At 43.5% G+C, this 1,153,433-nt stretch overlaps 1 protein-coding gene across 1 annotated transcript; it reads right to left on the bottom strand.

Annotated features, from left to right (window-relative positions):
* Nucleotides 1-27,345: 27,345 nt before the first annotated feature.
* Nucleotides 27,346-797,301, bottom strand: Nckap5 (NCK associated protein 5). The gene is made up of 17 exons (XM_041648822.1): nucleotides 797,233-797,301; nucleotides 632,400-632,473; nucleotides 552,025-552,088; nucleotides 491,502-491,635; nucleotides 367,316-367,403; nucleotides 329,856-330,005; nucleotides 216,667-216,735; nucleotides 204,712-204,750; nucleotides 194,367-194,486; nucleotides 124,204-124,302; nucleotides 118,643-118,831; nucleotides 109,466-113,190; nucleotides 108,227-108,404; nucleotides 99,951-100,029; nucleotides 65,748-66,053; nucleotides 61,416-61,549; nucleotides 27,346-27,421 (listed from the first exon to the last, which is right to left on the bottom strand). The coding sequence occupies exons 1-17, from the start codon at nucleotides 797,299-797,301 to the stop codon at nucleotides 27,368-27,370; spliced, it is 5,571 nt and encodes a 1,856-aa protein (XP_041504756.1). The 3' UTR covers nucleotides 27,346-27,367.
* Nucleotides 797,302-1,153,433: the final 356,132 nt, after the last annotated feature.

Here is a 1,153,433-nt window from a genome sequence, read left to right on the forward strand (position 1 = left end):
AGAGATCGGGTCCATAGCTGCCTCGGGCTCATTCTCCCCATCCATCCCCACCCCTTTCCTTACATTTCTAGCTGGTTAACTCCTTGGGGAGACAGAGATGCTGTGACCATTACTTGCTTGTCTGCAGTGTGGATCTTAACAATTGTTCGAATTACTATTACAGGAGCAAAAGGACCAGTTTATTTATTCCTTCAGGGAACCTATCCACAGAGCAAGCTCGGGACGCGATTAAGATAATCATTGAACCAATCGCTCCTTGAATAAAGTTCTTTTCTGCTCTTAGAGGGTGGGAGAGGACTTTTATTCAGAAATAAAATGAAACAAAAGGATTTTTAAGGTCTGAAAGACAAAGATGCTTTACACAATTTGAATTTAAGATAACGAAATTCAAATACTACAAATTGCACACATAAAATAACACTGGTCATACAATACTCTATAAAGATACAAGTGTGCTAAGGCAACCGCACAAATCCTAAACATAGCTCTACTCTGCCTGGGCTGCAGGCTTCTGTACAGAAGGAATTATAAATAGTTCACGTCTAGAAAAAATACACATAACCTTTAAAATAGAATTTATCCTCACATATGAACAGTCTTTAATAGAAAAGGATATTAAAAAGTAAGAAATGTTCATAGCACCAACCATTCATTTTTTTATAAAGTGAATATGACAAATAGAGTACCCAGATTTTAATAAAAAAAAAAAGCAGGAAGATAAAAAAAAATCAACAAACACTCAGAGTTGTAGAGAACTACAGTGGAGAGGATGGAGAGGCTGGGGTGGAGCCTGCTGACAATGGCTACAGTGGAGAGGATGGAGAGGCTGGGGTGAAGCCTGCTGAGAATGGCTCCATTCTGCATTAGCAGAAGCACTGCAGACGCCACCCATGTCATTGCTACTTAAGTCTTCCCAGTGACGACTTGGACATTGGACCACCGTTCAGATTTTCGGGGGCAGTGATGACCTCAATCCTCTGGCTTTTCTGCAGGCCCCACATTTAGATCGACACAGTGTATATGCAAATGATTTGAAGACCCGGGTGATTAACTTCACAAAATCCTTAGTTGGAGTTTTTTTTTTTTAAAAATATATTATCAACTTCTAAAACTTAATACATCATTTCAAGAGCATGGCGCCAACACTTTTTATTGCTATCTTTCTCCACCTACAAATATAATTTCTCTTTCCCCCAAATTTACAGCTTTTATACAAATACTCACAAAAAAAGTGCAAACGTTGAGAATTTTCTATCATTTTTGCTTTTAATCCTCAGGAAACATAGTAAGTAGTGGCGATCTCTATCAGTTTACTAGGGGAGTAAACTCTGGCGCGTTGGCTGCTGTCATCTCCTCTGGAGTTAGTGCTCCCCATATCCCGCTCCATGCTGCTTTCCTAGTGCACAGAGCCCAGGGATCACTGATGGGTGCTCCCCTATGCATCATGGGAAGCCTGACTTGCGCAAGAAGAGAAGCTGTCATACAGAGAGTCACTCAGAGACTCCACATTGTCCATGCCAGGCCTCGCAGAGTTACTCAATGACACATCTATCTTTTTGCCTTTCTCTTCCTTTTGTCCTTTAACCTTGCTTAGAGACTTCTCTGGTTCTAATAAAATCACAGTATTGCTGTTAAATTTATTGAACGACTCTAGGGAAATTTCAGATAATCTATTCTCAGGATCTTCCTTTGTTTCTTCGACTTGTTTCAGCTCCTGCAATAAAAAGGAGGAAAATATTAGAAACATAATTCTTTGGAAAAAATCAATTTATCCTATCTGATATTCAATTATTGTCTGAATAAAGTACAGTTTAAAGGGGGTAGAGGGAACCTACAAGTCCTTAACAATCTTTCAGTGTAATTAAATGCAATAATAAAGCTAATTTTAGGGATAAATCAAGACTTTAATCATTTTACTGAGATAAATAGATCTCAATTTGCAAACCAGTTAAGTGCCACTTAATTCATTTTAAATGGATCCATTTGAAATTTGCTCAGGTAAAGTGTCATATTTTTCTTTATCAAAGGTTCAAAGCCCTCTGTTTTCTTAATAAATATTCCTTGCACTTTTTCTAAAAGGGATACAGATTGAGTTTCAGCCAGAAGTTACAGTCATTCGGGGGGGGGGGAGGCATAAAATCCCTTAAATTGCCATAAAATTTAAGAACATATTAAGCTTGTTAAGAATATTGTCATGTTTGAATTTTGTCCCTTGTAGGCACCTAAGATATTTGAAGGAGTGCACCGAGTCGCTGACTGAAGATTCCAGAATGGCTAGAGGCGTAAAAACCAAGAAACCCTTCCAGAAGATTCTAGCCATACCTATTCCCAGGTATTTACGAGATGTTCTTAATACTCCCAAGGACTTCATAAAATACTGCAGTTATACTAGGCAATCTTTGGAGGTTCTCTAGTAAGCATGAGTGTGTTCAGGGCGGGGTGAGGACAAAGGGAGGCAGGGACACCAGAGGCAACGAGAAGGGTGCAAGTGGTTAAGTCTCTAAAGCACGTTACTTTGAGGCAAGAATCCCATCAACCACAAGGAAAAGCTGCAAAGGGGAGTTTAATATATGTTAGCATTTTTATTAAAATATATGATGTCTCGGACAGAGACACTTAACAGATTCTTCTAGCCTTTTCATGGCTACAAGGTAAACATTTCTTTTTGCTTTAGCTTTTTGGCCCATATATTACTTTACAAGTTTTATTTCATTTTAGTTGATATATAATAATCTTACTCATACCCAGCACACAGTGTATTTTTTACACTTGTATAGGATGTGTGATAAATAGTCCAATCATGGTGTCTTGGGCTGGGGAGATGGCCAACTCAGTGTATTACATCCTTGCAAGCATAAGGACCTGCGTTGATCCTCAGAACCAACCTAAAAGACATGGATGTGGGGGCACACACTAGTAATCTAAGTGGAAGCAGAGAAAGGACGCTCTCCGAGCTCCATAGTCAGTCAGCCCAGCCTACTTGGTGAGTCCCAGGCCAGTGAGAGCCTGTGTTTAGAAAAAAACAGACCCCAAATCAAAAGCAACCCAAACAAGGACAGTGCCAGAGGAACGACTCTAGGTTGTCTTCCGGCATTTACATGCACAAAGGTGTACCTGTACACACAGGAGCACCACACACACACACACACACACACACACACACACACGATACTTAGTATGCCCATCAACTCAAACTTTAGTCACTGTAGCAAGAAGTCAAAACCTTTTTCTATAGCTATTTGGAAACACAAAATACTGCTAACAAAACTCACTTTTCTAGGAACACAAGATCAGAAACAAGGCTTAGCCTGATGGTCACTTGGATGTGGCTTCCCTGCACAGCAGAGAGAGAGAATTCTGAAGTCAGTTTGACTAAATATGGGGCTTTTATTCTTTCTGTTCGTTGGACCTATCTCCTTACATGAAAAAAAAAAAGGACACAAATATCATGATTTTTTTTTTAATAAAAATTTAACCAAATCTTCCATTTCAATGATTTGCCAAACCATTTTGAATACGTGCAGTTCTTTCTACCGTCCAGCCTACGCCCCATACAGTTATACTAGAGTTACAAATGCCACGAGGAAACTGATGGAGGCCGACAAATTCAGTCAAGACCTGTAGACTCTTAAATGCTAAGTGCCCAACAGGAAAAGAAAAGAGAGATGTAAGTGGATGCCTTTAGTGTTCCAAGGGCCAGTGCTTGGGGTTTCTCTGTAATGGAGGGCGGGGTCATTCATGGGGAGATCTGGGCATCTGCCTTGAGTTAGTGCTTATTTAATGACTCAGTGTGCTGAAGTATTATTTGTAGAACAGGTTTTCAATCCTAAATGGTTGCCTGGAAACCATGGTGAGGGGCTGATCCACAGGCAATGATTCCATATTCAGGAAGAGCTCAAGCAAGTGCTTTTTCATGTTCTGCCAAGTCTTAAGCCTTTGATCCCTGCCCCCTCCATTACATGGCACCATATTAGCAATGGGCGGAGAGTAGGAAATGGCTTGGAGAGTGGATGTTTGCCGCCATCACCAAATGTGAGGATACATTTCCGTTTAGGTGGATAAGGAGCCTGCAGCTCAGTTCCTCATCCCCCGATGTGTGTGTTACTTTCTCAAGACCCACAAGCATTTTCCTCACCTCTATCTACCTGGTGTATGTGGCTCTTTACCAGGAAAGCTCGTGCCTGGCAGACGGAAGGTTTCAACGCTAGGGCTACATGGTGAAGGGGGTTAATCAGAGGCCCTAGAGGGAGACAATCCGAGCGTCTGTGTCAGCTAGACCATCTCCCTGACTGTGAGTGCCATGACCATCCATGCCTCTTCAGATGTGAGTGGTGGCAGGCGGACATTATACATGTGCTGAGGAAAATCTAGAAACACGGCACCTTACAGCTCTAGACACATAGCCTTGCTTCATGTGCATCGTCTTCAGTGGCACAGTCGTTGGTAAGTGCTGCTGTGAACACATGATCACCCATCTGTGAATAATCCTAAGGAAACTCATTAGGGCAACACACACACAGACATGCGCGTGCACACACACATACACACTATACACATATATACACCACACCACATACACACCATACCACACACACACACACACACACATACACACCACACACACACACATTCCACCCACCACACACACATACATACACCCCATACCACATACACACCACACACACACAGACACACACACCACACCTATACACACCACACACACATACATACACACACCACATATACACCTCACTATACCTATACACACCACACACATACATACCACCCACTATACCACATACACATTCCACACACCGCATACACCATACACACACATACACACACCACATATACCATATATACACCACACCACACACATATATACCACATATACATCACACACGCCACATACATGACCCACACGCTGCACACATGCACATGGCACACACACACTATAACATACCACACACCACATACAGACATACCCCCCATACACACATTATCAGTCCATGACAATGGTTCTCAGTTCACGTTCCAGACTAGCAGCAACCACTGGAATACAAAGGAGCCTGTTGGAAATGCAATTTCATGGTGTTCACCCAGACCCACTAGATGGGGAATCTGGGGCCAAGCCACCTGTTCTAAGCAAGCTCACAGTGTGATTCTGACACATGCTCAATATGCAATATATACACGTACTGGCTAGTTTTATGTCAATTTGACACAGCTAAAGCCACCAGAGAGGAGAGAGACTCAATTAAGAAAATGCCTCCGTAAGGTCAAGCTGTAGGCAGGCCTGAAGACATTTTCTTAATTAGTAATTGATGCTGGAGGTCCCAGTCCATTGCGGGTGGTGCCATCCCTGGGTTGGTGGTCTTGGGATCTGTAAGAAAGCAGGCTGAGCAAGTCACGAGGAGCAAGCCAGTAAACAGCAGTCCTTCATGGGCTCTGCATCAACTCCTGCCTCCAGCTTCAAGCCCCATGTGAGTTCATGGCTTCCTTCAATGAAGAGCAGTGATATGGAAGTGTAAGCTGTAAACCCTTTCCTCACCAGTTGGATTTGATCCTGGTGTTTTATCACAGCAGTAGTAACTCTGACTGAGACAATCCAAATATAAAAGCTTTACAATAAAGAAAGTGGGAGCTGGAGAGATGGCTCAGTCATTAAAGGCTGGACTCACAAGCAAAAATAACAGAGTGGAAAGAAGAAACAAGCTATGTATGTATGTATGTATGTATGTATAAAGAAAAAACAAGCTATGTATGTATGTATGTATAAAGAAAAAACAAGCTATGTATTATGTATGTATGTATGTATGCATGCATGCATGTGTCTATCTATCATCTATCTCTAGAATCTACCTAAATCATGTGTCTATCAACTGGTTGGCTGGCTCTGGCCACTCTTCACCTGGCCTCACACCGGGAACCCCAGGATAGAGTGAAGACAGTGGTTCAGGAGCACAGGCTGTGTCTAACATCAGAAACACAGGTCCGGAAGTTTTTATTTAGAAGGTCATAAATCTAGGTACTGTTTGCAATAATTAAAAGTACCATGACTTTTAACCACTTGCTCATAAGAAAACAGTTAAAAAGAACAGAGGCGGAAACAAGAACTCCACATGCATATCCGCGTGCACAACTGCATGCAGTATCTGCTTTACCTGAGCTTATGGATCAGGCATCGTGCTGTGTACTTTCCTATTTATCTATTTTCCTAGTCTATGTTTTATTGGTGCGTATTCAAGGCACACAGTGATGGGTTTGCATGAAGACATTTTCACGCGGATATACCTTTTCCTCTGACCATGGCCACCCGCCGTCCTTTTTCTCCCCTCTCTGACTATTTCCATTCTGTCCTCCAGTCTTATTTCTGGTGTAATCTGTAGCGTCTCTTGTATAGGAGGATCAAATCATTTACAAGTAGAATAATTTATATCTTCTTTTCTCATTCAAGTCCTTTTATTTCCTTTTCTTGTCTTACTGTTCTAGCTAAAGGCTTTAAGCATTGTATTGAATAAGTGTAGACAGAGCGGGTGCCTTTGTCTTAGTCCAGATTTTATAGGAAAGTTTAGCTTTTTCCTTATTTACAACTACGTGTCGAGGTCAGTAGCATTTACTTATTATTTAAGATATATTTTAATTATGTTGTGTGTTTGCATGCATGCACGTGCTTGTGTGCAGGTACCCACAGAGGCCAGAAGAAGGTGTCTGATCCTCTGGAGCTGAAGTTACAGACAGTTGTGAGACACTCTTAATATGGGTGTCAGGAATTGAACTCAGCAGCAAGAACCCTTAGCCACTGAGCCATCTCTCTAACCCCTCAATCTATCTTTTCTACTGTTTATTTTATGAATTGGGCATGTCACAGTTTGGTGTGTATATGATTAGGATTATTTTATTCTTTTGATCAATCATATTTTAACCAATATTAAGTGATATTCTTAATCCCTGTTAATTAAGTAATTAGTCAGCTAGTAATGTGGCTACACCCACCTTTTTCTAGTTTCATTGCTTAGGATGCCTTTTTCTATCCTTTAATACTATGTCTGTATTGATTTTTGCCAGTGAGGTGTGTTTACTGAAGGTAACAAATACATGGATTCTGTTTCAGTCCTAACTCCTAGTCCTTATCTTTTGGTTGGAAATTTGAGGTTATTAACATTATTATTTTATCTTTATTATTGACTGGATTTTCTAATTCATCTACCTTGTCTCCAAGCCCCATCTTCCATCTGATTATTTCTATTTGTAAAGCTTGCCACTGAGTTTTTAGTTTAATTGAGCTTCTCATTTCCAGAATTTTAATTTGAAGTTTTCAGCATTTTACTTTACTAGATCTTCTTTCCAAGTCCCCTGTTCACATCCTCATTTCACTGTGTTGGTTTATTCTCTTTGAATTCATTCAGTTTAGTTCATGTTCTCCTTGAAATCATTCAATGCTCTTAGAATCATTCCTTTGACTTCTTAGGCTTCATCTAATTTGCTGTCATTGGAATCCATGATTTTCCTTCTGCTACACACTTTAAAAAAATGCCCCACTGTGTAGAATGAATAATAAAAACCCAGAGACAGGAATTGGGGTTCAATCTGAAGGTCAGCAAAGCAAAACAGCCAGCCACTGGCTCTTACCTCTGCTTTAGTCCAAAATGGCGATCCTGTGTCTAGGAATCTCAGAATGAGACTGAGCTGAGACCTGTCTCCTTCCATCACGTATTCCTGTCTAGGGCTGGGATTAAAGGCGTGCACTACTACTGCCCAGTTTCTATGGCAAACTAGCATGACTACTGGGGTTAAAGGTGTGTGCCACCACTGCCTGGTCTGTAATGTTAACCGGTGGGTTAGTTTACTATCTGATCTTCAGGCAAGATTTAGTAAAATACAAATGAAATATCACTACATTCCTACTGTTATATAGATGTTTCCTCCAGATAAAAACAGTCCCTCCAGAGATGGGGAGCTTCAGGAAACTCAAGAGGCAAAGAAATGAAACATGCCTGGGAAAGCTGAAAACCATCAGCCTAGCCAACCAACCACCATCTTGGAGAGTTCAACTGTGCTCCCTTACTATAAGGATCAGCTGGGTGTGCTGATGGTTTACAGGGGCTCCTTGCCCCTAGAAGCAGAAATAGGGTCCGGGCACACTTGTCTAAGTACCCAGCTGTTTCCTATTACCCTACAACTCTGCATGTGGGTTGGGGGAGGAGCTAGAGTCTACAGAAACAGGGGGACACTAGAATGAGATGATTATAGCAAAGCCTTCATCCCTGCTTCATAAGGCTTTCCAGATGTGGCCGAGTCTTGGAGAAGTGCCCACACTCCTGTCAGTAAACCCACCCTATGCCCTGTGAAGAAGTCCAATAAACTCATTGCTTTCCCAGAGCAAAATATGGCATCCTGTCCCAGTTTGTCCGTTTGTCTGCTTGTCCTTGGGATCTTAAGAGGAGAGACAGATACTGCTTTATGTCTCCCCAATGGGAAGGAGTATTAGTAACAACTGGAAAGTTCACTAGGGCCCTCCTCAGATTTACAGAAGCAGTAAACGGCTACCGGATGGAGAAACATGACCAGCCAGCCTGCTGAGAGGAGCTCCCCGAGACCTGCAAGACCTGTAAAATGTGTAGGGCCCCAGTACTGCAGTTTTAGCAAGCAGTCACAAGTGTTGGATGGACTTTGGGGTGATATAGCTGCCTTGATCACTCCTGCTCCTATAAGCAACCCCTCACGCACACTCCTGTTAGTAATCCCAAGGAAAACTCAAGTTCACCAAGTTAGACTTCAATGCAATCATCACTTCGGTCTGTCCCTACCTAGGATGAGTAGACATATATGTGGCCTGTCTCCCTAGGAGAGTCTCCCACCTAGCATCTAGCTGTTCCTCCCCTTGTTACCCATTTTATCTATAAGGCTTAGCCAGATACTAGCTTGTCCACATTTTCTTGGCTTTCTTCCAGACTCTCCAGTTGCTTTTGAGATTGTGACATCTCCTTGCCTCCACTCAGGAACATGTGGAAGTAGGCTGGTTACTATCTTGTCAGATGTCATTTATTTCTAACCATCTGAAGCCACGCTGACTTTAAATTTAAATAGAGGGAGGGATAGAGGTCAAATGGTAATGAGTTAATGATCTACTTGGCAGATAAGAACAAAACAGTGTGAATGTCACACACTAACCACAGTGATGACAGCTCTTGTTGACTGGGGTAGACGCTAAGAACACTGAGGGGTTATCTGGTTTGCTTTCCAAGTATTGCTTTTTGCCTTTCCTTGTTTATTGTTTATTCATTTTCTAATCCCTTTGTGTGTGTGTGTGTGTGTGTGTATGTATATATATGATGCATGTGTATATATGTATGTATGATTGTGTGTGTGAGTTCAGGCGTATAAAGTCAGAGGCCTACCTTGGGTGCCAGTCCTTGCTTTCTGCCTTTCTGGAGACAAGGTCTCTTTGTTGCCCACTGCTGCATACACCAGGGTTGCTGGCTCACAAGCTTCTGAGGCCTGCCCTATCTCAGCTTGCCAGACATGCTCTACCCTGTCTGGCTTTAAACAGGCTTTGGGGATTTGAACACCCGTCCTCAAGCTGGCATAGCAAACACTTTACCCATGGCATTATTTCTATAGCTCTATTTGTTACTTATTTGAGGCAAGGTCTCAAAGTGTAACCTAGTTGGGCCTAGAACTCACTATGTAGCCCAAGCTGACCTCAAACTTGCTGTAATTCAACTCACTCAGCTTCAAGAGTGGTGAGATTACAGCTATGGGCCTGGTTCTGCAATTGCAGAGAATATGAGGAGGCCACATTAGTATCTCTATTTAGAGCCATGAGGCTTGAGGAAGTTTAGAAACTCATTTAAGGTCCTGCTGTCGTGCTATGGGAGCATGGCAATGTGTCTGCAGAGCCCAGGCTCTGAAACTTCCCCTAACAAGTATCAGCCAGTTGTGTCTTAAAGAGCAATGCCTACAATAAGAATCATAGGACCTGAGACAGAGTTTAATGATTAAGAGCAAATACTGCTCTTGCAGAGGACCAGAGTTCAATTCCCAGCACCCGTGCCAGGTGGCTAACAGCCTAGAACTCCAGCTCCTGGGGATCTGATATCCTCTCCTGGCCTCCCTGGAAACTGTATTTATGTGTACATATAGATACACACACACACACACACAACTAATATAATGTAAATAAAAATAAGAATTAAAGAACAATAATGATGAGTCCAGCACAGATCAGAGTTCAACAAGAATTATGTTAGTGCCATAAAACATCCCATTCCTTCACATGTGTTGTATTTCACCAGAATTAAAATAACATTACTGTATTAAATTTGTCTCCTATAGGTGGCAACAGTTGTATGAGTGACTTTCATCTTGGGTCTTTTTGTTGCACTTGGCAACAAAAGTAAAGCTAAACAGGCAACAGGAGGACATGTTTTCAGGTTAGAAATGAGCATCTTTGCACATCCATAGAGTATTTTCTTGTCTTCTGTGCAAACATAGACTTCTGAGTGATGATGCTAGCAAGGAACTGTGAGGTAGGCGCCAAAAATCTCTTGAGAGTCGCACTGCAACTCATGTAATGCCTTGTTGTCAAACAGTAATCAATCAAACCAATTTACTGTATGGCTGAGTCCGCATAAATAATCTTATGGTTATGATTCACAGAGGGTACTCTGTAAGAGAGGGCGCGCTTGGTCATATTTTGAAGGGTAAGTAGAATTAAGATATAGTAAAGAAGCAGGAGAGTATTCTAGCATGCTGTCATGTAACAGGCCCCTTTTGTCTCCGTACACTGTTCTGTAGTCCACTTCAATTCCATAAATGTCATGGAAGCCCACCTCTTAGACTCTGTAGTGGACAGACTTGCTGTAAAGCTGGAGACACAGGAAGAGCTGTGCCAAAGACGTTCTCAGTGACCCAATCAGACTCCCAGAACTACCAGCACAGTAGATGGGATGAAAGTTCTTTATTTCCAAATAGGTGCCCCACTAGGTTCTCACAGAGTTCTAATATCAACAGAGAAGGCCAGGAAGGTCAGAGTCAATTGTGCCTTATACAGGATACTTATGTGACCTGTGATTTGCACAGATTTAAGATTCAGTTGAAAGTTGACCTGGAAATTTACTTGTCATTTTGCTTTGTTTTGTTTTTACATAGAAACACATAGCATATGTTTTCACTGTCATTGATACTCATGAAAGAAACGTTGCCTAGAGCAATATTGTTAATGTTAGGAAGGATCAGCTAGGAGGAGAGACAAGCTCTTGCAAAAAATATGAGGATATTTGAGGAGAGACCAAAAAATTCATGGGATTAAACCAGTAAAAGGGATATATTTATAGCTATATACCTATGCCTATCAATGGATCTACTTATCTATCTTTCTATCTATCTGTTTATCTATCTATCTATCTATCTATCTATCTACCTACCTACCTATCTATCATCTACATCTATCTGTTCATGCTGATGTCCACTTCTAAGAGATGCCTGTTGAATTCTATAGCTAGAAACTCTTGCCCACAGTCATAGAGAAATATACAGTAAACGTATGATACAGCAAAGTGAATTATCATTCTATGATTAAGGCTACTATTTCATCATTTCAAATACATTTTCATTATCGATTTTATCTTAAAGATATTGGTTCTCAGGCCTACTGTAAAATGTCAGGAAGCTATGCAAAGCTGCTGGGGGAATTCAAACTGAGCCTCCTTTCTCAGATGAGCACTAACTCAGCATCAGAGTCCTTGGCCCAAATTAGTGCAAGCAGGGTCTTAATTAACATTTCCAGTCTCTTACTTCTCTATTGCTATAGAGACTTACTGCCAGTCATCCCAGGAAAACACATGGTAGGCAAACAGCCAAACTTCTAAACTATTTTTTACTGTATGTCAAGTACTGTGTGACTTTATTGCATGAATTATCTCATTTCATCCTTAAAGCAGTCCCATGAGAGAGTTCGATTATCAACCCCATTACACAAATTGGAAAACATAGTCAGAGAGGTCTAAATACTAGTCCAAACATGCACGGTTAATCTGCCAGAGTCAGGAGTGGAGAAGAAGCAGTCAAAGACAGAATGCATCAGTACACATTATGGCAGGTATCTGGAACCTAGTTTGTTAGAGAAGGCCACTTGTTTCTCCCAGGCTTTCCAGAACCAAAATAACCACACAAAAACTACATTAATTAAAACACTACTTGGCCCATTAGCTCTAACTTCTTATTGGCTAACTATTACATTTTAATTTAAGCCATTTCAAGTAATCTGTGCATCACCACGAGGTCGTGGCCTATCAGCAAAGTTTCAGCACAGCTGTCTCTGGTGGCTCCAGGACTTCTCTCTGACTCCACCCTTCTTTCTCCCAGCATTCAGCCTAGCTTTCCCTGCCTACTTAAGTTTTGCCTTGCTATAGGTCCAAAGCAGTTTCTTTATTCATTGATGGTAATCACAGCACACAGAGGGGACTCCCACATCACTAGTTCATGATTGCTGACATGGTTCTCCACATTCAAGTTCCTTTCAAATTTTCCTACTCTGCAAAGCCCTAAAGCCTTAATTGGGCATCCTGTATGCATCTATTTCTGGCTCAGTAAACAACCTTAACATTCTTCCTCCCCATCTTAGTTCTCAGGGACCTGGAAAAGAAAAGTGAAAGGCTGACAAGGGACTCCAATACCAACTTTCTTACCAAGAAAGCTTCAACTAGAGAATGAGGTTCCAATCTGTAAAAAGTGAGCTCTCTTACACTGGCAGTAGGAAGTAGGGAGCTTACCAGGCAAGCATAAGTGCTCGAGTTCCATCTCCAGATGCCACCGAGAAAAGCTAGCTATGGTGGCACATGCCTGTAACCCAGCACAGGAAAGGAGGCGGGGGAAGGATCCCTGTAGCCTGCCAGGTAGCCTAGCACAGTCAGAGGGCTCTAGTAAAAACACCCTGTCTGGGAAATTAAGGCAGATAGCAAGTGAGGAAGAAACTTGAGGTTGACCTTTGGATTCCACAAACATGTGTGAATGCAAACACATGCGTGTGCACACATGCACACACACACATAGAATGAGGCATCATGGCTGGCATCTCTGAGAGAGGGAATGAACCATCATAGAACTTCATGTCATACATAACCAAAACTAATGTGTGCTCCTGATAGCTAACCCAACCCAAGAGAAATGAAGAGAGATCCCGAGGTGCCTGTGTATTACCAGAGCCCTTTTTCTTGTAGATGGAATTTTCTCTGGGCCACCAGCTCACAAAAAAACAACATGGAGACTTATTAATTATGAAAGTTCAGCCTACAGCTTAGGTTTGTCCCACTAGCTCTTACAACTCAATTTAACCCATTTATATTAATCTATGTTTTGTTTTGTTGCTTTTTACCTCTCTTCCATCCTGCACCTCCTGTTTCCTCTCAGTGTCCTCTGGCCCCACTCCTGGGCCTAGATTCATCTCCTGTCCTTTTCCCTCTGCCTGGAAGTCCTGCATAACCTGGCCCTGCCTAGCTATTGGACATTCAGCTCTTTATTAAACCAATCAGAAGGTGCCTTGGCAAAGACACATCTTCACAGTGTACAAACAGATAATTCCACAACATTTCCTGAAGTTGCTAATGAAATGAGCCCCTCTTCCCCTCTCTGATGAGAAGTGCATGAGGAGCCAGACGCAACAGGCTGGAGGGGTCACCCTCAGCTCTCTTCATCTGGAAGAATAAACCCAGTCTTAGGAGGTCATGTCTCCATCATGCCCCTCCCTTATTAGGGCTTTGTTCTGAACTCACTGTGTGACCCTTGATTTCACTCTGTAACCCAGGGTGGTTCCAAACTTGCCAGTTATCATACTTCAGCTTCCCAGGTACTGCGATTATAGATATGGATCACCATGCCTGGCTCTTCAGTGGAGATTTTCACCAAAATGGTCACGCACACACTGGGGCCAAGAAGATGAAGAAAATTCAGGGATTATGCTGAAATGGGTTGGGCAGAGAAGCCTCTCTGGGTGTAGACAGGGGAAGGAAGTGACTGAACAGATAGGGAAGAGAAGCACGCTTCCATTTGGAAGCAGGTAAGTCAAATGAAGGAGGCCGCCTAAGTCAGGACCTTGGTTCTGTATTATTTCTCCTTTCTGTTGCTAGGAAGAAATATATGACGAGAAGCAATTTAATGGTTTATTTTAACTCATAGTTTGAGAGGATACAGTCTATCATGGCAAGGAAGGAATGAGGGCAGGAACAGAAAGCATCTGTCTGTATTGCCTCTGCAGTCAGAAAGCCAAGAGCAGACAGGAAGTGTCCCTGGGCTATAAAGCCTCAAGGCTGCTCCCAGTGATCCACTTTCTCTTGCAAAAAGGTCCTCTTAAAGGTTCAACAACCTTTCCAAACAGTGCTACCAGCCAGGGATCAAGGGTTCAAACACAGGAGCCTATGGGGGCATTTCCCATTCAAACAACAGGACGGAAAGACAGGCTTGTAGCTTGTGATTTTTCCCCCGTGGGTACTGGGAAGAGAGACTCTGTGTAGAGTTTTGTCATCCTCTCATACTGGTGGTTAGAGGGAGACATTTTAATCTAGGTCTTTTAGTAGAAGGTTGTGTATAACTTCAAGTCCATTTTTAAGTGGCATTTAATGGGGGGAGGTCTGCCTCAAGGGTAGCGATGCAGCCATTTCTTCGCTCTCCTAGTTAATCTGTTCTATAATGCCTCTTGTGTTGTATTCCTGATGGAGCTACCTTCTGACTGAGACATGAAAACAGATCGCAGGACCTTTGGTGGGCACTAGAGAGCCCTCCATGCTCTCCTCAAGAGTTGTGGCATTAACCCCATTAACCTGGTCAGACTCCAGCACAGATAATTGCCCTCTCGTGGCACTGCAGTCCTCCTATTAACTCAACTGGACACAAGACTTCACTTGCTCTCCTGAAAATTTAATAAGACCCATTATGACAGAGAACCAGTCTCTCCATTCAACCCCAGGCAAGGATCTGTGAGTCAGTATTTTGGGGCGCTCTGCTTCATTACTGGGGTCTTATAAATTTTTTTAGCATCTCCCAGGCAAACTGGCTTTGCTAGGTGAAAGAGTAATTACCAGCTGAGATGTGCTTTTATGACTGAATTAACTCCATTGCTGTCTTTAACTGTGATCAATGGTTTCCAATGACCTTTGTAGGAACTCTTGAATCCTGGATGGGGGCAAATGAAGTTGCAAAAAAAAAAAGGGGAGAGAAGGTCAGTAAGAAATTTGGGATTGGGTGCATCTTGTGGAAAGGGAAGGATGAACATGAGAAAGAGACAAAGACCACAGAACTGTTTACAGGCAAGAGAAAAAGTCTGAGGGGAAGGCATTGTGTAGAGATGGTGTTCCAGCTTGCTCTCCATTGCTATGAAATACCATGACCCAAACAAACTTGGGAATAAAGGGTTTATTTAGTCTACTGGTGTAGGAGGTCTTTCTGTCTGTGTGTTGCTTTCATTGGTTATTGAATAAAGAAACTGCTTTGGCCTGATAGGGTAGAACTTAGTTAGGTAGGTAGAGAAGACAGAACTGAATTCTGAGAGAAAGAAGAGCAGAGTGAGAGATGCTATGGATCTCCTGCCTGAGACAGACGCTGGTTAGAATCTTGCCGGTAAACCACAGTCACATGGTGATACACAGATTAATAGAAATGGGTTAAATTAAGATGTAAGAATAGGCCAATAAGAAACTAGAGCTAACGGTCCAAACAAAGTTTTAATGAATACAGTTTTCTGTGTGGTTATTTCAGGTGTAAGCTAGCCAGGTGGGCAAAACAAAGGGCCTCTTCTGCTTGTAACAGTCTACAAGTTCTGATTAGAGGCCATCATTGAGGAAAGTCAGGGCAAGAGCCAGGGAGGAAAGTTGCTTACTGGCTTGTTCTCCAAGACTTGCTCAGCTTTCTTACTTGTCCATCCCATTGTCATCTGTTCAGGGGTAGAACCAACCTCAGTGGGCAGGGTGCTCCCACATCAGTCAGCAATAAAACAACCCCATAGGCTTTGCAGACATGTCCATAGGCCAACATGATGGAGGCATTTTCTCAGTTGAAGTTCTTTCTTCCCAGCTGTCTCTAGTTTGTGTCAAGTTGACAAAAAACTAACCAGAATGGGATATGTTCTCAGATAGTAAAAGAGGCAAAAATGCTGCCTTCACTAGTAAAATATAATAAAAAGAATATTGCAACTTTGTTAAATCAGAGAAGGGCACTTGGGAAGACGGAAAGTATACTGATGGGTAAAACTGGAATAATCATGGAAGCACACTTGTTATTCCTAAAATTGATTTGAGGGATATCATCTGAAATGTCCATTTGAAAACGTTTCTTCTCCCACCCCCACTCCTGGTACTAGATACATCCACAAGTAGAATTTAAAACATAGTTTGAGACTGAGAAGATGGCTCAGTGGGTAAAGCACCTGCTGTGTAAGCAAGAGAACACATTTGTTTGGATCATGAGAAGCCATAGGATTGTAGGCCTACCTGCAATTCCAGACTCAAAAGGCTGGAACGAGATGCCTAGGGAAAGCTGGCTAGCAAGACTGGCCTCATCAGGCTGGACTGATATACTCTGCCTCAATAACAAAGATAGGAAAACAACAGAGGGTGATTCCTAGCACAAACCTCTGGCCTCCACACTCAAAATGTACATATATTTACACATATGTGTTGTGTGAATATGAACACACAACACACACACACACACACACACTTAAAAAAAGAGTACAATAAGCTTTTTAATGCAGGAGATTTCATCAGAATTTGTCAATTTTCCCAAAAGTAAAAAATGGGCATTATTTTATGGAGACTTGTGATTAGGCAAGCAAGCCAGGCCACTGAGAGCAACATGTATAAGAGATGTAAGTAAATGGAACATGCTTTTCCGTATTGTCATGTTCTTTTCTGCACAGAATGGCAACTAAAAAACATTCAGGAATGTAAATAGAGCAAACACTGAGCTAGAAACTGCCAGACTGGTCAATTCTTGTGTCAGGTCATGAGAGTGTGAATAACAAGACCTTCTTTAATTCACAGGCACAATTATAATGCATTTATACACGCACATATACATGCATACAAACACACACACATACACATGCAAAAATCACAACACATTACACACATAACACACATACATAAACATATATGTATACAATCATACATTCATATATGTACACACATGCAAATACATTTATATATATACAAACACACATATATGTATAGTTATACACCCATACATATATGCAAACACATGTGTACACACATATACATACACATATAGACATACAAGCTTCAGGTTGGACTGAGATACCCTGTCTCAATAACAAAGATAGAAAAGCAACAGAGGATGATCCCCAGCACAAACCTCTGGCTACTTGCCAGACACATGCTACTTGCTTGATTTGAAAGACTATTTAGGCTATTTCTCTCTGACAGCCCTTTTGAATCACCCTCTACCTTAAAATACAGTTATACAGCTGTGTAGCCAAGGTCGGTCTGGCTTAGAAATGTATGTACCTTTGAAACACAGAGGGTCTGTAGACTTTGCCAAAGAAGTGCAGCATGAAGGGGACACCCATGTCTTCTCATCTCCACACAGCTATGGTGTAACTTTGGACTGACAGGGTTTTGACCATTCTTATAAGAAAAGTAAAAGACTTTTTTTCTTGATTCAGGTCAATATATTTTTAAAAATTACACTATGACATTTATTTTATTAACCTGGAAATTCTCCTTTCATGAGAAAACATCCAAAGTCATTAAAGGGGTTGAGATCATGAAAGTATACCCAAGTGTTATATGTGTATTAGCAGGACATTCAGTGAGTATCAAAGCCCAGGGGGATGTTTTGTTATCTAACCATGTGTATTATGTGTTTCAGTGAGTATGTGCCACATGCTTACAGATACATGTGTATGTGTGTGTGTGTGTGTGTGTGTGTGTGTGTGTGTGTGTGTGGAAGCAAGAGGATATTGTTGACTCTTCCTCAGTTGCTCTCCACCATTTTTGGACAGGGGATCTAAATTCATATTTAAGCAGCAGCATGTCACTGAATAAGCCATCATGCTAGTCTGAATCCCACGAGGGCTTGGCATTGCAACTCAAGGTCATCATCTATGACATTCATACACAAGAACTGTGTAATCACATTCCATATATGTATGTATATGTGCGTATATATGTGTGTATTTGTGTTTCTAAAAGCTAAGTCTTGTAATGTTTTAAGTAAACATACAGTTCTGTATATTGGGTCTAACTCTTAGCTATCCTTGGCTTCACATGACTCCCTAGGAATTACCAGACATGCAAGGTTCATTCCAATAGAACAGGGAGGGATACACGATGCACCTCGGCCTCCAGTCTCTCAGCCATCTTACCACAACTCTGGAACTGAGTGGGACTGTTGCCTAACCTGCACGCAGGAGCACTGATTTCTGGGGAGCTGAGGGGGAGGCTTTACTCTTGGATAAGCTGTTCACCTGCTAATGTGGTTGATGTTCCAGTTCAGGGCCTGGTCGGCTTTTCCTTTGCATAAAATCATTTGACATATTGAATCCCGAGAGCTGGGGCAACTCAGAAGTGACACTAATTTATCGATCACTCTTCTAAGGAGAAAACTCCCTGGTGGAAATTGTTCTGAAGATTCTGAAACCACCAGCTGCTATTAGAGTCTGAAAATCTAGACATAATAGCAAATACGAAACGTTATTGAAAAGTGCAGACACATGGCAGATTGTGCACACCATGGCTTTCCCCTTCCCTAAGGGCAGCCATCAGGAAATGATCTGCCTAGTTTGAGCCAGTCTCGGAGCAATCTGTTCAAGTCCAGAGTCCTATACTCTTCAGGCAGAGGAGAGTTGGCGATGTGTCTGCTGTGTGTGTGCTTCAAGGTATAATGTCACACTAATGATATTCTTAGAGACAACAGCAAGACTGCCAGTGAACACCTATGAATATTACTAGCGTGTCAATTTTAGAAATTAAACCGTAGGGAGATTATGTTACTCCTATCTTAACACCAAAATCTGAGCACCAGGCGGCACTGTGGATGCATCTTACCACCTCCCCCCACCTGAGGTACGGCAGTCTCTTCTAATCTGCGGGAGATATGTGTTAAGCCTCCCAGTGGGTGCCCAAAATTACATATAGTACTGAACTTTATACATGCTATTATTATTTGTATCCATCCAGGTGATTAAATTTTAGTTAACAAGTTAGTGCAATGAGAAATTGATAATAACATAGAATACTTAGAATAATATTTTGTGTGAATGTAGTCTCTCATAAAATACCGTATTGCATTGTACTCCTGCTCTTGAGCTAATGTGAGATGGGACAGTGCCTAGGTGATGAGATTAGGTGAAAAATGTCAAGAGAATTGTTACATAGAAGGACTGGTAAGCAAGCTGCAAATGAACATAGCACTCTGATGGTGTGACAGTTGATCTGATAAATGAGCTGGCTAAAGAATCAGATGACAGGTAGTGCAGATACTGTGGATATTTTGGACGGGGGTGGTGGCTCAGTAAGTAAAGAGCGGGTAGTGTCTACCGTGTGGCTATGTTGAGTGGAGGAACAGTTTGCTTCCGGAGCAGACTGGGATGGTAAGAGAGTTCCTCATGCCACCCAGAATAGTGCGCAAGCTCAAATGTAGGGATTCTTTATTTGCGGACTGTATTTGACTACAGTGCACCAGTTACTTTTCTTACAGCTGTGACCAAATACTTGACAAGAAGTAATATAAGGGAAGAGGAGCTTAAGAAGAGATAGGGGTTTACTATGGTGGGGAAGATGGCAGGAGCATAAGGCCGGTCCTATCGCATCTGCACTGTGAAAGGAGATAGGCCATCACACCACAAGATTTGCCTCCAGATACCCATTTTCTCCAGCAAGTCTCTATCCCTTAAATGTTTAGAAACTGTCTTAAACAGAAGAACTAGCTGGAGACCATGTACTGAGGGCACATGCCTGTGGGGGACATTTCACATTCAAACCATAGCATAGGGGTCCCTGAGAGCAAGGGGAAGAAAACTTACGGGTAAAGAGGGAGCACTGACTATTCACCCAGCCAATCAACTGCTGTATTCTCAAAGGCAGCCTCTTCAGGAGCCATCTTAGCTGGCTTAATAATACTTTATGATCTGTAAGTCAACCATCCGTGAAAATAAAAACTAAACTTTATTTTTGTCTCTCGTGCACAGAACAATTTAATTTTTAAATTAATGTAAAATCAAAAGGCGCCTTGCTCCCAGTGAGGTATGTCTGCCCCGCATGACTGTGTAAACACAACTCAATTGCTCTGAGAATTAAAGATGGATCAACAAAATCAATAGTTAATTGTGTTACTCTGGGTTTTTCATTTCAGATCTAATCTGAAAAGAAGGTCCAAGGGATGTTTGCTCTTGGTTTTCTTAAAATATTATTTAAAACGCTCCTGTCAGGCCAAAGAGTTCACAGGGGTCTTCGCATTATTTCCATAAGTCATTTGGCTTGTAAGTAGTCAAGGTCATATCGATCGCCCAGCCTCTCCTGTTTTCATTTTTAAATTCTGTATCATTATCGGGCAAGCTGCCTTGCACTTAGGCCAAACCGAATTTATTGTAAAAATCACACTACATAATACATGTCTTGGTACCAAACACAGCTTATTTCTTACATAGTATACTAACTATTTCATTATTTTATTTTTTTGTGGCAGGGTTTCTCTGTGTAACCATCTTGGCTGTCCTGGAGCCTAATTTGTAGACCAGGTTGGCCTTGAATTCACACAGATCCACCTGTCTCTGCCTCCTGAGTCCTGGGATTAGGATTAAAGCCATGTGACACTACCACCCGGTTTCCATTAGTTATTTTTAATTGTGTGTGTGTGTGTGGGTATGTTACACCGGTGAGTCCAGGTACACTAGGAGGCCAGAAGAGGGTGTCTGAGTTACACCCTGCAGCTGGAGTTACAGCTGGTTCTGAGATGCCTCACATGGACGAGAGGACCAAACTCAGGTCCTGCACAAGAGTAGTAGGTGCTTGGGACTGCTGAGCCATCTCTCCAGCCCTGCAGAGTGATGATATACATAGCTGTTAATCCCAGCAAAATGAACAGTGTTGAGTATTTATGGTCTCATGTTCCCATTAGTTATGAACCTGAAAGAACGCAGAGTTGCCTGAGAGATGGGCCTCTGCGCATGTCTACGGGCGCTTATCCTGATTGTGCTAATTGAGATGGGAAGACCAACTCGCGGTTAGTGGCATCGTGCCTTGGGTAGGAGTGGGACAGTATAATTAGAGAAAAGCTGGGCACTAGCATGTCTTCATTGGTGGCTGCCTTCCAACTGCAGAAACAGCGTGAGCAGCTGTTCTGAGCTCTCCCTGCCTTCCTCTGAGCCCAGGTGAACCCTTTCTCCCTTAAGTTGCTTTGGTCAGAGTACCTTATCACAGCATCGGGAAGAGACTGAGATGGACGGGTGTATGTGGCACAGGAGGCAGTACTGCGGGGATGGGGGCGATCCTGTAAGAAGGACCATCTAGCCTCGCATGCCCAAGAGGCCAGAGGAAGACTGGGGACCTCATTTGTGCAAGCAAATGAGGTGAAAGGGAGCACAGTGAGCTTCTTCCTGTTTAGGGAGATGCACAGTATTATCCGAGGCCCATGGGGGTACCCGATGGACTGCCTTGACCCTTGTTACACTACAGCAGAGCTAAATATGCAATGTTTGAAATTCTTTTCCCTTTTAAGCGCAACCTCTCCTGTAATAAGTTAAGCCTTGCTCTCTCGCTCACACACTGTTAGAAGCCTCCATCCATTTCAGAGACCGAAGGCAAAAATAATTCTTGAAATAATGAATCAGTTTTTTTTTTCCTCTTGCCATCTTGTCTAGAAATCCCGTGATTATTTTGCCGTAGCAGACAGTGACCTTCTCAAAGGCGGCCTATCAAATGCTCAAGATAAATAAGGAGAAGGTCTCTTTCTCCTCCCTCCGGCCAAAAAAAAAAAAAAATGTAGAAAGGGAGAATGTTTGTGAGAGTGTCGTATGTTCATCTATGGATGAGCAGTCGTGTGCTCTGCATGGGTTCAGAGACCCCATTCCACGAGACCCACAGGGCATAAGGCTTGGAGGGACCTTGACGGAGACACCAAAGGATTTCACCAAGTAAGCGGAAAAGAATGGTTTCTTTGGGGGGGAGGGGTGCAGGCAGAACTCCTGGCTCCTGCATAAATTACCTAAATGAAAGGGAGCTACAGCTGAAGACATCACCACCTAGACAAGCATACTCCTGATTTACTAAGTCTGGGAACTAAGATTGATAATGAAACCTCTCTTCACCCCTTGACACCATAGTCTCTCTTTTCCCCCAAGCAGCAGAAGGAGAAGGAAGTCTCTCCTATTTTTCTCCCCATGGAAGCAAGGTTCCTGAAAAGTAGGGGAAACAGTGCTGTGGGGTTGCATGGGAGCAAGGGAATGGCTACTCAGGGTCGGAGACACCTGCCCATCTTTTAGGGTTCTGGTATTTGAGTCTTGTTTGATTTATGGGCAGCTGAAGATAGAGACCTTAACTTCCAGAAAAATGCAACCTCCCAGGGTCAGGGTATGATGCAATGGGTAAAAACACTTGCCATATGAAACTGATGACCGGAGTTTATATCCAGAACCCATGACAAAGTAGAAAGAGAAAACCCACTCTGCAAAGTTGTCTTCTTAAAGCCTCATCATGCTGCGGTACTTGCAACCACATACATATATCAAGTGGCATATGTATACCCACACAATTCAATAATAATGATGATAATAATAATAATAATATAACAATAACAATCTTCTCTTTGATAAAATTGAAAGGCAACTGGAAGCTGAAGTGTTCTCTATGGAAGTGGGGAAATGAGAAAATTTTCTATTGTCAGACAAGCTGAGACTGTCAATTGGCTCAACCAGGTAACATCCAGAAGCATCACGGGGCAAGGATCATAGAGTTCAAAGATCAATCTGAAAAGCAATAAAAACACCAGTGATCCAGGATTTGCAGATAAAATTAAGACTGATCAGCAACATCTTGGCAGAAGGTCAGTAGCATGCAGATAGGTATCAGGCGTATTATTTAACTAGCCATTTGCAGATAGCAATGGGCAGAATTCTGAGCTCAGTAAGACAGTCTCAAGGTTCTGGTTCACATATCTTACTCTCTCCAGAAGGTTTCCCCCCTGGGCTGATGAGATGTCTCAGTCAGCAAAGTATTTCTTGCACAAACATGAGAACCTGAGTTTGGTCCCCAGAACCCATGTAAAAGGAGCTGGGCAGGGTGGCCAGTGGAGAGGGGGTAGAAGACAGGTGGATCTCTGAGGCTCACTGGCCAGCCAGTCTAGCCTAATAGGTGAGTTCCAGGCCATTGAGAGTCTCTGTCTCAAAACCTGAGATGGACAGAGTCCCGAAATGACATCTGAGGTTACCTATGGCTTCCATATGCACACACACTTGTACACAAATAAATACACATACACATGTGCTCCCATATAAATATGGACACATACACATGAATATGCATACATATGAATACATAGAAACACATGTAAATTTACTGGTATGCCCACAAGTCCTTCCATCCTTTGGGATCACCATCACCCACTCATCTCCTGACACAGGTGATGGGAAATCTCAGAATCATTTTTTACCCAGGAGCAACCTTGCTCTCCCTCCACTCCTCTGTAGACCAGCACTGTGGTAAGAGCGAGCCAATGTTATAATACACACTGCTGATGTGACTCCATCTTCCATTAGGGGTGATGACTTTGTGTGTCTTTATGCCCCTGTGCCACATGCCTGACCCACAGACCACATGTCCTTTTTCACCCTGCAGCACCTTTTCATGCCTTTGAAAGTCACTGGGTTCCAAGAACAAGACACTGGTCTCTTTAGTGGGAAGTCTGAGAAGGGCAGTTTAGTGTCCAAATATCCAGATTTACTTTGTTTAGAACTTGTGCATGGACGTAATTACTTCCACAATAGGTAAATGGGAAAATAAAATCTGTTTTTCAGAAAACTTTGATTAGTATGTACTTTGGAGGATCATCCTGCCACCTGAAAAGATAGAGATAAAAACACACAAAGAGCGAGTAGGGATCAGTCACATAACCATGGGGTTGGAGGAATGGCTCAGTCAATAAAGCATTCCTTTGCAAGTACAAAGATCTGGGTTTGATTCCCTGACCCCATATGAAAGTGCCTGAGGTGGTGGTGTGCACTCGTAATTCTAACCCTGGGGAGGAGGAGACAGGGGATCCCTGGGATTTGCCAGTCAGCCAATCTAGCTTACTTCGTGAATTCAGGGCAGTCAGAATAACAAGGTGGGTGGCACACTGAGGCATGACACCTAAGGTTGTCCTTTGGCATCCACACGTGTGTGCACACACAAACCACAGAACATACGATTTAAAGAGAACTGTATAAAGGCCTGGGGTTCTCAACAGGCTCATGACCAGGGTGGAGTCCTAAGTGATAACTTCCTCACCTTGAGAGGCCCTTGGCTCAGTCTGTGTCCGGGTATATGGGGAACCTCAAGGTGGTAAAAGCTGCTTCATGTAACAGGTAGCAACTTTTTTCACACACTGACATAGGTTTGGGAGTAGAAGGGAGAAAATTGCCTAATTCTCAGTTTCATGAAATCTCAGATTTTCAACTACTTAAATATGAGCAGGTCAGAATTTCTGTTCGCTGTGTTCCTGCCCAGTTTCCCTGATACACATACCTACAGTTTTCCTAATTGACTTGAGAACTAATTTTCTTTAGATCTGTTCTAGACAAGTTACTGGCATAGTTGTGTTGGGGGTGGGAGACCGGGGAGGTCACAGCTCAGTCAGTACTGTGCTTGTCACACAAGCCTGAGGAGCGGAGTTCCAGACCCAGCAGACATGTAAGAAGCTGTGTGGGGCAGTGTGTGCTGCAGTTCTAGACCCGAAGAGGCGGAGACAGACCCATTCTTGAGGCTCAATGGCTAGCCAGCCTGGAGTGTTCGAACCAGTGGGAACTGTCTTAAAATAAGCAGACAGTTACAACATCTGAGGTTGTCTTCTGGCCTCTGCATCTCTGACATATGACCTCCTATTTCACAAGAACACATAGTCACAAACACAGAGATATATACAAACGGGATTCAGGGCGATCGTAGGATTACTAAACATTATAAAATTGATCCAAAGATCGTATCCATTGGTAAAGGATCAGGAAAGTGGTGTGTTGGGAGTCCAAACCCACTAGGCACCGGCACTTCTGTTTCTGTTCCTTTTGCAGGTTTTAGAAAACAGCTACAGAAATTCTCAACCAAGAGAAAAACCAAGTCACCATGTACAAGAATGTCAGTGTGCATTGGTCACAGCCAATAAAGAAATCTTGCTGTGTACCAATTAGAAAAGAAACATAGTAGGGGACCACAGGTATGGCTCAGCAAGTATGGTGCTTGCATGCAAATATGAGGACCACATCTGGATCCCCAATAACCATGCAAAAAGCTGGAAGCGGTGGAGGTTACCTGTCACCATATGACTGGGGGAGGGTGGTCACTGGCAGATCATGGGATCTTGAACTGGTGTGAGTCCCAGGTTCAATGAGAGATGCTATCTCCAAAGATAAGTTACAGTAGATGACATCTAATGTTGACCGACCTCTGGTCTTGATATGTGCATGCATGGACAAACATGTATCTGTATCTGTATCTGTATCTGTATCTCTCTCTCTATCTCTCTCTCTCTCTCTCTCTCTCTCTCTCTCTCTCTCACACACACACACACACACACACACAAGCAAGGTAAAGGATGTCTTACTTCATGTGGCCAGAATTTGGTCAGTGAGGCCTGGTAGCCTTGCTCACGTGGGAGCAATTATCAAGGTTACTCTTCTGATGCCCTCAACAACAAAGCAGGAGCGACAGCTGTACCCCCTCACAGCGGGATAGTAACTAAAATATCTAATTAATCTGTGAATGAGTGATGGTCCAAGAAACATATTACTTTGTAATCAATTTCAAGTGAGTCCCTAACAAAACAAGATGAAGGAAAGGCTGGAGGATTATAAGAGGCCTGCACATTCTGTTCTCAGTGACTGATGATTGTAAGGGGGAGGGGGACAATTTTACGATCCATCAAGTTTTTTGTCATCTCAAAATCATGCCTCCCAATGCATGCTGTAAATTAATTTTAGAATTTACATATTTATTAAAAATTGTATTGAACACAGCAGGAAGTGAGCCCTATTTGAATAATAAAATAACTTGTTATTTTATTGGAGATTAAAAATTAAAAAAAATGTAAAATATTTTATCTTCAGGTAATAGCCACATAAATTGCTCCGAGTTAGTTAAACTGATAATTAACATGCACCAGAGGCTTTGACAGAATATTAAAGATAATCCTACAAATTCCCATTTAAAAGAGTTCTCACAATAAAAATCAAGGGAAAGATAAGCAGGGAGATTAGGAACAGGATTGGCCATGGTGCACACTGCAAGCAGGGTCACCTCACTTTGGAGGAGGTGCACCTCGGGATCCCCAAGGTTTGACTCCTGAACCTCTTGATTTCATTTGAAAATTTCCTTCTCAGAGAAGATGCTCCACCTGACCCCCTGCTGTCTGGCTGAATTTCTAAAGGATATGACATACCAGATCTCTACATTAGCTGCACCCCATCCTGGAAGGACACCGAGACATGCAGGACGACCACTAGAATGGCTTGGGAGTCCATGGGGTTGCAACCACAGGGTGACACCATATTCCACCTGCACAGGCAGAACCATTCCCTCTAGAGTAACTTCCACAGACAGTGTCAGGGGAATGGTCTGTTTCTACAGTGTGCACAGCCTGCAGAGTCTGTAGAGCAGGGAATGGCCAAGGGACTAGTGTGCTGCCTCACATCCTCCTTAGCATAAAGGAGAAAGAAATAACCCAGACTTTAGATGGCTCAGTTGTTCCACTTGCCTTGCAAGCCCGAGGACCTGAGTTCGATTCCCAGAACCCTGTAAAAGCTGGGCACAGTGGCAAGTGCTTGGTTTCTCAGCAATGGGGAAGTAGAGACAGGGAAATCCCTGGAGCTCAGTGATTAGCCTGCTAAACCTATTGGAAGATTCCAGGCCAGTGAGAGACCTTGCCTCGAACACAAAGCGGAGGGCACCTGGAAGTAAACACGCAAGGTTGTCTTGGCCTCCACATGTACACACATACATAAGCACACGTGCACCAACACACATACTCTTGCATTCCTTCCCACAGGCAACCCCTCCCACAGAAACAAAAGCAAACCCTTCAGGAAGAAATGATACCAAGAAATGACCTCTTTAAATTCCTGGGGAACAAGAAGGAAGAGGAATACCTGTATTCCAAGAATTTCAGCTTAATCATGGCTCTTTCTTTCCACAGGGGACTCAGGGTGAGGTGTTACCACCACCTTAAAGAAAACAAGAGATTCCCTTCAAGACGTTCTCAAGGTGAGGGGCTTGGCTGACAACTGCTTGGCTGTGCAGACTTCACAGCTCATATCTGGCATGGATGGGGCCCCTTCCCCTCCCCACATCATAGCAAGTACAGGATGTTCATTGATATAGCCTCAGAATCCTTAATATAGCAATTCGGGCAACCATTGTCTGTGAATTGTTTTGGCATTGAGATGAAAACTATTTGGCTCTCCCCACCTTGTGTGTGTGTGTGTGTGTGTGTGTGTGTGTGTGTGTGTGTGTGTACAGATATTACTGATGTCTACATGTCACTGTGTGCAGCTAATGTTGAGATATATGTGCCAATGTTTCATGTATGGAAACTTGTAGTCATAGTCACCTTCTATTTCTCTTTGATCTCTAATAAACTTCTGTCTGTTCTCACGATCACTCCCCTTTTGCAGGCTTCCCTTGCATCACCATATCTACAAGTCCTATGTTCTTCTTCCTGGCTCCTGGTGATGCCCACCTAAGTCTGGGAATCAGGAAAAGAAGCAAGTGCGTCCTCCTGCCTCTGCCCTGCTGTGAGCCTGACAGCTCTGCTTCTCTCCCTCCTGTCACCTGTTCCCAGGGGCCTTTCTGGTGGGCTGAGTTCCCATGGAGTGCTCAGCACTTGGCCCCTCATGCTGGAAGGCCTAGATGTGTCCACATGCTCATTTCCTATGAGCCTGCTCTCTGTGCAGAAGCCACTGCATTCCCTGGAAACGGAGTCACTCACTCCCCTGTTCAGACTGCTCCCCCCATTCCCTTTGCTGGGTCTGGAACCTCCAGCCTTTTCACTGCCCATAAGGTCTTACACAACTGGCTCCTGAATTCTTCTCCACCCTGATTTCCATCCCTTCTATCAGTGTGCTCTGTCCACACTGACCTGGGGACACCAGTCCTGTCACCGTACCTGCTATACTCTGCCCATAAGCTCCAGCACATATCACACGTCAACACTTCATCTCAACTTTTGTTCAAGCATTCACTCTACAGAGAGACCCTCACCCAGTCAGTCTCAGGAGGCAGTGGACTCGCTATTTCATATGCACCCCATTTTCCCCATTTAAAACTGTGCATCACTGTGTTACTTAAATGCCTCAGTGACAAAAGGGTCTTGCTATCAGGCGTGACGGCCTGAATTCAATCCCCTGAAACACATAAGGACGAGAGAGAAAACCAACTACAGAAAATTGTCTTCTGGCCTCCACATGAGCACTGTGATGTATGGGCTCCTGTGCTCACACATCTGCATAAACACACACACACACACACACACACACACACACACACGTGCGCGCGCACACACGTATGTACACACACAAACCCCACCTAGTAAATGCTTTAAAAGCACACATCCTTAGTTGGCATTATTATGGTTATTAGTCAGTAGCCACAGGGAGTGGTTCCGGGATGCCCTAACACCTGTGAGGGATGCCCAAACTCCTAGGTGCTCAAATGATTCACTTTCGCAGTCACAATCCTCCCGTCTACTGTGAATGACCTCTGAATTTCTCATAACACGTGCCACACTGCAAATGCTGTAGCTGTTACCCTGCATTGTTCATGGAATAATGATGAGTTCGAGTGTTTTACTCTGGTATTTTTTCATTCAGGCTTGGTTGAATCCTTGGATGTGGGACTTGCATTCTATTCTGTTTATTTCCTTCTTAGCTAAAATAAGGCAAGGATTTAGTCTTTTTTTTTTTAAATTTGCTCTATCTACCATGCCCAAAATGACACCTATTAAACAGCATGAACCACATAAATAGTCTTGAATCAATGAATCATAAATGAGAAACTTATATCACACTGTGAAGAACAAGTAGTGCTGGGAAATAATTAGCTGTAGTGTGAGAATAAAAGCAAACATGTAAACATCGTTCTAATTAAGTCACTACACGGTTTAAGACGGAAACCAGGGAGTTGCTGGCTAGTTCAGTTTTAAGTGAACCAAGGGCAGTCTCCATCTCCCACTTATTCCCCTGCATTTTCATTGCTCCCACGGCCCCCGTGGGGGCAAGGCTCCTTGTACCTGTGTCCTAACTGGGAGCTACTCCTGCGATGGTCAGTGCTGTCACTGGGACATAGTCTACAATCACCCAAGAGGCAGCCTGTGCGGGTGAGCTTGATCACCTTCACTGACGTGAGAAGACCCCTCTTGACTGAGGGCAGAACCCCTCCTGGACTGCAATACAACGGGACAAGGAGGTGAGTATTGGGGAGCCTACTGCTGGTTGTGGATGTGACCAACTGCTCCAAGCTTCTGCAGCCCTGACTTCTCTATGAACTTGACCTGAGAGCCAGAAGAAACCTTTGTCTCTCAAGGTACTTCTCTCAGGGTATCATATCCCAGCTGCAGAAGAGTCACTGAGATGACAGCTTCGGAATCTGCACATGGCATAGGGGCCAAATGACTTGTAGGTAAAGCCCTTGGGCTTGCTTGTTTTGATTATGTAAGTCAGAAGACATCTCTGAGCTATCCAGGGCTCCCCAACTGCTTTTCCTGGCTACAGATTACAGCTTCCTGCAGTTGTTTGTTTATGGTTCATGCTATTTCAGGTTCCCAAGAACCTAGCAGGTCCAAGCTGACCTCTCCTCGCTGAAGTCAAAGACTTATTAATTCCTCTATCCTGCCACCTTCTGCTTTTGGCATTGGGTGATTCTGTAGATTGAACTACGTCCTCCCAAAAGAGGTTCTTCAGACCCCCACTTTAGTTGACAATAAGTTCATTACAGGTGTAATCAAGATGCTCCGAGAAGTTTAAGCACACCAGGATAGGGAGATGGCTCAACAGATGAAGTGCTTGCTAGGCAAGCTGAAGGAACTATGAAGTGCTAACTAGACAAGAATAGGGACCCACGTTCAGACCCAGGCACCTATGTAGAAAAGCTGGTTATGGCGACCCCGGTAGCCAGAGGTTTTCTAAGTTAGATTTCAGTAGAATCATTTCTTTGGTTTGTCAGTGGCTTATCTGGGGTGAGTGCATGTCTGTTCTATTATCCTTGGAAAAATCTCACAACACTCATGTTAAAACACCCAGGAGTGGTGACAGGGGCTTACAGTCCTGGTCCTGAGGATGCAGAGACAGATGGATCAGGTACAAGTCCTACACACGATCAAGCCAGTGAGAACTCGAGCCCAGATGCCCTGCCCTGAGTGAGGAGTTGATAACTTCTAGGGAGGGAGATGCATTTCTACCTGCAAGTGTGGTCACCAGGAGGTCATGCTCCAGAGATGACCCCAGGAGGTCACCCATGCTCCAGAGATGACCTCACGGAAGCACATACAGACAGCAGTAACTGAAACAATGGGATATTAAAAATACAAAAAAAGACATAAAGTTGGGAGAGGAGTGTGTTAGGGAGACCAGGGGGGCTTGGGAGAGGAAATATGTGGGTAGATATGATCCTAATAAATTGTATATATGTATTAAATTCTCAAAGGATCAATTAAAAAATGAAAATAAAATTTAGAAGAATCAAAAGGATAGTACCCAAGGAATGACACCGGTAGTGACCCCTTAGCTTCTACATCCATGTGCACATGTGTACCTGCATACACATATACTTACACACATTGACATTTACACAGACAAGCACACATGCATGCGCGCACACACACAGCACACACAGACAAAGGATAGATCACACAAGAGTAGGAGAGGGCTGCAATGAAACACAACTGATGTCGCTGGAGGGCAGGAGGACACAAAGAACCAGGAAGTATGTGGGAAATGCTATGATGAAACTCACACACATGGTGACTGACATGCCATGAGAGTAAGATTCAGAGATGGCGGTCTGCAGTCATGTAGAGGACTGCGCACGACTAGTCACCAGCAGAAGCCAGGAGAGACACCTGACCCCACTGATGCTCTGTCTTCAGATCCCTCCAGAAATGGGAAGAAACTCCTTTATTTCATGATTCCCAATGTCCGGCAGTTCATTAAAATACCCCCTAAGAAAGTCCACAGGTTACCTATAAAATATGTATTGTCCCTAGCACTGGTGACCCCGAAACACTAAAATCCCATGGTTATATACTCATGAGAAATTTAATTTTGTTAAGTTATGGGAAGAAGAGAGAACAAATTTCTGGGTTTTTTTTCTCTCTGAGCTTTTTTTGTTTAGTGAACTTAAAAACAAGATTCCTGAAGATGAAAAAAACACTTTGGTTTAACTCTGTCATTTGAAATTATGATTTCATTAATTCTGTAAAATTAAAAAAAGGACTTCATTTGAAAAGGAAAAGTAATCAGAAAGAAAGGAAGTTATATTTAGTTGATCAGAAAACAGCTGGGCGCAATGTCACATGGGAAGTTTTTTTCAGTGTTGGCCCACTGGCTTGTTTAGGTCAACTCCAAAGAGTGATGGAGAAGCTGTAAAAGCCGTATTTTCTTGCAAATGTGCACTTCGTCCATGACTCATTTTAAGATGTTAGTCTCCGAGTTTTCTTTTCTTTAAAATAAATGCAGATTGAAGAACCTAGTAACAACTGAAAAATGCTGGATTTGAGCCCAAGATCCTAATCCACCTAGAATTTCTCCCCACAAGATGCCAGGGAATACATCTGGGAGGCTGGAGATGTAAATGGTTTAAAGTCCCACTCTTTTTCAGAAGGTGACAGCTGTGGAACAGTGAGGTCCTCACCAGATCGCCTGGTAGCTTGATCTTACACATCCTAGCCTCTGCAGCTGGAAAATAATTTAAAACATTTTATTGTGAATTTTAACTTTTCTTTTAAAATTAGTGTGGTGGTTTGAAAGAAAATGGCCCCCAAAGAGAGTGGTACTACTAGGAGGTGATGGAGGAAGGTCATTGGCTAATAAAGGAACTGCCTTGGCCCATTTTATTGATTAGAGGATAGGTGGGAGGAGTAGACAGAACAGAACGCTGGGAGGAAGAGGAAGTGAGGTCAGACTCGACAGCTTTCCTCTCGGGAGCAGACGCCTGAGAGAGATGCCATGCCCCGCTCCCGGGATGAAGCTCCGACCCAGGATGGACTAGGCTAGAATCTCCCCGGTAAGCGCACCTTGGGGTGCTACACACAGATGATTAGAAATGGGTTAAATTAATATGTGAGAATTAGCCTAGAAGAGAATGGGCCAAGCAGTGATTAAAAGAATACAGTGTCTGTGTAATTATTTCGGAGCATAAGCTAGCCGCCGAGCAGGCAGCCGGGGTGCTGGGGATGCAGCCCCACTGCCCTTACTACTTCAAGGAGGTGTGGCCTTGTTGGAGGAAGTGTGGGTGGGCTTTGAGGTCTCTTTCTAGCTTTTAGTGTGTGTGTGTGTGTGTGTGTGTGTGTGTGTGTGTGTGTAGGTGTGCACATGCACTCTATGGAACTAGAGAGGAGACAAGAGGGAGAAGCTTCCCATAATGTGACTGTCAGTTGACTTCCTGTTTCCTGAAGGATGTAGAACTCTCAGCTCCAGCACCATGTCTGCCTGCATGCTGCCATGCTCACCATCATGATGATAATGGACTGAATCTCTGAAACTGTGAGTCACCCCAAATTAAATGTTTTCCTTTCTAAGAGTTGCTGTGGTCGTGGTGTCTCTTCACAGCATTAAAAACCCTAACTAAGGCTCCATTATGGCATTTTCATACAAAACTTGGTTTGATTTTTTTTTTTCTCCTCTCTTATTCTTCTCCATCTCTGTCCCCTGTTCCAGTTGCCTTGCAGGACCCAGTATATACTTTTGGGTTTAAATTCTCATGTGTCCTGTTTTCCTCTGTTCCCTCCTTCCCCCTCTTGTCTTCTTTCTAGTTCCATAGAGTGCATGCATGCATGCAAACACACACACGCACACACACACACACACACGCACACACACACACACACGCACACACACACACACACACACACACACACACACACACACTCTGAAAGCTAGACCATTAGAGAGAGCATGCTGTATTTGTCACTCTGAGTCTAATTATTCAGATTCATCCATTTTCCCACAAATTTCATACTTCCATTTTCCTTTCAGCTACATAAAATCCCATTGAATATATGACTACATTTTCACTCTCCAGTCACTAGTGGATGGAGAGCGAGGCTGGTTCTGCTTCCCTGCATTATGGTGATTTAGCAATGAACATGGTATACAGGTATCTTTGTGGTAGGATGTGGGTATCTGCCCAGGAGTGGTATAGCTGGGTCATAGGATAGTTATATTTAAAAATCTTTGAGGCCCCTCTATGTTGATTTCTATAATGGCTATATTACTTTTCTGAAGTCCCTTTTAGTTTATTGCTAATTATTTAAGTTAAAAAATAATTGTGTAACTTTCCTCATTCCTTTTCTTATGCCCAACCTCTTCCTTGTACTGCCTTTTCTCAAATTCATTGCCACTTTTATTTTTTTAATTTTATTTTTTTTATTAAAAATTTCTGTCTCCTCCCCACCTCCCTTTCCCTCCCCCTCCCCCCATTCCCCACACCCACTCCCTTCCTCCTCCTTCTCCAGTCAGAAGAACAGTCAGGGTTCCCTGCCCTATGGGCAGTCCAAGGTCCTCCCCCCTCCATCCAGGTCTAGGAAGGTGAGCATCCAAACAGGCTAGGCTCCCACAAAGCCAGTACATGCAGTAGTTACAAAACCCAGTGCCATTGTCCTTGGCTTCTCAGCAGCGCTCATTGTCCACCATGTTCAGAGAGTCCAGTTTTATCCCATGCTTCTTCAGTCCCAGTCCCACTTTTTAAAATTGTTCTGAGATATATACATATATATCTAAATATGCAATCTATAATATATTCATAAATATGTAACTAAAACCTTCCCAGCCTGTATAATGTTACTTGTATGTATATGATTTCAGAGCCGGCCAGTTGGTACAGAATCACCAACCAGGGTCTCCCTTCTGGGGAAGACAGTTTCTTCCACTCATAGCATTCATTCTTGGAAGGGATCTGTTGTCCAGACTGCAGAAAGCTGAGAAATGACTTCTTATTTACATAAGAGATGAAGTCCTCTAGAGAGAGAAATAACTTAAAATCCTAGTTATATAGCTGTCTCCAAGTCAGTGGGACAAAGGGAGTGTCTTTCAAGTTTTCAAATTAGCTGTTCCAGAAAGAGCTTCTATTCCCACCCGGCTTTCACTTTCTCTTCATTTCAAGTGATTAATCATAGCTGTGTGGGTTTGGTTTCCTGCTTGCTTGTGAAAATATGGAAAACAGGAGCTGTGGTGTTGAAGTTTGAGGAGTAAACTGTCATCCTGTGCCTTTTATTGGTCCATATTTTAAACTGTGTACTGGGAGAGCTCACAGGCTCCTGACCTGGAAGTCAAGAGCACAAGCTAATGTGTTCCGCCGATCAGGTCTTCATGAATCCACAAAACAATGTCTAAGGAACTGCTTTGTCGAGCTCAGACTGCTAGAGCCCCTCAGAAATCCCTAGGTTACACGCAGGCACACCTCTGTCTGCCTGGCAACAGCAGTGCAGCAGGGGAAGGGAGCTGGGAGGCATTGAAAATAATAATGAAAAAGGATCAAAGTTGCTCTTTTAATTTATTTTTAACTTTTTAATCTTTTTGTTTGTCTTAAAGACATTGTCTCTCTCCCTTGCTGTGGATGCCCTGAAAGACATCTGAAGCCCATGCTGATGTAGAACTAGGGTCAATCCTCCTGCAGATGTGTGACCTAATACAGAAAGCTGTTCTTAAAATTTATTAGGTAAATTAATTTTATCCGGTGTGGGAGAGGGGACCGTGACACAGGGATATTGTGGAGGTCAGAGGAAAGCCTGCAGGGATCCGTTTTCTCCTTCCACCATATAGGTTCTGGGGATCACACAAAGGTCACCATGTTTAACTGTCTTCAGTGCTGAGGTACCTCCCTGCTCCCCTTCTCTTATTATTAAAAAGAAAAGTAGAGGACCTGGGAATGTAGATCAGAAGGTAGAATGCTTGCCCAGCATGCAGGAAGCACTTAAGTTCCATTCCTAGTATGGAATAAAACTCAGTATATTAGTGAAAGCCTACAACCCCAGAACTCAGGAGGTGGATGCAAGAGAAGCAGAAGTCAAGGTAACTGTCAACTACCTAGTGAGCGTGAGGCTAGCCTCAGTTCTGTGAGATCCTGTTGCAATATTAATATGTACATACACAATATGCTTATTCTAAATACAATGCAGAATAAAGCAATACATAATATATCATATACAAATAATCAGAATAATCTTACTAGAAATTATGCCTTAAGTAAAAATATACTTTAAGTGGATGTATTAGCTTGCTTCCTGTGGCTGTGGTAAAACACTGACCAGCCATCAAAATGATGTGCTAGGGTTTTTTTTTTTTTTTAGCATTTAAAATTTTATTTCTCACCCCACATCCTCCCTCCGCCCCCCCATGTAAGTGTGTGTGTGTGCTCATGCATACACAGGTATGGAGGTCAGAGGACAGCATGAGGGAGTCAATTCTCTTTCTGTGGGTCTGGGGATCAAACTCAAGTTATCAGACTTTGTAGCAAACACATTTCTTCACTTGAACCATCTCACCAGCCCCTCCCCTCCCAAGAATAACTTTTTTATTGCTTATAAAAGGCTTGCAGGTCTAAATCTAATTGCCTTTTTCAGATGAGAACCCTGAAGACCTAGAGAAGATCTCTCAGCAAGTTCTTAAGGGCGATTGGCTAAGGCAGCAACTCCTGCACTTACCCCTCCCTATCTGCTGTTGCTAGGGAGCCTGCCTTTCTCCTGGTGGTTCTGACAGGAGCTGAGGAATTAGAGGCTACACTAGATATAAAAACGCTGGGCAAGTACTTAGCAAGTCCCCAAAGGTATGTCAGATGCGTGCACACAGACCATTGGAGGCATCTGACGCGGGGAATAAGATGCAGTTGGGTTCTCAAGGAGCTGAGACGAAACAGGGAGAGAATCACAAATATATTGCGGTGCCTGGGGGGACATGCCACTTCCTTCTGCCTAGCACTTGTTCCTTGAATAATGCCACTCTTCCGAGCACTCTTCTTTAATCTCAGGGGATCAAATGATGAGAGGGTGGTTCAAGAATCTCAGAATCCAGTGACAAAAATCAGAACTCTAACCTAAATTTTCCCTTGAAAAGTTAAAAGAATCAGGGATCTGTGATGACATGGGGATGAGTGTTCTCTGTGTGGTAGTGTGATTCACCATGGAGACATCCATCAGGCTCTTTGACAAATGGCCTCAAATGTTCTTCAATGAAGCCAATCACAGACTTAGAATGAAGCGTGCTTCTTTCTATTCTGGGGATGAAGTCGTTTCCACACAATGGAGGATGGGTAGTCACTGATGGACCAGCTCTCGCTAACAGAGGTAGAACATTCTGCGGTGACCCCTGACCTTTGCTGTGGCAGGGTTTGTGAGGATGGTGTGTGAGGACGGTTGATATCACAGCTTCCTATAACCTAGATACAGAAAATGATCGGCTCCTTCTCCCTCCTTTCAGGTAATCAAGCATTCTTGGCTATCCGTTGGCCTTTGGAAAAGGGGTGGAGGAAACATGATTCAGAAGCCAAAAACTGGCCTGGGGACATGGCTCATCCAATAAAGCAGCTGTTATACAAGCAAGAGGATTCCCAGAAGCCTGAAAAAATAGCTACATGCAATGGCATGCTCTCCAAAAAGTGGGAGGCAGAGACAGGAGGCTCCTTGGAGTCTGTTGGTCAGCCAACATAGTCAAACTGGTAAGTCCCGGGCCAGTGAGAGGCCTGGTGTCAGGATAAGCAAGGTGTATAGCACCCGAGGAATAATACCTGAAACTGTCCTCCGGGTGCATGCACATATATAGTACCCCTCCCAACACATACATATAAAGCAAACAAATAAATGAACAAATAGCAAAGAATCCATAAACCAATCATTTTAGAGGGGTGGAGGAGCTCAAGAGATTCAACACTCCCTGCCTTGAGTCTAGAGCCCGAATCCACAGTCTTCAGGCTCATGCAGTGTGGGGTGAGCTTCAGTCTGCTCACTCCACTTGAAAACACACACGCATCTCTAGGCCATTGGTTCTGACTCTCACATCTCCCATGTCTGCCTTTCCACGGGGCGGGAACCTGGCCCCAGAATAAATTTTAGTTTTTATCATCTCGAATGTGTTAACAGTTAAGGGCAAAGTTATTTGCTGTACTAGGTTATCTATAACATGGTAAATATAAATAATTGAAAAATGTAAATAATGAATTCCAGTAGTCAAATACACACACATATATACATGTACACATACATATATATACACATTTATACACACACACACACACACACACATATATATATATATATATAAAATTTATTATTATTCAACCTACTGAGTTGAATTAGTATTACTTATATTCATGTGAGTATGAGGTCAGCCACTGGGGCATGAACAACCTCTCAGTGACCACAGTGCCAAAGAAAATGAACTCTCTGTCCCCAGAAACTGTCAACTGTCAATAGCTCCTCAGCTGGGGATGGGACTTGGGAGCCTGTAGAGTTATTAACTGGCTTGATCCTGTGCTGGTAACCATGGCTACTATGAGTTCACGACTGCTGTAGTCATGTTGTGTCCTGAAGACAGCTTGTCACAGCACTCCACCCCTTGCTCTGGCTCTTAATGATGTTTGTCCTCTTCCAAGATGCTTCCTGATCCTGGAGTAGGGGGCAGGTGGGCAGATGTCCCATTGTTTATGGCTGAGCACTTTGCACATGTACACACACACACACACACACACACACACACACACAAGTTCTTTTCATTATAGTAACTCTGGAATACATGTAAAGTTACTCTTATAATTCACTTTGGGAATTGCTCCTTTTTAACTTATTTTCAGACCCAATCTCATGATTTTACTCATTACTTAAAGTCACAGTTTGGTTTTGACCCCAAAATACTATGACTGCTTAGTTACACCAGATTTGCTCCTCAATGACATTGGTTAGACCAAGCCACATTCATTGCCAGTGAGGGAAGATTGATCATTTTAAGGAAATACAGACATTAAACTGAACAAGTTGGACTTTCTGTCTCTATCATTTGAAACAGTCATTTAGTGAGCTCTCAAGCAATATACTATTTGTTCATTCATTCATTCATTCACCCCCTCATTCATTCTTTCAATCAGCAAACACCGAGCTTTCATTCTGTGTAAACATTTTGACAGGTTTTAGAGACAGCAAGATAAATAAAACAAGGGAGACCATGCTATGTGATTAAGATCCCAGATTTATATTTATATATTTTTAAAAATTCATTATGTTTGGGGCCCCTAATAGTATTTTAGGCTCAAGATCTTGTCTTCAACACACTAGCACCAAGAACACAGTCAGTCTCCACAGTCTCAATGAAAAACAACTGTTCTCCACTCAGCATGCACGTGCTTCCTTGCTCAGGCTGCCTGGTTCTTTGTCCCACAATCCTTAGGTCAGAACATAATTCCACTGATTCTACCAGTGACCCATGGTTCCTCGGACATTTCTTGTTATGATACCAACCTCCATTCTTATTTACACCATTCTCCTGGATTCATCACTCCTCTCTCTCTCTCTCTCTCTCTCTCTCTCTCTCTTCCCTCCCTCCCTCCCTCCCTCCCTCCCTCCCTCCCTCTCTGTCAAAACAGGATCTCATGTATTCCAGGCTAGCTGCAAACTTGCTATGCAGCCAAGAATGACCTTGAACTTATGATCACCCTCCCCCACCTCCGAGGGCTGGGTTACAGGCATGTGTTGCCATGCCCAGTTTACGTGGTGGTGGGAGTAGAAGCCAGGACTTTGTGAGTGCTAAGCAAGCATTCTACCTAATGAGCCACACCCCCAGGCCATCATTTCTTTTCCTTTAGGTTCTGCACAGTGGAGGGGTAGACACCCAGCTATGCTCAAACCCCCTTCTCATTCACAAGACCTTGGGTGAGCTCTTTAGCCCGTTCCACCTCCCCTCTCTTCAAAACAGCAGCACCTCCTTACCCATGGCTCCTCCTAATTGAGGACAAGTCTGTATATTTCCCCCAGAAAACAAGAAGTCACGAGAGAGTTGAACAAAGTCCCATCTGCACATGAAAGCACTTCCCCATAAGCCCTCAAATTCCCTAGTCACTGTAGATGAATGTCATGTTCCTAAGGACAGCCTTTCCACATATACAAGTCCCTTACAGCTTCATTTTTCCCTTCCTTTCTTGGGTTTTTGCCATCAGCATTTAATATGTGGTGATTCCCTCTATCCTTAATGAAGCTCTTAAGTGACCCCATTTATCTACACCATTTTAGAGTAAAAAGAAGGCCCTTGAAGGATTTATACCTTAACTTCCTCTAATCCTTCTCCTTCTGCACGTTTGAGACCTCTCCCATCTGATGTCAATCTGCACTAGTTGAAGGACGTGCCCATCTTTCTACCCATCTCTGATGACTTCTATATTATCCCAAAGGTTAATTCTCAGTTCCTATGCTATGTATCATTTGATAGATTTCATCATCTTCTCCAATTTAAGAATTACTTAATAATCATAATCTACACTTAAAAGTTGAGTCAAGTTTGAAATATAACTTGTTATGGAAATTCCCAGTGGTATGGAATTTTGAACCGAGAAATGTTCATGTCTACATGGAAAATGCTAGCAGGAAGCCAAACCAATTATGAAGTAAAGGAATTTGGGTTAAGGATAGACAGTGCTAGGGTTGGGGAGACTGCTTATTCCTCTGTAGAGGATACAGGTTTGGTAACCTCATTATCCTCAGTACCCACACTACAGCCACCTGTAATCCCAGTTTTGGGGGATCCAAGACTCCTGCACCATTTCCTTGCTTGGATCTTAGACCGTTTAAATGGAGAACATGGACTGAGCACCAGCATTCAATTCTCTCTGCTTCCCAAGAGTGGATGCAATGCAACCAGCTGCCTCAGGCTCCCACTGCCTCAGGCTCTTGCTGCCATACTTTCTCCAACATGACAGACTGAGCTTCAAACTGTGAGCCAGAATTAGCCCCTCTCTCCTAAAATTGCTTTTTGGAGCAACATAAAATGTACTAAGACAATGCCCTATGGTCCTCACCAATGAAGTGAGCTTTGGGTTTCTGTGCCATAACGTTGTTTATCTTATCTACACAGGCTGACTCCCTACAGGGCATGTACGATCTGCTCTGTGTTTTGGTCAGGCATGTTTCCATCCAGTTTGACTCTTTGCTGGCTACTTTTATCCACCTGTTACCAGGGCACTGAGAGGACATAGGTAAGTTAGCAAAGGGAAGAGAGTACATGCCTTTTGAGTAAAAAGAGTGAAGTAACATAAAACCAAAGCCACTGGGGAAGAAGACGAGAAAGGAAGCATTAAGTGAAAGGGACTACATTGCTTTAGAATGGGGTCCTAATGGTGACTCTGCTCTCAGAGGCATATAAAGCCTACACAGCACACACGGCTCTTGAACTCTAGGTCCTCAAGGTTTTGGACACAGCCCTGCACCAATGAGCCCCAAGTTCTGAGGTCTTTGGCTTCAGTCTCATAGTCATACCATAGACTTCCCTGCTTCTGCAACAGTTATACTTGGGATGAGTGATGAGAATGGCTTCCCTGGTCCTAGCCGATAGGCGGCTAATCATTAGACTTCTCAACTTCAATAACCAAGCGAACCAACTTCTCCAATAACCATATGCCTACCACCCATTCCTTTATGCAAGTATCTTTTCATCTACCCTGTACATCCATCTACTTCATTCTTCCACCAATCCAATTCCTTCTTTAACGTCACCCATCCCATTCTCCCTACACCTATCCATGCATATGTGGATTCATGTGCTACCCATCCCATCCTATCTCACTCATTCTCCCATCTGACCTGAAACAGTTCTGTCTTTCTGGATTATCTCAATTACAGAAGCTTGTAACTAGTAGGAATGTGGTACTTAACATAACTGGAGTACATTCTTGACTCTAAGAAGGTGGCACAAGACCAGAAATCAGAAGCAGTGTAAACTTTTATAATTAATGCATAAGAAGTGTGACATTTAGACATTTCTTGGAGTCTTAGAAATTTCAGTTCAAGCTACTTTACCCCCTACTTCAGAGGTGAGAGTTGAGAAGCCAATGCCTTGAACATCCAAAGCATGAGTAACATACCACACTCCATGCTACTCTTTAGTGGTCAGATTTTTTTTGGCTATAATATAATATAGAAATTTTGCCAACTTAGTGATGTGGGATGTCCTTCTGTAATATGTATTGCTTTTATTGGTTGATGAATAAAGTGGTTTCAGCCAATGGCTTAGTGGAGTACAGACAAGCAGAAAATCTGAATAGAGATAAGTAGAGAGAGTAGGCAGTCAAGGAGATGCCATGGAGCTGCCAAGAGATAGAGATGCCAGAAACTTACCAGTAGGCCACAGCCTTATGGTGATATATAGATTCATAGAAATGGGTTAATTTAGGATGTAAGAGGTAGCTAGGAATATGCCTAAGCCATTGGCCAAACAGTGTTGTAATTAATAAAGGTTTTGTGTGATTATTCAGGTCTGGGTACCCAGGAAATGAGTGAGCAGTCTCTGTTTACATCTTGGCTTTCAAATTCTCACACATGGGCTGATCATGGACTGTTCATGCCACATTATCATCAATGAACTAAGTATGCCACTTTCATATTATACTGTTATTTACTTAAGATAATGGATAACTGTGGAAGCACTACCAAAACACAAACTAAAGTGTTTTCATTGCTTGTGTCTACCTCATCTCTCACCCTGCATTTTCATTACAAAAGTTGCCAGTGGATAAACTCTGATATTCTCCTTTCTTACTTTCTTTTTCACTCCTTCCTTCTTATTGTTGAACAATATTTCACCATGTGAATGCATCACAGTTTGTTTCTTCATTCCCCTAGCAGTGAACATTCTAGAGGCTTCTGGATGTTTTTATTTACAAAATGATATAGTTCAACTTTGCTGGTATCTACAGGTTAATTCATCCCCAGGGCATATTTCTAAGAGTAGAGTTAATGCATAAAGAAATACAGATGATTGTCCTTACAAGACAAGGTCAAAGTATTTCCCAAGGTGATCTGACAATTTATACTCATGCAAGAAACACAAAAGATACTCTCTGATTTATGTTCTCACCAACACAAGATATTAGAAGCCTTTTAATTTTTTGTCAAATGGTTATAAACAGTATACCAATGCTGTCCTGATAATTCTTCACTGATTACTAATGTATGTGAGCATCTCCTCAACTACCTATATTCATTTCCAGTCTTTCACATGCTTTCTTATGTCTTTTGTTTTTCTTCAAAAACAATAACAGTCAAATGGTTCAGTAGGTAAGGGGTTTGCTGCCAAACTATGTGACAAGCTGAATTAGACCCTGAAACCCACATGGTGGGAGGAGAGAATTGACTTCCCTGACCCCTGACCTTCACATGTGCTCTGTGCATTGGACACACACACACACACACACACACACACACACACACACAGAGAGAGAGAGAGAGAGAGAGAGAGAGAGAGAGAGAGAGAGAGAGACAGAGACAGAGAGAGACAGAGACAGAGAGAATGAAATGAATGCTCCTGGATTGGGGTTGTAGAACATTGCTTTCATATGAGTCCCTGGGTTCAATTCCCAGCACCACAAAATCAAAAATACATAAATAAAAGATGACCCCCTTAACCTGATAATTAAAAAACAGAACAGAAGGTGACTACCAAGAGAATAATTCTAAGTAGAGAAACATGGGGAGTGTTTTGTTTGAAACCCAGCAATGTGACAGACTGAGCCGCACTTGAGCTGACCGCCAACAGGAAAAGGTTTCTCTGGGAAGCCTGGGCCTTCTCACCGGAGCCTTCCTCTTTCAAAGCAGGTGTCCTCAGACCCAAGGTGTATGCCTTGGAGAGCTGGAACACTCCTCCCCACCCCAAAAAATCATGATGAAATTTCTTTTTATGACACTCAGAGCTAGGCAGCTCAGCCCATCTCAGAAGCTGGGTTACAGAGTACAGAAAAAGGAAAACCATAATTTGACACAGTCATCTGTATTACCCAGGCTAAATAGCATCTTTCTTTGGGACCAAGGAAATGAACTCACTTTGATTTTTCTTCTTCAACAGATGCAGAAGTTAAGGTGTTTTAGCCCATAATTTCCTCCTCCTTCTGATCTAATCTGTATTATACTGAATAACATTTGCAATTTGAATGTATTTATGTGAGTGAACTCTGCACTCTAAGGGGAACTAAAGAGACATTTTATGGGTACTGAAATGACAATTTCTCTAGATGATCTCCCCCCCACACTTTTGAGAAGTTAGTAAAAATAGTTGCTCAGTTATACCTTGCTCTGAGTATCCAGTAGTTTTGAATGAAGGGAGCTACTCATTTCCGCCTTTTACTGATGCCTTTGGTCTCCTGTGTGCTCATTTCTAGGCATCACCATATAGCAGCAGACAAAGAAAAGACCTTACCCTCATGCTTCATGAATAGTAGATGTACGGCAGTGTATGGTAGTGAGGTTCACAGTCAACATCTGGGTGCATCACGACGTCTCACCTAGGTGCACCCTTCCCCCAAATCTCCTTGTCCTGTCTTTTAGGTAGGGGAAATATGTTTATATAGATTTCCTTTCAGACCTTGGCCACTGTATCCTACCAGAACAATACTTCATGGAGCCTTTCTTAGTAAATCCATTTATAATGAGAACAGGAAGCAGTGTTGCACGCATTCCTTTAGTAAATACATGTTACACCCCACAGAGGTACTTGCACACCCACTGTACACCATTGTGTGGCTTACAATAGTCAGGAAAGGGGATCAGTTTACATATCCATCAACACATGAGTAGACCAGAGAAGTGTGGTACATGATGGAATTTTATATAGGTATAAAGGTAAATGGAATATGACATTTTCAGGGAAACGGATATAACTGGGAAATGATTATCTTAAATGAAATAGGTCAGACTTAGAAGACACACTGAATGTTTGTACTCACAGGTGTAGCCAAAGTTTAAATTTTATATGAGTGTGTTTTTGCATGTTTGTATTTACAGATGTGTGTTCATAGTTCTTAAGTCTAGAAATAAAGGGACATGAGAGAAAGGAAGTGGATTTTTACGGAGACAGGGAAACAGAGCATGAAGCAGAACACAAGTAGTAGCAAAGTAGAACTGGGGAAGAAAGGGAACGAGCTGGTAGGGGAAGAAGGCACGGGGAGAGTGGTTAAGCAGTGGGATGACTGAGAACAAAGGATAATGACAAATACATATGAAGACTTCAAGAAGAAATCCAGCACTTCCTATGTTAACCTAAACACTTAGTTTAAAGAAGGTGTGTTGTATATGGTATCATGTTATGAATGGTATTTTCTGTCTCTGCCATTTGAATGGTGAGAATCTGAGAATCAGGTGGCTCATGAATATCATTGACTGACACTAATTCAAGTTGACACCAAAACCTCAGTACATATTTCAAGACTATTTGGTTAACTCTTCTTCCTTTCCTTTCCTTTCCTTTCCTTTCATCCTTCTTTCTCTCACCATGTCATCAATTACTACGCTTCATATCAAAGAGGATGTAGAACTTCTTGTTCTCCTGAGTATTTGCTGAATGTTGTTCTTATCTATAATCCATAAATACCCATTTCCCCTAGCTCTAAGTTGGAGGGAGGCCTGCCATTCTTGACTCACCAATGAGTAGAGTATTATAAAGCCAATTAGAAAGTTTTAATTAGAATTCTTTCCAATGTAGTATACTGACCTGTAAAATGGCATGACCCATAGTTTTCTGATAAAAGGTATAGTGAAGCTGAGGATGAAAGAAGTGGGACTGATTGATCCATCCATCCATCCATCCATCCATCCACTCATCCATTCATCTATCTATCTATCTATCTATCTATCTATCTATCTATCTATCTATCCATCCATGCATCTACTCATCCATTCAACCATCCATCCATCCATCCATCCATCCATCCATCCATCCACACATCCATTCATTCATCTATACATGCATACACACATGGAAGCACAGATACCTCTATCCATATAATAAATATCAAACACAAGGAATTATGAGACTATGGCACCCAACAGAAGTCTTTTTCCTCATGGAATGCATGCTCCAACGAGAAGAAGGGCAGGACTTTGAAGTTCTCTTCCAACACAAAAGCTCTAGGGGAGAAGTAGAAACACAGAATCGATTTTGTTGTTGTTGTGTTGAGCAACAGCTGCCGGAAAGACTCAAACTTCAGGATGACTTCTGGGGCTAGTGAGTGCAAATCCAGGGCTGCACACATCTTTGTTCTTAGCTGGTTCTCTGATTAACAGTTAACTCATTGACCTACACAGCTTACAGTGCGGGTGTGCTGTTGTAGCACAAGTCACTCTCATAAAACCACTTCTGTTCTAATTCCCTATACATCCTATGTCATCACTGTCTTCCAACCATATTTCTATTCCCCAATTCACTCACTCAATGAGAAATTACATTGTACTTCTCTAAACCTGAGTTACACCAATCCATGAGTTGGTGTGCTGGAATGAGAAAGGAGAAAGTGAGCTGAGCCCCAGCATGCACTGCTCTCTGCTTCCTGACTGTGGGTGCCATGTGACCAGCCAGCTTCTACTCTTGCTGTCATGCCTTCCCCATGACAGACGATTTCCCCCTAGAACTGTGAGTTCAATAAAAGAAATGGAAAAAAACTCTTCCCTCCTTAAGGTCGTTTGCCAGGTATTTTGTCATGGTAGTTAGAAAAGTGACAGTTCATGGCAAGTCTCCATCAGGTCCTCACCAAGCACACACAGAATTGTGGCAGGTAGAGGACATGTGAGTCTTCAGGTTGGCAGTTACATAGGGACAGAGGACAGCAGACCCAAGAATCCTCAGGATAGGATCAAAGGGCCTCTCGTTATTTGCATGTGGGCCTAAGAAGCATTTGTAATTAATCACACCTGATGGCAAATGACTGATGTAGCAAACTCTAGGCAGGGGGGAGAGCTTCAGGCCAGCCAGTTAATCACAGCAATGAAGAAACGGAGATAAATGCATCTTACCCAGTTACCAATCACCTCTTTCAAACTTGGCAATAAAAGGAACTGATTGTTCTGCCTGTTATCTTTTTAATATGAAAGTGATCTAGGATAACTGCAAAACCAGCTGCGGGGATGCAGCTCAGAGGTAGAGCACTTGCTCAGCGAGCATGAGGCCTTGTGTTTATTCTACAATATCACACATAAACAGACAACACACCCACAGTGCATACAACATCACATGTGGACAATACATGACATATACACAACACAGATAACACAAAAACAACAGAAACAACAGACATACATAACAGAATATATGTAACATACACACAACACACACATAACATTCACACAACACATACAAGAGACATATAATATACACAGAACACATACAACAGATGCATATGATAGATATACAACATATATATAATATATATCACTTGCAACAGACATACATAAAACTCAAAGCACTTGTACAATAATCATAGCTCTCATACAATATACAGCACACATATAACAGACATGTATACACAGCAAAAATTACTTTGTGTTCATATATAAATATAATACCTAAAACACAAAGGCACTTGGAGAATTATGAAGCCTTATAAATTAACTTGGGAATAGGGGAGATTTTGGTCAGGAATAGTTGATGTTTGACCATTATAAAAATTAAAGATACACAAACAAAAACTCCACATGTGCATATCATAGGCAAATGGAAATCCCTGTATGACAAATGAAGGAGGGACCCTCCTTGACTGAAGAGTTTATGCAAACTGTGATGACAAAAACTAAAAAGGCAAGTGAGAACTCAGTGACAATCACCAGCAGAAGGCTCACAGACACAGGCATACAGGTCACCTCTGTGTGCACCTATGAGGGTGGTTCCAGAGATGATGGCATCATCAGGACCCGGAGCCAGTAAAGGGGTTACTCCACTGATCAACTCAAGATTAGAACAGATTCCCAGGAAGTTTGAGAACCAGGGAAGATGGGACCAGATTGGAGACAGTGGTTCAGGGGGTAGGAGGGGCATGCCTAGGGGAAAAATCTGGTCAGGGATTCACTCTGCTTCCTACCTATCAGATGTGAACTGCTCTATCCTCCAGCCTCCTTCATGGACTGAAACCATGAGCAAAGTAAATTCTTTCTTCCCCGAGTTTTTCACAGTGGCTGTTTTATCACAAGTGCATGAAGGCTACCACACAACCATCAAGTTCTTAATGATTCTGGATGACCCATGGTGTGTGTGTGTGTGTGTGTGTGTGTGTGTGTGTGTGTGTGAGAGAGAGAGAGAGAGAGAGAGACAGAGAGACAGACAGAGAGAGAGAGAGAGAGAGAGAGAGAGAGAGAGAGAGAGAGAGAGAACACCCATGTGAAGGTCAAAATGCAGCCTCAGACATTGGGTCTCATTAACCACCTTGTATGAGCAAAGTCTTGTGCATTTTGCCAATGTGTATGCCAGGCTAGCTGTCCTGTGAGTTTCTGGAAAATTTCCAATGGGTCTGCCATCTGGCAGAGCACTGAAAATATTGATGCATGCTACTGCATCCAACTTTATACAGTTTTTTTTTTTTTGGATCCAAACTCCAGTCCTCATGCACACATGGCCAGGGCTTTCCCCACTGAGGTCTTTTAATGTGCTGCAAACACTTCCTGGAACACAGGGTGAAATGATCAGTGTCCACATAGCTTTTCGTTTTTCACAAAGTCACAACTGATCCTTGCCTTCTGAAGAATCCTAGCCACACTTAGGAATAGATTTAGATGAACCTTGTGAGAGGTGTCTTAATTAGGGCTTCTCTGCTGTGATAAACACCATGACCAAAGCAACTTGTGGAGGAAAGGGTTTGTTTCAGCTTACATTTCCACACCACAGTCCATCATAGAAGGAAATCAGGGCAGGAACTCAAGGCGGGAACTGAAGCCCAAAGCCACAGAGGAGTGGTACTTACTGGTGATGTGGGGCAATGGTCTTTTATCCTGTCACTTGTATTATTGTTAATAAAATGTTGATTGGCTAGTAGCCAGGCAGGAAGTATAGGCAGGGCAACCCGGCAGAAAGTAGAGGTGGGCCAAAGAGAACAGGAGAATTCTGGGAATAGGAAAGATGCAGTCTGCAGTGGTCAGCCAGACACAGAGGAAGCAAGATGAGAATGTCTTGATGATGAAAGGTCCCCAAGCCACATGGCTAACACAGACAAGAATTATGGGTTAATATAAGTTATAAGAGTTATAAAAAGACTGAGCTAACAGGTCAACCAGTTTATAATTCATGTAGATCTCTGTGTGTTTCTTTAGGACTGAATGGCTGCAGAACTGGGCTGGACAGAAATCCCTGTCAACATACTGGCCTCCTCCTCATGGACTGGCCATCTTGCTTTTTAAAATAGAATCCAAGACCAACAGGCCAGGGGTGGCAATGCTCATAATGAGCTGGGCCCTCCTACATCAATCATCAATTAGAAAACTATACCATCGGCTTGTCCACAGGCCAATCTACTGGGAGAGTCTTCTCAGTTGAGGCTCCCTTTTCTAAAAATGACTCTAGCTTGGGTCAAGTTGACATAAAACTAGCCAGCATGGAAGAAACACCACAGCATAGAAGGACTGAACACTAGCCAGCATGGAAGGAACACCACAGCATAGAAGGACTGAACACTAGCCAGCATGGAAGGAACACCACAGCATAGAAGGACTGAACACTAGCCAGCATGGAAGGAACACCACAACATAGAAGGACTGAACACTAGCCAGCATGGAAGGAACACCACAGCATAGAAGGACTGAACACTAGCCAGCATGGAAGGAACACCACAGCATAGAAGGACTGAACAAACCAAGACAGAAGAGAGATTCAAGGAAAACTCGAGCAGGAGAGAAGAAACACTTGAAACACTTCAAATGATGCCTCTGAGACAACAGGGAAGCTGGCAGTCAGTTCCCCAGCTTCTTTCTGTGTGCACACAGTCCAGAACCAGCTCAACCCATGGAAAGGAAGTCTTCTTCTCTAATTAAATCCCAGAGAGAGAGAGAGAGAGAGAGAGAGAGAGAGAGAGAGAGAAGGGGGGGAGGGAGGGAGGGAGGGAGGGAGGAAGAGAGTTGATTTAGCCCTTTATCATACAAAACCCCGTTCTAATTAAACACAGACCTCTCCTCTCTCTGGTTTAGCCTCACCATATTTCCCACCCCTATCCAGGGGCGTCTGCACACAGTACTGCTGAGTGATGGTTTGGGATATTACTGCTCACTGCGAGAGTAAATACGAAGGAAGGAGAGCTCTGCTGGCCTTGTTTCAGGGAAGTTTAAATCAGTTCTTTCTTTCTCAGAATGAATCTGAACAGCAGATATTTCCCCTAATGAAACTGTAGAGCTCTGGCTAATTTACGAGAGGGCTTACCTTTCTGGGGCTTCAGCTTTATATTATTCCGCTTACACATTATTCTAAAGTCCCTGTACTCTGTGCTCTCTTATTTGAACATTCTAAACTTTAAATTATTCCATATTTTTCCTTCTTTTGCTTCCCTTCCTTTGTTTGTCCACTGCTAGGGACTGAACTTGGGGCCCAGCACATACTAGGCAACCATTATGTTATTGAGCTATCTTCTCAACCATTTTAATTTTTATTTTGAGATCACTCTTTTTGTGTAGTCCATGCTGGCCTTGAACTCCTGCCTCAGCCTTCCAGTCAGTGGTAATTGCAGGTGCACACTGCCCAACCCAGATTCTCTTGCTTTTTCCCACCTTTTGAGCACTCTGTGGGCTGAAATTCTATAGTCTACTGTTATATTTGAAATATGCCTTGGCGACAGGGCAAGATGGGTGTTGTGTGGCAGAGAGGAGGAGTGCTCAGAAAGGCCAGCATCTCCCATCAGAGATCATGCAGTCAATAACCAAAACAACCAAGGCTAGAGACCAGGTGTCCCTTCCAGACATGGGCATCACCGTCACACCGCCAGATGGCTTGGGACTATGGATTCTAGAGTTCTAGAAATGATCCTATTGTGTGAGACACTGAATAATGGCTGATCATTTTCTTGGTAAGACTTCTGGTGGCTGATTAGGAAGGAACCACCCCCTCCCCTAAGATAAGATAAATATATAATAAGTATATATTTCTAGGTTTGGGGCTAAAGAGGGGGCAGGTGGACTGAGAGAATGTTTGAAGTAGTTTCTTCCTAGATTCTTAAAGTCTCAGAGTAAAGTACCCAGGACAACATGACTATATCTGTCTTGATCTGTGATGTCTAATACTGACAGGATCTATGAGATAAATCTCTGAACACATCTGTGGGGACTTTCTAGATTAGACTAATGGGGGTGGGGAAAACCTACCCTGAATGCAGATGGCACCATCCCACGGGCTGTGGTCTAGGCTGGATAATAAAAGGAGAAAGTAAGATGACACCAGCATTCATCTCCTGCTTCCTGACTGTGGATGTCACGTGAGCAGGCACCTCCCGCTCCTGCCATCACACCTCCTCTGCCGTGATGGTCTATGTCCCCTTGGAACTATAAGCCAAAGTAAACCCTTCCTTCTTTGAGTTGTTTTCCAGCTGTTTTGTCATAGCAATGAGACAAGTAACGAATGCACCTCCCTTCCAGCACCTCAAAGGCTTTCTGTGGCTTTCCCCTCTTACACACTACAATAATTCTAGAAACATCTTTCTTCATCTTTACTCTAATTGCCCCATTTCTTCAAGGAAGTGTCTTGTATAGATCTACCTGAGGGTTTCATTAGATTGTTATTAATCTTCTTTGTCTTAACCATTCAGTAGGAATACTTCTGGCAAGGGACTCTCTCCAAATGTCACTATGTACTTTAAAAGCCAAATATGAAACTCTATGTTCCCAAAGGAACCTCCAACACCTGTTGACAATGGTTCTTTTTTCCCTTCTTTTCCCATCTAATTGCAATTTACCTGCCTCGATAGAGCACAGTAAGGATTAAACATCCCAGAGTCACTTTTAAGTCGGTGAAGGATTTCTGCGTCCTCGGGGTGCGTGTTCTGTAAGAGAGACAGAACTGCAATACTAATCAGAGACCTCACGGTCCTCATGCTCTGACAGCCTGTGCTCAGCTCAGCATCCTCCTAACTCCTGACAAAGCCACCAGGAACTGGTCAGTAGCCAAGTCTGCAAGTCCAAGAGGCTCAGGAGATGGCTTCATAGGCAAAGCGCTTGCCTAAAAAGAGAGAGGACCCCTTGTAAAAGCCGGACATGACAGAGTACATCTGTATACTCAGTAGTCTCGCATGAAGATGGGATGCAGAGACATGAGATTCCCTGAAAGAACATGGGTCAGCTAGCCTGGTGTACACATCAGAGGACAAGAAACCATGTCTAACAAGGAAGGAGGTAAGGCCTGACATCCCTACAACTTCGTCTACAAGCACACCGTGGCAGGCATGCACCTACGCTCAAAGAGGAACATGCACACACATATCAATACACACACACACACACACACGATTTAAATTTTAATTTAAAAGATCCCTTTTGAAGGACACACATTGTAATGGCTGGACTTGCAGCTGGAACTGGCCTTAGTGCCCCTCCTGGGCGCAGGGAATGTGACTGCTGTTATGCTCTGACTCAAACATTTGACAGCTTCTCTGACCTGGCGAACATTTCCCGTGCCCAAAGGTTAATCTACTGTTGGCTACTGCTTGTTACTCCTGATAGCCACCCATTTTCTTTTTGCTGTTGGGGACCATTTCATACAATACAGCCTTGGAGCAGCTCCAGATAGCAGCTCCTGGCCCCTCGGAGCAGGGACAACCCAAACATCTCCAGAAATTGCCATCTGTTTCCCACACAGGCCACAACACAGTGGCTTGACGACTGGGTATGAACACTCAATATATTATCTGGGTTAGGCAACTCTGTACAGGAAAAAGTCACCCTTGATCATATGGCTTGCATAAACATTGGGGTTCCCAGGAGCAACCCCTATAGCTCTCACCATTCCACACTCACACTGCTCCTCTTACAAGAAGGAGAGGGGAACATGTACATGTGTATAAACAAAGCCACACCCTTTCTTCCTTCCTTCTTCCTTTTTTTTTTAATATTTTGAGTCACAGTGTATGAAAATTCAAGGGGTAAATTACTAGGGATGCTATGGTAATGACAGGGGTCAAGAACGTCCACCAAAGGGGACAAATTCTGGAGGGTTTGCATCTTTTCCCTCCAAAATGTCTCATTAGGGTTCCCAGGCTTGGCCTCCATCTCTTTCATCTCCCGCAGTCCAATTTAATTGAGTGATGTCCTCGCTACGGCATGCTGCTCTCTGGACAGGAGGGTAAACTCATTCTGTCCATCACCGCATTTGCTTTCTTAAGGGTCTGATGCTGCGCACGCTGCTCAAGTAATTAAATGCAGGTCATGCCGCAGCCTCCCCTCTCCAGCCTGTCTGAGGGCACAGTGGGTTCTTTCTGATAGCTAGTTCTTGACCACATGACTTTGGGAAGCCTGCTGGATTGCTTTTCTTTGTTTCATTATTGCGTGTGACACCTCAGGCCACCGGAAACATCAAACCTCAGCCAGCCACGGATTCAAAGTGAACAGCTAAGAGGCAGTTGGCTTTCTGAAGGTCCCTAAATGGAGATCCTGGTTCTGCGGAGGCTCTCAGAGCAGACTCCGGGCTGCAGTCCTTACTTCACATGAGTCAGGCTCCAGTTTCATGCAGGTGACAAAACCCTGCACGCCAGCGCGTGTGCCCTTTCTGTTTGAGCTAAAGTGGATTGGGCAAAAATACAGCAACTGGGCAGGGGAGATGGTGGTTGGTAAAGAGCTTGCCTGTGAGCATGAAGATTTGAGTTCAATCCTCAGGGTCTACAGTTAATATAAAGGTGTGGGTATGGGTGTGTGTGCTGGAGAGAGGGTTCAGTGGTTAAGAGCATGTTCTGTTTTTCTAGAGGATCCAAGTTTGATTCCCAACACCCATATGCGGTGCCTGACAACCATCCATAACTCCAGCTCCAGGCGTATCCAATGCATCTAGCCTCTGGAAACACATGCACTAACATGTACACACCCCCATAGAGAAATACACAAATATGCATAATTAAAAAAATAATAGTTAAAAAAAATCAATGTGCTGCTGCATGTTTTTAATCTCAGCACAAGTGGAGGGAGACAGTGAGCTCCAGGGTTCGTCCTGTCTTCACCTTCACAGGACTGGAGTCCAACGCCCTGTATAAGACACCTCTTACATCTGGTGTCCATTTTAAAGAACAGATCCGTCTGGGGAAATCTGGAGTGACTGTAATGAGTCTGGATTTTAGTTTAACCCAAATGCTGATTCTGCATATTATACAGATTTGTCATCTTTAAGTGATGGCCCAGATGAGCACTTTAAAATAGATGCAACTTTGTGTGAATTCTCTATAATACAGCAAAATCTGATAGCTCTATTAATAGGCAGCCTTTGGCCTTGGGAGGGCGTGATGATGGCAGGTTTTCTAAAATTCATCATCTCTGCATAATTAGTTGTGAATCTCTAAATATTCAAGCTGAAGAATGAACCAGGCGCCGGGGCCCTCATCGCTCAGCGTCCCTTTCAATATTGTCCCCCAGTCATCATTTCCTTGTGCTTTTCTAATTACTGCAAAACCAATTGTTTTTAACTCAGCTACCCCAGCTCTTTGTAATTTGTTGGATGTAATTACCTTGAAGTGAAGAAAATGCACTTCTTATTCAGCAAACTGGAGCTTGATGAGGTGAGCACGGTCAGGTGGCCTGGAGAACCCAGTCCCAGAGCAGTGTTTGTTTCTCTTAACTGCTGCATTCTGTGTACATGGGTTGTGAGAAGCGGGGAGTCCTCTTTCAAAGGAGCCCCGGATTGTGCTGATCTGTTGACACCAGTACGATCTGATTTGAAGATTTGCATGTGCATAGGGATATGTTTGTTCACCCGTGGGGTGCTTTTGCATGTAACCACATGCACGCAAAAGCATGTAACCACATGCATGCAAAAGCACGTAAGCCAGAGGTTAACCTCAGGTGTCATTCTACTGGAGCTGTCCACCCTACTCTTACGGACAGGGTATCTCACTGGTTTGGAATGCATCAAGAAGCTGGGCTGATGAGTCAGGAATCCTGAGGGATCTGCCTGTCTCTGTCTTTCCAGCTCTGGACTATTAAATCATCATGTTTTTGTTTGCTTTTTTAAACAAGGGTTTTAGGTATTGAACTTGGACCCTCACAGTGGCATGACAAGCACTTTACTGACTGAATCATTCCCCCGGTCCACAGTGCATCCAGTATAACATGGAAAAAGGAAAAACAAACAACAATGTGGGGAGGCAGAGCAAAAAGCCAACGTATACTTTATGACCCTTGTTAGAGAAGGAATGGATTAGATATTTCTTTCCAAAATGATATTTTAAAATTTTAATGTATTAGCAAGAACCCAGAAACAACCGAAATGCCCCCTGACCAAAGAATGAATAAGGAAAATGTGGTACATTTACACAGTGGAGTACTATACAGCAGAAAAGAATGATGTCACCTTGAAATTTGTGGACAAATGGATGGATCTAGAAAACATCATATTGAGTGAGGTAACCCAGACCCAGAAAGACAAATATCATATGTACTCACTCATAAGTGGCTTTTAGATACAAAGCAAAGAATCCCAGCCTACAATTCACAATCCCAGAGAACTTAGACAACAATGAGGACCCTAAGGAAGACATACATGGACCTAATCTACATGGGAAATAGAATAAATAAATTGGGAATAAATAGAATGAATAAATTGGGAGCATGGAGACCATGGGAGAGAGTGGAAGGGGAGTGGAGAGTAAGGGAGGAGAGCAGAAAAAAACATATAGCTCAATAAAATCAATTAAAAAAATTAATGTATGCATACAAATAATTTTTGAATTGACATTTATCCACAGGATTTAGAGAGCCAGCATACCCGTTAAGAGCATTTGATGCTTTTACAGAGAATCTGGGCTTGGTACCTAACACCTACATAGGGACTCACAACCTTCCACCACTCAAGTTCTAATGGATTTGATATGTTCTTCTGGCCTCTGTGGGCAATGAATGCATGTGAAATACGTCTACACACGAACTTAGTAGGTCACCATAGAAAAAAGTACAAAATAATTGTAAGAGGCAGAGGTTGGAGAGGGCTGGAGCATCAGCAATGCCTTCTGGACATGAACTTGAGTGGTTGTCTCTAGACGATCAACCAGTCAACCTTCCAGCATGGAGTGGAAGAGGATTTGGGAATCCCGCACCTCTAACTGTGGAGCTTTGGACAGTTGATGGCTCCTGGAAACAGGAGTGTGTTTTCTTTAAAGGTGTAGTCCCTGATAATTTAGCCATGCCCCAGTGGGTGGCCTAATACCCAGGCGTATATGGGTGGCACACATTGGAAAAACAGGTTACTGTTTAAAAAGACAGCAAGAAATTGTGTGGAGGAGCATAAAGAGGAATGCTGTATCTGGGAGGAGGCTGGGATACATATGATCAAAAAACATTGTAAAAAGTCTCGAAGAATTAGCAAAATCAGTTTTAACCTTAAAATTCTGTTCTTAGACAATGTCACACAAGTACACAATACACCCTCTTTACATCCACCCTCTCCCGTCTCCCTACCACCCTTGTATCCCCTACAAACTCCTCCCCACAAACTTCTCTCCCATGCTCATGTCCATTCATTTTGTTTTGTGACCCACTGACCAGGGGGCCGTCTGAGTGACTATGGTCGGGAGCTAAAAGCTTTATTTTACCAGAATTAACTGAGAATGACATTACAAAGTGTATCTTAAAATCAGTATTAGCCATCATCAACAAACAGGGCTTATGAGCCAGACATTTATTTATTCAATAATCAAATTTGTATAGCATATCAGACCTTGCACGAGGTCTTTTTCTGAGACACAACACTATCCCTTTCCGGAAGAAGCACAGAATCCCAAACACTTGGAGATTCCCGTTAAGTGAATTCAGCTTGGTGAAGCTTGAGCAATCAGTTTCGGGTTAGGGGTGCTTGATTTCCTCATCTATAAAACTGAGACAAAACATCTTTTACAAAGTTCTCATGAGGAATGAATGAGTAAAACTGAAGAAGCTGCTGGCCTTCCAAAGTAGACTTGCCAGTACCAATAGGTATACCAGGGTCTTGGACTGGAAATGCAAAGCAGCCCGTTACAAGCTGTATTAACAGAGTGAAGGAATTCAAAGAGGAATAAACAGTATCTTGCATAGAAATGGAATGGGGGAGGATTTACTTAACCCATGAGCCTCAGATAAACCCATTTTTATGCAAATGTGAATATCCTTGCAAGAGCGGCCTACTATGATTCTCAGAGGGAAACCACTCTAAATGAGTGGATGGGTTAAAAAAAAAAAAGTCACATTTTCCTGGCAAATCCCCAGGGCAAAGCAGGAACTGGACTTCACCTTGCTCTTGCAAGTTTGTTTGGTTTTCCAAAAGCGGACTACTGCATGGCCCAGCTATGCATGCCACTTCTGTGTATTTACCTGGAGGACATCAGCGTAGCACAGAGATGCATAGGCACCAGTGTCTGTTGTAATATGATTCACTATAGCTAAGTTATGGGATCAATCTAGGCGTCTAACAGAAGAGGAATGGATACTGTGGTCTACACGCTTCATGGACTTTTTTCTTAGCCATAGAAAAGAAGGAAGTTCTGACACTTGTAGGGAAACGGATGCATCTTGAGATAATTACACTCAGTAAATGAAGCTATTCTTAGAAAGACAAATACTTCGTATTTTGTCTTAGTAGAAGTTCTCGGGTTTTACATAGAAATATAAAATTATGCATGTATATATGATGTGAAAGGGTCTAGGGAACAAAGGGCACTAACCAGAGGAGGAATGGTAAACGAGGGGAGGACAGGAGGAATATGCTCAGCATAAAATACACACATGCATGAAAGCCTGAAACTGCAGGAACTATTCACTTTGCTGTGTCATGATCCTCATACGACAGGTGTGTGTAGTTAGTATGTGCAGCCTGATGAGTTTGGGGACTCCTGGGAGACTGGACTTTGTAAATAACAAAGAAATACTAGAAAGCTTTAAGCAAAGGGACCATGTCATGGAATACTGCATTTGGGGGGAGCATGCATTGGTGGCAACGTAGATAATGAACTGACTGGGGGAAGGGACAGGTAGAGGGGGAGACAAAGGAGCCATGTAACCCAGATGAGGACTGCAACTGTGCTAGGGGCAGACTAGGTAAATACCATGCAGATCAGAGACATACGTGGCATCTTTGGAATGGCCAAAACGGGGTAAGACAAAGCCAATGACTAGCCAAGGACCCTGTCTGAATCTCTAAAGCGATGTTGCATGGCATTTCGTTGGAGGAGGAGGCTGCCTGGGGGAGGGCAGCCCTCTATGGAGAATAAAGGAGATTCAGCTTGGATTTCTTTTCTCTAAGCTGGCAGGGCTGGTGCTATGATTTGGATATAGATTGTCCCTCAAATGCCCATGTGGTAATGGCCCGGTTCCCATCTGGGTGCTGTTGGGGGCTGGTGGAAACATTCAAGAGGTGTTTCAAGACAAGGGAGGTTTAAAGTCATTAGCGTCACGCCTTCAAGAATCTGGATGGGGGGAGCCATTTCCTTCCTTTTCCTTTCACATGAGGTGAGCAATCTTGCCCTACCCCACGCTTCCTGCCAGGATCTACTTCTCTTCCATAGTGAACACCAAGGAAGGCAATTTATCAAGGACTAGACCTTTCTTCTTTGTAAGTTGATGGTAACGATGACTTTGCTCTTGGAATGAAATGTTTGGCCCTTCCATATTTTAGGCAAGTGCTCTCCTACTGAGTTATGTCCTAGCCATGGAACCTCAGTTTTGAGACAGGGTCTTAACTATGTTGCCCAGGCTGTGCTCTCCCTCTTGATCCCCTCAGCCCTGACCTCTGGAGTAGCTGGGATTACAGGTGTGAGCCACCCTGTCTGGCTTCCTGGCTCGCTCTGTCATCATGCTGCAGAAACAGAGACCTGACTAGCAGAAGTGCTGAGAATGGCGATGGGTGGCCATGTGGATGAGTCAGGAGCTTACCTGCAGTGTATATGGATTTCTTTTATTAGCATGTACTATTTAATATAATATAATATAATGGGTTTCATCATGGCATTCTCTCTCTCTCTCTCTCTCTCTCTCTCACACACACACACACACACACAGACAGACACACACACACACACACACACACACACACACACATATATATATATATATATATATAGTGCTTTGACCATATTCACCCCATTACCCTCTATTGCCCCCTCTGACTCCTGCTGATCCTTTTACTCTTCCCAACAAGTTCCCTTTCTACTAGCATCTCCCCCCCCCTCCATCTACTGATTTAACGAGGGTTTCTTACATGTGTCTGAGTCGGGTTTCTTAGGGATGCCTGGCTGAGGGGATGTTTGCAGGAGCATGTGTGAGGCGTTATCTACAGGAAGTGTTACTGGCAGGTTATTCCTGGAATGGGCACCTTACCATTGGCCATCCCACTGAAGAGAATGTTTCCATTTTCTCCACAACTATTAACTTCCTACAAGTCATCAGACAGGGGTGGGGCTGCGTGACCTACCTCCCCTCCTCCATGATGCAATGTTGACATGCCCAGCCTTGTATTTGTCTTTTGCATGTAATCACAGCTATTGGTGATTCAAAAGCAAATCATTTGCTTTTAAGTGACCCAGACACAGGGGGTCCAGCAGTTAAGACTCTCTTCCCCTGGTCTTTGCATACAGAGGCTGGGCTTTCCTGCTGTCCCTCTATAGTCCTTCCCTCAGCTTACAGGAAGCCACTGGCTTGCCTTTCCTACCTCCTCTGTGCCTGTAGTCATCAGTGCCCAAGACCCTGACAGCACATGTGGAGAAACAATACTTTTCTTCTCAGCTGGCAAATTAGAGTGGGTAGCTCCGTGGAAACAAAGTCACAAAATGACTTCTTTGCTCCCTCCCCTGCCAGGCCACCCACTCAGCCCCTGAATCTGTAGGCAGACTCTGTTAACAAGTGGACTTTTAACATTTCTCGGTCAAGCTAAAGAAACCCAACCTTGAAAGAAAAGATGCGGGTTTACTTGGGTGCTTTATGAGCAGGGAGGCAGGGCTCTAGGGAGGAGGTATGTTTTGTCGCATTTAACAGGATGCAAAGGAGCAAGCTGACAGGCTGGGCATGTAGCTCCATTGGTGGCTTGTACCACTATGAACAGCAAGGCATGTGAAGTTCAACCTCCCTAGCTAGCTTTCTTTGTGAAGCAGGATTGACAATAGAAAAATCATTCTCCCTCAGTACTTATAAATACATATATTCTTACATATATAAATACAAGCTGCTCAGTCTGTATAATGTTACTTATATGAATGTGTTTTAGAATATTAAAATGTACACACACACTATATATATATATTTAAGAGCAACTAAAGAGAATGAGGCCACGAGAGTAAGGGAGTGTACATGGGGAGGTTTTAGAGAGAAGAAAAAGGGAGGAAATGGTGAATTACAATCTCAAAACATATTAAAAAGCAGGTATATTCAGGGCTGGGGATGTAACTCAGCTCGTAGAGTGCTTGGTTAGTGCGCACAGAGCCTTGGGTTCCATCCCCAGTACCATGTGAAGCAGGTGTGGTGGTGCACATCTGCAATCCCAACACTCAGGTGGTAGAGGCAGTAGGAGAAAGAATTCAGGTCAGCCTCAACTATATAATGAATTTGAGACTGGTCTCGGCTACATGAAATCTGTCAATCAGCATTTCTTCACAGGTGAGCTCTTAACACACTGTGGTCTGCTGTCTGCTTTTATCTGAATCCACCCTGGGTCACCAGAAACATCTTAATGACGCAATGGAGAATCATGGGCCTGTGTGTCTAGTTTGCAGAACATCTAAGAATCTCTCATTGATCTGAATCCCATTGCTTTGTTCCTTGCATCTTAGCAGTTATGAGAAAATCGGTCATGTGGTCCAATCACACAGAACCTTGGGAGGAAAAGAACAATACTTGTCCCGTTTATCACTTCCTTTCAGTCCCCAAGTGGAAGATGGTCTTTAAGAAGTAAGCGATTACTGACTGTATAATCTTCTAATTTAATATTCATTCTGAGCAGAGGCTGAGACATAGGTGAAAGTTTCTATGTTGTTATGAACTGGTTGTGGATTGGCTCCTATTGGTATTTTGATGGGTGAGCTGGTTAATTTTAACTGAACTTGACGGAACATATGATTACATGAGAGAGAGTCTCCATGAGGACAGGGCTTATTTAGAACAAGCTTGCCCGTGGGCATGTCTGTGGAAGAATGCCTTAATTGTTAATTTGATATAGGAAGACTCAGTTTATTGTGGTAGCAGCACTAGGCGGGGTTCCTGAACAGTGTAAGAGAGGAGATGCAGGGAGTAGGGATGCAGAACTTCATTCTCTCGGCTCTTGACTGCAGATATGCTAATGCTTTAAGTTCCTGCCTCGACTTCCTTGCAATCATGGTCTATGAACTGGAAATGTAGGTCAATGAAACCCTTTCCTCACAAAGTTGCTTTTGGTCAAAGAAAGTGAAATGAAAACACAACAGGAGGCTATGGAGTGTTTCAGGTGGAGCCTGGATGACAGAGGTGGCTCACAGGGGCCCTGTGTGGACGTCTGAAGATGCAGCCCAGCTCTGGCTTCAGCCCAGCTCTGTCTGCCTCCCAGCTGCCACCAGGCAAAGAAGTTGTAGCTGTAGCTTCTTGGAAAGGAACCATTCTGCTCTGCCCCCGCCCCCCCCCCACTCCTAGGGACTGAAATCCCTGGAAGCGGAGCCGAAATGAACCGATTCTCCCTTCTATTATATCTGCCAGGTATTTTACCACAGAGACGAGAAAAGTAACTGATACAGACTTGGCAAAGCAATGCAAGATTTGATTTAAAATTAAATCAATCTCCATAGGGTCCAAGGAGCTCAGCGTTTGCAATCAGGGCAGACAGGCAGATGGCACCCCCTCACCTGGGTCTCGGTGGCAGTATCTTCACCCCACCCTGAAAGGGGCTCACTTGCCACTGCATCCTCCACATAGTCGAACGATGGGGCAGGCTGCGTCTTTGACTCTGCTTCATTCTGCTTTTGGAAAACGGCTTTTCCTAAATGAAGAAAGGCATATTAAATAAAAAAAAACGGACTTTCACCAACCTTTGGCAAATTTAGGAAGGAGGAGGGGAGACATTTCAAAATAATATGAAGGTCTGAATACAGGGAAGGTTGGGTCTCTTGATGCTCGGCTCTCTATGTGAGTCTGTGTTGCCCAAATATTTGCATAACTGTGTATATACATCTATGGAGGAGGTTTAAAGCGTACTGCCCTGGGACCAGACATCTTTCTAAACAGGTTGAGGTTTTCCATATTAAAAAAAGGCCCAGCAAGTAAACTGTTAGGAAACAGTAAGGCTATCTTTCAAATCATGAAATGTGAACATATTTTGGAGGCTGCTGTGGTTTGAATGTGCAACGGTTCCCACAGGCTCATGCATCTGGACACTTGGTCCCCAGCTGGTAGTGCTGTTGCAGAAGGACATGGAACCTTTCAAAGGGTTGGGCCCCACTGGAGGAAGTGGGTCACTAGGAAGAGGCCTGGATGCATCATAGGCTGGCCCCACTTCCTGTTCTCTTGTTTCCTGAGTGTGGATGCCATGTGACCAGCCTGCCTCTTACTCCTGTTGCCATGGCTTCCCTCCCAGCTGTTGTGCCTTCCCCACTGTGATAGGTTATAGATCCTCAGAACTGTGAGCCACTGTAAACCCTTTCTCTCTTAGGTTGTTTTTGTCTGGGTACTGTACCACAGCAATGAGAAGAGAACTCGTTCAGAGGACTAATACTAGATCCATCCCAGGTTTCCAGGAAGAGGATCTGAGTTTTCAGCCTTTCCCGAACATCACTGAGTAGAGGATCCTTGTTTTCCTTTGCTGTTTTCTTTCTTTAATATGTGTGTGTGTGTGTGTGTGTGTGTGTGTGTGCTGAGCATATTTTTTTTTGTACATCACTGTCAGCCTTTTCTAGCTTCTTCTCACTCCTGTTAGTTCTTTTTGTGTCCCACATGGTTTTTCTTCTACTTTCACCACACACACACATACACATACACGCACACATGCACATATGCAGGCACACACACGTGCACATACACACACACGCACACACAATTTTATGTATCTATATGAAAATCAGAAGAGACATATGCTATTTGCCTTTCTGAGATGGGCATCACTCTCTTAGTAAGCTTACCCGCAGCTGCATGCATCTTCCTGCAAATGACACGATTTTGTTCTTCACTGTAAGTGAATAAATTCCCATTGTGTATCAAAGCTACATTTTCCTTATCCATTCTGCTGCTGATGGATACCTAGGCTGGTTCCATAAGTTAGCGCTTGCGACCAGTGCTGCAGTGAGAATGGATGTACAAGGGACTCTGAGATGTCTTGTTTCAGAGTCCTTTGGAGAAATATGCAGAACTGGAATCACAGGGTCTTGTGGAAGACTGACTAGGCTTTTGAGGGATCTCTGCACTGACTTCCACAGTAGCTGCATATGCAGTGCATAAGGGTTCCATTCAGTCCACTTCCTTGTTAGCATTTGTTGCTATCCTTATTCCAACGGTGGTAGGATAGGATTTTAATGTGTTTTGAATTATAATCTTCTGATGGCAAGTGACAATGACACCCTTCTCATGTGTTTCTTGTTGAAGCTGAAGGATCCTAATGGGGACTCCCTTCTTAGAATGATGAAGGAAAATGTTTTGCAAGTTACTGTCTTATTGCGGCATATATGTCTATAGATATAGATGGATACACACACAGATAGACATAGATCTGGAATACCCAATGAAAATGTGCACAAGAAGCATGAAAGTAATTTTCAGGAGAACAATGCGACCAGAAATAAATATTAAGCAAACTGTGCCGATCTCAGAAAGACAAATACTGTATGTTTTCTCTCACGCATGTAGTTCTTATATTTTATATAGCTACACAATACCATGTATTACAGATGACATAAAAATAGAAGGGGAAGTATGCAGGGGGACAAAGGGAACTGGTAGGAGAGAGAAGGACAAGGAAAGAGGGTAGAGGGAATATGAAGAAGAGCAGGCACAACATACAATATACACCTGTATGAAAACTGTAAAAAAAAGAAGACACCTCCCTATTTATCAATAGGACATGCCCCCCAGGCCTCCCTAGCAGTCAGCTTAGGTGAGAAGATAAGACAGCTATGCTTTTATCAGCATTGTGAGACGGGCTCACATGCCTCCAGGCTTGAAATCGGGACAAGAAAAAGGCCACGTTCAGTTGTGGAAATCACACAGGAAGTGGTGGAATCCCATTTTCCTTTTTGTTCCCAAAACTTCTGCACTGCATAATTTTCCCCCCAACAATTGGTCACTGAGAAACACATCAGAAAACACCCCTGCATCCGTGGGTGTCATGGACAGGTGACTTCAGGGTGGGTGACCCTAAGATGGCCTCCTGTATGCTCACCTCACTGTCCCCCATGCAGTACCTTTTTACAAACTCTTTGTGACAATTTAATTAAGACGCAAGCCCTGGGATTTGGATGCCGCAAATGTAAGTGGCAAGATCAGAACAATCTCCTTCCTGTCCCCTTCTTATGAAGCAATTCAAAGCTTGTGGTTTCTATTCAATTTGTTATAATGACAGTGTTTAATCATGGAGTCTACTCGGCAGCCCGCTGCCGAATTGAGGTCACACATGCAACTATTCAGGCATAGAGCACATAATCTATAACTAAGATTTTGCCCCTGAAGCTCGGGAGGCTGTGCCATTAATTAACACTGCACTTATTTCAAAAATAATATGCATTATGGCCTTTAAAAATGTAACCTCGCCTGGGAAGGAGCACAAGTCCTGATGAGGCCCCTTGGCCATTGCTATCTCTGTGTGAAGAATTTAGTCATGGGAACAGTCTGATACATCCATTCAAACATGTTTAATTAACAGCCTTCTCTTCTAAATGCTCAGAAACCTAGAATATAACCTTCATATGTGGCTCCTTTCTGATCCTCTAGCCGTAACGAAAGCACTGTTTCAGAGTTCTGGTTCATGTGCTTATCCCCGTCTTGTCAGAGCCACAACCACACATGTTAAGAATTATTGGGCATCATCCAGGTCTGCAATAAATATTTTTAATCGAGGGAACAATGAAAAAAACTTTGACCCTTAGCTTGGCCTTGTCTCTCCTCATAAAAGCTTCTTTCCATTGATTGCAGGCAGGTCTCGATGGGAAGGCCAGCCACTTTCCTCTGCAGTCAACACACAATCTGCTGCTGATCAATCAAACCAAGTCTTTATAGTTCAGCAGCGTGTAAATGTACATTAGCGAGATAGAACTATGTCAAGAGACTTACAGTTTCTGCTTAGCGGGCACACAATGTTCCACTTACGTCAATGTGTTGGGGGCTAACTTGTTCTATATTCAATATATCCTCTTTAAAAAGATTTCTTTTATTTTTAATTATGTGTCGAGATATGTTTCTGGGCAGGCATGTGTACTTGAGTGCAGTACCCGCAGAGGCCCTGGATTCCCTAGAGTTACAGGCTGTTTTGAGCTGCTCAATGATGGTTCTGGGAATTGAACTCAGGACCTCTTCTAGAGCAGTCTACACCCTGAACGGCTGAACCATATCTCCAACCCCTATATTCAATAAGTCCTAATGGAGGTTAAAGATAAAATCCCATGAATATATATTGCACGTTTTTGTTTCTTCAATTTATGAGACATCTATTGGTGTGCTGTTTCCTCTTATGAATGCCCACCCCTGGACATAATACTAAAAGTTGATATTGTCATTTTGTTAATTAGTGCATGTGTGTATGTTTATGAATGTGTACATGTGCGTGTGTGCTGTGCATGTGTGTGTGTGTCTGCATGTGTGTGCTATGCTGGGTGGAGAACAGAAAGAAACTTGGGGTTTTGTTTTTCAGGTATCTTGTATAGAATCTCCCACTATCTTGGCATTTGTTGATCTGTCTAGACTTCCTGGTCAGCAAACCCTGGGACTGGTCTTTCTCTAACTCTCCAGCACTGAGATAACAGATTTTATGCTTCTTTACATGGGTTCTAGTAACTGAACTAGAATTCTTGCATTTGCAAACTTAACTACTTTCCCTACTGAACCATCTCCCCAGCCCCTGGTAAGGTCTTGTGTGTGCTGCTCCACATTTTGGCTGAGGGTATGCAGAGATTTCCTGCTGGGTGGTTTCACACGTTCATCAGCAAACATGCTATTATGATGTGAACAATTTCACTGGACAGTAGATGGCACCTTACCTGAGGATGTGGGCTTGGGCAGGTGACTCTGCGTCCCTCTGGCCATCATGCTGGGGTCAGATACGGAATGGATGATGGTAGACTCCGAGGAACTCTGGCTGTCTATGGAGCAAGGCACTTTGTGTTCAAGGGTTTGGGCTCTGGCAGAGGAAGCTACAGATGGGGTTGGATGGAGAGATGGGAGGGGCTCAGGGTCCTCTGGCGAGTTCTGCTGGCATGTGTATCGTCCCATTGAGCGGTTTCCTGAGTCTGGAAGAGGGAAGGTTCCAATCCCGCTGTCCAATGTTCTCATCTGGCAATTTGATTCTAATATAGAGAAACACAGAGAAAAATTAGAGCGGGCTGACAGAAAAAAGAAAACGACGGTTGTTCTTTGGATGGGATCTGGAGGGAAGGAGGCACCAGAGGGAAGTATTTAGAAGAAGATAGTATTTAGATAAAGGACCTGGGAGATGGCTCATCTGGAAGAGGCTTGGTGACCTGCATGTGCCCATGGGTAGGTGGAAGGAGACAATTCCAGAGAGTTCTCTGTCCTCCACTTGCCTACTATGGCATACATGCCCCCGTCCTCCAACACTATGTGGGTACACACACACAATTATGATAATGATGATAATAATAATATAGAAGGAATATGATACACGTTTGAAGCACACTGTACTAAAATAAATATCCAGGGAGGTGGGAGAAGCCGAGGTTTCACTGAATATGAAAGTAATGCTTTCATGTAACGAGGTGAGAAAGTTGGCCCATTATGGGGCCATAGCTGCCATAAGCACTAGATGGGTCTCTAGAGCGCTGAGAGAAAAAAGAACTATCACTAGAGACCAACAATTAGTTTTAATTATCTTTATTTCAGTCTGGGGTTCACACGGCTTCAGTTAGGTGAAGTTTAATAGCTGAAATAAAGTGAATAATGAAGACACATAACAGAGCCGAGTGCTGTCCTGACAAAGGGGACAGCATGTCTCTTGCATGAATTACCATCACTCAGTGGCTGACCCAGTTCCCGGCCTCTCAAGTGGACAGTGAGGGCAGGTTATTGCAAATGTACTTATGGGGCTGAGCAGCGATGACTGTAGGGTTAAGCCCAGCCTTAGGAGGCGTGTCCGCCTCTGGTGAATGCTTACCTATAAATCTGCCGGGCGTGCGCCCAGCCACCCCTTCTGCTTCCTGTTCTCCGTGGGAACCGTGGTACTGTAAGTCTAATTTCCCCATTAAAGCTGTGTATATTTTTTACATTCTGTCTGCATTCATTTACGCCGATACAGATGACCATGTGATATGTGTGTGACAGACACCATTTAAAGAAGGCTATGGCTACTCTGCTCTTAATTATTACTTTCTGCAGTGACATAACTCATCACTGCCCTTTGTGTGTGTGTGTGTTTGTGTGTGTATGAGCCAGAGGTTCATCTCTGGTGTCTTCCTCAATCATGTTCTACCTTATATGTTTTTTTTATTTTATGTCTTTGAGTGTTTTTGCCTGAATGTATGTACATGCACCATGAGTGCAGTACACTTGAAGGCTAGAAGAGGGCATGGATCTCCAGGAACTAGAGTTGTAAGCTGCCATAGAGGTGCTGGAAATCAGGGCTGAGTCCTCTGACTGGTAGCTGGTGCCCTTTACTGATGAATCATCTCTCTGTCCCCCTTCACTCGACTTGTTGAGACATGGTTTCTCACTAAACTTGAGGCTTATCCATTCAGCTAGGCTAGCTAGCCAGTGAGCTCTTCCTCAGCTTGAGTTTACAGATGTTGGCTCTACTCCTGGCTCTTCACATAGGTTCTGCCCGACCAAGCTCATGGCCTCAGGCTTGCAGAGTAAAGCAGTTTACTAAGACATTTTCCTAGTTACACCTTTTGGATTTTTTTTTATTCCTTCTAGACACCCAAGTATTTTCTAGAACAAATTAAGCTGATTTTACCATGCATATCACAAATCCATAAACTATATCTCATCTTCAGGAAAAGTTTATGTAGAAAATTTTTGGTAAAACTTACTTCTCATTTAATTTTTAAGATGGAAATGTTGTTTATTAAAGCTAATGAGCTAGCCCTCCAAATCTGGTTGTTGTATAGAGTTTCTGCCCATATAATAAAATCTCAGAATGAAATGTCCTTGTCATCTTATGGTTTTATGAGAGCCTTGCAAGTCTAGAAGTGGGTAAGAGATACAGCCTAGCACTGTTTTGAAAATGGAGGGGAATGGAATGCTTTGGCATAATCCTTGTTTTTACCAGGGACCATGTCTCTGGTGCTGTATGGAACAGTGGCTTGTGGTATGACTGCCAGCTGAGCTGGGGGTCTCTGCACAAGAGTGGGATCCAGTTTCTTGTATGCTGCTACAAGTATTAACATCTGGTCTTTAACCAGTCTCTGAAATTTAGAAGAGAGCCTGTCATACTACAGGATGGGACAATAAATGATAACATGGGTCAAATGATCAGGGTGCTGATCCCATATTAGGACAGACCCAAGGGGCCAATAATGTTATCTGTGCCACTACAATCTCATTTCATCATCAGTTAGAATCCAAACTCCAATATGCCCATCACCCTACCCTCCTCTTCAGCCTTCTTTGCTAGAAGTAGCAAACTGAAAATTTCCCAATAGAAAAGAAAAAAAAAAAAAGAAGGCAAATTCTCTAGGCATTCCAACACTTGGCTCTCAGTTGGTGGTGCCATGTTGGGAGGTTACAGAACCTTTGGGAGCTGGGGCCTTGTTGGAGAAAGTCCACTACTGGGGGTGGCTTTGAGTGTCAATAGACTTGCCCCCACTTCCAGTTCCCAGCTTTCTGCCCCTGCTGCCATGTCTGCCACTTGCTGCCCTGCCTGGTCACCATGATGAACTTTTATCTCCCTTGAACTGTGAGACAACTCTTCTTTCTGTGAGTTGCCTTGGTCATGACAGATTATTACAGCAACAGAGAAGTAGTTAACACAGAAGCAGAGTTCCTGTATGAAGAGGGGCTTCCGTGTTTCACAGGATGCTCGGAATGAGGAAGAGGGCAGCTCCCAGCCTCAATATGGCACCCTCCTCCACGTTCTGCCATGGGATCTGCTTCAGCTATGGGCTATTGGGTCCCTGACTCCTATGGCTGGCCTCTGAGAGTCATTTTCTCTCCCAGAACCAGAGGGCAGAATTTTAGCCATCTTCATTTCTGGGCCTCCACCTGGTCAGCGTTACTGTCCACTGTCCTTACAGATAATCCACTGTGGTGGTCTGAATGAGAATGTCGTATTTTTGAATGCTTGGTTCCCAGGTGGTAGACTGTTAGAGAGGATTGATTTGGAAGGGTGGCCTTGTTGGAGGAGGTGTGTCACTGGGCGTGGGCTCAGAGGTTTCAAAAGCCCACCTCAGGCCTTGCCTCACTCTCTCCCTCACACACTCTCTCTCCCCCTCTCTTTGCTTGTTGCTGGTGGATCCCGATGTAAATCCTCAGCTACTGCTCCAGCACCATGCACACCTCCCTGCCTGCCTCTCAGGTCATGCTCTCCATTATGACGGTCTTATGGATGGACTCACCCTCAGAAACTGTGAGCAAGTCCCCAGTAACTAAGCAATAACTAAGACAGTCACCACTTCTGTTTTCTCTCCAGTGAAGGAGACTCCAAGACTATTGGGAGAGATAATGAGCTCTCTGCATGAGAAGATATTGCCAGGAGTCTGTCTGCTGATCTGACTGCTGTCCATCTGTCCTTCCCTCTTTCCCTTCCTCCCTCCGACCTTTCTTCCTTCTCCTTCCCCTTCCTTTCTTCTTTCCATATAAAAATGCTGGGTGTCTTAGTAAGTGCTTATGACCCCGTAGGTTGGCTGCTTAGCCCACTGAGCCAATTGGTGAGCTCCAAGTTTAGTGAGAGAGCTTGTTATTAAAAGAAAGATAAGGGCTGGGGAGGTGGTTCAGTGGTAAAGCGCACTTGCTATTTTTATAGAGGACCCAGGTTCAATTCCCATCACCTACATGGCAGCTTACAACTGTCTGTGACTCCAGCTCCAAGAGATGTGACACTCTTGTCTGATCTCTACTGGCACAAGCCCACACAAGATTTATAGACAAACATGCAGGGCAACACTCAGATGCATGGTAAAAGATGATAAGTTAGAGAGAAACTTAGAACTATGTCTGAAAACAAACTCTGGCCTCCACATGTTTATGTACATGTATGTACACATACATGAACACATACAGACATAACAAAGGGACATTATTAGTTCTCTTTTCAATGATTCCTAGCCCTTAAGCCTGAATGTATCTGCTAGGTCTCTAATAAAGACCTAGTAGCAGCTTCCGACAATAGAACAGAGAACAAATTTGGGGTCCAAAACAAAAGAGTGATGGAATTCTGTTTGCTGCCATTCCGAGGACTGGAATTTTCTGGCATCCATCCCCTCATTTCCTTTCTCTTTAGCACACAGTATTGCCATGCCATAGTCTGTAAATGGGGCTCTTTGAATTTCTAGGTTCTCTGAGGACTATGAGCACAGACAAACTCAGAACCCACTGGCTCTTAACAACTTTTTCTTTGTAATTTCCAAAATTCCCAGGTGCCGACTATGGGGGAAGTGAAGGTGTCATTTTTAAGAACCTATGAAATGAGCTGTGGATAAGGGCTCAGGCAGATGCCAGAGTTTCCCCCTCAAGCAAATTCCTTCAGAATGCTTCCACCTTGGGAAGCTAGGGTCGTAGGGAAAGTGCTGATGTATCTCTCTGTAGTTTCTTTAAAGCACTATTAGCTTCCTGCCGCTCACAAAAATACGGCAACTTGAAAAAGTGTTGGATACTGTACTTCTGAGGCCAGTTATTTTTACCCTCTCTCAGAGAATTAGAAGAATCCATAAAATAATTAAATGGCCATAGTAAGAACAAAGTTCACAGGACCAAGCCTGTTTGGAATTGTCAATGAGTTGGCTTGGTCTCGCCCTAGACAGATGTCAAGTTCATATCTGCATTTGTGAATGTGGCTGCCAAAGGTGCCTGGCTAATGAGTTTAAGGGTTGGGTCATTCAATGTACCACCAGGCTTCAGTTCTCCAAGGTCACCAATTACATCTCTGGCCTTGGCTGGCCCTCCCACCTATTCCCGCTGCCCCATTTGTCTCTCACTGGTCTCTAAATGCAAGAGCTTACACCTGTCACCACCGACAATCTGAGGAAGTCTCATGGGACAAGTTAGGGCATGGCAACCCAGTCATTTCAAAGCTGAGGTTAGAACAAAAAATCAGACGACTCCTTGAGAAACATTCCAATTCTACGAACAGTGGTCTCTTGACACCCTTCTCAGCACATCTGGGGTGCACTGAGGCTGCTCGGCACAGGACACGCAGGAAGCTTACAAAGGAATACACTCAGAATAGTCTCTTCCTGAAACAGTGCATACCCTGGGAGTGTCTGGTTTGCGAGGGGATGGATGAGTTTTCATTTCTGAGAAGAAGACACAGACATTTCTGCAAGGACCTCTTCAAAATGATTCAGCTTACGAGTCTCACCTGGCACAGACGTCAGGCACAAAGGAAGTGACCTTATTGGAAAGGTCAACAGCAGCTCAGGGGAGTCGACAGAGGTCTGGGTGAGGGATAGCGAAATTGTTAACTTCAGGTATGAGCTACAAAGTCCCCACTTGTGGGCTGGGGAGACACCTCATTCAGTAGCGTCTGCTGGCTTAGCATGAAGGTCTGAACTCGGTGAAAATCTGGGTGCGGTTGTATAGAGCTGGGAGGGTGGAGACAGGAGGACCTCTGGAGTTCACCAGCCAATTTGACTGGTGAGCTCCAGACTCATCCAGAGACCTTATAGCAAAAAATAAGGTAGAAGGCAATGGAGGTAGACAGCCATTGTCACCCTCTGGTTTCCACACACACAAGCACGCACATACCCACATGCAAACATTCACAAACCACATTGACAGAGGCATGCATGCAACATACACACGCTCAGTAATGAAACATGCAAACAAATAAACAAGGTGCATCTGAAGACTCAGAAGACGAGACGGGAAACCAGGCACTTCGAAACTGGGGGACTGGATTTGTAGGGCATTTTTTTTTCTGATTTTGAGAAAATAAAAATCAAGGGATGTTTGTTTGACCTTCACAATCAGAGTTCATTTGTTTACATCAGTCTGGAGAGAACTCACATTGTGGCAGAGATCAGCGAGTCTCCATTAGCAGCAACAGGCAGGCCAGGACAGATGCCTCCTGCAGACACTCACCAATCATACAGCCAGGACATCCAAGGCAAACCGAGCTGTCATCCTTGAAGTCTTGCCTTGAAGACTAAACAACCTGTCTTTTATTTTATTTTTTAAAATATATTATTCTTAAAGAGTGATTTTTTTGTTGTTTTTGTTATTTGAGACAGGGTGTCTCTATAGCTTTGGAGCCTGTCCTAAAACTAGCTCTTGTAGACCAGGTTGGCTTCAAACTCACAGAGATCTGCCTGCCTCTGCCTTCTGGGTGCTGGGATGAAAGGCAGGCGCCACCACCACTCGGCTTGATTTATTTATTTTTATGTACATTGGTGCTTTGCCTGCATGTGTGTCTGTGTGATGATGTAACTCCCTGGAACTGGAGTTACAGACAGTTGTGAGATGCCATGTGGGGGCTGGGACTTGAACCTGGGCCCTCTGGATGAACATCCAGTGCTCTTAACCATGGAACAAACCGTAAGGAATTACTGTTTTGTGATTATATTTTTGGGAATGAGTTCATCAGAAGGATTAAGGAGCAACGCATGAATAGGGAGCAAAGAACCTGTAGTTGGGTGCAAGCTGTCTTGTGTATAAAAGTGAAGGAGCAGTTTACTTGAGAAATACATTTTGGAGCCAATAGTAATTAAAAAAAAAACCAATGATGCTTATGGCATTGCCTTTAACATGAACTTGGGATGTTACATGGAACAACTGAAAGTTGTCACACATGACCTGCAGTTAGCGACCAGTCACTGTGTCCTGAAATCCCCTACCCAAATAGCTGGGACCAAAACTGCTTCAAAGGGTTTCAATATTCAGAGCATTTTAGGTGAGTCTCTGAAAACTCAAAATTGGAAACACCCAAAATTAGAACATTTTTGATATGAGTATATATGTCTGTGTGCTATTTGTAGGCATGTTCTACGTATGTACATGTTCACTGTGACTGTGTTTGTGTGTGCTGGCTGTTGTAAGAGGGCAGCCTTGGCTCTTGCTCCTGAGGTATTGCCCTCCCCTTGTTTTGGTTTGTTTGGTTTGGTTTGGCTTTGAGACAGGGTCTCTCATTGGCCCAGAGCTCAACAATAGCTAGGATGTCTGGCAAGAGCCCTGGGAATCTACTTAGCTCTGCCTCTCCAGAGTTGGGATTATAAGCCTGTGTATCACCCTGGCCTTTCCTGTCAACATTAGCTCTAGAGATCACACTCAGGCCGGTATTATTGATTACAGGGTGAATGCTTTGCAGATGGTGCTCTCTTCTCAGCATTTAAACCTGAAACTTTTGAGGATGATGTCTGCATTTCCAAAGCCTGGGAGGCATGTTGGGAGTTGGGTCTTACACTAGGCCATGATTTGATGCAGGGAACTAGTCACTTGTGGATTCAAATGAATTACATTACTACTAATTTTTTCTCTTGAATCCCTAGAGATCTTAGGAAAATGGAAAACATGAAACTTCAATCTGTCTCTTTTCACATTGGAAACTTCTGCCATAGCTATAAAACCCTTCGCCGAAGACCAGGTGTGGGGGTGCAGTGAAGGTGGAGACAGGAGGTCCATAGGGTTTGCTGAGCAACCAGCCATCCCCTGAAAAATGACAGCTAAGGTTGATTTCTCACTTGCCATTCATGCACGCGCGCACACACACACACACACATCTTCCTCAGCCAAATATACAATGAAAATCCATCACAACTCAACAGCCAGAGAGAGTGGTTTGCGGGAGTTCGCATCTCAGACCATCCTATTAAGTGGCACACTTTCCTAACTTGGCTGCAGTCCGAGTGGCCATGTTAAATACGTCTTGGTAAACGTCATCTCCAGGTTTGTACACATCTTTAAGCTACATAGTGTGGTGCTGCCAATAAAACCTTCAACCACAGATGGGAACACAGATTTCTTTATTTGCACATCCCCCTCTTCATCTGCCTGGCTGAAATAAGCTTAAGAGAAAGAAATTCAAGCCAGTTGCCAAAACCCCCTTCATTAAATGTAGGCTATTTGTTTCAAGTTTGCCTCACAGTTTTGTCAGCAGTACAAAAAAAGAAAGAAAGAAAAAAAAGGATTAAACTGATGATTTATCTCCAGTCATTTGGTAACTTTTGGCTGTGGCATGAAGGCGACCTTCTAGAAGGTCACATTCAATGTGATGGCTTGGGATGCGTGAGAATCAGCCTCAGCCTCTAAGTTCAAGCTGGTTTAAGCCTGCTGAGGTTTGAGGAAAGTATAGGAGAATGTGAATTTGTTTTGTGACCCTTTGAGCTTTCTTTGGCATGAAAAACACCAGATGTTGGGAATTCGGTTCACTATCGTATAGGGAGTGAGTATAAGCAAAAAAGTAGGCCATTAAGAGGAAATACAACATTAAAAAGAAGGGCCAGTAAGATGGCTCAGCAAGTAATAGTGCTTGTAGCACAAGCCTGATGGTCTGAATCTGACCCACGGCACATGCAAAACGCTCCATACAGCAGCACACAGCTATAGGACCAGGACCCCTACTGTGAGATGGGGGCGGAGACAGGAGCCCAGGGACCAGCTACCCTGGAGTACACAGGGCAGCAGAAACAGCAGGAGACACTGGGCCTGGAGAGAACTGACCCCCAAAAGTTGCACTCAGACCTCAAAATACATACAGCACAATGCTTATGCTAATACGTAACTCAAAATGAACAATTTATATTAAAAATTTTAAAGGAAAAAAGTGGAGCATGAAAACCCTTTGTAAAGATGGAGGGAAAGTTACTTTGAACCAAAAATACAAAAGGACCACCTGAAGCAGGGTCAGTACCCTTCAAACCCGATAGTCACAGGCAGTAGCATCGCATAAATGATTGTGGCAGGATGTCATTGAAAGGTGTAAACTAAAAAAGACTAGAAATGTGTTCCCATGAAGACCTTGCACTCAGAACTCTTCCTCTATGTATACAATAAAACTCCTTTAAGGTGAGAAGCCTACTGAGGAATGGCTTCTGAAATAGTGTTATGGGTGTCTAGTCTCAGATTTTCTATACAATTCTGAATCTCTATTAATTTTACTATTTCTTTTGTGTGTGTATGTGTTTATGTGTGGAGGTATGTGCACGCATGTATGTACATGTGGGCAAAGAGGCCAGAGATCAACCCTGCCTTTCTCATTCTCTCTCCACCTTACTTTCCGAGACAAGGTCTCTCACTGAACCCCAAAGTTTGCCCGTTTGGTTTGACTGGCTGACCAGCAAGCTCCGAAGACTTCCTAACTCTGTCCCGCAAACACTGAGATTCCAGGTTTGTACTGAAGTGGCCAGCATCTACATGGGATATGGGGATCAAATTCAGGTCCCTACGGTAGCTCACATTACATCTTACCAACTCAGTCATCTCCATAGCCCTTGAGCTTGCAAAGCTAAAGACTGAACTCTAGGCTATCATCCCTTCTGGCTAAAAATGCTGAGGGGGGCTCCTAACCCCTCATGTCTTGCTACAGTAGTATCCATGTCTTAGAAAACAACCTAGACTTCTATGCAGCATTCCCTACGATAGTCAAGTGTAAGCTAAGAGACAGGTTTTTGTGGTGCCCCATCAGTGACCTAGGAACAGACTTGGATCCCAGATCTCTCTTTTAGCAAACTGTCAATTACAGCGCAGTCCTCATGTGTGAGAGAACAGCAAGCATGAAGCTCTCTCAGCTCTCTATGAAGCAAAGGCTACCCTACCCTTTCCTCTTCCCACCCAGAGCTAAAACCTTGCCCTTCTTAGCATGGCATTTTTCTAACTGAAGAAGCATTAACCTTAAATAAAATTCCCTTTTAAAAATAAATGTGCACGTGTGTGTGTGTGTGTGTGTGTGTGTGTGTGTGTTTGTAATACATGTATGTGGAGGTCAAAGGTGCCAGTCCTCACTTCCCACCTTGTTTGAGATGGGGGTCTCTTGTTTGTACTGTACACGCCAGGCTAACTGACCAAAGAGCTTCTGGGAATTCTCCTTAGATCTTACGGTAGAAGAGCTGGGGTTACAGATGTATGTTACCTTTTCTGGCTTTTATCTGGGATCTGGGGAGTTGAACTCAGGTCCTCCCACTTGTGAAGCAAGTGCTTTACCTATAGAGCCATCTCCTCAGTGCCCAGTAAAGCTAATTTTATCAGCAGAACTTTCTAAGGTACCATACAGGGGTAGAAACATGGTGGCTCCTTCCAGCCCTGCCCTTGTTCATCATTTGTTCTAGTTGTACAAAAGACAATTTATCCTTGGTTCCCCTCTTTGCCCCCATCATTTCCTCATTGTCCTTATCTCTTCTTAGCTCCTTCCCCAGCAACCCGATTATAGTACAGATGTATCTGTGCACTCTTTTAATCCACTTTCAAGCTGGCACTTGTGGAAGATGTTTCAAAGGTCTAGACTAATGATGCTTACTCATTCTGCATTGTGCACAAACTCATTTCATTCCCAGATGAGTAAATTACGGTTTCTCCTTGGAAAATGTACAACGTTGCTGTCCTAAAAGGTTACCTTTGTCTCCATTCGATTCACAGTCTCTCCTCTCCCTTCCCCCTCCCTCCCACTACTCTGGCTGTCTTGACAAAACCAAGTGAAAAGTGAACAGTTATCTGGTTGAATCTGATAGGCACTGATGGCTATTGTGGGTAATTCTGCCTCCCCAAGTCCCTTCCTCCCCATATCAAGCTTGATTCATCTTATAGACATTTGCCTCTACTCCGCATCTCACCTGTCTGGATAGCATCTGCTTTGATAAGGCACATGAGAGAAGGGAGGAAAGAAAATAAATTAGGGGTGGGATGCTGAGGGAAGGGATTTAAAAGAGTTTATTTGACAAGAAGCATACAAATCAAGAGGCATGCAGAGATTTAGTCAACTCAGCAACTAATACAAATTTTAATAGATGATTGCACACACATATACACACATAATGCATATACGCATATTTCATCCTAAAATTCATATCTACATATATACACACATATACATGCATATACACAGTATATGTGTACACACATACACACATGGATATAAATATATACACATGCATATACACACATATACCCATAAACATCCACACATGAATACAACTGCCACATTTACATACCCACACATACATGCATACACACACACACACACACACACACACACACACTACTGGCATTATAAATTGGACAGTAGGTTGCACAGAACTTGATCTCTGAATCAAAATGTGGTGAGCTTGTAATTTCTTCAGACAATTGCCTGGATTTGGTTTCTGAACTTTGAGAGAGAATCCATATAGAGCCTGGAGGTCTTGTCAGATTGAAGAGATAATGCAGACATTAAGGGAGAAGGGACTTGGCAGCTAGGATCGGCAGGGCAATGCACGAGAGAGGAAAGCTGGGAGCAGGGGTTTCCTTACAGTCTTGTCCTAGTGCAGCCCAAGCGTGAGGTGAAGCTCGGATCACAGAGACAATTACCGTGAAGCAGTAGGTTGCATAATTCCTGGAGCTCACACAAAGAAATAACATGACACTCCTACCATCAGAAGAGGTGAGGCCTTTCAATATGAGGAACACAGAATTCGAAGAAGGTTCAGGCCTCAGGAGTGAAACTAAAATTGTACTCAGAATAAAAGCTCCTTGGACTTGTCATAATAAAACTTGAATGGAAGTCTCGGAAAAATAAAAACTTCGGTGCTAATACATAAAGTGTCTTCCAGAACAAAGTCTAACAGTCTACAGAGAGACAATAAGGTATAGTTCACATTCTCTGGTATCCAATTAAATATCATGAGACATACAAAAGAGCAGGTGACTGGAATTCATAGCCAAGAGAGAATTAAACCAGAACAAACAGAAAAGGAAATGATAGGGATAATGAAGTTAATAAAGGAGAACTTGAAATGGTTATTGTTAACACTCTAAAAATATAAGGAGATGTAAGTAAAAGTTGTACACAATCAAGATGGATCAAAATAATAAAGACAGCGACACAGAGATCATTACAATGAGAAGCTACGTGCAAATGAAAAATGCACTGTATGGGGTTAGTAACAGAGACGCTTGAAACAGTTGAAAAAAACATCAGTGAATTTGAAGATCATTAAGTGGTTCGAAATAAAACACAGAAAACAAAGGCAGGAAAAAATTCAGAAAACAGCAGTTCAGTGACCTGGGAGTCAATACTAAGTAAGTAAATTAGCTCTACTGGAGCCAGGGAAGCAAAGAAATCAGAGGAAAGAAATGAAAAAGAACCACAGATGTTACCAAATTTAATAAATAACTATAAAATCCAACATCCAAGAAACTCAATGAATCCTAGCCAGACCAAAACTGAAGAAAATCACACAAGATACACCATAATCAAATGCTCGAAAATCTGAGGTAAAATCATGTGAGCCCCTGATCAGACCCTTCCCAGAAGAACAAAGACAGACAGCAGATTGCTTCTTTGTAACCATGAAAGCCAGGAGATGATGGACTGCCATCTCTAGCCTAGTGAAAGGAACAAAAGAAAGCCTGGCAAGACTGTAAAAATTAATTAGGGGATGAAACGATGGCTCAGCAGTTTAAAGTGCTTGTTGTTTTTGCAGAGGACCTGGGTTCAGTTCCAGGCGCCCCCTACACGAAGCGCATCACCAGCTGCAGTTCCAAGGGATGTGACACCTCCTGTCTCTGTTGACACATACACTATGGGAACATACTCCCAAAGAGACACACATGCATATACATAATTAATAAAAATTAATCTTAAAAATGTAAAACACATAATTATTAAAGCTATTTAATAGTATTAATAAAAATTTCACATTTCTACCCAGAAGTTACATATATGTAATATATAACAATAGTGATATATGGTATCTATATGCATGTCATGGTACACATGACTCTCCCAGAGCAAAATAAGTAAATAGATATAAAAATGTTAAAAGGCAAGCAACAGGCTGAGAAGCAAAAAATATATCTGAAAGGGGATTATAATCCCAAATAAAATGAATTAACTTAGTAATAAGACATGAAGCAAAATTCAACTGGAATTTTGAAGATATATGTCAACAAAGAGGGTGTATCTATGATAAATACAGAGAATCATGGCCAGCATCAAGAGACACAGGCTAAAACTACACAGGCTGGAGAGAAGGCTCAGTGGGCAAGAGCACTTGCTGGGTGAGTGTGAGGACCCAAGTTCAGATCCCATGTGAAAGAACTGGCACCGGCCGATCAGATATCTATAACCTCAGCTCTGCGTGCAGTGGGGGTAGAAATAGGCAGATGTTTAGCTTTGCTGGCTGCCAGCCTAGCTCCAGGTTAAGTGGGAGTCCCTGCCTCAAGGGAATAATATGAAGTTATAGAGGAGGGCGTATGATGACCTCCTCTGGCCTCTGTGAGCACACAAGTGCGCACACACTTGCACATGCAAATACCTAGATCACATACATTTCATATACATACATATATACACATAAAAACCCCACCTCAAAACAAACAAAACCCTACTTCACAATAGATAGGCTAAAATGACAAAGTTGAACACGCAAATATTAAATAGTGGCAAGCATGTGAAACAAGAGAAATATGTGTTGCTGAGAATACAAATCCATACATGTGTTTTGGAAAATCCTGGCATGTTCATACAAAGTTAAGTACCTACCATAGAGCCAGGCAATAGCATTATTACCTGAGATCAAATGGGGCATTTGCTCACCTGGAGACTTCTGCACAAATGTTTATGGAAGCCTTCTGCATAATAGTGTACCCTGGAGACAACTCAACTGTCTATCAAGTAGTAAACCAAAAGATGAACTGTGGCATAGCTACACAGTTCTAATTAGCAGAAAATTAAAAAAGTATGTAAGCAAAAATCCCACTGAGAATATGCTAGCCCAGAAAGTTCTGTGGGTCCCACTTACTAAGAGACCACATCCAGAATACTTGATGTTCTCAGGATGGCTCTATTTTCATAAAGTTCAAAGACAGGAACCACCCACCACTCTGTGATAGGCAGCAGGTTAGAATGTCCCCGGGATGGGTTGTTAGGGGAGGTCTAGCTGTGCGGGAACATGAGCCTTTACTTTGGGGAGATACTATTCTAAACCATGATTTCAGAAGTAGTGTACGGTATCTGAATGCATTTATTGAAACTTGCTGTACTATACACTTGAAAGGGTGGGTTCATCCCAACTCACGGTCCATGGACCACATGTGCTTCTGATCCTAACACCCCTTTATATGGCCTCAATACCCTCAGGGTCATTAAGCTAGAGTGATGGTGGATTGTTTCTTTGGCTGGTCCTTGGTACTCTATCTGTGGGAAACACATTTAGTCACATCTCCCTAGGGAAGGTTACATGGCAGAGTGCTAGGGAGGTCGCATTGTTTTTCTTCTTTAAAGATATATCAAAGAACAACTTGGCAGGACAGGCACTATGAGTCCCCCTCTTGACTTTCCCCAACATTACCGTCTAAGTTGGGGAAATACATGACTCAAAAATATAGAGGTGGGGGCACAGACTCCCCTAACTACCAAGTGCCGCAGTTGTAATGGAAATTGAGGTATAGTTTCTGAATAGCAAACTCCAGGTTCGGTTTTGTTTCTAGCACAGTATTTTGGTTCCGAAAATGCCAGTTGGCATATGGAAGACGGGAAGGCTCAGGAATGAGTTTAGCACTTTGGATTCTGCCCTTGAAGTTTGAATCTTACTTTTTTTTTTTTTTTTTACCTCCAGCTGTCTTCTTTGTTTAGGAAAAATAAACAAGACTTGGCAGAAAATGTGATGAGAAACTGCACCGTTTTGATCCAAGGATAATACATAAAAAATTGAAAGATGTTATCAAGAATATGTGTTGATACCATCCTCGGCTATTTTCATAACATGGTCTTCCGAGAGGGTGACAGCGATGTCACTGCATGCTGAATAGTACAGAATGAGCAACTGCTTCCCTAGAAGGTCCTGCAAGAGGACAAGTAGACATGAAAAGACGTGTCGGAGCTACTGCGGGTTCGTCCACACTGGAGAGCAGCGGTATGCATGGAGAAGTGTGCTACAATAAGAGGAAGGTGAAAAGCAAGGGAGGATAATGGGACAATGTTGCTGTTCACTGACTGTGAAGTGGAGATGGCCTTTGAGGCTTGAGAGCCTGCCCTTCCTTCCTGTTGACTTCCTGCTTCCTACGTGTGGGGGCAATGTGACCAGCCATCTTCCTGCTCCTGCCACCGTGCCTCCCCTGCCTGGGCCATCAAAAAGGGTGTATTCCCCAGAACTGCAGATCAAAATGGATGTCTTCTCCTTGAGAGTTGCTTTTTTTGTCTGGGCATTTTTATCCCAACAACAGAAAAAGTAACTAAGACAAAGACAATCCATGGGGGTGAGAGGATAGAGGGAGGAGAGGATGGGGAGCAGCAGAAGCTAAGGAACCCTGAGCCGAGTTATGAAGCCATAAACTCAACATCCTCTCTGTAAGCAGCGCTGTTGGGGAAGAGGAAAGGAAAATAAAAACAGCATCGCTGAAGGTTGGGAATAAGCAGGAAGTCAAAAGTTCCAAGTTAATAAAGTGTTGAAAAGTCCCTGGAAACTAAAGCATCACCACACACTTATAGTGCCTTGTCCTCCTATCCCCAAATAGACCTGAGAAAGGGGAGCGGAAGGATCTGGATATAGAGGCCAATTGGGTTCCTCCGTGGGGTCCTTAGTGCCTCAGAGGAAGGGAGCAAGTTGCAGCTCTAAGTGTTTGTGTAGCTAGATCTGGTCCACTGTGACACGGACGGAGACAACTCTGTGAGGTTCAGAGCCCATGCCATCTGTTTTTGAGGAATTCGCCTTAGCTTCTCCAGCGAATGCCTACAGAACACCACCCTGCATCAGAGTTTATCGCCCTTACAAACCCAGCTCACTAATAGGCATGGTTTAGTGACGTATTGTTCTGTCTGCTTCTGCAGCAATGCTCCCTTCGTACACGGCTCATGCCAGTGATCAGATGCTGGGAATAGCTGTCTGGATGCAGGGATTCCGGCACCATTAGCAAAATGGACACAGCCTTCTCATATAGGGATTGTTAAACAATGCGAGTTTCTGGTCCTCTCCACAGCAGACTGTCCTTTCCAGCAATCTTATTATAAAATTCAACCCAACTAATATCCATAAAAAATGATCTGCGGTAAACTCAGCATGAAATTCTATGTAATTGCTGTGGGATGTGGGATAATATACTGATTGGGTGATAAGGGGGTATTTTGTGAGGACTGGTGTGTATATGTGTGTGCAAATGTCTACACACACATGTAGAGGACAAAGGTCAATAGCGGGTGTGCTTCCTTAGACACTAACTTTTATTAGTATCAGACAGGCTCTATTCCTGCCTGGAGCCCCAGTCCTCCAAAGAGCCCAGGCCGGCTTGCAGGTGAGCCCCAGGGGCCTTCCTGCCTCACCTCCCCAGCACTGGGTTAATAGGTACCCTACCATGTTCAGTTATTTTACATGGGTTCTGGTAACTGAATGTTAGTCCTCATGCTAGCAGGGCCAAGTCTTAGAAGACTTATTTTCCCAGGCTCCGCAAACAGTGTTACCCTGCATTCCCTTGTGGCCAGTCATCTTCAAGAGAAAGACAGCATTTAAACGACACACATGGCAATTGTGCCTATAATTCTGAGAAATCAGTGCCCTATCATGTCAAGCAACTCCCTTTGAGACCAGAAGGAGCAGTTACTGCCAGCGGAAGCCATCATCTTGCTGTCTTTTGTAATAAATAATCATGCGGTATGTGGCCATGAGACTTTTCAGGACCGAGACTCTCCCTTAACACAGGTCCTTGGGATGAAGCGAGCAGGGGTGTGGGGACAGGCAGGTGCTAGCATGAGGCATTCATGTTTTACAGACATCAAGACAAGCTTTTAGGGCTAGGAACATGGCTCAGTGGGTACAGCACTCCCTGCACAAGTCTAAGGACCCGAGTGCAGATCTCCAGAACGCATGTAAAAGCCGGATGCTTAGTGTGTGTCTGCAACACTTGAGCTCCCATGGGAGATGGGAGAAGAAAACAGGAGACTCCAAGATGTCATGAGGCAAGTGGTCTGGACCACTGGTCTCAGATATGGAAAGCAAGGACTAGCACCCGAGGTTTGTCTTCTGACCCACACATGTGTTGCATGGCATGTGTATGCCCCCCAACACACACTAAGAACATTTTTTAAAAGAAAAAGATGAATTTTGAGTTCATATCTTATTTAAGTAAAAGTGTCTGCGTTTGTTGATCATGGGAAACCTAATGGCACTGACGATGCTTTTAGTAACGGGTGTCACCAGGATGACCTGCTCCACTTGTCAACTACACAATGATGATGTGGGCTGCATCCTGGTACCAGGAGTCTCTCCCCAACTCTGTCCATTCTATGAGCTCAGTTTTCCTATGCCTAGATGGAAAAACCTGGGCAGCTGACAGTGCCTCAACTTCCTCTAGCTGATAGCCTAAGTATCCAGTTTATGTCTAATTATGTGTATTTGTGTTAGTCAAGATTCTCTAGAGAAAGAACCAATGAAGTGTACGTGTGTGTGTGTGTGTGTGTGTGTGTGTGTGTGCGTGCTGTGGGTATGAGAGAGGGGGGAAGAAGGGAAAGAGAAAGACAGACAGACAGACACACACACACACACACACACAGAGAGAGAGAGAGAGAGAGAGAGAGAGAGAGAGAGAGAGAGGGAGAGAGAATATTTGATAAGTCTTAAGAGCTGCAGAATGAGGCAGCCAGTTGGAGACCACGATAACTAGTGCAGAGTTCCAAATCAACGACCAGAAGACTCAAGACCCCAGAAGAGCTAATTCTTTGCCTTGACCCTAAGAGAAACAATAATACAGTGTTTCAGCTTGAAGTCAGAGCAGGCAGGAGCAACGTTCTCTCCCTTGGGGATAGGAATATCAGCTTTGATCTTCTACTTGGATTTTCCACTGCTTGAATGAGGCCCACATCAAGGAGAGTAACCCGCTTTTCCCCTTTATCATACTAAAAGTTAACTTCAACCCCAACACACACAGATGTACATAGAACGACTTGTTTGGGTTCCTCATGACTTTTCATGCTGACACATAAAATTTATAAAATAAACAAACCACTACAGTAGTTAAGAGGCTGGTGTTGAAACCTCATAAATGACGTGATGAGGGGAAACAGGATGGGGACATCATCCAGCTTAAAGGACATAAGCACATTATGTAGGACATGCTCATCAGAAGGTAACCTGTTAACATCACCTTTCCCCAATCATGTACGAGCATGTGTGTATTTGTATATATGAGTATGCATAGGTATGCAAATGTATGTGGGTCAAGGGTCAGTCTGCCAAGTATCAGTCTTTAGGCATCATTCATCTTGTGATTTTTTTAAGATTAGGTCTCTTATTGGTCTTATTGGCCTAGATCTTGCAGGTGAGTAAGGCTGGCTGACCAGTTAGACCCCTGGAATCTACTTGTCTCTGCCTCTCCACACTGGCATTACAAGTGCATACCTCCATGTCTGGCTTTTTAGACAGGTCTGGGGATCCAACTCAGATTCTGACTCTCGGGCAGTAAACAGTTCACCATAAGTTATCTCCATAACTTCCTTTCCCAAGTTCTCAGAGAAACTGCAGTGATTTAGAGATGAAATGAAATAATGTCCATACTGCTTTCTGATAGAGGTCTCAGATCTTGCAGTCATAGCTCGAGACTAATCCTAGCTCTATTTCCTGAAGAGATAAATGAGGCTCATGAAGGAAAAAAAAACCAGCCCTCTGGGGCCATAACATTTTTATTTGCAAACAAATAAAATGTGATTTAGAAACACAAGATCATGGCTCCCTCTGATCATTGTTCTCACTTGTGTTTGACTTCCCATACATAGAAATGACAGGTGTCCTGAGAGCTGGCTGAGAAGCAGGCAGACAACACAGACAAGAGATGAGTATTTTCCTGGCTGGGACCGGTCTTAGTTTCTCCTCATGTTGCATCCTCATGAAAGCAACTTCAGGGAAAAAGTTTGACTCTTGATCACGGATCAAGGTCAGAGTCAGTCATGGCTGTGAAGTTACAACAGCAGGAGCTTGAAGCAGCTGGTCACCTCTCGTTCACAGTCAGGAAGCAGAAACCAATGACTGTTCCCTCCACACGCTGCAGGGTTCCAGCCCAGAGAAACCAACCCTGACACCCACAGTGGGTGGGATTGCCACCTCAATTAATAAGACAACCCCCACAGTCAAGTTCAGACACCTGTGTCTTGGGTGAGTCTATATTCATTAAGTTGACCACTGAGATTAGCCACTAAAGGACTTTGCCAGTGTGCCCACTAAATTGTGGCTCACTGGTTGAGATATTTGCCCCTGCTTGGGGTATAAGTAGCTGTGTACCCATATCTTGGCATTTGGTAGCCTATTAGGTACTAACAGTGACCTGCCGACTCTCCTTGGACCCCACTCCTTGAGCCTGTCCCAAGTAACAGCATTGCTCGGGCTTCTTTGACAGAAGCCACCTGGTGTCCACAATGGGAGGAAGCGGTGACGATTCCTCAGAAGGAAGAATGCTAAGACCTTGTGCTCTGCACTCCAGACTTCCTCACAGGCTAAGCTGACACCTAACATAGCAGCCATGGTCAGTGACATGTGTGCCGGCAGACAGGCTCTGTCTGCTACTGTTACTGTCTTACAAGTCTGTCTGTGTGTCTATGTGTTCACAGGTAAACGTGTGTGAAGGCCGGAGGACAACTTCCGAGTGTCCTCTCTCAGACACTGTTCGTCACTGTTGAACTTCCTCTTTGCCAAGGAGGCTAGACTGATTGACCAGTGAGCCCAGGGACCCTCCTCTTCTTCCCCAGCTCTGGGATGACAAGAGCGTGCCTCTTCTTCATGATCGTTTGCCTTGGGTTCTGTAGATTGCACACAGGTCCTCATGCTTGTAAGACAAGCATTTTACCAACAGAACCATCTCTCCAGCCACTAAAATTCTTAGCAACTTTAACATCATGTGTGTTTAAGCATGCATATATGGCATGTATTTATGCACAGGCTGTTCATATGCCATGGCACACAGGTGGAGGTCAAAAGACAACTTTGTGAAGTCTGTTTTCTTCTATAGTAGGATCCAGGGATCGAATTCAGCTGTCAGGTTTTGCAGCAAGCACTTTTACCTTCTGAACCATCTTGCTGGCACTCTCATAACTTTTGAGCCAGAGGACATGTGTTTTGTTTTGTACTGAGTTGTGCAAAGTATATAGCTCATTGTGGGGATAGCGGGTGTGACAGCGTGTCTTTTGCGGGCTGCTTTTCTTCCTTGACGGATGTCCTTTATTACTCTTTCCTGCACTTCTTGATCATTTACTTGACCTTGAATCCTTGTCACAGAGTCTACTGGGAAACTAAACTAGACTGCTGCAGATCTCATTATAATCCTGGAAAACACTGTGAAGAATTAAGCAAAGCTAGTCTGCTGGGGCTGCAGAGACGGCTCAGTGTACATATAATTAAACATAAAAATAAAATATTAAAAAGAAAGCCATCCTGAACTGGAGAGACGGTTCAGTAGTTAAGAGTGTATACTGCTTTTGCAGAGGACCCAAGTTCAATTCCCAGCAGCCATGTCCATCAGCTCACCACCACCTATAACTACAGCTCCAGGGGATGCAACCCCTCCTCTGGACTTCAAGGGCACCTACATTCATAAGCACAGACCCCTCCCTATACAGATGTATACAAAAAAGGGAATCTTTTTTAAAAGCAATTCACCTGGATATTTTATTAAGGTGAAAAAAATTAGTGCATATAGTTCGGCTGTTGCCTTGGAGTTTATATTGCTGTGAAGAGACACCAAGAACACATCAACTCTTATAAAGAAAAACATTTAATTGGGAGTGGCTTTTAGAGGTTTAGATCTTATTATCATGGTGGGACATGCCAATGTGTGGGTAGACAGGGTGTTGGAGAAGGAGCTGAGAGTTCTGCATCTTGATCTGCAGGCAGAAGAAGGAGTCTGTGTATCACACTGGTGTATCCTGAGTATATGAGACCTCAAAGCATGCTTCCATAGTGACACACTTATTCCAACAAGACCACACCTCCTAACAGTGCCAACCCATGTGAGCCTAGCATTCAAATACATGAGTCTACGGGGGCTATAACCTATTCAAGCCACCACAGCTGTCACCAAAAAGAAAATGAAAAATGTCTTAGTCATATCATCTGTCAAGACCACATCTAACTGTAACAGCCAGGGTGTTTTTTCGTGTGTGTGTGTGTGTGCACATACACAAGCTCATGTGTGTTCAAGTGCACATTCACTTTTATGTTTATGTGGAAGCCAGAGGATAGCCTTGGGTGATTCCTTATACACCATCAGTCCTGTTTGTTTTTTGAGACACTGTCTCTCACGGGCCTGAAATTCTTTAAGTAGGCTAACATGCCCTTGTCTCATCCTCTCCAACATTGGGATTATAAACATTTGTCACCATGTTTGGCTTTTTTATGTGGGCTCCAGGAACACTTCCATCCTGTGTGGCAAGCTCGCTTTAGACTGAGCCATCTCCCCAACTCCAAATGGGTTTTATTAGAAAACAACGCCCACAAAAGCTTCCCATCTCTCTCACATCATCTACCCAGCACTCAAGCGAATTCAATATGCAAATATCTCCCGACTAAGTAGGGCAGTAAACAGTAGCAGAGATGACATTTAAACAATGGCTCCACAAGCCATCTGTTTAAAAAGAAGTTGTTTGTCTTTTCCAGGATGTCAGGAAGAATATGTTCACATTATTGAAGAACTACAAAGCAAGGTAAGTTCTTGATCATTATGATGACAGAACTCTTTAGAGCAATAAAGCCCTTGTGGTCATGCCTAAGGGGGAGGAAACCACCTCCAAGGACCAAGCCATCCATGGAAGCTGACCTTTCCTTGTGTCCAATATTGAGGCAAGAGATTGAGTGATTCAATCTCTGGCTAAATGTAAAGAAAAAAGATGTAAATAAAAAATCTTGGTTCAGAATCAGATCAGAGAAGCTCATCAAACCCAGACTCCATTTTCATATCCCTGGAGGGCTCAGCACAATTGCCTGGGATGAGTCAAAGCCTAATAAATATTTAGTAACTGAACTGAAATTGGTTTATGGCTAAGCCTAGAGGTCTGAGCACCAGAGAATGAAGGTGACTCACTCCTACCTGTGGAGAAGCTATAGTACTTCCCATGATTGTCGCCCTGCCAACTGGGAGGTTGACAAAGAGGTGAAGCAGCCTGACATGGGACAGGCTGGGAAGAAGATTATGAATGTGAGCGGTGGATGGCTCTGAGTTAAATGTGGCGTGTGACTAGTGGTTGGAAGTCAGGTGTGTTCATTCATTCAGGGAATGTGGTAACTGAGGGCAGAAAGAATTCTCAAGCCTTCTTACTGACATGGGAGGGTTATGGCCAGAAGTTTCCATGACAAACCAATCCCTTCCATTCTTAAAATGTCTAATATACATGCTGTGACCATCATATGGAGAAACATGAGCAAGATGACCACACCCCTTCATAGACTGTTTTCAGCAAGCAACTGCAACTAAAACAAGGAACACCCACAACTGGGCTTTTCCTAGCACCGAGAATGCCATTAGAAGCGCACAATTCCCATGGTCTCCATTTGGGAGATGAGAGCAGTAGAGGTTCCAGAAGACCTGGGGAATTACTCAAAGCCATAGCATGGGGTAAAGAGCAAAGAAGGAACTGCAACCTAGGTCTCCTAATGGCAGCACGTGATGAGAATGAAAACCTTAGCAAGCGAGCAGGGCTACCATGACAGGCAAAGCCTATATGCCCAGAAACAGTGGTGCAACCTTTGTAACCTTTAAAAAAAACTGTCCTCAGAATCTGCAACTAAAGTGTGGTCTTCCTACAGGCTCATGGGAATCAGGAAGCAAACTTGGACACTCACGGATAGTTTGAAGCTTAGATGGTAATCCAGAGGTTTTCTAGAATAGTCTTCCCTTTATGGATGACAGTTTTGAGAAAAAGAGATGAAATGTTTTATATCTCATCATAAAATCCAACTTCCAGGCTCTCTGACCTCCACTTCAACACCACAGCACATGGGTTCCTCCTTCTCACGTGTCTCGTTAGTGTTGCTAAGTTAGCAACAGTTATACCTGCAAGCCCAAGCTCACAATATGTGTGCTGGATAATCTTGATGGCCAAGTTGGTGAGACAGAGAAGTCACCATGGAAACAAGCCTCTGGGTGTCCACGGCTCTGCTTCCTGACCGTGGGTGCCCTGTGACCCGCTGCCTCACGCTCCTGCTACCATGACTTCCCACCATAATGAACTGCACCCTCAAACTGTGAGACAAAAAAAAAACCTCTTTCTTTACTTAGGTTGCTTTTGTCGGGCATTAGGTCTCAGCAACATGGAAAGTAACCAACACAATATTAAACTGGCCTGTGTGTCTGAGATGAGCGGATAAACATGTGACTCATACACACACACACACACACACACACACACACACACGTTTATTCAGTAATAATGAAGGATGAAATTATGTCAATTGCGAGAAAATATAGTAGAACTTATCATGTTGAGTGAAATTAACCACACTCAGATACGTGGAATCCAGATTTAAATATACATGAAAGTTTAAAGGAGATTATTTGGAAAGAGGAAAGGGAAGAGGGTACAAAAGAAATGGGAGAGGAGAATATTAATAAAGTACAAAAAGTCATTAGTGAAACTTGTTGATTTGCTCAATGAATATATGTTGCAGTGCTTTAATATTAAACACTCCCACAGGCTCATGTATTTAACAGGTGGTCCCCAGCTGGTGGCACAGCTTTGAGAGGTTGAGAGGAGTAGGAACCTTGCTGCAGCAAGTGTGACTGGGGATTAACCTTGTGAGCAATAGCCCAACCAAACTCTGGCTTGACATTCTCTGCTTCTTGGTTGATATCATATTGTGAGCAATTGTAGACACTGCCCAGCTGCAGCTTTGAGTAAGTGCCACGGACTGTGTGCTCCTAAACTGTGAGCCAACACAAACCCTCCTCCCTCATGTTTACGTTACAAGTATTTTGTCACAGTGGTTAAGTAACTAGTACATATGCTAATTTAAATTATAGCACTGTATATGAGAAGCACTGAGAAGTTTCAATTTTTGTGTTTATAAGGTGTGTGTTTTCTTGTGTTTGTGTACAGCTGAGCTCAGTTGTGTGGGTGCATGTGGTGGGTCAGAGGTTGACTTCAGGTGTCTTCCTTTATTGCTCTCAATTTTTGAGAAATCATCACTCACTGAGTCTGAAGTTCAGTGTTTTGGCTAGACTGGGACTCACCAGAACCCCAGCACTGGGGTTACAGGCACCACACCTGACTTTTTAATGATTATGAAGATCAGAACTCAGACCCTGGTGTTTGCATGATAAGTATTTTATTAACTGAGCCACTCTTCCAACCTTGAGAAGGTTTATTATCATTTTTAAATGATGTGTATTCATGTGTGTACTTGTGTCTTGTGTATATGTGTGTGTGTGTGTGTGTGTGTGTGTGCATGCACACATGAGTCCAGGTGCTGGCAGAGTCTAGAAGTCTAATCCCCCAAAGCTGGAGTAACAGGTGGCTGTGAGCTACCTGAGGAAGGTGCTAGGGACCCAACTTGGGTTCTCTGGAGAGCAGCACATATTCTTAGTCATCAAACCATCCATTTCCACAGCCCAAAGAAGTAGGTTTTGTTTTGTTTATAAATAAAAACAAATACCACATAAGAAAGGGACTGGCCTTAATACCTCCTTTAAATCAGAATTATCTGCACCTGCTTTGGGTATGGGTGACATTCTGAGGAGTAGGTTACCAGCCAGGGAAATTGCCATATTTGGAGATGCAATGTGTTCATTTGGAAGTGGGGTGACTGAATCTGCCTCCAACTAAGTTTTTGCGAAGGCTGAGTTCCTTCCCAATGAGCTCTTGAGGAGGGAGAACTCAATGCTAAGTGTCAGATGGGCAGAGAGTCACCGAAAGCATAATTCGCCTCCATCTGGGAGTTGACACAATCGAGTTACAGGCTGAGACTGTTTATCAAGGTGGCATGAAAGTCTCTCTTCAAATTCCACCTGCTTTTATAATCAAACAATAACATCTCCAGAGCATAGGTTTTTAGCTCTGTGAGAAACATATTGGAAATTGATTCAGTGCTTCTGGCTTGGCTGGGACAATGCTTCATAACCCGTTAACCTCTCGGCTCTCTCGGCCCCTCCCCCTTCTCAAAAAGCTTTTAGCTGCTCCAGGGTGGCAGAGCAAAGATAAAGGAAGCATCCTTTTATCTGATCCTGCACAAAATGAGTGGAGCCGACACTGCACTCGTGATAAGATGATGGCTAAACCATGCTTCTCTCATTCTACCTTGGGCTGATGAAAGAAATTAAGAATGACATTGATAAGTTATTTTCTTGGGCATTATCCACCTTCAAAACTTGAAGATTTTTGTTTAGAAGCACTAAAGTCTGGGTTCACATCTATTAATTACTTAAAAAGTGTCCAGTGGATTATTAGTAACAGTAAAAATGAAGACGTAAAGTTGAAAGGAGATAATGATGGGTGGGTATGATCCAGGTATATAACATAAATGTGGGAATTTTAAAGACTGAAAATGTTTTTAAAGGATTTTAAAATAAATATTTAATATCACCTATGTGATTGTCCAATAATGTCTGGATAACTACCATTAGAAAGTAAATGCCACACTTGTGTGCTCACAGACCTGCTAGGAAGTATTATGCGACAATTAAAAATAATGAGGTAGCTCAAGATGTAGCTCAGTGGAGACAGTGCTGGCTTGCCTAGCAGTCATAAAGCCGTGGGTTCGAGTCCATCCCCAGCACTGTATGGACTGGGTATAGGAGTTCGTGTCTGTAGTCCAGCACTCAGTAGGCAGAGGCAATAACGATCAAGATTTCAAGGTTCTCCTCAGCTCCACAACAAGCTTGAGGCCAGCCAGAGCTGCCTAAGACTCAGTCTCCAGAATGCATGAAACAGAACAATGACAAAACCCAAACAAATAAACACACAAAAGCCAAGGTAAATCCATATGGAGTCTTGTGGAGAAGTGTCTGGAATAAATTGATTTTTTAAGTTGTGCTGTAAAATATTGTTAAAGGTGCCAGATTGGCCCTGCACTACAATGGATTTCTTGAAAATTCTCTATTTGTCTTTCTGATGCACAACTACTGTTCAAGCCAAGAGCACCCTGTTTCTGTCTCTTTTCGTAGTCACGTGGCATCTCAATTTTTGCCTCTGTCTTTTGACAAAATCCTCACCTGATTGGTTTTAGTAGTTGTCTCTCGTCTCAAGCTAATGCTTTTCTCAAACACTGTAGACTTAACATCTATCTATCTATCTATCTATCTATCTATCTATCTATCTATCTATATTGCTAGGAATCCAGGTTGCCATTGACATGCCGTCTCTTTAGCTTGGTGTGGTGGTGGACAAGGGGCAGGCATGTGCATGACTGTGTGAACAGGGGTTGTATGTGTACATGTGCGCAGGCACAAGAGTGCCTGAGACCTCTCCACATGCATTCATTCATGTGCACACGATCAATCCAGTCATGCACGTGCATGTGCACACACACACATACACACACACAGACACACACACAAATACTCTCTCATACACAATCACACACATAAAGAAAATTCTACTCCTGAAAATTAGGGTTTCTCCGTTAATCCTGTATTTTTGGTTTGAGGAATACAATCTTGGAACTAACACAAAATAATGTGATAATAATTCAGACAGTAAGATTCACCATGAATAACTATGGATAAGAATATTCTATCAGGGCTTTGATACTATGGGGCAGGTGCTACTCTCCTGCTTCTTCTTCTCAATGTAAGCAAGGCCATGTGAAGAGCCTGTGGACTTTGCTGTCCTCCCACAAGCAAGGAAACAAGCACTGTTATAATAAGGTTGGCACGAAGCCAAGCCACTTTTCCTCTGCTGCGTGAGGAAGCTGCTGCATCCACTCTCTCTCACTTGAACCTGCTATCGAGTTACCTCCACAGTGACAATCATCCATCTTATGCTTCCTCTGTCACTCCTGCCCCCACTTAACTGCACCCTGGGCTGTGGACTAGGTTAGATGCCGTATGGAGGATGAAGCAGGTACAAGGACCAGTCTGTGTCCCAGAGAGGTAAAATGGACCTTGTCCAAGCTGGTCCCACTTCACTGTGTTTGGCTTAGCATAGCTGGGTCTCACAGTTAAGCTTTATGGTAGAAGTAAGATGATGAAAAAAAAAAAAAAACCAACCCAAACCTTTTCTGTCCCTTATGTAAGGTGGGCCTTAGAGCTGTTTTTCTTCCTCACCTCACCATTTGCCCAAACAAGTACTTTGATTGCCTCAGACCTATAGCCCCCAAGAACTGCTCTTAACTAGGGATAAACGTTTGCCTGAGTGCTTGTTGTAATGCAAATATCCGATATGAGAAAGTCCTGATTAGTCTGTTTCTATAGTGATGTAACTTATCTTTCTATACTAGCTGAAGTCTAGGAGAAGACAGGAATAAGAATGTGAGACACCCTGGGGAAATGGAAATGCACAGGTGGATGGAGGTAAGGCACTCAAAGGGACCTCTGATCACCGTGCCCCTCACCCCTATTCTGTAAGTCAGGCCAGGCTGGGCAAGAAGGGAAGAAGAGGTAACATATTGGGCTAGGATAATCCCTTTGAGGCAATATCAGTTCTTGGGATAGCAAGGAGAATTCTCTGAACATAATATTTCTACCATCCCTCTAAGGATCAGGGCACATGATGGAAGAGGAATTGGAAAGAACATAAGAACCAGAAAATAGGGAGAAAGTCTGTGAAATGCTGTCTTCTGGGCATGGCACAGCCATTACTAACACAATGTCACAGCTGCAGCTGCCTGCACTGGGCCTGTTCAAGGCAGTCACGGATGGGGGAGGGGCTTATGGAGCTCTTCTCCTCCCAGATGAACTACTGGATACTGATGGGTACCGGAGGAAGGACAGCCATTGTGTTTAATTGTATACCCAGCAGGCAGTCCATCAGCTATAATGGCTAGTTCCCAACCTATAGTTCTACAGAAGACCTTGGTCTGAATCAGTGGTCGGAAAACAAAGCAAAAAGACATGAAGGGAGGATAGGGTTGACAGGGGTGTGAAGGAGATAAGAGAGAGTATAGAGGGTGAGAGCAACCAGAACCTCTTAGGTACATGTATGAAACTGTTAAATAGCAAATTTAATAAACATTAGACTAAGTGTAAGCTGCAAGGCAACACATTATAGCTGTCTGGGGAAAGCTGGGTGGTTAGAGTGGGACCATGTCCTTTGTTTTGCCATGCTCTGGGATTGTCAAGTCTCTACAGAAGAGACTAGAAACACAGAAACAGAGCTAGGCAGTTGGAGAGATGAGATAGGGCTCATTCACCTGTCAGCCCCCAAAGTGTTTACTCACAAGGTTACTAGATAGCTGTTTGTTCTAGGTCCTGTATTTTTGTGGGTAGTGCTAGATTCTGTATAACTTCTTTCTCAAAATCCTCAAAGATCTGTCTGTCTGTCTGTCTGTCTCTCTCATTCTCTCTCTCTCTCTCTGGAATTACTAAACCTCCTGTTTCAACTCGGGGAATTTTCAAACACTTGTATTACTTTAAGTTAGTTAGTTCTTACATCTACTTATTTGCATGCATTGTGTATGTACAGGCATGCACAGCACATGTGTGGTAAGCTTGTAGAATTCTGCTTACTCATTCCATTGTGAGACCCAGATACTGAACTTGAGCCATCAGATCTGGGGGCAAGTGCCAATTCCCACCTTGCAACCATGGGAATTATTTCTGAAGTTCATTGTTGGCTGAGATTTTCTTTCTTTGTGTGTGCTTGTGGACCTGTGTGTGTTCACATTGCGGTGCATATGTTTAGTTTAATAACTTTCATTAAACTAAGTAGGCTAGGCTGGCTTTTTACTGAGCCCAGAGATCTATACATCCCCCCACTTTCCCAGTGCTGAGATCAGAAGCATGCACCACCACACCTAGCTTCTTTTCTTTGGTTCTGGAGATGAAATCCAGGTCCGCATGCTTGCAAAGCACCTTCATCAATTGAACTACCTATCCCCACTGGATGATAATTTCAGTACGAGAGAACAGTATTTCAGTTCTTTTAAAGTGTTTAACACTAGTAGACAATTAGGATAATGTATAGGATCAGTCCATGGTAGTTAAAAAGCAGAAAAGAAAATCATCTATGCTAGTACTGCTAGTAAAGTAGGCTAGCCATTTTCTTGCTGCTCATTAACACAGAAGTCTGTGTTATAAAAATAATTTATAAGGATTATCTTTTAAAAATAAAATTTAGTGCCATTATTTTACTTCATTCACAATTTTTTACATGAATTTTCACTTTATTTGTGCATATGCATGCATGTCTATGTGAGTGTATCCTCACAGAAGAGTGGTGCTCAGGAAAGCAGGAAGGAGTCAGATTTCCTGCAGCTGGAATTACAGGGAGATCTGAGCTGTCCAATGTGGGTGCTGGGAATTGAACTCAGGTCCTCGATGAGAGCAGTATGTACTCTTAGTCACTGGGCTGTTGCTCCAGCCCCTTAATTTATAATTATTGCATATCGATCTGGATCCAGTTTAGTTAAGAATATTTTGTTTTATAATTAACTCTCGCCACTCTGATCAAAACAACACAATCACCTGAGCCACAGAAACACACAAACTTTCCAGTTATAACTTCTTTGTTTGAAAAGGTGTTAGCTGACATATTTTCTTTTGAAGAGACACATACTTAGATTTGTTCAGGCACTGTTACTGAAAATATTATATTATGGCTATAAAATATTGCAAAATGTATGATAATACTGTGCTTAGGATCTTCAGGGTGGAAAATAAATATTCTCAGTCCCTCTGATGGGATACAGATAGAGTAGTAAACATTAGTGACTCTCATCTTGTCCCAGGTGGGAAGAACCTTTAAAACGTTCCTACTGATAACTAGCTCAGAACTGGCATCAATCTTTGTCTCTCTGCCACTTCAAACAACAGAAGCTGGGAGGAAGGCGTGCACTTTTCCAGCACCCTCTGCAACTAGGGTTAGCTGTGTGATCCATTTCTCAGCGACACTGTATTTGAGAGAGCCTGCTGGGGACCTGGAAGTGACACCCTTCCTCAGACTTTCGTCTCAGTGGAAATGCCTAGAGAGGCAGGACTCAGTTTTCAGCTCAAGGTAAGAGGTTTGAAAACAGGAAGCCTACAAGGTATTGTTGGCAGTATTGTTGACATCACTAAAGTGCCATATGCCTCTCTTCCTGTTTGAGACAGGAATTCTCTAACGGATGACTTTATTACTTGGGGGATTAGGTTAGGATCTGCTGCTGCTGCTGCTGCTGCTGTCTTCTTGAGTCCACAGCATTTTATCTGCAGAGCTGCTGACTGTGAAGAAGGGTCTATGGTGATCTGATGACCCAGGCAACTCGTCAGAAGCACAGTTAGGTGACTCCCATCAATGTTCTAAAGCATCGTCATCCAGCAGATGCCAAGAAAGGGGCTATCTGTGCAGAATCTGCAGCTACAGAGCCCTGGAAGGTTGGCTACTAAGACAGAGGGACTGGATTTTATGTTGTTCTAATTACAGCTGAAGATGCCAACATACAAAACGGTGGCGATCTAAGAGGAACTGTAAATCTACTAAAAATACTTACACTAACTGTAGTTCTCCAGCAAAAACCCAGCCTCTAACATTACATGTGAGTGCATACATCTGTGTTTGTGTTGTTACGGCTGCTTCTTTCTCCTGTGGTTTGCTTCTTTTCTTAAGTTGTTCTTTTAAGACTCCGTCTTATATAATGCAGGTTGACCTTGAAGTCACTACATAGCAAAGGATAACCTTGAATACAGTACCATGCTTGGTTTATGTGATGCTAGAGATGTCTACTAGACTTCCCAACTGAACTGCACTCCCGGTCCTTCTTCACTCAATTTAAATTTTGCAGTGATGCGGCCTGAACCTCAGGCTTTGAGCACACTGGCACATGCTCTGCCACAGAACTGCATCTTTGGCCTGCTGTGTATTTATTTATTTTTTTTTATTTCTTTTACAGGCACAAGAACTTCATTACCGGGAAAAGGGAGATTCAGCAAGGCTTTGCAGACTACCATGCTTGAAGACTGCTAAGTCATATTTAACTTGCATATTAGCTAACTGTGCCGAACTGGTACCAATTAAATCCATTCACACTGACAACCATAATAAAAGGATGTCTTGGAATAATAATCCAATTCAGACTACACTCATTCAGCTGTTTGTGAAGACTTTTGTATTCCTAATTGCCAATGAAAAGAATAATAATTGTGTGCTGGTCTCATTAAGCTGACTGGGTACAACAACACTCCGAGACACACTGTAAATTATAGTTTGCTGAAGACGGCTGGGGAGACTGGAAAAATGGGGCATTCAGAGCTGGCGGTGCTGGGAGCTGGCTGTTCAGGGCATCCCAGGGAAAGCAGTGGACATAGAGAATCTTGGACACTGGCCACCCTTTAAGGGAGTCATGCCTTAGGACTTAATATTCAGTGCTGACAGGATCTAGAATCACCTGGGAGTCCAAGGCTTTGAGCATGCTCATGGAGGATTAGTTGATTTTGTTGATGTAGAAAGATGTAACTTAGTTGTAGGCAGGAAGTTCCAGATGACAGAAACTGGAGACAGGAGTTAAGGAGCTGAGTGCCAGCATGCAGAAACTCACTGCTCTCCATTTGGGGGTGGAGACAATGGCATCTGCTGCTTCAGGCTCCTGCTAGAATGTCTTCGCCACCATGATGGGATGTATCTTCAAACCATGAGCCAGAATAAACCCCCTGCCCCTGAAGAGGCTTTTGTGGAGTGTTTTATCTCAGCAGTAAGAGAAACTAAGAAACTGGTATTGTCTGCTCCGTCTCTGTGTGATCTGGGGCCATCCATCCCATCACCCCATGCTGAGGTGACTAGCCAGCACACCTATGCTCACAGCTTCTGGAATCTCCTAATAACAGTGAATGCCACAAGTGTCCAAGGTGGTCTGGTGACTGGAAACTAGTTGCTTCCTCAGCCTCCTCACAAAGATCAAAGTCACAGAAATTCCTCCATCATGGTCTCCTCCCAGGTGCTGGACAGGGCACGTGAATCCCATTTCCTTGGGAACGCGTCTCCTTTCATGTCTGGGGTCATGCACAACTCTAAGACACACAACTGGGCTGGGTTTAGGGTTATAGCGCTCAGGGACTTGGGACTAGGGAGCTACCTGTTATTTTTCCTCCGACAGCAAAATCAGGCTTTCTGAATAGTTATAACTTTTTATTTATCAAAAAAGAGCCAACTAACAAATTGAAATTAATTCAGGTCTATCTATATTCAGGGTTTCAACAGAAATGATGAAAAACTGTGTTGAAGGTCTTGACATTCGAATTTTCTTTTTTTATTTGGGTCTTGTAATGATTAGTGTTAATTTTCAACTTTATAAAATCTAGAATCATCTGGGAAGACTGTCTCTGGTTGTGCCTGCGAGGGAGTATAATGATAAATTGATGTGGAAAAAGCCATTCCATGCTATGGGAGCACATCCTGCTCCTTCAGCCAATAGCCTTTAAGATACCAGCTCATTTGGTCATGGTCTCTGAAGGCTATTGGAGCAGAATGTGCTCCCGCAGCAATTCCACAGGCAGATGGCCCTAGACTGTATAAATGAAGAAATGGAGATGGGGAACAGGTATACAACAATCACTCACATCTTTGGAGGTAATGCGACCAACTGCTTCTGGGCCCTGCTGCTGTGACACCCCAACAGGGATGGACTGCGCCTCTGAACTGTGAACTGTATAAATGAACCCTTTCCCTCATAAGTTGCTTTTGTCGGAATATTTTATCATAGCAGCAGGTAAGAAACTAAGACAGTTTTATATGGGAAACATCCAAATGTTTAAAACATGTTCCATTTCAGAAAGCAACCACCGTATATTTTCAATCAGTAGACCCTTGTAAGAGTTGCTTTTTGAAACCACTCTAGAAGGTAATATTCTATAAGTTGATTCTCTCCTTAGAAAAAAGTCATTTGTCCCCACTGTCACTTCCATTTATATAACAGAAGCACATACTCCTCCACAGTTCACACTCTACACCTTTACAAACAACCATGTTTTCCTCACAGGTGTGGTTCTGGGACCCTGAGCTTCACTGTTTTTGCTTTGCTTTCCTTTTGTGGTACTGGGGATCAAACCTTGGACCTTGTGAATGCCAAGCAAGGACTCCATCAATTGAGCTAGCCCAAGCCCACCATAGCATGTGTGACAATTAATACTACCAACTTGACAGTTTCTAGGGTCACCAAAGAGACAAGCTTCTGAGCCTGCCTGAGAGGGACTACCCAGATCAGCCTAACCTCTGTATGAGAGATTATCTACGTTAGGGTGAGGTGAGAAGACCCTTAAAAGGGGCAGCACCATCCCATGGTGGGGTCCCAGACTGAATAAAATGGAGAAAGTGGGCTGAACACCAGCATCCATCTCTCTGCTTCCTGACTGTGGATGCCACGTGACCAGCTCCTACCATGCTCCTACCACCATGTCTTCCCCACCATGATGGATTGTGCCCTCAACTGTGACCCCAAACAAAACCTTCCTCCCTGAAGTGGCTTTTGTCAGGTGTCTTGTCACAGCGTGAGAACATGACTAACTTAATACCTGACCTTTCTGAGGGAAATGTACACCTCTCATCCTATAGAGCAGTGCTTCTCAGCCTTCCTAAGGCTGCAACCCTTTAATACAGTTCCTCATGTCATGGTGACCCCAACCACAAAATTATGTTCATTGCTACTTCATAACCGTAATTTTGCTACTGTTGAGAATCATAATGGAAATACCCGTGTTTTTTGGTAGTCTTAGGCAACCTCTGTGAAAGCATCTTTTATGCCCCCAAGGTTGTAAACCACTGTGACAGAGGGAGGCGTGAGAGACAGACTCAAGTGATGCACCAAGAGAACATATCGAAGGGAAAGACCATCAAGCAACACATGGATGCTTACCTATCGCGTGGCTCTGAAGCATGGAGTCAGCAACTCTGTCTTCTTCATCCTCTCGTAAATCTTCATGGACTTCTGCCCCCTGCAGCAAGAAGACACTAGAAGTTCTTATTCGTTACTCTCCAAAGATGTTTTGCAGTCCTCACAATAATGACCCGTTCTGTAATAAGCACATTGGTGTAACTGAATGTATACAATTATGTGGGAATATAAATGTGTGTGTTTACTTTATTCTACTTTGTCTTCATCATCTGACTTCATTACAGGTTTTAATTAAGAGAGCCCATTTCCAGAACTACAACCCCAGCTTTGAACGACAGGACTACTTACAGGGTGCCTGATTCTAGGCATGATTTCAAGATTAACTGCTTTGGTTTTAAAACTTTATAATGGAGCCATTCACACCAGGGTATTAGGAAACATTAAAGTCTAAGGAGCTATAACTCCTTCGGAGTCACAGACTTTTGCCATAAGTTATTTTAATAAGAACATGGGACTATGCTTGAATCATATTTAGGTCTCATGACCCTTTCCTAGACTGAAAGAAATAACTCTCTAAGAAAGTGTCCTTTTCTTCCATTCTTCCCGGAATGGAAAGAGGAGAACGGAGATGTATGCTCAGGGAACTACATTACCAAGACACATTTCTAAGTCTCATGTTAAAAACATTTCTTCCTGTCTGGGCATGCTGCTCAGTTGGTGGAAGTCCTGCCTAGCAAGCCCTGGGTTCAACTCTAGCTCCACACAAGCCTGGGATGATGGCACACTCCTAAAATCCTAGCCCTCACAAGGTGAAGGCAAGACAATAAACGCTCAAGGTCATCCTTAGCTATATAATTATTTTGAGCTCAGCCTGAGTTGCAGGTGATCTTGTGTAGCACGATGGACGAAAATCCAGAGACAGAAATTGAGGTTCAATCTGAAGGTCAGAAAAGCAAAACAGTCAACCACAGGCTCTTAACTCTACCTGAGTCTGAAATGGCGAGCCTGCCTTTAACAATCCTCAGAATGATACTGTGTCTCAGAGCTGTATCCTCCTGGCTTATATTCCTCTTTAGTGCTGGGATTAGAGATGTACACCACCAGCACTCGGTTTCTCTGGCAAACCAGTGTGACTTCTGAGATTTAAGGTGTATGCCACCACTGCCTGTTCTGTAAGGCTGATCAGTATTCTCTGACCTTAAGGCAAAATTTATTTATTAAATAAAATACAAATGAAATATCACTACAATCCTGTCTCGGCTTTCCCCCTTTAAGCTGGAATACTGTAGCTTTGCCTGGTGAAGCTTTAAAAGGAACATCAGAGAGAATGTCATGAAGTCTTGGTGTCTTATAGATGGGATTCTGAGGGATAGAAAGTTTCTCTGAACTTGCCCCATGCATGTGGAGAGGTACCACTGGGAGGAACACTTAAACACTGCATTTCTAATCTACTAGTGGGACATCAACGACACAGATCATAAAAGGGCTGACTGGGCTGGGGAGCTGAACTACTCAGTAAAGTGCTTGCCACACAGGCAACATGGCTTGAGTTTGCCCCTAAGTCCTCATGTAAAAAAGTCATGGGTGGTATTATGGGCTTTTAATTCTTGTAATTCCAGCACTGGGAAAGTGGAAACATGCAGATCCCTGTGGGATCATGTGCGCAGTCACCCTTTGCCAGTGAGAGAGCCTGTCTCAAAAACAATCTAATGTGAATGCTGATGAGGAGAGAAAACTAAGGTTGATCGCCAGCCTTTGGAGTATGCTCACACACAGATGCATGCAGTCCTCCTCCCCACAACAGACAAATAAACAAAGCCAGCCAACACCTACACTACCGGTGCCAGCCACTCTGCAAAGATGTTACACACAAGCCTGATGTGCTTGACCTAATGCTAGGGAATGGTGCAGCCACCCACCATAAAGATGCACCCTGAGGCAGTAGGGATGATACATCATCATCCAAATGGAGGATAGAGATTTGAACAGAGAAAGCCTGACTAGAGGCTGGCATTCATTTACAGGGAACCATGATTCTTAGATTTCTATTCCATTACATCTGTGTGGACATGGTCTCAATATCAAGACAGTTTAGGTCAACCTTCACAAAAGCTTCTGCAGAATATATTACATCTGGTCCCTTGGGCAGCCGACCACAGCAGCGTGAACTGTGTGATTCTTTCAGAAGCTCAGGGGCTCAGGGTGACTGTGAGGCCACCACCGCTTTATACCAAATGGTGTCATCTGTCTGCATGCTGACCTGGGGGCTAGATTTAACTTCCAACTTTTTACCTCCTAGTTGTTCACACTTAATGGGATAAAAACAATTACTGATGCTTCATGACTGTGCTACATGTGGCTCTAGCCGCACCCAAGGCCCTGGCCCTGTGATTAGGCCCAAAGGTCCTTCAATTCCTAGGCTTATTGATCTATAGAGGGGAGAAGAGCCAAGGGGTGAGAATAGGGCTGTGGGTTTGAAAGGAGTCCTTGTAAAAGCACAAACTGAGGAAGGGCCAGCATCTGAGAAGGGCTCATTCTCAGCTCTACTTATCTACACACAGAGATTCTAATGCACACTGAGGATGTATTTCTTAAAACTCTTTGCCTATGCAAGTCAGGGGCACACTTTATTTTGGCATCAGAGTCTTTTCCTAATTATATTTTCATAGGCTTCAGTTTAAATTAATTTCCATTCCTGATCACGCAGCAGGTGGGATGTGGGAACATCCCTGGGAGGTGAGAAAACTCTAGGTTAAGATGGGAAATTTGCCAAAGATAGTGCAGGGTGGCTTTTGACCAACAACTGTGCTTTAAATATGGGTTTCTTCTGTGTGTGTGTGTGTGTGTGTGTGTGTGTGTGTGTGTGTGCGTGCGCACACATACACGCACGTGTGCACTCATATGTGGAAGCACAAATGTGGTGAGTATGTGGAGGCCAGGGTCAACCTCAAGAGTCCAGGTGCCCTTCCTTGGGTACTGTCCACCTTCTTCTTTTTAAGACAGGGTCTCTCACTGGCCTGGAGCTCCTTGATTAGGCTAGGCTGGTTGGCCTGCTAGTGCTACCTTCTCAGTGCTAAGATTACAAGATCATGCTTCCATGCCTGGCACTTTTTGTGGGTTCTAGGAATTGAACTCAGGTCTTTGAGTAAGTTACTGACTGAGATAACCTTCTAGCCCCAAGTGTTGGCATCTTTGTCTTCTAAAGCTGAATCTTTAACTCATGTCCATCGTGGGGCTCAAGAGCTGCTTTAGAAATGAGCTTGCAGGATGAAAGCAGTAAATGTTACTGTCTCCATCATGACTAACTCAACTTCCACGAGGGCAGGAGGAAATGAGTTTGCAAAAGTCACAAGAGGCGAAAGCAATACGACAACCCACCCTTGACTGATAGACACATGTGATTTCACAATTAAACTATGTATTTGGGAAACTCCTCATTTGGAATTCTGTCCATCTTTCTTCTCTGAATGACTCTAACCTTAAGGGCTTCTGAAGTAAACAACATTTTTATACCACAACTCACTTGAGGGCTAAGAACAGTTCAGCAAGCAAAATCGCTTGCCACAAAAGTGTGACGGCCTGGGTTCAAATCTCTGGAATCCACATAAAAACCAGACATGTTCCTGTGGGGGTCTGTACTTCTAGTATTCTTGTGGGGAGATGGTTTTGGGGAGACAGGAGAATCCCCAGAAGCTCCTGGGATATGAACAACAAAGAAAACACCCTGCCTGAACCAAGGGAGAACATGTAGACTGACTCCCAGGTTTGTGGTGTGGCCTCCACATGCACCATAGTACAGATGGGGGTGGGGAGAGAGGAGGTGATAGAGACATCCCCAAAGCCCACGATTTTGGAAAGGAAAACGAGTGAGCAGATATTTTCGGGTAGCTCACTCCTTAGAAAAGTTAGCAAGTGGAAGGCAAATGTACAGGCTGCTTATTTGCATCAAAACAGCATTTAGAATGGAATCATTCAATTAAGGATGCTGAAATTATTACATTTTGCAGGACTTAATAAGATGATAACCATTTGTGTAATTATGGTACTATTTTCTGCTATTTCATCTCTGCGGTCCCATCTTAATGGGATGGTATTTGATGATATTTTATTAGCAGATGTGATTTTCTTCAGAAGAGATGACACTTGGGGAAAGAAAAATCCCATCATATAAATTAACACATGGGCATTAAAATGGCCATCTCTCTCCCATGCCCAGTGAAGGTGTGTGATCCCCTCAACTTTGTTAATGATTTTTATTTTTGTCTGGAGGTGTTAAATAAGAGCCTGGCACTCTCTTTCTTTAATACCGCTATTCAGAAAAACGATTTCAACACACAGGAAGGAAGCATTTGCAATTGACGGCAATCAGAGCACACCCAGGCTAGTCTTTCTAGGGGAGATCTCCCCCGCTTCATTTAAATACATAAAATCAGCTTAAGTACCAAGTAACATGGCCCCTGGTCTAAATTACATAAAAAATTAGAGCTAAGCGGACTACAAACGATGGCAGACGTGGGGACATAAGCCTTTAATTAAAGCTCTACAAAGCGAAAAGGACTTCTTTTGGAGAAGCATTGCTGGTACTTTTACACATTTTATCTTAACTATACTAAAAAGGAATATGCAGTTACTCGTGAGCTAAGTGGTTTGTGAAATAAAGGGATATGTTAAATATATAAAAAAATACACAGAAATAATCTCCTTTTATCATCCCCAGCGATTGTTTCTATTGCCAGCTTGACACAACCTAGAAGAGAGAGTCTCAGTGTGGGATTGTTAACACTGGGCTGGCCTGTGGGCATGTTGTTGGGGCACTGTCTTAACAAGGATAATTGATGGAGGAAGACCCTGCACACTGTGGGTAGTGCCATTCCTAAGGCAGGGGGTATGGGACTGTGTGAGAGTGGAGGGACTGAGCTGAGCACAAGCAGGCAACCAAGTGAGCTTGTGTGCATTAATTTATCTCTGCTCTTGATCATGGATGTGATATGACTAGCTGCCTGAAGTTCTTGCCTTGACATCCCTCCAAAACAGTGGATGGTAACTTGGAATTGTGAGCTACAATCAGCCCCTTCTCCCTTAGGTTGCTTCTGGCCAGGGTGTTTGATTACAGTGGTCGAAAGGAAATGAAGACAATCACTAAGCACGGAAATGGTTAAAATGTCGTGGGAACTCTCATGAATAATGTCATTTCACTGTTGGAGGAGTGAAGACACATGGTGCATTGTGATGGCAGGTTTTAGAGCCGGGCTTTTAAGGCTGAGGCCATGGCTCAGGAGTAGGTTACTTGCCTGCCGTGTGCGAGGCCCCAGATTCAATGCCATGGCTGGCAATAAGAGAAAAACGCTTGACTAAGAGTTTCCTTGACAATGAAGCAGCGTTTGGATTCACAGCAATGCTGTGACATCTATGGTGTTATCTGTCACTATTGTTTCCAACGAAACAGCTACTTTGAGAATATTTCTTTGCAACACACTTTAGCAAAAGACAAATTTACTTTGAGCCCCGGAGAAGAAGAATTCCCTTAAACTCTAAATTTTAAAACGTTCAAGGATATTCACAGTAATGAGCAATGGTCTAAGAATATGTTTCAGTTTGCATCTAATCTACATGGGATGATAATGCATAATAAATATGCTTCCTTTGCTACTTCTTACTATCTCAAAGGAGACCACAGCATGGTCTTTTTTGAACTTAGTAATTTTAGCCCAACTCGCAAGCAAACAGAAGGAACGAATACTAGCATTATACTTTCTATTTCTAAAGAATGAACTGGGGAGATGACTCATGGGTAAACGGGCCCGCTCCACAAGCATGAGAACCAGAGTTTGGATTCTCAGAAGCCACAAACACATAGACACAGTAGGCTGAATCTGCAAACCCAGTGTGCCTGTAATAATTATAGGAGGCAGAGACAGGGGAATTCCCACTAGCAGACAGGCTCGCTAGTCTAGACTATTCAACAGCAAACAAGAGACCCTGTCTCAGTCAAGATGAAAACTGGGGCCCCGCATCTGAACACACACACAGACACAGCTGGTCACCTGTCCAGGTTAATAATACTCCTTTTTATCGAAAGCCTTCTCGTATGACTAATTTCCTCTCTTGGCTAAGGAGGAAAATTAGCATATCCCATTTGATTCTGTATACTTGGGTTGGTTAGGTAATCTGTGTACTTCACAGACAGCATGAAGAGTGTTTCCTGCAGATATACGGGAAGGGCAGAGGTTCCTACTTTCACCCTGAGAATGACTTCAGATGAGGAAGGAAAGCATGTTAAATTACTTTAGCATTAGGAAGTAATATGAAAACAAAAATGAAATTATAAAAGCTCAAGACAGGCTTTTTTTGTTTTGTTTTTTTGGTCCTTCTGTACAGTGAAGATAGAGCCTAAGCTGTCAGAGACATATTAAATGGGGCGTAGTTAAATGGAGTGCCTGTGATAAGGGGTTCTGCCAGGCTATCGGAGCCTTCCATCAGCAGGATTGAATTTCCAGCATATTGCACGCTTCTCCACGCCGCGTCTCTCCCTTTCCTTTCAGTGACACTACAAGGGCAGCTTCAGATACACTTATAATTTGTGGTTTTATAATGCAAGGGACATCAGAGTTTTCAAAGGAGGTAGGATGTCATGTGAGCCGAGAGCTAAAATGGGTGGAAAATGAACAAAGTTAGCGTGAAGGAAAGGCCTTAGAGCTTTCTGGAGAAAAGGCTTCTGAGGAAAAACATTTTCAGTGTGTGTTCGTCTCAGATGTGCTTGTGAAACCCAAACCCAAGAACAGTGAAGCTTCATCAGCGTATGAACACCAATCAAAATGGCTGTACCTGTGCATATGTAGGGGGTGTACATACATGTGTGCAGCCATAGCCCAATGCTGTGTGTCTTTCTCAGTTATTTTCCAGCATATGTCGAGTGTGTGAGTGTGTGTGTGTGTGTGTGTGTGGTGTTGGGGGTGTGTGTGCACAAGTTCGTGAGGGTGTATGCACTGGTACATATGGTGTCATATGCACATAGGACAAATATTAATGTTGGATGTCTTTCTTAGTCACTATCTACTTTTTTTGAGACAAGATCTCTCACTGCACCCGAAGCTCACTGAATGAGACACATTTGGTGACCAGGGAGCTCCAGAGAGACTCCTGTGTCTCCCTGCCCGGTCCTGGGGTTATAACAGCATGCCGCCAGGTCTGGCTTTTTACATGCGTGCTAGGGATCCAATTCAGGTCAGCATGCTTGCATGGCAAAAGCTAGCTCTTCAGTCCCAGATTAAAGCATTTTATGTTGGGAATATGTTGCCATTTTAAGTATTATAAAACATATCCACTGGAACGATGAAAACTCACGGGATCAATTGCATGGCACATAAGGAACTGTAAGGAGAGTAAGTACAACGTAGAGAAACGTAAAGAATAGCATATGAAACTGGCCTATCTTAGGGAAATATTTCTTTAAAAGCACCACCGTTTTATATAGCTCATTACTCTCTTTCTTTTTAGAATTACCTAAGTGTGCACAAAAACTTCCATAAAAAGTAAATAGCACTTGAAACATCAAAAGAGCCCAATACTTTCTTAAGTTATTTGGCACGTTCACATCTCCAATCCTCTTCCTCCTTTGTTGCCATGAATGCTGGGGTCATGGAAACAAATCTCTAGCATTGAGCATTGTCCTACGGTGGCACAGCCAGCATCTCTTGCTGGCAAGTACTAAGATTACAGGATTGTCTGAAGACAGACCGGAAGAGGACGGTGTTCCCAGATGGAACCACACCCACACGAGGGTTGGCTGCCACCTCTAGCAGTGGACATGGGGATTTCTGTCTTTAGTTCGGTGGCTAAAATGTGTGCCGGGTTAAGTGTGAAGGCCTGGGCCTGAGTTTGGATGCTCAGCACCCATGCAAAGGTGGGGATAGGAGTAGATGTCTGTAATTTCAGCCAGATGGAGGCGGGGTGTGGAGACAGGAGAGCCAGGAGACCTTGTGGGCTAGTTAGCTTGCAGTATGCAACCGTGAGCATGAGACCCCGTCTCAAGGAGGAAGGGGAGGACGGACATTACAGGTTGCCCTCTGATCTTCACACATGTTAGCACCTGGGCATCCATGCTCACATACAAATGCACACAGAGAGACAGAGGAAAAGAGGGGGGAGAGAGAGGGAGGTTGGAGGAGAGAGAAAGGGTGAAGGGAGAGAGAGATTAAAAAACAGTCTTTTCTCAGATTTCTATTCCCCTCCCTTCCCCCTGTACCAGAACATCTCAGAACCAGGCATTTTTCTAGCCAGCACGGAGAAACACTTACCAGGGATTCTCTTGGTTTTTCCATATCGACTTTGGTTTTGATGTTTTTCTTTTGACTTCCTCGAGTGCTGACGGAGCCGCTGGCGAAACAGGAGCCCTGGGAGGTGCCCTCTAACAGGCTCCTGCAGGAAACACCCTTTGATCCAGTTTCTGTCTGCAGCGCTCCTTTCTTATCAACTCTGCAGGTAGAAAGTGATTCCTCTGATAAATTACATCGGCCGTTTTCAATCACGCTCTTCTCCCCAGCCCTTTAATGTTTAAGGTAACCTCAGCATGACTCTTTGTCTTGAAACCTTTCAGTGGGAAGTGCTGCTCTCTAGCCTTGAGCAAAAATAGCTTCAAATATTTCACTAGTGCGTCAATTTATATTTGCGAGGGTAATAACTTATTTTATTACACTTTATTGTGAGTGTGCACTATACACACAGGTTTATGTGCACTGGTGTTACACATTACACGCACACACACAAGTTAGAGGATAACTTCTTGTGTGTTATTCCTTAGGTGAGGTCCACCTTGAGTTTATGACGCAGAATCTTTCATTGGCCTGAAACATCCAGGCAAGCTAGGCTGGCTGGCTAGAGAAGTCCAAGGTCTGTCTCTTTCTGTGTCTTCTGCAATGGGATTACAAGCAGGTGTCACTACGCTTGGCTTTTGTCTATGTGGATTCTGAAGATGGAGTTCAGGTCTCCATGCTTGCAAGTCATGCACACTACTGACGGAGACATCTCCCCATAGCCTCTATTTTATTTTTATAATTGCTTTTGGGGAGGGACAGAATCTACAACGCCAAAGGGTGATTGCTAAATACATTTCAGGCTTAAGATCGGCAGGAAAAGTAATTACTTCTGGAAAGTTCTAAGTATACATTTGCTCAATGCGATCAATGAAACCGGCATGCTTTCAAACGTGTGTGTAATTTTCTTCCATTTCATGCAATGTGGGTACATTCACGGTTCCTGGCGTGGGTTGAATCGCTATCAACCTGGATGTAACTCACCATTCTTTAATTTCAAAGACCATTGGCTTGGTTAAGAAAGAAACATGAACTAAATTATCATTTTATTACTAACTTTTATTTCACTGTTTAAATTATAGCTAATGTATAAGAGATTATGCTATCTGTGTGTGTGGAGACTATGCTTGGCTGGTATTTAATGCTCAGGGCTAAACAGCTCTCCTTGGGTTGGAGGTGCAGGGGGACCCTTCAACATTGCCCTCCTCAGTTCCAGTGTGTTACCTGTTTAGAAGTTCTGTCATGAAGGCGTCTTTTGTTGAGCACACAGCAGGGCTGGGTCTATTTCTTGGCTCCAACTTCATTTCGTTATAAATGTCTTGGGACGCTTTGAGATTCTGTGTGCTTGGCAAACCATCCTCTGAACTCTGACCAGCCGCTGCTGTGGCGCCCGCCTTGGTGCCCCTACTCAGTTCACTTTCTGCCTTGGATTGCACTTCGGTTTTCTTCTTTTCTTTTTTCCTCTCCGATTTTAGTTTTGTGTCTTTCTTTTCCACTTTACTTTTGGAGACCTCCGTTCTCCGGCTACTGAGAGCTGGAAGTCTGCTCTTCCGAAAGCCAAACCAGCTGGTGAACGAAGGCCCTGCCTTGGGCTTCGCTTCCACAGAGGCTGACTTTGTCTGTGCTTGGCCCTTTTCCACGTTCTCCTGAATGCACAACATGACCTTTTCTTCAATGGAGGGTGAGAGGGGGGCTTCTGGGCTCACGATACCAGTCCCGGCTGGAGAAACATCTGGATGCCGTCCAGAGGTTTCTAGCTTGGATATCCCACTTGTTTCTAAATTGTGTGGACGCTGCATCCTCCCTGGGATTTGCGGGGACTGAGGGCAGTCTGATGGGGTGGATGGATGCCTGTGGTGGTCACTGCTAGATTGCTCACATACCACCTCCACCCCAGGACATTCTTCCTGGCTATAGATCTGTTGGTCATCCACTCCAGGGGTGGGGAGCTCCTCTGGCCTTGTGAGCATCCTCAAAGGGAACTTGCTTGGGCTTCCACGCTGGCTGCTAGAACTCCCTGTACTACAGAGGGAACCCTGTCTGGAGAAGGACTGTTCCAGCGGCCTCCCTCCATTGGTTAGATTATCAGATGTTGAGACACAAGGGGTCTTGCCTGGGGACCCTTCCGTGGAGAGGTTCTGCCTGGTGAGCGAATTGCCTCTCTCAGCTGTGTTGGTAATGATCTGAGTTCGAATCTTGCCTGGCCCTTCTGTTGATGCCATGGAGGGCTTCTCTCCCAAGTGAATGCTGAAGCTCTGGCTCCGAGCTTTGGCTCCATTCATGCCTAGAGCTGGCTTTAGGTGTGGCTTGCTGGATGAGAAGGATCTTTTCACCGATCTGTTCTCCACCCCCTCTCTTCCATCAGCTCTGGAGATGCTGCTTTCCACTGACCCCAGTAATGCTGACTCTAAGGGAAGCCCCTTAGCTAAACTGTCCAGACATGGTGGACCTAGCAAGGCTGCTGTTCTCTTATCTTCTGAGGTCTCCGGGCTCACTGCATCTCTGGAGTCCTCTGGGTTAGACTTGCTCAAAGTCACAGAACTTCTAGAAGCTTCATTTAAACTATCCTTTTCTTGTTTCCCTGGCACCATGGACGTTTTCCTGAGCAACTGAGGAGACTTCATGAGAACTTTGAGTCCGATAGGGAGGCGAGTTTTCGGTCCTTTCTCGGGAGGGTTTTGACGGCTTTGTGACGTGCTCTGGCTTCTGGAGGAAGAGGAAGATGGGGAGGGACTGTTAACCTGAGATGTCAAGGACTCATTCGCCCCTGAGAAGGAAGGCCTGTGGGGTATCATAGAGCTGTCACTCAGCTGTCCTTTTCTCCCTGGAGACAGGTTTTTCGAGGATGCTACCTCTAGCAGTTCATAAGTTGAAGGACAAGTCTTGGGTATTTGTAACTCTGTGTCCATGTGTGTGGTTCCAAGTGCTTGGTGAGGGGGAGGTTTGGGGATGCCTCTCTTTGGAGAGACCTTTGGAGGTGCTGTAGCCATCGCAGCAAATGAGTTGGAGGCTGTGTGCTCAGGGTGTCGAGCGTGTACCACTGTATCCGTAGAGGGAACAGTGGGAGGGAAAGCGGGCTTTTTGGAGACCACAGAAAGTTTCTTCTTCTGCGGTTCTGTCACAGCTGGACTGGGAGAGATGACAGGGACAGAGGATCCTTTCAACGGTGGGGATTTCAACCCTGCACCTACAGTGTCCCTAGGGACCCTAGTTTCGGGTTTGGCAGGTGATGGCTGCGGTGAATAGTCATAACTGGTTCTGACCAGGAGGGAGACTGACCTCCCTGGAGTGGGTGGAGGGGAGGCAGACCTCACTCTTGACTCTGGCCCAGAGTCACAGCGTTTGGCCTTCGTGGGGGATCCGTCACAGTTGTCGCTCCCCATGAGACGCTGTGACAGGATCCCTGGAACTTGACTCTTGGGACACTGAATCCAATTTTTCTTGTTGGAAATGTTGGGGATATGAGGAAGCTGGGTGGGGTGATTCGGAATGTGTGATTCTGGCTGTCCATCACAGAAAGAATGCGGAAGTTTCCCTGGAGGGGATGCTGGTGTCTCCTCATGAGTCACTGAGTCACTGGAAGGGACCAGTGTGGCTGGCACAGGATCGACCAGCTTTGATTTCTGAGGTGAAGACTTGCCTCTGGAAGGAATTTTTGTCAGACCTGGCTTTGCATAGACACCCATGTTTGCCCCCGGTCTAGAATTACTCTGCCAGGCTACACCTTGTGTTGGTTTGGCGGGCTTTGGTCGTGGGGAACTCTGAGTTACTGTAGTCTGAGAGTCAAAGGAGTCAGTCAGAGACGTGGGAATACCGTTCTCATCTTTTGGAATGTTTTTCTCAGTCTCTTCTTCAGGTCTCTTCCAAAAAGGATAGTCTCTTGCGGTAGCTCCCGGCTGTAAAGGAGAAGTTCCCTGAGGTAAAAGTTGAGTGAGTTCTGAGGGTCCGGCAGGGGCTGAGTTGATGGAAATTTCATCCCTGGACACAGTGACAACCCCAGTCTGATGGGAGCTGAATTCAACGGGCTCTCCATTTTCTGCATCAAATACGACTGTGACGCATTCTTCTGAAGAGGTCCTCTTGACAACCCTTTGCTGCCTGATGAAACTGAACGTCTTTGGCCTTGTCTCTGAGCGGGTGAGACAGTCTTCCTCCACATCCTGAGAGCCCCATTCAGACTTTCCAGAGCCCCCATCTAGGTTCTCCATGGACTTGTCTGTGTCCTCCGTCAACGACAGGTCTGAGGGACTTCTCTCATCGCTGCTCTCTATGTGCAGCTCATTTAGGGTTTCATTGTCATCTGTGTCTGAAAGATGAAGGTTCAGGGCCACGTGGTCCCTGTGTGGGTCCCTGTCCCTTTGCACCCAGGGCAGGTGGATGCCGGGGCAGCATAACTTTCTTTCCAAGGGACAGTGGCTAGCACAACGAACTAGTCTTTCAGGCATTTCTCTCATATGAACTAAAGCTGGACCTTCTGAAAAGTATTTTCCGTGTGGCTCCCAGCTAAATAGACTGTCTGAAACACTGTGGGTTAATTTACTGCCCTGGATCCTGCAGCCCTGGCTGGGAGCCGCCTGCAGCAGAGCTGAGGGTGGGGAGTCTTCATCTACATTCTCACGGGAATCTGCCTCGTAGATAAAGGAATGATGGGGACCCTTGCAGGGGATCCCTGGGCCAGGTGGTTGGCAGGAGGGATACTCCTTGAGGCTGCTATTTTTTATTCCTGGAGAATAGATTCCTTCATTCGAGTTCATGCAATCTTTATAGCCCCATTTGGTTATCACCGACGGTGGTTCAAGTAACACTTTCCGCTTCTGTAGCTTCCTCAGCCCTTCCAAAATGTGACTTTCTTTGATGCGGGTTGGAGGTAGTTCATCTGCAGGGCTGGCAAAGCCACTTGGGAGCGAGGAATCGATACTCACTCTTTTATCCCAGTTCTGTGATGATTGCTAGGCAAAAGAAAAAATAGATATCAGAGATGATTCAACCAAACGGATCTCAAATAAACAAAGGAAAGGCCCCTCAGTAGATTTAATTTGTGTAAGTGGGTGATAAATATTCACATATAAACACAGTTTGTACAATGCTAACTATGCGGCAAACATTGATTCTGTGAGATCCTGTGCTAAGCAGCTTGGTGAAATAAAGAAATGGAATGTAAGAATATGTCTTTAAAAGTAAAAAATTCAGCCAGAGTGAGGGGTCAAAAAATACATTTGAGAAGTGGGAACAGGGTGGCTATTTTAGAGGTTCATAGGTCTATCTGGAGAGATGGGGAAAGGTATACACAGGAAAATCATTTGCTTTTGTTTTTGTTGTTGTTTTTGACTTAACTAGTCCTAGGATGACACATGGCTTTACCTAAAGTTCTCGGGGAGTAACTGTCTTCCAGGTGGAAGAAACAGAATGGCCAAGGACACAAGTCAAGTAAGTGTTCAAGCTGCACCGGGAATGGGCAGAACAGCCTCACTGTAAGGAGTCCAGGCACAGAAGAGGAAGGAGCTAGGAGAGGAACCAATTCAGTGTGCCACTCAAACATCTGATAGTTCTGTGACTGTCTAGGACTGGGGTCTGAAGTTGTATAGATATATACAAATGTGTATATATCTACCTGCATAACTGGGCATCAGCAGCTCCATCCCTGTGGTTACATCCCTCTTCTACTGATGTTAGCAGCTCAACTTCTTGCCCTTCCACCTACCTGAATGCCAGACTTATTTCCAAAAAGTATATGGAAAATGAAAGATGGTGTTCCCCACGTTTGTGTATTCTCACAGAACTGGCAACAAGAAGCAGAAAAGCAAAGGAGTAAACTAAAGTGCATTAAGCGCCTGCTGAATGCCAACCACTGGCAAGCTGCTTCAACTGCATCTTCAGACCACCATGAGCACCTGCTGTATACCAACCACTGCTATGCTCCTTCAATGGCATCATCTCAGACCACTGCGAGAAACACTATGACTCTTTCCTTTTGCTGTGGGACTCTGATGTCCAGCAAGCCTGCTCTGTAACAGGTCTCAGAGACAGAGATTTGGAGCAAACATTTGGACTCAGCTTTTTTTTTTTTCCTGTAACTTTCCACAACCCTGTCAAATTTGTTTCCACTCCAGAGTTGCTAGAGTGAAATATGAACTTGGGTTGCCATTTTTAATTTAAATGCTGTATCACTGTATCTAGCTCAACGTCCAGTCTTCTTTCTATACTATCTGGTGTTAAACAGAAATCCCTGGTTTTCTTAGTGGTGTTTCTCCAATGGCATTTTAGAGTTTACATAAGAAACTAACTAGCATACTGGGACATTGAGAGTATGACTTACTTGAGAAATTATAATTTTGTTTTAAATCACAAGTATGTGTGTATGTGCCTCTGTGTGGGTGTGTGCACAGAGTACAGGTGCTCACGAGGGCCAGTAGAGGGGGTTAGAGTCCTTGGAGCTGGTGGTTGTGAGCTGTCCCATGTGGCTGATGGGAACTGGACTGCGGCCTTCTGCAAGAGCAGTATACATGCATCGTCACCAAGCCACCTATCCATCGCTGCTGGGGACTTTTCAAAATGACTAATGGTGGATGACTTTAGGAACAAATACGGCTATTTCAGAGGATCAATATACCAGCAACTTCCATCAGAACCTGAGCTGTTCTGTAAGCTGTGGACACTGGATTATATCTAAGTCATTTTCATAAAATTTACTCTTGCTATCTCCAGCACACACATTTATTTGTCTTGAAGTCCAATTATTTATTTTCTTCAGCAAACCCTCCAGTGCCTGGAGCTGCTGCCGACAGATGTGCTTTGCTGACAGTGCTTTTTTCCTCTTGGAGTTTTGTTCTTTAATTTTAGGAAATTGCACCATTCAAAGCTCCTTTGGAAGTCAGAAGAAATCCCACCAGAGAGTCAGGGTATTCTAGACAGAACAGAGAATGGCCTTCCATAGTGTGTATTTCTAAGATGTCCCGAGAGTCACACTAAGAGCAGGGATGAGAAGCTAGAAAACAGGGCCCTGCAAGAGCTTGACAGTAGCAGAGCTGCTTAACACTCAGAAGGTCAGCTCAGCTCCTACCCACCACCTCTTCTCTTCCAGCCAGAGACTGTTCATGCTGTGCTTTAATCCACCACTAAAGCCAGAGGCTGCAGATCTGCTGATGAGATAAACCACGGTCCCCCCCCCCCCAAGTCTCCCATGGGAGGTTACACCCATATGTGAGTAGAGAAAAGTTTGCACCAATCTTGAAAGATGGCAGGGGAACATGAGAACATGGGAGGCCCATTTCCTGAAATTGCTACATTCTTTGTTCAACAAAATTGGACGAGCGATCTTAGGGAGCAGCACAGAGGACTGAAGGATGCTTCTGATATGCTAGGGGCAGTACCTTTCCATCTCTTCCAGGAAAACATTAAGTTTTCTTTTATTTTCAGTAGAAGGCATTGCGGGTGTTCATGGGAATAACTCCATGCCAATAACAGGTATAAGCCCTCTGCATGGAAGGATGACTCAACAAGGTCAGGATAACAGAACCATTAGCAGAAAAAAAAATGCCTGTGGTCTAGAGTCAGATATTTGCATTCTCAGAACCTTGGTTTTCTTAACTGAAAACTGGGAAGAATCAGGGCTGGAGAATAGCTCAGTCAGCAAAGAATGTGTGTAAACAGGAGGGCCTGAGTGTCATCCTCAGGACCCACTTTAAACAATGTCAGGCATAGAGGCATGGGCTTAGAATCCCAGCATAGGTGAGTCAGAGACAGGTAGATCCTCGGAGCTTGCTGCAGCCAACCAGTCAAGCTGAGCTGGTGGGTTCTGGGTTCTGTGAGAGGCTGTGTGCTGAAAGAACTTGGTGGATGGCATGAAGAAAATTATAACTGAGGTTGACATGTGGCCTCCATATGTACACACACACACACACACACACAAATATCTGTACACACATGTACCCAACATGTACACATGCATATACACACAGACAGAAAAATCAGAACCTTAAGTAAATTATTAGCATTAAGTGAGTTAATATCTGTATAGCACTTTAAAGAGGGGGCCACATATGGTAGTAACCGAATCTATAAGAGCCAGATTTCCCTGCTGAGACGGGCTAGTGAATTTTATACAAGCTTTTCTGTTTCTATAACAAGTGATATTTAAAAAATAGTTGTGGGCTCAAAAAAGCTATTACTCACACATTATTATATAATTTAACAATGTGTTCCTGTTCAGAATCCTGTGATTTATTATGTAAGTCAATACTAAACGAACACCTGACCCCAGGCACAAACTGCAGAAATTCTATAAAAATATGACGTCAAAATGTCTTGAGGGTCCACACAGAGCTAGCTGGGACCCTGAGAACCAAGTGTGTGTTGTGAGTTATCACAGGCTGTAAACTGCCACAGGTATACTTGGATTATGGCTGGATGGTTACCTGAGTGTCCCTGAAGGATCTTATATGTTTTTTTTTTCTTTTGTTTCAGGGGAGAGATTGCCTTTGTAGATCAAAGACTGCCCTAATTAGAAGCATGCCCACCAATTATTTTTTAGATGGGTAGGTATAATTTCCAGATAGTTCTTGTCATGTAACCATGAGGACACAAATTAGTTCCCTAGAACCAAAATAAAAAAGTTAGGTATGGTAGTGGGTGATGTTACTCCTAGTCCTATCAAGGTAGACACAAGGGAATCCCCGGGACTTGCTGGCCAGCCAGCCTGGCCTGCTCCCAGAGTCCCAGATCAAAGAGAGGTCCTGACTCAAAAAAAAAAGAATGAATGAAGGATCAAAGAGTCCAAACATACCACCCGAGGCTGTCCTTTGGCCTACAGACAAGCATGCGCATACACACAAGTACCAGCACACACACGTGCACCTTCACATGCATGCACATACACACGAGTACCAGCACACACACGTGACCTCCACATGCATGCACACATACAAATAAAGGAAGTTTAAAAAAGGTCATTGGAGACAGAGGGGGAAGCAGTCTGAGAATAAAGTGAGAGGAGGGTAGAAAAGAGGGCTTGGCACTTGAGATCACTAGCTGCCCTTTCAGGAGACTCAAATTTAGCTTCCAGCACCCACATTAAGGGGAGGAAGCACACACCCTCCCAAAATTCTCATTATAAGGGATCCAATGCCCTCTTTTGGCCTCTGTGGCTAAAAGCGCATATATACACATAACACACACACACAGACACAGACACACAAACACACAATCCTTAAAGAGACAAAGTGAGAATAGGATGGGGTCATGGGAGCCAGTAACTTGAGGGACACAGTGAGACAAGCAAACCTCCCTGACCATCATCTGAGCCTCTGCTTGGCCAGGGCCCTGGCAGTCATTAATACTCCTTATGGGAGCAATTTACATAAAGCAGCTGCTCTCTGCTTTGCATTAGAAGTCTGCGGCTATAGGAATAGCCTCAAAATGCAAGCTGGAATCCTTTTCAGAGCTCTGGTTCAGCAGATGACGAAGCTACTCCCTCACCAGTGGAGTCTATGAGGCCTGGAGTTTCCTTGGTTTCCAAACTGCTGAAAGAACTCATCCAGACTGTAGAGAACTCACCCCTCCACACTCAGATCCGCAGTTTGCTTTGCTTTCCTTTAAGTTGAGGAGCTGCTAAAATAGCTATTTTGAAAGACTTGGCTTGTTCCAATATGCAAGGGAGCTGGCTCGGAGGTTCCTGCAGCCCTGTGAGCTCCCTGCAGATGGGAGGTGCTCTTGCAGGAGCGACTGCCTCACATCCCGGTAAAGGGCTAGGGATGGTAAAGTGCTTTACTTGGATGGTAAAGTGCTTGTCATATAATGATGAGAACAAGGATCCCCAGAACCACAACAAAAAAATCTGGGGGTGCAATTTCAGTCCTGAAGAGGCAGAGGCAGGTGGAACCCTGGGGCTCACCGGCCGGGCAGAGTAGACAAATTGATAAGTTCAATTTGCATGCCAGAGACAAAGTGTCTCAAACAACAACATGAACCACCCTGATTCCTCAGCTAGCAAAGGCTGACTTTTAGGTTCCATTGGTACCAATACATAGATGTTTGTGCTTACATGCACACAAACAAGCACACACATAAAATAAAATAGAGTAATAAAATAAAAGAAGAACCAGGGAAGACATTCCTGGCATGTGAGTAGGAAGAGGATCCCCCTTTCACCAAAACCTTGCTCCCTATGTCCTGCCCCTGTACTTTGTCTGTCTGTTCTGCAATTCTCTGATGTACGGCCAACCCGCTTTGTGTTTCCTGAGCCCACAGCACTGATGAGTGGCAGTCTCCATGGTCCGTGGGGAAACATTCAGCAAATCGTCATTTCCTTCCCAGTGCCCCTTCTGCCTCCACGACCAAGTTCCAGCTAGCACAGGATTCTCTTCCTGTTCTCTGTGAAGCTGACTTGCTTGACAGAAGCCTTACCCTTTTCCCAAGGAGCTTCCTGTCAGGCCACTTGTAGGAGGAGTCACTGGAGAACTCGCTGCAGGTGCTGGATAGAGAGAGTTCACTGCTGCTACAGCTGTTCCCAGGACAGAGGTGGTCAGGGATGACGACCCCCGAGCCCGAGTGTCGCAAGGCAGGGGTTCCTGATTTTGCATTCTGGAGGTGTTCCTGTAAAAGCAGGACAGGGCTGAGCAAAATCTTGGCTTAAGAAGAAGGAAATACCTAAGGAACTTAGAGTAAGTGGCTAGAAGTTCAGGCTTGGGAGCCAAGCCGACCTTAGGCTTAGCTCTTGGTTCTGCTATGTGTGTGTGTGCACACACATGCATGCTTGTTTGGGGGGCCTACATGGGGAGGGCTATGTAAGTATGTGTTTGCACAAGCATGTGAAGACCAAAGGACAATCTCGGGGTGTCATTCCTTGGGTGTTTGTTTAAGAAGTCTCTCACTGGTCTAGACCTCACCAAGTAGACCAGGCTGTCTGGTAAATGTCTCCCCACCACTGAGGTCACAAGCAGGCACCACGATGCTTTGTTTTTTATGGTTATTTGTTTCTATTTTTTTAATGTGAGTTTTAGGAATCAAATTCAGGTCCTCAGGTTTGCAAGGCAAGCACTTTACCCACTGAGCCATCCCCCACCTCCACCCCTTGGCTCTGCTTCTTCCTGTGTGGCTCCAGGGAGACTGTTTAGCTTTGCTAGCCACGTTCCTCTTTTTAAAATGAATCGTAACAGTATGGATAGGCAAGCATAAATGATCAGCACAAGGGTAGGATGAGCGTCTATGGTTACCACGTGTGATATGAGGTTCTAGACACGAAGCACATAGTTAGTATCTGATTTACAGAAGGTGCTGGACTTATTTCAAACGAGCATCGTTATCACAACACTAGGTTCTCGTTTTATCCAACCATACTGTAAGAGATCAAATCAATATCAAATCAAGACTGGGGGCAGGGAGTATAGCTGGTAGGAGAATGTTTTACTGGCATATATGAGGTCCAGGGTTCAATCTCCAGCCAGCATCACAGAGCAAAACAAAGCAACAATAATACACCCCAAGTGTGCCAGATAGAAGAAGACACATCCTTGGTTATAGGTTTCAAGAGCATCAGCATTAGGCTTTACTTAATGGTCCAGATCAGGTTATATACACTGCTACAACATTTGCTGTCTTGAGCTTATTTCTCTCAATGGCTTCATTTGTAGAGTGGGCAGCTCTACCATTGGTTCCCCTCTGACTGGGAGATTATTCCAAGTCAGCTATCATGCAGCTGCAATCTCTCTGTGCAGCCTTGTATGATACCACGCACCGCAGGCACAATGCTCAGAAGACACCAATCTCCACTGTAACTCGCCACAGACTTTTCATGTCTGGTGGGCTGCGTGAGTAATAAAAACCCCCCACAGCTCGCAGCCCAGGAACTCATGCAGAAGGCCCCGGTGGTTAGAATTCTTGGGGCCTACATAAAGCACAGGCAACAGCTAGCGTGGTGAACACCCATGCACACCTCGACGGCCACTTTGCAGTTGGAATGGAGGGAACTCTGCAGACTGGACAGGCGAAATGAATTCAGCATCTTGATGGAGAACAGGAGCTCTCTCTGACTGTCTACTTCCGGCCATATCTTTAGAAAGCCTTGTCTCCAGTAGGGAGCCATCTGTTTTTGTGTCACTTGCCGAGGTGTGAAGCCTCTTACTTATTCAATTTATTGACACTATATGGGTGCCATTAGTACCTGAGTACTTATCACTGTACTGCAAATGCAATTCTAAATGAGGGTGAGAATTGCCCCAGCCAGGGAACGGCAGGCAGCCATGGTGGGAGAGTACATGTAGCAAACCTTAAAACCTCACAGAGTACAGAGGCCACATTTTATTTGCTAGCTAATCAATAACTATAACACTCAATCATTTCATCTGCCTTGCTATAGATACTTTATTCTTGCTGCATAATGGTCTCTTTAAGTGATCTTTTAAGAAAATGCCAAGAAATTTTAATATCCTTATTTCTCCCCACTGAAATTTGGGACTAAGTGTCATGATAGGAGAAACTTCTCAAGATGCAGGGTTCAGCATCATCTACCAATGATGCCCTTATACATTGTTACATATAATTTAGTTAAGGGAAGTCTATTTGTTTCTTAACAGATATCTATAGTCAGCCAACAGCTCTATTCATTTCTTCTTTTCTTCTTTTTTCCCCAGACAGAGCTGTATATAGTCTAGGCTGGCCTTGAGCTCACTATGTGGCCAAGTTTCTCAATTACCTTTCTTGTTGTGACAAAATTCTCTAACAAAAGTGACCTGGAGGGTAAAGAATTTACTTTGGCTGGTGTTACAGAGGGATGCAGTCCATCATGGCAGCAAAGACTCGGTGGAGGAAACAAAAGGCTGGCTGGTCATGTTACCTCCATACTTAAGAAGCAGAGAATGGAGGTGAGTGACGTGTAGGCCATGAAACATAAAGATACACCACTAGTGACCGACTTCCTCCAGTGAGATTCCACCTCCTAAGTGTCCCCCAACGTCTAACAGTACCATGGGCTGGGGACCAATTGTTGAAACATACAAACTTTTTTTGGGGGGGTGGGCACGTGTTTCACATTCAAACTACAACATCAATGATGTGTCTGCACTTCTGATCCTCCTGCCTCTAGTCTGTGAGCGCTGGGCTCAAAGTCATGCACCACCATGCTCAGTGTGTATGGTGCTGGAAATGGAACCCAGGGCTTTGCACATGCTAGGGAAGCCCTCTACCAAATGAACTACATCCTTAGCCCTCACTGGCTCCATTCTGCAGGATAACCTGATACCAATGCCTCTGTTAGTATGGACATGTAAAATTCATCCTATGTAAAGTTCCAGAAATATCATATTAGCTTCCACTTTTACTTCAGTATTTTCCCAGGCCTCTAGCCGAGTCTTTCATGCTTTATTATGAGCTTTATATGGCCACAGTTGTTAATTATAACTGCCTTTACTCCAATAGATTCACCTACTCTCCACAGAGCAACTGAGTCTGCATATCGTCAGGTGCCTGAGAGGTAGACGCCTCCAAGGCTTTCCATGCTCTGTACGGGTTCTGGTGGCTTTTTGTTCTTCTTTCTCCCAGGGTACAGCAGTTAGGTTGTGCTTTCCTGTCTCCCCCACCTATCCCTACCCACTCTGTCTAGCAAAACTATACCTGTTTGCACAACTCAAGTCAACGCCTAAGCCTGAGAAAAAAGAAGCCTTCCTGCTTGGGCATTATCTAAGCACATATGTCCTTTAGAGGATGAATTAATTGATAGGAAACAAGAATGGAGAAGATGGGTAGACTGGAGGAAAAACTGCCAGCTCTCCCTTGGAGTTGATCTTGAGTCACAAGAGAGATACTGTATAACATTATAAGGGAGGTGCGCAAAGTCGGCCACATCATATGACGCTGGCAGTAATGGAAGAGATTAAGCAGACAGGTGTAGTAATACATGCTCACGTGCACACAAATCAAATGGGAACCTTGATCATCTGAAGGCTCTGATCTAGCAGTTCCATAATAGGACTTCTGATACATGCAATGAAGTCAATAAGAACTGGACATCCCTTTTGTCTTATAGAATTGAAGGCTCTCTCCCCTCCAAAGTACATATACTGTCTATGCTATGATGCCAGAACTCTATAAGTATTCTGGAAACTGAAGGGAGTGAAGGTTCTCCTTCTTCAGGGTCCTAGCAAGATGCACACCCTGACCAACTTCTCTATTATTCTCCGACTTGGGGGCTCAGCTGTGAGCCTACGCCTCTCCTAACAGAGTTCTGCAAGGTAATTCTGCCTCAGCTTCATTTCTATGAACCCATTTGCATCTCTAGCACTATGAGTTGGAGAGGGAACCAAACATATGTGTAGCTGGTTAGAGAGGAATTCTCTATAAAGAGATGGTAGAGCTAATCCTCCATTTGGGAAACTCCATCCTTGACCCACTGTTGCCACTGATGGCTTAATTTAAAAGGCATGTAGAAGAGAATTCTATCGCCATGGCTGTAAAGTTAGCTTCACTCTGACATTTGCTGTTATGAGCCGGCCTTTGTCTACTCTGGTTAATAGCTGTTCTATTAACTGTTCTACAGCTTATCGCTGTTCTATAGCACTTGACTTTCAAGGCCATTTCTGAGGTGTGATTCAAATCTCTTTGATATCCTAGCTCTTTGAACTTGGGAAGAAAGTTACTTTAACACCTCTGTGTTCCAGTGTTCTTTTTGGTCAGTGAAGGTAACTGAGACACCTGCTACACCAGGTAATTGTGAAGGCTAAACAGGTATATGTGGACTTGACTTGAGAAGTTCTAGGTTTTGTTACTATTATGAATGCATGCATGTGAGTGTGTGCATGTGTGCGCACACAAACACACACCACACACACATACACACACAAGTTGCTCTCATCAGATATTTTGCAAGTAAGTAAGACTCCAAGTCCAAATCTTAGACATAATGTTACAGTGTCCAATAGGGCCAACTTAGGGAGCCAAAACCCAAGGAATCCACAGAACACCACATGTTCCACTGAGCCCAGCTATCAATGGAAACACATGATGGTAATTATTAAATGCCACCTTTGTGGAAAGGGCATATGAGTTTCATTTCTAACATTATCTTATGGACATCCATTTACCTGGTAAAATGCATGGTTTGCTCCGCTACAAATCTCTTTCTCATTCTGTTCTGGATTAACCAACTTGAATGGTTCACATTCTTTGATATTCTTACTATGACACTTGCAATATAAAAGCTACAGTTTCAGTTATATGATAAACAGAAACAAAGAGACCAAAGCCAGGAGTTTCTTTAATAAAAAGCTATACATTTTCAAGATTCATAATCTTAAGGTCCCAGTACAGGTCAGGGGCTGTGAAGTCTTTGCAGATATAGAAAGTGATAGTATTTTAACTTGAGGATATTTATATTGGATACAGAACATATTATCTGCAACGGATAAAGTTATATGGCAAAAAGTTCAGTTATCCATGACTATTCAAGTCATTTTTAAAGCCTAATATTTTTCAGTATGTGTGTGTATGGCTGTTGTGTTTTTTTTCAATTGTATCTTTTTAGGTCAATGAGAGTTGAAAGCCATGCTGGTTCAAATTTTACCAAACAAGCACAAAGCTAACCCCAACTACAGGGGGGAAAGTGCAGAGTCCATGCATTTTTAAAAGTTTATAATAATATATCATAAGAGTGAGTGAGATAATTTGAGACATGGGCTTGAATAAAAAGCCCCTTGCCCATTACTCAGAGACTTTGATATGTAACCAATGCCCAAAACGCTATCTTGGGGACAAAGCCAAGATTTACGACACTTCTTCAGAGAGTGACAGTTTCTGCTTATTCTATCAGCTGGGGAACACGTTATTGAATTTCAGAGAACACAAGAAAGAAAGGTGTTGCTATCTGCCTGAGGATGCTTCAGAGGTGCATCTTGTGGTTTGTTTGTGACATCAGTGTTGCTCGGAGGAAAAAAACGACCTAAACAACACTCCATGAATACAACTGGGAACCTCACATGCAGCTCAATATCTGTCCGTGGTGATGTCGAACTACTCCGTCCTGCCTCTGAGAGTAAATCTCCAGATGAGAGGTCTATGACACGCGAGGGAATTTTCTAGGGTGAAACCAAGCAGAGATGTTGGGTAGCATTGCTTTAGTTATTCATTTCAAAATCTGATTTTGGATAGAAAGATTTCTAAGAGTTTGATATTTCCCATTAGGAGAAATCATGTCTGAACGCATCATCAGAGTTCTCTATGTGTGTTCATATTTACAGGTTACATTTTTATAGACAACAATCACGATATTACAGTCTGCCAGTCTGCCTATCAAACTACATAGAAGAAAAATAAAAAAATGTGGCAGGTTGGAGAGATGGCTCAGTTTGTAAAATACTACAGTGCTAACATGAAATCCTGAGTTTGATCTCCAGGACTCATATAAAATAGTCTTTCTTCCCCAGGGAAGAGCACACCAATTGATTAGCCAATACTAAATGGTCAGTTCTAAAAACATATAAAGTGACATTATACAGCCTGAGCAGGTTGTTTTGCTATATCTAGGAATATGTGTGTGTGTATGTATATAGTAACAATGAAAAATGTATCCAATATTTGAAAGAGAGCAAGGAGGGGAATAAGGCAGAGTCTGTAGGAAGGAAAGGAAAGGGGAAGATGATGCAATTATATTATAAACTCAAAAAAATAAAATTTTTGATTAAAGACAGTCATGGTGGTGTGCGCTTACAAACACACAGAGCTGGGACGACAGAGCCAGGAGGAACACAGGGCCTCACTGGCCAGCCAGCCTAGCTTACTTGGATATTTCCAGTCCGGCCAGAGACGCTGTTTCCAAAAACATCTCTTCTGCTTCTGTAGCAGGTTTCCCGCAAGGATGATGCCTGACTTTCACACATACCCAGACATACACCACAGACGTAGTAGGTGGAATATTGGTAAGTAGTAGGAAAATCATCTATACCCTATACGCTGGCTGGCTAGTGTGAAAACTAAGCTTTGATAGTTTCACTAAAAAAGTAAAAATAGTCACAAGGTTAATTTTGCTATGTTCAGGCATGGCTTAAAATCTAAGTGAATAATTATAAAAGTGACCTTATATTTAAATAGCACTGATCATAGGAAATCTTCCTTTGGACACATTTTATAGCTGAAAGTCATTAGCGTCATCTGCTTGGAACAATTAATGTGAATAGAAAATAATTACATCAGGGACCTGGGGACTCAGAAGATTTTGTGCATTAATACTTACATGCTATTAAATTATATAGTGAATTCTTTATATCAGTTTTGTTTGGGAGACCCGCTACAGCAGAGATGTTTCACTATATTAATCTTTATACTAATTGCTAAGGCTTCCAAGTAGACACTAAAGTTGATTTGTTTAATTGTAAATACAATAAAACCTATGATTTATGTGTCATGTTTCTGCCAGGCTGGTGGCATTTTAAAAATGATCTCTATCCTGGTTTGTCTTAGTTACAACTTTTGTGATTTTAGACATCAAAAAGTTCTAATCAAGTTAATAAATAATGGGTCAAAACGTCCTTTGTATCATAGAGTGGACTTGTTGCACACAGAAGCTGATCCAAAGCCTGGGGAGATAGCTCAGAAAGGCTTGAAGCAAAAGTGTGAAGTCCTGAGATTGGATCCCCAGAACCCACTTCATCTGAACATGGCAGCACAAGCATTTGTAATTCTGTAATTCTCTGGTTAGATGAGAGATGGAGAGAGGAGAATCTTTCATGGATGCCTAGCCTGGTATACCCAGTGGTGAACAGTAAGAGACCATGCCTCAAATAAGGTGGGAGGTGAGGACCAACACCTGAGATCATCCTCTGACCTCCACATGCAAGTTGTGGAATGCATGTTTTCCCCCAACACATAAATCACAACACCTCTCACACATGGGGGAGGACAGAGAAAGAAATAGATTTTTTTTTTTTGAGACAGGGTTTCTCTGTGGCTTTGGAGCCTGTCCTGGAACTAGCTCTTGTAGACCAAAGAAATAGATTTTATATATGTCTTAGATTCTCTTCCACTAAAGAATGCTAGGATCACTTGAGATTGCAGGACTGGTTTTATAGGTTATTTTTTCCCAGCAAATTGATTATGTTGTCATAGGAAATGTAAGTTCCATTAAAGTGACTTTCATCCATCTGTTTATATTATTAGAGTAAACTTTAATAAGAATCCTGTATACTTGGTTAGCTAGTCACTCAATAAATCTGTGAAGGACACCTTTGAACAATGTATACTGTAGCAGGGCTAGACCTCATCTTAATACAATGGTAATGATATTTTTCCCCCTGTTCAGGGTAGACCAGTTGTCCTTATCAACAGTTTCAATTTCCTATTGACTTGTTTGTCTCACACCTGTATCCTCTTTCTCTGTATGTATCTATAAAGGTACTTTCAAAACTTGCTCCCCGCTGCTAAGAAAATCCAAAGATTTCCAGACTCCAATAGGTAACTAGCACAATGATATTGCTTCTGCTTGATTTTTATAATTCCTTTCTCAAGTTCTCTCTGGAATCTAAGATTCTTGTGGGTAATATTAGAATCATCCTTATTGTTAACTAATCAGAACCTGTCATAGTGTATTATATTCAATGAGTACCCAATTAACACTCATTACAGTTCAGAAAGAAAACGATGTTCTTATATTTTCTCCATTCGTATATAGGTTTAAGAGATTGAGAGAGTGCCAAACTAATTATATTTTTTAAGACCTAAGGATACATTTATCAATATGCAAACAGCAGAAGTGGTTATGGGAAAGGACATTAAACAAAAGAAATGGTGATTTTTGAGTGGTAGATCATGTGATTTGAGGGAAGATTAGATATCTGACTTCTCATTCAGTTCATGGCTGTGCTCTTCTCAGATATATGATGTCACCCTTGCACATCGTGCATGAGTATGTGTGTGTCAAAGTCTACCCTCTTCAGTGATGCATTGTGCCATTGGTTTTTATCCAACTGATCAATTTATTCCCTTGAAATAGGGACCTGTCTTATTTCTCTTTCTGTTGCTTCAACAGAATATACTGGCAAAAGGAACTTAAGCAAGAAAGTTTTGTTTCATTTTGTGCACAGTTCCTGGGTATAGCCCATTATGAGAGAGGAAAGAGGAGAGAGGAGAGAGGAGAAGAGAGAGGAGAGAGGAGAGAGGAGAGAGGAGAGAGGAGAGAGAGAGAGAGAGAGAGAGAGAGAGAGAGAGAATGCAGAAACAAATTTGCTCCAATGCACATGTGACAATCTCAGAATAGCTGCACAACCTAGCCTTCTCCTTCCATTTTGCTTGGGACAGGGCTTCTTGTTCTTTTCAGCCCACACCAGACCCACACATCCTACTATCTCTGCCTCTCACCTCCCTGTTGAAGGGCTGAGAATACAGATGTGCCCAGCTTTACTCGGTTTCTGGGAATTCAAACTCAAGTCCTCAATGCTTGCAAATTGAGTACTTTTTGCACTGGGCCACCTCCACAACCATCATGGAACATTTAACCAAGGCCACTGTCAAAGAGAGGAAGCCAGGATGACACAACCCTAATTAGAGTTTACCTAATTAGATGTAAATTCTCCATCACAGCTCACTGAGTGTCCCTCTGGATGCACTCTCTTATGTGATCCATTTAAACCTCAAATCTTTAACCTAGAAAGTTCCTAGATGCATTTTGTTTTAGATATAAAGGGTGGCAAAGCTACACTCACAAACACACATATACACAGACAGACAGAAAGACCAACTGACAGATAAACACAGACACAAAAACCAGATACAGACACACATACTCCTGCTGTGTTGACTCCCTGACCATAATGGACTATATCCTGGAACTGTGTGCCAGAAAGATTTTCTTTTCTTTTTTTTTTTAATCACAGCATCTGTTACCTTATCTTAGTAACCAAGATTCCACTTGGCATTAGAATAGAGACTCCCAAACTCACATCTCCAAATCTCTAGAACAGAGCTGGAAGAACCTTTGACTCAAACTTCTTTGATCAGGACAGTCCCACCCTCCTGGCCCCACTATGTCAGAAGCACGTCCTCTCCCATCTGAGTTGATGATTTCACTTCCCACCATTCTGTGGCATCCTTTTCCTGTTCTCGCTACACATTATTCAGGACTGCACTGCAAACAACCCCATCTAAAGGTTATCCATCCTAGACACAGATGAATTCCCATTCAGATGGATCACTCTGTCCTCTTACTCTGACATGTTATCTGTTGTACACCATTACTAGACCTGAACAAATCCTGTAACACTTCCCGTCCTAGGTTCTATTATCCCCAGAAGATCAGTTGCATAAGAATGAAGATCTAGCCCTACATTTCTGTTACATCTTTCAGGAAGGGATTGACCAGGTATCACAGAATCTAAACACTCTTCTTTCTAGGCACTCAGGTGGACTTCAATTCCCATTTCCCTTTGCAAGTAGAACCAGCAACGTGGCATGTAGTTTTTTACCTCATGGAATATGAGCAAGAGATGCTTGCCTTCCTTCTCTGGTTCACAAACCTCTCCTAAATGGTTCTCTGTGTGTTTTTCCCCTTCCACTGACTTAATGCAGCCAATCCAAACACAACAGCCTGTTGTTGGAAATGGAGCCCAACCGAACAGAGGCCAACAGCTGGAAAAGAAGCACTCCACGGCCAAAAATGTTTTCGTGTACTTCATGTGAGAAAGAACAATGCCTACTAGGCTTGAGCCATGACTCATTTGGGGCTTGTTTGCTATCACAGAGAACATTCACCTGGCTGATATTGCTCTCATTTACAACAAACAGTTGGCAGTATGCAGGGCAGATATTCAATAAGAATGTATATATGTATATGCTCTACTTTCCTATCTGTTGATGTTGTAAAAACACGCTTACCAAAAGAATGTAGGAGGGGGAAGGGTTCATTTGACTTATACTTCCAGGTCACAGTCGGACTTGCTAACTGGATCACTCAAAGGCTTATGCTTAGCTATCTTTCTTATACAACCCAGGATAAACCGGCCCAGGAAATAGTACCACTCATAGCGTACTGGGCTCTCCTTCATGCATCAAGAAAATGTCTTATAGAAACGTCCACAGATCAACTTGATAAAGGCAATTACTCAACAGAGACTATTTTGTATCAAATGATTGAAAGCTATTTCAAGTTAGTAGTTAATGTTGACTAGAACAATATATAGGCATGTGTATGCATATTAAATATGTGCATATATATATATATCTTTATCAGCAGAACAACGTGAGCTCTTATACTACAAATTTCAGCTTTGTTTCAGTGAGATCAACAACAGTCACTGTGTGCAGGAGTGGGGGTGGTGAAGTTCTTGAAGAGCTAAGCTATATCACAATCCATAGCCAAGACACATTCCTCCTACTAGCATAAAATACCAAGTGCAGACTCAAGAACCCAGCAAGGTAAGGGCAGCTGATAGCCAAGTTGTACATCAGATCAGTATTTTCTTGGTGTGTGTGTGGTATGCAGGTGGCCAGCTCTGTGCTCTGCACAGGTCTGCATCTGGAAGACAAAGCTTAGGAATGTTCTCTTCGACAGACTGTGCCAAGGACGGGCTGTCCTTTCGCTGGTGGGATCAAGGTGAGTGCTCCCTGGAGAGTGGCAGGGACTGATGCTGCAGCTGTGTGGTTAATGATGGCTGTGGAGAGTGGAGATCAGAGTCAGCAGAGCCAGGCTGGAGGGCCAGAGTTTTCCATTATGCTTCTCCCATTATTTACCAGGCTGCAGTTTCTCAGATGCTCACTGAAGGCTTATTGCATTTAACAGAATTCTGCCCCTAGGTTTGGACTCAGTATGTGATGATGTCTTAACTTCAAGGTAGTGATTGCTAAGGCCTGGAAGACACCATGACTTTATTTAGTGGCACAAGGTGAGGTGAGAGCTGAGCTCTTCATCTGAGAAGTCTGGGGAGCAATGGGAACTGTGCTAGGCGGCCCACGGAAAGAAAGTGATAAACAACTTTTATTTTTACTGTTGTATGTCCTCAAGTTTGGAAAGGAGGGTGTGACAGTTTCCCTGCCAGGACTTCAGAAGCTAATAGCTTGGCTTTTGAATAAAAACAAAGATAACAAAACAAAAGGATAATGTAGCCATGGGTTCCATTTCCTCATTCATATTCCTTAAGATAATTAATCTGCTAACCTTACAATCACGGGCATAATTTCCCTCCTCTTATTAAAAGTGGAACATCCGGGGCTGCAGAGATGGCTTAGCACACACAGGAATGAAAACTCAAGTTTTGATCTCCAGAACCTATGTAGAAAGTCAGGCTCAGAGTACATGTCTGTAATCCTAGAGCTGAGCAGTGGCTATGGAGAGGAGGATCCCTGGGGCCTGCTGGCTAGTTAGCTGAGCTGAAATAGTGAGTGCCAAGATATGTGAGAGGACCAGCATGAATAATAATGTGGAAATGCACAGAAGCACATGCGCACACACACAACACATGTACGCACACAATAAATACATAAGACTAAGAATACAAATAAGGTGGAAAGCAGTAAAGGAAGACATATGATGTCAACTTCTTGTTATTACACATGCATGCACAGACAAGTACATCCATAGAAACTCATGGACCACACACAAAGCAAATATCTGTACATAAGAATAAGCATGGCATACATCAGAATAATGGGCTCCATCAATATGGATGCTTAGGTTCAGTCACAGAGGGTGGATATGAATATCCTTAAAGATTTAGTCTTATTATTTTTAATTGTGCTCCTGCCTGTCCAGGTGACCTTAGAGGCTAGAGGTACCTGATCTCCCTGGACCTGGCATTACAGGCAGCTCTGAGCTGCCACCTGTGTGTGCTGGGGACTAAACCTAGGTCCTTTGCAAGAGTAGTCAGTGCTTTTAGCTGCTGAACCATTTCTTCAGTCCTATAAATAATATTTTTTAGCCTGTTATCATCTAACATCCTGCTTTAGTAAACTTGGTAAAAACTAATTATTGAATGTTCAACTCACATCCCATTTTATGTTCCCAGAGTTGCTCTCTTCCTTTTTTTCTGGAGAAAAATCTCTCAGCTGGAAGAGAAGGCTTCTGGTCCCACAGTTGTGGGTTTTCCTGTCTTAATTACAAAACTAGATAGTCTGCTTCTATCATAGGAACTACATAAGCCTACCCACCACCTTTGCCCGACCACTACTCTCAATGTGCTTTTGAAGGCTCATCTTAGCTGTCGACTTGGCGGGATTGAGAATTACTATGGAAATCCAATTCTGGGTGTGTCCATGAGGGTGTTTTCAAAAGAGGGTTAACTGTGGGTCGCACCATGCCATGGGCTGAGGTTCTGGACCAGAGAGAGAGAGAGAGAGAGAGAGGGAGGGAGGGAGGGAGGGAGGGAGGGAAGAAAGAGAGAAAGAGAGGAGAGTAGAGAAGATGAGGGGGGAGACAGGAGAGAGACGAGGAAGGAGAGAGGAGAAAGAGAAAGAGAGGGGAGAGCATGCTGAGCAACAGCCTTCCCATCTCTGTGCTCCCTGATGGGTGCAATGTACCCAGCTACCTTTGGCTCCCTCTCAACCACGATAGACTATCCCCTTAATCTGTGAGCCAAAACAAACCCTTCTTCCTTAAGCTGCTTTCTATCAGGTATTTTGTCACAGGGATGAGAAAAGTAACTAATAATGGAAACACACTGGGAGGTAGACAGGAACTGCAGGGACCTCTCTCCACTGTTATCATGGCTCCTGAGCCCTGCCACTTCTGTCTAGGTCTGTTCCTCACCGGCCCCAGCCTCTGTGTCGGCTGTTCCTGGACTTGCACTTGCTTACTGGTCACCCTTCCTCTCATCTAGTGACCTGGAGCCTGATTCGATCTCTTTTGAAATCCATTTTCTTTTCTCATTTTAAGCTTGTAATCATTTATTGTGTCTGTGTGTGTTTGTGTGTGCTTTGTGGGTGAGCACACATGTTGCACAGGCCACATGCAGACGTCAGGACGATTGGTTAGAAGTAGATCTACTCCTTCAACCACCCGGGTCTGAGGGGTCAGGCGCTGCACTTTCCTGCTGGCCTCTTGTGACTGCTGATTTAAGCTATCCTTCTGTTCTGAGTGGACTTGCATTCACTGCAGAGAGCTGATCCTATCACACAACGCCAGCCAAGCTTCTAGGGACCCATTTCTATTCCTCTGATGGAGCCCTGTGCTGCCACTGTGCAGTGTATCCCCTGCTGTGCCTTCCTCCCTCCAACCCCACACAAAGAAGGCAAATCTGGATGGCAGTCTTAGGACATCCTCTGAGTACCTTTTGATACTGCTGACATCCTGAAGGGTCCTATCGTGTGTATGAGGTATAACGTATCTGTGTGCTATGTTTAAGGGAAGTGATTTCAATATGGCTGTGAATTGGATGGAACAGGATGGAGACATTTTGTTCCTTCTGTGGGGTAATAGAGCAATTTTCATAGTTATGTGTAGGAACTGCTCAAGGGAAGCTCAATAAAATTACCCCAAATAGCTTAGTCTGAGGAGTGTAATTTCTGTGTGGAAGCTTTACTTATCAAACAATCTCCCCACCCCACACACGCACAAAGGAAAGAAACCAACAACACACAAAAAAACCCCAAAAACAACAACAAAAAAGTCAAAACCCCTCACACTTTTGCCTCCCATACGAGACTTACATTTTTGCCCTCTCAGAAATACGATTTTCACCAGACCTTCTAAATTCCGCCAAGAGTGATTGCTGCAGATTCTCGGGTTTGCATTTCATGGGTTTTGGTTCTCATACATTAAGAATTTATTATAAAACTGAATATTATATAACTTTATGTTATATAACAGAGTATTAGGTGGTCATTTCTTAGATTCACAAAAATTTGAGCCTAGGACAGAAAAATCTTTTTTGGTAAAGGCTGGTTGTTTAATTAATTATGACTTACTTTCCATTTTGGGATATAAAGATAAAAACATACTATCTGACCTTGCCATCTTGCAGATGGATGCAGAAGGAATGTCTTTCAAATGTTCTTCTGGAAACATTTAACAAGTATACCCTCCGTGGTGTGATCTCGCTTGAGTCTGACTTTCAGAATAATCCTTGCTACAACGATTATTTTCCCTGGCAACACTTCGATTTGCCTCACACCCCAATCCTCGGCAAGCATTCTGCCTTACTTTGGCAGCTACAAAGTTTCTCTGAGGGCTCCACAGCATAGGTGGCCGAGCAGAGCATCTAGTGCCGCTCCTATCTGCCACAGTTCCATGAATGGTGTCCTGCGCACCTGCCGGTGAGGACCAGCGGGGAGATGGATGAGAACAGTTCCCTTGGGAACCTCTACATGTATGAAGCCTCTCCTGTGGGCAGTATCCTGACTGTGGACTATGGCAGACATATAGAAGGCCATTAGTTCAGCTTATGAGATCAATGAAGCTTATGAGATCAATGAAGCTTATGAGATCAATCAACTGAACAGACAAAAGGAGAATTCTAAAGAATTCTAAAGGTATAACACCCAGCAGAAATTGCGGCAGGGGGCGGGGCTATAACACAGTGGGTACAATGTTTACTGGCATGGCTGAAGCACTAGGTCGGAACCTGGCATTCACTGCATAGACTGTGCATGGTGGTGAATACCTGTAATCCTCCCATTTGGAAGTTGCAGGCAAGAGAATGAGAAATTTATAGTCATTCTCAGCTACACAGAGGTCAATCTGTGCTCAGGAGACCCTCTCTCACAAAGAAAGACGTTTCAGTAGAACAGGAGTTCTAGGGGGAAGTGACAGAGACTAGTGGGGTGGGCAGAGTATTAACAGCAAGATCCAGTGTGTGCCAGGTGGCAATCTGCATAGTGACTGTGAAGGCGGGAACTCCGCTGGCAGGGGCAAGCCTCCAGATCTTCGTGTGAGGGTCTTTCAACAAAAAGAAAACCCACCAGGAATGTTTCAGACACAGTACGATCTCAGAGCGACAGAATCTAAGAAACCTGATGGGGGCTGGGGCTTGCACAGCAGCCCTGTCAGACGTGTGGGCAAGTGCAGAACCACTTCCTGAAGGTGGCTGTGGCTTGCCCTCAATCCTAGGCCTCCCCGTGGTGTAGTGTCTCTTTGTCTTTTGGCTGTGAGTGAAGGGGATCAGAGGGAGGAAGTTGACTCACTGCAGCCTGAACTTATTCTGGGATCTAAGAGATACAGAAATGCTTCAAATTTCCATTTTTATCGCTAATTACTTTAACAGGTTCTTTAATAAGTGCCTCCCAATCGCCCCTGCTGTTCCATAAAATTATCTACACTGCTTTTTTTTGCATTTTTAATCACGTTTTAGTTTTGAAAAGTCCTGACTTTTCAGAAGCTTTCTGCTCTTTATACTCAGGGAATTGAGTTTCCCTTCTGATTTCACTCAACTACACAGATTAGAAGGGGGGAAAAAGATGAACTCCCTCCTCCTTTTTTCTCCCCCAGACCTAATGGAAACCTCACTGATAGTCCCTGGGGTTTAATGTACCATTTATTAGGAAGAAATAAACTACCTCCGGCTCTGGGGTGGAAAGAGACACAGTGTGAAGTCCTTTGCTTGAGTTTACCTCATAAAGGGCCATGTTGCTATGTGGAGGTTATCATCTTAGTTGGCAGGGAGCAGGAAGCTAAGATAACAGACACCAGGGGAGATGTTCAGAGCACAGGACTGTGTCTATCCCGGCAAGTAGTTCAGAAAGGGCTTTCTCTGGGATCTGCCTCCTGTCTCAGCCTAAACACCTCCTCTCATACTCAGCTCTCCCGTTCCCATCACAGAAGGGCATTAATAATCCCATTGGTATCATTTACAAAACAAGTTTCATGAAAGTTGCTTATTTCAGCCTAAAACGTTAAGCTTCTGTTTCAGGTTCATTCCCATCGGATAAATTATGTTGTCATGGTGATTTTTTTTTCTGCCTAGAATGATTTAAACTGTTATTTTCCACCCCACCTTGTAAATGAAGAAGTGACCCAAGAGTTAAAATGCCCTGCTGGATGGAGGTCTCAGAACTAGTGCTGGGAGCCCAGGAAACCTGATTACAGAGTTCAGGCTTATAATTCTGCTCAATTAAATTTACTTAATGATGGTCTGTCAGGGACAATTTACTAAAATAACAATATAAATTAATTAGACAATGAAATGGATTGCACAGAATTAAAAAATATCATCAAATCCAATATATCTTTGCTGTCTAGACTCAAGCACAGTTCATTCATTTAATAAAAATACTTTATTGCTATTTTACTACCATTATTCTTATATTACGGTTGCTTGACAATGCTTTTACTGGCATTTGTTAATTATATCTAAAATGATTTCACTGTCATTTGCATACATGCATATAATTCATTTGACCACAATCATCTTATTGTCACCCTCTCTTGTCCCCTCCCACTCCTGCTGATCCTGTCCTCTTCCCAATGGTCGTGGAACTTCCATATCCTTTGTGTGTGACTCAAAGAGTTTTATTAATATTGCTTACAGAGACATGGGTGAAGGATTATTTACAGAAACATAGCCCCCCTCAGTAACTATATATTATGATTGGCTTAACCGAATACTATTTCTCTCTTAAATCTCTCCATTTTTTCCCCAAAGAAACACAATTCTGTTTACGAATGTGGACCTAACTGAAATAAAGAACTAAGTGAACAATAGCAAATATTTAAGAGAAGGCTCATTGCATTCTAGATATTTAAGTTTCCATAAACCCTTTTCTCATTAAATCCTTAAATTCACCCTTTGAGGTATAAATATACCTTTGAGGTATAAATCATTTTCACTAATCAGATCAGCGAAGTGAAGAACAAGAATATTTATGTAACCCGAGGTCAAGGGTTAGAGACCATAGTCTCTGCCTCTAGACTGTCTTACCCAGCAGGCTCGACTGCTCATGCACTGTCACAGCATGGTCTCTGGTCCTGGTTCTCCTGCAAGGGCACTCTGACTAGCTGCTCCCAGAGCAGTGGATGATAGAAAGCCTCAGCAAGGGCTTCTAGAAAGCTCTGCTCTGGGCTGTCAGAGCTAAGAGTTAGCGTAGCTAAGATCTTCCCAACAAGAGCAAGAAGAAGCCAGCCAACATTCTGCCAGAGACATGGGAGGAGCTCTTCAGGCCCCACCTCTTACTGGAGGAACACTCTGCCCAGCAAGTGCTTGCTGCTGAGGGCAGGAGAATCACCCTGCTTTGAGGGTGTGGTCACTGAAGGTTTGTTTTGCTCAAGTGGACTCCAAACCTACAAGCTCTGAAGTTGTGTATGTTCTGATTCCAAAGCTGGTGAGAATTCCCAGCAACACCAAAAGGTACTTACTACCTATTATCCACTTGCTGAGAAACCAGACACCGCAAAGTACAGAGAAGCTTGTCAAAGATGCTCCTCCAGAGGCGAAGGCGGCTCTGGTGTGCGGTCACATGGGGGTGATGGTGCAGAGAGTTAGTGTGCTTCCTACTCCACCCTCTGCAAGAAAGGGTTCCAAAGGCTTCCATTACAGAGCTGTGAGACAGGGCTGAGGGCACAGAAGGCTTCCTCTGATGTGAACATTGCACAATGTACGCATGTATAAAACCATCACATGAATATACGTGCAGATAGCGTACACTTTTGTTGGTTAAATAGGAAAAGTCACTAGAAAAAGGAGCAGATAGAAAGGGGGAGAAGAGAAAAATGGGGTAGAATAGGAGGCAGAGGGTGGATCAGAGAAAGAGGAGGAAGAAGAGAATGGAAAGAAGCAGAAAGAAGAGGAGGGGAAGAGGAGAAAATGAAGAGCAGAGAGAGGAGGAGGAGAAAGCTCCTTTTGAACAGGCAGAATGAACTGCTGGAATCCTGCTCATCTTACAGCACCTGTGCAGGTGTGTGGCATGCACTGCCACACTGGCTAAGGGTTCGGTGCAAGCATTGTCTCCCTTCTCTTGGTTCACACTAAGCTGATGAGCAGGGTTTCAAAGTGTTGCTTCAATTTGCCTTGTAGACTCCATCAGCAAAAGTCAGCACCACAGCTTCCCTGCAGCTTCGTCCCCACTGTTCCTTTGCCCCCACGGTAAGAAATGCTTTATGGCATTATAAACAAGCAGTTGAAAATTGTTATTTATGTGGCTTCCCAATAGCAATTTGAAATATAGGGCATGGAATTACTAGCATACAATACTGTTCAATATTAATAGTGGGAAGGGTAATATGTAAAACAGGCATTAAGGGATTAGCTGTGAAATATGTTTCAGGAGGCTAAATCATTTCTTGGCAAACGACAGTTTCGAACCATTGTGTTGGACTCAACTTGGGTGGATTGATTTTTATTTTTCCATTATTTGAAAAATAAATTCTATATTTAAATCTCAAGTTTGCAATTTTTTTTCAGGCTTATTAGGGGAAACTGAGACAGAAAGGGTGCCAGACTTTCAATTCAAATTGCTGTCACTTTCCCAGCTAACCCTCTTTACAATGATTGCACCATGACATCAGTGGAAGAAGCTCTGAACGCGATGTTGCAGAAGTTTGCCTGGCAGAAAAGCGGTTGTACAGGCACCAGGAATCAGGAAAGGGCTCGAGAGATGGCTCTGTGGTGAAGTGATTGCCGTGCAAGCATGAGGATGCTAGTTCATATCTCTCGTACCCAAGTATTCAGAGCTGCGCATATCTATAACCCTAGAAGGGGGTGCAAATGAGAAGGAAGACAATGAGAAGGAGGAAGAGGAGGAATTAGAGCAAAAGGCACAAGGGAAGGAAGAAAGGATAAGGAGAGGAGACAGAGGACTCCTGCAGCCCAGTGGCTCTCCAATTTAGACAAATTGATGAGATCCAGGGTCAGTGAGAGACTCTGTCAAAAAACAAGGTGCGTAGTCAGTGAGGAAGACCACAGACATTGCCCTCTAGCCTGTACATGCATGCACAGGTGCATATATGTCCTATACATGAGCACACATAACCAAACAACACTGACTCACACATGCACACCAATTTAGCAGGCACAGACCTTCCAGGAGACAAGAAACATTTTCACAGTTTTACTTTAGAATCTACAAGTATATAAACATTTAATTCCCATCACGCTGGTCTGTCTGGAGTTAGAAAACACTGTGTTTGTGAACCAGGCATGGGGGAAGGTCAAAAGGGAAATTCCTAATCCCTCAGGGTGAAAATCATGAAGTATTAAGCAGATATTCGATGCATAAATATAAATAACATAATCTCTCCATTTTCTTCTGAGACAGTTGCTGGCTACCATAATCCTAAAATTATTCCATACTCACAAATCCCCCAAGATTTATTAATTTTCATAAACTGCTTTGATGGAAACTTCCCTCAAAGAGGCACAGTAATCTTTCTCTGAGCTCCTCTTTCACTCTGGATCATGAGCGGGCAGCGTTTCCCACCTCAGAGGCTGCTGAAAGTGAGTTCTTATTTTTCAAAGGAATTGGTTATGGATCTATAAATAACTATTACAAAGAAATGAGCCCAGAGAGAAAAATAAACTGCTCTCAGACTTATTTTAACAACTATGAGAAATTAAAATTCCCAAGAAGTAATTAAGGTGATAAAATTAGGGCTTTGCTTTGAACACTTGCTGGCAATCAGCTGGGTTTAAAGACAATAGTGTTTTGTCTCGGGCTGCCTGTTGAAGCTTATAAATATTTCTCCTTGATTGCTCCATGTTAATGATTCCAGGGGCTTCAGATGTTTCTTACATATATCTCTATTGTAATTTTTTTCAGCTATTTGATGTGAGAAAGCAAATTTCTTTTCATAAATTTATTTCTGCTTTTGGTTTTTCAAGGAACTGCTTCACATAGCTCAGACTACACTAATCTCAACATACAGTTGAAGAAGACTTGATCCCTTGATTCTCCTGCTTCTATCTCCCCAGCGCTAGGAGTACAAACATGCACTGTTCTGGTTTATGTGCTACTGGGGCTTGAACTCATGGCCCTGTGTGTGTTAGGGCAGCATTATACCAATTGACCCACAGCTGTGGCTTCATAAATGCATTTCTACTGATCAAAATCTAGTGAAATCATACAGCCTTTAATTTGAGTGCATAAAACTTTACTCGCTCCATAAAATGTGAATTATGTATTCAAAAACCAAACGGTTGGGTCCAGATGATGTCACCCAGCATTTATTTACATGGGTCACCCACCAGGCTAAATTCCAGGGCCGTAGTCATGGCCCAGCTCATTGTACTACCATTGACTTTCTCACAACCCTAGACTAGTTTGATATTTTTTAAATATAGAGAATAATAACTACAAAGTTAACTTTGAAAGATTCAGAATAAATCCAGGGCTCAGGTCCACAACTGGTCGTCTTCCACATTGGTAAGACCATAACCAGAAAAGTGAGAGAGACATGTGATCTTGGGCATCGTCATATTGGATTTAGATCCTGACTGTGTACAATGAGGGCAGACGACTTCCTCTTTTGTTTTGGAATAATAAACACACTACCAGCTTATAGGAGCTTACTGAAGACCTCAAGTTCCCGAAGGACTCTGGAATTTCGAAGGTTGAGAGAAGGAGTCAATTGGCTGAGGTACTTGGAGTCTGTTGAATCCTTGAGAAATGCTGGATGTTTAAAGGACCATGAGCATCATTTGTTTGGGCCAGTACAGAACCTTCTGTACAGAATTTCAACAGGATGAGAGCGGAGCATTAACTCAATGCCAGGGCACTCCTATGCCCCCATGTGGAACACACAGATTGCACATCCAAGAATCCAGACCTGCCTCTAACTGGATTTGGTTTGTGTTAGAGAAAAGCATAATGGTGAGTTTATTGAGCATAAGAACATACACTTTTGAAAGTGAACATAAATTGTATGTGTGCATCATGTATGCAGATATGTGTGTGGAGGCCAGACGTGGACACTGGGTATTTTCCACAGGCTCTCACAGAGCCCACTGTCTGTGTAGACTGGATGACTAGTGACTTTCAGATGTCTTCCCTGCTCCCCCGAGAACTAAAATTCTAGACCTGCACAGCTATGCCAGCTTTCACGATGGTGTTGGAGAGCTGGGCTCAAGTCCTCATGCCTGCAGGGCAAGCACTGTACTGATGGAGTCGTCCCCACAACCAACGTTTGCAGAAGCAGAGTAGTCTGCTTCATTTCTCAAGTCTTGTTTACCTCCAATTTCCTTCAGCATCTACTGCATATAGAAAACCAGACCCCAACAGTTTCCCAATAGAAGAACAGCTCCACTAAAGGAAGAGTCATTCCCTTGGTGGGAAGTTCTAGAATGTATGACGTCACTTGTAGTGTGTCCGGTTGAGCTGGAACAAATACAACAATGAGGGAGAAAGAAAAAGCAGTGCTTAAAAATATTTTTGTGTCGACGTGTATGATATGTATGTGTTTAATGTGTACATGTATGTGTGCATGCACATTCATAAGTATGGGTGTGCATGCATGCATGCCACAGAGTGCATGTGGAAGTCAGAGGCCAACTTTGGGTGTTGGTCCATGCCTTCCACCTTGTCTGAGGCAGGCTTTCTTTGTTTGCCATGGCATTCACTGTATTAGGTGCCCTGTGAACCTCGAGGGTTTCTTCTGTCTCCACCTCCTTCTCAGATTCATGCTTTGGGTTTTCCTTGCTGTATATGAATTCTAGGGATTCAAACTCTGACCCTCATGGAGGCATTGCATGAGCTCTCTACCCTCTGAGCCATCTCTTCTGTCTCTAAAGCAGTACTTCTAAGCCATAGTTATTTTACTATCAAAATGCTAGGAATGGCTTGTTCCAGATCCCTACCCATTTCAATATAGTTCCTTCCCTATCCCCACAGAGAGCTGTCCATACATGTCCTGCAAGTCACTGCTCCTTAGACAGTATGAGAAGAATCTTCCATTAAGGGCAAACACTGACTTCATGCCAAGATGGCCCCCACAGAAGTGGGCATAGCCAGAGTGTCTACTTGGTTTGCTCTCTGATCACCCAAACAGCATTCCTGCCCTGCTCATGCATGAGTTTATATGCATGTTTGTGTGTGTGTTCAAGAGCATTTGTGTACACAGGTTCACACGAATTTGTGTTTCAGTGCATCTGGAGGCAAGAGGACAAATTCAGGTATTCTTTAGGGCACTATCCACCTTGATTTTTGAGACAGTCTCTCTCATTGACATTGGAGCTTGTTAAGCAGGCTAAGGTGTTTGGCCAACAAACACGGGATGTTTGGTCACCAAATAACAGGAATTTCTCCCTCTCCAGCCCTGGGATTACAAAGGCATACCACCTCACACAGCTTTTTTTTTTGTTTTTTTAACTCGGTGGGGGGGGGGATGTTTGAAATCAGGTCTTCATGCTTGCTTTCAAGTGCCTTCCCAATGGAGTCTTTTCCCCAGCCTTGTTCTTTAGCAGCTCCACATGCCTTGATGTCCCCAGTCTTCCTGATCCTCAAGCTGACTTGGTGATGCTGATCTTGCTACCTGTGTCCTAAACATGACAGCATTAGGACCAATTCTTAGTCATAGCATAAAATGGCAAACTAGAGGCTGAAGAGGCAGCTGGCTTGGTGGTTAAAAGCATTTGATTCACAATTATGAGAACTGAATTCAGACCCCAGAACCCACATTAACAAGCTGGACATCCTGTATATGCCTATAACCCTGTTCCTAGGGGACTGCAGCCAAGAGGATCGCTGGGACTTACTGGCTTCCAGATTAGCTAAGAAAATGCAAGTCCCAGGTTTAAAGAGAGACCCTGATTCAAAGATACAGGTGAAGACTGAAAAAAGATACCTGATTCCCTCTTCTGGCGTCTTTGCATGCACACAGGTGCATATAACCACACACATATGCTCATGCACTCCCCAGCACATGCACACAAATGAATGAATGAATGAATCTTGGAAAGAAAATAGGATACATGAAAAGTCAAATATGCTATTCTATAGAATCTTTTCTGACCCAACTCTGAAAAGTGACAATTTCCTTTGCCACAGCACTGTGCAAACATGGTATCTGACACACAAATAAGTAGGGACATTAGCTTCTTCCTTGGACCTCAATACCTAACCACAATTACTGAGTGTGATAATAACTGTAATTATTCTGTCCTCACATGATACTGGCAATATACATCTGAAAATATGAAAATACTCTGACAAACTCTTTTCTATTCATTTTCTCCAGGATCATGACTGACGGTGTCCTGCAGCACTGGAGTGCCCTGGAGCCTGCCATCAGTCCATGGGCGTGATTGTGAGAGTTTTCCATTCCATATCACATTCGCTTGGTGAGTCTATCGCCAGACCTTGCGATCCTTCAAAGATTTAGGCAGCTCTCGATATGATCTCATTATTGACGTTTCTGCTGATCGATGATGGCTCTTACAGAATTGGAATCTGCAGATCAATTCCATTATTAGATTCTCGCTCTCCGCTGCCATAATCATTTTATCACATGGGCTGCTGCTATCAAACACTGCTTTATCACCATGTAATGGGACAAGTGAGATCAGCGTCTTCAGTCTGTTACAAGAAATAAGAAGTTTTCTTGGCTTCAACTCTCACTGTCTCAAATCTTAGGAGATTCTCTTGATAATTACATTTATATAGAGGTTAATTTGAACTTATTCTCCCTTAAATCTATGTTCCTTGGGAGAAACAATGCTGAATCCCGAGAGAAATTGCCACTGGCCCCCTTGAAACCATTTCCTCTTTCCTTTCAGAGAGTTCAAGGTATCAGCTTGAAAAGGCAGACGCCAAACCATGTAGCAGTGGGAGGAGCTTAGACCTATCATGTGACCCAACAATACCACCCCTGGATATTTACCATCCATGTCAGCCTGCCAGAGATACTTGCACATCTGTTTTTATTGCTATACTGTGCACATATCTAGGAACCAGTCTGGGTAATAACAACAGAGGAATTGATAAGAAACACACACACATTTGCAAATATTCACATGTACACACACGTTACACACATACACATATATACATACACACTGGAAGAGTTTTCAACCAGAAAGAAGAGTGAAGGCATGTCTTTTGCTGGAAAATGAATGAAGCAGAAGAAAAATCACATTACATGAATTAATTCAGTCGTCACAGAGAGACAAATATCACAGCTTCATTTATTTGACCTAAGTTTTACATAGGTCACAAAACCACATTTGTATGGAGGATATGAAAGTAGAGGTACATGATCCTAGAGAAGAGAGAAGACTAATGGGAGGAGAAGCAAGAGAAAGAAGCACGGGGACTATGGGTATGCTCAAAACACATCATATATTTTCATGGAAATGTCATCATGTAACCCAACTGAATAAAATACTTTTGCAAAAACAGGTAGGTAGGTGCGGGTCTGAGAAGATGACTCAAAGAGGGGCATGCTTGCTGCACACGCCTGACAACCTGAGTTTAGATTCTCAGAACCCACACAAAAGTCAGCCTGTAATTAAACACATGAACACACACATAACATATACACACATGCATGCACACACATGTACAACACACATGTATATACATGCACATACACATAAGGGGCAAAATAATAAAAGAAAGGGTGCTAGCCACATGGTGATCCTTATGAGAAGTATACATTGATTGGGGCCCACCCCCTGTACAGGTAGCTCAGAATAGAGGCAGATAAAGCAACCTTCCACTGCTGTTCTTGTACCACATCTTGGTTACTTTTCTCTTGCTGTGATAAAATCCCACAGCCAAGGCAACTTAGAGAAGAAAGTGTTCATTTGGGGTCACAGTTCATGATGGTGGAGAGGAAGGCAGCAGGGGGCTAGAACAGCCTCTAAGAGCTCATGTCTCCCACAAACACAAAGTAAAGCTAGCACACTCCAAATACTGAGACTCCTTTGAGACCTCAAAGGCTACCACAAGTGACAAACTTAGCTCATACCTCCTAATCCTTCCTAGTCACCAGCTGGGGACCAAATATTCAACTGTCTGAGACTTGGGGGCAGGGCATGTCTTTCAAACTACCACAACCCACAACCGATGGATACCAAGAGGGCCAAAACAAACAAACAAACAAAAAACCTTTTCATGTCGCTACATGACCTACCTCTTCCCCTGGGAACACAACTCATGGTCTATGATCTATGAAGACATGACCAGGGTAATAACATATATGCAGCATATCTACCCAAAAGTTTTTCTAGAAATTATAGTAACCAATGTATGGGAGACATGATACAAATGTTGGTCCTGTGTTTCCATAGCTACCTGATTTCTAAGAAAAGATAATATGGATATGGATTCTCAGGAGTTCCTTATTTTTAAAGTGTATGGGATACATGCATGTGTATATGTGTACTGGCAGATGTAGGGCACATATATGTGTTAAGGTCACATGAGTGCACATCATATGGAGGCCAGGGTTTATGCCAGGTATCTCACTCAATATTTCTTCACCTTATACACTGAGGCAGGGTCAGGCAGAAACAAATTGCATTTGTTTCATAATCCCCAATCTAAACTTCCTGGGGATTGGGTTTTAGGCAGGCCACCACATGCACCCAGAATGTGTGGGTTCTGGGAATCTGAACTCTAGTTCTCTAATGCCTGGTTGTCAACTTGACCACATCTGGAATTAACTAAAATTTAAAAATGGAGGGCACATGTTGAGGGACTTTTATTTACTTTATAGGAAGATACACTTATAACCCAGATCTTTGGCATAGGAAGATATGCCTTTAATCCAGATCTCTTGAGCTGGAAAAGGCATGTCTTTAACCTGGCCCACATCTGCTGTTGGGCACCTATAGAAAGACATGGAAGAAAGAAGCTTTTATACTTTGCCTGCTTGCCCTCCTCTTGCTAGCAAGTCCATTCCTTCACTGGCATTAGAGCCTATTTCTACTGGAATCCAGCATATCCTGAAGACCAGCTAAGACATCCAGCCTCATAGATCGAGCAACTACTGGATTCTTGGACTTTTCATTCACAGTGAGAGCAATTGTTTGATTAGCTGGACTGCAGACTACAAATAATTCTAAAAAAAAAAAACAAAAACAAAAAAAACCTTTTTTCTATAAATGGAGAGTTCATTCTGAAAGTTCTGTTACTCTAGGGAATCCTGACTAATACACATGCATGTGCAGCAAGGATTTTACCTGTAGAGTCATCTCCCAAGCCCCTCTGAGCTCTTACATGAGACCTGTGGGTCATGCCTAGCCTCTTGCTGTAGAAGGAGCTGCGGACTGCTTCCCGCCACCTGGCTCCTGGCTTCGGCTAGTTTTACCCAAAATAATTACAAGGAAACTGTATTCTTTTAAACACTGCTTGGCCCATTAGCTCTAGCCTCTTCTTGGCTAACTCTCACATCTTGATTAACCCATTTCGATTAATCTGTGTAGCACCACGAGGTGGTGGCTTACTGGGAAGGGCCTTAACCTGCGTCCATCTTGGAGAGGAGAGCTATAGCGTCTGCCTCACTGCCTTCTACCCAGCATCCTGTTCTTTTCTGTTCTACCTAAAGTTTCTTTATTAACCAATGAAAGTAACACATAGACAGATCACCCTCCTCCATCATCTTGGGCATTGTGAACTGGAAAGGATTCATGTATCTTCAATTTCAGTTAATTTGAACTAAAATTTATTACATCTTTCAGTAATTCACACAGACCTTAAACCATAGTTGTATAAGCCTGTGACTTTGTCTCCAGTAGGAATCCTTGACACTTTACCACATTAAAGCTGAAAATATCTTTCAATTATGTATACATACATCATTATTAAAATTAATATGCACTATGTTAGAGCTACAAAGCTCAGTAAATTCTAGAATCCTATCTCTTTGGGTGAGGGTGTGCCTGGATGAGAGAATTCAAAGTTCAAGGCGAGGCTTGGATACATAATGAGACCATGCCTCAAAAGAAACAAAAATATGTCAGATATTCTTCTTTCAGTTTGGGCTAGAACAATAGCTCAGCCAAAAACACTTGCCACCTATCCTAACAATCTAAGCTGGATTTCCAGGACCCACATGGTGGTAGGAGACACCTGACTAACCTAAGTTGTCCTCTGACCCCCACAAGTACTCAGTGGCACACACACACACACACACACACACACACACACACACGTGCGAGCATGCACGCACACAAACACACAGAGTCAGAGAGAGAGACACAGAGAGAGACATATGCATGAATTTAATCACTCGTGGATTGAAACTACTTGGAAAAAGTGTCCTCTGTATGATACATACAGAAAACTTTTGCCTTTCTTTCTTGTTCCCTAAGTGATGTTTAGTCTATGTAGAGGATATTCACACCATATCAGTTATTACTAGTAATCTAGAGAAATCTGAAATGTAAAATAAGGTGTACAGGTTACATGTAAATGTAAAATCATTCTACATAAGGGACATGAGTATCTGTGTATTTTAGTATCTTCAGAGAGCTTTGGGACCCATATTTTGTGGCTAGACACCTGTGCTGGGGCACCTGCAATTGGTTTCCTTGAGAACCCCATGTCTTTAATTGTGTGTTTTAGAGCATCACACAGGGGCTAGAGAGACTGCTCAGCAGTTAAGCACACTTGTTGCCCTTCAAGTTTAGTTCCCAGCATTCACAGCAGAAGCTTGCAAAAGTCTGTATCTCCAGCCCTAGGGTCTCTGATGACTTTTCTGACCTCCACAGACTGTGCACACCCCCAACACACACACACACACACACACACACACACACCCATTCAAAAAAAGTGAACATAGGCCTTTTTTCTGAAAACAAAAATGGTCCATGACTTTAAAAGTATGTAATTATAAGTTCCAATTCCTGTGTTCTTCTATCTTCCATTTCTTGTTATATCAAAGCCTTTCTACTGCACCACTGACTTCTTGAATGTCTGGGTGAAGGTGGGTGAACTCGCACGCCCAAGATCTACCATTTACCTCCAAAACTCCGAGGCACTGGCTCTGGTTGGGTAGAAGTAGGCATTGGTGTGAATCTCTGCTGAAATAAATTGTCTTTCCTTTCATTGCCAAGGTGAGCATGACAACCGTGATTGTTATGTATTGTTGCAATCTATATCTTAATGGCATTTTAGCCCTGTGGTGGGCTCACTGAGAAACCGTGTGCAGACTTCAAGAGGCCATTTAAACATGTGCAGATGTCTGGAAAATTAATACCATTATCTACCTCTCACCCTTTGCCCGTAGGAAGCAAAGCAGAGATGGACTGGAGAAGGATATAAGAGATCAATACATAGTCATAAAGTGGAGAGCCATCCTTCTAGGGAGCATGTGTGGAAATGAGCAAGAGCTCCACAGGGCTTTTAAAGAGACTTTCTCATCAGAGTTTTTGAAATGCCATTCATTTATTCTCTTATAATTTCAAAGGAGTGTGTGGGCGAAAAGCACAAAGAGAGAGAGAGAGAGAGAGCACGACAGAAGTCATCTCCTGTTGGCCCAACTGCAGTGTCGATGTTCAAGATACCCAGCTCACAGGGTGAAGACATGCCTCTCTTCTCAGGAAGGAGCCTGAATTTATCAAGGGAAAAGTCTCATTTTAAAGTTTATTTGTCATTTTGTTTATCGATTGATTGATTTAGTTTGTGTGTGTGTGTGTGTGTGTGTGCGCACATGCATGCACGCACATGTATTAAATTAAAGGTCTAATTTTAAAATTTGTCATTTTATTTAATTAATTAATTAATTAATTATTGATTTATTTAATGCACATGTAGAACCCAATTGACAGCTTCAGGGGTCATTCTTCAGTTACCATTCAATTTTTGTTGTTGTTGTTGTTTTGTTTTGTTTTTGAGACAGTCCCTTTCACAGCCTGGAGTTCTCCAAATGGCCTAAGATGACCGGGCAGTGACCACCAGAGAACTCTCTGTCTCTCCTTTCCCAGCAGTGGGATTCCAAGCATGCGTCACCATGCAGGGTTGTTTTCATGCAAGCGGGCATTTTACTGCCTGAGCTATTCCCCAAGTGCCTGAAGCTATCTGTTCAAAAGAGTTTTGCATTTTGAAAAACTCTCGAGACATTCTATAACATTGCCAGCAGGGGAGATACTCTGAGAGGTAGCTCGGAGGCTTTGTACCATTTCCCGAGCCGCAGTATCATCTCTCCTCTTCCTTCATTTTTATTTCTAACAGATTGTACCCTATAAACATTTCAACTACCCAATAAGAACTTGAAACCAAGACAGTATTTTTTAAATCAAAGAAACGACACTTTATGTTTTTATTAAATGTTCTTTTTTGGGGAAAGATTCTCCATTTGTAAGAACACAGAAGGAAAACACTATAGAAGAAATTTTCAACTACTTTCCTCAGATGGATGAGGATGAACTTTAGGAATATGCTGAGAAACCCTAGCAGATATTCTCTCTCTCTCTCTCTCTCTCTCTCTCTCTCTCTCTCTCTGTGTGTGTGTGTGTGTGTGTATGTGTGTCTATCTGTCTCTCTTTGCGTCTGTTTCTCTCTGTGTGGCTGTGGCTGTCTCTCTCTCTCTGTCTCTCTCTCTCCAGGAACCTGTTGTTAGAAAGCATTTTGACAGCTGAGGCATCTATCCCCCATGTCCTCTCTTCCACCACGCTTTGTGGGCATATTCTAATATGACTGCTCCATAGCTTACACCAAGACGGCTCGTGCACTATCACTATTTTAGGATAGGTAATTTATGATTCATGGCTAAGACAGCTAAGATGGCTGGCAAGGAACTCGTTTTAAGATGGCTGTTGGACAGCCTGTCTTATCTTTACTCCAGTTTGGATGAAGGAGCAACCGTGAACAAAGGGCAACCGTAGCCATGCTATTCTCACTCAATCACTAAAGCCAAAGTTTTCCATGAATTCCCATGGAAGATTTGAACTGAGGTCCAGAGTCAAGACTAGGGGATATTCCTAAGAAGAAAAGAAAGCTAAGGGAAAATGCATTTGCTCTCTAGACTCTGAAGGAGAAGAAAGAAGGGCATGGACTAAGTATGACAAAAAATGCTGCTTATTAAATATGGTTCTTTCTCCCTAAAATGTGGAATCTTTGGTGTGAGTCAAATGCTTCAGTCCACAGTATTTCCAACATTGTGGTAATACCCCCCCACACCCACCCTGACCTACAGCTTGCCACCCCCCCAGCCCAGTGACCCGTCAGGTGTGAAGACAGTGGTTGGCTTGTCAGTGTAGTTTTTTGAGTATGTAGGATGTATGATGGCCTCCTGCTGACTTGCTAAAGACACTAGCATGGTCAGGAAATAAACTATGCTAACTTGTGGCTATTTGTTACCCCAGGAAAAAGAACTCTATCCTGACTGAATGAGAAAACTTGGAATGTCAGCTGAGGAGAAGCTCAAGAGACACATGCCATCTCACAAACGATGCTCTCCTAAAGCCAACTTTCTCTATTTTTGGTACAGTTAAGTTGTCTTTAATTCATAAAGCTACCACTGCCCTTGTACTGCCCATGGGACATAGACAAATTGCCCTTCTTCCCTGTGTCTCTACATAGACGAGTGGCTAATGAGACATAGCATGTTCAAGGTAAGTCACCCAATTTAATATGAACTTCTGGGATGACCATCTGCAATCATTTAATGCATAGTAATGAGAAATGGTGTAGTTTATGACAAGCCTCGTTAATGACATAGTTCATATTTCTGGGTTGTCATGTTTGCCCTTAAGGGAAAGATGGAACACCTATGCTTCTGCTACATTAAGTGTTGCTTTTTTCTTTAAATATAGCATCTTCACAAGTCGGGGGTGGTGGCTAAGAAGATGAAGTGCTTGCCATGTAAGGATGAGGTCCTGAGTTCAGTACAAGCCTGGCAGGCATGGTGGCCGACTGTAACCCCAGTTAGAGGAGACAGACGGGAGACTCTGGAGCAGTGGGCTCTCTAGATGAGTAAGAGACTCATGCTGTCTCAATAAATAAAGAGGAGAGAGGTTGAGGAAGACATCCAAGGTGAGTGTGGGCCCTGCATATATACATGCACACGCACAAGTGAACACACACATGCACCCATAGGCTTGTGAACATTCACACACATATGCATACATATATATATATATATATATATATATATATATATATATATATACATACAAAATGGCAAAACTGAACCTTGCTGCCTGCATCCCCAACAAGGTCACAGGAACCCACTAGGCAGTGTTACATTTGTCCGGAAGACCCCATGGGAGCAGCACCATAGCAGTGAGGCATGGGAAGCCATGTGGGAGAGAAGGGGACATGAGCAGAGCTCAACTCAAAGCAGTCTTGTTCCTCTGGTGACAGCGCTTTATTCTGACTACCAGCTCTCTCTTATTGGACAGTAGGAGACACAAGTCATAGAGATTTGTGTCTGCAAAAGAGCTGGTTCTAGAATGGGGAGCTGGCCCAGTGGTTAGGAGCACTGGCACTGGCTGTTCTTCCAGAGGACCTGGGTTCTAGTCCCAGCACCCACATGGCAGCTCACAGTGCCTATAACTCTATCTCCTCCTAAGAACCTGAAACCCTCCTCTGGCCTCCATGGACACTGCATGTATGTGATACACAGGCATACATACAGACAAAACACCCACACACATTTAAAGCAAGAACAGAAAACTAAAGGGAAAGGGTTGGCTTTGCAACAGATGATAACAAAGACTTACCTGACCTATTTGTGTGCTGAAGCTCACTTAGCAGAACTTGAGCTGTATTTCTCTGCCTAGAAATACACCGAGGGAGGGAACCCCAAAAGACTGCAGGTGTAATTACCAATGCTGATGCTGCCCAGGCTAAGCATCCAGTCTCCTCTTTTCTATTACGAAGAACAATGGCCAGTTTAGAAAAGGAAATCGAAAACCACAAGGTCCCATAGCTGTGGTTCAGTGTGAGCACTTGCTAGTATTCAGGAAGCCTTGGGTTCAAGTCTCAGCACTTCAGAAACTTGGCAAGGTGGTGGACACTGGTCAATCCAGCACTCATGCGGAAGCAGGGGGATCAGAACTTTAAGGTCTTCTTTGGCTATCTATGGAGTTCAAGGTCAGTCTGGACTACAAGAGACCCTGCTTTAAATAAAAAATGTAAATAAATAAGCCCCAAATTTAAGAAGAACATCCACACTTAATCTCACATTTGGTAGATTTAAGCTGCTCATTATGGTCACTAGTTGCTTCCCTTTGTAAAATACAAATGTGAAGAATTCTTAACTCTTCTTGAATTTAAACACAATCATGGTAGTCTCTCTCTCTCTCTCTCTCTCTCTCTCTCTCTCTCTCTCTCTCTGTGTGTGTGTGTGTGTGTGTGTGTGTGTGTGTATTGACACATGGTCTGACTAAAATCTTGACTGGCTTGAACTCAACTAGACCTTGAACATGTACCTGTCCTCCTGCCTCTGCCTCTCCAGTGCTGGGATTACAGACTTGTACCGCTATGCCTACCTTCTGGGGTGTCAATTTTTAAAGCAAAAATAAACAGCTCATATTCAGGGACATTAATAATAACTGAGGCGCCATTCCTGTTACAGAATACAGTGTATTCTCTCTATCCTAAGTAGCACAAATCCTTTAAATCTCCAAAGCATTTAATTTGATGTATTCTTTCGCTATTTCATTTGGGATTTATGGGGTGTGAAATATGCATCATGATGAGAAAACAATTAAACAGTGCACCTGTTGTCCCTACATATTGTGCTTGATAACTGCTGGAGTTGCTATTTCACTCCCCAGCATGGTGTTAGCCAAGGAGCCATTATCAGCTAACCAATGACACCAAATTAGACTATTAGCCTTTCTATTCACTGGTGTGTGTGCTCATGTGTGTGTGTGTGTGTGTGTGTGTGTGTGTGTGCATGTGTATTTAGTGTATATGTGTGTTACGTCTATGTGATATATGTGCATGTCATTGCGTGGGTATGTGTACTCCTCTACATACATGTGGAGGCCAGGAGAGGGTGTCTCACCTGCAAGGATACTGTGGGCTAGCATGTGGATTGTGAGAATTTCTGCCAGAAAGACTGGCTTAAAGTACCTATGTACTTTAGATAATAGGTTTCAGGCTAAGTGGCTAATTTCTTTCGGAAAGTCTTGGATTTTGGTGTGTATCAAGGTCAGGATTTCTACAGGACTAACTTTATAATACAAGCATGGGGTTTCCTGCAAGTAATCTGAGGTATTCACATGTGTTAGTGCAAACACATGGCAAGGGGAGTCAGATATACCCTTCGTGTGCTCAGTTTCCTCCACGTCTTTTCACCGTGACACACTAACCATGAGCACTGCTAGATGGCTGTGACCTGTGAGACAGCTCAGCAAATCTTCACCCTTGAGAAAGGGCTTTCTCTCCTCCAATACACTGACATATTTATCTTTCCCTCTGTCTCTCTGTCTCTCTCTGTCTGTGTGTGTGTACTGGTGCTCACATTTTATGTGCACGTAGAGCTGGAGGACAATGATGTCTTTTGAGGCAGGGTCTCTCACAGGCTTGGAACCACCATGTAGGCTAGGCTGATTGGTCACTGAGCACCAAGAATCCACATGTCTCTGCCTCCCAGTACTAAGCTCACAAGTGTGGGCTTACATATGGGTTCTGGAGATGAAAGTTAGGCTTTCTAATCACCTTACTTACTGACCTTCCCGTCATCTCAGGCCACAGTGTAATGTTAATTAAAAATATAGTTCATGAATTCACAGGAAAAAATAAATACTTAAATATATGAATACTTTATCACAGAGTAACATAATTTTCCACATAAAAAGTATATATTTATATAGTTTATCCTATATATAGTGTATACAACATATATCTAGTATATATATGCTAGATACTTTATAGCTACTAGATCTACACATACTATATATTCTATATATAGTAATAAAATATGTGAACATATATAGTATATATAAACTATTATATATAATATATTACATATCCAATATATATATTAGATAGTATAATATAGTAAATGTATATGCACTATATATTATATATTCTATAGAAAATGTGCATACACATATAGTTTAGTATATAAAGCATGCTTGTCTATAAAAAATGCTCAAGCATCAGTCCTCTACAAACATAGAATGATCATACACTTAAAGGCAGATCCACCGCCAATGCAGTATCTGTGCATCCAGACACCCCCAGATGGCTGCTGTGGAGAAGCACAGGGAGTGCCATTAGAACGAACAGTGAGATATTCCTGATTAGATTAAAACTGAAGCGAAGTTCAATTCTTCCCCTGAAGTCAGAGCAAATGCAGCTTGCACTGAATTTATGGCAACGATATTTGGAGGTTTTACACAGAATGGCATCAAATTCTCTGTTTTTGTGTCCTGAACCTCATCAAAATACACACAGTGGTGGCTCTGAGGCAGAGGCCAAGGAAGAACTGTTGTGCTTCCCCAACATCACAGGACCAAACAACACGCCTGCAATCGGTTTCCAGCATACAGGAGCAGTCCCGCTTGGACTAACTGTGCTGTGAGAATCCATAAAATTTGAGGGCTTAATACTTACTACTTGTTACAAATTTAAGATTTTTCAGGATGAAGGCAATAGGTATCAGTAGCACCAGGGATAAAATAATAGGGAGCTTCCTGGTAGAGGAATTAACGTTTAGTTCTATTTCCTTCAGCAGCCCTTTGTGAGCATGCTCAGAACACTGGATTCTGGGTACCATGCTATAGCACAAAGCCAGAGCAGGTCCCGAGGAAGGATGAGGACAGATATTTTCAGAGCCGATCATTCATTCCTTTTCCTGGGTATTCAGGAAGGTACTGACACAAGAAATGAGGAAGGGAAAAAGAAAGGAGGGAGATAAAGATGATAGACAGACAGACAGACATGCATTTTCATATATAAACTGAAGACTGTACTGAGGACTGAGGGTGTCTCTCATTTGTTTGAGGTCGGCATATCAAGGTACAGTTATCAAAAAACAATTACTGTGTGTTCAACACTGCAATGGTCATGCCATATCAAGGTTCTGCATTCTAGCATGTTAGAGGAGGTGCCAAGGAGGTCCTGCCCATCATTGGTTATTGATTGTTGTAGAAGGAACTGTGACATACCTTTCAATGGTGCAGCCACTGGGGGACAGTCTCACACACCCTACAATGGTGCAGCCACTGGGGGACAGGCTGACACACCCTACAATGGTGCAGCCACTAGGGGACAGGCTGACATGCCCTTCAATGGTGCAGCCACTGGGGGACAGTCTCACACACCCTACAATGGTGCAGCCACTGGGGGACAGGCTGACAAAAGGAAAGGAGATGACAGAGGGAATCTACTAACCAACACGTGATATATAAGCATGACACTGCCAAAAACTTAATACAGCAACATTTAAAGTTACTATTTGCTGTGTCAGGCCTGGTCCACATCCTTATTACGTGTTACCTCAATTCTTACAAGTTCCTTTGAAGGTAGATATAATGAGCTCCTTTTCTCAGACGAGAATGGAGGTGAAGAAAGGTGAAGAACCTTCTGCAAGTTCAAAACCTAGACAGTTCGGTTCTACAGTGTGGGCTCTTAACCTCTGTGCTACGAAGCACAGTTCTGAATGCGGCAGATTACACTCACTAAAATGTTCACAGAGTGCACCCAGCCTATGTTTCCTGTGGCCTTGAACTCCTTTTTTTCTTCCTCCCTTTCTTTTCTGCTGAGTTTTCATTTTGAAAGGGCTTGGAAAATAGACAGCTTTAAACATATTTGAGTCAATCGAGCAGAGTTTCTGCTTGGAATTTTCAAAGCCTTCACAAGGCCCAAGGTTGCCCTGTTGCCAACTGTTGATAAGTAGGCGAGTTGCGGAGATACAAGAGAAAGAACATTTCCTTTGAAGTTGAACTCAAGTTCAAACAAGCTAAGGCTACCCCAGCTGCCTGATCTTGTTTATATGGAAGCAGTTATAAAACAGATATTTCACTAGTATATTTTTAAGGATAGTAGAACATCACAAATAAGTCACATGATATATATGCAGATATGTAGACTGCTAGGAGTTTCTGAGCCATGAATTGTCCTTATTGTAATGGAATACCTCTTTATATTTACTGGTCCAAACCTGACACATTCTTCACTCTTCCTGTTGTAACAAAAACACTTAACAAAAGCAACATAAGTAAGGAAGGGTTTCTTTTAATTCACAGTTCCATAATACATGGTGGGGAAGGTATGGGTAGCAGGAACATTATGTAGCTGATCATATTGTACCCACTGTCAGAAAACAGGGAGATGGATGCTGGTGCTCAGCCCATTTTCTCCTTTTTATTCAGGCCAGGACCCCAGGTGCGGTGGTGTGAATGAGAATGGCCTATATGTTTGAATGCCTGATCCAAAGTTAGTTAAATTATTTGAAAAAGATTAGGAGGTGTGGCCCTGTTGGATGAAGCATGGCCTTGTCAAAGAAGGCATGTCACCAGGGTGGGCTTTGAGGTTTCATAAGTCTATTCTAGGCCTAGCATTTCTCTCTAGCTGTAGATTAGGAAACAAAGCTCTCAGCTACTGTACATGTGCCATGCCTGAATGTTTCCCGCTAAGATGATTATGAACTAACTCTGTGAAAGTATAAGCAACCCCCTAATTAAATGCCATCTTCTGTAAAAATTTCCATGGTCATGATGTCTCTTCATAGCAATAAGACAGTAACTAAGACACCAGGTTATGGAATAATGCTGTTCATAATTACAGTAGGTCTTTTTATCTCTAAGATCCCAATCTAGAAACTCCTTCACAGTCATGTCCAGAAATTTGTTTCCTAGTTGACACCCACACCTAGAAATCTATTCTCTCTCAGATGGCCCTTCCTCCTGGGACTTTCTTTACAAAGGGATCTGTGCATGCTCAGAATAAGAGAACATCAAGAAGCAGGGGTTATCTTCCTATCTACCCTTTTGGGAGGCCTGCCTGGGGTGTTACTCATACCCACTGCCTCTTAGGCTTGCATATGCTTGACCTGGTTGCTACTCTAGAGCAGGCCTCCTTTCTCACATTGACTTCTAGCAATGAAATAGTGGTGCCTCTAAGCTAAGAAATTTAATGCCTTCCAAATGGTGGGGACAGGAAAAACGGCCTTGTGACTATCTATGTTTTTACACACAGATTAGTACTACTTCCAGGTTTGGCCAGTAAGTCTCTTTTAACAGCAGAGCATAGCAACTGCGGACTCATGACTGTGTCAAGAACTAGTAACTGTTGATTGCTCAGCAATAAATGGGTTATCTATATCACTCCTTCTTAGGCTTACCAAATATCAAGTGAAAGATATATAAGCCCACGGAGGGGGCAGATTGTTGTGGAGTGCACTCTTCTGAGTCTAACATGACAATTGTACTCGTAAGATCACAATGACTGTGATATCTGCACAAGACTGGACCTGTCAACATCTGGTCATGACCCCCAAGGAATTCCAGGTAATTAAGGGTGACTAGGGAAGGGAGACATATTTTCATCAGCAGAGCAGCCACTGGAAGCTATTCATGCTCCGGTCATCCGCCCCTGTGAATCTCAATGGGTCTTCAGCAGATTAAAAACAAAAAGAAGTCATGAACATAGAAGGGGGCTAGTCTAGGAGAAGGGGATAGGCAGGAATGGAAGGGAAGGAAGAGAGGGTAAGGGTGATGAGTATCATCTAAGTACATTACATACATGTATATACATGTCACAATAAAGCATTATCACAAGTAAGAAATATTTAAAACACGTATCATAACACAAAACACTCCCCCCCCCCAAAAGAACATAGCATCCTCCCTAAAAAGAAAAACAAAAATCAAACAAAACAAAGCAGAAAACCAACAGGGACAGGACGCTAAGTTAATCAGTCATCACAGGAAAATAGCCATGAATATCTCCTCCAGGAACTAAAACATAACGATCAAAGGAAGAAAGCATCACTCACATGACACTCAATGAATATTGGTAATCAGTTCAATATTTGCATTTATTTAAACATCAACATCAACAACATGGACTTCAATGAAATGTTTGAATTATAGACTTTTAAAGTGCTTGCCTTTGGAAAAGATTGAAACATACTTTGTGTGTGTGTGTGTGTGTTCAAATGTGTGAACGAGCAGGTGCTTGTGGAGGCCATCAGATGTCATCCTTAATTATTCTTTACCTTATTTTCTGAGACAGGGTATTTCTACCAACCTGGAGCTGGCAAATTCAGCAGGACAGACTTTCTAGAGAGTCTAAGGATTCTTCCATCATCACCTGTTCCCAGTGCTACATAAGTGTACTGGCCATGCTCATCTGGGACTACATGAGTGTACTGAGCATACTGAGCATGCTCAGCATTTTGACATGGATTCTTAGGATTAATATCAGTTTCTGATATTTGTGTGGCAAGAAGTTTACTGGTTGAGGTATGTTCCCAGACTTAGAGCTTGTTTTATTACCAATAGAATGGGGGCAATAACCTCTGCCTTGTGTAGTGTGGGAAGAAATAAATGAGGTAGTTCTTAAAAAAAAAAGGATACCTTCCCCACAGGATATGCTCAGTAAACAGTTGCTATTATTGCTAGACAGGTGAGGAATTTGCCATCCACAACCTGTTGACCAAACCCTTTATTTTACAAATACAATGTGTTTGGACCACAAACACAGTCATTTTCATATTAACCACAATAGCTTTCCTCTTCGGTAATGGAATGAGCAGCCAGAGCACAGACCTCACAGTCTCCACAGAAGTAAAACCATGCACAAAAGGTTAAATGTTTTCACAACTAGGGACTCTCAGTTCTTATTTTTAATTTGAAGAGATGAAGGACACACTAAAAGTGGTTCAAAGATGCACCCAGTAATTACACAGGGTGCCAGGGATGGGCAGCAACTTAATACATCCCTTTCTGTAGACTGAAATTTGGGAGTGAGGTCTCAGGGAGGTGCATGCTCATATTCCCAGATTCTGGTGACAGAGGCAAGAGAATTGTCACAAATTTGAAGCTAGCCTTATCCACTTAGGAGTTCTAGTTAGCCAGAGCTACACAGAAAGACCCTGTCTCAAAAATCAAGCCAAAGGGGTCTGCGAAATGGCCCAGTAGATAAAAGAGCTTGTTATTCAAACCTGGCAATCTGAATCCAATTCCTGGAACCTATGTTTTCCAAAGTCGACTATAGCACACACATCTGTGATGTGGGATTCCCCTCTGTAAGCTGTGACTATGTTTTATTACCATTGGTTAATAAAGAAGCTACTTTGGCCTATGACAGGGCAGAATAGAACTACGCAGTGAAAACTAAATTGAATGCAGGGAGAAAGAGTCAAGCAGACGCCACGTAGCTGTCAAAGAAGAAAGATGCCAGAATTTTAAGCGTAGGCCACAGCCTCATGGTGATATATAGATTAATAGAAATGCGTTAATTTAAGATGTAAGAGCCATTCACCAAGAAAACTCATAATTAATAGAGTTTCTGTGTGATTATTTGGGTCTGGGTGGCCAGGGAACAAATGTGCAGTCTCTGTTTACACATTGTAATTCCAGCACACCTAGAGAGATGGAAGCTGGACATCAGAAAACCACCCAGAAGCCCACAGGACATTCTTCTGGAGTATACAGATGGCTGAAATAAGCAAAACTCGGCCATAACAAGTAAAAAACCAACTCCAGAACATCCTCTGACCTTCACACAGGCACTGTGGTGTGTGCGTGTGTGCACACACATGTGCAGACACAGACTAACAAGATAATAAAGACAAACCAAAGAAAGAGAACAAAGCCCCATAAGTGATAACCAAACCCAATCAAGGCCAACATGTACTGCGGGCACACATAGGGCCTTTCAAAGGTTGCCTTGCACAGATTCCAGCACAGAGTCATTTGTTCTTCCCAACTGGGGAACATTAGAAGACCCGACTGTTCCCACCAGCATCAGGGAATATCATTCAAAGCAATTTTCCCTCCCTAAGAGGAACAACTGGTTCCATATTTACCAGTCATCCTCAATCATTTCATCAAGTTGTCAAGTGTGTGTGTGTGTGTGTGTGTGTGTGTGTGTGTAGAGGTAGGGGTGGGGGTTTGGGGGTTGTTATACTCAAAAGGACATGGGGAGAGTACAAAGCACTTAAAAAGCATTTCAGCTATTAAAAAATTGAACAAAGAGTATTTAAAAGCCCTACAGTGAGATTCCAAATTATGGAAACATAAAATAAAATTGAAACATTTTTCTGTGCCTCTCCACACGGAAACATGAGTCCTAATCCTCTCATTTGTTTATACTGGATGCGGATCTTTCCACAACACTCCAGTGCATGTATCCACCATACACACTATTAACAAACATTTGCTTTACAAACATAAATGGATAGCTCAGCGCTGCACATATTTTTCTGTAATTCTCTTTCTTTCCACAGGACCCTCCTCTGGTTGGACAGCAAATGAAAGCAGTACTGAGTGTGTTCTGACTCTGTTTGGTAGCTCTGTTCCTTTTTTTTTTTTTTTTTTTTGGCCTACTTCTGCCCTGTCCTCCTTTGCTGGAACAGGTTCGTTCTCTCCCTAAATATTTTGCTAATGTCTGGCCCTGTCTCACTGTTCTTTTAAAGTTTCTCTCCCCAACACTCCTCGCTCTCATTCCCTTTCTTGTTTATGGAAAATGAGTGTCTTCTGCAGTAACTGTCTTGGCGAACAGGGACTCTCCACTGTCTGGTGATGATGTATCCCCAAGAGACCCCCACAAGCAGTGCCTGTGTGTATCCCACCCTGTTCCATTCCTCCCATAAGAGGATATTCTTAAATTCTTGTTCAGTCCATGTATGCCTGCATTTCTCTCTTTTCTCGGGCACAGTGTTCCATCACATGGAAGGAACCACTTATGACTTAATTTTTGCCATTGAGGGCAATTTCGGTTGTTCACAATCGCTTTTCTTACCACAAACGCCCTTGCAATGCACACCTAAGACTTACAGGAATACACGGAGCAGAAGAGCAACCAGGAACTGGTATTTCTGGAACTCAGAAGATATATGTTTGGTTTCTGTTTAAAAAGAGCTAATGAGTCTCCTAAGAAAAATATGCCACTGAGTCAAAACTCAAGACACGAGATATCAGCTTTAAAATATTTGTCAGTAGTGTTATCTGATTGCCATATTATTTCATTTCCATTGCTAATATACTTTTATTTTCATTTGGGTAGTCCTAGATTTTTCTACTGTGGTTTGTTTATACATAATATTCTATCATTTTTCTTTTGAGTTGTCATTATTAATTTATACACATTACATATATAACATATTTAATATATATGTATTGCATAGCATTATATAGATTTGATATATTTGTGGACGTTAGAATAGGAATATTTTTCCTGGGTGTTGTTTACTTTTTGACTCTATGATGTCTTCTATATAGGGCTATTGTTTATGGATTTAGCTTTACTCAGTTGTTTCCTTTAAGATTTTTAAATTTTGTGTCTCGTTTAAGATACTTTGCTCAAAAAAAAAACCCAAAACCAACCAAACAAACAAAAAGACTGGAGAGCAAGGGGGAGGGGGAGTGGGGGAAGTGGGAGGGAAATGGGAGGATGGGAGGAGGTGGAAATTTGTAATAAATAAATAAACAAATACAATAAAAATATAAAAAAGTGAATTTAAAAAAAATTAAAAATAAAAATAAAAAAATTAAAAAAAAAGATACTTTGCCCATCAGAATGTTACAGCAATTCTTCAAAAGTGTTCTTATCTTTAAACACAGTACCTGCCTGAAATATACTTTTGATTATGTTATTGGTTCTTTCTGTATTTAAGAACCCTATTGATGTCTCTCCTGAGTTCAAATGAAATAGATTGTCATTAAATTCATTTCCAGCTCCATCTTCTCGGGTGTCTGGGCCAGGACCAGCCTGTCCTAGCTGCTGCTTTAACGTTTGAGAGTCATGTCACCCTTCATGCTTCCTTAAAGAATTTCCTCCCAGAGACGGTCACTTTATACTCATAACAGGAACAATTCATCAGGAGGACGTCTCAATCCTGAATATATACGCCCCCAATATAAAAGCACCTACTTATGTAAAAGAAATATTACTAGAACTCAAGGCAGACATCAAACCACACACACTAGTAGTAGGAGACTTCAACACACCTCTCTCTCCAAGGGACAGGTCAATCAGACAGAAACCTAATAGAGAATTAAGAGAATTATTGGAGGTAATGAAGCAAATGGACTTAACAGACATCTATAGAACATTCCACCCAAATAGGAAAGAATATACCTTCTTCTCTGCAGCTCATGGAACCTTCTCAAAAATTGACCACATACTCGGAAACAAAGGAAACCTCCACAGATACAAAAAAATATCAGTGTCCACCTGTGTCTTATCAGATCATCACGGACTAAAGTTAGAAGGCAACAACCACACTGCCCCCAAAAACCGACAAATTCATGGAAACTGAACAGTCAACTACTGAACCACACCTGGGTCAAGGAAGAAATCAAGAAAGAAATTAAAGTCTTCCTTGAATTTAATGAAAATAAAGGGACAACATACTCAAACCTATGGGACACAATGAAAGCAGTGCTAAGAGGAAAGTTCATAGCACTAAGTGCCCACTTAAAGAAAACGGAGAATTCATACATTGGGGACTTAACAACACACCTGAAAGCTCTAGAAAAAAAAAGAAGCAGACGCGCCCAGGAGAAGTAGAAGACTGGAAATAATAAAACTGAGGGCTGAAATAAACAAAATAGAAACACAGAAAACAGTCCAAAGAATCAATGTAACAAAAAGTTGGTTCTTGGAGAAAATCAACAAGATCGACAAACCCCTATCCAAACTAATTAAACGACAGAGAGAGAACACGCAAATAAATAAGATCAGAAATGAAAAGGGGGACATAACCACAGACACAGAGGAAATTCAGAGAATCATTAGATCTTACTACAAAAGCCTGTATGCCACAAAACTGGAAAATACAAAAGAAATGGACATTTTTTTAAATAAGTACCATATACCAAAGCTAAACCAAGACCAGGTGAATGATCTAAATAGACCGGTTACTCGCGAAGAATTAGAAATGGTTATCAAAAATCTCCCTTCGAAAAAAAGCCCAGGACCAGATGGTTTCAATGCAGAATTCTACCAGAACTCCCAAGAAGAACTAATACCTATACTCCTTAATGTATTTCACAATATAGAAACAGAAGAGTCATTGCCAAATTCCTTTTATGAAGCTACAGTTACCCTGATACCAAAACCACAAAAAGACCCAACCAAGAAAGAAAATTACAGACCGATCTCACTCATGAACATCGACGCAAAAATTCTCAATAAAATACTGGCAAACCGAATCCAAGAACACATAAGAAAAATTATCCATTATGATCAAGTAGGCTTCATCCCAGAGATGCAGGGCTGGTTCAACATACACAAATCTATCAATGTAGTCCACCATATAAATAAACTGAAAGAAAAAAACCATATGATCATTTCATTAGATGCTGAAAAAGCATTCGACAAAATTCAACATCCATTTATGATAAAGGTCTTGGAGAGAATAGAGATACAAGGGTCCTACCTAAATATAAGAAAAGCTATTTACAGCAAGCCAACAGCTAACATTAAATTAAACGGAGAAAAACTCAAAGCCATCCCACTAAAATCAGGAACACGACAAGGATGTCCACTCTCTCCATACCTCTTCAACATAGTGCTTGAAATTCTAGCAATAGCAATAAGACAGCATAAGGAGATCAAGGGGATTCGTATTGGAAAAAAAGAAGTTAAGCTTTCGTTATTTGCAGATGATATGATAGTGTACATAAGCGACCCCAAAAATTCTACCAAAGAACTCCTACAGCTGATAAACACCTTTAGTAATGTGGCAGGATACAAGATCAACTCCAAAAAATCAGTTGCCTTCCTATACACTAAGGATAAGGAAGCAGAGAGGGAAATCAGAGAAGCATCACCTTTCACGATAGCCACAAATAGCATAAAATATCTTGGGGTAACTCTGACCAAGGAAGTGAAAGATCTACTTGACAAGAACTATAAGTCTTTGAAGAAAGAAATTGAAGAGGATACCAGAAAATGGAAAGACCTCCCTTGCTCTTGGATTGGGAGGATCAACATAGTAAAAATGGCAATTCTACCAAAAGCAATCTATAGATTCAATGCAATCCCCATCAAAATCCCATCAAAATTTTTCACAGATCTGGAGAAGACAATAATCAACTTTATATGGAAAAACAAAAAACCCAGGATAGCCAAAACAATCTTATACAATAAAGGATTGTCTGGAGGCATTACCATCCCTGACTTCAAACTCTATTACAGAGCTACAGTATTGAAAACAGCTTGGTATTGGCATAAAAACAGAGAAGTCGACCAATGGAATCGAATAGAAGACCCTGACATTAACCCACAAACCTATGAACACCTGATTTTCGATAAAGGAGCTAAAAGTATACAATCGAAAAAAGAGAGCATCTTCAACAAATTGTGCTGGCAAAACTGGATGTCAATCTGTAGAAGAATGAAAATAGATCCATATCTATCACCATGCACAAAACTCAAGTCCAAATGGATTAAAGACCTCAATATCAGTCCGAACACACTGAACCTGATAGAAGAGAAAGTGGGAAGTACTCTACAGCACATGGGCACAGGAGACCACTTCCTACGTATAACCCCAGCAGCACAGACACTAAGGGCATCATTGAATAAATGGGACTTCCTGAGGCTGAGAAGCTTCTGTAAAGCAAAGGACACTGTCACTAAGACAAAAAGGCAACCCACTGACTGGGAGAAGATCTTCACCAACCCCGCAACTGACAAAGGTTTGATCTCCAAAATATATAAAGAACTCAAGAAACTAGACCGCAAAAGGCTAATCAACCCAATTATAAAATGGGGCACTGATCTGAACAGAGAATTCTCAACAGAAGAAGTTCAATGGGTCAAAAGACACTTAAGGTCATGCTCAACCTCCACAGCGATCAGGGAAATGCAAATCAAGACAACTTTAAGATACCACCTTACACCTGTCAGAATGGCTAAAATAAAAAACACCAATGATAGCCTTTGCTGGAGAGGTTGTGGAGAAAGGGGTACACTCACCCATTGCTGGTGGGAATGCAAACTTGTGCAACCACTCTGGAAAGCAGTGTTTCGGTTTCTCAGGAAATTCGGGATCAACCTACCCCTGGATCCAGCAATACCACTCTTGGGAATATACCCAAGAGAGGCCCTATCATACAACAAAAGTATATGCTCAACTATGTTCATGGCAGCATTGTTTGTAATAGCCAGAACCTGGAAACAACCTAGATGCCCTTCAACGGAAGAATGGATGAAGAAAGTATGGAATATATACATATTAGAGTATTACTCAGCAGTAAAAAACAAGTACTTCTTGAATTTTGCATACAAATGGATGGAAATAGAAAACACTATCCTGAGTGAGGTAAGCCAGACCCAAAAAGAGGAACATGGGATGTACTCACTCATATTTGGTTTCTAGCCATAAATAAAGGACATTGAGCTTATAATTCATGTTCCTAGAGAAGCTAAATAAGAAGGTGAATCCAAAGACAAACACATAGGCATCCTCAGGAATATTAACCTTCATCAGGCGATGAAAGGAGACAGAGACAGAGACCCACACGGGAGCACCGGACAGAAATCTCAAGGTCCAAATCAGGAGCAGAAGGAGACGGAGCACGAGCAAGGAACTCAGGACCACGAGGGGTGCACCCACACACTAAGACAATGGGGATGTTCTATTGGGATCTCACCAAGGCCAGCTGGCCTAGGTCTGAAAAAGCATGGGATAAATCCGGACTAGCTGAACATAGCGGACAATGAGGAATACTGAGAATTCAAGAACAATTGCAGTGGGTTTTTGATCCTACTGCACATACTGGCTTTGTGGGAGCCTAGGCAGTTTGAATGCTCACCTTACGAGACCTGGATAGAGGTGGGCAGTCCTTGGGCTTCCCACAGGTCAGGGAACCCTGATTGCTCTTCGAGCAGATGAGGGAGGGGGACTTGATCGGGGGAGGGGGAGGGAAATGGGAAGCGGTTGTGGGGACGAGGCAGAAATCCTTAATAAATAAATAAATTTAAATAAAAAAAACAAAAAAAGAAAAAAAAATAATTTCCTCCCATTAGTTGTTCTTGTCAGAGTCTCTCAAATACTCAGATGGAATTTTGATTTAATTGCCTTCTGCTTTCAGGAATTGATCTCGTTTTTCCATTGTCGCTTGCTCCACCCACAGACACTGTGTCATGCCTAATTCACAGCTCTACTGTCCAATCAAGTTTCATGGTGGCCTTGAAAATCACAAGGTCGTAATTGGTTACATTTACAGATATCTGCAGTGTTTGTTCTTAGGATGTGTGTCTTTTCCCTTGTTACACTTTCCTAGTTAGTCAGTGCTTGTTTGTAGATGCTCCAGCTCTTTTTATTTTTATATTATGTACTAGAGAACAAGCTAGTTTGTAAAGCTTTTCTATTAATGACTTTGGGTTTTACAAACCACACTCTTCAGACAGGAGACGGACTGCGCATCCTTCTGAGAAACATCTAGGGCGACTCCACAATGACAGACAGCCGTTGTGCAGTGACTGCTGAATGGTGACTCCTCCGTTATTTGTATTGTGCAATGACACACAGCCGTTACATGGGGACTGCAGACAGATCTTTGCACGTGTTACAATTTCGTTCACTTGAACACTTCTGGGATTCAAGAGCCAAAGTAACTTTTACCACAGGAATAGAAGACACGGGTGCTCTCCCATGACTTCCAGTTTGCTAATATTTTGTTTCCTTGTCATCTAGGAATGGATATGCTACTCTCAGAAGTCATTAAGATGCCTATGCGAATATTTCCCTTTTATTTTTTAAAATAGAGAATTACCTTAAAGTTCAAAGGAATCATTGACATGAGACCTTCCTTGTACTACTTGAATAGACTTTGCTTGATAATTATTTGCTGCAGTATACAGCATATCACTGGTGTGTGTGTGTGTGTGTGTGTGTGTGTGTGTGTGTGTGGTGTACATATGGAAACCAGAGGACAATCCTGGGTGACATTACTCAGGAGGAGTCCATCAGGACTTTCACTGGTCTGTCTGCACCAACTAGGCCAGGCTGTCTGTCCAGGAAGTCTTAGGGATCCACCTGTCTGCCTCCCCAGCATTAGGATTATAACTATGCACCAGTGTGCTCAGCTCTTTCCGTGGGACTGAACGAGGGTCCTCATTCTTGCAGAGCAGGCCCTTTACTATCCAGTCATTCCCAGCTCCCAAATTCTTCTCTGGCCAATAGTTAGTAGAGTTGGCTTCCTCTTCCTTGAGACTATTTTTTGTCTTCCTTAGACCTTTGATTCTATTAATAAAATGTTCCCCTTATCTGTAGTTCACACCATTTCCTAATTCCGAATGCCATTTACCTCCATCTCTACCCTCTTTTCCCCCAGGTCTGTCATGTTCACGCTCCTTTGTTTAGGAGATCTGTGTTGACGTTTTCCCTACTTTCCTGCTTTTAATGGGCTGATTAATTTTTTGTTCCAATTTTCATTCAAATTATCCTCATCAGAGCATTATTATATTTTTCTTTTAATCTTTAACTGCCAGTTAATTTAATGTCAATTAATTTTATCTAAGCAACATACATAAAACTTTAAAATTGAACTTTAACTAAATGCTTTGCAGTTAAAAAAAAAAACACCGAGTTTCTTAGCCCATTTTTCCCCACTTTCACAGTGTCTCTCCAATCACCTCTTACCCATGATTCTTGGCTTTAATATTAATTAGGAAAAGTAATCACTAGTAAGGCTCATAGCTACTGCATATGAGACATTTTTCTAACAATAAACAGGCAGTTCCTGACTTCTGATATCAGGTTTAAGACTTTCCAGTTTCAAGGTTGTGCAAAAGCTACATGCATACACAATTTTGTGTATTTATACAACACCCAGGGGAGACAAAGGAGAGAAAACACATAATGCTCGTTTTGTGATACTTGCTTAATTCCCTCCACATAATCCTCCTTTTTTGCCTTGTTAACGATTTTCTTTGCTACTTTAACAACTGTTATGTATATGTATGTCTATATGGGTCTGTGTGTTCCACATGTGTGCAGATACTCATGGAGACCTGATGAGGAATCAGACTCCCTGGACTTACCGGCAGTTGTGACCCGACTGACATGGATGCTGGGAACTGAACCAGGGTCCCCTGCAAGAGGAGCGAGTGCTAACTGCTGGGCCATCTCCAGCTCCTCTGGGAATAGCTAACCTTATTTCTGACCACTCTCTCTCATTGTATTTCCCTCCCTGACTGCACATGTCAATGTGTGCTGATCTGCTTATCTAGAGTAGTTTCGATCTCTTGTTCTTCCACTGGCATTTTATCTCATTTGAATTTAGTATTTGCCAGGTTAGCTGGGGTTTTATTTGTTTGTTCTCATCATTAATTCCACTGGCCTGGAATTCATCAACTAGTCTAGGCTGGCCAGCCAGTGAGCCCCAGGGAACCTCCTGCCTCTCTGTCACCAGCACTAGAATAACAAGTGTGTACCACCACACTTGGCTGTTTTCATGTGCGCTCTGGGGATCCAACTCACGTCCTCATGAGACAAGAGTTCTCTTCATTAATTTAACGTTCCCACTATTCTTTGGCCTTGCCTAGTTTGCTTTTTGTTGCTCTGTGTGATAAAACGTATCACGGCAAAGAGAAACTTGGAGGGGAAAGGATTTATTTCATCTTATACTTGCAGGTAACAGCGAGGGAACAGAGGGAAATTGAGGCTGGAACCTGGAGGCAGGAACTGAAGCAGAAGCCATGGAGGAGTACTGGTACTTGGTTTGCTCCCCATAGCTTCCTCAGCCTGCTTTCTAATACATTCTACCACCATATGCCCAGGGATGGTACCACTCCCAGTGGGCTGTGCCTGCTTGTGTCAATCATTAATCAAGACAATACCATACATACTTGCCTATAGGCCAAAATTACAGAGGCATTTTTTCCCCCAACAAGAGTCATTCTTCCCAGATAGGTCTAGGTTTGTATCAATCTGGTCACCCAGCATGGGCCCTAAATAATTTACATCTGAGGCTACTCAACAACGATGACGACAAAGAAGCCCTCATTAAAGAAGCTTCCTTTTTGCAACCAATGGAGACTATTACAGATATCCTAATGGGTACAAATGTAGGGAACCGACTATGGGGTACCCATCCCCAACTGACACATCTACAACACAAGTGATGTCCTTGAGGCTCTGCTGGGAATACAGATACATGTTCTGGAAACCCAACACATGCGATTACCTACTGAGTCACCTCTCAAGCTCCAGGGAGTGTACTTCACATATTGTAGGGTAAAAGGGCCAACTGAGGAAGGAAAACCAACCCATCCCTGAGCACCCTGACTCTGAACTCAGAGCTAGTGAAAGAAACACTTTTAGGTCTGAACCCAGAACCAAAGAAACATGCCCTGGCCCTAAGCTTAGAGCCAAGAGGTTCAAAAGAACCGGTGAAAGAAACACAATTTGACCCTGAAATCAGAGCCATCTCTGCCCCTGGCCAACTAAACTAACCAATCCCTGAGCAGGAAAAACTAACTAATCCCTATTTTCCCTAGGAAAACTCTGCCCCTAAGAATCCCTAATAAGTCCTTCTGCTATTCAATTGTGGGCTGTCTTTCACCACACTGACAGAGGAAGTTATTCTCCTGGACTCCTCCTTCCCAAATAAATCTCTTTCTCAAAAGAGTCTTGGGTGACTATCTTCATTTGCTGGTGCAGAACAGAACCTTCCTGGAATGCCTCTTAGGGGACTGAGCTGAAAAACCTTGCTTAGATGCTCCCTTGTGGGAGGGGGTGAGCAAGGCTGAGCAGAACAGAAAAACCTTGCTAGGATGCTTCCTTAGGGGTGTTGAACAAGACTGAGTAGAAAAAGTAACAACTTTTCTCTGGAGCCGGAGGAGACCGCTACATTTCTGAAGGGGAGCAGAGTCAGTAGTAGCAACTATCCAGGAGAGGAGGATTGCTATATCCTATGGGGAGACTATTCCTTCCACACCCCAAAGGTAGCCTGGCTTCCAGATAAGTCAAGAAACCTTACCCTCTAGTGCTGAGCTGTCCTATTGTGTCCCCAGCCTCCAGAGCTGTCCTACTGTGGCTCTACCCCTCCAAAGGTATCCTACTGAGGACCTAGCCTTCCAGAGCTATCCTATTGCAGCTCCAGCCTCCAGAGATGTCTTATTGGAGCTCTATCCTCCAGGGCTGAGCTGTTCTATTGTGGCTCCAGCCTCCAGAGCCGTGCTATTGCAGCTCTAGGTAGCCTGGATTCCTGACAAGTCAGGACACCTTTTCTTCCTGGTTGAGATGTCCTAATGTGGCTCCAGTCCCCAGAGCTGTGTCCTATTGAGGCTCTAAGTATAGTCTGTACTGCTGATAGGTCAGGGTAACTTTGCAGCTTCAGAGCTGTAACACTCACACTCATATATATATATATATATATATATATATATATATATATATAATAGATTTTCACTGCAAAAACTCAAACTCTATAAGAAAGATAAGGTATCTTTGGCCATGCCTCTTTTCTTTCTTCCCTAAAGATAGCCACTCTTGTAAGTATGCCATCTGTTTTTCCTTAATGATTTAAATGAATATATATCTATATATACTATAATTTATTACATTATTAATTACCTTATGTTCATGTGTAAGCATATGCTCAATATGATTTATTTCACATCCTCTCTAATGATTGACAGCTTCCTGTTTTCACTCCATATATCTTGGAGGTTGACTTTGGTAAGTAAACACAGTTTAATGTGATTTTATTAATTGATAGTGTGACACAGTACAGACTGAGGGAAGTATAATTGTCTCTTGGAAACTTAGATGGTCATAGTACGTTTCTACTGCAGCTATAACGCTCGTACAGGAATGACAGTGTCCGTGGTCACAACAAAGAGGATTATAACACTAGAAGGAAGTAACCACCCACGAACTCCTGTACTTACCAGCAATGCGTGGGTTTATATTTTCTTTAAAACAATTATTTTCTGTGTGTGTGTGTGTGTGTGTGTGTTTGTGTGTGTCTGCTTGCGGACACGCATATGGGAGTGCAAGTGTCCACGCGGACCTGAAGAGGACATCAGGTTCACTCGGTTGGGAGCCACCTGACATGGGTGCTGGCAAACTGGACTTAACTCCTCTGTCGAAGCCAACTCTACCATCCTGAAGTTTGCAATTTCAATGGCTGTGCATGGGGTTGCCTGCTTCCCTCTACCTCTGATAGCACTTAACATTATCATAGTTTTATTCATGCCCATATGCTAGGCGGGAAAAAAGTGGCTTGCAATTTTTATTTACTGTTTACAAGAGAAGGCAGCAGTCTCCTCCCCTAGATTTCTCAGTCATTTGTGTTTTCTTTTTTTAACTCAGCTCCTTTTCTGTTTTACAGTCCATAATTTTATGACTATAATTCACAGGAATTACTAGTATACTTCAGACTTTAATCTTCGGCTGTAACATTACAACCTTTTCTTCTGGTCTGCTTTCTGTCTTTGCCTATTGGTCAGAGGGCATTTGGTCAACTAAACTTTAAAATATCAGTTTGATAAAATTTAACAGTGCTTTTCTTAGTGATTTCTTGGTTTTCTATCCTATTGGAAAAGTATCCAGTCTACTAGAATTGAATAAAAGGACAGATCCATTTCCTGTGCAGTTCTTAGCTACTTACATTGTTTTGGAGCTTTAGGAAATAAACACATGTAAATTCGGACCCAGCAAGATGGCTCACGGGATCACGGGATAAAGATATGCTTGCTAAACCAAACAACTTGATTTTATCCCTTGGACCAACCTGGTAGGAGAGAAAAGCTTCCTGTCAAGCTTCTTTTGTTCCTCAGGCACTCACTGAAACATGTATGTACCTTGTCCTCTCTCTCTCTCTCTCTCTCTCTCTCTCTCTCTCTCTCTCTCTCTCACACACACACACACACACACACACACACACATACACATACACACAAGCATGCACACATGCACATGCATACACACAAAATACATCAATCGATAAATGTAATAAAATTAAACGTAAAACGTGTCAGTTTTATATTGCTTTATGGGAAGCTAGGGTTCCAATTATTTTTATTTTTATATTTTACTTAATTTAGAGTTCAACACTCCCTGCTCTCATTTTTCTCATAAAAACTATTTTATAAGTTTTTTATATATTTTATATAGAAGTTTTTATAAGAAAAACCCCATGTAAGTATGCCTAGGTTTAGATTCGTCTTCCATCAGTCTGCTATGCTCCTCTAGACTCAACCCACAGATGCAATGGTGCTACAGTGTATTCTGTTGTACTAGAGAAGACTTAATGTTCATGTAGTCCTATATAGTTCTTTGGAGTATTTGTTGCTGTTTGTTTGTTTGTTTAGAGAGGGTTTCTTTGTTAAGTCCCGTTTGTCCTGGAACTTGCTTTGTAGACCAGGCTGGCCTCAAACTCAGAGATCTACCTGCCTCTACCTCCTGAGTGCTGAGATTAAAGGTGTTCACCACCACTGCTGGGCAATTCTTTGTTTTTAAAGCTTCTTTTAAAAAAATATTTCTGTTGCGAAGGCGTTTAAGTTTGGACTCAGCATGTTTCTTTAATGTTTTCTTAACACTCACTGTGCTTGTCTTATGGATACACAATATATTTCCATCTCTTAATTTCTTCCTTTTCTGTCCCATTAAATATTTTGCTTCATCCATTTAGATCTTACACATTCCTTATCCGGTCCTATTACTTGGTACTTTATAGTCCTTATTTACTTTACAAATGGAATCTCTTGTCAGCTACATTTCAAATTGATTTTTATTGATACATAAGAAATGAATTAGCCCTGTGTGTTTTGCTATTATTAGCCGACCCTAGTGACTTCATTCGTTTCCGAAGTTTCAGAGATTCTTCATGCAATTTCTTCCTTGCTTATGAAGTTCCCGTTTTCCAGTAGTAAGCACTGAAGTTTGATATGTTAGATTTACCAATTAAGTTTTAGAGTTGGGATTTAGACCGGGGCATCACAGATAGGTTCCCATCATAGTGTTTCATGCTAATTCTCAATATTTAATCAGTTTTCAATGACTCACACTCTATTCTTTTTGTTAGCACAAACAAAACTCTAGGGAAAAAAATAATATTCTCTAGTTTCTTCCCCAGACTGAACTGTATATACTGAGACTAGAAATATTTGAGTGGTTTAAGTCACATAACCCAATACCTGGGAAGTGGGAAAACAGAATTAATTTCTAAATGATCCTTATAATTTCTAACATACACAACACAAAGGCAGCTTGACCTGTGAACAGTGCAGGGGGCCTGAGCTTCTGCACATCACTTCCTCTGCTTCATTATCACATCTGAAGAGTGGTGTGGTGTCTCGCGAGTGTGCCTGAAAAGGACGGAGTCTGTACTATGAAAATACTGTTTGTTTCCAATCGTGTGCTTTTAAAAAGAGATGGTCTGTGATGGTTGGTGTCGTCAGCTCATCAGGATCTAGAATTTCCTGGGTGAATGGCTCCTGATGGTGTCTTTGGGGATTCTCTTGATTAAGTTAACGGAAGTGCCCACTATAGGTGGCATCATTTCCTAGTTGGGATCCTGGATGCTCTCAGAGGAGAAGGGAGCCAAGCACTAGCAAGCAAGCATGCACTCATCAGTTTCTTATTTGAGCGCAGAGTCTATGTAAGCAGCTGCTTCGAGTTCCTGGTACCTTCCTTTCCCTGCTCTGACTGATTGCACCTTGAACTGCAAACTGAAATAAACTTTGTCTCCCTTGAATTGCTTGGTCAGAATACTTTATCATAGCTAGAGGAAAGGAAACTAAGATGTGATCATATTTCTATCCTTTTTTTGTTTTGTTTTTAGTTTTTGCTGTTGTTTTTTTGTTTTTGTTTTTCAAGGCAGGGTTTCTCTTTGAAAAAGTCCTAGCTGTCCTGAAACTCACCTTGTAGATCAGGCTGGCCTTGAACTCACAGAGATCTGCCTGCCTCTGCCTCGTCAGTGCTTGATTTAAAGGCATGATTTAAAGGTAGTGGTGGCACCACCACCACTACCACTCATATTTCTATTCTAATAAAATAAGAATATATCCAATGCTGTTGAAGGAAATTATCAAAACCTCAGAGATTAGAAGCCACTGAAAGGCAGTAAATGAGCTCAGGAGATGGTCCAGTCAGAAGAGTTCTTGCTATGCAAGCCTGAAGCAAGCAAAGTGCTAGGTGCTTGTGGTCCCAGTATGGGAGAGAAGTGGAGAAGGGGAGAGGGAGAAGAGGAGAGATAGTTAAATGGATCCCTGAGGCTTGGTGGCCCGCCAGCCTAGACAAATCACTACATTACAGGTAAAACTGAGAGAGACCTGGGCGGTGGTGGCGCACGCCTTTAATCCCAGCACTTAGGAGGCAGAGGCAGGAGGATCTCTGTGAGTTTGAGGCCAGCCGGGGCTACAAGAGCAAGTTCTAGGACAGGCTTCAAAGCTACAGAGAAACCCCGTCTCGAAAAAAAAAAACAAACAAACCATAAAACCAAAAACAAAAACCCATAGTGAACAGTATCTGGAATGATGACATTTGAGAGATCTCTAGTATTCATACACATGGAAACATATATAAAACTGTATGCCCATACACTTCTAAAGATAATCCAGAGTTTTAGGAAAGAATGGATGCATGCAATCACATGGCTGTTGAATATCAAACATGTTCAGCAAATCAGCCAGATATTAGTGTTTTATACGCACGCACACACACATATATGTACATGTATGTCTGACTCTGTTTCTCTGAAACTCTTGAGGCTGGGAAGTAGGTCAGTGATACTCATAGCTGGGAAATGATGGGGACTGCAGAGAAAGTGGATGATCTCCTGAGTCAGAGTTAGGGTAAGATGAGAATTTTCCAAAGACAAGTCTTCTCTACTGTCTGGAAAATAATCTACGAAAGCTAGATAAGTAATTTTATTAAATATATAGCAAGTCAAATTTAAAGAATAAATAAATATAGATAGATTTATAGATAGATCGACAGGCAGATAGGAAACAATCCATCATCAAATCTGGTGCTTCAAAACACCCAGCTTAATTCAAATATAAAATCCACTCAGAGGCAGCAACCAAGGTTCCTATTAGAGGTCCAGGCAGAGCAGAGTCTCCTCCAGGGATGATTCTACCAAAATAATAGAAACCGATAGATAAGATAATATCATCTAATAGGGTATTCACAGCAGCTTTCGGCCAAGGAGACAAAGCTCCAACAGGAACTCAGCTGACTGCCTTGTCTTCCCAAGTAGCCTTCTTCTGGATGTTGTGAGCACCTGATCTGATATTTTATACCTGTCTGTATAACCATCTTCCATTTTTCCTATTTGTTCTTCTATTTTTGGCTTGCTACATATTTAATAAACTCAGTGGCTACACCTTGAATCCCAGAACTTGGTAAACTGAGGAAGGCAGATCTCTATGAGTTCGAGGTTGCCTGATCTACAGAGAGAGTTCCAGGACAGCTAGAGCTACACAGAGAAACCCCATTTTGGAACACAAAAACAACAACAAGAAAAACAAAAATCCTGAAAATAGGCTATCATAGATAGGTGTCCAGACCATACCAAACAACAGGCTAGGCATCCACATAGGGTGGGTTTAGTGGTTCCCCTTAACTGTGGTAAGGGCTAGGAACTTGCTGTTGAAACGTTACAAGATGTTATGTTATGGTATGTTATGCTGTCTTATGTTATATGTCCAATACTTTATAATATTTCCAGTCTGGACAGAGGATAGTAGTACAGTTTAGCTATTAAAACATCCACGCTTGCAGCGTCCTGAACAATCAGTTGTAATCCTTTTGTATCCACAAAGGGCAGTCACGAGCATCTCGGAATCCCGCTTTCTTATGGAATTAATTCAGTGAGTGCTTTTCTTTTATTGCAAAGGACCTCAGCTTGGCATCTGATGCACGGCTTGCAGAACACCTCTTTATTCTGCTTTCCCCGTTTTATGGCGAATTCTATTGCAACCTTAATGGTAACGGCCCTCTGCACGCATCTCATTAGGAGCCTTGAGCATTAATTCAAGGATCTCCACGACCGCCTTGAACAGCATCAAATGGCACCGTGAAATATGAATAAAACTTATCGGAAAACATCTGTATGCATTTCATCTCGGAGAACACACACTGGGGGCTACTTTGAAATTCAGATGATCTTCACAACATAAATACGCACCTATTGTGCGAAAGATCAGTGACGTGATCTCCATCCTCCCTTTCCGGATGTTTTAGTATTCCCGGAGGGAAAACAATCAGAAGACTGAAGCGCAGGCTGGAAACTGTTTTCTCTTCCAGAGGAGCTTGAATTTTGAATTTACAGGGGTGAGCATTCCCGGGACTCGTCTTATTTGTTCAGTTTATAAAAAGAAACAGGATTGAGGGAGAGTGTGTGAGATGAAAGAATCTTCAACACAACGTGGATGAATGAGGTAGGTCAGTGGCGGCTCAGACCACCTGCATGGCTTCAATATTAGTTTAGAATCAAGTTCTTAATTAAGGAAGCCTGCAGACAGATTGAAGAATTCCAAGAATACCCAGATGTAGCAAGAAAGCAGGAGCAAGCCTGCAGCCCCGGTCTCCTGCTTAAAAGGACTCCAGGAGCCCAGCCAGAGCTGCCATAGCCATCCCAGAACCAGCAGCTTAATTTGGTGGCATTTCTGGCACATGTGACTCCAGCTATCTCCTGTACCCCACAAGGATATACTTAGAGCTAAACATCCCTGTAGAATACCCCCCACCTCCAAACTCCCCATGAAGTCCTATACAAGTCAACAGTGAAGGGGAATGGATTTGTTACGGTGTGATTGGGGACCCATGCCTTCCTCCTTCAGGACACAGTTTCTGAAAGACACCCTGCAATGCAACCAGCTCCCCTGCTCTACCTGCCTGAGCACAGGCCACCATTCACAGAGGGCTCACACCCCAGGAAGAGACAGGAGGACTGTAGTGCATGCTCTGGCTGTTTGGCAGTGCTTCTGGGGGTGTTTCAACAATGGAGCATTCCCATTGCTTCGCTGCTCAGACAAAAATGCAGTGGTCTGAGGGATTTCACAAACAGGCACCACAGCACCCAACCTATCTATGTTTATGGCAGGCTCCCTGAATGCATCTCTGCAATTCCTAATCTCCACACAGTGGAGGTCCATGTATGCACTCAGCTTCCTGCATTTAAGCCTCTTTCCAAAAGTGCCCAGTAGGTCAAAAGCATACTTTTCATGTCAAGTTATTTCTTCTTAATTAAAAAAATCAAATTTATTACCAGTTCTTGTTTTGTTTCTGTTGTTGTGACAAATACCCTGTCCCAAAATAACTTTTGGGGAGAAGGGGTTTGCCCTATAATTTCAGGCAACAGCTTGTTCCTGAAGGAAGTCACGGCAGGAACAAAAGTCTAGAATTTTCATACAGGCCTACTTGCTCCTCCACGCAAAACTACCTCTGACTGAGTCAAAGTGTGGCAGGAACAAGGAAGGACTATGCTTGCTGGCAGGCAGGCAGGCAGGCAGGCAGGCAGGCAGGCAGGCAGGCTTATACGCTCAGCTAGCTAGCTTTCTTATACAGTTCAGCATCAACTGACTAGGGAATGGTACTGCCTACAGTAGGCTGGGTCTTCCTACATCAATAATCAGAAAACCTCCCCTAAATATAGACATGTTTACAGGCAAAGATGATTCTTGATACTTCCTAGATTGAGATTTTCTTCCCAGATAATTGTTGGTTGTGTTAAACTGACCATTAAAACTACCCAGGACATTAACCTGTGGTACAGAACAAAAGGTAGAGAGTGGCAGTCTGGACTTCTAGACGCTATTCACCACTCCATTCTGACTGCATTGTGCGACCTTGCCCGTGACAGGGGTTGATGTAAGTGTTCAATAACTAAGGGTGGGGTAAACTGTACCATCTTAAAAGTTGCAATATAATATTCTATGATTATATTATTCCTGAGCATAAGAACATTTATACGCTAAGTGTTTTGATCGTGTTACAAGGTTATTAGATTCACATCCTTATTTGGGGACACATCTATTATGTCGACAGTGGTGTTGTCTGTAACAGATTATTAGGACACCAACCAAATATATCTAATTCAATTTGGTCAAAGTATAAGCAAATTGGCAAACTCAAACAGACCCTTAAATGCCATTTAATTGGTTGATTTGCTGAAAGCTATTGCAATATCCATTCTTCTACAGGACTGGGGAAAGGGATAGAGGTGACAATCTGAAATGACGGTCTAAGCAGGCAGGAGGCTCTGAAGGCAGAAAGCAATGCGGATGAAGTACATAGGCTAAAATGAAGAAGCAATCTCTCTGGGCCTCAGTCTCCTGCTTCTGTAAATCTCTGGGCCATCTGTAAGGATTCAGTGAAGCGAATCTGTTTGCTAACAAGACATAAAATGACCTCAAATTAATTATCATAATTTAAAATATAATGCATATATTAACACGTAATACACTTGTGTATTTTAAGTGTAATATGTTTGGGTACAAGTAGGTGCATGCTAGTATTGGTGTACATGTGTGTGCTGGTGCAGGCATTTGTGTGTGTGTGTGTGCGTGTGTGTGTGTGTGTGTATGAATCAGAACACAACCTTAGGAGTTTTTCTCAGTTGTCATCTTGTTTTTGTTGTTGCTGTTTTGTTCGTTTTTTTTATTTGTTTGTTAGTTTGTTTGTTTTTTAGACAGGATCTGCCACTGGCCTGGAATTTATCAAGTCATCTAGGCTGACCAGCCAGTGAGCCCCAGGGAACCTCCTGCTTCTCTGCCATCAGCCCTAGGATTACAAGTGTGTACCACCACACTTGGCTTTCTTCATATGCATTCTGGGGATCGAACTCATGTCCTCATGAGACAATAGTTTTCCCATCAGAGATATCCATCCCTCCAGCCCACAGATGTTACTTATGCAACTACCAAATATTTCTTTTTAAAACTCCAAGACTGATTCTCATCCTATATGATTTCAGGAAAACACTGTGAAGCCTCAGCCCAGCCCATGCCAATCTGACAACCAGCCCATGCCAATCTGACAACCAGCCCATGCCAATCTGACAACCAGCCCATGCCAATCTGACAACCAGCCCATGCCAATCTGACAACCAGCCCATGCCAATCTGACAACCAGCCCATGCCAATCTGACAACCAGCCCATGCCAATCTGACAACCAGCCCATGCCAATCTGACAACCAGCCCATGCCAATCTGACAACTTGAAAGTCAGTCCATGACAATCTGATAGCCAGTCCATGCCTCATGCCAATTTGACAAGCAGTCTATGTCAATCTGAAATCCAGCCCATGCAAACCTGACAAGCACACCGACTGCTTTTCTAATGGGAGCCTTCACGTGTTCTCCAGCTCTGTCCATTCCGCAAGGTTATAGGTAAGCATACTACTAATCCTTCTGTTTTACCACCAGGAAGAACTGGACGGAGATGGGGGTAACGACTGCTTATGGCTAGAAGCAGGAGTGTGGCGGGATCAGGAAGGACACTGTTTCTGGTCCCCAGCAATCACAGGGCCTGTGACATGCAGGGACCTTCTTTCAAGTGAACCTTTATACAGGTAAGTGGCCTTTCATTGTTTTCCTGAAAGAATGACATGTGCACACACTTTTTTTGTGGTGTGTGTGGATGTGTGGATGTGAATGTGTATAAGCCAGAGGACAAATCCAAACATCATCTCTCAAGTGCCCTCCACATATTTTTGATATAGTGTTGGGGAACATTATTTTCAGGTGTGTAACTTTTGTTTACACTGCATTTGTTTAACTCTGTGAAGCTGTGTTAACTGTGCCTGTCTAAAACACCTGATGGTCCCAAGGAAGCAATGAATGGCCAATAGTGAGGCAGGAACAAGGATAGGCAAGGCTAGCAGACAAAGACTCTAAATAGGAGAGATGGGGGAACTGAGGAGCAAGAGAGAACAAGGAGAGGAGGATACTGGTGGCCAGTCACTCAGCCACCCAGCCACCCGGCCACCCGGCCACCCGGCCACCCGGCCACCCGGCCACCCAGACACCCGGCCACCCGGCCACCCGGCCACTCGGCCACCCGGCCACCCGGCCACCCGGCCACCCAGACACCCGGCCACCCGGCCACCCGGCCACCCGGCCACCCGGCCACCCGGCCACTCAGCCACCCAGCCAGCCACAGAGCAAGAGTGAAAGCAAATTTACAGGAGAGAAAGGCAAAAACCCAGAGGCAGAAGGTAGGCAGGTTAATTTAAGTTAAGAAAAGGGGGCAAGAAACAAGCCAAGCTAAGGTCAGGCATTCATAACTAAGAATAAGCAACCTCTATGAGTGATCCATTTGGGAGCTGGTTAGCGGGCCCCCAAAAAGCCAAAAGAGTAAAACATACCACAACAATATAGGTCTCTGTACTGGCTTGTTTTGTGTATCAACTTGACATGACATAGAGTCATCAGAGAGGAGGGAGCCTCAATTGAAAAAATATCTCCATAAGATCCAGCAGGAAGGCATTTTCTTAATTAGTGATTTATGGGGGAGGGCTCAGCCTGTTGTAGGTGGTTCCATCCCTAGACTGGTGGTCCTGGGCTCTATAAGAAAGCAGTGTGAGCAAGCCATGAGAAACAGCACTCCTCCACGGCCTCTGTATCAGCTCCTGCCTCCAGGTGCCTGTCCTGTTTGATTTCTCTCAGTAATGGACTTTCACCTGGAAGTATAAGCCGAAATAAACCCTTTCCTCCCCAAGTTGCTTTTGGTTATGGTGTTTTATCGCAGCAATAGAAACACTAACTAGGACAGTATCTCACTGGTCTGGAGCTCAATACAAAGGCTAAGCTGATTGGCAGGTAAGGCCCAGGAGTTCACTGGCCTTTCCTAGGATCACACATTCACATAAATTCATGGGCCTGGCTTTTTAAATGGAAGTTCTGGGGCTAGAGTCTGCACCCTCATTCTTGCAAGGAAAGCACTTTACTGACTGTGCCACCTCTTTGGTCGCATACATTTCTGATCGTTCATTCTGGGGTGCCAGAAGGTGCCAGGCAGACGGTAATTCAGAGAAAGTGACCTAAGGAATAGATCGGTGGTTAAAGATAGCAAAGTCATGTGAGATGCAGCCGTTAGAAGATGAGTAGCAATAGCAGACATGTCTCCTGTGTCACAAAAGAGACCCATCATCTGGTTTATACAAGTATTGCCACCAACTGTGGAGAATTTTATCTAGGCCTACATGTGGTAGTAGGAGGAAGTGGGGAGTGTTTGTGCTCCTGAGACCAGTCTAAATTGTAAGGGGCCACAAAACAAAGCCAGTGTCACCTTCCCTTCCTGAAAACACTGACCTTATTGTTATGGTCTGGCTTACTTTGCCTTTGGGTGAAGGAGTCAGACTTCTTTGGTGCGGCAGCCACTGATAACAACAGACATCCTGCAACTTCCAGTGTGAGGAATTAGTCTCTTCTGATCTGCATAATCAGATCCCCAGGTAAACCTTGCCAATCCTGGCCCTGTGCTTTCTGTCTCCTGCTTTTCCAAGTCCTTACATTTATCCAAAATTCATGAGGATGTAACTCTCAGTAACATTTTTTTTAACTGGGAGGAAATTTTAAGGTTTCTATGATAAACATGAACTGCATGAAGTTTACTAAATCCGGGATAATCAGGTTTTCTTATGTGGATATGAAAAAAAAATAATGCCTGAATGTTGTATGCTAGAAGATACATATTCTGAATTTACATTTTAGCTACTTAATTTATTATAACATAGTGCTGATTTGTGTCACAGATTTGAACCTTCATTTAATGGAAAAAATATCCCAAAACTAATTTGGAAATAGGACTCTTTCATTTTTCTGAGATTTAGATTCAGTCTAACTCTATTCTGCCTTAGATGAAGAGGCAGAAAGACTCACTCTTGAAGGTCACAGTGATAGAGAACGAAGCTAGCACAGTCACCCTCCAGGGACTTGTTTTTCTACAGTATTCTAGGAGTAAATCTGATGCTGTTGGAAGGATTGGGAAAGGCAGATAAAACAGAATCAAGATCAAACATCTTTCTAACACCATGGCTATGATTAAAGGCAGGATCTGGGATCTGTGTGACTTTAAACCCCAGGTATTAAGACAGCCAGGCTTGGGAGATGGCTCAGTGGATAAAGAGCTTGCTACACAGGTGTGGAGACAGGAGTTCAGATCCACAGAGCCCTTGCAAACGTCCAGAAGATGTGGGGCTCATCTCTGAGCCCAGTGAATGGGAGGCTCTGACAGGGAACTGCTCCTGAGTGAGCTGGCCCTATCATCGAGCGCTGCTTTAAACTGAGAGACCCTGCCTCAATGAATAAGGGGTAGAGAAATCAAGGAAAACTCTCAATATCACCCTCTGTCCTCTACAAGCATATGCACACACGTGTACTCCCCTCATGCCACACAGACACAAAAGGAAGAGATTAACACTAAATTTGGGGCACAAACTAATTTTCAGAACCCAATAAATTTTTTTAAAGATTTTTATTTCTCTTTCTGTCTCTATCTCTCTCTGTCTCTCATGGGGGACATGAACATATAAGTGAGAATATCTGTGGTCATTGGCTTTGGATCCCCTTGAACCCCGAGTTCTAAATGGTTGTATGTCACCTGACATGGATTCTTGGAACAGTATTCAGTCTCACATTTCTCTTTCAAAGTTCAGTTTGTTACTAGAAGACTTTCTGAACTATCCCTGCATAGAGGTTGGAATATGAACGGTTCCAGAGGCTCCTATGTCTAAATGATTAGTCATCAGGAAGTGGCACTACTTGGCAGGGGTCAGGAGATGTGGCCTTGTTGGAGGAAGTGTGTCACTGGAGGTGGGCTTGGAGGTTTCGAGTGTGCAACTCAGGACCAGTGTCTCAGTCTCTTCCTGCTGCCTGCTGATCCAAATGTAGAACTCTCAGCTGCCTCTCCAGCACCATGTCTGCCTGTGTGCTGCCGTGTTTCCCGCCGTGATGACAATGGACTAAACCTCTGAAACTGTAAGCCACCTCAACTAAATGCTTTCATTTACAAGAGTTTCCACGGTCATGTTGTCGCTTCACAGCAATCGAGACCCTAACTATGACACCCAGGTATCGTCTTTTGCTCTGAGGATCTCTGATGGTAAATGTTTCTGTTATATTACCTACTTAATAAAATGTGATAGTTAACATTGACTGTCAACTTGGCTTACTTTAGAATCACCTGGGGAGAAAGTCTCAAGGCTTGTCTAGATCAGCTTCGACCACGACACTGTCTTGATGTTAACTGATATAGGAAGACTCAGACCACTATGGGCAGTACCATTCCCTATGTGTGGGGACTGAGTGGTGTAACAGTGGAGAAAATGAACTGACTACAAGCATGCAGACATTCGTGCCCTTCACTGTGGATGTGTCTGGTGCTTCATGTTCCTGTCTCAGCTTTTCTGAAATGATGAACTGTAACCTAAAATTGAGAGCTAAAAAATCTCGTCTCCCATAAGTTGTTTTTTTTTTTTTTTTGTCAGGGTATTTTTATCACAGCAAGCCAAATGAACTAAAACAGCATGCAGCTGTCTACACTCATCTGTCCTCTTATTAAATAATGAGCTCTTCATATCTGACACTCTTAAAGATCTGTGTGTCTTCAGAAGCACTGACAGTGCCATATATACATGCTAAATGAATTTTCTTGGCTGGCGTCTATGCATGTGTGCACGAGTGCAAAGTTCAGAGGTCAGCTTTGGCTTTTGTTCCTAAGGTACTCTTCATGCTTTTGTTGTTGTTGTTTGCTCAGACATGGTTTCTCAGGGGTACTAAAGCTCACTGAGCTATGTGGCTGGCTAGAGAGCCCTGGGGACCCACTTGCTTCTGTCTCCCCAGAGCTGAGATTATAAGTGTATATTGCCACATTCAGTTTTCCAATGTGTGTTCTAGGAATCAAACTCAGGTCCTCGAGCTTCAAGGCAAGCATTTTACAGACAGAGCTACCTCCTCAGCACTAGTGGATTTCAGTTAACACGATGAAGTCCCATATGCTAGCTGTGCCGTGGTTGTGCCTGGAAAGCCTTGTCAGGTATTCTAAGCACATGCATCTTGCTTTCAATGAAAAACCCACCATCACCAGCGCAGAGTAAGACCAAGAGGTCACAGGACAGCCTTGACCTCCGAGAGGCTCTGCTAGGCTTCCTTAGTATTACGAAGCAGTTGAATCGGGAGAACCGTGAAGATTACAAATCTGAGAGGATGTAATACAGCCTTGAATGTCCACCTTCTTTAAATTGCAAAGCACCAGTGACATCTGTCCAACATCTCCAGGGGACACTGTGGCCTGCAGCTGGCAGCAGCCCACTGTTACTTCTGCCTGCTCTGGCCCAGCATGCAGAGACACTTGAATGTAGGACACGAGAATTTTTCACTGATGATGGTTTATATGGTGCCAGTAATGCTTATGAATGCTCATATTTGGCTGTGTCTAGGGTTAGGGGAATATGAAAAATAGGAAGGCAGGTACCTTTGACTGGTACCTTAACATTTACAGAGAGTGCTTGAGGTGGGGTCAATTAAAATTCACACCCAGGAGGCAGCAGGGCAGCAAATATTGCTCTGGCCAAAGGTTTGCCAATATGAAACCATTCCCCACAGCTACTGGGAGCCAATAATTATAAGACAGAGGTCCCATGCCTGATTACACAGGCACCAGGCAGAGATAAAGCAAAAGAAAACACTGAAAAACAGAATAAACCAACAGTGAGAACAGCAAACCAGAACTCAGGTAAAGATGAGAAAAATTTCCCCTACTCATCTCAGCTTCATGGAGAGATGATATTTAGATGTCTACCTTCCTCATCTGGCCTATACAGGACCTTGATCGTATATGTGTGTGAATATTCACGTGTGCAGGTATATTGTTTGGAGGGAGCACATGTTCATGTGTGTACATGCTAGTGATATTTCATGTGTATGTGCAGGAATATTGTGTGTGGGTGTGTGAGTGTGCATGAGGGGGTAGGGAAGGGGGTATATAAGAAGTTTTGTGGTAAGGTTTATGTGTATGTATGAGGATGCAATTTGTGTGTGCATATATGTGAAGCAACACAGGTACATGCAGGTGCACGTATGTGCATATGCATTTGTGTATTTGTACATGTGGAGGCCATAGTCAACTTCCATTCTTGTTTCTCAGAATACCATTACCATATTCTTTTAGAAAGTATCCCAAGTTCCTTGCTCGTGCTCTCTCTCCTTCTGCTCCTGATTTGGACCTTGAGATTTCAGTCTGGTGCTTCAGTGTGGGTCTCTGTCTCTGTCTCCTTTCATCGCCTGATGAAGGTTAATATTCAGGAGGATGCCTATATGTTTTTTCTTTGGGTTCACCTTCTTATTTAGCTTCTCTAGGATGGCAAATTATAGGCTCAATGTCCTTTATTTATGGCTAGAAACCAAATATGAGTCAGTACATCCCATGTTCCTCTTTTTGGGTCTGACTTACCTCACTCAGGATAGTGTTTTCTATTTCCATCCATTTGTATGCAAAATTCAAGAAGTCCTTGTTTTTTACTGCTGAGTAGTACTCTAATATGTATATATTCCATACTTTCTTCATCCATTCTTCCATTGAAGGGCATCTAGGTTGTTTCCAGGTTCTGGCTATTACAAACAATGCTGCTCTAGTATCTCTCACTGAACCAAGAAGGCTAAGCTAGCTGCTCAGCAATCCTCTAAGCCATACCCCTTTCTCTGACTTCTTAGTACCAGAATTACAAGCAGCTCTCACCACCCCAACAGCCTTACATGGGTTCTGAGGATTGAACTCAGGTTCTCTTACTTTCATGGCAAACATGCTACCAACTGAGACTTCTCTCCAGTCCCCAGATATACAGTACCTGAAGGACTGTTCTCATTTCCTCCCCCACTGACCCACACTGTAACTACTTCATCTGTGAAGCCATCCCTGCCTACCTGCCCTCAAACAAACATCACACTCATCCCACGGGTTCACTGGATCATTAATTCACCTAACAGTCATTAAAGCTTACTTTTGTTTATATGATATGTGGGAGGATTCGAAGTTTAATATGGCAAAGTTCTTGTCCCTAAGAAAGTAGAGAGTAGCAATCTCAGACTACCTCCACCTCCCATAGCAGTGCTGATGTTCCTAAGCAGCACTAAGTGGCAGAGTATTTGGCCACTTTACATGAATGGGGGCAGTGCCGACTGTCCTGCTCACTGCACAGTATTGAACCACTGCATATGAATGGGGAATGGTGTTGACTGTCCTGATCGTAGCACAGGATTTGGTCACTGCACATGAACAAGGCTGTTTTAAAAAATACCTCTTATTTCTATTAAGAATGCATAGTATATCAGCTGAAATGGTTGAAGTGTGCATTATGTAAGCATGAGGCCTGGAGCTCAGAGCCTTGGAAATTCATGTAAATGCTGTTTGGCTGTGGTGGCTCACCTGTCATTCCAGCTTCAGAAGGTGGGGACAGGGGATCTCAAGAGCAAGATGGACTAGGCGGTGGTGGTGCATGCCTTTAATCCCAGCACTCAGGAATCAGAGGCAGGTAACTCGCTGTGAATTCAAGGTCAGCCTGGTCTACAGAGCTAGTTTTAGGACAGCCAATGCTACACAAAGAAACCCTGTCTCAAAAAAAAAAAACAAAACAAAACAAAGCAAGCAACAAACCAAAACCCAAAATGAACAAACAAATAAGAGTAAACTCATTGGCAAAACTGTTCATATAGTCAATCTCTGGTATTGTCTGAGAGAGTCTGCTTCAATGAATAAGGTGGGAGAGAAATGGAAGATGGTTTCTGACATCAACTTTGGGCTTCCACATGTAAACAAACACATATGCATGCAGCTCTGCACACATATTCATCTACAAACATGCAAACTTGCATGCACACACACATGAAGAAAGAAAAAAGATCAAGAGTGTGTCAGTTACTTTGTTATTATAAGAAAACACCTTTTGACAAAGCAAATTGTGCTCACAGTTTGGGAAAAGATACAGTCCATCATGGCAAGAAAGACAAGGCAGCTAGACCACCAGGTTGCTGGTCACACGGCTTCCATGCTCAGGAGGCAGGGGACAGACAGGAAGTTGGACCAGGGGGTAAAACCTCAAGAGCACGCCTTCACAAACACTACAATGTCTCATTTCATCCAGAGAGGCTCTACAACCTTCCCAAGGAGCTTCATCCTCTGGGGACCATGAATTTAAACACAGGCGCCTGGGGGACACATTTCACATCCAACACAACAATGAGGGCAGAAGGATAGACCACATTTTTTAGCACACTTAAAGAAATCATTCAGTGCAGGCTGGACTGAGAGAGTGAGATGTGGCTGTTGAGGGAGGAGAGAAAAAGAGCCAATGAAGAGCACACAGATGCAAATGGGGATGCAGACTCCTTCCTGCATTTGCACAAGATGCTCTCCAGCTTCCAGTTAAACTCTTCTATAGCCACGGACTCACTCCGAGGCACGGCTTCCTCCTCCAGGCCTTGTGCCGGACCCTTCCAAATTGTCCACCTTCTGCCACTGTGGCACCCCGCTGGCTCTGGCCATCACTCTACCACAGGCTCTAGCTTAGAGCACAGACTCTGGGAAAAATGGCTGTCTTTCCTAAATTCTTGGCACTCACATACTATTTTGTTTGTTATATAACTTTTATTCAAAGATTTAAATTTTTTTTTTACTTCCAATTGTGCGTGTGTGTGTAGTTGCCTTCAGAGGCTATAAGAGAGCATCAGATTCCTTAGAGCTAGAGTTACCCAATGAGGGTGCTGGAAACTATACATGCATCCTCAGCAAGGGCAGTATATCGATATAGAATATTATTTTACCTAAGCAAAGATGTATTACATTTGTTTATGCTGTAGGATATACCTTTAACTGTGTAAAGATGTGTTACGTTGGTTTGCGCGCATTTGTTTAACAATATAAGGATGTGTGTTTAATTATGTAAAGATGTGCTGCATCTGTTTCACATTGCCTGCCTAAGCACCTGATTGGTCTAATAAAAAACTCAATGGCCAACAGCTAGGTAGATAAAGGTTAGACAGGGCTAGCAGGCAGAGAGAATAAATAGGAGAAATCTAGGCTCAAGAAGAAGGAGACTAGAGGAAGAACAAGAGGAGGAGAGACGCCTGAAGCAAGAAGCCAGGCAGACATAGGGAATCAGTGGAAGTCAGATATACAAAAGAAAGAAAGGTAAAAAGCCATGAGCCACAAGGTAGATAAAGAGAAGTGGGCTAAGTTAAAAGAGCTAGCCAGAAATGTGCCTAAACTAGGCTGAGCATTCATAATAAGAAGTCTCCGTGTCATGACTTGGGAGTTGGTTGGTGGCCCAAAAGAAAAAGCCCAGTACAGTATATAATTGCCAATCCATTTCTCTATAAGATGTTATATCATCTTATTTTAGACTTCATTTCCCAGTAGAAATTATGGAAGATGTAATCCAAAAAAATCATTAGCTAGAAGATCTGGGTGAGTTTACCCTGCAACAGAAAATGGCTAATATTGTTTAAATAAAGTAGAGAAAACCTAGTATCTTTAAGTTAATGGGTGATTAATTTGTTAACATTTTAAAATGTTCAGAAAATTTTTAACATGCTTTATGCTAAGTACATTAAAATGTAAATTAAAAATTAATTTTCAAAACTGTTCTCTGGGTAGATATTCTTTCATATGGTTCCTCGGCTTTTCTCCTATATGATACACATAATTTTTAAGTTTTGAGATGGGTTAATTTTTCTACCAACACCATAAAATTGTCATCCAATATTAAATCACTGCTACTTTATAAAATATTTTGTTGAAATGATACTGAGATTTGACACTTTCCAATCTAATTTGGTGTCTATGCAGATCATAAAATTAACAAGGTGTTGATGTTTGTGGTTCAAGAAGACAAAGAGAGGTGACCTGGTTGCGATGAGCTGGGATGATGTAGCATTGTGAGCAAAGAAATAGCAAACAGAAAGGTACTAGAGAAGGAAAATCTACCATATTCTCCATAGAGTGGAAGTATTTATGGCCCGGGGTGGGGGCAGAGAAAGAAAAATGACACTATCAAGGGTGAAGTGGTTTCATTAAGAGTTTTGGCTGTAGTATGAATGGGGGGAATAATTTTCTGCCCTAACCCTGAAGATCCTTTCTCCTTGCCTCTACTGGTACTCTCTTGATCCAAGCTGTCATCTTGTCATTGAAAGTTTGACCCTGCAGGAGCTGTGTGATCTTTCAGTGTCCCTTATCTCACAGAGAGGCCATTTTTAGTCCTCTGACAAGTTAATATCCTCCCGGTGCCGAGTGTGTGAGAGAGCATCCCTGATGGACCCTCTCCATATGTTTTCACATCTGACGGGCACTCATAATGGCACCATCAAGGCCCTCCGATGACGCTGAACGTCAGATTCACTGCCGGCAGCTACACCGCCATCTCAGCATCTCCAAACTGCTAGGAAGCTGTGCTCCCCCATCACCCTGAGGATCCTTCTAAATTAGATATCAGAGTTTCAGGGCAGGGTGGAAGCTGCCTCTGTAGCAGGCATTCAAGTAGCCAAGGGACAGAGATGATCGATTCCAGAAACTCATAAAGAAAACTGATGCTGGCAGAGCAGAGTCAGGAGGTGCTCTAAACTCTGGGGCCTTTCCTGCTTCTTCTGTAGACTCTTTCTTGCTCAAGAGAGGGCTCATCGGCTATACTTGTTGAGTTCCAAGGCAAGGAGAGACCTGGTTTTCAAAAAGAAGCTGGATAAGGACAGCTGAGATTAACCTTTGGCTGCCATACATGCGTGTGGCACACACAGAGAGATACACACACAGAGAGAGAGATACACACACACACACACACACACACACACACAGACACAGACACACACACAGACACACCATACTTCTTATGTATTCAGAAATTCCCTAACTAGGGAGAGCCAAATGGAGGCCAAGCTGGGCAGTGATATTGTGGATTTCATTAGCATTTTACATTGAATCCTACCCTGTCAATCACAGCTGTGTGACTCAGCCTCTGTTTGCCTGTATCCCTGCTTGCACAATGAAGGCAATGCTGGGTCCTATCTCATAGGACTGTAAGAGATCAGACTGATCAAGGCTCTAAATTTTGCAGCACATGAGGTAACATGGTGATCTCTGCATGTTTGTTCAGCCAGGTTTTGTTAGAGCCCATATGGGTTCTTGTTAGAGATAATAGTGCTGGAGTCTTCCTTTAAAGCCGTCTGAGGGTCTGACCTGTAGCTTAGCTGTAGAATGCTTGTTCCATGCATGCAGCTCTGGAGTCAATACTGCATTCCTTAATAAACAAATAACCAAAGAAACGAGGAAGCTGACAAACATTTGAAGAGCAGTTCACATACAGGATTCCCTCCATGCAATATAATTCACTACTGCCTGTAATTGTGTTATAGTTAGACAACAATATTTGATATGATCCTAAGCCCTCTGGTGCCATTTGCCTTTGTAGAGGACTTGCAAACACTTGGATCTGGTGTAGAGAAATAATCCACTTATACCCACCATATCCACTGGATAATACAGTCTATATAAAATTACAATATTAATTTTTAAGACCTTTTGAGGGGCAGGTCTGTCATAGGACATAATATATAGAGGTCAGAGAACAACTTGGGAAATCAATTCTCTTTTCTACTATATGGGTTCTAGGCATAAAGCCAGGTTGTCAGGCTATGCCATCTTGCCAGTTCCCCATTATTAAGTCTGAAATTCCATAATTACTGTGATATGTACTCTATACACAAAACAAGTTACTGAAATAACTCACTTTTGGTGAACTTTCAATCCAATTGGTTAAAAACACAGTTAGGAAGTAGACAACATTCAGTGTGACTTAGAAGAAGAAACAGTAGCCACTGAATCATCTAGCTTTGGCTATTTCTATGCTAGATTTTTGGTTCTTTAGAATTTAATTTGCATTCTTATCTGAACAGAACCTCATTTACTACCATCTTTACTCCCAGAGACATCACTGCACACCATGGAATCAGGAGGCAGTTCACCATCAAGCTCAACATTTTAATTCTTAGGTTCGTGTTCTTGGGCCTTGACAGTGGACAGAGCTGTGTTCAGTGGTTGGCACTGTTCTGTTTTGTTTGTGACACTGGGTGTCACTATGCTGCCTATGATGCCCCTGATACCATGATATCAAAGATTCTCCTGCCTCAGCCTCCCGACTGCTGTGACTAAAGGCAGGCACCTCTGTGCCTGGTTTCCTGCTATATTTGTAAGTTACTAGAACCTGTCAGCTAATTCTTATATCCAGCCTTATTTTTTCAAAATTGACTGTGACTTACCAATGTCTTTTTCTATTACTTATAATTTATTTAACTAAGTCACCACGAATCTAATCATCTTTTTATATTGCTGTTTAGGTGGCTACTTCAAATGGTTAAGAATCATTGAGCAGTCTTCTACAGAGGAAAACTTAAAAGTTTTCTAAAACATCAAGAAGACAAACTGATATCCACAGGGAGGACTTCCTCCAGAGTCCACGGGGAGCAGCTATCGGGTCTATAGTTTTGGCGTTCAAGTGCATACAGTTTGTTGTGCCCCACCCGGGACTTTCTCAGTCACAGTCACTTCCACAGCCTGGATGGACACACTCTGCACAGCCACAAAGGATCTCAGGCATCCATATGAAATGAGAAAACTTCAGAAAGGAGAGAGCACAAAGTTCCCTTCTGTTTATGCAAATCACCCTGCCAACTCTAGGGGTGGATTCACCACACATTCATTCTCCCATTCGACAAAGAATTACCAAGTGTCAGAAGGTGAAAAGCAAGCTCAGGCAGTTTTTCTTTTATCTCCATGGTGAGTACTTGTTCTCACTTAATCCCCAAAGCAACATCAGACAACTAAGTTGTGAGTGAAATAAAGACCAGACCGACCACAAATCCCGCTCCTTCCTGAGTGAGACCATGACAGTAGTGGACGGCAGGTGTTTTAGTTTCTCCTCTGTTGCCGCTGTAAACTATCCTGACAGAAAGCAATCTAGGGGAGAATGAGTTTATTCTGCTGATAATTCCAGGCCACTGCCCACTATTGTGGAGAAGTCGAATCAGGAACGTGAGGCATCTCGTCGTATTGCATCCATAGTGAAGAACAAAGAATGGATGCAAGCTCTGTGCTCAGCTAGACACTCATATAAAGGCTGAGGACCAGACCAAAGGAATGGTGCTGCCTACAGTGGTCTGTGTTCTCCCACATTAATTAAGGCAATCAGGACAATCCACTACAGACACACCCATAGGCCAACCTGGTCTAGATAGTCCCTCATTGAGTCTCTGTTCCCACCTAATTCTAGGTTCTAACCAGTTGACAATTTAACATTATCATCTCAGTCCTCATTATAGTCTATCATTATTCTTCATGGGTCTCTTAACAGCCTGTGATGGCTGGGTTTTGTCAACTTGACATAAACCTAGACACGCCTGGGAAGAAGGAATCATAATTAAGAATATGCTTCTATAAGCTTGGCTGGTCTCTAGGCAAATCTGTGGGGTACTGTCGTGATTAATGACTGATGTAGGAGGGCTGACCTCTCTGTGGGCCGGTGGTCCTGGGTGCTGTAAGAAAGCTGAGCAAGCCATGAGAAGCAAGGAGCAAACATGGTTCCTCATGGCCTTGCCTTCATCTCCTGCTTCCAAGTTCCAGCCCTGAGTTTCTGCTCTGACTTCCCTAGCTGGTGGACTGCAACTGAGGGCTGAAAGGAACCCTTTCATTCCCACGCTGAGTTTTGGACATGCTCTTTACCACAATTGAAAGCAAACAACGACATGGTCTACCTTTAGCAAGGGTTACTTATAGTAGAATGGCTCGGGGAATTGAAAATTTTTGGTGAAACATATAAACTTTGAGAGCTGAAAATTCCCCATAAATAGACTCCGAGGTCTGTGGACAGCTGGATCATCTGTCCCGGTCACTTAAATATGCGCGACAGAATTTTGTGATGGCCGATGGAAATGGTGCACTCACTGTCTTCAGCTCTTGTGTTTACTCTATAAATAAACTCTCAGTATTTATAAACAGGGACTGTGGATCCTTAAACACTGTTCCAGAAGAGCCTTGAGTTAGAACAAGCAAAACAGAAAAATTCATGAGCAGGCAACAGCTGTTAAAGGTAATTGCAATATTGGATCTTGATTGCAAAACCACAAAAGAAACGGAGCTTTTCAAGGTCCGCGATGATGAACACTGATGGTGGTCAGGTCCAGGAAGCAAAATGGAGACACACAGTTTCTTCCCGTGGCCTGCAGACAACTTTTGAGTCATCAATTATAAATTATGTTCCAACAGATAAAGCAGAGAGGAAATTAATTTCTGCGATGAGATCTACTTTATAAGAGAGCTTCTTCAAAGCACTCTTTTATTCAGTTTGGGGGTGGGTGTAACTATTGATACTGTTTTACTAACTCTGTTTCCTTCTATGAACTGCAACTTCCCATAATTCCTCAGAGCATACTAAGATTTTAATGGCAAAATTCAGAGGATAGAAGAGGAACTCAGGCGCTGAGAAGAAAGTCGAGGAGAATCCCCTGTGATGATGGAACTTTACTCAGGCAATGCCCAATATAGTGTCTTCCAGTTTAGCCACCTAAGGTTTGGAGCATAGGAAGCTAACTTTAGCTTAATGTAATTTGTGTGTGCTCCCACATCATGAGCGTGTGTGCACGTGTGCATGCGAAGACCCCCAATCCTCAGGTGGCATTCCCGAGGCTGCCATCCACCTTTCTAAGACCAGGTCTCCTTGCTGGCCCACACCATGGTGATTAGCTCACTATGTTGACTGGTCAGTGAGCTCCAGGTTCTTCCCTATTTTTAATCTTCCTCATGCTGTAATTACAAACATGTCCCACAACCATTTTTATTTTATTTCTATGGAGGTTCTGAGGACATTTCCCCATGCTTGCAAACAAGTACTTCACACCCTGAACCATCTCCCCAGTGTTTATTGTAACATATCAAGTAGGAATTTAGATAGTCCTCCACAGACAGAGGCTCTGGTGCTGGACAGGACCATCTCAATGATCAAAAGGTTCCTGGTCACCTTCAATCCCAGTCAATCAGACCAAGCAACTCGTGAGTCAACTCTCACAAAATATAGATGCCCCTGTGAAAGCACCCTCAGTCTTAGACAGACAGGTCAGAAAAGCTCTGAGCAGAGTTCAGGGGAACCAGCTGAGGAAATGTGTGTGTGTTAACAGGAGCAGAGGGTTGGGAAGAGCAAAGGTCAACCCTTTAGCGTCCTGTGTCAAGTCCTGTACTCCCTGCCATGTGTCATTTCTGTCACTGTCGGCTTCAAGGCTTCAAAATAGAACAGATGGCTTGACTTTCCAGGACTCTGCATGCTGAGGAGGTACCTGAGAGCAGAGCGCATCGAGAGCTGTAGTGGAGCAGCCCTGTAGAGACACTGGGGTGCAATCCAGGAAGCGAGGTGAGGGAGAGAGAAGTGATGCTGCACACACAGCACCAGGTTGCTCAAATCCCAGACGCAATTTGTGTTAATAGTGAGCTTGAGGTAAAGATGCGTGCTTCAGCATTTCAGGAAACGTCCGCGCTTCTCGCAGAATGCACGGGGAATAAAGATGCTCCCCAAAGCCATCATTCCTCAACTCTATGCCATGGTTCCACTCAGCTTATTGGAGAATATGTTCTGGGCCCTCTGTGTGAGTGTGTACCTATGCATGTGAGGGTGTGTGTGTGTGTGTGTGTGTGTGTGTGTGTGTGTACATGTGTTCTTGGGTATAGAAGCCAGCTTGAGGTTTTGTTCCTTAGGACATTGTTCTCGTTTTTAGAGACAGGGTCTCTCATTTTTATCCGGGACTCACCAATTTGACTTAACTGGCTATGCAAAGATTCAGCTATCTCTGCCTCTCCCCCTGAAATTCGAAGCACATGCCACCACACCTGGCTTCTAAAATGTAGATTCTGGGGATTAAACTCAAGTCCTTATGCATGCAATGCAAGCGCTTAACTGTGTCTGTGGCATCTCTCCAGCCCAGGTGACACTGTCGCCTGTGAACTCGTCTCAGTGGAGCTGTTCTTTGTAAGAATGCAACTCCCAGAAGTTGAGGATTTGAGAGACACTCCATTTTAATGACACCACCTGAGATAGCGAGCCGTTGGGATTTTGGTGCAATGGTGCAATATACCTTACCCCTGGGGAGGCTGGCCAGCTTTGAATGCAAGCAAGTTCCGGTTGAGGGCATGTTGGCAGCAAAGGCCATTTTCCACATAAGCACATACCTGGAGAAGCACATCGGAAGCTGGTCTCACGCGCTGCTGGAACAGGATACTGAGCGCCCGGTTCTGTTGTTCCAAGTCAAACACTCTGGTCTTCAACTTTACACACTCCTCCCTCAGGTCCTACGACAAACACAGTAAGGAGGGAAAGGCAGTTTGACTGACAGATGTCTTTGCATATCACAGCCATAGTTCATATGATACCTCAGACACATTAGGGGGGAAAATACCATTCTGTTCTTCAGAGCACCCAGAAAAATAAGTCATTAAAAACCATTTTCTTCCATAGACTATTGTCTGATGGAATTGCTAGGATCAGGGAAGCCCGATTGTACAAAAATAAATAAATAAAGCACCTTGAAATCAGAAATGCATTAATGCAGGCTGCTATTTTTGAAGGCAGTAAATCTTAGTAATATAAAGTCAATTTATGTTTCTACCCATGTATTATGTTTCTTCGCTGTCTCCATAAAAGCAATCATAAAGCACAAACCACAAAGACAACAATATTTTTACAGCAAATAAAGAACTGACGAACTAAAGGAACTACCACTTTAGATGGAACCTTCTGGTGTCATTTAGGGAAATGAGTCGAGAATCTCAGCATTGTGACTCATGAAGTCATTGATACATTTAGTGGGAAGTGGTAACTTTGAATGGAAGGGTGTATGTGTGTGTGCATGTGCTTCCATGTACATGCAACAGTATATACATATGCAGATATATGAGCACATATATGATCGTGTATGTGAAAGATGCCTACTTGAGTGTTGTTCCTTAGGTGCCATCCACTTCAATTATGTATTTGTGTGTTTGTGTCCATGTGCATGTGTGGCTGTGTGAGCATGGATGTGTGTGGAGGACCAAACAGGACACAAGCTGTTCTGCTCTATAACTATTTACCTTACTCCTTTGAGATAAGGTATCTCACTGAATGTCATACCTTATCTCATGATGTATGCATGGAGGTGAGATAGGTGTGTATGTATGTAATGAGTATGTGTGGATGCATGCATGCTATAGTATATATGGACGTCAGAGGACAACCTGGGTTTTTGGTCCTCACTTTCCACTTTCTTTGAGACAGGATTTCATTGCTTGCTGCTGACCCTAACTGGCTTCTGGGAGTTCTCGTCCCCGAACCTTCCATTTCCCTGTTTAGCTTGACATGGGTTCTGGGCATGTGAATTCATCTGCACATACTTGAGAAGCAAGCACTTCACCCCATCTCTCCAGCCCTAACCTTCTCATGTTGTGACATGAGTTTGTCAGTGTTTACAACCACCTTGGGACACATGCAGCTCACACAGATTGGAAATACCGGGCTGACATGATAGCAATGGGAAGCCTGTCCTGTATCAACCTGCTTTGCACACGAGAGCTATAGGGCAGCTGTGGCTGAGTGTGAGCATGCTCTACCATGCTCTGCAGCACTGGCTCTGTGAAACGGCATGGGGCAAAGAAATCTTTCAGAGTATGGCTCCCTGCACACTGCACACTCCTTTCATCTTTTCTAGTTAAATGTGTGAATCCCATACACAGAGTTTAGCTGATGCCTGTTGCAGATGCACGCTTGGAATGCGGACTATAGGAAGACAATGCAGAGGCCAGAAGCAGAAGTATATGTATTCTGTCTGTGGGTGCACCACCATTTTTTAAAGCATTGAACCTCTGCTTATCGCCTATGCTAATTTCTGTTGTCAGCATGCACATAACACTCTGCTCCCAACACTAATTGTTTTCACTACTACTAATTAAGCAATTAATAAAACCCGACTGTGGGGTAGATAAATATTAATAGTGCCCATTGGCTGGGAAAACACATGCACTCTGATTTGCAGTAGGTAAAAGGAAATGCAGACTGAGAGGCTTGGGTTTGTAAGGAGAAATGGGGCCTGAGACCACAGCAGTGAAACCGCCTAGTAGCACAAGGGTAAAACCAGGCAGTTCTTCAGGTGGTAAGATAACAGAAACGAAGATGTCTTCTGCTGAGTTTATTTTCTTTTCATTGATTTTAGGAGGGGTGTTGTGTTTAGTGTATGTGTGTTGGTTAGAGGAAAATTCATGGGAGTTGATTCTCTCCTCCCAACAAGAAGGTCCTAGGAACTAAACTCAGGTATCAGGCTTGGCAGGGAGTGCCTTTATCCAGGGAGCCACCTCTCCAGCCTCTACAAGAGAGTTTTTATACAAACATCTGAATTTCAATGCCCACTTCTATTATTCAAGGAACAGTCAAGGTTAATTCGTAGGAACACAGTCATGGAGCCTGGGGACAGTTTGATTGATAACCATTGGCTTGTCCAGCCCAGCATGGGGTAAGGAGAAGGAGATGCAGAACAAGATATCAGTCCATGGTCACTGACAGCAACTGAGCTGCTCTGGATGTTTGTGACAGGATAGAGCTGCCTGTGTGGTCTTTAATGTTTTTATAATGCTCACAGAACCTGTGGGTAGCTGCTGTGTTAGTTACTTAAATTGCTGGAAAATATTCCTGACAAGAAGCATCTTAGGGAAATCAGAATGTATTCTGGTTCACAGTTTGAGGGTGGGGACAGGAGGATGAGGCAGCGGGTCACACTGCACGCACAGGCAGGAAGCCGAGAGAGATGAACGCTGGTGTTCAACTAACTTGTTCCATTTCATTCAGTCCAGGATCCCAGACCATGGAAAGCCGCTATCCACATTTAGATTATCACTCCTCTCTTCAATTAAACCGACGTAAAAACTCTCTCAGACTTGCCCAGAGATTTGCATAGTAGGTGATTCAAGACTGAACATCACAGCCATTGGTGTCTTTTTCTGTTACCTCCAGGCTTAATAGAACACACGTGTGCCCATGTGCACACACAGAAAGACAACGCGAGGGAACTGAGACAGCAAAACAACCTTCCTTGACTGCTTCTGGGCTGTCTTGGCGGGAGGTGGCAGCTGTCTGTCTGCTTGCTCTGTGCTCAGGGTTGGAAGCCAATTGACATAAAGGACTAGGTGATATATTAGTATCTCAGCTGGGTAGCAGAGCAGCTGTTTAGACTCTGCTGGTTACAGAGCACCGACACCAAGACTGAGAACAGCTCCCTGGCAAAGCTGTTGGAGAGAAATGGCACTACATTATTCACATGCCAGAACCTGGCATTGTCACTAGTGGCAAAGGCTGGACCATCTATCTCCTCTTGGATTCCTTAAGCCAGACTTAAGGGTGTACTCTGCTCAAAACAGATGTGTGTTTCTTCAGATAGAAAATGGAAAAGGGGACAAGGAAATGTCTCATTTAGTAAAGTACTTGCCACACAACCATAAGGACCCAAGTATCATCTGCAGCACCCATGTAAAAAGGAGAGGCATGGCAGCAAGAGCCTGTGACCCCAGCATTGTAAAAGTGGAGGCAGGCAGATTACTGGGGCTCTCTGGGCAGCCAGCCTATGCGGTGAGACACCTTCCCTCAACAAAAACAAGACAAGAGAGAGGAGAGAGAAACTGAATTATGCAAAAGAGTTTTTGGTTTCCACATCTGTAAACTGAGGTACCACATCTGTAAACTCGAGCTTTCGATAGCTCAGATGTGTCACTTGCTCCTTGGGTCAGGTGCTGCAAGCTCGTTTAGTCATGGCTCTCCTTGGGGGCTTTCATTGATGTCCCCTTCTCAGCTAAGGTTTCCAGAACTTCTATATAGAGAACTGTCTTTCCATGGAAAGGCAGGCCACACCCCAGATACACAGTCTTAACATCAGGCACCTAAAAGGCCAGGCAGGTAGTATGAATGCGTGCCTGAGTCAGGGTAAGAGGAAGCAATGAGTTTTGTGTGGCTAATGGAACAACCATCCTTCAACACAAAGCCCTGATGTTAAGCCACTGTGAGTGTGCTTGTGTGTGTGGTGCTCATGTGTCCATTGTGGAGAGCAGAGGAGAGCTGGGGGTGTCATTCCTCGGCTGTGTTCTACATTTTCGTCTGAGAGAGGATCTCTTGATGGCCTGGAATTCGCCAAGTGCGCTAGGATGGCTGACCTAGCAGCCCCAGGGATCCACCCACCTCCAGTTCTCTCACCTCTCTAGTGCTGGGATTGCAAGTGTATGCCACCGCACTTGGCTTTTTACATGGGTTTTGGGAATCAAATTCAGGTCTGCATGCTTGTAGAGACAAGCACTGATCCATCTCCCGAGGACCAGATTAAGCCGTCCTTAATCCATGGGATGGCGGAACAGTTTATGCAATTACAGGAAATGGAGCTATTATAAAACTAGTTGACAGCTAGTTATGAAATAAGGTTCAAAGTAAGATCCATTCTGAGATACCTTGCTTCCTAATTTATAGTGTGGCTCAACATACAGCAGGCCCTGAATGCTTTTGCTAGGGAACACGACAGCATTCCTAGGTTTTTCTTAATGTTCACGGGCTATCTTGACCTTTTGTCTCATCCCCTGAGACTATAATTAGCTGTTGTGGTTTTAGTTCTGTTGCTGTGATAAAATATTCTGATAGAAGGCTACTTAGAGGAGATAAGGGTTCATTTGGCTTACAATGCCAGATTCCAGTGCATTATCTGTGGGGAAGGAGCTTGAGACAGCTGGTCACATCATGTCTACACTCAAAATCAGGGAGAGATGATGCATCCAGCCCACCTGCCTGCTGCTACTGATAACTCAGTTACCTTCCCCGACTCTCACACATCTCAGGGCTCAGCCTAGGGTAATGGGATGTCCACAATATGCTGGGTCCTCCTACACCAATCAATAACTAAAACAATGCCCCCCCGCAAATGCCGACTGACCCTAGTCTAGATAATTCTCCTCCCAGGTTGGCCCATGCTGACAGATGAAACCAACTAACACAAGCAGCCTTGGGTTTCAATCTCTGTAGTGGCTTTCATCACATACCTTTCACTCCTGTGGATATACGTGGAAGGAGCCAGTAAGTCCCTGAATGTTGAATGCTAACAAGTGGGCACAATGGTGTAGGGGTAAGACCATATACAGTTTCTGCCACTTTGTAGCAATTCCAATTGTGGACAAAGTGTTTCCCTATTCTTACACATGGTTGCACACTGAACAAAATTAAAAAAGGACTCAAAACGTGGATTTTAAATATTGAATATATGTGGATGCTTATAAACGTACCCAGGGCCTTTTTAGTAACTGGATCTAGAGAGGCCATTGCGGCAGAAGGGGACACAGATGGTCAAATGGTACCTCCCTGACAGCGAAATATGTGGGAGCATGAGGGTCTTTCAAGCCATAAAATTGTGTATTTTGTATTTGTCATTCTATATGAATTACCCGCAAACTGGAATATATCATCTGCCAGCTTCCCTCTACGCCGTGGAAGAAGAGCACCATGCAAGTGTCTGGATTCTCTACAAGCACAAAGGTAAGCCAAGATTGTCTATGGGGAGCAAAATTAACTCCAGGGAAAATTTGATTTCTTCCAACTTGGTATTAGTGGAAAGATGTTGTTGGAGAAGCTAGAAGAGTTATACAGTCAGCAATGTGATTGACTTGCTGATGATAAAACGTACAAAGTGGTTACTGACTTTATTTGCACTATGACTTGGCAGTACAAATGTCAGTGGGAAGTGCTAATATAGTCACTTTAGTGCTACTGATCAAAAGGAGAACAGGTTCTGTGCATGTGTGCGAGTTCGTGTGTGTACAGATACATGTGTGTCTACAGGCACGCGCGCGCGCACACACACACACACACACACACATATGAGTATGGGGGGAAGACACCTCTGGTGCCATTCTTCAGGTGCTGTCCCTTTCTTCCGTACTTTGAGACTGGATCTCACTGAAACCTGGACCTTGCTGTTTAAGCTATGCTGTCTAGCCAGTAAGGCCCAGGGACCAGTTTTGTCTCAGCTTCCCCAGCTCGCTGTGTGTCACAATGCCCAGCTTTTATTTGTGGATTCTGGGAATTGCATCCAGGTTCTCTTCTCACATTTGTGCAAGAAGGCAAACACTTTACCAAGGGAGGCTCTTCAGAGAAACTGAGTTCTTGATCAGTAGAGTATGTGACAATGTGGCAGAAAACAGGAACAAAATCCTAGGCTTCCTGTCCATGTTGTTGGTCTGGGCCATTCTTGCCTGGTGAAAAAATGTTGGTTTGGGATAGACTTCAAAAGACCAGAAGCCATGGGAGAGTGGCTTCTGTGTGTCAAAAGGGATGACACATCCTAAAACTGAATCACTTAGGGCTATAGAGGTGGCTTATCAGTTAAGAGCCTGTGCTCTTCCAGGGGGCTATGCTTCAGTCTCCAGTACCCATGTTGGTCAGGTCACAACTCTTGCTCCAAGAGATTCACTTTCTTTTTCTGGACTCTGAGAATACTGTACACACACACACACACACACACACACACACACACACACACACGCACACTCATTCATACACACAAAACACACATGCGTAACTTAAAAATGTAAAACATAAAAACATCATTCACCTATGACATAATACAAGGGTATGTGTACATGTGTGTTTGAGAGAGAGATAAAAAGGAGAGAGAGAAATCACCCTCAATTTTGGTCATATAACCTGTGCCAAGTACATCTGCCTTCAGAATTAATTTTTCTCATTTGCATGTCGGTTGCATTTATTTCCAATTTTTTTGAGATGTCTCATGTAGCTGAAGATGGACTCAAGCCTCAAGAATGACCTTAAACTTGTGATGTTCTTGCCCCCTCTCCTGCATACTGGGATTACAAATCCTGTGCCAGGGAGTCAGGTTTATGCGTTGCTGGGGATACGAAGCAGTGTACACTAGGTTTGCACTCCACCACTGAGCTGTAGCCACAGCCCTGTTACGCTCATTATTGAGGAGAATTCTTTGTCTTTTTGAAGCAATTTTAGAGTCCTCTAAGAACCAGGAGACATGTATTTGGCAGAATGTGACCCGTGGACTCCCAGAAACCCCAGCATGACTTCCTGCTTGGTGAAATCCCTGGTGCACACCATCCAGGAGTAGCTCGTCTCTGTGTGCCTGGCAACCCACCTGCACTACAGTACAGGGATGTGTTTACCTCCTATTACTTGGATTTATGCAGCTAGTTTTTCGTGGCTGACCTAAAGGACCCTGCTTTCCTCTGTACTGTACCAGGCCCCCGAGGCACCATTAAAGAGACAAGACAAAGTGTTTCAAGAGCTATGCACAGGGCTGCAAAGGCTTCCTTTCCCCCTTCTGCTGTGGAATAAAGTGAGCACAGAGTTTTCAACAAGTAGGAGACAGCTGAGAAATCAAACGGTTTGAAAGAAAAAGGTATCTAGGTATACTGTGGCAGGAATCTGGGTTTATTCACCATCTGGCTCTTGCCTTCTTCCGTATTAAAGGACAGCCAGTTGTCCTTGACACCTACCTACAGCAAAGACCTATTTACCGGTTTTCATAGGTGTGGCTCTGTGTAAAGTCTTTGCAAGGAGATGTGTTATGACTCATGGAGGCTAGATGTCATCGTATAAGACAGCTGGGGCAAGTGGGATGGCAAATGGGTAACTGTCAAGCTGGTACCCACAATGTAGAAGGAGAGAATCTCTGACTTGCATATTCATGCCATAGTGTGCACAAACCCACACATGCAGACAGGCCATAAGTAAATACAAGCAATGGTTGTATTTTCTCTTTGCAGCTGGTAGACATGCTATCCTCTACAAACGATTCCTTCCTCCTCTTCTGATGGCTGGAATGTGACTACAGTGGCTGGAGCCAGAGTAGCTATTTTGGACCATTCATCACACAGGGGAGAGTGGGGCTCCATCTCATGGGAAAATGTGAGAAGTCAGAAAATATCAGCCCTGCACTGACTACCTGGAAACTTGTTTATGAGAAAGAAACAGGCTTTTAGCTTACGTCAGGCATCACTATTTTACAAATCTGTTCCTTACAAGAGAACCCAACTCTGAGTAGTGTACTTGAATGTCTTTATTTATACAATGCTGATATCATATGAAAAAGTTAAAAATTACTTGCTAAAGGAGAAGTAACAGATGTCTAGCAAAAAATGCCATCACGGTTTGTATGTGGTACAAATCTGAATAATATTCAAGAGTATCTGTGAGAACGGCAGACATCTGGCAAATTTCTTGTGTATTAAAGACAAGGTGGCACAGTGACTTTGTTCTTCCTAGTCGTATCTTCCAGGACATGCTGTGGAAGCTGGCAATTCTTTCAGGAAAGTTTATATTTTGCAGAAATTGTTAGAATAAACAAAATCTGAGCGTCAGTGAGAGATGGCTAAAATGGGAATTGCTGAACGACATGTACCAAATCTGTCAAATCTGGCCAACTGTGTATTTACTTCCTCTGACTGTGATGGGTAATACTGAATGTCCACTTGACAGGATCTAGGATCACCTATGAGACCTGCCTCTAGACAAGTCTGTGAGAGGGTTTCTAGACTGAGTGTACCGAGGTGGGAAGACTCTCCTGAAATGGGGGGGGGCGTTCCCTGGAGGAGAAAGTGAGCTGAGCACCATCACGTCTCTCTGCTTCCTGACTACAAGAGATGAGAGCAGCTATTCATGTTCCTGCTGTTATGACTTCTGCACCATGATGGGCTGAACACTTAAACTGGAAGCCACAACACACACTCTTCCCTCAAGCTTCTTTGGTCAAATATTCTGTCACAACATGATAAAGGTAACAGACTGTCCTGAGGTCAGTGTGTAGTCAGGCAGAGAGAGGATCAGAGCTTTTCTGTCGATTTTGTACTGATCCCAAATGACTCCCAAGAAACTGATCCCCTCCATGATCTTGAGGTGTTGTCTACATGCTCATTACACAGGAAAAGGATTCAAGGCTTTAATGAATTGGAACACTTTTCTGATTTCAAAGACCTTTGGTTGAGGCTTAGGCCATGTGGTGGTTTGAAAGAAAAAGGCCCCCTGAAGGGTGGGGCACTATTAGGAGATGTATCTATGTTGGAGTGGGTGTGGCCTCCTTGGAGAAAGTATGTCACTGTAGAGGCAGGCTTTGAGGTCTTATATATGCTCAAGTCATGCCCAGTGTCTCTGACCTCTTCCTGTTGACTGGGAGTCAAGATGCAGAACTCTCAGCTCCTTCTCCAGCACCATGTCTGTCTGCATGCTGCCATGCTTCCCGCCATAATGATAATGGACTAAACCTCTGAACTGGAAGCCAGCAACCACAATTAAATGGTTTCCTTTATAAGATTTGCCATGGTTATGGTGCCTCTTCACAGCAAAAGAAACCTTAACTAAGACAGGCCTCTTTCAATGCTGTCTTTAAGAAGGTCTTCTTATCTTAGGAACTCAAATGACCTACCAACTTCTTTAGTTTGCTTCAAAACATAAAGCAAAGGAGAGAGAGAGCATGAGCAAGGAACTCAGGACCATGAGGGGTGCACCCACCCACTGAGACAATGGGGATGTTCTATCGGGAACTCACCAAGGCCAGCTGGCCTGGGTCTGAAAAAGCCTGGGATAAAACTGGACTCGCTGAACATAGCGGACAATGAGGACTACTGAGAACTCAAGAACAATGGCAATGGGTTTTTGATCCTACTGCATGTACTGGCTTTGTGGGAGCCTAGGCAGTTTGGATGGAGGTGGGTGGTCCTTGGACTAGACCTGGATGGAGGTGGGTGGTCCTTGGACTTCCCACAGGGCAGAGAACCCTGACTGCTCTTTGGGCTGACGAGGGAGGGGGACTTGACAGGGGGGAGGGGGAGGGAAATGGGAGGCGGTGGCAGGGAGGAGACAGAAATCTTTAATAAATAATTAATAAAAAAAACATAAAGCAAAGTGTCTGCTATTCCTTTTGGGGCCTGGAAATCTTTCACTTTAAAATGTTTTTGTGTTCATCAGTTTTACTGTCAACTTGACCCAACCTAGAGTCATCCAGGAATAAGGTTTTAATGATGAACTGTTTAGATTAGAGTGGTCTGTGGGCATATCTATGGGGAGTTTCCTTGACTTCTATGTGATATGGGAAGTGCCAGTCTACTGTGGGTAGCACCATTCCCTAGACAGGGACCCAGAAGTAGAAGAGAAGACAAAGCTAGCCGAGAGCAAGGAGGAAAGGAGCTGTGCTTTTACTTCCTCTGCCCTTGACCGTGGGTATGAAACATCAGATTTTGCCTTGACTTCTTTGATTTTTTTTCTCAGATCATATATCATAGCAACAGAAATGAAACAAGGACAGTTTCCTTCTAATTTCCCAAGAGCTTAAATTATATGAATACATTAGCTTTTTGTTGATATTACTTCTCATGCAACGCACACGTTTGCAGTTCCAACTTAAGTAAACAGATAGCAAAGTATGACCACATCTTGGCAGACTTAGGAACAAACACTCCATACACAGAAGCACTTTGAAGTAAAAGGCAGAGGGCAGCTTACCTTTTGAGTGAGTAGAGCGCGGACGACTTGGTTGGCTACCTACAACAAGAGGAAGAAAGTTGGTGTCGGTTATAACAGACTTTCTACAAATGCAGGCTCATTTGTCAACAAATTTCCCACAGCTTCCAGCCTGCAATGAGTCCCGCGTATCCCTCTTCTCTCCACCGGTGAAAAAGCTCTCTTTTCAGAACAAGGATGTCCTTCTGGGAAATATTTTGCTCTATCCAAAGGTGACCTTGTGGTTAATTAAGATGGTTCAGCTGGGAAGGTAATTCACACCTTGATTTTCACGTTTCCATATTTGGGGAAATAACCTCCTTTCATATATAAACTACTCCATGAAAGCTAAACCGCAGAGCAGTGAGAGACACCGTCCTAATGATCTGCACTGTTCCCTATCTCACTGGTTTATCATCTCCTTTGGCTCTCCTTTCACTCCTTTCCCGTATGGTTCCTCTGTCTAAAATCAATGGCAACACAGAAAGGCAGACAGATGAGAACGGGGCAGTCCATTTCCTGCATGGCCCATGTCCCTCCTCTCTTCCCCTACTTTCTCCTTTCGTGTTTGCTTCTTGTAACAGAATCTGGTGATTGCGAACTTATTCCACAGCAGAAGGATCCCTGCTTTGACTCTAAGTCCTGGGTACATCCTAGCTCTTTTACTCCCATAGGCCAAAGTTCCAGCCAACAATATATAAGGAGACTATTTTTCTTGTATGTAATAGAGTCTTTAAGAAGAAGGGAGCCTGGATCACCATTCCTTTCTTCTGTATGGGGTCTGAAAGTGATGGCTGATAGAACTCAACTTTATGGCCCGTGGGGATATCTTCCAAGACCAAACAATAAAGTCACCTGCACATATGCTATGATGAGATTATGGAGTCAGTTTGGTATCCATAAGACGAACAAAGAAAATGTAATATATCTATACAATGGAAAATTATTTAGCCATAAAGAATGAAATCTTGTTGGTAGTAAAAACTAGATATAGGTGGAATCATCACGTTAAAAAAATAATTCAAACTCAGAAAAAATAGAAAATAGCATGTTTTCTCTCATGTGTAGAATCTATATTTTTAAGAAAGACATGAAACTGGACAGGAAGAGAAAGAGAACCAAAGGATGGAGCAAGGGAGACAAGACAGAGTAGCAGTGAGATAGCTATGGTCAAAATGTGTTCTGTGCATGGATGCAGATGTCAGTCATAACAACACCTACCACTTTGTATTCTCCATATATCCCAATTTAAAAAGTGACTGACAACAAGCACCACATATTAAGTCCATTTAGGTAGAGAAAGCACAGAATCAATCTTGCCAAGAGTTCCATTGTCTACTCCTGAACTTCCATTGAACCAGTGTACTATTGAATTTCTTGCAACATACAGCAACCATAATTTTCAGAATTGTATTATTACTGTTGAGGCAAGGTGCCTGATCTTGAACTCCCTATGTATCCAAGAATGACCTAGATGCTCCTCAACAGAAGAATGGATAAGAAAATGGGGTACATTTACACAACTACTCAGAGGTAAAAAATAATGGCATCTTGAAATTTGCAGGCAAATGAATGGATCTAGAAAAATCCATTAACACAGATCCAGAAAGACAAATATAATATGTACTCACTCATAATTTGCTTTTAGACATAAAGCAAAGAAAATCCAGCCTACAGGATACAACCCCAGAGAAACTAGACAACAATGAGGACCCTAAGAGAGACATACATGGATTCACACAGGAAGGAGTAAAAGGCAAGATCTCTTGAGTAAATTGGGAGCGTGGAGGTCATGGGAGAGGGGAGAAGGGGAGAAGGGAGGAAGGGAGGGGAGTGGACAAAAATGTATAGTTCAATAAAAACAATAAAACAAAGAAAGCAAAAAAGACATGTCACACAGTTCACATATGTTATCACTATGGTGATTCTCAGATTCAGCCAGAGATTGGGGTGCATGCTTTCATCTATTTTTGCTCTGGGTAACACATTTATTTGGGGGATGCTTGGTTCTGTGTGCCTGATTCTAATCATGGAATGCTTTGAGTGTCAATGTTTTCATAGGGCTTAGTTGTTTCTTGACTCAATATTGACAAAACAACGCATCCTTCATGACAGTTGGCTACCAGTAAATCTCAGAGAAAATTAAAGCATAAGCTAGCGTGGAGATTTGGGCAGGAGGCCATTTACTCCATGAGAAGTAAATAGTTAGAATCAAGACTACCCATAATTTATTAGTTTACAGCATATGTGTAAAGGGTACTTTGCCCGGTAAAACCTTTCCAAATTTACCTTGCTGATGTTAAATTAAAATGAAAAGTTTTTCATTGAAATCAATAATAGTCTTGGAGAAAATAGTATCTTTCAGAGCTCTGCATACATTTATATGTGTGGGGTTGGGTGTAGTTGCGAGGGTGTGCATGTACCACAATCATGGGGGTGAGAGACCACCATCAGGTGTTTTCCTTAATCGCTCTCCCTCTTAGATTTTGAATCAGGTTCTTTCACAAAAGCCATAGCGTTCTGATTTGTGCTAGACATTCTGACCAGGGGCCTGCCTCTCTCCACCCCAGCACTGTGCTAAAAAGCACACAGAAATGCACCTGCTGGTTTATGTTGGCTCTAGGGATCAAACTTAGGCTTCTGACTGAGACCTCTCCCAGCCCCAACTCTGGGGAGTTTTTAAACATTCATTCCCATTTATAAGTGGCTGAGAGTTTAAAGTCGAACAATACATCACCTCTTTTACTGTTGGCACATGAAGGAGAGTAGAAGGCTTGAGCTGTCTATGCAGGCAGAGTGGGAGAACAATATACGAAAGTTAATTCAGACCATAAATAATTTACTTAAAAAAACCCTCAGACTTGGATTTGATTTACATGCTCATAAAACTGCCGAATATCAATATTTTCCTTTCTTCCTCCAAACTGGTTCCTCTCTTAAGCCATTCTGTGTTAACAGTGGTCACATAAAATGGCTGTATCTATGATTTAATGGGGGACATAGAGTAATATCCTAACCGTAACAGCCCACGGGAGGAAAAACTCTGTATCTCTGCACTCCAGCTCCTAGCCCAGTGGGCATTCTGACTCTGTATTGCACAAGTTTCCCTCTGGCATGTTCTTTGGACAATTGTTTGTCCTATCTGAAAATTGGACGATATTTTTTGTAGCTGCTGACATGAAGGTGAAATAACCAGATGGACTCACGGGTGCTCTGTGGGAGGAAGGTATGAATGCTTCCCTCTTTTCTGTCAGTGGAAATGGCTTCTCGGGCTCCTTGCTGTGTTAACAGTCACCCCTCCCGGGTGTATCGCTGAGCTGGTGTTCGAGCTGGTACCTTCAGTCTCTGGTGGGCTCACATGATGCTGCCCAGGATAGGCCCCTACCCATAAGGCTCCAGTAATCTGCCCTCAGCTCTTGGGTTGCAGATAATCACATCCTGCCAGGCCCAGTTAATGAGAACAAATAACTTCCAGGGTACCTGGCAGCTTCCTCTCAGAAGACAGGCAGAAGAGCAGCTGGCCTGAGCCGGAGGGATCTGAGGCACAGACAGCAGAGCTGACAGCCCTTCTGCCTCTGGGTTGTGGGACAAACTTGCCCAGGTTTGCTGTGGAGACCTCCCAGCTCTGGGCCTAGTAGACAGTGCAGATCTGTTCTGCTCCTCCTCAGTGGGAATTCTGTCAGAAAACTGACGTTCCCACCCACATGGTGCCTTGATGCTCCCTCCCACAAAGCACCAAGTGAAGGCAAGGCTTCCTCTGTCTCTACCTCCCCAGCACGGGGACTGTGGATGCTTGCCATCCTGCCTAGCTTTTTTATTTGTTTGGTTTTTATGCCTTTGGTCCTTTTTCCTCTAGGCGCTTACCTTCCCAATATAGGCAGGTGAGATTGTTGACTTTTCTGTTATTGGACTCCAAACAAGTCCTCCCCTGGGCTGTCTGAGGGACCACAGTAGTGGGTTGAGCCAGTTCTTACTTAGTTGACAAGGTCACAGGGCTCCCCTGGGGAAGAGGGCTAGAAGCAGCAGACTAGTCCTTAGAGGAGGATGAAAAGTCACCACACCTAGGCTTCCCTCCTCTGCTTCCTGCTGCATGCCAGCCTTCCCTGCTCTTTTGGGGATTTCGTCTTACAAAGCAACTCTGATGTTGGCAAAGTAGCTACAATCTAGTCAAAAACGCGCATATTTGGAAATACTCTTTGGAGGGATTTCCCATCCTCTGGAACGTTGGTTACTATAAAGAGGCAGATGGGGACAAGAAGGAGAAGATTATTAGGATATGGTTACTAGAAAGGGTTGGGTCTAGGGCTGTGGAGATGGCTCAGTCACTTGTCTTGTAAAGATGAAGGCCTGAGTTCTCCCCTCAGATCCTGCTTCTACAAAGCCAGGCATGGGACTAGGGGGATGACCACACAGAGGTTACAGTAAAGCACCTGCTATACAAGTGTGAACACCAAGTGTGGAAACCCAGAAACCCATGTAAATGACAGGTGGGTATGGCGGCCCTTCTGTAATTCCAGCCTTAGAAGTAGAAGAGAAAGGATCCCCGGAGCAAGCTGGCTAGGCAGACCAGGCATGTTGGTTATCTATGGTTTTGATTGAGAGATTCTGACCCAATAAATAAGGAATAAGAAAAATTGAGGATGATTCCAACATCAACCTTGGGTTCATGCATGCACTCAAACCCATATGTATCTATGCATATGAAAAATCCACATACATATATACATATACACATCACACATGGAGATACATTAAAAATGGAGAGAAGAATCAAAGTGTAGTGGCATAGACTTAAATTCTTAGCACTGGGGAGGTGGAGACAGGGGCATACCTAGGATTGTCTGGCCAGCCAGCCCAGCCTACTTGGTGAGTTCTAAGCAGAGAAAGACCCTGTCCCAACAAACAATGTGAACAATACACCCGAGGAACAACACCTAAGGTTGACCATTGGCCTCCGCATGCATGTGAACACACATGTACTCCCACACACGTACATATATATAAACATACACTTCAGGCCCCAGATAGATTGTGTTGTTGACATATACTGGTGTGCAGTGAATGGAGGATAGTGCGACCTTCTTCATTCTTAAGACATGGGAACGATCTGAAGTTGTGGGAAAGTGTGAAGTGATGACATTGTCTGAGAAGTCACATAGGCAGGACCAAATGCACAGTGGCACTCCATCAATGGCAAATGGCAGTCAGGAACGGAACCACTGTCCAGGCCACTTCTTTCGTGTCAGACTTGAAGAACAATAGCTTTTATTTGTAAAAGCATGAAGTGTGTGCATGTGCCCATGACATGAATGCATAAATATATACACACCACTAAGCATCTGTTGTATTCTTCTCCTTGTTTTTGAGGGTTGAATTTGGAGACAGGGTCTTATGTAGCCCAGTATGGCCTCAAACTGTCCATGTTGTGGTGCAGGACTTATTGGCAGAGAGAAAAGAAGGGGAGCTGACTCTCGGTATGGGAGGCACGAGAGGAGACAGAGAGGAAGCAGGACATGCAGGAGAAGAGGGAAAAGCCACGAGCCATGGTAGCATGTAGAGCGACTTAGAAACGAGCCGAAGCTAAAGCCGAGCTTTGGTAATTAATAAAAAGTCTCCATGTTGTTTTTTATGAGCTGGTAGATCAAAGAAAAATCCACCTACACTCTATGGTCAAAGATGACCTTGACTGTGGTGTTGAGAGCACAAGCGGGCACCAAGACAACCAGTTTACGCACTGCTGGGACTTGAGCCCCGGCATGGTGTATGTTACGAATGTGCTCTACCCACTGAGCTACAGCCACAAACAACTTTCTTTTATTCTGTGTAACAGTCTTGTCAGATAAAATGAGGGTGCTCCACCCTTCCTATCCTAAAGGCTAGGATAGCTGTGCTGGTGTTTGAACCTGGAGTCTTGCCTAAGCAGAGTCCGTATGGTCTCTTCAGATCCAAAATGGTCTTTAAGTATGTGCACGTTCCCCCTTCCTATTGTTTATTCTTTGAACTGTGTAGGGCTGGAGCATAATAGATGCCTGTTTACCTCTGAGGAGACAGAGGAAGGCATTTGTTTAAACGTGTATGTGGGACTGCAAGAAAACAATTTGGAAATTAATTTCCTGCTGTTCCCTCTCCATTCATTCTGTTAGTCATTTAACAAACATGCATTAACACTTCATGGGGACTGAGGATCATACTGAGCCCTGGAGAAATAATGGCAAACAGAATGGAGACACTGCCTCAAGAGGGCAGCCAGCCCTGAGGAGCCAGGCATACACTTGACTGGGCACCTCTGGCATGACTGAGATGGTGATTTTAAAGATGTAGGACACTGATGTGGGATGTGCCTGAAAGTGTCCCTGTAAAAATTCCTGAGTGAGTCTGATCTTGGTACATAGCGTGCACACACACACACACACACACACACACACACGCAGAGAGAGAGAGACAGAGAGACAGAGACAGAGAGACAGAATTTTCTCTTTTAAAGACAGTGTCTCATATAGCCGAGGCTGGTCTAGAACTCAGGATATAGCTAAGCATAACCTTGGACTCCTAATCCTCCTGATTCCACCTCCCAAGCACCGGGGTTCCAGGTATGGTCACCACAATGCCTAGTTTGTAGATTTTCATTAACTCAGAAATAATCACAAATTTCCCTTTCCATGTGAGCCCAAGGTTCCCTATCACTATATCCAGGCTTGTTTCCAGTCCGTCCTCTACTTACACTCACTCTGTAAACGTTCCACTTGGTTACAGTATACGCAAGCTCTCCCTACAGCAGTTCATAACCTTGACTGAATATTATAACCCCCAGAGGGCTTTAAAAACATGAGGACCCAGGCTCCATGCCAGAGCAGAGTCCAACCAGATCTGGAATAGGACATAATATAGCCAGCAGAATATTGAAAGATCCCTAGGTTTGGGGCTGGGTAGATGGCTCAGACAGTAAAGTACTTGCCAGCCAAGTATGAAGACCTGGGTTCGAATCCTAGCACCTACCAAAGACACAGAGCATGATAGTACATGTCTGTAATCCCAGTACTGCGGTGGTGGACACAGGTGGATTCCTGGGGCTTGCTGACTAGCCAGGGTAGATTAATCTGTGAGCTCCAGATTCGGTATAAGAAAAAAAAAAAAGAGGGGAAAGGAGACTAAGGAAGACAGCATCAACCTCTGGCTTCCATATGATCTACACACACACACACATACACCACACACACACACACACACACACACACACACACACACACACACTTCTCCAGACAAATGCAGCTGTAGCTAGTCATGAGAGCTACCTACTCTTCTGGACCCACACCCTGACTGGCTCTTGCTGCTGCTGAGATACCCTATCCAAGCCTGCCCCTTTACTGCTGCCCTGCCTTGCTCCTCCTACCCACTGCTGACTACTGTCCATTCCTCAAGTTCCCACTGCACCCGGCAGCTTCTCTGACCCTCTAACCTCCTCACTTCTGCTAGTCTAAGGTTTCCATGCCGGAGTCCACATGGGGTGACACTCAATGCAGGTTTGTCAGATGCCACTGGCAATGCAGCGGTCAAAGGCTGCTCTCGTGTCTATTTTATACACACATTGTATCTCTGTGTGTGGAACAGCTGGTCTGGAAGGAACTGTGGATAAATAGCAATTCACCACCTGGTAACAGACTGCCGGTCAAATATTAAGACTAAGAAAGCACAAATTGAATCACAAAGACTTCCAAACTCCCATGAAGAAATGAGGGCAATCCTTGACAGGGTCTTTCTAACCCAATGCCAACAAACAAGAGAAGTGAAGTGTGTGTGTGTGTGTGTGTGTGTGTATGTGTGTGTGTGTGTGTGTGTGTGTATGTGTGTGTATGTGTGTGTATGTGTGCGTATGCTTACCAGGTCATGATATGTGTTATGTATGTGTGTCTGTGGGGTAGGACTGTAGGTATATATGAGGGGGTATATGTGTATCTGCACATACGTGTGTGGTATATGTATCCACCAATGTTATGTGTGTGGAGGCAATGTGCCTGTACATGAGTATGTGTGTTTGTGTGTGTGTTTGCACATGGGCCAAGGTATGTGAGAGTACGTATCTTTCTAGGCATATGTGTGTACATCCATCTATGAACAGTATCTACCTTTTTCTAGTAAACACGTTCTTTTAGTAGAAGCACAGACAGAATTTCAGATTCCCCAGTGTTCTCCCAAATCCCAAGCAAGTTTTCCATTTCCTAGAAAACAAGCACGCGGGCCAAAAGGACTGAGGGCGCTCTGAAGTCACGCCGTCCCCATCAGCGTCTATTTTACGGAATTTAGGAGCAAGGAAATAACTTACACGAGGCCTTACCTTGTTAGTTGGACTAATTAGTATAAAAAGCCTCGGAAAGAATTTGCACTTCGCATTATTACTACACGGAACTGCCCCTCTGAGGGCATTCCCTTACAAAGCCTGGAAACAGACAGTCTAGCCCGCGCAATTAGTTACAGAACAACAGGCATGTGTAATCAGAGGCTGGGATTCATGAATACAAAACATTTGTGTTGTTCAGAGGTGGCTCTTTGTTGTAAATCACCTTGCTGGCAACTGCTAATTTCTGTAATTAGGAGCAGAGGGACTCGCTCCTCAAAAATCCTGCTGTCAGTGGAACCATGGCAAATGAATTCGATGGGGAAAATTTCGGTTTCCCGAGAGAAGCCCACATAGCACAGGGGTGGGGGACGCAGGGGAAGTAGATGGCTCGTTTCGTGCAACTATGCACACTTGTGTCTGTATGTGCTTGCACGCCTTTGCGCTTGCTCAAGCCAGGTGTGGACATGAAGAGCTTTCCTCCATTACTTTTCCAGCTCAAATTGTTAAGACAGGGTTTCTCACTGAACCTGGCGCTCACTGATTCAGCTGAACTGGCTGACCAGGGAGCCTCAGGGATCCTCTGATCTTGGCCTCCACAGCACTGGGATTATGGGTGTGCACAGCTACACCTCACTTTTGAGAAAGGTTCTGGGTGTCTGTACGTAGGTCCTCATGCTTGTGTTTTACAGACTGAGCCATCTCCACGGCCAGACTCCAGTTTCCATAGAAAAATTCTGTGAGCTTTGAGCTGGATGAAGAATGACCCAAGGGAGACCATGGTAAGTACGCAGCTCTGTGGTCTGAGCCCATAGATCTGACTTCTGAATACAGGCCACGTCTCAATGGGAATCTCTGTGCAAGGGGGAAAAGTGCAACTTGGCTCATCAATACTTTTAGTCCAGGGGTATTATTGGCTCCTTTAAATAGCCTTGCATCTGTTTGGTCTTTCTTGCCCTGGACTTGGACTGGACTGAGGGCAGGGCTGAGGAAAGCTGAACTGGCCTCACCAGACCCGACGTCTGAGTGCCAGCTTTTATGACAACAACTTTCCTGATTGCTTTACCTTTGGATACTGGAATGATTGCGCTCTCTCTCTCTCTCTCTCTCTCTCTCTCTCTCTCTCTCTCTCTCTCTGTGTGTGTGTGTGTGTGTGTGTGTGTGTGTGTGTGTGTGTGTGTTCGTGTCTGTGGGTATGAGCAGTGGCCAGAAGTCAACCTCAGGTGTCATCCCCTCAGGTTCTATCTGTATTATTTTTCATACACAGTCTCTCATTAGCCTGCTATTCACTGAGTAGCTAGCCTGCCTGGACAGTGAGCCCCAGGGACCTGCCTGCCTTTGCCTGCTAAGTGCTGGGACTACAGGTCTGGCCCCATGCTTGGTGTACTACATGGGCTCCAAGACTCAAACCCAGGTCCTTGTGCATATTTCATCCACTGAGCTCTCTTTCCAGCCCCGTCCTGGGGTTTTTGATTACTGACAGGGCAGAGGGTTATGAACACTAGCAATTTACATGGCTAGAAATCTTAAACAACTGAAAGACTGAATATAAAGGAATTTTAAGGGACGTCTGGAGAGTTCTCCAACAACATGCAAGTACTAAGTGCCAAGGCAGAGTGGTCAGCAGTCTGAGGCCATGACTGCAGAGGCAGTGTGCACAGACACCATCAAGAAAGTCTGCTAACACACACATGCGGGACTCCCCCTGAGTGGCACCAGGGTTCTGCAGGGTAGGGATGAATCCTGAGATTCATACCAAGCTCCCGGACATGGCTCACATCGTAGGGCTAGACAGCATAGCTGTGACAACCACTGGTGTGGGGCTGAGGCTAAGACCAGCTGGCACTGTTTCCATTCCCGGCACCACATAATCCAGGCATTACGGCACATGCCTGTTATCCTAGAACCTGAGAGATGGAAGATCCGGAGTTCAAGGTCATCCTTGGCTACAGAGTGCATTCTACACCACCGTGTACACAACCACTGGTGTGGGAAAATCTTAGCCTAGGAGAAGCACTGGTGTGGGACTATCCCAGCCAAGGGGAGACATTGGTGTGGGATTATCCCAGCCTAGGGGAAACACTGGTCTGGACTATTCTAGCCCAGGGGAGACACTGGTGTGGGATTATCCCAGCCAAGGGGAGACACTGGTGTGGGAAAACCAAAATAGCCAAAACATTCATCCTCAGAAGGTGGAGATTCCACTAGTATGAAGGAAGAGAAAGATGGTGGTAGAATGGGTTCTAGCTAGGCTCTAGCTATAGTATTCTGGCTTGTATACTTCATGGTCCACCCTATCAACTTCTAGGACAGTGTCAAAGAAGAGAGAGGATGGACTGGATCGGGAGGGTGAGAATATCAAAAGGAGTTCACTGGAAAACATTTATCTGTCTGTTAGCAAGGAGAAAAAATTGAAGATATTGGCTATCCCACAAGTAAAGTAATGGAACAAGATAACATGCAATTTTTCTAAAATCTATTCAGCTACACTCTAATAATCTTCCGACAGAATCTCACAGAATGTGCGAGAGTTTTAACACACTGGGGCGATGTTTAAAGAAGTTATGTCATTTAAATAATGGCTCCCATCATGGAGTCCCTGAGGAGAGCTTTACCACTTGGCCAGTGGACCATTGTGGTGAGAAGCAGCAGTGTGACCGGCTCCTCTGCCTAACAGTGGGAGAAGGTGCTGGGAGTTTGGGGGCTCTGAAAAGGCTCCTGCCCCCTCCCCCACCACCATTTTTGTTCTTATCTTGCCATCATTATCGGATAATATTTATTGAGCTTACTCGTGCGTGGGGCTCTGTCTTCTTCCACTGCACTCAGATTTTCTTCCTGACTTCCCTTTTTCTTTTTGCCTTGTGCTCAATCTGCTGATTTCCCCCCTCGGGTTGCCAACTGTGAACGCTGTCCCCGCCCACTCAATCAGCGATTCACTGCTCAGAGAAGGCATCCAATTGCACACACTGCATGCCCACATGTGGCTCTTCCTCACTCAGGGCCAAGGACCGCACTGCGTGGACAGAAGGAATCGTCCTAACAGTGACTGCTACCCCAAGTGTGTGCAAGGATGGAAGACAATTATTCCAAGGAACCACACATGCCCTGTGAAAGTTACAGTGGAGGGTAGGGAAAGAAGACAGAAACAGAGTGGAGAGAGAAGGAAGGGAGAGAGAGATGGGAGAGGGAAAGGAAAGGGGAGAGGCAGCAGAGACAGAAGAGGGAGGAGGGAGAGGAGATATACATACAGAGAGACATTCATACAGGAAAAGAGGCAGAGAGAGGGAAGAAGGGAAGGGGGAAGAAGAGATAGAGTCAGGAAAAAGAGGAGGAAGGGGAAAGAGAGGAGAGAGAGATGAAAGGACAGAGAGGAAAGAGATACAGGAGGGAGGGGAGAGGAGTGGATAAGGGAGATGTAGGGCACATGTATGGGGAGGGGATCCGTGGGGGGAGGAGAGGCTAAGAGACCAATGTGTCTCAGGGGACATTGTTTACAGCTTCCTTGGGGAAAGCCTTACAATTCCGTGTAGCATGGAACTCACATGCCCTCTGACCCGATTAAGATCCTTAACAAGCCCTGCATCTCCCTCTTACCCTGCCCTCTCGGCCCTCTTAGGGAGCCTTACCTCATCAAGACATCTCTCATACTGTTCTCGTTGACTCTCGTTTTCCAGTGCCAGTGCCGAGTTCTCCGCCTGCAGTAAGAGACAGAAATAACAACCATAAATCAATGGAACGTTGTGTTATGTGACAACTCATTCAATATGGTTGCTAAATATACCTCCCCAGGACCCCGGGTGATCTCTCAGAAGTACCTTTGACAGGTTTGCTCTAAGTACTATTATAAGTTTCGCAGGGATGACTCTTGTCTTACAGGCTTGCTTGCTCGCATACATTATGAGTCTAAGAAATCGGAACTTGATATTCTGAGCAAGTAGAAAATCAAATCAGGGCCATGCAGGAGTGTTCCACAGAAAGATGCCAGTATTTGTCTTATGCTATGAAAATGTAAATGTAAGAAACACCGAAATCCACTCCTTTAGGACCTGGCATGGTCTCAGCCTAATACTTGTTGAGGCCACACACACACACACACACACACACACACACACACACACACACCAGGTAAAGCTTTTAACTCAAACACAAAGTCCAGGCTATTCTTGGGGTCAGCCAGTGACACTAGAACATAAGATGATAAAGAGAAAGCCACACCTTGAACGGTCCTCATGGATCCATCTGACCACCCTCATTAGAGCCCATTAGAGCTTTTGTGCTCCCCAGAGCACACGGGCTTGGGGGTGTTGACATGCTACCTTAGTTTCTTTCACTGTTGCTGGGATAAAAACAAGCTGACAAACCTCAGGGAGAAAGGATTGATTCTTGTTCATGGTTTAGGTGAAGTCCATTATGGTGGGGATGTCAAGGCAGCGCCATGGGTGGGTTATGGGGAATCAAACTCAGGTCCTTATGTTTGCCAGAAAACACTGTACTGACTGAGCAATCTCCTCAGCCAAGAAAGGAGCACCCTTAATCAGTTTGCTGAGTGTATGTAGTAGGCTTTAGTGTGTGTCCTTGACGGCTTCTCTCCATCTGATCCAGGAGTTTTTGTTTGGTAATACATGCACATACACACATCACACACACAAACACACACAATTTTTAGTAACCATGTAGAATTCCCTCACATCTTGATGATCAACATTTAGTCACATCTTCTCCTTCCTTCTTATCGTTTTCCTGCACCATGAAGGCAGGTCTCAGACGAGCCCCATTTATCCTTTGATGCTCTTGTGCACAACCACAGGCTGGTTATCAGTTTCCTGAAATACAATATACACTACGGTAATGTGGTCCACACTTGTTCCAATTTCAGCCCTGAACTGATCATACCCTATAGAGCCAGTTCTTCTAGTCCACAATTCTTGTTAATAGCTAGTGGTCTCTGATATGAACTCCCGATTGTATGCTGTGATTTTTCTCCCCGCACACTCCTCCTTCCTTCCCTTTCTCTTCCTCTCATCCCTTCAACTCCTTTTTATTCACTTCCTGTCCTCTCTTCCCCTTTCCTCCCCACCGACCCCCTTGGCTTCTTCCTTCCTACTCACCATCTTTGTTTCCTATCTTTAGAACCCTTTTTCAGCAGTGAGATCTGGGCTCCCAAAGGCAGTATTTTTACTAGCTTGTTCCACCCCTGCAGTGTACAGACAACTGTTACACCATGAAAATCCACGCTAAGCAGAGGTGAGCATATATTCTGTTTCTAGAGTGAGGATATTAATGAAAATTCTCTGCCCAAAGGTGACCAGGCCAGCTCTCTGCCTCCCATTCGGTGTCCATTATGCAATCCATTTGTTTCTGACAGTCTTCAAATTTAATTTCCCCTCTTTCTGATTTCATGTTATTGTTCTGAATATGTTAAATACTAGCATGATTTCAGAAGTCAAGGCTACACTGAAAGGCACATGCTCAGTGAGACTCCCTCCCTCACTCTTTCTGTGCACCTCTTTTGTAGGCTTGTGAGCAGGGTTCGCTTTCTCCCGTTTTGCTTTTTTCCAAGGCTTCATTAAACAGTGTCCTTTGCCCCCTCTCATCAGGACATATTCAGACATGATTTCCCATTTCTCTACTCTTCACATCAGTACATCAGATACAAACATTCTTCTTTACCTTCACACAGGATCCGTGGATAGCATGTGCACCTTCACATGTGTGCCTGTGCACCTTCACATGTGCCTGTGCACCTTCACATGTGTGCCTGAGCACCTTCACATGTGTGCCTGTGCACCTTCACATGTGCCTGTGCACCTTCACATGTGCCTGTGCACCTTCACATGTGTGCCTGTGCACCTTCACATGTGTGCCTGTGCACCTTCACATGTGTGCCTTGCACCTTCATATGTGTGCCTGCGCACCTTCACATGAGTGCCTGTGCACCTTCACGTGTGCCTGTGCACCTTCACATGTGTGCCTGTGCACCTTCACATGTGTGCCTGTGCACCTTCACATGTGTGCACATGTACCTTCGTGTGTGCCTGTGCACCTTCACATGTGTGCCTGTGCACCTTCACATGTGTGCCTGTGCACCTTCACATGTGTGCACATGTACCTTCGTGTGTGCCTGTGCACCTTCACATGTGTGCCTGTGCACCTTCATATGTGCCTGTGCACCTTCACATGTGTGCCTTGCACCTTCACATGTGTGCCTGTGCACCTTCACATGTGTGCCTGTGCACCTTCATATGTGCCTGTGCACCTTCACATGTGTGCCTGTGCACCTTCACGTGTGCCTGAGCACCTTCACGTGTGCCTGTGCACCTTCACATGTGTGCCTGTGCACCTTCACATGTGTGCCTGTGCACCTTCACATGTGTGCCTGTGCTCCCTCACATGTGTGCCTGTGCACCTTCACATGTGTGCCTGTGCACCTTCACATGTGTGCCTGTGCACCTTCACATGTGTGCCTGTGCACCTTCACATGTGTGCACATGTACCTTCGTGTGTGCTGTGCACCTTCACATGTGTGCCTGTGCTCCCTCACATGTGTGCCTGTGCATATGGAAGCCAGATGTTGACGTCAGGTTGTCTTCTCAGTTATTCTCCACTTTACTGTTTTGAGACAGGGCCTCTCAACAAGCCTGCACCATACAAATTTACTCAGGCTGGCTTGTCACCAGGCCCCAGGACCCTTCTGTTCCTCCTCCCCACTGCCTGGACTAAGACATGTGCAGCTATGTCAGATATTTATCTGTGGGTGCTGGGACTCCAAATGAAGCCCTCACACATGCACGGCAGGTGCGTTACTGGCCGAGCCATCTCCCTACCCTCCATGGATACTTTCACCCTTACTCTGCCCTTGCTTTGTCCCATTTAGTGGATAATGATTGATGGGGGTTAGTCTTATATTTTCCAGAATTTCAGAGCATCTTGAAATACCCCCTTTCCTCTTTTTCCCGTACAACATCTCTAAGTCACACCCTTTATTGCCTCCTCCTCCCAGGCCACATCATCCTTTGGAGAAAGCCACAGGGATCAGCTCTTCTGCACTCTACCTCTCAGCCCCCATAGCAACCCTGTTCATGCTGGGCCTAATGCTGACCATGTGACTCGGCTGTTGACTTCCTCCCAGGCCTTCCTCTGCCATCCTCCCTAGTCACAGGCTGTAGCACTACTTCTGTGGGGTTCTTGAGGTCATTTTTCACTTATAGCAATATGCAATTCATTTCTTTGGTTTTCATAATGAGAAAGGCATGGACCTCCTATGACTTAATTTTTCTGTATTATTATTATTATCATCAATCAATTTGTTCTTGAAAATTTCATACACTCAGTTCTTTCTTCTTCCTCCTCCTTCTCTCCACCACCCACTTTTAGGATTGAACCTAGGGCCCTGCCTTTACTAAGCAGCAGGCAAATCCTCTGCCGCTATCTTGACTATATCCACCCTGACTCCATCGCTCCAACCCTTCTCTTATCCTCAACATAACTCCCTCTTAACTTCAAGCCTTTTTTTTTTAAAAAAAAAATACCCACTGCATCTAATTAGTACTGCACATAGTACATAGGTGTGTGCTCCTCTACTTGGGCATGAGTAACCTGCTAGTAGCCATCCCCACCTAAGGAAAGCCACTCCTCCTCTGCCAGCAACCAGCAACTGCTATGCTCCTAGGCTTGTTTCACTTTTGTTTTGTTGAACTTGCTCCAGGAACAGTGGCTGCAACACTTAGTTCTTTCCCCAGCCCAGGTAGAAGGACAGTTTAGGTTCTAGTTCAGTTGTGTTGCAGATATCTAGGTGATGCTGGGGCTTGCAACCTCCAGCAGGTTATTGTAGGTAATAAATCCGGCTCTCTGATTAACAAAGCTGGAGAGATAACTTGGTGTATAAAGCACTTGCTATGTTAGGAACCCGAGTTCAGTATTGAAAGCTAATGTACGAAAGAGGAACATGGTGACATGCACCTGTAATCTCAGCACAAGGAAGGCAGAGACAGCATGCACCTGTAGTTAGAGCTCACTAGGCAGCCAGCCCAGCCTTCTTGGTCAGTGCAGGTCTGTAAGAGACCCTGTATCTCACCCCATTTCCCCTTAGCCCCATGCCATCTCATCCCTAGTTCCCAGGTTTTGCCTTGCAATCTTGTCTACTTCCCATATCCAGGTGGATGACTATATGTTTTTCTTTGGGTTCACCTTCTTATTTAGCTTTTCTAGGATCACAAATTATATGCTCAATGTCCTTTATTTATGGCTAGAAACCAATTATAAGTGAGTATATCCCATGTTCATCTTTTTGGGACTGGGATACCTCACTCAGGATAGTGTTTTCTATTTCCATCCATTTGCATGCAAAATTCGCGAAGTCATTGTTTTTTACTGCTGAGTAGTACTCTAATATGTATATATTCCACACTTTCTTCATCCATTCTTCCATTGAAGAGCATCTAGGTTGTTTCCGGGTTCTGGCTATTACAAATAATGCTGTTATGAACATAGTTGAACAAATGCTTTTGTCATATTAAAGGGCATCTCTTGGGTATATTCCCAAGAGTGGTATTACTGGATCTTGGGGTAGGTTGATCCCGAATTTCCTGAGAAATCGCTGATGGAGGAAGGTCATTGGTTAAGTAATAAAGAAACTGCTTGGCCTCATAGGTTAAAACATAGGTGGGAGGATTAAACAGAACAGAATGCTGAGAGGAAGAGGAAGTGAGCTCAAACTCAACAGCTCTCCTCTCGGGGGCAGACACATGCAATGAAGCAAGCCGCCAGGTCAGACATGCTGAATCTATCCTGGTAAGACCGGTGCTACACAGTTTATTAGAAATTGGTTGATCGGGATATCAGAATTAGCCAGTAAGGGCTAGAGCTAATGGGCCAAGCAGTGTTTAAAAGAATACAGTTTCCGTGTAATTATTTCGGGTAAAGCTAGCCGGGTGGCAGGACGCAGCTCTGCCGCTCCTATTACTACAAATTGCCACACTGATTTCCAAAGTGGTTGCACAAGTTTGCATTCCCACCAGCAATGGATGAGTGTGCCCCTTACTCCACAACTGTGAGAAGGGGAGAATGGGGGGAGCTTGGGGGAATGGAATGGTTGGGATAAAGGAAGGGTGGACACGGGAGCAGAGAAATATATAGCCTAATTAAGGGAGCCATCTTAGGATTGGCAAGAGACTGGACTGTAGAGGGGCTCGCAGGTGTCCAGGGAGATGTCCCCAGCTAGTATCTTGAGCAACTGAGGAGAGGGAACCTGAAATGACCCTATCCTATAGCCATACTGATGAATATCTTGCATATCACCTAGGAACCTTCATCTGGCGATGGATCGAGATAGAGACAGAGACCCAAATTGGAGTATCAGACTGAGCTCTTAAGATCCAAATGAGGAGCAGAAGGAGGGAGAACATGAGCAAGGAAGTCAGGACCACGAGGGGTGGACTCACCCACTGTGACAGTGGAACTGATCTATTGGGAGCTCACCAAGGCCAGCGAGACTGGGACTGAATAAGCATGGGATGAAACTGGACTTTCTGAAAGTGGCGGACAATGAAGGCTGCTGAGAAGCCAAGGACAATGGCACTAGGTTTCGATCCTAATACATGAACTGGCTTTGTGGGAGCCTAGCCTGTTTGGATGCTCACCTTCCTGGTCCTGGATAGAAGTGGGAGGACCTTGGACTTCCCACAGGGCAGGGAATCTGGACTGTTCTTCATTATCGAGAGGGAGGGGGAATGGAGTGGGGGGAGGGGGAGAGGGGGAGGGGAGTGGGGGGAGGGGGCGATGTATGCGAGGAGGGGGAGGGAAATGGGAAATATTTTTTGCAACAACTTAAAAAAAATAAAATAAACAAAAAACAAACAAACAAAAAAGAGACCCTGTATCTACACCAAGGTGGGCACTGAATGAGGCATGGCACCTGAAGTCGACACATGCACAGGTATTTGTACACTATACAAATAAGCACATGCATATGCATACACAGACACACACAATGAAGGACACCAATCATTCAGCTAAAACAACTTCAACTTCAAAGCTTAAGGTATCATGGATAACAAGGGAAGTACTGGGATGCCAGTTCCGTAAGATGATCGCTTTCCTCTAAGAAAGATTGTTTTGGATGGGCTCTGCTGACATCACTGAGGAGACTGGAGGGGAACGAAGACAGTGGCGGTTTACATTGTTTACACTTTAGATGTCTTGGGGAAAGCATGCAAGGAACTACAATAGAAAAATGGGAATTTACATGGGATGCCTGCAGCTCTCCTATACCCACATCACGTTGTGATAACACGATGATCGATCCATTCAGATAATTACCATCATTACAGTTTACATCACCTGCCTCACATTTACGGTTCTGACAATTACAGCCCAGCAAATTAAATACAGACAGGGTGCTGGCGAACACAGTCACATTTACGGCCACTGTACTCAGTTACAGGGACATGATTTAATTGGTGTAATCCCACACATCCCAGGAGACAGTAGAGATTTTAACAATTATACCTGGGAAGCTAAAATGACCTTGAACTCATGATTCTCTTTAATCCATTCGCATTTATTAGAGATTTGGGATTAATCCATTTCCAACAGGAGACAACATGTAAAGAAACAGAAAACCCTCTTAATTAAGTGTGATTTAAAGAAACAGCAGGTATTTATATAAAAGAGTTGTGAAAGGATAAAGAGAAGAGAAGGGAAAATATAGGCATCATTACTATGAATTATAGAAATTAGAACAAACTATGTTCCATTTTAAATATGCTGTTAAGTCAGGATCCCCAGAGGACTCAATTAGAACCTTCAAGTACATGTTGCTGGTGGATCTTTGTGTTCAGTTTTCTCTTTTACAGCGATCAAAAACTTCTGCTAGACTTTATTCCTGACTGAGAGCATGTTCTATTCAGGGTAGTGTGTCCATGACTAGAAATTATACTGAGCTCTGTAAGTTTGAGGTTTCATTGGTAAAAATTCTGTTTTTCAAGTTTATTTTTATATTCTTCATTTCTCTGTCTGTTTCTGTCTCTCTCTGTCACTGACCCAGTCTCTCTCTCTCTCTCTCTCTCTCTCTCTCTCTCTCTCTCTCTCTCTCTCTGTGTGTGTGTGTGTGTGTGTCTATATGTAAATGTATGTTCATGTGGAGTCCAGAAGAGGGCCCTGGAGATCCCCTGATCCAGAGCTACAGGAAGTTGTGAGCTAACTGATTTGGGTGCTGGGAAACAAACTCAGGTCCTGTGCAATAGCAGCGATTGCTCTAACTTCTGAGCCATCTCTTGAGTGCTATTCTGCTTATTTGTTTGTTCTCTAACTAGGAGTTCAGAGCTTCACTGGAACTTGTAGTCAGCAAAAGGTTGGAGCCCCTAGTGGTGACCTTTGAAGTACTTCCTGTTGCGTCTATATTCGGATTCAAGTGAATGATGCCCTAAGCAGATTTGCCTATGAAGAGGCAGGAAGCCACTGTTTAACCACAGCATTTCAGATCCTAGCAACTGGGCAGTTTTGCCAAGCTCCGGGGATCATCTGGGACAGACAAAACATTTCATTTCACCTTCAAATCTCATCAAGCCATCTTCCTTATAAGCCCTAAGACTTGTGACCACACTTCCCACATCTCATAAAGTGGAGGAAAAGAACACTATGGAACTCACAGTTCTCCCCAAACTGTAGATAACAAACATTCACCTATGCAAACAGTCAGCTCTCCAGTCACCTGGTCACCTACCCAATAGCCACCTCTCCAGCAGGTGCTGTCCCTTGAGCCAGGTACAGGCTCTGCTTTTCAATCTGACGCCAACAACTCAGAGTGTTACAATTCTTTGAAAACAAACAAACATATCAACATACAGCATAACACAGGCTGTGAGTATATTCTGCCCCTGGATGAGTTCTCATGATGTTAATAATCACATCTAACGGCTCAAAAGGAAGATGGGATAGGAAATGAGTCCCTGGAGATTCCTGGGTCACTGTGTTTCATTTGCTGACCTGGTGGCACATATCCATTTTTTTCCTCTGTCATTTTGACTTTAAATGTACATTTTAAGTACTCTTCTATAAGTAGGTTTCTTATGCACACACACACTCACTAAGAAGTCTCAGGATGGGGCTCGCAAATGGTTACACTGGATAGTTTTTATTGTCATCTCTGTACTAACTAGACTCACCTGGGAAGAGGCTGTCTCAAGGGAAGAATTTCCTGGAAGCAATTGGCCAGAGGGTATGTGGGAGTGTTTCTTGGTTGCTAAGGAATGGAGGAGGGCTCAGCAAACTTTGGACAGTGCCACCTGCTGGGCTGACAGTCCAGGTCTCTATAAGAAAGCTGGCTGGGCAAGAGCCAGAGGGAGCAAGCCAGCAAGTAGCATTCTCCTTGGTGACTGCTTCAAGCTCCCACCTTGAGAGTTTGCCCTGCTTCCCTGTAAGCTGAACTAAACCTCTTCTTCTACCAACTTGCTTTTGGTTATGGTTTTTATCAGAAAAACAGGAAGCAAACTAGAACAATGACTCAGTGAGCAAAGACACATGCCATCAAGCCTGTCGAACGAAACTGCTCTCCCCATGACAGGTCCCTGTCAAGCTATGTCCTTGAAAGAAACTGGAAAGTACTGCTTGCCCATGAACTCCATGGCGACCGCTGCTCAAAGTGTGCTCCCCTCAAGCCTGGGACCCACAAGACAGAAGGAGAGAACCAGCTTAAATAGTTGTCTTCTGAATGCTACATGCATGCATGATGTGGCATGTCTGTGCCCACACTTACCCATTCATGCATACACCCCCTTACCCCCCAAACACACATAAATAAATAAATGTAATTTAAATATAAATAGCAGGGAGGAATAAATACTTGTTGTTAGCTCATTTTCAAAGAATAAAGAAAGAAAATAATTTTACAGAGTTTTACAGAGGCCCAGAGAATATTCTGGAAGGGTCATTATGAGTGTGTATGTGCAAAGGGGAGACCTGTTGAAGATGAAGATGGATGAAGCCAGATGCTATCACAGGCACATGATCAAATGAGCACCTGCAGTAATTTACACTGGTACTAGACAGAAAAGGGGACAACCATGGGATAGAAGATTGCTATTTCAGTGGTCCTATCAAAGCCAAAACTTTCCTGAATTAAATACAAGAGCTGATGAGAGAAAGACAGACATAAGAGACATCACAACAGATCCTTCAGCATTTAGCCATAGCAGTGCTTTGAGGAGAGCTGAGAACCAAGCATGGCATGAAGTTGACCTTATGAGTCTCAGAGAAGGTGACAACCATTTTAGTAGAAATGGACAGCACAGGAATTAAGAAAGGAACTCTGGTAACTTTTTTTTGGGGGGGGGAAGTAAAGCATATTGTTTCATTGTTTAGTATGTCCCTCTTCCCCATTCTTCCAGAGACAAGAAAATCACAATATAAGTGAGTTGCCCAGCACTCACACAATGCCTACAGGTGCTTGCACTGACAGCAACCCTTGGTCTTTCCAATGTTTACATGTTTACAAGTTTTCATGAAATTATATTGTTTAGGGTTTCCTATGCCTCCCTGGAAGACTGCCTATTCTACTGAGGAAAGAATACTGACCCATGGCTAAGGGGCTCAAAATGGACAGATTAAACTGTATAGAATTCGTAATTTAATCTGACTATATGGCCTAGTCCTTGGTCTCCTCCCACACTCAAGACATGTGCTCTTACAGGAAGCACAGAAGATGGACAATGTGGGTCACCAGAAGCCTGCCCTCTGTCCAGGTCACCACTTCAAGAAACAGTAACCAGGGGGGTTCACGGACAAGTAATGCTTTCCAATTTCTTTCAATGTCTTTCAAGGAATGGCACAGAGAGTGCAATTTAGTCTCCATGGCTTCAATTGAAACTAAAGCCACACAGAAAATCCTCTGGGTTGGCTTGCTTTTTGCCATCCCCAAATTTCTTCCCTGGGATTTAAATAAAAACAAACACTTAGATATGATATGGCCACAACAGAGGGACTGCTGTCACACACCTCAAACTGAATCTTTGAAGAAATCATTAGTTTAGTTTCTTGCATTTGAAACATAATAGTAACCTCTATCAGATATCAGGTCAGTAGCTGGAAGTGCAAACTCACTGAAGCCAGGGCCATGGTATTAGTTGTACCTGAGAGGCATATGGGAACAACAGAAAATGATGATGAAGGTGAGAATCATGGCTGACAAACACCAAGGACATCTGAGTACTGCTTGACATTCTCCATGCTCAGCAGTGATCATCTCTATCGTATTACTATTATTATTAGTGACCTTCTCTATCTTATTACTCCCAGCAAACTAAAAATGGAGTAACTGATGTTGTCCCCATTTAACACATGAGCTATCTGAGGCTCAGAAAGGTTCACTGGCTTTCTTCACATCAAAGGGTTATAATGAAATCAGTACTCCAAGGCAGAGAGTAAATGTCTTGGTGTCCTACACTTTCAAGTGTTTGATTATGATGAGAACATAGCGCAATGTATCTTCTGCCAGAACCCACACTTTGGGTTTAGGTGTCCAAGAGCTAGGGGGTGGATGATGCCTGCTTCTCTAAAACTGAATTTTGTAGGCAGCAGGCATGGTGTGGCAAATCTCTGGAAATGCAGAGAGTTAATATCTGTATAAGGCATGCTTGTTCTTTTCATTTATTCTAGCTCTGAACACCTTCTCGGTGGCTTTGCGTGGTGAGTGGGTGGAAGGTGGCAGGTACTTTGGAACAGTTTGGACCCTGAGATGATAGAGTTGAGGGGAAGGGTGACGAAATTCTTCACTGAGAGTTATATCAAAGAAGAACAAAAACCTCAGTGCACAGCTCTGTGCAGGTGCAGCAGCAACAAACAAGTAGGCGGGGAGGCTGGCAGTCATCAGTCATATTACGGAGCTTTCATTCTGAATTACTCACAATTCTAGCAGGATGACACTGAGTCAGAGTGCACACCATATACTTTCCCAGCAATATTCGCTGGGGAGCTACACACAAATCACGTCTCAGCCAAGAACAGTTTGTTGATGAGACAAAGAACATTTCAATTGTATTTGAGTAGTTTAAAAACATTTCCCAGGTTTGTTGTGTGGGACAAAGCACCAGGAAAACATGGTAACAGCTAGCTATTGCTGATTGTGTACATTGTATGCCCTGCCCAAGTCACTGTGTTTTAGCTTTTTTAAAAAATATATAATTGTTTAATTTTTCTTTCTCCAGTTCCTTCTTGTATTTGAAGTTTAGAAGACTCAAAGATATATATGAAATTTGTATGTTATTCCAAAGTACATCTAGACAAATATAACTTTGAATTTATGCTGATAGTCTTTCCTAACTTACTCTATTACACTCAATCTTCTTATTTATCAAGCTTCGATGACTGGGACCAGATGCTGTCAGCTGAGAATAACCCTGGATTGAACAGTTATAAACAGGAGGTCAGAGGAGGGATCAGGTCTGTTTAATACCCATCAGGGCGATGAATACCTAGGAACCGTCCAAGCTTGGAGACAGATCCCCCATCTGTACTGTGACCAGTTCTATGACTGCTTCCCATGCTCCCAGTGCACTTGGACATCTCAAGTCAGAGTAGCAGCTACCCCAATGGGTACAAGTTTGGAAGTCTTAGGACGGTAAGAAATCGTGCTCAGCTCAAAGATGGCAAAGTTGAGTGTGCCCCACAAAGACTCCTGGTCCGTATGAAAGGGAACTGTTACAGGGAAGTCAGTTCTGATAGATACCAGATACTTGTCTGATACTGGCTCAGTACTAGTATCAGACACATAAGGAAGAATAGAGCATTCTGCAAGATGGACTGACATTTCCCAGTAAATGACTAATTTCTGACAAACCAGAAGGATGACGTTCCAAAATGTCATCCTCCCTCCCACCCAAATATTTGGTGCTGAGGATGAAATCCAGGACCCTGCGTATGGTAGGCAATGGCTTTACCACTGAAGTATAGCTCAGACAATTTTGTACTTACTCTAAGACCACTGCATATCCCAAATCTTTTCCAGCCACTAATACCAGGTATCTGGTTGTCTGGGTAGGTAGCATAGTTGTTAAAGTGCACGAAGACTCGGTTTGAATCTTAGAGCCCATGTAAAAATCCTGTTGCAGTGGTGTATGCTAATAATCCTATTACTGAGGATGTGGAGACAGCTGGGGCTCTGGGGATTCTTGGATATCCTCCTAAGGCAGAATTGGCAAAAATCCAGTTCAGTGAAAGACCCTGTCTCAATAAACGAGATGAAGGCAGATGAGGGGTTATAGGGGAATAACTAACACTAAAGACCCCTGAAAAGGCCATATGGAAAACTCTGATAGAAGCTTCCTAAAATACATACATGTACACATACAGAAGGAGTTTAAGTGAAGTTACCTTATAATGAGGGGACAATACTCCTACTGGAGGACACCACAGGATAGCAAACTAAAAACCCTGGTCCTGGGAGGGCGGTAAATTACTTCTTTTTGAGTTGTTGGTCAGTGGAGTACTACACAGACCCCATAAAATATTACAGATTATTTCCATTGTTCTTTCATCCTTCAGGATTTGATGTTAAGGCCCTGTTCCTGAAGATATCATACACACGTGCAAAACAAGAAGGTACTGACCTGGAAGCTTCAATTCTACTAATGAACTCTAATAGTGCTGGGAGGCACTAGTCACATTACTTGGGGAGAGAAGTAATCAGCAGTCTCACAACTGTTGTGACTATGCACACTGCAACAATGGCAACATATGCCCACTGGTGCAATAGTGGCACAAGTGTTATGAAAATAACCAATCACTTTCTGATTGGATTTAAGGCTCACATCACAAGGCAGAGCTCATTTCTGGTACTGTGAGCTGATCTAAGAACCTAGGGAAGAACTTACTATTCTGCTAAAGAAATATATATTAATGTTCCCCCAAGATCTTATCTTTACACTCTTAGTTAGTATAATTCTCAATCTTCACCCAAGAAGCTTGTTTTTGGAGCAGTTAGATATTAATACAGAGACTCACAGGTGATCAATATGTGGAGAAGAGACTTTGGACTGCCCAGGGCAAAATGGAGTATCTTTATCACCCTCTCTATCCCCAAAGCTCAGGCATCATCACAGAAGAAGGGACAGAAAGACTTTAAGGGTCAGACCTTGAAGGACCGCTATAAAATAGTATTTTCAGAATATGATAGGGCATTGCATACATAAACTCACAGTTACTGTGCCTGCATGATCAAGACCAGCACATTAAGATAGCCAAAACCTCAGCAGTGATCAAAGAGGGAGTCACAGTGTTCTACTCCAAGCCAATGACCTGTCAACAATTGTTGGTTGCTGGGCAGAAAATCAGTTTTCACCAGGGATGGCCCCTGAGAAGCTACCCAGTCTTCATAAAACATCTCTATACCTGGCAACATACTGGCAACACTAAGTAGATGCAATAGGTTTTAAAAGTTGAGGTGGAAAGGTGGTGGGGAGGATATGGGAAGAGGTGGAGGGGACAGAGGAGGGTAGAGTTGATCAAAATATACTATATGCATGCATGAAAATTTTCAACAGTAAAAATAAAAAAATAAAAAGATGGGTAGCTTCTGAAGGATGACAATGGAAACTGTCCTCTGGCCTCCATACATACATGCATGCTTAAACACAGATGCATGGCCTACACACACAGACACAGACCCAGACACCACACACAGACACACACACACACACACACACACACACACACACACACACACACAGAGAGAGAGAGAGAGAGAGAGAGAGAGAGAGAGATTGATTCACTATACACAGTATTTTAGGTTTTCCTGAATTTATATAGCAATTGCCCAGTGGTAAACAGTAATAGAAGCTAAACTGATAAAGAGAATAATATTTCAAACAGTTTCCTAGTTATCTGCTTTATAAAGTGCTGAGCGGATGGATATACTGCATGCTTATTCCGTTGTTTGAGTCAGTCAAAGGGTTAAGCCAACTTCCACTCAAATCCATGAACTGCGCTCAGTTATCTCAAGCAGACTTGAGGGCAATCTGTTGAGCAGAGAGGAGAATCCCCAAACCATAGTGAAGTCTCATTAAGACAAACATAGCTGAAATGCCAGGCAGAGAACAGAAAAGCTTATTTCTGCCTCAACAGATGGCTCGGAAAACAATGTCTTGTTGATCTTCTGAGAACAAATTAAACATGAGGAAGCCTTCTGTATAATGAGCGGGTTTATGTTTAGTATCTACATTTAACAGAGGTATACACATGTCTACACCAGGGCTTTTTGACCTCAGTACTACTGACATTTCAGGTTGGATTATTATTTTTGGAAAGCTATGCTGTGCACTGTTGATTGTAAACTAGCAGCTTTAGTCTCTAGTCACGTGTTGTATGGCATAACATGACCATCCTACCTCCACTTTAGAGTAGAGAGTCCCTTGGCCCTGTAGCCATGGTAACTAATTAATCTAAGCAGAACATTACAGAGATGGGTCTATGGTAATGACAATGGAATTATGTTATCATTTCTGCCCAGGAGACAGAGAAAGGGAGGGTCACTGACCCTCACCTAAAGTCCAGCTATTACTCTCTCCTGCCCTCCTCCAGCCTCTAGTGATCTTGGGGAATGCTCAAGTATACAGGAAGCAGGAAACTGACTGAAAACTGGAATATATAATGCAGATTCTATAAAATCATCACCCATGAGAGGGTAGGTAGTTGAAGTGATACTGCTGATTGGGGGGTACCTATGCTCCTATAGGCAACCCTTGGCCATAGTCTATTAATAATTCATTGGTTCATCAAATCAGAATTAGGTGGAATCTTTACTTTATTTATAAAAACTGGGAAATTAAGCATGACCATATACTTTTTTAGATGAAGGAGGCTATAGCCAAATAATGATGATCCAACAGACATTCTATCTGTGCTTATGTGTCTGTGCATGTATGTATGTGCATTTGTGTATGTGTGTGCATTTATATGGGCATTTTTGTGGAGGCCAAAGGTCAACTTCAAGTGTCCTCTTTAGTCCTATCCACTTTTTCTGAGACACAGTCTCTCAGTGAAACCAGAGCTCACCAATTTGGCTAGCTGCCTGGTCACTGAATTATGGGGATCCTCCTATCTCCAACTCCATAGTCCCAGGATGATGGACACATGCTTGGCTCTTTCATGTCTCCATGCTTCCATGACAAGCAGTTTTCTGAGTATACTATCTCCCTAGCCTCTGTATTTTACTTGGTATTAGTTATGCATATAACAAAGCAGGAGGAGATCTGGCTGCCGTGAGAGAAAAGGGAAAACCAGATCTCTATTATTGGAGTTTCTCCCCTTCTACTTTATAGCCTGTGAATGACAGGTATCCCTGGACAGCAATAAATGTTGCCACACAAAATTGTAAACATAAAACATGAAGTTTTCTGCCTTTGTTGTTTACTTGATTGCTTGGTTTCTGAGCTTGAATTTTCTAGATAACAACAGCAGTTGCAAAGTAAGTAGGTCGAAAGCTGCCCTGTGGCTGGGATAGTGCAAGGACTTGAGCTTGATCCTAAAAGCCCTATAAGGTGAGCGTGGTAGAAATCTATGATGCTAGCACCTCATACATTGAAACAGGTGGACCCCTGGGGCTTGCTGAGCCAGCCAGCCTAGCCTTCCTGGTGAGTTCCAGGTCACTGTGAGACCCTATCTCAAAAACATGGATGATGATTAAGGACTGACAGCCATGGTTGTCCTCTGACCTCCACAAGCACATTCACACATGTGACTTGGACTTACAGGCACATGTGCACGGGCTCACACATGAATATACACACATCTATCTACATACTCAAGAAAGGTTAGCTACTACACTGCTCTTTGGGGAGTGATCACTAATCCTTATAGGTTCAGATGATGTAGATTTTAAAAAAATGTTTCTTTCCTTTCTTCTTGTATATGGATGTCTGCTTGGCTGAGTTTATGTGCACATGTGTGTAGGGGACATGGAAGCCAGACGTATTAGGTCTCTGTGAGCTGGAGTTACAGGCAGGCATGAGCTGCCATGGGGTACTGGGGAATGGATCTGGGTCCTTTGCAGGAGCTCTACACACTCCTAACCACGGAGCCATTTCTCGAGACCCATGAAATGGATTGCGATTTTATCCTAGCACATGGTAGAAATTGTGTCCAATTATGAGAGGTGCCACTCCTCTCAGAGCACATTCCTTTGATGCACTAAGTGGCAGACTCGGGTCCCGTACCTCCTGAGTTCCGATTAGGAACCAGGGCGGAACAATTATCTAGTCAACTGCTCTAGAGGGAACGCCGTCTCAAAGACGCGGCCAAGTTCACACCTTCATAATGAATCAGACAACTGCGGCGGTGTGATGGCAGCTAGCATCTCACCCGTGTGAACTGTCTCAGTAACCCCAGGAAACACTGTTCACATTGAGGTTGAACTCTATTACAGAGTCTCACATCGGATGCTAATTAGCAATCTCCTACTTACAAATGTGAGCCTGTTTAAATGTTTTGTCCCTGAGTGGAAATACATTAGATAATCATGTTATATGAAATAGTTTTTCTTTTTGCCTGTAGAACATATTTAGTATGGGAAAATAATCCAATCTCTCATTTAAAAATATAATAACAGCTCTACACAGATTTTTAAAACTATCCTAGAATTACTGCCTTTCAAAAAATGAGGTTTTGGAGCTTGGGATGGCTCAGTGGGTAAAGTGCCTGCTGCACAAGTATGAAGATAGGAATTCAGATTCAGAGGACACTTGTAGGGACCAGGTGAGGTGGCAAGACACGTGTAAGGACAGAACTGGGAGAAGAGAAGAGAAGTATCTATGGGCCTTGCTGGCCAGCCAACTCAGCCAAATGCCTAGCTCCTGGCTCAATGAAAAGCTCCCTCGAAGCACAAGGTGGAGAGTGATAAAGGAAGACACTAGAAATCAACTCTTGGCCTCAGCAGATGTATGCATATGTACAGCTGATGATATTGGCATAGGCAAGCACACACACACACACATATACTACAACAAATATAAGCACAATGCAACTGGATGGGCCAATAAGTCCTTGCCACCCATACAAGGGTCTGGGTTCAAATCCCCAGCATCCATGTAAAAGCCAGGTGCAGTGGCATGGACTCAGACTCCTAGCACTGAAGATGTAGAAGCAAATGGACCCCTAGGGCTCACTGGCCCACCAGCCTAGTTTACTTGGTGAGCTCCAGAACACTGAGATACCCTGTCTTAAAAAGCCAAGTGGACAGTGTCCAACCAACAGTACTCAAGGTTGACTTCTGTCCTGCATAACCCCACCTATGAACACACACACAGAAAAACTGGAAACAATCAAATTGATGCTGTGCTCAGAATTCCTTTGTATGAGCTGAGTTGTTTTGTGTATCTACTGAATAGAAGTATGTGTCTGGGGTGGAGAGCTGGTTCAGGCTCAAATGTTGTAGTGATATTCCTTCACGCTCCAGCTTCAACAGGCTTAGCCAAACTTCTCGTTGTCCTGAAATTGGCTTCTAAACATGAGAGGTTCTCATTTCCTACCAGTTTGAGGGTGTTGGCTTGGAGTATTCTCTGATTTCAGGAATTCTGAACATGCTGGATTTTTTCACCATAAATCAATTTATAAGCAATTATTATTGTAAATAATATGATAATATTACTGAGTTTTAAGCGCCATGGCAAAAAAGAAAACACATTTATTCTATCATGTATTTACATGCCCTTGGATGAAATATTCTTAAATTTGAGAAAGTCAAACACTATACAAAAAGCAATCATAGCATTGCTTAAAAGAAAGAAAGAATCCAAGTGAGTAGATGTAGAAAGGAGGCGTTTAGGAGACGTGGAGAGAAAGGGAAATGAGGGAGGCTCTGAGGAGTGTCCAGTTAGAGCTCAGTGAATGAGGCTGATCCCTGGTAGGTATCACAAATAAAGGTCAAGGGTAACAGAGTTATGGCAGTGAACTTTAAAAACACTGACAGGAAACAAGAATACTGGCTTGTCTCGTGTTGCGTGCTATTCACATAAACCCATTAGTCCTTCACAGAAAGGTGTATTGACCTACACAGACTCATTTGTCACACCCTGTAGAGTACATTCAGCACGGCCCAAGGGCTTCAAATATCTGCCATGCATTTGCCTTCTTGCTCGTGCGTGCAGCGTGGGGCTGTGAAAGAATGGGCAGATCAAGCTTGACCTTGGAGGGAGTTTGTGGTGGAACACAGCAGTGGCCTGAGTCTCTGCCTGACACCTTTCGTTTTCTTGTGCACATGTGTGTGGAGTATATGAATATGTGTGTATGTTCGTGTGTGTGTATGTCTGTGTGTGTGCGTGTTTGTGTTCATGTGCATGTAAAGGCTTAAAGTGATACCAAGAATCTTCCCCTCTCTCTTCCACCTTAGTCATTGAGGCAGGGTCTGTCAATCAAACCTAGAACTTACTGATATGGCCAGTCTACCTTACCAGCTTGCTCTAGGGATCTTCTATCTTTGTCTTCCAAGCAATTTAATTACAGGCAGTTGCCATCCCTGCCCAGCATTTACTGTGGATCCTAGGGATCTGAACTTCAGTCCTTAAGCTTGCTTGACAAGCTCTAGTAACTGCTGAATCATTTTCTCTGCTCTCATCCTGAAGTGCTATTGAGAAGTTTCTTTTTCTTTTTTTTTTTTTTTTTCTTTTTTGGTTTTTTCGAGACAGGGTTTCTCTGTGGTTTTGGAGCCTGTCCTGGAACTTGCTCTTGTAGACCAGGCTGGTCTCGAACTCACAGAGATCCGCCTGTCTCTGCCTCCCGAGTGCTGGGATTACAGGCGTGTGCCACCACCACCCGGCGAGAAGTTTCTTTCCTGGGATGGCGACTGAGTCCTGCAGAGGGTGCTTACATTCAAAGTGGAGGGCTTCATGAAGCACAGGCATGCTGCTGTGCTGGTTCTGATCACTTTTAGACCTTGTTGTTGTGTGTCTACTTGGTGTTATGAACAGAAGGTAGAGAGAGTGACAGATGGGGGAGCATTTCTCGATGTATGTATATATTGTACTTTCAAGATGTATACACAAGCACCTGGGTAGCTCACTTGCCCTCCGTAACTTAGTTGACTAATCTATAAAACGGAGTTAAAAAAGAAAAGCAAGATCCTAGTCTGCTGGTATTGACTAGTAGGATAATGGTGAGACCCTGCAGACCATGTCCTGTTCCAAGTGATGCTGTGTGATAGAGCTCTAGCTACTGTGATGTGCGATTCCTCTCTGCATGCTGCAAATACCATTGGTGTTGTAGGAGCTGAGGTGGGCTGCGTTCCTGCCCAGCTCCGCACGGCTAGCTTTACCCAAAATAATTACATGGAAACTGTATTCTTTTAAACACTGCCTGGCCCATTAGTTCCAGCCTGTTATTGGCTAACTCTCACATCTTGATTAACCCATTTTTAATAATCTGTGTAGCCCCACGAGGTGTGGCTTACCAGGAAAGATCTTAACCTGCATCTGTGTCAGGTGGGAGAATCATGGCGACTGCCTGACTCGGCTTCTTTCTCCCAGAATTCTGTTCTGTTTACTCCGCCTACCTAATTTTCTGTCCTATTAAAGGCCAAGGCAGTTTCTTTATTAACCAATAGACATATGACCCTCCTCCATCACACTGGATAACAAAGGACTGCTTTGGACCTATAGCAGGGCAGAACTTAGCTAGGCAGGGAAAATTAAACTGAATGCTGGGAGAAAGGAGGCAGAGTCAGGGGGAAGCCATGGAGCCTCACCAGAGACAGATGCCAGACAAAACTTTTCCCAGTAAGCCACAGCCATGTGGCGATACACAGATTAATAGAAATGGGTTAAATTAAGATGTAAGAATTAGCCAATAAGAAGCTAGAGCTCGCGGGTCAAGCAGTGATTTAATTAATAGTTTCTGTGTGATTATTTCTGGAGTCTGGGAAGCCGGGAAACAAACAAGTGGTCTCCTACACTACTGGGTGTGTGTGTGTGTGACTACTTAGACATTGGGTTATTAGACCCCAAAACTCAGTTTCTGATCTGCCAGCCACATTTCAAATGCTAAATAGCCATGTTTGAACTAATTAGCACACTGGACAACACAAAAAGTATTTTGAACACTGTGAAATATTCTGTAGGAGAACACAATTTTAGAGACTGACACAGACATACATACTATATATATATATACATATATACACTATATATAATATATATACTATCGCCTATATACATATATTAGTACATGGTAGTTTTTAAAATATGCTATTTAGTCCAAGACAAAGGCCCAGTTCTGACAATCACTGGAATTATAAAATCTTTTGGCTTGATAAATACAAGTTGACAAGCCTCAACACATACATTTTTATTGCTTTTTTCTTTCAAGTCATGTTTCCATTTATCTCGATTTCTCTTCACAATGTTTTCATGATGATAAATACATTAGACATTCTCTTCTCTTGGACAAAAGAAACACATGTGAACAGGGTCTACAGATATACACGCAAACACATCTTGCCTTTGGAGGGTTTAGAGAATAACATGACAGGCAGAGACGCTGGGGAAGAAGGCTGGGGTTATTCACTTTTGGGATTTAAAATTGGTATGTTCTAGGAAACCTAAAGGAATACGCGAAATTAATAAGAAAGCCAAAATTGCTTAAAATCACACTCTCAGGAGATGGCCGTCAGTGACAATGTCACACAGGAGAGTAGCGCGTACTGAACATCACAGCTAATTTGTGGATGCTTTCTTTCACTTTAACACAGAGTGCATGCTTCCCTTCACTATTAAAATGATTTGATGGCAGGCATGCACAAGATTATGTCATGGGCTATTTTGTACATTATTTAACTTATTTTTCACTGAAAAATAATGATGTAGGGGCTGTAGAGATGGTTTAGCAGGAAAGAGTAATTGCTCTTGCAGAGGAACTAAGTTCAGTTTCCAGCACCCATATCAGGCGTATCGCAGATGCCTGTAACTCCAGCTCCAGGGCATCCTCTTGTGCCTCCAAGGGCACCACAATAACATGTGTGAGCACAGGTAAAGAAGTCTTTAAAGATAATACTGTAAATGCTGTATTTAAATACAAATATTTGTGTGTGCGTGTGTGTGTGTGTGTGTGTGTGTGTGTGTGTGTGAATGTATGTGGAAGCCAGAGGTTGATGTTAGGGATTTTCTAGATCACTCTCTATGTGACTTTTTGGGACAGGATCTCTCCCGGAGCACACCGATCTGGTTGATCTGGCTGCCAGCGTGCCATTTTGTGCCTTCCTCTCCAGTCTTGGGATTTCAGACACATGCCACTGCATTCTGCTTTCTCCTATTTTAAAGCATGAGAGTGTTTCTGAGCATGGAGCCCCATACTGAGAAGCAGTTCTAACAACTGAAAGCCCAGAGCTTTCTCAGAACCTTCACTTCGCCTGTATGCAGGCAACCGACACAGCATAGAGCCATCTGAGAGGAGGGAAACCCAAACTGAGAAAATGTATTCTGCAGACGGGGCTGTAGGCAAGCCTGTAAGACATTTTCTTCAATTAGTGACGGATGTGGGAAGCTTCAGCCCAGTTTGGGAAGCACCGTTCCTTCACCGGTGGTCTGGTCATGAGTTCAATAAGCAAGCCACAGTGAGCAAGCTGCACTTCTTCACCATCAGCTCCTGCTTCCAGGAGGAAAAGGACTCAAGCTCCTGTCTGAGTTCCTGCCCTGCTTCCAATGAACTGTCGCACAAAAGTGGGAGTAGAATAAAACCTCTCACCCCAAGTTGCTTTGGGCCATGGTGTTTCATCACAGCAATAAGAACACTAGAAGTGCCTGTGAACAAGCCACATTTCCTAGTATCATAGAGAAGGCTGTCACTACCTTTTAGAGGCTGAACAGTTCTGCCTTTGCAGGTATTTGACACAAAATATTCTCTTCTGTCACCTCAGTGCTTGTGTATGACACTAAATTTTCACTTCTATATTTATTAACGTAAGGTATTTTCTATTATGTGAATTGTGTCTTCATATTCCAAGCCAAGCTGCCTGTCATGAAGTTTGTTGAATTTATGTCAAATTAATATATTAAGGACATCTAGATTTGCTCTAGATGATAGGTGTTGCTTTCATTTTAATTTGCAATATTGTTATGTTCATAACTTTCAAATGTTTTTCGAGGCAAGCCAGTCTTCCTTTTCCTTTGCTATTTCCTTCATTAATTTTACAACCAGAAAACTTCTTTTCACCAGAGAGCAATTAAATTGTCGCTTTTGTTTCTTCGAGTTTAATAATGTTGTGATTGTTGTTCTGCACGCTTACCTTGCCGATCCATAAGGGATTTATATCACGCCATGTCAGGTAAGGACAGTGTCTTATTCTTTCCAAATAGTGACATGACTGTTCCAGAACGTTCTCAACATGAGCGGTATGCCCCTGTGGTTACACTGTGTCTCATTTATAACCAGTATACTCTCTCTCTAAACACACACACACACACACTGTCTCTCTCTCTCTCTCTCTCTCCACACACACACACACACACACACACACACACACACACACACACACCTGTCTTCCCTTCTCTCTCTATCTCTATCTCTGTCTCCCTGTCTCCATCTCCATCCACCTCCTTCTTTCCCTCCCTCCCCACTTACATATTTGTGTGTATCTGGCAGCCAGTGGACAAGGACAAGGTCTCAAGTATGCTTGGCTGGCTAGCCCATCTTTGTCTTCCTAGATTTTAAAATGTGGAATCTAGAGATTGAACTTATCTCTTGTTTATGCAATTAACCTATCTCCCCAGCCCTAGAACAGATACATTCTTAAATCTGTAAGACCAAAAAAACGTATTACAAGTGTTGAGGGGGTGATCAGTGGTTAAGAGCTGATGTGGGATTCCTTCTGTATGCCGTGAATACCACTGGTGAGTAAAGAAACTGCCTCGGCCTGTTGATAGGACAGAACTTAGGTAGGCAGGGAAAAACTAAACTGAATGCTGGGAGAAAGGAGGCAGAGTCAGGGGAAAGTCAAGGAGCCGCTGCCAGAGACAGATGTGCTGAAACTTTGCTGGTAGGCTATGACCTCGTGGTGATGTAAAGATTAATAGAAATGGGTTAAATTAATATGTATGAGTTAGCCAATAAGAAGTTAGAACTAATGGGCCAAGCAGTGTTTTAAATAATATAGTTTTTGTGTGATTATTCTGGGGCTGAGCGGCTGGGAACAAACAAGTAGCCTCTTTCAACCAAAAGCACTTGCTGCTCTTTGGGAAGGTCGTAGTTTAGCTCCCTGCACCCATGTCAGGTGGCTCCCAACCACATAGTACTCCAGCTGTATGGGTGGCAATTCTTCCAGATTCTTTTAGCACTGGCACTCTTATGCACATATTTCCCCCATACACACACACACACACACACACACACACACACACACACACACACTTAAAATTAAAAATAAATCTTCAGCAGACTTATCATAGCCTGGCTGCCTTTTCTTGATCTAGAAGCTCCTGACTGTAGCTATAGTAAGTTCTTGTCAATGTAAGGTACGATAGGGCAACTCAGCACTGACCACTCTTCACCTCTGTTCACAGTTCTTGACATGTTTGTTTTGTTCTATGGGATAAACAGTAGTTTCAGTCCTTCCTATAGAACACTTCCTTAAACCAACTGGTTGTTTTCTTTTGAAACTGTAATAATTCCATTTCTCTCTCTCACTAATTCTAATGTTTCATTCCAACTGACTTTTTCAGTTGTATAATAAATCTATGTCACTTGAAGAGGCTTTTTATCCTTTATTACAGCCATAGTTTTATATTTACAACTCTTATATGAAGGAGCATGGCTTCCCCCAAACACTCTTAAATGAAGCATATGGACTATTCCTTCCAGGAGTCATTTAAAAATTTTTAAACTTATTTATATTTATTCTATGCATCTTTCACATCATATTCATTTCCTATCCCTTCACATCTGCCCTCTATCCCTGCACCCCTCCCCTGATAATACAAAATTCGAAAGAAAATGGGAAAAAAGGGAAGGAATTAAAAATCTCATCATGGAAGCTGCAGTATGGCCCAACAAGTCATACTGTATACTCCTTTGTCTATATATTTCTATTTGCAAGTATTCATTGCAAAGAGTAACTGGTCTCATCTGAGGCCTCTGGTCCTTCCAGGAGTCTTCACTGAGCACAGCTGAGGTGGTCAGACTTGATTTCTATGCAGAGTGATAATGGTTATTGCACTAAGATATTCTTTATTCTGTGCATGAATTATACTCTTTGAGGGTAGGGGAACTTTCTGTGTACCTCAGTCTCAGTGCTGGGATTATAGGTGTACTCTACCAAACTTACGGTCAGTCCTCTCTTCTTTTTAAAATTAAATTCTATTTTATCTACTCTTTGTAACTTGAAATTGTTCTTGGGTGCCCACCATAACTAGATGTCAAAAACCTGTTACTGAAGATACTACTCACTTTGAATAGAGGACTTAGAGAAATCAATCTCAAACTGACTAGGAAACTCTCTCCCTGCTGGCTTCTTTAAATAGAACCAGAAGAATCTGTTAGGTTGCTGGGGAAGAGGAGACATTTAGGTCTTCTCCAGTGCTAGGCTGTGGATCTCCCTGGTAAGATGTGCTGACTGGTGCAATAGTGGCATGGATGTTATGAGGGCAACCAACTGTTTTCTGGCTCGATATGAGGTCTGTTTTACAGGATGGATTTCATGTCTGATGTTGTAAATCCCTCCAAAGCCCATGACTAAGGTGTTTATGGAATTACATTTATCTGATTTTCCAGGAGTTTGAAATGTTGACAGAGGGCGTATGTATGTGTATGCATATGCAAGATGTTTGCTTGTGCACATGCATGAGGAGAATGGATGTAGAGCTCACTGACTTAGCATGATGAGCTGACCACCAAGACAGCGGTCCCTCCATTGCTGCATCTTAAACACTAGGATTAGAGGCATGTGCCACCATGCTTGCCATTTTAGGTCTTAGGTTTGCAAAACAAGCACTATCTAGACTGAGCCATTTCCCTATCCTTGTTTTCACTCAACACAAAACCATATTTAGAAGTGCTTCCGTGTTGTTTGTAACCGATAGCTGCTGTGAGGGGGAAATCAGCTTTCTCATGAAGTAACCCTGGGTATGTCCACCACACCCAAGGTCATGTGCATGCTCAGCAGTAGCTGGCCAACACAGAACAGATTCCATGTTTTATTGTTGCTGTTTGAGTTTGTTTATTTGTGTTCGCTTTTGCCTTTTATGAGAGAGAAAGAATATGAACTTGGTTGGGTCTGCAGGATCTGGAGGAAGTTAGGGTAGGGTAAATATAATTTACAAAATCAAATATAATTTCCAAAAACTTAAAATAATAAAAATTATAAATATCCAATATTCAAAGTTTATCCTTTGAGAATTTCATACATGAATACATTTTGATCATATTTATCTTGATATTCTTTCTCCAAATCCTCCTGTATATCCCCTCCTAAATCCAAGTCCTCTTTTTTATTATTTAATAATCCACTGAGTCAAATTACGGCTGGCCATATAGATATGAGTATGGAGCTATCCACTGGAGCACGGTCAGCTTGTCAGGGATGATATCCCTAAAGAATACTGACTCTCACTCCCTTAGCAGTTACCAGTTATGCTCTGAGTCAAAGGAGGACTAGGTTACATACTTAACAAATCACATGAAGAGTCAAGTCCTAACTCACTGTAACATCTGTTCCCTTAGACACTTGTAGCTTAATGAACTTAGACCCATGTTTATATTATTGAATCTATTAAGACTTCTTTATCCTACCAGCATGCTTCATGTCTCCTTTCTATTACATCTCTGTGTGGACTGGCTGCTGTTTATATATAATTATCATATATAGATCAGTGTGGGACAAGCAGCTTATCAATGCTTCTACCATCATTGCTAGAAGACAGTCCATTTTCAAACTATATAAAAAACCAAAGTCAGTACACCCATTAAGAACATATTAAAACTTGTAGAAAAACTCAGTGTTTTCTAATGTTCCATAGGGATTAAAGTCAAGTTCGATAGTGAACTAAACACTAGTGTCTGAACGTGGGCTTCACCCAATTGTAGAGAACAGAAGGGCAGAGCAATAACCCTGAGCCACATCAAAATGTGAATGTTGGTGACCGTCATCCAATTTGAAAGGAATAGGTAGAGGTTAGGGGTTACAGCTATGAAAGTGCTCACTGAAATCCAAGTAACTGAGAAACGCTCTTTTGTTCAGGAAGAATGAGGAAAGAAAGAGTGAGCTATTGTGTGCACTTAGTTCTGGGCACTAGGAAGGACCAGAGTAGTCATTAAAACAAAGCAAAATAAAAACATTTCATGGTGGTGGTTATGCCTGGTAAGAGGCAATATCTAGAGACTGAATCTGAAAGGTTGTGAGTTCGAGGCAAGTCTAGGCTACACCTCTGAAGTGCTCACTGGCCAGTCTAGGATACTCAGAGAGCTCCAGGCCAGTGACAGACATTGTCTCAGAAGAACCATGGTGGATGGCACCTGAGGAGCAACACTGAGGCTGTACTACATGTGTTCCTACACATGTGCACATGTAACGCCACTACACACACACACACGCGCGCACACACGCACTATACACACACACCATGCATGAACACACAATGGGTAAGAGGCAGAAAGGAGATAGTACATGTGCACTATATAGTTAACTTTCTCTAAGTGTGAGCTGCCATTTAAATGCCCGTGACTGCCCCTGCAGAAGGGGATGGTATTTTCAGAGGGTACAAGCGCATGGATGTTTTCAGACAGGTCTTATGGCTTTGCTGCCCAAAGAAATACCTCAGACAATGCCTTAACCAACAAACATTTATTGAGAGAATGTTTGAATAAACAAGCCTTCAATTTTTAATATATCTTTGTTTGGAAAGCACCCAAAAAGAATGGGGCTGGACTGGCTGCAGAGAGAAAATCCTTGCCATAATTTTCCATTCTCTCAGTTCTCTATTATCATACTTATCCTCTTCCTCAATCTACAAGTAAATTTGAAAAATAATGGAATTCAGATTTATTTATGAAAATGAATCAGGCATCTTCGTCTAGTGCAATGGGCCCAACTTGATAATAATTCCCAAGGGGCCCTTTTAAGATTCTTAAAGTAAACATATAGTTAAAACACACAGCGTTTAATACACCATGAAAAATAAGTATAAGAGCCTTAATTGCCTTTTTTTCTGGGCTTCCGTCAATTCCTATGCAGGAAAATGCAGCGCTGAATAGCGGCACTGAGCCCAGTTCCTTTCAAAGAGCCTATCGATGTGAATGCTAGCTGTCCATTATGCTTCAGAAAACCTAGGGTGCTGAAGCTATTTGTCAAAAGAAACTGTTAATAAAATTTAAAAAGCCCAATTCTTATATTCTGGGAAAAAAGGCATAGAAATGTCTCTTAGAAATAATGCAAAACCTACCCACATTCCTCAAAAGAGTAATAATTTTATGTTAATATGACTTATTTATATAGCCTTTTATGATAAAACATTTTTCAAAAAATAATGAAGTATGAACTATAAGTCAGATGGAGAGGGAGCTGGGGGTGACAATAGATCCCCTTTTCAGGTAGTTTACCATGCATGAAACAGTCCGGTTTTCTCATTTTCCCAAACATTCTCACAAAACAACACTATGCTTAAAATATGACCCATAATAGATCCCAGAGATCCACGTATACTCATGTTTATTGGCACTGTTCACATCAGCAAAGTTACGAAGCCAAGACTGGTGTACAACTGAAGAGGACTGGTTCAAGGAAAGGTGGTATGCATTAATAATGGAATTTTCCTCAGCCATAAAGAAGAAAGTCACAGTGTTGGGTAGAAAATGGATGGCAATTGGAGATGACCACATCAAGTGGATGAAGTCACCCTCAGAAAGACAAACATACATGCTTCCTCTCACCTGTAGTTCCTAGAGCCGATAAAATCATATATGACATAGAAACTGCAATGAAACTATCTAGATGGACAAAATGGACTAAAAGGAAGAGGTAAGAAAGAGATATAGCAGTATGGGGTATATGTTCACCATATATATATATATATATATATATATATATATATATATATATATACACATGGCTTTATTTAAAAAGATAAAACCCCTTAGCACCACTTGTCTATTTTACTACAGGCAAAATTTTATAAATCTAATTATTTTTCCTATTGGCAAAACTAATATGCAGCCATAAGACTGCCCTATGCATGTCACGGTTTCTCTCATGCCCAGTCAAAGTGGTTTCCACAGCAAAAGGCTCATTGAAAACTGAAGGTGATATTCCCACCCCTTGTTGGTTTCTGGGGGCTGGAGGTAGAAAATTTCATTTACCAGGAACACTGAGCTGCATGTTCATCCCACTAAGAAGCTGGAATGGCCATGACCTTCTCTGTCTTTTTTCTTTATTCTTGGGTCCCAAATTAAAGGTGACACAGGTAGAATCAGGTACACGCGAAGAACTACTTTCACCTCACCAGACATGTGCCACCTCCTTCACAGACTTTTGGGAACCAGAATGCTAAAGCTATATATATACCATCCCCCCCCCCCCGCAAAGCTATTTTTCTTTTCAAATAGGAAATGCAGTGTGACCTTGCTCCCAACAAGGGTAAGAGACTTGTATATTCTATGATGACTGAAGTTGAATATTCAAAGAGGTCAAAGCTGTTTATTTCAATTGGAACAATATCTCACTTGGTAAAGTGATGTCCTTGCATGTAAGAGTATACAAGTTTGAGTCCCAGAACACATTTCAAAATGCCAGGCATAACTACGGTCACTTATAATCCCAGAGCCAGAAGGACAGACAGGTGGGTGCTTGGGGCTCTGTGGCAAGCCTGGCCTACCTGGAATATTCTAGGTCATTGAGAGACTCTGCCTCAAAAGACCAAATGAAACAATGTAGACACCACGTGAGAAATGACAGCAGAGGCTGCTCTCTGGCCGGTATGTGCACACCCACCCACATGCTGCACACACACAGCCACGGGAACATGCAACAGAAAACCTGTGTATTGCAGCATCCATTAAAGGTATTCCAATAAAACAATGGCAATTCTAGGGGCAGGGAGATGAACTGATGGGTAAAGGCTCTTGCCCCTCAAGAATGACAAGCTGAGTTAGGTGCCCAGAACCCATGGGCATAGGAGAGAACCAGCTCCAAAAAGAGCTCCACATCTCAATACCCACACCCACACACTTACATAGACACACACTCTGGACACAAATAAATAAACAAACATTTTAAAAATGGGTCCCGGGCGGTGGTGGCGCACGCCTTAATCCCAGCACTCGGGAGGCAGAGGCAGGCGGATCTCTGTGAGTTCGAGACCAGCCTGGTCTACAGAGCTAGTTTCAGGACAGGCTCCAAAGCCACAGAGAAACCCTGTCTCGAAAAACCAAAAAAAAAAAAAAAAAAAAACAAAAAAAAAAAAAAATGGGTCCCAAGATACATATGTTCTGTGGTTTTACCTTAAGGACAACATAGCCGTGCTATGGCAACCCCAGGAAAACACCGTTCCCTGACCTCAGTATCCCCAGGAGTAAAGAACGAAGCAGCCAGAATTCAACCATGAACCAAGCAAAGCTGTAGCCGAAAAGATGTTTCTTGTATGCCTTCCATTTCAACACCTATGCTGCTACAAATCTGAGTGATAACGAAAGACTTCAAGAAAAGGGGGTTGAAGCAGAAGGGTATTCATGCTGCACTGTGCATGTGTGCACCTCAGCGCGTCCTGTGATTTACCTATTGCATGCACCAACCAAGATGCCCCAGGGTTCCCTTGGCTGAGTCCACACTTCTGGGTAAAAATGTGTCAGACCTCCCCTTAAGCACTTTCTCACTTAACTCTCCATCCCATTTCCACCATTTCACAAGTGTGCTTCTCTGGGGAACCTCCTCCTCCTTTGTAGGAGCTCACACCCACTCACCCTGAAGCCATCACATAAACACTGGATGCTACGGGCTGCAAAGAGAGCCAAGAACTTCATTATACCAACTCTTAAAATGCCATCCACGGCATTTAAGTTTCACCATAAAATCAGAAATAGCCATTTTATCATGAAGGGATTAATAAGTTTACCTTTTAAACTAATGGACTTTAATGGGCTCCTTAATTTTTGCATGTAAAAGCCCCTGGGTTGGGAAACTTTCAATTTCTCCTTAATAACTCATCATTATAAATCAGAATCCTTTAATATACTGTCCACCGACATTTCGGCGAACTGAGGGGGAAGGGGGCACCATTCTCCTCCCGCTGTCCCAGCCATGAGGAAGCGCTGGTTGATTCTGAAAGGCAGCACTCAAAGCCATTTCCTTTTATTTCCTCCCACAGAAGATATCAGATATTTAAGCACTCTCATAAAACATCCTCCCCTCAGGAATTCTAGAGTGACCTGTTTCTGTGAGACTTCACTGGCTTCTCTCTTGCCAGAAAGGAAAGAAGAAAAATAGCTTAAAGTCTGTCATGACATAGTCAGTATATATATATATTATTCTATAATATTGGCTTTTTTTCGTGGTCGGTAGTTAAATATTAATAGAACTCATTTATTGGGCCATTTCTCCTTCAATTAAAATGGGACACTAATAATAAGTGTGGCGATGACTTTATAACACGGATAATGACAGGGATGCTGCTATTACTGGAAAAGAACAACACTGAACCATTTTTTATTTTTCTCCAAAGATTTAGATTTCTACAGATTTCTACAGCATGCGGGGGAAAGGAGACAGTGAAATAGAGGTGGATTCAAAGGTCAGCACAGTGTAAATAACAATGCTTACCAGAGATGCGGAGCAGGGACGAAGTCAGGGAAAAAACCCTGCTTCTTGAATATGGCATGGTTAACTCTCACGTGGTCCCTAAAGGTCTTCTGAAGGGAAATGTCTATATGTCATCGCCAAACATCAGGACAGAAACTCAAAGATGCTCTCAGAAGCTGCTGGTTTCACATGTCTCTTATCAAACAAGACGAGGCTATCCACAAGTTCATTTAGAAAGTTGGGGTTATGTTGAATCCCAAATGACTTAATGTCCATGTGGGGTATGTGTGTGTGTGTAGACATAAGCTGACGTTATGTTGAATCCCAAATGATTTAATGTCCATGTGGTGTGTGTGTGTGTGTGTGTGTGTGTGTGTGTGTGTGTAGACCTATGCATTCATGGAGGCCAGAGGGCTGTAACCTATAACTGTCAGAGGATGAACTCGGGTGTCATTCCTCAAGCTGTGTTTTGAGACAGACTCTCCAACTAGGCTAGGCTGACTGTGCAGTAGCTCCAGGGATCCAAGTCCCCACCTCCCCAGCACCAAGAATGCATACTCTCATGACTGGATCTTTTTAATATGGGTTCAGAGGGTGGCCCTCATGCTTGCCAGGCAAGCACTTGATAGAGTGAGCCACCACCCCAGCCTCCATGTCTTATTTAATAAATATGAAAATAATGTTTTACCACACAGGCCTATACCCCAAAGTGAAAGGCGAAACAGAAACTGTTGAGGTTTATTTACTTCGTTACTGTATTTACTTTTGAAACAGGGTCTCCTTATACAGTACTGGCTGGACTAAAATTCTTTATGTAGACCAGGCTGCCCTCAAACAAACTGAGATCTACCTGCCACTTCCTTCAGAGTGCTGGGCTTAAAGGTGTGCACCACTACACCTGGCTGGATCTTCTTTTATATCAGTTTACTAATGTGAACACTGTTATGCCAAAATGGATTTGAAATGATAAAAGAGAGAGTCAGGTAACATAGATGATTGACTCTTTCCTTAGTATGCCTGTCTGGGTCTGGTGAGAAGACAAAAGTAGACAGTGGAAACCTCCAAGCTGGTGCTTGGTTCTTTGAGGCTTCTCCAGTCACAGAACTCACAGTACGATCAGAGCACATGGAGGTGCCCTGACAGAGTCATTCTCTTTATCCTACTTGGAACACAGGCTCCACACGGTAGCACCCAGAGCCTGCTGTACTCTGGGCACCTGGAAAGAAGAGCAGGTAAGAACTGGCACTAAGAGGTATCAATTACCAAGCAAGCATCCTAAAAACCGGCTAAAAGCTATCAAAACAGCAAAATTAATGTCAATACTATTTATAGGATTAAAACCACAACATTTTGATGCAAACCACAAGAGAGGCAATGTTCTAGTTTCTAGAAAAAGATAAACTACTGGCTTTTCAAAAATCATTTCAGAGCTGATGGGCAGAAAGAGAGAGAGCAACTGATGAGACGGCTTAGTGGGCAAACATCCGTCACACAAGCATGAGGACCCGAGTTCAATCCCTAGACCCTACCTTTAAAACAGGGAACAGTGGCACACGTTTGTAATCCAGTACTGAGGAGGCAGAAACAGAGAATCCATGAGGCTTGTTGGCCAATCAGACTAGCTGAATTGGTGAGAAGCAAGAGCCTGTTTCCAAAATAAGTTGCATGGTACCTAAGGTATAACCTCCAAGGCTGGCAGTCTACACACAGAGACACACACCCTGACACAGACAGACAGACACATGACAGACACACGCACACACTAAACAGAAAGGGAAAAGGAAATAAAAGAAGGTAAGAAGAGTTGAGGATGTTCTATTAAGTTCTCCCTCTAGGTCAAGGAAGGATTTCTGTGAACTCTAGACCACTGTCGCCACTGGAAAGCAATGAATCTAGTTCACTTTCCTTGCATCGCCTTTCTCTGGCAGCCAGAAGTACCTACAGAGTCCTCGGCACTAGCGAACACTGCAAAGGCAGTCATAACTCTTAACCACTGAGCCAGCCCTCCAACCCCACCAATGTAAAATTCTGCTAGCAAGCAGTGTGTCTTGTCTACCGTCTTCAAGCCTGCGTGCACCCAGTAGAACAGCCCACTGAGTTTTTTCAAGGCCACCCTCACCCTCTGCCAGACAGGGGATTTTATTATCGATTTCCTTTTAAATTAACTCTCTGGTGCTAATTCATGGGAAGAAGGTTTATGAAGAGTGTTATCTCTGCCAGCTCTGAAACCAGACAGTTCATAACTCATTTTCAGCATTTCCTTGTCTTTTAAAATATTGTTCCTGGCATGAATTATACTTATGCATGTGGTATGTATGTACTGGTACATATGCATATACACAAGGCTGCATGTGGAAGATAGAGGTTAAGGATGCCTTATCCTCAATTGCTGCTCACTTTATTTATTGAAACAAGATTTCTTATTGAATTCTGAGCTCCCTGGATTAGGCAATCATGCCCCATGAACCCAGAGATTTGCCTCATTTTTGTCTCTCAGTTCTGGGATTATAGGCACGTGCTACATGTAAGCCTGGATTTTACATGTATGACGTATATGTTATGACTGAACTTGGATTCTCTGGCAATCACTTTGCCAAGTGAACCATCTCCCAGGCCCCAGTTTCAACATTTCAGTCAGGTCTCCTGGAGGAAGAAGCAGTAACTTTTCCCCTAAATCTTGAAGGCAGGTGGGAGGCAGGTGCGGCAGATCCCCGAGCTAATAGCTATCCCCCAACTTCTACTGAGTTCCATGACTTTCTTGTACCTTGGACTTCCCCCTGGCCCTGCAATTCTCTTTCTTGCAGCTGTCTTGGTGCAGAGTGCATGACAGCATTCCCATGCTCACATCTCTCAGCACAGGCCTGGCCATTCAGACCAGGCTGCTCCATGGTGGCTGACTGAGGGGAGAGCCTGCCACTCAAGTAGGGTTAATCCTATGACCTGGGCTACAGAGAGCTTCCTTCCCATTGACATACTGATATCGTTCTGAAATACGGCCACTGTTTGAGAGTATGACATGAGAGTGGAGAAAAGAGTCCTGGGCTAAGACTGTTCTACAGAAACACAATGTTGCCCGGTGGTGCTTCAGAGCCAATTAACCACCCCTGCAACCTCAACCAGTTTGAGTTGGCTTTTCCATGGTTTGCAACTGAAAGTTCTTAACACTCACCTAAGAAGAGTGTGTTCGAGGAATGTGGACACATACAGGCAAAAGTCCCAGAAGCCTTGGCCAGCTCTGCTTGGAAACTTTTGTGAGATCAGAGGGGAGGTGCGAGGAGCAACCTGGAAAAGCAGCTAGGGAGGATAAGACGCAGCCGTCTCGCATCCAGGGCCGTGGCTGCTACAAATGCAGATGAGTTGGTGCAGCTCCCTTCCTGTTTAAAATACTTCAATGACACCCCAAAGACTTCAATATTAAGTCTAAACTCACAGGTTGACACCCAAGGCACTTGATGACCTAGCTGTTCCTTCTCTCTGGTTTCATCTTCATGTGTCCCCTGGGCACTCTGTCCTCTTAGCTAAATGTAACTCCGCATACTTAAAACATATCCTGCTGTTCCCTGCCTCTGAGTATAATGCTGTATGCATGTTAGCATGTATTACTCACAGGAGCATCAGGAATTTAGCGTGTTTTCTAGGCCCTACAGCTGAGGGGAGAGAACGACTGAGAAGTTGAAGAACATCAGGACAGGAAAACAGAAGGGGTCCGAGGGCGCGTCTGCCCAGCACCTGTGTGCTCTGTGCTCTTTCTCTGCCTCCATTTGTTTCAGTTCTCCCAGACTTCTGGGTCATTGATGGTTATGTTTCCAGTATTCTTTGTTACTCGTGCAATGTGTGTGTGTGTGTGTTTTGCGGGGAAGGGTTGCTTGTTCATCTTGGCTGCCCAGCCATGAAATAACCACTCAGAAAACCATATTATTTGCAATACTTTCTGGCCAATAGCTTAAGTGTATTTCTGGCTAAACTCATATCCTAAACTAATCCATCTCTTATTATTCTGTATATTGCCACATGTCTGCGGCATACCAGCTAAAGTTCCCAGTGTCTGTCTCAAACAGTGGATCCATGGCTTATCCTAACTCTGCCTTCCTCCTCCCATGCTATAGGTCAAGCCAATTTTCTTTATTCATTAACCAACAAAATCAACACATAGGCAGAAGGACCTCCCACATTTTGTGTGTGTGTGTGTGTGTGTGTGTGTGTGTGTGTGTTAGGGGACAATTTGGAGACAGTTCTCTGCTCTTACCACATTGGTTCTGGGGGACTGAGCTCAGGCTGACAGACATTACAGCGAGTGCCTGCAGTCCCAGCGCCATCTTGCCGGCCTCCAGTCCCCTTGTAACTCAAAAACTCAAACTCATTTTCAGAATTTTCAGAAGCAGGTATTGGAGGGAGGCTTACTTGGTAGCTACCACTGTTTTCTGTTCATGTGTATGTGCCTGCAGGTGTATATTCATATACATGTCCAATCCGTGGAGCCCAGACAACTTAGGGTGTCATTCCTAAGGTACCGACCACCTTGCTTTATGCAACAGGTTCTCTCACTGTCCCGGAGTTTGCTGAGATGTCTAGGCTGCCTGGCCAATGGGTCTCATGGATCGCCCCACTTTTTAGTCTTTGACATGGGTTCCTGGGATTGAGCTCACGTCTTCATGCATGCTAGGCAAACACTCTACTGAATGGGTCAATGCCTCAGCATTTTCTTGAGTCATTCCATAAATGATTTTTGAGCAACCCACTCATGCCAGGCACAGCGCCAGTGGATGGTGCTATTAGGGCGAATGACATCAGCGCAGTTCTTGCCTTTTTCATGCTGTCAGTAACCCACTGACCTTCATTGAGAAGGCTTCCTGGCTCCACACGGCCTCTCTGCTCATACAGGCAAGAGGACCTCCATCACTGCGGTTGCTGGGGAAACACTATATGCACTATTTTAAGTGACTGCCCATGAGTTATATCAGAGATTAAATGATTGGCTAAATGGAGAAATGTGGGGAAGAGGCCAGGAATAAATCAGTGCAGGGAGGAATGCGCTGTGTCTTCCATATACCTAGGATCAACTGTGCTCCCGCTCTCCATGCTGCAGAGGAGCCTGCTTGCGGAGGGGCAGGAATTAGATGAACTGCTGGCTTGCCCAACACATATGGGTTTTTAGCACTTTATGTTCACTCTATTTGCACCTGAAGTGCACGAAAACTTCCCAATGGTCTCAATTCTGCAGGATCACAAATGGCACATGCTTCTCTTTGTTCTAACTACGACAGAGCTAAGCTCATCTGATAGACTCTGCAGGGAAAGAAAGGCTGAGGACTCAAGGCCTGGTAGGGGTGCTGTGTAAGCATGCTCCCCCGACCCGTGTAAAAGTCAGGTGTTCCAGTGCACACCTGGAAACCCAGCAATGCGGAGGCTGAGGCAAGAGAGACAGAGTTTGTTGGCCAGCCAGTCTATCTGAGGTTCACACAGAGACTCTGTCTCAAAGAACAAAGAAGACAACTGATAGTTATTGCCTTCTTGCATTCACACATGAACATGAAAGCAAGTGTACCCTTATACATGTATATAAATGTGTATGCGCACAAAGGCATACACACACAGTGATATACACACAGACACATCCACACACATAGACACACAGACAATTCCCCCCCCCACAGACATGCCTATCCACACCCATCTATACAAAACACTCAGATAACACACATGTACACACACACACATACAGGTACATATGCAGATACATAGACATACACACATACACACATATACACACAGATAGACACACCTACACTCCCATACAGACACACCCACTGACATCCATATAGACACACCCTCACATACTTTAAATATTTAAAAAAGCCGAGTGTATAGAACAAATTGATGCTAAACTTTGATGAAAAGAACAATTGTGTTTTAAGGTCTTATTATAAAAGGTAGCATTAAAATCCCATAATTATTTTATAATTATTAGTTGGCCAAAAATAAGATAATTAAGTTACAACAGAAATTATAATAAAATTAAATATGATTGTCTAGAAAGGAAAAATGAGAGGAAAATTACAGCATTAAAAAAAGAGCCTTTGGAGAACATGAGAATGTCTGCTCTCCCCAGCCAGCCACACTGGACGGGTGATAGTTCACATTGCCTGTCAACCCGATGGGACCCAGGATCACCTAGGTGACAAATGTTAACTGAGGTGGGAAGACCTGCCCCGCCTGCATATGGATGGCATCAGGCTGGGCTCCCGGACTGAAGGGAGAGGAGAAAGAGAGCTGAACACCAGCTTTATCTTCCTCTGCTTACCTGACAATGGACGCCATGACGCCATGTGACTGGCTGCCCCAGGCTGCTTTAACCATGCTGCCCCATGGACTGTACCCTCAAACTGTAAGTCAAAATAACCCCTTCCTTGGGATGATCCAGTTTAGGGAGGGGCAGAGAGAAAGAGCAATGAAAGAGATATCTTGATAAAGGAAGCCATTCTGAGATTAGGGAGAAACCTGGTGTTAGAGGAATTCCCAGGAATCCACAAGGATGGCTCCAGCTATGACTTTTAGCAATAGTGGAGAGGGTGCCTGAACTGGTCTTCTCCTGTAATCAGATTGGTGACTGCCCTAATTGTCATCATAGAACCTTTATCCAGTAACTGATGGAAGCAGATGCAGTGATCCACAGCCAAGCACTTGGCCGAGCTCTGGGAGTCTAGTAAAGAGAGGCAGGAGGGATTATATGAACAAGGAGAGTCAATAATAATGGGGAAACCCACAGAGACAGTTGACCCAAGCTAGTGGGAGCTCCTGGACTCTGGACTGACAGCTGGGAGCTTGCATGGGACAGAACTAGACCCTCTGCATGTGGATGACAGCTGTGTGGCCCCTGGAAGTGGGACCATAATTTATCCCTGGTGCATGAACTGGTTTTGTGGAGCCCATTCCCTATGGTGGGATACCTTGCTCAGTCTTGATGCATGGGGGATGGGCTCAGTTCTTCCTCGACTTGATGTGCCAGGCTTTGTTGATTTCCCATGGGAGGCGTTACCCTTTCTGAGGACTAGATGGGGGTTGAGGTAAGAGGGGGAAGTAGAGGGGAAGCGGGAAGAGGGGAGGGAGTAGGAACTGTGATTGATATGTAAAATGAACAAAAATTTAAAAACTAAACCTTCCTTCTTCATGGTATATTGAGGTATTTTGTCACAAAGGCAAGAAAATTAATTAATACCCACAGAGTCTGAACAATTCTAAGGTGCATTTGGCCATGTATTCTGAGCTTAAAGAAGAGACTAAATGGTGAAGGAGGGTCTTCTTCCTATGTGTTGCTTTCATTGGTTGAATAAAGAAAACTGCCTTGGCCTTTTGATAGGGCAAAACTTAGACAGGCAGAGTAGACAGAACAGAATGCTGGGAGAAAGGAGGCAGAGACAGAGATCTGCCAGCCATGAAGCTGCCAGGTCAGACATGCTGAATCTTTCCCGGTAAGCCATGAGCTCGTGGTGACATACAGATTAATAGAAATGGGTTGAATTGAGATGTGAGAGTTAGCCAATAAGAGGCTAGAACTAATGGGCCAGGCAGTGTTTAAATGAATACAATTTGTGTGTTGTTATTTAGGGGTATAAGCTAGCTAGGTGGCAGGGAGCCAGGCAGCGGGAAGCAGCCCACCGCTCCTTTTACAACAACTACACACCATATCTAAACTAAGGGGCTGGGTCCATAATCAGTGTGGGGTCTGAGTGCTCAGGGGTCAGGATACCCAGACATACCTCTTGGGATGGCGACCCCTTCAGACCTCAGTTGCTCTCGTGCAGGTGCATGGGCAGCCTTGAAAATCCCATGCTTTGCAGGAGACAGTTTGCACAAGCAGAAAAATGTTATATTCTGCCCAGGAAGAAAGACATTTTTTTCTAATAGTGGCCATCAAAGATGGATTCATGTTTCTTATGCTGTACAGAGACCAGCAGACAGTTTCAGCCTCTCATAGATACGCTGTTGTTGATGGAATTTTGCTGTGGCCAGACATGTAGGAGGGAGGGTGAATTACAAAGACTGAAGTTTTTAAGTCTCTCTGTCTAAAGGTTCAAGAAATAGAAAATGATACAGGACATCTCCCTTTGTGTTGTGTGCTATGAGATGAGTTACCTTTTAAATGTAGCCTGACAAATCCTAAAATGTCATTAATTTCTTTTAAAATTATACAAAATTTCCTCTTATCAACACAGATCAATAGAATACAAACAGCCGTAATTGGCAAAAGACAATTCTTTACAGCTAGTCCAGGTTAATCCTTTGGCATGGATGAGATTACAGAAGGTTTAAGTGATAGCTAATCTCAAAGCCTCACACACATTGGGGATTTCATCCTACTAATCGCGGTGATTATGTGAGTATTAGACAGAGGGACTTAGGAGGTTGAAAAATCATGCTGAATCTCATGAAATGACAAAGGCTACCCGGAACTGGAGAATTAACATAAAAATACTAAAGACACTTTGTACTGGAGAGTTGAGAAACGATGCAGGTCAGGACAGATTTCTTCTAAAGTAGTGGGGGAAATGAAGGTTTAATGTAAGGACAGAAGTGTACAGTCTATCTGATCCAGATGTGCGGGTTGTGTCTTCCATTCCCACAGACTGGCTATGTCTTGTACATGTAGTCATTTTTACAGTTGGGGACAGAATATGGTCAGAGCCAGGTAAGGAGAGAGCTCAGCTGGTGAAGGATTTGGTATATGAGCATGAAGAACTGAGCTTGAATCCCAGAACCATGCAACACTGTTGGGCAGCTGGGCACTGGGGTGTGTGCTTATAATCCCAGCACTGGGAGAATCCATGAGCCCACTGTCAGGCTAGTATACTCTGATCAGCAAGAAACCCTGAATTAAAAAAACGAAACAACCAAAAAACATGGTCGATGGCACCTGAAGAATGACACATGAGGTTGGTTCCATTAGTTTGTGCCATGCACAAGCACATACATTTACATGCACCTGATTCTCCCCCCTTTCTCTCTCTCTCTCTCTCTCTCTCTCTCTCTCTCTCTCTCACACACACACACACACACACACACACACACACACCTAAAAGCTCTAATATCAAGATTTGTTAACTACCAAGTGCTATGCTCTGTTTCTGGTGATCTTAAACAAAGAGCTGCCTGTTAAGACTAGGAGACCAGTTATGGGGTTTTGAGTTCTGTCTTACTCTGTCTTGTGGAGAAGAAATAAAGCTACATTTGCATCTAATGTTCTCTAGGCTTAGAGACTTGTTTGTAAAAGTCACGTGTAACATTGGCTTCTGTCACTGAAACAAAACTCACAGACAATCAACGCAGAAAAGGTTTACTCATGGGCCAGGAAAATGGCTCAGACAATGAAGTGCCACATAGCGTAAAAATGTGAATTCCTTCTCTAGAATCACATATGAGAACCTGGTGCATCATTGCAATTCCAGCACCAGGGAGCTGGAGACAAGCAGAACCCAGGGACTTGTTGGCCAGACAATCTAGTCTACTGGCTACAACTAGAGACCCTATCTCTAAGAGCTCTGGGGAAAAAACCCTCAGCTAAGTTCTGGCCTCCACATGCAGGTGGGCACATATGCAAACATACCAGTACATAAAAAGTAAAGAAAAGTAAATAAAAAGTAAAGAACTCATAATGTATAAGTTGGGGTAGTAACCCATGGTCTGATGACATACTGCATTTATGTCTCTTGGAAGGTGGGGTCTCATAAAACCATGGAATGGTATGGCAGAACAAAACAGGCCACTTCATGCTAAGAAAAGCAAGAGAAAAAAAGTGGAAGGGACCTGAGTTCCACAATCCCCTTCAAGTACATGATCCTAATGGCTAAGGAATTTTTCCCAGGCCACCCTCTTCAAGGTACTAATACCTCTCTCCCTCTCTGTCTTTCTCCATCTCTCTCTCTCTCTCTCTCTCTCTCTCTCTCTCTCTCTCTCTCTCTGTGCATATGTGTATGAACTATGTGTACATGTCTGTGGTAGTCAGAGATCAGTCTTGGGTGTTGTTCTTTAGGGTGCCTGGTCACCACCTCCCTAGAGCAGGGATTATAAGCATGTATCCCATCATCATGCCTGGCTTTTTCTACAGCTGTTTTTGGAACTGAACTCAGATCCTCATGCTTACAAAGCAAGCACTTGACTGACAGCTGTCTGCCAAAGCAGTTACTAATAGTCTCTTCCAGGTACCATACTTCCAATATCTGTGCCTCTGGGGAACACTGAAGATCCAAACTCTAGCACATGTCTAAGTACATGTGTCTCTCTAAATATAAACAGCATTTCTTTCTTCTCATACTACTCTTAAAATCACAAAATGTGATGAGTTCTGTATAAAATACTAGGCTACATGGTATAGTATTTAAGGGATCAGACTGCCTGGGGATTCATTTCAGCTTTTCCACGTATTAACTACTGACCCCAAATAAGTTACTTTCCTCCCTCTGCACACTCATAATAATAATAATAATGTTTGATTGTCACCGTGAAAGCCTGAAGAATTTTTAAAGAGATTTATTTAGTTATTTTTAATTTATCTGTATGTGTGTGTTTTGTGCGCAGGTATGTGCACATGAGTGCCCAAGGAGGCCAGAAGGGGCATCAGATCCCCTGCTGTTATAGGCAATCATGAGTACTGGACCTGGGTGCTGGGAACCAAACTCAAGCCCTCTGGGAAAACAGTGTGTATTCTTAATCACTGAGTGATGTGGGATTCCCCTCTATATGCTGTGAATACCATTGGTTAATAAAGAACTGTCTTGGGCCTGCACAGAGCATAATAGAGGTAGGCAGGGAAAACTAAACTGAATGCTGGGAGAAAGTAGGAGGAGTCAGGGAGAAGCCATGGAGCCCCTGCCAGAGACAGACACTAGAACCTTGCTGGTAGACCACCAAGCCTCATGGTAAGATATAAAATACTGGAAATGGGTTAATACTAGATGTAAGAGCTAGCTAGCAATATACTTAAGTGATTGGCCAAGCAGTGATTTAAATAATATAGTTTCTATATGATTATTTCGAGAGTCTGGGCGGCCAGGAAATGAACAAGTGACTTTCTACTACAACTGAGTCATTTCTCAAACCAGGATTTGATGAACTGCACATAACATTTTTAGAAAAAGCCTAGCAAATGGTAAATGTATGTAAGCATACGCTGATTTAAAATAAAATGCTTAATGACTGGCTGCACCCTGATGTCTTAATTTTACTCCTTAATTGACTGCATTTCCCTCCACGAAGACATAATTTGAGTACATGTGAGACTTTGAACAACTCCATCTCTTATCATTTAAGATAAGCAAAAGATAAATAAGATCCAGGATATACACACCTGTTTCGCAAGGTACTCTGCAATTATTTATCAGCTGCTGAAAAACTCAACTGGGCAAAGCGGGGAACAAGGCAGTCATGTTAACATCTAAACCTCATTAATGTTTCATCCCCTTTATGGCCTCGGAAGATGGATGAGTTACCAGCGGAATATCTTTTCCTCAGCAAGGTTTGTGCAGGTGTTTGAACACTCTGGAAAAGTCAAACGAATGGAATTCCTAAGTGGCCAAATGGCCAAGGTTGGGGTTGGGTGAGCAGACAGAACCAGACAGCCAGGTGCGGAAGCTTAGCTCAGCTTCTAAGATGAGACTAGTATCCTATAGACTCACTCATGGGGGCCGTTTTATTTGAAATGAAAAATTGAGTGCTCCAGTTTTGATGTATATACATTACAAAACACAACTTATTATTATCCTACTGTTCTGTGAAAAGGGCAAATACATTGATAAGAAATCAAGTTTGGAGACATTTTACCCAATCAACTCTAATTCTTCCCTGTCCCTTTCTGTATGTGTATACATGTTTGCATCTCTATATATGCTCACAAAGGCAAGAGGATGGCCTCGGGTAACAGTCCTCAGTTGCCAGGGTTTCTCACTGTCTTGGAACTCAACAAGTAGACTACAGTGTTGGGCCATAAAGCCCCAGATATCTTCCTGCTTCTGCCTCCCAGCCCTGGAACTGTGAGTGCATTCTATCATGCACCTGGCTGCTTTTATTTTTTTAAATCATGGATTCTATTTATGTCTTCATAGTTACAAGGATTGTACTTGCTGACTGAGCCATCTCTCCACTCACAAATACATTATTTCTGACATGTTCATTACAAAATCAAAGTGATTATCATTTTGTAAAGAAAGAAAATGAGTAGATTAAAAAAACAACACAAATTATCCTCAAACTCACTCTATATTTCTTCAATACAATAAAAATGATATCATGGCATAGGGGTATGTTGAATGCAAAGTGATCATGGCTCTAGAGAGATGACCCAGTGGTTGAGAAAATACGCTGCTCTTGTGCAGGACCCAAGTTCAGTTCCCAACCCCTATGCTGGACCATTCAAAACTACTTGCAACTCCAGTTCCAGTAGATTCAACACACCGACTCTGGCCTCCACAGCCTCCTGTGCTCATATGCATACAAATGCACATACATACACAAATACATACACACACGATCATTTGTTTAAAAGTGATCACACTGTTGTCTCACTGTGTATTTTCCTCCCTCCTGTGACTTAGACAATCTTCCCATCCTTATGTGTAATCTGTCTCCTTACCCCATGGTTCTGACTGGCGTTGTAAGGTCCTTACACAAAGGATCAGAGGGAACTATGTCATAGCTCCAAGGATTGTTGCCTTGGTGTTTATGCGCTTGCTACATCTCTCCACTCCTCTCCTCTCCTCCCCTCCCCTTCCCTCCCTTCCCCTTCTTTCCCCTCTTCTTTCTTCTTCTTTCCTCTCCTCTCTCCTCCCCTCTTTTCCCTCACCCCTCTTTCTCTCTCTCTCTTTCTCCCCTGCCTTGCCTCCTTCATTATGCCCCCACTCCTTCTTTCTTTCCCTCTCCCCTGCCTCTGGGATTGCCACAGAAAGGCTGGCCAAGCCCACAGGATGATAGAAGTAACAGGGAACAGATATGATCCATTCTGAGACTGTCACTCCAAAAGGCCAGTTGTCAAGCCCAACCATCAGACACATTGCTGAGACCATCTTCTGGAAGCATCCAAATAACTGAACTCTCAGGAGGGGAGACTGAACCAATGAAATAGCTGTTGTTATAAGCCATTACCACAACACTAGGAGTCTGAGAACAGATGACTTGGAAGCTCTTGACATGAAGACCAGGATGAGGGCAAAACAGAGTCAAAATGAAACTGCCATGAACCATGTGTATGTCCCTTTTTTATTTCATATGAGCCAATCCCCAATGAATTTGAAGGTCAGATAATGAGGGTTAGATAAAGTCAAGTTGAGTCACCATGAAGGGTTTAATATCCATGCAATAATAGAAAGGGAGACACGAGGTATCTGTTATGGGAGTCCATAGCCAAGAAGGCAGCATATTGAAAACCAGGAAGAGAGCTCTCTTCTGGCTCACGTATCTGGACATCATCTTTTGGTGCAGCATGTTCTAGAAGGCTGGGAAATGAATGCTTGACATTCATTTTGTTATACCAAACTAATACCTAAGCAAAGACGTGAGGGGAAACCCACAATGCTCTTCTCCTTTTCTATGGCTGCTTGGTATGGAATATTATCAAAGTCTGTGGTTACTGGCTATCTGTATAGATTTCATTGATTTTGCTTGATTAAGCTATCTAAAAAATTTTAAATATTCATACTATATAATTTATACTTAAAACTCTGTAAAGCATTTAGAAAGCACATTTAAAAATAATACTCAGAATTATTATGCTGAAGAGAATTATTTTAATCAGGGATTGGTGGTGCACTTCTGCAATCTTAGCACTTGGGGGGTGTTGAGGCAGGAGGACCAGTGTGAGTTGGTGGTTAGCTTGGGTCAAAATGAGTTCAAGGTCTACATAAGTTATGCAGGGAAAGTCTGTCAAAAAGACAGAGGACAGGAGGGAGGGAAGAAGGGAGGAAGAGGGAGACAGGAATAGGGAGAAAAGAAAAAGGGAGAGAGAAGGGGGAGGGAAAGGGAGAGAAATTGATCTCTCAAAGGCCTGAGAAAAGGCAAGATAGAGCTCTGGAACTTTGTTCTAAAGCTCTGCAAGCCACCCTGTGCTCTGTACGCTACCCTATGTACTGTAAGCCACCCTGTACCTTACAAACCAACCTACACATAGTAAGTCACCCTGCGCACTGTAAGCCACTGAATGCACTGCAGAAGGGGCTTGAGCTCAGTGGTATTTACAACTTTTCTTTTTATGCTCCTATGTTTTTTACGCTGGTTTTTAACTTTTTGAAATTTCATAAATAGACATCATATATCTTGATCATATTTACTTCCCTATTTTCCATTTCCCCAGCCTCTTCAACACATCTCCCTCCCAACTACTAGTACTACTACTTCCTCTTCCTCCTTTTTGTTCCCGTTCTTTCTAATCCACCAACTTCACTTAGGGCTGACCATAACTGCATGAGTATAGGGTCACCCACTAGGACATGGGGAACCTGCCAGTTATCATACTCCTGAGTAAAGTAACTCTTCCCTTGCCCAGAAATCATTAACTACTAATGACTTCAGCTAAGGGTGGGGACCTTGGGAACTACTCTCCTGGAATATTTAACTGGCTTGAACTTGTGGAAGTCTTATGCAGATAAGCACACTTTTTGTTAGGAGCCTTGCCCTACCCAGAAGACAGTACTTCACACTGATCCACTCTGGCCTCCAATCAGTCTCCTAAAATACTCCTTGGGCCTTGTGGGAAGGCTGAGAATCTGCTGCTGTGTATTCAGCCATTTGTTTTTTGATGTTTTCATAATGTGTTCATTTGGGAGCTTGTTCACTTTGTAATGTCTTCCAGATTACAGCGAGTTACTGAAAAAGTCCTGGGCAACTGGACTATGGAAAACATAGTCCTCCTATTCCTCTCAAGTATCCTTGCCATTTGGTTTTATTTGTATTTCTGGTATGAGGCAGCTGATTATCCCTTTGCCTGTGCATGGCAACTCAGTGTTTATGACCATCCTTCCAACCCCACATGTCCTAATTCCCAATGTGAATGGTTTTGAAAGTGAGAACAAAGCAGATTAAGTGTCTATGGTCCTCGTGGGACAAATAGATCCAACTATGAGGCATATTGTAGTATATATTCTATATATAAAAATTATACAACTAAATGAAAAGTTATCTTCCTGACCATCCACAGATGTAAGTGCCCAGTAGATGGAATATTGTGAGTTAAACACACAAGCAGTGGGAAACCACCCACAGCTGTTCTTAGGGAAGACATGAACTTCTTATGAAGAAATGAAGTGACTCATGAGAGAAATTACAGACAGGAACAATTGGTTTCCACAGCAAGTAACTTCATGGTCTTTGCAGGTGGGGCTTCCTATCAGAGCATCACTCACTGGAAGGTCAGACTGTACCAATAGTTATCACCTACCTACCATATCTCTCATGGCCCCCAAAATCTTTCTGTCACATGATATGCCAGAGTATGTCTGTGACAGGGGTCCCCATCTTTGGCAGGTTGCCTCATTGTCAAGACCAGAGCCAAGAGTACGGAGTCCAGTCATCTCTATCGAGTTCTTACTCAAACTCCTGGCACCAGCCTCTTAATGTCAAAGGTCAGAGAACATGGTTCAAAATCACTGGAGGATTGCTGCTACCTAGAGGAAGGTCAAATAATACAATGTCTAAATATGTGTGAGAACTCCTTACACTAATTTTTCTGTCATCTTGCCAGGGCCCACAGATGTGAGTCCATTCCACCTTGACTAAAGGTCAGAGAGTTTGAGCTTATTTTTGCTCTTTCAAAGTTGCTGACAACCGGTGTGTCTACAGACAAGTGATCCTGACCTACGGTGTGGTTAATTAGTATTTTGAGTATAGAAGTGGATCTGCTCCACCTTAGCCAAAAGTCAGAGAATTCAAGTCTATTCCTGCTCCTTAAAGGAGATTGGCAGGAGGTTCCAGGGAGTGGCTGCCTACTTGGTCTATTCCTTATATCATGTTAATGAAGTCTGCTGCCTCCCTCTTCCCTTTGGAGTGAAGTACTTGGTACTCACATAAATAAGACTGTTGTACTTAACTTATTTTATGACTAACTATGACCATGAGGTATATGTTAAAACTCAAAAATAGGGCTGAATTTTAGCCCCCTCCCCCAATTTAAAAACTTATAGATCTGGGATCTGGAGGTGGCTCAGTCAGACATAGTACTTGCCACAGAGGCATCAGGATGTGAGACAGATCTCAAGAGCACACACACACACACATACACACACACACACACACACACACACACACACACACACACACACACACACACCCATACCATATGGATCTTTGCTAAGTATCCAGAAACTTTCTCATGTGGAGAGTCATCACCTCCCCTATATATCTTAGGCTTTACTATCTTTTAGAAAAAAGTTACCCAAGGGTTTAACACACTGGAAAACAAGCATGGACTCTGAGAGAGGGAAATCATACAAGGTGAAAAGCAATTTAAGAAATTGGACAATCATCCCAGGAAGAGGAGAATCTGACCACTTTTTAAAATTTTTACAGGCCATGGTCCAAATCAATGACCTTCACAACTCACTGAAACCTAAACTGAGCCAATGGCTATAAAGAAAAAATTGGTCCTCCTGGCACTCACCAGAAGGTGAAAGTGAACTTGCAAAAGTCGCAACTGCGAAATGGAAGGCAGTCATGTGGAGTCGATGGTGTAGTTGTTTTTCTTGTGCCTGAGCTTGGGCCAGAAAGCAGTTTAGTTTTCAGAGAAGAGTTAATATATGCTATGCTGCATATTTTATGAAATTATTGGGTATATATCTTTATTGTACTACTTTTAGAGGCATGGACCTGAGTCCTGGGGCACTAGCTTGAGTTTTTTAGGTTCTTGTGTCCACAGACAAAGAATCAGACCAGGGACATGGATACATGGTTAAAAAGAAAAACAGAAAAGTTTATTTAAAAAGGAAAAGCACCCCTGAAAATGGGCTAATGGGCTAAGCAAACATCTCCCAAAACACTGGGTCATGAGACTCATGACCCATTATAGGCCATTCACACAGTACCCTCCTCTCCCATGTTTGTATAACGTAGGCTTTTCTCATGTATGTTCTATGCAGGCCAGATGGGGAAGGGCTTCCAGTCTTTCTCTGCCAAGGGTCTTCTTCCCTATGTAATCATCTCCAGTAGCTTTCTCCAGTCTCCTCTCCTCCGGAGCACTGTGTCTCTGCCCCAGGGCACATTGTGACTGTCCCATCAAAGTCACCTTGACCTGGGAGCCAGAGCATCTACCTGAGCAGAAAAAGACTATGCTAACCTGGTCTGTGGTGATGGCGATGGACTTCTGACACTCCCTTACGGAAGGAGGGGAGGGTCATGGGACTCTCACTTGGGAGGCCATCTTTCAACCTCCCCAACCACAAGTGCTCTTGGGTGAGCTAGAGAACACAGGTAGAAAAATATTAGTTGAAAAGGACATCCGACGATGCAGCTTCCATGATGTCACCATTCATGGTGGGTGGGATTAAGTGATGGAGTTGTCTGGGAGATACCCCCCACCTATGCTAGTGAGCCAAATAAGCTCACTGGTCCAACCACGACAGACTGTGGTAGAATTGTTCTTTTTGTGGTTAGTTCATGCCCTGCCATGAGCAAACAGATACGTGTTCCTGTCTTCCCAGGAGAACTTAACCAAACAATCCCAGAGGTCACTTCTTAAGGGATCTTGGTGGAGGTGGTGGGAGCAGCGTGTGTGTGGTGGAGGGCATGCTGTTGAGTAGAAAGTTTACTCTGGAAGAAGTTCTCAGGTTTCCAAAGTAAGACATAATAAAGGTGGGCCAGGTTATCCCCTTCCCACCTCCAAACAGGATGGGAAGCACAATAGGCTAAGATTCTCTACTTGGGCCAGCTCAAAGCAACTGCTGTGACCTTCCTAGCTAGGGGAACATGCAGCCTGCTCACACTCTTTCCCCTAGCAAGCTTTCCAGCTTCAGGGACTACTGAAGAGTCTGTTATGCTACATACCTCCTTATAACACAATGAATTCTGGGGCTTTAGGGAAAAGCAAGATCCTTTCCTAGAGGTGTGTACTCTTCAGGAAGAAATGGAAAAGAAGGTAAAAGGGGGAGAAAATATAATAGCCTCTTGGTAGTGGTGTGTTAGGCTGGGGGCCTGAACTGGATCCACTTTTCTGAGCCATACTCAATGCTACTCCTAGCACAGTGACTACCACGGGGATGCTCAGTCAGTGGAAATGGAACGAATCTTGTGGCTCGGCTCCCTAGACCCAATCTGAGATGGGAATACAAAGGACATTTTTTTTCACAGTGCCAAAACGTCATTTCCTCTGGGATTAGTGCTAAATGCCTTTTACTACATCCAAAGAGTAATATTTAGTCATCTGAAACATCACAAAAAGCACAAAAGAAAATTCTTCAGCATGGTTTCAATCCCAATTAAAATTCTTCAACCCCAAAGCATAATGTTGATCTGATCAAAAATGTATGAGTTGTTTTTTTTTCTGTCACCATAATTTAAAGACAGGAAAATGGTATTTAAGATTTACATATACATGTGGAGCTCAACCTCATTATGGTGATTGTATCTAGAAGCTGGGGAGTCTTGAATCTTAAAATGTATTTTCAGAAAAAAAGAATTGCATTTTCAGAAGGGAGACAAAAAGATCTATAACAATAGTTGAATTCAATGCACAGAACCTGAAGAGCAAGGTAAATTGTTCCAACCATCAGTGGAGTGTCTATTCATTTAGTAAATTAGCATGAAAGGGGGATTCAGCTTCAGGGAGCCTGGCTTCTTCCCCAAAGGGTCTTGCTTTTGAGATCTTTGAAAGAAGCATTTCAAATCCAGTACACAATGACTTGTTCCCTTCTTAACTGTGGAATTAAAAGGTCATAATTTCAAGCAGTAAGATGTGGTGTATTTGCCCAGGGAACAATGTCTACCAGCGCCTCAATGTTTGCTTCATGCATGGACAAAGACTAGGTTACTATAGTGATGGTAACTACAAGGAGTTATGGGTAATGCTAACTGTGATGGTCACTCTTTAGAAAAGGAGCTCTCTCTGCATGTGGTGTATGCATGGGTGTGTGTGTGTGCATGTGCGTGCATGCGTGAGTACACAAACACACCTGTATATATGCCAGAAAGGGATGTCATCTATTCTCTGTCACTCTTCACTCAGTCCCTCAATGTCTCTCAGTGAATCCAAAGCTATGCTACCAGTCAGCAAGGCCCAGCAATCCTCCTGCTCCCCTCTTGCAACAGAGCATATAAGCCCACACCTTGTTTGATATAAACCTGCTGGGGTTTAGGTCCAAGTTCAGGTCCTCTTGCTTATGCACCAAGAGCTACGAAGCACTGAGCCATCACCGCAGTTCCTAAAATACAGTTTTTAAAAAGTTAAATAATGAACCAAACTCAACCTTGAAAACTCAAAGTTAAAGGAAAACCTAGTTTGTAGGGACAGTCTACTAGATTCACGAGGATGGTTTCAAACTCATTCTCTTTACTCAGCCTCCCATGAGCTAGAGTTTGTTGGTATTATACAACAAACCATTGCAGGTACCATTGTACTTAGCTGGAAAAATTTAAAATCTATTCAGCTTGCTTTTGTTGGAGTACATATGCCATGGGACAGTTAAAAAATCCACTCGGTGTCAGATAAGCCTCCTTCACCCTTAAGCAGGGAGTCACAGGAGATATCGAATGTGGTCAACCATGTCTAAAGACTGTGGAGGATTTTGTGGTCATCTAGAAAATGCCCATTTTATCTTCAGTATACAAATTCACGGAAGTCCTCGACCTGGCCATCGCTGGGCCCCTTCCCACAGCTAGCTGTCCTATTTTTGTCTCATCTAATTAGGGCTATGCCATCCCTCTTGTCACAGTAGCCGGGTAACACGCCCAGGGCTAAATCAAGGAGTGCCTGGCTTGTCTCTGGCCACAAGAGATTGATTCGAGAAGAGAACATAATTGCTTCTGGCATCAGTTCCCTGAAGGTAGCTATCCAGGAAGTGGGCCTCCATGGGGATTTTGAAAAACATAGCTCTGTATATTTTAAATCTTTTTCTTTGGGAAAACTTTCTATATTTTAGAAATTTAATATATTTATATAATGAAATATGACCATATCTACTCTCTATTTCTTCCCACATCTTCTCTATAACAGGCCCCCTCCAAACTTCACATTTATGTATTTATTTACTTATTTTGATAAGTGCAGCTCATGTGCATGACGGTAATGGGGCTAGTGTGTGGGAAACCTAACAGTGGCCACATCTTCAAAATGAAGAATGGTTGATTGTTCCTCACCCAAAAACTATCCATTGCTAATATTCTCAGTAAAGGGTAAGATCTGAAGATCATCTATTCCAGTTATGCTGAGATTTTGCTGGCTTGATTGAGCGTTTCCTGTCAGAGTTACTGCAGGATATACGTATGTGTGTGTATATAGCTTTGACTGACTATAGCCATATATCTACAGGGAAGGAAGCCATCTCAAGAAGTATGCTAACAAGAAAAATCCATGCCAATAAAATCGCATAAAAAGATGCAGCCCAAACTTGCCATACATGAAGGCATGCTACCCATGGCTCCAAGAGGCAGAGCAGTGAGGTTGGAAAGATGGCTCAACAATTAAGAGCAGGTACTCTGGCAGAAAACTAGAGCTCAGTTCCTAGCACCCACTCCAACAGGATCATAACTGGCGATAACTCAAGTCTCAGTAAGCACCTTCACCTATACACACACTCACACATAGACACACAATTAGAAATAATCAAAAGAAATCTTTAAAGAAATACGATATATAACAGAGGAAGCTTTCCATATGGGTCTAGCCTATGTTCCCTTTAGAAGAGACCTACCAGGCCACAGATCATTTGCGAGGAGAATATATTTTTGACAAGTGAATGCTTTGGCTCTCTTTCTAGGAGTATAAAAGTGTAGAAGCCAAATCACAAAGGTGTGAAAAGGCAGTGTGATCTGGTTTAAGCCAGTTAGAAGGAGAGGTGGGAAGTGAGCGTGGGAGGCAGGTGCATACCAAAACAGCAGAGCAGGAGAGTCTATACACAAGAGGCAGTCATTGTCACTTAATGGGTTAGGATGGTCAGGTCTCACTGTCAACTTGACAGAACCTAGAGTCACCCAGGAGACAGGCCTCTGCGGGCACGAGTGTGGGCAATGAGCTCGACTATGATAATGAAGTAGAAAGACACACATATCTCAACTGTGGGCAAGGCCATTCCCCATGCAGACACAGGCTGCATAACACGGAAACAGCAAGCCGAGTAACACACAGCCTTGGATTCATCTCCCCTGCTCCTCACTGGGGCTGTGTCATTACCCACTTCACCCAGGCTCCCGTTTCCATGACTTTCCCACCATGATGTGCCTTTGAACTGTGGACCAAAAGAGACCTTTTTTCTCCTTAAATTGCTTCTGTCAGAGTGTTTTACCATAGCAACAGAAATAGGAGCTGTTACACGGAAAGGTCATGCAGACCCTTGCTTAAATCTTGTTAGGAAAGATGGAGACCAGGGGATGGGTTTGCAGGGTGTGCTGATGGGAGACTGTTCACAGGGCAGTGTCACAATTCACAAGAGGATGACTCACTGGAGATCAGACTACGAGGTTGTAGCCATGGCACAGGCGGTAAAAGCTGATGTCATTAATCAGGGATGACAATTCAGCCAGAAGAATGAGTTAAGCCACCTTAAATAATTTGGGGAACCCGCTCTCTATAATTTGTCTAAATGACAGTAGTGGAAACAACCTAAATCTAAAATAACAGGGGAATGAATGGCTAGATAAATTATGGTACATTTAACCAAATCAGGTTACTATGCAGTGAGTTATTAACGATTTCCTGTGCAACACCTCAGATTAATAATAATTTCACACTACACAATATTCCCCCTTCTGTAGATGCACCACGGATGTGGGGCTACATGATCATTTCAATGCCATCTTTCTCCCATCACTGAGAGGGCCCTTGCCACTCCACAACTTACAGCCACACATAGGAAAATGCCAAGAAAACACTTCAAACATGAAGAAAAATTTAATAGATGCCTCATTCTTGTGTAATTAGAGCTTTACATTTTTAGAAGGTATAAATATGCAAAAATGCATATGCCAATGGTATAATTAATTCTGAGAGGTAGGACCTGTAGTATGTTCCCATATCTCATTTTAATATTTTCTGAATATTATTTATTCTTCATGTGTCCCTGACATGCATGCTGTATTTTATTTCATTTACACTATAACTTTTATGTCCGTCCAATGGTCATGCAGAAAGCAGAGAAATTAAAAGTAAAAACAATTTAAATTATTTGCTAAATCCTCTTTATGCAGAAGCTAACAAGCTTTTTGTAAATGTATGGAGTTAAACTTTAATTTTACTTAATTTTTTGACTCTGTGTGTATGCAGGCTCTCTTTCTTGCCTGTGTGCATGCATGTATCTTCATTGCCCTCTACCTTATTTTCTCAGACAGGGCCTCTCACTGATATAGGACCCCAGAATTTTGCCTGCATTGACTGACAAGCGCAGTCTTCAGATCTGTCCAGCTCTTTCCCCTCACTGCTGGGGCTGCAGGCAAGGGCTGCCATGCCTGACCTCTACATGGGTACTGGGGTCTAATCTCAGGTTCTCATGCTTCAGCAGCAAGCACTTTATCCGCTGAGCCATCCCTCCAGCTTCCAACGCTGTAATTTTTAAAGGACATCCCTATAAGCTAGATTTGCCAGAGGAGAGGGTGAAATGGAGATAAATGTGAAAGTGATTTGTGAGTGGGAATTCTCAGGAGGAAAAAGAGAAATGGGAATAGTTATGAGAAGAGGTCCAGCACAAACCAAGTCCCACTGGGCATAAGTTGAGGCTCACTCCGCAGGAAATAAGAAGATTCTTTCTCTGTTGACAGTCATAAGTTGATGGCTAACCCTGTGGAACTTGAGGCTCTTCTCATATGTAGAAAAATATAAAGAAAATCCATTAAGCAAGAAACACAGATGCTACTAAAGCACATTGGAAAAAAAAAGGGAAAGAATCAGTGGAGATGCATAAACTATTCCCTATGCATGTTGGGGACACTCACAATAGGAAATCTTTATTGTCTCACTCAAATATAGATGTCTTTTATTTCGTAATTATACTCATTCATTTAAAATTATTGTTTTTTTAGGGACATGCACAGATCATATGCAAACACTCTGTAATTTTATAGAAGAGAGGAGTGTCTGCAGAGTTTGGGGTCCTGTAATCAATGACCTTGGACACTGAAGGATGAGCACGGTATCATAATGTCCTTTAGCAATATAAGTTCCTAGAACTTGTGAGGTATTTCCTAAGACATTGGGTACAATCTACTCATTTTCTCAGGGCTGGCAAGATGGCTCAGTCAATGAAGTCCCAGGCTCATAAGCATAAGAATTGGAATTTTATTCTCAAAGCCAACACAAACAATAATACCAGATATGATACTGTGTGTAGTCCCATTGCTGGAGGGGAGACAGACATCTCCCAGGGTCTCAATGGCCAGCCAATCTGGCTTGATCAGAGAGCTCCAGGTCACTAAAAGACCCTGTCTCAAAAAACAAAACAAAACAAAACAACAACAAAAACAAAAGTATACAGCTCTTCATAAATGACATCAGAGGTTGCACTCTGGCCTCTACATGTATTCAAGTAAACATGCTCCCTCTGACACTCATGCATGCCTCAGCATGCACTTGTCCACATACAGAGAAAGAAATGAATCTACTTATCTCCCTGCTTAGATGAAGTATCTCAAAGTATTTGCTTTTTCTTTCTAAGCTGATTCACTTACAAGATGTGCTCTGCTCAGGGAAAATTCAAACTCAATGCTTCAGCAGGATCTATTTCCCTGGGAATTGACTTATTATCTAGCCACAGGCATAACACATCTTGAGAAAAATGCTATTGATTTTAGGACGTTAACCTTAAGTTTGGCCAGTTTGCTAAACTCTCTTATCAGTTTAGAAACACTGCAGCTTAGTCTCTTGAATGCTTTGGGAGGCAACACACTGTTTGCCTATTCAGTTGTGCCACAAGAATTATGACATTATAGTGACAGTGGCACTATCGGGGCACACTTTCATTCTGACTTTAGTCTGAATGCTAAAAAATCTCTCTCTCTCTCTCTCTCTCTCTCTCTCTCTGTGTGTGTGTGTGTGTGCATGTATGTATGTTTGTATGTATGCATGTTTACATGTGTGTATGTACATTTGTGTGTGTGCACATGTATGCATGTGCATATATGTGTAGAAGTAAGAGGTCAACCTCAGCTGTCATTCTTCAGGACTACAGTCCCTTCTTTTGGAAACAGAGTCTCTCACTGAACCCTAGGATAAAGTGAGAGGGATGGTAGAAACAGGTGGATTCGAGGGATTACAATGGCCAGGTGTAGTCTACTTGGTGAAGTACAGGCCAATGATAGACCCTGACTCTAACAAAAGGTGGGAGATGCTTAGGGAATGGCAACCAAGGTTATCCTCTGACCTCCATATGAATCTGTACACAGACACACACATCAAGACCTTGGATAACAGTACAGAAAAGGAAGCAAAATTCACCCATGACTTCACTCCCCCCCCCCATTATGTAGCTGGCCAGGATGAAGGAGGGTGTTCTAAGTAACCCTGTCATCACAGAAACTGGCTTCTCAAGCTACTGGAAAGTTCATGGCCTTCCTAGATTTGCAGCCTGCTTAGATAAGCAACCAAAAACTGCACAGTAGGTTTGCTTCAGAAGCAGGTCTCACATCATCTCCCAGTAGACTCTAGGGGTAGTGTAGCCAGAAGCCACTATAAAGAGTGAGCTCACACACTCTAGTCCGAGACATGCACTCCTCCCTGTCTTTGGAACCGCACAGGTATTCCACTGCATTGCAATGGGGTGGCTGACCCATAGCCATCAGAGAAACGGGGACCTAAACCTACTGACTGCACTGCAGCACACATGGAAACTAGTGTGGGGGAACAATGCCTCCCCACAAAAGCGATGACTTTCTAGCTACAGATCCAAGAGTGGAGAGGTGGGCAGAATGTCTGAGAAAGAAGTTAGGCACATGTGCATTCAAGAGCTCAGTGAGGTCTAAGAGAACACAGATAACCAGTACAGCATTCCAGGGTAGGGAAGAGAGATTCAGTTAAGCAGTATTTTGAAAAAGAACCAAACAGAAACCTTAGGGAATGTTCAGTAAGATACATAAAATGTACATCTGAAAGATGCAAGAAGTGTCCAAGTCAAACAGAAGAAAGGATATCCAATATGGAAGACAGGTCTTTTGAAATATCACAGGCAAGCCTGCACGTAGGCAGGCAAACAGACACAAGCACGCGCACACACATACACACACACACACACACACACACGCACACACATACACACAAAAGGAAGAAAAGAGGAAAACAACAGAGGACAAATGAATGGGTGGTCAAAGAAAAGAACATTTAAGACTTCTGCATGCCATTGAATAAAACCACTTTCAGGTTTTCTTTTCTTCTTTCTTTTTACCTTTGTTGGTTTAGGTCCGGAGCCAGGTCTTGCTCTGTAGCCCATGCTGGGCTGGAACCCACACTCCTCCTGCCTTTGGCTCCCAAATACTGTACATTTTCTTATAATCAAAGCAGAAGAAGATCTCTAGGAATTTCACTCACTAGATAACAGCAGAAACTCTCTAATCTCGGTAGAGATGTGGAGAGACATGCATAGAAAGCTGATTATAGGACTCCTAATAGACATGACCATTAAAAGACCTTCACTGTAGCTCGGTACAGTTAGGTGTTGACAGCAGTAAAGAAATCCCTAGTCTGCAAGAAAGCAGTTCTAAGTCAAGTGTAAGGGTGTCCCATTAGACCAACAGGAGATTTCTCAGCAGATACCTGATAGGGCAGGAGCCAGTGGAATGACTTCTAAGTGTTGGATAGAAAGCAAAGCAAGGGTATTGCCAGGCACGAATTCTCCACTTAGCAAGGCTATCCTCTGGAAGTAAAGGGGAAGGAAAGTCTTGCCAAGACAAGTCAGCAAAAACAAAAATCAGAGGGAATTAATCCCAAACCGGCCCTGCAGATAATGGTTGTAGAAATCCACTTCCAGAGATTAAAGAACTGTACCAGCATTTACAGAAAGCTGAGAAAAACGTAATTTCATCAGAAGCGTAGGTGCACAAAGTCACTGAAAATTATCCACTCACTATGCCTCTGTGCTGGTTAGTTTCAACGATCAATTTGCCACAATCTAGAATCACCCGAGGATAAGCTTCAAATAGAGGAACTGTCTAGATCAGACATGGAGCATGTCTTTGGGGGATTATCTTGATTGCTAATAGTTTTAGTAGTAACCATTCTATTTCTGTGACTAGACAACATATAAAAGAAAGCATTTAATTTGGGGTGTGACTTAGAGTTTCAGATGGTGAGTCCAGGACTACCATGGTGGGGCAGTGCAGCAGGCAGACAGGCAGACAGGCAGACAGGCAGACAGGCAGTGCAGCAGGCAGACAGGAAGACAGGCAGACAGGCAGGCAGACAGGCAGTGTAGCAGGCAGACAGGCAGACAGGCAGACAGGCAGACAGGCAGACAGGCAGACAGGCAGACAGGCAGGCAGGCAGGCAGGCAGGCAGTGTAGCAGGCAGACAGGCAGATAGGAAGACAGCCAGACAGGCAGGCAGACAGGCAGTGTAGCAGGCAGACAGGCAGGCAGGCAGACAGGCAGGCAGGCAGGCAGGCAGGCAGGCAGGCAGGCAGGCAGGCACGCAGGCACGCAGGCAGCGTGCTGGAGCAGTAACTGAGAGCCGACATCTAACCATGGGGGGAAGCATGGCGGTACACAAGCAGGCACGGTACTAAAGAGGTAGAGGAAAGTTCTACATCTGGGTCTGCAGGCAGCAGGAAGTGACAGTGACACACTGGCCAGGCTTGTCCATCTGAGACCTCAAAGACCCCTAATGACACACCTTCTCCAACAAAGCCACACACCCTCCAACAAGGACACACCTTGTACTAGCGTCACTCCCTAGGAGTCTATGAGGGTCGTTTTTATTCAAACACCACACTATCACATCACAAATGTGAGCTGAAAGGGAAGACCAAAGAGAAGAATATCGAAGTTAAACAAAATAAAAAATGGTAGGACTAACTCTTTCATAGATCAACAACAACCTTGTTTCTAAATGGAGCAAGTTCTTCAATTAAATGACACATACTGACAGAGTGGATTAAGAGAAGGAAAACAAAAAGAAAAACATAAACAACAACAAAAAATGATTTTCCAGGCACATAGAAATCCAGATGTAGGACTCAAGCTACTTATGTCGGGATTTATGTGAAATCAGTGAAAAGAGATACCAGTCACTATCCAATCACAGAGTGAGGGCCTCAGCAAGAAAATTCCATGGTAGATTGTAGGTTTCTAACCGCAGAATACTGGACCAAGTATACTCTAAGGCAAAGCTGGCAGGAATACAGATCGCTACAGTCCTCATGGAGTGCAGTATAGCCAAGTCTTCATTTCTTTTCCTATTGCTGTGAGAAAATACCCCAACAAAAGCAACTTAGGGGAGAAAGGGTTTATTTGGCTCATAAACTCAAGTTACAGTCTATAGTAGAAGGGACATAACAGCAGTAGGGACTTGAAGCAACTGGACATGTCTCTCATCTATAGTCAAGATTCACACACAATAATGCATGTCCACTCATGCAATGAACGTCCGCTTCTACACCTATATATTCCTAGATCCCATTTAGGGGATATCTCCATACACAGTGGGTGGGCCTTCCCACCACAATTAATGTTGTCAAGATTTCTCCCACAGACATACACACAGACCAGTAATCTAGACGATCTAGACAATGCCTCATGAGTCTCACATTGCCAGGTGATTCTAGACCTTGTCAAGTTGGCAGTGAACACTAACCTGAGGTTATGAAGGGTGTGTAGGGAGGATGGTAGCTAGGGGAGTTGGATTTGATGAGGGAGGGCTGTAAACAACTATGGAACTATCACAATGAATCTCTTTAATCAGTACAACTAATGCAGAAAATAATTAAAGATAATAGAGGGTCATGGTAACTCGCTGCTATAATGCCAGCTCTTGGGAAGTTGAGGCAGGAAAATTACAGAAAACTCTTAACTAGCCTGAGCTGCAGAGATTCCATTTCAAACCAACAAAAACTCCAAACCAAACCAAACCAACAACCAAAAGTAAGCCCACAAGATATGAACGGTTTTGGTGCACGCGAGGTGGAATCAGGAGAGCAGTACTCTCCGACTGACACCTGTCCATGCAACCCCACAATGGGACTTTCCCTCTCTCAGCTTGAGACTCATAAGCTACTGAACACTCTTCGCCATTAAAGTCTCAGTTCTAGAATGCTCTTCTGTATAATGTCAAATATCCCTGTTTCAAAGATGGCCAAGGAAAATTCTCAAATGTTTCTCTCGTGCCTGCTTCCTGTGGGCTTCCTTCCACAGGCCAGAGAACAACAAAGTTACCAGAGAGAGGGTTGGACAGGATATAATCAGAGATGAAAAACACAGTGAGAGAAAGGAGGTGAGAGAGAAGCAAGGAAGGAGAGTGAGAGAAAGGCAGGCCAGCTGGTTTGTCTGTGTGGCAGGACAGGACTGAAGCCATAGGAGGCAAGCTGGCATTAGACCCCGAGGGTGACTGCTTCCCGTTCACATCAAGGAGAGGTGCAACATTCACAGTTCTGAAAGCTCATTTTTAGAAAAAGTTTTAATTAAACTAAACAAGGGTGGTAGGCAGGGTTGGGGCACACATCATTATCTTATAATTTTTACATTTTAAATTATGAGACAATTAGGTCCTCTGGAAAGCTGTGCCACATCACAGAGACTTGTGACCAGCTTCCCCCTTTGTTCAGCAGCAGTGATGTGCAAAAACGACCTTTAAAAACACTTAGCCCTTGACTTCTGATCTCAAGTCTTCTTCTGACAGCTTAATCTATTAAACCCAAACACATCTTGACATTATGAATTAGGAACGATGACTGGCCAGGACACTATAATTAGGAGTCAGGGCTGAGAATTCTGTAGGACAGATAATGACAAGTATCACAATGATTATAACACAGTTTATTGAAAATGTTATTGAGTCTCAGTCATGCATGAGCAACAGAACCACCACTCGTGAATTAAGACTGAATTAGCAAAGAGAAAATTACAACTGCTCTGATTTCTCCATGGGCGGAGACCAGCCTTCCTTATTCACAAACTAAATGCTTCCATCATGAATGGAGGGGAAGTTAGAGCTCTGGGAAAGGAAGGAGGGGAAAGAAATCTTACAAGACCACTGCTATGAGGAGCCAAGGAGTTCTTTGTGTGCACAAGAACATGACAGGGTCTGGGAGGTTCATTCTGAGTGCTGACTTGACAGCATCTAGAATTACCATGGAGAAAAACCACTGAGCATGTCTGTGTAGGAATTTCTAGATTGGGCTAATTAACTAGAAAGATGATATTGAAATGAACATTTTAAATTGATATGGATTGTGGTTTATTGATATAAATTTAAGGTCAATTTTGTTATTTTCATATTTTTACTCTTTTTTAAAATATTAATGCTTATGTAGCTAATTGAAAAAAGTAATGTATAGTTAAAATTGCAGATTAATAGGTAGTCATTTAATTATCAAACTTGTAGTCATTTTAGTTAGGTTTTACAGCTATATAGAGATATATTTCAGTTAGATAAATAAGCTTCAACACTTCAAAGGCCTAGGGACTATGGCATTTAAAATGTTTTAAGAACTTAGCCTTTTCTCATGAATGAGACATGTCTACTTCAGAAAGATTGATGGGCATTGAAGAAACACATTATAGAATTTGCCTTCAATCTAACAAGTTAGACATTTGGGCAAGAAACTGCTCTTGCCTGAACTGCTTGATGGTAAGATGTATGAACTGGACATGCAGAACCCACAGAAAAGTGTCTGCTGAAATTTCCAAAAGACGGGATGGTCCTTCGGAGTTCCTAATTCACAGAAAAAAACTGCCAGACATTCTGCAGGATACAGAAGAAAGTGACTGACAGACTTCCAAGATATGTGAAATAGTCTCTCAAATTTCCTGCTTCCTGTTTACTTAAGTAATATTATATCCTTCTGGGGTCTTTGAAGAGTTAAGATAGATAGTTATAGTATTTCTTAGTTATGATAAAAGATATATTAGATATGAAAATTTAGACTCACAAAGATAAAATAGATAGTAAATTTTCTTCAATTTTGCCATATACAAATATACTAAATATTGTAACTGTAATTCTTGCTTGAACCTGTTTTGTTATATGTAATTTTACTATGTTAACGTTAAAACCATTCTTTTTATTTAGACAGAAAAGGGGAGATGATGTGAGATTCCCCTCTGTATACTATGAATATGTTTTAATTACAATTGGTTAATAAAGAATCTGCTTCGGCATATAGCAGGGCAGAATATAGCTGGCCTGAAGAGATAAATGGAGAGAGTAGGCATAGTTAGAGAGATGCTATGATGCTGCTGAAGGAGAAAGACGCCAAAACAGAACCTTACCCAGTAAGCCATAGCTTTGTGGCAATACACAGATGAATAGAAATGGGTAAATTTAAGATGTAACAGTTAGTTAATAAGAAACCTGAGCTAACAGTTCAAACAGTGTTGTAATTAATATAGTTTATGTGTGATTATTCAGATCTGAGAGGCCGGGAAATGAAAGAGCAATCAGTGTTTACAAGAAGACCCACCATGAATGTGGATAGCTCTGTTCCCTGTGCTAGGGTTCTGGACTTAAAACAGAACAAGATAACAGAACAAAAGCATTTACCTCTCTGCATCTAGACTACAGATGCAATACTGCAACCAGCTGACTGCTCCTACCTTCCCTATCATGATATACTATTCCTTTGAACTGTAAATCCAAACAAAGCCTTCCTCCCTTAAGTTGCTTCTTACTGGGTATGTCCCAGAAATGGGAAAAGTACCTAATATGGTGCCTATCTTTACTCACTATGTACAGAAAGTGCAAGCATAGTCCACAGTATTACTTCTGAGAAGAGACTAAAATACGATGGCGATTAGAAATGGTTTCAGAACAAGAGCACATGTTCTGCTCAGACCTCAGAGCTCAAGCAACCCTGGGCTGTCAGCTCACAGGACCACCAGTGATGCCTTTCCTAGGCTCTTGTGAAGTATTTATACTTAATGCATACAACAATATTACAACAATAATAAATAGATTTATGACTTATACATACTTGCCATGTGTAGACCTTCCAGCAGCAGAACACAATAGAGAAACCAAAAATACAATGACTAATTGCAACAAGCTAAATGCTCAGCAATAGAGTACCATAATGATATATCTTTGGCTAGCTATTACCCATTCAATAAAATGAGTGCTATGTTTCCATGCATGTATGATTGTAGTGGATTCTTCTGATGAAATATTAAAAGTTCTGAGGTAGGAAACTTCTTCAGAGACTTGTAATTCTTAACATACTATCTGCTTAGAAGAAAAAGACATATACTACAGCAAAAAATATAATGTAGAACAAAATCTCCTTGCCAACATAGTGATTTAATGAGAGGGCAAGGTGGGAGAATTTTTCATTTCTTTTTTATTTCATTTACTTGATAATTATAAATTATATCCATAATTATATTAATTTTATACTGATAAATTCTTTATAATTAAACATTAATTTAATATTACCTTCATATTACATATAAAATTTAAAATATTTTCCTCCTTCGTCACTTGTTTAGATGACACATGAGAGTAACAGAAAAAATATGCTGAAAATCAGCTTGTCAGGTATGATGGTTAATAAGAAATTATAACATGACAGGATCAGAATAACTTGATAACTCTCTGGAAGGTCTATGAGGGTGTTTATAGACTAGGTTACCTAAGAAAGGAAGACCCACCCTGTTTTAGTTCTTTTCCTACTGTCATGACAAAACATCACTGAATAAAGCATTTAATTTTGGGCTCATGGCTCCAAAGAGTGGTAGAGTCTATGACCATCATGATGGGTAGCATAGCAGCAGGCAAGCAGGCATGGTGGTGCAGGAGAATTGTCTGTATTCTTTCAATCATGTTTTAAATAAATGCTGATTGGCCAGGCAGGAAGTATAGGCGAGAAAACAAGAAAGCAAGTAGAAATGATGCAATGAGAACAGGAGAATTCTGAGAAGGAGGAAGCTGATTCCTCCCAGTCCTGTGCAGACCACTGAGGAAGCAGGATGTGATCTGCCAGATGAAAAAGGTACTGAGCCACATGGGAAAAATAGATCAGAATGGGTTAATATAAGCTACAAGAGCTAATAGGTAGCCTAAACTAATGAGCTAATCAGCTTTATAACTTATAGAGATTGTGTGATTTTCTTTAGGACTTGCCAGCTGTGGGGTACCGGGAGGGACAGAAACCCCAACAAACAGGCCCCCCTCATGTTACAGCATGGCACTGAGGTAGTGGCTGAGAACTTATGTCTTATCTATAAGCATAAAGGAGAGAGGGAGAGGGAGGAGAGAGAGAGAGAGAGAACTGGAATGCAATGGGTTTTCAAAAGCTCACCTTCAACAACACATCTATTCCAAAAAGGTCACACCTCCCAGTCCTTTCCAAACAGTTCTACCAACTAGTGATCAAGCATTCAAACATGTGAGTCTATGGGGTATTCTCATTATATACCCTGAATGGGCAGCACTATCCCATGTACTGGTGTTCTGAACTGAATAAAAAAAAATAAATGAGTTGAGTATCAGTATTTATCTCTCTCACTTCCTAGCTGTAGATATAACATAAAGAACTGGAAGAATTTCTAAAATGACCAATTGCCTTACTACTACCTACTGCTACCATGACTTTCCCATCATATGGGACTATATTCCTTGAACCCTGAACCAAATAATCCTCCCTCCCTCCCTTCTTTAACTTGCTTTTGTCAGATATTTTATCACAGCAACTAAAATAGGTAACTAAAACAGACAGTTTGTATTGATGCTATACAAAAAGGTAATGGGCCGAATAATAGACAGATCAATGATAGCTAGATGAGAAATAGATAATAAATAGATATGCCGGGCAGTGGCAGCACACGCCTTTAATCCCAGCACTCAGGAGGCAGAGGTAGGAGGATCTCCATGAGAGTGAGGTCAGCCTGGTCTACAGAGCGAGTTCCAGGACAGGCTCTAAAGCTACAAAGAAACATGTCTCAAAAATAAAAAGATCGGTGACAGAAGCCATTATTGTCCAGGACCAGGTAATTAAAATGGTCTGTGATCCTTCACTCCTGTTCTGAGCTATGTCATCTTCCTTCTTTCACCAAACGTATTTGAACATTGTATAAGATATTAGGTAGAGGAAAATTTGAATTTAGCAGTTATTACTCATTATGTCATTAGGAGGTGTTGCATATTGGCAACTTAGCCAGTCAGCATATATGTATGTATGTATATATACATATGTGTGTATGTACATATATACATACATATACGTATATGTACACACACACACACACACACACATATATATATATATATATATATATATATATTCAGCTACAACCAATAATCTGAGTTTCTGTGGTCTTTAAACTTTTTAAAATAGTCCGTTATACTTTATTTATGTGCTAATGTCTGTTCCTATATGAGTTTTTGTGTGTCCCATGCACACAGAAGCCAGAAGAGGGTGTTAGATTTTTAGTAGCTGGAGTTGCTGCCCCAAATGGGTACTGTGAACAGCACTTGGGTCTTTTTCAAGAACAGTAAGTGATCTTAAGGGATGAGCCATCTCTTAAGACTGTAAAAATTGGTCCTAATAAATGAATATTAGCTAATCTGACAAAAGAAGGAAGATGGTGCAAATTAATAAAATTAGATAGCAAAAGAGTTCCGCTATAATGGACTCCAATGACATCTTGTAACACCATAAGAAGTTACTATGAACACTAATACTCTGGAGAGCTGGACAGCTCAGAAGAACTAGAAGAATTTCTACAGGCACATCATCTACCAAAATTAAGCCCTGAAGACATAAACAGCTTAAAATGACCATTATAAGCAATGAGATTGAAACTGTTATTAAAAGCCTTTCTTCAAAGAAAAGCCCAGAAAGAGGCAGATTTACTGCTAAATTTTATCAAATTTTCAAGGAAGACCTCACACTATTTTTTATTCTGTTCCATAAAATAAAAAGTGAAGGGACACTATTAAATTTAATCTCTAAAGCCAGTGAAATTATGATATCAAATTCACTTAAAATCACTAAAGAGAGGAGGGACAGAGGGAGACATAGCACACAGAGGGTGAGGGGAAGGAGGAACACACACACACACAGAGAGAGAGAGAGAGAGAGAGAGAGAGAGAGAGAGAGAGAGAGATACAGAACAATTTCTTTGAGGAACATAGATGGGAAAATTAGTAACTAAATTTTCAAAGTGAGTTCAGGAATACATTAAAAAGATTATACATTATGACCAAAATTAAGTAGGCTTCATCCCAGAAAGGCAAGAATGAATATATATATATATATATATATATATATATATATATATATATATATATATACCATAAAATATATTAAAAAAACTCAGGACAGAAAGTACACTATTATCCTAACTGATACTAAAGAGGTATTTGACAAAGTTCAACATGCCCTCATAATAGAAGTTCTGGAGGTACAGATAGATAGATGTGCTAGCTAGTGTTATGTCAATAACACAAGCTAAAATCATCTGAGAGGAGAGAACTTTAACTGATAAGATGAGGTTGCAGGCAAGCCTGGAGGGTATTTTCTTAATTGGTGATTGATGTTGTAGTGCCCAGCCCATAGTGAGTGGTCCTGGGTTCTATAAGAAAGCAGGCTGAGCTAGCTATGAGGAGCAAGCCAGTAAGCAGAATCCCTCTGTAACCTATGCATCAGTTCCTGCCTCCTGGTTCCTGCCTTGAGTTCCTGTCCTGCCTTCCTTCAGTGATGTACAGTGATGAACAGGAAGCATAAATATTTCTCTTCCAAGTTGCTTTGGTCATGGTGTTTCACTGCAGCAGTAGTAACCCTAGCTAGGACAATTTAACATACCTCAAGATAAGAAAGGTATATAAAACAAACCTATAGCCAACATGGTATTAAATGGAGACAAAATCAGAGAATCTCTCTAAAATCAGGACTAGGACAGGACGTGCACACCCCTCCACTCTCTCATTTGATATATTGCTTGAATCTTCTCTTATAGCAATTAGAAAAGAGGAAGAAACAGAGGGATAGTAGTCAGAAGGAAGGTATCTAAACTGTCTCTATTTAAAGACAATGTGATGCTTTACTTAAACATACTCTTGAGTCTACAAGAAAACTCTTGGATCTAATAAGGACTTACATTAAAGATTCAGATTACAAAAATCAATGTTTGTTTTTAAACCAGTAGCTTTCATTTATAACAGTAGTCTACTCTCCAGGAAAGAAATTAGGAAAAATATTCCATTCAAATAATCCCTCTCAAATTAAATATTTAGGGATAAATCTAACCAAAGAAGTGAGAAACATCTACAATGAAAATTTTAAGATTTTGAAAACAGATATCACAAAGATACTAGACCAGAAATGTAGTCCATCTTTTTGAATAGGCACAATTAATATTGTGAAAATGCCTATAGTACCCAAATTAATACACGTAATTAATGCTATACCTATCAAATTTCCCATGTCTCCCAGCACTCGGGAGGCAGAGGCAGGCGGATCTCTGTGAGTTCTAGACCAGCCTGGTCTACAGAGCTAGTTCCAGGACAGGCTCCAAAGCCACAGAGAAACCCTGTCTCGAAAAACCAAAAAAAAAAAAAATTTCCCATGTCATATTTCACAGATTTGGAAAAAAAAATAGAAGAATTCACATGAATCCACAAAAGACCAGGAAAAGCCCAAGTAGTCAGAGGGTTAAGTACACTGTTAGACAGTTCACCTGAGCTAATGGGAGCTCACCAACTCTAGTAGGGCAGGAAAGGAAGCAGCATAAAACCAAAATAGACACTCTGAATGTTGGTGACAGTTGTATGGCTGGGGCAGACTGCGGGGCCACTGGAAGTGGCTCCAGGATTTATTCCTACTGCTTGTACTGGCTTTTTTTTGGAACCTATTCTCTTTTTTTCTCATTTTTTTTTTGGATGGATACTTTGTTTATCCTAGATAAAGTGGGAAGGGCCTTGGGAAGGGGAGATGGAGGGAATGGGAAAAGAAGAGGAAGTGGAAACTGGGATGGTATGTAAAATGAAAAAAATAATTTCTTTACCTTTTTTAAAAAATGAAATAAAAAAGAAAGAAAGAAAGAAAAGAATGCTGTTGGAAGCATTATAATACCTGAGCTCAAATTATACTATAGCACTATAGTGATGATGATAGACCAGTACTGTTGTAAAAACAGGCAGGAAGACCAATGGAATGGAATCGATGAACCAGAAATAAAATGTCAAAGCTATGCCCATGCTCACTTAATTCTTGACAAAGGAAGCAAAAACATACTTTTGAAAAAATGATAGTCTATACAACAAATGGTGCTGGCAAACCTAGATTTCCTCCTTCAGAAGATGAAATTGGATTTATATCTTTCATCTTACACAAAAGTCAGTTCAAAACAGATCAAAGACCTTAATTTAAAGCCTGAAACTTTTAGAAGAATACACAAGGGATACCCTTCAAGATATTGGGATAGGTAAGAACTTTTAAAATAGAACACTAACAGTCCAGGTACCAACCCTGAACACCAACAGATGGGACTACATGAAAACAAAATATTTCTGAACCATCATGTGAAATAATCAGAAGAACAGACAGTCCTGAGAATGGGAGAAAATGTTTATCAGCCACACCCCAGACAGGGGATAATATCCAGCAGTTATGGAGAACTGCAGATATTAAATACCAAGGAAAAGAAACTCCTAATCAATGGCAATGGGCATCCTAATGGGCAATTGAACTTAATAGTTTTTGATTAAAACATATCACAAATGGCCAATCACTATTTTTAAAAAGGGTTCAACATCCTCAGCCAGCAGGGCAATGCAAATTAAAATGATTTTGAGATACCATCTCGCCCCAGTCAGAATGGCTGTCATTAATAAGTCTGACAACAAATGTTGGCAAGGATATGGAGAGAAAGGAACATTTACTTTCATGGAGGAACAAATTAATACACCCACTGTGGAAATCAGTTTGGAGACCTCAAAAATTAAAATTAGAACAGCCATGTGATCTAGGTATTTCAGTCCTAGGCATATATACCCAGAAAACTCCACACTCCTACAGTGGTATTTGCATCCCCAATGTTCATTGCTGCTTTACTGCTAGAGCAAAGAACTGGAATCAAACTACTTGTGCATGAACAGATGAATGGATAACATAAAGTGTGTGTGTGTGTGTGTGTGTGTGTGTGTGTGTGTGTGTGTGTGACTCAGCTGTAATGAAAAATGAAGTAAAAACATCTGGAGGAAAGAATCTATAAACTCAGAATATATAATACTAAGAGAGGTCTTGCCATCGCAGAAAAAGAAACCACATGTTCTATCTCATATGTGGAAGCTTGTCAATAATATATCTATATATGTAAATAAATGTATATGTCATACAGTGTAACACAAATGAAAAAAAGACTAAATGTAAAGGGATGAAGAAGATTGATTGGCGGTAACAGACACAAGTTATGAAAGAGAATACAAAGCTTATTTCTTCCTAGTTCTAACTCTGCCATGGATATCGAGGCTTGGTGATGGATAAGTACACACAATCTATTTGATACTGAAAGTGTGAATTTAATGTGAAGCTCCATGGCTTTGACTCAGAATGTTTGTTCTTCCAGCACGAAAATTTGCTGAATTGTATAGACTTCGGGTCTGGTTAATTTTGGTGTTTATTTAAATTATTTTTATTGAGCTATATATTTTTCTCTGCTCCCTATAAACTTCCTCCCTCCCCTTTAACCCACTCCCATATTCCCCATGTTCCCAATTTACTCAGGAGATCTTGTCTTTTTCTACTTCGCATAGAAAGTAGATCCATGTATGTCTCTCTTAGGGTCCTCTTTGTTGTCTAGGTTCTCTGGGATTGTGATTTGTAAGCTGGTTTTTCTTGGCTTTATGTCTAAAAGTCACTTATGAGTGATTACATATGATATTTGTCTTTCTGGGTCTGGTTTACCTTACTCCATATTATGTTTTCTAGATCCATCCATTTGCCTGCAATTTTCAAGATGTCATTATTTTTATTTTCTGCTGTATAGTAAGTACTCCATTGTGTAAACATACCACATTGTCCTTATTTATTCTTTGGTCAATGGGCATTTAGGTTGTTTCCAGGTTCTGGCTATGACAAACAATGCTGCTATGAACATAGTTGAACACATGTCCTTGGGGTATATTGAGCATCCTCTGGCTGTATACCCAAAAGTGGTATTGCTGGGTCTTGATGTAGGTTGTTTCCTAATTTTCTGAAAAAATAACCATACTAATATCCAAAGGGGCTGTACAAGTTTGCACTCCCACTAACAATGGAGGAATGTTCCCTTTACCCCATATCCTCTCCAGCATAAGTTGTCATCAGTGTTTTTGATCTTGGTCATTCTTACAGGTGTAAAATGGGATCTCAGAGAGATTTTGATTTGTATTTCTCTGATGGCTAAGGATGTTGAATATTTCCTTAATTGTTTCTCAGCCATTTTAGATTTCTCTGTTGAGAGTTCTCTGTTTAGGTCTTTATCCCATTTTTTAAATTGGGTTATTTGCTCTTTTGATGACCAATTTCTTAAGTTCTTTGTATATTTTAGAGATCAGACCTCTGTCTGATGGGGGGTTGGTGAAGATCTTTTCCCATTCTGAAGGCTGCTGTTTGGTCTTGTTGACTGTGTCCTTTGCTTTACAGAAGCTTCTCAGTTTCAGGAGTCCGATTTATTAATTGTTTCTCTCAGTGTCTGTGATACTGGGGTTATGTCTAGGAAGTGATCTCCTGTGCCCATGCATTCAAGTGTACTCCCACTTTCTCTTCTATAAGGTTCAGTGTGGTTAGCTTTATGTTGAGGTCTTTGATCCATTTGGACTTGAGTTTTGTGCATGGCGATAGATATGGATCTATTTTTATTCTTTTACATGTTGATATCCAGTTATTACAGCACCATTTGTTGAATTTGCTTTCTTTTTTCCATTGTATTCACTTTTTGCTTTTTTTGTTGAAAATCAGGTGTTTATAGGTGTATGGATTGATATCTCGGTCTTTGATTTGGTTCCATTGGTCCTAATGTCTGTTTTTATGACAATACCAGACTATTAATCAGTACTGTAACTCTGAAGTAGAGTTTGAAGTCAGGGATTGTGATGCCTCCAGAAGTTCTTTTATTGTACAGGATTGCTTTGGCTATCCTGTTTTTTTCTTTTCCATATGAAATTGAGTACTGTTCTTTAGAGTTCTGTGAAGAATTTTGCTAAGATTTTGATGGGCATTGCATTGAATCTGTAGATTGCTTTTGGTAAGATTGCCACGTTTACTATGTTAATTCTACCTTCCTAAGAGAATTGGAAATCTTTCCATTTTCTGGTGTCTTCTTCAATTTCTTTCTTCTAAGATTTAAATTTCTTATCATACAGGTTTTCCACTATTTTGGTTACTTACTCCAAGATATTTTATGCTATTTGTGGCTATTGTTAAGGGTGATGTTTCACTGATTTTTTTCTTAGCCTATTTATCACACATGCAAAGGAGGGATACCAATTTTTGAGTTTATTTTATATCCTGCTACATTACTGAAAGTGTTTATGAATTGTAAAAGTTTCTTGGTAGAATTTTTTTTGGGTCACTTATGTAAACTATCATAACATCAGCAAATAGTGAGAGTTTGACTTCTTCGTTTCTGATTTGTATACCCTTGATCTCCTTTTGGTGTCTTATTGCTTTAGCTAGAACCTCAAGTATTATATTGAATAGATATGGAGAGAGTGAACAACCTTGTCTTGTTCCTGATTTCAGTGGGATTGCTGTGGGTTTCTCACCACTTAGTTTGATGTTGGCTGTTGGCTTGCTGTATATTGCCTGTATTATGTTTAGGTATGTTCCTTGTATCCCTGCTCTCTCCAAGACCTTTATCATGAAGGGATGTTGTATTTTGTCAAAGGCTTTTTCAGCATCTAATGAGATGATCATGTCTTTTATTTTATAGTTTGTTTATATGGTGGATTACATGGACAGATTTTCATGTTTTGAACCATCCCTACATCTTGGGCATGAAGCTGACTTGATCATGGTGAATGATTTTTCTGATGTGTTCTTGGATTCAGTTTGCCAGTATTTTATTGAGTATTTTTGCATCCATGTTCATAAGTGAGATTGGTCTGTAATTCTCTTTCTTAGTAATGCCTTTGTGTGGTTTGGGTATCAGGGTAATTGTAGCCTCATAGAAAGATTTTAGACTCTTCTTATCCATCAGAGTATAAACTTTCTGATGCTCTGAATAAAGTTGGCTATTGCATGAGCCTTTGAGTGCACTGCATTTTTAGGTGCCACTCTCCAAGCTTCATGCTGCCAACTAGAGGGGTAGACAAGCATCACCATGAATCAGGGACCTGAAGTCAGCTATGAGATTAGGGTAGGGATTCTCATAGAAGGAGGCGAGTGAGCCTATGGGACAGGAACCAGGGAAGGCTTTGCCTTATGTCAAGCTTGTACACCATTTTCAAAAAAAAAAAAAAAAGAGTAGGACAAGTATAATCCCTGGTTTCCAGAAGAAGAGACTTTAAATAAAGAAATATGGGGCAGAGTCTAAGAGAATGTTGAAAAGGCATATAAACAAGGGGAAGATCCCTGTTCATCTTGGGCCACTTGGTCATTGATTCAAATTGTTACTAAAATATTGAAGGAAGGTAAGGAGGATATTGATCATGATGAGGAGAAGGCTAATTCCTTGAATGAATATAAAATGGACATTTAAACCTTAGAATGAGAGAGAGAGAGAGAGAGAGAGAGAGAGAGAGAAAGAAAGATGAGAATTTTCTCCATTCAGACAAAAATCAAAAGTAAAAACAGTGCTACCTCTTCCAGTGATGGTTCTTATTGCTCCCTGACTGGAGTGTCCTTTAAATATGTGTCCTCCATTATCTTAAAATGACCCTGAAGCTTGAGGTGAGGATTTTGATAATCAGTCTAATCTCACATTCTCTCCAGTTCTTAGGAGAGCCTACAAAAAAGCTAACTTTATTCAGTAATTAATCTACTTAAACCTTTAGAATGAGAGGCAGCACAGGCCATTCTCACTTACTAACTTGAGAGGCAAAGAAAAGAGCTACAGCGATTTGAATCCAGACTAAAGGAGACATTTGTATTTTGAGGGAATCCTTCACTGCCCTTAAACTTATTTTCGCTCACACTCTCTCTTTATAAGTATTTGAGCACAAGAGGACAAACCTTTGGAATGAAGTTATTTATACCACAGAGATCATAAAATACTAGCTGCTTTCCTTACTCTTCTTGCTCAATTAATGAATCAGGGAAGGACCTGATGTCAACAATTTTACTTGATCCTTGCTGCATTAACCTTTACTAACAATTTTTAAAAAAAGAGTTACAGAATATGATGGATTTTAAATTTTTATTTTTAGATTACCACAGAAAGATAGGAAATCATTATCCAGTTAGTAAGTCATGGGGTTTTCTCATAGAAATTGTCGAAACGTCTCCCATTCCACAGGCAGATACTTATTTTATTGATGGTTCATCTAAGGATATAGGAGGGACTCATGGTCCAGACAGTCATCTATCTATTAATACTTCTTTTCCTTAACCCAACAAGTGGAACTAGCTGTTCTGATTAATCTATCATGGTTAATTCATAAACCCTTAAGCATCGATTCAGATTCTGCTTATGTTGTAGGATTATTTCCAGCACTAGACTCATGCTTGTGCACACTTTAACCTCCCTGGTTTTACTGCAGAAGGAAGTAAGCAAGCTGAAGCATTAACTTGCCCTATTTTTACTTCTCCAGAAGAAAGTTGGAAGGGGTATGCATCTGTCAACGCAGATGGATCCACTGAAACGTTATGGGTTCCTTTTTGGTTCCTCCAGCTCCAGGCCATCAGAGCATGAGGAGACAGTGAAGTCATCAGACTGATAGCAAACCTCCACTTGAAGGGCAAAAGTAGACAGTGACCATATCATCAGAAACCATCTGCCCACCTGGGCCAAGTTAAGACCCCATGTACCAAAGGAGATGTTACTCACTAATGACACTGGGACCATAACAGACTCATTTATTCTTCTGGAGAAGGGACCATATTTAATTTTTCCTTGAGATTTAAATCACTTTCTATTTGCATAGGACATAATAAAATTTGTACTCCTATTAGAAGGCAAATATGGGCTTATGTTTTACTAGATACCAGGACTATTAACCATATAATGGTCTCTTTTCAAAACTATTCTCTATCTTTATGATCAATATAATAATATAAAAATATTATTGAATGTGGTTTTTTCTTTTCTTGATTGCAGAACCATGCTTTCACTGTTCTAATATAATTTGCTTATAGAATACTAAATTATCAAATGCCAGTTAGATTTATATATGAAATCTCAAATCAAAACCACCCTGGATATCCTGCTAATAAAAAAAGGGGGTGAGGATATTGGAACACAGTCAAAAATTGGAGCCCTGTGAGAATTCTGAGTGTATATGAGAAAACTCCAAGAAAACAAGACAAGAGTCTTGTGATCTCAGTTTCTTCAACGGACAGAATTCCTCTTGGAATGTGTTTTCATGCTTCTCCCAGGTGTAACAGATAAGAGCAAATTTATTTCAGCTCTTGTTATTCATATGCCTATATGGAAAAACCTGTTTTTGCCAAGTGAGGCGTGTCCTGGTGATTGCAAACTTTACTCAGGGAACTCTTCTTATTTATCAGAGTATAAACTGTCTGATGCTCTGAATAAAATCGGTCATTTCATGGGACTTTAGTCTGCCTCCGTTTTAGGCCCCATTCTCCCAGGCTCATGCCACCAATCAGAGCAGTACACAGCTGGGGATGGGGCTCAGTCAGGAAAGTGCTCTCCATGCAGACATGACGGCCTGAGTGTGGATCCTAAGCACCCACCAAATACGTGATGGTGATGTTCAGAATCATGTGTCTTTGATCCCAGGGTGGAGAAGGCTGTCAGGTGGATTCCTGGAGTGTCTGGCTAGACAGATCAGCCAAATTGATGAGCTCTGGGCTCATCAAGAGAGCAACTGAGAAAGATACCTCTGGCCTCTATATGAATGCACACATTTACACATGCATCTATTCAAGCTCTCTCATACAGAGATGCACATATGTACACATACATATACACACGAGCACAAAGCTTTGTATTTCAGAGTAATAATTCACATATACTAGGTATCCCCGATTTGAAACATAAGGAACCCCCCACCACCACCTCGAGATTTGGTCATACTGTAGATGTGAAGATTCTGAACATGAAACAACTTGTTTTAAAAGCTGGATGGGAATCCAAAGTTGAAGTAATCTTGGCAAAGCTTGATTACAATAATTCATTATAGAAACCAATCAACCTTCATTTCCAGTAGTGGACAAGAGTAGCCAGTTATGCTGCTAAGATCATGGTATAGTCCAGCTCAGTGCTGTCTGTTGCATTTGTTAGCAGAGGTTGCCAGGTCAATGCAATCGAGAATCCCACAAAGTCCTAGATGTCTTTCCCTTTAACAGACAGATGGAGAGGTTCATAGAGAGGAGGGAGAGGGAAAAGGGGACAGAGAGAATATGAATGAGAGTGCGAATGTGTGTGTGTGTGTGTGTGTGTGTGCGTGCATGCGTGTGTGTGTGTGTGTGTGTGTGTGTGTAGATTAGTGGTCAGTATTGGGTACTATTCCTTGGGACCACATCTTGTTTTTCAAAGTAGGGTCTCCCACTGTGCCTGGCACTGGTTAAATAGGATCAGCTGGCTGCACAGTGAGCCCCTGGAGACTGTCTGTCTCTGCTTTCCTGGCACAGGGAAACCAAACCTCGAGGTAGAATCTGGGACTACATCCTTGCAAGGCAAGTGCTTCACTGATAAAGTCATCTTCTTAACTTCATATGTCCTTTTTCAGCTCTCACAAGCAGAGAAGTGCATGGTTTCTCTTTGGCAGTGGGAACCACTTAGCCAAGCTTAGAGACACAGTCGCTGATGGTTTAGCATCATAAATCTCAGTTCAGATCTGATCCTGCCTAGCTCACCTATAAAGTCCAAGTACACCTTGAAGGAACTAGATTCATAATATTAAATTACCAAGAAGTGATTAGCTGTGGCATCCGCATAAGACCAGACTTTTTAAAATTATATTTACAATTTAACATCTTCTTGCTAACTCATCGAGTTTACCAAACTCTTTAGTTGCTCTTCCTGAGAGTTACAAATCACACAGATACATAGATTTGGAGACATTTTTCAGACCAACTGCCCAAATCCCCCTGTATACAGAAGAAAAAAATGATCTCAGAAATGTAGTTTCTTGTGAGTAGCGTTCATTTAGATGTAGAAGCAATAGCATGATGTTTCTCTTTTTCCAAGTGGGAAGAGTTGCCTTTTCAACATATGTGCAGGGGACAGAAAGCAGGGTAGAAAACATAGTGACTGGGTTGTTGAGCAGCAGACACAGGGTCCAGAAAGCTCTGAGAACTTGAAGGGATGGGTTAGGTTGGAATCCGACCAGTCAGCTATAGTTCAATGTAAGTCAACACACTGCCCTGCTTTTGAGTGGAAACTCACTGCATCAACAGTATGGGGGAGGGGGGGAATGCAATATGTGGCAGTAAGGTAGCTGGGGCTGGGGACTGGGATATGGAGCCTGAGAATAGCAAAACCTGGTCACCATCATGTCCCATATGGTGTGTGCAGAGGGATGACAGGGTGGGATTTGGTTGAGCTTTTTTTGGTTCAGGTAGAAAATTATGTTTGGCCAGTTGCCACACATATGGGGCTTATGATAAAATGAGACGAAGCAAGGTGGTGAACGGCAGGAACCTGTATCCTACAATGCAACAGCAGAAGCCGGTTATTTAAAGCAATGGAGCATCATGATGAAGAGCATGTGAAAGTCTATTTGAGAGAAAAACGTACGGACTGGCTAGTGTAGCTTCAGAGACAGACCTAGCCCTTGTGGGTAGCAGTCATGGGAGCAAGACTTCCAAGAAACAGAGTAACTGTCTGAAATAAGACCTTCAAGGATGGATGGCAGCAAAATTCAGCTTACATTTTATTGGGTTCTTTTCTTAGGTCAACATCAATATTAAAGACATTTAAAATAGTTGCCCTATTACAGTCCCCTAACCTCAGTGTTAGCTATACTACTATCAGCAACTTTTAACAACACAGTGTTGGATATACCACGAAGTTCTAGCTTGGAGTGCTGGAGAATATGACCAAGCTGGTTAGCTCAGTGTGGCTGGGAAGTGCAGTAGCCTAGATTCTGGCTCAAGCTGGCTGCTAAACCTCTGCTTCTCCATCATATTGCTATGGGTTGCGATGGAAAAGAGGCAGTTTCCTGGCACTGGGAGCAGGCAGGAACTTGGAACTGGCTTTTATTTCTTTAACAATGTAGAAATCTAAAGTGCCTACTCTTTGCCTTGGGAGATGTGTGCACCTGTACTCCAGGCCAATACAGTATGGCCCTGTGCTGAAGGGAAGACATCATACAGGCAGCACAGGTGAGCTCAGGACTGTAGTGCAAACTGATTCCTGGGCCACTCGTCCTGAATATAGGGAGAAGATCCTTGAGATCTGGTGGGAGGGTTAGTTTGAATCGTTAACTTGACCCAATCTAGAAGCAAATGAGAAGAAAGTAAAAACGAGGAACTGTCTAGAACAGCCTGGCCAGTGGGTGTGCCTGTGGGTGGCTGTCCTGATCACATTACTTGTGATGGGAAGGCCTATCCCACGGAAGGTGTTATTTCTGGCTATGTAAGAGTGGGGAAAGTGAGTTGGGTATTGGCATGCAAGTAACCAAGTTCTCTCTCTGCTCTTGACAGTGGCTACGTCCAGCTGTCTCTAGTCCTGTCACCTTGAATTGCCTTCACTGCTGGACTGGAGCCTGCAATTGTAAGCCAAGTGAACCTCTTTCCCTTAAAGTTGCCTTTGCCAGGATAATTTGACACAGGAACAGGAAAGGAGACAAGACATCTTGATTCCACAGCAGGAGAAGGACATCTAAAGAGTCCACACAGGATTAGTTCCCAGCTGGCTGAGAGGTGGTAGTTCTCAGGGAATGAGATGAGAGTATGGGAAGACTTTGAGAGGCCAAGTTCCTTATATTCGCACACCTGAGAGATAGTGGTGATAAACAGGGATGGCTGACCAGTGTTCCTGAAGGATCTATTATAGCAGGAAATGCTGGAAGTGGGGATTTGTCCCTTACCTCAGCAGGGCATGGGCTGGAAAGCAGAAAGTGGTGGTTAGGAGCATTGTTGGGGGATTCTAAAGTACTTTAACTTGGAAGAATGACAGGACAGCTGGACACACACACATGCACAATTCTTGTTGCTGTGGTTTGAAGTTGAAATAGCTTACCTGTTTGAACACTTGGTCCCTAGATAATGGCACTGATGGGAATGATGTGGAATCTTTAGGCGGTGGAGCCTCACTGGAGGAAGTGGGTCACTAAAGATGAGCTTTGATTTTTTTATAGCCTGACTATTCAGTTTCTTGTTCCTGATACCAGGCTTTCCCAAACAGGATGGACTGTATCTCCTTGAATTGTGAGTCAAAACAAGTGCTTCCTGTCCTAAGCAGTTGATGTCACAGGTTTTGCCACAGCAACACAAAGGTATTAAGACTCTTAGTGACCGATGACATCCACAGAAGCAAGCCTATCAGTTAAATGTCCAAAGAAGCTCTAAGAATTCACAGTGGCTAGCGTGCATTCTATGGGACATTTGCCCTCAAAGCAGACAGTCAAGGGTCTTTCTGTTTTGCTCCTCAGCTTGAGAAGGAAGTGAAGCTCATCGTTACTGGAATGTATTCTACTTGTGTATATAAAAGCTTGCTTATGTGTTAACAAAAGTGCTATGAAAGCCTGAGAAGTACTAATTAACCTCATAGTGATGGGGCCAGTGTTTGAAGTCAGAGTCCAAGAGGTCACCTTCCACACTTGGATCCGTCCCACTTCTGCAGTATGATAGAAATCTCAAAGTACACCACTAAAAGGGCTGCATGTCTTTTCAGACAAGGCTGATATCTATGAGCAAGTCCCATCTGCCTTCTGAAGGAGGGTCTTCTAAGGATCCTGAGTAGAAGAGGCAACAGGTTTATACCCGGAGCCATCTCTAGAGGGAGAACCTGGATTTTGATCAGAGATCTTGAGGAGTGAAGATGTTTTGCTGGTCTTTAGACTTCACAGTGACCCCATAGGGAACGGGTGTCCTCAAAACACCAACATGCTCTCTAAGGATCAAAGTGTGCCCAACATTTCAACATTGCCACAAGATGTCAACTACAAAAGTTACATTGGAAAGTCAAGCAAATGAGCTGAAAAATAAGGGTCTTCAAAAAAATCATAATATTTTAAATAACTTTTCAATTTTGTCTTGGGCAAAAGTAACTCTAACCCTGATCTTAATAAACCCAAGCCTAATGTTAACTGTGAACATAATCCTAAACCTGACGTTAACTTTAATGTTAATCTGAATCTTAACTCCAATGCAAATTCTAACTCTAAACTCAATACCAATGCTATTCCTAATTTAACCTCAATCTTATTCCCAACCTTAACCATAATCCCATTGCTAACACTAACCAGAGTTTTAGTAGTAACCCTAATGGATGCTATCCCAACCCTACCCTAGCACCCATTCTAACCTGACTGCTAACTGAACATCTACAGACTAAATTCTCACTGCCTTTGCTATTTCTCCAATAGGCCTCCCATTTTTCTACTGAAAAGCTGATGAATAAATGAAAACCTAACGAAAAATAGAGGTAGTAACTCCATTTCATGAATCTTTTATGACCCTTACAGGTTCACATCTGAAGCCAAATTATAGGATTTATTTTTGAGAAATTAGAGTTATAAAATAATTAATCTAAATGAATGAACCTAATTAAATGGTGCTTCCTACTTATACAATAAAAATGTTTTTATTATACAGAGTTAAGTATGGTTATTTTATGCAAGTATATAATGTAATTTAAGCATATACTATACTTCTATTCAGAGGATAAGAGGTGACTTAAACAATATCTTACATATTATAGTCCTTCTGTGAGTTCAAATGCAGATGTCAATCCCATATTTGATGATTAAATAGGCTGTGATTTAGAAATCAAATAAAAAAAACCACAAAGATTTCCAACCTTCAAACTGCAAATATTGGCAGTTGCTTGAAAAGTTCTTACCTTGAGGACTTAAAAAAAATATGGACTTGGGATGTAGCTCAGTTGTTCGAGTGTTTGTCTAACAGGAAAGAGGCTCCAGGTTTAATCCCAGGAACTACATAAAACATGCCAATGGAGCATGTCTGAATGCCAGCACTCGTTTGGGAAGTAGAGGCAGAAGATCACGAGCTCAAGGTCTTACTCATCTACCTAAAATGAAGCTAGCCTGGGATACATGCAACCTTGTTCGAAATAAATAAAAAAAATAAATGAAAATATTAAAATTTAAAAGAAGTTAAAGGCATCCTAGCTACTGAGTAACTCTGCCCCAAAGTCATCCAACAGCACCGCGAAGCAGTGGTGATTTAAATATTAAGATATGCTAATTCACATGCTGATAGCAGCATGAATGTAAACTGGCAGCAATGCAAAAGAGGTGGATCTGTGCCAGGCTTTGTTATTTCTTGGTTTGTCAGTATTAATAATGAAGTTTAATTTTAAAATAAAATGATCCCCTCAGCAGATAATACTGAATTCCCTGCAGCCAAGGAAGGGAAAATAGATTAGCTCTCTGGCTATTATCTGGGTTTCTCATCCCTTCCGCAGGGCCCCTCAACTTATTTTAAACCTTCATATTCATAGGCTGCACCCAGTGCCTGGGAAATTTCAACAAATAATGGAATGAAATTCAGAGAACTCCATAGTGGAAGCATAGGGATCAAATTAAAACTTCTGGCTGGCAGCAGCTCACATTAATTTCAAGACTAAAGAGGACACTTGCTTCCTTAAGAATCTGAATCTCAAAGCAGGAAAATGAATACAGCCTATCCCCATTGGGGAGATTTTACTCTAGAAAGCTGCTCAACCTGTGTCAGCCATCACTTGTCTTAAGATGCTTCTACAATGTTGGGAGAGCTGCTTTCTATTCCTCAAGGAAATATTACTCCATCATTTCTCCCATGAAATTAGTCCCAGCCCTAAAAAGACCAAGGCCAAAATTTAAATCACCTTCACTGGAGACTGGCTGAGGCTTCCAGATGTGGATGTTTCTAGAGTGAACACCTCATGGAATGCTGTAAAGAGAAAAGACTGAAGAACTTCTGGATTCTGACTTAAATAAAGTAGACAGAATGATGATGTAGATATTTTTTCAATGGTGATGTAGATTCTGTAATAGTTGATATTTTCAATCTCTGTACCCATTCTCTGTACACTTCCTGGGAGTACGTTGAAAGTGGAGCCTTGTGACATATCTGGCTACTGAAGGTTTGAAGGTACTGGTAGTGGGTACCCAAAAGCCACAGAGAGACACTAAAGGGTTGAGAGTGTAATGAATTGCTTTAAAGACTCCCTAAGGCAGCGCCCCCAAGGAGACAAGGTGCTGGCCGGGAGGATGAGGAGCATGCTGTGCAGTGTTGTCTTCTGGATTTGACAAGGCTGTTGCGTGCATGAGTGACTATCCACCATGTCAGCGCTATCTTCTGGCATGATAGGTGAGGTGTTTTCCTTACAGAATAGCTGCTGGCAGTTGACAGTAGCTAGGGGAGGGAGGGTGGTGGGTGTGGCCACTGGCTGGTTGCCAATGCTCCAGTGGATGGCTCTACACTCATGTACATATGGACAAGCCCAACCGGACTTAGGGATTATCAAAAAAAAAAAATTAACAAAGTTGGGAGGACAATGAGGTGTCATTGGAGGAGTTGAAAAGGCCAAATGAGCAATCCCAGGGAACCCACAGGCTACTCCAGCCAGGGAAGCAGGTGGGGTAACTGTAAATCTTTATGTCTCCCTCTGATCCCCCAAATCTGATCCCCCATATCATCCTCAGCTCTTCAGTGCTGTGGCCTCTCTTTACTCTCCATCCACACTGCCAGAGGACTAAGAAGATCCTGGATGAACACCCGTTTCCATCTCCCTTGTGGAATCCCTCACCGCCCATCCCTCACTAGTCTATTCTCATTCTTGTGTCAGCTCCCATACTCAGAAACACCTGTTACCTGAAACCCCCCAATGGCCACACCTATCAGGATCCTAGAAGAATTTCCTTCTAGGCAACACATAGCCAACAAACTCTGCTAAGGACCAGAGGGCAACAGAAACCAAGGGTCACACACTCACCTAACAAAAGCAAGACCAGATATCACCTAGAATTAGAATCTTCCAAAATCCTAGATGCCTGGATGCTGTCATAAACATCCAATTAATAATAGCCAGAACAATATGGCTCCACCAGAGCCCATAAGCCTGACCACACAAGCAAAGAGTAGAAGGAAATGAATAAAACAGTTCAGGTCTAAAAGTAGAAATAGAATCAACAAGGAAAACTCAAACTGAGGGAAATTTGGAAAAGGAAATTAGGAGCTTGAACAAGAAGCTCAGAGACAAGCCACACTAATAGAATATAAGAGTTGGGAGAGAAAAGCTCAAGTATTGGTGACAAGCAGGAATGGATATCTCAGTCAAAAAAAAAATGTTAAAGCTAGAAATCTCCTAGCACAAAACATCCAGGAAATCTGGGACACCACAAAGACACCAAATCAAAGTGTAATAGGAACAGAGGAAGGAGAAGAATCCCAGGTCAAAAGCACAGAAAATACTTTCTGTAGTGAGCCGGACAGGATCGCCATTACAAGAAGGCGCCACCATCCTGTCTTGTTGGAAATAAACAACTCCATATTTGGCTATGCCTTTGAGAGCTGCGCATCCCCCGCTTCCCGCATGCATGGTGGATGAGGATCCTTGAGCCTATCCCGATGTGGTCTGATGTCAGCTGTTGGTGGCAGCCAATCACAGGGCGACCGGTGTGCCATTTCCCTATTTAAGCAGCTGCCTAAGAGCCCTTCATCCCTTCGCTTCATGCTGTCTCTCCCCTTAGCTCCCTTCCCCTTCGCTCCCTGCCCCTCTTCTTTCATGCTCCCCATCAATCAAGGGCACTCCAGTAAAGCGTGATCTGAATGGAATCCTGATGTGGTGATTGTTCTTTCTCGCCAGTCAAGAGGTACGCCACAACTTTCAACAAAATCATAAAAGAGCTGGAGAGATGGCTCAGTGGTTAAGAGCATTGCCTGCTCTTCCAAAGGTCCTGAGTTCAATTCCCAGCAACCACATGGTGGCTCACGAACATCTGTAATGAGGTCTGGTGCCCTCTTCTGGCCTGCAGGCATACAGACAAAACATTGTATAAATAAATAAATAAATATTTGGGGCTGGAGAGATGGCTCAGTGGTTAAGAGCATTGCCTGCTCTTTCAAAGGTCCTGAGTTCAATTCCCAGCAACCACATGGTGGCTCACAACCATCCGTAATGAGGTCTGGTGCCCTCTTCTGGCCTGCAGACATACACACAGACAGAATATTGTATACATAATAAATAAATAAAATGTTTAAAAAAATAATAAAAGAAAATTTCTTTAATATAAAGAAGGAGATGCCTATAAAGGTATAAGAATCATACAGAACACCAAATAGACTGTACCAGAAAGGAAATTCCCCTCGGTATATAATAATCAAAACACTAAACATACAGCACAAGAAAGAATATTAAAAGCTGAAAGGGAAAAAGACCAACTAATATAAAATGGCAGACCCAGTATAATTGCATATGACTTTTCAATGGTGACTCTAAAAGCCAGAAGGGCCTGAACAGATATGCTACAGACTCTAAGAGACCACAGATGCCAGCCCAGACTATTATACCCTGCAAAACTTTCTCTCAAAATATATGGAGAAAATAAGATATCCTATGATGAAACCAAATGTAAGCAAATCTGTCTCTAAACCCAGTGCTACAGAAAGTACTAGAAGGGAAACTCTTACCTAAAGAGGTTAACTATATGTAACAAAATACAGGAAATAAATAAACCTAGACCACCAGGAACAACAACATTATAGTTATCAACAAGTACCTTCTCCCCACCCCATAGAACTGTCTCCAAAATTGAGAAACTCAGTACTAAATGAAAAATGGGCCAAGACAGAGGTTAAGAAAGGAATTAAAGACTTCCTAGAATTGAATGAAAATGAATACACAACATACTCAAACTTAAGGGACATAATGAAGGCTGTCCTATGAGTCCTATGAGGCAAGTTCATAATACTATGTGAAAAAAAAAGCTGGAGAGTTCTCATACAAGCAAATTAACAGCACACCTGAACCCTCTAGAACAAAAATAAAGAAATCACATTCAAAAGAAGTAGATGACATGAAATAATCAAACTAGGCCCGAAAGCAATAAAATAGAAAGAAAGAGAAAACAAAAAGTCAATGAAATAAAGAGTTGGTTCTTCCAAAAAAAAAAAAAAGCCAGGTGGTGGTGGCTATCCCAGCACTCAGGAGACAGAGGCAGGCAGATCTCTGTGAGTTCGAGGCCAGCCTGGTCTACAAGAGCTAGTTCCAGGACAGGTCCAAAAGCTACAGAGAAAGCCTGTCTCAAAAAACCAAAAAAAAAACAAAAAACAAAAAAACAAACAAACAAAAAAAAAAACCCCGAGTTGTTTCTTTGAAAAAAATCATGATAAATAAAGCTTTATTGAAATTAATTAAAAGTCTGAGAAAGCATACACAAACTTTTAAAGATTAGAAATGGAAATGTAAAGGAAACATAACAAAAGACAATGAAGAAATCTAGAACATCATAAGGGCATACTTGAAACGCCTGTTTTCTAGCAAACAGGAAAGTCTCAAAGAAATAGATAATTTTCTCAATACATTCCATTTAACTAAGTTAAATTAATATCAAGTAAGCAATTTAAACAGATCTATAACCCTTGGTGTATAAAAAAGCAGACATTAAAGTCTCCCAACCAATGCCAAAGGTCAGATGGTTTTCGTATAGAATTCTACTAGATTTTCTAAGAAGAGTTAATGGCAATACTCAAATTACTCGACAGAATAGAAACAGAAGGAACATTGCCAAAACAGTTTTATGAGGCCACAGTTACCCTGATACCCAAACCTCATAAAGACAAAATAAAGAAAGAGAATTACAGACCAATTTGCTTTATAAACATAGATACAAAAGTTCTCAATAAAATATATGTAAACAAAATCTAATAACACATCAGAAAGATCATCCAACATGATAAAGTAGACTTCATCCAAGAGATGCAGAGATGGTTCAATATACAATAATTAATAAATATAATCAATCACATAAATAGACTGACAGACAAAAAGCACATGATCATCTCTTTAAATGCAGAAAGGCATTTGACAAAATCCAGCACCTCATCATGACTCATGATAAAAGTACTGGAGAGATTAGGGATACAAGGGACATACCTCAATGTAATAAAGGCAATTTATGGCAAGCCTATGGCCAACATCAACGTAAATGGAAAGAAGCTCAAAGCAATTCTGATGTGGGAGTGTCATATATCAATCTGTTGATTTCATTGGTTAAGCAATAAAGAAACTGCTTGGCCCTCATAGGTTAAAACAGAGGTGGGAGGAGTAAATAGAACAGAAGGCTGGGAGAAAGAAGCTGAGTCAGTGAGTCGCCATGATTCTCACACTCCAGACAGACGCAGGTTAAGATCATTCCTGGTAAGCCAGCTCGTGGGCTACAGCAGATTATTAGAAATGGGCTAGTCCAGGTGCGAGAGCTAGCCTAGAAGAGGCTAGATAGAAATGGGCCAAGCGGTGTTTAAAAGAATACAGTTTCCGTGTAATTATTTCAGGTAAAGCTAGCCGTGGGGGCGGCCGGGTGCCGGGGACGCAGCCTGCCGCTCCTTATTTCAACACAATTCCACTATAGGCAGGAATAAGATAAGGTTATCCACTCTGTCCAATCCATTCAGTTTTGCATTTGAAGTCTTAGCTAGAGCAATAAGACAACTGAAGGCGATGAAGAGGATACAAATTTGAAAGGAAGAAGTCAAAGTATCTTTATTTGAAAGTTATGTGACAGTGAATAATAGTGAGCTATAAATTTCACCAGGAAATTCCTACAGCTCATAAACACTTCCAGCAATGTAGTTGGATACAAAATTAACTCACAAAAATCAGTAGCTCTTAAACTAATGACAAACAGAAACATATCAGGGAAACAACACCTTCTACAAAAACCTCAAATAATACTAAATATCTTGGGATAACTCTAATCAAGCAAGTGAAAGACCTGTATGATAAAAACTTCAAGTCTTTGAAGAAAAAATCAAAGAACATATCAGAGGATGGAAAGATCTCCTATGCTCATAGAACAGTAGAATTAATATAGTAAAATTGGCCATTCTACCAAAAGCAACCTATAGATTCAATGCAATCTTCATCAAAATCCCAACACAATAATTCATAGATAATGAGAGAACAACTTTTAGCTTTATATGGAAACACACACACACACACACACACACACACACACACACACACTCAGGACAGCCTAAACAGTCCTGTATAATAAAAGAATGACAGGAGGTATCACTATCCCTGATTTCAAATTGCACTACAGAGTTATAGTAATAAAAGAGTATGGTAGTGGCACAAAACAAACAAAAATAAATGAAATTGGATTGAAGACCTAATGTAAACCCACACACCATGGACACCTGATTTTTGATTTTAAAAAATCTAGAAACATACACTGGGAAAAAAACCAACAAAACAAACAAGCAAACAAACCAACCTAGCAACTTTAATGATGGTTCTGGTCAAAATGGTTGTCAGCATGTAGAGGAATCCAAATAGACCCATAGTTATCACCCAAAACTCTACTCCAGATGGATGAAAGACCTCAACATAGAACCAGATACACTGAACCTGATAGAAGAGAAAGTAGGGAATAGCCTTGAACTCACTGGTAGAAGAAAAGACTTTCTGAACAGAACACTGTTAACATGAAGCTGAAAAGCTTCTGCAAGGTAAAGGACACCTTCATTTGGACAAAGCAGGAACCCACAGAATGGGAAATGTTTTTGTTTTTTTTTACCATCTAATAATGGGTTAATATTCAAAATATAAAGAACTCACAAAACCAGACGTCAGGAAAACAAATAACCAAATTAAAAATGAGGTACTGATGTAAACAGAATTGAAACTAAAATAGCTGAGAAACATTTAAAGAAGTGTTCAACATCCTTAGCCATCAAGGAAATACAAATAAAAATTACTTTGTAATTACATCTTACACCTATCAGAATGTCAAGATCAACAAAAAAAAGTGACAGCTCATGCTGGCAAGGGTGTGAAAAGGAGAAGAATATCCACTTGCTGGTGGGGTACAAACTTGTGCTGCCTCTATGGAAATCAGTGTGATGGTTCCTCAGGAAGATGGGAATCAATCTACCTCAAGATCTAGCTGTGCCACTTTGGGCATATACCCAAAAGATACTTCATCCTACCAGAGACACCTGCTCAACCATGCTCATTTCTGCTCCATTTATAATAGGCAGAAATTAGAAGGACTCTAGATGTCCATCAACAGAAGAATGGATAAAGAAAATGAGGTAAATTTCATGCAGTAGAATATTAGTTGTTAAAAACCGAAATCATAAAATTTGTAGGTAAATGGATGGAAGTAGAAAAAAAAATCATCTCTCATGGAGTGAGGTAACCTAGACAAAAACAGACAAACGTGGTGTGTATTCTGCTATATGTGGATATTAGCTGTTAATTCAATGACAAACAAGCTATAATCTGTACCACCGCAAAGGTAGTTTATAGGACAAGGGAATGGGAGGTGCAGAAAGATCTTGTTAGGAGAGGAAAATTGGTTAAATATGGACCGACGATGGTGGCTGGAAATTGCGGATCATGTGGGGACGTAGAGTGGAGATGGGGTTGAGGAAAGGAATATAGGGCAAGACATCTAAAATTAAGTGTCATTTAAGGGGTAGTATAGAAACTTAAAACAGAGAATAGATGTCCAGGGACCTAGGGTAAAACCAAACACTACAGTTCTAAATAAATGCATCAATAACTGACTCCCAGTGACATTCTGCTCAACTCAGCCATCATCAGAAAAGCTTCCTCCTGCAGTAGGCGGGAACAGTGACCCTCAGCCAGACATTATGCAGACAGAGAGAACTTGGAACACTCAGTCATAAGCGGGATGTCTTCATCAAATCCCTCCTTTCAGGGCTCAGGAAATATCTGTAGAGTGCTTAAGATCCAGAGAAGAACACCAAGAAAACAAGGCCCGATAAATCACCATGATCAAAGCTCATTTGAACTCACAGAGACCGAGGCACCATGCACAGGGCCAGCTGGGATTTGCCCACATCCTTTCTGTATGTATTACGGCTCCCAGTTTTGTGCTTTTATGGGATTTCTGAGTATGAGAATAACTGGGTCTCTGACTCTTGTGCTTTCTCTTGGGTACTTTTCCTTATGCTTTTCTTGCTCAACTCCAATGTGATAGTTTTTATTTTACCTTATCTTTTATGTAATATCCCTTGGAAGCCCATTTGTTTTCTAGTGAGAGACAGAAAGGGAGTGGGTGGGAGGGGAGGTGAGGAAGAACTGGAAGGAGTAGAGGAAGGGAAACTTTAATCAGAATATATGTGAAAAATATATTTTCAATAAAAGGGAAAAAGAAAGAAGGAAATGGTAAGTAGTGGATATAATCATTCCGCATACCTGTATGAAATTCTCAAGAATAATGAAAAAATTAAATTATATTTAAAAATAAAATATTAAGCAAGTAAAAAAGAAAGAAAAAATAAAAACAAACAAAATATCCACCTGTTCACTATTATACCTCTGTCCACAGATTATAACTTTCTAAACTGACTTTTGAAAAGTCTTCTTTTGAGACTGGGAGAGAGCTAGTTCATGATCCACATGTAATGATCAGATAATCCATTAAAGTATTTCTCCAAAACCATATCCTCAGTGATGATGTAATTGTGCATCTGGCTGCTATCAAATGGGTTCAGTATTAATTGACTTATTATCCTGATTATATTCAACATAAGGTTATTAATCCTATTATAACAATCCAGGACCACCGTGCCTCCTCCACTCTCTGATGAGCCCTGAAGCTCTTCCACCTTTTAACAAGGCTCTAGGGAGCAGTTCCCAGCCACTGAGCACGAGCAAGGCTGTAAGTGGGTCCATCTTAAGAATTTACATTCATTTCATGGAAATTTTAGACCTAGCTTTTGGGAGCTGCAGGAGCCTGTTTGTCTTCTTATATGAAAATCTCATAAAATAAAACTGCAGGGGAAATTCTGGCTTTCTGAGGAGCCGATTTTATCCTATGGTTTAGAAGTTAGAAGTCTTGGCAAATCATACGCTACACACCTGAGTTGCTTCTCATTTTAAACTGTACCTCCCACCCCCATTGGGGACAGCATCCTCTAAATGAATTCATCGTATTTTTTTTTCTTTTGAGGGAGAGAGATTACCAAAACCAATTTGACTTTGGCTGTGGGCAACTAAAAAGTGAAGGAAGAAGAAAAACCTGAACAGCATTAAGAAAGTCACAGGAAATGATACTTTTCGTGTTCTTCTGAAAGATCTTTTGGGTTGTTACCACAGGCCAGATGGAGGTGAACAAAAGGCCTTGGCCTCCAGGGAGAAGATCCAAACTTTAGAAACTGCTCTTGCTCCCTGATTTCCTCTGTGAGTTCATGGTTGTGCATGGCTGAGATGCTAGGCTTCGCCAGCCACAGGGGCTTGTCGCAGGCTGGTCCTCCTCTAGAAGCCCAGTGGGAACCTGCTTTCCAGGAGAGCCACTGTGGGAACAGAGTTTCTGAAGGAGCGACTACTGAACTGCAAAGAGGTGGGTGTGTACCGTGAGGAACATGGTTGGATTACAGAACTGGGTTGCCACGTTAAATGTACACATACAAATGGGGAAGAGGCATGGAGGCCTAAGCCTGTGATCCCAGGGCTGAGGAGACTTGCTAGAGGTTCACTGTACTTCACCTGAGCTGAATCAGTGAGTCCGTTGTTAAGTGATGGATCCTGTCTCAAAAATGAAGCAGAGGGGCTGGCTAGCTGGCTCAGTGTAACGGCAATTGCTGGCAAGTCTGACAAGGGAACCAGCTCTCATAAGATCTCCTCTGATCTCTGTATGTACCCTTGCATCCATCTACACATAAATAAACAGCAGACATTCAACAACAACAACAAAATCAGGAGTCTAGTACAGACTGTTCCTTCCCTGAAGAGACCCCTCTGCTATGTGACCCCAGTAACTGTAATCCCTCTTTCCAAAAGCGAGTGCTGGGTACCATAATAAACAGCTTCCATCAGGAAAGCGGGATGCTACCACCAGGCATGTGGGATATTTACATTTGCAAAGTTAAAGGCATAGATCCACAAGAGAAATGCAAAGGCTCTGAAACAGCTGTAATTTCTCAATCAAACACCGTGGGAATCCAGCAACATAACAGCTTGAGTTTATGATCTAGGCCCCTGCCACATCCAAGCTTTAGATTCCCTGGTCCATTGCAGTATGTCAGCCACACTGCTCTGGGAAGGGAAGAAAACCCATCTACCCAGTGAGTCCCAGGAGCCTCGATTCGAGGGGGCGGGGAGAATGTCCTCAGAAGGTTGGTTTCCAAAGCCTGACATGATGCATCTGCACACTGAAAACTATGGGGCAACTTTGTCCTTGACATGGCCTGGAAGCTGATGCCTTTATGTCAAGGGCGTTTTCTGGACCTAGTCCTCTATGCCTCCTCTTGCCACAGCTGTATAACATTTCCTTGTGGCAAACTATGAATCTAATGGTATCCTACAGCTCTTTATCTGAGACTACCCATCAATCATATTGTTTGTGGGTGGGGGTGTTGTGAATATGTGTGTGTGTGTGCGTGTGACAGCCAAAAATTAAGTTCAGTATTTCTTCCATGCTTTTACACATTTATATTACTTTTTACTTTATGTGTGTGTGCGTGTGCGTGTGTGTGTGTGTGTGTGTGTGTGTGTGTGTGCATGTTATGTCTGTATGGATGCTCGTGTGTGCAATGTGGATACATGTGTGTCATAGCTGCATGTATGTATTTCAGAGGTCAAACTCAGAAACTGATCCTCATCTTCCAGAGTGAAATTAAGACTCTTGTTCACCACTGTGAATGGCAGGCATCCAGGAATTCTCTTCTGTCTATTTCTCCTCTTGCCGTACACGTGCTGGTATTGCAAACATGAACTACCATACTCAGCTTTATGTTGGTTCTAGGGATCTGGAACCCAGACTCCCATGCACAAGCAGCAAGGGCTTTCCTAACTGCACCACAGCCCAGCCCCACCTCATTGTTTGAGACCGGGTCTCTAACTGAACCCAGAGCTCACAGATTTGGCTAGATTGTCTGACCAGCAAGTTCCAGCTATCCTCCTGTTTATGCTTCCCAGTTGCTGAGATTTTTAAGTCTACACCACTACTGGCCTTTTAGTCGGTTTCTAGGGATTCAGACCCAGACCCTCATGTTTTCAAGAAAACACTTTGACAACTGAGCTATCACTTAAGACTGTCCTACTGGATTTTGAACATTTGCTATTGTTCCTTGCGTTATGTTTGCATAATATTTTATTCATGACACTTCGGTAAATTACTTATAAGAGTCTCTTCATGTACAGCTCAGGCATCACTAGACAAAGGGAACCAAGATTTTGGGGCTTCATTTCCATTACATTCAAGATATAGGAGCCTTCATTGGACTTTATGGGGTAAGGATTAAAATGTCTAATTAGCTGTATCTAAGCAAACAGGCCTTTTGATCAATCAAGCCAGCCAGCTTCCCATTTCTGACATCAAAATTTATACTCTGTGGGAAAAAAAAAATCCTCCGCTACATCACATTAAACCAACACACAATTAACAACACTTTGTTCTAATTATCTCTGGGCACAATTAATGTTGGCCTCATGGTTCATTTTTCTTCTTTGATAGCTCTTCGAATATTCATGGAGACTAATCCTTGATGCATTGGCCTTTTGGAAGATCTGGGGCTTTCTCGCAAGCTCCCACACAAATCTGAGCTTGGCAAAGAAACTTATTTATGCAGATCAGTTCTTGACATATTGCCTTTTTTTAATAGCGGAGGTAGTTCTAACAAGCTCCCCCGCACAGATCTGGGCTTGGCAATGCAATATAGCCAGAGTTCCCCTAACACCTTGGCCTGGCTCACACTGAGAAGTTTTTCCCTTCTCTCAGCAGTTGGTCGTAACTGATAAAAGGTTGCATTTTGATTGAACAAGCTTCTAGGAGTTGGAGGGCAAAAGAACTTTTGTAAAACGGGAGTGCAGGAGCTAACAAAACCCAAGGGAGGAGGATCCTTCAGGTGTTATCAGAAAACTGAAACCACAGTCTACAGGCTCAACTCCTTTACATCAATCGGGGGACACAGGCAGAAAGGAAATGAGTGCTGACCAAAGGCTCTTGGCGATTGATACAACTGCAGCTAACGCGGAAACATATGTGCTTTTTGTTTGTTTGTTTGTTTTTGTGGCTGCCAAAGGAATTCCTTTCAAAAGCGAGTGTCTACTTGAGCTTGGAGACAGAAGCATTCGCTGCACTGCTCAGAACTATGCAGAGCCACTTGGCGGCCTGTTCACCTGGACATGTTTTCTAAGCTCAGTGGATAACAGTGCCTGCCCAGCGTACAGGGAAAAAGCACTGAATAAGCCAGGTGTTAGAGTGCAAGGTTATATTCCCAACACTTAAGTAGTAGAGGCAGAAGGGTCTCCTTCAAGGTTGTTCTCAGTGAGTTACAGGTCAATCTTGGCTATGAGTCTTGTTTCAAAAAGTAGTGCAGGCTGAAGGCCCTATGGGAAGTCCAGAGGCTGGTAGATTTAAAAACAAACAAACAAACAAACAAAAAACCTTCTACTCTGCTATAGTAGTTTGAATATGATTGGCCCCCATGAGCACATAGGGAATGGTACTACTGGGAAGCGTGGCTTTGTTGGAGTAGGTGTGGCCTTGTTGGAGGAAGTGTGTTGTGCCAGTGTGAGGGTGGATTCCGACATGCAGACCACTTTCTATTGCCTGAGAGTCGAGATGTAGGGTTTCAGCTCCTTCTCCAGCACCATGTCTACCCACATGCTGCCATGTCCCACTATGATGATATTGGACTGGATCTCTGAAAACATAAGCCACCCCAATTAAATGTTTTCCTTTATAAGAGTTTCCATTGTCATTGTATTTCTTCATAGCAATATGAACCCTCCTAACTAAGATGACTGGTTAGAAATTTGACTAGTAGATCAGCCCCACTGTCTCAGTAGGTGGGTGCACTCCTCATGGTCCTGACTTCCTTACTCATGTTCTCCCTCCTTCTGCTCTTCCTTGAGACCTTGGGAGCTCAGTCCGATGCTCCAATGTGGGTCTCTGTCTTTATCTCCATCCATCGCCAGATGAAGGTTCTATGGTGATATGCAAGATATTCATCAGTATTGCTATAGGATAGACAGAAAAAGCATGGGATAAAACCGGACTCTTTGAACATGGCGGACAGTGAGTGCTGATGAGAAGCCAAAGATAATGGCACTGGGTTTTGATCCTACTTCATGTTCTGGCTTTGTGGGAACCTAGCCAGTATGGATATTCACCTTCCTAGACCTGGATGGAGGGGGAAGGACCTTGGACTTTCCACAGGGCAGGGAACCCTGACTGCTTTTTGGACTGGAAAGGGAGAGAGAGAGCGAGAGGGAGAGGGAGAGGGAGAGGGAGAGGAGTGGGAGGAGGAGGAGAAGAGTGGGAGGAGGGGGAGGGAAATGGGAGGCTGAGAGGAGGCAGGAATTTCTTTTTTTTTTCTTCAATAAAAAAAAAGGCAAAACAAAAAAAGGCTTTGGGGGAGCCTAGGCAGTTTGGATGCTCACCTTACTAAACCTGGATGGAGGTGGGCGGTCCTTGAACTTCCCACAGGTCAGGGAACCCTGATTACTATTCCAGCTGATGAGGGAGTGGGACTTGATTGGGGGAGGGGGAGGGAAATGGGAGGCGGTGGAGGAGAGGAGGCAGAAATCCTTAATAAATAAATAGATTTTTAAAAAAAAGGCAACCTATGGACTGGGAGAAGATCTTCTCCAACCCCGCAACTGACAAAGGTCTGATCTTCAAAGTATATAAAGAACTCAAGAAACTAGACTTTAAAACTCTAATTAACCCAATTAAAAATGGGGCACTGAACTGAACAGAGAATTCTCAACAGAAGAAGTTCAAATGGCCAAAAGACACTTAAGATCATGCTCATCCTCCTTGGTGATCAGGTAAATGCAAATTAAAACAACTTTGAGATACCATCTTACACGTGTCAGAATGGCTAAAATAAAAAACATCAATGATAAAAAAAAAGAAAGAAATTTGACTAGACCATTATCAGTTTTGAAAAGAAGCAAGGCTAGCTCTGTGTATTTTGGGTGGATGGCAGTGCCACGCACCCACACAGAGTGGGAAGACATGCCCTTTGGCCACCTGTATAGCCATAGGCACCCCAAGCACTCCATACCTGTACCAATGTCTACTTGAGGCTGCTTCAGAGTTTCCTGCTCAAGGAGGAGACTGTTTCAGCTGTCCCCCTGACCACTCCCCAGAAAAATGGCAAAAAGGCTAAGCTCATTGTTCAGACAGCACGTCCTTACTGCCTCATAGTCTTGAAGAATCCACTTATCATGTTTTTCCTGATGACATGATGAACCTTGTGTGCACATTTTTATATATTTAATTTTAATGTGCACTAGCTTTATTATTCTAGTTGTTATACATTTTCCTTCCCCCTAGCCTGTGAGTGCTTCAAGGACAATAACAATGTTTTGTGGTCTTCTGTAACTGCACCCCCTTGCAAAACTCAGATCTATAAATGCTTGACAAATATAGGGCAAGGGCTGCAGACAGGAGTGTGATAACACAGGAGAGGAGCTAGAGAAAGGAGAAGGGAGGATATCTAAGCTGCAATCCACCTTGGGATGGACTTAAAGAAATCTGTGGATATGAATGTATATATGCTTTCATGTGTGTACAGATGTGTGTGCTTGTATGTACAGATACATGCTTGCGTGTGTGTATGACAGCTTACAGGCTAGAGTTTAATGTCACAAAGCCAGAACATGAAGTAGGATCAAAACCCAATGCCATTGTCTTTGGCTTCTTATCAGCCCTCATTGTTCGCCATGTTCAGAGAGTCCGGTTTTATCCCATGCTTTTTCAGTCACAGTCCAGCTGGCCTTGGTGAGCTCCCAATAGATCAGCCCCAATGTCTCAGTGGGTGGGTGCACCCCTCATGGACTGACTTCCTTGCTCATGTTCTCCCTCCTTCCGCTCCTCATTGGGACCTTGGGAGCTCAGTCCAGGGTCAAGTTACTCTTGCAAGTGATAGAAAAGTAATTGGTAAATAGGGAATGGTCCCAGAAAACCCTGGGGATACCAGAAGTTACAGATGCTGGAGTCTTATTTCAAATGACATAGAAGCACATATAGCCTACACATGTTCTCTCAAAAACTATACTGTGTGTGCGTGTGTGTATATACAGCATGTGTGTGTTCCCGTGGGTATGTGCATGTGTGCATGCATATGCACTTGGATTTGGAGTCTGGTCATCAGAATATGGTTTCTTCCATTATTGTTCTTCATTCATTTTTGCGACATGGTCTCCAACTGAACATGGAGTCCACTCAGTTAGATTGGCCAGGAAGCCCCAGGGATCTGCCTCTACATCCCCAGCACTGAGTCTAGACATCCACGCTGACATACCTAGCTTATTATGTTGGTTCTGGGGATCCAAACTCAGGTCCCCAAGCTTGTACAGCAAACACTTTACTTACTGAACCATCTTCTGGTTCCTCTCCTATTTTCAGTCATGTCTAGATCACTTGCAATAGCCAGTACACTAGGAAGCACCTTGTAAATTGTTGCTACACTGTATCACCTCAGGAAGAGTCTGAGGCAAACATCTGTACGTGTTCAACAGGGATGCAGAATTTTCAGTGCATCAGCCTTTAATTGGCTGACTCCACGAACACGGACTGCATGGCTATGGGAGGAAGACTGTAATCATCATTTATTTCCTCTCAAGTTTCTCATAATGTGACTTCAACACTTCTATAGTCAGAAAACAGCTAATGCAAAGTTACATACTCACATACAATATGATTTTTTCCCTAATTAGAAGTCTCTTTACCCAAAAGAAGCTTTTATCTCTAAGCCCACTTTAGTGCTGTTGCTAGGTGACTCACAGTTGGATGCAAATTAATCAGGCGATAGATATGCACCATATACCCGAAGAAGAGATGTGTGATGTCACCTGCCAGCATATTGTCACAGAACTTAAAGATGAAAAGGAAACAATAGTGGGTTTTTACTGAGATGGCCCCTGGCAGCTGCTTGAGAACTCTTTAGTTTATTGCTTAGGAGAGTGTAGGAATAAAAGTGGGAGGAAGAACAGGGTCACTACTTACAGAAAACCAGAAGTGAGCTTTTCCTCCTCATCATCAAGAAGTTCAAAAAAACTTAGGAATATACACAGCCATAAGACACTTAAAAGCATGTTAGGGGCCTGAAGAGAAGGCTCAGAAGGTTAAGCACTTGTGCAAAGTGCAAACAACCAATTTCAAATTTCCAGAAATCATGTAAAAACAGACCCAATCATGTATGTAAGTCTGCAATGTCAGCATTCCTATGGAAAAGAAGAAGCAGAAAAGCACCTGAAAATTTGCAGGCCAGTTGGCTTGATAAACATGTGCTGTGGAACAATGGTCTTGTACCCTGTAAAGATTTGTCCCTTGTTAATATAACGTTGATTGGTCAATAGCCAGGAAGGAAGTATAGGTAGGACAACCAGAACAGGAGAATTCTGGGAAGAGGAAAGGTTCAGTCTTCAGTTGTCGCCCACATGCAGGGGAAGCAAGATAACAATGCCTCACTGAGAAAGGTACCAAGCCACATGACTAATACAGACAAGAATTATGGGGTAACGTAAGATGTAAGAATTAGCTAATAAGAAAGTCTGAGCTAATAGGCCAACCAGTTTATAGTTAATATAGGTCTCTGTGTCTTTCTTTGGGGCTGTTGCATGGGACAGGAACCTCTCTCGACAAACATGCCTGTGTCAAACAAAGTAAAAGAATGGAAGGTGAGGAGGGACACAGAGTTCATTTTCTGACCTCCCCATTAACACGGTGGCACATGCATATCAGCATACACACACATACTCTCTCTCTCTCTCTCTGCTCTCTCTCTCTCTCTCTCTCTCTCTCTCTCTCTCTCTCTCACACACACACACACACACACACACAAGTTCTCTCTCTGGAGCCTGTCTGGGCGCTGGGATCGAATCCGGAGGGCAGCCGGGTGGGTGGGAATTTTTTTGTTTCAGTAGCCTGCCTGCAGCAAGCAAGGTAGGCGCTTTGTTTATGAGCTACCCAACCAGCACGGAGATCTGATCTGGGTACCAGGAGATCCATCTCTGGGGTGAGTGAGTTTCTGACCTGTGGCAGCAGCCCGGGACAAGGAACTACTTCCTGCAGGGCCTATACTCCTGCATACTGCCTCTCTTCCTATCTCACCCAGCATGCATCCAGAACCCTCCCCACTTCTGCATCCCTGCCATATTTGGGCGCATAACATCACCCAGCTCAGCCTGTCTGGGTGCTGGGATTGAATCCAGAGGGCAGCAGGGCGGGCAGGAATTCCTTTGTTTCAATAGCCTGCCTGCAGCAAGCAAGGTAGGTGCTTTGTTTATGAGCTACCCAACCAGCACGGAGATCTGATCTCGGCACCAGGAGAGCCATCACTGGGGCACCTAAAGAGCCATCACAGGAGAGTGCCATCACTGGGAAGGTACATCAGTGGGCAAGGAGACCTGATCCTGTTAAAGAAGATCCTTAGGGGAGTATTCGGAGGAAGAGATGGGCAGGCTCGAATGCAAGAATTCACCCAAAAATCTGAAAAACAACACGAAACCACCAGAACCCAGCAACCTCACAACAGGAGGACATGAACACCTTAATCAAGAAGAAGTAGAAAAAATGGACTTTATGAAAGTGATTGATGTCCTTAAACAGCATGTAAAAAATGCTTTTATAGAAATGGATGAGAAGTATAACAGAAAGTTTGAAGAATTGAATAAAGCAGTGAATGATACCCTAGGGAACCAAGGAAAAACAATCAAACAGATAATAGAAACAGTTCAAGACTTGAAAACTGAATTGGAGACAAGGAAGAAAACACAAACAGAGGACCTGCTGGACATGGAAAATCTAGGTAAACACATAGAGACTACGGAAACAAGCATAACAAGCAAAATACAAGAGATAGAAGAATCTCAGATTCTGAAGATAAAATAGAGAAAATAAATGCACTGATCAAAGATAACAGCAAGTCCAACAAATTCTCATCACAAAACATTCAGGAAATATAAGACACAATAAAAAGACCAAACATAAAAATAATAGGAGTAGAAGAAGGAGAAGTGCAGCTCAACGGTCCAGAAAATATATTTAATAAAATTATAGAAGAAAACTTTCCCAACCTAAAGAAAGATGTACCTATGAAGGTTCAAGAAGCATACAGAACACCAAATAGGCTGGATCAAAAAAAAAAAATCCCCTCGCCATATGATAATCACAACACAAAGCATACAGAAAAAAGAAAGAATATTAAGAGCTGCAAAGGAAAAGGGCCAAGTTACTTACAAAGGTAAACCTATCAGACTTACACCTGACTTCTCTATGGAAACCATGAAAGCCAGAAGGTCCTGGATAGATGTTCTGCAGAAACTAAGAGAACATGGATGCAAGCCCAGACTACTATACCCAGCCAAGCTTTCATTCACTATAAATGGAGAAAACAATTTTCCAGGATAAAAACAAATTCAAACAATACGTAGCCACAAATCCAGCCTTACAGAAAGTAATAGAAGGAAAATCACTAACCAAGGAGTCCAACAATGACCACAATAACTCAGACATCTAGAGACCCTTCACCAGCACAACTCAAAGAAGGGAAACACACAAACTCTACTACTAAAAAAGTGACCGGAGTTAACAACCACTGGACATTAATATCACTTAATGTCAATGGACTCAACTCATCTATAAAAAGGCACAGGCTAAGAGATTGGATACAAAAACAGGATCCAACATTCTGCTGTTTACAAGAAACACACCTCAACCACAAAGACAGGCACCTACTCAGAGTAAAGGGCTGGGAAAAGGCTTATCAAGCAAATGGACCTAAGAAACAAGCTGGTGTGGCCATACTAATTTCTAACAAAGTTGACTTCAAACTTAAAACAATCAGAAGAGATGGAGAGGGACATTTTATACTCATAACAGGAACTATTCATCAGGATGAAGTCTCAACCCTGAATATTTATGCCCCTAATATAAAAGCACCCACATACGTAAAAGAAACATTATTAAAACTCAAAGCAGCCATCAAACCGTACACACTAATACTAGGAGACTTAAACACTCCTCTCTCACCAATGGACAGGTCAATCAGACAGAAACCTAATAGAGAAATAAGAGAATTAATGGAGTTAATGAATCAAATGGACTTAACAGACATCTATAGAACATTTCACCCAAATAAGAAAGAATATACCTTCTTCTCTGCAGCTCATGGAACCTTCTCGAAAACTGACCACATACTCGGTAACAAAGCAAACCTCCCCAGTTACAAAAAAATATTAGTAACCACCTGTGTCTTATAAGATCACCATGAATTAAAGTTAGAATTCAACAACAATGCTACCCCCAGAAAGTCTACAAACTCATGGAAACTGAACAGTCAACTACTGAACCACACCTGGATCAAAGAAGAAATAAAGAAAGAAATTAAAGTCTTCCTTGAATTCAATGAAAACAAAGAAACAACATACTTGATCAAACCTATGGGACACTATGAAAGCAGTCCTAAGTGGAAAGCTCATAGCACTAAGTGCCCACTTAAAGAAAACGGAGAAAGCACACATTGGAGACTTAACAGCCCACCTGAAAGCTCTAGAAAAAAAAGAAGCAGACTCACCTAGGAGGAGTAGAAGACTGGAAATAATCAAACTGAGGGCTGAAATCAATAAAATAGAAACACAGAAAACAATCTAAAAAATCAGTGAAACAAAAAGCTGGTTCCTGGAGAAAATCAACAAGATTGATAAACCCCTATGCAAACTAATCAAACGGCAGAGAGAGAATATGCAAATTAATAAGATCAGAAATGAAAAGGGGGACATAACTACAGACACGGAGAAAATTCAGAAAATCATTAGATCTTACTACAAAAGCCTGTATGCCACAAAACGGGAAAATGTAAAAGAAATGGACACTTTTTAAGATAAATACCATATACCAAAGTTAAACCAGGACCAGGTGAACAATCTAAATAGACTTGTTAGTCGTGAAAAATTAGAAACTGTTATCAAAAACTTCCCTACCAAAAAAAAAAAGCCCAGGACCAGATGGTTTCAATGCAGAATTCTACCAGAACTACCAAGAAGACATAATACCTATACTCCTTAATGTATTTCACAATATAGAAACAGAAGAGTCATTGCCAAATTCCTATTATGAAACTACAGTTACTCTGATACCAAAACCACACAAAGACTCAAACAAGAAAGAGAATTACAGGCTAATCTCACTCATGAACATCGACACAAAAATCCTCAACAAAATACTGGCAAACCGAATCCAAGAACACATTAGAAAAATTATCCATTATGATCAAGTAGGCTTCATCCAGAGATGCGGGGCTGGTTCAACATACGAAAATCTATCAATGTAATCCATCATATAAATAAACTGAAAGAAAAAAACCATATGATCATTTCATTAGATGCTGAACAAGCATTCGACAAAATTCAACATCCCTTTATGATAAAAGTCTTGGAGAGATTAGGGATACAAGGGTCATACCTAAATATAATTAAAGCTATTTACAGCAAGCTGACAGCTAACATCAAATTAAATGGAGAGAAACTCAAAGCCATGCCACTAAAATCAGGAACATGACAAGGCTGTTCACTCTCTCCATACCTCTTCAATATAGTGCTTGAAGTTTTGGCAATAGCAATAAGACAACATAAGGGGATCAAGGGGATTTGAATTGGAAAGGAAGAAGTTAAACTTTCGTTATTTGCAGATGATATGATAGTGTACATAAGCGACCCCAAAAACTCCACCAAAGAACTCCTCTATCTGATAAACACCTTTAGTAATGTGGCAGGATACAAGATCAACTCCAAAAAATCAGCCGCCCTCCTTTACACAAAGGATATGGTAGCAGAGAGGGAAATCAGAGAAGCATCACCTTTCACGATAGCCACAAACAGCATAAAATATCTTGGGGTAACTCTAACCAAGGAAGTGAAAGATCTATTTGACAAGAACGTTAAGGCAATGAAGAAAGAAACTGAAGTACCAGAAAATGGAAGGATCTCCCTTGCTCTTGGATTGGGAGGATCAATATAGTAAAAATGGCAATTCTACCCCAGGCAATTTATAGATTCAATGCAATCCCCATCAAGTTCCCATCAAAATTCTTCACAGATCTTGAGAGGACAATAATCAACTTTATATGGAAAAACAAAAAACCCAGGCTAGCCAAAACAATCTTATACAATAAAGGAACTTCTGGAGGCATTACCATCCCTGACTTCAAACTCTATTACAGAGCTACAGTAATGAAAACGTGTGGTATTGGCATAAAAACAGAGAAGTCAACCAATGGAATCATATAGAAGACCCGGATTTTAACCCACAAACCTATGAACACCTCATTTTTGATAAAGGAGCTAAAAGCATACAATGGAAGAAAGAAAGCATCTTCAACAAATGATGCTGGCATAACTGGATGTCAACCTGTAGAAGAATGAAAATAAACCCATATCTATCATCATGCCCAAAACTCAAGTCCAAATGGAACAAAGACTTCAATATCAATGAGAACACACTGAACCTGATAGAAGAGAAAGTGGGAAGTACACTACAACAGATTGGCACAGGAGATTGCTTCCTATGTATAACCCCAGTAGCACAGACAATAAGAGCAACAATGAATAAATTGGACCTCCTGAAAGTGAGAAGCTTCTGTAAAGCAAAGGACACTGTCACTAAGACAAAAAGGCAACCTACTGACTAGGAGAAGATCGTCACCAACCCTGCAACAGACAAAGGTCTGATCTCCAAAATATATAAAGAACTCAAGAAACTAGACTTTAAAATGCTAATTAACCCAATTAAAAAATGGGGCATTGAACTGAACAGAGAATTCTCAACAGAAGAAGTTCAAATGGCCAAAAGACACTTAAGATCATGCTCTACCTCCTTAACTATCAGGGAAATGCAAATCAAAACAACTTTGAGATATCATCTTACACCTGTCAGAATGGCTAAAATCAAAAACACCAATGATAGTCTTTGCTGGAGAGGCTGTGGAGGAAGGGGTACCCTCATCCATTGCTGGTGGGAATGCAAACTTGTGCAACCACTTTGTAAATCAGTGTGGCGGTTTCTCAGGAAATTCGGGATCAACCTACCCCTGGACCCAGCAATACCACTCTTAGGAATATACCCAAGAGATACTCTTATCATATGACAAAAGCATTTGATCAACTATGTTCATAGCAGCATTATTTGTTATAGCCAGAACCTGGAAACAACCTAGATGTCCTTCAATAAAAGAATGGATGAAGAAAGTGTGGAATATATACACATTAGAGTACTACTCAGCGGTAAAAAACAATGACTTCTTGAATTTTGCATGCAAATGGATGGAAATAGAAAACACTATCCTGAGTGAGGTATCCCAGACCCAAAAAAGAGGAACATGAGATATACTCACTCATAATTGGTTTCTAGCCACAAATAATGGTCATTGAGTCTATAATCTGTGATCCTATAGAAGCTAAATAAGAAGGTGAACCCAAAGAAAAACATACAGTTGTTATCTTGGGAATGGGAAGTAGACAAGACTGCAGGGCAAAAAATTGGGAACTTGGGGGTGGGGTGGGACGGGAGTAAGGGGAGATGGGGAGAGAAAAGTAAGAAGGGGAGAATGGGGGGAACTTGGGGAAACGGGATGATTGGGAGAAAGGAAGGTTGGATATAATAGCAGGGAATCACATAATTTAATTAAGGGAGCCATCTTAGGGTTGGCAAGAGACTTGAACCTAGAGGGGCTCCCAGGTGCCCAGGGTAATGTCCCCAGTTAGCTCCTTGGGCAGCTGAGGATAGGGAACCTGAAATGACCCTATCCTATAGCAATACTGATGAATATCTTGCATATCACCATAGAACCTTCATCGGGCGATGGATGGAGATAGAGACAGAGACCCACACTGGAGCATCAGACTGAGCTCCCAAGGTCCCAATAAAGAGCAGAAGGAGGGAGAACATGAGCAAGGAAGTCAGGACCACAAGGGATGTACCCACCCACTGAGACAGTGGTGCTGATCTATTGGGAGCTCACCAAGGCGAGCTGGACTGTGACTGAAAATGCATGGGATAAAACCGGACTCTTTGAACATGGCGGACAATGATGGCTGATGAGAAGCCAAAGACAATGGCACTGGGTTTTGATCCTACTTCATGTTCTGGCTTTGTGGGAGCCTAGCCAGTATGGATGTTCACCTTCCTAGACCTGGATGGGGGGGGGGACCTTGGACTTTCCACAGGGCAGGGAACCCTGAATGCTCTTTGGACTGGAGAGGGAGGGGGAGAGGAATGGGGGAGGAGCAGAAGAGTGGGAGGAGGGGGAGGGAAATGGGAAGGTGGGAGGAGGCGGGAATTTTTTTTTTCTTTCAATAAAAAAAAGAAGCTGAAAAAAATTCTCTCTCTCTCTCACACACACAAACATACACATTCTCTCTCACACACAAACACACATTTTCTCTCTCACACACACAAATACACACATTCTCTCTCTCTCACACACACACAATATTCTAAAAGAAAATTCACTTATTTAACTATTTATTGGTTTATTGAAGTTACTTGAGAGGATGTTCCCTATGTAGCTCAGGCTAGCCTCAAACTTTTGGTCCTTCTGTCTGAGCCTCAGGAGTCTCGGGATTTACAGATATGCCCATGGTGCCTGGTTCATGGTGTTCTTGAATACAAGCAGTCCGCAGTGTCTCAGACTTACTGGCTCTGGGCATGCTTAGAAGTAGGTTCTGAATATAGGTTTGAGGGCTCAGGGCACGTTTACTGCATCTAGGGATGAAGGAAAATAGGTACAAAAGGGGGCACCTATCTAAGCCGTTTCAATAAACCATCACTCTCAAAGCCTTCCCAGTGTGTCACTTGGTAGTTCATGTGAGAGATGCCTGGCCCCCAGTGTGGTAAAGAGAAACCCAGATATTTAAACCAGGTCTTCGGGAAGTCTGCCTCCTTCCTGGTCCCTTGCTTCCTATCTGGTCCTTCTGCTCTTGCCTGGTTCTTTTCCTCATTTCTCATATACTATGACCCAGCCATGAACCCTCATTGCCTGTCAACCCCATGCTTAAAGGATTTCATCCTCCAGACTCCTGAGCCTCATGACTGTCTGGACTTTAAAAAAGTTACATAGCTCCAGGTATCTTGTTATAGCAACAGAAAATGTTCTCAACGAAAGCTGTTATTTATGGCTCTCAATCTTGGCTGCGCATCTGAAACACAGGCAGAGTTTTAAAAGGATACAGGTGTTTGGTTTCCGTCATAGACTTAGAGAATTAAGATTTCCTGCGGTATATTTTAGGCATTTGACTTTTCAAAAAGCTGTGTTTCTGGCCCAGTTCCACCCTTTCTGCCTGCTTGCGTATCTCACATCTACATCGGTGTTGAGGACTCTACGCCGTCACCTCTGACCTTCCCACTGTATCACCTCCCCCACTAGCTCACCCCACATTTTAAAAGGGGTAGATCTGTGTCATAGCTCCATGTCTGACCTACCACATCCACTCTATTTTAGAGGAACTGTCAAAGGAGCCACTAAGAGCAAGGGTGATGGCTCAGCCAGTGAAGGAATTGTTATCCAAACACAAGGACCTGAGTTTGGACCATAAAAGAGGCCAGGTGTAATTGAGGGCATGCAACTCCACTTCTGCAGTGTTAGAGAAAAAAGAGTTCATTTACCAGTCAGCTTAGACAGACAGGAAATTTCCAGAAGCTGTGAGAAATCTTGCCTCCAGAAATGTTGATTGCACCTGAGGACCAACACCTAAGCAACCTCACAATTCAGACACCCCCTACCCATATAAATGCCAGGCTGGCATGAAGGTAAGCCTAGAATCTCAGAGCTGTTGGTGTGCAGACAGCAGCAGTCACAGTTCCTACTGCCAGGCTGTCTAGCTGAATGACTGAGTCCCAAGTTCAGGAGAGACCCTCTTTCAAAAAATATGAAGGAGAGAAAGAGAGGAAGACACTAGATGTCAACCTGTGACCTCTATACACATATACACACATGACACACATACAGACACTGTGCTGGTTTTAAATGTCGCCCTGATACAATATGGTGGTTTGAAAGAAAATGGCTCCCATAGGGTGTGGCCCTATTAGGAGGGGTGGCCTTGTTGGAGGAAGTGTGTCACTGTAGGGGGTGGGCTTTGAGGTCTCTTCTGCTCAAACTATGCCCAGTGTGGGTACAGACTCCTTTTGCTGCCTGTGGATCTCTCATGTCCTTCTCCAGCACCATGTCTGCCTACACACTGCCATGCTTCCAGCCATAATGGTAATGGACTGAGCCTCTGAAGTGTAAACCAACCCCAGTTAAATGTTTTCCTTTATAAGAGTTGCCATGCTCATGCTGTCTCTTCACATTATGAAAACCCCCAACACAAACTCTAATCACCTAGGAAGAAAGTCTTAGTGAAGAACTATCTAGACTAAGCTGGCCTGTGGGCAGATCTGTGAGGAACTGCCTTGATTACTGATCGAGATGGGGAGAGTTGAGAAAGCCGTTTGAGTACGAGGAAGCAAGGGTGAATATGCTGTTATTAGTGATTTATTTTGCTCTTGACGGTGGATGTGATGTGACTAACTTCTGGAGTTCTTACCTTAGGTACCACAAAATAAGGGACTGTGACCTGAAACTGTCAGCCAAAAAAGCCCTCCTCTCCCTATAGTGCTGTTGATCAGGGTATTTCATAACCACAACAGAAATGAACCTACAGTAGAAACAAAAAACCTTCTACACATGCTCTCCCACCTTTTCCTCCGAGTCACTGTAACAAGACACCATGGTTATAAAGATAGAGGCTTGCTATGAAGAAGAGAGTCAACCCTGGACTTTGTTTCTTCTCTTAAGACTGCCTTTCTTCTTCAGGTTCTCTGACACCTCACTCATTTTCACTACCTACCCTTACACAGGATTATTTGCTGTCTTTTTCTGATCTCTGCAAATTTCCTAATGTAGAGGCTCCCCGGGGCTCTTCCTTGGCCCTCCTTGCATCCACCGACACACATCTCAAGTGACTTAATTTGGTACCACCCTGCAGAATGTCATCTATATGCTGATGACCCTCAGATCCATTTTTGCAGCCTTAACCTCAACCTTGGATAACCACCAACCTTCTGAACATTGTCACTTGATTGCTGAACATGTGTCTCAATGAGGACCATGCAAGCTGATAGTTAGAACATCATTTCCCATGAGCCACCTCTCTTTCAAGGCTGGCCTCTTTCTGTTATGACATTACTCTCAGATGTGAAGGATGAAATAATCTAAAATAATTCTTGATTTTCCAGCGCCCCTCATACACTACATCCACTCCATTAGTAATCCTTGTAGGTTTCACTGTGTTTGTAGACACTTGTGCTACTGCATAAGGATTTTACATAGTTCTGTAGATACGAACTCATTTCATCAGGTTTGTGTAGCAAGTGTCCTTACCCTACGAGCTATCTTCTCAGCTCCTGGATGGCTTTAGCACACCACTCCCACATTAATAAAAGCCCACTTGGAATTTCCTAAGGAGACTAGAAAATAAAGTGGGCACAGAAGAGCCCGTCAGACTCAGACCTCCAATCCCACGGCTCTCTGTGCGGGGCTGGTAAGAACTGAACAAGTAAGAAATTTCACAGTAAAATCTATAGGGATTTCTGGCCATAGTCCTGACTTGTGCTCCCATAAAGCTGCAAGCTTTCTCCACTCACGCAGGTGCTTTCTCTATCGTTACAGACACTACTTTCTACAGTGTTGGTCTTCCCGATGCTTTTCAAGCTATCCCCTGTTTATTATTCATATTGCCTTTTAGTGGCCTGATACTCTGGGGTTCCTGGGAAGCTAAATGCCTGTCACTCCTGTCTCATACTCTTCCCTGTGGATTATTTATTTTTTCTCATTTGGAGCCACTTACGTGTCCATTAATTTATTTTCTTATTACTTAAGTAGGTACTTCCTGTCTCTGTCCTCTGAGGTGGGAACCATAAGCACTGACCTCCCTAGGGTTGAGAACATCATTTGACCCATTGAGATTATTCAGGGCATAGATTAAGTATGAGTTCCATAAATAACTGTGATGTACACTTAGCTTTAACTATTTTAAACTACCCAATTTTAAACAGAATCACTTATTAACAAAAACCTATGCTTAGCACTTTAATTGTCAAACTTTCACAGAAAGGTATAATTGGGTAGAAAAGGCTGTTATTCACCCTAACGGATTTAATTGTCATACTTTTCTGCATAAAATAAATCATTCCTATGAGAGGCCAGGTTCTTCTAACCTTGAGGCCACAGCCGAGACAGCAGCATGTCAACGGGGGCTCAGAACTCGTAAGTGTCCTCAGATTGACTCTGCTCTTGGCTACAGTCTGGGAATCAGAGGCTGTAGGAGGTGAGAATAAGCATGGGGATGTCTATCTTGATATGTCATCTTGTGAGAGGTTTGTCTAGAGTGGTGAGGAGGGCTGCTGGCACTGAAGCATGAGGCCTAGAGGTGAGAAAATCACGCATAGCAAGAAAATGCTTCAGGAGCAAACCCAGAGGTTAAGTTGAATACTCCAAGAAGAGACCAGGCTAGACCCCAGTTGTAGCCAAGGGACTTCAGAGAGTAAGTAGAAAAGGATCCTGTAATAAACTCCACAGAGTGGGGTTTAAGGAAGAAATCCTCCCACAAGTGAGGTACCACAGCGTAACTTAGAAGGCTTTGTGAGTTTCTTGCCAAGTAAAGACAGCAATCCTTTGGTTTCAGAGATGCTCTACTGGTTAAGTGCTTGCCATGGCATGAAGATATGAGCTCAGTCCCCAAAACCCATATAGAATATCCTGACTTGGTGCCCCACATCTGGAATCTCAGTGCTGAGAAGGGGGAGACAGGAGCCTCCTTGGCCTTGCTGATCAGCCAGATTAGCTGAATTGATGAGCTCTGGGTTCACTGAGATGGTCTGTCTCGAAATCAAAGGTGGATTAAAGAAAGACCCAACTTTACACACTCACAAGTATACACACATACACAGTAGTAAAGGCAGGCAGGTATGCATGCATGGAGGCAGGCAGGTATGTATGCATGCATGCAGGAAGGCAGGCAGGCAAACAGGCAAGCAGTACTTGAGATGGCAGCCTTGGGATCGCAAACTCTTAAATTGAAGACTCACATCTGCATACCCAAACACTAAAGGGCATGTGCACGGGGTTCTTTTTGTTCTTTTAGCTCTGGAATACAGACACAAAACTACCAAATAGTTTCTCTAGCATGTGTCTGGAGCCTATACAATATTTCCACAACATACTGGGGCCAGAGGGTTTACTAGGATCTGAGCTTCCTCTCCATGGTACATGCAAATGACTCAACACAGCCACCAGGCTGAGAAAGATGCAGAAAGAGAATATAGGCCTCTGTATCCACATGCTGTTTGGCAGCTGCCTCTGGGTTTTTCTGGAATAAGAGAATTGTCCCTTTAGCAAGACCCCTTGAGGAGCCCTGTAAGGACATGGAGGGAACCAGAGAAATAAGCCACACAGAAAACTGGATGGAGCCGGTGGGAATGGGGACAAAACTGGTCTTGCTTTGTGACAGGGGCAACTGTGACAGGAGCAACTGAGGCTGTGGGACTGATAAGCATGGGCAGAAGGAGACCTCTTAAGGTATTTACCAAGGGGAAGCAGTTTCACACAAGGCTGGTGCTGGGCAACGCCATGAAAAAGAAAGCTGAAAGCCAGCGGGACCCAGCAGAGAAAGGACTATGGAGAGTACAGTACCAGGGAAGGTGGGTGTCCTAAACATTCGTCAGGTAAGAGTGGGAATGGAGTGCCTGTGTGGCAGGCGAATAGAGAGGGCATGGAGAGAGAGGTACTTATGTTAACCTATGAAAGAAGCCAGTTGGCAGAGACTGGAGGATGCTCCCCACCTGGGCTACATCTATGTGAGAGAAGCATACTCAGACAAGCATGGGAGAAGCTGGTACGGTGGAAATGGCTCACCGGGGCTCGCCATCTCTTGGCTGAGCCTCTTAGAGCGTCTCACCTGTCCTAGCTCCATTCTCAAGAGTACCTTCATCTAATAAACTGTCTCTGCTGCTTTCAAGTGTCTGTGGTCCAAGTCTTTGCTCTAGGACACAAGAGTCTTTGAACCTCAGTGTACAGCCTGGGGACTCTGACCCGCACATGTAAGGAGTGGGCCCATACTCAATTACCAAAGTCAGGTGCTACTCTGATATGACCCGGGTTGCTGCCAAAGGTAAACTGTCTAAAAAATTATATGTAGCATTTTAGACATGTGTGTCACATCAGTCAGAAGTGCAATGCTAGCAGGTCATACAGAGTCTACTTCACACCTCCTTGGGACTTGTCTAGAGTCCCTGGTGGTTTTCTTCCTGTTTTTAAAAAAACAGCATGTCTGTGTGTGTGTGTTTGTGTGTGTGTGTGCATGTGTATGTGCATGTGTGTGTGCATGTGTGTGTGTGTGTCTGTCTGTCTGTCTCTTTGTGTGTTAGGGTGTGTGTGTGTGTGTGTGTGGTGTGTGTGCGAATGCATGTGTGAGTGTGTATGGTCATGTCTGTACCATGGCACTCATGAGCATATAGGGTCAGAAGACAACCTGAAGGGATCTGTCTCTCCTTCTGACATGTGGGTTTTGGGGATAGAACTCAAATCCTCATACTTCAAGCAAACACCTCTGTCTTCTGAGCTATCTCACTGGCCCAGGACAGTCTGCTTCCTGTTCTCTCTCCTTCCTATCATATTAGACCCAGATTAAAGCATACACATACGGTTGCTCAAGAAACACACTGGTGGGAAACATTCTTTTTTATTCTAACACCACATATTGCCAATGTATCTAGATTCCTTCTGGAAATTTTCCCCGCAGACTCCCCAAAGAAGATTTTGCTAAAAATGCTGCAACCGACATGGGTGCTTGCGGCTAGTTCTAGAAAAATGAGCAATTTATTTAACCACAACATGTTTAACGTATGCAAATGATTCAATACACATAGCACATGAAATACAATTTAAAATTCCATAGTATATGAGATTCATATAAAACCCAATTGCATGAAAATAAAAGATGTCACAGACCTGGGTGTGATGCAGATCTGCAATGCTAGCTTTCAGGGGGTGGAGCCAAGAATATCAAGGGATCAAGGAAGCCCTAGAGAGATTTCAAAGCTGGACTACCTAAAAGCCTAGCTCAAACACCCTCCCCTAAATTTATACCATTAAGGAGATAATGGGGATCAGTGAGAAGGCTCAGTGGGTGAGAGTTCTTGCTGACAGGACTGACAATCTGAACGTAATTCCCAGAACCAACACAGTAGAAGGGAGAACCAATCCCCACAGGTGTCCTTTGAACTAAACACATGTGCTTCTCGTGTGCACCTACCCACATGAAATAAATAAATATTGTTTAATAAAATCACACATTCATCAAAAAGTCAGATAGTGAGATCAAGGGAAAAGTACTGAGTTAAAAAATATGAAACAAAGAATTTAAAAATAAACAGTCACTCTTCAACTCCAGCAATTCAATTCAGGAAATAAAAAAAACATTATGAATTGAAGCTATGGGGACTAATGGCACAAGACATTAAATATTGCATCTGAATAATATTGGATGAAAGAGTTGTTGCCCAATATGTAATGATCTCTTGGAAGGGAAAAACTACACACAGACACACACACACACACACACACACACACACACACACACACAGAGTTGAAGAATTTGATGCCCAAGACATTCCAAACACCTCTTAGCTTGATTAAATAAAATGCCCTTCACAAAGTTCTGCCTGACAATGAGAGTGATTGAGAACAATTTCTTTGTAATCATTAAGTAAGAACTAACAACAAAAGTACGCGTAATATCAACTCATTCATTATGGGGTTTCTCAACACTCTTAGATGGAATCTTCCCTTCCCCCCAAGAATGTTTCCTAAGTGGTTTTAAAACTCTACCAAGGTATGAGAGTTCCTGGAGACACAGCTGATCCCTGCCCCCATCATTAGGGCATCCAGATGTTTCCCTAGTCAATGGTTTTTCTGCCTGGGCTCCAACACATTTGCCTGGGCTCTAAAACATCCATTTTCAAGAATGTCTATGTGGAGTATTCAAGTTTTTTTAACCATAGTTTTGTATTAATTATCTTATTCAGCTAAACAATGAGCACATAACTAAGAAATAGGCAATAACCTTGGAGCAGATCAGTACATGTGATGGTTAGCTTTACATTTAAATGTGACAAAACCTAGAATTACCTGGGAAGACTTCAGTGAGAAATTATCTGGACTGGGTTGGCCTATGGGCCTGTCTGTGGGGATTGTCTTAATTATTAATGTTAACTGATGTGGGAAAGCTCAGCCCACTTTGGGTGTCACCATCCCCTGGTCTGGAGGCCTAGACTGTATCAGAGTAGAGAAATCGATCTGAGCACAAGCAAGGAGGCAAGCGAGTAAGCATGCATTCATTTCTCTGCTCTTGAAGGTAGATGTGATGTGACTATCTGTTTAAAGCTCCTGTCTTGACTTCCCTGCAATGATGAACTGATACCTGGGGTTTGTAAGCTGAAATAAATCCCTTAAGTTGCTTTTTTTCTCAGGCATTTTTACTGCATCAACAGAGATGAAACTAGAACATAGAAGGGACCAAGAATAAGTGAACTTCAGAAATAATAAGCGGTTTAATCTCCACTGCTTTTCAGTAAGGCTGTGTACTATTATTATCTTCATTTATCCAAGTGAGGAAAGAAAAACGGAAAGAGATTAGGTGACTCTGAAGTTTTTTAAAATAATAAAGCAGAGAGTAAGGATTCAAATAAAATCCCGAGAATCTGGCTCAAGTGCCCATGGCCTTAAGGAACTCAGAATCTCAAGGACATTGCTCTCAATAAAGGAAGCCAGGGCTCTGAGCCAGGGCTGTGGACAGCAGGCAGGAAGCAGGCCACAGGCTTCTTTTCCTGGTTATGCATATCATAAAACTATTCCAGATTTGTGGGTACTACAGTAGAACTATGCTTTTATTATAATTCCTTTGTTTTTGTTTTGTTTTGTGGCAGATTCTTGTGTAACCCAGGTCATCCTGGAACTCACTTTGTAATCAAAGATGATCCTGAATTCCTGATCCTCCTGCTTCAACTCTTGGGTGCTGAGATTTCAAGTCTACACCACTATGTCCCATTTTATGTAATGCTAAGGAGGGAACTCGGAGCTTCCACTGCTGATAGGCAAGCACATTAGCTACATCCCTAGACTGTATTTTTCGATGATGGTGTTCTAATTTTGTTTCCTGTTCTAAGACAAAACACCCTGATAGAGAACAAAACTTAGAGGAGAAAAGGATTTACAACCTACAATCCAGACTATGTTTTACAAATGTGGGGACATTACAGTGGAAGGGACAGAGAAAATGGAATGTGAACAGATTCATAGTCAGAATCAAGAGCAGGGAGAGAATGCACGTATGGCCTGTACTCAGCTCTAGCTCCCTATTTGTACACAGTTCAGGAACTCCTATCTAGGGAATGGTGCCACTCATAGTGGACTGGGTCCTTCCAGATCAAACACGGCAATCAAGACAATCTCTGACAGCCATGTCCAAGTGCAACCAAATGGAAACAATTCCTCATGTAGACTCTCTTCCCAAACAATCCTCTGGGATGGATCAAGTTAGTACCCTCACTTAAGTCTCAAATATCCCCACTTATGTCTCAAATACCTCAAACAAGAGCAATTAAGCAAAATCTTCTTTGATGACGGCTAGGATAGCTGAGGAAAGAACAATTAAGGTGGCATAAAGGCCTCAAAGTTACAGAGCATCTGGTATGTTTAGACTGTGTGTTGGAGAGCTGGGTGCATCCAGATCTCCTGCAAAGACCCCAAAACTTGGCGCAGATTCTCTCTCTGCATGTACTTTACATGCTGATATCTATACATGCCTTTTATTCTTAAGGAAATGGGCCTACCAAAATTACTACAAAAATCTGTATGTAAACACCTACACATCTTTCGCAACCATTTTACATTGTTTGCTTACTCATTCACCCATGCTTCCATATTATGCGGTATTGCGAAAAGGAAGCCAAGTGTTCCACAGGCCCTACCTAAAGTGCTTGCAGTTTCAGATACTAGTGTTGGGAAGCAAGTTGTGGTGCTCTTTTGAAGTCCATACAGCAGGACTTACTGAGTCAAGACCCTTCTACTGTGGTGGATTTTAATTGTGCGCACTGTTGACGAAGGGATCCTAATGGCAGACAGATCATCCATCTGGGAGAACTAAGAAAGCAAGACTGAGATTCACAGTCAGCACCAGCACCAGCAGGTTTTGCTCTCAGTGGGTAGACCGTGGGTGCCTTACCTCCAGGGCCTTCAGTCTCTTCAAGAGCAGCCTGGTGTTTTCCTTTCCTTCATCGGTACTGCTGCTTTCACTTCTTGAGTCTTCATCTACTGCTGAATGGAGGTCAGCCAGCTCTTCTTGGTGTTTTCTCTCTTCCTCAGACACTCTTTCCTGAAGCCCAAAAGAAAATTTCTGTTTTCAATAATCTACAGATGGAACACGGCAGAAATCTCAAGTGAGATGCCTGGATTGGACTCTGTTGCTTCCTAGCCCTTTCCTTGGCGGAGGTAGAAAAGAATTTGTAAAACAAGATGAGTGGTGTTGACATCAGAGAGCACAAGAGACTTGTATGCTGTGTGTGGGTGTATGTGCACATGCAAGGGTCCACATGTGTGCACCCAGGCCCATGTGTGTGTATACAAGAGGTAGGCCAGAAAGACATTCAGGGGGAATAGTCCTTAAATGCCACCACTTTGACTATTTTCATGACAGGGATTCTCACCGGTCTAGAACTCACCAAGTAAGCAAGGCTAGATGACAGCAAGCCTTGACCTGGGGATGTGTCTGTCCCCACATCCCCAGTGCTGGGACTGAAACATACGCCACCATGCCTAAATATTTTACATGAGTTTTGTGGGCTGAACTCAGGTTGTCATGCTTGCATATCAAGTACTTTGTTAACTGTGCTGTCTTTCCAGCCCTACATCAGAAGATGTTTTGTGTGTGGGTTTTTTTGTTTGTTTGTTTATTTTTTGGCTTCCCCCACCTAGACTCTAGTATAGTAAAGTCACTAGGCCCACCATGTCTGAAGATGCATGTTGCCTGCCAAGCTGGAGAAGCTACAGAGCCAGTCAAGCTTTGGGCACAGTCACGTGGTTAATCAATTTGTATCATCACAGTACAATCCAGGTAAAAACAGAGAATAATACACCCACTTTGATGCCTTCATCTGTGAAAGGCAAAGAGAATTATGAAACTCAATGTACATACAACTAATTAACTGATTTAAGAAAAAATAAATATCATACAATATTGAAATGTTGATTTCAGATTTTATATTGCATTTTTTGGTGTATGACATACATGCATATGTGCATTTTTTCATGTGTGTGGGGGCAGATGAATATGTGTGGTATGAACATATGTATGCATGCATTAATGCATGTATGAGGAGGACTGAGGTTGGTGGTAGAAAGATTTCTTTATCACTCCTCTACCTTATTCACTGAGACAGTATCGCTCAGTCAGAATAATAGGTTTTCCATAGGATTAATCTCAATAACCAGCTTGATCTGGGGGTCCCTTGTCTCTGTGTTTCAAGATTGCAATTACAGGCAGATTTGCATATCTATGTGGCATTTACATGGGGTCTTGGGATACAAACTTGAGTCTTTATGTCTGCAGGGCAAGTGTATACACTGCTGAGCTGTCTTTCCAGCCAGGTGGAATTCTGTGCTCAAACCAGATAGTTACTCCAGCCACGAATAACCTAATTTCTAAGGACTCTTGTGTTCCGCTTCTAACACTTCAGAATTAGTTGTACAGCCTTGAGGCAGACATAAAATGTTTTTTGTCTTGTCTTGCCTCCCTGTTGGAAGCTCCACACTCCACCTTGTCTCTGACAGCTTTTTGGAAGCTGAGAAGTGTTAATTTGAGACTCTCGTGTGGCTCTTGCTTTCAAGGGGGAAAATATACATCAAGAGACTATCATACAATGGGCAACAGAGATGGCTGAGTGGGTAAAAGTGCTTGCTGCCCAAGTATGAGGAACCGAGTTCAGGTCCCCATAAGTCATGTTAAAGTCAGATGCAATCTCATGTGTTTATATTCCCAGCATTCCTACAATGAGATGGGAGGCAGAGGCATGAGAATCCAGGGAAGCATGCAGGCCACTTAGCCTGGCATATACAACAGTAAACAAGAGATCCTATCCCAAACAAGGCGAAAGGTTAGCTTCAACAATCCAAAGTATCTTTTGTCTCTGTCATGTGTAACTATACTTATACATATGAACACAAGGACATGCATTCCATACAATTACACAAAAGGATAAAAAAGAGAGTACCATATGAACAATATTCCATCTGTTGTGTCATGACCAAGGCTCTGGGTCACATACAAGGTGAAATCATCCAATTTAATGCCCAGCACACACTGCAGTAATCTTGGCTCTGGTATAGCAGATTGCTAACCACCTGACCTGAAATGGATTATCCATATGGACAGATTTCTTTATATTTGGCACTAAATTAAGATCATCCATAAAGATAGAAGCAAAACACAATAACCTCTGCCTTTAAGGGACTCATGTTATCTATTTAGAAGGAAGCAACACTGGAGGAGGCACAGGTTCTCAAACTACATTCACCTAGGTGCTCTCAAGGATCCATAATACTTCAATTTTGAAAATGCATTATGAAGTATATAAAGGTATATCTTATAGTAGATATGCTTATAAGGCATATATGTCTATATGTATAGTATCCATGTATATAAAACACTTATCCAGTAGGTTGGCCCATGTTGTTTTGTGGAGACTTCTGAATATAATTTTAGCTGTGATTTCTGCATATGATAAATACCCAGTGAATTATGAAAGTGATAGCACCTGGCTGAGGAGACGACTCAGTCTGTAAAATGTTTGCCTTGCAAACACATGTACCTATGTTCCATTCCTAGAGTCACACAGAAAAAAAATCTAGTATGTTGGCACCTGGGATCCTAGCACAAATAATAAGTGTTTGATTCTACAGTTATAAACAAAACAAAGTAAAAAGCCAATTTCTCATACCTGATGTGAGATTGTCCTCAACAAACAAGCACACACTTGAATCAATATGCTCACAAGCACACACGTGCACACACACACACACACACACAGAGACATACACCATTGATGGTTAGAAACAGTGTGAAGATGTGAATTCTGCTCAGATAAGTACTAGGGCAATTTAAGTTACACACAGCGAGGGAACAAAGCCATGGGTCCTAAGCACTATTTCTAAAGCATTACTACCGGCCAGACTTCCAAACCCATGGGAAGGCACAGAAGTGTACGCATTTGTTAACCACTCAATGCTGGAGCTGAAGTGATCCCTATGCATCTCTTTTATGACTGAGCATCATAGGAGCAGGGAGAAGGCTCAGCACATAAAGGATGCTACCACCAAGTCCAGCCATCTGAGTTCATTCTCCAGGACCCACATGGTTGAAGAAGAGAACCAACTCTCACAAGTTGTCTTCTAACCTTCATGTGTGTCCTGTGGGATGCATATGTCTGGGCACATGTGCGCGCGCGTGCGTACACACACACACACACACACACACACACACACTGTTAGGACTTTACAGTTAACTAAAAGAAACAAAAAACACCAGCATGGTATGTAAAGCACACACACACAAACCTTAGAATGTGATAGGCATAGTCCAGATCTACCCTTTAGCAGCTCAGTAAGTGATCTTGGGCTACTTAGGTTGACTAAGTCTTGAGTTGTGTCGGTTTTTTTGTTTGTGTTCTTTTGCCCCCTAAATAAGACTGTTAGCATGCACATATGCATAGGTAGCCACTCTCATTATTCACAGTAGCCATGTTCCAGAATGTTGTCATGAACACTCAATTAGCAAGTACTGAATTTCATCGCTATAGTTCTACCTGGATTCCTGCACGACTTCGTGTAAAGCTATCTTGTCAAACACGTGCTGTGGACTGTTTACTATTGAAGCAGTCCCAAGAATATACATTATGCCCAAGTGTAACATCCCTACTTCCATTATCAGGACACATCCAGCTTTCTTTATACTATGAATGCTACCCTAAACTGTGCTTTGACAGATATCTTAAATAGTCAACTTGCTAATAAAAAAGTCGAAAATTAAAAACATATGATGTCAGGAGCGGGAGGCTGGCCGGCCACACTGTATCCACTTAGGAAGCAGAGGGTGAACAGCAGATGTAACCTCAAAGCCCACCCCCAGCCGTGCTTCCTCTAGAGAGGCTCCACCTCCTCCTAAAAGTGCCATAGCCTTCACAAACAGCTCCAGCAACAGGGAACAGGTGTTTGGACACATGAACATATGGAGGACAGGTTTCACATTTAAACCACAACAAAAGTGATTCTTGGGAAAAGCCCAAAAGCAGCTCAGCACAAAGAGGTTTGTTAACACTACAAACCATGTTCTGATCCAGGCGCTCAAGACAGGAAAAACAGAACTGAGTTGTTACAGTTAATGAAATTACAGTTAATGTTGGGAAATGTGACAAATGTCAAACCACATGTTTAGGCAATATAACTGTTGTTTGTGGCAAATGCCATGAAAAAAATAGAACAGAACACTGTGATGGACAGGTATGGCTTGGGATAAGATTTGGTGACATCAGAATGGAACTACCTGGAAAGCTGTCCTTTTGTGCGGATGCTGAATGATGAGAATAGTGAGACTGTAGAGTAGGGAAAAGACAATCCAAGCCGAAGGAAAATGGAAGCAAATGCTGAGAGGAGGGGACATTTCGTGGGAAAACAGAGAGGACCTCTTGCTGCAGCCAAGAAGATGCAAAAGGAACATCAGTGAGCAAGCAAGCCAGGAGCTGGGGGATAACTTAGTAAGGAAATGCTGACTGTGCAAGCAAGAAGGCCTGTGCAAGACTGACATCCAGAACCCATGTCAAAAATCAGAGGTTATGGGCTGGAGAGATGGCTCAGTGGTTAAGAGCACTGGTTGCTCTTCCAGAGGTCCTTGAGTTCAATTCCCAGCAACCACATGGTGGATCACAGCCATCTATAATGAGATCTGGTGCCCTCTTCTGGCCACAGGCACACATGGCAGGAATGTTGCATACATAATAAATAAATCTTTTTTTTTATTAGAAAAGGAGAAAAAAAAAACAAGTTTCCACCTCTTCCCAGCCTCCCATTTCCCTCCCCCTCCTCCCCCCTACGCCCCCTCCTTCCACCCTTCTCCCCCTCCCCCCACTCCTTTCCCCCTCCCTCTCCAGTCCAAAGAGCAGTCAGGGTTTTCTGCCCTGTGGTAAGACCTAGGACCTCCCACCTCCGTCCATATCTAGGAAGGTGAACATCCAAACTGGCTGGGCTCCCACAAAGCCATCACATTACGTAGGATCAAACCCCCGTGACATTGTCCTTTGCGTCTCATCAGCCCTCATAGTTCGCCATGTTCAGAGAGTCCAGTTTTATCCCATGCTTTTTCAGTCACAGTCCAGCTGGTCTTGGTGAGCTCTCAATAGATCAGCTCCACTGTCTCAGTGGGTGGGTGCATCCCTCGTGGTCCCGACTTCTTTGTCTCTTGCCAACCCTAAAGTGGTTCCCTTAACTAAGAATTGTGGTTCCGTGCTCCCCTGTCCAACCTTCCTTTATCCCAATCCTCCTGCTTTCCCAAAATAAATAAATCTTTAAAAAAAAAACAAAAACAAAACATAAAATAAATAAAGTTGAAATGGAAAGGAAATGATCATTTATCCCCAGCACCCAACATGCAATAAACATTTTTTAAAAATCAGAGGTTATGACAGACAGTATGGCTGAGACCTGCACAAGATCAAGTCGAGAAATCCCACCATGGACAAAGGACAAAGTCACAGACTCCTACGTCATGGTGACTGTGACGAGAAAAGGAGACATGCTTCAGGGGTGTGTTCCCAGAGAGGCTGTCCACGGTCCAGCAGTGAGCCCTACACCTATGCCCATCCTGTTATCACTAAGTGCACTCATTGGGTCTTCAAAATAAACAGACTTATATGAAGTTGGGAGAGAAAAGTAGTGGGAAAAATAGGGGAGGAATTGGAGGAGACTGGGATTTCAATAATTATTAAGGTCCTGTTAAAGTAAGGAAAACAACAACAACAACAAACCTCACCAGTGTTTAATAGTTTACCCTGAAAAACAAAACCTAGTCATGGCAGTGCACATGTGTAATCCCAGCCCTGGGCACATGGAGACTGACTGGAGGGTCCTTGTGACTCATTGGCCAGCCAGTCTGGACTACCTGGTAAATTCCAGGCTAGTCAGAGATCCTTTCTCAAGAAACACATTCAGAAAACAAACAAGATGGCACCTGAGGAATGACAGTCAAGGTTATTTTCTGACCCACATAACACATGAATATGTGTGTATGTGCATTTGTATACATATGTGTACTTACACACACATGCAAACACACACAGACACACACACACAGACACACACACACACACACACACACACAATCATAAAGAGGGTTGGATGGGCCAAGGAGAGTCTTGCCAGTTATTCTTCTACTTGGAATAAAGAGGAAGTGGAGGCCAGGATGGGGAAGTGTCATATTAAGTACTGCAATGGGAGATGCTGTGGAGAAGGAACAGCAGGATGATGGACAACAGTTAGAACTAGTATAGGAATGACTGGCAGTTAGGAATACAGGAAGCTTTGAGCTCAGACCTTACCAAAAGCATCTGCTAAGGTAGATCAGACCCTATCATGGGTGATTCATCAGAGGCCAGGGATCTAATGTCAAGCTTCACACAGATCTCAAAATTATCTCATTGAGGGACTGAGAATGCTGTAGTGTTTATGAACCAAGCACAGAGCCTTGGCTCATAAATCATTCAAGCATTCTACCTCTCAGTTTCCCACATATGTGAAGTTCCAGGTGAACAAAATGTCCCTTCCAAAGTTAAAACCCTTAGAATTCAACAACTCAAGATATAGTTCATCAATATACTCAATAGTAAAGACAATGACAACAGAAAGGCAAGTGGGCCTCTATCTCCTCTGCAATTCCTGATGAGAAGGTAGTGAGGGAACCCAAGTGTGGCAATGAAGATCAAACTGCCTGGGGCTGAACAGAAAGTGACAAGAGAGAAGAGAATGACAGTAACCTAGGGCAGGGAAGGGAAGAGAACACTTGAGCTGAAGGGTGTGGCAGGCGTGAGTGGATGTCTCCTCCAGGGCTGAGAACCTGGAGTCCTGGAAGAACTAGAGGGAACAGTGTATGCCAGAGATGGCAGCAGCACTGAGGGAAACAGAGACCCCCTAGATTCCACAGGGCAGGGAAGAGAGATGAGGACAGGCTTGTAAGGGAACTTCACAGAGAAACATATCCTCAACACTCATTTTCCCGATAGCATTTTAAATCCTTAGTGTGTAGCTGGGTCATTAGAAAGCAAAGGCTCAAAGCACTTGGGAGATGGAGACAGGAGGACTGTGGGAGATGGAGACAGGAGGACCGTGGGAGATGGAGATGGGGACTGTGGGAGATGGAGATGGGGACTGTGGGAGATGGAAATGGAGACGGGGACTGTGGAAAATGGAGATGGGGACTGTGGGAGATGGAGACGGGGACTGTGGGAGATGGAGACGGGGACTGGGGGAGATGGAGATGGAGACTGGGGGACTGTGGGGGATAGAGATAGAGGCAGCAGGACTGTGGGAGACATATATAGGAGGCCTGTGATGACCAGTGTTGGCTGTATACAAGATCACATCTGTAATCAATAAAAAGCTGAGCAGCCAGGCACATCTGTGAAGAATTCTTGATTGGATCATTTGTGGTTTGAAGACCCACCCTAAATCTTGGTCACAGCTGGAAACCTATGCAAAGGGCATGGAAGAAGGAAGCTTTTGCTTGTTGTCTGCTTACCCCCACTCTCTGAAAAATTCATCTATTCTGCCGCCGAGGCAACCCTTTGCTCGTATAAGTGGAGACACCCAGCCTCATGGACTGATCAACTACAGAATTCTTGGCCTTTTTGTCAGGAAACAGCTATTGCTGGACTACTTAGACTACAGTCTGTAAACTACCCTTATAAATCCCCTTTGAACATATATATGTACATATACACATATATACATATGTTACACATATGAAAAAATATTTTCTACCAGTCCTGTTCCTTTAGAACACTAATACAAAGATCAAGGTTTCAAAGCTAGCCTTAGCTGCATACGAGTTTGAGGCTAACCTGGGCTATGTGAGACCGTGTCTAAACGATAAAAAGAGGAGGGGAGGAAGACGAAAAGATGGCCCCACTGACCTACAAACACAATTCCACTAGGGTTAGGCTATTTTCTCCACACCTTCCATAATGATTTGCCAGTGAGAATGTTAGAGGACAATAAAACACTAACACTAAGTGCGCAAATTGAGGGGGCCTTCTAGAAGGGGCCAAGCAAAGAGAAAACGGATGGAGGCAGGCCTGTAGGGAAACATGGGAACACCCTCCGCAGCCCACAGCTGCTCATTTGAGGCTGGATGGCTTCTAAATTTATCTTAAACTGATTAAAGCATGCCACCATTTGAAAAAGTCTGGGATCTTCATTTTATCTAAGTGTCACTAACATACAATCAGACAAAATAGCAGAAAATTTAATATCTTCACCAATTAATGATCTAGTGCAGAGTCAGAAAAAGAAAACCAAAGAGTGACACACAGACAGACAGAGACGGAACAACAGAGAGATGAAGAAACAGCCAGGAAGACAGAAACAGAGAAAGACAAAGAATGACAGGAGGATAGATACAGACAGACAGACAGACAGACAGAGACAGCCGCAGACAGAGACCAAGAGAGACAGATTGGCCGAGAAAGAGACACACAGAGAGACAATGAGGAACAGGGATAGAGATGGAGACAGACAAAGAGAAACACAGAGAAACTATAGCTGAGAATACAGCCACAGGTCAGAAACCTGAAGCCCCAACTACAGCCTTCTCTTTCCACTAACTTCTCAGGCACCAGCCAGGAGAGCAAGCAGGGGCCACTTGGAGAATAAGAGACTGAGGAGGAAAAGTTGGTGCCAGAGGTGACCCGTTTTCATTTTATAGGCTTTGTTCAGCAGTGAACTCCACGGAAGTGAAGCTGCTACACAAACAACACTTGCTCCCCACATATTTCATAGAGGGCTGGGACCATGATCGTGTTTGCGTCAACAAACACGAGCCAGGCCCCTCGAAGGTAAAGATTTAGGGGCTCAGTTAGCACTGAAGGGTTTAAATCAAATTCTGCCTTGTCGGTACATAAAGCTTCCCTCAGAGCCATTTCTTTCTCTAAGTGGTGAGCAAGGCAATGATTCACGAATGAGGGATGCTCGTCTTTTCTTCTGGAACAGTCTGCATCATCAGGCCTATGTAAAACAGTATCAATCAACACGGAACTCCGGGCCGCCTCAGCTTAACTCAGATGGATCATAGTCTTGGGAGCTCATTTAGTTCAGAGAGCAGGCAGCCCAGCTCTACACCAGCAGACAGACGATGCTTTGTCTATAAAGTAGAAGGGTAAAACTGTGGAGGAGGGGCTGGGTGTGGCTCAGGTGGGAAAGCACCGGCTTAATGTGCACAAAGCCCCGTGTTCCTTCCCGAGCACTTGATAAGCCAGGAATGGTGGTGCATGTGTGTAATCCAAACGTGTAGAAGGAGGTCAAAGCTACACAGCCAGCACAAGACCAAGCACAGGCTACAGGAGACCCTGACTCAAAAAAAAAAAATCCTAATATATAGAGAGGAAAATGATCACACACTCCTTTGTTAAAATGTTCAAATGAGGTTTATTGACTTTCAAGTGACTAGTCAGATCCACAGTAGGACTCCAATGTTCCGTGAGGTCACCTGACTTCATGATCAAATTAACTCATCTATCTACCTAGTCAATATTTGATGAGCAGTAATGAATCAGGCACTGGAAGGAAAGCCAAGGACGTGGAGATGTAAAACACACATGGCCCCGCTCTCGAAGAGCATACCATGTAATACAATGGCTGCTAAGCAAAATGTCACAAGTATCTCCGCATATAGCGTGAGGACGTTTCCTGTTGCTTCAAGAGAAAGTAATGCAGAGGGCTGGAAAGATGGCTTAGTGGGTTAAGTGCCTGCTGGACAAGCACGAGGAGCCCTATTTGATTTCTGGCCCCCACATAAAAAGTTGGGCACAGCGGTGTGCATCTGTAATACTGGAAGTAGGAAGGAGATGGTGCCTTAGTCTCACCGGCTAGCTACCTTAGTCTTACTAGGAGCTCAGTCCCAGTGAGAGACTCTGTATAAAGAAACAAATTACACTGGAGATGCCTCAGCTGGCAAATGTGCTTGCTAAGCAAGCATAAGAACCTGAGTGTGGATCCCCAGAAACCACATAAAAAGCAGGGCACGGTGGGCAGGAAAGCAGAGGCAGGAGGATCCCAGGAGCTCAACAGGCAAAGAGTCTAGCCAATCAGTGAACTCCAAGTTCAATGAGGGACTTTGTGTTTTAAAAAAATATGAAGATATGAGCAATTAGAGAAGATCCCTCACTCTGATCTCTGTGCATACCTGTGTATGAGCGCCTATGCTGATGTGCATGCTACACACACACACACACACACACACACACACACACACACACTAAACATATGGGTTACACATGGGTGGCAGGACAGAATTTTTGCTGAACTGAAAGCTGGATGAGCAGGGGGAGCTTCTCAGAAAAGGAAGAGAAGGTCCCAGGAGTGGGAAGTGAGCATCCAACGGAGAGACTTTGAATGGAACTTGGTGGAGTTGGGGACAGAGATGAAGCTGGAGGGCCGAGTGAAAACAGGCAAAATGTGACAGAATTTCTCTGCAATCTAACGAAGTGGAAGGCTCCTGAGCAGGAAGTTAGTAGCTATCTTCAGAGGTCTGTGTGTGTGTGTGTGTGTGTGTGTGTGTGTGTGTGTGTGTGTGCGTGAGTGTGCGCTTATAGCTCTACATATACATACATGTGTGCATACATGTCTGACATATGTCTGGTTGTCTTTGTGTATATATCTATGAGTATATACATGTGCACAAGCCTATATGTGTGTTCATGTGTCTCTGTGTAAGGATATGTGTTTGCATATGTGTGGGGGGGTGTGAGGATGAGAGGGACAATCTGAAACAGTAAGAATGTGAACTTGAGCACAGTTAGCAGAAGACACAAAGAGGATGCTGTAGGAATAGCCCACATAGGAGCTGATTGAGCTGTGATGTAGATGACCTCAGAAAGAGGATGCTGTAGGAATAGCCCATGTAGGAGCTGATTGAGCTATGATGTAGTTGACCTCGGAGTTTGACAGGCATCTTGTAATTCAGATTTTTTAGTATGCAGTTTGCCTAACAATGACAAATCACTAACACATCCTTAGCTCAAGGCTTCTTATGCCAATTGCAGCTCACATTGGATGCAATGGCGGGGAGGACGGAGGGAGAAAAAGCAGGGCTTGCCTCAAATGCAGATTCCATGGCAAACGTGGGCCCCAGTGAGTTGGTATCTGGGAGTGGGGCCCCAAGTCTTTCATTCTTGAGCACCCTTCGGGTAAACTGACGCACAAAGTTCAACAGCTCCAACAAAGGATACAAATCATCCTCATTTTCCAAAAGCTTTTGGCATTGATAATTTGATTTAATACTTCTTTTTTTAAGACAGGGTCTCACTGTGTAACGTCAGCTGGCCCATAACTCACTGGCTTCGAACTTTCACAGATTGCTCCCTCTCAAATGCTATCAATCCTGGCAATACAAATTTTTTCTTGTGCAGTCCAGGCTGTTTTCAAATTCACTATGCTCTATGCAACTGAAGATGACCTTGAACTTCTGATGCTCCCCTTTCCTCCACTTCTGTGCTTGGGGAAATGAGCATCACTATGGCTAGTTTTGTCACTAATCAGGAAAACAAACAGAAAATTAATCATTGAAAACAGTACCCACAGGACAGTGAAAATAAGAAGTACTTAAAAATAGCACCCAGGAACAGTGGGTGTATGCCACCAGACAGATTTCCCCACAGCTTATTAAACATCACTTCGGCTACAGAAGGCAGAAGCTGGTTTCTGTAAAATGTTATGCTCTATGTTAGTGCATAGAGGGTCCAGGGTCCGTAGGGTTGCAACTGTTCCTGTGTGTGGAGCACATGGTATTCACAGCCTAGCACAGTGTTGAGTGGCTTCCAGAGCAAGTGGAACTAAGATTCAGAAGTATAGGTCTATGTCTATCACCCTTTCTTGGAAAGCCTTCCTAACAGACAAAATAGGTTTGACTGTTTTTGCTTTCCTTGTTTTTGTGAGTGGTAAAGAGAAATATGCCTACCAGATTCTAGAATAAGGAATAAAAGTAGGAACAGGTCACCAAAATGAGTTCATATTTTATCACCCAGTTAAAGTTACTGAGGACCAACAAGATGGCTCAGTAAGTAAAGGACTTGCTGCCAAGCCTGACAACCCGGGTGTGATCCCAAGTCAGACATGATAGAAGTAGAGAATCAACTCCTACAAGCTGTCCTCTGATCTTCACATGCGCGTGCGCACACACACACACACACACACACACACACACACGCACATACACAAATAAATTTAGTAAATATTTTAGAAAGCAAAGAAGTCAATGAGAGAATCTGTATATCTTCACCTGCAGCCCAGCATGGCAGGCTCCACTGGGTATCTCTGTTGCCCAGTCATGTATATAAAAACTTAACCTCAATGCTTAACATCACTTTGGCAATGCCTCATTTTGTTACCCTACTGCTGAGTTATGTTGCTAGGAGTGTCTGATCCAGGACCACAAGGCTCACTGAAGAAGTCAAAATCAAGGCAGAGTGCAAGACACAGCACCACATTTATAACACATTACCATTGCATTTGATGGGGCAGTGCTGTGGGGTAATCTTTCTGTATCTGTGAATATGCATTACTCTCACTGGTTGATAATAAATCTGATTTGGCCTATCGCAAGACAGAATAATGCTAGGCAGGAAAGCCAAATGGAGATACAGAGAGAAAGAAGGACAGATAGAAAACAGGTAAAGTCATGAAGCCAAATAGCAAAATACAGATTAATAGAAATGGCCTAAATTGTAAGAAGTAGTTAATAACAAGCCAAGATATAGGCCTAACATTTCATAATTAATAAAAGCTTTAGGGGTTTTGCTCATACCAACAAAAAGGGTTAGAGATACACAGTAAGGACAGATTCACACAAAAGGGCCTCTAAACAGATTGCAGCATCTTTAAAATGTGTGTGGGCTTGGGAGAGAGAGGAGAAAGGGTAGAAACAGTCATAAATTGAAATTTTTAAAAATATAAAGTCCATATAAAGAAAATAAAGTAGCCGGGCAATGGTGGCACATGCCTTTAATCCCAGCATTCAGGAGGCAGAGGCAGGCGGATCTCTATGCGTTTGAGGCCAGCCTGGTCTACAAGAGCTAGTTCCAGGACAGGAACCAAAAAAGCTACGGAGAAACCCTGTCTCAAAAAAAAAAAAGAAAAAAAAAGAAAAGAAAGTAATACAAAGAAAATAAATCACATAAGAAGGAAATAAACAGAGAGTCTGAATTATGTATCTTATGTGTTGTCTCTAAAATTTTTAACTGCTAAGAGACCTTGGATTATAAAAACTGCTATAATAGACCAACCTATATGTTTTAAAATTATCTTGACTTCAAGTTAAAAGATATGCTACTTGGGGGGAGAAGTTGTGTTTTTATTTCCACTGGAAATGAAAGGCTATGGTTTCATTCTGTGTTAAGAACTATCAAGCTGAACAGTGGTGGTGCATGCCTTTAATCCCAGGACTCGGGAGACAGAGGCAAGCAGATCTCTGTGAGTTTGAGGTCAGCCTAGTCTACAAGACCTTATTCCAGGACAGGCTCCAAAGCTACAGAAAAAATCCTGTCTTAAAAAATTAAAATAAATGAAGGAAGGAAGGAAGGAAGGAAGGAAGAATGTTCCAGGTTTGATCAAGGAAGACCCATGAAATCTTGACTACAGACATGAAAAAATAAAACTAAACTAACTAAAAGACAAGTGATATATACTTCACCTGCTCAAACATATAACAAAAAAATCATCTTTGGCTGACTTATGTACAATACATAGACTATACTTGTATTAATACAGATATATATGTAACCTCTAAAAGTTTATATATTTGCAGAACAAGGGGACCAGACACTAATAATAAAAATGTGCTAAATGATGCAGCACTCAAAAAGCTGCAAGGCTGCTGACTTAGATGATCCAGCCTCTCAGACAACTATAGCCAAGACTTCCCCATTATTCTAAATTTTCTCAGGGTCCCTCAGAGATGACCAGCGCTAACCAACAGGCAGGAAGTAGTATAGAAAACAATGCCCAAATCCCAAAGTATTGTTTATAAATATTTGTTTTCATTTAAGGGGAATTGATCACAAATTTTTATTGGTCATAGTCAATCTCTTTCTAAAAGAAGAAAGGGGGATATGATATAAAAAATGCTGGGGGAAAAGGGCAGATTATTGAATCTACTTTAATCCAGAAAACAACTGTTTACCTCAAAGTATTCTACATTGGTATGTATTTTAGTTTATTTATATAAATTTAAGGTTATTTTTGTTATAAGTATATATATTTCTACTCTTGTTTAAGGTATGGATACAGTAGTGTGAACACTTGTAACCCCGGTGTTCCTATGGCAAAGTATGGGGAGGGGCAGAAACAGGAAGATCCCAGGAGCTCAAAGGGCAGCTATCCTGCCATACACAGCACAAAACTGAAAAGAGATCCTGCCTCAAACAAGGTGGAAGGAGGGGACGGATGCCTGAAGCTATCCTCTGATCTCCAGCTGTGTGCCATGACACAAGCACATACACACTCACAAGTTAAAACAAGTAAAAACCACAAACATAGACTAACTCCAAATTCTTTGGGTTTATACTTCTATGACCTTAATCACCTTTAAAACTCAACTCAAGATAAATATGTAGAATCCCACTAGAGATTTGGAACACTTGATATACAATGTATTTAGGATTGGATCTGCCTATGAAATTTCTCTAAAAAAAGTTCTTCTGTGCTCCCCCATACACATATTTTTTCCCTCTTCAATTAAAAAAGTCACGATTTTTGCTGTACCTTTTTCTTGGGCCTTGTAGGTTAGCACGTTCCATCCTCTGCCTCTGAGGATGAATGGTCTAGGGATCTGCACTCTGTGATGGTTTCATGTGAGGCCCTGCAACATGATCCAGGAAAGCCTGCTGGACACGAGCCATCTCTGGGGACATTTACTTATGTGTGGAATCACTATGTGCATGGGTTTGCTAAGGTTTGGTTGCAAAGTTTTAAAAGAAATATAAGAAAAATCTCTTCTTTCTTTATTGATTAATTTTACTTAACAATTTCATATACATACAGAATGTATTCTAATTAGTCTCTCACTTTCTTTTACCTCCTCCTCACCCCTATAAATCCACCTCATCTCTACCTTTCTCTTTCTCAGATTCATGACTTTGGTTTTTATTTTGTGACCCTTACAGTTTTACCAGCACCATCTGTGCAAGCATTGATTGGAATTATTCACTGGAGCCTGGTCGAGTCATTCGTTGGTACACAACCAAAGGCAATGCCCTCCTCCGCCTCTGTATCCCTTAATCTGTCAGTAGCAAACAGTTCAGTAATGAGGGGTAGGGCTCCCCAAGGCGTCCTCTATCCAATCCTGATGGTTGAAGGCCCTGTCTATAAAGACCCAGTGCAGGCACACACAGGTGGTGTGAGCTTGCGATTGTAATGGCTGTGACTTGCACAGAGGATGACATTTTGTAACCCTTCTCCCTATCTTCTGGTGCCTTGGTTTTCTCCCCTCCACACCTAATCTCCCAATGTGCCTGAACCTTACAGGGGATGGTATAAATGCCTTGTTTGACACTATTATAATAGGGGTGACCAACTACTTCCTGATTGGGTTTGAGGCCAATTCCACAGGAGGGAATCCAGACCTGGTAAATACATGGCAGGGTAGATCTTAGGATCCAGAGATAACTAACAGTGTTGCTGAATTAACTGACTTAACATCAAGATGCCTTCTACTTAAGTTTACACCCACAGACAAATGTATTCTTGACCTTAATCAGCAAAGCTGCTCTTGAATTTTATTATTGTTTTAGCAAATGACATGGACACAAAGCTTACACATACAAAGAGATGGTAATAAAAGAAATCAATTATGAGCCGGGTGGTGGTGGCACACTCCTCTAATCCCAGCACTTGGGAGGCAGAGGCAGGCAAATCTCTGTGAGTTGGGGCCAGCCTGGTCTACAAGAACTATTTCCAGGACAGGCTCCAAACCTACAGAGAAACCCAGTCTCAGAAAACCAAAACAAAAGAAGTAATCAATTGTGTGTGTATGTGTGTGTGTGTTTGTACATGTGTGCCTATGCATGTAGAGGGAAGAGGTCAATGTGGCATTCCTCAGGTCCTGCTCATCTTGGGCTCCTTTTGGAAATTGTCCCTCTGTGAACAGGAACACTCTATGTAGGCTAGATTTAGTAGCTAATGAGTTCCTGAGATCTACTTGGCTTTAGTTCCCAGTGCTGAAATTCCAAGTGAGATCCACTACATTTGTAGCAGTTGACATGCGTTCTGGGGATCTGTACTTAGATCATACTGCTTGCCTTGGAAACACTTTACCAATTGAGCCATCTCCTTAGTCAATAGCTAACATCTGTCTTAATGCATTCATTATTTTTTTGATATTCATAGGTATCAATGGTTTCTTAGTTTGGAAATAGGGAAGGCAGCAACATCCCCCCTGGAAGAAGTTACTCAGTAGCAAAAGTCACAAGAGAATGTTTTCCCTTTTAATATCTAGCCATATGTCACATCTACATACTAACTGATTGCAAAGACTGAAAAAGCAATCATTCATACTTGAGCCAATAATTTAGACAGTGGGTTAGAATTAGAATGAAATGTTAAATCCTTCTGGAATACAAAAGATACTGAATAACATTGAATATTCAAGAGTATTATTTTTTTCTCATTGCTTTGGCCAAAAAAGAAGCCAGTTAGGGAGAAAGGTTGATGGTGCCATCAACCTCGCAGGGGAAGGCATGGTGGCAGAAGTATGTGGCAGCTGGTCACATGGCATCCACTGTCAGGATGGACACTGTGCTCAGCTCACATTCTCCTTTTTATTTAGACCAAGACCTTGGGACATGGAAAAATGCTGCCCACATTCAGAGCACGTCCCCTCATTTAAATCTTTCTGGAAACACCCTAATAGGCACACTTAGAAGCATCTTGCCTTAGTAATTCTAAATACAGTCAAGATGGCAAAGAAGATGAACTATCACTATATTAATCGTCAAAGTTAAAGAAGTGTAGCAAGTATCTTATAAATATGAACCGGTCAGATGTCCTCTGTAGACCAAGGACTGGCTCGAGCAGGTATTAAGCAGCGTGGTTCCCACGAAGTGTTAGAACTAAGAATTGGAACACAATGTTGAGTTCACTTTAAGATTTTTCTGTCATGTTGGCATAGACCTATCTTTAATAGTGAACCCCTCTGAGAGCCTGTGGGCTTTATCCTCCCATGATAATGGCAGGCGGCATCTCTTCTGGGATCCTAGGGCAGTCTTCTGCAGTGCTACTGACTTCATTATAAATGATAGGGTTGGGCTCAGAAAAGGTATATGAAACCATTACCACTCAGTGGGCTAATGATGATCTGAGCAGTTCAAAACAAAAACATACATTATAATACATAACAAACAATTGGTAAAGTGGTGGTGTGGAGGTTATGGGGATTAGATTAGCTCTGATTAGATCTATGGCCTGGGCCACAGGAGCAAATTCATGCCTGGTATTACAAATCTGGCCCAAAGCCTACGGGCCAGGATGCCAAAGGCCCTAGTGGGGAACTCACTATTCCTGTTTTATGAAAGGTCGGATTGTCAAATTGCCTTCTAAATATTTATGCTTTTACCCACAAATGAGTGTTCATCTCAGCTTTTCTTCAGGGAAACTTCCTTCTGCAGGGTATGAATTAATGCAGAAACTCATAGTTGACCAAAGTGCTGAAGATAAAAGACTACTGAGTGCTCACCCCTAAATGGTTAATTCTATCACCCCCTGCAAGGTTCAGGGAACACCGTGGTAGAGGTAACATAAAGAATGTAAGAGTTGGGGGATGGCACAGGACTCACGGCAGCTATGGTGACGTGCACGAGACCTGTGCGATGTCAAGCCACCAGGAGCAGTCACTATTACAGCAGGTGCTAAGTGGACTAAAAGACAGGAAGGCGGGAGGAAGACATAGCAGAGGATGTCTGGGGAACAGGGCAAGCTGGGGTGGATACGATCAATGTATCCATGTATGATGTTGGCAAAAATTAACAAAATATTAAAACAATTCCTGTGGAACAGAGAAACAGCAAGGCCAGAGACTGCCTGACCAGCACCGCTAGACTTCCTAGCAACTTCAGTGCCCATGATTTATTGACCCATTTTGTTTTGAGGCGACGGGGAGGGTGCTCCAAATATACTGTCACTGTAGTCAGCAAGCAAGCAACTGTCACAGCCCTGTTTCCTTTCCCAGGGCCTGCCAGCCACCTTCGCTCCGCACTGGCATGCTACATTTTCAAAGTGGGAGAAAAAATAGCATTAGATAAATCACTGGATTTTAAAAGAACATCCCAATTTGTTCACAGTTTAACATTCCCACTGCCAGGCAAAAACACATAAAACTCCCCTCTTTCATCCCCGGATTTGACTCACAAAGTGAATGAAGCACGCAATGAAATCTCTGAGATTAAATGTGTGTGATGGATAAGAGAGCAGAGTGTTTGCTTTATGTGCCCGAGATGAACTCCCAGCCATGGGCACATCAATCCCCTTCTTCTCTGCATTTCTCTTCACTCCACACACTTCGCGGTGGCACCAGCTCCCTTCCATATTGAGCAGATTCCCACAGTTACATTAATAAATTCTCAGGTGATGCTTTTACTGCTTCTCCCATCTATCAGTAACATTTATTTCCTTAACAGAGGTTCAGTGCTGAAGGTGCTCCGCAGAGAGGGAGGCCCTTGTGGGATGGGGAGGCACAAAAGAACCAGACATCGTTTTCATGAAGGGTGGATTCCATATGTCTGGACATTGGGAATTAGAGGAATAAATAAGGTTGTCTAAGTAAAACGTGGGGGGATAGAACATAAAGCAGTATGAATGTCTTATAGGGACTGGAAAGATGAAGCGGTGGGTAAGAGCATCTACTGCCCCCGCAAAAGACTCAAGTTCAGCTCCCAGCACAGATCGGGTTGTTCACATCACAATAGCTTCTAACTCCAGATACAGGGAATCCAACACTTCCTTCTGGACTCCACAGACACCTTAAGTCATGTACACCCACACACACGTACACACATGCATGCATACACACACACACAAAAGAAATACTTCAAAAAAGAATGCTGTATATAGATGGTGAATACTTGCACTTAAGTCCCTCGCTTGAGGCTAGTAAAAAACCAAAAAGACAAATTCATAATTTAAGGTTAAAATTTGTAATTTCCTCAACCCAGTTTTCTTATGGAATTCATAGCAGGAGAGCCAAAGAGCTTCCAAAAGGGAAGTGGAGCACCTACCTAGTGGGCCTCCTGAGATGAGATGATAATTCAGTTACTGACCTTGAATGGCAAGGGTGTGGGTGTCCTCCCACTGCCTCTCACACACACTGATACAACCACATGGCTAGAAGCTGACCATGGACTAGGGAGATAATTCAGTCAGTGAAATGCTTGTTGTCCAAGCAAGAGGACCTGTGTTTGAATTCCAGAATCCAAGTAAGAGATCTAGGCATAGCAGTGTTTGCCTGTAGTCCTGGCTCTAAAGGAGAAGAGGCAGATCTCCAGGTCTTTCTGGCCAGCCTTGTTAAGTTCCCAAGCCAGTGAGAGAATCTATCTCAAAAAAACAAGGAAGCTGGCACCTGAGGCTGTCGTCTGGCATCTACACACATACATGCACACACATGTACACGCACACAAAGATTTCCTAGGAGAATTTTAATTTAAAGTAAATGTGAGTAATGTAAAAATTTCTATTATGCTGCAAATGGACAAGCCCCCAAAGCATGATAATATGTGAGATAAAGCAGCCTAAAAGACAAATCCCACTTGATTCACTTCTTTAAGATAAAAAAAAAAAAGGAAGTAACAGAATCAGATAGCAAAATCATGGTCACTAAGGCTGAGGGTGGGGTGAGGGAATTGAGAAGATGTTGGTCAAATGACACAAACTTTCAGTGAGGCAGGAAGAATACCAACACAGCCCATGTGGAACAAGGTGATTAAGGCTATTAACAATGTATTCTTAACTTGCTAAGATGTTAAGAAATTGCTAAGATGAACATTTTCTCACTGTTTTTACCACCAGCAAAACACAAGACAAATGTGTGAGGTAATGCATATGCTAACTAAGTTACATTCACCATTCCATAATGCATACATATATCAAAGCATCATGTTGTATACCACGAGAATAAAAAAGTTCAATTTGTCAATTAAAGTTTTTTAATCAAGTAAGGTTCTGTCTTATGACCTCCATCAGTTCAGATTGTCAGATGATCAAAGTTGGCTTCAGAAATTATGGTCAATACCGGATCCTTTTTATGTGATCAATGGCAGAGACATATTTATGTATCTCCTGAGTTTGTTAAACTGAACTGACTGGGAGGCAATTGCCTCTCATCAGAGAATCCTCTAAATATGCATAGGAGGGAGCAGAGATGATAACTCCGCAAGCAGGCCTTGACTTACAATGGTTACACTTAACAAGCCATTTTTTTTAATTTACAAGAAAGGAAAAGCAATATAGGTTTAATAGGAGCCACACTTTAAATGTCAATGTTTTCCCGAGTCAGTGACATGTGGTTTGACCCTAATTTGCTATGCTGAGTGGCAGTGGTGAGGGAAAGCACCAAGTCACAGGCTAGATCATGACACTGACACTTTATCACCAGTATGTTTAGATATAGCTACTTAATAAGTGATACCACAGAGTCAGCCTTTATTAAGAAGTAGGCATTATGTTCAATGTTTTTGTTAATTCTTTTAACTTTTATTGATTTTTGTGGATTTCATATCTTGTATCCTGATCCCACTTATCTCCCAGTACCTTCATATCCACCCTCTACCCATGCAATGCCACCCCCAAAAAACTTTTAAAAACCAAAACCCAAACCAATCAAACACACAAACAACAGCAAAAGAGGGAGAAAAGAGAGAGAGAGGAACTTTGTTGGGGAAGCTTTGTTGTGGCCTGGTGAATCACTCAGTTCACCCTTTAATCCATTCATCCTTAAGTGTTCATAGCTAGGAATCATTGGTCTAGTTAGAGGCCTCTGACTTCTGTTATACTATTGATAATGGGCTCTAACTGGAACTCCTCTTGGATACCCTGTTGTTGTCTTGTGTTGTGGGGATCCTGTAGCTTTGGATCTGCTCCATCAGTTCATAGATAAAGTGAATGTTGAGGTGGACAAACTTGTAGATGTAGTTGCCCCATGTTGGGTGCCATTTTGTAGCCAGAGACTGCCCGTTCATTTCCTGGCCACCCAGACCCAATAATCACACAGAAACTATACTAATTACAACACTGCTTGGTCTATTAGCTCAGGGTTCTTATTAACTAACTCTTACATTTTAAATTAACCCATTTCTGTTATTTCATATTTTACAAGTCTCCTGGCTTGTTAGCTCTTCCTTCTTGGGCAGTTCCATGACGCCCGACTCCTTTGGCAGATACCACCTACTCTCTCTCTCTAGTTCTCTTCCAGCCTGGCTATATTATGCTATAGGCCGAGGCAGCTTCTTTATTACCCAATGGTAATAAAACATATTCATATCATACAGAGGGGAATCCTACATCACAAACTCATAGCCCTGGTTCTGGGTCTGTGTTAGCTGTGTTAGTCAGCCTACCAGTCTTCTCTCATCATCCAGGACAGCTCTCCAGCACTGCTTCTGCTAGTTCACTCCCAATGCAGCCTGCAGCAAGGAGTGGGGCCAGTTCTCAAGCTCTCAAATCCTTGGATCTGGCTCACCCACAGTCACACGATCAGGGCCAGCACTGCTCTTTTGTTTTGCCCAGGCAAGGTATAGGGCCCTTTCTCCTGACTGCTGTAGAAGGCATACAAGGGGGTGGCAGGCTCAATTCTCCTGCTCTTATACCCAAGGGGCTGGCTCACTTATACCCCTGACTACAGGGTTAGCTCTAGGGTGCTGCCCAGGAAAGGTTCAGGTCCTGGTCTCCCATAAGCTTTAGTTGGTGAGGGGCAGGGCTAGTTCTGCCACTCTCATGACCCAGGGCAAGCTCTCTTGCCTGTCCCAGGTAGCAAAGGACAACGAAGGGAGAACATCTTTCTCTTACCCATGCCACCACATGGCAGATAAGGAGGGTCTGAGGTCAGCTCTGCTGCTCTCATGACCTCAGGGCTAGCTTACCTGAAACCAGGATAACTGGATATGCTCTATTGTGCTGCCCAGGTGAGGTACATGCCCATGGTGAGAGGTGGGGCCATTGTTCCCCAATGCCAGTATGGGGTGGAAAGTCAGGTCTCCTCTGAGGATTAGGGTTAGTGAAGGGTAGAGGCTGCTCAGCATAGCCCTTGATTTCAACATGCATGGCTCATATGACCCTTGTGATAACAGAGGCCATAATCATCACCACAGACTCCAGGTGCAGCAGGACCACAGACTCAGACATGGCCCTCAGCAGCAGCTCCTGCCTGGATACCACCATGGACCCGTGGCAGCACCTGCCACCCAGATCAGTATGGCCCTGGTGGTAGCATGGTCTCAGGTGGCTGATCACACCTGAGTCATTCACACGGCCCTTGGTGGTAACAGGAGCCAAGGACATCAACATAGACTCTGGCTGCTGTAGTGCCACAGACCCAGACATGGCCCTTGGCAGCATGCCTGACCTGGATGACAGCATGGCCCTGGGTGACAATGCTGGTCACTCATGATAGGTAACAGCACAGTCCTTGGACATCAACATTGACACAGGTTATAGCTTAGATCCCTGGCATCCATGTGGCTTTTGGTGGTACGTGTTCAATGTTTTTCTTGACTGTGGACTAATAAAGGTTCTGGACACACTGACGAAAGGCTAGACTAGGCTGGGATGGCCATCATATATTTTCAACTTAACACTTTGGGGACTGAACAAATGGCTCAGCAGTTAAGAGCACTTACTGCTTTTTCAAAGCACCCAATTTTCTGTTCCCAGCACCGATGTCAGGCAGCTTGTAACTGCCTATAACTCCAGCTCTGAAACCCTCCTCTGCCTCCATTAGCACTGTGTTCAAGTGTGTACACATACACATGCGTGCACACATGTGCACACACATACATCACTAAATAATTTTAAAATACAATAATTTGAATTTGAGATGGGCTTAAAGAAACAGAGCACCATGAATAATTATGGACAATTTGCAATAATAATAGTTCAAAAGGAAAAGAGAAGCTAGCTAAGCCACATCAGTCAAGACATGTTGTACACAGGATGACTGGTCGGGATGGTAGAGCATAAGTCTCTCACGGATCAAAATGTACAGCATATCCATAACTCCAACTATAGCCCAAGAAGTCATTAAATAATTGTCACTGTTGGTTGGTTAATACACTGATTAACAGATGGAGTCACCTGTGTTATTACCACTGATGACAAGAATATTATGCTTTCTATCTGTCTGTCTGTCCATGTATCCATCCATCCTTCTATCTATCTATATGTGTGGGGTGGAGGATAGGGAGGGAGATGGAGTACCATCACACTGGGGACGAGAGAGAGAGAGATTGACTCTTTACACAGCAAAGTTTTGTCTTAAACTTGAGATCCTCCTGACTCACCCCTAAGTGCTAGGATTATAGATGTGCACCAAGCTAATTTTTAAAAAGATTTTTTTTTATTATTAACATAAAGCACCAAGAGAATATTTGCACAAACAATGAAAAGAAACATTAAACTAATTTCTTCCCGTAAACCGGGATGGCCTTGTGTTCTCTCTCTCTTCTTTCTTCTGTTACTATGATAGAATACTCTGACCAAAAACAATTTAGAGAAGGAAAAGACCCCTTTTAGCTTACACTCACAGATTTTAGTCCAGCATTAAAGAAAGATAAGATAGAAACTCAAAAGCAGAAACTTGAAAGGGAGGCCTGGTTGCTACCCACACAGAATTACCTTTGACCAAAGAACTTATATCACAACCAAAAACATACCGCAAGAACTGGAGGATGCTAATTGCTAGCTGGTTTACAGGTTGGACTGAACCCAACTAGCTTTATTACACAGTGCAGGACTGCCTGCCTAGAGATGGTTCTGCCCACAGTAGGCTGGGCCCTTCTATATTAACAATCAAGACCATCCCTTATAGGCAAGTTCAAAGAACAATCAGTTCAAGACAATTCTCCAACTGAGGCTTCTCCTCTCAGATGACTCTCACTGGGTCAAGTGCACAGCTGGCCAGGGCAGTGAGCTTATACTCTAACCGATATTACCACCAGAATCATTGCACAGTGCCATAAAGAACTTGTAAGTCAAGGCACTGCCTTGGGTATTTCTGTAGACTGAGAGCCAAACCCTGCTCATCTTCCTGGAGTTAGCGAAAAGAATACCTCTGAGGGGTGGTTCATCATATCATCATCATCACATGTACTTTTGAAGGCCAAAGATGGAAAATCAAGTTTAATTTTGGGTGGAGATTCCTCTCCATGAAAATTCCTCTCCTCACCTACTTGGAACCTAAATAGAACTTACAACACAAACACTGTATTTTATTTAGTATAATTCAGATAACACATACCCATCAGTCAGGCTCTAGAGAGAAGAGAATTCAAGCAGAACTCTAGAAAGATAGTGAGACTCAATAGTCTGAGGAGTTTCACAAATGAAATTCTGCTGGGAATACTGCAGTGGGTTGGGTTTTTGGCATTAAAACTATTATTTTCATCCCTTAGCCCCTGGAAATGGCAGGAAGTCCTCTGGTGGGGTGTCTTTTTGTCATGGAGTGGGAGGTAGGTCCCAACAAACCCCTCACAGTCAGAGCAGAGATGTAGAGAAAGCCCCAAAGCTGCCAGGTGACTCATCTTGGTAAGAGGGGGAAGATTTATTATAAATTTTCAAGAAATGAGTAGAATCCTAAATCCAATTAGAAGCATCAGATTATGTACATTAAAGAGTAACTTTAAAAAGCTCACCTGGAAGCGAGGTAACCATTTTCTTCATATAAAAATCTGTGTACTTAAAGAGACTAGGCTGGGCAAATTGGGGTTCCAAGATAATTGGCTCTCCCAGAGGCATTCTAAAATTTTCCAGGATTTAATCTGTGGCTTTCTTAATGCCAAGTAACCTCAGGGACCCTTTGTGGCTACTGACAGCAGAGAATTCAGGAAGCCGGGTCTGAGTTTCATGTCTTCAACTGGTAGGTACAGTGGTTGTGGTAATCCTCGCCAGGTATCTGCACCATTTCCTCATGTGTAAAATGAAGTGGGTGAATGAGAAGCGGATGAGGGGCGAGAGAAGACTGGCAGCTCTGAGATTTGGCATCTGCTAACATCTGCAACTTCCACCAAGCTTCTAGGTCTTCTGAGAGAGGCGTTGCTCACCACACAGTTATTGACCCTCCCCAGCTGTACGGGAACTCGTCCCTTATCAAGATATGGGCAGGTCTGGAGAGATAACTCAGCCAGGAATGTGTTTACCTTGCAAGAATGAATCTGAGTTTGATCTCTAGAAACCCATGAAAGTAACTGGGGGACTGTAGGCCCAGTACTGGAGAAGCTGAGACAGGCAGCTCAGGAGATCTTCAGCAAGCCAGCCCTGAATACCAGGCAGATTCCAGCCTGTAAGAGGACTTATCTACAAACCAAAACAAATGGGTGACAGCCAAGGCCAAGGTTCTCCTCTGGCCTCTGCTCTCCCCCTCCCCAGAGCCATGATCATTAACTGGTCATATTGTAGTAGACATAAACATGACAAACAAAACAAAACAATTAACAACTTATAAACATGACCTGTGATCTTTGCCACTACAGGGAATATGATATCCCAGGCCTTTGAAGTAGCCTGATCTCCAGACAGAATGAACATCCGTGTTATAGAGTCTATCAGCAATGATTCTCAGGCCTCTTGCCCGACTCCCATTCTGCAGGGAGGATGGTGCTAAGTTGTACATCTTTCTCTCAACCCACAAATCCCAGAAGGCATTCCAAGACAAAGACCTTCCCAGATTTTGGTGGAAGAGTCAGAATGGCTCAGCCTAACCTGGCCTGGAAATTCAGCTCTATGTAGATCTGAGCTGTTTGAACAGAGAGGGGTTGGCTATAAGGACAGGCCCTTGAAGCTCACTGTCTATAATCTCTGTATTTCCAAGACCTTCTGGTATACCACGAAAAAAAGCCTTCACTTGTTAACTCTAACACTGGCTTATCAGTTCATTGTTTTCAAAGGGAGAACAGGCTTGAAGTCAATTTAGTAGACAGCCCTAATTAGGGAAAACTTAGAATTTCATCTTTGTATATGTGTGTGTGTGTGTGTGTGTGTGCGCACACGTGCATGTGCATTTAATTTTATATCTATGATTTCATTTTACTAACAGAAGTTAAATCACTGTCCATTAGAACCCTCCCACAGCTAGGTTTTCCCTCAGGAATCTGCTTCACAAGAGTGATGTACCATATCTCAGCCATTTTGTCTGGAATGCTCGAACTGGGTCCACCCATTTGTCATCATTTCCTTGAGTGACACCCTCATCTGTGGAGACTACGAACATGGATTCTTGAACAATGAACTTACTACCAATGCACATACTGGGTATGGCTGGGACACACACACACACACACACACACACACACACACAGAACTCCAAACACCAGGCATCTGTGATTGCTCAAGTGGGATCTCAATTCAGGTTTTTGTTTCTGGAGGCATCGCATCAAACCACAATCCCATGCTTCCTCACACTAGAGTATCCCATAATCGTCTTTGTCTCCACAATCCTCCTGAGATTATGTGCTACCTCTCATCAGAGACTCAGGTTCGTCTGTTTCCTTGTACTACATATTTCTCTGTTGTCTCCCATCAGGGTACCCTGGATTCTCTGCTGTATCTTAAAGTCCCTGCGATCCTCTTTTCTCTCACCAGAGACCTACAATTATTTGAGAATTCTTCAGTATGGCAAGCAAGAGAGCAATGTATGGAGTTGACCTGTCCTGCAGCACTGTGAAAAATGTGGAAATTATGAAAATTTCTATGTTCAGGCCATACCCAAGCTGATTATCTCAGAATCTTTAAGCAGGGTATGCATCATGTGTTTGTGTGTGCATGTGGGCATGTGCATGTGGGTAAGTGCATGAGTGTGTGTGTGTGTGTGTGTGTGTGTGTGTGTGCAAGCTCATGTGCTATATTTATGTGTGCACGGGTGTGGAAGGATTACTCATCCATGCCAGGCATGTATAGAGACTAGAGGTTGATTTAGGGACATCTACCTCAATTGCTTCCCCACCTTAGTTTTGAGTCTTTTATGGGCCTGCAACTTGTTGCCGAATAGGCTTGATAGTTGGCCAGGAATCTGCCTGTTTGCACCCTTGCCTTGCTGAGTTTGCACACATGTAGCACCGCAGGAGTTCTGAGCCCCAAACTCAAGCATGCCCTCACACTTGTACAAGAAGCACTTTGCCATCAAACCATCCACCCAGCCCCCTATGAGTAATTAATTTTTAAAGCTGCACAGGTAATTTCCACACACAGCTGAGTTGGAGAAGCATGGGTCCTAATGCTATCCCCACCAAACTGTGGGGTCTACTACACAGCAGGTCGACTCACTGTACAACATGTCCAAAGTCAACGGCATATGTAAAAGGAAGTTTCGTCATTGACAAGGGGAACCGAACTTCCTGCTCTGGCTATCTGGAAAGGTTAATGTGTGGATCAAATGATGGCAAAGGACGTATTAATTATTTCAGCGCCTGTTCTCACTATCATTCCCTGGAGGGGACGCTGAGATGCTCAGAAGGAAAGAGGTGCTAAAAATACACAATGAAGAAAAACGCAATAACTTAGGCTTGGAGAGAAAATCAAATACAGTGACCCAAGAGAAATGCAGCTTAATTTATATCTTGAGGGTATGTTTACAAATTATTTTGTAAATGCAATAAAATAGATTGTAGAGTATTTGCAAAGGAGCTGTTCTCAGATCATCATTTGTAATTACAGCAAAAACTCACTAAGTCAGACTCTGGTATCCACTTGGCCTTAGCGTGCAGGCAAAAGGGATTACTGTGCTAATTCATTAGTTAATAAATCAATTTGGTATGGAACAAAATTGATTAGAGGTGAGTTATCAAATTTACCAAACAGGACACATTTTGGGGAAAGATATGTTTTTACATCCACACACAACTATGGAATCAAACCGAAAAAGAATCTTGGTGCAGAAAGGCAAGAACATGAGCTAGAGCAAGGCATGACTCTTTGGTGGGTTCAAGGGGCCGTGAGCTTGGTTTGACAGCAGGTGCCTTCTGAAGAACTGTGGATGTCCATGGAACATCCTAGATGCTCCTGATTGCTTTCTGCTCGCCTGAACTTCTGTGAGCTCAGTGCAAAGGAATCGCACAACACTATTCACGCCTGAGCAAGCCTGCCAGCTGACAGGGAGGCCAGAGAGAGAGACTGCAGTACTTAACAGGCCTGTTTGGATCTCCATCTTTTAAGAGTTGACTAAATTCAAGGGCATGATAGCAAAACTTCTATATTCCCAAATTAGCTGTCTGAGCTAAGTCTTAGCTGGTTTAGGATCACTTATGGCCTCCTCTTCTGGTCAATCTCAATGTTATCAGAGTGAGTGAAAAGCTGGTCACTTTGCATCCAACTAGAGGATGCAGAGAGATGTGAATGCTGTCACTTAGCTCTCCTTTTGCATTTTATCCAGACCACGAAGTTTCCCCATTGGCATGCACAGAGATTCATCTATTAGGTGTATTCAGATCATGTCAGAGTGACAATTAACTCTAACCAAGGAGAGTAAGGGCAAGATCTTGGGTGTGTGAAGGGGAAAAACTCACCACCTGCATTCCCCTGCTTGCTATAATTCAGACTTCCTTTGAGATCTTCCCCTGGTCTCGCCTCATAAGCATCAGCTGATCAGAAACCATCTCCTGGGCTGTATCAACTAGCTTTCAGTTGCTGATGAAAAAGCCTCTGCTTCACAGGGGATGTGGTTCCTAATGACGGGAAACATGGTAGCCAGAGTGTGGGGCTGGTCTTGTAGACAAGGGTTATCACATTTAACCCTCACCCAGGAAGCACAGGCAGAGAGAACAAGAGTAAGGATAGGCTACAAATCAACGCCTGGCTCCACTGTCTTTCTCCAGCAAGGCTTCACCTCTTATTCTTTAACAGTGTCACCAATGGGAAGCATGTGTTCACAGTATACAATCCGACGGGGGCATTTCTCATTTGGTTCACGGCATCCCATTCCTCCCAGCCTCACAGACATAGCAACTACCACAGGTTTGCCCTCTGGTGAAACAGTCATTGCTTGGCTCTTCAGACTCTATCATGCAAGGCACTCTAACAAATAGCCTTCTAATATATATGAATTTTATCAATTTTATTCCTTTAGTGAACTCAGACTATACCTGGGTTATCAGCCAAGAACTAAAATAAGTCACAACGCTCCCCATACCTTGAATCACCCAGGGAACAAGTAAAACTATTAAACACATCAATGGCCATGTTTAACTGCTAGGGAATTAGAGGAGTCTGTTAAGAGTCCTATCGTAGCCTAAACCTTTGTGTTCTGATTGAGCCATAAGGAAGACATTTGTGAGTAGATGCTCACTCCATGCAAGGTTGGAACCTGCTGAGCAACACCTAAGCCCAAACGTTGAAACCCAAATCACTGTCCAAAGTGGCAGCCAGAGAGCTAACAGCTTTATCCTTCGAGGGCGCTCCAGAGAGATAACAAGCCCCTCATAAGACCTCAGTCCTTTCACCCTTCCCCCAGACATAGCTCCTAATCTCCCAGCTGGGGACACTCTGCAAACAAAATGGAAAAGGAGGGCTTTGGGAGGTGGCTCTGTGAGTAAGGTATTTGTTGCATAAACTTAAGGACCCTCAGTTATGATCCCCAGCACCTACCTAAAACGCCAGATGTGGTGATGTATAGGAGTACTTGATAATATGAGAGCAAGGGGGAGGGGAGAAAGGGACAGAGACAGACAAGACAGACAGACATACCAATGGAGTACTTTAGCCCTGATGCTGTTTTCCTACTTCCTCATTCTAAAGGAGTGCTTTCTGTTCAAGATAATTTTTACTTTCATTGAAGGCACCTTTGTGAAACACCAGTAAGCCAAGGTTTTGGTGTGAGGTGAGATAAGAAAGGAGGCCAGAGTTCAAGGATGAATACTACAATTTGGCTCTGTTCAAACTCATTTATTTCCAAAAGGAAGACTCTACTGATAGGCCCATTTGACAATCCAAAGCACCTCAAGAATTTACCCAAGCTACATACTTACCAAAGAGCAACATCTTTTAGATTCTATACAAGGGACTTCTTGACCTAGAAGGCATCCTGAGTATTGTAAATGAAGTCCATCTCTGTGCTGAGGTGAGCTAGGAAGGCAAGAGGTACCCAGAGCAACAGCCAGATCACTCATAAGAAAGGGAGGCACCGTCCCAGGGCAGCATTTATTCATAGGTTATATCTATTTCAGAAAAGCAGCCTTGTTCTACTTTTGCTTGGCAAGAATTTAGTTCAAGGGTCATAATATCTAATAGTGAAAACATTCAGGTCTGAATACAGAGGTTAGGAAGAAACCAAGAACTATACAATAGAAATAGAACCCATGAGAGCAGTGACATTCTTGAGATGAGTGAGGGAGCTAAGCTCTCAGGGATCATACTTAAACTCCTCAATCTGTTTCAAAGGTTAGTGCCAGCATAGTGGTGTGTGCTTGTGGGCTGCACAGGTAGAGACAGATTGATCCCTGAGGCTCACTGGTTTGCCCGTCAGTGTAGCTTAACAGGTAAGCTCCAGGCTGGAAAGAAATGCTGTCTCACAAAACCTGTTGGGGGTCCATGACATGGCTCAGCAGGTAGAGGCTTGCTGCTAAGTCTTACAACTTGAGTTTGATCTAAGGGACAGCCTCACTCCAGAGTTGAAGGAAAGAACCTGCTCCTTCAGGTTGTCCTCTGACCACCAAACATGTGCACCCTGCCAGGTAATAAAGTAGGTGAATTGTGTACTACAGGGGTGACACTGGATGTTAGTCTCTGGGCTCCACAAGCACAGGCACACATGTCTGCAGTCTTGTGTGTGCATACACGTACACACACACACACACACACACACACACACACACACACCAGCATAATTTTGAGATTATGAGCTTAAAAATAATCACTAGTTAGTGGAGCAACAAGAAACTACTCCCAGATAAGACTGTTTTAGAGACTTCTAGACATAAAATCATGAAACTCATCTTGTGTAATACTCCCAGAAAGAAAAACGAGTGTCCATGCTTTACAAAGGACAGGATGTTTTTCTATTCTGGATCTAAACACATACTTTCATCTGACCTTATGTGAATAAAGGACACTGCTTAGAACCAGGATGGGAGGAACTGAAAACGATTGCTCCCTCAAGGGACCATTCAGTCCTTTAAGACTTAGCGCACAATAAAAACACTCCACTTAGTGCCTTCCCCACTCCAGCAGCGATCCAGAGTTCAGAGAGAGTCGAAGGAAAGGGCAAATCTCTCAAAGCAGCATCAAGAGTCTTCCGAAGTTTACAGGCCCCGGACATAAATAACAGCACTCACAAAAACATTTCATATCCCAATTATTTATAATTTTATAAATAACTGTGCCACGACTTCATCACTCTCTCCACAAAGAGCAGAACTTTAAATACCATTTTTCTTAGCTTTTACATGCTCACTGGATTTACTATTCATCAATGTTTTATATGTCTTCTTTAGGCTAAAATAAAAATGGTAAGACAGAGCCAACAGAGTGGCTTAGTGGATAAACATACCAGATGATTTGAACTGGATCCCCAGGACCCAGAGGGTGAAAAGGGACAAGAGGCCCATGTCAGATGTCCCCTGACCTCCACAGAAATGTCATGACTGTGACCCTACCCCAAACCCCAATAGCACAAGTGAAAAAGAAGATAACAAGATTTTTAAATGACAAAAGGAAAGGAAACACTTCATAAATAGCTGCTATGATTTCTAGGGTCTACAGCTGTATCTCTTCTTTTGGCTAGGTGACCGCCAGGGCGCATGTGACGACAAGGACATTGTATGATTCAGTACTGGCAAGTGCAGTACGTGCTCTGTGTGTGTGACTAACGGTGAGGGTGGAGGGCAAGGAGAACTGAGTTCCAAACTTCAGCTTCATTATCTCCCATAACAGGAAGGGAAGAAGGGCAGGATGTGATTGGAATTGGGGGTGGGGTGAAGGTGGTCCTGAAGCATCTCCCTGGTTACCAGCCAAGGGGTGGGGTGGGGGCAGTGCTGAAGCATCTCCCTGGTTACCAGCCAAACCTAGGGGCCAGAGAACTCCCTTGATGACTCTGTCAAAGAAAACATCAAATCATTAGCGTTGCCAAGCTCACAGTTTGAACTCAGCAGATTCAGGGAGTGGCCACTGCACAACAAGTCCCTCGGGTGACATCAAGACTCAGACAAGGCCGTGAAGAGCTGGAAAGGGAGACCTTTCTAACTTGGAATCACAGTTTAGTTGTACTCTATAGCAAGGCACCAACTGTGAGAGTCGGGCAACTCAAGTTCAATCTCTAGAACCCATGTGAAAGGAGGATGTGATTGTATCCATCTATAGTCCCTATGCACTTGAGGTGAGGTTGGAGATGGGGATGGGAGAACTGTCAGCAAGCTCACAGGCTAGATAGCCTGGAACACACAGTACAGCAACAGAACGGGAGAGATCCTGCCTCAAAACATATAGGAAGGAGAGAACCGACTCCCCCAAGTTGTCCTTTGATCTCCATGCATGTGCCATGACATGTATGCTTCTGTATGCATACTCAAAAACAAATTAATATGACAATGTGCATATTTGAGGATGGACAGTTCTTAGAATAACTAGGAAAGAGACACTTCTCAATACTTAACCACACCTGGCAATTCTTCTAAAGAATCACTTCCAGATGAAAACAGTAATATTGGTGTTGAAGTAGGTGACTTACAATGTAACTTATTTTCTATAAATCATTGAAGGGACGAATATGGTCACCTGTACAATGCCTGTATATAGAAAAGTCACTGTGAAGCTTATTAGTTTGTACAATTAGCATCAACTAATAAAAGCTCCCCAAGGACAATCCATGGGAATTTTAAGCTGGTTCTGGTTTCTATGAAAGGATCCATTTTGAATTGAGTCCATCTCTGGAAGTGTGGCCCTGGGCTCAGATAGCACAGGGCTGTCCAGGGAGGGGAAATGGAAGAATGAAATCCGATAAACTTGAGCTCTGTGGTCACTTCTGGTCACTGTGCAAGTCTCTAAATTTTCTATGATGAAAATGAGGATGACTTTTTGGTTACCTTCAATTCCAGTTAAAAGGGTGCAACCAGAGCCTGGCAAGATTGCTCAGTTAGTGTTTTCCATGTAATCGTGAGGACCCATGTTTGATTCCTAGCACCCAGGTGAAAAGTCAGAGAAGACGCCACATGCTTGTAATTCCAGTGTAGGGGAGGGGACAGGCAGGTTCCCCAGAGGGTGCCGGCTAGCCAGCCTAGCCTACCCATCAAGTTCCAGGCCTAGGAAGACCCTGTCTTCAAATCCCAGATAGCCAGCACCTGAGGGATGACACCAAAGTTGACCTCTGACCTCTATATGTTCAAACATGCCCACACCTGTATAACCCCACATAAACATACCTGCACATAGAGAGACAAAATACAAAGGAACAAGAACTCTCTCCCTGTGTTGACTCGTAAGTGTGCAAACAGAACAGAATTCTCTAGAAGGCATTTGACATTTTATATTTGTGTCATTTGAACAACATTGCTGCCCTCTGAGAACATTTATATTTAGAATTCCTCATTTAGTTCCAAATGCTCTCTTTTAAAGCCTGAAAAACAAGGAACACAGAGGCTTTCTGTGTGAGGTCCAAAGTCTTGTTCCTCGTCCCATTTGGCTGTCACATTTTTAATGAATTAATTAATGTGATTCAATTCATGTTCCTTATTTTTTAAAGAAGTGGGAACATGAGGGGGTATGGTTGCAACAATGGAGGAACACACAGGCAGCTGGAAACACAGGGGGCCTGTGAATGGCCTATCCATCAAGTCTGTGCAGATCCCACGACATCGAGGCTGCTGGTGCGTATGTATCTTAGTAGACAGAGAGATCATGTGTCTCTCTAACAGTTGCTCTGTCTCACAGATGCTCAATGACCCTCTCTCTCATGTGCAATTTTGATTTTTTTTTCAAAGAAAAGTTTCCAAACTTAACAACAGGAAAGGTGGCCCAAGTGGCAGGAAGAGTCATCATGGCGTATCAGAAAGCCCGAGACACCCAGATCCAAGGACCACAGTGCCAGACGAAGCGAGAGAAAAGCAGATGTTTACACCGGGGGTCCTCTGAAGGAACACTTCTCGCGTCTCACATTTCTCCCCAAAGAGATGAGTCTGTCCCTGGTGCACACAGTGCCTCCTCCGCACATACGGACAATGGTTCCATCACTCAGGAACTGCCACTTCCACAGTGAGAACAAGCCTCAAACACTGTTTCCCGAGCTCGTGAGTTTTTTTTCATTTTTTTTTCTAGTTCATTACTCAGTAGTTGGTTTGACTAGTGTATGCATGTGTGCAGGTACATGTGTGTGCTTACATGTGCACTTGTAAATGGAGGTTAGGAATCAATTGTGGCTGTTGTTCCCCAGAAACCATCTACACTGGCTTTTCTTTTTTCTTTTCCTTTCTTTTTTTGTTTATTTTTTATTTAGTTTTTAGTCAGGTCTCTTTTGCCTGGTGTCACTGACCTTGTTCTGCTGGCTTGCCAGTGAAGCGTGGGATCCTGATGACTCTACCTCCCCAGGGCTGGCATGACACATGTGTGCTCAACTAACTCTGGCTTTTACCTGGGTGTGAGGGATGGAGCTCAAGTTCTCACACTTGGACAACTACTTAAATGGTTGAGAAGGAGGAAGGGTGGGTATGGGAGCAGGGAAGAAGGTAGCTTAACTAAGGGAGCCATTTTAGGGTTGGCAAGAGGCTTGGCTCTAGAGGGGTTCCCAGGTGTTCAGGGAGATTTCCCCAGCTTGTTCCTTGGGCAGCAGAGGAGAGGGTGCCTGAACTGGCCTTCTCCAATAGCCACACTAATGAATATTTTGCATATCACCATAGAACTTTCATCTGGTGATGGATGGAGATAGAGACAGAGACCCACACTGGAGCACTGGACTGAGCTCCCAAGGCCCAGATGAAGAGCAGAAGGAGGGAGAACATGAGCAAGGAAGTCATGACCGTGATGGGTGCGTCCACCCACGGAGATGGAGACGGTGTGACTGATCTAATAGGAGCTCACCAAGGCCAGCTGGACTGGTACTGAACAAACATGTGATCAAACTGGACTCTCTGAATATGGCTGACAATGAGGGCGAACTGAGAAGCCAATGATAATGACACCTGATGTTGATTCTACTGCATGTACTGGCTTTTGGGGAGCCTAATCTGCTTCGATGCTCACCTTCCTAGAACTGGATGGAGGCCTGGGGAGGGAGCTTGGACTTCCTACAGGGCAGGACACCCTGACTTCTCTTAGGACTGGAGAGCGAGGGGGTAGGGGAGTAGGGGGAGTGGGAGGGAAATGGGAGGATGGGAGGAGGTGGAAATTTTAAATAAATAAATAAATAAATAAATAGAAATGGAGTCATCTCCCCAGTTCTGATTTATTTTTCTAATTTTGAAACAGTGACATTTTGACCTGGGTTTTTAAAAGGTATCCACCCACTTTTTATGTATACGTATACACACACAAGAACACACACACACACACAAACACACACACACACACACACACACATATATATAATATTCTTCAGAAGGTGGTTCAGTTTAATTTCACACAGGCAACCTGGAAATAACTGGAAGTTACTTCTAATTTTAGCAAGAATCAAAACGCTCTCCAAGGCACCAACTTAAGATACCTACAAGTGCAAGAATACCCACTTTGGAGGCTGTTGGACAAACAAGAATATTTATAGACTTCACAGCACCGGCGTTTGTACCCTGACAGTGAGACCTGGTCTTCAGACACTAGGAAGGCAGGCACAGGGCTCCTGTTCTTGTGCTCATATTAACTGATGTTCCATAGAGAATGGCTCAACAAAGAGCCAGTGATAGGCTGTCTAGAGATTGGAGCATACAAGGCTGCGTGGGTTTACTAGAAGCCCTGTAAAGAGTCTGGTGAAGGGCTGTGTGTGTTTTTTTTTTTTTTGTTTTGTTTTGTTTTGTTTTTCGAGACAGGGTTTCTCTGTGGCTTTGGAGCCTGTCCTGGAACTAGCTCTTGTAGACCAGGCTGGCCTCGAACTCACAGAGATCCGCTGTCTCTGCCTCCCAAGTGCTGGGATTAAAGGCGTGTGCCACCACCGCCGGGCAGGGCTGTGTGTTTTAATCCTAGTACTGGGGAAGGAGAGACAGGTAGATCCCTGGGGCTCCCTGGCCAATCAGCAGAGCTGAATTGTCAAGTTCTAGACAAGAGAGAGACCTTGTCTTAAATAAACAAAGTGGAAAAAGCCTAAGGAATAATAGATAAAGTTGTCCACATGTGTACCTATATACACATGTATACTTATATACACAGGTACGTCTCACTCACATGTACATATGTGCACATGCGTGCACATACATACATTCACATACAGGTAAACACATACTCACTAGTACATATGCATACAGGCACACACAAATACACACAGGCACACACAGTTACACACATATATATACATACAGATAAACACACACAAGTATATAAATATATACACACAGGTACACGTGGTGCATACACATACTCACAGAGGTATGTACATACATAGGTACACACACCAATACACAGGCGCATACATACATACACATACAAGTACACATGCACACATTGCTTTTGTGTGTATGCACACATTCGTGCATGTGCGTGCATGTGAAGGTCATAGGTCAACCCTGGGTGTTTCTCTCTATTGCTCTATTCTCATCTGGGTTTCTGAGGCAGAGGCTCAGTTTTTCTTGGAAACTCACTGATCAGCCTAGGCTGGCCACCCAATGAGCATCCTCCTGGCAGTCACTGGAGCTGCCTAATCTCCTCAGGCCCAGGCTGCATTTGTCATCCCTGTGGCTAAGCTAGGCTTCTCTTCAGCCTCGAGTGGCCCAGCCCTCATTCTCTTCAGGCATTCCCCAGTCATTCATCTCTGGCAAGGGCTCCTCAAGTCAGCATCTGAGACCATCCCTTGTGTACCCCATGTTACATCTTCCTGACAATAGGACGACATGATGCCTTCCTAACCCTGCACATACATCTAGGACCTCTTTCAGGGAGGAATTTAAGAAACCACTGGGTTAAACAAACATGCTTAAGATTTTTCAACATAAAGGTAATTTGATGGCTCCCAGGAAGATAACCAAACCAAACACACTGGTGCCCAGAAACATGGTGTACCTGGAAGGCCGTGATCTTTGCAGGTTCTTCCCCTTTCTGCTCTGGAGACCCTTGGCTCTGCAACAGACTCCGGACAGTTTCCTCCATCCTAAGAAACAGAAGCAAGAACACATCCTTCAAGACGGTTTTCACTAATACAGAGCTGTCATAGTCTTTTCTTCTCAGGGTATACTTCCCAAGCTTAGACAGGGAACAACTCTTCCCTCTCCTTTATTTTCTAAGTTAAAAATCTGAGGGCTGTGGAATAAAGCTCAGGGGTCACTTAAGATATGCAAAACTTGAATTTAATTGGAAGGAAGGGAGGGAGGAGAGAAGGAGTGGAAGACAGAGGGAAGAAAGGTAGAAGGAGGAAAAAATGGAGGAAGGGAGGGAGTAAGAACTAGAAACTGGGAAGGCGGGTTATGAAGTCATTTACAAACATTTTATTCTTGGTTTGGACGTCTGTACTCAGATACACAAATCTCCTAGCATCTACCCTCACTTGTAATTATGCCTTTTTAATTCAATACAAGATCTCACATTGATCTTCCTCAAGCATCACTTTGAATTTTTAAAATCAGTTGGCAAATTAACAGATGTTGTGGGACAAAACATTTTCTGGGGAGACGCAAGACACCCCAAATAGGGAACCTATAACAGACTAAAGTACGGATACCCCTGAAATCTGACTGAATAAATCAATGAGTTTTATTGGGATTACTTATAGGAACAGAATTGACTCAAAGACAACTGTATCACCAAAGCCCACCCCTGCATGATAACAGCTCATGAAGCCAGAACCTGGAGCTCACTGCACAGCTACAGGCAGCTCCACAGGCTGGCGAGTGCCCTTTCCAGTGCCTCAGATGGTCTAAACCTCTTCCAAGCAGCTTAGCTGGTTTATGCTTCTTCCAGGCAGTTGGACTGGTCTCAAGAGTCTTTGTAGCTCTTGCCCGGCTCTTCTTAGCAGTTTGGCTTTGCTTTGTTGGAGGGGAACTCTCAGTTTTTATTGCTTATTCCCTCAGTGAAGGGGCTGGTGAATCTTGTTAGTTTTAGGGACTTCCTGAAACTATTTTGAGTTCTTTACTTCTTTCTTTAGCAGCTTCTCTGAAGGATGGGACGTTTCAATCATGGAAGAATATGTTACACAACAGCAGATCTTTCACAAATACGCTCTCTCCACTGACAGAGTGTGCGTGCTTCCATGGCTGTCTTCCCACATCAGTACATAAAGATCTACTTTGTTCTTTTCAACAGCTTTGACGAACTTCATGGTGTCAGGACACTGGAAGATATTTAACCCTTCTCTCACTAAATTTAAATTGCTTCACAACTTTGCCAACTCTGTTAACATCTTTACTTGTACATTTCAACTGATTTATGAGTATTCCCACAGCTCATATTGCAGCACGTTAATTGTTCTACTTCTGCTTGACTTTAAATGCCTACTTCCAAAACTTCTGTGATATTAACACTACTGTCAACTCATTGAGACCTAGGATCACCATGGGAAGAAATCTCTGGACACGTGTGAGAGGTGAGATCCATCCTGAATGTGCATAGCACCCACCACCTTCCCCACTGTTAAAGTTTGTGTCTTCAAACTGTGAGTCACAATAAACACTTCCTTCCTTACGCCGTTTTCCTCTTGTATTTAGTTTCAGTACAGAGATGGGTCACCAACACAACCCCATAGTCCCCAAAGTGACACCCACTTCCACTCGGGACACTAGCTCATTTTGATGCTACTTACTGCTCTGAATATCTCCAGATCTATTTTCCAGATCTGCCTCACTTTCTAGTCAAGATGCTTCCTCACTAATCTTTACATCATTCATTTTGTCCCCTGAAACCCTCTCATTTCTGTGCACAAGTATTCCCTCCTAGAATAAATGACAACCTGTGTTATGAGACTATGTCTCATGTTTCTCCTGCTCACATTCATTTTCAGATAATGCTGGTCCTCAGTAGAGAGTTCATATCTGTCAGTTTATTCTCCACAGGAGTATTCCAGAGTGTTCCATATGTATTTTAACTCTGTATACAGAACATTGGCCTTGAGCCCCATCCCTACGGATTCAAAGGTCAGAACTATACAGAGGAGAATGCCTGCACCTTTATTAAAGAACATTTATTAAGTGAGTCCCATAGCTAAGGTAAGCTTAGCTAAGCTATGGGACTCATTTAAGTGTCCAATGACAATGGAACAGATAAGAAAAGTGCAATGCATATACACAATGAAAATTTTTCAGTCATTAAGAAGAACAAAGTTATATAGTTTGCATGGAAATAGAAACAACAGGAGATAATTATATTAAGTGAATTTAGTGAGTCTCAGAAAGATAAATAATTCTGATTTTCTCTCTTTTGTAGTTCCTAGAGTTAATACAGATATAGAAAACAATGTGCATGTAATGCAAACACACATATATATATATAAGAAAAATAGAAATGACAAAAGAAAGAAAGGAAATTAAAAGGAATTAGGGAAGGTTGAGGTAAAGGTGGGGAAGGGCAGATAAAACATACACACATATATAGATTTAACATAATAATTAATTAAACATATAGTTTCACAGGAGAGAGGGGAAGAGCAGAATATTAGAATTGCATATAGAAAACACGTTTACTAAAAATTTAATTATGTGTATGCATGCATATTTGTGTATGTGCATATGTGCATATAATCCCTTCAGAGGCCAGAAATGAGCAGAAGACTCCTTGGAGCTAGATTCAGGTGTTTCTGAGTCTCCCAATATGGGTGCTTAGAACCAAACTCCAGCCCTTACTCAGTGCAATGAGTGCTCTCAGTCTCTGAGTGACCTCTCCAGCCAACAGTGCTCTCTTGCTCACTGCTGGGATTGTCTTTCACAGTCATCTTCTAAAATGCGCATTTTCAAGAACTCAGAATGAAACTAGTTTAAGAGTAAAAAGGAATTGATGCAGCTTGTATTACCAAGGACTTTGAGAATGACAAGCCGTCTTAAGTTACTGTTGTGTTGCCTTGACCAAACACCATGACCATGGTAATTTACAGGAGAAGCGTTTGCTTGGGGTTTACAGTTCCAGAGGGTGAGTCCATGACCATCATGACAGAAAGCATGGCAGCAGACAGACAGGCAGGCATGGCACTAGAGCAGCAGTTGAAAGCTCACATTTGATTCACAAGCAGGAGAGAGAGAGTTAACTGGGAATAGTATGGACTTTTGCAACCTCAAAGCCCGCCCCCCAGTGACACACCTCCACCAACAAGCCACACCTCCCAATCTTTCCCAAACAGTTCCACCAAGAGGGAACCAAACAGTCAACTACATGAGCCTATGGAAGTCATTCTCACTCAGGCTACAACACAACCAAGGGCTCTCAAAGGATCTATCTGAGCTAGGCCATTATAGTCAACAGGGTACCATGGCATTATTTCAAAAAAAAAAAAAGTCAACCATTGTACCATGGCACATAACTACTTAGAAGCAGAGTGAAGACCATGAAGACATCCAAACCTGGATTTTTGTGTATGTGTTCATGTGGTATATGTAAATACGCAAGTATATATGTATATATGTATGTGTCTCGGTATGTATGTATATCTCTCTGTGTTTGCATTCATGTGGAAGTCATCAGACAACCTTGAGTTTCATCCTTCATGCTTTCTACCTTGTTTGGGATAGGCGTTCTCATTGTTCCAGAGTTTGCCAAGTGCTTGTCTTTCCCTCCCCAGCTTTGAGATTACAAGCATTCACCACCAAGCCTGGTTTTTTATTTTTAGTTCGTTTGTTTGGTTTTTGTTTTGGTTGTTGTTGCTCTCTGCATGGTTTCTGGGGAGTCTAGAGATGTCAGCAGAACCCATTTGAGCTTCTGAAAAGACACAAAACACTGGTTCCTACCAGCATCGGGGAAAGTGAAGGCTGCCTACCCCCATAATTTCAAGTCTTAAATTATTAATAGCTCAAAATTGAACAGAGCTCATTGAAGAACTTTCTCATCTATTAATCATTTTAATGTACTTTAGAAATATAATTATATCTACTTGGAAGATGAGAAAGCTGAGTTAGTGAAAGGTTAGATGGCTCACTTAAGGGGCTGTGGTTAGGTGGACAGAGAGGGAATTAAACAAGGTTTACTTACCTAAATATGCAGCCCTTTCTACTTAACATTACTGACATTTAGAGAAAATATTCCATGTAGAGAATGCAGACTTCTACTAAGAACTTTTCTTGGATAATGCCTTTGCCACACTGAACCCATGAGCAACTGTGTTGTATGTGACCAATGAAGGACTTAAGGTCCACAGAAAGAACAAGCAAGGGGGAGGGGAGAAAGAAGGAAAATAGAGAGGCGAGGAAGGAATAATGAAAGAAAGGAAAAAGAGAAAGGAAGGACAGGAGGAAGGGGGCGAGAGTGTAAGGAGGAAAAGGAACCACTATGTTTCTAGGAGTGTGGGGCAGAACTGATGTCACAAATCTCAAATGATCAGCACCACCTGTTAACATTTCAACTTATCTGTACAATGAAGAAGAGAAGTTTCCACGCTGTTCATCAAATCTAACACAAATTTAACACCAAGTTTTGATATGATTCTCAGACCTGCCTGGCCCATGGCTCAGGGTGAGATTTTAAATATGTCCTACATGGAGTCATTTTAGTGACTAGTAGTCTATGTGACAATGGTCTCCTACGATTTCTTTCTTGGTGACACTGTAGCTGGGACTTTGGAATGGCATTCTTCCTGGTTTGCACAGGGTGATGGATGCATCTTAGAACACATTTATCGGGACACACTTCACCACCAGCACAGAAGGTCAGGGCTGCATGTCACTCCTTAGTTCATTCATTTACACCCACAAGATCTAAGTGTGTCCCACTAGCCTGAGCCTGGCAAAGAGGCTGGGGAGGTGGTTCAGCTGTGAGAGAGATTATTATTCAAACATGGGCACCAGAGTTTATTTCCTAGAAATTACATACAACATTCTGGGTATGATGGTTCGTGCTTGTGATCCCATATTCAGGTGAGGGACACTGGAGGATCCCTGGGGCCTTCTGGCCAGCCAGCCTAGCTGAATCATGGACTCCGTGTCCTTGTCTGAAAAATCAATGATAAAGGAAGACAAACTGAGGCTGTTCTCTTACATGTGTACTTGAATACACACAGGAAACACACAAACCACATACACAATGTAAATAAAAGCACGTTTGGTTTTTTTCTGCTAAGCTAAAATGTAACTGTCTCAGCATACCTGCTGAGTTACTACTCCTGTGTAATTAGAAGTTCTTTGCAGAAGTCTCTAGATCAAGAAGAAAAATGCCTATTCACCTTTCCCCCATTAATTTTTGGCTTTACACTTAAAAAAAATAAAGGTAAAGAAAAAGTAGGGACACATAAGAAATTGTTAAGATAAACTCAAGCAACCCCGAACCCTCAGTAATGTTGTGAACGGTTACTTGGCACAACTCTAGGGTGATTTAAAACCGGTGATATTTCAAAGCTGCAGCTTGAAATAGAGGTGTTGGGGATCCCCTTCAGTCCTCACTAAGGAAATCGAGTTGCTGTATTTTTAAAATAACTTATGAATCTGGTCACAGAGAGAAAATAATTTTGTATGTGCAGAGAGCAGGCTGTCTTCCGTTCCCCCGCTGTACCTTTTTAATATTCTCATTTCCCAAATCTCTATCTGCCTGGAAAACAAAACAAAACAAAACAACAACAGCAACAACAGCAACAACAACAACAACAGCAACAACAACAACAACAACAGCAACAACAACAGCAACAACAGCAGCAACAACAACAACAACAACAGCAACAACAAACCACAGCCCATGAAGTGGCCCTCTGCTTCCTGACATCCATGACAGTCTGCTTTGCTGCAGTATTTTGATGAGGAGGGTTCAGATTCCCAGTTGTCTCACGGTGTACCATCTATTTCCCAAATGTGATGAAAATAAGCCACTCATTCTCAGCGGCTAGGCTTAGACAGAATTCTGAGTTTCTTTGTTTGCTTCTAAGTAGTTGTAGGTAAGATTTATCTTTAACCACTAACCTCATGCAAACATTTCTCATCCTCTCTGATACTAAATCACTTCTTTTCCTGAACATTGGTCAGGCAGCTACTACAAACAAAAACCTGTGGGGGGGAAAAGTCTTCTTACTGAGATGTAATTAGTTCTCACGCATATTTTCTGAGTCTGAGAATTTTATTAGGTGTGAATGTATGTTCCACTATACCTTGTAGAAGGCAGAGGACAAAGTAAGGGAGTGGGCTATCTCCTTCCACCATGTGGGTCTCGGGAATGGAACTCAGGTTTTCAAGGTTCCCAAACCCAAGGAAACAGGTCATGGTCCTGAGTCCCAAGTATTAACAGCTTTATTTACAAGTGGAGTGTGACTTGAGCCTGTGCCCCTCACTCAGTGAACAGTCACATTAGAAAACGTGTCTCCAGATGTTACTGTAGAGACGTAAGTCTTCTTTCCCAGCACAGGGTATTGAACGTGGGACTTCACACTCACTAGCTATGCCTTCTCACTTCCAGTTAAACTCTTCCAGATCCAGGTCTCTGCAATGATAGCTTCTGCCGTGGTATTTTTTTTTTTAAAAAACAACTTTTGTTATAACCTGAAGTCCAAATAAATACCTTTTGAAGCTTTAAAAACCAACTATCCAGGGTAATACACTTTTTTCCTCCCAAAGGGCATTCTCATTCCCCGTCAAATTCTCCATCAAACATACAACTGCACCTTGAGCTCTTCTCTGCCTGACGACAACTTCCCTTTGAGTTTTCCAAATGACTGGATTCTGTCTTAGCATAATAGTATCTTATGAACGATATCTAAGGGTTAAGGAGATAACTCAGTTCCTAAAGTGCTTTCCTTGGACCTGAGCTCAACCTCCAAAACACATGTATTTTTGTTTATTTGTTTCTGCTTTTTAATTGGGAGTGGTAGCTACTGTCTATCACCCCAGTGCTGGGAGGTTGACATATGCATCCCTGGGGCTCCCTGGCCAGTCCAGCTTCCTTAGTGGGCTACAGGCCAGTAGAAAACTCTTTCAACAAACAAGGTGGATTGTGCCTGATGAACAATGCCCAAACTTTTCCTCTGGCCTCTGAACATTATATATTAATGAACACTCAAGTGTGTGTTTATAGGTGTGCGTGCACACACACACACACACACACACACACACACACACACAGTCTCTGAGTTTCTTAAAGCCAGAGGTGCTGTGTCATTTAAGAAGTATTTTTGTTTTTCTCCTTAGCTGCCTCACAGAGCCGCTATTACTCGGTAGGTGATCAGTGAGTACTTTCAGGTGTGACGAAAATCGCGCTGTATTTTTCCCGTCTCACTAATTCTCCAGTCGCGTGCAATTTCACTTCTCGTAGTACTAGACTGCATACAGATGTCACCCATAAGAGAGAAGTTCCAGCTCAGCCTGACAGGGCAGGGTCTTTAGCTGAGACACTTGGGGCTGAGCTGCTAGAGCCACTGTTCCTTGGTTAAAAACAAATCCAATATACGGCCTTATTCTTTCAATCACACTGACATCCCATGTTTTTCAGCCCAGTTTATTAGCTTTGGTTGCTAGGGCTACTATACAGTGGACAGGGCTCTTGGTCTAGCCTTTAGCCAGGGCAGTTTTTTCATGTTGACTCTGGCTGCCCAAACAGTCCATTTCGTTGATACATTGGGGAGAGACATGTACAGAAGGCCTTAAGCACTGATGTATTTGGCCTGGCTTCTTATTCTCCATGCGGTTTCATTCCCCATTCTGCTCCCATGACTTCCCTCAGTGACTCAACCTGCCTCCTACCCTAACTGCACCGTGCAGCTTTCCTTGAGAAAGCATAGAGAAAAGCTGACGGGATTTCCATTGCAAGAAGAAATCATTGAGAAGGAAACTTCCCTGGATCTGAACTGGGCTCAACTGCGCACCAAGTTGTCTCCTTAGGCAAACCAAGTGTCCTTCTTGGAAGAGCGTGCATTTACCACAGAGCAGGAGTGGCCCGCAGGCTGGCTGGCACTGGGATGTTCTGTCCCGATCTCTGCCCACCGGCACCACAATAGTCAGAGTATGATGATCCTGGGTTTTCACTCCTAGCTCTTTGGGGAACCACAACACAGCTCACAAATAAATACACAGAGGTTTATTCTTACTTGTGAATGTCCGGCCTTAGCTTGGCTTGTTTCTAGCCAACTTTTCTTTCTTTTTTCTTCTTTTTTTTCAGATTCATTTTTTATTTATGTCTCTCTTTTATTTTTAAAATAATCTCATCTTAAATACCAATCTCAGTTCCCTCCACCTCCCATCCTTCTGCTCCCCCACCTTCTCCCCCCACCCCCATCCACTCCTCAGAGAGAGTAAGGCCTCCCATGGGGAGTCAACAAAGTCTGTCACATCACTTGAGGCAGAACTAAGGTCCCCCTTCCCACATCTAGGCTAAGCAAGGTATCCTTCCATAAAGAATGGGTTCCAAAGAGATAGTTCATACACTAGGGCTAAATACTGGCTCTACTACTAGTAGCCCCACAAACTGCCCAAGCCACACAACTGTCATTGACATTAAGAGGGCCTACATTGGGGTTATTCAGGTTCCCCAGTTGTCAGTCCAGAGTCAGTGGGCTCCTACTTGCTTAGATCAGCTGTTTCTGTGGGTTTCCCCATCATGATCTTAGCCACCTTCACTTAATTTATTCCATCGACCTTTTGCCTCTGGGCTTTTATCTTTCTGTATTCTATACACCTTTCTTTACTTCTTACTCTGTGGCTTGCTATGTGGCTGTGTGTAGCTGGGTGGCTGGCCCTGGATGTCCTCTGCTCCTTCTCCTTTTCTTGTTGCTCCCAAACTTCTCTTCCTTCTCTCTGCCTGCCAACCCCACCTATCCTTTCTCTTGCCTTGCTATTGGTTGTCCAGCTCTTTATCAGATTAATCAGTGTTTTAGACAGGCAAAGTAACACAGCTTCACAGAGTTAAACAAATGCAACATAAAAGAATGCAACACATCTTTGAATCATTAAACAAATATTCCACAGCATAAACAAACTGTAACATATCTTAAAATAATATTCCAGAACATAATGGAGAACTGAAGACCACATGGAACTAGAAACTCCCCGTAAAATTTGGAGAGCTGGAGGTGTTTTTTTTTCCCTTCCCTAGATGATATATATTTTTAATTCAGCACAAAATTGTACAAGAATAACACTTACCGCTGCCTGGAAACTGTGGTGTTCTACTTTCCTCCCAGGGATGCAGCAACATCCCCAAACAGATCGAAAGGTGCCAGCCCAGTTGCAATCCCTGTATCTTACTCACTCAAGGACTATCTGTATGTGAGCAGAAAGCCACATAAATTTCTCCCTAGGCAGACTTGTGCAAATTCTGCATCAGGAAACTTGCTGTATGAAGAGGCTCTGGTTGGGCGAAAAGACAGCTATGCTTTCAGTGGAGAAACTTATTTTCCACATGGAGGGCAAGAGACTCTCCTGAATTTTAACACGCAAATCCCAAGTGTCCCTGCACCCCGGCAGCAGCAGAATGCGAAGCTACACTTATGGCTGTGTATGTTTGTAGAATTGCTCTCATCCAGTAAGGCAGGGATAGGAGGAACGACATAAAATGCCATGTGGACAAATGGAAGTCATGAAGAAATACAACCATGAGCTGCACTCTCTTGCTAAGATAATATGAAGGCAGGGTAAGTGGCTACAGTCCAGGAACCCAAAAGATGTCATTATTTCCTGCATGGAACTAGCTTGTAAATGAACGCACAAATTATTAACATAATTTTATAAATACAGAATGGTTAATGGTGGCTAGGGAAATGAGCTGGTGGATAAAACGCTTGCCCTGCAATCCTGAGGAGCTAAGTTTGAAGACCCTAAGCCACTTGAAGTGTTAAGTTCACCAAGCCAGGCGTGGTAGCACACGGGTGTGACCTCAAAGCTTCTGTGGTGAAATGGGAAGCAAGGCACGGAGATCCCTGAGGGAGCATCTAATTTAGCATAAATAACAATGAACAATGAAGAGATTTTGTCTCAAACAAGGAGAAAAGCAAGGACCGACACCCTAGGTCATCTCACTTCCACCCATATGCCATGGCATGCATATGAACACACACAGACACATGCACACACACATCATATACTAAGGTAAAAATTAATTAACGACATCCGTTCTCATATCCAGTCTGATGAACTCATAATATACATATATGATTTCTAAACCCATCTCTAAAGTATTTCATAGACTCCTTTAAAAAATAACAATGCCACAAGTAAACCCAGCATGAGTTTTGCATATTTTATTTTATAGAGTATCTGAAGTTAAATGTTTGCAGTACAAGTTTCTATAAAAGAACATGGAATGTCAAAATTTACTATTTTTACCAAAAATGTATTATTTGGGGATAAATCTTTAGAGTGCTCTTCTCAGAAGTTGGAGCAACTTTGAAGACACCAGACAGAACAGAACCCTCCATATTAATGTTTATTGGCCATTGCCAAAAGGAAAAGCTATTTTTAATGTGTCATTGGGCTGCATGGGAGTTCTAGGAATGTACCAATTCGGAACCTTGTTTTTCCCTTTTCTTAAAATGAGAGGTTTACAATTTTATTCATCTCATAAAACAAAATTTTTTTTTTAAAAAAAAGCAGAATGTAGACTAGATAAGATTTCTTTGGTCAGTGTGTATATCTGAAGTCAATGATAGAATTCAGATGTGTGAAATCTGTTCCACTTGCTGCCCCAAGGTAAGTATCTGTGTCCACTGCTGTCCCTCACTCCTCACTGTATGGTGACAACCCACACCATCTTCTAGAAGACCCTTTGTTATGTTACACTTCAAGATCCATCTGGGGCCCCGGGAGCTAAGAGCTCAGTCTATAAGGTGTTTCTCTAGTGAGCATGAGGGCCTGAGATTGATTCCCAGAATGTAAGTAAATAAAAGTCTAGTGTTGTGGTGTTCCCTTGTAATGGAAGTATTAAAAAGGTGGAGAAATGTAGACCTTGGTGCTCCCTGGCCAGCCAGTCTAGACCATTTGGGGAGTTCCAGGCTACTAAGAGATTATGTCTCAGTTTAATAAAAGTCCCCAAGAATGACACCCAAGGTCATCATCCTCTGGCACACACACACACACACACACACATGCACACGCCCCCACAAAAGCTGCATGCATACGCACACAAATCCCTTGGTTTCTTTCTCTATTCCCATTTTTCCTATTGAAGAATAGAGGTTTAAATACAAATAGTCAGTAGTCACTATGGATCTGAAGGATGTCCACACTACACATTCAGTAGCTACTGTTATCGGCTGTTAAGTTCTGGTAGAATGCAAGAGAGGGGCAGCAGCTGGTCATATTGGGGATAAAATTATTGCATTGAATTTGTTGGAATGAAGGTGTAAGAGTGGAAGGTGCTTTAAGAATTCAAAGATCTTGTCTGTGCAACCACATGGATGCCAGCACAATTCTTCATGGGATCTACTGCTATTTCTTATGCTTCCTATAATCTACACTTACCCACAGTGCCTCAGAGTAGCTTCTGCTAAGGGAGCAGAGACTGTAAACCACACACACCAGAGCACAGTGTGTTTCCACCATCTCTCCGGCTTTAATAACTATACCCATAGTGCAGTAACAATGATCCAGGGCCTGACCTCCGAAGACAGGACTTCAGGTGTCTCTTTCCAGCTCTGTAACTTGGGCTACATCTCTTCCTTTTTATGTACTGTGGGCACAACACCTTCTGTAGGGTAATAGGAATGGCTAGCTTAACAGGACCCAGAATCATCCAGGACAGTAATCTCTGAGCATGTCTGTTAGTTTCCAGAATAACAGTTTCCAGTAACTCGAGGCAAGAAAAACTCTCTTAATGGAGGCGCCATTCCACAGGTGGGAATCCCAAGGCAATTGTAAAGAATAAAACAAGCTGAGTGCCTGTCTTCCTGCTCTCTCTGTATCCCAACTGCTCATCCAATGTGACTGTGACCGTCAGTCTCACATTCCTGCAGACATGCCTACCCCACCATGATGGACTACATTGTTATGCTGTGAGCCAAAACAAATTATTGACTCCTTAAGTTGCTTTTGTTCAGTATTTTGCTACAGAAACAAAAAGAGTAACTAATTCAAAGCTAGTCCTACTTACCTTAGAGAGGCACTAGGGTGTACCACAGTAAAAAATGTAAAATGTTTGGAAGTTGATTCTGGATTTGCTCCATTTTTAGACATAGCGATTTTGAAGTCTAATACATTCTGAACTGAGTGAGGATGCTTTAGTATTAGGTAAGGAGGGCAGGAAATAGACTTCTTGGGAGCAGCTGCTTAACACATTGACACTTTATGTTACTACACAATGGATTTACTTTTCTCATTGCTGCAACAAACTCCCCAACAAGAAGCTACTTAAAGGAGTACGTGTTATTCTGAGCTACAGTTCGAATATGTTTCATCATGGTGCAGCAGGTATGATGATCTGGGCAGGACCTAGTCTGTCACATTGAATCCACAGTCAGGAAGTGGAGTGTGAACAAGAAGTGGTGCTTGGCTATGAAGTCTCAAAGTCTGCCCCTTGTGACCCACTTCTCAAGTGAAGTTCTGCTTCTTAAATGTTCCACAGCTTTCCAAAGCAGTGGTACCAGCTAGTTCAAACCTTATGGGCCAGTGGGGGACATTTCATATTCAGCCCACATCCCTAAAACCCCATCACAGAGACAGGTAGAGTCCTGGAATTCACTGGCCAGCCAGTCTAGCCTACTTGGTGAGTTCCAGGCCTCTAAGAGACCCAACTCCTTCGACGTTTTAAAAAGTGCACTGAGAAATAAAGGTCCTCCATCCAAGTCTCCAACTGTACCTTGTAGAAAGGATACCCTACTATAATAGGCAAGGCCGGTTAGGGTATGCTCGTGCAGCAAGCAACACCCGCATCTCTGTGGCTTTGAAAATAAGCAAATTTCAAGAGCCAGGCATGGTGGTGCATGCCTTTAAACCAGCACTAATGATACACAGTCAGTCAGATCTCTGTGAGTTTGAGACCAGCTTGTCGACATGAAGATCAAGACCAATTAAGCTCAATTTCCTACTGACACAAATTCTGACTAACTCATCAATCCTGGTTATCTCTGTCGACTTGACACAGCAGCATGGAGTAACCTGATCTAATTGTCTAGCTCACACAGGCGTGTGGGGATATCTGGGGTGTGTGTGTGGGGGGGGGAGGGATTATCCTCACCATTCATTGATGCAGGAGGACAGATCAATGTGAGCAGTACCACTACCTGGTCAGTTGTTCCTGGGCTATGAGGGAAGCTAGCTAAGCATGAGCCATTGAACAAACAAGCAGGCAGCATTCCTCTATGGTTTCTGCTTCAAGCCCTGCTTGAGTTCCTCCCCTGACTCCCGCAAGCGATAGATTATGACCCAGAAGTGTAAGCCACAAAACCCCTTTCCCCTCTTAAGCTACTTTTGGCCAGTAATAGAAAGGACCCTAGAACACACAGCAGTATGCTCCACATACTGATTTAGGGCATGAGGTTTATGTCCACTGCTCTGTCACCATTACCAATGGCTTCATTTCACCCTAAAAGTATTATGATCTGGTTAATAAAGGAACTTAAGTAGTTGCCTGCTGCTCCCTCATGGCTTCATGTGGGGATTCTCTGTTTTAGATTTCAGGGCTCTTGGCTGGAACTGCTCACACTGCTACCCCGGTTAGCTGCTGGGATACCTGGCAGACTTTATTTCCAGAGTTCCCAGTGAGAAGAGATTCAGCCATGGGTACTAATGTACATCTTATGTATCTGTGTGGCTCCAGTAAAACTCATCTGCACAGCGACTGGATGACTGCCTGCTTAGCTTGACTTCCCAGAGTCCACATTCAAGATGGAGCAAGCAAGTACCATTCTTACTTAACTTATATGTGTGTGCCTATGTGCATGTGTATGTGCTAAGGCACATGTGTGAAGGCACAGGACAGCTGGAGAAAATTTGTTCTGTCTTCCCATCATGTAGATTCTGGGATCCAGCTCAGATTGCCAGGCCTATCAGCAAGCACTTCTTTACACTGAGTTTTTGTCCTGGCCCAAGTGTTGCTCCTGACCACCTTCCCCCATTGGCTGTTACTTTCTCCATTTGACTTAGTGATCTGCTCTCACTGGAAAGTTCCTCAGCTCACTTCCCAGCTACAGGTCACCACTGAAGGTCACCCTTCTTTCATGCATAACAAACTGACTGCTAAGCTACACAGTTCTTTGAACTTTCTGAATTGTCTACATGTGTGCCTGCTCTGATAGGGGAGGCTTCAAACAAATACGTTCAAAGTCAACGTTGCTTTGAAGAACGTGTTACCAAACCTCCAAGATGACACTTGGAAGACATGTTTTGATGCAGGATTTTTTTTTATGATAAATGTCAATACATCTGGAGGAAGCCTATACTTACAAAAAAACCTCACAACCTTGCAAGCTTTATTGGCAAAAACAAAACAAAGAAGCATGTAGTTTATGTAGAAGGATCCTTCTTTCCAGTCATCTTTTTTTTTTCTTAAAGACAGGGTCTCACTATGTAGACTTGGCTAGCCTAGAGCTTGAAAGATAGACCTGGGTAGCCTCATAAAGATTTGCATACTTCTGCCTCCCAAATCCTGGGATTGAGACTTATACCACTTCACCCAATCACTGCACTGTTATTTACCCAATGTGTATGCCTTAAAATACAGCAATGTATGATTAAAAACTAAAAGGAAGCCTTCATCCTTGGAGATACTGGAGTGTGGGAAACAGGAATGAAAAACATCAGGGAGTCTACTTAGGAATGGATTCTATGTTAGATAGAAAACAAAATGGACCCATACTTGTATCTTTGACAATATGCTGAGAGGTAGGGAAAGTGGTATGTGTGTATGTGCATGTGTATACAGATGTATACAGCTGTGTTCGTGTATTTATGTGTGTATACACATGGGTATACATGTGTGTTGATGAGTGTGTGTTCATGTGAATGTGGAGCCTGGAGGATGTCAGGTGTTATTCATCAGGTTCTGCCCAGGTTGCTTTTGAAGACAGGGTGTCTCACTAGCCCAACTGAGGCTCAGAAGTTTGCCTGTCTCTGCCCCCAAACCCTCTATCACTAGGCTTAGAGGCACACAGCACCATGTCTGGCTTTTTCATGTGGGTTCTAGTGAATGAATCAGGGTCCGCAATCTTGTGCAGAAAGTACTTGACCCACTGAACACTCTTCTCTGGCCCCAAATGTGTTTTTATTTTAACCACATGTTATGACCATTTGGCATTTGAATGGAAATTCTTTTTCTTACAATTTATAAGGTGAGAAATAAGCTCTCTTGCTCTGCTCCTTGCTCATCTAAACACCACCCATCCCAAGCTCCTGCTTTCATAGCAAGAGTGAACAACAGAAGTCCCTTCAGCTAGCAAAAGTATCTCTCTTGATGGCCTTGCTACAAACCTCCAAACTCTTTTTGAAACAGTTCAGATTTCAAGGTCTTTAGAAAATCAAGTGAATCAAATTGCTTACAATGCACTTCAACAGGAAGTTTACTTAGGTAATACTATATCCTTCCAGAGTCTTTGATGGAGTTGAATAATTTATAGTTATAGTTTTCCTTAGTTATGATAAAAGATAAAGTAGATCTTGTTACTTGTTTTGTTATATGTAATTTTACTACATTTATGTTAAAACATTCCTTTTTATTTAAACAGAAAAGGGGAGGTGATGTGGGATTCCCCTCTGTATGCTGTGAATACCATTGGTAAATAAAGAAACTGCCTTGGCCTGTTGATAGGGCAGACCTTAGGTAGGCGGGGAAAACTAAATTGGATGCAGGGAGAAAGGAGGCAGAGTCAGGGAGAAGCCATGTAGCCCCACCAAAGATGTATGCTGGAACTTTAACTGGTAAGCCACAGCCACTTGGCGATACACATATGAATAGAAATGGGTTAAATTAAAATGTAAAAGCTAGCCAATAAGGAGCTAGACCTAATGGGCCAAGCAATATTTTAAATAATACAGTTTCTGTGTGATTATTTCGGGTCTGAGTGGTCAGAATATATAAGCAGCCTTCTTACAACACTGTTCACCTCACAAGTAGGGGATCAATTTCCCTAAGTGGGCAGAATTATTTGTAGCAATTCTCTCCAAGATAAAGTATTTCATCTTGGAGGCAAATTCCTTAAGACTGGGGATAGTCTAAGTGTAGGCTCACTAAGACTCAGGAAGTACACCATTCCAAAACTTCAGTAAGTTTCAGAAGTTGATGAGCTATGCAAGGATCATCTCTTCCAAGCTTACATAAGTAGGAAGTACTACTGAGAGCTGTTCTCAAGCAAGACCAGCTGCTTGGAAGAGCCAGAGAAGCCCAGAGTAGCATGGAAGAAGCAGCGAGTGGCCCAGATGCCTGGATGAGGACCAGCCTCAGGGAACTGCCTGGGAGAGAGACAGTCCAATGTGTGGAACTGCTGAAAGTTGTGCACCCATGTTTTCACCCATGTTGCAGTGGGCTTTGGTCATGCAACTGTCTCTGAGTCATTTCTGTTCCTTCAAGTAAATAAAAAATCTTAATCAGCAAAAGTTACTGGTTTGGGAAGTTGGACTTCAGTAGTATCCTTAGAATGGTCTGTTGTTCCTCTCCCTTTCTCTTTCTCTCTCTCTCTCTCTCTCTCTCTCTCTCTCTCTCTCTCTGTCTCTCTCTCTGTCTCTCTCCCTCTCTCCCTCAATAAATGTTTTATGGCAAAAAAAAAGAATGGTCTGTTGTTGGTTTCCTAACTTGAGTGAGTGGACATTTGTTCATGTATCCATGGGAATCATGCCGCAATGACAAACCTCCCTAAACAGTGGAGTTACATACAGATTTACTCCATTTGACGTGTAACTGATGCTGAAAGGTAGACAGAGAATCTAAGTGGGTCTAATTCGAATTCCAGTGGTGGGAAGCTTATTCAATAAAACTTTCTGTGCTATGACTAATCACTTACTTATTGTCACTCATATATCACCTTCTTATCTATTTATATCATCATTTGGCAATCACCCACTGAATGCCCACAGTGCTTTAGATATAACCAGTGGCTCAAATGAATAAAACTACTAAGGACAGGAGGCAGGACAAACAGTAATTAAAATGTGGCACTGTAATTAGAAGCCAGAGTCCAGGAGGTAAAACGAACTGGAAACTTACATGGGGCAATTCAGACATGCTGATCTGTGTGACTTTTGTGTGTATGTGTACAGGTACGGTTCATGTACATATGTATGTATAAGGTATGTGTGTATATATGTGTGTATGATAATGGTATGTGTGTATGTATGTATGTATGTATGTAGTATTGTGTAGGTGCATATAACTCTCAGCAAAGGCAGAGGAGAATGTTGGGTATCATACATTATCATTCTTTTGAGATGGCACGCTAGGATGGCTCCCAAGAAGTCCCAGAAACTTCCTGACTCTGCCTCCCAAACAAGAGATATTACAAGATCACATGCATACATGCCCAGCTGTTTTACATAAGTGCAGGATCTGAACTCAGGTCTTCACACCATCTTCACCACTGAAGCTTCTCTCCAGCCTGTGCTGATGCTTTCTGGTAAGGACGTAAGGATGCAACATGATGGAAAAGTTATCTAATAATCATGTCTATAGATATTACATTGCTTCTTATGATTTATTTTAATAAAAAATATGGTTTCTGTGTCTGAAGAGTAATATATGTATGTATGTATGTATGTATGTATGTATGTACATACGTATATAAGCAATGGGACTATATTTAGATGGGCACATGTATTAGAATTTTAACCAAGTGAACAGCACTGGAGATCATTAGTGGGCTAAAAGTTAAGGGCTACATACATTTATAGTGTAACCTCTATTTTATGATACTTTATTATTTTATTTGTTTGTGTGGTATACATGAATATTTATATATGTGGGTATTTTATATATAATATTTTATATATGTATATGTGGGTACTCATGGGTGTATGCCAGGGGTTGATTTGGGTGTCTTCTTCAGTCATTCTTCACCTTATATATTGAGGCAGAATCTTTGACAGAAACCTCTCTCCTTAGGTAGTCTAGCTAGCCAGCTTGCTGGAAGGGGTCTGTCTCTGCCTCCTGACAAAGTGCCGGAATTACCAGTGGACCACCACACTAAGCCAGCATTTACATGGCTGCTTCAGATCTAGTTTTCAGTCTTTAAACTTACACAGTCAATACTTTAACTGATGAGCTGCTTCCTCAGACTCATAATTTATTATCTGTATATGAAGCAGAGTCAACTGAGGCCTCAAATCAATACTTCCCCAGTGGGCTCACATCTGGCTCTTCTGACTCATGATGCTGTAGGGCAGTGGTTCTCAACTGTGGGTCGTGACCCCTTTGGGGTTGGCATATTAGATACATGCATATCAGATATTTACATTGTGACCCATAATAGTAGCAAACCAACAGTTATGAAGTCGCAATAAGATGATACTATGCCTGGGGGTCACCACAACATGAGGAACTGTTTTAAAGGGTCACAGTGTTAGAAAGGTGGAGATCCACCGCTCTAAGTATTGCATATTCACCCCCATCCTTATGGATACTCGGATTTCTTTCTTTGGTTTCTTTTTTCAGATTCATGTCATTGAAACATGTCCTTCATGACCTTGGGTATCTCTAGGAAGTAAAGCATAACCACACTGGAATATCTGTGGCTAAGAAAGAATGGCAATGATAAAAACTGGTTCCGATAACTGCAAAATTCCCAACCTCAAGGTGGACATTAAATAAAAGTCAATTGTCTTCCTGTGTTTTTATCGAGGAACCCAAGCTTTTATGCAGCACTTTTATTGCGCATTCCTGCCCAGTGTAATAGATGTTGAAAACACAGTGCCTTTAGGCCCAAATAGCGCCCATTTATTTTTAAATTGTCAATGAAACAAAAATGGAAGAAGCAAGGGTAAGGCGGGAAAGGGCAGAACAATTGTACACTAACACTCACTGTGAGGTAAATTTTTCCTTTGATATTTAATCGCAGTAGAGAAAGATGTACAATTCTCAGCTATAAAAACATGAAAGACATATGATTCTCAAGGGTAGAAGAAACAAAAGGAAGCTGTTGAAAAGTTAAGTGATAACATTTTGTATGTGTCTGTGGTTGTTAATAATATACTTACTGATAATATGACTAGAAGTCATATTGATACCTATTGTCTATTTTACATATTATACATGCATATGTCTATTTGCATATGTATACACGCACAAGTGTGTGCATGTTCACATCTGGGTGTACATATACGTATGTGAAGGTGCAAAGTTAATGTTGGTTGTCTTCTTCAACTGTCCTGTTTATCAGGGAGAAATCTCATGCTGAACCCAGAGCTCACCAATTGGGCAAGTATAGCTAGCCAGTCTGCTCAGTGTAACCCTTGTCTATGTTTCCAGAGTGCTGGAATGGGCAAGTTTAGCTAGCCAGTCTGCCAAGTGTAACCCTTGTCTGTCTCCAGAGAGCTGCAATTACAAACAACTACTTCACCTGCCTGACTTTTACATAGGTTCTGGTGATCCTGACTCCAATCCTCATGCATTGGAGGCAAGCGATTTATATGCTGAGCTATCTCCTCAGCTCCTCCTTTCTATCTTATGGCTCTGCCATCATACCCAGGGCCAGGACTTCCTTTCCTCACTCTTAGGATTGACAGGAGAAATTATGCTGCCCTCTTCTCCATTCGTCCCTGAAATACTCCTCCAATATTGGTAGAGATAGTAGCATATTTCCTACAGGAATGTTAAATGTCGCTGTACTGGTTAGAATTTTTGTCAACTTGCCACACGCTAGAGTCAGCTAAGAAAAGAGAGCCTCGGTTGACAAAATGCTTCCATCAGATTGGCCTGTAGGCAAGCCTGTGGGAGGCATTTTCTTGATTGACAGATGATGGAGGCATCCCACTGTTGTGTGGTGCCACCTTGGAGAGGTGGTCGAGGGTTGTATAATAGAGATTTTGAGCAAGCCATGAGGAGCAAGCCAGTTAGGCAGCATCCCTGTATGTTCTCTGCATGGATTCCTGTCTCAAGTTTCCTGCTCTGAGTTCCTGCCCTGGATTCCTTGAATGACATGGAAATACAAATAAATATACGTAAATAAGTTAACCCTTCCTCCAGGTTGTTTTGGTTATGGTGTCTTATCACAGCAATGGAAAGCAAACTAAGGCAACTATTTAATAAGCAGTACATTAGGCTTGCTTCCAGTTATCCTTGGCTCCCTCACACAAGGCTCTGATGGAAGAAAACCAATTTAACTACAAGTGCCAAGACTTCTATATTGCTGGAAAGTGGGGGCTGGGGGCGCATCCTGTAATAACTGCTGAGCACAGAGGTCTCCTATTACTTAATTATCTGTATCTTGTTAGGCTTTCAAATGAGATCTCAGTTCTTCTACAATCAGGAAATGGACTAGTAGAGTTGAGTGCATCAAATGCCAATGCCCTTAAGTGAACATGGACAGCGAACACAGCCTGCAACAGTGACCTGCCACCATGGCAAAGTGATTTCCATCAGTGATCACTGGATACAGGACACTGATACAGAAGACAGAGCTCACAACTAGGCAGACTGCTTGGAATTTGGGTGGTGGGTGCTTCTTCCCACAATTGCAGCTTGGAAATGATGCATGGCTCTCATTCTACAAAACTGGTTGTTGTTCTTCTGTGATGTCAAACTCCATGGGGAGGATTTAATGTGTTCATGTTCTCTATGGAGATACCAATTAGAGCACAGATAGCCATGGAGGCCCCTGAACCCTACTCCCTATATCCCCTGGTGGTCTCTTTAACACCCATCCTGTATTTTCCAGACCTTTGCTCTTATATTTTTGTGGGCAATGAATTCTGCTCTCTTTCTGTCTCTACCTTTCTCCTTCTGTCTCCCTCTCCAGCCCACCTGCTTCTCTCATTTAAATATTTTATCTATTGAGAATTTAATACATGAATACAATGTATTTTGACCACATCTACCCTTATTTCCTTCTTCAACTCTTCCCAGGTCCCCAACTATTTCTTCCTTCCCAAATCATGTCCCTTTTTCAACACACTTATTCCAACTACTTCTGTCCATGTGGGGGTGTAGGGCAATCCACTGAAGTGTCATCAAACTACTAGGAGCCATCCCTGCTGAATAAACCTGACTCTCTCCATCCCAACAAACATTAATGGCCACCAGCTCCCCGACTGGGGTGGAGCTTTGGGACACTCTTCCCCTATCCATGCTGGGATTGTTACTTCCTTGTCTTACACAGTTTTTATGTAAGCTCAGGTCCCATCTGTTCCATTTAAAAGCATTTCTATGATACCTGGTAACATAAGGGCATTTCATGTAAGTACATATTATACTCTGAGCACATTCCCCATGCCCACTACTCTCTCCCTCCTCTCACTCACTCAGTCCCTGTTGTTACTCAGATAACTTGCCCAAAAGCACACAGCCACTGACCAGTAGAATTTTAGGTAAGGAAAATATCACAGATGGGTTATCAGTTGTAACCAATAATAGATCAGAGCAGAGATCCTTTTTTTAAATTTGAGGTACTTTTGATTCCTTATTTATCGACCTTCCTAGTACTTTAGGAGGAAGAATCAAGCAGAAGCAGTTAAACAAAAAAAAAAAAAAAAAAAAACAAACCTCAAATGCTACCCCATCCCCTCAAAGCCCCCGTGATAACAGCATTGTGTTCTTTAAATGTGTATTCCATGGCCCCTTTAACTTCAGTCTCCTTTATGTAGCACCTCTCATAACCGCACACATGTTTAAATTCTATATTAAACAGTACATTTCCACAAGGGCAATGACATCATCCAGTGTGCTTCATTTCCAAAGTAAGGTGCAGACGGTTTATATCTATCAACCAGCATCCATTCATCCATCCATCTACCCACCCACCCACTGACCAATCCATCTATTCATACATCCATTCATCTATCCACCCACCCATCCACTGTCCATCTCTCCATTTACTCAGCTTTCTATTCATCATTCATTTATCTATCCATTCATCCATTGATTGATCAATTGGTCCATTCATTCATCCATCTATCCATCATCTACCCATCTACCTACCATTTATCCACCCACCCATTTAGTCAGTAATATTGAGGTCATAATAGTGCTGGGTATAATGAACATGGAGATCAGTATCCAGTATCCACTCAAAAGCAACTACAACAACTTGATGAGAGCATGAACCTGTGTGTCAACAGGACAGAGTAAGTTCTATAAAAAGACATGACCTAGAAATTACTAAGGGCAGAGAAGTGGGAAATGTATTTCAGAGGTTTTCCAAATTTGAAATCACTGAGGATAAGACTTAGAAAGGTGGGTGAGGATGATTTCAAGCTGTACTTGAAGAAAAAATATTTCTCTTTAAGCCAGAGCAGTGGGAACAAGACACATAAGAACATAGGGTATCTGGGCTTTTGTGAGTATATTGTATGCTCCGAGTTCTCAATGGAGAAAAGGAACAGGGAAGAGGATCTGAAGGAGTGTCTATGTGAAGAGGGGACTGATGTAGGAGGTCCTTCTGTATTTGTGTTGCTTTCATTGGTTAATAAAGAAACTGCTATGGGTCTGGTGATAGGGCAGAACTTAAGCAGGTGGGGAAGACAGAAGTGAATTCTGAGAGGAAGGAAGCAGAGGGAGACATAGAGCTGCCATGGAGATACCAGGTCAGACATGCTAAATCTTTCCCATTAAGCCATGACCTCGTGTTGAACACAGATTAACAGAAATGGGTTAACTCAAGATGTGAAGTTAGCCAATAAGAGGCTAGAGATAATGGGGCAGGCAGTGATTTAAATGAATACAGTTTCTGTGTGATTATTTCGGGTGTAAGCTAGCAGGGCGGCTGGAACAAAGGGGCCTCCCTGTAACAGGGGACAAAAGATGGCAGCAGGATGTGGGAGTATGAATACGTGTTTGTGTGTGTCCGTGTGTGTGTGCACATGATCACATGTGTGTGAATATGACTAAACATATATGCACATGTATGGAAATGTCATAATGATATCTACTATTGGATATAATTAATATATGCTAATAAGACATTTAAAGACTGGTAGGGAGAAAAAGGGAAAAGTCAAAATTTCTCTTAAATGTAAGGAACTTCAAATGGAAGGAGATCATTGGTCCAGACCAACCTGGAAAACAGGTCAACTCAGGGCTTCAGGTCAAGGGCCAGATCAACACTACTGACTACAAGGCCCAGGTTCTCAGTGTGTGGGAGGGAAGAGTCATCACCATGCCAAATTGGACAGTTCGAAACAGATTCAGAACTAGAAGGTACAGTCACATGGGCACAAGATGCTGATAAAAATGAATTTCTGATCAGTTTTCAGTGGCAGAAATACTTTAGTTGAACAGATGGTACACCTCACCAAAATTTGATGGAAATGAATCTTCACAGGCCTTTCATATTAAGCAGCAGCCTTCCCAAGAGATTTGGTGTGCTCTTTGTCTAAATATAAAACAACACCAAGAGCCTGGTCTTTGGACCCCCAATGAAACAGCCTTGATTTTACAGAGGGGGTTGTGTTCTGATATCCAAAATGAATTTTAAGGAAACCAGAGATGTGTTTCTGAACCTGGACACCCCACTAACATTTGTGCAAGAAAGCTCTGTCTGTCTTAGTCATATATTCCTTTCAACAAGATTTTGTGTCTGGCAGGTTCAAGAAACAATAGCCGTGACTGTCCAATAGGACAGAGCTGATGGCCACAAACCATGGAACCCAGCGTCAGATGTCAGAGGCCTGCCTGCCTATTGTAGTTTCATTCTGTTGCTGTGACACATATCATGACCAAAGTAACATAGGGAAGGTGAGGGTCTATTCAAACAGGTTCTAGTCCACATGGAGAAAGGCCAGGCTAAGAATTTAAAGGAAGGCTTATTTGCCATTCCTCAGAGCATAACCTCTGGGCAAGGATCAAAACAGAAGTCATGGAAGAATGCTACTTACTGGCTCATCAGACCCCTGTTTAGCAAGCTTTCTTATAAAGCACGGGAGTATCTTCTCAGGGACCCGTACTGCCACAGTCAGCTGACCCTCCTATATCAATGAACAATCAAGACACATCCCACGGACATTACACAGGCCAATCTGATCTAGAAAATACCTCAATGGAGACTCCCTTCTTATGTGACTTTAGGCTCTGTGAAGTTGACAGTTAAAGCTAACTAGGACATTGCCAAACCAGGGGAAAAGGTATTTTGATGAGAAGCTAGAAGATCTAGCCATGTAATATTTATGGACTGCCACTCAAATGAAAACACTTTTCAGCGTGTAATTGAAAGATATAACAAATTCCTAATGCCATCTACATTCAGACTCTGCTGTGAATAATGGCCAAGGGTGGGGAAAGCATCGCACCGTTAGCTGACTGATACACTCTGGGAAGCAAGCTCAGTATTTACAACCTTTCTGTGCCAATATCCTGGTTTTATTTATGTGATCATTTCCTGACAAATAATGTGAACAGCACGCAGAGAATTTCTATTAGGCTGCAATGGCGGTGCTGTGTCTACGGGAAGCCATCTGTTAGTGTGGCCTGTCAGAAGCCATTCATGTCATTTTATTCTTTCCTTCCTATGCTTTTTGAAGGCATCCATTTCTTATCCAATGAATCTTGGTGAATTCAGAGACATGTATGGATCCTTCTGGGATATTTTGTTTTGGGGGAAACCCCTGGATATACTGATTTCATTATAGAGATTCCTAAAATCAATCCTGGGTCCTGACTTGAAGATATGATGCCCCACCTTACTTTCCTGATGTAGAACCATGTATGGGATTTGATACAAATACAGCATTTCCTTTTGCAATTAAATTCAGGTGCATTATTCAAACCTCAGCATGAGAAATGCACAGTGATTACCATGATTCAAATTCCCACCATTCTCCACAATTTTCTGAATGGAAACATAGCTGAAGGGGCATGACTGGCAATGAACAAAGGAAGGGATTCATGCCTGTAGATTCAGAAGAAAACCATTTTCACAGACTTTGAATCTTCCTTGTTGAAGGAGACCACAGATTCATTCCACTGATGAGTTCTTATCCCACCCTAAACACCTTTAAGGCCTCCCTGCTTCCTCCCTCTCTCAAACACCCAGCCTCATAGGAAAGCTGTAAAAGCAAAAGAATTAACTGCAGGAAGAGGCCTCGCCCACCACTACCACAGCCCCTCACCACTGCTAATCTGTCACTAGATTACATATCTACTAGTTAGACTTACTGTGCCCGTGCCTCATTGTACCCCTGCTTCCCACATCTTAGAGAAGTGAGCATGGCCCGAGTTTAAAGGACTGGAGAGATTTAAATCATCTAGAGCTATTCACAGCAACACTTCCCCTTCTGTTGCAGAAACTGTGAGACAAGAACTTGAGCTGCTATGTGGAGTGGCAACAGTAAAGAAACCACAGAGTGACATGTCTGCTACACAAGAACCATTTGCTGTGTGGACAGAAGCAAGTTCTGTCTGATACTTGAACAGCTGCGTTCTCCAGGAAGCAATGATCTGGGTGCAACAAGAAGAAACAAGTTAGGGCTGTCTGAAGGTAAGGGAGGCCCAGAAGAAAGAAAAGAAGGCCACACACAGAGACTAGAAAGGAAGATATTCTAGGTTGAATTTTTCTTGGGACTGAATATATTTAGAATGCCTTTAACAATTTGGTGAAAAATTTTTGCCTATATTTCTCTATGTATCCCTTGTGTCTGAGTTGTATTATATATATGCAGATGTGGATATATATGTAGATATGCATATATGTATGCAAACAAGTATGTAAACATATATACATGGTACTCAATATATTATTATAATTATTATCCTATAGCAGATAGTGGTAATAAATACCTCTGAGCTGACCCTCAACAATGAGAGTCAAGTGCTATTCATATAAATATGATGTATGCTCCTCTTTAAAAAAGCTGGATCTAGCATTTTGTTTCAAACCAAATACAGTGGACTTGATGAATCTCACTTCCAGGATTACATTGGGAAAAAAGGAAGCATCCTTCCATCTAGTGTTGTCTGCCCTGTCTCCCTGCTGGCTAGTTTTGATCAAGCAAATTGCTATGCTAGCAAGATTTATATGGCCCGGAACTGAGCGTTGCTTCCAGTAGACATCTAGCAAGGGAACAAATCCTCCTGTGATGGTTAATAGTGACTGTCCACAGGACAGGATCCAGGATTACCTGGGAGACACACATATCTGAGCATGTCTCTGTTGGAGTTTCTAGACTGAGTGAAGTGTGTTGGGAAGACTCATCCATAGCATGGTGGCATCAGGGTAGGGGCTGGGAATCCAGGGTGAATAAAAAGAAGATGAGCTGAGCACCAATATTAATCTCTCTCTGCTTCCTGACCACACAGACAATATGACTAGATGCCTCACCTCCCACCACCATTCCCTCCCTACCACGTGGGCCTCGAACTGTAAGCTAACATCTGCCAAAATTCCTGTAGGTTTTTGCCACAGCAATGAGAAAAGAAATCAATATAAGGTCAGCAGCCAGTGAATTTCAAAACTACTCTCCCATCAAGAAGCCTAGAGAGGATTTCAGCCCAACCCACTCCTCAGGAAGGCATGGAGGTGAGTCCAGCCCCGCCCACTCCACACTAAGGCCTGGAGATGAGTCCAGCCCCGCCCACTCCTCACTAATGCCTTGGAGAGGCCTTACCAAAGAGAAGGGATGAGAGGAAGAAAGTAAGGACATTAGAACAGACTAAATATGTACATATTCATGGAAAGGTTCAAAGCAGAGGGAATAACTAAGCTGTACCTGGATTTATGAACCATAATCTATGTTGTGAGTCAGTTTTGAGGTGGTCTCACCCATATTCACAGGGAATCCCTTCCGAGATGTTCTGTGGAAACCGGAAAATGTAAAGAATACCAACCCCACCTATGCTATGCCTTCTCTCATGCATGCACGCCTATGACAAAGTTCTACTTACAGGTTAGGCAGAATGGAAGAGCAGCAACAGTAGTAATAAAGGAGACGCATGATTAAAATAAAAGTTATTTTATAATGTTGGACCTGTATTTATGGAATTTCCTACATTATGGTGAGGCTATTAAGGGAGTGCTTTTAGCCACGGAGTTAGTTTACCAGTCACACAGAAAGAGACTGGACTGAGGTTTTCATTCGCTTCTGTACGTATTTGAAATAAACCACATAGAGACCAACCACACACCAACACACACACATGGCAGCAGCAGAGATGCGAAGGAAGACAGAGCCATGGGGCCTTCATGGGCATCAGAGCAGCATAAGAAGAAGGAAGACAGAGCCATGGGGCCTTCATGGGCATCAGAGCAGCATCAGAAGAAGGCTCTGCTCAGCGCTCATGCGGTAACACTCACAGGCAGAGTTTATTATGCTGTAGCGGTACACCTCCCTAAGTACACACAAACTATGGGATTTAACTTAATTCTAAAAATTTGGAGTTAACTTATCTTCCACTAAGCATCAAGAAAACACTTTTCAAAGGTGTTGAAACCCCACTTTATTTGTATTTGGTGCACTAAATATGGAGGAAAGCTATACACTTATTTTAAACAATTACAACTTCCCCATATTGAAAACAACAGCTGCAGAGGAAAGCAATTAACATGATTTAGTAGATAATCATCCCATCATTATATGCTATTTGGAAATACAGAAGCAAAATTGAGAGGCTTTCTTGCTTCCACTCAGAAAGAAACCTGCTTCTCCACTTTCTCTTATGAACCAACTTTACTTGCAAAGCAGTTCCAGGGATTCATAAGAGCATCTCCTGACGGCATTCCTTGGACTGGGGCTAGTTCTTGCAGCCCTGGATAGCTCTTCAGTATGTGTGCTTAGCCCGACACACCACACTGCAAAGACATTCAGAGCACACCTTCCTGGGGTGATAATGCCTCTAACTAAGCACCCCAGAAAATACGATGATGGGCCTGAAAAGATAACTGAGTCTTGTTCTTGTCTAATATTTCTGACTATGCTTTTAGGTGTTTTGCAAAGAATGATAATACCCGGTGAATTAGTCAAATTACTGTGCCAGAGACAGGGACAAAGAAAACGAGTCCCCTTCCTTCCCTCCCCATCTTATTATCATTCAATTTTCTCCAACTTATTCCTCCCACTCCCTTGTATCGCTAAAGGATGATGAGGGAAAAGGTTTTAAAGAGTGGGCCACTATCCAAAACTTTTTTCCATATTGGAGAAAATGGCTTTCTGTGTCTATATTTCTAAATGGGACTAATGCTAGCAGTATTTACAATGTAAAACTATTATTCAAATAGCACAGGGTCTGTGCTTATTCGGTTTAGATGCATGTGGCTTTTAAGACAGAACTTTTTGCTCTTTTTTTTAAGGATTTATTTTTCAATTATGTGTATGCATGTGACTGTTGGGGACTATGTACGTGTGAGTGTAGTTGTCCAGAAGACAGATTGTGGGGCCCTGGAACTGGAGTTAGTGGTAGTCCTGAGCTGCCCAACATGGGTGCTGGGATTCCGACAAATTTCCTCTCTAAGAGTAGATCACTCTCTTGAGTGATACTTCTAGCCCTAATTTATTTTTTAAAGGGAAGCGATGGATTCTATGTTACATGCCTCTGCGGCAGAGGCCTAAGATAGCTCTCCACACTGGAAGGCGTAGTTCTACAGCCAAAGAGCAGGCATGGGGGCCAGGAAGTGACAGATTAGCTTACTTCTGTGTGGTTGTAGAGAATATTCTAGTTGTGTGTCAATAAACAAAGCTTGCCCATAGATACAGAGGGCAAGGATAGACACACTAGTCCACCATACAGACCAGGCAGCGGTGGCACACACCTTTAATCCCAGCAGCCAGGTTAGTTGTTCATAGAGGTCAGGTGGTGCTGGTGCACGCCTTTAATCTCAGCACTAGAGAGGAATATAAGGTGGGACGAGACAGGAACTTGCTCTCTTTTCAGTCTGAAGATTTCATACAGATAGGAGCTCTCTATGTGGTTGGCTGCTTTGCTTTTCTGACCTTCAGCTTGAACCCCACTATCTGTCTCTGGGTTTACATTAGCCACGCCACATGGTTGCTACATCTGCAGGAAGTGAGATAAAGTGTAAAGATGCCACCGAAGGCTGCGGTAGTGATGAGCTGCAGGAATGGGTGAGCAGGGTGTGGGTGGATCTGGAAGATGCTGAGACTGGATACTGTTGAAGTATACTGTATGGAATTTCCAAAAAATTAATACGAATACTTATTTTAAAAGAAAAGAGTCAGACCATGCATTAATTAGGGCATTAACACTGCACCAAAACCTTAGCATGGAACTGACCCAGGCAAAGATAAGATGAAAAACAATCAAAAAAAGTGATTTTCAGGACCTTCTGGCTAACAGAGAAACTGTCACATGTTCAGTTAGGAACAGTCCCATTGGAGTCACAATCACAATATAAGCACGTATACTCCAGGCCCTCCTTCAGGTGTTTCACATGTGACCTTCAACTTTAAAATAACAGTTTCTCTAGTTCCTGCTCACTGGGGACTCAATATTAGATGAAACTCTGAGAAAGAATACTTGAGGACGTCGGGGCCACACAGACTGGATGCAGCAAATCTGGGATGTGCCCTTAGGTGGCCTGACACTGACATCTTCCATCCGAAATTCACTGTTTTAAGGGATGGGTACTGTGTACAAGGCTTTCGTCTCAGACAGAGGCTGGGCGAGAACTCTGGCATCCTTCCACTTTGAAACTTCTGGGATCTCAAGAAGAAAATTTACCTTCTTATATAAATGGCCTTCTCCAAAAATATGTGTTATATGCTAAAATGTGATTTATACATGATTACAATTCACTTAGTAGTTACTTTTGTTCAGTTTCTGAATTGCTATGTTGCAGTTTTTGTGATCTTATATGTTTAATATAATATTGCCTGTATCCCATTACCTTGAATCTCTGCTTGCATGATATATTTATTGATCTCAAACTAAAATCCTTACAGGGAATTACTTAACAGTATATAGTTTCTTGTGGACTCAGAAATGTCAGTAATATAAATCATTGCTATTCTTACAGGAAAAGAGGAAAACATTTCAAATAAGTGAATTACTTTTCAGGTCATTTTCAATTGTGCATTCAGTCAACAAGATCAGATGTTTTCTTAAAATGAAAATATACATACAAGTCATCCTATACAGACAGTGTAGGTTATACTTAAGCTTTTAGGAATATGTATGTATATGTGTATACATACTAACGAAAAATTGACAAAAAGGAGGCCATAAATTTGAAAGGGAGGGATATATGGGAGTATTTGGAAGAGAAAATGGTATAGTTATGTTATAAACAAAAAATAAAAAACAATTAAAATTAAAACATGAAAGACACAGCTTTGCTTGGCATGAACAGAATAAAACTCTGATAGCCCTAAGAGCAACCATCTTGAGTATTAATTGCTAGGCATACACTTTCCATAGCCCTACGAACAACCATCTTGAATATTAACTGCTAAGCATATACTTTCCGTGTCCCTTTCCTTCTCCTGTGCCTTCCACTGCTCTACTATTTCCCTCTAACAGGGATATGTGTCCATGCAACTGTTCTCTGACTGGATTGTTGTGGATCCAGAAACTCTAATCTCAAATTAGTTAATAATGCAGAGCAAGGGAGAAGCAAGCTCATTATGAGGAAAGACTACCTTATTTCCCCCAAAATAAAGTGACTGTATTTTAGTATGTGCGTTTCAAGGGAATTCTTTTCAGTACAAAAGAATCACATTTATTTTTTGCTTAGTCTCAGCTGAATCTCTGGGAGTTGAATGTCATTGTATACCCATGGCTTATAACCTATTACAGCAACAGTTACAGTGTGTACTGACAACCGAATAACTACTTTGTATAGTATACTACAGTGTTTACTGACAACCGAATGACAACCATGTATAGTATACTACAGTGTGTACTGACAACCCAATGACTACCGTGTATAGTATACTACAGTGTGTACTAAAAACCAAATGACTGTCATGCATAGTATACTGGTACGTTGATATTTCAGACCCAAGCATGCTTGTCTGAAAGCATCCTCCAAGGCCTCTTGCCTGGGCATGGGATAGTCCCTAACTCTATGACAGGGAAGGAAAAGGACATGAAAATAGTCCAAGAGTACAATCATAATGTTTATACTAGGCATGGTAGCACACATCTTTAATCTCATCACTTGAGAGGCAGTGATAGGCTGATCTCTATGGGTTTAAAGCCAGCCTAGTCTACATAAAGCGTTCCAGGCTAGCTATGGCCAAATAGTGAGATCAAGTCAAAAAAAAAAGAAAAAAAAAGGAAAAAAGAAATCATATCATTGAAAACACCTAGAAGGCAAACTATTTCTAATATACTTTGCCTTCAGTGGGAAGAAAGCTCAACTGGAAACAGCTGACCAATTCAGCTTTCCCAATTGGTTTCCACTGGATTTTGTGAGCACAGGATTCTGGGAAACATGGGGTCCTTGCCCTGACAGATAGGCACTAGAGAAACCAAGAATGTTAAATATAAGGGCTTGACTCTTCAAAGAGGGAGATGCATAACCTGTTTTCTACACAGAAGGCTGGGAATGTGGTTAATAGCCTGATGACCTCTGTGCTATCTATATGGCCAGGGCACACCAGTTCCCCCAGCCCCTTATCTTGAGCTGGTTTATCTCAGTTATTCTATAACACTATCCTCCCCTGAACCCTTATCACAAGCATTGTTTACCTTGAGCTTGCTTCCTTGGTTAATCTGTAGAACCTATCTTATGGAAAATGTCACTTGTATTGTTTGTATTTTACATGAGTTTATATGTAATTATGTCTTAAGCTTTGTTATACATACAAGATTGAGTAGATTGTCAGCAGGAAATCATGTTATGTTTGGATGTGCCTAAAATAAACTGCCCAGTGTCAGACTCTTGAAGTTTGAACCAACACTGGCTACTGATTCATCTTGAACCCAACTTTCTTCTTATCCCATGATGATCAACACTCCGCTGGCTTTGGTGGTCGCAGAGACCCCCACAGATGGCATCTCTCACTTGTTATTTTTTACTCAGAAGCCTCATTAAGAGGATCACTCTGCTCTACCTGGGACTCTGCATGGGGAACTCCAGTTACTGCTGCAACGGGGCTTTCCCGGATACTCCTAATGGATGTGGATGTTTGTAAGCCCCGGATTTGACAATGTTACCTTTCTGCTATTATGTGTTCTTTTATTTAGGGGTGTCACTTGATGGGACACTCTGCTCTGCTCAGTACTCTCTACATTGGGAACACCACCTGGTTTCTTTAAAAGGGCTTCCGCAGTCAGTTTCTGCTGAATGTTTTGAATCTTCAATTTGGTGACATCTTAGTATCTATCTATAGATCTTTCTGATCTTTCTATCTATCTAGATATAGATATCTATAGATATATCACTTGTTACTTATTCTTTTATTTTGACTGGCTTTATATATAATGAGCTTATTTATACAAAACTGAAAATAAGGCTAGTGTAGATCACTCTCAGGAACATACAACACAGCAGGTGTTAGATATCATGCTAAGTATGTCTCAGGAATGGATACATCCTCTTTGGCTGCAACATTCTGAGGTAAACACTATCTTCCCCATTTGCAGATGCAAAGACATGCCATGGAGTTTAATTACCTCACCGTTGATCAGCTAGACTGTGGTAGAGTGAGAATTTGTCTTCATATCGGTTTGACTTAAAGTAACTCTGACATGATCTTAACAGTGTGGTGTGAAGGAAAAGGTTTATTTGGGAAAGAAAAAGGGATGGCATGGGTGCTGATATAACTGTGGAGTCAATCCAGATCTCTGAGATCTTTACAAAACATCCCATGGCTAAGAGCAGGACTGATCTGGATCACAATATATTAATGAGACTGAAATTAGTTCTTACTGGGCATCCCAGCAAGCCTCTACTGCAATGTTGTTCCCACGGCTCTGCAATGAGGGTTACCTGCCACACCTAAGGGTTTAGACTCCCAGTTGCCCCACATATCTGGCTGTTATAGAGATGTATAAAGAGGAAGAAATATTGGGACAGCTAATGTGAGTGGTCCTAGAAAATGCTGAGTGACTGACCTCACTTTTACTGCAAATATTCTCTAATCATTTTTTGGGCCAAAATGAAACATTAACGACAATTTTTTAGTTCTATAGCTAATGGCATTTAGGAAAAAATACCTTCCAGGTCTATGACTAGATCCTCTAATCAACAAAACTTTTATCCATAGTTAAACTTGACAGTGAAAATGGGTAGATGCAGAAACTGTTTGCCAAGTCTTCTCCCACATCACACAGTGCTTCAGAAATGTACTTTCTATATGTATGTATGTATATGTATATATATATATATATATAGAGAGAGAGAGAGACAGAGACAGAGAGACAGAGACAGAGAGGCAGAGACAGAGAGATGTGTGTGCTCTCTGCACACATGTGTGGAAAAGTGTTATTCTCTGCATACATACACGGAAAGGTGTGCTCTGCATAAACATGTAGAAAGCTGTTGATGTAGACTTGTATGGAAAGATGCTCCGTGCATGCATACATGTATAGAAAAGTGTCTTCTACATTTCTGTGCAGGGAGGTATGCTCTGTATATGTGGCTGGAAGGTGACAACAACTATAACAAAAGGCCATTGCTTAGATGATATCAACAAGCAAAGCTTTTATCTTTCACTTGTTTGGATTCTGAAGAGTGCTCGCAGGACAGAAAGGGAATGAAGGCAGTGCGGACACAAACCCATTCTGAAATTCTTCCTGCTTTCCCCATCACCTTTATCACACATCAACTTAATCACTTCCGCTTCCAAAATCCATTACAGTTGGAACTAGGGTTTCAATACAGGCACAAATGTTACCAGTCCCTGGTAGAAATAAGGGAAGAATCAAGAATGCTTCCTGTACCTGTATTTGTTAAAATGAATAAATAAACAAAATTAAAAGCTCCGAACCCATGGGGCAGGAAAGATGGATCATCAGTTAAAATCCCTCTTCTGGCTTCCCATGGCACCTGCAATCATACGAGCATACTCACATGCAGACAAACACATATACACACAATTAAAAATAATAAAAATGATACTAAAAATAACAGAAGCCAGCACTGAGGAGATGGCCCTACCAGTAAAGCTCTTGCCTTACATGCACAGGGACTGTGCTTAGTCCCCGGAGCCCAAGTAAGAAGTCAAGCAAGGCAGCATGCACTTGTAACCCCAGTACTCATACTCGGGAGGACACAGGTGGATTCCTGGGGATCACTGAACACCCAGCCTAGAATACTTGGCAAGTTCCAGGGAAATAAGTGGCCCTGTCTCAAAAAGAAATAGGCACAGCTTCTGAAAATGCCCCTTGCCCATCAAATATATGCTGTAGGCAAATGTACCTACCTCCCATCCCACACAATAGTGGGTAAGATGCCCTTTTATAATATTCTATAGAAGTAGGTGGCCACTCTCCACAGCCAGAAATAGGGCAAAATCAGGTTTACTAGATGCCTGTGCTTTTTAGTGACTAGTCCTGGGTATCTGTTAACACCATAGGGAAGGGAATTAATCATGTGACCTATGGTGGTCTGAATAGAAACGGCCCTCATAGGCTCATATATTTGAATGTTTGGTCATTAGGGAATTGTCCTACTTGACAGGGAGAAGGAAGATTAGATTAGGAGCCTTGTTGGAGTAGGTATGGTTTTGTTGAAGGAAGTGCATCACCGGGAGTGGGCCTTAGGGTTTCTAAAGCTCAATCCAGACCCAATGTCTGTCTCTCCCTGCTGCCGGAGGATCCAGAGGTAGAACTCGCGGCTCCTTCTCCACCACCATGGTTGCACGTGTGCTGCCATGCTCCCGCCATGCTGATAATGGGCTAAACCTCTGAAACCTCAAGCAAACCCCCATGAAATGGTATCCTTTATAAGAATAGTTTGTGTCTCTTCACAGCAAAAGAACCCTGACTGAGACATGACCTGCCAGTTTTCTATGAGTGTGGTCACAAACAAGGACAACATAGGTGTTAAAACAGCAGCAGAAATCTATTTGTTCACTTTTCTGGGGCCTGACTTCCAAATCTCAAGACATGGGTGGGACCATGCCAGCTCAGCTGCAGAGAGGAACCCGTGAGACCATGCCAGCTCAGCTGCAGAGAGAAACCTGTGGGACCATGTCAGCTCAGCTGCAGAGAGAAACCTGTGGGACCATGTCAGCTCAGCTGCAGAGAGAAACCTGTGGGACCATGTCAGCTCAGCTGCATAGAGGAACCTGTGGGATTATGTGATGTCAGTTCAGCTGCAGAGAGGAACCTTTGGGATTATGTGATGTCAGCTCAGCTGCAGAAATGAACACAGTCCTGCTTCTTGGTTATTCTGCCTTCTGTAGCTCCCTACACTACTGGTTTGTGGCTGCTTCTCCATGTGCTTGGCCTTTACATTGTCTTCTCTTCCATATTTCCTACGTATGTGGATACCCATGGTTGCGCTTTCTGGGTAACTCAAGGTAAGATTTACCCTTAAGAACTTAACTTAAAGTACTTGGCTATATAAAGTATGATCATAGGGTCTGTGTATCAAATCATATCTCTGGTCACATTTTCCAAGAAGGGTCATTTAAGCCACTGTAGGTGGGAACTGCTTCCAGGAACAGAGATTATAAATGACCTTCTCAAACTGATCCTACAGTTCTGTAGACAAGAGTAGCCTGTGGCCCTGGGAATGGGGCAGCTGAGGACTGACTCAGAGGACAAGGAGTGAGGGCTTGGGAAGACCAAGGCAGAGAATGGCCTGTTAGTGGGCCTGTGGCAACTCAATCCATGTTCTACATCACTCTACCTTCTGCATGGCAAGCACAGTTGAAATCAGTACTGCTCATGAGTCCATTTAAAGAACTATTATCAATCCTGGACAATTCCACAATGGAGGAAACACTGGGGGTAGTAACATTATTAGTAACACTATTTTAAAAATATTTATCTGTGCATGCTCATGTGGTATGTGGATGTGTCTATATGTACATGATATAAGTATATGCGTGCATTTGTGTGTGTTGTATGTATGTATGTGTTCATGTGTATTCAGTGAGCCCGTGTGCATATACATTTATGGTTTTTGAATGGCATTCCCTACTACAAGAACTAGGAGCATGGCATTACCCCTTCTTGTAGTTTACTGGATTAACTTAAAAGAATCAATAGGTATATGCTTTTTAATTTCAAGCTAATCACCTAATTTTTCATATGGGTACGCTGGCATATTTCTAAAAATCTATTTACACTAACCAAATTGGTTCCAGAAAGAATAATTTTTTAAAAGAGAGGATAAAAATGTCACCAGTGTATGACCAACTTTTGGGGGAAATATGAGGGCTAACACAGGAGGGCAGCTCACTTCAAGTATGCCAGTGGAACCAGACAGTGTAAGAACGAGCTTCCTGGTCGAAGGAAGTGATGAGAAATGTCTGGAAAGGGGGGCAGTGATGAGCTGTGCTGGGTTCTTCTCAGAAACCAGCTACACAGACAACTTGATAGTTACATGTAATTGTTTTTGTTTCTCTGGACTGTAAAGGAATTGATTGAGAATCACCGAAGTTTCTCTAGGATAATTTCTGGGCTGTGTATTCACATTTGGAGTAGTAAGAGGTTTGGAATGACCAGAGTTCAGAACTAAATGTTTTAGGACTAGGGAGATGACTTAATGAGCAACCTCACTGTCTATGCAGGCATGAGTAACTGAGTCTGAATCCCTAGCAATCCTGTAAAAGCCAGATGTGGGCACATGTGCTTGTAAACACAGAGTCATGGAGAGGAGACAGGTGAATGCCAGAAGACTGACCAGCAAGCCTAGCCAAAACAGAGAGACTTGGGTTCTCTGAGGGACCGTGTCTCGATGAACTAAAGCAGAGGAAGATAGAGCAGAACACCCGAGAGTCCCTGTCACAGATTCAGGTGCACATACTCACAACCATGTACGCCCATAAAGTCAACACATATATGCACATAAAAAACACAGAGTAACAGTTTTAAAATAATCATTTTGTAAGACGCTCAAAAGGCATTCTGCATACAGCACAAGATATTTTGTAAAATTATTTCTATTTGCGTGTGTGTGTGTGTGTGTGTGTGTGTGCACATGTGCACACAGAGATCACAGTAGAACATCAAACACCCTGGAATTATAGGCAGTTGTGAGTCACCAACATGGGTTGTGGAACTGAACTAAGGTCCACTACAAATACAGCGAAAGCTCTCGACAGCAGAGCTCTCTTTCCAGGCCCTCACAAGACTTTTCAGTGGACAATCACCATGCCTTACCCAAGCAGCAACTGATCTTCGGGAAGGGAGATGGTGTGAATCTCTCCGCAAGTTGTCTTAGTGCCAAGCTTAGGGGAGGAGAGACAAATTCTGTCAAAGCGCGAAGCATTTCTTTGACTGACCTGACCTAACTGGAAGAAAGCTACAGCTCTTATCTCTGATAAATCACAAAGTCAGGCAGTGTAAAAAGAATGAGCATTCATTCTAGTGATAAAAAGAAGGGACAGTGGCAATTTCAGTTAAGACTTTGCTAAGAGTGTTAATAGCAAAGCCTCGTAAGTCAATTTCATTAAATGCATAAAATTTAAGACGGTAACATTCATATAGGAAATCTTTTCTTTCCTCTACATAGATTCAACAGACAGATACTTTGAATGACATATGTCTACAGGAGCCTTGAAAATGCACGCACACAGGAATGAAGCAGCTATTATTCCAGGGAGTGTGAACTGAAATTGTCTGCTTTATCTGAAGTTTACCGTGCTATCTTAGAAAACGTCTCGCTTCATCTGCTAAATGAATGCCTAGAAAAATAACTTCAGGTAAAAAGTACAGCGCAGGAGAGAACTCCTTGAGCAGACGTTTATGCAATACACCGCGAGCACACTTGAGCCCAAGTTCTGCATCCATTGGAACGGCAGACACTGGCTAGTCTAAGTAGGACTCCTTCAGCCTCAAATGGAAATGGAAAGGTGAGATACTGAGGTGCATTGCGTGTGGAATAAAGAAAAGATTTTGTACAAGCTATGTTCCTAGCAAATTTCACATTTGGCATAATTCTCACAGTTCGAATTGCAGGAATGAGAATAATTATCATAGAACATCATACTACTATGAAAAGGCACCATGTCATTAATGTGTGAAAAAAAGATCAACTGTCAATTACATACAACCTTTGTAAAGGTTAATGCATAGTGTGTTGATATCTGTGAATGACTGTGTGAGAATGTTGAGTATATACATGCAGATTCCTAAAGAGGCCATGACAGGGCACCAGATCCCATGGAGCGGGAGTTACAGGTGGTTGCGTGCCTCTCAATATGAGTGCTGGGGACAGAACTCAGGTCCTTTTTAAGAGCACAATTATACTCAGTGGCTGAGCCATGTCTCCAACCATGACAACTTTATTATGTAAGAATTTGATTTCATTTGTGTGTGTGCATGCATGAGTGTGTGTAAGAAAATTGTGCTGAAATCTAAAATAAGTTTCTACTGAAGCATTTTTTTTTAATTTCAGAAGAGACAATCACTGAACCCAGCCTCTTTGGAAAGCAACAAAGCCTTGTGCAATGTTCACAGGATTTTAGATGAAGAAAGATTTAGAACTCGAAAGATAAACGTGAGTTTATCCAGAAGAAGAGAAGCATAAGGAACTTAGAGATTAGTCTGTTCCTTCATTGGCCTTGTGACGTCTGAGCATCCTTTGCTTTTGCTGTTGCTGCCTCTTCTTAGAAGTCACACATACTAACTGCAGGGGGTTATTGAAACTGCTGTGGAAAAAGTCCCAAGTGATTTGACCTTGTTTTACTGATTCCCCCCCACCCCGGACACTTGCTTTAGAGGGGATAGTCTACATGTGTCCTCAGGAAACTAAACATCACTGGAAGCTGTTTCTGGCTATTTCAACTGTCCTGGTGATTCCAGATTCTATGCAGCCTTCATCCAGGCTACTCATAGATTCTGTCATATGAACAAAATTATTTCTTATAGTTCAAAGTCCTTTACTGAGGACCAAATTACAAGCTGTGCTGTAGAAGGACCTTGGGAGAAAGGTCTTTATAGTGATTCAGCAGCCCTGTCTCCTCACCCCAGAAGAACTGGATTTTTGTTTGTAACGTGCCTGTGCACATTTGCCTCATGAGTGCAGGTGCATGAGGTTGCCAGAAGAGGGCGTCAGATACCTTGGAGCTGCAGCTGGAGGCATTTGGAAAGTCTCCCAAAATGAATGCTGGGAGCCAAACTCAGGTCCTTTGGAAGAGCATGAAGTGCTCTTAATCACCAGACATTTCTCCAGGCCCTCTGGAAAGCTTTTAAATAATTATTAGAATAATCAAGTTAGATAATATGCCTTCAAGACCTTACACAGTGAATTCTGTGTCTGCTTGGGGAGTGAGTGGGAAACAGTAAAAGAAAATATGTTAGGTTGTGAGCTGTTCCCATAACTAGAATGAGAAACTTGACCTTGCTGGTGATCAGTTGTGGGACAGCTATTGTGACTTGATCTTGAAATGACTCTTCTTCTCTACCTCCTTCCAGGCACCTGGATCATGATGTAAGTATGGCTATAATTACGAGAGATGTCACTTCAATTTAATTTTAATTATTTAAAAATTTGTAAACACTCCAGGAAAGCCTCATGAAGTTGCAGAACCAGCTCATTTTTGAGCTGGACCAGGGAGCCAACATTTGTAATTATTCTCATTACAACATCCATTCTCTCAAACTAACCACTCTGATTAACCAGACATCACTCTCACTGGGAGCCAGTTGAGCTGGCAAGACTTGTTACAGTTCTTGAAAAATGATTAGGAAAATATAAATGAAGCCCCATATTCACAAAGAGCCAGAAAATCTTCAGTCAGAATGTACACTTAAAGAAAAAAGAAAGAAAAAAATCCTTCTCTAAACATAGACATTCATAAACGTTTATTTGGAAGATTGATTTCTTGGAAACCACCCTGACACAGGTGCATTTGTTTGGAGTGGGAGAGAAAGTGAGCTGCACACTGTCCACGGTCGCAGGGACACTCACTGGTCACTTGGTCAGTGAGCGTCTAAGAGGCGCTAAACCCTATGTGGTACCGCATGAGTTGTGATGCAGTCAGCCTCACAACCAAGACTCATGCTGGACTACAGAGTCCCTGTGATTCACTCCGCCATCAGATCCTGTAGTCACCCTGTCCTTCTTCTGCCGTGGAATACTATTTTAAGATGTGTTACTTTAGTCTACGTGGTGGAACGTGTGTTTTAATGACACAAAGACATGTTGCATTCCTTTACTTTGCATTTGTTTAATTCTGTGAAGTTGTGTTACTTTGCCTGTCTAAAACACCCGATTGGTCTAGTAAAAAGCTGAGCAGACCATAGCGAGGCAGACAGGATGGGTGGGGCTGGTAGGCGGAGAGTATAAATAGAAGGAGAAATCTGGAAGGAGAAGAGGAAGGAGCAAAAGATCAAGGAGCAAGAGAAGAGGGGCCCAGCCACCCCGCCACATATGCAGCCACACAGTCAGCCACGGAGTAGGAGTGAAAGTAAGATGTACAGAAGTAAGAGAAAGATAAAAGCTCAGGGGCAAAAGGTAGATAGGATAATTTAAGAAAAGCTGATTAGAAACAAGCCAAGCTAAGGCTAGGCATTTCTATGTAATATTAGGTCTCCACATGTATGGTTTATTTGGGAGTTGGGTGGTATTTCCCCAAAGAGAAATGAGTAAAAACCAGCAGCAACATGCTTTATCACGAGTGAATATAGTATGGCTTGTTGCAGTGATCAAAGTCACATAATTGTATTAGAAAATGTTTTCCTCTTTTCATATGCATGTGTGTGATATCCATGTGTATATGGATGTTTACATGTATCTATTTCCCCAAAATGCAAACATTTCCACCTGGAGGAGAGAAGCTCATAAGACTCAGAAAAATATGGAAATTGACAAGGCCCAGGAAGCCCACAAAGCTTAGAAGATTCACAAGGCAGGGCTCTCACCACAGATTTTATATACACATGTCCTTATGAATATATAAATATGTAAATTCTTTTATATACATATAAACCTCTCACTGGTTTTATATTTATATACATGTATGCATATATGCATCTATATATGCACATGTGTCTTATGTTGTATATGCTGGCTCCTCCTAAAAGTTCTTTCTCTTTTTCTTCTCTCTCATATATATATACATTTGTGTGTGTATTGTGCATATATATGTATATATGTAGAAAACCTTCCTATCTACCTAAACAATAAACCTCTCAATTGTTTTATATACATATTTCCATATATGTATATATGCATAATACCTCTCATATATACAAGCCATCGAGAAGTTGAGGGTTGTTTGGTGGTGCCACATACAAGAAGATTAGGGAGCTCCAGGGACTTGCCCATTGTGAGTTGCAGACATCCTGAGGCAGGCCTTTCGGTGACACAGCTGCCTTGGACCCACCACTGCTCCAATAACTCAGTAAGCTCACATGATCTCATCAGCTCCCCAATCTAGATTTGGGAGGTGGCTTTTGGCTACCATTGCTGGCACCCTGTCTGTGATGGACACACATTCGTCCTCTCACCAGGGAAAGGACACACAGGTTGGCCTTATATGAGGTTTAGGACACAAGAGGAAGATTTTTTGGGAAGTATTTCCACAAGGAATAGGAGGAATAACCATAACCACTGTTATCAGTCATCATTATAAAAGTCATCAAATTTCTATGATTTTCTAAACACTGTTTAAGTTCCCCCCAAGCAGCCTACCAATGGAGAGCCATTTCTTCTTCTGACAGAGGACTAAACCTGTTCAAAGCCTTGTCATCATGGTCCAAACAAGAACAGAGGCCAATTGGGGCAGAATAAGTGGCAGGTACCAGAGTTAATGCTAGTTTTTCTAGTCTCAAACTGTGTGCTCATTTTGGGACTTCCATCTCCATGCATTCATAACCCTTAAAGGAATTAACTTTCCATCATCAAACAATGTACAAAAAAGCAAGATTTCAAAGTGCTGATGACTTCAGGAAGGCACCCTTGCCAAGTTAACTGTTGTTTTGCATGTCCACTGAATGACTGTATGCAACCTCTGCATTTCAGCACACACCACTAGAGTGAGATCTCCATGTGGGTGTCACTTACACCCTCTGTTGAGGAGGACACTCTTACAGCCCAGCAAGAAAGAGCTGTGTGAATGAGGAGAATGCCGGTCTTCCAGCAATACATAGGCATATGTGCTGGTCCTGGGGTGCTAATGGTGGAAGAGATGAATTTATTTCACGTGACTCGTGAACTCGGGCCATATAGTCTGGGCCTGGCATTTTCTCGCCTGTTGTCTCATGTTGTCTCCTTTCTATCGCCAATCCTTGTGCTTTCAGTCCTAGGACCTCAGTATGCACGGGTCAACACAATCCTGAGGTCATCAGTCTGTGAGCCGAGGAAAACTGACTTTGGACATGGGGCAACTGTCAAGTCCAATTTCCTGGACCATGGTTGAATAACTAAAGGTATGAAAATTATGAGCAGGGCCTTCAGACATTCTAATAGTATGGGGACGGGTAAAGCCCGATGCTGCCAGGGCAATTCAGTAAGTCTGTAGATTACTTAGGAGACTTAATTGACACCACTGGTGTTGGCTTTTCTTGGCTTTGACTGCTATGGTCCTTCCACAATTTATAATTCAGTGAATAATGTGTATAATGGGGTTCTCGCAACTTTTCCAATGTTCTTGATTGTTCTTCCCTGGGAATATGAGCACTTGAAGGAAGGGCTGTCTTTCTTTTGGTCATATTTCTCTGAGAGTCCCTCACATTTGGCATAATGTAGGTTCCAAATCTAGGACTCTGCAGAAATGTATGCATAGGCTGTGTATAGACGAGACAGAGGTCAGGAAGGGAAAAGGCTGATGAGCGGTCTGCCAAGCAGACAGTGTCTTTTTAAAATGAAAGGAATAAGAAAGGGGTCTGGCGAGGGGAAAAAGAGAGATGGCCTTCTGCTGAGGAGTGGATTTAGGCAGAAGGAAAATAAATGAGCAACCTTTGCACGACTCAAGACCTGCATTCCCCTGCCTAATAGAAAGTAATCTTTCCTATTTGTGAAATGAAAAACCACACAAAGATGATAATACTCTTTGTACTAAATCTATTTGGGTTAAGGCACAACAAAATTTTCTCCATTCGCTCATCTCAGCCCAGAGTACAATACATGAGATTGAAATTCGGAGCACATTATCCATGCTGCTATTTATCCTCAGAGACATTCATCTGGGCATATTTTCTACATTTTTCTATCAAACATGTCCCTTAGGAATCAGACACACATTCCTACGGGAATTGGCCAACACCAGTGTTGTAAAATGTTGACTAACTTTCTGAGTGATGAGCTGAACCAAAGGTCACTTATATTAAACACGCATCAGCCAACAGCTTTTGATGGTTAAAAAGATTTGTTAACCTTTCTTTGTCTGATTTCATCGCACACACAAAGGAGAAGGAGAGATAAAAGTATTCCCTTTGAAGTCTATGTGGGGCCCAGTGCACTTGTGAAATTCTTTGAGACTCTCAGAGGGAAGTACTGTTGGAATCATTAAAATTTAGAGGACCTTGGGAATTTGAATGCTTTAATACTCTAAAGGTAATCAGATTAATGGATTTTTCCCCCTTAGTTAATCTTGTCAAGGGTCTGGGTTGCTTAAGATCAGATGTTTTTCACTTCTCTATAGAAAATAAAACCAACTTGAGACTTTGAGAAATAAAAACCAACTTCCTAATTATTCCCTCTGTGTGGTCCTTGGAGACAAACACTGATGGGGGGTTAAACTTATTCTTTAACTAATTAAACCCTTTTTCTTTAATTAACCAACCCTCACAACCTTACTTTACAGAAAGCTGGCTTTATTACAAGGGGAATAATTTCAGTGTATTTAACTCCATCTTACATCATTTATCCGATGAAGCCCATCATATTCAAAGGGTGGGGAGTGAGAACAGTGGACGGAAAATGGGCTGGGCCCATTCTGGCTCACTGGCCCTGGAGAATACCATGCTGTACTGTTAAGCCCCAAGTGCCACAGAATAAATGATCTGAAGGTGCAGAAGGCATGCTATCTTAGTTGTGACTTCTTTTGCTGTGAAGAGACTCTATGATCACAGCAAGCTTTTTACAAGAAAAGCATTCAATTAGGGTGGCTTAAATTTTCAGAGGTTCAGTCTATTACCATCATTGTGGGACACGGCAGCATGCAGGCAGACTCGGTGCTGGAGAAGCAGCTGAGTGTCCTAAGTCTTGACTTGTAGGCAACAGGAAGCGAGCTAAGATACAAGGTGTGCTTGAGCATCTATGAGACCTCAAAGCCCACCTCCACAGTGATATATTCCTCTAACAAGGCCACACTTACACCACCTTCTAATAGTGCCACTCCCTTTGAGGACCATTTCCTTTTAAATCACCAAACATGCCATCTTGGCTCTACCACGATCCCTTGTTTTGAGCACCTCAAATTATTAATGTTCATAATTGAAGTCCATAGCAAAACCATGATCAGGTATCTTACAATACAATGCAAATAAGGGTAAAATCATCTGCTCTTCTGAGGTGGGTTACTGTACTGTAAAAGATTCAAATGTCAATCCTCTAAATTGCCCTATTTATTTTTGAGCTGGGGGCAGATGAAAATGATGAATTTAGAATACATGTATATAGGATGTAGAAAGATGAACTAGGGGGGTTGCTTTCAAAGTAGAATTCTTCCCTTGAAAGCAAGAGTATCCAAGTTTGATTCCCAGAACTCACATTAAAAAAAGCCAGACATTGTGACGTGCTTGTAATCCCACCACTGGAAGGACAGGGACAAGTGAACTCTGGAGCTTTCTCAGATTATTTTGCGAGCTACAAGCTGATGTAAGAAAAAATGGGCAGCATCTGAGGAACATCCTCTGGCCTCTTTAGGCACACACATATATGTACACACACACACACACACACACACACACACACACACATTGCTTGAATGAGAAGAAATCGGTGTAAGAGAAAAATGAGACTGAAAGATCATTTAGTGTCCTGATTGAATATTTTCAGCCTTCAGATGGAAGAAAATGAGACCCATACTGCTCAAATGAAAGACCCAAGCTCTACAGGCATTTCCTCCAATAAAACATTACTAAAGTCTACAGAGTTCCAAAAATTATATTAAGCCCAGGCTCTAACAATTAACAAACTTGTACTTCTTCCTGCAACCAGAGATGTCTTCTAAAATATTCTGAGAATACTTGGGTCTCTGTTTTGAGAAGTGCAAGTTGACTTCTAGACTGACAAGCCATGGACTTGGTTGATGAAATTAACAGATCAATAAATCAATCACCTGCTATCTTTCTGCCTTCCAAAGTAGACAAATCAGGAAACCACAGGCTAGACATGCATCAGTACCTCACCTGACACTGTCTGGAGCCACACCACAGTGCACAGGAAGCCTGACTTGCAAGCTGAAGAATGAGAACGGGCACAAGGACCAGAGGCTGGTTTCCCATCTCTGTACAAAAGTGTGTGACTTTGGAAGCTGTGATGAGCAGTAAGGTGGGAATGCAGAATTCGCCTTTATAAGAAAACAATCTGCTTGGCTGGATATGATGATGAGGGGTTAACACAAGACACTCAAGCAAGGGGACTGTGATAGCTGATGTTAAATGGCAAATTGTCATAACTTGGAATCAGCTGAGAAGACAGTCTCTCTTAAAGAACAGGTTAGTTCAGGTTAGCCTGTAGGGATGTCTACAGGGGACAGTACTGATTGTTAATCGGCAGGGAAAGACCAACTCTGTGCAGATGACAATATTCCCTAGGCAGAGCCTCATAGACTTTAGAAAAGATGAAAAACGACATAAGATCAAGTAGGCATGGATGAGTCTATTTGTTCTTGACTATGGATATGATGCCACTTGTAGCATGAATAATAAAAACCCACAGACAGATATTGGGGTTCATCCCGAAATCCGGAAAGGCAAAGCAGCCAAACCATTAGAAAAGTCTTATCTCTACCAAGGCTGGGAGACCATAGAATGAGCAGACTAAGCTTCTCTCTCCTCCCATTTTATATTCCCGTTAGTGCTGGGATTAAAGGAGTGATCCCCAGTACTGGGATTAAAGGCATAGGCCCCCCTCACCTGAATTTGTTTTTGCATTAATATTATGTAGTCCAGAGTAGTCTTGAACTCACAGACCTCCATCTGCCTCTGTCTTCCAAATCCTGGGATTAAAGGTGTGTGTCACCATTACCTGACTTCTAATGGCTTTAGCTTTGCCTCTGGTCTTCAGGCGAGATTTATTTATTAAAATACATATAATATACCACTATAGCCACTAGCTGCTTGAGTTCCTACCTTGGCTTTCCCCACAATGATGCACCGTGCCCTTGAACTGTAGGCCCAATAAATGCCTTCCTCTTTCAATTGTTTGTGATTAGGACGTTCTAACACAGCAACAGAAATGAAAGTGCGGGGACACTTGGCTTCCAGGTCTCAGTCAAAGAGAGAAATAACATAAAATAAAATAGAGACACAGTTAAAGAGGAAGAAAAATCCTTAGGATGTTTTGAACTGCTTCCTGAGACAGTCAGAAAGAGAGAGGGCAAGAGATACAGGGGGAAAGATTGGAAGGAAAGGAAAGTGGCATCTGGAAGTGAATTTGAGTTCCTGCTCATCTCAAGTACAATCTTCCGAGTAAGGAAATGAGCTCCCTGATGCCTATACCTTCCCTGGGGCACCCAGGAAGCCAGTCCTCCCAGTGCCTTCTGGGCTCTAGTCCTTGGAGAGGATTTACAGTAGACCAGCTAAATGTGGTCCCCCTTTCCAGATGTACTCATCACACCCAGCAGCATGCTGTGCAGAAAGCATGACATCTACCAGACAGAGGTTTCCCCTGTTGGTTGGGAGCTTGATATCTCTGCTCAATTTTTGCCCCAGGTCCTTGACAGAGTTAAACTGTTTGCTGTAGAGATAAATGGTAGGAAGGTTATTGCTACCTCCTTGCTGTCCTTGTTGAAACTCTTTGAAGATTCTTAGTTTCACAATTAATTTTTTTCTTTCTGAGAGCTGATAAAATGGCCCATTGGCTGAGAGCTCTTGCTAAACAAGCATGGGATCCCTGGTTGGGATCCACAGAACTCACTTAACACAGCAGGCATAGCCATGTGTGCCTGAAACACCAGAACTTTGGAAGATATGGGTAGGAAGACCACAGGGACTCGCTTAACGCCAAGCAGCCAGCTCAGTGAGGGGTTATGTCTCAAGGAAACAAGGTCAAGTATGATAAAGCAAAGCACCTGGCATTCTCCTTTGGTTCCTGCATATGTGTACTGGCAAACTCATACCCACACATCTGCACATACACACCTAAACACACAAGTGCCCAGATACATATACTTGCACATTTATACCTGTACACACACACATGCTTACACACATATACCTGCACATGTGTACTTCCCTATGCACACACAAGTACCCACATGAATACACCTGCACATGCACATACTCATATGCATACACTTGTGCATGTATACCTGCACATAAGTCCCCACATGCAAACACCTGCACATGTGTACCTGCACACAAGAACCCACATGCATACATTTGCACATATGCACCTGCACATTCATGTACTCACAAGCATGTACATGCCCCACCAAATACAATTTCTTTCTGAAACCTAGCTTGCCTAAACAAATACAATTTATTTGTATAATTTTATAAATTTATTAAATACTTATAAATAAATGCAAAGTTCACCTTTCTTTACTCTGACCCTATTTCTGCCATGCATGGCCATGCAGGTAAAAACACATCTAATCACTTCTCATATGTTTTCTACACTCTTTGGATAACTTCCATTTCATTTTTTCAAGTGTAGGTTGCCTACAGATTTTCTTTTTTCTTTTTTTTTTTTTTTGACTTTTCGAGACTTTGGTTCCTGTCCTGGGACTAGCTCTTGTAGACCAGGCTGGCCTCGAACTCACAGAGATCAGTCTGCCTCTGCCTCCCGAGTGCTGGGATTAAAGGCGTGCACCACCACCGCCCGGCTTGCCTACAGATTTTCAAAACAATCTCCCGTTCCTGTCATATTCACAAAATGTTGGTTTTGGTGACTAAAGAAAGACGTTTTTGCTGAGCTGCATTGTAAACTGTTTAATTCTGCCTCCTCCTTAATTCTTACATAATTATTTAGACTGAAGAGGAGATATATGAAAGTATTTCTCAAAATATGAAATACAGATTTTAGTATATGACAAAGCGTATATCATTTAATGTCCAAATTCCATGCATTAGTGACTCTTCCTATGACTGCGATAAAAATTCCCTGGGGAAATCTACCTAGGGAGGGAAGAGTTAATTTGGCTCACAGTGTGCAGATACAGTCCATCCTGGTGGAAAAGACATCGTGACAGCAGGTCACATGACATTCGCCCTCAAGGGGCAGAGAGATGACATTGGTACTCAGCTCACTTGCTCCCAGCCACAGAATGGAGCCACCCATATTTAATGTAGGTCATCCCACCTCAATTAATTTAATCTAGAAGCTCCCTTATAGATACTTCTAGAAAAGTGATTCTCAACCTTCCTAATGCTGTAACCCTTTAATACAGTTGCTCATGCTGTGGTGACTCCCAACCAAAAGATTATTTTCATTGCCACTTCATAACTGTAATTTTGATATGGTTATGAATCATCATGCAAATATCTTTGTTTTCCAGTGGTCTTATGTGACCCCTATGAAAGGGTTGGTCAACCCCAAAGAAGTCACGACCCAGAGGTTGATAACTGTTGTTCTAGAGGTTTATCTCCTAGGTGATTCAAGACCTTGTCACACTACTCATCAGTATTAATCACCCCAAGTATCACGAGAAATTCAAACTCAAATCCTTCCCTCTGGGTAAACAGCTGAATGCATGCATGGCACAGAATGTCAGGGTAGCTTATAGATCCCAGTCCTTAGTGTTTATCAGAATCACGGAAGGCGGCTAAGACACGGCAGAGGCTAGGCACAGAATTTAACTATCCAACGGAAAAAGAAAGTGCAAGTGCCATTTCATAATTCTGAAATTTTTATGGGTCACTTTTCTTATAATTATGCATATATATGTGTGTGTGTACATAAATGCGGATGCTTATAGATGTCAGAAGTGGGTGTTGGATGCCCTGGGGCTGGAGTTACAGAAGGTTGTGAGCTTCCTGATGTGGCCACTGAGTACCAAATTCAGGCCCTAAGCAAAAAGCAGTTTTTACTCTTAATCACTAAGTCACCTCTTCACCCTCTTCACCCTAGTTCTAAAACGTTTTATCCAAGGATGTTTACTTAGAATTCAGTTATCCCCTCCACAAACCTTATTCAATACAGTGTTTAGGATACAGGAACAGGAGAAAGTCCTGTGCCAGAGTGGAGAAAGCAGGTACAGACATAAACATAAAATAGGGTCGTTGTGAGAACCCTTCCCTCGGGGGAGAATAAACAGTCCCCTGTACCTTCACAAGGTCCCATTAAGAAGCCAAAGTAAGATTCCGCCAAAGTCCATCTGGAGAACCCAGGAGCACATTGAGATAACTTACAGAGCATGAGATGAGGCCTTCCTGGAAGGAGTATGTCAGACTTGAGAGCAACCACACTGGGACCACATGCACATAGGTGGAGCTCCTTGGTTAACCTTCCCCAACATATATACACCAGCACTTATAGGGACTGCGGAGGCCATCTGTAAGAATGGCGGCACGACATACAAATTGCTGGGAAGAGTAGCTGGATACCCAGGCCCAAGAAACCTCCATCACACCCTCCACCCACAAGAGAAGGCAAAGTGTTCATCTGCTCCCTCATAATTAATCTTGTAAGCACAGCTGATCTGATGAAGATGGCAGCTGCTTTGCTTAGAGAAACCCGTTCTATAAGAGTGGACTAGGATAGGAAAGACAGACAGACAATATTCTAGTAGAGATAGACAGGCTGAAATGTTATCTAAGCATCAGTGTAAAGAGGAGCACTTTTCTTTGGCCTCATGAACACCAAAGCCTGCCATGGTCTCACTGAGAAGGTTGTATTCCAAAGAACCACCTGAGTACGCAATATTCTAACTAGAGTAAATGTCATGTCAGGATGGCCAGTGTCCTACAGTCCTACAAGGTGTAGGTGGAGAGAAGTCACACGATGTCGAGTAATCCAAAGAAGAGCATCCACTGGTGAAGACAATGTAGTTCTGAATGAGTCGAGTTCATTTAAACTGTTCCCACTCTCATCAGGTCAGTTTGGCACGGCCTGAGAAATCAGATGTCCTAGAGGCCATCATGAATCATCTTTCAACAAGATGATTAGCCGTGTGCTGACATTTACTAGAGGGTTAGTTTTCCCCACAAACAGATATTATCACTCCATCACATAAAATGAAAAGGCCATGGACCCAGGCTACAGGAGCTCTTCGCTAAAAACCACAATCTTGAATATTTCTGCATATAGCTATTCATTTTTCTCTTTAGTTCCCACTTCTGGAAATCTATTAGGACTATTTTCTATTTATTTAACTAGTCCATCATTATTTGGAAAACCAAATGACGAGAAAGGAAAAAGAAATTGTATGTGATGGTCAGTTTCAACTGTCAACTTGACACAACCTTGAACCAACCTAAAGAGAATCTCATAGAAAGATTTCCTAGATCGACCTGGGCTATGGACATGTCTTTGGGTGCTCGTCTTGCTAATTGATTGGAAGGCTCAGCCACTATGGGTGGCACCGTTCCCTAGGAAGGGAGTCCTGAACCGTGTGAGTGCAGAGAGGTTGCTGAACTCAAACACTCATTACTCAGTTTCTCTCCACTCTGGACTGTGGATTTGACTGCCCACTTCAAGTTCCTGCCTCAACTTTCACTGTAATACTGGAGTAAAACCTGGAATTGGAAGTCAAATAAGCCTGTTCTCCCCATGTTGCATCTGATCACAGCAACAGAAGTGAACATAAGGCAGTATTACATTACAAAGGGCAAAATTAGAGGAGGACATTGCTTCATTAAAACTTCAAAGTAGCAGCCAGGTGGAATCCTGTGATTGCTCCAAATGTCAGGAGGAGAACTGCAGTCAGCTCAGGCAAAGTAGTTACCTTGGTGACGTTCAACAGAGTGAAAACTCAAAGATGGGGCTAGAGAAACAACCCAGGTGATAAAGTGCTTGCCACAGAGGCTTGAGGGCCTGAGTTCAATCCTCAGAGCCCACATAAAAAGAGCAGGGTGTGGTGATGCATGCTTATAACCCCATTGCTGAGGAGACAGAGACAGGTGGATCATGGGGGTTGGGCCAAAGAAAGGAAAGCCCCTAGTCAAACCATTGATCTTTAGGCCAGTGAGGGAAGTCTTAAACAAGAGCAAAAACCAAGGTGTTCTGAAGAACAGCCTTTGGCTTCTTGCCTCTCTAGTCTCTCTCGCTCTCTCGTGTATACAGTAATCTTACAGTCTTTAGTGAAAGCATCTCAAAGAGGACTTGAAAGGGTTAAGAAGAGAGTTGAGCCAAGCTTTAAATAAGCTGACCAATTTCTTCCCATCCCCAAGGATAGAGGATGGCGCAGGACCAGCCACATCAAAAAGGCCAGAGGATGACATGCTGCATGATACCAATTTATTTAAATGTTAAAGAACAAAGATTCCATTTTATATTGATTCAAACAAAAATGATGAATGCCAAAACAAAAGAAAACAGACGTTAACGGCTGCAGTCCATTTGAGCTCCGTAACACACACACTGAAGAAGCGCCGGGAAAGTGGCATGACATTTATTGCATTATTTAGGCTGTTCACCAGCTATTTTCACTCCAAGTCTCATTGTATCATCCAGACGAAGAGCTGCTGGGAAGCATAACTCACAGATATGGCACGTGTCTCTTTGGTAAGAGTATAGCTGACCTTCTGGAGAGGTCACCTAATCTTCCATCAGACCCAGCAGCACCGGAGGCTTGCTGCCTTCCACAGAGGGCATCCTGAGCTTTATTTAGAAGATCTAATACTTTCTTCTTACATCTGCTTGGAACTGTTTTTAAAAAACAAGAGAAGAGGCCGAGAGTGAGACCTCTTTCTTTCTGTCTCTGCTTGATTAGTAACTCCAGAATTACTACGACAAAAACACTTGACAGAAACAAAGTACGAAGGTGTTATCTTGGCTCACAGTCTCAGAAGTGGGAGTCCATGGTGGCTGTGGAAACATGGTGGGGAGAGCTTAGGTCCCAGCTTAGGAGAGGATGCTCACATCATAGCAGACCCGGAAGCAGGGAAGAGATGAATCCTATGCTCCATTCATATTTATGCTTTCTTTCTTTTCTTCTTGCCCAGGCCCCTAGCCCATGGGAGGAGGATGTCCACACTCAAAGTGGATATCTCCCTCCATTAACTCCCCTCGAAGCACCTAGAATGTACCTCATTATGTGCTAGCTGATCTTATATCCAGTCAAGCTGACAAGGAAGATCAACCATGAAGTGTTTCGTGTTTTACTTAATTTCCTCAATATTCTTTGATTTCCAGTGTTATCTTGAAACTTAGACTGAAGTCACATGACTGGATTTTCTGACTGGTGTGGATTACTGTATCTATAACATCTTCTCTATGACCCCAACACCATCTGCAGTGTTTGGTTGTTATTGCTCTGTTTTGATTTTATTCAGATTCTCCCTGTCCCCACCATGGATGAATCAATTCTTCCTTCTTCATAAAAATGTCCGTGAAGGCAATGTCACCTCATTAAACAGTCCTTTCTCCACTGTAACAATTTAGTCTTAAAATCTAACACACTTGCTATTCTCTATCTGTGATAAAAACACTCTGACAAAAAAAGAAATTTAAGGGAGGGAAGGGTTTGTTCCGGCCTATACTCCCAGGTTACAGTCTATGAGTTAGGGAAGTCAGGGCAGGGATTCAGGCAGCTACTTGAAGCAGAAACCCTGGAGGAATGCTGTTTGGTAGCTCTCTCATTAGCCTTATGATCAGCTTGCTTCTCTATGCAGCCCAGGCCTTCCTGCCTAGGGACGGTGTTGTCCACAATGGGTGGCCCTACAACAATTACCATTAAGACAACCCCCCCTCCCCAGATTCTCCCACAGCCAATCTGATCTCGACAATCCATTGACTAAGACCCTTTTCAGATCTGTAAACCATATCAAATCAGGACAGACAGCTTTTTGTTCTATAATTGCACCTTCTTCTAGAATGTTACATCATACTCAGGATTTGATTAATTAATATCACTAAAACTTACTGATGTGTAAACTTCAATTTTTCTTTAAATATTTAAGGTTGAATCAAAGGAAAAGAAGCCGATTTGCTTTTCTAAAATGCTACATCTGAAGTTTCCATATTCGTTGCTTCTCATCTGCTAATCCCATGTAAAATAATAAGTAAACTGAGGAGTAGGGGGTCACACTCACTATAGCCTGGATTGTAAAAGACTAAGACAATTTATGTTAGTGTTTAAGGTAATAAACATTGGTTAAATAGGAATTATTAAGAGTAACTAAAGATTATTTCTCTTGGACATTAGTGGACTGAGGACGGATGATTGACCGTGGCAGGTGTGTTAGCAAATTTTAGCCACCTGCTCTGCACAGAGATCCTTGAGCCCAAAGTGGAACATGAAGAATTATTTAGCTTTGATTACATGTGCAGATTCTCAATAATAAGGAAAATATAAAGGAAACAGCAGGCCCTCTTCTTTCAGATTATCAGTCTCTTAATTAATCTAATGGCTCACAAGGCTGGATTCACAACAGCCAGAGGATGCTCCCACTCAGAACACACGGTGGGATGCTGAGATAAGTTTGCATAGCTCTTTTGCTGTTCTAAAATGCTGTGGGATTGGGAAGATCCTCCCAGCAGCAAATATGGTCTTCCACATGATGTATACGAGATGCAAAATTGGGTCATGCCTGAAATATATTACATATATCATGACAACTTTCTGTCATTCATGACTCTATATATCATGTACAAAGGCAGATGTGGTAGTGGCTATGTTCTAGAAAAGAAAAAGACAAAATATTTTCCTTCATGTGTATATGTGTTTGTGTGTGTGCACACACATACATTTGCGTATGTGTGTATGCAAGTCAACATATGTGTGCATATATGTGGAGCCAGAGGCCAACATCAGGTTGTCCTTTTTCATTACTCTCTACCTGTTTCTGTTATTATTGATGTTTGCCTGCTTGTTTTTGAGGCAGGGCCTCTCATTTTTTTCCTGGAGCTCACTGATTTGTCTGGCCTGCCTGTCACTGAGCCCCAGGGATCCACCAATTATTCCTGCTTCTTCAGGGCCATAATTATGAGTTTATGCTACCACATCCATTTGCTTTTATGTGGGTTCTTGGGTTCAAACTCAGGTCTTCATACTTGCACAGAAAGCACTTTTTACCACTGAGTTATCTCCCCAGCCCTCATTGGAAGGGATCTCTCCAAACCCTTATTGGGGGAAAAAAATCTTATTGGGAGGAAAAAAGCCTTTTTGGATAAAGTACTACCCTAGCAATTCTCAACAAATACAGCTATCATGACATGTGTGGGGAAGAAATAAAAAAGGAACTTATGCCAAGTTCCAGGTATCACCAGGAAGAGAAAGCACTGAAGGAAAGCATTCAGTGACAGTGTGTTTTACAGCCGTGCGTTCCTGTGTACATTTTCATGGACAAGCGTGATCAAAAAATAAGAGGCTATCTTCTCTCTGATTCTCCAGTTGTCACTAAAATCCACTTTCCAGCCACCTATCCTCCCTCCCCCTTTACTTCAGAGCCATCTGAAGCTAAAGTAGTGAAGCTGAATGGAGATTCTAGAGTGGACCAATTTTCCTTTCTTAGGAGCAAGGAAGATAAATGTGTGCGCTGCGGGAACGAGTAATCGCTGTGCCGTGATGGACACGGGGAGAACAGCCATCTCTCTTCTCACAGGACAGAACCAAAGATTTACTGCAAGGCACACTTTGGGTAGACTTCTGAATATCTTATAACTCGCTGATACCGTGCTCTTCCCCAGTGAGCTTCAGCTCCCACGCCAGCTCCTCTCTCTTAGTGGACAAGGAGGCTGTCAATTAATCCCTTGACTCCCCTGCTAGCTGCTTGCACTGGAGACTCAATGGAGCCGTGTCCCTGACAGCCAATGAGAAGCTAAAGAAAGGCAGATTTCCACATCTACAAAGTGTCAAATGTGCAAATGCCTTTGTTTTCATTTTTATTTCATTGACAGACAGGAAAAACTAGACTCTGCCTTAGAGTTAGCAAAATTCAGAGCATGTGGGCTAATCATCTGAGACTTCACGTATTCCCATACCATATTTGCATTTCCTTCTCCAAGATTTCCTTCTTGATAAGGATGCACTTCTCAATCATCTAGCAATGACATACACGCACAGAATGTGTTCCAGGGATCTCCATCACCATCACCTCACTGCCCACCCCCTCTCCTGCTGGGCCTATTTTTACCAATGCATCTCTTCTAACTTTTGAGTCTTTTCATCTTGTATATTTTGTGACCCACTGGGTTTAATTACAGTTGCTTCACGAACATGAGCTGGGCTTATTCACAGGAGCAAAGGCTACTTAGTGGCCACACCACTGAAGAAAATGTCTTCCTCCCCCAGAAGCCATTGGTTGCCTATAAAACCGCAGACAGAGGCAGAACACCATGCCTCTGTTCAAGAACACCTTCCTCCATCAGTGGTGGGATGCTGGCAGGTCCTATCTTATGAATATCCTGGGGCAGTAACTGCAGCTGCTTGGTGTTCATGTGTGCAAAAGGTATATCATGTCCTGAAGATCATGCTTTGCACCACCACTCATATCCTCCAGTGCTTCCATTCTTTCCACGTCAAATCTTTCCTAGGAGAGAAGCTTGTATCTCCATTGCACTGTTAAATTGAGATGGATAAAAGAGAGTCTTCACACCCCACGTCACAGAACCAGATGAAGAGCAGAGCTCGCATGCAGAACCTAGCTTGAAATAGTTACAGAGGAAAAGCCTATACAAGCCTTGCCTTCTGGGGCTGCCAAAGCTCTTCTTTGTAGCTGAAGAAGAAAATAAAAGTGAAGAAGAAAGAAAAGACAGATGAATTCTCAGAGGTGGATGGAGATAAAATTCATAGCTACCTAAAGTTCCCATACATCTGAGACCTTACCACTTGGGCCTGGTGGCCACTGAGTCACAATACCTCTTTGTCTTGGATCAAATACACATTGGTCTCTCACAACCCACACACTTTCCTCTGTGTTTCAAATACCATTTCAAGGGTGTCAGGCCCATCATCCTTAGACACATTTAAATGAAAACATATATCCCATGTCAGGCCAAATGTGTAAAACACTACTGAAATCTGGCTGAGCTCAACTTCTGTGATGAACTTTAAAGACAAGGTATGATTGCTCCAAGAGGTAGTAGTGGAAGCCAGTGGTTATCCATGCCTTATATTATCCAAGACTCTGTAACACAATTCTATACTGACAAGGCAAAGCCTTTGAAAAAAAATCACATGATAAATTTTAATCTCTATGGTGAAGACAAGAAGTCAACTATTGGCATTATTTTGAGCTTTGATAATGAAATTGAGGGGCTACTGAAATGGTTCAGTTTATAAATATTTGCTATGCATGCCTAAGGACCTGAGTTCAAGTCCCTAAAGACCCATGTAAACTTGGAAGCATTAAGGTTTATCTATAATCCTAGCCTTGCTATAATGACAATGAAGGTAGAGGTGATTTCCATAGCTCATGAGTCAGCTAACTTCACGTACATGACAAGGAAGGACACTGTCTTAGACAAGGTAAATGATAAGGACAGGAATCTGAGGTCCTCTGAACTCCACATGCATACTGTGGCCAGAATATGCCTTCACACACACACACACACGTGCACACACACACACACATGCACACACACACACGTGCACACACACATGCACATGTGCACAAAAAAAGTAACAAGTGAGATACATAAAACCCTTAAAGAAGTTAATGTGCATATGTTAAACAAGATACAGATATTGTCTGTAGGTAGCATGCTGTTCCAGGGTGCTATGTGGGAAGTGTTGACCAGTATGTCAAAATAAAAGAACAAGGGCAGGTGGGATGGCTCAGCAGATAAAGATGCTTGTCCCCAAGGCAATGACTTGAGTTGTATCCCTGGAACATGTGATGGAAGAAGAGAACTCATTCCCTCGAGTGTTCCTCTGCCCTTCCAATTGGCCCTGTGACACATACGCATAGAAACACAGAAAATAATGAAAAGAATAAGACTTATTAGTGAAATATTAGGAGAAAAGTTGAAAGCCTAAACTAACCAAGAGTATTAAGACTTAGCACCATGTTGAAGCACAAACATGCCTCTGTAGTCAGGTCCTTGTTTGCTGTGAAAATAGCAAAGCAATTCCCACAGGAAGGTGCTCACACCGTCATTGTGGTTTCCCTTCAGAGGTGCTTACAGATTTGATATGGTGTGTGACTTCATATGGCTTTCATAGCAGGCCTATCAAAATATGACAATTTCTATTTTATTTCTGGGGAGATGTATGCTAACAACATTAGATTAACTAAAATGCTCTAGAAAATAATGTCCTTGATGAATCAATCTTTATAGTTAATTTCCTTATAAGGTTTAAATAGAAATCACTACAAACCTAGGAGCTGGAGAGATAACTATGCAAACTGGCATCTGACTCACAGAACTTATATACAAGCCTGGAATAGTAATGTATACTTGCTTCTTTCATAAAAGAAATTGTTTATTGTATTCGTGTATATATTACATGCTACATGCAGAGATAAAAATGGATGTCAGACTCGATGGAGCTAGAGTTACAGGCAGTGTGAGCCACCCAACATGGGTGCCAGAATCTGAACTGGAGTTCCCGGGAAGAGCAACAAGTGTTCTTTAGTGGGAAGCCATGTCTCCAGCCAATAGTGATGTGTGCTTGTAACTCCAGGGTTGTGGAGGCAGAGAAGAGGATCCCTGGGGTCTGCTGACCACCCAGTCTAGCTGAATGAGTGAGCTCCGTGGGTCGGCAAGAGACCCTATGTTAGAAACTAAGGTGGAGAGTAGTAGAGATAAATATTCAGTGTTCACCTGTGGCCTCCACAGGCATGTGCACAAACTCAATCACAGGAGCGTGCATATGCACCTACCTGCACACACATGCATACAAAATATGCCTCTACAAAACTAGAGGATACTGAGTAAATACGGACACCAAGTCCACTAACGGACTCACCCTGAGAAAAGTGAGACGTATCATTTATGTCTAAGTACAATAAACATCCAAACATGTTAGACATATTATAGTTGGCCCTGTCTTTCCCCGTTGCTTTCTTTCTACTTTGAAGAAGTACCAGTAGTTGTGGGCAAAACCCAGGCCCTGCAGAAGGCACCAGCTGCACATACCGCTGCTGAGAAGCAAAGCAAGGTTAATGCAACGAACAGCAGAGAGAGATCTGAGTGACTGCAGGGTAATTAATCACAGTGGGAAGTGGCTGCTCTGTGAGCCACTGTTAGGACACAACTATGGGTGAATCAGGAGTCACTACCTTTCTTAGGGACTAGATGGAGACGTTCCAAAAGTCAAACCTTGGATTTATAATCAATAATTCCATTGTCAGATCATTTTCAACAAATGTGTTTATTTAGTTGGCATTGACAGGGCACTCAATTTATTATCACTGAGCTGTTGGAAGTCTTATATATACACTGCCAGCATGCATTTTTACATGCCAGACCCAGCTGCAGTTCTTGCTTTTTTTTTTTATTTTGGTGAGATGAGTTCACAGAGCCTACCAAGGAGGACTCGACCAGATCATAAATCAAGGGGATGCAATTTCTGATAAGCGAATATGAGTTTCTTCTGGAGCCTTCTGTGACAAGGAGCTGGAGAGCCCGGGGCCTAGCACAAAGCAAATCCCAGGACTTTTCCACTCCCTTGTCCTCGGGCTTCTTTGTTCTAGACCACACACCACAACTGGCATGCTCTTTCGGAACTTTAGTGTACTTTCCCTCTATTTCCTAGATAGCAGCTCTTCGACATCACCTGTCTTGTCTCCCCCACACCTACCTCTCCCAACCCCTGCCAGGATTGCCTTCTTCATGTCCAATGGGATCTGAACAAAATGATCAAGATCAATTTTTGATTCTCCATCTGGAGATATGCTTTTACATTTTTAATTCAATCAAAAGTGGGGAAACTTAAGACATCTAATATACTGGACGGGGAAACCACTAACATCTGAGGTCTAGGAAAATACTTTTAAGAGGAAGATCTTCCCTTTCCTAAATGGAAACAGAGGAGGGGTGGATTGGGGGCAGGAACAGAGATGGGGGGCTGCTAGTAGGTGAGGAGGGAGGGGAAACTGCTGCATGCTGTAAATAAATAAATAAATTTACTTAAAAGAAAGATTTGCTTCCCTTCAGACCAGTCACACTCAGGGATGCTGTATAGATCTGTCCTTGGTGCTGAAACGGAAACTTTCCTTGCCCAGCAACCACCAAACAAATCAGACCCAACCCGCGGGAACAGCTCCCTGAGAAGTCTGTGGAGTTGGTCCCCTCACAGACAAACTGAGCAAAGGGAATAAATTTCAGATGTTGAATAAGCAACTGTTCCACCTCACTCAGGCTTCATGTTAGCACGGGTGTTCATTATCAAGTATAAAGCTATAAGAAAAACATCACCGGGGGATGAAAGAAACTGGGTGCACGGAAATCTGTGACACTTCATGGAGCTGGAGTTTACAGCTCCATTCGCCTGGAAACAACAGTGATTACAGCTTGAAGAAGAGACCTCAAGTGTTCTAATAACTTAACTGTAGGCTTTTGTTTCATTACAGTTTTGCCCATGCAGAGAAATCTTTCTAAAAGGGTCTTCCAGCAATGTGAGTCACATGGATGCCAGAAAGAAAGCCGAACTGAAAAACAACATTTCCTTCTAAGTGGATACTGCCACTTTTGCATGATTATACAACTGAGAAAACAGATTAGGAGAAACTGTTAAAGAGTTTTCTTTTATTGCTATGAAACCATCTCCAAGAAAAGATAAACTCACAGAACTATTACAAATGTTGTAAAACGCCTAAGAAAGCCTGGTAAATAAGGAAGTTTTAGATTACTGCTCACATAAAAATAAGTGTTACTGTCCATCACTGCTTTGGGTGGAATAGGCTCCGCGTGAGGAGTGCTGAGAGTCTATAAGGAAAATCGCCCAGGCAGATTCCAATTCAAATTGCACATTGTTTACAAGACAGTTTGCCTTCTAATTTCTCTGAGCCTAGCCTTTGCTAACTACACTCATAAAACTTCTTCTTTCATTTCAATTTCTATTGGAACTTAAAAGTTTATGGGAGTGAGCAGACCAGTCCTTCTGAGGCTATTCAATCAGACTCGGTCTCCTTAGCATCTGTCTAGCATCCCAGTGCCCCAGAGGCTTTGAAAACAATAGCCTTTCTGCACAGCTGCGAACTGGATAACTGTTATCAGGACCACAAGCCGTGTCATTTGGGCTCATCCTCTCATTGAGGGTGGGTTTCTCTGAAAGTTCCTAGAAGAATGTTCTTTTATCTCTAGCCACCAGCCTAAGGAGGCAGGAAACAGTAAATCTGCAATCCAACAGACACGTGCACTTTTTTTTTTAAAGTTCAAATTGCTAAAAGTAAAACAGGTATTTTTTAAAAACCATTTATGCAGTTTATTTCTGAGCAGAAACTGTTCGAAGTGAGAACCATACAGAAGGATACAAAGGCATAATGGTGAGGGCGGTACTGTGGTCAAAACACTATTCGTAGCAACACCATGGTTTCTTGGTACCCAGTCTCCTGATTGGGGTTGGGAACTGAGCTCTACGGCTCCCAGATACTGCCATGGGCTTGTGTCTCACTAGCATGACATCATCTCTGATATAATGCATCTTGGGAGTTAGTCAACATTGTCTACAGTGGTATAGCATCTAATTCAAGCATATAGTATAATTTTTATTCCTTTAATATTACTGTTTTGGAAATTATTGTGTATGTACACGTTCAGTGTATGGATGTGTATGTGAAGGCCAGAGGTTATCTTCTCAGTCATCTCTTTATTTTCCAAGACAGGCTCTCTCACTGACCCCAGTCATCCTTGATTCAGGGATTACAGTTACATGGGTGGTGGATTCCTCATGCTTGTGAGGAAAGTACTCTTCAAAGGGAACCATCTACATAGTCCATCTCCATTCATCGTAATGTGAAAAGTTAGGACTTTGTTTCCTCAGTGTTTAATTTTGAAGAAAATGCCAGGAAGCAATATGTGTAAGTACAACTTTATGAGTGTGTGTACATATATATATGTATATATATACATATATATATATATATGTGTGTGTCTGTGTGTGTGTATACATTTCATTCATGTGGTCATTAAAGTAATTAGAGCTGAAAGAAGTATAATTGAGGATGAGGAAAAATTACTAGAAATAAAATAAGGGGAATCCAGAGCTTTAAAACATCAACACAAAGAAAATTAAAGACATTATTGCCAACCTGTAGAAGTCATTTGAAAGTTATGGTGCATGGGCACCGGAGAGATGGCTCAGTAATTGATATCGGCTGCTCTTACTAAGGAGCTAGCACAAATTCCTGAACCTATACACTGGGGGCTTCACAACCACATGTAATTCTAGCTCCGGGGAATCCATCAGCTTCTTCTGGCCTCCACAAACACTGTACTAACGTAGACATGCACATACACACATGCAGTTAGCGAATAGATAAATCAACAACAGTGATGGTTTGTGAGAGAGGAGTTCTCATCTGAGACAGCTGCTTTATCTTTGTGCTGCTGGTTTCTGTAAGCGTTCTTTCTATTTACCACTCACAAAACAGTCTGGGTCTAAATCTTTAAATACATTTTGCAGTTCTATAAGTAAATTCTAACACCACAAATTCCCTAGATAGATGAGTATCATAAGGGGTAATTTGCCAGCATAACTCATTAAAGATAATTAGCTAAAGAGAGAAAACTTTTGTCATAAGCCACCCTTGTCTATTTTCTTTCTATCTTGCTCTCCTTTCTCGCATGCATGTGCCAGCTTCTTCCCTCCGAACCTCCAGATTAGGAGATTAAACATCATCTTATGACCTACATGGATACCTACACACACACACACACACACACACACACACACACACACACTTACTTTTAAAATAAAATAAATATTTTTAAAAAAATATTATCTACCTCTTCACATGTCAAATTCCATTCTATATTTCTTCTTGCTTTAGAAGTGTCAGAACAACAACACAGAATAAAAAAATAACATCATCTTGAATTTTGCAGATAAATGGATGGAGCTTGAAAACATTATTTTGTGTGAAGTAACCCAGACACAGAAAGACATTTATCATATGTACTCACTCATAAGTGGTTTTTAAACATAAAGCAAAGAAAACCAGCCTACAAATTAGAATCCCAGAGAACTTAGACAGCAATGAGGACCCTAAGAGAGACTTACATAAATCTAATCTACATGGGAAGTAGAAAAAGACAAGATCTCCTGACTAAATTGGGAGCATGGGGACCTTGGGGGGGGGGGGGTTGAAAGGGAAAGGGGAGAGACAGAGAGGGGAGCAGAGAAAAATGTAGATCTCAATAAAAATGAATAAAAAAATGAAGAAGTGTCAAGACAGTTTGCAATAATTTGGTGGAAACATAAATACTAAAGTCAGCATGACCCTCTGTGAAAGGAATCTCTCTTCTTTTGATGGAGGACTCTAGCTTTTAGACATATCCCCTGAGACCCAACCTCAATTTAGGACTAACAGTGCAAATCTAAACTTTTAAACACTTTTGAGTTAGAAGTTATACTACTCAAAATTTGTTTTCCTAAGACCCCAGGCCAAGGCATGAGGTAACTAAAATTTGAATTTTAAAATAGAAGAAAATGGACATCATTTTATTAACACTATTTACAGGGCTCTCTGGGCTGTGATGTCATTTTGTTCGCAGGGTTATCTGGAGATTCGGTAGTCTAGATACTTCAAGTCTCTAATTGTAGATGTACTGGGCATGTTCATGGTGGCGTGAGAGACTGCTCTATATTTTTAACAGCCCGGAAAGTTTTCCGATGAAGAGTCACATGAATTTGCTATATTTGAGACAGAATGCACTGTTTCTTGATCTCCCTTGAAGAATACAGGAAACTGATATTAGAAAAGAATAGGCAAAATCTGGGGTAAATAACAGGAGTATCAGAGTTAGCCTTGGCAGCTGACATACAGCTTCCAGAAAGGCTGCCATGTTTCTGGTCCCAAGATATGATATGTCTGAGGGAACCAATACATGGAGGGATGGTCTCAGCCAACACAAGGGTACATACACAGTCAAGTGGGAGGCAATCTGCTGTCTAAAAAGAGTGCTGCCAGCAGGTCAGAGTGTGAAGACGAACACCCTCCAAGAAGAGCAAGGGATGTTTGGGGAGCTGTCAAAATGGGAAATATTAAGAGCTGTCATGCTGAGGCAGGTATAGATTGTTTTCCTATAGATTCTTAGATTGCAGTGAACACATAGCACAAAAGAAAGTTGTTGGGAAGACCACTCTTGAGATTAACACAAGGATTTGGGTAGAAGGAGGTTTGCTACAAAAGGAGCCTGGTAGAACTGTGTTTAGTTGAGGCATGGTGACCTGAACTCCATATTCTTGGTGAATTACCTACTGGATGAAGCCTGGCACTGATGAGAGTGGAGAACTAAAGAAAGATCAGCTGGCGACATAATGGCAAGTCCCAGAAAGGGATTTAGCTCTCTTATATTTATGTTTATGGTCCTATAGGAAAGAAGGGGAAATCACAAAAAAGGCAGGATCTGGACAGCACATCACAGGACGCACTACATATGTTCAGGGTCTGAACAGCACACCACAGAACTCACTACAGGTGTTCATCGTATTGCTAAGGCAGGTGATTTATGCAAGTGGTAGGAACCAAGGAGAGGGGATTTGGTTCAGTTAGTAAAGTGCTTGTCATGCAAATGTGCAAACCTGGATTTCCAGAACTAACATTTTAACAGCTGGGCATGGTAGCTTTCACTTGGGATCCCAAAACTGGAAAGAAAAAGACAGCTGGACCCCTGAAGCTCACTGGCTAGCCAATCTATCCTACTTGCCAAGTTCTGGGTCAGGAGAGACCCCATCTAAAAAAATGTCAAAAAAAATGCAAAAAGTGAACTCTGAAGCAAGATAGGAACTACTTGAAGAATGACAGCTGAGGTTTTCCTCTGGATTCTTCATGTATGTTCCTCTCCTCCCCCAGCAAACACATATACAAAAGGTGAGGCCAACCCCTGTGTTTCTGAGCACTCCAGTATCCAGGGTGCTCATGGATACAAGAGCTCAAGACTTTGCTGCCAACAGTATAACAGCAAAAGTCCTCCTTGAACCCCCATCAAAGCCAGAGAATACTCATATGAATACATGCATCCTCCTGATCTTAGCTTTATGATTTCTGCATTACTGTAGTCATAAGAAAATAACAATATGGTCATGGAATGAGCACAATGAAGAAAGGGAAGTGGAAGCCAATGAGTACCACCATGGAACCCAAGGTTATATGCCCAAGCCCAAACAAGCAGGGGGCTCCTGACCAACCTGTGCTACAAACAGGCACTCTGAGTTCTCTTGGGGATGCTAAAAAAAAAATAAGTTAACTTAAGGGTCTGAAAAAGTGTAAGAGAACTTAGGAAATGGCAAAAGCTTTCTTAAGTGATGACTGGGCTCCAGTTGAGACACTACCTTTCAGAGATAGACAAACAGAGTGTCCTCAAGGAAGACATAGCCTGTAAACACTAGGGATCTGCCTGTCTCCAGCCCCAGTGCCAGGTGTACAGAGGTGTGATGTTCCGTCTGGCTTCTGTGTAGGTGCTGGAATCTGAACTCAGATCTGCATCTTTGCTCAGCAAGCACTTTACCCACTGAGCCATCTCCCTCGAAGCCCCCTGGGGTCTCTTGATTCCTTTTAGAGCACTATATCAAGTTGATCTGTCTCCTAATCTCTAGGATATAACCCTGAGTGACAATGCACTGGCATAAACCATGCCACATTTAGACTCTTCCTTCTGCTTCTTGTATCATTCACTCAAGGACTCCTTCCCCATTAGGCAATTGACAAAATCATAACAATTAGAGCACGGACAGTCCTGCATAGTGAGTTACTCATTGCCGCAGCAGACAGATACTGGAATTTTATTTGCAACCTTCTCATTCCTATGTTTGCACGGCGAAAAACAGAAAGTCAATAATATCCCAGGAAACCTTGCAATTTCCTTCCCACCCTATTCATCAGTAGGGTTGCTTTGCCTCAGTCAGATAACAGCTTGCAATGTAGTTCTTTAAAATGACTGCATAAGCCATGGAAGGAAAATAAATACATTGTTGGTTTACAAAAAGGTAGATACCATTTAGAGTGACGTGGAGACACCCCATGCCTTTCACTTACAGATAATACTCAAATATTTATGAACGTGAACCACTTAATAAGTATGTACTTGGCTCAGGATATAGTACTTATCTCCTCCCATTACAATTTATGGTAAGATTGCAACATGCAAGGCAGGTATATAGGAAACAAAGCACACAGGAGAGATCAATCTCTAAAATATCATCAAGGCTCCCTCATAAAGGTGGACAAGTCCGAGTTTTTTTTAAAAAAAAAAACTGGAGTTCATCTACTTTATCGAATAGTGACAGTGATAATCACATGTAGAGTTTGTCGGTGTGCAGGAAAAAGAATTCCATTTTCTGTGGGCGCTTGAGTCTCTTCTCTTGCAACGGGCAATGTGAAAATATTGTCTCCTTACTTCATGAAAAATAGTGTTTGCACCTTCAGGCTGTGAAGAGAATTAGCCTGTAAGGATACTAAGTGGAAGGCAGAGACAGAAAGCAAATTAAAATAGAATCTATGGCTAATGAGATATGTCAGAGCATCAGGTCCTTCTCACCCAAACTTCAGATCCATTTTCATGGATTCCTGGTTGCTAGGGCGGATTCTGAGTACGCACTCTCCAGGGAAGGCCCACCTGTTCTCCAGTCTGTCTAGACTCCAGAGAAGGAAGGAAACAGACTTCCCAATTCGTCATCTCTCCAGGAGACCCAATACCAGCTTCTCAGTTTCAAGTTCCTTAAAGGGAACAGACTCTTACCAAAAACCTCAGGGTTACCATGGCATCTCTAACACACAATGGCAGACAACACCTGGCTTCTTCAGCTCGCTGCTACTGGGGGCTTCAGAATGATAAACCCACAAGAAAGTGGTGCATTAAGACCCCAACTGAAATACACATAAACACTAAGGCATGTTGTGTGTTTGTGTGTGTTCACATGTGTACATGCACGTGCATTCATGTGAATGCATTCACATGCACTTTTGCAAAATAGCTCAGTTTATGTAGAGAGGCAAATATTATTTTATAAGACACAGGGAAATACACACACATATTTTACATATATATATGTATATAGTATAAGATTTAGAGATGACAGACAGACAGGTAGGTAGACAGAGGGAGGCAGCAAATAGGAAAACATCATAAAATCATGAGTTTGCAATATTCATCAGAGAGGGATGAAACAGCATGACTGAGAGAGCAAACACAGGCAGTATCCTAATGTCAGGGCTTATCACACGGAGTAGAGATCAACTGGGGAAGTTGATGTTTCAATTTCGGTTTCCCACTGAGCTTTCTTTAATGGATTCCCACTCGAGGGTTCCACAGGGGGCATGTTGATGTTATAAAATAAAAAACAGTGACCTGGGCTGGAAATGGTTTACCTTCCAGCTGTCCCCAAGAACAGGGTTTAACGTCCCTACCAGCTTGTTGCTTTTCTCTCTTTTCAGATAGAGCCAGGAGTCCAGCCTGACCCTGGACATGGTGTTGGAGGACAAAATGGTGCATATATTCTTGAATCTGAGACAATGAGAGGTCTGTGTACTCACAGAGTCCACCTTTAACAAACTTGAACAGCAAATGACAATTTACCAATACAATATATATTTTATACATGTAAAATATATCTAATTACTATTTATATACATTATTTATAAAATATATTTTATAGCATGTAAAAATACTATATAGATACATCTTGTTCTAAAAAATGTTACCTTGTAGAAATTATATATCCCGCTGCAGGCACACTGTAGCAATCTTAATAATTCAGTGGTGCATGAAAGGTCACCCTAGCTAATTATAATTCTAAGACAGTCAATCACATATCCATCAATTACTGCAAGGCAAACTAATGGAATGGATTTCAGCAGGCAAAAGACAAAAGATGACACAAAAGGAGCCAAGAAAGACAACTATTCAATTCCAGGAAATTTCAACTGTCCACCAATCACACTGGCAGTGAGCAAAAGGTACCTGACACTAGTTGGGGAGCAGAAAAAAGCTATGCTATAATGATATAATAGAAATAAGTAGGAAAATCAAAGACCTACAGTAGCATCATCATCTCTAATTTGACTAATGGATCTCTCTGAAGAAACTTTATATTCTACTTATTTGTGTGTCTCTAGCGCCTATGTGTGTGTGTGTGTGTGTGTGTGTGTGTGTGTGTGTGTGCATGTACATGCAGTTCCTATACATGTGGAGGCCAGGAGTCAGGCTGTCATTCCTTAGGAGTCTGTCCATCTTACATGTCTGAGATAGAGTATTTCACTAGTCTGGAGTTTGCCAAGCGGGCTATGTTTGCTAGCCAGTGAGCTCTACAGAGTCTCCTGCCTCCACCTCCTAAGGACTGGGATTACAAATACTTATTATAACATGCAACTTCTATGTTGGCTCTGGGAATCAAACCCAAATCTCCTGCCTGCATAGCAAGCACTTTACTCATTAAGGCATCTCCCTCACACTCTCCCACTATCTTTGATGACCAAGCTGACCACAACAGAAGCTATGGGAAATTCACAAGGCTGTCAGTCTCTTAGGTAAGGTGCTCTGAATCCAAGACCATGGCAGGCCTCTGCTTCTTCAGACCCAGTATTCCTACATGGAAAACAGAACTGAACCCTTCTGCAAATTAGCTTAAAGAAACTCCAGATGAGTTTTAACATTCATCAATATGTGTGATAGAGTCCAGGATCCCACATGCGTGGGACGGGAGAGGAGGGCAGGGCACTGGTACTTCTGGAGAACTGCCACAGAAAGACAGAACAACACCATGGACAACAGTGGTGGTTCTGAGCTACCATTCCCACCATAGTATAAGTATGCAACGCATTCATAGGAGCAAAGCCTTCAGGTGATGCTCGCTATAAATGAACTGTGGTCCTTGTTTCTGGGATCTTACTAATAGGATATGTGGTCTATCCTGCCTCAGGTATAGCCCGTGCTTTCCCAGCCGTCTAGAGTCTAGATTCTCATTGCCCCCGATTCTCACTCTTCTTCCTGATCTTGCTTCTCCTCTCCTAACCTCTCACTCTTCCCACAATGTACTGGAATAGATTCCTTCCATATCCCTAACAATGTTCTTTCAACGTGACAGACACAAGCACATCTAGCTTTATTTATGTGTGTTCTGGGGTTCAGAACTCAGGTCCTTATACTTGCACAGAGAGCACGTCACCCACTGAGACACGTTCCTAGTTCCACAAATCCATTTGAATCTACAACCTCCTATGTGCGACTTCCACAGAGATAGAGCATGTTATAGACTGCATGCCATGTATAGAAAGCCAATCAGCACCCAGATGACAAATGACGCTATCGAGAATAAAGGAAAGGATCAGCCTGACTTCACAAGGAGATGTGCAAGCTAAATAATCTCTGTAGAAAGCCATCCTCAGTGTAGTCCTGGACGAGCAACATCAGTCCCTCCCAGGCACTTGTTAGAAATGCAATGCAAAGCGCGACGGCGGGGCCTGGCAGATTTCTCATTGCCGTCCAGGGAATCCTAATGAATGCTCACTTTCCTCCAGAGGTGCTCATTAACCCACAGGAGCTTACTCCCATGCAACAGCCCTGGTCCACACACATGAGCAGTGGGGGAGATAGGATACTTGACACAGCCCCTCTGACATTACAGTTCTGTGATGTTTACCCTCTTGATCACAAGCCAGTGATTTAGTCACTCTGACTGAAGTCTTAGGTTCAGTGAAATATATTCGGCATCTAGCAATTTTTTTCTTGAGAATATGTTATTAATTATTGTAAATTGTCACTTATAAAATGTTTTGTTTTTTATGTTCTAAGAGGTCCAGTCATTTTAAATTATTAGATTATTAAACATGGTACAGTGAGGCCAATTTTATTATCTAATATTGGTTAAGTATGTGCTGTGACTGTCCCAGAAGACAGCATGTATGTCCTATTAGCCAAGTTCCTGCTCATGATCATGTTACACTAAAAAGCATACTAATAACAACCCAGCATATAAATGTTATTTCAAATATAAAGTTTTGCTGTAAAACTCAATTAAAGTTCCTTTTAAATTGAACTATCAAAGTCATGTTGAAAAATGATATATATAGAACTTTATGAATCATAAAAGGTACCATAAGACTAGGAATAGAAACTTCAAAATACATGTTTTTTTTTTAAAAAAAATCATGGAGGTTCCTAGTTCTAAATAAAAGGATCAGAGCTTGCCTAGCATGCACAAAGCGCTGTGTCTTACTCTCTTTCCTATATTATCATACATGATCATGTATTCCAGTGTCACCAGCACTTAGGAGATGGGAGCAGGCAGGTGAGCAGAACAAAATCTCCTTAGCTACATAGCAGGTAGCTACATGAGACCCTGTCTCCAAAAGTTACACATGGAATAAACACACGCTACCTCATTTATTATAATAAAATTTTAGCAGGATACATCTAGTGCTATTTAAGGTTCTGAAAGCAAACACTAGAAGCAGATTGGTGGACTGGGAAGGGTCAGGACTCAAACTGACACTTGAGGTGAGTCACATGGGGAGGGTTAACAACAGCCAGGCAGCAGGGCAGTCTGACAGCTTGAAAGGATGAAAGCAATAGATGAGCTTCTGACTTCCAATTAATCCAAAAGGAGGGAGTAAAAGAAGCAAAAGAACTGCAAAAGAGGGGAGACAGCTAGAAAAACCAATAAAAAAAGTAAAATGGAAGGCCTAAATCTACACACCAACAACTACACTCAAGTAAGTCATATAAACACCACAGTGAAAAAGAGAGGCTGGCCGGGCAGTGGTGGCACACGCCTTTAATCCCAGCACTCGGGAGGCAGAGGCAGGCGGATCTCTGTGAGTTCGAGACCAGCCTGGTCTACAGAGCTAGTTCCAGGACAGGCTCCAAAACCACAGAGAAACCCTGTCTCAAAAATCAAAAAAAAAAAAAAAGAGAGGCTGACAGACCCCATAGAAAGTGTAAGAGGCCACTGGGACAGCTATAAAGAGAATAGTAAAGAAAATAAAATAGATAGGAAAATACACACTGCACAAACATTAACTAACAAAAGCTTGACAAAGCATACCTTGTTGGAAGGAAGAAAGCACTAAGGTTCACCAGCTGTGACAGAATTACTCTTTGTATTGCAGTAGTGGAATGCAGCAGCATTTATAAAATTATATTTGTCAATAGATTTTTCTATTTAAAAAGTAAATTGTATTCATGTTAATTTAAATCCAAAGACTTTGGATTTTCTTCTCATACTTTCTGTAAAACATGTATTATTTAATCTACAGCATAAGTTTTCTTCCTTTGTGGTTCTAGGGACTGAATCTAAGCTCTTAAGACAGGTAAACACTCTACCACCAAACTGTATTCCTACTCTCATTCCAAAGCATAAGCTTTCTAAATAAAACTTTTCATAATTGCATGATGATCAAGTCTACAAAATGGAATATCAAAGTACTGTTTTTTTTAATTTAAAATGTAATGCAAGTATCTTAGTGTTCTATTGCTGTGAAGAGACACCATGACCATGACAAATCTAATAAAAGAAAGCATTTAAATGGAGCTCACTTACAGCTTCAGAAGTTTAGTCCAGTGTCATCATGGCAGCATGCAAGCTCATGGTGCTGGAGGAATAGCTAAGACTTCGGCATCTGGATTCACAGGCAGCAGGAAGAGAGAGAGACACTGAAACTGGCTTGGGCTTTTGAAAGCCACTCCCACTGGCACACTTCCTCCAACAGGTCACACCTACTACAACAAAGCCACACCCCTGATCCTTCTCAAGCAGTGCCACTCCCTAATGATCAAGCATTTGAATGTATGAGCCCACGGGGCCATTCACCACAATAAGTCTATCTGTCATAGGGAAATTACTCAGCTACTTTGAAGAGATCACAAAAGTTTATGTAAATTACAGGATGGCTTTGCCCAAGACCAAAGAGACTAAAGGACAATAGTCCTATGCTCTTTGAATTAACTTCTTTCATGCCTGGGGATTCCTGATAGCCTCAGTGTCCCTGGCTTACACTGTTAGTCTGTCCCATAAGTTTAGGATTATAGCTACTGCCATCCTGTCACCGTCAGTCCTGGTCACAGTGTAATGGCCATCAGTTCTGGGCATAAGGAACTGCAGGGAGACGAGATCGGAAGAAAGGAAAAGGCGCCTGAAAACTGGAAGGATGCCTTTAAAGACTTTAAGGTCCATGAACAATTCCCACCCTCCATCCCACTGAGCACTTCTTTATTCAAAGGCTGCTGGGCAATTCAGCCTTCTCAGAACTACCTGCATTGTTATTCTCAACAGCATACAGGTTTTTTTCAAGTTAGAAGAAGCAAGGAAAGAATATGTGTTGTGTAGACAAATAGCATTCTGGTTGTTTTGACAACTAGCCACAAATTTTGGTGTTGGCTTTTGAGAGAATTTTATTGTAGAAAAGCAATTCCAGTCAGTGAAATTCAACATGAAAACGAAAATGGAGAACAATAATTAGATTCGCGTGTTTGTAGAACCGGAGCTGTATCTGTAATGCCCTGTGTGCTAGGATATGACAGTTATTACAAACACAGTTGTTTCAATATATACTGACAGGCACTCTGTGCCTCAAAACTATAGAACCCATCTTGTGATTCTGTTCCAAGATTAATGTGTTGAGCTGAGTCCAACTGGAATCAACGCAGATGCCTCTGCTCCTTCTTGGAGCGGTGAAGGGAAACAGAAAGACACGTGTTTTCAGGCTGTGACTCACTTCTTGTGAGGATTTTGTTTGCTGACCCTCTTCTAGAAACTTGGATGGTGAGAATGAGTAAGAAAAGGTCATTTCATAGCTTCATGCAGTCCAGATGGTGACTCTTCTCAGAGAACCTCCTTCTGGTAAGAGCCAGAAAAAGAGCTCTCACTACCTACTTCTTTTACCACGCTGTTTCTGGCCAACATAAAAGAAGTTCTGTTTGGGGGACAAAATGTTTGCTCTCAATGCAAGAGTGTCCATGCAAACATGGGAGAGCAGCAGGGGGATAAAGTTGGAGGGAAGAAAGCACTAAGGCTCAGCAGCTGTTAAAATCCACGCATTCTTCATCATATCCTACTGATGCAGGAGCTGGACCACTGTGGCACTAGGGCAAAAGGGCTCATGGTGAAACGATCAGCTACTCATAAATGCTGCAGTGAGAAAAAAGGCCATAGAAGAGGAAGAGCAGGGGGTCCGATTGGCAGAGTCTACGGCACTAAGAGATGCATAAGAAGGCTTGAAAGGATATAGGAGATGATATTTGGTATAGATAAATACATAGATATGCAATATGCATTTATAAATACCTATATTATGTACTATATATATATATATATATATATATATATATATATATATACTTTTAGTGTTAACAATTTCTAATTTGTGGCTGGGACAGAATTAACTCTGCCCTGGAAAAACTATAAGTTGCCCCTGTAAATATGAGAGCCAAGAGAGATTGATATAGTTAAAACACTGGAGACAAGATCTGATGTGGCTAACGCTGGCCATATGACTGGCAGTTAGGAGACAGTCAGAGAGTGACGGGGTCAGGGGTTCAACTGCTCCTAACTTGGTGGGTGTCTCATGAATAGTGCACTGTCATAGGCCTAGGTGGGCCGCCATTGGATTGTCACATGATTGTCCATAGAACTAACTAATCTCAAACTTCATCCTTCCTCCAGTTTCTGCCACTGTCGTTTAGACATCCTAAAGAGAGAAAATTCAACCGATGCTTTTCCTTTATTGGAAACACCTCAAATTCTGGGGTGTTTCACTGTTCCTCAGCTTTTCACTTTTCTGTACTGATTCTTAATAAAGCCTGTCTTCATTTTACATGTGCCCACAAAAGTCCATGCCATTAATCTTTTCAGCATTTGACAATGAACTTGGGCCTTCTGTCCTAAGTCGATCTTTGATGGTGGCTATTATCTGTTATTTTAGGGTTTTGGATCATGTAGAATTGAGCCATGAAGGGGTTCATCACTCTGAAGAACTCTATCATTCCTGGGGACAATTTTCTGTACATTCTAGAATTCTCTATGCATGCCTGTATTACTTAAGACAAAAGTTATAGAGGCTTATTCAAGAATCAGATGCAGAAGTTGATCACAAGTCTCATGACTGGCAGGGCAAGATATTCTCACATTCTCCAAAATCAACCACAGGATGTATTCCATCTAAAAATAAACCCTAGACAAAACAAAACCCTTACTCCCTTCAGTGATGGTGAAGAACACAGGAAGGTGAGGTAAATAGCTAAAGATTGGTCCACTTCTTTCTCCAGCCAGCCCCAGTACCAGGGTCTCAGGTTTCTTATTTATAAAATGAGAAGAATGCCTTAGACTAGAGTCCTGAGTAACACACGTTTAAGCCTGAATAGGGCTAGATTTGTCCCTGAACTCTATCAGGTCAGGTACTTCACCCTGTATCCAGGAAAGTCCTTGGGTCATTATTTAGAAATTAACAGATTCCTATAAAAGGACCTATAGATATTAGCATTCCACAGGGGTATCCTTGGAATTAAAAGCTGGAGGACAGAGATAAGAACCTCCTAGAGTCCGGCTCTTATAAAAGGAAAGTTCAAATCCTGATCTGCATTCTATAGCTCTGTCCTCCAAATTAAGATAGTCCATTCCAGACAGAAACTTGTTAAGACCCAGGAAGTAAATCAAATGTAGAAGGCTCTGAAGCTCCTGAAAATTACAAGACTAACAACGCTCTTTCCCATAATCAAAGAATCAGAGACAACTGCTGAGAAGAGACTCGCCCGCTGGCTACACTGCCTCCAAGCCATTTAGGGAGGTACAGTGATAAAGATTTCAATCCTCACCCATGTGGGAATGAATATTTTGATGATGCTACCCATGCTTCTCTAACCCTGCACCCAAGCTCCTGAGAATATCTATCACCCCCGCTCCTGTAGGGAACCCCTCATCCAGGCTCCGGTAAGTGACCCCTCACCCACACTTCTGTGAATAAACCCTTACCAGTGAGCAACCTTTAACCAACATTCCTGTAGGTGACCCCTTACATGTGATCATAAGCAATGCTTCACCTATGCTCCTGTCAATCACCCCAGACAGACTCCCTGCCTGACCAAATGAAACTGTGATGGTGCCTTCCCTTGGTCAGTCATCAGCGCCCTGTGTAGGGTTGGTTAGCAGACACTTGCTCACACTTCCCATGAAAAGCCATAGTATAGCACTGGGGTATTTCCTTCTTTTCTCCTTGAACCAAGCAAGTTTTCAGAAGAAAAAAGTCCCCAAACAGGAACTCACTGACAAGGGATTTATTCAACAAAGCAATTTCCACAGGCTATGCCGGACTTGTTCACATTCGGTTCAATACCCAGTCTCTTCCACATCTCTATCTTTTGTCCTACGCAGTGATAATTGATGGTCAGCATCACAGCCCCGAGGTCCAGCAACTCACTGACTCATCAGAGGGAGATGCAATTATGTTCATCGGGCCAGAAGGACTATGGCAGCAAAGGGGACTTGGAGATTGAGGAGGGGTGAAACTAAAGATTTTCTGGTTAACTCTCAGCATGCCAAATTTGAGAGGGAAAGATTTCATTGTGCATATTATTCTAGATGGTAGGAAAAAAATTTAACAGCTGAATGTGCTTTAAGATACACAGACATCCAAGGCTTCTGGAGAGATGGTTCACTTGGTAAAATACTTGCCATACAGGCATGAGGACATGAGATTGAGTCTCAGAACCATGGTAATTTTTTTTACAAAAAAAATCGTTATGCACTGGCATGCATTTGCAATATCAGCAGATATTGCAATACTGAGGAGATGAGCATAGTGGAATAACTGGAGCTCATTGGCCAATCAGACAGTGAGTTCCAGGCCAGTGAAAGATCCCATTTCAAGAAAGCAAGGTGTAATGATAGCATTTATCTGACCTTTAATGGAAAGTTTGTCTTTTGCATTTTGACAATGCTAAAAAAAATCTGTACCAGTTAGGACTTCTGAGTACTGTGAGACACTGTGCCTACTTCCAAGACATGTAAGATGAAATTGTGTTCTCAAAGCCAGGGATGTAGAGAACCAGTCAGAAAGGCATTACAGCATTAGGAATCAAGTCCTACAATGTGGAAGATGTACGAGCATGGGAGGATTTCTGAGGAGAGAGGGATAGCACAGGCTGAGAAGATGGCCAAAGTCTAGGGAGATGCAGGATTTAAACTAGGCCACAGATGAAAAGACCAGGCTCGGGCTGACAAAGCAGAGTGAGCACACTCTTCTAGAGTGAAGAGTACCATCAAGTTCAGAGTGCACAGACTCCTGAGGGGACTATCCAGAGTATCTGAGGACTAGAGCAGCAGAAGATGGGGGCATGGGCTAGGGCACATAAAATGGATGTCTGTGTTAAAAGACATTTTTTTTTTCTGTTTCTTGAATAAAGACTGATTTAGGAACAAATGTTTATAGCAACTTACTCCTTACAGCTTATGCCATTTCAGTCCTGCTCCCTTCCAACTCAAATTAAAGATCTATTTCTCCAAACACTTGGCCATAAGAACATCTGATATAAGAATGGTAACGGTTAGGAAGACTCAGGCAGAAGAGGGCTGGTTCTGGCACACAAGGCACAAGCAGAATAGTTTCCACTCTCAACATGTGCCAAATTGCCATGTCCAACATCACACACCTCTGCTTTAGACCCTTTTGTCTAAGCTGATGACAATGCCTCTGTGAAATTATAGCCTTTATTATTTGACTATTGCTTGTATATCTTTCTTAATTAAAATGCTTTTAAAAACCACTGGACATAAAATCTAATAGTTACTTTTACAGGTGAGCAGACACAGACAGAATAATAAAGACAGCGAACACATTTTTCTTCTCAGTGCCTTGTATGGAAGGAAAATGTGGGCTATGGGAGGGAGAAACATTTCACGGAGAGCATTTCTGGCAGGTTTAAATAAACAAAAGCTTAGTCAATAGATGCACACAATAATGGAGTACTTGCCCACCAAATAAAATGTGGTAGATAGGATCCTGAGAACATATAGTTCCAGACAAGATCAACACATCACCTTCTTCATCCTGCTGATACCCAGTTAGCACATGTGGGATACTGAGATCATCTAGTTGGATCTGTATCCCCCCAAGTGCCGCATCTATGAATTCAATCAACAATGGATCAAAAAATATTCAAAAAAGGACTGGATTGAAGGCTCAGCCGTAAAGGGCACCTACTGCTCAACTGTGAGGATCAGAATTTAGATCCCAGCATCCATGCTAGGTGACCCACATATATCAGTAACTAGTTTCAAGAGATACAATGCCTTCTTTGGATCTTCAAAGGTACCCACACATGTGTGCACATACATGCATACAAATACATGCAGAAACATACACAAATGAACATCCCCATAACCACACATACATAAAATAAAGGAAATCTTTAAAAAATATTCAGCAAAAACTAGGCATGAAAATATAGCGGGGCCCCCTATACCCCCCTCCATACCTGGAAGAGGGGAAGGGATTAAGGGAGATGGGAATGAAACAAGGGAGAATAATCAAAGTTGAATGTAATAAAAAAAAGTGTGTGTGTGTGTGTGTGTGTGTGTGTGTGTGTATAAATGAAAATGTCATAATGAAACACATTGCTGCTTTATTCCTTAGGTTCTATCAACCATGTTTGTTTTGTTTTTAACACTGAATCTCTTCTGGATCTGCCCCTGGCCAAGTAGGCCAGTATGAGGTGCCAGGGAGTCCTAGGAATCCTCCTGTCTCTGACTTCTTAGGGCTGAGATTAAAGGAGAATGTCATAATGTCCAGTGGTTTTTTATGGAGGTTCTGGATAGCAAATTCGGTAAAGAAACACATCATCTACTCAGCTTGACTTTCCACTTTCCAAATGGTGGGAGTGCCACCATCTTCCGAAAGGGTTGCCTGATTTGGGGCACTGGGGTGAACAAGCCTGCAATCCTCTCATGTGAGAACTGTCCCTGGTGACAGGTTATGCAAGTTGAAAGGCTTTATGCTAACGACTCTGGTGGCCCCAGTGGTGCGCTGCTTAATTGTGTAATTATGGACAGTTAAGAATGCATGATATGTAGCGAAGAGAAAATAGTTGGTGCTTCGGGAGCCATTACAGATTACAGTTTATGAAAATTTAAAATGGTGTGATATTTATATGGGTATGACTGCATTGAGTCATCCCACAAATCCCACAGCCCCTTCTGGGGCCATCTTGCCATTCGTCATTCCTCCCGAGAAGCACAGGAGAGCAGAGGGGAATCAGTTGAGCTGTCACAGTAAGTTCTCAGATCTACCGTAGAAGAACACGGAGCTTCATCAAGGACATTCATAAGGTCAATACATAAAAGAACAACTCTGATGAGTTCAGATGATCTTATGGCACTACCTGGAGGAGACTGAGATAACCCTGAAGGTGAGGTGACACTGGGATTGTGTCTGAAGAAAGAGTAACAGCTTTGGGGTACAAAATGGCAGGGCAACACCAACAGGGGCAGCGGTGCCCAATAATGTATGGGTATTTGAAGGTCCACAGTGTTATGTGAGGACCAGATTGTCCTCTAGGATGCTTAGGTGACAAGAAAGAGGTAGCGGAGGTGTGGGTGTGTTGGAGGAAGAACACACATGGCTGGAAATGGCCTTGAATATAGCAGTGAAAAGAATGGAGCCATCCAGCACAGCTTTACATTGCAATCCGTTGTCAACACTTACTGTAACGATGACTGCACAGAAAAACAAGTTCATGTTTAGAGTCAGGTCACTTTCCACTCCTGGGTTTGGCATCGATTAAATCTCAATTTTCTTAGATGTAAAACACAGCTAGCATACCATTGGTGGGGTTGGTTTCAAGAATAAATGTGTGTCATAAGTAAATGCTTAGCAGTGAGTTCCCCTGATACTATATCCCACTCTTACTTGCAGTGCCGGACATTGAACCTGAGGTCTTATGCATGCTATGCACACATACCACCAATCATTGTCCATGACAACAGAACCTCTCTGCCAGTCATCAATGCTTGTATGTTGACATCATCACTTCATTGGATGAGAAAGCTCTAGAAACCATCCTTTTTAAATTATGGATTTTAAAAAGTAAAACTAAGGAGGCCTGTCAACCTCTTAAATCACCCCGTGCTGAGATCTATTAATCTCCAAGTTTAACTAAAAGTGGGAAAGAGCAAAGTGTTACTTTATCTGATACCCAGTCCCTTTCTGTTTTCCCTCTGATAGCAAGAGAGCTTTCTAGAACTTTCACAGCTATTTATTTTCATTTGCTCTTGTAAATGAGCTCAGACCTAATGTGTGACTGATTCCTTGGAGGATTCTAAACCTACACTAAGTTACTAGTGAAATTTACAAACACAGAGACAAAGTCATGCAAAGACCAAAAGAAACAGTCTTAAAAGATTGCTCTTTCTCTTTTTCGATCTATCCTCAGGACTGAAGATAGAATTTATTGATAAAGATGGAGAAGCAAGCATCTGATGCATAAGTGTTCCCTGTACTCATTCAATTAATAGACTTCACTGTATGCAAACACTGCTAAGTGGATGGAATGTGCTACTTCTTAATGATCTAATCTACATTCCAACAGGATGCAGACTGTGCTATTTGCATGGTTATTTCTTCCAAACATCTATGCCTCAGAATACGCTGGCCATTTATTTTGACAGTGGTGTCTGATATGCCCATCTCTGCTGTTTATAGTTCTGTGAGAACTTTACAATGAAAGGAACACACAACTGGAGCCAACCTTCTTCCTTTCTATATTAATAATACTTAGGGAAACCAATCATTAAAACACGGAACAGCAGCACACAGAACTCTGGATGAGACAGGAGTTCCAATCAAGTCATTCCTTCTGTTGACAAAAACCTCCTGGACGAGAGCTTTGTTCTGGGGGCTTTGCCCTTTGTGTTTATTAAATGAACAGGTACAAACATATCCCTCATGAGGGGGACATTCTATTGGGGAAAAACTACTGCATAGAACATATGAGAAAAATCTACACACAAACTATAAGTATTGCAAGGGCTTGGCTTCCATTTGGCATGCCGCCCTTAACATGTTCTCTTCACGCCCATCCTGCAATCTGAAGTCCTCTTCCGTTCACTTGTTAGTGTGACGATAGCAAGCTTTATTTCTCTAAGTCAAATGTTAACTGTGGCTTCTCTGCACTGATGTGACATGCAAGCACTGACTATGTGGCCACTGGCTCTCAAATGCAGAGTGCACCAGCATCTGAAAATGGGGTGCACATCCTCAAAGTGGTTTAAAAGATATTCCAATGACATTATGGCCTCAGGCAGCTGGTCCGCAGCCTCTCACTTCCCAGGCATGATTATTCTATTCCTTATATGTGGAATAGAATTGTTCATTCTGGACTAAACCTCTCATGAATTTTTATGTCAAATTCAAGATCTCTGTCTCTAACAAATGTGTCCCTGTCTGGACAAGTTCTCCCAACCTTAATGCACTTGTGCATGGATACTTGTAAAAGGGCAGAGGTTGATGTTAAGTGTACACTTCATTCACTTTCCAGCTTAACTTTGAGATAGGGGCTCTCACTTGCCGGCAGCTGGTACACACATGGACCACCATGCCTAGCTTTCAGCATGGGTTCTAGACATCTAAACTCAGGTGCTCCTGCTTGTACAGCAAGACCTTCGCCACAGAAGCCCGCTCCCAGTCTCTCCCTACACTCCTGCAATGCTTCCATACTGCACTTCCTTCTCCAGCCAGCTAATGAGAAAATACAGCCTTCTGTCTTTGTCTTGTAGGTACTCTCTAGAACCTTAAATGCTGTCATATTACTTCTGTATGGAATATTCCATGTTATTCAATTATTTATGGAAGCTTCCTTTCCCACAGATAATATAATCTACCTACATCACACACACACACACACACACACACACACACACACACACACACACCACAGTCCATATGGTAGACTAATGTGGTGCAAACAAGAAACACATAAAAGTAATTTGTAATAAAACAATACATCATGAGAAGACTTATGTGTTCTAGAATAGTGTGTTCTAGGCTATTCTAGAATAGGGAATGAATTAAGCAAAAACTAGAACTTATAATAATAGTATCGTTTGTGTATATATGTACATGTGAATGCATATTAGTGTGTATACACGTTCTGCCACTATAATTATAATGAATAATTTCATATCTAAAAACAACCAAGATGGCTTGGAAGTAGCCCAGTACCAGAGCACTTGCTTCACAAAACTTAAATTCTGGGTTTGACCCTTGCATAGGAAAACATAAAAGAGGGACAATTAAAGAACTTGATGTTCCACGTGCACAGCAGGAGCGCACACATGCAGAAGACAAGTGCACACACAGGCACACAAGTCAACAGAAACTGTTCAAGGAACTACTTGACTTTGTGGCTGATGTACCCTCATCAATGATAGAGTAGAAATAAACAGGAAGAAAGGGATATAAAAAGCAGAGGGAGCTGTCAAGTAAGATACGAACTAGTATTTGGCTAAATGATAAAATACCAGCCTTATTAGTATATACTAAATAGAGGAAATCATCAAATATGGCAGAGAGAACATGCAGGAAATTTACAGACTGTCAGAGCAGAGATATGAACAACCATGATGCTTTCGTAATTGAGCAGAACCCTACACACACCTGCAGAATATCCCGAGTGTGGCAGACAATTGTGTAGTGAACAATACAGAGAAGTGATCTCTTATCTTCCTCCACCAGCACCCACCGAGGTTTTCAGAGTGGCTTTATAGCTCAAAAGGCTTTAGAGAACACTGTCCTCAGGGGTAAATAAAAGATGAATGGGACCAGGGAGAATAATTTAAGATACCAAAACCTGGCTGCATGGTAATCTCGCAGGATACAATCACACAAAGATGGAAAGGCAAGAAAATCAAGGTAAATAATTTTCAGTAAGTAATTCATGTACCATAAAGTTTTATCATGTGGCTAACAAAATTCCTTATGCACACACACACATGTATGTGTGTGTGTGTGCACATGAATACCACATGTATGTGTGTGTGTGCCTGTGTGTGTGCACACATGAATACCACAGTAAAAATGAGAATTTTTGCTAATAGTCAATTAGGCCCATTGAGTGTCTTTTGTCTCTATTAATTTAACAGTGCTTGATTCTAAAAGGGTCAGTCTGGAGCTGGAGAGATGGCTCAGCAGTTAAGAGTACTTGCTGCCTTCATAGAGGACCCGAATTTACTCTCCATCACCCACATTAAGCATCTCTTAAACTGCCTGAAACTTCAGCTCCAGGGAACTTGATGTCCTCTCCTGGCCTCTGTAGGAACTGCATTTGTGTGTGCAAACACATATAGACTATAAATCCTTTTAAAAATGAGAAGAAAATAAATCTCCACATGTATCAAATCAGCAGTCTCTATTACAGGGTCACATGTGACCACTATAGGAGTATAATGATGGCTTAAAACAGGCTTATTATTAACTTAAATATGTGGTCTACAGTTTATTGAAACTAAATGATCTAAAAAAAAACCAAAGCACCCTCAGCTGATGAAGCACATGGAAAAACTGCCTGAGCTGTCCTGGAGAAAGATTCCTTCACAGGAGCCAGGGTGGTTCATTTCTACTCTCGAGAAAATCCATCTCACTGTAAAAGCAAACGTTCACTCATGTGCTTCTACCCTATGGGATTTTCCCAAGAAAATTCAAGATCCCTCAGAGAAGGGACTGTGGCCTACCTCTCACTTTGTACACAGGTATTTGCACATCTGTGTGAGTGGCTGCTGAAAACAGGGTGTCAGGTCCTCAGGAATAGGGGTGATAGGAAATTGTGACCTCACGTGGGTGCTAGGAAGTGAACTTGTGTCCACTGAAAGAGCAGTATGTGCTACTGAACCATTTGTCCAGCCCCTGAAAGCATGCATGTGTGTGTGTATATCTACTGGTTTAACAAACATATTATGAGACAATGTTAGGTATAACTAGCAATGAATATTTTGGTTAAAGCAAAGGGTTTTTTCCAACTTACCTTCTAGCAATTATAAATTATTCCTCAGATGCACTTGTTTTAATGCACATATTCTCCAACATTTTCAAGGTCTCATTGTCCCAACCTCTGATTCCATACTTTACAGTGTGCACTGAGGGTTCATGGTCTGCTAGGGATTCACATTGTTTCCATTCCCAAACTCCTTGCCTAACCAGAATGGACAAATATGAACTCCTAGAAAATACGATCTTGGCACATATGGTCAAAGTAAGATAAATTCGCACTGCATGGGGTGGAATTGAAATCGTGCGATTGCCTTCTTGATAACAGGAAGATTCCGACACGGATGCAAGAGCACACGTAGAGCCGCCGACTGAGAGGAGATAACCAAATGACTGGGTGACGTGGCCTTACCCAACAGCTGCTGCTAAAACCCCAAGCAAAGCAGAAGCAAGGGATCATTTTCCCCGAGAGTTTTGTAGAGGAGCATGGCCACACAGACACAATACCTTGCTTGAAGACTATAGCCTTCAGGACTGAGCAGGGATACACTGCTACTCTTCTAATGTACTTGGTATGTGGGGCTCTGCTCACAACAGCCTCAGGGAAATTAACATAGCCAGGATTCATTGCATGTTTAATGGATTGCATATTTCTGAATGTCACCTCACTGGGTGCTGGGGAGAAGGCACAGTGGGTAGTACCTGATATACAGATGAGAGGACCTGAGTTCCATCTTCATAGCCCACATAAAAGCTGAGCTCAGTACTACCTGTCCATAACCCCATAGCCGGCATGGATGGAGGTAGGCAGATGGATACTGGGAGACTCCTGACCAGTAAGTCTAGATGCACTGGAAAGAAGAGCTCCAGGTCCAGTGAAAGACCATCTCAAAAGTTAAGGTGAAATAGAGGAAGACATTAGTCTAATGTCAACATTTGGTCTCTGTGTTCACTCAGAGGCAGGCATGCACACACATGCGCACGCGCACACACACACACAGAGATTTAAAAAAAATACTTGGTCACTAGAATTTGTCTTTACAAAACCATTTCTATCAACTCATTTTAGCCACTGAACCATTCCACTGAAAACTCCACAAGGCCGCGGACTAGGATCAGTGGCGGAGCACTGGTCCAGGTGGCAAACCCAGTCACCAGAATTTACAGAAGGCTGTGAATGGTGATAACAAAGCCAGCTGCTACTGAGCAGAAGCTTATTGTGTTTCTGTTTAGCAGTTCCAGCCTAGCTCTAATAATTTTTCCTTGGTTATTTTACTGAAGAATTCAATCTGTGTATTAGTTTCCTCATCTGGAAAATGGAAAACCATAATAACAGCCCCTGCCTCATAGAGCTGTGAGGATGAAATTACATGCTGCATGTAAAATGCTTATTTAGTACAGTACGCAAAGCATGGCGAGCATTCAGTAAACACTGGCTATTACTATCAGCAAAGGTGCTCTTCGTGGAGGCCACAAACAAATAATTACCTTATTCAATTAGCAAACAGAAGAGAGAGCTGGAGATAGTGCAGCAGTTAAGACTGTACGGCTCTTACAGACCTAAGTTCAAGTCACCGTTCAGGGCAGATAGCTCACAACCTGGTATTCCAAATCAGAGGACCTGATGCCCTCTTCTGGTATCTTTACATGCACACATGTATACACACACACACACACACACACACACACAGAGAGAGAGAGAGAGAGAGAGAGAGAGAGAGAGAGAGAGAGAGAGAGAGCACATCAATCAAAGTAAAATCTACAAGCAGGTATTAGGTATATTAATCACACTTGAGGGTAGGCACAATGTCCCCAGACCCATCAGTAGTTGACCAAAACAAAATAACCTCAATGGCATTTTATAGAATTTTGTCTTATATTGCTTCATTTTGGTGTCTGTCTTAATGGTCTTTTGCTTGTATATTATAGCTTACAATTTTGTGTTTTTACGGTGCATGTATATTTCCATGTTTTCTTCATATTTTTATTTCTCTGTTCTTTGTTGATTTGTTTACTGTTTGTTTTCTATAGAGATAAAGAAGGAAAGGACATGGACTTGGTTAAGTGAGGAAGAGGGGAGAGTCTGGGAACAGTTGAGGAAGGGGAACCTAGATCAGAATACATTATGTTGAAAAACATTTTCAATAAAAAAATAAAACCTGTTTAAAAGATGAAAAAAGCAAAAATCATGTGATGTCTATGGTAAAGTCCTCAAAAATGACACTTTTTTTTTTTCAAACAGAGAAGCTAATTTTCCTTGCAGATTATTTGAGCATTTGTTCCATGGATTACCTTTAAATGCAAAACCCATTTGATTTTGGAATAGCACTAGCTGAATACCACAATGATTGCCAGTGCTTCCCCACATTATTACTTATACAAGTTGACACCTCGCAATCATTTCTGAGTGAAACTCACAGCCAGCGAGGCTTTGCACTAAGAAGACAGTGAAGAAATCTGGAAGGGTTTGTGTGTACGTATCACATGCACATGCTTTTATGCTACACATGTGTGTGTAGAGGTCAAATTTAATTATCTTCCTTGATTGCTCTCTTGGTGATTTCCTCATTAGAACCCCAGTCTTGCCAAAACTGCTAGATTTGCTGGCCAGTGTACTCCAGAGATTTGCCTGTTTCTGTACTTAATCTTGTGTGTGTGTGTTTGTGTGTGCATACATGTCACGTGTGTGTGGAATACATGTATCTGTATGTGCATGCTTTTGTGTGTACTTTGTGGGGTGTGTGCACACATGTCTATAGGTATACATGGGACCAAAGCAAGATATTTGGTACCCTCGCGCATCACTCTCTACCTTATTTAGGATTGGAACTCAGGTCCTTATGTTTGCACAGCAAGGGTTCTCATCCACTGAGCCATTTCTCAGGGCTTGGCATTTTTATTTTTTATTTTCATGGGTGATGGTGATCTGAACTTAGGTTTTCATACATGCTTGTCTGCATGGCAGGCACTTTAGAGACTGAGTCATCTCCTCAGATCCTCCCCAGGGTTTAGCTAAATATCTTCAGTATGTACTTGGCTCTTCTCCATGTACGTGTGTGTGTGTGTGTGTGTGTGTGTGTGTGTGTACGCATGTGCAGGAACTATCCCCCTACATGAGGCAGACTGTTTCTTTGTTCCTTCCACACAATACAGGAGAGAATATTAGAATTATCTCCACAGAGCTAGCCTGAGAGGGGAGGGCAGTAGCATGGGTGGACAGGATATGCAAAGAGGATATTGAGGTATTCACTGACCATCTGAGAGAGAAAGAAGGACAGGTGTCTGTGAGTTACACTTCTTAATGAGTTCAGAATCCTTAAAACTAGACGAGACTTTAAATGCACAGGCACGGAAGAGAAGACACTGAAAGAGAGCAGAGTCTCCTGCCCTGGAGCCCCACCCCATAACAGGCTGCAACCTCAACTTTGCAGCTTGCAGAGAGGAGCTAAAGGCTCAGGAAAAAGCAGAGAATCACAGGAATCACCGGGATCTGAGGGCACTCTGGTTGGCTTCAGAAAACTTGGGGGAGGTAGACAGAGTGGTTGTTTGTCAACCAGAGCAGAAGTATTTTATCTGTTTGTTTGATTTTATGCTTGTTTATTAAGGCAGGATCTCCTGGATGCCACGCTAGCTTCAAGCTCCCTGGGAAGTTAATGATGACCTTTAACTAATGGTCCTGCCTGCTTCTACCTCTGAGGTGCTGGGATTATAGGTGTGAACTGCCACGTCCAGGATATGTAAGCCTGGAGACTGAACACAGGGTCTTGTGTGCTAAGTAAACACTGCTTAGAATTATATCCCCAGCCCAGTATTTAAATATCACAATGACACATGAGCATAACTGATCCTGGACAATGTTCTGAGGAATTAGATGTGGTAACATTTGATTAGTCCTGGGAGAGTCATGCAGAAATCAGATGAGAGAGAAACATTATGCACTGATAGAGCTGGGGTGTCTGGCTTTTCAAATTCTACCCAAAAATTGTTCCTACTGCCTAATGATATTAATGAAGGTACAGAGCTTCCTCTTCTCCAGAACTGAAACATTCCTGTTAAGGCTAAATACCACCTGGCCTCCAAGTTCTGGCCTACTCACCATGAGTAATTACTAGTAACTTTGTAGAAGTAACTTTAATACAAACATACAAAAGGCTCATAAACCTTCTGCACATGGCATGAAGCCACAAGTGCAAACATCCACACTTGACCTCATGTCAAAGGTCAGAGTCAAAACAGGAAAATATTAAAAATGTCATGTCCAAAAACACCTTTTAGCTCTGTGTATAAAATGTATTTGAAATATGATTGAATTTTGTATTTATTCTTGGCTTTTAGGCTGAAGTGATGGCCCAGTTAGTATAATTCCTGTCAGGGAAATATGAGGTCCCGGGTTTGATATCTAGCATCCACGTGAGATATCCCGGTGAGCTAGCATGGCCTTGCAGTCCCAACACTGGGTTAGTTTAAAAAGAAGAATTCCCAGAGCCCTGTGGCCAGCCAGCCTAGCCGAACTGGTAATCTCCAGGTTTAGTGAGTGAAACCCTGCCTCAAAAATCAAGGTGGAAAGTGACAGAGGAAGATACTCAATGTCAACCTCCAGACCCCACACACACATGCACACAGGTGACAACGCACTCAGTACACCCACCCACTCACCCCATCCCACACCCCACGCAAATACAGAAGAAATCTTGTGTTTTAGTTCCACGACGTCTCAGTAGACACATGCAAATAGTATAAAATCCAAAGTTAAAATTTTGAAATTCACACGACTTCTGATTCTGATGTTTTGGATAAGGGATCCTGAAGCCATGGCATCACTTCGAGTACCCCCCCCCCGCCATGCATATTCATGGACATTTGGTATCAGTTTGGGGGCTGTGTGTTTACACATGCAGTAAGTGGGATCCTGAGATCCTGAAATGCCCCCATAAAACTTCTTGCCTAATCCTTGGAACTTTGGAATTGATGAGATATTACAGTCTGATTATGGTATGTGTCAAAGGGAATTTTGCAAATATAATTAGGATTACTAATGAGTTGAATCTGACTCAATCACAAGAGAGGATTCCAAGTGGGCCTAATGTAATCACACGCCCTTCAAAAGCGGGGCTTTCTCCAGGTGGGCACAGATGGCAAATCAGAGATATTCAAAGCAGGAGAAATGAATGCAGCATCACTTGCTTTGAAACGAGAAGAGGCTCTGTTCCAGAGGACAGGCAACACTAGAAGCTGAGTGACCCAGGCTCAGAGGTGGCATCCCTACAAACGCAGAGAAGACAATTCTACCGCATTTCTCCTTTAGTGTCATGCATCCAAAGTTGACGGGAACTCACTGTGCAGCCAAAGGTGACCCTGAACATCTGACCTTTTTGCCTTTCCCTATGATGGTACCCGAGGATTACGTGCATCACTACATGCAGTTTGTGCTGTTCTTGGAATGAAACCCAAGGATTCCAAAGGCCAGGCCAGCTCTCTAGACACACCTAAGACCCTGTTACAACTTTAATGAGCTTAGAATCAGTCTTCCCGGGACCTTCTAGGTAAGAAGCCTTGTGGCTTAGATGAAACCTTAATTTGAGTTGGTGCCCTAAGCAGAGAACTCTGTGGAGCCCACTCAGACTTCTGGCATGTAAGACTGAAATGAATATAAAAATATGCTTCAAGTCCCTAAATTCATGATTGATATTTAGCAATAGAAGATGAATCCCAGAGATTATGGTCCAATTTGGTTTTATTTAAGAATAAATGTCAGCCAGGTTTCCAGTCAGTATAAAAATACAGTCTGAGCATATGTGAGTCCCTGCGTTTGATCTCTGGCACAGCAAACAGATAAATGAGAACAAGAAAGTTTTTGTGATTTTCTTTCCATTGCTATGATAAAATACGCTGATAAAAAGAAACAACTTTGGTGAGAAAGTGTTTATTTTTGCTTATAGTTCCAAAGGAGATACAAGCCATCACAGCAGGGAAGGTCTGGCAACTGGAGCACGAACCTGATGACCGCATTTCGTCTGCACACAGGAAGCAGAGAAAGAGAGCAGGAAGTATGGCTAGCACCTCAAAGTTCACCCCCAGGGATGTACTTTCCCCACAGGACTCTACTTTCTAAGGGTTACATAACGCCCACCCCCCAAACATCACCACTAGATGGGGACCAAGTGTTCAAACATATGAGCCTGTCGGGGGAGCATCTCTGATTCAAAACACAAGTCTTAGGAATCTACGGAAACAGATTATTCTTTTAAACCATCTCATGCTATTCCATAGACTACGGGCATATTATTTCCAAAAAAGGTTGCCAACAACCCCTTCCATGACTGTACAAACCTGACATCTTTACTACTGCTCCCCAACTCTTTGAATATGAGCTCACTTGTTACTTTTTCTCATCCATAAAACACAAAGGAAGCAATGGTGTGAAACCTCTGACCTCATATCCTGAAAGACCTTGACCTTAAAAGACACTACCTACTCATGAACAGACACCTGGATCCTTGGGTAATAGTGCTATCCAGACACAGGCTAACACCAGAATCACGGAGAAACTGTACAGTTCAATAAGACTGCTTTTGCCAAAGGCAGAGACACTCTCTTATAGCACCTGAGTGAGATACGTGCTTGTAGCCGCGATCAGTCCTGGTGTCCTAATAAAGCTACACAAATCTAGCTCGGTTCTAGCTTCCATTCATGGAGTCAAGAGTGTGCTACGCCTAAATATCAGCAACAAATATGTCATGTCACATTAACAGAGAGTTCTAGAACAATAGATTTGGGAACTCTGGGGTTCTGGATATGCAGAGAAATGACTGGCCACATCTCCGTATCTTAATGGAATCTGCTTTGGTTTTGGTGTGGTTTCTGAGACAGGGTTTCTCTATGTAACCTTGGCTGTTTCTGGCACTTGCTCTATAGACCAGGCAGGCCTTGAATTCAGAGATCCACTCACTTCTGCCTCTTTAGTGTTGGAATTAAGGGTGTGAGCCACCATTACCTGGACTCTTTATGGAATCGTAAGAGTTTTACTAATGTAATTTACTTTCTTTGGTTAGTGAATTCCGGCCTGTCTCCCAAGAAAGAATGAGATTTTTAAGTTCTACATGCCATTTTCTCCTTAATGTTTATTTCATTGTTAAATCCTTTACTAAGAATAGGATTCAACAATGAAGGGAGGGAGGTGGTTGGCAACAATGAGGAGCCTCTCAGAGAGGAGGCTGAGGACATAAGGGGCAGATTATACAGACAATGGACCCCTATGTCACAGCATCAGCCTGTGTCCCTGGCCACACAGGCACAGGAGAATGGGAGCACAGTGCCCTGGATAGCAGGGAACACACAATGAAATCATGTTTTAAAGGCGTATCCTGAGGATGCAGAGACAGTTCTGCCCGCAAAGTGCCTGCCAAATAAACATGATGATTAGATTCCCATCTCCATCATCCATGTAAAAACCCAGACACAAGGTTGAGCATGGTGACATACACCTTCAATTCCAGGACTTTAGAAGCAGAGAAAGGCAGATCTCTAGGAGTTCAAGGACAGCCTGATCTCCATGGCAAGTTCCAGACCAGTTGGAGCTATGTCATGGAGCCCCTTCTTAACACAGTGCTGTGGCCTGTAATCCCGAAGCTATAAGGAAGAGACAGGTAGTTTCCTGGTGTTCATTGGCCAGTCAGTCTAACTAAAATGCTGGGGTCCAGGTTCTCTGAAAGTCCCTGTCTCAAAAAAGTCCAGGAGACCAGTAGACACGACTCAGAAAGGCATCTGCCATCAGTCTCTACTCTGGCCTCAACATGCAAGCACACACCTGTTCCCACATACCTACACACCTGCAAGCACACGTCCAAACATGCACAGGTACACCGTCTGAAGGACACCAAAGCTAGTGTGACTCATTATGAACTTGTCCTTGCAGCCTGTACTGCAGTGCACCCCTGCAGAGGACCAAAGTTGACCCCAAGAAGGCAACAGGGGCTCCCACCAGGCAACCCCCTGAGAACTCACAGATCATTGATTGACAGTCTCTCTACTGCGGCTTCCTGCCATGTTTCGGTCTGGAAAACACAACCTCAGACTCTGAAGTCAATGAGAACTATTTCCAAAGTGGAACAAGGCATGGGACTTGAGCAGCAGCGTAAACCCCTCAGGAAAACTGCCTTCTGTCCCCTGTAATGTGCTTCTAATTGTGCACATCAATTTAAAGTTCCCACGAAGTCCACAAACTTCAGTGCTGCTATAGAGTCTCACCAAACTGTGTTAAGATAATTACATCAGGGCTCCCCCCACTTTATAATATGTGGGCAGTAATTGTTGCTAAATTACAACTGAACCGCTGCAGAATTAGATGTTATATTCATACTAGGGGTAGAAGCGCTCCGTCGTGATGAACGAGATGGCTGTAACTACAGACAGGATTAAAGTGATTAGCCACTTACCCCAACGTGTTGACATTTTTCCCATGATTTTAGACTTAAGCTTCAAGAAAACTTTCCAATTAAACTTACTGTGAATGGCTGCTTAGGAAAGCCCTGAAACAAAGAGTCTGTAAAAGGTCAACTTGATTAGTGAGTAAACATTAGCACTAAAGAAAAAGTCACTCGACCGAACCGCCCACCTGAAATAACGGATGGCAGATGAAATGCTTAATGCCCAAGTCATAGCTGAACAATGTAGCTGTGTGATTAAGGCATGCGGCCATAATTAAAACAGTCATAACAATCACCTCGCAATAATTCATGTTATTCAAGACCACATATGTTGTAATAAGCTTGTAAAAAGCTAAGAGGGGAAGGAAGGGACCGAGGGTAGGAGGGAGGAAGGGAGGAGGAAGGGAAAGAATAAAAAACACACATTAGCAGTTTGGGATTAACAGAGGGTTACTCAATCCCAAGGTTTTTATTTTTTTTTTGTTTGTGTGTGTGTGCTTTTTTTTTGGTTTTTATTAAAATGTGAAAAGTACAGTCATAAACTGGTGCTTAACAGTTTGCATAAAATGCTTAGGTATAACACACTTGCAAATATTTCCCATTTGAAACCTTGGGAGCAGTTCATTAGATCCACACGTGGCCGTGTGTTAGGAAAGCAATCCTGTATGAAAATGGGTGTTAAACCATCACGGAACATGATGATTTTCACACACTTTTCTACGTGTTGAGGACTGGTGCTAAGATGTGTACGACAGCGGACAAGACGCTCCCGAACAGTACCTGCTATGGCCTTCAAAGTGATTTGGTAAACAAAGGTGCAAGCTGTTAAGGAGAGAGAACTAGCACTAAAAAACTGATTCAAAAACATCCCGTTTCAAGGTGTTTTTTTTTTAAATCTGAATTATTCAACTTAACCTCCTACAATTAGTTTTCTGCACCTAGAGCTCAATTATTAAAATATTTATTACAAGGGTGTGAGGGGGGAGGAGAGGGAAGGGGAAAGAGGAGAAGGGAGAGGGGAGAGGGGAGAAAGAAATACTGAGATCATGCCTGTGTTCACTGGTGCCATACCATGCTTGCAGTCAGAGGATAATGTGCAGGAAGTCGATTCTCTTTCCTCCATGTGCGCCCTGGACAGCAAGCTCAGGTCGGCCATCAGGCAGGGAGGCAAGAGCCTTCACCTGCTGAGCCATTTTGCCAGGCTTCAATATTTCTAACTAGTTTTTGAATTCTTCAGAAAGATGTTCATTTCCTTTCCCTGTGTTTTTCATGACCCCACTTGGCTCAGTAACACAAGTCCACAGGGAAGATATGTTTGGACCCCAATTATTAGGGTCATTGACACTAACGAGATACTGACTACGGCTAAATTTACCCCTGGACGGTTATAATATCTACAAATATAAAGCATGTCCTCATATACAAAGTATCTTTATTTTTATAAAAGTCCCTGTGTGTCTCTCGAAGGACAAGATTGGCAGTATAGTACCAAAATAAATAAATAAATTTAATTTAGTAAATATGCAAACAATAACAAAAACTATACTTGGTCGGGCTTCCAAAGTTCTGCTAGCTACCTCTCCATACCCCTTTAGTGGCGATTGCACAGTCTCTTAAATCATTCCCTTCACTCACAAACCATCCTCCAACTTTTTAAAATTATATTTTATTGTTTCTATTGTGCTATGTTCAAGAGAACTCTTTTAAGGATGTTGGTGTAATGAAGAACTGGGGTTATCAAACCCTGGGGTTATCAAACTCAGGCAGTGGAAGCCAGATACCACGAAGACAAGCACTTGACATCTGTTCATTCCTGGCACTTGAACTCTGGGCACTTGAATTGAAAATAGGAAAATGTGGATTGTAGCAACAGGGTAACAGATTTTTATTGCTTACAGAAAACTTGCAAACAACGACAACAAAAGCCCCATCATATTTATTTTAAATTTCAAACAAATTCCTACTCCCAAATTTTATTTCTCTACTGATAAAATTGGAGTCATGCTTTTCATTCCAGAACTTCAAACTGAACTCGCTTCGTGGCTCAAAAAATACATTTCTAACTGGGAAAAAAGAAAGAAAGAAAGAAAAAGAAAAAGCTTCTTTAGCCTGATGACTCCAGAAATTCACAGTTCCTTGAGGGCCTGCCTGCTTGCCTGCCTTCCTTCCTTCCTTCCTTCCTTCCTTCCTTCCTTCCTTCCTCCCTCCCTCCCTCCCTCCCTCCCTCCCTTCTTCCCTCCCTCCCTTAATTTCTTCAAAGGATAATTGTGGGTGTCGCTGGGAGACTGGTACTCTACTTGGGGCCTGTGTGGAGGAGGCAAGCCACAAAGCCTGTTCAGAGGGAGGCCTGCCCCATGGGACATGTGAACACAGACTGGAGGAAGAAGACTCCATTAGCTAGCATCCCAGTCAGCCACTAACAGTCAATCAGCTAGGATTCTCAGAGCTCACCTGATTCTGAACCCATATTTGGGAAAAGGGGGAAATTCTGGGCAAAGAAAAATGAAGCAGCGGACAGAAAAGGATAATGGCTTTGTAAAAACTAAGCAAAGAATTCAATGACTCTACGAGTAAGTGGCCGGTCATGAAAGAATCATATACAGACTGACTTCTTTCTCTCCATAGACTCCTGAGCTAAAGGAAATAGCATGAGAAAAGGTGTAAGAGGAGAGGGGAGAGGGAAGAGAGAAACGGGGAAGAGAGGGAGGGAGAAAGGGCTGAAGAGGCAGTGGCTATTTCACTTGACTCATTAATTTCCTACAAATCTATTTTTTAATTTTTAATTAAATTTTTATTTATTATGGTGTGTGTGAATCCACATGCCATCACATCTATGTAGAGGTCAGACTATATAATCTCTGTGAATTGGTTCTCTACTTCCACACTACGGGTCTCCCTAGTATTGAACTTAGATCCCCATGCTGGTAGCAAGGGACTTTATCCACTGAGCCATTTCTGACCAACATTTGGAACACGGTCATCTCTCATTCAGTTTGTTCACAAACCCAGGGGACTTCATGCACGTGCGCACACCCAGCCACATTTCTGCTGGGATTCTGGCCCCGTACTGAACCACGTTTAATCGATGGCTGTGTAATGTAAACACATGCAGGGGTGGATAGAAACACAACAGGGGCACGTATGAAGGCCTGGGCTCCCAGAGAACTGGACACAATCCCCTGCAAAGTGATAAAATCACCGGATGACTCCAGAAATGCCACCTTCCCTCTCAGAGCCTCAGTCCTGCCCTGTGACAATGGATGGCTGGGAATCAGCATGGGTCCTTTATCATCTGCCACCCAGGGCTGCCACTTGCCCGATTTCTACAGTGCTAAGAGCTCGTTTCTTTTCATTTTGCCCCAGTGGGAGTGATGGATAGCTTCTCCCTTAGCAATCTCATTACACACTTTTACATATTTGTTGGTTGTTACATTTCCCGTCCATCACTTTTCCCCTTGGATGAAGGCTGCAAGTTATATTCATCTGCTGCAGCTGTACCCTCCTCGTTCACTACTCCCTTGAGGGCTACTTCTGGAATATTGTTTCCTTGACACTGAGTAGAGTAATGGTTAAGAAAGAAGTCTTTGGAGGCTGAAGATATGGCCAATGCTTGCTGAGCCAACATGGGGACCTGAGTTCAGATCCCGGCACCAAAGTTAAAAACAACAAAGCCGGGCGGTGGTGGTGGTACACACTCCTTTAATCCCAGCACCCAGGAGACAGAAGCAGGTGGCTCTCAGTGAGTTTGAGGCCAGCCTGTTCTACAATAGCTTGTTCCAGGACAGGCTCCAAAGCTACAGAAAAACCCTGTCTCATAAAATAAACCCCAAAACAAAACAAAACAAAACGCCAACAACAAACAGTCCTGGCTCCACAACTGTCACCTCTAAGCTTGGGGACAGGAGGATCAATGGGAATTTCTGGTTGCCAATCTACCAACAAGTTCATTGAGAGTCCCTGTCTCAAGGGAATAGGGTAGAGGGGGTTAGAACAGGGCACCTGCTGTCCTCCTGGCCTCAGCATGCGTGCAAAATACAGCGGTAAACAAATACTCCCATACAACACACATACAGAAACACATGCAGATACGAGCATACTCTAAAAATGAACAAAGGTTTCAGACTTACACACTGCATGGGCTTGAAGCCACTAGCTTAACGGGAAGCTTTGGAATAAACTTAGGTCTCCTTACCTATAAGATGGGATTATAGTAGTGACAAACTCCTCAGCAGCTGTGGCAGTCAAATGAGAAAAGGAAGGCTTGGCATGTTGGCTATTGAAATGGAAGCTGTTATTTAGGTTCTTTCTCATCCTGATAATGCCCACAATAAACTAGCACTTTCAGTAAGATTAATCCAAATGAAAGCTAATGAAGTCAGAGAAAGCATTTCTGTCCTCCTAGGAAATCAGTGGATTAGGAAATCAGATCAACCATGATCTAAAGGGTGTGTGTGTGCATGTGTACCTATGTGCATATGTGCATGCATGTGTATGTGTGCCTGGATGCCTATGCACATTTATGTGTGTTTATGCATGTGTCTGTGCCCGTGTGCATGCATGGGGCCTGTGTTCATGTGTGTGCACCTGTATGCATTCATGTGTATGTATGTGTGTGTTTGCCTGTGTGTATGCATGTGTGTGCATCTATGTATGTATGCATGTATGTATGCATGTATGTGTGTATTTTGTTTGTGCATATGTGCCTTGTGCCTGTATATCTGTGTTATATGCATGTAGTATGTGCAAAGGTTATGTGTGGTGTGCATGCCTGTTTGAGGCTGTATGTATGCATGGGGAGACAGGGGAGAACTTCAGATGTTTTAGTTAGGATGTCTATTGCTATGATACAACACACTGGCAAAAAGCAACTTGATCAAGAGCTAAAGCAGAAGACAGTGATATTCCATTTGTATTTTAATAAATAAAGCTTGCCTGAAGTTCAGAGAGTAAAACAGCCCCACTGGTCAGCATTACAGAGCAGGTAGTGGTGACACATACCTTTAATTCCAGTAGCCACACTAATTTGCCACAGAAACCAGGTGGTACTGGTGCACACCTTTAATCCCGGCACCAAAGAGGAATGTAAGACTGGAGGACACAATCTCATTCTGAGATTCCTGGAGGCAGAATGGCCATTTCAGACCGAGGAAGAGGTCAGAGCCAGTGGATGGCTGTTTTGCTTCTGACTTTTAGGTTGAACCCCAATATCTGTCTCTGGGTTTTTATTAATTGTGCTACAAGACATGGAGGAATGCTGTTTACTGGCTTGCTCCTTAGGGCCTGCTGTCCGGTCTGCTTTCTTACACAACTCAAGACTGCCTTCCCGAAGATGGTACCATACCCTGTGGGCTGAGTCAACCCGGATCAATCATCAATCAAGAAAATGAATGTCCTACAACTTTGCCTGAAGGCCAACAGTGGAGACATTTTCGCAAATAAGGATCCCTTTTCCCAAATGACTTGAGCTTGGTGTCACACTGACAGAAATGAACCAGGACACAGGGGCTGTCTCTCCCTGAATCAGGAGCTAGACTGGGGACCAGCAACCTCAGTGGCCTCCTGTTTCTACCCTCCCCACCGCACACACAGTGCTGGGACAAGCAGAGCTACTCCCAACTCTTTACATAGATGTCAGGATTGGAACGGGGCCCCCATTCTTGTGCAGCAACCACGCTCACCCACAAAGCCACCCTCCAACCTATAACTTCTCATTCTGATCACATCCAGGGCTCTCTTCTTCCACCGTCTGTGACCTTGAGAAAAATCTGTCAGCATTCCTAGATAAGAGCTGGCCCCGCCAAGCAGAGCTCTTATCGTCTTTACCTGAAAACAAAACCATTTAAAGACTGGTCAGAGCTAAAAAGCTGTCTCCCGTGTCATTTCTTCTCTACCCACAGAGAGATCAGCCACAGATCTGCAGCCCCATCTCTAGTCAGACACTGAGCACAGCAGGGAAAGATTGTCTACAAGTGTGAGATCTGCAGCCTGCTGTGTCAGAAGTGTCGCCAAGTGCCCAGCTGAGCTTCTGGCCCTGTTTCCCCATCCCTGAACTGGAAGCCAGAGGTGTTAATGGTGATGCCAGAATTTAATTTCTCAAGACAGGAACGCAGGGTTTCCAAAGTTGAAGCTGCCACCTTCATCCTGAAGAACCAGGTCTGTTAAGCCATCCTAAAGCGTTGCTGTCAGAATCTTGAGTGGATCAATGGAGCATGGAACAGATATCAGAGTCACTCACCGGCTGTACAGGAGAGCAATGCCACCAGGCTCTCTTTCCACTTAGATCCCATTTCTTCTTTATTCTCCTTAATTCCCTTCGAGACATGAGCCTGTGATCTTCTATATTACTGCTGCAACCTACCCTTTCCCCTGGCCTTATTAGGCCCTTATCTTCTTAAGCAGCAGCAAGCTTTTGCATCCAGCATCCATCCTTCCTAAACACTCCAAGATCATCATTTCACTTGCTCTCTTGCTCCTTCAGTTGCATCCTTTAGGGCTCTCAAGTGAATGTCATCAGACTTCAATGACTCCTACAGGCTCAATTATGGGAGGGTGCCTCAACCTGCTTCCTGCAGATGGGGACTGCTTCCCGCATTAGCGCCCTCTCACTATTAACCTTTGTAGTGAAGATGGCAGCAGAGGAGCTGTTAGGGATCTCAGAGCCTGTCTGCCAAGTGGCTTGCCTCACACTTGCCTTCCCTGCCCCCCTCCCCTGTTGATGAAAAGCTGGCCTCCCCTCGCGGGTAATTCACTCCAGGATGAAGGGCTGGGGCGACTACTGTGCCACTCAATTCTCTAAGAAAACCTCATTAAGTCCCCTTGTGTTTTCTAGTTTGTGCACCTTTGGTCCTTTGCATTTCCATAGACACTTTAGACTCTTAACAATCGCGCCTAAAATATGCATCGCCTCTTTAGAGATGCGCCTGAACTCGCACGCTCTCATAGGACTCTTCCTGCTGTTCTTTTCACTTCGAATATTTATTTTATATTTCTTTAAGTGTGCCTGTGTCCGTTTGTATGAATGTGTCCAGTGTGAGTGTAGGTAGCCAAAAGAGGCTACCAAATTTCCTGGAGCTGGCAGATGTAAATCACCCAAAATGAGCCCCAGGAATTAACTCAGGTCCTCTTCAAGCACAGCAAGGCTCCTAATTTCTGAGCCATCTCTCCAGCAGCACCCTCCTCCTCCCCTCCCCTTTCTGTTGTCCTTAAACAACTGGCCAGTGACCATAGAAACTAAAAGTTACAAGGAGAAGTGTTCTGTTTTAATTATTTGATCTTTTAAATTTGATTTTATGTTAGTGCCTTCCACATGTCCTGGTGAGCATCAGGTCATGGTGTATGCTCAGTGGACCGGCGTTTGGGGCGTTTTATATTATTTCTCATCTATTGCCCCTGTTGCGTTTGCTTCTTCCCCAGGGAGGAGGGAGTGGTGTTCTTCCCACCACGCACATCACATCCAGAGTGAAGGTCATGATTTTAGAAAACAGGAGGAAAGTGACATTGGAGGCATTTCCAGTTCCAGACTTCTTTTCAGTCTGGAGAGCAGTTTGCAAGGGTTGTGGCTGAACTTGCGTCGCTGTGAAAATAGCTGTTTGCACAAACACAGCTCCACTGAGCGACCGAACAGGGGCGCGACCGCGGAAACAGTTTCTTTAGAAGGTTGAAGAGTATTTTGTTTTGCCTTGTGCTGCTGCCTCACAAAACGTTACAATGAGGAGCCCAGGAGATCCAGTTAGGGAAGAGGAAGAGTTCCAGTCAGGGAACTGCTCGGTGCGTGGCTGATTACTGGAGCTGAAGCCACCGGAGAAGGCCATGAGAACCGTGGGTAGGATTACGATGTCTGACAGTAGCTCCCTTTTTTCTTTCCAAATATCAGTCTATTAGTCCGCCCATGATGGAAAGATGGAAGCTATTTTCCCCTTCCTCACTGCTGCCTCCATCCAATACTGGAGAGATACAAATCAGTGATTTGAAAACCATCAAAGCTCAGAAGGCTGTGTTGGGGATGTGGCATGTGCGTATGTCTGATGGAGCCAGACTTTATCACTGGGGTGTCCTCCCCCTGGCACTCTCCATCTTATTATTGATTGATTGATTGATTCATTCATTCATTCTGACACAAAATCTCCCAATGAATATGGAGATGACTGATTCAGCCAGGCTGGAAGGCCAAGGAACTCGGGGATCTACTTGCCCCTCTTTTCCTAGTGCTATGGTGAAGGTCCTGCTTTCTCAGCTTGCTGTCTGAGTGCTGGGGATCAGAAATGAGGTCTTCATGCCTATGGGACAAGCACTTACACTGAGCACCCTCCCAGCCCCAAACCTTACCACTGGAAGGAGCTCTGTGAGGAAACAGAGAGGAATGTAAATAAAGTGACAACTTTTTGTCTGTTGCCCTGCATGCTCACTTGCTGCATTTCCATACTTAGAGGTTTGCAAAAAAAAGATCCTCTGCAGGGAGTGGGAAGAATGCCCTTGAGTGCCCTCCAGATCAGCTGCACTGGCCAGCCCATGATGAGCCCCTCCAGGCAAACGGGAGCTGAGCACCCACTGTGGGTCTGGTTGAGTGCCATCCTCCCCAGATGCCTATAGAAATAGAAAGAGCCTTTGGCAAGCTCCAATCTAGCAGGGGAAATAGACCTTTAAAAAATCTGTTAGGGCTTCATCTAAATGGCTTTGTTGGGAATCATTTCACCCTTTTCTTATTTCTGCCCATCTACAGGGCCTATTCTTCCAAGGTAGAAAATAACTTTTAAGCATTATCTAGTCTGTCGCCCCGACTGTAGGTGAGAAGATGATGTAACCACTTCTGTCACTGAAGAAAAAGAATGCGTCTCTTTCCCGTGGCCTCTAAGAGTTAACCAACTTCACTATTAGAAGAGAATTATATTATTGCCAGGCAATACCCTCACACTGGAATGCAAGTTGCTTTTCCTCCTTTTATTGACGCGTTATGGGAGATGAGCATTTAATAACTCTGCTAATTTAACATGAGCATTGTCATAGCTTTATGCTTTCTGGATCCACAGGCTGTCTTTTTAATCAACCAGGCGATGTGCAAAATCCTTCACGCCTGGCTTAATCAGGGAAGCCTGGGAGCTATGCACAGCAGACATGCATGCATGTTTGTGTATACACACGTGCACATGGAGGCTAGGGCACAACTTCAATGTTGTTCCTCAGGTTTTTGAGACTGGGTCTAGAAATTGAAAAGAGAGACAGGCTGTTTGGCCCATAATCCCCAGAGATTCTCCCGTCTTCATTTTCCAAACACTCCGGTTTCAAGCACAGGATACCCTTTGTTTGTTTGAATTTAGGGGGTTGAGCTCAGGAACTCACCCTTGTACAGCAAGCTTTGCACTGACAAGTTTTCTTTGCAGACTGCCTTTAAAATTTGAGGGAGTTCCTGGCCCGGCCGATATGATTTCAAAACATCCAGCAGCAGTCATCGTCATTCCTAAAGAGTCTCTTCAACTTGCTCATCCTGCACAAATGATGCCTTCTCTCCTCTGACCGAGATCTCCCCGTGTCCTCCAGCCCTTGGACAAGTCCAATTCTAGGTTACACTTGGACTCATTCTGCACCTCTTCAATATTCAACACAGAAGTGAGGTCATGCAGCATTTGTCTCTGTGTGCCTTACTTCACTTAGTCTGAAGGCCTCTCGGTTCACTTATGCTATTACAAGTAGTAAGCCCTCCTCCTTTAAGACTGAAAGTCATTCCCTATATAAATATACCTACCATTCATCCTCTGTTTATCTACTTTTTTAACAGACAGATTGGTTGATTCAATTTCTTGGATATTGTGAATAATGGCATATAAATGTTATCAGCTCTATACTCATCCTCATTTTAATTTATTTTTTTGTTTTCACATTTGTTAAGGTGCCACCATTGTCTCTCACATTGATTTATAAGTGAAGCAATTCTACCAAACACATCTTGAGGTTGTATAAAATATTCCCTCTGAGAAGTAAAGCTTTCAGATTACGCAAACATTAATTTAAACAACAGGTACTCCTGAAACATCTTAGGATAAAAGCTCTTTATAAAATTAAGGGATGATTTACCTAGCTGCAATGCATCTCAGGTCTAGACAATCAAAGCTCAAAGCTCTGGCCAGGGGATGTGCGCTGCAGAATTCCCAACGACAAAATTCTTCCAAGCTGTTTGGAAAGAACTAACACTTGCTACTGAAAACCCACAGTGTTGTAAATGTGCATCAGTGATAAGCGAAGGGATACACAGCTCTCAATTAAATCAGCTGTGTCTTCTTTAACAGGTACTATAAAAAATGTTTCCTTCTGGGCCTTTGAGCTTTCTCAGCCTCTAAGGATGCCTGAAGTCAAGCTTGCTGACCTAAGTTCAATCCCTGGTACTAACTCAGTAGGAGGAGAAAACTAATTCCCCCAAGTTTTCATCTGAGCTGTATACCTTCACATTGGGGGTAATCAGTCAATCAAAAATAAATGTATTTTTTCAAATTAAAACTCTGTCCCCTGTATGCTTGCATATGTAAACAGACTTACAAAACTGCCATTCCTGATTTAAGAACAAAGAAAATAGAGGAGATAGAGAAGATACAGGATTCATTTTATTTTAATTATAGCTTTATAAGAACAAACGCATAAACTCCAGCTTTTATTTACTTGGATCTTCATTGCTACCAAACATAGCCACAGTTTTCAGAAGTCTGCTTTTAAATGGGAGTGTCACTTTAAATTCAAGTGATTAAGCAGATGGAATATCAAACTTTGATTCCATTTAAATTTCTCAATGGGACCACATTTTACCAGGAATTAAAAAAAAAAAAACAAATGTAAAACTAAGTATTAAAACACTTTATTCCAACATGTTAGGGAGAGTTCCAGAATGAATGAAGAAAAATATAAAGTCAACATAAATTCAATTATTGAGCCAAGTTACTACAGAACATGCAGGAACACAGACATTCAAGTAAATAAATTATTCTGATTTTGTTACTGGCTGACACAAATTACTCATTTCCTTGAACTTGAGACAGAGAGACTTCAAAGCAAAAGAGATGCAATCAGGGGACCAAGCTCATTACTCATCCTCTTCAGCCTCACAGTCAAAGGGGATTCCAGGCATACTTCATCCCCCTACAGCCTCACCAAAGGTGTCCCTGAACCAGCCTATTACCTGCTCAACTGTCACTCACAGATCTGCTTCCTGCTGTAGGTTCCTAAGATAGTTCTCTATGGCTATATCCACGCTCCACTCTTTACAAAATGCCTCTAGTCATTTTTGCTAATAAATTAGTGAAGTCTGGGAGCTGTGGAGACAGTTCAGATTCCGAGCATGTAGATCTTAGTCTGACTTCCAAGAGGCATGTCTAAAAAGCTGGGTGCTATGGAACATTCTTATAATCTTAGCACTAGGAAGACAGAGACAAATGGATCCCTGGGGCTCACTGGCCAAACAGCTTACCCCAATTAATGAAACCCAGGTAAAATGAGAAAACTTTTCTTTTTTTTAATTAATTAATTTTTTATTAAAGATTTCTGCCTCTTCCCCGCCACCGCCTCCCATTTCCCTCCCCCTCCCCAGATAAAGTCCCCCTCCCTCATCAGCCCAAAGAGCAATCAGGGTTCCCTGACCTGTGGGAAGTCCAAGGGCCACCCACCTCCATCCAGGTCTAGTAAGGTGAGCATACAAACTGCCTAGGCTCCCACAAAGCCAGTACGTGCAGTAGGATCAAAAACCCATTGCCATTGTTCTTCAGTTCTCAGTAGTCCTCTTTGTTCACTATGTTCAGCAAGTCCGGTTTTATCCTATGCTTTTTCAGACCCAGGCCAGCTGGCCTTGGTGAGTTCCTGATCTGGGAGTGTCATATATCAATCTGTTGATTTCATTGGTTAAGCAATAAAGAAACTGCTTGGCCCTCATAGGTTAAAACATAGGTGGGAGGAGTAAAAAGAACAGAATGCTGGGAGGAAGAAGAAGTGAGCTCAGAGAGATGCCATGCCCCGCTCCCGGGCAGACACACAATGAAGCTCCGACCCAGGATGGACGTAGGCTAGAATCTTCCTGGTAAGACCGGTGCTCACAGATTATTAGAGATGGGTTGATAGGGATATCAGAATTAGCCAGTAAGGGCTAGAGCTAAAGGGCCAAGCAGTGTTTAAAAGAATACAGTTTCCATGTAATTATTTCGGATAAAGCTAGCCAGGTGGCGGGAAGCAGCCCCGCAGCTCTTATTACAACAGAATGGCGCCCAGACGTGTGGATAACTGAGTCCACAGAAAGCCTGAGAAAGCTTTGAAAAGAATAGAGTAAAGCATGTTTCTTGTGGCAATTTCTTGGGTCTACTCTGCTTGCTAGAGGCAAGCAAGCACTCTCATCTAAGAGAGGCTTCCTGACTCAGCTTTAGCTGCAAAACCCTGCAGCTCATTAAGAGGTCCTGCCATGAAACCCTTAAACGGTGTTGACGAAAAGCTGAACACATGCTTTTCGGTTTTCAGCCGTAGCATGAAAAAAGCTGTGCCATTTAAAAATGCTGGCTTTCTGGGCTGTCCTGCCAGGGCAAACTCTGACTCTTTTACACAGGCGGTTCGTGCAGTTTGCAAGCACAGGCTGCTGAAGCTCGCTTGCTGGCAGGGACCTTGAAACACCATAGAGTTGTGGCGATAAACGTGGCGACAGCCTGTATCTTTGCCATGAGGATGGAAAGCTAAGGAATGGGCTGGATCCAGCCACCAAAGCAACAGCTTTAGTCCTACTGAGATTGCTTGGTAAATTAAAGACTCATGTGATCAGAAAAAGAGAGATATACAGTAAAGAGAGATTCAAAGACAAAGAAAATTTCTAAATGGTTTACTGTGTGTTAAAAATATATGCAGGCTAAAAGTTGAAGTTCTTAAAGTAAAAAAAAAAAGGAAGAGAGTTGTTGTGTGTGGTAGTACACACCTTTAATCCAAACACTTGGGAGGCAGAGGGAGATTGACCTCTGTGACTTCAAGGTGTGGTAGCACACGCCTTTAATCCCAGTGCCTAGAAGGTAGAGGCAAACAGATCTCTGTGAGTTCAAGGTGTACACCTTTAATCCCAATGCCTGGGAGGCAGAGACAGGCAGATCTCTGAGAGTTCAAGGACAGCCTGGTCTACAGAGTTATTCCAGGTCAAAGATACAGAGAACCTGTCTCAAAAAGCAAAAAATAAAAGTAAAAACAAACAAAATAGAGGTTAAAATAAAGCACACAAAGATGGAAAATACCCAGAGAATTTTGATACTGTATGCTATTATGCTCTCTTTGAATTATTTGAATGCTGAGGAAGGAGCAACAGCTGCTAAAAGAGATTTGTTTAAAAATGCTGCTGAACTAATCCAACGTAGATATTTTGAAAATACCTTGACTTTAGAATTTGGATCTAAGGATATGATACTTTGGAAAGGAGTTTCATATTTTGTTTTCACAGAGGATGAGACCCTGTTCATTTCTTCCATTCCGATATGGTTTGATGGACCACACCCTCCTGAAGGGTTGGTGTGAACATCTTCAGAAAATTGCTTCGCTCTACTGCCAACTGAGATGAAACTAGCACACAGGTTATACCATGAAAGACCTAATTAACGACGCCCCCATTCAGCAGGAAGCAGTTTGGAGAGAAAAAACTGCGCCCATGTTCCCAAAAATTGTTTATAAATGTTCTTTTACATTTAAAGGGGGATATGATATAGGTATGAATAATTTGCATTAGTATAGATTTTGCTTTATTGATAGAGATTTAAGGTCAATTTTGTTATATGTATATGTATTTCTGATCTTTATTAAGATATTATGATTGTGTAGTTCATTAAAAATGTAATGTATAATTAAGAAATATAGGTTAATGGATAATCATCAATAATAGTCAAGTGTGTAGTCATGTTAGTTAAGATTTTCTAGATGTACATAGATATATTTTAGATAGGCATTCTTCATATCTTTCAAAGATTATAGAATATGGCATTTTAAATGTTTTAACTTAGGACTTTTCATGACAATGAGACACTCTGCTCCTGGCAGCACCAATCTACTTCAAGAGGAAGATGGGCATCGAAGAGGATCCTTATGGAGTTTGATAGCAATTTGGGCAAGAAACTGTTCTTGCCTGGACAATTGCATAAACTGGACACAGAGAACCCGCAGAGAGAGGACTACTGAACTTGCCTAAAGGTGAGATGATCTTTCAGGTTCCTGATTCATGAAAGAGTCAGCAAGACATTCTTCAGGACAAGCAGATAGTGACTGCCTTTGAAATTTCCTGCTTTGTGGAAATGTCTGCTGGAAACTATGGGCCTGTAGGAGGAAGATGGATGCCCCAACGGTACAGAGAAACTTTGGATGACTGTCCAGGCAGCGAGATGTCTCTGTCATTTCTAGAGTTTTGGATTTCTTGTTTGCTTGGGTAATATTATATCCTTCTGGAGTCTTTAATGGAGTTAAAGAATATATAGATAGTTATAGTTTTCCTTAGTTATGAAAAAAGATAAAATAGATGTAAATATTGTAACTTTTACTTGATAACTTTTGTTATATGTAATTTTGCTATGTTAAAGTTAAAGCCTTCCTTTTTTTGTTTAACAGAAAAAGGGGAAGTGATGTGGGAGTGTCATATATCAATCTGTTGATTTCATTGGTTAAGCAATAAAGAAACTGCTTGGCCCTCATAGGTTAAAACATAGGTGGGAGGAGTAAAAAGAACAGAATGCTGGGAGGAAGATGAAGCTCCGACCCAGGATGGACGTAGGCTAGAATCTTCCCGGTAAGACCGGTGCTCACAGATTATTAGAGATGGGTTGATAGGGATATCAGAATTAGCCAGTAAGGGCTAGAGCTAAAGGGCCAGGCAGTGTTTAAAAGAATACAGTTTCCATGTAATTATTTCAGGTAAAGCTAGCCAGGTGGCGGGAAGCAGCCCCGCAGCTCTTATTACAACAAGTTCCTGATAGAACATCTCCATTGTCTCAGTGTGTGGGTGCACCCCTCGCAGTCCTGAGTTCCTTGCTTGTGCTCTCTCTCCTTCTGCTCCTGATTTGGACCTTGAGATTTCAGTCCGGTGCTCCAATGTGGGTCTCTGTCCCTGTCTCCTTTCATCGTCTGATGAAGATTAATATTCAGGAGGATGCCTATATGTTTTTCTTTGGGTTCACCTTCTTATTTAGCTTCTCTAGGATGGTGAATTATAGGCTCAATGTCCTTTATTTATGGCTAGAAACCAAATATGAGTGAGTACATCCCATGTTCCTCTTTTTGGGTCTGGCTTACCTCACTCAGGATAGTGTTTTCTATTTCCATCCATTTGTATGCAAAATTCATAGTGGGAAGTACTCTACAACACATGGGCACAGGAGACCACTTCCTACGTATAACCCCAGCAGCACAGACATTAAGGGCCTCATTGAATAAATGGGACCTCCTGAGACTGAGAAGCTTTTGTAAAGCAAAGGACACTGTCACAAAGACAAAAAGGCAACCCACTGACTGGGAGAAGATCTTCACCAACCCCGCAACTGACAAAGGTCTGATCTTCAAAATATATAAAGAACTCAAGAAACTAGACCATAAAAGGCTAATCAACCCAATTAAAAAATGGGGCACTGAGCTGAACAGAGAATTCTCAACAGAAGAAGTTCAAATGGCCAAAAGACACTTAAGGTCATGCTCAATTTCCTTAGCGATCAGGGAAATGCAAATCAAGACAACTTTAAGATACCATCTTATACCTGTCAGAATGGCTAAGATAAAAAACACCAATGATAGCCTTTACTGGAGAGGTTGTGGAGAAAGGGGTACACTCATCCATTGCTGGTGGGAATGCAAACTTGTGCAACCACTCTGGAAAGCAGTGTCAGTTTCTCAGGAAATTCGGGATCAACCTACCCCTGGACCCAGCAATACCACTCTTGGGAATATACCCAAGAGAGGCCCTATCATACAACAAAAGTATATGCTCAACTATGTTCATAGCAGCATTTTTTGTAATAGCCAGAACCTGGAAACAACCTAGATGCCCTTCAATGGAAGAATGGATGAAGAAAGTATGGAATATATACATATTAGAGTACTACTCAGCAGTAAAAAACAAGGACTTCTTGAATTTTGCATACAAATGGATGGAAATAGAGAAAACTTTTCTGACAAAGTAAGGTGGAGTGGAGAATATGGCTTAGCAGGTAAAGGTACTTGCCATGAAACGTCATAACCTGAGTTTGATTCCTGGGACCCATATGGTAGAAGGAAAGAACCAACTTCTACAACTTGCCCTCTAACCATATACATACCAAGGCATATACACAGATAGACAGAGAAATACAGAGAGAAACACACAATGAAATAAACATAAATGTAATAATTTTTAAAAAGAAAACAAGGATGTCTCCTGAGGAGGAACAGTTAAGGCTGACCTCCAACTTCCAAATGCATTCACATACACACAAACACACACACACACACACACACACACACACACACACACACGTATTGCAATTTTCAAATGGCTTACTTACAAAATCTGATTTTTAAAACTAATTCAAGGGTAGTTTAAGAAGCAAACAAGAATGATAAGGTATGGCATTGGCATAGGAAGGATCCTAGTCAGGGGGTTGCCACTCTCCCTGGTGCTGGGAGAGTGAGAGATTCATACAGTTGAAACAGTATGCTAAGGGAGGCATTTTCTTCTTATGGCTGGAGTCTGGTATGGCCTGTCTTCCTGACTTACAGGTGGTAGTGTTCTCATATGGCCTTTCTCTTATGTCCTCAGAGAGAATGTTCTGGAATCAGGGCTTCTTGTTATAAAGGAAGTGGCTCTATCAGATTAGCTCTACCCCTCGAACTTCACTTAACCTTAATTACTTCCATGAAGGCCTAATCTTCAAATGAAGTCATAATGGGTGCAAGGACCCCATGCTGTGACTCCTGGGTGGGGGGATGATTCAGTATATAGCACATGCCAAGGGAAAGAAGGAGGAAAAGACCTGCTTCCATGCATTCTCTACTTTGGCTAAGAATGAAGTCAGTTCATGATCATTAGGGGAGGGACTCACAGGGCACAGTGGTTTTCTGAGGAGCTACAGTTAATACTGGCTATGGAGGTAGAGATAGAAGGATTCCTAATGTTGGCCAGCCAGCCTATCTGAATCAGGGAAGTATGGGTTTATTAAAAATGTATGTCTCTCAAAATAATGCCAAGAGACATTGAGAAAGCTACCTAACATCTGCACCCACACTTGAGCACATGTAAGTACACACACACTTGCACATGAGAAAGCATGAAACTTTGGAGATAAAACATTGCCTCTGGTGTGTGGCTTTTCTTCTGGTCTCATGACTCTGATCTCTGAGTGTCGTTCATTTATCTTCACGCTATGTGTGTGGCTGCATTGCTCTGGGTAAATGAAGGACCCAATGAGCACATACACATGCAGGAACAGAGTGTCTGGAGCCTAGTGAAGTCACTATAAATATCTGTCCAAGGCATGGTTAACAGTATAATTTGCAGCTCTGCTTCTGATGCTAACTTTCAGCTGAAACCGTCAGCCATCGAGTACGAGAATGGCTTCACCATCTGCAGTGAGACCCACAAGCATTTGAAAGCCTTCCAAGCCTTTGTGTGGACAGCTGAGCAGCAGCCATTTGGTTTAATATAAAATTGTTGTCAGAAGGATGCTATAATTTGCCTCCTACACATGTCCAGATGTCACTAAATTGGGCCCAAGGTCACCATGGTGGACCAGACTGGCCTGAAAATGATTGTCTTATTTCTGTTAGAAATGACCCAGAGCCAGATGTTCTGTGGTGTCTACTGTTGGCTTCACACACTCAGCAAATAGATGGAAGGAAACTGGCCCCACCCTACCCAGATGACAGGTCAAAGGGCAACCGAGCCATTCTCCTTGTCCCAGTCAGTTTCCAACTTCCTGTGAAGGAAGAGGTGTTGGTCAGTTTATCCTACTGGTGCCTCTCACTCTTTAGATCAGTGGTCACTTGTTGGCATTGACTAGTCATTTGTCCAGTAGATTAGCTAATCTTCTTGTTGCTGTGACAAATTGCCTGGCGTGTGGTAGAGGAGGAAGGCTGAGTTCTGAACCACTGTTTGAGGGTATAGTCCATCATGGAGGGGACTTTGCCTACTTCATAGGTGGTGCTGGGATTTTCCATAAGGAGACAGAGAACATATAACCACCCCACTCTGTAGTATTAATAACCAGTGCGAGGAATACCAAGACTCCTGGCATTCTCTAAGAGTTTAGAGGTGCTGGGTGTTCTATATGAAGTGCTGGCTTTTACTAGTACTGGATGACATCTTTTGTATCTTTAGGAAGAATAAGGCTCCATGTAGTAGGTTACTGTAAGACTTTATTTATATAAGTTCAGGATGGCAGGGGATTTCATAGGTTAGACCATGAGTCTCCGAAAAACAACACGAAACAGCATCACTAGGAGGCTATAGGAAGCAGCCAGCTCCATCTAACCTTGGCACCAGCATGACTTATGGGAAGAATGTATAAAGTTCTTTAACTTTAAGTTACTTAACTCCCTCTCTCTCTCTCTCTCTCTCTCTCTCTAAATACATATATATATATGTGTGTGTGTGTGTGTGTAGGTGTGTGTGTCTGTGTGTGTATGTATGTATGTATGTATGTATATCATCAATGACATTTACCTTGAATACACAGGAATTTTAGGTTTATGTATTAACTTATAGTATATTAAATGTGTAAATTCCTAAAATGAAATCATAAAATTGAAATTAATTCACAGAAATGTAGTTTCTACTCATATTCTGTCACATCCTCTCTTTAAGAAATTGTTGTCTCTTTATCTTTCCAAACACGTTAGTTATTAGTATCTTTGTGCACACGTGTGCACACACATACACATGGATATACTCGTCTCTTGGGTAATCAGTATACATATAAGACAAATAGTCCTTTATTTATATTTACCTACAGAAAGATACATGTCAGAACACACGCGCGCGCACACAAACACACACACCTTTCCCCCATCTGTGATGTTTTTCCTCTTCACAGAAATTGAATGATCTTATTCCATGTGAAAAACAGAAATAAACGTCATTTGAAATACTTAACATAAATCCAAACAACTTTTTAACCGGTAGTAGAAAGAGTGAACTATATATTTACATTTATTATTCACTTCAAATTTAACCACTTTCTCCAATTTTGAGGGCTTTATTAATAAGGTACTTTTGGAAAAGCACATACTGCTATTTGAATTTGAATTTAATTATTAGGAAGCCTCAGCCACGTTAGAGAGAGCAAAAGACATTTCTCAAGAAATGCTTTGTTTCTTAGGTAAAATGAGGCATTTTGTCAATTACAAAGGCTGTATCTTAAGCAGCCAAAGTAGACTCTTGTCTTCTCAAAGACAATCAAGGTCTACAGGAGCATGCATTTAAAGCATAAACTACATACTTACTCAACAATAAAGTTCTGCAGAAGCAAGCACTGAGTTTTCGAGACACTTCACACATTAATTTTTGTAGGGTACAAAAAGATGTGAATGTTCCATTAGGGACAGGACTGTCCTGACTCAGCCAATTTGATGGCTGTGTGACCTTCTCCAATGTGTTTAACCTCTCTGCCCTTATGCTCCCTATCTATAAAACATAGATGTTAATAGTTCCTCATAGGACTATAAGCAAGGACACGGCATGCGTCAGAACGCAGAACGCACCCATCCCAAGGTCAGTACACCTCAGTTCCTGCACAGCTAGCAAAACTAGGAAACAATAGAAAATGATGGTTAAGATTCAGGCCGCTTGAGAGCAACCCTGGCTATAGAACGCCCCAGCTGTGCGGCTGTATGCAGAAGACGCTATTTTAACTCATAGCAACCTCACCTTCCTCTTCTGTAAAAGAAAGGTTCTAAGAATGCTTCCTGGAGGGATTTTATCAATTAAATTACAGGGGTCTAGAAAGGTAACTCAGTTAGTAAAACACCTCCCTCCTATGCACAAAGGCCTGGGTTCAAGTCCAGCACCACATAAACTGGCCACGGTGATGCATGTCTGTGAAGTTAGCATTTAGAAGGTAGAGGCAGGCAGAGCAGAAATTCAAGGCCATCCTCAGCTACTTGGTGAGTTCGAAGCCAGACTGGGCTACATGAGATTTACTAGAAATGTTTTGTAATTGTGTATAATATTATAGTTCTGTGTACTACAAGGAAGAGGAAATCGTTGGTTTTATCTTATTCCCATACCCAAGCTCCCTACCATAGCATCTATACAGGACTAACTCTCTCTAAATGATCATAAAAATAAACCAGAGTAACTACATGAATGTCTTGCATTCTGTATTTAAAGAACATCGTGGAAGATGTGGGCTGAGGTGATGATGGTGCAGTTGGTAAAGTGCTTGCCTTGAAAACTCAAGGACCTGAGTTAGATCCCAGGGCCCGTGTTAAAAAACCTGAGCACTGTAGAGTAATCCCAACAACTGGAAGACTGAGACAGGCAAATCCCATATACTCCTAACTGACCAGCCAGCCAAGCTCAACGCAAGTTCCAGGCTACGGAGAGAATCTGTCTCCAACACAAGGTGGATGGCACCTACAGAATGACTCTTCAGACTGTTTTCTGGCCTCCACATTCATGTACACATACACACAGAACCCGAACACATGGAAATTAAATGTATCTGTCCATACACAGAAGAAAATGTAGAAGTTGAAACTGCAGCATTGCACAGGTAAAAGGTCCTTCTCCATTCATTTCCACCTAACAGGTCACTTCTCGAGATGTTATCAAATAGACATTTTCAGTGTTACCTCAAGGGCCTCACCTCTCCTGAGCTGGACTTCAGAGGCTCAGAGGCAGTGTCTGGTGCCCTAAGGACAGTCTGCTGTGAAAGTCCTGGCCTGCAGGATCTGGAAGCCATTCTAATCTATCACAAAGACCTAGAGGCTATCTCCTGGTAACTTGTCATGGGCTCTGGTGATTGTCTCTGAGAATGCAATAAACCTGCAAAGTCTTGTGTGTCTGTTGCATACTGGAAGTATACTAAATATATTACTACTTCATCGGGGACACTCCTGACAATAACGTGAATGTCTGAGGGAATAGAAATCCATTCTTAAAATGTTTCTGACATCAAAGGTGACCGCTGAGTTTCAGAAAATAGTACAAAGTAAGATTGACTTATGTGATTGAGATATTCATAAGACCAACATTGCAGAGGTAGGCTGGGGAGGGGGCTCTATGATTTTTTTTTCACTGTCTAAGATGGAAGCGAAGGAAGCATACCAGGTGCAGATGTCTCCTTGACTCAATTCTTCAATCATTTTCCTACGTGTCTTATAGCAAACAGTTGACTCGAATTTTATTGAGGTTTGTCTGATGTGTACTTTGTAAGTGTATCTATGTGTGTGTGCATGTATGTCCATTGTATGTGTGCAATGCATGATGAGTATATGTGCGCACAGGCAAGTGGAGCCCAGAGCTCAAAGTCAGGTTTTATTTCTCTGGAGCCATGCACCCCATTTCAAGGTAGTCTCTCTCCCTGGGACTTGAACTCACAAAACTGGGTAGGCTTGATGGATTACCCAAAGCCCAAAGGACTCTCCTGTCTGCCTCTTCAGCTCTGAGATTTCAGGCATCAACCACCAGACCTGATTTTCTATATGGCTTATAAGGATCAACCTCTGGCCCTCATGGTTAAACAGTAAGCACATTACCAGATGAGCCATTTCCTCAACCTATGTGTAATGTTTTCTTAACCATAAAATAATTAGGCAGAGGGAGATGGCTTATTTATTGTTATGTCTCTCACCTTACTGAAAACAAAACCCAATCAATTTTGTCTTTTCTTTAATGGTCATACTTGGGTTTCAATGGTACAGACATAAAAAATGTATTAATTCATTAATAGTATCTAAATGAAAATTTTATTTTAATTTAATCAAATAAAAATAAAATCTAAGTCTAAAGATGCTATCCATGTTGAGAGATGGTTCAATTCTAAATTCGGAGAACAGTGTGGTCTACCTGAAACAGTGCCTCATCCTTTAATTCTGTTAACTGAGGTTCTGCTGTGTATCAGACCAGAAGCATAGCAGCTTATTCTTTACTCACAAGGAAGGGATACCTCATACTCAATACCAGAATATGAGCTAGGAAAAGGCCCTATGAACCCAAGGAGTCACAGAGACCGAGTAAGGAAGTACAGTGCTGTGAGAGACACATCAGAGGGAAAAGTCAAACCCAGAGTCCTTGTGGTTTATCTGCTGGCAAGCAGACCCTGTTGTATGGGAGGGTGAAGAGATGTGGGATCATAGCTAACTTCAATGGCCACGCAGTCCTGGAATTGATGACATTGTAGACTGATCGTGGTGGAGATGGCTGGTGACTCTGAGACACTGCCTCAGCAGGAAGTTCATGAGTTCAAAGTCCTCCTTGACTACATACGGGGAAGTAAGGGAGGAGGAGGAGGAAGATGAGGAAGGATGATAGGGAGGAAGGAAAAGGAAGGGAACAGAGAAGGGAAGGATAAAGCCATTAGATAATGGGCATGTTGATGTCTGTATTGATGGGGTGCACACTATAAAACTATTTAACTGGTTTCTGAGTAAACATCAGAAGATATTTGCATTTCCACCTGAGAAAGTGCATCCTGTCACTTGCTACCACTCTAAGTGGCAGGCCCAGACAAAGATGAAAGAATTTCCGAAATACAATTTAATAACAACTACAGCATACCCAGTCCCCCTCCCACCTGGCAGCTTCATCACAGATAACCTCCTGCTTTAATTGATGCAAACAACCCTGACAGCCGAAGCCTGTCTGTTGGCAACAGACATTTATAAACAGAGACTGTATCCACTCGGTCAGTTTTCACAAACTAAGCAAAGAGGTCTCAGAGAATAGTCTGAGTGTTTACCATAAACACTGAGAGATGTACGCCATGTAAATGCCACTAACTCAGTGCAAGGACTACAGACCGAGGAGTTGATCAGAACGTTAGTCAACACTCTCAGGGCTGCTGCCTTCCCGTAGGCCTTGTGTGCAAACAGAGAGAGGCTGGGAGAAATGTTATCCAAGGGTCATGAAACATGCTCAGAAAGTAAATGTTACCCTTTGGGAAGTAAACTTTCAATGCACCAAATTCCATCTAGTGCCCTGCAGAAGGATGCCTGCAACGAGTATTCTGCAATACGCAGCTTTTCTTTTATAGGTGAACAGTCCATCACCAAAGCCCCGGAGTTGAGAGCCAGGTCTGCATCCTCCCGGGCCATCACGGTTTATAACTCCAAGAGCGATGGCTATTATCAGAGTTTTAAAGATTCCCCAGAAACTGCTTTTCTATAACCTCCCTTGGAAGCAAATTTCTGTCATAAACACACTATTCATAAAATTCTTCCATATGCTTAAGCCTGTCAAAGTAGAATCCTCGGGCATCTTTCTATTACAGAGAAGATATCCATTCAACTCCATATTCGTTTATTTATTTCTTAATCAACAAATAGCCATGTCCATCATAATAAAGGTATAATCAGATGCCCTCTTCTGACCCCAGAGATGTCTGTTTTCATATGCACACACACATACACAAAAAATTAAAAATAAAATACATCTTTGAAAAAAAACAGGCAAGTGTGAAGGAAAACAAAGAGATTGAGAGTAACCTAGAGGTTCTTTACTGACAAATGCACAAGATTAAAATGAAGTGTTTCACAGTATTAATTAACTGGAAATAAATAAAAGCTGAGACATCACTCAACTGTCATAGTTACTCATTATCAAAGGTTAATATTGGAAAGATGAGAGCAATTGAAAAAGACACACCATGTTGACCTCTGCACTCCATGCATACACACCCATGCATACACACCCATGCACACACCCAAAGGAAGACATACATATACCATACATACCTACATGCTATATTTTTAATTTAAAGATAAAAGAAAAATTTAAAAAGTTTCCTTTGGGGATGATAAAAATATTATACAGAAGGAGAATAGCAATGGTTGCCTCACTAGTATTAAAGTCCTTAATATCCCTGTATTGTACAATTAAATTGTAGGACCCACCACGACAAGCTCACTAGAAGCCCGAGTCTCAGTTTTCCCTAAGGAAATACCTGGTTCCAAGAAAGACCACAAACTGAGATCATCCAGGTACCACCCAGGAACAGACCATCGAAAGGAAATTCTAACATTCTGACCATTGTAGATAGGATCACCTGCCAGCACACACCCATCACTTTTCACCAGGACATCCTTAAACAAATGTCAGCCAATCAGAGGTCCTGTACCTAGAAATCCCTCACCCCCACCTTTGCTACTATAAAAACCCAACCCTAACTGAGCTTGGGGTTCTTAGACTGATGTGGAAGTGTCATATATCAATCTGTTGATTTCATTGGTTAAGCAATAAAGAAACTGCTTGGCTGGCCCTCATAGGTTAGAACACAGGTGGGTGGAGAAAACAGAACAGAATGCTGGGAGGAAGAGGAAGTGAGCTCAGACTCGACAGCTCTCCTCTCGGGAGCAGACGCCTCAGCAGAGACACCATGCTCCCGGCTCCTGGGCAGACACACACGCGATGAAGCTCCGACCCAGGATGGACGTAGGCTAGACTCTTCCTGGTAAGCGCACCTAGCTGTGCTACATAGAATATTAGAAATGGGCTAGTCCAGGTGCGAGAGTTAGCCTAGAAGAGGCTAGATAGAAATGGGCCAAGCAGTGTTTAAATGAATACAGTTTGTGTGTTGTTATTTCGGGCATAAGCTAGCAGGCGGCTGGGGTGTTGGGGACGCAGTCCGCCGCTCTTATTACTACATCAGACCACTCCAATACATTGGGCACATGGAGAATCTGAGTTTGCAAACTTATGTAAGAATAAAGGCTCTTTGCTTTTACAAAATTGAATAAATAAATTGGAAAGATGCACCTGCATGTCTGGAAAGGTTTTCTTCTCTTTACTATTCCTCCTTTCTTTATTGGTAGTACTGGGATTCAAACCCAGGCCTTGTGAATGCCAGGCAAGTGGTCTGTCAACTGAGTCTTTCTTGACGTAGTGTTAATTTTAAGAATATTTACTGTAGAACAGTTCACAGAGCCCAGTTTTTGTTTCACTGGTTTTCTGTTTGTATGCTTTCTGTTTCGACAAGCATGCATCAGTACGGACAATGAGAACTGGACATTTCTAAGGAGGCATACAATGAACTGTGGCTGCTTTGGAAATGGTTTGCTACTCTCACAAAGTGAAAAAAAAATGATTCACTTGGCAAACCTACTCTAATTATTCATACAAAAGACATAAAACACCATGAAGATCCACACACTCTAGGTTTACTTACAGCCCCCCAAAACTGGACGAGACGGCGCCTGAGAGATGACTTAGCATATACTGCTCTTGCAGAAGACCCACGTTTAGTCCTCAGTTCCTATAGGTCATTTAGAACATTGTTAAACTAAGTCATTGGAAACCATCTGGAATAAAGGTAAACCACTGAGAATTCCGTGTTGAAGTGCATCTGTGTCTGTGTATGTACTGGTGGGTGTACATATCTGTGTACATCCATGTAGATCCAGAGCTCAACCTTAGATGTTGTTCCTCAGTTCACTGTCCATCTTGGTTTTTCTTAGACAGAATCTCTTAGCTGTAGCTGGAATATTGAATCTGGGTGGGCAGTGAATTGCAGAGTTCCTCCTGTTTCCATCTCCCCATCACTGGGTTAACATGGATGTACCCAACACCATCTGTTGCTTTGTTTCATGTGGGTTCTGGGGCTTGATGATGTTTGCAAGTCAAACAGCTTACCAACTGAACCACCTCCTCAGAACCATCGCTGATATTTTTATTGATGACTAGCTGGTCAGAGAAATTGTACATGCAAACCAAGATGACCAAGATGAACCCTAAGGGTTCAGTAAGTCCTGATGCAGACACTCTGAATAAGGATTGGGAATGGCTGCTCACCTTAAATTATCATTCCTTTGGTCAAATCAGGTTCCTCAATATTTAACTTCAAACTGGCCCCAAAATATTTTTTTAAAAAATCTGGCAAGATAGTTTCCTAATTTAGAGTTCTTCAGTCAAATACCAAAGCAGACACGGTCCCAGACAATCCCAACAAGATCACTGGGAGGAAAGCCTCGGCCCCAAGACAGGCAGGCTACGCCATCACCTCGGCACAGGAACTCAAGGCTAGAAACTTCAAAGGCCTGGAAACAACTGTGCAATATTTATTTCACATGATAAATAAATGCATTTCATTCCTAATTCACTGCCATCTAAAGAGCACAAAAAGCTTTATAAAACCATAAAGCAATCCACTTTCCTCATTTTACATGGAAAATGATGGTGATCTGGAGGGACCAATGACTTAAACAGAATTATTGAGCAACTTAAGGTGAAACAGCAGCACTAGACTCAGAGCAAGCCCCAGACAGGACAGTGCTGCCTGCAAAGAGATCACACAACTAATGGACAGCATAGGAATGCCCAGCAGGCAACAACACATTACTCTTTTGTATCTCTCTCTCTCTCTCTCTCATGCACACACACACACACACACACACATACACACGAGAGAGAGAGAGAGAGAGAGAGAGAGAGAGAGAGAGAGAGAGAGAGAAGAAGAAGGAGGAGGAGGAGGAGGAGGAGGAGGAAGAGGAGGAGGAGGAGGAGGGAGAGAGAGAGAGAGAAACAGACAGACAGACAGAACAGAGACAGAAAGCTAGCGAGAAAAGACCACATGCCAACCTTCGGTGTTGTTCCTCAAGCACCATCCTCCCCAGTTTTTGAGACAGGGTGTCACTGGCCTGGAATCCACCAAGAACTAGTCTGGCTGGCTACCAAGCCAGAGGGACTTACCTGTCTCTGCCTATTTAGCATTGAGATAATAAGAATATATCATAACATTTGGATTTTTATATGGGTTCTGGGAGCGGATTCAAATCTTTAGGCTTGCTCTGTAAGCTCTTGACCCACTGAGCCATCTCCTCAGCCCAGTGTTTAATAGTTTCATTGTTAGAACTTTAAGAAATAACATGTTACAGTGCCACTTTTCTTAGGTAAAGACAAAAATACAATGGAAGAACAGAATGTTCCAGACTTGTCAAATTAGTGGCCACCCTAGCTGAAATAGCTTTTCTCTCCAGTTCTCTATATAGTTGCCCTTACTGCCTCTGCTCAGCTGGAGTAAGATCACTAAAACACAAACTGCAGAGAGGAAAACACGACCTATGTTATGTTCACCAGGAATGTTTAAAAATACTGTTGAAGATATTTTCCTCCATCTGCTGCAACCTGAATGAAACACATCCTCCAAGCAACGCTTCCCAGCCAGTTTTGATTCTGTGTACATCTATCCAGAGTGGAAAAGGAGAAGGCTCCATTTTCATGAAAAGTTTTGGCCAGAAAAAAATTTGCAGAGGGTGTGGAAATAGCAACTCAAAATCAATAGAAAAATCTCTCTCTAGGACATTGAGGAAAATGGGCAAAAAAATATAAGAGCCAGCAAGTGTGGAGAAGGGGTGCTGTGGAATACTGTCTTCCAGACATGACATGGCGATCACATACATCAACTCAAAGCAGCTGTGTTTGCCTGTGGAAGACCAACACAAGAACTAACAAATCAAAATGTCAGTGTGGAATGGGGAAGAGTGGTCAAGGACCCCCGCTCCTATCTGAGAGCTATTGGCAGTAACGACCACTGAGGAAGACAGTCGCTTTTCTTTTTTTTTTTTTTTTTTTTTTTTTTTTTTTTTTTTTTTTTTTACAGATATGGCCAATGGTAGGTTTCCCATACCCCAGTGCACAGCCACATACCAATACACACATGGGTAGCACTAACTGGACTCAGTGGGATATTTGTGACAAAAATAATTTTAAGAAAAGATATAAAGAGATGAGTTAATGGGTGCCTTGAAGTTGAAAGGGAGAAGTGGGTGTGGATAAGATAAAATAAACATTATAAACCTGTATGAAAAAGAAAATAATACCACCCTCTATGTGCACCAGAAAGAACAAGGCATCCAGGAAAGCCACGCTAAGAGCCAAGTTGACAAATTGCCCTTCATTTCTTCTCCAAGGAAATCCTGTTCAGAAAGTCCTTTCTGATGCCTACATTTTGTAGGACACTGTCTATGTTTTCTTCTAGCAGTTTTAGTGTTTGAAGTTTTAAATCAAGATCATTGATGGTCTGGGAAGAGAACAGAAGAGCAGTCAGTCAGCTGATTGGTCAGAGGTTAACAGATGGTTCCTGTTCTCATGTTTCATTACAAGAGATCTAGGGAAGCTGATCTTCAAGTTTGTTTTTTTAAGATTGATTTTGTCTTTCTCTCTCTCTCTCTCTCTCTCTCTCTCTCTCTCTCTCTCTCTCTGTGTGTGTGTGTGTGTGTGTGTGTGTGCGTGTGAGCGTGTGTGTGTGGAAGCCCATGTGGGAGAATGCCTGCCAAGTGCAGAAGGGGGCTTTTGATCCCCTACAACTATAGTCATAGCCAATTGTGATTTTCCCAGCATAGTTCTTAGGACAGTTCCTAAGTCTTGGATAGTCTGCAAGAGTAGCAAGTGCTGACGTATCTGTCTAGCCCCAAGATACTCTTTTATTATCTGTGTGATCCATATAAAGAAAGAATAATTCAAGATATATTACTATATATATATATATACACACACACACATTTTTTTTGCACCCACTTCAAAGTCAGGTCCCTATCACTTCCTAGTGGACAGAAAAAATAACCTGATGATCACATAAATTATTAAGGGCTGATAATGGAAACAGTAACCCTTGAATGAGGTAAATGGTAAAATCAACTCCATGTGGCCTCATGAAATTCAACATGTAGTCAATTGCACTTATGCATAGCAGTCAAGTGTGACAGGAAATCCTCCAATTCGGTAAGGAATGAAACAGCTTCAAGGAAAAAGACAAGGGATGGAGAAGGAGGTTGGAACAGGTGCAAAGAAACCCGGGATATAGGGAGTGAGAGCTTGAAGGTGACACTCCCCTGACGGCTGGAGAGTGGCACGGGATGGTTGCTCCCTTTGCTCAGATGCACAGCACTGGTGCACACAATGGGAACACTCCAAGGCTACACAGGAAACACTCTGGTGCTTCAGGCATGCTATCATTTACTGACAGGAAATGGTTTATAAAATATGCCTGCCAGATGCTGAGTCTACTAAACCAATTTTAATTTAAAGTGACAAACAGCAAGGCACAGAGCTGCTAGGCAACAAACCCAGACATAACTATTAGCTCTATGCAATCATTAATGTCATCTGATGATTCATGCCACAGCATGCTAACCCATTAACAAATATCAAGCCTGCATGCCCGGAGTTGGGACAAAGTTCTGCTTTCATCCCCAGCTCGGCAACAGTAAGACCTCTTCATCTGCATTTGCACTGTTCTTTGTTCTTGATGTGTACATAACAGAAGTGGTCCTTTGTGATAGACAAGTAGCTGTCTGGCTGAGGAGATGGCTCAGTGGGCAAAGCTCTCACTGGGCATGCTCCCCGTGAGTGGGGGCTCAAGTCGGGGTCTCCAGAAGCCACATATGGTGAATGTAATAGCACTTCTCTGCCATCCAAGCTTACCTACTGTGAGGCGAGAGATGGCAACAAAAGACCCAGATGCTCACTGGTGAGCTAGCCTGGGGTATGCAGTGGTGAACAAGAGACCCTGACTCAAACAAAACAGAAGGTGATTACTAGCACATAACGTTGTCCTCTGACCTTCACGCACATGCAGTGGCATGCATGTGTCTCCTGCAGACAGAAAGACAGACAGATACACCCACGCACATGTACACACTGATTAGAAAAATAACTAAGAACATCAACTTACAGAATAATTCATGAATTCACTGGATTGTTTCCTGAGGAACCAAGTCTAATGCGTGTGTGATTCATGTAAGGATTTGTGTGAGATCAGTACTCTGGAGGCCTGTTGCTTTCTTCATGAATTGATCCCTCAAAGCCCCTTATTCAAACGTAATATACCCACCCATTGGCCCATTGGGAACAATGGTCCTGCAGGTGACCCTCCAGGTCACTAACTTGAGGTGAGATAATGAGCCTGGGCCTTGACCCACCATCATCTCTACCGAGAAAGAAAAGCTATGTCCTAGGCTCTGTATCCACCACTAAGTGCCACTAACTAGAGAAGCACACATTGAACACACAGCTAAAGAAGGGAGGAGCTGAGAACAATTACAGAATTGTATGTGGTTACAGCATGAACCTGTCATAAAATATGGCCGGTCATGTATACTGCCAGGCCATGGGTTAAACCCCATCACATCTGGAAAATGTCTTCGATTACATAATGACACACACAAGAGACACTATAACACTGCCACTGTGTCTAAGAACTCACCTTTGGGAGGGCTCCCTCACCAATGGCAGAAGTTTCATCTGCAAAAACACCTTCTTTATTGGCCTACTTTGCACTTTATTAGGGAAAGGAGCAGATGTGAGCATGTGAATTATATATGTCTTCAACCTTCTTTCATAGGGAACCTAGGGTATGGCTTCTCTGTAGGAGCCATCCTTTCGGTCAGCAGCCGTCTTGTAAACCAACCTTCCGTTGTTAGCCATAGAAATCTCAGAGGAATTAGCACACCAATGATTTAAAAATTAACATCTGACCATGGAAAACATAATGTAACACCCCAGTTATTTACACCTATAAGAGAGAACTGTCGACACGGGATAGGAAAAGACAACATTATGAATGGAAATGTTTTAAATTTGAGGGCTGGAGAGGAAGCTCTGCAGCTAAGAGCAAGAAGTACTCTTACAGAGGACCTGAAATCAGTGCCTTGTTACTGTCTATGACTCCAGCTTAAGGGGCTCCAACGCCCTCCTATGCCCTCCACAGGCATGGCACTCATGTGCACACACCCACACACAGATACACACACATAACTAAGATAAGTATTTCTAAGTTTAAAAGTCTAACATTATAGTTTGGATTACCATGTAAATCATTATATGACCATTTCACTGTCAACCACGCCCAAAGATGTGTTCTTCAACCCCGAGGACTTTACAAAGACGTGAACGAAGCTATATAAACAACCACTACTAGCAATGCCTTCAAAACTAAAGTTTGAAGTGTGAAAGGCCATCAAAATAGTTCAATGATCCCAGATTATCATGTAATTATCTGCTATCTATGCCCCCTCCCTGGCAGATTTCTATTAGTTCTTTGACTATAATTGTAGCTGACCTTTTAAAGGCCGTTTAAGCTCTACATAAGAAACCTGATTATAGTGGGAAATATCCCCACAAAAGCAGGATGGGAAACCAACTGCTATTTATTGTACATATAATTATCTTCTCTTTCAGCCCAGGATAGAGTTCGGACTCTTGTGTAACTCAAATTTCTGTGAGATTGTCATCTGATTTACAACTGGTGACCTAGCATCACCTAGCAGCGTATGAAAATAATTTACTGTGTCTTCTGTGGCCCATCATGGAAATCAATAGCTTGAATATAGAGACGTCTCAATTAGATAGTGCAAAGAGTGAGCCCCACCCCCTTCTTTCCTGCATCATTAAAATGGTAAGTATTCCACTGCAGTGCTTCATGTTGAACTGGAGAGCCTCTGTTATTACTGGCTCACATGCAGTGACACTCACACAGAGGAGAGAAGAAGTAAGGCTAAAGGGGTATAAGTTAAGGCATGAGAGGGGAGGGCCATGGAAATGTTAAAGTATTTATTGATGCTTTTCTATACCACCTGAGTAATTTCGTGAGTTTGACAGAGTATTAAATTATAGTGATGAATACATATGAGTCATCAATCCTTGCTGCCGTGTTCTTTGAAGCCCCCAAACCAAGGACATGAGCAGCCACGGTATGTGTTAGCTAGCACAGCAAGAAACGATCTCAAGGCTGAACTGAGATCTCTCTCTGCAAAAAAAAAAAAAAAAACTCAGGGCGGGGACTGGGGGAGACTGCTCAGTAGGTAAAGCAATTGCTGTCAAAGTGTAAGAAGCTGAGTTCAAACCCCCCAGAACCCAAATAAAGGCAGACAACAGAGCCAATGAGGGTGCATTCCTAGTGCCCCCATGGGGAAACGGAAGGCAGGAACAAGAGAATTCTAGAAATCCTACAGACCAGCCAGCCTGGTGTACATGGGAGGGGAAAAGCAATGAGAGATGCTGTCTCAAAAAGGTGAGAAACAAGGCCTACCACATAAAGGTGTCCTCTGACTCACACGTGTGCCAAGGCATGTGAGGGAAAGACCAACACAGAGGGAAAGAGGGAGGAGGAGAAGGAAATAGCCGACTGTTATACAGATCTTCATGATAGAGACATAGGTACCCACACTGCATCTAAGAACATTATCATTTTAGGACAACTTGTCAAGTATGTCACAGCCTAGGGTGACCTCAGTATAGGAACATGGAATAAAACAGTGTTCCAGTCAAATTAAGGAAAGTGGATTGTCCCTCATGGGACAACTGAACCTGGACTCAGGACTTCAATGCACAATTGTGTTTTCTCCTTCAGCACTCAATAGATTTTAAGACAGGAAATTGTGCCATCACTGGGCCCTCTATTAACGGATGAGAATTAAAAACTTCTGACTGTATTAAAATGAGGTCTAAGATGGGCTTCCATTTTGAAAACCTTCTTTTCAAATTGTAGTTATGTCTTTCTTAAAAATTTGATTTTTAATTAAGTAAGTGTGTGTGTGCGTGTGTTGTTGGAGATGCTCATGTGAGTAAAGGTGCCCAAGGAAGCCAAAGGAGGGCAGTGGGTCCCCTCAAGCTGGAGTTACAGGAAATTTTTAGCTCCTGCTTAATGTGAGTGCTAAAAACTGAATTTGGGTCCTCTGCAAGAACAGTATACATTTTTAAAACCTGCCCCAAGCAATCTCATTTTTGAAAGAAATAAACCCATTACTTTTTATTTTTGGTTACCTAGGAAAAAAATTTACCAACTAATTAGATTCCCATGATGAAACAGTACTGAGACCACCATCAGAATCCTGTTGTCCTAGCTGGCTGTATACAGGCATACCTACAGACCAGTCCATGGAAAATCCACTGAGCAACACTTTGGGAAGGCATCAGAGAAGAAAAGACAACCACCTTTAACAAACCTCAACTGGTAGGTCAAAATCCAGAGGATTATCCAGGCTGTGAAGGGGATGGTTTGGCCAGAATAGAATGTCGGAATTGTTGGAACGCTCTCTGAAGGCAGCAAAAGCTTGCATTCAGAAAGTCAGTCCGAGGTGTGACTGTTCAGAGGGGGAGAGAGCTCAGGAGCAGCGTGCTCACTGAGCGACAGTACCTGGAGAACTGCAGCTGCAGGCCACGCATCTGGATCCTGTTGCGCTCCGACTCCAGGGTCACCTCCCGCAACCGCTCCTCGCTCTGTAGCCGTAAGTGTCGCTCCTCTTCCAACTCATGTATCAGCTTCTCATGCTACGAAACACACAAAGGCATGGCCTTCAGAAGGTGCCCAGACAAGACACAAGGAGAGCTGCTGGTTCTTAAGTGCTAATCTGAGCTTCATAGACACAGCTACTAGTCTAGCGACATAAAATGTACATGAACACACTGAGGCACACACACACATGAAATGATGGTAACAATTTTGTGAGGCAAATTCTGTTATTAATCTCTTGTTGTATACCAAGAAGCAAAAGATCAAAGTTCTACACATGTATTCAAGAACATAAAAACCCTGGTCTAGAGGAAAGGCTTGGTAGATAAAAGGTTTGCCTTGCGAGTAAGCAGGGGACCTGAGTTCAGACCCCTAGCACCAACATAAAAGCTGTCATAGCCACAAACACTCATTAAAGCAGTGCTGGGAGCAGAGATAAGTGGACCTGGGGAGCTTGTGGATTGGGCATTCTAGCTGTAAAGGCAAAAATCTGTGTTAAGTGAGAGACTATGGATCAAAACCTACAGTGAAGAAGTGATGGGAACATACGTCAGTACCATCCTCTGACACCATATGGGTCCTCACGGGGTAAGCATAAACATGCTCAGGCTCACAGAAACCAGAAGGTGAAAGAATTTGAGTCCTGGATGGCATTGCTCTATTATTAAACTTTTTCCATTAAACTAAGTTGTCTTTTGTAACAAACTATGACCCCACAATCCCATCAAAGTCAAAGACATTCAGATATAGAACATCACTGTCTGTTCAAAATGACTTTATCTCTTCAATCTCTGGAATATCATTTAAAGGAAGTGTCACTGCTTGGATAGAAAGGCCAAGAATCTCAAGTCAGTTAGACCATAGCTTCTGAGACTGTGGGACAGAACTCCACATCCAGTCACTGACTGAATATGGGCGGGTGTTATGAAAGTTTGTAAAACGGTAAACATTTATGAATGCTCAACAACCAAATTACTTCAATATCAAATAAATAAAGAATCCACAGGACGTGTGGCAGCCCACATCCATGCTGAGTTTTAGCTTCCCTGCGGTCCTGGTTCTGAAGCCATGGCATGCACAGTGTGCACTGCACACACTGTCCTGACCTGCGGCACCAAGGGACACTGCCCGATCACATTGGCTCAGGCTAAAAGCTCCCTGATTTGCAAATGGCAGTGTTTCTTTGCACACACACTGTCTGCTGCTGTTACAGAAGCAAAATGCTTTAGTCACAGAGGACAGGGGTGTGTTCTGCCACTGTTTCTCAGCATGTGCTGACCAGTACATTTCTGCCCCAGACTATGCCAGGATGCTTAACTCTTGCCATCTAATGTCCTACAATAAGGGATTCAATGAATTATAGCTGGGGATTAGGAAAGAATTTCTAGAAATTACTGAAATGAATGCAGACATACTTTGTCATTTTATGCTGTGTATTAATGTAAAGCACCACACTCAGTATTGATCAATACAAAGCCAAAATATCTATCAATCCTGAAAACATTTTGTGTACGATGGTATTAGATATTTAGCCAGGAGTTTTAATTCTTTACATCAAAATAAACAAGGAAGTCCATTTCATGAGTATGAACATTTCCTTTCATTTTCAGGGGATACTTAAATTATATATACACTAAAGAATTGTTTTTTTAAAATAACTATGATTTATAGTCATTATCTCTTTTGTTTTATATACCTGTATATCTGTGTTCATACAAAAATATCTCAGTCAAAAGGTGACTTGATTTAAAAAAAAAGTCCAAAATGCCAAAGGTATCTCCATGTGATTATCAATCAACATCCACTGTACCTAGAAATGTCCTACCAATCACAGGTCCTTTTCACTCTTCCTATCTAAAATCTAAATCAATAACTGCTTTCTTCTCCTAGAAGTCATAAGACAGGCTGGGGAGATGGCTCAGTTATGAAAGGGCTTGCTTTGCATGCATGAGCAGCTGAGTTTGATCACTCAGGGACCATGGAAAAAAGAAGTTGGACAAAGTTGAGAGGCATAGACATGTAGGAGGAGGCTGTTTGTTGGTTCCCGACTGTCCAGACTTTGAAATAATCACACAGAAACTGTATTAATTAAATCAATGCCTGATCCATTATCTCTAGCTTCATATTAGCTAACTCTTACATATTAATTTAACCCATTTCTATTAATCTGTGCATCACCTACCAGCAAAGTTTCAATATGTCTGTCTCTGCTGGCAGCTCCATGGCTTCTCTCTGACTCTGCCTTCTTTCTCCCAGCATTCAGCCTAGCTTTCTCTGCCTAACTAAGTTCTACCTTGCTATAGGCCAAGCCAGTTTCTTTATTAATTAATGTTAATCACAGCACACAGAGGAAAAAACCCACATCACAGACAGGTAGATCCCTAAGAGTCACTGATCAGTCAGCCCAGCTCAACCAGAGTATCCCAGGCCAGTGTCAGTGCACGATTCTGTCTCAAAAAACAAGGTGGACAGCACCTAAGGAGCTACAGCCAAGGAATGGGTTCCTATCTTCACACATGCATGGAAGCACACATGTGCATATGCATGCACACACACATACATACAGAGAGAAAGAGAGTTCTATAAGTCAAATACATCAGTGTAGAAACTAAACTAATGTTTTCACAAAAAAGCTAGCTTTAATTTTAAAACTCTCTACAAATTTCTATCAAACCAATGTCAAATGGATCTAAATTAAGCTATAGTTACAGCATCTAATTGCAGTCCATTTTTGCTTTTCACACAAATTGCGATGTATTTTTCCCCCTAAGCCCTCTGAATTCAATATCTCCATTAGTTATGAAAGATTCGGTCATTCTAGAAGCTGAGATGCAGATAAAGAACTTCACATTGATTTTTTAAAGCACGCACTGTTGGCTGTAACAGAAGAATCAGAATCAGATTTTGTGATGCACAGATAGAAGCTGTACAGGATCTATCCACAGTGCTGATAACATCACCTGAGGGAGACACAGCTTTCAGTCTAACTAAAAAAAAACACAGAACATGACTTTTAAAGTGAGAGGAGGGACAAAAGGGTGACTTAGATAACAGAAATGAGAACAGGGAGCAGAGCTGGGGTAGGCAGGGATTTCAAGGTCAAAGAGGACAGATGAACGAGTGGATGCATCTCAAAGGTTTGCTTTGCCGAGGGGGAGCCCTACAGGAAAACCCACAGGTGAGTCGTACAATATGAATAACTTTCCTCAAGCAAAAGAAATCTCTGGGCAGGAAGATAACCAGGTGGATAAAGTACTTGTCCCCCAAGTGTGACGGTCAGAGCAAAGTGGCTAGTTATACTAGCCTGCTGAACAAGTTCTGGGGGTCAGTAAGGGGTTCCTTCCCAGGGAATACAGAGGCAAGCGGTGGAGGAAGACTCCAGACACAAAACTCTGCTCTCCACACTTAAGCACACATTTGTGCACACACAAAGTAATGACAACAGATGATTGCATTACACAAAGAGAAATGCTAATTTTCATTGTGTCTAGTCAATCATTCATTTTACTTATCAATTAGAATTCTGAATGAAGAGCAAAATGGTAGGTTTTAATTCATCATATAACATCATCACATCCATATACCATCATATAACTAGAAAAGTAGAAAATAAAATTATGTATGTAAAATAATGCATATTTTGAACATTACAAGCATCTAAATTCATGCAATAAAGAAAACATGAGGTTAATCGCCTAGGCTGTCACTTTGGTTTTCCCATGACTTTATTGTTCAGCCTTGGTGGATGGTATCAGAAACTTAAAAGGATCTAGAATCTCCCAGGAGACAAACTGGGCATATCTATAAAGGAATTTCTAGATTAGGTTAATATAGGTGGGAAAACGCATCCTGAAGGTGGATGACTACATCTCCTGGCTCTGGTCCTGAGCTGAATAGAAAGGAGAAAGTGAGCTGGGAAGCAACACTCAACTGTGTACATTCTGACTACAGGTGCATGTGATCAGGTAACTCACACTCCTACATCATGACTGGACACCATGACAGACTGTATACTTGAACTGTAAGCCAAGATAAACTTTTGCTTCCCTGAGTTGTTTTTTTGATATGGCCATAAGCGGGTAGGGAGACTCTGCACTTGGAAAATATACTTAGTCTGTACGGACCCACCTCTAAAGAGTTAAGCTTCTCTCCAGCTCTCATATTTTACACACCCCAAAACCCAGTCATAACACTAGCAGGAAAAATATAATTACTAATGATTCCAGGACTATCAAGAGAGGAAGCACAATCTTAACCAGATGATGTACTTGGGGTAGCACACACTAGGGTCAGGGTCAGTCAGGATGGGTGTCCCATGGCAATGATCAAAAGGGACTGACTTCCTGATTCAGGTCATTGGATGAGTGAGATGTATGGTTTTTCTTGGCCAATTCAGAGCAAGGAAAGGTATATGTTTAACAACATGACACGGTGAAGGGGAATGACAAAGCAGACTCTAGAGGGATAACAGGTCTATATGCGTTTTAAAGAGAAAAAAAAATCTTATTCATACTGAGACAAAGAATTCATTCTTGGTGTGAACCCTAGAAGTCAGAGACTACCACAGAAAGCAATGGCAGCTTCTGTCATTTGTGAGTGTCATTCATACACAACGGTGCCTCGTCCTGGGGAGAACTACTCTGTAGGGATTTCAGCTTCACAGTCTTTCTGACTTCAACAAGCTTCCAGAAAACCATTTCCTTATAAGAAGTCTAATACCTGATGATGATGATGATGATGATGATGATGATGATGATGATGATGATGATGATGATGGGACCAAACAAGGTAGTCAAGCCTTTGGCTAACAAAAAAACTGGGTGGTAAACCTGCAGTCTACTGCCAGCTGCCTAATTCAGACACGCTGTATTCACAGAGCAGTCTTTCCACTGATTTCACTTGGTCCAAAGGCTCATTTCTTAACCCAGTAAGTGCTTCATTTACTTAGCCAATGGGCTCTTTTATAAAGTCTGTGATACATTCTTCTACTTTAGTCACAGATATTTCTCTGTTGTCATGTTAATTGATCACAATTAACAGTAGCTATTAATTATTCTATCCCCTTGAGAATTCTTGGAAATCAAGTTTATTAAGTGCCTTCATACTCGACTGAATTCTTAAATTCCCACTTCTTTACTTTGGAGTCTGTATGTTCTGTACATGAGAGGGCAACGGTCAGTCTCTCAGCAGTCTGGACTAGGAGAGGGATACTCGGGGACATCTTCCAGACTCAAGTGGCCTTGGATTTATGTTTTTGCTTTCACCGCCACCTCTCTGCTCCTTCCCTATTCATACACACAAGGACCAATGAAGAACTGATGTATTCTGAAGCTGATCTGTCTCTGTACTAAACCTGGAAATGCTGTATTTCTCTTTGATCCATATTACACAGAATTCAGAGGTCTTTTCTCTTCTATCTTCCAATCTTGAACCTTGAGTATATTTCCCATGAAGGTTAACACCTGCCATATTTTCTCAATCTTAAGGTCTTTCTTACATCATGACTACCTACAGTGTATTCCACCTTCTGATACACTTTCATTATCTTAGCACATTTTAATTATATATAATTGCTTCACTATGATATATATATATATATATCATATATATATGGTATTTTGATCAAATTCACCTTCTGTTGTTCCCTCTCCACTGATTCTCTTCTTTTTCTCAATGAGGTCCCCTTGTACTTTCATGTCCTTATTAAATTATTATTCACAACCAGTTGAACATCATTAGAGGTGCTTTTAAGAGCATGAGGGAAGGGGTTATTTATAAGACTATAGGAAACGTACCAAAAGCTACACCACTGAAGAAAACACCTCCTTCCCTGATTGTTAACTACCTGCCTACAGGTCCTCAGGGAGGGGCTGAGCTTTGAAAGCCCTTGCAGATCCCTGAGAGAATATTGATGAGCTCAATTTGTGTAGGGTTTATGCAGGTAATCACAGCTGCTATGAGCTAACATGTAAAACTGTGTCCTGCCCAGAAGATGGCATCCACAATACTGAATCCCTTCCTCTCATTTTTACATCCTTTCTGCCTACCCTGACCTTAAAGTTTCCTGGGTCTTATATACATGTCATCGTCTCTCATACTCTCGACGCTTAGCTCTGCTTTTCAGAACTACATATCATCCCATTGTTTGCTACCTATTCCACATGCAGCTGTGTTGAGAAGGAGAATAAGCCTTGTGCTTGGTAAGAACCTGCCAATCACAGTAGCACATTCCTGAGTGGTGCAAAACCCTGCAGTAAGTACTAGCTAAGTGCAGCTGCATCCTCTTGACATGGATTCCCACCGCCTTCCTTCAGTTGACAGTCGGCAACCACTTTGAGTCTGAATCCTGACACCGAGGATAATACAAATGTTCTTTGTTTTAAAGGATTCATACAGTTGGCTCTGTTGTTTTTGTGCTCCATCCACAGATTTTTCCCCCAGCCCACAGAATAAAAATCTAACTTGATATTCGTCTCATCTGATCAGTCACTTTCACTCATTAATTATTAAATCATAAATTCCATTTCTTCCAGGACTCTCCTTCCAGAGCATTTGCAGTTGCATTTATTAAGAGTGCATATTTTCTGTTCACTCTGCTCGGCCCCCTTGGTTTTGTAGATCAGTGAGAGAAGAAAAAGCCTATTTAGACTAGGAATCTTTATATTCCTGTCTTTCCTCCGTGAATGGGTGTAATTATGTGTATGGGAAATTAGAGTGTTTGCTATGATAATTATTCTCTTTTCTAAAATAAGAGAATAATTATAATGTCAACATCTGACTGTACCAGTTACTGCTGAAGCGTTTAAGACTGCCACAAAGTGGCTTGCAGGATCCTGGCAATTAATATTAATTTCCCACAAATGCTTTTTATTCATCTGGAGAACATTCCAGATGGCCTTCACATTTCCTATTGCCTTTCAGAGATTTTTCTTTACATAGAGCTGTTTCTTCAAACAAACCCTTGAGAACAACTGGCCTGGTGTTTACAGGACCAGCATCTAGCACTTTAGAGTGGACAGATTCTAGGAGAAATTTCATAATTTTTAAAACATGATTTCCAGTTCCAGGTTAGCTAAGACCCTGAGAAATAGAGGAGAGGGTGCCTGAACTGGCCTTGCCCTGTAGTCAGACTGATGAATATCTTTAATGTCACCAAAGAACCTTCATCCAGCAACTGACGGAAACATAGGCAGACACCTGTATCTGAGCACTGGACTGAGCTCCTAAAGTCCAGTTGAAGAGTGGAAGGAATGAGAATATGAGCAAGGAGGTCAAGACCATGATGGGGACACGCACTGAAACAATTTACCTGAGCCAATGGGAGCTCACTAACTCCAGCCAGACAGGGAAGGAACCATTATATGTCCAAACTAGTCAATCTGAATGTGGGTGACAGTTGTATGGCTGGGGCAGACTGAGGGGCCACAGATAGTAGCACCAGGATTTATCCTTACTGCTTGTACTGGCTTTTTTTGGGAAGCTATTCTTTATAGATGGATACCTTGCTCAGCCTAGATATAGTAGGGAGGGCCTTGGGCCTTCCCCAAGGTAATGAATGTGCCTTGCTCTCTCTGAGGAGTGGATGGGGGGTGTGGTGGGGGGTAGATGGAGGGCATGGAAGGAGGGGAGGGAGTGGGACCTGGAATTGGTATGTAAAATAAAAAAGATAGTTTGTTTTTAAAACAATAAAAGAAATTTAAAAAACAAAAAACAATAACAAAAAAAATGATTTCCCGCAATTTGCCTCATGGTTGTTAGGAAATGCAAACTTTCACATTTTCTCATGAAAAGGTCAGTTAGAAGACTTAAATGATCGTCTTGGAATCGTGAGCAAGCTACGGTTCAATGCTTTGGTGTTCTGTTTCACGGAATTGTCTGCCTTAGGAGAAGGTAAAGAGATTTCCTACTGAAAATTTAGTCTGTGCTAATCTGGGAGGTAAGCTTTATGGGAAATATCATTTTTACTTATAAAATAATCGTGAAACACTAAGATGTGAGCTGAGTAAATCAATGCAGTTTATCAATTAAAAAGGAAAATGTATTCTCTTACAAAAACATCTAAGAAACCATTTATGCAAGTGTGCATATATATATATATATATATACATATGTGTGCATATGTCTATGGAAGTCAGAGGTCAAATCTAGGCATCTTCCATAGCCACTCTTTAGCTTACATTTGAAACTTGGTCTCTCAGGAGCCTGCAACTCCCAAATTAGGCGAGACTAGCTGGCCAGAAAACCTTGGGAATCTTACTGATTTTCCTGTCTCCACCTCCCTGGTGAGAAAATTTGGGACCAGTTGTTGTTGTTTTGGTTTTGTGTGTGTGTGTGTGTGTGTGTGTGTGTGTGTGTGTGTGTGTGTATGTATGTATGTATCTGTGCTCCTGTGTGTCCTCTGGGATTGTACTGAGGTCTTTATGCTTATAGGGTAGCCTCTTTATCTCTCAGTTCCCTGACTGGCTATATTTGGCCCTTGACCAATCATTTAAATGAAGGATAATGTCATACTGTAGGGCTTGTCCCCAGTGACAGCAGCTGGGAACAAATGAAGACATGATAAACACCATTCATAAAAACATGCCAGCAGGGACTGGAGTCAACACCACAGAACATCTGCCTAGTGTGTAGCCAGACACGGAAGCTCACTGGGAACTGCACATGGTCTATCCATAGGTCTACTGTGAATACTTTAAATAAGTGCTGGGAACCATGCTGGGTGGGGCCTGCTTTGTAATTCCTAGCTTTTCCCTGGTTCCCATTTCTGGCTGAATGCTTAGCTCTCTCTCGTTCACAAGTGGTTTCTTCTGGAACATTCTGTCAGACCTGACTGAACCCAGCAGGAGTTATCTTTCCACAGGAAACATCAGTATCTTTCCCTTGCTATAGAACTTACAATCAAAGGGAAACAGAAATCTTGGAAAGTGCTTTAGGTTGTTAAGAACAAAGAGGCTCTAGAAGACGCTTATTTTTCTAGGGTGACCACGTACCACCCAGGTCTCTCTAGCTAAGCACAAAGGTCAATCCACTCCTAAAGTCATTCTCTGCAGACTGCTGGAAGAGGAGGGCTTACCAAGGACTAGGGACTCCTGCATCCAGGCTGGGAGATTGATATGTTCCCCTGGTTCCTGCATTTATAAATGACTATATGTATATGCATAAACATAAATATGAACTCAGAACTAACTCTGTGCCTGAATATGGCACAATAAACACAAGTATCAAAGGTTTTCAATATTACTATAGTAATATACTGAAAATCTCTCTAGGAATTTTTTCCTTTTCAGGAAATCATAATGCTAAAATCTAGGTTTTTCCCCAGGCTTTGCATGTTATAAAATAGGACTCCTTCTCTTTCACAAGTACTGAGAATTCATAATGTTCAACAAACATGTTTTATAGAGCGTAAGATCCCCAGGAATTATTACCAAAGAGTCAGGTTGAACATGCACAATGCTGAAGGTTCCAATTTGTAATTGCTAACTGTCACTAAGGAACAGGTGTGCCATTCATACCACAGTGGCTTCACCTCTGAGGTCAGGAGGAATTATAAAGGACCCACTAATGACAGAGTTCACTGTACTGAACATAAGGTACAGCAGTTGTTAATAAATAGACATTATACTACAGAGATTCTGCTTTGTTTTTATTTTTAATTTAAAAGTTATCTATCTATGCAACAAGACTGTGGTTAAAAACATTGAAACAACAACACTATAGCTGGTATCAACAGCTATACAACAGTGTATGAGATAAGGAAGCAGACAGATTTTAAAAGTATACCTCAGAGCTAGGGAGTAGCTTAGTGGGGAGATTGTGGCCCTGGTATACCAGAAGCCCTAGGCTTGAGCCCCGTCACCCTCCAGGATGGGCTTGCAGAGGCATATATGCCGAGAATCACAGACACTCCCAACGTAGATGCTGGAGAACTTGGGTTTCAAGTTTATGGTCGGCATAAGTCAGCTGGAAGCCAATCTGTCCTACAGGAGCAACTTTCTCAGAACAACAAAAGGAGAGTCACGTTTAAAGACACCTTGTGGGAAGTACCTGATATACAGACTCATAACCAGTTCAAGTGCTGAGAATAATCACCTGTTGTGTGCTTGGCCTTAAATGGATCAACTATATCACCTCCTTAAAAGCTCAGGAAACCTCATGGACGAGGTGGCAAAAAGAACTCAAGAGCCAGATGATGGGGAGATGAGGGGCAAAAGACATGTTCTGGGCAAGACATAGCCACTATGCCCATGCACTGATCGTAGCCGTGTTTCTCGATACAAGACTGAGCCTATCAACATTTTGCCATGGATGGAGGAGGGCCCATGAGGTCCAACCCTCCCTGAGGAACTACTGACGATGGCTGCTGGGTGATGTGGGAAGACCTTTTCTCCAGTAGTGGGGCCACTGACCATAAGCTACCTGAGCTCCACCCAGCCTGCAAGCAACAGTAATTAAACTCTGTGGGGGCGTGTAGGGGAGAAGGGGTTCATCAGGACGGGGGAAGGGAGGACAGAGGGTGATGGGGATGAAAGGATCAAAGGGACTTGTAAGTATGGAGGAGACAGCCAAAGAACAATCAATGATCAAAGTAACAAAAGCATGCCTTCTTTACTCATGGAGGAACGGGGAAAAGAATTACAGGGCACATTAAATGAATGAAAATAAGAGAAAGTTATTCCTAACATTACATATGGCAATTTAATATGAAGGCCAGCTGAGTTCTGAACACATTCATCATATTACAGACTGTGGTCACAGCATTCACAGACAACACGGGACAGCAGGCAGTGGGCACTGTTTCCAATTCAGTCTTTTCCTTGTTGTTTGCCTCTTCTGTGATTATGCAGCACCTAAGGCTACAAGCACATGAGTAGCATAGCAGGGGAGTGGTGGGGATCAGGGGCTGTATGCAGACAATATGACTTCGGGGGGGGGTGTCTAGAATTTGGCGGCCTCACTAAGGACTTTTTTCTAGTAAATTTTCACATCATCTATTAAACCAGCTGATGTAGTTAAGTCTTTCCCTCCTAAGACCTTGTTAGAGACTGTAAAATGTAAAAAAAAGTTTAAGTGTCTATATATATATATATATATATATATATATATATATATATATATGAGAGAGAGAGATCAAGAATATCACAATGTGGTCCTACCAGATGACTTAGTGGGTAAAGGCACTGGCCTGATAGCCTATCAAACAGTAGAAGTAAAACCTACTCCTACAAGTCACCCTCTGGCTACCACGTGTGTACTGTGGCACATGCGCCCACATACATATATAGTAAAGAGATGCAGTGATTTCAAAAAGAATATTACAATTTAATTAAAGTGTAAGATCACCCCGTGCAGGAGTTGGCATATTTTCAATAGGGTACCAGATGCTGACTACTCAAGACTTTCCAGGTTGCTGTCTCTGTTCAGCTCCTCAGATAAACCCTTCATCGTGAAGCTGGACACAGAGGTCAGTGAACAAATGTGTATGTGTATATCCCAATCAAGCCACAGCAACGCCTGCTCTCAGGAAGCTGAGGCAGGAGATGGAGTGTCTCAGAGAAGAAACCCAAATGGGAAGGGAGGCAGAATGTGGTATCGCTTGTGGAGCCCCATTCGAGATCTACCATTGATGGGGAGTCAACCCAAAGTGTTCTTCTAGGATGTGACCCACTATCTCTGTTGTTGTTTCTGTATTCGTTTTTGTTTGTTTGTTTGTTTGTTTTTACATTCTATCTTTGGTGCTGGGTAACCACCTTCTGGTTATTGAGAAACAAAACCAACTTGATATCCCTTCGCCCACATTGAATGAAATTTGATAGCAGCCATCGATGATGAAAATCTCAGTTTGTGCTCTGGAGAAGGGATAAAGACTTCGGGAGCTCTGGAAACATCTAATATCTGTGCTTGACAGTGTGCTGGGAACAAATCTGTTATCTATCCCCCTGATTACATCGCCACGCAGAGGCACCAGGTTCATGTAATACAGAATTACATCTTAGCCGTTAGCTATTAGCCAGACTCTCTTCCCCATTCTCAGAAAGGCATGGACATGTCCCCTGGCTGCAGGGAGAAGAGCCTCCACGGTCACTCACCTCCACAGTCACTTAGTACTTGAATTCAGCAACAACAAACAGCCAATTCCATGTCTTCCTCATTTGACCATTAGATAGCTTTGAATATTGATCATAGCATACGGACAAATGATTACTTAGTTATTGTCATGGTTTGAGTATTGACTTTAAATTATTGGTCTGGATATTGACTGTTCCTCGAGCATCCAGAAGCTACTATAGACCTTTAAAAGGTGGCATCTAGTGACATTGCTTAGAGGTCACTGAAGGCATCTTTCCAGGGAGTTGGGGGACCTCCACCAGCTCTGGGTGCAGGTGTGGGTACTCCCTTATAAACTGAGCTCTGGCCATAATGCCCCCCATCACCACAGGTCTAAACACATGAGGTCGACATGATCTTGGACTTGAACGTATAGATTTTTAAATATCTCATTTACTTTATAAGTGGCGCATATCAAGTACATCACTATAGTTATGAAATGGTAACTAATATAGTCAGACAAATGCATATTTTCTTTACCTTGAAGTCTCTAATAATAGTCTGCAAGATTTCCTGCTGACAGATGTCAGCTCTTTCAATGCTTTTCCACATAATTTTTTCCAAAGCTGACAAAATTTTTAAGTGTAGACACTCATTATAAGCAAACAGGGCTGAGAAGACAGCACAGTCAGAAACGTGACTGCCTGCAAATGTGTGGACCTGAATTCAGATCCCCAGAAGCCACATCAAACATGCCCAGCCAGGAGCTAGAAACAGTGCTCAGTGGATAAAAGCACTTGGCATCCAAGTCCTGAGATGTCTGCAATGGAATGTCTATAATCATAGAGTTCCTACAGTGTGACAGGATGTGGACGTGGGAGAATCAGCCAGAAGCCTGTGAGCCTAGAGCACACTGCAGAGTGTCAGAGATGAGCGAACCCCTGCCTCATCAAGCCAGAAGGCAAGAACTGACTCCCAGAAGTCACCCTCCACCTACAAACTTCACATGGCACATTGGCCCATACTCACTTACCCATGTGTGCGTGTGTGCTCAGGTAATAAGAGTGAAATTGTAAGTGCCAGGGGAGGAGGTGAGTGCTTCCAGCCCCTGCAGTGGTGAGCTGTGGTGCAGAGACCAGTAGACCTCTGGAAACTCACAGGTCCCTGGGCTTGCCTACAAGGTGAAGTTTCTGGCCAATGAGAGACCCTGATTCAAACAAAAAAGCTAGAAGGCACCTGAGGACTGACATCACACTGGCCCTCTCCACCACGGAAATTTGCAAGTAGACACACATGTGCACACACAGAGACAGGAGTGGAGAGAGAGTTTGGTGGTTAACAGTGGCTTCCGCACTTCCAGAGGACCCAAATCCAGTTCCCAGTACTGATCCTGGGCAATTAACTACTCTTTCTAACTTCTGTCCCAGGAGGATCCAACACTCTGGTCTCTGGGGGTACCTATACACATGTGTACACCCCCATAAACAAACATACATACATACATATACATAATTAAAAATTAAATAATTTTGTTAAAAGATCAGTAGCACAAATCTAAGAACGCACAGTAAAAAGCCTTTAATCCACAGTGCACAGAAGAAAAACCTCAATGCCGTTATGTACTATGTGCAAGTGAAGTCAATCTTCCTGCACAGTCATTCATCCTAGCTTCTTCCTCACATCTAGGGTGGCTTAGGGGAGAAGAGGGTGTGAGCAGTCTGCAATGTGTGCAGCTCCTGGGTCCTGCCATTTACCAGTAATTCCCCAGATCTGTGTTCGGCTCAGATTTTAAAAGACTTCAAAACTTCAGATGTCCTTTTGTCTGCTCCCCATTGATTGCTGTTAAAACTAAATGTTTTTCACCCAGTAATCAATACTTTCTTACAAAAATACACCCAGGCATTGACAAACAACTCCGTGGCTGATTGCAGCTTTCCTTCCAGTGGACAGCATGAGAAACTACTCTCTGCAAGTATTAGAAAAGATCACACGGGTTCTGATGCTTATTACAATATTTACATGGTCCTTACCGCTGGACCACTCCACTGTAGCAAGACTTTATTAAACCAGACAGCTACGGAATCACAAGCTCCCAGAGAATAACAATTAGCATGCCTTGCCCCTTCATTATGTTTCAAAGCATGGCGACCATCCGGCTCATGCTTACGCACCCATTCCTGCACATTCTCCCGAGGAAGTCATTAAGAGCAACCGCTACGGAGAATGAAAAAGAGATGCTGGTACAAAACAGAAACAATAATGACTTTGCTTCGTAAAATCATTGTTCCAGACCAGGTTCGTAAACAGCAAGCATCTGCTTTCAAAATTAACTTTCTGGACTTTGAGATCCCCTCCAAAGATTATGTATTGATCTGGGACTCTCAGACATTCTGAAAGATAAAATTCTCTGGCCTTTTCAAACATTTGCCTTAGGCTACCAGGATGCTCTTAATGCAACCGGAAGCAGGACTCCATGCATGGAGTGTCCACACATGTAAGAATGGGACATGCATGTACATTGTATCCTTCTTGCCTTCTCATGCCACTTCACCCAAACTCCTAGTTCCTAAAGGGCACAGTTCTGCTCTCCATGGGTAGACATCAGTGGTTATGACTAAATTAAACTGGTAATGAAACCAAATTCTTCCAGACACAACAAACAAAAACAGGACACCTTTCTTTGCAAGGACCTTAAGTTAGTTCTAGGATGCCCTCACCTTCAGTTTATTAGCAGGAAAGAGCTCTGGGAATTATGACTGAACCATTTGAACATACATGGTTTAACCAGTGACCAAGAGCAAGAATGGTATTTGCAATTTTTATTAGTAGCAGTTGATATTCCACGCCCCCCCTCCCCCCAGTGAAGATGGTTGCTTTACAGTAAGGCAACTCAATGATCCAGCCCCAAAGTTTCTCAAACAATGCTTTCTTGCTCCAAGACAGCTTTTATGACAAGGCTCAAAATTGCCACCAAGTGGATGACCGAGCACTGGTCAATCACAGCTACCAGCATGCTCTAAATGTTTATGCTCATGTTTTAGGTACTAAAGGGGAAAACATTCAGACTGTGAGCAAGGAGGCTGAAAGCCTGTGGTGGGCACCGTGATCTAAGCATCTACATGCAGTCCTATTCATCTCTCCATTATGTATAAGGGAAAGAAGAGCTCACAGGTGCTATCAGGACCACCAAGAGCAATGTTCAGAAGGATGCCAATGGGTATCTAACTATCTGAGAAAACAATTCTGGGACATATAAAATTGGAATTACTTTTGAATCTACTGATGTAATTTAAAGGGCCAATAAATTACAGGACACTAGCACCCTCCTTACAATCTCTTATGGAGAAGTGGCTTTAGATATAACGGTGGCCATACAGAAATCAACATCACAATTATACACCCCAGGGTTTTTCCCACATAGGAAGGTGCAATGCCTTCATTCCAAGCCAGGGACAGCCTGACCTTTCACATTGTACATTTCAGTTAGTATGTGGGAAAGCCCAAAGAAAGAAAAATCTACAATCATGTCTGTTGATCCAATTTATTTAATGAAATATCTGACTTATTCAAATGAGCGCTTCCAAGCCCCACTTAGGCTAATCTTCCATGGCTGACTTTATTTATTCTGCACTGTGAAGCCAATCTTTGCTCTTGGAAGCCGGGGCACCAGAGGGAGGGACAGTAAGTTTTAATGGGTGCAGTTAGATCTTGAAATTTTTTATCTGAAAACCATAAAGCTTTTAAAAATGAATTTGCGGGTGTAATTGAGCCTCTAATAGCTGCTACTGATAGTAATTAAGGAAATCTCATTTCCCTAAATTAAACATAATGAAATGTTTTCCAAGATCAAATAAAACCAGAAAATGCTATTGGGGTGATAGGAGTTGCCTCTGAAAGTGGTGTTGTGGAGTTTGTAGTTACTCAGTTACTAGCCTCAGTTACTAGCAAAGCCCATGGCGGAGAGGGTTATGGGCCATGTGGAGACCGCTTCTACAGCATCATGTCTGCTTTTATTGGTGGATAATGCACACAAAAGCCAATATAGTGCCTGCTTCACACTGAGTGCTTATGAAAACGTAACAGGCATCCTGTACAACTCTTCCATTAGCGCCTTCAAAGAGTTTGTTGTTTAATTAAATGTTGTCAGCAGCTCCTCAGCCCAACCTATGCCTTCACCAGCCTTAATGCTTAATTTCGACATCAGTTTTGCTTTTCTTCGAGTGAAAACAGCATTTGAGAGCCACGACTGCATTAACCTGGCCTCTTTTAACACAGAGGGGGTACTTCAAAGCCTGACTCTGTGATCAGAGAGAGTTAAAACAAAAAAAATTACCATAGACTGGATGATTTTACTAAATGGGAATTTATGTTCAAAGGATTGAAGTCTGGGAAGTTCAAGATGGGGGTGTGCCAATTTCAGGTCAGGGGGACATACTTTCTGTTTGTACAGAGAATACCCAGGTTATCCCCACAAGGTAGGGCAAGAAGTAAGCACGCTAATATGCCCCCCCTTTTTTTTCTTCGAGACAGGATTTCTCTGTGGTTTTGGAGCCTGTCCTGGAACTAGCTCTTGTAGACCAGGCTGGTCTCGAACTCACAGAGATCCGCCTGCCTCTGCCTCCCAAGTGCTGGGATTAAAGGCGTGCGCCACCACCGCCCGGCCTAATATGCCCCGTTTGATGAAGACACAGTGACAGAGGATTGGCTAGCTGACTCAGCAGATAAAGGTACTGGCCAATAAGCCTGAGAACCAGAGTTTGAAACTCAAACCCACCTGGTGGAAACAAAGAACTGATTTCAATAGGGTGTCCTCTGATCTCCCCACACAGACATACACATACACACAGATAGATAGATATAGATGGATAGACAGACAGGTAAATGTTTTTCTCCACTTCCACCACCACCACCACCATTATCATCACCACCACCACTACCACTATCATCCTTACTTAAACAGATACTGTGAAGGCTAACTTTGACTGCCAACTTGACAGCATCTGGAATCAACTAAGGGACACATTTTAGTGTGAGCCTGTGACAACAGTTCCAGGTGACAATAGTTCCAGGAGGGACTGACTGAGGTTACAGGGAAGACCCTCCTCTAGAATGGGATGCACCTTCCGGGAATAAGTAAGATGTAAAGAGATCTCAGGAAAGGTTGGTGCTGTCTGCCTGCCATCACTTCCTGCTGGTGAGTGCGGCCAGCACAGCCACTGCTGAGGCCACTCTGAGCTGACCTCCATCTTCCTCTGTGGAAGGAAGCGCAGCAGCTCCCCAGGCCCTCAGCTTGTGACAGCCAAGATGAGACACAGACCTTTGTGGACCGAGTACGTCCTGAGCTTGCGGCCTTTCCTGTTCCCACATTTTTATAAGTAGCCTTACACGTTAAACCTGTTTGGTTCATCCCATCTTCAAAGGCCCTCTGTTTGCTGCTAGAATCATCTGCAACACTCTCCTTAAATTTCAGAAGCCACCATCCTGGGCATTTCCCCAGGCTGCCCTTTTCTGCAGTGATCTGTTTTGTGATTTTCCACACCTTCTTGACTTGGTTGGAATTTTTGTGTCCTGTAGGATTCTGGAAGCCTCTTGACAGAAAGTTTGTCTTTAAAATTACTTTTTATTTTTTATTGTTTTGGTAATGCCATACATGTATACAACACATGTAAAACATATAGACCCACCATTTTCCCCCTCCAACTTCGTTAGGGCTCCACATCTCCCTCCCCAACATATCTCCATCATCATAATTCTTCCTAGATGCTCTTAAGAAGAGCCCTGTTGGACCACAGCCTTAACTAAGCCTTAGGAAACATGGAACAAAGAAATCAGTTAGTCACGCCAGCCCAGATTTACTACCTGTAGAACTTGGGATATGTGTGTTCCTTCAAACTTGTATTTTGAATAGAAAACATTCCTCTAGGCTCAGGTATTTGAACACCTGGTTCCCAGCTGTTGTTTGGAAGGTCATGGAATTATATGAGGTGTGGCCTCACTGGAGAAAGTGGCTCACTGGAGGTGGCCCTGGGAAGTTTATAGTGCAGCCTCATTTCCCATTCATTCTCTGCTCTCTGAATGGGGATACAATGTGACCAGCCAGCTTCCTATTCCTGCTGCTATGCCATGAAATACTGTATCCCTCAGAAGCTGTGAGACAAAATAACTTTTTCTCCCTTAAGTTGTTTGGGGGTTGGAGGGAATCATTACAATGAGAAATAAATGAAACATAGCCAGCTGAGTGTGGCAGCAACAGGAAATGAATACAAAGGTCTAGGGTGTAACCCACACAAGGGCAGGATCCTACACAGTTACCTTCCACCATTAAGAGGAACAGGCAGGTTCTGGGGAGAAACTGGCATGATCCCATTAGTATTGTTTGTTATTATACTGGGTATAAAACCCAGGGCAGTACATGTTAAGCCAGCCCTCATCATTGGGTGCATCACTAGTTTTCTATATGTTTTGAAAGATTCAGAGGAAAATAACATTGGTATGGCTTGTAGTAGTTACAAAAGGTTTTACATAAGAAATAATATTCTGGTTAGGTGGAAATGTTACTAACAGATATAAAAAAGTTATGAATTTCAAGCAGAGATGAGGAGAAAGCTGGATAGATGGAGAGGAAGAGAGAACGGGAGAGTGAGGCAGAGGCAAGCCTGCGGGCTGGCAGCAGTGGGCAAACACAGAGACCAAAAAAAGCAGGTAAGCTGCTGACTATGGCTTTGTCCTAGCTCCATTTCTGCTGCTGTGATTTAAAAATCAAAAAACGAACACAAACCTAGGAAACCTATAGGAGCAAAGGGCAAAGTTTTATCTGGCTTACAATTCCAGGTTCTAACCCATAATTCTAGGGAAGTCAATGAAGTAGGATCAGGCAACTGATCAGTGCTCAACTCCTGTCTCTTTTCCACTGAGCCCAGGGCATGGCCAATGACTGGGTGTGACATCTCTCCTCAGTTAAGTTAACCAAGAAGGTCCTCACGGAGACACACCTACAGGACAGCCTGATCTAGACGATTCCGCACGGGCACTCCCTTTTCAGGCGACTCTAGGTTGTGTCAAGTTGACAAAACTAACCGTGACAGGTAAGCATGAACAAAACAGTCTCTTAACTTAGTAGTACTTTAAAGCTTCTTAGGGGTCACCCTAGTCAAAGCTGGGGTGCAGGGAACAGAGCAGGGGACCCATACATGCATATGACGGAGATATACCAGAGGCTCTCTCCCTGTCTTCACTCCATCTGACCTTCAGTCAGAGCATGGCCACACTGCTATCTGGGTAGGACTGTAGCTGAGTGGAAAGTCCTTACAGCATGAGGTATGAGGGTGCCGTCACAGAGAACTATCATCCCAGTGACTAGTCACAGTAGAATTTCACCACCTTACAGCCGTGACAACCAAAACTCAGACGCCGGACTGTCAGCAGGGCCCTGCCTCCTCTCATAGCTCTCGAGTAGGGGGTGCCTCTTTCAGCTTTTGAAAACAGCCACAACCTTCATGACATGGTCTCTCTTTGTGACAGGCTCACCCCACTCCAGTGTGACCTGGTTGCAATTAACTACTTTTGCCAGGATTGTTCCTGAGTAGGGAGATTCTGAGGTACACAGTGTTACTAATTCAATGTGCAGAAAAATGGATAAAATTAAGCCTCAAAGTTGTACACCTAAAACTGCAACTCTGGCCACCTTTGAGAGTTCCACAGCCAGGAATTTACACTCCAGTGTGTAGGAATTGGGCCATGTAATCACCAAAGTTATGTGATGGTTAACCCTGTCTCTTGAGGTGATCTAAAATTTCCTTAGGAGACAAACCTCTGGGTGGGGTTCTGGACTCAATATAAAGGAGAAAGTAAGCTGAGCACCAGTGTCTAAGTGTGTACCTACTCTCATTTTTCTCTGTGTGTCTGACTGTCTCTCTGTGTCTGTCTGTCTCTCTCTGTCTCTCTGTCTCTCTCTGTCTCTTTCTGTCTCTCTCTGTCTCCCTCCCTCTCCCTGACTTCTGACTATAAACAAATGTGACCAGCTTCCTCAAGCTCCTGCAGCCATGCCTGCCCCACCAAGCTGTGCTCTCGCTCTATGAGACAAATACTCCTTCCCTTTCTGAGGCCACCTCTGCCAGGTGTCACCAGGAAACAAGAAGAGTAACTGATACATTCCACTAACTCTTACTGCCACTGTTAATTTCGGCTTAGACGTTTACACAGATGCCAAGTCTGTCTCTGAACATGATCATATTTGCTAGACTCTGAGAGCAAACTATTTAAGTCACCATGGAGCAAGAATTAACCTTAGATGCTTATCTAAGTAATCCATCGAAGAACGAATTCAAACGCAGCACTCCTAAAACACCAGGTTTAAGACCATATTTACAGTCTGCACATAGTAACATATCCTATTCCTATCTTAGCTTCTTCCCCTTCTGCCCATCAACTCTGGCAAAGACTATCTTTACCCTACAAGGCAAAAATCTTACTGGTTAAGATTTTGTCTTAGAAGCAAAGCTAGACATGCGCCACCTAGTGTCCGGATGTCAGAACTGTGGGTCAGCCAAGCCCTCAGTAGGGAACCACTCAGAACTGTGCTCAAACACGTTCCTTGAGTGACTATGATCTACAGACAGAGGGTTTTCTTAATTTCCTGTAATACAAGTTTGGCCCCAGCCTATAATCTTCCCCCTCCCTAGGGGGCAACCTGGCTCACGTTTATCCCTGTTCCTTCTTGGTTCTGCTTTCTTCCCTCTTGTACAGTTCACATTTCAAGCCTCCCCTCTCCCTCCTACTACTGTCTTCTACCCCCCACGCTACAGGTCCAAAGACACTGGGGACACGTGACTAGCTGGTGCCTATTAGTATACCAAAAGTGCAGGCTGGCCTCCTTGCCTGCTCAGTATTTGTGGCTCCTCTCAGCTTTTCTAACCCCAAACCTACCCTAAAGTTTCCTTTCCCCAGCTTCTTCCTATATCACCCTGCTATTTCAGCCATGTGTCTTGTCTTCTCTCTCTCTCCTCATTCCTTTATCACCCTGCTATTTCAGCCATGTGTCCTGTGTTCCTTCCCTTCCCTTCTTCTTCTTCTTCTTCTTCTTCTTCTTCTTCTTCTTCTTCTTCTCTCTCTCTCTCTCTCTCTCTCTCTCTCTCTCTCTCTCTGTCTCCTTGGTTCTGGGATCTCTCTTCTCTCTTTGCTCTCATGGTGATGATGCATGCCACCCTATCTTTTGCCCCCCTTGGTCCTCCTCTCTTCTTGCCCCCCTCCCATCGTTTCCTGATACATTCTGCTGGCCATGCTCCTCCCAATGCCCTGGTTGTATTCTCCTTCATCCCTTATAGCCACATAAAATCCTTTTCAACCATGCTTGGGAGAAGTCACGTCCTCATTTCATTCAACCATCTCTTCAGAAAGCATTTCCTGCAGGAACAGGTAAGGGGCTTGGCAGATGGCTCAGTTTGTAGCAGTGCTTGCTGCCCAAGCGTGAGGACCTGCGTGTAGATCTCCACCACCCACAGAACAAGCCAGGCATGTCACGGCTCAATCTATGACTGCAACACTATGAAAGCTACACTATAGGGTCACACAGACTGAGGGGCCCTTGGGCTTGCTGACCAGCCAGTCTAGTGGTATCGATGACCTCCATGGTCAAAGACCTATTTCAAAGAATAATATGGGAAATGAGGGGGAAAACACATCACCAATCCCTGGTCTCTGTGTGCACCCACAGGAGGAGGCACGCCCTCTCACGGGTGCATGCATGCACAGCCCACACAAACTCACTTATACACGAAATGGCCAGAAAGAGAGATTTTGAAAGTTGCTAGATATTTCCATCACTGCCAAGAAGTGGTGTTCACGGAGACTTTTAAAGTTTTTTAAAGAGTCATTCAGTTACTGACTTTAAAGTTCACATAAAGTACCGTGCTGTAGATTAAAGATCTGAACAGGAAAAGATCTTGAGGTTTCTTTTAAGTGTTACACCCACATCTACAGGAGCTACAGCTTTGTGGGTTGAAAAAGAAATTGCCGAATTGAAAGCAGAAGCATAAACACTGTATTTTAAGCTTTAGCATCTTATTTGTTTATTCGTTGACAGTTTCATATATATTTAGAATACATTCAGGTCATACTCTCCCCTCCAATCTCTGTTATCCTCCTCCCACCTAGTCCCCATCCCATTTCCATGTCCTTTTGTCTTGATTTGGTTTTTACTTTGTCACCCACTGGGTTTAACCCTTACAAGCCTAGGTGTTAGGCTGTCCACTGGAGCACGAGAAACTTGCCAGGGGCTATTGAGATAAAGACAGTGCCTTCTTCTCCCCAGCAACCCTTAGCTCCATTAACCCTGCCATTAGTTCCCTTGGGAGCGTAAGGCCTATAAGCTCCTTGTCTACGGTGACTGAACGTTTGCCGACCCCAACTTGTGCAGACACGATGGCTGTGAGATCATGACTATCCTATCGTAGCCATGGCATGCCCACAGGCAGCCTTTCAGGGCCCTCCTCCTGCCCATTAGCGCTTACCTCTTCCTAACACCCTCTTCTGAGCCTTTGACCAGGTGATCCGGGTGCCTTAGCTAAAGGCGAACATTCAACAGTCACCTGGTATGCATTTATTTGTGTGTGTGCATGTATGTGGATGTGTCAGAGAGAGACAGAGACAGAGAGACAGGGAACAGAGGCAATGTCCACCATGTTTTGTTTTGCTTTGTTTTTGAGATTATAATTTAATTACAACATTACTCCCCTCTCTTTCCTGCCTCCAAACCCTCCCACACACCCCTCCCTGCTCTCCTTCAAATTCATGGCCTTTTCACTTTTTATTTTTTTTTTGACTAATTATATTAAGATAAGGTCTCTTGCTTTTTCCTGGGGCTCACTGACTCAGCTAGACTGCCTGACATCTCTTGGCCTCCCCAGTGCAGGGTTGATAAGAACTCACCAGCATGCCTAGTTCTTTTCATATGGGCTCTGAGGATTAAACCCAGGTCCTGTGTTTGCACTGACAAATTCTTTACCAACCAGACCCAGTATCATCTTCTGGGAAAAGAAAATGATGTATTCACCACTGTGAATGAATATGTATATATTGTATACATATACAATCTATGTGTGTAAATATTGTTCACATATATATGAACATATATATCAGTATACAATACACATATATCAATATACCAATATTGATATATCAATACAATACATCACATACAGATATAATATATGCATGTATATGTATACATCTTAAAGGAAAACAAAATAAAATCCATCTATTGGGATAAAATTTCTCTCAAACATCCTCCAGCGTCCATCACACGTAAGTTATTCTTAGGGAGGCCCTGAATTTCCTTCCGCAAAGCTCTTTTTATTCAAGAAGAATTCTATTCTACTCTTTACATCGCCAAGATTCAGAGACTTAGATAGACACTAGGAAAGTGAGAGCTTTCAAAGACACTTAGAGCTCGTAACTTATTTTCTATATTTCAAACAACAATAAGTTTGCAAAACAAGTGTTTGTCTCAGCAGGGGGAGCCCTGGATTGCTCCTTTACTGTCCAAGGCCATGCCTTCCTAAGGAATCAAGATGGCAGTTAGAGGGGCTGGGAGGTGGAGAGTTGGTGAAGACAAAGGCAGAGCGAGCACGAGAGCCTGAGTATGAGCCCCAGTCGCTAATGTTTTTGTCCTGTTCTATTTTCTGCTCTTAGAAGCAGATGTGGTGACATGATGTGTGCCTGTGACCCCAGGCTGAAGCAGCAGGTCAGTGGGCTTTGCTGGCCAGGCAGCCCAGCCTACCTGGCAAATGAGAAACCATGTCCACAAAAGCAGGGTGTACAGTATGTAATAAACGATGCCCACGTTTACCCTCTGCCTGTACACATGTGGACACACACACACATATACCAGTGGAGGGGGGAGAGAAAGAAGGAACAACAAAAACTGTGTCAGTATGGTGGAGAACCATGTGACAGCCACACTTCCACAGAAAGAGATCAGAGAAGCCCGCCACAGCCCCGCTAAGTTACATCTCCACTGGGAGACACATGCTCTAAAATGGACTAACTTGTGCTTAAAAAATAAAAAAAAAAAACAACAGCACCAGGTTTCAGGCAACTTCAAGGGGAAAGAAGGAAGAGAAAGGAAAAGGAGGAGGGAGGGGAAGAAAGGAGGAGAAGGGGAAGGGAAAAAAGGAAGGAGGGAATACAGTGAGCACTTCTAATCCCAGAAAGGAACTGAAGGTCAATTCTATTGCTCCAGGTGAAAATATGCAACCATTGCAGGGTGCAGCAGGGAAGTTAATGAGCTGAAGTCAGAAGGAGAGCCCTGACAGTCCCCCACACGCCCATTCTCAATGCAACTAAACACACAGCTATGAGTGAAGAGGAGAAAGGAAGTGTTGTTCAGTGTGGCCATAGGAGGAAGGAAAAGAAAGGTTCACCAACCTCCTGAGTCCACCTTTGAAATACTAACATGAAGTTAGGTTTAAATATAAGGTACAGGGCTGTAGTCATGGCTCAGTGGTTAAGAGTCCTACTGCCTTTCCAGGGAAAAGACTGGGTTCCCAGCACACACATGGTGGCTCATAACCATCCGTAATTCCAGACTCCAGTTCCAAGGGATCCAGTGCCCTCTTCTGGCCTCCTTGGCACTAAACATGTGCATACAGCCCTTATGTACATGCAGTCAAAACACTTAGATATAGACAGACAGACTGACAGATAGACAATAGATAGATACATGATTGATAGACAGACAGACAAACAGCATAAGAAGTTTGCACAGCTAAATGGTCCTAGACAAGATGTGGTCCCAGCACTGTCTCCACCTAGTCTCTTCTGCAAGGTGTCTAACAAGCTTCAATAATTATGTGAAATCTCTTCCTAAGAGACAAGTTTCCCCTCTGGCTCAGCCTTTTCCTTTCAGCATGAGACTCCTGGGAATATTCCAGCCCCTTGGCACTGTATTTCGGTACTTTGAGAGCAACAGGGATGGGCACCAGTGCCCCTTCAGAGCAGCCCCATTCCTGCCAGGGTAGTTACAGGGTCACCTGGATTTTGTGCTTTCACCTGACTACTTCCGTCTGTGGACACAGGAATATGGAGTCCAAGCCATGGTTACCGAAGGCCAGACTCTACCTGGCCTCACTGGAATTTTTCTTGTCTTTCCCAGTTCACAAGACGCAATAGGAAGCCCAGGAAAACATTTAACTTAATGGGGCTTTCAAACTTCTCAGAAAGCTTAACAGTTAAACCTAGTTACCATGAAAGGTTACAGGTCAAAAATACTTAAGGATAGCCTTATGCTTTTGCTGGGATAGATATCTGGATTAAAAGCCTTTTGCAGACTGATGGGGTGGCTCAGGGGGGAAAATACTTGCTGTGCAAGCAGCAGGAGGACCCAACTTTAATCTTCAGAACATACACTTAAAATAAAAACTGGTGCTCTTATCCTCTCCGTGCTGGGGAGACAGAGACCGGCAGATCTCAGGGACAGACTGGCCAGCTAGAACAGCTTTCCTAGTGAGCACTGGGCCAATGAGAGACCCTGTCTCAGAACACAAGGTGGGGAGGATGGCACCTGCAGAATGACAGCCAAAGTTGACCTCTGGCCTCTGTGCATATATGCACATACAAGTAAACATAGACACATACAAACACACATAATAGACATTTGACATGCAACTGAGTTACACAGCTCCTCCTGGGGACCTTTACGGTGACTTCTGGCATGTTCCTCAGAAGGCAAGTAGAGGAGCAGAGCTTCTCCCATTATTGTTTGTTCCGACACCTTCCATTTCCATATTGACATACACTCTGGTTTCAAAAGAACTTCTGCTTTCTTTTCTCAGTTGCCTGAACCTTTTAAATTTAACTTCTACTTTCTCTGTCAAGCAGAGTTACATCAGATGAATTCCAATTCAAATAACCCATTGTTTGGACTCAGCCTTGCTTTCTGGCTAAAAACGTTTTCCTGGTATTTCTAGACAAGGTAATTTATCTGTTTTACAAGTTTGGATTCTCTGAAAACTTAAGCATCTCAAATATGAGCCCATCTCAGATAAAAATAAAAGTGAGCATCTAGTGAACACTTCTTTAAGCACCGAGGTGGCTAAAGAGATGGAGGAATAAAAGAAATCAGGCACAGAAGGACAGGCGAGAGACTGGAAGTCCACAGGCAAGAAGTTGATTTTTAAAGAGCCCTTTGTTAGACCCCCGCTATGGAGAAACAAGGAAAGCTTCACATGGAGGCAGAGAAGGACCTCTCCGCCATTTATACATACTCTCCTTCAAAGATCTATAGTATGCTAGCTTCAAAACCTAAGGTGGCCAATGGTATAAAAGAGATTCTTCTTTCAGGGCTGGGAGATTGCAAGCACAGCTTCCCATGTTCAGTCTTAAAACAAACAAACAAATCTGTAAAAAGCCAAGTGAGGTGCTGTGTGCTTTTAATCTCCGTGCTGGGGAGGCAGAGACAGGCAGATACCGGCCACCCAGCATAGCCTATTCAGTGAGGTCTGGCCCAATAAGACATGTTGTTTCAAAAGACAAGTTGAACAGCACATGAGGACCAGCCTGTGATGTTGACCTCTGGCCTCTAAATGTTTGTGTGAGAATGTGCGCGCACACACACACACACATACACACACATATACAGGTATACATTGTTTTAAGGTTTCCTTCAAATCATTGCCTTGTTTCTTCTATCACAAACTGATCATGGTCACAAGAAGGAAGATGTATGGCAGAAGACCCTGGAGTCTGGAGCAAAAGCAGACTCGGAGACTGCTCAGCTCTGTGATAACTGTGTGCTTGGTACCATATCCACCCCGGATACCTGACTTGCTCCCTTAACTGGTCTTTGTTGCTGATTTAATCAGGTAACAATTGGGAACCAGGAAAATAATGTTTTTTCAAATTTTTATATCAAACAATACAGGCACCAGAGAGTGAGTTCCCAAAGATTATATGGATATGATCTATCTCATCTTCTCTCATTTATACTCCAAATAACATACCCATGCTTAACAATTTTCTTGTGTCTTCCAGGCTTCCACTTTGTTCTTGGGCCTAGCTTACCCAGGCTCTTAAAATCCTTCCCAGAAATCCCCACTGATCTTATATCTACTTTAAAGGAAAAAGAAAGCACTATCGGGTTGGTGCATCAAGGTAGCAAGGGGAACTGGAAAAGTAAATAATTTATATTAGGAGAAAAGTAGGAGAAGATGTTTGGCTTGTGGAGTGATGTTACATCCCACGGTTGTTTATCATTGTCCAGGGGCATCGACTGTTAATATTATGGACAGAGCAAATGATACAAAGATTGACAAATGTAAATCAAAGGTTCTTGAATGGGGTAACATTCTCTGCACTCTTTCACAGGACATGGAGTCCAGTCTAGTTCTCAAGTCTGGTGGACAACTTCTAAGGGCATCTATTGGGTGGAGGCCAGAACTACGGCAAACTGAGAACAGACTGACTCATGTCAACAAGGTGCTGGCTGTGATGGAGCCAATATTTGATGGCCCTGATGCCTGAATGTTCTTCTGGACATCACTTCCTGAAGCCTGGATGCTCTTCTGGACATCATTTCCTGAAGCCCGGATGTTCTTCTGGATATCACTTCCTGAAACCTGGATGTGCTTCTGGACATCACTTCCTGAAGCCTGAATGTTCTTCTGGACATCACTTCCTGAAGCCTGGATACTCTTCTGGACATCACTTCCTGAAGCCTGGATGCTCTTCTGGACATCACTTCCTGAAGCCTGGATGTTCTTCTGGACATCACTTCCCAAGCAACCTTGCCATGATTGCTGGAAAACTGTAGCCTTGAGCAAGGACAAGTTCCTACCACCATTAACACTGTCCCATTTATATTAGAGACTTGTAAAAAAAATGCTGGGCAGTGGTGGTACATGCCTTTAATCCCAGAACTCAGGAGGCAGAGGCAGGTAGATATCTGTGAGTTTGAGGTCAGCTAGTTCCAGGAAAGCTATAACAGAGAAATCCTGTCACTAAAAACCAAAATAATAGTAATAGTAATAATAAAGACTTGCACTAATTCTATTTGCATCTGACAGGTGGCAAATTTTGAGTGTCTGGGTGACATCTTGGTGCTGTACAAGGAGTGCGGATGAGAGAGGTTTGATTTTCTCAGATGCCAAGGAGCCACTAAGAGAACTAAGGAAGAACCATAAAGAAGGCCAATAAGATGAGGTAATACTCTCACAGAGAACAGAGAGTGGAAAGGGACCACAGTACAGAACTAAATGAAGAATGTCCAGAAAAGTGCTGAAATTTGCAAAGAAGATATGATAGCCAGTGTATGGAATATACTCAGCCATATGATTTTTAAAAAATTTTTGATTTGCATATTACTTATGAGGATCATGGCACTTTGTAAGTTGGTGTGTGCCATGTTGCCTCTCTCTAAACACAATGAGCAGGCAAGATGAGTAAGCCCCTCGTTTCATGCAATGTCTGAGTCATTTTGCCTGTTCCTAGTTTTGAGGAACCATGTTTAGACACAGCCATGCTTTACAGAAAAGGTGATTCCTTTCTCAGTAGCATCAATATCTTTTCATATTGTCACATAAGAATTAGAAATTTAATGACTAGGGTTAAAAAGATGGCTCAGCGGAAAAGAGCCTCTATCACTGAGGACACAAACCCATTTCTCAGCAGTCACATCAGTGCCTCACAGTTCCCTGTAACTCTAGCTCTGGGGATCTGGGGTCCTCTTCTGGCTTTAACAAGCTCCTGTATGCCCAGGCAGTGGTGGCACATGCCTTTAATCCCAGCACTCGGGAGGCAGAGGCAGGCAGATCTCTGTGAGTTCAAGGCCAGCCTGGTCTACAAAAGCTAGTTCCAGGACAGGAACCAAAAGCTAAGGAGAAACCCTGTCTCAAAAATGCAAAAAAAAAAAAAAAAAAAAAAAAGAAAGAAAGAAAAGAAAAAAGAAAAGAAAAAAAAAGAAAAAAGAAAGAAAAGAAAAGAAAAAAAACAAGCTCCTGTATGTATATGGTACAATACACTGATTAAGAGCCCCCATACTCATAAATAATATGGAAATAAGTAAATCTTTTAAGAAAACCTTATGGCTAGTGCGTATTTTCCACACCGGCTTTCATATCATCCTAATGCCTTGGATCTTTTCAGTTTCTTTACTTGTTTTTCTTGTTCCCTTGGATAATGGTAAGATAAAGTCTTTATGCAATTCTCGCCATGTGATGGAGGAGGGTCATCTTTCTATCTGTGGTTTCTTTGGTTAAGTAATAAAGAAACTGCTTGGCCTTTAATAGGACAGAAAATTAGGTAGGCAGAGTAGACAGAACAGAATTCTGGGAGAAAGAAGCTGAGTCAGTGAGTCCATGTAAAACCTGAGAGAGCTTAATTTTAAACACAGAAAAAAACAGAGTTTAATGCAGATTTTTGCTGTTTGTTGGTGGCATGCCATAAAGAGATTTCCTGATTCAGCAACAGCAGCAGAAAAAACGCTGCGTCATTTTAAAGCGCAGCTTCTTGGGGCTGTGCTGCCAGTGTGAACTCTTGCTTTAAAGCATTTCAATGGCTTTTATGGAACTGGATGTTTGTGTTCCCACTTGGGATCGGAAGGAGAGTGCTCTGAGACCTTGCAGATGGCTCAGTGCTCCCCGCCTGCACCTGGGCAGCTCAGAGGCGCAACTGATTCAGTCACAAGTGGCTCCATCATGTTGGACTGGGTGGGGCAAGCCTGCACTACCTGTTTTTGACCTAGGAATGTCACAGCTTAGATTCTTAAGTGCTTAGAGATTTAAAAGCACAAAACAAAGTGCTCCTGGATAGTAAAAAAAATACAGATTCACAATAAAACAGATTCAGACATAAAAGACCTCTATGGGTCACAATGTTGGATGAGTGTACGTAGGTTTGGGAGAGAGAAGAAAAAAAATATATAGAGAATAAAGTTAATGGTTTTTTTTAAAAAAAAGGGTAAAGTCTTTAAAGAGACAGAGTACAGATAGTTAAGAGATTAAAAGAAATAAAGAAAAATAAGCCACGTAAAAATGGAAAATTCACAGAGAGTCTGGATTATGTACATTGTGTTTTCTTTAAAATTTTTGACTGTGAAGGAGCTAAATACAGAGAGACATTTCATTTTATGGGCTGCCAAGTGGAACCAGAACGGATATAATGAGGGTATGATTTCAGAATTTGGGTCTAAGGATATGATGCTTTGAAAAGGGTCTTCTTTTGTTTTCACAGAGGACGAGACCCTGTGGATTACTTCTATCCCAATACGGTGTGATAGACCACGCCCTCCTGAAAGGTTAGTGTAAACACCCTCAAAAAATTGCTTCGCTCAACTGCCAACTGAGATGAATCTAGCACACAGGTTACACCATGAAAGACCTAATTAATGATGCCCCCATTCAGCAGGAAGCAGTTTGGTGAGAAAAAACTGCGCCCATGTTCCCAAATATTGTTTATAAATGTTCTTTTACATTTAAAGGGGGATATGATATAGATATGAATAATTTGCATTGGTATGGATTTTAAGGTCAATTTTGTTATATGTATATGTATTTCTGATTTTGAATAAGGCATTGTGATTGTGTAGTTCATTTTAAAATGTAGTGTATAACTAGGAAATATAGGTTGTTAATGGATAATCATCAATAATAGTCAAGCTTGTAGTCATGTTAGTTAGATTTTCTAGATATGCATAGATATATTTCAGATAGGCATTCTTCATATCTTTCAAAGACTGCAGAATATGGCATTTAATGTTTTAATAACTTAGGACTTTTCATGACAATGAGACACGTCTGCTCCTGGCAGCACCAATCTACTTCAAGAGGAAGATGGGCATCGAAGAGGATCCTTATGGAGTTTGATAGCCATTTGGGCAAGAAACTGATGCATAAACTGGACACAAAGAACCCGCAGAGAGAGGACTGCTGAACTTGCCTAAAGGTGAGATGGTCTTTCAGGGTTCCTGATTCATGAAAGAGTCTGCGAGACATTCTGCAGGATACAGAAGAAAGTGACTGAACTGTCTTTGGAATTTCCTGCTTCGTGGAGGTGTCTGCTGGATACTATGGGCCTGTAGGCCAAAGATGAATGCCCCAACGGTACAGAGGAACTTTGAGTGACTGTCCAGGCAGCGAGATGTCTCTGTCATTTCTAGAGCTTTGGACTTCTTGTTTACTTAGGTAATATTATATCCTTCTGGAGTCTTTGATGGAGTTGAAGTATGGTTAGCTATAGTTATAGTTTTCCATTGTTATGATAAAAGATAAAATAGATATAAATATTGTAACTCTAATTCTTACTTGATAACTGTTTTGTTATATGTAATTTTACTATGTTGAAGTTAAAGCCTTTCTTTTTTGTTTAAACAGAAAAAGGGGAAATGATGGAGGAGGGTCATCTTTCTATATGTTGTTTCATTGGTTAAGTAATAAAGAAACTGCTTGGCCTTTAATAGGACAGAAAATTAGGTAGGCGGAGTAGACAGAACAGAATTCTGGAAGAAGCCTAGTCAGTCAGTCGCCATGATTCTCCCACCCGACACAGCCGCAGGTTAAGATCTTCCCTGGTATGCCACCTCGTGGGCTACACAGATTATTAGAAATGGGTTAGATCAATATGTAAGAGCTAGCCAATAAGAGGCTGGAACTAACAGGCCAAGCAGTGTTTAAAAGAATACAGTTTCTGTGTAATTATTTCAGGTAAAGCTAGCCGTGTGGGCGGCTGGGTGCCAGGAACCTAGCTCTGCCACTCTTATTACAACAGCCATGTCTTTTGTATTCTTGCCCCTAGCTAAAAGCTTTCAATTTGTTTTTCATTTTGGTGAAAGTATGTGTGAGGTGTATGTCTGTATGTGTTTATCCATCTGTTCGTGTGTGTAGGTACCCAGTTATAGGTGTATATACCCATGCATGTACATGTGTACAGAGACCTGAATTTGAATAGAGTGTCTTCCTATATTGCTCTCTATGGTATTTATTGAAGTAAGGTCTCTCATGGAAGCCAGAACTTTCCATTTTCAAGTCTAGCTGGCCAACTTGCTTCAGGAATCCCATCTCTGCCTCTGTAGTGCTAGGATTACAGGCAGGAGACAGAACTACTTTCCCTTAAGTTCTGTTCCTGTGATAAAACATCCTGACAGAGATCATTTTACAGGAGAAATGGTTTATTTGGCTTACAATTTCAGGTGTAGTCCATGGTGGCAGGCAAGTCAAGGCAGGGACTTCGGACAGCTGGTAATGTCACATCCACAGGCAAGAGCAGAAGGAGAATAAATGTATGTGTGCTCACTTTTTGCTTACTAGTGCTCAGCTTCAATTCCTTCATTCTTGGACAGTCCAGGGACACAAACCAGGGGATGGTGCCACCCACAGGGGGTAGGGTCTGCCTACATCAATTAACTCATTTAGACAATCCCCCCAAAACAAGCCAGTCTCTCAATCAATGTAGACTCTTTTCGTTGGTGATTGGAGGTGGTGTGACCTTGGTAATTAAAGCCAGCTATCACGCATGTCCACACAGCTCTAACGTGGATACCAGCAAGTGCTCTCTTTACCCACTGAGCCATCGCTACATCCAAGCCTGGATTCCACTGCTTTAGAGTTCAATGCATCCACACAAACAAAGGTGGATGATAGAAGAATCATTCTAAATTCAGCTTAATCACTTGTATATTTAAAAACCCCTACATTTAAAAACCAGTTCACATTACTCAAACCACTCAACACTTGGCATTTTGGCATCGTCTGGATTCTTTTAAAAATGCATCACATCCATAAATTGGAGAATAAACTGAAGAACTAGACAATAACCAGCTACCACAAAAAAGGCTTTCAGCATGAAGTTCTAGGAGTTCGCCTTCATTGAGTGATTTAAAGCCTGTTTTTATTTCTGAAGTTACTGGCTCTCGCCCTTGAATATTTCCCTTCGGAGAGGGTCTGTGATTAGCAGGCTGTATTCTAGATGACAGGATTAACTGGCACTGCCTGGGGATTAAGTGTCACTAACCTGAATTGTCATTAAATTAAAGCTTTGCAAATTAAAACTAAGGGAAGTTCAAATGTTTCCTTGCAACTCTTGAGCTTTTATGGCTTTAAGATTTATAGGCAGTGGGTTTTTATTTTGTCGTATCTTTTTAATTGTGTGTGTGTGTACATTTTATAACTATGTTTATAGGAGCAAATGCATGTGTGTGGATATGATGGTGGCAGGTGTTTTTCTCTGACACTGTCCACTGTAATTTTTGGGACAGGGTCTATCACTGAACCCAGATATTATCAATTGATCCCCATCCTCATCTTACTCCCAACAATAAGACTGCAGCTTATATGGACATGTTGAAGATCTAAACCCAGGTCCCTATCCTCTATGGCAAGCACTTTATTGACTGAGCCATCTTCCCAGTGCACTTTAAGCACTTTATATATGACTTCTCTTTTAACCCTCTCCAAAACCTAGGAAAAAAAGTATTATCTCTACTTTCCAAATGAGAAAATTCACGGCGAATAGTGGTTTAAGCACAACCAAGCTGGAGCCTGTACTCCACTGCCTCTCAAGTTCATGCACAAAATTGCTATCCTGTAAAGGTGCATTCCTTGACTGAAAATTTGCCACATTCCTTTGTGAGGACAAACTTCAACAGAGGGAGTTCTGTGACCAGAGATCTTTCCAGAACGTCCCTTTCTAAAACAGTGCCACATTACCATGTGAAAAGCCTGCAGAGGGGCATGTTCTCGAAGAGTCCTAGTCCAGCTGGGGTCTATTTGCTGCAGTTTCTTAAAAAACCAATGGGATTTTAATGCAATGCTCGGTGGAGAGATCCAAAATTATGTGGACTCGGGGATGCTTTCTGCACTGGGCCCAGCTCTCTCCTCCTGCTGCTGCCTCTGGGGCATTTCTGAAGAGTCTATTTTGTACTCCGAGTTGGTAGAGAGTCAGTAAAGCAATTGCTGTGACCTCTTCAGATCCCCAGAGGAATTGTGACACTAGAAATGGAGACTGAAACAATAGCTTTTTCTCCTGCAGCCCACGGCAAGCACTGAGATAGGATTCTCACATCCTTAGTCTCTATGTTTAATACTCGTAGTATTAGGAGCAGCGGGGCTGCGTCCCCGGCACCCAGCCGCCCACATGGCTAGCTTTAGCTTATGCCCCGAAATAATTACACCGAAACTGTATTCTTTTAAACACTGCCTGACCCATTAGTTTCAGTTTCTTATTGGCTAGCTCTTACGTATTGATCTAACCCATTTCTAATAATCTGCTGTAGCCCATGAGCTGGCTTACCAGGAATGATCTTAACCTGCATCTGCCTTGAGTGGGAGAATCCTGTGGTGGACTTCTCGACCAGCGAGAAAGAACAACCATCACACGAGGATTCTTCTCAGATCACACTTTATTGGAGTGCCCTTGGTTGAGAGAGCATGAAGCGAAGGGGCCCCGAGAGCACTAAGGCAGCTGCTTATATATGGAAATGGCACACGGGTCGCCCTGTGATTGGCTGCCACCAACAGCTGACACCAGACTGCATCGGGATAGGCCCAGGGACCCTTATCCACCGCGCATGTGGGAAGCGGGGGACACGCAGCTCTCAAAGGCTTAGCCAAATATGGAGTTGTTTATTTCCAACAAGACAGGATGTCGGCGCCATCTTGTAATGGCGATCCTGTCCAGCTGGCACCAAATGTATCGGCGTAAAAAATGCAATGCAGATATTAAAGAATATTTACAACTTTAATGATAAACTTACAGAACCTAGGTTCCCGCATTGCCCAGGAGGTAGGAAAGGAAAAAGGGGCGTAGCTGCCTCCCTCACGCCCATTTATTGGTATGCATTTGCCCCAGGCAAACCAGCCTCCTCAAGGGGCTGGCTTAACCCTACAAATACTCACTCAAAACCACTGTTTTGAGAATGGGGGCCCAGCTCAATTGGTAGAGTGCTCACCTAGCATGCACAAAGCCCTAGGTTCAAGTCCCAGTGCTATGGGAAACTGGTCGTGGTAGAACACACCCGCAATTCCAGCACTCTGGAGGTGGAGGCAAGATGATGAGAGGTTCAGGGTCCTCCTAGACTAAATGGTGATTTCTAAGTCAGCTTGCGCTATATTAGACTCTGTCTTGGGGAAAAAAAAATAGCCAATGGGTGGACTATTTGAAGCCCAAGCAAGAGGACCTGAGCTTCAATCCAGTTATGTAAAAGCCAGACATTGCCATGCACACCTGTAACCCTTGTGTTGGGAGTCAGAAAGAGACAGACACCCAGAGTTCGCTGGCCAGGAGCTAGCCAAAGCAGTGGTTTAAAATTGTGTAGGAGCCCAGCTGTTCTAACTTTGTTCTGTTACTGTGATAGAACCCCCCAGCTTTTCAAAGGGGTGGCACGGGGTTTAGTTCATTGTATATGTTACAGGCCACCTTTGAGGCAAGCCAAGGCCAAATTCAAGCAGAACCTGAAGGCAAGCCTGGTTGTTATTCTGCACAGTGTTACCTCTGACCAAGGAACTCACTCACCGCCAAGGGAGCACAGCAGAAACCATGGAGGAACACTCCTTTCTGGCTTCCACATGGGCTCAAACTTAGCTAGTTTCCTTATACAATCAAGGACCACCTGTCCAGGAAACAGTGCCACCCACAGTGTGCTGGGTCCTCCTGCACTAATTAGCAATCAAGGAAATCCCCTACAGAATGCCCACGGGCCAGTCTGATCTGTGCAGTCAGACCAGGTTTCTCCAGGCTATGTCCAGTTGACAGTGGAGAGTACCTAGAAAACGCTGCCTCAACGAACCAGATATAGAGTAAAAGAACATACTAAAAGTCAGCCTATTGCTTCCACAAAGGTATACACACAAGTAAGTGCAGCTGCACATGTGTTCACACATCTGCATAATCCCCCAATATACATCTGTGCATGCACGTGCCTGTGTGCACAAACACACACATGCACGCACGCACACACACACACACAGTACATTTTCTTAATGTTATTCATTTAATGTTATTTAGAGATGACTGCTCTTTATGGAAGTGCCAACGTTCAAAGCAAATAGCCTAGGCTACATCTCGATAAAGAATGAGCCCCTCAATACTTCTGGAAGGAATTGGCCCAACTCCAATCAAAGCATTATAGACAGCCAGGACCAGAGAACAGACTGGTGTTCCCATTCCCCAGCAGCCCCGAAGCTGGGGAGTTCTCCCCCGCTTACAGAGTTGCACACCCAGACCTGAATCCACTGTCATGAAGCAGAGATATTCCTGCGATGTGCGTGTGCATCTGCAAGTGGCACCTCTTGTCCTTCACAGCATCAAGGAAACACCAGGTTTCCCTCCAGTTCTCAGCCTGACCTTGAAATCTGAGTCACTGAAGTGAACAGAACAGCAAGGCATGGAATATCACCGTGGGCTCCCTGTCTAGAGTTTCCTCTCCACCCCAATTCCTAAGTTCCTCAACAAGCCCTCCTACAGCGCATCTCCCTTACAGTGATGGAGACAGAAATCCCTGCTGCCCCCATAGGTCTGCAGGCATGAAGTCCATGGTTTCACCTTGGAGGGAAGTTGACCTAGGAAACGGTAGAGTCTTCCTGACATAACAGATACAGGGGGTGCCTGTCTTGTCCACTCCAAATGGATTTCTGCCACATTTATCAGCCAAAGCTTTCTTTCCTGACAGTACTAATCCAGGACAGCCACTATAAACATCCAGTATCGACTTTTCCACCTGTAGGGACTTCTGATGGGAGTCTTTCGGGACTGCGAAGCCTAAAGCTTTTATTCTAAAGTGGATCCCACTCACATAACTGTGTGTGGCCAGCCCACACCACACACATACACACACACACACATACACACGCAGATGCAGGAGGGTAACTCCACCCCCAAATGTATGTCTACAGCACACATACACACACACACACACACACAGAGAGAGAGAGAGAGAGAGAGAGAGAGAGAGAGAGAGAGAGAGAGAGCGCTTCCCCCAACTCTGTCTCCAGCACTAGAAACCCATCTGCCTGCAGTTGGACACTCACAGTTGGACCCTCAGTCTGCTGTGGAACGTGAACGAGTTAATCTGATAAGAAACTGATCTGGCAGAGTTCAGCAGTTACAGCAACTGCAAAGCTGCAGCCCCACGGTTTTATGCTAAAGGTCTACGCATAAGGCTGTGCTGTGAGACTTGAGGGTTGTTTATAAAGTGATAAACAAGGCAGCCAAAGCAAAGAGGTGCATTCACATTCCCACCCCCCAGATCAAAGAACCTGCAGCCACCAGACCCCAGCTGGAAGCATCTTTCATTTGTGCTGACCTGCGGGAGTTGTGCCTTATCAAGTCTGTCATGGGTGGCTCATGAGGTCACACTACCCCCATACAATTCATGGGTGCATGGTGCCCATGCCCCATGGAGGAAAATGTCCTGGAGCCACCTGTGTCTTTCTGGAACATTCTTGTATCTGTTAAGATTTCACTTAATTTTTAATTTTAATTTTATTTTTTTCCTTCCCTGGCTAAGATGGCACTACTAGGGATTAAAGGTAGCACCTCAAGAATGGAAAGCAAGCTTTCTACTTCTGAGTGACAGCCATAGCCATAGTTCCACATTATGCTCCTATAAACGCTCACCCATGCTCCTAGCAGCAACCCTAATTAAAACCACTGGGTCACTTAAAAAGACATCGACATGGAAGGGGAATGAGTGAGGAAGAGGAAGGGGTCAGTGGGAATGGAAAGGGGACAAGAGAGGGTAACGGGGCAAACATCAAAATGCACTATGTCTGGATATGAAATGTCATCTTTAACTCATAATTAACACATATGAATACAAGCATTAAAAATAGTATTTATCCTGTCTGATAAATTTTAATCTACTTTGTCATGGGCAGATTATATTCTATACATCTCAGTGACTCATACAAAAACAATTTTCTTGAAGATGAGAAGGACGGGTAATTTTAAAAGGAAAATGTAACATTTCGTCTCTCAGAGCTTTCACTGAGGGCAGAAGGCAGTGCGGAGCAGTGGCCGAGTTCTTTGGATTTCGGGGGCAGCTGGAGTTCAAACAGCAGCTCTGTATCTTCCTAGCTGGGAGACCAGGCAAGTTATTTAACTTGCCCGAATGAGTACAATGAGGAATTAATAATAATAATGCTTCCTCCGAGTCATTGGAAAGAGCTTAGGCAGAAAAGTAGCTCCACAAATATCAGCCCTTGTCACCATTACCCAGAGTGTATTGCGACTGTGGTCACCACGGGTTCCAAAGGACTATGGGATGGCTGCTATAAAAAGGTAGTTTACCTGCTGGCTGGAGCATCACCCCTAGTGTGCTTGTCCTTACTCAGCATCAAGCATGCATTTTGGCATCACGACGATAGATGGGCAAAGAACAGCATTGGTGCACAGGGAACAAACATCTGGAAGCATCTATGTTCTTTTTGAAACATTTTTCCTTTCTTTGTTAAGGTCATGTTATTTTTTTTCCCTTGAAGCAGTCCCAGGAATTGAACCTAGACCTCAGGACAGCCAAGCTGAGCTCCAGGTGCAGCCTGACGTCCCACTCTTTTTGTACTCCTTGACGCTGAGATACTCATCTACGCAATTCACATGCAGGCATGCCTTTCCAGGTTTGCCACTGCAGTAAAATGTCCCTGTCCCCTTTGAGACATAGCCTTCTCTCCTGTGGGTAACTCAGGTGACAAGATTACTCAGCCTCATAAGTAAATCTGGGAGGAAGAGCCAATGGCTGCTGACAGGTTAACAGCTTACGACACAGAAAGGCGTTTGCAATTTTAAGACTCTGGAACCTATAGATAAATATCCAAATGAATCAGGGTTGTCCACCGAAGTTCTAGGCACCGGGGTAGGTCCATGGAGAGATAAAGGGGGCATTGTGAGGCAGGGTGCTGTTGAAGATGTCTTCAGGTTATAGTAGATAGGAAGGAAACACGCTGCTTTTCAGTCCCATAAAAGGAAGCAGTTGTTTTGTGGCATGATAAATAGAGGACTATTACATGCTTAATTAAAGATCCAATCCTTTCAGTGCCAAAAAAAAAACTGAGCAGAAATACGGATTTTGGAGAGGGGGCAAGCCGTTTTTTAATTTTTGTTGGTATTGCCCTGGTTATTGTCATCGAGAGTGACATTGGCACATCTATCCTTACATTGCTGACTGCATCCTTAGACCGTTGGCCTGTGGTGTTAGCTCACATGGCAGCCTCCTCCCGCCAAAAGACAGGCATCATGTCTTTTCATGAGGTCAAATGGGACCTCATCTGGAACCTGTTAAGGAAATAAAGAACTCAACTTGGATTATGGATGTTATTTTTAATGAATGTGGCGACCTCTTCTGGTGGAAAGCATATATTAGTAATGAAGTCTCGTGGGCAGACCAACTATATAAGTCTCAGCCTCTTGCCCTCTCGGCTCCAATAAAATAGAGCAAGGGGATACCCCAAGTGACCAGACAGCATCTAAATCCCCATCAACGCTAAATGACAAAATAAAAGGATGAAATGCAGAAGCAAGAGAGAGAAAGACAGAAATCTAGCACCGGAAAAGAGAGATGGGAATGAACAAGGGGATTCCCTATGGGCTATATTTAAAATAGAAAATGGCACTTAAAATAGCTGTTCGCCTTTAAATGGCAAAAATGGTCTTTTGCTCACTAGATTCTTTCTACTAAGCATGTCAGGGGATGCAGGGAGCGAGAGGAGCGAACACTGGCTTGAAAATTGAGTTTAAGAAATTCTTAATGGGAAGTTAAGTACACTGTGGCAAAACGCCTCTGTAACATTGTGAGTTTTTGAGAGGTCAAACCTATAATATTAAAAGGACGTTGGGGCGACAGATGGCTTCATGCTTTAAGAGAGCATACTGCTCTTGCAGAGGACCGGAGTCCAGTACTCAGCACCCAGATAAAGGGGTCAAGTGGCTCAAAACCTCCTCTAACTCCAGCTCCAGGAAACTGAATGGCCTTTTCTGGCTTCTCTGGGTACAGCACTCGTGTGCACATACCACCTCCCCATAATACTCACACACACAAACACACACACACACAATAAAAAAGTAACATCTCTAACAATAAAATAAAACTCCACCACGTGTCTACAAGTCTTTTGGAGGGCTGGACACTGAAGATACTTTTTCAATGAAGACTTGAGTCCCAACTATATAATTGTTTGTCATTATGCAAAGTATGTAGCCAATCTTTAGGATGGTGTCTAATATCTATGCTTGACCAACAGCAAAACACACACTATCAGGGATACACGTGCATGCTACTTCTTGAGTTAATTCTAGTAGGTTAGAGGTCAGAGTTATCTAAGAAATGGTTAATGCAAAACAAATAATCAAATGATAGCTGACATTCTAGACAGAGGAAACGAAATCTGTCCATGAACACTCCATTGATTGCTAACTTATTTTTACTCCTGGGTGATCTCGAGTGTGTAGGCATCACAAGTCCAGTCAGTTGCTACAGGCTCTGAACACGCACTTGTGAAAAGAAAGCCGAAGATATTTATCCTATCCTATCATGCAGGGGGTCAAGTCCAGGAGGGTGGAGGGCTGGTTCTGCAGGCTAGCACAATCAAAAGACACACAAGGTTCTGATATTTCGTTTCTGAGGACACTGTGGACTTGATGAACTCTGGATCTGGGGGTGGCAAGAAGCTGGAGCATCACTGCCAATGATGGGAGTGATCACGTTTTCTATTTGGTGTGGTTTGAATAAGAACTGTCCCCCACAGCCTCGTGTTTACACACTTGGTCCCCAGATGGTGGTGCTGTTTGGGAAAGTTTCGGAACCTATAGGAGGTGGAGCCTCACTGGAGGAAATGGGTTGCAGGGGAGGTGGGCGGCCTTTGAGGCTTCACAGCTATGCCCTACTTTCTGCTCAATCTTTACTTTCTACTTGTGGATACAGGGTGACCAGCCAGCTTCCTGAGCCTGAAGCTATGCCTTCCCCACCATGATGGACTGATTCCCTCCATCCCCTCCCCCATGTGTGTGCATGTTCATATGTGTGTGGAAGCCAGAGGACAATCTCAGGTGCCATTCCTCCGTAACACTACATACCTTATTCCAATACCCAATACAGTTTCTTTGATTGACCTAAGGCTCACATGGCTAGGCTACCAGAAAACTCTAGGGATAATCTTGTCTCTGGCCATCACAAGTTGGTGTTACAGGTGCATGTCACCAGATATGTTCTTTTGTTTTTTATGCGAGTCCTGGAGACCCAAAATCTGGTCTTTCTGCCTTTGTGGCATGCACCTGTAACCTGAGTTACTTGCATAACTCCCAATCTCCAATTTTTAAGATGCTTTTTTCCCCATCACCCTCTTCGTTAGGGGTTATCTTTATGGCTCTGTGTATATCTCCATGGAAAGTTGTAAATTTTTATGTAAAATCTGTCAGTTAACAGTGAATCACTTTTTGAATCATGCGCAGAAAGTCTTCCTCTAAACTAGCGTTAGAGGAGTACTCATGTTTGTTTTACTATAAAGCTTGAGTCGTTTCTTTCTGATATTCGTACCTCTAACGTGTTTAAGTTTGTTGCTGACAGAACTTGAAGTAACAGAACTCTTGAAGATGGAGCTGAGAAGATGGCTCAGTCAGGAAAGCCCTGGCTCCACAGAAGTGGTAGAAGAAGGCAGGCATGACATTATCTGTAATGTTCGCCCTGGGTTAGGGGGAGATTCTCAGAGTTTACTAGCCAGCCATCTTAGCCAAATCTGTGAGCTCCAGCTTCAGTGAGAGACCCTGTCTCAAAAGCTTAGGTGCGACAATTAAGGAAGATACCTGCTGTTCACCTCTGTCCACAAACATGCACATACACACACACACACACACACACACGCGCACACACACACTCAGCTCACACACACACGCACACACACACACTCAGCTCACATACACACGCATACACACACACAGTCAGCTCACATACACACGCACACACACACACTCAGCTCACAGACACACGCATACACACACACAGTCAGCTCACATATGCACGCATACACATATGCACATTTTCCTGAGCATTAAGCATCTTCTCTTATCCATTTATATACACTATGTCCCGGAGGAGGAACAACTGGCTGGAGGGAATATCTAACTGGAGGTTTATGACGTCTATACAGAGTCTCCTCTTACAGCCATCCTCCTCCTACTGCTCCATGCCTGTTTCTGACTTCCTCTGTAACTCCACAGATGGAAAAGTAGAACCCAAACAGCGAGCCTAATTGGGTTAGAAGCCACAGTAGGATGGCTCTTTGACAGCCCATTCTTTCCTGGAGGCTGCGCTCTCCTATCCACACACCAGGCTTCATTGTGAAAGACAGACACCAGTGACCATGGTAAATCCACTCATAGGACTGGCTTCCCCTTCATTAGCACCATCTGAGTCTGTTAGCAATCTTAACCAGCGGTTTAATTTCTCTACAGAGGGCTTTAAATTAATTAGGGGTTCACATGCTAACAAAGAGCTGGATACATCCATAAATCAATCTGGTGTCGGAGGACTACTCCGAGAGGATGTCTATTCATGGAGACCTCATATCCAGCATCCCTGTCGGGCGGCCAACAAAAGGGTGCAGGTGTGGAATGGGCCACTGTGACCAGGAAGCACCAATAATTATCGGGCATCACTTAAGCCACAGCAGGTAACCAGCCAAATCAAAGTCCTGGGTGCCCAGCAAGTAAAATCCAAGTCACCATGAGGACCACAGTGTATCACTTTAACCCCGATCAATGAGGGGCCCTAACACCATGATTTATTTTATACCAAGTCTAAGAATTACAAGGACATTGATCAAAACGATTCCCCTCTTTTCACCTCTTTTGTTAGGATCAGAAAGTAACAGATGGAAGCACTTTTTTAATGTGCGGAACATTAATAGAATAGAATAACGTACGAAAGTGCTGGTGCCTTTTATTGAATGCGCTCGCATTCATGATTGCATATACCCGGGCCGTGTTCACTGGAAAGCCTGCTACTCAGCATCCTTTCCCTGGGCACGGCACTTGTACTTTGACTCCACTCTAGAACTGTGAAACAGTGCCTTTCAAACATTTCCCCCGGCAGTCCTTCGGTTTCCTGAGTCCTTTTGTTAGAGAACACCAGAGGAACAAAAGGACTGTGGATGTGCGTTTAAATGGTTTTGTATTTTGTCACATCTAAATGTGTTTAAAACAACCATGAATGGATATACATTAATGAAATCTTTTAAGGCATATAAACTCTGCCTGCCTTAAATGTGAGGGTAGGTCTCTTTACAACCGCTCTCTTCCTAGTAAAAGATCTCTTTGTTCCTTGACTGTATTTAAACTCAACCCTGTGCCCCTACATTGGGGTTTTGAAATCTACATACTAAATGTAATTACACTTAAGCCTGTATAAGTTATGTTGCATAATTAGCTCCTTGAGATGAAAATGTGGTTACTACAGCACCCCAGAACAAATTCATCACAGCAACAGTTGAGAAATCCATAACTTTAAGACAGGACAAGAAAATCTGCCACTACAAATACAGCTCCTCAGAATTTATGATAGTTCTCAACTAAACAATTCGGGAAACAGATGATTTTGGCTTGGAAACCAACAGAAGGAACACCTTAAGAATTTGAATGACACAGGAGCTTTTTTTCCTTTGGTACGTGTGACAGAAAAGGCTTCCGCCAGGAGCTGGCACTCGGCACCCCCACGGACACACCATTTGGTTGGGCTCATAATGATTCAGGCCCTGCAGGGTTCATTGCCATGGCAAAGCAAGAAAAGAAAATGAGGAAAATAACTGTGTGCCAGGGAGCGGGGATTGAATCACATCTTTGATGCTGGAAGCAACTGACTCAAACTGTGAAGATCAAGGTGAGAGGGGCTGTCAGAACACGTTGCCTAGGCCCTTCATCTGGGGCTACTCCCAGCCTCACATCCAGCTTTGGACCCACACAGGTGTTCTCAGAATGGGTGCCTATCGAAGTACCAGCCACGCTGAAGACAACACAGTAAAGCCCCTCTCTGATGTGGCGCCCCACCACCACGGAGCGGTCTTTCTGTCAGCTTTCCCATCACAGGTCTGTAGGGCAGTGGAGGCTTTTCTCTGAGGTCGCTACTCAGATATTAGGTCATTTGCACTCGAGATTTCTTACCTGGGAGGGCAGTCTGAGACACCCCCGACACAAACATGAGAGTGGTATAGAAAAGACCACAAGGGCTGGGCAGACGGCTCAGTGGCTATGAGCACATGTGGCTCATTCAGAGGACCCAAGCTTGATTCCCAGTACGCTGTACAACTGCCTTTAGCCTCACTCCAGGGGACCTGTGAGACCTTCTTTTGGCCTCTACTGGTGTAGGAGGTCCTTCTGTTTGTGTGTCGCTTTCATTGGTTAATTAGTAAAGAAACTGCTTGGCCTGATAGGGCAGAACTTAGGTAGGCAGAGAAGACAGAACTGAATGCTGGGAGGAAGAAACCAGAGTTAGGGAGAGCCACCATGAAGCTGCCAGGTCAGACATGCTGAATCTTTCCCAGTAAGCCACGACCTCGTGGAGACATACAGATTATTAGAAATGGGTTAAATCAAGATGTGAGCCAATAAGACGCTAGAGATAATGAGACAAGCAGTGATATAATTAATAAAATTTCTGTGTGATTATTTCTGGTGTAAGCTAGCTGGGTGGCTAGGATGAACAAAGCCCCCCCCCAACATTCCACAGGTATCTTTACTCATCTGTGCACACATTCACTCACTCACTCACACACACACACACAAACACGACACATACACACAAATATTATGTGTGCATACTCACATACACAGGTAACAATAAAATAAATTCATTCTTAATAAGCTTGGGAGCTGGATCAGTTCTTATACTTCCAGGTGGACAATGCTGAGTCTGATAGTCCAGATACACACGGTGGAAGGAAGAACCGTCTCCCACAAGCTAACCAGCGACTCTGCAAGGGCATCACGGCACACATGCATACTCACACTCATACATACTAAAATAAATAGAATTTTTTAAAAAATGTAGGGTGCATGCTGCATGTTTATAATCCCAGTGCTGATGAGACAGAGACAAGCAGATCCCTGGGGCTTCCTGATCAGTCAGTCCACCCTAGACTACTTGGCAAGTTTTAGACCAGTGAAAGATCATCCTGTTTTGTTTTTTTTTAAAGAAGAAGAGGAGAAGGAAAAGAAGAAGAGAAGGAGGAGGAGGAGGACAATTCTTGAGGAATGAAAGCTGAGATTGTTCTCTCGCCTGCCTACAAATACAAAAGAGTACACACACACACACACACACACACACACACACATATGTGAGAAGTATGGACTTGTACATCTACACTGGCAGCCGAGAGCTACTACCTTACCCACATTGCTTTCTAGGGTGCATAAAAGGGGCCTGGTGAAGGAGTAGTTTTTGGCCATTGCTTGTGGGTTATGAGACTCTGCACCACTGAAGTCAGTAGAGGCCATTTAGGCAACAATAACAAGACATTCCTTCCTTTCCATCCAGGGTGGTCACAGGAGGTCCTCTAGAGAGGCAAATGTCCAATCCTTGTCCAGCAGTCATAAGAAGTCTCTCACCTCCGTGCCATGGAAACTTCTAGGGAATCAATGTTGGTTTCCCCAGAGCTGGTGCTCAGACTGACAGATCTACTTCCTGGTGACACACTCAGCAGATACCAGGAAGGCAAAATGTTCTAATCAGAGTCTCCTAACATCATACACAAACATCCTGGCATCCACAGAGTCAAAGAGTGTCTCATCACACAGATACCAACTCCTGGAACTGAGTAAGGACATGCGGTAGGCAATAACTAGAAGAATATGCGTTAGGAATACCAGGAAAAGAGTTGTAAGGCAGTCACTATGCAACTCTCCCATGACCAGTTACGTTCACAATTCAGCCTCAATTCCTATGAGTGAGGAAAGAAAAACTTAGCACAGAAATTAAGGATATAAACAGGAACAATAGCAAGAATTCACTATCTGAAACAAAGAGGACAAGACACAGGAGGAAGAACAGAATGGAAGGAAGTAGCCAGGATGGGTGAACTAGATGACAGAGTAATGGGAAACCTGCAGCCAGGAGCAAGAGAGACTACTCAGCTGTGCAGAGCTTCGACTGCTCTTCCAGAGGAATTTGCTCCACTCCCTGCACCTACACATGGCTCACAGCCATCTGTAACTGCCACGCATGGGATGTGAAAGCCTCTTCTGGCCTCTTTAGGCACCCATAGGCATGCGTACATATACACAGACACGTAGATACAGACAGATGCACAGACACACAACTAAATAATCATTTCTTTTTAGAAATTAAAGGAAAAGTATACAGTGTGAACACAAAGAGAAAAGTGACAGAGGACAACAAATGAACACAGCCTTGGGGGACACAGGAGACCAAGACAAAGGGACTTCACTGCCTTGTCTTAAAGCTCTTCAAAGACAAGAGAGATGGTGGGATGAAGAAATAAAGAAACATTGCAAGCTTCTCAATTAAAAAAAGAAAGAAAATCCAATTCCACAAACCTACAGATTTAAGAACTGAAATAGCCCTCAAAAGGATTTTAACCCAAGACTGTTCACCCAGACACCTCACACACCTTCTTGCAGGGAGTCAGACTAAAGAGAACAGAACTCTTCAAGGGGGTAGAGAGGCCAAAGTACAACGGGTCCCCATGAGGCCACACAGTTAGAATGCAGGCAGTCTTTCATCAGAAGGAAGCAGCACAGGGTTTTGCCCATGCAGGGAATAAGCACAACATCTAGAACTATCAGCCCAGACCCCTCTATTGTCAATGAAGGGGAAATCAAAAGAGTCTCAAATAAAGGAAGATGGATAAAATAATGTGTTGGCAGTAAAAGTGTTCTTAAAAGATTATGCAAACAAAGTTCTTCAAGCAGAAAAGCAAATAGAGAAAAAAATGAATCAAGGGGCTGGGGATCTGGTTCAGTGGCAGAAATACTTGCCACAAACTCTGATGACTTGAATACCATCCCTGGGACCTATATGGTGAATGAGAGAACAAACTCTACACAATTGTACTATGGCTTCTTCATGCATTATGTGGCATACACATGTGCTGCAAACACACACACATACACACACACAAATGAGTGAATGGAATTTTAAAATTATACTAAATGACTAAATGGAAGGCTTGATATGATAAATCTTTTAGAAAGAGCCAGCAAGATAGCTCAGTGGGTGAAGGAACTTGCTGCCGAGTTTGACAACCTGAGCTCAAACCCTAAGACTCACAAGGAGGAAGGAAAAGACTGATTCCTGCAAACTGTCATCTGATCTCCATACATGTACATAACACACACACAGGCTCACACATACAGAGAAAACCTAGGGGAACAGTTTTTCACACTGCACTTGGCATGACCACTGTGACTATCACACCAAAGCTCAGCATCAGATATGAACGAGTGATATGTATCAACTGCAAGGAAATAGGAACAAAAAGGCAGAATGACTTTCATAACTGCAAAGGTAGGGTTATTAACTGGCTACTATTCCAAAGGACAGCAAATTGCCTGAAAAGGTCACATAGAAATAGTTGAAGACATGGGGAAGGGAAGCAGGACAGTCACCAAGCATTACTCAAGGGGGGAAAACAAGGCCACAAGGAGGTATCACCTCCAAGCTGTAGGAACAGACAGAACAGAAATACAGCAGTGAACACAGGGGAGATGTATCAGATGTTAATGTGCTTGCTGTGCGAACATGAGGACTGACATCAGATCCCCAGCACCCCATTAAGTAGCCTAGCATGGTAGTATACACCTATTATTCTAGCAGTGGGGAGGCAGACTGGGGGATCTTGAGAGCTCGCTGGCCAATCAATAGGTACCAGGCTCAGTAACAGATCCTGTCTCAAAAATAAAGTGAGCAATTATTGAAAAAGACATGTGATGTCAACCTCTGACCTCCATACGCATGCATGCATGCACATATACAACACATATCTATGGACATACAAACACAAAATCAAGACAAGACATACACTACACAAAAAATAATTACCTAAACATAAGATTTAGCAGGTGTTAGTGAGTGTGGAGGAAAAAAACCAAATCCTTCTGTACTGCTGGTGGAGCTGTAACTCCATCAGGTCCTTATAGGAAACAATAGGGCTTTCCTTTAAAACAACCCAAATATAAGTATAACAGCACCGTGGCCTAGCAACCCTTCTTCAGAGAGTACGTCCAAATGTAATAAAGTAACATTTCCCATTCTCTCATGATATGCAGTGTTATATGTCCTACCCAAGATAAGGATTCAACTTATATCCTTTAGCAGTTGAATGAATGAATTACAATATATATGACTACTAAGAAGCCCATACAAAGAAATGAATCTGTACTCTTGTTACAAAATGGATAAATGGGAGGACAAGGTTTAAGTAAAACAAGCTAGACACAGAAAAAAAAACATACAGCATGGTAACAGTTACACGTGCTATCTACACAACACGGAATACACTGGCTGAAGAATGACAGGGTGGGTGCCTACAGTAGGAAAGAGGGCATATGGGAAGGAACAGCTGATACAAACCCACGGTTGGATTGGCTCATTAAAGCTGGACGTCCTTTGTGAAGCATGGGACTGTTTTTGGTATTATTCCATTGAAGAGGGAAACTTTGTGTTCTCTTACCAAACAAAGAATAAAATGGAAGGTGAGGGAGTAGTGGGTGGATAAGATCTAAAATAATTGTGTTCATGCATTAAATTATTAAAGAATCTAGGATACAAATGTGCATAATGGAAGGTCAGAGATGTTAATTTGCTTGGCTATAGCAGTCATATGCTATACCATAACATCAGGTGGTATATGCTAAATACAACATTACACCAAGGAGTAATAGTGCATGCCTACCATTCCACCACTTCGGAAGTAAAGGCAGAAGCATGAAGAACTCGAAGCAAGCCTTCGCCACATATCAAGGTCCATACTAGCCTGGGCTATATGACCCTGAGTTGGGGGGAGCATGGAGGGAGGAAATAAAGGGAGTGAGGGAGTGGGAGGATGGAGGAAGAGAATAGATAAAGGGAGGGAGGAAAGAAAGAGATGGAGGGAGTAAAGAAATGGATGGAGGAAGAGAGGGCTTATTTACACATGCACCCCTCCCCTAGAAGAAAAAAATCCTAGAATACCAGTAAGAAAGGAAAAGCTTGAATAAATGCAGTAAGCCTTCCATATGTTTCCAAAACTGTTTGACAGTTGAAGCAAAAATTACCATGTGATGTGTTTCTCAGTATATGTGGAGGAAAAGCAAGATATTACATTATAAATGGGGTACATGAAGGGAGAGACATAAGAATATAAGAATGCCCTAGCTGAGCATCAGTAAACTATGTGTGTGAGAAACATTATACTTTGAGAAACACTAGAAAAGACATCCAGACAAATACATTCAAAGAATGCTATAAATAAATCAAAAGCAATCCTAAAAGCTGTTTCAACACCCACAGGACAGCAGTGGGGGGAAATGGAGATAGGGAACAACAAAGAGAACATGAGACATAAGCTATGACCCATCAGTAGCTCAGCTGAGAGTGAACAACCTCTAAACACCAATTTACAAGTCAGATTTGAGGCTGGAGAGATGGGTCAGTGATTACAGAGTACTTGCTACCCTGGCTGAGGACCTGGGCTTGGGTACCAGCATCCATACTGGTGGCTCATGAATGCCTGTAACTCCAGTTCCAGGGGACCCCATACCCTCCTCTTTTTTCAGAAGATGACTACACATACACAGTGATACAAACACAATACATAAATAAAAATAAATAAATCTTCAAAACAAAATAGCCCCACACACTGAGTTGCAGAGTAGGTTTTAAAAAACATAATCCAGCAATATTCTCCTTACAAAAAAACTCACTGTAAACATACCACCTTGATTTAAAGGAAGTAGGAAGGCATTCACTAACACCTAGAGGAAAGAAAATTACCAGAGACAGAGAAAACACATTGTACTTGTTTCTGTGAGCCTGACTTAGTCCCCTTAAGATAACCATCCCCAGTTGGCCCATTTTCCTGCAAATAGCATGACTTCATGCTCCTTTATGACTGAAAAAAAAACATATTCATGGCAGACCGCAAAGGACCTTTCTGATGTGGGATTCCCCTCTCTATGCTGTGAATATGATTGTTTAATGAATAAAGAATTGGTCTAAGCCTGTGATAGGGTAGAGTAGAGCTAGGAGGGGAAAACTAAACTGAATACTGGGAGAAGGAAGGCAGAGTTTAGAGAAGCCATGGAGCCACTGCTGGAGACAGATATGCCAGAACCTTACCAGTAGGCCATGAGCCTTGTGATAAAATAATGGAAATGGATTAAATTAATATGTAAAAGCTAGCAAATAAGAGGCCAAGCAGTGATTTAATTAATACAGTTTCTGTGTGATCATTTTGGGACTGAGCATCTGGGAACAAACAATCGACCTCTTACAACAGATTGGCATGCCAACGTGGCCAACTAAATCCATGTAAAACCTGAGAAAGCTTAAAAAGTAATTTTAGACACAAAAGAACAAGAAAGCACAGCTTTCTTGGTAGCCAGCATTTTGCTGGTGGTGTGCCACAGCTACTTTAAGAGAGATTTCTTGATTCAGTGATAGAAAAAAAAACTGCACTGTTTTGAAATGGCAGCTTCCTGGACCATGCTGCCAGCACTAACTCTTGCTCTTTCAAGACCAAGCATTTAAATGGGGATTATGAGCAGAGTACTACAACTTGCTGAATGGAAACATAGACCCACTGTATGCCTGAAAATGGGACTGTGAGTATGGCTCATGCTAAACAGATCTCCACCCCACCATGTTGGACTAGGTGGAGCCAAAAGACAAAGCAGCCTTAGTTGCTGCTTAGCATTTTAAGAAGCGCTCCTGAACAGGAAAGAATTACAGATACACAATAGGACAGATTCAGACATAAAAGACCTCTATATGAAACACAAAGTGTTTTAAAAATGTACATAGGCTTGGGAGAGAGACAATGATAAGTATAGAGAGTCATAAAAGAAAGTAAATGGTTTAGAAAAAATAAAACAAAGTCTTTAACGAGACAGAGTAAGACAGTCATAGATTAAAGGAGTAAAGATAATAAAATAAATATTAAAAAAGTAAAAGAGTAAAAAAATAATAAGCCACATAAAGATGGAAAATACACAGAGAGTCTGGATTATGTATATTATTGTGTTTTAATTGAATTTTTTGACTGTGAAGAAGCTAAATAACCAACATATATACTTTAAAGGTATCTCGACTTCATAATTTGAGTCTAAGGATATGTTGCTTTGGAAAAGGGTTCTTCTTTTGTTTCCACAGAAGATGAGAACCTGTGGAATCATTCCAGACTAATATGGTTTGATGAACCAAGACCCCCTAAAAGGTCACCTTGAACACCCCTCAAAAAATTACTTCCCCCATCAAAAAAAAGCAGTTTGTAGAGAACTATGCCCAAATTCTCAAATATTGTTTATAAATGTTTGTTTATATTTAAAGAGGAATATGCTATAGCTATTTACATTGGTATGGCTCTTAATTTATTGACACAAATTTAGGGTCAATTTTGTTAAATGTATACTTCTGCTCTTGATTAAGGTATTGTATTTGTGGAGCTCATTTAAAAATGTAGTGTATAATTAAGAAATGTAAGTTAATAGATAATCAATCTATAATAGTCAAGCTTGTAGTCAGGTTAGTTAGGTTTTCTAGATATACAGAGATATATTTTAGTTAGGTATTCTTCATATGTTTCAGAGACATTTAGAATATGGCATTTAAAATGTTTTAAGAATTCAGGACGTTTTATGATAATGAGACACATCTTCTCCTGGTAGCACCAATTACTTCAAGAGAAAGATGGGCATCAAAGAGGCTCCTCATGAAGTTTGCTAGCCACTGTGTAAGAAACTGCTCTTGCCTGGACTGTTTGATGTTATGCTGTATAAACTGGACATGCAGGACCCACAGAGAAATGACTTCTGAACTTGTGTAAAGGTGCAATGATCCTTCAGGGTCCCTGCTTCATGAACGAGACTGCTAAACATTCTGCTGGACACAGAAGAAAGTTACTGACAAAGTGTCAATATAGGTGGAACTGTCTTTGAAATTTCCTGCTTCATGGAAAAGTGTGCTGGATACTATGAGCCTGTAGACTGAAGATAGATGCCCCAGTGGTCCAGAAGAACTTTGGGTCACTGTTCAGGCAGCAAGATTTCTCTGTCAATTCTAAAGTTTTGAAAGTTGTTTACAATGCACTTCCTGTATGCTTAGGTAATATTATATCCTTCTGGAGTCTTTGATAGAGTTGAAGAATAGATAGCTATAGTTATAGTTTTCCTTAGTTATCATAAAAGATAAAGTAGATATAAATGTTGTAAGTAATTCTTGCTTGATATCTGTTTTGTTATATGTACTTTTACTAGGTTAAATTTAAAACTTTCCTTTTTATTTAAACAGAAAAGGGGAGGTGATGTAGGATTCCCCTCGGCATTCTGTGAATACCATTAGTTAATAAAGAAACTGTCTTGGCCTGTGATAGGGCAAAAGAGTAGAGCTAGGTGGGAAAAACAAATCTAAATGCTGGGAAAAAGAAGGCAGAGTTAGAGAGAAGCCATATAGCCCTGGACAGATGCTGGAACTTTATCCAGTAAGCCACAGCCTCGTGGTGATACATGGATTAATAGAAATGTGTTAAATTAAGGTGTCAGAGTTCACCAATAAGAAGCTAGAGCTAATGGGCCAAGCAGTGATTTGATGAATACAGTTTCTGAGTGGTTATTTCAGGAGTCTGGGCAGCTGAGAAACAAACAAGCAGCTCCCTACTACATCTTTCCCCTATCTACTGCACTGCTGCTGAGCACCTAATAGCTCCTGGGGACAGTGCTGAAGTAAACACAGTGTACATGCTAAGGGAAGTAATGGCATGGAAGGCAGCCAGGACCTAAAGTTGCTGTGTCATTCAGAGGCAGGCTGCCTTCCAGTCTTTGGTGAAATTTGGAAATTTCCAATCGAATTACTAATTATCTTTAAAAGGGTGGTTTCCTTAAAACACCAATACTTTGGTAGAAAACTGAGCACCCTGAGGATTTGCTACTTATAAACTGAATTTGTGGTTGGTTGGGAGTTGCTAAGGACAATTACACTGTTGTAATTCATTGCCTTCAAATAGGTATCCTGAATTAACATACACATACAACTACCCATGCGTACATCTATATTAATTATGTATGAGTATACATGTACATACACACACATGCACATACATACACACACACACACTTGTGTTCCCAGTGTGCACTCAGGTGAAAAATGTTAATGAATTGTCTCTGCCTATTGTGTAGCAGTTTCCTCCCAAATTGACTCATCCCCCAGAAAAGTTCCTTAAGACAAAAGTAAACAATACAAAATAGCTTCAGGAAGTTCCTGAAACTGTTAAGATTCACTCGGCCCCTCCCTCTAAGAGTAAAGATGCTCAGAGTAGCTCTCAGACAAGCCAGGTGGCAAAGAAGCCTGAGATCAGTCAGGCTGTCTTAGGCCAACTGATACACTAGAAATCACGCTCTCCAACCTGTTGAGCTGACTGAAGGCCCCCAGCTTTTGTGTGCTGTCACCTCTGCTAGGGGGTAAGCCTCGGTGATGCAGCTGTCTTTGAGTCATTTACACTCTTGCAGTAAACCTCCCATCCTATAAGTGACCCATAAAGCCCATTGTTCACCAAACTGTGTGTGTGTGTGTCTGTCTGTCTGTCTGTCTGTCTCCTCGCAAAAAAATGTGACACAACACTGCCTCCCAAACCAGTGAAACTAGCACCAGCATTAACTCTGACTGAAAGGGTCAGGAAATAGTCACTCTGGGCTTGAACTGGATCACTCGTGTGGGGCTGTATAGCACCATTTACACCCCTTTGAGCAACAAAGGAAGGGTCAGCAAGGATGAAGTTTAGCTCAAATCAAATGCATTGTTATCTAACTGAAAGCTATGTTTTTGGCAGAGATCTGCTTTCCTTCCAGGAGGGGGACCAGTTCCAGCTGTTCCCCACCCTCTCTGTCTTCTACCTACCAAGCCTCGGAAGATAAAGGAATAAAAGTTTCAGATTTTACAACAAGAACTAGGAAAGGAAAGAGACTCCAGGGGATGATAAAAACACAGCAGAGATACCCAGGAAAGGAAGATGCTGCTGGGGCCTGCCATGCTCACCTCTGAACACAGAGGCTAGGATCTGATTCAATGGTATCAAGGGACTATGAGGACTGAGCTACCAAGACCTGAGCCAAGATCCTACACTGGCCTGTGCCCAACACAGTTAAGTCCATAGAACTGTGAACATCATGGAAGATGAGCTCTAAAGAGGGCCATGGCTCACACACAGGATCAGAACCTGTGGCACATACTCAGTGGGGTTAACTGGCAGCCTAACAAACAAACCTCCAAAAAACTCAATTTCTTCTTCAGAACCTCTTGAGCTAATGCTTAAAATATTGAAAGACTATCAATACCTAAGATGGATGCTGCTCCTGCCCACAAGCATATAAAGCAGTGGTTCTCAACCTGTGGATCACGACCCCTCTGGGTGTGGGAGGTCAAACAATTCTCTCACAGAAGTTCCCAGGAGCATCAGAAAACACAGGTATTTACAATTCGATTAATAACAGTAGCAATATTACATTTATGAAGTAGCAACAAAAATAATTATAGGGTTGGGGGTCACCACAGCATGAGGAACTGTATTAAAGGGTCGCAGCGTTAGGAAGGTTGAGAAGCACTCCTCTAAAGACTCAATACTATTATTAGCAAGCCACAGGGCAATTTTCAGGAAAATGACCAGCAGACTTCACTACTAAACTAAGTAGGAAATAAAGGAACTGAGAATTGTGGAAACATCAAGGAAACAACAAAGTCACAAGACCAACACTACCTGATTTTAAATCTTACCATGCAGTCATAGCAATCAAGGAGTCTAGAATACTCCAGGGAGAAAAACTAGATAAAAGGAACCAAATTCAAAGTGAGAACTGGAAAGACAGCTCAGCCATCAAGAGCTCTTGCCTCTTTTGCAGAGGACCTAGTGACTCACAATCACCTGTAATTCAGCCCCAGAGAGTCACACACACATTCACATGCACGTGCACACACACACACACACACACACACACACACACACATGCACACACATATACAAATATAATACATAATTTTACAGTGAATGTAAAACATCTCAGTCATGTACAGACTTGCATGTATAGAGGGAAACGGTTTTCAAATTCTGGCACAAAAAGTCAAAGGATATTCATTTTTTTTAACTTTCACATGCATGAGTATTGATACTATATGAAGCATATGTCAATTTTCACACATGTGAGTACTGATACCATATGTTTGAACTTTCACACATGTGAGTATTGATACTATATGAATAATACGTCAACTTTCACACGTGTGAGCACAGATACTATATGAAGAATATGTCAACTTTCACACGTGTGAATATCGATATACTACATGACACGCACGTCAACCTGTATCACTTGTCACAGGCAAACTGAAGCGCTTGTGGATCACTCAGGATGCACATCCTGTTTCCATGCATAGGGCAGCACTTAAAAAACAGTCTCTATAAATGTAAAGTAGCCAAAAGTTCTTCAAATACAAGATCTACTGGTGCTAAATTTCAATATTAAAATATTTCCAGTCATCCATAGGTCCCGTTCTTTAAAGGGTGGGGACAAAAGAAATGGCAGAGAATGGCAACTACCCACACATATTGTGGTGGGACTTGTACTGAAAAAAGATACAGACCACCTATACAATTGTACAAAGAGGAAAAGCAGCTGTCAGTCCTTCAAACAGGTCAACTATTGATCAGATGTATGACTGGATAACAGGTAGGCTGTAAGTGGGCAGGTACTCATCAATAAGAAAGTGCAAGTCATATGACAAGGAGCTACTGTCCCATGAACCACCACAGCGACGCTACAGAAGACCAACCATCATGAATGTTGGCGACAGAGCAACCCCCAGATCTCTCCATGACCACGGTTATTACTACCGTGTGCACCACAGCGCATGGTGGAGGTCGGAGGATAACATGGAGGAGTTTACGTTCTCCTGATACCACGTGGGCTCTGGGGATAAATTTGGATCATCACAGTTGGTGGCAAGCACCTTTATCTGCTGAGTCCTTTTGAGACTGCCACCTAGTTTTTGAGACAGGGCCTCTTACTAGGCCAGGCCAGAATGGCTTGTCAGTGTGATCCTCCTGCCTCACCCTCCTCAGAGATTCTATCACGGCCATGCACCAGCATTTCCAGGGTTTTATGTGGGTTCTGGGGATTGAGCCCAGGTTCTCTGGCTTGCATGGCAGTCACTTTAATAAATAAGCTATTGATCCTGCCCCCTAATTTTCTTTATAAATGCTCCGTGAAGCCTTCATTCACAAACTGGGGGAAGAGGTGGAGTTTCAGCATTTTTCTACTGTGCCATTATCTTTCTTTCATTCCCTTTCCCAAGTGCACCAGCCACCGGCTGCTGCCTGCTCCCCTCTCTGGCTGGCTTCCTCCCTTCCTTCCTGACACTGTCCTTCCCTCTATTCTTTTATCACATTATATCATCAACCTGGACTATAAGCTCTCTTCTTCCTACTTCATGAGCCGCTTTCCAGTTTCATAAAATACATACACAGATACAAATCAGCACATATAGACACATAACTTTAAACATGAGTTCTGCATTTAAAAGGAAATGGTATTTTTCTTTGAGTCTGGGTTATGATTTCTGGTTGTATCAATTTTCCTCCAAATGTCATGATTTCATTTTGCATCATGGCTAGAAGAACATCATGTGTGTGAAGAACATCTTCTTTACCTGTTCTTCTGCCAGTGGCCATCTAGACTGTCTCCATTTCCTCACGACTGCGAGTAGAGCAGCAATAAGCCTGATGGGCAAACACATGGGCAGTGTGCTGACCGGAGAGTATTTTGGAAACCCCAGGGTGGGGTAGCTGGGCAGGTGTAGTGTTAGTCCCTTCAGGATTTTCCACACTCACGGTGACAGTGGCTGCAAGGACTGAAATCCCCCAAGCAGCAAATAAGTGCTCCTCTCCTCCCATACACAATTACACCTTTTCAGGGTGAGTTTTCAGGGCTCGAAAGACAGCTCAGTGCTTAAGAACACTTATTACTCTTTTTTTAAATTTATTTTCAAGATGAAAGTTCTAAAAAATTTCAAGTCAGTCTTGAGAAAGTCCGCATCATTTGATATTTCCCAGACAGTGTTAGGATATAATTTTTAAACATGATTTTTTTATTTTTCAAAATGATGTCTTTTTTGATTTTTATTGAGCTCTACATTTTTCTCTCTTGCAGAGTAATAATAGTCATATTAATAACAGTAATAATAATAATAACTAGGATTCAGTTCCCAGCATCCTAATGGTGGCCCACAACTATCCATAACTCCAGTTCCACTGCCCCATCCCCCTTTCTGACCTTCACAGTCACCAGGAATGTAATGGCACACACGCATGTACATTACAAGGGGACTCTAGCAGGCTCAAGCACAGCAGACATGGCATCGACAGTTTCTGCCTTACCCTTCTCCTCCATTTCCCCTACCTTGCTAAACCCTTACACTACTTTCATAAAGCTAGCACCAATCTAGCCAATCTATTCCCTTGCTTGACCACTTCCTCCTCCAGAGGCTGACTACCAAGGGCCAGTTACCAAAGTACTGAAGTCCAACAACCTCTTTTGTCCTCTGTCTCTTTTCTTTGTCTGTCATTCCCTGCCCTTTTCTCCCTCTGGGAAAAATCCTTCTCCTTTGTGCTGAGAACTTGGTCCTGGAGTGTCTTGTGCCAACTTGGAGGACATACATAAATTACAGGTGAGACACCCATGCACATAAAACAAAATAAATACATATTTTAAAAGCAAATACCATTATTCTTCTCATTATCTATGTATGTGATGACCTTTACAGGGCTTTCAGTGGCAAAGTACAAGTAATCCCATCAATTACCAGGTTTGCGGGGAGCATTAGGAAGATAATAAAGGTCACACTTGGGGTTCACTGCCTGGCAAATGGTGTTGGAAATTCTGCTAACGTATATCTCATATGTATATATGCATATATACCAAATTGTTAGCTAATTTCCCATATATACATTATTTTATAAATATGTGTGTATGTGTATAATTCTTAACCTCACAACAAAACATGTCTAATTGAAATGTGCAAAGATTCACATATAAGAAATAAAATATGAATGGTTCTATAAGATAATGAGAAGGACGTCTTCATAGCATTCAGGTATCCAGGTCTTCTTTATACATTAACACAACCTGAGGTGCGCTGAAGACTGAAAAGAAGGATGCATTGAGCCAGCGAAGTAGAGCATAGGTGCAATAATCTCTCAGAAGAAAGACCACCAGGGGAAAGCCGTTAAAGGGAACTGTAAACCAATGATGAGAATATAAAATACCCAGGATCCTCAAAGTCTGTCTCCCAAAACTTTCCTTAGTGAAACAAAAATCCCAGACCAAATGTGTTACCTTGAGGACAGTAAACGACAGCCAAGTGCGAGGTGAACCCAGACTGGTCTTGGGCCATAGCTGGGATGCATATTCCATGTATATGTACAGTTCAAACTGCACACATGTATGCATCCCTGCTACTAGCGGGGAACCTATATATATGAAATGCAGAGTCCTGCTTTAAATGCTACATCACAAATGGGTCAGAGTAAAATCTTAACAGAGTCTGGTATTTAACATTAACACAGCATTGATCTCTCTGTTGCGGTGATCATAGTCATATAAAATGTTGATATTGGGGATGAAGGGCTGCAGTGTGCAATGTGTGTGTAGATCTAATGACATTCCAAAATGAAGTGTTTATTATGGAAAGGAAAAAAAATCTCTTGGACTAGGAAGGAAGCTCACATGGTTAGTGCTTGCTGTGCAACCATGAGGACCTGAGCTGTAGCCCGGTACCTGTCTATAATACCAGACATGGTGGTGTGTGTTTATAATCCCTGGGGCTTGGGAGATGGGGGTAGACAGAACCCTGGAGCTTGCTGTACAGCTAGTCTGGCCTACTGGGTGATCTCCAGGTCAGTGAGAGACCCTATCTCAAACACAGAGCTGTCTTCCTGGAGGGAGCAGTACAAAAGAGAAGATGTAGCTTAACACTCAGACCTTTGTGCTTTTCCGGCTTGTTTCCACGTCATCACTTAAAGAGACTCCTGCATGGCTGCCTCAAATTGTCTGAACATTTGCAGGCCCTCTCCGTGTTCTGACTCTTACATACAGTGTGATTTGCCTTCCCAAAATATGCCAGCCGGTTTCTGGTCCCCTATGCCCTTCAGATGCATTCAGCATCTAGCATGTAGTCCCAGCCTCCTGCATTCCCCATCAGGAGAAGGACAGGGCCAGCGACTTTCACAGACTTCCTCCTTCCTCTGGTGGATGAACTGTCATTAGCTCTCATGGAATCAGACTGAAGCAGCCTTCGGGGGCTGCAAACAGAGATGCCACTTCCTTTTCATAGAGAACAGATTCTTCTGCTAAAAACTCACACACCTGGCCCTGTCTTGTCAGAAGAGGAAAATTCACACACCTGCCCCTGTCTTGTCAGAAGAGGAGCAAAATAAGGCTTGGTGTTAGATTTCCTTCTCAGAGATTGCAACGGCAGTTAATTCACACGCACAGGCTCCCGAAGGACCCAGACGGTCACCTCGGATGTTACAGTAGCACCTGAGCAGATACTTTTGCAAAGACAATAGTCTATAAAATGAAGTTCAGGTGGACCAAAAATAAAATGTATTGATTCTTTTGAACCATTCAGAAACACAAGGAAACATCAGTGTTCTTAAGAAGTCAAGCTGGAATGTACAGGGTAGAACACCCTGTAGATACTAGGGAGGGAGAAAATAAAAGGGAATTACGTTAGGAACACCCCCTGGTTCTTTCTGTAATCTGCTTCATTTACCTTCAAATAACTAAGAGGACTGAATTACACTGAAATGTCCTTATTTAAATATCTAAATTTGTACATTTACAGACTTGGCACTGACAGATGGAAGTCTAACCATTCAATCAAGATTCTTCAAACATAGTCTTTCACACTTTGAGCATTTGGATAGTCTTTGAAATCTTGTCTCAGGGTCTGTCCATCTGTCTGCATCCCTCTGTCTGCATCTCTCTCACCTTCAGGCAGAGCTCGCTAAACTGAAGTAAATACATGAATTTACCAACGGCATAATCATGGAGTTGGCTATAAGCAAATATTTGGCTTTGACACACTCTGCTGGAACTGAATGGTTTTGAAGACAGAGCTGGAGACTCACAGGAAGAGCGACAAGCCAAGACTCACCATGGCCCCTTGGTTTGTCCTTTGAGCAACTTCTCTCTGCAGCCTGGCCACAGCCAACTTCTCCCTGGAGAGACAGAAACATGTGATTAGGTAACTATTCCCGGGGCTGAGACAGCAGCGCATAGATGGGAAACATTCTTTTAAAATCTCTAGAGTGACCCATCCTGTACTTACCTCCTTCCCTCAACAATATTTAATATTAAATATTTAAAGTGATTGGTCACTGGGGCATCGTCTCAATCCAGCTTCACGACGCTGACTCCTTTGCTTTAGAGCTCATAATAGAGGAATAAATATTGAACACCAGGTTAAGCGGTGCTCCACTAACCTCATTTGCATATATCCTTTGTCACTTACATTTCTGAGGCTATTTTATTAGTATTGATTTTGGTTATATTTTTTAATTGTTTGCTCTTTTCCTTCTATAACCAGGCTGAATTTTAAAAAGCAAACAAACCATAACTCTACACCACTCTTGAGAAAACAGAAAATCATTTGCAAGCTTGCTGTGAAAAATGAAGTCTATTGGACATTTTTGTCCATTCTATGAGCCTGACAGCTACTCAGTCTATAGAGGTGGAAACTGAAGGTCACAAGGCTAAGGGGACAACTGAGATCTAAGTTGGGCTGTGACAGCATCGAGTGTTGAGTTTCCTCACATCAAAGTCTAAATGTAAAACTCTGCATATTCTCAAGGCTTAGGAAATTTACTAAAATACAGATTTCAAGATCAGATCGTAAGTCATTGAGATGGCTGAGAAGGTAAAGGTGCTTTCTGGGAAAGCCCGTGACCTGCGATCCATGGATCTGAGACCTGTGGGACCCAGGGGCGGAACAGAGAACCGGCTCCTGGACGCCAGCCTTTGGCCTCCATGTAAACACATGCAAACACACAATAAAGACTCGCTCACTCAAGTTTAGTATTCATACTTCATAACGAGATTCATCTCATATTCATCATAACTAATTACACTTCCGATGTATAGAATATCTAATGAAATGTTAATAATGCTTGTCATAATGCATGCATTCTGAACGGCTTTTCAAATTTTTAAACCATGAACAGGTAACATTAAGGGAAGAAGCTTCTAGCCAGCTCCAGGTCTCAGTGACAGTTTCCCCAGTGATCCCTCCCCCACAGTGAGATGAAGTATCTGAGTGGCATTCATCCCTCTTATGCTACATCTGCAAGTGAATGCAGAGGGGAATGCTCCATCCCCAGGTTGATGAGAGGATTTCTTTCTTCCAAGAATTGTGACAAACCTGGCTGCCCAAAACAAAGAAAGAAAAAAAAAACAACTTTCCAGGCTAAGGAGGGACCCAGTCAATAAAGTGCTTGCCTTGCAAGCTTGAGGACCTGAATTGAAATTCCAGAACTTATGAGGAAAGTTGGGTGTGGTGCTATGAACCCCAGAAACCATCAACTGTCAATGACTCTATTGACCGTCAATGGTTCTAACGAATGCTCTCCCCCCAGCATGCTGGAATGTTAGCTGGCTTATCAATTGTGTGCACTTCTTGTATAGACAATCACAGCTCCTGTGAGCTCATAAGCCCAGCAGTTTTGCCAGGTTGTCAGGTCCACAAAACCTTGTTTTGCTCTGGTCCTCCTTGGCCTTTTACTATTACAATTTTCTTTCTCCTCCTCTACAATGAACCCTGAGCCTCGTGTGTGTGTGTGTGTGTGTACGTGTGTGTGTGTGTGTGTGTGTGTGTGTGTGTGTGTGTGAGAGAGAGAGAGAGAGAGGGAGAGAGAGAGAGAGAGAGAGAGAGAGAGAGAGAGATGCTGGATGGACAGATGGACAAATGGAAAGGATGGGTGGATAGATAGATAGATTAGATAGATGGATGGATAGATAGATAGATAGATAGATAGATAGATAGATAGATAGATAGATAGATAGATAGAGATATCCCAATGTGGTTCAGTATTCCACTGACTCTAATTCTCTGTGCTTTGACCAACTTGACTTTGTGCACTGACCACCACTTACTGTACCAAGAGACATCGCTGATGAAGTCTGAGTGTTGCAAGCATTTTAAGAAGGACTCAAAGCAGGGAGCTAAGAGCTTCTGAGGCCGTGGGCCTTGGACAAGTCTGTTGTAATAGGAGTGGCGGGGCTGCGTCCCCAGCACCCCGGCCGCCTCACTAGCTAATGCCCCGAAATAACAACACACAAACTGAATTCATTTAAACACTGCTTGGCCCATTTCTATTTTGCCTCTTCTAGATTAATTCTCACATATTAATTTAGCCCATTTCTAATCATCTGTGTAGCACCAGTATTACCGGGAAGATTCTAGCCTACGTTCATCCTGGGTCGGAGCTTCATCGCGTGTGTCTGCCCAGGAAATGGGAGCATGGCGTCTCTGCTCCAGAGAGCAGAGCTGTCGAGTCTGAGCTCACTTCCTCTTCCTCCCAGCATTCTGTTCTGTTTACTCCTCCCACCTATGTTTTAACCTGTCAGGGCCAAGCAGTTTCTTCATTGCTTAACCAATGGAATCAACAGATTGATATATGACACTCCCACATCACAAGTCAGGGTGGAAACTGGGGGGTTGTGAATGTGATCGACAACATTGAACACATTTATGAAATGTTCGAAGAGTTAATAAAAATGTTACTAGAAAAAAAATGAAGCCTCTGAACAAGAGCTACTGGGAATCCAATCCAAAATGATGTCCCCACAGAGAGCCAATGTTACAGAGCTGGAGAAATGGCTCGTTGGGAAAGGTACTTGCTAGGTAAGCATAAAGATCCAAGTTCAAATCTCCAGCATTGATAGACACGTTTGTAACTCCAGTTCCACAGTGGGCAGAGGCAGGAAGATTCCTGGGGCATGTTGTCTGCCATCCTAGATCCAGGCTGAGTGAAAGGCCCTGTCTCAGAGATCAAGGCAGAAAATGATAGAACAGGACAAGAAACATCCTCTTCTGGCAGGGCATACACATGTATAGATATCACATGTAAATAAGTACAAAAAGAAGGGGTGTTGCATCAAAATAGCCCACGTGTTTGCAGGTACTGAGAACCACATATGTGTTAGAGCAACCATGACTCAAAATTAGAGATGAAGACACAATATGTAGGCAAACAAGAACTCCAGGAAAAAGGGAAAGTTACTGCAGACAGGCAGTTAGAATTCAGATTCAGTCATGGATGGTGGCATTTTAATTAATTAATACATTAATTTAGAACTTAATGAATGAGAAGCACCAAAAGATATTCACAGGAATAGTAAATCCTGATCCAGGAAAAAGGGAAAGTTACTCCAGACAGGCAATGTTAGAATTCAGATTCAGCCATGGATGGTAGCATTTTAATTAATTAATACATTGATTTAGAATTTAATGAATGAGAAGCATCAAAAGATGAGTGTCCCAGGAATATTAAATCCTGATATACGCATGAAAAACACTGCCACTACTCAAACAAAGGACGTTATCAAGTTGTGGAAGAGGAAATAGCATTTGTGGTACAGTCTTCACTCTTTCTACATATCAATGCTTGTGGGATCAAGTAATAAATGCAATCAGGATATCAGAACAAACTGCTCAGCCTCTTTCATCAATAATCCAGTTTGTCCTGGATATCCTGGCACACCATACCTTCCAATATGTAGTTCGAAACTGGCTGTGAAGCTGGGACCAGTTTCTTTTTCATGCTAATTGAAGGTTCTTACAAACAGTTGTGTGTAAAATAAATAAATAACTAAACAAAGACCGCTTGCCTTTCAAGCTCCACACAGCAAATGTACATTCAGGCACCCATCTGAAGAGTTTAGTTCTCGTGCTGACAGCAGACAACAGCAATTTCACGATGCATCGCATCCCTATTTTTTCCTGCTGCAAAGTTGGGAGCTCATTATGAGGCGGGTACTGTGTTTATGATTACAAAACCAATGCCTGGGGATATGTGATCAAAAGCCATGGATCCTTAGCTCCAGAACAGGGACAAAACACAATATCAAAAACACAACAAATCAGACACAGTACTCACTCCCCTTTCAGTTCCATGAAAGAGAATATTTAACTCTCAGGAAGAAAAAGATCCTCACTCTTTATCCCATTTTATATCCAAATGAAGAATAAGCCTCCGGTTGCTAAAAGCGTTCAAAACAACCTCTCAGGAGATGGTTCAGTGTTCAAGAGTGCTCACTATGCAAGCATGAGGACAATTTCAATCTCTAACACCCATGTCAAAAGCTAGGCATGGCCACTCATGTGACCGTCACCCCAGTGCTTTGGGGGACAGAGATAAGAGGATAGGTGGGGCTGCCTGGCTACCAGCCTAGATCTAATTTCAGTGACAGACCCTGTGTCAAGAAAATAAGGAAGAAAATGATCTATAAGGGCACCCAGCATCTTTCTCTGGTCCCAACCCAAAATAAAGAATGATGAATTTTCTTTTAATGTGAACTGTAGATCTTCAGAGTACCACTGATCTGCAAGAAATGTCCCCCAAAGAAACCACTGACATTTGTAAAAATCCTGAAAACACTTATGAGACTTCAGTATTTAGAAAACACTCTCAAAGAGAAGCCTCCTAGCTAAGGGGCTGTAAGTTGGAAGGAGAACACAAACTAGGAGTTTCACAGGGCCTTCTTCTACAACAGAATTGATCACAGAATTTTTCTAGAAATAATAAGATACTCATTAGCTTCTCTAAAAGGGATCCATGACTCTTGTACATACTGAGCAGATAGAATGGAAGCTGTCATATCTTCTGCTATTCATTGGGAAGATAGTGCCCCATGAAAGTGTCCTGAGGCAAGGCAGCAAAAGTTCAAAGGAAGGTGTGAGCTAATGCTTGTACTTACTGTTAAATCTTTACAAACAGTTCCATACTGTGGATGCATAGAACAGGGTGTAGCTGAATGAGCCCTGCCACCTTATATCAAGCAAATTACTACAGACTCAGTGTTACAATGTTACAATGCTGCAATGTGTTACAGACTCTGTGCTTTGATGGAAACTGGTGTGGGATAATGCTCTTGTACCCTGTAAAGATTTGTCACTTGTATTGGTTTAATGAAATGCTGATTGCCCAGTAATCAGGGAGGAAGTATAGGTGGGTGAACAGACTAGGAAAGTTCTGTGAAGAGGAAAGGCTCAATCTGAAGACACCAGACACAGAGGAAGCAAGATGAGAATGCCTCACTGATAAAAGGTACCAAGCCATGTGGCTAATAAGACAAGAATTATGGGTTAATTTAAATTGTAAGAGCTAGTTAATAATAATCCTAAACTAATAGGACAAACAGTTTGTAATTAATATAAGCCTCTGTGTGTTTTGTTGGGACTGAACAGCTGCAGGACCAGGCAGGACAAAACTTCTGTCTACAGGAAATATCAGATAACATGTATGATTGCTAGTTCACTTTTTCAAGAAAAAGTAAGCAGTAATAGGTACGTGTGCTTGTACATGTTGTCAACAATAAAATTTAAAAATTTTAATGATCTTGCAGATCCAAAGCCAGTTTCTTTCACTGTGGCAAAACATCCTGCAATACTCTCCCCTGCACACACAGGTTCATGTTGGTTTGGGAGTTCAGTTTCAGTCCTTACATCCCAAGGTATTTAAAACATCATAATGCATATGCAACCTAACATATACGCCCCTGATTGTTAGCATTATCAACCTGACACAACCTAGAAACATCTAGGAAGAGTCTCAATAAGGGATTGTCAAATAACCAGTTTTGGTCTGTAGGCATATATGTGGAGGGTTGTATTACTTAAGTTACTGATATAGGACATCTCAGCCTACTGTGAGTGAAACCATTCCCTAGGCAGAGGGTCCTATACTACGCAAGAGTGGAAAACTTTAGTAGAAGCAAGTGAGTATGCATGAATGTTTTTCCTCTGATTTTGACTGCAGGGGTGATGGGTCTTGCTGCTTCTCTCTGCTAGGATGGACTTTGAACTAGAATTGTAAGCCCAATATACTGCTTTCTCCCTAAATTGATTGTTGTGGGGCATTTTAGCATAGCAACAGAAATGAAACTAGGACAAGGTGAGTCTTTAATTTACCTAGAATAGCCCTGCAACAGACTACAAAATCTAATGATAAATAAAAATTTTAGCTCATTCAGCAAATGCTAATAGTTTGTTCTAGGTCTGCTATTAGCTATAGTATTGGGAAATAAACACAAATGAACAAGTATAAATTCAGCGCATATGAAGCATACAACCAGAAAGAACACCTAACATGCCAGAGCACACCAGCATGGAAAACTAGATTGGACAATGAATGATAAGGCATTTGTGGTATAGCTCAGACAACAGAGTACTTGCCCCGCTTGGACAAAGCCCTGGGTTCCATCAACAGAGCCACCTAAAACAGGCATGGTGAGACACATCTGCAATACCAACACTTTGGAGGTAAAGACAGAATGGTCAGTAGTCAGAGGTCATTTTGGGGATACATAGCCTCAAAATCAATAAAGCAAAATTATAATTCTATTAGGGGTTAATATACACATATCATTATTAGTTTTAAGCAGAGATTTTTGAGGCTCTGTACATGTGGATGATGACATAAGCCAGAGGGCATCAGATCCCCTAGAGCTGGAGCAACAGGTAGTGAGGGGGGATCACCCAATAAGAGTGCTAGGAGTTGAACTCAGGATTTCTGCAAGAACAGTGCACATTTTTAATCACTAAACCACCTCTGTAGCACCTATAATCAGAGATTTTTTAAGACAAAAAAGGAGTGGCACAGTTTATCCTTTAGCAAACAGCATTCATGCTTGGCTAATAAGAACAAGAGCCCTCCACTCCCATCTTTGCTTCTGTGATACTGTGGTGTCACGTGGGGTAGCCTCTGACAAGCCGCTACTGTGATGGAACAAGAACAAAAGGGGTACATAATATCACACAGCCTAAGGAATTTAGCCCTATATATCCTCAGAAATAACAAAGAGCCCTGAGACGAACTCACAGAAATGCCCAATGCCCATGAGTTGTGTGAAAACATGGGATGCTCGATTAGGCAGGACAAATGCCTTGTCTCCCACTAATCAAAAGCTTAAATATGATCATTATTTTTTTTTACCAAACTTATAAATTAGCAAATATAAACATTTATTTGAAATCACATTTAAGCCTGTGTATGTGCATCTGTTTGTGTGTTCTTGTGTGTTTGAGTGTGTGTGTTCTTGTGTGTTTGAGTGTGTGTGTTCTTGTGTGTTTGAGTGTGTGTGTTCTTGTGTGTGTGTGTTCTTGTGTGTTTGAGTGTGTGTGTTCTTGTGTGTTTGAGTGTGTGTGTTCTTGTGTGTTTGAGTGTGTGTACTTATGTGTTTGAGTGTGTATGTGTTGTGTGTTTGAGTGTGTGTGTTTGAGTGTGTATGTTTGAGTGTGTGTGTGTTCTTGAACATTTAGGAATCAGAGGTCAAACTCAGATGCTACTTCTCAAGATACCATATACCTTATTCTTCTATTTTATTGTAAAATTGTTTTAGAATTTCATCAATGAGTACTCTACGTTATTTCCATCTCTTCTACCACCCTCACCCCTGTTCCAACTCCTGTGTCAAACACACCAGAGGGATCTGAGAAACTCCCCAAACAATACAGGCTATTCCTATAGCCCTAGGCTGTCTCTCAGAATGTAAAGGTAAGAACTCTATTGCTGAAGACAACACTTTCTTCAGACTGAGGAATTTGGGGGAATTGAGCAGGAACTGAGTTGGAGGACTAGCTCTCACGGTATCCTAAGCTGTGATACAAGCTGCCGAGGGGAAAAAGCAATCACTGGTCTTTTCCAGCTGGAAAGCCTACAAAATTCACCATGACTCATCCAGCAAGATATCCCCATGGGGAAAGAGTGGTACCCTCGAGACAGTTTCTTGTTGATCTGAAGACTTGTGGAGCAGGTGAGGCTACTTCACTACCACTGACTCTGCCCACCACGACTTGTGTCTACAGCACACAGTCCCACACCTGGGTTTTCTAATTGTTTCTGGAAACTGAAGGTCCTCATGTATGAAAGGCAACATATAAGATGTCCACATAGGCTGAAAAAAGAACCTCATACCCCTTCTTCTCAGCTGTTTAAATTGCATTTTGTCCAAAACATAAAATACCAATGAATGTACATTCAGGGAAAATCAAACACGTCAGCACCAGTATTTTCATACCCACCACGTACATGAACACTGCCTCTGAAATACCGTGAGAAACAGGAGACGACGCATTGGAGACCAGCTGAACATGAGCCAAACCCAAAGACTTAATAGATTTTACTAAGAAGACACTAAGGCTGGGGAAACGGCTCCATTGGTAAAATGCTTGCTTTGTCAGCATGAGAACCCAAGCTTTATCCCGGAGCCTACATAAAGAGCTAGATATGGTGGGATGCATTTGCAAAGCCAGTGCTGGGGATACGGAGTCAGGTGAATAACTGGGGCTCACTCTTCATCCAGCCTAGTCTGCTTGAAGAAATCCAGGGCAGCGAGAGAGCCTGTCTCAAAATCCAAGGCGGACAGCCCCCGAGGAAGAACACCTGAGGTTGACCTGTCTCTGTCTCTGTCTCTCTCTGTCTCTCTGTCTCTCTCTGTCTCTCTGTCTCTCTCTCTCTCTCTCTCTCACACACACACATACACACACACACACACACACACACACACCAACCACAGCCACCACCATCATCACCAATACCACGCCCGCCACCACTACCACCAAATACCAAGCGTCAATGTACTCTGTAGCGTAGAAGCAAAATGCAAATCCACTCCCCCACATGCTCACATGCTCAGTCATGGGCTTTGTTTCAATCAACACTCCTTCCTAATTTTCCCCAGGAAGATGCTGCCAAATGCCTAGAGGGAAATTAGATAAATGACTGTTTTCATCTGTGCCTTGAGGCAGGGTGTTATGCTCTAAAATCTTGGGGGGAAAGGTTCAATTCATCATCACCCAGCCGTGTTTCTAGCCGAGGCCCAAGAATAGGAGCCCCAATAATAGAAGCCCGGTGGCGATCTGGTATGTGTGAAGAGAGAACAGGTTTGTTCTCCGGAGGAGTTCAAGGACCATTATCTCCACACACAAGCATCCTGGGGAGTCACCCGCTGCAGAGGGCAGGACAATGCCAAGAGGCAGGCGCACCTGTCGCTTGGGCAGATGGGGAGACCAGTGGCGGCTTTCCCTGAGTCAGGCTAAATTAATTAGCCTTTCCACAGTACTTCATCTCATTATGAACCTCTCCAGACACGTAAGGGGAGAACAGATTTTCAACAAACTTTTATAAAGCACAACACAGACCAAAGAAAACTCCACAGCCATTCTTTTTCCATTTCTTACTTTCCTGAATGCTTTAAAGTACCGTAAATCACTCCTTCATTCCATGCTGGGAGACTCTCTTCAGATTTATGATATGAAAAGTCCGTAAGTGGAGAGAGTGTTTCAAATCCGTGGACTTTCACAAACATTGTGCACCAGACACTGGGCAACTCAACAAGTTGATTTCAAGATCCTGATTTCAGGAGCAAAAAGAATTTACGGCATTGTGTTTGCTGGTAAAGTTGTAGCTTCCATTCTTCCCAAATCAAGAGATGTTTCCTCCCAAAGAATTTTCTGTGTTGCAGTACACAGATAAATCAAAACAACAAAAACAGGAATCTACAACTTAGTAGACTGCCTTTTAATAGCAACCTAACACAATTCTCCTTAGAGCTACATAGATAGTTCATTTGGTACGCAAGGACCTGGGTTTGCTCTCCAGAACCCATCTAAACAAAACTGGATACGGGAATACACATTTGCAAATCCCAACCCTGGAGACACAGAGATAGATGGACACCTGGAGCTCACTCACCTGCCAGCAAAGCCAACTCTGCAAGCTGCAAGCCAGTGACAGACCATTTCCAAAATAACAGGACAAGGTGCATAGTGCCTGAGAAATGACAGCTGTCCTCTAGCCTCCATGTGCGTGTGTGTACATGCATGTGCGCATATGAACACAAGCACACACACATATCCTTTGCCATATATTCATTCCCAAGACAGTCCTTCTGTCCTCATAAACTAAGATGCAAATGACACCTACACTTCTATTTATTAACTCATTCACCCAGTCCTCCACTGAACCATCTATGATATTAGCACTCTCTGCTTATCTATTTCTCTTCCGTAATATGCTGTGAGATGCTAGACAGTTAAGACTACATGATTTGGGTGCACAGGGCATAAGCACACTACAATGAATAAATGATTCCCATTCAGAGCAAAGGTGGTCTTCCAGGCACAAGACCATATTACAAGCTACCTTCACCCATATTCAATACCAGATGCTGGTTCCATGCAAAGAATGGCAACCATCAGGTTTCTACAGGCTTAGAGGTCAAGTGCTTGCCCTGCAGTTTATATCCACAGCCATCCATAAAAGGCTGTCTATAACCCTTATACTGTGGGTGGGATGGGGTTTAGGCAAGAGGATCCTGGAAGCTCATTAGCCATTCAGTAAGTTAGCCCCATGCTACAAATTTTGACAATTGTGCCAATGTGAGCACACAAGAAGAAAAAGCCTATGCACGTAGCATTTCGTTAATCCTAGGTACCCCCTGCATACCTGACGGTCCCTGTCTAAAGATGCACCAATTTGTCCGTCTGCATCTTCTCCTTCTCTTTTTCACTTGTAACTATTATCTTTCCCTAGAAAAACTTGTGCTTCTTATGCCGAAGTGTTTGATAAGGTAAAAAAGCCTCCTGTGTTAACACAATCATGAACTGAAGCAAGATCATCCTCTTCTCTCCCCATCTCTCTCTGGGGCAGAGTGCAGCCCCAAACACCTCCTATCAATAACGCTGCAAAATGCACACAGGAGCAAGCTCATCTGCACTTGGAGATACAAATTACTTGTATTAACTCTTAAACTGTCTCCCCTTGAGGGCAAACTCTGGCCAATGACTTTAAACAGAGTTCCTTGAGATATATAATTTATAAAGCGTTGGAGAACCAATTAATTTCTTGAATTAACTTTTACTTCTGAAAAATGCTGTTTGTAGACAAGGGTTTTTTTTATGTTCAATTATTAGAAAAAAAACTTGAAATTTCCTACCTCCTCCTGTATCTTATTTCTTTTGAATATTGAAACTCTTCTCAAAAGAAATCCAACATAGTTAATAAAACTGTGTCCTATGATGGTCGGTCATTTTTCGTTGGTCCCGGCAATATGCAGATTGATGGGTTGTATGTAGCTGAATAAAGAATGGGCTTCTTCACAAAAAACTCATGCTGTCTCCTCACACATGAACACAGCCCTTATGTGACAATTAATTGAGTTCGCCATGGCTTTCAACTATCAATGGCCTTGAAATTTCATTCTGGCTCCGTTTTGATTGAAGGCCCCGAGATGGGGTCTATGCAGAGATTCAAACCATCTGTGTAGCCTCAGGACAAGGAGGCTTGTGAGTTTGGAAATGAAAAGGCTTCAGGACATCAACTGAAATTCTGATGGACAGTAACCAGAGACTGTGCACTGAACTCCCTCCACTGGCACAGACAGAAACCAGAGACTGTGCACTCACTGAACTCCCTCCCTTCTCTGGCACAGACAGTAACCAGAGACTGTGCACTGAATTCTCTCCTCTGGCATAGTGAGCCATGAACCTAAGAGTGAATTCTCAGAAAAGCAGACATGTTTAGGGAAGACTGGCAATACTGTTGATTCATGGCTGGAGTATGTTGCCTGCTGGGCTAGAGGTACCCTGATACACTCTGGAAGACTCAGCAAAGACTAAAAGTCCACTCAGAACCCTGAAGCATCCCATCCTAAAAAAATACAGTGTGTACATATTTGGTGTCATGGACTGAAATATTACAACCAAAACAACAATTCTAATTTGAAATCCTAACTGTAGGACCTCAAAGTTCACCTATTTTGCGACAAAAGACTACTGAAGTGACCATGTTGAAACAAAGTCCTTAGGATGAATGTTAATCAAGCTCGGACGCCAATGGCACATAAAGAAGTGTCTCTGCACTGGAGTGGTTCTTACACAGCCTATCCAGAGCAGAGACTGCAAACAACCCTTCAGGAACTCAGCAAGAGGTACAGAGCACATTCCAAAAGCACTTGGCATGAGGCAGCGCTGTAGGACTGTAAGGCAATCCATTGCTGCTGTTTAAGGTTCCTTGTCTGAGAAACCATGTTGGCAGCCCTGGCAAGCCAACACATTTCAGGCAGTGTGTGTGTGGGGATATCAACTACGTTCATTTGTACAAAATACATCTCTCTGAATATAAGGTAAACCTCCCCCAATCAAAACATTCAAAATCTAACAACTTCTGAGTCTAGACTACTTTAGATTAGACATTCTTATCTGGTAAAGTCTGTGGAAAAATTCCAAAAATCTAAAAAATGTTAATGTCTGAAATACCTTTTGTCCTAAGCATTTTAGAGCAAAGGACACTCCAGTTGGATACATACAAAGTGTGGTCCGGTTAATAGGTTATCTAAGAAAAGTACAGCAGATTTTCAACAAAGGGAGTACTGACTTGTGATCAGGAAAATGAGTGAAATATTTATACTAAAACGGCAGTCTATGTCATAAGCATCAAGGGTTGCAGTACATAAAAGTAAATAACACTCATGGACAACAATCATGGATTCTTGACAAGGTGTGTGTGTGTGTGTTTAAGCTAAGTAACTCACTACACTTGGTAAGATTTCTTTTAAAAATTAAAAGCACTCATGGTGATCCAAACAACACGATGGCTAAATCTCCACATGTGCATGTATGGAATCTTAGCCCTGGAGATGTCTAGATCTTCTCTTGCTGATACAAATGTGTGTGTGTGTGTGTGTGTGTGTGTGTGTGTGTGTGTGTGTGTGTGTGCGTGCGCATACACATGCAGAAGTCCATGGTCACCCTCCCATGCTTTACCAGGTTTTGCTTGAGACAAGGTCTCTAATTGGACTGGAACATGCCACGTAGACTAGAGTAGCCAGCCGAAGCAAGTTAGGGAATTACTTGACTGTCTCTGCCTGCTCAGAGTGGAACTACAATTTCATACTGCCATACCAGCTGTTTACAGCTCCTGGGGACAGAAGTCAGGTTCTGGGGACTACTAGGCCAAGTATGTTTACCTCCTCAGTCTGTCAGATACTTTTTACTAAGTCTTCTGTGAGGTTTGATGTACAAGATACAATCCTTGTTCTCTTTCTATTAGGAACATATATACTTGGCCTTCTGAAATAAAGATGAATTCGTGGATTGTGAGGGCTTAGGTAGGATACCTCTAGTCTCTCAACTGTTCTTCCTAGAGGCAGGTTCTATAGCAGCTACTTAGAAACTCAGATGTTCACCAACGGGAATCATCATTAGTACTTGAGAATACTGTAGGACCTGGGTTGTTTGTGTGCATATACATGCATGTCTTTATGTCTACTGTATGTAGATGCATGAATATTTGAGTACATATGCACACATGTATGTGTAGAGGCCAGAGGTCAACTTTGGTCTTGGTCTTGGGTTAGAGTTGGGTATAAATATGTCATGGAGAATAGCAGAACTATCACACACACACACACACACACACACACACACACACAGCAAAGAAAGAAGAATCTCCTGATTTCCCAAGTCATTCTAATTAGAAGGCTGTTGGCTAACAGGACACAAGAACCTCTCCTTGTTAATATTCTCCTTGTGAGCTGATGTTCTTTGATGCTAGGATTGTGCCAATATTACATGAGAGATAGTTTTTGAGACTGTGTCTTATGCAGCCTAGGTTAACCACAAATATCTATGTATCAAAGAATAACCTCATACCCTTGATCTTCATATCTCCATCACCTGAGTGCTGAGATTACAGGTGTGTAGTATCATGCTCATAAACATGTAACACTGGGATTGAGCAGAGACAGGGCCTGAACCACATCTCTAGCTTCTAAGTGAGAGACTTTTACTCCGCATACAGAAGAATCACTGACCCTGATAATATGTATAGACATGTATGGGACAGCTTTGCAATGCTGTGACAAAATACTTGAGAAAAGCAACTTGGAGGAAGAAAGGATTGTGCCCCATGGTGTCCACCCTTGGATGGCTCCATTGCTTTGATGCCTACCATGAAACGGGATGTTGTGGGAGCGTATAACAGAAGAGGCTCTGCCCCTCAGTGGTGACCAGAAATCACAAAGAAAGATTTCTATCTATAAGTAAAGCCCCTACTCTGAACGCCCTTAACTTATGAATTCATAAGTGATTAAACTATTCACGAGGTCCAAGCCCTCACAGTCCAGTTGCTCCCAGAAGCTCCACTGCTGAACTATAAAGAACACAGTAATATGGCTGCCATGGAGACGAAGCCTCACACAAGTGATCTGGATCATGTCCTGGTTACTGCTGGCTGTCAACTCAACAGAATCTGGAATCACCTAATGCTTAAACCTCTGGGCTTGTCTCTGAGGAAGTCTCTAGGTTTGGTAACTGAGTTGGCAGCACTGTCTGATGGGTTGGAGTCCCCACACTAAGTGAGGAGGGGAGAGAGAGCTGAGAACCAGTGTTCATCTTTATCTGCTTTCTGATTGTGGATGCAATGTGACAAGCTGCCTCAACTCCTATTCCCACGCCTTTCCCACCATGATGGGCGGTGCTTTCAAACAGTGAGTCAAAATCAACCCTTCCTTAAGTCGCTTTTATCAGGTATTCTGTCATAGTGACAAAAAAAGTAAATGAAAACAAAGGGTGTTTAATATTCCAACCAGGACAAGTAGCCATCCTTATAATTACTTACATATATATAAATAGGGTGAACATATTAGGGAAGCTGACATTCATCTCGAGCGAGAGGGAAGACAAAGAGACAGTGTTTACAATAATGATCAAGACCAGTGCTTCTCTGACTCTCAAATCTTTTCAACTCAGTTCTAATCTTGCTCTGGTTATCCCTTCTGTTTTCTTTTTCAATGCATCCTTATTTTTGCTATTCCTTCCCCATATAGTTATCACCTATATAGTTCTAATTCACAACTTGGATATTAATGACCCAAAACGAGATTCAGGGAGTTCTCCATCTATAACACTGGTCCATGCTGAGCACTAAAGCTTCCTTCCATTTCCCCCTTCTCTTCATCTATCGGAAAAAAAACAACAATAACTAAACAAGAGTTTTCTTTTCTGTGGCAATTCAAGTGGGGCATTAGTCGCTGAAATCTTTGTTGTTGTTTTTTTTTTTTTGACTAGGAATAGATTATTTCACAATGTGTTTGTCTCTTGAGTCCTAGCAGGTGCCCATTTGCTAATGTGTTGGTTTTTACAATGCAGCATCTTGGCAATGTGTGTTTCACATAGTTGCCTCCAGCAACACTGTGGACTGACGCTTGTAGCTATGGTAATAGATAGATGCTGAGATCCCTGACATTCAAGGGAAGGATACTGTAAGCCACCTAAAAAATAAGCTTAGGAAATAATGAGACCAGAGTAGGGATCCAAAGAGATCTTACACACTAATTCCAATACTTCAAGATGAAGAAATAAAGCAGTAAAGAGGATAAATATCCTGTTGATAAAAACATGAGTGATTACAAGGCAAACAACTGATCAGGCAAGAATCATCATTCAGGGTCAAATCCATTCTGTTTCTACAGATAATTGACATGTGAAGAAAGCATACAGAAATATGAGAAATAACCAATCAACATGTTAAATAACTGATCCATAAACTCAAAGTAATTAATGCTTTACTGGGTTATGACCTGGCCCATTTGCCAAAAGTAAAATGTTAATTTAGGCTTCATTAAAATTCCTTTTTGAAGATGGAAGGGTGGACTGGGTCAGGATGAAGACTTAGCTAAAGTACAATATGAACAGACACCAAGTGATTCTTCCACAGAAACACCTTATTCAGCAATCATTCAGCACCAAGTAGAAGGGTCCTCGTGCACACTTTCCCCAACCACAGGCACCATCTACTGATGAACTATGACATCTAGTACATTCTGTGAGTATGGGAAGGTATAGCATCCAGCTGTGCACCCACTGGTGGGCCTACCAGGCTCTAGTGGATAATCCTAAACCCATGGTTATACAAACAACCTTTAGTTGAACTCTGTTGGACACCGAGCCAAAGTCATGAATACAGTAAAGAGAACTGTAGGGGAGAAGGGAAAGTTGCAGGCATGGGAAGAACTAAGAGAGGGCTGGGGGAGGAGCCAGAAAACACTGGAGACATGTGTGAGATTTAGTAACAAAATATTTTGAGATTTTAATTGGCTTTTACTTGCAGTATAAATAACTCACTGTCGTTTTTTAAAGCAGCCATGGTTAGAAGGATCCTCATAGCCAACAAACATAACAGCACACCATAGACAGGGATCATCTTCAGGAAGAAATGGACAATGAACAAACCAAGGGTCCCAGTGGCCACTCTGTCTGATGCAGGGGGCAAATAAAACTAGACTCTTAGACTAGAGAGATGGCCCAACAGCCAACAATACTCACTCCATTTCAGGAAGACACATGTCAGTGCTTCACAAACAGCCTGTACCAGGGTTTCTCTGACATCCATGGCTACCCACATCTATGTATGCATACATACACATGTAAAAAATAAAGTTAAACTTTAAAATCAATTATTCCCTGAGCTCATTATTTTAATGATCTGTAAATCTTCTTCTTCATCAAATAGCAGGAAGGCTGAGAAGGAATTTTCTTTTATTCTGTTCTAATTTTCTCAGCACAGAGACATCCAGCCCTCCATGTGCTTTCATGCAAAAACACCTCCTGGAACTCAATGGGTAAAGGAAAGACGTTGATTCTGTCTGCATGTTAAGAAACTGTGATCAGGATGTAGCTTCTGCCATCTCAGCTTACAAAAGCTGCCCGGGTCTGCCCCATGGAGGCATTCTCAGATGCAAGAAACCTCCAAGAGTCAGAAAACAGAGCAAAGGACAGACTTACAGCACATAAGTATTCCATTAAGGGAATAGACCACTTAAACTTTGGTAGGAGGCTAATTCATATGGAAAAGCAAACACAGGAATGAACACTTTCTGACAGAGTTAGGCACTAAAGCAGAGCCAAGTACCAAAAGCCCCAAAGCAAGCAATGTCATCATTAGTCCAAAAGGAAAGGAAAGCCAACAACAGACACTCTGGCACATGGACAGTATCTCTACCCTCAATACAGTTCGCCTGTTGTGTGTGACACCTTGATAAATTAAAGGAACAGAAGCACTGTCACAGAAAGTAAAGGACAAAAGGAAGGGAAACTCACAAACAGTGCCCACAAAAGATGGATAAGGAAGTTGGAAAGAATACAAGCATTGATTAAAGGCCGGCAAGGAAAAAGAGATAGCTGCTGAATCTAGCTCACCCCCTGCTGCTCATGCTCACTGTATTGTTTCCTTTGGCTCGGGCTGGGAGAGCTTTGTCCTGTGTCTAATAATACCATTATTTATGAAATGGAAGAAAAACATCCTGATAAGAATATACCTCGATACCAAAAGAGAGAGACAGAAAAGTCTCCTGTATAATCTGAGCGCACAGATGAGAAAGAAGGGCGTCTTCAAAGCAATAACAATTACAAAGCAGTCAGAGAACAAGATAAGCGCTCGCAGAAGCAGCACACAGAATCTATTCAACTGACCCGTCTTTTTTTCTGTTATGTGAGTCCGAGAATGGATAGCAACCACTCACTAGGGAAACCTGCCGCACTGGGAAAGTCAGCCCAGGGCCGGTGTGCGGCTGGGGCGGGAGGGATGTGACAGAAAGGAAGTTTAAAGGGAAGGAGAGGGAAGGATAGTAATATAATTCTTTGTAATCCTCCTTTCAACATGACAGTCCTTGACCTCCTACAAATCAATACAGCAGACATGAGATTGTGAAAACCGTAGCATTGGACACAGAGTCCCTGCCTATCAAAAGCCAGAGTTTGCAAAACCTTCCTTGGGCCCGTGCTACCCACACTCAGTTTGTTCAAGCAGACACAATGTCACCTCTGTAAATGAGGATATTTTTTTTGCATTCTGGCTCGCATCTCTACTTTTGGGGGTTGTAACTACTGATGAACATACACACGTATATACTATGTTGAACTTAAGTTGTAGATTTAGAAACTTAGATTTGCGACAATAGGCAAACTACTGGATACAGATGTTTCCTCTCTCATCATTTTGGTTGTGTGATATACAGTGCACTTAACTACAAGGCTTTTGCTTATCGAGCACAAGGTGGTGATATATTTCACTACCCTGAAAACTTGGTAAGCTTGAATATCATCACTCAGGCACTCGGTACTTCAGTAAGCCACAGCTGCGTGGCAGCCATCAAGCCAAATCTCTCCAAATTCCTCCTCTGATAGGTGAATAATTAGAGTTTCTGCTCAGCCAGTCACAATGCCATACACCTAAGCACAGGCTCACAGAGGTGTTTTTTTTTTTTTTTTTTTTTTTGGAATATAACAAGTTGTCGTCTCTTAACGCAAACCGTACTGTGCAGTGGACAGATTTTTGGGGGCCTACAATCATTTTAAGACTGTGGGGACACTGTGGCAGGGCAGTCTGCCTGTGAGCAGGAAGAATCACCACTAGACAGATACTGACACTTTCTCCCGGTAGACATGTGGGTTCCACCTTCTGGGGATGGCAAACAAAGAACTGTTTTTGCATTCCGAAAGAACCCCACATGGTCTTCTCCTTGGAGGCAATGACATGACAGCTAGGTTTGCTTTTAATTCCACTGACCACTGGTGCAGCAGAAACTAGACAGGGCTAGTCACTGGGTGCTCAACATGCTGAGTTTAATGTGTAAATGGTATATAAATAAAGTATGCTTTCATTTTTTAATAAAAGGAAACTTCAACTTATCTTAGAAGTAAGCAAGAGGACAATCAAAATCAAAATATACTTTCCATATATCTTCCTGGAAATTGGGAAGACCAACTTTGCCTTTTTGAAGAATGATAAGTGTTAAAGAAAGAAGCAAGGTATTAGGGACATGTTTAGACACAGGAAGCAATTGGGCCCATTAAAGCAAACTTTGAGATAGATATGGAGGAGAATCATAAGTTGAATAACAATTAGAGGTATCAATCCAGAGCTATAGCCCACATCCCATGATGTCGTGAGGTCCTTGGTGGCTGTTTTCTGAACTCAGGTTCACCTGAACTTCACCTTCCATCACAGTGATAATTCAGCCAGCCCTCATTATTCAAACAGTCCACATTTAGTGGCTAATCCATCTGCTGAAAAAATGAAACGAGGAACATCAAAAGCACCAGGCATCACACTTCCCCAGGAATGTGCAAGAGGAACCGTGAGAGCACATGGGACTTGTGCTCATGTTTCCAGCTGAAAAGTCAAACAGAGGCAGCTCTCCACCTCTCAGGCTCAACGGGAATCCCTTCAGGATGTGTTGTCTACTGTGTGTTGTTGACACTTCCGAGCTTCCTGTAACATCACTGACTGCAATGGCCCAACACAGTGATAGGGATCTCTAGAGAGCAGTTCTAGAGTACTATATGCATGAGGCACTGCCGAGCATGAAAACACTTAAGCATCATAGGGATAAATTCCTAAATCAACTGCATTCACATCTATGTGCGATGTTGTTGATACAGACATAACATTAACAAATCAACAGTGTATATTAAATAAGTTCTCTTTAAACAAAAACTCAACTAAAACATATTTAAGGCTAATTACTGACTGATTAAAATGTTATTAGATATCACAGGAACCTAACTGTGCATTTCCCAAAAAACAATGTTTCACTGTTAAGTCAGTGATTTGAGGTGACTTTAGCAAAGTTAACTATTATGGATTATGAGTGCTGTGTATCTACCCCCTACCAGTTGTTTTTAGGGCCTAGAAAAATGTAGGGTAATAACTAATACCCATGGATGATTAGGACATAGATTCCGGGGGGAACCCAGTTCTACTATTCTGCTACCTAGGCGCAGTATTAAACTGGCCCCTAAGTTTAGATTAATGCATGTCCCAATCTCATCAGAGAAACTTCTGCCTGCAGTAGAGACTGGTTGGTACAGAGATCCACAAGTGCTCAAAGTTCAGAGAATAAGAGAGCATGGAACACTCCACTCTGAATGGGACATCTATAACTCATCTCCTCCTTCTAAGGCTCAGGGATCACCGTGGAAGAGGAGGAGGTCAGAGAATAAGAGAGCATGGAACACTCAGCTCTGAATGGGACATCTATAACTCATCTCCTCCTTCTAAGGCTCAGGGATCACCGTGGAAGAGGAGGAGGAAAGACTGTAAGAACAGAGGTAATGGATGACAGCATTGAAGCTGTTTTCCAGACATGGCCGGCCTATGACACATAACTGGCAATGGCTGTGACAGCAGGCACATGACTTGCACCAGATCAAGCCAGTCAAACTCCCAAGATGAATGGAAAGGAAATCACAAAGTCCTACCCGTCCTTGAGGAGGTATTGGTAACTGGTGGATTCTGGGGGGGGGGGGGGAGTCAGTTTTCTTCAAGGATATGGGCCCTGATAGACTACCTATGCTCTAGAAGATGGCCCTATACCCATGTGCATACAAGCAGTATAAGTGGAGTAGGTGATTTCCCAATCAGTACATGTAGTTCAGAGTGGAAAATATTGTGGGTGGTGGTGAGGAAGGAATTGAAGGGGAAGAAATACATTCAAAACATATTATCTGCATGTATGACATTCTCAAACAATAAGAAACTCAAGGAGTTTCACCAAACCTGAGAGCAATATCACTGTCCACATGTTACATGTGACAAAAAATGTCTAACACACAAAATATGAGAAGAAAGGAAAAATGACATTTCAGGATAAAGCATTAAGACAATAAATGAGAGGTGGAAAATATGAAGATGATATTTATAATCAAAAGACATGTGAGTGTTAGAATGGCTATAGCTCACTAGTAACATACTGACCAATGTACACAAGGTCTTGGTTCAGGAACCAGAAACGTATGAGGACTTTAGATCATGATCAAAGATGCTGTCAATGCTCTGAATAGGAAACCTCAGCATCACACTCCTAAGACTTCAAACAAGTGCCCACGGAGGGGGCAGCTCAGGTTCAGGCGATGTCTCCTGACTCTGAATGCTTCCATCCAAACACTGTGCTGTAAGCCATCTCAAGGTTTAAACACAGATCACAGAAGTCAGAAACTCACCAGGAAATGTGTGCGTTGCCTGAAACTAAGAGAATTCACCTCAGGAAACATTAACATATTGCTTAATGTTTAAATCCTGTACTTTCACCAATATCATAGCTAATTGTGATTTTTTAATTTAAAGAATTTCCATATATTTTGATCATGTTTTCCTTCTCAACTCCCCCCAGAAACTTCCTACTTCCCTATTCACACTACTTTATGTTCTCACCAACATCTTATTCTCAAAATAAAAAAAAAAAACTCTCTCAAAAGACCCAAATAAAACAATTCAAAACAAAAGCCCAGACAAAGAAGAGATGGAAGAGAAGGAGAAAGGAAGCAGAAGGAGGACGAGAAACCACATAGACAACAACTACTCTTGGGCATAGGGCCTTACCCTCGGGTGCTGTTGACATAGACAGTGGCAATTTATTGAAAAAAAACTGATTTTTCTCTTACAGACGGCAATAGCTTGTCTTCTTTGCTAGCAGGGGGACACTGTTCTACTTCCCCTTCTCCCAACTGTGATTTCTAAGCAGATACAGATTTGCATTTTCATTTTATGTGTGTGTCAAAGTAATGTCTGGTTAGAACCAAATCAATTCAGATTTCACTAGTTCAGAATCAAGATCTTACACCCATATTGATTTTGTTCTCTGAAAATATTAGAACTAAAAATGAAAAGATATATGAAATTTAAAGGTCACAGTTCTTAGATATTAGACTAAAATTTAAGGAAAAATTAAGATATTCAAAAATTATTCTATCTATTTATCTATTTAACATCTTATCTATTTATATGATGTTCATTGATTTCACAACTATTTAGTTCTGCTCGAGATGAAGCATCAAAATACTCAAAACAGGGCTAAAGAGATGGCTCAGTAGTTAAAGAATTTGCATGAGGATTGGAGTTCAGATCCTGAGAACTCACATAAAACCAAGGTAGACAAGATGGCCTGTCTATAATTCCAGCCTTGGAAGTCAAAGAGGGATTATTCCATGAGCAAGCTGGTTACCAAGTCTAGTCACATTCGGAGGTCCTAGGTTTGCCTGGCCATCTCTGCCCCAGTAAATAAAGAGGAGGAAGAGTGGTAAGTAACACACACACATACACACACACGTACACACACGGGTGTAAAAATGTAAGATTAAAACAAACAAACAAACAACAACAAAAACACAGGCTAGGACAGCCTTTCTGAAACTCAGTGCCTAGGGGTCAAGGTGACTTATGAAGAGAGGTGACCCACTACAACCCAGAGGTTAACTGCCCAGGAGGGAAAACGGCACAAAACAGTTTAAACTAGTGCGTTGGGAATAACTGTAAAAGGAGCCTCGACTTCAACATTCAGGGTCCTCTTGGTCCTCCTTTATCAAATTATCTCCTCATGGGAGGAAGAGGAGTTCACATGTCATTGTTTCTCTCACCTTTGCCTTTAAGTTACTAACTGACCATTGTCAAGCTGGACTGAGGTGGCTCAGTCAGGAAAGTGCTTGGCTTGCAAGCATGGAGACTTACGCTCAATCCCATGAACCCAAATAAAAAGCCAGGAATGTGTATGAGCTTGTAACCCCGGCACCAAGGAGGAGATAGGAGGCCGAGTCCCAGGTCAGTGACAGGATAAAGCAGACTGTCCCCACAGAGCCGCATCTAGATTGATCTCTAGCCTCCTCACACGAACATGCATACCTCCATGTTCACTTGTTTTCTGCCGCTGGCATAAAGACCATGAACAAAGGCAACTTGGCGAGAAAGGGTTGATTTGGTTAATATATCCCAGGTCATAGTTCATTGACAGACACCAAGGCAAGAATCTGGAAGCAGAAACTGAACTCAAAACCCTGGAAAAGTGAAGTTTACTGGTTTGGTCGGCCTGATTTTCATATAACTCAGGACCACCTGCCCCCAGGTGACACTGCCCTTAGCCAGCTGGTCTGTCCCACCTCAATCATTAATGAAGAAAATACCTCCACAAACTTGTCTACTGGCAAATCTGATGGAGGCATTTTCTCAATTGAGGCTTCTCTTCCCAGACAACTCTAGTTTGTGTCAAGTTGACAAAAATGAACCAGGACGCCTTGCCTCCTACCTACACACATGTAAATACATGTGAACACTCATCCACACACTTTACCTCCCACACACACACATATGAACCAATGAGATAAAGTAGGAAGCTGAGGTTTGAAAATACAGCTTACTGCCTAAGCACATACACTTGAGTGCAATCTCTTACCTTTGTGCTTCTGAGGACAGGGAGTTAATGAGAAGGGAGGAGGAGGTGACCGCAGAAATGGCAACTCCAGAACCCAGATTGAGGGTTAGTGTTCACTTGGGACTACAGCTCCATGGAGACTGGAATCTGTCACAATAGTCCTTGTCCAATTTCTGCCCACAGACAGGGAGGGGGCCTTCATGAATAAACTTAATATGCCCCTGAAGGCCTTTTGTGTTCCCCAGCAAGAGCCGGAGTAACACTGGGGTGAGGCAGGGGAGAATCAGCTAGAAAATGGAGACACAACATCATCTGTGAGGACTCTGGACACAGGGTCCCCAAGAACTGAAATGGGCCCTTATACCACAGAGAATAAAGCAAAAGAGTTCAATCACTTCAAAATAAAGTATGTAGGTTGAGGGGGCGGTGCACATCTGTGACCCCAGCACTTGGGATTCTGGGGCAGAAAGATAGAGTTTGAGGCTAGTTTGGGGTACGTAGTGAGTTCAAGGCTAATTGGACTACATAAAACGATCTAGGCCAGTCTTAGCTACTACTAATGAGATTCTGTGTCTGTGTGTGTGTGTGTGTTTGAGTTGCACTCACAAAACTTTCAGAAAACATTAGTTTATTCACAAGGCTTATTCATAAGAGTTTTTGGTGTGTATGCATGTGTGTTCGGGCTAATTCACAAAAATTTTTGGTGTATATGCATGTGTAAATTGACTGGCTCACAAGAGCTTTTGGTGTGCATACATATATTGTTCACACAGATAAGACGTAAAATACATACAAGAGTACGTAATTCAAAACAGATGTCATATGCAGTATATAAAGCACATAACAACACAATGCACAAGCAACACTGAAAATGAACTGAAATTTTATACAAATGTATGTTTCTGCAATTGGTAGAGATTTACCCAGTTTCTACTCTCTTTGAACACAGAAGTAAACTCAATCTCCCAGTCTCCTGTGCAGTTAGAGTTCCAGCCAATGAACTCACAGTACATGGGATGCATCATAATATTGGGCTGCCCCATAAATATGCACATATTAAAATATCACACCACTCTATAAATACAGAACAAAATATCACACTGCCTCATAAACACATAATTGGAAATGAAATTATTTTAAGAGCACTAAAACAAATTACATCAGATTCTCACAGCCTTTCACACCCGAATAATCAATCAGGCAAACAAACTTATCAGAGCTCATTCAATGTATTATGTTTTGGCACATTCAAAATAAGCTCTCTTATGTGGCCTAAAAAGAATTCTTAACGAGCAGCAGTCTCAAAATTAATTAGCATGTATTGATCACACCATAAAGTTACAATCTGAATCCCAATACAAGCAACAGAGTTTGGATGGGTGCCTCAGAGTACAAGGGACGGAGAGACTGCAACTGAATGAATGCTCACAGCAGAGAGTGAAGAGAATGTGTAATTACACGGACATGAGAGCGTGCAGCACACAGTCCGATGTTTACAAACAGATTCTCCAAAGCACCATCCCGCTCAATTCTTGAATCTGGCGTTCCTATGCCCCTTTTGTTAATTCGTCACTTCCCAAGTCTTCTCTTCTATTTTAGAATCACACCGTCAGGAAACTGGGGTGCGAGTGCATCAGCTAGACCAAGTTTTCAAACTTTACATACAGCCCATTAACAAGTTTCTTTCAACTCCTGCTACCTTTCATTTAGACTCTGTTCATGTGTTCAAGTCTAAAGCAGGTTAAATGCAACTGAACATATCTTGAAGCAAACCAAACCCGGACTTCATCCACATCTTTTAGTGATCAAATTTAGGCATAGTAGATTGTTGGCACAAGTCTCATTTCTTCACAAAAAAAAAAAAAAAAACAATTCATACTCACCTGAGAGATGTTTCCATCTGCTTCTGTCAGTCTCGTTTCTGCACCTGAACTTTAATTATTATGTGTAGGCATAGCACCTATGTCTTCTACCTACAGAGAATCCTGCCTTATTCTATCAAAAGACACTGCCAAAATAATAAAGTAAGAGTTTTCCCAAAACACAGTTCATCTTCCAGGCAGACTCGCCATAATTAGAATTTAAAATAAAATACGAATTTTAGAAAAAAATGACAAATTCTATCCTCACTGAATTGAGAATGAAATCATATATACATACATACATACATATTTACATACACTCTATAGTTATAGAGACATGTATATAAGCCATCTACTCTATGAGATCCCTAAGCCCAATCCTGATTAATGGGAATGTTTTGAGAATTAGGATGAAAGATAATGGCGAGGGAAAAAGAAGTAGTATAAAAGCATTAAGCACATGCATGATGGACAGACATATGGAGATCAAAGACCATTTGTCTGTGGTGTAGTATACTAGGTCAGTACATACTGGCATGAGATCAGACAGAGACAGACCTGGCTGGCACCAAAGTCCTGACGAAATAGCCAAAAACTCAGTACAGTATCCAGACACTTCCCTTTTGCCACACCCCACCTCCGATTGCCCCACCCCCTGCCAAAGTAGCCAGATAACAGATCCTGTTTCCATCCAGATGGTGGGCGTCCTGGACAGACTTGGGATGCTGACGGAGTCTTGGGCATGCTTATTCAATGAGTCTTGAGGGGCATTATTCACTAATTTCATGTGGAAATGAAATTTCAACTTCCCATTGTGTACAAATAACTTGGCCACTTAGAACACATACAAATGCGCTTCTTTTTTCTTCTTCTTTTGCCAGGCAGGAGGAGACGGCTGGAATGTAAACGCCTTCCAGTGTGTGTCTCTGGCTCAGACCCAAGCTGGCATATGGTAGTGCCACCAACCTCCTCCATAGGAAATCTTGGGTAACACTTTAAGCGAGCCCTGATAATGTGATTTACAAAGCATTCATTGGATGGGTGGTGTCTGCCTCTATTTTTCTTCAAGGCAGGATACTCATCACACACAAACATATACGTACGTGCACATACAAACACATTGTAATTTTGACTATTCTACAGAAAGGAAACTTTGGAATACCTAAGAAGAATCCCCAGTCTGTGAGTTTTCCAAGTTTTCTTACCTTACTATTCTCTTGGTCAGGAATTTAGTCTTCAAGAACTGCTTCCCTTTCTGCTTCTGGTGTGTAACCAGCAGACACAGTGAACTGGTTTCTGGAGAGTACACTGGGTCTCTCCATTTAACCCCTAGACTCTGAGTGGAGGGCTCCAGCATCAGATTAGAAACTACATTTGCTTCCTGCAGCTTCATTCCAGGAAGCGTTTGCTGCTCAGTGTCAGAGGGATGGTTTCCCTCCCTCGCTTGGGTTTTATTTCACAGTCCACAGTGCTACCGAGCAACACTAAATACGCATGCATATGGAGACAGTGCTCTCCGGCTCCCAGCACGCTGCACACACAGAGTAGCTTAAAGACAACATCAGAAATCAGCAGACTTTCATCTCTGGAATCTGACTTCTGGACCTTTCCCAAGAAGCCTTGTTTGTATAATGTTTGCACAATGTAATTTGTATTTATAAACATGGCCCTTTATCTAGTCTTCAGCAGTTCATATAAGCCCTGTTCCTGGGCCTGACAGTTTTTACAGCGGAAGTTCTCAGAGACATAAGATAGGGCTGGCTATGGTGTCTTCTGTCCTGATTTGGGGGTGGTATGTGGCTTTGTGTCCTCAACAGCCATTGATCTGTGTACATCTCTCTGCAGAAACTGGGGCTTTTTCTAAACACCCCACGACTGAGAGAGGACTGATCCATCTCCCACAGGCTCCTTTCTCAGCACGCATCAGAATGAGCTGAGGGAGAAGGGTGCAGGAGGACTTCAGATATGGAAGTTACAAAACAGCCAAGACAAAAACAGACCAATTTCTACTTATAATTCCTCATTCCATTTTTGAAAACAAGAAAGTTCTGTCACTATCAAACCTCATCAAGGACCACTCTTTCTCTTTCTAAACAGTTAAATTAACAGTCCATTTAGAAAGGTCATCTTCTGACTCATTCTTAGAACTACATTTTGCGAGGACTAAAGGGAAAAGGCCTTTCACTTAACAAATGTGACATGTTTTTAAGGCTGTCGCCAAGCTTGGTGACCTGAGTTTAATCACCAGTAGGAGAGAACCAACTCTCATAAGCTGTCTGCTGACTTGCACATGTACAGTGTGTTCAATGAATGTTCAAAGACAGGCACACACACAACACACACATGCACACACATGAGTACACACACACACATACACACACACACACACACACACACACACACACACACACACAGATCCAAACTGAGAACTACAGAGTAACAACAAATCCAAGAGTTTCCTTTTCTTCCATGATGTACTACAGGTGATTACTGGGACAGTGTTTTGTAGCATCCCACACAAAAGAGTTCTCTGCACAATATGAAAGCTCAGAACACTGAACACAAACACTGGACGACTAAAAACTAGAGGAGTCTGGCAAGCTGGGGTGTGTGATTCATCCCTCCCGCTAAATAAATAAAATATTGTTTCTGTTTAAGATTGTTAAGTATTTGGTGTTTTTAGACATCCACACAACACTGAAATGGTAAGGGCAGTCACTTTTTGTGTCCTTTTAGGTTCTGTGTCTCATGCTCATCTTTTCAATAGGTAGGTTAGGCAATCCTAGATTCCTCTACAAGTATGTACAGCCTCCTATTTTTACAAAGTCACAAACTCGAGGAGCAGGAACTGCTCATCAGAGCTGTACCTGAACAGAAAAGCTGTTCAAGAGCATAATTTGTTTTGTTCTGTTTCATTTTGTTTTGTGCAGGGAGGGCTGAGCCAAAAGACCAAATTCTAGTTGAATGCCAGCTGCGTGAAAAGAGGTCCATGAATGTCGGCCACTTGTAGCAGCTACACACTGAAGGACTTTCCAGTGTCCGTCTATGGAGTAGCAGTACCTGAGGACTGCTTGCCCCACTAGCTCCCTAAAAACAGTTGAAGTAAGTGGAGGAAAAACAACCACTACTGCATTTGCTTTTGACCCCACCAAGTAGCTATGGAAGCTATCTTTCAGAGGCCAATCGGTCCTCTTCCCCGAGTAGTACACAACATGAAATGATTCCTTACACCAATTGCGGAGGCTGGGGTCAGAAGCTTCACTTTTTCAAAACTGTCTGCTTACCCAAGTCCTCTCTAGCCTGAGCCTGGCTGTTTTGTAAGCTGGGGCCAACCCATTGGAAGGATGCTTGGATTTAAATGAGGAAGGACTTAAAGGCATTTCTACATAAGGCTGCAAACAGTGACAATGCCTAGATGGCAAACATTTGCAAGCTCTGATTCTCATGCTCCAAGGAATACAAAATCTGCACCCTAAGAGCTCTCTCCTTCATTAACAACAGACAGGCATGGAACCCTCTTCACCTGCCATGTTACTGACCCACGTATTTGGCTTTTTCCTTCCCATGTACATACTCTGCAGGCAAGAATCCATGGCTGAAAGCTGCCTCTGATTTAAGGTTGGTTTTACATGAGCTGTGGATGTACTTTAGTTAGTGGGATGCTTACGTAGCACGCATGAAGTCCTGGGTTCCAGCCCCAATATAATATAAACCTTGTGTGGCCACTCACATCCACAATCCCAGCCCACAGACATTTAAGCTCACCCTTGGCTACATGGTTTGGGACCAGCATAGGATACAGGAGACCCCTCAGAAAGCCAAAAAGTGATGATTGATTGATTGATGGCTGATTTGAGACTCTCTTAGTAGGAAAATGGTTGACATGCTAAAAAGAATACCAAGTAGAACTAAAGTTATTTTCTATGAATTTTGATCATGATCTACTCAAAATCTGGCTGTTCCCAGAGAATTTATTCCAGAAGCTTTGATGAAGTAAATTTCTGAGGTCCACTATGCTGTCTCCTCAACCAAGATCCCAACTTCCTTTTGATACATAATTAGACAAAGAAATCTTTCTTAGGATTCTTTTTCCCATGCCAAGTGTCCCTTTCTTCCAACCTCATTGTCACCCTGCCCCATGTACATCACAACTGAACCACCTCGCCATCGCCTTCTCGGCCGCTCTCATCGTAATGGCTAGTTCTGGAATTCACAGTGGAAGAACATAATTCCAATAATCATCCTCTTTTTCCTCGCTGGTTTACTTCCTCTTTGCCTCTATCTTGACTCCTGCTCCCACCAGACTCATGAAAGTTATTGACAGTGTACTGTTTATAGTGGGCTATTTTACTCACAGTTAGTATGACAGTCAAAATATTAAAAATCGATGACACCCAAGACAATCTTAAAGAAGACTGACAGAAGTTACAGGGCTCAGACTTGAGAATGATTAGAGATACATATGGGATTGTCTTGAAACAGAAAAAAAAATAAATCCAAAAGAAACAAAAAGAAGATCTAGACAGAGTTACACATAGATATTCAATATGCAACAAAAAAGGTGGGGTCAGAGATATGCTTCAGTGGTTATGAGTGTGTCTGCTCTCCCAGAGAACCCATATTCAATTCCCAGCACCTGCATCAGACAACTCACAACCACCCATTACTCTAGCTCCAGGGAACCTGACTCCTTTTGGCCTCCATAGGCAACTGCATTCACGTGCTCATACTCACACATGTACACAATACTTTTTACATTCTTTAAAATATGGAGAAGGAAAATACCTGAGAGATTATGTCTACCTTTGGGGAAAAATAATTCTCAATTCTTAACTGACAGTACTAGATATGAATATGAGAAAACAGAAAAGTTACCATTGGGGGAAGAAACACATAAAAACCTGTATTTTGATGACTTTTAGATAAGCAGAGGCTCCTTAAGGAAGACGGAGCGAGTAAGAAGCATGAAATAAGAAAGATGATAATTAGTTCTCTCCTTATGAAGAACTTCTAACATCAAAAATATATCGCAGAGAGTTAAAAGGAAAGCTACAGGATGATAGATCCATTTTCAATTCCTGTACTCAGTGGAGGGTTTCACATGCGAAAGGTCTGTTGGCAAGAATTGAAAGATGCAGAACTTCCATGCCCTGCTGGTGGAGTGGGAACTGGCACACTACCCAGGTAAACAGAGTGACAGTACCAAATAGCTGGACAGCTGTGTAGCTAAGAAGCAGAGATCGAAGACGAGAGCTGGGCAGACAGCTCAGGCACCAAGGTACCTGCCCTACAAGGACCTGAGTTACATCCTTAGAACCTGTTAATAAGTCAGGAGAGTGGCATGTGCTGGTAGGCCTGGCTCTGGGGAGGTAGATACAGTTGGATCTCACAGTCTGGCCTACTTGGGGAAGCAAATGAGAACTCCTATGTAAAAAAAAAAACCACACACACACACATAAGGAGACAATGACAGAATTACAACCTAGGTAGACTTTTGTCGTCCACGTGCATACATTCTACATAAATAAATGCACACACATAAAGATGAACAGACGTGCACACACACGTATGTCAGGATGTTTATAGAGACAAGCTTCATCACAGCTCCAGATAAGGAAACCATGCCTGCCCACCTACAACCTGTTATATAAAATGTTGTGTTGTTTTCCATTATCGAATCACTTCACGGTGCCTGGAATGAACAGCTCACAAATGCTTACTTATCTAAGTGAACAGCACAATTCTAAGATAAAAATGCAGACACACCAAAGACAGAAGGCTTCCTTATATAAAGCTCAATGTGAGAGAAACCAACGTTGGTAACAGAAATCAGGATGGTATTTGCTGGTGACAGAAACAGGAACAGGGAGTATTGGTGGTCTCTTTCTCTTGATCCAAGAGCTGATCACGTGATTTGAGCTTTAGGACAAATCAAGGAGTCACTGCTGCTTGTGTGCCAATTTATATGGATGCTCCATCTAACAAAGGGTTTTTAAATGACAGTCACGTGTGCACACCCACACAGGACACACACCCATAAACACAACTAAAGTTAAATAAATCTATACATAAAAATGACAGGTATCAATCATTCCTAGCTAAAATGAATATCTGATAGAAACTCAACATATAACAATCTCTCTATATACAGTTAAAAAGTTACATATTTCACAATGCACCATGGTTAGTTTCACTCAGCAGGATCTTATACCATGACTAACGTTTGCAAGATGACAGAAATATTTGTAAACATAAAAAAAATATTCCCCTATCTCGCCAGAACTTTTAAAGTCAAAGATAAAAGGAAGAACTAAGACTTAATTTGAGAGAGAGAGAGAAAGATGGGGGGTGGTGAGTAGTAACAGCAGACAGCAAGTGTCTGTAATGCAGGGACAGCACTCTCCTGAGTCAACAGCTGGGCTGTGGAGGCAGAAAGGGTGGTAGCCTATATCTGGAATTATCAAAACAGGCCTCACGGAAGAGGCAAGCCTGAGAACCACATGGAGACAGAAATGACATGTGAATTCGGTCTCTCAGCAGAAAGACCCGGGGAAGGGAACTGCTGAAAAAAAGGTCAAGACCTGACAGATTACCCTGTCCTGAGGTACTCGGTAAAGAAGGGCCACTGGGGAGGGAAATGGCTTGAAAACCAAGCATCCTGCTAGTGGAAGGCAATTACTGGCTCTCCTTAGACACTTAAAAATCTAGTTAAAAAACATATTTATTTTAACAGCTTCTGTTGTCTGAGGCGGGGGGGGGGGGGAGCAATCGTATTTGAAACTTCGAGTTACAGTGCATTATCAAGCACTACGACAATTTTCCTAAGCTGTATCCAGTACCTATGTCTTTGTTTTCTTTCCTGCTTGTCTTGGGTAGTCTTACCAACTTGAGTGATAAGAGAAGAGGGAGCCTCAGTTAAAAAAAAATATATCTCTATAAGATCCAGCTGTAAGGCATTTTCTTAATTAGTGGTTTAGGGGGAGGGCTCAGCCTGTAGTGGGTGGTGCTATCCCTGGGCTGCTTGTCCTGGGTTCTATGAGAAAGCAGGCTGAGCAAGCCATGAGGAGCAAGCCAGTAAGCAGCACCCTTCCACGGCCTCTGTATCAACTACAGCCTCCAGCCTTCTGCCTTGTTTGAGTTCCTGTCATGACTTCCTTTTGAGCTCCTATTCTGACTTCCTTCAGTGATGGACTTTCACCTAGAAGTGTAAGCTGAAGTAAACCCTTTCCTCCCCAAGTTGCTTTTGGTCATGATGTTTCGTCACAGCAATCGAAACCTAACCAAGCCACTGTTGCTGTGGTAAAATACCCCAACCAAGCAATCTAAGAAGGAAGAGGTTACTTTGCTCACAGTTCCATCATTTCAGAAAGTCACGGTGGCAGGAACTTGACACATCTAATCCCACCACATCAACAATCAAGGGCAGAGAGCATGTGCCCAGCTTTTTCTTGCCTTTTCATTCAGACATAGACCACAGCCCCCAAACAGGGCTGCCTATATTCGGAAAAACTCACCCACCCCAATTAATCCAATTAAGAAAATTGGCCACAGGAATGCCTATAGAACAACCAAACATAGATATTTCTTCATTGAGAGCTACTTCCAGGTATTTCTAGATTGTGTCAAGCTGACGATTATAACCAAACATCACAATTCATTTGGGATAAAATAGGGTAGACCAGAAATGCCTGAGAGCATTAGAGATCTTATCAAGAAAGCGTACCCTTGTAAAAGATCACGCAGCAAAGACTGGTGTCTGGGGGCCAATACCTCATCAATACCTCATGGAGTTCAGAGATGCCACAAGAAGTGGGTCATCAGGCTTCCTCGTGTTCTGTTCTGAACTACAGCACTGCTTAATGGAGTCTTTGATTCTGTGTCATGTGGGTTCTGAATGTGTGCAAGACTAAAACAAAATGAAGTCTTTTCAAGCTCATTAGCAAATGGTAATTATACATAATAACAAGTTTAATTTGTAAACATGTATACACTGGGTTTTTGTTCATATCTGCCCCAGTTGCGATCTCAAGTCTCCCTGGATCACTCTCATTGATTCCATTTCTCTCCTAATGAATCCATCTTCTGTCGATTCAAGGATGTTGTCTTATTTTTCGTTTTGTGTTTGTTTGGTTTTCTTTCTTTCTTTTCTTTTCTTTTTTTTTTTTTGCTTTACTTTGTTTTGGTTTCTTGGTGACTCGATGAGTTTACTTAGAGTTCTTCACAGAAGCATGGGTGAGGGGTGATTTACAGGACTGTGGGCAACTTACCAATGGCTACACCACCAAAGAAACGCCTCTCTCTCTCCTCCCCTTCACTTACTTCTCTCCCTCCCCCCACTCTTCTCTAGCAACCATTAAAACTGTCTATAGATGCTTAGAAATGGATGGAGCATCAAGAGTCCTTCCCCTAGTAGCTATAAACTGCGGGTATCCTCAGTGAGGGTAGAGCCTCCCGAGTCCCTCCTCCTTCCAAGGTGAAATACTGATGGGCCTAACTTGTGCAGGTCTTATACAGAAATCGGAGCTGCAGGGAGTTAGACAATGCAGCAGCCATCTCATACCTGGAAGACAGTTTTCCACAGCCCTCCACCCGTTCCTCAAAATGCCTTTCTTCTGGGAAATCCTTCCTCAGAATTAAAGGAGGAGATAATACAGATCAAATGAGTAACAGCAACACTGTTGAATCTACCTCCAGGAGGCATGCAAGCCTTCCACAGAATGAAGCTATAGGGTTTGACTCCTCCCTTGCTCTCAATCCAGCAGAGCTTCCAACAGCCTCAAATGAGATTGCGAGTTAATCATTTTCTCTAAGACTAGTTTCTCCTGCTTGAGTCAGCTCTGTGTAGGAACATTGAATATGCTTAGCTCTGCTTAAGGAGGAACAAAAAAATGCAACTTAGAACAGGACTGTGAGATATCTTCTTTTTCAATTGTCCTATCATGGGTGCTAGGGAGATGTCTCCATGGGTGAAAGGGCTTGCCACCAGGTCTGGGTGCTAAGGATATGTCTCCATGGGTAAAGGAGGCTTGCCACCAAGTCTGGGGGCGATGTCTCTGGGGTAATGGGGCTTGCCACCAAGCCTGGGGGCAATATCTTCAGGGTAAACGGGTTTGCCAGCAAGTCTGGGTGCGATGTCTCCTGGGTAAAGGGCTTGCCTCCAAGAACTGACTCCAACAAATTGTACTCTGGCCTCCATAACACACAAGGACAGACAGACAGATGACAGATAGACACACACACACACACACACACACACACACACACACATACACAGAGAGGGGGGACATGGATGCAATAAATATATGCACAATATTAACTGCTATAATCTGTAGTAGAATGAAAGGGACAATGAGAGGGAGGAATATCATGTTAAGTGAAAGGAGTCAGAATTAGAAAGACTGTTTTTTTTTTCCATGTCCCTCAAATGTGCGGGGAAAAAAAAAACAAGGAAAATGTATAAAGACAAATCTTGGAGAAATGGGAAAAGGAATATTGAATAATGGTTTAGACGTGAAATGTCCCCCCACAGGCTCATGAGTTTGAACACTTGGTTCCCAGCTAATACTGCAGTTTGGGAAGGTTGTGGAACATTTTGGGGTGGAGACTTGTGGGAGAAAGTGAGTCATTAGGAACTAGCATTATTATTTTAGACCTACCCTTTCTCTGTTCACTCTCTGCTTCCCAGATGTGCATGCAACGTGACAAGCCTTCCTCCTTTATGTTGCTTCTTGTGAAGTATTCTGTCTCAACAATCAACAGGACACCACAGAAGTATTAAAATACAATTGAGAGCCTTAAATCCTAGAATTCCACAACGCAGTGGGAATGTGGTTCTGTTGCCTCTTACAAACTGAGGAAGAACTGAAGAGTCCAAAGGCTCCACAGAAAGGCATGATGGGAAGACAGGAATATGACTTACCCTGACGTGACCGGCACATACTGTATCCATGCACTGAGGTATCATACTGCTCCTCATACGCATGTGCAAGCATTCAATATGTGGACAGCAAACAGTTTTTAAATATTTAAGGAGATATAAATGCTTAACTATTCTGACTGGGTCTTGACCAAGTATATACATATCTAAGGATCACCCTGGATCCCATATATTTATACAAAAGTTTAAACAATGAATTTTCTTAGGGTCTTGCATAATTTTCCTACACAAAGCTTGCTCTAGTGAGACAAATTAATGGTTGTTTTATGATCATCTCCTTAATGATGCTGATATAAAAGATAAGACGTGGTGAAAACATAGTTATCACACATAAGCCCATGTTAACTCTTTACCGCTTTAAAAATCTGTAATGCTTGATTATAATTCCATCAAATTTCCCAAATCCCTCAAACACTAAAACTCACAATGAAAAACACACAAGCAGGTTCTGCCAATGTACAAACTGGCATCATCCTAAATTAATAAAAAAAAAAGTATCTCCTGGCAAACTCAAGGTCTCATGTGGTAAAAAGCATTCAAGACACACAGCACTGAAGGTGGACGCTGTCTTAAGTGGTTAAAGTTGATGTGCTTGGGTTTAGTTTTAAAGGAATGCAATCTGAAAAATACAGAAAACTACTGTTGATTCGGAAACCTAGGGACTTCCAACACCCTCTCTTTAAAGCAAACTGTTTCTTTTTTTTGTTTGGAGTTACAGGGTGGGATAAGTGTGTGTGTGTGTGTGTGTGTATGTGTGTGTGTCTGTGTCTGTGTGTGTCTGTGTGTGTGTGTCTGTGTGTGTGTCTGTGTGTCTGTGTGTGTCTGTGTCTGTGTGTTTGTGTGTGTGTGTCTGTGTGTCTGTGTGTGTGTCTGTGTGTCTGTGTCTGTGTGTCTGTGTCTGTGTGTCTGTGTGTGTTTCTGTGTGTCTGTGTGTGTGTGTCTGTGTGTCTATGTGTCTGTGTGTGTGTGCAGGATGCACACCTGTTTGCTAAGGCCAGGCAAGACATGAGAAGTCCTGCTGTATTACTCTCCACCTTATCCCCTTGAGACAGGGACTCTCACTGAACCAGGAGCTAGACTGCTAGCCAGCAAGCCCCAGCTAGACATCTGCTTCCCCAATGCTGAGGTTACAGGTGCGGGTACAAGCACACACGAGTTTGGTGCACGGTTTCCCAAGATTTGAACTTACATCAGTCATCATGCCCCTCCCACAACCCCTCCCGTCACCACAGCAACCATTTCCCCTGCAGCTCTTCAGGTTTGTCTCAATATACTTGTTCCAGAAGTTCTTTGAAATACTTTTAAACATGTTCCTTTGTGAGGAAATAGGAAATGGATATTTTAAAGGCCTGTCAAGGAATGTGTGGTCTGCCTGCCAATAAGGTCACATGTTAATTGCTTACTAATAGACAGACCACATTATTGATGAAGTGTTGAAGGCAGCTGAGGAATTCATCCGAAAAAGCTCTGTGGATATTCTGTAGATACAACTGTTTCTGACTAGGGAGAAAACAAGTCTCTGTGATGAGAGGAAGTGGTGAGGATCCAGCCATAGAGGAGCTGCTCTCCCATCAACCAGCCGCAAAATTCCGCAGGTCCAATGCTCTGTTGACCAAGTGTTTCTTCTTCGGTTTACACACAGTTCCACAAAGTGATGTATATCCCACCCCTGATATAAGCTACTCAGAAAGGAGGAAGGAACACCACCACCCATTAGAAACCTAGCAAGCTGTAAGTGAGCAGGCCTACTGTGCCTGGGGTATCTCCCATGCACATTCTCTGACTCTCTGAAGCAACTCCTTTCTCCCATTCTCCATAATTGTGTGACATTTAGCACCCCACCCCCCAATACAGGCTCCATTTGTCAAAAGGCATCCTACAGAGTGGCAATGGTTGAAGAGATAGCTCAAGGACAAGGACCTTAGCTGATCTCCAGAACCCAAGTAAAAAGATGAGGCAAGGTGATACGCACTTGTGAGCCCGAACTGGGGAGGCTGAGACAGGTACTTACCTATGGCTTGTTAACACAGCCGGCCTAGCATACCTGGCCAGTGAGAGATACTATCTCAAAAACAGGAGACGGGCAGCAACTGAGGATGGAGAGTTGAGGCTGCTTTCTGACCTCTAAGCAGCATGAACACATGGCATGCTCATAGACACATGTGCACCTATACCACACACATGCACACAAACCAGGGACCTCAGCTACAGGGAGAAAGATAGAATTGGAGACAGGTGCTGGGGTCTCGAGCCCAAACTGCAACACTGCCTTCCCAGGTGTCCTTAGTAAACCCATTTGCACTTCTTAGGCCTTTGCTCCTTGATGTCTAAAATATGAGAACCAGACCAAAGATCCTGGTGAGCCGGACTGCTTTACCCATAGCTTCTGTGTTCAGCTGGGTAACCCACAGGTTCACAGCGATGTTCTTTAGCCCACGCATCCAGACCGACTGCACACCCACACTCACTTCTCCGTCACTTCCTCCAACAAGTACACAGCGCCAACCTGGTCCTCAGCAATGATTATCTCTTCACCCTTCCTAATTTCAGCTCCCAAGTTTCTCTAGGCTGACGGACAACACATTCCTCTCCTCACTGCTAAGTTTGAGGCTGGTGGTGGTCATAGAGCACAGGCTTTCTCCTCCTGCCTCTCTCCCTCCTCTCTTTACCCCCTTAGGCTCCCACCTGTTCCTTTCCCCTCTCCCCTATTTCACTCTCCCCCTCCTCCCTTTCTCTCTCCTCTTTCTTTCTCTTCTTTCCCTCCCTTCCTCTTGCTCTCCCTCCTTCTCTTGCTTCTCTCCCTCTTTCTCTTTTACTTTCTCATCCTCCTCTTTTACCTCTCCCTCCTTCTCTTTCCCCTCTTCCCTCCCTCCTCCTCTTTCTTCTTTCCCTCTTTCCCCTCCTCCCTCCCTCCCCCTTTACTTGGAATAGGCCTCCAAATACACTTGTCCTAGACTACAGTTCATCTTTCAAGGACTCACCTCCCCTAGCCCACTGTCCATATATTATCTGCTATTATTTATTCGCATTCATTAAAATAATAATCTTAATCCCAAGCTCCCACAGGTTTGCAGCCTCACACAGCAAGACAGGATTGATAGAAGAATCCCAGGACAGAGATTATTATGGGTTACCTGGGTTGGCTTGAACTCATCAGTGGGATCTTTAGAGGGAACTCAGAAGAGTTCCAGTCACAGAAGCTGTTCAGACAGAGGCATGGTCCGACGGCCACTATGGCTGGAAGGGTCACACACCAACACCCTTGAGCGGTCTTTCAACTGTGGGAAAGGCTCCTGTGTCCCCGAGCCGTCAAGGAATGCAGCTCTGCCCACAACTTGATGCTTGGACTTCTGATTTCGAGAAGTGAGATAACACAAATGTGTTTGGTCTGAGGAGCTCAATTTGCAACAAATTGCTAGAACTGGCATTGGAAGATCACATGCCCTCTCAGAATGCTCTGTATAATACTCCCACCCCCCAAGCCGCCTCCACCCCCACCTTTCTTCATCTTTCTCCATTCCTTCCCAGCAAATCTTCGGGGAAGACCTCTCACTTAGTTACTCTGTAACCAGTAACAAATCGGAGCAGTCAGACACTATCTCCATGTGGGCTCAGCCCTAAATGGGACATCTACATCACATCTCCCTCCCACCACTGGGGAGGAGGAGGAGGGGGAGAAAGATTGTAAGAGCCAGAGTGTGGGAAGAACCGCTGCTGTTATACGGTGTCTTCTGGACAAGATGCACCTTGCACGTGTGAGCGCACAGGGGATGCTGTCACCTGCTCGAGAGCTGTATGAAATCAAGCGAGTCGCCATTCTGGCACAGATGATGAGACATGAAAGCGTTCGTAAGACTCCACTCCTAAATGAGGAGCTATTGACAGCTGATGGCTACTGAGGAAAGGGAGTGTCAGCTTCCATCACAGGTGTGGCTCCTGGAAAGTCAACCATGCTCCAGTGGATGGCCCTCCACCCAGGTACAGACCAGGAGCACTAATTAGAATCAATGGGCGAAAGAAAAAGATATGAAGTTGGAAAAGGAGTATAGGGACAGGTCTTGGGGCAGTTGGTAGAAGAGACTGTATATAGACACACACACACACACACACACACACACACATATATATATGTATGTATATATATGTATATATGTATATAAATGATCAAAAATATATATGGAATTGTCAAAGAATAAAAATTTATTTATAATTTTTCTAACCACTGAGCAGTACTTCAAGGGAGGAGTGAAAGCAGAGAAATATTTCATGGAAATAGAGGAAGCAGTCACTGAAGACAGCTGCCAGGGCCTGAGCCCAGCAGGGCCTTGACCCAGAACAGAAGCAGCTGGCCAAAAGCCCAAACCCAAGCAAGCAGGAACAGGCAGGGCAGGGTGACCAAGTCACAGTGGCCACTGTGGGTCCCTGGCACCCACCATGCCCACAGCCTGGGCCTCGACAGCACTTCAGGCATGTGAGAAACTCTACCAGGCTTGCCGGCTGAAACACGAGGGGCAGCTGAGGTCGCAGACACAGACTCCCTGAGCACCAAGGACGGCTCTGCTGGGGACTTCCTTAGTGGAAAAGCACTGAAGCAAAACAAACCCTCTCACGCTGACTTTTAGAAGCCTTGATCTGCTCCTAGTCAAAACTGGCATATATGGCCGGGCGATGGTGGCGCACGCCTTTAATCCCAGCACTCGGGAGGCAGAGGCAGGCGGATCTCTGTGAGTTTGAGACCAGCCTGGTCTACAGAGCTAGTTCCAGGACAGGCTCCAAAAGCCACAGAGAAACCCTGTCTCGAAAAACCAAAAAAAAAAAAAAAAAACAAAAAAAAACAAAAAAAAAAACTGGCATATATGTGGTCTCTCACAGTGTTTTGTGTGTGTTTGTGTGTATGTGTGAATGTTCGTATTTGGAAACCAGAGGTCAACCTCAGGTGTGTGTGTGTGTGTGTGTGTGTGTGTGTGTGTGTGATATGTGTGTGTGATATGTGTGTATTCACACCCATAGAGAGAGGGAAAGTGGTGTGTGTGTGTACATGTGCGAGGGGTGAGTACACCCACGTATGCACATGTAGTGGTCAGAGGTCCCTGTCAGATGTGTTAACCAGCTGTTCTCCATCATGTCTGTTTGTTTTCTGAGACAGTGTCTCCCACTGAGTCCGAAGCTAAGGCACACTGCTTATGCTGGAATGACTGGCGAGGCAGCAAGTCCCCGGGCTCTGCCTCTCTCCTCCCCGACATCCCTAGGGTTGCAGGAATGTGCTGCTCCACCTGGGTACTGAGGATCTGAACTGGAGTCCACAGGCTGGTGCTGCAAACCCTTTGCCTACTGAGCCATCTCCCCAGCCCTGAAACAAGTATGCTTAATTTATCATTTTTAAAGATTATTCATGCTTATTCATGAAATGAAACCAGACATGACACACGTGTCTATTTCAGCTTCATAAGCAACATACTGTACTTCGTACGTTTGCGTAGTTCTCTGATATCCAGATTATAGGCTGTGAAACTATAAGGAAGCCTCCTACTGTCTATACACAATCTACTAGATTATTTGATGGGCCTTGGGGCTAGGGAGTTAGCTCAGTGGGGAAATTTACTTGCTGTGCAAGTATGAGGACCTGACAGCTATAATCCCAGTGTCATGCAGTGTAGTCGGCAGATTACTAGGCCTTGCTAGTAAGAGCCTAGCCCCAGTTTCAGCAAGAGAGCTGGAATGTGATCAAGCAGGACACCTGATGGCTTCCCCTGGTCTTTGCACACAGACTCAGAGGCGTGTGCACACACCACAACCATGTCTCCCAAAAACTAAAGAACTAAAAAGAAATAAACACAGCCAGTCACATCTATGCTGAGGGCAGGTCAGGAAGGAGAGATGCTGAGCTTCCATCTTCAACACGGGGACCTCTTCCCATCACAGCCAACCAGACACCATTGCAAGGACACCTGACAAGCCACACTCTTGCCCCACACCGAGCCTCCTCCACAGCGCAGGAACTGTCAGAGTATGGGGGATTTGGAGGGGGCATTCCTGCTGGGAATTTGTCTCCTTTGGCCTATAGTGACATGTTTCTTCTGCCCTGTACTGATTTAGGCCATTTTCCTGCCCCTCTGTCAGAGTGAGTCCACTCACTATACTTTACACCACCAGTTTCCAAAGCCAAAGCAAACAAACTCTGAAAACTGCCACTCCATGCCAGCCTAAATGGGACCTAGTGTAAAATATCTACTAATGGAAATCTGTGTCTTATCTACTGCCTGTGGAAGTTGTGTCAGTGTCTAGAACCATCTGCTGAAACAGCCACTGACCAGAGCTGCCACCTCACCCCATATTGCTAAACAGATAGCGGAATCAGGGTGGGTCTCCCTAAGGTTATCTCCATGCTTGGGGGCGAATGGGAAACACAGACTTTCTAGGTCCATTCATAACTATTGTCAGCTCTCTTATGGGATAACAACTCCAGAGTTTCAGGGCCAAGATGTCAATCTTACCAAAGCTTTCTCTCTGCTGAAAGGAGCAAGGGTAACTGCTCCTCCCAGGCACCCAATTTCTAGCTCTTCCATTCATTAGGAACAATACAACTTATACGGAGAAAGCTCCACAAGTCTCAAAATCTCATCTGGGTTTGACTCTTGGCTAAGAGCATATCTGTTAGGAAATAGGTGTGGGGGGTGGGGGGTGGGGAATGAACTCATTTCCAGGCCAAGGAGACTGATCTGTGGTGGAGTGCTTGCAGCACAGAGCTGATTGCGTTCAGAATCGCAGGAGCCACAAAGTAGAGCAACGTCGGTCTGTGTTAAGCCAGTCTATACCAGGAGCTGGAATGCACTCATTCTTTCCCCCCACTTTCAGGAATGCAAGCATGTTTTCATTTGTGTAGGCATATGGAAGGGGATATGTCTGCACGTGAGGCCTAACATTGCTGTTAGGAACCAGCATCCACCACTCTTCCACTGTATTTATTGAGGCAGGGTCTCTGGAACAAGCCGAGAGCCCTCTGATGTGGCTAGTCTTGCTATCCAGCTTGCTCTAAGGACCCTGGGTCTTTGCTTTCCTTCCAGGGCTGTCACACCCACCCAGTATTTTTCATGTGAGTTCACACCTGTGCGGCAAGCACTTCAACCTCGGAGCTCACCCCCAAGCCACTGAGCTCAAGATTGTTGCTGCTGTAATGAATCCGTGCTGTCTCCCCATGTGCAAGTGCCCCCAGTGTGACTGTCTCCTTCCCCTCACCTGGGAGGTGTGTACGCCACTCTATCTTCCATCATCCTCCTGCATCCATCTCTCTCTCTCACCAGATCAACACTCAGGACTTGGTATCATCAATGATCGTGTCCTTTTCCCCATCTAAACTGTCAGCTTTCCGAGTACATTTGTATGTGACAAGGAACTGTTTCTACATGTAGGCATGTTAGTATGCGTCATGAATGTAGCACTGTTCCTCAGTTGCTGTCCACTCTGTTGACTTTTTGCTATTTTTAAACTTTTAAATTTATTTTTTGAGATCCATACATGTGTGCAATGTGTTTTACCCATATGAATTTCCCACATCCTCCCTCCTACCACAACTGGATCTTCTCCTCCCATGCTCTCCCACATATGAATATTACGGCTATAGTCAACAGCTTAAATTTGGTTAGATTTAAGGCCACTGTTGTGGTCTGAGTAAGAACGACTTATTTATATTATCCATAGGCTCATATAGTTGGACGTTTTGTCTTCGGGGAGTAACACCATTTGTGAGGAATTAGGAGGTGTGGCCTTGTTAGAGGAAGTACATCATTGGAGGTGGGATTTGAGGTTTCAAAAGCCCAAGACAGACTCACCCAGCCTCACTCTTTCTGCTTCCACATCAGAATGTAGCTCTCAGCTACTTTTCCAGCAGTATACTGCCTGCCACCATGCTCCCTGCCATGATCATCATAGACTAAACCTCTGAAACTGCAAGCAAGCCCCTAACTAAATGATCTCTTTAATAAGACTTGCCTTGGCCATGGTGTCTCTTCACAGCAATAGAACAATGATGAAGACAGCACCTCCATGGAAGAAAACTCATGCCAAGTACTATAAATAAGGTCAAGAGTCCACAGCTCAGAACTCTTACACCCTAGAAGAGAAGCTATTGCTATTATTTTTCTAAAATGATAGAGTATCAGACTATCTTCTTACCCGCAAACCCAGAGGTTAGAGCACTCCAAGTCCCCACATTGAAAATTCTTTATGCATGGATGAGGAAAGCCTGTTCTAGCAGAGGACCTGAATTCACTTCCCAGTCCCCAAACCATGCATCACCAACTGCCCCAACACCAGTTTCAGGAGATCTGATGCCCACTTCTGCCTTCCAGAAGTACACACTTCCTTGTAATGGTGACGTCCTTGGGGTGCCAGAGGAGGTTCAGCTACAGAGTTATTTTATGAGAAGAATCATCCTATCTAGTATTAAGAGATGGCACAGGTTCTGGCTATTACAAACAATGCTGCTATGAACATAGTTGAGCATATACTTTTGTTGTATGATAGGGCATCTCTTGGGTATATTCCCAAGAGTGGTATTGCTGGGTCCAGCGGTAGGTTGATCCCGAATTTCCCGAGAAACCGCCACACTGCTTTCCAAAGTGGTTGCACAAGTTTGCATTCCCACCAGCAATGGATGAGTATACCCCTTTCTCCACAACCTCTCCAGCAAAGGCTATCATTGGTGTTTTTTTTTATTTTAGCCATTCTGACAGGTGTAAGATGGTATCTTAAAGTTGTCTTGATTTGCATTTCCCTGATCGCTAAGGAAGTTGAGGATGACCTTAAGTGTCTTTGGCCATTTGAACTTCTTCGGTTGAGAATTCTCTGTTTAGCTCAGTGCCCCATTTTATAATTGGGCTGATTAGCATTTTACGGTCTAGTTTCTTGAGTTCTTTATATATTTTGGAGATCAGACCTTTGTCAGTTGCAGGGTTGGTGAAGATCTTTTCCCAGTCAGTGGGAACTCACCAAGGCCATCTGGCCTGGGTCTGAAAAAGCCTGTGATAAAACCGGACTCGCTGAACATAGCGCACAATGAGGACTACTGAGAATGCAAAAACAATGGCAATGGGTTTTTGATCCTACTGCACGCACTGGCTTTGTGGGAGCCTAGGCAGTTTGGATGCTCACCTTACTAGACCTGGATGGAGGTGGGTGGTCCTTGGACTTCCCACAGGGCAGGGAACCCTGATTGCTCTTTGGGCTGATGAGGGAGGGGGACTTGAATAGGGGAGGGGGAGGGAAATGGGAGGCAGTGGCGTGAAAGAGACAGAAATCTTTAATAAATAAAAAATAAATATAAAAAAAAGAGAGATGGCACAACAACAAAGAAGACACAAAAAGGCCATACCCATGGCAGTTGATTTTCTTATGTGTTAGGAACTAGTTTAAGGTTTAAGTCCTTCACTTATGTAACTTTTTAAACCATTAACAACTTATAAAAGAGCATAAGCTTTTTCATTTTTTATAGAGACATCCCTCCCCAAATTACATTAATGGTAAATGACAGAAGGACTGGGAATGCAGCTTGGTTGGTTGATAGTGTGCTTGCCCAACATGTAGGAGGCCCTGGGTTCCACCCTTACCAGTGCATAAAAACTGAGCATGGTGGTGCATGCCCTTAATCCCAGCACTGGAGAGATGGAGGGGGGTGTCAGAAGTTCAAAATCATTTGTAACTACAAAGCCAGTTTAGAGCCAGCCTGGGCTGCAGGAGATGCTGTTGCAAAAACAAAAACAGTTTCTTGGTATAGCTAACATTCTTCATACCAGACAGCCCCTAGCAAGAAATTATTCGGCCCAAAATTGTTTTGTATAAAACCGTACAGAATAATACATTAGATTAGCTTGATATCCAATACCAACTGAAAAACACCAACCAAAACCGTGACTTCAGGCTGGCACTCTAGAAACTATTTTTTGGAGGAAAGTTCTAAAGGATATTCACAGTACATTACAGAAGGTTGTCTTCTAGTGAAGGAGCCTAGAGAAAGAACAAACCATAAGGTGGGCTTCTGTCTGCCCTCTATATATTATAAAAGAGCACAAACTGCCAATGAGAAGTAATGAGAAGTTTTAAAGTAGTGGGTAAACATGATGGAAACCTTGTTCATTTTCAAGGCTCGGGGAGTCACACAACTCCCCCTGCTTTATGTCCAAGTAGAGAAAATTGCTCCATGACTGACGTAAAGAGATGCTAGAAACTGGAGGATATCCCAGAATGCTTTGTAGCTGGAGAGCTGCCTCACTCTCTACTCATTTTCTTAATTTAAGACTCCTAGCAACCCCAGCTAACACTTGCATCTAAATTTGAATCCTAGGCCAAGGAGAATCCAGAGTCCCAGGAAGCTGTGTCCTGCAAGAACTAGTACTTCCTGGGTCACCACCACACAAGATGGAGTGTCCTGTGCACACAAGATGCACACTCGGTTTGGGTTTGTGCTCTTCTGCTTCCTTCCTCAAGTTGCAGTTGGGGAACTGAGCTCAGGAGCTGTTTCTGCTGGGTTTATTACATGAATTTCAAACTGCATCAGCTACCCTTTTAATTTCCAGTGTTTGCCTTCTCTTTGGTTAAGCAGGATTGGCGGGCATTACTGGGCCCTTTCTGAGGAATCCTTACTATTTAAAATTCCTGCTGCAGGGATTAAAGAGATAAAGCCTGAGGAAGCCCTTTGTAGACTGTAAAGTCCTAACCAAATGGACGATGCCGCTATGATACTCACCATCAGAGCTGTACCCAGCTTTACTGGTGACTTCAAAACCATTTGGAACCCCTCCCTGCTTCCTGCCCACCCAAAGGGTCCACACTGGTGCCAAGTTTTGGGAATCCCTTCCAGGAAGTTTTGTTTGATACAAATAAATGAATGATTCAAAAATACCACAAGGGTTTCCAAAGCAACATGCACACAAGGAAAAATAAAATAAAAGCTAAGACTGATGGTTTAGATAATGAAAAGATTCTGCCAAAAATAGTAGAGAGCTGGAAAGAGGTGAAGAATGAAACACTCTTCTAAAGACAGCTTCAGCAAGAATGAAACCCCTCTGCACACACTTCAGGGAGAGGAGGACAATGGGTCAAGGATTTACCCCAGTCCAGAAAACCTGTTCTCTGCTGCCACACAGAGGGGCGCTGTGGTTTGGGTTTAGAATGAAAGTCACAAACTGTAGCATAAAAAGGTTGTTTTCTTTTTTATTTCCCCAAAGGATACTTCCTAGGACTAGGAAGGTTCACCTCAGTGTCTTGAGAGGAAGGAGTTACAGGGTGAGAGAGGGTGTGGACCAAAGAAGAGGTGGTGCGAAGACTAAAGCGCCTCCTCGAAAGGTTGAGGACCTGAAGCGTCCTCAGAATCCTTATAAAAAGCCAAGCATCCTGTGTCCCTGGCGACAGTGAAAGGGTAGGCTGGAACAGGCCAGGCGAGCACTTACAGCAAGGCTCTTGCCTGACCTCTATGCCGCCTGTGCCTCCATGTGCTCTCCTGCACACACAGACACATAAAGGAAGTAAAGAAGAGGTGACAGGTATGAAACTTACTTTTACAAAATTATCTTGTAAACATTTACAAGAATAGTTCCTCCAGATACTGCTGTTTTGGAAATAGGTGTAGGAGGGGGAGAGCAAAAATTAAAGGCACTAGCAACAAGCCATGCATAAGGGCCTTGTTTATTTGAGCCAAATTGGCAAAAGCCACAAGGATCAAGGAAATTCCAGGTGGTCACCTGTGTTTAATGAGGATATCCCAACAGTTCCTTTCCTCTAAGGACTGAGGTGGGCGTGGGCATGGGCATGGGCTCGAGGAGGGTCTGCCTCCCATGGCAGGCAGTATGCAACTCAGCTTCCCTCCAAACTGATATTGTATTTCTGCCCATCAATCAGAATTAAGACACTTATGAGGCACAGGCAGTTGCTGGTAGCAACAGGGCACACACTTGGATTCAGCTGGGCGGAGCCTGCACTGAAGTGGGGAGCACCTGAAGGGTGAGAAAAAGGCCCTGAGCCTGATATACCAGGACAGGGACCTGATGCATAAGAACAGAGCAAGAGGACAGGAAACCCTGTGGTCCCTCACTGGCTGCTGGGGCAAGGCTTTTGGTGGTGGTCCTGGTTGCTGACCTTAAAGTTCTCTTGTGCCCCAGGACACTGACTTTCCAGGAGAGGAAACCATCAATGCAGCATCTTAGGAAGAAGAAAGGGCATAGCCAGAGAGATAATTGACTGAAGGGGTAGTGTCCAAAATCAGCAGCCTCCCCCACCCCAAATATTCTCCTATCTGATCACTACAGTGGAGACCAGGCAACAGACAGATGGATGAGATCCTGGATGCCTGAGAGGCCATACTACCTAAGACCCACGTCCTCCTCTCCCCTTACCGTTAAGAAAAGTCCACCAAGCAAGCGAGCCTGCGTGCGAGGAACACTGAGCACGTGTACATGTTTCCATGAGCGCTTCTAGCACAAAGCAAGGTCCCACAGGTGGAAAGGGAAGTGCAAGATGCGGGACTTGGGGAGCATAGGGATGGATGGTGAATGCTAAATCCCTGTACATCCTGCCTTGATTGTCCTGGAGCTGACTTTCTAGGCAGAAAGATTCTTCAACCTAGTGCCACCTCCCAGAAATCCTACCCCACCCCCTCTGGGATTCTATAAGCGATTCAGGGAGGGTGACAGTGTCATCAGCGACAGGGGGCAGAGGTGGACCAAGAAGGAACTGAATGTTTAAAAGCAACCAGATCAGCAGGCACTAGAGGATACCCGGGGAATGGAGAATAAGAAACAGCTCTGGGGACACGCCTGGAAGGGTGCAGGGAGCTGGCGTCCTCTTACCTGGCCTGCGGGGAACCATTTTGCAGGGGGCTCAGGTCGCGGTGGGGGCTGCCCGCTTTGGGGGACAGACCCTGCAGTGCCGTCACTTGGGGGGAAGCAAGGCGCTGGCCTGGAACCCCACAGTTGACAAACTTGCCATGTCAAGCCTGTCGGCGCGCGCGTGCTCCGCAGCCCAGGCACCTAGGCTTTTGTTGTGTCGCACGCCTCCCGTCCCCAGCTCGCGCCTGCCTCCCGGTGTCCCAGCACAATCTGGGCCACAGGACCTTTTTCTCTTGCTCCGCCTGGGGACCGCAGTGTCACTTCCCTGGGAATCTCGCGCTAAAGAGATGCCCCCCACCCCCCACCCCGAGCCCCAAGTCCGTGGTAAGCCAGGCAAGCAGCAGCAGCAGCAGCAGCAGGCACAGCGCACTCCTATGGGTCCGCTCTGGCCCTTGGGTTCCCACCCCCACCCTTTCCCTCCCCGCCCCGCCCCCCACTCAGAAGCTGCTCAGAATCCACCCTGTCAAATCCAGCCCATCTGGTGCTGTCACAATCAGTTTCAACCCAATGGTTCCACCAATCTCTGCCTGGAGTTAGAGTTGGGGACCCTCCTTGGGAGGGAGAAAGAAGGGATGCAATGGAGAGGGGAGATGGACGGCTCTGAATGCCCAGAGAGGGGGCTTGAAGCTTTGACTGTCTGCCCCAAAGCAAGGAACTGAAAGGAGAAGTGGCTATATAGAAGGGGAAACCTCGCATTCACTTCCCAGTTTCCAGTAAAAAGAAGAAGGGGGGCGGGGATCCATTCCATCAGCCACTAGCTCCCTCTGCGCCCCCACTCCTAGTCCTGTCTGGGTGGAACAAATTTTTACTACTGAGCGAAACAAACAGGTCCCCTAATCTTATCATGGAGCTGCCCCACAGGCTGGCACAGCTATTAAAGGACTGTTAACTGGCAGGTAAGAGCTGGACCCAACAGCCACAGGTCCGGTGTTGGAAGTCATCCCCAAGTCCGTTTGGAAGTAGAGCATATGTCAGAAGAAGAGCTGGGTATAGGCGGCGAATATGCCCACTGGTTGCCTTTTGCTGGCATTTCTGGAGCGAAAGGGAAATCCACTTGGGGCAAGAAAATGTTGGACTCAGTTGAGACTCATTTTGTCTTAAGAGAATTCTCATAAATTTCCATTTTCTCATGAAAATGATACTTTCCAGAAAATGTTGGTTTATTAACAAATAACGACTTCTAAGATGAGGATTTCACAAGCCTAATAGTTTCTCCTTTTGGAGGAATGAGGTATACTTTCCAATAATATCCTCTGTATTATACTTTAGTATAAGCACATATATTTGTGCTGGCTGATAGACGTGTGGATTACCCCAAGAGTTATTTTTTTCCTTTTAAGTCTAATAAAAAATAATAGTATTCCCAGAGACACATAAAAAGTCATGAAGCATAAAAGAATCTAAGCAGAGGGATTATACCTCATTTTGTATATTTATTTCAAGTTCTGGGAAACATTCAATTACCTGGAATGACAAAGTTTGTCGGAGAAATCACTTTATGGGTAAAGAAACCACCAGTGGAAAAGTTGAAAAGAAAGAAAAATTAAGCCATTCATAGAAGTACAATAGCTAGGAAAAAAATAAATATACTTAACTGTGAAAATTGAATAGAGTTTTAAATTAATATCCAAGTCATTCTCTTGCTTGATACTGGACTGGGAAAATATGTGCACAGTACATTAAGCACCCACCCACTTATCTGGGCACAGGCTGCATCTTCTGCTCTTTTTATTATAGCCCAGTGGTGCTTACCACGGTGCTATGCAACTCAGCGACTATTGACGACAAACATCATTCCTGAGCAAAGTGCATTTCCAGTGTGACCCTCTGAAACAGTGGACACTGTAAGTAAGTGATCGGCAAAGACTGGTTTCCTGTTGAGACTATTTTCCTAATATTCCCTATTTTGAATCTTTGTACATGTGTTTGTTTGTGCATGTATGATATACATGCGTGTATATATGTGAGAGTACAGGAGCATATGCCATGAAGTGTGTATGGAGGGGAGAGGAGAGACTGAGGTATCATATCCATTCTTGCCCTCCATCTTGTTTGCAAGAGGGACTCTGTTGTTCATTACTGTGTGCACCAGGCCAGCTGGCCCATGAGCTTTCAGGGGCTCTCCTGTCTCTGCCTCCCATCTTGCTGGGATTACAGATTACACTTGGATTACACCTGTGCGTGAGAGCACACACACACACACAGGAACACACACTCTAACTGGGAACAGCTTACATCACTACTCTGCCCGCAATGAAATTACTGATCCAAATCGACATATGCAAAAGGCATTAAGCAAAACAGTGGAGGGGTACACTGTTCGAATCCCACCATCATCATCGTTTTTTGTCAACTGCAAAGGAGATGATTACACTAGACAAGGAAGGAATCTTACTTGCTGCATAAAATGGATATGAGAAGAACATAGAAAAAAATCTAATTTCTTTTTGGGGAGGGGAGCATGTTCAAGTGTTAGTAAGATGTGTCAGTGGGTGAAGACACTTGCTACCAAAATTGAGGACCTAAGTTTGATCGCTGAGACCTGACCCCTGAAAGCTGACCTCTGACCTTGCAGATGGGCCTTACCAAACATCCATGCACATATATACATACAGAGCGGAGGGGCAGGGAGGGGGAGATAATCCAGGCCAACATTACATTTAATTTATCTAAGCAGAGCTATTGTACTAACTTCTTCTTATGGAGAAGCGAGCAGGTGGAGAAAGAGAGGAAAAGAGCAGACACAAAACACAGAGGCATGGACAGGACTCAGAAGGTCCCAGCCTTGTCAACTCTGTGTCTTGAGGTGAAATGGGCAGATGCATCTAAGTAGATGGAGGGATCTGCTGTAACCAAGGGCAACTGAAGGGGGCGGGTCTTCCTGTAAAACAGACAGCTATGAAGTATATTTTGGGAAAAATTAACAATTCTAAATAAGACTAGAGATGTATGACATGAAGTTTTTATTTTACTAGGGAATAAAAATATTATGATTATAAATTAAATGGCCCTTAATCTTTCAAGGCCATGAGTAATTGTGTCTACTACTCATTTTGGAAAATGTATGTAAATCAAAAATGTTAACTTGGAGAATGTTTTCTCTTGAAGTTTTTGATAGGATGTGAATCTACCTACACATCAGACATGGCATGGAATTCAACCAACAGATTCACCAATGGAATCATGCAATCCACAACAACACATTCATGAATAAACATGTATTTATTTTAACAAATGTTAAACATTTGTTGATTTTTAAGCTGTGGGAAGAACAGCATCCTATTAATCTGGTCTTCCAATTTTTCTGTACATTTGAGAATTTTCTCAAAAAAGCGAAGAAAAATACACTAATAAAAAGGAATCAATAACTACTCATAAGGAAGTTAAAAACATTTAAACAACCTGTCTTCAAATACCAATTTTAGATGGAAATACAGTAGATACCGAAGAAAATTAATAATTTCAATGTATACTCTATAAGTCAAACAAAGCTGAAAATTAATGCTTAAATCTCAAGGCAAATTTCTAAAGAGAATATTTGAACACAGAAAAAAGAAAAAAATCAGTCTAATAAAGAGAACACGAGGCACTGATTCAGGATCGATCAAACACATCGAGTTAAATAAATTTCACTAAGTGAAATCAATATGCAAGGAATACAAGAAGACCACAAAATTAAAGCTATAACATAGTTTTTAAAATATTAAAACTATTTCAGAATGAACAACTTGATGGCATAAATCTAAAAACAGGTCATGAGCATTATCATCCTAAAATAAAAATGTAATTAGACCAATCTCATGAGCACAGAACCCTGAAGAATGAAACAGACTGAGATGCTGATTTAAAATCCCTGCCCCTGGGGAGGCAGGCTCTGCCTGCCCCTGAATGACACAGTCTCAAGTTATTTGGGCTGGAGAAAGAGGAATACCCTGGCCCTTAAACTATCACTAGATCCAGCACCTTAACCCACCCAACAGGGCACTCCCAAGGCTCCTCACCTGTTCCTCAGCAACAGAAAGGAAAACATTCTACTTCCTTTGGAGTGTATTTTTATTTTATGCGCACAAATATTTGTCTGCACATGTATATGTGTACCTCATCCATGTCTAGTACCCGAGGGGGCCAGAAGAGGGCATAGATCTCCAGGAACTGGAGTCAGACAATTATGAGCCACTATGTGGGTGCTGAGAATCAAACCTGTGTCCTCAGCAAGGGCAGCCATTGATCTTAGCCACTGGAGTCATTTCCCCAGCTCCTATACTTATTTCTTTTATTAATCAAGCACAAGTTACAATTTAACCCAATATCTAGGAACGATAATTATAGGTTGACATCCATGTGAAAGAAAGAGCTCAACAGTGTAGCTGCATCTCAACCACACTGTAGGAAAGTGGTATTCAATCTAGGAGCACATGTGTTGTTTCTGTTCATCAATCCATTGGTATAACAGGACATATTAATAACTCAAATGAAAAATTAATTTTTCTCTGCATAGACATGTGGAATGTTGAAAAAATTTAACACTCAAATGAAAATACAAGAAGATAGGAGTTTGTGTATGTTTTCTTAACGTGGTTTATATTAAAGTTCATTCACACACACACATACACAAACACACACAAACACAGACAGACCCCAGCACCTCACTCACACAGGGACACACTTGGCACACTTGATTCGATCACAGGTAAGTCCAGGGTTCTCCCAAATTTTTTAAGTAGGTAATGTTTTATTAGAACCAGAGTAAATGAGTTATACCAGACAAAGGAATAGGAATGGAAGAAATATAAAAACTCTTTTCAGAGGAGGTACTAGCATGCCGGGAAAAATGGCATAAATCAGCGGTGAAATCAACTCAGTGAAATTTAGAGTTGAAAAATTTAAACTACGAACGTCTTTAGGCATCCTCGCGAACGCCAATGGATATGGTCTTAAGGTTTGCATTTAGCAAACATTTTCGCTATCAACAGAGAACACAAAATATCTAGGGAAAATTCTGAGTAGAAATGCATAAAACCAGGGAGGGGGCAAAGATCAAATTCCAGCTTGGCACAATAGATGTCCGCTGGCACCTTTTAGAATGGCTCGACATGAGGGTGGTATCCCTTCCAAGTCACTATGGAACATCAACCCCGTTACAACAGAAATAATGGCAAGGTCAGTGGGATGGCTCGGGGTGGAGGAAAGTCCATGCCTGCAACAGGAGCACTAGGAGGACCCTGGAGAACACTAGCCAGCCAGGCTCACTGAAAGGGAGAACGCCAGTTCAAGGAGAGACCTGACTCCCAGAGACCACCCGGAGTTGACCTCTGGCTCCACACACTCATGTGCAAGAGCATGCACTCCTTCACACACATATACTTGTACAACACATACACATTCAAAAATGATAAATAAAAATAAAAGAATGAGCATTTTCATTGACAACCTAGTGAAAAGTGATTCTTGGGACTGGAAAGAACTCAGTAAAAGCACTCAGAGGACCTGAGTTCAGTTCCCAGCACCTCAGATATCTCACAAGCACCTATATCTCCAGCTTGAGGTGATCCAAAGCCCTCTTTTTCCTTCCATGAGAACTGCACACACAGGACATGCATGTATAAACAATTAAAAATAAGGACCAGGCCGTGGTACATGCCTTTAATCCCACCACTTGGGAGGCAGAGGCTGGCAGATCTCAGTGAGTTCAAGGCCAGTCTAGTCTACAAAGTGAGTTCTAGAACAGCCAAGACTGTTGCACAGAGAAACCCTGTCAACAAATAAAAGAAAAAGAAAAAGAAAAGAAAGAAAGATACCTTTGTAAAAAGCTATTCCTTTGTTTTCAATGACACGTTAGAAACAAAGATGAAACCACTGCTGATTTCTACTGTCCTTTGGTTGTTCAACACGCTCTACCAAGTGGTTCCTTACAGAGTCACAAACCAAACCAAGAAGGACATTTTCCAAAACACCAACAAAACTCAGTAACAGGAACCAGTGTCTCAAGCAGCAGTTATGATGGAATCCTATCATAAATAGGATAAGAAGGTCAAGCTAGATGGTGTGTATGTGAGACAGCTTGCTGGCAATGAGAACCTGAGTTCAAATCCCATGGTGAAAGAGATTCCCACAAGTTTTCCTCTGACCTCCACACAGTGACATGCCATGTGTGTACTCATACATACATATATAAAATAAACAAACAAACAAATGGCAAAAAAGTTAAAACAAATTTTCATACATCACTATAGACCTTCCTTTAATAACAAGTCAGAAAATTACATTCAGACTCAAATGTTGTGAACATAGTACTTTAACTCAAGCTGTTGGTTAAACACTAATATTCAGACAGAATAAACTTACCTTTACTTTCCAGGAATTCTCTTTTGTTCTGGCTTCACAGCTCATCTCTAAATATTAGAAGGTAAAGGGTCACCCACTTTGCAGTCTTTGCTGGGCAGCTTCTATTCTGTCCTGACTGAGGACAAATGAGCAAGCATTTGCAGGTACAGCGGAAGAAAGCCTTCTCCTACAGCAAGTGCCAAGGGGATTGTTAACTTGGATATCTCCTGCATGGCTGTTGAATGTGCTCTATTGTTATTATGGCTATCTTCGTTTCATCACAGCTAGTCTTTCCTAGGGAATTTGTTTTTGTGGTGAGCTAAGTCTATAGCTGTGACTTAGGCCTTCTGCCTTCAGCACAGCCGGGAGCAGGATCCCACTCAACTCCCCACATGCCGCAGCCTCAGCTGGGGAGACCACTGACTTATAGTTTTATTGTTTAGAAGGAAATTAAAAATACAATGCAATTAATTAGTTATCCTCCCAGGCCTTGTTATCCTCCCGGAATTTGGTAACAAAATAAAAACATACCCAGTTCACCATCTTTCTGTTCTTAATCCTTTTAAATTATTTTTGTGTGTATGAGAGTGTTTTTCCTGAACATACATATGTATGGGTACCATGCACATGCCTGCTGCCCAAGGAATCAGAATAGGGATAGGATTACCTGTAACTTGAGTTAGGGGTGATTGTGAGCTATGGGGTGCTAAGAACAAAACCTGGGTCCTCAGCAAGATAAAATGTGCTCTTAACTCTAAACACAGAGAAGAGTCTCCAGTTCTGTTATTAATTCTTAAATATAATGTCTGTTTATCAATATTATTTTAGTCATCATTTGTGTATACATCTGTGTGTGTATGTAAGTGTGTGTGTGTGTGTGTGTGTGTTTACACAATGGAGGGGATAGATGTGCATCTATGTGGAGGCCAGGGTCTTCTTCACCTTAATTTTGAGATAGGTCTCTCATTGAACCTGTAGTTCACCAAGACGGTCAGCCCTATGGATGCCTCCGCCTCCCAGTGCTGGGATGAAGGCAAGCAATTTGGCTTGCAGACATGGATTCTGGAGGGATCAACCTCAGGTCCTCATGCCTGTGCAGACACGCATTTTATTAACATATGCCAAGCCCAACCATCATTTACTCATCAAACAGTATATGAAAAGTTATGTTAAGCTAGGTTAATAATTGAGAGGCTTGCAGTCTCTAAGCAAAAAATTTTCATGGCCTCAGTTTTCAGTAACATTACTAATAGTTAGCTTTAATTGATAACTTGACAAGCCTGGAATCACATAATGTGGAAGAATCTCAAGGGAGTAATTGGGTTTTTTATTGATTTTATTGAGCTATACATTTTTCTCTGCTCCCCCCTTCCTCTCCACTCCCCTTCAACCCTCTCCTATGGTCCCCATGCTCAGGAGATCTTGTCTTTTTCTACTTCCCATATAGATTAAATCAATGTATGTGTCTCTTAGGGTCCTCGCTGTAGTCTAGGTTCTTAGGGATTCTGAATTGTAGGCTGTTTTTTTCTTTTTTTGCTTTATGTCTAAAAGCCACTTATGAGTGAATACATATGATATTTATGATTCTGGGTTTGGGTTACCTCACTCAATGTGATGTTTCCATCCATTTGCCTGCAAATTTCAAGATGTCATCATTTTCTTCTGCTGTGTAATACTCCATTGTGTAAATGTACCACATTTTCCTTATCGGTTGAGGGGCATTTAGCTTGTTTCCAGGTCCTGGCTATGACAAACAATGCTGATATGAACATAATTGAGCAAATGTACTTATGGTACAATTGAACATCCTTTGGATATATACCCAAAAGAGGTATTGCTGGGCTTGAGGAAGGTTGTTTCCTAATACTCTGAGAAATTGCCACACTGATATCCACCAAGGCTATACCAGCTTGCACTCCCACCAGCAATGCAGGAGTGTTCCCTTTACCCAACAACCTCTCCAGCATAAGTTGTCACCAGTATTTTTGATCTTGGCCATCCTTACAGGTGTAAGATGGAATCTCAGAGTTGTTTTGATTTGCATTTCTCTGATGACTAAAGATGTTGAGCATTTCTTCAAGTGTTTTTGAGCCATTTTAGATTCCTCTGTTTAGAGTTCTCTGTTTAGGTATGTACTACATTTTTTTATTGAATTATTTGTTCTTTGGCTGATGAATTTCTTGAGTTTTTTATATATTTTGGAAATCAGTCCTCTGTCTGATGTGGGGTTGGTGAAGATCTTTTCCCATTCTGTAAGCTGCCATTTTGTCTTGTTGACCTTGCCCTTTGCTTTACAGAAGCTTTTTAGTTTCAGGTGGTCCCATGTATCAATTGTTTCTCAAAGAACCAACTCTTTGTCTCATTGATTCTTTGTATTGTTTTCTTTGGTTCTATTTTGTTGATCATCGCTCAATTTGATTATTTCCTGCTGTCTAGTCCTCCTGGGACTTCTTTTGTTCTAGAGTTTTCAAATGTTCTCTTAATTAATTAATGTGGGATTTTCCCAGCTTCTTTATGTAGGCATTTAGTGCTATGAACTTTCCTCTTAAGACTGATTTCATTGTGTCCCATTAATTTGGGTATGTTGTATGGTTATTTTCATTGAATTTTAGGAAGTCTTTAATTTCTTCCTTTACTTCTTCCTTGACCCATTGATGATTCAGGAGAGCATTGTTTAATTTCCATGTGTTCGTGAGCTTTCTGGAATTAGTGTTGCTGTTGAATTCTAATTTTAAGCCATGGTGATCTGATAAAATTCATGGTGTTATTCCAATTTTTTTGTTATCTGTTGTCACCTAGTATGTGATCAATTTTTGAGAAGGTTCCATGAGGTGCTAAGAAGAAGGTATATTCTTTTATGTTTAGATGGAATATTCTATAGATATCTATTAAGTCCATTTGAGTCATAACATCTGTTAGTTCCCTTATTTGTCCATTTATTTTTTGTCTGTTTGACCTGTCCAGTGGTGAGAGTGGGGTGTTGAAGTTTCCTTTATTAGTGTGTGAGCTTTAATATGTATTTAAGCTTTAGAAATGTTTCTTTTACATATGAGAGTGCCCTTGATTTGGGGCACAGATGTTCACTATTGAGATTTCCTCTTGATGTATTTTTCTGTGACTAATATGAAAATGTCACAAAGTCATCCTCTGACCTCAATATGTACAAGTACACAACCAGGAACACATGTATACACGTGCAAAAGTCCTAACAGTATGTCCAGGTTATGCCTATAACATGTATTTGGAACAGACATGAACTTTGTGTCTATATTCAGATCCTATCCCCAACATATCTAGTTCTATATATACAAATGTTCCAAAATCTAAAAATTACACAGCCAAAGCACTTGTGACATCAGGCATTTCAGACAAGGCACTCAGTCTGCAAGGGTCATAGTTTCAGTTTACTCTCCGACATAACTCAGTATTCAGGGCCTGCTATGGGTCCAACAGGCCCTGGGTTTCTAACTCACTGTCCTGAAGCATACACAACTATTGCTATCACAGACACTCCATGTTTAATAGAAGGAATGCGCATAATTTTAACTGATTAACTTCTAAAATTAAACCTAAATTAGTTCTTGAATGGCTAGCTATAACTACACCAAGATTATTTCCAGATAATTAAAATACTGTGTTCATTGCCCTTGTATAAGCTATTATAAATATCAGCAAATTAATACCATAAAAACTCCATTGCAAAGATTCATTGAACACTGTGCATTCACAATTGAAACCTTTAGGACTGATAGCCACTGTCACTTTCTTAACACTATAGGTATTTATATAGTCTTACATTGTCTGCTGGGCATGCAAGAGTATATTTTCTCAAACTATAAATGTGAATTTTTTGAATCCATTATATGAATTATGAATCTAACCAAATGTGTAGGTCCTCACAAAAGCTTAAAATCCCAAATTACTCTCTAAAAGGATAGAGTGAGCCTTTAAAATGTCAGGAGGGCGTGGAGATGGGACTGGGGAGACGGCCCAAGGGCCAAGTGCTTGCCAGACAAGTGTGAGGACCAGATTCTTGATTCCCAGCACCCACTCAACCATCAGGTGGATGTGTTCACTTGTAATTTTCTGCTTCTGGGAAGGCAGACATGCGGTATCCCTCAGAGCAAGCTGGTTAGCTAGACTAGCCACATGGGTGATCTCTGACTCAACTGAGAGATTCTGCCTCAATGAAGGCAAAGAGCTATGGGGGAAGACTCATGTTGTCAGTTTTCAGATTCCACACAAATGCACACGCATGCACCCATGCACCAACATGTATGTGAACATACAAAAACACATGCACATAGCCCACACTTGTAGCAAATAAAGGTATATACAACTCAGAATTTCCTATGAGAAGAATAAAATTCTTAAAGTCACCTGAAGAGACACTGAAGTAAGATAAGGCAAAGAACTAAGTCTACTAGACACTGGAGAACTTCACTGTAATGGGACGACCTTTTTAGAAATACATTCTAGGTATCCAGAGAATTGGTGCTGTTTTTATGCTGTGTCAGCCTAGCAGGAGAGGCTAGGTTTCCCTATGATGACTAACAACCTCCTATTTGGAAAGTCTAAAAGAAAGTCTCATTTCTTCTTCATGTTGCTTGTCTGAAAGCCCTGCTCACAGTGAACTCTCTATGACTTCGGCTTCAGAGGAAACTAATGTCTTAAGAACTACTGTTTGTGGGGCTGGGGAGATGACTCCATTGGTCAAGTGCTTGCCCGAAAAGCATGAGGAGCCAAGTTTGATCCTCCTGCACCACATATAAAGCTAGATGCAAGTGCATGTGCCTGGGCAGGTGAGACAGGAGGCTAACTGGGCCTTGTTTATCAGTCAGTCAAATCAAATCGGAGAGCTTCAGGTTCAGTGAGAGACCATATCTACAAACCTAAAGGGGAGAGTAACTGGGAAAGACACTTGATGCTGCCCTTTCTATAGATACTGTGTTGGCTTGAATAAGAATCCACCACCACCATCACCACCACCCCTGGCTCATATGTTTAAACAATTGATGTATGGCCAGCTGGTGGAACTGTTTGAGAAGAATTAGGAAGTGTGACATTTTTGGAGAAGATGTGTCACTGAGGGTGACTTTGACATTTCAAAAGGCCACCCCATTTCTGGCGAGCTCTGTCTTTCCATCTCTGTGTCCTCTGCTTGTACATGAGATGTAAGCTCTCAGTTACTGCTCCAGAACCATGCCTGCCTGCCTGCCTGCCTCTATGCTCTCCACCATAATGGGTATGGCCTCACCCTCTGAAACTGCAGAACCCTAATAAACCGTTTCTTCTGTTAGCTGCTTAGGTCATGGTGTCTTATCACAGCAGCAGAGAAGGAAGTGAAACAGATACACACCACAACCAGAAGGAGCTCGGGATGCACATAGGTGCAGCACAGCAGGGAGAAATGAAGGGGAGAATGCCATGAAAACAGCATATGCAGTCAGGATCAAGGATAAGGGTGACCAGCTAGGGGCTGCAGAAGAGATGCTTCTTTAAAATAAAACTAAAAAAGTTTCCGTGGAAACCAGCAAATCAACAAGGATGTTTCTCAAAGGATTAGAAACGGACCTTCCACATGACCAGCTCCACTCTTCCAAGCATTTCCCCAAGCGCCATTAGTCAACACATCACAGAGGTACACACACACACACACACACACACACACACACACACACCAGTGTTCACTTCAGCACTGTTCATAACAGCTAAGCTATGGGACCAAACTGGGTGCCCAACAACAAAGGAGTCAATAACGAAAGGGTGGTTTATATACACAACAGATTTTTCTCAGCTACGAAGAATGAAGCTCTGTCATTTCAGGGGAAATGAAATCATCATTGTAAGGAAATTAAGGCAATCTAAGGTAGATAAATAATTTATGGTTTTCTTCTTTGTGTTTCCTACATCTTGTATACTCAAATAAAATGTGTATATATTAAATAAAAATGGAAGCAGAATTGTCTAAGGAAACAAGGGAGTCCTTGGGAGAGAGTGGAGAGAGGAAGGTGAGGCTGAAGGGAGCCAGATGAGAGGGCACTGTGCTCAGCATGGAATATCTACCTGCACAGAAATCCTAACAGCATGAAAAGCGCTCTGGGTGGACGTATGTCTCAATGGTAGAGCCCTTGCCTGGCATGCACAATGCCCCGAATTCTATCTCCATCATAGCAAAATCAAATCAGATTTTTCAGAAATTAATTAAACAGAGATGTTTTCCCTACTGAGCAATATCAGTGCAGTGGCGCATTTTAGAGCATGGTTCACTCAATGATTTTACTTACAAAGCTACCTCTTGTTTTTTTAAATTATTAAGCACAATTTTTAATGGTTTCTTGACTGTTTATTATTGTAAACTTACAATGTGTGCCCCAGAGTTTAAATATCCTCAGATTTCCAAAATTTCAAAAGATCAGAACTTAACTGTCTAATTTCTGCCTTTTATTTTCTTTCTTCCTGCAGGGCCCAGAGAACAAATGATTTCTCAGTTGTTACAAAGTGGCAGAATCAAGACTGGACAATGAGCCAGTGGGAGGGCTCCGTAGGTAAGGGCACTTGCCACCAATCCTGATAACCTGGCTTGGATCTCTGGGACCCACACAGTGGAAGTAGAGAATCTTCCACTATAGGTTGTCATCAGACCTCCACAAATAGATGGTGGCATTTACACACTGCATACACACACACACACCACAAACACACACACACGCACACACCCCACAAAATAAGTAAATGTAATTTGGAAAAAGACTGAAATTACTCAGAGCTTTCAAAGACTAAAACTAAAATCAAAGAGAGGTGAGTGAGTCCAGTGCTGTCCCTGTGTCTCTTCTACTCTTAGGAAGTGAAGTGGGGGGGGCACCCATCACTGTAAAGATGAGTAGGTACATGTGGGATCTCCTGGGACACTCTAACATGCCTAATTAGGGGTGAGAATGTCAGCTTGACTGTATTTAGAGAAAACACAATGACGCTCTGCCCCACAGAGTAGGATTAAGTTGATAGAGCTCATTATCCAATCAGAGCTAGAAGAAGCTAGAGACAGAAATAGATCTAAATGGCCTATATAAATTAATAACAGGTCCATCACAAGTAATGAGTAAAAATGGTTATGTGTGGTCATGCTATGGGAGTTTGAAGTTGACATCAAAGAGTTGTGGTGTGGCCAACACGCTCAGACACAGAAATGGTAGGTGGCCAAGGTGCTCCCTGGCAAGTCTTACTTCCATTTAGGAAAAATCTCCAAACACCATAGTATGTGAGGTTCCAGTGAGGTTGTTGGACAAGGTTCAGAAATGGACATTCAAGGATCAAGACATTTGGGATGACAAAATGACGCAATGAATACAAAGTGTTTGCTACTTAAGCAGAAGGTCACGAGTTCAGATCCCCTGCACTCACATTTAAAAGCCTGGCACAGCCCTGCACACTTGTGCTCTTAGGGATGGTAAGGCAGAATTAGAAAGATCCCTGGGGTTCCTCTTCAGTGAGGCAATGCCTCAAAAAATAAGTAAATGAGTAAATTCATAAATTCTTAATAAATAAATTTGATGGAGTCTCACGGAGAAAGATACATGATGCTAATCTCTGGCCCACACATGCATGCACAGACAATCAAGCACCCACACGCCATGCTTTGACTACACATTAACTACGACAACTGTAACATTTCCTATTCTCACAGGGAGGAGCGAGGGACGTCTTCTCCTCCTAACTTTGAGGTAGCCTCAGATCTCCACAATCCCACAAGGAAGTCTGCATAAAGAGGCTGGTACGCTTGTCTCCTTGGATTGCTCAGATAAGAAACAAGAATTCTCCAGACCGCCTGAATCTGTGAACCTTTTGTGGTTTTTCTGTCAACACATGACGTCAACGCAGCAATTCCAAACTCTCCTCACTACACGGCAGCAGACGCTGCCATTACTTCTCTATGTGTGGCACGTGGTTCCCAGCACACCATGGAGTAAATGTGCCTAGCTGTATGTGCTTATTGAAAGATTTCATCTGCTCAGAATTGTCAGACAACCTTTATATTAAATCTGATTGTGGACATCCCAGGAAGGACGCTGGGAAGATGGCTCAATCAGAAAAAGGCTTCAAGCCTGAGGACTAGAATTAGATCCCAGAACCATTATGTAAAAAGTTCAATGTGTCAGGACACAAAAGTAAACCCAGTGCCAGAGAAATGGAGACACACAGATCTCTGAGGCTCACTGGCCAGCAAGCCTATCTGAATAGGTAAATCTAGGCTACTGAAAGACTCTGCCTCAAAAACATAAACTGGAAAATGATTGAGAAAGACACCCAACACCAAACTTTGACCCCTGGCTTACACTCTATGCATGCATTCAGGCACACTTGAACACATACACATAGACATCCACACATAGACATTCACACTTAAATATATATACACATATGTACATTCATACTTAAACACACATACTTACATAAAAGTTATCTAGTTACAACTATGTTATCTAGTTGCCCAAATCTTCCCAGACTTCCCAAGCTAACCTCCCTCCATGTGTTTCTTGCTGAGAAGCTGATGAGCTATTGACTCCAAAGCTTAACTCACATCTTCTCTATGAAAATCTTAGGATGCTTGCTTCTGTTAATAGCCCCAGTTAAACAATGTGCTCTAACACCTAGCAATATTTTCGAGGAAAAATAATCTACACTGTGTTTACCTCATAGTCTTCATCACCACGACGGAGATAAAGGCAAGATTTGAAAAAGGAATTATTCCTTACTACATTCTTATACCCACAGGTAAGAGTAGCCACCACCCCTTACCAAAGAAGCCTCTTTTCACCGCAAACGGAGAGCATCTAAAAACTACAACTAGACACAATGCAGAGATCAAAGGATCATGAGGAGCCCCATTCCCAAAAGGTACATCTTCATCGCTGCTCCTGCATCAACAACTCAGAGAACACCATGGAACAGGGAACAAAAAGATTTAAAGAACCAGAATACCAGGAAGTCAGTTATGAAACAGTCTTTCCTAGAAATAACGGCATAAACAAGACCAGAACAATACCAATATCAATGAACATGCTACCATCAATGTGGGGGTCCCATCACTAAACAAAGAGTGAGGGGGAAAGTAATATAATTCTATTTCAATTAAAAACATATTTAAGAAACTAGGTTTTTTAAACTAAATTTTTATTACTTATGTGTGTGTGTTCATGTGTATATGTGTGTGCTGGTGCCCCTGGAAGCCAGAAGAGAACATTAGAGCTGGAGTTACAAGGTGTGATCTGCCTGATATGGGTGCTGGGAACCGAGTTCAGGTCCTCTGAAAGAGCAGTGTGTGCTCTTAACCACTGAGCCATCATCTCTCCAGCCCAGAAGGCCAGCTTCACAGAGTTATGTTGCACTGCTGGCCAACGATAAAAATGATTTCAAATATCAACTTTATAATTAGAAGGACCGAGAGAACTATCCTGCTTTCCGGCTGTGGGGAAAATGCCCTCTATATTGCCATAGAGATGTTTGTACTCACAGGGTGAGAACTGGAAGAGTTTAAACGTGGATTACAATAGCACATCCCCACAAAGGCCCAGCTCAACCCTCTGCCCCCAGCAGAATCTTCTGTTCTCTCTAGATAAATACTACATTAGAGGAGCACTCATCCTTCCGCGATTCCTGAACACTGGGCCAGGAAATGCTCAATTAGTAACTGTTCCTTTCAGTAACATTCTAAAATTTACTACTTTTTTTTTCCCCGTGGAAGGCCAGCGAATCTGCCAACCAAGTTCTAACGACGTGAAGAGTGCCGATTTCCTCGTCTTTATTAACACCAATGTAAACTCTTACCCACAAAATAAAACCTTGGCTTTGGAGAAATGAAGACATGAAAATATAAAAGGACCAGGCAATTTACAAGGAGGATTAGGGTGGAAATGGATTTTTCTAAATTTAAAACACCCCTGCCCTTTCTTGAAATAATGATTTATATTTTTGGAGTCCACAAGAGAGTAATTGGATATGTGTGAGTCAGGCTGGAATTTTAGGTATTTTGCCTAAGGTTATTAGCGATTTAGTGCCACTGGGAGAAAAATCATGAAATTAGAATAATAAGCTTCTCTTACAGGGTGGCGAAAACTGGACCTGTCATCTGGCCATAACAAAATACATCATACTTATGTCACATCCACACGTGCTAACACTAGAGCCAAAGTGCTGGTTCATGGTGCAGTGGTCAAAATGTTTGCCTAGCATGTGGGAAGTCCTCCGGTCATCTTGAGCACCACAACTGTAACAACAGCAAAAGATTCCTGGTGGTGGTGGTACACTCCGGAGGCAGAGGCAGGTAGATCTCTGTGAGTTCAAGGTCAACCTGGTCTATAGAGATAGTCCCAGGACAGCCAGGGCTACACAGTGAAACCCTGTCTAGAAAAATAAACAAACAACAGGAAAAGGAAACCGACCAACTGGAGCTATCCATCAGCAGCCGTGATTCAGGCGGGTCAAGAGCAGCAAGCTGCTGTGCCAGGGAAGAAGTCTACAGTGGGGCCTTTGGGAAGTGAAGCTGGAAGGGAAGCATTTAATGTCTTCAGAAGGCCTGCTGAGATGGCTCTGCTTGGAAATGCTTACAGTGTGAGCGTGGGGACCTGTGATCCGGCCTGAAACCCGCATTTAAAAGCCATGTGTAGCACTAATTACCTGGACTCTCAGCGCTTGGGGAACAGAAAGAGAACCCCTGGAGGCTGCCCACAGCACCTAACAGAATCACAGGGTTACAGCTTCAATGAGAGACTATCTCAAAAAGTTAAGGGGGAAATTACTTCAGAAGATAACCAGCATCAATCTCTGATATTCAAGCACACCCACGAGCACATGCACACATATACGTACACACACACGAGCACACACACACACATATATGTACACACCCACGAGCACATGCACACATATATGTACACACACACGAGTGCGCGCACACACACACACACACACACAAATAGCACAGATAAGATAGAGTAGATACACATATGGTCCCTAATGGTAACATGGGCAGGTGGTAAAAGAAAATTTGCTAGTTTTTAAAGACTTATTTTTCTTTTTATTATTTTTGTGTGCACACACATGGGCACGCACACACACGCATTTCCATAGAAGCCAGAAGAGGGTGTGAGAGAGATGAAGAGCTGGAGTTCCAGAAAACTGTGAACCACTGAATGTGAGTACACTATACACACAACTAGCCCTCTTTACTGAGCCATTTCCCTGGCCAGCAAGACGGATGTTACAGCACGCACTATGAGGGTCAATCAGACTTCCTTCTGTGCTGAACTGAAAGGTGGTCACTCAGGTTTCACTTTGACAGTCCTGCCTCAAGAATATCTTTCTCTATGATAAATGATAATACTTGGGAAATCCTACCTCACACCCCATTGTCAGAGCATAACTTAGTGCTATGATTTCTCTCCTTCAACACTCACTCGACAGGTTAAAATAGCTCAACAAGGACAATGGTTGTATGGTAAGCATAAGAACATGAGTTCAATCGCCTACAGCCATATAATAAAAAGATGCCATGAGAACACATGCTTATAATCATAGCATTGTGGTTCAGAGACAGGCAGATCCCTGGAGCCAAACGGCCAACTAGCCAGGTTCTGTGGCAAACAGCAGGCCTTCAGGTTTGCAGTGTTCAGAACTGATGATGGAAACAAACAATCCTGATACAATCTGGCCAGCGAGAGTACCACATAGAGATTGTTAGCTGTACACCTGCTGCATCCAGCGCTACCTTGGCCATTGCTTCATGGCACTGACAATATCTGAGAAATACAAATTAAGATATAGGGGATAATTCTGGAGTTTTAAAACGCTATCTCTCCACATATAATATAGTCTCAAGGTTGACAGAATGGGAACCCAGATATGCTGAGGAATCCATATGAAAGATGGGGAGCAAGAAACTTGGGGTGATCTTTGACAAATGGATAGGACTTACTGATTTCAGTATGGAGACTAGTAAGAAATCATGTGTCCACAGGGGTAATGGGTGAAGGTAAAGAAGTCAGGAGAGACCAGGGTCATAGAGAGAGACTTTTGAGATTTTCACTGTGACACCCAGCCTTTTCCTCCTGCTCTATAGATGTTTGGTTTTGCTAGTCACCCTCGGAACTCAGACTTCTCTGTATAGTTATTTGGTAAGCTGATCTTTTGTGAGATGTTACAATGACCTGAAGGAGCTGGGACTAGAGAAATGATTCTGCAATATGACTATTGCATGAGGACCTGACTTCAGACCCCCAACAACACAGGAGCCAGGCACGGGCGCACACACCTATAAGCCAGCACTAGGTGGAGGGGGGGTGTCAATAGGGCTGCTGAGCTCTGGGGTCAGCCAGCCCAATTCCAAGTTCAGGGAGGGATTTTGTCTCAACAAATAGACTTAGTGGGGAGAGATGGTGGGAAGCACCTGATGTTGATCTTTGGCAGTCCCTTGTGCACTTGTGGGCACATACACTCTCATACATTCCTATACACGGGTACACACACACACACACACACACACACATACACACACACACACACACTCTTAATGAGTAATGTATAACATTTCTCCTCAGGTGACTTTAGGTATCAGGTGACTTTAGGTATCAGGTGACTTTCCTAGGTTACCAATTTTCTTTTTTCTGGGAACAAAAACTTGAAGCAGTTGAGGGGAGAAAAGCATGTTTCAGATAGGCATGACTTTGAGTCCATTTTCATTGTCATGTTGGAGCAAATGTTCCCTACAGCAAACACATTACTGTGTGCCTGTCTGATCCAAATCAGAGACTTGCACTCATTTGTGACATCCCAGAATTACTGGTTTACCTCCTGCAGCAGACCCTATTCATGTTTCTTTCTTCTTCGTCATTGTCTATTGTTCTTTGGACACAAAGACCCATGCAACCTAGACTGGTCAGAAGCTCACTGTATAGCTAAGACTGATCTTGAACTTGTGATTCCCTGGCCTTTGCTTCCTGTAGGATTTCAGGCATGCATCACTATCATAGATTTATGTGATGTGAGGAGCAGAACCTAGGGCTCTATGCAAGACAGACAAGCATTCTACTCACCACCACCCATCTTCAGCCCCTTACTACATCAAAAGTGATATGGCAGAGTCAAATAATACAAGTGAGTAGACCTGGATTAAAACATTTGGCTTCTGATTAGCCAGGGAGTCTATGCTTCTCAAAGACATTGCAGAGCCAGTGCCAGACAGCGCAGTTTCCCTTCGTAGGGATTGTAACGACAGCACTGTGACCACTGTGCCCTTGTTAACATCCTGTGACTGACTTTTCCTTGTACCATGTCATGCTAAAAATGCCTGGGCAAACTTAAACATTATTTAATAGAATGATTTCCTGGAAAACCTTTCCAAAGTGGCCCCAGACTCTGACCTCACTCTGCAGCTCACCGTCTGCCAGAGTGCTTTTTGTTACCTATGGAATGCTTGGGCCAAGACACAGCTTGGGAGTCAGAATTCCCGAGCCAAGGAGGTTCATGAAGATAGGAAATTGCCTCTTCCAACTCTTAGTGGTTTTATGTATCTAAAGTGTCTCTTTGGCTTCATCACTCATACCTTCCCCTGACCCACTCCAGTTACTGATGTATGTGTATGTGTGTATGTTTTTCTATTATACATCTTTGCATGTATTATACACACATATAATATATATTATTAACATTTCTAAAATTGATTTTGTGTGAGGGGTCTGGATCCCTTACCTCCATATAACATTGTGATAATTATTGGACATGGGGCTGGGAACTTGTTGGACTTCTGATAACTCAGACAGCACTTTGCATAAGCGAACAGAGTTCACATATATGGTTTATCTTTATTGGGTGTCCAGGGAAGGTGTAGCTTGAGAACAAAGTATGCGTGGATCCACACACAGCACCTTGGATGGTGTCTGTGAACTCAGGCATGCTTTGCCAACCCTGTGTCTGCTGAACGTCAAGAGCCCTCTCTCAACAACTGAGCAAACATACTGCTCACTGCTTTGTAATCTTTCACCCAGATCATCTTTCTTTGGAGTGATTTATAAGGTCTAATTGTAACATGCAATACACATGGGGCACAGCATAAACTCTGCCGGAAAGGAATTGAGAGACACAAATACTCCTCTCTCAGATCCTTGGGTAAAGGGAGAAATCAAAAACCCTCTCAGGTTTCTAAGCATGGAAATCTCTGGAAGAATGGAAGGGGGAAAGCTGCTCCTTTCAGGCTAGGAGATGGGTCAGTGAGGAAGGCACATATGGTACAAGCTGGAGAACCTGAGCTGAGCCCACAGTATCCACGTGAAAGCTGGGCATGGGGCAGCAAACACCCGTGACCCCAGCACTTGAATGCAGAGGTGGGGCTCTATAAACAGCAAAACTCAGGCTTAGTGAGAGCCTGTCCCAAAAAATCAGGAGGAAAACACAAATAAAGATACCCCTTGCCAAACTATGGCCTACATGAATGCACGCATGCACACGTGTGCACGCGCACGCACCCACACACACGTGAGCCCACTTGCACAATTGCTTCCTATTCACCCCTATACCTGTGTGAGTCCTTTCACGCTCAGTTACCCGACACACAAATGTGCAGAGTTAGACTTTAACAATCACTTTTTAAAAATCACGCTTATGAGCAAAAAAATGTTAATTTTTCATAAATTAAATTAACTTTTCATAAAATAAAATTAAACCCAAAAACCATTATAAATTACCCATTTCATTTCTCTTTCTAAGCTGAAGGGGCCTTTTATCATCTTTTACTGCATGTGAACTGCAGAGTTCATCAAATGTATTTATATCAACTGGGCCATGCAGCTGGGAGTTTTTCTTTCAACTGCATGGGAAATGTTTGTATTTTCCCAAATAAATCTACAAGATGCCTTTTGCTTGGGGCTTTCTATTTTAATTTCAGATAAATTGCATTAGGCTCCTAGCTGTTATATTGTTAAGTTTAGGTCTAAACATAACAAGCGCAGAGTAAGACAAATGTCTTCAGATTGGTGATATTTGTCTTGACTGTCCCAGTCCTGTCACTTCAGAGCCAGCATGCCATACTTTGAGATTGTTTCTCGAAGAATATAAACTTATTTAAACTAGATGTATTCTTCCTGTGTGTATGCATGAATGTACAGTGTGTGTGTGTGTGTGTGTGTGTGTGTGTGTGTGTGTGTGAGAGAGAGAGAGAGAGAGAGAGAGAGAGAGAGAGAGAGAGAGAGGGAGAGAGATGAGATTAAAAGACAACTTCAGTTGTGGTTCATCAGGTATCACCTACCTTGTTTTTAGGGACAGGGTCTCTCACTGGGCTAGAACTCACTGAGTAGATTAGGCTGGCTGGCCACTGAGCCCCAGAGCTCCCCTTGTCTCTGCCTGGTCTACACCAGAACTATAAGAGCATGATGTCATTCCTAATCCTTTCATGCGGGTTCTGGGTGCTGAGCCAAGGTCCTTGTGTTCAGGCGGCAAGTTCTTTGCCAGTGAGTCATCTTCTCAAGCCCTCGTGGTGCAACTTCTCAGTCATCTGTGAGCCTTAGCTGCAATATGCCAGCTTTTGTGTACCTAAAACCCACCATTAAAGTAGGCATATTTTCCAAGTTCCAGTGGGAGGCATATTCGTGCTTCCAGAAGTTAATCTAGCAACCCTGTCTCTACTGGGCTGCTTTGCCAGATTAAATATAATAAAACCAGATCATACTGTCATCATACTGGGTATGGTCCTAAAATCCTCTCCTGGCCCTAAATGACTTTTGTTCTAACACTGGGCATCCCATAAACAAACAGGCAAGCAGATCCCACACAAATCACCCAAATAAATGAACCTGGGAAAACAATGTTGTGTCTTCCGGGGGGCTTCAGAAACATGAAGGCTAAATTACTTTTCCTCATTAAAGCAGGGTCAGCAGGTGACAGTAAGTAATCGCCTGGTGTATGGCTTAACCTGCCATCCTCCTTAAGATGCTCCAGGGATGGCATGACTTTGGAGCATGAACCAATGCCCTGCTTCATTCTCCTTTGTGCTGGGCAGGAGGTGTGGCTTAGGGGCCGGACTCTTATCTTGGTTGGGGACTGAAATTGCCTGACTCTCTCAAACAATCCCTGGTGGGTAATTGGGGGAAGGCACTGATGGCTGTCCAGGGGGAGCCATGGGTCTTGCACTTTGCTAAGAACATAGCTATGATTTAGAAATTTAGCGCAAGGGTTGAGAGGAGGAGAAGCAATAGGTAGCCCACTAGCCTGATCTCCTGTGGCTTTGGGGAGGAGTCCAGGAACTGTTACAGAGCTGGCATCGGCTACTGTTTTGCTCTCATTGTCGTTAGAAAGCTCTGCACCCTGTCACTGCTACACATCCAACCCCCCAGAGACAGCCTCTTTATCTCCTGAAGGGATTTAAACAAACTACAGCTCTTATTTTAGTCTGTGTCCACTGTTAAGGATTCATGCAGAGTAAGTTTGCATGTTACCAATTAAGATACACCACTCACACCCCAGTGGACAGCTATGATTACAGCCGAGGTGAATATTTAATAGTCACATCTCCTTAGTCTACATTAATTAACCCCATGAGAAAACAGTCACGCCAGCTCTTGAAGAGGTTGGATAATACAATTCTGAGAGCCAGGACACATGGGATGAAAATCTGAGACTCTGGGAAAGTCAGAGCTCGATGCTATGCAGGATCAACTTTTGTTGATCTGTGCTTTACAACCAGAAGCCCATTTTTAAAAATAGGGCATTACAGACTTTCCTTCTCAGAGCTAGAATGATACACGGCTTCCACCAGATAATTTTAATATCATTCTTTTAGACACAGAGATGACACATACCTATGTACATGCACATACACATGTGCAGAGGAGAAGTTCTATTTTTCAAGAATTTTAGAGTTGTTAAAATCGTTTGATGGCTGGAAGGGAGGAGCCTCGGGACTTTTCTTCTAACAGGTTGTATACATGTTGTTCAATTCAATACACATACACACACTAAATGAATATATGTAAAAGCATTTTAAATACCACTTTCACATACTGTGTGTGTGCATGCACGTGTGCATGTGTACTACTATGTACCTGTGAAGGTCTGCAGACAAATTATGAGAATCATTCCTCCTTCCACTATGTCGGCCCCAGTGATGGAACTCAGGTCATCAGGCTTGACAGCAAGCATCTTTACCTCCTGAGCTGGCCTAAAAGTGGAATTCTGTCTGTACTGAAGAAAGAATTCTTCCCTGGAAGTTGCTCCTTTAGAAGCATGGAAGCCAAAAATTCTCCTGGAAACTGTAGCAAACCTCACCATTACAGACAGTATGGATGAATGTTTGGGGCTAGGGTCATTTCACTTCTGTCTTCATTGCCTTTGGGGAAGCATTTGAATTCAGAGAAAGAAAGTGAAGTTATATTAATCCTAAATTCCCTTTCCTTAGAGTAGGAATCACACTCAAAGCAGAAAGCAGAGGAGAAGTTCTATTTTTCAAGAATTTTAGAGTTGTTAAAACTGTTTGATGGCTGGAAGGGAGGAGCCTCGGGACTTTTCTTCTAACAGGTTCTATACATGTTGTTCAATTAAGTGCCTCACTCTTTCTGGCGGTGCAGGAACTGCGTCCCCTGGGAAGCAGCAGTTAAGTGCTTTACCAAGGCAAACAGTTTGTGATCAATACTTTATAGATTCTTGGGATTAGTTATTGAGGCTTCAGCCAACCTTCTGAAAAGTGAGGGGGAAAAAAACAAAGCAGAACAAAACAAAAAACTAGAGTTTCAGTCCAGGGAGATGATTCATTCAATAAACGACTTGCCATGCAAACATGAGGGCCTGAACTTGGCTTCCCAAAGCCAGGCATGGTGGCGTGTACCCGAAACCTCAGATCTTTGGAAGTGGAGTGCGCTGGATCCCTGGGGCTCCCTGGTTTACCAATGCAGCACAAGTGAGGACTTCCAGGCAATGGGAGAGCCTGTCTCAAAAACACAAGATTGACAGTCACCTCAGGAATACCAACAGAGATCTCCTATGTCTTTCTGCCTACACACATGAGAGAGAGAGAGAGAGAGAGAGAGAGAGAGAGAGAGAGAGAGAGAGAGAGGGAGGGAGGGAGGGAGAGAGAGAGAGAGCGCTCATAAGTGCTTTGTCTGGTTTCTTGCAGCACTTTTCTCTTGTTAATCGTTTAGACTTCTCACATTATGTCTTACTATCACCCTATCATGCCCATTTTATCGTTAGGATGAAAAACATGGAAGAAGGTTCAAGTTTTTATGTTATACATTTAGGTATCAAGACTAACATACCATTTCCTAAGGTATGCTTCTTAGTAACTTAAAGCACATGTTCCGAAATGGGTTAGATTGGGGGGGGGGGGGTGCCTACGCATGTGTGCAATATGTGTGCATGTGGGTGCACTCATACATGGGGTTTGACCTTGGCATAGTATCTTTCTCTGTTGTTTCCCCCCTATATATATGTAACACATATGAGCAATGCTAAGGGTCCTGAGAAATTCTGCAATGACAAAGTTTACAACTGGGTGTCACCTAGTATTTTTCACATGTGTTTGGTCACAGTATATTTTCTTAAAATATCTGTAGTGATTCAGGCTATCGGTGTTTCTTGATCTGTACTTAGGACAATGGTTCCATGTGTGATTATTTAAAAATTATGCTCCTCTAGAGAAGCATGAGATACTCATGCCCTCTGGAAAATAGCAGGAAAGTGTCTGCAGATATTTTAGGTTGTCACAATATGTGTGTTCCTGGCAGGTAGTGAGTGACAGCCTGGGATGGTCTTAAATACCATGGAATGCCCATAACAACCCTATCCCTATGACAATAAAGTATCGTGCCTCAACAGCACTTGTTGAAAGGCTTAATGATTATGATGAACTTGATGTCCTGGGGGGCTTTCTCTTGCTATAAAAAAGATTGACCAAACCTACATGGCGACAAAGGAGTCTAGTTAGTTTACACTTTTGTGTGCTGTGTCACTGAGGGTGGTCAGGGCAGGAACTCAAAGGGGGAAACTGGAAGCAGGGACTGCGTTGCTGTCTGGCTTGCTTCCAAGCTCACATTCAAGTGCCTTGCATTCACATCTGGCCCCAAAGGTCCAGTGGCGGCATGTTCACAATGGGTGGGGCCCTCTCACATCACTCAGCAATCAAGAAATTGCCCTCTACACATGCTCACAGGCTGATTTGATGGAAAAAATCTCACTTGAGATTCCCTCTTCCCAGGTGGCTCTTCTTGGAGTCAAGTTGAACAAAACCTAACCAACATGCATCATGACCTGAAGTGTACGGGTGGGCCTCTGGACCTCTACAAACATGATCTTACAGTCATGCAGATCTCCTTATTCCTTGGTGTGTGCGTATATGTGTAATGTGAATGAGTGTGTGTAAGTGTATGAGTGTGTGTGTACAAGTGCGTGTGTGTATATATGTGTGTGTGTGTTTACATGTGTAGGCTGGAGGTCAACTTCCAGGTCATTCTTTAGATGCTATCCACTTTGAATTTTGGGACATGATCCCAAAATTCCCTGAGAAGAGGGACTCCATGAGTCCCACGGCTCACTTGTCTCCACCTCCCCAGCATTGAGATCTCAAATATAACACCATGCCCCAATTTCTTCTGTAGGTGTTAGAGGTCAAACTCAGGTCCTTCCACTGATGCAGTAAGCTCCTCCAGCCTGAACTCTTTATTTCTTACAACACCTTTGACCGTCTCCAATGTGACTTCTAAAATTAAAAGCAAAGACCTTAACATCATCTGGTGAGTCACTGGAGACCTGTTCAATCTTTTTGGTTAGTTTCTTCTACTAAATTCTTCAAAGGTTAGAGTGATTGCATATTACCATCACATAATGTCTAAATATTATCAAATGACTATAATGAGAGATATTTTAAGTGTATTTTCTGAAAATACAATGTATTTACTACACACAATTCATGCAATCTTGATGCTCTAAAATCTAAAACACTAGTTGCCCTAGTGACCTTTAACTGTCAACTTGACACAGCATAGAAACATCTAGGAGGCAATTCTTGAGACTGAAGAATTTCCTATAACAGATTAGTATGTGAGAATTTCTGTGGGGAATTGTCTTGATTGTCACTGTGGGTGGCGCCATTCCCTGAGCAGTCCTGGGCTGTGTAAGAAAGCTGACTAGGCAGGAGCTTTGTGAGTGAGCCGAACACCCGTGTTCCTCTGTTAGTTCTACTTCCCATTCCCGCCTGAGCTTCTTCCCTGACGTCCCCCAGTGATGGACTGTGACCTGCAAGTTTAAGGTAAATAAACCCTGTTCTCCCCTAAGCTGCTTCTGGGCATGTGTTTGCCACAGTAACAGGCTGAAACTAGAATGTTAGCTATGTTGATACCTTCTCTCTACACACAAAAGAAATCAGTCTGAGTTTTATTCATCTGCTACTTTTGACAGGCTAGGACAAAAATTCTCGCATCCTTTAGTCTCCTTCTCCTTCCATAGCTGTGATAATCTGCTGCTGTCACTCTTCCATACATATTTCACATGTGGCAAGAAAGAGTAATTTCATCCCATGAATATTCATGAGTTCAATTTGTAATTTCCAACTGTCTATGCATTCTAAACTCTTAATTTGAAGCTGCAAATGGATATTTTATTCAAATATTGGAGATATTTTTTTACTATTATTTCTTATGTTATTTCTTGTCAATCAAAGGTATTTAGCCAAATCAGAAATAGTAGAGGATATAAAAATCATATTACAAAAACTACTTTCATTTTAAAGTTAAGCTTCTGTATCAGAACAAATTAAGGCACAGGCAATCAAGATTGTGGTTTGACACAAACATACACTTCACCTGAATTTTTTAAGATTTTATTTTTAATTCTTTGTATGCAAGGGGGTGGGGTGTGCACACGAGCACAGTGAATACAGCACCCAGAGGCCAGGAAAGGAAGTTCTATCTCCTGAAGCTAGAGCTGCAGGTGGCTGTGGGGCTCCCAGTGTGAGCTATGGGAACTGAACCCAGGTCCTCTGTAAGAGTAGCAAACGCACCTAACTGCTGAACGATTTCTCCATCCCCACCCATATTTTCTTAAGTCAAATAGGAAGGTACAGAGTAAAATAAGACTTGAGTACATATTTAAGAGGGTTTAGACTCAGTTGTAAATTCTGATTCCATCCTTTTCTTTACATAAATCTGTGGGGGAAGCCCAGCCCAAGGGGGCGTGTTCGCCTTGGGCTAATGTTTACATATAAATCTGGCGGGCATGAGCCCAGCCAGTCCCTTTAGTATTTCCTGCCCATTGCTGGATTCCTGGTGTTGTAAGCTATCCCGTCATTAAATTTTGCTGTTTCATATTAAGCTAGCCTAGTTATTACGCTGCATCATAAATCCACTCATGTATACTTTTTAAAAAAGAATTTGCTGGTCCCAGAGAGATTGGACCTGATTATTTGCTATTGTTGGATGGCTGGACTTAAGCTCCATGAACTCCCTTGTTATGTCACATCCCAGAGACAGATGCTAGGACTATTTCTATAATACAGTAATCATAAACCCAAAATAACCTAGCTATCTCAAGGGTGATTATGATATATCTTTGTGTCATGGCACAGTTAAAAAAAAAAACAAGTAAAATCTAAATGCTAGTAACTTCCTGCATGAAGATAGGAAACCCTTTGTAAATATTTTTCGGGGAATATATAAGCCTCCATACATGTCTGCATATGCACAAGCATATACATGCACACAGAAGCCAGAGGACAACTATAGGTTGTCCTGGGGTGCCCTTCAGCATGTTGTTTGAAACAGGGTCTTTCACTGACCTGGAAATCAGCAATTAGACAGATTCAAGCGCTTGACTCTGAAATTATAACGCAGCTCACATACAACTTTAGTGCATCAGATAATATGAGCAGTCACATTAAAGAACCCACCCCAAGATGATTATATCAATCACCAATCAAAGGTTCAATAAACACCAGGGTCTATGCTGACTTAGGGGAGACTGTCTCATTTCAGGCCCCCTAGTTAGGCTCATGTCCATGACACATGGTTATTCTCAAGGTCCTCCACGCAGCACAGAATCTACATGACTCACGAGTAAAGGATTTGCAAAACCTGATCATCAGCAGAAACGACTTTCTCCACTGTTCCCCAACCATGTCACCATAGACCATGATAAACCCTTCCACTTCAGGTCAGTCAAGCTAGGGTTGGTTTGTAAAGTATAATCAAGTGTACCTGCATGAATTAATCGAGTGTGCAGAAATCAGCTCTTGGTCTTTGTTTTCTTTCCCATGCTACCCTTTTCCAGTTCCTCACTCGTAGTCACCCTGAACATTCAAATGCCTTCATTACCTGCCACTGTTATTCAGACAGAGGGGCATTATGGGATGCCCTGACATCATACCTGAGGCTTTATTGCTCCAAGAAGAATAATTCCATATCAAAAGAGAAACAAAGGGGTTTGCATACAAAACTCTGAGCTCTTACCACGCCTGAAATAAGATTTTTAACTTAGCCTTATCTGAGATCAACAATTTTTATGAGCTACCCCAGGAAGGCAGGAAAAACATAGGCTTTTTCCATGAATGTCTTTAATGGTTCAAAGAGCTGGCAATCATCACTTCACAGTGATGTGCATGAGATATATTTTAGTACTTACTGTCCAAATTAAACTGAAATTTTTCTTTATCAGAAGGCAGCTATTACTGTTAGTGTATATTTTTCTCTTGAGAAACAGAGCAAAGGGAATATTTCTATATAAGGAGTTTAAATGTAATTTTATATGTGTTATAAATAAGTTTTAAAATATGCTTTCAAATAGATCTATAGAAAAATACAATTTAAAAAAAACACAACTATATACATAGTTGCTGAGTTTGCTTGTGTATTACTTTGCCAAAGCAACAACAAACAAGTTTGAAGATTATAGTTTCCTAAAACAAATCCTGTAAGTAAATAACTGCGCAGGGGAGGGCTGGAGACATGGTGTTTCCTGTACAAGCATGACGACCAGAGCTTGAATCCCCAGAAACCCATGTAAGTATCAGGTGGGTGCGGCAACCTGCCTGTAACTCCAGCCTGGGAAGGTGGAGACAGAGGCTCCCCAAGACAAGCTATTTAGTGAGACTGGCCCATATCAGCAAATTCTGGATTCAACTGAAAGACCTTGCCTCAAAGAATGAGGTGGAAAAGCAATGAGGACAATTCCTAACAGCAACCTTAGAAATCCACACATATAACAATATGTGTGCAAGCAAAAACATGCTTATACACACAAATACCACATATATACACAAATAAAAAATGAAAATAAAGAAAAGAAAATTAAAGAAAACTTATATATCTGTTCAGATTAAAAATGACCAGTGTCTTCTAGACATGACAGAAAGCCACACTCATGAACTCACAGATGCTGCAGTTACCTACACAGGCCCCACAAGAAAGACCAAGCCAGGCAACATTCCAACATGAAGGGGGAGGGGTTCCCAAGTTCCTACCCCTAACTGAAAAGCTCCTGACCTCTGATGACCTCCGAGAGAAGGAGACTCATTTTCCTGTAAGAGTGTGACCCTTGGTAGGTCCACCATGGTCCAGTGGATGAACCCACACACACAGTATATGGGCGGCACAAATTGTACTTGGTGAATTTTATATGTATATATACAATATATATATATATATATATATATATATATATATATATATTAAAGAAAAAGAAAAGGAGAACAAGAAGTTATGAGGATGGAGAAGGTGGAGAAAGGATGGCGAGGGGGTGGAGAGGGGATGGAGAGGTGAAAGATGGATATGGCAGGAATTAGAGGGAAGAATAAAGGGTGAATATTCTCAATTAATGAAAATATATTCAAAGAAAAACCAAGTTATGGGTCAACTAGTACATTCCCCCAATAGTATTTTTATGAAGGAACCTGATTTTTTTTATTACTACAACCAAAGATCATGCATGAGTTGAACAAAGGAAAATATATATGGCACTTTATCCCAAGCTACAAGTACCTGTGTAGGGTGAAATTTGGATTAGCACAGAGAAAGCCCTGCCCTCCGAGAGGCGAAAATGGACACATGAGTAAATGACTACAGGATCTCCTTTCCCCTTGGGACAAGGACAGCTCATGGGACAACTCTCGTGTAGTATGACACAACATGTAATGATGGACCAGCAAATGTATTTCAAAATTTAAGAGGTTCTGAGACTGTAGGAAAAGGAATTCAAGCACCATCATAGCACCTGCAAAGCACACACTCATGGGAGCCCAGAACACTAACGGATGACATCACGGCCATCTTTCCCATCTATTCCCAAGGGACCTAACTGACTTGAGAGTTTCACTTCCATGGTACCAGTTTCTGATCCAGGGTGTTCAAACACATGGCTCAGATAATTTTTCTAACCCAGAGTCAGAACCCACCATGTATAGCAAAATCTCAGTATGAAAAAAATATTACACAGAAGCTTCCCTGGACCAACCTTCTCATGTGGAGAACCAGAAAGTTGACATTTTTTTTTTTTTTAACTGGAGAAAAGCTTCGGTGATCTTCGAGCAGGAAGGTTCGTGGGGCCTTTGTGTCTACTTCTTGCCGTGATCTAAGTTTGGCAGGCGCCATTCCCACCCACGTGTTCTGAGCAAACCTGAGGCCTGAGAACTGGTCCTCAGCTGTTTGCTTCCCTTCATCAGAAACTGTGATTTCTAACTTAGGGTTTCATTTAAAAAACAAAATATCTTAATATGTTCTTTCCAAACTTCTTACATTTATATAATGTAGTTTGATCATATTATTTTCTTCATGTGGCCTCTTTTCTTTCTTTCTTTCTTTCTTTTTTTTTTTTTTTTGGTTTTTTTTGAGACAGGGTTTCTCTGTGGTTTTGGAGCCTTTCTTGGAACTAGCTCTTGTAGACCAGGCTGGTCTCGAACTCACAGAGATCCACCTGCCTCTGCCTCCCGAGTGCTGGGATTAAAGGTGTGCGCCACCACCGCCCAGCCATGTGGCCTCTTTTCACTGCTAAAATTTTTATGTAACTCTAGATACAATGCACATAAATAAGGTATGCAAATCCAACATCTACTGATAATAAGCCATAAAGAAATTTACTTTAAAGTTATTCTTTGTAAAAAAATGAGTAGTTTTACTACTTATTAAAGATAAAAGCAAATTAAAACCTAACAAGAAGGACATGCTTGCTTATTTTTACATAAGCAATTAAGTCTTCGCTGAATATTTGATACTGTAGGAAACAAAGAGTCGTGAACATTTTTCATAATCAACTGATACTTTGATTTCATAATTGTCAATTTTGTGAACGCCACTTCACACAAACGCCGAGTGTAAAAGTGCAGAGGTTCCTCTAGGGCCATTACAAAAACTGTGGCTACTTCTGTCTGAATCCCATGCCAAACTTCATGTAGCAGATGATTTTCTAAAACTCAAGTTAGCAACTTAAACTGTGATTTAAACATCAAACAGTCCAAATATGTATTAATATGTATTAATTCATTGCTTCTATGTTTTCGATCAGCATTACGGAAAGTCACACCCCCAATGCCCTGGGAACCAAGCCATGTGTCTTAGGCAGCAACCAGCAGGGCGGCGCTGCAGAGCGGAAGATACAGAAAGTATGGGGAATGTTAAGAATGAGGCTGCAGGTCGGGACCCGGAAACATCAGTCATCACCCACTTGATCTGGAATCAGGACCTTCAGAAGTCTGTCCTTGCTTTCAACTGTTTGTACAATGTGAACCCTCCTGCAACCATGACTGACGGTTTAGGAAGTTGAAGCCTACCTAACCTCCGGTGGTCTTGTATATACACAGGTAGTTCTGGCACCAAGCAGAGGGAGACACATTTAATCCAATTAACTCCCTGCTCCAAGATCATGACCAGTTATAAGAACTCAGCACAGTTGGTAAAATGCTTGCCTTGAATGCCAAAGTATGGGCTGCAAAACTCTCCACTGCACAGAAATAACACAATTTTAAACATTCCAAAGCAACAACAGCAGCAACTACCCACAAAGACAGGCGTGGGAAATAACTCACCGCCAGAGACTCCGGTGCTGCTCCCTGAGCTGCGCCAGCAGGTGCTCAACGCACTTATTAGAGTCCATGTATTCCTGCAGAGACAGACCAAGACGGATAAAAACTCACTACACATCCATGTCCATTTGCTGGAAATTATACATGAAAATTGCAAAACAATACGGAAGCGTTCATTTTGGTGACATTAGTTTATCTCTTCAGTTTGCCATATGAAATACAAAGTCAGTCAACAAAATCACTATGGAATGCTTTATTTGGTCAATGAGGACCTGAGTTCAACCCTCAGAACCTGTGTTTAAAAAAAAAAGTCAGGTGTGGTGTGGCATGCGTTTATAATCCTAGCTCTGAGCAAAGGGAGACAGTTCACTGGGTCTTCTAGTTGGTCAACCTAAAATTGGTGAGGTCTATCTAGGTCAATGCCAGATCCTGTCTCAAAGAATAAAGTGATGGTGCCCTGGAAAAGATAGGTGAGGTTGTCTTCTGGCATTCATGTGTGCACATATACGGATAGAGACTCACTGCAATAGTAACTATGCCCTAAGAATGCATTTCTATGAGAGAATCCGTTCACCCCTTTCCCCAGTTTTGGAAACCTAGACCTCTAGAGTCTACACAGTTACGTAAACATGATATTACTTCTCTAACTCACAGGACAGCTTCTATAAAAACACACCCAAAGAGAATTTGGTGTCTGCTGAGTCAGTGGGAAATTCCTCTGACTTACAAACAGCTGACATTTCATCCTTATTAACAGGGAGTCCGTGTATTCTACTGAAAAACAGAGGAAGCCAATGTTGATGCCCTTAGAAGAAACATTAGGTATGTGTGGAGGCCTTGGATTTACTGGTCTTAGGGTAGTCAGTTTCTTTCTTTCTTTTTAAATTTTATTTATTTATTATGTATAAGTGTCCTGCCTGCACACCAGAGGAGGGCATTAGATCTCATTAAAGATGGTTGTGAGGCACCATGTGGTTGCTGGGAATTTAACTTAAGACCTCTGAAAGAATAGCCAATTCTCTTAACCTCTGAGTAATCTCTACAGCCCCACCCAGCGGGGTAGTCATTTTCAAGTAGGTATAAACTATATAGAATATCTTACAGAGGCTATCATATTCTTTGGACACACCCACTTTCTTATCTATACACCTTTTTCTTTTTAGATATACTTGTTACTATGTCTGTGTGAGTTTAGTCTTTTTTAGCATTTAAGAACAGCTAAAAGGAAAGGCGCATCTTGTTCCATGAAGATGTAATGCAGATGACAGTCTTTTGTCCAATATGTGATGGAATCATCTGTTGAAAATCACATGACCATAGCTGTGTGGGTTTAGCTCTGGGTTCTCTACCGCTGTCCACTGGTCTCCATGTCTCTGCCAGTGTCATGATGCTTTTGTCCCTGTGACTCTGTAGTACAATTTCAGATTGAGTGCTATAACACACCCAGCCTTGCCACTTCTGAAGATGACTTTGGCTGGTCAGGGGTTTGGGTGCTTATATGAATTTTAAGATTGCTTTTCCTAGATCTTGAAGTTATGGTGGGAACTGTGTTGCATCTATGGATGGCTCTGGTAAAAGGGCATTTTCATGTGATTAATTCTGTCAATCTGTGAGGATGTGAAGTCTTTCCCTTCTAGGGGTTTCTTGGAGATTTTCTTCTATCTCTTTTTTTCACGCTAGGGGTATTTCACTTCTCTGTGTGTATGTGAATGTGTGTGTGTGTGTGTGTGTGTGTGTGTGTGTGTGTATACGTGTGTGTGTTTAAACTAGAAAAAACAATCAGGAGGGGAAAGGAAAGAACTTAATTGGGAAGGGAAAAGAAAGTAGAAGAACATGTATCATGGGGAAGATGAGGGAAGAGAGCAAATCAGAGATATTTATAAGAGATGTATGTTTGAAATGTTATAATGAAATCCATTACTTTGTTATTTTAATGATTTTAAAGATCTGTTATTTAATTGTGTGTGTGTGTGTGTGTGTGTGTGTGTGTGTGTGTGTGTAGGAATATGTGGAGGTGAGTGCAGTGCCCGCAGGGGCCAGAAGAGAACAACAGAGCCCCTGAAACTAGAGTTACAGACAGTTCTGTGCCACCTGATGTGGGTGCTGGGTACCAAACTCAGGGCCTCTATGGGAGCAAGGGCCATCTCTCCAGCCTCCAAATCCATCTTAACCTCTGAGCCATCTCTCCAATCTCCAAATCTATTACTTTGCATACTATTTTAAAATTGCATATAAACACATTTGTGTGACTGAACCCATGTTTTAAAACAACCTATCTGGAAAAGTGAAGAAATTATTTTTCACATGAAAACACTATAGAAAAGTCTATAGACTGTGAAATCAGAACTTTGAATTCATTATTTCTGAATATACGGTCCATAGAAGATAGTCCTCCAATTGCTACCTTGCAAACGTAGTGTGTAAAATGTTGTGTGCTACTGTTTCAGTCTGGTGTTTTTCCTTTCCAGTTTGAAGAGCTAACCTAAAGATGGCTGCTTCTCCACCACAGCTGGTAGAAGCTGAAACGTTCACAGAGATTTCAACATTAAAGTTGTCAGAAAAGCTGTTGTTTTATTTCTGTAGATTTTGAAATATACAGGGGGCTTTTGTTAATATTGATATTTCTCTTTCTGAAGCACATTATATGTAACCTATTACTTCTATAGGGATATTCACTTAATGGGAGAGTGAGGTGCAGCTAGGGTTGAACGGAAGACACTAGAAGATTTCAGACCTGAGCTCGTGACCCGGGATCTATTCAGCCAGACTTGAAGACACTTCACTGTTTTTCCAAACACATTTTAGCACAAAGAATGCATTTTCAGAGTGCCATAAGTCTTTAAAAATTATTATTTAAGACATTACAATTCCGTACCAAATACTCAGGCAAAGAGCCATATGCCTAATGAGTTGATGCACATTTTCAGGTGACTAGAGTGAGCCCTGAAACAAAAACACTGATGTGTTGAAACTGAAGCAGACCAGAGACACTTGCATATCCATGTCTATTGCTGCCAAGATATAGAATTAATACAGATGTTCATCATTAGATGAGTGGGTAAAGAAAATGGTACACACATACAGGGAGGTAGGGGAAGGGAGGGGAGGAGAAGGAAAAGAAAAGAAGGGGAGGGGAGAGGAGGGGAGGAGAGGAGAAGGATGGGAAAAGGAGGGGAGGGAAGGGGAAGGGAGGGGAGGAGAGAAGAGGAGAGGAGAGGAGAGGAGAGGAGAGGAGAGGAGAGGAGAGGAGAGAGAATAAAAGCAGAAACAGTGAGGATGAAAAAGTCTAAAAGTTCTACAGGGGACTGTTTGCTCAGCTCATCCGGCAGATCCCCAATACTGCCATTGTGCTGTCCACCTATGAGTTCATCGTGTACCTGCTGGGAGAGCGAGCTTAGTCACAGGCCACACAGTTGTGCTCTAGAAGAATAAAACTGAAAACCTAGAGATTTTCTTTTCCGTTGATGTGTAGTGTTCCACACCGAAACAGCAAAAGCCATAGACTGCCCGGCTCATCTCACCTGTTGGACATTGCCTTTTGGATTCATGTTTCTGGAAGGTTTTAATTCATTAACGTTAATAGTTAATTAGAACTTTTTTTTTTAACTTAAGAGGATTGAGGATTGAGCAGCAAGTAAATTAAATCATGCTATTTAATTTAAAAAAAAAAAAAAAAAAAAAAAAGAAAAAGTCTAAAAGTATGTGGGAGAAAGAACAAGAAGAGTCATGGGAACAAAGACAGATAAAATGGGGCCAGGAGAATGTTCAGTGGGTTAATGCATTTGCAGTGCAAGCCTGAGGACCAGAGACTGATTCCTAAAACCCACATACATTTCTGGACCCAATGATGGGCACCTGTAATCCCAACACCTTTACAATGAGACAGGGTAAAGAGAAGAATGTCCTAGAAGTGCATGCGTACTTAGCACAGTGGCAAAAAAACAAGAGAGACTCTGCCTCAATAGAGTGGAAGGAGAGAACTGACCCCAAAAGTCGAGCTCTGACCTCCACAACCACACTAACTAATACATACATACACACACATAAGAAAATAAATTTAAAAATACAAAATAGTGTATGTTTCTTATATGATCTATAGTATATGCACATATGTATGCATTTACTTATGCATATTGGGGGGTTGCATGCATATGTGCATGTGTGTGTGTGCATGTGAAAGAGAGAAAGACAAAGAGAGAAAGAGAGAGGGAGAGGGAAAGGGAGAGGGAGAGAGAAAATGACAAGAAAGCAGAATGGGTTTTTGATCCCACTGCACGCACTGGCTTTGTGGGAGCCTAGGCAGTTGGATGCTCACCTTACTAGACCTGGATGGAGGTGGGTGGTCCTTGGACTTCCCACAGGGCAGGGAACCCTGTTTGCTCTTTGGGCTGATGAGGGAGGGGGACTTGATTGGGGGAGGGGGAGGGAAATGGGAGGCGGTGGCAAGGAAGAGACAGAAATCTTTAATAAATAAATAAATTTTAAAAAAAATAAATACTGCAAGCAGGGAGCCAAGATAATCTTAGGCTACCTGGGCTTTGAAACAGTTATTTATCTCAACAAATTTATCAGACCTAACATTTTGGGACAGTTAGGCAAAGTACTTGGATTATCTCATTAAAAGAAAAACAGACCTAAACCAATGCTAAACCTGAGACTTTTGTCATCAGAAATAGAGATTTCCTCATGTTTATGTATTGATCTGCACGTGTGTGTGTGTGTGTACTGACCTGAAATGTGTGTGTTCACATGTGTTTGCACATGTGTGTGCACATGTGTGTGTGTGCTGACCTGAGAAGTGTATGGGTGCACATATATGTGGGCTGACCTTAGAAATGTATGTTTGTGTGCTGAACTGAGATGTGTATGTGTGCATGTGTGTGTGCATGTATATATGTGAATTTTATTCTGTGACTTTTTTTATTTATTATCTATACCACTTCCTGTGTCCTCAGCCATATTGGAGTACTTCATGTAGGATAATCTCAATCTATGTGTGTAGGCCATGATCAGGTACCCTTGACCTTGGAGAAACAACCACATTGAATAAAACGGGAGTCAAGGTATTTGGGAAAATTAGAAAACTACAGGCATGAAAAATCAATGAGAGATTTTAAAAACTGAGTGGGACAGGACAGCACCTCAAGTGAACTTTATTTTCTCTGTGTGTGTTTCTCTTTCTGCAGTTTGAATGCCACAGCACACAGTGAGCGTGCTGAATATTAGCTGTCAAAATGAAGACTCAGAACGCAGGCCACAAAGAGGAAACTGTCATTCTGTTTTAGCAGACGAGATTAAAAATCCTTCAATGAAACAATTTCCTCTGCCATAATCCCCGACCATGAGCCTCCTTTCTCCTTGTCCTTGTCACTGTTCTGATGAAAACATTTCGCTGAAGTAAGGATTAAGGAGGCAAGAAGAATCGTGTTACAGCAAGTTGGATTTATATAATGTGGTTTTTAAAACTTTCAAAGGTACAGCATTAAAGAGACATCTGTTCTGTGGCTCAAACTTATGCAAATTTGAATCATTTTAAAGACGTAGTTCAGGAAGTTTGCCTTTCACTTAACTCAAACACTTTGGAGCAATCAGTGTGAGACACTGGAAGGGATTAGAGGTTCAGAGACATGCGCCGTGGCGTTGTCATTCTGCGGCATTTGAGGGAACCTGTCATTATCTGAGACAGGTCAGTTCTGAGCGAGGTCCATTAGAACGGAATCCTAAGAATGTGAAGCTCTTAGGTGTCGCTCCCTCAGAGTGGAGTTAAAAAGGTAACTGTCTATTAAAGCTTGCAGAACTGCCGGAGCTCCCCGCACAATCTCTCTCTTTTAATTAGCATAATTTACGGCTGCAGAGTTTGTGAAATCCTGCCAATGGAATTCCCAATCCACCTCCAGGCAGAGCTGCAGGCACAAGGAAGCCAGATGTTGGAGGCAATGGAAACTTGGTAGATGCAAGAATTTCCACACTTAGGAAATGACTAACTACCGTAACAAGAGATATTTCCCTTGAACAAAATTATTGTCATCCTAATGGGAAGGTACAGCTGTACAGCAAATGTAAAATACTAAACAGCCCCGTCTTGGGAGTGCACGGATGAGCATGGTCACAGCAAGGTAAGAGGGAGGAATTGCGGGCTGGGGAGATGGTTCAGTGGGGCAGGGCCCTGCTGCACAGTACTCTGGTAGAAGCCAGGCCTGGCAGAGCACTCCTGCAGTCTCAGTGCTGGCGGTGAGGACTAGCGGATCCTGAGGGCTTGCGGTCCAGTCACATGAGCCAAAATGGCCAGGGCCAGGTTCAGTAAGAGACCCTGTCTCATAACAGAAGGTGGAGCGTGACAGAAGGCACACAACATAGATATCTGCCCTCCACAGAAGCACAAATTACATGTGCATACACATGCATGTACCCATACACACTCATATACACATGCATATGCCATAACCATTGATATATACATACAAAACACACACACCAGCGGTATCTCAATCTTAACTAAAATACGTGCCAGTATACATTCTTCCAAGGAGGTCTTTGGGTATGAAACACCAAAAACTCATCAATTCAGGAACCCCAGCTTTGGTGAATAATTCCACCTTCATTATCCTTCTGTTCACTGCCTCTGGTGTATTTCCCATCCAAGTGATCAGAAGCTCTCTGCTGCTGCAAGCTCCTCACTGCAGTCTCTCTAGTCAAGCCTCTGAGGACTTCCGCACAAAAGGCTCTCACGCTGCCCCCTTGTTCTCAAGGCTACTTTCTGTTGCCCCTGACATTGTACACCAGGTTCTCTCACTCTTGATATCTCTGGAAGACTCTGCCCTCTCTCTGAGACAGTAAGCCTTTTTTGTTCCCAGTTCTTGCCCTTTATCAGAAGCAGGGTTCACCTCTAGCTCCTCTTTTGCTAAAGTGTGAACCCATAGCCCTGAACAGGTCCCCCTGTCTGTACTTCCAACGCTGCAAAGTTCAGGCTCTCATTTCCGTACACGCCAATATCCACAATCACCCAGAACATCAATCACTCAGAGGGGATTAAATAAACGAAAGAGGGTATGAATGAGCTTTGCAAGCCAGTAGCATGTCATTTCTCAGCACGCCAGTGGACTGTGCGTACAAAAAAGGCACCAGAAGGAAATAAATGGCGCAGCTACCAGAGTCCTCATCAAACCTCCATTCCTGTCTTGATGGGAAGCACTACAGAGCTCCGTGTAATTGGAAAGCCTACTTTGGGTCACCAGCCACTCCACAGGGGATAATTTGTCCATAGAAAGCTCAAGGACAAATCTAAATACTAACAGTACATCACAACAGGCAGGAAATGAGCGGCAGGGCTATCGCATGGCTGCACTGTGGTGTCACGGACATCCCGTTCACCTGAGCATTGGATCACAAAATGCCCTTTCCCTCACTACCACTGACCATGACGCTTATTATTATCACTGTCCTTCAAAAAATACCCAGTCATGTTCTAATTTTCTCTCCCATGACTCCCCAAGCCTGTCCTAGAACTGGGATGAAGCTAGACTTCTTTCCTAAACACAGGTAGATATAAAATAAACTCTTTGCAAACCCAGTGTCTAGAAAAAAACTTGATACCAGGGGGTAGTAGCTAAGAGTGATATTCATTGTTCCAGCCTAAAGGTATTTTTAGAGACTCCCACACAGGGTCTGGGCTACAGCGCCCCCTAGGGAGGATAGTATTGAATTGTTCCTATTAAGGATTCTCATTTATTCTAAGGGCTAACATAGATTGCCTGGTACAGCCCCAGAATTGGATTCGGTATGACTGGAGCCAGGGAGACTGTACCTCTAACATTCTCTAGGAGATACCTAGATATGTCTGCTGTTCTGAGGATCTCTCTCTGCAGATCACAGCTTGTAGAACAGGGACTGGTCCATCACTATCCTCATTACTCATCACTGTCTTCTCCAAGATGAATGGCAAGGAGAGAGCACCAGAATCAATCATTTGCAGATGTTTTATTACAGTCCAATATCCCCAAACTCCCTCACAGACATGCCCCATGGAGTGTCTCCTTTTGGCTGACATCAGTATTGGCTACCAGATCTCTGACAATGCAAATGAGTACCAAAAACGGGATGGTTGGGGAAGGCAGAGAAAGTTCTCTCCCCAGAGGAAGGGCTGGGTACCATTTCTGCAGAGCAGGTCCTCATTCTAACATACAGGCTCAACCAGCTCTGTCAACAAAAAAGGCAGCTGTGGAGTCTGGCCATGCCTCTGGAATTAGAATGTTTTCTCCTTCTGCTTGGCTTCCTGAGTGCCAGGCTAGGCCTTGGTTGACATCCTAGGATGAGGATCAGATAGCTTCCAGGAGAATCAAATGCTCATCATCCTAGCGTGGTTTCTTACAGGAGAAAGGGCTCACAATACAGATAAACATCACTGGTAAACTCAGTAAAAATGTGAATTCTCAGAGTTTTATTCAGACCCACTCTTCTCCAGAAAGGAGCCATTAAGCCTCCTGTGGTTTTAGAAGATGATCCAGGTGACTCTGGCCTCATTAAACCTCATACGCCCATGTCATGTAAATGCTCAACTAACACACCATTACCTGCATTTCCTCCCCACGCTACATGGAAGCTCAGTACCAAGCATTTCTCTTTACCAAGAGACCAAAAGTAAACAGGCTCAGCTCCCAGCATCTTCTGCCCTGAGCTCTGCAGCATGTTATATGTGGAGCAATTTAAGATTATCCTTCCAAGAGCCCCAAGTGTCTTGTGGTCTGAAGTGATTACACTCCTCTGATTAAAAAGAGCTTTTATTGGCGGTTCCCTGGAGGGCTGATGCCACCAGAAGCAAACCATTTGCTCTGATGGTGAGACACCTCTCAGACTCGGAAAGAAAGGAGTTTCTTATCTGTTGAAGGACAAAATGTATTAAGTTTGTGATAGAACACGGTGGTAGGAATCTGGACTCTTTCCTGTTGGGGAGCTGAGGTGGAAACGCTGTAGCACACACTTTCAGTTCAGAGGGAGATCTTGTTTCTAGAGTCCTCATCTGGGTGTCCAGCCTTCCCCGGAAAGAGAATAGTGCTGGAGGAGATGGGTTCATCCTTCCCACCATCTGGCCTCTTGCTTGCCTTCTCTAGTCTGAAGCCTGATGAAAATAGTACCCCAGCCTCAGCTAAACACATGCTTCTGATTGTCAGCATCAGCCTCGGCAGGTTTCCCAGTGTGCTATGCAGGTCTGCTCAACTGCAGCCCTTCATTCCCTGTGCCCAAACCAGCCATCGTCCCCTAAGAGTCACAACCCATTTGAGGCTACAGATAACTCCTAGCATTTCCGGTACCAATTCAGTAACACATCAGGCAAGGTTTCTTTTTTAAAATCTTGGGTTTTTAGGACAGGATATGGGAAATTGCTCTCTCTATATATATGCTTAATTAAAATAATACAAAACAAGCAACAGCTACAGTTGTGTGTGGCCTAAGTTTGTGTTCACTATGAGCCAGGAGGAAGAAGGACTGACATACAGGATCCGAGATAAGACTACATGGGGCCACCTGGACTAGTACTTTTCCTTTCTTTTATCTCTAAATCTCACGAGCATTTGTTCATACATGTATGATCAGGCATGTGCCAAAGCAGACATGAGGGGGTCAAAGGACAACCTGCAGGAGTCAGATCTCGCCTTCCCCTATATGGGCTCTGGGAATAACTTAGGTCCTCAGGCTTAGCTGAGTCATCTCACCGGGCGCATGACTGCTTCTGCAGTGACCTGTATGTGTCTCTTTACAAGGCCCTAAGCTGCTGGCCCAGCTCCATGAAAAGGCTGCCCACGGAGGACATCAAGGCTCCTGTCTGTATTGTAGCAGGGCAGTCACCAAGGACAGCAAAATTCTCATTTTACCTACCTTGAGCCCTCTGCCCTGCACTGGAATCAGTCTCATTCGGGACAGACATGCTAAATCAGTTCAGGGAGGCAGCTTTCTGTGATGAGGGTTGTTAAAGAGTTATGGGGATCACCAGATATTCATGCAAGTATTTGCAGCGATTTGTTCAGAATATGCAAATGTCACATAATTAGTTGTCAGGGCTTTTCATGAAAAATTAAATTAGCTGCAATAAGGAATCCCACACAAGAATAAGTTAACATGGAAAGAGCTCTCATTTCTGCAACTGGAAGGCTGGAGACTGGGGTAAACTTCAGGTGACCCTCCATTTGTCTATCAATATCATTATTTATATTATTATTTTATTTTTATTATTACTATTATTTCTGGGGGTCAAACAGCTTAGGGTTCCCAGATTCTAGAAGACACTTGTGTGGGTGCCAAGAACTAGAAACACCAGTCTGTTTGGGGAAGTAGACCAAACAGGACATCACCAAGAGGATAGACAAATTGGCCTCTCCTTGTGGATCGGACTCTACTAATTACCAGGACAAAGTCAAACCTCTCTGGAAATCTCGAAATCTCTGTCCCTCTGTCCCAGCCCGCCCAGACAGACAGGCCAGAGAGAATAGAGACTTCCTGCAGATCAGCTTGCAAGACTCTTTGTAGCGGTCACATCTTCAGCCCTGCCTCTCCAGCTAAAGGCTGTGTTTGCTTCTTACTCTGTCCCGGGAATACAGGAAATAGGCCCTGCTGCCTCCTGGCCACTTGAACTGGAAGCCTTCCTTGTTTGTTCAAGACTGGGAGCATGAATCTCCCAGGGCTCACAAACCTGGGCAAACTGGCTGAAGCAGTAGCTGTACCAGTCAGCGGAGCTATAAACTCTCATGCCGCTGAGTAGGCCTAAGGCCAGTGGACGGTTTTGCTCATCCTTCACCCATTAATTCCTTTCCAGAAGCCCAGTCATTGACCAAGGCAGAGGTACAGAATGAAGGAGTTGCTGTCAGCCTAGGATTCGCTCAGAAGGCTCCACAGACACTCCAAGCTCCCCATAGGACTGTTTACCTCCTAGTCATACTCCCCCTCACATCTTGAGCTCAGTTCTCAGGGTTTCAATGGGACAGCCCTTCAGCCAAGTGAAGCTTGGTTACAGCCAGTTTACACCTGCCCAGGCACAAGGATACTGTGCAGGCTGCAGTTTTGCGGATGTGATAGACACTTTGCGTTTTGTCTAACGGAGGTGCCTCGTGCTCTGTCCTGCAAAAGGAAATCAGCACGTACACATCATCGCCGGCTCTGCACAGGCTCGCTGCTAATGCTTGCTCTGTTCTGACCTATCCCCTCCCAGGCCCCAGAGGAGAACAAGGTTGATGTCAGAAGACGCTGACTAGACTCAGTGTTTCAAGAAGTGCCTGAGCCCAGACATCCAGGGAAGGAGAAAAATGTGAGGGATGAGGACAGCCATAGCAAGTCTCGGGTACTTGCTGGCCACCTGGCCAGAGTTCCAGAATCAGCCCTGCTCCCCCCCCCCCCCCCACAGGATCTTCTGGTTTGAGAGGAGATGGAAGACAGGTCTGGGCAATGTTAATCCTGTTTGCTCAGATTGCCAGCTCTCTGAATAAGGCAGTTTTAAAGACTCCCTTCTTGTCTCTGTTCCATGGCAGCTATGAATGACAGGCAGTGGTAACACAGGTTGGGATGTACACTGTGTACTTTTTGAACAGTCCTGTTGTCTTAAGAGGCCCAAGGGGTGCTGAGCAACATACTGTTGCTCGAGAATCCAGGGTTGTATTTCAGCTCTATGTGAGCATCAAGTACAGAAAGACAGATGTTTTTAGAGACATGTTTTTCGCAAATGAAGAACTCAAAGCTGTACTGAGGTTGAGAGAAAACATGGTATCTAAATGCTACACCAATATCTTACAAGGAAAATATGGTTGACAGGGTGGGAACACTTAGCAAAACTAAAAAGGAGCTGGGGCCAGGGATACACAACAGAGCCGGCTGTCCACACCTGGAAACACCTAGTTTCCTGTCCAGCTGGCTATCAGTTCTCCTTGACTGTATTGTTGTTCTATCTCAAGCTCAGTACAGCCCTGGAGAAAGACATCATGTTTGGCTCTTATCATTATCCTATTTTAACTAAAAAGGAATTCTAGAACAAGTCCCAATTCCAAAGTAAGCATTTACCTTACCACCACCAGTTAGTACCTTCTTGACGTTATACCTCATCTATGACCAATATTAAACATAATTAGCTTTAAAGTATTGTGTTTTTACAATTGATTCTGCGCGTGCGCGCACACACACACACACACACACACATGGTTATCCTATACTTTGCCTGTGTCTAATAATTCTGCAAAACAATAGAAATCTACCACTGTATCTCATAAGTCAATCTGTAAAATGAGTATTGTAGTAGCCCTTAAGCCCTGATTTCTGTAAAGCCCATTTTATATATGAAGATTAAGAGAAAAGTCAAGAGGTGTGATTAAACACAGTCCTTCTAAACTTTAAATACAGTCGTGGTTAAGTCAGTGAAATTTTTAGTATAGTATGTAAAAGATACTGGCCAAGACACCAGTCTGTAGCTAGAAAAGGTCACCCCAGCAGCTTACAGAGAGATTTGTCCCAACAGCAGCATCCCAGCTGCCACTCAGACCCTAGTCCAGGAAAGACGAGGCTGTTTTAGGAAGGAGTTCAGAGGAAGGCACTGTGTAGGTTACATTGCACATAACACTGTCAATCCTCCACCATGAACTGAGGTCGCTGTTTACAGCATGCCACTTAAATGAGTTTCCATCTCTCTTCTACAGGCAGAAACCTGACTTCCGGTGACAAGATCAAACAGGGTAGTTAGCAAAAATCAAGTCTTTCAAGTCCCCCCCAACCAAAGGTGAAAGCTTACCTTTCCCACGGTGTTCAATGCTCACTCGGGAGGTTCTCACACAAACTGCTTCTGAGAGTCTGTCCTGGGATAGGCTCTACCTAGGATGGCCTTTAGCCTCAGAGCTCTGCTACTTCCTCTTAGGACGAGGAAGACAGTCCAGATCAGATTTTGGAGTGCCTTAGACAGTAAGTCCCAGGAATCACCCGGAAGGCTTGTTGCAACAGACAGCACATTGCCCCCAGAGCCCTGATTCAGTGCTGGGAAGAGAGACATGAGCATTTGCAATCTGACAAATCCCTAGGGGTCCAGGATGCTCAGGCTATTACAAAGGGACTCATTTTCAGAACCACTAAGCTAAAAGCACGCCAAACTCTTCTAGGAGTTTAAACACAAAAAGAAAGACTTAATATTCTTAACATTTAGACCATCTGTAAATAACATCTATTTATTTATTTGGGGGCGTTCCTTAGTTTTTATTAGCATGTATTAGCTAAATATAACAATGGGCCTCCTCATGACATTTCATACATGTATATAATACATTTCATTATATCTACTCCATGACCCTCTCTCCTCTCTCTCTCTCTCTCTCTTCCACTGATCCCTTCTTCTTCACAACCAAGTCCCTTCCTAACTGTACATTTCACATCCGTATTTATTTGCTAAATCGTCTGTCTTCATTCTCACTGCTCGCATGCTCGTGGGTGAAGGACTATCTAAAGGCGCATGGGCAACTACCAGTCACTGCACCAGTGACGGCACGTTTCAAGGGTTCCGGTTGTACGAACCCATTTAATCAGTCAACCGTCAATCACTCCCCAATGCTTTTCTGAGTCTAGCTTCTGAGTCCAAGACACAGAGAGATAAAGTCACAGCTCTCAAAGGAGTTCCTGGCTTAATCTTCAAACATTCTAGTACTTGCTTGCAAACACTCTTAGGCCCAGGTGGCTTCCAAACTACAAGGCAGATAAACCTGGAAAAGGCAGTTTTAAGGAGTGACACTTTTCAAACTGGAAGTCGAGGAGGTGCAAGAGACACTGGCTGCACAAAGAGATAAGCCCCCTTAGGGAAAGCTCTGGGGAAGAGCTAAGGCTACCCCCTTTGAGAAGGCTGAAGGCTGGACGGCATCTTAACTTCTTGAAGCTTGTTTTTCTCTCATGGTCACTGAGGAAACCTTTCCAAAGCATTTGCTTAGATTTAGACAGCCAATATTTTAAAGTCAGGATTCTCTGCTTCAGAACCCATACACAGAAGTACTTTTCACAGAGAGCTGAGTCACCCTGAGCAGGCATAAAAACTGGAAAACCTTAGCCCCGCTAATTCTCCCGCGTCTGAGGCTAAGGCAAGGGGATCAAACCGGAGGAGAAAGTTCCCAGGTTTTCCTCTAAAGCCTCCACTGAATTGGCCTGAATTTAGCCAAACAGAAGAGAACTTTCTATAGAGTTGCAGAGCCTCTACTCAAGGAACCAGATGGGAAAATGCGTGTCAAAGCCCGTTCTCCACATCCACACTGGACACCTATTCCTTCAGCGGTGGCTCTGTGAGATGCTCAAGCAGCTGGTCTGTGCTAACTGCACTGACCCAGTTCATCTCTACATCCCCGGGAGATAGGAAGGCACGGACACAGGCCAACTTCCTCCGCGCCTGCAGGCCCACAGCTTTAACAGGCAAGTCTCTTTCCTAGCTGCACAGCGAGGAGAAGGGCCAGGGAAAGGGAACGAAGCTGCGGGAGTTCAGGTGTACACAGCCACCTTTGAGAAAGGAGAGACCCAAACACAAGTTTATAAAGGAAAGGACACACAGGTTACAGATTACACTCACACACACACATACACACACACACACACTATATATATATAGCACATATACATATTATATATTGTATAATACACATATATATTAGATATGTTTATCAAGGATTTTACATATGCATATAAAATATATTTATATGTGTACATAGCATATATATATTTTATAGAGAATATAGATTTTTATAAGTGTATATATTTTATAAACATAGTTTTATGTTTATAAAAGATACATGTTTATATTTGTCTATAACATATTTTGTATTTATGAATAGATTTTATATATTATTACATGGGTAGACTGTATACAACATACATAGATTTAATGTGTCTACAGTATAGATATATACAAACTACACATATACACATAACATATATACAGATTAGATAGTATATAATAAATCCCATCTAAAGACATATGGTGCAAGGTGGCCCGATTGGTAGAAAGACCTAAAATGTCCCATTTACCTTTAAGGCTATATTCCTTCCATCTGCCTCACGCCCCTGAGACTACGATTCTCTACCCAAGCTCTCTGATGTCAGTTTCAGGGAGATAACAGAGAGGAGGGACTGAAGGAAACAGCAGAAGCACAAGGTACAACCGGCCAGGGGTCAGCAGATCAGCTGAACTCCTGTGTAAATCAAGGCACTTAAGGCAATATAACTTATTTGTATTTCGTGTGTTTATGTATGTGACATATGTATGCATATATGTTGGGGGTTGCGTGTGCCTGTGTATATGTATCCTGCAGAGGCCAGAGGACAATGTCAGCTGTCCTGCTCTACTGCTCTCTGCCTTACTTCCTTGATATAAGGTCTTTCACTGAACCTGGAGCTAGGCTAACAGCCAGCAAGCTCTAGGCGTCCTGCTGTCTGCCCCCACCCCTGGGTCTAGGGTTAAAGGGCTGCTTCACCTTGTCTAGTTTTATACAGGGGAAGTGGGGATTTGAACTGAGATCCCTCCAGAAACTGTGCTTACCCACTGAGCTACCTCTACAATATATTTTAAGAGAAAAAAGAAACACTTGAAATTCACTATGCATGCAGAACTATAGTTTGAAGGGAATATTTTAGACCTTTTCCTGCCACAGATATGATTCCCAGAGTCTTCAAGGCCTGGCTCGGCTCGTCTCTGACAAACTCTAGCAGTTAAGGGGTTAAATGTTTAAAAGTTTTAAATAATGAACACATAATGGAGACATGGGAAATCAGAGAGTGAACTCAATTATAGTGTGTTGGTAACAAGGAATGAAAGGTACTAATTCATCTGGGGAGGTCCACAGATTCATCGACAAATGACAGATATGTATATAAACATTATCTGAAGGGCAGACAACATACCAGGGCTCCAATCTCATTTTAAATGAGCTGACATTTGGGCTCCGTATGAACAGTTCTGAGATAACATTAAGTGCCATGGACTTTCAAGGGAAGAACAATTCGCAGTGAATCTTCTAGCATGAGAATTTTATTCCCTTCGGAGATCCATAATCCAAGGACAAATGATGAAATACGGTCTGTGTGTGGAAATACCCTGGGGTAACTGTGAGCCTCATGTTACAAAGGAGGAGGCAATAAAAAGGAATTTGATTAAATTTAGAGTCTCCTTTAAATGTTTCCTGTATCCGAGAGTATCAATCATGCATTCTTTCTCTGCCAAAGGGGACTGTGGAGATGGATCACTTAGTGAAATGTTTTCTGTACAAGCATGAGGACCCGAGTTCTAGCCTACAGAACCCATGGAAGATAAAAAGAGGAAGGGGAAGGAGGAGTGAAAGGGGAGGGAAAAGGATGAAGTGAAGAAGGAAGAAGGAAGGAAGGAGGGAGGGAGGGAAGGAGGGAGGGAGCATGACATAGTGCTACATGCCCATATCTTAGGTGTAGGTTACTGGGAAGATCCTTGAGCCTCCCTGGTCTGCCAGTCTCAACAAATAAGTGAACTCCAAGTTCAATGAGAAGCCCTGCCTCAGACAAAACGGTGGCTGGCCGGTTAGATGGCTCAGTGGGTAAAGGCACTTGCCACCAAGCCTGTCAACCAGAGTTTAATCCCTTGGACCTATGGTGAAAAGACAGAAAATTGTCCTCTGATCTTTATGAGCACCTGTGTGTGTGCATGTGAGTGTGTGTGTATGTACACATATACACACATAAAATAATGTTATAAAAGTTAAATATATATAAGATATGAGTGATTGAAGACATTGAACATGACGCTTGAGGTTGACTTCGACGCCACACATACAAACACACACGCACACACATGCACACATACATGCACACATGAACAAAAAGAGAAGAGCAGTGTGCAAGCCTCTTAATTATTGATCACTTGATGAATAACTTTCTGTACCACTCATTAGTAACTGCAGCCTGAGGCCTTGAGCACAAAGTCACAGTTCACATAGTCAGGTTTCAAACTTAGAACAAACATGGAGGTGTCTGTTTAACACTCAAAGGGGACACTGACCTCCAGGTTCTCCCTGCATCCCTCATTCCCCATCTGTTACAGGGCCCTCCTAGCTGGCATACCCAGTCCCCTACTTTGGACTTCTCCAGCCCAGGGGCTGGGCTGCCCTTCCCTATAGAAATCAGACATTGTGGTTACAGCTTTTTGCACTTCTGGGCCTCTTGGCTACTGCACCTGGTTTCCCTCTCTCTTCTTCCTTCTCTTATACCTTTTCCTCCAAGACATGGCCCAAGGTCTTGAGCATTCTGGACTCTCCAGATGTCCCTGCCTCTGGCTATTCTCTCCCATGTATCTACAATAAACTTTCTCAACCTCCATACCTAGGAACACTCATGTTTCCTTTCCCTTTTTATTTCTTTTTTTTTCTTCATTTGGTGCCCAAACCTGGAACTAATCATGTTCCTATCCTTCTTATTTCTTTTTTCCATTCACTTTTATTTCATTTTCTGCTCAGGCATGCACATGTGTTCATATGCACATACATCAGCCAGGCACTGGGCTGTCACTCTTAGAGTGTGGTAATCTCTAGGTAAATCTGGGAACATGCAAGTGTATGTGTGAGTGTGTGTGTGTGTGCCTGTATATATGTGTGTACATAAAAAATAACAGATATCCTAAAGCCAGATTCCGGGCTCATCATATCTGTAATATCTGCTCTTGAGAAACGGAGCCCCAGATGGACATTGACGGTCATCCTTGACTACCCAGAAAGTTCAGAGCCAACCTGGGATAAAAAGAGTCCCTGTCTCAATAAAAGAAGAAGAAAAGAATAATGGCTTCAATTATCCTTGACAGAGGCAGAATTTTTACACTATTATTGTGTATAATTGTGCTGTGTCAATTAAGACTTGTATCAGTTCTTAGGCTGCATACAAATATTTATAGTCTTTTGTCCTTTTTGCGCTGGCAGGATCTAATAGTTTAAGACACCCTGGCAGAAGTGTGAACGATGAATAGCAAACAACCGGCGGGTCCCTCCCAAGTTCTCCATTAATGATTAAATGGCACCGTCTGATGACTTACTCAGCCACCAGAAGACAATAAAACATAACTAAATCTGTCAATTAGCATTTTCATCTTCCTTTCTGACGGCACTTAATGGCACCTGTGAAACGCGATTTCCAGCCAGGAGCCCTTTGACATTTTCTCTTTCCTCCGGCGCTTTCCCGCTGTTGCTCCTGTTCTCGCTGAGAGGCAGCGTGCGCTGGCCCACTGAGGTAGATGCATCACCGTCCAGGAAAGGAAAGAAAGCAATTACTGCGGCCAGCGCTAAATCTCAGGGGCAGCTTGGGTCTTGCTGCTCCACTTAAGTGCACAAACAGCCAACCCAGGACAGGCTTTAAGAGGCTGAATCTTAGCAACAGAAGTTGTGCACCAGGTTGATGTTACCTGAGATGCCCATTAAAGGGTGAGGAGCTGCCAGACAAGAGGGCCTGCCGGTATCCGGCAACTCCCCTGATAGGGGAGCATGCTTCATCCCCACACAGGAAATGACAAGCTGTGGCAGGGAAGAGGCCACATTGACTTTCTGCCACAATGACTATGGGTCCCTGGGTTTCAGGACAGTGCCTGAGGCCTGTTGGGCTGTTTGTGAAAGCGTTTCCTGCTGCTGAAGTCAGTGCTTATCTTTGCAGCCTCCAGCCATTCCCCAGTTCCCTCCTGGGTAGCTCTCCTGTGGAGCCTGTGCTGACCCTTGCCCAACACTGTCCTCTCCAAAGAATCAAGAAAGGAGATAGCAGCTGACAGAGCAAACGGTGTCCTGGGGTCACTTCAGAGCCTTCTCACGTAAACCTTCTATTAGATGGGACTATCTCAATTGTCCCTAAGCTTTGGACTCAAGTGCTCAGATACATGTACTCAATGTAACATTTTCTCCCGTATTATTCTCTAATTCATCGGGGCTTCACTGTGGGGAAGAAATCACCTTAAATATATCATCAAGGCCTAAAATACAACATCTCAGACTAAATAAATATGGAAAGTGTTGATGAATCAGAATCCAACTACCTAATAGATCCAGTTGAGCAGAATCCAGTTGAAGAAACAAGAACGTAGCACATAGGACCTTGCAGACAATAGGGCAGGCTTGAGGGAGGCAGGGTCCAGGGTCCTGTGGAACAAAGAAGCCCCTGCAGCAGGAGCTGGAGAAAGTGTGGATATGGGAGCAGGGAAGAAGATAATTAAGGGAGCCATTTTAGGGTTGGTGAGAGACTTGGCTCTAGAGGGGATCTCAGGTGTCCAAGGGAATGTCCCCAGCTAGGTCCTTGGGCAGCAGAGGAGAGGGTGCCTGAACTGGCCTTCTACCATAACCACACTGATAATTATCTTGAATATCACCATAGAACCTTCATCAGGCAATGGATGAAGATAGAGACAGAGACCCTCATTGGACCACTGGACTGAGCTCCCAAAGTCCAGATGAAGAGCAGAAGGAGGGAGAAGATGTGCGTCCATCCACTGAGATGACGTGACTGATTTAATGGGAGCTCACCAAGGCCAGCTGGACTGGGACTGAACAAGCATGTGATCAAACCGGACTCTCTGAATGTGGCTGACAATGAGGGCTGACTGAGAAGCCAATGATAATGGCACTGGGTTTTAATTCTACTGCATATACTGGCTTTTTAGGATCCTAGTCTGTTTGGATGCACAACTTCCTAGACCTGGATGGAGGGGGGAGGGCCATGGACTTCCCACAGGGCAGGGCACCCTGACTTCTCTTAGGTCTGGAGAGGGAGGAAGGGAGGTAAATGGGAGGAGGAGAGGAGGTGGAAAATTTTAAGAATAAAGAACGAATTAGCACATAGGATTACTTGAGTCAAAAAAATCAGCCTCAAAGCTTTCTGTGGAGTCAATTCTACCAAGCAGCAATTTTTACTTATTTACAGAGAGAGAGAGAGAGAGAGAGAGAGAGAGAGAGGAAGAAACAGAGACAGAAAGGAGATGGGGACAGAGACAGAGAGGTTCCTGGTGTAGTGTAACACATGCATGTTACAAAGGCAAAGAGCAGTATTGGATGTCTTCCTCAATTGCTCTATCCTACTGTTTTGAGACAGGGTCTCCAGACAGTGTCTCTTACTGCCTTGTAGCTCACCGCTTTCCTGCTCTGGCTGGCCAGTGAGTCAAGATAACTTCATTTCCCTGCTTCTCTAAATGAGATTATAGATTTGGGGTCTCCGTATCCAAATAAGGAATCTCAACCCTGCATGAGCATGGAGCTTTCTCAACTGAGCCATATCCTCAGCCCCTTGATCTCATAAAGTAATGAGTTTTCTCCCCGAGACCACAGTCTTACAGGCACTTTTTATGCCATGGATCTTTGCTGGCATTTTGGAATTAAAGAAAAATAATTCTCCTGTATTTAAACTTTGTTAGGATTTTGGAGTTAATGATAATATTATAGGCAGAATATGAACACATACATCCTGGATCTTATCATTTTTGAGGAATTCTTTTTCTATATTTCTCATCCTCCAAGAGAGGACTATGTGCTTTCCTTCTTACCATGGATGGGTGGCCAGATGCAGGAGTCTAAATAACCTGCCCAGAGTACAAGAGCAAGAGCGTTTAAGCTGACGGCACAGCCGAGATGAAGAGGTTGTGCGCTGAGAACTTTGCATCAGCTGTAACTACAGAGTTGGAGTCCCTGACATCAACTGCCTAAAGACTGTTTGTTGGTTTGTTTTATGCAAATTTCTGGTTTCAAAAGCATAACTTCTATTAACAAGGAATGGAACCCCTTGTAACTTTTCATTTAGAATAATTAAAACTATAAAATCCAGGCCAGTGACATGGCTTAGCATGTTAAAAGTGCTTGCCACACAAGCCACAGACTTGAATTTGTTCCATGGAATCAATGGTGGAAGAAGAAAATCAACTTTTGTTCTTGGAAAAACAAAACAAAACAAAAGATACGGGAATGTTAGATGTTTAGGTACCTCCTCCCTGCCACCTTTTTCAGATAAATCCAAGAGTCTTAAGTGTGGAGAGGTTGAATTCTCATCACTTGGAGTCCCTCAGTGCTGAGTCGAAAGCCCTGCTCTTGGTTCTAAATATATCACCAGGGACCAGTTAATGGTTGCTGCTTCCTCCATGATGGGGCCAACCTAGAGCATTGCTGGGTTTCAAAAGTCAGAGTATGGAGGTAAAGTCATGCAGAAACACTCGACAGCCATCTATTTCTACACATTAACCAGGCTGTCACCTTAGTAACCGCCTAGTTAATGTTACAGCCTGCTGGGAATGAGGAAATCCAACCCCCTTCCATGGTCTGTCAATGTTTCCCACAACCACATCGGAGGACATACCAAGAGCCAACAAGACCATTGTTCACCAGCATACTGCAGAACAGTCTGGTTACAAATACCTTCCAGAACCTTTTTGTTCCTGTTTGTTTGTTTGTTTACTTTCTTATCTGTTTGTATGTGGGGATATGCAAATTCCCATGTCTGGTGCATGTGTGTGTTCAAGTCAAAGGTCTGGTCTGGTTTCACAGTGCCATCTACATTATATTTTGAAACAGGGTCTCTTATTGGCACCTGGAGCTTGTTGTTTCAGATAGGCTACCTGGGTGTGTGTTCTTTCTACCCCTCCACATTATGTAGACATAAAAAAGAATCACTTCCCTCAGGCATGAAGACTAAATTCTATTAGCAAGCTGTTCCCCCAATTAGCACTGTCAGTTTCCTGAGGTTGCTGCTATCTTAAGACAGGAGTGCATGCTCTCTTAATATGGAGATCACGACATGCCTTGCCAGAAACCATTTGCAAAAGTTATGAATGGGGCTGAGGAGATGTCTCAGAGTAATCTCAGTTAAAGTAATTGCTCACCTTGCACAAACCCCTGGGTTTAAGCCCCAGCACACAGTAAAGTGGGTATGGTTGTACACTGCCTTTAATCCTAGTTCTGGGGAGGTAGAGGCAGAAAGATCAGGAGTTCAAGGGTAACCATGGCTGCATAGGTAGTAGAAGGACAGCTCAGGCTACACATCCTGTCTCAAAAACAAAATCATAAATAAAGATACCCTTCCTATTCACTGGTACAGAAGACAGTTTCTATTGCCATTTGCATCTTGTTAAGAGGGATCCTACCAAATTCTTTCAGCTAGCTGCTAAAGCTGGAGCCGTCCTGATGCTAGGAACGAGACGAGACTAGAAAGTCACCAATACATCCATCTACCCAGGGTCACTCACAACCTCCTTTAACAGGGGCAAACATCTATGCAGGGCTCATAATACAGCACACACTGAGCAAACTATTTTACACTAAGCACCTTCCTTAAACATCGTGTGGCTGGAGATGCAAACATGCTGTCCGTCTGACTTTACAGAATCTCAATTAAGCACAGAGAAGTCAAGTGACCCAAGCAGCTTGCCATGGAATCCATGAAGATTTCGGAGGATTTGGGATACATATATAAGCACTCTCCTTTCTGAGCTACAAGCATTGGCGTCTTCAGTCATTATTTTATTATTTTTAACACATGTGTGTGTGTCTGTCTATAGATCTGTGTCTCTGTGTGTGTCCATGTGTGAGGGTGGGTATACTCAAGTGTACAGAGGTCAGAAGAGATTGTCAGATCCGTCGGAGCTGGAGCCATAGGACCCTGTGAACTGCAGGATGCAGATTCTGGGAACTGAGCTCCTGTCTTGTATAAAAGCAGAAATGCTCTTAACCACTGAGTCATCTGCCATTCTTCATCAAAGCTGGAAAGCCAGACCGAAGTAAGCTCATGGCTCTCCTTGACTAGGAAGACCTACACCAAATGTCAGTCCTTCCAATCTAGTGATTCTTCCCTCTGGTTGGCTAACAGGGCTCTGGCTGGGTGACTCCACGTGCCTCTTCATTCATTTGCAGAAACACAGGCATGTAAAGATGGAAGGTATTGTGTGTACATGTTACTGTGTGGAGATGCATAGGCGTGTGAATGCATGTGGAGCCCAAAGTACAACCGTGGCTGTCTTCTTCAACCACTCCTCTTGGTTCCTGAAGTATGGCTGTCACTCAGTCTGGAGTTCACTGATTTTACTAGGTTAGCTAGCCAGTGAGTTCCCGAGGATCCATGAGTTTCCACCCATTAGTGATGGTAATATAGACATGTGCCATCGTGTGCTGTGCAGCTTTCTTATCTGAGTTCTGATGACTGAACTTGGGTCCTCATGCTTGCAAAGGGAGCAATGCACTGACTGAGCCATCTCTCCAGCCCAGTACCTCTCACTAGCCCCTCCCAGATGACAAGACCTCCAGCATGCATGCCTTTGGAGGAGCACTGGAGAAACAAACACTAGCATGTACAGAAGATGAGTCTCTCTGAATAAAAAGCGCCTTTCTTTATCTTGTCTTAATACTCCTGTGTCTGCCTCCAGCAGTGGGGTCACAAGTGCTCACTGCCCCAGTGGCTTTGGGGGATCTGGCCTCAGGTCCTCTTGACTGGTGTGGCAAGCCCTTCACTGACTGCTGACTGAATTGCCTTCACAGCTCAAAGCGGGAAGGTCTCGTCATTCACACACAGAGAGTTCTAGAAGTTAGTTTGGAGCCTCAGCATGTCGCAAAAGAAAAAAGGACCTTTAATCCCACCAGCATCTCACCTGAATCACAAATCTTCCCTTTTAAGCTGTCGTTTGTTCCATAAAAAATGTGAAGAATAAGAAACCATAAAATGTTAAATAAAAAAATTTAGCATAATTATGTATCGATTGTGTGTATGTATCTTCAAGCTCAGAAATTTTGTACTATCATTAAAAGACCCATAAAAAGCTGAGTTTAAGTAATTACTCACTTCCTATACTACCACAGTGATCAATCGCCCATTATGTAATCACTGCCCCCCTTCAGAAGCACTTTTCTAAGTGAAGTAATTAGAAATGAAATGTAACTTTCTGTTTGTGTTCTGAACAGGGATTTTCTACATTCATCAGAGTATTAGAAAACTTCATCTATGATATGAATGAAAGGAATGACGTGTCCAGCTTCCATCTGACTATGGGTGTGGAGGCCCTGCTCCTCAGAACACATGACAGATTATCATCATATGAGACTGATCGGCGAACACCCATACAACAAGCTGGGAGTCAGGCCCGTGTTCAAGGTCTGTTTCGCTATGCTGTGACTGACGTCAGTGTTTTCCTTCAAAACCCAAAGCTGCTTTGCGATATCTACGTGGCCCTGTTGCGGTGCAAACAGGAACAATTTCAACAAAATCTGTGTGATCTAAGCTTCTGGGAATTCAACCCCTCTTTCCCCCTACTCCCCAATGTCTTTTCAGCAACACAAAGTAAGAGTTGCATGCATTTTTTTAAAAATGAAGCTGCCAGATGAAAGAACCTTCTAAAATAATGAGAAGTCTCCGAAATTTTTTTTCTTCGGATCTGTGAAAAGAACACAAGGCTCTACTCACGGGGTGTGGGGGGCAGGGAAATCTGTGAAATATGGGCTGAAGACCCAGGTTTCTGAGCTCTTTTTAATGACACATATAAACAACAGGCTGCTTTGGTCTGCACCAGCCTGGACTGTAGAATAAGGAGGGGAACGGCCATGACTTAACATATGCGACTCTTCCTGCTGGGAAGGGGGAGATAATTGAACCAGTAGACCGGACGGACGGCTAGAACAGAGATGGAGTAGCCATATTTTAACCAAACATTCTAATATACTCAATGGGAGCCATTAATTTATTTCTACCAAGACAGATGGCCTTATCCTTGATACCAGGGGGAGAAATAATTAGAAGAAGTTGAGCCAGAGTAAAAGCGATAGGCTGTCTTTTGACACAGTGATTCTTCAGTTTGTAATTAGCAGCTGATAAAACGCTGTGTATGTTAACTTTGAGCAGCTCAGCTCATTCTTTAAAACACCGATCCTGTTGTCTTTCCAAAGTGCCTTTCATTAACATCGTCTCCCTTTACCTCAGTCTACAGCCAGACCATACTACTCACAGAAAATGGCGTGAAAGAATAACATGGTTTACCAGTTAGAGTTCTACAAAGCCCAGTGTGGCCTTTGTTTGAAACACCTCAGGAGCTGGCAAGGTGACCCAGCAGGGAAAGGCGACTGTCCTGACAACCTCAGTTGATCCCTGGGGCCCACAAAGTAGAAAGAGAACCAACTCCTGTAATTTGTTCTCTGAGCTCCAGATGCCATGGCACACACCCATGTGACCACAGATGTGCATATAAGCACACACACATAAATATGAGCTATAAAAATTGAAACAAGAGAAACGTCGTAGAGCTCTGTCAGACTAGAGGAACATACAATGTCTTACAGCTCCCTGGAGTCAACTGGTTTGTTTGTTGGTTGGTTGATTTTGTAACTGCACAGGTAGCGTTGTCTTGTTTAAACTAAGGATAATGAATTTGAGTAATCACTTTAGGAATGAAAGAAATGAACACTCCTTGTTGATTCATCTTAAAGAATAATTGAAGAGCTCATTTCCCTCCCATAAACCTTATCAAACTAAGTTTGAGCACAGAGCCCTAGAATCAGAACCTTGAGCCTCTTTTCTTCTCTGTCCTAAAAGGTCTTAGTGAAACTGGGGTGGGGATGCCTCGCAGGCAGGGTGGGCTGGGGATGCCTCACTGACATGGTGATCTGGGGATGCCTCACTGGCAGGGTGAGCTGCGGATGCCCCACTGGCAGGGTGAGCTGGATATGCTTCACTGGCAGGGTGAGCTGGGGATGCCTCACAGGCAGGGTGAGCTAGGGATGCCCCACTGGCATGGCAGGCTGGGAAGATATCCACTGCCTGCTCTTGCAGAGGACCCACCCGATTCAATTCATAGCACCCATGCCTGATGGTTCACAAACGCCTGTAACTCCAGCTCCAGGGGATCCAAGGCATCCAACAACCCCCCCCCAATGTGCATACACATACACACATGCACACATACATACACATAAATAAAAACATCTTAAATCTTTTTTAAAGAATCCCGTAAGATTTTATTAATAATTACTTTTAATTCTCCAGAATTGCAACTATCTAGTCATTTTGATTTATCAAAATCATGTTAGATATCTCTAAACAGATAATGGGTGGAGAAGAGGTAGATGAGATATAATACCTGTCCTCCAAGATTTCCATAATTCACTGAAAGCCAAGAGAAACAGTGAATGACCCATATGTAGCCTTTTACAGGGACCAGGTGATAGCTCTGTTGGCTCCATTGATAAAGTACTTTCTGCTAAAGCTGAATGACCAGAGTCCAGATCCCCCAGAATTCAGGAAAAGCTCTGTGTGTGTGCCATCCCATCTATCTCCCCAGGGCACAAGAACCAGACTCGAAGCTCCAGAGCCAGCTGTCTAGTTAGAGCAGCTAAACTGGCAAGCTTTGCATTCAGGGAGAGACCCGGCCTCAGCAAATAAAGTGGACACGATCTCTCGCCTCCACACATAAGCAGTTAAGGCAGTGGGACTTTGCAATGACACAGTGATTTGGGGGCCACCCACACTACTGTAACTCTTCACTCAGGCCCTGTGAGAAAGCCTAATAAAGTCTCTGCTTCACAAAGCTGGGCTTGGATGAAACTGCTTTTGCCTCGCCCTACCAGGAGTAAAGGAACATTTGTTCACACCTCCCAAAAAAGTTAATGCAAAAGCATACCGCTTTTGTTTGTTTGTTTGTTTTTCAAGACAGGGTTTCTCTGTGTAACAGGCCTAGTTGTCCTGGAACTAGCTCTGTAGACCAGGCTGGCCTCGAACTCACAGAGATCTGCCTGCCTCTGCCTCCTGAATGCTGGGCTTAAAGGCGTACGCCACCACCACCCAGCGATGCGAGATCTCTTAACTCCATCACTAAGCCCCAGAAATCCTGACCAAGACTTTTTCTGGGAGCGATAGTTTTCAGCCCTCTCTGGACATGATCACAAAGGAGTGGGAAGCCAAGAGCATGCGCGTCCCACCCCAGAGATTCTAATTTAATTGCTGCACAGTGAGCTGACTTACGTATCTGAATGTAGTTTTAATTTCTTTTAACTGAACAAGGAGCAGAAGATACAATGGCAGGACGACAGAACTGAAGGTCTCACTGCAAGGAAAATACTCCCTGAAGTCCTCTAGGAGTAGAGGGTTGGGTGGTCCATGGAGTCAAGATGATTATATCATGGCATTGAAAGAGACTGCAACAGAGCAGAAGCTCCTTGGAGATAGAGGAATTGAAGAAAGTCTTTGGTAGGCTTTGGGTTGACAAAGAGTGAAGGTGACCAGATCAAAGTTCAACAGTAACAAAAAGAAGCAGGACGTGTTTGTTCATTACAACCGAGCCCCAAACACTTATATATCAGCTATAACACCTTGAAAAGGCTCTACAACCATTCATATTGATTCCCAACTTGAGAGGATCCAAACCTCACCAAGGAGACAAAGCTCTAGGCATGTCTGGAGGGGGGTTCTAGATTGGGGTGTGAAGAACCAAAATGAGTGTGGGTGGCACCAACCCGTGTGCTTACTAAAGCAGAGGAGAAAAGAAAGTCTCTGATCAGTGCTCGCTTCCCTCTCTGCTTCCTGAGTGCAAACACACACACACACACGCACGCACACACGCACACACACCCACAAATTTAAAAGTAAACATGCCCAATAGTGGCATTCAAAATAAAATCCATCCTGTTTTGGACACCGGCTTGCGTGCCTCCTCCCCTCCAGCTTTGGGATCGTCGTCATATCGGCCTCAAGCTAATAGGGGTTGTCCTCAACAGACATCCCTGTTCCCATGAGGAGAGGCCAACGCGAAGGGCAGCTGTGACTGACCACTTTGCTCTGCCCTCTGCCTAAATCAGTTGAACAAGGAGAGGAGATATTCCCTCTGAAATCTGAAATGGTGACAGTCTGTAGTTGGGTCTGGAATATTTGCTTCAGTGGAAAGGACAAAGCACTAGAGGTGTGTGGTAGCCTCCTGCAGTGGGGCCAGAGACTACAAACACTGTTCTCAAGGAGAAAGAAAAATTAGAGGCAGAGAAAAGGAGGACATGAATCAGGGACAATTCCAGTCAATGCCCCTGCTTCAAACTCCTTAGACATATTTGCATTTACGGCAAGATGCCAGAGTCATTTATGTGTGTCTGCTACTCAGGTCAGCTTCCCTCACTGAAAGCCACGGGGGTTGGAAACAAGATATGGTCCTTGTCTCTCCCTCCTCGGTCTGCTGTCTATTTCTTCCAGAGGACTAGAGTTCAGATCCTCAGACCCAGGACACATGGCTCACAATTGCCTGTAAAATTTTAGCTCCAGAAGATCCAACACCCTCTTCTGGACCCCCTGCACACACCACACCACACACACACACACACACACACACACACACACACACACACAGTGCCATGTGGGGAAGTAATCACATAAATTAAAAAAAATCAGTAATGATCTGTTGTGTGATGTCTGGTAGAGCTAGCTGCTAGCTAACCACAGAAGCTATCTAGGCAGTGGTGGCACATGGCTTTAATCTCCGCCTTCGGGGTTTACACTTTTAATCCCAGAACTTGGGAGGTAGAGACAGGAAGTGACAAGGTAGGGTGTAGACAGGATCTGAGCACTTGTGGACGCAGGGACAAGACAGGTAGGAAGCAACTGGCAGCTGCTCCCGGTTCTCTGATCTTTCTGGGGGTTCCCCCCAATATTTGACTCCAGATTGTTTATTAATTAAGACTAATTAGACTAACGCTTCAATTACCTTGGTGTGATGACATACACCAGCAACCTCAATACTGGGAAAACTAAAGCAAGAAGATTATGTGTTCCAGGCTAGCCCAGGTTATATAGTGTGACCCTGACTTCAAAATAATTATTATAAATCAAGAGTTAAGTAAAATTGCACTCAAATTTCAAATAAGCCACTTGCAGAATTAGCCACCAAGTCAGCAGGGAGCTGTCCAATAAACCCTGCACCATTTTATGTGGAAAAACCTACTTCAAAGTCACTCGAATATTATAACTATTATTTTATTCTCTATTTAGTGTGACTAAAACATTTGTTTCATTTTGGCAGGAGGGATGTGTGCACATGTGTATGCACATGTATGCACATGTCAGAGGCTAAAGCTGATGTCCATTCCCTTCCTTAATTGCTCTCCACCTTGGTTTTTGAGACAAAGTCTCTCACTGAACCTGGAGCTCACTGGTTTGGTTAGGCTGGCTGGCAACATCCCTAGGATCCTCCTCTCTCCATTTCCCCAGCTCTGTGATTACAGACATTAATGTCAGCCAGCTTTTAGATATGGGTTCTGGGGATGGAACAACTGAAAAACACTTTACCACCTAGGTCATCTCCTGGTCCTAGACATGTAGTGGTAAGAGTGGGTCAAACCTAGAGGATCCTCTGCCCTGAGCCCTGATGTGTCCCTGCTATAAAACCCAAACGTTTTTCCTGCTGGTAGGTACTAAAGAAGGGCAGCTGAACATCCTTGTACAGCTGTTTTATCTAATCAGTACTGCATCAGGCTGCCTGATGGGGACAGTTTACAAGAAATAATAAAAACTAATAGTAAGAGTAATGTAGAATAACTAACTTCAGAGATCCCTATGTGTGCAAATGAAGTTAAAAATAAGCAAATACCAAAATCTCTCTCCCGAGAGGTGTTCTAGGGCTGGCATGTTCTCACTCATGCTGAGTAAGATAAAAATGGTTCTTTGCCAAGTAGCTCTCAGGCATTATTTTTAATTTTTAAATTTTTAATGATGTGTATGTATGGGCGGGCATGTGTTAATTCTGATTTCAGTGCTCACAAAAAACAAAAGAAGGCATCAGACCAGAGCTGGAGCTACAGGTGGTCGTGAGCCATCAGATACAGGCACTGGAAGGCAAACCCAGGTCCTCTGCAAGGGCAGCGTATGTTCTTACCTCTGAGCCCACTCTCCAGCCTGTATTCTTGCAGAAGCCCTGTCTTCATTCCCAATGATCTGAAAATGCTGTGCCAACTCCTTCCCTTTAGCTATCCCTCCCAAAGAGCAAGGGAAGTGGAAATGATTTATTCACGGCCATTCTAACTCCCCTTCTAACCCCATCATTCCAAACAGTGGGAAAGAAGGAAGGACAAGGAAGCAGATAAGTGAACCATCAGATGTCTGCCTGGGAAAGTCTGCAACCACAATCTGGGGAAATGTAGGAAGTTAAGGCCTACCAGACAGACCTACAGACAAGCCAGCCTGGAGTCTGCCTGGCGCTGTCAGAGGTCCTGATTGTGCTTAGCTAATGAGGGGCGACCACCAGGCAATGTCAATGGATCAGAACGCCTGGGTGCTGAGAGGATATATAAGGTTCTCCCCGTTGCTAAATAAACTTGTCTGCTATTCCCTTTCACTGATTCCCGTTGCTTATGTCATTGGTGGCATGCCTTCTTACCCCTTCCCCCAATGAAGCCATTAGGACCCAGCTACAGGTAAAGGCAGATGCCATGGCTCCTGCCTTCTCCCCTGACAGCAACAGGGCACCCTAGCCTCCCTTTCCCAACCTCCTGAGCACCCTGATCTTTAAGCAGGTGGGCCAGTGCAGCCATTCTCCTGAAACTCCAGCATGCTCACCCTGAGGACACTGGATCCTGAGGAAGGGCAGCAGCTTTGTTTAATAATAAAAAGATTTATTTATATTTATTTTATGTGCATTGGTGTTTTGCCTGCATGTATGTCTGTGTGAAGGTACCTCTTGAAATTGTAGTCACAGACAGTTGTGAAATGCCGTGTGGTTATTGAGAATTGAACCCAGGTCCTCTGGAAGAGCAGCCAGTACTCTTAACTGCTGAGCAATCTCTCCAGCCCAGCTTAGCTTCTTAATGAAGCTTGGAGATACTGGTGCACATCTTTTCTTTGCTTAGCCCTGTGGGCCAGAGCTGTTGGCTTCCTGCTCATTTTCCTTCTTATTTTTAATATATTTGTGTGTGTGTGTGTGTGTGTGTGTGTGTATTCTTGTAACATATGTAGGAGGCATGCAGAGGTCACAAGAGGGTTCAGAAGCCCTTAAGTTAGAGTTAGAGATGGTTGTACACCCTGGCCCACATGAGTGATAGCATCAAACATGGGTCCTCTGAAAGAGTAGTGTGTGTTCTGTCCATTAAGTCATCTCTCCTGCCCTGATATTTTTCTTTTTGCATATTTGTGTGTTTGTTTATGATTTTGGAAATTGGTTCTTCCACCTTGAATCCATCAGGTTCAAAATCTTTGGTAGATTCTAGGGATTTTCTTGATGGGACTCCCAAGACGTCAGAGAAGTGAGACGCCTAACGGGAACCTGCTCTCTTTATAGCCTGAGTCTCTTCTACAAGTCAACTCCTGCCAGCTCCCAACACTATGCTATTCTGGACTTGTCCAGACTGCATCACCATTGTCTTCTCCTAGTTGTCTCCAGTTTACAGCTGTCTCTCTGTTCTCAGCAACCACAGCAACAATCATTCAGTTTTCATCGTGAAATAATTTCAGATGCACAGAAGTTTCAAACATCAGAATAGAGAATTCCTGGTATCCTTCACCTACTTTCCAATGATTACATTTCACATCACCGTAGACATAATACACAGAGATGCTTGTGGCACACACAGATTTCTGTAAAGTCACCTTAGGGTAAGTGCAGACTTGATCTTGATCATGCCACCTTACTTTGTTAAAACTATTACTATGAATTTCCAATCACATGTGTGTGTGTATGTGCGTGCGCGCGTGTGTGTGTGTGCATGCCAAAGAACAACCTCAGATATAGTCTTCAAGTGCCTCCCACTGTTTATTGAAGAAGGGGCCTCTCACTGGCTTCTTCTCATAGGCTAGGATGGTTGCCAATGGACTCTGGGAATCCCTGTCCCTACCTCCCCCATCACTGGGATCAAGTTTAAACCACCATACCTGGCTTTTTATATGGATTCTGGGGTAACAAACTGAGGTCCTCACACTTGTGCAACCATCATTCCATCAACTGAGACATCTCCATGCCCCCGTCACTTTCATCCTTACCACATTCTATAAATATTGTACCTGTCATTCTAACTCAGGTAGGGCAGTTTGGGCTCTCACTGATTGTAGCAACACCCCAGTCCATTCAGTACTGACTAGTCTCCAAAGTGTATATATAGTCACTTCACCATATGTTGTTGTGGTCTAGTCTTGCCTACACAGACCACAACTCTGCCTCCTTCTCTTGAGGCCCGTGATGCAAACCTTCCTTCAGTACAAGATAGGAACTGGGTTGTACACTATTTCTTTCTGCCATGGGGACTTTGCACATGTTGGTCTCTCTGCCTGAAGCATCCCACATCACCTGTTCTTTTGCTTGGTCAGGTTCTATTCTCTTGGTGAAACTATTTCTATTCCTAAAAGAGCCCCAGGTCACAATTCTACACACACATATACACACACACACACACACACGTGCACACACAGGATTGACTATTCCTCCAAATTGCCTATAACAGTTCTAATTTTACTATTTTATCTATAAATAAAGCACAATCTAGATGAGCTGTAGATATATATAGCCCAGTGCTTCAGGAAATTTACTGCTCTTCAAAAGAACCTCAGTGTGGTTCCTGGCGACCATGCCGGGAGACTCACAACCACCTGTACTGTAGCTCTCGAGGATCCAATCCCCTCTTGTAGTCATTCATTCTCTCTCTCTCTCTCTCTCTCTCTCTCTCTCTCTCTCTCTCTCACACACACACACACACACACACACACACACACGTCATGAAAGTAGACAGGCTAGAAAGTGGAAAGTTATCCTTGGGTACTGAACAGATAGGGCAGGAGAGGGTAACAAGTAGTGTGTGTGTGTGTGTGTGTGTGTGTGTGTGTGTATACAGTGACAATAGATACATGTATGAAGATGACATTTTAATTCCATATGCTGGGGTCCTGGACCAAGAAAGAACATTGAGCATGAGCCTCCATCTCTCACCTTCCTGGAAGCAATGTGAGCAGCACGTCCCCCTCCTGATGAACTGTGCCCTGAACTATAGGGCAGATCTTTCCTTACTTAAGGTCTTTTTTTTTTTCAAGTATTTTGTCACAGGAAGGAGAAATGTTACTACCACAGGCACCGACGTATATGGCAGGCGATGAGACAAATTCAATAAATAAATCCATCCTATTTCCTGTATCATGGCATTGTATGAGTAAAGAAACAAAACGATCTTGGCCAGTTAGCACAGTGTGAGATTCAGTGTTTACACTTCACATCTGTGCTTAACATAGCTGCTTGAAGCCTTGACACTGAGTCAAAACGAAGAATTTAACACCTCATTGGCCTTTTTGCTCCTACCGCTCAAACTGGTCAGTGAATGAAAACAATGCAAGGACAATCCTTTAGTATCCTGAGTTTTTTCAGCTTGGTTTGAGAGTGGCCTGTACTTCACATGAGAGCTTCCGAGGCTATCTGAAATGGTAGCCATTGCCCTGAAGAAAACGTCACGGTCTGGCTAGGATAACTGCAGACTCCTATTAACTATCCCTCCTTCAGGGCTGGTCACTACTGAGCGCAAATGCACCACTTTATATGCAAATAAAATGCGCTGAGATTTGAATTGAAAGTTCCACATGTATCTTCTGACAAATCATCTTATTATGATCCAAACAGCATCAGACCTTCTCACCATGTTACACAGCAAGGGAATTTGTTCCCGTAATTTCTGTTTCCAAGATGCCCAGATACAGCAGGGAAAACTGTCTCTCCTCACAGCCCAGGCAGATTCAGGACATGCATTCTGAGTTTTACTTTGAGTTACAGAATTTATAATGCTGTGATTTCTATTGCAAAAAGTGTGTGTGTGTGTGTGTGTGTGTGTGTGTGTGTGTGTGTGTGTGATCACATATATGCAGGTACACGTGTGTTAGTAGGAACACATGCACATTTGTGATTATGGAAGCCAGAATAGAACTTCAGTTGACATTCCTTAGACATTATCCATGCTTTGGTTTGGTTTTGTGGACTTCGGGGGTGGGTTGCTGGGTTTTCTGTCAGTTTATTTGGTTTGGGTTCTGGACAAGGTCACTTATTGCTCTTGACATGAAAATCTATACTACACTACCTTGACAGTAAGCTTCAGGGTTCTCCCTGTGTCTGCCTCCCCAACTCTGGAACGACAAGCCCATGATACCACACCAGCTAATTTTACCTGGGTTCTAGGAATTGAACTTGGGTCCTCTTACTGGCATGGCAACAACTAAGCCATTCTGTTTTTAAATGTATGCTTTTCTCTGATCTTGATTTGTTATCAGTACTTCTCCCATGTAGTCACTTGGCTTCTTCTCAGGTATGTTATTTCCAAGGATGCCTTTGTCTGGCTTTCCCAAGGTGACAACTTCACAAACCACACACAGGACATAAGTCACTTCACATATTTTGTATTTGTGCCTTATTTTCTCCTACCTTCTCCGAAGTCGGTAGCTGTATAAAAGTCTTGCTGTAAAAGTGCATGATTTTCTTCATCCCACTCGAGGGGACTCTGCTCCCACATCTCAAGTACCACATCAGACCTGCACCTCAAGTTTGCTTCTAATGACATCTTGGAGCAGTACCGCACAACAACTATTCAAAAACAGAGCATGTCGTGCAAACCTGGTGGTTGTCTGTGCAGGGCTAACAATATCAGATAAACACTGACTAGGTCGACGGGAGCCATAAGAAATCATCTAATGTCTATTTTCAGCACTTTTCTCGTGCTCTGCTAACTTTCCAAGAAAACAAATGGATGCAAGAGATTGCATGCAATACGGACAATTGAACTCCGTTCTCCCTGCCTATGAATCTACTTCCCTGGGGCAAGGATCCACTAGAGAAGGATGTCAAGAGCAGGATGCAGATGAAAGCATCTTAGGCTGTGTTGCCAAACCAAGATGTTGCAATCTGGGAGTTTCATGGCATAAGTTGACTGAGTGTGTGTTGTATATATGTATGCACGGGCACACATGCCACAGGACAAGTATGTGGGTCATAAGACAACTTGTGAAATCTGTTCTCTCCTTCCATCTTTAACTGAATTCCTGGGATTTAAACTCAGGTTGCCAGATTCTTTTCCCAGTGAGGCATTGCACCAGCACTCTGTCTTATTTTCTGAGACAGGGTTGCTCCCTGAAGCTACACCTTGCAGATTCACCTAAGCTGGTTGGTGTGTGGGGCGCTTGGATCCTCATGGTTCCATCTCCTTCAACTGAGATTACAGGTATATGCAGCCATGCCTGACTTCTTTACATAAGACTTCTGGGGGTCCAAATTCAAATCTTTGTACATGCACATGCTTTACCAACTGAGCCATCTCCCCAGTCCTAAATTGGCACCTTCAGTAAGTCTTACACCCACTAAAGTAGGCAGTCATCTATTCAGGACTCAGAGCCAAACACACTTCTGAAGTAATCTGAAGTTTCAAGATTGAACTTAGAGTCTAAATATTATAAGTTCACATTAGAATGTAGTTTCGATGTGTTATATAATAACCCAAATTGTACATTTTATCAAAGAGCTCTTTAAATTATATTGCAGGGGACTCAGAAATACAGATTTGTTTTCAGCCATCCCTTTTCTCAAGCCTCCTCTGGAACACTCTTAAACTGATTGTCTTCCCTCATATGGGGCTCTGTGTTTGTTCATTTCCAAGCCACCCAGACCTAATAATCACACAGAAACTATATTAATTACAACACTGTTGACCTATCAGCTCAGGCTTCTTATTAGCTAATTTACATTTAATTAAATTAATATTAAATTAACACATTTCTGTTAATCAATATATTACCATGAGGCTGTGGCTACCGGTAAGATTCTGGCTTGTGTCTCCTTCGGCAGCTACATGGCATCTCTTTGACTCTGCCTACTCTCTCTATATATCTCTGTTTGGATTTCATGCCTGGTTTGATTCTGCTCTGCCATAGGCCAAAGCAGCTTCTTTATTAACCAATGATAATAAAACATATTCACAGCAAAAAGAGAGTAATCCCACATCATAACTGAATGTGGCACTCATAACACTTGGCAACAATAAAGGGTTTTTAAATATACAACAACCAAAAATTAATTCAAACTCAAACTAATGAATTCCACCTACAGCTAGCAGTGCTCCCCTGTGTTATACCAGGTGACATCGCTGCAGCCTTGGTTCTAAAAACACACGTCCACACTGAACTATGCATGTCTTCATGCCACACAACACCAAAGAGCTGCAACTCCTTAGCTCGGGTTCAAGAACATGGTATATTATGAATGCACGGAGGTGTCTTTACTGTGTCTCCTCATCTCCCCACACCACTTATTTAAACATGTTAGATTAATTATAGAAAACAAAGGCATTCTTAATACTTTTCCTCTGTCATCCCTCAGTGTGAAGGGATCAAATTATTGTCTGTCTGAATTATACTGTCAGAGTGTTTAATTTTTTTTAAATTGCTATTTGAGTTGCTGACTTGTGTTTCATTAATAAATGTTAATAGCATCTTGTTGGGATTAGAACAAAATTCTAACAATTTCTAAAAGGGCCATAAATGCACTTCTGCCATTTTATTTTATATGTTATGCAAAATGGTATTCTCAGCATTTAATTATAAAATCAAAATATAGATCAACTCGGAGAAGCACGAAAGATAGTCTCTGCTCTGCAATATCAAGTATTCATTAGTATGCAAATTTACTTTCACTTTTATAAACAGTAAAATAATATCTAAACCTAAGAGTTGTTTTAAAATGATTTGCTTTATGATTATTTATTATCAATAAGTGCTTGATCTCATATTTACTTTTTATGCCTATATATAGAGAGAATTTTATTAAATTTTTCAGATAAAACTATAGTACAAATGATGTTTTATAAGCTCTGCCGTATTGTTTGCCAAGATGCCCCTCTGTGGGCTGGGGACGTAGCTCAGTTGGCAGCATGATAGTCTAACATAAATGAAGCTCTGGGCTCTATCTCCAGCATTTCATAAACTAGACAGGTGCAACATGACCATAATCCCAGGACTTGGAAGGTAAAGCAGGGAAATCAGGAGTTCAAGGTCATTGTCACCACATAAAAAGGTTGAAGGTTGGCCTGGGGAGATACATGAGGCCCTGTCACACACAGAGAAAGTTCCTCTCTTCTAATCCAATATCAGACTGCTCTATTAGTTTTTGGTACATTACATGGAAATTGACCAACCCCATGTCTGTTTCTTACACTAGGTTCTCAAGAACTCTCATTATACTGGCAATGTCTTACTATCTTTATGTTTGCAACATCCATTCTGAAATCACATCCCAATAGAATTGATGCACACACACACACACACACACACACACACACCACACACATACACACACAAACACAAACACAGAGGCGAACGATCCAACACCACCTTGCTACCTTGTTTTCTTATCCATCAACACCACCTAGTCACTCAAATGTTGTGTTTTGTGCTATGGTCTAGAAATTTCCAGAAATTATTATCCCCTTTTCTCACATGAATTGCTAAGCTAAGCTACTAATACTCTCCCAAAGAAGAGCCCAGGAGTGCCTGTCACAAATGTCGGGATATTTTTGATGATTTTAAATGCTAACTTGTCACAACCTCAGCATAATTCAAGAAGAAAGCTTCCCTTGAGGAAGTATCTAGATCAGGTAGGCCTGTGAGGTTTGTCTTGAATGTAGGGTGAGTGAGACGTCCCACCCTGAGGGTGAGCTGCACCATTTCATGCACCCTGGGTTGTAAAGGTGAAAACATAGCAATCAGTAACAAGCAGGTAAAGACCATCTATATATTGTCCCTCTGCTCTTGACCCTGAGTATAATGCTTCGAGTCCTTGTCTTGGTTTCCCCACAATAATGGACTAAAACTGAGAAGTGGAAGTCAAATACAGCTTTTCTTCCCTGGGTTGCTTTCTGTCAGGGTAGCTGTCACGACAGAAAGGAAACTAAGATCTTGTTAGTTCATTTGCTGGTCTTGTGAAAAACTCCTGGGAGAAATAAACTTACACTGGAGAGATGTCTTTGACTTATAGTGTTGGAGACTTCAGTCTGTGACCACCTTCCCCAATTGCGTTCAGTACGGTGATGAGACGTTCCACCCTGGCAGAGACAATCCCACGGAATACTGCTCCGGTACTGATGGCCAGGAAGCAGAGAGGAAAAAGAGAGTAAGAAGCCAGGGTTTGTCTATGCCATTCAAGGAAGGGCACACCTCCAATGGCTTAACTTCTTCCTAACAGATCAGTCTCTACCTCTGAAAGATTTGACCACCTCCCAACAGTGCCAAGAGCTGGGGACCAAGCTTTTAACGTATGAGCTTAGAGGAGCCATTTCAGACCTTATTCACAACAACTGTCACCAAATCTGTATTAAAGACATTGAGTCAGTAACAACGCTATGTTGGGAACACACACTCAGGCAACAGTTAACTTTGTGTGCAAATATGTATAAAGAAGTATTTATTTAAGAGGGAGGGAAGATGGCTCAGTGTGTAAGTCTGAGTATCTGAAGAACTGCAGTCAATCCTCAGAACTTACATTTAAAATGCCATCTCAGACAGAATACATCTGTAAAGCCAGCAGTCCTACAGAGAGATGGGCAGCAGAGACAAGAGACCCTGCTGCACACTCCTAAACCAGATATCCTGGACTATACAGCATCACAGCAGAAACAAGAGAGGCGTGGCTCAATGAGATGGGAGGTGAGACATGTACACATCTGTGCACAGGTGCAAAGCTAACTAAACTGCAAATATCATTTGCTTTAAAGAATTCAAGTTGTTCAACAAAAACTAAAGTTGGTAAATATAGATTTAGAAGTGCTTCTATTTTTTAAATAAAACTTAAGAACTCCAGCCGTTTTATAATTTCAAAAGAGGAAATATCAAACAATTTCTCTATTTTAATATCATACAGCAACATGTCTTCTAGACAGACATGCCTACAGCTGTTATAAACTGTGAAATGAAACAATCTATGCTTAACACTCCTTTAACGATGGGGGCCCTAACAGGCACCTCAGTATGGTCAGGTATCATGGTTCCCAGCCTCCAGTTCCCAAATCACGTGCTGACTTCATCAGAGCTCCCCAGAATCCAGCAATCTCTTGCTCTGTCTACCTTCCCTCTCCCTGTGTGCTGCCATCCCCCACACGAATCTTTCCCTACATCACCACTCTTTACATTTCCTTTCTAGTCTGTTTGGTTACTCCTGAAATGTGATGCATAATTATGTGGGGTTGCTATGGAGATTCTACGTGATCTGTCATGAAGAAAATCTATTATGTTTGAGATAATTCACATTCATGACTCAGGAATCCATTTAAGTTTGTGTGTGTGTGTGTGTGTGTGTGTGTGTGTACATGCACACGCCTATATGTTTTTTAGGATAATAACCAGCTGCATATAATTGAATATCTATGAGCAGAAGTCACTTCATTAATCATGTAACCTGAAGAGTGACTGAAGTCCTGCTAAGGTGGGGCATTTTGTGGTGGTCAGTTTAATTTCTCATAATTTACAAAGAACTGCTTAAAGACCTTATTTTCATTTTAATTATGTATATAGACAAGTTTCTCTCTCTCTCTCTCTCTCTCTCTCTCTCTCTCTCTCTGTGTGTGTGTGTGTGTGTGTGTGTGTGTGTGTGTGACTGCAGGTACCCTTTGAGGCCAGAAGAGGGCATCAGATCACCCTGGAGCAGGAGTTACAGACAGTTGTGAGTGGATGCTGAGAACCAAATACAGTTTAAGAACACTAGTGCTCCTAACAGATGAGCCTTTTCCAGCCTTGATTATAAAGATCTTCTTAAAGGACACTTCTTAAAATGATGATGACTAAACTCTTGCCTTAATCCCCTAGGAAAAGAGTAGAAAGTCCAAACATCTCTAAAAATCTATCACTAACAAAATGGTATATATTGACTATGCTAAAATTTATGTTGTAATTTGACTACATGGAGCATACTGTAATTTGTTATAACTTGAAAACGTAACTTTGGAGGGTATAAAGTAGGCATGGTGACATGCCTACTTCATAGTAAGGTTAAAAGGAAGAATTTTATTGTAGATATGAGAGAAAGAACATCCACAGGCATGAAAGAGTTCAGAGCAGAGAGAGAAAATAGACTGAACAAGGCCAGAGGACTGGACCAGGCCATAAGGGGCCTGGGGCATACAGAGGAGAGCCAGAGAGAGCAGAATGGGAGAGGAAGAGGAGGGAGATCTGAAATGGGAGACCTGAGATGAAAACAAAGAGGAAGAAAAACCATAATAGCAGGGTTATAAGGAGAATGAGTAGCTGTGGGGAGGAAGTCCAGGCACTGCAGAAGCTTAGGATAGGGGAGGAAGGGAGAAGGGATAGGATGCTAGCATGGACTCTGAACTGTGCAACAGGTGCTTCCTGGGGGCCAGCATGTGCTCTGGTATCTAACAGGCACCACAGGCAGCCATTTGTCCCTTTTCCTGTGATAAGGGAAATGGCTCTGGCTCCTTTTGGTAGAAGGAACCTGCTTTACAAGTTCCTAAGGTATGCTTGCTTCTGTCTAACTTCCAGAAATTGGGGGAATTTTCCTCTGGACCTGACATGGAGAATATGTTAAACATCTATACAAATTTAGAGAAACAGGACAACTCTTCTTTTTGTTTTGACTTTATTGTCCTTGTATAACCTAGACTGCAGGGACATGGGACCTGAGAGTGGAGTAGATTATTTGCCATCAATGAGAGGAATTCTGATGTAAAGACTGTGATCAATCAATAGAGACCACATCTCTCTTTCATTCTCCTTCCATGTCTCTGCCAGCACAGAGCGGGGAAAGACTCAGCATTAAACAACTGGCCTTGATCTTTCTTTCAGCCAAAGCTGAGTCCAAGATTGACTGATTTGGGGGAGAAAAATATTCTTGATTTAGCTTCAGGCAGATGCCTGATGGGACTCCTAACCCCTGTGCATACTGGCCATGTCCTAATTCATATTATATTTGAAAATGCAACTTTAAGGAATACACTAAACTTGTACTTAAAATTAGATTTTACACTTTAAAAATCATTAGTGAAGTAGTAATGTTGATTATTTAATGTAATCAATATTGACTTTTTATTTCATGTTAGAGAAAACATGTTTTCCTTTCTGAATTTATTATAAAACTGTACCTGTGTAGGTTATATATATTGAGTACAATTTATACATGCATATATATGCACATGTACATGTGTATACACATACAATTTTAGCATCACTATATACACAAAACCTATTCCTAGCAGATAAAATCATTAAGACACATAAATACACACATACATTACAAATAATGTTCAGTCTAGCAATAACTTGGCAAACAATACCATCTGCTATAATAAATCCAAGTCATGTATTTGAATTTCTTGGTTTTATACTTTTGGAATTAGCAAATGATTTTAGGTACTGGACTATAAGTATAAGGAATACATGGAGGGAAGAAAAATAATCAAGGAAAAGAACGAAGCATAGATTGATTAAAGAAAGAAACAAACAAAAACTGTGAAATCGTCCAGAGTAAGCCATGGTTTTCAAGACCCAGTGAAATCTACAAGGAGTGTTAGGTTAAGGCTGTGTTTCCAGCCAGCCAGAGAACAAGGATGGCGCTCACTTACTGCTCACAGCAAAGGAGGAAAGAACAGAAGCTGCAGGGCAAACAGAACCATTCAACTCCTATCCTGCCTCCACCCTGACTAGCAAGGCCAATGATCTCTGTGCTAAAATGAAACGGGCATGAAGTCTGAGATAAGGGAGGGGAGTCCCCAGGGAACCCAGCAAGCTGCTTTATATTAATCCAGGTCTCAGCAGCAAATCACACCCAGGGCAGTGGCAGGATCTCAGAGTTTCCCTGGGGAAGTTTCCTGCGCAGTCTCTGGGGAAATAGAATGAGTGACTGCAGGCCCCTTACTAAACGCAGACAAAAGTGCTGGGGTTCTTAAGGGCATTTCAAGAGCTTTTTCTCCCAAATAAAATAAATAGTTGTATTTATGTTGCAAATCCGATTGTAGTCTAATTGCCCCAGCTCCTAGAGAATACATCTAGAAGGAAATGATTTAAAGCAAGGGTGTATGAGCATCAAAAACAGAACCTCATAGTCATTTGCTAAGAAGAGTTACTAGGATGGTCTGGGAATTGGGCTCAGTCGGCAAATTACCCATCACACTACATGAGGACTTGAGCTCGGATCCTTTAAAAAAAAGGCACAATGATGTGTATCAGTAACACCATCGCCAGGGAAACAGAGACGGGGGATCCACAGAGCTCCCCGCCAGCTGCACAGCTTAATCAGAGCTCCAAGTTCAGTGAGAGACCATTCCTCAACACACAAGGTGGAGAACAGTAGAGAAAGACGTGTGTAAGTCATTGTCTCATTTGTGCTCCCATAGCAGAGGTAAGTAGTGGGGAACAGAGACCGCACGGAGCACAAGGCTAAAACACGTACTGCTTGGCTGTTTTCACAAAGATTTTGCCAATCCTCCTTGAGTTCCATAAACTAGGATGTGTCATCACCATTCTGGCTTACCAATTACATTCATCTACAAGAAAAGGAACTGGTAACTACAGCAGAGGGCTTTAGAAGGCGTCTAAGGAGATGGTGTGTGGGCATGGTCTTCATACAGCGCAGTGTGCTACACAAAGAGAAGGTGGCTCTGGGAATTGCTCTCTCCCTTCAAAGACAGATAGCTATGGTCTTCACATTGATGCTGTGTTGAGGCTGGGGATGCTAACAGACCAAAATGAGCAACATCCTAGGTTCAATCATTAGTACCAAGGAAGAAAGGAAGGAGGAAGAAACAGATTCGTAAGGGGAGGAAAGGAAGGGAAAAGGGTGGAAAGGAGGGGAAAAGGAAGAAAGAAAAAAAGAAAAAAGAGAGGGAGTGAAGCACACTGGCTATTTTGCATTTCAATCATTTGGGGTTTGTTCAACCTTTTTCTCATCGTCATACTGAGACTATGTATTTTTGGCCATGTCACAGAAATGATGTAATTCCAATACTCCATGGCAAGGAAGTTATGAAGAAAATATTTCTGAGTATTTGCTTTATTAGACTGTAACATCAATAAGCTCAGAGATAATCTATTTGTAACACACACACACACACACACAGAGTAGGCGGGATCCCAACAACTATTGCAAATACACTAAGATTATTTTCAACTACTTCTTATCCAAGTTATTAACCATCACGAAACTCTGGCCTCCATTCTGACTGTCTCCCCAACGGCTACAATGTTAGAAGTAGACTTTCCGAGGCTCTTGGTCTTGGCTGCCTCCCTCCTGGCTGGGGAACACACTGCTGACAGACATTGCTCCATGCGTATCTGAATACTGAGTGGCAACGACAATCTGGTTCATGCCCCTAAGACTGAGTCAGGCTCTCCAGTGCATCTGGCCAGACCATGGATACTTGCCTACCTACGAGCCTGGCTTGTCACATGATAAAAGACTTGGGGAACTTTATTCAAGAATCTCACCTTGCATTCAGTCAGTATGAGACAATACATCTTAATTCTATGTTCTGAGGGAACGATAAGCATGCTACGAAGGCAAGGGAAGCTTTTCCTCACAGCTGCCTCCGCGTACAGCCAGCTTCAAACTTGCCACCGAACAAAAAATGAGCTTGTTTGGAAGCCATCAAAGGTCACCCTTCTCCTCACACAGGTGTAATGGCATAAAGACTCCCATTTTTGCTGATTGATTTGACTTTGATTTATTTTGTGCATTTATGGTTTTCCTCTCAATTTTCTTATTAGATAAATACAGCCTGGAAAGTGCAGCTTCTTTCAATTTGAAAAGCCATTTGCTCTCAGACTTGGTCACCATGGCAAAGAGCTTTAATTATTAAAGAGCTGGAGCACACCTGCCAGCCCAAAAATGCCCTTGCAAGATGAGCACCAGCAATACTTCTGCAAAAATGCCTTATTCAACAGCACACACTCATTTCCCTTATACACACTTCCCTGTATGACATGAATAAAAGACACACTCAAAGAAGAGGAGAAAATGAATAGTTCATCTCACAAATGGAAACCTGCAGAATGGTGAAAAATAGTTAAGCGAGCATAGTATTTAATAGTGATATTCACTTTCTTTTCAATTCTGTTTGGTCTTTTCGAGTCACAGCTACCTACCATCCTTCAACTTGTACCAACAGTGAAAAAGCAAGGATGCTCAGAATGAGAAGCGCATTCAAGAACTCTTGGTAAACATCGCTGGCTAGAGAACAACGCATATTTGAATCAAATATTGACAAATACACCTATGTCTATAATCCTCTTCAGTGCTTAAAATATAATACGGCAAGTTACTGTGAATGAATAGGGAAATACTCGCTAAATACTTCCTACTTAACATTTACTTTGCATTCATCTGTGTGCTCATGCCGCTGAACGTGAGGCCTGCTAGGGCAAAAACAAGCACAGGAACCCTGGAGGTGAAGTTAGGTGCCTGTGAACTGTCCGATGAGGATGCACTGAACCCCTGGAAGTGGAGTTAGGTGCCTGTGAACTGTCCAAGGAGGATGCACTGGATCCCTGGAGCTAGAGTTAGCTGGCTGTGAACTGCCCAATGAGGACGCACTGAACCCCTAGAGGTGGAGTTAGCTGACCGTGAACTGCCCAATGAGGACACACTGGATTCCTGGAGGTGGAGTTAGCTGGCTGTGAACTGTCCAATGAGGACACTAGGAACAGAACTCAAGTACTCTGCTAGAACAGGACGTGGTCTTCACCACTGAGCCAACTCTCCAACCTGGTTAAATATTTCTTATTGACTCTAAAATGAGGCTGTCAGGAACCTTATCCCCTGGAGTGGTGCTGGGGCTTTGCTTTGATTGGCCCACCTGGTACTGTTGCACAAGTTCAAATGCACATGCTCACATTAGCTCCGCTTCTCATTCCTCTAACAAAATGTATTAAGAGAAGCACTTAGGGGGCTGGAGAGATGGCTCTGTAATTAAGAGCACTTGTTGCTCTTGCAAAGGCACCAGATTCTGTCCCCAGCACTCACAGGGTGGCTCACAATCTTCTGTAACTGCAGTTCTAGAACATCGGGCATCCTCTTCTGGCCTTTGTGGGCTCTGCATAAATTTGTTCACAGGCCAAAACCATCTTTTTTAAAGGAGAGATTAACATGAGTTTGAGGCCAGCCTCAGATATATAGTGCAACCATATACCATCTCTAACAACCACCACAAACAAAACATTAAGAAAAAGAATTGCATCTGAAAGGCTGAGTTACAATGCAGATTCCAACGTTTTAAAAGGACAGCTCTAAAAACAGCAATTCTTGATGGCGGCAGGCATTGGTGCTCAGAGAGGAGAGGAGAGGGCAAAGAGAACAGCAAGTGTTCCTGGAGCTAAGGAACATCACTGTCTGGCACGCTGGATCGGAGTACCGAAGCGACGCGGGCAACTCAGACTTCCCCCTTGGTTCTGTTCTCAAGGATCAGCCTTGCTCCCAGACCCTCCTGATAAACTCCCAAAGACATGGGCTAGGCTGAAGTATGGAAGAAAGAGAAGTCAATACCAATGTGTGAGAGATGGCTCAACATTAACAACTCCGACTTTAAACCAAAAAGTCAGAGGCAGCACAGGGCCCGGGAATGTAGACTCCAGATCAATTACACTTTGGGCACAGGGCCTTCCAGTTCCTTGAGTGGCTTAAGCAGAACTCAGATGTTTTTTGTTTTGTTTTTTTTTAATTATTTTTGAGTGAGAAACAGATTTCTAAACACAGAGGATGGTCTAGGGGAGAGTTCTAGTTTGGGGATTTCCTTCAGCATGTTTGGTTCAGGGGCTGGAGAGACGGCTCAGTGGTTCAAAGCACTTATTGCTCTTGCAGACAACCCGGGTTCAGTTGCCAGTACCCTTAGAACAGGTCACAGCCACCTGTAACTCCAACTCCAGGGGCTCCAATGCCACTGATTGCTCACTTTGGAAACCAGGCACAGTGTGACACATACAAACATAAAAATAAATGAATCTTCAAAAACATATGTGAAAAGTTAAGAGACGGCTCAGCAGGCAAAGGCACCTGCCACCGAGGCTGACGACCTGAGTTCAATACCTGGGACCCATATGATAAAGAGAAAGAACTGAGTTCACCAAAGTGTCCTTTGACCTCCACAGGTGTGTCATGACACATGCACCTTTCCCTCATATGCCATACACATAAACAATATCAAAGATTTTTTTATTTTAAAAAATAAAGTGTTTGAAGTTTATTCCTATTCCATCTGCCTTAGCAGAGACAGGTTGGTTGAGTCAACAGCAGCCAGCTCAGTTGGGCCATCGCTGTTCCGACCCTTTAAACAGTGTTCTGAATTTCATCTGGGAGATCAGAGGACACCCAAATCCACTTAAGGCTGAACTGCTATGTTTTTGTGATGTCTCTCCAGCCCTTGATGAGATTTCAATCCTATTAGTCATCAAGGGAGAAACCCAGGAGACCATAGGTGGTTAATGTTCTATTCACAAGAAGAAAGAGCTGCTTAGCATTTGCAAAGGGCATTGATTTCTGATAGTTCCCTCAACAGGACAAGGCTCCAGCGAGGAAACATGACCAGGAAGGGCTTGGGAAAGGAAAGGTAGAAAAGGTGAGATTGTATTTTGTGAAACAACTGGACTCTATATGCTCCTAACAGCTTCACTTGATTCCAAAGAATGGAGTCTTCATGGACACTAGGTAAGAGGAAGGGTGTGCTTTCGCCATGCAGAGATCCTGTTACTGAGAAATAGGGGGAATTACACTGCGCCTTTGATTGATGCCGAGGAGGTGCCTCCAGATACACAGGCTAAATGAAGGTTACGTGGAAAAGGCTTTTCATCTGAATGATAAATTGCCAGATTCCATTATGCCTAATGAGACTCATCTATGCATAGCTAGACTCTGGGAAATAATAAGACCCCTTTCAAAGCCAAGTATAAACAAATGAGAAGAGTTAATAATAAAACCCTATTAATGTGCGTGCAATTTCAGGGAGTTAATGAAGTCACTTTAAAAAGTTGGGCTAATGTAATTTTGGCATTTCTTTTTAATGCCTGATCATCAAAATGGGTTCTTTGGTTTCACCTCCCTCCTTCAAATAAATCCTATATGAGATTTAAAGATTACATTTCTTTTGCTCAATTCTTCACTTAGAAGTTAGGGTGTTTAACAAAGAGGGTGTTTCAGGTATTGGAATGTATAAGACACTTATTGACTTGAAAGTAAAAAATGAGATTCACTCCTGTGAATCGACCAACTCAGATTATGCTTCTAGACCACAGGGATATTGCTGGAAGACATGCGTCCTCAGTCATCTACTCAGTGACACATGAATACTTTGCTTCTTACTAGGTCTCAGCTAGGCGAGCTGGGCAAAATGGCTTAGCCAGTAAAGTGCTTGACTCAGAACCATGAGGACATGAGTTTAATCTGAAAATCAACATCTAAAGTTGGGTCTGGTAGTGTATATTATAATCCCAGGAAAGACAGAGACAGGTGCATCCCTGGAGCTCAATGGCCAGCCAAGCTAAACTAATCAGTGAGTAACAAGCCAATGAAGAGACCCTGTCTCCAAAGCAAGCTGGCTGTTGTCTGAGTCTGAGGAACAACAACCAACACACATAAAGACACACACACACACACACACACACACATCTCTGCTAGAAAACAAGCATCAAGATGTGTGAACATCCATATGTGGTCAAAGAGAAGCAATTGTGTTCAATCTGCTAAGACCTCTCGTTCCTAATACGGAGCCACCTAATGGTTTTTTTTTTTTTTTTTTTTTTGATTTTTCGAGACAGGGTTTCTCCGTAGCTTTTGGTTCCTGTCCTGGAACTAGCTCTTGTAGACCAGGCTGGCCTCGAACTCACAGAGATCCGCCTGCCTCTGCCTCCCGAGTGCTGGGATTAAAGGCGTGAGCCACCACCGCCCGGCTCACCTAATGGGTTTTTATAAAACTTTTCTACAACAAGCCATTGGTCAGGGTCTAAAGAACCAGACCTTTACCTCTTCCCAACAGGATTCCTTCAAGCAGTCATGTTTAACTACCGTGCATCCTCAAGCATCTCATCAGAAGATATGAGAGAGGGGAATGGAGCAGCCCCTGCTCTAGAGCTGCATCCTTAAATTAGAGGGCACAATCAGACGCGGGTGTGTGCTTATCACAGCACCATCCACCTATCTTCCTGTCTGTGCACCTATTTGGTGTGCATGAGTGTTGGGAGTGCACATGCCATGTGGAAGGATAATTTGTAAGAATTGGTTCCTTCATTCTATCATGTAGGTCCCATGGATAAAACTCTGGTCCTCAAACTTGGCAGCAAGCGTTTTTATTCAGTGAGCCATCTGTCTGGCTCCTTATGTGCATTCTGGATTCCCATTCAAATGAATACTACATGCTCTTTAATGCCAGGCAAAATAACATGGATTCTGACTACAACATGTTCCCCACCCCCACACATACCAAAAATGTTATTTAAAGCCTTACTATGTTCAAAAAATACAATTTTTAAAAAGTCTTACAGTGTTTTGGAAGTTATAAGGAATGTGGAAGTAGCAATGAAGACCACATTAGAAGTTAAGTTCAAGCCTGTTTGATGTATCACTAGATCAAATTTTGTGTCTGGCCCTCGGTGAGCACTCAATAGGCAAGTCTTGCATCCGAGTGGGAGAGTGGTCCCATATACACTCTGGTATATAAAGTGTATACTGTATCCTCTGGCCAATTTTTAAATAATGTATGTTTTTTCCAGTTATGTTCTGAGTTTTGAGAAGGAGAATCCTTCTCCTTCTCAAAATAGTGTCTTTCCTGGGTACTACTGTGTCTTACTGGTTCAGTTCTGTCTCCATATATCAGTGCTTCCTCCTCCTCTCACATGGCTCTCCCCCCTATTCATTGTACGGGGCTGTATAACTGCAGTGCAAGCCTTTGTGCAAAGCTATATAGAAACAGTCAGAACCTAAACCTAGTAAAATTTGTAAGGGACAGAAATTGGAATAAATCTAAGGCCCACATCCTCCACTTTTAATCTTACAATTTAGTGAGAGCCATTTGTACCCATTCAAAGCTTAATGATGAGGCTGGAAAGACGGCTCTGAAGTCAGTGACACTTGTGACTCTTGCAGAGGACCCACCAGGCTCAGTTCCCAGAATTCAGGAAGTCCTGACACCTCCTAGTCTCATACAGGCCTGTGAGGAGACATTCATACACATAAAAACAAATGCATTCTTGAAAAGCTAACTTTTGAGACCTAGTGAATGAACAGAAATGTAATTAGAGAGGAAGGAGCATCTTGATTGCAGCAAAGGAGAGAAGCCCTGGGGTGGCCTTGATGGTGGAGTGGAGTCCTTATATGCAGAGCACAGAGAAGGGAAACTATTATTGTGAGCACCGGCAGCAGGGGTGGGACAGTCCGCGGCTGTATTTAAAGTCTCTGTAAAAAGTCAGGTGAGATGGCTCATTGGGTAATGGCTTTAATCATCCACCCTGACGACCTAAGTTGTTCTATCCCTGGCACCTACATAGTAGAAGGAAAGAACTGGCCCCTTCCAGCTGTCTTCTGATATCTATATATGTGCTGGGGCCCACATGCTTCCCTCACACTATGATGATAACAAATAAATTAAATTATATATAGGGAAATATTAAAGTACTTATTAATTAAATTAAATGTCTGGAAAAAGAAACGGACAATAGAATAAAACTCTTGCCACACAAACATGAGGGCCAGAGTTCCAATCGCAGCACCGCATAAGTGGAGTGGCAGCTTACCTGTAATGGCAAGCCTGAAGGTGCAGGCTAGATTCCCCATGCCAGCTGGCTAATGGGACTAGCTGTATGGGAAGTTCTGGGTTCAACTTAGAGGCTCTGCTTCAGCGGATAAGATGACAAGTTATGTAGAAAAGTCCTTGACATTAGTGTCAGGCTCCCCGTGCATGTGCACTGACATGTGGGTCCACATACATGAGAATCAGCACACACAGGCATATACCACACAGACACTTGAAAAAAAAGTACACAGAAACCTGAAGATCAAATATAACTTAAAGGGTATGCTAATGAAGACAGGAAGCCTAAAAGGGGAGCTGGGTTCGGTGTCTAGAGGACCAGGACAATGAGAGGACAGGACACTGCTGTCTGGCGAGGTCTCAGAGTGACCAGTAAATCCAGGTCAGAGGCCGGTCTGCTCTTACAGAACCTGGCTGAGCAGGGAGTCAGCAGAGTAGGGCTGGGTGGCAGCAAAAGTCACAATCAAACAGCTGCCCAGCCAGCATCTCAAATGAATGAAGGAGCTTACAAAGGAAGAGCTAACACCACCTGAAGTACCAAGTGCGATGTCTCAGCCTGAGACAAGTAACTAGCACAGACTTTGTATAGTAGTTGTGAATTACAGTCACTAAACTAGATGGTTCTATCATCATTAGCAGCGTGTGTGTGTGTGTGTGTGTGTGTGTGTGTGTGTGTGTGTACAGGAATTGGTTCTATCATTCCACTGTGACTTCCTGGGCTCAAACTCAGGCCTCATGTAACAAGCACTTTTACCCACTGAGCCATCTCGCCAGCCACCACCAAGATCTGTATTCTTACGGAAACTCTTAGGGCCCCCCGCATAGGCAACTTCAACTTCTTGGTTCCCATCTGCCAAGTTTAGCATTCAATTGCTCCTTCTGTCATGGGGAGGTCACAGGTGGGCGTGGGCATGAGGAGCAGAAAAAGGAATGAACCGGTCCTCTGTCCCTGAGTCTTGGACAGGATCCAGCAGTGGCGGAGCACTCCCTAGCCAGAGAAAGCAGCACCTGCCACCTCGGAAATTAATTACACACAAGGAAACCTCCCCGCATTCTGGCTCATCCCATTTTTGAACGTCTTAATTGCAGCGCCTAAGCTTATTAAGGACGGCTCAACCACCATGAGAAGATTACCCAGCATTAAGTTTAAAACCTGTACGGTCTTCATCCTTCCTGACAGGAGTCTATACAAGTATTTTTCCAGAAGTTCAATCCGGAACGATTGGAGAGCCGCGATTTGTTAAGCAGCTTATCTGCCAATGTGGATGCGAGCAATTTGTTTCTAATTATTTCATTAAACAAGCTTTATAAGAAATCCTAATGGTAAAGTAACTTAGGCCACAGGAAATAAATCCTGGTGTTCTCGATATCCAGATGATGCAGCCATGCTATTATGAGCTGTCCCGTCAATAATGGAGGTCTATGGGTAATGGCAGAGGTCTATTACCATAATACCCCCCTGGTGCCTGCTGCAAAGAAGTTTCCGCATAACCTCCGGGGAACGTGCAGCAGGCTGCACTCTGTGCGCCTGCATTGGTCAAAGGGCATTATTTCACACTTCACTGCTCTAAGAGATGAATTAATAAAGCTCTCCTGCAGTGCCTATGAAACCCCTAACACACATCTTTTCCAGTTCTCAAAGATAACGACCTCTATCTAGGTCTCGCCTTACTATGTCCTTTGAGTCATCCTTGGTGACGGTGTTGGGGAGATTTTCTGGGTTGCCCCACCTTGAACTCCAGATGTAAATGGGATTCCACCCAAGCCTGGGGAAGAGGTTCAGGGCTGGGGAGGGTTTCAGCCTCCTACAACATCTGAAGGGAAGAAAGCTAGCAGGATTTCCTCTCTGTGTATTTTGGGAGCATACACGGACAGATGACAAAATATATACAAGTCTAAAACTTGCATACCAAACAACTGGAACTATTAGCAAATGTAAGGTGTGACCTTCAGAAAGGGCTACTTTCTTACTCTGATTTATGCATTTCCCAGAGCAAGCAAGCATCCTATTTGTAATAAAATAAAACAAAAATTAAAGTAGAAGAGTTTAAATTCAGTAACTACATTCTGTGGTATGTACTGAACATTCTGGAAACTGATCTTATTTTATTGTCTGGATTATAATTAACCAATGATCTCAATCAACAAATAATTTTGTTTCTGCATTCTACCCTTAGGGTAAAGGATCAGGCCCTAAGACAATCATCTTGTGTGAAGGACTCAAGGACCAGGATCAATCACCCACAGTAGGCAAACTTGGGCTATGACCCCCATCTTTGCTTCTGAATAAGGCTGAGAGGAGTGCAGCACATCAGCACCCCAATTCCCCAGGAAAACAGCCCAGGGGCCTGGGTTTTAACAAGGTCCTGGTGATACGTAAGGACTTTATGTCCTAGATGCTCTAGTCCTGAAGATTAACCCAGAGAACCACCATGGTTCATAAATGACAAAGATAATTGATTGCTGGGGAGGTGGTTCCATTGAGTATCAATTAGGTGCTCACGACCCAAACATAGGAACCTGAGTTCAGATCTCCAGAACACAGAGAGAGATGGATAAAGCCATAGGACCTGCAATCCCTGCATAGGAGAAATGGAGATGAGCAGAGTCCTGCAGCCTGCAAGCTCACAAGCCTACCCGCAGGAGCCTGCTCCAGAGGCAGGCAGATCACGTCTCAAGAAATAAGATGGAGAGTGGTTGAGGAAGATACTCAACATCAATTCTAGCCTCTGCACACAAGCATTTGTGTACATGTGTGTACACATGAAGAGGTACAACACCCGCGCACCATACCCCTACATACACACCCAATAAATAAGCGTAGACAAGTGGACATTTTGCATATTTGACAAGAACGGATAAGTATTGAAAAATAATAAAGTTAAATAGATATTCACATAATCCACTCCTATTATCTCTCCAAATATGAAAAATAACAAAACACAAGGGAATAAAAGACAATGGAAGTTTTTAGTATCAGGCATGTCTGAGAAAATATAATCCTCTAACTACTTGTTTAAGCTCTCATACTGTGCTCAGATGTTAGCAGGATATCACAACCAGGTCTCAAATCTAGTATGACAAAGCATGACATAATCATACCAATGATACACAACAACATCACCAATATTGACAACAGACACCACAATCAATCATGGTCTTTTCTTCTCCCAGTCTCTCCATCCCTAACCAATGATAGACATCACCAATTAATCAGGCTACTTTCTTCTCTCCCTACCCCAAACACCTGAGATCCACTAATCAATCATAACACTTTCTTCCCTCCCCCCAAAATGCTATACAAGAATCCATCTCAAAGCCTATTCCAGACTGCAGGGGCCCACGCACTAGAGTCAGCACTTGAGAGATCTTTCCACTACTCCTATTTTTAAACTTTCAGACTTACATAGTAAGCAGGATGAATGATTTGAGTTAATGTTGTGTAGGCACTTCAAATATTAGGTATTAAATATTACCAAAGACTACTTTCTACATAGAAACATATTCCCCTCCATCCCCAAACTGGTCAATGGGGAGTGAAATTAGTAGTCAGGATCACTGAACATCAGAGGCACAAGGACTCGTCTAGAAGACTTACCTTGACTTCTTCCTTTACATGGGAAAAACAGGTCACAATGACCACACTGCACGGGTATGTATGGCAGAGGCCAACAGCAAACAGATCTGTTTGATCTCTATTCTGCCATTACATCAGATGGCTCTTAAACACACAGAAGACCCTGGCAAAAATAACCTGGCTACAGATACATCACAGATGTAGAAATGAAAAGGAAATGACTCCTCTCATCCTAGGGGGACACTCAGATAATAGCAAACCGTGCTTCAAATAAGTCTTTAAAAGCTCACCATCAGAAGCCTAGCGCTGGGGTAGCAATGGTAATATGCAGGTGGAAAATCTCTTCCATATCAATGACAGGCATCACCAATCACTCATGCTACTTTCTTCTAGTCTCCCCCACATATGAGTATCAGACATTACCAATCAATCATGCTGTTTTCTTCTTTCATCCTCCCCATTCCTGGCTATTTCCAGGAGCAGTGAGTTCTTGCGTGTCTGAGAGGTACTCAGATTTAACACACTCAGACTTAAACTCTTGAGCAGCACTATAAAACAATATGCAACTAGTCCCATCTTCTCTTCATGAGAACACTACCCACTGAAACTGAGTATCAATCTCATATCCCACCATCATAATGATATCCATGTTATCCCTACAAAGGGTTGGAATCATCTATCTCTCCATATCTATCCTGTTAATATACTAGTCAGAAATACTGTCCTCTCTTATGTAGAGTTTTATTAGTTTATTAAAACTAATCTCCCACACACATTATACCTAACTTCACAATCACTTCATTACCCCACAAATACAATGGTTATTTTCCCCAATCAAAATTCTGCCACTCACTTACACTTAAAACCATTCAGTACTTTGTTGGTTTTAACATGACACTCAAGTATCTGTATAATCCTCCCTCTTAGCTTTCTGCTAAGGCCCCATTCTTCACACACTATGAGCAATCTCTGCATTCTGCCCACTTCCCTCTGCACAGAAACCACCTTTTCCTGAATAGTTTTCCTCGCTCACATTTTGGATCCTGACAAGGAAGACTATCAATTCCCGCAGAAGGTCAAGTCTCACACATTCTTCCCTTAGGAGACCTGTGCCCATTTATAATTATCCCTCCACTAGGGCATCACTTCCTTCCTTCCTGTCTCCTCACTCTCAGAAGCCTGGACACCCATGAGAACAGGCTCTGGTACTTTCAGCTCACCACGCTATCCTCAGCACTTACTTATAAATGCCCTCAATGAATACTCAATGAATAAGTGATAAAGGAATGAATGAAGGCGAGATGATTAAGCTCACTCTACCCTTTGCTGTGGTTGGAATGTGGCTCATGTGTTTGTACACTAGGTCCCCAGCTGCCAGTACTGTCTGGGAAGGTTATGTCACCTTTAGGAGGAAGAGTCTGGCTGAAGGAAGTAGGTCACTGCAGCAGGCCTTGAGGTTTCTGAGTCTGGTCCCACTTCCTGTTCATCCCGTTTCCTGATTATGAAGGCAGTGTACTCATTTCCCACCCTCCATGCCCACTCCTGCTTCCCTTTCGTGTTGTGAACCAAAACAAACCTTGTTTATCTAAAACTGTTTCTTGTCAGGTGTGTAGTTATAGTTATGGGCAATGTAATGAGTTCACAGAGCAACCACGAGAACAATCAGACACATGGTCCAGGTACAAGTAAGAGTGACAGACACATTCTGGGTCCCGGAGGGGAATCAGTTCAGTCCCAGTCTCCATCTAGAAAGCCTTCCTTCACAGACCCACAAAATATCCAGTCTTGGGAGACACATACCATCTACGAGTTAGACCACAGGTTACACTGGGCTCAGACATATTGTCAAGACAATGTGTCTCCTCAGATTAAAGTGACCACTCAGAAGTCATGTCTCATACTGAAATAGAGATGCCAAGTCTATAGACACCTAAGTTAGCCCCAGGTAATAGTTAATAACTAACCTGAAAATTAAGGGCTAGAGAACATTCCAGAAGGAAGTTGCATATGTTCTGGTATTCATTAGAGACTGGACATGGAACTTTAACAGTGAACCCACCATTCTTCCGCTGTTATCATCTGCAAGTAGTTCTCAACATCACAGCTGATAATTAGCTGACCTTCATGGTCCATCTATTTCTTATCGGTATCACAGACAACTGGATTATAGCACTTCTAGTAGAGCTACAATAATTACAAAGAACCGTTCATATTCACATGGGTGAAGGTCTGAGTTCTCCTGCATTAATTTTTATTTTCATTCTATGTCTCTGTCTCTGCCTCTGTCTGTTGGTCCCTCCCCCCTTCCTCCTCCTTTCTTCTTTCCCTCCATCCTTCTTCTCCCCTCCCATTTCTCTCTCTCCTTACTTCCCATTTTCCAGAGAACTCCAGTATTGGCCTGATATGGGATTCCACTCTGTGTGCTGTGAATACCACTGATTAATAAAGAAGCTGTTTTGAGCCTGTGATAGGGTAGAGCAGAGCTAGGTGGGGAAAACTAAACTGAATGCTGGGAGAAAGGAGTCAGAGGGAGAAGCCATGTAGCCCTACTGGAGACAGATGCCAGAACTTTACCCAGTAAGCCACAGCCACATGATAATACACAGATAATAGAAATGGGTTAAATTAAGATGTAAGAGTTAACCAATAAGAAGCTAGAGCTAATGGGCCAAGCAGTGATTTAGTTAATACAGTTTCTATGTGGCTATTTCGAGTCTGAGCAGCTGGGAACAAGCAAGTGGCCTCCTTAGAACACTGGTCAGTGTGGTGGTTAGTATTGATAGCCAACCTGACAGGGTCTAGTATCACCTAGGAGACATACCTCTGGGCATGCCTGTGACTTGCTAAATTCAGGCCTAGAACCAAGAAAAGTCAACAACATATAAAACAGTTAGTAATACTCAGTCATAGTTCCCAGGTTGTTAACTGAGGAGGGAACAAGTCTAAGTGTTGGTAACACCATTGTGTGGGCTGGGGTCTCAGATGAAATAAAAAGGAGAGAGTGAGCTCAGCACTAGAATTTGTCTCACTGCCTCCTGACTGGGAGTTCACTGTGACCAGCTACCTCATGCTCCTGCCTCAGTACTTTCCTCACTACGATGGACTGGATCCTCAAATCCTCCCTCCTTTAAGTTGCTTGTATCAAGTATTTTTTTGCCACAGCAATGAAAAAAGTAACTAATACTGGTGATGAAACAAATTCTTTTCACACAAAATTACATTGATCTCAGTGTGACTATCTACAGTTCCTTGACCTCAGTGTGACTATCGACAGAGTTCCTTCCTCTGTCAGCAGATTCCTAAAACTGAAACTGACCTTCAGAATTTCTTGGGCTAATGGTAGGACAGTTAGATCATCTGAGTAACATTTTGAATAGGACAACTTCCTCTCTGGATAATACTTGATATAGCCCTATCAAATCCTCAAGATTAAAGTAGCCTTTGATCTCACCCCTAACCTGCACTGCCAACTACCCATACCTGAAATGTATATGATGGGAACATTTCTTCCCCTAGGGTGGCATAAACAATACCTGCCCCTCCTTAAAGGGTCCTGAAAAATCCTTCCCAAAGAAGGATTCTCTCAATGCGCACCCTGGGAAAACAATGTGTTTTTCGGGACTACTTATCAAGTATGGAAAGGGATCTGGTAGGAGCACGGGTGACTGGAAAATGATCAGAAAAAAAAATCCAGAAACTTCATACAGCATGGATGATGGCTTCCCCATAGCTGAATAGATGAAGTCCCCTTCAATGAATCTCCCCCAGCCTACAAACTCCAGTCCTTTGGGAGACACCAAGGCCATGTACAATTATGGGGAAACTGCATACGCATGGCTGGGAGGAGTAGTTTCAGCCTCAGGTGAGGCTCCAGTGACAGTCCCCACCCCTCCTTCTCTGGGGGAACTTCAGCACTCAACGGTCCTTGCCTGTGTGGATTCCACAGAACAACTCCATATATGGTATCTCTCAAAACCAAAGAGGGCAACGCTGTTTCTGGTAGTTTCTGTCTGATAGCTGGAAACTGTTGTAGCCTTTGGAAAGGGTCAGAATACCAGCCAATGACCGTCGCCTCCTGAGCTCTCTTGAATCACATCTCCATGATGTATATACAAGGGAGACATCAAGCCACAAACATACAACTCCAGGCTCTAGTGACGAGATGAGAACTTGTTCTGGAGCTTCTCCATAGAGAGCCAGGTTCAGTTCTGAACAGAGACTGAGTCTGGAGCCTCCCTGTGAGAAAGACAGTTTCCCTAATGAGGTAATTACCAAGGCTGTTGCTCACCTCAGAGCCCGTGGCTGCTCACATGGTCCCACATTCAAACCAACCAGCTCTTTCTGGAAGCTAAACTCATGGATGTTACATCAGGGACAGGGGATGTGGGGTAGAGCTTCCCAGGGAGAAATTAGACATCACGCTTATTTTATGGGAGATTTAAGTGGAAGCCACTGAGCCATGGAGCAATAAAGTCAGTTTGACCTTGTCCAAATCCTACACCCAGCAGCGCTTTTGAGATCTGGTTGGTTCTGCCTATTCGTTCCAAGTTGTTTGAACTTCAGTTGAGCACAGGGACACTCTCAGTTATCAAAAATGTGCTTATACATGCATATTATTTCACGTTTATCTGCACCTGCCTCGCAGCCAGCACCAGAGGCCCTAGAAATATTCAGAAAAGCACTGAAGTGTGAGCAACAGTTAATAAAAAATTCCTGAAGTTTTAATTACAAATAAAAGCAAGCCCACTCCGACTCTATAAACTAGATCTGGGAGACCCAGAGAACTGTTGTTGTTTATTAGGCAACACATAAATTATATTCATCTTTCACATTAAGTTAATACACGACTAACTTATATGTGTACACGTACACGCACATATACACGCATATAATGAAAATAAAAATAAGCTCAAACAATTACTTCTACTGCCTCTTCTGAGAGTTCTAGCTAACTCAGACGACAAAATGAATAGAATAATAAATAACAGCTTCATCCACCTAGTCACAAGAGTCTATTGCTGTGTAAGCCACCTAATCTATGAAGAAAGCTCAAAGGCAATAAGCAACCAAAAGGAACCAAGGAGCAAATCAAAGGCTGGGGAATGGTGAGCCTGTAAATGACCTGAGGATAGATACTTGGGTACCATATGAAAAGCTGGCTGCAGCGGCTTTCTATATAATCCTAGCTAGGGATGGAGATGGAGACAGGGGGATCCAGCAAAACTACTGGGTCCACATGAAGTTCCAGGTCAATAAAAGATGTCTCGAGCACCTGTGGCCTGACACCCAAAGCTGCCCTCTGACCTCCACATAAGCACTGTGCACAAGCACACCTAAAACCACACATACACATAGAGGCAAACATACAGCACTAGCCGCCCGCACCCATAATAAGACTACAGCACTACAACAGACAACATATGGCAAAATGCATGGGAACATCTCACAAAGTCCTTTCATTCAGATGCAGAGGTCTAGGAACAGTGTCTTAGGAGATGGTCATCTGAGAACAGAGAGGAGCCGTCTTAACCAAAGGAAGGAAATGGCAGTGCGGGTGAATACCTGCAGGTTGAGGCCCCTGGAACCAGGATGGACGTGGCACATCAGCACAATGTAAAAGCTGGAACTGTCCCATTCATTCCAGAAAGTTTTTGGCTAGATAGTGATCAAGGGATATTAAAACCCTTGGGCACAGGCTTTGGTAGTTGCTACTCCAACCTTACAAATGAATGAATCAGCAAACAGTAATGCATCTTCATACAAAACTGTTTTATTAGAAAGTATAGGACAAGATTAAATGATCTGAAGAGAAAGACATCTCAGTTGATCAGTGAAGTCACCAGAAAGGTGACCTAAAACAAATCATTAGTCTCCATGGTAGGTCCATGGAGACGGGACTGAGACTTCAAAGATTTATTTTTAATTGTGTGTGTATGTGTGTGCATGTCTATGTACAGATATGTGCACTAGTGTGTAGTGCCCGCAGAAGTCAAAAGGAATCAGGTCCCCTGGAGCTGGAATTACAGAGAGTTGTGAGCCACCCAACAAGTGCTCTTAACTGCTAAGCTATCCCTTCAGCCTCATGGATCCAACTTTAAATTATTGTGAAAATGTATAACCCAAGGTCTGGCAGACCTCAGAGAACTGAAATACTTTACAGTTGACCTTGAAATAATAAAACTGGATGCTTCGGTCATTCCCTCTGTGGGAAGAAATGAAAATACTTAGCAGTACGTTCCTGTGGCCTAGAAGGAAAAACTGTGCTGGGCTCCTGATGGCTTTGCTGGTGACCTTGGTCATTTCTTGACTTGTAACAGAATCACCTTGGTCTCTACCATCACCCTTGAAGTGTGAGCTCCTGTACAGACCCGTGTCCAAATTACCAAGCTGACAGTTAACCATCAAAAGGAGTTTGGATGCTCGCATATTGACGTTTAGGGAGCATAACAGAACCCACAGCATGTGTGTGTGTGTGTGTGTGCAAGCAGAAGTCAGAAGTCAGGTCAACATTAGGTGTCTTCTTCAACTGCTGTGTATGTGTTTGTGTGTGTGTACGTGCATATGTGTGTGTGTGTGTGTGTGAGAGAGAGAGAGAGAGAGAGAGAGAGAGAGAGAGAGAGAGAGACTGGGCTTCTAGCATAACCCGGAGCTCGTCACTTTATCCATACTGACGGACCGGCAAGCTCCTGGGATCCTCCTGATGGCCTCCACGGCGCTGGTACTGCAGTGTGCTCCTCGGTACCCAGCCTTTTTCATGTGGATACTAGAGGCCACAACCTAGATCCTTATGCTTGGCCAGCAAGCACTTTACCAGCTTAGCTGCCCCCACCCCAGTCCTCACGTTCCCTCTGAAGCACTCAAAGTCATCCAAGTGAAGTTTCCAGATGTGTGCTAGGTTTCTCCCAAGTATTCTGTGAGTCTCTTCCTGGTGAGCTTGAGTTTGTCTTTGCTTGACTATGATGTGAGGGGAGGATCAACACCATCCCTTTTAAAGGGAATCAAGCCTCTCTCTGCTCTTAAGTCAGAACCCAGTGGCACAACGTCATCCAGAAGGAAACCCCTTGTTTAGCTGTCTATCTTTGTAGTGAGCCCCTCCCTGGCATTGACTGGCAGACTCACCACCCTGACCACAGCTGGACTCCATGAGCTGACCCAGAGAGACAGCTATTTCTGGTAGAATTCTTCTGCAGGTTCTTATACCATGCCCTCACAGTATTGCTACTAGAAACTGCATCTGGTTGGCTTTCTTTACCATAGATCTCATGGCCCAAGACTCTCCCAATAAAAATTCCATGAAAGATTTAACAGCCATAAGGCCAAGGCTATCCCATACATGCAAATTATCGTAAGCATTTCTAATACACATAAGGAATTATTCTTAATGCACAGATGTGCAACTCCCTTCTAGAAAACTGTCATAAGAAATGTAAAGTCTTACCATATTCTAACTGGGACACTATGTACTCTGTAACCTGCCCAAATATTACGAGCCCCAAGAATACTTTGTTACTTATTTCCCCAGAATGCACCAGTTCCTTTCTGCAAGCTCATTTTTAGAATGAACACCCCAGAAGGCAACCAGACTCCCTGAGCCATCAGAGGACAGGAGGGTCAGTGAGAAAGAGCTCTGTAAAAATCAAAGGCACCTTTCACCACTCACTAAAGCGCCACTGAATTACACGCAGAAGGCACTTAATAAAAAGGCTGTTTTGAAAATGGTTTCAGATACCATTGGCTATGCCATTCTATTTTAAACACAGAAACGGTCAGTGGAGTGCAAATAGGAAAAGATGCCCAAGAAGGAATCACCAAAATTGATTTCTATAGGGCTGAATAAATAACCATAAGAGATAAAATGGTTTTTATTGCAGTATTCAGAGTATTGGATATGAGATATTTGAGAGACTGTTTTAAATTATCTTAAAGGGAGCTCGGGAGATGACCTAGTGGACACAGTACTTGCCATGCTAGCATGCAGATCTCAGTTTGGATTTCCAGAATGCATGAAACTGGAAGCCATAGCAAGTTTCTGTAATCCCAGTACCCTATGGTGAAGTGGAAGGCAGAGCCAAGAGAATCTCTGGAAGCTGGATGGCCAGACAGTCTATGTAAACGGGTATGAATAGGAGACCCTGCCTCAAACACAGTAGAAGATGAAGATCAATACCTGAGGTTGTCCTTTGACCTCCTTATGCCTGATGGCTAACACACACAGGCACACACACAAAGGTACACACATACATGTACACACACATATAATGCACGTACCATATACATACCACACAAATCACCACCACCACCACAAAGTTTAAACTGAGGTCAAGGTATTATTTTGGCAATAGGGTGAAGAATAAAGTTGGTTTTCTTATGCCTGGGCTGTAAATCAAACAAGTCTGACTTCCTATGAACTGTCATCAGTAGTACTTGGCTTTTGGTGATCTGTATCCTTTGGGGGGTTCCTTCCAGAACATTCTTTACCCATTTATTCTTCCCAGTGGAGATTTCATCTTCTTCTTTCCTGGGTGGGAAACCCAGGGCACCTGGCAGTGCTAAGCCTATCTCACTACAAGCTGTGTTCCTCCCCACACTATTTGCAGCTTCAGTGGCACAGGCAAGCCATAGCAATGCACAGCACATGCACCTGCATACACAAATGAACACAGACAGAAAGCACACGCGCGCGCGCACACGCACACACACACACACACAAGAGGTTTGCTATTGAATCACCAGAATTATCTCAATAGAAAATGGTTATCTGGCCAACAATGCCATACTAAAAACAAGACACATCTATTTTTTAAGCTGTAGTGAGCTATGCAGACAGAGTTATCTATTTTAGAGATTTTTATTCATGTGTCTACATGTGTGTCTGTGTCTTTATGTGTGGGCATAAGCATGCAGGTGCCCACAGAAGCCAAAAGAAGGCATTGTTAGAGTTCAACGGTCATGAGCCACCATATGGGTGTGGGAAACTGAACTTGGGTCCTCTGGAAGAGCAGCAACATTCTTAACCTCTGAGCCATGCCTCCATGCCCCATGTTTGTCTATTTTAAATTAAAGCTTGTTCCAACCAAGAATCACTAAAACCAGCGAGTATTAAAATTCTAAAGGAGGCAAACCTATTGGTCTTCCAAGAAACACTTACAGAGTGACTAGGAGCCAAGCCCAGGAGATGGAGAGTAGGTAAGAGGTCAAATGTGCATGGGAAGGCAACCCAAGTTCACCACTTACAGAGCAGGACAGAGAGGACCCCCCTGACACTCCTCACACACAGACACCTGAGAGTCAATTCAACAGTTCTGAGCACCTGCCTCAATCCCAGCTAGGTAGTCAATGGAAAAGAGAGAGGATGAGTGTTTGGATGTGAGATTCAACTTGTGAGATGTACTTGCCATCACAAACATTCTTATGGCTTGGATGTGAAGAGTCTCCCACAGGCTCACTGTTTGTGTTCAAACAGTGCTGACGGCTCTATCTGAGAAGTCTGCAGAACCTCTAAGTACTGGAACCTTATTGGAGGAAGTGGGTCCTCAGGGCCAGGCCTCACTTGCTGTGGACTCTCTGCTTTCTGACCGAGAAGGCCGGCTCCTGACGCCATGCTTTCCCCACTGTGAAGAAATGCATTCCCTGCAGCCTGTAATCCAGACTAAGACCTTCCTTCCCCAAACTGCTTCTTATCAGGTGCCATGAACAGTAATACAGTGTCCTAGTTCCTGTCCTGTTGATGTGACAGGAATACCTGGCAGACACAACTGAGGAGACAAGAGGCTCATCCTCCACCTCACAGTTTCAGAGGGGTTTCGGCCATTCTGGTAAGAAATGTGTGGCTGCTGTGTCCTTGGTACGCCTCCATCATGGTGATCAGGAAACAAGAGAGGTCTGGGTGTAAGGGTAGGCTTAATCTTCAAAGATGTACCCTTCGTGACTAAAGACCAGCCTCCAGGCCCCCAAAACTCTAAAGACCTTCAAGACAGTACCACAAGCAGGACACTAAGCGTCTAAAATATGAATCTGTGGGGGGCAATTCAAAAGCAAGGCACAGCAGCATGGCAGAGAGGCTACCTGAGGAGAGCAACAGAGGGGGAAGAAAGAGGGAAAAAGAATGATGAACAGAAACTGAAGACACAGAAGTGTCACCAGAGATGGCTTGGTCAGTCGCCAGAAGCCACCTCTACACTGTTCTGACTGTGGGGAGCCCTGAAGTCCGCAGACAATTTGCCCTCATTATGGATTTGAGCCAGCGGTTTCTGCTCTGAGTTTTTTGAGTTTCTGCTTCAAACCATCACAGCTTTGTAAGGAATGGTAAGGGAAAGGTAGCAGGAGAGATAATCTGGGAGCTGGAGACAGGGAGGATTGCTGCTGCTGTCTTCAGGAGAGAAGGAACGGACTGGGTTATGGGGAGCTCTGGTAAGCAGAGGAGGCTCAGCACGGTCACTACACAGAAGAAAGAAAACGCCATCGCTGGAAAACTTCAATAAAAAGCAAAGGAAAGGAAATTGCCATGGCTGCAGGTTGGAGGTGATGTGTTTGGATGTGGTTAAGGAGTTTAAGATTCCTTATGAGGGCTGGGGAGAGGCTGGGTTCGAATTGTCACCGTGCAGGAATAAGGACCTGAGTTTGAAGTCCAGCACCTATAAAAGCAGTGCATAGCGGTGCACATCTGTAACCCCAGGGCTGGAGGCAGAGGAGCAGAGGTAAGCGATTCCTAGAGTTCACTAGCCAGTCAGTATAACCAGTGAGAGGAGACCAGGCCCAGCAAGCAACCCTGCCACCAAAAAACATGGTGGAGATTAATTGAGGAAAACAGCAGACATTGACCTCTGGCCTTCACACTCACACATGTATCTACAGGCACATGGACACACACACATTAACACACACATACCTCCGCGCACACACACGAGCACACAAACAAACACGATCTTGTGCCTCCTGGCAGGTAAGAATTCACACTGGGAAAGCCTACCCAAGTGTTCTCTTTTCAGCATTTTATATATGGCTTTCAACATTTTTTCCCCTTATGTTTCCATTGAAGAGAAACCCTGTTAGCACATTATTAAAAGGGCCAGTCGTGAAACCTGCAATAATATTTGGAAATATCTGCAGGAGAACTAACTCCACTTACTCACCACGTTTTTAAGTACTGGCTGTGGACTCTTGCCACACAGCATGGTATAGCTAGACTTTTGTGTAGTGAACTTAATGAAAGAGGATGGACTCGGGGGGCTTGTCAGAAGTTCTCCCAATTGAAACAGACCTAAGCAACTGTGAAAACTGGTCAGTTTACACGTGAACCCATGCCAGTTTAATGCAGAAAAGCCCCATTGATACTAACCACATTTTTGTCTCCTATTAAATTGCTATATAAATATATAAAGTTGGTCTCTAATACTCTATATTGACACAAACTCATTTTTGGCCAACAAAAGTCTTTCCATTTTTAATCTCAATCTTTCTTGCTCTGAATTCTTAAATTAAAAAAATCAATACAGTAATTTATTGGAGGGTGCATGCTACAGTGTGTGTGTGTGTGTGTGTGTGTGTGTGTGTGTGTGTGTAAAATCAACTTGTAGAAAATGATCCTCTCCTTCCACCATGTGGGTCCTAGGGCTTGAACTCAGGCAAATAGGCTTGATGGTAAGCTCCTTTAGCCCTGAGACTCTTCATTGGCCCAGAATTCTTAAACTAATGTTTACCTGCTCACACGCATAAATATATACTTATACAGCATACATATATTCTCTCTGTATGTACACACACACCCACACTGTGGAGGTCAGAGAACATCCTCAGATGCTGGTCCTCAGGCACTATGCATCTTTTTGAGATAGGCTGTCTCACTGGCCTGGACTCACCAAGCAGGCTGGCTGGCCAATAAATCCAGGGATTTGCCTGCCTCTGCCTCCCCAGTGTGAGTCACCATGCTAAACTTCCTTGGCATGTGTTATGGGTCAGATTTGGGATCTAAAGCACTTCACGAACACAGCTCTCTCCCCAGCTCCCCCTCCTGCACGTTTTCTTCCATTTTGTACTTAACCTTTCTTTTTGCTCTTCATCAGGTTCAACCATAACATCCATCGAGGTTAACAGCAACTGAGACAGTCAGTCAGTTTCTCAGAGCCCAGCTTTCATTTGTCTCGGGAACATTGGTTGAAGCTAATTGTCATAGATCTAAGATGGCTGTGGTTTGAAGGGCCCTCTGAAAAGCTATCCCCATGCCCCAGATCCTGGAGTCTTCCAGTGTGACCTTATTTAGAAGTGGGGTCCTTGAGTATGCAATTTAGTTAACGATACCCAGATGAGGTCACCTGGTAGCAAGGCCCAAGTCCAGTGGGAAGAATTCTTAAGGGAGACTCCAAGGGGACAGAGGTGGGCAGGAGAAGACAAAGAGAAGGAGAAAGAAAAAGAGGAGGAGGAGAAGGAAAAAGGAGAAGGAGGAGAAAGAAGAAAAAATGAAGAGGAGAAATGAAAGAGGCGTTTGTGGTTGTCTACAGGCTAAGTAACATCTGAGGACAATAGATAGAAGCTGAAGGAGGCAGCCAGTGTTCTCCCCTGTAGCCCTCAGAGGGATAATAATGCCAACTGGAGAAAAAAACTCATTCCTGAAGGAATTAATGTCAGCATAAATCCATTAAGGTTAGGGCATTCATTTTCATAAAGGAAATAATTAATGAAGAATTAAAATACCACATATAGCTGGTATGGTTACAATGGTTTATTCCATAGTACTAAAAATTACAGAACGTGACCGAATTTGCCTTAGGTGGAACCTCCTAAGAGGACAGTAAAAGGCCTGAGGCAGTTACACAGGTAGCTGCTGTTAGAATTCTTTCTCATAGGGGTTGATGTATTTAGTCTAGTCACCAGTGTGTTACTGAGTTTGTAAAAGATGGAATGTCTAGTATTTAATATAAGGCTCTCAATTTAAATAGCTTTATTTCACAGCTACATGACCTGTCTTGGAGTCTTCAGGAAAATCCACACATTGACGTAACTGTAAGAACTCCAGGCTGACAGCAGATCTGATGGTGAACAGTGCAAAAGTGTAAATTCCTTAGCAACATGTGGTATTTAAATGGGCAGCCGGTAGGGTTCCATAGCTGATCTGAAGTTACGGGTGTGGGCTAAGTGTGTGTGTGTGTGTGTGTGTGTGTGTGTGTGTGTGTGTGTGTGAAAGAAAGAAAGAGAGAGAGAGAGAGAGAGAGAGAGAGAGAGAGAGAGCTGCTACTGACTGTACTGTGCTGGGGTGGGCCTAAGCCACTGCCCGTCAGTCTGTGTTCTTGTGTTCCTGATCTCTCCTGTGCACCTAGGGATGCTACACCCCATTTTTCCGAGCACAGGTACCCCAGCTATTTGTACCTCTGTTTCCCTTACCCCTCAGGGATTGTAAATTGTGTAAAAGAAGATCTTTCCTTCCAGTCTTCCTAGCTGAACATCTACCTGGAAAGAAGCAATAGAGAAGATGGGAAATGGTGCTTTCGAAGTGTCGAAAGAATAAAGGGTCTGAAATTAGGCTGCATATATCCAGAACATACACATATGCATGTGAAACATAAAAATCAAAGAACCTAGGGTTTTGACACATGTGGGTATCTAAAGCTCATTATGTGTGTGACGACAACATGCTTGTCTACTCTTCTAGCTCAGAAGTAGCTCTGCTTCCTTCCATTTGGAGATCTCTGATGCTGCCTTGGAGGCCCAGCAGCAAACCTAGCGTCCTTTGTCATTGTCCACCTCTGTGTCTGACCTAGCATCCTTTGAAGCCTCTTTGGATGCACTAGTGTGTCCCTACCTCTCACAAACCCAGAGGTTAAGCATGTCTTCTAGGGCCTCCAGCAGAGACTGCCCTGCTTTGCTATCTACCTTGTAGTTCCTCCAATGTAGCTGAAAATTTCCTTGTTTTTTTTTAGATTTATTTATTTATTATATATACAATATTCTGTCTGTGTGTATGCCTGCTGGCCAGAAGAGGGCACCAGACCTCATTACAGATAGTTGTGAGCCATCATGTGGTTGCTGGGAATTGAACCCAAAACCTTTGGAAGAGCAGGCAATGCTCTTAGCCATTGAGCCATCTCAGAGAGAGAGAGAGAGAGAGAGAGAGAGAGAGAGAGAGAGAGAGAGAGCGCACAAGAGTAAGTGACAGCAAAAAGGACTTACAGAATAAAAGCTTAGTGACCATGAAGGCCATGAAAAATAAAAGTTGTCCCGTCGGGGTGGGATGGCAGAAATGGCTTTCTTTCCATTAACTGCAGTTCCCTCTCAGAGTCAGGAAGGGGAGCCACTGGCTACAGAACTGAAAACCTCAAAACACACTGGCCCTGGAATTTAGCTCCCCTTAAGTAAAGAAGTCCACACTGAAGCTCTCACACATTCTGTTCCTGGGATCTGGCAAAGCCAACCTTCCTGCTGCCATCTGGAGTAAGAGACGATGCTTGTCACTAGTATAGTTTATATGTTTTCAATTTATGCTACTTTCTAATACTTTGCAATGCTTTTGGTTTCTGGCTTCTGTCATTTTTAGATATATTTAGTTTTCTTTGTCCCACCCATGCCCCATTCTCTCCTCTCCCTGCCTCCATCTGGCGTCTTCCCTTCTGTCTCCAGTACTTCCCCTCCCACTCTCAGATCATGTGTCATCCACCCCACCCCTCTCCCTTAAAGCCTCTTGTTTCCTCCTCTCAGGGCCCGTTTCTGATTTCCTGACCTCCACTTAAAATCTATATATGGTAAAGAAACCGCTCTGTTTCTGGACCTCGGTTGCCTCGCTTGATAGAATAATCTCCAGTTCCACCCACATTCCTGGAATTTCTGTCATTTCATATTCCTTTATAGTACAGTTTTCGATAGGTATCAAACTTTCTGACACCTTCAAGATACCTGGGTTGGCATGAAGAACACTGTCTCATGTATGAGGCTGTGTTTCGATCCTACCATTCATGATAGCCTCAGCTATCTTGCCAAAGAGGTAAACTCTGGCTACTTCAGCGAAGCATGGAGAGGTAAGGTCCAAAAAAGGATGTTCATCTGCCGTGTATTCCAGATGAACTGAAGGCTCTGGGAACTCAGCCTGAACTTTCAGGGAAGTAGGCTGTTGTGTTCGACACATAAGGGAAGATATTTCAAGTTTTCTTAGAAACACAGAAATGTTTGCTCTCGGGATAACCGTTGTTTTCTCCCGGGGCCTATCTGTACACAGTTTGAAAACAGAACAAACAAACTAATCCTAGCTCCTTCTGTTGGCTTCTTTTAAATCCTTGAGTGATTCCTAGTCCAAACCAGATTTGCCCAAGCTTCCATTTAAGAATAATCCATTTACCACAGCATTCAAAACAATTAGGCGAGCCAGGGAAAATGGGTAGCATGGGGGCTGGGGTGAGTTAGGAGAGGAGAAGGTGCTGCTCCCGCTAAACACATCCCTCCAACCCAGGCAGTAAGTGTGCCTCACACTTAACAAGCTGAGCTTGGGCTTTCTTAGCAGAGTTCGGTGCTGTGAATGAGTGTCCCTCAAGGTCGTCCACGGGCTGTTTTGAAATCTGTGTCAAACTGAGGCAACCATGAGCAAAATTGAAAAGTAGCGTGTGAAAACCAGCACAAAATACAAAGACCATTACAAGCAAAGTACAAGTGCTTGGTCAGCTTGAAATCACAGAGGACGAAGGAGGGAGAATCTCACAAATGAAAAACAAGTGTTTTGTATGCAAATACAAGTGAGTGTGATTTCAGTCCTGGTAGGAAGGAGAAGAAACATGAAATTAGCCAGTGGTGGGAGCAGCCTCATAATGCACAGACCCTGCCCTGTCATTCCTCCTTATTAGTCGTCTTCACAGACCGTTAGACTCTTCATTGTACAAACTGAACACCCCGAGGACCCAGAAAACGTGAGCGATATGGATGTGACTGCACAGTCTCCTTGAGGCTAGGGCCAGGGCCAGGTCAACTAATGGATTCTCCTTCATTTCAATGTTGAGAGATGGCCAAATGCTTTTCTGAAGGCACGTCTACAGAGGGAGGAGCCTTGGTGTGTCCTCTAAGCAGTGTGGAGTATCACAGAACAATGGGTCAAATATTGCCACCCTTTTACCCGCCTTTGAATGGCAGCAACTTTATATTGGTGGTTTCTTTTTTGTTTTGTTTTTGTTTTTTTCCAGTTCTGGGCATGGAATCCAGAGCCTGTATCTATGCTTGCCGCCACCACTGAGCTAAAGCCCTATTTCTTTGTTTGTATGCAGCTAGCCCTCTGCATAAGTAGGTGGGATAACTGCTACTGATTAAAAAAAGTATTCAGACAGGAGGTCTGAAGAGATGGCTCAACCATTATGAGCAGGTACTTCTCTTGCAGAGAAGTTCCCAGAGTCCACGTTGGGTGGCTCATAAATGCCTACAACCCACGCTCTAGGAGGACAAAGGTCTTTGGCCTTTGTGGGCATTTTCATTTACATGAACAAATGCATACATATAATCTTTAAAAATTAATATTCAAATGAAAGTCATGCCTGTACTGAACACTTCCAGATTGCTTTCCCTGCTCTTATTTCCTAAGCAATACACTGTAACAGGTATTTATACAGCATGTGTATTACCTTAGGTATTATAAGTAATTCAGGGTGATTAAGAGCATTTAGGAAGACATGCACAGTGCACAGGTTGTCTGCCAATATACATAAGTGATTTGTGCATCCCGGGATTCTGGTATCCTTGGTGGTTTAGGAACACTCCCTCATAGGCAATGATGAAAGCAAATATTCTGTCCATCTCTCTCTGCGAGCTGTCCTAGGTCTTCCGTGGATGGCATCAGGTCTCCTCTCTGAGACTATAAAACCCTCCAGGCCAACGCTTATTCCCTCTGCATTTGACTCATGTCCACCACATGAGCCTTAGTTAATGCTTCCAAAGCGGATTCGTTGACATCTAGTCATGTCTCACATGGATTGCCGCTTTGGCAAGAACTACAGTTACCAGGGAAACATCTGTGGGCTTATCTGGGAGGGATTTTCTAGGTTAGGTTAATGCGTCAGAAGACCCGCCCAGAATGTGGCCAGCAGCAGTGTAGAGGGTGGGGCCCTGGACTGGATAAAAAGCAGAAAGAGAGCTGAGGGTCAGTGTTCATCTCTCTCTGCTTCCTGATGGTGGATGCAAAGTTAGTCTCACAATGATGAGCTAACTGTATTGCCCTTGAACTGTGAGTCGAACAAACCCTTCCTCCTGTAAACTGCTTCATGTCAGGCTCTCATTAAAGCAATGAGAGGAATAGCTAACAGCATCACCCAGGCTCAGAGACCCCGAGCACCCCTGCCGCTCGCCTTAACAGGGTGTGGGGGGATAATCACATGACCTACTTGCGATTCTCTTTGCCCTTCTACTCCTGCAGTGGGAGCCGTGTGCAGCAACTCTCACCACACCACTGACACGGGCAGATGTGCCTGCGTGCCAGTTCTGGGCAGATCCTTGCGCCTGCCGGACTTGAGATTCGGCCTCTGCCAGGAGAACACGTGCCTAGTAGCTGGTTTGACTATTACAGAATCTGGCCTCCGAGATAAGATCAGAAGAGACCTCACCCTAACAGCAGCCTGGCTTCAAGCCCAGTCAAGCCCAGTGAAACACAGCACAGCCATAGTGGACGGGCAGAGCCATGGCTGAGAAATACCTGTTGGCTACAATGAGCCACCACGTATTCTGAGCTGTGACTACAGCAAACCTATTATCAGTCATCACTCTGATACCAAACTCTGCAGAGAGCGGAGGCAGAGGCCAGTTCTGCATTCGTTTGGCGCTAAAGGCCCATTCTTTTTGACATGAGGGGACAACTGTAGAAGCCAGTCTTGCTACTGGCTGTGGTAGAGGCAAACCTTGGACCAGATTTCCCGGCTCATATGTAAACATTTATTAAATAAGCTTGCTCTGGCAAGCAGGCATAAAGAATGGCCCTCATTTCCTGTTGTACAAGCTCAGAGACAGCCTCGCTGTCTGCCTTTCCAGGTCCCTGCCCAATGCTTTTCATGAGAGGCAGAGGCCAAACATCTCACAGGCTCAAGTCTCTTACTCCTTTTAGTCAAGAATTAAAATTCTTCGTAGCAGAGCCTGTGACAGAGGAGACACAGGAATTTAGATGGAGCTGCTATCCTGTAGGGGCAAGCCAAGTCTTCCTAGACTCTTAATCCTTGTTCATAAAACAATTTTGATTATCTCTAAACTGTATGGAACTAAACCATAGCTGTCAAAGACTTAACATGCTGAACTTCACCAATAACACTAAAACCCCTTAGCATAATTAGAAATCCAGCAATTTCAAAGTGTTATTTTCTATTCTGATTTTATGTGTAGGTTTGTGTGTGTGTCTGTGTGTGTGAGAGAGAGTGAGTGTTGTGCACATGCATGCATGCCTGTGGATGCCTGTAGAGGCCAGAAGTAGGTGGCAGGTCCCCTGGAGCTAGAGTTATAAGTAGTTATGAGCTGCCTAGCAGAAGGGCTGGGAACTGATCTCAGGTCCCCCGCAAAAATACAAAGTGGTATTCTGGAGTCCACTTCTGGAGTCCAAAGACTGTAACTGCCGACATGTTCAGAGACTCTGGCACTGGAAGAAACAGCAATGGCCCCAGGTGCTGTAGAAGTGTGCTGCAATTCCGAGATGACTCTGCCTAACCAGTCATGGATTGAGGATTTCCCATAAGAAATTTGGTTGTCCTAATGGTTGGCTTCAGAGGGAGAAAATGCGCAGGGATGAAAGTGTATGCAATAAACCCACAATCCCAGGCAGTGCTGAGAGTAGAGCCTGCGGTCAGGCTGCCTGAGGACACGTGCAGAGATGACCAAGTTCAGATGGAAGAGAAGATTAATGTTCAGAGATGGAAAGCAGGACGAGGGAACGAACCTGTGAGAGGCCCAAGGTGGGGAAGATTCAGTCTGGAAGATGGGGATGCTCTCCAAGAAGGAAAAGCAAGACAAGCTGTATCTCCCACCAAGGTTTTAACCCTCTTGGTAGGAACAAGGCATTCCAAACAGACTTATGCTTCTCGCTGGGACTATCAGACTATTAAAACAATGAATCTCAAGAAATTGGAATCTCCCCACCTTCCCAGGAATTTCGTGCTAGAAGAAAGGAAAAGGTGAAGTCTGGGACCAGTCAGAGGAGGAACAACTTTTCAGATCAATCTGTAAGGGGGAATGAAGCACATACCATGAAGGTCAATGATCGGCTGAGCCACACCTTCACCAGGACCCCTTAGCTACTGCATGTATCTGGCCCTCTATTTAAGCCTAAGGCTCATGTCAGGGGTGTCAGCAGCCTGCCTGTCTCTGTACTTGTTCCTTGTCCGGGTGCAGCTGCACTGGGTACTAGTCCTTTCCCGGCCCTTCACTATTACCTGTCTGTTTGACTGGCTACTAGAGATGGGGCTGTCAGAACCCAGACTCTGACCTTGACAATGGTGGTTACCAAAGCAGACAAATTCCTGAATCCAGCACAAGGCCTGCATTGCAGTCTCCAGAGACTCCACATCGCCCTTCTCCACCCATCCTTCTTCACTCTGTGCATCCCCTGACAGGTCCCCACAGACACTAGGCTTTCCCATTCACTTTAAAGTGGTAGAGGTGAGACCTGGTGACCTCGGAGCTCACCTGATTTTGTGCTGTTTGTCTGGAGTTGAGCATTGTATGGTGAATAGGATTTCAAAGACCTGTGTCAATACTGGTATCCTTGGGACTTAGAACATAATGGGTACCATAAGAATCGTCTACGGGAGCAGAACCACTTGGGGTGGCTTCCAAGAACGATCAATGACTTTCCCAATATCATAACATTTTTATTATATTTTTATCATAATTTTAGAAATTCAATGAAATACAGTGAATTCTTGAAAGTCAAACACATACCCGAATTTATTTATGAAGCAGAGATCACACAAGGTTTATAGATGATACAAACTGAAATTCTATAGACCCACCATCTCCACTAGTGACCTACATGCGTGCACCCTGTGACTAAGAGAAAAGGTGTCACTCCAAACTGAGCCTGCCTTTTGATTTTCTGAGATTAAAACACTTTTCATATGAGAAATCTGTTCCCGTGGATTTCCACATGGTAAATAACTCGAGTGGAATCATCTGCCCCAGGGACAGCCCTGTGTCCCCGTTACCAACGAACAGCAAAGGACAAAAACCAAAGGGATGCTGTGGGGGATGGGTTCAGTGCATTCCTTATCAGGCCAAAACATGAAAATACACTCTGAAAACCAACCTCCTTACCCAGGTCCACTGTTGAGTCAGTTTTTACAGCCTCTAGTCTGTCCAACATATGGCCCAGCCTCCCTACTTTAGCCTATCCACAATGCACAGAAGTCCTCATTTACAGATTTCTCTCTCTGCTTACACTATTTATTTCATTTTTTAAAAAGCACATTTATGGGTGGGGGGTGGGTGTGCACGCATGCATATTCCTGTAAGTAGAGACTCACACGCTCGTGCACATGCGGTGGGCAAAGGACAACCTCAGGTATGGTTCCTCATTTTCCACCTCGTTTGTGATCAGTGTCTCTGCTATTCTCTACAGGATACTCTAGCTAGCCGTGAGCTGCCAGGGATCTGTCTTCACCTCCCTACTTGCTTCGGGAGCACTGGGATCACACATGCACATTATTGCAATTGGCTTTCACAGGTTCTGGGGACTCAGAAGAAGATCCTCATACTTGTGTAGGAAGTATTTACCGGGTGGGCTATCTCCCCAGCCTCTGGTTAGGTCACTTTAAATAATATCCTGTTTTGTAATTCTATCACGCAAATAAATTTCTTTTTTCCAATCAGAACTTCACTAGAGGTGACATTTTAAAGCTCCAAAAGTGGGTAAGTAACAAATTCATTTTTACATATTCTGTAAGACACAAGTTAACTTCTCAGGGGAACTAAATGGCATTTTGTTTCAGGAGCAGATGCAGGTTCTGGCTAATGACCCCACCCACACAGTCTGCTGAGCCATTCACTGATAGGATTGTCTATCTCTCCCTGGCATTGAACTTTGACCTACAGTGTGCTTGCCCTCCTCTTAGCTGTTTTACAAATCAGTAAATACACAGACCAAGCTGCTTCTGCTCATTGTCCTCTGGGTGACTTTCTTTGGTTATACAGGTTAATTCGATCCAGTACTCCTCAAATGCTGCCTTGGTTCCTGCTGCAGAAATGAGTCCTTTTGTGCCTTATCACAGCCAAAAAGATATCAGGTCTGGGGAGGGCAAGATGGCTCAGAGGATAAAGGTGTCTGCTGCCAAGCCTGAGGACTTGAGCTCAATCTGTGGACCCATAAACCCATAGGAAACAAGGAGACTTCTCTTCAATATGTCCTCTGACCTCCACAACCACACTGCGACACGTGCACACATACACTCACTCATACACACTCACAAATCAATAAATAATAAAATTTGAAATTTTTAGTAAATAATAAAATTTGTAATAAAATAAGCAAAAAACAATGGAAAAAAGAGATTACACACCTAAAGTTCCTTACAAAGTGTTTGCACTCTGCAATCTGGCTCTCACCAGTAGCCACAGATCACACACACAAACATAAGTTGCTCCCTGGGCTATATTAAAAGAATCAGCTGTTGCACTTGAATCAGGTCACCGTATATAAAGCGCAGAATCTGCTCGCTCTGTGTGGGGCATCAACTGGGCTGTGTGATAAGGCATCTGGTGAGGCCGGGAGGCCCTTCCAAGTTTGCTGCTGCCGAGCGTGTGACAGCCAGCTGGCAGAGCAGCTGCAGGCTGGGGTCATCTGGGGAGCCAGCTGACCATAACTCTCTCAGCTAATATATGCAAAGGTCAAAGGGGCTTTGGCTCTTCCTTTAGACAAGCGTGTTTGGTCACCAGGGGATCTATTGACCAGTGGGGCTGCGGAACAGGCTAGCAAATTGCAGCTACCGTAATTAAGCTAAACTGTGGCCCCTTCCGAGGACAGGCTGAACCTCGGGAAGGTATTGTTATTCCATCTTCAAACACTTGCAACCATGCCTCCTATGCGCCAAAGTTCTCATTAGGAAGCTTTCAAGAACAACCGATTTTCCTCTCCGTTTTTCTAAGTATGAATTCCCTTGAATGGCTGGACCAGTACAATAGAGATCAACTTCAGTTCTCGTTCCAGAGATATACGCATCTACACAAAAATAATATACTGGACTTATGAGATTGCTCAAAGAGCAAAGGTGTTAATGCTAAGGCTTGGTGACCCGAGCTCCTGGGTTTGATCCACATGATGGAAGGAGAGAAGTGACTCCCACAAGTTGTCTTCTGACCACACACAGACACACACACATGCACACACACACATATGCACACACACACACCTATATACACATATACTCATAATAAACTCATGATAAGCAAAGAGATAGGGTCCAGGGAGATGGCTCAGCGGGCAAAGGCACCTACTGCCAAGTTTGACAAGCTAAGTTTGATCCCCAGGACTGTGGCCAAAGGAAAGAACAGACTCCCACAAATTGTCCTCTCACCTCCATGTGTGCACCATGGCATGCAAGCACAAAAAGTAAGTTCAAATGTAATAAAAAAAATAGATTTAAAACTGTTTTAAGTAAAATACTCCATTGAGGACTGACCTGTGAGCATGGGTTTTGAGAATGGTCATGTGTGCGCTCCCAACAGTGGCCTGAACAGAACAGGTCTGGTTTCCACAGAGTAACACTTTGCTCTTGTGCAATCTTGAGACTCCAAGGGCTGATAATCCTCAAGTCTCTTCTGCCTCCTCACAGTACAGTGGGTAAATATACACTCAATAAACACCCAGGAAACCTTCCTCTATGCCAGGCATTGAGCGGGGCTCTGGATTCAGCGAGACGAAGTGTCCTGGCTAAAGGCGGCATGAATGGAAACACTACTCTAGACATCTTTCATTAGCTAGCTCTCCAGAATCTAAAAGATGGGAGACGTCCTATACTAGCTTAGCAGAAGGGAATTCTGCAAAAAGAAAGGAATCTCTTAATTTATCAAGGAAAATAAATGTCAGCATTCACAGCCACATCCATGTCTTTTCCTCTTTGTGTGAGTGTCTACCTGTGTCCTCAAAAGTAAGAGAGGACATTGGTTGTCCTCCATCACTCTCCATCTGTTCCTCTGAGGCCGGGTCCACACTGAACCACAGGCTTGAGTTTTCTAGCCTCGGTTGGAAGCCGGCATGCCCCAGCAATCCTCGTATCTCCCCAACACCTTGGAGCTACATGCTCTGGACACCTCCCCACACCCCAGCTTGTTACACAGTGTCATGATCCAAGCTTCATGCCTCAGATTGTACAGCAAGCCCCCTTAACCACTAAGTTATCTCTCTGGGGACACAACTACCTTTTCGTGCTCTTGGGATTACCTTTAGGGTTTCTAAAAATTGGTACCTTAAAAAGGGAAAACCTGTCTTCTGTGTTCTTAGGGAAAAGGATCCCAGAAAACAGAAGGCATCTCCAGGGGGTAGAGATGGCTCTGCTGGCAAAGTGCTTGTTGTACACGCTTGAAAATCTAAGATCCTCAGCACCCATGTAAAAGCCAGAAAGACATAGTGCAGTGCACATCTGTAGCTGTAACCCCAGCCGTGAGGGAGGGGGACAGTCACCGGCAGGCCCTTAGGCTTTCTGGTCAGCCAGCATAACTCACATAGCCAGGCCCAAGTTCAGTGTGAGACCCTTTCTCAAAAACACAAGCAAACGATGGTGGAGCCAGAGACAGCTGCCGTGGACCTCTATGCAGGCACAAAGGAGCACACTGCTCACAGGCGTGCACACACACAAGTCCCAAGAAGCAGGCTCCTCTTCGCTGCTACACCGAAGCTGTAGTTAAGGCTCTGACCCTGGGAACTTGACACTGAAGAGTTCCCAGCTAGGGCTCTTATACAGAGGAGCATCTTAAATAAATAAATAAATAAATAAATAAATAAATAAAACAAAAAAACAGTTTTAGCTTGGTATTATATGAAAAATGTCACAAATTATAGATTTTTATAAGCTGCTGTTTGGTTTTATCGGTCTGTAAGATTGTCACTCAGGTCAGACCCTCCTAAGCTTCACGTGACAAATACTTAGGACCCTGAACCAATAAGGTTTATGGTGGAGAACACTCTCAGTTCCTGACATGAAAAGTCTCAGGTTCAAGAAAAGAAGTCTTCTAAGTGCAATAACTTTTCATTTTATAAAAACAAATTGGTGAAAAATGCAATTTTTATTAAAAGATTGCTAGATATCTCACTTTTAAAATATTACTTTGGGGCCAGGCTGGTGAGATGGCTCAGTGGGTGGTACCACTGGCAGCTGATCTGAGTTGATTCCCAAGTCTCCTGTGGTCGGAGAGAGCTGACTCCCAGAAGCTGTCCCCTAATTTCTCTACCGGCACACCGGCATGTAAATATATACACCCTAAACAACCATAGATACATAAATACACATAAATCCTGAAAAATAATTAAATACTGCTAAAAATTTTAAATCGCTTTTGATTTTACACCTTTATAAATGAATCATGGAAATAATTATTTTTGTTCCTGACAGCATATTAGCATATTTTAAAGCAAAGAAAGACACTTTTGTCTCTTTATTTCTTCCCTCCCTTCTTTCTCTTTCTCTTTCCTTCCTTTCTTCCTCCCTCCCTCCCATCCCCCCTCTTTCCTTCCTCCCTCTTTCCCTCCCTCTCTCTCTTTCTTTCCACTAAGGACCATAGGATGTTTCCTTCCACTTGACTCGTCTGTGTTCCTACGTGACCCCCAACAGTTGGCACTCTGATTAGATCCTCCCAGAAGGCCAACTCCTGATTTTTAACAGTCACACAGGACAATTTCCTATTAACCCCAATTGCCCCACCTCCGGCACATGTGCATCTGTCTCGCAAGGTGAGCCTGCAAGGCTCCTATTAATATGTCACAGTTACTCATCAACCCCTGACCCATTTCCCCAGGTTGATTCTGCGAGTTCACTATGTCAGTCAGACACACTGCCCCAGAAACGCCCAGATTGCTGGCAGGTGCCTCTCCCACTAGAGAGGTGACACCGAACGCTAATCAGTGGGTTGGGGATGGAAGCCCGAGGCTTTGTGAGCTCACAGGGAAGAAGCTATTGTCCTCGTGGTCCTTCAATGGAAGGACTGTGAGAAACACGGTGTAAATCAAAAGATGGAAAAGCCAGACCTGGGAGCAGAGGCTAAACAACCCTGGTGTGATTTTGCCCGGAGAAGAGAAAGCCAGATCCAGGGGTCAAGTGGGCCATAATGGTGGAAGGGCCATTATGCCATGAATAAGGCCAGCTGTTCAGCCATTTCACGTGAGAAGAAAGGGGACAGATGAAAACGGGAAACAGATGCAAACCTCAACGTGAGAAATCTGGTTGACATAGTGGGACATTTCACATGGCAGGGCTATAAAGCATGTGGGGTGCTGACAGGGTAACACATTTCCTACACGAATTTTAACATGAAGGCTTTTTGTTCTTGTCAATGGCTTTAAGATAATTTTTCCCGAATTCAAAGAAATAAAGGGGGGAGGATGTCCAGGCAGTGGAGAGAGGCTGAATCAGTTAAGGACTTGCTGGACAAGCGCAAGCGTGACAATCTGAGTTCAGATTCCAGAACCCATGTATGAAGGTAGGTACAGATGAGAGCAGCTTTAATCTCAGTGCTGGGGAGGGTCCTTGAGCTAGATGACCAAACAGCCTTGCTGAACCAGTGAGCTCTGGGGGTAGAGATAAACCTGTCTCAACAAATACACAAGACGATGGATAACTGATGAGAACACACAAAGCCAACATGCATATACATACATGTACATATGCACCACCCCACACAAACATGTGCACACACACAAAGATGTTGGTACCCACTTGATTTTAAGCATGTGCAAGATCATGTGTAAGATCTTGGGGATCACAAACTGGACTTGACAACCAATAGTCTCCGAGAGGGATGCTGTTAGAAGTTGCCACCCCTTGACTTCCTTTAATGATTTAGTGGGACCTGTCTCTGTGGCTAAGAGATTGACAAATACCTTAGGGGACAGACATCTAATTCCACGTCTACAGCTAATCAACTATGAGACACTGAACATGCCCAGAACCTCAGTTTCCCTCACTGACAAACAGACAATTTCCACCTCGTAAGATGGCATGGAGGACAAAGTTGTAAGAGAAACAAACAAACAAAAAAGAACCCAGGTGTGATGTTAGTCTCAATTGCCAACTTGATGAGAGAGAAAATCACTTAGAAGATAGGCCACTGGGCATACCTGTGCATTTTCCTTGGTTAAGGTTACTAAGGTGGGAAGCTCCACCACAGTTGGCCATGCCTTTTCCTGAGCTGGGACCCTCACTGGATAAAGAGGAAAAGGAAACTAAACACAGCAGCCCTTGACAGTTGATGCGGTGTGACTAGCTGCCTCATATCCCGCCACCACGACCAACTGTGCCACCAAACTGTGAGCCAAAACAAACCTCTCATCCTTAAACTGCTGGGCTGGGGTGTTTGTCACAGCCATAGGAAAGGTGACCAAGACACCAGGTGCTCAGCCATCAGAGTTCACACCTTAGAGCTGCTGCAAAACAGAAGAACCGGGCTCTTGGAACTGTTTTAAGAGCTCACTCAGATGCCAGCTCCAGGAAGGATCCAGGGGCGAGTTGGGGTCCAGGAGCACATTTCAGAGGGGTCTCTCTTACAGTCTTGCCTTTTCTGACCAGTCTAATATGAGACAGAGCTGGGTGGCATGTGTCAGCTCATACAGGTCCTACATCCAAAGGTAGCTTCTGTAGTTCTAATGCCCTCAGTGGGAAATTTTTCTACAGGAGGTCCTGCAATAGCAGAATTAGAGAAGCCTGCTGTCCCATGGGCTTGCAACAGGGCGTTGTGAAGTAAAAATTTAAGAAGACAAATATAATAAATAAATTTAAGTGTTCCAGCATAGGAACAAAGCTGAGGAATTTTGTACCCCTCAGGGTAGGTTCAGGTTGAAGACAAATTTAGTCTCAACTAAAAGAAAAAAGAAAAACTTTGCCAAAAGACTCATCTTTCTACAGAGAAAATATCAAAATGCATGCAAGACTCAGTCATAAGGAGCCCATGAAGGCCTCAATCACATTCAGGACCCACATTTAAAAAAAAAAAAAAAAAGAAACCTTGGCAAGGCCTGTGCCTATAATCTCAGCATTGGAGAGGCAGAGACAGGAGGATACCTGTGACTCACTGGCACTGGCCATCGGGTCTACCTGAATCACTGAGCTCCTCGGGATCAATGAGAGACCTGTCTCAAACAAAAGGTTTCTAAAAAACAACACCTGAAGCCAAGCAGTGGTGGTTCATGCCTTTAATCCCAGTACTCAGGAGGCAGAGGCAGGTGGATCTCTGTGAGTTTGAGGCCAGCTGGGGCTACAATAACTAGTTCCAGGACAGACTCTAAAACTATAGCAAAACCCTGTCTCAAAAAAAATAAAATAACAACACTTGTAGCTGACCTCTGCTTCCACACATGTACACACACAACACATACACACAACACACACACACACACCTGTACACATATGATGCTGCACACATGTGTGCTGCACACAGAGTAGATATCCAGAGACCACTTGGTTGTATTTTATATTCAGTAGGCTGTGGTGGGCGTGTTGGCATTTCCTTTCCTTTCTGCTAAATAGTACTCTTCCCTATTGCTCTGCACTGTGTTCTCTCATCACACTTTGGGAAGGTGGGAAGGAGAGTAGAGTGTTAAAGATTAGATAGATCTGCCTATCCACATGCTTGTCCATAAATTTCCACTGGAAATAGAAATGGAGTTCATAAAGAGAAAGCTGCTTTGGCTGGCTTCCAAACTGTCTCACCTCACTCTGACAGCAAGAATATGCCTCAACTATAGCACTTTAGAAACCGGAGGGAGGAGGGTCCCTGGGGCACAGTAAATGCCTGAACCCCAGCACTGTGGGGACCAGAGGGAGGAGGGTCCCTGGGGCACAGTAAATGCCTGAACCCCAGCACTGTGGGGACCAGAGGGAGGAGGGTCCCTGGGGCACAGCACATGCCTGAACCCCAGCACTGTGGGGACCAGAGGGAGGAAAGTCCCTGGGGCACAGCACATGCCTGAACCCCAGCACTGTGGGGACCAGAGGGAGGAGGGTCCCTGGGGCACAGCACATGCCTGAACCCCAGAATTGTGAGGACCAGAGGGAGGAGGGTCCCTGGGGCACAGTAAATGCCTGAACCCAGCACTGTGGGGAACGGAGGGAGGAGGGTCCCTAGGGCACACTGAACATCAGTCTAGTTTTAGGTTCAGTGAGAGATCCTGTCTCGGGGAATAAGACAGAGAGGTGATGGAGCAGGATGCCTGAAGACTCCTTTTGGCCTCTGTGTAAGTGCATGGGGAGACACACACACACATATCACATGCATGTACATGCATGAACACATGTGTGAGTGTACGCACACACATGCACAGAAGTGAATAATCAAAATGGAGCTGGCCCTGGCTGCTTCTTCTAGCTGCCTGGAATGATTTAGTTACAAGTAAGACACAGACTCTTATTTTCAAAAAGGCTCACCTGAGCTGGGCCTGCATTGAGAGTCTTTCTTTAGTTTCATGGAGCCCTTTCCTCTCTTCTTGGGATGACACATAGCCCAGTTCTCAGTTCAGGGCTGGGCTCACCCCAGCCATCTTGCTTGCTGTCTGCTGGCCTTTTCTTGCTCACACAACATCCCTCCCACTCGTGTTGTATGCCACCTTTCCATATTAAACACTTGAAGTGTAGCCTAAGCTCCCTCCCCCACCTCACACCCTCCCCATCCGACTTTTAAATCTGTAAAACAGCCCCCAGGTAGGAGCAAACTTGTTTCTGCCCTCCTAATTGGAATGCTAAGTACATGTCTCTAATCATTACCATCAAAGTGCACTGGCAAAGGAAGGCATGTGGATGAACTCCTGTCCAAAGCATCCAGGAAAAGGCCCGGGTGCCAGTCATTTTTCAGAAGGCATTGAAGCACAGGTCTTCTGTGTACGGTGGCATCCGTGCCCCTTGCCTTAGGTAAGGACCGGCTGAGGTGCATAGGTAGCCGGAGAGGTCATCTCAATTCAAGCTATCACCAAGCCACGCGTATGGAGACTGTGTTCAATGGCTCCTAGCCAACCTTCAGCTCCCCAGCCTGACCCCGAACGCTTACCTCTACTAAAGCAGCAGACAAATGTACCAAGTCACCTCAGCGGGTCCCCAGGATGGCCACAACCACTTTCAGCCTCACCGGTGGGATCTGACAGGCCCTGTCAGCCGGTGCTTCCCTGTGTGTGACCAGCTCCGGTGTGCTTCCTCTTGCCTGTCAATATTTAACTACCCATCAAGAGCTATTACATCACCTGCATTCAATCCCACCTCTCGGACTTGAGAGGGTGTGCCTGCTCTATTCGATCCAGCCCAACACGTGGGGATCCCGGGTTCACCATTCATTCCTTCCAGTATGGACTGAGAGTCTATGCACTTGGCAATGGGAGCTCAGAAATGAGAAATCTACTCCTCGAAGCCCAGTTCAGAGCCAGATGAAACTGAAGGGTCTGCGCTGTGACGACAGAGTACAGAATACAGGGAGACTCAACTTCCTTATGGAGCAGCTGAGGGAGGGAAAGAATGCGCAGGAATAGAGTCCCCAGAGACAGTGGCTGTGATGGGTGATGCTGACTGTCAACACGACAGGCTCTAGAATCAGCTAGGAGACAAACTTTTGTGCACGTCTGGGGTGGGTGGAATTTTTAAATTAGGTGAACTGAAGCAAGAAGACCCATCCTAAGCAAGGGCAGCTACAAAGGCTGGGACAGCAACATAAAACAAGAAAGCAAGATGAACACCAGTGTTCAACTCTCCCTTCCTCCTGACTGCAGATGTGACCAGATGCCTCAAGTCCAGCTGTCACCATTCCACAGCATGAGAGACCGCACCTTCACACTGAGCACTGAAATAAACCCTGTCTTCCTTAAGGTTGCTATTTGACCCCTGCAACCAGGACAATGACATGGAAGGTGACATCTCTAATAGGCTACATTAGGATGTGGCAACCAAGGAATGAGTTGACGACATGGCACTGTGCCCAAAGACTCAGCTCAAAGGCACAGATTAGTTCCATAGGTAGGTAGCATTGCCAGGTAGAGAACCAACGAGGCTGCCCACTTCACAGGGCCTCATGAAAATTGGCTCATTAGCTCTACCAACAGTTGAGCATGTTGGGACTGGGGGGCGGTGTAGTGCAGTTAGTAGAGTGATTGCCTAGTATGCAGGGTTCAATTCCCAGCACCACAGAAATCAGGTATGATGGTGGACAGCTACAGGCACTTAAGAGGTAGCAATGAGATTACAAATGTAAGCTGTTCTCGGCTACACAGTAAGTCTGAGGCCAGCCTGGGCTGCAGGAGATCTTGTCTAGGGGAAAACAAAAGGTTGGGTGTCTGAACAAAGCTATCTAGGGGTGAAAACTGACTATGTTTTATGGACTTGTTAGTGCTCCACATGTAAGTGACTGTTCGGAGAACTGAACAGATAAAGCTAATGAACAGCGAGATTGCCTGGAGGCTAGCAGGATGCTCAGCAAAGGCTCTATCTTCCAAAGCCTGGGGGATCTGAGCTCAAGCCCTGAATCCGAGAAGAAGGTGGATGGAAAGAATAGACTCCAGAGTTGTCTAATCTTTACATTTGTTTTTTGGCATGCATGCACACAAACACCCACACCGAGAGAGGTGGGGGGAAAGAGAGAGAGAGCGAGAGAGAGAGAGGAGAGAGAGAAAGAAGGAATGGAAGAGGAGGAAAGAGAATGTAGCAATTACCGGAGACCCATTCTCAAGATAAGAAAGAGGAGAAGTCATGTGGCTAATCCACATTCTTTGCTGGCCAAAGGAATGAATTGAAGACTAACAGGCTTGGCCAAAGGTAAACAGAGGCCTTTCAGGTACATTCCTAATCACCCCAGAACTCTTCTTCCACCATGGCATTGCTGGCACTTAATAAATGGATGATGGTCTCTGCAATAATGTAGAGAGTGTGGCAGAGCCACAGGGCAGAGCCACAGGGCAGAGGGACAGGGCAGCGCCAAGCTGCCATCTAGGCTCCATCTGTTTCCAGCCGCCTTAGAAGCTACTCACTGGGGACATTTCTGTTTCCCTTCAAAGTTTGCATTTACCACCAAAGCACACCTCTTAAATGTATGCACACAGCCCTCTTTCTACCCAAATTCCCTTCAGCTTCATGGTCCAGAGAACAAAGATTGCCATTGATGTGTGAACATTCAGAGGACCCCACCGCTGCAGAGCCCCTGGAGAGGCTGTCTAGGAAAGTACTGGTGTATTTGAATTGCAAAACACGGCCGCGGGGATTGTAGTATGTCTAATTTGGGTCTTGTTCCAAGCTCAGGAGACTATGGAAGCAGATCCGCTGGTTGGTATACGAAGCAACTTTCTAGTTTTATGTGCATATTTCCCAGAGTATCTCCAGTGCCAATGGTATCTGCAGCTGACTGCGTGACTTTAAGGTTAGGGTTTGACAGATACTGACACTGCCACCATTCCAATATAAACCCATGACCCATGGCTAATGCCCACCCCTTGACTGTGGCTGCAGACATTTTTAAGTCAATCAATGACCCCTTCAGGAAAGTCCCTTCAGGATCTGCCCATCAGCTCCGGGAATGTGATTTAGGCACAGTGGGCTGGCACGCCACAATGAATGTGAAGTTGCCAGGAAACTGAGTTTGTTCGCATTCAAGCACGTTGTGTCTCTTTTTCGGTTTTTTGTTTGCTAAAAAACAACAAAGACAAAAAAGAACAAAGACAAAAACTTTGTGTATATGCACCCACAGAAACGCTCCCCTGACTCCGGCCATGCACACGTATGACAAGACAAGGCACGTGGAAGCCGGTGTCGTCACCTTCCACCTTGTATAAAAGTCTCTTGTTTTCCACTGAGCGCCGTCTGGCTTTCAGACTTGCGGGGATTTCTCACTCTCTACCTCCAGTCTGCAGACGTAAGCTACCACATCAGGCTGCATGTGGCCACAGAGGATCTGAACTCCAGTCTTCACGCTTGCATGACTCACTGAGCAATCTCCCCACCCTCGCGCTGTTTGTGAACCTAGATTTTATCTTAGAAATTCTGACACAGCAGCACATAGCACACATGGCATTAAGAACATCACACATTAGAAACCGTATAGCTGTTGCTACTAATTGCTGAACGTCCAGGGATTTCTGGATCCAGCTAGAAATGACTTGCAACTTTTATCACATCATCTAGCTAGAAGGATGAAGTGCTACATGACCTCTGGCCTCCTGTTTGTTTTGGTTCTGTCTTTGGAGATGAGGTCTTGCTATGTAATCCATGTGTACCAACTCATAAGCCTCCTGCATCCATTTCCCATAGTCCATGGAACTGCAAACATGTACGTCCCATGCCCGCCCGCCTCTCTCTCTTTAGTATACAGTCTTGGCAGATTTCAGCATCGTGTGGTCCATGTTCAAACACCCTGGATAGCGTCCTGCTGACTGCAGCTCTCAGCCTATGGAGAATAACTGCCAAAGCTGTTTAACACCCCCAGGCCTTCATCTGAGGGACCTTCCTTTTTAGAGGATAGGTGAAACGTGTCCATTTCATCTCTCGTGTACCAATATTTTCAGAATAAAAGGAGGAACTTGGGTTTTAATAAGAAATCACAGAGGTGCTGTAAAGTAGAGCATTAATCCAAAGTCACTTTACTGATGTCCGCACTCTGGTATCTAACTTTGCCTCCACATCCTAGCTCCAAGCCTTCTGCAACTTTTCTGAGCTACCAGTTTCAGATTCTTTAAGATCCAGCTGAGTCTTCAAAACAAGCAGTATTTAAAGAAGGGTTTAATAAATAATATGATTTCTCATTTCTTTTAAAATTACATAGGCACACATATGTGTACACAGAAAGATCAGAGGACAGCGTAGAGTCAATTCTCTCCTTCCTCCTCGAGGGTCCCTGGGATCAAACTCAACTTATCATGCTTGCTAACAAGAATTTTGACTCACTGAGTCACCTTGCTAGCCCAAGATTTCATTTTTTGATGTAAAAATTAAAACAGATATAGAGATTTAAATTTTTGGCTGTGGAGTTCAGAAGTTCCAACACAAAACTGTCCAACAGCTGAGAAGGCCTTCAAGTCCCAACCCTCCAAGACTGCTCTGTAGGGTCAGGAGTTAACACCACCAGGGGTTGTTAAAAATACACAAGCCAGGCCTCCCAGACCTCTTAATTACAGTCACTAGGGCACTGGGAAACGCCTCAGGTAGTTGAGTGACTGTACAAGCATCAGGACCTGAGTTTGATCCCAATAAACCACATAAAAAAAATCCAAGGGTGGTGACGCATGTTTAGAATCCAGTCACCGAGAGACAGGGACACACAGACTCCCTAGGACTACCTGCCCAGCTAGCCCAACCAAACCTGCAAGCTAAAAGCCAGTGAGAGGTCCTGTCTTAGAAATCAAGGTGGCTGGTGACTGAGGAATGACACCTAAGGCTGACCTTTGGGTATACATGCATGTGTCCACTCAGAAGAATCATCCCCATTTCTATAAGGTCTCTCTTGGCTCTGAGGCAGGGGAATAACACTTTTTTTTTCTGAGTTGGTTTAAACCTGAAGAGAGAGGACTAAGGCTCCATTAAACATCTGATATTATTAAAAGGATGGAAACATTCTTCAAAGCATTTTGACAGAGAAAACAGCAGGCATATTGCAATGAGCTTCTGCTAGGTCAGACAACGGTTGGTTCAGAGTCCAGGAGGTCATCAAAGAGAAAGTCCAGGGAGATGGGTGGTTAGGTTCATGGTTACTTCAATCTCCCGCTTCTGTGACAAGCCCACGATGATGGGCTTTACTCTTGAATAAAGCTTTTCTCCCTTATGGTTGCTTTGTCATTATTTGTCACAGCAACAGGGTGGGGGAGGGAAGAGGGATGATCTAAAACATGGGCTCAGGAAGCAAAAGGCTGGAGACCTTTGGATTAGATGGCTTGCCTAAAATTTTAAACTCTACAGAAGATGAGTTTCCATGTTAGAAAGTAGGATCACCTCTGTGTTTTCCAGAGATTATTCTACATACACACTGTTGGGCACTGTCCTTAGCTCCTAATACCTCCCCACTGGAAGATTAAACTGGGTATCCCTGAGTGATATCAGAGTTTTCTATTTACACCTCAGGAATCATTGCATGGGTAAGGAAGGGATAAGGGGAATTTCTGAAACACAAGGGCACTGTTTTGAAACACAAGGTTTGAGCTATCTGACGGGCACCTATACAGAATTTGTGGAGTTGGTATTTGGACAAAGTGGCTTCCAGGTAAGCAAGTCAAAAGAGTCTGCTGAGTGTTCTTGGAGAGGGCCCAACCATGGTGGGTACTGAAGCTGACGTTCTGAGCAAAAGAAGCAAGCTGCCAAAGCCACAGTTGATAAGCGAAGATTCCCAATGGGAGAGGGGCCACTGAGGCAGGACACGGACAAAGAGTAATTCAAGTTTCCTTCCTGAAGTTACAGATGTGTTTTATTTATGGAAAATGCAGTATCTGAAGGCAGAATTCTAAATATGATCAAGCATTTCCTTTATAAAGTCATGCGGGTGGTGAGTGGTTCTTTGGGGCCTGATGCGTAGAAAATGAACAGCCATCTTTTATGCCCATGAGACAGAGAAGTCACAAGAAATGACTGTGCATGTGATCACCCCAAAACATGGAAATTTCCCTAGAGGAAACAAGGGAAGGGCAGAAATGCTGCAAAAATAAAAGCTTAGTACAGACAGTAAGTGAGGATTCAAGGCAAAAATCACTTTAAATTTCCCATGGAAGAATGAATACGCAAAAAAATCCTTCCCAAGACTCTTGAGAAAGTCTTGTGTGACAAGATATTAAACTATTATTTAAAACATCGGAGCTCACATGCTAAGTTATCTGCTACTATAAGGAGGGCAAATAAACCACTGACATGAAATAAAAAAAATTTAAAATTGAAATAGTGAGCTTGGTCATGGTGGTTTTAATAGTCAAGCAAAATTAACACTTTAGATGACAAGGAAAACATATTTTAATTAATAAACTCTATGATCAGTAAGATAGTTTCATATTTTATTTTTACTTTGCTTTACAGGAGGAAAGAGGCTTCCATGACTACATTTTACACAGGGTACAAAACAAAATTTTTCAAAGATTTATAGAAAAGAAAGCCTTAAAAAAATATAAACCCAGGAACTGGAGAGATGGCTCTGCAGTTTAGAGCACTGGCTGCTCTTCCTGTTGTGATTGCCAGCACCCACACGATGGTTCACAACTATCAGTAACTCCAGTTCTGGAGGATGTGATGCTTTCCTCTGGCCTCCATGGTCACTGGCTTGCAGATATACATGCAGGCAAAACACCATAGAAATAAAATAAAATTAAGTAAATCTAAAAGTAAAACCCAAAGAATAACAAACTCTGAAAAAAGTATTTTGTGAGAATGAATTAAACTGTATTTTCATAAATTCAGAGTATAGGAGGGAGATTACTGAACTCAAAAGCCATATAGGGAAAATCATATGTAATTTATACAAAACCAGTAACATTCTAAAGCCAAAACACTGTGAACCAAACTAAAACATAACAACAAAATATTTCTAACTCCTATTTAAAAAAATAAGACCAAGTATAAAGATAACTCTCTGATGGAACAAAAAGAAACAGACCCCACGAGAAAACTGGGTGAAGAATAGGAGTGTGTGCTCATCAAAGATTGCCATCACTCATATATACTGGAAAATGCACACTTCTCACTGTCAACAACTCAATGATTTTCTCTGGTAGATGCACTAAAATTATAAACATTAATAACATTCAAATGCTATTGAGGAGAGTGGGGAAACGGAATCTTTTATACCATCAGAAAAGGAAAAGTGACATTTTCTGGGAATTATAGCTCATATCTGTGGAATTCAAAGTCTATGATGTCATTGATCCAACAGTCATTTAAGGTCTACCTCATGAACGGAAGTGCCAGGTGGCAGGCTTGTTTGAAATGATGCCTTTTCTACTGCTGCCTGGAACCATATGACACCGAACACTTTTGAATGACCCTCAGCATAGCCGCCACTGTAGAAATTATGACTCATGGAATATCAGGCACAAATTACAAAGTCTGATGTTGGTCTTTATATGTCCCCCCTGAAAGATTTGCATAAAGGCTGCAGAGGTGGCTGCAGAGTTAAGAACACTTGTTGCATGGGTTCATTTCTGAGCACCCACACGGTGGCTCACCACTGTCCGTAAATCCAGTTCCAGGGGATCTGACATGCTCTTCTTGCTTCCATGTGCTGCATGTACACACATGTAGACAAATGCTCATACATACACATGAAATGCACACATCTAGCATCACCTGGGAAAGGAATATGAGGAAACTTCTATACCATGTTAGCCTAGTGGGCAAGAGTCGTTTGGGTTTAGGCAACATTCCTGAAGCTGGAGACCCTGGACTGTGTTAGAACAGAGAAAATGAGCTCAACACCAGCATGAATGCGTTGGTCCACTGCTCTCTGCTCTTCCCTGTTGCTGTAACATAACTAGTTGCTTCAGGTCCCTGCCATCTTGCCTTCTTTGATATAATGGACTATAACTTGGAACTATAAACCAACACCCTCTTTCTCCCTTAAGTTGCTTTTCTCAGACTATTTTACCTCAGCAACAGGACACAAAACTTAGGTGGGATGCTATGTTGGAAACCAAGCCCCTCACACATTATTAGATGCATATTCATAGACAAATTTCAAATATTCAACATGAAAAGCTGGAGAGACGGTTCACGAGGACCTGAGTTCCATCCCCCAGAACTCTCAAAACCCAACATTGGTGGAGGAAAGAGACAAAGGGATCCTGAGCTCACTGGCAAGCCAGTCTAGGTGAACAAGTAAGCTCTTAGTTTAGTGAGAGAGAGAGAGACCCTGCACATCAATGGTGGAGAGTAACCAAAGAAGACATCTGGTACCAACCTCTGGGACATGCATGTGTGCGCACACATGCACCACAGTTTTACTTCAATGAAAAATCAAAATATTATGTAGCCAGAAAATACTCTTCTCTTTGTGTGTTTCCCTCTCTCCTACAGTATGATTTCCAAGGTCAACACAAGGTCAGAATCAACCACCTAATAAAATCAATTTAAATATTAAAACTTGTAGAAATGTAAGATAATCTTTCCTTGGTTCTTCTACCTCTGATCTCCAGTCTGACGAAGGTATCTATGTCTTTTCTTTAATGAACACATTCATTCAACACATTGATCAAGGAAGATAAATACACAAATCACGGAATTTATCTTGACAGCATTTCTCCACATTTGCTAATACATTCACAGGTAAAATCAATTCAACACAAATATCCTTCGCTTCTATTTAAGTTTTTATTTTCTTTTTAATTAGGTGTACATGGGTGTCTATGTGCAGATATATGCAAATGAGTGCAATACTCACAGAGGCCAGGAGAGGGCATATGATCCCCTGAAGCTGGAGTTACAGGTGATTGCAAGCTGCCTGCTGTTGGTTACAGCAACCTAACTCAGGTCCTCTGCTGGAGCAGCAAGCACTCCTAACAACTAAGCCATCTCCCAGCCCCCAAAGCAAATTTCTTTAAATACCTAATGGAGTCCTTTGTCTCAGGAAAGCTCATTAAACTTTGAAGGGCAGACAACTGAGTTTACGAAAGAACAGCCCAACTAATACACCACATTATTCGTCTCCTCCAATCATTATAGTTTCATGAAATACAATAAAAACACTCATCAATTATTCATATCATTTCTACTACACAAGATTAAAAAACAAAACAAAAACAGTATGAAAAGCAGAAATGCCCTTATCCAAAACAGTTAGGTCAAACAAAATAAACCACAGCAGAATTCAAATGCTGGGTAAAGGGAACCCTGCTAGACCTGGACACTGAAGTCAGTTGAGTCTCTAAAAGAGAACACTGGAGAGCTATGAGAGGCCCACTTTCTTACAGGTTCAGGGAATGAATGTTCTTTCTCTACTGCTGTTGAATCTTAGATGAAGTCAGTACCAGGGTCCCCCACCTCCAACATTGACTCAGCTCCAAACACAAGCCTGTCAAGTAGCCTGATCAAAATGAGCTTTTAGCGATTTTTTTGAAATCAATGTTGATTTCTTTTGCAATCTTATATTACCATGGGGGCCGTAACACAAAAACTTTTGTTTTTCTTCTTTTGTGTATATGGCTTATTTTTATAACATTGTATATATTTGTGGGGGCGGGGCACACACATGGAGATCAAGCAACAACCATGTGGGACTTGGTGATCAAACTCAGGTTGCTGGGCTTGGTGGTAGATGTCTTTGCCTGCTGAACTATCTTATCTTGCTACAAATTAGCTTAAACATGCTAGTTCCCAAAAGGGATTTTTGTGCATATTATTTTGGTTAATTCTCTTCCCAATTGCCCCCTTACTTAGTTATTGTACCCATTGGGTCCAACACCGCCCTTCTCTTCCCCAACTCCTCGAAGCTGATCTTTCTCCCCAGGATCATGAACCTCTGAGGGGGTTTCACTCACTTTTACTGCCCTTGTGTAGACATGTCAACAGAGGCCAGGACCACATATGAGAGAGAACAGGCACTGTTCATCTTTTAGACTGGGTTACTTGCTTAACAGAATCTTTCCCATTTTTATCTGTCTCCCTGAAAAATTTATAATTTCACTTTCTTTATATGTAAGTAGACTTACATCAAATATATGAACCACATTTTCATTATCACTTCATCTGTCGATGGATATCTAGGTTGGTTGCATTTTTTTCTTGCTATTGTGAAAAGAGCAGCAATGAACCCAGATGGTCCAGTGTCTCTGAAGTAGGGTGTAGACTCTTTGGGGTATATACCCAGGAATGGTAAAGATGAGTCAAATGCCATTTCCATTTTCCATTTTGTGAGAAGCCACCATACTGACTTCCAAAGTTGTACATTAGTTTACAGTGCCAGCAACACTGGAGAAGACTAGTTTTTACTTTGTATGTTATTTTTTGCACATGTATATTCCAATGTGCACAGAACCAGAGAAAGACACTGAGAGCCCTGGTTTATCACATTCCACCTTATTTCCTTAGGACAAGGTCTCTCACGGATAGCCAGCAAGCCCCAGTGGCCCTCCTATCTCTGCTCCCCACTCAGCTCTGGGGTTACTGGTGTGTACACCACCGCACCTGGAGCCTTATGTGAGTGCTAGGAATTCAAATTCAGATCCTTAAATTCAGATCCTCATGCTTGCACACCAAGTGCTCTTACCCACTGAGCCACTCTCTAGCCCCCTAAGACAAGTTTTAGACAAGCAATCAAATTCACTTCATGTAAAGATCCAGATGTGAAGACAGTACGCCAAACTCTCCAACAAGATTCTCTGCTTCCAGGACACAGTAGCACACAGCAATGATACTGACATCAATGTAGTCTCAGAACCTGGAACACATCCCACACGTATGCTGAATGTCTTACATGACAGTCATTTCTCCTTTATGCATCTCATAACATCCTGAAAATGGAGAGAGCACTTCCTTAGCCATGGCTGCACTGCTGGGCATCTTATTTCTATAGTATTTTAAACAGTGTTGTGGGGCTGTGGAGATGGCTCAGTGGGTAAAGCGCTTGCTGCACAAGCATGAGGATGTAAGTTCGATTCCCAGAACCAACATCAAAGGCTGAGCATGCACCAGTAACCCTGCGCTGGTGGTGGAGGTAAGAGACTCCCAGGGAATTGCCTGGCCATCCAACTAGTCAACTGATGAAGTCCAGTGCCAGGGAGAGACTCCAGACCCTGTGCCAAGACAATAGGGTGATGAGAAGACAAAGGCGACACCCCGTGCCAACTCTGGCCTCCACAAGGGCATGCATGGTCCTACCTCTCCTCCAAACACACACACACAACACCCGCAGACACACAAATGCCCCACACATACACAAACACACAAATGCTATGCCAAGTAACTTGATATGGTTTCCCACATGATAGATTTCCAATTTGAGAACAGCTCAAAGAATCAGAACATTGTTGTGGTTCTTGATAAATGTGCTGCACAATTAGTTCTGAAATACATGAACAAGTTCATAAGCTAAACATAGAAGAAAAGGGCTTTTTACTTGCTCATGAACACCAGCTAGTACATTTTTTTAAAAAGAGTAAATTACTTAAAGGAAATGAATGTTATCTACTATTTTGTTAAAAAATTTAATACATTTAATTTCATAGGTTGAACCTTAACTTGGCTCAGCTAATTATTGTATTTTCTCTTTTGTGTTTCATCCTAGGAATTATCTGAAATGTTTGCCTCTTTCTGGATAAGGACCTTTCCATATTCTTCTTCTTACATGCGCACATGCAAATTCATGTGCCTACACATGCTCACATGGACATACATGGTTGTGTATGTGCACTGTGCATACATGTTCATGTATGTGCAAGTGAACAAGTATGCATTCACATATGTAGAAGACAGAGCTCAATTTTGAGGCACCACCCATGTTTTGAGACAGGTCTTTCATTGGCCTAGAGCTTATGAAATAGGCCAGGCTGGCCTGTGGGACCCAGGGAGCTGGCTGCCTCTCCCTCCCCAGTGCTGGGATTACAAGCACTTGCCAGCATGTCTGGATTTTTTAAATGTGGGTTCTGAGGCTCAAACTCTGGTGCTCATGTTTGATTAGCAAGTAAGTTATGTGTCCCCAGAGTCAATTCTGAGATTGTTAGAGAAACCGGGGACAATACCTTCGTTAACTGTCTGATGCCTTTCGTTTTTTAATACTCCTCGGGAGAATGACAGAAACCTTGAAAACTAGAAATTCAGTCACACTTCAACTGGCCAGTGATCTCTCTACTAAATGGACTTACAATAGACCAGGAGCCTCCCGGCGATATTACTTACAAGTGTGTTGATAAATATCTTTGGAGCTTTTCATGCCGGAAGAATTAGCGAGTTACTTTGCAGAGGCACACCAGATTTATGGGCCAATAAATAACAGACTAAATAAGTTACAGTCCGAGATCAGCCTGCACAGAGAAACCTGACACCTAGGAGACTATTCCGTGGTAATGAAACGGAAGGCTGTCACCAAACGCTGTTATCTGTCTGGGTGGGAAAGTGCTCGGTAGAACAGGGAGAGCCCAGGAGGCAGAAAACTGAATTAAAGCCAGGGAAAACTTTGAGTGGATGGCAGATTGTGGACAATAGCTGTGTGATAAAATAAAACTTTCTCAGGAACTCGAGTCTTTGAAACATCACCTCGCAAGTGCTCTGTGGCTTGGATCTGGTGTCTTTATATTCCAGGGCTCTGGGTCTTTTGGATTGGGCAGTAGGTGCATTCAGATGTGTGGGCAATCTGGGAACATGAGAGCAGGGTCTCTAAGGTAGAATCTGGCTTGTGTGTCCCCATGAAGAATTTCACAAATATTTATAGATGACTTCCAAACTAAGAAGTCCTTCATTGTTCTCCATACCCGTGGCTTACACACTGCAGCGACATTCCAAGAATACCTACAAAGATACTTGAGATAGGAGGGCAGAATTTCTAAACGATAAGCCCAGAAGCAAGAGGCGAGCTGTGTGTTCACCTCTTCCTTCCTTTCTGTCTGGCTGGGCCATGGGTGATAAGAAAAGTCCCTTATCTTAAGAATGTTTCCTTTCGAGCATCATTAATACAGAGAATGCAAACGCTAACAGAGATGAACCTGTGACCACCTTCCTTCTGTAAACAACTACAAAGGGAGCTTTATTCTGGTCTCCAGTGGACATTAGGGCAGATCAGGGGACAGGAAGTGAGGCACAATGCCTAGGAACAGGGACAGAGTTAGAAGGCCTGGGTCAGATGCTCAGATTGCCCCTACTAGCTATATTACAGAAGGTGTCACCCAACTCCGTATTCCTCAGTTCCCTCAACCACCACGTAGTGTTGGATAAAGACAATAAGTTATGGGGAAAGCACTATGGAAGAGTTCCTAGAACCTAGTATCACTTGATATGACACCCTAGAACCTAGTATCTATAACTGTGTGTCTCTGCACCTGATACACACCTCCAACACACAAGGAGCAAACTGAACCCTGCCTCGATTTTATTTTTCTTTTTCTTCTTTTCATGTATATGTACATGTGTTGTGCATGCATGTGTGTGTATTGTGAGGGAACACGTTTATGAGTGCATATATATGGGTGTGTGCATGTATAAACCCGAGGTTGATATTAGAAAACTTCCCAGGTCAATCTTCCACTTTATTCTTTGAGGCAGGGTCTTTCAATAAAACCTAGAGTTCATGGACAAAGCTCATCTCACAAGTCAGAGTGCTCTGGGAACCTCCTGTCTCTGCCTTCCCAGGCTGAAGCTAAAGGCAAGATGCCATGGCCACCCACATTTAAGCAGGCTCTAAGGACACAAACTGTACTCTCTTGCTTGTTTTGAGCCACTGCCATCTCTCCAACCCTCTTTAGTTTTCTGAGACGGCTGTCAAGTAAATCAAACTGGCCTCAAACTCCCTTGTGTGGCTGAGGGTAACCTTGAACTCCTGATCCTCCCACTTCTACCTCCTGAGTACTAGGATTCTATGCTTGCACTACAACACCAGTTTGTGTAGTGCTAGGAATGGAACCCGGGACTTCCTACACAGTAGTCAAGCACTCTACTAACCTAGCTACATCCCCAGCCTCCCAGTCTCCGTAGTAGGCTTTTGTTAAAGAGAATGTTTCCTTCTATCTTCAAAGTGTGGCGTAAAGCCGGGCGGTGGTGGCACACGCCTTTAATCCCAGCACTCGGGAGGCAGAGGCAGGCGGATCTCTGTGAGTTCGAGACCAGCCTGGTCTACAGAGCTAGTTCCAGGACAGGCTCCAAAGCCACAGAGAAACCCTGTCTCGAAAAACCAAAAAAAAAAAAAAAAAAAAAAGTGTGACGTAATTCAAAATGGGGCTGGCAGATACCCTTCAGAAGGGATTCCAAAGTGAAGGGTCCACACACCTGGGTGGCTCAGGAGCATGCACAACTACAGAGCCATGCACAACATTCTGTGGAAAAGTCACACAGCTAGAGAAGACAAGCAAAAATCTCAACACAGATGCAAGCCATTTGGGATAAACACCTGTGTTATTTTCTTGATGCAGCCCTGATCTCCTTCTGGCTGATAAGCCAATGACTATTACAATATCCAGGATGAGTCAAGATTAAGATGAGATTCTGACAGCATCCCTAATTACTCCTCTACTCAAGCAGGGTGTGAACTGTGGTGAGAGCATTATAGGGAACGGATTTCAGAGGACACAAGCTCGCTGCTACAACCCCCAGGAGCTGTGAGCTTACTTAATCTCTAGGACATCTGAGATCACGATGTTGCTGGAATGACATTTATCCCATAAAACCCCAGAGTCATCTAGGTTTTTCTTTTTAAACTATCTACTTAGCAGTCACAGCCCTCACCATAGACATTCAGTTCTGTGTCTGGAATAAAGGAACGTGGTGATTTTAATAGGTGCATAAGATACCAGGAGGAGAGACATACAGCTGACATCACAGAAATGGAGACACACAGGGCTTACAGAGCAAGAGGACACGCAGCCTTGTAGGGATCACAGCAGCCTGCACATACCATTCCTTGTTCCTTTTTACACAACAGAGAGACAAACAAGAGAGAGGCGAAGAGAATATGTGAGATGAGGGTGTAAGGGCTAAAGAAACATATGCAGTGAAGTTAGAGAGGGCTCTTGCCTAGAACAGCTTGTTTGGGGAAGCTAAGGTGATGGTTTAGTCAGTAAACATTTGCCAGAGAAGCATGAGAACCTGAGTTCAAGCCATGGGGAAAACCTGGTGTGAAGGCATGCCCATTCAATTGCAGCACCAGGGAGGGAGGAACAGGCAGGTAGAAACTCCCTATCCAACAACTTAGTAAAAACAGTGAGCTCCAGGCTAGTGAGAGCCTGTCTCATAAAGCAAGGGGGGAGCTGGAGAGATGGCTCAACAGTTAAAAGCTCTTCCCGCTCTTGCAGAGGACCCCAGTTCATTCCCAGCACCTATTTGGAGTTGCTCCTGTAACTTCAGCTTAATAGGATCCAAGATCTCCCTTGTATCAGAGGGCTCCTGCCCTCGTGAGCCACCACGTGGTTACTGGCAATCCAACTCAGGACCTTTGGAAGAGCAGGCAGTGCTCTTGACTGCTGAGCCATCTCTCCAGGGCCCACACACCCATATACATGATTTTAAAATAAAAATAAGTCTTAAAGATTTTCTAATGAAACGTGATGAATGCACTTGAGGAATCCCCATGGTTGATCTCTGGCCTCCACAAGTACAAGCACACATGCCTATGTCCACCGCACACACATGCGCAGCCACAGTCATACAAACACACACAAATGAATTATTCATAGGACAATCATATTCTTTGATTCTCAAGCCTACCCTAGGGTAGATGATACACGGGTGTTTACCCAACCGGTGAGGTTACTGGCATTAATGCTAACATAGTTTTAGCTGTGCTATCAAAGGAAATCTAAAAATAAATGTAAAATCAATATCAGTACATTTCTTAAACATTGTGTAGCCTTCTTTGTTCAAAGAGTAAAAGGAAGGAATCAAGGAAGAAACGAGTAAGTGGGGAGGCATATAGGTAAAACACTGTAATACCACCCTCTGTGGTATTACACTGTGAAGCAAGCCTGTTGAAATTACACAAGGAAACAAATCTTTAAACAGCATCCATCACATTTTTAACAATGGACGTTGGTGGGAAGCAGGTGGAGAGAGGGCTCAGCGATTAAGCACAAATACCTCTCTTGCAGAGGGCCCAAATTAAGTTCCCAGCACTCATGGTGCCCAGCTAGAATCATAGTCACGTACAACTCCAGGGGACCCAACATTCTCTTCTGGGCTTCTCAGGCACTTTCTTACTGTCTGCACACTCATACAGACACAGACAGACAGACAGACAGACAGACAGACAGACACACACACACACAGAGAGAGAGAGAGAGAGAGAGAGAGAGAGAGAGAGAGAGAGAGAGAAGATAGATGGATGAATGGATAGATGGATGGGTAGATGGATGGGCAGATATTTTAAAAATAAATCTTAATCTTAAATGTTCTTTAGAAAGAGACTAACATTTTCTTTGTCGGTCACAGGTCACTCACTGTGCTTGTTTTGTGCTCTCTGTGGCCTTGGGGGAATGAGAGAACTTCTAGATTGTGTCAGTGAGTGGGAACCAAAAATGTGATTTCTGGGAGCTGTCCAGCCAGTTCTGGGGCCTTGGGTATTCGCTCTGGCTTTAGAAGGCCTGCAGGTACTTAGAGATCATTCTCTTAGAAGATAGTGACTTTGGAAAGTCACTTAAACTCTCCGTCTTCTTGGAAAGGTGTGTATAAGAATCCTCATATGGGCTGGTAATGCACCTTAGCATGCGCGAAGCCCTGGCTTCCATCGCCAGCAGCCCAGAAACCAGGCATGGTGGTGCATGCCAGTAACCCCAGTACACAGGAGGTGGAGGCAGGAGGAACAGAAGGTCAAGGTCATCCTTGGCTATACAGGGAGTTCAAGGCCAGTCTTGGCTACCTGAAATCTTATCTTTAAAAATCAACAAAGCTTTCAGGGCACTGGGGTTCAATTCCCAGCACACAGCAGCTAACAACTGTCTGTAACTTCAGGTCCAAGGAATCTGGCATTCTCACAGACATGCATGCAGGCAAAGACCAATGAGCATGTGTGGACACATAAATGCACTCACACATATGCTCACACACATACACACAAACAACACTTACCTCATGCATTTATTCTGAGAGTTAAATGAAATTGTGTGTAGAGTTTAACACAGTATGTTTTAGACAATGCTTGGACTATTTATTGACCCTGATTATTATGTCTGTTTTTCTTGTTGGATTTGCAGATATTTTCTTTGAGAAAATTCGTCTATAGTTTAAAACGTTTTGAGGAGCTGGAGAAATGGCTCAGTGTTTAAGAGCATAGACTGCTCTTATACAGGAAGGAGTTCATTCTTCATCACCACAATGGGCAGCTCACGACCATCTGAAATTCCAGTCCAAGGGATACAACACCCTCATCTGGCCTGTGCAGTCACCTACACACATGTAGTGCACAGACAGACATTCAGGCAAGCGCACATACACATAAATAAAGCCAGATTATTTTTCAAAGAAAGACAAAACTTTGAAACAAATCACTGTACAGGTCCTGGCTCAGCTCTCCTCCGGGATCAGTGTAACCTGAGTGGCTAATGCAGCCAGTGTGATTCCTTCACTCAGCACTCCAGACGCAGACACCCACACCTGCCTGCATGCTCCTGCATATCAGCAGAAAAGAAAATACCAATCTGGACTCGGATTCCAGAGTGAGCCACAGGTGGTATCAAGTGCCAGTTTCTGACAACGGGGCATGAAAGAAATCAATGTTCTTGCCAGTAGTAGAAATATTACCACGGTGTGTCTATTACAAATATTTACTCTGTTCACTGAAATACCAGCAAGCACCAGGGCTCCTATTTGAACACTGCTTTGAGGAGAACTCATTGAGATGACAGAGAAGCTTTGCCTAAGAACATTGTGATTCCACTTGTGGCATACCACACCATCCAGTACAAAGGAAAGCTCAGGGAGACAGAGGAATCATAGCTATCCCCACATCACCAGTCCCCCAAAACAGACCTTGCAAAACGCTTAAAAGAGATTCTTCAATGAGACAGGCATGTGAGCAAAGGCTAAGGGGCAATGCCATTGGCAAGCTGCAGGCAAGGTATTGAGTCATTTTCGAGGTCAAACGCCTAAGATGGAAAAGATGAAGCACTTAAAATATTTTTTTAATTTTGTATTTATTTTTTAAAGATTTATTTTCAATTTGTGTGTGTGTGTGTGTGTGTGTGTAATATGAGTGTAACTTTCCTGAGACCAGAGGATAGTGTTGGATCCCCTGGAGCTGAAGTTACAGGTAGATCTGAGCTATCCACTATTAAGTTCTAGAAACTGAACTGGGTTCCTCTGCAAGAGCAGCCAACGCTCTTAAAGACTCTGCCAAATGTCTTAGACCTAAAATAAAAGTGATAAATCTCTCCACTGGTAGGAATGATAATATTTGTAATTATCTATAATTTCTGGGAGGGTATGTGGCATAATAATAAAGATGACTAGGTTGCACTTTAGTCTATCCTAGTCTTGCTCTCTGTGTATGTGTGTGTGTGCGTGTGTGAGAAAGAGAGTGTGCATGTGTGTATACATATGTGTGGCTAATTACTCACATGTGCATGTGGAAGTCAGGAATCAATGCTCAGTGTCTTCTTTGATAGTTCTCTGCGTCAGTTTTTGAGACAGGGTCTCTCACTGATCCTGGAGCGCCCCAATTCAAGGGTTCCACCCATGTCCCCCCCCCTTGGCATACAGGGATGTGCTGCCACACCCAACTTTCTATGTGCATACTAGGGATCAGATTGTAGCTGTCAGCTTATCAATCAGCCATCCCCGATTTCTTTAGTTCTTTCTTTGTTGCTGTTTGCTTGTTTGTTAATTTGCTATTCTTGTGATTTTTTAAAAAAACAACTCAATATATTCACTCATATTTAAAAACCTGGCTCCGATCATTTTGGTTTTCTCTGAGGAGTTGGTAGATCAACACAAGCGTATGGAAATGAAGCCGAGGTGTCCGTGCTTCCTGACCAGGAGGCATGATAAGTCCTCTCGAGACCGTTTGATCTTATTGCCATTTCTGCTGAACGCTCCCAGTCATGTGTGGATACAGAGTGCCTTTTATTCCAGAACTTCTAGAGAGGAGATTGTATCAACAGAAACTCAGCCACAGCACCTAAAAGGCGGCATTAATACCTATCCTGGGATATTATATAAAATATCGGACTGGAACCCAAATTTTCCTGTAGCCTCCCACTAAGAGGCTCATCTTTCATAATTTTAACTGTGAGAGGAGAGGGTCTGATCTTCACAATGGAAAGGGTGAACTAATTGATTTGCCTCCTTTGCTTTCTTATCCGCGATGAGACGAGATGGACTTGGGCTCAGTGGTGACAGTGGTGGACGGCAGGAGCTCCGGACGAACAAAGCTGGAGAATGATGTTAGGGTAGCAGTGCCGGCTCCACACCTAAAGGACCAGACAGCCCAGGGACAAAGACTGCTCTGTGACACTTAGATCACCCTGCAGCACCCCGGGTCATTGACAGAATGTCCATCCCTATGCAGGAAAGGAAGGGCAGTGACAATAGCCCTCTGACCTGTCCCTTCAGGAGCCCGTGTACCAACACAGTGATTCTTGCTGTTGAGAAGCTTCCACACACCTGTCATGGCCTCATCTGGCCTGCCCACACACCTCCACAGTGAGGCTCCAGCTCAGGTGTTCCTTCCTTCACAAGTGTTTGCACTGCTCAACCAGCCGCAGGCCACACACTACAGACTGATATTTAGGATGTCAGACCTCAGGAGGGTTTATATCATTAGCCCAAATATTTTAAAACCCAGACTGACTGGCCAGGATAACAACTCCCATGCAATGACAATGTCCACAAAACTCTCCCTTTTGGGGGGTTTTCTGGAAGCAATTTTTCTCTTTGGGCTAAGCCTGAAATTTCACCACACTAGATCCCCACATTATCTGCTAATTGCCTTGTCTCCGGTGCAAATTTCCTCCACACTGATGGTGTCTGTAGGGTACTCACAGCCGTTCACTTCTGTAGTGCCCGCTTGGGGACACCTCTCAGACACAACAACCTACACACACATACATGTGAAGACACGAACACACATACAACTATCCCCAAATACACAAACTACATCTACATAAACATACACACGAACAAACGCACAAATAAACACATGCGCACAAATATATCTACATGTACACATATGCATGAATGCACACTTGTGCACTCATGCATCTACACATATGCATACACATACTCATGCATAAGTGCATACATTCACATGCATAAACATATACACATGTACATACATATACATAAACAAGTATACACGTTTTATATACACATGCATATACACGCATTTATACACCCTTCTCACACATATAATGCACATGAGCACACACACCCATATACATGTACATATATGTGCACACAGGTGCACATATGCACTAAGAATATATACTTATGTATAATCATATGTATACACATACATGATCACATGAACATACATGCTCACATATACACACATACTAAAGTCGACCAGATCTAACTTCTTTCCTCTCTCAAAACTAATATGCTTGCTACCAAGTAGCTGAAATCCAGACTAATTTGTCATTTGCCAGAGCAGCAGGGCCATGTCACTAGAATAGAAACCTGGAGTCATGGCTGGTCCTCACTGGAAAGACTGTGCGACCATCGGTGCTCCCTAGAGAAGGTCTGAACGCGGAGCATGTCAGATGACTAAGGAGGGCAAGATATGGACAGGTTCTGCAGTGGGCAGAACTGTCGGTGTCTTCTCACCAACTGCGTCAGTTCTGAAACGAGAGCTCCTGGGGTAGAAGATGTTGTCTCAGTTTACAGAGTGCACACCTAGCATGCACAAAGCCCTGGATTCCATCTCCAGCTCTGCTAAGGCAGACAATGATGGCAGAGCCTGGTGTCCCAGCACTGACAAGATGGAGGCAAGAGAATCAATCAGGAGTTCATTCTAGCACTGTGATGGTGGGATGGAGATAAGATGACCAGGAGTTTAAGAGTTTAAGGTCATCCTGGCTACATGGTTTGAGGCCAATCTTGACTAGCTAAGATCCTATTCAAAAGAAGAAGAAGGAGAAGGAGAAGGAGAAGGAAAGGAAAGGAAAAGAAAAGAAAAATCTAAAACAATTTCATTGAGAAGTTCTACAGCTGGCGCCAAGAAAGGTGAATTGCCTGGAGGTAGCCTGCAGCAGTCCTGGGAGCATCGGGTGAATGTGACATACAACCTTTCTTCCCAGCTAAAACATCAGACACAAAGCATGCTGTCACACACTGAAAAGGCAGGCATTGTGCCCCCCCCCCAGCTCTGTACAGTGACGAAAAATGGGCCAGGTGCCCAAATCGGGATAGAAAGGAAGGAAGGGCCAGAAGGGAAAGAAGAGCAGCCTTACGTTGATCTGGCTGAACTAATGAAGACCCCACACGGTCCTACACGTTAGAGGCAATGATGATGAACCAAGATGCCCTCTGTGTCCCCTGGGGCTGTTGCAGCCGGGCAGTAGGTGCTGATGTCAGCCTTGCCTGTCCTCTAGCCCTTGATAGCCCCGTTAACCTATGTGCTCCTAGACCGAGGAGGAGCTGTGTGTGTATAAGTACGCATGCACATATGTGCATGCTGTCTGTGTAGACACGTGCCAGGACCTGGAGCTTGCTGAGTCAGCTGGGCTGGCTAAGCCGTGAACCCTGTCTCCACCTCCCTGGGGCTGGGGTTACAGTTAGGCACTGCCACATTCAGCATTTTTATATGCATCCTAGGAGTTGAGTTCAGGTTCTCGCGTTTGCAAGGCACCTCCAGCTCCTCCTCTCTGCTACCCTGGAAGTGAGGCAGACAGCACGGGGTCCATAAGCATTTCCGGAAGCAGTTTAGAAGACTCAGGTTCCTCTGAGAGGAACAAGGCTTAATTAAAAGGGCTGGTCTAGGCAAACAGCTCCTGGGCAGCTCGCGCTGTGCTGTGTCAGGCAGCTGCCTGGGAAAGGGGTCTGCTAGAATGGTCTCATCACAGAAAGGGACTCTGGCCAATTGTGTGAGCATTTCTGAATTTTCATTTCTAGCAAAGATTAGATCATTTTAAGTTGATCTAGATGTTGGTTTTTTTAACCCCCCCACCCTCCCCCCCCAAAAAAAACACGTGCTGAGACACAGCTTTTCTTTACCTATGTATTGTGTCCAGTGGCACAAACCAAAATGAGAACCTTAAGCTGGTGACTGTTGACTGTCTCAAAGCAATCTAGTGTATGTGCGTGTATGTGTGTGTGTGTGTGTGTGCGCACAAGTGTATATGCAGGTCTGTTTAAATGGGTATGTGTCTATGTATTAATGCACAATTGTGGAGGTCACAAGTCAACCTTTGGTGTCATTCCTCAGGCACCATCCATCTTGATTTCTGAGACAAGGTCTCACTCTTATTGACTTTGAACTCACTAAATAGGCTAAATTAGTAAGCCAGTGAACTCAGTGCGCCCCCTGCCTCTACCTCTCTATTTCTGTGATTGCATGTATGCTGTCCACCCTGTGTGCGTGTGCGTGTGCGTGTGTGTGTGCGTACGTGCATGGGTGTGTGTGTGTGCGTGCGTGTGTGCGTGCGTGCGTGTGTGTGTGTGTGTGTGTATGTGTGTTGGTATTTGCCGGTAAGCACCAGCACCCACAGAGGGCAGAAAAGGGCAATGGATTTTTTGCAGCTGGTGCTACAGGTAATCGTGAGCCTCCTGATGTGGCTGCTGGAAGTCAAATTTGAGTCCTCAGCAAGAACAGTATCCACTCTTTGCTGAGCCATCTCTCCAGCCCTACGTCTGATATTTTTATATGGATCCTGGCATCAGACCCAGGTCCTCATCCTTGTAAGGCAAGAGCTGTACAAACTGACCCATCATTCCAGCATTCAGATGACTACTCTTAATTTCATGAAGATTATTAATCAGCACACAACAAAAAGACACAGGTAGTGTGACATTCTGTGACACTCCAATTCACATAAAGCACAGAAAACTGCTTTTCTACATGGTTTTTTGAAGAATTTTTTTCAAAATATTCTGCTTCTCATAATTGATCTACTCAAGCTTTTAAGGAGCTCTGTACAACAAAAATAAAACAGATTACAGGTGTTATTATTGTTTCTTACAGTGCCTGCATCTCCAGGAATTACTTTAAAACAGTGGTTTAGGAGGTGAAGTGGAGAAGCTGGTCCTCTCTTTGCCATCCCTCTCACCAGAGGCTGATGACCTCTGCCCTCTTCATCCCTGCAATTGCTAAAGGGATCAGAGAGATATGGATGTGAGGCTCCCACCTAAAGCAGAGAAACCTTAGTAGTTCCCAGACATCCTCTGCTGGGCCTGGCCAGGTAACTGTGATTGCTTCCTTTCTCTTGTACTCTTTGTCTTTCTATTTTATTGACTCAAGAAGAACAGGAGACAGGTCTTACTCCAAAATTGCCTGGCACTGCCTCTGAGCTCACCCCCAACACTGGGGCCCAGGGGCACCATGGCGACTGAGCTAATCACCTGTCTTCTTCACATTCCCTCAGTAGCTCCTCTATTCTCACACACTGTGCAAGTGTTTCAACTAATGTTTCATCCTTTACGATCTCAAAATGGTCAGGCAAGATGGCTCAGGAGGCCAAGGCATTTGCTGCCAATCCCAACAACCTGAGTTCATACCCGGAAAGTGACTATTACCCAGAGCTGCTATCTAAGCTCTAGACCACGCCACCACACACACTCTCTCCCCCTCCTTTTCCCCTTCTCTCCCTCTCCCCACTCTCTCACCAATATGAACCCAGAGACCAGCAAGCAAGTAAAGGTGATTACTGCCAAACCTAACAACCTGAGTTTGATTCCCAGCCCCATGTGGTGGTGGAAGAAGAGAACTGAGTTCTGTGGTTGTCCTCTGACCTCCACATACATACACACTAAAGCACACACAGTGGGGGAGGGCCAAGCGAACACACACAAAACAAATAAATAAAATGTGATTTTTAAAAATCTGGAGAAGCGCCGGGCGGTGGTGGCGCATGCCTTTAATCCCAGCACTCGGGAGGCAGAGGCAGGCAGATCTCTGTGAGTTCGAGACCAGCAAACCCTGTCTCGAAAAACCAAAAAAAAAAAAAAATCTGGAGAAGCTAGAATGGACACCATCTGATGACAAAGACCAAACCTCCCAAATTATTTCATGAGCTTCACATGACGATAGTGAACATTTTTTGTGTTTAAATATGAATCAAATTAAATTAAAATTAAACACTCAGGGAGGGAAACACTTCTATAAAGACCAGGCAAGGAGATAAGTGGCACACAGTATTGTGTAATTTAACTTTTATTCATCATGTTTCTCTACTTTGAGACAGTTCCCAAATCTAGGCAGTTCTCAGTCAACGTGAGGGAGATATTTCTATGTCGACATTGTGAATGTTTTGTGAGTTGGATCTTTCAGCCCTCTGCATATGAAACCAATCTCAGAATCTGGAAAAGCTGACATGGTAGGCTGATTTGGAGGACAAAAAATGTTAAGGATAAAATGGAAAAGAAAAAACTTTAAAAAATGAAACTAGGCTAAATGTTAGTTTTGAACTAGTTCACATCTATCTGGTAATTCCCATCAAAGTCGTACGGGGGGGGGGGGGGGGGAAGAACCAGGGTTCCTTGGGGCAGAGGCTGGGGAGCAGAAACAGGAACTCCCTGGAATGCTCACGCTCTCTGCTTCCTGGCTGGAATGCAGTGTGGCCTCCCACTGCACCTCAGCACCATGTCTTCCTGGAACGAAGCCTTCTCTGCCTTTAAGCTGCCTTGCTGGTTTTTGCATTGCTATGGTTTCTTTTTTTTTTTTTTTTTTTTTTTTTTGGTTTTTCGAGACAGGGTTTCTCTGTGGCTTTGGAGCCTGTCCTGGAACTAGCTCTTGTAGACCAGGCTGGTCTCGAACTCACAGAGATCCGCCTGCCTCTGCCTCCCGAGTGCTGGGATTAAAGGCGTGCGCCACCACCGCCCGGCACTATGGTTTCTTTTTACAGCCATAAGAAAAGTTTCTGATATACAACTGAGCATGGCCAAAATCACCAAACCTTAAGCCCAAACGATCTTTAGACACAAAATGAACCCTTCTTCTTTGTAAATTGATTATCTCGGGTGTTTTGTGTCAGTGATGGAAAAGTCACCTGGTGTAACAGTCTTGATGTAACTGCCTAAGGCTGGGCTTCACACATCACTCCCTAATGGTCTTAGTTCATTGCTGAACAGGCTCATCTCAGTAAAGCCCACCGCCTACCACTAAGCACACTATATACATACTGGCATGAAGCAATGGACATCAAAACCTAAAGAAAACATGTCTTAAATCTGAAATCTGCCTCATTTTATGTCAATTGTACACATCCAAGAGGAGGGAACCCCAGTTGAGAAAATGCTCCCATAAAATAGGGCTGTAGAAAAGCCTGTAGAGCGTTTTCTCAAAGAGCAGTTGATGAAGGAGAGCCCAGTGTGGGCAGGGCCTTCCCTGGGCTGGTGGTCCTGGGTTCTGTAAGAGATCAGGCTGAGACAACCATGGGGAAGCAAACAGTAAGCAACACCCCGCGATGACTGCATCAGCTCCTGCCTCAAGATCCCAATTCCATTTGATTTCCGTCCTGACTAAAACCAAGTTGGGAAAGCACAACATATGAGCTTCCAGCACCTCTGGGTGCTTCCAGCATGGGATGCTCATGGACGATTGGCTGCTGAACTATCAGGAACCCTCACTGACACCAGAAACTGCTCTCTGTCTTTGGTCCCTGCTTCTTCTTCTCAACGCCAGCATGAAGATCCAGAGCTCAGGATGGGGAGATAGCTCAATGCATGAAGCTTTTGCCATCCAAGCAAGGGAAGAGATTTGACCTGAAGCACATGTGTGTAAATGCCATCTGCTCCTAAAGACAGCCTCGGAGGATGCCTGGAGCAGGGCACCCAGCTGACTCACTCACTCAGAGAGTCAGGTGGAGAGGGACTGAGGTAGACTCCAGATATCAACCTCAGGCCTCCACATACACATGTGTGCATGAACACATGAGCACACACGTGCACACCACACTCACAGACATGAAAAGAAGATCCGTAGCTTGTGGGCCCTCAGGCAGAAGCAATTAGAAATAATGGATTTTTACTAAGAATATGTAAAGGAATTTTATATCAGAGTCGTGGTACAACAACAAAATATCTGGATGAGATTTTCCAGACCACAGGGATATAGATTCTTGCTTGGCTGGGAATACTAGACCCAGATACAGCTGACATTTGTAGCAGTCCAACATTTGGAGCTCTCCCTCCAGTGAGAGCCTCTTGTTTGTCAAACAAACAAAGAAACACATTTGATTTCAGGCTAAAAGTATTCTGGATAGGGGAATACAGAGGATTTTGCGAAAAGGTAGCAGTTCCTTTTAATGATACGACCTAGATTTTAAAGCGTTCTGCTCACAAGATCGATGCATGTGGGGGATCATAGACTGCAGCTCCTGACCTCACCCCTTCCTCTCCTGGAGGCCATATTGATTTCAATGACAGAGATTGAACTCTGTGTAATTGACATAATTATACATCGTCCAGATCTCAGCCAGAAGTTTACACAATTTTCTTCCAAAACAAGGTATAAAACTTAAAAGCAAGGGATTCTCAAAGGTTGCATAGTACTGTTTGCACTGGTTTTCTCCTGAGCATGTGTATGTGTACGTGTGTGTCTGTGTGTGCGCTTGTTCACTTGCAGTTACACGTCTGTGCACATGTGCAGTTCCGAGGACAACTCTGCTGTCATTCTTCACATGCCATCCATACTGGTTTTTGAGACCAAGTCTCTCACTAGCATGGAGCTCATTAAGGATGCTCGGCTAACTGGCCAGCGAATTCTAAGTGTCCTGCCTCTGCCTCCCCAGCACTGGCGTTGCATGTGTGGTTCCTCTTGCAGCGTTTTATTTTATTTTACTGAGCTCGACATTTTTCTCTGCTCCCCTCCATAACTCTCCCCTCCCCTTTAACCCTCTCCCATGCTCCAAATTTACTCAGGAGATCTTGTCTTTTTCCACTTCCTAAGTAGATTAGATCCATATGAATGTCTCTTACCATTGTTGTCTAGGTTCTCTGGGACTGATTTGTAGGCTAGTTTTCTTTGCTTTATGTTTAAAATCCACTTATGAGTGACTACATATGATAATTGTCTTTCTTGGTCTGGGTTACCTCACTGAATATGATGTTTTCTAGCTCCATCCATTTGCCTGCAAATTTCAAGATGTCGTCATTTTTTTTCTGCTTTTAGTACTCCATTGTGTAAATGTACCACATTTTCCTTATCCATTCTTCAGTCGAGAGGCATTTAGGTTGTTTCCAGGTTCCAGCTCTGACAAATAAAGCTGCTATGAACACAGTTGAGCACAGGTCCTTGTAGCACGATTGAGCATCCTTTGGATATATACCCAAAAGTAATATTGCTGGGTCTTGAGGAAGGTTGTTTCCTAATTTTCTGAGAAATCTCTTGTAGCCTTTTGACCTGGCTCCCAGGGCTAGGACCTGGGTCCTCGTGCATGCACTGCAAACGCATTACTGACTGAGCTGTCACTCTGACCCAGCACACTCTCCATTCATCAACCCAAACTCCTGGCCACGGTGGGAAGCCTGTTCCTCTAGGCTTGGCCACTACAAGTTTCAGGCAACACATCTCCTCTCATGCGGTCCCAGGAGCGCTATGGAGAGTTCTCATCACAAGGATGGAAGAGGAACCTCACAGCCACAGCCAAAATATCTAAATTTGGCTTTTGAGGCCAACACTGGCCTAGCTGAACATCTCCCAATAAACACATACCCAAACAAGCTTTGAAGATTAGAAACCAAAAGGTTTATTTGCAGCTCAAGCCTGCCCATAGTCTTCAGGCTAACATTCCAAACTCCATCAACTAAGCCTCAGGTAATATCACCTTGCATTACGTTATAATCTCAACCATTACTTTCTGAATACATTCCAGTGCATCCATCAAGCTCAGGAGCTGATCCCTGTTGAACACGCCCATTCTGCGCATAATTGGACTGATCCAATACAGAAGAAGAGGAAAACCTCCCTCATCCCATCAATGTAGCCTCTGGTAATGCTACCTTTCTAGGAGACAGTCCCATTAAGATTACTGTTAAGTACTTAAATACATATTGTGGCAAAGCAAAAGCCTTCTGATGATATGGATTTAGAACCATGCCAGACTTTATTTGTTTAAAATATGCTTCTAAAATACATTTAACATCTTGTTTTGGCTAAAACTTTGTGTGCAGGGGTATGTGCACAGGTATGTACGAAGATGGACTCCGGGCATGAGAACAGAGAAGGATATCCGACCTCCCATCTATCACTATCTGTCTTATGCTCGGGGACTCACCACTTTAGCTCGATTACCTGGCCAGTGAGTCTAAGGACCAGTCTGTCTTCATATCCCCAGCACTAGCATCACAAAGGTGTGTTGCCACGCTCGGCTTTTGCCTGTGAGTTCTGGAGATCAATGACAGGTGGAGGGGGAGAATTGTCAATGTACCACACGTCCCTTCAGTCTGCCCAGGCTCCAACGTGCTCCAGGGATGCAGGGCCTGGCCTTGGCCCTGAGCTCTCTCCATGCTGCACACGCAATCACGTCAGTGCAGACAAACATGGATCCATTAACAGAAGATGCACTCGATTCACAGATTTTAAAGAGATTTCCTGGGACCGTGTTGATGCATGAGTATATGAACTTGTATGGGCAAGCATGTAAACATGCATATGTGTGTGTGCATGTATGTACATGCGTGTGCAGGCACACTTGTGTGAAGGCTAGAGGAGGACTCTGATTGTAGCTTCTCTTCGCATGCTGTTCGCTTTGGATTGTTTGGTTTCTCACCTGGGGCTCACCAATTAGGCTCACCAGCTAGCTAAGGAGCCCCAGGGACCCCTATTTCCACCCCCACAGAGCAGGGATTCCAGGAGGACATGTCCTCTGCCATTCCTGGCTTCTTATAGGTTCTGAGGCTCAAACACAGGTCCCTGAGCTTGCCGTACGAGCGCCTCACTGACTCAACTATCCCCTCGGCCCCAAAGAAAAAGTTTTAACTAATCTCTGCCCTCACTGGGGACAAGAGCAGACACGGCAAAATGTCAATTTCCCTCCTTCTTGGTCTTTTGTGCAGTCCTCGTCTTGATTTTTAACTGAAATGAATGCTGTCTCCCTGGGTCGATGTGTCGCTGAAGCTATGCTCCTGGCAGACTGTCCAATAGCACCGAGGGCACTCTCCAGAGCAGGAAAGCTTGCAATCAGCACAGTCCAATCAGGGCTACTTACAAAGCCCTCCTCACTCTCACCTGATGGTCACAGCGCTGAACCACCTTTCTATTAGCAGCGCTCCATAAAAACAAAGCCAGTTCACCAAAGACCATTTCTCACCACACTATTGGCTGCTGTTCACATTGCAGGGAACTGAAGGCCAGCATTCCAGTGAGCTGGGTCAGGATGTAATCATGTGCGGACATCTGAGGGGCAAAGAGGATCCTCTCCAGCAATCAGCTTCATCATTGAAAATCAAGTAGTTTCTACAGAGAGGTGAGGGGCCAGTCTTCTAGTTGAACAATTCCCCAGAATGCCACACTACATATGGCCATGTACCAATGACTCCAAGGTGCCAAAATTTTCTTCTCTCTCTCTCTCTCTCTCTCTCTCTCTCTCTCTCTCTCTCTCTCTCTCTGTGTGTGTGTGTGTGTGTGTTGTATGTGCACATGATCATGTACATGTGAATGTAATACCCAAGGACACCAGGAGATGGTATCAGATCCCTTGGAGCTGGAGTTACCGACTTCTGTGAGCCTCTTGGCCTGGATGCTGAGAATTGAACTGGGGTCCTTGGGAAGAACGCTAAGCATTCCTAACCACTGGGCCATCTCACCAGACCTCCCGCCTCTTCATCTGTTACAGTATATCAACTTTACTGAGAATGTATCATTTCATTGGTGTTTTAGCTAAGTCTTTTCCTTCTATAGCCAGAGAGAGAGAGAGAGAGAGAGAGAGAGAGAGAGAGAGAGAGAGAAGACAGACATATCAGAATCTATCAACCAAATAACTCACATCAGGCAGCTCCACAGCTCAGATACTCAAGCTGGAAAGTTCCAGATGCTTCCTGACTGCTGCCCTAGACCACCTGCATGATTCACCAACCAAAATGTGACTCAGAGCATCACTGAGAACAAGGCTCTTCTACCCAAGGGATGATGGGAATATTTAACATTTGCTTTCTGTTGTGATTTGAATGTGAAATAACCCCTACCCCACAGGCTCATGTATTTGGACACTGTCTCTAGTTGGCAGTGTTGTTTTGTAGGGTCCCAGATCTTTAGGTGGTGGAACTTTGCTGGAGGAAGACAGAGGGTCACTCGGAGTGGGCCTTAAGGTTTATAGCCTCCTCACACTTCATGTCTGCTCTCTGATGCAATGTGACCAGCTGGCCCTCCGCTTCCATGCTCCATTCCTTCCCTACAGTGACAAACTCACGCAGTGACGAATACGCTATATGGCATACACCATGACAAACTGTGTCCCTTCTTAAGTGTGAGCCAAAACAAACACTTATTTCCTCTTGCTGCCTTCACTAGGTCACCTTCTATGTGTGTGTGCCTGCATGTGCACAGTCATGTATGCACACCTGTATACTGCATATGGATGTACATGCATGTCTACAGGGCAGAGGCCAACCTCAGTGGTCAATTGTTAGATACAATGAATCTCAGATTTGTGTCGACATGAGAACCACCTGGAAGGTTTCCAAATGAGTATTTTGTGTAAAATGAGTATTTGGTATAAACTATACCCCCAATATGTCCAGGGTCCTGATCAACATCACAAGCACTATCTAAGTGAGGACACCATGGGGCTGGAGACATGTTGGTAAAGAGCTTGCTAGTCAAGCGTGAGAAAGCCCTGAGTGTGATTCCCCAGAACCCATGTATAAAGCCCAGATGTGATGCTACATGAACTTGGGATCCCAGTACTGAGGAAACGTCACCGGTCATGGGGTGTCAGTTCACGGGATGAAAATGCTCCTCTCTGGGATAATGTTTCTCATATTCTCATGGATGCCCTTAGCAGAACATCATGGAATGAGGACATGTCTAATTCCTTCACTGAGTAACTTTAAGTATCAGTGTTGTTGAAAGGAGATGGATGTTATTCAAGAGCTAGACTATACTTTAGAGCTCCGAAAAAAGAAAAACAAAAGAAGAAGAGCTCCTGATGGGCTATCCAGTCCCACATCTCAGCCCTAAACAGAGACATACAAGTAATACCAACTGAACTAGGCGCTCTCCCTCCCTCCCTCTCTCCCTCCCTCCCTCTCTAGCTCCCTCCCCTCTCTCTCTCCCTCCCCTCTCTCTCTCTCTTCTCTCTCTCTTCCCCCTCTGTCTCTCTCTCTCTCTGTCTCTCTCCTTTCTGTGTAACAATAACCAAACAGGTTATGAATTTTAGAGGGAGTGGAGGGCACAGGAGGAGCTCTAGGAGGAAGGGTGTGAAGGAAATGATGTAAACACAGTACTCACATAGAAAATTAAAGAGTAACATAAACGTAAAAGGTAAAAAGTAACAGCTGTTGAAGGATGCCCAAGTCCTCCAGTCTCCATTCTCATAATCAACATTGGTTCTTCTTCCTCTGCCTCACCAACTTGCTTATCAAAATCATTTTTCATAGAGTATCCCAGACATAACCATTTTCTATCCGTCACTGTCAAGCTGCACACATCACCCGGCCATTAAAAAGGACAGGTATGTTTGTTTCTAATACTTTACCTTGGCTAAAGAAGCTAGGCCTCTATGATAAAAAGCTAAGAAATTAAGCTTATAATGTTCACTCTTCTAAATGAAGAAACAACAATGTAATTGACATGGAATTAGGCATTTTGAGGTAATATCAAGTTCAAAAACATCTAACTTCCAAACAATATTTGGTATGAATTACATCCCAATACACTTTGGGTTCGGGTCAACATCACATGAATTATCTGAATTAAGACACCATAGTGCTGGAGGGATGACTGAGTGAGCAAAGTGCTTGCTGAGCAAGCATGGGGACCTACGTTTGTGTCCCCAGGTGAAAACCCCAGTGGTGCCACTTAACACTTGGAATTCCAGTGAAGATACACTGACCGGAGGATCCTGGTGGCTCACCGGCCAGTCATACTCTGTGATCTTCAGGTTCAATGAAAGACCCTGCCCTGCCTCAGAATACAAATTGACTAGTTATGGAAGAAGACATCTAATATCTCTCTCTCTCTCACACACACACACACACACACACACACACACACACACACCACAGGGGGTGAGACTGGGAAAAGTCAAGCAGAGGACTGCAGGATACTGGAGAGCCTCCCCTAGTGTTCTTAGCTCTTGATACGTGCATCTCATCTCATCAGTGTTTACACTGAGCCATGTCATGTCTACTGAACACTCAACCTACACAACATGCAAATGTTTTCACAGTTTATACACATAAACTCCTCTCTGCTCACAGGGTGTTGCTCAGCCCTTCATATTCCAGCTTCTAGTTTCTGTAGAAGCTGAAGTGCTGTTAACATGGCCAAGGCCTTTAAAATAATCAGACCTGTCATATAACTGAGGCCCAACTAGATGTAAACATCTGTGCACTCTAGACATGTGTAACAGTTCAAGGGTGCCTGCATAGACAGTTGTGGATCTATACACAAGGATTTCTCCAACTTCTTTAAAGGTCCCCAGAGAGCTGAGGATCAAAACCTGGGCTCTCATGCCTGTGCAGCAAACCCTTCACCCAGAAGGCCATTTTCTTAGCCCTCCAGAATATCCTTTGTGACATGGCCAAAAGAGAAAGTACCACAATTTTGGCATGATCATGGCATCTCACGTGTTGATGATGATCTACTGAAGAACCTGAGATGACCCCTGCCAGTACAGACATGGTTCCTTCCTCAATTCAAGGGTGGCTTATCAATGTATCACTATAATATTAAATTATGCCTTTGTCTTCTTCCACTTATTAGAGATGATTTTAGTCATGATCAGATTTTAAAATTTTAACTTTAGGGGGCTGGAGAGATGGCTCAGTTGTTAAGAGCACTGCCTGCTCTTCCAAAGGTCCTGAGTTCAATTCCCAGCAACCACATGGTGGCTCACAACCATCTGTAATGGGATCTGGTGCCCCCTTCTGGCCTGCAGGCATACATGAAGAGAGAATACTGAGAATACTGTATACATAATAAATAAATAAATCTTTAAAAAATTTTTAACTTTAAATGTTTCATCTGTGTATACATTGTACATTGAGCATACCATCTCCCTATCCCTCCCCCCATCGCCATTATTCCCTCTGTCATTTTAGACACTTCTACTTCCATGGCCTCAATATATATAAGATCCCATGCACCTACATAACATTTAGGAACCACAAATGGCTTAATTCATTTAACATGGTTACCTCAGGTTACATCCATTTTTCTACAAAAGACATGACTTCTATCTTAGTCAATGTTCTCTTGCTGTAAAAAGATACCATGACCAACGGAACTTTTACAAGAGGCAACATTTAATTGGGGCTGGCTTACAATTTCAGAGGTTTAGTTCATTTTCAGCATAGTGGGAAGCATGGTCAATGGCATCATCACTCTGTGATTCCAAGTTAAGACTCATAGCACACAAAAATGAAGGCTCTAACCTGTCGCAGATTCTGGGAGTTCCCTAATAGTTTATAGGCTGTCTAACAGTGGTTCTCAACCTGTGGGTCACAACCCCTTTGCCGAATTCTATCTCCAAAAAAAAAAAAATTTACATAACAATTCATAGTGGAAGTAAAATTATAGTTATGAAGTATCAATCAAAACAATTTTGTGGTTGGGGGTCACCACAATACAAGAAACTGTATTAAAGAGTCATAGTTGAGAACCACTGCTTTATAAGGAAAACCTCTGTGCTATAGAGATAACACAAGGGTAAAGGCCACATCCCAGAATCCTTCCAGCAAATGGAAGAAATGGAGCAGAAGTGACGGGCATTACCACAGCGGGGCTTCTGAGAGAACTCCTGGAGATGTTTCTACGCCTGACCCTCTTCTTTATTCTTCTTCCTGTCTAGACACTCTGCCTGAAATAGCAGTGAAAGTGACTTACAATGTGGAAACCAAAAAAGAAGGTTAGGAGGGCTGGGGCGATGACTCAGTAGGTAAAGTGCTGGCCATACAAGCATGAGGACCCGAGTTCAAACCCCAGGTCTCACATAAAAGGAATCCATGTGCGAGGGTGTGTGCTGAGGAAGCAGAGAAAGGTGGAGTCCTGGGGGCACCCTGGCCAGCCAGCCTAGCCTACTTGGCAAGGTCTAGGTTAGTGGGAGACACTGCCTCAAAAAAAGATGTACAGGACCTGAGGAATGACAGGTAAGGTTGTCCTCTGACTTCCATACACATGTGCACACATATGTATACACACACACATATGTGCACACATTGTAGGCATATGTTCACAAATGTGTAAACCCACACAGGGTGACACACGTACACACACACACAGACACACACACACACATACACTCAGAAGAATGGTGAGAAGACAGATATAAAAACTGTAGCTGCCTGGTGACACCCAAGGCCACAAATACTATCAACCTCTGGAACTTCTGTTTTACAGGAAATCAAATCCTTTCATATACATAAGCTACAGTATCTTAGGCCTGCTGCTTGAAGGGGTGTACAATCCCTAACTGACATAATAGCTTCATTAGCCTGAGAATTAGAAGGTGAAGCTGATCGCAAATAGGAAATAAATCAGTCACAAACTGTTTCTTCCTTTTCCAAGCACAGACTCGATAAAGCAAACACAGTTTCTCAACTGAATCTGTTTGTTTGTTTGTTTATTTATTTATTTATTTTAAACACTGGCCAAACGGGAAAGGCAATTTAGTAGTCCTTGCAGATACTGCACACACATATTCAACCACATTGCTCTCCACGGCCAGACAGAAGTGAACAGGACAGTAGATACATTGCTAGAGGGGTAAGATATTTATATTCCAGTTCCTGTTAGGTTTCAGCAGTATCTTTTCTGACCCCCCAGCAAAGAGCTTCCCCACAGGCAGCACGGTAGGGAAGCATTCTCATGCAAGAGAAGACACTCGTCTGGACTGAGAAGCATCCTATTTCATACACAAGAGGGGTTTGACTTCCCTTGGGTATTATGTGATGAGAATACAGCTTCCATCAGACACAACAGTTCCCACGGGGCATGCTGGTGCCGGGGACGACTGGATTAAATAGTCTCTGATAGCCTTATCAGGGCTCCAGTCCTCGTGATCTTTATTAACCTCCACTAATCACGCAATCATCTATCCATTCTGTAAGTGAACGAACAGCATTGTAAGATAATAGCTTTCAGGGTCTGGAAAAGCCGGAGGTAAAAATGGCCTTCGAGAATCTCCTTCTGAGGGACATGGAAGGCTTCTGTGAAAATCCCTATCCTGATCCCACACCACCACCCCCTTCAAAAAAAACTAACAGCCTACAAAAGAAAGTCATCAAAGAGAACTCGTAAAATTGTGATAAGGATGCTGAAGTGTAGCTCTCCACAGCTGATGGTCTCTGGTGGGGTACAGGTGGAGAAGGACCCAATTTTCTTCAGGGGGCAGACCACTGGGAGCTTAACCATGCTCCAGTAAGTATATGGCCAACAGAAATTGAATTTTTTTTAAATTTTGTTGTTGGGGAAGTTATAAGGGCAGGGAGGGCAGACAGACATGGATTAGAAAGGGTATGTGATCAGAGAAGATGAGGTGAAATTCCCAAAGTATCAATGAAAATATTATATTGAAAAAAATTCTCTTTCTTCTCTTGGTGAGACACTAAATCCCACCACTGAGGGTAATTTCCTTCCGGTGTTTCAGGAAAGATGCTCACAGAAACAGCTGTGCTGCCTCCAAGGTAGGACAGCAATGTAGCCTCCCACCACACTAGTTAGCATGGAATGCTCCAGAAAGATTCTAGAGCTAGGGCTGGGGAGATGATTCAGCTGCTTAAATACTTGCTGCTCATGCACAAGGTTCTAAGTGTGGATTCCCAGCATTTAGATTTATTTATCTATTGTTGTGTGTGTGTGTGTGTGTGTGTGTGTGTGTGTGTGCATTTGACCTATGTGTATACGGTGTCCAGGTATGTGTTTGGGTGGGTGCTGTGCCTGTGCACTCAGGAGGCCAGAGAAAGATCTCTAGCCCTTTCCCCCTTATCCCCTGAAGACAGAACAGTGCAGGGGATATAATACAAATCCCCTGGCTTTTTGTGTGGGCGCTGGGACAGGAACTGAGTTCCTCAGGCTTGCAGAGGTAGTGCTCTCACTCACTGAGCCACCTCTCACCTCCACCTGAAGTCATCTCCTAAGCATCAAGTACAAGCTAAGAATGTACACGATATACTGAGCATCCAGATGTTTCCGATGTGCACAGTCAGTTGAAAAATTGGAGAAGACCACAAGATCGTCGCAATCAAACAAAAATAGTTGGAGACCAGAGTGGGAGACAGGTTCTGCCCCTTAGCATGTCACACACTTGCCTTCTAAATCTACACTGTGACACAGGAATTTGATTTAAAAAAAAAAAAGTTACCCCAGGGGAAAAATAAACCCCTAAGGAGGGAAATGCAGGACTTTCATTATTAAGATTGATGCATCAATGTAAATGGATCTAGAAGGGGGGGGGGTCTCAGAATTTCAAGAAGACAAGCTTAAACCTTGTTAAATGCTGAGTTCTTTGATGTTGCCAAGGTGACATCTGGAAATAAGATTAGAGAAGTTCATCTCCACACAGGCAGATGTCATGGCAAACATAAATCTTTAAAATGGGAGGTAGAAAGATGGCTCAGTTGGTAAAGAGCTTTTCATGCAAGCGCAAGGGCATGAATTCCACCCACAGAACCCACATAAGAAGATCTGGGAATGATGGTGTGTATTTGTAATCCCAACACTGGGCAGGCAGACACTGAAGGATGCCTGGGGCTCACTAGCCAGCCAGCCTGTGCCAACTTAGCCAGTTTCAGGCTGGTAAGAGACCCCATGTCAAAAACATGGTGGGTGGTACCTAAAGAACAATACATGAAGTTGACCTCTGGCCCCCACATACATATGCACTTGCACATATAGAAACATACATGTGCACATACAAAAACACACACACATACACACACAAACACACCTCACAAATGCACTAGTCACGACTGATGTAAACCTTCTCTAGGAGACCCAGGGACCACTGTCTTGTGGACTCTGAGGACACAGACACTCCATCATTGATGCTTAGTGGCTTCCCCCAGCTCCACTGTGCTCCCTTGTGTGCCCTTCTCTGTGAACTTTAGGGAAGAGGAGCTCATCCAAATTCAACCACAGCTATGGCACTTGAATACAGCCCAGGAAAGATTCTCTTAGCATCTTTCCTCACAGAACTGGACTTCAGGATATTCTAGATGTTCCTAAACCTGGGAGTCTAAGCACAGGCTTAGACCAACACTTGGTTTTACGTGAGCTATAATTTTTCAATTGTTTCCCTAGGCCTCTCAGAGGATGAGAACGAGCCATCCAGTCCTCCCTTTCAATAACGGTTTAAATTTTAGAATCATCCCCCTTTAAAACATATCTTATTAGATTTAAGTATACAAAATACTGAATTTTATTATAGATGCCAAGCTTCAATGTATTTATCACTCTACCAAACTAAAACTTCTATTATGATCTCTAAGTAAAATTATGCCTTTGAATAAGGAGATGCCTGTCAGGGCTAGGAAGTGGCTCTGTCAGTACAGGGCTGACTGAACACACATGACGCTCTGAGCTCGGATTCCCCAGCACCCATGGAAAAAAACAGGTTCAGGGGTACATGTTGGTAACCCCAGAGCTGGGTGTACAGAGACAGAAGGATTGCTGGAGCTTGCTTACCAGTTGGTCTTTCCAATCAGTGAGTTTCAGGTTCACTGAGAGACACTGTCTCAAAAGCGTAGGATGGGCAGTGACTGAAGAAGGCACCTAATATCAACCTCTCCTCCACATGCCCATACATGGGCAAGCACACCTGTACAAACAGACCCACACATGCATGCAACTCATACATGCACATGCATGCACACACACAGTTACCTGTAAGAACCGAAAGAATCCACAATGATTTTACTTTAGTTACTAAAATGAAATGGTTCCATTGCAGCCCAGCTTTCCCCAGTGGTCACTAGTTCCACACTGCTTAGCATGACAGAAGACCCCCCAAACTTAGAGAGCCTGGGCTCTGTGTAGGTCCTGTGGTGGTTACAGTAATCACGTCACCAGTGATGACAGGCAGCTGTCTACAGGAATGCCCAGCTGCCCACTGCTTCAGGAATGAGTAAGGGAATGGGAACACGAAAAGTGAATGCCATCTTCTCTAAAGTGTGGCACTGTAGTGACAGCCCTGTGTGTGCAGGGCCCACACAAGATGAACGTGGCAAAAGTGGAAACATGGAGTTCCGTATTTTAGGGGTGTTGTTGTTGTTGTTGTTATCTCTAAATACATTTACGATGGGCTGAGCCATCAAGATGGTTCAGTAGAGAAAGTGTTTGCCAAGCAAGCAGAAGGAGTAGGCTCTCCAGAATCCTTGTGAAAACCAGGCAGAAATGGCAGCTGCCTGGAAAGAGCCAGGGGTCTCTCAGCGAATGCTAACAAGACAAGTTAGAACTGATGAGCTCTGGTTTCAGGGAGGCACCGAGCCTCAGTCAATAAAGTGGAGAGTAATTGAGGAAGAGATCCCATGTCAACCTCAGGCCTTTAGACACACGCATGCATGTACACACACTAACATGTGCTTGCACACATGCACAGACACACACACATATGCACACACACAGTGTATACCACACTCAAGAAAAAAGTCATTTTTAAGTTTGAGGAATAAAGGCTTACTGGTCAGTAAGCAGAGCAGAGAGAGAGCTATTCAGAACCAACGCGCAGTCTCATGGTCTTGGACTGTACTCTGTCTGAGTAAGAACCCAATAACTATTTTCTTCCCTTGCAAAACTAACAAGGAAATTAGCCCACATGTATTTAACCACCCAATATGGTATTATTCTTAGCTACACTCTTTGCCATTCGACAGAGCCCTAAATCATTCACTTAGTGAGCAGATCACAGGGAAGGCTGAAATACACTCATTAATGAATCACTGTATCGCCTGAGGTCTGCTTAGAGCTACCTGATTCCAGAATTAATGATGGAATAAATCTTAAAAGGGAGAACATATAATTTAATTCTATGCATATTGGCAATCTGAGCAATATATTCTAATGCTGGTTTTGCCATAAATATCTTATTACTACTAAGTACCTGGGGGCTAAAACGTATCATACCAATAGACTTCACATTACAAACTTAAATGGAATTAAATTTTAATTTGCACTTTTTGGGACAGAATAATTGTAGCTCATTTGCAAGAATGACACTTAACAATGCACAGAGATGTCTGTAACACAATCCAGGAACAAAAGTCATTTAACTTTAACTAGAACTGTCGTGCACAAACTACGAACTATTCGTACATAAAATACTTTTCTTTAAGCAACTGAAACAGTGCCAGAGAGAAGCTGGTAACAGTCGAGATCTGTAATCTTGAGAAAACATGACTTTTTTTGTTTTGTTAGAGAGAAAAATACTTTCTTGCAGATATGTTTATTCACAGAAACGTCTTTCACAAAAAAAAATGTTAAAAGTGAAGGTCACAATGAAATATTCTTAAATAAATGAAAACATAGAATGTAGAGTATTTATACTATAGCAAGGTATTGTTTGTGATTTTTAGTGGAAAAACAAAGCCATTTCTTCAGATGTAATAAAAACAGGCTGTATTAAAAGTTGCTTTGTAATGTTTTTAATTTTTTAATTGCACAGTTTACTTTCTGTGCTTGTGTGTGTGTCCATGTGTGTGCATGCATGTGTCCATGTGTGTGCATGCATGTGTGTGTCCGTGTGTGTGCATGCATGTGTGTGTCCATGTGTGTGCATGCATGTGTGTGTCCGTGTGTGTGCATGCATGTGTGTGTCCATGTGTGTGCATGCATGTGTGTCCATATGTGTGTGTGCATTTCTGTGCGTGCACATGTACACATACATACATCTGCACATGTGTACAGTTGTACATATACATATGAGTAGGTCATGCGGCAGCCAAAGGTTGGCATGGGCATCTTATCTTCTTGGACAGAACCTCTCATCCAACCTGAAGCCCTGACCAATGAGCACTGGACCTCCCTGTCACTTCCTCCTGGCTTACAAATGTGGACAACCAAGAGTACGTGTTATGTGGGAAGTGGGAATACAAATTCAGGCCCTCATGATGTTCTGCCTTCTCTAAAGTGGATTACAGACAGCTAGCCATCTCATTCACAACACAGAATGATATGAAGCTAAACTGTGTACTGGGCATCTCAACAGCATCCAACCCTGCCATCTATTTCCTTCCTCATCTCTGGCTCATATTTCCCTCTGTTTCTTGTGATTGTGTTATTGCTGTTGAGGTTGGGAATAAATACTCTTGTTCTGGAAGAATATATGGTTCACCTCCTACAAAAAATAATTTTGCAAGTAAATGTTGAGCCCTGCACTGGAGTTGATTTTTTTTTCAAAGAAACATTTGGGTTTTGCCTTCCACCCTTCCAAATTTTTAATTAAATTGTTTTCTCAAGTTGGCCCTCAGAGGAAAATATTCCTGCTGGGTTCTTAGTAAATCTAACATCAGCTATTTTCATTCTGAGAGAGCAGCCCTTGGGAACTTCACCTTGAGTGGCATCTGGATTTGATCTCAGTCCCATCGCATCCTGGAGGAGTCAGAGTAGAAACTGGTAGAAGGCTTTATGTGTTTTGGTACCCCTCTGTCTCTTTCATCGTTCCTATGTAATTTCCCGTTAGAGGTTCCTTGATTTCAGACATCACTTTAGAGGACAATCATGAAAATTGTTTGAGAGGGCATCAAAACCATGAGTATTATAATCGCTGATGAGCGTTTCTCCCCCACATTATGGGTGTTTTATGACTGTTGGTTCAACAGTGCTCCCTAGAATCGACAAGATTTGCCCACGCATGCTCGCTCACGCCATGCTCCTCTCTCGAACATCTGTGCCACTTCCTGCTCTCTCCTCTTCCGTGTTTCTCTTCTCTCTCTCTGTACTCCATCTCCACCACTTCCTCCCACTTCTCTAGCCCTGGCCATTCGTGTCCAGTCTGATTTTTCTCTCAGTTCTAGACTCTTCCGGGTACCACTCTCTTACAGTAAAATTCTCCCCCACAATGGAGCACTGGTCATGATGGCAGTTTCTTTACTTCACCCTCGCACAAATATATATGGTCTCATGTTGGTTACCTAGCTAGGTAACCAAGGATGGGGTTGAACCTCTAATTCTCCTGTCTTCCCTACAGAGTGCTAAGTCTACATGTTTAGCCACCATAACCAGCTTGTATGAGGCTGGGGATTGAACGGGGGAGCTTTGTTCATACAAGATTAGCATTCCACCAAGGATCCCCAGCCCCAGTCTTCAGAACTCTTCCTTCATCCTCAGAGGGGATCAATGGCAATCTTAACCTTGCTGATCTATGATGAGACATGAATAGAGTTCTTGGAACACCATTACCAGTTGGAAATAGGAGGGAGAAGAAACCTATGTGTTGATTTCCAACCCTTTTCTGCCATCCTCCACAGACCCTTTCCTGCTGCTGGTCCTCTCTTATTGGTTCTACTTTTGAGCAGTCCACTGCCAATGCTGACGTCACCAAATATCTGTCTTGGACCTCCATCTGCATTTTATGTGATCTCCAGGAACGATAACTCGCTAGCATCCACAGTGAGCCACAGTCCTGCAGCTTTTATTGCTCCCCTGCTTTGGCTTAATGTTTCTGACTTGGTACCATATATTATTAATCGTCGCTGGGTACAATAAAAGAAAATTAAGTGTTTATTTTGTTTCGGTTTCCACCACTTTACCTACAGCCCTTTTCCATTTCATTTGCACATAAATGAGCAATTGCTCCATTTTTTAGATGCAAATCGTGTTTTAACTTTGCTAATCATATAGTTTCCTTTCTGGGAGTTTTCCAGGCTGGTTCCCTTGTTACTCTGGAGGAATGCAGATTACAGCAAATGAAGGAATAGCCATGCGCTTCCTGCTCATCCTTTTGTGATTCACTAATTGTTGTTTTTAGCGGAGAAATTAACTTTGGAAATCCAGTGGCCCTCCAAACATTTCTTTGCAATTCCAGGTGTGCCTTTGCCCAATTTCAAGCTGAAGTCCAAGGTCTCATTCCAGATAATTTTCTAATAAGAAAACAACTGCCATTGTTTTGAGAACAACTGCCAAGGAATGTGTCACCAAAGGCATGAGAGAACCACATCAAATAAAGTGCATGGGACCACGTTATCAGCAGAATAGAGCCTCGGTTTGAGGCATGCGGCAATCCAAGGTCCACACCGTGGGTTTGTTCTAGGATTTCTACCCTCTCTGCCACCGCCATGCTGATATGCTTTAAATGAAGTGTTCTTTCTGTCCCGAAAAGACCAATTAATATTTCACATGGCAAGAACCCCTTTATTCCTGAGTGGGATATTTCTAACTTGATTTATAGGTTGGTGTTTAAATGTGTAAAAGCTTTTGTAAGGCAGGTTTTCAATCGATTAAGGAATCTAGTTTCCCCCGAGTCTTTCCTTTTGCATCAGATATTACCTCTGAAAGCCTACTTCCTAAGATTTATAATCCAATCTTTGCTCATGTTACCCATAGATCGCAGCGTGAGCCCCACTGGACCAAGTTTGGGGGATTTCAGACTTGTATTAACACGTGGGGTGACTTCGAATAGCACCTGTGAGCTTGTATTTTCCAGCTTCCCATCACGGGGCTCTGGATCGCACGAGACTTAGCCTGTCCACCCGGTCATTTATATGAGAGCGCTGGGGCTTCAGAAGTCTCCCAGCCTCCACCAACAGATCCCTGCGAATAGAGAACCAGGCAAGGTTCTATAAAAATCCTCATGATATGAACTAAAGGCAAACCCAAAGCAGACGGCCCATCAAGATGTGGATTGCCTTGGCATAATGCCTTATCTGAAATATTCCTCCACAGCCTGCTTCATCTTTACTGATGGGGGGAAAGCATGGGAAGGGAAAGGAGGCTCTCACCCAGAGTCTGACTGAAGCCTCTCACCGGCTGAGAATCAAGAATTCCAGCACACTTAATGACATTTGCTCCAGACCTATGCCTAGTCCCAGCTGTAAACCTGTGTTTTTTTTTATTTTATTCTGTTTTGTTTTATTTTATTTATATTTTAGCCTCTCCCAGAGACCTCATTTACAAAAGAAGACATGTTCCAAGTACCACCCTTGCGGTGATTGGTTTTATCAGAGTAGTAACCTCACCCAAGGACTTTCCAGAGTCAAACTCAAATCTAAGAAATAGAAAACAGAAGGAAAATTTATGTCCTTGCAACTCTTTAAAATGTAACCTGAGAGTCACGAAAATGGTATGTGTGGCTAATGCTGGGAACTTGAGGCTGTCCCTTGAGGGGCCCTTCCCCAAACTGAGGTATGGCTCTCTTCCCCAGCCATCTTTCTCTTAATGCCTGTGCTTAAAGTCTATGGTAAAACTTGCTTTTCAGACACGTCTGATACTTTTCAAACCATGTTACAACACGCCTTTAAAAGACTCTCTTTGTGACACCCACACCACGCTCTCCATATGATTTATTCCTTCCCTGAGCTTTCTTTCTGTGTAATAAACCCCGACTCTGCTTAATTTTGGACCATCCTGAAATTCTCTTCTATGTCAGAGTCAAGGATCCTGGTTTTCCTGAACTGAGATCCCTAAAAGCTTTAACTCAGACTTTTGAGGAAAGCAGTGTCGCGCTGTGACCCTGCCCCTGTCATCATCCTTTCTGCCTCTCTGACACATTGATAAACTTTATGTGGAAGCATTTAGTTTAATTAAACTAGTCCCATAAATATCCTCAGCACACAGAAGCTCGAAGGTAGAAATTAGGCTTCTTTCTCTCCATGTCTCTGTCTCTCTCTCTGTCTCTGCTTCTCTTTCTCCCTCCCCTTCTTTCTCTCTGAGAGAGAGAGAGAGAGAGAGAGAGAGAGAGAGAGAGAGAGAGGGCGCTATTCATGTGCCCTCGGGGATGAGCATCTATAGGAAACAGAAGATGGCATCGATGCTCTGCTCTCTTACTTTCCACCTTATTCCTTCGAGATAGGGTGTCTTCCTGGAGCTATGCTGACAAGCAGCAAGCCCAGCCGTCCTCTTACCTTTGCCCACCCAGCACTTCGTTACAAGCCTTATGATCCTACCTGGGATGGACCTGGGATCTGATTTACCTCCACAAGCCCTCTTACCCACCAAGCCATCACCCTAGCCCCAGCCTTACATTTCCTTCATTCTTATTTTCTAGTGGTGTGCATCTGAAATTATCTCTTAAAGGGTGAAAACACCAGACACCCGGATGAAAGACAGAATGGAGGCAAACTCTCCCTTGGGTCACAAGCACAGCTTCCACATATCACAACTTGTTCAGAATAGACTTCCTCGGTGACACTTAAGATAAATGCGTGCGTGCAAATATGAGGAACTGAGGTCAGCACGCAGAGCCCATGGAAAAGTCTGGTTGAGGCAGCATTTGTCTGTTACCTTGGTGCGGGGTGAGGAAAGGAGAGGGCTCCCTAAAGTTCTTGGTGAAGTGTCCAGCACTCAAGCAGAACTGATAACTGAGATTCAGTGAGAGACTCTGTCTCAAAAATAAAACGGAGAGGGAATAAGGAAGACAGCTGACATTGAACTCTGGCCTCCATATACACAGGCACACACACACATAAACATGAACCTACACACACACATGAACCTACACACACAGCACAAACATATACACACACGCACATGAACCTGCACACTCAAGGCATACACATTCACACACTACATACACAGAGACACACACATATACACACACCACACATAAACACAGAGAGAGAGAAAGAGAAAGAGAGAGATTACACGATCACTTTCTTGCTATGAGACTTCGGACTTCAGCCCTGCTCTCCCCGATTATCTAGACCAGGTGTATTATCTTGGCCTGTCTTTCGGAGTGGAGACGACAGAGTGACTCAGGCCAGTGAGTAATCACATCAGTATTTCCTCATCATAACTCAGGAAGTCTTGCGCGTGCACACCATTAGCCAGCCACAGCATTTGGAAACAAGAAGACTTACATACAACCCCAAACCACTGAATCCACCCTTTTAAATATTAGAAAAAAAAATACTACCATAGAATCACAAAGCAGCTCAACAAAAGAAATCATTTATTATGACTGACAGAGACAAAGCCAAACCTGAAAGTTCCTCTTCACTCCTGAAATGTCTCAGCCTTTCTGACTGGAGATTTAAACATATTCAAAGTTATAAAACCAAAAGTATTTAAATGAAATTAACCAGACAGTATCCTGACTCCCGAAGGGTCTCTCCTAAGAGCAGAAAGTCTTGTCAGTGGCATCACAGTCCCTGTCTCAGTACAGCTGCTACAGAGCAGAATGCAAAGTCACGTCCCTGTCATCTTTCACTGCGTATTAAAGCCTGGGGAAACAACACACCTTGGGGTAATTGCGATTTTTATCAACCCTACACTATAACTTCGTGACTTATATGGCTCTCCATCAGTCCAGGTTCATCAATTCTGATTCTCACCTTGGAGGGACCCATACCAGGGTAATAAAAGATAAGGGCTCTACCACCAGGTTCTCTGGGCATCAGCCTATACCAACTGTAGCTCAGACATCAAGCCACATCACATGCTAACCTCCTTGGCATTCAATCTGCCAGAGACACTGACCCCAGTGCTTCTAATTTGTTCCTCACACATTCTTCCTTTGAGAGCTCTTATCAATCAGCAGAAGAGGATGAGACAAAAGGGAATCAGCAGGTGAAATCATATGTTAAAATCTTTAAACAAAGACATCTATCTTTAGCCCACCTTACCACCTCACCATTCCTGGCTGTGATGCTTCTAACATGATTCCTACATCATGGGCTAATAACTTTCTTAAGAAACACATCCACCTTCCCATGCCCTCTTCTGCTAATCAGCCTCCACTCTCACTGATTTTTTTCCTATGGTTTCACTTCTGTGTTGTTTGTGGATTTCCTACATGCATCTAATATAAGCATCACTACATTTATCCAAGCACTTTTTAACCCCTTGTTACTCTAAATTGAGAAACTGAAGGTTCAGTTACACCATCTTAGTAATTATATGCTCCTTTCCCCAAAGCTGTTGAGAAACACAGAGCTGATTCTACTTTCTCAGGAGAGTACAACACAGTGCAGAAAAGTATCTCAGTGGCCAAGTTTCCTTGCAGCCACCTCTTCTTCCTATGTGTTCAGGGTGAACAGACCGAGTGTCATCTCACAGAGTTCACCGCCCTCCTGAAGAAACCTTGACTAACTTATTTCTGGCTTGCACACCTGTTTTCGCGCGGCCCCAGGAGCTTACATGTCTCCCACCTTGTTCCTGGGTTGTGTCTGACACTTGGGTAATGGAGCCTTTGCTGAGCACCCACGTGTTACTCCCTGGCACATGGAACAAGAGAACAACACTCTCCTTCATGATGACTCCACTTACAATGGTAAGGAACCTGCGTGTTCAGGGAGTTTCCCCACTCACACCAATAGCTGCCTTTGCAATGTGGTAGGAATTCTTTATTCCTGAGCTTCAACTGTTTCCTTACATGTTTTCACCACTTGACAATGAATTCCTTCAAGGCAATGACCTCTGCTTTCTTCAAAGCATCTCCTCATAGACACAGTGTAACCCTGGGTTCCTGGTCAGTGACCCCAACCTCTAGCACTGGAAACTGGCCCTTCTAGCAACTTCTTCAAATCCTCATTTCTTACCATCACGAGGGATAATCACACCACCTTCCCTGCCACCACCCTGGTAATGATAAGATAAACTGGAATCACTGATGTCACAGCAACTACACTGAGTAAATACTGCTGACTGATAAACTAGTAAAGGTTTCTGATAAGCCTGGTAGGACAGTGGCTTTACCCTTTACCATGGATGACACGTTTTATTGAACATCCCAGGTCTGGAGATGCTCTCTCTGTAGTACACACTTGCTTAGCATGCATGAGGAGTGGAATAAGTCCCCAGCACAGAAAACAATTAATTAATAGATGAAAAGGATCAATTCTTGGGAGGCTGAGGTTCTAACTCTGTGGCAGAGCACTTGCCTAGACCGTTGTCAGACGTTTTGTCTTTGACAAATACCATCCAGAACAGCTTAAAAGAAAGAGATGTATTTTGGCCCACATCTTCGGTGGTTTTAGTATATAGCCGGGCACCATTTCTATGCTGGAGCAAGCAAGAGCATCCTCGTGGGACAGCATGGAGAAGCAAAGCTGCTCAGATCATGGTAACCCAGAAATGAAGAACAAACAAGGACCTGGGACAAGAGACAACTCTGAATTCCACTCCACTGCTCAGAGCCCTATATCTTCCAACTAGATGCCAGTTTCTAACATTTCCAGATTTTTCCCAAAATAGTGGCCCTAACTAGGGACCAAGCCCTTAATACAGGAGCCTTCTAGGACACATTTAATATTCAAAGTATCATACCCCAAATGCAGAAACACTGTGGTTAGTAATAGCACTCAAAATAATTTCATTTCTTGGATATATGCCAGTCCCTTGAATTTAACCCCTAGTACCCCAGAGCAGACAGACAGATGAAAAATAATAAATACACAAGGAGTTACAAAAAAGGAAGGAAGGAAGGAAAAAAGGAAGGTAGGAAGGAAGGAAGGAAGGAAGGAAGGACCAGATACAAGATTTCATCAAAGCAAGCCAGAGATTGAAAAGGTCCATATTAGATAGGAAGCTGCCTCCAGATCCAGCTGACAATAGTACTGAGAAGGTTGGGTCAAATATGTGAGAAGAAATTGAAATCTATATTTTATTGCATTTCGTTGTGGGTGGGGTGTGCATTTCATGGCACACATGTGGAGGTCAGAGGACAACTGGAGGAGCTGACTATTCCCTCCCATCAAATAGTCCCAGCAAGTGAACTTAGGTTGTCAATCTCTGAGGTAAATGCCTTTACTTGTTGAGCCATCTTGCCATCCCTGGAATCCATATTTTAACAATAGAATATCTAAATTAAGAAAAAATGATATCTAATTCTTTTGAGAATAAAGTAAATAAATGAATAAATTACATATATATATATATAACAGTCAGATACGTAACTAAATGTTCAAGAAAACTCTAATGCATGTTTCTTTTTAATATTTTGTGGACCTGTATTATCAAACTACAGAAATAATCCCTGAATGTCATCTTTCAAGTTATATTATCTATAGATCATAGAAGAAAAATCCTACACACACACACAGAGGCATACATGATGGGTATGGCTATTGCTCTGGATGGCAGAAAACTCTAAAACATCTGGCAGGATTACCAAATGTGTCCTGAAGAGTCAACAGTACGAATGAATCTTACAGTCAACTGGCAGAAATTTTTGGTGCTCCTGCCAATGCCCACCTGCTATGATAAAGTACCCAAATTCAGTACCACCCTGGTAACTGCCTGGGCATCTCTGAAATTTGCTGAGACCCTATTTAGTACCTCTCTAAGACCATTAACTGTTTTTCTTTCTCTTTAAGAGCTACAGGGACAGCATAGCTAGACAGAGTACTGCACACCATAGGAGTTCTTGGAGGAGTGACTTCCAGGTGAGACGCCAAAGAGAAGGCTAACCCTTTGTCCACTCATCACGTGGCCTCCCACCACCACTGATTATTCCCTCCGTTCCTACCTCTCCATCACGATTCATTGACCCATCTGTCTAGCTGGATGCTGGATGGCTACCATGGTCTTTCTCTTTCTTGTTCTTGTTTTTGTTTTTTCCTCTCTCTTCCTCCTTTCTTTCCCCATCCTCCTTCTTACAACAGAACCTTGTGTGGCCTAGGCTAATCTTGGACTCATTGTGTCACCTATGATGATATTTTGATCCCCCCGCCTCCCTCTCCGACTGTTGGGATTACAGTCTTGAACCACTATGCACGCACAGCTTTCGCTCTCATTTTTCTTCATTTTTTCTCTCTCTTTCCATCCTCTATATTTCTATAATCACCTATGTATGAAGTGGCTCCACAATGCATGTGTATTCCTTAAAGTGACTATTTTTTTCCGAATTCCACATCCCAAATTCATCCAGAAAGATATCAATATAATTCTAGTACAACTGGTCCTGGTTAGTTCTAAATCTGTTATCTCTTTCTGTCATGATTTCACCAGATGCGGGAGTCTGGCTCCTTAGTTAATATCTCGGATAAACAATGCTAAATAATTACTCAGACAAACTTAAGACTTGGCCCTCTCCCTCACAGTGTTTTACACACTGAGTTTACAAAACAAAACAGGCTAAAAATAATTCAGGGTTTTACAAAAACTTGACAAGGTTTGGAAAATTTTGCTAATACTTCATAGAAGAAATAGGATTTCTCTTTTGTGTGAGGGTGGAGTACAGAGGGAGGGGTGAGTGTGTGTGTGTGTGTGTGTGCGTGCGTCCATCTGCAAGCAGGAGGAGACAACCTCAGGCTTCCTTCATCAAGCACCATTCACCTTATTTTTTAGATATCATCTCTCACAGGTCTGGAACGTGACAAACTAGGGTGGCTGGGCAGTGAGCTCCAAGGAGCCACACGCCACCTTGCACCAGCTCCCCAGCACTGAGTTAAGCAGTACAGGCCAGCTCCCCCACCAGCTTCTGTACATGGGTTCTGAGGAGCAAAGCCATGTCCTCATTCTTGTTAGATGAGCCACCTCCTCACCGTCTTTCTCTCCCAAACTTGAATCCTGAATCAAGTCTAGCAGTCTCACAATCAGAAGATGAGAGGCTGGGTGAGGGGTGAAGAGCACATGCTGCATTGCAGAGGCTTTGAGTTTGGCTCTCAGCTCCCACATCAGGGCAGCTTACAACAACCTGTAACTCCAGCTCCAAGAGATCTCACCTCAGTGGGCACCTGGATACACATGTGCACGCCTCCCAACACATAACTAATGAGTAACAAAAATCTTTTTTTTTTAAAAAACAGCACTAGCTCTTTGGAGAAATCCTGAGACTGTCTAGAACAGTGGCTTCCAGAGGGGGTGACAACCAAAACTGTCTAGACGGCTGTTAGCGCAAAAGAAGACTCCGGGATACCACTCCAAACCCATCAAAGCAGAATCTCACCCTATGAGCAGTGGCTTCAGGAGGGGGTGATAAACAGAACAGATGAGGTGGCTGTTAGTGAAAGAGGACTCCAAACCTACCAAAGCAGTGACCCGGTTTCTCCAGTGACCTTACAATCTGCTGAGTCAAAAACCCAACACTAGTGTCTGGATGACATCTTATAATGCCTCAGCAGTGGTTATGGTTGACAATGGTTATGATTTTGTTCTATTAATTTCCTCCGGGTTTATTTTTCAGAAGAAGAACATAGATAGGAAATGACCGTGGCCATTATTTTGTCTGAATACTCCATTTTCAACAATAATTTACTTTTTCTTTTTTGAGAAAGAAGCCCTGGATAGCCTAGAACTGGATAAATGTGTACATGTAACCTAGAGCATATATTTGAGCATGCCCTTGAACTTATGAACTCGCTGTTTCTACCTCCTGAAGACTGAATGACAGGCATGTGCCCCCGTCTATGTACAGTGCTAGGTATGAAAACCAGGATTTTACGTGGGATAAGCAAGAACTATACCAACTGAGCCATTTCTCCAGTCCTTGAAAAAGACCTTGGTAACTTTAAGTAGGTCTGCCGGGGCTCTGTGGATGCTGTGGTTCTGGATGGCCTTCTCTCAGAGCAACACCACCCACAACACACACAGGCAAGCCTAGAGGAAGATGGGATGTTATTTCCAACCCGGCCAAATCACCAGAATTGAGTCAGAGAGCTGGAAAGGTCTAACCAATGACCATCTGGTCCAGTCCCTGTCTCCACGTGATTATGATTTATTTCTAGAATTTCAAAGCTTAGAAAGTGCATTGTGGGGTTTGTATACTGAGTGGTGAGTGTATTCCTCCAGAGCGGCACCAGGTGTTACTGTCAAAACAGCATGCCCTAATTCTCAGCGAAGGATAAGGAAGTTCCTCCTAGGAAGCCTCGTCAACTGGACATGGCCTAGAATCATCTGCAAGGAAAGCTTAGATGGAGGAATTTCCTAAGTCAGATAAGCCCGTAGTTATGTCTGTGGGGGACTGTCTTGCTTATAAATTGATGTAGGAGATACACTTTGGATGTCACATTCCCTGGGCAGATGGACCCTGGACTGTATAAGAAGCTAGCTAAGAATGAGCCTGCAAGTTAGCTAGCAAGCAGCACTCCCCCCACCCCACCCCGCCACGGCTTCTGTTTCAGGTTCCTGCCCCAACTTCCCACAATGGTAGACTGGCCTGCAAATGTGAGCCAAACAAGTTCTTTCCTTCTAGAAAGTGCTTGTGTTTTATCACAGTAACAGAAAGAAGAAAAAAAAAACTAGAACAAGGTTACAAGGTTGATTTTTTTGCTCTTGTTTTATCCTCCCTCTCTGATTTATTCTCCAGAACCAAAAGGCTACACTTAAGACAACATGAAAAGATGACTCCATCCTAATAGGAGCATGATGCTATAGCGACGAAGCTGCCAATGGCAGTGTTTGCTATCAGGTTACTCATTGATGTTCTTGGGCCGCAGCTTCCTGCTCTTCAAACTGAAGAAGCCACCCCATTTACAGCTTGGTATATATGGATTTCATGCTTCATCCAGGTCCTCAGCAAGAAAGATTAAAATTTGTTCTCTGGGCTACCAAGGCTTCGTTCCTCTGAGAGGTTCTACAGGCAGTTAATGGTTGCTGGGGGAGTGGGTGAGGGAGAAGCATTTTCTTCAGTGGTTTATCCACTGGTAAGTTGCCCATGCTCCTGTAACCAATCCTAATGAAACTCATAGGTTCATCAAAAAACAAACCACAGAAATGACAGGAAAGTAGCAGTGGAACTAGCTGGGGGAGAAAGGCCCTCAGTGGGGTAGAGGAAGACAAGGAAGAGCGATAGGGAAGATACGATCAAAATATATACTATACATGCAAAAAAGGGTCAGGGTGAAGCCAGCTGCTGTGTGTAACTAAATGCATGACGATAAAAAGTTTAAAAGGAACGTATGGAGCTGAGTAGAAGGTTCAGCATTAAAGCTCTTGTCATGTAAGCAAGAGGACTGACGTTCAGATCTGCGGACCCACATACACACCAAGGAGGTGTGATGTCCCACCTGTAACTCCAGCCTCAGAAGGCAGAAACAGAGGATTCCCAGAGCAAGCGGGCCAGAGAGACTATACATTTGCTGAGCTCTGGGTTCTACTGAGACCCTCTGCCTCAATGGATAAACTGCAGAATGATCACAGACGATCCCCAACATAGCGGAAACATATGATGAACATATGATGGACGTCACCATGTGATTCCTCTGGAAGCTTCCCGGGGGACAAAGATGTTGAGATGAGGGTAACGCTTCCACTTAGGCTGTGCTCCTTCCTCCCACAGAAGGCACATCTGGCGCTCCACTCACTCACGTGTGGACGGACAGATGGCTCCTGTGTCCCATGGAATTCTCCAAATGGATGGATTCACACATTAGCATGAAGCTGACCCGTCTCTGTAGATCTGTGTACCTCTGAGGCGACATGTTAATGAAGAAATGTTGAGGTTTGCTTATGAGGGTGGATAAGAATTTTCCAAGAAAACCAAGAGGGGTTCCACACTTCAGAGTCTAGGAAATGCCAATGGCAGCACTCTGCCTCAGTTAGAAATGGGTGGCAAGGTCAAAGTCACAAATTTAAGGTGTGGCTAGAAATTATAAACCCAGTAACTCTGAGGCAGGTGGGATCAAGTGTGATATCATGTGTCTATCACAGGCTAAGGGAGCTGAGTGAATCCCTCTCTATCATGTAGGTAAACGTGTGCCCATACACTCATGTACATCCTGCATGTTTGTTCCTTTACTAAAATGGCTGATAACATAAGCACTATAGGGAGGAAGTCCACAAAGAATAAAACATACAGAAGAAACGAACCACGGTGAGTCTCTATTGTCTGAAAGTCACCAGGCCTTTTCCAGAGGAATCCATCACTGACGTCACTGAATGCTGAAATACAAAGGCGCATCCCATACCTGTTCTACATGTGTGTTTTTAAGGAAAAGAAAATGTTAGACAAGACATTTCAACCATTTGTTAAATTGTATTTGAATCTGTTATCATGATTCTTCCGATCAACAATATCGCTGTCATCATTTTTATTTCTTTGGGAGGAAACCTCAAAGCAGAGCTGGGAAGCTAGTACCGCAGCAGAGGTGGTGAACATCCATCCCATCACCTGAGATACACCCTGGAAGCCCTCCCAGGAGTCTTCGCAACTTAAAGTAAAAAAAGGCCCTCAATACAGAGTGTGACTCATATTCAGAAGATGCAGAAGAGTCAGGGTTAGAAACAAAATCAGAAATTGCATGGCAGCTCAGTGGGAAAAATGTTTGTCAAGGAAGCAGGATAATCTGAGTTCAATCCCCAGAACCCATGTAAAATGCCAAGCTTGATGGTAAGCACCTGAAACCCCAACCCTGGGGAAGCTGAGAGGAGGATGCCCGGGGCTCCCTGACAGCCAACATAGCCTATCAACAAGTTCCAAGTCATGGAGAGATCATATGGCAAAAACAAGCCAACTAAGGAATGAGAGAAAGATTGACCTCTTTACGTACATGCACACACACACATGCATCAGTGATGTGGGACAATGGTCTGGATTGTGTCAATTATATTTTAAATAAACGCTAATAGGCCAATAGCCAGGCAAGAAGTATAGGTGGGATGACCAGACAGAAAGTAGAGGCAGGGCAATGAGAACAGGAGAATTCTGGGAAAAAGAAAGTGCATTCTGCAGTCCTGATCCAGCCACAGAACAAGCAAATTGTAACTGCCTCACAAAAAAAAAAAGTACCAAACCAGATGGCTAACATAAACAAGAATAATGGGCTAATATAAGTTATAAGAGTTAATAAGAAGCCTGGGCTAATGGGCCAATCAGTTTATAACTACTATAGACCTCTGTGTGATTTCTTTGGGACTTAAGGACTGCGGGAACCAGGCAGGACAGAAAACTCAGTCAACACATCAGCATCTGCACAGAGACACAATAATATGATGGATAGAACTGGATTTTGTTAGATGAACTGTGCTTACTGGATGATCAGAGCTGTTGATTCCATGACAGGGTGAGGGGTGAAGTTTTTACAATGTCATTTCCCCTCAGCAGTTATGAAAAGGGCAAGATGCTGATGTAATGTAACAGGCTCGGGCCTTATGAGAAGTCCGTTACTGTTTTTGTTCCCATAAAAACAATTAGTCATCCATTCATAAGAATCACTGATGGACACCAGTTCATTCAATGGGTCACTGTGTTTCCGGCAATTCAGTCTTCCCACCCTTCTTTTTCACAAGGGCTGTCATTGGCTGGGACCCTCTGGGGGAGCCAAGCCCTTGAAGAAACCATGACTACAACTTCAGTAAATTATGTCTTGGAAAACACAGCCAGTGTGGAGGAGTAAAGGGCAAGCGGCCCAGCCCTGCATCTTTGAAAGCATGCTTTAAAAATAACCATGGGGGCACTTTCCTGTTTGTAGAGCTCAGTCGCAGCTGTTCATACCCTACATTGCTTTCATAACCCTGCCTGGCCACAAAGAAAATAGGCACCATGACTAGTTGTTGAAATGGACACTGTTCAACACTCGTGTGCCTTCAGAAATAGCACAGGAAGCGTCAGAGACACAATGAAAGGGAAGGTGGGGGAACCTTAGGAGGACCTGAGGGAGAAAAGGGGGCATTTTTAAACAATGAGAAATATGAAATAATAAAGAAGGGCAGGAAAGAAAGGGTAGGGTTTGAAAAGGGTGTCACTGGGAAATGGATGGGAAAGGATCAGTCTTAAAGATCAAGAGTTCTCAAGGACCCCACCAGGCATCGAGGGACGGTTCCAATGCAGTGGTCACACAGACGACACTGGTTACTTGACCTGGGTCATAAGACAGAACCAAATATATGGATCTGGGAAAGGGACAGGGCGAGAGCTGCTAAGGAATGGAGGGACACAGGAGGGCGGGGCTGGACAGTAATCAGGTGTTGCATACATGAATGAACCTGTCAAAGAACAGATTTAACTAGTTAAAAACAGAATTAAAAGTCAAGGTTCTCATCAACTCTGATGTGTCTTAGCTATGTCTTGTTGAGCACCCTTCTTAATCCTGCCAACCTCCATCAGAAGGGCACAGAGCACATAAGCCAGCCAGTCTCTAAAATTCTGTTCTAACAATGTCCTGTTGTATGAGCATGTAGAGAACACAGGCTGCCAGGCAGTGGGGAGTTGGGAGGACCACTGATACGGATACCTAAGACCCATGCTCCTGGAGAAAGGAATGAAATAAAATTGAGGCTAACCCTATGATAGTACACTTCCTAGACCACTCTTCACATACTTCAGGAGGACTGTCTTCAAGAATATGGGGACAGGACTATCTTACCTCTAAGACTACAGTAGAAGCTGCCAGGAAGTTATGTGGTCCAGTTCTCAGAGACCAGAGGTAGGTTGGTAAAGTGTCCAGTTACTGAAGTCAGACACACTGTACTCTTAACTCTGCTAAGTACTAGATCTGTAAGATTCAGCAATTGGTTTAATCTTCCTCTGAACTTAAAGTAGCAATTATTCATTTCTGGAAGCAAAGAGAAAATGGAATTATGGGTATCAAATGTTGTTACCCAAACATATGACCAAAGTAAGTATTCAATATATATATTATCTATTATTTTTTTAATTTTATTTTCATAAAGTATTTTACCTATAAAACTTAGAGAAATGTGTTTTGTGTTTTTCTCAGATCCTTTAAAATCACGAATCACCTTTTTGTTTTTTTAATGAGAAAAAGACAACCTCCTTCCAACCCTTCTAGTATATGAACTGGCCACTGATCAGTCATTGACTAGATAGTGAGGACGGTCTTCAGCTCTTGGGGCCTTGAACAGTGCATGCTACAGTGTGGGCATGGTACCAGCCACTGAGAAAAGCTGTCCTGGCCATCAACACAATGAAGGAAAGAGGTGGAGGGGGCTCTAGGGAACTGGAGGGTATAGACACTCCGTTTTCTGAGAATTGCCACCAACTCCAGTTCTGTACTCTGATTAGCCTCAGATCCCATCCTGGGCTAATGAGAGGTGTTCTATACACCCTCAGTGCATGCTTGGGAACTCTTGCCACATGGCACGAAAACTCTATTTCTGATGGAATCATGAAGCTCTTGGATTTCAGAAATTATAAATTACTCTAGGGTCAAATGCAGTATAAGCTCACAGGTTTTGCCTGAAGATTTGCCAAAGGATCATCGTTTGCACCACCATATTCTGAGAAATGGGACCACCGTAAATATGAAGATTACAGGATTCTGATTTTAATGGAATTCTGTTTTAGTGAAATGCATGGACAAATAAATACAAGGTAAATAAACTATTCATAATAGAGAAGGCTCTTTAGATGGATGACTTTGTTCAGTTTCTCCTCAATGAGACACAATGGTTGGCATTCTGACTTTAGGATAATTTTGCATCATAGTTACAGAGAGTATGGTCCATCACCATGGCGAGGGAGCTGCATATCCTAGGAAACAGAGAAAAGGATGTCTACTCTCTGAGCAACTTGTTCTCATCCACTGTCCCTTTTACAATCAATAGGACATTGCAAAAGGCAACTCCGGAACCAACTAATTGGTTCTCTAGTATGAACCCACAAATAGCCCTGCATCTTGTAATGCAGACTTATATACCTCTTTAACATGGAGATAACCAGAGCAGCATCCGTGAACTGTTAAGTCCATTATTACCCCAGTACTCGGGAGGGAAGGGCAGAAAGATGAGAATTTAAATGTCATCCTGGGCTACATAGAAAATTCAGACTGGGACACATGAAGCCCTGTCTCAAATAAAGAAACACTGAAAGCACAAACTGTAGTGCCCAAGAATTTCTGAACTGCCCACATGATGATGAAAGGGTAAGAGAAAAGACACTGGGGTTTACTCAGAAGGGAGTTAAGCAAGGACACGGGGATAGGAGGCACCTTATGTATCATCACCAAGCATAAAGCAGGCTTTTTAATAGCACTAGACAAAATGAGTCAGAGCCAGGCTAGCAGGCCCAGGAAAACAGCCAATGAAGTTGACTACAAGGTTGTCTAGAGCCTGGCCCTAAGGAAGTGTCTGTTTGTAGCTAGGTCTTCTGTGTGGCCTCAAGCTTCATTGCCTGCTCTGTATTGACAAATGCTAAGTGCCAAAATCCTGATTTTAGTTCATAATCTGAATTTTACAGTTTCTCTTCAGAGCTGTAAGTTCCTCATGCAGATGTCTAAAGTATAGGTTTGTTTACTTTCTCAAACAAAACAGAGAAAGCTACAGAAAAGTAAAGTAAACAGAGTTTGTTACAAAAAAACAAAGAATCTAAGAAATTGTCAAACTCATCTACGGTCATCTAAGATTTCTCAAGCACACTGCACCATAGTCATCCCTTCATCCATTCAATAATTACCTGTTAGGCACTTAGAATGTGCCTAGCGCAGCTTCAGGTACCAGACAAACGGAAACATATGGAGCTTGTAACCAAGTGTGGGGGATAGAACATACACATATAAATAAGAATGGAATGTCATGTCTGGGACAAAGTTACTCTGAATGAAACTCATAAGAACAAGTGTCTTCTGGCGGGGCTCTCTGGGAGGTGTAGATTGAGCAGAGGTCCCTGTAAAATATAGGGCACAGAGTCTCAGAAGATGGGAAGGCTTGAAGAGGTATAGGAATTATCTAAAGTAAGACAATAAACCAATATGGCTGCCCAATGGGCAAGGCTGAGAGGAAAGCAAAAGACAGTAGTTATATCCTTGGCATCTGTTCAGTCAGGAGGACTCCAGTTTATCACTTACCACCAAGAAGTCTACAATTTGCTTGTATATGCTTATAAACATTAATGGAAGTTTAATGTGTCTCTTTGTAAATGTATTTACATTTATTTCCATAAACTGTTACTGCTCATTTTACAGGCAAGGGTGGTGCAAATGCATGTGTGTATTCCTACAGACAGAGGCCAGAGGTCAATCCAGGGGAGTATTCCTTCAGGTGCCATCCTTTCAGACATAGTCTCTTCTTTGACCTGGAGTTCTGCAATTTAGCTAGGCCAGCTGGCCAGCAGGCTCCAGGGGACTACCTGCCTCTGCCTACCCAGTGCAGCTTTTAACATGTTCTTCCAGACCCAGTTTTCTTTCTTCCTTTCTTTCTTTATTTTTATGAGTATCCAGAGGGTTGAACTCCGGTTTACTTGGATAGCAAACCCTCTGCCAACTGAGTGATCTCCCTAGGGCCAACTTTGCATTTCTTTTCTACAGGACTTTCCATAGGAGCTCTTGTCTTCCGCGAACTCTCTATCAGACCTCTCCAGCTAGGCCAGGCTGGAATCCTTGCTCCCTCCTCTGATCCGCTCCCCGCCAAGACAACTACTCCACCAGTGCAATGTTGGATATCTAGTCACGCGTGTACAGGTTCATCCGGTTGCCAGAGGTTTCCGTAACACAAACAAACGGGGTTGGGAGTGAGGATAACTGCTAATTCCAACCTCTCTGCTCAGGAGTTGTCAACTAAGTTTTCACGTCCACTGTAAAATATGGGCAGTAGCAGGAGAAGCTACTGCCTCTGCGCTAGTAAAGGAAGATGGTATTTAGAATGTAACAGAAGGGGCTGTTAGCAGATTCATAGGTTCTTGGAAAGGTGGGTTGTACCAAGGATCTAGAAAGGTTCAATCCAGTCATATTTCACACTCTGACTCCATGGTCCCTTTCACAGTCTCTTGTCAAGCTTTAAAATCAATTGGATTTGTAGCCATTAGAGACAGAGTCCCTCTAAGCTGAATCACTATTAAGATCAAAGAGAAAAATAATTCAACCCTCCCAATAGGAGGAACGATGCTGACCTCACAGGCTGTTGGTTATGAGCTATAAGAAAATATATAGAAAGGAGAAAGTAAAAGTCAGATTTGGGGACTCTTAGCTCTTAGTGATGTAATACAAAATCAATTTATATGAATCCACAAAATCTCTTAAAAGGAATTCACAGGACTGAGGGCACAGTGTCACAAAAAAAGTCACTTGCCTCGTAAGCCGGAGGCCCTGAGTTTGGATCCCCAGGACTCAATTAAAAAGCTGTGCACAGTATCATGTATAGAGAACCCCAATGCTGGGGTCCAGGGTAGGAACAGATTCTTAGATCAGACAGACTAGCTAAAATATACCAGTGAGCTCCAGATTCAGTGAGGGACCCTGTCTCAAAATAAAATACAATGAGAAAGACACCTAATGCCAACCTTTGGATTCCACATGCACATACAGGTTTACATATGCATATACCCATGCAGACATGTATATATACTACACATGCACATACAAACTTACATATGTATATACCCATGCAGACATGTATATATACTACACATGCACAAATAGTAACCAATCAATCAACAACAAAGGGATCCAGAGATCAAGTGCTTTAGTCTATGGCTCACTGACAACTCCTTCTTAGACTGCATGACTAGGGAGTATCTGGAGTCACCTTGCAATAGATCACAACAGAAGTCACAGGAAGAGGTACAATGTCAAAGGGCAGGTGACTCAGCTCATGCCTAGAAGTCAATGTGCATCCTTCCAAGAAGGACGTCATTAATAAACTCTCCAATGGTAAATCTGAAAAACTGCTTTGGATTTATTCTAGTTGAAGATCTACCTGAAGCAGTTACGGGGTGCTATAAACATCTCACTAAGTGGCAGTTCAAAGTTGGGTGTGGCTAGCAAAGGTCACGTGCTATAATAGTCATATTCAGCACTCAGCACTTCTCATGAAGTTCTAAATGATTCTCTGGCCCTACTGGAATTCAAGTTTGCCAATCTATTTCAAGTGTATCAGAGTCGGTCTGATAAGCAAGAGTCAAAGAATGAAGCAGGACTGAATGCCAAGGCAACAGGATCATGGGGCAGAGGAAGCTGAACAGGACGCAGGGTTAAAATGTGAGGAGGCTGGAAAGGAACCATGACTGTGGTCACTACTAAATCTCTCCATAGTACTTTAAGATGGTGACAGTTAATATTGAGTGCCAACTTTACAGGATCTAGACTCTTCTTAGAGACAAGTTTCTTGAGCATGACAGGGAGTTTGTAGACTAGGTTTGTTCCAGAAATGTCTGTGAGATTCTCTAGATTACTTGAGGCGGAGAGACTAAACCTAGCCATGGGTGGTACCATCCCACATGACTGGGTCCTAATCTAAATAAAACAAGAAAGTGGTCCTGCGAGATAACTGAGAGGATAAAGATGCTTGATGCCAAGTCTGATGACTTAAGTTCGATCCCTATGACTTATATGGTAGAAAGAAAGAACCAATGCCTACAAGTTGTCTTCTTGATTTCCACACTTACGTTGTTATATACATACCAACACGCATGCATACACACTCAAATAAGTAATAAGATAAAAAGGAGGAATTGAACCGAACACCTATACTCCTCTTCTGCTTCCTGACAGTGACTGCATTGTGATCAGCTGTCTCACACTCCTGACCCATGACTTCCCCACCATGACAGGCTGTATTCTCATACTGTGAGACAAAATAAGCCCTACTTTCCTTAAGTTGCTTCCGTTAGGTATTTTGATATATTTATTAGAAAAATTCAAGCCAGAGACGTGGTCATAGAGGAGCAAAGTGGTCTTTTATTAGTCACCCTTAGGAATAAATCTAACTCTTGTTGGTATAAAAGTCAATTCAAGGTTAAATTTAAAATATACATACAGTAAAACATTACCTTAGTGGTTACCCTCAGACAAAATCTTATGCCTGCCTCATAAAATATCAGGTTATCTATGATCTAAAGTAAATTAAATAACACACTTTCTTTGACAGATCATGTGCTTCTTAAAAAGTTCATTCCAGCTGGCAACATGCATAAAATCTGACACTACTCAAGGCCACAGAAGGCTATTTCAGGAGTCTGTAGTCAATCAAGCATACCAGATAATGTGCTTTGGGAAATGATAGTGTTAACAGGCCCAGCATTCTAGTTCTACTAACAGACAAGCAATATTAGTTATCTGCTTAACAATGAAGTACCTGTGCATCTCCCAAGTCTCTGATGGACAGACTCCACAGCACAAGGTTAACCGACTGACTACAGCATGAGGATGATGGACAGACTACAGCATGAAGATGATGGACAGACTCTACAGCATGAGGATGTCTTGCAGAAGAGAAACCACATTCACCAAGATATGGTTAACTGTGAGCAACACCCAGAAATCTGTGGATCCAAGTTGAACCATCCTTACTAACTTCCCCTGATGACTCCCTGCTACATGAAAATTACTTTCCTCATCCTCCTGGCTCAGTGTGATGACGCCTGACATCTTTTCCCAGGTTTGGCCGTTCCTTCAGCTCACATCCATCAGCACCAGCGGAAACTCTTAAGGATGGAGCCAGGAACCTCTGTGTCATTCACTCTGCCAGGTGATTTGATACCTTTTAACTAGAAGAGCTCCTATGCTACAAACATTAAGTGTATCTGTCTGGAAAACCCTTGAGTACCCTAAGAAAAGAAGGCAGGATTAAAGTGCTTGGTATGGAATCCAGAAAAACAGCTCTCCAACAACAGACACACAGACAGACTTCTTTAAGAAAGTAAGAACATGAAGATCAGGCACCTATAGACAGATCAGCAGAAACACAAGAGAAAGGAGATGTGTTTAGCTGCTGGAGCAACACAGACAATCCCAGTCATCAAGAGAATTCATCAGGCCTAAGTCAATGTAGCTCCAGCCTTCTGATCTGGTTCTTTTCCGGAGCTGAACAAATGAATGGACAAAGCACATTTCTTCTGAAACACATCACTTTATAGAATGATAAGACTACAATCACCCATCAGAGCTACAGCAATCACACACTTGGAGAAAACAGCATTGACAATTTCATGCAACACATTTATTTTTCAAATGCCAGCAGCATGTCATCTGCCTGCAAGGATAACAGACTATCAAATTCGATTTAAAGAAAAAAAATCCTTACTGTACTAACTTCACTACATCTTCGAGATATGGCCAGAATGGGCCAGAAACCCCACTCCCTTAACACTAACCTAATTATAAGGAGACAATGTCCTTATCAAACTAGTTGCCATGGCTTCCTGTCTAAGGAAAATCTCAGCCATGAACAAGTTATGAATGGCCTGAATCAGATGCACATAAATACAGTTTCTGTCCCAAGCCCCACCTGACAGAACCCCTTAAGGAGGATTACCGGGAAATAACTGTGTGCTAGGAAATAACTGTGTGCTAACAGCAGGTCAGCTTTCCTCGGTGTCCTGGACCCTCTCAGGGCTCCTCACTAATCACCTTAGCCTAGGGACTTTTTTTTTTCTGAGTAAGAAAGCAGATTCAGGACTGGGGAATTGAATTAGTCAATAAAGCACTTGTTGTACCAGCATGAGGACCTGAGCGCCATCCCCAGAATCCACATTTAAAAACTAGGTGTAAAGGCACACATTTGCAATCCCAGCACAGAGAAGGCCAGCAAGAGTACCCCTGGGGCTCACTGGCTAGCCAGTCTGACTAACCTGGTGGGCTCTAGACTAATGAGAACCTGCCTCAAGATAAAATACAATAATTGAAGGTATATCACACCTGAACAATCACACTCAAGGTTGCCCTCTGACTTCTCCACACATGTGGATGTGCACACAGCTGTTCACATACCTGCACATACCTGTCAGGTCCATTCTGGCAGGTAGACAAAAGTCAGCATTCTCACGACCATGTGAGGTCTGCTCCTCTCTACCAAAGGATTCATTTCCTTATCTCTGGCAGAAAGAACAAACAGCTACTTGTAGTGACTATTAGTGTATCACAACTACCTGGTACCTGGTAAACATTTCAAAGCCCATGCTGGCATCCTAGCTGTTCTTACCCTAAACTCCCCCACTTCACAGACTGCTCTCCCGCTGGCTCCTCACTTCTTATAACCCTGCAATTTCAGCTCCATGTTCCCCTTTGCCTTCCTCTCCTAGTCCTCTCATCCCATCCCTTGGTCTCTCTGACCCCCACTGTTTTTGTCTCCCTCTCTTACTCTAATCTGCCCCTGTTTCTCTTCTGACCAGGCCCCATCTGCTGACCATGTTCAGTCTACTACTTTCTCTCTCTGCTCTGGACTCTTTGAGAAGTCTCTGGCCGTTCTTCTTCTTCATATCTGAAATCTTCAGTTTAACCATACATTGAGTGGTCATGATGCCAATTTATACCATATCCCCATAGAAGTCCACCCAAAAAACACGTATACACAAACATATATATATATATATATGCATATATATATACACATACATATATATACATACATACAGAGTGAGAGAGAGGAAGGAGGAAAGGAGGGAGTGAGGGAGGGAGGGAGGGAGGGAGGGAGGGAGGGAAGGAGGGAGGGAGTTTTATCTCCTGTCTGTTATATGTGTGCACAGGAAACAGTGTACAAATTTGTTCAGAACTCCAAAGAGTCATTAGTTCTTGGAGCTATTTCAGAGTTTTAAATATACCTGTGACCATAAAGGAAGAAGACAAACAAGAAGTTCAAAAGACAGCCTGCAATGCTCAGATGCAAGCCTTTGTCATTGGTAAATAATAGAATAACAGCCACAGGGATCTGTTCTCTGTATTTCAGTACTCCTGGGGAGACAGAAAGGACCCCAGGTAACACAAACAGACACTTTGAGATGAGCAGACAGCCCCCAGAGCTGATTTGTTTAGCATCTACTCAGATCTCTAAGCTCCCTTCTGGCTTTAAAATTCTCCATTCCTCTGATCTGGTTGTTTTGCACAGAGACTAAGCCTTTGAAATTTCATGCTAAATTTTGGTGATTACGGTTTTGTTGAAGGGGAGGAAATGATGCCCACAAAAAGCATATGCTTTTGTAAAAGATTAGCCACAGAGAGCCATGGCTTCCAAGCCAAAGAGTAAGGGCTGATTCTCACATCATTCTGGTTTGGAAGGCAGGAGAGACAGCTCTGTGCCCAGACCGCTATGGGAGGGGCTGCAGGCAAGTTCCCATTCTGAAGTCCAAGGCATTCATATTCACAGGCAATTAGACAGAAGATGTATAAGAGAGAGGATTGGGTGGGGAGGGGGTATGTAAGACAGGAAAGAAGGAAGGGAGGGAGGGAGGAGGGGGCATTAGGAAGGAAGGAGGCAAGGGGAGGAGAGATGAAGGGAGGAGGGGGAGGGGAAGAATTCAGAAGAGAGGAAGTATAAGAAATTTCCCCAGTCCACAGTATCTGCAGCAGCCTGGTCTCACAGGAAGCTACAAGAACTCTTACTGAGTCATTCTCTGTGCGTCCCTGCCCTCACCAGAATCTTTCCCATGGGAAGTGAATTAATACCAAGGGAGGCCTTGGATCCATATAGCCAGCTCCCTACCCTCTTCCCTGCCTCTTGCCTAAAAATCTGAGAGCCTGGCTGCAGGTTCTTGTCATGAAATCCACCCCCCTTTGCAGGAAGCTAAAGGAACAGACTTCCACTTCTGTCTTATGGGCTCTGAATCCTCTCTTCAGAGATGCTGCCAAGCAGGCTGTGTCTAGTGCCAGAGCTGGAAGTCTCCTTGGAGCCCCATGCTGTTGCTTCTTTGTCTGTCTTTTATGGAGTTAATAGCATCCCCAATGAACTCCTTTCTCCCAGGTATCTGTCCCAGTGTCATCATCTTGACACCCATTCTCCCACTCCAACTCCCTCACCCACAAGAGAAAGAGAAAAAAAACTTTGAAGGAACAAAGCCTGTGAAAGAAAGGGCAAAGTACAAAGGGGGGGGGAGGAGGGAAACAAAAAAAGGAGGAATGTTGTATGCAGCAGGGGAAGGGAGGGAAAGAAGAGGAAGAAGAGGAAGGAAAGAGCAAGCATAAGCACAGCAAAGACATTGTGTTTAGAAGTCAAGGCAGAATCGTTCTGAGCATGTGCCTTGCCTTCTGCTGTGCCTATGCTACAGATCCATATGAGGGGGAGAGTCTGGACTCTGGCTCCATCCATTAGCACCTGCTAGCAGCTCAGGACATGGTTACCTCCAAGGCTTTGATGGTTTATTATCTCTGCTTCCACACAGAGAATGGTTTTATGGCACCAAGAATTACACAGAGCTTTTAGAAAATCGGGCAATCTGACTGGGGTCATGTTGCTGACCTCAGACATCAAGGAAGTGCTGGCTGTCAATACTGAGTTCTACTTCAGCCTCCCAGCCCAGGAGCGCTGACTCTAAATGAAGAGGAGGTCTCTGTAGGTCTCACTTCCAAGTTATCAATCACACTGAAGTTATGAACTGGGGTCACTAGAGGTTGATGGCTTGGTCTTCTTGTTTGTAACTTTTGCAGATGTGGTCAAAGTTACACAGGGGGCTCATATCAAAGGACTGTGAACTATCTTTGGGGATCAAATACCTATGTTTTTATTCATTTAAAAGATTGTGTGTATGTGTGTGTTCACTTGTGTGCAGGTTCCCATGAAGACCAAAAGAGCACGTCAGACACCCTGGATATAGTTACTGACATAGGTCACCTACCACTGGTGCTGGGAACTAAAGTACACTTAACTGTTGGGCCACAGTGTACCACTTTTACTTAGCATTAAGTTTTCTAATAATGTGGAGATGAGGTAAAGACTTAACGTGAAAAACTTATTTGTACACTGGTACTATTATTGCAATGGAATGAACAGGTCTTTCTGCCCAGTCACCTGTAGGTTCAAAAAATGCACAAGAGGGGAGGAGATGACTGATGGGTACTACAGTTTGATCGCAATCAAGTGCCTGAATGAAAATCTTAGCTCACATAAAAAGTCAGGCATGATCAACCGGAACTGTTATCCAGTGTTGTGGGGGTACACAGGAGGATGACTGGGGCATGTTGATGCTAGCCTAGCTTCAGGTTTACAGAGGGTGAGAGACTCTCTATCAAAGGAATAAAACAGCCAGGGATACAGCAGGGCACTTCCTCTGGCCTCCATACCCTTGTGAATGCACTGCATACACTTATCATAATCACAACACAATAAACTGCAAAAATTACATTTGATCTCTTAAATTCATTTTCAAAAAGTTATGCAAGATTAAAAAGCAGGTATGTGGTGTGGGAAGTCCTTCTGTCTATGTGCTGTTTTTATTGGCTAATGAAGAAACTGCTTTCAGCCAATGGCTTAACAGAGTAAAGCCAGGCTGAAAGAGATAGATAGATAGATAGATAGATAGATAGATAGATAGATAGATGATGGGGTCAGGGAGAAGACAAGTAGCCACTGCCAGAGACAAACACCTCCGCTGGAACCTGGCGAAACATTGCTGGTAGGCCACGACCTCGTGGTGATGCGCAGATTAATGGAGATGGCTTAGTTTAGGATATCAGAGTTAGCTAGAAATATAATTAAGCTATTGGCCAAATAATATTGCAAATAATGTTTCTGAGTGATTATTTCATGGTCTGGGCAGCTAGGAATGAACGAGAGGCCTCCCCCAACAGGTATGACTTCTTGTCACCTAAACAGAGGACAATACCAAAACATCCTGGGACTATGGAGAGGGGATACAGCTTTGTGGAGCACAGCTCAGTGTTTGCCTGGCATGCACAAAATACGGAGTTCTTACCCCCAACGCTGAATAAATGGAGCACGGTGGCACACACCTCTAATCCCAGCACTAGGAATGTAGAAACAGGAGAATCAGAAGTTCAAAGCCATCCTCAGCTATATTAGTAAATCTGGGGCCAGCATGGGCTCCAAAAAAGAAAGACAGACATGAGACAGAAAAGAAAGCAGGTTAAAACAAACAATTCTGAAAGCCTTTACCTGGTCCTAAGGCATGCTGGGAAACGGAGTTGTACATGGTCTAAGGGTATGGGATAAATGACTAAAAATGTGTGTCCAACAGAAACTCATGATCTAAGTACGTTGACCAGACTCGAAAGCCAATAACTACAATAAATCGCCATGACTAAAGGAGCGACACTTAGTGAAACTTAATGGAGTCAGCAACTGAGATATGAAACAATGATTTCCTTTTTAAAGTGCTATATAGCAGTTTCCTTTAAAGTCCAACATTCCATCCTGGAGATCATCTCTTCAGACTACCAGATTTGGTAAGGTAGGCTCATTAATATCAGAAAGTAAACAATGCAAAACTAACCTACAAGTCTCAGGAAATCCCTAAAACTTACCATATGCACAGCCCCCATTTCCCCTGAATTAGGTAGTCAGTAAGTTCAGCTGAAGAAGGGAAGACTCTCACATCTGTGAAGCTTCCTGGAAGCCATACAGAGAGCATGGTTGTCTGTGAGTTATACATCCATGTTGAGTGGGCTTTTTAAGAAATAGATGCCTTAGAGTAGTCTGTGCCCTTGTAATTAACCCTTCACCCACACTCCTATAAATAACACCAATGAACCGAATGATTCACCAAATTGGACTTCAGTGGTATTATTTTTTGTTGGTTAATGACATGGATTGAATAGACATGGCACGTCTCCCCGGGAAATGTCGCATAACACAACGATTAAATATATATTAGAACTTAGATGATCTGAACAATTTTTTTAACTTAAAGTACAGCAAATTTAACTTTACTAATTAAGATTTTTCATATAAACCAAGAGCTTGTACATTTTAGTCATATAACCAAACCCAAAACTACTGTTATATTTATCTATATGTTTAATCAATGTGCTCATTAGGTGTGTGTGTAGATAGATGCAGATTCTCGATATGATCAGAGAATCTGTACTGTTAATATCTAGGTAGTTAATATTAACAATGGTTAAGTTATTAACTTTTCTAAAGGATCAATTTGTACCTTGTCATGGAGAATGGTGAATCTCATTCAAGGGAGAAGCCTGAATACTCTGTTCAATTTTACATGAATTCTTTCGGATAATTAGTTTGAAAAAAAATATAGTACCACAGGGCATCTTATCATCATTTTCTATTCCTCCCTGGAACATGGTCTGCCTCTCTCTCTCTCTCTCTCTCTCTCTCTCTCTCTGTGTGTGTGTGTGTGTGTGTGTGTGTGTGTGTGTGTGTGTGTGTGATTTTTGACAGCAGGTCTCATGTATCCCAGGCTAGCTTTAATTTTCCCATATAGCACAGGATGACCTTAAGTTTCTGATCCTCATGCCTCCATGCCTCTATTAACTAGCCTGCTGGCCTGCAGGAGCACCATACACACGTGATTTTTGCAGTGCTTGGGATGGAACCCAGGACTTTGAGCATGCTAGGCACCACTACCAGTATCTAGTTTTCAGAGTGTCTGTTCACCTCCCTTGATGGTGCAGCATTCAATGGAGGCTGCCTCGGTGTCTAGCCTTAGGTTTCCCCAGAGTCTCTGCACTCTATGAAGCCTTGCTGGGTCTGTTTTCAGATACCTTCATCTGAGTCATGCACAGGTGCACACACATTCATGTACCTCTGCATACACTTGTTCATACATCCACAGAAACACTTGGCACCACACACATCACCACCACATACAAAACACAAGAAAATAAGATAAGATGGTTTTTGTAATGATGACTGTAAGGCTGTCATCTGGCCTCTACATACATGCGCACACCCGCAAGCATGCCTCCCTCCACACATGCATGAAAATAAGTCGTTAAATGAGCAAATAATTAACAAATATAATTTGCCACAAGTGAAAAATTCCTAGACCTCAGTGCCCAGCAATCTCCTTTACTGACATCTAGGAGGGTTACAAAGAGGGATGCTGCATTGAGCCCAGGACACCACTGGCATGGGTCTGTCCACCAGCCCCCTTGCAGTTGTCAGTGCACTAAGGCACCTCCAGGGGAGAACTGAGGCCTGGGTGCCTGGCTTTGTCTCCTCTCTCTGAGTAAAACCTCCCTCTCTGCACAATGACAGACTCTCCAGGCCCTTCAGGGCTCCTCGGGAAAGTGATTAAACCTAAAATACCATTTGTGATCTGTTTTCCATCAGAGGGAGGAAGAAAAATAAAACTGATCTGATGCTGGGGGTTAGCTCCATGGGAAACTATGGCTGCAAGTTGGATCTTTGAGAATTAAATCCAATTGAAAATACATTAAAAGCTATTTAAAGAAATCTTCCCTGAGCCCTTTGTTAAGTGGAGAATCCTTCTGGAAAGAGAGAAGAGTGGTCACCAATTTGTCTTAATACAACTGGATTCACATGAATAGGACTTTCTCAAGAGGAGGTACAGGGGCCAAAGTGGGGAGGGCTGCACCTCCCCCCGACATACTCTCAGAGAAGCTCCCCCACTTACCCCTGCTACATATCCCCTGTACACAGAATCCTCCCATAGAATCTCACCACAGTGCAGAGAAAGGCTTGCACAAGGGAGAACACACTATCTGCATTGATGGGATCCAGGCTGAAAAGGCCCTACCTGCTGTGAGAGAAGTCACTGTCAAGGGACCATTGAAGCTAGGGTACCAGGCCCTGCAGTGTCCCGGGAGTCACCCACACATCACCATAGCAACAAGGGGAAGCCAGAAAACCCCTCACTTTAAAAGTACACAATAGAGATATGTGCATCACAGTCACAAGAAGCACACACTGGGCAGGAAGACAGACTTAGCTGCTTGGAGTCATGTGACCTAGGACAAGTTAGTTAATCTACTCTCAGCTTCTTCACCGGTATAATGAGAATGCTACTCTACCTCCATGTTTAGAAAGAATAAAAAAGCCATCTATTTTTGTAATGTGTGCATATATATATGTGCATATTCTGCATACATGTTGAGACCAGAGGCTGGTGCAGGGGTCTACCTTTGTTTTCATTTTATTTATTATTAATACTGTACCATACACATGCTTTGGGGAGACATGTCCATGGTATGCATTTAGAGGGCAAGGCATAACTCTGTGAAGTTGATTCTCTCTTTTCATCTTTCCAGGAGTTCTCAGAGTGGAATTCAGGTCCTCAGACTGGTGAGACAATCTCCTTAACCTGCTTAGCCATCTGCGGCCCCTCCTTATTTTCTGAGACAATGTCTCTCACTGTGCAATGCATGGACTTGGTAAGACTGGCTGGCCAGAGAGCCCTGAGCCTCCATGTGTCTGCCTCTCCAGTGCTGAGGCTGTGGGTGTTTGTTTCCAGAGGGTTCTGCGGAACTGAACTCAGATCCCCATGCTTGTGTGACCTAGTGAGCCAGTTCCATAGAGTCCTCATAAAATAAAGAAGGTCACTGTAGAAATGGCATCATTTGGCCTCTGAGGAGATGACTCAGCTGTTAAAAGTAGTTGCGCCTCTTCTAGAGGGCTCAGGCTTGACTCTCAGCACTTATAGTGAATGGTCCACAATTACCTATAATTCCAGCCCCTGGAATTCCAACACCTTCTTCGGGCCCCAGTGTGTACCCACACACATATAGTATATACTAACATAGGCACAAAAACATCCACACAAATAGCAAAAATAAAATAAGTCTTAAAAAATAAATAAATCATCACCACCATTTCCCTACTAGTAGATGACATATTAATAGTGTGTGTGTGTGTGTGTGTGTGTGTGTGAGACTAGCCACTTTCTTTCTCTCTCAGACAACAGTGTTCAGTGCAGATCAGAGCTACTCTATCCTAAACCAAGCACTGTCAGAACACACCTGGTCTATATCAAAGACTTTTCTCAACCAATGACAATAGACTAAACGGACTTCATTGACAGCTCAGCTCGACACTTAAAACACACTTTAACTCTAGAATTCCATGTTGCCCAGCACTCATGTCTAAGGTAGCAGCGTGCCCCAGTAGAGGATTAGATCCTCATTAGATGCAGGCTTTCTATATTAACCAGGACCTGGAGCTTCTGCCTGGTTAAGTTACAGAGACGCCCAATCATGCATTTTATCTTTTGGCGTGCATACACAGGTGCCCAATAAATGTTACTTTTGGTGATAATAAAACAAAAGCCAAACTTTCAAAAGCCGAGCTATCCAAAAGGCCATTGTCTACATTCTTGGCAGCCACCAGAGAGCCCGTTTTCCCAAGTCAGCAGCCGCTGAGGAGACTGGCCAAGGGCCAATTCCCAGGGTTGGCGCATTCCTGGGGCCTGGCAAGAAGCCACTGAAACCCTGCTTCCTCTTTCTCTTTATGTAGTGGAAAACTTTTTTCTACTTTGACCCCTCCAAGTTGTCCTCTGCTTCTCCCCCAATAAAGTAAAGGAAGGCAGTTAGATGGGAAATATTCTCCAGGTCCGTCCCCCAAACCCATCTATCTCCCACTGCTCCAAGTTGGCAGAGCTCAGAGCAACTGAAAACAGAAGGCAAACAAAGAGGAGCCTCACAGCCCAGCCCACTAGTCTGATCCCACAGGGACCCTGGAAGAAAGACTCAGCAGGACCCGGGGCACAGCAAGTCATTGTGCATGCGCTTGGAAGAGCATGGGCACTTCTGGAAGACTTTGGAATAAAACTGCCTGTTATAAATAGTCACTGGCCAGAATTCAGCTATGAGGGCAGAAACCCAAAAGTTCCAGAAAAAAAAAATACAATGTTCCATATTAAAAGGTCTGGCATAGCCATTAATAGGGAACTCCCAAGCAACTGGAGTAAGAAGAAAGGAATTCTGGGCTTGGCAAGAAACAACCTGTAGCAAAGGACTGGGGTGGACACTTCTGGCTGAAAGCATCCTGGCTATGCCATTTTCCTTCTTAAAAACCATATATGTATATTTTAAAAAGCAAAGGGGAAAAACCTGCCTTTTCTTTTTTTTTTTTAGTTTATCTCTTTTTTTTAATTTATTTATTTATTAAGGATTTCTGCCTCGTCCCCACAACCGCTTCCCATTTCCCTCCCCCTCCCCCGATCAAGTCCCCCTCCCTCATCTGCTCGAAGAGCAATCAGGATTCCCTGACCTGTGGGAAGCCCAAGGACTGCCCACCTCTATCCAGGTCTCGTAAGGTGTGCATTCAAACTGCCTAGGCTCCCACAATGCCTTTTCTGAATTCCCCCTTCTATATGTAGACAAAGAGAGCTGCCATCTTGTGTGCACAATACAGAGAAGAGGGCATGCAAGGCTCAGTGCTGCGTGCGCCCGAAGTTACTCCCCTGGATTCTTCCCCTTGGCCATGGAAGGAAAGGCAACTGTTTGCTTATATATAAGAGGTATAGAGGCTCAGAGAAGGCAGGCAAGATGGCCAAGCTCATACAGGCAAGAGGCATGCGTATCTAATGCAGGCGGGTTCTTCAGCCAAGCATGTCTGTACAAGATATGCGTTCCTTCATTTAATTATTATTGTGAGTATGTCCATGTAGACGTGTAAGGATGCAACTGTGGTGTTTGCAGCACGAGTGTGCACATGAATGTGGAAGCCAGCGGGAAACCTAGGCTGTCACTCCTCAGACATCAACCTTTGTGGAGCCTGGGTTTCTTACTACCCTGGAAGTCACTAAGTAGGCTAGACTTAGGTCAGTGAGCCCCAGGGATCTGCTGTCCCCATCTCCCCATTATCACTGGGATGACAAGTATCTGCCACCAGATCTGTTTTATTTTACACGAATACTGGGGATCAGAGCTCGCTCAGCAAGGGCCTTAACCACACCGCCATCTCCCTAGCCCAAGAATGTAGAATTCTAGAGAAGTGACCAATCTAACAGATCACCCTCCTATATAGCCAGTGTCATCCACAGGTATACCAAGCATCTTCATCCGGGACCCTGAGGAAAAGATCGTATCACAGGTGTATAGGACCCGAGTTCTGAAGATGTCTCGTCAGGATCAAGTTCAGGCAAATAGCCAGACTGAAAACCTACACACAGAAACTCACTTCAAACGCCATGTCAAAAATGGATTGTTGGGTGTGGTAGTGCCTACTTCCACAGCTGTAGCACACTCAGGAAGCATAGACAGCCTTGAATCCCACCACTCAGGTAGAGGTTCATAAAAATCTCTCCATTCATGACCAACCTGGTCTACATAGTGAGTTCTAGAACATTCAGGGTTGCATAAGAAGACCCTGTCTCAATAACCAGACAAATAAATAAACAAATAAACAAAAGGCTATGGGGTTAGGTAGATGGCTCGGTAGGCAAAGTGCTAACCTGACAAGCTCTGGGTAAGAGTAAAGGACCCTGTGCCAAAAATAAGGTAGAGAGCTGCTATCTCTGAGGAAGACCAACGCTGTACCATTGTTTCCACTGCTAACTGGGCATGCTTACACACACACACACACACACACACACACACATCACATCACACACAAAGCATACACACATCACACACACACACACACACACACACATACACTACCCACACGCATACACATACACATCTATCTATGCTTGGTTTTCCTCTCAACACAAGTTCACTCCCTTAGCCCTCCTGAGTGAATCCACCTTCCACACTTCCTGTCCTTGCACTGGTCCCAGAGTGGCACCAGAACACCTGTCCCTCTGACTTCAAATGGATTCAGCCGATGGCAGTCACTGTAAGGGACTAGAGCTCAGAGAAGAAAGAAGATGGCATTCTCATCTGCTGCTGTTAGGGACACCACTGGCCATGGTCCCTCCACCTAAGGTGGTGTTTTCTGCCAGCTGGCTGACTCCTCAAGCCTTGGGTTACTAGGAAGGGACAGCTATTGCCCTGAGACAGCAATGGCTCCTCCTTAGTACAGGATCCCGTGGGTCCTGATGTGTCTCCCACCCTCCCTGCCTGCCACCTCCTTGTTTCCCCTCCTGTGACCTGGCCTGAGGATCCCATCTGTCTTCCTCCCAACTGACAAAAATAACAGAGATGGCTTCTAGACTGTGGGGATTTCTTCAGATCCTTCTACCAGGATGAGATATATCTCACTCAAGTATCTCCTTCCCTCCTTCATTCCCTCTGTCCCTCCTTCTTTCCCCTTTTCTTTCATTTATCTTCCCCCTCATCCTCCCTCCCTCTCTTCTCCTTTCTTCTGTCTCCCTCCCTCCCTTCCCTCTTTCTTTCTCCCCCTTCTCTCTCTCTCCTTTCTGCCCTATCTCTCTCTCCCTCCCTTTTTTCTCTCTTTATCTCAGCTTTCTTCCCTCTTTATCAACTTCACCAAGCAGGCCACCCTATGTGACCCAGAAGATCCTGTCTGCCCTGTCCGCATCACCTCCTCCCATGCTCGCAGGGCCAGCTGGGACACCACATGAACAAAACAACAATGACAGCAGCAGCTTCATCGCTGGGCACCTCACTGATGCCTGCAAGCACTGTGTCTCCGAACAGTCCCCACTCACACTGAATGACTGCCAGGCCTCTGAGCTCTTCTACCTCCAAAGATGGCAGGCCTCCAACAAGAGCTTCCCATATAAAAAAATCCAACAGCCCCCAAGCTCCTCACAGCGCCAGCTCTGACAGATGGATCCCAGAATTCAGCAGACTAAATGATTTTATTTCCCTCAACACAGCCATGTGCATAAGGCAGTCTGTGAATGAACTGTACTAGGAAATCAACTAGGTTGAAGGCAGCCACTTCAAACCAAGGACCGAAGAGGTGCTGAAAGACAGAAGGGGAATCCACCTCTGAGGCACCTTCAGAAATGGACAATTATGATCCATTAAGCCCCATTAAGGGATGGAAATTTATGAGGAGGAAACATCTGGAATGGCCTAGAATGTAAAGGAACCAGGAAAAACCTCTGTGGGGGCTTATAGAAGGGATTCCAAACCAGAGAGAACTGTGAAACTCATCCACGGGAAGGAGACTCGGTATGCTCATCTGACGTTAAGTGGAGTGTTTGAATATGATGCTCCCGGATTGGCTCTCGAAATAAAAACTGAAATTGAGTTGGAGATGAAGGCTGTGAACCAAAGTGGCAAAAAGATCATAGATACTGGCTAAGCTTGGCCAACTTGGTACAGCCTGTGACCCCTGTAGGTGTTTAATAAATGTTAACTGATAATAAATGACAGCATAGGATGGACAATTAGTATACAACAGCTGAGATTCTGATGGTGATTCTGACACATGGACAGTTGGGACTATTTACACAGATGAAGCAATGGGAGCGAAGAAGCCCAATCGTTTAGCTGTGTGATGCACCTGCCTTGCACTAAGAGGCAGGAGAGGAAAATGTGCAGGAGAGAATGAATAGTGGTGGCCAGATGGGACAGCAGGAAAGTGTCCCAGGGTTACAGCAGAGCTTACCTAGGGTCTAGAAACTACAAACCTAGTATAAACCTAGCACACCCAGGCAGATATTAGAGGCTCTATAGCTTTCTTGGTAAACTTTTGCTACAGGAAGTGCAGGGAAACCACAGGTTAAATTTAGGCTGATATTGTAAAGAGAAAAAAGTAAGTCCTTCTCTTTGTGCTAAGAACTTTTATCAATAAAAGCAGAAGGGTAATTGCTTTTTCAATCCTGAGAAAGAAAGAGAGCTAGCAAGCGGGGGCTGGGGGATGATGGGGTGTACAGGTCTTGCAGAGGCCATGCGTCAACCTCAAGTGTCATTCTTTAGGGTATGTCAACCTCACTTTTGAGTCAGGGTCTCTCAGTGGCCTGGAGCTCACTGGTTAGAATACACTAGCCAGCCAATAAGGCCCAGGAATCCACCTGTCTCTATCTCCCAAGGACTTAGGTTACAAATCTCTGCCACTGTGCCTCGCTCTCTTACTGGGTTCTGTTGGTGTGGTAAGCACTTCACCCACAATGTCATCTTCCGAGCTGCACAAATGCTGTTGCTTGTCCTGCTGAGTGCATGCTGCTAGCGCTCGGCTCCCTGAATACACTAGATTGTTAGAGTTTCACACACTAGCAGAAACCCTGCTTTGCATTTCTGGGCCCTCATGTGGCAAAGCGTTGCCCACCAGGTGCTCAGTTCTTGTACCCGCCGGTGAAGAAAGGGCACACAGGAAGAGTGTCTCACCGTTGGCAGATAGGGCATCAGAAAACAATCCCATGGGATGAACACCCTGAAAGTGAGAATGTAGGAGGAACATGCCAGAAGGATGGATACTCCAGAGCCTGGTGGGTTTGAGGGGTTTGAGGATCTACCCGCAAAGAGATTGATTAACACACTGCTGTTGTTATGGACAAAGCACTGGAGAGCCTGCCATAGGAAAAGGCAGTAAAATCAGTTGCCATGGAAACTCAGAGGCTCTGATAATGCCCGTTATTGAAAGATGGTGAGACACCAGGAAGATGACAAGCGAATCTTAGTACCATAAGGAAACAGGGTATGCCAAGCAAACATCTCCACCCATTTGTCCTTATTCCTGCCAAGGATGCAAGATAATTCCCTGCCTCATCAATAACAGCATCTGCAAACGCTTTCAAAACATGTCTAGTTTCTATTTTGATTTACTGATCTCAGAGACTCCAAGGATGCAAAGAACTACAACATGAGAGACTGACAGGTAGCACTTACTGCCCTAGCTAAACACAGTTGATGATGGAGGATGGGGACTACGGAGCATCTACTCCATGTCCCCAGAAAGGAAGTGGTCCATGGGCAGATGCCTGGGAAGCACTCAGTGCAATTAAACTGCCATACCTTCCTCAGGTTACAGATGCCCTTGAGAAGTTTATGATACCACATGGATTTTCCCTATAAAAATGTATACATACACATTAAAATGAAGCATTTCATTCAATTCAAAGACTTGGGAGTCATTGGCAGCCAGGTGAACCTGCTTGGTGAACTCTAAGCCAGCGAGAGAATCTGTCTCAAAAACAAACTGTAATGATGCTACTCCTGTCCACTGGCCTCTACACACACACACACACACACACACACACACACACACTTCACATGCACACAATGCGCCTGTACACAGGAACATGTATACACACACATAAACACACATGCGCATACACACATACAGAACATACACAGCAGCATCATATTGCATGAGTAATATGTTATCTTCTCACTCCAATCATTGCAAACAGCAACAGCATCTCTCCATACCTGGATTCCATGCTAATGTCTGGAGATCACAGACAGATAGCTACCCACAGGGAAGCACAAACCCATTTTCATCACACTAAGCACAGTCCATGTGTCAGGCTTTAGGAGCACAAACATGGATAGGCCATGGCCTATGTCCTCTTAAAAGTTATCTTTGAACTCCATCAGGGGTGATCTGCTTCAAGGTGTAGGGACAGCTGGTCATGTCTGGAGGCTGACTGGGTAGCCAGAATCAGAAGAGTTGTTACTAGCACCTGCTGAGTAAAAGGCTGGTGTTCTGCTAACCATCCCACAATGCACAGAACACGCCTACCACATGGAATTATTGGGTCTACAGTGTCAATACTGTCAAATGGTGCATGTGGCAATAAGTTAAATCAAGTGACTAAAATCCCATCAGGGAGGACATTTTGATAATATCCTTCATTATCTGGGCCCAGACATAAGCTGGTAGAGTATCTTACTAGCCTACATAAACCCTGGATTCTGTTCCTAGTGCTGTATGTTAGCCAGGCACACACCTTCTTCCTAGAGCTCGGTACAGAAGCAGAATCAGAAACACACAGTCATTCTGGGCTACACAGTGCCTGGTCTAGTTTCATTCAGCTGCTGTCATGAAACATTCTAGCTAAAGGCAGTTTAGGGGGAGAGAGGCTTTTGGTCAACTTATAACTTACAGTCTATCATTGAAGGAACTCAGGGCGGTTCAAGCAAGAACTTAAAGTAGAAACCATGGAGGGGCACTGTTTACTGGCTAGATCGTTCAGGCTTATGCTCAGCTAGCTTTCTTACAAAGCCCAGGATCACCTGCCCAGGGAATGGTGCCACCCACAGTGGGCTGGGCCCTCTGACAACAATTAATAACCAAGACCAAACCCCCACAAACATGCCCACCGAGTCAACCTGAGCTGGGCAATCCTTCAAATAAGACTCCCTTCTCAAGTGACTCTTGGCTGTGTCAAGTTGACAGTTAGAGCTAATTAGACAGCAATTTTGAGGCAAACCTGGCCTGAATGTGACCCTGTCTCAAAAACAATTGGATGGGGACATTTTCACGGGAGCCTTTGAAGAGGTGGCCATTGTTTCAGTTTACTGAGGGGAACAAAGAAAAGTCTCTCCCAGAGAAAGCCTAAAGGATGAAGGATGCCTCCTGGGTGGCACCAACTGCTAGCCTAGCAGTGAACTAAACAATAGCGTTCCCTCTGGAAGTGGGAAATCCTGCTGGTTCTATACCGTCAGTCAGCAGTCTAGCCAAAAAATCTGCTTAGTTCTTCAATATCAGTGTAGAACCCTGCTGCACCTGGCCAGGAAGGACAGCTACCTACCAGCTGGGTGTGCTCCACCTCCCCCCAGCTACTCCCCTGGGGCAATAAAATGCTTTCTAAACTGGAGGGGGGGAGGGTTGGTTCAAAGATCTGGTTAATCTGAATAAGAAAATCACAAGATCGGAAAGCAGACCTAAGCCCACGTTTCAGTACTCCTGTTGCTTATTCCGTATGACTCCCTCCCTCCCTCCATCCCTCCCTCCCTCCCTCTCTCCCAACACCACGCCTCGAGGGATTGTGTTTTCTGCAACCAGACTGGTCTCCCTTATCACTGGGCATGAGTGTGGCAGGTGTTGTAGTACCCATGAAAGTTTCTGGTTCTGTCAGAACAGCTGGAGGCCTCTGGGGCAGGGCAGCAACACAGAGAGTCTCCCTGTGGCTGTCATAGAAGAGATTTCCACTTGGGAGCTTTAACGTACACAAAGCCAGACCCAACCCAAAATTTCAGCCTCCTCACCAGTCCCAAGCCTGGACGACGCTGAGGCACGGACCAAGCTGCAGATTTCTTATTTGTAAAATAGGGACATCCAGAATTCTTCCCTTAAAGAGCTGTTGTATTAGCCAACAATTTCCATATAAAGCATTGAGTAGACAGTCTGGCATGTATTTAACTTCAATAAATTTCTGCTACTATTACTAAGGGAGGGAAGCCATTGTGGTTCAAAACTTAACGTGTGATTTGCCAACCAAACACGCAGAGCTGCCAGCTAAGGTAGCTCCCACTGGCCTTCCTCCCCACTTGGGAACCTACATTTTTTCATTTCCCTTCCACTTAAATACCACTTTATCCTTATAAAGGGTCATTTAGGAAGTGAAATCACCAACATCAAAGACTAAAGATTATAACTGTGGACATGTGTGAGATCTCTCCCAACTTCCCTCTCCCCACTTTTCCTTCCTCCCACATACACATACACCTGATATACACACACACGTGTGCAGACACCACCCACACTTCAAATTCCTCTGTGCCTATCCTCCAAGTTGTCACTAAAGGACATGGACTGTTTTTCCTTCTTTGTTTTTCTTCATCTGAACTACATGTTCCTTCATTCTATAGTTTCTCCAGCCTAAAAAAAATGTTTAAGAGCCACTCTAAGAGTGCTATAATTTCTAACTCAACTCTTCATGATTTGACTAAGGAAAATAAAAAGGTAATAAGGTTAATAGTACCTTATTCTTAGGATACATGAGGAGAAAATTTCTTCTGCAAAGTTTAAATGAGGGAATCACCACTGGGTCTCCTAGCTCACTTTGGTCATAATGGTTATTGCACTAGAGTCTCGAGCTGTGAAGACTCCATGCTTCCTTTTCATTCACCTAATTTCCCCAAAGGACATCTCTTCCTAGGCTAATATTTAGTGAAAAATAAAAAATAGAAATGAGAAATGGAGACCTGGGTTCTTGGCCTGATCTTATTCTTCTGGTTAGCTTTAGGAAAAGCAGGAAACTTCTCTGGGTCTTAACTCTTTCTTATATTAGGCAATGGACTACAGAACCAATACATCCCTAGTTTACCAATCCGGGATACCAAAGAGAAAACTGGGCGATGGTTCATTTGGTAAAGCATTTGACTTGTAAGCATGAGGACCTGAGTTCCATTGCCAGAATGAATGTAGGAAGAAAAAATAAAACAAAACTCGCCAGGCTTAGTATAACAAGCTTGCTGGGGTGGCAAGGATGGGCAGATCCCTGGGACTTACTGACCAGTGTAACCAACTTGGCAAATTCCAGGCCAAAAAAACAGAGAGCCAGCAAGATAGCACATTTGGTAAAGCACTCAGTGCACAAGCAGGAGGAGCTGGGTTCGAGTCCCAGAACCCATATAACAAGCTGTCATTGGTGGTATATGCTTGTGATCCCAGAGCAGGGGAGGCAGAGACAGGTGGATCCCTGTGGCTTGCTGGCCCACCAGTCTCCTCTTTTAAAATTACCAGGCCAATGTGAGGCCCTGTCTCAAAAAACAGGGTGGGTGCCAATATGATGGCTCAGTGGGTAAAGGGACCAAGGCTGCCACCAAGCCTGAGGACCTGAGTTTAATCCTCAATACCCTCATAATAGAAGGACAGAACTGACCCCAGAAAGTTGTCCCCTGCCTCCACATACATGCCTTGCCATGTAAACATGTGCACACACACAAAGTAAATAACTACACATATCCTTCTCTTTACCAACAGCATCCATAGAATTCCACTCTTCTGGCTCACCCTCGGACTTGGTCAAAGGTCTTTTATTAAGGACTGGTGCTATGGAGTATTGAAAGACAATAGCTTAGCATGTTTGCCTTGACAGGATATTTGCATATTAGTTGAGACTAGAAGCAAAAATAGGTGGCTCTGGAGACCAACCAACCAGAATGCTATTTCTGGATTAAAAGAATCCTTTTGAACTGTTCTCATCGTACCATATGGCTGTTGCTGTCTCTGTCTCTGCCTAAGCCAAGACAGATCAGACTGGCGTGACAATGTTCATGAAGACTTTCTCCTGCAACAGAGGCTGAGAAAATACCCCTGTATACCAGCTTTCCCAGAAGTTGTAAAGGGAATGGACACAGGAGAACACATACCTCATTTGCCCATTTCCATGCAGATAGCACAGGATCTGGTGTGTGAGGTGTGGCTGCATCCACAGAAAAGAACACTTAATGCATTACCAGCGTCTGTAGCCTTGGCGATCACGCTGGTCAACATGAAGCCTACAGTCGGCACCAGGTTCAGGGTCACATGAAAGAACTTGGCATGAGGATAGTGTGCATATCCCATTCTCAGCGTCCAGAACCTCACTCATGAAAAGGGAAGTGGCCATGATCACAAAAAAAAAAAATAACTAAGTCCACAGATTTAAAAAACTACTGCATTTAAAATTTAAAAGAATTCTACTCTGGACTCAGAGTAGAATTGAAGGGGCATAACTGACAAACCCATTCGTCAGTTGTGTGGGATGGGAGAGGTGGACATGGATACGGAGGTGTGTGTGCGTGTGTATATATGTGTAAGAGTAGTGCAACGGGCGATCCGAGCATTCCTCAGGCACCCTGGTCCACCACAGTTTGTTTTTGAGAAAGAGTCACTCACAAGCCTGGACCTGACCAAATCATCTGGGCCAGCTGTCCAAGCAGTCTTGGAGGTCACCTGCTCCACTTCCGAGCACTGCCATCACACCTGGCTTCTTCACACGTGTACTTGAATAGCATGCAGGTGCTCATGCTCCCTAATGCCCAACGACGCTTTATCAGCCATGTTCCACATAGCGGTCTCTAGAACAGTTGCTGTCAGCACAGCACAGCCCTGATACTCACACAAAAGAGGGGGCCAAGAGCAATCTACAGTTCCCTAATGAGAGGACTGGGCTAAAGGAGGGCCTTCGTCTGATTTCCCGCTCTGGTCACATGGAACATGGAACAGAAGAGGTAACTTACATGTGGTGATCCAGAGCCTGTGGAAAAGAAGTCCAGCTTCTAAGCACAGAGACAACCTGTTTCCCTGCACTAACCATATCCTCACACACCAAGGGAAACCCAGTCATGCTGTTAAGAATGATGTCCACTGGGCCAGCAAGAGGCTGTGGTTGGTAAAAAGTATATGCCGAGCAAGCCTGACAACCTGAGTTTGGTCTCTGGCACTCACATAGCAGGCTGGATATGGTGCGTTCACCTGAGATTCCAGGGCTGCTATAACGAGATGGGAGGTGGAGACCAGGGAACCAGTGGGAAGTTCCAGGGCCAGCTAGCCTGGAATACACAGCAAGCAGCCGAGACGAGAGAGACTTTGCCCCAGTTAGGTGGAAGGCAAACTGGACTCCTGGAAGCAGTTCTATGATCTCCACAAGAATTCACCACACTCTCACACACATGCACAGCGTATGCACACATGCTAAATCCAGTTTTTTAAGGAATAGTGTCCACCAGAGTGAGAAAGAAATGTTATGTAGGATGAAATGGAGCCCTCGGCCACTTTCTCGGCTCTTCAACACTTCAGAGCTGTATTGAATTTTTGTTCAGCTCCACAGTTTACTCATGCTGGAGCAACTACACATAGGCCTGGCATTTGGACTGAAGGCACAGGCGCATTTTTGTACAGGCTAATGTCTATTTCAGCCAGAATTAATGCAATTATATGTAATGTTGACAGATTATGACATTTACCTATTAAGACACTATACAAACATTCCAATAATTTGCTGGCTTTTGAGTTTGTAAAAAATAAATGAGCCCAAATCTCAAGGGGTGTTGCTAATGGGGTAAATGGAATCAGGGTTTTAGGAGCTGGGCGTTCAGGAAATAACAGTCAAAGAATAACGTATTTGAAGCCAAAACACATACAGTGGTCAGTGAATATTAGCACTTACCACAAGACTGCTGTCCAGAGAGAGTCTTTTACCAAAGTCCCTTTTATACAGCTGTCTCTTCCCCTCCATGGGTGAGTGATGGATTTTCCTTTGCAATTTATCAGAATCCCCCTTCTGTCTCCACGGCCACTGCAAAAAGTGAACATAGGTTTTGTGATCAAGCACAGTGTTTAAACTTTTCATTTTGCACTGTTCCTACCAGAAACTAGGGCCAAAAAAGTGCCCAGACCCAAACAGTAAGTCTAACACTTGCGAGGCCTCTCGGCTCGCAAGACTTCTCTCAGGGGCACACACTTGAGCCATCTTTGTGGAGGTGCACGTATTTTTATAGTTTGTGTTTGCAGGGCTGGGGGATGGGCTGGCGCGTTAAATCAGCAGACTGTGCCAAAAGCAAACTCTGCATCACGCCACACTTGCTCCGTACCTGTTTTCTTTCCATCTGCCGGAACAAGTCTCTTTCTGTGCACACAGGTGCTGTCTGCAAAGCCCATGAGCTCAAACCCAGAAAACCACACTCCAGAACCACACAGAACTTTGGCTCCCTGGGATCCAATGTGCTCCTCTGGCCTCCCTGGGCAACTGCACTCACATGCAAATACCCCCACAGAGATACATCATTTTGAAATTAGAATAAATCTCTTGAAATGTCATTTCAAGTTTTTGAGCATTGGAAGATCCATTGGTTTTGAGGAAGCCAGGATCAGTAGACTCTGGATAGTGTCATCATGGACAGCACCTATTTATAGAACACTACCTTTAGCACACAGCTCATCAAGGATTACATGGATGCTGCTTGTTCTCAAATGAGCAAGAATTTTGCTTAATAAAAGTTCACCACATGTATTAGGTTCCAAGTTTCAATTGTAAAAGACCAAAAACAAAAAAAGGGAATGTGCCCTGGTGACTTCATGCTACAGTCTCCCCACACCCTTGAGTCCAGGCAGCACAAGGTCGAGTCTGTGTGTTAACTTTTAAAAAGGAAATGAGAGGTTTTGAGAGAATGGAGGATGGACCTAGGAAAGATAAGGATAGGAATGGGAGGCAAATACAATCAAAAGGTATTGTATACACACGTGAAACTCCCAAAATAATTAATAAAATGGGTATATTTTTAAAAAGAAATGGATTTGATTCTATTTTCCTTACCCTTTGGCCATACGGCCATAGAGAAGTCATTCAACCTCTCTGCATGTCTTTTTACTCTCAACTGTTATAGTCATTTAATTGTATCACTGGAAGAATGTGGGAACTGTTGAATAGTAGAGTATAACGTACAGTGAATTATAAATATCAACAGGTAATCTTAACAACTACTGAATAAAATTCACTATGCCTTTGATGGTTCAAAGAACAGTTGAAAATATAGAAATTGCCTATTATCCTACAAAACAAGATAGCCAAGTAGGCCAGATACAGAATGTTGTGACAAAAGCTATGCAAATTAGTTTTTTGTTTACTCTTTGACAGTTTCACATACACACACATAATAAATTGTGGTTATTTTCTCCCCTCTTCCCTTGTCTCATCCCCTTCTCTCGCCCACTGAATCTCTTCTTTCCAACACATCCCTTTCCTACTCTCTTGTCCATTTGTGTGTATGTGTGTGCACGCATACTCACTGAGTTGCTCTCATGATTTAGTGTAGTTATCTCCTAGAGCATGGGCAGCTTACCAGTGACTATACCAGTGAAGAAAACACTGCCTCCTATGCCAGCAACAAATAACCGCCTATAGCTAGCTCCTCAGGATGGGAACTCCTCCCATCCTTGGTAAAACACTGAAGGTACAGGCATAAAACTGAAAAGATTATGTGACCCCACTCTTAATTGTTAGACGTCTAGCCTGTATCTGTACTTGACCTTATAGTCACCTCTTGTTTCTGGTTTCCCCCATCACAAAGATTAACCTAGATGTTCTACAGAGTCTACCCAAAGCTCATCCACTCTGGTAAGTGAATGGGCTCAGTTCTGGATTCTTCCTCCATCGTGGTATCATGCCCTAGGCAAATAGTCCAGAGCACTTTAAGAGGAGAGAAATAAAGCGGTATACAAGTGAGCATGTGTGCATTCATTTCTCCTCTTTACTAAGGATGTCATATAACCAGTTATCTCAAACCACCACCATGGTGACTTCCCCAAAGTGATGGACTGTACCCTGGAAGGGTGGGCTAAAACAAACTCTATCTACCACAAGTTGCTCCTTGTCAAGTTATTTTTCTCTCCAGCAATACCAGTGAAAGTAAAATAGCCTACATCTTGCCAACAGGTCTTTAGAGCCCCCCAAAACCCTAAGTGAATTCTGACAAGTCTGCTTTTATCTTAACTCTCACACCATCCTGTCTGATCTCCCTGCCCCCAGTTCAGGAGCTGAACCTGTCTTACTTTCATCAAAAAATCTTCACAAAATACATTAGGTGAGGATTCCCTTTCTCTACCGATTTTCATAGAACATCCATCACCCTTAATACCCAAGATAGTCTCTTACATGTAACAAAGTCTAAAGGTATGTGTGTTTTCAAATGAAGATGTTAGATATTAGTTCTATTACCATAGGGGAAAGTGTTTGTCAACTGATACTGCTTGGAGACCTGCCCTTCAGACTTCTACCTTGCCATGACTGTAGTCATTGTGGCTAAGATTGGCCTAGAGAAGAGTAGTTATGACACAGAGAGACTGCTGGGGATAACAACCTCCCCTCTATCAAATGGATACTTTCCTCAGTTTTAATCCTCCCCAACACAATAGGTCATCAGTTCACAGACAGCATGTATATTCTGAGTGCTTACTACATAGAATACCCAAGCCCTAGATGTTGAAAGCCATGTATAAGGAAGAGTAGCCGTGGTGACATAGCTCTTCTGGTAAAGTGCTGGACATGCAAGCATGAAGACCTGAGCTGGATTCCCCAGAACCCATATTAAAACTAAGAGCAATACTGTGCCTGAAATTCTAGTGCTAGGGATGCAGAGACAGAGGGATGCCTGGGGCTCACTGGCTATCCAGTCTTTTCTGGATCTGTGAGTTCCAGATTCATTGAGAGGCTCTGTCTCCAAAATTAATGTGGGAAGTGATAAAGAAGACACTGGGCATTGTAGCTCTGACCTCTCTACACAAACACACACACACATACCTATGTGTGTGTGTTAATAAGACAATTAACTTGAGTATTTTTTCCAGTGATTGACACACAGTAGGTGGTCAGGATTAAATATTAGAATATTGATCAACCCTCTAGTACACATAGTAAAATCAGGAAAGACACTAGGTAATAATTCTATGTTTCACTATAGCTCAAGAAGAATGTCCCCAGGGAGAATGAGAATCTTTGTAAAATTCCTAGGATAGACGAGTTCATCTGCCTGCTTGGTTTGCTTAATTCTTTCACATACTTCAAGCTGTCAATCATGTAATATAACGGTAGAAATGACATCCAAATTACTTGGAAACAATATTCTATAAGCACTGAATAATGTTAACATTCCAGGACAATAAGGATCAACCCCCAATGAGCAATATGGTGACAACAAAAGTCCTGGCTGTTTACCTGCCCAGTGGAATCACCATCCCCACGCCAGAAATGGGAACATTTGCTAGCTGGGGCTGGGGAAACACCTCAGTAAGGAAAGTGCCTGCCATGCAAACATCAGAACCCTAGTCTGGATCAGAAACCATGTAAAGGACATGAGTTCCAGACACTCCTATGATCCCAAGTTGGGAAAGCAGAGACTAGAGCATTCCTGCAGCTCACTGGCCAGCCAGCCTAGGCAAATGGATATGCTGTAAGTTCAGTGAGAGATTCTGTCTTAAAACATAAGTGAAAAATGACAGAGGAAATCTGCTGGCATTGACCTCTGTCCTCGACACACATAGCCATGCATGTGCACATACACACAAACATACAGCAAACACACACACACACACACACACACACACACACACACACACACCTGTTTTCTAAACATGAGAAAATGATCATGGGTAAGTGTAGAGGAGTAAGGTCATGCCAACAGGTCAAAGCCAGACCACTTTAAAAGATTTTAAAAATTTTGAAATAATAGCTAGGTATGGTAGTGTGCATCTATACTGGGAGCACATGGGAAATAAGAGACAAAAGATAGGTAGGAAAGAAGTGAGGTAGAAGAAAGAAAGAGAGGCAAGAGGGGAAAGAAGGAAGAGAGAGAGGGAAGGGAGGGAAAGAGGAAGAGAAGGGAGGAGAAAGGAAGAAAGGAAAATGAAGAGGTGAGGGAAGGTATCCTAGAAATTTGAACATTCTAGAAATTTTCAAATTTCTAGGATACCTGAAGTCTAAGAAGAGATTTTTATACTGATTGGTCAAAGGCAATGTAAAATATAATAGTGGATTAATGAAGAAATGATTTTTGCTGGGAGGATTAGCTCTGGGTGGAGCGAACTCAGACAATTTGTCTTTATTGACGCTCTGGTGTGGTCAGGGGCTGTCTAGACTGTACACACTGGGCAGCAGCACCATGAGCGTCTCCCAGTCCCCTCTTCCCCAAGCATTCTTTTAAAGACTCCCCACGTGCCAGGCCGGGAGCAGAGGCAGGTGAATCCCTGCTAGTTCAAGGCCAGCCTAGTCTACAAGAGCTAGTTCCAGGATAGCTAGGACTGTTACACAGGGAAACCCTGTCTAAAACCAAAAAGGGGGGGGCTCCCCATGCTCCCTCCTCTGCCTCTCCTTCCTCTCCTTCATGTACTGCTTGAAGAAATGTTTTAAATTCCTTATACGAAACAGCTATGCCCTGCATGAAAATCAGAATAGAAATAAAATAGTTATATAAGGAAATCTTAAAATAAATAAACAACCAATAGAAGAATAAAAATAAATAAAGACAACATGCATATAACGCCAGTGGAATGGAAGAATACTGAGATGTGACTAGGGGAAAAAATTTATGCAGTGTGTCAGCTGCTAATGTTAATGAGTTAGTTAAATTAGAAAAATCCCAACTGCTCAAAGCAAAAAGCATTCAACCACATAGGATGCCGGGCCGCGGTATGGACGGAGCTATCAAACGCATTCTGTTCAGCTGATTTTTGTGGTTGCTGTTGTGTTTTGTTGTTGCTTTGAGCTGGCTGTGGAGAGCAACACTTAAAAAAGCCATCCAATTTCTAGAGACTATTTTCCATCTGGGGCCAGTTGGGGAAAGCACGGGCTAAATGCTACAAAGCCAGGGGAGACGGAACACAACTCATTAGGGAGGCGGTTTATGAGGAGGAATGCTTTCTGAAAATCCAGCCAAGATTTGACGGTGATGTCCCCGCACACTGCAACAGCCATTATTTTTCATTAAATGTCTTTGAACACAAGCGAAAACCCAAAACGACCGAGGAAATGGACAGAGTCAAATAAATTGGAAGTCGATCCATTTTTTTGCAGAGGTTTTAGCTGGTAGTTACAATCTTGCCAATTACCCAGAGTGTCTCTTCCCACTCGAAGAGGTTATTTATCCTATTTTATTTTAGAATAAGCTCCCTCCACATGCTCCTCAATCCCACATAACCCTGAAGTGAGTAAAAAGCCAAGGAAATCAAGAGTAAGCATTAAACCTTCAAAACCAATTAACACACACAAAATAATACAATTTTAATAAACCATATGATGTAGACTGTGATGTTAAAGATGTTATATGTAATAAACTGCCAAAATTAAAGAGAAAAAATTTACAGTTGTTTCGCTTCCTTTTCTCTATTCAGCATTTAGTTAAATTGCAAGCGTTGTATGCTTGCTGAAAGAGGGAGGTGGGCAAAAATCTCTTTTCAAGAACACAAAATACTGATGATCCACTTAGATGCTACCAAGAAAGTTAAGCTTGGGCTGATGAGATGGCTCAGCAGGTCAATGCTCTTGTGTCAGAGGCGAATGACCAATTTCTGGTCCTCAGAACCCCATAGAGGTGAAAAGAGAGAACCAATTGTCTCCAAATGTTGTCCTCTGACCACCATGCACCTGCTGATACACACATACAAGGTATGCAAACAGGCGTCACACCCCCCACATACACAAATGAAATTTATTCTTAATGAAAAACTCAGACTTTTACAGATGTGCCTTCTTATTAAAATACATGCAAAATATGTATATATGTGCAGATTCTCTACATGCATATATATACACATATATAACCACAATTCCACCTCCTTCCCTGCTTACAAGTAATAAAAATTAAAACTTTTAATTAGTAGGACTTTGCATAAATTATAGTTTTACTTTTCTTTTTTTTAAAAAAAAATCTGTCGTCATATAGAATGTTACTGAATCAGAGTCAAAGATCTCAATACTTTTTTTTTTTATTTGTTTTTTGAGACAGGGTTTCTCTGTAGCTTTGGAGCCTGTCCTGGAACTTGCTCTTGTAGACCAGGCTGGCCTCGAACTCACAGAGATCTGCCTGCCTCTGCCTCCAGAGTGCTGGGATTAAAGGTGTGTGTCACCACCACCCGGCTCAATCCTTTACTTTCTATGTTCCAAATTAGGACATTTTTATTACATCCTCATCATATGTTTATGGCACCATCAGAATATAATTTTTGAGCATTGTGTAAATTAAGGGTTTTAGTTTTAAGTACCTTTACTGTGCCCAGGTAGCACGTATGTATAACTGTGTGTGAAGGGCAGAGGGTCAGTTGCAGGGGTCTGTTTCCTGGCAACTTTCTGTTCAAACTTTTAGAAATAATTTAGCAACGCTTCGGGCCCTCCCTGTCCAATATTTATGTCTCATAAATATTACTTTCCTTATCATAATGCTTTGCCTAGAAGAGAGGCTGTTCGTGGAAACATCTTTTTTCTTATTTTCAATAGAGTTCATTGTGACATTTGCACCATTAAGATCAAGATTATCTCTTTTTTCTCTTTTCTCCCCCCGCCTTTTTTGAACATATCAATCACTGGATCCAATAAATAATTAAATGTGCTTGGATTTCTATCATGCTTTACACTTGATGTCATTTGTTTTGCGTGCATGTTCAGGGGCACATGTGTGGGTGGATGCATGTGCAGACCAGAAGCCAGCCTGACTTGATCCTTAGGACCCATTCTCCTTGTTTGTGTTGCCAGCTAAGATATCTCTTCTGCCATGGTGTATAGTTTCACATGAAAATGATTTACAAGGTCAGGGCATACTCTAAAAGGATGGGGAGAGGGGGCTATTATCGCCAATGAGGTGGCTACTGGTGAATTCCTCATGCTCCAGTGAATGGTTTCTCATCCATGTCCACGGAGGGTCCTGGCTACACAAAGTGGCTTACAAAGCAAAAAGCAAATCAAAGTAAAGACGTGAGAGTGGGATAGGGACTTGGTAGGAGGACAGACAGATGCTGGAAGTGAAAGGAGAAAAAGAGAAGGCGGAGGGAGTGATGTGGCCATGGGGCATTATATGTGCATGAGTTGTCAGAGAAGAAATTAGTAAAAAGTATATAGTATCGTAAAGTGTGTGTGTGTGTGTGTGTGTGTGTGTGTGTGTGTGTGTTTGTACAGGTACCAAACGGAGAAAGGCATCAGGTCCCCTAGAGCTAGAATTACAGGAGGTTGAGGGCCATCTGACGTGGGTGCTAGGAACTGAACTCAAGTCTTCTGCAAGAATAGTGCTCTGAAAGGTTGTTATCTCTCCAGACCCAGTGACAGTTTTTTATCTTTATCAGTATCAGATGCTGTGTATAATGTGCACTCTGTACTTTAATCTGATGGGCTAGGTGGTCATGCTTCCTATAGCTCCATAACAGGTGAATGACATCGGCTCTGGCCTATGATGTAGCATTATAGCATGGGTGTTCAAGATCTTTTACAGTCTGGTGAAGTCACCACGTGCTGGCCTGTGTCCAACCTAGAACACTGTGCTGTGCATGACAGCAGATGTCAGGCAGGGTTGGCAGGTAGAATACATATGACCGTTGACTCCGGGAGCAAAGGGTAAGCACAGCCAGCATCCTGGAATGTGCAACCAGCCCACACAGTCAGCCTCTACTTACCCAAGACTGATCAACATCATGCTATGACAGAGACCCATTTTTCCAAAGCCTTCCATTTTTTTTTAAAATTTTAAACAAAAGGTACACGTCTAAATACTGATGTAAAAATCATATTTTCTTAAGTTTCATGGGCTAGAGAAATGGCCTAGAAGGTAACATGCTTCCACAGAACAATGAAAACCTAAGTTCGAATCCCAGAATCTGTGTACAGCCAGGTGCACTAGTGTGCGACCATAATCCTGTGTCCTTACAGAAAAAGAAGAGGCAGCTTACCATTGTGCTAGTCTGGAGTACACCATGGCAAGAAACAGTGTACCTAGCATCAAGTAAGGTGGGTAGCAAGGATTGAAACCCAAGACTGTCCAATGACCTCCATGCGTGCACCATGGTATGTGTGTGCCTACACACACACCACACAGACACACACACACACCACACAGAGACATACACACAGACACCACACAGACACACACATACACACACCACACAGAGACACACACACACACCACACAGAGACACACATACACACACCACACAGAGACACACACACAGACACACACACAGACACACACACACACACACACATTCACACACACCACAGAGACATACACACAGACACTATTTAAAAAATTAAGTTTCACAAGCCAAATGAATTCCCCTCAGAGACTTGCATAGCCCGAGGCCTATTCATTCCCAATCTTTAATTACATGGCTCTGAAAATTTGGTAATTATTTTTGCAAAGTTTGAATTAATGGAAAACTCCATGTAGAGAAGACTGAAATATTAAATCCTAACACAGAGAACTAAGTACAGCAACAGGGTTTGGAAGGGAAATTGAATTGCCCATCACCTGTCTGTACAAATGGAAAAAATTCAAACTTTTTTTCAAAGATAATTTATTCTCTTTTTATGTGAACCCACAATGTGGAAACAATTATTCTAACTTAGAAAAAAAAATATGCTCTGTAAGAATTAAGGACTTTCCCCTTAGTTTAAAACTAAAATATTACCAGGGTTACTTAGTATGTTTTAGATACTCGTGCTTGCCGCTGCAGCAAGGAAACGAAACAGACACCCACTCCGGGCGATTTTATGTATCTCGTTTTACATCTGTTGGGATGCATGGCCTGTGTCTGTTGTTTGGGGTTATCTATACTTTCTTCCTTGCTGGTTTTGGCATTTTGATCTCATCTACACAAAAATTAACATGATCCACATACGGCTGCTTTGATGGATCACACTAATTAAGTTATGAGTTATTACCACGTCTACACCATAATTTTGCTATATAAATGGATTCAGTGAGATTTACCAACTATTGATTAAAGAACTCCAGTGTAAGGTGGGTTTTTCTGGGGTTTTCAACTAATTGCTTTCATATCATCTGACAAATTAATTTCTCCAGTCTCCGGTCCCTTCATCTCCCAGATGAAGACAAATCAAGTGCATGCTTGCTAAGTCCCCTTTTGGATCTAAAATATTTTAATCTATGAGACAATTTAAGGAGAATTTAATGCATTGAAATCCATTGTCATCTCTCAATTTACAGCTTTATTGAGGTGTAAGTCAAATACCATATCGACCCATAAATATGGCATTTTGTGTCACCATCATCAAAATCCAATTTTAGCACATTTTCAACACTCCAGAAGAGAAGCCTACAGAAATAGGCAGCTGTTACCCACCCCTGCCAACCTACCCATTCATAGGCAGCCACTATTCCACATTCTGTCTCCATAAATTCATTTTATTTCACACGTTTAATAAATGGCTTTGAGAAAGACCTTTTTCTCTAAGTATAATTTTTTAAAAAGTCACCAATGACGTAAAACAGACTGATACTCCATTTTTTACAACAGAATAATTTTCCATCATACCAATATATCACCTTTGTTTATTTATTGGTTATTGAACACTTAAGTTGATTTCACATTTTTCTATGAATAATCATGGACTGTTTAATGAAAACATGTTTTCATTTTTCAGGAGAATTACTGGATCAAATGGAAAAATCCATGATTAGTATTTTCAATAACTGTATCTACGAATTCCAACTCCTCTCCATCTTTGCCAGCATTTACCATTGTCCCTATTTATTTCAACCAATGATATTCTGCTCGGTGATTTGTCTTTTTTTTATTTTCTTATTTATTTATGTGTCTGTATGTGGTTATGTGCAAGTGAACGCAGGTGTCTAGAGTCCAGAAAAAGGCATAGATCACCTAGGGCTGGAGTTACAGGTAGTTATAAGCGCCTGATTTGGGTGTCAGGACCCGAATTCAGGTCAGATCAGCAAACGCTTCAGCCACAGAGCCTTCTCTCCACCCTGTCTTTCTACCATTAAGAGTGTGCAAGGTTTTTGTGTATCTTGAGCAGAAGTCCCCTGTCTTAAACTATGTGCAAGTATCTTCTCCCGTTCTGTAGGTTATCTTTTTACACTTTTCAAAAGACGATTTTAAAAAAAAAAAAAATATGTGTCTGTGTGTAACTATGGGTGCCTACAGAGGCCAAAAAACGGCAGCAGATGCACTAAAACTAGAGCCACAGGGGCTTGGGAGCCACACGGAGTGGAGTGGGAGCTGGGAACCAAACTCTGGGCCCCTGCAGAAACAGTAAGTGTTCTTGGCTGCTGAGCAATCTCCCCAGCCTTTTTCTTTGTTGAGAGTGTCCTTGATACACAAAATTTTCTAAATATTATTGAGTTACAATTTATCAGTTTTTTTCTTATTCTCTTGATGTCAGATCTAAGAAAACATTTTAATCCAAGGAAGCAAAAAGTTTGTCATACGGTAAATTTTGTTAGAGTTTTAGCTCTTACACTTCTTTCTATGATTCCTGTGGGGTTAATATTTGTGTCTTGCAGTAGGAATTAGTCTGCTCTTTTACACATGAGTACTGAGAACTGTCTGACTTCTACTTATGAAAAGACTGATCTTCCCCTCACAGAAATGTCTTGGCACCTGGGTTTAAAAAAAAAAATCCACTAGCCACGAACAAGAGGGTTTGTCTACACATTCTGAATTCACACTCCTTTAATGTACATTACCGTCTTGATTACTGTAGGGTCATAGTTCAGTTTGAAATCAGGGTTGTGAGTCTTCCAACTTAATTTTTTTCAGATTCTCTTGTCTATTTTACCTACTTCGTGTTTCTGTATGAATTTCAGCATTATCTTGTAAATTGCTAGGAGAAAGCTGGCCAGGATGCAGACCAAACCTATGCTAAGTCTGCATCACCGCAGGAGGTACAGCCACCTTTGTGGTTTGAACCGTCCAGTTCATGAAATCAGAGGCTTTTATTCATTGGTTATTCTTAATTTCTTTTGATCATGCTCAATAAGGTTTTGTGTCCCCACCACTTTGGTGTGAAAATCTTGCATTGTATTTCTTTCTGGATATTTTCTTTGGTTGTTGCTGTATTTACCAAAGAAAATCACAATTCAGGTTGTTTCCCCTTAGAGTTTTGTTAAGTTTTGAAATGAAGTGCTAATCCATACATTCTTTCTTCTTTTTAAAAATGTTTTCCCATTTAACTATTTTGAATTTTGTATTCAATGATGTAATAATATTGTAATTCTAAGAGACATGGGTTCCATGTCATTTTATTATATTTGGTGTTTTGGTGGTGGTAGTGTGTGTGTATGTGTGTGTATGTGTATGTATGTGTGTGCATGCAAGCACATGTTCGGATATATGAGATGTGTATATGTGGTGTATTCACATGCAGGTAGGCTCATACATGCTTGCTTGGAAGCCAAAGGAAGATTTTGAATCATCTGCTCCATCACAACTCCTCCCTTTATCCCTTTGAGACTGGGTCTCTCACTACGCCTGGAGCTAATCTGGCTGCCCTAGCAACCCTCCTGTCTTCCATGCCCCTATGGCACTGGGGTTAGTTACATAGCCACCCCAGTTTTTAAGTCAATCTTGAGGGTTCAAACTCAGGTCTTCAAGCCCATGCAGCAAGCAACTTTACTCAATGAGCCATCTCTCCAGTCCTCCAGTTTTATCTTTAAAATGTATTTTATTAAACCACGAAGAAATCCGTAAGAATCATATGTGGTATATTTGAATTAAAATAAAGAGTGATGCTTAGCTTACCCAAGTAATGCGGAAATAAACTTCAACACGTTTCTATCATCTTTCACTTGCACTCATTGAGCCCCTGCTGAATGCACAATCTAATACTGTAGCAACCCACATTCAACTCATCCCCCAATAAATTGCATTTAACTCCATAACATCATAAAACCCACTTGCTAAGAAACTGGAGCAGAAAGAAATGCCCTCATCATCTCAAGCTTGTCGCTGTGACTAAATATTTTCATTCATCCCATTAAAGGTATTTCCTTTCCTTACAATGAGAATGGTACACCATCCCACCACGAAGCTGGGCTTCATTTCAACTCTGGAGGATCCAAGCCAGCTGCTCCACTGATTTTTAAACTGTGCTAATTGTGCTAACACTGCTGAATATAGAAAATGGACTCCCTGGTCTTGGAAAAAAATACTAATATCAATTCTGACTCAATGATGTTATCAACCGTGTCTTTTCCTCAGAAAAAGCACCTGAATTCAAACCAAAAGAGGCATGTTTTATCATTAGGTCTTAAAGCTTTGAGAAACAAAGGAAGTCAAAGAGTTAACATCCTGGAAAAATAAATGTTTACCGTGCAACCTGTTTATACATGATGGGAAGGAAGAGACTGAAACTCTACCACCTCAACATCAGAACCTCCCCTTGGGACCCATGGCATGTCTTAGCAGTTAGAGATGGCTTTCTCCAAGCTGATGAACATGCACCCCCAGGACACACACAGAAGGAGAGAACCAACTCCCACATGTGTGTCACAGCAGGCATGCTCCCCATCCCATATATATATATAGTAAATGAATGAGAATAAATAAATGTAATACAGTTTCTAAAACACTTCCCATTAAGTCCCTGTCATCATTCTCTAGAATATGCAAATAAGAAAAGCACGTCTATGAACAGCGGCTGAACTCAGAGAGGACCTGCGGAGTCCTGAGTCTCCAAGGACAACAACGCGGGAGCTTGGTATCTGCTGTGTATCCAGCTTCTAGAGTTTTCCGCCAGTGTGTGGAAACATGGGCCCGGCAACTCACCCCAGGAAAGCAGACCAAAGCACAGTCGTTTGGCTGGAGAACATGCAGTGCTCAGAGAAGGCACCAAGGTAAGACTCAGGAAGAAGCCAGAAAAGCCAGAAGACCGCACAGTCCTCGCCACCGTCTTCATGTATGGAGCATGCGCAGGGGCAGTCCACGCTCCGCCAACATCCGGGAGAGGTGCGCTCTTATAAGCAAGGCCACTCTGCAGCTGCAAACCTTCTCAGCTTCCAGATTCGCTAGCTTTCTACCCTGCTCCTATCTTCAGCATGTACAGTCTCACTAATAAGCCGTTTAAACAAACCATTCTCTGCCGCAACCACTGTTTCTCTGGCCCAGCCCTTCATTCCAGAGGAGAAGAACCTAGAATTCCCTGCAGGTCTCTGGACTCCGATGTTTCTCAGACAGAAAGATGGATTTTCCCTGAAGTTACAGAGAAGTTGCACCACGTGGCTGAAGGAAAGGCGGTGTCATATAAAACCTGAGCCAAGTCATTTGATAGCTCACTTCCTCTAAGATGCCCTCAGATTCACTGACAGGTGGGTGCTCCAAGCCATTCTGCCAAGCTGGCTCTGGATAGTCTATCTAGCAAGCCTCGTGGATGCTTCTACTTCGCTCTGCATGGCAAAGAGTATACAGAAAGTAAGAGTGAAAATCTAATCCAGATGAAATGAGAAAAAGAATTCCTTTTGAGACAGGGTCTCGTGTAGTCGGTCCATGGTGGTCTTGACCCGACTGTTTGCCTAGATTTTTCAGTTTGCTGGTGTTACAGGTCTGGACCACCGCTACCACCACTACCAGTTTAAGCAGTTCATGCTGAATCGAAGGACTTTGTGAATGATGGGTAAGCATTCTACCAACAAAGCTATATCTCTTGCCAAAACAGAAATATTAAAGCACATGAAAATTGTATTTTTAGAATTTTGGAAGATATCAAAATTTAATAATGAAAATTATCAAAGCAGAAATTATTTATGAAATAATAGCTGATGGCTGTTCAAAGTTGAAGAGCACATACTTTGTTTAAAATATAAATTTTAATATATGTTTTAGGCCAATGTGCTGGCAAGCTGTCACTGTCAATTTGACTCAATATGAAATCAAACTGGGATGAGAGTTTCAATTGAGAAATTAGCGAGATCAGGTTGGCCTATAGGCATGTTTGGGGGTGGGGCATGCCTTGATTATTAATTGATTTAGGAAGATTGGGTGCACTGTGAAAGGCACCATTTCCTAAGCTGGGCCTTGACCCTGCACGGGTATATTTCCTTCTCTCTGTTCTTGACTCTGTGTGTAGTGTGACTAGCCACTTTGAGTCCCTGCCTCAACTTCCCTTTAGTGATGGACTGTGACCTGGAGTTGTAAGCCGAATAAACCCTTTTCTCCCCTAAGCTGCTGCTGCTCTTTCCATATCACCCCAGCTGGGGCAGGCGGCACACAAGGCGTGAGTTTCATGATGGCGTCTTCGGGCATCTTAGTCTCTACATCCTGTTGCAATCCTTCTCTCTACAGTGCCCACCCTCCAGCCTGTTCCCTTCTTCCTTCCCCCAAGTCTCTCCCTTTCCATTCCCTTATCATGTGAATATGTGCTTTTAGGACTGAAAATACTGCCTAAAATTATGATCCATATCAAAAGGCACAGTATCAGAAGTATGAAAACCTCAAGTGAAATTCCTAAAAGTTATGAGGGACCTCTCAGGATGACATATAAGTGCTGTTAGATAGCGACCCTGCCAGTACATCTCTAGTTAGCAAAATTAAATGCCCGAACATAAGAGAATGCTGCTGCCAAAATAATGAAGGCAAATAACTCTGAGACTTCTAAGTGGCTCTAAAATATAACACAAGAACCCCTTAGCCTTAGAGAGCTGGAGCAACTGGGGCTGGGGCTCCCTTGGTAGAATGTTTGCTTAGCATGCGGGAAATGCTCTGGAAGTGGAGGCAGGAGGATCAGGAGTTTAAGGTCATCTTTAGCCACCTAGGGAATTCCAGGCTAACCTTGGCTACATGAGATATTGCCCCACCCCATCCCCCCCAAAAAAAGCCTCTGTTGTTTTTTCCACAAAAGACTACTGATGGATCCACTTCAGTAAAACAGTGTGGATGAGCCGTGGATTGCACCAAACAGCAAACGCAAGGGGAAAATGTGTGGCTGGATCTGGTGAGTGATTTTTTTTTCTCAGACACAATAGCTTAATTTAGCCGTATAAATTAATTCAGAGTTAGTAACAATAAAACAAGTGAAATTTGACGCAGTGTGTTAGACATATCAAGGCCCTTCAAATTGTTTATACCCTCAAGTGCCCTTGAGAAAAATCACTGCCATTATTATTCAAAGAAATATCCCTTTGCCTGCCCAAGGCTTTCCCCTCTGAGTATTCATTCAGCCTTGTAGTTATAAACAAATGGCAGGTGCTTACTTGTGTCTCCTTCCTGCTGAAACGGTTACCCTCAGGACGAGGACCCCAGCTCATTTACGCTGGTTCTTCTCATCCCGGTACTCAAAATTTGCGCAGAGCTGCTCAACTTGTCTGCAAAATTAATTTTTTAACATGTTGCTGTATGTGTGTGTGTGCACGCACACGCATGTGCATGTGTAAAAATGTGTGTACAGACCTATGTATTTCATTTGCTGGGTGCCATCTACCTTATGCTTTTGGGAGCCAGGGTCTGTCACTGGGCTGGCAGTTCTGTTCTCAGGCTATATGAGCCGTCCGACAGATCCTCCTGCCTCTGTCTCGCCCACAGCAGGAGTATAAGCACGTGCTACCATGCCTGTTTTCTTTTGTTTTACACGCAAGTTCTGGGGATCAATCTCTGGCTGCCATGCTTATATGGAAAGCACTTTGCTAAGTGAGCGATCACCCCGGACCAAGCGAAACTCTTGAGAAACAGGTTTCTTTAGCAGAAGCTTCTGCTGCTTCCAGTTTGCTTAGAAAGAGCTGCTTGTTTTTTAATCTTCAAAGCTTGAATTTGTATCTTAAATTAAACATTATCAAACGAGAAAGTGAGATTTGGTTACCTTGTACTACTTATTTGGAAAAATGAAATCTGTTTCTCATAACTCCGTGAAATTTTCCTTTTAGAATATTGACTTATTATTAATATATGTAAATAAACAAGTGTAAAAACAAGCAAAAGTGACCTATGAATATATTCCAAATGGTTAAGGTCATGGACAAACCTGTAGGGAAAGCAATCTGAGTTCCCATTCCTGCACTCCCAACTGCTTCCTCCAAGCTAGACAATAATTGACTATTAATAATTTATCTTTCTAAGATTTCCTATTAGCCATTTATGCACATACATGTATATATATTTACATATGTAAATTTTTAGTCATAACCCTTGGTACCCTTTTCTACATAGTTTTTGACAAGCTGATTTACTTTGCATTTAGTAGTGTGTCAGGGCGAGGGCTGGGATCGGTTGGTAGAGAGGATGAATTGCCTGCAGGAAGCTCTGGGGAGATCCATCTCTGGACTAAGTAAACCAGGCATGATGGCACATGCCTGCAATCTCAACACTTGAAAGGTAGAAAAAGGAGGATCAGAGGTTCAAGGTCAACCTTAGCTATGTAGAAAGTTCCAGATCAGGTTCGACTGTGGGAAACACTGTTTCAAAAAATAATACCGGGTCATAATATTCTCTCCATGTTGAGATACAAACAGGTCTTCCTCCTTCCTCAGCTGTATTTTAGGGTTTTTTTTTATATGTATGTATGTGCATACACAGGTTGTGTGTGGGTACCCATGGAGGCCAGAAGGGGGCGTCAGATACCCGGGAGCTGGTGTTACAGGTGATTGTGAGCCATCTGATGTGGAGCTCAGATCTGAACTTGGGTTCTCTGCAAGACTAGCAAGCACTCTTGACAGCTGAGCCATCTCTCCATCTACCTTTTTCATTCTTTTAATGGCCACAAGGGCTCCTGATGGCAGGTGGAACCCGATTTGTTTGACTCTTCACTTCTTGATGGACACAGACAGCAAATAATTTATCAGTATTACAGATGCTGGGGAGTGTTTTCTCGTGCATTCCTCTGTGTAAACGGATGAAGTGCTCCTGTGATAAATAGCTGGAGGGGCCCTCACTTTCCAAATACACTCAGATTTCTATTAATCCAAATCACCGTCTCCTTCCTGTTCCAGCCCAATGGCTTCAGAAAGGCAGAGAAACCCATCCACAGCTTCCCAGCAATGCAACAAATCGTGATCACATCTCATTTAAAGCTCCTCCTGCTTGAGCTGAGGATGGAGTTTAGCAGCAGAGGACTTGCCTAGCAGATGGGAGGCCCTGGATTCTGTCCCCGGTACCCCAAAAGCCAAAGCAAAAGCGTATGCCCTGCCCATTAAATAATTCATTCACAAATCAATCTATCTACCCAGAACTCATACACATCCACTCTGCAATACCCTGCCAGTCATGGCCTCACCTTGAGACTTTCCTACATCTAAGAACAGAAAGGAAGACAAGGCCCCTTTGTGTTCCTATCAACGGGGTCTGGGCAAAGCCCCCTATCCACCTGTGTTAGCTTTCGCGATACTGATACAGAGGCCTGGCATTCACAAATCAAAGGGAGGAAAAGTGTATTTAGCTTATGGTTTTGGAATATTATGGTGGGGACAGTGTGATGGGGCTGTTCACATCATAGCAGACAGGGGAGGGAGAGGGAAAAAAAGAGAAAGAAGTGGGGGAGAGAACGGACAAGGCCTAGCCCCTACAAGCCTATGTGGTAGCCTCCATTCTGTCGCTGTGATAAATACTGTAACTTAGAGCATGACCAGGCTTCCTTCCAGCACACATTCTCAGGTCACAGTTCACCATCAAGGGAGGGATGACAGGAGCCTGAGGCATGAACTTGATGGCTCCTGCTTACTCTCCCACACAACATTGCTTCTGACCAAGAAACTCACTTCACGTCCAAAGAAGTGGGGCAGGGATCATGGGGGATGCCACTGTTTGGCTGGCAAGCATGCTTCCTTAAATCAATCAGGACCACCTACCTAGGGAATGGTGTTGCTCACAGTGGCCTGGATATTCCCAATCCAGTTAACAAGACAATCCCCTACAGACATTTCCATAGACCAGTCTGATCTAGGTGAAGTTTTCCTCAATTGAGATTCTCTTCCCAAATAAGTCCAGGTTGTGTCATATTGATAGTAAAAGCTAATCAAACAGCCTGCTCCTAGTGACTTATTTCCTTTAGCTGGGCTAGACTTAAAATTTCCATCACCTCCCCAAATGATGCCGCCAGCTGGGGACCAAGCATTCAGCGTACAAGCCTGTGGGACACATGTCACTTTCAAACCATAGTACCTACCTTAGAGAAGATACCTGCAAAGAGGGAGAGAGCTGCACAAGCTAGGATCAGAGGCAGCTAGTGTAGGAAATAGAAGACAGAAGACAGGCATTGGGGCTGTCATCTTATAATCCCCATGAACGTCTTTCTTAAGACATTAAAATTTTTACCATACCTATTCTTGGCACTCTTCTGTCTAGGAATGTTTGAAGTTAACATAATAGGAAATGCAGAAATTGCTGTATAGCATTGATAGAATTCAGTGGAAATGGGTCCTCGCTCCTTTGTAAGATTTTATTTTTACTTATATGAGTGGGTATGGATATGTGTTTGTGTGAGTACATGCTGTGTGTGTGGGTGCCTGCATGTGTGTGCAGCTGCCTGCAGGGTCTAAGAGAGAGTGGAGGACTCCCTGGACCTGGAGTTATAGGTGGTTTTGAGTCACTTGGCAGGGGCTCTGGAAACTGAACTTGGACGCTCTACAGGAGCAGAAGTTCTCTTAGCTGCTGAGCCATCTCTCCTGTCCTGGACCCGCACTCTTATGCCCGAACTTTCCTCTGCTTCTCATCAGCAGAGACTTGGTAAGCTGAAAGCAAAATACAAAGTAAAAGCAGGTATAAACTCTGAAACAACTGGTTTTTGGGTTTTTTTTGGGGGGGAGGGTGTTTCTTCAACTTCTCATGTTATAGTACAAAGTGTATAGGGCCCATGTCTGTGTTGGCTCCGCCCCATAAAGCCGTGTTCCAAAGGGAATCTGCTTCACTGATCCCTACACCATAGCCAGCACCTCAGATGCTCAATCTGAGCATATTTTGTTACCAGGATTCCACGAGGGTGCATGAAGTATAATCTGTCTGATCTAAGAAACAAGACCAAAACTTTTGTCTGCACATGCGTAGGTATGTAGAGGTCAGAGGTCAACTCAGGATAAGTGTTGCTCCTCAAGTATCATCCACCTGTTTTGTTTCGAGGCTAGTTCTCTCACTGGCCTAGAACTCTTGCTCAAGTTAAGCTAGACTGATCAGTGAGCCTCGGGATCTGCTGTCTCTACCTTCCCAACCCTGGGGTCACTAGTGTGTGCTATCATGCCCAGATTTTCTCTGAGTTCTGGGAATTGAACTCAGGTCTTCATGGTTGCCAGTCAAGCACTAAGTTGTCTGACTGTTTCTCTAGCTTGAAATTAAAATATTTTGTATCTTTACAAGAACACAGCAGAAGGTGCAGGGGTAATGAAGGTTTACATGGTCTGAACACTTCTCTTTGAAAAGATTTATAAGGACTGGCTAATACGTCAAAGAAATTAGCGAAAATGACAAAAAGCCTCTCCATCGAGAAAATACTATTGATTTCTCTAGAAAAAAAGAGATTAATACTAGTTGATAAAATGCCCTGTGATAATTTAGGTTTGATAAAGTGCTTCGTAAGTTCAGTTGCTTTAATTTGGGAATCTTAGGAAGGATAAAATAACACTCGGGATTTGTCTAACTTAAATGGAAGAAATGAACCCCCAAATGTCAATAAATGTGCTGTTAGCCATGTGCACACAATTCTCTGTGTGTGCCCAGCACTCAGAATACACCTTAGCCAAGTCTACCTGGCCAAACCTGCCTGGCCAAGCTCAACACCTAAGAGACAAGTACCTTAAAAACTAAGACAAGGCAAAGAGTGAAAATACATTGGAGAGCATCAATGTCAAAAGAGAGTGAATAAAAGGACAAGAGGCAGAAAGAGAAAGGGAAGGGAAAGGAAGGTAGAGATGGGGGGAGAAAGAAGAAGAGAAGGAAGCAAAAATGGGAGGGAGGAAGAGAGAGAAGATGGGAAGAGAGAGAAAAGGAGAAGGGAGAGGGGAGAAAGGGGAAGGGGGAGAAAAGGAGAGAAAGCAAAGGAGGAGGGAAGAGGGAAAGGGAGGGAAGAAGTGAGAAAGAAAGAGAAAAACGAAAGGGAAATAGGAGCAGAAGGGAGAAAATAAAGTAGAAAGAGAAAGAGGGAAAGGAAAGAGGATAGAGAATAGGAGGGAGAGAAGAAAGTGGGAGAGAGAAAGATGAGAACATTAAGTTGAATGGGGCAGAGGAGAAGGAGAGAATGTGGGGAGGGAGGAAATAAAAGTTTGAGAAGAGGAAAGAGGAGGGAAGAGAAAAGGGGGGAAGAACAAGGGGAAATGAGAGAGAAAAAAGAGGAGAGGAGAAGGGAAGGAAAGAGAAAAGAAAAGAGACGGGGGAAGGTCAAGTGAGTCGCTGTCAAAGAAACTGACAGCTTTGAGGAGGTCTACAGAGAGGGGCCCTTCACCCAGTTTCCTATAATGATGGCTTCTGTGAACTCTCTAGGCTGCAGTTCATTGTGCACAATCCCTCCACACCTGTCAACATGTGTTTCACTCACTGGCTTCACACAGGCTGGTGCATTCCAAGTACTATCCAAAGACTATCATGGGGTGGCTACTTCAGTGTGAGGACAAGGTGTTATCATGTACCCAGCATGTTTGATAGGGCTTTAGAAGGGGGAGACAGCACCTGGCAATTAACGGATCCAGCCTATGTCTGGAACAGACCTTGTCCTAGTTTCATTGTTGTGGCAGTGACTAAAGCATTCTAACAAAAAGCAACCTGGGGGAGGTGGGTTATTTGACTTATGCTTACATGTCACAATCTGTCACTGAGGGGAGTCAGGAGAGGAACTCGGGGTAACAACCTGAAGGCAGAACTGCTTGCCAGTCCACCCAGCATCACCTCTAACCAGGAACGCACCAAATTTTATGAGAGAGAACGAAAAAGAGCTGTGAACTTATAAATCATTTTAATATGAAAGCAAGCCAGGCTTTTGCAGAAACAGAGGTCCATTTTCATGCCCAAGTCTGTTTTCTACCTTTTACCAGTTCTTCGTTGGTGCCAAAATATGAAAAGGCAGATGCTCTTTAAGTTCTTCTCATCTAGAGGCTTACATTTGCATGAGGAAGAAAATTGCTTTCAAAGCAAAGAAACTATAATGTGAGTAGATATATGTACTTTTTAAAATAAAGAATTTAAAAATAAAAAGCATAGGATTCCCTCACAGCCACGAAATACGCAGAAACCATGGAGAAGCACTGCTTTGGTTTGCAAACTCATACTCAGTCCCTGATAGATTCTGGGACCAGCTGCCTAGGGATGGTGCTGCCCACAGAGAGCAGGCATCAATGAACTATCAAGACAGTCCCCCACAGACATGCCATTGGCCATTTTGATCTAGGAAGTTTTTTAGGTGAGAGAGTCTGTTCTCGGATGACCCCAGGCTGTGTCAAGTTGACAGTTAAAGCTATAGCAGGACAGGCGTGTTCTCCACAAGAGTAGGATTAAAACAATACACCCCAGTAAAGACACTTCCATCAAATGAAGCACTCTGAGAGATTCAAAGAAGCTCTTGTTAATTCTATAATGTTGTGTCCTTTTGCTAGCCAGGAACACTTGGCTCAAGACACCTGAACAGTTTTCCAAAGTCCTTCAAAAAATTGAGACGAGGATGTGTATTTAGGAAAAGGGCTACAGGAGAGTAGAGAAAGGAACAGTGCTTATCCAAAGCAAGAACGTTTTCTTATTGGTCAACGCATTAATCTCCAGTTTTCTGAAGTCTGCTATCATGAACTCAAATTGCACAAGAAAATGAAGACTTGGAGAAGACATGTCCAGGCTAAGCTGTAGAGAGAGAGCTCCGTTGCTACCAGAGAAAACGACTCATGGGAAGTAGACAGGGATAACCCATTGGCTTTCTATTATTTCCGACCTCACTACCCCCGAGAATTTGTGGTTATTTACAGATATACGTGCAATAATAATAAAGTAATTCAAGTAACATGGATGACCTCCATCTTATTTAAAAAGACAAATATTACAGGCTTTCCTTCACTTGTGGGATTTCAATTTTATACACATATATAAAACCAAACAGGTGCAGAGAGCATAATGGTTGAAATTAAACAGGAGAACAAAGGTGACAAATTGGATGAGGGAGTGAGGAAGGGGGATTACCTGGGAACTGGAGATGATGCTATACACTGCGAAGAAGAGCTTTTCTAACTCAGTTTAATAAAGCTTAAGTAATAATAATAAAATAAATAACTGAAGTATAGCCACAGGTAAGATATGAATGAGAGTTAGAAAGCATATGTTACTATTAAATAAAGAAACTGGGGTCTAGAAAGGCAGCTCAATGGTTTAGAATCCAAACTACTACAGGGGACCCAAGTTTGGTTCCCAGCACCCAAACTGGGTGCCTCACATTGTCTATAAATCCAGTTTGAATTTCAGACATGAATACGCACACAAAACAACTCCTTTAAAAGTTACAATAAGCTGCCCAGGCTAGAAGTGAGCTATTCAAATGGCTTGAAGTCTTGCGAGGTCACACACAGACCATAGGTCATGCGGGTATTCACGTGCTGTGGTGACTTGTTCAAGAACAGCAGGGTGCCAGACAGAGAGGCTCACAGAACCACTCGGAAAGGTTCGAGAAATGTCAGCAAGGATTCCTGACACAAGAAAAGGAAGAAAAAAGATGCTGAGGTCTGTGTCTCATAAAACTGCCAAGATCAGACTACAGCGTCAAGCCATTGACTGGCAGACACAACTGTAGGGACTCAGAAATGGAAGAGGAACAAACCAGAACCCAGTCTGCAGTGAGAAGTGAGCTGAAACCCCATGTCTAGCCAGGTGGGTTTGAGGGTAGAAGCTGACAAGAGAAGGGGAGGCTGTAAGCCAATCGCAAAGCAGGAGACCTAAAGATGCAGAGGAGGTTCCATCCCTGACTGCCCAGAGTGGAGGGGAGGGAGGCAAAGGCACTTTAATTTACTACTTAACCACCATAAACAGACTCAGACCTCAGAAGGCCAAAACAAGGCATTGGGAGAGCAGAGAGCTCCTGGGTCTGGGTTTTCTTCTGAGTTCGTGTGGCTGGTAAATTGTGATCTTGTGGTTGTAGAAACCACAGCTTCTGTTGTCAAGGTCAATGGGAGAATCTCTGAGGCTGTGCATCTCAAGTCTCTCAACTCCAGACTGTGTCTTAAGAAACCCACTTTTATTAACCTGAAGCAAACTAATTAGGGACCTTAATTATGTCTGCAAAACTATTCCCAACTGAATGTAAGCCGGTGCACTGATTGTGGTATGTCAGTATGGAGGTTCCTCAAAGCAGCAACAACAAACAAGAAAGACTCCAGGGTTTATTTCATAGGACGACGACTGCCATATGATAAAACAGCAATTTGGAAAGGAAAGAGTTCATCCTACTTACTCTTCTCCATCATCAATGGAAGTCAGGGCAGGACTGAACTAGCTCTGAGGCAGGCTGGCCTTAAAAGATATCTGCTTACTTCTGCCTCCTTAGTGCCATGAGCAAAGATGGGTGCCACCACACAAGGCAGACACTTAAGGCAGGAATCTGGAGGCAGGAACTGAAGCAGAAGTCATGCAAGAACACTGCTTACTACTAGCTTGCCCCTCCTGGCTTGCCCAGCACAGGGGAGCACCCTCCACAGTGGCCTGGGCCCTCAACCATCGATCACTCAGTCTTGCCTACAATCTGAACTTATGGAGGCATTTTCTCAATTAAGGTTCCTTTCTCTCAAATAACTCTAATGTGTGTGAAATCGACAAGGTAAAACAAATCTAGCCAGTGCAGTTGGTGGCATGGCTTAGTGGATAAAGATACTTGTCACCAAGCCTGAGGACTTCAGTTTGATCACACATGATGTTGGAAAGAGACATTTGACTCCTGTATGTTGTTCTCTGACTTCCACAAATATGTGTTACAGCACACATAACCACACACATATAATCAATGGGAAACAGAATTACCATGTGACCCAGCTATAGCACTCCCAGGTATTGACCTAGAAGACTTTAAACCAACACACATAAAGATGCTTGAACATGCATGCTTAACTGCAGTACTATACATGATAGCTACATATTAGAACCAAACTAGGTGTCCATTCATAGAGGAATGGAGATAGACAGATAGATGACAGACAAACAGATGGACAGACAGACAATGATAGATAGGTAGATGTAGATAGATAGATAGATAGATAGATAGATAGATAGATAGATCTCATATATGTAAAAGCACACACACATACATACATACATAAATAAATACATACACTATGGAGTTTTTCAGCTAAAAAAGAAGAATGAAGTCATGTCATTTATAGGAAAAAGGGTACAACTGGAGATGATCATATTAAGTGAATTAAGCCAGGCCCAGGAATATAAATATTATGTGTTTTCTTTCATTTGTGGTCCCTAAATTCTATAGTCACAAAAACTCATATATGAATATGTGGCATGAAACTAGAAGTGAACTTGTCTGGGGGTTGAGAGGAACTAATGGAGGGGGAAGTCTGAGGAAAAAAGGGAGAAGGAATGGGGGTACGGAATATGTTCAACGCTTATTATGTACTTTTGTGAAAATGTCCTCACAGAACATAGTACTTTGTAGAGTGAATATATGCTGTTAAAACCAGTCATCCTGCCTTCACCACACAAGGCTAGCTATCCATATCTATGTTTGCCCTACAAGTTGAGAGGATATAATTATATACCTGGGTGCATGTACAGTTGGAGGATGAATATTAGCATTCACCGTGGAATGAGGCTTTCCAGAAAGTAAGAAGCAGTAGAATTGAGAGAATAAGAGAAAAGGTACGAATATGTATAGTGCACAAACCAACAATGCACTGTTTATAAAATATTCAAGCATAAATATTGGTTTCTGGCAAGGAAATGGAAAAGAGACGTGATCAGATATGTTCAAGGGCTCTCTGGCCCATGCATGACACTAACACATATTTTTCACATTGTTGCATAGGAACCATGAAATAATATATCATCAGCACAAGGTAAAAATGAGGCTGTGGTAACAGCTCAATTGTTAAGAGGAAGGGAGAAAAATAGAGTGCTCATCTGAGTTCTGTTTCTAGAGCCCACATTTTTTAGAAAGAGCTGAGTAGAGCGGTATATATTTATAAACCTAGGGCTTGAGAGGCAGAAACAGGCAGATCTCTGGGGCTCCCTATCCAGCTAGCTTACCCTTCTTGGTGAGCTTTGTGCCAGTGAGAGACCAGGTCTCAAAAATTCCAAGTGGAAAGTACCTGGGGATGGCGACAGCACAGGGCGGCCTCTGCTCCCCCATAATCGTACACAAAGAAGGTGAGTGATAATAGATGCTCTCATATGGAATTTGACCACAGCAACTCTTTGCCAAGTCTGGGATATGTTGTTGCCCTGATAAGACCGGAAATTGGGAAGGGTAATAGCAGAGGTGTGCTTGGCTGATTTGTAGGTGCCATGGGCTGTTGACTGAGGCGCCAATAACAGATTAACTAAAAAGAGTGACCGTAAGTCACAGCAGGGGAAGAAAAAGAAGTGGAGAGCAGCAGGAACTGGATAGGATCTGGGATGACCAAGCTGAGGATGAGGGTAGCAGGGGTTCTACCACTGAGGGGACTCCAGGGAGCCTTATAGAAATGTTTCTTTTGTTATTTGTCATCCCCAAAGTATGCTGCAGAGCAGTTTCCTCTGAATGGAAGCATTCCATTCTGGAAGGAAGTTCATTAGGACTGGGAAAGGTCTTTAGGGAGATTCTTTATGATTCAGGAAGGAAACAAGTCAAAAGTTTCAGGAAGTCCCTGGAACCAGATTCGCAGGGTCGATGATGTAAGTAGTAAGAATTGCTGAGGAGAGAAGAGTCCAACACCTGTGGAGCTACCTGAACGTTACTCAAGAGAGTGCCAGGGTTCCAGCTTTTATGAGTTGTCATCCATGCGGGGGGTTGCTTTTGGGTGATGCAATTGTCCACATCCCTGTAAATCACCAACACTCATAAATAACTCCAAAAAACTCACTTGCTCTCCAAGTTGGGCTTTGGTATGGTATGGTATGGTATGGTATGGTTAGTCTAGTCTGCAGTCCGGTCCTGGTCTGCAGTGAAAGTACACCTATGTCTTTCCAGGAGTAGTTCACATGACAGAGTGTTATCTGTACCACATCCGTATGCAATCACTTTGCTTTTCTCAGGGCTTCTTATGAGCATCATGTGCCAGCACTGAGCTAGGGAATCTCCCTTTTCCTCTTAATTTTTGAGACAGAGTCTCTCACTGAACCTGGAGTTTACTGATCAGCTAGAGAAGTCAGCCAGCTGGCCAAAGGACTCCACCTGTCTCTCCCAACCCTGGGGTTATAAGCACGGCTTGGTAGAAAGCACTTTACAGACTGAGCCAACTTCCTAACTTCATGCTTTTCTTACGTTCATAAATCTTATAGCTTATAAGTTACCTTAAAACAAATGCAAACACAATCCACAGTGCCACAAGACCACCACAAATGACAGTTTTCTCTCTGCTTACACCCTTTCATACATGGCGTCTCATATTCTTGACTGCTATGCAAAGTTGGTTCAATCGTCCTTCACACTTTGCACAGTTGCTCCTAGAGAATTAGTGGGCAGGCACCAACCTCCTGCACAGATGAACCACAGAAAGAGTAGCCAAGGCTCCCTGGATGCTTTTATAACTCATGCCTCAGTATATCTCATCCTGAGTTTTTTCTCTCTATATAAAGATTCTTACCAAGCCTATGGAGGAACTCTCTGCAGAAAATTGAAGACACATGTCAGTTCTTTATAAAGATTGTGCAAGACAGAGAGGGAAAATCTAAGCACGTCACTCATGCAGAAACTATTTAATCAAAGGGGAGAGACAATTATAACATCTGTTAATCTTCTGTGGTGGTTATAATTAGATGCTTGGGAGAAACACCCATTGGAAGGCGATCCTCTAACATCTGTCACCAGAGAATACAGCCCTGTGCAATGAGGACTCACTTTGTCATACTGGGGAAAACAGGGTACTTCTAGGGATTACAGACACCCCTAGAGTCCCCAAAACATCCACACATGCCACCCGGCATTGTACCCACTGTCTTGGAGGGGAGGAGTTTCACTTCTTGCTGCTCTGATTGTTACTGTGAGTTGAGAGGGGACTGCAATCATGGTGTGATTATGGTTGATAGCACCAAAGAGTGGGAGTGGCCTTTGGACCTTCTGATCTTTCTCTTCAATGTGCAGATAGGGCTGCTTGATCCAAGGGTCCCACAGAAGTCTCCTGGGAGAATTTTACAAGTAGGAGTGCTCCTCTCTCCCTCTCTCCAGATTGCACCCCACCTTCCATGCTGGCCATGCCTTTGGAACTCTCTCTTTCTTTGACCTGGAATTGGAATGTGTTTGAATAACAGGGTTTGAACTGTGAATATACCCTTGGGCCTTTGGGATTCTGGAGAGATGGAAAACACAGGGAGAGTACCCTTTCCTTTCCTTCGGACCCCTGTTCTACTGGGAAACACTAACTCACCAAAATGGAGGCAGACACAGGAGTGGGACAGGAAGCTTGGCAGTTAGCTAGCCTGGGATCTGCAGCAGTGAGTAACAGGAGACCTTGCATCAAGCAAGGACTGATACTTGAGATTGTCCTCTGACCTCCACACTCATATACATACATCACAGACACACACAAACACACACAAAGGGACACACACAGAGACACACACACATTAAAACAAACAGACAAAGGAACAGATAGAGAAGACAAGAGGCATATGAGATAAGAAATGTAGGGGAATGATAGAAAGATTGATGGGAAATAGAGGAATAAAGAGATATCTGTGGGAGGAAGAGAAACTAGGAATGATGATACAAGGAAGCCTGAAAGAAGAATCTAGTGAATGCCCCTTCAAAAGCATCCAGGTCCATAAAAACCCTTCTTACCCTACAACCTGGCTACATTTTAAGCATTTATTTTTATTTCTATGTTCACGCTTGGATGTATGCACATATATGTGTAGGTGTCAATACAGGCAGGAAGAGGGCATCATATCCTCTGGAGCTGGAGACACAGGTTATTGTGAGCTACAGGCCTTGGGTACTGGGAATGATAGTCATGTCCTCTGTAAGGCAAGCAAGCTCTGAATTGCTGAGCCATCTCTCAGCCCCAGACTCCCCTACACTTTAAATAGGCAGTTCTGTAATCACTGGAGACCACAGGGTTTGATGGTTTTGTCAAACAAACCGAGGAAAGCACAGGAAAGCCAGAAGCACTGTGCAAGCAAAAGCCATGTGGTGACCCAGGAACACAGTGCCAATATAGTAAGGACCCTACAGGAGCATTCAACAGGCCAGGGGCATGGGTGGGCAGTTTTCTTGGCAGCTGTTCTGGACTATGAATACTTATTTGTGCCAAAACACTGAGTAAACAGAACTCTTGACATTTGACATGAGGATTAAGTAATCTCCCTGGGGCTCAGAAGATGGCTCAGTTGCTGAAGAGCCTCCCATAAGAACCTGAATTCTATCCCCAGGATCCACATAGGAAGGAAAAGAACTGTTTGGCATTTTTAATAAAGATTTTTTCACTACCAAATATTTAAAAATAACAAAACAGAAGTGGGCACAGTTGCTCATGCCTTAATCCTTGTACTTCAGAGGCAGAGGCAGGTGGATCCCTGGAGTTAAAGGCCAGCCTGTCTGGATAAAATTCCAGGCCAGTAGGAAGTATATAGTGAGACCTTGTCTCAAAGGGGAGGTGTCTAAATGTGATGATGTATGTTCATAATCCTGTGCTGGAAACCGACTACAAACATATCCTGGGACTTGCAACCAGCCAGCATAACTCCATTGGTGAGTTCCAGGTAAGGTAGAGACCATATCTTAAGCAAGACGGTGGATGGAAACTGAGGAACAACATTAGAGGTTGACCTCAGGCCTTCACAGGCTCTTGTGTACACACACACACACACACACACACACACACACACACACACAACACTGGGCCACGTAAAACTGACACCATCTTTCTTGTCTTCTACCTACAAGGGCCCGTGCAATCTTCAGTGACAAAGGGCCAACCAAGAGAGCAAAGTCTCTCTTTGCACCTGAGTGTTTTTGCACATGTGCTCCGAGTATCTTATTCATCCTTTGCTGGAAACTCTCCCACATGAAGGTAATAATGTCTGTATACCTGGGTCAAAGTCCTACTGTGTAATTTCAAACAAAGCCCTCAGTTTCCTGGTTTTTCTCCTCTTCATACTGGATCCAGCACAGTGTTCACCACAGGCAATTGCTATAAGGACTGGATGAGGAGACAACACACACACATGACAGGGTCAGGCACCTTGGAAACATTTCAGAAACGTTTGATAAGGTCATTATTTGTGCTGCTGCATTCAGAGAATAAGGAAACCATACTGGACGGTGGTGGTACACACCTTTAACCCCAGCAGTCTGGAGGCAGAGGCAGAACTCACTCTGTGAGTTCAAGATCAGTCTAGTCTACAGAGCGAGTTCAAGGACAGGCAAGGCTACACAAAGAAAACCTTTCACAAAACAAACAAACAAACAAGGAAACCAAACTCAGTTGGGTTAAATGACTGGTCAAGTGCAAGCAGTCAGAACGCAGGATGGAGCCCATCAAGGAGTTAAGTGTCTCTGGCATAGGATCGATAGTCACATGACTTCCATCACCTTATTTGTGCCAGCAGATTCCAAACTTCTGGTCCTTCTTGTGTATTCCATACCATCGCGGGAAAGCAGTATTGACAGTTTACAGGAAATGTCTAGCCTGACCGGGGAAACTAGAAAGTATACAGGGTAAGCTGAAGGCATCTTCCTGTGTCTCCTCCTCTTCCCACAAGTGGAAAGAAAAAAAAAGGAAAGGAGACAGGGGGTAGAAGGGAGAAAAGGAGAGAAGGATATGGGAGCTGGGGAGGAAGGAAGGAGTAAAAACTTCTTGAAAATTCTTTAAAACCATGGGTAAAGGCACCCTCATGGTAGAAAGAAAATTCAGTCCAACAAATTGTCTGCTGACCTCTATGTGTGGGCTGTGTTTACACACTCACATACGCATGCACATGCATGCACACACACACGCACACACATACATACACACGTACACATGCATGCATGCACCCTGAAAAAACTAAAGAAAGGAAAAATAAATCCACGTCCATTTGCTTTTTCATGGATTGTCAGACTTCCAGTGCTCCTGCTTGATAAACACCATGACTACATGAAATAAAGAGATACTTGCCCGTTCATTGAAAGTTAGATAAAAGAACAATGCCATGACTTTGTGCCTCAAGTCTGTACGCAGACATTTTGAACACCGTCAGCTTTGACCATCAAGGTCTGAGACATAAAAGGGAATGTTTCCCGTAAGTGTTAAAGAGGGCGATGCAGCCATCTACAAACAGCGTGTGCCTGTGTTCATCCAGTCACCGACTGTTTGGGAGCCACCCTCTGGGGAGCAGCCACTCACCGCTCTAGGCACCAAGTTTAATATTAAACGAGAAGACACACATGGAGGCACTGCTTCCATGGAAGGTCTTGCCCCCCCGGGGCGACCTCCCTAATCAATAGCTCACCATATGTTTAATTACACAGTGATAAGTGCTGTGGCAAACAGCCACTAAGAGCTGGTACAGACCATGACAAATAGGAAGACACTAGGCTGAGAAGTTGTGGCCCAAGAGAAGAAATGGGAAGAATTCCCGATTAAGTAAGAGGAGCAGGAGCCAGGCCAGTGAGGAGGAAGAGAAGAGCTTTGGGATGTACACTGAATGACGGACAGTCAGTCTTTCCTTCCTGGCTGCTACGTTCACCAGTAGAGGCAGAGATAGAGAAGATCGGTCTGCCTTGTGCTCTTACTAAATATCTCCGGGTCCACAGAGTGCAGGCCTCGGGACTGCTGGCTACAGGGGATTCTGTTCAGTACGGCATTCACCTCACTGTCAGAAGCAAAGTGAACCCATGTCTAGGATAGGAGAACTCTCATGTTCCTCCTCCACACTCAGCAGCCAATACTAAGATCCAAATAGTAGACTCAGAGCTCCCCACACCTCAACTCCAACAGAAACATCCTATAGATTTAATGACAAGGCGTCCAAAGTTCTGGTTTGATGGATGGGTTTTTAATGATCTATCTGATTCTCCGGCTCCTTACTAAGAAAGCAATGAAGATGAAAACTTAGATGTCTCCTCGCTCCACAAACAAAGAAATACAATGCACTTTAAACATCGCTTGGGTAATCATTAGACGTTCTCAGAAACAATGACTTTAGCAGGTAGCTGTTGTGATTGGCAATGGGCAGGCCCGTGAGAAGCTTTTACTCGGTTTAAGAAGGCCCTCTACTGGCGGTCTCCAAACATTGTCTAAACGCACGCTCTTTCCTGTACTTGAAGTAAACTGTTTTGAATCTTCCCAATAACAAAGCCCCTCGCATTCCTGAGCTGGGAGTATAAATGAGAGGGAAGGAGGAAGGTGAAAAAAAAATGCCGTTTTGAGAAGGACACCCATTTATGTGTATACAAAAGAACAATGCTCTGAGTCTGGCCTTCGCCTCCCGCTGATGAGACTGCTCTAGACGTCAAAGGGACTGAGGGAGAAGGATCTTTCCTACACTGAGAAGGTGCTGAGGATTTATGGTGCCCCAGGAACAAATATGAACGTGATTTGCCAACTACAGTAAACTTCATCTTTTCTGTTTATTCAAATGTGGGTAACTGAGGATCACTAGAATAAAGACACGTGCGAAGCAGGCATTTCAAATGACTCCTGATTCGGCACAATTAATAATTAGCTTCTCCACTTCAACAACTGGGGAAAAAGAAAAGCATCTCTGGTGACTTGGGATGGGCTATTATCTCAGAAGACAGCTTTAAATGGTGTTTATTCCTGACACATTGGTCAAAGGGATCTTGTGAGGCTGAGAACTCTTAGCCGCAGAGTCGGGGAACCGAGTGAATTGTTTTAAATGTGCCAACTAATCATATCTTTAAAATTGTGTTTTTTAACTTCTATATAATTATTTTTATGTTTAAAATGAAATATACAAGAGTTTCAGAAAGCATTGCGTCATTTTGGAACAAAGTGTCTGGAGTAGATTCTCCTCCCCCACACTGCTACTCCCCATTGCTCCTTGCACTGTCTCGTAGTCTGTCTACCACCTCATGTCCCGTGTGACCTCTGCCATCCCCACCCTGTTCTTCAAGGCAGTAATTTCACCCTGTCTCGATCTTCTTTCTCTCTCTCTCTCTCTCTCTCTCTCTCTCTCTCTCTCTCTCTCTGTTTTTTTTTTTTACAATATACCTACATTTGATTTACACCCATTTTGATAAATACGTATGTACATTCCAGTCTAGGATCCATATGTAAGCAAAATTATTCAGCTTTCTTCTTTCTGTGTCTGGTCAATTCCCTTAATATCATACTTTCCAAGTCCATCATTTCCCTGAAACTTTCATGATTTAAAATTCCACTGGGTATGTGTACCGCATTACCCATTCATTTGCTGAGGGACACAGACTGGCTGCGTTTCTCGGTTGTTGTGAACAGAGCAGCAGTGAGCATGTGCAAGTAATAACTTAAGGAAATTTGTTTAATAGAAAGGAAAATGTGATCATAATAAATGATCTGGCTCGACAGGAAATAATAGTGATTCCTCTGTGTCCGGGGCTTTGCCTCTGCTGCTGGACACCCCAGGAGTTTGAGAATGCTCGGGAAAGGCAGACAGGATGTCACACAGTGGGTTAAGGTGCTTGTCACACAAGTTTGGTGGCTTGAAGTAGAGCCTGTGAACCCATGTGACTGCATAGAGTTGACCTCTGACCTCCATAGCATGCCATCATATGTGCTAGTAAGTGTGCGTGTGCACAACACACACACACACAAGCACACTCGCACCATGCAGACATAATAGTAATAAACAATACAATAATCTTTTTTAAAGTAATAAAATGGGCTAGAGAGGCTTCTCGGTTGCTAAAGAGCCTTTGCTGTCCAAGCACCTACATTAGGTGGCTCACAACCGCATATAACTGCAGCTTCAGGGGATCTGATGTAATGGTCTCTTCTGGCCTCTGTGGGCAGCTACACACAGGTCTGTCTCTCTGTCAGCTTCTGTTTCTGTCTCACGGGTACCAATCCCCAGTGGCTACTAAGGGATGGCTATACTTACAAACATGATAAAAATAAGCACTAAATATATTTGAATCAGTGTGATGTAATCACACCGATGGACAGGGAGAGAGGGGGAAAGATGCATTGCTATCAAACATAATTGGAAATACTTTGACATATAACTCTGATATAGGAGTTCTACCTGGAAATATGACCACAAAATGGGGTCTGCTAAAAATCCATCATGGAGTAGGGAGAGACTCAAGGGGCCTCCCGTCCCTGAGGATCTCTAGGCAACTAGTGATCACTGGTAGCAGAAGAGACATTTTCTTCCTTGGTGTAACCATTGGTAAGTTGCCCAATTCTAATGAAACTCATTGGCTTACTACCACTACCCTCAAGAAAAGAAAAGCAGAAAGAGACAGAGACATAAAAGTAGACGGGGCAAGGGGGGGCTTGTTGAGAAGAGAGGGGGATCAGCAGGAGTGGAAGGAAATGAGCACTGTCATATATAATTAATACATGCTGATAAAACAGAAATTAAATTGGAGAAGCAGCTGAAAATGATTGTCACCAAAGAACAGGCCTGGGGAATGGGGTGTGGATGGACGGTCAAGGGACTACCTTGTGAGGATGCTAAGCCTTGAAACGTCCCTCCATGTAATCATGTGAACACCTCCCCTCAGTTCTGATATTCACACACATGAAAGCATGAAGCTACATAAGCATCTCAGCAGTTCTAAGATGGTTACCTCCCTTCATACTTACACCTATGTGGGCATGTTCACAGATACATGGGTACATATGTGTGCATGTGTGCAGAAAATTCTCCATCACTCTTCCACCTTACTTATAGAGTCAAGGCCTCTCAGTCAGACCCAGAGCTGGCCAATATGGCTAGTCTCCCTAGACATTCTGCTCCAGGATTTGGTCTCCACTTTCTGCAGCTGGAATTACAGCTGGGCCACCATGCTCACCTGGCATGATGTGGGGTTTGATGATCCAATCCCTGATCCTATTGCTTACACGATAAGTGCTTTACCCATTGGGCCAACACTTCCCCCTCCTCCCCAGGCCACTCAGTTGATTTTTAAAGTGTCTAAAACCACTAGACTCTGACAATGGAGTGATTTGGGGTATTGTTTGAATAGGCCTGGATCAGTTCTACGCTTCCAGATTCAATCTACCAAATGAAGCGTGCACTCTTTGTGGGGCAGCTTGTCAGATGGGCATTTGGCAGTAACGCTTGTTCACTCATTTCAGAAGAAACAGGTCTTCTTTCATTCAACACCGTCACATTCATAGGCTGTGTTATTATATGGGCTTATGCTCCAAAACAGGCTTGGGACGTTCCTCTTGAACTCAGTCCACTAGGTTCTCACAGAGCATCCAAAGTCGAGCCTCACTAATCCAATAATGTTTATTTCTAAGAGGAGAGATCAGTTTTCGCACTCTGAAAACTACCAAGATTAATTTATGGAACAATGGGGAAGTTCCTTGTGTAACTGAGGTTTTCAGACTGACAGGACACAGTTTGTCAGACCAGTCTGTTTTGAGGCATGGCAAATGTGTGGGTCATGCTCTGTGCACCCAATAGGTTGATTCTTTCATCTGTTAAAAGAAAGAGAAGTTGAGAACCTGACATTCCAAAGGCTTTAAACCTTGTAAGATGAGAGAACGGAGAAAGAACGTGCCTGTCAGCTTACTTATGTATAAACTGTCCAGGGATTCTCCCCAGTGTTCGGCCTAAACCTTTCTGGCTGTTGAAGTCCATTTTCACAGGCTCAGGATAGAGCTCAGTTGGTACAATTGCTTAGTATGTGTGAGGCCCTGGGTTCAATGTGGTGCTGCTTAGCACCACATCCATCGGGCATAGTTGTGCACACCTATAATCCCTACACTTGGGAGGTGGAAACAGGTGAACCAGCAGTTCTAGGTCACCCTCAGCTAGATAGTGAGTTTGACAGGAGAACAGGCTCCATAAGACTGTATCTAAAACCAACCAAATGAAGACCCGTTTTCAACATCCCAAACCAACTCTGCACCTGACAAACTGCGTCTGAGTCTTGGGTGAAACCCCATCACACAGATAAGACTCAGATGCAGTGTCTAGAGGAAAGGTACTGACTGTGGCCTCTTTATAAGTCTTACTGGTGTTTACCAAATTAGAACATCTATAGAACGGTTACAACTCCACTCCAAGGCATATAACTAACAGAAAGGTATATGGACAGCTAAAGAAATGGACAGATAGGCCTCTGCATCTTTGTATGTGTATAAACTGCAGTCTGGGGGTGTAGTCAGTGTGCAGACTGCCTTCCTGGCATGCATGAAGCCTTGGATTCCACCCCCATCACACTGGAAACTATTGTAGCAGTGCATGCACACCTGCAAACCCAGCATTAGCGAGCTAGAAGCAAACGGATCAAGAGTTCAAAGTCATCCTTGGCTACATAGCATAGTTTGAAGCCAGCTTGGGCAACAAGAGGCCGTCTCTCAAAAATAAAAACTGCACTTCCACAAATCACTACTTCTTTAGTAGTGCCTAGGGACTAGGGACCAGCCAAAAGTCCAACGGCTGCTTACAACTGTTGCTTTTAACCTGATCTCTGAGCTATCATTTGACCACGCTGAACCTACAAACACCCACACCAAGAACTTAAATGAACTTGATGTTCAGAACCATAAAGTTGGGCTAATCGACAGTAGATTCTTCTCTGAGGAATAGTAAATGGGTCTGCCCTGTGACACACAGAGGTTGAAGGCCAAACCAATGAGCACCCTGACACCTGACTGTAGTGACACAAGCCACCAGAGAGCTGGACTTTGGCTTCGGCTGATTCTGAAGAAAGAACACATCACTGGCTCCTCTGGCTGGCACTTAGATGTGTCCGTCTGATTTATCAGTGTTCCACGGCAATTGGTCTAGGGCAGATGTGAATGACCCACGCTGCATGCCAGGTGAGGCTCTTAAGTCAATTAGCCCTGTGCACCTACAAAGAAGCACACTGAAAGGTGAGGAGTGTGAGCTGCAGGTTCCAATCCTGACTCCTCCTACTACCCACGTGTCCTGAACGCAATACTCAGCCTTTCATAACCTCAGCTATTTTCCCCTTGGCTGTTCAAGTAAGAATATTAATGAGATCACACATGATAAGCAGTCTGGGCCTTGCAAGGTAATCACTCAGTCATGCTTGTAGGAAAGGAACAGTTTAATATGCTGTTACAGAGGTCATCAAACATGCATTTGTACTTTTTCTCATCCTTTGCTATGGACTAGGTGAGGTATTGGGTTATACATTAAACCACAATTTTTCAGTTCATGAGTCCGACCTCAAACCCATTAGAATCCCGTGGTAAAGGTGGAATGTAAATAGTAGATTTTTAAAAAACTACTTATACTAATTTTTAATTGTGCATTTTAAAAAAGATTTGTTTTATTTTTAATTATGCTGGGGGGGGGGGGCGTGTGTGTGTGCATGTGAGTGCATTTGCCTTCAGGGGCCAGAAGAGGGCATCAGATCCCATGGAGCTGTAGCTAAAGGTGGTTGTAAGCTGCCAGATAGGAGACTAGGAACCAAACTCAGTTTGCTGGAAGAGCAGCCAGTGTTCTTAACCCCGAACTGCCCCAGCCACTTTAAATGGGGCTGTCGCACATTATAAAAGCATCCGGTCGGCATCTCACCACGTAATCACATCATCCGACAGAAACAAGGGCAGAGACACTAGCTGACGGTTTGAAAGACTACAGACTTCTCCCAGAAGTGGGAAGGGCAGACATGACTTGAGCATGAAGGGGAACTAGAAATGGCTCCAAGATGGTGCCATGAGAAAAAGCCAGATTGAAGATGCGAAGAGAGAATGAAGGAATTTGGGAAACAATATTCATCTGTGTGCTTAGTGCACCATCCACCAAAGGCAGTGACAGAGTAGACCTTAAGTACTGGGACTCAGGACTGGGTCTGCCTCCATGACACACAGAGGCTTAAGGGAAACCAGTGGGCACCCTGATCCCTGGTACATGAGACCCCTGACTCTGGTGAGGGAGGGAGAGGGAAAGAAAGGCTTTTCCTAGGACAGAAAGTACAAACAAAGGCCTGGATGCAAAAGGAGGTTCCCTGGTCAGCTGCAGGAGGACGGGTGTGGAGCATTGCCAGTGAGCATATGGGTCCCAAACTGTCTGCCACAGCTCCTAGTAACTGAACAGTGAGTTCCAGCTGCATCACCCGAGGGATCTCTAACTACACCTGAGTATGACTCCCACCTTGAGTCATGAATCCTTAAGTCTGAAAAGGGGTACGCATCTGAACAAGATAAATAAAGACCATAGTTGATACACTTCAGTACATGACATGTACCTAGTTCTGTGCTATGTGTGAGTTCCAGGACAACCAGAGCAAGACCGAGAAACTGTTTCAAATAAACAGGAAAAAAAGGATGGGAGGGAGGTAGAGAAAGAAAGAAAGAAAGAAAGAAAGAGTGTGTGTGTGTATGAGAGAGAGAGAGAGAGAGAGAGAGACAGAGACAGAGACAGAGACAGAGAAAGGAAAAAAGAAAATAATATAACCAGAGCCCAAACCCAAACAGGAATGTTCTGTATTTGCCAGCCCACCCTTACAGTGCACCTGTACAGAGTCCTGGACCAGGACTACAAAAGGCACAGGTACCACCTGTGGATCTTGTTTCTGCTCTAATTGCCAAGCACCTTAAAAGTGACAAGCATGTGTGCATACAGGATTGAGTGAGGACCTCCATCCCTAGTGGGTCTCTGGCAGGGCTCTGTTGACAGATGTCTTTGGTCTTTGGACAAATGATTTTTTATGTCATGGTTTTCCTTCTGGAAAGGAGAAGGATGGGGCTACATGTAGCTTGGTTGGCAGAGTGCTTGCCTACCAAGCAGGAAGCCCTGGGTTCAATCCTCTGTACCACATAAACCTAGCTTGGTGGTGCATGTCTGTAATTAGGGGGTGGGGGGTGAAAGCAGGAGGATTGCAAGTTCAAGGCCATCCTTGGCTATATGTGGAGTTCAAACTAACCTGAGCTACATATAACCTTGCCTCATAAGGTGGAGCTGATACTTTAGCGTGAACACAACTCTACAAAAGGTGTACCTAGGACATACTCCAAGGTGAGCTTGTTCCGATGGTGAACCCAGGAGCTATCCAGAAGGCAGAAGGTAGACCACCGTAGGATTTTATGGAAAGTTGTCAAAGACTATTAAGACCCTTCTCACTGGCTTCCCAGCGGAAGGGCATGAGGGCTGTCACCTCACAGGCTCCTGGGGTGCTGACAGAGCATCTGAATTCAGGAGCGAGCCAGTCTCCTGGAATGAGTCATGGGGATCGCACACAGGAGCTAACAAGCCAACAGTGGCTTCTTGCCAATCAGACCTGAGCCGTCAGGGGCAGAGAGCAGCAGTCAGCTGGGATTTGCCACCCGCAAGAATCTGAGCTGCGAGGACAGAGAACACCGCTGCAAGCAAGGCCCTTAAGCAGAACTTTCAGGCGATAACTGGCTGAGCTGCGCACCCCTTGCAGGCTGCATGACAGGGAGACCCTGCCTGACCTGGCTGCACCCTGCATGCATTCTTCCTGTTGAAACCCCAGAGAATGCCTGGAGAGTTGAGAGTGCCCCAAGGAAAGTGAAAGAGAAGGCGAGAGTCCTGCCTGCCGACGGTGGTGTCAGAGTTGGACTTTGCCAGTGGGCTATGCACTCAGAAGGTCCATCAGGGCACCCAGCATTTTCTCCAGATAACACTGGGGTGGGGGTTAGGGTAGAAAGACCTGAGCTGCAGAGCAGTTGCCGCTATTGAGATGACTGAAAATCTGAAATGAATGAAGTTGGGGGTATGGGGAAGGGACATGAGGAGAAATGAGAGAAGAGGGAAAGGAGAAAAGAGAAGACAGGATAAGCAAAAGGGGAAAACTTAAAATATGCAGGAGAGAGAGAGAGAGAGAGAGAGAGAGAGAGAGAGAGAGAGAGAGACTGGACTAGGGAGAAGTTATAGCAGCGTGAGATGATGAACTGAAGCATGCTCATATTAAAATTTGTAACCGACCAAAAGAAGCAGAGAGGAAGCAGGTGTCTCTCTCCCCAAGCACACTCAGGTTCTGTTTTTAAAGTCTTCTAATTTCCAACCCCCTTCCCAGGTCAACCTAACTATTTTGCTCGGTTAGCTGACATTTATTTTAAAATACAAAAACAACAAAGCAACCACCCCAAAACTCCCAGCAAGAAGTGGAGGATTAGTTTAGGAGCTGGAGTCCCATCTTCCAAATTCCTGGCCCTGTTAGCAGCTAGCTTCCTTCCCCACCAAACCCCAAGTTGCTAGGACTATAATTACTCTGAACAAATGCATATTTGTGGCTGCCAGAGAGCCTGCAATCATCCACAAACAGCATCTCCTTTTACACGAAAAACAAGCTGGAAACTTCAGAGGGAAACTGTTACAAGACTTAGGGTTTTGTTTGTTTTGTTTTGTTTGTTTGTTTGTTTTGTTAAATCCCAAGAGTCTTACTTGGAGGGAGCTCTTCCTTTTGCTGAATGGAAATCACAAGGTCCTGGAGCCGGGAACTGCAAAGCTCCCACAGCCTTTCTCCAACGCTGTCCTCCCGCCGTGATCCTGTTTACTTGCGAAGCATTCAAAAACACACTTCGGAGAACTCTGGGTTTTCTTGAAGATCTGCCGTGCAGAACCAGCGGTCCAGCCTGGGATCCAGGGCAAGTTTGCGGAGACCTGGGAGCCCCGGGCTGAGGCTCCGTGGTTGCTCCGAGCTTGTAAATACAGGCGCTATGGACAAAGTCCCAGATGACATCACTGGGAACTGCTTACTGTTGAGTCTTTATTAACTGACTGTCAAAAAGAAAGGAGGGGGCGGGAAGGCAAGAGGATCTCTTCTGCAGTGAATTCGGTGTCTGGGAACGGATTCCTGTGATAAGTGCGCTTAGTGACCCCCGCGGAGTCAAGTTGGCACGAGCTTGACTTCTCTCTGGTCTGAAAAAGTGAGAGAGTCCTCTCTCCAGCGGACGCTGAATGGTTGCAGAAGCAGGAGCTTGGGGACAGTTTGAAACGAAGGCAGCCACCTGCTCCAACCCCTCTGCCTGGCTGGATAATTCACAAGTACATGGGGATTAGCCATGTCTTGAGTTTCCCTGCCAGTCTTTCCACGAGCTCCCTACCTGGCTAAGGTTTCTTCCAAGCGGATTGTCTTGATTCGCAACTTTCGCGATAAGCTCTGAGACTAAGGTTTCTCGACTTAGAATGAAAGGAAGGGCTCCCAGAAATCTCAGGGTGACATTTTGTATGCATTTGCAAAAATGTGACTTGTTTGTTTCCTGGGAAGAATGCTGGAAGCGCTTCTCTGATTCTCAACATTGTAATGACCTGCTTGTGTGGTGTACTTCCACTAACATAAATAAAATTTAAAAAATTAAAGTTGAAGAGAATACAATTAAAACTAAACGTTTAAATAAAATTTAAAGGTAAAGTAAAAAAAAAAATAGTAAAGTGGCCAGCCAGGTGGCTCAGCAGGGATGGAGAGGTACTTGTTGCTTAAGCCTGATGACCTGAGAAGTGACGCCACACAGCTGGCCTTTGACAGGGCATGTGTGTGCGTGCACACACACACATTATTATATAAGGTAAAATATACTTCTACATATCACTACAAACATGTAAATTCCACTTCCTTTCAACCATGAAAATAGAAGTCTCTGTTAGCTAGATCTTGAGGCTTTCCTAGTAGCTTCCCACCACTCCCAGCCTCCACCTAGAGATGGTCCCCGCATCCAACCTGAGTCCCTATTGTGATGCCCAAAGCCTCGCCTTCCTCCCTTGGCCTGTTGCAATGAGTTTCACTATTTATATATGTATTAGCTGCTTTTTATATACTTGTATTTTTAGTTTGTTTTTTGGCCATCTGTGTGCTTGTCTCCCCAAGCCACTTTGAAATGTCACTAAGAGCAGTGACTGTCTTGTGAGTGCTGTGTATTTGTTTATACCCAGTCACAGCTATAGGGAATCCTGACCAGAATGCAGAGGGGAGGTCGCTGAGGGTGGAGACAGGAAGGAGGGTAGCAGGTCCCTGGGGACAGGGGGTCTATGTTTAGATTATGCATTCTCCCTGCCTTGGAAAACAATGACCTCACATCTAGCTCCCTGACTCCAGTCAATGCTCATTCCACTTCTGAAACTTATTTTCTTCAAGAATAGCAACTGACTATTGATTTGGTGGGGTCTCAAAACCCTCAAATAAGGCACTTTCATATAGGAATCAAATATAAAGTGTCTCATCTGTTTCCAGAAGATCTTTAATACAATGTTAACAGATAGGATTACCTACAAAGAGCTGGAGATATAGCTTGTTGGTAGAGTGCTTGCCTACCATGCATGAGGCCCTGGCTTTGCTTCCCAGCACTACATCAACCTAGCCTACGAGCGCATACCTGTGATCCCCGAGCCTTGCAAGCAGAGGCAAAGGGATCAGAAGTTCAAGTTCATTTTTGGCTGCACAGTGAGTTGAGCTCTGCCTGGGCTGTGCTAGAACTGATCACCAAATTAAGTGATTAAAATTTCCAATCAGTTTCAAAAGAACCGAAGAATATAAACTCATAAACCCAACAGTTCTACTTCTCCGCCGTGAACCTGCAGATATGCTCACAAGATGCGGTAACACACAAGCACACGCATGTTCTCGGGTTGTGTAAAGCCCAATAAGGTAGAAATAAGTGTGCATGCCTGAATGGGAGAAGAAGCAAACTAAGGACATTGTGATACAGCGACAGAGGCCAGTGGCTGCCTGCAGAACGAGCATGGGAGAGCGCAGCAGAGAATGTGCTACCAGATCCAAGGAACAAGTACGTTTTTAACAATGGCCGCTCGCTCATAGGAAGTGAAGACAGAGAATTTTTACTCTGGTTTGTACAGTGTGACCTTCTCCAGCCAGAGACCACATCCATCCATTCATGTTATTATGAATAATTTTTATGCCTGTTGAGCTTTTCTTATTTTACTTCTGACATGATAATATAATAAAACCATGAGGGCTGGTGCATCAGATCAGCAGGTAAAAATGTTCACCACCATAGCATGACGACCTGAGTTCCATGCCCAGGGCTCACGTGGTGGATAGAGAGAATTGACTCTGGCAAGTCATCCTCTGACTTCTAGACATGTGCTCTAGTACGGGTGTGTGCTCGGACACATATGTGTACACACAGATGCACAGTAAACAAATAAACAAACAAATAAGCCTGAAAAGGTTTTAATTGTGGTACAATTTTTAGAGTGCATATCAAGAAAACCTACAGCTGTTTCATTACCAAATATCTTCCATTAAGGTGAGCAGTGAACACTGGGCTGGGCTGGGAAGAGGCTGTGCACATCAAATCTCTTGACATGGAAGGGTGAAGACCTGGGCTTAGATTCCTCAGACCCACATAAAGCCAGATGCGGTAGCAAGATAGGATGTAATTCCTAAAATCTAGTGGGCCAGTTAGCTCGGCATGGGCAATGGTGAATGATGAGAGACCCTGCCTCAAACAATGAAGATGGTGAGAGTGATACCTTAGGAAATCTTCTGATTGCCATATGCACTTCATGGCATTTGTCGCACGCGCGTGCACGCGCGCGCACACACACACACACAAACACACACACACACACACACACACACACGGGAGAGTAAAAAAAAAAGGAAAAACTGCTAGGTTCTAAGTATTCTTTTTTGATTCAAAGGCCCACTCTTGATCCCATAACACTTAAGAACTAACTTGCCAACCCCGTGGACTCCTTCCATCTTACACAGGGATTGGAAAGACATTTGCTTTGGCTGACTGGTTGCTGGTGAGCTGGACAGACCAATGAGAGAAAACATGTGAATACAAGGTCTGACCTTCTCCTGGCCATGGCTCCTCTAATATGATGGAGCCTCCAGAGAGAGGGTGAAAAAGCTGGACCCCAGTGAGTCTTTATACAGCTGGGCTGGGAAAATGGCTGGGAGGGCCGTTATTAAAAAGGAGCTCGGCACTTTTCAGTGGCCTAGAGCGGGGACGGGGAACCCAAGTCTGTCTATTCTCTCTGCTGTTTGAGATTCTAGAATGTACTCAGCGACGTCAAAGCTTGATGAGAAACTGTGTTTCAATATGGCAGCGGGGAGAGCCCAAGAAAAGAATAACTTGAAATTTCCATGAAGGTAAGATAGGGTTCTGGATGCTATTTCCTGTCTTATAGGGAAAGCATACTGAGACTATATTCTATTATACAGTGAGGAGCTATCTCAGGTCTGCAGTGCTTTTAATAGCATAAGGGACGGAGGGAGGGAGGGAGGGAGGGAATATTTCATGCATGTTCTTATTTTTTATTGAAAAAAAAGGTGTGTATTATAGATGTGTGTGTGTGTTGTAGGTGTGTGTCTACACATATGCCCAGATGATTATGCTTATACAACTTATTTATTTGTTATCATTTGTTAAAGAAAGGGTCTCAGTATGTAGCCCTAGCTGGCCTGGAACTCACTATGTAGACCAGACTGGATTCAAACTCAGAGATAAACGTGACTTTTCCTCCTGAGTGCTGGGATTAAAGGTATGTGCCACTATGCCTGGCAATGTTTACATGATTTTATGTGTATGTATGCAGAACCCAAACGACTATGGCCAATGCCCTCCCCCCTCTTCTATTACTCCCTGCCTTTCTTCTTTGAGACAAGGTCACTCGATGAACCTGCAGCTTGTCATTTTTGTCTAGGTTGATTGGCCAGCAAACCCCAGCACCCCTCCTGTTACACTGCACCCCCACAGCAGAGCTGGCATCACGGACATGCACAGCCACACTGCATAGTATGCACTCTTACCCACTGAGACATCTCCCCAGCTCCTGTGTTCTTATTTTTTATGGTCTGCCTAGGACATGACTTTAGATCCTGTTAATGAACATGTGGAGTCATCTGGGTGTTGTGTGAGTCAGACTTTCCCAAGCAAGAGTGAAATAGAAATAGACAACCTGACTTACAACTTGGTATTAAAAACAGCTAAGGAGAAGGTTGGGGTGCATGGGAGTCACGTTTCCTCCTCTCCTTTGTTAGTCAGGGGACCACTCATGTTGCAGGATCACCTTCACCTGTTGAGAGCCTTGGGTGACCCTCTGCTCCTGCATCCCAGGCCCCCCTCAGGGGATTTCTTCTCTCCTCCCAGGCCTGCACTCCTCTGTGAAGGGCTGCTAGACCTAAGATGACAGGAAGATTCAGCTTTTCATGTCCTTTGGGACATCTTACACTGTTACCTTTGCATGGGAATGTTTTGTATTCAACTGGAAAATTACTAAAAATCAAAGACGGTATGAAAAATAACCAAAGATTCCCATGCGGCCTCCTGGTGATGCATTCCTCCTTCGAGAGAACTGCAAGGATCTTCTCTGCAGGGTCAGCTTCTACCTCCAGATCCTCCTTTACACCTTGATTCCCCTACAGTGGCCATTTCTCGAGCATTGCTATATGCATTTATTCAAGGACCGGATCGGATTTACCCTAAAATAACTCAGTGTATCACACGCTATCTTCATCATGGCAGAGGAATCTGAGGCCAGTGAGATGCAGTATTAAAATACTCTGACTACAGCCAGACTAGTAGCTAGCTAAAGATCCCAGCACTCCAAAGTGTCCCTCAGGGTCTTAAAGGGCCTAGATCCTTCTCAGAAGCCTAGATCCCTCCATGTGCCAAGGTGACTAGATCCCTACGGTCCTAAGGAGCCCAGATACTCATGACTTTAGGTATCTGGATCCCTCAGTGACCTGAGAGACTTGGAGCCTTCAGTGACCTATGGGATCTGGATCCCACAGTATTCCCAGGAGCCTCCATTCCTCTGCCTCCCACATAGCCTAGATCTTTCAGTGACCTGTGGAACTGAGATTTCTCCTTATCTGGAGGAACCTAGATCGCCTGTGTCCCAAAGAGTCTGGGACCCTCTGTGTTCTGCCATAGGCTAGATTTCTCATTGTTCCAAGGGGACTAGATCCTTCTGTGTCTCAGGAGCCCAGACCCCTCTGATCTGAAATTTAAAAGGAAATGCTATGCCAACACTAATTGTAAAGCCGTGGAAGTAGAAGCCTGTACCAAGCACCAAAGTCCTTGTCCTGTATGCACACATGTGGCAGTGGACACTCAACAAAGCTTCAGACTTCATTCCAAAGGAGTGCAACCTCTTTTCCTATGAGGAACCTGATCTTGCCATTCACCTCCTCTGAAAAGAGATGTGCTGCGGCCGCAGAGTTGAGTGCACACAGCATGCCCGTCAGACCACAGGACACTCCCAGAGCACCCAGTGGAGTAAGTATTCGGTGCCTTCTGTGATGGGCAACATCTAGTTGAGAGGAAAACAATTGCAGAACATGCATTTAAATCAATCTGTTTCCCACCTGCTTTCTTGTAGTAACTTGTATTCCCCTGCTTCAGTACACATTTCTTCAGACTCTAGTCCTACTATAGGCTTAAGGGACAGCCTATGACCGGCCAATCTGGCTTGTATGTCAATGTGATCAGAAATAGGAAGCTAAGGAGGCTATAAATGTGGCCTAGAGACACCAAGGAAAGAGGCATGCTTTGGAGAAAGCAAGACTCCAGGGGCTTTGAGAATCTTCAGATGAGCACCCAGCTTCCCCTCATGCTCATGTGGCTCCTGGGTCACATCCGGAGAAGCACGGTTACAAACACGGAAACAAATACACAACTTTCTAGCCTATAATCAGACAAGGATAAAATAGAACCATCTAGAGGTACACAGGTTCCCTAGGAAGGGGCCCTGTGACCAATTCATCTCCTGGTACCCATTCCTCCCTACAGATCATCTCTGACACAAAGTGGGTGCACAAAATGCAACTTGGTACTGTAGAGACAAGCGTGACAGCAATGGCTCCAAGCATAGCTGGAGAAAGGTAGCATCAGGCTCTAGTGACCGCAGATGTTATGGTGGCCCACATTCCTAAATCAAACTAAAACAAGAGCAATCCCTAAAGCAAAGGTAAGGAGGCCGGCTGAGTTCAGATTGCTCACACAATAATGTTCACACATCAGGCTTACTCTTGGAAGAGTGGAGGCTGCTTGCTGGTGTCCTCTACGCCATTGCGGTATCTATTTATTGCATTGGTGATACAAACAGTGCACTTAGGACATTTGGGGAGAGGACAGATATGGTTGGAGAGATGTAAAACACAACCCTTGAGAATCTGCTTCGGTTCTGATATTTCTTCCAAGAAAAGGAGTTATCGCTTGGTAGTAGTCAATGGCCTTCTCTTCTGCTATGAGGCTTCAGGTATAGCCCAGATTGGCACAGCAAGGGTTAATGCTTGCTTCAAGGCTGGAAGGCTCTTGATGAAAAGGCCCTATGTAAGTATAAAGTATCACTGTGAACTTGAAGGATTTTATTTCAGCCCTCTCATTGTGTTGTTGACAGTGCATACTGTGAGTTTGACATTTTTAACTACTTTGCTCGCCCCAAATAAAAAGGGCTGGGAAAGAGGAGGTGGGAAAGGAGAAGGGGCTGGGGGGAGGGGGCCATCCTTGTCCCTGAACCAGGATTTTACACAGAAGCCATGCATGGCAGTGGCCAGAGATGCAGCCAGAGGCCGACAGAGCTACTTCAAGGGTTTGTTAGAAAAGCATTAAGCTAAGAGATGAGAGTCGCCTGTCTTTTACCCTGAGAACACAATCTACCTGGAACCAGAACCCAGGGGAGGCCACCAGGGCTCTGCTGCGGTGGAAAATGAGAAAGCAAGCGATCTGTGGCCCATGATTGTCTAAAGGAAAAAGCACTGAGTCTGATTCTCACCAGATATGGACAGGTCATTACGAATCAGCTGAGTTTCACTAAGGAAGAGGGTGGGGGCAGCTGCTGACCTTTCCCTGGGAGAGACCCGGCCTATTGTGTGACTAGCGCCTTCAGTAACGCTTGGCCTGAATAGCACTGGCAGTCTGTCCCCCACAGTTCCTGAAGCTCGCTGAGGCTCAGGGGCCTAACTGCCTCCACCCCCACCCACTCACAATAGCCCCTGATAGACAACAGAAATAGGAGAGAATTCCTCAGAGACACTCTGGAAGGAGACAGGGCCAAACTGGAGACCCAGGAGTCAGCCTCCCTGCCTACATTTACCCAAATGGCCATCAAAGTTCTGGGCCTCTTAGCCAGGCCCTGGCTTTGTCCTTTCATGTCCACAAAGCTTCTCAAGTTAGAGGACAAAGGTGCAGGGGGAGGGGAGGCAGGTCAGGGGCTGCTGGGGACGGTGCAGGAGGAGGGCTTGGCTCTTTTTCTTCTTTTTTAGAAGCATGCATGTGTCCCCCTCACACACACAGACAGACAGACAGGGACACACAGAAACATGCACACAAACACATTCTTATGTACACACACTCAGGTAGACACACACACACACAGGAAAAGACACACAAGCAAATATAAATACACACACAAATAGAGACAGAAAGAAACACAAATTGACAGACATATACCCACAGACAACACAGACACATGTACAAATAAACACAGACACGCATATACACGCACACAGAGACAGAGACGAGTGAGTTCCTTTTATCTAGTTACAATCCACTTTAATATCCAAAAATCTCCTTACATTCATGGAGCATACCCCTCCTGTGGAAAGTGTGTTCTTAAAGGACCCTGGCAGAAAGATCTTACAGAGCAGAGAGACACGCACAGCCCTTCACAGTCTGCTTCCAATCAAACAGCCCTGGAACACCAAAAGAAATGACAGCAACGGATGAGGGGTATCGGAGATTGCAGGGTCCCCTGTCCAAGCCCGAGGTTGATGTGCCCAAGACAAAGAACAAGACAAGACTGCACTGCCGATGTGGGTTCCCCACACCCAGGGCAGGTCAGGGGCCTTGCTTTGGCCTTCTCCTTCGCTCCCCTCTGCACTGATCCAACCTTCAGGCCATTTCTCCAAGGCAGCTTATCTTACCTGCCTGTTCTCTGAGATACAACGGGCGGGCAGTGCTTAGTAAGGGTGATGAATATATCAGGACCACGACATACTACAGTGTGGTGAGCGCCACATTGCACCAAGGGTCACAATGATGCCTGCAGCACTGACATCACTAGTTCAAGTCATGGTCAGGTTTACACATTTGTTCACTGGATTACTCTTCAAACGATGGGCACTTTATAATTTGTACTATCAGGGAGAACCTTGGAGCGACATATTTTGGAATCTGAGCAGCTATGAATACTCATAGAATAGTCTGTGAATGTCAGTTGATTGACAGATTTAATGAAAAAAATGCATTTAAAAATTTCAACCTCTGGAGCTGGGGAGGTGGCTCAGTTGGCAGACACTTGTGTTGCTTTCATTGGTTAGCTAATAAAAGAAAACTGCTTGGCCTGATAGGACAGAAAATTAGGTAGGCAGAGTAGACAGAACACAATGCTGGGAGAAAAAAGCTGAGTCAGGCAATCGCCATGATTCTCCCACTCCAGACAGGCGCAGGTTAAGATCTTTCCTGGTAAGCCAGCTCATGGTGCTACACAAAATATTAAAAATGGGTTAGATCAATATGTAAGATCTAGCCAATAAGAGGCTGGAACTAATGGGCCAGGCAGTGTTTAAAAGAATACAGTTTCCATGTAATTATTTCGGGTAAAGCTAGCCCGGTGGTGAGACACAGTCCACCGCTCCTACTACACACTCGTCTTACAAGTGTGATGTTCTGGGTTCAGATCTGTAGTGCCCATGACATAGCCATGCACCATGATACGTTCAGTAGTCCCAGCAATGTGAGATGGGAGCAGAGACAAGAGATGCATTGGAAACTCAAAGGCCAGCTAGCCCGGTTCATGTGGTGGAATTCTAGGCCAATGAGACCTCCTCTCAAATAAAAAAAAATAGAATGCACTAGAAGACCAACATCCATATAAGTTCTATTCATAAGGGAACCATACCATTCAACATGGATGAGCTCTCTCTCTCTCTCTCTCTCTCTCTCTCTCTCTCCCTCTCTCTCTCTCGCTCTTGCTCTCTCTTTCTCTCAAAAGAAAAAAATTAGCTTCAAATTTGGTCCAGATGAAATCAAAATGCAGGGGTACAGGTCTAAGGCAAGAAGTAATGACTCAAATTATATGTTACAATTGGGACATTTAAGGCAAACTGAAAATAAGACACAGATAAGTTAACATGGCTCAGCCATTATCCTGGACACCAAATCTTAGATATCAGTGGGACCCAGGTCACCTGTAAAACTTAATTGAACTTAACTTGAACTGTGATTGACAGGGAGTCAGAAAGTGCAAAGGTCACAGAACCAATGACTCATCCCGCCATGCCTGTAACATGTGCTGTATTGAAAGTGGAACAGTATTTGCTTCTATCTGGATAGACAAGGGTCCTTCAAGATTACTCTGTGATAGAAACAGATCTAACTGAAGACATTGACAGAGTATCCGACCTGACCTCCTTGTCACTGAGTCTGGGTGCATTCTGACATTTAGTTCTTGTTTGCTACTTTGATTTTGTTCCTGTTATAACATTCTTTTCTTTTTCAAAACAGTTTGTTCCTAGTCATTTTCCCTTTAAACCTATTGCCCTTACATCCAGTTTGTTTTTTATCTATGTTTCTGAGCTACAAAGTATATGGACCACCCTCAAAAACCTTCAGCGATATCTCTGCTCCTTATTACATTTTGATTTTTTTCAATTGTATGTGTCTGCATCTGTGTATATGTGTGTACATGTATGAATGTGTACATGCATGCATGTGTACATGTGTGTGTACATGTGTGCATTGTACATAAGTGTATGTGTGTATTGTATTGTGATGTGTATATGTGTGTACATGTGTGTATGTGTACATGTGTGTATGTGTACATGTGTGTATGTGTATGCATGTGTGTATGTGTACATATGTGTATGTGTACATGAGTGCCATGTCCATAGAGACCAGAAGAAGGAGTAGAATTCCCTGGAGCTGTAGTTGCAGGCAGTTGTGAGCTGTTCAAAGTGGGCGCCTAGAATCGAACTTGGGTCCTCCTCAAAAGCAAGAAGCACTTTAAGAAGCTGAGCGATCTCTCCAGTCAATCCCTGTCACTTTTGACTAGATGAAAAAACATTACATCATTTCTAGCTCCTCCACCTCCTGTTACATCATGATTTCAGTCCTAACCCCAAGACTTGGCCTCCATGACACCCCTCCTGAGATGACCCAGGGCTCACACTGCAAGCCACATATCCTAGGAGAACTCTTATCTGAGGAAGCTAAGCCTTCCACAATTTCTAGCAACTTCACCATATCTTATAGAAAAAAAGCAGGAAGAAACAGAAGAATAAAAGAGCATTGAAATGGAGACTATTTCCATACAGGTCCCCTTGGACCCCAAATTTACCTCCAACCATCTGCCCCAGGTAAAGTCTTGTTTCCTTGATTCCTTAATTCCCTGCTGAGAAACCTGGCACTACCACCATGCACTGCAACACGGTCTTCTCAGTTATTTGGTTTCAATCACCCCACTGACCCTCCCTCCCTCCCTCCCTCTCTCCCTCCCTCTGTCCCTCCCTCCCTCCCTCCTCTTCCCTCCCTTTCTCCCTCCCTTTCTCCCTCGCTCCCTCCCTCCCTCTCTCTCTCCTCTTCCCTCCCTCGCTCCCTCTCTCCCTCCCTCCCTCCCTCTCTCTCTCCTCTTCCCTCCCTCCCTCCTCTTCCCTCCCTCCCTCTCTCCCTCCCTCCCTCCCTCCTCTTCCCTCCCTCCCTCTCTCCCTCCCTCTCTCCCTCCCTCCCTCCCTCCTCTTCCCTCCCTCCCTCTCTCCCTCCCTCCCTCCCTCCTCTTCCCTCCCTCCCTCCTCTTCCCTCCCTCTCTCCCTCCCTCCCTCCCTCCCTCTCCCCCCATCTAGCATCACCTATTATTGCCCCTGGGGCACTTTCTTGTCTGACCCCACACTCCTCTGCAGAAAGTCTAGGCAAAGTCACAAAGTGAGCAGAGTTGTTGAATCTTCCCAGGTTGGCTCCAGCTCTCTGTCCAGAACCTTTCCTCGGAAGACACACATGCCCTTCTCCTATTCTCAGGAGTTGAGGTCCCCTGACTCTCAGCCTCCTGGGGATTTGCTCAAGTCTCTACCCTTTCTAAAGGAGCCATTTCTCATTTAGAGATGTGTGCCAGAACACAAAGGCTCCGAATTTCCAGATTCTAGGCTGAGGAAGTGGCAGAGAGACACAGCACATTCAATGGAAGCATGAAGGCCAGAGTTCAGATCGCTCGAAACCACACAAAACATACAGCAGGAACACGAGTCCTTCAGGTGAGATGGGAGGAAAGTACAGGAGAGACTTACAGGAAGCTGGCACACATAACTTCTAGTTTCCTATCTGTTGATGGGATAACAACTTGGGGAGGACAAGATTTATTTCATCTTATACTCCCAGGTAACAGTCCATCGGTAAGTTAGGGCAGGAACTTGGAGGCAGGAACTAAATCACAGATCATGGAACAACGGAACAACACAGTGCTGCTTACTGGCCAGCTCCCAGGCTCATGCTCTGTCCCTTTCTTGGCCCTCACAGGACCATCTCTCCAGAGGTAGCACTGCCCACAGGGGCCCTCCCACATCAAGTGACTATCAAAAAACTGACACACAAATGAGTGTCTCATACAAGATAGAAGACAGAAGCGACCCCCAAGGTTGACCTCAGACCTCCACATGCTTGCCATTGGTACAAGTACACACCACACACACACACACACACACACACACACACACACACGTACACACACAGTGGAGGGGGAGGGAGGAAGAGAGAGGGGAGGGCGATTTTAAAAAGAAAAGAAATTTCAAGTTGGCTCTGGAGGGCCTACGGGGCTAATGAGACTCTGCTACGCTCACAGCTCAGCTGTCTTCTCCCGATATGCAGTGCAGGGCTCTTCCCCTCCCTTCCACGGATGTTCACTCTTAGCCAAGGTCCTACAGTAATATCCTTATCCAAGTAAAACAGCATTCTCCCTTATTGTGAGAGCCATTCGAGAACCCAGCTTGCTTTGCAATCTCAAATTGAGAGAACTTTATTAAAAAGAATGTACGGGGTCTCCAGGGGCCCTAGCCCTGTCTGCTTTCTTAGAGAACTAGGGCACTGAATCGGAGTGTAAAATTAAAGCCTGGAGAGCCATAGAATGTGCGGTATAGAGATCCAGTGGGTTATCCTAAAGGAACACACACTGAATGTGGAACTCAGTAGCAGCTTAAGTGATTGGATACAATAAAGCCCGGGAGGGGGTGGAGTTCAGTAGGCCTAGTGCCTCTCTACTGTGTTAGGTAGTTTGGTTCAACTTGAAACAAACCAGATTCATCCAGGAAGAGGAACTGAAGAATTACCTCCATCAGAGGGCCCTGTGGGTATGTCTGTGTGTCGTTTTTTTGGTTAATGATTGATATGAGAGGGCCCAGTCCACTGTGAGCGCTGCCACCCCTAGGCATGGGGTCCTGAGTTGCAAGAAAAAGCAAGCTGAGCAAGTTATGGAGATCAAGCCAGTAAGCAGTGTTCCCCCACTGCTTCTGCTTTAGTTGCTGCCCCCAGGTTCTTGGCTTGAGTTTCCTGCCTTCGCTTCCCTGATAATGGAGGGTTGTCAGGTGTAAGACGAAATAGACTCTTCCCTTCCCAAAGTTTTATTTGGTCATGATGTCTGCCACAGCAACAGAAAGCAAGGCATGTACATATCTCTCACGCCCATCCCCAGCACCGCACAAACCAGGACTAGCGGTACTCTCCTCTAATCCTAGCACGCGGGAGGCAGAGGCAAGTGATTAAGCGATCTAAGGCTATGCAGTCACATAGAGAGTCAAGACCATCCTGTGATACAGGAGTCCCTGCGGCAAAACAAACACAACACACTGATATCCGCGTCTCAAAACATAAATAGGCCTGAAGTTGTTTTCTTTTTATCCAGCTACGGGACTATGGAGAAGCTAAAAAAAACCAATGAGCTCACCATGGCTACATCCATCTACATGGTACAGGGAAAGCCATATCCTGATTCTCTGAAACTCAAAAGACCAACATCTTCCCTGCTACCCCTGGAGAACCATCTGCTCACCCATGGGTTTCCACTAAGTGGGAGCAACTCAGGTCAGGCTGCTTCTTGGGGATGGAATTTGAAACCCCAGTCTACCTCTTGCCTCTCTGCAAGAGGGAAATAGAAAATGATGTCAATAAATAAATATTTTAGAAACCCTACATTGCAAATTATTCATGCTCCACGCCTTTGGTCAAGGAGGATTTAAATGCTGGTGCCTCTGTTTCTCTGAGCTCTGTGTATTATTCAGGCTGTGGAAATTGAACCCCAGGCTAGAGGCATGGGAAGGAAAACAGCTATTTTCTCTTTCGCTATAGAAACTGCACCATGGGGTGCTGAGAAGAAATGAGTAGCCTTAATAACTTCGGGGGACAGCTGCTTCTACCTAGCCAGTGTAATGGAGTTATGGCACAGCATAAATCACGGGCATCCATAGGAGAGTGTCTGCTGGGAGCTCAGGGAAGCCTGTGACCCCCTTAGAACAAATCAGCATGGCTTTATTCCCTAGACAGACGAAGCATTTTCCCCACAAGCTTCGATCGCCTTTGGGTAGCCTTTCTGTGTCGGGGCGGATTTGTGGACAGACTCTGAGTTTACCCATGATGCAGCCGTCCTGAACAATCACCAGCACAGAGAACATTTGTCACTGCTTTCTACAACCCCAGACTCACACGCAAATACATGACCCAGGCAGGAAGATCATGAGGGCCAAAGCCCAGTCGTCTCTACACAACTCCTCTTAGAATTAACCTATTTGTTACCAGGTACTAAAACACTCACCTGGGTCTGCGAAGAAGGCTCAGCTGGTAAAATGCTTACAGCACATGCATGCAGATCTGAGTTTGACTCCCAGAATGCAGGTAAAAAGCCAGAAACAGTGGCACATGCCTGTACCCCAGCACTGGAGGCAAGGGACAGAGACAGGAGGATTCCTGGGGTTGGCTGGTCAGCTAGCTAGCCTAATTATTGAATTTCTGGTCCCATGAGAGATACTGGCCCAGAAAGTAAGGGGGAAAGGGATTGAAGAGGACATTTCAACAGTGACCTTTGACCTCTACATGCACATATGTGCACACCCTGCCCTCCCCCCACCCAAACTCAATGGATCCCCCGCTTCTTTCCTGCTGTCATCCTCTTCTTCTAGTGTGGCTGAGGGAGAGCACAGTAGGATCCTCCTTAGCCCCCACCACCCACTGTTACCCAGACTCTGTGTCTGGAGGCATGAGCTCATCGAAGACCAGCCTCCATTGCTCGTAAAATAAATCTGGGCTAGATGGTGGCATTTCTTTCTAGTTCTTCAGTATGACTTTTTAAAGAAAAGCTGCTTAGAAGTAAACTCGGGAAGGAAATGTCTTGGTTCTGTTTGGGTCCCCAGTGAATGATATCAAAAGGTTTGTTCCATGCTCCTCAGGTCTCGCTAAGAGATGGTTATCTAAGTCGATGCCGGCACCTCTTCCTTTCCAAGTCCATTTCCTGGTGTGAGGGTTATTCTTACCGTTGTGACCCTAATTTCTAGTTAGTGAAGGCCCTACTGTTCCCCAGGTAGATCCTCATCGGCTGTTGTGAGGCCCAGATGTAACTTGGAAACACATCTGGCCCTGGGTCCTTGGCAAACTGACTGTGACAAGTTCCCCCAACAGCTGCAGTGGCAGGGCCAGGCTTCAAGGCGGTTAAATCCTCCTGCTTCCTGACCGCTCCCTGTGTTTGTGTTGTAGCCATTTCCCTGGAACCAGCCTCATTCCAGCAGGCTGTCTGCCTCACAGAGGCCAACTCTGCACCCATGGGTTGAGCTCGCCTCTGCGCTAGTGAAACGCCTCCTTGTGTGAGCCACGCCAGGCCAGAGTGACCACGGATGAGCATGTGGAAACACACAACCCTGCTCCCCACCTCTGTCTGTCTGAAATGGGGTTGAGGTCTCACTTCTCATTGAAGATACTTATTAGATTTGATAAACTTTGCTTTGAAAAGCTGAGGCCGAAGGATATTCTTTCCCTGTCGAGAACACCTTTGCGAAGCCAGTCTCACAACATGTGGGCACCAGGTGAAGATGCAGCCGGAGCAGAGAGGCAAGGAAATGCATTTGCAGTTTTTTCAAAGACATGACGCCATGCCCCGGAGCAATAATTACAAGAGTGCTTTTAAGTGAGGCTTACTGTGGCTGATAAGCAAATCTCAATGACCTCCCATGAATAAAAACACAAATCCGTAGCAGGCAGGGATTTCATTCATGTTGTGTATATGTGTGCAGGCTGGTGGGTGAGTGGGTGGGTGGGTATGTGTGAGGGCATGCATGGGCATGAAAAGAGCAACTTTGTGTGTCGTTTTCCAGGTGCCTTGTACTTTTTGCTTGAGACATGGTCTCTCATTGAACTGAATCTTCACCAAGCAGGCCGGGCTAGTAGGTCAGGAAACTCCAAAGAGCTGCCTGTCTTGACCTCCCATCTCCCAATTAACAAAGTCACACCACCTAGCTTTTTATGTGTTCTGAGAACTGAGCTCAGATCCTCATGCTTGTGTGGCAAGCCTGTTACGGACCAAGCTATTTTCCCCAACCCCTAAGTTAATTGTTTTCCTAGTAAAACTTGCTACAAGAGGGGGCTATAGAAGGCTGGTGGTATTCATCACCACTGGGAACCTATTACAAATGCTGATTTGATGGTTAGCCTCAGATGAACTGAACCAGAAACTCTGTGGGTGAGCCTAACAATGACCCAACCACCCCACCACTTCAGGGGAGCTGATGCACCCTTGGATTTCCAAACAACTGTTCTTTCACTATCTAGGGCTTGATCTAGCTGGAGGAGACAGAAGGCTGCCCTGGAAAATTCCACAATACACTTCACTAGATTCCACTCTTACTTCCTTCAGCTGAATCTAGACTGCTACCCTTCTCTCCTCAGATGCACTTTTTGCCAGTTAACGTTAGTTAGCTGCTCTTCCACAATTTGAATGCCCTAAACATAACCACAGCAGTAATCAGCCCGTGGCTTGCAGTAGCATGTTGGGCTCTCTGTAGATACGCGGTCAAGTCATCTCGTCGTTAGATCAGACTTTAAATATTTCCAAGGGATGGATATAAGCACCCCTATTTCACAGACAGAGAAAACTGAGGTTTTAAATAAGATGACAGAAGCATAACTCGGGGTTCACCCTTTGTTGCCCTGAGTCTCTTGTCCCGCCAATCAGATAGGACATGTTGGACATCTCAAGACACTTCTTTTCCAGGCCTCCTTCAGTCTTGGCCAGGTACAAGGGTTGAGTATGGTTGTATTGGGTTTGATTCAAGATGTCTCCAGTAATGTCATAAAAATCCTCAGACAAAATCATCTTGCAGAACAGAATTGGTGATACTGCCCAGTATTTTTGAGGCTTAGGCATACATAGGTGTTTTCTTCAATACTAACAAGATTTGCAACTGAAGCTTCTGGTAAGAAAATTGTAAAATGATGTAGCTCTATAATTGCACAGCTTGGAATTAACTAAAAGCAAGTAGTCAAGAGATGGTTAAAAAATTAAGATATAAGGAAGTCCCCCATAACATTTTATATAAAAAATTTGCATTTCACATAAAAGGGCAGCTTAATAAACTAGCTCAGTAAGACATTCCATAATACAGCCATCCATAAACAGGGTTCCCCCAAACAGATTCCTAAACAGTGGTCACGAGTCAGGTGGAAACAGCAGAGTGTAAAATGTTTTAGATAGTAAGATCTTGTTTAATTTAAAAACTGTGAGTTAGCAAACAAGTGTGTTCGTGATACACATATATATGCCAGCCAGACATATGCTGGAGGGGGTAGAAACTGCCAATATTTTAGGAATGATTACATGAGAATAAATGGGTATCAAAGACTAATTTTATTATAAGTTATTTATTAACATAAGGGCAATAATGTGTATGTGTGAGAGATAGATGATAGACAGATGATAGATAGATAGATGATAGATAGATAGATAGATAGATAGATAGATAGATAGATAGATGATAGATAGGTGATAGATAGATGATAGATAGATAGATAGATAGATGATAGATATATGATAGATAGATAGATAGATAGATAGATGATAGATAGGTGATAGATAGATGATAGATAGATAGATAGATAGATAGATAGACAGATAGATAGAATATACATATGAAGTATACTGTATGAAGGCCTGAGGTCAGTGTCTGACATCTTCTTCCTTATTTTACAGCCTTACTTTCTATCCACCTTATTTCTTTGAGACAGGCTGTCATCACTCACTCTATTTTACAAACAAGGAAAATTAAAGAGTTCATCAGTTCTGCCCTCTACATATAAGTACAACACACTAAAGCCAGAATTCAAACTACCAAGTCTGTATTCTTTCTGCATTCTGAAATATCTCCAGAGAAACACACTCTCTCAACTCCTTCCATTGCTCCCCTTCAAGCATCTATGTTTTGGCATTAATGACGCTAGCATGGTGCTCATCATCCAAAAAGCAGTGTGAATAAGGGCTGTGGCCCAGGTGAGCAGCTGGGGTGGGACATGTGCAGATTTTACAGGGGGCCAGCTTGGTGTTTGCTTCTTAACATTTTCAGCATAAGGTTCATTACGAGCAGGGACTTTCAATAGTAAAGATCATCCAATTACATTATCTTAGACTTCAGTAGAGCCTCGTTAAATACTTTGGGCATTAATTGCCAACTGAGGCCAAGCTATCCCAGCTACCTAAACATGGTGGCCTGGACTGGTCTAGCAATCTGCCAACACAGGTGCCATGTGAGGAGCCAACCAGCACTGCCCATCCTGAAGCTTCACTACAATGCCCCTACCTGCTGGCAGTTTCTGGCCAGGTCCTGCACCCATCTGGGCTTGACTTTGGCATTTCTCTCCTTTCGCTCACTCTCTTCTGACCCGAGGCTGGGTACCAGTTTACCACTGTGCTTGCTGCATCATTTTTACCCACTCTTGCTTGTTCTGAAGACACATTCATGTGTCACCCTCAGGGAAAGAGATGCCATCTTACGCCTCATCGGAGAGGTGGATCCCATGGCTTCTCTCCACTAACTGAAAACCAAACCAAGGGGAGAATGCTAGCTAGTTCACACAGCTTATCGTGCATGTGTGTCTATGCATGTGCATGTGTGTGTGTGTGTGTGTGTGTGTGTGTGTGTGCGTGTGTGTATGCATGTGCACAGGTGCAGGTGTGAAATTCAGCAAGGACAATGCTTCTCTTTCAGAGAAGACACCAAGGGAATTGTCAACACTTTGGGGTATTGAGACATCCCTAAAGTGTTGAGAATTCCCTCATGTTCCCAGTGTGAAGCAACGGCCTGGCACCGTTTTCCTTACAAGAGTGGCTCATCAGAGCTTTTTATGAGGAGGCAGTGAGTAAGACTTGGGGCTCGAGAGCCAGACTGCCTGGGTTGCACTGCTGGCTCCACCATTTACTGTAACAGCCAGGTGACTGTGGTAAGCCACTGAATCACATCTCAGAACTATAAAATGTAATGGTACCGCAGTACTGCCCCAGCATTGTAAATCACTCAGAACAATGTCTGGTCTATAATAAAACCTCTGCATCAGGGCGTATTCATCATTTGGTCACTGGGAGCCTCAGGCCTACTTCTGAGGAGACCTGGGGACACCATACCTGGTTTGGCAAGGGAGTGGAATGGAGAAATACAGTCAATTAATCTTTCCTGGAAAAGCATCTATGTGACAGCAGAGGCATGGCTAGGGTTTGTGCACACGGCCACCACCTGAAGATGAGGAGCAGAAAGGCCTTGGGGACGGTACAGAGGCAGCTCAACCTTGAAATCCAGCTTGGTCCAGCCCGAAACACAGACAACCAAAGGTAGAGCTTGGCCTTGGCCACTTTCTTGTACTGAGAGGAGCAGGTGAAATATCCCTGGTGTCGTTGTCTCAGACATCTTCCCTAATGGGACAATAGTTTCCAAACATTGTCACCAACAGCCAGTGTCCAGCTCATACCTTCATCTCCTCAGGGTGTCAGTGAGAAGAAAACAAGGACTTCTCCTCCATGATTCTAAGCCAACACCAACATCTAATGCAGTCTCATTCAATTAAATTTCAGATCAGTATCTGGAACCAATGACAAATTTGTATTTTAATCTTTATTCTCTTTGGGACCTTTTATTGCCTTTACTTTGTGTTGTTTTGGTTTTGATTTTGGCTTTTTAAACTATGGTTTATCACATTTAAACAGTTTAAAGCCAGTGGAACAAACACTCTGGTTATCTCCTAGGTATTGGGGACAATGGCGAGAAGCTAGAACTTCAGGAAAAGAACGAGGAAAGTTGTTTTTACTGCGGAGCAGTGCGGTGATATGGGAGAGACCAGTTCATGGGAAATCAGGGGCCTGTGCAGGATATGTAATGAACACGATGCCTCCTAAGCATCTAATAAGAGTTACCTGATGGACCAGTAGACACACTGTCTAGGGATTCAGTAGAAACCCAGGATAGAAATAAAAGCAGGGGAGTTGTTCGTTCACAAGTAGTATTTAGAGTCAGGAGGCTGATGAGGTCACCAAGAAAGTGCACATAAATAATGAAGAAAAGATATTCAGACAGTGAGGTCATGGTTAAGAACTTTGTGATCTTATCATGCCCATCAGATGCTCAAGGCCCCTTAATATGGATGGAGGGAACCATCCAGAACCTTCTGGACATCTCATCAGGAGCTGCCATTCCTTCACTCAATTCAATCTTTATTGACTGTCTATGGGTACCAGTTTCCAACCTGAGAGGAAATAGGGGGAAAAAAAAGATGACTCATGGAAGGGAAAGAAGAGTCTCCCTGGTGTCTGAAAATGTTACAACTGATAATATTTCCCCACTCAAGAGACGTCCGGTCCAGGCTCTTTGTTACATGAATTAGGCTCAACCACATCACTCTGGGTAGAAGACATCTACAGGCCAGGTTTCAGGCCTTCACAACACCGCTGGGATTTGTGACAAAATTTTAAAAAATAAATGAACAGCATATATCCTTGAAGTAACATTAGCTTTCATTTCCAGCAGTGCACACACATAAACACATATGAGAATATTTAAATGGCAAAAGGATGGCAAAGACTTCAATCATTTTTATTATGAGCCTTTTACCAAAGGTGCCAGTGTTTGTGCCTAAGGACTGGATACGGTGAGGTGGCAGCGGATCATGTATGTTCATTGCGCCGCTTTCCAGCTATGCAGACGCATGCAGGCTCTTTCACTTCTCCTAGCACAAGTTTCCCTGCTGGGACGCACATAACTGACAGGATGATAGGACTTCCTTTATGGGGCAGGTGTACAGGTACAGTGTGCTTTGAGGAAACCACAGAGCATGGGGCAACAGGACTACATCAACCCTGGTCTTGTGCCACGTTCCCCTGCCCATGCGCCTGGAGTCTTCAGCCCTGCAATTAGGTCCTCCCGCGATGGTCCAGCCAGGAAAGCAGAAGCAGCTGGAGACTTACAGTGAGGGCTGGTAGTAAGTGCATGTATTTTCTTCTCGCTAAAGTCGTGTACAAGGCATAATGACCAGCCATGGCTTTCCTTCTCCAAAGCCTCCCTCTGAATTTCACTACAATCACTTCCCGACTCTAGCCCTCCTGGAAAAGTGGGAGATGTTGAGGTGAACAGTGTTGGGGCCTTGAGCTTCTCAAGGAGCAGGTATCTGTTGGCCTTCTGTAATCTGGGAAGAAACATTTGCTTGATGAGAAGATCTCATGCGCACTCTTGCTCTGTGACTGGCTAGGTCTCCCTCCTCTTTCATCTTTGAGCATGCTGCCATGCCACTATGAGGACCCAGAGTCTAGTATACTGTTCTCATCAGTTAAACCCCAACTCCAGGAGTCAGGTTGGGACTTGTTCATTCTGGGACCTTTAAAGTCAAGCTCAACACCTGACACTAGGGAGGGGCACAATCCTGTGATGAAATTGACCTGAGGTGTCATGTGGTCCCATGGAAACGGGATGATTGCTCAGGGTCTGACTCCTGACTTCCAGGGCCATTTTCTGCCAATTCTGTTCTCTCATTCACATCCCAGCTACAAATTGGAGACAACCCTTCTTTCCCGCCTTTCCTTCTTGCAAGAGGAGAACAAGATGAGCTGGTTCTAAAGAGATTTTGCTAGAAGAATTGAGAAATAACACAAAATGATTTTAAGATGATACAAAGGGGATAAGGAGAGGGTGCATCACTCATGCCCGGGTGAGCATTTCCTCGTGCTGTGGAAGGGTTGACTTTGTTCCTTTTCTCATTATTATATGCACTCATATCTCTTTCTCAAGTATGTGTGTGGTATTTTATGAATTCATGTATGTGTAGAGATACACACTTATTCGTGGAATCTGAAGAAGGACATCTGTTTCTTTGTCCATCATATTTCACCTTATTTTTCTAAGAAAGGGTTTCTCACTGAGCCTGAAGCTTTAGGGATTCAAACTTATGTCCTCTTGCTTCCATAGCAAGTGCCCTCCCCTGGCTGAGACATCTCCTCCTGACCACACTTTCCCTTTAAATGCACGTACACCGAACTCCAAAACTGAATAAGACATTACCCTACATTTAAACGCTAGAGTCTCCGAGAGAAAACCCAACTGTGCTACTAAAGCAATGTAGACAGAGTTATGTGCTCACAGGAGAGCACCTGACAAAGTTCACCATCCATGGTGGCCAGGAAGTAACGCCTGGGGCAAGGGCAGGAGCCAGTCAACCGAAATGGGAATGAAAACCACTGCAGGAAAAGGAAGCTAGGTCAAAAACACAAGACAAGAAAGCTTGTTCTGGTGTCCTGTGGTTGAAAGTGCTTCTGTCTTCTACTACTTTCTTCTGCTTTAATGAAGTTTTTGGTGGATCCTGCATGGTCCAGCTCACTAGAGAGGTCCGGCTCTTTTCTATATTGTCTTCTTCACCCCCTTTTCCTTTTTTACTCTCTTCCTCCTTCTTTTCTTATTCTTCTCCTCTTTCTCCCCCTCCTTCTTCCTCATCTTCCTTCTACTCCCCATTTTCTTTTCTTCTCCCCTCATTCTTCCTTCTCTCTCTCCTCCTCTTCCCCTTCCTTTCTTCATTCTTCTTCACTTTCTCTTCCTATTTACTGTTTGTTGTCCTCCCTTTCTCCCCCTTTCATATTTTCTTCTTCCTTCCCTCTTTCTCCTATTTTCATGCCCCCCTTTTCTATTTCTTTTCTCTCTTATATTCCTTTTTCTCTCCCCTCTTTTCTCTTTGCTGTCTCCTTTTCTCTTCATCCTCTTCCTTTTCTTCTCTCCTCTCTTTGCCTTTGACCTCCTCTCTTTTCTTCCTCTTCAGTGCCAGTCCAGCAAAGCAGGGAGTCAGGGGTGGTGTACTGGTGGATCTTGGTATGCGACAGATCTAGAGGTTTTTCACAGCCATGTGAATGGCTCTGAACTCCATTCAGAATCCCAGGGGCTTCTTAAAAGCCCATGTAGGGTCTCAATTAAAGAATTGACCCGCTTTGTAGACTTGGTGACTTTGTTGGGTCTTTTCTGCAAAGAACTAGATAGGAACTCCTTTCGACCCTGTGGGCCATATAGTGTCTGAGTAGCCATACCACCCAGGAGTAGTGTGGAAGCTGCCACAGACAGTATGTAAACTGCTTCGCTATTTTCCTTCCAACCTTTATCTATAGACACTGAAATCTGAGTCTCATGTAATTAATCACATGTCACAAAAATATCTTTCTATGCCTACCCTTCTAACCACTTATAAATGTACAAACCATTCTTAGCTTGTGGGCTGAACACAAACAGGTGGTGGGCTGGATTTGTCTCCGACCTTTCTGTGCCTGTCTCCATTTTCCAGAGATCTGTCTGAGGGCAGTGGAGAAGCTGGAGGTGAGGTAGCCGTGCTGAAGGTGGAGGAAGATCCACTTAGCAGGTAGCCAAAAAGACAAAGCCAAGCATGACCCAAGCCTTGGGAGGAAAAGGAGGGCAGGAATGAGGTTACAAAGGATGTAGGGGGATACCATAGTGGAAGAACAAGTTGAGGTGACTTAGCAGAGAGAGAGGCCTGAGAGTGACTGGGAAGGTTGGGTCCCAGGAAGCATCTAGTCTCCTTCCTCAGGAGCCTGGAGCCCCACACGAGATGCTAAGATCATCATCTCCCTGGGAATCCTGTCCACTGGCTAAGAGAGCACAAAATTAGAAACGGCAAGGAGAGGGCTCCCCCAGTACCCCTGGGAAAGAATCAAAACTACTCATCATTACCTAGTACACCCCCAAGAATCGCTCCGTCACACACCTCATGGGTGGGGGGGGGGAGGCCTGAAGACTTCCCTGAAAGTGGGAGCAGAGACTCCTTCCTTCGGTTTAAACTGCCCGGTTTGGCCACCACTCAGTCACAAAGATTGAACCCTGGTTATGCACGCCTACACGAAGTAGAGATAGCTTAGGAAATTCATCTGAAGAAGGGTGGGTTTTTCCATAGCTGGATAACATAATTACAGTCAAAACTGGGGTAAAGGAATGAGTTGTTCCCTTACAGTCAGCATCTCAGACAAAACATCCTTCCTGAACATTTCTTTGCTGAGAGGTTTCTGTTCACGTTTCCCAAGACCTAGAATATGGCAGAGAGAGAAGGTGAGAGAAAGGGGGATGGAGGAAGGGTCTCTAGGGAGAAAGAGACCACTTTACCACTTCAGTCCTGGCCCATGTTACAGCCATCACACAAAACACGTTTTGTTCCAAAGCCAATAGCTCCAAACAATGAGCCACAGGGCACCTTTGAGAAGCGTGCCCACTGGAGCGGAGCTGACTACATTAAGAGCCAGGAGCCCAAAAGATGTCTGCAAATTGGTAAAAAGTACCAAGTCCCTTAAGGACCCCAGCATGGGAGGTGTTTTGGTGCCCCTCCTTGAGAGGCGCCGCTTCCGCCCTTAATTTGAAAGCAGTTCTGGCAATTGAGAGAAAAGTCTTTTCAAGCGCAGCCCTCCTGGTGGACCCCTGAGGTCTGCAGTCAGGTGGACAGACTGTGTTGTGAGCAGCAGCGGCCACTCCCAGGCCGCACAGATAATCAGTGTATGCAGGGGACATTTGTTCTGGTGGGGCCTCTGAGGTATGTCTGGCTCACCCACAGAGTTACTTTCCTCCCAGTCTGCCTCCAGTCCACTACCACCACCGCCACAAGTGGCTACACCAGATTGCTAGCTGAACTCAGTCACTTCCCACATCAGCGTTCTGAGTGGCTTGTTCGGAGCACATTCTTCTGACCTCCCCACTCTGGGCATATTTGTGTGTGCATGCGCACGCATATGTGGAAGCCAGAAGACAAATTCGGCTACCGTTCCTCTAGCCCTGTCTACTTTTTGGTTTTGTTTGGTGACCTCACTGGCCCAGAGCTCGTCAAGGAGACCTGGTTGACACAGAGTCACCCACGTGTCCCTGCTTCCCTCGAGTTGGGATTACAAGCACTTACCACTATGCCTGGCTTTGTCATGGGGATAAAGCTTGGGTCTTTACTGCAAGTACATCGTAGACTAAGCCATCTCCTAATGTGTGCTCCAGTTGCTACTGCTTTCTTGTGGAAGACTGGAGTGCAGCTTCACTTCTCCCCTGACCCTAGCCCCTGTCTCTCCATCAGGCCCCCCGGAAGCTAACATTATGCCTAGTAAACTAAATCTGATCTAAGGCCTGTGTTTGCAAATGACATTTGATTGGAACAGAGCCTCACCCCTTTGCTTGTCTATAGCTTCAGAACTAAGTGGCTGTAAAATAAAGCTTGCATCTTGCAAGGCCTAGGATATGCAATGTCTAGCCATTTACTAAAAAGATTTGTAAGTTCTGCTCCATCTCTTCTCACAAGTTTCTCCACGCTGCTCCTAGAGAGATACTGTACACAGAACTCCCAGGTGAACGGTCCCGCCAGTGCCTAGTAAAGGACAAATGCATTGGCCCAACATTCAGCCCTTCACTATGTGGTAGGGGTAGTCACGGTGTCTTTAATTCTCCCTCTAAATCCTTTTCTGCACCCACATGGGTCTCAAGAACCGAGAGGAGAGAACCTCTGCTTGGTTAGCTAGATGTAGTTGATCAGAGAGGCAAGGGGTGCCCTGCAGAACCATGCGGCCTCCAGTGTTTCAGCTCACGATGCCGGGGACTTAACCTCTTGCACAGTGTCCCCCACCTCCCATTCAGGCCCTGAAGCAGTAGGCACCATCCACTTGGCTGAGTACTAAGCTATGTGACTGTGGTCCAGGTATGCAGAGGGCCAGGAAAGACTGGGAGGCACAGCAAAGTCTGGAAGGGTCGCAGGAGGGTTCACTTGGTGCCTGGAGAAGGATGGAAGGAGGGAGGCAAATGAGGATGATGATGGGGGAGAGAAGCCTGCAGAATTAGCCTAGTGCGTCAAGTGCTGGCTGGACAAGCCCGGAGACCCGTGTTCAGTCCCCAGAAACCAAGTAAAAGACAAAACAAAAGCCAAAATCCAAAACAAACAAGACATGGTGATGAACCCTTGTAATCTCGGACTCTAGAAGAGTCAGGAAACCAGGAGCTTCTAGAGGTCAATGAACTTAGCCTACTACAAGTTCTAAAAGAGTGAGACACACTCTCAGACATCAAGATGGACAGGTACCTAAGAACAACAGCCCGATTTGTTTTCTCCAAGTGAATGTACACATGCGCATACACACGTACATGTACACACACATACACACACCAAGAAAACACACATACAATCACACACATATACCACACACACATACAGCACACACACACACACACACATTGGGGGAAGGGGTGGTGCAGAGGGAGAGAGACTGATTAATTTAAATTACTTCATAACAGTAAGGAATGGCCATTACAAAGACGCTCTCAACAAATATCTGAATGTCATGTAATTAAAATTAATATTCCGAAGGAAATTTGGACTGTTTTTTTTTTTTTTTTTTTTTGGTTTTTCGAGACAGGGTTTCTCTGTGGTTTTGGAGACTGTCCTGGAACTAGCTCTTGTAGACCAGGCTGGTCTCGAAATCACAGAGATCTGCCTGCCTCTGCCTCCCAAGTGCTGGGATTAAAGGCGTGCGCCACCACCGCCCGGCTTGGACTGTTTTTCCTTTCTTACCCTGTGTGTCACCGAGAACGGTGTGACAGCAAGCGACCCAGAGCAGCAGCCAAGTGAATGAATTCCAGACAGTACTGACCTTTCTACTTAAAGCCTCTGGGTCTGTTTGCTCTGGAAAGGGGCTGATAACAGAGCCCTTTGCATGGCTGCATCAGTAACAGGTCCACAAATGTGAAATTCAGACAGGCATCCTGTTGGACACCCTGAGTCAGGACCCGAGACTGATCTCCCTCTGTCTACGCTAAGTCACAGCAACGGGGAGGTAGGAAAATTCGATGGAGGTAAAAGTAGGCCCTGCTCAATAAAGACCATTCCCCCATCTCTTCTTCCTCAAGAAGGGGCAGGACTGTAATGATAGCCACCATCATGCCCTTCCCTCCTACAGCACCTTCCTGCAAATATTTTCTTCTCGAGACTGAAACAACGCAGGTAGGGAACATTACATGGTTTTAATTAATACAGATTTATCTACCTCCCCGGGCTGTTGGCAGGATTAATCCCTACTCAGGGTTTAAGCTCCTTAGCAGACAGACTCTGTGTTCCCACCAAAGAGCCTGGCCCCTCAGTCTCCTAGCCCAATTCACTCAGTCTTGCCCTCTGCTTCACAGAACAGCCCCCTTGCTCCCTTGAAATTGGCTGCTTGGTCCCTGTGAATTTGACTTTATCCTCTGTCTGATGCAATTAAGTGTGAAAAATCTTTGATCCTTGCCTGCAGCCATGGGAGGTGGGGATGTCTGTGTGGTCTGGGGAGGACACTGAGCTCCAGTTCAAATCCTGAAGAGACTCTGACAGCTGGTCCTGCAGTCCTGACTTCCAGGCAGAATCTCAGAACACTCTTGATGGGTTGAAGACATGGGGTGGGGCAGTGGCACAGAGTGGGTGGGGGAGGGGAGCTGGAGGGTGCTGATGGAGCTCATAGCTAAACCTAGAGACTCTGAATAAGTCATAGGGCCCTGCTTAGAAATTGGCACAAGAAATCACATTGTCCATTGATTTGTGAAAGATTGTTATATGGAAAAAAAAAATTGCATTGGAGGCTTTGCCCAGCCCAGTGCTTGGCTTTCGTTGATTTGATTTGTTCTTATGTATGAGTCTTACTCCCTAAAATAATCCCCCAGAGAACCAAGCGTTGCAAGCATATGTTTCTACTCTCTGGGCATATTTATAATTTCATTCCTTCCTCGTTCAGCACACGCTTACAATAACCTGGCTAAACCAAAGAGAAAGAGGCGGCTGGTAGGCTTCCTCTAGGGCTCCATTCATGAAAGAACAATAATATGTTCAAATAACACCAAAAAATACATTCATTAAAGCCGGAGCAAATGTTCTCCTTGCATCCTGCATAATTATGTGGGCATATTAATGCAGGGGCAGCTGCATGCCACATTCACTGAGTGAGTTAACCTTGGCCTCACCCTGGCCTTGCTAGCTCTGACGAAATCTAACTTAAACTAGACCCTAATGCAGCCTCTGGATTTCTCTAGAGCACAATTTTCTGAAGAAAGTGCCATTTCTTTCTATGTGACATGCTTCCTGGGGAAAACCTCCCATTCCTAAGTGAGGTTTGTTAAGTATTCCATATACTTAAGAGGGCTGGGGACACGGCTTGGTTGGTAAAGTTTGCTCTACACCCGTGAGGACTTGCATTCAGCTTCCCAGAACTCATGGATCAAAGCTGGGGGTTGTAGTGCACACATCTGTAATCTGGGAGCAGAGACAAGTGGAATCTTGGAACTACTGGGCAAAAAGCCTAGCTTAAACGGCGAGCTCCAGATTCAGTGAGAGGCCCTAGATTCTAAAATAAATAAATAAATAATATGCATGAGTTCCACATGCATACACGTGTGTGCATGCGCGCACACACACACTCAACACACACATGAGGAATCCTGTTTTTCCTTCCTTTTTTCTACACCTCCAAATTGGAACCTCAAATACCACCAAAGCCTATAATCTTTCCATTAGTTTTTACAGTTTATTTAGTACACATGCTACATAGAAAACTTCCATTGTCTCCACTGCCTATAATATGCCATGCATTTCTCACTGATGAATGAAAGCCAAGTCTATTTCTAGGTAGCCTGTCTTCTAATCTGGTATTCAGGGTCATTAAAAAATTTTCTTTGGGCTCTGAGTCACAGAGGTGAGCTTGCCTCTTTCTTCTCTTGTGTGGTTGCTTCCATGGCAGTGCCCACTGGCACTGAGTGTTGGGCCTCAACTCAGATGAAATGAATCAATGTATGTATTATGTATGTATGTATGTATTATATGTTATAATTATTGCGTATGTCTCTCTCTCCTCCCCCAATCCCATCTCCTTTGAATTAAACTAGATCTACACATTCATTAAAATCATGCAAGCTGAAGGAATATCACACTTAGACTGGGAGCTCAGGAGGGAGCTCCAGAGACTGAGGAAACCAGGCTCTTCGAAGGAACTTTCCCATAAATAGATACTATGAATTATGAAAGTCATTTGATGCTGTCCTGGAGAGATTTATGCTACCAAAAGTTTAAATTTAATAAAGAATACAAATGTTAGCATGATGAAGACTGATCTTCAGCTTACTAAAAGAGTCTGGAAATGTCTACGCACTTGCTGAGGAACACCAGGTAGCTCAGGTAAAGGTGATTCAAACCCCACTGGCCCCACAGACAGTCCTTTCTTACCTAACTGGCTGTGGTGATTTGAATGGGAAATGTCCCCTATAGGCTTGGGTATTTGAAAAATTGGTTCCCAGCCATTGGCGCTGTTTGTGGAGCTTGCAGAACCTTTGAGAGGCGGAGCCTTACTAGAGGAAGTGCATCACTGGGGTGGGTTTTGAGCACGGACAGTTTTACCCCACTTCCTGTTTACTCTTCTAGTTTACATTTGAAGATGTGCGCTCTCAGCTTCCTGTTCTTCCTGCCATGTCTGCCATTTGTTGCCAATAGTTCCTGCCATGATGGACTGTTATCCCTCTGGGACCATAAGCCAAATTAAACTCCAAATTGTACTTCCATTGGATGGGGTGTTTTTATCACAGCAACAGGAAAATAACGAATATAGAAGACATGAGGAAATCCCCACTTAGTTATTAATCTGAGTCCCAAACTCATAGTTGCAGGTTTCATCTCTTAACAGGACAACTTGACACTGATGGCCAACAAATGTGATGTTAACTCACGCTAGCCAGAAAAGTCCTATTCCTACATCAATGATTTGGGAAACTTTTGTTTTTTTAATCTGTGGCTCCAACTAATGTACCCTTTGGTGTGAGTCTAACAGTTTATTTACTTCCAAGATAAAGCCGCTTAATCTTTTAGAAAACATCCATTTTAGAAGTTGCTTTTATTCTCATGAAATAATTGAAATAAAATTTTGTCTATATGATTCTTTTCCTGAAACTTCTGACTAGTTTTCTGTTTGACAAGTCACCTTAAAATTTATCATCTTGTGTGTTTGTAAGAACTGCATATGATTGTGTGTGTGTGTACATGTATGATACAGCGGCCTTCATCAGGCATTAGTCTTCAATCGCTCTCTTGCCTTATCCAGGGGCTTTCACTCACTGCAGGGTTTGCTGATTGCCCTGTCTACTGTCAAGTGCTTCCCCCAGGGCCTGTCTCTACCTCTTCAGCCCTGAGATAATAGATATGTGCCTCCACACCCAGGTTTAACCTTGATACGAGGGGTCCACATCATTTTACCCACCGAGACATCTCCCCAGGCCCTCCCCCAAACAAGTCTTTTCTAATGATCAGATAGCTTCACTTTTGAGGAATGTTTCAACAGTTTGAAATATTTTTCACTTACCATGGGACAGAAGAGTGTGAAGTTTAATAAACCAATGTACTAACTTAGATATTTTCTGTTAAGTCACTTAGTAGACTACTCATAAAATTGATAACTCTCAGTCTAAGACATTTTATTAATAAGGAAATTCCAGTTGCAGAGATGTTCAAACCCCTATAATCATTAATAGGGATATGACCTGTGTGTTAAGGATACAAGCATTTAGAATGGATTTGAGCATTTATGGCAAGGCATTTGATTCATAAAAGTAAAAATAATAAGGGCTGGAAAGCTGACTCAGTCCATGGGACCCAAGTTTGATTTCCCAGATGTCATACAAAATAGGCTGTGTTTGTAATCCTACCATGGGATAAGACAGGAAGATGCCTGAGCTGCTTGGGTACAGTCAAGCGTATGAGAGACCCTGCCTCAAATCAAAGGTGAATGTTGCTTCAGATCAAACTCTTGCTTCCTTAGGCAAGTGAACACATGTAGGCACACACATGGGCTTTCACATGTACTGTTACACACACATGTGCACACATACACACATTCACACACACATACACACATGCTCATAAACAGAATGAGTCTGGCCATTTATAGTAAGAAATCTATTAATTAAAAATAAAGTGACAATAGTAAATTGTCTTATGACAAACATTTATTCATAAGAACCCAGTATTTCTTGGTGTGAATATCTGTGAGTCAAGAGCAAATAGCTAGAGACACCATCATAATGAGTAGATGGCAGAATGGAACTGGTCTTTTCTTATCAAGACCAGGTGACGTCACCAGCAGTGGCAAGAATGGACTGAAAAGACAGTTTCTTTGGGTGGGGGTGGCCGACTGTGTGTGAATCTTCTATGGGAGAAGCTCCCCTCTCTTGATAGAGGTACCATAGTTACTCTTTAGTTTTGTTCAGGACTAAGCCATCCATTACAAAGATCATAAAGTAACTGACTATTTCCAGTCTCATCTCAAGTTTTTCCAAACCACTTTCAGCATTATCTTTCCTGCACAGCAGATGAATCATGCTGCTGTGCCCTTCAGACTCTTGTTGTCTGGGGAGTAAAGACCAGGCTGCCCTCATTTCGAGCTCCTTGGTGATATACGTGTTCCCTTGCGTGTCTGTGTTCTCAAAACAACCCACTGCATTCATTGGCACTTTACAAATATTTCTTACACGTGACTATCTGGGTCTTTGCACAACCTAATCCGTGTCTGACAACATCCTGCTCCTCCCACACTGTATCAGGTCAAAGGTGACATTTGCTTAGAGAGACTTCTTTCAGTTATAAACTGTTTGGGACTGGCAACCAGAACTGAGTAATTCTCTTTTCCCTACAATGTATTTCTAACAGTACTAACTCAAGCCTGTTTCTAGTTTTTGTTTGTTTGTTAATTTATCTGTGTGTCTTAGCCATAAGACTGGGAATGCTTTGAGATCAGAAACTCAGCTGGATAAATGTCCCTTATTTGAAAACATTAGGATCAGAAGTGGTGTGTGTGTATGTGTGTGTGTGTGTGTGTGTGTGTGTGTGTGTGTGCATGTGCAAGTATGTGCATGCATGTGCATACATGCATATGTGCACATGAGAGTGCATGCACAAGTGTGTGCATGTGTGCATTCATGCATGTATGCATGTGTGTGTGTATATACTTTAGGATGTTAGAGGACAACCTAGGTGCTGGTCCTCTGGTATTCTCTCTCTTTAGTCTGAGACAGGGTCTTTTATTGGCCTGGAACTTGGCCAAACAGACTCAGCTGCGCAGTAAGTTCCAGGGTCTACATGCCTGCCTCCCTGGGCCTGGGATACTGTGTGCACACCACTCCACCTGTTTTTACATGGGTTCCAGGGATCTGAACACAGGTCCTTCCACTTTACCACCTGAACTTGTCTTCCCATCCCCCAGAGTTTGGATTTTTAAAGAGCATTTGCTTACTTACCCACAAGGAGATAAACCGGGGAGGAAAACCAGAAATACTAAATCCATTTCTACTCCATATACATATACTCCTGCCCAGAAGGCCACATGCATTTTGACTGACACTTGTCACTGGAAGTCAGGTGTGGAATTTTACATTTTTCTGAATCTGCCAGTGCTCAGGATTTTGCTGATCTTTTGGAGTTTGGAATTCCAGTTGTTTGGATTAAGGACTCACAACCTGTCTGATTGCACTACCACTGGAAATGCTGTTGGAGTGAACTGACTGGGCTGGATCCATCTTGAAGTTCTTTGGGTTTTGCTTTTAGGTTGTTGCATGAGCTTAAATGGTCCACATGATCTCTGAATGGAGGAGGGTTTCCTTCTGCCTTTTTCCCTTCTCGGAATAACTAGTGACAACTGCCTCATACGGAGGTCTGGGGTCTTAATTACTGCCAGTTAGAAAACCATGCTCTCCTGTTCTTCCCCCCCACACACACACACGTACACACTACTCATTATTATCTCGAAACCATGCAAGAGGGGCGGCATTAACAGGATGTTTGAGCACCCTCAGTTGACCCCAGAAGATAAGGGGCTTCCAAGTTTGTGTCCAATATGACCTCCACTAAGTGGCCTGTCATCTCTATCAAGATGGCCTACCATCCCTGAGAGCTGGGCCCCAAACTTTGCCAAAGAATAAAGTGGGAATGGAGAGACAATGCAGTCAGCAAATTTCTCACTGCTCAAGCATGAGAACATGGACATGGATTCTCAGAACCCACATAAAACCTGGTGCACATGCACCCCATGAACACACACATGATCTCGTACACACACACACACACACACACACACACACCACAGGAATAACAGAGGTGGAGAGACATGCGAAGCATCCATCAAAAGGCTCAGAGACGTCTCTCTGGTGTGACAAAGCCTACACATTTGGAGAGGGTGGGGGAAGAGTGAGTCAAGCAAACAGCAATAACAAATGAGACAATCGGGGGCAAAGAAGGTACCACCCACGCAGGGCAACTCCAGAGGAATTTCTATTTAAAATCCTGGGTCAGCTTTGTTCTGTAGAAATGGGGGGACTTTTTAACTTTTAAAAGTCTGCCTTCCTTCCCAAGAGCAGCAGCTGAGCCGGGGCAGGCAGGCATCTCTTCCTGCTTTCTTGATTCTCTCACTGTCAATGCGGGTGTCGATTTCAGATGCAGAACTCACCCTGAGTATAAATTCTGACTCAAATCATCTGTCCCCTCTCAGGATGATAGAGGAAACTCAACAGGGTGTTTTTCATTTTTGTTGTTGTTGTTGATTTGTTTTGTTTTTGTTTTTGTTTTGGTGGAAGCCACAGCCACATAATTACACATGGCTACCCAAAGGCAGATTTTTCTGTAATAGCCAATCCCACAAGAGCCCAGGGAGCCCTGGAATTGATGGGAGCGGGAAAACTGGGCTGGGACCCAGAGGAGCTGGTGAAGCCTCACATGGAGGGCAGTTTCTTAGGAATGTACTCCGAGAGGGAGATGGGCCCTCAGTTCTCACTAAGCCCCCAACCTTTGTTCTCCCAGTTCCCACAGGGTCTCTCCAAGTCTCTCTTTGATCATTAGAACAATCAGAGACCTAAGAAGGGATTCATAAGGGGAACATGGCTCAGTGGGTGGGTTCAAGTGCCTGATGTCCATGAAGACCCGAGTTCAGCTCCGAGTGTCCAGGTTTGTTTTAGGGCAGGGCCAGGTTTGGCTGAGCTGCCTATAACCCTAACACTGTAAGGAGCAGAAACCTGAGACTATGAGGTGCTGGCCACAAAACTAGTTCCAGTTTCAGAAAGAGAACCTGTTTCAAGGGGCTGAGGCAGAAAATGATAAAGCAGAGCATGCCCAGTGTCCCACTCCGACCTATGCGCTCCTGGACACATACATATATGAATATATCTAACACAGATATACATACACAGGCATGAATACACACGCACATGCAGACACACAAATATACACACGTGCACACGTAAGAACAAGAAGTGGGCTCTCTCCTCTCTTTGACAAAGATGGGAAACACAAGAAGAATTGGAAGTTCTGGGCTCCAACATCCACAGGAAGACAAACTAGTCTTTTCCTGTTATGAAAATGGAGCCCCCCCCCAGTCTCTCAGCATTATTCTACCCGTTAAAATCAAACACACACACACACACACACACACACACACATTAAAAAATAAATTCTAAAATGTAACAATATTCTTAGCATTTGTTTTGAGCAGTAGAACTATGGGTGGTTTTTAAATCTTTTAACTTATCTACATTGCCTATAAATTTGTATTATTTATCAGATAAGAAAAGTATTATACGGGGGTTTACTTTTTGCCTTTAGCGATTTTTTTCCCCATCGACAAAGATTTCCACAAAAATGCAACCTGAATGGCCAGACGGCCTGTGTGGCTACCACGGTGCTGCAGTGGAAGGGAATTCTGCAGGCTTTGCTTTGGTCTTTTGTATGTTTCCTTTTCTGTTCTTAGAAGGAGAGCGCGACCTCCTGCCCAGAGAAATGACCTTGGATTTAAATGTGAAATGCCAGCCCAGTCTGAATGCCTAAAAAAGGTATTTAGCGCCAGACCGAGAGGCGAGGGTCACTCTGTTCTTTGAGACATGTGATGACCTCCATTAGATCACTTGCCAGAAGTGGGGTGCTGCATCTCAGACACCCCTGCAAGTCCTCTAGCTGGGAGGGGCATTTTTGCCTTTCGCTTTTCCATCAAGGCCAAGGCGTAGGCAGCACAATGCCCTGTGTTGCCCCAGCTTATCATCCAAGGCACCTTCCTTAGGTGGTCACTAAGGAAGAAGTCAACCTCACACTGCCTTTTCCTTTTAGCTTTCCTAGAATAAGGCAGGGCTGTGGGACCCTCCAATTCCTAGGGGTTGCATTCTATGTTCTTACTTTTTTCCTTGGCTGTCAGTCAAAGACAAAAGAAATGGCCCCTGTGAAGAGCTTCCTATATGTTTGTGCTTTTGTGTGCTTGTGTATGTTGCTGTTAGTCTGTGTTGCTGCCTATTTCTATTTAAGGGTTTGTACTTATGTATGCGCCTGAATTTGTATACTTGTGTGCCTGTGTGTCTGCGTATGCGTGTATGGGGTAGTGTTTGTGTGTGCTTGTGTGTCTGCGTATGCGTGTATGGGGTAGTGTTTGTGTGTGCCTGTGTGTCTGCGTATGCGTGTATGGGGTAGTGTTTGTGTGTGCCTGTGTGTCTGCGTATGCGTGTATGGGGTAGTGTTTGTGTGTGCCTGTGTGTCTGCGTATGCGTGTATGGGGTAGTATTTGTGTGTGCCTGTGTGTCTGCGTATGCGTGTATGGGGTAGTGTTTGTGTGTGCCTGTTTGTCTGCGTATGCGTGTATGGGGTAGTGTTTGTGTGTGCCTGTGTGTCTGCGTATGCATGTATGGGGTAGTGTTTGTGTGTGCCTGTGTGTCTGCGTATGCGTGTATGGGGTAGTGTTTGTGTGTGCCTGTTTGTCTGCGTATGCGTGTATGGGGTAGTGTTTGTGTGTGCCTGTGTGTCTGCGTATGCGTGTATGGGGTAGTGTTTGTGTGTGCCTGTGTGTCTGCGTATGCGTGTATGGGGTAGTGTTTGTGTGTGCCTGTTTGTCTGCGTATGCGTGTATGGGGTAGTGTTTGTGTGTGCCTGTGTGTCTGCGTATGCGTGTATGGGGTAGTGTTTGTGTGTGCCTGTTTGTCTGCGTATGCGTGTATGGGGTAGTGTTTGTGTGTGCCTGTGTGTCTGCGTATGCGTGTATGGGGTAGTGTTTGTGTGTGCCTGTTTGTCTGCGTATGCGTGTATGGGGTAGTGTTTGTGTGTGCCTGTGTGTCTGCGTATGCGTGTATGGGGTAGTGTTTGTGTGTGCCTGTGTGTCTGCGTATGCGTGTATGGGGTAGTGTTTGTGTGTGCTTGTGTGTCTGCGTATGCGTGTATGAGGTAGTGTTTGTGTGTGCCTGTGTGTCTGCGTATGCGTGTATGGGGTAGTGTTTGTGTGTGCCTGTGTGTCTGCGTATGCGTGTATGGGGTAGTGTTTGTGTGTGCCTGTGTGTCTGCGTATGCGTGTATGGGGTAGTGTTTGTGTGTGCCTGTGTGTCTGCGTATGCGTGTATGGGGTAGTGTTTGTGTGTGCCTGTGTGTCTGCGTATGCGTGTATGGGGTAGTATTTGTGTGTGTCTGCGTATGCGTGTATGGGGTAGTATTTGTGTGTGCCTGTGTGTCTGCGTATGCGTGTATGGGGTAGTATTTGTGTGTGTCTGCGTATGCGTGTATGGGGTAGTGTTTGTGTGTGCCTGTGTATCTGCGTATGCGTGTATGGGGTAGTGTTTGTGTGTGCCTGTGTGTCTGCGTATGCGTGTATGGGGTAGTGTTTGTGTGTGCCTGTGTGTCTGCGTATGCGTGTATGGGGTAGTGTTTGTGTGTGCCTGTGTGTCTGCGTATGCGTGTATGGGGTAGTGTTTGTGTGTGCCTGTGTGTCTGCGTATGCGTGTATGGGGTAGTGTTTGTGTGTGTCTGCGTATGCGTGTATGGGGTAGTGTTTGTGTGTGCTTGTGTGTCTGCGTATGCGTGTATGGGGTAGTGTTTGTGTGTGCCTGTGTGTCTGCGTATGCGTGTATGGGGTAGTGTTTGTGTGTGTCTGCGTATGCGTGTATGGGGTAGTGTTTGTGTGTGCCTGTGTATCTGCGTATGCGTGTATGGGGTAGTGTTTGTGTGTGCCTGTTTGTCTGCGTATGCGTGTATGGGGTAGTGTTTGTGTGTGCCTGTGTGTCTGCGTATGCGTGTATGGGGTAGTGTTTGTGTGTGCCTGTGTGTCTGCGTATGCGTGTATGGGGTAGTGTTTGTGTGTGCCTGTGTGTCTGCGTATGCGTGTATGGGGTAGTGTTTGTGTGTGTCTGCGTATGCGTGTATGGGGTAGTGTTTGTGTGTGCTTGTGTGTTTGGATATATGTTTACATGTAGATGAGTGGTGTGTGCTTGTGTGTTTGGATATATGTTTACATGTAGATGAGTGGTGTGTGCTTGTGTGTTTGGATATGTGTTTACATGTAGATGAGTGGTGTGTGCTTGTGTGTTTGGATATATGTTTACATGTAGATGAGTGGTGTGTGCCTGTGTGTTTGGATATGTGTTTACATGTAGATGAGTGGTGTGTGCTTGTGTGTTTGGATATGTGTTTACATGTAGATGAGTGGTGTGTGCTTGTGTGTTTGGATATATGTTTACATGTAGATGAGTGGTGTGTGCCTGTGTGTTTGGATATGTGTTTACATGTAGATGAGTGGTGTGTGCTTGTGTGTTTGGATATATGTTTACATGTAGATGAGTGGTGTGTGCTTGTGTTCGTCTGTGCTTGTGTTTCGCCATATTTATGTGTAGGGGGTATTTGCTTATATTATTTGCATATTATACTTCAATGACTTATGTTTGATGGGGGGGGCTACTATTTTTAAGGACTATTGTGTATTGGTATCCACAGAGGCCAGGAGAGGGTGTTGGATCCTCTAGAGCTAGTTACAGGTGGTTGAGAGCTGATATGAGTGCTGGGAATTGAACCTGGGCCCTTAGAAAAAGCAGCAAGCACTCTTAACTGCTGAGCTGTTTTTCCAGCTCCCTGATTCATTTTTTTTAATCCTTAATGATATGGCAAGATTTCTTGTCCCCATATTGCAAAATGATGCCAATTTGGAGAGTTCTCTAACAAATATGGGGCTAGAGAAATGTCTCAGTGGTTGAGAGAACTGGCTGCTCTTTCAAAGAGCCTGGGTTCAATTCCCAGCACCTGCATGGCCCCTGCCAATCATCTATAACTCCAGCTCCAGGCTACTAGACACCCGCTCTGACCTTGAACACAAGGCACACACGTGATACACAGACACACATGCAGGCAAAACATCCATGCACATAAAATAACACGATAACTTCAAAATGTTCTAAAAGCTGTTCTACCCCACATGAAAAGGAGGCAGAGGGAGAAGTGACCAAAAAAATCTCTTCCTTCAGGACCTGTTAGCAGTCCCTGCTCTTTCCAAAAGAGAAAGCATAAGGTTCCCTTTCTTGTCAGACTTCTGCTAAGTAATCCTTTTTTATAGTTACTAATCTTTTCTTTCACAGACTAGACAAAGTGGTGGGGTTTGCTTGCTTAAAAAAATTTTTAGTATCTTTTATGGAAGAATCTAGCCAACTCCGTAGAATTCACTCCCAAAGCTCAGCATTGTAAGGGGTATGCTAGCTCCTCTGATGTTAGTTTTGCTAACACGTGAGACAGTAGACTTCTGTCTGGGGATATTCTCTGACTTAGTCCTCTGTCATCCTGGGGATACAGTCGTCTGCCTGGACTGTTGGATTTCCATGGAACAATGCTAACCTGAAATTCACGGGGAAGAGAGGATGAAAAACTGAAGCCATAAAGATGCCAAAGGCCTTTAGAAAACATGTTCCCAGCTTAAGTAGGGAAACAAGAGCTTGCCTTGTAAGAGAGAAAGGAAAGAGGGTACAAAATATGCATTTATTTTCAGAATACAGAACACAACTCATTAATTCCCAAAGGAGAAAGAAAACTAAAGTTGCTTATAGCATGTAAATTGCAGGATTGCAGGGGTGCACAGGGTGGTGGGGGAGGGGCAGGAGGGCAGGACTGAGAAACAGCTCCAAAGCTACTTGTCATGCAAGCCTGAGGACTTAAGGTCAAGCTCCAGAACCTACTTTAAAATGCCAGGTTTTGCTGTACTTCCTTACAATCTTAGCTGTGGGAAAGCTCACTAGTCAGCCAGCCTGCCCTACTAGGAGAACTTTGGGCCGGAGAGACACTGTCTCAAAGGACAGTTTCTGAGGACAACACCCAGGGTTGTCCTATGACTTCCACATGTGTGCACACACATACATGTGCACCCTTGAACACGCATGCACCCATATCCATACACACAAGCACAAAAGGCACAGAATTCTATATCCAAAATAAACCTTGGTTTCAAATATTGAAAACATTGTTTACTAGAACATGTAATAGCCTAGTGACTCATCAAATCCTTTTTTTTTTGGGGGGGGGTGTTCCAAATGGCACATAGTCAAACACTTTCTGAACTGAGCGATGGAGAGCAATGTGAGGCTCCTTGATGGGGAGAAGCCATTTAGGTTGTCTGGTCATAAGTTCTTCCTCTTCTTCCTTTCCTTTTCTTCTTTCTTTCTTTCTTTCTTTCTGTATATATTTTGTTTTATTTTATTTTGGTTTTTGGAGACAGGGTTTGTCTGTGTATCCCTGGCTGATTCTATAGACCAGGCTGGCCTTGAACTCAAAAAGATCCTCCTGCCTCTTGCTCCCAAGTGCTGGGACTAAAGGTGTGCACCACCACTGCCTGGGCCATTTCCTTTACTGATCCTGTGTGCTGCAGGATGCACATACAGCATGGTGCACATGTCCACAACAGAGGTAACTTTCAGAAGCTGGTTCTCTCCTTCCACCATGTGAGTCCTAGGGATGGAACGCACATGTCAGGTTTGGCCTCAAGGACCTTTACCTGCGGAGCCATCTTACTGGTCTTTTTTAAAATCAAATTAAGCATTCTCTGATGGTGCCTGTTTTCTTTCACTGCCCCTTTGTTAATAGATTGGTTTTAGAAACAACACTTTTAAAAAATAGAAGACAATTTTTTTGTTCATGTACTTACCACAATATAGCAGTGTGGGCAGGCTCAAAGGGCAAGTGGATAAATGAACGTAAGGAATGTCTGCTTTGTCTACCTGACCTTTTAGGAATACTCACTGGAAGCCAAGCCTTTTAAAAACAGTCTCTAAGAGAGCTCGCAGTAGCAATCACTGAGAACTGACCTACTACACAGCATCACTAAGTATCAGTTACAGAGAAGGAATTTCTCAGAATGAATGATGTAGACAGGTTTTCAAGATGCGAACTTGTCTGTTTAAGACAGAGAAGAGGTGGGGCTGAGAAGATGACTCAGTCTGTAGAGTGTTTGCCTCGCAAGCATCAGGATCTGAGATTGAAACGCAGAATTCCTGTGAAAAGCCAGGAATGGTAGCATGCAGTTATAATCCCAGCCTAGGGGAGGTGGAGACTGCTGGAGCCCTCCTGGTATTCACTGGCCAGTCAGTCTACTTGAATCTGCAGATCCAGGTAAAAGTGAGAGACCCTGTCTCCAAAACACCGAGGTGGAGACTCACAGAGGAAGCCATTTGAAGTTGACCTCTAACCTGCACATGCAAGTACTCACAGAGAACACCTACCTATATATAATATGTGCACACACACACACTCACACATGCATGCACACACAAACTCACACACACACACACAACACACAAATACACAAAGAAAAGCAAACAAGAAATAAAAATAAGGCATGTCAGAAAGGTAAACCAAGCATCCCCAGAGAATAAGCTGATCCGCTAAACCTAGGTAGCCTGCTCTCAGCTCTGCCCCAGTTCCCACTCTGGTGATACTTGCTCCTTGCTTTCCCAGTATCATAGAAGAGTAAAGCCATTGGCGTAGGCACTTGGCTCTCTAGAAGCCCCTCTACTGTCTTGGTTAGAATATTCTTCCTAAGTGAAAACTCAAAAAGAGAGTAGCACCTTCCATCCTTCTGATGTTTGGTGCACACAGAGCTGTATTATCGCAGGACACCTGCACAGATGTCCACCCCCAGCATTGTAAGAAAGAGTTCTTCATGAAGACTATTATCCTGCATTGGTACCATACCAGAGATAAAATTAGGGTTTCCTTAATAATAGAAGAAAATAGCATTTAGCTAGCTCTACCTCTTACCAAAGAGGAATCCTCACTCAGTTATTCCAGACAATGAAGATATTTTTATAGAACATTCACAGATGTGAAACTTGCTTGGAGATCTCTCTTCTCTTCTCTCCTCTTCAACTTAACTCATCTTATCTTTATTTTATTCCACTCCACTCTATTCTATTCTATTCTATTCATTCTATTCCATCCCCTTCCACTCCATTCCACCCCATCCCATCCCATGCCACCCCATCCCACCCCACCCCACCCCACTCCATCCCATCCCATCCCATGCCACCCCATCCCACTCCACTCCACCCCACCCCACCCCACCCCGTCCCGTCCCGTCCCGTCCCGTCCTGTTCTGTTCTGTTCTGTTCTGTTCTATTCTATTCTATTCTATTTTATTCTGTCTATTTCATTCTATTCTTCTATTCTGTTTACTCTATTTGTCCTATGCTATCCTACTCTGTCTATTCTATTAGGTCTACCCTGTTCTATGTATTCTATTCAATCCTATTCTTTTGTTCTTTCTGTTCTGTCCCAGCATAGTTCATCACAATTGTTTCTCTAGGTATGGCCATAGCCATGCTCTTTGGTCTGTTCTAGAGCAATTTATACTCTTCTTGTGGTCATATGATAATTGTCCACCACTGCTCTCTCTAGCCCACCTGGGTTCTACTGCCATGTGAGGCCTCTTTTGTGATTTCTTCCTTGTTCCTGGGTGAGTAATCCAACAACCCTTTCCAAAAGTGAAAATGAAACTCTCACCCAATCTTGTGCAGCATGTTCTACTGGAGCTAGAAGTCAAGACTACGTTGTATTCATGGGATGTTAGTAGAAATAGTAAGAAATTACTCTTTCATTTCCCCTTGTCACCCTTAGTTCCTGAGGGAGTCCTTGGAGAGAGCAGCCTGAGGTGGGATCTCTGATGACCCAGGCTACAGAGCCCAGTCTATTTCCAAGCATTCATGTCTTGTGAGTTCCCCATGAGCCTAAAAGTGTCCCTCTTCCAAACCTGACTGGAGTTGTACCCTGGAGTTCCAGGCTCCTATATACTGGAGCACTATAGAGCTCCCATGCTCCTTCTTGGCTCCTCTCTGGCTGTGCTTTATTCAGAGACGTTTTCTAACTCTAGAATTTTGGCAGCATGGTTGAGGGGGTTAGAAAGCTCAGAACAACAGTAAACAGGCTGCCAATGACTACAAGCAATTGCTACCGGATGTCCCACACTGTAAGAGCATTCAGTTAGTGGGCCCTACTTTGGTATCCCTTCAGCTCTACTTGGCTAGAACCACTTCCTGCACCCGCCGTCCTTTCGTAGACTCTGGCACGTTCCCACACATGTGATGCGTTTAAATTCCATAGTCCATATGTCATATTATTTGGATTTAATGTTCCGACTATGAAATACAGCTGCAGGAGGAGAGTTTCAGATTAGGAGGAAAAAAGACCTTTGCAAAATGATCAAACCTTAGCCCTCCCTATACCACTGAAAGCAAATGAAACAAAAAGCCCATGTCTATGTTGGTGCCACAATGTATAGAGGACTCAGCAACATTCACCAAGTGGTAGTGATGGTCTCTAATGCAGCACACATGCTCACACCTCTCAACCCTCAAAAGCCTTTATACTGATTATTGGGAGATGCTTGGGAACTGTTGTAAAAGAATCGCTGTGAAGGAAAACTAATTATTTTGATATTATTTCAGACTGAAAAAGAAAGATAGGTGTAAAATCAATATTCCTGTTAGGAGTCTGTAGTCCCAAGGGCCGACAAGATGGCTAAATAGATAAAGACATCTGACACCAAGCCCAAGGACTGGAGTTCAATCTCTGGAACCCACAAAGTGCAAGGAGAGAACCGATTTCTGCAAGTTGTTCTCTGATCTCCATAAGCGTGTGCGCATGCACACACACACACACACACACACACACACACACACACACACACGTAAAATTTAAAAAAATATGTCTGTAGCCCCAAATGTGAACAGGACATATTTTATCTTTGAGATAACATGTATATCCCATCCATGCACATCACATTAATGCACATATCTTTCCCATTACATACACAAGTTAAAGATGGAATGATATCATATGTGAAGAATCTGAATAAGAGCAAGAAGCCGTGACCAAGATACCAGTAATGAGCCCCTCTAGAACTCCGGCTAGACTTTCCTCATACTCACTTGTATAAAAAGAAACCAGGATTCCTTGAATAAATCAAGTATCACAGTGTGAAGCCTGCAGTATACACCTCAGAAAAGCCTACCACACCCAAAGCCAAGGAAGCTTTCAAAGAACTCAGAGTTGGAGCTAAAGCCATGGCTCAATGTTTAAGAACGTGCTGCTGAGTCTGGCTCACAGCACCCACTTCATGTGCCTTATGACCGCCTGCAACTCGAGCTACAGGGGGCCTGGCATCCCCTTCTGGTCTCTACCAGCGCCCACACTCATATCGCATACACAGGGCACAAGCATCATTCAAAATAAATTAAGTCTTGACAAGAACAACAAAAAAATTCAAAGGCCATGCCAAGAGGACTCTGGGCAAGTAGAAGACCTGCTGACTAGAGATAGGAAAATCTGAGCAGAGATTAAGAATAATAACTGCTAAAATGCAAAACACATTTTAAATATATAATTTTGTAATAATTCTAAAAAATGAAGTCTTTAGTCACCATTGGAGAATGCTAATAAGCTACTAACTTACTATATTAGAAGCAATAAATAGTAGCAAGGGAACATTTATAAACATTTATAGATTGTTTCACAGGTAGCCAGTGGGTTAGGGACTTTTTAACAGAGTTAGTCCTCTAATTAAGTAAGGTTAAAAGGGTAAATTAGACTATTTCCTCAAGTTTTGGAATTTATCAATAAATTTACAAAATGGACATTTATTATGGCTGTCATCTCCTGTTAAAGATTGTTATTCCCTCCAGTTCTTCCTTCCCTTCCCCTTCCCTTCCCTTCCCTTCCCTCCCTCCAAACCCTCCCATTTGCTCTTTCAAATGTATGGCTTCTTCTTCTTTAATTCTTGTGATATATATATATATATATATATATATATATATATATATATATTCCTGAATATATAAATACAACCTGTTAAGTGCATATAATGTAATTTGTACTCATGTTTTTAGGGCTGACCATTTGCCATTGGATAGCCAGTTGATGTGCTGTCCCCAGCTCTCAGCATTCCTTAGTTTTCTGTAGTTCTTTATCTAGGATTGAGGCCTCCTAAATGTTCCCAACCCAATTGCTTTGTAAAAGGTGAATTTCCTAGAGGTGCTTAAATCATGAACTGTTGCCTCAGGAATGGGGTGAACATCACTACAAAGAGGCGAGGGCTCAATCACCTTCTCCTTTTACCCTTTTGTCATACAATGAGACACTAAGAAGGTTCTCTACAGATGCCGACAGGAATAGACTAAGATTTGTCACCAGACCCACACACCCACAGATTAATGTTATTCTCAACCCTGCCCATAGTCACATCTTTTTGTATCAGTGGTTAATCCAGAATCTTGTGACTGGTTAAAGTGCTGAAAATAAAAGCAGCAGTTGAGTGCTCAGCCTTAAGTGGGGGCAGCTACGTCAACTCTTGCAAGGTTCCGGGGCCACTGGGGAGGAGAAAGCGAAAGGAATTGAGAAGCTGGAGAACGGGAAGGATGCTGTGGGATGCTGGGCTCTGGACACTGCACGGCAGTTACACTTGTGCACTCACGGCAGCTGCTGCAACCTGAACAAGACCTGTACAAGATCAAGCCAGGCAGCGTTCCAACATGATTGGGGGAAGGGACCCCTAGCCCCACCCCTAGCTGAGGTACCATTAGCATTTACTGGCTGTGGTGTGGTGGGGGTATGGGGAAAGGAGACATCTTCCTTTGGGGTGGAGCCACTAATAGGTTGCCCATGTTCCAGAGATGCCTCCACAATCATGCACATGTAAGCTGTGCTAACTGGACACAGTGGGTTATTAAAAAATAAGGGGGGGGTGCATGAAGGTGTTAAGGGCAACCATGTTTGGAAGCAAGGAGTGGGAGGGAGGATCTAGGTTGGATATAATCAGAATATAATGTAATATGCATAAAATTTTCAAAGACTATGCTTAAAACTCTATTTTAAAATATTAGAAACTAGATAAATTTTTAATGTAGATAAAAGGTATGTAGGGATTAAATGTATTTTCTCTAATTTTTCAGAGTAAGTTTTTAAATAGGATGCATATTTTATATGAATTCAAAAAAAGATGTGGGGGGTACATCTACTTATACCACAAACCAGAAAAAGGTGGAAATAAATTTAATAGTTAAATTTTTAAAAAGGATTTTATATAAAAAATGAAAAATGCCTAGATAAATAGTATTTTTCTCTTGCTAATAATAAATTCCACAATGATAGAGGAAGGTGCACTGACATGAATGTTTAAAATTCATATATCTTTAAAAACAAAAGACAAAAATATTTGTACAAATTGTGACAGATTAATGGTTCTTGTTATTTCAGTATAACAAGAAAAAATCAAAAGAACTCTAGAAATTGGGTATAAAAAGATAATTTCATAAAGCAGAGAACAGAAAAGCTAAGAAGCACGAAAATATTTAACCACCATGAGTTGTTAAAGATGGGTAAGTGAAAATAGAACATGTAATTACCATGTTTCAAAGCTCATGTAAAACTGGCATCTAATGTTCTTTATAAAGGCCTGAAAATAGACCATTGTGGAAATATAAATCAGCGAGCAGTCTCTGAAGGGCAAGTTTGAGAAGGTGAACAATGCAGATGGAACTACATTTTAGGGCTGCAGGGTTAGCTCAGAGCACATTCTGCTTTTACAGAAGACTCCAGTTCAATTTCCAGCACCCACATCGGGTAGCTCACAACTGCCTGTAATTCCAGCTCCCAGGGATCCAACCCTCTTGAGGCTATGAGCACCTGTGTTCACATGTGTACATACCCACACATATGCATAACTAAAATTCAAAATGAAATCATTTTTTTCACAAAAGAAATATCTAAAACCAAGTTCATAGTCTGGAATAGTCATCACACACCCAAAATTTCAAGGACAGCATAGAAATCTGCATGCCAAAAGGGAGCAGCAGCCACCATCTCTGGCTGTGCATGTCGAGGCCTTTTCAAAATAGCTCTGCATCTTTGCACAGTGTACACCTTCATAGTGGGGTCTAGTTCCCCTTGCCTTGAGCTTTGCTAACTGTCATGCTTCTCTTGGTGAGCTGGTCTTGAGAAAACGTGGCATGAATCGACTCAGACATGAAACATACAGTGAAGTTTGTTCTCCTCTGATGTTAAGGAACTTCTTCCATTATGGGTAAGACTAGGCTAGGCCCTGGAGAATGAGGGACCAGATGGGTACAGTCCCAGGTCCCCCATTTGCTCCAATTATGCGAATTAGGTCATTCCAAGTGGGTCAGTCTTGCAAAACCAGCACAAATCAGGGGCAGCCGGTTCTCTGTTAACCTCTTCAGCCCCCAAAAGTTATATGTCTGTTACTATATGCAATATACTTTGAGAAGTTTGAATAATAAAAGTTGAATTATTGAAAATGATCATAAACACAGACAATTCACAAAGATGTTCATTTTCAAATCATTTATATTGATAAAGTTTGAGCAAACTAAATACCTCATAAGAAAGAGTGCTCAATTATGTTACCTATAGACTTGAAGATCAGAGAATTATCATTTTATATTTAAACCAATCTTATTACATTTGTTTTTTTACTTATCTAGTGGTGTGTACATGTGTGTGTGCATGCACACATGAGTGCGTATATAGACATCCGTAGCATACATTTGGAGGTCACAATACAACTTGCAGGGATCCATTCTTTGCATCCACTATGTGGGTCTTGTAAATGAAGCTCAGGTCATCAAGCTTGGTGGCAATCACCTTTACCCACTGAGATTTCTAACCAGTCTGATAAAACTATTAAAATCCAGAACTTTGAGATGAGCCTGGGATTCCAGCCTGCGTGAGGCAGAGGTGGAGAATCTTCCATGTATTTGAAGCCAGTCTGGACTATACAATAGGTTTTCGGTCTCTCCTATCTCCTCCTGTCTGGAACAAAGATGTTCCCTCATCTACAGCAGACCCCAAACATAAAATGATTCAAATGAGTCAGAAATGGCATCAGGAAATGTTTGCTTTTGGGAAGCTGCCCAGTATCCAGGCTCAGGCAGAGCTGAGCCTAAGAAATCACAGCAGATAAGAAAAGATAAAGATAGATCCCGTGAAGCAGCTAATAACTCCCAAGTTGTCTGCCTTTCATAAACTCCATGACTCTACTCCATGAGCCCTGAGAGGAGGAGAGTGCCAGCAAGAGACAGGGATAGGTGGGACTGAAACCCAAACCAGGCCAATTAGAAAACTCACTTTCTTTGGCAGATGCCAAAGGCCATGCGTCTAAAAGCCAAATACATTGTGATGAATTGGGCTCTTGACTATATCCATCTTTCCCCTAAAACACATAATCACTAAACAACTACATTGTCCAGAACTGGTCTAAGATAAGAGACTGTGGTTAGCTACCTCATCCCCAGCAAAGAAGGAATCCTAAGAGCAAGAGCTCTCATCTGAACACGGTAGATCGAGAGTCTCAGCAGCCACCTTGGTCTCACTCCATCACAGCCCAGTGCCTCTGCAGCCTCCCTCATACTCACTAAATATTTCACACATGAAGTAATGGAACACAGAGCCAGGGGCGGTGTGCTAGCCTTCGGGTTCCCATTTAAATTTACAGCTCGCTGCTTGAAGAGTCCCCGGGCTCTGGCTAAGGTGGTGATTATGCCGTCCATCAATTACCTTGCATTTCAGCACAATATTTGGGGCCCCTTTCCACTCCCTCATAACAGAGAACTGTTTAACTCAACACACACATGCATGGAGGTTCCAGGACGTGTGTCACCCAGATGTGTCCGCAACAATGTGTTCCTTGTACTGAAAGAATTACCAGAAATATCCTTCGTGCTAGTAAACTTCTGCAGCAGAGACCGGTTGCTCACCACAGGACCACTTTTTCATCCACTGTCTCGGGATTAATTGTCCTGTCTGCACGTCACATCCATCGCGACACTTAACGTCACAAGCTAGTGAATCTCTCTTGGATGGTTTCCAGTGAAAGCTGCTTTTAGAGACTCCTCACTTCTGAGTGTGGGAGCCCTCTCTGAACTCTGTAGATGGTTGTGATAATAGAGAGGGAAGACAGTGGCATACACTAATATCTTCTCACCCTTTTTAAACCTGAAATTTGAATGAAATACACAGCTGTGAACAGATGGGGGAGAAGTCAGGTCAAACCTGTACAAACTGGACTGCAGAGATGGCTCAGTGGGTAGAGGCACTGGTTGCTGAGTACACTGATCTGGTGGCTGCTAGAACCCGCATGGTGGGAAGAGAGAGCCGACTCCCATCAACTTTTCAGGTCCTCTACATGCTCGCCATGACATGAGAGCACACACATACACATGCATTCATGCACTATTTTCACAACCTAATACCTGAAAATTAATATGTGACAACCTAATCTGTTAGGACAGATAAGTCACCTATCTCTCTTTCATGTTGTATGACAGCTTTAGAGAGGGGAAGATAGGGGTTGAGGAAACTCTTACATGCCTCAAAAACTAGAGGTTTCTGGTGTTTTCATGAGAAGGAGGACTCCCCATGGGATACGAGAATCAGTTATATGGCATTTGATGGCATTAGCCTGCTAGAATATTCAAGGTAGAAATAGGACTCCCATGGTAACAGTGGAGATTAAAGCAAGCATCCTTCAAATTTAGCGATAAAGACTCATGCCATTTATGTGACTATAGCAATTACCCATACTGATCTTCTTTGATCAGTTTTTTTTAATAAAAATCCAATCTTTTTTGATTTCATATAGCCTTAAATCCAAAGATATGTAGTTTTATTACTTTCATTTTCAGTTATTTGTTGTATATGCGTATGTGCACAAGACACAGTGAGTATCTGGAGGTCAGAGGACAATCTGATGGAACCAGTTTTCTCTTTCCACCTTCTGGGTCCCAGGGATCAAACTAGTTGTCAGGCTTGGTGTCAAGTCCCTGTACCCACCGAGCCACACACTAGTGCCTACAGAGAGATTGAGGGCTGTCAAGTATTTATGCTAAGCTCTGAAATAAGGCAGCAAGATGAGGATTGTTTGCATGTGAAAGCTTAGAATAAAAGACAAAAAAATAGCATGTTTTTACCTTTCCTCTTCGTTTTCTCTACCAGCTTCTTCCTTGGCTTTACCTGGTTCTGTTTTCAGGGAAGGCTCTTGAATGTTCATCTGTAATCATAGCCACCCATGACAGACCAGTCAAGGAGCTAGGAGGACTCTGTGAGTAGGATGTCGGAGGTGAGCCGGGATCAGGGAATGGCTCCCGTATCCGTGACCAAGCCCTGCTCTGGTCTGGCTACGTCTAGTGCTAGGAGCCCAGGAAGGAAAGCAAACACTTGGGTTCAGCTTCCTGCCAGGGCAGAACTACCTTCTGGCCATTACTGGGAGAGAATGCTCTGGAAGGCTGTGGTTCAGCCAGTTTAACCAGCTCCACTTGAGGGAACCCCCCCACCTCAGGAGTAAGGACCAGAGAAGGCAGAACCGCCTTGAGTTCAGGGGCAGGTTGGTCATCAAGTGCTAGCCTTGTGGGTCTCAACAGAGTAATACAGTAAGTTGTCTCCATAGGATGCTCAGACATTCACACACGCAATGCGCATTAGCCCATCCATCCCAGCCTTCTCTGGCCCCTTCACCCAGATGAATGTAGAAAAAAACCCTGCCTATAGTGCTTGGCAGACTTCGCCTGTTTTTTGGCTGTAACAGTTCACGGGAGAGTGTGAATCAGTCAGCCAGATGGGAGGGGAAGGAAAACAGGGATTGATCCACCCTGAAAAAATATTGGGGCTGGAAAGTTGAAATATTTATAATCAGGGCTCGGTGTCTGTGGAGCGAGGCCAGTGGGTTTCACAAGCGGGCAGGACTGTACACAGCCATGACCCACCCTCCTGGGCAACCGCTGTCCTAAGCAGTGACAGGAACCACCTGACTGCCAGAGCACCCTTTATCAAGCCGAGGGACTGGAGTGAGAACACTGAATGCCGAGGAACTGGATTCCTGGCTTGCAACAGCATTTGGTGCAATCATTTATAGCAGTAAATAAATGTTAGGAAAGCTCACAGGGAAGCCAGTATCTAAATGCCTAAGTATGACAGGCTTGCGTTAGGGCCAGGCATGCATTTCTGGCAGTGTGAATACGCTTCTGCTCACAGTGTCTTTTTTTAGATGACTTTGAAAAACAATGTCATCACTGGAATACTGCAAACCAGAACAAGTTTTGTCTTTCTTTCTTTTTTTCTTTTTCTTCTTGATGGAAGGGGAAAAGTGACATTGGTACACATGCCATCTCAGAGGAAAGGGATTTGTTCATTGAAAAGCACCCAGAACACCCTTCTGGAAGATTTTACTATTGAAATAAACTTTATCATTGTTAATTGTATCACTATTTATGGACTGAAAATATTTGTTCCAACAGCAATCCTATACCTTTAGATATGTTTTCTGAAGTTCTAATCTTAAGAAACACTAACATTTAAGCCTCCGTTATTCTAGATGCTCAGTTAGAAAGTCACAAAGGAGAGGGAAACTTTATAGTCATATATATGTTGAATATTGGGAGCTGATTCCCTTCCCAAACTTTTCTGGACCACATCTTTCTCCTCTTGCTGTGTTTTCTGTACTATTAAATTTTGGCCATTTCTAAAAGCCAGAATAGCAAAATTCATCCTTGTTCCCACTCCCAATTCCTTTCTCACCCGTTCACATCCATGCAGTAACTTTTAATTCTTCAATTGCTCTCAAATATATCACTGCTACTGCTTTCTCCATTTATCTCGTGGGCACCTATCACCAGAGTTAAACCAAGAACTTCTCATAGATGTCTCTGACTCAGCCATCCTATTTCCCATCAATTTTCTGTTCATTCTCATCTTCAGAATAGTTCCAGTGCTCCCATAGGGTGAAGGATGAGATGCACAGCCTTGATGTGGTACCCAAACCACCTGTGTCCCTAGCTTTTGATACTGTATAAGTATCCATGTGGTATCCACAGTTCTCATCACCCTAGTTTTATAGATAAGATATGGAGCATCCATGTGGTACCCAAAGCACTCGTGACCTGTGCCATCACTCCTCCCCCCATCCTTGTATCCAATGACCTTTGTGTGTTCCCTCTACCAGCCGCAATGGAACAGTTATAGTTGTCTAACATGCCATACTGACTACCTTCATGCCTTTGGCGTCCTCTATCTAGAAAACACTTCTTCCCACTTTCCCTGCCCAATCTAAAACATTTACCTGTGAACTCCTACTTGTCTCTTAGGACTCCATCCAAGCCTTGGTTCCACACAGGCGCCTTCTCTGGTAGATTCTTGCCCTCTGTATGTTCTCTGGGTACAGTTAGGGTTAATTTCATATGATTTCATATAATACTTGACTAGGTATTATAGGGTGTCCAGATATTTGGTTACACAATACTCTAGGTGTGACTGTGAGAATTTTCCTGGGTATATTTCACCTAGCATATGTAAAGTGAGCACAATGTCCCCCCTCGTGTGCAGGCCTTACCCCGTCTGTTGACTGTCTGATTAGAGCAACCCTAGAGAACAGGAGAGGATTTTCTCTCTGCGGTTGCTGTCTTGGCTTCAGCTTCAGACTGGAGTTAGATCACTTGCTGACTGCAGATCACTAGACTGCTCAAACTCTATAGTCAAATGCACCAGCAATAATCCCTCCCTCTACATATATGTATAATGTACATATGTGCATAAACATATGCATAAAAACGATGGACTATACAGCATCTTTATATGCTAGCACATGTTTAAAGGCCTACACTAATAATAAATATTTCCACTCCTATGGAACTCCCATTAACTGTGCTACATTTCCTACCACCCCATGAACCTGTTCAATTCATATTCATCTGCATTTATTGGTCCTTATTTTGGTCGCTAGGAAGAAAGTTTTTCCTTAAAAAAACTTTCATCTCAATAATCCAACTCCAGACAACAACCTCTGAACTCAGGACACCTTTGTACATGAACTTTATTTTTGTTCCATTATGAGTAGGATATATTTTTGAGTTATCTCACTTTCATGGGTATAAATGTAGTTCTCCTGACAATTATACTTTAAGATACGTAATAACGGGGCAAGAAATTCATTTTGTTCCTCTTTCTCCTTCAAACTTTTGGAATTTATTAGTGCATAGAACATGTAATCAATTCATGCTACATCACTTTACAGTTATGATTAGAACAAGATTAATAACTGAAGAAGACTACCTGAATTACATCACTTTACAGTTATGATTAGAACAAGATTAATAACTGAAGAAGAACAATTTCTGTTCAAAAGAATAAATTATTTCAAATGAGGCCATAAACTAAATGATAAATACATAGTTGTGAACAGAATTTGCCCTCAGTTGGTATATGAAAATGAAATCCTGAGTATTAACAGACATAAGAAAATTTCTAAGTACCTAGGGGAAATATGAGGATACTCAGCTAGGAAAACCAGGTTCCAGTCAAGACTGGAATAAAATCAAGTTTTATATATTTCAAATCAATTACTGTGTTAGAGAGCTATCATCCATTTGGTGCCTTAAAAAAAGCTGAAATAAAAATTAAAAAATCACTAAATATTAGATATACGTCAAAAATATTATCACAGTAAATATAAATGAGTTAAACTCTTAGTAGAACTACTTTACATTAGATCACAAAGAGACACATGTTTTAAAAAGTGATTATAAAAGTTCTGTTCATGCTGAGTGGTGGTGGCACATGCCTTTAATCCCAGCATTTGGGATTAAATTTCTCTTGAATTTGAGGCCAGCCTGATCTACAGAGCAGGTTCCAGAACAGGCTACAAAGTTACAGAAAAACAAAATCTTGAACAACCAAAAAGAAAAAAGTGTTGTTCACTATCATAGACCAAACTCATGCTAAGTGATAGAAAGATTAAATATTAAGACAGATTCAGATATACAAAGCAAATATTTACTAGCTGGTATTGTATGTCAATTTTTTGTTTGTTTTTGTTTTTTGAGACAGGGGTTTCTCTGTGTAGCTTTGGTACCTGTCCTAGAACTAGCTCTTTCTTGTAGACAAGGCTGGCCTCAAATTCATAGAGATCCACCTGCCTCTGCCTCCCAAGTGCTGGGATTAAAGGCGTGCACCACCACCACCAGCTGTGTGTCAATTTGGAACAAGCTAGAGTCTTCAAAAAGCAAGGAGGCTCAGTTGAGGAAATGCTTACATGAGAGCCAGCTGTAAGGCATTTTCTCAATTAAAAATCAATGGGGGAGGATCCATCCCATGGTGTGTGGTGCCATCCCTGGCCTGGTGGTTGTGGGATCTGTTAGAAAGTAGTCTGAGGAAGCCAAGAGAAACAAGCCAGTAAGCAGTACCCTTCCATGGCCTCTACATAAGCTTCTGCCTCCAGGATCCGGTCGTGTTTGAGTTCCTGTCCTGACTTCCTTTGGTGATGAACAGCCATGTGGAAATGTGAGTTGGATAAACCCTTTCTTCCCAACTAGCTTTCTGGTCACAGTGTTTCATTTAAAAGAAGAAGAAGAAGAAGAAGAAGAAGAAGAAGAAGAAGAAGAAGAAGAAGAAGAAGAAGAAAAGAAAGAAAGAAAAAGAAAAAAAAACCCTAAGAGAAATTAGTACCAGCATATAGGAGTATTGCTGTGACAGACCTGACCATGTTTTGGGGAGGATTATGGAAGGACTGTGAAACTTTGGGGTAGAAGAATCATTGAGTGTTTGGCACTTAGTGGGGTGTTCTTTAGGAGCGTGGAAGGTAGGAATGTTAAGAGCAGTGAAGAGGATTAAGGCCTGATGTGCAAAGCTTCAGAGAGAAGTTTCAAGACTCTATCAGAGCCATTTATTGTTCTGAATTAAGAGACTGTGTTTCTGGTTAACTGGGGCTGAAGAATCAGCTGTAGTTAACAAGACACCAGAACTACTGAAGCAAAATTTTACTCTGCTGGGGATATTTGATGCTGGTAGCCTGGAGTTAAGAAATTGGCAGTGATTAAGAAGAAACCCAGCACTGAGTTGAAATCTTCTGGGGCATATTTCCTGAGGGCACATAGAAGCTGTGTTCCAGATGGGGCCAAGGTGGTGCCTCATGCTGGTAGCTGGACTTGGTAAATGTGTAAGCGTCACCCAAATGGTACCAGTTTTGAAGGCAGGAAGTAGTCATGGAGAACAGCTGAGGCTTGGCCCTGTGAGAGACCAGTAAAGGCCATGGGTGAAGGTGCAGCCTCAGTGGTAGTTGAAGGCCCAGGACTGAAGGGGTCATGCAGGGAAGTTGAGGTTCGGCACCATGAGGAGAGCATATTGGTGAAAATGCAGCCCGGTTGCAGCAGAAGACCCCAGGTTTTGGAGATGCCAGTACCATGGGATGACCACCACCAGCAGCAGCAGCAGTGGAGTGGGGTCAGCGGGAGCCTAGAAGACAAGCTGTGCGTGCTGAAGAGGATGGAGCTGGAGCAGTGGGCCAGGTTCTTTGGAGGAGCCCAGAAGATTGTGAATGGATCCCAGGCATCAGACGGTTGGAATTTTGCTTTGCTTTGATTTGATTGTGTCAGTGCCCTGATTTTTCCCTCTTGAAGTAAGAAAGTATTTTACTGGAGTCCACAGTTGAGAAACTTTGAATTTTAAAATAAGACTTTGATTTCTAAAGAGATTGGCTATTTTTAAGAGAATGAAATTTTAATATGTGTTTGAATTTGTAAAGATTGCAGGACTTTCAAAGTTACTCAAGATCTGCGGGATGAATAAGAAAGGAAGGGTTGTGGGTTAACAGTGTTGTGTTTGTGTCAAGTTGACAAAGGGTCAGTTATACTGCCTGGTTTTGTGTGTCAGCCTGACACAAGCTAGAGGCATCAGAGAGGAAGGAGACTCAGTTGAGAAAATGCTTCCATGAGATTCAGCTGGAAGACATTTTCTCAAATAGTGATCAGTCCATTGTAGGTGGCACCATCCCTGGGCTGGTGGTCCTAGGTTCTATAAGAAAGCAGGCTGAGCAACCAGGGGAAGTAAGCCAGTAAGCAGTACCCCTCCTGGCCTCTACATCAGCTCCTGCCTCCAGTACCTGCCCTGTTTGAGTTCCTGCTCTGACTTCCTTTGATGATGAACAGCAATGTGGAAGTGTAAGCTGTTCTTCCCAGCTTGTGTTTTGGTCATGGTGTTTCGCTGAAGCAGTAGAAAGCCTAACTAAGACAAAGTGCAAGTAGAAATGATGATGGTCTCGAAGTAAAATTTAAGGAAGCAGTATACTGACAAGAAACTTATAATAAAACAGAAATTGTGTTTATTTGTAGACTTTTTCATGAAGAATATAATTTAACATTATTCTTGAGTAGCATTAGCTGAGAATACTCATTAAAATTAATGAATATGCTTATTTATCTTACTGGGATTTTACAGCGTTAATTTTTTTTAAAAAATTATATACATTACTTAACTCAGGACCTGCCAACTCAGGTGTGCTCAAGAATTGTTGATTGCTCTTGGTATTTGTATTACTGGCAACACTGACCACATGTTTATCATTAATATTGGTGTTTCAGGGTACCAAGTATATAATAGAAAAATATTAAAAATTTATAGAACTAGAGTTAAGTGCACAATGAGTAGAGTGTGTATGTGTGTGTGCGCACGCATACATGTTTCTGTAAGAGTGGGTATAATCGAGGCAATTGGTGGGTGTGTATGTGCATGTGGAAGCAGTGTAGGCGTGCATATGCTCATGCAAGCAGATATGTGTGTGAGCGTATGTGCACACAAAAGCCAAAGGAGGATGTTTTTCTCTATAATTCTCTGCAACAATCCCTTAAGGCAGGGTCCCCCGCTGAAGCCATGCTGGCACCCAGAAGGCAGCAAGCCCCGGTGGTTCTGTCTCAGCCTCCCTCTACCCCAGCCCTGGGCTTCCAGGTATGCACAGCCATACCCAGCTCTCTTTATGTGGATGGCAGCTGAACTCACGTCTCATGTTTGTGTGCAGCAAGCGCTCTTACCCACTGAGCCAATCCCCAGCTTTAGAGTGAGTAAGTTCGCACGCATTCTGGTTATTGAAGCATCAAAGGAGAAACGAGAAAAGAAGAGGGAGCGAGGGTAAGAGGAAGGGATGGAGGAACGTGCAAGGGAGACAGAGAAGTTCAATCGGAATGAAAATGGCATGTGTTGTTCTATGTATGTGGGTACAGTTAAAAAACAAATTCCCTTTACATGCCTTTAAACCCAGCATTTCAAAGGCAGAAGCAGGAGGATCTCTGGTCTACAGAGTGAGTTCCAGGACAGCCAGGGCTACACAGAGAAACCGGGTCTTGAAAAAAAACAAAAACTTCAGCACCTCTTAAAGATAAAAAAATGGCCAACAAATTAGGAAAAGAAAGAAATGATCTCAGCACAATGAATGTCATCTATGAAAATTCCACATGTGAAATTGTAGCCAGTGATGAAAACTAAGAATTTTAAGAATTTCTCCTTTAAGATCAGAAACTGGGCTGGGTCTCCTCTCTTCATGTCTGTTCAGTATACTTTGGAATGTCCCAGTCAGGACAAATGAACTTGAAAATAAATGATAAAAGTCATCCAAATTGGAAATAAAATAAAAATGTCTATGTTCTTTTTCAAATTACATCTTAAGTATAAGTAAAATATAATTACACAAAAACTGTTTTAACTCATAAAAACTAGACAAGGTACAAGATGAAGAGTCAGCATGCAAAAGGCAGGTGGATATCTAGAGCGTAGCAACAAATGGAATTAGGAAAATAATCCTGTTTATAATAAAACCAGAGAAACAAAACATTGAAGGCTAGAGAGGTGGCTCAGGTAAAGGTGCTTGCTCCCAAGCCAAGATACCTGGCTCTGTCTCTGAAACCAACACAGTGGAAAAACAGAGCTGACTCCTGCGGTTTGTTCTCTGACTTCTGTACTTATTCTGGAGCTTGCATGTGCACACACATAGTCATAGACATATAGATGACAGACAGACAGATGGACAGACAGACGGGCAGGCAGGCAGACAGACAATTATTAAAATAACTTGAGAATTAGAAGTAGCATGTCATGGATGACCTGGGAATCCCACTTCTGACTGGTTCTCCGACAAACTGAATTTGGAACACCACCGATATAGGCACTCTCATAGTTACTGCAGCCAAAAGACACGAGAGTAAAACGATTTCTGAGAATGGGGACATGGAGGGGGGGGGATAAGGTGTCTACTTGGTGGGCAAATACAACAACGCATTTAATGTGCACATGGAAATTCCATAATGAAATGCCCTTTTGTAAATTAAGAAAATAAATAAGGGACTGGAGAGATGGCTCAGGGGTTACAAATATGTATTGCCTTGTAGAAGACATGACTTTGGTTCCAAGCACCCATGTTGAGTGGCCCACAGTTACCTGGAACTCCAGTTCCAGAGGAACCGTTATTCTCTGGCCTCTGAAGGAATCTGCATTCATGTACCCATTCCCACCTATGTACACAAACACACACACACACACACATTTTAAAATAAAATACACACATATGTTTGTATATACTCTTAGAAAACCCTGCACATTGAAGGTGACACATCCTTTCAGGTCTAGGCTTCCTGTGGAGTCACACCCCTTCCAGGTCACTTTGCCATCTCGCTCCCACTTGGAGGAGTTCATGGCCCAAAGGCAGGAACAACTGCCGGAAACGTCCTCAGAATTCAGGAGAGCAGGAGCCCTGAGTGGGTGTGCATGGCCCCGAGGAGAAGCTGCACTCACTCATCTGATGGCTCTGGAAGCCAAGCCAGGAGTGGGCAGTGACTCACCATTTTATAAAGACTGGGCGAGACCCTGATACGCACGTACTCTGTTTCTCCTAACCATATCCTAAAATAGGAGGACAATAATTTACCCACATAATTCCTAATTAAGAATGACAGAACTGGGACAATGGGGCCCTTAAAATTGAGTAGAAACCGATAGTTATCATACATTAAATATAACAAGCAACAGGCTGAGATAACAGGACAGCGTGTAGAGTCTTCAGTCAGAAATTTGTGCCCTCTTTAAAAAAATAAAAACACACTGCTCTCCTAGAATTCCCCAGTGTGTCTCAAAGTAGCCAGCACAGGCATACACTGTTGGAAGGTTAACAGATGAAACACGGGACCGAAGCAACAGGGAAGAGGGCTCAACCCATTGCCAAAGAGAATTCTTCAAATAAAAGCTTTTCCATTCAAAATGGGTTTCAGTCAGGAGTGGGCCCTCCGTCCCTCCCTGGAGTGTGCATTCTTGGTAGCTCTGTTCAGGACATTGCCAATCCCATTACACACTTATTTTATATGGGTTTCAAGTGGGGCTGCAGTTCGCCTCTGGCCAGAGAACTCTATAAAAGCTACTAGGGGAATAAGAAGCTCAGACAGGTCGTCTCCCAGGCTTGGAAGTCACGCCTGGCTCAGCTTGGAGTTCGGGGGGGGGGGGGGGGGTGGGGGGCGGGAGGGGGAGAACCTCAGCCTTCATCATAGCATCTTTGAGTTTTGGTGACTGAGCAAAGATGAAGTAACTACATGCAGGTCCTTGGGTCACTTGTTGGGACACACTAAAGGCTGGGGAAATGCCTCAGTCAGCAAAGTTGGCAAGCACCCACGTTAAAAAAAATGTTTAAACCTGAGTGTGGTAGCGTGTGGTACCTATAATTCCAGCACCGGGGAGGGGGAAGCAGAAGGATCACTGAGTCTCATGGGTCAGACAGCCTGAAAAATAAGGTTGATGGTATTTTAAGGAACTAAAATCAAAGCTGACCTCTGGCTCCACGTGAACACACCTTGTGCATACACACGAGAGCATGCATGCATGCGTACACACATACCACACAAATAATTTACACTAGAAACGAGAGCATGCATGCGTGCGTACACACATACCACACAAATAATTTACACTAGAAACGAGAGCATGCATGCGTGCGTACACACATACCACACAAATAATTTACACTAGAAACGAGAGCATGCATGCGTGCGTACACACATACCACACAAATAATTTACACTAGAAACGAGAGCATGCATGCGTGCGTACACACATACCACACAAATAATTTACACTAGAAACGAGAGCATGCATGCATGCGTACACACATACCACACAAATAATTTACACTAGAATCTTTTTTTAATCCAAGTAGCACTAGGAACAAGTTTGATACTGGTTGAAGTTTGTCCTTGCCTATGTGAACACCAGTCCCCTTCCCTAAGTCATAACAAGCAGCAAAATGAATGAAGAGAAGCAGGGAGGAGCTTGCAGACTCTGGGGCTCCTCTTTCACCACTGGATGGGATCCAGTTCCTCCATCCTTTCTTGAACTCCTCTGTCCCACTTCCCCACCTTACAGATCAGTCTAAATCTTCCAGGATCTGGCCCTTTGTGTATCCAGCCCTGGCCACAAGACTTTTGGATGAGTTTGAATATTAGAGACTGCCCTGGAAAAGCCTTTTCCTAGTCCCTTCAACACTCAGAACACACTCAATCATCTCTCTTCTATACGCCTCACTGAGCCAGGAGTTGAACGTGCGCCTTCAATTCAATGCTTATTAAAAAACATGTTGCCAAGTGGTTCTATAATTGTTCTCAGACACATGCCTCATTTCATACAAATGGTTAGATTCTTAAAAGGAATGTTTCTACTCCTTTCCTCCCGTGAAAGAAAGCACAGCTTCCTTCTCTAAACACCCACTAAACACCCGTTAATCCACCGCTGTACTTATATAACATGGACCAGAGAAGTTTTAAAAACCAAACATAAATCTATCTCTTTTTATAAACCTCATTTTAAGTGTCCTTTTAAGATGACTCTGTTGGTTGAGCATAGTGGCTCACATCTATAATCCCAGCATTCAGAAGGCTGAGGCAGGAGGATTACCACAAGTTTAATCAAGACCACCCCAGTCCACAGGGGTCCTTCTCAAAGATCTAGGGGAGATGCCTCAATCACATGCAAGTCTGAAGACCCAAGTTTGGATAATTGGGATTCTAGTTAAAGTTTGGGTGTGGTGGGATGCCTCTGTAATCCCAGTGACAGCAAGGTGGTAGGGGCAGACAGGTAGATTGCTACAAGCTCGTTTTCCAGCCAGCCAACTAGGCAGGTTGGAAAAGTTCCAGGCCATGGGAGGCCCTGTGGGATAGTCCTGTCCTATAATTTCCATGTATATGCACACACCTATTCATGCACAGCCTTGTGCATACAGACACACATGAGCACACACAGTAAAAAAAATGACCCTATTAAAAGTTGTCTTTATGTCATCACAACACTTTATGGTTGAGCAGAGGATAGATATGTTAGAAAATAATCTCTATTGCAAAGCTGTGCCATATTCTATAATGACTTTGTTCTTGAAAACTCAACAATATCTAGGGCCAGGCCACATAAATCAGTTAGCAGTTGCCTGGATTCCCAGGGACAGTATAGCTATGTAAACACCTCTGCAGAAATTGGTCCTTGTACTGCCTTTAGCTACAGAGAAAACTAGAAAATAAAAGACATAGAGTTGACAGATGATAGAAAATTCAAAAGATTGGGTAGCGCAGCCCTGAAGCCTCAAGGAAAACGAAATGCTTCTCAACTTTGATGGCGCAGCATCCCAATAAGCTACTTAAAGTCATAGCTGTGGTTTCATGTCATGTAACAGCATGCTGCATGTAGTCTTTGTTCTCTGTAACTACATGGCTGAGATGGAGCTGGGGCTCACTGCTGGAAGGCCAGCATCTCAGAAAGCGGCGCACTGCCTGGAGATAGCCAAGAAGAGATCTATTCATAGACAACCAGGTTTACTAAATGCCTACCACTTTCACACCATAGGAAAACAAAAGCATTTACATTGGACTATTCTTAGTCTGGGACTATTGTATATCCTCTCCTGGAGAAACTAACAAATGGTTATTTACCCCAAACACTGCACTCAGCACAGACGAAAGAAAAAAAATGCTATTGGAGTCTATCTTGTGAAGCAATGAGTTAACTCGTGTTATTTACATGAGCGTGGGTAAAGGACTCCCTGTAAGATCAATATGTGAGTGGCTACAGTACTGTCAGCAACCAATAGTGGCCATAAATACTCAAGGAGGGACAGGACTTCGTAAGCTCCTCGTCTTCTCAGTGATGGAATCTTAATAGAGCCAATATGTGCAGGTCTCCTGGAGTCACCGCAGTGCTCCGAGTCCAAGGGACTAGCAGTCATGCCATGTCAAGGACAGCTCCATAACAGTTCTCTGGAGCAACAGTTAGCTGACCAAATCACCAAAAACCAAAGTGAGCCTTAAAGACCCCCTCAGGTAAAATATCAGCGAGGAGTCATAGGGGAGGCAATGGTGTCAGGCCAGCAAGCCTTCTGCTCTATGGTCAGACAGCCTTTCGTTACCTCACTTAATAAAATACTCACATCTTCGGACTTAGATTGTAATTTTTCACTCTAATGCACCCACTCCGAGCCTCTTCCTAGTGTTAATTTGGGAGCACTGGCTGTTGCTCTCATTGTGCCTGCAAAGGGCTCCATCCTTCCACTGACTGCCCCTTGACAACAGTCTTTCGCCAGCGTCTGGGCCCCTGTGACAGTGCATGCCTCACCTTTTCCAAAAGTGACATGAGACTGTAAGATTTGAGGGGAAGGCACCGTGGCGCATTCACAAACGCATCCCAGTGCCCATCGTAAGACGTGGAATATGGCTAGTACAGACGGCTTTGGGTGATGCCGCATGGGTCCATGATACCCCACAGCCATGAGGAGCTGGATGAGTGAAGTGCATGAGAGAGCTACCTGCCACGGGTTCTGTCTCATTTAACTTGGCAGAGATTCCTGATGAAGCTACTTTTGATGCCCTGGAGACAAAATCGTACAAAATTGGCCCCATAAATGCTCCATCATCAAGAAGAAGAGGGACTTCCAAGGTCCTGTCCTTCTTGAGTATTTATAGACAGTTATTAGTTGCTGATGGAGAGGTTTATAAGGCCCTAATGCCTCCCCGAGGGTATCTAAGCAGTTAATGGTGGCTGGCAGACAGTTTGTTCAGAGGTGTAGCCATTTGTAAGTTGCTTATGGTCTTACAGGTAAGCCCAATTAAACTCGTTGGTTCACAAGCCAAATTTAGCCAAACGAAGGTGGGATCATTTCTTTCTAGTCTGTCCTTGCTGCCATACCCTTCATCAGCGTATCAGAGAGGATCCATGAGTCACATTGCAGAAGCCTGAGATGAGCCAGCCTAACTGCTCTAATGGTGAGCATATCCCATCATTCAGTCACCCAGATCTGTGTCTCGATCCAACTTGTATATTTGTTGTTAGCATGTGTGTATTTGTATGCTCCTGTGTTCTTGTTTTTGTTTGTGCTTATCTATACATATCTGTGAAGACCAGAGTCTTCCTCTGCCACTCTTCATTATATTTTTTGAGACAGGATCTCTCACTGGAGCTCACAAACTTGGCTAGACTGTTATTACAGGCCTCTACCATCATGTTTTCCTTTTAGTTACTCTCACACCTGATAAGACTATGGCAGGACATTCTTATGCAGCAGGACGTTCTCCAATGGCAGAGCTTTCCTTTGGTGATAGACATCACTCCATTGTAAGCTTCCTTTTTTTCTTCTGTGAAGTTTCCATAGAAACACCTAGTTGTATATGTGTGCGTGTGTATGTGTGTGTGCATATATATGTGCATATATATGTGTATAATACTGGGTTACATAGCCATTTTCATGCAAATACATAATCTTGTGGGACTGGGAAGACAGCATGAAGACTGCCATTGAGGTCCCCAGCATCCATGTAAGAACTGTATGGTGGCATATGCCTGTAGTCTTTGGAAGACAGCAGGATCCCTGGAGCTCCCTGGATAGCTAATATTGCTGATTCAGTGAGCTCCAGGCTCCGTGAGAAACCCTGTCTCAAAAATTCAGATAAAGAAAAAAATTCAGCTAAGGATGATATAGAAAAATAACCCAAACTAACTTCTGTTCTCCACAAACACACACATACCTGTACCTGAATATATACACATGCATATACCACACACATGTACGTGTGTGCGTGCACACACATGTTAAATGCTAAATGGCTACTCTTTGAGCATATTCCCCATCATACCCTCTCTTCTCCTTTCTCATCTCTCCCCTCCCATTATTCATCTTTGTTTCTCTAGACAGTTCCCACCTACTTTCTTGTTATTGTGCTTTTATGGTTTTAGATAGCTATATAAAATCTAGGGCTCAGAAACTAAAAGTAGACCAAGCATATGACCCAGACATAGCACTCCTGTGGAGTTCCCCAAAGCATTTCAAGGTGATGTATCACATAGATCCTTGCACAGTCAAGAGTATTCCAGCACTAGTCACACACTCTAATCTAAGGAGCTGGAGACCTCGGCTCAGACTGTCTGTGTGGCCAGTCAAGTTACGCACATGGCGGTTTTATCTAGAGGTGAAATTCTATAAAGTCAACACCAGACACTGGGCCCCTATTGAGAATTCATTCGTGGTTGAATTTCTGTTTTCTACAGTGACCTTAAATTGGAATAAAACAATTCATAGGAAATGAGGAAATCGATGGGATGTCAGTAGAGGGCAGAGCAGAGAGTCAGGAGACACTGAAGTCTTTGCTTCCCACCACTCTCCCTCTTTGGACACCCACTGGGATGCAGAGCAGGGCCCTCCAGTGTTCAGGAGCTGATGTTAGTAGGGTGTCTCACCAACCAGATGTTCAGAGTTTGGAGCCTTACCTTCTGTTCTTTTCTGAAACCCAACAGAAATCTGCCCCCTTGGAGGTATGATCAGAAGTCTAAAATATCTTCATAAAGTCATAAATAATGTGGTCAGTAATCAGTGGTCCTAACGGGGAATCACAGCCACTAAAATTAGGAGCAGATGCTTAGCCACAGTAACGGTAGCTGTCGACAGCAGAAATGCCACTTATGCGGCAGCCTGCCTCTAATGGGCACTTCTGCAGGCGTAGGTCTGATAGGTACCTGCAGTGAAAAGAACTTGCAAAGTCTCCACCCATACATTCAAAACCCCTGAGACTATAACATTCCCAAGTACAGTAGGCCACTTGCTATAATGTTATACTCAAGGATAAGTAGTTTATTTTAAAAAGAGATGAATAGTTAAATATTTTTTTTAAAAAAGAGGTATTTGGAGGCCAAACATTAAAACCATAGGTCACCAGCTTTTTCAAGGCAACCCCATCCCTACATGGCAGATGGCATCATGATGGCATCAAATCCAGAGCGGGGGTGGGGTGGGGAGATGTTACATGACATGATGGTTCATCTTGACAGCCGAATACATTGGGTCTGGAATCAACTAAAAGGCACACCGCTGGGTAGTCTTGTAGGCATTTCCAGAAAGGGTTCACTGAGGGAAAGTCCCTCTCCCAAGGTAGGCAGCTCCTCCCAGGAGAAAACTCAAATATTAAGAGCTGCAAAGAAAGAGCAGGGCTGTCTCCTGCCTCCACTTCCTGCTGGTGAATGTGTCTGTCCACTGACGATGCTGCTGTCAACCTTGGCTAACATCCAACTCCAGATTGTTGGGCCCTTCAGCAGACCGAAGACCAATGGCTCCCCAGGAGTCTTCCAGGCCTTCATCACCACATTGAGACTGCTGAGATGTTCAGTCACACAGGCCGAGCAGCTCCCAGGTTCTCAGCCTCTTCAGCTTGCAGGCACCTCTGTTGGACTGCCCAGCCTTTTCGTGCAAGCTGATCTAATATATCCCCTTTTATGATAGACATACACACCAGAGGTTGTATTCTTCTAGAGAATCCTATCTAAAACACCTGATTCTAAAGGACAGGAACAAATTTTACTCCAAACTTTAAAAATTTCACTATTTGTATTGGTAAAAGGGATACAAAATTGCCAATTTGTGAACTCTCCAGAAGACACGTTTAAACTGTATAAAAACCATGGCACCAGGTTGTGTATGTGGAGGGGGGTCCCCTCCATTTCCAGATTTTCTCCAAGCAGCTAGATTTGAGTTTGGATATTAATAATTACGAATTTCAGTGGATTTGACATATGACCTTCTTCCTGTTCAAATGCACCATATATGAAAAGGACAGGAAAACATATCAAAGGGTAGTCTATAGAACTCTACTGCAGATCAACCGTAAAGCCAATCTGAGTTTCAATCCCAGCTCATATTACTGAGATCTCTGGCCTTGCACAAGTCACTCAACTTTTCTGAGCTTCGCTGCCAACTGTCTTCTGCAATATCTAAATCTATAATCTTTATGTTTAGCTATACAAGGAGCCAAGGAGAAGTACACAGAGCACCCAGCAAGCAAGAAGCAGAAATGCAGTGGCCATTATGTTTGCTATTGGGATGGAGCCTGGCACCCTGGAGGTCTACTAAAGGGGTCCTGTTATCCCAACACATGCAGCAGGAATGGGAGCTTTGCTCAGCTCATGAAATGCTTGCCCAGAATGCATATAGCCTGGGATTCCATCTCCAGCACTTCATAAACCAGACATCACGGTAGACAGTAATTCTAGGCAGAAAGATCAGAAGGTCAAAATCATCCTCAACTACTCAGTGAATGTGAGAGGAGCTAGGTATACGAGACCTTGTCTCAAACAAAATAAAGAGCTGTCAGGTCTGCAAGATGGAAAAGAGGATACTTTTCTAACGTGCTGGGTCTAGAGAGAAAACTTCTAAGACAGAGGTACAAGTCCTGAAACATGTAAAAGGATAAAGTTCCACAGCTCTCTCCTTTCATTCGGGCAGAGATAGCAAGCAAGGACCCTTGTCTCAATGAAGCAAAGGCTTGCTATTAACTAACAATGCACCAAATGTAGGATTCCCACCAACAGCCTGGACTCTAACACAGAAGGATCTCATTGAAAACGTCACAATCAGGGACGTCTTTAATTGTTCCTTGGATTAGGTCCTAAGAAAGATGTTCTCCTCCACCCCGACATCTCCCATCACCACCTCTGTTATCACAAAACAACTCTGTCTTCCTAAACACAAGACAAGACATTGTGTCCCTTGCCATCTCTCTTCTCCACTCTCTCCATGCCCTACAGTAAGTAGAAAGAAGTCTGCTGCTGCCCCAGGGATGTGTGTGTGTTGGGTAGGAGGAGGGGGTGACTGGCTACACACATGGGTCACCCATTAACTGCATTAGTTACCTTTGTCATTGCTATGATGAAACAGCTGACAGATACAACTTAAGCTTTTTTTTTTCTAGCCCACAATTTGAGGGAACAGTCAGTCACATGAGGGAAAGCACAGAGTGCGAGGCAGTCAGTAGCGTTGCCTTGGTTATCAGGAAGCAGAGAGAGACAGATGCTGGTGCTCACTCCATTTTATTCAGTTCAGAACCCCAGCCCACGGGATGATACTGCCCCTATTGAAGGTGAGTCTTTTTATCTCAGTTAACCAACCTGGAAACTCCTCCATAGACATGCCCAGAGATTAGTGTATTAGGGGATTCTAGATCAAGTCAAGCTGATACTCAAGGTAAACTATCGCACTAACACACCATGTTGATAATCCATGGCTGGAGCGACAGTTTAGTGACTAAGAGAGGCTATTGTTCTTGCAGAAAGCCTTCTTTGAGTTCCCAGCACCCACACTGGGTATCTCTCAGCCACCTGTACTCCAGTTACAGGGAATTTGCTATCTCTTCTAGATCTGATATGCATCTGTAAGTACATGGTGCACATATACCCTCTGATTCCCATGCACAAAACAAAAATTAATAATGTGAAGAAATCATTAGCCTAGCAGTGGTGGGGCACACCTTTAATCCCAGTACACAGGAGGCAGAGGTAGACAGTTCTGATATCAAGGCCAGCCTGGTTGACAGAATGAGTTCCAGAACAGCTAGGGCTATACAAAAAAACTCTGTCTTGAGAAAAACAAAAAAGTAGAAAGAGGAGGAGAAAAGGAGAGGAGGAGGAAATCATTGAGACAACACACAATGCATCTTTCAGCCAATCAATGATGATGGCAGTATCCCCACAGCACCCCACCATTGCAAACAGTTGGCAGTGTAGCAAGCGTGCTCCTCCACCTTCACTAACCAGATAGCCTGTCTCCTCCAACCCCTAAGGGAAATAGCATAGACTTTCCAGGTACATTTGGTAGGAATCTACATAGTCAGAAAACTCAAGAAAGATTACAGCCAATGGATCCTCAGTTAAGAACTGAAACTCACTAATATAGGATAGATATGGAGTATTTTCTCTGAATTTGACAAGTGCAGATGAACTAGACATTGTTGATGTACTTATTGCCTGTATATATTGTATATACTTATGTACTTACTTATAAAGTTCAATCAGAAGGGCAAAGCTAAAGCCACTAGAGGTCAGGCAGTGGTGGCACACACCTTTAGTCCCAGGATTTTGGAGACAGGGCATATGGATTTCTGTGAATTCAAGGCTCCCTGGGCTACACAAGATCAATGCTGAAACAGTCCAGGTGGTGGTGGCTCACATCTTTAATCCTGGTACTAGGGACTCACAGCTTTAATCCCAGCACTAGAGGGAATATAAAACAAGAGGAGAGAGAGAGGCTTAGTCTGCTTAGTCTGCAGTTGCCCTGCCTTGGCAGAGGTAAGACTTCTCTAGTGGCTTGGCTGCTTTGCTTTTCCAGTTTTCGGGTTGAACCCCTCCCCCAAAAGAACTGAAGGCTCAACAAAGTCATGCTCTCTCTGTGTGTATTTTAATTATGTAAACTAATCATTGTACGTAGCACTTTGCTAAAGAAGGATATTTTCATATATTTCATCTTGCACGTTTTGCATATCACCATTGCTTCTCTACCTCCCCTCCCCTATTAGTCCCCTAATTTCCCCAGACAGTTTGCTTCCATTTCTCTATCTGTCTGGTATCCAGACCCTTTCTTCTGCTCTCAGATGGCCACAGCCAGAACACAGCATTAACAAAGAGCAATGCAGCGAGAGTCTTGCTGTGAGAGGCAACCTGGGTAAGCTGGGCAGAGTGTGGAGAGAGCTAAGTCTGGCTGAAGGGAAGGCACTCGACACACTGGCTGAGTCAGAGCTCAACTATTTGGGAGATTCCATCCATCGCCCTGGAGGTTAGCAACTCAGAAAAGACAACCAGTTCTGGCCTCTGGTGATAAACAAGGGAAAGAACCCAAAACTCCATGGGATTCTGATGGATAAGACAAGCCCCAAGAAAAACTAATTTAAACAGTTGGGAAGCTGCAGACAAGGGCAGTGTTGACAGACGTGGGGCAAGGCTAACGACATGACCAGGCTAGGCTGTGCCTCGCATAACTGAGTCCATTCCACTCCGCCAATCCCACCCTTCTTCTGAGTCAGAATGCCAAAGGGAGCAAAGGCCCCCTCCCTCCTGGGGCATCCCCAACCCAGAAGAAGGGAAACCACACTTAAGGTTTGAAATCAGCCACACATGTGAAGTGGAGAACCAATAACCATTCCCGGGGCACCTCAGGCAATCATGTAATTTAAAAACACGTACTGCATGTAAGCCTGTATTTAAGGCCCATCAAGAGCTGAAAGGTAGCTGCGTATGAACCATGGTTTCTGAACACTGGAGATTATAATCTCAGGAGACAGGTCATGTTGAACATTAAGTATGCAGAAGATCAGATGAGGCCAATTTGGCTCTAACGAATACAAAGAAAGCAATTGGAATGGTAGAGCAAAGGGTGGGCATGCTGGCTGGGAGTGGGTGCCACCATCATCCACCCATTCTGTGCTTTTCAGGGATTCCTCAATGGGTATGATGGAAAACATGGCACATGGCTCAGGCTTGGCCACACACTTCTGTGTATGGACCTTGACTTACCCAGAGACAGTCAGGGTCATACCTGGTACCTACAAGCAAAACTCTGCAGTGGCTACCATGCCCTGGCCTGGATGCCTTTACCCAAACACAGAGGTTATCCACACCACTTCAGAGACTGGATTTGCTTCTCTCAGAGAATGCTGATTCTCCAGCCCCAGCTGATGGTGGGAGCTACTTTGCTGTAAATACTTTCAAAGGTTAGGCTGCTGCCACGAGATTCCACAGTTTCTGCTGTAATACTACAATCTTCATAAGAACTGGGCAGAGTCTCTCAGCATAGACTCATTTTCAGAAAGGGTATACTTAAACAAAAAAGTACAAACTCCTCAAAAAGTAAGTGCCCTTTGGGTGTGTTTGTCTTACCATTAACCTGCATATGACAGGTCGCTCCTGGCCTTGATGACAGATGCCTTTGCCCTCTTGTCCCTCCCACCAACTATTTTGTCTTATGTGGTGTGTGTGTGCATGTGTGCATGCGTGCATGCACCATGGTGCATGCGTGGAGGTTGAAAGACAGCTTGCAAGAGTCATTACTCTCCTTCCACCATGTGGGCCCAAGGGATCAAGCTCAAATTTGGTGGCAAGTGCCATTGCCTGCCGAGCAGTCTTACTGGACCTAATCTGTATTTTTGACTACTGCTTACTCATGAATGAACAATAGATGAATGAATAAATGAATTGCCTGTACGAATCTAACTGGGGACTTAAATTCTTCTTATAACATTTTTGTTTGCTTTATGATTTTTCTTTTGTTGTTGCTATCCTTTCTCCATAAAAACACAGCAAAGATTCTGGATATCCCCGTGACGGGATTGGATTCTATACATTTATTTTTTTTGCTTCTCTTTCATAAACCTTGTGATATTTCCCAGTATTTCTAGGAATATCACTACTAACTTGCTGTACATAAAATATACACTTAAGTGCTATAAATTGAACATAGTTTATGAACAGAATCGCCTCTGAAGTCAAGGTCCCTGAAGAATATATCAGAACTTCAAGCAGACTAAGCAATGTGCCTGTATGTGCACATATACATCTTTGCATATGCAAGTGCCTGCATGTGTGAGTGTATACATGCATCTGTGTTCATGTATGTATACATGTGTATGCATGTTTGCACACATAAGAGTGTATGTGTATTTGTACCTCTTGTATATGCAAATATGCATATGTATGTGCATTCATGTATGTGTGCATGTGTGCTATTCAGCTTTTCCTTTTGCTGTGACCTTTCCTAAGTGAAGAGGGGAGAACACATTTGTCAGTTTCAAAGCTTTGTGCACACTGCTCTTCATCATGGAGATGTGCACCCTGGTGCATGGGCCTTTGAGTTCTTGGCACCTCCATGTGGACATCTCCGAGATGAAGAAAAGATGAGTGACTGTCTCACCAAGCCACTACCCATGTACCTACAGGCTTGCAAACATCCTAGTCTAGACAATAATTAGAGTCAGAAATGTAAGTTAATTAAAGCGTGGCGCTCTAGAGCCCTGGGGGCCAATCCTTGTGAACACTGCAAGTACTGTTTACACAGACTGTTCTGGAGGTGTGCTTGGGATATCCTGTTAGGCACACTCTCTTAAATTAAGTGTGAAAAAGAGCCATGATGGGGTACAGCAGGCTTAGGGGGTGCCCTGAAAAGGAAGAGGATGTTTTTCTGAACACATATGCACAAACACAGAAGTCAAGGATTACCACCGCAGGGTTGGGGATGGCTCAGTGGGCAAAGTGTCTGTCATACCAGCAGGAGGAACTGAGTTTGGAGCCTCAGAATCCATGTGATAAAGCTGGCATGGTAGTTTGGGCAGTTTCCCTTTGTCATACAAGCACTGGGTAGGCAGAGGCAAGCAGTTCCCTGGGACGTGCTGACCAGCAAGCATAGGCTTCTTAATCAGTTCCACCCCAGTGAGAGACCATTGTCTCAAAACACAAGATAGATGGAGCCTGAAGAATGACAGTAAAGATTAATTCTGTCATCCACATGTTCACACCTATTCATACACATGCAAGTGCACACATACAAGCACACACAGGTATATCACACACGCACACTTTCTGTCTCTCTCTTTCTCACGCATACACACACACTTTCTGTCTCTCTCTCTCTCACACATTTTCTGTCTCTTTGTCTCTCTCTCTCTCTCTCACACACACACACACGCACAAACATCACTACCCTGTAACTGGGATATCAAGGGATTGGAAAATGAATTTGCTCTGTTAAACCCAGAATAAGCCCTGAGAGCAAACAGACACCAGGAACCACAGACAAGCAGTTTGGAAGGCTCGGCTGGCATTTCCATACATGTTTTGTCTCTTCACAAAATATTTTATCACTTTTTTTTCCACGCTGATAACATTTTGATTGTGCAGATTACCTAGAACTACAACTTCTGGATTCTCCTGAATCATTTTTAAAAGTTTAAAAATGCAGACTCAATTAATTTTCAACAATTATGAGGCTGCTGCACGAACAGATTGATGCCGCATCTAGACCGCCTCCTGCTGACCCTCCCCGCCAGCTCCGCTCATCCAGATCAACCCCGGCCATGCTGCCATGGAGGACCAGTGGCAGTTCTCATTATCAGAGCTGCCATTATATGTACCACCCCCATGGACTTTGCAGCTATATTTGTGTTTTAAGCTTTCTTTCCTTTCCTCTCTTTCTTCCTCCCCCATGCAGCACCTCCATAGCCAGCAGTGTCTTCACTGGCATCATTGCTTTTTTGTGTCTGAGTGTGTACACCTGTGTATTGGTATGCTCATGTGAGCAAGTGTGCATACATGTGTATGAGCATACAAGTGCAGGCCAGAAGAGTACCTCTTGTGTCCACCTTGTCTCTTGAGACAGGCTTTCCCATGTAGTAGGCTAGGCTGACTGTTCAGAGAGTTCTAGGGAGCCTCCTGTCTCCACCTCCCCAGCACTGGGATTGCAAGTGACGCCACAACCAGCTTTACGTGGCTTCTGGATGTCAATCTCAGGTCTTTGCACGTCCACAGCAAGCCCTTTACCAGCTAGGGCACCTCCCTGGCCCTGAATCCTCCTTTAGGCTGTGCCACTGGCCTCGTTAGAGATGGGGCAGGATTGGATCTCAGAACGACCTTATAGGCAGAACAGAACGGTGTGGAAGAGTAAGATGTCTGGAGAGAGAATCAGTCAACCAAGAGGCAAAACCCACGGGGGCCATCTGGACAGTCAGGGTTCAGAACCTCTGGACACAGAGTCAATCAACTGAGAGTCAAATTTACTGGGGTCATCTGGACAGTGAGGATTCAGACCCTCGCCCCTCACCCTCCTCTGAGGTCTTCATCACTATGGAAGGTCTTGGTCAATACGTCAGTGGAGAAGATCTCAGTCCATATGTAAGTACAAAGCCTTGTAGAGCTCCTCCCTGTCTCTCTGCCTGCCATACAGGAAAGTTGTTACAGCCAGAGAAGCCAGAAGTTTTAAGAAGGTGGCCTACAAAGCTCGCAGAAAAACTGAATCAGCTGAACTTTTTATTTTACTAAATTACTAGATTGCATGACGTAGGAAACTATCTACCATTCCAAATTTTCTTCACTCTCCTCGAAAAAGTAAATAGTATAGCAATGTATATGTAATATATGATGCTTTCACTATCCACCCAGCAAAGAGAGAGTAGGGAAAAGTTCCATTATAAACCTACCTTAGTGATATCATCACCATTGCCCAGTTTAATGGAAGTCATGCAGTGTTGAATTTCAACCAAATAGAACCCAAAGCCTTGGAGATTTTACCTAACATCTAGCACAAGGATGGAGGTGAGAGGGGTGTTCTAGAATCTAAGGTGCCTGCCAGACATTTAATCATTTAAAATCGGATTCTCTCGCACCCCTTCTAGAACCTGACCTCCAGACTCACACATTCTTTGCCAGTATCTGCAGGGTCATCAGGAGTCAACAGTGCCCTGTTCTGCCACTTGAGCCCATATGATCAGGCTGCGCCTTGCTCAGGTATGAAGTAGATTAACGTCACTAGGCTGGAAACTACACAGGAGGTCTCAGGTGACTTGCCAACATCCGGAACAATAAAAATTACAAGTGGGGTTAAACTGGATGTTAAGAGCTTAGACTCCCAGGTTTGGAAGGTCAAGGGATTAAATCTAACTCCACCGCACACTTAGACAAGCTATTTGGCCAGGAAGTCTCTACTTCCTTTTATTAAATACTAATGCTTACTCCACCCATGATCTTGTGTAGATTAAATAGTATACATGTATAGCATGTGCAGGACTTTACAATGAGCCCCCAGAAAGTGCTGACATCACCTTGCACCCCAAGTAGCCTACCATGAGCAAGCTGAGTAACAGCACCTATGTCGATAGACTTCAACTTAGAAGGCCAAGGTACTTCTCCCAGATGAGTCTTCTGGCTATCTGAGACCGTCTCCTACCAGAGACATGTCTCAGACTGAATGGTATATACAAATCATTTGAATAAAACCTTTTGTGAATTACAGACCTCTGTGGGGCATGCTATCCATCAGTGCAGAGACCACAGCAGCCTTAGTGCCTCAGGAGGCTAGTGCACGAATTCTAATTGAATATTAGGGGGTTAATGCCAAAAGATCAAAGAAGCAGAGCTGCCAGTCACTAGAGTTTTACTACTACCTCTGACTGAAGGCGCAGTTTTGTCTCTCTGAATCCTCAGACTGAAGGTCCTGAGCTCCTATCTCATCCCTCCTTTTATTTCTCTCTCCACCCAGCCATATCATTCACGTCTCCACCTCTCTAGTGCTGGGATTAAAGGTGTGTGGCACCACTACCTGGCCTCTATGGCTAACTAGTGGGGCTCACTCCACACTCTGATCTTGAGGCACAAACAAAATCTCACCACAGGAGGCAGGTTCCCCAGAGCCATGCAGCTTTCTGGCTGCTATAACAGAACAGAAGAGGAAAGTAACTAAGAGACGTTTATTTATCTGACAGATGTGGGGAGAGGGGAAAGAAAGGAAGAGAGAGGGAGAGAAAGAAATGGGAGAGATGGAGAGAGGGAAGAAAACAGAAGGAAAGAGGTTGAGAAAAGAAAGGAGAGATGCAGAGAAGAAGGTATATTCTTTCCTATTTGGGTGGAATGTTCTATAGATGTCTGTTAAGTCCATTTGCTTCATTACCTCCAATAATTCTCTTAATTCTCTATTAGGTTTCTGTCTGATTGACCTGTCCCTTGGAGAGAGAGGTGTGTTGAAGTCTCCTACTACTAGTGTGTGTGGTTTGATGTCTGCCTTGAGTTCTAGTAATATAATCATACAACAAAAGTATATGCTCAACTATGTTCATGGCAGCATTGTTTGTAATAGCCAGAACCTGGAAACAACCTAGATGCCCTTCAACGGAAGAATGGATGAAGAAAGTATGGAATATATACATATTAGAGTATTACTCAGCAGTAAAAAACAAGGACTTCTTGAATTTTGCATACAAATGGATGGAAATAGAAAACAGGGAGTGAGGTAAGCCAGACCCAAAAAGAGGAACATGGGATGTACTCACTCATATTTGGTTTCTAGCCATAAATAAAGGACATTGAGCCTATAATTCATGTTCCTAGAGAAGCTAAATAAGGTGAATCCAAAGACAAACACATAGGCATCCTCAGGAATATTAACCTTCATCAGGCGATGAAAGGAGACAGAGACAGAGACCCACACGGGAGCACCGGACAGAAATCTCAAGGTCCAAATCAGGAGCAGAAGGAGACGGAGCACGAGCAAGGAACTCAGGACCACGAGGGGTGCACCCACACACTAAGACAATGGGGATGTTCTATTGGGATCTCACCAAGGCCAGCTGGCCTAGGTCTGAAAAAGCATGGGATAAATCCAGACTAGCTGAACATAGCGGACAATGAGGAATACTGAGAACTCAAGAACAATTGCGGTGGGTTTTTGATCCTACTGCACGTACTGGCTTTGTGGGAGCCTAGGCAGTTTGAATGCTCACCTTAGGAGACCTGGATAGAGGTGGGCAGTCCTTGGGCTTCCCACAGGTCAGGGAACCCTGATTGCTCTTTGAGCAGATGAGGGGGGGGGGGACTTGATCGGGGGAGGGGGAGGGAAATGGGAAGCGGTTGTGGGGACGAGGCAGAAATTCTTAATAAATAAATAAATTAAAATAAAAAATAAATAAATAAATAAATAAATACCTGGGCTTTGTGGAAGGAACAATGTCCTGGGAAATTACTTTGAAATATATCATCTAAGAAGTAAAGAGGAAAAAGTAACTCACTTGCAAAAATAAATAAAAAACGTTATGCAAAAGGCTAAAAAAAAAAAAAAAAAAAAAAAAGAAAGGAGAGAAAGGGAGACAGAGGAGAGAGAAGGAGAAAGAATAAGAGGAGGAGGAGCAGGAGGGAGGGAAGGGTGGAAAGAATAAAGAGGAACAAAGAAAGAGAGGAGATAAGGAGGAAAGAGGAAAAGATTGAGAGCAAGAGGAGAAGAAAAATAAAGAAAAGATAGGGGAGAGAAGGAAAGGGAGAGGAAAAGGGAGAGAAGGAGGAGAGAGAAGGAGATAGAGACAGGACAAGGGAGAGAGAAACTATGGGACTATGTCACCTATAGTAACTTCAGGACTTCCTAGGACTCAGCTACCATAGGTTTCATCCTCCCCTGCGGGCATCACTTTGCAGGTGTGGCCTTCAATCCATTGACCTCTTTAGACCCCCTTTAAACAGTACCAGGATCACAGTGAGGAGCTCTGGCTGCTCGGCCTCAAAGCAAGGACTCCTGAGCAGAAGCCTTTGCTGTGCTGGAGAAGAGGAGAGCAGACGCAGAGCGCCCCTGGAGCTAGCTGCAGTGGCACCCATGGTGCTGACACAGGCCCGCTGGTAGATCCTATCACACGGTTCCCAGGCCTGGCCTTGGAATTCTGCCCAGAGCCCTGCTCTTTCTGTGAGCCTTTATACGCCACCTAAAACCAGTGAGAAAAATCTTTCCTTCTACTTAAGCCCAAAGGTATTGTGGTGTCCATTACTGCATCAGACAGACACAGAAATGCGGGCTGAGAAGATAGGGAAGTAGCAAAGGAAGCAGTAACAAGGGGAGCATTGATAATGACTGCATAGTGGGGGAAACTAATGCGAGGACCAACAAGCTGGCTCGGTGGGTAAAGGGGCTTGCTGCCAAGCCTGACAACCCAAGTTCAATCCCTGGAACCTACGTGGTTGAAGGAAAGATCTAACACCCATATATTCTCCTCTAACCTCCACACATCTGCCATGGAACAACCCATCCCCCATAAATATACATATAAGATAAACTGTTTAAAATCTTAAAAAAAGAAAACCTGAGATGAGGGGAAAACTTTGAGATGAAGTGGTCAAAAGGCCTAACTGGTACTATAAATATGTGCCTACGTGTGTGTGTGTGTGTGTGTGTGTGTGTATGTGTAAGTGTGTGTACTTGTATGTATTTATATGTGCTTGTATGTATGTATGTATGCATGTAGGTGTGTGTTTAACTGCATGTACCATGCATGTGGAGACCAGAGGGTAGCCTTGGCAGTAATTAATAAGATGCCATCCACCCTGTATTCTTGGAACAGGGTCTCCCAGTGGTCTGGAACTCTCCAGGTAGGCTATGCTGACAGGCCAGCGAACCCTAGAGATCTGCCCGTCTCCATGCCCCTGGCACTGGAATTGGAAGTATACAACACCACTTCCAGCTGTTGTTGTTTTCTGTGTTGGTTCAGGAATCTGAACCATGATTGCATGGTAAGCACTTAAGTGATTGAGACATAACCCTATGAAGTCAAGTTCAACCGAAATATAGACAAAAGAAATAGCCAAGTAAAGAATTCCACAAAGAGAAGTCCAAGAGCAAACATCAATGGCTAAGGCCCCAAAGCAGAGAAAAACTTGCTGGATGTATTCCTTGGTGCATGGGAGAGCATGGTTTGGGACACGGGCAGCAGAACCTCAAATAGGCCTAGAGTTGCTCTAAGTTGGCACACAGACCTATGCCAATCTGTGTACAACTTGTCATTGGCCACTAGATCAGTGCAAAAACTAAGAACAAAACCCCCAGACCAGGGAGATGGCTCATGGGATAAAGAACCCACCTCCCAAGTGTGAGGACATCAGCTCTGTTCCCTAGAACTTTTCCATTGCTCGGATAAAACAGAAAACAAGCCAGGGAAGGAAGACTAACTGTTCCAGAGGGGATTCAGTCCATCATGACTGGGAAGGCAAGGCAGCAGTAGCCCGAGGCTAGCAGGACAGGAGGCAGAGACATCAACTTCATCCACACACAGGATGTAGAGAGAACAGGAAGTGGGTCCAAACTATAATACTTCAAAGTCACACACACACACATACACACACACACACACACACAGAGAGAGAGAGAGAGAGAGAGAGAGAGAGAGAACTTACAGATTCCACAGCAGTTCCACAGCACCATAACACTGAAGCAATATTTGAATCACATTTTATAAAATGACCCACCCATGAGAGAATAGAAATTCAAACCAAGACTAGTCCTAGGGCGCAGGTTTATCATCATAGAGAAAGATGCATCATTCTCTATGCCTAGCCTCTCTGACTGTTCCTGCAGATAGTGTGTATTCTCGGCTCTGGGTGGCCACCACGACTCCACTCTGCTGGAACAGTTTAGTGGCAACCACAGACAATAAGTAAACAAACAGGTGTGGCTGTCTCCCAATAAAACTTTATCTGCACAAACACACAGTGGGCAGGTTCTGGCCTGATTCGTAGCTGGTCAACCCCTGCAGTAAGCCACAAGAAGAAGACTGGACTTGACCTAAAGAAAATAAAACCACCTGCCTAATGGCAGCTCTAGCGTTTCTCCATCGTCCCCATCACTGCCCAAGCACATTGCTAACGTCTTTGTGTCTTGATCCCTGCTTCAGAAAGATGGTTGGAACTCCTCCCAGCTCCTGGTCAGGGCTTTCATAACAATCTCGGCAGAAGTCCCTGCTTGGGGAGAATATGTATCTGTGGCATGTCCAGCCATAAATGGGACTTCTATACAACATACTCCACCCAAAGATTCAGGGACCATCGAGGAAGAAGGAGTGAAAAGACTTTCATAGCCAGAGATCAGGGTGGACCATACCAGAACTGTCTTCTGGGCACGACAGAACAACTGCATCCATTAATTTACAACAGATGTGTTTACCCACACAGGACCCGTACAAGATCAAGCCAACTAACATGCCAACATGGACGGAGGAGGAACACAGGGGCCCCACTCCTAACTGAGGAGCTAACGGCACATAATGGCTTTTGAGGGAGGAAGAATTGTTTCTTCTTGTTGTTGTTGTTCATTTGTTTTTAAGGTGTGGCCCCTGGGAAGTCAAGGATGCTCCAGTGGCCAGCCCCACTCCCGTGAGTAAATGGGCAGTTCAAACTGAATCTGGTGGGCTACTTGTTTTAAAAGAAAGGGGAAGGAAGAGTGAGTTGGAAGCCGGACCAGTGCTCCACTGGCTAAGAGCACCTGCTGCTTTTGAAGAAGACTCAGGTTCAATTGCCATCACCCATACAGTGGCTCACAGCCCTCCATAACTCCAGTTTCAGGGAATTGCATGCCTTCTTCTGACCTTTGTGGGCACCAGGTCTATAGGTCGTGCAGAAACTGCATTTAGGCAAAACAGCTATATGCATTAAAAAATATCTTTTTAAAAAGCAGATATATGTTTGGGAGGAGAGACAGGAAGCAGGGGGATCTGAGAGGCACTCAGGAGAGGGAGCAGGACTGAATATGTTCAAAATACACTGCACGTCTGTACGCATTAATACAGGTATTGCTCCTTGTAGAGCATATGGCTAAAAGCAGAATTAGCCAGGATTATGACTTTTACCCCATCATCTAGGAGCAAACCTTGTACCCCTCATTCTGCTCTGGCTTGGTGAGTAACTCAGAGCCTGAAGAGACAAGCCATTCACTCTCTAAACATGCCAACCAAACCTAGGCTCAACTAATTCTGCATGTCACCTTGCCACTTCATTGCCCAAGGTCTACCTTCCCATTATCCATCCCAAAGTTGCATTTGGGTCCAAATGGACTTCTGCCTCTCGGTTAGGAGTCTGAAATCATTGCACGGGGCAGGCACAGTTCGTCCATGTAGCCTTGTTTCCCCTCCAGGCCCCGACACAGCCACAGGGAGGGAACCTATCTGTGTTCATGCATCTCCATTCACAGCACCTACTTCATCAACACAGCTTCATGTGCACACATAGCAAAGCGACTCTTCTCCTGACCAACAGAGTCCTGCACGTACAAGAGGAAGGACTCTCACCAGCAAGTCCATTCAGTGGACAGAGAGCTGAGTCAGGTTTTTCCTGAAAATCTCTTCTATTCAATATTTCTTTCACTGACTCACGCCACTCTTAATGGGGAAAACGTCACTGTTGCACGATCCCTTAAAGCACCCCTCCCGGGCCAACCGCCGTTTATCTTGGCAGCAGGTAGCTAAAAAAAAAAATTTGGAAAGTCTCTGCTTGGCATGGTCTCTGAGCTACTGGCACGTTGGAGATTAATAACGCACATTTAACAGTGCTCAGGACGCTGCAACATGATCCCTCACCGTGAAATGTGCGAGATTCTTTGTTCCCAGTGAACAAAGTTAAAACCAGAACGGGCCAAGGGTGACAAGCGGGGATAGGAAACAGTCAAGAAGCTCGAACATCTTTCCTCTGGCAACTGGGGGGTAAGAATTGATGCCCAGTGCTCGACTATACATCTGCTCAGTGTTCTCCGGTGGTCAGGGGCAGGTAAACAGCCATGCCAAGATATCTGGACTATGTGTGTTTCCTTGAAGTACAAGAAAGTAGAGAATTGAAGGACAGTCCCATTAAGAAATATCTCCGAAGAAAATCAGGATTCACCAAGACATTTCCCAACGTTTTGGCTCTTGTTTAGGAAAGCAAAATGCTTAGGTTTGATTGAATATTAATCTAGGAGGACAAACAACCTCCAAATCAACTTTGCCTGACTGCACAGGTGTGGGGCCACAGCCAAGAGGAATGGAGACTAAAATTCAAACAGCCATTAGACGAGCAATTACAGGTTCCAAGGAGGAAGGAGGAAGCCATCACTGCCGAGCTCCACACACCTGGATTCTTGCAAAGCTAGCCCAGGAAGAGAGTAGCAAGGAGCCACACCTCCCAGAGGCACCATGGTGAGTGCCAGCACAGCCTCCACGTGCTGGTGGACACCTGAATCCATTCACACTGCTACACCAATTGACTCCTCAGAGTCCTCCAGAAAACAGCGTGCAAGCCTGCAAATCCGAACTCCAGACCTTTGCCCTGCCCCTCCTGAGCACAGTGACCTTGATTCCCTTCTCCAACATCCACCCACAGTGGGACAGAAAGCAAAGCAAAGAAAAATTCTGTGCTTACCTAAAAGGCATAGCAGACAGGCCAGCTGGATGCTCTGCCACCTTTAACCAGCTCGAGAGTGTTCTGTCTCACTCCATCCAAAGTCCTAGTGCTATCCAGGAGGGCTCTTGGGGGTTCTCGGATTTTCCTGTAGGAGTTTTTGATCCCTGGCTTGCTTAACAAACACGCCTGTGTTCTGTGGGTGTTTGAATGCAGTACCACACTGGGCACCCAGCCAACACTCAGCTTCCACAGGCAATGAGAGCAAAACTCACACCCTCCCAAGCAGGCTTCCCTCCGTGGTGTCTTTTAAGGTGGGGATCCAGGTGTCATCTCTGGGTGGAGGCTAGCGTGAAAGGCAGCTCCCCTTTCTGACTTCTCTTCTGCCTTGTGGGAGCCCCAAAGTTTGTTTTTCTATCTCACTGCCCCGAAGTTCTCCTCCCGATCGGGATCGCCCGGCTTGCCTTTCCCCCAGCTGCACTTTAAATGGATTTTAATTGGCTGGAATGTCGAAAGAATCTATTTGGCAGTCGTTTACATGGGAAGCACGCCCAGGGCAGCTGAAAAGAGGCCCCAGAAGCGGACGATTACTTCATCAAAAGCTGCAGTTAGAACAGCACCGACTCCTACATAACTACAAGGAACGGAGTTCTGTAGGCAAGCTGGGATAATTAATAATTTGTGGAGAAAATTCTTCATTCATCTAAAGAAGCCAAAATGAGGGGGAAATCCCTCCAGGTAGGAGAGTTCTTTCTGAAAGGGTGATTTATTGCGGCCCCTGTTCCGCTCTCCACAAACATTGATTTTGTATAGCCTTACAGAGGCAGCATATGCATAATTTGGCTTGCCTGAAAAGTTAATTCAAGTAATTTTCATTTTCAAAGAGCCCCTGAGATACGCAGTACTATTTCATCCTTATACATTAGCCATATGCTACAATAAATATTGTCCATGAGTAATATGCATTTGTTCGTTGTCTTTGTCTCTTGGCTGGTTGGTTGGTTTGTGGCCTCTCTGCTATATCCGGCTTCAAATAAATTCACTGTGAGTCAAAATAGATAATCATCATCACATAGAATTTACAAGCCTGATTAGAATTTAAAATATTAAAAGGGGGGCTGGGGGATGGCTCAGTGGATAAGAACACTTCCTGGGCAAGTGTGAGGACCTGAGTTCAAATCCTCCGAACCCACAAAAAAAGCTAGGTATGATTGAATATACCTCTGATCTCAGCAGGATGGTGTCTGGGGCTTGCTGGCTTCAAGCCTAGCTCTAGGATCAATGAGAGACCCTGTCAAGAATGAGACAGAGAGGGATATAGGAGTACTCTCAGCTTCCTTCTCTGGCCTCTGCACACACAAATCTGAGTATACAGTCTCACACACATATACAAAAAAAAAAAACACTCAAACATTCCAGTTTAGGCAGATTCTGACAATAAAGAGTAGATAAGTGCACATACATATGTATACATATCTCAAAAATAGAATCATGACAAAGCAAGCCTTAAGTCAGATTTTTTTTTTAAAATGGGTAAAAAGAAGAGCCTTCATGTTTTTCTTGATTGTGGACTTCCAGGAAGCTGCTTTGTTGATACATCTCACAAGGGCTTACAGATGAAAACCCCAGGCCTTCTGCATTGCCCTGCCTATCTCCCTCCTCAGAGCACCTGCCTTCAGTGGGAATTCTGGAAGGAGTGGAGCACCCGAGCCTGCCTCTCTGTGGAAAATGTGAGCTGGGGAACACTGACACATTCATTACTTTGCCTTTTCTTCATATTAATAAAACCGTCTGTGGTTCCCAACAAGACGGAACATGAGGAAGGGTGATGTATGTACGTGCCATTCGGGGCGGCTTGCTGAACTGCTCAGAGGCAAAACCCAGCGCACTGGGAAGCTAAAGAGAAGGTCAGGAGAAGGGACTGGGCCAGCTCTATGGACATGTGATCTTCCCACTCCTGTAGAACTCTGTCCTCTGCAGGGCCTCGAGTGTGAACATTGTTATTTCATAACATTAATTTGTTTGTTTTGTGTATATGTGCGCCCATGTAGAGGCCAGAGGGCAACTTGCAGGAGCCAGTTCTCTCCTTCTAGCAGGTGGGTCCTCAGGATCAAACCCGGGGCACCAGGCCTGGCGAGCACTTTTATCTGCAGAGCCATCTCATGGGCCTTTCTCTTGCCATTCTGGACCTATTAACTGGTTAAGGGGCCCTGTGACATCAGTTTGCTTTGGGACTGGAAAGCAGGCAACTGTCCCTGAGAAGAACAGCAGCTATCTATGAAGTTAAACACAGGCTGATGATTAAAAACATAGGGAGAGCCTACTACAGAATCCATGACCAGGGCTTTCCGTACTTCTGTCTTGTTCAATGCTCTTTTTCTGGGAGGATGGTGGGTGGAGGTCTCAGATGGAGAATGTCTACAGCAAAGACAGGTAGGACGGTTGTCTGTGTGGTGTAAGCATTTCACCCTGATGCATCGGGTGTAGTCAGTTCCCCAATGCGTAATTTTAAAAAGACATTGGAATAAGAAAATAATCACACACACACACACACACACACACACACACACAGAGAGAGAGAGAGAGAGAGAGAGAGAGAGAGAGAGAGACAGATAGACAGACAGACAGAGACAGAGAGTCCGGTTTGGCTTTATTTTGTTACACATGTTCACACTTGTGTTGATGTATTCATGTTCGTGTATACATGCACGTGTGTATACATGCATGTGTGTGTACATGCAGAGGTCAAAGATCACCATGAATCATTTCCATGGTCTCTCTCAGCCTTAGTTTTTGAAACAGGGTCTCTTTGCTGAATCCAGACCTCACAGACTTGATTAGGCTGGTTGGCCAGAGTGGCGTCTTGAATATGAAGTGTCCTCCTGAGGTCTGGCCATGTGAACACTTGGTCCTCAGTCGGTGCTGCTGCTTGGGGAGATTTAGGGGGTGCAGCCTTGATGGAGAAGTAGGGCAATGGAAATAGGAGGGGGAAAGGGGGGAATGATAAAAATATAGTACTTTTATATAAGGTTCTCAAAAAATGTAATTAAAAAATAACCAGGACACAGTTGGTTGTTGTAGATGCGGCTTGTGTTGCCTTTTTTCAATGCTCACGAAACACTATGGAGTAAACAGTATTTATCCTCATTTTGCAGGTTTAAAAGCTGGGATAAGGATTTGTCAATGTTATTCACATTGCCAATTCCAGAAGTTGGCAGAAAAGAGATTTAAACTCTGCTCTATCTAGTCTTCCCTTCAACTACCCTCCTGTCAAAAGCAAATTAACTGATAAAAAAACCAACTGGCTCTTTGGGAACCTCTTTAGCCCAAGATTTGGTGCTGATATAGGTCAAAGACCCTGAGTAAAGACAAGATGCTGATATTGGAAACTCTAGAGGTAAGAGAAGAAGAGAGACAAGAGATGAGAAGAGAGAAAGAGAGGGAGGGAGGGAAGGAGAAAGAGGGGAAATAAGGAAGAAGAGAGGGGGATGGAGGGAAAGAGAGAGGGGGAGGGAGGGAAGGAGAAAGGAGGAGGGAGCAGAGAGGGAAGGAGAGAGTGACAAAGGGGGCAACCTTGAATGCTCTTTGCATTCAGTGATGGTGTTTTAGAGTCCCCGCATCTAAAAGAAATGCTTCAGGAGACAGGGGGTAAAGGAACAACTCACCAATGTGGTAGAAAGCCAAAGAAAATTCCCTGCACGCAAGTGTAACTGCTGTAAGCCAAGTCTTGCAGTTTCCATTGCCTCTTGCCCATTGACGAGGTCATCAAAATCACAAGTGACAAAATGATTAGTGCACAGCTTTGGAATTTGTTCTTGTCAACTACATGTCCCTAGTTATTGTCACAGGCAATCAGGATGAAACCTCACATCTTCCAAAGATCCTGTCACGGCTTTGTTGAGAAGCAGGTCAACAATGTTTAAGAGACAAGCCACACGTGGTTGTGTCTGTGTCATGGGACTTCGTCCAAGTCCTAAGGTGAATTTGCTTTTCAGATGGAGGTGCCATGATTACTCGCATTTTAAAGATGGAAGAAAGGAGACACAAAGACTGGACTTGTTGTTTGAAATGACAGTGACACCACTCTCCTGGCACTCACAGGACCCCACTGTCTTGAGCTTAGGGACAAGCTGCTGAGCAGCTCAGCTCTCACTTCCCCTCGTCACCTCCCTGATGGTCCACCCTCTCCTCCAACAGCTGGGAGTGATTTTCTTTCTCCCCACGCAGGTCTGCAAGAGGCCCAGTTTGATAGGGGGTGTTTTAAAGGTTTTTCTTGGCTTGTTTGGGTGGTTTCAGTCTTACAGTTCAAGAAGATGTTTTGCTAAAACATACTGAGTGTCGTGTCCTGGTTTCATTCTGTTGCGGTGATTCAAGTTTCTGACCAAAGCAACTTAGGGGAGTTGCTTTCATTTCTAGGTCACAGTCCATCACAGGAAATCAGTCAGGAACTTGAAGGCAGGACTACTTACTATTCCACACTGCATTGTCTCTGACCGAGGAACTTGCTGACAGCCAAGGGGGAGTGCAGCTGAAATTATGAAGGCCGACTCTTTAAAACCTGGCTTTCAGACTCAGCTGGCTTTCTTGGACAGTGCAGCGCCACCACCTGCCTAGACAGTGAGCTGCCCCCCCCCACACACACACATCATTTGTCAATCAAGACAACCTTTCACAGACATGCCCACAGGCCAATCTGATCTGGGCAATGCCTCAGTTGAGGCTTCTTCTCTGCTGACTGGAGGCTGCGTCAAGTTGACAACTGAAGGTAACGAGGACACTGAGTAAAATAAACTGTTTTTTTTAGGGCCGGGTACCATTATACACAATCCAGTGGGGCTTAGCGGATGGCTAACTCAGTGCTTGTACAAGCACGGGCACCTGAGTTCAGTCCTCAGAACCTGTGTGAAAATCCTTATTTTGAATCCCAGTGCAGAGGAGAAACAGACAGAGCCCTGCGGCCTACTCACCCAACACTCTAGCTTCATTGGTAATCTCCAGGTCAGTGAGAGGCTCTGTCTCCAGCAGGGTGGAGAGAGCGTGAAGAGAGAAGGTCAAGGTCGTCCTCTGGTCTCTACACATGTTTGCATATATGTGCACATATGCACATACTCCCATGAACACATCTACATACCCACAAACATGCACACATGAGCATGCACATGCAAAATTATGTACACACGCTCCTGTGTAAATGTGTGTGTTTGTGTATATGTATGTGTGTATGCAATGCTCCTACTACACTTACACGAACACACAAGTATGTTGTCCTAGAATTATGGGATTTATACACATGTGTTACCTAGACAGTTTAGTTATTTCCTGAATTTATCATTCCTTCACAGATACGAGCCTATGGTACTGGGACAATCCTAGACTTAGTGACCCACGGAAGAGGAAGCAGCACAAAAGAGAGGAATTTGGGGCCCAGTTTCTCTCAGGACATCTTTTTAGATTGATCAACTGCCCCAAACCTCTTCTCCACCATAATATATGTTGCCTTGGCTAAAAAATAAAAAATAAAAAAAAATAAAAGCAACCTTCCATTCCAGCCAAAACAACAGCTTATACCAGAAAGATGGTGTTCTTTGCAATTAGACACGCTAAAGTCTCTGCGTGGCTGTTGGCAGCTGCATGGCTGTGGGCAAGTGACTCAACCCGTCTGAGATAGAGAGTCCTCTGCTCAGAGAAGTGATGATTATACCACTGTATCCGGAGTGCTGAGGTGGCAAGCCACAGGGACACACCACAGTGCATAGCCCTGTACTCCTGTTAATTCCTCTTCTCTTCCATCATTATCTTGGATAACAGCAACAACAGGAAGACAAGTCAGACCCATAAGCTCTTCTCGAAGTCTCCGGACTGAAAGGTATTATAACCATGCCCTGAGATGTCTCTTGCTGCTACCATGTGTGGCTATATAACTCAAGTCAGTTTCCCCATGCAAAAGTCAGCAAGGGGATGGCTCAGTTATGAGGACTTGCGTTCACACACACACACACACACACACACACACACGGAAGGGGAGAGAGAAATGAAAATCTAAATAAATAAACAAACACCAGCAAGACTAAAGCAGTCAAAATGAAACAAAAAGCCCACAGGGAGGTGGGGCATGGAGTCTGTTCTGTGTTGAGCAGATACTACTGGGCTTAGGCCTGCCCTGGGGTGTAGATGGCATACCCACTTCCTCTTTGTCAGCTCATACTAACTGAAAACAGCTTCTTGGTTAGGTGGGACATGTCGACTTCCCTGTCTTGGTGCTGGGACCCTTGTCTTATTGGACAAGTGCATGCTGTGAGTTCGTTCATGTGTGCTTCAGCCCTGGTGTGTCTGGGAAGCCCTCTTTCCTTGGGGTCATTTAAGGACAGGAGACTATGGAACTTGACTGCAGAAAGAAGAAGAAAGGAAGAAAGGAATGAGGAAAACTAAAATGGCAGTCGGATAGCTAGAGCTGTTCTTTTTTAAATTTTTTTATTATGGATTTTATTGAGCTCTACATTTTTCTCTGCTCCCCTCCCTGCCTCCCCCCTCCTCTTCAACCCTCTCCCAAGGTCCCCATGCTCCAAATTTACTCAGGAGATTTGTCTTTTTCTAATTCCCATGTAGGTTAGATCCATGTATGTCTCTCTTAGGGTCCTTGTTGTTATCTAGGTTCTCTGGGGTTGATTTGTAGGCTGGTTTTCTTTGCTTTATGTTTAAAAACCCTCTGAGTGAGTACATATGATAATTATCTTTCGGGGTCTAGGTTACCTCACTCAATATGATGTTTTCTAACTCCATCCATTTGTCTGCAAAATTCAAGATGTTGTTATTTTTTTTCTGCTGTGTAGTACTCCATTGTATAAATGTACCACATTTTCCTTATCCATTCTTTGGTCGAGGGGTTTCCAGGTTCTGGCTATGACAAACAAAGCTGCTATGAACATAGTTAAGCACATGTCTTTGTGACATGATTGAGCATCCTTTGGATATATACCCAAAAGTGATATTGCTGAGTCTTGAGGAAGGTTGTTTCCTAATTTTCTGAGAAATCGCCACACTGATATCCAAAGGGGCTGTACCAGCTTACACTCTCACAAACAATAGAGAGTGTTCCCTTTACCCCACATCATCTCCAGCATAAGTTGTCACCAGTGTTTTGATCTTGGCCATTCTTACAGGTGTAAGATGGAATCTCAGAGTTGTTTTGATTTTCATTTCTCTGATGACTAAGGATGTTGAGCATTTCCTTAAGTATCTTTCAGCCATTTTAGATTTCTCTGTTGAGAGTTTTCTGTTTATGTCTATTCTCTACTTTTTTTTTATTGGATATTTGTTCTTTTGATGACCAATTTCTTGAGTTTTTTTGTATATTTTGGAGATCAGACCTCTGTCTGATATGGGGTTAATAAAGATCTTTTCCCATTCTGTAGGCTGTCGTTTTGTCTTGTTGACCATGTCCTTTGCTTTACCGAAGCTTTTCAGTTTCAGGAGGTCCCATTTATTAATTGTTTCTCTCAGTGTCTGTGCTACTGGGGTTATATTTAGGAAGTGGTCTCCTGTGCCAATACATTCAAGTGTGCCTCCCACTTTCTCTTCCATGAGGTTCAGTGTGGCTGGCTTTATGTTGAGGTCTTTGATCCATTTGGACTTGAGTTTTGTGCATGGTGATAGATATGGATCTGTTTTTATTCTTCTACATGTTGATATCCAGTTATACCAGCACCATTTGTTAAATATGCTTTCTTTTTTCCATTTTATATTTTTTTGCTTCTTTTTCAAAAATCAGGTGTTCGAAGGTGCGTGTATTAATATCCGGGTCTTCGATTCGGTTCCCTTGGTCCTCCTGGCTAGAGCTCTTCTTAACGTGTACATGGCACGTGCATGTACATATGTGGAGGTGTATGCTACATGTGTGGGATACCCTCCAAGGCCAGAAAAGGTATTGGATCCCCTGTGATCCTTTCAATTTGGGTGTTTGGAACCCAGGGTCCTCTGGAAGGGTACCAAGTTCTCTTGACCACCAAGCCTTTTCTCCAGCCCCCAGAAGAAATCTTTAACAAATGTGGTAACTCACGGAGCTAGTAAAGCAATCTGGAAAAGATAAACAATGAAATTATTCATTATTTATCAGTTTTGTACAAAAGAAAACCCTGGCCAGAACAATGAGTGAGAAGAAAGAACAATATATAATCATAATGGTGAACAAAGATTTGACAAGATGAGTATGAAATTTGATAGAAGGACAACAACAAAGGCAGAAATGCTTGCAAAGAAGAATCAACATGTGACTGCTTCAAGGCCTAGGAGCACAGCAATGAGAGGCTGTTAGAGGTCATGGCTGATGGTTGGGCTGCTAACGGAAAGAGCTTGGGAGTGACAGCGAGGAAATTATGGAGAGCTTTGGCCAGGGCGGCAGAGAGCCCTGTGGAATCTGTGGAGAAAGCCTGTCCACTTAGGAAGATAGGCAAGATGTCATCCATTTAGAAAATACGAAAGACTTGTGCTCTGAAATCTACCAGATGGGGTGACAGGACTCTGTTTAAACCAAGGAAGTTGGCCCCAGCTCTGTCTAATTTCCAGGTAAGCACACGCGGTCTCTGGGCTTGTCTCTATTATGCCTTTCTGTCCTTGATCGTTAAGACACGTTCCACAAACAAGCATACACATTACAGCCCACAACATGATAGGAATTGAGCGCTCTTTCTCTCTCTCTCTCTCTCTCTCTCTCTCTCTCTCTCTCTCTCTCTCTCACACACACACACACACACACACACACACACACAACTTTCTGTGTGCATTAGTCTGTATGTTCACGCACATTCGTGTATGTGAGTGTGGGCACATGTGTGCCACAGCTCATGTGTATAGGTCAAAAGACAACCTAAAGTGTGAGTCCTCATTTTTGTATTTTCACCACTTATTACAGACCATGAGCTTCTGGGGATTCTCCATCCTGTCTCCTGTCTCCACCTCCCGTCTCCCTAAAGGAACACTGAGGTTCAGGTCCACACTGGGAATTCTGCTTTAGCCGGGATCTGAACTTGGGTCCTCATATTCACACAGCATGCACTTTATCCACTGAGCTGCCATCAGGAGATTTTTAGAGAATATTTTGTAGCTCGACTGTGCAGTTCTGGAGCACGCCCTCCACAGATGACCAAGTCTATCATATCAAAGGCTGGATATGCCTGATTGGGCCTTCGGCACCACTCACATCTCTGCTGGCTCTTCTTAACTCTCTCTGATTTAGGGTTGACATCAGAAGATAATATGGATGTACTGTAGATTCCTCCTCAAGGAGGGCATGGAACAATGAGGACAACCTACCGTGGCTTGATATATGCTCAACTTTATGTTGTGCCAGAAGCTCAAGAACCTAGGCATGACCCCCACACTCCAGTCACCTTCTAAATATCTTGTACTTCTCAGTGGCATGTACCAACCGAGTCTATGCCTTCCACGCGAAGCTTTCTCTCCGTAATTCGGCAGTGTCTACCAATTCCTCTAGGACTTTTGTATAAGTTTCCTTTCTGCTTCTATGATAAAAAGCTGTTTAGGGGGAAAATGGTTTATCTTAGCTCACAGTTCCTGGTTGCAGCCCATCATAGCAGGGAGGTCTCAGGAGCAGGAGGTTGAAGCAGTAGTATGTCCGATCAAGAGCAGAGAGAAATGAAGGCACACATGCTTAGTGCTCAGCTAGCTTCCTCTACTCTATACAGCCCGAAGTCCCAAACCAGGGAATGGTGCCACCCACTTTCAGGCTGCATCTTCTCACATCTATTAGGGCAATCAAGGCAATCCCCTGCAGATATCCCCACAGACTAACCTGATCTAGACAATCTCTTGCTGATACTTCCTTGACGGCTGATTCTAGGCCGTGTCAAGGTGGCAGCTCAAACTAACCGTCTCAGCCTTTCAAAAACTCGACAAACTCCACGCTGCTCTCCTTGCCCCCCTGCTAGGGGAATTAGTGTAGTCATCCATCTAGCCGCTGTGCAAACATTCATTGACATCTATTCTGTAGGGTGACAGGCACTTTGGGAAGCTCAGAGAGCTTTGGTCTTTGCCTTCAAAGAGATGAGAAAATCAATGACAAGTGTTCTGTAACAAGTGCTGCAAATGCAATCAGAACACTCTGCCTCCTCCTGCTTTTGAAGTTCATGTTTCTTTCTTTGCCTTTTTTTATGAGACCCGGAATATTCTTTCTTCCCTTGCAGCAGGCACATTCCTCTTTTACCCTCTGATTGGTAGATAGGCTGATTGAGGCCAGTGAATACATCATTTATTCCAAAGATCATCAGGGCAACTTCATGCTCAGAATCTCCCTGATGACTAAGAAATAGTTACATATTGAGTTTTGAATCCTGCCAAGTCCTGAGCTACAATAATATTCTCATGAGAACAACTCTGAGGAGTTAGTCATTAGGAGAACCAAATAACTATTTGTTCATTGTGTGTGTGTGTGTGTGTGTGTGTGTGTGTGTGTGTGTGCATTTGTGCAAACATGAATGCTACTGTGCACATGTGAACATCAGAAGAGCACTTTAGGGGTCTGTTCTCTCCTACTATGTGGTCTTGGATAGCACACGCCAGTCATCAGGCTTGGCAGAAGGTGACTGAACAATCTCACCTGCCTTCCACCTTAGTATATGAGGCAGGGTCTCCCCTGAGCTCACCCCCAGGGATCCTCCTGTTTCCACAACCTGCCCCCAGCACTGGGTTACAGGTTCACACCTGCATGTCTGTCTTTTTTCTGTGGGTTCTGAGGGTTGAACCTGGCTTCCTACGTTCACATAGCAAGCACTTTACCAACTGAGTCATCTCAGCCACTCCCCAGGGTTCTTTAAGGCCAGTATGTGGCCAAAGCTTAGCCACACTCAGACACATGGCAAAATAAGGGAAATTTAGAGCTTTAGGAACTTACAAGCCATTGCCAAATCAAGGCCCAATCCAACTGTGACAAGTGGGTCTCTGTGACCAGTTCTCACAGCCCCAGGGACTGTATCTGTCAGAGGAAGACTGCTCCATTCAGTTTTAGAGGTAACTATCAGTGCTCATGGCTTAGATGTCAGTGATAACATGCATAGAGAATGACCCGAGAGAAAGACAAATGATCGTTTTAGCTCTGGGAGGAGAATCACTGCTCTGGCTGTAACCAGATGGAAATGGACTAATGAAAACTTTAAGCTCAAATCCATGAATTCTAAAAGGGATTCTTTCAGAGTATAAAGTGACTTAAAGATTTATTTTGATTTTAGAGTATGTGGATATGTTGGGGTGGGGTGTACAGGATAATGCAGAGCCCGCAGAAGTCAGAAGAGGGTATCAGATCCTCTGGAACAAGAGTTACAGGTGATTGTGAGCTACTGAACGTGGGTTCTGGGAACTGAACCCGGGTCTCCTGCAAAAGCAGCGAATGCTCTTAGACACTGAGCCATCTCTCCAGCCCCAATGCAATATAACTTAAAAGAAGAAAAACACCAGCTCAACCCTGACATACCATTTCCAGCGACATAGGCAGGCTCCAAATTATCAGTGTTCCATATTTACAATCGTTTGCAAGATAAACTGCAATCATCTACTTCCCATCATTAGCAATAGTGATGGTTTGCTTTCTAGGAAGAAACTCGTTACAAGGGACCTAAGTATTCTTGCAAGTAAGCCAGGATGACAGCTCAGCAAGTAGAGGGTTTCCCTTGAAAGCATAAGAGCCTGAGTTCAAGTCCCAGAACCCACATGAAAAGCCAGGTGTAGTGGCACATGCTTCTAACCTCAGCTCTGGGGAGACAGGCAGTTCCTGGAGCCCAGTGGCAGCCAACCTTCGAAAAATGGGTGATTTGGGGTCAGTGAGAGACTGAGAGACCTTATCTCAAAAAAATAAAAAGTGATGGCACCTGAGGAACAGCAACAGAGATTGTCCTTTGGCCCCCACTTGTACATACAAACACACACAGGAATACACAAAAGTATTTCAACAAGCAATTTTGGATTCTAGATCCAAGGGTAAAACACAGGGATGAAATGAAAATATGAAAACACGGGCTTGATTTCTTAGTTTGAACAAAATTGTAAAAGTGGCCACTCCTCCCTGGGGTTGAACAGACTATTGTTTTTCTAAATAGACATAGTATCAATCCTCCTTCTAATTCCATAGCTTTTTACCCACAGATTAGTGCAGCTCTCAGTCCTCATCGTGGAAGCATCTTGGTGTGCAATGGACAATGTTTAACACAGGGACTCTCAACTGGTCAGAGCACAGAGGACAAGGGCCTAGGAAGTGCTCAATGCTAAATGAGAGGTCTGTGTTCTCTTTCCGAGGCTCAGGGACCCTTGTGGAAGAGGAGGCAGAAAGACTGTAAGAGATGGAGGTTGGGGGGACCTGAGTGAACAGTGTCCCCAAGTCGTGGCAGGACTGCACTTGTGCCCTCGCAGTAGCTATGGTTGCCTGCATAAGACCTGTGCGTGATCAAGCCAGGCACAGTCTAGTGTGGGTGGAGGAGGCGCTCACAAACTCCATCCCTATTGACAGCTGATGGCTACTAGGGGAAGGAGAGCCAGTTTCCTTTAGGTGTGTGGTCCCTGATCATGCCCTAGAATAGCCCCACACTTATGGGTATATTGGCAGCACTAAGTGGATTTGGCCATTATTTTAAAGGAAAAAAGAAAGGAAACATAAATTTTGGAAGAATTCTTCGGGGGAAATCTGGAAAATGCTAGATGGGAAAGTTGGGGGCAAATATGATCAAAATATATTGAAAACAAATATGAAATTCACAAAGAATAAGTTGAAAATATTATATTAAAATGGGTGATTTTACCTTGCCCTATATTAGCAAAACTTATTTACAAATTAGCGTTAAAATAATGTCAGAAAGGTTTGAGAAACAAAGTGTTAACAATATCTATTACCATGCCCCACTCTTAAATGTGTCTCTTTACAATGAGATAAAGCCAACAGCAGACATACAGGTATGACCACTTACCACATTCCAACCACCAGCTAACTGCTTGGGCCAGCTAGGCATTCTGAGAATCAATATGCTCACCCACCCACAAGATCAAGGGAAATATCAAGCATTCATTATTTAGAAGTCTAGGTTTTGGTGGCAATGTCTACATTTATCCCATTGCTCCTGCTGCTTCTGTCTCTCATCCGCAGCTCTATTTCTTGGGAAATGGACATCCTGCCCTGATCGTCATTGAGTCAAACTCAGAACTAATGGTGCTCTAAACATCTCCCTCTTTAGCACTTCTTGGGGGTGGCAGTGATCAAATGGGAGGACTAGACCTCTGGCAAAAGCTGAAAAGCAGTCCTGTGCTACCGGAGAAGTACCCCAGGCAGCCCTGATGAGGTACCGGGATGTAAGATGGACAGTGCAGGGATAAGGCAGCATAACTAGCATCTTCTGGTAATACTAAGATTTCCAAGTCTCTCCTCTCACAGCGAGCCTTCCCAAGCCATTCACATCCACTCCGCACGCCACAGACCATCTATACCCCCGGAGTCAGCCTGTCTTACATAAAGCCGCCATACACAGCTGAAATTACTGAGCCGTCCATATTTCTACCACTCAAGTACATCCCAGCCCGGGTCCTCACCCCTATCATTTTTCTTTTCTATCTATTTCCCTAGTTATACATACTATGGACATCAAGAAAAGGATCTTTGTCCTAGAAGTATGCAATTCCCTACAACAGTACAAAGCCACCTTTCTTAATCTCCTATGATTGGGGTCATAAGACAAAATAAATTCCTGTTGGGTCTGGTTGCAAGTTCCTTTTTATCACCCATCTCAAAGAATCTACATAATAATCATCAGAATTGAAACATAGGCTGATTTCTACTGTTCCTCTCTGTCCCAAGCCATCTTCAGTCACATTAAACCCCTTCCACCCAGTCATCATCAGTGTTGTTCCCATCAATGTAGTATTTCTGTCCTTTTCAAGTTACTTGTATATAGCTCTGTGATAGTAAACCCTATGGTAGTATATCCCTATGAGACAGTGTATCCCTAAGGTAGTGTATCCCTAGACAGTGTATCCCTATGACAGTGTATCCCTATGACAGACAGTGTATCCCTATGACAGACAGTGTATCCCTATGACAGACAGTGTATCCCTATGACAGTGTATCCCTATGACAGTGTATCCCTATGACAGTGTATCCCTATGACAGTGTATCTCTATGACGGTGTATCTCTATGACAGTGTATCTCTATGACAGTGTATCCCTATGACAGTGTATCCCTATGGTAATGTATCCCTATGACAGTGTATCCCTATGACAGTGTATCCAAATGTTAGTTAGTGTATCACTATGGAAGTGTAACTCTATGATAGTTTATCACTGTGGGACTGTAACCCTATGATAGTTTATCACTATGGGAGTGTAACCCTATGATAGTATATCATTTTGTGAGTATAATCCTACGATAGTGTATCCCAATGACAGTGTATCCCTATGATAGTGTATCAGTATGAAAATGTAATCCTATGATAGTGTATCCATATGATAGTACAACCCTATGATATATATATATATATATGCCTTTGAATTACTCGATTTTTACTTTGCCTCAATTTTATTTCCTTCATCATTTATTTCGTTTTAAATTACATTGATTTAGTTATTCATTTGTGTGTGACTCCTTGTGTGAGCATGTTCTTGTGCATGTATGTAGGTACATATATTCCATGGCCTGCATGTGGATGGCAGAGAACAATTTGAGAGAGTCAGCTTATTCCTTCCACAACATGGGTCCTGGGGCTTGAACTCAGGTTGGCAAGCTTGGCAGCAAGCACCATTACCTGTTTAGCCATCTCACCAGCCCGTCTCATCTATTTGCCTCACTCTACTTCATATGCCTTTAGAGGTTACTATGTATTCTATTGGACCTGGTGATATTTAATGTAACTTTGTAAAGTATTTATGTCACGTCTTCTCTCTTTTTGAGTTGAAAGTATATATTCTGTTTTTCTTTATTAGTTATTTATTATTTTATTACTTTTTATTATTTCATTCTTATTGTCTTATGTTTTCCCCATTGTTTCTAGTATATAGTGAGGAGACATATTCATTCTTTTTCTGCTCTTGACTGTGGCTACCATGTGACCATCTACCTGGAGCTCCTGCTGCTGTAACTGCACCAGAAATAGCCCTGGAATTGTGAGCTGAAATAATAAATAAATAAATAAATAAATGAAACCATTCTCTGAGAAGTTGCTTCTTATTCCAGCAGCAGAAGTGAAACTGAAATAATGGCATATGCTCCTTCTGCATCTTTGACTGAGTCCATAATAAAAAAAAAAATTGAAAACCTGTCAAATAGAAGAAAACATTGGTGTATTATAATCTGTGTTCATCCAAACAGCCTCAAACCATTCATTAGCTGTACATCTACACACGTTACAGGAGGAAGGACGCATGTTCGTGATGACTTTTCAAGATAAAATATCAGAAAGAATGAAGAAGGAATCTGTCTTAGTTATTTTTCTGTTGCAGTAATAAAATAGCCTGGCCAATGCAACACCGTTAAGGAGAAGGGGTTTACTTAGACTCACAGTTGAAGAGGGATGGAATCCTTCCCATTAGAGAAAACATGGGGTCAAGTCGGAGAGGCACAGTGGCAGGAGCAGGAAGCTGGTTGATCACATGGTGCTCACACCCGGGAAGCAAAGGACAAACAACAAGCAGGATGAGGTTCTAAAACGTCAAAGCCTGCTTACAGTGAAGGACTTCATCCAGAAGGCTCTACTGCCTATAGCTACAGGGCACCTCCAAAGAGCACCACCAGCTGGGGACCAACTGTTTAAACACGTGGGGCCGCGGGATCATTTCTCATTCAAACCACAACAGGGACATTTCATGCATGAGAAAATAAAGCAGGAAGAGGAAACAGAGGAATATAAACTCTTTCTGAAACAGGGAGTCTGTGTAAATATTAATTCCAGTTTCATTTGGATCCTACATTTGAAAGTATTTGAAAGGTGTATTTGTCTATCGTCATTACTAAAATTAATTATTCTTACATCCATGGTTCCACAGAACTTGTCTTGTGAGCTCAGTTTAGTGTTGGTAGTCATTGGCATGGCTCACTATATATTTCCTGTCTAGCCCTTCCAGGTGCATGCTAAGATTTCACTTCCTTGCCCGACTCTGAGCTTGGTATAATCATTTGACTTGGCTTAGCCAAAGAAATCTGAATAAAAGTGTTCTATCATTCTGGTTGGAAACCTTCCAAAGCTGGTTTTCTCCAGCCATGATGTGTAAGAAGCAGATAGTGAGATACAGCCTAGACTGGTTTCACTCCTGAGAACGTTATTAGTAATAAAGCTTTGCTGAACTACATGGAACTTGCATGTGAATGACAGCAATGTGGTCTAATCTATGCAAATCAATGGCAACATTTGCTATGTGTATGAGATGGAAACTTTGGGTCTCTCTAGGAGTAAGGAAGATAAAGATGGGTCAAGTAATGGAGACAAGATCATGAATCAAATATCCAAAATCACCTCAGTTGTACTCTAATGACTCCTCAGCTTTCCCTTTCCTGCGACTCAGAGGTGTCAGTATTAGCCTGCCGGGTGAGATGTGTCCCCTGGTGCAGTAGTGGCATGGCCGCTGTGGGGCAACCGATAGCTCTCTGATTGGGTTTGAGGATGACATTCACATTCTAAATGTGGCCAAAAGTCCATGGGATGAAAACTTGCTTTAAAGAAGGTATTCATTGGTAGTGGGAGAGAGATGAGAAAGAATAATAGTAGGTATATACAAAATGCATTATATATATATATATATATATATATATATATATATATATATATATGCATGAAATTATCAAAGAATAAATAAAATAAATTTCAGGATCATTTGTAATTATAAATATAATTTACTTGTGAAAACTGGGTGCTGGGTTCTTCTACCCCTCAGTTAGAGAAAGCCTTCTGTCTTCTTCATGATTGTAGTCAAAGACATAACCAAGGGAAGGAACCCTCCTGTCTCCCTTTAGTAATTCCAGGAATTCAAGCCTTAGTTGAACATTGAATGCCCCCCCCCCGCAGCTCATATGGGAACCAACCCCTCCATGAGTAGAAAGAGCATGGTCTTCCTAGGGTTTCACCTGGACAGACCCAACACTCTTTCCCCAAGCTTCTCAGGACAGTTGGCTTTGGAGTGGCATGGGAGGGAAGGCCTGATGATCACCTGAGAGTCCTCACCTTACATTCCATCTTTCCTTCATGTGTCATGGAAATGATTCCATGGCCATATTTGTGTTGAAAAAGCTCATTGCCAGCTTCATAGGATCTAGAATGACTTAGGAGACAAACCTCTGGGCACATCTGGGACGTTTCTAGGTTGGGTTAGTGAGGAGGAAAGACTTACCCCAAATGTGGGTAGCAGCATCACCCAGAGATGCAGTGAACAAAAAGGAGGTGAGCAGTGAGCACAGCGTCCATCTCTCTGCTCCCTGACTGTGGGTGCCCTGTGACAGCTGCCTCACACTGCAGCTGCCGAGATTTCCTCACGATGACAGTGTTCCTACTTAAGCCATGGACCCAAACCGACCTTTCCTTCCTGCATGGGCTCCTACCAGACTTTTCATTACAGTCACAGGTAACTAACCAGAACTGAATCATTTGTTTCCCTTTCATTTCTTTGTTTTTTTTTCAAGACAGGGTCTCTCTACATAGCCTTGTCTGCCCTGAAACTCACTCTGCAGACCAGGCTGGTCTCGAACTCACAGAGATCCACCTGTCTCTGCCTCCTGAGTGCTGGGTTGAAGGCGTGCGCCACCACCACTCAGTCTGCATTCTTCAAGAGTTCCAATGGGAACCCTTTTCAACACTGACTTAAAGTTCTTTCCCTTGGCCAATGCTGAGCCCTCCAAGAGATGGTAGTCTTTGGAGTATGTGAAGGGAACTTATCTTGCTTTGTGATTGGAACAAGGTGACAATAGTTGTCCCATGGATACACTCAATTATATTCTCAGACTTCATTTTTCTCCCAGGGAAATAGTTGCCAGTATCTTCTCCTATACCATGTAATTACTCTATATGAAATCTGAATATGTATGTTCTTTAAACTCATGTACTTGACTGAAAGAAAGTGGGTTTTGCTTGAGCAGAACCTTCAGATATGACTGTGAATAGCAACCCTTTGATTCTTCCCCTCCCCATTGTCATACAATTTTCTGTCTGTTGGCAGCTGAGCTGGTCTGTAAGTTTACTCTTCTTGACACTTAAGCCCCAGCTTCCTGGACTCTAGTCTTCCCTTTATTTACATCTCCAAGCATTTAACTGGGTCAGAAGTTGTGATCCCTTTAACAAACAGTTTGCTAGCCAGGGCTTGAGATGAGACAGGGTTGAGAATGAAAAGTTTATTAAAAAACTAAGAAAATGAGAGTCAGCAACATTACTCGGCAAGAGAGGGTTTGCCATATGTATATATGTTAAGGCCCTAGATTTAAATCCCAGTATTGAAAAAGAAATAAGTGAGAATCTGGGCAGAGAGATGGATAAGGCAGATCATTAACACAGACCGCACGCTGCTGCCCTTGGTTACTCATGAGATCAGCTACATTGTTCTGAGGCCAGTGGTTGCGGGGAGCACGGAGGAGCAAACATCAGCGCTTTGGTGGGTGAGATGGCTCAGTGAGAAGCAGGACTTGCTGCCACACAAAGACCCGATCTTTATCCCTAGACGCCACATGGAGGAAAGAGAGAATCGAGTCCTGCAAGTTGTCCTCTGAGCCCACCACGAACACCAACAACACGCACGGGGAAATGGGGGGAAAGAGCCTTTTGCAGAGCTCTTTTAGGCACCATGTTTGTGTGCGCACCTGTGAGGCTGAGTGAAAGAGCCACGTGTGACACGAGCAAAAGACATTTGGAATTCTTCATCTGGGGCTGGGGACATGGTTCTGTGTGTGAAGTGTCTGCAGCGGGAGCACGGGGATTCAAGTGCAATCCCCAGCAACCACATGAAAACTGGACATGCTAGTGCCTGCTTTAACCCTGGTGCCGGAAGAGAGCTCCCTGGCAGTGGCTGGCTAGCTAGCCTAAACTAACTGGTGAGTTCCAGGCCAGTGAGAAGCTCTGTCTCAATAAACAAAGTAGATGGTACCTAAGGCATGATAACTACAATTGTCCTTTGGCCTTCACATCAGTACAGACACAAATGAACACACACATACATATACACAAACCCACACATATACATACATACACACAGGCACTCACAAACATACATACAAACATACACATACATACACACATATACAAGCATATACACCCACATCCAAACATACACACACGTATACATATATACAAGCATACACACACATACAAACATACACACTTACACACACAAACCCACACATGTACAAACTTGCACACATACACACTATTCGTCTAAAAGGTCTCAGGGAATGTCAGGCATGCTACAAGACATCCAGTGGTGTTTACCTTCTTTCATCTTCTGATGACCACCTCCTTCATTCCGTCTTTCCAATCCCCTAACACGCCACCCTCACCACATAAAACCAGTATTAGTCCAAATGACACAGTTAAACACAAGATGGCTAAATCTGCAGCAGGCTTTAGAGTCTCACCCAGCCACTGTCGTAGCTGGCTTAAACGTTCTTTCCTCTGACTAGAGAGTGTATCAAGGTAATCAAAGACAAGCGGAGCAATTTCACTAACTGCCGACGGAGCAGCAGAAATCTGTGTGGGCGAAACTCCACTGACACTAGAAACAAACGTTTTGAAGGGGAAAATGACATTAAATGCATGTGGGAGACTCCCTTTCAAAATACTAGCCTTTTGCTCTGCTCCCAGAATGCCAGTGTTAATTACTCTAGCAGACTGCCCTGAGACTCACTGCCTCCAGTCCAGGCTCTTCTGAATCTTTCCGCTCTTGCCCCCTGGAGGGCTTGTCAAATGAGAGTAAAAAGTTTGGAGGAACAAAGCCAAAGTCAAGAGGGAGAAACAGTAAACCTTGGGAGAGAATAGAGAGAGAGAAAAAAAAATGCATACAGATTGGGACTCCCAGGGGGACAGGAGAACAGAAATTGTGGGAGAAAGAGACCCCAAGAGGGAGGACAAAACAGGTTCAGACCAGCTTCAAAGAATTCTTCCTGACTGAGCACAGTAGGAAAAGGTTAAAATAACACAGGCTTCTCAGTGAAAAGCAAGAACAAAAAGACCTTGAGAAGGACCAGGGTTTTGTATTCATCTGGCACCTGCTGCAGACTGAGGACCTCGCTGACTCTGGGAATTGAATTCTATATGAGCCATTACCCTGATGGGCAAGTTAATAGTTCATATAAGTGGCACATTTATTTAAGCGACTGTGACAACTCTGGGGGCATTTATAATGTACAAATTTATACAAAAAGTCAAATGCTTTATGAGAAGCAACTTAAGGGAGGAAGGGCATAATCTGCCTTACAGAGTACCGTCCTCCACAGTGGAGAAGTCACAGTGGCCTGGGCGTGAGGCAGCGGGTCACACAGCACCCATAGGCAGGAAGCAGAGGGACGGACGTTGGTGCTTGGCTCACTTTCTCCCTTTTTACTGAGTTCAGGACCCCAGTCAATGGGATGGTGCTGCCCACAGTTAGGGCTGGTCTTCCCTACTTATTTAAACCTTTCTGGAAACATCTTCATACACACACACACACACACACACACACACACACACACACAAAGGTGTGTTTCTATACTGGCTTTAAATCCCATCAAGTTGACATGAAGAATGACTGTCACAGATGAAATTTACTAGAGACACAGCCATATCCTCTCCAGGGTCTAGGCTTAGAACTGACGTTCACTGGGTACTCACCAAGCTGGGCTCTGCTACAATGCCAAGGCAAAGGTACATTTTAGTCAAGCTTCCTATTTTTAACAGGCTTTAAAAGTTCACTGATACTCATTTCTAAACCCTAAATAAATTTAAAAGATTCTTTACTGGATTCAAAGAAGCTTTTAAGATTTGTGTGCATGCATGCGTGTGTGTGTGTGTGTGTGTGTGTGTGTTGTGTTGTGTGATGGACACACACACCATAGCACATGTGTGCAAAGCAGAGGACAGCTTTAGACTCATTTGTCTCCTTCACCGCTACATGGGTTCTGGGAACAGAACACAAATCACCAGGTTTGCACAACAAGCGCCTTTATCCCCTGAGTCAACTCATTTGCTCTCCGAGAAGTCTTTAAAGGGCAAAAAGATAATAATCAAAATCATGGGATAAATCCGGACTAGCTGAACATAGCGGACAATGAGGAATACTGAGAATTCAAGAACAATTGCAGTGGGTTTTTGATCCTACTGCACGTACTGGCTTTGTGGGAGCCTAGGCAGTTTGAATGCTCACCTTACGAGACCTGGATAGAGGTGGGCAGTCCTTGGGCTTCCCACAGGTCAGGGAACCCTGATTGCTCTTCGAGCAGATGAGGGGGGGGGGGGACTTGATCGGGGGAGGGGGAGGGAAATGGGAAGCGGTTGTGGGGACGAGGCAGAAATCCTTAATAAATAAATAAATTTAAAAAAAAAAAAAAATGTAAGGATATGACCAATATATTTATTAAATAACTTTAAAAATAATACTAAATGACCTAAGCCTTGACTTTCACAAAATAAACCACGGCTCCAAAAAAGCCTCATTTCACAAATAAAGCTTTTTACTGGCAATCGGTTTGCCAGCTACCAAGCTATTCATTTCCTGCTCTTGACTTCTGCCTGTTCCATGCTACCAGGCATCCAGCTCCCCCAAGGTCAGCAAACATTTACTGGACACATAATATAGTCTGTCATCTTTCATGGGGTCATAGCCCTGTATTTTTTTTTCTAACCTTGTATTTCACAGAATGGAGAGGTATCTTAGAGAAAGGCCCTTGGAGGACTTGAGAGGGAAGTGAGGAGAGGATTTGATCAAAATAAAACACATTCATGTAAAAAATATTTTTAATAGGAAGACGTGGCATTTTATATCTCCTTTCTGTATTTGACTGTTCACAGCGGACCCAGGCTGCCCCTGGCAGCGGCCTGACACATCAAGGGGTGACCATGTGGGAAGAGGGGATGGCACACTTCCTAAAGCATTGCCTCCCCATGAGCGAATCTCCCTCCACCAAAATATTCCCAGCTGGCTCCCCCTTCCATCAGGACTCTAGACACCATTGGAAATGTCAAGGGACACTTTGGAGTGCTTAACATGCCCCAAATTGAGCTAGAATATGAAAATGTGTGAACTGATCATCTTGATCCAGTTGTGGAGATTGGAATTTTGTTATAATATAAAAATTTGTGAACTAATTATCTTGATCCAGTTGCAGTGATTGGAATTTTGTTTGTTTTGGCAAAATTTTTTCCCTCGTGGACAGTAAGAATTTGCAGGGCTTTCTAAAATGGGTTGCCCAGGAAGAGAAGTGGTTTAACCCTACTGTATATGCCAAGTATCTTATCAGCCCAAACCAATAGCTCTTCCTCCCATGAATGTGGGTTAGAAAAGAAAAAGGTACCCAAGAAATGTCTACGTTATTCCATGGTTGGGAAATACCATACCAGGATATTTGTATTAGGGAGGCACTACCAGTAGACAAGTTTTTATTTTCATCTTTATTTAGCATAAAACATTATTTAGCAAAACATTGAGAGACAAGCTTTCATCCAGAGATATGACACATGCTATTTACATTGTGACAGCGATGCAGTCTCTGTCATATAACGTTTATACAAGTATGCATATTTGTGGGTATTAATAAGTGATATGCCTATTGATGTATATATTAATAAATGATGTGCTGTTTGTAATAGCTGTCAACCCAGTGCAAAGTATAAACACTTGACGGTACAGTGTTACTCCAATTAAGAAGATGGATAGGTTCTGGGGGGTGGCTCAGTGGATAAAGCACTGGACTTACAAACATGAGAACTTGTGTTTGTTTCCCCGCACGCATGTAAATGCTGGGAGTGTAGCTCAATCTGTCTGTAATCCAGGGCTCCAGAGGCAGAGACGCTATGTCTGGAGCAAGCTGGCCAGCTAGACAATCCATTATATTTGAGAAAATTTCTGGTTCTTAGGCAGATTTTTAAACAGTAAATCCAAACTCCAATAAATGAAACGTTGACCCAATCAAGTTAAGAAAACAGTTATAGACAATATTTTACATTTAGGCCAGTTGAAAATTTTGAGATCAGCTGTCAGCGCGCTACTGGCCTTAGGTAGCTCTGGAATACATTGCTTTTCAGAGCTCATTGCTGATTCCAATGCACTGACTACATTTAATACATAGTAGTGTTCCAGAGAAGAATGAGGGTGACCTTAGCTGACCTAAGGAGACACTCCCTCAGCCAGTGAGATGGCAGGGGGTCAAGGCCCTGCTGCCAAGTGTAAGGCCCTAAATTCAATCCCTGGATTCACAGAATGGATGAAAGAACAGATTCCTCCTGCAAGTTGTCTTCTCACTCCATATATGGACCATGATACATACATATGCATCCCCATACACACTCAAATGAACTAAAATGTAATAATGTTTTTTTTAAAGAAAGAGAAATTTCAAAAGAATTGATGAAGTCTATCAGGAAAAAATTTATGCCCTGATAATGCACCACGTGGCCTTGAGGTTTGAAGAATGTGATTAACTGGGTGGTTCTCATATTCTTTATTCTCACTCCCTTTAGAGGACAGAATGGAAGGCAAATGATATATCCAACCCTTGTCCCCACTCAAACACGCTCCATGAGTTAGGTTAGCAGCACTAAAAGTACATACTTATCACCTGGGAAATTATTTTAATTAATTATTTATTGAAGATTTCTGCCTCCTTCCCGGCACTGCCTCCCATTTCCCTCCCCCTCCCTCCGTCAAGTCCCCCTCCCTCGTCAGCCCAAAGAGCAATCAGGGTTCCCTGCCCTGTGAAAAGTCCAAGGACCACCCACCTCCATCCAGGTCTAGTAAGGTGAGCATCCAAACTGCCTAGGCTCCCACAAAGTCAGTACGTGCAGTAGGATCAAAAACCCATTGCCATTGTTCTTGAATTCTCAGTATTCCTCATTGTCCGCTATGTTCAGACAGTCCAGTTTTATCCCATGCTTTTTCAGACCCAGGCCAACTGGCCTTGATGAGTTCCCGATAGAACATCCCCATTGTCTCAGTGTGTGGGTGCACACCTCGCTGTCCTAAGTTCCTTGCTCGTGCTCTCTTTCCTTCTGCTCCTGATTTGGACCTTGAGATTTCAGTCCAGTGCTCCAATGTGGGTCTCTGTCTCTGTCTCCTTTCATTGCCTGATGAAGGTTAATATTCAGGAGGATGCCTATAGGTTTTCTTAGGGTTCACCTTCTTATTTAACTTTTCAGTACATCCCATGTTCCTCTTTTTGGGTCTGGCTTACCTCACTCAGGATAGTGTTTTCTATTTCCATCTATTTGTATGCAAAATTCAAGAAGTCATTGTTTTTTACTACTGAGTAGTACTCTAATATGTATATATTCCATACTTTCTTCATCCATTCTTCCATTGAAGGGCATCTAGGTTGTTTCCAGGTTCTGGCTACTACAAACAATGCTGCTATGAACATAGTTGAGCATAAACTTTTGTTGTATGATAGGGCATCTCTTGGGTATATTCCCAAGAGTGGTATTACTGGGTCCAGGGGAAGGTTGATCCTGAATTTCCTGAGAAACCGCCACACTGCTTTCCAAAGTGGTTGCACATGTTTGCATTCCCACCAGCAATGGATGAGTGTACCCCTTTCTCCACAACCTCTCCAGTAATGGCTATCCTTGGTGCTTTTTATTTTAGCCATTCTGACAGGTATAAGACGGTATCTTAAAGTTGTCTTGATTTGCATTTCCCTGATCGCAAAGGAAGTTGAGCATGATCTTAAGTGTCTTTTGGGCATTTGAACTTCTTCTGTTGAGAATTCTCTGTTCAGCTCAGTGCCCCATTTTATAATTGGGTTGATTAGCCTTTTACGGTCTAGTTTCTTGAGTTCTTTATATATTTTGGAGATCAGACCTTTGTCAGTTGCGGGGTTGGTGAAGATCTTCTCCCAGTCAGTAGGTTGCCTTTTTGTCTTAGTGACAGTGTCCTTTGCTTTACAGAAGCTTCTCAGTTTCAGGAGGTCCCATTTATTCAATGTTGCCCTTAATGTCTGTGCTGCTGGGGTTATACGAAGGAAGTGATCTCTGTGCCCATGTGTTGTAGACTGCTTCCCACTTTCTCTTCTATCAGATTCAGTGTGTTCGGACTAATATTGAGGTCTTTAATCCATTTAGAATTGATTTTTGTGCATGGTGATAGATATGGATCTATTTTCATTCTTCTACAGATTGACATCCACTTTTGCCAGCACAATTTGTTGAAGATGCTCTCTTTTTTTTCATTGTATACTTTTACCTCCTCTATCGAAAATCAGGTGTTCATAGGTTTGTGGGTTAAAGTCAGGGTCTTCTATTCGATTCCATTGGTTGACTTCTCTGTTTTTATGCCAATACCAAGCTGTTTTCAATAATGTAGCTCTGTAATAGAGTTAGAAGTCAGGGATGGTAATGCCTCCAGAAGTTCCTTTATTGTATAAGATTGTTTTGGCTATCCTGGGTTTTTTGTTTTTCCATATAAAGTTGATTATTGTCTTCTCCAGATTTGTGAAGAATTTTGATGGGATTTTGATGGGGATTGCATTGAATCTATAGATTGCTTTTGGTAGAATTGCCATTTTTACTATGTTGATCCTCCCAATCCAAGAGCAAGGGAGATCCTTCCATTTTCTGGTGTCCTCTTCAATTTCCTTCTTCAAAGACTTAAAGTTCTTGTCAAATAGATCTTTCACTACCTTGGTCAGAGTTACCCCAAGATATTTTATGCTATTTGTGGCTATCGTGAAAGGTGATGCTTCTCTGATTTCCCTCTCTGCTTCCTTATCCTTAGCGTATAGGAAGGCAACTGATTTTTTTGGAGTTGATCTTGTATCCTGCCACATTACCAAAGGTGTTTATCAGCTGTAGGAGTTCTTTGGTAGAGTTTTTGGGGTCACTTATGTATACTATCATATCATCTGCAAATAACGAGAGCATAATTGTTTCCTTTCCAATACGAATCCCCTTGATCCACTTATGTTGTCTTATTGCTATTGCTAGAACTTCAAGCACTATATTGAAGATGGAGAGAGTGGACATCCTTGTCGTGTTCCTGATTTTAGTGGGATGGCTTTGAGTTTTTCTCCGTTTAATTTAATGTTAGCTGTCGGCTTGAGGTAAATAGCTTTTATTATATTTAGGTATGACCCTTGTATCCCTAATCTCTCCAATACTTTTATCATAAAGGGATGTTGAATTTTGTTGAATGCTTTTTCAGCATCTAATGAAATGATCATATGGTTTTTTTTCTTTCAGTTTATTTATATGTTGGATTACATTGATAGATTTGTGTATGTTGAACCAGCCCCGCATCTCTGGGATGAAGCCTACTTGATCATAATGGATAATTTTTCTAATGTGTTCTTGCATTCGGTTTGCCAGTATTTTATTGAGAATTTTTGCGTCGATGTTCATGAGTGATATAGGCCTGTAATTCTCTTTCTTGGTTGGGTCTTTGTGTGGTTTTGGTATCAGGGTAACTGTAGCTTCATAAAAGGAATTTGGCAATGACTCTTCTGTTTCTATATTGTGAAATACGTTAAGGAGTATAGGTATTAGCTCTTCTTGGAAGTTCTGGTAGAATTCTGCATTGAAACCATCTGGTCCTGGGCTTTTTTTGGAAGGGAGAATTTTGATAACAGTTTCTAATTCGTCGCGACTAACAGTCTATTTAGATCATTCACCTGGTCTTGGTTTAGCTTTGGTATATGGTACTTATCTAAAAAAATGTCCATTTCCTTTGCATTTTCTAGTTTTGTGGCATACAGGCTTTTGTAGTAAGATCTAATGATTCTCTGAATTTCCTCTGTGTCTGTGGTTATGTCCCCCTTTTCATTTCTGATCTTATTTATTTGTGTGTTCTCTCTCTGTTGTTTAATTAGTTTGGATAGGGGTTTGTCTATCTTGTTGATTTTCTCCAAGAACCAACTTTTTGTTTTATTGATTCTTTGGACTGTTTTCTGTGTTTCTATTTTGTTGATTTCAGCCCTCAGTTTGATTATTTCCAGTCTTCTACTCCTCCTAGGTGCGTCTACTTCTTTTTTTTCTAGAGCTCTCAGGTGTGCTGTTAAGTCCTCAATGTATGCTTTCTCCATTTTCTTTAAGTGGGCACTTAGTGCTATGAGCTTTCCTCTTAGCACTGCTTTCATTGTGTCCCATAGGTTTGAGTATGTTGTCTCTTTATTTTCATTAATTCAAGGAAGACTTTGATTTCTTTCTTAATTTCTTCCTTGACCCAGGTGTTGTTCAGTAGTTGACTGTTCAGTTTCCATGAGTTTGTCGGCTTTCTGGGGGTAGCATTGTTGTTGCCTTCTAACTTTAATCTGTGGTGATCTGATAAGACACAGGTGGACACTGATATTGTTTTGTATCTGTGGAGGTTTCCTTTGTTTCCAAGTATATGGTCAACTTTCGAGAAGGTTCCATGAGCTGCAGAGAAGAAGGTATATTCTTTCCTATTTGGGTGGAGTGTTCTATAGATGTCTGTTAAGTCCATTTGCTTCATTACCTCCAACAATTCTCTATTAGGCTTCTGTCTGATTGACCTGTCCATTGGTGAGAGAGGTGCGTTGAAGTCTCCTACTACTAGTGTGTGTGGTTTGATGTCTGCCTTGAGTTCTAGTAATATTTCTTTTACATAAGTGGGTGCTTTTGTATTAGGGGCATCGATATTCAGGATTGAGACTTCACCCTGATAAAGTGTTCCTGTTATGAGTATAAAGTGTCCATCTCGATCTCTTCTGATTGATTTTAGTTTGAAGTCAGTTTTATTAGAAATTAGTATGGCCACACCTGTTTTTTTCTTAGGACCATTTGCTTGAAAAACCTTTTCCCAACCCTTTACTCTGAGTAGATGCCTGTCTTTGTGGTTGAGGTGTGTTTCTTGCAAACAGCAGAATGTTGGATCCTGTTTTCGTATCCAATCTCTTAGCCTGTGCCTTTTTATAGGTGAATTGAGACCATTAATATTAAGTGATAATAATGACCAGTGGTTGTTTACGCCGGTTATTCTTATTGTTTTTGGTAGTAGAGTTTGTGTTTCTCCCTTCTTTGAGTTGTGCTGGTGAAGGGTCGCTAGATGCCTGAGTTATCATAGGCAGTGTTGGCAATGTTGAATTCCTTGAGTTGTGATTTTCCTTCTATTACTTTCTGTAGGGCTGGATTTGTGGCTACGTATTGTTTAAATTTGTTCTTGTCCTGGAATGTCTTTTTTTCTCCATTGATAGTAAACGATAGCTTGGCTGGGTATAGTAGTTTGGGTTTGCATTCATGGTCTCTTAGCTTTTGCAGTACTTCTATCCAGGACCTTCTGACTTTCATAGTTTCCATGGAGAAGTCAGGTGTAAGTCTGATCAGTTTACCTTTATAAGTTACTTGCCCTTTTTCCTTTGCAGCTCTTAATATTCTTTCTTTAATCTGTATATTTTGTGTTTTGATTATTATATGGCGAGGGGATGGTTTTCTTTAATCCAGTCTGTTTGGTGTTCTGTATGCTTCTTGAATATTCAAAGGAATATCTTTCTTTATGTTGGAAAAGTTTTCTTCCATAATTTTGGTGAAAATATTTTCTGGGCCTTTGAGCTGTGACTCTTCTCCTTCTATCCCTATTATTCTTAGGTTTGGTCTTTTTATTGTGTCCCATATTTCCTGAATGTTTTGTGATGAGATTTTGTTGGCTTTGCTGTTTTCTTTGATCAGTGCGTTTATTTTCTCTATGGTGTCCTCAGAATCTGAGATTCTTTCTTCTATCTCTTGTATTTTATTGATTATACTTGTTTCTGTAGTCTCTGCTCGTTGACCTAGATTTTCCATATCCAGCTGGTCCTCAGTTTGTGTTTTCTTCCTTGCTTCTATTTCAGTTTTCAATTCTTGAACTGTTTCCATTACCTGTTAGATCATTTTTTTCTTGGTTTCCCAGGGTATCATTTACGTATTTACTCATTTCTTCAAACTTTTTGTTATACTTCTCATCCATTTCTATAAGGGCGTTTTTTACATGTTGTTTAAGGGACTCTATTGCTTTCATAAAGTCAATTTATTCCACTTCTTCTGTGTTAAGGTGTTCAAGTCCTTCTGTTGTAAGACCATTGAGTTCTGGTGTTTTCATGTTGTTTTTCAGATTGTTGGGTGAATTCTTGCCATGGTGCCTGCCCATCTCCTCCTACCGATGCTATCTAATGGGCCTTCTAAAACAGGATCAGATTTCCCTGCTGGCCAGGGGCCCCGCTTACAAAATGCCCTCACTCCGTTTCAGGCTCCCCGTTCGCCAGGGACCTCGCCAACAAAAGGTCTACCACTCAGCAGGCCAGCCACCAAAACAGAGAAACTCCCACTGCCCTTTGCCCGAGCTCCCGACCCAGCTCCCAAACAGGCTAAACTGGGTGATCCTGCGGCCCCATGTTAGTGAGGGGGAGTGAAGGAGGCCCTAGGCGCAAGCTGGGATGGGTCAGGGAGAGAGAGGTCACAGCAGAGGAGGATCAGCTCCAGCAGAGGGTACCAGCCCTCACAGACTAACCAGGGGGTCAAGGGGGTCGGGAAATGCCCCTGCTCCATTTCCTGTGTCCCGCCGCGGGCCAACAACGCTCTTCCCACTCAGGAGGGTCTTCAGGGACAGGACCAGGCTTCCCGTTCACCCGTGGACCTCGCCAATAAAAGGCCTACCACTCTGGAGGCCTGGTCCCAAAAATCCTACTTGATTTAATTGTAGTGGGGCAATCTGCTCTCAGTGTGATCTTCACTGTTTCATGCTTGGACTATCCCGCATCCGCAGCGTCTGTGCCCCACCTGGGAAATTTTAAGAGCAGAAATAAGAAGAAAAAAAAATCAAATATTTACTTTTCCTGGTACTGAAAGTGGAAGGCAGAAACCTCTTTAAGAGCAAGGAGTACTGCCCACAGAGAGGTAGGTGGCTTGGGGACCATGGCATTTTGTGGATGACCACCAAAACTGCAAAGGGGACAACTGAGTGCAAAGAGTCCCAAAGGAACTGCTGGAGAGAGGGAGGTGGGCTCTCAATCCCTTCTCTTATAATAATTAGTGTATAAAGTACCAAATCAACAAAGCAGGACAGAAAAGTCAATGCACATAAAACACCCCAGGCCCTGAAGGACGGAAACGTTCTATCCCATGTTCATTGTTCCTCAAAAGCAAGGAGCTTATCGTAGCTATCATCACTTTTGAAAATAAATATGGAATATAATACAAGCGCTTATTTAAATGTCAGAAGCCCATGAACTTAATGGAGGAGGGATATATATGAACACGTACTGAAAACTGTACCACAAGTCAGCGAGCTCCATGAGAGAGGAATAAAGTCTGAAGAGGCATGGGAGGCAGAGAAAGAGAGAAAAGTAAGTTATGTGGACCTGAAAACTGTCAAGAACTTAAGCATGTCTCCCCCCACCCTCTGTGTGTGTGCATGTGTATGTGTGTGCACATGCATCTGTATGCACAAACGGATACCAGAAGCCTATGTCTGGTGCCTTCTGTCTCTCTCTCCATCTTGTTTTTGACATGATCTCTCTCAGAACATAAAGCTCCCCGATTCTGCTACAATGCTTTGCAAGCAAACCATGGAGATCCTCCACCCTCTGCCTTCCAGTGCTGGTTTACAGCATTTTATGTGGTGTTGGAGATTCAAACATGGGTCCTTAAGCTTGCACAGAAAGCATGTTCCCAAGTGAGTCGCTGGCCTGAGAATTTGGACATCTTCTGATACCATGTTCTTGAGCCAGAAGACTATATTGAGTGACCAGTTGGGTGTTATCATTTTAAATGACATACAGCTGTGAAGGCTCCCCAGGAGATTTATTAAGATCACAATAATACTACTAATAATTATTAAGTTTCCAATACTCTAAATAATAAATGATAATGTCTATGTAGTGTAGGGCCCAGGTCTACCCTTGTTCTTGGGGTTCACCTGGAGGACAGTTTCTGGTCAGCCAGCGAAAACATTCTGTTTGTTCCTTTGCTCCCTCTGCCCTGCCTGATGATTAGCTGTAGGGCATTGTTACTCCATCTTTGGTGTGGTAATTTCCCACCTGCCTGGGTGGAAATCCTTGTGCAGCAAGGAGGTATATAAGGATTTCCCCAAAGTTGAATAAACGGCATTCAGCTGATCTCCTTTCGAATGACCCAGGTCTCTTCGTGTGTTCTTTCAATCTGCAGGCCCTTGCCCGAATCGCGTACATTACAGTGGTGTGCGAACTGTACTGAGGGGGTAACACAGAATCGGGTGTTACAATGTAGTGAAAGAAAAATGGTACAAAGAAACCCTGGCGTGTGAAACTGTACTATCTCTTTCTCCATAGAAAGTGTCTCTCAGTCTGAAGTATCCATTTTCCCTTTAGGATTGAGCATTTGGGAAGAGTTCAGTGCTGTTCCCTTCACTCTGACCGTGGCAGGCATCAAAAGCACCTACAGGGGTTATCTGCTTTAGGCCATTCTGAACGACATCCTATCCCAAAATTATACTCCTAACCACACTGAAAATCCACTTGGCCTCCTCTCCTACAACTACTAGGTGTTTATAGAAAATGCAGATCCCATTAGTACAAGATTGCCGGATGGCCGCTGCTGAGGTACCTTCAGCTAGCACCCCCAAACAATGCCTTGTGCCTTTAAGAGGAAGGGCAGCATCTCCTGGAGCCTTAGATCTGGGGCTCACAAACCCATGTACTGAAGTACCAGAACTACTGCCTCTCTGCTGTTCTCCCAACTCCTGGGCAGGATCCACCAAAAATCCATCACCTCAGGACTCCTTACTCCCATGCCTCTTTCAGCTCCGTGTCTCCTTCTAGCCTTTGACGTTGGTTGTGAGCCTGGGAGCTTCCTCAGTTCCATCACCATGATTTATTGTGTGTGTGCACATGTGCATACCATAACACACATGTGGAATGATTTATTGTGTGTGTGCACATGTGCATACCATAACACACATGTGGAATGATTTATTGTGTGTGTGCACATGTGCATACCATAACACACATGTGGAATGATTTATTGTGTGTGTGCACATGTGCATACCATAACACACATGTGGAATGATTTATTGTGTGTGTGCACATGTGCATACCATAACACACATGTGGAATGATTTATTGTGTGTGTACACATGTGCATACCATAAGACACATGTGGAAGTGAGAGGATAACTCCAGGAGGCTGCGCTCACTTTCCACCTTGTTCGAGACACAGGCTCTTTTTTCACACGTAGTTCAGCTGGCAGCTGAGATGTGTCTGTCTGCCTCCCACATCTCTGTCGGAGCACTGCGTTCCAAACATGCACTCCCGCCCTGACGTAATATCGCTCATGCTGCTGTATCCTTGACTCAAGTTTGCTTTCCTTTCTGTTTTCCTAAGTGGACAACTCTGAATATTTTAGAATATACACAAACTACTCCAAGTCTTGTTAAAGGGACTGGAGAAGCCTGGAGGGTCCAAGGTATGCACCTTTGTATCACCCAGACCTTCAGTCGCACAACAGTGAGTCGCTTCTCATTGCATACAGGGCTTCAAATAGAATCAAAGGGGTGGCTTTTGTGAGGAATTGAGATGTGGAGGGCTGGGCTATGTGCTGTCTAACTCTGAAAAGATCTTTCCTCCTGCATATGAGTGGCGCTCACTACAGTTGATCGGTGAACAGCCTCTGCCGCCATATGCAGGACTTTGATCAAGGGAGCACAAAATTTTTGTCTTAAATTTAGCCTTCACTTCCTTAATTATTTTTGATCAAAAAGTAAAACAATATTTGTCCTTATAAACGAAGACAGTGTCAGCTCTGACCAGCTCCTGGGTGGAGAACAAACTTCTGAATACAAGAGATTTAGCCTGGTTCTGCCATTGACACTTCCCAAGCAATGATTGTGCTACAAGGTTATTGCACTTGCTGGTGAGAAGCATCTTAGCTATGTCATCATCCACTGCTACTGGATGCTTCCCCCAGGAAGAAGGGATGGCTTGCTGTGTATCCTGACATTTGCTCCCAACCATGTGAGAAGAGGAACTGAAGACTCGCCTTCTCTACTCTGAAGTCCAAGGTCAGCTGAACTCCTCTTAATTCTGTTCCTCTAGGAAAAAAGCACGGTTACCAGGGTAAATGTGTCCATCATTAAGAAGAAATATAGGGAAGTGTGCTTATGCTCCAGAAAAGCGTGAAGTCTTAAGACACAGGCAAAGATTATTACACCGGGTATTATTGTTGCAATTGTACAACGGTGAACAAACCCATTGGAGGAGGGGGTATGGACTGAAGAGGGAATCAGGTTCATGGAGGAAGTGTGGTGGAGTCCTGTGAGATGTAACCAGTTGCTTTGGGATGTATCCATTTGTGGCTGGGAGGCTTTCCCCTGTCCAGCAGAAACAGCGTGACAGAAAATCTCATGTCCCAGCAAAAAGTGAGCCAAGAAAAGAGCGTTCCAGCTCAGCTGCCTTTCTCCTCTCTCACCCCTCTATACTGATTGTGTAGGGCAGTAGCACCTATCTTCAGTGTGGACCTCCCCTTTAGCCAATCGCCTCTGGAAACGTCCTCCTTGTAGGGCGAGGTGGCTTCTAACTGGCAGAACAGGGCCGCAGAGATGTCAATGTGATTTTTGTACACAGAGGCCTGGAGAGCAGGGCATGTAAAGGGCGCAGGGAGCATTTTAATATGTACAGTGGAGTCTGCACCGAGGGAGCTAATTATAGCCCAAGCATCCAACACAGGAACTGCATGTTATCCTTCAGGCCTGGAAAACTGGCATAAATATTGAGAGTAATGGGGTGTCATGTGTAGCCATATGCATTTGGGATTTTACTATCTCTCTCTCTCTATGACATGGATGTGTGTGTGATAAGAATGTGCGTGTGTGACATGAATGTGTGTGCAGGTGTGTATATCTATGTGGACACATGTGGAGGACAGAGGGCACTGTCTTACCCATCCTGCCGCTTTCCAGCTCACGCCTCGGAGATAGGCTCTCGTCTCTCATTAGGCCTGGAGCCAGGTAGGCAGACAGCAAATCCCAACAATCCTCCTGTCTCATCTTCCACAGATTTGGGATTACAGGTTCATATTTGTCCACACCAGGCTTTCCACATAGGCCCTGGGATTTGAAGACAGGTCTTTATGTTTATGTGGCTCATGCTCTTACCCACTGAGTCATCTCCCCAGCCTGGCATTTGGGGTTCTAAAAGTAGAATATACAATCAAACAGTCTTAGACATGAACCTTATGGGGCTCAACACAGCAACCCAAAGTATGGACCTTCTTTCTCACCACTTCTGCAGCAAGTGATCCAGAACAAGAATTATTCTCCGTGGTGGGTCGTGGAAACTAGAAGTGCTCACCCCAAGAGCAGGCATGGAAAGAAAGGTAGCCATGTCTTCTTTGAAAGTCTTTCATTCCAAAGGCATGTGGCTTCAAACTCTAGAAGGAATGCCACACAGAGAGGCCCTGAAGAGGCAGAGCCAGCAGACCTTGTGAGTTCTCCTGGGCTTATGGCTTTCCTCCTACTCTACCATACAGACATTTCTATGGGACTGCATGCTTTTTATCAGATACAAGCATGGAAGAAGTCAGCTTTCTCTGGACCTGTTGGTCCTCGTTTGGATGCTTCCTGTGTTATATAAAAGTTTGATTGTTGTGGAGTATTAATTTAAGATATGTTACATTTGTTTATGCTGTGGAATATTTGTTTAATGATGCAAAGATGTGTTACATTTCTCTATGTTGCATTTGTTTAACTCTGTGAAGCCGTGTTACTTTGCCTGCCTCAAACACCTGATTGGTTTACTAAAGAACTGAATGGTCAATGGAGAGGCAGGAGAGGGATAGGCAGGGCTACCAGGCGGAGAAAAGAAATAAAAGGAAAAATCTAGGGATGAAAGGGAGGAGCGAGAAAAGGAGAAAAAGAGGACAGAGGGTGCCACATCTGTGGAGTAAGAAGGAAAGAAAGATGTATATAATAAAGAAAAGTGAAAAGTCCATAGTCAAGAGGTATTAAAGATAAATGTAATATTTTAAGTTAGAAAAGCTGGCTAGAAACAAGCCAAGCTAAGACCAGGCATTCATAAGTAAGAATAAGACTCCATGTATTTATCTGGGAACTGGGTGGTGGGCTCCCATAGAATAAAAAAAGAACCAACTATGATTGATTATCTAAATTTGCTGTGCTTTGCCTTATAAACCCAACTTTGGTTCTGGTGTGCCCTCCTCAACCCTGCGAGAGGTAAGGAAGGGAACTGTGTTCTTTCAGCCCATGCGGACCTCAGTTCTACCATGGAGAGATTCAAGCCCTCCAAGCCTCGGTCTTTTCATTTAAAGAATGGGAAGAATCATGGCATCTAGATATGGTTTTATATATGTTTGCTCATGTGTGTGCAGATAGAGGATAAAGGAAAACCTCAGGTTTCATTTGTCAGGTACCATCACTTTGTTTCTTGAGACAATACCTCTCATTGGCCTAAAGCTCAGTGATTTAGCAAAGCTGGGGATCCAACTGTCTCTTCCTCCCCAGGACTGAGATTATAAGCATATTCCACATGCCTAGATTTTTAACATTGTTTGTGGGGGTCATGGGATTTTTCATTTAGATACAATTAAGATGAAAATGGAGAAGATATTAACACATCATTCTTGAAGGATAAATAAGCAATAAATGATGAGAGTTGCAGTACTATACAGTGAGTAGAAAGAGGGGGAGGAAAAGAAGGAAGAAAGAGGAAGAGGACGGAAATAACTGGGGGGAGGAGAAGAAGAAAGAGAAGCAGAGAGGAAGGAAAGGGGGCAGAAAGAGTGCAGAGAGGAAATTAAAGAAGTCAGAGAAGCTTTGGGGAAAGGGCAGCATTGAATTCATATCTATGCCCAGCACTGGCACAAAGCATGGCAAGCTGACTGGAGGCACTTGTTGAATTAGAGAAGACATTTATCTCAGGGAGCCAGATGTATATTTGCTTCTTATCTGCACCAGCCTCGGAGGGGTGGCTGGGGTGACAAACTGTGACTAGCAGGAGTCCATAGGATGCCCAAGGAAGAAAAAAATACAGACTGGATAATTTGCGGTGCCTGCTTGAAATATCTGCAATGATAGTAACTACTACGGATATCAATGACACTTCTTATCTTTCTATCACAGCTGGAAGATAAATGCCAAATTCAGGGCAGGCTCGGGGCTGGCTGGAAGTCCTGGCACCCTTGAGTGGTAATAGGGTCTTCTTGCTGGGTTCCTTCTCATCAGATTTCATGGATTTTTTTTAATGCCAACACATAATGACAAGTTCGGATTTCTATATATCACTCACATAATAATCAAGCCAGTATTTAACACCCACTGTGTGATTACAGCCCCATTAGGTCCACATTAACTGCCCATTTGAATGGCTAAACCTAGCCTGTCACCTTGCAACATGCACGTGATGAATGTCTGTCATAACTGAAGCATGGTCAGCCTTTGCTCATGAATCCAGGAACAGCTGTGCAATCTCACCTTCGCAGGGGTCAAGTGACACACAGGTACAAACAGTTTCCCTGTGGTGTCCCTGAGAGCCTGGCACCCATCTCATCCTACCAGGAGCATGAGAAAGGACCCCCGAATCATGCAACAGGCAGGATTAGATCCTGGTGTCAATGACTGGTTCCTCCCACTTAGCCATACTCTGCAGTCAGCAGGAGGTTTTCAAGCTGGGAAGACAGTGCAGTCCTTCAGAGCACTTGCTGCTCTTGCAGAGGACCTGAATTTGGTTCCCAGTACCTGCGTTCAGAAGTTCACCACCACCTCTAACTCCAGATTCAGGGGACTTGGCATCCTCTTCTGACTTCCTTGGGTACCTGCACACACAAAAATATATTATACGTATACACATAAATAAAAATCATTCTTTAAAAAATAAAACAGAGAGAGAGAGAAATAGAGAGAGAGAAAAAAACATTGCTTTTGAATTCAAGCTTCTCCATTTGCTGTGGGCAACTTCTGTGAGATCAGTCCCCTCAGTCCCACTCAGCTATTTCGGATTACTCCATCCAGCACAATATATAAACTTCAAAAGTAGAATCCAAAATGAGGCTGGCCTCTTGGAATTCAAAATGTTTGTCCCTCTTGCCCTTGGAAGTCCAAAGTGGTAACTCTGCGTCAGGAGTCTCAAGAGGAAAGGACTTTGAAAGGACGGCCATCAGGTGCTCCTGGGGCAGAGAGAAAGAAAGGAAAGATTCCAAGGGAGGCAGCTGGACCATCCAGCTGCAGGCTGGAAGCGGGGTGATGGATGGCTTCAACCGCGGACAATGGCTATCCACACAGGATATGCCTTTGTTCTTGAGTTCTTGTACCCTTTATCATCTGACCTGTCCCAATGACCTATGAGCTGTACACATGGCAGGGACGCTGTGGCCCTTTGGAAGGAAAGCCCAGCACAACTGTTCGGGCAAAGACCACTGCTGGCTGCCTGTCTGCTCCTGTTTCCACACAGTCTGACCAGATGGTGACTGGATTGAATGTGGTCCTACACTATGGAGGACAAGGTTTCTAATCAGTGACCTCATTCCAGGAATGACAAAGATCAATGGCACGAAGAGATTAGAGCCGGGAGATAAGGTGGGGACTTGTTTTCTGGGGAGGGGGGGCGGGATAGCAATCAGAATCTGACCAAGGTGGTCATTGAGGTCATCGAGGGTATAATCAATCCAGGTTGCCAGAGATTTTTTTTCAATTAAAATTTGGGGGAGGGGATAAAAACATTCAACAAACTAGTGAGATCCACCATGTTCTGCATGCCACACCTGTCAGGCTTGCTGTGTGAAGGGCACTTTTGAGGCTTTTGACGTCACCTCTTGGTAGCCTTAAGATCTATAAAGCAGGTTGATACCTTTGCCTCGCCTGGGACCCCTGGACATGCAAATTTGAAAATATTATCTGTGCAAGCTGAGGGGGACACCCTCCTATGACTTAAATTCACATTTCACAGGACCTTGTATTTATTCGTGAGTGTCAAAGTGGGGGGTCACATCAGCAACAATTTACCATCTACCACAGTGTAACCCACAGACGACACAGCTGCTAAGCTTCACCATGTATTATTTACCTCATTTTAAACAGGAGGGAGATTCAGGCTGGCCCTAAATCACCCAGCTCATGAGCAGAGGAACAGGGCCTACCACAGGTCATCTTCTCTCTCAGTCCCTGTCCTCCTTCCCCTGTGCCAGGCTGCTTCTGTGTGAAACTCCTAAGCTCTGAGATTTTCCGAGAGACCAAGTTCAAATCTGTATGCCGCAGGTAGACCTTTCTGGCAGAGCACCTGAGGGAAGCCCTGTAGATCTGGACACAAAAATCTCCTTCCTCCGCAGACCCACGAGTGTAGTTCAGTGACTCTCAGTCACTCCTCAGGGAAGTTCTTTTTCTATCTAAAGTTATCACGTAAGAAAACACAGATGTCTGTCTCCAAACTCAACACACCAACCAGCTTGTTCCATGACTGTACCTTTCTCAGTTCCCCAGATTGTGTGTGTGTGTGCGCGCACGCGCACACACACGAACACATGCATGTGTGTGAGTGCAGGTAGACATACATGTGCCAGCATGTGCTCTAGAGGTCATAGAACAACCTCATTCATCCCTGGAGAAGCTGTTTTTGATCTGAACCTCTCAGTTATGCTCGCTGACCAGCGAGCGAGCTTGAGGAATCTCCAGCCTCCATATCCCCAGAGCTGGGATTGCAAACAAGCATTTACCACCATGCCCAGCATTGCCTCATGGATTCTGGTGATCAAACTCATGTCTTCATGCTTTTGAAACAAGTGTTTTTTGCTGGCTAAGCCTTCTTACCAGTCCTGATCCTTGCTCTTCTCTCTCCTTCAACCTCCCTCCTGTAGTTCCTACATAGTTCACACTCTTCAGTTTCATCTGTACAATAGGATCTCATGTAGTTCTGTTTATCTTAGATGTAGATCCAATACCTTTTCCAGAACCATACCAGGGACCCTGTTTTTGTCTTTCTCAGAACACAGCCACACCCTAGCCCTTCTCAGCAAACTCTAAACACTTCATTAATCACTCAGGGAAGCCCTCCTTTAGACAATACTTGCTGTCTACCAAGAGCATCCTTCATCCTCCCCATCTCATATACTGATATGCTACTAGAACCAATTAGTTAGAATTTGGGCGGGCAGGATTCACTTCAGTAAAGGCGCTGCATCTGAGTGGAGCCTGGCTCTCCACCCATTTGCAGGTGGCTGGGAGCACCCTGGGGAGTCTCGTCTGACACTGACATAGATACTGGACCGCATTCCCTACCTGCTGGAAACAAGGTGTATATCCAGAATTTGGACATCTGAACCCCAGGCAGGATGCAGCAGGGACAGAGAGAGCGAGGCTGGAACCTGAGACAGGAATTGCCCTTCAGTGTGGAATGGAAGCACAAAGAATAGTGTGCCAAGGCAGAGGACAAGCTACAGTAAGAATGAGACGGGAGCACCAGGCAGCTGCCAGGCTGTTTAGAAACTTTTTCTTAAGTTACAGTTTGGTGTGGTTAATGGGTTTTGCTCTTTGTTTTTTGTTTTGCTTTGTTTTATCACAAATTAGATGAATTGCAATAAGAGTCTGGGAAAACAATCAGTGAAGTGCTTGACGTGCAAGCAAGTGGACCTGAGTTCAGTCCCGAGAACAAATGTAAAAGGCCAGGTCTGTGGCAGCATGTGCTTATGATCCAAGCGCTGGGAAGGAGAGACAAGAATAGACCTGGTGTTCTCTGTCCAGCCAGCCTAGTGGATTGGGGACGTCCACCCAGTGAGAGACCCTGCCTCGAAAACAAGGTAGACAGTGCCTGAGGAATGATAGCTGAGACCATCTCCTGGCCTCCTCATGCCTGTGTACACAGGCACACTATACCTGAATTCATTCTCTCTCTCTCTCTCTCTCTCTCTCTCTCTCTCTCTCTCTCCTTCTATCTCTGTCTGTCCATCTTTTTTTCTATTTTTCAGAATGTGTGTTTCTGTTCTTATTTTAGAATTTACTTTTAGTTGCTTGCAACAAATTCTTCGGTCTTTTTCACAGAATTCTACAGACATGACTATGTCTAACTGCCTCAGCCTGGGGTGCCAAGCTGGACGTTTTGTGTGGCGGTGTCCCGTCTAGCATCCAGGAATCAAGGCAATCTGACAGGGACAAAGACATCTCTAGCATAACTAAGGCCTCACAATGCCAGTCTTGTCTGCACGGTGACACCAGCCAGCACTCCATGACCCACAAAGAAGGGGGCAGTCCGCAAAAGCTTTTTTCCAGAACCGCTGTAAATTAGAATGTGTCCAAAGACAGGTCAGCTCAGAGGAATTTTCCAGATGACTTGTCACATAACCAGGGACAAGCTCCCACTGCACTCATGCAATGCAGATCACACACACACACACACACACACACACACACACACACACTTCCCTGGCATTTCTATAATCACTTGCTAATAGTGTGGAAGGTCGCCAGTGTGTGGCTGGATGGTTGAGCTGGCTGGTGCAAATTCCTGCATAGCAACAGCTGGCACACAGCTCTGTATCTACTGTGGAGACCGAGAAGTCCTGGTCATTTGTCTCAAACTTGCCACAGAGGATTCTCATATTTCAGGCATGCCAACAGGTCTGGTGTCCTCCAGTCCCCCACACCCAGACATTAATTTTCCAGTCAAATTGGCCTGAACATACAAGTAGGGCTTGAGTTAGCATCAGAGAAAATGGAAACACTAAATGAAGCCTTTGTTTTGAGCCTTCCACATGTATTTATCAGGTCCAAGACCTGGTCAGCATTTAGCATCTGTCTTGTTTCTGCTGCTCTTTGAGTCCTTCCATACAACACAATGCCACATCAGCTTGCCCTTGTATGTCCTGAAAGCTTCCTTTACAACTGTTAGCTTCTCTTCCGAAAAAAACAACCAGTTTGGGCTTTGGTTCAACTGGTCACAAGTTTTCTGCATATGCATAATGGCCTGAATTTGGATCCTGTCACCTCCATTGAAGTGTGGCGGCAAGTGTCTATAAATCTAACCCTGGGAGTGAGGGGAGTAGAGACAGGAGGATCCCTGGAGTTCATTAGCTGGCCAGTTAGCTGCAATGGTGAGCTCCAGGTCCAGTGGGAGACCCTGTCTCAAAGCTAAGAAGGCGAGCAATGAAGGAAGATACTCGGTCAACTCTGGCCTCCATGTACCTACATAGGAGAATACATCAACACGTGTGTGTACATATGTTCATGTGCATGTGAGCCCCCCACACACACACACATACAAATTACAAAACCAACAACCAGCCCCAGTCTCAAGGCTACTACCAGCAACGACAGCTAAGCAAAAGGTAAGAACATTTTTGCCTTCATTGTGCTATCCGGTGTTTACATAAGTGTGTATACTCTTATTATCTATTTGCATTTGTAGTAATTATAGTTTTATTTTTCTATATTAAAAAGTAAAAGTAAATTACAAAAAAAGTGGATAATGTTATAAGGACTTAGATACAGCAGAAACCCCCCAAAAAGTACGTAAGAGTGGTATAAGTACACAGACACGGCAGGATATCTAAAAGCAGCTCAGATAACAGAAGTTATAAAACACGTGGTAAGGTTAAGGTCCTGGTTTAGCTCTCTGTTCTTACACTCAGATCCAGTTCCCAGGGCATCTCACCCTGGGGCTGTCCATCAAAGTCAGAGCACTCTTTTCAGTGATATTTCACTTATTCCTTCTTTAAAGATTTCTTAATTATTTCCTTTCTCTCTCTCTGCATATGCACGTACGTGGGGCGGGGGTTGTGCTGCATGCATGTACAGGTGGGTGCGTGCAGCTGTTCACAGAGGCCAGCAGAAGGCATCTGATTCCCTGGGCCTGGAGTTTCAGGCAGTTGTAAACTGCCTAGCATGGGTACTGGAACCCGATGTGGGTCCTCCGGGAGAGCAATATGTGCTCTTAACTGCTGAGCCATCTCTCCAGCACACCTTCCTTTGATTTTCTTTCCAAAAAAATGTTTTCATTAGCGATTGCTTCTCATCCCATTTCCCCATTACAGGCCTAGCTTCCTGAGAACAGATACAGAATCTCCACCCCTTCCCTCACATCTTTTGGTTGCCAACTTAGCATTGCTCGCACAGTGAGTATTTAGTCAACACACTAATGGGCATTCAACACTTTGGCCAAAGCAACAGCTCTGTGCGCACCATGAAATACTAGTTCATGGTTTTGGCCCAGGCATCATGGTTCATCTGGACAGGGTCTGAGAACAGTGTGAACTAACCATAAACACACACATGCACACACACGCACACACACGCACACACAGCCTTTTGGGGAAATTACTCTTTTTTTTGCAGAGGGCAAAGTCCGAGAATGGCTAAAACTTGGGGGGTTTCCATAGAGTCATCAAATGGCTTAAACAATTAGAATGAAGGCCCCCCCTGGTGAGATCACTCCCAGTCAAACAGCAGCAGGTTCTGGGCCAAGGTGTGCCATGCACATAAAGAGAAATGTGTCACACTAACAGCAAAGAATCAAAGGAAAGAAGAAACCTTGGAACCTGCACAAAGGGCAGACAGAACGCTGAGTCCTCCGTGACTGGGCCTAAAGAGAAGGCTGCAGCAAACACGAGCACTGTGGTGAAGGTATTAATCCAGTTTTACAAAAGGGCTCAGTCTATATGGGAGGCATTTGGGGTATTTGTTTTAATAACATTCCAAGTGCAAACCTTCTCTCTGGTGATAGAATTTCTTGCCATTTTTATGAAGTCGAAAATGAAAACTAAGCGAAAGCAAAAGAATCTAATTTCCTATAATAAGGTTTTGCTTTTAGTCGCTTATAAATGCAAAATCGCGGGGCCTTGGACACCAGAAGGCATATGTCGAAATAAGAAAAATAAAATAAAACCGTAGAAACCCACTCATAAATATTGACCTTCTCCTTCTCACCACCTCCGGCTCCGGCTTCAAACTTCACACCTGTGTGCCCACATGCTCCCCCCCCACGCCCCCCAGAGGAGAGACAACACCACCGGCTTTCAGAGGCTGTGTGAGGCTCTCTGTGAACAGACCTGCTCTCCAGATAGAACACAGTTGTTCAATACATCCATCACCTCTAGGTGAAAGCCCCTGGAATTCAACTCAGTACTGCCAACACCCCAAACTCCGAAGCGGTGAGGGATCCCATGAGATCTCCAGCGCCCAACTGGAGGCTCAGGGTCTTCAGGGCCTCCCTGAGTAAGGCCTCTGAGAATTACACACAAGATCTGTTGTGTGAGCCTTACCTGGGGAGATGAACGAGATGTCTGTACACCCCAGCCAGGGGCCAACAACGGACCAATAACAGTTCCGTCCACATTCAGCTTGCAGACCGAATGATGCTAACAAGGATGGCTCACAGGACTGTGGCTGAGGGGCTACCTATTGGAGTACTCTAAGCGCTATCCTCAGAGGGAGACCACCATCTTCATTGGATGAGCTGTGCCTAATTGCAAGACACACAATCACAATGAGACTTTGTTTAGGACATTCCCTTGGAGGAGGGGGTAAAGAGGGTCTTTGGTTCCTCATGCAAGATTCCAGCTGCTCTTCCCAGGCCCTTGTAGGTAACTCTGTCCTAATTCACATGGCCTCAGAGTCTTGAGAGGCACTAGATACACAGGCTGGGAAGACTAACTGAAGGGGCTCCATCTTTGCAGCTATCATCCATGCTGGGTGAAGACTCTTTACTATGACGACTTTGAGTCACCCAGGCTCCCAAGAGCCCACAAGAAACAACTCTTCCATCTATGAAATTTAGAGGGTGATTGTAACTGCTTAGGAATTTTTTTAATTATCAAATAGGTTGACTACAGAAAAGGACCCCAAACCATCTAAATGCTGGATATAGCTTTTTAAAAAATCTGTATCCAGATTGTAGTAGTTTCTTTCCTCCTCACTATGGCCAAGGATCTGAAGAGCAATGTCACAGAGGGAGGGTTTAGTCTGCCTCATAGTTTAAGGAGCTATATCCACCATAGCAAGGGAGGCCTAGAGAAGGAGCAGGAGGCTGGCTGGTCATATTGCATCCAGGGTTAGGAAGCAGAGAGTGAGCTGGAAGCAGGGCAGAACTTTAAAAGTTCAAGGCCTGCCCTCTAGTGACCACTTCCTCCAATGGGATGCCACTTCCTAAAAGCTTCACAACCTTCCAAAACAGCGCCACCATCTGGAGACAAAGTGCTCAAATGAGAGTCTATGGGACGCAGTCCACATTGAAAAGAAACCTAAAATTACACATTGCAAATAACGCCCCATACTTTCTGGTCCTGAAGCCATGAGGGGATTTGATGTGCTAGAGGTATTTTAATAAACGTCACTGTCTCAATTTCATCCCCAAATCTCACACTGTCCAAGGGAGGGGTGAAGCAATCTTAAAAACTCCTCTAAATGAGATTTATGTGCAGGTAGGAAAGAAAAACCACTTCATAACAGGGATAATTAACTAAAAACATAGCTATTATTACCATACATCTATGCATGTATGTAGTCTAACAATGAGAAGAAAAGGTCCCTGCATTATAAAATGATTGTGTACTCCATAAAAATATCCTACCCTTATTCTATTCCATCCTACTATGATTTCATTTACTAAGTGTGAGGCATCTGTTGGAGAAAGCTGAAAAGCGATTAATACAGAAGAAAGTTTTAGGAACCACAAACTAGACACTAAAAGACCTGAATGCTCCCACGGTTCCATGTTTGTTTGCTAAGAGGAATAGCCTTTATAGTGTAAGCCAACAGGAAGAGACTGATAAGGACATGATGGTATGGCTTAAAACGAGCAGATACGTTACCCAACTTGAATGTCCTAAGCCTGTGCCCCAACAAGCCAGAATCCACTAGTTGGTTAACTAGAAAAACCAAATTAACAGTGAAAAGCATAAAAAGGAAATTTGTTTATTGTAGCCACAATAACAAGAGGGACAAAGTAATTTTCTTGAAAGCAAACCCAATCTAAATCATATTCCATATGATTTAGTTAACAAGGCAAAACAATACAAAATACAAGCACACTCATACGATTTTTCTTTAAACTCGTGTAAAGAAAACATGCATGGTACCCATCATAAAGCCTTTTACTCCCTAATTTAAAATGCTAATTTTATTAGGTTGCAAAGTCTACAATATTAAGAAAAACTTGTGTTTCTTTGAACTTTGTCAGGCAAACACCTCCTTTTCAGTTTGTAGTCTCGAGGTAGGCAGCATTTCTAGATATGGGAGAAAGTCCAGGGGGGTGAGAGACTTTCTTTGCAAAAGTGAGAAATGAAGTTCAGAAACCCAGAATGTACGTAAACACTGGGTAGGCAATGGCTGCCACCTGCAATCTCAGAACTCAGGAGGCAGAGAAAAGGGATCCCCAGACTAAACCAGATAGCTAGACTACTTGAATTGTGAGCTCTGGGTTCACGTGAGGGACCCTGTTTTACTATATAAGGTGGAGAATGATTAAGGAAGACAGCCAACATCTAGTTCTGGCCTACATAAACACACACACAAACACACACACACACACGCATGCATACACACACCATACTACACTACACCACAATGTATGAATACCACACATACATACAGGTGTAAAAATGACTAGACCAGGCTACGAAGGGGAGACCTCGGTCTCCTGGATGAGTACTGATATATGGGTCCTTTGATTGTTGGGAAGGGAGAAAGCTGGGAGAAGCTCAAGGAGAAGCCAGCCTCTGCTTTCTTTGTGAATGTGTGTATATGCGCATTGGGGGGGGCAGGCACATGTGGGCATGTGGAGGCCATAGGTTGGCATTGCTTGTCTTCCTCTATTGCTTTCCTCTCGCTGGTTTATTTGCTTTCAGACAAGGTCTCTTGCTGGATTCGAGCTTGCTGGTTTGGCTAGACTGACTGGTCAGCAGGACCCAGAGGTCCTCTGGTCATGACCTCGTCAACACCAGGATGACAGGGACACACTGCCACACAGGTTTTTCTGTGCTAAGAGAACAAACTAAGGTTCTCATGTTTGCATGGCAAGCATACTTCTGACCGAGCCATCTCCCCAGTCATCACTGGGTCTCTCTTGTGTGTGGTTATGTGCAGGGATTTTGACGCTGTGAGAAAAGTTCTCCCTGACTGATGAGGTTTGGAAGAGCAGAGGATGACAAAAGCCTGGGCCATGGTGGAGTCACAGAGCTCTTGAGTCAACTCTGAACTGCTGACCTTCTGATCTCATGTGATGCACAATGATCACACACTTCATTGCTCAACACATCATTACTTGAGTATCTATTATGTATAATCCAAAGAATCTTAACTGGTCCACCTGCCAACTGAAGGATCCAAGCTTCTCCTAGATCTTGCCTTTCTGATTACGTCCATCAGACTCAGGCTTGGCTTGCAGACAAGTACATCCTACAGAGGAAAAGAGGACTAAATTAGGAGCCAGCAACCCCAGAGCTAGTGCTGATGGCTCTATCATCACAAGAACTCACTTTAATCTTTTTGAGATACCATACTTTAGCTGCCAGTCTCAAGAGCACCTCATGGTCCAAGATGACGGTTGGAGCTCCTGCCTTCACATTCACATTCCAAGACAAAGGAAGAGGAGAGCATAGAAGAGAACATTAGTTACTTATTGTTGTGATGAAAGACCACATATGCACACAGATACTAACAGACAGATGGATACACACACACACTGGAAGGGGGGAGGATAGGAGAGAGAAAGAGGAGAGGAGGAGTTGGAGGAGGAGGAGGAGGAGGAGGAGGAGGAGGAAGAGAAAGAGAGAGAGAGAGATTATTTACAACCATATCAAATCCTTTCACAGGTTAGTCTCAAGCACTTCAAAGACTTATACTGTACTGCCATTTTCTCACAAAACCTTTGGGAGTGAGGTTAATGAGTTACTTTATCCAATAAAATAGTGGTGTCTCTACTAAAAAAAAAAAAAAGAGGATGTTAATGAGGAGATAGTTGCTGCATATCTGCTTTTAAGGGGGAGTTTTAGGGTTTTCTGAGAACCAGGACCAATAGATTATACAGGTATTTACTATGGAAATTAGTACAACTGAATACAGAGGCCAAGAACTCTCGGCATACTTTCTTCAGACTGAAGAATCGGGAAAGCTGATGTCACTGACTTGTGACTGAAACCTTAAGAACTAGGGAAGCCAGGAGTTATAATGGCTAGCTTTAACGGTCAACTTGACCTAACCTAGAATCACCTGGAAGAGAATCTCAATGAAATGTGAGGGATTTTCGTCATCAAGATAATTGATATTAAAAGGCCCAGCCCACCATGGACAGCACCATTCCCTAGCCAAGGGGACTTTGTTGTTGTTGTTGTTGTTGTTGTTTGTTTGTTTTTTTGTTTTTTACATGTTCAATATTTAATTTAACTCGTTCTGTGATCTCATAGCATCAATAGTGAGAACGCTTTTTTCTTCTTTCTGCTGTCTCCCTTTCTTTTTATTTATTTATTTATTTATTTATTTATTTAAGATTTCTGCCTCCTCCCAGCCACTGCCTCCCATTTCCCTCCCCCTGCCCCACCAAGTCCCCCTCCCTTGTCAGCCCAAAGAGCAATCAGGGTTCCCTGCCCTGTGGGAAGTCCAAGGACCACCCACCTCCATCCAGGTCTAGTAAGGTGAGCATCCAAACTGCCTAGGCTCCCACAAAGTCAGTACGTGCAGTAGGATCAAAAACCCATTGCCATTGTTCTTGAGTTCTCAGTAGTCCTCATTGTCTGCTATGTTCAGCGTGTCTGGTTTTATCCCAGGATTTTTCAGACCCAGTCCAGCTGGCCTTAGTGAGTTCCCGATAGAATATCCCCATTGTCTCAGTGTGTGGGTGCACCCCTCGCTGTCCTGAGTTCCTTGCTTGTGCTCTCTCTCCATCTGCTCCTGATTTGGACCTTGAGATTTCAGTCTGGTGCTCCAATGTGGGTCTCTGTCTCTGTCTCCTTTCATCGCCTGATGAAGGTTAATATTCAGGAGGATGCCTATATGTTTTTCTTTGGGTTTACCTTCTTATTTAGCTTCTCTAGGATCACGAATTATAGCCTCAATGTCCTTTATTTATGGCTAGAAACCAAATATGAGTGAGTACATCCCATGTTCCTCTTTTTGGGTCAGCCAAGGGGATTTGAACGCATAAATGTGGGGAAATTGACCCGCGCACAATAGGCAAGCAAGGAAGCATGCATAATACATCTGTTCTGCTCTTAACTGTAAGCGTGATGTAACAATCTGTCTCCAGCTCTCTCCGTCTTGATTTCCTTGTGATAGACTGCACCTTGACATCATAATCTAAAATAAACCCTTTCTTTCCCAAGCTGCCTTTTGTAGGGATGTTATATCAGATGTTTAGGGTTACTATTGCTGTGACGAACACCATGAACACAGCAACTTGAGGAGAAAGGGGTTTATTTAGCTTACACTTCCACATCACTGTCTGTCACTAAGAAAGTCAGAACAGAAACCCAAACAGGCAGGAACCTGGAGGCAGAAGGTGATGCAGAAGCCATGGAGAGGTGTTGCTTACTGGCTTGCTCCTCATGCTTGCTCAGCCTGCCTTCTTATAGAACCCAGGACCACCATCCCAGGGCTGGTACAAACTACAATGGATAGTAAGTCATTAATTAAGAAAAAGCCTTACAGTGTTGCCTGTAGCTTGATCTTATGGAGGCATTTTTTTTTAATTGAGGTTTGTCCCTTTCAAATGACTGTAGTTTGTGTCAAGCTGACATAAACTAACCAGCAATTCATAGCAATAGGAATGAAATGTGACCTACATTTCAGAAGCCTAACCACTTAGAGCTGTGATTCTGATTCTGAGGCAGGGAGAAGTCAAAGGTCTCTATAACAGAAACGAAGGACTCCATCTTTTCACCATTTGTGCTAATGTGTCCTCAACAGGTGCAGAGTTGTCTGCCTGATTGGCAAGGTGGATTTCCTTGCTCAGTCTACTAACGCAAATGCTCATCTTGTCTACAGCCATCCCGAAAACATGCTGGAAGCAGCCTGTTTTTAGCTCTGTGGACATCTCCAGAGCCATTCAAGCTGACACATGCAGATAATCATCACAGTTGGCTTGCCAGGGTTCCTCCCCTGTTCTCCCAGCTCCAGGGCCGTGCCAGCACCTTCTATACTCTGTTCCCAAACCCATCCCTTTCCCAAGCATCTGGCAAATCTGTGGAAGAAGCCAGGCTAGTGGAGACCAGGGTAACCACCTTTCTCTGGTCCCTCCAGGGGACTTATTTAGTTGGTGATGTGACTTTTCATTTCCAGTTCTGTATCGTCAGGGAGACCAAGTATGTCTGAATTACAAAACTAATAGATTGTGCTTCTCTCTAAATCAACAGCACCGTTTTTGCTAGAAGCACAGTTTAACCACTGCATGAACTAGACACGTAATTGATTTAATTATAAACTGTTTCTAACTCATTTCTTCTGGAGACATTTGAATTCATTTTCTTTTGCTCTTCCACCCTTATCGTCAGATCAAGTTCCCCTTCACCTATTTGTCATTCACTGAACATTTCATCTCAGCATGGGGCCTGCGAGATGTGTGGCCTGGAGCTCACAGGGTCTGCACTTCCTCCACCTAAGCAGATGCACCGGCCAGATACAGACTTCTCACCTCACTTCTGGCAGGACAGGGAGGCTTGTGCAGACTGTGTAGTCATCCTGCTGGAGTCAAGGAAACAAACTTGAAAAGCAGGAACAATGGTATGGGTGGAGGCTGTTCTAGAATGACACTGTGAACTGGGTCTGGCTACCTCCCAACCTCACTCTCTGTGACAAAAATTACACCCTGACCACAAAGTTTAACAATCCTTGGTCAGATTCCTACAGCCCTCAGCGAAAAAGCACTCATTGCCTGTGCCCAGTGGGAGGGCTCCCAGCAGCCAGGAGCTCTGACTCAGCACAGGGCTTCTTCTTGGAAGGTGGCTGCTCCCTCTGTAGCCATAGCTTTGAATCGAGTGTCCCTGACCTCTGCTTCCCTCTCTGGACACTCTGACTGCTGCTGCTACTACCAACCCTGCTCTAGACTATGACTGTCCCCTTCTGCCCGGGGCAAGGAGCAAGAAGTTAGTGGTACATGAAATGTCAATAATTTGTATGCTTTTATGAAATCTTCAAGTCAGTGGCGGGAGGACAGTAGTGAGTGCAATGTTCGGGATACAGCAGAATATGAGGGCTCATCCTGTTCTATCATCCTTATCAAGTCTCACACTACAACCTCAGCATTCACAGGATGCTCAGGATGCTCCACCTAGCCCTGATACAATGAGGATGAAACACAAACCATTCCGTCTAAAAATCCGAGAAACGTCTCCTTCATCAAGTTAGGTGTAAGAGGCTCAGAAACAGCCCTTTAGCTGTCACAAAATTTCTTCTGCCCCTTAGTGTGCTTTCTGAAATGCTCATCAGTGTCCCCACTTGTTCAGGACTAAGGGGCGATAAGGAAGCTAAAAGCTACAAGGAGGGAATTCCAAGGCTCAATTAGTCACCCTACTGTTCCAAGCTCTGGGGCAAAATGAAGAGGCGAACGAAAGGGGCCAACCTCACCTTTCAAAAGAAGGTTGCGGGGGCTTTGAGCGACGTCTGAGCAGGTAAGAGTTTCAAATGATCTTGTAGGAAATGCAACTTGAGTTCCCAGCACCCATGTCAAGCAGTTTCCAGTTGTTTGTAACTCCAGCTGCAGAATATCTGATGCCATCTTCCGACTTCCATGAACGCCTACACTGACATGCATGGGCAAGCACACACGTGTACATAGAGAGATAGAGGAATAAAATTATTGATGATGATGATGATTACATCCCGACCTCAATTTCCCCTCCATCCTCTCCTCCCAGTTCCTCCCCTAACCTCCCCTCTGCCTCTCCCATCCATTCCCCTCCCTTTCTCTTCAGAAAAGTGCTGCCCTCCCACGGATATCTTTGCAGTAAGACTAGCACATCACCTTGTATAAAGACTGAACAAGGCAATACAACATGAAAAAAAAGGTCCAAAAGCAGGCAAAAAAGTCAGAGATCGCCCCTGCTCCCACAGGTAGAAGTCCCACCAAAAGACCAGGCTACAAAACTATAACGTATTCATAGGGCTTAGATCAGACCTATGCAGGCTCCCTAATTGGCGGCTCAGGCTCTGTGGACCACTGAGCCCAGATTTGCTAATTCTGTGGGTTTTCTTGTGGTGTCCTTGACCTCTCTGGCTCCTATAATCCTTCCTCCACCTCTTACCCAGGTATCCCCAAGCTCTGCCTAATGTTTGGCTGTGGGTCTCTATATCTTTTTTCCTCAGTTGCTGAGTGAAGCCTCTCTGATGACAGTTGGGCTAGGCACCAATCTATGAGTGTAGCAGAATACCATTGGGAATCATTTCTTTGACTTTTTTTTTTTTGCCAGTCCTATTTGGTTCTATCCTAGGTCTCTGGCTATGTAGCCTTTGGGTCCAGCCCTCCAGGGATTATCAGGGTGGGCTCCCTCTTGTGGCATGGGTTTTAAGCTAAACTAATCATTGGTTGATCACTCCCACAATTTCTGTGTCACCTTTATCCCAGCACATCTTGTAGGCCGGACAAATTGTAGGTTGAAGGGTTTGTGGCTGGGTTGCTGACCTAATCCCTTTACTGGCAGCCTTGCCTGCTTACAAGAGATATCAAGTTCAGGCTCCTATCCCCCATTGCTAGGCGTCTTAGCTAGGGTTGCCCTCATAGATCCCTGGGAGTTTTCATTGTACTAAGTTTCGAACTCATCCCCAAGATGCCCCCAATATTTGTCTGTCATAGAACTCTCCTCCTCCATCCTCCCCCTCCTGATCCCTCCAAGTGCCATCTCTCCCATCCCCATAGCCTCCACTCCCAATGACCCACCTGTGATGTCTATTCCAGTTCTCCTTTCCAGGGAGATTTGTGCATCCCTCACTTGAGCCCGCCTTGTTACCTAGCCTCTCTGGGATAACAGCATGGTTGTCCTTTACTTTACAGACAATATTCACTTATGAATGAGTACATACCATGCTTGTCTTTCCGGATCTGGGTTACCTCACTTGGATGATTTTTTTAGTTTCATCCATTTAAATTTCATGATTTTTTAACAGCTGAGTAATACTGCATTATATAAATTTTCTTTATCCATTTTTCAGTTGAGAGACAGCTAGGTTATTCTGCCTATTAAGAATAAAGCATCTATGAACATAACTGGACAAGTGTCCTTGTGGTAGAATGGGTATATGCCCAGGTGTGGTATAGCTAGGTCTTGAGGGAAATCAATTCCCAAATTTCTGAAAAACTATCTGGTTGATTTCCAAGTGGCTGTACAAGTATGCACTCCCACAAGCAATGGAGGAGTGTTCTCTTTGCTGCACATTCATGCCAGCATGAGCTGTCACTTGTGGTTTAGATCTTAGCCATTTCTGACAGGTATAAGACGGAATCTCAGAGTTTCTTTGATTTGCATTTTCCTGACAACTAAAAGAGACAGTCTGATGAATCGAAGACAAACATGTAAATCCACACACCTATGGAAAGCTGAATTTTGACAAAGAAGCCAAACTTATACAAGGGGAAAAAGAAAGCATCTTCAACAAACGATGCTGGTCTAACTGGATGTCGGCATGTAGAAGAATGCAAATAGATAAATATATATATGTTGTGCTGCACAAAACTCAAGTCCAAGTGGATCAAAGACCTCCAAATAATTCCAGATAAACTGAACCTTATAAAAGAGAAATAAGGAATAATCTTGAATACATTGGTACAGGAGAAAACTTCGTGAACAGAAAACCAATGGCTCAAACACTAAGATCAACAATAAATGGGACCTCAGGAAACTGAAAAGCTTCTGTAAAGAAAAGGGCACAGTCAATAAGACAAAATGGCAGTCTATAGAATGGGAAAACATCTTCACCAACTCCATATCTGACAGAGGACTGATTTCAAAAAATATATTAAAAAATTTAAGAAACTAGACCTCAACAAACCAAATAATCCAATTTAAAAATAGGGGTACAGATCTAAGCAGAGAATTCTCAGCAGAAGAGTCTCAAATGGCCTAGAAACATTTAAAGAAATGTTCAACATCCTAAAACTAATTTTAAGAGAGTCATTGGTTTTCTTAACTATAATTTCCATATCAGGTTCTTGTTCCCAACATGCCCATAGTCTTTTGATAGGCATTTCCAATGATCCCAGAAGTTCATTCTTGAACTCATCATTCAGAACAGAAGAGTGAGCAAGACGTGAAACCCAAGCAAAAAGTCAGCGCAGGAACTCAAGTAGAAACTGTGAAGAATGCTGCTTGCTGGCTTGGTAATAGGCTCCTGCTTAACTAACTTTCTTATACAGGACCACCTGCCTAGGGAATGGTGCTGCCCAGAGTAGACTGGACCCTCCTGCACCAATCAATAGTCAAGGCAATTCCTCACAGATATATCCATAGATCAACCTTATAAAGACAGTTATTCATTCGAGACTCTTTTCAGGTGATAATAGTTAATGCTAACTAGAACATCTTGTGTTGCTCTGTTCTGATGTAGAAAACTTCCAGATAATCTATAATTCCTAAATACAGACCTTGCTCTCCTCCAAGGTATAGAGATAGACCGTATCTTATTCTATAACTTAGCTTGATACTCATGTACACATCTCAGCATGCATATTATATACATATATGTAAGAGTTCACAAATGTGTGTATACAAACATGTTCACACACTTTATATGCACAATACTAACAGCTGTTTCTATAGTCCTTCTCTAGAGGGAGGGATGCCTGGAGGTTTAATCTTGGTCAACACGATCTCAAGCAATGGAGTTCACATTAGAGGGAATATGAATGTGAAACCAGGAGAGGACAAAATAGCATTTCATGTACCTGTTCTTCATCACTAACACCCTGTGAGGCCTGAACCAGGTACTGATGAGCTACAGGTGCATCATAGGGGCCAACCTACATCCACATCACTGTAAGTCTTTGAGTAGTGGACCACAGAAAACAACTTCAGGGGAAGAATTCAGGCAGAGTAAAGAGAAATTAGCAAATAGCTAAGGCAAGAAGAGCTTTGTTAGACACAGCAGGGGGAAGGCCAGTGGGGACTGTGAAGCAGTTTCATTGCTGGAGCAAATACCTAAGGACAAGTTCAGGGAGACGAGACTGACCTCCACGCACACTTTCATGGGATTCTGACCAATGGAGAGGGCCTGGCAGAAGAGAGCTGCTCACATCATAACTGACAGGAAGCAGAGAGAGAGGGAACAGGAAGAGGGCCATGACAAGATAGAGCCTCCAATGACACACAGCCAATGATAACGTCCTCTGAGTCCCTGCCTCCTCCCTTTCAGCACCTCCCCATCATATTATCAACCCATCAAGGGACACCATTCCATTCATTCTGGCAGAGTCTTGGGAAACCCATCATAGACAAACCCTAAAGTGCACCTTACTAACCTTCTAGGTGTTTCTCATTACAGTCAAAGTGACTATCAAGAAAAACACCTGAAGAGGCTGGAAAATGGGACAGCATTGCTCAAAGAGAAGTTAACAAGTCATGAAAGAGTGTAAATATGTGTGTAAGTGTATGTGTATGCATGCATGCGTGCATGTGTGTGTGTGTGTGTGTGTGTGTGTGTCTGTGTGTGGGTGTTGTCTTAGGGTGTCTATTGATGTGAAGAGACAACATGACTACAGAAGCTCTTATAAAGGACAGCATCTAACCGGGACTCACAGTTTCAGAAGTCTAGTCCATATCATCATTGTGGGACATGGTGGTGGAAAAGAGGTCAATAGTTTTATATCTTGATCCACAGGCAGCAGAAGGAAACTGTGTGACCTGTGTGACACCATGAGCACAGCTCGAATATAGGAGACCTCAAATCCTACCCCCACCCCAGTGACATACTTCCTCCAGCAAGGCATTCCCTGCACCAACAAAGGCACAGCTCCTCATGGTGACACTCCCTATGCGGGCTGTTTTCTTTCAAACCACCACATATGTCATGTATGCGTGAGTGCTCACAGAAGCCAGAGGGAGTATAGATCTTATGGAGTGGGAGTTAAAGGCCTTTGTGGGCTGTTTGACATGAGCGTTGAGAAATGAACTCAGGTCCTCTGAGAGAGCAGCAAGCACTCTTAACCTCCGAGCATCCCTCTAACCCTGTGAGTATAGATCTTATGAGCTGCCTGACAGGGGTGCTGGGAGCTGCATTCTGGTCTTCTGGGAGAGCAGCAGGCAGTCTTAATCATCCAGGCCCCAGAGCATAGATTTTAATTAAAGAGCAATGGGAAGGGATTGGTTAAATTTTAAGCAGTGGGAATGGAATGCTTTTTCTGATGTTTCTAAACTTATTTGGATAAAGGGGGTCATGTTGTAAGGAATGATAGTGCCTGGAAATATGGGGGATACTCATGAAGATTATCAGAGGTCAAAGTCAAGTCAGGAAAGGCTGTAGGAGCAGATCTCACAGTAAAACCCAGAAGCTTTCCTATCCCTTTCCTTCTCACCCTGCTCTCTGCTGTACAGGGCATTTGCACTGGAACCTTCCACGGCCTCCTCTGCCCTCTGCTCCTGGCTGGACTCAGTGCAGCAGCTAACAGAGGAAGGTGACACAGGGACGCATCATCTGGCTTCATCACTGCTGTGCCGTCGCAGGCTCGCTGGTGGCCAGAGGTTCTGTCTGGTCTCCCTCCCTGCAGCTTTGCCTGGTAGCAGTTCCTCTCCCATCTACACACACTGGCCGACAGCTCCATCAAGTTTCCCTTTATCTAATTCTCTGTTCTCGAAGGTGCTGTCTGCTTCCTGCTGAGCAATGGATGGAGGCTTGACCTCTATACAGTATTATGACATAGACCGACACTGGGTGTGTCAGAGTGACCCAGAGGAAGGTCATCTGTGTCAGTCCTATCGCACATGAAACAAGGAAGTTTCTAGTGATCTTCCAAACGATCTCTATTTACAGGGGTTGCTGTGTTTGGGGGGACAAGGATAAGTTAATTGCTCTATTTATGATTGTGCAATATTTCATTCTGAGATAAGTCTAAACAAATGAGTTGATTTGTAGCTTTTGTAAGTCTCAGACCTGGGGAGATGACTATACAAGCACAAAGACCTGAGTTCAAATCCTCAAGGCTCATATAAAAACAAACAAGCGAGTAAAGTTGTATGCACACTTGTTTTGTGGAATTTTTTGTTTGTTTGTTTGTTTGTTTGGTTGGTTGGTTGGTTGGTTTTTCAAGACAGGGTTTCTCTGTAGCTTTTGGAACCTGTCCTGGAACTAGCTCTTGTAGACCAGGCTGGCCTCAAACTCACAGAGATCCTCCTGCCTCTGCCTCCCGACTGCCTGGCTTGTATGCACACTTATAACCTCAGGGTCTGGGGGAGGAGAAGAGAGAGGAGGCTCACTGAGGCTTGCTGGCTGCTGCCCTGGCACCAGGTTTAAGGAGAGACCTTGTCTCATGAAAAAAAGGTGAAGAATGGCACAATAGAGCATCCAAAGTCCTCCTCCTTTAGCCTCTGCATGCTCAGGCACAAACATCTGCACGCACAAGCACGAACATCTGCACATACATGTGTGTGTACGACACACACACACACACACATCTCCTATGTTTTGCCTCAGTAGCATCTCTGATGACTTTTTATTTAAATTGTTATACCCTTACTCCACTTGTCTCCATGAGGATATGGTGGGTTCAGCCAAAATGGCCTTTGGGAGGCTGGACCAGGTTGGGGTGTGACTTTTGGGTACCCAGAGAATGCTGCCGGCCTGCCCAGATTTCACTTTCTTCTTTCCACCCTCCACACCTTGAGGTTGGATCCCCGTTCCTGTTCTGTGAGTTTTCCCCTTTAATAAAGACCTTAGAATGCACCACTTCAGAGTCAGCTTGGGATTATTTGACTCGTGTTTCCCCCTCTTTTACGCGTTCAGCTTCAGTGATAGGTTGTGGAAGGAGACAGCCCATGAAGAAGCCTCTTTCATTGTTCTCCACATCCACACGACCTAGAACAACACCCAGACATAGAATTTAATAAAAAAAAAAAACATTGTTGAGAATTAGAACTGGAGGAATAAAGGTAAGAAGATAAAGAAAAGAAGAAAAGTATAGGCTTTATAGTCATTAGAAAGGGATAAGATACATACCCCTTTCCCCAAATTTCTGCAGACTACATTTTCTTACTGCCTGAGTTACTTCCTGGGGCTCTGTTTCCATTCAGATGCAAGTAAAACTCGGGTAGGAAATCTTCTCCTATTATTACCCTATCTGGTCAAGCTGCTGAAAATAAGTAACTGTGGATTCACATATTCTTAACCCCAAACAGGACATCTATACCATAACCCATACACCATGGCTCAGAAAACATCACGGAAGAGTGGGAGGAAAGACTGTAAGAGCCAGAAGACCAGGAGGACTGCTGGAGGACGATGTCTTCTGGACAGCACACTCTTAAAGCTGAGGTTACTAACACAAGAGTCACAAGACCACACTAATCAACAGTCTGGCATAAACAAGACACCGGCTCACAAGGCCCCACTCTTAGCAGAGGAGCTACTGGCTGTTGATGGCTGTGGGAGATTGCCGATGGTGTAGGTGGCTACTGGTACATTGCCGATGACTCAGCAATGTACATGTGGACAGCACTAATTGGACTCAGTGGGTTATAATTTAGGTGTTTAAAACTAAAGGAAAAATTTCTAATCTACCTGATAGTGGTAGGATCAAATGAGGCAATGTCTCTAAAACTGAATGAAGCTATCACCATGGGATGCCATTAGGATTACCAGAAAAACTTCATCTTTGGAGATAGGTTCCAGCCTGGCTTTTATCCAGCATAGCTCACCGTTTGAAGGATGTGGAAAGATGTTACAATTTTCGCTGTTTTCATTCAAGAATTGTTCAGCTCAAGTAGCTGCCAACCCTGGAATCTGGTAGCATGCATTTTGATGTCAAGGGATGCAGACAGCCGTGGAGAAGACATGACAAGATAGCACACACCTCATTCTTCCTGGCTCCTGGAGCGGTAAGGCGAAGTCAGAGGCCAACAAATGCAATCATTTCAGGCAGCTTTGGGAGCAAGGTACCAAGTCCAAGTACTTTAAATCCATCACATACGAAGCATTACCTGTGTGAGGGCTGGGGATGAAGGGATAAGGATGAAACATAATCAGGAAGCAGTGAATTGGCAAAGACAGAGGAGAGATCTAACAGCGGGGTTAAGCCTGTGTGTGTATACCCGCAGACATGTGCACATAGGGTGGAAGCCAGAAGTTGGTGTTGCCAATCGTCCCCAATCACTCTTAGTCTCACACGGAATCTCAAGCCACTCATTCAGCTAGACTGGCCAGTTAGCAAGATCTACGGATACCCCTGTCTCTGCTCCCCCAAACACCAGAATAGATACATGCAACCATACCTGTTCTTCATATTGGTACTAGAAATAAAACTCAAGCACTCATCCATGTATGCCAAGCACTTTAGTAAGTGACCCATCTCCCCCACCCCATAGTGGAATTATGTCTCTTTTTAGAAACTAACAGCAAATCTATGTATTATATATAAGCATATTTTTAAACATTTTTATATGTTTATGTGGATGTGTGTCACGTGTACGGGGTTTCCCACAGAAAGCAAAAGAGGACATTGGGTCTCCTAGAGGTGAAGGCAGTTGAGAGCTGATGCGGATGCTGGAGACCAAACTCCAGTACTCTGAAATAACAACAGTACATGCTCTTAAAGCTAAGCAATCTTTCCAGCTCCTATAACAATAATTCTAAGCATATCTATAACTCATATCTAACTGTGAATGAGACCTCTCAATTTTAGATGAATTCTTCTGAGTTCCCTACTGTGTTCACCAGGATCCTTCAGGGAAATGGAATCAGTAGATAGGTTTGGATGCTCAGCCTTTCCACAGTAACCTGTGATACCTTCTGCCAATACCTAAATCTATAGAGGCTCAAGTTTTTTAATGAAGTGGTACGATTTTACATGGGATTTATGCAAACCCTCCTGCATACTCTAAGTCATTTCTATGTTATCTTAACAATTAATAAAATGCAAACACCATTTTGATACTCGTGAAATAGTGTATGGAATGATAAGAAAAATACATATTCAGCACATACTATTGCTGATTTCTGTACATTGTTGCTTGACTAAAAGGGCACTCAGTGCTACAATAGGGAGGGCTGACTATGTGTACACATGAGATTCAGTCATCTTAAGGCAGAGTGGAACAGCAAGCTGTAGACTATATGGAGCTGAAGATGGGACCCAGGTCCACAGTTCTGATGTAGAGTTTCTTCTGTCACTGTGGATCAACCTTTGTTCTATCCAGACCTTCAGGAGAGGTGAGATCCGCTCACTCTCTGGAAGTCAGTTTGCCTTATTCAGTTCCACTGATCTCAATAATAAGCTTGTTCTAGCGTTGTTTCTATTGATAAGATACCCTAACAAGAGGGAGTTTGATCAGCTTACAATTCTAGGTGAGAGCCCTTCATTTTCTCAAAACAAGGTGGAAACACGAAGTGTCATCATGGCAGAGGAAATGGATGCATGCTTGCTCCGGTGCTTACTTGCTCGCTTGTGCCCAGCTCAGTTCTCCACTTTTACATAGGTCAGAGTCCCTGTCTAGGGATTGGTGTTACCTGGCTACTGTGAGCTGAGCCTTCCCACACACTTAACATAGTGAAGACAATCCTCCACAGACATGTCCACAGGTCAGCCCACTGCAGACAATCCCTCACTGAGACTTTCCTTCTAGATAGGATTCTAAGTTGTGTGGAGTTAGCAATTAAAGCAAACCATCACAAAATGTATCCAAAAAGCATCCTCATGAATCTTCCTAATGAGTGTTTTAGCAATCTTATAATCACAAATATATTTGGTATTAGACTCTTAAGGTTGGTAACTAAAAATGGAATCCCTTGGTTAAAAGAGACATGAACTTAACCAGCTATCTATAAGGTTTCACACATTTGAAAAAAAGTATTGAGTTTTAAGTTTCATTGGATATTGAAAAGCACTAGGGTTTTAAATGGCATCTGCAAAAGATCTCTGCATTGCCAGGTGAAAATCAATGCACAAATATATATATATATATAAATATATATATATATATATATATATATATATATATATATATATATCTCAGAGAGTTTACATCTTCCTATCTTCCTAACTCATTACATCAGAGGTCATTTTTAATTTCTCATTTAGATATTCAGTTTAGTCTTTTTTGAATCTATATCTGTCTATCTATCTATCTACCTATCTATCCATCAATCTCTATGGATCAATGGAGTTGATAAAAAAAATCAGGATTTCCTCTTTTTGTGTTTGATTCACTCATTAACTCATTCATCCATCAGTTTTGTAAAGCACAATCTTCTTGTGTATCCCAGGCTAGCCTAAAAGCCATGATCCTCCTGCCTCAGCTTTCTGAATGGTTCTATTACAGATATTCAGTATCACACCTGGCTTTATTTTGTTTAATTGACAGTTGATATTCCAGCATCTACCATATATCAGTTCACTCAACATTTATACTACGCATCTGTTTGTCAGACAATAAATACATTTATTTAGTCTGCAGAAAGTATATTTAGTGAGTGCTAGTTTGGGGCTAGGCTCGATACTGACCATGACTGCAATATTTCTGACCTTCAGCAAACCATGAATGTGTATTTTGAACCTTATCTTTGACTCCAAAATTGAGTTAAGATAGGTTAACTTATTCCAGTGATTAGTTAAGGTTACAATCTAAATTTTAGCCTAAATTCGAGTATGTAAGAGTCAACGTAATACCCCATTCTTAAGAACATAGCACATATCCAAAGCCAAAGATATTTCCTGGGTAGTCCTTGCTAGGTGTCATTTTACTCTCCAATCTTGAAGGGCAGGATCATCATCTCTTCCCTTCCCAAAGCAAGCACACTCATATGATTTTTCTTTAAATTCTTTTACACAAAAAAACCTAAACTCTTGCCTGTTCTCATTTTGTATTATTGAATAGGAAGTGTTTTATGGATTAATGAAATTGAGAGATGAGTAGGGACCAAATAATGTAAAAGGATAGATAGACTTTGGGCCATAAAGCTTACCATGTGCATCTTAGCAGTTATAGTTTTAAGTATTTATGGTATTACTTAGTAGTAAATATATCCAATTCGTGACAGCTAGGTCACATGAGACCTAACTTTGGAAATGTGCTCAAGATTTTGCTATTAAAGAGACTTATACATGGGTTGTGTCCGAAGAGTTACGGGTTGCATATAAGATGTGAACATTATCCAAACGCCACTCCATTAGAAAACACACTTCTCACTTCTGTGACCATCACTACTGTCAACTAGACTAGGCTTGATTTTTAGGAAGTAAATGAGCTAACACCCCCTTTCCCTCCCACCCCCACTGTAGGGCATCTGAGCTGAATGTGAGCAGCGCTACAGTGAAGAATTAGTGCTGTGTAGAAAAAAATCGTTACTGCAAGAACTTTCTTTAAGCACCGCCATTGCAAAGTAGAGGTTTTATAGCAGAGAGACTTGGGGAGACACCACACAGGAAGGTCACAGATGTCTCTGACCCTTGTTACCTTCATGAGTAGTTCATCATATGACACTTCTGAGGCCTTTTGTGTATCCCCTACATCATATCATAGACTCCAAAGAGGAGAACCTCAGAATATAGAATGCTCTATTTTAAAAAAAATTAAACAGGGTGCTGAAGAGATGTCTCCATTGCTGACACGCTTTCTGTGCCAGCATGCCAGCATGGCCTCTCTTCAATCCCCAGAACCTACACAGACAGGAGGATCCTTAGGACTCCCTGAGCAGCTGATCTAACCAAAACCATAATCTTCAGGTCATCCACAGACTCTATCTCAAAACATAAAGTGGAGAGGAATTGAGGAAGACACCAAACGTTGGCCTCTGGCCCACAGTGACACACATGCACCTGCACAAACATGGGCACACACACAACATAAACTAAGATATCACAGTTTTGTCATGTTGAAAGTCAGAAGCCACAAGGAAGACAGCACGCTGGTGCTCCCAAGTTCGTCATTCCATTCCGCCCTAAAGTGCCTTGGTCTTTGCATCCGTGTCTCTTATCAGCATGAGAAAAGCACCAAGATGTTTCTCTACTATTTCATCACTGATTTGTGACTCAGGCAGACCCACATTTGGCTCCAGGGACTGGGACTAAGAAGAACATTTTGCTATTATTCAGAACCAGGGAGGTTGTTGGAGGTTTTGTTAGCTTGACTCCATGCCCACTTGGAAATCTAATATGATAGAACATGTTAGTAAATGACAAAGGAGAACTTTGTGAGCTAGAACTAAGGAGTCCTATCTAAACCACAGTGTGGGATCCAACCATGGTGTCCTCCACATACACATGTTCTCAGATTACACAACGGAAAAACTAAAAGGAAACCGACACATCTGCACAGAGCTGGACCAGGAAATCCATTTGGTCCAGGCTTAGTTGTCAGGTGGCTTTTTCAACAACCCCTTCTCATGTATGTTCTCTCTCTCTCTCTCTCTCTCTCTCTCTCTCTCTCTCTCTCTCTCTCGTATTCACAGGTGCCTGTATCTGGAGGCTGGGGTTGATCTGGGATCTATTCCTCAATCATTCTCCACCTTGTTTTTTGAGACGAAGTCTGTCACTGAATTTGTACCTCTTCAAATAGTCAAAGCTGGTTACACAGAGATCCCCAGGGATCCTTGTGATTCTAGTTTCCCGTTGCTGGAATTATATGGTACTACCACACTGGGATTTTTTGTGGGTTCCGTGACTTGAACACAGGCCCTTAAACTTGCAGGGCAAGCACTTTCCTGACTGATCCATCTCCATAGCCTCTTGTGGCTTCCAAATTTTGATTTTCAAAGCTGTATAAAATACCATACAGGTAATAAATTGTAGAAATGAACTAATAGAATCAAAAAGTCAAGACAGAAGACAGCTTTCATTTTGTTCTATCAGGCACACCATAAGAGCATTCATTACAGAACAGCATGTTGATGCATAAAGTAAATCTTGTGATCTCATTTGCATTTACAAATTTTATATATTTATATTTAAATCTATATTGACTAAATGTCGGTGTTTAAATATTCATTTTTCATTTTAAACTGTTGTAAATATGCTATGTGTAATCATTCTCAATGCACTAGAAGGTCTAAATGTTGAAAAGTTGTGAAAGAGAAAACGAGAATGAGAAAAAGGAAGAAAATACGTGTCTGCTCAGAATTTTCCAAGGGGTTCTAGCTTCCTTTCTGCTGCTGTGATAATGTGTCCTGACAAAAAGAAGCTATAGGGGAAAGGCCTTATTCCAGCCTCAGGCTCCAGATTGCAGTCCATCACTGCAGGAAAATCAGAGCAGGAGCTTGAAGCAGCTACTCCATCATGCCCACAGTGAAGAGCCCAGGAAAATGCAGGCATGAATGTTCACTTGCTTGCTAGTGCTCAGTCCGAGTTTCTCTACTCTGATACAGTTCAGGATGCCCTACCTAGCAAATGGTGCCATGCCACTGTAGTCTGGATCTCTGTGTGTCCTTTAACTCAATCAAGACAATCCCCCATCCATATGCCCTCAGTCCAAATCCGTATAGACAACCCCTTGTTGGTACTTTACTAGGCTATTCTAGATTGTGCCAAGTTGACAAAGTCAACCATCATGCACACAACAGAGAAAATCCTTCCCTATCTAGATCACCTGGTTGGCCTTTCCGCCCTTCCCTCCCATGCCTCTGAGAGACACGTTTCCTCTTTTCCTCTCAAGTTCCCATAGCAGGTGGTGCCACCCTTCTTGGTGCATAGCTATCTTGATCCTTGGCCAGGTAAAGAATTGCTGATTCCTAGCCTCACACCCTTTCTCACCTGGTATTTGCGTTACTGTCCCTATTGTGAGAGAACGCCTGAAGCGGGCAAGTAGAGATGGAAGGGTTTCTTCTAGTTTAGAGTTTGAGGGGAGAGTTGCCCATTGTGTTTGAAGCGCAGTGGCACGGGTGTGAGGCAGCTGCATCCTTAGTACCCAAAGTCAGGAAAGAGGAAGAGGCAAAGGCTGGCACTAAACTCAGCTCACTTTTCCCTCTTATCTAGTGTGGAGCCCCAGCTCATGCAATTAACTTAATGTGGAAACTCCCTTACAGGCATGGTTAGAGGTCTGTTTCCATGGTGATTCTAAATCCAGTGATGGTGAAGAGGAACCATCCCAACCAGTAAAGTACTGCATACACCCTCGACTCGACATGTAAAGGTCCCAGAGATGCACCTCCTTCTGTTGACCCCACCCTGCTCAATATGCCCCTAACATGCACTCTTACTGTTCAGAGTGCCCTGCCTCTGTCTTTGCAAAGCCTTGAGATGGCTTGGTATGTTGGCCTTGATGGGTTATGATCTGCTCTAGGTCAAGGATTTGCCTAAGCTATCGGTTCCAGCAGCTAGCTCAGTTTGTGGCGTAGATTTGGGGCTCATTCAATGCTGTTGAACTCCATAAACTACTTGGCATTAGTTATTCGAATTTCCTTGCTGTCTCCCCCTTCAGTCTCTCCAGTTCACAAGGGTGGGTTGGGTGTGTCGGAGTCATCCCAGCCCCTGACATTTGGCGCACCGGGAACCTTAGAAATATTTGTTGAATGAGTGAATGAAGGTGCTGTGACCCCAACTTTCCTCTCAGATTACCACACACTATAGAAATGAGGACAGAAAACAAATCCCATCTGCAAAACCATGTTGTTTTATTTACAACATTTTCATCTTTAAATTCACTGTCAAGAAGAAACTATAAATTTCTTTTCTTTGTTTTGTGCCGAGAGAAAACATCTTCTGGGGCCTACAAAGAAAACATACCTATCATTAAGGATAGAGGAGAAAGCAAAAGGCTTTCCAGATGTTACCAGATCTTTAAAGGTCTTGGGAGAGAGACATAACGGAGGTGTAGTCCAGGTATCATAAATCCCTCTCTAGTGTTAATTTGTTCATTCACTGTGAGGTCATGCACGCATTTACTCACACGGTCATTATGCAACCATTATACTAGTCATTCATTCATTCATTCCCATGGTTACACATTCTGCTAATGCCAACATTCGGTGTCTCATGGCAAATCATTCATTCACACCATCATGTATTTATGCATACATGTGCTTATTCATATCGTCATTCATTCATTCATTCATTCATTCATTCATATTTGTGGTCACTCCACAAACTTGTCTTGAGTATCATCCCTGGTCTGAGTGAATCTCCATGCTAGCCGGCAGGGAATAAAGGTGAATACCAAACTTGTCCTCTAAGATTTCTAAGATGGGTATAATTTTTTTTTTTTGGTTTTTCGAGACAGGGTTTCTCTGTGGCTTTGGAGCCTGTCCTGGAACTAGCTCTGTAGACCAGGCTGGTCTCGAACTCACAGAGATCCGCCTGCCTCTGCCTCCCGAGTGCTGGGATTAAAGGCGTGCGCCACCACCGCCCGGCTAAGATGGGTATAATTGTCTGCAGCTGACTGACTCTTGCAACGCTCTGAGATGGGTGCTAAGGTGGCAGAGAATGGGACTTAGGGAAAGGCCAGAGTGGTTGCTACAAAGGCCCTTTAAGTCATGGGAGTGTGCAGGCCTGTGGTTATGTGGCTTTGACTGAAAGGAGGGTGGCACTAGGTCTGTGGGTGAATTGGAATGTCGAACCCATGCCAGGCAACTAAGGCCAAAGAAAAGTTTCTACATTAGTTAGAATCTTTGTGTGTGTGTGCTCATGCCTGTGCGTGTGTGTAGACCAGAGGTCAACACATTCCTTAAGCACTGTCCATCTTTTCTTTTTTATAAGAAAAATTCTCACTCTAGCCTGGAACTCCCCTTGCGTTCTAGGCTGATTGGCCAGATTGCCCCAGAGATACATCGCCTCTATATTCCCAGTGTTAGGATTGCAAGCACGCATCACCCCCAGCTTTTCCTGTTTGTTTTTATGGATTCTGTGTATGGAAGCCAGATCATCCTAGCTGCAAGACAAGGACTTTACTGACTGAGCCATCCCCTCTTCCCCACTCATTAAAATCTTACGCTTGAGGACAGACAGGCAGGTCAAACCTTCCTACCTTCACATGGGCAGAGTCATACAGAAATCCTTCACAAATGCAGGTTTCCATTCAGTGGGACTGAGGGGGAAACTTGAGCGTCTGTGTCTCTAGCTTCCCTGTCAAAGCAGTGTTGAAGGACGATAAACCCCATGCAAGAACACTAGGTTTCATAGACGTGCAGAGAGACTTGTCCAAATCCTAGCAGTTACCACCTGTGGGTTCGGGGCGAATTCCTTTGGCTTCCTGATTCACAGTGTGTAGTGTTTGCAGTGGAGGCTAACACAGTCCGCCTTGTGCTGTAAGGATTAAAGGGAAGTGTCTGCACTCTGCTCATAATGCTAATTGCTGCTCAGTGGATTTCCACTCTTGCTCCAAATGTGTTTGGAGACTTCTTGAAATATGTCTAATTCTCTCTCTCTCTTTCCCTCCACTCTCCATCTCCCCCCTTTCCCTCCCCCAACCCCATGTTTGCGTATGTGAGTGTGTATGTGGTGTGTGTGTGTGTGTGTGTGTGTGTGTGTAGGCCAGAGATTGGCACTGAGTGTCTTCCTCAATCTTTTTCAACCTTATTTTCGAAGCAAGCTCTTTCACTAAACCCGGAGCCCACCGTTTTTGCTGAACTGGCTGGCTGAGAAGCCTACAGTATCTGCCTACTTCTATTCCCCCCAGCACTGGGGTCACAGGCACGTCACTGTGCCTGGCTTCTTATATGGGTTCTAGGGATTGAACTCAGATCCTTGTGCTTGTGTGGCAAGCCCCTTACCCATTGACCCTAATCTCCATAGCCTAAGCCTGTGAATTATTTTGTGCGTAATAGAAGTTTCTCTTCTCCAGGTCGCTACCTCCTGTTTCCCTCCACGTGGGCCCATTGTCTGCTGGGATTTCTTTTTTATTCCCATCTCCTCTCAATTTAATATCAGATGCCGTTTATGAACTCGATGGCTTGTTTATCTGGGTTATTAATGAAGTTGTTAAGTGAGGTTGGAAGGGGGAGCCAGAGGCATTCTGCTCTCTGCCCATCCATAAATCACCACCCTGAGCAGGGACAGCTTCTGTCGCCTGTCAGCTCCTATCATCCCACTTATCTCAATGAATTTGAATGAAGTTCATGATTAAAGTTTCATGAGATGCCACATTGTGCATTCTCTACGTCTCAGGTCTCATATGTCCGTGGCTTGCTTTTTGTCTTTTCATCTTGCAGTTTTATCACAGACTAGCACATGGATACACCTTGCATTATGAGGTAACTCCTATAGGCATCCATTACCAATTCCTGGGGAAGCTGTTATCGGCTGGGTGCTGAACAGTCTGCTTCCAAGTCTCAGGCCTCCGCTGACAGGCGGCCAGGTGGCTCTGCAGAGAATGCATCCCTTTCGCCTCAGTAATAAATCTGGTGGCTGTCTGTGTGACAACCTGCCCGCAGCTCCGCTAACTGCATATTCATGCTGCCAGGCCAGGTCGCCATGTCCCCACCCACTGTCCTCACACACACAGTCTCCTTCCTCACAGTCAGCCATCTGCCCCCAGAAACACAAGAAAAGCCTTTCTTCAATTCTAGCCGTTGTGGGGTTACCTGTTTCATGGCAGTATAACAGGCCCATTTTCCCTGGGAAATGGGAATGTGAGTTTTCCTCCCCAGAGCCCTCAAGGCTTCCTACGGTGCAAATACACATGTATGTTAGCATCACTACACAAACATGCCCCAGACCCTCTGCATCCGTCACTATCCACGCCGCAAACTGCCGTGACTACAACTACAGAAAAGATCAGCACTGCAGAGTGAGCACCTGACGAGCTGGATGGGCATCTGCTTGGCTGTCTCTTAAAGGAAGAATATCCTCTACCCTCAAATCATAAAAAAAAAAAAAAAAGACTTTTTAAAAACTTGGCAAAAAAAAAAATTCTAAAAGGAACTGTCTGCCTACACCTTCTCATTCATACATACATAATCTTTGTCACAATGCCTACGTGTCTGCAGACATACATGTACGTTACAAGTCTACACATGTGTACTCACATGCTACCCACTCATGCACATATATGTGAAGTCACAATTAACCTCTCACCTAAGTGTGTGCAAACATGTATATAAACTACATGCTCATATGTAATGCACAAACTTATTGTTAATATACATATCCAGCACATGTATACACTTATAGAACATATATCAAAGTGTATGCATACATACATATAACCTATTTGCCTACATGTGAGCACATGCCATTTATACATTCATGTGTGTATACACATGTACAAAAATTTGTGAAAGCTTCATTTCCACATGTGAACATATGTGTATATATGTATACATAAATATACGTGCACATGCAAATTACATATCCAAATGTGTGCACACATACATTTATGCTATATGTCTATATATACATATAAGCTTTAATCCTCCATGGGCACAGAAAATGCACACATACTTGTTCATACACATAAAGGCCGCATGTCTTCATGTGTCCATATGTGACCTTGCACTCAAACTACACATGCATATATGCATACAAACAACCACATATCCACATGTACACACACACACACACACACACACACACACACACACACATTCCTCTGTGTGTCCCTTCTGGCTCTACCTCTGCTGTCATTGTGGTCCCCAGTAGACACAAGTTGCTTGTCAATTTAGATCAATTAAACAATTTACAATTCCATTCCTTAAGCACGTGAGCCACATTTTAACAGCACACCGACTGAACATTTTTACCATCATGGGACATTCTATTGGCCGGTGGTGACCTATATGGCCCATGTCGTACAGTAAACTCTCAGGATATCTGTCTTTACTATTTAACTAATTGGAAGAACAAATATGTACAGTTTCCCCAAATGTATTTTCCTCTCATCTTTCTTCACCTTCTCTAACCATTTCCTATTGACTTAAGATTAAGTAAAATCAAATTTCCTGCCTTATACCTTAACCCTAATCCTCACAGAGCTCTCCCATCTGACATACACTTTAACATAAAAGCAAAAATTACTAAGGAGAAAAGTGATACTATATAAATTACTATATAAAAAGGAAGATTCACAGGTACACTGTGCAAGAATTTCAAATTCCTAAAAGATAAATATTAAAATAGTAGCATACTATGACTAGTAAGGAAGTAAAATTATTTTTCTTTTTCTTTTCACATAGAAAATTATTTTTTAGACAAGATCTCACTATGTAGTACCAGATGGCCTAGAATTCCCTTGTAAACCAGGCTGGACAGAGATACACCTGACTCTGCCTCTTGATTGCTGAGATTGAAGGCATGTGCCACTGTAGTTAGCTTGTAAAATCCTCGATTCATAAAAATATCCTGCTCCATCTTTGACTTGTTGGAGTCTGCAAAGGGGCTGGTCCTGTAGAATGATAACCACAGACTCTCCATGACTGGGGCAACAACAGGATAGCTGAGAGGAGCTTCAATGAGGGCCCAGCCCAGTGACGATGGTGGACCAGAATCCAGAGGCCTTGAACCAGACCAACTCATCACAATAAACATTTTTGCAGGTGGGGCTGATTGGATAAAGGGGGTACACTGTGTGACATGCTGCAGTTTCTGGTGCCACTAGGATGAATGAAGAGGTGTTGGAAAATGGAGGCGTGAGATGAGGTGAGGGTTTTTTCTCTTTTTGTGGTTGTTTCATTTTTAATTAATTTGGGGGAGTATACTGCAGGGGTGAAGGGTAGATAAGGAGGGACTGGGAAGTGAGTGGAATTGGGGTGCTTGATGTGAAATTTCCAAAGAAAACAATCTACAATCATCTGGGAGGAATGTCTCAATGAGAGATTCTGTAGATTGGGTTGACCTGTGTCTATACCAACATACTGCTTTTTTGTTGTTGTTGTTGTTGTTTTGTTTTGTTTTTTTAATTTAATTTATTTATTAAGGATTTCTGCCTCCTCCCCGCCCCCGCCTCCCATTTCCCTCCCCCTCCCCCGATCAAGTCCCCCTCCCTCATCTGCTCTAAGAGCAATCAGGGTTCCCTGACCTGTGGGAAGCCCAAGGACCACCCACCTCTATCCAGGTCTAGGAAGGTGAGCATCCAAACTGCCTAGGCTCCCCCAAAGCCAGTACGTGCAGTAGGATCAAAAACCCATTGCCATTGTTCTTGAGTTCTCAGTAGTCCTCATTGTCCGCTATGTTCAGCAAGTCCGGTTTTATCCCATGCTTTTTCAGACCCAGGCCAGCTGGCCTTGGTGAGTTCCCGATAGAACATCCCCATTGTCTCAGTGTGTGGGTGCACCCCTCGCGGTCCTGAGTTCCTTGCTCGTGCTCCCTCTCCTTCTGTTCCTGATTTGGACCTTGAGATTTCTAGATGCCCTTCAACGGAAGAATGGACGAAGAAAGTATGGAATATATACATATTAGAGTATTACTCAGCAGTAAAAAACAAGGACTTCTTGAATTTTGCATACAAATGGATGGAAATAGAAAACACTATCCTGAGTGTGGTAAGCCAGACCCAAAAAGAGGAACATGGGATGTACTCACTCATATTTGGTTTCTAGCCATAAATAAAGGACATTGAGCTTATAATTCATGTTCCTAGAGAAGCTAAATAAGAAGGTGAATCCAAAGACAAACACATAGGCATCCTCCTGAATATTAACCTTCATCAGGCGATGAAAGGAGACAAAGACAGAGACCCACATTGGAGCACCGGACAGACTGCTTTTGTTAATTGATGTGGGAAGACCTAGCCCACAGTGGGAGGCACCAATCCCTATGCAGAGGGTCCTGGGCTTGTAAAATAGAGAAACGTTGAGAGCAAAGCAGCAAGCACTCACTTGTGCATCCCTTTCCTCTCTGCTCTTGACTGGAGAAGCTAGAGAAAGCTGTTTCAAGTTCATACTTTGACTTCCTAGTCATAGTCGCCGCTCACCTGGAATTGCAAACTGAAATAAACCCCGTGTTCCCCGTGTTGCTTTTGTCAGGGCAACAGAAATGGAACTAGAACACCCTCTGAAAGAAAAAAGAGAAACAATTGGCTTTAAAAAAATATTCAGATGAAAAGACGGATGAAAAATTAGGATGAATTCAGAGACTAGGAATAACATTTTCGTTCCTTAAATAAGCTTATGTTTACTAGGAAATCAAAGAACTATAATTAAAACAATAGTGAGAGGTTCCCCCTCCTTCACAATCCGATAAGGATTTTAAAATATCTTTGTAATTAGTGTCGACAAGATTCTGGAGAAGTAGACACATTCAATCTTGGCATTCTTAATTATAATTTACGTGGCCCATGGGGAGGGCCCTTCGGCACTTTCAACCGAAATGTTAAGTGTGCGTACGCTGTCATCAGCTGTTCTGGTTTCAGAACTCTTTCCCACAGCAATACTCACACAAACACATATGGATTTATGTACCTAGAAATATATGGCAACATTGTTATATGTGTGAAAAATAGACCCACATAAAAAAATCTGTCAGGGGGTGACGTGTAGGTGATGCAATACTGGGTACGTCTTAAAAGCAGCTTTGTATTGCTGAATGGTACATTGTTCAATCAAAAGTCCAAGACACAGAAGGATTTATCCAGCAACCTCTGTGCGCAACAGTTAATCTTCATTGTCAGCTTGACAGGATATAGCAGCCTAGGAGACTGGCGCTTCTGAGTGCATCTGTGAGGGAGCTTCCAGACAGAAGAACACCCGCCCTGGATATGACTGGCTCCATCCAGCGGGCTGTGGGACCTTTGGGAATTGAACGGGAGAAGGGAGACAGCCAGCAGAGCGACTGCTCTCCCTTTCGTTAGCTTCCCTTCTATCACGATGTGAGCTGCTTCACGGTGATGGACTGAACCTGCTGAAGCCATGAGCCAAACAGGTCCTTCCATCCTGTCAAGGACAGCAGGGAGAAAGGTAACTAGTACAGCGTGTGCACACACACCACAAAGACATGTACACATACACACACAAAGACAAGGCACAGGAAGGGGTCCCACGTACCTTTTATTTGTTATCTTACATACCCTGCACTTAGACCTTAGCTGTAAGTTACATTTCTGTTTATATTTCACCAAGAAGGATTATGTAGCAGAGAGATATCACTACCACAAAATCATATGGTTCATAAACAGAAGCGTCCTGATTGGATTCGAGGAGATCTTCCTTCCTCACAGGCTGTCATTTCCTACTGCCCAGAGGTGTGTGTGCATGTGAGTGTGTGTATGTGTGTGTATGTACAATCACACCCCTGATCACATGAGTGTTTACACATGTACATATGTATGCTGTGGGAAAACTTTTGTACACTGTGAAGATGTATCTCTGTTTTATCTCACCTGTCTAAGGAACCTTCTGATAGGTTTAATAAAGAACTGAATAGCCAAGAGAGCTAGGCAGGAGAGGACAAGTGGGACTTCTGGAGAGAGGGACGAGCTGGAGGAAGGGAGAGTCTGGGGGAGGGGATGTGTCAGCCGACACACAGGAAAGGAGATGTACCGTACTAAAAAGAGGTAATGAGCCATGTGGCAGACCATAGATTAATATAAATGAGTTAATTTAAGTTTTAAGAGCTAGTTAAGAACAAGCCTAAGCTAAGGCCAAGCTTTCATAATGAATAGAAAGTCTCCATTGTCATTATTTGGGAGCTAGCAGAACAAAGAATGACCTGTTACATGTGTGTGCAGCATTAGTATGTCTGTATAAATGTGCATTTGTGCATGCATGTATGAGTACATGCATGGTGCACATGCATTTATATAATGAATATGCACATATATGTGCATGCATATATATGTCTATGATGTTGTAAGAAGGTCACTTAATTCAAATAATCACACAGAAACTTATTAATTACAGCACTGCTTGGCTTATTACCTTAAGCATATTTCTAGCTCACTCTTATCTCTTAAATTAACCATATCTGTTATATATTACCACACGGCTCATGGCCTACCAGCAAGGCTCCAGTTAGCAGCTCATGTCTTTCCCCTCTGGCAGCTACATAGCATCTCTTGACTCTGCCTACTTACTCTCTCTCTCTCTCTCTCTCTCTCTCTCTCTCTCTATATATATATATATATATATATATATATATATATATAATTAAAGACCCCAGCTTAGCTGCTGTAATGCCATTTTGCAAAGCCTTCACACAAACAAATGTAAGTTCAAGGTAAAGTCAGTACTCCTAGGCAGTCAAACAGGATATCTGTGGTCAAACACCAGGCCTAGGAGGGGAAAAACTACATGTACCCTAGATAGGGCCAAGTCTACTATTATTATCAGACCTTCATGTCTCCGGGGAACTTGTCCCCTAAATGAACCCATCGCCTCATTCGAACTGACCAATGAGATCCCTGTAACCATGCATTGCTTCTGTATGCCTGCTTTTGCCACCCTTTTCCTATAAAAAGACCTTCTCCCAGCCTGCAGGTGCGCAAGTCCTCCGAAAGGACTTTGCCGCCACAGGTACCTGTACCCACCCAATAAACCTCTTGCTAATTGCATCCTGTGGTCTCGGATTGTTCCTGGGTTCAGGGGTCTCTTCCTGAGGGAAGGTCCTCTATGAGGGTCTTTCAATATGTATGTTCTTTTAAGCCATTGGCTGAGAGAAGCTTCTTTATTCATTAACCAATAAAAGCAACATATATACAGAAGGACTTCCCACACCATCTGTGATATGCAATATGCATGTAAGTTTGTGCATGTGTTGACTGTGCGTGTATACATGTGTGTACACGTGTATACATGTGTATGTGGATAAAGAGGTAGATTCAAAATTGATCTGTGTTAAAATCTGAGAAATGGAATTAGGCTTAGATGGATTGGATGAAATTGAATGAAAAGAAGTACAATAAGAAAGTAAAAAGAGAGAAAGAGAAAGTTCACTTGCTATAATTATTTAAGTTTAAATTTTTGTAGTAAGTACTACTACTGTTGCAATTTTTTAAAAAACCTAAATCTGAAGAACCACATTCTATAGCAAAGGATTTAGAAATATCATTTTGTATTTTAGACAACTGAAAGAGTTGTATGATCTCTAGTCAGTAGGAGACTCTTCACAACTCGCTCATCTAATGAAGTGGATATCCCTGGAGAGTCCTTTGCTCTAGGAACCTGGGACACTTCCAAGTCATCTGTCTGTCCTTCCAGTCCAGCTCAGCCCTGCAGGTGTCTCTGACCTTTGACTGTGGGTTGGCCCTTCCCAGCTTTGGTTTGTCTGCCTGCACGAAGGAGGAGTTGGTTGGCTGTGTCCCATAGACAGTGCCTGTGAGCTTGTTAGTCTCAGTCGGTCTTGGTTACCATGACTGCCATTGTTGTGATTGATACTTGTGATATAAGTGTCAATGTGAGACAACATGAACATTGGGAAGAGAATTCCAATTAGAGCCTGCCTATGTTATGTTGCCTATGGAAGGTCTGAAGGGGATTGTCTTAATTACAGGAATATGGGAAGACCACACCCATGGTCGGCAGCACCATGCCCAAGACAAAATTCTGACTGTACGAGTGGAGAAGACCAACTGCAAAAAAAGCAAGCAAGCGAGCACAGGCCACATTCATATTCCTCTTCTTTGGCTGTGTATGTGAGGAGACTAGCCTTTATAAGTTTCTGCCTTGATTTCCGACCATGGTGGTCTGTAGCTGAAATAAGCACGCTTCCCCCATAAAATGATTTTCGTCACGGTATCTTATCATAGCCACAGAAATGAAATTACAACCACGGCCCTTTCTTCTGGGAATCCAAGCTGGCAAATGCATCAGAAATCCCCCAATGCTGCTGAGACCAGTACAACTCACTCATGCTAACTTAGGGATGAGTGCGAGTGTAGAGGTGAGACCTTTGCCAGGGAGTGAGAGATATAAAATCCCCATTTGAGCACAATGAGTACTCAGTGAGGTGCCACAGACATCTGAGCCTCTGGAAGCCAACCTGTGCCCTTTGGTTCTCAGAATCAACGCTGCTGTTCACCAAGGCCCTCCCACTGACTCTTTATCTCTGCAACCCCAGATGTAGCATAGTACCACAGATGGGGAGCCTTGCAGGCAGGAGACCCATTTCTCCTGGTTCCAAAGGTTGGGAAGTTCAGAATCAAGGTTATAGCAGATTTGTTATCTGGAGGGGGCCCACTTGGCTGTTCATAGACAACACTTTATCATTCTCTTTACAGAACAGAGATGGCTAGAGATCTCTCTGGGGTCTTGTATGCGGACATTATGACGGCTAATCTTGAATATCAACTTGATGGTACTTAGAGTCACCATGGAAACACACCTCCAGTGTGAAAGGTTTGAGTCAGGAAAGACCCACTATAACTGTGGGCAGCAGCATCCCATGGGCTGGGCTCCTGAGCTGAATAAAGGGAGAAAGTGAGCTGAGCACCAGCGTCTGTCTCTCTACTTCCTGACTGCCGATGCCCTCTATGAGAGCAGCTGCCTAATGCCCACCCCCCCCCCCCCCGTGATGATCTATACTCAAACTGTGAAACAAAGTAAACCCTTCCTTCCCTAAGTTGCCTTGATCAGGAATTTTGTCACAAAATTGAGAAGAGTAACTAACCAGGTACTAATTCTGTCCATCACCCAACGGCCTTACAAAGGCAGTAAAGACAGGATAGGAAGTTCAAGGTCATCCTCAGCTACATAGTGAATTTGAGTCCAGTCTAGGCTACAGAAGACATGAAAAACAAAACAAAACAGAATGGAAGGAAAGAAAACACTAATACAATATTCATTTGCCCTATAATTTTTAATGTATTTTCATGTGTATGTGTGTTTTGCCTTCACGCATGTTTGTGGACCATATGCATGCCTGGTTCCAGTAGAGGCCAGAAGGGAATAGTTGATCCCCTGGGATAGAAGATATAGACAGTTGTGAGCCATCACGTGGATGTTGGGACTTGAACTCTGATACTCAGGAAGAACAGACAGTATTCTTATTTAACCAAGCCATTTCTCCAACAACCCCTTGCATTATGATTTAAAAACATCATTTGGAAAATGACTGCATCAAAACGCCACATTCCTCAAGGTCCACTCTAGTACTTGTTGGCTCTGGGTGGGACACACACTTGTAAAGAGGCATAGCTTGTCTTGTACATTTTCCAAGACTCTGTTGAAATACAAAGCACAAGCAGGTTAATAAAACACACCCAAGGCTATGTTCCATTTGTTCATTAAAGTATAAAACATCTTAAACCCACAATTAATTCTTGCTAAATTAAAGTCATGACACAGCAATGGGGAGATTGCCAAAGCGTTTGCTCTAATATCTTACATCTTTGACTTGAAATCACCCCCACTGAAAGGTTTAACAGCCATTGATATTTATGAGGGCTCTCCTGATTTACTTTTTGTCTACTTCAGTTGTGGGAGCATTTACAAAGCTAGTCTGAAGAAAGAATTCCAACCCTGAGTTCTTTTTTCCATGAGTTACTTAAGACGCCACACAGCAACGCCTGAGTGTGTTAGCAGTGGCTTTTTCTGACTATGGGTCCCTGGAATATAAATAAGTGACCAGCTAGGAATGCTAATGGTTTGTTTTGATGAAAGAAAAAGTTCTTGATAAATGACAGGGAATTACCCTTTCTGGACTCTTTAAGTTGTCTTCTTCTTTATTTAAAGGAGCAAGATAAACCAAAAAAATAAAAATGGAGTGATCATATGATATGTTGAGGTCATCCCAAGTAGAGAAACAGAAATGAAATCAGATCTAACTGTTTCATTTTCAAAGTCCTTCCTAGGTGGTAAATTCAACTGGCAGAAGACCCCTGAGTGCCGCTGGTGAATTCAGGTCAAGTGACATTGAGCCATAACTAAAGGCAGTCGGAGTCAGACATAGCATGGCAGCAAAGGGTCATCTTAATTGTTAACTGACACAGGAAGGCCAAGCCTACTGTGGGAGCACTGTACCTAGGCAGGTGATTCTGGGCTATATATAATAGTAAGAACCAATAAGCGACCCAGTAAGTAGCATTCCCCATGGTTTCTGTTTCCAGCTTTCTATCTTGACTTCCTTCAGTGGTGAACTGTGACCTAGAAATATAAGACAAAACAAATCCTTCCCTCTGAGTGCTTTGAGTGCTTTGTCACGGCAGCAGAAAAGAAACCATAAGGTCTTCCCTGACTTTTCCCCTATGTACAAGATTTCAATCACTCGTGCGTGCACTCAGGGGCTAATGACTGAAGAACTTCCGTGTGCTGTGAGCTTAGGGATACCTAGTGATAAACAGCACATGCAAGACTCCTGCCTGCCAGGACCTCTCCTTGTAGTTGCAGAAAAGAGTAAAAATATAAATGAATAATTGGAAAGAAGTCCTGATGACATCGTGCGCCACGGAGAAAAGAAAAGAGAGTTCAGCAAAAGGCAGTCATGGTCTGGCTATCTAGGGGCTCAGTGGATGTGGTGGTGAAGTCACAATAGCATTAGCAAATGTGTGTGTGTGTGCGTGTGTGTAACCAGAAGATGACCTTAGGTGTCCTCTTCATCAACCTCCTTGAGACTGGATCTCTCACTGCCTTGAAGCTCAACAATTGGGCCAGAATGGCTGGTCCACAAGCCCCAGGGATCACCCTGTTTCTGCTTACCCAGAGATAAGACCACAAGTTTGTACCTCCATGCCTGGCTTTTTTTTTACATAGGTCCCAAAGCTTACACTCAGGTCCTCATGCTTGAGAAGCAAGCGATTTATCCACTGAGCCATCTCTCCCCAGGCCAGGATTGGCAAACTTTCTATACAAATGAATAATAAATATTTTAGGCTTTGTGGGTCATCGTTACCATAGTTCAGTTCTACGATTGCGGTGACAACTGAACCGCAGGCAGCATGTCACCAAACGGGTATAGCTGCATTTCAATAAAATTTTATCTCCCAACTCTGGTGCAATTGGCCTGTGGGCCATAGATGGATGGCCATTAACTAGAAATCTGTTTCATCAGCGTGGCAGTGGTCCTGCTCCAGCACCAAGGCTACCTTCCCCACACAGCCAATGTGTCACACTGATTCCCTCACAGAGAAAGCCAGAGGCCTTAAGCTCCACGGTGCAGCCTGGCTCTGCTTACACTACCCAAGTGTATAATAACTGGAGATTTAAGAGTATGCCCTTAGGAAAAGAAAGGGGATAATTACCACTTGACTCCAGCTCTTTATTGCAATGGCTAAGGCTCACCCTTGAGGGGAGCTCAGAAGTATTACCCAACCTGTGAGCCCATTTAGCAACACTTTGTCAAAGGCCTTCTGGAAAGGGTACTTATTTATGTCCACTGTCTCATAGGCATCTTCTCCCTTTTTGCCCCCTTTCTGTCTGCTTCCCACAGCATTTGTCAAACAGAATCAGCCCGTTTGAAACCTCCGTGGCCAGTTTCCATCAGTTCCCATTCCTCCAGATGTTCGTGATCATATTCCTTCTTCATGTCTCGCAGGCAGATCTGCCCTGCTCAGCCGGGCTGCATGGTCTATCATTCCTCATCCCCTGCCACTAGAAATGAGTCCCTGGCTGGGCAGCAGTCCCCTCGGCAAGGTCAGCCAGAGAAAGCCATACATATCGTAAACATGCAGGGAGTTATTCAGCAATAACATTCGCTGGAGTTTGCTTTGGTTCAGAGGCCAAGAGGATTTGGCAGGGAAAGAATACACAAAAGGCTGTTCTACTGGAGAAAGCCTGACAAAGTCAACTGCTAGAGAAAGCTGGAGCCAGACTTTGGGCTTCTAGAAAAGGAAGAAAAGCTACTTTTTTCTCACCCAGTTCTTTGAGAATGTCTGGATAAGAAAATTGATTGTTCTGGAAGGTTATCTGTCCTTCCGTTGGGATCTCATTCTTTGGACTGTATTTAAGATCTATTTTATTTTTAATTATGTGTCTATGTATATATAATCTCTTCACCTGAGTGGAGTGCCCGTAAAGTCCAGAAAGGGGTGTTGGATCCTCTGGAGCAGAAGTTATGTGTTGTCCAGGTTTCTGTTCAGCCCAATTCCTGCAATCGTTAAGTCCCAAAGAAATCACACAGAGGTCTACATTAGTTATAAACTGATTGGCCCATTAGCTCAGGCTTCTTATTGACTCTTATAACTTATATAGCCCATTATTAGCCCATTATTTTTATCTGTGTTAGCCATGTGGCTCAGTACCTTATTCAGCGGGGCAGTCACATCTTGCTTCTTCTGTGATCAGGTTAGGACTGCAGAGGAATGGGCTTCCTCCTTCCCAGAATTCTCCTGTTTTCATTGACCCACCTCTACTTCCTATCTGGTTGTCCTGCCTATACTTCCTGTCTGGCTACAGGCCAATCAGCATTTATTTAAAATATAATTGTCAGAATACAGACTATTCTCCCACACCAGTTATGGATGGATGTGAGCTGACCAATCAGGGTGCTGAAGCAAACTTCAAGGCTCTGCAAGAGCAGCAAGGGTTCGCTACTGCTGAGCCATCTCTCCAGCCCCTGTTCTTGTAATTAGGAAATCACATTAAAGCCAAGGTCAGCAGTGGCCTGACCCAAAGGCAGACAGGTACAGCTGCTATTGACCTCATGAGTGAATCTTCTCCATCTACACGGACAGTGTATAGGATCTAAGGCTGAAGGAGTATGCAACGCTTGGAGGCTGTGCCAATGACTCATTTATTAACATCCCTGACACTGTGTTCTTCCTGAAGTCAGTATTACATCTGATCACACTTAGAGCCTTGGTTCTACCCGTTATCCTTTAACCTTACCTGCCGCTGTGACAGGCATTGAGAGCCTTTTTTTCTTTCTGAAAAGCATTGACTCTTCTTAGCAGAATGGAAGTTGCCCTTCATTGTCCATCTGTTTCTTTGAATTTGAGTCACCTGCTTGCCTTTGCAAGCAGCTGTGAAGCATGGTTCTAGAAACCAGGGCACTTCACCTGTTTTTTTTTCCTCTGGAAGCATAACGGTAAGAGTAATGCGAGTACCCAGTGGGCTCCAGCCTCAACTCTGGCTTCCCATTAGAGATGAGTTCTGCATGAGCTTCATCAGAGAAAGTTATCTTGTAGCCAAAGTGCAGAGAATTAGTGATGGCAGGATAGTTCACCTCACTGAGACAGCTATAGTACCAGCACCCAGAGAAAATCCCAGAAAAGAGGGCAGGGGATTATAAGAAGAGAAGTGTACCATGCATATGTCATCTGGATATGGCGTAGCCACTGTCTCCATGAACTCACTGCAGCCATGGTTACCTGCAAAGACATTCCGAGGATGGGGTCTATCAGTGATTCATCACTGGGTGAAGGAGGGGCCACGAGGCCCCACCTCTCTCAAGTGAGATCATCTGCAATCAGTGATGTTAGGATGGCATTACCTTCATTGATAAACTGCATTGTTCCTCTGTTAATTCCTCACCCATGCTCATGCAAGCCGCTCTCATTAACGCAGTGAGCTATGTGCAAAGATGACCTGAAAGGAAGAGGAAGCTCACTGAGAAGACAGAGTTCTAGCGGGGAGGGGGAAGGATGAGAGAGGAACACTGGCCTGAAAATGACTAATATTCATCATAAAAATACATGAAACTGTCAAAAGATTAAAGCAAAAACAAAAAATCACTGAGCCTTAAAATAGAAAGAGTGAGAGGGGCAGAGATGGGGGAGGAAGGAAGAAAGAAAGGGAGAAAGGAAGGAGAAAAAGAAGGAGAAAGGGAGGGAGGAAGAAAGGGAGGGAGAGTGAGAGAGAGGGAGAGAAGTTATGGAAGCATTTTACTGTTGGCTCTTTATGATGTCCTGTCCCAGACACTCAGAGGGACTGAAGGTCTTGAGTCTGCAGCTAAACCTGCTATCACTTTGGACTCCAAGAACAGCAGAACCTAACAGGACAGACCACCCTGTAGATAAGAACTATGAACCTTGACAAGGAGGCCGTAGTCCAGAAAAGCAGTCATTTCCTGAGAACTAGATTGTCCCAGTAAACCATAAAGATGTGTACAATTGCCTTCCAGGACCAGTGCTGAGACAGTGGACTGCTTAGCAGACCGCATCTTAGGTGGAACTGGTTTTGCTCCATACTTCTGTTCTCTGTCCTAATTTTTCAGCTATTTAAAGGTAAAATTATGTTGGTACCCTAGTAACAGACTCTGTGCTTCACTGGACAATACCAGTTCTTCCCAAAGTGCCCGTGCTGACTAAATCTTTCCAGCCGTCACTTTCAGGGGCACCCGTGAGGGTTGTGAGAGCCTGCCTTTCAGTCTAAAACTCGGCTCATATTACCAGCGTCTAAAGGCATATTCTTAATTTTCAACCCATAACTAGAGTTATACGAGTCAGGCCAGTAGCACCCAGATTCCCTTATAGAAAGTAGAAAGACAGGACCCTCAACCACTAGTTGTCCAAATACAGGCAGAGCACAGGGATTGGTAATGTGGCTCACATCAGTTCTCAGAGCCCCTGTAGTGTTGAGGCAACAATGAGCTTGGAGTCACAGTCTACACCCCATCAAGCCAGGTTCAGCTACCTCTCCTCCAAAAGACAATCCTAAAAGCTGAATGAATAATAAAAAGCAAACCAAGGACATGTATTCCATATGGCCACATTGGGAGAAGATCCAGGAATCCCTAAGCCCATCTTCAGCGTTCCCTGTGAGTGGAAGGTTTAAGAAGATGGTGGAACGACGCAGTCTGGCAGGGTGTGGTTTGAGCTACTGTTGTCAGTCACTCCTGTCAGGTAAAGTCAGGTAAAGTCAGTCACTCCTGTCAGGTCAGCAGACAGTACACAAGCTCCTCCCTGGCTATCCCCAGGACTCGAGTCTTCTCTTCCCATAGGAGGAAATTCCAGCTACGGGGATCCATTGCTTCACCATTCTGGTAGCCAACGAGGCTGTCACTGGTGTGTGTCTCTTCAGGGTGGATTTATTCCTGCCAGTCAGGCTATTACAAAGGAACATCAGGAGATGTTGGGTGTCCCCTTAGAGGTTAGACGTGTGGGTGTGTATCAGGGCTCAGCAAACACCTCTGAAGGGGTTTCGGAGTCTTGTGTCCCTGAAGGAGTTGAGAGGAGACACATGGTTGTAGAAGGAAAGAATGTACTTCTCCAGGAGGAACAGGCTAGAGCAAAGTCCTTGCTGTAAGGAGTGGGGCTTTTCTGTGGCTCAGTGTAGCAGTTGGGGTTCATTTGCAAAGTTCAGCTTTCTCATCAGGCGTTATCTGTTACTGTACATCCTCAAGCAGCACACAGCTCCCCTCAACTCTCCATTCAGGGCTGTGTGTCTTAGTAGCATGAGTCAGAGGTCAAGTTAGGACACCATTGTGCTTGCTTCAGAGGCCAGGATTAGTTGGCTTCAGCCAGGGGAGTTTTCTAACTTTTCTTTCCTGTCAACCCCCCTTTTTCATATGCTAATTTTGTAGCCTCTCCTAAGGGCTTTATGGACCTCAGACTCCACCCTCCTCCCCTCTACCCTGGGGCAGATAAGACTTAAAGACTGGATTGAAAATCAGGAAGGTCAGAGAAGAGGTCTCAACTGGACAGAGAGCAGGCTAAGCCAGAGCTAAGGAAGGAGGCTCCCTTTCACTGTCCCGATCTGTAACCAGGTGAGTCCTGAAGTGTTGGTGTGATAGCAAACAGATCAGAGCAGGGCGTAAATGACCTCGGCTATGCTTCCTCTTCTGTTCCAAGAGAGGAAAATCTCCTATTCCAGTTACGTGAAAAGGTTACCGGTCTGCCCAACCTTCTGACATCTGTAGACGTTGTCATCTACACAATCCATACTCTAGAGCTGCCCCTACAGGGCTGGAGAAATGGCTCCCCAGTTAAGGGTCTTCTCTTACAGAGAAACAAAATTTAGCTTCCAGAAGCCAAATATGGCATCTCACAATGACCTGTAATTCCAGCTGTAGGGGATCCATTGTCCTCTTCTGGTTTCCAAGTATACACACGCACACACACACACACACACACACACACGAGAGAGAGAGAGAGAGAGAGAGAGAGAGAGAGAGAGAGAGAGAGAACTATTCATTCAGTTTACCAAAGAAATTGCTTTATGTTTATAATTTGGGGTTGGGCCCCATTAATAGCTCTCCCTCGGGTCATATATGGAATACAGGCTGTGAGTTGGTCACACATGGTTAAATGGGTTGGTTCACATTGGGCCCAGAGTGCTTATGCTACCATGAGCAGACAGAATTCCTGGCTGTGCTGGGTGTTTGGTTTAATCTTAAGAAAAAAATCACTCTACCGACACAAATAACTCCAATTAAACCAGATTAGACCAAATTAAAATGCCCATGTTTAATAAATTCAGCACTCTCAGGTGGACGGGAAGAGGAGCCCACGCAACCCCTGGAGACCACGTGTTCATTTTTCCAGCACAAGAGCATAAATAGCCTGTGGGCGTGGTTTTGACTCTCCCTGGGGGAGGGGCCAGTGCTTGGCAGGCTGGGAGTTGGAGTCCAGGCCAAGGCAACTCCCAGGGGGAGGGTCCCTGAGATGGAAGTTTTTGCTCCATTGATACTTCATGGATGACTGCCAGGGGCTGGGGTGACACCAGGACTCACCTCATAGACCATGCTGTCCTCAAACTCAAAGAGATCTGCCTGTCTCTGCCTCTCGCCAATATCCTCAGGAACGATGACTGTCACCTTCTCAATTCTGCTCAAGTCCATGCCAAGGAGGAGGTGCTGGGGAGAGCAGAGCAGTGGCCATGTGACCTGGCAGCCCCTCTACTGCACTGAGCGCCGGTTTTCTTTACTTTCTGAGTGATCCTTTTAAAAAGAAAGCATTTCCTTCTCCTTTGTCAGTCTGCACAGAAGGAATGTGGGGTGGGGAGTCTCCGTCAGGAGAGCGTGTGAAATGACTGACATCACCCACGCGGACAAAGAGTTCCTCTGGAGTCATTTGCATTCAGACCCATGTACGATGCCCAGCGTTTCAAGTTGACCCCCTAAAGGGTAAAGCAAGAGGACGTGGGGGAGAGGCGAAACTCAGCATGTAACATGTACCATAGGGAATTGTCCTTAGGTGCCACAGTGAACATGTACAACAATAATAAAACTATGAGAAAGTGGGAGTTAAATGTGTATGTCCTAGAGTCTCAAATGCCAGCCATTTAAGACTGAAGCTAAGCCTAGAAACTCTGCCCAGACCCAGAGCAGCCATAGATAAAGATGCTTGCTTAACTTGCACTCCATATCTCCAGTATAGCCTGTAATAGAATGTGTACCTTCCTCTTCTGACACAAGATTTGAACCCTAGGCAAGGTAAGTTTTTTATTGGCACCAATAAATAGAGGGACAGAACTCTTAAAGTAAATCCCAGCCGTGTTCATCAAAAGCACACGTTTGAGAACTGGGGAGCTGGCTCAGTCAGTGAAGTGCTTGCCTTGCAAGCATTAAGACCTGAGTTTTATTTCCAGAACCCACATAAAAAAAAAAGCCAGACATAGTAGTCTTGTAATCCCAGAACTGAGGATGTGGGGCCAGGAGGATTGCTAGGGTTTACTGGCCAGCAAACGTGGTTTAATTGGCTAGTTGCAGGCCAGTGAGAGATACTGTCTCTGAACCAGCAATACAAAACAAAAGTGACCATAACTGAGGAATAATAGCTGAGGTTTTCCTCTGCTTTTGCATATGTGCAATATAACCATTCATACAGTGCCCAAGCACATACAGGTACACCTATGCACACACACACAAACACACACACACACACACAGGCATGTGTGCACACACACACATATATGCGCATAAACACAAACACACACTTTATCCTGTAATGGTGTTCAGCCTACAAACACTGCAGGACCCATATATAGCAAATAATGGATATGGGACTCTCCACGCCTTTCCCAAGCCACTTTCCTTAAGTGCCTCTCCAGCTTCCCAGTCTGCTTGCCTGTCTCCCACTTCCTTCTTAAAATCTGCATTTTCTCGTTGATTTTGCCTCACACCTGACTGGAAGGCAAGACTAATCTAACAGAACCCTCTAGAGGAAGACGGGAAAGACAGGTCTAGCCTTCCCTCCTTCCATGCTTGGGAAACACTGGCATTGCTCATCATTCTAAGGGGAGGTTGAGACCCTCAGGCTTTGGAGAGATAACAATTAGGAGTGAATAAAAGACCCAGTTAGGAAAGGGCCAGCTGGTTTCAAAGCATGATACTATATGGATCTTGAGCCCAAGATCTTCTCTCTTCTCTCCTGTCCTTCCTCTGTTTTTTCTTTTCTAGTCTGTTCTACTGAACACCATTCTCTTCTTTGTTCCTATATAACTTAAGAGAAGTCACCGAAGCTGGTGGCACATGCCTTCAATCCCAGTATTCAGAAGGTAGAGGCAGGAAGGTCTCTGTGATTTTGATGCCAGCCTGGTCTACATAGCAAGTTTCAGACCAGCCAGGCCTACATATGAAGACCCTGTCTCAAAAGTACTAAATATTTAACTAATAGATTAAAGGAAATAAGAACTCCTGTAAGAATTGCATGAGGGACTTGATTGAGTATCCAGCCTCCTGCCCAGCACCAGAGTCCTGCAGCTAATGCAAACCCCCAGACTGCTTTGCGAGTTCACAGCTCCAGGCAAGTGAACTGAACTTTGAGGAATCTGGGAAAGAACTTAATATCCCTATTCATCCAAGCCTTTCCCTCTATTTAGTATCTTCAGCATCAGTTAGGGTCTCTTCATCTGGAAGAGTTACAAGAAGCTGACAGCACTGGTCCTCCATAGACTGACTAAGAGAACAAAGTGGCCTGCTTCTATACTCCCAACCTTAGGGATGCCGAGACAGGACGATCATCAATTCAAGGCCAGAGAGAGAGCAACAGACAGGCAGATAAATTTAAAAGCAATAACTTAGTCATGAATTGTCTGAGTCTTTTCCTTTTATGTTTGAATCCTACAAGTGTTATGGATATGAGCTGAGATTACAGCTGAAACTTTCTTTAAAAGGCATATTTTCTTGATTATGATTTGTGTATGTGTGTGCATACACATGTGTGTGCCATTGCAACTTTGTGGATGTCAGGGGACAACGAGCAAGAGTGGGTTCTCTCATTCTGCTCTGGGCCCCTGGACTCAAGCTCAGGTCACTGGGCTTGCACAGAAAGTGCTTTATCTACTGAGCGGCTTGCCAGTCCCCGGCATCATTTAGGTATCACCACTGACAGTTTCCATGGGTGGTGTCCTATAGAAAAGGCACTTTCTCCGGCCATATTTCCAACAGCAGGAAAATCATTAACAAATATTCAAGGGTAGAGAGGACTTTAAAGACTGGAGAGATGGCTCAGTGGGTAGAGTGCTTGTTGTACAAGTAGGAGGACCGAATTTTGGATCCCCAGCAGCTATATAAAGACAGCGTACAGTGACCCAGAGCTGGGCAGGAGGAGACAGGCAGAGCCCTGGCATTTGCCAGTCAGCCCGTGTAGGCAAAATGATGAGTTGTAGGTTCTATGAGAAAGCCCTGTCTCAAAAATGATGTTGATAATAATAATAATAAACAACAATAATAATATTGTGAAGAGTAATAGAGGAAGAGACTCGGTGTCAACCTGTGTTGTCCAAACATGCACTCACCAGTCCATACATACACATAGTCACACACACAAACCGTGACGACACAACGCACATACACACAATACAAAGAAAAAAAATCAAACAAAGAACCTTAGGGTTGACTAAGGCCATATGTATGATAAGACTGAAGAATGGGGAGAGAGGAGCAGTCAGAGAAGGGGGGGGGGGACTGGCAAGCAGATCCCAGCTCACCCGGGTCCCAGAGTGCCCTGTGTTACTGTACTTTCTCAGGAAAATTGGCAAAATGCAAACCTTACCTCCCTAAGTAGGAAAAAAAGGAGGTTGGCCTGGCAAATGGTGTCCCGGTCTCAAACTTTGGCGGGTGGAGACCAAGCCCTAGTCTGGCCACCACCATGAGAGAATCGATTCACATAACATCATTCATTTGCAAGTTTGTGATCAAGAGTCTCCTCTGCAGCCTTGGAGACTTCTGGATCTGTTCCCTGGCTCCAGCTATTCCGGGCACGTGACACTCCCCAAAAGAGCAATAGAACACCCAGGGTGCGCTTGGCTAGCAGACTCATCCCGAGTTCTTTTCTCACTCTGTCCAAATAAAGGCAGCCGTTCTCTGGCCATCTTTTGTCAATAGCATTTTTGTGCTGTCATTCCCGGGGCCACAGGCTGTTTGTTCTTGGACTGTATTCTGGGAAGCTTTATTCCCTTGCCATGCTGAGCCTCTGCAATCACACAGGGTGCATCAGAGAGAGAGAGAGAAAAGATGAAGGCAAGGAGGAAAAGATGCTGTGCTAAGTTAGCATCCCAAACCATGCAATAGCAAAGGTGGGGAAAGAGAACGGTGGCTTCCCTTGGTTTCCAAATCCGCTGGCTCTGAAGTGGGGCAAAGCAGGTCAAGAGCTCAGATCTTTGTCAGCCCAGGCAAGAGGCTTTGGATTTAAAATCTTCTCCTCCTTGTAAATTAAGCTAGCTAGTGTGCAGCACGGGATTACGCTGAGCCAAACTGAGCACTGTGTAAAGGGTGCACAGGTTGGAGAAGCCTTGTTACTACTTCAGGGAGATCGTGGCCAGAAGAGACTGTGGGAAGGGACAGAGGGTGGACACTTGCTAATCCTGACACCAAGCAGACCCGCCACTCATGGAGTACTTTGCACATTCTTTCATTCTGTTGACATTTACTGGCGTTTTTCTTCTATGTGTCAAGACACAGTTAGCACGGGAGTTTGAAGAGTAAGTAAGATAGAATCTCGGTCTTCTAGGAATTCATGGTCCTGTTGGGAATAGGGGTATGTGTATGTCATCAGACAAGGATGCTGGAGGTCAGAGAAGAAGGACCTTCTCATTACAAGGTGATTAGCTGGCCTTTAAAACAGAGATGGTATTTAAGGGAGGGCTTTACATATCCTGACCCAGACATGGAGTCAGAAATGTCTCCAAGGACATCTAAAAGCAGAAGTACAGAGGTTTGTTCCAGGTGGAGACAAACAGACAAAGATCCAGAGGTAGAAAAATTAGAGACAGCTGTGAAGAAGTCAGGATGGGGAGCCAGGCCAGGCATGCTGGAGAGAAGAGGGCGTATGGCTAGACTTAAGCTTGGAGCAGGCTCGGAACAATATTTGGGCCCAAGATCCAGGAGGCTATCTACTTGCAAGCTGGATGTGACTGGTTACTGGATTCATGACGACCTGGCAACCAAAGGTAGCTCATAAAGGACAGTAATTAATCAGTCAGGTTTATGATATGTGACGATTACTTTGTAAATGTCAACTTACCATAATCTATAATTATTGGGAAGAGAGTCTTGGTTGAGGAATTATCTAGATCAGGTTGGCCTGTGGGCGTGTCTGTAGGCGACGGTCCTGCTGACCGACTCAGTCCACTATGGATGGCCACATTCCCAAGGCAGGGCCCTGAACTCTATGAGAGTGAAGGAAGCTGGCTAAGCATAAACAGTAACGATCCAAGATCTGTGTATTCTCTCTCTGTTCTTGGCTGTGGGTGTGATGGGACTACTTTCTGTTCCTGCTTCCACTTTCCCCAAACAATGGTCATGACCTGAAGTTGTAAGTAGAAACAACAAACAAACACCTTTTCTCCATGTTGTTTCTGGTCAGGGTATTTTGCTACAAGGACAGTCCCATAAGATGATACTATCTATTGCTGCAGTAGTCATCCTGATTTCTGTGAGTGCGTTCTGATGCTTGAGCAATGGTATGGTCTCATGGCATGTCTCCGAGAATGCACTCTCATGGCTAAGCAGCACATATCAGTATTGTCAGAATTGGAAACTGGAGGGGCAATTTGTGTAACACTCAATGTTCAAAGTGACTGAGAACTTTCACATCCCAACTGTGGTCCTAGATGATGCTTTCTGCTGATGAACCCAAAAGTTCTAGGAGACTTAACTGGCTGCAAGTCTATAGCTTAAGATGGACAAGAAGGAGGCTGGAAGCTGGGATGTTTCATTGTGTCCAATAACAGGAAGCTATTAAAGACTGGCTGGGTTGCGGAACAAAAGTCAGAATCTACTTGGAGATGCTAGCACAGACCAAACACTGAGTAATTTCTGCATGGAGTTTCAGTGAAGATGGCAGTGACTCAGCTTGCATCATACATGCATGCAACTCACGGGCTCACAGTGACATTGGGCAGACATCCATGAGTCATCATCATTGAAAGATATGAGAGAGCCAATTGATGAGGAAAGCAATGGGCATGTGTGTAGTACAATTAATAAAAACCCAGAGACAGAAACTGAGGTTCAATCTGAAGGTCAGAAAAGCAAAAAAGTCAGCCACTGGCTCTTACCTCTACCTCAGTCTGAAATAGTGAGCCTGCTTCCAGGAATCTCAGAATGAGACTCATTAAGAGCTGTCTCCTCCAGTTTTATATTCCTCTCTAATGCTGGGATTAAAGATGTGCACCATTACCACCCAGTTACTAGAGCAAACTCGTGTGGCTAATGGGATTAAAGTGTCTGCCACCACTGCCTGGTTGGTAAGGCTGACCAGGGCAGCTGTTTTACTCTCTGAACTCCAGGCAAGTTTAATTGTAAGATACAAATGAAATATTACCACATGTGTGTTTTGTCTCTTCTATGTAAATGCACAGGTTAGAGCCCAAAGGGTAGAAAGCAAGCGCACTTGTGCTTCCCAGAAGCATCACTGCTAAAAAGTGAATAGGTAATGAAGGGGCCTCGAAGTTGACACAGAACATTCCTCAACACCAAATTCTCTACACAAAGGAGATTTGTTACACAGAAGGACAAGCACTTGTGGGGGGGGGGGGGGGAGGCTGCCTCTTGACCGGGCAAAGACAGCAGCAGATGGTCCTGCAGCAGTAGATTTTAAGAAGGGGCCAATCTGTTGTCAGAGACTGCTCTTTCATTTCTTGGCCTCCAAGACCCGAAATAACCACACAGAAACTGTATTAATTAAAACACTGCTTGGCCTATTAGCTTATGTATATTTCTTTCTTTCTTTCTTTCTTTCTTTCTTTTTTTTTTTTGGTTTATCGAGACAGGGTTTCTCTGTAGCTTTGGTACCCGTCCCTGGAACTAGCTCTTGTAGACCAGGTTGGCCTCGAACTCCCAGAGATCCACCTGCCTCTGCCTCCCGAATGCTGGGATTAAAGGCGTGCGTGCACACCACCGCCTGGCTTAGCTTATGTATATTTCTAGCTAGCTCTAATATCTAAAATAAACCCATCTCTATTAATCTATGCATCACCTCGATGTTGTGGCCTACCAGCAAGGCTCTGGCAACTTCCGTGGGCATCTTTTTCCTTGGGCAGCTACATGGCTTCTCTCTGACTCCACCTACTGTCTTTTCCTCTATCTTCTTGGAATTCCCACCTTGCCCTGTTCTGCACTGCAATAGGCCCAAAGTAGCTTCTTTATTAACCAGTGGTATTCACAGCATACAGAGGGGAATCCCACATCAGGGATCAATGCTAGAATGAGTTGGTAAGTTTGTTTGGACCTGATAGTCAGTATGACTAAATAATGAATTTTGATTGCTAGACCTTGGTGTTTTGATAGCTGGGCCTTGGAATTTTAGTCAGGTATTAGAAGTGGCCAGGTAAGGGAACACACCTTGGTAGCTGGCTTTAGGACTATAATCTAATAGTTTAGCAAGGGAGAGGGGTGGCTGGGTGGGGTGGGGGTTGGGTGAGGGCAAGACCTGTGGGAGCCATGTTTGCAATACTTGGGCCTCTTAGAGAGCCCTTCAGGAAAGGCTAAAACTAGGTCACAAGTGCGTGCCTCCCTGTGAATGGACGATTACAGACATCACTAACAAAACGCAGAGGCAGGTGAAGGGCGGTCATCAGTCAGGTTTACCATATGTGACGGCTGCTTGTAATTGTTAACCTGCCATGATCTACAACCACCTTGCAAGAGAATCATGGCTGAGGAATTAGCTAGGAATTATTAGGCTCCTCCCTTCCCAAGCACATATAAGCCAAAAGAGAGGCCAAAGACCCTCTCAGACAAACTGAGCTGCCTGGAAGAGACTTGGGTCACCTGGAAAGGCCACTCTCCAGCCTGTTGAGCTGCGATAAACTCCAGGTAGCCATCTTTCAGTAAGTGTCCCCAATATCGAGGTGGGCTGTTTTTGATGTAGCTGTCCCTGAATCATTTCTGCTCCTCTAGTAACCCCTCACTCACAGCCCTGTAAGAGACTCCAGTAATACACCTGGCTCACCACACTGGACTTTGGCGGAGTCTTCACTGTAGTCTAGCATTGGTTCCCTGTCTGGTGTGACTGGATGTTTATACCTCCCTGGCATCACACAACAGTGATAAAGACAGAGACAGTAAAACAGAATATAAAGATGCAAGAATGATAGAGACAGAGATCAAGAAGTGATAGCGATCAGAGAAAGAGGTGGTAGACACACAGAATAGAGACAAAGAGAGAGCTAGGGGTGGAAGAGACAAGGTAAAGAAGAGATAGATGTATTAGAGACAGAGATGCTGGAGACAGAGCTACATATAGATGATGGAGCTAGAGAGACGGCAGATATAAACGATAGAGGCAAAGATAGAGATAAATATGCAGAGATACAAATGACAGAGATATGACCGACAGGGATATCAATGGAGGTGCTAGATGGAGACGGATATAGAAATAAACAGTGCCCATATCAACTATTTACAATCATGAATATTATTTTATTTTACTAAAAACAAACAATGTCTATAATAAGATTTGGGGATATACTATTAAGATATTAGTGTTTATTTCCCTTTAAGATATGAGAATCCATTCTGGTTATATTTTATAAAAGTTTCTTCCCTTTTAAAAATGTGTATGAACAAAGTGATACACTGTGTGATATTTGACATAACACGGGAGCGCCAGGGAGACCTGGGTGGTGGTGTAGAGTTATCATTAAACCTGTGCTTGGTGCACCACAATGGTACACACTTCTCTACATGTTCGAAAGGTTGCACAATTAAAAGCTAGTAATAAAATCAAAACAATAATAAAGCAAAAGAGGACAGGGAAGGGACTGGCAAGGACAAATGCCAGGCCTATCTGAACAAGTGACTGGAAAGCCAGCCCTGGCAGAGCTCCTGGCTGGGGAGGAGCTCAGGTCTTACAGTGCTTGGCTGTGTATCTTCTCCCGAGCTGGCTCTAGCTCCTCTTGTTTGAATTCACCTGCCTCCTTTAGGAAACCTTCACACCTTAACATCCTGGCCTAGAGAGGGAGCCATTATAGGGTTAGCAAGAGACTTGGCTTTAGAGGAGATCCCAGGTGTTCACAGGGATGCCCCCAGCTACGTCCTTGGGCAGTAGAGGAGAGGGTGACTGAACTGGCCTTGCCCCACAATCAACACTGATGATTATCTCGAATATCACCATAGAATCTTTGTCCAGCGTTGCATGGAGATAGAGACAGAGACCCTCATCAGAGCAACAGACTGAGCTCCCAAGATCCAGTTGAAGGGCAGAAGGAGGGAGAAGATGAGCAAGGAAGTCAGGACCATGAGGGGTTGGTCCACCAACTGAGAGCGTGCCTGTTCTAATGGGAGCTCACCAAATCCATCTGGACCGGGTCTGAACGAGCATGTGATCAAACCGGACTCTGATTGTGGCTGACAATGGGGGCAGACTGAGAAGCCATTGATAAAGGCACTGGGACTTGTTTTTACAGCATGTTCTGGCTTTTTGGGACCCTAGTCTGTATGGATGCACAGCTTCCTAGGCCTGGATATAGGGGAGAGGGCCTTGGCCTTCCCACAGGGCAGAGTTCCCTGCCCTCTCTCAAGCAGGGAGGGGGAGGGAGGAGGTGAGTGGGGGAGGGGGAGGTGATTGGGAGGAGGAGAGGAAGTGTAAATTTTTGAATGGAAAAAAAAAATTCTGGCCCAGATTTATTCCTGACTGCTTCCTTTCCTGAGAGTCCCTCTCCCCGGGTATGGCATCTCTGTTTTTCTTCCCCTAATCTTTAATCCAAGGGTCTGTGCTGGATATGTGTCTATATTCTCCATGTCTTCCGCAATATTTGCATGCAATAGATGCAGAAACTGCCAAATGAAGGGCAAGATAACTGTGGTATTTGTATTTCCTGGGCAAGGGAGCACTACTCACAAAGTAAGGTTAAGAACAAAAGGATATTTTATTAGATAATTTTGATATATTGAGTATTAAATCTCAAAGGACTCCAATATTGAATCTCAGAAAAGTTAGAACTAGAACTACACATTCGGAAGTTGCTTTCAGCGAGAATTAGAGCCACTAGAGGGAACAGACCCATCAGAGGGAAGGACAGCCAATGAAAATAATACTGAGCCAGGTGCTCCGGGAATGAGGAGGGGAAACTAGAAGTGTGTTGAGAGAAACAAATGAAGGAGAAGAAAGCCAGGGATGAAGAAGAGAAGGGAGAAAAGAAAGGAGGAGGGGAAGGGTGAAGGGGAAGAGGAAGATAAGGAACAGGAGAAAGAAGGGGAGAAAAAGGAGAAAAGGTCAGAAGGGAGAATGAAGAAGGAGGGAGGAGAAGAGGAGCAGAAGCAGGAAGGAAAGGAAGAAAAGAGAGAAGAAGAGGGTATGGGGAGGAGAAAGAGAAGGATGAGCAGGAAGATAGGAGGAGGGAGAAGAGAACCAAATATCCCTACAAGGACATGCGATGTAAAACAGTTCTAGATAGCTACTTAGGAAAACCAAATCCAGCAGACTCTCCAGAATGAGCTAGAAAGGATGATGCTTTCCACATCTGATGAAAGAGTGGTTCCAGCAAGGGAGGGTGGGTATCACAGGCTGGAAGGTGAACTTGAGAGTCAGTGGAGTCAGACGTTAGAAAAAAAGAATGTTTGCTGCCTTCCTTAGAGCTGGTGGAGGATCGGTAGGCATGGATGCACCGAACATGTCCCCTGGCATTTTGAAAGAGGGTGTTGTAATAGAAAACACTCTTGGGAGGCTGAGTGAGAACGAGGAACTTGAGAGTGCAGCTTCTGATGATCTGTTTCCTGCTTTTCTCCTATTTCTGATGGAGTTCATAAAACAATATTGGTCCCTAGAGCTGAGAGCGAAACCATATAGCAATATAGAACAGTCGTGTTCTAACACAAAGTGTCAAACTGTTCCTTGTTCTACTCACAGCAGTCCGTGGAGTCCTCCCAAGACAGCCCCACAGATGCTCGCGTGTGCAGACCTCACGGCAAGGAAATGGAGGTACTGAGAGATTAGGGAATTCATACAGAATTGCCTCGTGTAAAGCAGACCCAGCACTTGAACCTGGTGTTCTGGCTTCATAGCCTCTGTACTTCGCCACACCCCGTAGCCTCTGAGGTGAAGTGAGGTAAGCTTTATTACACCATTTTATAGAGGAGCAAACCAGCTCTGGGACAAATGGGTTGCCAGCCAGTCAGAGACAGAGCCAATTTTCAAATCCATGCATTCCCAGGCCAAGTCCAGGACGCGCCACTGCCTCTTGTCATCCTTCTTGGCAAGAACACAAAAGATGGTATCTTTGTGAGAGAAGAGAGAGAAGAAGATTCCAGGGAGAAAATTTGAAAATAAGTGTGGGAGCTGGGCAGTGGTGGTGCATGCCTTAATCCCAGCATTCAAGGAGACAGAGGCAGGAGGATCTCTGTGAGTTCGAGGCCAGCCTGGTCTACAAAGTGAGTTCCAGGACAGCCAGGGCTACATAGAGAAGCCCTGACTCAAAAAAGGAAAAAAAAAACAAGAGAGAGAGAGAGAGAGAGAGAGAGAGAGAGAGAGAGAGAGAGAAACTTTACCTATGGAAACACCCAAGAATATTGGAGGCCAAGATTCAGTCCCAAATTGACAAGTTCCAGAGTCTGTAATAATCACTGAAAATGTTGACTATTACTTTCCATGTTGAAAGGCTCTTAGGAGACTTGATTGTAACATTACACATTCATGTGCAAGGGTTTCTGTTGGTGGTTACTAAATTATAGTCCCTTGTTATGAATGCTGATCCCAAAGAAAATTGTTCTCTACTCAAGTCTGATTCCTGATTTTCTTCCTATTATTACATGGTTCTAGATGACACAATGATTCAAAACCTCTAACAAGGGACTGATATTCAGTTCCCAGCAGCCTTGTCAGATAGTTCACAAACATCTCTAAATCAGCCCTAGGGGATCTGACACCCTCTACTGGCCTCTGAGGGTACTGCACACAGGGGCCTGTATACACACACACACACACACACACATACACACATACACAAAATACACAAATAAAAATAAAATAGTTAAAACAATTCAAGTTATCCTTTGGAAATTGAGAGCTCCACGGTTGAGACATGAAGCAGGAAGAGAAAATGAGGTCATAAATGACCATATAAAGTTAGACTAGCGAGCTCTCGAAGGATTATGTCTAAGCCATCTGATAGAACAGGACAAGCCTATGATTCGATCTAGAGGAAGCTAGATCAGGGGTGCAGGAACTGGCAGCATTGGCTCTATGAGAGTGGCAAATGATCATTTGAGGAGGCAACAAGAGTGGATTCAGGTCCTTTTGTATTTCAATTCTGCTCTAATGGGGTCAAGACAATCCCATGGCCAGATCTCATGGAGTTAGAAGTAATGGCATGTCACTTGAGAGAGTTGTTTACCGAAGACTATGGGGTACTTTTCTGGGTCCCTCACTCCTAGCATAATGAACTGTGGTGTCATGAAGACATCCGGGTAAGGCTACAGAGGACCATATCTTATGAGAAGACTTTCCACTACCAACCAGTGAGGAAGTTGAAAATAAAAGCCAGCAGCTAGTTCTGAAGACAACCATGGAGAGAAGGGGGGGCACAACTACCCAAAACAGATGTGTGGTTTCTGACTCTCGTAGTTTATGGGATAATAACTACCATTCTAATCCACTGAGGGTGGGAGTGACTCGTTACACAGCAGTAGATAGCAAATACGCTCTCTTACATCCTGGGTATGAGATACACTCACATAATGACTTTCAAATTTCCTTTTACCAACGCTTGCTATGTTGACCAAACCTTGAGTATGGCTTTGTGTCTCCTGTATGGTAGAAGAGACTTGTACCCATGCCACTGCACTCAGCCCTCAGAAACACCTTTAGGGTGCAGACTTTCCTTAATTCCTAACAGTCTTCATCCTGTCAGTTTGGCCCAAGTAACACCTACGTAGGACTTGTCTTCTCTTTTTCTTTGTATCTACACCTACTACGTTCTTCTAGACCAGTTGCCCAACTTGGATCTGCTTACAGCTGGGTACTTGACCCTAATTCCCCAGCCTAGTTCATAGTCCTCGTACTTCTATGGCCAGAACAGATTCAGTACCCACCCAATTTTCCAGTGCTTTGTTTTTACATTATTAAAAATGTGTGTGTGTGCATGCATGTGCATGTGTGTACGTGTGTGTTCCCAAAGAAGCCAGGAGGAGGTGTTGGATCCACCTTAGAGCTGGCGTTACAGGCAGTTGTGAGGTGCTTGGCACGGCTTCTGGGAACTTAACTGGGATCATCTACAAGAGTTGAACATATTCTAAACCGCTGAGCCATCTCTCCATGCCCCAGAAGGACTTCTTTAAATGAAGATTGGAAAGGGGTGCCAATCCAAAGGAATAGCTGAGAAAGGGTTTTCATTACTAATACAAGTTGAAGACTGGCCTTAGAGTTTGCTACAGCTAGCTACATAAAAAGTAGGTTTTTTCCACATACATATGATTTGGACAAGTCATTCCCAGAATGTATCTCATAGATAATTTCCTAGTCCACTGAATTGATCTTAATGGCTTGCAAAAAAAAATATGCAGGCACAAGCATTGTTGCAATTTCTTTCCAATGACAGACAGGTCTAACTAAACGCCAGCCATCACAGTGTGGGAAGAAATAGATGGTACAGCTGGCTGCAGCAGACTTGCGATTCTAGGCACAGCTGTAAAATACATCGGATGAGTAAAGACGTGGGGCTACGTATGTGGTACAGGGTTGTGTGCATGCACGTATGTATGCATTCATTCACCAATCTTTATTGGCCTCCTTCTGTATGCCTTATGCTGTTGTGGAAGCTGGGGGTACAGAGCAGAGAAAAATAAAATGTCAGACGTGAAACTTCTATTGCAATTGTATACATATATATGTTCTGCAGTGGTGAGGAGACTCAGGCAACAATTGTTCCCTGGGGTTCTGGAGTGTGACGCTATTACATACATACGTGTGTGTGTGTGTGTGTGTGTGTATGAAGTTTTACCATATTATATTAAGAATTTTCTACCCATTTTTTTGAGACAGGATGTGGTAGATAGAATAAGACTGGCCCCCATGGGCTTAGGTGTTTGAATATTTTATCCCCAGTAAATGGAACTGTTTGGAAGGTTAGGAGGTGTGGCCTTGCTGGAAGAGGTGTGTCACTGGGGCAGGTTTTGAGTTTCAGGTGACTCACAGTGTTCTCAACACACTCCTTCTGTTTCCTGCGTGGGGTTTGAGACGTGAGCTATCAGCTGTCCCTGCCAATTGTGATGCCTGCTGCCCTGCTTCACAACCATGGTGGCAATGGGCTCTTAACCCTAAATAAAACCTTTCTTCTAGAAGTCTTTTGGTCATGGTGTTTTATCAGAACTATATAAGAACAACTAATACACAGGATCTTATATGTCCTAAACTGTCCTTAAATTCTCTCTGCCAACAAGTGTTGTGGGAATTCGGTCTGACAACCAATTGCGGTTGGGGCGCTTGGCCCAGTAGGTGTGGCCTCCTCTGGGGCTACAGGACTGGATAAGATCTGGGGGCAAGGGTCGCTCCCTCTCTCTCTCTTGGTCTGTGGAGGACTCACTAAAGTGGTGGCTTAGTGACATTCCCGGGACCTCCCCGATCCCCCGTGGGAATGGAGCATCAGCAGCTGAAAGAGCAGTAGCCTCTCAGCCTCGTTCTGTATTGTGGGTGTACTTTATATCTTGCCCCTGTTTAACAAACCTGATTTAAACACAAAGATCCCTTCCTCTTTAGACGCGGGCAGTCTTGACCTCCTCCCTCCACTGAGTTCTAGGATTTCAGGCCTCACCACTATGCTCAATTTAGGCACCAGGGCTTCATTAATGATAGGTAAGTGCCTATCAGCTGAGCTGCACCCCAACCCCCCCCCCTCACCAAGGTCTAATAAGAAGACCATATCTGTGTCATACCGTCAAACTGCTCACTGTAAGTTGGATTTAATGATGTTTCAAACAACACTGGCTCAGCACTCCCTAGCTCATTCTGTTCCGTCCACACAAACTAAACCTGAGAAATAATACTGGAAACATCTTTCAGTCTGATACTTCTAGCCTGAGTTTCCTTCTAGACTAAGGAGGGGTCGACTGTAATCTAAAGGTGATGCTAACAGAAGAAATATCCTGAGTCGCGTGGTGGAAATAAATTGATTTTTGTGATAGGCTGACACAGATCATGGACTGACACAGATCCGTATATGAAGAAGCAGAGTGGGGCATGAGTAGTGTCACGCTAGAACAGCAGTTCTCAACCTGTGGGTTGTGACCATCGGAAACCATTTCTTATGGTCTTATCAACAAGACACCACTAGGTGGCAAAATTAGTTACGAAGAGTCAGCAAAAGTAAGTTTATGGCTGAGGGTTCCTAAGACCATGGGAAATATGTGTTTTCCAATGGTCTCGACCCACAGGTTGTGAACCACTGTTCTAGAACATTCCCCCGGCACACCTTTACAAACAATTCCTTATATAAAGACAGAGGAGATGTGCAAGGATGCTGGCAGCAACCCTAATAGCTGCTTTTGCTGTGATACATGATGGGAAGAACACCTGGCGAACTAGCAGCCATTGTGTTTCCACCCAGGACCCCTGGGAACACCCCACCCTCTCTCATCCAGCTGATGACAATTACTTGTCGACCATACCCTACATCTCCAACCAACTTAATTCACCAGCAACGCTGCAAGTCAAGACCTCAGCTCAATCAAGAACTGACTGCAGCTGTGGTGACCTCGCAAGAATAGGTCCGTGGAAGCTCCATGGTGCACAGCAGGGAACACAGAGGGCATCACCCTCCCTGAGAGACTCCGGGCAGTTATGGTTGCTGGAAAGAGGAGTCAACACCTTTGGTGGCGTTGCCCATGCTTCAGTAAAATAACCCTCGTCCATGCTCATGCATGCAACCCCAAAATGCAACTCAGCAAGTCACAAAAGTAAATAATAAAAAGACAACAAAGGTATAGGGAAGGCTTATAAAGAAGAAGCATTTCAGTGGATGAGAGAGAGAGCACTCGGAGTGCAAGAGGAGGATAAAAACCCATTACATGCAGGTATGAAATTGTCAAAGAATTTTTTTAAAAAAAATGATCTCAATACAATCCATTGTATTCATGCGTGGAATGTTCAAATAACAAATTGAAAAAAAAAGCTATTTAAAAAATATTTTAAAGTAAAGCTAAAGAGCTTAGTTCCAGCATGAACTCGACATGGTATGTGATGATAGGGGTCCAAACCAAATACAAGTAGCGCAGCATGCAGGGGTAATGCAGGTAAGGATGTGTACTGCGGTTGTCACAATGACATCATTCTGCTTTGAGGCAGGGAAGGGGGAACAAGGAGTTTGTAACAAGAGCCTAGGAGCTGTGGAACACTGCAGACGGGTTCCAACAATGACAGAGGAAGGTCTGTTTCAGGGGCTCCCCTGCCCTTGTCTCCGCTCTCTTGACATCCTACATCGTGCTGGCTGTTCCTGGCAGACAGCTGTCTGTAAACAGAGGCTGCCTTTCAGACCTAGACAGATGAGAGTCCTGTGATTCCTATCCACGTCTATGCAAAGCAAAATGAGGTCGCTGCATCCCTGGGAGTGTCACCTCCGTGTTGCAGGCAGCAATCTGACCTGAGATTCCAGAACCTTTATCTGCCAGGCTTCAGTGAAACTCCCGGTGACTTATGCCAACTTCAATGTCTCTTTTTGTTCTTTTCTATTAAGCACTATGGGCGGCGATTCCCCTCCCTGTTGGTTAGGAGGCCCTGCGGTCTCTCTAGGCCAACAACCACTCTTGGCTCAGAGACTTCTATTTGGCTTTCGGACAATCCTGGCAGACACGGCCCAAGATCTGGCTCACAGCCTGCTCTACTGTGTTTTTAGAGCAGCAGAAGCAACAGAAGGACTTTGAATGCCGTGGCTAAACGCTGCGGGTTAAGTTCACCCAATTTAAGGGGTGAGAGAAATGTTACAGCTGTTAACTGTATACATCTGTGCCCCACATATGGCTACTCTGAGATCTGGAGCATCCTAGGGTCTGGGTGCCTTGCCTTGGGCTCCAGGGGGTATTTGAAGCACCCACAGAAAAGACTGCCATGGCACAATAGACCTGAGTGTAGAAGAGACCAGTGACAGCTGGCCGACCTGTCAGCAGCTCCCCTAGATACAGGCTCTGTAAGAGATACCCCAACATAGTGCGGACTTAAACCAACTCTTCGTGATAACCTTGCATGAGCAGAGTATGAAAAATGTCATCGTCCCCTTTTGAGAGTTTGCACGTGTATGTGGAGGCCAGGAGACATCTGTGGGTGTCACTCCGTATGTACCTTCCATTTAAAAAAAATTACCAAAGCAAAGCCACTGACCTAAACACACCAGTATGCTAGACTGGCTGCCCGGTGAGTTCTGAGGATCCACTGGTCTCAGCCTGCCCGGCACTAGGATTATAAGGGTTCATCACCATGCCCAGTTTTCTTAAACATGGGTTCTGGGAGTTGATCCGTGTTTGCAAGGCAAGCACTTCACTAACTGAGCTGTCACCCTAGACCGTATTCCCTCTTTCATACACAGAAAGTGTAAGTAAAAGAGCAGAGTCTTGCTCACTCAAAGGCACCGGGCTGGGAGCTCAGGGAAGCAGGGCTGGACCTAAGGGGGAACGCTCATTCCCTTCATTCTCCGGCTCTTAACAGTAAAGGATGTGTTTCTTACACACGGGGGTGTGTAAGCAAGAAATAAACACAACTATACTCCCCACACTGGCCACTGAGCCCTTCATTTTCACAGAAGGCACCGACCAAAGACCTCGGACCTACCAACCAGATCCCGGGAAGGAAAATAAGGGCGAGTCAGAAAAGAGGGATTCAAAGTAACTAACAGACCAAAAAATTAGAAAGTCTGATGGTTTAATTTGAAGCGGGAGTTACAGTCACACAACAAATAATTTTTAATTAAGTAAAATGTCAAGACCCAGTCATCCGAAGAAGATACCAAAAGTATCCTCCATCACAAATTTATTCTTTGGAGAAATCCGCCACTCGTGCCTCAAAATTTAATTTCCTGGAGCCCATGGTTGGTATTCATTTTATCACCTTAATAATCTTTAATATTCTGCCAAAGATTAAAATCCGCCACACACATATAGACTCATGGTCCTACAGAGAGTTGAGGCCACATGGAGTCAAAGGGGCTGGGACGTTTGGAGAAAGGAAGGGGGCCTGTGGGCTGAAGGGAGCCGAGAGCAAGAAAGAGATCAACAGGGGTGCTGATTAGGCCAGGGACAGCTGTGCCAGTAGCAAGAGAAGGAGATGTTTTCAGGGGAGAACCGGCAGCAGATAGGGAGGTTTGGCACGTGGGGGTTGACAGGGCCCTCTATCCATGTGTTGAGCGTGAGCACTGTGCAAGCTGAGTGTTCTCTAGCGGACCTTTGTTGCCTAATTTGTCTTGGTAATGTATGCTGGAGAAACTATTGCCAACAGTGTGGGCTGACATTTCCCAAATGTCAGAATCTACAAACAAGGATGGGCTCCAGTCCCAGGTCCTACCTGAAATTGCTCAACTCATGGAACTGGGTGTCACTGCTTCCCCATCTGGCACAGAAGGCCTGCAGCATTCCTGAAGAGCTGCTGGTCTTAGGTCCATTTTGGAGGCCAAAGAAGCTGTCAGTGAAGACTAGAGCAGCCGCAACCACAGCACAAGTAACAACGGGCTTTGAAGTTGCAATCAGGGCATATGAACTTACAAACAAGACATGAAGGTAGGTGCACAAAAGCAAATCTTCTCCTTGGGACCTCCTTATATATGGGGCACTGCCCACATGCAGGAGTGGATCTCTCTGCATCAGTTAGTGTAATCAAGAAATTACCCCACAGGTGTGCCTAGAAGTTGGCCTCATGGAAAGAGTCCAGACCTTGTCAAAGTAGTGATGGACATTAACCAGCAGAGAAGCCTTGATCAGACCACTTGACCTCCGAGAACCTTCAGTCACGTGTGTTGAAATGCCTGGTAGACAGGCAGCATGATGGACAAGGGAATTCATAGGGGAAATTTCAGGAGGTATCAAGGTACACAGTGACCTTTTCTTGATTCTGTTTCAAGCCCTAACATCACCTTGCTTCTTTTTATTATTTCTTTTAAAGTTTATAATATTTTATGTTCATGTGTGTGCATGTGTGTGCCTGTATGCATTGTGTGTGTTCAGGTGCCCTCCGAATCCAGAAAAACATATTGGGTCCCTTGCAAATGGAGTTATAGATGGTGAGAAGCTTCCCCCATGTGGGTGCTAGGAACTGAACACTGCCCCTCTGCAAAAGCAGCAAGGATTTTTAGCCAAGAAGCCATCTTCCTATCTCCTTATCCTCCTTCTTGGTAACAGTGCTGCGAGGATTCATGGGTCTTCGGATGCTGGCTTCCAGATATCCTCATCCCTCTCAGGAGCCTTCACCAGAATCACTGATTCCAATGTTCCTATCACCCATGTCCTGCTGCTGGACTACACGGCTGACCTTGGACTATAGCACAGGCCTGATGCCTGATAACTCTTCTCTCTGTGGCTCAGACGTCAGGAGACAAATCCCTCCTCAGCACTTCCTGCACACATGGGCACAGGACTCAGAGAAGGAAAAAGAAATCCACACAGATATGAACAGCTGCTAACTGACTTTTCTTTTCCCAAACCAGTGCCTGTTCCTTTTAAAAACCCTGGAGAACCTACGTGATTAAAAACTGGAATTAATTAGAATACTTAAAATCCAGCAGCAGCCACTTTCAAAGCTGCCGCCAACTGTGCCTCCACCACCCACAACTATTCCAGTGGACACCAACAGCTCCAGTAGCGAGACCCCAGACAGCACCCAGGAGGCCACTGACAACCCACCTGCCGCCCCAGGTACTGTAGGAGGCATTGCGTAGAAGTGGGCGGGCTATTAGGTAATGGTGGGATCAGGGTCTCTTCATAAGCACCCACATAAACCATGTTCTAAATTTCACATCCCTGCTCCCATCAGCACCTTGCTTCCATAATTTTTTTCCGCAGCTAAAAAGGGGGGAAGGTTGGGGAGATGGCACAGTGGGAACTGTGTGGTTGCAGGAGTCTGAAGACTTGAGTTTGGATCCCCAGAACCCACTTAGAGCCAAAAGGACTTGAGGATATATGTAATCCCAGCATGCCTCATTGACATGAGAGGCAGAGAGGGGAGAAACTCTAGAAGCCTGGAGGCCAGCTAAACTAGCATATTCAGCAGTGAACAACAAAGAGACCCTGTCCCAGAGAAGGAAGAAGGCTCAGGTTGTCCTCTGACCTCCACATGCGTGCTCTAGTTCACATGCACCCTGCATACACACACAGAATGTACACACGTAAATAAATACATAATGATGATAATAAATATATAAGAAAATAATAATAATAATCCAGGTGTCCAAATAGTTATTGCTTTTTAGTAAACTAAAGTAGTCTCAAATAGCATCTCACAAATGCTCGATAAACTAGTTTTGTAAAATTACGGGTTAAAGTTCCTTAAAAACCCATTTGATCTGGTACTGAAATGTGGAAATCCCTTCTGCTGTGGGGAGAAGGCATGTAAGTGGAGATATTGCTAATATCTGCCATAAAGAGGGTGTGGTGATTGATATTGCCTGTCAACTTGAGAAGACCTAGAGTCAATGAAGACACAAGCTCCTGGGCCTGTCTAGGGAGAGAGTTTTAGATTCAGTCATTTGAGACGGGAAGATGCATGGGTAGATGCTGGTGGCACCTTTCCATCAGCTGAGATCCTGGGCTGAATTTAAAAGAGAAGAAAGCAGAGCGCCAGTGCTCTGTGGAAGCCATGTGAGCACCTGCCCTATGCTCCTGCTGCCATGCTGCCCTTGTCCTAGCAGACTGCATGCCTTCTAACTGTGAGCCAAATAACTCCACCTCTCTGGAGCTGCTTCTGAGCAACTGTGACCTCAATTGCTATAAGACAGCACGCACCTTTGTGTATCCTCTTCTTGACTCCTTAAGACTTTCTGCTTATATATGAACCACTCGATGAGCATACTGTCATTTCTATTTCAAAGAGAGACTACAGGGGACAGTGCACCAGTGTTTTGTAGCTAGTGGAAAGGACCCCATGATACTCTGTTGGCTCCTCTCTCAACTTTTATTTCCAGTGACAAGTATACGGGATTCCTGGGTCTTGATACTGTGAGGACACTAAATTGAAACCATACAAAGGAGGAGGAAGTGGGGGGAGAAACGATGCTGTGATTTATTTCTGAAGAAGAGTCCCTCTTTTTAAAGGTTTACTTTGTTTTTAACTGTGTGTGTATATGTAGGCATCTCTGTGTGTATATGTAGGCATGTCCCTGTGCATATATGTAGGCATCTCTGTGTGTGTATATGTAGGCATGTCCCTGTGTGTATATGTAGGCATCTCTGTGTATATGCATTGTGAATGCAAGTACCAATGGAGGCCAGAAGAGGGTATCTGATCCTCTGCAGATGAGGTTACATTACGAATCACATGATGTGGGTGCTGGGAACTGAACTAGGGTCCTTTGCAAGTATAGTGCTTGCTCTTACCCACCAAACCATCTTTCCAGCCCTAAAAAAAATCTCTTTTCACACCGAGTCAGTGGACAATTGACAGCTCCTTTGAAGTTAGTGAGCCTGCGTTCCGGGCACTAGGTTGCTAATTGAGAGGGCAGGATGGAAGGTGAGTCAAGAGCACTGAGATTCCACATCCTCGTGGTGAGCAGCACTCCTACTCCAGAGCTGAACTGATGCCCTGAAGAAAAGATAGTTTCCCTCACAAGTTAGATTCTGCCTTGCAACCCCAAACTTTTAAGAGGAGGTGCCATTGTCTATGCTCTCCCCTCCATCACCGGTGACTCTGCAGAGGGACCACATCTCTCCCCACACCTAAATTCCCCCAAAGCCATTTGCCTAGGTGTTACCCAAACCTTCTTTGGTTCTTTTTTTTTTTTTTTTTACCAAACTTGAAACCCATCCAGCTTCTGAACTTTCCATATTTCCTTTCCACTGGGACGGCATGCAGCCTACTGACCACAGGATGCCATACTAGGTCAGGTGACATTTGCCTTATTTGTTTACCAAACTCCTCTGTGAGGCAGCCTTGCTCTCTGTCTCTGTTAACACTGCAAGACCTCTGGGCAGAGGGCAGGGCATTCCAAATCCACCAGGCTTCCTGTTTCTCTGCACCACAGGTCATTCAGTCATTCATTTGGAAATACTGTTGAGTTTCCTCTCTCTCTCTCTCTCTCTCTCTCTCTCTCTCTCTCTCTCTCTCTGTCCTCCCCCCCCCCCATTAAACTGTCTCATTGTAGTTTTGTCCTTTAGGTACAACTTTGTCTGATTATCATTAAAATCACAGAATCTGTAACATAAATATAAAATAGCATGTATACCTTAACTACATTTCCTATTTTTAAAATTTGTGTTTGCAGGTATTAATTGCATATTTCAATACACCCAATGCATTCTTTTTTCTTTAAAGAATTGCTTAGTATGTTTAGTTAGTAGGAGGATACACACACGCTGTGGCTCTCACGTGGATGTCAGAACACTAATCAGCTCTCTCTTTCTACCACGCAGGTCCCAAGGAACAGACTTTTCTGGCTTAGCAGCAAGCAGCTTTACCCACTGAGCCATCTTTCTGCCCCCCACTTCTGTTTGTAAAATCATTTTAACAGATAGGATCCACCGTTTCATAAACTGTGAGTGCTCTTTCTGAGTAAAGCCTCTGTGTCCAAGAAGAAATCATGCAAAGTGTCTTGACTTGCTCACTTTCTTCTAGCTGTCTGGGCATCAATCTAATCCACACTGTCCTGGTGATAGCACTTTGAAAAGAAAAAAAAAAAACCAAAAACCAAAAAACAACTATGGCTCCCATTTGCCCCAGCAGAAAGATTGCATTTCAGGATTGAAGAAAGACAGGGGCATTTCAGGATTGAAGAAAGACAGGGAGAAGCCGATATGGGGCACAAGAACCTGCTGCTGACCCAGCAGCTGCGCTCTTCCGTGGGATTTCATCAATTTCCTACTTGCAGTCTAATCTCTTACCAGGAATTAGGAAAACACGGGAATGTTTAAATTGTGCCATCCATTAACGATTTCTATAAGCCCCGAATTCAATCCCGAGAGGTACCTTTTCACACCAAGTAATCCTATGGAGAAACTTCCTTTTTACGTGCTTTGTGAGCTGTGCCCTAAAAACCCATGAGGAAGCATCTAAAACTATGGATGCAGCGCCATCTAGCTGTAGCAGTGGGTGAGCCAGGAGCCCGGAACTCAGTGGCTTCAACCTTGTCTGAGGCTCACCGGGAGAAGCAGAATCTGCATGGAGAATCTCTTGCAGTGAGAGACTGCTGAAGAGAAAGGATAAGGACTTCGAGGTAAGCCTGGGCTCACACAGCCAGACTTTACCGGGCCTGTGAAGCACATGGCCAGGGAGATGACTCAGTTGGTAAAATACGTGCTCGCAAGCGTGAGAATCCGAATTCCAAGCCAGGACTGTCAGGCACGATGTCTCCTGTAACTATAATCCTAGCACCGGGGAAACGGAAATGGGCAGATGCAGTTTAGCTTACTGAACTAAAGTTGAGATTGACTTTTGGCTTCCCCATGTATGTGCACTCATGTGCACCACACACACATAAAAACACACATATACCCACAAAAAGAATGCAAGAGCCACTCTGGAGACACACTGTGAAGTCCTGTGGCATTGAGAAGAAAATCAGGACAGAAGCACGGCCCCTCACACAGCACCGCTCCCCCAGTTACTGGCGGTAGCTTGTCTTACTGTCCTTTTCTGAGCCACAGAGCGTGGAGTCCCTCGAGGAGGCTGTGGGGATTCGAGGTGATGATCACAATGCAGTCAGCACAGTGCCTGCTGCACCTGCTGCCCACTGAAGCAGAGACACGTGCTTGAGGATCTGGGGGTGGGGCTTGGCAGGACATAGGGGGCTGGAGTACTGGGAGCCTTGGCATGGGCAGGACCCAGAAATAAAGGAAATTGGTTTTGTTTTTAGATGAGAGGAACAGCTATATGGGTTTACGGACCCCATGCTTGGCTAACTTTTTCTAAATTTCCTCCAAGAAACAACCCTGCGGAGTTAGATAGCAAAAGCGTCACTCCTGCTGCCTTTCCGACTGTCCTCCCATGTGCTGGACAACACTGCCAGTTTGAGGGATATAGAATCCACTGGAGGGAAACCTGCCAGCCTGTCTGAAGGGGAGTTCTGGATTAGGTGAGCTGGGATGGGAAGACCCGCCCTAAATGTGGGGGGGTACCATGGAGGCTTCAGAGAGTGGACTGAATAAAAAGGAGAAAGGGCGCTGAGCACCAGCGTCCATCTCTCTGCTCCCTGACCGTGGTTGCCACGTGACCAGCTACCTCACACTTTGTTGCCATGACATCCTCATCATGATGGACTGTCCCCTGAGACTGTGAGCCACATACACCCCCTCACAGTGTTTTCTCACAGCAAAAGGAAGAGTAAGGAACACACCCTCTGAAGCAGCAAGGAGACAGTCTTCACTGCCATCCGTGGGCTTCTCAAGGTCTTCTCATTTAATAGAAATACAGAATTATGGTTTAGTTAGATGTGCATACACATTACACGTGTGTCTATGTATATTATCAGTGTATTTCTACATTCAAACACATGCTCACATATATGGTCAATCTGTATCTGTGGGTTCTTTGGAACCAACCATAATCCCACAATTTCAAACATACACTTACATACACACACACAGGCACACATATATAAGTACACATTCATGAACACACATGTATAGATATATACATGTACAAATACACATATGCATAATTATGCACATACCCATGCATATACATACACTTTTTAATAAAAGAGATTTTGGGGGGTTTTGATCAGAAGTATGACTCTAACAGCAGCAGCCTTGGGGTGCTCTGAGCACACCAATTAAGATAAAATGGACTCTGAGAACCCATTTAACATTTGGCTACTGAGGGTGGAGATCGGATGCTTAACCAAAAGAATCCCACATTAACTCAGAATTAAGAAATATACAGGCATTTATTAATAGATAAAACTTACAAATCAGGATTCTCTGTGTGAACCATGGATAAAGATGAGATCCAAGCAAGCCGAACTAGCAAAACCGAGGTCCAGGGAGAAAGGCAGACAAGAAGGGGAAGGGGCCAGATGCGCTTCCGCATCCAGGTAAATAGTCCATGAGGCCACGCCCCAGTGGGCAGGAAGGTATTAGCTGTAACCTTCCCGCAGCAGGCTACTTTCTATTTCTTGAGATTACTCGGTAACATCTACGGTAATCAGATTGAGGACCAGCCTTTAACATGCATATAGCTTGAAAGACCCCAGTGGTGGGCAGTCTTTCAGGCTGAGGAGACCCTCCCAAGGAACAGCGAGTCACTCTTCGGATGCAAATAGCAAGAGGCTTTATTCAGTACACAGGTACCTGGGGCGACTTAGTCTCTCGGAAGACAAGCGCGCCTGCAGACTGGGGGAAGGTCTTTTTATAGGAAAGAGGGCAGCAGAAGCAGATTACAGAAGCAAATGCATTGTTAGTGGTCAGTTGGAATGGGGCAAGGGGCACAGGTGGTTTTTCCTTTCCCAGCACAGATGTATGGGAACAGATATCCTGTTAATTGATGTCCTGTCCGAATCTATGGATATAAATATCCTGTTTTGCAGCCAGGGACCCTGACCTTACTCTGCACTTACAGTCGTTCGTCAAAAGCTTTGTGAAATGACGTTACAGCAGCCAAGCTGGGATCTTTCATAGGGGGAGTTGTCTCTTCTGTGAATTACTGATATTCTAAGTTGGGCACATGTGCTGACTATAGGCATCCTGTTTCCCTAAGCAAACGGGATGTTCTCATGAGAGCCGGCTAGCTGCAGGTCCTGAGAGGGTCCTGAGGGTCTTAAGCGAACAGGATGTTCTCATGAGAGCAGGCCAGCTGCGGGTTCTGGGGGGGTCCTGAGGGTCTTAAGCGAACAGGATGTTCTCATGAGAGCAGGCCAGCTGCGGGTTCTGGGGGGGGGTGTCCAGAGGGTCTTTCATTTTTCCTGTTTCTAGTTTGGCTCCTTATCGCTTGGGGCCAGATGGCTGACCGGCTGACCGCAGATATCTTGCCTGGCTTCTCCGCCCTTGTTCTCAAGTCGAACTTCCCTGCTCTAATGTTACTTGTGTTGCTCCAAAGTTTAAGCCTGGCATTGCTGCTGCTTAGCTGTTTGTCTATACTGTGGGGGTCTTTCAAGCTGAGGCTGTTCCTCCCTCAAATAGTCTTTGTAACGCTTTCCAAGGAGGCCCGTCTAACAGGAGACCCACGGAGGTTCATCTAACACCAGACCCGCGGAGGTCCGTCTAACAGGAGACCCATGGAGGCCTGTCTAACACCAGACCCATAGGGGTCCGTCTAACACCAGACCCACGGAGGTCCATCTAACACCAGACCCACGGAGGTACATCTAACACCAGACCCACGGAGGCCCGTCTAACAGGAGACCCACGGAGGCCTGTCTAACACCAGACCCACGGAGGTCCATCTAACACCAGACCCACGGAGGTCCATCTAACACCAGACCCACGGAGGTCCGTCTAACAGCAGACCCACGGAGGTCCGTCTAACACCAGACCCACGGAGGTCCGTCTAACAGGAGACCCACGGAGGTCCGTCTAACACCAGACCCACGGAGGTACATCTAACACCAGACCCACGGAGGTCCGTCTAACACCAGATCCACGGAGGCCCGTCTAACAGCAGACCCACGGAGGCCCGTCTAACACCAGACCCACGGAGGTCTGTTTAACAGGAGACCCACGGAGGCCCGTCTAACAGCAGACCCACGGAGGCCCGTCTAACACCAGACCCACGTTCTGGAGTGAGTCCCACCTAGTGATTGAATGTCCTTTGCCTGGCCTCCCGTCCTGTCCTCAGTCTGGCCACACCCTCTACTGGCCACCTCCATCACCTGCCCTTCTCTCCAGCCTGGACGCTGCACACTAGTCTGGGCCAAATATTCTCCTTACTTCCAGTTTGGTGTATCTGGCAGGAGTGAGGAGGGGAGCTGAGGCAGGGTATCTATCGGTGCCCTGGATTTTTCAAACAGCATCCTGGCCCCTGAGGATGTAGACTCTGACAGCTGTGTCCTGACTGTCACCTGCAGGCTTCCTAGCTCCGTCTTATGTGCCTGTCTATCCTGTCTACATATCCCTTTACATGTCCGTTACCCCTTGGTCATGCTTTCCTTGGGTAATCCTGCCTTTTGCCTAATTGTTTTAAAAGCTTATCTTTTAAAAGTGCATTCTGACAGAAACTCTGTCTCGAAGAAGGAAAAAAAAAAGTGAGTTTATTATGCCCCTCCCCCCACCTTCATTCCACCCACCCACTGTCCAAAATGCTTCCCACTGTGTGGGTTTTCTGCCAATGCTAACCTCAGCTGATTGGGCCCAAACTGGTCACATGAACATAGTCTACTGAGCCTGGCTTGTCAGCTTGTCAACCAGATCCAAGTTCCAACACTCAGGCAGCCAGCTCTTAGGAACTGAGGTTGCTTAGACAGCAATACTGTGTCTTCACTTTGTGCTCCTTGGGAGGGAGGGAAATACAGGTTCCGGTGAAATCATATTAAAGGCAGCCATTGGGAATGGAGGAAGAATGGCCGCAGAGAGGAACAGAGAGCAGAGCAAGTGTGTGGTCTCGGTGCTGCCCCAGGATCAGAGCCCTTCTCTCCCAGCAAGCCCATCCAGAACCTGTCTGTGCACATAATGTGAGCTCCCATGAGACCACAGTATGCATACAAACCGCCTCTGAACTTGAGCCAAATGCAACAGATTTTTATTTCTTGACAAAAAAAAAATTATTCTTCGATCCCAATCAATTTTGCAGTTGTGGGCACTCATTTAACACCTGGTTATTGAATGTCCGTGTGTTTCAGGCGTGTTGTGGGTGCTGAAATTGTTGTGGACAAGAGAAAATAAAGAATAATTTCTTCCCTCAGAAACAGCTCATAACTTGCCAAACACAAATGACTGCTGGTGCTGGCTAGATGAAAATAAAATTGAGGGAAAAGGTGGAAAGGATGTAAGGGAAAGGCCGTGAGCTGCTGTCTTTGACCGTGGCATGCGGCCTTCCCATTAGCGAACTCACAGCAGCCGTGGCTGTGCGCACACAATCTATGTAAGACTGGGCCCATCAATATCCCAGGGCTCCTGAGACCTCACCTCTAGCTGAGGACGGATCTTCTGGTGATGAGTAGTACTGGGGGAGGAGAAGTCATTCTGTTTTACTTCAGTGCTGTGGCCACTGGTAAGTTGCCCATAATCCATCCCATACTCATGAAAGCCACTCCAGTTAAAATCAGTGTGTTATAATTTTTTAAAGACTTGCTAGTGGGAGAAGTACTTTTTGGGAAGGAGAATAGGTTCAGATGGAGTGGGGGGGGGTAAGTTGGAATAATGAGAGATGAATACAAAAACATGCTATCTACACAAATGAAAACTGTCAAAGGATAAATGGTGAAAAAAAATGAAGTGAAATCAGGGCTAGTAAGATTGCTCAGCAGGTAGAGGGGTGGCCACCAAGCCTGTCAACCCAAGTTCAATCCTCAGAGGGTGAAAGAAAAGAATTGACTCAGCCAGGCAGTGGTGGCGCACGCCTTTAATCCCAGCACTTGGGAGGCAGAGGCAGGCGGATCTTTGTGAATTCGAGACCAGCCTGGTCTACAAGAGTTAGTTCCAGGACAGGCTCCAAAACCACAGAGAAACCCTGTCTCAAAAAACCAAAAAAAAAAAAAAAAAGAAAAGAAAAGAAAAGAATTGACTCCTCAAAATCAGCCTCTGATCACCACATCTATGTTGTGACATGTGAACACATATGCAGATTAATAAACGAGTACATAAAGAGACAAAATACAAAGGGCTCCCAAGCTGTATAGAGATGCTACAAATTAATGAGTAAAAGTCTCATGAGAGATAGGGTTTTTACAGTCTCTGGGTATGTTCTGCCTTGTGTAATGCTTTCGAACTGGAAAAGAAAAAACAACTGTCCTATGATACCAGGGAAGCCTGGGCCCCTTCCCCTTACTCAAGTGATGAAAGTCAGTGCCATCGCCTGTGGTGATTTGGATGAGAATGGCCCAGGTAGGCTCACTGATTTGAATGCTTGATCCCCAGTAGATGGATTGTTAAGGAAGTATTGGGATATATGGCCTTGTCAAAAAAAAATCTCCCCCCCCCTTCCCCTGCAGATGTGAGCTCTCAGTTACTGCTCCAGCATCATGACTGCCTGCCTGTCTGCCACTCACTCCCACAATGATAATAACGGACTAACCCCCTGAAACAAGAAGCAAGCCTCCAATTAAATACTTTATTTTATAAGTTGCCTTGGTTATGGTGTCTCTTCATAGCAATAAAACAGAAACTAAGACACCACCCCAAGATACAGTTGTGCCAATCCTCCCTGATGTGATCCACCAAACCAGAACATCTCTGCCATTGCCCCACAAAAAAAAAAATCTAAAACCTGAGAAAATGTTAGGAACAAATTGAAGGACTGTCTGTGAATCAAATTCCCAAGACTCCTCAAATCGAAATCATCAGGAAAGTCAAGGAAAGGTGGATTAAAGAGAGGTGGCCTTAGATCCTGGAAGAAGAAGAAGAAGAAGAAGAAGAAGAAGAAGAAGAAGAAGAAGAAGAAGAAGAAGAAGAAGAAGAAGAAGAAGAGGTTTATATGCTCAAAAGAGCTCTTGGGATGTTCAACTATGATGATTTGTTTTATTTGCAATGATGTACATGGGTATCTGTGTGTGGGGATATGTGTACATGTGAATGCAGGTATCCACAGCAACCAGAAGAGGTCATCAGATCTCCTGGAGCTGGAGTTACAGGTAGTTGTCAAGTGTGCCCTGGGACTTTGTAAGAGCAGTATATACTCTGTAACTCTGTGTCACCTCTCCCAGCCCACCTCTCCCTTGGAGAGGTAAGGAAGATGAGCCCTAGAAGTCTCCCCAGGGACAAAGGATCCCCTGCACTCAGTGGTTTCCACATGTGGTTATTCTGTAATCAAAGATTGCTTCTGTACTGACCCCGAGCAGACTTTGTCTTGTAATTATCCTCTGAACATTACACAGCCGATTTATGTGGTATTTGCAGTATGATGTGTACTACAAGAATTTAACTATGATTTTATGTACATCAGATCACATTAGCTGCCTATGTGCTGATATTATACCATCACATAGAAAGAACTTAAATATATCCTTATTTAGATAGCCATGGGGATCTTAGAATCAACACCTACGTGACACCTCAGGACAGCTGTTTTGTGAAGATGTAGGACTGCTTCAATCAGTCATACTATCTGCCAACTGTAAGTTTTAAGTCTGGTGGCTGGAGAAATGATTCAGCGGGTATAAGGATCTGAATTCATTGCTGAGAACCCCCAGGCATGGTGTCACATGTCTATAACCTCAGCAGCAACAGTGAGGCAGATGTGGTGGCTCTCTGGGGCTAATAGCACAACCAGTCTAATTTAATCAGTGAGTTCCAGTTCAGTGAGATACTCTGTCCCCAAAACTGGTGAACAACAGAAAAAAACATCCAGCACCTACCTACTGCCCTACACATGTGCATGTGTGGACATGTACCCACAAACACACATACATATACCAGAGAGAGAGAGAGAGAGAGAGAGAGAGAGAGAGAGAGAGAGAGAGCTTCATATATACCTTTGAGATATTCTATATTATCATCTGCCCAGTCAGTGTTAGGTTTACCTGTAGCGATCAGAAGTCTTCGGCAATGATTCCATCTCTGGTCTCAGGGCTTCTATGGCCCATAGTTAGTGGTGGGCTGATAAACAAACCTATTTAAATGACAGCACACTGCACAGCTAAGCCCAGTGAATTTACTGTTTCTGTTCAAATCCACCATCAGATAATGCTTCAGAAATAAAAACACAGGCAATCTACGATGGGGCTGTGGCAGGATCTGTTCCAGCTGAAAGGTCTATACTTTTTCATTTCAAAGTATTTCAAGAGACGAGGGATGTTTTCTCATGGAAGCTGGGGAGACTTTCTAGGAAACAGATTTCTGTTCGGGGCTGTGTATAAAACACCGGCAGGTGGCTTATATATGGTGCCCAGTAAAGATAAAGAAATAAAAGGAAAACCTTTAGCTCCTGTTAGGCTTTAGGGTTGGTCATGAAAACGTAATTGGGATGGCAGTGAACTCTATGGAAAGATGTGTAGTATCCAACAGAAGCCTAAAGGAAAACGCACTGTGAATACCAGAAACAAACACTGCATTTAATATTAACAGACAGACTGCATTTGAAAACTTTTGGTTTCTTCCGGGATGAGAACTTATATTTGTTTCTTGGTTTATTTTATTTATTTTCACTTATTTTGTGTTTTGGGGAGTTGGTTCTCTTCTTTCCACCCTGTACATGCTGGAAAGTAAACGCATGTCCTCAGGTTTGGAAGCCAGTGTCTTTACACATTGAGCTGTCTTGCCAGCCCCTGCTTCTTGGGTTTAAACAGTTGCTCAGTTCCTTTATTAAATGTGCATGTCTCTTCCTCCATTATGGTTTCACCATTTATAATAACATGGGGATGTGTTTAATTGCTAGGTGTTTCATGTCACTTCTTGCTCCTTAAAAAAATTCATTACTTTCCTTTTAGTTCAAGTGCTTTGCTACAAGATAAAATTCAGATACATATCACAAAGTATGGTTCTGCTGAGATATTTATCCTTGACCTTGATGTGGACTCCCCTCTGTATGCTGTGAATATGTTTTATTACCATTGGCTAATAAAGAAGCTGTTTCAGCCAATGGCAGGGAAGAATAAAGCTAGGTGGCAAATCCAAACAGAGATTTATAGAGAGAGTAGGTGGAGTCATGAAGACACCATGTAGCTGCTGAAGGAGACAGATGCTGGAACCTTACCAGTAGGCCACAGCCTCATGGTGATACATAGATTAATAAAAATGAGTTAATATATAAGAGTTACTTAATAAAAAGCCTGAGCTAGTAAGCCATACAATGTTGTAACTAGTAAAGTTTCTGTGTGATTATTCAGGTGTGAGCACCTGGGAACGAATCTCTGTTCATAGACTTGGAAGATGGGATTCATGTCTAGGACCACAGAACATAAGGAAAAACAAATTAAACCATGAGGGTTTTAAAGACTCAACACAAGGTTGTTCTGGAAAAATGAACTATGGCTGGTTTTAAAAAAAATCACTTTAATATATTGTTTTAATTACCTTTCAATTGCTATAAAAAAAAAAACAACCCATGACCAAAGCATCTTATAAAAGAAAGCATTTAATTGGGCTCATGGTTTCAGAGGATTAGAGTCTATGATGGTAGAGCAAAGGCATGTTGGCAGACACAGCTGAGAACTCACATCTTTAACTGAAGCAGGAGGCAGAGAGAGCACACTGGGGGTGGTGAGAGGCTTTTGAAACCTCATACTTGCCCCCAGTGATATATCTCCTCCACCAAGGCTAAATGATCCAATCCTTCCCAAACAGTTCTACCCACTAGGGACCAAGTTTCCAAACATGAGCCTATGGGGTCATTCTCATTCAAACCACCACAGACATGAAAGGAAAAAACACTTAAATGGTATGTAAAAAAAGTCACTTGTTTCTCAAAATTAGATGAAGATATATATTAGAGATTAACATTAGCAAGTATTGTGGGTTACATCATAGTTTTAAAAACATACATGAGTATACAAATACTTCATGTATATGCAATCTTCATGTAAAACATTTAAGGTAGGTGCATATATATATATAAAATAAAGAAAGAAATTGGATTTTGGAGAGGTTGAGTAACTTGCTCATTTTCTTTTATATAGTAAGCAATGAGTGTAGAATTTAAAATGGAGACAGGGGCTTGAAATATGGCTCAGTTGTTAAGAGTTCATAATGCCCTTCCAGAGGACCAGAGTTCAATTCCCAGCACCCCTATCCAACAGTTCATCTGTAACTCCAGATGCAGTGGTTTGACACCTCTGGATTCCAATTGTATGTACACTTGCATGCACTTTCCTAAACATACATATACACATCATTAAAAATAAAATACATCTTGTTAATGAACTTGAACTATCTGGCTCTATAACTCATTCTTCTAACCGTATCAAATAGTTCAAAAAGGCACCATAACTTCTCTGTTTCTTGTTGCTCCTAGACTGTATTAGTCAAGTTTTGCACCAGTAACAGACAACCACATCTCTCTGAGGCTTACTACAAGGGACAGTTATTTCTCTCCTGCATTGTTTAAGAAGGACCGTGAATGGATCTTGACTCTCCTCAGCTCTTCTAAGCTCAGCTCAGCCACAGTACACCTACCTGTAGATTTGAGATAAAAATTTTGGAACTAGAACTTTCAATGGTCAGGTGCCTACACATATGTGTACACACAAAAAAAAATAAAAAATAATAATTCAAAAGATAGTATGGTTGCAATGGATAAGGCTGAGGCAAGAGGATGTTGAGTTTGAGGCCAGTTTGGTTTATGTAGTAACCTTGAAGCCAGTTTGGGTTCAAAGAAAGATCCTGTCCATAATAGACAACAGATAGATAGGTGGATGGATAGATAGATAGATAGATAGATAGATAGATAGATAGATAGATACACATACATACATACATAGGTAGAAAGAAAGAAAGAAAGAAAGAAAGAAAGAAAGAAAGAAAGAAAGAAAGACGGTGCTGTCACCCATTTCTGTAATTGTGGGGCAAGATCATCACTATAATCAACAACCTTCATTCTATTTTGAAATCAGCTCGGAGATGAGGAGAAAGATTTTATAAAATATGCCAGTCCCAACCACCATGGATACAGGATATGTCATGAGAGTGTTAGTGACTCCCAGTGGTTGTAAAAACAGTCAAAATTAAAAATTACTGGTTCTCGTGATACTCTAATTCGAGTAGAGATTCCAAACTTGCTTGTTGGCTCAATGAGTGTGGCTGAGCTGAGCCTTAGGTTCTGATACCTAATAAGTCCTTAGTCTATATGTGGTTACTGGCTTCCTGGAAAATATTGAGTGGAATGACAAATGAAGGAATTTAGTGATTTAATGGTTTAATCAGAGTTTGTAGGAAATTGGAGAAGGCGGAGCTTGGTAGGAACTGGCATAATTCAATCAACAACTTCCACTAGAGGCAGTAGGTATGAGCTGAGTAGGTATGAGCTGAGTCTAAGGTCAACTTCTCTTTGGCATAGAATAGTCTAGAATTTTGAGACACTGACTGGAAGGGGCCATGGAAGCCATCCAGCACAGTAGTTCTGTACACAGATCCTGGAGAATTCAAAGAATCTTAATTTTAGCAGTTTAAGAGCCGTTGGACAATAATTTCCCCAGCTAAAATCCTGAGTTCCAGCTCAACCCGCCCAGAGACTGTAAATGAGACTGAGATGACCCAGAGAGAATGGGTGACTATTCCAATTAGGGTTCAAGACAGGGGTGGCAGTGGAATCTGACTGAGCTTCCCTGATGTCGAACACAGTCACCAGTCCTACTTTATATACTCACTCAGGGCTTGGTTAGGAGGATGAATTTGTACCTCATTATTTTGTGTTTCCTATTTCATTCCCTTGACTTTTCCAACCTCACACACCATAAAATTCCAATAGCTAATCTAACCCCACAGCTGTGCCACTTCATTAAGAAGTGGGAAATTGAAATTCTACCACGTCTTCCAAATTGCCCATGCTCATGCCTGTCTGTGCGAATGGAGTAGCAGAAAATGTCCTTACAGAATTCCGTGTAATCTTGAAATGAGGACCAACTTGAGGCCAGAGCCCAGAGGGACACATCACCCAGGTTTCCGCTGAGGGGAAGGAATCTGAATACCATTGTTCCAGCTGTCAGCACGAGCAACCCCAAAACAGCCAAGGCAGGTAACTGACTTGAGGTGTTCAGAGCAATAACTGAGCACAGAAAGCAACAGGAATGATGGAGAACAATGGATTGGGAGATGGGAGGAGGAGAATAAACTTGTGTCTGCTTTCCAGAGATGGAGTTGGTCTTTGGAGCTTTTAAAGTGGGGTTGGTTAAGAATGAGCTTGAAGAAGCTGTCTCATCGACTCATCTAAAGGAAGGCCAGGCCCATCTCTGCCTCTGGAGAGAGGGCACTGCAAGGCAGGCATGGGGTACCTTAAGTGGCATGTCTCAGTCTGACGAGACAACATACTCCTAAATGAATTACATCAAGTAGATATTTTGCATACAGATTGGCAGCAAAGGTTAAGAGAAGGGCTGCCAAGATGGCTTACCTGGAAAAGTGCTCACCATATAACAACAACGACCTGAGTTATGGCCCCAGAACCCACATTTTAAAAGCCAGGCGTGGTGGAATAAGATTGCAACTCCAGTGGTTGACAGTAGCTATATGCAGATCCCTAGGATCAGACTTCTGAAGAATGATATCTAAGGTTGACATATGGCCTCCACATGTATGCACACATATGAATATATACCCATACATATATATCCACTTATACATGAACATACACACAAAAGACAAAAGAAGTCCAAGATCTTCCTCCAAGCCTCTAAAAGGCTGCCAGGTCAAGTGGATGCTCAAGTGCTGGTATCCTATTTACACCGCAGTTGAGCTACCCTCAAAGACATCTCAGCCTGGCTGCCGTAGTCCATCTTCATTGTCAGCCTGACTAGATTGAGAATCACGATGGAAATGCACCTCTTCATTGTATCTATGGGGAGTTTTGGGGGTAGGTCAATTGAGGCGGAAGACCCACCCTAACTAAATGTGGCACCATTCATCCATGGGTTGGGGTCCTGAAGTGAATAAAGGGAGAAAGGGAGCTAGAAGACTTCACCTATTTGCTGCCTGGCTGTGGCTGGAATGTGACCATCTTCCTTCACTCCTGTCATTGGGATGGATCCACCTTGAGCTTTAAGCTAAACTAAGCCCTTCCTCCCTTAAGTTGCTCCTGTCAGGCATTTGGTCTAACAACCAGAAAAGGAGCACAGACACTGGTTCTATAACTCGGGGGTAATCACTGAGTTAAAGTTTTGAACACATCTGCCTCTGAGGAAGATATGTAGGAAAGTATGGGAAAGAATGCACTTGGTACATTATACACTTGATGGATATTTAATTTAATTTTTTAAAAAAATCAATTTAAAAATAATAGAAAAGACCCAATACCTTTCACAATTAAAACCACTGCAATGGTGGGAATAGAGAGATTCTTGAATACGAATTGTTTTGCAGATTCAGCTGGGACATGATCCTTCCAGAAGGCACAGCTGAGAAGGAAAAACAAATTGACAAACTAGTGGCAATCATAGATTTTTCAAATCCCTGCAAATTGCTATCTAGCCTTAAGCTGGGGGATATTCTGCAGAAAACATTGTTATTCTTGCAATCTTCTTTGCATAGTTTGTTCCGTGCACAAACAATCACAAGGAGGCGTTGTCAGGCTCATTTCCTTGTTCATCAGGGCAGCTCCAGACCCTTCCTTTACCCCAGCATTCTCCCTGATATTTATCTGATGTGCTTGTTGGCAACAGACTAATTAATGTGGGCACCTCAAGGAGATGTCCAGGGACAAAGGTATCGGAGACATCTGAGGCTCCCACGCTGCCCTGCTGATAAGGATACTGAGAGCGTGTCTCTAAGGGCAAGGAGCCTCGTTAGACATGCTGCACTTTGACTAATTTCCATCCCGACGGAAGGGACCTTGCAGAAGGACAGTCCCCTGGCATGCTGCTATTTGAGGCCATCAGCATGCCTCCCTGGCATTTACATGGGGAAGACTCACATAGAATAATTTTATCTCTCTGAGTAAGAACCCATATTAGACAAAACCAAGCAACCCTATTTTCATGAATGAGAAACTCCCCTCCCCCACCCCCATTTTCCCCCTTTATGTGTCTTACTGCTTCTAGGAGACAAATGAGCAGGCATCTGCGGTCTAAAGCAAGCCAAGATACCAAGTTTCACGGAGAAACTAGGAGGCTCATCCACTGAGGAAGGCTGGCCACTTAGCATCAGCTGTACAGTGTCTCCAGAGATAGAGGCATTTGTGTCAGGATCCCTTTAAGACATAGGAAAGCTTGTGTGTGTGTGTGTGTGTGTGTGTGTGTGTGTGTGTGTGTGTGTGTGTACAACTAAGTATGTGAACATGACTGTAGAGGTCAGAGATCAGTGCCAAACACTTTTCTCGGTCGTTCTCCACCTATGTTTTCTAGATTTGCTTATTTTTCTGAGTGTTTTGTTTGCATGTATGTATATATATATAAAGTACATACATGTCTGATGTTGGCTAAGATCAGAAGAGGGTGCTACATTCCCTTGAACTGGAGTTACAGGACTTGTGAGCGCTGAGAACTGAACTCAGGTCTAGCTCCCTCTACCTTATTATTTGGCATGGGATATCTCACTCAACCTGGAGCTGAAGGTTTAGCTAACTCTGTTAATCTGCCTGTTTCCTGTGCACCTGCGCCAGTTGTCTCAGGCTCCTCTTGCTGTGATAAAGCCACACAACTGTGAGCGACATAAGGAGGAAGGGGTTCATGCTAGCTTGCAGCTCTGTATCATAGTCCATTATCCAGGGACAGCAGCCCAGGAACTCAAGCAGGAACCTGGAGGCAGGAGCTGATGCAGAGGCTATGGAGTGGTGATGCTTACTGGCTTGCTCCTCATGGCTTGCTCATTCTGTTTTCCTATATCATCCAAGACCACCAGCCCTGGGATAGCACTGACCATGGTAAGGCCCTCCCATATCAATCATCAAATAAGAGAATATACCCTGATATAGATATGAATAAATTGCATTGGTATGAATCTTGGTTTAGTGATACAAATTTAAAGTCAATTGTGTTATATGTATATTTCTGCTCTTGATGAAGGTATCGTGTTTGTGTAGCTTATTTAATAATGTAATGTATAATTAAAAATATAGATTAATAGATAATCATCTATAGTAGTCAAGATTGTAGTCATGTTAGTTAGATTTTCTAGATGTACGCAGATGTATTTCAGATAGGTAGGTATTCTTCAAACCTTTTAAAGAATACAGAATATGGCATTTAAAATGTTTTAATAATTTAGGACTTTTCATGACAATGAGACACATCTGCTCCCAGCAGCACTGATTACTTCAAGAGGAAGATGGGCATTGAAGAGGCTCCTAATGGAGTTTGCTAGCCATTTGGGCAAGAAACTGCTCTTGCCTAGACTGCTTAACTGGGCATGCAAGACCCACAGAGAAATGACTGTTGAACTTGCTTAAAGGTAAGATGATCCTTTGGGGTTCCTGCTTCATGAAAGAGTCTGCCAGACATCCTACAGAAGAAAGTGACTGACAAACTGCCAATACAGGCGGAATTGTCTTTGAAATTTTCTGCTTCATGAAAAAGTCTGCTGGATACTATGGGCCAGTAGGCTGAAGATGGATGCCCCAATGGTACAGAAAAACTTTGGGTGACTGTCCAGGCAGCCAGATATCGCTGTCAATTCTAGAATTTTGGAAGTTGCTTACAATGCACTTCCTGTTTACTTCAGTAATATTATATCCTTCTGGAGTCTTTGATGGATTTGAAAAATTTATAGTTATAGTTTTCCTTAGAAAACTATATGAAAGATAAAGTAGATAAAAATATTGTAACTGTAATTCTTGTTTGATACCTGTTTTGTTATATGCAATTTTACTACGTTAAAGTTAAAACCTTCCTTTTATTTAAACAGAAAAGGGGAGGTGATGTGGAAGTCCCCTCTGTGTGCTGTGATTACCATTAATGAATAAAGAAACTGCTTTGGACCTATAGCAAGTCAGAACTTAGGTAGGCAGAGAAAGCTAAAAGGAGTGCTGGGAGAAAGGAGGCAAAGTTGGAGAGATGCCATGGAGCCACCGCCAGAGTCAGACATGCCGATACTTTGCCGGTAAGCCACCATCACATGGTGATATACATATTAATAGAAATGGGTTAAATTAATATGTAAGAGTTAGCCAATAAGAAGATAGCACTAATGGGCCAAGGAGTGATTTAATTAATACAGTCTCTGTGTGATTATTTGGTTCTGGAAAGCTGGGATGAACAAGCAGCTCCTCCTCCTCCAATACCCCACAGACCAATCTGGTGAGGGTATTTTCTCAGTGGGAGAAATGACCCTGTCAAATAGAGATACAACTAGCCAGAGCACTGAGTTTATAGCATTGCCACCACACCTGGCTTTTCCACATGGGTTCTGTGGGGTCAAACTCAGGTCCTCAGGCTTGTGCAGTAAGCACTCTATTGACTGAGCCATCTCCCCATTGTACTGGTTGGTTTTGTGAGTCAACCTGACGCAAGTCCGAGTCATCAGAGGAAGGAGTTTAGTTGAGAAAAAGCCTCAATGAGATCCAATTGTAAGGCTTTGTCTCATTGAGTGATCAATGGGGAGGACCCAGTCCATGGTAGGTGGTTCTATCCCTGGGCTGCTGGCCCTCAGTTCTATATGAAGGTGGACTGAGAAAGCCAGAGGAAGCAAGCCAGTAAGCAGCACCCCTCCATGGCCTTCCTGCATCAGCTCCAGACTCCAGATCCTGCCCTGCTTTTAGTTCTTGTTCTGACTTCTTTCAGTGATGAACAGCGATGCTGAAGTACAAGCCTAATAAACCCCTTCCTCCCCAGCTTGCTCTTTTGTCTTGGTGTTCTTTTGCAGCAATAGAAACCCTCACTAAGACACCCATCCCAGAACGAACATTCTTGTGCTCTTTAAAGGGAACAGTCATAAATGTGGGCCCCTTTGGGGCCATTTCAAGCAAACGAATGCGTGAGATAGTCTCACACAGCAGATGTCCATACACGAGGCTATCTAAGCAGCATGGTTACTCACTGGCTTAAGTGCTAGCCAGAATTTCAGTCTGTCCCTCTGTGCTCAGGCAGAGGGGCTCCTAAGAGACTAGAGCACAGGGAAGCTGCTCTACTCGGCACCAGCATTGCACAGCTCTCAAATTATCAGCCCTCCCTTTCATCCTTCTGTCCCTCCTGTCTGCCTCAGGTAGAAAGATAACATAGGTTGCTGGCAAGGCAAAGCAGGTGACGGTGAGTATTCATGGATTGAAGAACTGCCAAGCCTAGGACAGGAAGGACCTCATCAAAGACTGCTCCTTGAGAAATCAGTTCAGAGTGAACAAGAGGCCAGAGGGCCCTAGAGAGAAAGAAATGAAGTTCATTGAGGGGAGAAGGCTCACAAAGAGAGAGAGCTGCTTCAAGAACTAAGAAGCTCAAAAGTCTGCAGGAACTCGAGAGCTAAGTGTCAAGTGTGAACCAGAAAGAAAGAAGAGAGGAAGAAGTGTAGGAAGAATGGGTAAATGGAGGAAACAGAGGAGGTGGAAGGAGGAAAGGAAAGAGTAAGAGAAATAATGAGAAAGAGGAGGCAAAGGAGGGAGAGAGGATAGAGAGAAAAAGGGGGAGAGAGAAGAGAGAAAGCAAGTTCTACTGTGATAAACACCATGATCAAGCAACAGCTTGGGGAGTCAGGGCAGGAACTCAGGACAGGAACCGGGAGGCAGGAGCTGAAGCAGAGACCCAGGAGGAACTAGATTGCTTTCATCTTGCTCAGTTTGCTTTTGAATACAACCTAGGACCATCTGTCCACGGATGGCCCTATCCACTGGGCTGCCCTACCACCACATCCATCATGAACCAAGAAAATGCCCAACAGACTTGCTTATAGGCCAATTTCTGATGGAGGCATAGTCTCAATTGAGGTTCCCTCTTCCCAGATGGCTCTAGCTTTTGGCAAGTTGACAAAAAAAAGTCTATCCAGATGGTTGGATAGATAGTTCACCAGTTAAAATTCTGGCTACTTTTCCAGAGGACACATTTTTAATTCCCAGAACCCACATGGCAGCTAGTAATAGTCTGCAGCTTCAGGTCTAGGGGACCCGAAACCCTCTTCTGGCTTGTGCTGGATGCATGTGGTACACAGATACATATACAGGTAAACCACCCATACACACAAAATAGGGAGAGAGGGAGAGAGAGAGAGAGAGAGAGAGAGAGAGAGAGAGAGAGAGAGAAAGTTAGTTCCTCTGGACATGGTGATTCAGATCTATAATCACACCATTTAGGAGGCAGAGGCATGAAGATTATGTGTTAGAGGCCACCCTAGACTGTATAGTAAATTCAAGGCCAGTTTGGGCTACATAGGGAGACTATATCTCATAAGCAAACAAATAGACAGACCAAAGGCCAAACAAACATACATAAACTGAAAAGCATCCCAGGTGAGCTTGCTGAGCCCCAGGTCAGAGGGCTCCCTTCCCGGTCCACTCTGTACTTAGCCTCTCCTGCCTCCAGCATGGCCAGGTGAGCTTGCTAACTTACTTACTCTGCAGAGTTGGGACCTGTTAGCCTCAGGATCTCATCAGTGAATTCCTTATGGTAACTCTTTCTCCTTCCCTTCTTTCCTTCTTCCTCTCCCTTGTCCCCTTTCTCCACTCCTCCTCCTCTCTCTCAGCTCCTGCTTATCTCCCTCCCTGCACCCTCTTTCTTCCCCTTCACTTCCTCTTTTTCCCTAGTTCCTCCCTTCTCTCATTCTTTTCTTTTTCTTCTTGCTCTCATTTACCCCTACTACACACATACTTGTTCATGCACACATATATGGCATGCACACACACTAACACTTTGTAAATTTAAAAAACTGAGACCTATATAAGTTTAATAGCTATGCTGAGGTTTTACCCATGAAATCTTATGAAAATAAATAGCAGAAAATAACTTGAGTCTCCAACTTAAAACTATCTGGATCAAGTCTCTCTCATACTAGTTCAGATGTGGATAGATATAAAATCCATAGTTTCATTTATTAACTAATAGACTTTACTTCTTAGAACAGTGCTAGATTTACAGAAATTAAGCAGACCGTACAGAGATCTCCCAGGCACCATCCCACACATGGCTCCCCTGGTATCAATATACTGCCTCTGTGTGGTACATTTGATGAAGATAATGAATCGACAATGATCTATCATTGATATTAGTGTTCACACTTCATTCTGAGACCTTAGTGTGTGTCTAACACCTGTCTGTTTCCAAATCTCACCCAGGATATCACATATGTTTTTAACAACTTTGTCATTTATGATACCTTGGAATGAGGTTTTTCTGATGAGGTTCCTGCAACCAGACAGGGGTTCTGGGTGTTCAAGCTGACCAAGGTCAAGTCCCATCCTCATCAATATAGCGAAGGTGTGGGCCACTGAATTGATTTATGGAGGCTGACATTGAAATCTGGCTGGGATGGTACTTGTCAGTTTTCTCTACCTACAGTTACTGTTCTATCTGCTTTTCATACTTTACTGTGTGTGATGTATGGACATGTTCATGTACACACATGCATGTGTACCTACATGTCTGTGGAGATAAGAGGTTGATGTCAGATATCTTCCTCAATCTCTTTCCACCTTCATTTAAAAAAGACTTTTAATTATGTGTGTGTGTGCATACATGTGTGTATATGTGTGTGTTTATATGTGTGTGAATGTGTGTGTGGAGGGGGTTATGTGTACATGAGTTCAGTATACACAGTGGCCAGAAGGTGTTGGATCCCCTAAAGCTAGAGTTATAGACGGTCACCATTATCATCATTTATGCCCGGCAATGCTTAAGCATGTCCGTTTACAGCAGTTCTCCAGCTGTTACCCTGGGCAGTCCTAGATGCTTGTATTATTGTCATACCCATGGTTCCACAGTCTTCCTTCATGCTCTCTATCCAGTGTTTTGGGTGCCTTCATCTTCACCTTATCCTGTGCACTCCTCCATGCAGTGCTGTCTTCGGGTATCTGCCGTCATTCATTCTCATACCGTGGCTGAAGTATCTCAAGTGCTGTTGCCATATCCTGTAGTTTACTTCCTTCTGTAGATGGAGATGTTTCTTCATGTCATCATTGTGCAACCTATCTCTTCATGTGACACCTAGAATCCTCCTGAGACATGCCATCTCAAACACATGCAGCCGCTGTTCTGAGGAGCATCTCCTTGTCTAGGCTTCAGGGTTGTAAAGAAGGGAGCTCAGGGAAGTGTCTGTCACAGAGGGCAATTAATGGCAACCCCTAACATGGGTGTTTGGGACTGAACTCAGGGCCTCTGAAACAATGTATGCACTCTTGACTCTGGCCATCTTCCAGCCTTTTCACTTTATCTTTTTAAGACAGAGTCCCTCGCTGAACCCAGAATTCATTGGTTTATCTAGACTGTGTCCAGTGAGTTCAGAGAGCCACTGTTTCTGCCTCCCCAGGTCTGGGATCAGAGATGCATGGGCCAGGCTGGTTAACTGGATGCTAGGGATTGAACTCTGGAGCTGTAAGGCAATCTTCCCCAAACTACATTTTGGTCACTGTATTTTATCATAGCATCAAAGAAACCAGTATAGCACCTAGGGAAGAGGGACAGCTGAGGTTGTCCTCCACACATATGAACCTGCACATACGGGACTGCACACACAAAACAGAGATTGAAAAGAAGAAATATCCTTTCATTATCACAACAGTGTATGTATCACGTGACTCCGAACTTCTTCAAAGGTCAAAAGTAATCTAGGAGAGATAGCAACATGAAACCTAATGAAGACAGAGGGTGGAAATGGCTTTCCCCAGGGCAAGAGGGTATTTCCCACCACCAGTCCTCCTTGAACGACACAAATTTTATGTCCAAAAATGAAGACTCCTAAATGAGATTTAGGCTGGGGGATTGGAAAACTATCCTCTGCTCTCTGGTCTTCTTCGTCGTTGGACATCACAACCTTAAAATCAGACGCCATGGAGGAACTTTTCAGAGTGTAGACAAGAGGATTCTTCAAAAGCCAGTCCAGCATCCAGGCCAAGAAGGACTCTGCTATCAAGTAGAAAAGTGGGGTCTGTTTATAGATCCCCTGAGTGGGGTGTCTTATGGTGAGAGCTCCTAGTTAGGGCCCTTCTAAGGTATTTTCACACACACACACACACACACACACACACATAAACACACACACACACACACACACACAAAGGTAACTAAGCCTTGGTTTTACAGTGGAGAATCCACATAAACACCTTCTTCACCTTTCTTGGAATAAGAGACGTGTGCTGGAAAACAAGGGCTCACTCAGCTCGATGTACCACCCTCGGGGGTGGCAGCTGAGGGCACCATCGGTACTAGAGCAGCTTGGCGACCCAGAAGGGGCCCACTGGGAAGTGGGGACTATATTAACCCATGGCTCCCCCAGGCCAATGGTTGCTGTCTTCTGCCCAGCTTTTCGCTGGGGATCAGCAGTAAAGCTTTTAAAGCAAGAAATGGATTCTGAGTTCGTCTTTGATGCTAAACTAAAGGAGGAGAACAGAAAACTGCTCGCCAGCTTTTTTGGTGGTGGTGGGCAGGGGGAGTGGCAACTTAGCCACAGAAAGTAGAATGGGAAGAGGAGGTGTTGGGCCCTGTCAGAAACCTGGCCTTTCCTGTCAAACACCTAGCTTATGAGCTGTGACTGGGCTACTCATTTCAGAGGCTAGCTTCCTTCCCTTTGAGATGTAGCTGCTGCCAGGTTATTATCAAAGACAATCGGGAGAAAATATGTAAGGCATTTGAAATGGTGTGTGCACCCGGCAAAGGGCCATGGCAAAGAATGAACTGTTCAGTGGCTAAAGAAAGCAGCACCATGAGCATTCTGAAGGTCAGGGTGATTGCTACCTCATTCGTTCTCCTAGTGTGCGTGGGGGCACAAGTGGGGTGCACTGTGTGAGCATGGATAGGCAGAAGACAGACAGCCTGGGCGTTGGTCCTCAAACACGATCTCCAGTGTTTCCTTGAGAAGTGATCTTTCAAGGTTCTGTATCTTAGTCATGGATGCTAGCCTGGTTGACCTGTGAGCCTCAGGGGTTCTCCTATCTCTGTCTCCCCAGAATTACAAGCAAGTACTGCCAGGCCCAGCCATTTTACAAAAGATCTGGGGATCAAGCTTATGTTTTCATACTTGCCCTGCAAACACTTGACCAACTGAGCCCTCCCCCACATTGTTTGTCAACACTCTTCTTTTCTTACATTTATTTGTTTGTTTGTTTGTTTATTGGATATGTGTGCACAAATACAGTGGTGTACCTGGGAAGGTCGTGAGACATTTTGTGAGTCACTTCTCTCTTTCCACCATTTAGGCGCTGGAGTGGCTTTCAGGTTATCTAACATGGCTGCAAGCCAAGCACTTTATGTGCCAAACCATCTTGCTGGCCTTCATCTGTGCTTTTGATGGCATCCTGAGATATTAAGAAAGAAGTCTGCCAGTTTTCCGGAACACTGGGTGACCAGCGATGGGAAGGAGACTTCGTGGGGCAAGATGCCCCTCAGATGTAACACCTATTCCCCTACAATACTTAACACCTATAACTACAATGTCCCCAAACCATCCCCTCCTTTCCTAGCCCCTATATGGTCAGTGACTTGAGAACCTTATCCTTACACCCGAGCACTGCCCAGTATATGATGATGGACAGCTGCCCCTCCCCCGACCCCTGCTCAGTGTGTGATGATGGACAGATACCCATTGTTCCTTGTGTTTCCTGTGTGGTGACAGGCTTTCATCGTGGCCAGCAGGACAGTGCACCTGTGTCCAAAAAGGATGAGGCTTTCCCCTGCCTGTGTCGCACAGCCCGGATTCTCCGCCTCCCCCTGCCACCCACTGTCAGCTTGTGTCTGCAAGGAAAATGGATCATCTTTGGCAGGACTCATGAGCCACCAATTTGTCGACAGTCTTGCCTTTGAAGGAAGGACGGCGAGGGTGGGGAGAAGAAATACGAACCCCATTTTTCAGTCCTCTGGGGTTTGATGTCTGTTTCACTGCTGTTAAGAGATTTGAGAGATAGCGAGCGCCTGAGAAAAATACCTTGGACGTGACAGCACAGGACAAGCCTGTTTCCATAGCAACTTCGCAGATAAGGGTGATGGTTCTCCCCAACCTGGAGGGAAAGGCAATAAACGTGAAATATGCTCAAAATAAATCCTTTCATGGTCTTGCTTTTTTCCTTAAGTATTTAATTTTTATGTAACTGGTGCCTGCTTATTGCACAGCCTAACGCTTCGCTTTTGTTTGATCTGTGTGTGAGTGTGTGCACTCAAACGCCGCTGTGCCTGTGTAGAGGAGAACGAGCTTGGGTGTCAACCCTAAGCATCCACTTTGTTTGAAGCAGGGGCTCTGGTTTGCCACTACACACACTGGGCTCCCCTGTCCATGACCTTCTAGGAAGTTTCCGCTGCCTGCCTCCAACGGTACTGAGAGTGCAGGAATTAAACACGCACAGCATGCTACTACACGCAACTTTTATGTGGGTTCTGCAGATCTGAACTCAGGTCTCCATTCCCCTGTAGTGAGTGTTTTACCCAATGAGCCATCTCCCCAGCCAACATGGTTTAACTCTTACCATGGGGATAATGACCTCCCATGATCCCTTATTTCTAAAGATCTCAAGAAATGCAAAATTTCATTCATATGACATACTCTAATACATAACACTATATTATGGCAGTTCCCTTACAGAGGGAGATGTATGGAGACCACCAATTAATGCCTGAAATGGTGGACAGTATTAAACTGTATATATATGGCTTTTATATTCAAGATAATTTATGATTTTGGCACAGTAAGAGGTTGCCAACAATAACTATTAATAAAAAGAAAACAATTAAAACAATCTACTATGACAAAAATATTAATACATTATGTCTAAATGTGGGTGTGTGTGTGTGTGTGTGTGTGTGTGTGTATACATATGAATGCTTGTCCCACAAGCCTAGCCTAAATGACCAGTTGGAGACCTTGCCTTAAAAATAAATGGATATCACCTGAGTAAGCACACTCAAGGCGGTTTTCTGGCCCTAACATGCATGCACACACACACATAAACATACATACACATGTATTCACACACCACATAAATTACAACAGTAATGTTCTAAATATACACAAAAGCATGTTTCTAAATAAGAGAGAAAGGTGAGATCTCAGAGCAGGCCACAAAAGGACACATGTGAACTTACACACCTAGATAGGTTCTGTGCATCAAAATAATCCTCCGATTTAAATGTGGAGTCTAGCTTGCTTTCTCATGAACTCCCATACTTAAAACCATGCTAAGTCATGACACTTAGCCAGTTCAGTCACCTGGAAATACCCAGGCCAGCCTGACTCCCTTCTCATGACACTGAGCTAACCCTGTGACCTGAGACTGTCTTCTTTGCTTTCAGAGAGCATGGTACCAAGCAAGGCTGGGAGGGCAGAGCTGGACCTGCGCAGGACATCATTGCACTCCTGACAAGGACCCTGGCATCTTCATGTGGACACAGCTGTCCTAAGGAATACAGCTGAATTTCTATCAGGAAATGAAGAGTCCAGAGATCAAAGCAGGTGGGTCAAATAATCACACACCCAGTACTTCTGTGAAGAGCGAGCTGTGGGACGACAGAGAGATGTGCACAGGACTTCAACTACCACAAGTCTCACGCATATGCCTTATCTTTTTTGCACGTCTGTGTATGCGCACACACACATTTGTGGGTGCATGAGTGCAGGTATAAGACCAGAGAACAACTTCCGATGTCTTCGTTTATCACTCCCTACCTTTTGTTTTGAGAACCCGTAACTTGCTGCCTGTCTAAGCGGGCTAGCCATGAGATCCAAGGATCATCCTGTATCCACTTCCCTGGGCTGAGGTACCACACTGGGCTTTGATGTGGGTTCTCTGGAACCAGAAGTGGGGCCTTGTGCTTAGACAAGCACTCTGCTCACTGAGCCCTCCCCAGCACATCACCTCTCTGCTGATTCTAAGGTTCAGCCTGCGGTCTTTGAAGAAGGCAATTTAGGAAAATGATCAAACAGTTCAGGTGTTTCTCTGCACTAAGGAACTCGCCAGGATTACTGCAGTGCTGGGGAAAGAAACGCACTTGCTATGACCTCACTTTCCCCTTTCCCGGAGCCTGCGATGCTCCCTTCCCTACTTCTACCCCTTCCTCCGTGAAATAATTTAATCCCGCAAGAGCAAAAACTGCCTTGTTAAACCCCAGCACTTGTAGGGCTGATAGCTCCTGTGGGGGATTAGACGCAGGCAAAGGAGCTGCTGCTTATGCCCAGCGAGTGGATTAAATTCCTGTAGCCACAAGCAATCCTTGAATCAGCAAATTCAAGATAGACTGCTGTCATGTGGTAACACGCTGGTTAATTGGAGGACCACAAACATCTGCAAAATGAATTTGCTTCAGCTAGACACTGGAGCTGATACTGTTTTGGAAGTAAACTGTTGGTTTTATTTGGGTTGCTATCTGCATGCTAAACCTCCTCCCTGGCTCGCATTTAAATTTTTACAGCATGATAAACACAGGCTTGATACATGTGCACTAGTATCTCTCTCCTTTCTCTCTCTCTTTCTCTCTCTCCCCCTCTCCTTCTCCCTCTCTCTCTCTCTCCTCTCAGTCCTTTCATAGATACCAAAAGTTACTCAGAAAGTGAAAGAATTCCTTCCTCTAACCACTTAGCTAAAGGAAAATAAGGTCAAGGGCTAGCAAGATGGCTCAGTGGGTAAAGGTCCTTGCTGCCAAGCCTAACGACCCAAGTTCAAGCCCCAGGCCCCACATGATAGGAGAGACTGACTCCAGTCAGTTGCCCTCTGACTTCCACAGGCATGTCAGGCTTCATGCATTCACACATACAACATGAAATCAAAGCCACCGAGTCCTGAAGCAACATAGATAACTGATCATGGCATGTCACTTAGGAGACAGACAGAAGTGCATGGGAGCAGAAACACTGCTCCTGGGAGCATGCGCTAGAGAAGGCACGGGGGTTTCTCGTCACATTGACTAGCTTCTTCCCTAGTGGACAGATACTTGCAGCAAACTTGCCAATGAGGCTCACAAAGGCTCAGGCAACACCCTGGAACATCACTCATGGAAGAGGAGCCAGAAAGAATGTAAGAAGAGGGGGAGGGCTGTTGTGAAACCCTGCCTTCTGAACATGACATGGAAGTTATAATTGCAAACTCACAAAAAAAAAAATGTTGTGGTTACCTGCACTAGATCAAGCCAGACAAAACTCTCAAAAAGGAAAGGGTAAAGAATGGGTCAGACCCAGTGCTGGTGTGCAGAGAGAAGTCAGCTCTCCCAATGCCTTCATCCAACAAACATTTATTGGCACCTTAGCAAGTCATGAGTGTTGTGTAGGAATACAGCAGTAAAGGAAGGTTTAGAGGAAGATGTGTGTCTTAGTTAGGGTCTCTACTGCTGTGGAGTGACACCATAACCACAGTAACTCTTAAAAAGGAAAATGTTTAGTTGGTGTGACTTAACAGTTTCAGGGTTTAGTTCATTGTCATCATGGCAGGAAGCACGGTGGTGTGCAGGCCGACTTGGTGCTGGAGACAGAGTGCAGAGTTCTACATCGTTTTCAGCAGACAGCAGGAAGAGAATGCCACACTGGGCCTGGCTTGAGCATCTGAGACCTCAAAGCCTGCCCTCCGTGATGTATTTCCACCAACTCCACATCTACTCCAACAAAGCCACACCTCCAATAATGTCACTCCCTATGAATCTATGGAGACTGTTTTCTTTCAAACCCCCACAGTGTGTGTGTACACACATGTGAATTCATACCTATGTGTGAATGTGCAAGTATGTAAAAGAAAGAGATGGTACATAAGAAAGTAGTTTTATTACGATATGAAAAGTGCTGGATATGTGGCTCAGCCGGTAGAGTGCTGCAGCATACACAAAACTCTGGACTCCAGCCCTGGCATCACACAAACAGGGAAGGGGGTGCATACCTGAAGAACCAACACTTTGGAGGTGGAGGCGTGGAGATCAGAAGTTCAAGATTGTCTTTAGCTACACAGAAAGCCGAACACAACACAATGTCCTAATGCAAGAACACACTAATAACTAAGGTATCAAGAAAGGGACAATCAGTTCCGCTTTGACGAGAGAAAAGGAGTCTAAGTTTACTGAGATTAAAAATAATTTGTTGAAATTAGATTAAGAAATATATTGTTGAATATAGATTCTTTTCTCATACAACATGTCCTGATTACAGTTTCCCCTCCCAGTATCCTGCCCCCAATTTCTCCCCACATCACCTCAGCTTCAGACCCACTCCTTCCTGTTTCTCATCAGAAAAGAACAGACTTCTAAGAGATGACAACCAAGCATGACAAAATAAAATATAAGGTAAAGCAAAGGCTTTCATATCAAAGTTCGACGCAACAACCCAATAAGAGGAAGAGAGTCCCAAGAACAAGCAAAAAAGTCAAAGACCTACTTGTTCTCATAGTCAAGGGTGCCATTAAAAATTATAAGCTAATAGCTATAATATGTAGGCAGAGGAAATGTTACAAACACATATGTTCCTTATGCTTGCAGCTTCAGTCTCTGCGGGTTCATATGTGCCTTGCATAGCTGATTCTCAGGGCCATGTTCTCCTAGTGTCCTCCATCCCCTCCAGCCCTTGCATTCTTTCTACCTCCTCTTCCACAGAACTCCCTGAGCTCAGGGGGAAAGAATTTGACAGAGAACTCCAATTTAGACTCCTTTTCATGATGTTTGAATGATCTGTTTCCACCTGCTGCCAGAAAAAAACCTCTCTGATGATGGTTGATTAAAGCCCCGATCCAATAGTATAGCAGATTATCACTAAGATTCATTTGACTGGTTTTTTGTTTTATTTGTTTTTACTCTAGATCTTTGGGCTATCTAGTCTCTTGTTCTTGATTACCCAAGCAGTGTCAGGCATGGGTTCCTTCTTATGGAGTGGGCCTTAAATCAGATCAGACATTGCTTGGCTGCTCCCACAAGTTCTATGCCACCATTGCCCTAGCAGGTTTGCAGCCAGGAGAAACTGCATGTCAAAGGTTTTGTGACTGGGTTGGTATCCATGTTGGTCTTTCAGTAGCATACAGAGTGCCTTCCCACAACAAAGAGACTAAGAAGTAGGAGCAAAGGCTCCACCTAGACACCAGCTCCTCATCTTTATGTAGATGAGCTATGTGGATGTTTTTCTTGGCAATGGAGCTCCATTTTGCTTAGAGCAACCTTCTGTCTTAGCATCAGCCTGAGTTGTTCGCGGGATTTTCATGGGATCCCCCTGACCAACAACTCAAGAATGCAACCCAGACCCTCCCCTGGAAGCCTTCCCCAGCTACAAGAGATGGTCAGTTGAAACTGAATCCCCCATTACTAGGAGTCTAGTCGTTAGGATCACCTTTGTAGGTTCCAGGAAATTCCCATCAACCCAGTGATTGGATTGGTGACCCAGTCCTACCACTGCAAGCCTTTCTTGGTTACAGAAGATGGCCAGTTCAGACTCTGTATTCTGCATTACTAGGAGTCCTTGCTAGGGTCACCTTCACAGGTTCCAGGAAGTTTCCAATGCACTTGTTTTCCATATCATCCCCAAATGCTCCCCCAATTCCAGTTATCTCTCCGCATATTCTCTCCCGTGCTCCCTCCCCAACCTGATCCCTCCTGTTCCCATCCGCCTCAGTCCCCAGTACACCCTGAAAATCTATTCCATTTCCTGGCCCCAGGGAGATCCAGGCAGCCCCACTAGAGCTTTCTTTGTTATCTAGTCTCTCTAGATCTGTGGATTGTAGCTTGGTTATCCTTTATTTTATAGCTAATATCCAGTTATGAGTGAGTACATACCACATTTGTCTTTCTGGGTCTGGGTTTCCTCACTTGGGGTGATTTTTTTTCTAGTTCCATTTGCCTGAAAAATTTCCTGATGTCATTGTTTTTAACAGCTGAGTAATAGTTCATTGTGTAAATATACCACATTTTCTTTATCCATTCTTTATCTGAAGGACATCTGGGTTGTTTCTGGTTTCGGGCTATTAAGAAAAAATCCACAATGAGCATAATTGCACAAGTGTCCTGGTAGCAGCGTTGAACATCTTTGGGGGTATAAGCCCAAGGGAAGTATTAGCTGGGTTAGGAAGTAAATTCCAAATTTTTTGAGGAATCACCGTATTGATTTCCATATTTGCTGTTTAAGTTCATACTCCTGTCATCAATGGAGGAATGTTCCCCTTGCTCCATATCCTAGCTTGTATGCTGTCATTTGAGTTACGTATCTTGGCCATTCTGACAGGTGTAAGATGGAATCTCAAAATAGTTTTAATTTTATTTACCTGATAGTTAAGGATGTTGAACATTTCTTTAAGTGTTTCTCAGTCATTGAAATTCCTCTATTGAAAATTTTGTTTAAATCTGTACCACATTTTTAACTAAATTATTTTTTTTATACCTAGTTTCTTGAGTTCTTTATATATTTTGGAAATTAGTCCTCCATCAGATGTGGAGTTGGTGAAAACCTTTTTTCAGTCTGTAGACTGCTGCTTTGTATGATTCAAGGTGTCCTTGGCCTTACAGAAGCTTTCCAGATTCATGAGGTCCTATGTATTAATTGTTTATCTTAATGCCTGAACGATCAGTGTTCTGTTCAGATAGGTGTCTCCTGTGTCAGTTGTTTTCTGGGATACAGTTTCTCTATACATCCCTGGCTTTTCTAGGACTCACATGTAGACCAGACTGGCCTCGATCTCCGAGGTCTGCCTACCTCTGCCTTTTGAGTGCTAGGATTAATGTGTGCACCACCACATCTGGCTGTGCACTTTCTCTTTTGTCAGGTTCAGTGTATCTGGTCTTAAGCTTGAGGCCTTTGACCCACTGTGACTTTAGTTTTGTGAAGGGTGATAAATATGGATCTATTTGGATTCTTCCCACAATTCAGACATCCAGTTTGACCAACACCATTTGTTGAAGATGCTGTCTTTTCTCCAGTGTATATTTTCTCGAATCTTTAGCAAAATCAGGTGTCAATAGATGTTTGAGTTTATGTCTGGGCCTTCAGTTTGACTCTGTTGACCACCATGTCAGTTTTTATGCCAATATCATGTGGTTTTGATTATTATAGCTCTGAAGTACAAGTTGAAATCTGGGATGGTGATGTCTCTACCAGATTTTTGTTGTATAGAATTGTTTTAGCTATCCTGGGTTTTCTGGTTTTCCATACAAAGTTGAATATTGTCTTTAAAGATCTGTAAAGAATTATGTCGGAATTTTATGGGGATTGTATTGAATCCGTAGATTGCTTTTTGGTAAGGTGGCCATTTTTACTCTGTTGAAGAGCAAGGGAAATCTTTCCATCATCTGATGCCTTTTTAAATTTTTTCTTCAAAGATTTGAAGATTTTATCATATAGGTCTTTCACATGACTAGTCAGAGTTACCCCAAGATATTTTGTGTTATTTGAGGCTATTGTTAAAGGTGTTATTTCACTTATTTCTTTCTCAGTCAGTTTGTCATTTGTATATCAGAGAGCTATGGATTTTTTTCATTGCTGCTTTGTTTTGTTTTTGTTTTTTGGTTTAACCTGTATCCAGCCACTTCCCTGAAAATGTTTATCAGTTATACAAGTTCCCTGGTGAAAATCTTAAGGTCACTTATGTATACTGACATATCATCTTCAGATAACAATACTTTGACTTCTCCCTTTTCAATTTGTATCTTTTGGTCTTCTGTAGTTGTCTTATTGCTCGAGCTAAAACTTAAAAATCTATAATAATAGATATGGAAAAAGAGAAGACACATGTCTTATTCCTGATTTTAGTTGAAATGCTTTGAGCTTCTTTCCATTTAATGTTGGCTATAGGCTTGCTATAAATCACCTTTATTTATATTTATTTATTCATTCATTCATTTATTTATTTATGTTTAAATATGCCCCTTTGTATCATTAATCTCTTCAGAACTTTTATCATGAAAGTTTGTTAGATTTTGTCAATGGCCTTTTCTACATCTAATGAAATCATCTTTTTTTTTCCTTTAAGTTTGTTTATATGATTGATTACACATACTGGTTTTCATGTATTGAACCATCCCTCCATCTTTGAAATGAAGCCTACTCAGTTATGGGTGGATGATTTTTTTTGGATATGTATGTTCTTGGATTCAGCTTGCAAAAATTTTATTGAGTATTTTGGCTTCTATGTTCATAAGGGAAATTAGGCTATAATTCTCTTTCTTTGCTAAATATTTATGTGGTTTGGATGTCAGGATGACTGTGGTCTCATAAAATAAATTAAACAATTTTCTTTTGTTTCTATTTTGAGGAATAATTTGAGGAGTATTGGCATTAATTCTTCTTTGAAAGTCTGGTATAATTATGTACTAAAACCATATGGCCCCAGGCTTTTTTGGTTGGGAAACTTTTAATGACTACTTCTATTTCACTCATGGTTATAGGTCTATTTACATGGTTTTTATGATCTTGATTTAACTGTAGTAAGTGGTACCTATTGAGAAAATTATTTATTTATTTTAGATTTTCCAATTTGGTAGAGTACACATTTTTAAAGCATATCCTTTCAATTCTCTGAATTTCCTCAGTATCTGTTGTTTTCTCTCCCTTTTTATTTCTGATTTTATTTATTTGGATACTCTCTCTATATCTTTTATTTTGTTTGGATAAAAGTTTGTCTATCATGTTGATTTTCTCGAAGCACTAATTCTTTGTTATACTGATTCATTCTATTGTTATCTTGGTTTTTATTTTATAGATTTCCGTCCTCAGTTTGATTATTTCTTGCCATCTATCTCTTGAGTGTGCTTGCTTCTTTTTATTCTAGAGCTTTCAGCTGTGCTAGTATGAGATCTCTCCAATGTCTTTATGCAGGCACTTAGTGCTATGAACTTTTTCTCTTAGCACAACTAAGTTTCTGTGCTAAGTAAGTAAACTGTGTCCCCTAAGTTTGTGTATTCATTTTCATTGAATTCTAGAATGTCTTTAGTTTCTTTCTTTATTTCTGTCTTGACCCATTTTTCACTCAGCAGAGAGTTGTTCAGTGTCCATGGGTTTGTAAGTGTTCTGTTGTTTCTGCTGTTGTTGACATCCAGCCTTAACCTGTGGTAGTCTGTTAGGACGCAGAAAGTATCTGTGGAGACTTGCTTTGTGTCTGAGTATCTGTCAGTTTTGGAGAAGGTTCCCTGGGTGTTAAGAAGAAGGCATATTCATTTGTGGCTGGGTGAAACAATCTGTAAATATTTCTTAGATACATTTGGTTGAAAGCATCTGTTAGCTCCAGTATTTCTCTGTTCAGTTTGTGTCTAGATGACCTATCCATTGTGAGAGTGGGGTATTGAAGTCTCCCACTACCAATGTGTGAGGGTCAATGTGTGATTTAAGCTGTAGTAGCTTCTTTTACAAACTTGAGTGCTCTTCTGTTTGGGGCACAGATGTTAAGATCTGAAATGTTATCTTGGTGGATTTTTCCTTTGTTGAGTATGTAGTATCCTTCTCCATTTCTTTTTATTAGTTTGAAGTCTCTCTTGTTGATATAAAAATGGCTACATGAAATTGCTTCTTTTATTCATTTGCTTGGAATGTTTTTCCCAACCTTTCACTCTGAGGTAACGTCTATTAGTGTGGATGTGTTTCTTGGATGCTACAGAAGGATGGATCCCGTTTTAGCATTCATTCTGTTAGTCTGTGTCTTTTTATTGGCAAATTGAGACCACTGATATTGAGAAATAGCAATGATTACTGATTCCTGTTATTTTGTTTTTGGTGGTGGTGGTGTGTGTGTGTACATGCATGCATACATACATGATTGCATGTGTTTCCCTTCTTTTGGTTTTGCTAGTATGAAATTATTTATTTCCTCTTTTAATGGGTATAGTTAATCTCCTTAGGTTGGAGTTTTCCTTCAAGTTCATGTGTAGAGCTGGATGTGTAGATAGATATTGTTTAAATTTGACTTTGTCATGGATTATCTTTTCTCCAACCATGGGGATTAAAAGTTTTGCTTAGTATGATAGTCTGGGCTGTCATCTGCGATCTTAGGGTCTGTAGCACATCTGTCCAGGACTTTCCGGCTGTTAGAGTCTCCATTGAGAAGACAGGTGCAATTCTAATATGTCTGCCTTTGTATATTACTTGGCCTTTTTCCCTTGCAATATTCAACTTGTTCTGTGTGTTTAGTGTTTTGATTACTATATGGCAAAGCAATGGGACTCTCTTTTCTAGTCCAGTATATTTGATGTTCTGTATGATTCTTGTGCCTTTTATAGGCATCTCCTTCTTTAAGTTAGGAAAATTTTCTTCTGTGATTTTGTTGAAAATATTTTCTGGGTTTTTAAGTTGGGATTCTTCTTCTTTTATTCCTATTTTTCTTGAGTTTGGCTGTCTCATAGTGTACCAGATTTCCTGGATGTTTTCTGTCAGGAATTTTTTAGATTTAACATATTCTTTGACCAATGTATGCATTTTTCTATTGTATCTTCAACACTGGAGAGTCTCTCTTCCACCTTTTTTTATTCTGTTGGTAAAGTTTGCTTCTGTTGTTCATTTTCAAATTCCTAAATTTTTCATTTCCAGATTTCCCTCAATTTGTGGTTTCTTCATTGCTTCTATTTCAACTTTCAGGTCTTGAAAGGTTTTATTCATTTCCTTCAACTGTATTTTCTTATTTTTTCTCTTTAAGGGGTTTATTCATTTCCTCAAATAGTGTGTGTTTTCCTGGATTTCTATAACAAATTTATTCATTTCCTCTTAAAGGAGTGCAAGCTGGTACAGCCCCTTTGGATATCAGTGTGACAATTTCTCAGAAAATTAGGAAACAACCTTCCTCAAGAGCCAGCAATACCACTTTTGGGTATATATCCAAAGGATGCTCAATCATGCCACAAGGACATGTGCTCAACTATGTCCATAGCAGCATTGTTTGTCATAGCCAGAATCTGGAAACAACCTAAATGACCCTCGACTAAAGAATGGATAAGAAAAATTTGGTATATTTACACAATGGAGCACTACACCACTGAAAAAAATAACGACATCTTGAATTTTGCAGGCAAATGGTTGGAGCTAGAAAACATCATTTTGAGTGCGGTAACCTAGACCCAGAAAGACAATTATCACATGTACTCACTCGTAAGTGTTTTTTAAACATGAAGCAAAGAAAACCAGCTTACAAACCACAATCCCAGAGAACCTAGACAACAATGAAGACCCTAAGAGAGACATACATGGATCTAATCTACATGGGTAGTAGAAAAAGACAAGATCTCCTGAGTAAACTGGGAGCATGGGGACCTTGGGAGGAGGTTGAAGGGGAGGGGAGAAACAGGGAGGGGAGAGACAGAGAAAAATGTAGAGCTCGATAAAAATCAATAAAAACAGAATCTTCATATATGTTTCCCAATTTCCAAATGCTGTCAGCTAATTCAAAGGTTTTCATACAACACAGATTAGTTAAACTCACTATGCACACGGGCTGCTTTGTTTTCTGGTGACATTTCTTTTTGCTGGCCAAAGGCTGGCTACACCTGCTTTAGAGGGACGTGAGACTCACTCTGCATTTTGGAGAAGCTGCACCCCCTCATTAGCGTCAACCTAGCAGTATATCCTGTGACAGAAACACTGTGAAGGATATATCACAGGGAAACCAAGAAGGTGGGTGGAACTTCACACTGCCGAGGTTGCAGAAAGATGGTGGTGTGGAGAACAGAGAGAAGAGGTGGTGAAACAGCTCATTTCTTGACCTGTGTGTTAGACACAGGTTCATCTCTGACCACACCCCTGGGTACTCAGTTAACAACGTTCTGGTTCCATGCTTGTGTTATTGAGCAGCTCTGACCTCTAGCATACGTGTTACCTCTTCAGCCATGAACATACATTTCGGTTTTCTCTTCCCATACTTTGTGATTTAGATGCTCCCAGATACTTCAAACTTCACATGTGACCATGTAAACATTTTTAACCTCTGTGGTGTTTAATCTTGGGGATAAGTTTGGTGGGATCTGAAATCATCTAAGAGACATTATTCTGGCTGGGGCTGTGAGGGGCATTTCCAGAAGGTCCAGGCAGGACTAATTGAAGAGAGAAGGCCAGTACCTTACGTCTGTTACTCCGTTATAAAGGGAGCCAATGAAGAAGCAACACTGTGCCTGTCTGCCTTCACTTCTTATTGGTAGGATTATCTGTTTATGGTGCTGCTGTGACTCCACCCTCTGCTGACTTCAGACTTCAGCTGTTTTGACCTTCCAGTATAGACTAGACACCGCCCATGAAGGTTCTAGGCCTTCAGCATTGGATAGAAGCTGCTTAGGTTTCCAACTTTGTGGACTGAGCAAACCCCTGTTCCCAGTCCCTACAGTGTGCAGCTGGTTGTTGTTGCTCTTCTGAGACCATATCATGGAAGCCAATCTAACAAATCCTCTTTGAGATCAATATCCTCCCCCTTCAGATGTGTGCCTCTAACTGTAGTTCTGAGCCTATGGGGTGTTGTGGTTATGGGTTAAAGATGTGGTGTGGTCTTATATGCTGTGGAACATTTGTTCAATGACACAAAGCTGTGTTGCTTTCTTTTGTGTTGTGTTTGTTTAACTCTGTGCAGCTGTGTTTCTGTGCCTGTCTAAAACACCTGATTGGTGTAATAAAGAGCTGAATGGCCAATAGCTAGGCAGGAGAAAGGACAGGCAGATGGAGTGTAGAGAGAATAAATAGAAGAAGAGGAACATTAAAGGGAGGAGTGAGAGAAGGAGGAGAGGAGGATACCAGGGACCAGTTCCTCAGCCACACAGCCAGACACAGAAAGAAGGAAAGAAAAGATATACATAAATAGAGAAAATTAAAATCCCAGAGGGAAAATATAGAAGGGATAATTTAAGAAAAACTGGCTAAAAATAAGCCAAGCTAAGGCCAGGCATTCATAAGAAAGAATAAGTCTCCTTGAATTTATTTAGGAGCTGGGTGGCAGTACCCCAAAATAAAAAGAGAAAAAAAAACAACTACAGTGGGTAGTGACTCCTTTGAGGGGTGCTTCTCAGATATCCTGAATATCAGATATTTACATTATGATTCATAACAGTAGCAAAATTACAGTTATGAGGTAGCAACAAAAATAATTTTATGGTTGAGGGGTGGCCACCACAGCAAGATGAACTGTCTGAAAGGGTGGCAGCATTGGAAAGATTGAGACAAGTCTGGAGAACCATCCTGCTTGCTCACCCACCCGTCCTCTTCTAGTCTCTGACCTTGGCCATTCTCTGTGCTGGGATAGGTACTTCTGCCTCTCCCTTGGCCTGGTACAGGGCTTGTCCCTCATATGCCAGCTCCAGGAAAGTTCTTTGTGTGGTATTTTTATAGATTATTTTGAGAATTACTTCATGAATTTTATACATCCAGACAATGAATGTCAATCATATTCAGCTGCTCTCACCCCTCCAATTCCCCCCACATCCCCTCCTAAATGCTTGTCTTCTCTTGTTTTCAATAACCCACTTAGTTCAATGAATACACCTCTGTACACATGGGTATAAGACCCTCCCTCTGGTTGCACATAAGAAACCTACCATGGGAGCACACCCCTAAACATAACTGACTCTCCATCCCCTAGTGGTCATTGACTGCTGCTAGTTCCTCAACCAGGGGCGCAGGCTGGTGAGCTTCTCCTTTGTTCAGTACAGGATGGTGATTGACTTGGTCTTCTGTAGCCTTTTGTGCCTCCAGGGATTTCCTGAATGGAGCTGTCTTGAGAAGACACTCTTTCAAAGTCCCCAGTCCTTGCAGCCCCTAGCTCTTACCATGCCCTCTTCCAGGATGCCGCATGAGTCAGCCTTAGGTGCAGATAGCTGTCCCATTTGGGGCTGTGCATTCTACAGACACCTACTCTGCTATTTGACCATTTGTTTTTTTTTTTTTTAATAATTTTTTTATTAAGAAAAGAAGAAAAAAAACATAAACAAAAAACAAGTTTCCACCTCCTCCCAGCCTCCCATTTCCCTCCCCCTCCTCCCACCCTTCTCCCCCTCCTCCCACCCTTCTACCCCTCCCCCCACTCCTCTCCCCCTCCCTCTCCAGTCCACAGAGCAGTCCAGGTTCCCTGCCCTGTGGTAAGTCCTAGGTCCTCCCCCCTCCGTCCATATCTAGGAAGGTGAACATCCAAACTGGCTAGGCTTCCACAAAGCCAGCACATTAAGTAGGATCAAAACCCCGTGCCATTGTCCTTGGCGTCTCATCAGCCCTCATTGTTCGCCATGTTCAGAGAGTCCGGTTTTATCCCATGCTTTTTCGGTCACAGTCCAGCTGGCCTTGGTGAGCTCCCAGTAGATCAGCTCCACTGTCTCAGTGGGTGGGTGCACGCCTCGTGGTCCCGACTTCTTTGCTCATGTTCTCCCTCCTTCTGCTCCTCATTGGGACCTTGGGAGCTCAGTCCAGTGCTCCAGTGTGGGTCTCTGTCTCTGTCTCCATCCATCACCAGATGAAGGTTCTATGATGATATGCAAGATATTCGTCAGTATTGCTCTCGGATAGGGTCATTTCAGGTTCCCAATCCTCAGCTACCCAAGGAACTAACTGGGAACCTCATGTTGGGCACTTGGGAGCCCCTCTAGGGTCAAATCTCTTGCTCACCCTAAAGTGGTTCCCTTAACTAAGAATTGTGGTTCCGTGCTCCCCTATCCACCTTTCCTTTATCCCAATTCTCCTGATTCCCCAAATCCCCCCTCCTTCCCTTCTACCTTTTCTCTCCCCATCTCCCCTTACCCCCATCCCACCCCACCCCCAAGATCCTAATTTTCTCCCCGGCAATTGGGTCTACTTCCCTTAGCCAAGAGGATAACTATATGTTTTTCCTTGGGTTCACCTTCTTACTTAGCTTCTTTAGGTTCACCTATTGTAGACTCCGTGGCCCTAATTTATGGCTAGAAACCAATTATGAGCGAGTACATCCCATGTTCATCTTTTTGGGTCTGGGACACCTCACTCAGGATAGTGTTTTCTATTTCCATCCATTTGCCTGCAAAATTCGAGAAGTCATTGTTTTTTACCGCAGCGTAGTACTCTAGCGTGTATATATTCCATACTTTCTTCATCCATTCTTCCATTGAAAGGCATCTAGGTTGTTTCCAGGTTCTGGCTATTACAAATAATACTGCTATGAACATAGTTGAACAAATGCTTTTGTCATATGATAGAGCATCTCTTGGGTATATTCCCAGGAGTGGTATTGCTGGGTCCAGGGGTAGGTTGATCCCGAATTTCCTGAGAAACCGAAACACTGACTTCCACAGTGGTTGCACAAGATGGCATTCCCACCAGCAATGGATGAGGGTACCCGTTCCTCCACAGCCTCTCCAGCAAAGGTTATCTGAACTCACTGTTTATCCACAGAGCAAATATGCTTCCCTGGTGGGGTTTGAGAGCTGCATGAATCTGTGTACAGAGAGATATGTATTTAGAAGGCAGTTTGATACCATGTCCACGTAGCCGGATAACAGTAATGGGTTCACACCGGGCACTGGAGGTCCTGAAAGCAAGCCCCTCCTTCACGGTCAGGGCAGGGGCCTCTGCTCTTGCTCCACCTGGACTTGGCCTCTCTCACAGCCGAAGCCGTGTAGTTGTGTTGAATCCACTCATCTACCAAGAGCCCCGTAGAAATGAGCGGCGCTGTGTGCACTGTGGCTTCCTTAGTATCTAGCACTGCACCTTACTGAGTAAATAACTGTTGAATAAGAAAACCTAATTAGCGACAGCCATTCATTCATCTTTGCTAAACGCGTATAATCAACCCCCGAAGATCCTTTGTCTTCATTTCCTTCTCCTAGGCTGGGCTCATAAATCAGGGACCTGCCACCATCCATTCTCTCCAAGTTATTATCCAGTGATGTAATTTGTGCATTGAAGCAAAACTTGTCTGCGAGGATTTTCTTGTACTTAGTCATTGCCTCCTGACAGCCGGCTGACCGCTAAAGAAGAAATGTTTACCTGGAGAGGGAGGGAAAGGTTACAGTTTAATTCAGTGTAGAGGAAATTTGCTAGGAGTGAATTCTGCTAGGCTTTAGACCTCCCTTAATAAGAAGGCTTCTCTGTGCCCATCTGCGCCCGTGACATCCTTCAGGTGTGGCCGAGCATTGGTCCATCATGCACTTGCTGGAGGATGGATCTTCGTCTCTCTCCTTTCTACCTGTGACCCCTCATCTCTGATTGTCACCTCCCAGGACACTGGCCTGGGTACCTTGTTCTGCCCGGATGATGACATATTTGCAATTCATTGGCATCCTGAACTTGACCTTGACAACAAGACTGGGCAGTGTAGGTGAAGATGAATGAGACAATTATTTTTACAAGGAGTATAAACAGTCGGAGTTGGCTATGTGAACCATGGATGCAGAACGTGCTGCTTTTTAGCATCGAGACACTGCTCCTTGAATTCTGAGCAGTAGCAAGTAAAGGGAAACCATTCTGTCAGATAATCACTTATAAAAGTTAATCAGGATTCAGCTCAATAGCCTCACAAAGCACAGTCAACATTGAAATCTCCTGAAGAAAATGTAAAGGGAGAAGGGCATGACAGTTTTGATGCTCATAAAATTATTAAAAGACTTGTAGCCTTGGTTTATTTGTCTGCAAAATGGAAATAGTCATAAGAAGGAATGGCAACTGATATGTAAAATCATATTCAACTACACCTACACTGAGTAGAAATTCAAATCCTCAAAGCCGGGCCTGGTGGCACACATCTTTAATCCCAGCACTCGGGAGGCAGAGGAGGGTGAATCTCTAAGTTTGAGGCCAGCCTGGTCTGCAGAGCGAGTTCCAGGACAGCCAGGGCTATTACACAAAGAAACCTTGACTCAAAATACAAACAATAAGAATTCAAATCTATAGCATGATCTCTTTAGGAAAGCAGTATAAAGCTGGCAGACTAAAGCATGAAACCTTCCAAAGCCTGATCTATAAAGAGAGAGTTTAAGAAATGGACAAGATGAATTGCTTTGAAAACCAAAAGGAGGAAAAAATATGAAGCCCCGCAAATATAAAAGAAAGAAAAATGCAGGCACTATCGGAGCCTGTGATGGAAACAGAGACCCCTACATGGCTTAAGCAGATGAATCAGACATTCCCCACAGAGAAAAGTGCTTAGCGGATCTCTAGGCACAAAAACAGTTGAGTAGAATTGGAGTGTTTGGGGGCCTGGGGTGTAATTACCTCCCATTTCCCATGAAACATCAATAAACTCTGTGCACGCAGTAATGTGCTGGGTGGCACATTGCCAAGGAGAAGGAAGGCAGCTGGCCCACTCAGGTGGGAGAACAAGCAACCTGGAGCTCTGAGGACTGGGCAGCATCCTGGCCACACCGAGGACCAGGCAACATCTTAGCATCTTTAAGGACCAGTCAGCATCCTGGTGACTCTGTTGCATCCTGACCCTAGAAGCAGTGGCAGAGTCTAACAATAAGCTTCACAGTTGCCTTCCAAGGACCTAAAACAGGACCCATTACCTCATCTTTCTAGTTCCAGGCTTGTCCCGGGAACTGTGGCCATGCCCATCTCTAGTGCATGGGAGATAAAGTCCTCTTACTTGGAGGTTCCAACAGAACAGTGAATATCTGAAAGGCTGGAGAATCTGTGCAGAGCTGGATTTCAAGGATGTCTTCACCTTGTGTTGAGCGAGGCTATCTTATGAGCGCAGTCAGGCTTTTGACCCCATCTTGAGCCCATAGGCATGACCACTTGGTCTAGAGACAGAGAATTCCCATCGCCTACACCGAGTAACTTTGCCTGAGTGAGACTGTCTAAGCCTGTTCACCATCAATGGCTGTGCACCCCTTTGTGCTGTTCAAGCCTATACATCTCATGACATCTGGCTTAGCCCACTGCTCTGGGGGCTCACATCCTTACAGTACACAGGACCAGGCATATTCAGGCTACTTATCCCATGTTAGCTGCTGGGTGGACACACTGACCAGCACCCATGACCGAAGATAAACATGCCCTGTATCTTCTCTATATAAACAGAGCATGGCTGCACCCGTAAGCTACCCATACTTTGATTTCCTTGGCAACTTCATTCCCAAGGTGCTGGGGTAAAACACCCCAAGTTCTGCCCCTGATACTACCACTAGCTCAGTATACCTCAAGAGATGTTCACTGACGACCATAGGAGGTCACAGCTGTGGAAGTAACTGGCAAACTTGATAAGATACAAAGTAGGGTAATCATACAGTAACGAGTGGGTTTTACATTTCTGTGACCTATGTTGTCCAAGCAACTGTGAAGCGATCAGTTTTCTAGTGACCTGAGGCTCATTTTAAAGAACTAAGGTAAATTATGCCTGTGATTGTTGTGATATTTAGATAACCCGTGTACAGTTTCTCAGGTAATCAGCATTTATTGTATGAGTAAGTATTAGCTACTTTACTCATGGCTGAAGCAAAATACCCAGCAAAGACAACTTATGGAAGGAAGGGTTGATTTGGGGGGGTCATAACTCGAGGAAGCAGTCCCTCGTGGTGGGGGAGGCATGGCGTCAGGAGAATGAACCAGCCAGTCACATGGTGTCCAAAGCCAAGAAGCATCAAGTGATTAATTCTGGTACTCCTGGCTTTCTCTTTTCACCCCACAATGAACCCCAGTCCATGGGATGATGCTGCGCACATTTAGGGTGGGTTTTCCCTCACCAACTAACTGTCTCTATAATCCTTTATACTGTAGGAGTATGTTTCCATGGTGATTCTAAACTCCATAAACAAATTGACAATGGAGATTCACCATCACCGAGTGACACTAAGAGGGGATTGATATGAAAGGAAAACAAATGCCTATCTCCTCAGCACAAAGATTATCATGAAGCAGAGCAACGGGAGCTGAATGCTTTGTCATGCTTGGCGCTCATGTTGGCAATACCCACATTGGACAGCTCGAAAATGCCAGAACTGCAGCTCTGAGGATCTGACACCCTCTTCTGGCCTCCTCAAGCACCACGTATGAACGTGCACACTCACATACATGTAAATAATAGAAATAATAAAAATAAACCATTTTTTAAAGATAAGAATTGAGGTAATAGAAACTTAGAGCACATCAGGCTATGAGATCCAGGTTCCATGGCCAATCCTACCATGAACTAACCATAACCTTGACCAAGTTCCTTAGCTCTTCTGAGCTTCTTTTTATTCAACAATGAATATGGCTGCCCTGTGATATTTCCATGACTGCACTGTGGCAAGAAGAGAAAGAAATCAAACATGAGCCAACTCTTCAGAACTGTAAAACAAGGCATTGTAGTGAAGAGAATCTTCTTAGGCAAGCAGGATGGCTCAGGGGGGAAATGGGCTTGCTACCAAGCCTGATGATCTGAGTTTAATTCCCAGGCTCCCAACGGCAGGAGAGAGAATTGACTCCTGCTGGTTGCTGTCTGATCTCCATATGCACACCATGACATGTGCACACTTGTGCACACATGCATACATGTACATAATATATAAAAATGTAAATAAATTAGGTCACTGTTGAGTGTTCATATACATGTCTATTTTATATCTGTTTGGTGTGTTTTTTTCTACTTGGTAGCTTTATCTATTTACTTCATGTTTTCATGAAACCACTCCCTCTAACTCTTAAGTGGCAGGCTAGGGATGAGGCTCAATTAGTTGAGTAGTTGCCTAGCACACTTGAAGCCCTGGGTTCAATCCCCAGCACCACACAAACCTGACATGGTAGTGCACACTTGCGGTTTTGCAACTCTGGAGGTGGGGACAGGAGGAACAGAAGTTCAAGGTCGTGCTTGGCTACATAGAGAGTTTGAGGCCAGCCTAGGCTACATAAGACTCTGTCTCCAAAAGAAAAAAAAGACCTTGTCTCAAAAAAAAAAGATAATGATGATGACAAAAATATATTTTTCTAGTTATAAATGGGAAATTTCTACAAAATTAAGCTTAAAAAAGATACAGAAGAGTGTGAATATGATCCTATCTAGTCTATATAAAAACAGAAATGATAAAACACTACACTCATCTGCTCCATCTTCTATTTTTTAATTATTGAAGGGTTTTGTACGTACCTTAAGAAGCACACACAATAAAGGTGAACACCAGTTTGGGATACTGTGGAGGCCTGGAGAGAACTGAAGCTGATGGCGGACAGGTGTCCACTGTCACCTTCAGTGGTCTGTGTTTTTAACCATGTTTTTTCTGAAACACAGGTGCAGTTTTTGGTGTAGTTTTATTGTTTGTTTTATATTTTATTTATTATATTTCAGAGCACATGTTCATGTGTCTTTGCATTTATGCCTGAGAAATGCACACACATGCACACATGTGGAGGCCAGAGGTCAACACTGAGTATCTTTGTCAATCACTCTCCACCTCATTTTTTGAGGCAGGGTCTCTTGCTGACCCTGAAGTTCACTGCCTTCAGTCTGTCTCCTCCCCACTATCGAGATTACAGGTGCATCCCACAGCACCTGGCTTTTGCATGCGGGTTCCTGGAGACCTGACTAGGGTCCATATACTTGCATGTGAGCACTTTACCAAAGGAGCCATCTACCCAGACCTCTATGGTTTCTTTTTTTTTCTACTTGGCAGCAGGAAGCAAAGGCATCAATGAACCTGGATCCTGAGAACAGTGTACAGGACAGGGGTGACACTGTGATCCCTCTCCACATAGAAACATTGCATTCCCTGGAGACCTTCTGGCTGGAGGACCAGACAAGGCCCCTGCTCTGATCTCAGGTCAGTTCACCTAGAGGTACTCGAAGGAAAAGTGAGGGCCAGAAAGGACTTCAGAAAGAGCCCACGAGACTAGAAACACAGTGGACAGACCATATGTCAAAACAGAACTCTGACCAAAATCTGTGGCCACTCTCCCAGAAAGCCAATGCCTAGGTATTGGCAGCCAGCCTGCTCGCTACTCATCAGAATACTGTCCCTAATTATTGCTCCAGGAACCCAATGAGTCCCATAGCAGCGGGCCTCATCGTCAGTATTTGACTAATAAGTAAAAACTTCCCTAATTATTTTCCCACTTCTAGCTTAAAGCTAGGCAGAGAAAGTAAAACATTCTCTAACTAGTTCCATAGGCTGCCTGGCTTGTAGTTAGTCTGTTCCAGCATCCCCGGGCTAGGATCCTCCAGCTGAAATCTTCCTCCTTTACTCTGTAGATGTTGCCCATTCCCATGCCTGCCTTCGGGTCTCTTCTGACTGCAAGTGACAGTGGCTGGCTCCCTTGCCTCAGCACACTGTGTATAAACAGCCTTTCCCTGTCCTACTTAGTGAGCCTTCATCCATTTCTGCTCTCCTTTAGGACACCTCGGCTACCAGGCCTCTGCAACATTACAACTACAAAACATGACATTCCAATAATTAGTAAAATATGACAAACTGCATATGCGCACAACAACTGACGTTCATACAAATCATTCCATCAAATTCAGGGGAAGCAAAAGAGATGGCCTCTAAGCCCTGTGTGTTTATGCATGAATTTTGATGGACAGCTGAGAGAGATTTTTTTAAAATCTAATTTCTAATACAGCTCTTTCTTTTTGGCCCCCTGCCTCTGGACTTCCAGGTGCTGGCTATCAGGGCTTCAGGGAGGCACTGGCTTTCAATGGAGCAATGCCAAAATTGATCCTGGTATAATAAGGAGCTTGACACCCCAACATTATCCAGTGAGAACAGAGCATCTAAATGTAGCTGAGCCCAGCAAGAAGGATGACAGGAAGACAGGATGGTGAAATCTCCCCAGCACTCATAGGGAGAAGGCACAGAGTGCTGAGCTCAGGTGCAGGGTGTTCCTCTCTTCTCTGAAAGAGGCAGGCAGCTTAGAAGCATCCAGACAGATGTGAAGGCAGGAAGGAGCAAGACATGCCATCCAGAGGCACCCCACGGGTGTGGCAAAAGAAACTCATAAGTCTCCAGAAGTGATGATTGTTCCCTTAAAGTTTATGTGTGTATGACTGGTGCTCAATGTGTCTGTACTTGGATAGAGACCATTGGAGAGTAGGGCTAATGGGAGGTGGGGGATAACCCTGCCATGATGCTTAGGGTTTGGATTTTCTTGTTATTTAGCAGCACAAGACAGGATAGTCTAGGGAGAAGCAGCCTCAGCTGAGAGGTTGGTTTTGGCACACTAGCCCTTGGGCCAGTCTCTGGCGTGCTTTCTTGATTGATAATTGATGTGGGGGGCCCAGATAACTGTGCCGCCCTTGGGCAGGCGGGTGTATGAGAAGCAAGCTGAGTGAGACATGGGGAAAAGGCCAGTAAGTAGCATGGTCTCTGCTTCACTTTCTGCTTTGAATTCCTCCCTGACTCCCTCCACAGGGACTATAAGCTGTAAGATGGAATAAACCCTTTCCTCCCCACGTTGCTTTTTGTCATGCTGTTTATCATGCACAGTGCTTTGAAACATCGCTTCGGGAAGATGTCCCCCACTCGATACAGGTCTTACCTTCATTTGTTCCTACTGACATGTCATACAGGGCCTTAGTGAGTACGCTTGTCAGTCCTGGTGGCTAACTGATGTCCCGTGTTCTGAAAATAAGTGAAAACGTTAAAATCAAATTTAAAAGGTGGGGATCCAGGCTGGTGATGTAGCTCCCTTGGCAGCGAGAACAAAACTTGTTTGATCCCCAGCACTGCATAATACAGGGCATGGTGAGAGATGCCTGTAATCCCTACACTTGAGAAGTGAAGAGAGGAGGATGGGGAGTTAAAGAGCATCTTCACAACACAGTGAATCCAAGGCCAACTGAGTCTACGTGAGAGCCTTTCTCTAAATAAATAAATACTTTAAATTCAAAATTTAGGTAGGAACTTTTATAGCCAGCACTTCAAGCCACCTGGACTTATGAATGGTTCCTACACCAATCTAACACATGCCAGCCATGACTCATTGCACCTGGGGGAGTCACTGAGGGATATCCCGGGGGTGAGAGAGATCCAGCTCCTTCCTCTGCTTTCCAGATCTCCAAAGCTAAACTTCCCTACACTTCCAAACACACACACACACACACACACACACACACACACACACACACGAGGAAAGAAGGAAGCAAGGAAAAAAAAAGTTCCAATAATAACTCGGGGTCAACATTCCCAAACTGAATTACATGACCTCCCTTCCAGTGCTTATAATTCCCCAGAACAGGGTCTCCTACAGAACTCAGGCCTGCAACAGGCCAAAACAGGAAAATTCATTTCTGTGCACATCTTAATGCAGCAGGGGAGGAGGGAGTGGGCTGATGTGGGATGTTCTTCTGTATATGTGCTGCTTTCATTGGTTGATGAATAAAGCTGTTTTGACCAATCGCTTAGCAGAGTAAAGCCAGGCGGGAAATCCAGAGATTATATATAGAGAGAGAGAGAGTAGGCAGAGTCAAGGAGACAGTGTCTGGAACCTTACCCAGTAAACCACAGCCTCGTGGCAATACACAGAATAATAGAAATGTGTTGTTTTAAGCTGTAAGAGCTAGCCAATAAGAAGCCTAAGCTATTAGTCAAGCAGTGTTGTAATTAATATAGTTTCTGTATGATTATTCGGGTCTGAGCGGGCCAGAAACGAAAGAGCAGTCTCTGCTTACAGTGGGCTGGTAAATCTCTGTAAGAACACACGTCCCTGCACACCTGTTTGCCCATGGCAGAGGGAGTGGTCTGCTAGATCTCAGTAAGAACATGTCTCTACACACGTGTTTTCCCATGGCAGAGAGAGTGGTCTGCTAGATCTCGGTAAGAATACATTTCTGTATACACCTGCATTTATCCATGGCAGAAGGAGTGTTCTAAAGGAAGACCCAGCCCTCAGTGGGTGTCACCACCTCAGTGGGTGGCTGCATAAGAACTCTAATGTAGCCTGAACCTGTGAACAAGTCAGTGAGCCAACCACCATGGCTTCTGCTTCAAGTGCCTGCCCCAACTTCTCTCAATGATGGGTTACAACCTGGAAGTGTAAGTCAAATAAACCCTCCCCACCCCCAAGCTGTTTTCAGCCAGATCATCTTATCACTATAAAAAAGAAGCTAGAACAATGCCGTAGCAACCCCAGGAGGTTGGAAGCACAATGAGTACTCACAGTGTTTCAGAAACCGGAGGGAGGCCCCAGCCTAGGGGCTACATGGAGTGTCAAAGCCAAAGATGAGAACAGGAGATGGGAGACAGTGTGGGAGCCAGGCAATCGGGGGTGTTGGAGCAGAGCACGTAGGGTGCATTCACCAGCCCCAGCTCTGGTCTTCCTCCCTTCTGTTCATTGTCATAGCTCTTGAGAGCTGACCTGGGAGCTTGCACAGGCCCAGTGATCCAACCTCTACACAGCCTCAGGAGGACACAGAATGCCGCACCGCACGGTACCTAGCAGAACGGAGAGTATGACACCGAGGAGTCCCGGGCAGGCTTTGCAACTCCGGCACTTGGCCAGCCTGGAGAAACAGTTGGTGGCTTACCACATGCCCATGCCCAAAAAGAGACACCTGTCTCTTCTCTGTGCCACAGCCGAGTGCAGACATGTGGAGCCTCTAACATCTCTCCAGACAATGTTCCATGCTGCGCTGTCCAACAAATTAGGCACTAGCCACGCGTGCAATCGGAATTCATTAACATTCCATTGAATTGAAAATGCCCAGAGTTGGATGTGCCTGGCTGCTCTGTACAGAAGGACACAGACACCGGGCAGCTCTGCCACCAGAGGTGACTGCACCACACAGAACCAATATAAACAAAATAGTTAGCCATCCACGACAGCCCGGGGAACTATCAGTTTGGGCTCAGAGTGTACTAAATCCGTAATCTGGGGAAACAGGTGACTCAGCTGGTAAAGTGTTTCTCATACCAGCGTGAAGACTCAAGTTCAAGCCCCCAGAACCCACATAAAAGAGGCAAGTACAGTCTCACATATTATAATCCTAGTTGTGGGGAAGCAGCGACTGTGGGTCCTGGAGCCCACTGGCTGAACTGGCAAGTGCCAAGTTCGAGGAGAAAACCTGTCTCAGAAAAGAACAGTGAAGGAAACACCTACTGTTGACCTCTGGCCTCCATATGTGCACACACACATTTGCACACACATGAACATATACATACGGACATACCTTTAAAAAATCACCAAGCAAATATTTTAAATGGCTGTAATAACCTCACAACATAACAGGAGAAACTTCAAGTTCAGGGCTCATACATTAGCCAATTCAGCTAATATCTGTGACCCTAGAGAATCTGACTTAGCCGCTTTGATTCTTTTCCACTAACGCGCATGATGCGTATAGGATGGGGACATGTGTGGGATGGTTTACTGGAATCACAAAATAGCATCCCTCTCCCCCAGGAAGGAAGGACTTTGAGTAGTCATTGCTTTTTTGTCTCCAGCCACAGTTTACATAGAGAACACAACTGGTCATGTGTAAATGATTCCTGGTACTCGACTGACCTCTGGGAGGGTCCAGACACTGCTCCTCCACACAATCCTAAAAGCTGTGAGAGCTATCGGGGTGCATTCATTTACAGCACTACAGTGGGGAGGAAGGCCATCCCACTGCCTCAAATAAAAACGTGAAATGTACCTGTCATGTTTTGTTCCCATAAATCAGCCCCGGGAAAAGTTTTGAAACTCCGCTGCTGGCAAACTATGCAACAGAGAAATGACAAAGGGCCACATAACTCTTCTGGAAGCCACCTGCAGCTCATCAACAGGATGAGAAGCCAAGCATCAAAGGGAGTACACAGAGCCCGCATCAAAAGAGAAGGCAGAGGAGGGGAAGATCTAGTTAGATTTCATCTCTCTCTTCATTGCCTGCTAGCTTCCTAAAACATGGGTGATTATAAACACACAGGCACACATGCATGCAAAGACATTCATACACATACTAATAACTCAATCTGAAGCATTCACACCAGCATGCGTGCACATGCACATACGCGCACACACACACACACACACACACACACACACACACACACACACATACGCACACGCTTCATAGAACAACATGGTGGAAACAGCTTACATTCTCTGTCACTTCAAAGGACTCTTAGAGGTCCATCAGTCACCAGCTCTGACTTGTACATTTCTTCTATGAATGAAATGATTTGTCCTTCTGAACCCGATTCAGCCCCCTTGTCACTAAGTCCCTGACAATGATTGATTCTGAACTTGGGACTCTGGGCAGGCCAGGCACCACCCCCAACATAGAGTGACTTGGAACTCCTGTAGAGGATACTTCTGTGTGAGCTTCTCCTGAGGAGAAACAATGAAACCATTCTACCCTAGTGTAGTTCAGTGAAACAATGAGATACAATGGGGTTAATTACAGCAATATAAGCCACTGAAGAAACACCCCTGTCAGTCTCTGTCTGTCTGTCTTTCTCCCAGCAAATGTCATCAATCTATAAACCCTTAAGAAAGCACGGGCTGTGTCATGTGATTTCCCAAAAGTTCTCTTCTTTAATCTTCTCAACATGATTTACTAAGATAGAACATCTTACTTCTCTGTAAATATTGTGCCCAGACTCACAGAGCCAATCAAGAGCTGGAATCAGAGTAAGACTCCTGTCCTGTCTCTCTTCAACATTAGGATATAATGTCTCACCAAAGGTAAAGGACAGGTGAAACATAGCCCAGTTTGTACCATATAAACCAGGCTAGGCTGCTGCCCACAGCAATCTCAGCACTGGGGAAGGAGAGTCAGGGGGATCAGAAGTTTGGGGCTATCCTTGGCTATATAGTGAGTTTGAGGCCAGCCTGAGCTACAGATCCCATCTAAGTGGAGTGATGAAGAAGAGAGGGAGGGACGGCAGGAAGGAGATGGCATAATGGGAGAGGAATTGTGTTGGTTTTCCCAGTGTCTGCCATGTGAAGGGCCATCTTCCCACTCACATGAAGAATGGGTTCACTGTTGGCACTGGAGTGGGGTCCTCCATATCTTCCTGCAGGCTGAATAACCTCTTGAATTCCTCTGCACCTCTGAACCTCCGCCACTATGCCAGGTGGGCAATATTGATCACATTATTACCGGGTAACAAGCAGATCCATGAAGCAAGTGCCAGAACTAATTGGGTCTGGTTTGCTATAGATCTGAGTTTTCTGGCTGAGCAAATTGCAAATTGAATTAAGCCAGAGATGGAAGATGTTTCTGGAGTCCTGGGTGCAGTTCTGTTTCTTGAGATCCTTCTCTGTGAGTTCTGGGGCAGGAATCAAAGAAGTAAATTCCCAGTGCTGATTACAGGGGTCTTTCCTTATATTAATAACACAAAAGAGAAGAGGGACAGCTACGGAATCAGAAACAAACAGGCAGCTAATTGCATTGGAAGCTGAGCACCTGCGAGGTTTTATACCCCCACCCTGTCTATCTTTTTCTCAGCCGTCCACTGGCAGCCATTTTTATTTTACCCATTTTACGGTAAGTAAACTGAGGGTAGTATTTCTAACTTGGCTTTTGTTTTGCCAAGTCTATTCAGAAAGCAGTACAGAGTGATTTAGAAGGCTCTAACAATCCGGCAAGGAGAGAGGCTTCTGGAAGCAAATTTTGCCCAGAAATTTAAGAATCTTTGAGAAGGCTGTGGCAGAACAACCACACACATGCCCAGTGAGTGGCTAAGGACCTGCCCACTCCTGAACCAGCCCAGATATTGGGTAGGAGAGCCAATATGTCTGCCTAAATGTTCCCAGCCTGAAAGAAGCAATCGCATTACTGAGTTATGTCCAAGAAGGCATGAGCAGAAAATTTCAGAGGAATTCTGAGCAAATTGACACCTTCTAAAGGAGGACATGAAAGATGAAAAGCCCTTTCTTTTCCATGTTATTTTGTCTTGAATAGGGGCATGATGTCTGGAGTGGCAGCAGTTGCTTTATAAGCATGAGGCAACAGAGAGAAGACCAGGAAAGATTAGAGAAGGATGCAGAGAAACTGCCCAGATAAATGAGCATCCCTCTCATTTACATCAACAACCACTTAGAGAATAACGGGGCCTTCGTTGGCTTAAGTTCCTTATACTGGGTCCTCTGTTACCTAAGGCCAAACACTTGCATTGTGGAAATTCACGATGGAGACTTCTGCGAATGGAGGAGGGTCTCATGCAACAGCTGGTTACTTGGATTCATTTCTCTTTCCTCATGTAACCCTTGTCAAAGTACTGAGGGAGGTGAGGGTGGATGGGTAAGATGGATGAGAGCTAACCCTGCAAGCCCTGCACGCTCCCGTTGAAAGCAATTTACCTTCCAAGCAAGGCAGGTGGCAGGAGTTGGAGTCACAGCTTCAAACAATAGAAAAAGATTCCTGAGTGGCTTCCAGTGGAGGACCAACTGGCTCCCCTGCCTGCCAACTGAGTGGCTGCCCAGAATCCTAGGACCGTAGCTGCATTACCAGGCCATGTCCACTGCTCTTCTCTCCATCCTGACCCATGCTGGTGTCTAAAGAAAAAGCTTGCTCTGTCTTTAGTATGGTCTACTGGGTCTCATCTTACATTGTCCAAGCACTCAATGTCACAGAGGGGGAAACTCCTACGGCACACCCTCCAGCTGCAGCATGTCACCGGGAGACCCCTCAGCCAACACTATCAACATTCACATGGCTACAGGCGTCCACTAAGGTGGGCCCTTGTGTATTATGACTGCTCTTGCCTGACTCCCACAAATCCCTGCATGTCTTAAAGGACTGGTCTCTATGATGGTTAATCTCAATACAGACGAGCTCTAGAGTCACCTGGTAGACCAGACTCTGGGCGTGTCTGTGAGAGTTTCTAGACTGGGTTAATGGAGGTGGGAAGATCCACCCGGAATGTGGGTGGCACTCTTCCATGAGCTGGAGTCCTGGACCAAATAAAAAGGAGAAAGGGAGCGTGAGCTGCTTCCAGCCTTGGTCTGGAAAGGACCCACTCATGCTTAGATGTTCAGGAGCATGACTTGTGTGTGGCTCAGGGCGTGACCCAGACCCACAGACACCGCAGATGACAAGAAACAGGGTGGTTTCCCAGTGACCATTCCACACCTGCATCAGTCAGGGTTCTCTAGAATAATGGAACTTACAGAATAAATACATATAAAGGGGATTTATTAGAATGATTTACAGGCTGCAATCCAGCTAGTCCAGCCATGACTGGCTATAAACAGAAAGTACAAATATCCAGTAGTTGCTCAGTCCGCAGGCTGGATGTCCCACCTGGTCTTCAGTATATTCTGGAATCCCAAAGAAGTAGGCTTCAGTGAGAGAACGGGTGTGCAAGCAGGCAACGAGCAAAAGCTTCCTTCTTCCATGTCCTTATACAGGTTTCCAGCAGAAGGCATGGCCCAGATGAGAGGCGTGTCTTCTCACCTCAAAATCCAGACCAAAGGCATGTGTCTTCCAACCTTAAAGGCCTGGACTAGAGGTGGATTCGTCCACTTCAAAACAAGCACAAAAATCTCTCTCATTCCTGGATTGTAGTTTAATCTCGATGTAATCAAGTTGGCAACCAAGAACAGCCATCACAGCACAAATAATCTCTCTCATTGCCGGATTGTAGTTAAATCTCGATGTAATCAAGTTGACAACCAAGAACAGCCGTCACAGCACCCAAGCCAGGAGGCTGGCCCCACACTCGGAGATGCACTCTCGGCTTCGAGTAACATTGGGAGAATTATCTCCCCTGATGTGATGGTGGAGTTAGAGGGACAGGAAGAGAGTTAGGATGAGATGGACACATGGCCCACATGACCCTCCTTTGGCTTCAGGGAAACTGAAGCAAGCCCCTCTCTTCTTTTCCCCTTCCTGTGCTCCCACTGAAAGACAGTGCACAGACATACCCTAATTCAGTCGTCACACTGTGTACCTGGAAAACTGGAGTCCCCCCACTGTCCCGTGGAGGCCCCTCCCACAGTTAGTGCTCATCGTAATAATGTAAGGTACGTAGTACAATTATCGTGTTTGATAGAGAGAGAAACTGAGGTACAGAGAGATAATTTGCTCCGACTTCTCCAGAAGCTAACCCTTACATGCAATAAATGCCCACTAATTATCAGCCAGAACAAAATGCACTGTGTGTGCATGCATTTATATGTTTGCACATGAGTGTGGCGTGGATGCACATATGTGGGACCAAGGTGCATGCCTGACTGCCCTGTGCCACAATCAGACTTAGGCTGTGCAGAGGGCTCCTCACTGCACAGCACTGTTGAAGGCACACATGTCTGCTGTGGCTCTCTTAAAGCAAGCACCAGGTCAACTGACCTTTCCTTGCAGTGCTGGGGATCAAACCTGGGGCATTCACATGCTAAGCAAGCTCTTTTCTTTCTGGATATATCCCTGGGCCTTGGTCTCATGACAGTTCAAGCTGGCCTTCAGCTTCCTATCACTCGGCCTCAACCTCTCCCAACTGCTGGGATTATAGGCATTTATAATGGAGCATGCCCAGCTCACATGACATCTTCAAGACCCTCTAGAAAGATAAACATGGTGGAGATGTGCCTCACTTCATCACCTCCCACACCCCATCAACCACGCAGCAATACAAAGTGTGTGAATTCTGCCCCTGCTGCAGTTGAGGGCACCGACCCAGGGTTTCTGTGACTTTCCCAGGCTCCCACAGACAGGGCTCATTGGTTCACAGACCCCAGGTTCATGTTACATCATGAGATCATGAAGGAGAGGGCTTTCCTGGGAGGAGGACAGGGCTTACACACAGTTATTGGTAAGCACATCCTGTTCACCTACCAGAGGCTGGAGCACTTCTGTGGTAAGCAGAGCTCGGGAAAGGCTCCGTGTTCAAAGCCTTGTTCGAATCCTTCTTTACAAAGTATAAACTGGTCCCCGTTTTTTCGAGTGTTTATTCAACATGACTGTGTTTTAATTCTGTAATTGCATTCCAAGTATTTGGCCTGAGAGGATAATTGGACAATTACAGAGACATATGAGACAAGCTGTTGCTTAGAGACGTTACTACAATAGGAAAAACCTGGGGGAATAGGAAAAACCTGGGGGAAACCACATAAGAACCAGACATCACTTAAAGGACCCGAGGCCTGACAGGCCGGTGCATCCACAGAAGCTGCCACTGTGGGCTGGGGCACCGATGAGAGAGATACCCACGGTGGGGACATCTGCTAGTTGCTTTGGTCTGATTCAAACATTGAGGTTACTCTATTTCTAAGACGTGAAGCTGGGAGGGGAATAGGCATGTGGGGAGATCTGTGGGGTAACCGGGAATAGATATAATCATATTTTGTTATATATGTATGAAATTCTCAAAGGTAAGGAAAACATTTTTAAATGGGAGACTACACATGAAAAATAAAAATAAGACATTTAGTAAACGAATAAAAGCTCAGAAAGCAGCCTATTCAAGGCATTAATAAAGATTATTTCAGGTGTGGGACTTGTAAATAATGTTTGTCTTCTTGGGGGCCAGAGAGATGGCTCAGTGGTTAAGAGCACTGGCCGTTCTTCCAGAGGGCTAGGGTTTGATTCCCAGCTCCAACACAGTGGTTCACAACTATCTGTAGTTCCAGTCCCATGGGATTTCACATCATCTTCTGGCCTCCATAGGCATCAGACACATACATGGTAGATATACAGATATACAAACAAAACACGTGAAATTCAAAGTTAAATTTTTTTAACTTTTATTAAAATTTAAAATTAAAATAGTATTAAATTATTTTAAAATTAAACTAGAATTTAATTTTTTTTAATTTTTTTTTGAGACAGGGTTTCTCTGTAGCTTTTTGTTCCTGTCCTGGAACTAGCTCTTGTAGACCAGGCTGGCCTCGAGCTCACAGAGATCCGCCTGTCTCTGCCTCCCGAGTGCTGGGATTAAAGGCGTGCGCCACCACCGCCCGGCATAAACTAAAATTTAAGAACAACATTTGTTTTACATACCTGTACTTTTCCTCTAAAACAATATACTCCTGCAGTTTTATAAGATGTAAAATACACTTTTCAGTGAAAGAGGCCCCAGCATGCCTCTGAGGAATAAGCCTTGTATCTATCAGTGTTACCCCAGGAACACCCTCCCGCCCCCACACTAGCTAACCAACGCTAAGACAGGCCCTACTCTCTAAGTCAAGAACGGGGGACATGGATGAGGAAGGCATTAAACAACCCACAAATCCAGAAACCATAAAATCCCCCATATTTAGAAAATCACGAAAGCAAATGGAGCAGAAGGAGAAACTTGACAGCCAGTTTCTCCCTGTACCCCCCAGGAGGCCCAGCCAGTAGATGGGAAACCGTGGACCATGTCACCAGCATAATCTCAAGTCAAAGAGCCCAGTGACCTGCTCCTGGGCCCACCAGAGGGAAGAATCCCAGACGTGTCAGTGGGTGTCTTGGTGGCTGCACCTGGAAGCTGCCCTGCAGACCCACCCACGCCCCTGGGCTCCTCACTCACCGGCATGATGGGGGATTAGACTCCAGAAACAAGATTCTCCCCAGGGGCTCGCAAAGAAAGAGCTCAGCGGCAAACATATGAACGGTGACATCTTTTTGGAAGAGCATCAAAACGAAGCAAACGTCCACCCATCCCCCAGCAAGCGAGACGCTCTTCACAAATCCCACCTCAGAAGTCGCAGCACCCACTCAGGAAAATGCATTCCAGTGGGTCTCGTATGGTGTCTGAGACCTTCATCCTTGGTGCTCGCCCCAGGATGGCTAAAAGATGATGGGGAAAAAAATCCGACCTAAGGGAGGGTGTGGGAACCTTAAGGACAGGCTCCACGCATGAGTCGATGGCGCTGTTTTAAGTAGAAATTGTAAAAACACAGAGTAAAAGTGGTTATCATGAAGGAAGTTTTCTTTTCTTTTCTTTTTTTTGACAGAACTTCATCTAGTTCAGGCTGGCCTGAAGCTCCTGAGTATTTTGAAGATGTCCTTGAACCCTCGAACCTCGTACCCCTGCTACCCCAGAGTCCCAAGTGCTGAGACTACAGGCAAGTACAGCCATGCCTGGTATATCTTGTCCTAGGGGTGGGACCACCCGATGCTTTGTGCGTGCTAGGCAAGCACTCCTCAACCCAAGAGCTTTGCCCCCATCCCAAGAATTTTCTGGACTCACAGGCAGCTGCATGTGCCATCCAGCTGTGCAAAGAAAATCTTATGGTTGGTCAGGAAACACTAAGCAAGGGCAAGACACAGACAAGAGCTTTAACTATGGTGTCCACGGGAAGAGAGAAGGGGAGGGCAGGAAATCAAGGTAGGACTGGCTAGCAAGGTTGTATTCCCAGCACGGGGGAGGTAGAGGCAGGAGGATCTGTGGAGCCTGCTGGCCAGTCAGTGTACATAATCAGGTTCAGTGAGAGACCCTATCTCAAAAAGCTAAGGCAAAGAAGTGATTGAGGAAGATACATTTGATGTCAACACATACACGCACGTGCGCACAAGCACACGCACACATGCACACATTTGCACATATACATGTGTTAAAGTCAAGACCTTTATTTTATATGAAGTGGCATTTCTGGAATTGGGAGATCTGTCCAGGGTCAGCAAAGTTCCAGACATCAAAACAGTCAAGGCTCAGTGATGCAGGCCTGTAACCCCAGCTTCTGGGGAGGCAAGGCAGAAGAACCATAAGCAAATTTGAGGCTAGTCACTACTTCAAAATAAATGCAAGTTTTTAAAAGGGCTGGGATGGATCTCTGCGGTAGAGTGGTTACCTTCATACACAAAGGCCTGTCTTCAATCCCCACTACTGGGACACTAGAGCAAAACACTCGCTGAACAGAGCCCCACTGGCCACACCCTGCCACACGGAAGTCAGTGGACTCGGATGACCCCTATTAAGTCAAAAGAATTCCATTGACTAATCGATACCCCAGCAAACAGGAAATCACGGCAAGGAGCGAGGCCCAGAGGGAGGCCAGTGCTTCCATAGAAGGGGCACCAAAAAATGACAGCAGCCACAATAAGTGTCAGGCTGTGTATGAGGGACCCTTGAGTCACACCACGACACTCAAACATCTGAGACCTACGTTTCCAGGCTGGGATTTGAGTCAACTCCAAGACTCAATGTGCCAGGCAGAGGCTGCCATTTTCCTCCATTTCTCTCTGGGTTCATCCCACAGATAAAAACTGGGATCTGATGAGTAACTCAGGCCCACGGGGGAGATGGGTGGAGGGAGCCAGTAAGGGAGAGAGGCACTCCTTGTGTTCGTGCCAAAATCAAATTCCAAGGACTTGGGTGGCCGCCGAGCCTCAGAGGTTGGTCGGGAAGTAAGGCATGTTTAGAACGGAAATGTATCTAGTCGGCATCCACACAAAGATGGGGGAGAAACAGCCATTTCCTCTAACCCACTCACCTGCAGAGCCCCCTATCTGTGTAAACAGAGGGCTAGAACCACCCACCTGCTCCAGTGACCCCCTCAACACAGGTTCCAGCATGTTTCCTCAAAGGGGACAGATAAGAGAGCATATTCTGCACTGCGCTGAGACACTTACACAGTGTGGTCTCTCCATCAGCCAGAACAGAATCTCACTTAAACCCTCTCACAGAGAGAGACAGACGTCCATCTGGCCGTCTTGTCTGACTGACATCTGGAATGGTCAGGAGAACACCAATGGCTCCGCTGGGCCACCGTAGGCCTTATTTATTATCCACAGGAATGTCTCAGCTGGGAGGGCCTAGCATCTGCCCGCTCACTCCATCTGCTCGCCAGACTTGTCTGCCAGCCTGCTTCAGGGAGCCAGGAGGATCCCTGGAGAGAGTCCCTGAGCATGGTCCGAGGTGGCATTTGTTGTTGTTGGCCACGAGGGTCCCTTTATGTGCCTGGGTTTGGCTGGAAGAGGCTCAGTGCCAGCTTGGACTGCCAGCCCCACTCAGCAAGGGAAATAGATGCCTTCTGGCTCTAAGAGACACAGGCCTTCTGCTGCCTGGATGAATGGCACCTGTGCGCTTTCTTGACCTTGCCGCCTCTCTCTAGAACACTCTGAGCCCTTCCTGCTCATCGGGAGAAAGGTCTTTTTCTCCATGTCCGCTCCTAATCCACCCCTCACTCAAAAGGCCTGTCTCCCCCAGCCTGTTAGCAGCGACCTAAACAAGTACCTGATACCCCTGCACCAGGAAGAGACACCCACCAGAAGACCTCCCATATGGACTCTGAGGGTTTCCAGATCCAACTACAGTAATCATTTGATTCTTCCCGGCACTCAGCAATCTATAGCTCCATTTCCGAAGCCAGTCTTCTTCTCTTTAAAAGGCGAGCTCTCTTCCCAAGCGCTCCCCACATGTTCATTTGCATAGGGCTGAGCCTTTGCGCACCAGGCCTGAACCACCGCACAGGTTCCCGGACAATGCTAAACATAGGTCCCCAGCCTGTGACTCCACCCACCCCACTTGCAGCCGCCCTAGTGGACGGGGCATAAACCCAAGTCCCCACCCTGTGATTACAGGACACCCAACTTCGGTAGTCCGCAGCATTGTCTCTGAAACTATTCTTAGCTCTCTGGCGCCATCTTCTGGAAATCTTTGATTACGACTGAGCTCAAAGTGCTGCTTCCCAGGAATGTGCCCAGTGGGTTATAGACCCCACCCCATCAGTTCCTGTTTGTATTAAAATGATCCAGAGCTGGTGGAAAGATTATGACTAGGAACTGACTCATCCATCCTAGCAGCGTACACTAACCCACACTTCCCCACCGTAAACCCCAATTTCTTGCGTGGCAATGTCCACAGATATCTGCTGCCTGGCATAAGTTTGTTAATGGAAGGAAAATTCTAGATGGTGAAGGTCCCAAAGACGAGGTGTGGTTTCTCTTTAATTGTACCATCAATTGTAATTTTATAACATCATGTTATATATATATTATTTTCACAGCATCAGCACCACCTCAAAGTTTATTATTCCGTTCTTAATTTTGTGGGTCCAATACCACACACTCACAACGTGTGTGTGTGTGTGTGTGTGTGTGTGTAGCACGAATAATAAAAACTCAAAGAGAGATAATGGGTTTCAAGCTGAAGAACAGGAAAAACAAAGCCAAAAAGAAAAATAGTCGGGTGGTGATAGCTCACACCTTTAATCCCAGCACTTGCAGCACTAGGGGAGGCAGAGACAGGGGGATCCCTGAGAATTTGAGGCCAGAGTGGTCTACAGAGCAAGTTCCAGGACAGGCTCCAAAGCTACAGAGAAACCCTGAAAGAAAGAAAAAAGCAAAGCAAAGCAGCCAGCCACTAGAAAGGACCTTTTACCTCTACCAAATCTTCAGACCAAAAGAACAAAATCCTGTCTCCACGAATCGTCAGACTCCACACTCCAGTGAGTTCCTGTCTCTTCCCCTTTCTATTTCTCTCTCTACCCAGCCATATCGTTCCTGTCTCCACCTCTCTAGTGCTGGGATTAAAGGTGTGTGACTCTCAAATATCGGGATTAAAGGTGTGAGTTACCACACGTGGATCTGTTTCTGGATCCATCTTGTATAGCCCAGGGTCGCCTTGAACTCAGAGAGATCTGCCTGCTTCTGTCTCCCGAGTCCTGGGACTAAAGGTGTGTGCCGCCATTCCCTGGCATCTAGTGGCTTACTTTTGCACTCTGACCTTCAGGCAAGTTTTATTTATTAAAATACAAATGTCACTACATGTGTGTGAGTGGGGGGAGGTGTGAGTGGGGGTGTATGTGTGTGGGGGAGATGTGTGTGGATGTGTGGAGTGTGTGTGTGTGTATGTGTGAGTGTGTGTGTGTGTGTAGGCAGGTGTGTGCCACAGTTTGCATAAGGAGGTAAGAGAAAGCCTCAGGCATACCTCCTTGCCTTCCACCTTGTTCTAGGCAAGGTCTCTTGCTGTTCACACTCCAGGATTTCTGCCCTCAAGCCTCTGAAGACTCTCTTGACTCTACAGCCCCTCTGACCCGGGGTCGCTGGGGTTACAGCCATGCCCCACTGTGATATTTAAACATGAGTTCTGGAAGTATGAGCTCAGGTCCTCACACTTGAGCAGCAAGTGCTCCACCCACTGGGCCATCTTCCCAGCCTAACCTACTTCCTTTTCCCCCAAACTGTCTTTAAGAGGACTTTCCTGCTACCCATCTCCTGACTCTGATCAAACAGCCATAGTAAAGCTAGATAGCATCTCTGTGGCGTCTAGAATGACCTGCATGGTTTTGCACTTGCTTGGAAGACAGACAGGAAGGCACATCCAGACAGTTCTCATTCCTGCTGGGCGCTTAGAAGTGTGAGTGTCCTATGATCCTGAAAGGGACTTTTGGTCGTAGACATTTGTCCTCTCAAGCCACTAACGATACAAACACAGGCGTACTTTCTCCAGGTAGCCTCCCTGCCAGGAAGCTGAGAGCTACCAGCTGCTGCCCGAGGCTCCCCAGCCGTCAAACGCACTGATTTCGGCAGCTCTTTCAAGCTCAGTTTCCACATCCACTCAGATGCTCAGGGAACAGCTATTTTACAGCCTTCAGATGAAGCAAGCATATGGACGTCACATGGGCCCAAGACGCCCTTTCTTGCCTCTCCTGTTACCTGTCCCGGATTTGGCCTCTGGTTCCTGTCCCTGCATCTGCACGTGGGGGCAGCTACTGAACTACCTGTGTGTTTGCACTTGCTCTGCCTCAGCAAGAGTTATTAATCTGACTCTAAAAGCTGAGCATTAAACCAAAGCTCAAAGGCAGGAACCAGCACCCCCTTCCCACAACATAATTCATTTTCTGAGCCCTCATTACAAAGGGCGAACTGCATGACCCAAGTGTGGGCTGAGAAACAAGAAGAAGGCAATAGTGGAGCGGGCATGTTCCCCTAATTAGCTCCTGCCTGTGGTGATGCCTTCGATGAAAACATCCCTCATACTCAAACAGGCTACGACTTTTGCTGGAGTTCCTAGCCAGAGTTAATGACACACCTTGAGATGACTTGAGATGGCTGTCCTACTATGTACTCCGCCTGTCAGTTTAAGAAATCAATAAAACAACCAGCCTCACTTGTCTTGGACTTCCCAGTAATCAACTTGTACAACCTAAGCTAATATATAGCTGTAATCTTCGATCATGTGTCCTTTCATGCCTCTGACCCAGAAGAATGCATTTGTGTTTGCATATGTGTTATGACAATCATTTTCTGGAAACAGCAAATGAGCTAAAAGCAGTTTTATAAATGAATACTCACCATAAATGTTGAACATAACATATGGATAGTTCTTGATAAACAGTGATGTTTGTAGTACTGTCGCTACCTGGGTCAGTTGAGATCAGTTGGAGTTATGACTTAACCCCTTGTAAAACTCTGTTAGAGAGTTCTGTAAACAATCTCTCATTCCCTGACCACGTGATGCTTTCTGTGCTGTTCAACAGAAGAAAGAGCAAAGTCCTTTGTTAGGAATAAAGACAAGGATAGATAGATTCCCTAGACAGTGTTCAACAGGCACAGTAAAGTCATACAACAGACAGACAGGGACCACAGAAGACACAGGAAGAGTGAAGAAGAGAATCCAAGGCTGGGCTAACTCTTAGTCAATTGACACCAAGGGGGATGTTTTGATTCCCTTCTTAATGCAACACCGATGCATTATTGGCCTCTCTGGGTTTAGTATTAATGCATATGGAAGCATTCATACTGACCACATTTTGGTGCCTCATGTGAGGCACCAAATTAAATCTGTACACTTGTCCATTTTTTTTTTTTGCCAAAAACGCCAGTAAAACTATTGGAGTCTGGCAGCTGTCTTATGACCATCAGACAGGCATGTAAGAGCTCTCACAGATGGTTCAGCACTAACAGGAAGGCAGAAGCTAGAGTGCTGACTGCTCCGGCTGACAACTTAAGTTGGGCCTCAACACCATCAACCACCCATAACTCCAATTCCAAGGATCCTACACCGTCTTCCAGTTTCTGTGGGCTCCTACATACATGTGGTGCACATAAAGTCATATAGGCATACACACATACGCATTAAAAAATAAGACATTTTTAAAGTGGGCTCTGGAGCCAGTGAGATGGCTCAGGGGGTAAAGGGGCTTGCTGTCAAGCCGATGACTGAGTGCAAACCCTGGAGGCACACGACGCCCCCAACATGTCCTCTGAGCTCCACTTATACAGCATGGTATATACCCCTCAAATAGATAGATAATGTAATGAAAATAAAAATAATTACTATAAGTTTTAAATGAGATAATGATAATAGGTAGGCAAGGACACAGATGAGGTAACTGAGGAAGCTCACATCTGGGCAGCTGTGTTTCTAACAGAATATCCCTTTGGGCTTCAACATCCTTGAGGCTGCAGGTAAGTTGTCCTGAGCTGTAGCAGAAACTAAGGCACTGGGGCACTTTCCTGCACCTGTCCACATCTCGAAAGACCCCCACATCGCTATAGCATTGCTTGCTTTGTGGTACCCACACTCCTCCCCTTTGTCAACTTTCCTAGAGGATCACGAGAAAAAATACTCTAACAGGGATATCCGGTCCATCACAATTTGTAAGGGCAAAGTGGCCACCCTATTTTGTCATTATGCCAAGCACCTCATAAATGTTCGTAAACACGTACAAGCTGCAGGTTGAAACCCACCTTAGGACAGTCCACCAAGCTCTCTTTAAACTATAGTCCAATAAACCCCCACTCACAAAAGTACAGTATTATCATAAATGCATTCTAGTAAGGGAAAAGTCAAACGCAGAAAATGAGATATTCCATTGGGACTATCCAGCCCTGATGTGGCTAACGTAGCCACTTGGGGGACAGTGCTGTCTGTCCTTTAGGGTGCTGAGCTCTGCACGAGCCAGGGTTCCCACGGGAGTGGGTCCTCCACACACTCTCACGCATATTCATCCTCTTGACATCAACCCAGTTCGATGGTATCGCCTGCAAAGTTCACGAGCCAGAACCATGCAGTTGAGTTACAGTGAAGGAATCTCCACAATCTTTTCAGTCAGTTGCTGGGTTTGTGTTGGGCTACACTCATAACTGTTCCCAGCCTTGGGTTGGCCAGGCCTGGAGTCATGGCTTTTCCCTGGAGTGCAGGCCTTCTAGTCCCAGACTTTATCCACGGCACAAACCATCAGGGAGAGCCAACTCTAGGGTCCAGCAGTCCTTGGGACACTCAGTGATCCAAAGACAGCTTTCTGTTGACACTGGCTTCTCTCTCCATCAGCCCTTTGCCCACTGTGTAGATCTGCCAAACCAGCAAGGCTTGCCTACTTGAGGGGTTATTGGTTCACGGTTCTTTCTTAGTTGCTAAAGGGGGTTGAAGAGGGCCTGAATATCTCCTGCAGAATCCACAGCCTTGAAGCCATGCTGATTGCCAAAATCAGGTGCAGAGAACAATGAATCGGGCTTTATTTGGTGTGCCTTGACCTGTTTCTTTGAGACCAGTTCACACCTGCAACTTACACACTAGGTGTTCCCATCAGTCATTGTGAATTAAAAGAACATACCAGAATACAAAATGAATGAATGAAACAGCAGATACAGAGGGATTGAGGACCCTCTTTATGGAGCGAGGGTCCATCTTGTTTAAGGCATAGAGATTTGGAGCATGAAGGTACGTGATCTGTCCAAACCCTTGGGAGGACAGGAACAGGGCCAGCCTCGGCTATAGGGTAAGACCATGGTCAACCTAGACAGCATAAAAATACTCAAAATACTTAAAACAAACAAAAAGTATTTTTTTTTCCTTTTAAAAAAGAGTATACAGGAAAACTCCCACTTTTTAAAAAGATTTTTAAAAGTTATTTTTAATTATGTATATGTATGTGGGGGGAGGGTAGGTCACATGAGTGCAGGTGCCTGTGAGGGCCAGAGGAAATGGGTCACCTGAGGCTAGAGGCTACAGCTGTGGTTACAGCCGTCTGACATGGGTGTTGGGGACTGAACCGGCTGCTCTCCAGAGGAGCAGCACCCTGGGCATCTCTCCAACCTCTCCCACCGCGTGGACATACACAGAACTCAGACACCAGGAGAACACAGAGCAGCGAACTACAGAGGTTGTTTGCTATGCGCACGCACACATACATCTTTTCCTCAGGGAAATGAGTTCAGAGACGAATAACATAATAAATTAGTGCAGCGCAGATTTCACTAAATTGAAAATGGAGGTGCTAGTTCCAGAACGATCATCCTTTCCTTCCCTCCGTAATAAATAGACCTTCTGTTCTTTTTCGCCAAACCATCTGTTAATGGATTGACTTATTTCAGGCCTGCTGTTAGAAGCTACAGGCTTAAATGAGTGGGACCGGAATCCTCTCCTTACCTGGCAGCCACAGAGACTCTGGAGTAGGAGCAGCAACTCAGGAGTATCAGCTCTGGCTTCCGTGAGATCTGAGCCAGCTGGAAACTGCACAACTTTGCGATGAGGCTTTGTGTCTGCAAGGTGAGTTTTGTTACAGTGCCCACCTCACAAGGTCACTCTAAAGGCCACTTGACTTATTAGCTATTAAGCACTAGGAAGTGAAGACTTCTTAAGTATTTTTATTTTTGCTTATAATTTTTTTTTTCATTTTGGCAGAATCTTGCTATTTAATGTCCAGGTTGAACTTGAAATCACCACACAGCCCAGGTTGATGCTGAGTTCAGGATCTTACTGCTTCGGCCTCCTGAGTACTGTGATTACCGGCGTGCATCGCTATGCCAGGCTATGGAGCATTTTTAAATAAGTAAAATAAAGGGGTATACCACTCACAGGTGCAAACAAACATGTGATATGATAATCCTCCTTGTGGGGAAAGTGCCCTGATGCTGATGTGTTCTGGATGCTCAGAGAGAGAGGTGGATAGACTGAATCAGGAGGTGGGAAAAGATGCTCAGAAGCAAAAAAAATGTCAAGAACCTTTTAGACTTTAGACAGTGTTGGCCATTCTCCTCGTGGCCAGCACAGTTGCTGTGTGATCAATTTGGCTACACCAACTTCTACCTCAGAAAGGAGTTGTTACGGAGATCCCCCTGGACACAAGTTTCTACAAGAGTCTGAAAGGTAACGTGTCAAGAGACAGAAGAAGGGTAGAGTGGCAGAGGAAGAGAGATGCCTCAGAGGTTAAGAGTACTGGCTGCTCTTATAGAAGCCCCGGGGTTGGTTCTTAGTGTCCACACTGGGGAACTCACAACTGTCTGTAACTCCAGCTCCAGGGCATCGGACTCCCTCATCTGGCCTTCACAGCCACGGTATTCATGTTCACATACACATACACAAAATTAAAAATAAAACAGAGAAGCAAAGGAGAGAGGGGAAGGAGAGAGAGAGACAGCGTGAAGCCCAGACATTACTAGCGATTTCTAGGAGCCGTCTACTCATGCCCTGCCTGAAAGAAAACAAAGCCTGGTTGGTTAGGAGAGTAGGGACTCCTCTCCTTCACTTCATGCCTCTGCCTGTGTGGAGGGACTTCGGGGAAACCACTAACAAGAGCATGACTCTCACCCCTGAAGTTCCTACCCCAACACTACTGCATCAGGCTCCACTCCCGCCTTCTTCCTGGACAGCTGGGTTTAAACACAAGCTCTTGTGGGCAGTTCAGATCCTCTCTGCATACATCCTGACCCTGCTCCGACTCGTTCACCTATCATCTTGCCCGCTTCAGTTTCTTCTGTAAAATTCCTGAACAAATTAGCTAACATCACAGGGAATAAAGGGGTAAGGAAGGTGGGGGGAGGGGAGGAAGTGAGTAAGCCACAGCAGTGGAACAAGACTACCCACCATTGATGTCTGTCATGTCCCCAAAACTCCCAGGGGGAAATAGCTGATTCCCCTCAGAAAGATGAACTCCAGGTGGATTACGGCACGCCTCTGGAATTTGGTAATTACAGTACCACAAGCTAGGACCTGCTGAGTGTACCCAGGGAGCCTTTTGCCTTGGGTGCAACCGATTTACAAGATTCCCACACCCCAAGAAATAAAAGGTGTTGTTTCCGAGCCAACTTTGTTCATGGAGTTCTCCAAACACATGTTCTGCATGAGCTCAATTACCGCAGCCCTGGGGCCTCCGTTCTGTGGAACTATGGATAATGGGGTGGGCCCCTCAAGACTCTATTTTAAATAACTGAGCCCAGGATCCAGAGAACCTGGGACCCTTCTGTCCTTTCCTGTCCTGGATATTGGAGAGCGATCTAAGGAAAGCATGCACACACTCTGTCCCACTAAGGTCTGTCACAGAGTGCATGCTGTGAACTAGGACCTCTGGTGCTGCGATCCTACAAGTGGGCTTTCCAGGCAGATGCCATCAGCTTCCCCTGGGCCTGGGCAGAAGTCAGACAGGCAAACTTAGCAGGAACTCTGAGACAGGAGCCAGAAATCTGTGTTTGAATTTACTTTAATGATCGACTATTTCTTGTGCATGCCCCAGTTTGGAAGGCACCCATCTTGTCTTGGGGCTGTTACTAGCCTGTGCCATTGTGACTACTCAGCTCAGCTGTTGTAGGGAGTGTAAACAACCATAGAGGATATGAAAGACCAGGGCATATGAGCCCTTACCTTGCCTGCCTGGACATATTCCTGGGCTTTTCTTCAGTATGTAACAGTTAAAGTCTTAATATTAGCTATATCCCTTGTCCTAGGTTTTTTTTCTGACTCCTTAATTGCTAGTTTTAATTTTATACACGGTTTAAAACATTATAAGGTAAAAGACAATTTGGAGGAGGCCCTGGGGAGATGGCAAAGTTGGCAAAGTGAATATCTTAGGAGCATGAGGTCCTAATCCCTTGGAACCCACTAAAAGGTGTGGTATGTACTTGTAGTCCCAGAGCTGGGGAGGCAGAGACCAGGAGGGCACCTAGAGCTCACTGGCCAGCCAGTCTAGTCTACCTGGAAAGTTTCATGCCAATGGTAGAGACAATCTCAATAAACAAGATGTATAGCACTTGAGGAACAACTCCTGAAATTGTCTTTTGTTCTGTACATGCACACACTCATGAGCATATGCATGTGCGCATGTACACAGACACACACACACAAACTTGTGCGTCTACGTGTAGTGGGAGCTGTGGGCCACTTCCTGCCACCAAGCTCCCGGCTGCCTGATTAGCTTATGCCCGGAAATAACAGCACACAAACTGTATTCATATAAACACTGCATGGCCCATTATATCTAGCCTCTTCTTGGCTAATTCTCACATCTTGCTTAACCCATTTCTAATAATCTGTGTAGCACCACAAATGGTGGCTTACCCGGAAAGATTCAGCATGTCTGACCTGCATCCATCTTGGGCTGGAGCTTCATGGCATCTGGCTCAGAGAGGAGAGGCATAGCGATTACCTCACTTCCTCCCAGCATTCTGTTCTGTTTACTCCGCCTACCTAATTTTCTGTCCTATCAAGGGCCAAAGCAGTTTTTTTTATTAACAGTGAAATCAACTCAAAACAGAAGACCCTCCCACATCATCTACACACGAACAGACACACACATATACATGCACACAGCCACACAAACAATTATTCTGAGCAGCACAAAGCTTTAAATCCTTTCTGAAGGTTTGGACAAGATGCCCAGTCCTGTTGCCCAAGCAGGAAACTAGGGTTCAGACAGACCCTAGATTGAAGCTGTTGGTCACATTGCATCCACAGTCTAGCAACAGAGACCTAACAGACTGGACTCTGACTATAAAATCTCAGTGCTCAAGTCCAGTAACTCACTTCCTCCAAAAAAAAAATGCTCAAACTCCTAAAGATGCCACAGCCTTCCCTGACAGTGCTCCTAGCTGAGGGTATGAAGAGATTCAAGCATAAGAGCCTATTGGGGGTCATTGCACAGTCGGTAATGGTAGCGGAAGTGTGACAGAACTGTGACATGCTGTTGTTGGTTTACACATGTGAAGAAACTGGGCTGTCTCCCAGTTAACAGCAACCCTGATGTGGTAGAGTCTTCTGTTTTGTGTTGATTTCATTGGTTAAATAAAGAGACTGCCTTGGCCCTTTAATAGGACAGAAAATTAGGTAGGCAGAGTAGACAGAACAGAATGCTAGGAGAAAGAAGCCGAGTCAGGCAGTGGCCATGATTCTCCGACCCCAGATGGATGTAGGCTAGAATCCTTCCTGGTAAGACACCATCTCGTGGTACTACACAGATGATTAGAAATGGGTTAATCAAGATGTGAGAATTAGCCAATAAGAGGCTAGAACTAATGGGCCAAGCAGTGTTTAAAAGAATACAGTTTCCGTGTAGTTATTTCGGGTAAAGCTAGCCGTGCGGGAGCTGTGTGGAAACGCAGCCCACCGCTCATCTTACTACACACCCCCTGTGTCAGTGCGAGAACACAATTGCCCTGGGACGAAACAGGTGCCTCTTCAAGGTATCTCTTTTCTTTGCTGGGACTCCGGGGTCCAGGTTGCATTAGTCTTCAGTCTATACAACAAAGCTTCCTCTAGGATCACAGGCAGATAGACAGACAGACAGTCATGAGTAGGCTTTGTTCTGCCTGTGCTCACAAGTGGCCAGAGCTGGGCATGTATCTCAACAGCTGTAAGAAGTCATGACCTCCACATGCCCTGGTGGGGAAAGAGTCATTCTGAAACTGGCAATACTGGACTTGGAACACCCACCACCTTACGTGGAATGTCTTCCCATGGCACGAAAGAGGAGTGAGCTAACACAAAAGCCAAACACAACTAAGGGGATTTAACAGGGGTGTTTAGTGAAGAGTCCTGACATACCACATTCATGTAGAAAATAGCAGTGTTACTCCCACTCCCCATACATTCACACAACCATCTCGACAAGCACAGATAGGGCCATGAGGTCATAGCTCTTGGAACAGGCCTGTTAAAATCTGTTGGGATTGCCTCCAGCCTGCCCAGGACAAAGAGCCCCGATGGACACAGACAAAGGATGTCTGGGAAAGAGAGTGGGCAGTGAACTAACCACAAATAAAAACAGAAACAGAAGCAAAGACCAGAAAAGGAAGTGTGTTCCAGCTGTCTGTCTTATCTTTTTCCGGAGTCTCTGGCTCTGTCCCTGGATAGGACATGTTGAAAGGACCCAGGTGCAGGTTCAAGAGAGACACTGAGTCAGACTGTTGGGAGTGAGGAGTTTATTGGAGGAGTTGTTGATGTCATGGACACAGAGACAGATAGACAACACATGGTGAGGGCTGTGAAGACAGGAATCGGGGCCCGTGTGGTGGAAGGGGGACTCTCGACTTATAGATATCTGAGCACTGGGTGACTTCGCAGAGAGCCCCTACCTGGGTTTTCTGATGCCAAGGTGGAAGGCAGGGAAGGGGATGAGGAGTCAGATGTGTGACCACCAACACTGCCTTTGATGCAAACTCACTTTCCCAAGCAAGAAATCCTGCCATCCAGGAGTCTACTATCTAAAATTTATAGTCAGTGTTTTATTAGGGCTCTGTATCTGTGAGGGGGGTGGGGCTGTGCAGGTATTATAGCCTGAACAGCAGCTAGATTCTAACATTACACTCTTATACATATTTCCTACCCTCAAAAGTCCCCTAATCCATCCCACTTAAGCACTGAAGATAGCATTGGTCAAACCTTGAAGATAAGAGCCCAAGAACCCCTTATCATGCCCAACCCACTCACCAATCCCCACATCTACCCAACGTGTGAGATAGCCATAGATACCACTCTACCAACCACAGCAGTTTCCCGGATGGTCTACCTACTAGATACATTATCTGCCAATATCATCAACTCTATCACAATACTGTGATGTCTGTTGTGCTGAAGAGAAATCCAAGTCTGGACTAAAGTAGCACCTGCTCAAGGCTGCACAATAGCGGTGGCACATGGAACCTGGAGTCGGGTATGATGGCTCCACAGTAAGAACGTAACACACCTACTGTGCTCTCTCACCCTCCTAATTGTTGTCCTTATTTTCACTCATCAAACATTGAGAGGACCTGGAATGGGTCCCACATTTTCCCAGGAATGAACAGAGCAGAGAGATAAGCCCCTCATTGCTGTCCCTAACCTGGTGCCAAAATGTGCTAGGAAAAGTTTTCCTGCTGTGCTCAGGGTTCACAGTAGTGAAAGCCATGATGTACATGGTGGGATGGATAAAGATCCAGAAAAGGGCACCACTGATTGTCTGAGAAGGAAAGGTAGGAGGCAAGGGCTGGGTACAAGAGAATCTTCAGTCTGCTTTTCTGTGACTTTTTGAAGGTCAGATTCCCAATAAAATGATACCAATCACCTGAAGTAAAAATAAATAAATAAGAGATAGATATATGGATGAGAGATAGGTATATAGGTAGATGATAGATAGATAGATAGATAGATAGATAGATAGATAGATAGACAGACAGTGCAACAAGCCACAACATTATAAAGTAATTGCTCAGCCGTCTTTTCACAAGTGACTTATCAGAGCCAAGGGCCCTTAGTAAAGGTTAAACCAAAAGACAAAGTTTTTTGGCATTGTTTCTTTGTGAATAAAGTGTCTGTCTTTTGCTGTAGACTTGCGCTGTAGTTGACTCCCCTTCTGTTAGATGGTTAGGAATTAGTTCCCACAGTTCCAAACTGTTTCCTATGCCGTGTAAAAACAGTTTCCCACTGCCAGGCCTTCTCTCCTCTCTCCTAGGTAAATACAGAGATCTGCCTTCCTGCAATTGTCTTTATCAGCAGGCATTTGGTCAGTGTTTAGGGTCCAGGGCAAGAGCACCCCATTTAAGATAATCATAGATATCCAAGGACATAGAATACTACTTGCCCAAGCTGCTACTCTGGATTAACTCACTTATAGATAAAGAATATAATGACTCAAAACTAACCTTACATTAAGAGATTCCTGACTCCTTCACCTCAGTTTACTGATGATTTTAGTTCAGGAAACTTACTGGTTGTGTTTTACTCTCGAGGACAGTAGAAGAGATTATTAACTGCTACCAAAGAAAGACTTCCTTCCTGTTGGCTCTACAAACCCAGTAACAACCACAATCAGAACGGCTGGTAACAGCATACCCTGGAACTGATAATTTAGAGACTTGGGTCTCCTCCTTGTTTCTACTGCTTAGAGCAAAACTCTAGACCTAGGCCCAAAGAAACTGCAGCATCTGGTGAATGTGTTAATCAGATGAAGAGCTATAGCTTCTCCCTGACTGTTTACATAGCTTGCCTGGTTACCTGATATCGTCTATGCATGCTGAGAGATAAGAAGCAATGCACTGATTTAAAATACAATCTGTATTCTTTTCATAATTTTACTGAAAATAAACCTTTTAGCTCGTCTATCTACTACCTAAAACTGCAGTGTAGCACACTAACCTTCCCCTCTAGAATTTCCAAATGACTTAATTCCTTTCTTTTTTTTTTTTAGATTTTATTTATTTATTACGTGTACAGCATTCCTTCCATGTGTGCCCACATGCCAGAAGGGGGCGCCAGGTCTCATTATAGATGGCTGTGAGCCACCATGGGGTTGCTAGGAATTGAACTCAGAACCTCTGGAAGAGTAGTCAGTGCTCTTAACCACTGAGCCATCTCTACAGGCCCCTTAATTCCTTTCTTAACTAACTTCCTCCATTAAGGAGTTCACCAGATGTGCACCGGCCATTCCCAACTTTGAACTGACAGCCAGGGATCTCTCTCTCTCTCTCTCTCTCTCTCTCTCTCTCTCTCTGTCTGTCTCTCTCTGTCTCTCTGTCTGTGTGTGTGTGTGTGTGTGTGTGTGTGTGTGTGTGTGTAAACTCTTACCTGATTTTTTTTAATAGGGCAAAAGAATTCCTGCCCTGGAACCCGCTAGGGCTAGGGATTGGCTGGTTTTAAGGGTATATATTACTGGGAATGTTTGTGTCAAGGGATGGAAAGAAGAATAAAGAAACGTGGATAGACAGAACCTGCTGTGAGTAGACTTCTTAACCCTCAGAGTTTGGCCACATTCACTTATTGTGGACCCTGAGAGGGATCCCTAAAAGCTGGACTTTTAGAGTTCCCATTAAAACAGACAGGCAGATTCCTATTTATAGGAATGTGAGTGAGTGAGGGGTCAAAGCGTGGGCAACGTATGGATAGCTACACCACCAAAGAAAAGTCTCCTTGTCTGGCAGGAACAATTTGCTGCCTATATATATATATATTCAAGGTGGTGTGAGGTCTCATGAGCCCCTCCCCTCCCTAGATGGACCATTAGTGAGGTACATGCCCCCGGGGTAATCACAGATGCTAAGAGTTCAAGGAAGCACAAGATGCCTAGAGGACAGTATTCCACAACAACTGGTCAGGATTAACCTTCTTCAGCCAAGTGGGCACATGAAGGGTGTGACCCAGGCTGAGAGAGGATGAAAGCAGACCCCCCCACACTTTGAGCTCAGGGCGGGCAGCTTCCTGATCACCTACTCTATCCTGGCATCCAGGAGCAGCAAGAAAATGGACAGCAGAACTGCCCTGTCTGCACTGGAGCCCTCACTAGAGGCCACACTTAGCTACTAATAAACAAGTGGCTAAGCCAATTTGGTTTCTAGATAGCATCTGCGGCATGTACCTTGCCTATCCATTGCTACTTCCAGGATCATCCTCACTGAATGGTGCCCCTGGGTACCATGGGCTGAGGAGATAGCTCAGAGGGTAAGAGCACTCACTAGGCAAACATGAGGACTTGAGTCTAGATGCCAGCACCCGCTGCACACGCTTGTAACTCCAGTGCTCTGTGGAGTGGAGACAGGAGGATGGCTAGGGCTTGCTGACTCAAGCTAGCATCTGTAGTTCAGTGAGAAATGCTGATTCAAGAAAATAGGGCAGAGAGTGCCAGAGCAGGACACTGGATACCTCCTCTGTCCTCTGCCCATGGGCCCATACACACATTCCCCTAATAAAATAAAAGAATCCCCTTCATTGTCTTGTACCTTAAGGCCTTCCACACCTGCACTTCCTTATCTCCACATGAGAATGGTGGCAATACCTACCTCAAGAACCATGATAATTAAATGAATTGTCACAGGACCTATCCAAGAATGGTGCCTGAAATGGAATGACCTCTCAGGAAGGCTCTCTGATGAGCCTTTGCCCCCAAAGCATGAACAGCGAGTGTCCCGGAGCTAGCCAGTTGGCTAGAGCAGCTGCTGGATCCCCATGGTGACCTAATTTCAGATCTTGATGCTGGCTGTGAGCTCTGAGCCAGAGGTAGCTGGAGGATAACTGCCTAAGGATGTTACCTTGACCTTGTCTAGCCAGACAGAGCCACTGCGCCCAGACGAGTTGGCTCTTCTCTATCGGTAATGTCAGTGGAGTGGGTCCTTGGAGCTTATTCAACTGTGCAGAAATATTTAGATCCAATCTAAACCAGTCCAGATGGTTGGCTCTTGTGGTAGATAAACAGGATAAGTGAACTCGGTGTAAATAAAACTGTAATAAATACTCTCTCTTCCTGTCTTTCTAATTTTTCAAAGTAAAATGCTCTAAGTCAGAATTTCTCATGGGAAGGCCTCATGGCCTCTGGGTTGTTTGGTTAACAACTCACATTTGACCTCCTGCATGCATGTGAGACCACAGTAGACCTCAGAGGACAGTGTGACAAAGGGCTCTGTCCACATGCTGGACCACTGGACACAGAGTGCGCATGAATGTGGGAGGCTCGTCTGGAGGGCTGTAGATAAGACTAAAGGGAACAGGCTGTACTGTAGCTCTCTCCTCAAAGGGAACAAGAGATACTTTGGTCTTGAGCCATCAATGAGTGACCATGGCCTGGAAACATAGACTCAGGTTTCCCGAAATTCTGTGTAACAGCTGAAGTTTTTATAGGAACAATAGAAAAGAAAGTCATAAATCAAGACTCCCTTCAAACATGTTGGTGGGAACTCAGGTAGGCAAGTCTTGGCAAAGTAAGGTAATCTGACCTAATAATATTCTTATGCTTGCCAGAGCTTTAAAAAGGTATTAGCAAACCACTAGTTCTAATCAGTCTAAAAGGACCCCACCAGACAGCGCCTGAGGCCCACAACAGAGATCACCTTACTTTGCTATGACTTGCCTACCTGTGTTCCCACCAGTGATTTGGAGGGTCCCCACTGGCTGGAGCCGTTGACCCATCTAGTGGGGTCCTTTTAGACTGGTGGAAACCAGCGGTTTGCTAATACATTTTCAAAGTTCCGGCAGATAGAAGAATATTAGGTCAGACACAGAGGTAGGCACTGAATGGCTTTCAGAGACTAAAAATATTCCAAAATAATTTGACTTTAGTCATTGTAGAATCGTAAACTCAGGTGTGGCTCTTTTCTGGGAACTTCTCTCTGGCTCACAGTAGTCATGATATACCCACGTTCTTCCTGTTCCCAGGCCTCCTGGAGCCCCCATTCAGCACACCAGTCCCTTGGACACTCAGCTGGTCACGGGTTCTCTCTGATGCTTCTTTGTGCGTGCTCTCTCACACGAAGAGCTGTTATCACCAGGCTCCAGGCAAGCAGCAGAGAGGCTTAGCCCCGCAAAGAGGAGCCACTCCTGATCACTCCACCATCCTGAAAGCATTGCACTTATCCTTATAACCTTCAAGACAAACTTCAAAGGTGTTTAGGTGCTGTGGTGGTTTGCATGAGAAGTGTCCCCCAGGGGCCTGGGTGTTTGAACACTTGGTTCCCACTTGGTGGTGCTGTGTGGGGAGGTGGCACAGCCTTGCTGAAGGAATTATGTCAGTGAGTGGGGGGGGGGGCTGCTTTAAGAGTCCATAGCCTCAACCAGTTCTCTGTTATGTGCTTGTGGTTGAACATATAATCTCTCAGCTTCCTGCTCCTACAGCCATATCTGCCACTAGCTGCCATGCCTTCCCACTATAATGGACTCTTATCCCTTTGGAACCAGAAGTCAAATAAACTCTTTGTTTCTTAAGTCGTTTTTAGTCACGACGGTTTGTCATAGCAACAGAAAAGTAATTAATATAGGTGTGTTCCCTCCATATCCCAAAGCAGGTTTTTGACTACTGATGGAAGCAGATGCAGAGATCCACAATGGAGCTCTGGGCTGAGCTCCCAAAGTCCAGTCAAAGAGTGGGAGGGGTGAGGATGCAAGCAAAGAGGTAAAGACCATGATAGGAACACCCACTGATGCAGCTTACCTGAGCTAATGGGAGTTCACCACATCTGGCCTTCCAGCAAGGGAACCAGCATAGGACCAAACTAGGCCCTGTGAACGTGGATGACAGTTGTATGGCTGGGGCAGACTGTAGTGTAGGGTCTCTGGCAGAGAGATCAGGATTTATCCCTAGTGCTTGAACTGGTTTTTTTAGAATCCGTTCTCTTTGAAAGGATACCTTGCTTGGCCTAGATATAGTGGGGAGGGCCTTGGTCCTGCCTCAAAGCAATGTGCTAGACTTTGTTGACTCCCCATGGGAAGCCTTGCCCTTTCTGAGAAGTGGATATGGGGGTATAGGAGGTGGAGGGAGAGAGAGAAGGGGAGGGAGTGGGAACTGGGATTGGTATGCAAAATAAGAAAAGATAGATTTCTTTTTTAAAAAATTAATTAATTTAAAAGAACAGGCTTTTGAGGTTATGTGGAAAGCGTAAAAGAAGTTTACTATATTTTCTATTAAAGGGTTAAACAAGACACGAGAAGCATCACTTATTAAAGAAAATTGAGAAAATGTTATAGGGCAAAATCCCTTGAGACTAAGAACTTTTCTGTAACAAAGCATGTCCCACCTATCAATACTGCCTCTTTAATTAGCCAATCATGTAAGAGTGTGAGGTTGAGCTCTGAGCACCCCCAGGGTGGCACAGGAGCACTTTGTCATTGGAGCAGAAGCCCATCAGGACATTCACTAGGGTGTGAGTCTGCTGGCTTTGGCACGCCTATGCACCCTCTGTCTCATCAAATACTTTAGATTGTGTGGTCATTGCCCTTAGAAAACTCAGTTCTAACAGGCTAGGGCAGGATGAAATGCATTTTCATAAATCTCTACAGAGGGACATCTTCATAAACAAATAGGACATCATGCAAAGACAGAAGCAAGACACAAATTGATATGGTGACTTGTGGTTTTTAAGCAGACCAAGGTGAGAAGGCATGGGTCACCGGCAACCGGGAAGAAAAGGGATCCATAAGATGTCCTGTAGCAAGAAGGAGGCTGTGAGCGTGCAACAAACTCAACATATTCTAGGCTCCAGAATACTATACAAATAGATCCATACCTTCATCAAGAAAAAAGGAAAGAAAGCGGAGAGGGAAAGAAGAAAAGGAGAGGGAGAGGGAGGGGAGGGAGAAGAGAGGAAGGGAAGGGGTTAAAAGATAGAAAGGGGGAATAAGCCGAGGGAGGGGAGGAGGAAGTAGAGGGGACTGCTGAGAAAGTTCCTGAATGAATTAAAGCACCACCTGGTTCAGCCAGTTACAAAAAGAAGATGTTGTTTCCATGCAATGCTGGTGCCATGCTTCCTTCTTCCTGGCTACCTTCCTCTCTTGCAAGAGACAATTTGATGAGTCTGGGAAGAACCACTTCTCCCTTCAAGGTAATACGTTTTCCTCAGGAAGTAGGCTGTTCTTAGTACCCACTCTAGGTCAGAGCTTCTATAACACAGGGAGATGGGTCCACCTGCTTGCATGTCACCCCTTGGGGCGGAGGTAGGGAATAGAATGAACATGCCAATCCTGAGTCACTAATGACCTTGGGCATCCATATGCTCCTCCCTTCTGCTGCTGGGTGCTATTGGGACCTGACCCATATCTGTCTTCACAGGCCACTGAGGTCCCTTAGTCTCCTGTGGTACTGGACATGCAGACAGGTGGACTTGTTCTCCTGGAGATTGTTTTCTGCTGAATTAAACCTAACTCTACACTGTGGGCAGGGGAATTAACAAGCCAGCATGTCTATCACTTCTGCTTTCTGCAGGAGCTGCATGCACAGTCTGCCAAAGACCTGGGAGATCTTGGGTTATTTCACACAAAAAAAGGAAGGAAAGTGCTGATTTTTCAGCCGGGAATAGATCAATTTACCAGAGGACTCCTTGGTCAAGCAACTGCTCCCGCAGACTTCAGGCAACCAGGCTGGTGGCTGTGTTCAATTTCAATTAGCCCCAAGGAGACCTTCCTTCTCGGGTGACAGCAGTGATAAGCACTTTTCCTCAGATGCTGTCCACAGCTAAGGTCCAAAAGGAACCAGACAATTCTGCAGCAGAGAAGAGCTTGTGCCTGGCTGCTGTATTGTGGTCCTGGGATCATTTGTCTGAGTAATTTCACATCAGCTTAAATGGACTCATTCCCGGGGCTGAAGAGAGGCTTCAGCAGGTAAGAGCTCTTGTTCCATATGCAGGAGGACCCGAGTTTGAATCTATGGGCATGCACATGCCTGTGACCCAGCATTGGGGATGGAGACTGGAGGACCACTGGAGCTTGCTGGCCATCAGCCTAGTCCAAGTTCAATAAGAGATCCTGTCTCAAGCAAACAAGGTGGGACACTATAGAACAGGACACCTGATGCCCTCCTGTGGTCAGCACATATATATGCATACCTACACATACATGTGCACATACAACACACACATACACACATGATTATTCATTCATTCCTTCATTATTTATGTCACTTATTCACTCAGCAACATAACACTTATTGGATCCATACTCTTGACCTGGCTAATCCTCTATAGTTTTTTCCTTGTGCTCTGGTGTGGAAAGTCCTTCTGTATATGTGTTGTTTTTAAAGAAGCTGCTTTCAGCCAATGGCTTAGAAGAATATAGCCAGGCTGGAAGATATATATATATATATATATATATATATATATATATATATATATGGAGAGAGAGAGAGAGAGAGAGAGAGAGAGAGAGAGAGAGAGTTGGCAGAGTCAGTGAGACGCCATGTCGCCGCCAGAGGAGAAAGACACTAGCTGCCAACCGGAACCTTGCTGGTAGGCCACATGCCTCATGGGAAAATACAAACTAATAGAAATGGGTTAATTTAAGATGTAACAGCTACCTAGAAATATGCTTAAGCTATTGCCAAACAGTATTACAATTAATATAGCTTGTGTGATTATTTCGAGTCTGGGCAGCCGGGAAATGAATGAGCAGCCTCCCCAAACCCTGTGCCTCGATAACTGGATCACAGTACACCTCCCCAGAAGTCTTCCTCAAGCCCCCCACTCCTGTCAGGGCATCCTGATCTGGTTTTGCTCTTTGCCCTCCACTTAGAATTAACTGCTTAATCTGAAGCCAGACTTCCCAGTAATAATTCCCATGGTTCCCACACACGCATACTGAGCGGCCGTCAAAGGCAGCGATTACTGAACGGGAAAGGAGATTAGCAATAAATCAAAGTGTTAAAGAAATCATTTGTAGCTTACAAAAAGAAGGCCCTGTCTACAGCACATTGTTCTCATGGTACGGGATGTGAAGTGTAGCCGGATCAAATGCCATTGATCCGGGACGGAAAAGGACGCACAGTGACTCTCGGTGGCCGTGAGGTTCTAGTTTCGCCCAGCTGCTGTGATAAAAATACCCTGACAAAAGCAGCTTAGTGGAGAAGGGGCTTATTGTAGCCCACAATTCCAGCTACAGTCCACCACTTCGGGGAAGTCAAGGTCGCCGGAACTTGAAACAGGTAGTTACATAACACTTGTGGTCGGTCAAAAGCAGAGAGCAATAAACTAACGCACGCCTACCTGTGCTCAGTGCAGGATCTCCTGATCTACACAGTTCTTTAGCCTACACACACACACACAATAATACTAACACAGCTATAACAAAATGCCATAGACAAGATGACTACACAACAGAAACACATTTTTTTGCTATTCTGGAGTAAATTTCTGGCAGTTCCACGCTGATTCTCCCTTCCGCCTGTAGATGGCAGTCTCCTCCCTGGAACCTGTGTGTCTGCAGCTCCCTCTTTCAAGGGCTACCACTACTTGGCTTGTGGCTCTGCCTGGCAAAAAGCAGTTTAAGGAATGAGGGGTTTGTGGGGGGTAATAATGTGAAGAGCTGGTGCAATGGGAGGGAAGGCATGGTGGCAGGGACGTGACCTGCACTCAGGATATAGAAGGCAGACAGGTGACGTGACCAGAAGGTCTACCATCTACTTTCCCCAGCCAAACACTACGTCCTGAAGATTCTATGACTTTCATAGTGCTACCAGCTGGGGACAGCATTTGAACGGGGGATGTTGCACATCAGACCACAACATACAGAAACCAAATAATCATGATTAGAGGTTACAGCAATGACCTGATTTAACTTTGTTCTCCCTCTAAGGACTTCAGCTCCAAATGGTCTCATTCTCAGGTACTTGGTGTTGGGATTTCAAAATAGGGACAACATGAAGGGGACAGGGTGCAACTCAGTTGGTGAAGTGCTTGCCCAGCGCACACAAAGACCTGGATTTGGTCTCCAGCACTGCATTAACTAGGCACCTTAGTGCACATCTGTAACAACAGCACTAGCCAGATGGAGACAGGAGGCCATTCTGAGCTACACTGGGAGTTCAAAGCCAGGGCCTGGGCTACTTGCTCCCCACTGTGTGTGTGTGTGTGTGTGTGTGTGTGTGTGTGTGTGTGTGTGTGTTTAATATCCATGGAGAGGACACAATTCATCTTAACTCTCCATTTTGTATATGAAGCTATTAACCCGGAAGAATTCAATATATCAGTACTATGTTGCATAGCCCAGACAGGACTTGAACACAGATATGAGTCTAAAGTTTATGTATTCAGTTGCTATGCAATGACCAGGCACTAGCTCCATTCTCCTGTCCCTTTCTCTCACATCACAAGACACCCTAAGACCTGATTCCCTTGTATGCGACATGACAGATGTATACCATCCATTTCCACCTTGTGACCGAGAGACCCCTGTAGATCAGAATAAGCCAGTCTGCTCACTTGAGATCTGACCTAGACACTTGGCGCCAGTTAAAATCTAAGCTGCTGAGTTAAACACCTGTAGAAGACACTGCCAGTTCCCTGCCCTCCCTAGCTAGGCACTTCTGTTTCAAGACATGTCTGTCGGGTCCTAAAGTTAATACAGGAAACTTTCAAACAACATCCATTCTGTTAAGTAACCCCAAAGTTTAGACGGGCCAGATCATCAACTTCCTGTCAACACTTGGCTCCTAAATCTAGCAGGTGTTCTGACAACCACCACACAGTACACACTGCCTATTACAGCAGATGTAATTGCTCTAACTCTGGGGGCACACCAATCATTTCTTCCAATAGCTGCCTTTCACTGCTTTCAAACCGTCCCAGACTGCTTTCTTTCCCTAGAACCAATAGCATTCTAGAAGTGAGAGGAAATATACCAGGGACGGGCTGGCCAGATGTCAGTGGCTAAGTACATGTACTGCTCTAGCGGAAGGCACAAGTCCCAAGCATCCTCATCAGGTGACACACAACCACCTGTTACTCCTGCTCTGGGGTGTGACCGATGTCCTCCTCGCGACTCCATAGAAACCTGCACTTATTTGTCACAATTCCCTCCCCATCACACACACACACACACACACACACACACACACACACACACACACACACAATTTTAGAAAAAGTAAATCTTTAAAAAGAAAATTTTCCAGTGAAATAAGTCAGATGTATGACGACTCTCTGACCCAATTTTTTCTTTTTCTTTTTGCCCACCTGACAATTTGAGTAAAAATGTCTCAAAATGGGATAGTTTTTACTCCGAATCTAGAGAGATGGTAATATGGGCGGTACATCCTCCCTACACACATGCTTGAAAGAGCAGCGTCTGGGGCTTAGGACAAACAGCCCTGGCACTGAGTGACCCGGTCCAGCAGTTGCTCTTCAGTGACAGAGTACTGAGGAAGAAGGCCAAGTGTAGGCAAGTTTTTCTGTCCCACCTGCCAGCTCCTAAGTAACCACATGGGAACTTTCATTAATTACGAAAACTTGGCCCATAGCTTAGCCTTGTTCCTAACTAGCTCTTATCATTTAAATCAACCCACATTTTTATTAATCTACATTCTACCACATGGCTCTTACCTTCATTCTGTTTTCTATGTCTGACTTGTTCCATGTCTGTTTGGCTTCTCCACTCTTCTTCTTCTTCCCAGAATTCTCTCTGCTCTGAAAATCCTGCCTGGCTATTGGCTGTTCAGCTGTTTATTAAGTCAATCTGATGACACGTATTCACAGTGTACAGAAACAATTATTCCACGACAGCCAGGGGATCATAAGATAGAGAAGATGGGCTCAGGGGGTTTTGAACAAACTATGTCTTGCCCTGGACAAGGTTATGAGAACATAGAGCAGTATACATTCCCAGGGGAGAAACGGAACAGTGCCCGAGGAAAGCTGTCAGACAATGGGAAAGTCAGCTAATTAAACAAAGTTACACAAGAGGAACAGAATATCTCAAGGTGGTCAGAGACCAGTACAGGGTGGCCTTGAGACCGACAACCAGAGCGCCATAGGGTGGGAAGAGCTGGATTCTCAGGATTTGCAGTTCCCCAAAGCCCTGGTACCAGGCCATCACAGGCTCTGCCAAACATGTTCCTGATTTTATAGAAGGAACTGTGCTCCTTTCCCCCTGTATCACAGACTCAGAGTAAGGCTTGGATCTGGACCAGCCCAGCCCTCAACGACTGAGCAAAGCCAGTTTGAAAGTGCATGTGGCTCAGATTGAATGGATTCAGGTGTCTTTGTTGTCCACTGGGGATTTGCATTGGAACACACTGATTACCAGCCCACTGTGACGGGGTGTTCAAAGTCTCAGTTCTTCTCTCCAGAGGCACATGTAGGAGCACATGCCCCCTCAAGCATACCACCCACACTCACGCATGCATGCACACACTCGCGTGCATGCACGTGCATGCACATACAAGCACGCACACACACATATCTAACTGAAAACTAAAGTAGTATCCACTCACCTCTCTATTAACCGTAGAAATTGGAGGAGGGAGAAATAAACAATTGAAACTGATAGCTAATGCCAGAGCATTCCCCAGCAAGCTACAGCAATGAGTTCACTTTCAGAGGCTTCAAAGCCAATTTTAATAAAATAAACAAAGAAAGGAATTATGTAAATATAACTCACACACAGAGAGACTGACTTGGGAGGTACCAATGGGAGCTAACCCAGATGTTCACTCAAGCTTGCCATGCCCTTGTCAAGCCCTTAGACTTTGTGTTCATAAACTCAGCTGCTCATTCAAGACCTCTGGGCTTAATGCAAATTAATTAAAGTGCCATACAGCTCATTTGACCATTATTGAGGTTTTAAAATAATTAAGTGTGAAGGCAACGGATTAAACCCTTTCTGAGCTGTGGTAGCTGTTTATGAATTATCTGCGTTCCATGTTAATGAGAGTCCTCGGTGACGGCAGATTAGCTGGGGGATATTTATTCAGAAGGAATGAACGGTGACAGTACCCGTGACCTCCTTTTGTTTCCCACTCGCTGACAGCTTTCGGAGAGCTCATGTGAAGACAGAAAAGTATAATATATTTTATAGCATTTTACAAATAATAATTTCGTCCCTCTGGACCCCCACTGATCCTGTGAGTGTGGCTGACTGCTGCTATTCTCTTTGTCTTTAAAGAAAGAGAGATGAAAGTCCCAGAATGGTGCAGCAAGTAAGGGAAGAAGTTGTGATTGTTTTTTTACTCTTTTAGCTCATTGGGGTCTGGCACTGAGCTCCCAAATAAACACACACAGAATCTTACTCTTAGTTACGAATGCCCGGTCTTAGCTTGGCTTGTTTCTAGCCAGCTTTTCTTAACTTAAATTATCCCATCTACCTGTGGGTCTTTCTCTTTCTCTAGTCTACATACCTTTCTTTCCTTCTTACTCCATGGCTTGCTGTGTAGTTGGGTGGCTGGCCCCTGGCATCCTCCTCCTTGTCTCCTTCTTTTGCTCCTCGATCTCTCTTCCCAGATTACTCCTATGTGTTCTCGCTGCCTGCCAGGTCCACCTATCTTTTCTCCTACTTAGGTATTGGCCATTGAGCTCTTTATTTGACAATCAGGTGTTTTAGACAGGCAAAGTAACACAGCTTCATAGAGTTAAACAAATGCAGCATAAAAGAATGTGACACATTTTTTCATCGTTAAACAAATGTTCCACAGCATAAACAAGTGTAACCCATCCTAAAATAATATTCCACAACAAGAGGTGTCGTCAGGTAATCTGGCTCACTGACTCCAAGTTCAGGGTTCTTCTGAAATGTGGACTTTCTCTACTACTGCTGGAAGATATAAACTAGCCCCTCCTCCTAAGGTCCCAAGAGCAAAGTGTAATTCCATGAAGTGTGATACCGAGGAAACCAACGAGCTTAGTAGATGGAGGAGTCATACGGCCCTTTCTTTGTCAGTTCACCACAGCCTGAGCCAAGCACAGCAGTTGAGAGCCTGTCTCAATCAGATTGGCCTGGGGGCAGCTCTGAGGGAGAGTGTCAGGACTGATAGTTAATATAAGAAGGACCCAGTCCACCCTTCCCTAGGCAGAGGGCCCAGAGTTAAGTGACAGCAGAAAGCTGTGTGAAAGCTTGTGGAAGGAAAGCAGTGAGCACAGGTCATTTCTTTCTCTCTGTTCTTGGGAGTGTGGCTCTGACGTGACCAGGTTCCTGAGCTGCTGCCTTGATGTCCACTCCAGGATGGGCTGTGTAACCTTCTTCCCCGTGTTGCCTTTACATCACAGCAACAGAAATGAAAACCAGTCTCGTTGTTGTTACAGATCTACCCACAGGTTCTAGTTCATCTCAGGTACACTGCTAGTTTCACTCTTTCTATGACCTTGTGCATTGCAGCACGGTTTTCTGATTTATAGAGAGATCTCTTTGCAGCTCTCAGAGCCTCATGACCACTGGCATAAATGAGGAGGAGGCTTTATTGGCTTGCATTAGGGAAATTCCATAGGCAGAGGGGCTCTGGGGGAATTCAGCTGCTGGATTGGCAGGATCCCTGTGTCCTCTGTGAGTTTCATGCTGTGTACTCCTTTCCATTGCTTAGCTGTAATCTCAGAGAACCCATGTCGTCACAATAACGTCCAAGTCTTATGAGTGTGTGTGTGCACGCCTGAAGATCTTCCCCCACACTTCAGTGCCATGACTGAGTTTTGAGTTCTCCCTTAATGCAGTCTCCAGGTAGAAAGGTACAGATGGATTAGGATACACAGAGGAGGGTGAGAACTGAATAGAACTGTTATAAAAATTCAGAGTCAGGACATCAAGTGTCAAGTCAGGGTAGGTGGCTACACACATGGACTGATTATAATTTCTTACAGGTCTTATAATCATCTTTACAAGTCTTAGAGAGCTACTGGAGCTGAAGAGATGGCTCAGTGGTTAAGAGCACTGGCTGCTTGCTCTTCCAGAGGTCATGAGTTCAATTCCCAACAACCACATGGTGGTTCACAGCCACCTGTAATGAGATCTGGTGCCCTCTTCTGGCCTGCAGGCATACATGCAGGCAGAACACTGTACACATAATATAATAAATGAATGAAGGAATCTTTTTTTAAAAAAAGAAGATGGCGGCAGAGGAGACCACTTCCTTGTTATGCCCAGTCTGTGGGGACCCCAAAAGACCACCAGAGAGACTTACTCACTGAAATGCAAAAGCAGGGTTTATTATCATGACCATAATTGCAGGCCAGGGGGGACCATGCCAGCACTATTTAAAGGCAAAAGCCAGGAAAGTTTGTAGTAGGAAGGCTGCTTGTTTGTTTCTTGACTACTCAGCCCGGAAGTAATCACACAGAAACCATATTATTTGCAATACTGTTTGGCAATAGCTTTAGTGTATTTCTGGCTAACTCATATCCAAAACTAACCCATCTCTATTTATCTGTGTATTGCCACGTGGCTGTGGCTTACCGGGAAAAGGTCTGTCCAGCATCTGTCTCCAGCGGGGCTACATGGCTTCTCTCTGACTCCACCTTCTCTCTCCCAGCATTCAGTTTAGTTTTCCCTGCCTAGCTAAGTTCTGCCTTACTATAGGTCCAAAGTAGTTTCTTTAACCCATCTCCATTAATCTGAGTATTAGCACAAGGCTGTGGCTTACCAGATAAAGTATCTGTCTCCAGCGTGGCTTCTCTTTGACTCTATCTCCTTTCTCCCAGAATTCAGTTTAGCTTTTCCTGCCTACTACCTCTATTCCCTACACAGACCCAAAACAGTTTCTTTATTAACCAATGGTATTCACAGCATACAGAAGGGAATCCCACATCAAAAGTTACATTAGCAGAGTTTGGGGTGATGGGTTCAATCCTGATTGACTCATGTCTATGGACGTTTCACAAATTTTACTCCTGTTGCTTATCAAGTTTTTTATCGGCTGACCTTCAGGTGAGACATTCTGCAGTTATTTGTACTTTCCAGGTGGCTGCCCTGTTACTTTTGCCCCTAGCCACTTCTGAGGACTGAAGTGTTATAAGGAAAATAGCTTACACAAAACACAAGATAAAGGCGAAGGACAAAATGGAGGAGCTTTGGTTCTTCATTTCTAAATATAACCCTAGTGGCACAGACACTAAGAGAAACAATTAATAAATGGAACCTCCTGAAATGGAAAAGCTTCTGTAAAGCAAAGGACATGGTCAACAAGACAAAACAGCAGCCTACAGAATGGGAAAAGATCTTCACCAACTCCACAATGGACAGAGGACTAATCTCCAAAATATACAAAGAACTCAAGAAGCTTGACATCAAAGAACAAATAATCCAATAGAAAAAAAATGGGGTACAGACCTAAACAGAGAACTCTCAACAGACAAATCTCAAATGGCTGATAGACACTTAAGGAAATGCTCAACATTCTTACCCATCAGAAAAAATGAAAATCAAAACAACTCTGAGATTCCATCTTATATCTGTCAAAATGGCCAAGATCAAAAACACTGATGACAGTTTATGCTGGAGAGGATGAAGGGTAAGGGGAACACTTCTGCATTGCTGGTGGGAATGCAAACTTGTATAGCTGCCTTGGAAATCAATATGGCGATTTCTGAGAAAATTAGAAAACAATCTATTTCAAGACCCAGCAATACCACTTTTGGGTATATACACAAAGGATGCTCATCATACGAAATGACGTGCTCAGCTATGTTCATAGCAGCATTATTCATAATAGCCAGAACCTGCAAACAACCTAGATGCTCCTCAACCAAAGAATGGATAAATAAAATGTGTACTACATTTACACAATGCAGTACTATACATCAGTAAGAAGAAATAATGACATCTTGACATTTTCAGGCAAATGGATGAATCTAGAAAAAAAATATTGAGTGAAGTAACCCAGACCCAGAAAGATAAATACAATATGTACTTACTCATAAATGGCTTTTAGGCATTAAAAAAAAACAGCCTACATTCCACAAACCCAGAGAACCTAGACAACAAAGAGGATCCTAAGAGAGACATGCATGGATCTGATCTACATGGAAAGTAGAAAAAGACAAGATCTCCCACATAAATTGGAAGTGTGGGAGTCATGGGAGTGGGTAGAAGAGGAGGAGGGAGGAAGGGAGAAGAATGGAGAAAAATGTATAGTTCAATAAAAACAATTAAATAAAAATTAAATAGGAGGAAAAGGAGGAAGAAGCGGAGAAAGAAAAGGAGGAGGAGGAGGAGGAGGAGGAGGGAGAAGGAAGAGGAGGAGGAGATAATTCAACATCAACCATGCAATGAGTAGTGGTACTTAAGAAATGCTTACTACCCTGAGTTCTTATTTCTACCATCAGCATACCAAATATATACACTGAGATATAGTCTCACCCTGTGACTCCTAACAATCCTCCTGCATCAGCCTCCAGAGTGCTGCAATTCCAGGCATGCACCACCATAAGCCATGGAGACTTCCGAGCTAACCAATTAGTTTGCATGTCTCCAGCAAGCAGAAGAAAGAATGCAAGCATTCTCTAAACAGAATGGGCCAGGGAGGGAGACAGGATGTGTGCAGCTCAGAGAGCCGGGCAGCACTGGACAGCTGAGAGCAGCTGATTATTCCCTGTGCCACACTCTCTTCTAAATTCAGGAACTTCTTCAGTGAGACACTTGCCGCCATCTGAACCTGAGTGTCTGTGGAATAGCGATATTATGGCCTTGAGCTACAGGTGAAGATAACAGAAATGAATACGACCAGGTTCCTGCCCTTTGGCAGTCATGGTCTAATGGGAAAGACAACTCATAAAAAAGCAATTTTGAATGGAACAACAGAGGTGCCGTGGTACACACGGCAACAGTTTCCCGGGGGGGGGGGGGGGGGGGGGGCTCGCGATTAATTCAGTTTGGAAAGCCAGAGATGACTCTATTAAAGAAAAAAAAAAAAAACAGAGTGAAAACTAAAGGGTATGTTGGAGTTCATCAAGCAGATAACAAAGGAAAAGACTATTCCAGAAATGAAGAGGTTTAACACAGTGTGGCCTCCATGGGGAGCCGCAGGACAACCAATATGGGCACAGCCAGCCCTGCCGGAAGGGGAAAAAGGCTGGGAGAAAGGAAAGCTCCCTTCTCTTACTAGGGAATGAGGCGTGTCATGTAAAGTCATCATGTCCAGGACCCTCAGAAGCCTGTGTCACCTCTGGCTGCCCTCCTTATCCCTCCATCTGGTCTAGCAAGGGAGCCCTTTCCCAGACACTCTGTAGAGACAGCCCAATCTCATGTGGAAGATTCTCAGCATTGAGAACTGCTCACACTCAGCTTCTGCCACACACAGTTCTGTCCAAACCCCCTGAAACCCCCACACACCCAGATAGGGTGTAACAGGAAACCTGGGGCCTTGCAAAAGGCACCAGGAGAAGTCTAAGTATTGGTAGGCTGGTTTTACTCTGCCTCACAGACCAGCTAAGACCTCCTGCAGGCAGCCCCTAGCCTCTCTCAGAAGCCTTGGAACTATGCTATGCTTGGCTGTTTCCAGTTCCACACAGAATTCACAGTGAGTGCTGGTCTAGGTCAGGCCTTCACTGGGGCCAATTCATCCTAGGTGTGGGGTTAAGTGGCAGCAATCAGCCTATCACACAGCCCTGGGAGGGCCACACGTTCATGTCTGCCCCAAAGTTCCCTGAGACCACTGACCTCTGAGTAAACACAGGTCACTTGGATGTGTATGCTCCCAAGTCCCTACATAAGAAAGTCCATTTCTGTCATTTTTAATGGCTCATTCTTCAGGATGCAAATGTCCTATAAATGGGAAAGACATCTTGTATACACACTGAGTCTTTGCAGCCAGGATCATGTGTCAAATGCCTTAAATGTCATAACAAATCCTTCTCCTCCGTAAAAGAGCCTTTTCCCAGAGCCGAAAGCCAGTCCCTAATTTGTCTGCAGTTTCCCTTGTCAAGCCCCTTAAGGTGGAATGGCCTTCTGTGAAAGAAATAGTATCTCTGCAAGGGACACGCAAATCCAAGATCCATTTTGTTGGCAATGAAAATTCAAGAGGCAGAGCTGGAAGCCAACCTTGAGAGATAGAACTTTCTCTTTAACTGGGAGGAGCCAGAGCAACTTGGGTCACTCTGCCTCCGTGTCCTGTGAACTGGTCCTGGGGAGACAAACACCTATATATAAATACCCTAGGAAGAGACAGTCCGGCAAAGCAATGATGTCACCCAAGTCCAGTTCGGTGAACCAGTAAATTTAATCTGGCTTATTCATAAGAGAATGAGCAGCTCAGAAGTGGTCACACCACAGAAGATAAGGAAGGCTTCTGTCCCAGCAGCCATTGACTGCATATATATCACGGGAGGGGTGGGGTTTCATGAGTCCCTCCTCCCAGCCACCAAATTCCTTGGAGGCTCACAAGTTCCCTCCCCTTCTCCAGGAGAGAACCTAAAAGGACCCAGTCTTAGGAGGGGTTCCTGTGGGTCATCATGGCTGCTGAGAGTTCAAGAAGGCAGTAGCCAGGCCATGTCAGAGGAAGGCAGCCACAGCACAGGCAGAAAAGCGCCTTCCCCTGCTCATTCTGAATCTATCAGGTCCCGCCAAGCCTAGGTGGGCATGAAATTGCCCCTTCTTCCTGATCACCTGAACCGCTCACACAAGGATAGGCTGGGGAAACCGAGGCACCTCGGGGAGGTGGCTATGAAACAATCTCAACTTACACCTGTGGGTGGGCTTCTTCATCTGACCACTGACCTCTGACCTCCTAAACTGTGACAGTGTGTGTGCTTATTACTTCAGCAGCAGGGGTGAGGGGTGGGGGGCGGGAAACATACCAACTCACCTCCTGTGAGATGGGGCCTTCCTCCCCCTACTTCCCACCACACCCCTGCTCCCCCCCACCCCCTGCTGTTCCACCCTTCAGGCCCTCTTAGACTTCCTGCAGGTGTTCACTAGCCCCACTGTTACAAGGATTTTCTCTCTAGAGATACTAAGCAATGTCTCTTCCCGCCTCCTTCCCAGTGACACACCAAAGTCTGATTTCACCCTGGGAAAACCAACAAGCACGCGTGAGTGGTTACAGGCAGGCACGCTTGGAGGAACATTAAAGCCGCCGCCCTGAAAGGGCCCAGAATGGACGATAGCGTTTCTGTGGCTGCAGATGCGCAACCCACTCCCAGTTCCAGGCTTTCTCAGCCTGTATACTCTAGCTCCTCCCCAGGCCCCGTGCAATTAAGGGAAACTTGCATGCAAATGACTGGACCCTCCATTGAGAGTTCAACGACCCTCTCTACCTCCTTTGGGGGAAATGTCCAGCCGCGATGATCTTCTGCCAGCAGAGGAAGTGGACTTATGAAGGCAGGAGTGCTTTGCTTGGAGGACGGCTGTTACACAACACCTACCTGCCCAGGTCTCTTCCTTCCATCTGCCAGGCCCTGACTCAGAGTTTCTTTGATGTAGTGACCACTACGCCCCGCTGCAACCACACTGCTGTCCTCCATACCATGGTCTCCGTACCATGCAGAGCTTTTCCTTAGCTGGTCTCCGTTCGGATGTATTCTATGAACTTCAAAAGGGAAAATAATCGCCAGGCGGTGGTGGCACACGTCTTTAATTCCAGCACTTGGGAGGCGGAGGCAAGTGGATCTCTGTGAGTTTGAGGCCAGCCTGTGCTACAAGAGCTAGTTCCAGGACAGGCTCTAAAGCTACAGAGAAACCCTGTCTCAAACTCCACCCCCGCCCCCCCAAAAAAGGGAAAATAATCACAACACTCAATACACAGATAGAAAGACATACGGTGGATCCAGGGCTGGAGATGGTCAAAGTTAGGGGTACATACAGCCTGAGTTCATGTCCCAGTATCCATGACAGGGGGTCATTACTGCCTGTAATTCCACCTCCAAAAGATTTGATGCCCTCTTCCGGTCTCTGGGGGCACCTGCATATATACATGCAACTAAAAGTAAAATAATATTTTTACTAAATTGATTATGAAATTGAAATTGGCTATTATCACCGGAACAACCATCTATAAGTTATGTGCCGGGTACAATACCAGACATATCAAAAAATCAAGATAATAGTAATGACCATTATAACTAATGAGCAGCTATATGCTGGATTGCATGTTAGGAACCGATGAGGTGTTATTTTATTTCATTACCTCATCACATTGTAATTTCCATTTTATAGATGATCCATACCAAGCTACAGGTTAAGAAGGAACCCACGCGGCAGTTCTCAGCTGACGTGCCTTACAGTCAGAGTTCAAGGTCAGCTCACATAGGTTCTGTAGGGTTTGGGGGCTGGAGAAGTGGCTCATGGGTCGAGTGAGCACTACTCTTACAAAGGGCCCGAGTTTGGAGCCCAGGCCCCACACCAAGTGGTCTGTTACTCCAGTTCCATGGGGCACGGCACACCCCTCTGGCACACACCGCACACCCCTCTGGCACACACCGCACACCCCTCTGGCACACACCACACACCATGAGAGCTGCACTCGTGTGCACACACCCTGATACAGACACACAATTAAAAACAACTTTAAAAAATAGGGTCTTCTAGGGAAAATAATTCAAAACTTTCTAGATATCTGCTTTCATAGCCTCTGTCTTAAGATACCTATGCTTCTTGGTTGCCTTGGGTCTTTTTCAGCTCTGCAAGTCCTGAGTTATCTAATCGGAAGGCTGAGTCACAATTCCAGAATCTGAAGTCTACCGCATCGTCACTGGGAGACACCTAAAGATGTGTGTGAGGTGTGGCCGCCAGCAGCAGAGACTTCTGCTCTCAGGGGTGTGCAGAGGTAAGGCTTGTGTACACAGAGAGGGGAAGCTGCCTGGCAGGAATAGAGTCAAGGCTCAAAGGAAGGAGAGGGTTAGGAAACGTTTGCTCCAGTAGCTAATGCTGGTTTTAAAGACACCCACCAGTTCCGCACCTCCCGCCAGAACCGACAACCCTGAAAAATGTAGATTCTTTAGTGTTGTGGCTCACTAAGAAAGCACGGAAATCCCCTCCATGTTCCAACAAAAGACAGATTGGGTGGCTGGAGAAATGGCTCTGTCAGCAAAGGGCTTGCTGCACAATCATGAGGACCTGACTTCAATGGCCCTGTAACACCCGTGCTGTAGAGGCGGGAAAAGGTGGGTCCCTGGGGCTCACTGGCCAGCCAACATCGTTTAATCAAGCCAGTTCCAGGAGCCAGCAAGAGACCCTGTCTCCCGAGACACACCGCCACAGGTTGTACTCTGGTTTCCAACACACACAAGTGCACCTAGATCTGCACACACACACACACACACACACACACTGGAAAAAAGAGAAATTGTAGGCACAGCTCCCAGCCTCGAGGATGGAGGATGTCCTTGTTTGAAAAGCAACTCTTAAATGATTCAGCTGCCTCTTAGTCTAAGCCATAGCAACCGCCATAAACACACTATAATTAACATTGCACGCAGAGCATGGAAAACTTGGAAAATATTTCATGTAAGGTCTCTGAGGGGTCTAGGTATTCTTCCCAGAGAATGAGGACACTGTCAAATTACTTATCTAGAGCCAGCTGTGCAGTCCACCAGGTTGCAAATATCTAGAGATTTACTTCCAGAAGCAGCCATCACGGAAGAATCGCCATATCCCTGGGCTATAGACCCAGTTACCTGTCAAGATGTGTTACCCTGTGTATCCCTGGGTGACAGGCCCAGTTCCAGGCCAATTGTGGTACCCTGAGAAACGGCTACTCCGTGATGAGTCCAGGGAGTGCTAGCCCTCTGGGTGATAGCTAGCTCATGTTCCCCTAAGAATCAGGAAGAGAGAAAGGGTGTGAAAGCTTTTTACAGCCATTTCCCATTACCCCGGGATGTAAGGCTATGGCCAGTGTAACCAAGCAGGATTTGCTGGGAGGAATGACATTACTGGGCAGGTCAGTGAGATGGCTCACTTACCTGCATTTGGTTCAAGAATCCTTGTAAAGATGGTAGGAGAGGCTGACCCCACAAAGTTGATTGCCACATGATATGAACCCTCTCTCTCTCTCTCTCTCTCTCTCTCTCTCTCTCTCTCTTCCACACCACACACAAAAAATAAAATAAAATAAAAACAATTCTTTTTTTAAGAAAGAAACATTGCTGGAGTTAGGGGTTGGGCCTGGGCCCTGGCAACTCTAACAATTAAAGACACAAACACTCATGACAAAGCAGGCAAGGGAGATGTATTCAATATGGCCAGAGAAGCCTAGAGACCTTTCCCACCCAAGGCCTTCTGCAGATTTAAATAGAGGGCAAGCAACACACAGAATGAAACAGTCCTGGCCAATGGATGCTCCTGCCCACTATTAACCCCTCCTAGTCTCAGCTCCAGTCTCTGCCACAAGGTGGCCTGACAAGTTGTCAGAAATGTGTACTGTCTCTTCCCAGAAGACACATTTCTCCTTGGGCTGGCCAAGGTTTTGCCTACATGAAATCCTGGGGAAATTTCAGTTTCTTGGGGGTTTTTGTTTTGGTAACCTGAAAGCCGGTGGGAGGGACACTCGCGTCCTTCAGACATCTTCACTGCTGCAAGGAGGGTTAAGGAAACTGGCTATTAAATCCAGCTGGTCTTCAGCTGGGAATCAAAGGCAGGTTGCTGCAGGCTGGTCCACCCAGTTTCCCATCCTTACCTAGGGAAGAACAAACAATCAAGGGCGTGTGTTAGAGACACAGAGAGATCCAGTCTCTTCTGTTCTATGCCAGCTGTCCAGCCCTAGGCATGTTGCCTGACCGTTCTTATCCCAAGATGGAAATGTGCCTCATGGAGTGCTCTCTGGAGTGAAAGAGGCCAGGTGTGGGGAGGCTGGGCTCTCAGAGCTGGGCATTCTTCTCAACCTCTCTGACAATGGTACCCTTTGACTTCTTTGCATTTTGTTTCTTAATAAAGCCTGTTTGACTTTCAAGAAAACAGGTGTTTTAGGAGTTGTGATGGTTCATCTTCATTGTCAAGATGACTGAATAGAAACCCATGGAAACACACCTCGGGGTAGATCTGTGGGAAAGATCCCAGAGAAGCCTAACAGAGGCGGGAAGATCTATCCTGACTGTGTGGGCAGCAGCAGCCCATGGCTAGGCTCCTGGGCTGAATTCCCATTTCCCTCCCCCCCATCCCCTCCCCCTCCCTCTCCAGTCCAAAGAGCAGTCAAGGTTCCCTGCCCTGTGGGAAATCCAAGGTCCTCCTCCCTCCATCCAGGTCTAGGAAGGTGAGCATCCAAACAGACTAGGCTCCCACAAAGCCAGTACATGCAGTAGGATCAAAACTTAGTGCCATTGTCCTTGGCTTCTCGGTCAGCCCTCCTTGTCCGCCACGTTCAGAGAGTCCAGTTTGATCACATGCTCCATCAGTCCCAGTCCAGCTGGCCTTGGTGATCTTCCATTAGATCAGCCCCACCGTCTCAGTGGGTGGATGTACCCCTCGCGGTCCTGACTTCCTTGCTCATGTTCTCCCTCCTTCTGCTCCTCATTTGGACCTCGGGAGCTCAGTCCGGTGTTCCAATGTGGGAAGAAGACCCTTCTTTATTTCCTTCCTCAAGGGGCTTTTGTCAGGTATTTTGTCTCAGCTCTGAGAGATGTCACTAATATAAAGGACTAGTGACCTAGCTCAGTGGTACGGTATCTCAGGTGTCCTTACGATCCCAAGCTCTGGGTTTTGTCTGTCATCATATTCTCTTATGAAGAGAGGAAAAAATTCCTATCTATTGGGGAGAAGACAGAAAAAAAGGAGGACTGGGAGTGAGACAGGGAGGAAATGATTGCTTTAGGTCAAAATATGAAAAGAGATATGACGGGGAAGGCAGTTAAAGATGGGGAGCACTGGAGAGAAAGAGCCAGAAGCTGCTTCTAGAAGGTTCTAGAAGTCGGAAGAGCAGGAAGAATGCACAGGCATGCAAGCTCCTGGGAGCAGTTGGATTAGGTGCGAGGGCCCATGTTGGACTATCTCCCCCTAGGCTTGGGGGTCATGTGCCTGCCTCCCTCAGCAAATTCTTACTCAGTAGCTCCTGTTGAATACCTTCTGTGCTGGGCACTGTTCTCAGAGCCACACAAGTCCCTGCTTTTTCCCAAGCTTGTCATCCAGAGGCAGATGGGGAAGAAAACGCCAGAAAAATAAGAATTCCCCCTACAGATTGGCATTCTCGGGGTATATACCTTACTTCAACATAGACAGGGGATTCTGTGAGTTTTGAGTGAGTGTGTGTGTGTGTGTGTGTGTGTTCACACAACTGTAGAGGTCAGCTTTCATGTCAGACATCATTCATTTTTTGGGAGTCCTCTACGTAGGTTTTTAAGACAGGGTTTCTCATTGCCGGGACCCTCACCAACTAGGCTAGTCTGGCTGGCGATTGTGTTCACTTCTGCAGCACCAGATCATGGACCACATTTATGTACTACCACATCTGGTTTTTACCCGGACTCTGGGGCTCAAGCTCAGATCTCCTCACGCTTGTGCAACGAACACTTTACTGGCTGAGCCACCTCTTCAACCCAGTGCTTGCCTTTATACTCTGGAGTAGAGAGCCTTAGGGTGAGGCAAGCAGAGAGTTTAGGGAAATCACAAATTTGCACAAGGAAAATTTACAACTTAATTTTCACAACCCTCCAAGTGAAATGTAGAATTTCTTTCCATGAACACAGACAACCAGAGAACCTTCTGTGATATGTGTGGCCAATAGAAACTATAGGTCTTTTCATTCACACAGCAACTGCTGCCAGCTATTTTTAATATTTATGTTTGCCTGAGTTCCAAATGCACGGCAATCTGCAGCCATTATTAAAATTCGCTGCATTAATAAAGAAGCAAATCTACTACAATCTCATGACATCATGGTGTTATTTGTGTTTCAAAGTCTTGATAACTATAACCTAATATAATTTCTTTCCTCCTCTAGATTCTTTTTAATGTATGAAACTTATTTTGAGAATAAGTCTGTGGTTTTACTAGGTAACCAGAGAGGTCCAAGGCACAGTAAAGATCAATAATCCTTAAACTAGGTATTGATTGATGTTTGTTATTAAACAGAAAAAACAAGACCAAGATCTCATTTATCTCAGGACACCCTGGAACTCACTATGTAGGCCAGGATGACTATGAACATCTGCTACTCCTGCATCCGGTAGACTGGAATCACAGGTATGTGCCATCAAACCTTGTTCATGGGGCACCAGGGACCAAACACGGGGGAAACACTTTGCTGACTAAGCCACATCCTCGGACTCCGTTAGTTTGATTCCTGTCATGGAATCTCAGGCTGATTACAGTGCTAGCCAACCACTCCTGCCTAATCAGCCCACAGAAGAGTTCAGCTGTACCTAGTCCCTCGGTTCACCAAAATCGCACACGAGAACACAGTGTGTGATTGCTGGGCTGATAGTAAATCACAGACAATACATTAGCCCCGCCAAGCATACTCCCAGAAGTGGCAAACACAGCCCTTACCTCTTGCTATACTGAGAATTTATAAGTTTTTTGAGACAAGGTCTCATTGCTTTATCACTGCTGACCTTGAACCTGTGATCCTCCTGCCTCTGCCTCCCAAGGTCTAGGATTGCACACACGTGCCACCATGCTAGTAGCATGTAACAAATCCCCAAAAGCCTTCCCGCTCCGTGAAGGCAGGGAGGAGAGAGTCCTCCTAGCTGAGAGTCTAAAGGAAGATGAAGGTTGTATTGAGCAATGCACAGGAACCAGGCAGGTAACTGACCGACAGTCAGCTTAGAGGATCACCAGTCCCCGTGAGGAAGCTGAAACTCAAGTGGTACGATGACCTCACCTAAGGTGACACAGCCAACAATTCCAGCACCCAGACTCAACGTCTAGGCTGGGAACAGCTGACTACAGCCCCGCCCCTCCCTGTGCCTCACTTCATTCCTGGACGTAGCGTGATTTTACCTACTGAGCCATTCAACAGGAATTCACTATTTCTCTGTAGTTTAAAAATAAGCAATGTTTTCTTGATATTAAATCCCAACTATATTTAAGAAGTATCAAATCTGGCTCTGGGAACTCTTATTAATCAAGTCAGAACTTTGAAGATGTCTCGGTTGGCAAAGTCCACACAGGCATGAGGACAGAAGTTGGATCCCCAGCACACAGGTTGTTTAAAAAGCCCAGCATAATGGTGACACACAGCAATAATTCCCGTGCTGGAGAGGAAGAGACAGGCAGCTTCCTGGGCTCACCGGCCAGCCAGCCTAACTTCGTTGGCAAGGTCCAGGCCACTGAGAGACTCAATCTCAAAAACAAACAAACCCCAAATGTGAACAGGGCCTAGGGATGCCAAGCAGGGTTGTCCACGTACACATAAATGCTCCCCCACACAGGTATTTACGCCTGAGCACACCTATATACATCCATGATTCTGCAGAATATGAAGGCAGATGATCTCACTGGGTTCAGACTGTATTTGATTTAAAGGGAACACATTGAAGGACAGGCCAGGATTCCATCTTGTGTACATGGATTTAGAATCTCTAGGACTTGAACTGCAATGTGTGTCTCTATCAGGATCCACACTGAATTTTGGTGCCTCTGATGTCCTTTGAGGCCTCCTGCAAAGTCTCTGCTTCGGGAAAATGAGAACTTTTGAGATAACCAGAGGGAGTGACGGGAGCCTCCCAGTGCCCCAGACTTTTGGCGGAGGACAGTGTCGTTCCAAGCCTACCACCTTCCTATTAGACACTGAGATAGCTGCAATCGTCTCTGGCCAAAAAGACTTGTGCTTCAGAGCTTATGCAAGTGGATGGAGGATGAATTCATCACGTGCAGGAAGGGAAAGAAACACAGAGGAGAAACAGCAGCAAAACGGTAGGGCTGGCACCAAAGAACAACGTTCAACTGTCTGTCACACTGCAGCGGGAACGAAGGCAAAGAAATGCCCTTGAAGCCAAGCAGCTCAGGGGCTGGATACAGAGGGCTAGAGAGAGGGCTCGGTGGCTAAGAGTGCTTGCTGCGTAATCATGAGGATCCCAATTTGGATATCATTACTTCCTTAATGAGGCCAGCAATCTACCCACACCAGATCTGAGGTGGGCAGAGGCAGGAGGATCGCTGAGACTTGATAGCCTAGTCAAGAAAACATGAAGGAACCCAAAGTTCAGAAAGAGACCCTGCCTCTCACTCCCACTCATCCCCTTGCCATTTAAAAGGAACTATCTTGCCATAGACAATTGCATCTAGTCCCGTGAGTTCTAAGGCTAGCATAAAAATAGCCAACCCTGGGTTCCAGGCCCTAGAACGTTCTTTGCTTCCATTTCCAGACACTGACTTTGCGTCATTCAGTCTGCTGCACAGCTGCCCCTCTTCAGAGACCTTCCCTGGCCACCTCTCTCCCAGAACACCCTGGGTTACAGACTATCTTCTTCGTCTTACCATTCAGCGTTGAGGGCTCTCTGAAACCATCTTCTTTCTCCCTCAGCTAAGGTGTTTCCTGCCTCCATCTCCACTGCTGTGAGAGTTCCTTAAGGGTAGTGTGTGGGGAGGGGAGGAAGCCCCGAGTGAGTGCGCACTGTTAACATGAGCACAGCCATGAAATGGAGCCTGATAAGTCAGACCCTTGCAAATGGCAAAGCCTTCCTCAGCAGAAATCAAGGGGAATGGCAGAGCCACCCCCTGGTTCATGTATGAGTGTTTACAGATGATGAAGTAGTGTGTGCCAACACCAGCACCTGCAGCTTCCTCCTCCCAGATGACGGCAACCTAAGGCTGCTCCCCTGCAGAGACATCCTAGCAAAGTTAGCCAACCCCTCTTCCTTAACTGCTTAGAGTAAATGTCCTGAGTTTCTGGGGTTCATAGCAGGTGCCTCCAACAGAGGGAGCACACAGCTGTCTTCATTCCTGTGTCTCCCCAGTCAGGTTTCCAGGACCAAGCAGTACAGTATTTGTTTGTTTGTTTGTTTGTTTACTGTGTAGCAGGGGGTGTGTAGGTCAAGAGCACATGTCAAGGTCAGAGGAACAACTCACAGGGTCAGCTCTCTCCTTCCACCTTGTAAGTCCTAGAAACCAAACTCAGGTCGTCTAGCTTGATAGCAAATGCCTTAATCTGTCACCCCATCATTGAACACAGCCATTCTTCAACAGGGCTATTAGGACTGTTATGAAAACCCCTCCTTACCATCAAGGATGGTATGGCCACCCACCCCGTTCAGGAAGGGAGGCAGACAGGGTGAAAAACAACCCAGTCTGCTTTACTATTGACCAGGTATGGGTGACAATAGATGGGGTGGGGGGCAGAGGGACACAGAGAAAAGTCCTAGAGGGAACTCAATAAAAGAAGGAAAATAAGGCCATCTTTAGACAAGCCAACAGCAAACCAAACAGCCTCAGACTAAGGCTGAAGGCTGGGGCAAGCCCCAGTTAGAGGCACCTTGTCTCTATCTCAAAGGAAATCTCTCTTTACAGAAGAGTGGCTTGGTCATGGCGTAAGAGCAAAAGTTTCCTGAGCCCAGGGACTTACCAAACAGCTTCTGTATAATCCTCCCCAAGAGCTCTTTCCTTCCCGTGGTCCGATCATGAGAACTTCTTGTTCTCATCCCTCTTTGTCTGGCTTTGTTCAGACACAGTTCAGAGGATCCCGGGAGGGACACCCAGCAGTAGCCGACCAGCTCCTCTACCTCCAGGGTTTCTACCTTCCTGAAAATGTTCGCCTACCTGGTTTCTATAGCTACAACTCCTCTCTCTCCTACCTCACCCTCTCCCATGGAGCTTCCTGTCATATGATGAATGCTTCTTTTATCTTTCTTTGGGGATCATCACTAATTTTATATTTAAAACAATATAGCTGGGTGGCCAGGCAAAGGGACTTGGTGTGTTTGCTTGAGACGTGAGCTCATAGTTTGAATCTAGGTGCTACAAGAAATAGGTACTTGACAATGGGAAACTTAACCTGTGTGTATGTGTGCACACAAACGTGTTCATATGTGTACATGTATATATATATGTGTGTGTGTGTGTAAATATACATGTGTATATATGTGTATTTGTATGTGTGTGATGTATGTGATGTGGGACGTCCTTCTGTATGCTGTGAATATATCTTATTACCATTGGTTAATAAAAAAAAAAAACCTGATTTGGCCAATAGTCAGGCAGAACAGAGTCAGGCAGGAAACCCAAACAGAGAGACAGGGAGAAGAAAGGAGGAGTCAAGGAGGGGCCAGCAGCATCAGAGAAGCAAGATGTGAGGTAACAAGTCATGAGCCTCATGGTAAAAACATAGAATAATAGAAATGGGTTAACTTAAGGTGTGATAGCTAGTTAATAATAAGCCTGGGCTAATAGGCCAAACAATTTGTAATTAATATTAAGCCTCTGAGTGACTATTCAGGAACTGGCAGGTGGGAGAGAAACTTTCAGTTACATGTGTATATGTATGTTTATATGTATATATGTATGTAAGTGTATGTGTGTTTCTTAGAGATGAAATGGAACTTGTCCTAGAATTATGGTAAATTGCTCTTATAATTTTTGGTTGTGAGCCTAGACTTTAATGGCTGAGCTGTCTCTCTAGTCCAGTAAATTACTCTCAAAGGGTGATCAGAATCCTTGACTTTGGAAGGACTGACCAGTAGGAAACTCTGGTGCTGAAGTTCGTACCACACCCCATTCTGCGCCTGGGACAACTTCAGCCCAAAATGCATTCCATCCCCTTCTGGTCTCAGCTCACTTAAAATGTTACGTGAACCAAGGGAGAAAGTCTAAGCTTGTCTTCTCTTCAGGAGAAAAGGAGAGAGAGAGAGAGCCTGTGTTTGAATTATCCACCAAGCCAATGTAATGCAGGAAATCTACAGGGCCTTCCGTTGCTGCTATAACAAGTGGCCACCTGTTTTGAGGCTTAGAATTAACACGTTTTCCTCTCTCTCACACACAGCTCTGGAAACCAGAGGTACACAGTCCGTCTCAGTGGGCTACAGTTAATACCTGGGCAAGGCTGAATTGTTGTTGACTACAGCTGATTTATAGAACTTCAGGGAACCACGGAGTAACTATTTGATCTCCTTTGCTCTGTAAGAGCACCTTGCCAAGGAGGGATTTCCCAGTGAATATGCAGGTCTTAAGCGTACTCAAATAAAAGGGATTTGTACATACAGGCTGTGTCTTTTAACAAGGTGAGGGCATATGGGTAACAGACTGTGGCATAGCACAGGAACAATTTGTGCTGGACCTAGTTTAGGCAAATAAAAATAAAAGCAAGGGAGAAGGAGGCACTAGGGATATAGCTGGGTTGGTAGAGAGGTTGCCTAGTGTACAAGAGGTCCTGGGTTTGACACCTAACACCACACAAACCAGATGGTGGCACATGCCTGCAAACCCAGCACTTGAGAGGTAGAAGTAAGAGAATCAGCAGTTCAAGGTCAACCTAAAATAGGTGAGACCCATCTCAAAATAAAAGTTAGAAGAAAAGTGGGTGTAGGCACAGAGAAGGGAGTGTTCAGAAAGCAGGTGGCCTCCGAGCTGTATTTTGAAGGATAAAGGTTCATTCGCAACAGGTGCACAAGATGAAAGTGACTTCAAGTTCCTCAATAAATGATTAATAATTTAATCTAGACCACAGCTGAATTCCAGAAAAGCAAGAAATTAAATCCAGGTAGAATTGCTTGTTTAATCAACCGTTTAGAAACCTTGACCTGCTTTGGCACTTACAGAGGGCGCGAACAAACCATTGGACCTGTGTCTAAAGCCAGCTGCATTCTGGCCTAGAAATCGGGGTGAATTCGCAGAACCCGTTTGCTTAAAAACATATCAGAAGGGATACGGAATTGCTGGCAGAAAAAAAATTGTTATAATTTTGTAGAGACAGTACAGCAACTGAATACACCCATCAGCCAGTCGCCCAAGGCTCCGTGGTTGGTTTTTAATCTTACACTGTAATATAGAACTGCAGGGTGGCGTGAAATGTGAAGAAGAGGGGAGAGGGGGAGGGCAGTGATTAACACAAGTACAAGATGGAAAGGGGGCAAGTGGGGGAGCGGCCCATGAAGTTCCAGCTGGCTAGCCGTGATGGATCATGGCTCCATGTGCAGCTAGAATGGTGGGCAGTGGAGAGGGTTGGGTGGTGTGGGGAGTGCCCACCTCACTCCCTCAACATTCCTTTTCCATGGCTTCTAGAGGGGGCTTGGCACCAGGCACCAAGCAATAAGTCAATCCTGGGAGCTCAAAATGTGCAAAGATTTATATTTATCTCTCTCTCTCTCTCTTTTTTTCTTCAAATAGTACTCGCATGAATGTTGTAGACCAGGTTCTGTGTGAGCTTGCTGTTCACGGCAGCACCTTTAGGTGGCTCCCATTGGAGCGACAGCCAGTGAGCATTACTTTTCCTTTGGATGCAAACCGGGAGATCCTGGCTTCCTTTCATAGCTAGATTTGTTCCCATCCCAGCACACTAACCCCTACCTCCAGCAGTTTACCAGTATATGTATCCCTTATCGGAAAGAGAGAGTCATGCATTGTAGTAATAAGCTGCAGGGCTGCTTCCCGCCACCTGGCTAGCTTTACCCGAAATAATTACATGGAAACTGTATTCTTTTAAACACTGCTTGGCCCATTAGTTTTAACCTCTTATTGACTAGCTCTTACATATTGATCTAACCCATTTCTAATATTCGGTGTAGCACCATGAGCTGGCTTACCAGGAAAGATCTTAACCTGCGTCTGTCTGGAGTGGGAGAATCATGGCGACTGCCTCACTCAGCTTCTTTCTCCCAGCATTCTGTTCTGTTTACTCCGCCTATCTAGATTCTACCCTATCAGAGGGCCAAGCAGTTTCTTTATTAAACAATGAAAGCAGCAAATAGATACAAGACCCACCTCCATCAATGCATGATGTGATGTATATGCACATGTGAAAGCAGGTAGAAGCCAGGGGAGGATATTGAGTGCCCTGCTCTCTGCCTTTCTCCCTAAAACAATCTCTAACTGAACCCAAAGGTAGACTGGCATCCTCCTGCCTCCACCCCGCACAGTGTCGGGTTTCCTAGCCCACAGGCCACTCCCACCCCTTTCTGAGTGTGCCGGGACTCGGGTCCTCCCGCGTGTACAGCCAGTTCTCTTACCCACTTAGCCATCTCCCCTTTTGAAATTAAACACCTTCAATTAAAATTTAAACTAAAAATTGAGGTTGTGTCTAAAGGGGCCAAAACTGACCTTGAGCTTCTGAGTCTTCTGCCTCTGCCTTGAAAGTGCTGGGATTACAGGTGTGCACCCCCGCACCCCCAATGAAATGTGGTATTGGGGATTGAACTCAGGGCTTCACAAATGCTGGGCAGTCACTTCACAATCTGAGCTACATCCTCATTCCCTCCTTTTTAGTTCTTTCAAATAATCTGCCCAACAGACAAAACCAATGAAGAGTTCAGTCTCAAGAACTGAACTCGGCATGGTCCCGGGGCACTATAGCTGGTATTGCTTTCTTTGTCTCCTCCATGTCCCCACAAGTATGGTCTGATCACCCAGATAACTGAAGTTCTCAGAACCTGCTGTGCTTCTGCTAGGGAACACTGTCATTTGGACACAACACTGTGTTGTCCTTTTCAAGTCCCCACGGCTGTGACCCACACAAATCTGAGAGCCTTTATGCTCTGTCATGGATTTGGGGAGGGACCCACAATGTCCCACCCTCCCTAAGGGTTTATAAACCATTAATGGTTGCCAAGAAAAAGGCATTTCCCCAATGTTATAGCCACCCTAAAGACCTCTCAACAAACCAAAGTTCCATTCAACACAGTTAACCTAATGACCTTTTGGGGGGATAATCCACAGAGTCTGGGTGAGAAATTACTGGTAGGATGTGGGTGACCCAAAAACAGCTGTACTGGAAAGTCTGCCCATCATGGACAATAGCTTCTGATAGCTGCATAGCGAGCGCCTCCTTTCCCAAGTCTCTCCCGGCCTATACACTCCAGCTATCCCAGGACACAGCGGCCATGTGCAAGTAAGGCAGCAAATTGCATGCCAATGGTTGAGAGGAGTGGCAAGAAACTCAGGTAGGGTCCGGTGACCCTTTTCCTAGGAGGAAGTGTCAACCATCCACATCCCAATACTGATGAGCTCTAGTTATGGGTACTTCTGATCTCATGAAGATGGAGAATTGCACCTTACAAGAGACTCCTCCATCTTCCTTCGAGCACTCCCTAATTAAACTCATTGGTTTACAAAGTAGGGAGGTACAATCGTGTGTGTGTGTGTGTGTGTGTGTGTGTGTGTGTGTGTGTGTGAGCGCACGTGCGCATTATCGCTGTCCTATCTGGGGTGAATAAATATTTGTTCACGTCTCCTCAGAAAACATTTACACAACATCTGGGCACTACTGGGTTCTAGAAAGGTATTTTGTTGGGTTTTAAATTGCCCAAATAAGCTCTACTTGATAAAACTGGCCTAACTACTTTTGCCTCTCTGCATACGCTACCCCTTTACTTCCTCCACTATCCATAAACAGTAGTCCATCTTTGCCTTTTCTCCCTTAGAGTGAAGGGATGGTTTTAAACAGAGGGACTGACCCATAAAAATCATTTCAGGAATGTTAATATGTGGGATTATAAAACATGTTTCATGCCTAAATAAATGTACAACCTCATGAGTCAATCAAAAGGAACACATTTCGCCATAATGGATGCTGGGAAGCTCCAAGGGGGAAGTCTAATTAGAGCATTTTTCAGGCCTTTGATCACAGAACTGCATTGAACTGTGGCTTTTTCCTGTGGATCATGTATTCGTATTTTAGGCAAATGCTTATCAAAGGAGGATGATGGGGCTAGGGGAATGGCTCAGTCAGTAAAGTACTTCTCATACAAGCACGAAGTCCTGAGTTCAATTCCCAGCATCCATATAAAGTGCTAGGCATGGTGGAGCACACTTGTCATCCACATTCTGAGTAGGTGGAGACAGGCAGATTTCTGAGGCTTGCTGGGCAACTGGTCTAGTCAAATAAGTGAGCTCCAGGTTCTACCAGAGACCCTTTCCACCAAAAAATAACAGCAGTGGACAATAGCTGAGGAGTGATAGCCAAGGATGACCTCTGGCCTACACACACACACACACACACACACACACACACACACACACACACACCTCATATACACAAACTCATACACATATGAAAGAAAAAGAAAGAATAGGAAACAGACTTCTGTTCATTGGCCAAAGCAGCAAACTTCTCTTTTGTCAAAGACAGTGTGCCCTCTGAGCAACAGAAACCTGCTCGGGCCAACACAGAGGCCCTTTGAGCTCTGTACTAAGATCACTATGAAAGTGTAGAAGGCATAGCAGGAAAGCAAAGGTCACCCATGTCCCACAGCTTAGTTAAGTGGTATCATTGAGATTCAAATCACATTGAAGCCATGTAACTACAATAAACACCTCCAGCTGACAGTCACCCACTGTTTGCGGTCTCAGTAGCAGGGTAGAAGTATGCTCTGTCTCTGAGCTTTCCCATGGGTGAGCCACCAGTGGGTGTAGATGAACACGACATACTGGTTCTACTAGCCCTCTGTGCAACTGGAGAAGCCTGGAGGGATGGACATATAACCATTCAACAGTAAATTGAATCTTGAAGAGTTTTTACAGAGCAAGGATGGAAAGGTCAAAATGCGGGCCTATGATTTTCTCAAGTGGCATTCCAAAAGTTGTTTCATCATCTACATCAGTTATCAGCCATCTTGATATAAAGCTCACTATGAAAAGCTGAATTCCTCACCCACTAGAGATCTAAACAAATTCAAGAAACAGTACTCAGATAAAACCTACATAGTCACAATTTTGAGAACCTCTAAGAGAGTTGAGGTTGCAAAGAAACTGAAGAACCATGTGAGAGCTAGCCGTCACTGTCAGCTTGACACGACCTACATGTACCTGGGAAGAGAGTCTCCCTGATGGTTTGTCTAGGTCAGGTTTGCCTTTGGGCATGTCTGTGGGGGATTGTCTTAAGTTAATTGGCATGGGAAGACCATGTCCAGTGTGGGCAGCACCATTCCCTAGGCAGGGGATGTTAAACTGTATAATAGCAGGGAAATTGAGCTGAACACACGTGTTCACGAAGTGAGAATGCACAGGCTTCTTTCTCTCTGCTCCTGACTGAGGGTGTGATGACTAGTTGTTTGAAGTCCTGTTTTGACTTCACTTCAGTGATGGACTATGACCTGAAATTGTAAAATTAAATAAACCCCTTTTGTCTCTAAATTACTTCTTGGCCAGGGTATTTTATTGCAGCAACAAAAATGAAATTAGAACAAATCAACATCCCCAAATAGCAATTAGCAATTAGCAGTGAGAGAACCCTATACCTCCTTGGCAGCACAGAAAAACTGGTAAGTCGACCCAAAATTTTTATAGAAGCAAGAAGGGTATGAAGAGCCAAAACAATGCTGAAAATGAAAGACAAATTTGGACTCTTTATTCAGCCTGGTTTTATGACTTGATTAAGCTGGCTAACAGTGTGGTGTTGTTGTTAAAGGGTGAAGGAATAGATTAACAAAACAAAGAATCCAGAAAATTACTTACAGGGGCAGTAAATGATTTTTGTCAGGGTCATCTAAGAAACTCAAAGGGAAAAAGAGATGCAAAACCCTCTCTGGCAGTGGTTCCTGGCAATCCTAATGCTGAAATTCTTTAATACAACTCCTCACATTGTGGTGACCCACAACTATAAAATTATTTTTGTTGCTACTTCATAACTGTAATGTTGCTGCTGCTATGAATCATAACATAACTATCTAATATGCAAATGGTGTTAGACCCTGACCTACATAAACATATAGGTGCACATGTGATCGTGTGTATACACCCATATGAACACTTACATACATATAATGTTCCTTAACATGGCAACACACACAAGTATATAAAACTGGAGCTAAAAAAGACAATAAAATAGCTATAAATCATTCAAATAAAAATTGTGAGGCAGTTTCAACAATATTTCAAAAAGGAAGGTTTGTGGACGGCCTATAAACACAGCAAAAAAAATGTTCAGCATCATTAGATTTCAGTGAAATGCAAATTAAAATATCAGTTAGATATCACTGCAAACCATCCAGAATGGATGAAATTCAAGTCATTAATATTACTATTACCAGACCCTAGCATTAATGCAAAAGCAAAGGAAACTCTCCCATATGCCTGGAGGGCATAAGAAATGTTCCTTTAGAAAACTCAGAACCTTTTTTAAAGTCAGATTCCTATTTTTATATAATATAGGTGTTCCCCTTAGGCTCATTTGTTTGAACACTTTGTCCCCAGTGGTGACGCTGTTTCAGAAGGTTCTGGAACCTCTTGGTGACAGTTAAAGGAAGTAAGTAACTGCAGGGGTGGGACTTGAAGCTTGATAGCGGAGCCCTACTTCCTGTGCACTGTGGCTTCCTCATCCACCATATAAAAAGTCACAATATTTGCCACTGTGGAGCCATGTGCTGCCATGTTTCCAGCACCAGAGCATATGTGGCTTTGGAAAAGAGGTTCTTCTTTTGTTTCCACAGAGGATGAGAACCTATGGATTCATTCCAGACTAATGTGGTTTGATGGACCAAGACCCCTGAAAGGTTGCCTTGAACACCCCTCAAAAAATCATTTCACCCAATAAACAGCAGAAAGAAGTTTGGAGAGTACTATACCCAAATTCCCAAATATTGTTTATAAATGTTTCTTTACATTTAAAGGGGAATATGCTATAGAGATTTGTATTGGTATGAATCTTGGTTTATTGATACAAACTTAAGGTTAACTTTGTTATATGTATATTTCTTCTCTTGATTAAGGTATTGTGCACATTATTTAAAAATGTAATGTATAATTAAGAAATATAAGCTAATACATAATCATCTGTAACAGTCAAGCTTGTAGTCATGTTAGTTAGATTTTCTAGATTACAGAGATGTATTTCAGATAGATAGGTGTTCTTCAAACATTTCAAATGCTACGGAATATGGCATTTAAAATGTTTTAAGGAGTTAGGACTTTTCATGATAAAGACATGTCTGCTCTTGGCAGCACCAATTAATTAAAAAGGAAGATGGGCATTGAAGAGGCTCCTTATGGAGTTGGTTAGCCATTTGGGCAAAAAATTGCTCTTGCCTGGACTGCCTGATGAACTAAACATGCAGGACCCACAGAGAGATGACTGCTGACTTGCCCAAAGGTGAAACAATCCTTCAGGGTTCCTGCTTCATGAAAGAGACTGCTAGACATTCTGCAGGACACAGAAGAAAGTGATTGAAAAACTGCCAATATAGGTGAAACTGTCTTTAAAATTTCCTTCTTTGGGGAAAAGTCTGCCAGATACTATGGGCCTGTAGGCTGAAAATGAATGCCCCAATGGCATAGAAGAACTTTGGATGAATGTCCAGGGAGCAAGATGTTTCTGTCATTTCTAGAGTTTTGGAAGTTGCTTACAATGTACTAGGTAATATTATATTATTCTAGATTCTTTGCTGGACTTAAAGAATAGATAGTAATAATATACTTTTCCTTAGTTATGATAAAAGATAAATATTGTAACTGTAATTTTTACTTGATAACTGTTGTTATATGTAATTTTACTACGCTAAAGTTAAAACCTTCCTTTTTATTTAAACAGAAAAGGGGAGGTAATGTGGGATTTCCCTCTGTATGCTGTGATTACCATTGATAAATAAAGGAACTGCTTTGGGCCTATAGCAGAGCTACAGGGAAACAACTAGGCAGGGGAAACTAAGCTGAATGCTGGAGGAAAGAAGGCAGAGTCAGAGAGAAGCCACATAGCCCCCCTCAAGACAGATGCCAGAACTTTGGCTGGTAAGCCACAGTCACGTGGTAATACACAAATTAATAGAAATGGGTTATATTAATATGGAAGAGTTAACCAATAAGAAGCTAGAGCTAATGAGACAATCAGTGATTTAAATAATACAGTTTCTGTGTAATTATTTTGGGGCTAAGCAGCCGGGAATAAAGTAGCAGCCTCCCTCCAGCAACCAGATTCATGTAAAGTATTACCCAAGTCTTCACAGAGGAGGATGGTAACTATATGCAAATGAGGAATTCAGAATTCATGAAGTGATCTTTGTGTTATCATGTAAGTTGTCAAAAGGGCAGTATTCTTACAAAACTAAGTAGTATGTCATAATTAAGATGACAATAGGCAGTTTGTCAGAAATAATATAAAATGGCATTCTCCTAGGTCATGAAAACTACCAGTGTTGAAAATTCATGTTTTCTGAGAAGCCGAGTTTGCAAAAAGATATTATTCTTCAGTTCTAGTGGCTTTGCCTCTCACATAGCTTGGGGGAACGTGTGTCACTATTTGATGGCAATATCCTTAAAGTATCTACTGTGGGGTATCTAACAAGGCTGTCCACACATATGTAAGTGCATAATGTACATGTCTGGTGCCCTCCGATGACAGAAGAAGGTTCTGATTCCCTGGAACTGAAGGCCCAGTTGGTTGAGAGCCACCATGTGGATGTTGGGAACCTAATCCAGTCCATTTACAAGAGCAACAAGTGCTCTTACATGCTGATCCCTCCTCCAGCCCCCCCTTTAAAAGCATAATTAAATACTGTATAGGATAGAAGCAGCATTCTTTAGAAAATAGAGTTTACAGCTTACTGGATGGAGTGTTTGCTGAGTATAAACAAAGCCCTGGGTCCTTTCCCAAGAACATGTAAACCAGATGTGCTGGTATATGCCTGTAATAGCAGCACTCATAGCTGAAGTTAAGGAGATCAGAAGTTCAAGGCCACCCACAGCATATTCACAAATCTATGTAGCCTGGGACACAAGAGACTCTGTCTCAAAAGGGCTCTGCTTTCAAGGACTGTTTAAAGTTCCCAGAAATACTGCCCACACCAACATTCCCCACCACAGTATAAAGCTTGTGATAGTCACTGACTGAAGAGGAACGCAAATAAAGTAATTCCACACTAGCTCTGAACAGGGTATGGGAAGCCATGTAGCCGCTGGAGGAGAAAGACACAAGCTGCCAGTTGGAACCTTACCAGTAAACCACTAGCCTCATGGTAAAATATAAAATAATAAAAATGGGTTAATTTAAGATGTAAGAGCTAGCTAGAAATATGCTTAAGCTATTGGCCAACCAGTATTGCAAATAGTATAGTTTCTGTGTGGTTATTTCAGGTCTGGGCAGCTGGGAATGAACAAGCAGCCTCTGCCTACAACTGACTCATCCAAACCCCTCAAAGTCCTCAGTTTACCTTCTTGGTGGTGCACACAGTGTGGATTAGAACATGGGTCTGAAGATATGACTCTGCCCTCACAGCATCTCACTAAGTTGGCTACTTTTCATGTGGATGTGAAAAAAAAAAAAACCTGAAAAAAGCAACCTAAAGAGGAAGGGTTTGCTTTTTCACAGCTTGAGGGTGCGGTCCATCATGGCGGTGAAGGCAGGACTGCAGGGATGTGAGGCGGCAACCACAGTCAGGAAGCATAGAGATGGGCACTGTGCTCAGCTCACCTTCATGGAAAGGTGCCACCCACTTTGCGTCTATATTCAGTTACCAAATCTAGAAACTTCCTCACGGAATACCCAGAGATTTACTTTCTAGGTAACTCTAGAGCTGTTGGTTGCCAATCAGTTTGAATCACTACCTGTTCACCCCTCTGTGACCCAGGGAAATTGCAGGCCATAGTTCTTCCTGATTTATAAGATGCCGTGTGCTACAGTTCTCCAGTACACGGCTTCTCAGTTTGCTTCTCTTTCCATGACTCCACAGTGCATGTCTGTTCTGCGTTGGCCGATATTCTACTGTCTGAACATGTTAGAGCACCTTTATTCACCTCCAGATAGTTATTCTTGTTGCTTCTAAGTTTGGAAGATTATGAATCAAGTTCCTATAAACATATGCAGGCAGGTTTTGTGTGGCAAGTTCTCAGCTCCTTTGATCAAATGCCGAGGAGATAAATTACATGGTAAGAGTTTTGTAAGGGATCACCGAACCATCTTCCAAAGCGACTGTTCTATTACGCATCCCTGCAGGAGATGAGCAGTGGTTCTTCTTCATCCCAACTTATTCATCCAAAATCGAGCCAGATGGGTGCAATGCTACTAGGTATACAGTGGTGTCTCATTATTGTCCTAATTTATGTTTCCTGGTAACTTATCACATTGATCTCTTTACGTATTTGTTTGACTGTTCAGTGTGTGTGTGTGTTTTGACTTGCTTTTTCTTGGTTGTTCTGATTTTTGTTTTATTTTCAGTGAAGTGTCTGATAGGATCTTGAACCTTTCTTTTTCTTTTCTTTCCTTCTTGCTTGCTTCCTTTCTGCCTGCTTGTCTTTACTGTTTTATTTATCTGTGTGTTTATGTTGTGGTCCTGTAGCTCAGACCCAGGAATCCCCACTTGTTAGGCAAGTGTTCCAACACTGAACTGTATGCATTAAGCCTGTTCCTACCTCAGCTCTCCCGAGCCCCCGGAAGCTGGGATGACAGATGTCTGCTATCACATCTGGCTCTTGTTCACCAGTTTTTAATCAGTTCAACCACATCTTTATTGCTATGTTTCAAGGTTTTTATGGGTTTTAGATAATAGCTCTTTCAGATAGGTTTCACACATGCTTCCCCACTGTAAGAACACTCCAGCCAGTTAACTTCTGCCAGCCCGTTCTTGTACCACTTTAATAAGCCCAAATTACACGTTTGTCTACTATCCTGTTCACATAACTAGGCTTCATCATGCTTAACTTATCTTTCTTTAAAAATGTTTTTAATTTTTTGAGAACTTGATAGAATGTATTTTTATTTTTGTAATCTCCCACTCCTCCTCCAACTCCTCCCAGATTCACCCCTACCTCCCCACCTATCCCCAGACTTCATGTCCTTTTTTAAAATAGCCCTCAAGTCCCATTTGGATACCAGCCAATTCTAAAGACAAGATATAATCCCACAGTTGAGCAGTGCAGCCTTTCGTGGCAAGAAAGACCATAACTTTTTAGAAGAAATTCTGTCTCTGGAGAGATATCTCTGCTGTTAGGAGTACTTTGCTGCACTTTCAGAGGGCCCTGGTTTGGTTCCCAGCACCCTCATGGGTTGGTTCACAAGCACCTATAACCCCAGCTCCAGGGCATCAAGGAAGCATCTTTGATCTCTTCCGGCACATGTGACATGCACTCACACGGACGGACATACACATACATAAAAACAATCCTTTAAAGAAGGAGTCCTGTTGCCGTAAACATTATCCCAATCATCAATTCTATAAGGTTTGGGGAACAAACAACTTTAATCTTATTCTGTCACCAAACTCAAAGGATTTTTTTCCCCTTGAGCTGATATAAATGCTACTATTTTGTTCTAAGTATTAATTTGCAAAAGATTACAAATGACGGTAACATTTCCTTCTGGACAGATGTGAAAAAATGATTTCCGTCAATTTCCAGTTTTCTTATTTGCAAACTTTCTTGTGTGCTTTCCTTAAACAACTCCCTTTCATCCAAATGGGAGCTGCTCCCGCCAGCTCCGTCCTCAGCCCCTCCCAAGCACGTGTTCTATTGTGCAGCCAGCTCAACCACCTGGCACTGAATATTTTATTTAAGTCAAGAGAATCCCTAGCGACTGGCGTTCATTCTTTCTGCTTCACATCTGGCTTAGCTGTGGTCTTTGAATATTTGTGTTTCATCTCCTATTTGACATTTCATAATGAAAAGAAAGTGTGTGGGACAAACAAGGGAAAAAGAAGTGGCCATGGCGGGGCGTGGTGGGCCAGCACTGGTGAGGTAGGTGCCTTGGGCTTCTCTGGAGGAAGAGAACTACAGCATACAGATCTATTACAAAGGGGACATATTACATTGGCTGATTGTATTGTTACAGGTATTAGATTGGCTGATTGTATTGTTACAGGGTGAGGTAGGTGCCTTGGGCTTCTCTGGAGGAAGAGAACTACAGCATACAGATCTATTACAAAGGGGACATATTACATTGGCTGATTGTATTGTTACAGGTATTAGATTGGCTGATTGTATTGTTACAGGGTGAGGTAGGTGCCTTGGGCTTCTCTGGAGGAAGAGAACTACAGCATACAGATCTATTACAAAGGGGACATATTACATTGGCTGATTGTATTGTTACAGGCTGTGGAATCTAACGTTGGACATCTGTACACTGGGGGGGATCAGAACTGCCTAGTCCACAGGCTGGGTACCCCGAAGTCTTAACCTTTCATTAAGGTCAGGATTCTTGGGGAACCACTGGTTTTCGGTCCATGTGATGAAGCACAATTAATAAAAACTCAGAGAGAGAAATTGGGGTTCAACCTGAAGATCCAAAAAGCAAAACAGCCAGGCACTGGCTCTTACCTCGACCTCAATCTGAAATGGAGATCCTATCCAAGAATCTCAGAATGAGAGCTGTCTCCTTCCCTTTTCATAATCTTCTCTAGGGCTGGGATTAAAGGCATGTACCACTACCACCTGGTTTTTATGACAAACTAGGGTGTCTATTGGGATTAAAGTTGTGTGTTGTTGCTGCCTGGTCTATAAAGAGGATCAGTGTGGCTGTTTTATTTTTCTGATCCTCAGGCAAGTTTTATTTATTAAAATACAAGTGAAATGCCACTACACTGTGATATTTTGGTTCTGATATCTGTAACATGAATTCTAATTGGTATTAATAATAAAAATCCAGAGTCCGATATAGGGGATAACACTGGAAGATCAAAGAAGCAGAGTGGCCAGCCACTAGAGAGTTCTTACCTCTACCAATGCTCAGATCAAAACGCCCTCAGACTGCTTCTTCAGACTAACCATCTTAGGCAGTACAGCTCCTTAGACTGCTTCAGGCTGCATTCAGCTTCTGTCTCCTTCCTAGTGCTGGGATTAAAGGCATGTGCTCCCAAGTTCTGGGATCACCTTCCTGTAATCTCTGTTTCTCTTTTAGACTGGATCAATTTTGTATAGCCCAGGCTGATCTTGAACTAACAGAGATCCATCTGTTCCCCAAGTGCTAGGATTAAAGGTGTTTACCACCACTTCCTGGCCTCTAGTGGCTTAGCTCTGCATTCTGATCTTCAGGCAAAGTTTATTTGTTAAAATACAACCAAAATATCACCACATATATCACTGAAGGAACAAACATTAGGAACAATGGAGTAGGTGCATTCGCCAACAAGATGTGAAGGCAATAAGACAAAAAGCAAAACTTTCCCGTGGGCCTCCTTGTAGCTAGTTGCCCCTGGAAACTATCACCCACATTTATGGTGGATCCTCCTCCTTTAGATAAGCTGATCAATAAAGACTCACAGGTGTGTCCAACAGCTTCTCTCTTGGTTGATTTTAGATCCAGTCAGGTTGATAAGCAAGATTAGCCCTCATATGTGGGGTTTAATAAATGAATTTGAAAACAGGAGCCCTCCCTTCCCTTTCTGAGACAACATCTTACAGTCCAGGCTACCCTTCAACTAGCCATGTAACCGAGATGGCTTTGGACCCCTGATCCTCTTGTCTCTACTTCTCAAGTGTTGAGATTATAGGTATGCACCACCACGCTCCTTGTTAAGTCAGGAACTTCAATCTTTTAAAAAGAAAAACACAACAAGGGTCTTACGGCTTCTTGGAGACATACCCAACTACAAGCCTCACTGATCTCAACCTTCAGAGCCACCATTCAGGAAAGAAAAAGTTGACTGAACACAGCTCAGTGACGCCATGAAATTCAAACTGACGACCAAGTCATTCAGGACTAAGTGGCTTCTCAGTGACCAACAAGTGGGCAGCCTATACATCGTGGATGAACTGGGAAACAACTTGTGTCCCAGACAGGATGGCATTTCATAATACTACAGATGAAGGTGTGCAAATCGGAACTTGTAAGTTATTTATTTCTGAACTGTGTGTGTTTGCACGTGCACACACACCTGTATTCATGTGTACACAGATGCAAATGAATGGAGGAAAGAGAGGACAGCCCTTTGTGTCAATTCCTCAAGTATCCACCTTACTCTTCTATTTATTTTTATTTTTATTTATGGGTATGAGTGCTTGAGTGTCAGGGAGTCGGGGGTGCACATGACTGTAGGTCCCAGTGGAGGTCAGAAGTATGTTTGATCTCCCTGGTGATGAAGAACTGCCTGATGTGGGTGCTGGGAACTGAACTTCAGTGGTCTGGACCAGCAGTAAGTTCACTTAACCCCTGAGTCGTCTCTCCAGCCCCCATCTACCTTATATTTTGAGACAGGGTGTGCCAGTTAACTTTTTGACAACTTGACATAAGCTGGGGTCACTTGAGCTAAGGTAAAAACTGTTGGGAAAATGCCTCTATAAAACTGCCCTAAAATCAAGTCAATGGGGCGTTTTCTTGATGAATGATTCAAGTGGGAGGGCGCAGCCCACTGTAGCCAGTGCCACCCCAGGCAGGAGGTCCTCATTGCACAATAAAGCAAGTTGAGCAAACCCTTGGGAGCAAGCCACATAAGCTGTGTTCTTCCATGGTCTCTGCTTCAGTTCCTGCCTCCAGGTTCCTGGCTTGGATTCCTTCAGTGATGAAGTGTGATTGAGACATGTTCAGCCAAATAAATTTAATCAGTGCTTTCTCCAAGCAATAGCAGCTTAACTACAGCATAACACAGGGTCTCTAACTCTCTGGATTATGATGCCGAGTCGGCTAGGCTGGCCAGCAAGCGTAACGGACTCACCTGTCTCTATGTCGCCCATGCTGGGGTTTCAAGAGTGTGCTGCAAGACCGAGGATTTTTAAAATCTGAGTTCTGAAATCAAGCTCATGTCCTCACGTTTGCGTGACAAGCACTTTGCCACCTGATCCATCTCCCCAGCCCCAAGTGTTGTGCAACCTACCCAACACTTATTACTAATACTTTCCAAAGTCTGGATTTCAAAACTTTCATTCCATTTATTTATTCTAATAAAAGTGTGTGTGCCAAAGCCCACTGTATGGAGGTCAGAGGACAACTTGCACAAGTTAGTTCTCTCCTTCCCACCATATGGACCTTGGGATGGAACTCAGGATGTTGGGCTTGGCAGCAGGGGCCTTCGCTGAGCCATCTTGCTGACCTCAGAGTCTTTCTTTCACGTCTCATAAGTGGGTGGTAAAATGAATGAGGACACAGGCAAAGCCTTGTAACCCATTAGAAACTTCCTTCAATATCCACACAGGTCAAATACCTCTGGTCACCAGCACGTTAGCCGACTGTGATAGCTTAGAAATGAGTCTTTAGTAGCCTTCAGCTGGAAGTGTCAGCAATTGCCAGATAGAAGATCAATTATCCACACAGCCCACGCGTGGACACTATTTGAGGAACCATGTTTCTGCAATATCAAAGAGAAATTTCTAGAAGGTTCTGAAACACTATTTTTCCTTCAGTGGGAAGTAGTGCCCAAAATACTCTACCACATCATAGATTCTTACCTCCAGAGAAAAAGCTTATAAAGAAGTTTCACAAAACACAGCTCCTGGGGGCAGGGAGATGGCTCAGTGGGTAGAGCGCTTGCTGGGCAAGCATGAGAACTGAGGGTTGAACCCCCAGGACCCACGGAAATGCTGCATATGTGGTGATCCCCCAAAGTAGCGAGGGCCAGCCTTGGAACACTGAGCCAGGGGATCATGGGAGCAATCTCGAGAGCTCTGTTAGCTTCATTAGCCCAGTCCACAACTCAGGGTTCAGCTGAGAGACCTTTGTTGGGGGCTATTATTTTGAGGTGTGTTACTTTTGTTTATATTGCATTGGTTTAACTCTGTGAAGCTGATTCTTCGCCTGTCTATAGCAAGGCGGGAGAAGGGATAGGCAGGGCTTATAGGCAAAGAGGATAAATTTAAGGAGGAATCTGGAAGAAGAAGGAGCAAGAGAACAAAGAAGAACACTAGGGGCCAGCCACCAGCCAGCCACAGAGTAGGAGTGAAAGTAAGATAAACAGAAGAAAAGGAAAAAGCCCAAAGGCAAAAGGTAGATGGGATCATCGAAGTTAAGGAAAGCTGGCTAGAAATAAACCAAGCTAAGGGCAGGCATTTATCAGTAATAATGAGACTCCATGTGTGATTTATTTGGGAGCTGGATAGTGGCCCACCAAAGAGTAAAGAGTAAAACATCTAACTACAGACTTGGCCTCAATGAATAGTTGAGAGCAATCAAGGAAGACTTCAGACATCAGTCTTAGGCTTCCATGTGGCACACACATGCACCTGCACATATCTGTGCACGCACACACATACAAACAACCATATACAGATGCATAGCACACCAAAAAAAAAACCTGCAAAATTTAAACACACACAGTACTGATAGGAAGGACAAGAGATCTGAAAGTTTCGTTACGAAGAGCCTCGTTCGCACTCATGGATGGTATCTTGATGTCCCAGGACGGGTTGCAGCTTAAGCTCCTGTCTCTACTCCAGCATCTTGAATGCCCTCAGCATTAACAACCAAAGTCATGCTTGGGATTCTGGAACTTTCCTGAGTATCTTCTCTCTAAACCTGGATGGTGCCATCTCAGTTTCCACATGGCCCCTTTGGAATTTGTGGTGGGCAGCATTGTGGTATCAGCACAGAGGCTGACGCGGACTGACTCCCTGGATCAGTCGCTTTCCTGACACGATGATAAAATGACTCAGGGGAGAAAATGGTTTATTTGTGTAGTCAGTCCTAGAGGGCTTGAGCCCAACATGGAGGCATAGGCATGGCATCAAAGGCAGGAAGCTGACCAATCACACTCTTACCTGCACACAGGAAGGGCAGTACAGAGGAAGTGGGATGAGATTATAAACCCTCAAAGTCCTACCCCAGTGATTTGCTTCCTTCCTCCAAAGGCCCCAGTTCTCAAACAGCACTACTAACTGGGCACAACTCTTCAAGTACTCGAGTCTATGGGGGACGTTTCTCATTCAAACTACTACATCCCCTCAGTCCAATTTTAATGATGAATATTTGAATTAATTATTTGTTATTTCAGTCTTTGGACAAGATTAGTAAAAGGGACTGGAAAGATGACTCAGTCAGAAAAAAAAATGCTCACTGTGCGAGTGTTTAGGACCTGAGTTCAGTCCCTAGAACCCATGTAAAGAAAGCCAGGCTCAGCAGCACATACGTGATCCCAGTGCTGAAAGGGTCGAGATAGGAGATCCTGGAGGCTTGCTAGTCAGCCAGCCTAGACAAGTCAGTGAGCTCCAAGCCAATGACACCTTGTGTCCCTCCCTACCCCCAAATGTGGAGAAAGTCTGACACCTGAGGTTCCCTCTGACCTTCATGTGCAGGCATGTATTCACCTGCACACAACGGTGCACACATACAAACCTTCAGTGGAAGGAGGGCTCTGTGCTGTGACGACAACTCCAAAGGTGGCATGACAATTCTAATTTACCCTGATAAATTATTAAAAGACTTGTAAATCCTTATCTCAGCTTGGAGGGCTATTTCCATGGACCTGAACTGACATGCAGGGCAAGGGCTGCTTATAGCATCAGTTCAAAACATAATCACTGGGAAAATTCTGAGCTAATTACTCTTTTTTTTTGTATTGAGACTTTCAGATAATTTGTGCATGTTTTATGCATAGGAAGGCTTGGTTCAGACTAGCCTCATTTTAAATGTCATATAGCTGCATGGGCTAGCAGCTTTGTTACTTAATAGCACCAATCTACAGTTCCCTGTCTTTCTCTTTTCTTTCTTCCTTCCTTTCTTTCTTTCTTTCTTTCTTCCTTCCTTCCTTCCTTCCTTCCTCCTCTCTCTCTCTTTCTCTCTCTCTCTCCCTCTTTCTTTCTTTCTTTTTGTTAGAGGGTCTATGTAACCCATGCTGGCCCCAAGCTCATTGTATAGTCAAGGCTGGCCTTAAACTTCTGGCCTTGCCTCTGCTTCCAAACACCTGGGTTCCAGGTGTAGCCCACCACACCCATTATGCAGCACTTTGGCTAAAAGGCAGGACTTTGTGCATACCAGCCACTCTACCAACTGAGCCACGCCCCCAGACCCTCCATGTGCTTTCTATTTAAACCAGAGTTGAGAAGCGTTGGTGAAGAAGCACACAATTGACTAAAAATTGTCCAAACAAGTCAAGCTTGGTCTAGAGAGCTGTGCAGAAACCTTCTTTCTCCCTCAGTGAGCAGAGGTGCTGGCATGGACCCAGCTCCTTAGGAAGAAGGGCGGAGAGAAGATGTCATGAATTGTTCTCAGAACTGTGTTGGAATTAGCCTCATTGGAACAATAAGGAAGAGAAGAAAGAGCCAGTCAGGCTTTCAGAGAAATTGTGAGGTCTTGGTCCCCAATGACGGAAGCAGTTCTGCTCATCTTAGCTCAGGGAGGTCTATAAGGGCTTCGTGGCAAACACATAATTTCTCATAAGTCACACTGATTCTGAGGTCTCCTTGGCAATGGGTAATGTGGTCCTAGCTTTGAAAATACTCTCAAAAGTCACAGGAGTCAACAGACTATCCATCTGACCTTTGGTTCACTCTGTGGCACACACAGAGGCTTGCCCTTTGACAACCATCTTTCCTTCCTTGTAGTAACCAAATGATTCCCTGACCAAATGGCCTAATGTTCCTAGATTTTTCTTGGGTGTAAAGTATTATAGCATTATATTTTCATCTAAGTTCTACCTGACGATCAGCCCACAGGTATCTGTAGATTAGGTAGAATGTTCATAGGAGTAAACACGCAAGCTCATGCTCCTGCCATCACTCCCTGTTAGCATCATGTATCCCGCACTGTTGGGGGCCATGCACATGGAGGTCAGAGGACAACTTGCCAGACTGGTTCTCTCCAGCTTCCAGGAATCAAACCCAGGTCATCAGGCTGGACTGCAACTGTCGTCACCCACTGAACCATCTTGCAGGCCTCTTATCGCATGCTTTTGAGCAATCTTCCTGTGGTGCAGGGGACTATGGGGATGCGGTTTAAAATACAATATGAAAAGTCAAGGAAAACCAAACTTCAGTTTCAATGCTGTCCCTTGCTGTTTGTCATCTCAGACAGGCATTCCGTCATCTTTGGACGCCTCAGTTTCCTCAGCTACAAAAATGGAAATCACATCATCATGTTCTTACTGTACCTTTAGGGCAAAGAGAAATAATGTATGCAGAGTACTCAGGAAGTGTCTGCTACATCCTAGAGTCCAAGATAACAACCAGATTGGCCATTATTATTGTTTTTATATTAAGTTATGATTATTACTTTTGCTTGAAAAGTGCCTGCTGGGGAGATAACTCAGTCAATAAAGTGCTTTCTGCACAAGCGTGAGGAGCAGAGCTCAGGACCCCAGCAGCCGTGTAAAATCCAGGGGTGGTGATGAGTGTCTACAGCCATGACGTGGGGAAGGCAGGGAGAGTGGTGGTGTCTACAGCCATGACATAGGGCAGGCAGGGAGAGTGGTGGTGTCTACAGCCATGACACAGGGCAGGAAGAAAGAGTGGTGGTGTCTACAGCCATGACGTGGGGCAGGCAGGGAGTGTGGTGGTGTCTACAGCCATGACATGGGGCAGACAGAGAGTGTGATGGTGTCTACAGCCATGACATAGGGCAGGCAGGTACTGTGGTGGTGTCTACAGTCATCACACAGGCAGGCGGGGAGTGTGGTGGTGTCTACAGCCATGACGTGGGGCAGACAGAGAGTGTGGTGGTGTCTACAGCCATGACACAGGGCAGGCAGGGAGAGTGGTGGTGTCTACAGCCATGACGCAGGGCAGGCAGGGAGTGTGGTGGTGTCTACAGTCATCACACAGGCAGGCGGGGAGCGTGGTGGTGTCTACAGCCATGACACAGGCAGGCAGAGACTGTGGTGGTGTCTACAGTCATCACACAGGCAGGCAGGGAGCGTGGTGGTGTCTACAGTCATCACACAGGCAGGCAGGGAGCGTGGTGGTGTCTACAGTCATCACACAGGCAGGCAGGGAGTGTGGTGGTGTCTACAGTCATCACACAGGCAGGCAGAAAGTGTGGTGGTGTCTACAGCCATGACGCAGGGCAGGCAGAGACAAGCAGAGACTTGGAACTCACTGGCCAGCCAGTCTAGCTGAATCCATGAGCTTCGGGTTCATTGAGAGACTATAGAGGAAAAAAAATGGGGAGAGTCTAAGGAACATACTCAACATCAACCCTCTAGCTTACAATTACTCTATTTTACTATTAGTTACGTATTTCTATTATTTAATTATATTTATTTATGTAGAGTATGTGCACATACGTGTGCACATATGTGCCACAGTGCATGTGTGTAGATCTGAGGACAACTTTAGGGAGTCAGTTATCTCCTTCCATCATACGAGTCTTGGGGATCAGACTCAGGTCATCAGACAAGGCAGCACCTTCTGCCCACTGAGCCATCTCGTCTTTGCCAGATATGTTCTTAATCTCTCAACTGACTAATTTATAAATGAAACTCAATTTTAGCTGTGCGCATGGAACATGGTTTATTTAAGATGGTATCTCTAGGGGGTGAGGAGGAGGACACTATATAAAGCGAAAGAAGCCCTTCCCAAAGACCACACACTGAGTTATTCCATACATGTGCTATTTCAGGAATATCCAAATCCACAGGGATTATCCAAATCCACAGGGTCCATGAATGCTCGTCAAGGGCATAGGAGGCAGCTACTGCTAATGGGCATGAACTTTCCTCTGGGGTGATAAATTGTTCAGAAATCTGATAGAAGTGAATTCTGCATAATTTTCTAAATAGATATTTTAAAAGTCACTGCACTATACAAAAGAAGTAGGCAAACATTTGCGTGCGTGTGTGAAGGACCAGGTATCAAGGACTTCAGGTTTCTCTCATATGATCTTTGACTGGCCTGCTCAGGTCTGGCACTAGAGCGGAAGTCACCATTGATAATACGTAAATGATGAGGCACAGTGTATTCTAAGAAAAGTTTGTTTACAAGGCTGAGAAGATAGCTTGGACAATAAAATGCTTACCTAAGTTTGATTCTCAAAGTCAGCTTTAAAAAGCAGCCATGGTGATACAAGCTTGTCCTCACAGAGCTGGGGAGGCAAAGACAGGCAGATTTCTGGTGCTTGCTCACCAACTTGGGAAAATTCCAGGGTAATGAGAGACCCTGTCTGAGAAAATAAAAAGTGGACAGCACCTGAGGAATTGAGGAGTGACTCCCATGGTTCTTCTCAAAGGTACAAACACACAGTGCACATGTACACTCCCCCATACACATACACCTGCATACACATGAATGTGCACACTCACATACAGACACACACTTGAAAGAAACTAGTAGATGGCCATGGAAGTAGTGTGGACGCAGGAAGGGGTCAAGGGAGTTCTCACTTGCAGAGGGAACAAACCCTTTCTCTTTCCCACAAAGCCTGTGCTTTACATCGAACTTTCTGCAAAGCCAGCCTTGCAGAACTGATTAAACTCCAATGACTGCAGAAAGGTCAGAGCCTAAAAACAATTTATCCTGGGTTCTCTCTAGCCTTTTTAATAAGCATTCCTTGTCCACTCCTGTGTCCTACCTAACATCTTTGTAACTATTAGGTAATATCCTTGGGATGTGCAAACAGAAACCTAGCATCCGCCTACCCAAAGGTTACCAATACCATCAGGCAGTGTCTGAGACCTATAGCAGAGGATTGTCCTGTTTACTATAACTTGCTACCTGGTGTTTCCGTCAATATTTTTGAGAAGTGTCTTAATTTATGACTTCCTTTGTTATTATAAAACTTTCATGAAACTGGTACCATGTTGGAGCATAGCCATGGGGTACGCTCACTCTGCATTCCCGGCAATGTGCATTCATATTTAACACCAGAACAAGTCATCTTTTATCTGCTGTAAGGTAAGGGCTGTGTATTTGTATTGACAATAGTTTGTGGATGGAAGCATAGGTCATAAGGTGAGACTTGGGATTGGCATTTGGAGTGGAGGGCAACCTTGTGGGGCTGAGTCATGGACTGTGGGATGGAACCACATCTCCAGGTAGACAGTGTGGAAAAGTCACATATTTTGGTGTCCAGGGGTGACATGTGTACAAGTGAAGGTTGAGAACCACACAGTACTGTCTATTGCCCCTTTTATCACCCCTGCACAACTTAACTTACATATCTGTCTTCAATCACCTTCTTTGTCACCACCATAGCTTCCTTTCTGGTGCAGTGATAAAATACCACAACAAAAGACAACGTGGGGCTGGAAGGGTTTATTTGGCTTACAATTCCAGACCAGAGTTCATCACTTTGTGGAAGTCAAGACAGAAACTCAAGCAGCTGGTCACATCACATCTGCAGGCATGAGCACAGGGAATACATACATTCTTGCTTGCTTTATGCTTATTTATACTAGCTTCCTCTTCTTTTACTCAGTTCTGGACCTCCTGCCTAGGGAATGGTGCTATTCACAGTGGGCTTGGTCTTTCCACATCAATTAACAGTTAAGTCTCCAATAGACAGGCCCACCGGACCCAGATAATTCCTCGTTAGGAATCTCTTTCCACCTAATTCTAGATGGCTAAATTGACAATTAAAACTAACCAAAACCCTCTCTCATTTTCTACTTCTGTACTCCAAAGGTTCTTAGACCACATGAGGAATCTTCAGTGCTGTGGGAACACCTTCAGCCAATAGCCTTTAAGATACTGGCCCACTTTGGGCATGGTCAAATATACTATATACACAGACGTAAAAACGTGTGTGGCCCCTTGGCTCCTGGATTCGGTTCCCATTCCCTGCTCATGCATCCACAGTTGCTGTGATAAGTTCCTCCTGTTTACAAATGACTCTTTGGCATGCCCCCCGCCCCTCAATGTCTTCAGTCACAATCAGCTTTTAGAAAATCCAGCCCTGGACGAATTCACCTCGCCATCTGCACCATCTGAGTGATGACCATCTTGACTGAAAATGGCCAAAGCAAATGCAGGCATCTTGTAAGACTTATCTCAGTTTAAATCTATGGCTCACACTTCCAGTGGGCCTAGAGCTACTTCCCACTCCTACTAGGCACTTCACACCCCTATTTCACAATGAGTAATTCACACCTCACTCTTAGCACATTGCCCACCCCCTTTCATTCCTATCTCAGCTGAATTTAACCAAGAAAATAGCAATAGCAGAAGAGACAGTTCCTGTGCCTTCCTGGGCGCTTTTCTGGAGCCCTCCCACTCGCTCACTCCCCTTCTCGCCATGGCTTTGGCTTCACCTTCCCTCTGTGAAGCAAACTGTTCCTCACTTCGCCTGCTCTGACCATGAGTCCCATTACACCACTCCACAGCCAGAGCCCCTGAGACTATCTAACTCACTCCTTGGGGCTTCAATTATAAATTCCAGTATGAAAAAAAATAGTCTTACTGCCCTAACTGAGGTTGTTGTTTTAAGTGTTGTTTTTCTCTGTGGGAATAACATGATAATACGCTACCATCTTGAAAGAGAGGTTACCACAGCAACCAATTGAGTAGCACAGTACACAGTTTTAACCAGGGCTATGACAATGGCAACGTCATAGCTGTTGAAAACCCCGGGTAGGAGAAGGGAGAATCCCAGCAGCCTCTTTGATATTCCCGCCACTACCCCTCACACACAATTGCAAGGGATTCTGGTAGATGCTAGAGTATGTGAGACGTAAAAGGCTGAGACCTGCAAGATGGCTCAGTGGGTAAAGACACTTGCTACCGAAATCTAACAATCTGGGTTCAGTTCTCCAGACCCCACGTGATAGGAGAGAAGCAACTCCCGCAGGTTGTTCTCTGACCTCCTCTTACGATCTGGTACAGTGTTCCACCTCTCACATAGACACACACTAAAATAATAAAGTTTTAAAGGGTGGGGAAACCCCATGACACAATTTTCAGGAAGGCATCATCTAGAATGGATGGGGTAGTGATGATGTAACCATTTGGGGTAAACGCATGCTTCCTATAATAACCTCTCGTTCATGATCTGTAATTAAGTTCAATCAATTCATAAACTTACCAAGTTCAACTTTAAATAAATTCTTACTTTGGTTCTAGGTTAACAAAAGAGACATCTATCTGTTCATGTCTCGCCAGGTGCCAGCCTCCAGCCAATCAGCTGTGGCCATGGAAGGAGGTTATGTCTCATGTGTGGATGTTAAAAAGGTCATTGAAAGCAAAGGACCAGGCCAGTGAGAAGGATGAGGGCCTGAGTTCAGTCCCCAGAGCCCACATGATAGGAGGAGAAGACAGACACCTACAGATTGTCCTCTGACCTCCACACATGCACCATAGCACACAGGCTCACAGAAAAGACATGTGCAAACTAAATCAATGTGATTTTAAATTCTTTCAAGAAAAAAAAAAACAAAATAGTCACTAATCAAAAACAAACAAATAAAACAGAACACTCGAAAAGCTTGTCTGTCACTGAGATAAACTACATGTATACTAGGGTATTAAACATTTAGGGAATTTAGTTTTTCTAGAATGCTGGAAATGAAGAAATAGCATCATAAAAGGAATCTAAGGAAAGCATAGCTAAATGGAACACATATTTGGCTCTGTCTCCAAGACCTCAAGTGACTCAGAGCCCAGGACTAGCTGTATTGATCTTTATTAATCCAGCAAATATCATGGCACCTAGAATTCAATATTTGCTGGATTGAAGAGAGCCTCCTGGAAGATAATGAGAAAAGGAAAATTGACTGCCGGGTCAGCACTGCGGCTATCCCTGTCCATAAGATGGAAGAATTCAATTCCTTCCGCTGACTCAGATTCACCGCCAGCACTGCAGTCGGCCCTGAAGGATGTGAAGGAATTCTTTATTTGGGTGACATCTGGTCACAAGTCAGACAGTGGTTTCAGACAAAGCTTGTGATTCAGCAGCGTCTTTCAGCTCACCATTCCCTGCACCGCGTCTCTAAAAGTCAGTGGTGGACAGTGCCGCACATCTCCCAGTGGTGGCATTTCCATGGTGAGATGAGGGTGGAGTGGGCTGCTTCTGACCAAATCAGGCGCAGAGTTGAGAAACCTGGCGATGTGGCGCTGAGCCATGGGGAGCGAATGGGAGGCAGCAGGGTGTGTAAGAACCACTTGCTGGGCTGTTTGAGCTATGCCTGCCCTTTGCTGTGACGCCAGCCTTACCCAAGTGGCTGTGCTAGTCTTGTTTGAGTCACTCCCAGGAGAGGTAAAAGGACCGGCAGACGACAGGCAAGCCTATTGTGAAAGTCCCAGCTCCCTCTCCCCCTCCTCCTTACTTTCTGGGGCACCAGACACCTTAAGAGCTGGATTTGGATTGGATCTGTCCTTCTCAAATATCAGCATGTATTTTATATATGCATAAATGTATGCATGTATATGCCTTTGGAGTCTAGAAAGGAAGGCAGATGGCTTACAGGGATATACAAAATACAAAAAAAAGGAGTATAAAAAATAGAAATAAAAATGCCAGAGAGATAAAAAAAAATAAAAAAGCTGAAAATTCAAATGTGGATAGCCCTAAGTACAAGTGTGTATGTGTGTGCACATATGCGTGTGTAAGCGAGGGGCCAGCATCAGATGTTTTCCTCAATCACGTTCTACATTATTTTATTTTATTTTTAGGATAGGATTTTGACTCACTGACTCAGCTAGGCTGGTTGGCCAGCAAGCCCCAGGCATCTCCTATCACTGCTTCCTCAGCACTGGGATAGTAAGTTGCAGTGCTTGGCTTTTTAACATGAATTCTGGGACTTTGACTAAAGTCCTCCTGCTGTCGTGACAAGTGTGGTCCCGATGGAGCATCTTCCCAGACCCCTGTGTGCACCGCCATGACATTTCAGCTGCACTGATGGATGGGAGCCCCTGCTCACTGACGTCCAATTTTTTTTATTGATAAAGAATAATTAGATAAATACATCACTCGGTTACCAAATGATCCCAAAGCCCCCCATCTTCAGTGGGTCACAGAACAGGAGAAAACCCCAAAGTGGATTGAAGCTACTATTCAAGCACCTGTGCCACTGATCACATGACCTACAATTGGCTACGCTACCTTCTTGGTTTCAACCTGCACCTATGGACTCAGAAGGTCAGTGAGCAGGGCCCACGTGTCACAGGTTGTTCTGCATGTGAAAGTCCGTAACAGAAGCATTTCAGTCTCACACTGGGATGGGCCAGAAGGACAGCGAGTACCAATCAGACTCTTTACCAGGTCAGATCTGTCCTTCTCCTCTCAGATGGCTCTAGGCTGTGTCAAGTTGACAGTTCAAACTAACTAGAACAGGAACCATTCTTAGGACAATAGAGGGATGCTTGAAGCCCCTCCACGATAAAAGAGAAGGCATTTTGCTCTCGACCACGTACTCTATGTGTGGATTTGCCTTCTCTACCTGTAAAGTTTCCAACAGAGCTACCATCTGTGGACTTGCAGAGCACTTTATCTCCTGCATGATGTTCCACAACTTCTAGCCAAGGAGCTTGATTTGTAGCAAAATAAAGGACAGTAATGGGGTTATGTTTATGGAATTTACTTGCCGTTATGATGCTCTTCATTATCCTGAGGCAACTGGCTTGATAGAATGGTGGGATGCTCTTTTTAATTCTCCATTCTAGCAATGATTGTGTGGTAAAACTTGGAAGTGTGAAAGAAAGGACCAGCGCCTAATATGCTATATGCCAATATCTATTATCTCTTGTCTGCCCTGCACTGGGAGCACCCGTTTGAGAACTGTGACAGGGTTAATTGTCAATGTGACACAATCTACAATCACTGGGGAGAGACTTGCAATGAGGGATTGTCTAGATCAGATTGTCCTGTGGGCAAGTCTGTGGATGGTTGTCTTAAGTACATTAACTAATTGATGTGAAAAGATTCAGCCCACTATTGGAGGTTCCATTCCCTAGGCTTGGGCCCTAGACTGTATACAATGGAGAAGATGAACTGAGCACAGCAAGCATGCATTCATTCTCTCTCTGCTCTTGACTGTGGATATGAACAGCTGCTCCAAGTCCCTGCCACCTTGCCTCTCCCACAGTGGTAACTGAGACTTGTAAGCTTTAAACGAACCTTTCCTCCTGAAGTTCCTTTGGTCAGGGCGTTTGCCCCAACAAAGGAAGGAATCTAGAAGAGGTATAATGGAAGGCCTGGCCTGGAATCCCAACACTTCTGTAGAAGCAGGGAAGTGGAGACATGAGAACCATAGCCAGGAAAATAACAAAGGACTCTGTCTCAAACAAGGTGGAAGCAGAGGACTAGCTCCCAGGGTTGTCCTCTGACCACAACACAGACAGCATGGTGCCTGGGTGCCTACATGCACACACGCAAACATGTGCACACATACTCAAATAATACACACAAGCACAATTTTTAAAAGCAAGGCCTTGAGTTGCGCTCACATACATGGATGAACTGTTAAAGAAAGACCAGAGAAGACAGAGGTTCCCCCACACCCAATTAACCCCCGAGGACCAGATCCTCAACTGATCTGGACAGCACAGGAAAGAAAATTTGATTTTGGCTCCCTACATGGTCTCAAACACTCAGCAGGAAAGTATGAAAGATTAAAATGACTGTGTGCTTGTTCAAGGGACCATGGTCCTCAAACATATTTAACCACACAGAATGTTATTTGAACAACTATTTTTCATTAATTATTCTCTTCCTGAAATTTCTCAGATATAGCACGAGACCTTGGCTTACTTCAACCCTGCAGTGTCTATCCACAGCTGAGGAAAACAGGCCTGACTTCCTAAATACTGAGGCCAAATCTAAAAGCTGTGCTTACCAACTATGGAACACTCTCTTTCTGGGAGGGTACTTCTCACAGCTACGATGTGTCCTTCTGTGCCCTAGCCACACCTGTTCCTTGAATAAAGGAGGCTGCCAGGTACCATGTCATCAAACTCACAGCTTTGGGAAATTACTCAGGATACCCAACGGGTGTCTTTGGGACTTTGCTAGCTAACCCTATAGAAAGGACCTAATGGGATTCTAGTTCTCTTTTACATTGTCAACCAATGCTGAATTTAACTGACTTCTTCTGTGAAGTTTCCAGGTGCTTGCTGTTTATGCAGGAGTCTAAAGTAACAAACAGCTAATTACAGTTACTTTATCCATCTATCGAACACTGGTACATGGTCTGGAAAGTTGTACAATTACATGCACCTTACAAAAAATTTATATTAATTGGGATGTTAAAAGTTTTTTCTCATTAACTTTGTCTCTTAATGTTCCCCGCACAGTTTTACTAGAGGAGACTTGATAGCTGAGTCTGAACTTATGCTGAGCAATGAACACTGAGTCAGGTTCTTGCAGCAAACCAACATTCGTAAGTCTCGGAATGGACAACAATGTCAAAAGTCGCCATTCCTGCGAACACCTATGACAAAGCCTGCCGGACATTCTTTAGATGTTTTTCTTGCCTGTGCCCTTCCTCCAATAAAGGCAAACCACCCTCTTTCCTTAACTACACTCTCAGTAGGAACGTGGTAGACCCAACAGTCTCTCTTTAGTATATTACAGACACCACCGCCCTCATGTAACCTGCTCCAAGGATGTATGTTGTCATCTCATGGCTGCCTCATGTCCTGGAGCTTTGCTTCTGTTAGGCAATAATAAATTATTGTGGCCCCTTAGTTCCTCTGAGGGACCCTAGCTGCTGTCCCTTCTACATCACCCCTTTCAAACTGCAAAACAGTGAGAGGGCCCCAAACCCTAACAACAGTTCAGGCGACGTCTGAATAGGGCACTCGTGAGCTTCTAGCCCATCCCTCCTTTCACCACTCTGGGCAATTTTTTCCATGACTCAGAACTCAAGAGGCTGGACTGGGGCCTTCTTTGCATCCGTTAGCTTCACTGTCTCACCAGTTCTCAGGAAACTTTGCAGAAATTTTAGGTCAGCGTAACATCCTTCAGGACGGACTCCATTCTTAGGCTGCTGTGGTACTCCATGTTAAAGAGGACTCTATCTCCTTACTTCTGCTAAGGATGGGCTTTGTGCCCTCGGGGGCAATGCTGCTTCCAAACCAACTAATCCAAACTGGTTTGAGATGGGGTTCAAAGACCTAGGGACCAGACAAAAGTAATTCAGTAATAAGCATGCTCCTATGGGTGGTTTTTGGGGGTCAGGCCAGATCCAAAGGAAACCCCATTTCTCCGAATTCAAAAGACAGAAGGGACAGATGGCTGCCTGTGGTACCCATTAGATACCAAAGCCCATGCTGGCCTCCAGACTCCCTCAGCATCACAAGTGCTTGATACATATTTCAGAGTCCATGTTAGCATCCTAGCCCTTCTCACCTCTCTTACCCTAAATTTCTCCTACCCATGGACTTCCTTCCCCCCAGATACTCCCTCTCCTTATAACCCTGCTGGGTTTAGATATCTCTCTCTCTGCTTGGTCTCTCTCTGTGTCTCCACCTACTCCTCACCCGCCTTCTCTCTATGTTTCTTTCTCTATGTCCTTGCCACCTCTGTGTGTCTGTCTGTGTGCCTGCCTGCTTTCCTGCTTGCCTGCCTGTCTGTCTGTCTGTCTCTGTTATGCTTTTGTTTCTCTTATGGTCAGGTCCAGTCGTCTGGCCATTTTCAGTCTATACTTCCTGTCTCTGCTCTGGACTCTCCCAGATGCCTCTGGCTGAGTGTTCTCTCTTTTACCTACAACAAAAACTTCCCTTTAGCTATACCCTGTGAGAGTGGTCATGTTGTCGGTTATATAGAGAGTCCTCTCCAACTCCAGCTCCTCCCCTTGATCACTCCTTTCCTACTTAGTATTCTCATTAGCTTTTACCCTATCTTTTAAATGCTTTATGGATGTTTCTCCAGGATCACATCACTGTTGTCACTGGGTCCACATTAGGACAATGGTCACCCTGGCTAGGACCCTGACTGAGCCCCTTAGTCCTTGGTCTCG

Source organism: Microtus oregoni, unplaced genomic scaffold (genome assembly GCF_018167655.1).
Source record: "Microtus oregoni isolate MIOR12 unplaced genomic scaffold, Mior012 000003F_ref0000135, whole genome shotgun sequence".
NCBI lineage: Eukaryota > Metazoa > Chordata > Mammalia > Rodentia > Cricetidae > Microtus > Microtus oregoni.

What these genes read in the sequence shown, in the direction of transcription:
- Nckap5 (XM_041648822.1), bottom strand. Translation starts at nt 797,301, where the DNA reads ATGGAGGGGAAGAGACAGCTGTATAAAAGGGACTTTGGTAAAAGACTC. An exon ending in CTGCAGCTGCAGTTCTCCAG is followed by an intron (nt 367,404 to 491,501) that starts GTACTGTCGCTC and finishes TCTGTTTCTTAG; the next exon opens with GATGGAGGAAACTGTCCGGA. An exon ending in ATGACAGAACTTCTAAACAG is followed by an intron (nt 108,405 to 109,465) that starts GTAACACACTGG and finishes TTCTACCTGCAG; the next exon opens with AGTTGATAAGAAAGGAGCGC.